The sequence below is a fragment of the Equus przewalskii genome, chromosome 8 (genome assembly GCF_037783145.1).
Source record: "Equus przewalskii isolate Varuska chromosome 8, EquPr2, whole genome shotgun sequence".
NCBI lineage: Eukaryota > Metazoa > Chordata > Mammalia > Perissodactyla > Equidae > Equus > Equus przewalskii.
In genome coordinates, this window is record NC_091838.1 from 3314939 (window position 1) to 4410207 (window position 1095269).

The 1095269-nt window shown below is 38.0% G+C and overlaps 7 protein-coding genes, 4 long non-coding RNA genes and 1 pseudogene across 58 annotated transcripts; 6 read left to right on the forward strand and 6 right to left on the reverse strand.

Moving 5' to 3' along the window:
• Positions 1 to 2115: 2115 nt before the first annotated feature.
• On the reverse strand, positions 2116 to 13000 carry LOC103543779 (soluble scavenger receptor cysteine-rich domain-containing protein SSC5D-like). Its single transcript, XM_070632427.1, has 4 exons — positions 12957 to 13000; positions 11116 to 11723; positions 6929 to 7049; positions 2116 to 2792 (listed from the first exon to the last, which is right to left on the reverse strand). Exons 1-3 carry the CDS (start codon positions 12998 to 13000, stop codon positions 7012 to 7014), a joined length of 690 nt encoding a protein of 229 aa, XP_070488528.1. The 3' UTR covers positions 2116 to 2792; positions 6929 to 7011.
• Positions 11204 to 16183, forward strand: RBIS (ribosomal biogenesis factor). Of its 2 annotated transcripts, none has more exons than XM_008510628.2 (4): positions 11204 to 11339; positions 13323 to 13439; positions 15356 to 15472; positions 16054 to 16183. In XM_008510628.2, the coding sequence occupies exons 2-4, from the start codon at positions 13326 to 13328 to the stop codon at positions 16123 to 16125; spliced, it is 303 nt and encodes a 100-aa protein (XP_008508850.1). In that variant the 5' UTR covers positions 11204 to 11339; positions 13323 to 13325; the 3' UTR covers positions 16126 to 16183. The 2 variants fall into 2 exon arrangements, with proteins under 2 accessions (XP_008508850.1, XP_070487539.1); XM_070631438.1 differs by lacking the exon at positions 11204 to 11339 and adding an exon at positions 11585 to 11698.
• Positions 16167 to 51213, reverse strand: E2F5 (E2F transcription factor 5). 3 transcript variants are annotated; one of them, XM_070631428.1, is made up of 8 exons: positions 50850 to 51213; positions 25061 to 25170; positions 24026 to 24187; positions 22668 to 22711; positions 21358 to 21422; positions 20034 to 20301; positions 17922 to 17966; positions 16167 to 16937 (listed from the first exon to the last, which is right to left on the reverse strand). In XM_070631428.1, the coding sequence occupies exons 1-8, from the start codon at positions 51072 to 51074 to the stop codon at positions 16828 to 16830; spliced, it is 1029 nt and encodes a 342-aa protein (XP_070487529.1). In that variant the 5' UTR covers positions 51075 to 51213; the 3' UTR covers positions 16167 to 16827. The 3 variants fall into 3 exon arrangements, with proteins under 3 accessions (XP_070487529.1, XP_070487531.1, XP_070487530.1); XM_070631430.1 differs by lacking the exon at positions 50850 to 51213 and adding an exon at positions 37536 to 43043; XM_070631429.1 differs by lacking the exon at positions 50850 to 51213 and adding an exon at positions 28937 to 29243.
• On the forward strand, positions 23657 to 25247 carry LOC139085207 (uncharacterized). Its single transcript, XR_011543335.1, has 2 exons — positions 23657 to 23771; positions 25155 to 25247. It is a non-coding gene; the product is annotated as an uncharacterized lncRNA (long non-coding RNA).
• On the forward strand, positions 50761 to 74794 carry LOC139085204 (uncharacterized). Of its 2 annotated transcripts, none has more exons than XR_011543330.1 (4): positions 50761 to 50907; positions 57484 to 57683; positions 72894 to 73034; positions 73953 to 74794. It is a non-coding gene; the product is annotated as an uncharacterized lncRNA (long non-coding RNA). The 2 variants fall into 2 exon arrangements; XR_011543331.1 differs by having other exon boundaries at positions 50780 to 50907; positions 57469 to 57683.
• Positions 73199 to 105153, reverse strand: LRRCC1 (leucine rich repeat and coiled-coil centrosomal protein 1). Of its 8 annotated transcripts, none has more exons than XR_011543325.1 (20): positions 104903 to 105153; positions 101976 to 102181; positions 101602 to 101667; positions 97408 to 97575; positions 95604 to 95779; positions 95293 to 95502; positions 93696 to 93892; positions 93270 to 93417; positions 92181 to 92329; positions 86807 to 87011; positions 86146 to 86285; positions 84413 to 84614; positions 83684 to 83869; positions 82730 to 82904; positions 81668 to 81831; positions 79052 to 79185; positions 78215 to 78423; positions 77987 to 78124; positions 75640 to 75775; positions 73199 to 73728 (listed from the first exon to the last, which is right to left on the reverse strand). XR_011543325.1 is itself a non-coding variant. In XM_070631384.1 (19 exons), exons 1-19 carry the CDS (start codon positions 104989 to 104991, stop codon positions 73606 to 73608), a joined length of 3087 nt encoding a protein of 1028 aa, XP_070487485.1. In that variant the 5' UTR covers positions 104992 to 105153; the 3' UTR covers positions 73199 to 73605. The 8 variants fall into 8 exon arrangements, 4 of the variants coding, with proteins under 4 accessions (XP_070487485.1, XP_070487487.1, XP_070487488.1 ...); XR_011543327.1 differs by having other exon boundaries at positions 95371 to 95502; positions 104903 to 105104; XR_011543323.1 differs by lacking the exon at positions 79052 to 79185 and having other exon boundaries at positions 73976 to 75775.
• A 33004-nt stretch (positions 105154 to 138157) lies between these two features.
• LOC139085356 (solute carrier family 7 member 12-like) lies at positions 138158 to 144566 on the reverse strand (annotated as a pseudogene).
• A 4610-nt stretch (positions 144567 to 149176) lies between these two features.
• Positions 149177 to 208552, forward strand: LOC103554292 (uncharacterized). The gene is made up of 8 exons (XR_011543329.1): positions 149177 to 149738; positions 150100 to 150193; positions 168581 to 168726; positions 183680 to 183820; positions 187347 to 187387; positions 205816 to 205953; positions 207477 to 207623; positions 208085 to 208552. It is a non-coding gene; the product is annotated as an uncharacterized lncRNA (long non-coding RNA).
• Positions 153995 to 167812, reverse strand: LOC103543393 (solute carrier family 7 member 13-like). Its single transcript, XM_008510276.2, has 4 exons — positions 166982 to 167812; positions 165166 to 165297; positions 156893 to 157254; positions 153995 to 154507 (listed from the first exon to the last, which is right to left on the reverse strand). The coding sequence occupies exons 1-4, from the start codon at positions 167664 to 167666 to the stop codon at positions 154316 to 154318; spliced, it is 1371 nt and encodes a 456-aa protein (XP_008508498.1). The 5' UTR covers positions 167667 to 167812; the 3' UTR covers positions 153995 to 154315.
• A 49342-nt stretch (positions 208553 to 257894) lies between the features above and the next one.
• On the forward strand, positions 257895 to 266852 carry LOC139085205 (uncharacterized). Of its 2 annotated transcripts, XR_011543333.1 has the most exons (3): positions 257895 to 260384; positions 265366 to 265450; positions 266421 to 266852. It is a non-coding gene; the product is annotated as an uncharacterized lncRNA (long non-coding RNA). The 2 variants fall into 2 exon arrangements; XR_011543332.1 differs by lacking the exon at positions 257895 to 260384 and having other exon boundaries at positions 265275 to 265450.
• Positions 266334 to 923350, reverse strand: RALYL (RALY RNA binding protein like). Of its 36 annotated transcripts, XM_070631401.1 has the most exons (10): positions 922549 to 922684; positions 921690 to 921784; positions 623860 to 624138; positions 408663 to 408738; positions 382093 to 382125; positions 349777 to 349824; positions 336917 to 337080; positions 318788 to 318901; positions 304113 to 304285; positions 266334 to 267313 (listed from the first exon to the last, which is right to left on the reverse strand). In XM_070631401.1, the coding sequence occupies exons 3-10, from the start codon at positions 624113 to 624115 to the stop codon at positions 267296 to 267298; spliced, it is 882 nt and encodes a 293-aa protein (XP_070487502.1). In that variant the 5' UTR covers positions 624116 to 624138; positions 921690 to 921784; positions 922549 to 922684; the 3' UTR covers positions 266334 to 267295. The 36 variants fall into 36 exon arrangements, with proteins under 36 accessions (XP_070487502.1, XP_070487504.1, XP_070487507.1 ...); XM_070631403.1 differs by lacking the exons at positions 921690 to 921784; positions 922549 to 922684 and adding an exon at positions 923057 to 923285; XM_070631406.1 differs by lacking the exon at positions 382093 to 382125.
• Positions 922213 to 930016, forward strand: LOC139085357 (uncharacterized). The gene is made up of 4 exons (XM_070632428.1): positions 922213 to 922368; positions 922600 to 923090; positions 926944 to 927090; positions 929493 to 930016. The coding sequence occupies exons 1-3, from the start codon at positions 922213 to 922215 to the stop codon at positions 926966 to 926968; spliced, it is 672 nt and encodes a 223-aa protein (XP_070488529.1). The 3' UTR covers positions 926969 to 927090; positions 929493 to 930016.
• The last annotated feature ends 165253 nt before the right edge of the window (positions 930017 to 1095269 follow it).

Consider the following 1095269-nt stretch of genomic DNA (forward strand, 5'->3'; position numbering starts at 1 on the left):
TGTCTCCTGGTTGAAACTTAACTGACACAATTATATCTTTTACAGTGTTTTTTTCTTACCAAGTCTTCTAAATCTGGTGTATATCATACTCTTACAGAATATCTCCATTCAGTCTGGCCCCATGACAAGTGACTGATGGCCATGTATGGCTGGTGGCTGCTGTATTGGGCAGCACAGCTCCAGATCCACCGAATTGTATCCCATTGCTGCAAGGTAAGGATCTAAAACGGAATTATTTTTTTCTCTTCATCCCAATTTCCCTTCCACCGTTTTCTCTATCTCATGAAGTGGCACCACCACCCACCCAGTTGCACAAATCAGAAATTTAATAATCATATTGATTCCTGTTCTCTTTCTCCTCTCACCTCTAAATTTTGTCTACTTTAACTCCTAAACAATCAGTTAATATGACAAAAAAACGAAAACTATACTATAAGCAAACAAAACTAAACACAAAAAACTGAACAAAAATACTAAAACTAAATTCTAAAGATGTACAGTTTTTGAAAGGTCTTTAGGCTATTTCTTCCTAATCAAAATTCCAGCTTCTTAAAAAATATCAACACTCCATATTAATAAAGATTTGATGAAATAAGCAGTCTCATAGACTGTTGGTAGCAATGTAAGATATCTTACATTTTCTGATCTTTCTGAAAACAATTTGGTAATTTAAATCAAGTATTTTAAGTGTTCATACCCTTACATCTTACTCCTAGGCATGCTCCCCAAGAAAATATTAGGAGATCCACTCAAAGATTCATGTGCAAGGATGTTCATCATGATGTATTTATAACAGGAAAAAATCTAAAAACAACAGAAATGCTAATGATAAGAGATTGAAATAACTTATTTTATATAAAAAAGATGTAACTTGGGGGGCCAGCCTGGTAGCGTGTTTCACGTGCTCCCCTTTGGCAGCCCAGGGTTTGCAGGTTTGGATCTTGGGTGTGGACCTAGCACCTCTCGTCAGCCATGCTGTGGAGGTGTCCCACATAAAATAGAGGAAGATGGGCACAGATGTTAGCTCAGCAACTATCTTCCTCAAGCAAAAAGAGGAGAATTGGCAACAGATGTTAGCTCAGGGCCAATCTTCCTCATACAAACACACACAAAAAGATGTAGTTTTAGAAAGATATCAAATATCATGTTTTTAAATATACTTTTTAACAAGTATTTTTGTTTATATTTATAGATTATAAATTTTTATCTAAACAGAAATTCCAATTTTTAATAAACAACACAGTATATTTACTTAGGAGAAAAAGGGTGCAAGAAATTTATTTTTAAAGATCTGAGTGGTGGAATTTATTCATTGTTCAGAAATATTTATTGGGTTCTCTTTATGCACCAGGCACTCTTTCAGGCACATGGGGCATCACAGCTGCACTAGCCAGCTTCTGAGATAGTCTTCAGTGCCCCTTGCCTGCTGGTATTCAACTCCGTCTGTAGTCTCTTTCCTCACTGAAAAGGACTAGCATGTGTGATTAATAAAATACAGTGGAAGCAATAGTGTGTGACTTCTTTTTTTTTTTTTTATAATACTCTTTTCTTAATGCTTTTTGGCGAGGAAGATTGGCCCTGAGCTAACATCTGTTGCCAATCTTCCTCTTTCTTTTCCTCCCCAAAGCCCCAGTACATAGTTGTATATCCTAGCTGTGGGTCCTTCTAGTTCTCCTATGTGGGATGTTGCCACAACATGGACTAATGAGCAGTACATAGGTCTGTGCCCAGGATCTGAACTGGTGAACCCTGGGCTGCCAAAGCAGAGTGCGTGAACTTAACCACTCAACCATGGGGCGGGCCCCAGTGTGTGACCTCTGAGTCTAGGTCATAAAAGACATTGCAGTTTCTCCCTTGCTCTCTTGGATCACTCAGTCTGGGAGTAGCCAGCTTCCACGTCACAAGGATGCTCAGTGGCCAGCACCAACCTGCAGGCATGCAAGGGAGATGCTTTGCAAGCAGATCCCCCAGCCCCAGTTGAGCCTTCAACTAACTGCAGCCCCAGCCAACATCTAACCGAAACCTCGTGAAAGACCCTGACCCAGGACCATCAGGCCAAGCCCCTCCTGAATTCCATACCCACTGAAATCATGAGATAATAAATGATGATTGCTGTTTTGAGTAACTAAACATTGGGGTGATTTATTATGTATTAGAAAACAAATATAGCAGCGAGCAAAACCAGATAAAAACCTCTGCCTTGATGGAACTTACATTCTAGCAGCAAAAGACAGGTAACACACAAAATAAGGAAACCATACGGTACGCTGCATGGGGACAATGGGATAGCAGAGATGGGGGGCAGGGATGTAGCAAGACACGTGGTTTACAGAGGCAGTTACGGAAGCCCTCACTGAGAAGACGACATTTGAGAGAAGACTAGAAACGGCTGAGGGAGGAGCATTGCACATGTTTAGGACCAGAGAGCTCCAGGCAGAAGGGTCGAGAAGCAAGAGCACACCTGGCATGATTACAGAGCAGTAAGAAAGCAGTAGGGGGTTGGAGGGTGCACATGGGGTTTCACAGTCACTGTCAGTACTTTGGCTTTTATTCCGGGTGACGTGGGGAAGACTGGAGCTTTTGAGCTGATGAACGTTTTAAAAGCAGGATCCCCCGGCTGCTGGGATAAGTAGAGCTCAAAGCGGGGGAACCAGTCAGAAAGCTGTGACGATTATCCAGATGAAAGAAAGATGATGTTGAGTTCGATCAGAATGCAACAACTGCTGGTTGTTCCTTTTCTTCTCCACTTTTCTGAATTTTCCAAATTTCTACAATGACTCTTCATGACTTTTCTAATCCAAAAAGAAAAAGAGTTTTTAAGGAGCCAAATGTTGGTGAAATACTCTAGCGTCTTCAGTATTTTTTGTTGTATTTATCATACTATATGTGCCCACATAATTCTTAGTTGGATCTCAACACAACAAAGAAAAGAATCCAAAACTGTTTACTTTAGCCTGTGTAGACTCTGAACATAATAATTTCAACTGGAAAACAAAATCATTGTTGAACTTTACACAGTTTGAGTGTTTACAGTATCAACCAAACTGGATAATTATAAAGCACAGCATCCTTTCTTTTTTTGCTTTTAAGCACTGGTGAAACGTGGACTGTCGAGCTGTAACTTAACAGCACACTGCCTTCCTTGCTTTTGCCAGTTTTCTCAGTTTTAACACCCACCTGCTAAATATTTCACAATTCCTGTAATTTTTAACCATTACTTGCATTTTAACCAAGCATCATAAAAAATGTGAAAGGACTTTGTGTGCCCTTTGAATATTTTTATTGCCCCTGTGATATGCATTTGACTGTCCTTCACCTTCAAATGTTTCTGTGCAAGCCCTCCTTTATGACCATCATTAGTGCAGGCTCGGGATTTCTAGGCATTTGGCCAAGAGATTCCTCTGGATAAAATCTGCTTAATCAAATTAAAAACATATTTGTCGACAACTCACTGCCAAGGAACAGTGCTACAAGAAGATTAATAAAAAGAAGTGTTCTTCTAGGGATTTTTTAGTCGTGCTAACGATTACAGAGCTCTGAAGTCATTTTTAGTAGATTGGCTACAATTCCTTCTCTGCTTTTGCACTTCAGGGAATTTTATTTCATTCAGCAAATGTTTATGCCACATCTCCCGTGCACTGGAATTATGGAATCCTGGATGGGGACACAAAGGTGATGGAGTGATGGACCCAGCCCCTAGAGAGTGCATTGACTAACTGAGACACAAACACACATACAGGTAATATGATATTTGAGTCATAGAAAGTACATAGTGAAACTCAAGCCTGTGACCTGCCTCCTGCGGCTTTATCCTAATCTGCAGAAGCGAGTCATTTCTCCTGCACTACAAAGGGTTAATCATCTCTTTTCTTTTACTAGTCCTTACCCTCCAGTATTTCCAGGAATTTGACCTAGATAGAAAGGTGGAGGGTCCTGTCTGTTCGGCTCTACTTTACTATATAGAACATGTTACAGATGTTTATTCTTAGTCTAAAAATTAATGCTTCTGTCCCTGAGGGGTTAAAGGAAAAAAGACCCCACATTTCCATAATCAATTATGAAAATTCTCATGATCTAATTGGCTCCTCACAAGAAATGCAGATTTCATTGGGAAGTAGCTTTACTATTTATTTGACCCACAAAGAAACTATACAGAAATGCAGAATGTATATCTTTTTTGTGACAGGAAGACTGGCCCTGAGCTAACATCTGTTGCCTGTTTTCCTCTTTTTGCTTGAAGAAGACTGGCCCTGAGCTAACATCTGTGCCAATCTTCCTCTATTATATGTGAGATGCCGCCACAGCATGGCTTGATGCATAGTGCTAGGTCAGCACCCGGGATGTGAACCTGTGTACCCCAGGCTGCTGAAGTGGAGCATGCAAGCTCAACCGCTACAGCACCAGGCTGGACCCTGCATATCACTTTTACTGACTGTCCTTCATGCACTGGGTACCCAGAGGAGGCACAGCAGATGCACTGTTATCCCAGGCTCTCCATCTCCTCATTAGGCCTTGTCATTTATGTCCTGGATCACTGCCTTCCTAACTGCAACCATCGTTTCTTCCAATCTGCTTTCATGCTGCCAAACTAAATGAGTGCCCTACAACAAGCCATACAACTCTGGGATGTGTGTGTGTGTGTGTGAGTGTGTGTGTATCAGGGGGTGTGAAAGGAAGGGGAGCCCTTCACTGCCTATAGAATAAGATCCCAAACTCTGCTATCTGCTTGTCTCCATCTTTTTTCTCCTCCTTCCTCCCTCCCTTCCTCCCTTCCTTCATAATTCAATCTAAAAGACAGTAGGTCTTAATAGGGGAGGGGACACGGCAGCATTCTAGGGAGGGTCAGAGCCTGAGCAGGGTGTGGAAACCATTTCTGCAGGTGGCAGCAGCCAGAATGGATGGTTTGAGCCGAGTGCGGGCGAGGAAGGAGCCTGCATGGGGTGGGGTGGGGTAGGTGGCCACAGTGAAGGAAGGTTGTTCACAAACAGATCGATCAAATGAGTACAATTAGTTAGAATCACAGGAGCCAGGTTTCTTACTGATGGGGAAGGAATTAATAAATATGGAAAGATAGAAAACTAAAATAAACCGTATCGTATTCAATTGGAATTGGAGATTCTGGCATGAACTCATGTTTTGTACATACTGGAATAAATACAGTTGGTAAGCTGTATGAATGTACATAAATAGGTAGAAAGACAATAAACAGTATGTACATACAGTCTTGCATCACTTAACGACGGGGATACATGCCAAGAAAAACCTCGTTAGGTGATTTCGTCCTTGTGCGAACATCATAGAGTGTACTCACACAAACCCAGATGACGTAGCCTACTACACACCCAGGCTTTATGGTACTAATTTTACGGGACCACTGTCATATATGAGAAGGCCTGGCAGCATCAACATCCCAGATCTTGTCTTCTGAATATCATTTTCCACTAAAGGGTGCCAGGGGTCCTTGGAGAAATGACTAATTCTAGAACTTGGGAAGCATAGGTCCAATGAGCCTGGAATGCTTTGTTGTGCCAGAAAGCAAGGAGGTGGTCAAAGAATGACAGGGACAGGTCAAAAGGATACCCTCATTGGCCAAATCTGGGACAATGTGAGCCTCAAAATAAGTTACGATAAAAGACTATAATCCACTGGACAAAATAGCAACCCATGAGCCCATACTGACATAAATAAATAAATGAGTAAATAAAAGAATAGAAGAGAAAGCTTTTACTTACAATGGAATGTCAACTGATGACTACGGAAGGAACAATGGAAATATAAAAATTACAATTTGACAATTATCATAGTAATAATTAATTCAGCCAGGAAACATCAATGTGTACCAAAACTAGCATATAAAAGTTTGATGAGGAATGGGATATTTACATAGTCCCAAATAGCTCCTCACAATACACTTACTGATTGAAAGGGGAAAAGGAGTACCTTTATAGTGAAGAAATCTGGCAGATAGCATATTAATCCAGTGATCAAAGTTGACGTCCCCCATAACGGGACAAATCAAAATCACATAGCACCTCATGGGATGCAGTGAGATCCCAGCATCACTTCTCTGGTATTTCCACCCCCCAAAAAGTATGTTTTGAATCTAATGATGAGGAAATAAGAGAAAAAAACACAACTAAGAACATTCTACGAAATAATTGGACCGTTATTTTCAAAAGAGTCAATCCAGGAAAGCCTGCACAAGATTGAGCTGCTCTTCCAGATAAGAGTTGACTAAAGAGACATGATAACAAAATGAAACACTTTATTCTGAATAGGATCTTTTTACTATAAAAGACATCATAGGGATAGTCGATGGAGTTTGAATGGCGACTGTGGATTAGACAGTAGTAATGTATCCATGTTAATTTCCTGATTTTTGATGGCTGTGTTATTATGTAGGAGAATATCCTTATTTGTAGGAAGTACACACTAAAGTATACGGGGTCAAGGGGGCCTCCTGTCAGTAACTTACTCTCAAATGGTTCAGAAAAAAAGCTTGTATTATTCTTGTAATTTTTCAGTAAGCTTAAAACTACTTCAAAATCAAAATCAAATAAACCATTCTTGGTTGTCAAGGCCCTTCATTAGCTCATCTTACCAGCCTCATTTGTAGGGCATCTCCACATCCCCACTCCTGCAGCCACATTGGACTGCTCCCCTCCTGCAAACATAGCATGTCCATTTCTGGGTCTGTGGCTTGCTTATGTCATACTCTATTTCTACAAGGCTTATAGCTCCATTTTTGCCCAACAAATGCTTGAGTGTAAGAAGCATATAACTCTTAAATGCTTGAGTGTAAGCATATCAGAAACATCATAAAACTTAAATATTTAAATTGATTTAAATCTGGCTCCAAACTTTCACTGTTTAATTTGGCATAAAAGTTTCATCTCAGTCTCAAGCACATGGGAAGCAGGTGGCTTACCCAGGACCCAGGAAATGCAAACTTTCTCTAGTCTTCAGTCCATCACAGCCGCTGCTGAGGTGCTCAATATCCGAGTCCAGGTTTCATTTGAAGGCGGAAAGCTCCATCCTTTCCAGGACACCTGTTGGTGAGGGAGGTTATGCTACTGCTCCTCAGGCCACGGTGCTGTGTGCCACAGGGTCCTACGTCTCAATCAAGCACGGGCAGAAAACCCCTAACCACCCTCTCCCCAGCCACTTCTTCAGTCTCCGGCAGCTCATCTTCTCCCCTAGAATTCTGCTATTTCCCTTTTCCATTCCCTAAGAAGATCCAGGTAGGAATGTCTCCTAGGTATCTGCAAACGTCCATTTTCAGTCCAGAAACATGAAAACCATTGATAACCATCACAGGCAAGGAAAGCCAAACTCATTATGTAAAGGTTTAGCAGTCTGAGAAAGCTGGAAGGAAAAGCGCCTTCCATTCTTTCAAGCCTATTGCTTTGAGGATAAAACAGTAAGTCGACCAATTACGCCACCATGCTGCTCTTCTCCTAAGATGGCTTACTCACGTTTTTCTAAAGTTGTACAACTGGTAAAGGGCCAGACAGGAAATATTTCAGGCTTTGCAGGCTACATGGTCCCTGTTGCAACTACTCGACTCTGCCATTGTAGCGTGAAAGCTGCCCCAGATAACACGGAAATGAGCGTGGCCATGTCCAGCAAAAGTGTGCTTATGGACGCTGAAATACGAATTCAGTAAAATGTTCATGCGTCATAGCATGTTGTTCTTATTTTGATTTTTTTGTCATTTTCAAATGTAAAACCATTCTTTGCTCATGGGCCCTACAAAAATAAGCAGTGGGCCGGATCCGGCCTTTGAGCTGCAGTTTCTCGATTTCTGCTCTAAGACAATCAGATGAGAACTTTAACATGAATGTTTCCAGAATTCAGAATTATTTCCTTCCATTACTAGCACATTTTGGTGCATTTATCATAGTGCTTAGTACTTTCTGTCAAGAATAATCATTTCGTGTGCATGCATCTGTCTGGCCAGGTGACCGTGCTCTCTTTAAGAAGAAATGGTTGCGTACTCCTTTGAGCTCCCACAGAGCCTGTGTTCAAACTGTTTCCACTGAGTGAAACTGAGTGGTGGGGAGAAAAGGCTGAATAGAGGAAGCAAGTTTATTATGAAGAATGTCTATACAAGGCTGGCTTTGTTCCAGCAGAGAGCTGTGAGTTTTGTTATAGATGGTTTGTAATTATCTATGTGTGCTCTCATTTTCTTCTTCTCCCTAATGATCTTTCTTGACTGGTTGAATTGCTTCCAAGACAGTTCTGTGAGGAGCAGGTCTGTATAAAGAACTCTCCATTGCTGAGTCTCGACAAGGAAACTAAGGTTTCCAAAAGATGTTTTTTCCATTAATGATTTATTCATCTTTAAGATTGTTAGAAAACCTGGACATATGATATTTGCATGCATTTTTAAAGATTAGTAAACTCAAAGCTATTTTTTATTTAGATATATATATAGTTCTTTGTATATATAGGATTAATTTAGTTCACAGGTAAACGGGTTTTAGAAAATTACCATGCTTCTTTCTTTTGTCTTAGTAATCCCTTATGCTTTCATGTTTTGTATTTTCTTAACTTTGCACGATAATCCTGTGAAGTCGGTTGGACAGGAGTAGACTTAAGACTCTTTCAGCTAGGAGTGGTTTTAAAAAGAAAAAGACCCAAGATAGTTTAAGCCAAAAAACTCCACACTGTTTTAGCTCAGGTAACTGAGAAGTCCAGGAATGGGTCTCTCTTGCGCCTACGGCTGAATCCAAAGACTCAAACGACAGCCTCAGGGTCCTGTATTCTATTGTTCAGCTCTGTTTTCTTTTGTGTCATGCTCCCCGCATTCTCCCACAGCAGACAAGCTTCCTGCAAGTTGCTGGAGAAGACAGCTGCTAGTAGTCTGGGTTTCACATCAGCCCAGCACAAAGACACTAAGTGCAAAAGACAGCACTCTCCACTAGCTCTAGGCAGAAAATCTTTAGAGAGGACGGTAATTAGCCACCCAACCAGGACCACTTAATGGGAGGACAGGGGTTCCCCAGAAAGCGGTGCTAAGGGACTGGCCTGTGGCCGAGTGGTCAAGTTCACGCACTCTGCTTCTGCGGCCCACGGTTTCACGGGTTCAGATCCTGGGCAGGGACATGGCACCGCTCATCAGGCCACCCAAGGCGGTGTCCCACATAGCAGAGCCAGAAGGACCTACAACTAGAATATACAACTACGTACTGGGGGACTTTGGGGAGGAGAAGAAGAAAAAAGAAAGAAAGAAGATCGGCAAGAGATGTTAGCTCAGGTGCCAATCTTTAAAAAAAAAAAACAAAGGGACGCTGCAAATAATGAATGTTCTCTGAAGTGGGTATATTCTCTGATGGCCATCTACCTATGGGAAAGGGAGGCCCAGTGAAACGAAGCAACTTTTCCAGGTCACACTGTGGTTGGGGACAGAGGTAAAATGGAAATCCTTGCCTCCTCACTCAGACATCATAAGAGCCTCTGCTCTTGCTGGTATAAACATACCGTTTCTTTGGTGCATGCATCTCTAGCTCACCATTTCAAAATAAACAGTAGGCCCATATATTTCATAAACACTATAATGTCACTCCAGCTATTTTTTTGACTTCGGCATATACATCAGTAACTTCACATTTGAGGAACCATAATTATACCTGACTCATTTGCCTCCGTATTCGTGGATAACCGGCCTTGGGGAAGAATCGAATGGTTTTCTGTAGCTTTGGTTTTGTTTTGGGATTGCCTGCACACATTACGGGCATTTTAAACTAGCATTCTCAGGTGTTTTCTAAAAGTCACTCTTTAGAAAAAATACAAAATTGAATAAAAATACATTGACAAGTAATCATTCCCGTTTCCTTAATATATCCCATAATTTTTTGTGGCGGACATAAACATAATAAGACGATTTCCTGTAAAAGCGGCCCATCCTTCCAGAAGCAGGCAAGGGGCTGACCTGGCGAAAGAGCGCGTGCCCGGGGGTCAGACCGACGATTCTAGTTTGGCTTTGTCAATTATCCGTTGTGTGGATACCCGCAGACGGCTTAAACTCTGAGGTTTAGCAGCATCCTCGCTTGCAAAAGGGGAGCGGTGTTATGGCCTTATTTTGATGCTCAGAGCGGAGTGTTACAAAATGATACAAAATGATGATAATAAATGTCAGTCCGTCTACATTTGTTTAAAATCTGACTTTTCCAATGACCTCAACAAAATAAGTAGAAAAACATGTGAACACTGTCACTTTAATGGAGACATCATCCCCCTGCACGAATTGAGTCAGTTTTCTAGAAAACTCAACCCAGAACGTCTTACTGGGAAACATGCACACAGACACACAACCGGAAGGCAAAAACGTTTCTTCCAAGTGTTTCTAAGCTCCCTGACACCTGTTCTACGACCTCTCTTATTTCTCGTGCCTCCGCCGCGCTGTGAGAAGCTCCCTCTCTGAAGCAAGGAAAGCACAGGGAGAAGAGCCGTGCCACCCCCGCTCCCGACAAATGTCCCTTCCGTCACGGCCCGGGATGCGGTCCAGCCGCGGGCTCGCGACCCTCTGCCGGAGCGGGTCGGAGGGCCGGGCACTCGCGCCACGGCCTCCACGGCCCCGACGGCTCCGACACCGCGGGGGCTCCGTGCCCGCGCCCGCCCCGGGAAACCGAGCCTCCAGTTCGCGGGAGCCTTGCGGACGCCCGCAACCCCGAGCCCAGCAAGCGATGCCAACGGGGCGGGGCTTTCCCGTGGTGGGCGGAGCTTAGCCCTGTGGGCGGGGCTTAGCCGTGTTCGGGAGACGGGCTCTGCGGTCGAGGGTTGGCCCCGTGGGCGGGACTACGCTCGGTGGATGGGAACCTCCTCGCGGAGGGACTACGTTTTGTGGGTGGGGCTACGGCCGGTGGGCGTGGCTTGCCTCCGCGTGGGACGCGCGCTCGTTGGAGGCGACGCCGCTCCGTGGGCGGGGCTACTGCCAGTGGGCGTGGCTTTTCTCTGTCTACCTCTCGAACTCAATGGCATCTCGGCTCGGTGGGCGTGGCTCTATCAGTGGGCGGGGCCTATCTCCCTGTAGGCCCGTGCTCAATGGAGCGACTCCCGACTGTGGGCGGGGCTTATCTCCGTGTAGACCTGAACTCAATGGAGGCGACTCACCTCGGTGGGCGTGGCTCGCTCGGTGGGCGTGGCTTCTCCGTCTGGAGCCTGCGCTCAATGGATGCGGCTCCGCCTGTGGGCGTGGCTCGCCCGGCGGGCGGGACTGCGGCCCGTGTGAGGACTCCTGACTGGCTCCCTCCTTCCGGAACTTCCTGGCCGGCTGCGTGCGGACGGCGTCCCCGGGAGCCGGAGGGGCGGCCGAGGGTCCGCGGGTCCCGTGAGGGGTACGTAAGGACGTCCTCCGGAGGGCCGGAGTGTAGCGCGCGGGGCGGGGCGGACGGCTTCGTGCCCGGGCCTGGTGCTCGGGTGGCTCCGGCGGCGGCGCGTGCAGGCCAGCCGGAGCCCGGTCCCTGCACGGCCTTCGGCCCTCGGCGGGTCCGTGGTCAGTCTGTGGTGTCTGGATCCCGTCCCCCTGGTCGGTCCCGCTCCCCGGGCCTCCCGCAGCGTCCCCGCCGTGCGCTGTCCGTCCCGGCGCCGTCACGTGCGTCTCGCGCCTGCGCGTTTCACGGGTGTGCGCATCCGCGCCGCACCGCAGCTGGTGCACCGTGGTTGACTCGTGCACAGAGGAGTGATAGCATTTGGGGTACTCTTGGAAGGACTTTGGATTACTGCGTTTGAGGGGATTTATTATGTGTATTTTCTACTTCTTTTGTAATCGTGGATTTTCTACTGTGTTCGTTTTTTTAAGTGGACGTGGTGTTGGGGTTCAAAAGCATTGCTGGCTCTGTTAAGTAGTTTCCTGAAGGCTAGACGTTGCAGGAGGATATAGGTTTCGGTCAGGAGATACAATGTGAGCGAAGGAAAGAAAGGCCGAATGTACAAAGTGTCTCCGAAAACAAATGGTAGACGAGGCTGGGGTGTATAGGGAGGGAGCAGATACATTGACAGGTTTATGCGGGATGCCGGGACAAAGCGTGTTGCTCCTTAGGCATTGAAGAGCCGCTGGAGGTCTTCACCCTCGGGAGGCTCTTCACACAGCGCTGTGCAGCACAGCCTGGAACGCGGGTGACTTTAAGTCAGGGGTTGGCGATCTTTCTGGGAAGGGCTAGATCGTAAATCTAGGCTTTGCGGGCCACAGTTGTAGCAGGAAAGCAGCCATAGAAAATAATTCAATATGTATAGGTAGCTGTGTCCTAATGAAACTTTATTTACAAAGACAAGTGCCTGACTTTATTTGGTCCATGTGCATATTTGGCCCCAACCCATGGTCTAACCAAATAGTCCTAGGGACTATCGCAGTGACCCGGACATCATGTTTTTGTATTGCATTTTTACTCATGAATGAGAGGCTGTATCATCACGTAATGTGAGCTCTGGGTCTAGTCTGCCTAGCTTTGAATCCTGGCATTCCCTGATTACTAACATTGTGACACTGGGCAAATTCACTTCTCTTTGCGGTCGTTTTTTTGATCTGTAAAGTGGAGATAAAATAATACCTCCCAGTAAATTAGTTAAAGCACGTAAAATCTTAGCACAGTGTTCACATAGTCAAAGCTCAATAAATCTTAACGGTTAATATTTTTTAAAATTGTTCCTCACATGTATTGTTAAATATAGATTTGAGAGATGTTTCTAAGGTAGAATTTACGAGCTTAGTGTGTGTTTAGCTATAGAATGAAGAGGACATCTGAAGTTTGAAGGCAAGAGCCATTCACATAGAGGTGATTATGGAAGTTGTGAAAGTAATTTAACAGAGAGGGGGAGGTAGGAAGTGCAGGACTAAGGACTGATTTAGAGGAGGTGCATGCACACGGGAGAGAAAGTGGGGCAAGTAAAAGGGAATGAAAAAGAAGGAAGGAGACAGAGTCCGTCCTGGAGTCTGCTCGGAACCAGAATGGTACAGTCGTATGTCATTAGCAGAGGGATAGTTGCTGACAGTTAACATGGTCGGATGCTGACAGAGCTGGAAAAGAAATTGTGTGGATTGATTAATTGATGAGCTCGAGCAGCAAAAGTGACTGGGTGCCCGCTGTGGGCTGAGTGCTGGAGATGCAGAGGAGGGTTAGATAGACACTACATCAAACAGCAGGAAATCTAGAAGAGGCAGAAGATGTGGAAATAATTCAATGCGTGCAGCAACCTTAGAAATAATTAGAAGTAAGATGGGATTTGTAGATTTAACTGGTACCTTTATTTTCAAAACTTAAGTTGATTTATAGTTCATAAAGGTGGGCAGCCTAATTGAGCTCCTTTTCTTTCTTTCCTAGACAATGGCCAAGAACAAACTAAGAGGGCAGAAGTCCAGGAATGTATTTCACATAGCCAGCCAAAAAAACTTCAAGGTTAAAAATAAAGCAAAACCCGTTACCACTAATCTTAAGAAGGTGAGTATTAAAGTACTCTAACTTTATTGTTTACAAGCAAAGCATGATAGTAAAGCTACTGAAAAGCTGATGCTATTCTTTAAAACAGGTTCTTAGCCTTTCCTACAAAGGGAAGATGATTTTATATGTTTGTTTAAAAAAAAAAAGACAAAAAGCCTCCCTTTCTTGAATCCAAATGTATGAAAAGTAAAAAGCATTTTAACTGCAAATATGTGAGACTCCAAATAACAGTTAAATAGTTATGTCAGAGCATAGGAATCATAAAAAAACATGCTATGGAAAACAGTTCTTAGCTCTGAACTCAAATATATTTAAGAACCTCTTAACACAGCCAAGACCTGGAATGTCAGTCAGCACCCATTCTTTTTCACCTCAGAATTCTTATTTCTCTGAAGATATGTAAAACTGAGACAGAAATCTGTGAAATGAAGATAAAATATTTTGTTTCTTAAAATGCAACATTTGAAAAGAGAGGAGTTTCTTTATCTCCTTTGTTTTTATTTCAAAACATTTAGGAAATGGGAAATTTCTTGATCACAATTAAGTAGATTCTTTAAGAAAATGTTTTCAAGTTTAAGTCATAGGTGGAGTCAGCTCTCCATGACTTAGTAATTATCATAGCAGTCCATAGAAATGTAACAGTTTATTGTTCAGTTTTCATGACCTATCTGAGTTCAGCTTTTATGACTTTGCAAATGCTATAAAGGAAATAAAGGGGTGACATGAGCCGAGTTTGGGAGTGACAGTTTTACATAGAATTGTCTTCAAAGTCAACAGTGAAGCCAAGATCTGAATGATAAGGAGCTGGAAATGCAAAGACCTGGGAAGTGCTGGGAGCAGCATGTTCTAGGCAGAGAGAATAGCAAGTGCGGAGGCCCCAGGCAAGGGAAGAGCTTGGCGTCTTCGGGGAAGATTGCTTCCATAGTAAGTACTAGAAGCTTTGTGGATGCTAATGAAAAAGCTCTAAGAGAGGGAGATCTGTGGGTAGGCAGCCTGGTTGGAGAAAGGATCAAATAATCTTCTCAGAAAGTAGCCTAACTTACTAGGGGGAGGTTGTAAGGTCACCAAGCACTACAGAAATGGTAAATTGAAGTTTGTGGTCATGAATTTCAAGTGAAGCCAGTGGGCCAGTTATGATTTTCTACAGCTTCAGTTTTAGGTTCAGAAAAGGCTGATGCAAATTGAGTTTGACTAGGTTGCCAGGCGAGTTCGATTAAGGGAGGGGAGAGAAGGAAGGTTAAGAGAGTGTAAAGAAGTGATTGATGAAATGATGGCCATGGAATCTGTGTGGCTTTTAAAGGAAAAAGTGAAGATGTGAAAAACAGTGAAATTGGTGGCAAAAGGTTTCAGTGAGATTTGAGAATTGTCAATAAACTAAGTGAACTAGAAAGACAGATGGAGCAGTTAGTTACAGGTAATGATGCAGCCTAACGTAACCCATGGGAGTGGATGGCTGAGGTGCGCGGTGGAAAGGATCTTTGGAGATGAGATGAGACCTGAAGGGTTAAGAGGCCGTAGGATTAGATTTCTGTTGAAACTGCTAAGCAGTGACGCCAGGCCTGAGGTCAGTGAGCCAAGGTTTGAGATCTCTCATGAGGAGCAAGTATGATGGTGTTGGCAGGGGACAGTATGAGGAAAGGGATGTCAGAATGTCCTGATGCCTGAGGTGCAAAGGAGCTGAGCGTTCTGAAGGAGAAATGGTTTAGGACCAGCAGGACAAACAGGAAACAGAACCTTGTGTGTGAAATTTCCCACTAGGAGTCTAAGAATTTTAGTGTGAATTATCCCCACAGATTGGTAGGGGGATAAAAGAGTTTTTACATCTTTTGGTTTATCAAGGTTGAATTAAGGTAGAATATGTTTTATCGCTAATGGTTATAAGATGATGAATTAATGTTCTTTTTCTTTTTTAAAAGATAAACATTGTGAATGATGAAAAAGTGAACAGAATGAATAAAGCTTTTGTAGATATACAAAAGGAACTTGCACATTTCTCGAGATGCCTTTCCCTTGAGCCTCTGCAGAAACAGCTGGTGAGTACAAATCATATCCTTTTGTTATAGCTAATAAATTAAACTCCAGATTTTCAAGGCCTGTAAGTTGCATGTAGTTTTTAGTGCCTGGCTCTCTAGGATACCTGGCTATGAAGGATGCAGAGCCTATTCAGTCATGTTCAGACTCTAAACCTTTGAGTCCAACTAGGAGAATTTATTGTTCTACTTCCAAATGTATGACTAGGAGAAATTAAATTGGATAATGGATTATATATGTCATTTTTGTATCTAAATTTTTTTGTGTGAGGAAGATTGGCCCTGAGCTAACATCTGTTGCCAGTCTTCCTCTTTTTGCTGGAGGAAGATTGTCGCTGAACTAACATCTGTGCCGGTCTTTCTCTATTTTACGTGGGATGCCTCCACAGTGTGGCTTGATGAGCGGTGCTAGGTCCGTACCTGGGATGCGAACCTGTGAACCCCGGGCCGCGAAAGCACGTGAACTTAACCACTACGCCACTGGGCTGGCCCCCTCTAAATTTTTAATGTAGATGTTGTTACCTATTTTTGTTAGATAGCCACTGTTATCTAAATTTTTAAATATAATGCTTTTCTCCCTCCAGATTCCTCCGCAGTGCCAGGAAAACGAACCAGTTAATGTTGACGAAGCTACAAGATTAATGGCTCAGTTGTAATACACTGATGATGCATCCAATTCCCCAAAAAGACCAATAAATTAAATGTTTTATACAATTTTATTTTTAAAAATCTTGTTAATGTACAGGCATTGGCACATTTTAAAAACAAACTACATAAACAGATCTTTCCTATAATCTAGGAAAGTGGAATGTCAGAAGTCAACAAAATGTGATAAACTTAAAGTGCTAAAACAGAAGGCACTTCACAAAATCTGTTCACTGAAACAGGAACATAGCCTGGTTTACATCCTTCACTTTAGAAGTGGCAGTGAATGTCTGGCGTGGAGGACACAGAAATGGGGACAGTTTCATGGCAGTAAAAATGTAAGACAGACAAGTGATGAGCCCTTGGCCAAACTTTCTGTTTTTGATGACCTAAAGTCTACTTTAACTCTCCTCTTCTAAGAGGAAAAAAACAGAAGGATTCAGAATTGGAAGAAAAGTTGAAATCCCAGAATGTGATTACTTAAGGGTGGTGGGGGGCTGGTGGCTATTTAATCACTTTTTATCATGAAGCAGAGCCCTTTGCTTGATGGTTGAAGTTTTGTGAAGTAAAAAAGAGAAAGTATTAGGGAAGAACACTTCAGAATCAGTGAACTAAAAAGGTGTTACATTCATTATTTTAAATACTTAGGTTATTAAGAAGTCTAAAAGGTTACACAGTTAGAGGTAGATAAGAGTCCCGAGTTGCTGTGGAATCTAATAATTTAGTATCTGGACATCAAACAGATCGCACACTCCTTCATTATCGTCTAGATTAAAGTTGTAGTCATCTGCCGGGGTGGGAGAGAGCCGGAGGAGCGGAAACACTGCAAGCAAAACACAAATTGCCTGTTAAAGATGGTTTCTGCAGACGCGTAATGGTGTTTAGCAGAAAACACTCTCAAATACATCAGTCCTCGTCAAGCTATGTTTCTATGGTACACAGGAATTTAGGAAAATAACGATGAAATTAATGAGTTGTATTTAGTGTATGTTTTGAAAGATTCATCATAGGTATTAGCTTGAGAAATAGAAGTTAAAATTTTTATTGGTTGAACGTGTTACTAAAATATATGATTCAAAAGCTGGTCAAAGTGTTTTCTCTGATCTGCTGAATTAGCTCCCACTTTGAGAACAGAAGCAGGAGCTAGAATTAAACTTCCTGATGTTCCTGCTTCTACAGAAACGTTGACTAAATTTCCAAGTGCTTACTGTACCATTTGCTAATTTAACAGCTGCCACTTCCTAGGTCTCAGCTGTATTTGTTAGGAGCCAGGACTTTGAATTTAAGAACTTAACAGAAAGGTGAAGCCCACAGAGTAATTATGAAAGTAATTAGAATACGGTAGCTAATTGATTTTTAAGAATTATTTCAGATTAGATGATGACATGGCGAATATTCGTAATAGTTCGGTGACTTCACATGGGCAGCCTGAAATTGGCCGTGGTGGAAGTATTTACACAACTGGTTTTCAGATGACCTGTTCACTTAAATTATTTTACTCCTGGCCAGATTCTTCAGGAGTGAAAAGGACTAGTGTGCCAACAGCTTAGCAGTTTATTCAGTGAAAGTGATAAGTATCCCCTTAAGGATTCTTTTCCCTTGAAATGAAGGCAAAAAAAAAAATTCTCAAGGATACCTATGATTTACTATAAAGCATTATCAAGGGAGAATTTTCATGAATTATTAAAGTATGTTAAGCAGGTAAAAAATAGAGGTTCTTCATTTCTTTTAAAGCATGTGCCACTTATAAATTCTAGAAAAGCATTAGTAATGTATAAGGTCGTTTATAACATTTTAAACTACTTACCATCAGAAGACATTAACTCATCAATGATATCTCCACTAATAGATCCTATTGGAAACAGAAACGGGATAAAGTCTTGTTACATTTCTGTTTATATATTTTAACAGTAAAAGGCACTTATATTTAAACACGCATATATTGAGCACAGCACATATTTAAACACAGTACATATTAAGCACAGTTATATTCCAACATCAGCGGTTTGATTAAACGTACAAAATTAAAGTACTAGAACTTTATGGACAGAGCATTTTCATGAGCGCCTACCCTCCCTGCATTACTTTTAAACTTCCAAACTCAAGATGTAGACCAAAGACTCATTATCGTTCTCTCAAAACTGACTCGGTTTTACAGAGTCAATGGTACCATGATTCTCTCAGTCCCCTGACCTTAAGACTTCCCCATCACTTTCCATTCCTCCTGTTGAATTTATCTCCAGGTCTCACACATCAAACGCTACTTATTCTGCCTAAAAGGTATTTCTCAAATCTGTTCTTTATTTCTCTTTCCAATCCCATTGTCATCACCCTATTTTAGCCTTAATGTTCTCTCACAGTGGCGTAACTGCACACATTTTCACCTTTGCCTCTAACCTCTGCATCCCAGGGCCGAAAGCATCTTCTCTCCTCATCATGCTACTCCTGTGCTCCCCAGCGTACGGTCCTAGTCGTGCCACTTCCCTGGTCAAAAATCTTTACTGGCTTATTGGCTGAGATCCTAACTCAGTCTGATAGTCAAGGTCCTCTCTAATCTGGCCCCAAATAACTTTCCCCACTGTTTCCAAATACAAAACCACATAGAGAAACTAAATGCTCAGAATTTTTTAATGCTTTATGGAAGCCAATGTACTGTGTCTAAGCTAAACCATCTAAAGCCTGCCTGCTTTATTCATCCCAAATAGATTACAATTAGATTATAAGCTTTTTAAGGCTGACGCTTTCCCTTGTGCATCCCCATGGCCTACAGTATAGAAATACTTACAGGAGAAGGAAAGGAGGGGAGGATATAAGTGACTGAAGCTGATAAATATTCTGTGTCCAGTTAGATTTTTTTAGCCCCACTCTTAACTACTGTGTACTCCCAGAGTAGTAGACTTATGCCACATCCCAATGAGACATATCCCAAAGGTAAAAATACACAAATTGGATTATGTACTATTACATGAGAGGTTTGAGTTATCTGCAATTCTACCTCCAGATGGGCCTGACTAAGCCTCATTCAGCACCACTGAGAATATCTGCCATGGCTCCTTTATTTGGAATCACTAAGGAGGTGCTAAATAGCTATCTATGAAACCAGGGGAAAGACTGAGAGCCCAGGGAAGTTTGTACGTTGAGGTGTGGTCCCTCTTCCTGAGGCCCAGTATTTAGAGTTTTAGCTATTTATCACTTCACAGATGAAACAATTTAGGAAGGCAAGAAAGATGTCCTAAATAATTGGAGTTGAGACCACTTATCAACTCTGTAAAACTAAGCTTTCCAAATAAAAAGTATAGCAACAGAGAATATGGAGAAACAGGAAGCATGAGTCACAATATTCAACACTAGTTTGGTTTTTCTTAAAGGCAGCTAGAGCACATTCAATAATATGTCCTAGAGTTACTAAGACATAACCTCACAATGTAAACCTCAGATAAAAAGCTGACATACATGAACAGTAAAAAGGAAGGGGGAGAGGAACAAATCTGGCTTACTTTCAAAAATGGAATCCTAAGGAAAACTGTAAACTTTGGCTCATTAAATATCTTTCCTTTGCTCAGTATTCATAGTTCTACACAGTCTTAACCACGTTACATTGTGCCTGATTGTATATTTCTGAATATACTTATTTATATACATACATATACACATATACACAAACAGCCTATGAAACAAATCTGTAGTATTATAACTAAAGACAAGATCTGCTTTTAAATTTTTCTCATAATACCTATTCCAGAGCTGGGCACACAGGAGACACCAAATTAATATTTCTGATTGAGCTAAGCTTGCTATTTTGCCTCCAGTATTAGATAATAACATCACAACTGACAAACTGAGAAAAGCTCTCCACGTTGTTTACAGCAGTATTCATATTTTCCCCTCTCTACTTTTTAAAACAAAGTCCTGAACCCACCCGAAGATAAGTCTGTGGCTGGTGTCTGCTGAAGATTCTGGCTTCTTTCGGACACGTGTTGCTCAGGCAGATTCTGAGTCGCCGTGCTGGATTTCTGTGGAGTCACCGGAGTCGAGGACTGAGAGGAAGGCTGTGTGAGGTCATCAGGTGGGGGGACCGGAAAAACCACGGGCTTAGACGAACTGGACTCTTTATTTATAAGCAGCACGTGGATAGGTCCTGAATGACTCTTTAAATTGATCTGGTATTTCTTTTGTCCATTCTGACCCTTTGAAGTTATGGGGTATAAACAAATGAATGAATATCAACATGTCTTGCTACCTTGAAACATTAAAAATAGGACAGGCAAAGATGTTTGGGAGTAACTAAAACCACACAAAACAAAGTCATTAGGTCAGAACGCAAGAGTAGAGACCAAGAGTAGAGTTGAGGGCTATAAACCACTTGCCCCTAAAAATAAGCTTTTCTCAAATACTGATAGTCAAAAACTCTCAGTTGTAGAATTCTGGCAGCCATCCACTTTTACTGTAATTGTACGAGTCAGTGCATTCTCCATATATATGGACTCCATCGCTGGCGTCGGCTGCCGTGGGTGTGGTCATCTCAACGTGCTGTCTTAAATGGCAACTATGTCACAAGTCAAAACTTTTTCCATTCAGTAGGCACAAAGACAACTGATTTTTCCTACAGAGATATAAGTGTAGAGTTCCTCCGTTTCAAAGGTAATTTGCATCCTGAGGGTTCAGAATCCAGTAATATAAACGCCTAAATACAAACTACTAGAACAGCTCTGGAGAGGGAGGCAGATGATAATAGTAATCTTTTTCTACTTCCTTTTTTGGTTGTTATAGCTTTCAAGTCAGTTTGTTTTAGGAACTTTGAATCCGAAAACTAAAATCATGATACTTACATTAGCCTATACTCAATAATTATCTTCGACTCAGTAAGTCAGAAAATGTTTTTAAAAAGACCTAATTTAAAGCAATGTATTATTGTTGATATTTAAATTGAACTTTTCCCTTCGTTAGGATTGTTATGTTAGTGATAGAGACTGATTTTGTAAAATTATTGACTGCATCATTACTCACTCTCTGATATCTCACAGCTCAAAGAAAAGCAAATCTTAAAAAAAGTAAAATGTTAAATGATTCATTCAGCCACTTCTATAATTTCACTAAAGTACTGAACACATCCAAATTCAGATGTCAATGTGTTCAAACAGACATGAAAGAGTTTACACACAATCACTCATATTCAGCTAAAGAAAATGCATTTGTCCCTCTTGAGACAGTAGATGCATTTTAACAGAAGTTATCCTACATACCATTTCTGGAATAGGTACCTCCAGCTGTGTACCAGAAGGTGCTTGAATGGCCAAAAGTGTATCACCTGGTCAAAAAAATAAAGATTTTAAGATTTTAGAAAATACCACTGCTCCTGGCATACAGTGGCGAGAGTGTGCGCTCTAGAGTCAGAATGCTTGGGTTTGAATTCCAGAATAGGGGACCCTGGGCTTCGGTTCTCAATTCTGTAAAAGGGGCAAAATATACTTACTGTATAAGTTCATTTTGAGGATTAAATGAAGTAAATAAATATATTAGTAGGTCTTAGAAGAGGGTGAATACTCAGTGTTAGCTCTTTTATTAACAAACTCAGCTCAAGTTAATTGTACTTTCATTCAATCTTGTGGAAAGGCTGAGATTCTTGAAAACTTTTAGCCTCAAATAACACTGTTTACTTGAAATATCTAAACTACTTAAATGAGTGGGGATTCTAGAGACTAGGTATGATACACTGAAATCTCGAGCTTAAGTGAGCTTACTTTTGAAGCCAAATTCTACAGTAGTCTCTGTAGAGCTGAAGATTAAGAATATTTCCCCAAACTTTCTTCAAAAGCTCAGGAGATATGGAGGCAAAGCAGAGCAATAAGGCCACACATATTGCCAACGCAGTCTTACATGGAAAATCAGATTCCACTCGGCAAGGTGGTTGGCAGATTGTGTGTGTGTGTGTGCATAATACACCAGGCTGTCCTTTTATTAGCCATGCATAATTAAATATAAATGCACATGCAAAATTTCATTTTACTTGTGTCATATGTAATTATGGGAAGACAGCCCCTCCCGTTTTAGTTAATACATTATAGCATCATTTCAAGGGGGGACATGGGGGTAGGGAATGGAATAGGGTTAGGATAATTTTCCTGGTTACAAAATGGATTCACCTCACCCTGTCCTCATGCTTTCTTTGGGTTCCATTTGTGACCAGCACACTTGCTGCATATGGTTTCATAAACAGTGCCAATGAGAACGGTGTTCTAGTTCAAGTTCAGTCAGTGACTGTGATTCCGTCACTTTGCGATTGTTGCTTTATCCCTCTCTGACTTAGCTGCCTCTCCCCACACACAGCTGATACCTACCAATGCGAGCAATGAAGTGAAAGCTGCAGAAAGCAGTTATTGTCAGGAGAAGAGAAAAGAAAGTAGCCTATCAAGACACAGCTCTGTAGAGTGAGACAAAATGTCAACACCGCCTGAAAGCAATGACTTAGGGTGAGCGCGTGGGGAGTTCTGAATCACTCTATCCTAAATAGGTCAGAGAAGAATGTCATAAAAAATGTGCTAACGGTACTTACCATTAAAGCAATTACAGATGTCTTCATGTGTTACATAGGAAAACGTTCTGTCATAAGAGTTAAGGAATGACATTTACATCAAGGTCTAGGCATTTAAATTAAGATAATAAGTCTGAAGGCCAAAATAAACACAAGACCAAATGCATGAAGGGGCCGTCACACATGGTCAGATACAAGAGAACAGAAGTCTTTAGTCTGAAAAGGCAAAGACAATCAAATAAAGGTCCATAAGAGGAGCTTCCATCCTTTCCTCTGAGAAGAAGCCACTTTTGATTTCTGTGACATCTGAGGACCCTTGGGAGAGAGACGGAAAACATTCCTCATGGAGACAGGGGTTTCTGGGGAAAGGATATTGATGGGAAAAAGAATGCAATCGGGGTGAGTACAGAAAGACCATATAAGCCTCCACATCAAGAATCTTCTGAGGTCATGGTTTGAGGAACTGGGAGAGGACAGGATCTTGGAAAGCAGCGCAGCAAAGTCCAAGATCTACTAGTTAATGGTTTTTGGATCCTGGGGCCCCACAGAGCACAGCTTGAAAACCCCCATTGGTATCAAACTCTTCAGGAGCTCTGATCCATAGGAAGGAAATAACAAATGAGGTCATGGACTTGCTCACCAAAGACACGGCAACAGGAAAAATTAATTGTATGCATTAGTCAAAAGTTCATGAGAGGTGGTACAAGATAAATGTAGTTAAGATGTTCCATAAGAGTACAGGTAAGTCTGCAAATTGAGAGAATAACAGATATCTAAGAGGACACAGTGATCGTGAGAAACACATGGAGTATATCACTAATGTTTTTCCTCCCAATATAACATGATAGATAGCCAAGCCTTGGAAACCCACCCTCCAGAAGGTACTATCTTTCAGTTAACATTAGGTAGAAAGTATCCTGGATTGATTGCAGGCCCATGATATTTCATTTTCAAACCAAAATTAATTTTTCAAAACTTTGAGAGTGGCTGACTATTTACCACTTCAGAACACTGAACATAAGGACTTAAATCCACCTGTGCACTTAACCATGACCTCTACTCTTCACAGACTCCCGAAGCACACTGTGGCTAGCAGGTTGCATCCTATCAATGGATAGACCAAAGGTAAATAAATGTGTTTTTCTCCATACAACACAGGAATGATGTTAATAGATGTATCATATAAGTTAAAAAGGTAAAATTTTAAAAATGTTAGTATAAATTATTAGAAGATTATTATAAAATTAAAATGTTATATTCACGTGCAAAGCTTCACTCTCTAAAAACACTAGAATAAAGTAACTGATCGTCACACTGGGAGAATAAGTTATATAAATACACATTCTATAGCCATACACATAACTTATTAAAAAGGATATCTATTATTAATGGAGTCGTCCATCACATTTTTGATGCTCTGCTGTAGCCACAACTTCTGCTGATCAAGTTCTCTTTCCTTCAGTTCTAGATCTTCAATTTCCGCTTTAAGATATCTTAATCTATCTATGACTTCTTTCGTATTACAGCCAGCACCTACACCTCTTAAAGACATAGGAGAATTAATAGCCCCACTATCAGACCCAGGTTAACGTCACTTCGTTTTGTAGTAACAAAACTGACTCAATTACTAATATATTCAAGACACAGATATTTACACTCTTCTAAAAATCAAGCATTAAAATCCTTAGAATATTTAAACACCATTCCTCCGAACATGTTTGCTTAGAAAATTTATTGGCAAGAAGAATCAAAGAGCAAAAATTCTCAATATGTTCGAGAGTGGTTTTTGTCATCTGGAGGGTCAGGCTGGTGACCGAGGCACCAAAAGGATGTCAAAACCACATGGTCACACCTGGAAGCTTCATCATGTAGACTGAGAGGCCAGCAAAATAAATTACAGTCTTTTAATATTTTGGTCAGATTTAGGCTAAAAACATTAACAAAACTAAGCCCAAAGGAGACAAATTTGCGGAAAAGAAAGTATTTATTTGTCACATTCAAACATACAACCATACAACAGTTAACAAACGACAACATGTATTTCAATCAACTATTATTTACAAGGTACATATTCCCAGAGATAAGACATAGTTCCTGCTCTCAGGGAGTTCACATTCGTTGGGCAGGTAAACAATTAGAGAAGGATGAATAATACAAAGCAGTATGCAGTGTGTGCCTAATGAGCAGTTTGAGGGAGGAAATAAGAGTGTAAATTAAACAGCAGGGAGAGCAAGGGAACATCGCAACACAGGAGTGCCAGACACAGGAGCCCAGAGAGGTGTGTCTGTGCAAAAGTGAGGGGCTGGTGTGACCAGAGTGGAGGGCTGAAGTAGAGGATTTAGAAAGGTCAGATTTCCCAGAACATTGGGAAGAAAAATAAAGGTCTTAGAATAGAATACTGGTTTGTAACTTACTTCCATTGGATACTATTTTTTGACTTTTTTTCAATCAGGTCGATTCCCTCCAAGACATTGGTGATGTCATAAATTCTTCTTTTTTGCCTCACAGCCAAAGTATCTGCAGCCTGTTTAAAAAAAAAAGGAAGGAAGAAAGAACAAAGAACAATGAAATAAATTACAATTCATATTTTAAAGCAAAAAAGGGTTGGTTATTAAGTTCACAGCGTGAGGGCCAAATCCCAATTTTGACCCAGTCAGTTGCTTGGGAACAATGGCTGGGTATGTTCAAAGCATCTCTCAAACATTGCAAATACCAAAGAAATTATTCCATTTAAAAGCCAGCAGCTGTTGGAATGGGGAAAAAAATGAAGAGGTCATGACACAAAGCCCATGAAAATAAAAGAACACAATAAGAATACTTCACGTCACCTTATGGACTAATCCTGAGGAGGAGTCTTAATTGCCCACCCATGTCACTTTCTATCTTATTTCTCTGTTCACAAGCAGTCTTGTCTAAAGAGAGCCTTAATTATTTTTTGAAACTTGGAAAAATTCTATCTCAGCAAATTTTTGAATAATGAAGTCAACATCCTTGGGGGGAAATTCTGAATTATACACACATTGCAATACCTTGAAATACACAATCTGCATTTTTCAAACTCACAACGAAAACAAAGGAATGAATCATGCCATCCCGACACAAAGCATAAAGTCAACAAGAAATCAAAATCTATGGCACAAGGTGGTGGTACTAGCAACTATTACACAAAAGCTTGGTAGTTTCATCCACATCAGATAAAATCAACAAAATATTTCATGCTATCATGTTATGAGTGAATTGAAGAACACTGTACAGTCCCTCTAATTAGTTCCAACTCACATTTCTGACATTAGTTTCCCAACAGAATAAATAGAACCTCTAAGAAGAGGTTAGCCTACAGTCGTTTTTCAGAGTGGATTAGACACCAAACTATCTTGAGTGTGGAGTCACATTTTAAGTTTCATGGTAGTAATGAAAAAACACATTTATGTCCTCAGTGACAATATTCAGCACAACATCTAAATTAATGAATAGGATTTAGCTTCATACAATTGGTTACCAGCTATCACTACTTTCTTAATTCTGTAAAAAAAAAAAAAAAACAGCTCCTACAAAAACCCAGGACAGCATACTGTTTGTAATCTGGACCTTCCATCCATGGGGAGCAAGTGTGATAACAGCTACTGCTCACTGCACAGGCATTCGGACACTTCAAGGGAAATGTCAATTCCATCAATTGTCGTGCTAACAAAAATACTAGGTTGCTATTGTCCAATCCTTCAGGTCTTCAGGAAGGGGATTCTGGCCTCAAACAGCGGACCAGGAGAGTCAGTAGGACATGGCAGAGAGAAGCAAGCACTGGAAAGTGGGGCTCTTTGAGTCCCCAACTCTAACTTGGCCCATCTCTTCTAGAGCACCAGAACAAAAGCAGGTCTAGGCATGGTTTCATCGATAGCCTCTTCCCTTGTTCTTAGAAATTCCCTCCTGGTTTTATCTGCCTTCACAGTTTCTGTTCTTGAGTCTGAGGCTGTTTCTCTGAACAGCAATAGTCTACTGCAAAGTTCACCATAAAAATCTGGAGTTGTGGATTCATTTCTCACTTTCCTCTGAAGAGGTCCTAGTAACAAGTAGCCCAGAACACCCCAAGCCGGCTCTGCGTGATTCGTATCCATGTGCTCAGACACAAAAGCGTTCGCCACCATAGCAACAGCTCACTGCCACGGGATGAGAACGTGTTTGTATGCACCCGAGCACAGCAGCTATCCTAGGTCATTAGGCAGAGAGCCATGCCATATCACTCGGCTCAAAATTTTTAAAAACTATCTTGTTTATAATTTATTACTGCTTAACAATTTCCAAGTTTAACATTTGATTTCCAAAACTAAATATTATTTTTTAAATGCTTTTCTAACTAGGTATATAAATGGCCCCCGTGTAGAGAGCACATCACTTAGAAAGGATGTCCAGAAGGCTTGTAGTCCGGCAGCCCACATGTTCTGGAGTCAGGCTCTGGGGTCTGGCACACCTCAAGCCAGCCCCTGGGCTGCCACTTCCTGTCACCAGTTGGCCTCAAACTCATTAGCCCTCATTTCTTTTTTTGTAAAATGGGATAATAACATATGCTGAATTGCGGGGATTACACTGGATAGTCTTAGCACAACGTCTGCTGCATAATTAACACTTAAATGTTGGTAAAGTAACAGCCTCATCATGAAATACAGGTTGAAACAGGGGACACCGGGTAAGATTTAGAGTTTGTGTGTATATGTATCTACCATGTTTGATGTAGCGTTTTAAAAAGTTGCACGTGAATTCTTAAAAACTTTTATTAAGTATCCCAAGACTTTCATACTTAATAGACTCATACAATGAATCAACACCCCCTTCATTCATTCATTCAGCACCTACAAGATGTGCCAGGCTCATTCTGGGTCTTAAGGACACAGCAGTGACAGAACAAAGTCCCTAATAACATACTAATAATTTTGTCAGGAGGCATGTATGTAGGAAGGGGCTACATTTAACGGGGTTTTCAGAGAAGAGCTCGCTGATAAGGTCACGTTTGAACAGAATGGAGGAAGTGACCCCTGTGAACAGGTGGCAGAAGCAGCTGGTGAAGGCCCTGAAGTCAGGGGACAGGCTTAGTTCCTTCAAGGAAAGACAGGCAGGCCAGGGTGGCCAGAACAGTGAGTGTGAGGGAGAATGCTGAGGATGGGAAGAGTAGGAGGAAGAGAGGCAGGAGGGAGGGGAAAAGAGAGACAGACAGACAGACAGGGAGATGAAGATGATGACAATGTCGGGGAGATAGCAAAGGGCCAGATCACCGGGGTCTTGCAGCCATTGTAAATAAAGACTTCAGCTTTTAGTCCCAGGGAGATAGACAGGCACGAGAGGGCTGTGAGCACACAGTGATTTGACTCCACATTTAAAAGGCTCTGTCCGGCTGCTCTGGGTGGAAGAAAGGAGGCTATGAGAAGGCAAGGGCAATCATCCATCCAAGAGACAGTAGCGGCTTGGATGAAGGGGGTAGCTGTGGAGGTTGTGAGAGACGGTGGGATTCTGGATCTATTAGGAAGGTATGGCAAGCCGCAGATCCTGAGTCAGAGAGGGGTCGAGGGTGACTCCACAGTTTTTGACAGGAGCACCTGGAGATGAGGAAGACGGCAGGAGGAACAGGTTTGGGGCACTGGGAATCAGGAGCTTGGCTGCGGACTTGGATTTCAGAATGTCATCCAAGGGGAGAAATCAAAAAAGACCACTGGACCTGAGAGTGCGTGGGTTAGGGGAGACAGCCAAGCTGGAGACGCGAATTTGCTAGTCATCAGTAAAAAGACATTCCAGGACACAGGATGGAACCCACTGGGTTCACCTAGGAGGTAAGCATGGAAAGAGATGTCCAAGGGCCCACCCACCCTGGGGTACTGCAGTGATTAAGGTCTGGGAAACAAGGAGCGACCCGCCACTGAAGAGAAGCAGGAAGAGTGCAGTCTTGGAAACGAAGGGAGGAGGGTAAGAAAGAGTGGCCATGTCAATGTACCGCTGTCAGGACGAGTCAGATGAGCACTGAGACCCATCAGTGGATGGGACTTTGCAAGGATCCTTGGTGACCTTGGTCAGAGCTGTTTTGGCAGAGTCAAATGGAGTCGGAAGCCTTAATGGAGAGATTTCAAGAAAGCGTAGAAGGAGGGAGTGGGCGGAGCAAAATGGCAGGGTGAGCTGACCCGGGATTCTCTCCCCTCCAAAATACAACAAAAGATTGGAAGAACTGAATTTCAGAGAATAAACATAATGCCAGCTCGTTAGAGACCTACAATACCAAGAAGGCGGAGATCATAAACCTAGCTTTATACCTTCGGAGGCGCCGGAACGGTAGGAGACAACATCGCTCCCTCCCCTAGAGTCTGCGATCCCTGCGGCGGGGGTCGGGAAGGAGCGGGGGAGGGGCCACGCGACCGGGGGATCATCCAGGACTCCTGTCGCTGATTCAGTGGAGACCTGCTGATGAGGGGAAAGCTTCCGTCTGCGGGGACCCTATAAATCAAGGGCCTTTGGAGACCAGAGAACAGAACTGATCTGAACCCAGACCGGTGCCTGTGAGTAACAGCCCCTCCCCCCAGCAAAGCCAGTGGGCGCAGCCATCTTGCCCGAAGGCGGAAAGCTCATAACACGCCGCTCTCGACCCCCATCTAGTGGCGACAGGCTGTAACTGCAACCGAATTCTACCACCATGAGAAAAAACCGCTCCTCTACCATCCAGCAATTTATAAACGATAAAAACACAGAATTAAGTCCTGAGGACTTGGAATTAGGTAAACTAAGTGATAATGAATTCAGAGCAGCTATAATCAAAAAACTCAATGAGGTAGAGAGAAAGAGAAACAAGCCGAGTTCTGGAGTTACTTCACAAAAGAGATTGAAATCATAAAGAAGAATCACACAGAATTACTTGAGATGAAAAACACAATGGACCAGATAAAACAGAATACGGATTCCCTGAATGCCCGTGTAGACAACCTAGAGGAGCAAATCAGCATAATCGAGGACAGACAGGCTGAATGGCACCAGACAGAGGAAGAAAGAGAACTAAGAATTAAAAAAAATGAGGAAAATCTCCGAGAGATAATGGATTCAATGAGGAGTAAGAACATAAGGATCATAGGAATTCCCGAGAATATGGAAAAGGAAAATGGAGCAGAAAGTGTGCTTAACGAAATTATTGAAGAGAACTTCCCAAATCTAAGGATCAATGGAGAAATGTGTGTAGAGGAGGGTTTTAGATCTCCTAGATTTGTCAATGTAAAAAGACCCACCGCAAGGCACATAATAGTAAAGTTGGCAAATAGGAATGATAAGGAAAGAATACTCAGGGAAGTAAGAAAAAAAAAGAGAATAACCTATAAAGGAGCCCCTATCAGACTGTCAGCGGATTTCTCTACAGAAACCCTACAAGCTAGGAGAGAATGGAGTGATATATTCAAGGCTTTAAAGGATAAAAACCTTCAGCCAAGAATACTCTATCCAGCAAGAATTTCCTTCAGATATGAGGGAGAAATTAAATCTTTTCCAGACAAACAAAAGTTAAGGGAATTTGTAACTAAAAGCCCTCCCTTACAAGAAATCCTCAAGAAGGCTCTCATACTTGAAAAAAGAAAAAAGGGAGAAAGGGGACACAATCCACAGACTAGGGAGACCAATGGATAGAACCAGAACAGGATAGCAAATATTCAACTATAGCATTAGGGTAAAAATAAGGAAACTACCAAAACAAGGACGATCTTAGCACTCTAACTACAAATTAATAAGACGAGTTGGAATAAAAAATGAAAATAATTATTTAGGAGGGGAAGAGCAAAGGGTCTAAATCAGTATTGGTCGAGTAAGTAAGAGACCACCAGAGAATAGACTATATTATACACGAGATTCTAAATACAAACTTCAAGGTAGACACTAAAATAAAGTACAGAACAGAGTCACAAATCATAGATAAGGAAAAATCTAAGAAACCCAGCATAAGAAATTGCAGTATTAAATGGGTAGGCTAAAGCACACAGGAAAAGAAACACAGGAAAACAAGATAATGAGCGACAGATTGACAGCATTAAGTCCACATGCATCAGTAATCACTCTCAATGTGAACGGATTGAACTCTCCAATAAAAAGACACAGAGTGGCAAAATGGATTAAAGAACAAGATCCAACAATTTGTTGCCTCCAGGAAACACACCTCAGCCCCAAGGACAAACACAGACTCAGGGTGAAGGGGTGGAGGACAATACTTCAAGCAAATAGCAAGGAAAAAAATGCAGGTGTTGCAATTCTCATATCAGACCAAGTGGATTTCAAAATAAGACAGGTAAAGAGAGACACAGAGGGACAATATATAATGATCAAAGGGACACTTCATCAAGAAGAAATAACACTTATAAATATCTATGCACCCAACACAGGAGCACCAAGATTCATAAAGCAACTATTAACTGACCTAAAGGAAGATGTTAAAAACAACACAATAATAGTAGGGGACCTCAACACCCCACTCACATCAATGGACAGATCATCCAGACAGAAAATCAACAAGGAAATAGTGGAGCTGAATGAAAAACTAAAACAATTGGACTTAATAGACATATATAGATCACTCCACCCTGAAGGAGCTGAATACACATTCTTCTCAAGTGCACATGGAACATTCTCTAGGATAGACCATATGTTGGGAAACAAGGCAAGCCTCTACAAATTTAAAAAAATTGAAATAATAACAAGCATCTTCTCAGATCATAGTGCTATAAGGCTAGAAATTAATTACAAGAAAAAAGCTAAGAAAGGCACAAAGATGTGGAGACTCAGCAACACACTACTGAACAAGCAATGGATCATTGAAGAAATTAAAGAAGAAATAAAAAAATACCTGGAAACAAATGAAAATGATAGCATGCCATACCAACTCATATGGATACAGCAAAAGCTGTATTAAGAGGAAAATTCATCGCAATACAGGCACATCTTAACAAACAAGAAAAATCCCAAATAAGCAACCTTAAAGCACACCTAACTGAACTAGAGAAAAAAGAACAAATGAAGCCCAAAGTCAGCAGAAGGAGAGAAATAATAAAAATCAGAGCAGAAGTAAATACTATTGAAATGAAAAAGGCAGTAGAAAGGATCAATAAGACAAAGAGCTGGTTTTTTGAGAAGATAAATAAAATTGACAAATCACTAGCCAGACTTACAAAGAAAAAAAGGGAGAAAGCTCAAATAAACAAAATCAGAAATGAGCGAGGAGAAATAACAACAGACTCTGCAGAAATACAACGGATTATAAGAGAATACTACAAAAAACCATATGCCAACAGAATGGATAACCTAGAGGAAATGGATAAATTCTTGAACTCCTACAATCTCCCAAAGCTCACTCAAGAAGAGGCAGACAATTTGAACAGAGCGATCACAAGGAAAGGGATTGAAACAGCAATCAAAAACATCCCAAAGAATAAAGCCCCAGGACCAGATGGCTTTCCTGGGGAATTCTACCAAACTTTCAGAGAGGATTTAATACCTATCCTTTTCAAGCTATTCCAAAAAATTAGGGAAGATGGAACACTTCCTAACACATTCTATGAGGCCAACATCACACTGATACCAAAACCTGACAAGGACACCACGAAAAAAGAGAACTACAGGCCAATATCACTGATGAACATAGATGCAAAAATTCTAAACAAAATTTTGGCAACCAGAATTCAGCAATTCATCAAAAGAATCATACATCAGGATCAGGTGGGATTCATACCAGGGACACAGGGATGGTTCAACATCCGCAAATCAATCAACGTGATACACCACATCAACAAACTGAGGAATAAAAACCACATGATCATCTCAATAGATGCAGAGAAGGCATTTGACAAGATCCAACAGCCATTTATGATAAAAACTCTGAACAAAATGGGCATAGAAGGAAACTACCTCAACATAATAAAGGTCATATATGACAAACCCATAGCCAACATCATACTCAATGGGCAAAAACTGAACCCCATCCCCCTGAAAACAGGAACGAGACAAGGATGCCTTCTATCACCACTCTTATTTAACATAGTACTGGAGGTCCTGGCCAGAGCAATCAGGCAAGAAAAAGGAATAAAAGGAATCCAAAAAGGGAGGGAAGAAGTGAAACTCTCACTGTTTGCAGACGACATGATCTTATATATAGAAAACCCCAAAGAATCCATTGGAAAACTGTTAGAAGTAATCAACAACTACAGCAAAGTTGCAGGGTATAAAATCAATTTGCATAAATCAGTAGCATTTCTATACTCCAGTAATGAACCAACAGAAAAAGAACTCAAGAATACAATACCATTCACAATCGCAACAAAAAGAATAAAATACCTTGGGGTAAATTTAGCTAAGGAAGTGAAGGACCTATATAATGAAAATTACAAGGCCTTTCTGAGAGAATTGGATGACGACATAAGGAGATGGAAAGACATTCCATGTACATGGATTGGAAGAATAAACATAGTTAAAATGTCCATTCTACCTAAAGCAATCTACAGATTCAATGCCATCCCAATCAGAATCCCAATGACATTCTTTACAGAATTAGAACAAAGAATCCTAAAATTCATATGGGGCAACAAAAGACCCCGAATTTCTAAAGCAATCCTGAGAAAAAAGAACAAAACGGGAGGCATCACAATCCCTGACTTCAAAACATACTACAAAGCTACAGTAATCAAAACAGCATGGTACTGGTACAAAAACAGGTGCACAGATCAATGGAACAGAATTGAAAGCCCAGAAATAAAACCACACATCTATGGACAGCTTATCTTTGACAAAGGAGCTGAGGGCATACAATGGAGAAAAGAAAGTCTTTTCAACAAATGGTGCTGGGAAAACTGGAAAGCCACATGTAAAAGAATGAAAATTGACCGTTCTTTTTCACCATTCACCAAAATAAACTCAAAATGGATTAAAGACCTAAAGGTGAGACCTGAAACCATAAGGCTTCTGGAAGAAAACGTAGGCAGTACACTCTTTGACATCAGTATTAAAAGGATCTTTTCGGACACCATGCCTTCTCAGAGAAGGGAAACAATAGAAAGAATAAACAAATGGGACTTCATCAGATTAAAGAGCTTCCTCAAGGCAAATGAAAACAGGATTGAAACAAAAAAAAACAACCCACTAACTGGGAAAAAATATTTGCAAGTCATATATCTGACAAAGGCTTAATATCCTTAATATATAAAGAACTCTCACAACTCAACCACAAAACATCAAACAACCCAATCAAAAAATGGGCTGGAGACATGAACAGACATTTCTCCAAAGAAGATATACTGATGGCCAATAGGCACATGAAAAGATGCTCATCATCGCTGATCATCAGGGAAATGCAAATCAAAACTACACTAAGATATCACCTTACACCCGTTAGAATGACAAAAATATCTAAAACTAATAGCAACAAATGTTGGAGAGGTTGCGGAGAAAAAGGAACACTCATACACTGCTGGTGGGAATGCAAACTGGTGCAGCCACTATGGAAAACAGTATGGAGATTCCTCAAAAAACTAAAAATAGAACTACCATACGATCCAGCCATCCCACTACTGGGTATTTATCCAAAGAGCCTGAAGTCAGCAATCCCAAAAGTCCTGTGCACCCCAATGTTTATTGCAGCACTGTTTACAATAGCCAAGACGTGGAAGCAACCTAAGTGCCCATTGACAGACGAATGGATAAAGAAGATGTGGTACATGTATACAATGGAATACTACTCAGCTGCAAAACAGAACAAAATCATTCCATTTGCAATAACATGGATGGACCTTGAGAGAACTATGTTAAGTGAAATAAGCCAGCGAGAGAAAGATAATCTGTGTATGACTCCACTCATATGAGGAATTTAAAACTATGGACCAAGAACAGTTTAGTGGATACCAGGGGAAAGGTGGGGTGGGGGGTGGGCAAAAGGGTGAAGAGGTGCACCTACAACATGACTGACAAACATTAACGTACAACTGAAATTTCACAAGATTGTAACCTATCAATAACTCAATAAAAAAATAACAAAAAAAAGAAAGTACTAAGAAAAAAGAAAGCGTAGAAGGAAAGCGAGAGGGGGCAACTCTTGGGAAGCGTCTTGCGGCAAAGAACAGAGAAATGGGCCAGTGGCTGTAGAGAGTGTTGGGGTCTCTCCAGGAAGCTTTATTTCTTCCTTTCTCTTTTCTTTCAAAGATGGGAGCCAATTCAACATGTGACTACGCTGATAGGAATGATCCAGTAACAGGGAAGAAGGGTAATTCAAGATGCAGGGGAGAAAGGGGGCAACCATTATAGAGATAGCTGTAGGTCGGCAAGGGAGGTGTGAACCAGACAAGCTGAGGGCTCAGCCTTAGGTAATAACAGGGCACATTAATGACTGAAGTCCAGCAGAGAGCCTGGGGAGATGGAGGTACCACAGTAGACAAGGCAGGGGGAGAGGTGAGACACCGTCTTCTGGTTGCCTTTTATTTTCTCATCAGTGGAGGGGGCTGGGAGAGTGAAGCAGGGAGGGGACAGTTAATGCTTGAGAAGAAAGTGTGAAATGTTCATCTAGGAGAGCAAGAGAGTGAGTAGTGTAGGAGTGCTGGAGCCCACTACTGGTCCTTTTGAAATTACGGGTCACGAATTTGTAGTGAGACCCATTAGCATCATTGTGCATTTCTCTCCAGCCCTGGAGAATGGCCTGGGGACTGACAAGGGGCAGGCAGAGAGCAAAATGGGGAGATGCTCCCTAAATGTACATGTGCATGAGTCAAATTTACCTACAACAGTTACACTTGCTATTAGAGGATTTGACCTATACAGCCATAAAGGAAGCACCCAATTGTACCACTCCAACTCAATTTTTCAGGAAAAGCAAACGAATAACATAACCCTCTGAAAGAAACAGCTCTCCCCTCCAAATATTAAATATTTTTCTAAAAGTATGTCACCGACGGGGAACAAATTGATGTCTATAGGTGGAACAAAATGAATGCTTGTGATGCTTTTAAGAGGCGGGAGGACAAATAAACCAGGAGAGCTGAGTGAGATCACACATAAGTGCTAAAAAGGGTTTAAGAATTTTGTGACCCCACCCCTTCACTTTAACACTGAGTCCACTGAGCCCAGTGTTACCTCTGGGAGGGAGAGATATTATGCGGTCTTTATTTGATTAGGATTAGTTGCGGCTCATTTGCTCAAGGATGTTCTCCTGATGGCACATGTCGCATTCAAAAGGGCTAACACAAAAACAATAACTACGGGAAACATCCTGTCTTTCAGGTTCTCCCTCTGCAAGACAGCTACTTCCCCCTCTTCCAGGACCAGGCTGCCAATACGTGTGCGCTCAATGGTTCAGCCACTGTACGTCAGAAACTACCATCACAGTGAGGAGGACCAGAATCCCACACCCAAAAATGGGCAATAGAAACACCACATAAAATCGATGACGTCTATACACATGCACACATGTTCACAAGTGATGAGATCCTGAAAATAAGGCGAGAGGAACCCAAGGGATGTACCAAGATTGCCTATTAAGTATTTTAATGAAACATTTTTTAAAACGGAGTGAACTCACTTTCAACTGTGCCACCTGTTATTTTCTGTTGATCTATCTCATGATAAGGCTTGGACTGGTTATTAGGTAATTTCAAACACCGGTAAAGAAAATTAATATGCAGAATGTTTGATTTTAGCCCACAGCTAAGAAGAGCCACGCCTAAGCCACTAATGGGATAACTGTGCAACAGTATCTCTCAGAGGTTATCTCGTTTAACACTCTTGACCGCTTTGCAAAGCAGGTATCACTCTCCCCTGTTTGAAAGGAAACGGACTCAGAGAGCTAATGAATAATCGGGTAGAATTGGCATTAGTTACATTTTCATGAAACAGATTTGTGACAAAACATTTTCAAATGGGATTCTGTAATTTTAAAAGACTTTAAAGAAACGTGGTGCACAGTTAAAAGTTCCCAAGCTATAAAACCCCAATGAACGAGCACGTCAAGGACCACTGGTCTACAGGTGGTTTCACCTGGAGTGTATAAAATGGCCTGAAAAAGCAGAAAGATCATCATTTCCACTTATTTCCTTATTTACTCAAAAATAATAAACAGTAACAAAATATTATATACATATCTAAGGCTTTGGCACTGTGGCTAACACCTCGCAGAATGTGGTTAAAAAATTGAAACAGTCTCATGAAGTGGAGATAAAGTGTTACAAGAGGTTGGGGAAAAAAGAGGTTATTTAGGATGGGGGCAAAAAGGAAACAGTACCCTCAGGGGCCTCTGCGTGTTTTCAGCCGGGTCTATTGGGGACGTTACATCAATAAGGAAATTAAATACCCAAAAATAAATAAGTGACTTTAAGGGCACATAGGACTCCTCCAGAAACAGGACTGAGCACGTAAGTGTTTTAATTCCCAGTCAGTATCCTGACCCCGAGGAATCTCTCCCAAGAAAATCTGCTGTTTCCACTCTGCTAAACTAAACTCTGCTACTGTACTGAATATTTTTGAAATGCATAAGCTTTAAATTTGTTCTAATTTTGTTTTATTTTTAACAAACTCTGCATAAACTTTTAAAATGGAACTTCATTTTTACCGTCTTACTCAAGTCACCAAAGATTACCCAAAAGGAAAAGAAGACATTTGATAAGTATCTATTTAAGCAGGAAAAGCCTGCTGGAACTCTGAGATCTATACAGCATAAGCTTGAGAGATTGTTTGCCTAAGTTCTCAACTCCATGCTTTGGAAATTCTCTTCTCATAAGTGTTAAGTTTTTCGAACAGGAGCAAAATTAAGTGGCTATTCTACCACTGGGATTTGTATCTGCACATTTCATATAATTCTGATGGTGGTATGGTGCAGAGGCTACGTACATGGGCTCTGGGATGGGCCCCACTTACCAGCTGTGTGGTCCTGGGTAAGTCACTTAGCCTCTCTGTGCCTCAATTTCCTCATCCGTAAGATAATTGCTAAGATGCTGTTGTTCTGAAGATTAAATGAGTACATCTGAAACCCTTAGGGGAGTGTCTGGCACATCATAAGCATTACATTCATGTTAGCTATTATTACTATTATTGATCCAATTTCTCACCCAAAGTAGCAAAGAAATATTGTTCTTTGACAGCTGTACCGTGGCATGTGAGGAGTCCCCACCTATCTGGTATAACTCACTAACTTTAACACTTCAGAACACAGCTGAGCACAATGAAGCAGGAAAAAGGGTTTCTGAAGAGCAAAAAAAAAGACATAAAAATGTGTATTTTATTACTCAAAGAGTTCACCCCATTTGGATCCTATTTACTCCTCCTTTTACATGATTCTTAACAGATGGGCTATTTAATTTCAAGGCCCACAGGAGTGGAAGTAGCATCTGGGACGCTGGGGAGGCACCTGGGCAGCAATCAGGGGATAAGAGAAAAAGTACAAAAAGGACCAAGAACTCACAAAGCAGACAAAGCTGCGGCTACTGGACACAGTGGTCGTCCAACATACTCAGAAAAGCTTGGAGGCTCCCACCTCCACGGAATACAAAGGATAATATTCATATGACTATCCTGAGTTACAAAAAAGCAAAATCATCCACAATATTTTCAGTTTAAGGAGACAAAGACATGAGTAATGCATTTTGGAAACTTTCCAGACCAAAATGGTTAAATGTTCCTTTATAAGAAACAATATTATTAATAGATATAAATCCTTAGCTAATTCAGAAAACTCAGCTATGGACAAACTCTCATTACCTAACGGATAAACAGTGGTTTCAGGATACTTGGACTTGTCACGCTCAAGAAGAAAATACTAGGCAGACGTGGATTTTAAAACAAATCTAAAAATCTCAGAGGGATTACGGTGACCGTGAACTATGACTAACTGAGTTAAACCCAACTGCATGTCAGCTTCCGTCACGACTGTGGCCAACAGCCTATTCCAAAAACGGACCAAAATTCCCCCAAATCAAGGCAGCATCTCTGTCTCTCTCTCTCTCTCACACACACACACACACACACTCATGCACACATATATTCATCAAAATGTCAAAAATGTCCTTTCCTGGGAACTTCTAAAGGTCAAATCTATAGAAGAAATAAAAATGAAGAGATAAAGAGGTGACTATCTCAATATGAGTTAAAACGCATATAAAAGAAAGCACAAAGACCACAAATTAAAACATGGACAACAGGTGGATTTCACATCAAAAAACTGTTAACATTCTTGAAAAAGCTCTCAAACTTATTTAATGAGTTACCAAAGGGATAATAAAAATGTGCAAATTAAAACAATGAAAATACATGTTGACACAAAGACTTGGACCCGAATATTCATAACAGCCCCCAATTGGAAGCAGCCGGTGAATGGTAAGCAAAAGGTAGGACAGGCATAAAACAAAACACCACCCAGGGACAGACAGAGGCAACTACTGGTACAGGTAACGACGAGGGGGGCACGGGGGGAAGGCACCTCAAAACAGCACACGGAGTAAACGATGCTAAACATCCGTGCTGTCTGAGTGAGTTAACACAAAGCTCCAGAAAAGATCACTTTAATTCATGGGAAAGAAAGCAGAGCAACGGTGGCTGAGGCTGAGGCTGAGGTTGGGGTTTGGTTAGAAGATGAAAGGGAACTACCTGGGGTGATGGGAATGCTCCACGTCCAGTTGTTGTGGTGGTTACCGCTATAGGCATTTGTCAAAACTCATTGAACTACACACTTAAAATGCGAGTGTTTAACGTATGCAAATTATACCTTTATAAACTTGATTAAAAAATAGATACTATTATTCATCACCTTTCATATTTGTAAAATATGAAACATCAGAATACCCAATATGGATTCATTCTATCTATCTATCTATTCACCCATCCATCTATCCATCCATCCACCGTTTGTCTAACACACACTTGGATACAGCACTTACTATGTGCCTGGCACAGTTTAAGTGATTTAAAAGTAAAAACTCACTTTAGCAATTCCTATAATAATGACCACATAAAGTAGATACTACTATTGTCCCCATTTTTGCAAAAGAGGAAAGTGAGGCATGATAACTTGCCCAAGGCCACCAAACATGGTCAAGTCCAGACCTAAATCCAGGGTGCACATTTTGAACCACTACGCCATGCTACGTGATGTGCTGAGCTGGCTGGTCACAACTGTATGCTGCTAGCGGAGTGTAAATTAATACCATCTTTTTGTAAAGCAATTTGGCAACATTCATCAAAGGCCTTAAAAATGTTTATTATCCTTTGATTTGTTGATTTAGTAATTCTTTAGCATGGATTATCAGATAGAGTTGAAAATGTTTAAATGCCAAAAATGTTTTCTGGACCTCTGTTGCTAAATCCAGCAGCTACCACAAACACTTGCGGTATCCCCCGCAGCACCTGACACTGGTGCCCTCCTTCCTAAGACTCTGAGCCCCGGCTTGGTGCCACCGCAATGCTTGGCTATTTCTCCTAGGTCTCTAGCTATTCCTTCTCAGTCTCCTTTTTCTCTGCTGCTCCTGAACTATTAATGTTTTCCAGAGTTCCATTCCTATTCCTCTTTCCACTCAAAATCTTCTCCCTTACATAGCTCATAAGCTAATCATTTCCAAACCTAGCTGGTAGCCTTTGTCTTTCTCTTGGGCTCCAGATTCACAATTTCCATAGGCTGCCACATACCGACTCAAGGATGGCCTACGGGCCTCTCATGCATGTCCAGAACCGAACTTACCTTTCCGCCAACATCTTTTCCTCTTTTTATAACTTCTAAGCGAAAATCACCACAATCTACGCCGTTGAATAACCAAAGACACGGCAGTCATCCATGAGTCTTCCTTTTCCTCCAGACTCAGCATCCACATTCTGTCACTTCGGCAGTGTAACATCATCTGAATCTCTCCACCTCCATTTCCTAGTTCTGGCCTGTAATCTTGCCTACATTACAACCATACTCTCTTAATCCAACAGTCTCTGATCCACAGCTCCTCAAATGTACTCATTTCTTTCTCTGGCCTCTTGGCTCTGGAACATGCTGCCTTGCTGGGAACGCCCTTTCACCTAACTCTGACCTAAAAGCATCCATTCACTCAACTATCTGATGAGAGCTTATGATGGCCTGGCTGGATCAGCACTGGTGACACATAAGACACAGTCCCTCACCTCACAGACCACTGGTGTAGAGGAAAAGAAGGGAAAGCAAATAAACAAAGAAATAAACAATCCTGTATTGTGATAAAGGATGTTACGGAAAAGCACAAGTTGCTGAGAAACAGAATAAAAGCGAACCAAATTTAGCCACTTTAGATTAAGGGGAAGAGTCAGGAAACGCATCTGTATTAGTTTTCTATTGCTGCTGTCACAAATTACCATAATGTTAGTGGCTTAAAAAAACACTTAAAAAAATTTACTGTCTTATCATTCTGTAGATCAGAAGTCCAAAATGGGTCTCACTGAGCTAAAATCAAGGGACCAGTAAGGCTGTGTTCCTTCCGGATGCTCTAGTGAAGAATCCATTTCTTCGTCTTTTCGAGCTTCTGGGGTCTGCGGTGTTCCTTGGCTCATGGCCCCCTTCCTCCAGAAAGGGTCAGGCAGAGGCCTTATCATGCTGGATCTCTCTGGTTCTCTCTCTTCTCTTGCCTCTTCCACTTTCCGGAACCCTTGTAGTTACAATGTGCTCAACTGCATAACCCAGAAAAATCTCCCCATTTTAACACTAGTTTACCAGCAACTTTAACCTTAGTTCCCCTTTATCGTGTAACTGAACATATTCATAGGTCCTGGGAATTAGGACACAGACATCTTTGGGAGTCCACTACTCCACCTACCACGGCATCTAACATTTAAATCGAGACCAGACGATTTAGAGAAATGGCCAAATGACTGTGTGTATAAAAGCGTGCTCCAGGCAGCAAGAAAGGCCTGTGCAGCAGCCCCAAGGTGGGGGGGAGAGGGCATGGCAGGGTGCCGGAAGGACAGCGGGACTGGGGCCAGGCAAGGGGGGAGTCCACCAGGAGAGGCAGCGGGGAAGGAGGGCCGGACAAGGCAGCATCCTGTAGGCGTTTGCATGCTGTTCTAAGTAGAGGAGCAACATGACAATAGAGTCTTACGTTTTATATCTATCACTGTCATCTGACTTTTTGAGTGCCTGCTCCCAGCTCAGCTCCCACGGGCTCCCTGAAGCCTTCAATGGCTCTCACAGCACCAATCCCTGGGCTCAGCAGGTGCATCCATACCCTCTTACAGGGTGAAAAGTGTGCCACTGCTCATTTCTGTGACTTCTTGCCACAACAGCAAGCTGTAAGCTACTAAAGGAAGGGACAATGGGACACACATTGTTTAACTCACATTTGTTGAATGAGAAGGAAAAAAACCCTGGAAACAACTTACGTAACTTAACTACCTATAAGAATGGTTAATTCTGCGTAACATGATAGACCTAAATTGTCCAGCCATCACAAATCATGTCTATAATTTGGGAAAATAAGCTTGATGTCAGCTATAAAAAGATGTAACAAATCAGAGCAATATTGAAAACTGAAAATCACGGCTCTCTTTGGGTGGTGGCATACTGGGTAATTTTTATTCTAGACTCAATCTTTTCCCACGTTTCTACTATTTGCACGTTACTTCAATAATTATATTTTAAGTTTAAAAAGGTAAATCAGCAATAATACCCTCCCTTTTATAAACATGTTAAGACATAAAGGGAGACCCATGGACCAATGATTGGAGAAAGTCAGCCTTAATTGTCAAAATCTAAAAAACCATTTATTTATAAGAAATATTTTTTACCATACCAAAACTTACCATAGTAAAGAAATGGTGTAATATAATACACCCATCCAGACCAGTAGACATGTGGTCCGCCATGACAGGCACCCCATTCAAACACCGTCTTTTATCGTTCATCCTTGGAATATGACCTTATTCTTAAAAACACCAGTCTATGCCACTCAGTGCTCTTAATACAAGGTAGACCCTATCTGAAAATCAGTACTTTCACTCATTTCATTCCTCTTCCCTTTGCCTGGTACACTTTCACCTTTTCAAGTCTTTTTGTTTGTTGGTACACTTCTTGTAAACAACAGATGCTTGAACTTTTCCATCTAAACAACTTTATTAAAAAGAAAAAGGAAGGCAATACATTCACCTGCTGGAGAAACTAACAGGTTTCAAGCATTACTCATCCGATGTTTTCTGTGTATTATGCTTCCGTGCTGTTACCTTCTGTTCCCTTTTACGGTTTGTTAAGCTTTCTGTGTTACTTTTTCCCCTTTAAGTGAGAGAGCAATTCAAAGTGCATTTCTAGTCTGTTAAGCGTTACCTTTAAAGTTTTAATAACATATTTATAAAAAGAAAATGATGTATAAAAATCAGCAAAAGGTTTACTAACATACCTGGGCACTCTGCTAATCAGATCTTTCAGTTAACCAAGGGTCTGGACTGGAAACTCCTTATTCTTCCTCGTGTTGAGAACTCTCCTAAAATGTCTACATTCCTGCCTGCATACACTCTTCACTCAAGCAAAGAATCTTTCCCCAATGATTGAGGCCCTAGCAGCATTGTGAACATCAGTTCATTCATTGCCTGGTCCCCTGAGTGACAAATGATGAAGGAGATTCAGCTCCATTTGGGCCGATCTTGCTCTTTTTAAAAATTAAATCCAAAATTTCAAAATCTTGTAATTTTCCTATTCTCCCTAAAAGTGGAGTAAAATGGAACTTTCCTATAAAAGTGGATTTTAATTTATTCCATTATAGAAGTTAACTCTCAAAGCTGACTCATTTCCATTCAAAATTAGGTCCCTTAATTAGTAATGACAGTTTTAAAAACCTTAATATGCTGCAATTCAAAGACTCGAGCAGAGACCATTCCAGAGCATATAAAAGGGGAAATTCGTCAGTCCCTAACTCTAACATTTTCTCAAGAGTAGCTCTCTCATCCATCTCAATTAGCCGGTAAAGATGCAACTCTACTAGGCATTAACTCCTCTTACCTCCCACTGCCAGAGATTCCTGAATAACAACACTGGAAAAGAAAAGGCAGTAGAATTCATTCCATGGTTCCCAGATGTTGTAAGCACCAAAATCACCTGCGGTATCTGTTTAAAATGCAGACTCCTAGCCCCTTTCCCTAGGCCTGCACAATCTGATTTCTCAGGTCTGTCATTAAACTCTGTATTTTTAATAAGCGTCCAGGAGATTCTGATGCATTCGATCTTTGGTCTACACACTGAGAAACACTGTCATCCCTTTCAGGTGACCACCTTTCTTAAAACATGGGGGTGGAGGGACCATGCAGCTTAGCAGAAAAATAAACCTTGCTTGGCACTTTTCAGTTCACAAAGCACTACCACCAGTTATGGTGTTTCATCCCTTCTTCCTCCTTGGGGCTCCTGTATTCAATTTGCACATTCCACTTGAATGATACGTTAGACAGCAGAGCCCCTTAACCGCAGGGGTGCGTTCCAAGACCATCAGTGGATACCTGAAACCACAGATAGAACCAAATCCTAGATAGACTGTTCTTTCCTATACATATATATCTACCATAAAGTTTAACTGTTAAATTAGGCACAATAAAAGATTAATAATGTTAACTTCTCTTTGGTATATCCGATTTTCCAGCATCACTATTCTTGCACTTTGGGGCCATTTTTAAGTAAAGTAAGGATTACGTGAACACAGCACTGTGACACTGCAACAGTTGATCTGGTAACCAAGATGGCTACTAGGTGACTAATGGGCAGGTAGCGTACACGGCGTGGATGCGCTGGACGAGTGTGCGATTCACATCCCGGCCAGAAGAAGTGGGACGGTACAAGATTTCATCACACTACTCAGAATGAAGCGCAATTTAAAACTTACGAATTGTTTATTTCTAGAATTTTCCATTTAATATTTTCAGACGGCAGTTGACTGAGGATAACTGAAACTGTGGAATGTGAAACCGCGGATAAGAGGGGACAACTGTACAGGACGTGGGGCTTGCCCAAGGACACACTGCTGGGAAGTGGCAGAATCAGGACCAAGAACTCAGAACCACGGTCTGAGCTACAAGCCCATTTATCCTGTCCAGAAATGCAAAAACTTGGACAGCTGGCTTTCTTTTCCTCCAATAAAGTTTTTTGTCAAATTATACCAAAACCTGGGAGGTAGGTACACCTTTTGTTCCGCATAGTGGTTCAGGGCATCAATTCTGGCATCAGGCTGAGCTCCTCTCATTTACTGTGGATACTGCCTAAGTCGCTTAACCTCTTTAAGCCTCAATTTCCTAATCAGCTAAATGGAGCTATAACAGCTCCCATACGGTTTTGTCGGGAGGATTAACTGAGCTAACATAAGTGAGTCATTCCCCATAGTGCCAGTCACTTAGTCCTGGCTATTAGTAATCATTTTGTAGACCTTTAGGCTCCTGAGAATTTTCTTTTCCCATTTAGCCATGCATCTTCTATCTAAGAGATTTTTAATGGAATAGATGTATCCAGATCAGCTTTATATATGCATTTTTAATAAATTTTATTTTTTAGAGTAGTTTTAGGTTCACAGCAAAACTGAGAGGAAGTACAGAGATTTCCCACAAGCCCCCTGTCGTCACTATCAACGTCCCTCACCAGAGTGGTACATTTGTTACAATCGATGGACCTATATTGGCACATTAGCATCACTTAAAGTCTACAGTTTACATTAGGGTTCACTCGGGCTGTTGTATATTTTATGGGTTTGGACAAATGTATAATGATGCATCCATTTAATAATGTACGATCTAATAATGTATCCATCATTAAAGTAGCATTATCACATCACACAGAATAGTTTCATTACCCTAAAAACCCTCTGTGCTCCCTCTTTTCATCCCTCCCTCCCCCCAGCCTCTGGCACCCACTGATCCTTTTACTGTCTCCACAGTTTTGCCTTTTCCAGAATGCTATATAGTTGGAATAATAGAGTACCTTTCAGATTGACTTCTTTCACTTAGAAATATGCATTTAAGTTTCCTCCACGTCTTTTCATGGCTCGAGAGCTCATTTCTTTTTAGTAGGGAATGATATTCCATTGTCTGTATGTACTACAGTTTATCCATTCACCTACTGAAGGACATCTTGGTTGCTTCCAAGTTTTGGTGACTATGAATAAAACTACTGTAAATACTTGTGTGTAAGTTTTTGTGTCGACATAACTTTTCAGCTAATTTGGGTAAATACCATGGAGTATGATTACCAGATCATGTAGTAAGATCTTTTTTTTTAAATAAGAAACTGCCTAACCATCTTCCAAAGCAACGGTGCCATTTTACATTCCACCAGCAGCAAATGAGAGTTCCTGCTGCTCCACATCCTTGCCAGCATTCAGTGTTGTCAGTGTTCTGGATCTTTACCATTCTAATACGTGTGTAGTGGTATCTCGTTGTTTTGTATATATATTTTTATATATTATTATATAACATATTACATATAGCGGTAAAATACACATAACATGCAATTCACCATTTTACCCATTTTTAAGCATACGGTTCAGCAGTTTTAAGTCCATTCACATTCACATTGCTGTGCAACCATTCTCCAGAACTCTTTTCATCTTGCAAAACTGAAACTCTACACCCACAGTATTAGTTTGCTAGGCCTACCATAAAAAAATACCAGACTGGGGGGCTTAAACAACAGAAATTTATTTTCTCAAAGTTCTGCAGCCTACAAGGCCAAGATCAAGGTGTCAGCAAGTTTGGTTTCTTCTGAGGCCTCCCTCCTTGGCTTGCAGATGGCTGCACTCTCGCCGTGTCCTCACACGGCTTTCCTCTGCGGGCATGCATCCCTGGTGTCTGTGTGTCCATATTTGCTCTTCTTATAAGGCTAGATTGGGTTAATGCCCACCCAAATGACCTTATTTTAACTTAATCACCTCTCTAAAGGCCCTATCTCCCCAAACAGTCAGATTCTGACGTTACTCAGGGTTACAGCTTCAACATACGTATTTTGAGGCACCACAAATCAGCCCAAAGCACCCATTAAACAGCAACTTCCCATTCTCCCCTCCCTCTGGCTCCTCGCAACCACTCTCCTCCTTTCTGTCTCTATGAACTTGACTACTCTAGTTACTGCAGATAAGTGGAATCACACAGTATTTGTCTTTCTGTGCCTAGCATAATGTCTTCAAGGTTCATCTATGTGGTAGCATGAGTGAGAATTTCCTCCCTTTTTAAGGCTGAATAACCTTCCATTGTATGTACAGACCACACTTTGTTTATCCATTCATCTATCAATGGACACTTGTATTGCTTCTCTCTCTTGGCTATTGTGAATAATGCTGCTATGAACACAGATGTACAAATATCTGTTCAAGACCCTGTTTTCAATTCTTTGGGGTATATAACTCAGAAGTGAAATTGTCCTGAGAATTTTTAAGCATGCACTAAAGTTCTGGCTGTTCTACCCATATGCCTCTCCTTAGGCTAATTCTTCCTTCATTCTGTGACACCAAATCTTTGCTTGATGTCACAAACTAAGGACTTAGATTAAATGATTTACTTCTCCCAGGGTGTGTATTAATCAGCTAATCATACATGGGTATGAGTCAGGGACCTGTGGGATAAGAAACACCATAAATCATTTATCTTATTAATGCAGGTATCATTCAGGCAATTTGTAACTTAAACAATTATAATAAAAGAGATAAGCAATCTTGATCATACTTTAAAAAGCTCAGCAAAATTTTCAATGCGAAAGCTCAATCTCTCTCTCTTCTATCAGGGGTAGAGGAATAAAAATACTCACGCATTTTTCTTTATAAGAAGGAACCCACACCCTTATATAGATGAAAAACTTAAATACGAAGTTTATTTTTTTAGGAATACTGAAAGACAGTATAACATAGAAAAATAAGAAAAAATGGTCTAGTTTCAAATCTTAGCTCTGTCACTTTCTACTGTGTGACAGGGGGCAAGTTAACCTATCAGTTTTCTCCTCTGTGAAATGGGGATGTTAACCCTGAACTTCCACTGTTGTTAAGAGGATAAAATTAGTTAGTATATACAATACCTGGCACATCATAAGCTCTCAATAAATGTTAGCTATTAACAGCATAAATTGGCAAACCATGTAGCTTGAAAGGACCATGACTTACCTTCTCATCTCACTGGAACAAAGAGATAGTAACTATCCATCCCCAAATGACACTATATGGTGGGGGCGTAGGAGGGAGATATTGAATAAAATTTTCTGAAATCACTTCCCAGGTGTTTCTACTCCTTTTTACTTGTTAAATTATACTAGAACAGCTGTGTTAGAATTGATCAGCTTTGTTAAGCTACATCCTTAATTAGTTATATTACTAAGAAGAAATGCATCACTAAGATACACCACTATGTTCCTATTCTTCAGTAGAATGTGTCATAAGTCAGAAAATAAATAACATCTATGGGGTCTTGGATATTTTATGGATAACCAAGATATTTGGATGTGAAGGTTGATATAACATTTTATATTCATGATATTCACAAAAATGATGTTTCATTAACTGCTTCTTAAAAAATGTCAGGGGCCAGCCTGGTGGCACAGTGGTTAAGTTTGCCCATCCCATTTTGGCGGCTTGGGGTTCGCCGGTTCAGATCCCAGGTGCGGACATGGCACTGCTTGGCAAAAACCATGCTGTGGTAGGCATCCTATGTATAAAGTAGAGGAAGATGAGCACAGATGTTAGCTCAGGGCCAGTCTTCCTCAGCGAAAAACAGAGGAGGATTGACAGTAGTTAACTCAGGGCTAATGCTCCTCAAAAAAAAAAAAAAAAAAAAAAAGTCAAGGGTATAACTCAAAAGTATCCATAACTTATGCTGGAAAACACCCCCCCCCCCCCAATAAGAACATAAGAAAAAATATAGGGCTAGCCCCTGTGGCTGATTGGTTATGTTCTGCATGGTCCACTTCGGTGGCCCACGTTCAGTTCCCAGGGGCAGACCTACACCACTGTCTGTTAGTGGCCATGATGTGGTGGCAGCTCACATACAAAGAAAAGAGGAAGATTGACAGCAGATGTTAGCTCAGGGCAAATCTTCCTCAGCAAAAAAAAAAAAGATTTTATAATTTCCAATTAGAGGAAACTCATAATTGTCAGTCCATCTTCACCATGCTCCACTGTTAAAAATGTCTTACTGATCTTTTACTATGGTACACAATAAGAAACATCGTTGGAAAGATTTCAATATGAGAATTTTATATATAAGACTTTACATATCTATGTAAATAAATGAAAAATATATGCAAATAAATGAGATACATTTTTTTCATATATGTGAAAAGGAATGATACTCAAAGTGTTCTCTAGAAGTATCAAGTCAATATAATGAGACATAATGTTACTGCAGAAACCTCTGAACTTTTAGGAGAGTTCTAGGACAAATGAAACAATGTTGTTATGAAATACTAAACTCCACTCCACACGCGCTCCTTCTGCAGCTTCTGGAAAGCAATTATACCGCCACAGAGCGAACAGGAAGAAGCCAAAGAATTTGTAAAGTCAAGCAAAGGCGAAGTTCCACCATAGCGGGAAGCAAGTTGAAAGAGAAGCCCTCAGAGTCAGCCCTCAGAGTTCAGTTTTATCTGGAAAACCCCAAACTTCCCTGATTCCTCATTGAGGTCACAGGCTACAGTTGAATTTCTCGGTTCTGAATAGCAGTTACAAGCTATGTTTTGTAACATCCCTGGCTTTCTCCGATGACCTCATGACTTCCTGTGAAATTCTTTAAACAGCATCCCTTTGAGTTCATGGCAATTTAAATACTATACATGCCAGAAAGCACTTTCAGGGAGGGAGGAAGGGGCTGTGGAGAAAAAAAAGAGAACAAGGTATTTCCAAACGGGGGAGGGGGGGGAGCGGGGGGGGGGGGGCGGGGGAGGGGGGAAATTCCAGGAATAACACTTCAAAAAGAAGATAGTAGAAACTACTTTCCCAAATGCAAAATATGTGCATCGTGCCTCATTTGTATAAAGTAAAACAATTCAGACACTACCGCCAGAGAAAGCAGTGGGCATTCAAAGACATCCCTCAGCCCCTGGGCTACTCTCAGAGAAGGGCCCCTGGGAGTCTCAGGGCCCTGCATCCAGAGAGGACTAGAGGATGCTCTTCTGCTCAGACGCTGCTTCCGTTACTCTAGAGACGCCTTGATGACGGCAGACACTCTCTCAAGCCAGGTGAGGTGGCCCTGGCACTCCCCTGGGTGCTGGGACCAATCCTCAGTGTAGGACCCAATTTAGGGGTAACGCCTAGGAGGGTCTGCAGTGATTGCTGACTCTCGCTAATCATTTTTGTTTATTGTTTTGAAAGCTCTGGTTCTTACTTAAACTTGGTGCGCTGACTGACTTTTAATTCAAGTGACCCCATTCTCTTGTTCCTCAGCACCGTGGAATCCTTCCAAATCCTGCTGGCAACGGTTAAACCATTATCGTTTCCTCCAACAGCTTTTGATGCATGTTGTTGTTTGAAAAACCTGAACTTTAGTAAAAGACGAAACGCACGTTCTCATCAAACAGGGGGAGTTCCCTGAGCACCTCCACCCGTTCGGGCGAAAGCTATAAAACACCCCGTTTTCGTGTGATGGCAAAGCTCGCTTTTAGAAATCTATATCAGACGGCAAATTAAGTCGCAAATCCAACATCCCCCCGTAACCCTCAGGATGATGAAAAGAACTGTCTAAGGAAGAGCTCTTTTGATTACTGCTATGATTTTAACGGGGTGGGGTGTGGAGAAGGCACTTTCTTTCTTCTTTCATCCAGAAGAGGTGGCAAAATGTTGCTGTGGTTTTTTTTTTTTTTTTTCCCCAAACAACGGGAACAAGGTCTCAACTAGAACCGCCCATTAAAACCACCAATTTCCAACAGCAGAATGAGCCGGGAGGGGGTCTCGCGGCAGAGAGCCGGCCCCCCGCCGCGCCTCCGCCACAGGTGCACGCGGCGCGGCCAGGACCCTGGGGGCCGCGGGGCCCGCGCCCGGGACTCGAGCCACGCGGGCGCGCTCCCGGCCCCGCTCTTTGTCGAGCGCCCGGCGCGGCGCCGGCCCCAGGGGCTCCGCGGCCACTCGGGGCCACCCCGGGCCTCGGCCCTCCCCCATCCCCGCGTCCGGGGCCCGCGCGCCGGCCACATGGCCCCCGGGGGCGCGCCCCCAGCGCGCCGCCGACCCCCGCACCGGCGGGCGGGCTGCAACGGGCCGCGGGCTCCGCAGGCCGGCCGGCGCGCGCCGCGCTCACCGCTTTGAGATCCAGGACGCCGTCCTTGGCCTCCTGCAGCAGCGACACGAACTTGGTGGTGAGCAGCCCCAGGCTCTTCTCGTGCCGGCTGCTGCCGGGCGGCGGCGGCGGGGGCGGCGGCGGGGGCTGCGCGGGCGAGGGCGGCGGGGGCGGCCTCGGGCCCTGGCCCTGGCCCTGCCCCGCCGGCGCCTGCTGGCCCGAGCTCGCGGGCTCCGCCGCCGCCATCGCGTCCCCGCCGGCCGAGCGCGGGCTCCCGGGACGACAGGTGCGCGGCGCCCCGACCGCGGCCGCCGCCCCTCCCGAGCCGGGGGGCCGCGGGTGCCGAGCGCGGGGAGGGGGACGGGAGGCGAGCCGCGGGGGCCGCGAGGGTGGGACCCAGTTTAAATGGCAGGAAGTGACGCCGCGCCGCGGTTGCCTGGAAACGCGTTTTTCAGCGGGCAGCAGGAGCGCGCGGCGAGGGGGCGCCGGCGAGCGTGTCCCCGGCTCCGTCCCGGCGGCCCGGGCTGCGCGGGAGCAACGGGGGTCCGGGGGTGGGCGCTGCCGGGCGGAGACCACCGTGCGCCCGGGGTGCAGCCGCGCGAGCCGAGCCTGCGGGCGCTGGCCATCGGGCGGTGTCTGCCGTCCCTGCTCGTGTCCGGCTGCAGCATCCTTGGCACGCGTTTCCGTGACTTGGGGCAAGCGCAAGGCTTTCTCCCGCAGACCCTCTGTTGAGATTCGGAATGCAGGGAAGGCAGAATCGCGGAGCTGTAGGGTTTTGTCCTCGTCTGCCGTCGTTCCCAAGGCCTTTACTTTCTGGAGAAACAGGTGTAGACGCAGAGGTTGTGACTTGCCCAAAGGCGCGCCTCTAGACCCCAGATCTACATTCAGAGCACTGTTCATAATAGCCTATTGGAACCAAATTATACTGTATTATCCAGAATATTAGGCGCTCCCAGGTTCTCGCGCTTTGGTGACACCCCAAACCACTGGTGGTAAATGAGATGGCACAAAGATCCGTGTAGAAGTTTTTTCTCTTCCGATTACAAGCTCTTGAGAGTCTAAACTAAATTTTAAATGAGTTGGTGTCACACACCACACTTTGAGTAAAGTAGGTCCTCAACAAATATTAGGTGAATGAAAATTCCGTATGACAGTAATCAGTCAAGAAAGTTTCATGCAAGGAAGAGTTTTGCTTAATTTAGATCAACAAACTAGCAAAAAAAGGGTCACTGAAATGAAGTGAAATACTCAGCAGCATTAACTAGTAAAACTGGACACACTATTTATTACAAAAAATGTGTTTCCCGGTCACAGGCACAGAACTTTATTTCTAACCAGATAGCCTTTATTTTAATCCAAGAACTCTATAAACAAAACTTGGAATTAAAAATCTAAAGTAAAACATGAAAAAGTCTGTCAATGAAACCACTCTTGAACAATTGAACTTATCTGCAAATGGTTTATCCTATGTGATTTGGCATTAGCAAAATCAAGTTTTGCAAGTTAATTTTAATGATTAATAAATTAATGAAATTAATAAACACAATTGTTTCTGAAGGAGTTTTAGTTTTAAGTTGAAGAGGGAAGATTCTGCTATGCATGCATGGACAGGACTTGATAAAAATAAAATTATTTTAAAAACTTACGTTTAGGGGCTGGCCTGATGGCACAGCAGTTAAGTGTGCACGTTCTGCTTCCGCAGCCCAGGGTTGGCCATTTGGGATTCCGGGTGCAGACCTGGCACCACTTGACAAGCCATGCTGTGGTAGGCGTCCCACATATAAAGTAGACGAAGATGGGCATGGATGTGAACTCAGGGCCAGTCTTCCTCAGCAAAAAGAGGAGGATTGGCGGCAGTTAGCTCAGGGCTAATCTTCCTCAAAGAAACAAACAAACAAACAAACAAAACTTTACATTTATATTGTGTCTTAGCTGAGCTTGCCACCACAACAATACGGTAGGCTGGGTGACTTAAACAGCAGACATTTATTTTCTCACAGTTCTGGAGGCTGGAAGTCCAAGATCAGAGTGTCAGCGCGGTGGGATGCTGGTGAGAGCTCTCTGCTTGGCTCGCGGACAGCCGCCTTCTCTCTCTGTCCTCATGTGGAAGAGAGGGAGAGGGGGAGAGAGGGAGCTCAAGTACGCCCTCTGGTGTCTGTTCTATAAGGACACTAACCCCATCACGAGGTCCCTGCTCTCATGACCTCATCCAACCCTAATTACCTCCCAAAGGCTCCCTCTCCAAATATGATCACACTGGGGATTAGAGCTTCAACACATGAATTTGGAGGAGACACAACTCATTCCATAGCATGTAGTATTACTTTATTAAAACTATATTGGTAATTTTGAAAATAGTTGGTTTTTTAAAAATTTCAGGTTTTAATGGTTTTCTGCAAAGCAATGATCATACTATTGATGATGCTAATAGGTCACTTGACATTTATTTTGCACTGTTTTTGTGTTTTTCACAATGAATTTTTCATTTGCTTAAATTAGCTGTAGTTCAACCAGAGAATATTCACAAGTTAGCAGCCACTTCAATTAGACTTCAAAATCTTATATGTGTCTGAGAAACTAAAAATAACTTACACCAATGGTTCCCAGACTTCAATAAGGAAAATCATCTATGGTGTTTGTTCAAAATCCAGATTCTTGAATCCAAACCTCAGAGATTAAATCAACATGTGATAGGAGAAGTTGCCTTGGGAATCTGCATTTTTCACAAACACTTCCAGGTAATTCTCATGCACATGGTCACTGAGAAACACTGAATAACACAGTGAAAAAATATCCTTTTTCCTAAAAACAGCTAAAGATCAGAGGCTGATAACACAAAAGTCTTTTTAATACTGCTGAATCTTTTTTGAAATTTCTGCTAATGGTATTATTTAAGAAACATGATTTTAAGAAAACAGGATACAAATAACCTTTATGAAAATTATATTGGTTACTGTTTTGAAATGTATTAATCCAATGTTGATGTCTGTATCCTTTTGGCTATAAAGGAGACAACTCTCAAAAGGCTATCAGTTGCTACCTTAGTTCTTCGCCTAATTCTGAAAAAGGCCTGAGAATTCTTTCTATTAAAAGTTAGGGCTTATGCCGTAACAGCAAGATGTAGATAACATTTTATATATTGTAGTAATTCAGTGGAACTAAAACTGTATTGCATTGACCTATGGAGTAATAAATGCATGACAGTAATCCTATGTGAAATTCAGACTAATTACATTGGATTAATTGGGCAGATACTATGATCTATTATAATACTGTTTATATGCTCCGGATTATATTTTCTTTAGCGTTATGCATTTGGGAAGTTCAGCTGCTTAGCCAGTTCAGACGTAGGAAAGAGGACTTAAGTATTTTTAATTCTAAAGAATGATTCATTAGCCCATGGCTCATTAGACTAAGAGTGTCTAACACGTGTGGGATTTCACATACGCTATTTCCATAGAAGTCCAGGATCAATTTAAAATAATGCACAGTTGTGTCATAATATAAATATTATGGATAAATATTTAAGGAAACCCAACCAAATTTTATTTTGTTCACTGATGATGGCATACTGGTTTTAAATGCATTAGCCTATTCAGTGGTTATGAGCAGGGGATGGGGTACTTCCAACTTTCAGCTGTCCTTTGAGATAGCCAACTTCCATCAAAGGCTGCCTCCGTCAGTTTTATTACTCCCTTGTTTAATCTGTTCTAAGTTACTGAAAATAAAATTCGGCTTTCTATTTTTCTTTTCCAAACATTACAACACACAAACATCTATCTTCTGAACTTACTAGGTGAAAAAAAAAGAAAAGAAAAAAATTAGTTAAAAAGATATGTTTTAAATATTATAAATCCTCTCATTATGATGAACAACATTATTCTTTGCCGGCCGATAGGCTGCATGGTGCGGCAATATGACACATAAGGCAAAGATCTTGTCTTCGTAAGTTTGTACCCTATAAGTAGAAATGGGAAATGCAGATTACATTCAATCACATATAGAAATATAATTCCCGCACATTAGAGAGATTTTAAATTTTATTGAGTGTCTTCTACTCTACCTTATTGCCCTATCAAGGCAGCTTACAGAAAGATCACATATATCAAAAATAAGGCATGGCATTAAAAGAAGGAAAGAATTGCCTCTGAAGATTCCTGAAGACTGGTATTGAGAATTCTAATTCTCCTCTTTATGAAGTTAACACTTATGATCTGATATGTGGGGTCTGAATTTCAACCACACATATTCAAATATAAGAACAAGAGATCCAAATTTGTTATAACAAAAAATAATTCAACTAGTATACGCTGGAAGCTTCTATTTATTTATGTGTGAACAGTGGTCTGACTGCTCTTGTAGACAAACAGGGAAGGCAGATATGCTCAAACGTTTACGGACACTGCCCTTCCTGAAAACCCTAGTTGCTCAGCAGCTCTCCCACTGGAAACATGGTTGATAACACCGTTTCTTTGAAACTTTAGTGGATAAAAATGCTTATCACTAAACCACCAAAGCGTAAGATGGCAGCTTGTCCAAATAATGAGCCATCACATGAAAACCTCCTATTCATGAGACACTGCCCCAGTTGAGACCCAGACTTAAACCTAATACCCTCAGTCACAAACCCTTTGGCAGCTAAGACCCGGTGTCAACTGAGTGTTGAAAACTTTTGAATTGATTACCAAGAGGGAGTGATTCTAAGTCAAAAGTGTTGTTGTCAAAAGATAATTCCCCTCCAGTAAGTGATGCCCACTCACTCAATTCCTTGTGCAATGCCAGGAAATCTATTCCCTAGAAAGAAAAATAAAGCACTCGAAATAACTAAATACATAGATAAATAAATAAATCCCTCAAGGCGATGATAAGAGGTATCTGAGAATTATCAAACCTTAGCAAATGTACCATCCTATCTTTCTCTACTATAATAAACTATTTTATTTATAAAAATACATATTTATGTAATTATATGGATGCCGTTTACAAAAAATTAAAGAATTTACTGAGCAAAAATTAAATTCAGATTCATCAGTGGATATCTTCCAACTAAGTCATGTTAGCCATATACATTACCAGATCAAATAATCTGTGCTTTTAGAAAAAAATGCTTTGTAAAATGAAAAAAAATAGAAAAATAAAAATATTACCTTTGGGATATTTTCTCAGTCGGTAGACCATCCAATAATTTGTCCGTCTTTTCTAATACTGTGTGATACACATACTATGAGTGTTACACAGAATGATGTTAGCGGATACATGGTAAAGCATTTATTTTTTTTAGTGCTTGCATGATTAATTTAATGTGGATTAGGGAAAAATAAAAAATAAACAGATGAGGCCAGCCCTGTGGCGTGTGGTTAAGTTCAGCACACTCTGCTTCAGCAACCTGGGTTCTCGGTTCAGATCCTGGGTGTGGACCTACACCACACATCAGAGGTGGGGACCCATATACAAAATAGAGGAAGACTTGCAACAGATGTTAGCTCAGGGCAAATCTTCCTCACCAAAAAATAAAAATAAATAAATAAACATAACCAGACATTAAACTGGTGATTTCATTTATGTTATATACGTTGTGGCTAAAAAGGGTACTTAATTGTTAAAAGCAAGTCAATTTTGGGAAAACTGATAAGAAACTAATAGTTTGGGTGGTGTGAAGCTAAGGCAAAAATCGTGGAGGTGAAACTAATGATGCTATCCCGATTTTTACGTGCATCAGTTTATTCAATGATCATAATCAATTGAAGTTCGGTAAACATTTATTTATCTTTTAGCTGACGGAAAGAAAACCATGTACTCTTGTAGTCTTTAGCCAATTGTCCATCACAAAGAATTTGCTCTCCAAGTTCAGAATCTTCATGTGGGTTCTATCGGTAAAGAGAGCACGTACAAGGATTTCACAAGTTCAATAGTGTGTTTACAAAAGAATAGGCGATGCCTGCCAGCATCGTTCACACTGAGAGTAGGAAGGCCTTCTAGGACTGGAAAGTACACACCCATGTTCTCTTCATCACTGTTCAGAAGAAAATATCTGCCAATCAAGAAGGCCCTCCCCGCAAACGTTTAAAAATAGTGGGAAGAAGTGGTGTAGATAGATCTCAAAGTCTCCCGCCATGTCCTTACTCTCAATGAGCCATATCCTAAGAAAACAGAATCTAAAAGCAAGAGAGGTGCATTACCGACAATTACAGCAGTATGTAGTTGAAAGCGAAAGACTGGCTAAAAAAATAAGATAATATGCTGGAAGCTGTGGCTACAAGGGCAGCCTATGGCAAGGTGGGACTGGGGAGTGGGAGGAATCGTACAACCGTAGTCTGGGTCCGAAATAGGTATCTACTATGGGCAATATTGCCAGACGGTAATCGAAATCCTAGAAAGATTTCAAAGATTCTCATGATGTTGAACCTGAGCCCCAAATTTTCAAGGTGGTAAAAACAAGCATTTCTTCAGGTTTAAATGAAAGGATATTCCAAGAGTTTGATAAAATGAAAAAAAAAAACCACCCCAACTTCATTTATAAATCACACACCTACTTAGATCGATGTGTACATGAACAGACTACAGTTTGTATACTTGTTGAAGGAAGAATAAAGCACAGTTCAGTCAATTACAGATGTAACAACTATACTTCTAAATTTAGCCCTTCCCAATCCAGGTGGGAGTCACAGTGGAAAACTACACAGCAGCCCCTTGAAGAAGAATGTTTGGATTTGGTGAGCCTCAGAGAAGACCCCACAGACTGGTCCCCCTATAATTCACCATCAGTATGTGTATCACACCAAAGAGAGGGTGCTCACTGTGGGAAAGGCCTTACCATCTCTTCAAGGCCTGAACATATCCTCAACCAGCCCTGAGGTAAGGGCCGGCAGGGCGGGGCGGGAGAGATTGGTTCTAATAAATAGGTGTTTGTTTGTTGTGCTCTGTAGGTGGCTATCCATGTGCCTGATTCAACAGAGCTTTCAGAGGGGGGTGGCAGGGTGAGAGATTTGGTAGGGGGCTTGAGGAAGGATGAGGTATAAGCTATCTGATGGGAAGCAATTAGGTCAGACTGTTGAATTAGACCCCAAGCTGTGGCAATAAATCTTGAGAAAACCAGCTGAACCATAATGAAAGAACACAGTCAGACTCTAGGCACTCTGAAACAACTGTCTTCAATTTATGTATTCCAGAGCAGACTCTGGGACAAAAACGGGGGTTGCATCTACTTAATGGAATATATAATTGAGTCAGTTATATTATAAAATGTGTTCAGCTGCTCATGTCTGCTTTGATCACTGTGGTTCAAGCCATACCATATCTCCAAAGAAAGTAAAGAAATAGACGAGATGATTGGAGACCACCATTAATGTTCTCCATTCTGTCTCCTTTCAATCCCCTAGTATGGCAAGCCCATAAATTATAAATCAGATGGGATGTCAAGACTTCTTGTTGAAAATATTCCCATTGAAGTAAGTAGTCATATGTTTGGCAACCTTACTCTCCCACTCCTATAAAATGTGGGTTCATCTACTATTTGTCACAAATTTACTTACTGGGACTTGCAATGATGAGATCAACCTAGGATATTACTTTCATTCACTGAATTGATGATATTACATGTTACTAGGGCTTAATGAAGAAAGATAGCAATTGCTCTTTATTCCTTAACATCTCAAAAAAAAAAGAGAGAGGATAAACTGTTATATCTTCCCAGAAAACTTGGGGTCTGGCCACATGAGCGAATGTATTGGGATGCCAGTGGATGAGAGAAGGTAGAACGTCTTTTCTAATTATCCTCCAGAATACTAAACTGGAAGCTCTGTACCTGACATCCCAGCCTTGAAGTTGCTCAGCAGTCTTGGAGACAGCATATCTTGGCTTTGGGAATTTAGTGTGTTGTATGTACTAAGCTAACCTGAAAGACTAGTAAATTTGAGTTGAGGTCACACAATGACCTAAACTGCCTGTTGTGAACTGAGGGCTCTTAGCTCCTCTTTCTCAGATAGGTGAGCCCAGTACTCTGCCGGCTAGTAGAAATGGTATAATCAAGAATCAACAAAAGTGATCATTAAGCAAGCTTGGTGGAGCCTGTGTTCCTTCGTGCACACTGAGGAGTCCACAGAATTCCTCAAGTGTCCTCCACATTATATCACCTATATTGACAAGCTGAGGTCAACCTTGTGCTAAGCTCACCATCGGACAGAAAACTTGTCTGATTCATGAATGGGGCTGCCTGGTATTTGGCTGAACAATATCTATAAACCACAGCTGACTCGTATTCTCATTTGTACATATCCATGCAATATTAGAGAAATACTCTTTCCCCCAGCAGCCTGAAGTGACACAGATTAAGCATCAAGAGAGAGAAAGCCATTGAAACTGGTCACAAGGAATCCCAGATACATGTATGTTTATGGGCTGTGGCTAATTTCATGACTAAATGGTCAGGATTGAAAAATTGGGGGCGTGAGGTTTTGGTTCATATGAAAACTGGACTCTTTGTTAGCTCTCATTCAAATTCTTGTATAACATATAGATAGACATCAGAGGAGTAGAAGACAGGAAGCTTATAAATGATGTTTCCAATTTGGCATGGCCAAACACAGGTGAGCACATCTTAACCCGAAGCAGAAGTCACAGCGTTGTGTTAACAAGTGGAGATTTGGAATCTCTGCGAGAGGCCTAAAGGCCCTATTTAGGGTAGACGCTTAATAAGAACTTGAATCTGTTTGTTAAAGGAAAAGGGCCACAGCTGAAGTAAACTACGGAAAGCTCGAGGCCACAGTATTTCAAACTTCAATATACATCCATATCACTATTCAATAGGTCTGGGGTGGGACCTGAGAATATGCGTGTTTAAAAGCTCCCAATTTAAGAAAATGCTGTTGGTTCTTTGATCACACCTTGAGCAGCCAAGCTCTGGACTGTAATAACCCACCATGATGGTGTTTTCCAGAGTCCTGCTTCTGGTCTGAGCGCAAGATCTATTGCAAGAGCACTGTAGGAGGAACAGGCTCATCAGTGAAAAATAAAACCGCAATATCATATGTGCTTACTGCCGCTGGGATCAGGGGATGCTACACTAAAGACACATGAGTTAAATCCCAAAGAAATGAACATTTGAAAGGTGACGGTCCATATGATAAAAAATAGTACATGAATTAAATCAAGGACACTTATAGATCTTGACTTCTCCTTTTACAAGATTGCATACAGAACCAGAGAATGGAAAAGGGTCTGGGGTATAGAAAATTTGTAAAACTTCACAAGTATAACATTTCTAATTGGGACACTAGTGTCCTTTCTGCAAAGGGTAAAAATCTCTCTGGATACCACTGTTTTTGTTCTCCATTGGAGATTTACATGGGTACCTGAATATACTGAACTGTTAATACTGTGCCAAGGTGAGACTCACAACTTGGGAATGCAGTAAATACTGTGGAGGTCCAGGGAGGATGGGGAGGAAGTGGAATTGTCTGGTAAGACAGATAAGATTCTAGAGTGGAATGCAGGAGAAATTTGTGAGCAAGTATGCCCACAGCCCTCTGCAGTATCTGGAGGTATGTGTCAGGATGGTTGTCGTAGCAGGAGAATAACCTTCCCAAGAAAATTTTAAAAACTCTAAAATATATGCTAGGTGATATTCTTGGGTGAGAAGGGCAGTTACATCTTCAGCAAACAGTATTATTTATTTAATAAAGCAATGAGGGTTCCAGAGAGTCAGTTGGAACAAGTAGACATGAAATATAGAGCAGACTGACATATGAGAGAGCAACTGAAGTCAGAAAGTCACCTATTTGAGCATTTCTATCATCTTGAAGGGCCAAAGCAGTGGTTTTCTGACATGGAAGTACTTCCTACTTTCATCCTGAAGGTTCTTTGTTGGGTAGAGTACTTCTTCCTATGCCATGAAGGTTTCAGTGATTTAAATGTAGCTGGATGTAAATCATAAATTTAAAACACATTCCAGGTGGAGGGCAGTGAGTTATCCATAAATTCTGTAATGGTGGCTTGGGTAAAGCAGAAATGTTGCTGAAAAATGTATAGAAATATAGATACCAAGTTGATATTCTCTTTAGATCATCACTCTGGAGAAAGGGGGCAGTAGAAATGGACAAAGAATGGACAGACTCCCTGGGGTCCTAGATTGCCCTGAAATACCAGGTGTCCATCTAGAGGCTGGTGAAAAAAACACATGGCTAGACCAAATAGAGTTGGTCACCGAAGGATAAAGGGCTCAAAGATAACAACTTTGACACATTTAGCCGAAAGAGGCACATCACAGGTACAAGGTCTCCTTGAAAATGAGCTTGACAGTACCTATTGTGGACAGGGAACTGTGAAAGGGGAAAGACGTGGACCATGGCCATATACCACCAACAGTATGGTCAGAGGAGAAATCTCAACTATCTTAGTGGTTCAGAGGGCAAACCCAGGCTCGTCTGGCTACGAAAGCCAGCCCTTACCATTGACACAGACATCATCGCTGGAACAGATTGGGAGGTACTTACTATAAGGTGTTATTTTCATTTTATAACCACCAGAAATTATCAGTATATTAATACCGACGTAGAATGAGCTGGGAAATATTCCTTCTTCCTCTATTTTCTGAAAGAGTTTGACTAGGATTGGTTTTATTTCTTCTTTAAATATTTTATAGAATTCACTGGTGAAGCAGTGTGAACCTGAGCTTTTCTTTGTGGGAATTCAATTTCTGTTCTTATTATGGGTTAATTCAGATGCTGTATTTTTTTCTTGAGTCAGTTTTGGTAATTTGCATCTTTTTCGGAATTTGTTCAATTAGGTCATCTAATTTGTTGGCATGAAGTTGTCAGTCATATTTCTTAGAATCCTTTTAGCTTCTGTAGAGTCAGTAATGCTGTCCCCTCTTCATTCTTGATTTGAATAATTTTTGTTCTTTTTTATTGCCCAGAGCTGTTAAAAGTGCATCAATTTTGTTAACATTTTCAAAGAACCGACTTTTGTTTTGATTATTAGTTTCTCTATTGCTTGTTTTTTTTCCCCCCCCTATTTCTTTGATTTCTGCTGTGAGATTTAATATTTCCCTTCTTGGGGTTAAGTGGATCTTCTTTTTCTGATTTCTTAAGAAGGAAACTTAAAAATTTGAAACCTTTCTTCCTTTCTAACATAGGCATTTAAAGTTATGTTTCCCTCTAAACATTTCCTTGCTGCATCCCAGAAATTTTTCCATGTTCTATTTTCATTTTCTTTTGATTCATAATATTTTCTACTGTTCTTTGTGATTTACTTGACTCGTAGGTTGTTTAGAAGTTGCTGTTTGTTTGTAATTATTTGTGGACTTCTCAAATTTCTTTCTGTCGTAGATTTCTAACTTAATTACATTGTGGTTGAAGAACATACAATTTATGATTTGAATCCTTTTAAATTTATTGAAACTTGTTTTATAGTCTATCCAAATAATATTATGCTGGATAATATTTCATGTCAACTTGAAAAGACTGCATAATCTGTTGTTTTTGAGTAGAAAGCTCTGTAAAATGCCACTTCAGTCAAGTTAGTTTATAGGGTAGTGTAAATCTTCTATAGCTTTGCTGACTTTCTGCAAGTTGCTCTGTCAAATATTGAGAGTGAAATACTGACATTTGCAAATATAATGGTTGAATCGTCTATTTCTCCTTTCAATTTTTGCTCATGTATTTTATGGCTCTGTTGTTAGATACACAAACATTTGTAAATATTATATTTTCGTGATGTATTTACCTTTTGTCATGAAATATCCATCTTTGTCTCTGGTAATATTTCTTGCTTTGAAGTCTATTTTGTCTGATGTTAATACAGCTTTCTTATTTTACTGTTTTTGTAAGCAACTCATTGCAGTATAATTTACATACCTTAAAGTTCACCCACATTATAAGTGTACAATTCAATGATTTTTATAGAGCTGAAATCTACAGAGTTGTGCAAACACCACTCCAAAGCAATTTTAGAACATTTCCCTCACCCTTCTTGCCAGTTTGGGCTCATTCATGCCCATTTGCACCCTTGACCTCAGGCAGTTACTAATTTGCTTTCTGTCTCTGTAGGTTTGCCTTTTCCACATATTTTATGATAAGTGCAATCATACAATGTGTGGTCTTTTGTATCTGGCTTCTTCCACTGAGAATAATGGTTTGGAGGTTCATCCATGTTGTATGAGTATTTTGTTTCTTTTTTATCTCTAAGTAGTATTCCATTGTGGTGGTACACCACATGTTATATATCCGTTCACCACGTGATGGACATTTGAGTTGTTTCCACTTTTTGCCCATGATGAATAATGCTGCTGTGAATGCTCACATACAAGTCTTTGTGTAGACGTGTTTTATTTTTCTTGAGTAGATTTCTGGGAGTGGAATTGCTATTTTTGCTTATCATTTTAAGAAACTGCCAGATTGTTTTCCAAAGAAGCTCTACCACTTTACATTCCCGTCATGAGGGTCCCAGCTTCTTCACCTCCTGCTAACACTTATTATTGTTGGTCTTTTCAATTATAGCCATTCTGTTGGGTGAGAAGTAGCATTTGATTTTGATTTTAATTTGCATTTATCTAATGACTGAAGATGTTGAGCACCTCTTCATGTGCTTATTGGCAATGTGTATATCTTGTTTGGTGAATGCTATTCAAATGTTTAATCCATTTTTAAATTGGGTTGTCTTTCATTGAATTCTAAGAGTTCTTTACAAATTCTGGATACAAGGGCTTCGTTGCATATATAATTTGCAAATATTTTATCTCAATTTGTGCTTGTCTTTTTATTTTCTCAATGCTTTGCTTTGAGACACAAAAGTTTTTAGTTGTGATGATGTCTGATTTATCCATTTTATGTGTATTAATTTGCTAGGGCTGCTATAACAAAATACTGAAGACTGGAGGGCTTAAACAACAGAAATTTATTTTCTCATAGTTCTTGGAGGCTCGAAGTCCAAGATCAAGGTGTTGGAAGTTTTGGTTTCTTCGGAGGCCTCTCTTCTTGCCTTACAAATGGCTGCCTTCTCACATGTCCTCACGTGGCCTCTCCTTTGTGTATGTGCAGCCTTGGTGTCCTTCTTCTTATAAGGACACTAGTCATGTTGGATTATTCCCCCCCCCACCCCCATAGACCTCATTTAACCTTAATTACCTCTTTGAAGGCCCTGTCTCCAAATACAACCACATGTCTTTGTATGTGGGGTTGGGACTTCAACATACGACTTTGACAGGAACACAATTCAGTCCATAACAATATGGATCATACTTTTGTGTGTCTAAGAAATCTTTTCCTAACCTAAGTTCACAAAGACTTTCTTCCACATTTTCCTCTAAAAGTTTTGTGGTCTTGGCTCTTAAATGGATTCCTTTTGAATTACTATCATGACTGAATGTATAGCCTATCTTTTCCCATCTTTTTACTATTAACCTATTTGTGTCTTGAAACCTAAAGTGTGTCTCTTGTAGGCAGCATATAGTCAGATCTTGCCTTTTGATCCAGCCTGATGATTTCTGCCGTTGATTAGCATACTTAGAATAGTGGTCAGCAAGATTTTTATATAAGGGGCCGGATAGTGTGTATTTTAGGCTTTGTGGGCCACTCTCTGTTGCAACCATTTAACTTTGCTGTGGTAGCAGAAAATCAGCCAAAATAATATATAAATGGAAGGGTATGGGTGTATTCAATGAAACTTTATTTACCAAAACAGGTGACAGACAGCATTGGGCTCACAGGCTGCATTTGCCAACCCCTTGTTTAGACCGTTCACGTTTAGTGTAGTTCTTGATATTATTGGATATACACCTCATAGTTTGCAATTTGTTTTCTATATGTCTCAGATGATTTTATTCCTGTTCCTCCTTTACTTCCTCTTTCATCTGAAATCAATAGTTGAAAACAATAGTTATTGTACCACTTAATTCTCCTATTGATGTTTTACAACAGCATTATTGACATATAATTCACATACCACATAATTCACCCATTTACTGTGTGCACAGATCATTGGTTTTTAATATATTAACTGCCCCAAAAGAAACTCAATACCCATTTCCCCCTTAAAGCCCCACTGAATGGCAACCACTAATCAATCTACTTTTTCTCTCTATGGATTTTCCTATTCTGGACATTTCATATAAATGGAATCATACCATACGTGGTGATCTTTAATGACTGATTTCTTTCACTTAGCATAATGTTTGCAAGGTTCATCCATGTTGTAACCTGTATTAGTATTTCATTTCTTTTTATTGCCAACTAATATTCCATTGTGGGATTATACCTCATTTTATTTATCCATTTATCATTTGATGGACATTTGGGTTGTTTCTAACTTTTGGCTATTTTGAGTAATGCTGTAATGAACGTTGCATATAAGTTTTGGTGTGGACAAAATTTTCATTTCTTCTGAGTATATAGCTAGGAATGGACTTGTTAGATCATATGATAACTCTGTTCAACCTTTTGAGGAACTGCCAGACTGTTTTCCAAAGGGGCTGCACCATTTTACACTCACCTCAGCAGTGTGTGATGGTTTCAAGCGCTCCACATTATTGCCTAAACTTGCTGTTGCCTGCTTTTTGATTATGGCCATCCTAGTGAGTGAGAAGTCCTATCTCATTGTGGTTTTGATCTGCATTTTTCTAATGACCAATGATGATAAGCATCTTTTCAAGTACTTATTGGCCATTGGTACATCTTATGTGAATTGGATAAGTGTCTATTCATTCCTTTTGCCCAGGTTTTATTTTTTTTAGCTTTAATCTTCTTTAAAAATTATTTTTAATTGTGATAAAATACATGTAACAAAAAGTTTACCATCTTAATCGTTTTAAGCACACACTTCAGTGGCATTAAGTACATTCACAGCGTTGTGCAGCAGTGACCACCATGCAGCTCCACAACTCTTTCCATCTTGCAAAACTGAAATTCTGTACCCGTTAAACAATAACTCCATTCTGCCCTCCTTTGAGTGCCTGGCAACCATCATCCTATCTTCTGTCTCTAAATTTGACTGCTTTAAGTACCTCGTATGAGTGGACTCACACTATATTAGTCTTTTTGTGACTGGCTTATTTCATCTAGCATGATGTCCTCAAAGTTTATCTATGTTGTAATTTGTGTCAGAACTTCCATCCTTTCTAAAGCTGAACATTCAATCTTCTATTGTAGATATATATATATATATATACAACACGTGTGTATATATACACACACACACACACACACATTTTGTTTATCTGTTCATCTGTCAATGGACGGTTGGATTGCTTCCACCTGTGGCTAATAATCCTGCTGTGGACATGGGTGTTCAAATATCTGTTTGATACCCTGCTTCCGATTCTCTTGGGTATATACCCAGAAGTGGAATTGCTAGATCATATGATAATTCTGTTTTAATTTTCTGGAGGAACTGCCATACTGTTTTCCACAGCTCCTGCCTCATTTCATATTCCCACGAAGATGGCACAAATGTTCCAATTTTTCCGTAGCCTCACCAACACTTGTTATTTTCTGTTATTTAGAATTTTTTTTTATAGTAGCCATCCTAATGAGTATGAGGTGGTATCTTATTATGGTTTTGATTTGCATTTCTCTAATGATTAGTGATGTTGAACAAAATTCTTTTCATGTGCTTGTTGACCATTTGTATATCTTCTTTGGAGAAATGTCTATTCAAGTCCTTTGCCCAATTTTTGAATAGTGTTATTTGTTTTATTGTTGTTCTATTGTAAGAGTTCTTTACATATTCTGGATATTAACCCCTTGTCAGATATATGATTTGCCAAACAAATACAATATATATGATTTTTCTCCTACTCCATGGGTTGCCTTTTTACACCGTTGATAATATCCTTTGATGCACAAAGGTCTTTAATTTTGATGAAATTCAATTTGTCAATTTTTTCTTTGGTTGCTTGTGCTTTTAGAGTCATATCCGAAAAAATCTTTGCCAAGTCTCATGTCATGAAACTTTCCCCCAGTGTTTTCCTCTAAGAGTGTTGTAGTTTTAGCTCTCACATTTAGGTCTTTGCTCCATTTTGAGTTAAGGTTTGTATGAGGTAGGGTCCGACTTTGTTCTTTTGCATGTGCATATTCAGTTTTCTTAGCAGTGTTTGTTGAAGAGATGCCTCTCTCCGCCATTGAATGATTTTGGCACCCTTGTCAAAAATCATTTGACCATATATGTGAGGGTTTATTTGAAGTCTGTCTATTCACTTCCATTGATACATATGTCCATCTTCATGCCAGTCACAGACAGTCTTGGTTACTGTAGTTTTCTAATAAATTTTGAAATCAGGAAGTCTGAGTTTCCCAAATTTATTTTTCTTTTTCAAGATTGTTCTGGCTGGTCTTGGTCCCTTGAATGTCTATATGAATTTTAGGATCATCTCGTCAATTTCTGCAAATAAGCTAGCTGGGATTTTGATAGGAACATCTTTTAATCTGTAGATAAATTTGGCGAGAATTACCATCTTAACCACGCCTTCCAATCCATGAATATTAGGGCTTCTTTGTTTCTTTCAACAATGTTTTGCAGTTTTCAGTGTATAAGATTTGCACTTTTTTGTTAAATTTAAACCTAAGAATTTTGTTCTTTTTGATGCTATTGCCAATGAATTGTTTTTTCTTTTCTTTTTAAAACACTTTATTGAGGTATGATTGACATGTAAAAGCTATACATATTTAATCTATACAACTCAAGGTGTGGGAATAAGTGTACACTCATGAAACTGTCACCATCGTTAAGGCCACAAACACATTCATCAACTCCCAAAGTTTCCTCCTACCTTCATTATTATTATCATCATTATTCTCATGTCCCCACTTTCGTTCTTGATTTTAGTAATTTGAGTCTTTTCTTTTTCTTGATAATCTAGCTCAAAGTTTGTCAATTTTGTTGATTTTTTTCAAAGTCAAAATTTTAGTCGCATTGATTGTCTGTATTGTTTTTCTCTTCTCTCATTAGCCTCTGCTCTAACTTTCATTTCCTCCATTCTGTCTGCTTTGGCTTCAGTTTGCTCCTCTTTGCCCAGTATCTTAACATGGAGCGTTAGATGTCAATTTCAGATATTTCTTCTTTTCTAACATTGTTTGTAGATAGAAATTTCCCTCTAACTGCTTTAGCTGCATCCCATAAGTTTTGGTATACCTTGTTTTATTTTGCTTTGCACGTGTTGTGTTTTTTACAAGACCCTCCTTCCACCACCAAAAAGATCATGATTTGCCAAAGGCTTAAATGATGGTTAGCATTTCTTAGCAATAAAGTATTTTTTAATTAAGGTGTGTACATTTTTTTTTTCCAGACAAGCCTATTGCATGCTTAATAGACCACAGTATAAACATAACTTTTATGTGCACTGGGAGACCAAATAATTTGTATGACTCACTTTATTGTGAAATTTGCATTATTGTGGTGGCCTGGAACTGAACCTGCAATATCTCCAAGTTATGCCTGTGTATTCTTGGTGGATTAACATTTTATCATTATAAAACGTCTCTCTTTATCTCTAGTATACTTTTGGTTTTACAGTTTATTTTGTCTGATATTAGTATAGGCACTCCAGCTTTCGTATGGTTACTGTTTGCTTATATCTTTTATTTTCAACTTATTTGCATATTTGAAAGTGTACGCCCTGTTGGCAACATATAGTTAGATCTTGTTTTTCTATCTAATCTATTTCTGCCTTTTGATTGTACCATTTAATCCATTCACACAATGTAATTATTGATATAGTTGAATTATACATATATGACACAGTTGAATTTACTTCTGCCACTTTACTTTTTGTTTTCTATTTCTTGTCCTTTTTACTCTTTTTTATTGCTCTATTTCTCCTTTCTGCTTCTTTTGTATTACATGAATTTTTTTTAGTGCAACATTTTAATTCCTTTCATTTTTTCATTATATATTTGGAATTATTTTATTAGTGGTTGCACAAGGGCTTATCATATACACCTTATCAGAATATACAATAGATTTATACCAGCTTAATTTCAATGACATATAGAAATGTTTCTCCTGTAGAGCTCTACTCCCTCCCTCTTTTTGTGCTATTTGTTATATATATATGTTACATCTATGTTATAAACGCAACTAGACATTGTTATAGTCATTATTTTATTCAATTTAATGTTTAAAAAGCTGAAGAAAGGAAAGTATATATTTATAGTTTGTTATATTAATTTTTGCATTTGCCATTTCTTATTGTTTGTATGGTTTCAAGTTACCGTCTCCTGTTATTTCCTCCTTTAGTACAGTTTGGCTTCCACCCACCTCTGTGCTGACACTGACAAATGTTACACTGCTGTTTTACAATTATACAATTATAACACGTTGTGTTATACATTTGCTTTTTTAATCTGTGAAGGGAAGAAAGGAAGGTAAAAATGCATGTATACTTTTTAAATAATTACATAATTACCTTTACCAGTGCTCTCTGCCCACCCCCCCCCCCCCCCCCCCCCATCTCTAGGGTCATTTACTTCCTGAAACCATCCGGAACCTGAAGAACTCCCTCCAGCGTTTGTTGTAAGGTCGGCCTGGAGCATCCTCAGATGTTATCTGGAAATTACTGTATGTTGCCTTCATTTTTGAAAGACGGTTTTGCTGGATAGGATTCTTGGTTGATTTTCTTCTTTTGAGCACCTTGAATGTCAGCCCACTGGCTCTGGTCTCCTATTGTTTCTGATGATAACTAAGCCCTGACTTTTATTGGGTTTCCTTGTATATAAATCATTCTACTCTTGCTGCTTTCTAAATTTTCTCTTTCTCTTTGTTTTTAAGTGTGTTTAGTATGTTTCTGGATGTGGCTGTCTTTGTGTTTTTTTCCTACTTGAAGTTAGTTGAGCTTCTTGAATGTATAAATTAATGCTTTCATCCAATTTGGGAAGTTTAGAGCCATTATTTCTTCTAATACATATATATGTTATATATTATATATATTTTATATAAATTTATATATATTGCTCCTTTCTCTTTCCTCTCCTTTGGCACTCCTGTGTATATTGGTGTGCTTAATGCAAACCACATTTCTGAGGTTCTGTTCATTGTTCTTCAATCCTTTTCCTCTCTCTTCTTTGGATTGAATAATTTCCATCAATCTTCAAGTTTACTGATTCTTCTGCTAGTTCAAATGCACTGGAGAGCCCCTATAGTAAATTTTTCATTTCAGTTAATACACTTTTCAACTACGGAATTTCCACTTTTTAAAAAATGTAATTTCTCTCTAATGATATTCTCTATTTGATGAGCACTGTGAACGTGGCTTCCTTGCTTTTAAAGGACAGTTCCCTTTAATCCTCAGACATATTTATAATGGTTGAAGTCTTTATTTAATCTAACATTTGTGCCCTCTCGCAAATAGTTTTTGTTGCCTGCTTCTTTCCCCTGTGTAAGGGTCACACTCACACTTTTCTACTTCTTTGCGTGTTTCATACATATATATATAAAATAATTTTTTTTCCAGGTGAAAACTGGACATTTTAAGGACAATCTTGTGGCAACTCTGGATCTGGGTTCCTCTGTCTGTGAGGCTTGTTTGGGGTGGTTTGCTGGTCTGTCTGTTTGGTAACTTGGTGGCCTGTTCCCGTGACGTCTGCCCCTCTGCACTGTGGTTCTCTGATGCTCATCAGCAGGTGTAGTCTTGAGAATGCAGTCACCTTTGGACGAAGTTGCTTTAGGAGGGCTCTCTCCCCTTGATCTCTCTCTTAGGGTGTCTTTTCTGTCTGGCATCACACCTGTTAGGATCCACCAATTGCCTCAGAAGGGCTCTTCTTAGCTCTTGCCTTCACTGGTTCTGTCTGACAAACTGGCTGGCTAACAGTTTAGTTTGTTGCTCTCTCATAGAGCTACCAGCCTCCTCTTAGTCATTTACACCAGTTTCCTTTTTTTTTTTTTTGTTTGAGAACAAACTTCGGCTTGAATTTCCCCACATTTTGTTTCAAATAAAGCCATTTCCTTTGGGGAGAGCTTTGGGGCTCACTGTTCTGTCCCCCTGGTCAAACTTTCTGAACCACTGCTCCAGGGGCTGGGGACGGGGGTAGGTAGCTCCTGGTCTTCTGGGCCTGCGTCTCTTACTGTCAGATCTCTATTTCTTGAGCAAGCTGGGCTGAAGGCAATTGGGTTCCCAGTACTTTTGGCCGGCCCTGCCTGAGGAGGAGCTTCTGCCCTGTGGGCGGGTGCTGGGTTGAGGAAGAGAGCCCTGCCTCTTGACCACATTCACTGCGAATTTAGCCTCTGCAACTCACTGGAGGGGATAAGAAACGCTGTCAGCCTGCATGAGGTGCTTTATCCTTTGACCGGGAGCTGAGGAGGGAGAAAACCTTATTTTCTTGGCCACGGCTGTCCCCTGTGGAATCTGTATCAGGCTGAGCTGAAGGTGATGGCAGATGCCACGGCTCAGGGCCACAGGCTACAGACATTTAATGATTTTCTTGAGTAAAGATTTCTTCATTTGCTGTATGATCTCAGGACAATTTTCAGAGACTTTAAATGAGTATTTTTAAAATACTTTTCATCATTTATGGTTGTTTTACTGGGAAAAAGGTCTGCTGAGTTCCTTGTCCTGCCATTAAGTGTAATCTACTCTGTTGACTTTTCAACTATAATCTTTGGATTATTTCTTAGTGGCTGTTCTAGGGAGGGATTACAATATACATCTTATCAGTCATCTTTAGATTTGTATTAATCTGGTAAAATAAACTTTACTAGAACATAGCTGTATTTTTGCCATACATTATAAATTCAACAGTATAGTGTTACAATTATTGCTTTATGTAATGTCTTTTAATAGAAGGAAAAATATATTTATATAATCTCTTATATGAAAATTTGCCCACATTTACTATTTCCAGTATCCTTCCAGTGAATTTATATTAACTGGCTGGTATCATTTCCTTTCAGCCTTTAAGACTTTAACATTTCTTTTATGATAGGTTGGCTAGCAATGAATTTTGTTTTCATTTTCTAAAATGCCTTTATTTTGCAAGATAGTTTTGCTGGATGTAGAGTTCTTGATTGACAGTTCCTTTTCTTCCAGTCCCTCAACTATGTCACTCCCTACCTTCTGGCCTCCATTGTTTCTGCTAAGTCAGCCGTTAATTATACTGTTCCTCTATATGAGATAAAAATCATATTTTCTTGCTGCTTTCAAGATTTGCTCAACAGTTTGACTATAAAGTGTCTAAGTGTGGTTCTCTTTGTGTTTATCCTGGGTTTTATTGAAGATCTTGGATCTGTGGGTTAATCTTTTTCATCAAATTTAAGAAGTTTTCAGCTATTATTTTTATAAATATTTCTTAGGCCCTCTCCTCTCCTGAATCCCATTACACATGTTGGTATGCTTGATGTTGTCCCACCAATTTCAGTAGGAAGCTTGCCTACAATGAAATGGGGCCCTCTCTTTTAGAAGCATTTACATTTTTTCTGATTTCATTTAATTTTTAAAATTTAGTTCACTGGCTATTAGTTAAAAACGTGGTATTATATTCTCTTTCTTTTAGAAATAATAAGGAGAATAGTATTTAGATTTTTGTGCTGCATACATAGAATGTAAGAGATGATAAAACTGAAATAGAGGGGCTGGCCCCGTGGCCGAGTGGTTAAGTTCACACGCTCCGCTGCAGGTGGCCCAGTGTTTCGTTGGTTCGAATCCTGGGCGCGGACATGGCGCTGCTCATCAAACCACGCTGAGGCAGCATCCCACATGCCACAACTAGGTGGACCCACAACGAAGAATATACAACTATGTAATGGCAGGGGGCTTTGGGGAGAAAAAGGAAAAAAAAAAAAAAAAGGCAATTCAAAAAAAAAAAAAAGTGAAATAGAGTAATAAATAACCTGATCTACGATGAAAGAACTGTTCTCAGCTGTAAAATAAGAATTTCTTCATATACAGTAATTAAAAGGGAAAATGAGAGAATGAGAGTAGAACAGCAGTTTTCCTCTTGAGGAACAATGTTTAGAAAAATGTAATCTTTTTTTTTTTTTTTTGGTGTGGAAGACTAGCCCTGAGCCAATATCTCTTGCCAATCTGCCTCTTTTTGCTTGAGGAAGACTGTCGCTGAGCTAACATCTGTGCCCATCTTCCTCTAGCTTGCATGTGGGATGCCTGCCACAGGATGGCTTGACAAGCAGTGTGTAGGTCCACACCCAGGATCTGAACCTGTGAACCCCGGGCTGCTGAAGCAGAGCACGCAAACTTAAGCACTATGCTACCCAGCCAGCCCCTTAAAGGTAATCTTTAATGAAAAAGTCACATGCATTATAAAAGGGGGTCATTATGAGTGATGTGGAGATGGCTACATATGCTTTCTTAGGAATGCCACATCTCTGATACACATCTTAAATATTTTTTGGCAATACTTATGAGCATTTTAAAAGAATGGAGCTACATCAACTAAAGGACAACCAATAAATATAATTAGTTCTTCATCAAGACAATAAGGTAACAATGATTAAAAATACTTCCCCTCATATAGTCAGAATACGAATCTTAATTTTCATTTACATAGTTGTAGGCAAATGTGTAATCACCAAACAATGTATAGCACAGAAACAAGAAAAAGTGTATTAAGTTTAGTAATTTTGATAGGTTTTTCTAATACACATAATTACGAACAATTTATTATAAAAACCTACATACACAATTAATAAATACTTGATCACAAGTCTTTTAAAATATAATCAGAATGAAATGTGTAGAAAAAGACATTTCAAAGTCACAGCAGTTACTACCGTTACAATATTTAATCATTTTTACAATAAGTCTGCTGGTCCATTTCAATCAAACTTCTTCTCAGAGCCATTACATTTCTTGTTGAATTTCCTTTAGAGCAATAGCAAGTTGATTAATTTTTTCTTCCATTGCTTTTTTGTTCTTGCATGTTTCTTCCAGAAGTCCACGCATTTCCTCTTCAACTTGATGAACCTAAATCAACATATAAATTTTAATTTTAATTTCTTTAAAAAAATGTATTTTAAAAATATAGTCAGAAAGAAAAAATCAAAAGTTTATTTTTATGCATTTTGTAATGAGTGATATTCATTTAAAGCAGAGAGGTTAGTGAAATAGAACTCGTTTAAATACCAATCAGAAAACTATGTTTATGCTGTACACAAAGTACGTACACGTGTGAGATCTATTTTCCACAGGTCCTTGTGAGGAATGCCTCTACCTTATCTTAACCGTTTTGGAGCTCAGGAACCTTGGTCGCGGTTGTGCAGCTTCTCAGGAGCACCCTGGACAAACGCAGTCTTCTGCCTCCATCCTGCCCCGTCTGTCCTGTGCCGCTTCCCAATGCCGAGCCGTGGCTTCAACTCGAACAGCAGTCTTCTGCCTCCATCCTGCCCCGTCTGCCCTGTGCCGCTTCCCAATGCCGAGCCGTGGCTTCAACTCGAACAGCAGCTCCTCAGACTCTCAAAACTGAAACGACCTCCCTTCCCAAAGACACTTGCTAATCTAGTCCCTACTGCATATCTAAAATTGCTGGTGGTGGGTAAAAATTGCCATCTTTCTGAGAGCACATTTATTCCTAACCGAGGTTCTCCTGGGATTCTGTCTTCGACACGATTCATTTCTGCTCAGAATTCTCCCTCCTGTGATCCAGCCCTCCCGACAGCACTATCAACATGGCCAACCCTCTGTGTTTACTTCCCTCTTCCTGATCTCTAACAGAATTTCCTATCTTTTTCCCCTAGGAAACTAATATTGCTCCCAATTTAAATTATCATCTCTATGTGACGTCTCGCAATTTTTCGTGATTATCACATTTAAGCTCTGGTGCCATTTCTCTTAACAGATACATCCCTTTCAGAGTACATCATGTTGGGAGAGGTCCAAAATCAAACTCAGTATCTTCCTGTCAGCTAAGGGCCTAATTTTACACTTTATTTATTTAGCGTTATTACCTGATGTACCCTTGTTAAATACTCGGTAGATTTCAAATAGAACATCTGTTGACTTGAAATGAAATAACTAATTTTTGAACAAGTTATACTTCCTTATTCATTGTGATTATTTCCGAAGACCTTACTCCCTCTTTCTCTCCATACAGACTCCTGAAGGCAATGTCACTTCATCACACAACCTTAATTATAATTACAGGGAGTATTTCTTTCCCTCGCTGTTGCTGAACTCTTTTCCAGTTGCTGATTTCCAATTCTTCAGTCTTACTGCCACTTCAATATCAGGGAAAAATGGAAGTTCACAACTGTCCCTTCAGTCTGGTGGATCTCAACAGAGGGGTCATATTGGAATTACCTGCTGAGTTTTAAAAATACTGGGGTCTGGCCTCAGACTTAGCGAATGAAAGTCTCTGAAGGGGAAGCTCATGCACGTGTATTATTAAAAAGCACCACAGGTGATTCTGACATTTGCCCCTGATTTAGCATCACCTTAAACTCATTTCATTGTCAATGATATTAAGATGATAAACTTGATAGTTTTGAACCCTAATTAATAACACAATACTCCTTAGGAACTTTCTCCAAGGAGTGATGGATTGTATTCAATGCATTCACATGCTCATCCTGCCCATGTGTAACCAAAGGGCTTCGGCCTGAGGTTGGTTAGGGATCTGGCAATTTTTGTCAGAGATCACGGAGCAGGTGCACATCAGGATCAAACCTACACTTTTCGTTTCATTAGAACTATTATTCTACAACTAACGTAAGTATTACCAACATTTTGGCCTGGCTTCAAGATAGTTTTGGCAACATTCTTCATATCTCTGTAGTCATTAAATCACGCTTCCTCTTCTCTTTATAATTCTCAAAGATCCAATTTATTTAGCCGTAACAATTTAATACTGATTATCAAGGTGAATTTTACATACGGTACCTTCGAATTTGCACAATCAATATATTTCTGCTTTTCATTCGCCAGTTGTAATATTTCAGCTTGATGAGCTTCAACAATGGCTTGAATTTGCTTTTTAAAGGCATCATCCATACTATGAAGCTTTTCCATCGTATCCCTTAAAAAGAAAACAAAGACCAGAGATTTATCTGTGTGTATAACAATTAGGATGTTTTTCTTCTCAGACAGCAGCTCTTCTATTCACATTTTAATGGAAACATAGTTCCAGCCATGAGCAAAGGGCCGCCCTGGTAATAAAGACAGAGCAGTCCATCATCCAGCGGAACGTGTGAGTGACAGAACAGGGTGGGGCAACATGAGTGCGAGTTTGTTAGCTTTCACCCTCTGAAAGCTACAGGTCTCTGGCTCTCATTTATTTTGAGTCTAAGGATGTGCTCTGCAAGCACCTTCACGGATGACTACTGTCAATCTGTCTTCCTCCATGAACCTACAGTGTGACACTAATTCAAGAAGTGTACGCTACAGGCAGGTTTAAGTTTATCAACGTGTATGCCTGACTTGCTTATGCTAATAAACACATTAAACAGTATTCATAAAATTTTAGTGCTAAAAGGGCCTTAGAGGCAAAACACAGAAACCTTTATTTTTTTTTTTGAAGATTGGCACCTGAGCTAAAATCTGTTGCTCATCGTTTTTTTCCTCCTTCTTCTTCTCCCGAAAGCCCCCCATTGCAGAGTTGTATATTCTAGTTGTAGGTCCTTCTGGCTGTGCTATGTGGGCACCCCCTCATCGTGGCCTGTTGAGTGGGGCCATGTCCACAACCAGGATCTGAACCAGTGAAACCCTGGGCCATGGAAGTGGAGTGTGCAAACTTAACCACTTGGTCATGGGGCCGGCCCCGCCTTTATATTTAATATAAATAATTTAATTTAAAAAGTTAAGTCCATAATGAACATATTTTCTGGTTTTGGCATAGCCCATAGCAATAGTGGATTGAACTTTAGGACCACAAATCAAAAGCCTTTCTTTTCTTCTCAATTGCAACACTTAGTGGTCATGTGACTAAGGGCTAGTCACAAATTCTACATTAACGGTTTTCAACTATAAAACAGAATAATCCTGCTTGTTTTGCCAACCTCACAGAATTACTGCTGGGTTTAAAATAAGATATAAGAAAAAAATCACTTTATACGTTATAGAAAGCTATACAAATAAAATCTGTTTTTATTAACAATAATTTGCTTATTTTATTACAGTTCCATTACATTAAAAATCATATATAGCATTTTTGGTCATAAAGGCATTAATGCATAAAATCAAGTCTTTATTATTTTGCTATTAATGAAGTGATAAACAATATAAGAGATTCTAAAAACTGCCAGGCTTTATGATTTTTATTAAGTTTAGGAACTGCTATATGTAGGAAATGATTGTTTTTTAGGATCTAAAGGACTCCTAATTGCAAAGTTGTGACTGGCAGGAGAGAAAACCTCAAGTTTCCAGCCAAGGTCCCTGTATCAGCGCTGGGTTGAAAGCAAAGCAGAACAGCATCCATTAGCAGACAAACAACTAACTGTACCATTAACCAACACCTTCTGTGGAGTATAATAACTTGGTCTCCATCTACATTGAGTTAAAATAAAAGAAAGCAAACTCCAGGCTCTGTTAGATTTGATACAATGGAACCTACCTCTATATGAGGTTTTTGGGCCATCTATATGCCATGGCATCTCTCCCACTCTATATCTCGACACAAGAACTGATCATTAAACCATGCCACCTATTTTTCAAAGCAGTCAACTTTATAAATCACTTTAACAAGTCTAGTCACATAGTTTGCAAGGTAAAACCTTCATTTCCTCTAGGAAGTTCTAGAAAATCCACACAGCATAGCATCCAGGTAGATGTCCTTTTCCCCTCCTTGAACTCAGCTCTCACCCTCAGCCTGTGCAGGCAGCTGCTACCTGGACCTGCTCCAGGTTCTCCAGGAGTCAACCGCCCCTCAAACTCCGCACACAACAGCCAGAAACATCACTAGCTGCTTTCGTTCAGTGTGAACACAATAACCACAGTAATAAGAACAAAGTATTCACACGTTACTGTGAGTCAGGCACTGCTGAAGTACTGAACAACTCAGAGAAGCCACATAAGTACATAAACAACACATACACAACATTTAATCCTCACAACAAACATTTACGGCAAAAACTATCATCATCTTCATTTTACAGATGGAATAGAAATAAAGGACTTGGCAAACAACCACGTCTACCATGGTCTTAGCCCTTCTTTCGTGCTCCATCTCTCACCCATCCCAACTCAGTGTTTGTCTCAAGACATCCCATACACTTTCAAACTTAACACTTACTTTTGTAGTTCAAGACTTTTGTCTCTTTCCGTTCTAAGTTTCTTTTCTTTGTTTTCGAATTTTTCTTTCACTTCTTTTACTTGCATTTCAAGATGACTTAGAAGTTCTCCTTTATCGTGCCACTTCTGATTAAGAGTACTAATATGAGAAGAAATAATTTTAATGAAATTGGTTACATGAACTCATTAACTTACATTTTATTTTTCAACAGGAAGTACTGTCTAGTACCTGTAAGCTTTTCTAATTTCTTCAAGTTCTAATTCCTTTACTTTCAACTGCTGTTTTAATTTTTCTTTTCTTGCATTGTGTTTTTCTAGTTTCTCAACTATGTCATCCAGTTGTGAAGATTTTTCATCAAGTTGTTCTTGAGTACATTTTTCTATTTCATGGATCTTTCCTTCTAATATTTTGATTTGATCCTCTCTTTCCTGTAAACACTTCAAGAAAAAAATCAGTACTTTATTTTTATTAATCCTAAATGTCTCATTTCCTAACTAATTACGCATAGTTTAAAATTATTATAAAAGCTATAGGTTAAAAAATAAATTAAATGTTCAATGAGTGTTTTAGAAAAGTTTATAGAACACTTTTTATCACAATCAATATGAAACATCACTACTGCTTTAAGTGCTATTAAGAAAGATAAAATTTTTGTCCTAGTTACACTTTTTATTTCAGTGAAGTTAGTAATTATCAATCACAGAAGGAGTAGAAGAAAAGAGAAAGAAAGTGGCGCAATAAAAATGTCAACTAACATAAATTTGCCTAAGAAAAGATCTACCTTTTCGTGACAGAAACAGAAAGAAAACTCTTGGTGGCCGACAGCAGTACAGCACTGTGTATGTAGAGCACAAATTAAATTGCTATTTCTAACATGCTAAACAGAAGTGTTTCCTGCATTTGGATGAGCAAATACTTTAAAATAAAGTATGATTTCATCACTATTAAAATGTCACAGGAAAAGAGACTTTAGAGCCTCCAAAACTTTTTATTATATCTTCTGTACGATGAGTCAGACTTTATCCTCTATGTGCAAATCAGAGGATCATGAAAAATCAAAACCACCTTTGGCACTGCTAAATGTTTGCAGGTCTGAGGCTTCATGTGGTTATTCACTCCAGCGAAGACCTGCCTGCTTGGCGGGGGCAGGCCTGGGCTTGGGAACAGCCAGGCCATACGTCGACTACTGATGTCAGTCTCTGCAAGTGAGAAAATCGGCAGTTCTTATCTTTACCATGTCCCCTGCCCCACCTTGCTTTTTTCTCCTTTTGGCAGGAAGATGGAGACAAATAAACAAACACTAGACAAGTCTACTGTAAGCATGCATTCATACGTATTATAAGGAATGCGGTTCAATTCCTCAAGGTGTTATGTATCTACAAATTCTAAGCAAAGCTTTCAGGTCGTCTTCTAGTCTTGACCAACATCTGCATAGGAGTCAAGAATTGTTTATTTTCTCCCACGACCTTCTGAAGTACTTCAGAGTGGGGAGTCTTGACATGTATTATCAGGAATCCACAAAAGCTATAAAAGATCCCTATGAAATAACCCTGTTAATAAAGAGAATAACATGGCAGCATCAGTCTTGCGATCCATATATAAAAAAGTAGCAAAATAACACACAGGGAGGATACAGAACTTCAAAAAATTTCTGTTTCTGATTTCCATAGTCAGAAACTAACTATAGAATCTACTTAACTGTAAACATCAAACTCCAAATTCTACAGATTAGGTCATTATTAAGTTATTAACTATGATGAAATTTACTGCTGAAAGAAATTATGCCTGGCTATCTCTGCATGTTATGTGATTAACTGGAAAGCAGCATTAATGCTCATATCTTCCAGGCAGACATGGTTTTTTTTTTGAGGAAGATTAACCCTGAGCTAACATCTGCTGCCAATCCTCCTCTTTTTGCTGAGGAAGACTGGCCCTGAGCTAACATCCATGCCCATCTTCCTCCACTTTATATGTGGGACGCCTACCACAGCATGGCTTGCCAAGCAGTGCCATGTCTGCACCCGGGATCCGAACCGGCGAACTGTGGGGCGACCGAAGCAGAATGTACGAACTTAACCGCTGCGCCACCGGGCTAGCCCCCGATACAATGTTCTTTAAAGTAAATGAACTAAATTGTGGGAAAAAAAAAATGCTGAGTTGAAAATCTGAAAAGTTTTTTTTTTTGCCAAAAATCTAAAACTAAACTTCATCTATTTTTTGGCTCCACTATGCCATTGGTTACTAGTTGTTTCCTTCCAGAAGTCTGCTCCAAGCCTGATAAGAAGGCAGCAGCCTTAATGGAAGGAGTTCTGTCAGGCACAGTGAACTGTACTGAGAGTATGACCTGCTCTGCTTTGTGAGGTTTAAAAGCAAGTCACAAGTCTTTCTGTTTTATATTAAGCTTAACTCAAAAGAAAATACACTTGGCTAAACTTTTAAAACAAGAAGAAAGGCTTCCTGCTAAAGAAGTTCAATAATAATGTTCAGTGCAGCCTGGGAAGCCTGACAGACGTATTTGAAACCTAGGATCCACCGAAACCAAGACTTCAACTGAGTGAACGCCAAGATGGCTGTTTTTGGTAATACAGTTCAAGCTTTCATAGGCCAGGTCTAGCTATGGAAATAGCAACATGGTGATAAATATATTTTTTATTTTCTGTATTTGATGAATTTCCGAAGGAGTTTCTCAAAAATGACTAAGGAAAAAAACTCAAGTGTTAGGTAGTTATAATTACTCTAAAGGATGAGTTCCTAACTTTATGGATGATAATCCCATTTAGAAGTTTCTTAAAAACCCCTTTCTCAGTTATTTTTACACTTTAAGAGATAATTTCTAGAAGAAACTACTGGAGTTCAAATTTGATTCAGTGTTCACAATAACTTTCAGAAAATCTCTGAAGAATCTTCATGGAAGATACTTTGAAACAAGTGATCCTGTCAGTATTCTCTCTGAAGGCAGGCCATACTAAAGAAGAGGGTAAAAATGGTTTGCCCTGGGAATAAGCATGAATCTTTTACAGTCTATTCATATACTTTTTTTTTTTTTTAACAAATTCTTGTATTTTAAGATTTTTTTTTTTTTTTTCCTTTTTATCCCCAAAGCCCCCCAGTACATAGTTGTGTATTCTTCGTTGTGGGTTCTTCTAGTTGTGGCATGTGGGACGCTGCCTCAGCGTGGTCTGATGAGCAGTGCCATGTCCGCGCCCAGGATTCGAACTAACAAAACACTGGGCCGCCTGCAGCGGAGCGCGCAAACTTAACCACTCGGCCACGGGGCCAGCCCCCCTATTCATATACTTTTAAATGCAAGATAAGTTTTGTCCTAATTTTGAAAAGTGATTTAGCAATATTATATGATAGCGCTTTAAAAGGATATTTTAAACATATAAAGCATAATTTCCTTGTGATTTCTAACCCTTTATCAACACTATTTGCAGTTATTTCCAAGGGCCATAATAATTTCTCCATAAAATTGTGAAGTAAAAGTAATTTCACGTTAATAAATGTCATATATCACTTTTGAAAGCAAAGGAGCAAATATTATAAAAGAAAACACATGATAATCTGTCCTAAATTCCATAACAGTTGGGATTCATTGAGACAAATATTTATTGGATACTTTGATCCACAGATGTTCAAACCTGCCGTATGCTCTTTTCCCAAATAAAATGTCAAACTTACACATTTTAATTTTCCAATAGTTTCAGTTTGGTCATCTATGATTTTGCACTTAATTCTTAATGCATCATTATCACGTTGATTTGTCTTTCGCAGAGATTCATTCTCTCTACATAAACTTTCAATTTGAGCCTCTAGTTTGCCACGTCTTTTGGCTAGAGAAGATCCTAAGAAACAAGCATTATCAGTAAAAAACTTTAAAAGCCATTGGAGGATTTATATTTTATGAACAGCTAATTTAACAATGTATAACGCAGTAAGTAAAAAGGGAGACAATTAAAAAATATATATATAGACATATAACAGCACCATATGAAGAGGAAAGGGAAGAGAAAAAAGGCCTTCTAAACACCTGTGGCTATTTGAAAACCTAAAACCACAAATCAAGAACCAGTAACTTAGACGTGTAATATTTAACTGGTCATGTTACAGCATTCAAACAAACAAAATCGCATCAAAGATTCCCACATGGAATGAACAAATGAGCGATGCTCGAGGAAGACCAGCATGCATCTACTCATCATCTGTAAGGTACCCATGAAGGCCATGAGTCTCTCTCTCTTGTTTTACAGCGATTGGAAACAGAATGAGACTGAGGGTGAGTTTACCTAAATCTAAAGCGCTTTTCATTCCCATACTATTTCACATTTCTCCACACATCATAAGAGAAATGTTACCGTTTTTAGAAAAAAAGTGAATGCTGCATAACGTACAAATAATTTAAAGTCACCGCATGAGAAAGAATGATTTTTAACAACTTACTCAGTTGTAGCACTGTAAAGGTAAACCTGTTCAGAAAAGTAACCAAATCATATTGGGAAGAAAACCAAAACAAAACAACCAGAGTTATAACTTCATAATTGGTGTAATAAACTACTTCCCATTTCCTAACAGGCATTTCCTTCCTGTCTGGCTGGCAAACGCCTATTTATCTTTCCATATAAAGTGCCCCCTTCTTTCTTAGTGTGTCTAGGCAAGTGAAGCCTTTCCTCTTTCTCTCCAATACCCAGATTTGTTGGTTAAGAAGAATGGGCTATTTTCGTTTTGAAAATTTGAGAATTTTACCCTGTTGTGCCAGTTCACGTCCCCATACTTTTCTTTCTGTCCTTAAACCATAAATGAGTGATTCCTTGGCTGCTAGCTCGGAAATAAGCTGGATTTTTTCATGCTTGAGAAGTTCTATTTGAATACTCTTCTGCTTGTCATCTTCAATCAAAATTTCAAGGGTGTTGATTTGATTCTGTATAATGCCAAAACATTGAAAAACACAAAGTAATTATTAGATTTAAAAGGACTTATTTATTTTAGACTTTTTGCATTTTATAACAAGATAAAATATTATTTAACAAATACAAAGTAAATGTTCCTAAATTTTACATCAGAAAAAGTTTTAATTTTATTAAGTAAAGATAAATGTAGGTCATGAAATCAAAAGTCAAATTTTAAGAGGCTGCTCCTTTAAACACTCTGAATTTTGTTCTAATATCTTAAAGGAACAACTACACAGGTAATACTCAAAATTTTTCACCAAGCATTTATATCAATAGTCTCAAGGTCACTTCCAGGAAGTAAGTTCTCTTGTGCAAAATACCAATAACGTTTAAAATGGAGACAACAGCAATAAAGAGATTAATTTAAAAATTAACAGAGCTAGGTATATATAAAAACCACCACCACCAAAAAGTCACTATCAGCAATTTACATGATATTTCTCCCAAACTTCAACCTTTTGAATATCACCGCCACAATTTTTGCTGTATCACTGTAAAACTGGCACCTATTTACTTAGTACATTTCTTAAAATTAATTCACTTATTTTACTTAAATACTATTTTAGTTTAAGCAATAACAATCTGTGAGATCGTGGTTCAATCTCCTAGTTGTATTACTTTTCCTATACACATCAAACTTGATATTAGTATTATTTAAAAGTTTGTAATTGTGTACTGCCTAATCTCAATACACTTGAGAATGTGATGTAAAAAATTAAAGAGGAAACATAATGTTAGAATATCTTACCTGTAAATTTGCTGCTGTTTCCTGTTTCAGTTTGGAAACTTCTGCAAGTTTTGTTTTTTGTTCCTTCACCATACAAGTCAGATCTTTAATTAAAGAGGAAGACTCATTTTCTTTTCGTTGAGCCCAAACAAGAGCATGCTTGCTCTTTGCTAACTCAGTTGCAACATTTTCAAAACCATCTTTAACCTATATTTCAAAATTGCATTATAAATAGCAGTCCTCCAAATATTTAGAAAATATTTGTTTCTGGAAACAGCTTACTTCTTTCATTTTTAGAATCACAGTTTCAGCAAAAGAATAAAATTCAGATAATTGGTTTTACAGGCAAGGCCACATGGTCTGAGTTGGCAGTACTCAACTGCCGTTGTAACACAAAAGCAGCCACAGATAATATGTAAACAAAAGAGCATGGCTGAGTTTTAATAAAACTATTTACAGACAGGCAGTAGGCCAATATGGCCTGGCGGCGTTGGTCTGCCAGTCTTTGCTCGGTGCTAACAGGAGAGAATTCAGATTTCCCAACTCCTATTCCAGTGCTCTCTCTGCTTGACCATTGATAGCCTCTAGTTTTCGCAACAACACTGAAGAGTAGCTATTATTTATGTGAAGAAAGTAAGGCTCTAAGAATTTAAGTAATTTGCTTAAGATCACATAGACAACCTATAAATAGAACTAGAATTCTAACTTGCTGATGCTGTTTTCAATAAAAAGCTAGATGCTAATTCTTACATCTTTAAATCTTTTGGCTTCAACAGTTAAAGCGATACGGAATTCATTTTCTAAATCAACATACTGTTGGTTTAATACATTAATTTTTTCTTGGTATTCTTTTATTTCTTCCTCGTGCTTTCTCTCTTCTTTAGCTATTTCTTTAGCTAAGGCTTCCTGGAACTCAGCATCACTAAAGAACTCATTTGTTTCAAGTTCCTTCCTGGAATGAAAAACAAATAAAAGTCACAGGATGCTGTCCACTGGTAAAGAAAAATGTTCAAGGTCTTTAAATAGTTACTAGATACGCTATCGTTCCCATTGTTAATTTAAGATCTGTTCTTCACTTTCAAACCCAGAAACTGAGCATGGGATGGTAGAGAAAGAACGAGTCATCTCTGATTGTATCAGTGTATGGGATGAGAGGACGCGCCCAATCCTAGCTCAGGGAGACGGCTCAGCATCACTCTGGCGCCTCAAACGCTCCAGGGGCACGTGGAGACCCAAGTTCTGCCTCACTCTATCTTCTACTTCGGCTGTGTCTTTCACATACAATAAAGGCACTCTGACGTGTACTGGTGGTTGGTTAATAGAAAGAATCAGTTAAAATATGCAATTATTCACCAATCTTTTGATATAGGCCTAGTTTTTTATTTAAATGTGAGTTCATTCTTTAGAGTTCTCCAGAATTTTTCTTGAATAAATCAAACCCATAACACAAACTCTATTATTTACAGTTTTGGTTTCTTTAAACTAGAACAAGAAGTTAAAAGATATTTGTAAAGGAAACAAAGTGCAAAAATTTAGATTTTTGTGATTATTTTCCCCCAATATTTTATAGTTATCCTGCCCACATATGATGACAATTCTCCACAGAGCATCAACATTCAATTTATACATTCACAATTTAATTTATCTAAGGACAAAAACAAAACAGGTTTGGGAACAAACACAATTAACCCATGGCGATGATACGACTCAAGTGGCAGGGTTTGAGTAAGGAAACGACCAGCTGAGTGTTCCAAACACCGTGGGCTCCAGAGCAGGGCTGACAACGACAGCCCACGGCCAGATCTGGCCTGCTGCCCTTTTGTCGGGAACAAACTTTTACTGGAACACAGTCATGCCCACTCCTTTGTGCACTGTCTATGTACTTCTGAGACATAACGGCATAGTCAGGCATGGCCTGCAAAGCCTGAAGTGTTTCCTGCCTGCCCTTTGCTGGCCCTGCTTCAGAGGAATAAGGAATACTGATTAATTGAACAAGCAGGTGCTTGGAGGTCAATTAAAGCAGTTTTCCTCATATTACAATGATCGACTTTTGGTTGGATTTGGGGAAAGGTAAATCAAGCTTCACTGTTACAAGCCCATACCTCAATCAGGTCAGCTGTTTGCTTCTAAACCACTAGTTCTTACTGTAAGACTGATTCTAACGCATGACAAACTCGGTCAGACTTCACACTGCTCTGTCACTGTCTAGTTTTGGGGGCGGGAGGAAGCAGAGGACCAAGTAGCTTTCTTTCCCCCCCTTCTTTTTGGTGATGCAGATTGTCACTGAGCTAACATGTGTGCCAGTCTTCCTCTATTTTATGTGGGACGCTGCCACAGGGTGGCTTGACGAGTGGTGCTAGGTCCACGCCTGGGATCTGAACTTGCAAACCCGGGCAGCTGAAGCAGAGGGCATGAACTTAACCTCTACGCTACTGGGCCGGCCCCTCCCTCCCTATTTTTAAATGTCTATAATTTTCACTTACCTGTGTTCTTGTTCTTTCAATGCAAGAAGTTCATGAAGTTGTTGCACTTGCTCCTTTTCTTGATGAAGGGAAGTTCTAAGTAAGTTTATTTCTCTGTCAGCAGCTGTAGCTTTGAGCTCCACCTCTTGGATCAGTTGCATCTGAGTAAAATACACACACTTACAGTATTTAGATAATAATCTCCCCTGCTTCTATTTTGATGTAGTTTCCCAAAGTGCCTTCTAAATAACAGGACCTGGGTGACTAAACTGATTTTAAAAACTTATTAAATTAACGACGCTATGGTCACATGAAGCCTAGCCTCGGAAGCAGCAAACCCACTGGCACAGCTGCCGCTCACTCGCATCACAGATGCTAATGAGGATGTCCACTCAGCAAGCATGAAAACGAAAGCTTTCCAGCCCTCCAGAGACGTTAAGACCAGCGCTCTCAGAGCACCAGCCTGACACCCTGCAGCATTTCCACCCACTCTTCTCATGACTGCTTCCTGAGTGCCAGGAGTCTTAACTCAGAAACGGTCCCACAAGCTAAACCGCTGCATTTAACTAAGTTTTGCACATGGCCTAACGTCCTTCCCATTTACTACATTAACACAATGCCTTGTCTCAGGACAGAAGCAGGAGTCTGTGCCACTTTGCGTGACTGACAGATTCAGACATACCTGTGCCGCCTGCTGCTGCCTTTTCTGCCTCTCCATTTTTTCTAACGCTTTCTCCAGGATTCTCAAGTGTCTAATGTGATCCTCTTGCTGATCTCTTGCTTTAATTAATTCAATAGTTAGTTTTTTTACTTCACTTTGAAGTCTGTGAACCATAACTTCGAGTTGTACTTTGGAATTTCTCTCTTTAAAAATAATTTCCTTTAGCCTAAAGCAGAAATCAAACGTTGCTTTAAGTATATCATGCACATAAACAGGATAAAAATTGTAGTTGACTTAAAGGTTACAGTAGAAGGGAAGATTTGAAGTGTGTTTCAAACTCTCATTAGATAAAACACGGCTAAAAACAGTACAATATGCCTCTCTCGCATCCCTGAAACGAGCATCGTGCCAGGAGGGAAAGCACTCTACACAAATTAGTGAAACTTCATCTTATGTGAACTTCACTATTCAACAGAAAACTGCATAAACAACTTGTTTCAGGCACTGTGCTAGGTGTGGGCTTAAAGCAAGCAAGACGATTAAGACCCAGCCTGTCCTGCGAGGAGCTCAGTATCTAGTAGAGGGAACAGACGTGGACACGTGTGAAGAGCTGTGTGAGTGAGAAGTGACGCGAGAGCAGACACCTCTGACCTGCTGCATCCTCCCTGACACCAAGCACTGATCCGGCTTCATCTTAGTGAGGGCCCTTGGATTACGCCCGACAACTCTTAACTACTTTAAGGAAAAGGGAGAATTGACTGACCCACATAACCAATTCAGAGGATGGGGTGGCCCTATTCTGAGGCACCGCTGAAACCAAGAACATGAACACCAGCAGGACTCCCTCTCTGAGTGCCGGCAGGCTGGTTTCTGTTTCTCCTATGGCAGGCTTCTCTAACACACACAGAGGGGGCAGCGGGAAGGCTGCAAACACATCTGGCTCACCTTCTAAGAGCTCTGAGGACCAAAGAGAAAAGATTACCTTTCTGTACCTCAACTTGGAAGAGTTCTAGGCAAGGCTCTGATTAGTCCAGTTTGGTTCTCATGCCCCCTCCATGCACCAATCACTGTGGCCATATGCCTAAGGCATTATGTTTACCCAGCTGGGTCAGATGCTCACCTCTCTACCAATGTTACAGGCAGAGAGGCAGTTGCTGACAGATAGAATATAAGTCTAGTGTTTGGAAAGGGGACAACGAATAGCAAAGACATGGCCTCATGAAGGAACTGCTGAGCTAGGCAACCACTCCTATATGCATCTACTATAATTTCCAAGCCACAACTGAAAAAAATCCACATACCCATCAACTTCTACACTAGTCATTCCACCAATCCTTGTTATTTCCATCTCTCCTCTCGCCTTTGAGAGCAGCCTCCAAACCGGGCTTCCTTCGGTCTTGCCTTCCACCCTGACTACTTTGGTACATTACATGAGAGAGAACTGGACTTTATTCCGTGGACTGTGTGATGGGTGCGGGCAGAGAAGCTACAGATCAGCAGAATTAGAGCAATCATCTGAGCAGCAGACAAGGGTCTAAACCAACCTACCAGTTTGGGGATGCAGACGCGATAGTTCAACATCTTTTAAGAAGTAGAATGAAGAAGATATCAATACCAACTGGCTGTGGGATATAAGAAAGAAAAAGGAAGCAGAAAAATGATTCCCAAATTTCTAGCTTTGGTGGCTGACTGGATGGGATACCATTTATTAGAACAAGGAATACAGAATAAGGAAGCAGGGTAAGTCTACCTAAGGCCATGCTGATCTTAAGACACTTATGTGCAACACAGGCAAGGCACTGTTAGCAGATAATCAGATGAACAGATGAGTTTAACAAGGAGGTCTGGGTAATAAGATTTGGGAGCTTATCGGTTAGGTATTAAAAGCACAGTAGAGAACATGATTTTTCAGATAATATATACCCACAGCACGGTACCCAGATGCCAGACCCTGTCTCAGAACTGAGGAATACAGAGATCCTAACAAGTCACCTCAGGGATACGAGAATTGGTGAGCATCTAATTCCAGAGAATCAGAAAAGACTGAGGCTGGATTTCAAGACAACAATGAGTATGTAACACGGCAAACGCGGCACAAGAGCACAGAGGCTCAGGAAGGAAAGACGACGTGCACCCGAGGCTCCCCAATGGGAATGGAGCGAGGCTAGCAGCCCCAGACACAGCTCTGTCTAATACCCCACTAAGTAATACCCACAACACAGAGCAAAGCAAAAATTCATACACATATCAGTAAAAAGAAGAGAAAACAGAATGCCAAACTGTGGGAGGAATTTCAATCATAAGGCAAATGAAACTAAAGTAAAATACAAACAACTCCTAGAACACTCAGGCTTTGCCTCATAAAACTGCACATTTCTGAAAAAAGGGAGGATACGGTAGTCCCTCTTTATCCCAGTGAGTGCCTGAAACCTCGAATAGTACTGAACCCCGTAGACACTACGTTTTTTCCTAGCTAACGGGCAGGCAGCATACGCAATATGGACACGCCAGACAAAGGGATGATTCACGTCCTGGGCAGGACAGAGCAAGACGGAGCAAAATTTCACGCTACTCAGAGTGGCATGCAATTTAACTTGTGAGTAGTTTATTTCTGGAGTTTTCCACTCAATATTTGGGACCATGGTTGACCCTGGGTAACTGAAACCGCGGATCAGAGGGGACTCCACATAGCCTCTCTCTTCCACTGTCTGTCCACGACTCAGGGCCACAGGCTCCGTGTAATCCATCATTACACTGTGTTGGCTTCTGAGGCACCCACTGCAAGCAAGAGTGCTGCTTTAGTGTGGTACTGGCTTAAAAACAGACGCAGAGATCCAAGAAACAGACTCTGGAGCCCAGAAATAAACCCACGCGTATGCAGCCAACTAACGTTTGATAAAGCAGCCAAAGATAGTCTATGGAGAAAAAAGTCTCTCCAATGAATGCTGCTGGGATAGCTGGATATTCACCTGGAAAAACTGAAACTAGACCCCTATCTTAAACCACTCACAAAAATTAACTAGAAATGGATTACAGACTTCAGCGTAAGACCTGAAGCCACGAAACTCCTAGAAGAAAACAGGAAAATAAGCTCCTTGACATGGGTCTTGGTAATGATTTTTTGGTATGACACCTAAAGCACAACAAACAAAATAAAAAAAAAACAAGTAGGACTACGTCACACTGAAAAGCTTCTGAACAACGAAGTGAAAAGACAAGCTATGGCATGGAAAAAATTATTTGCAAACCAGGTATCTGATAAGGGGTTAATATTCAAAATATGTAAAGAACTCACACAATTCAATAGCAAAAACCCAAATAATCCACTTAAAAAATGGGCAAAAGACTTGAACATTTTTCAAAAGAAGATATACGAAGGGCAAACAGGTACATGAAAAGGTGGTCAACATCACTAGTCATCAGGGAAACACAAATCAAAACCACAATGAGACACCACCTCACACCTGTTAGGATGGCTATCATTAAAACAACAAGAAACAACAAATGTGGGTGAGGATGTGGAGGAAAGGGAGCCCTTGTGCACCGTGGTGGGAAGGTAAACTGGTGCAGCCACTGTGGAAAATGATACGGAAGTACCCCCAAACTTAAAAACACCCTATGATCCTGCAATTCCACTTCTGGAATATATCCACAGGAAACAAAAACACTAACTCAGAAGGCTATCTGCACCCCACGTTCACAGCAGCATTATCTACAACAGTCAAGACATGGGGACAACCTAAGTGCCATGGATGGATGAACAAAGAAGTTGTGGTATATAAATACACAATGGAATATCATTCTACCATAAAAAGCAAGGAAACCCTGCCATTTGTGACATGGATGGACCTTGAGGGCACTAGGCTAAATGAAATGAATCAGTCAGAGAAAGACAAATACTGTATAATCTCACTTATATGTGAAATCTAAAAACAAAAAAACAACCACTCTCATAGAAAAAGGGATCAGATTTGTGGTTACCAGAGGAGGGGGAAACGGAGACATGAGTTCAAAAGGTACAAACTTCCAGTTATAAGATAAGTAAGTACTCGGGATGTAATGTACCTAATGCATGTATGATACAAATGAAAGTTGAGAGTAAATCCCAAGAGTTCTCATTACATGGAAAAACCACCTTTCTCCTTTTAGTGTATCTATGTAAGATGATGGATGCTAAGTAAACTTAATGCAGTGATCACTTCACAAAACATCCACCTCAGGCCATTATCCTGTAGACCTTAAACCTACAGTCATGTATGTCAATTATATCTCGGTAAAATAGGAAAGAAAGTGCTGTTTTTCTGAGGTAGTCAGAGGACTGTTAAATAACCCAGTCCAGCATCTTCTTGCATCAGAGACAGTAATCCAGAGACAGCAATTCCCGTAACAAATAAGGCAGGAAGTTGGGGAGCGGTGGCGGAAGAGCTAGCGAAGCACGGCGCACCACAGCGTGCACAATCGCAGGGCCCTCATGGAACACGCGGGGTACTGCAGTTCTCACTACGCTCCACAGGCACGGAGCACGAGACACTCAGGTTGTGGAGGGTAGAAAACATCACATCAGCACCACAGAACTCGACTACTTAAACGCGGAAAGAGCCTGGGAACCGGGCTGGAAGCTGTGTACGTCAATTTACTAATCCATTAAGATCCTAGAAGGAGAATTATCCACTGTATCATCAGACAGGACTTGGAACCAAGAGCAACTTCTAAAACCCTATTTCTTGGCAAATAGCAAGTCTAGAAGCCTAGTGCTCATTCAAGGATAAGAAGAGAGAAAAATCAACAAGAACTCTACGGAAAAGAAATCTTACAACCTTTGAGGAACAGCGTAACTTCACAAAGAATTACCTACAGAAACCAGAAGAAAAAAGTTAATGTAATTTCAGAAAACTGGTATTCTCACAGAATGGAATAAGACAGACCTGTGCGAAAGAATATGATACAGAAAAAACAGATGGGAAATGGGAAATGGAGTGGATAAGATGGAAAAACAGAAAAACAGAAGCATAAGAATTCAGAAACTTGGGCTATCTGGTACAAAGCCCATCGCAAAGAACAGGTGACGGAGACCGAATATGACCCGCAGAGCCCAAGGGAAAGGCATGCAGCCTCGGTCCTCTATAGAAACCGGCGCTTCATGGGAAAGCCCATCCTGCTCTCGCCTCCTGCTGTCCTTCATCGTAACAGCATTTGTCTGACACCTCCCTGGAGGGCGCAAATAAACGTACCCTGAATCCTCCCCTGAATCCTCCGTTTACGTGACAAGCTAACAAAGCACCAAATCTTTCAATAGAACCACACACGTCTGATCCTGTGACGGCCAGTTCAAATGCTTCGGCGCCACGTGCAGGTCTGTGTGCTGCGAGAACTCTGGGTTACGGGCTCCCCTCACCTATCCGTGGTGAGCAGAGCCAGGCTGTGAAGATCCTCTTTTTCACTGGCATGCTTATGCAGTTCGTCAATGTAATCCATAAGCTTCTTTTCAGCTTGTTCAGCTTTCCATCTCTTCTCTCTCTCTTGGTCCAGCTGTTCAATGAGCGCCTAAAAGAAAACAACAGTGTCATGTGAACTTGGAAAAGTTCCCTAACTTCTCACTGCCTCAATTTTCTCCCTTGTGATAAAGGAATACCAGTCTGTAATGCCAAGGGCTGTAGTGAGAACTAAACCAACAAGTGGAAGCAAAGCGTCCAGAGCAGGCAGAGCACGCTCAGCACAGAGCAGCCGCTCAGGAAAGGCGAGCGCTGCTGTTGTTGTCGTCATCGCCGGCACTGCTATTCTCAGTATGAAGGCCTCTAACATTGGAGGATAAGTGGAGAAAACCAATAGCATGAAAGGTGTGAAATATTTTAAAAAGCAATTATATTATTGGAAAGAGTGCACATTACAATCAAAAGTATAACCAGTACTTCACAAGTAAAATAAGGGCAAGGTAATGAAAAATATAAATCAATGGGTACTAAAAATTCTTAAAAACATGAGAATGCTTAAAGCAAACTGAAGAATTTTGAAATTCTTGAAAACCTCCTAATCTGGGATCCATGGGTCCAGAATTGGGTTTCAGGGGAGTCCGTGAAAACCCTGAGATTCCACACACTTTGTGAGCACGTATAAACGCAGACTTCTCTGAGATGGCCCATGGACCTCCTCAGAAATTGAAAAGGGTCTGAGACCCAAAAGTGAGGAACTACCACATGAAGACAGAAGAATTTGAAAACTTAGACCTCTTTTCTCCTTCATGAGAATGTTAACAAATGATTTTACCGAAATCTGATCTTCAAGAAATGCATAATTTCCATTCTTTTAAAAATTACAAAAATAATAACATTACACAAATCTGGAAATCAGGAAGGAAATCACGTGAACTAAAATTACATCTAATATTTTTTGCTCATAAAAACCTGCATTATTTCTCTGGGACTAACTTTGCTTTTAAAACTGAGATTACTCACATTCGTCTTTTTCTTAATCTCTTAAACCATACCCGGTAAGTGGTGTCTTCGGAGCTGCTGTTGTCCACTTTAACCAGCTCAGTCTTCTGCTCTCCTGATTCTTCTAATATGTTAGAGTTCACTATAGATGATCTTATATACAATTCTTTAAAAAAAGGTTGTTTCATCTTACGATTACAACTGCAAAGAATAAACATAGGAAATAACCTAAAGAAATGTACAGTATTTATACTACTTTTCACAACTTAGGAAATGACAATCTATCACAGAGAAATGGATCTTTTTACATAAATTTAGATGAATGTATTGACCAAACCTGAGCCAGTAGGGCTGAAAAGTCAAATGTTTGACATTAGAAAAGTAAAAGATATCACCATGAAATAGCTTTAAGGAAGAGGCCAGCAGGATTACCTTCTGTCTGCGTGCTTTACTTGAATTTCTGTAACTAAAACAAGTACCTGGTCAAAGGGCTGTTGTTTTTACTGTGGTGTTTAATAGTCTGAATAGTTCTGGAATAACACGGGATTTTTGATCTTCGAGGAATTTTTTTATTACATTCTTTCCTGTTTCCAAAGTCACTTTCAGAAGTTACATCTGTGTCTCTTTTTGGTCTGAGATCTTTCTCAGGAACATTATCTATTAAAGAATTAGAAGTCTAGAATAAAAAAGCCAAAGTTTGTTAACAAAAGTTCAAGTCAGTAAAAAGATTAAAATTTGAAATTTCCTAAAATATTATGACTTTACAAGATTCAGTGGTTATAAACTAGGCTATGATTGGGATTAAAGACAGGAGGTTCAGTTTCTGGTAGGCACAAGTAAGCTCCTATGACGCTGACTCTCTCAAGATAACAAGGATAAACTCTGGGAAAAACACAAACAAAACAACAACAAGCAAACACTATTTGGAGGCCCTGAAAAGTGAACAAAAGCAGGGTTATTCTAGTGGGGAGCTGACACTCGGACAAGTGACCAGAATGGAGTGTTTCTGTTTTCATGGGTTTTAGCCTGAGAGCATATCAGAATCAGCACTACATAAGGAGTCTTAAATCGCAGGTGGAAAAACTCCAGACCTTTGGGCCTAAAGGATCAGAGGACAGTATGGAGCAGCCTGCAAGAAGCCTAATAACAAAGGAGGAAAGGAATGAGCTGCTGCCTAAGAGACAAATTCACAGTTTAAGTCAAAAAGCAAGTTAAATGCCTGCTACAACAAAAGCATCAATGCCCTGGAGGCCTATAACGGCACAGTCCCAATGTCCAGGATAAAATCCACCATTACTCACCAGAGGAAGACCCAGACAAACATAACCTACTCTCAAGAGAAAAGGCAATCAAGGGAGACCCAACCTGAGAGGATGCGCTCTTTCAAGTCAGTAGACAAGAGCTTTAAAATAGTGAGCATGGAAAGGGGGTGGGGGAGGGCACAAAGGGTGAAGTGGTGCACCTACAACACGACTAACAATAATGCACAACTGAAATTTCACAGGGTTGCAAACTATCATAATCTTAATAAAAAGTTAAAAAAAAAGTGAGCATTAACTATCCTCAATGATAGAGAAGAAAATATGCTTGTCATGAATGAAAGGATACAAAAATTCAGCAGAGAAACAGACATCATAAAGAATGGAAATTTTACAGCTGAAAAACACAAAGCGTGAAGTAAAAATTGACTGGCTGGGCTTAGCAGCAGAATGACGTGATAAAAGAAAGACCAAGTGAATTTGAAGATAAACACTGAGTCCAAAGAGTTCTCCATTTACTTAAGGTTGAAATAAAAGGTGGGTGGGTAGAAACATCATGAAGTACGGCAGAACAACAAAAGAATTACATAGTGAAGATATGGAGAGGAACAACAAAGAAGAGTATGCCACCTTCCTCCACACTACGACTACAACACAATCCTATTTCCGTAAGTAAAAAATAGACACACACACACCAATGCACTAAATATACATTGTTTCTGGTTGGTCAGCTGGTACCCCATTTTTATTTTACATTTTCTTAACTACTTTTTCTTCAACAAACACATTGCTTAGAAGAATAGGAAAAATAGTTTACTTCATTGAGAAGCTGTAAAATCTGATCATCTAATTTCTGAAGTTTCATCTCATTCTGAAAATCGTTCTCAGGACTAACTTTCTCTGGTTCAGAAGACGGACACGCAGATATAAAGGACGTCAAACCGGCATCTGCTGGTGCACTCGCACACTGGTCCAAGGCGGTGATCTCGGTGATGGGTGGCGTCACCACTGGCACACCATCAGTGATCTACGACACAGAAACAAACCAGAACCCTTGAAGTTTACATTTATTTATTAATCAAAATTTGAAGGTATCTTTTATATTAGAGAAAAATAATAATACTATACCTCATCTTCACTTATATTTAGGGGAGAATCAGAAGAAACTAAATTATCCAGAAGACTTTCAAAGCACTGCAGCTGTGATGAATCCATTTCTGACACACCTACTGGCTCACCAAAGATGTTCTTGCAATCAAGGATTCTAAGCTGCGGCAAAGTCTGCAGCATGACTGCTCTGTACCCTGGGGAAACAAAGCATTCAAAATGAAAACTCAAGCATTACAAAGAAAAAAAGGTGAAATATTTTTAGAATAAACTGAATTTATCAGCTATCAGATATATCACCTGAATGATAAAATTAGTCCTAGAATGCAAATAGTAAATAAAAGTTGCTTTTTCAAAAATAAAAATAATAATATTAAAATAAAAAGCTATTTAGTCCTTCTCCACTAAGTAATCATTGAATACAAAACAAACAAAACACTCCTCCGCACCCCTCTGCAAAACCTCTCCTGATGAAGGTCAGAAAGTTAAAATCATCACTGCTGGATGTATAAATGCATGAAACCAGCAGCGATCCATTCTGGACAGGAAGCCAAAGAAGTCTGGTTTATTTGTAATATGGTAAGTATAAATACAAATCAGGATGATGCGGATAACCACCAGAGCCAGAATTTTGCTAGTGAGGCCTCAAGCATTAGTAAGATTAAACATCCCCACTTCCCTCGCTTAAATTACAAAAAAAGGGTTCAAACTGTAGGAACTAGTGGTTCTTGAGAAGAGGCTATTAGGAAAAAATCCAACTTGTGGGTTAGGAGAGAAAATAAAGTTTAAAAGTAAGATTTTCTTCCAAGAAGAGCATTTCCCCAGAAAAGTGAAATCTGGCTGATTTTCAGGACGACTCTCGCTGCACGGTCTGAGGGAAACAGCTCATCTCAAATCTACTACATTCTTCCGTGAAACACAGTTATCCCAACAGGTCTCATCCTGGGAAAAGCTTCGCATGGCTGCACATTAACGACAGAATGGAGCCCCTGCAGCCAACTTCTAGCCAAGCAGATGTCTACAATGTGCACTCAGAATCCACATTTGCCTCCTATTATTAGGTTCAGCAATTTGAGATAAATGAGTTCTAGAAATGGCAGTCTGGTCTGCTTTATCTTTGCCAATTTCAATGATTCTGAATTAGATCAACTGGCATTTCAGTAGCATCTTCTATATACCTTATTACATTTTCTTCTTTAAAAAATCATTTATCAAGTAGTAATTTAACACAGGGACAGGGTATAAAATTCAAAAGGTACACAGTAAAGTTTTCCTAATATTTCCTGATTCCCAGCAACTCTTTCCACCCTTTCTCCATTTCCTGATCCCTAGCTACTTAACACTGGAATTAGCCACTAATATCAGTTTTTTGTGTCTCCTTCTAGATATCTTTTACATAACTCAGAAAATATACACACCTTACCCTTTGAACAGAATGTTTTGCAACTTGCAAAACACTGTATCTTGGAGCCTATCCTGTATCTTAACCGTGTATCTTGGAGATAAGGGCATATCAGTAGCTAAAGAGATTCTATATTCTTTTTTATGGCTGCATAGTATAAGAATATATCATAATGACACAATTTAATTTTGAGGCATTCACTTATCAAATATAAAACTGTCTAAATAGAATTACTTATCTGTTCACCCCACGTTCTTCTTTTAACAGCAATTTATAAAATAATTTATCTGTAATTATGTTTTTCCAAATATATAGTAAAAAGGTGCAAAGCTTAAGACAAAGACAAGGAGGTCACAAACACAGCTGCCAGCAGCACAGGAGCTTTGAGCACCGGCTCTCACAGAAAGGACTGACCGCTCGTACCTGGTATGCGACACACAGGATTGTCCTCGCCATTCTTCTCCAAAATAAGATTAGTCAAGAAGTGCAATCCTACCAAACACTGAAGTAAGTGATGGATACTATCTATACAATTACTGTGCAGGTCCAGGTATCTAAGTTTATGTTTAATTCCATGAAGGGGCATCAAACCTGCAATAGGAAAAACACTCTTTTGATGTCACAGCAGTAATTTTTCCAACAGCGAAATAAAATTAATTTTATATAGGTTATATTTCGAGAGGCAAAGGGGCAGCATTAATAAGAACTCAGTGCGAACAGCTACATCTAAGGAACAGGGTATCAGTAAGGTCAACTGCTGTTTTGAAGAAACACAGGTTTGGCATCTTTTTGAGGCCTCAGACCAGAGCTTCCCGGACTCCAGTTTTCTTAAAACAAAACAAACGGCCGTCCCCAGGCCAATGCATATACTTACATGAGAACAAGCAAAAAGCAATGGCTGTAGGCTCTCTATCAACACACATTTTTGATTAGCAGACACAAGCAAACACTGGAATTTACTTCAGTTTTGCTTGAATTTGGTTTGAACACGTGGGTGCTCCACGTGATTTAGTTTCCTGGTGATATTTCCCACATGTGCTTATCTAGAGCATGGTACTGTCAGGAATTACGTTTGCAGCAGAGGTACTGGTATGTGGTACATCTCCTCTGCTAGCCTGACTGCAGCTGCAGCTCTGGTGGACAGGGGCAGGTGTGCCACCTTGAGCACTTGCTGTTTCTTTCCTGCCTCAGGACATTCTTCAAAGTGGAGCTTGTTGAGCAAAGGTGCACCCTGGAAGGGTGAGGGGGTTAACAGCTCGAGGGCTCCCCTCCACAAAAGGGGAACTGTCAGTGGACGCACGCCCCACCTCCCTTCTTCTGGAAGGACCATCCTGAGATGCACTCTACACGGCTCCTCACGTCTTATTTCACAATTTACTTAGTTTAGTGCTCTCCATATAAAAATTTGACCTTACTCACCTTTTTTCAATTTCTTCAACCTGACTGGAATGCTCTTCTCTCCTCAACTATTTTTATCTGGCTAACTCCCACTCGTCTTTCTTACAGGGTTGCCTTTATTTTCTTCATAGTCCTTATCACTAACTTCCACTCACCTGTCACATCCTCAGAGAAGTCCTCTGACCACCCCCCACAAGATCAGATTTCCTGTGGTGCATGCGTGCAAGTCCTCGGCACTCCTTCTTGACTGACCATCACATTTCTATGTCCTGCCTCCATGTTACTGGTTCTTCCTCTTATGTTTCAATTTTAGAGTGCCCCAGGGCTCGCTCCTGCTCCTCCTCCTGCATCCACGTGCTCTCCAGAATCTCCTGTAGTTTCATGGCTACAAATACCATTGATGTGCAAATCTACGTTTCCAACCGTGGTGCCCCACCACAAACTGCAGGTTATACACAGACATACACACACATGTCTAATAGGGTTCTCAAATTTAAGACAGAAACCTTAATTCTCATCCCCTGATCTCTAAACCTGTTCCTCCCCCAATCCTTCCCACGTCAGGAAACAGTCCCATCATCCACCTGTTACCACCGAGAACACTCATAATTATCTTCCTTTTCTCCTTCATTTCCTCATCCCAGTCCGTCAGCAAGTTCTACGAACTCTATCTGCAAACACCTCTGCTTACCCCTCCACACTAATTCCACCCTCCACCAAGTCTCCACCATCTCTCATCTAGACCACTGGAACAGCTTCCTCACTGGTCACCTGACTTCCACTACTGTCCTCCTGAAAGCCGTTCTTCACTCGCTCAGCAGCCAGAGCGATCCTTCAAAAACACATCTTATGTCCCTGACTTGTTTAAAGCCCTCCAGTGGCTTCCTATGGCACCCAGAATAGGAAACCTTTCACCTGCTCGTGAAGCTGTGTGTGGTCTGGCCTTTGCCTACTTTCTCACTTCTTTTCTCAGCACACTAACCCCTCGTCCGCTACGCTCCAGCCACTCTAGCCTTCTTTCTGTTCCTTTACCACAGCAAACTTGATCATGCCTTAGTGTCTTTGTATGTTCTTATCACATACACGGCTGTTATCTATTGAAGGATTTCTGAACATACAAAATATTATCATTCTAAGAATTATCTATTAGAACTTACAGGGTTTTCTATTATATTCCCTTCATATTCTTTATCACTATCTGATATTGTCACTAAAATTCACCTTTTTTAGCTGTCAAGACTAATGCACTTTAACAAACATACAGAATTGTGTAACCACTACTACACCTGAGGTATAGACCATTTCCATCACTCCAATCAATGCATTCCTATGTAATCAATTTTCTCTCCCATCTTCAACCTCTGGCAACTAATGATCTGATTTCTGCCCCTATAACTTTGCCTTTGTCAGAATGTCACATAAATGGAGTCATGCAGTATAGCCTTTTGTGTCTGGCTCCTTTCACTTAGCAAATTCTTTTCAGATTTATCCATGTTGCTAAATACAAGGGAAAGGAACAATGGAGGAATCAATAGTTCATTCCTTTTTACTGCCAAGCAGTATTCTACCATGTGGATGTATCACCATTTGTCTATCCATTTACCATGTGATAGACATACAAGTGGTTTCCAGTTTTTGGAGTCCATGAACAATCATATAAACATGATTCTATAAAAAGCTGCATAATCATATAAACATTCACATGCAGAACCTTCATTAGACATGCTTTCATTTCTCTCAGATAAATACCTAGGAGCAAGATTGCATGATTATTTGGTACGTGTATGTTTAACATTCTACGAAACCTTCAAACAGTTTTCCAAAGTAGTCGCACCATTTTGAATTCTACTAGCAACGTATGCAAGCTCTAGCCGCTCCACAATTTCACCAGCATTTTGTGTTGTAAGCTTTTAAAACTGCATCTCTTCTAGTGGGTGTGAAGTGGATCTCATTATGGTTTTAATTTGCATTTCCTCAACTACTAAGGATGCTAAACTTTTTTTTTTCATGTGCCTACTTGTCATTTGGATATCCTCTTGAGGAAACGTCTGCTCAAAGCTTTTGCTTATTTTGGGGGGGTGGACATGATCTTACCTATTTGTTTTTCTTCCTCACTACAACGAAAGCCCTGTGACAGAACCTTACCTGTCTGCTGCTGCTGTTTCATTACTAGAGAACTGTTTGATACAGTGATCCTCAATAAATACTTGAGTAAATAAATGAACTGTGTTATCCAAGATTCACAGTTTTCAGACAAGGAAACTACATCCAAAAGTAATATACAATGCTCAACATCACACAGCAGTGAGAGAACTAGAGTTCATACTCAATTATAATACTTTCATGTCTTCAGGGAAAACAGTTTCAAAAAATTAAAAAATTGCTGCTACTTCAGCTTAAGGGTAAGGACTGGATTTAATTAACTATTTTTGTACACTAAACACCTAGTAGAGGGTAATATTTTTCTAGTAGGGGAGAAAAACAAACAAATGAATAAGGTTCTTCCAAATATTGTTAAGGATTATGAAGATAGAGGAATTCTGCTAGTTCTAACAGATTATTCTAAGAATAATTATGACACTGTTCATTTTATCAGCTGTATCACTTTAACCTATTAAAAAATGGGTTGCAATTTTTAACTTTCTTAGATATGCTAAAGCCAAAAAGAAAAAAAACACTTATTTGATCCTCAATTTGCAATAGCATTTGGAATGGTATATACCTACACTGTCCAATGATGGTAGCACTAGCCACATGTGGCTTTTTAAATTTAAACTAAAACTTAATTAAAATCATAAATCAGTTCTTCAGTGCACTAGTCATATTTCAAGTGCTCAAAGGCCACACTTGGCTATTGGCTGCCATACCAGACAGGAGATGTAGAATATTTTCATCATCATAAAAAGTTCTAGTGGAACTATGCCTCTTCATATAATGGTATATTGGATAATTATCTAAGATTAAAACATTTTTCTCCCAAAGTAGGTCTTTCCCATCCAAGTTTTTCCTACTCCTGATCATCCTAGTTTTTAGTTACTATTTTTTATTCAGCTGTAGCTTTGGCACCAATGAAAAAGAATTATGACTGAAGCACATTGTCTAGGTAAGATTTTTGGTCAAAAGTTGGATTATTCAGTTTTTCAACATGCTGAGCTCAGTCTAACTCATCACATGTGGCAAACATTGAGCATTACAGAAAACATAAGCATAGCTACTTACCACTAAGATCATTTATGTGGTTATAGGATAAATTCAGTCTAGTCAGATTAATTAGTGCTTCAAGTCCTAAAATAAAATAAAAGCCTTTATAGGATTCAAATAATCAATTAATTAGAGCTATATAGTTATAATGCTATTTCAGACTGTTTCGAAGTAAATCTACAGACTGGTAACAGTGAAATCAATTTTATTGGTATTTTGAGAAACACACAAAAAAACTGATAACTTTTCTGGAAGAAAACTTTTTATATAATGAATTTTAGGGTCAGTTTTCAAAAGTTGGAAATTTATTCCATTCTTTTGGAAAGAATAAGAAAAATGTACTTAAAACCATCTTCCTTATGCAAAGTATTACAAGAAAATCACTTACAAACCTTCTATTTTTGTGATCAAATTGCAGGACAAATTTAAAGTGCATAGTTTTGTCAGTGTGTCGAGCCCTTCGATTTGAGTTATTTGATTAGATGACAGATCTAAATGTCGTAAATTCCAAACATGATCAATGGCTTCGATCTTTGAGATGTTATTGCAATGAAGATTGATAGCATGAAGAGTTGAATCTAAGGATAATTCTGATATGCTGAAAAAGAAAATATATATTATCAAAAACAAGTAAAAATGGATTTTAAAATCATGCCCAAATAATTAAAATTAACCAAACAGCACGCAGACAGTAAGTGTATGCTCTACTCTTTCTGTAATGAAACCTTCCCACGCACGGAGGCCTTGACCAACTGTCTCATAAAGCACAGTGGTCTTGACACCACTAAAGGGTGTTTTGGACCATTTATGTAAACAATAAACCCACTCAGGTGCGGCAAGTGACCCTGGGCATTTCTAGCTTCCAAGTGCAAACACAGTCATCAGCATACAGCGCAGGCAGGAACGGGAGAGGCCCTGGACGCATATCGCATATCGCCCCACTGCAAATCTGCACTCTACCACTGTTTTTGTTCTATCACTGGAGTAGATGAGTCAACCTCTCTAAGCCTCAGTTTCCTCATCTCATTTAATCCTCACCACAACTCTAAGCAGAAGGCATCATAAAGATACTCAAGTTTACAGAAATTACATAACTTGTCCCAGTTCTTGTAGTTATTCCCTAATTGAGCCGGTATAAAGCCAGATGTGGCACTGTAGTTTGTAACCTTACTTTCTTCACTGTCTTCAATGGCTGCTTAACCCAGAATGCAGTTCATTTCAAAAGAAACCACTAGTTATTGCTATTTCTAGTGAAAAACTCCACCCTCCCTTGTTGAAATCTGGAATGCACCTCCCCTCATCTCTTCATTGTCTCAGTTACTGCTATTTATCACTGGAATCTCTCCTGAAGATAGTCCCAGGCATACAAACTATAGTGCACGGGGTTCAGAGGCCCTGGATGGAGGCACCGTCAGGAGCCATGACACAATGTCACAGATATCCGTTCTATGTTCTGGAACAGCTATGGTAAAACTGCAGGAAACTTAATCCTAAAAGCAGGGAAATGAGAAGTTTAGCAGTCAGGGGGTAAAGGGAAAACAAGGAAATCCGGTTTGCTTCCAAATTAGCATTAAGAATCCCAAAGTTGGGGCTGGCCCCGTGGCCGAGTGGTTAAGTTCGCGCGCTCCGCTGCAGGCGGCCCAGTGTTTCGTCGGTTCGAATCCTGGGCGCGGACATGGCACTGCTCGTCAGACCACGCTGAGGCAGCGTCCCACATGCCACAACTAGAGGAACCCACAACGAAGAATACACAACTATGTACCGGGGGGGCTTTGGGGAGAAAAAGGAAAAAAATAAAATCTTTAAAAAAAAAAAAAAAAAAAAAAAAAAAAAAGAATCCCAAAGTCAAAATTAAAACAAAAAAACACTTTGAATATGCCATAAGGTCATTTAGCCCATCTCTTAGTCTTCAGAATGAAGCATAATAACCCCTGGGAGAAAAAGATCACCATTTCTAAATTTCAAACCAGCAATCTCTAAATGTAACTGTTTGAAATATTTTCCAACTATCTAGCCTCTGTCATTTACTGAACTATTATTTAGTGCCAGAGCTTATGTACTATTAACTCATGCTCTTAATGACAGCCATTTACCTTCCAAAACATTTCAGTTTCTGGAAATTAATACTGTGCAGATAATGTGGTATCGTAGAAAAAGCAGACAGGGAAATTAGACAGAAACGGGCTTGAATTCAAACTTAATCCCTCACCAGCTGCATGAAGTGGGGAAAGTTACCTAGATCCTCTGGGTCTCAGGTTTGCCGCTGGTAAAATTACTACCCTGCACAACTGTTGTGAGAATGAGTCATGATATATACAGCAAGCACACCTAGGTGACATTCAGCATATGGCAACTGCTAAATATAAATGTAAATATTCCCTTGAAAAACATCTTCCCGGGGTTTCCGGCAAATTTTAGATCAGGATCAGAACAGGATGCTTTAATTACAGGAGCAAGGAGCACACCACAAAGGAACAGCACGTGCAAAGGCACAGAGAAGCCCACTATGGAACTGCCTGTAGCTCGGCGTGGCTAATCACAGAGCGTAACCAAAGAGGAGGGAAGACTGAAAAGATTGGCGGGGACCAACCAGTAACGCAGAACCAAGCGCCCCGTAGCCCCGCATAAATCCGGGCTGCATGAAAGAGGGAAACGGCGAAGTAAATATGGGATGTTTACTACTTTGAAAAAGCATGTGAACATCACAGCGCTCTGCAAACGAGAGATCAGCATGGGGGTACGGAGAAGCGAGGCACAGCCCATGAAGGGCAGTAAACCCTAGCTCCGCGGCTGCCCCTCTTCTCCCGGCGAGGAGGAGCAGATGAGACAAGACAGATCCCGAAGACCAAGCGATCCGGGGCAAGCAAGGGCATGATGACAACCAGTAAACGAAGGAGAAACCGCGAGGCAGGGGGGCGCTCAGAGGCTGGTGCAGAACCAGGCGTGGGGGAGTTCCAGGCTGCTCCGCAGGCCCGGGAGGAGGGGAACGGGGACTGTCCGGTCCTGCACTCAGCTGAGCCGCCCGGGGATGCTCGGGGCGCTGCCCGCTGAGCCCGCCGCCCCGCTCGGGGATGCACGGGCAGCTGCCCACTGAGCCCGCCGCCCCGCTCGGGGATGCACGGGCAGCTGCCCACCGAGCCCGCCGCCCCGCTCGGGGATGCACGGGCAGCTGCCCACTGAGTCCACCGCCCCGCCCAGGGATGCGCGGGCCTCTGCCCGCCAAGCCCGCCGCCTGCCCCGCCCGGGGATGCGCGGGAAGCTGCCCGCCGAGCCCGCCGCCCCGGGATGCGCGGGCCGCCCCGCCGCCCAGCGCCCTCACCCCCGCAGGCCTTTGTCCATGAAGCACACGTCCGCGCAGCTGCTGTCCCCGTCCTCAGGCTCCCCCTCGGCTTCCCCCGGCGCCTCCATGGCCCCGGCAGCGGGGCGCTGATCTTAACCGGCGTCGGCGTAGGTCCGAGCGCCGCACACACCCCCGCGGGGCGCGGAAGTCGGCCTGGGGGCGGGGCGAGGGCTCCAACCGACGGCCGGCGCCCTCCCGCCCCCGACGCCGCACGGCCGGAAGCCGGGAGCGGGCAGCCGGAAGCCGGGTCCCTCCACAGGCCTCCCCTGCCTTTTACGGCGTGGACGGCGCGACTCTGGGACTCGCCGTAAAGCAGACGTCTCCTGGCGTGTGGCTGGGGGCGGGAGGGGATCGCTCCTGTGTGGCTTCCGTGCTGGCGTCTGCGTTGTGGGGACCCCTCTTCCGAAGGCGGGTTCTCTGCAGGTTGCGTTTGCATCCCTGGAGGGCTGCAGACCCAGGAGTTGGCCCCGCGGCTCGGCAGCTCACGGTGCTTCGGGACACGTGTGCGGGATGCGCTTCCCTGGTGATGCGGGGCAGGAGGAGGTGCGCTCTGGGTGGGCGGTGCCCCCAGCGCTGCAGAGGATGGAGGACTCCCGGCGGTGGGGCATGGGGGCGGGGGTGGGGGTGTGAGGCTGACTGAAAGGAAGTTGCTGATGATGGAGCAGAGCCTTGCTAGGTCAAGGGGAACTCTGGGAATGGGGGCGACCCAGAGGGGAAAACGATGCCCAAGTAAAGTGAAAGATCCCTCCTGGTTAGTAGAACAGAGAAATGATGCGGGGTCGGTGAGCCGAGGAGTTGAAAGAAAGATTTCTTGGACTCTCAAGATCTGGCAGTAGTGCTCTTTTATTTAGAGAATAGTATAGAATAGCATGGGGACAGGACCCGTGGGCAGTCAGAGCTTCTGCTGCTGCCAGCATGGGGACAGGACCCACGGGCAGTCAGAGATGCTGCTGGCATGGGGAGCTGCTGCTGCCGCCGCTGGCATGGGGACAGGACCCATGGGCAGGCAGAGCTGCTGCTGGCATGTTGCTGTTGCTGCCGCTTCTGCTTCTGCTGCAAAGTTGGGTGGAGAGTAAGGCTAAATGTAAGTCATAGCTATGTGAGTTATCTCTTTACAAGACAAAGAATACATAAAAAAGTTAAAATGGTATCAGTGCCTGTAGGGTCCGGCCATTTGGCGGTCCCACAACTTTTAGATAAGAATCAAACCGGATTGTGTAAATGGCAGAAGTCACCGCTTGAATTTTATCCTCAGCTAAAGACAAAGGAGGATTTGGGGAGGGGGGGGGGAGTGTCAGTTACATGAGGTTGCCAGACAGTAACCAACTTAAGTTCCTGCCTCTGGCATTGATTAAGAGCTTCTAGAGATAAGCCATCTCCCTTCTTCCTGGCACAGAGGGGGAGGCATCTTCACAGATAGAGGTTTCCCTTAGAAATGTAAATGTTTCCCAACAAAGGAGCAAGCAAATTCCACTCTTCGGAGCCTGAATCTCATCTGTAGTTTTAAAAGTAACCAGCCTAAAAATCCTCATTTAAAATTAAGCAGCCTAAAAAATCCTCATCAGAAGGACCCACAACTAGAATGTACAACTATGTACCGGGGCTTTGGGGAGAAAGAAAAAAAAGATTGGCCACAGATGTTAGCTCAGGGCCAATTTTAAAGAAGAGAAAAGAACCCTCCTGGTTAGATCACTCTTTGAGTCATGGGATTATTTAAAAATGGAGACAAAAGGCATATCTCAACTTGGAACCCGTCATCGTCATCCTGAACTAAAATCTTCATGGTCCCTCATTAGCTGTCACATAAGGGTCTAACTTTGTATTCTAACGTGGAAGATACTTCCAGACGTAACTGTCACGTTTGGTTTAGCCATGTCTGTCGTATTCTGAAACTGTAGCCACAGTGCCCTGTTCCTATGAGCACTGCTTTGCAGTGTGTCTGCAGCTCCCTCCACCACCGGGCGGAGGCGGAAACTCCACTGGCTCCTGCTGCCCTGGCTGCCCTGTGAAGAGCCTGGGCTGGCCGCCTGGAGGCCGAGGGGGTCTGTGGAGCAGAAACTGGCCACCCAGCTAAGAATGCACAGATGCATGCCTCGGTCCTGAAGAGCTTAGCTGGAGCCAGCCCAAAGTGCCGAGTAACAGAAATGGGAGCCAAAGGAACAGTTTTGTTTTAAGCCAGTAAATGCTGGAGAAGATGTGTTATGTAGGATTAGATGACTGATAAGGCCACTAATACTATGCCTGAGTATCAATTAAAATAGAGATTTTCAATGGGAATAGGTCTTACAGTCTTACATAAAGCAAATAACTGATGTAAGAAACAAATTATATTAAACATGCTGGATCTTTCCTCCAAAATCATGGGCATTATAATTAATCAAAATACTGATTGTAGTTAGTGGCATTGAAAAACTGTAGGTTGTATCTGAGTTGCCTCAGCACTTGAGGACTGATTATCTTTTTAAAATGATGGTTTGATGAATTCATATTTCTTTTTTTTTTTCCTGTCCAGACCCCCAGTACATAGTTGTGTATCCTAGTTGTAAGTCCTTCCAGTTCTTCTATGTGAGCTGCTGCCACAGCATGGCTGCTGACAGACAGGTGGTGTGGTTCTGCACCAGGGGAGGGAACCGGGGCCACTGAAGCAGAGCATGCCAAACTGTAACCACTAGGCCATCAGGGCTGGCTCAAATTAATATTTCTACGGTTTGCCTGATTTTTTTTTATTACGTATCCTTAGAAACCTGCTGTTTAGCTTCTAATTCTTTATTTGCAAAACAAAATTTGGTAAATTAGTCTTGTTCCTGAAACAGGTTCATTTTTGTCTGTCATCGGGAAAGCCAAACACCGAGACAATGAGATTGCAGCAGAGAGTTTAATCACAAGGCAGCCACGTGAGGAAACAGGAGAAGGAGTCTCAAATCTGCCTCCCTGAAAACAGGGTCTCAAGGATAGTCATGGGGTGACGGGCAAGGTGGTCTGAAATGTGGAGATAGACGGTTGCAGGTGAGGACAGGTGAGTGAATGGATGGTCTGTGCAAGCGTAGTCAGACTCCACGCCTCTTCATAGGACCCATGCTCACAAAATGGTGGCATTAGCATGATCTGAAGGTGGAGTTTTCAGTCTCTTTATTTCAACAGATTGCTTATTGGACATCTGCGTGGGCCCAGTTGATGAGCTGGTGGTCTCCACCAGCCTGAAGTGGACAAAGGGTTCTAATTCCTGTAAAACAGCTCACACTTCCATTACACCCCTCACATGACCCAGGGAGATGTTATCTATAGGAGCCTAGTGGGAGTCAGAGAGCATATTGCCCAAGCAGCGCAGTTAACAATGGGTGGGTTAAACAGCTAAAAGCTATAATCAGTAATTGCAGAAAGGAAAAAACACTTCAGTTACTAGCTACTTAATCATCAGTGACTAACTGTTTACTGGTTTCAGTCTCTATAGGAGATCTCAATTCTAAAATTTAAAGAGTCTATTGTTAATATTCTAAATAATCTGTAATCAACAGTTTTCAGGTACTACACTCTGTAGTTTTGTGTTTTTAAACTGTGCTTCAGTCTGCCTTGGGCTTGCTTTATGTCATAGATATGAATATTCATGAGGTGCAAAATGGGCACTGTATCTGGACTCAATCTTACTAGTATGACATCAAGCATGAGACAGGCATCTAAGTCAGGCTGGGGGCGGTGAGGGGGCCTTCTTGGAAAGGCAGAGAGAGGAGTGTCTATTGTGGAAATGGTGAGTTGTTTAGAAAGGCTGGTGTGTGGTGAGGGCATGTGTGTGCACGAGGCGGCAAGAGGTGCGGACAGAAAGTCGTGCTCAAATCAGGTTTTGGAGAGCCTGCTGTGGTCAGCGGAGAAGTTGGTATTTGGTCTGAAGGAAGGTGGTGGTGGGGTGACGGTGTGGGGGGTCACAGCAGCTGTGAGAGCGAGATTGGGAGGAGATGCAAGAAAACAAGACCACAGAGTATTTAAGCGGAAGTGACAGGATTTGATGTGTGTTTATAGCATTATCTCTGGAAACTGAGTGGAGGCTGGATGGGAGGCAGGAGACCAGAGGTGAGCATGTAGATTAGGAGGTTGTTGCTGTAAACCAGGTGGGAAAGACCAGGGCCTGGTCCTGGGGGTGGGAATGAAGAGGGGGACATTCCTGTGGAGTAGCTTTTATAAGCTTTATTGACTGATTTGGAAGTGGAGTATAAGGCAGCTATGGTGTTTCTCCTTTCTCTTGATCTTGATAGTTTTTGAATATCTTTAGTGTCTTACTGTGCTAGCATGAGATCAAAATGCAATGGTTGTATGACATTCTGTAATTTGTGTTTGTCTTCTATTAGAATCAACATGGCACTTGTATGCTCATCTCTCAGATAAGATGCACAAAGCTATCATTTGACTCTTATTTTTCCTAAGGAAGATTCGCACTGAGCTAACATTTGTGCCAATCTTCCTCTATTTGTTAGGATGTGGGCCGCCAGCACAGCATGGCTGCTAACAGAGCAGTGTAGGTCTGCTCTGGGGAACCAAACCCTGGCTACTGAAGCAAACCATGCTGAACTTCACTACTGGGCCACTGGGGCTGGCCCCCATCATTGGACTTTTTAACCATCTAAAATATATGTAAGCTTTTTTTCAAATAAAACTGAAAGCCCATAAATGTTATGATGACTGTACATACAGATCTCAGTGTAGAACATTAGGTCAATGGTCTGGGCACAGAAGGTCAATCCCCTTTGTGACTTCTGGCCCTGACAATGTTTGCATTGCCCATGAATTCTACTCACTTAGTTGTATACACCACTCCCTGCCAAACACATGCTGTGTTTGTACCTCTCTCTCTCTCAACCTTTATAGACCATACTATTGTAGTTTGTGTTTTGTTGGTGTATTATTTTATTTATCCAGAATATTTGGAGAGGTAGTTCTTCTCAAAACATGAATTTCCCAGATCACTGGACTTATTTCAGAGACTAGTTCATAAAATTTAAATTTTAGTGGAATATTTTCTAATATATTCCTTATACTATCCTGCATTCTTAAATTATATCAAATATAATTTAACAGATTCTTAAAGTCTTATTGTTGTCATAAAAATTCATTACTATATTGTGTGGAAACATACTTTTTCGGATTAGAAAAATATTTTTTCTGATAAATAATAATGTATGCTAATTATGGAAAATGTTGAAAAGTATTAGAAAATGAAATAAAGATCACTTGTAATCTTACCACTTATAGAAAGACACTACTATTAGTTTTTTGTTATATCTCCATTTAGTCATATCTATGCATGTACACATATGTGAACATGAGTAGTAATAAAATTTGTTATAATAAAATTAAACATTCTCTGGATTAAAAGGGAATCTCAAAAAAGTTTGGTATCATATGAGACACGTTCACTGACGACAATAATAACATGTACTTGAACAAAATAAAGACTCTCTCACCCAAAGTAAAGCATATGCAACCTGACATTTAAGAACCGTACTCCAGGGGCTGGCCCCATGGCCGAGTGGTTAAGTTCATGCCCAGTGTTTCGTTGGTTTGAGTCCTGGGTGCGGACATGGCACTGCTCATCAAACCATACTGAGGCAGTGTCCCACATGCCACAACTAGAAGGACCCACAACGAAGAATATACAACTATGTACCGGGGGGCTTTGGGGAGAAAAAGGAAAAAGGAAAAAAGTTTAAAAAAGCCATACTCCTAAATAAATGTAAATTGCCGTTTTAAGCTATATGATAATTAAAGCAATCCATATCAAAACCTGTGGAATTTCGCCAAAATTTTTCAGGAGAAAACTAGAACTTTGAATGGGTCTATTAGATAACACAACAACAAAAGAATGAAAATTATTGAGCAAACTTTCAATTCAGTAAGCTGGAGAGAAGAGTGATGTGGGTAAGATAGTGGAAGAGGATGTCCCTGCCCTCATCCCCCTAGGAAACACCAATTTAACAGTGTCACATGCTCAGAACACCTCTACGAGGAGTCCAGAAGCCAGTTAAGAAGTCGCAGAACTTCAGATAGCACAAACGAGAAGGCTCCATTGAAAAGGCTAAGAGCAGTGTCACTTCCCCATTTCAGCCCGTCCCCGAGCCTGCACACCTTGGCCCCAAGAGAGCGTGTGGCCTGAGACCTTCCAGGGGGAGAGTGGAGCAGGCCAGCTAAGTCCTGGGCATTCCGAGCCCGGCCTCGGGATGGTTTCTGTCTACCTCCTCACACGGCTCGCTAGGGGAAGTGGCCTAGTTTGGTGGGGGCAGCTAAGAACACAGGAAGAGGGACAAGCCTTGCTGCGCACCCAGCACAGCTCTGCTGGACCGCGAGAAGACACAGGATGAGGCCTCTGCTGGAAAGGATGGAGGGCGCCTTCCGTCCTGGCCGCTGGTCCAGCAGGCAGACGCCAGAGGGAGCAAGAGACTGGGCTCCTGAAGAAAGGCTAGCAAAACAGAAGAAAAAGTCAACCAAAGAGCTGTGTTTTGAAAAGGTGAACGAGAGTGACAGACTGTTAGCTAAACTAACAGAAAATAAGAGGGAAGACTCATTAAGCTAGAAAAAGAGCAGAATATACCCTAAATTGGATGATTAAAGAAGAAAAACAGCGTTATCGCAAAAGAAGCAAAAGGTTATTTGGTAGATTCAATGTTCTGTCATAATTAAACAAAATGCTAGCAAGGTGAGGGTACATGCTGGTGCCTTAACTAAAAGGTCATCTTGCGAACGCCTACAGCAAACGTCATACTTGATAGGAAATGTTAGAAGTATCCTCTTTAGAGTCACCAGCAAGATGAGGATTCCTGCTCCTTGTTTAAAATGAACTAGAGCCAATGCTGCAAGAAAGAAAAATACATTCTAAGAATTTAAAAAGAAGAGATAAACTGCTTTTATTTGCAGAAGATATAATTTTCTCCACAGATTCTCATGGATTTTCGAAATCAACATGCCAATAGAAATTGTAAATGGCTATATAGTAAGTCTAACAGGAAATGTGCACAATTTTGTGGAGAAAAAAGTTTATACAAGGACCCCCACCCTCCCAAAAAAGCTTAGTCAAGAGAAAGCGATAATCTTTATTGTAAAGATGTCAATTCTCCCCAAATTTACTTTGAATGAAATTCCATCACAATAAGAATCCCAACTGAATCTTTTATGGAACTTGACACAATTATTCTAAAATGTCTATGACTTCAAAAATTAATTTTGAAAGTGAAAAAGATTATGTATTTGAAATGACTGTAAATTTTGAGTCTGGCTAAGGGTTTCTTAGTGATACAAATTTGGATTAAAAAGATTTTAGTGATGATCTTTTCAAGTTCTTGATGGTCACCATCAATGAGAAACTTCTCTCACACAAGTGAGCAATAAAATAAATATACAAGTTATTTTTTTCACAGTGTTCTGTTGCTGTACCTCCACCAGCTCCTGTCTAACCTCCCTACTCCCCGAGCTGTGCCCTGTGGAGCCCTAGAACCCGGCATAGAAAGGATGAGTTTTATAGCAGTGTAGTAACAAGGTTTGAGCAGCCATTCATAAAGAATAAAAAGAAAGTTTGATCCAAAGACTGAGGAAAGCAACAGCAGATCCAAGAGACCCTTTGGGGAAATAATAGGGCTCTCTACTTCTGGAAGGTCGTCCCCAGCCCTGCGTGACTGAAGTGGAGATGACAGTCACTATGGCACCAGCAGCCCAAATAGGAGACAGCTATGTTCAGTTTGGAGTCTCTTAATACTCCTCTAGGAGACTCAGATTCCTGCCCCTGTGTGGCACTAAATATTAAAATGTTTCCACAGAAGAATCCTATTGCTCTTTGAAGTTGCATGCTTTTGCCTTTTCCCATTTTTTTAAATCCTGAAAAGTAACTTTGAAACTTCACATGAATTGCTGGGGGTTTTTTTACGTTTTTCTTCCATATTTCTGGAAGGCTCTCCAAACAGTGATAGTTGCTTAATTTAGCCATCTCATTCTTTCACAAGCATTTTATTACTGAACCTTATTTGGCTTTATACATGACTAACTTACAAATTGGTCAATGATTTTGTGACCTCTTTTAAGGCCAGAGTGAAAGTGTTTTGTGTGTTAATTATTTTTTAAAAATCACCTATGCCACTGAACAAGTTAGTTACAGCTAATTAAGAAAGGGAGATTCCAAAAGTTCTGGACAGACAAGCCTCCTCTGGAGGCATAACAGTGATGTTATTTAACTCTGAAATAATGCTTCGTAGATGAGTATCAAAGAAAAAATTGTAGTTTAATGGAAAGAATGCACACTTGGTGTTCAAGTGAACAAAAGTTTGAATGCCACTCTGCCACTTACCAGCAGCATGGTTTTTAGCAAGTTGTGTGTTTTTTGTTTTTGGAATCCACATGTCCTCATCTATAAAATGAGGAGGATAATTTCATAGTGTAAGATCAGCTCCATCGTACTGAATGAGATAATAGACGTGAAACACCTGTTGATTGCCTCAAGTATTAGGGCTAACTAGTGTATCTATACCGGCCCTGAGAACATAGGCAAACCAGTCTAGTATTAAATGTATGGAAGCTACTCCTTTTCCCCTAATGGATCTTAATCTCTAGTAGTAATCCACTCAATATTTATTTATTCGTTAATTCAAACATTTATTCGTCCATTAATTTTGTAGCAGGATCAGCTATGGAGAAATTAACTTATGTCTTGTTTATTTGTTTGGATGTTTTGTTCATTTCATACACATTGTATGAAAAGACAGCCTCTGTACCCTGGACCATATCCTTGCTAACACTGCTTATTTTCAATTTTTTGATTATAGTCATTGTAGCAGGTATGAAGTGGTATCTCATTGTGGTTTTGATTTGATTTCCATAATGACTGATGATGTTGAACATTTTTTTATGTGTTTATTGGCCACTTGTATATCTTCTTTGGAGAAATGTCTATTCAAGTCCTTTGCTCATTTTTTTCTTTTCTTTTTTTTTCAGGGGAGGGTTTGGAGCAGTTCTCTATGTATCCTGGATATTAAATCCCTAACAGATATGATTTGCAAATACTTTTTCCCATTTTGTAGATTCTCTTTTCACTTTCTTGACAATCTAATTTTATGCCAAATATTTTTAATTTTTTTTTTTTTGAGGAAGATTAGCCCTGAGCTAACATCTGCTGCCAATCCTCCTCTTTTTGCTGAGAAACACTGGCCTTCAGCTAACATCCATGCCCATCCTCCCGTACTTTATATGTGGGACACCTCCCACAGCATGGCTTGCCAAGCAGTGCCATGTCCACACTGGGATCTGAACCAGTGCACTCTGGGCCACAGAAGCGGAACGTGCGAACTTAACGGCTGAGCCACCAGGCTGGCGCCCAATTGTTTTTAATTTTGATGAAGTCCGATTTATCTATGTTTTTCTTTTGTTGCTTATGCTTTTGGTGTCATATCTAAGAATTCATTGCAAGGTTGCAAAGATTTACCCGTGTTTGCTTCTAAGATTTTTATGGTTTTATCTCTTACAATCAGGTCATTTATCCCTTTTGAGTTAAATTCGGGATATAGTATGAGGTAGGCATCCAATCTCATTCTTTTACATGTGGAAATCCAATTGTCCCAGCACCAGTTATTGAAGAAACTATTGGTTTCCCATTGAATGGACTTGATACCCTTGTCAAAAATCAATTGGCCATAGATACGTGAGTTTATCTCTGGACTCTCAGTTATATTCCGTTGGTCTGTATGTCTACCCACATGCCCATACCACACTGTTTTGATTACAGTAGATTTGTGGTAAATTTTGAGAAATGTTAGGCCTCCATCTAGTTTTCCTTTTTTTTTTTTTTAAGATTTTCTTTTTTCTCCCCAAAGCCCCCCGGTACATAGTTGTATATTCTTCGTTGTGGGTCCTCCTAGTTATGGCATGTGGCACGCTGCCTCAGCGTGGTTTGATGAGCAGTGCCGTGTCCGCACCCAGGACTCGAACCAATGAAACACTGGGCTGCCTGCAGCGGAGCACGCGAACTTAACCACTCGACCACGGGGCCAGCCCCTAGTTTTTCTTTTTCAATATTGTTTTGGCTATTTGGGACCCCTTGTAATTCCATATGAATTTTTGGATTGACTTTTCCATTTCTGTGAAAAGGCTATTGGAATTTCAGTAGGGACTGCATTGAATCTGTATATTGCTTTGTGTAATATTGACATCTTAACAATATTAAATCTGCCACAAGATGCCTTTCCATTTATTTAGGGATTCTTTTAGCAATATTTTATAGTTTTCAACATACAAGTCACCTCCTTGGTTAAATTATTTTACTATTTTAGCTGCTATTTTAAATGGAATTGCTTTCTTGATTTCCTCTTTGGATAGTTCATGGCATGTCTAGAAACACAACTGATTTTTGTGTTTTGTCTTTGAATGCTGCAATTTTTCTGAATTCACATATAAGCTCTAGTAGCTTTGTTGTGGATCCTTTGGAATGCTCGGATCAAGCCGTCTGTGAATAGTGACAATTTTACTTCTTCATTTCCAATTTGGATGTCTTGTACTTACTTTTTCTCGTCTACTTGCTCTAGCTAGAAATTGCAGCACAGTGTTGAACAGCAGCAGTGAGAGCACACGTCCTCGTCTCACTCTTGAATGTTGGGGGGAAGTTTTCGGTCTTTCACCATTGAATACAATGTTAGTTATGAGTTTTCCACAAATGCCCTTTAAAGGAAGTTCCCTTCTATTCCTAGTTTTTTGAGAGTTTTTGTCATGAAACACTCTTGCATTTTGCCAAATGACTTCTCTGCCTTGATTGAGATCATCTTGTGGTTTTTCACCTTCTTTCTGTTAACATAATACGTTACGTTGACTGATTTCTTTATGTTGAACCTCCCTTATGTAAAACATTCTGGGGGTAAACATCACTTGGCCATGGAGTATAATCATTTTTTTATATGCTAGTATGGTTTGAATAGTATTTTGTTCAATAATTTGCTAGAATTTTGTTTAGGGCATTTGCATCTATATTTATAAGAGATATTGATCTATAATTTTCTTTTCTTTTGATGCCTTTATCTTAATTTGGTACCAGAGTAATGCTGGCTACACAGAATAAGTTAGGAAGTGTTCCCTATTCTTCTGTTAAATGTTTGGTATAATTCACAAGTGAAGCTGTATTGTTCCAGACTTTGGTGGTTGTTATCAGGAGGTTTTTCATTACTGATTCAGTCTCTTGCAATTGATCAGTTGAGATTTTCTATTTTTTCTTGAGTCAGTTTAGGAGATTTGTGTGTTTCTTGTAATTTGTCCATATCATCTAGGTTATGTGTCTCTGGGAGTTTGTCAACATCATCTAATTTGTTGGCGTACAATTGTCATAGTGTTCTCTTATAGTGCTTTTTAATTCTGTATATTTGATAGTAATGTTCCCACTTACAATTTTGATTTTTGTTATTTGGGCCTTCTCTCTTTTTCCTGTGTCAGGCTAGTGAAAGGTTTGCCAATTTTATAGATCTTCTTAAAGAAACAAATTTTGGTTTCACTGATTTTATTGTTTTTCTATTCTCTAGTTTAGTTATCTCTGCTCTAATCTTTATTAATTCTTTCCTTATGCTGGCCTTGGATGTAGTTGCTCCTCTTTTTCTTATTTCTCAAGGTGCAAAGTTAGGTTATTGATTTTTTTCTTCACTTTAAATGCAGGCATTTACAGCTATAAATTTCCCTCTGAGGACTGCCTTTGCTGCATCCCATAAGTTTTGTGTTATGAAGTCATTTTCACTTATCTCTAAGGTTTTTCTAATTTCTCTTGTGATTTCTTCTTTGGCCTATTGGTTATTTAAGAGTGTGTTGTTTAATTTCTACACATTTGTGAATTTTCCAGTCTTTCTTCTGTTATTTATAGCCTCATCCCATTGTAGTCTGAGAGAAGATACTTTTTGTGTGTGATACTGAAACCTCTGTTCCTGAGCTCACGTTCAGCTAATGTTTTGACAGAGCATTCTGTGAATGCCAAGAGATAAACAAACAAAAAACAAAACAAAACAGAAACACCGCTCCCAGTCTTTGCAGCTTGGGTCTGTGCTGGAGCCCTCCTTCATCACTTCCCCGGGCTGGCACCCAGCCTAGGGAGCAGCCCCAGGTGCCAGGTCAGGGTCTTCTTCAGTCTTGTCTGAACCTGATGTTGCCCTGGGCATGCACGTGGCCTTCTAAATGTCCCCATGTACGCAGGTGCTCTTGAATGTCCTAACTTCCCAAAGATGTCCCCTCTCCCTCAAACTCCCTCTTGGGTCTTAGGTGGCCTCGGAATGTGTAGACCCATAGCTTTTCTGCCTCAGGTGCCTGCAGTCTGTTAGTTTGTCTTATGGCAGTGTTGTGTAATGTCTGCTGCTTTTCCAGCCTGCGTTCTGAGTTAGTCAAAACACCCAAATGAGTTCCTGGCAACAGTGCTTCATTTGGCCCCAGATAGGTTAGAGCAGACGTACAATTATAGTGAATACGGTCTGCTCTGTTCTCTCCACAAGGGGCTAGATCCCCACACTGGGAACGTAGGCTCCGTTCACTTTAGGCGTGCGACCATGCTGGGGAGGAGTTGGGACAACCGCAAAGAAAAATATCACAACTTTCCTATCATTTTCAAGTTGCGTTTTTCTAGATTCAGCATCTGTTTGGCTGCTGTAAACCTTAACTGTATTCCAGAGCTCTGACAATGTTGGTTCTGATGGTTTCTGCCTGTTTAACATTTCTGTGGGAGAATTAGAGCTTGGAGCTGCCTACTTTGCCATTTTGCTGCCAACACTCAATCTTTTTTGGTTTTAATTGCAAATTTGCTAGCTTGTGGCTTGCACTTTTGCTATGTTTATAGTATGTATTCTGTTTGAAAATTTTTAAATTTAGATGTATAATGTATCATCACTTTTCTTTATGATTTGTCCTTTTTTGTGTTTTGATTAACTGATCTGTATTTTGATGTTTTAAATTCATTCTCTTAATTCTTTCTAAGTTTAAAATATATACTTTCCACATTTAGGCCTTGCACCTAACGTTTTTTCAATTTTATATGATGTGAGTTAGGAAACAACCAATAACCAATTGTCTAACACTTTGTATTCCAGTTTGGAAATAACATAATCTGTGATTCTTTTTGTACACATTTTCTTGTAGAAGAACTAGAGAGTTTGATTTAGACAAACCGGTTTCTAATTCAGGCTGTATCGCTTACTACCTCTGTGAGCTCACTTGAATGATCGACCTTTCCCTGATCCTGTTTTTTTCCCTTTGGTGGTTGATAATGCCTGTCTTTCAAAGTTGTTTTGACAATTAAAGACAGTAGATGTAAATTACCTGGGGGCACCAGGTGCTCAACTAAATGTTTTTAGTATTGCCTTTATTATCATGTTTTGTGTAACTCTCCTCTCGCCTCATATTTTCTATTCAATTCAGTTTATTGTGTCCTGCCTGTTTTCTATTCCTATTCTTGATGCTTTTCATGTTTCTGCTGCTAGACTTTACCCTTCAGTATACACTCAAAATTAAAAATTGCTTAGAACTTTTACATGTTTATCTTTAAACAACCTGTCATGCAGATAACCTAGGCATGAACCAATGCAGCATATTTCTCCTAAGGTATGAAAGAGACACACTGTACGTTAGAGACCCCCTTTCTTCAGGAGAATGGAGCAGAGAGTGTCTTCTCTCTGGTTTCATACAGACACACCTGAGGCCATGATTTCCTTTAGAGTTGGGACAGCTAGGTAGGAAATGTAACCAATAAGTAGATCAGTGGCACAGGGGTACGTGCAGTAGTCACACATTTGGGGATATTTTCACTAGGTATTTCAGGTTTCCTGTAAAAAAATAAAGGCCATTTACAAAAACTAACTTCTTATATAATCTTTGAAAGTGGCTTCACTGTAACATGCAATAAAAAAGAAAGCGACTTTGCAAACATCACGAGCTCACTCAGTCTTTTTTGTTGAAGGTTTACTGTGTCTCAGGTGAATTATTTATTCAAGGAGCAGTGGAATTACATTTGGTTCTGATGTCTCAGTGCTATATGCCCGATCCCAATAGGAACCTTTTGATTGAGAACAGAACCCCTCAGAAGCCCTGAACTCTAGGTCATCTGAGAGAATTTTGAGCTGGGACTGGAGCTAAATTCTGAGCTGTGGCTAATATGTTAGAAATGTAACTAACTTAAAGGAGAGTTTTATTCTCAAATTGACAGAATAGAAGTTTTCTGCCATCTTTCCCCCAAAGAACACTGAGGTACTAATCATTCACGGATGAGAGCACCTTTTTGGAAGTCCAGGAGTCCAGTGGAGAAGTTCTAGCACACTGCTGGAGCAGAAAATCTTCCAAGACTGGTCACGTTGGGGAGGGTAAGACGAAAAGCGTGACTTTACCCGTGTCCTCCCTCACCTGCGCAGCACAGCTCAGGGCACAGAGAGCCCTTCTTGGCTTGTGAATTCTCCTCAAGGAAAAGTCAGAGCATCTGAGTGAGTGTCTGGCTTCAAGATACTGTCAAAGAGGCCCGTTTCTCTCTTGCCACATCCAGGACACTGAGTTGTGGGCAGGACAGTGGGGAGTGGCTGGGAGTACAGAAGCCAAGGCCAAGAAAGGAACATATCAAAGGAAAGTAGATTCTATTACCTGCATCACAGACTCCATCAGGAGGCCTGTGTGTGAGCTGCTGGGGACACCATACCTGTGGATCCCCCAACTAGTTAACAGGCACTCCCAGGGCCTGAGAGAAACCACAAACTTGAGCATTTAGCACTGCAATAGGGAGAGCAAAAGGGAGGCTGTCAACACCCAGCCTGTATTCTCAGGATCAAGAAAAGGCGTACAAGCTTAAGGATTCTGCCACAAGAGGGAACAAGAAGTGTGCAGCAAGTGTAACCATAGAAAAAGGCTGAGAGAATGGGATGATATATTCAGAGTACTGAAAAAACCCTGCAAACCAAGAAAACTTTATCTGGAGAAGTTGTCCTTCAGAAATGAAGGTGAGATAAAGTCTTTCCTAAACAAACAGAAGCTAATGGAGCTCATCGCCACTAGACCTGCCTTACAAGAAATGCTAAAAGGAGTTCTTTAAGCTGAATTGAAAGGATGTTAATTAGTAGCACAAAAATATACAACACACTGGTAAACATAAGTGTACAGTCAAATTCAGAGGAGTCTAATACTGTAATATAATTATGTGTTAACTACTTAACTCTAGTATAAAGGTTAATGGACAGAAATATTAAAAGTAACTATAGCTACAATAATTTGTAAATGTATACACAATACAAAAAGAGTTAAATTGTGACATCAAAACAAAGGATCTTGGGGGGAAGTAAAAGCTTAGAGTTTTTGTATGCGATCCAAGTTAAGTTGTTAGTGTAAAATAGACTGTTATATCTATAAGATGTTTTATGTAAGCCTCAGGGTAACTACAAAGGAAAAACTTACAGTAGATACACAAAAGATAAAGAGAAAGGAATCAAAGTGTACCATTCTGGAAAATCATACTTCACAAAGAAACACAGCATAAGAGGAAAAGAAGAGCAAGAGACCTACAAAGCAGCCAAAAAATCCTTTCCTATCATGATTACTTTCAATATAAATGGATTAAATTCTTCAATCAGAAGGCATAGAGTGGCTGAATGGATTAAAAAAACAACAACACAAGACTCAACTATATGCTGCCTACGAGAGACTCACTGCAGCTTTAAGGACACACATAAACTGAAAGTAAAGAGATGAGAAAAGATATTCCATGTAGACAGAAACCAAAAGAAAACAGGGGTAGCTATATTTATATTATACAAAGTAGACTTTAACTCAAAAGCTATAACAAGAGACAGAGAAGATCAGTACATAGGGATGCAGGTGTCAGTTCAAGAGGTTATAACGCTTGTAAACATATGCACCCAACATCAGAGCATCTACATATATTAGGCAAATACTAACAAATCTAAAGGGAGAAAGAGACAATACAATAATACTAGGGTACTTCAATACCTCACTTTCAACAGTGGACAGATCATCCAGATAGAAAATCAATAGGGAATTATTGGAGTTGAACTATACTTTAGACCAAATGGACCTAACATATACAGAACATTCCATCTAGCAGCAACACAATACATATTCTTCTCAAACACACATGGAACATTCCCCATGATAGATTGTATGTTAGGTTACAAAACAAGTCTTAGCAAATTTAAGAAGATTGAAATTTTACCAAATATATTTTCCAACTGAAGTGGTCTGAAACTAGAAATCAATAGCAGGAGGAAAACTGGAAAATTCACAAATATGTGGAAGATCAGCAAAACACTCCTCAATAACCAATTCAAAAAGTATCTTGAAACAAAAAAGAATGGAAACACAGCATACCAAAACTTATGGGATGCAGCAAAAGCAGTTCTAAGAGGGAGGTTTATAGTGATAAACACCTACATATTAAGAAAAAAGAAAGATGTCAAATAAACAACCTTATTTTAGACCTCAAGGAGCCTGACGAAGAAGAACAAACTTAGCAGAAGAAAGGAAATTACAAAGATCAGAGCAGAAAATATGAAATGGAGACTACAAAGATAATACTAAAGATCAATGAAACTAAGAGCTGGATTTTTGAAAGCATAAAATTGAAAACCTTTAACTTGATTAAGAAAGAAAGAGAAGACTCAAATAGATAAAATCAGAAATGAAAGAGGTGACATTATAACTGATACTACAGAAATACAAAGGATCGTAAGACACTACTAGGAACAATTATGCAGCAATGAACTGGTTAACCTAGAAGAAATAAACTCCTAGATATGTAGAACCTACCAGGACTGAATCATGAAGAAACAGAAAGTCCGAAAAGACCTATAACTAGTATGGAGATTGGATCGGTAAAGAAAAATCTCCCAAAAAAGAAAAGCCCAGGACCAGATGACTTCACTAGTGCATTCTACCAAACATTTAAAGAATTAATGCCAATTCTCAAACTCTTCCAAAAAGTTGAAGAGGAGGGAACACTTCCAAACTCATTTTGTGAGGCCAGAATTAATCTGATACTGAAACCAGGTGAGAATCCACAATAAAAGAAGCCTACAGGCCAATATCCCTGATGAATTTGGATGCAAAAATTCTCAACAAAATAGTGGCAAACCAAACTCAACAGCACATTAAAAGGATCATCCACCTCAAGTAAGTCAGATTTATCCCTAGCATGAAAGATGGTTCAATATACTCAAATCAATTAAAGTGATATACCACGTAAACAGATGAAGGATAAAAATAACATGATCATCTCAACAGATGCAAAAAAAAATTGATAATATTCAACACTCTTTGTGCTAAACACTAGGAATAGGGGGAAATTACCTCAACATCATAAAGACCATAATATGACAAGCTCACAGTAAACATCATACTCAATGATTAAAAACTGAAATCTTTTCCACTAGGATCAGGAAGAAGACAAGGATGTCCAATCTCACGATTTCTATTCAACATTGTACTGGAAGTCCTAGCTAGAGCAATTAGCCAAGAAAAAAATAAAAATCATCCAAACTGGCAAGGAAGAAGTAAAATTGTCTCTGTTTGCACGTGACATGATCTTATGGGTAGAAAACCCTAAAGACTCCCCCAAAAAACTGTTCGAACTAATGATTGAATTCAGTAAAGCTGCAGGATACAAGATCAACATACAAAAATCAGTTGTGTTTCTATCCGCTAATAACCAATTAGTTGCAAAGGAAACAATCCCATTTACAATAGTATTAAAACAAATAAAATACTTAGGAATGAATTTAACCAAGGAAGTGAGGGACTTGCATGCTGAAAACTACAAAACACTGATGGAAGAAGTTAAAGAATACACAAATAAAGGGAGAGATATCTTGTGCTCATGGACTAGAAGACATAATATTTTTAAATGTCTATACTGCTCCAAAATATCTATAGATTCAATGCAGTCTCTATCAAAATCCCAATAGCATTTTTTTTACAGAAATAGAAAAAAGCAATTCTAGAATTCATATGGAACCAGAAAACACCTTGAATACCCAAAACAATCTTGAAAAAGAACAAAGCTGGAGGCATCATACTCCCTGATTTCAAAGTATATATCAAGCTACAGTAATTAAAACAGTATGGTACTGGCATAAAGACAGACACATAGACCAGTGAATAGAATAGAGAGCCTAGAAACAAATCCACACATATACGGTCTACTGATCTTTGACAAGAAGGCCAAGAGTACACAAAGGGGAAAGGATTGTCTCCCCAACAAATGGTGTTGGGAAAGTAGGATATGCACATGTAAAATAATGAAATTGGACCCTTATCTCACACCACATACAAAAATCAACTCAAAGTGGATTAACCCTTGTATGCTGTTGGTGGGAATGTAAAAGGTGCAGCCACATGGGAAATAGTACGGAGGTTCCTCAAAAGATTAGAAATAGAACTACCATATGATCTAGCAATCTCACTTTTGAGTATTTATCCAAAATAATTGAAATCAGGATCTTAAAGTGATATTAGCACTCCCATGTTTGTTTTAGAATATGTGGAAACAACCTTAGTGCCCACTGATGTATGAATGTATAAGAAACGTGATATGTATAGAGAATGGAATATTATTCAGTCTTAAAAAATAAGGAAATCTTGCCATATTCAACAAGATGAATGAACCTGGAGGACACTATGCTAAGTGAAATAAGGCAGTCATAGAAGGACCAGTACCACATGATTCCAATTATATGAGGTATTTAAAGTAGTCAAACTCATGAAAATAAAGAATAGAATTGTGGCTGTCAGGGGCTGGGGGTAGGAGAAATAGAAATTTGCTAATCAGTGGGAATTTCAGCAATGCAAGATGAGTACGTTCTAGAGACCTTTATACAACATAGTGCCTACATATAGTTATATATAGATAACCATTCTGTATTGACACTTGAAAATATGTTAACAGGGTAGATCTCATGTTAAGCTGAAAAACGAAAAAGGAGTTCAGGAGTATCTTGGTTGGGCAGTTCTGGCTTAGGGTCTCATGAAGCTGCAGTCAGGTCTTGGCTGGACTACAGTCATACGAAGCCTGGCCTGGTATCAGAGGATCCAGTTCCATGGAGCTTCCTACGATGGCTGTTATCATGTTGATACTGGCCAGTTGGTTTTTCTCCATTTCATCCTCTCTGTAGGACTGCTTGATTGTTCTTCCAACAAGGCCTTTGGCTTTGACTGGAGCAAGCAATCCAAGAGAACACGGCCTCAGCAGCAATGCTCTTTCTGAGCTGGCCTCAGAAGTCACACACCAGTGCTTCCTCCTTGCTTTGTTGTTCAGGAGCAGCCCTGATTCCATGTGGGAGGGGACTACCCAGGAGCATGAATGATGAGAGGCGAGAAGCTCTTGGGCTGTCCTGGGAGTTACATAAAGACCTCGATGTTTTGGCACGATTTTAAGGAGGAGTAACAGTAGGAATATTTTCTCTCAATTGGGAGCTTAGAATTTTACCTTTCTCTATATAGTATGCAATTTCAAGATAGTCACACATCAGTACACTTTGAAATGTAAAAGTAGTATATGAGTTTAAAAAAAACCTTTTATTTCATAGCGTTTCTCTTACTATCACTGAAATTGCATGAGTATTTTTGGCAAATACTTTATATATGTTTCCTAAGACTGCTGTAACAAATTACCACAAACTTGGTGGTTTGCAACCACATAAGTTTATTCTTTCACAATTCTGGAGGCCAGAAGTCCAAAATCAATTTCACTGGGCTGAAATCAGACTCGCTCCAGACCCTCTAGGGGAAAATGCGTTCCTCACTTCTTCCAGCCTCTGGGTGGCTGCTGGCACTCCTTGGCTTGTGGCCGCATTATTCCAATCTCTGACTCCAGGGTCACATTGCCTTCTGTCTGTTTAATCTCCCTCTGCCTCCCTTTTATGAAGACAGCCATTTAGGGCATGCAGTTAGGGCCTACCCAGATAATCAGTGAAATGCCCCTCATCTCAAGATCCTTAACGTAATCACATCTGTAACGACTGTTTTTTCCATAAAGTAAGATTCAGAGTTTCCAGGGATTAGGACCTGGATATATTCTTTAAAAAATTATTGTAACTAGGTCATAATAACTTATAACATTGTATAATTTCAGGGGTACATTATTATTTAGCAGTTTCTGTATAGACTGCATTGTGCTCACCACCCATAGTCTAATTTTTATCCATCACCATATATATGTGCCCCTTTATCCCTCTTGCCCAACCTCCTTCCCTTCTGGTAACCACTAATCTATTCTCTTTAACCGTGTGTTTGTTTATCTTCCACATATGAGTGAAATCATGCAGTGTTTATCTTTCTCTGCCTGGGTTATTTAGCTTAACATCATACCCTCAAGGTCCATCTATGTTGCTGCAAATGGGACAATTTTATCTTTTTTATCGCTGAGTAGTATTCCATTGCACGTATATACCACATCTTCTTTATCCATTCAACCATTGATGGGCACTTGGGTTGCTTCCATGTCTTGGCTCTTGTGAATAATGCTGCAATGAACATAGGGGTGCATAAGTCTCTTTGAATTGTTGAGTTCAAGTTCTTTGGATAAATAACCAGTAGTGGGATGGCTGGGTCATATGGTATTTCTAGTCTTAATTTTTAAAAAAATTTCCATATTGTTTTCATAGTGGCTGCATCAGTTCATGTTCCCACCAACCGTGTATGAGGGTTTCCTTTTCTCCACATCCTCTGCAGCATCTGTTATTTCTTGTCTTGTTAATTATAGCCATTCTGATGGGTGTGAGGTGATATCTCATTGTAGTTTTGATTTGCATTTCCCTAATGATTAGCGATGCTGAACATCTTTTCATGTGCCTGTTGTCCATCTGTATATCTTTTTTGAAAAAATGTCTGTTCATATCCTCTGCCCATTTTTTGATCAGGTTGTTTGTTTTTTTGTTGTTGAGCTGTATGAGTTTTTTAAAATATATTTTGGAGATTAATCCCTTGTCAGATATGTCATTTGCAAATACTTTCTCCCAGTTGGTGAGTTGTCTTTTTGTTTTGTTCTTGGTTTCCTTTGCCATGCAGAAGTTCTTTAGTCTAATGTAGTCCCATTTGTTTACTTCTTCTTTTGCTTCCCATGCCTGAGTAGACATGTTATTCAAAAAGATGCTGCTAAGACTGATGTCACAGAGTATACTGCCTATATTTTCCTCTAAAATTTTTATGGTTTCAGGTCTTATCTTCAAGTTATTAATCCACTTTGAGTTAATTTTGTGTATGCTGTAGGACAAGGGTCTACTTTCATTCTTTGGCATGTGGCTGTCCGTTTTCCCAACACCGTTTATTGAAGAGACTTTCCTATCTCCATTGTATGTTCTTGGCTCCTTTGTTGAAGATTAGTTGTCCATAAATGTGCAGTTTTATATCTGGGGTTTCAATTCTGTTCCATTGATCTGTGTGTCTGTTTTTGTGCCAGTACTGTGCTGTTTTGATTACAATAGCTTTGTAGTATATTTTGAAGTCAGGGGTTGTGATATCTCCAGCTTTGTTCTCTTTTCAGGGGATTGCTTTCACTATTCAGCGTCTTTTGTTGTTCCGTATAAATTTTGGGATTCTTTGTTCTGTTTCCATGAAGAATGTCATTGAGATTCTGACTGGGATTGTGTTTAATCTGTCAATTGCTTTAGATATATGAATATTTTAACTATGTTTATTCTTCCAATCCATGTGCATGGAATATCTATCCATTTCTTTATGTCCTCTTCAATTTATTTCCATGTCTTACAGTTTTCATTGTATAGGTCTTTCACTTCCTTGGTTAAACTTATTCCTGGATATTTTACTCTTTTTGTTGCAATTGTAAATGGGATTGTATTAGTGAGTTCTCTTTCTGCTAGTTCATTATTAAAGAATAATAATGCACCTGATTTTTGTAAGTTGATTTTGTACCCTGTGACTTTGCTGTAGTTGTTAATTATTTCTAATAGTTTTCTGATGGATTCTTAGGGTTTTCTATATATGGAATGATGTCATCTGAAAACAGTGAGCATTTCACTTCTTCCTTTCCAATTTGGATCCCTTTTATTTCTTTTTCTTGCCTAATTCCTCTGGCCAAAATCTCCAGTATTTTGTTGAGTAGGAGTGGAGAGAGTGGGCACCATTGTCTTGTTCCTGTTCTCAGAGGGATGGCTTTCAGTGTTTCACCATTGAGTATGATGTTGATTTAGGGTTTCTCATGTATGGCCTTGTTATGTTGAGGAACTTTCCTTCTATACTTATTTTATTCAGAGTTTTTATCATAAATGGATGTTGGATCTTGTCAAATGCTTTCTCTGCATCTATTCAGATGATCATGTGATTTTTATTCCTCATTTTGTTAATGTAGTGTATCACATTGATTGATTTGCAGATGTTGAACCATCCCTGCATCCCTGGTATGAGTCCCACTCAATCATGGTATATCATCTTTTTAATATATTGCTGTATTCAGTTTGCCAATATTTTGTTGAGGATTTTTGCATCTATGGTCATTAGTGATATTGGCCTGTAATGTTCCTTCTTTCTGTTGCCCTTGTCTGGTTTTGGGATCAGGGTGATGTTGGCATTATAGAACGAGTTAGAAAGTGTTCTTTCTTCTTCACTTTTTTGGAATAGTTTGAGAAGGATAGGTATTAAATTTTCTTTGAATATTTGGTAGAATTCTCCAGAGAAGCCATCTGGTCCAGCAGTTATGTTGTTTGGGAGGTTTTTGATTACTGTTGCAATCTCTTTACTTGTGATTGGTCTATTCAGATTCTTTATTTCTTCTTGTTTCAGTTTTGGAAGGTTGCATGAGTCTGAGAATTTATCCATTTCTTCTAGATTGTCCAATTTGTTGACCTATAGTTTTTCATAGTATTCTTTTATAATCCTTTGTTTTTCTTTGGTATCTGTTGTATTTCTCCTCTTTAATTTTAATTTTATTTATTTGAGCTTTCTCTCTTTTTCATTTAGTGAGTTTGGCTGAGTATATGTCGATTTTGTTTATCTTCTCAGAGAAACACCGATTAGTTTCGCTGATCTTTTCTACTTTTTTTTTTGTTTCTATTTCACTTATTTCTGCTCTAATTTTTATTATTTCCCTCCTTGCGCTGACTTTGAGCTTTGTTTGTTCTTCTTTTTCTAGTTCTGTTAGGTGTAGTTGAAGATTGTTTACCTGAGATTTTTCTTGTTTGTTAAGATGGGCCTGTATTGCTATGGATTTCCTTCTTGGGACTGCTGTTGCTGCATCCTGTGAGAGTTGGTATGATGTATGTTCATTTTCCTTTGTCTCCAGATAGTTTTTGATTTCTCCTTTGACTTGTTCATTGATCCAATGGTTGTTCAGTAGCCTGTTGTTTAGTCTCCACATATTTGTGTCTTTCCCAGATTTTTTCTTGTGGTTGATTTGTAGCTTCTTAGCATTGTGGTCAGAAGAGATGCTTGAAACTTGAAACTTGCCTTGTTTCCCAACATATGGTGAATGTTCCAAGTGCACTTGAGAAGAATGTGTATTCTGTATTTTTGGATGGAATGTTCTATGTATATCTGTTAAGTCCATCTGTTCTAGTTTTTCATTTAATTCCACTACTTCCTTGTTGACTTTCTGTCTGGATGATCTATCCATTGATGTAAGTGGAGTGCTGAGGTCCCATACTATTATTGTGCTGCTGTTAATTTCTCCCTTTAGGTCTGTTAATAGTTACTTTATGTACTTTGGTGCTCCTGTGTTATGTGCAGATGTATTCATAAGCGTTGTGTCCTATTGGTGGAATGTCACTTTTATCATTATATACTGCCCCTATTTGTCTCTCTTTGTCTTTTTACCTTGAAGTCTACTTTCTCTGATATAAGTGTGGCAACACCTGCTTTCTTTTGTTTGTCATTTGCTTGGAGTATCATCTTCCATCCCTTCACTCTGAGCCTGTGTTTGTCTTTAGAGCTGAGATGTGTCTCCTGGAGGCAGCATTTTGTTGGGTCTTGTTTTTTAATCCATCCTGGCACTCTGTGTCTTTTGATTGGAGAATTCAATCCATTTACATTTAGAGTGATTATTGATATCTGTGGGCTTAATAGTGCTATTCTATCTCTTGTTTTCCAGTTGTTCTGTATTTCCCTTGTTTCTCTTCCCATGTATTTCTGACTGTCATTTCAGTTTGGTGATTTTCCCAGTTTCCCCTTTATTTATCATTTGTGTCTCTGTTCTGATTTTTTGCATAGTAGTTACCATGAGGCTTGCATAAAAGATCTTGTAGATGAGATACTCCATTTTCTGATAGCCTCTTATCTTCATTAGCCTAAGCAGGTACCATCCCTTTCCTCTTCCCTGTCTAAATTATTTTTGTCACAAATTATTCCATTTTGTGTTGTGAGTTTGTGATTAAAATGAAGTGTTTATAGTTATTTTTGATGCTTTCCCTCACTTTATCTTTAATGTTATAATTAAATGTTTGCTAACCTGTTCTGATAGAAAGCTGCAATTTTCTGATTTTTTCTGTCTGTTTATCTCTTTGCTCAAGGCTTTGTAAACCTTTCCCTTTTGTTTCAGGTATAAGGGTATTCTTAATCATTTCTTGTAGGGGGTCCATGTGGCAATGAACTCCCTCAGCTTTTGTTTATCTAGGAGAGTTTTTATTTCTCCATTATATCCGAGGGATAGTTTTGCTGGATAGAGTATTCGTGGTTGAAAGTTTTTGACTTTCAGTATTTTGAATGTATCACTCCATTTTCTCCTAGCCTGAAAGGTTTCTGCTGAGAAGTCTGCTGAAAGCCTGATACGATTTCCTTTGTAAATTATTCTCTTCTGCCTTGCTGCCCTTAATATTTTTTCTTTTTCATTGACTTTTTCCAGTTTTACTAATATATGCCTTGGAGAAGGTGTTTTTACATTGATGTAATTAGGAGTTATAGTGGCTTCATGTACTTGTAATTCCATTCTCTTCCCCAGATTTGGGAAGTTCTCAGCTATTATGTCTTTGAACAAGCTCTCTGCTCCTTTCTTCCTCTCTTATCCCTCTGGAATACCTATAATCATTATGTTTCACATTGTAATTGAGTTGGATATTTCTCAGAGAACTTATTCATTTTTTTTAAGTCTTAGTTCTCTCTTTTCCTCCTCCTGAAGCATTTCTATATCTATGTTCTCTAAATTGCTAATTCTGTCCTCCATAATGTCAGCTCTGTTTTTTAAGGTTTCCAGAAGATTTTTTATCTCATTCTTTGCGTTCTTCATCACCAGCATTTCTGTTTGTTTATTTTTTTAGAGTTTCAATCTCTTCTGTGAAGTATTCCTTCTGCTCATTAATTTTATTCCTGAGTTCATTGAGCTATCTTTCTGAGTTTTCTTGTAACTCACTGAGTTTCTTTAGGAGAACGATTTTGAATCCTCTGTCACTTAGATTGTAAATTTCTGTGACCTCTGGATTGGTTTCTGGAGAATTGTCATTTTCCTTCTGATCGGAAGTGTTAATGTATTTCTTAATGGTATTTGATGAAATGAACCTTTTTTAGCTCATAGTGGTAGTATCTGGTTGGAGATTCCACCTGTCACCACTGGGGGGGCAGGAGCTGTGTTTTCTGAACCTGCTGCAGCTGCTGGAAATTATGCTGATAGCACTCGGCTGTGCCTGCCCACTAACCGCCACTGCCTGGTGGGTCACACACACTGGCACAGGCACTCTCGTGCAGATCCACTGTCCTGGCCAACCAGCCGAGTTGGTCCTCCAGCTGACCAGGCAGAAGGGGAGCAGAGGGGTGCTTTCTTTTGCACACGTGAGCCCACTCTGCACTCACTAGTGGCCCACCTGGGCTGCTGGGCTTGGTGGGGGCCGCATGTGGTGTCTGAGCTTCCTCAGGTTGGAGAGTTCCTGTGGGCTGGGTTGTATCTCCAAAAGTGAAAGTGTTCTCACAGAGGCCTGCCTCTTCCCCTGTCTCCTCTTAGAGTCAAGCGCCAGCCACTGCATGTGGACCTGTGATCTAGATTGCTGCTGCTGGGGAGGGGGAGGAGATCTCCTTGCCTCCTTCCGCTGCTTCCCAGGGACCCAGTGCCACCACCTTCAAACATATGGCTGTGTGGATCTCTCAGACATTCTATTGTGCTGTGTGGGTATGAATGTCCTTTTGGTTGTATCTTAGGAGGGAGAGACTAAGGGAACAGCTCTCTGCACCATGTTGCTGACGTCACTCCCTGGACATGGTTTTGAGGGCCATGATTTAGCCCATCACACTTTACAAAGGCTGAAAACAGAGGCTTGAAAGTAAAATATACTCTTTTAGTTGGTGTCACTGTGAAGAGTTTAGACCAGTGAGTAGAAAGCAATACATAGCATTTATTAATATAAATTTCAGATGTACAATTTTTCTTTTTCTTTTCCAGATGCATTTTATGTTCATTCAACAAATAATGATTAAGTATCTGCTATATACTAGGCACTGTTCACCCACAAACTTATCTCCCTGGTAATGACTCTTTGTTTTTTTTGTTTGCTTATTTATTTATTTATTCCTTTTGAGATATAATTAACACATGACATTATATTAGTGTCAAGTGTACAACATTACAATATTTTCTACACACAGAAGTAGGCAGTAATTAAGTGATTGAGGCATACTATGCCCTTTAAACTTGTGTGTGTGTGTGTGTGTGTGCGTGCATTTAAAATTTTTGACCTGGAGGGAAGTGGTGAGAAACATGCTGGGCACTAGGGAACTAAGGATTCAACTACAATGAGAAGAATTTGAATTGGAGAGAATCAGGATCTGTACCTGGTGGTGGATTTGACACATGTAGCTGGGGGCTGGGCAAGAGGTGGGAGGCAATGTGCTTATGAGTGTATGAATTCTAAAGCCAAGATTGCCTTCAAGAATGTGCTCATTTGTTAAGCATTTTACATTCTAAAGTTTCTTATTTACAAAAACATTTCTTTAAGGTCTTTTTTTTCCTTGAAATACCTTCATCGTGTAGTTCAGGTGGTGAAATATTCAATAATAATTGTAAATAGCAAGTGATTTTGTCAAAACAAACAGGATGTTGATCAAAGTGAACATGAGGTCAGTAACACAAAAGTCCACTGAAAATAAAAATAAACCACAGACAGACTCTATTTTAGGAGACTGAATCATTGGCGTCAAAATAAGAAACAAAGATATAACCATGGATCCAAATACAAATGGCAAACGCACCTGAAAGTAAAAGGAACATTACGATTAATGATGACTTTGTCCTCAAAATTTCTATAAACAACATAAGAACATTCTCTTTCTATTTGGAACAAATGTTTCTAGACACTAGGGAGAAAACTGCAAGTATGTTTTCAAATATATTTAGAGGGACAGTCTCAGTATTACATTATAGAAAATAAATTAGTGGCAGACTAAATGATTGTAAAAACGTGGAATTGTGTTTATTTATTTATACACCTTCTGTGTTTTTCATGAATGCCTACTCTATTCATGAGAAACTGTCACTTATTTACTAAAATCAGTGCTTTATTTTTAGGCATAGGAAAAAAATGCATTATTAGACATTATTGTCATAAATCAAAAATTACTATGTCCTTCCAGTATTAGTCTTTGAAGTATTTTTAGTTTTGGGAATTTGGGAACCCGGTCATATCATAGTTGTAACATTTGTTTATAATGCTCCTGTATCCGCCGTGTGCCAGTTTTTCCCAGAGCAGGACTATGAAGTAATAAAAAGAGGAGAAACGTTGGAATCAGAAAGTCTGGTTTGAAATGCAAGCTCTGCTGTTTTACTCATTCCTTCCTTCAAGAAACGTTCCCTGAATTCCTATGTGCCCCTTGCTATGCTGGGGACACAGAGGTATTTAGGACAGATAAGGGATGTTCCTCCAGGGATCTTAGCGCCACTGTTCAGCCCTATAACCTTGGGCTACTTAATTAATCTGGTCCTCAGACCCGTTTGCAGAGAGGAACAGGAAGACGGCCCCCCAAGTGCCCACCATGTGCCCGCCCCTCCCCTGACTCTGCACCAGTGCCCAGGGTCACCATCACTGCACAGTGAGAAGTCCGGGGCCCTGCATCCCGCCAGAACTGAAGGGAGGATGTGGCGGGCTGGTGGGTGCTACGGGATAAATATGTTCAGAAATTTTTAATCCAATATCTTCGAAATGAGTGCCTTGTGTGTGTTGTTATTGTTTAAATATAAAATCTGAAAGTCAGGGGAAAAAATGGGTCCTTGCAGATCCGTTTGCAAAATGAGGTTTTATCTGATGCTGGTCTTTTAAACTCTTTGTGAAAACTGCATACAGTGTACTTCAGTGGAATGACTTTTCTTAAGTAACTTTGTAACAGCGGTTTGTTTACATTTTTTACTCTTCTATGAAGCTAATAAGATTCTAAACAGAAAGATTCATCCTATTTCTCTGAGCTGTCTAGTGGAGTGCCTGGAACGTAGCAGGTAGTGACTGCATATTTGTTGAATAAATGGATGACTCAAATCCAAGATATTACCCTTCACTTTTTTCAACGTGGGGCATAGCCAAAGAGGGAGCCATTTGGGGGGAAGAAAGTCAAGATTCTCTAGGTTAGTGTTTCTTAATGGGCTTTTCTGCATAAGAATCCCCAAGATAACTGATAAATATACAGATTCCTAGGGCTCAACTGAGACCTACTGAATTAGAACCCCCAGGCGTGAGTCTGGGAATTTGGGTTTTAACAAACACTCAAGTGATTATTATGGTCCCTGGCATGAAATATGGGACTCTCATTTTACTTTCTACACAGTTCCTACAACCAGGAAGTATCTTAAATGGGTCACTTTATATTTATGACATGATTAAAGAATAAAACAAAAACTATTTGGAACCTCCTAGGATTCACATTATAGCAAGGATTGGCTTACATTATACCAAGACAAAATAAATGAAAATAAGAAAGAGAAATGATGGAAATAAAAACAGGGATAAAGAATAAATTAGGTTCACAAAATGCATGCCACAAAGCCCTGTACAGATTCTAAAAGCAGGCCGCCATGAGGTGTAAGCAAGTCAGTTCTTGAGGAGAAGCCCAAGAATTCCTGATGTTAAGATCAGAGAAACTTTCCTCAGTGGGTCCTTTGTGGTAAAAATATTCATCACTATCCTTTTAGTAAATGTAACAAAAATTTGAGCTCTGGAATCAGAACGTCTGGTTGAATTCCAGCCCTGCTCCTTTTAGCTAGGGTAGCTTACTTAATCTCAGAGGTCTGGAATTCTCTTGAGTTAAATGGGGTGACTAAGAGATGCTATGCCAGCTGTCTGACCTGAATCTACCCGGGCCTCCTTCTAATTCACTTCCTGCACTATGGTCTTTTCAAATGAGAGTCTGGTTTTTCTTCTTATGCATGTGATTGCTTAGGTAGTTCACCACGTACACAAGTGAGCCCATCTGAGGGGGCCGAAGGGAGCTGATAGCTGGCTCGTGCCCTGCTCACCAGGCTCTGTGCCTGGGCATGGGGTTGGGTCTGCCTAGAGGAAGGGGTGCTGTTTTATATTTTGCACAAAAATATTGTAGGAGCCTACAGTAGCCCTGCTGACGTTACCCAGAGGATAGTCTGCATTACTAGTTAAGTTCAGATTCAAAATTTTTATAATCACCCAAACTCAGGCTTAGATTAACATCTTATTGTAGAAAACGAAGACCTTATCAAAGGCATACGCAAGAACAGAACGCCACATCGCCTATGTCGGGCTGTCAACTGAGAGGATGATTTTGAGCAGGGACAATATCCTCCCCCCAAATTATTATTGTATAGCTCCTGAAAGATGACAAAAATGATAGCATTCATCTTCCTTGTAGAGTTTTGACCTTTGACTCTAAAAGTCAAGGCAGAAGTAGCCCATGCAGCTAATTGCACAGCAATAAACTGGGAAATGGAGGTCCAGACCAGATATTTCACAAAGTGAACTCAGAATTGGTTAGAAGCATCCCATATAGAATTAAAAAATTCTATTCCTCAAAAGAGTAGAAATTCAATAAAATTTTTATCCTTATTTACCTGATAAGGTCTAGGTGGATTGGGGTCCTGGCACCTTTAAGTAAACCTATCATATGTAGCCCTCTTATAACCCAGGTTGCTAATCCTGAATATTTCATTAAATTGACTAATTATGAGGTTATAATAATAATAGAAGTTAAGATGATTATCTGGGTGACAGCTACAGTTGGACAGAGTGGTTATTAAGCATAGAGAAGATCAAAGGCAGTTGTCCTTCTTGCCTTGCTGTGTAGACCATCCTTGATACTGAAAGCAGTGGACCACACATGCTGCTAAACATTGAAGTTGAGATCCCAAAAGAAATGGCTCTGCATGGGAAGGATTGCTCTGTCCATCCAGGTGACAGGAACAGCATCCACAAAAATTTAAAGATATTTTCAAAAAAGTCAGTCACTTTTGGGGCCGGCCTGGTGGTGCAGTGGTTAAGTTTGCACGTTCTGCTTCAGTGGCCCGGGGTTCGCTGGTTCGGATCCTGGGTTTGGACATGGTACCACTTGTCAAGCCATGCTGTGGAAGGTGTCCCAGATATAAACAAGAGGAAGATGGGCGCGGATGTTAGCTCAGGGCCAGTCTTCCTCAGCAAAAAGAAGAGGATTGGTGGCAGATGTTAGCTCAGGACTGATCTTCCCCAAAACAAAACAAAAAAGTCAGTCACTTTTGCTTGATTGCAAATATGGCAATAATTCTCTACTTCTTTCTGCTTCCATACCCTTTGTAATATGACTTTGCAGCTCCTTCCAAGAGAGGGAGTCTCTTTACTCACTTCTTGAATCTGATCTGGCCTTGCGGTCTGTTTTGGCCAGTAGAATGCATTGGAGGTGATTGTTCACCAGCTCTGAGCTTACACCTTGAGAGGCATCACAAACTTCTGTTGCTCTCTTGGAACACTGCCTAGCTACCATATGAACAAGCTCAACCTAGTTTGTCAGAGAACAAAGTGAAAACCAGCCATCCTGGCTCTGGAACTGTGAAAATGCACCTCACAGACCTCCAAATACAGGGAGCATAACTGACCCAGGGTCCCAGCTACTGCGTTATGAAATCCATGTGGCATTTCTGCTAAAGCCGTGCCTCCTTCAGGCTCTTCCCAGCCAACGACTTTGTGAGGCAGAGATACTAAGTAATACTCGTGTACCTGATGGCCAGCTTTGGCTAAGGGGCTCCCCTGCAGAGTGCCAAGACTTTCTTGTACTGCATGGCAGCCTAGGATGTTTTTCTCATCCGCCCCTCCTTGACTCCTTTATTTTGGGTCAAACTTGCATTGTGGTCCCGTAACTCTCCCAGCCTAACCTGGCTTCCTTCTCGGTTTCTCTAACACAAGCGTTAATAAAATCCTTGCACCTTTAATCCTGTCCTGGCGTTTGCTTCTAAAAGAACCCAAATTAGCCTACCAGTTGCAGGCTCAAAGATATGGGAGAGCATGGCCACCCTCAGTAAAGCAGCATACCCAAAGCTACACACCCTGTGTGCAGACACAGGAATGAGTCCAGCAGAGAGCAGAAGAACTGCCCCGCTGAACCCAGCCTAAACTGGCAACCTGCAGATTGAGAGCTAGAGTGGTTGTTTTAAGCCAGTGGGTTTGGGGAAGGCTTGCTTGCTAGGCAACAACAGTTGAATGATACAGTCACGAATACTATGATTGAGTGAAAATAGAAAAGATTTTCAGTGGGGGATGAGTATTATACGCTTAACTAAGACAAATAACTGACATTAGAAATGTAAGAAACCATGTCACAAGGGTATGAAGTGTGCTGCAAAATTTCTCCAAAATGATTATCATTAAAGTGGAGTTCAAAATTATATGATAGAATTGCACTATCTTACTACTTATGATGTGATGGTCTTTTTCAGTGATAATCTGATTGTAGAGATAATCAAATTGAATTAATAGTTCAATTCTTTTCTTTCTTTTTTCAATCACAAGTGCTTAGACACCTACAGTTTTGCCTCTAATTATTTATTTACAAGATCAAAAGTATTAAGCTTTGTTTCTCTAGATGATCTCTGTTCTAAAATACAGAGAGCTTCTTAGTAATAATGTTGACAATGTTAAAATTCACAGAGCAATGATTGCAATCAAAGTCCACTTATTCGCTGTCCTCCATTTCATGATTTTAAAGTGCATTTTGAACTTTCTAGGACTAGCTTTTGTGTAGGACTTAGAAGGCACTTGTGAGGACTCCAAGGATATTAAACTTGGAATCAGTCTTACTAGTGTGACATCAAGTCAGGCATCTAAGTCAGGCTGGGGACGGTGAGGGGGCATTGTTGGGGAGGCAGAGAGAGGAGTGTCTATTCTGGAAACGGTGAGTTGTTTAGAAAGGCTGGTGTGTGGTGAGGGCGTGTGTGTGCACGAGGCGGCAAGAGGTGAGGACAGAAAGTCAGGCTCGAATCAGGTCTTGGAGAGCCTGCTGTGGTCAGCGGAGAAGTTGGTATTTGGTCTGAAGGAAGGTGGTGGTGGGGTGACGGTGTGGGTGTCGCAGCAGCTGTGAGAGTGAGATTGGGAGGAGATGCAAGAAAACAAGACCACAGAGTATTTAAGCAGAAGTGACAGGATTTGATGTGTGTTTATAGCGTTATCTCTGGAAACTGAGTGGAGGCTGGATCGGAGGGAGGAGACCAGAGGTGAGCATGTAGATTAGGAGGTTGTTGCTGTAAACCAGGTGGGAAAGACCAGGGCCTGGGTCCTGCGGGTGGGAATGAAGAGGGGGAGTACCTGAGGAGATGTTAGTGAGGCAGATTTTTACAGAACTGCTGACTGGTTTGAAGTAGAGTGTAAACAGGTTACAGTTCTCTCCCTCACTTTGTTTCAAAAATCTCCTTGCGTGTGTTTCTGTATTCCTGAGACCAAATTGTGGGAGGAGTAATGGTAACGTGCTTTTGTTTACTTTGCAAAATTTATGTTTTTCTTTTAGATTCAGCATAACATTTTTATACTCGTTTCAGAGAAGGTGCGTGAAGCCACCTTTTGACTTTTTGAGGCATGTTAAATGGAGGTTTTTCAAAATAAATTTCAAACCTTCTTATTTTTGTAAAGGCTCCGAACACAGATGGTAGAGCAGAATTTCAGTTCAGTGTGCAGCCGCTGGGCTGATCCTCGTTGTGGCCTCCGGCCTTGAAGACACATCCATTATGCGGGATGTCTGGTCGCTGAAGTGCCACGGCATCTTGGCTGTAGTCACAGCCTCTCCCAAACCACACACGCTCTGCTCCTACAGGCTCATATACCTCTGTGTCTGTCTGTATAGACAATATGTTTGTAGTTTATGTTTTTACCGGTGTATCATTTGGTCTTTATCCAGAATATTTGAAGAGTTAAGTTGTTCTCGGTAAATGAATTTTCTAGGTAACTGAACAACTCTTCTTTCAGGGGTAACTGTTTTAAAAAAATTAAAATTTGGTGGAATTTTTCTAATGCATTTCAAATACTGCTCTGCCTTGTTAAAGTAAACTGAACATAATTTAATATTTTCTTAAAGACTCAATGTTGTCATAAAAATTCATCACTTGATTCTGTGGCAATATAATTATTTGGTATTAGAAAAATGGTATTTCTTTGATCATAAGTACAACGTGCTAATTATGGAAAATATGAACAGTATAAAAAAAGGAAATAAAAATTACTTATAATCTGGGGCTGGCCCAGGGGCGCAGCGGTTAAGTTCGCACGTTCTGCTTTGGCGGCCTGGGGCTCACTGGTTGGGAAGTACAAGCAACCACTAAGTCCGGATCTTCCACCTGACACTTCAGTCCCCTTAGATAGTGACTCTGGCCCCAGGTGAGAGCAAACGACCTCATGACTTAGGAAAGCATAGGAGTCTCACCCAGACCCATGGACTGTGGGTTCTCCCCTGCTCAGCTTCCGTGAGTAACGGCTGCTAGTGCCCCACAGCCAAACCCTTCTCCTGAGAATCACTCTCCGTCCTTGGGAGGATGGGCAGGGAGGAGGGTAAGCGGCCTTGCTTGGAAAAGTCTGGAAGTTTATATCCTTTCCTCAGAAGCAGCCCACAGCCATTGACTGACTAACAGAGGGTACAGAAGCCCAACCCTATTGCCTCGGGTTGGGAAGAGTTTGTGTTATTCCTACTCTAGCAGTGCTGTCCAATGGAAACATAATATGAGCTGTTTGTGTAGTTTTTAATTTTCTGGTAGCTACATAAAAAACCAAACAGGTGAGATGTATTGAATAATATATTTTGTTTACCCACAAATATCCAAAATGTTATCATTGCAATAGGTAACGTTTGTAAAATTATTAATGAGCTAGTTGACATGGTTTCGTTCATTCAAGATCTTGATTTCTCGTCTTACTCCTGTAGAACATTGCAGTTTGACGAGCTGCATTTCAAGTGCTCACTAGCCCCATGTGGCCAGTGGTGACCAGGTTGGACAGTGCAGCCCTAGGGTGCTCTGTAGAATCTGGCTGAGGCTGGACTTCAACCGAAACCACATCTTTGCTCAGCTCCTTCCCCTGCCCCATCCCGAATCCTTGCCTTCTCACCAGTGTCTCCGGAGAGCACTCCCTCTGTAACACGCTGGCACGAGGATCCCCATCTCAGACTCTGCTTCTAGGAAACCCAGTATAAGATGAGAATGTTTAAAATCAAAGGCAACAACGATCAGGCAAATGAAAATCCTTGATACTGTTTATTTTCTGCTAAGTTATACAATTTGTGCCAGTTACTTAGAGGGTCTGTAATTTTTTAAAATTTTATTTATTTATTTTGTGAGGAAGATTGGCCCTGAGCTAACATCTGTTGCCAATCTTCCTCTTTTTGTTTGAGGAAGATTGTTACTGAGCTAACATCTGTGTCCATCTTCCTCTGTTTTGTATGGGATGGTGCCACAATGTGGCCTGACCAGTGGTGCTAGGTCTGCGCCTGGGTTCTGAACCTGTGGACCCTGGGCCTCCCAAGCGGAGCCCGAGAACTTAACCACTACACCACCAAGCCTGCCCCAAGGGTCTGTAATTTTTATGAGACACTAGCATTTTAGATAATCTGAGAGATCAGCTTTGAAATATACAATGAATTTTCAGAAGTATGATTTTAAGTTGCAAGTGTAGGAAACATTGATTAAAAACTGCATTTAAATTGTTTAAGAGAATTTGAAATTCATCATATTTAAGACTTAAAATTTTTAGAGTTACAAGACACAAGTGATAAGAAAAGTTATGCAAGACAGACATTTCAAGTCTTAAAAATTCAATGCATTTTAACATGCATTTAAGATTTAAGGGAATTAATTGTTTATAAACCGTGGGTGAGGTTTTATTTTCTGGTGGAATTGAATATGTTCAATTTGTTAATCAACCATTTATCAAAGAATAAGAAAAAGAAATTTTTATGTAAAATTTTTAGTTCTCTCTATATTATCATTTATAAGTTAAACTTAATGGTTTGTGGAAAATTATAATTTTGAATTTATACCGTAAATTGGCTAATAATTTTAACTCCAACTTTGGGACATTATAAAACTCACATTAACCTCTAATCCAGATTGTTTTTCTCTTAGAAAGGGAAGAGTAAAAGATAAAAAAGTTTTATCTGGTGTCAGCTCAACGCTTTCTTCCCCATCCCACATTTTTCCCACCACTGTTAAATGAACAGTATCCTTTATAAAGATTTCTTTGGGAATATTGTCCCTTACTTTAATTTGGTTGCTTTTAATGTGGAAAATTCCTTGTCCTCCCTAACAGGTCCCAGCTTCGGTCAAACCCTTAGGACTTGGGAGTATCACCAAGTTTTAAGTGTGTCTGGGAAAGCTGTGGATGCTTAGCTTGTGTTTCCTGCCACATTCCTGTCTTCAGTGCAGACTAAGACCAGGGCCTCTGGTCTCCACACGCAGGAGAGGAGCAGCCTGGGGCAGGTGCCCTGCCCTCTTAGATTCTCCTACTTGGGTCTCCCATAAACGGAGGGGAACGTTTTCTCTGATGAGCCTTTTTTCTCCCATAGGCGCACAGCTTTAGTTTCTGGAGGACTAGGGCGGATTTCTTAAGGGTAGAGTCTTTCATAGATTTACATCTTGCAGCAACTTACACAAGAGAGTGGGAGCTTCAGGCTCACCAGACCCCAAGAAGTCCCCCTTCCCCGCTGAAACTGACATATATTGCAACCTCCCAGGTGTCAGGAGGAGGGTTTCCAAGTGGTCCCGTGTATGCTGCCTCTGAAGAGTCCCTCTAATGGGAAGCAAATCACAGTGTTGCTCAGGCCAGACAGAGGTCACCGCTTTTCTGGGCAGCCTTGTGCACAGAGCTGGGGAACTGGCCTTTCAAGTTCCCCCAGACCTTGTTTTTTAGATCTTTGGCTCAGGAGCGGATGTAAATCTCAGCTGGTGGCGCCATGATTAATGCACCTCTAAGGGTCAGCCAGTATTGCACCTATCTATTTCTACTCCTAAATTTCCTTCACTAACAATGAGAATTCTGGGCAGATTATGAAATCTGAGGGTCTCTTTAACTTACTCCCCATATTAATGTGCTTCAAGTAATCCTGATTTTCTAAACTGCATGCATGCATGGTGTCTTGTCTGATGGGCCCTTGCAAGAGTCCCCCAAGTCATGTTATGGAAGCAGAGATCTTTTGTCCCTTTGCTGTTGAGTGGCTAGAACTCCAGTCCTGACAGTTGTCCACATCGCTAGAGACTCCTTTGACTGTTGTCAGGCCTGCTACTAAGACATCCCTGAAGGCTTTGCAACCCAATGTAATTCCTTATTTCAGAGGTAAAGATAAAGGATGTATAGTGGTGCTTGGGATTCAATGTTGTCCCTTCAGGTGGCCCTGGAATAAGAATCTAGACATAAGCGGGCTACACTGTTTACGCTTGGTCAGGAATATGACAGCTCAGAAACTGTAAGGACCAAACTTGAGGGTGATAGTTCTTTCTAGCCAGGGTCCCTCCGTTTTGACATGCCGGAAGCCAGATCTCCAAATCTGGTGTTGTAGATTTGTCAGCTCTTGATTAGGAGAGTCAGCCCCATTCAATTGGCCACACAGTCTGACAGCATTGCTGCACTCATCTCACTCGACCTTCTGCTCTAATAGTCTGCAGATCCAGAAAAATCTCACTGGACCTTTCAAACACAGCCATCTCGATCTGCAGTCATTCACATTTTGCTATCAGTGCCCTTTATGGCTTGCTCATCCCTAATTCAAGGTTTGACTTGTTTGATAATGAAGCAAACCAGGGAGTAGGAGGAGAATGAGAATGAGAATGAGACTCAAGCAAAATTGGGTCTGAAGGTTTTTTGTGCCGTGTCTTCAGGTGATGATCATGGTGAGGAACACCGGTGCTTGCTCTAGTGAGCTGCTTTATGTTAGCTAAGAGGTGCGCCAACCTCTGGGCATTGACTTTTGCAGAACCCACCTGTGCTCACTACAGGAAAGGGCCCTGGGAAGCTGCTGGAGGAAATCTGATTCAGGTGTCCCAGGACCATGGCTCCTAACGCAACGTGGCTGGGAGTGTGAGGAGACAAGGTAGTGCCTGGAGGATGCAGTTCCAGGCAGTGACCCTGAAACTCTGCCTTCATGTGTCTTCAATGTTTTCATTTTTGACTTATGTGCCTTTTTTTTTTTTAAAGATTTTATTTTTTTCTTTTTCCTTCCCAAAGCCCCCCGGTACATAGTTGTATATTCTTTGTTGTGGGTCCTTCTTGTTGTGGCATGTGGGATGCTGCCTCGCCGTGGTTTGATGAGCAGTGCCATGTCCGCTCCCAGGATTCGAACCAACGAAACACTGGGCCGCCTGCAGCGGAGCGCGCAAACTTAACCACTCGGCCACGGGGCCAGCCCCAACTCATGTGCCTTTTTAATGTCCAAGCTAGCTTCCAGGTGACTGCTGTAACAATTCATGTGTGCTAGGTAAATTAAAGCATTATTATTTGGGAAACCTTGATATTGGATTAAAAATTCATTAATTTTATTGCAAGAAATTTTAATATTACATTTGTCAATTGAAAAACGTCATTATCGGTTAAAAGTCCTGTCAGTTGTGGATTTTTAATAATTGGCATGAGTGAGCAAAGTGTCTTATTGACCAGGAACATAAAAAATTTCAATAATTCAAGAATCAAGGATTTCAAGAAATTATTATTAAAAGTTTTGATAAAATATTATAGTGTTTCAAGCGTAAAATCTATAGTAGTGTTACATCTAGGGGAGTAAGCTCAGGTTTCTCATGAAAATTTTGCAAAGATTTGTTTGGAAGTTTTATAGAACTTCAATGTTAAATATATTCCTTAATATTTTATATTTTTATAATTTTATAATGCAAATGAAATATAGTGAAGTGTTTTCTATGTAATTCTTTTGTTTACTCGAGCGTGCTGTGCAGCTATTACCAAATTCTCTTGGTGCCGTGACATGGGAGGGGAAGCATTGCCCTACAGGAACAGCAGTACGTGTGCCCCAGGAAGCTAAGACATTATACCACTACTTGTGATTGCGAAGAATGGGAAGCCCTTTAAATACCCACTAATGTGGAAACAGAGTGAAGCCATACTAAAGAATATTATGCAGCAGGTGAAAGAATGTGTTAGATCACTAAGTTCTAACAGAAAGATCTCTAAGAAGTATTATGAAATCAAAATGAGGACATGGCATTTTACTAATGCTGATAGGAGACATATATTTATAATAAATAATATAATCTGTGATAGCTTTGCTTTTTACAAATAGGTTGTATTAATGCATTTCTTATGTAATTGAAATTCAATTTATCTTGAAAAAGTGTTATGATACAATATAGTAAAATAGGAGAGTGGTCTTAATTTTCTTTTGAAAATTTCATAAAATTACCAAGTTTTGTATAAGAGACATGACCTGAACAACACTAAATTCTGCACATTCTATATAAATGATTATATGTTGAGGCTCAGTGATGACTAGACAGCCCTCCCTCTACGTGGTGCAGAGCAGATTAAATTAATTAAATCCGCCCTCCCAAATAAACTAATCAGAGATATCTTTCCCTATAGAGCTGTAGAAAAAACTTGAGGCCTGCTGTAAAGTATTTCAGAAATGGATTTACCTGCTATGTTGGTCAGGACTGACGTGCCAGAATGTGAAAACAATCCTTGGCGTAAGTAAGGCTTCTGCAGTCTGCGAGGCACCAGCAAGTTCAGCGTCAAAGGCATTCTCAAACCTGGCCGCATTCTCCTTTTTCCCAGTCCCAACAGCTCGATCCCAGTTAGGGAAATTAGGCAGAGGACAGTCATCCTCGCCAAAGTACTGAGAGTTTGAAACCAAGCCATGGTTAGCACCCCTCGAGTATTCAGAAGTCCAAACAACCAGAAAGTAGCTGAAGCTGGACGTCTTTTTGGTAGCTGTGGATCTGGGCACCTGGCATAGAAAGGCTGAATTATATAGGTAGACAGTAACAAGGTCTGAGTAGCTATTCCTAAGGGATAAACAGAAAGTTTGATCCAAAGACTGAAGAAAGAAACAGAGACCTTTTGAGGAAATAACAGGGCTCTCCACTCCTGGAAGGTCGTCCCCAGCCCTGCATGACTGAGAGTGGCGATGACAGTCACTATGGCACCAGCAGCCCAAATGCTCAGGGAGACAGCTACATTCAATGAGGAGTATTTTAATACCCCTTTAGGAGACTCAAAGATTCCTGCCCCTATATGGCACTAAATAACATATTTCCAGGGAAGAATCCTATTACCCTCAGGAGTTGCATGCTTTTTCCTTTTTCCTTCTGTTTTAGTCCTGAAAAAATAATTTGATATTTGTGTATGGATTGCTAATTTTTATACATTCCCCCCATGATTCTTCTGTAACGTGCTTTCTTGATTTAGCCATCATCTTTAAGGCAATAATAAGCATTATATTATTGCACTTAACTTTGTTCTAAAAATGATTAACTTGTGAATTGTTCTAAGATTTTGTGAACTCTTTTTAAGGCCACAGTTAAAATGTTTCATGTGTTAATTATTTAGAAATTCAAATATGCCTGGTGATGGTTGCACGACATTGCAAGTGTAATTAATGCCACTGAGTTGGTCAAAATGGCAAATTTTATACTATATCTATTTTACCACAAGCTAAAAAAATTAATAATGTAATATATACAAAAAGCCATCCAGTCATACACTTTAATTGGGTGAGTTGTAGGATATGTGAATTATATCTCAATAAATCCGCCTTTGAAAAATCGCATATACCACTGAACAAGTTAGTCACAGCTGATTGAGAAAGGAAGACTTAAGTTTTGGGCAGAGAACTCTCCTTTGGAGGTATGGCATTGATACTATGTAACTCTAAGCTAATATTTTAAAAACTGTATTTCAAAGGAACTGTAGTTTAATGTAAAAAATGTAAATTTTGTATTTAAGTGGGCCAAGGTTTGAATCCCACATCTGCCACTTAGTAGCTGCATGATTTTTAGTAAGTTGTCTTATTTCTTAGAATCCGTATTTCCTGATTCATATGTAAAATGAGGATAATAATTTCATTTGATCATAGAGTCATTTCCATAGAACTGATTAAGTAACCTGTGGGAAACACCCATTGGAGTACCTGACCTGTCAGGGCTTAATAATTGCCCTTGTGTGTACTGCTACCTAACAAATTGCCCCAAAAGTCAGTGACTTAAAACAACAGTATTCTCTCATAGTTTCTGTGGGCTGGAATGTGGGTGCTGCGTCCTTTGGCTCTGGGTCTCTCATGAGGCTGCAATCAGCTATCAGCTGGAGCCGCAGTCATCTCAAGGCTCCTCTGGGGAAGGATCCACTTCCAAGCTCACTCACATGGTTGTTGGCTAGATTCAGTTTCTTACAGGCTCTTGGACTAAGGGCCTCAGTCCATCACGAGCTATTAGCTAGAGGCCTTCCTTGGTTCTTTCTATGTGGGCCTCCTCATAAGGCAGGTGACAATGTGGCATCTTTCTTGATCCACCAGAGAGAGAAAGTGCTAACGGGACAGAAGTCACAGTCTCTTGTAATATAACCTTGGAAGTGACATCCTTTCCCCTTTGCTGTATTCTGTTCTCTAGAAACAAGTCACAAGTTCCACCCACAATCAAGGGGAGGGGATTACCTTAGAACATGAATACCAGGAGGCAGAGATCATTGGGGGACATTATCAGTATCAGTTAGGTTGTATATAATGAAATTTCGTTGGGGAAGCACTCATTCTTTTATTATAATTAGGTATCAATATTGCTCCTGTGGATAGATATAAACCAATCTATTAATAGATATATTTAGGAGCTTCCAGTTCCAGGATAAAATCTTGAGTCTAATAACACAATATCCAAATGTCCAGGACACAACAGAAAATCCTTCACCATACCAAGGACCTGGGAAATCTCACCTTGAACAAAAAAGACAATCAGCAGACAACAATACTGAGATGGCACAGATATTGGAATTATCTGGCAAATATTTTAAAGTAGCCATCGTAAAAATTCTTCAAAAAGCAAGTGCAAACATACTTAAAAGAAATGAAAAAATAGAAAGACCCAGCAGAGAAATAAAATATATAAAGAGAAACGAAATGGAAATTTTAGAACTGAAAAAATATAATAAATTAAAAACTCAATGGATGGGTTCAACAGCAGAGTGGAGAACACAGGGAAAGAATCAGTGAACTTGAAAATAGAACAATAGAAATTACCCAGTGTGGAATGTAGAGAGAAAATGAACTGGAAAAAAAAAAGTATAGAGACTCAGTGATTTTTGTGGGCCTATAACAAAAAGTCTAATATTTGTGTCATTAGAGTTCCAGAGAAGAGGACAAAAAGAGTGTTCTCAAAAAATATTCAAAGAAACAATGGTTGAAAATTTCCCGACTTTGGTAAAAGATATAAATCTACAGATGTAAGAAGGTGAATGAGTTCTAAACATGATAAATCCAAAGAAATCCATGCCAAGAAACATCATAACCAAACTTCTAAACACCAAAGGAGCCAAAGATAAAGAAAAAAATATAGGAATTCTACAGGAAAAATGACTCCTCACCTTTAAAGCAAAACCAATTTGAATAAATGTATTTAGGCCTCTCCTGTCTCTAAATCACATGTGCAGCTTGTGCCACTATGTAGGTGTCAATACATCCAACATATTTTTTTTACTAATTCATATATTCATTCATTTATTATTTGTTTGTAGCAGGATAAAGTATAAAGAAATTAACTTATGATTTGTTTTTGTTTTGGTGTGTTCATTTTATTCAGGAAATATTTGTTGAGCACCTACTGTGTGCAAAACTCAAAGTTGACAAAGACCTTTTATATTCTAGTCAGGGCAGACAGAATCACTTTGGCATCCTAGTCAAGGGGAAGAGAAGTAAACACACAAGAAAGAAAAATATATAATATGTCAGACAGGGATGACTGATGAATGGTGGTAGTGGTGGTGGTAATGACAGTGTTTGTGTGCAATGAAAGGGTTAACAGTTAATAGGTAATATTTTCTCCAAACACAGGGACACTTGCAGAAAGTTTTACCCTTAGTTGGACTTGCTGCAATTAGAGATAAATGAGTGTCTTCCTGGTGTTTCTGTTTACTGACTCCTGATCCTAGGATGTTCCTAGCATGCTGTAGCTGGCTGTCTGGATTATTTCTTGTACAATTTGTAGTTTTTAGATTAAAGCTTCACTCAAGAAAGGGATCTGGGTATGGACCACTCCAAGTACAGAGGACTAGCAAGTATCTAAGCTTGGGGACAAGAATATTGGCATTGGAGATTTGAAGTGATTGGATTCTTGATATATTTTGAAAGTGGACCCTACAGAATTTGCTGATGCATTAGATGTGGGCTTGTGAGAGGTTGACAGGAATGAGAATGACCAAGGTATGTGAGCCTGGCAGCAAGAAGAATGGAGGCGCCTTTATAGTGCTCTATTGTTTGATGTATCTATTTGCCTTTGATGAGCATTTTTTTGCTATTAAATTCAATGCAGCAGTGACATTGTTCACAATTTCTTCTTAGACACATTTGAGTTCCTCTAGGATGTTCATAAGAGTGGGATTGCTGGTTCACACAGTACTGCTGCTTCATTAGTTCCCAGTTTCACATCTTTGCCAACACTTAGTATTGTCAGGCTTAAAGTTCTTGCTGATCTGATGGATGTGAAATTATATCTCAGAAACATATTAGACCTTTGCCCATATTGTACTTGTTTGTTCTATTTTCTGTATTTCCATCTTTTGTTTCTCTCTCCGTGTTTCTGTCCAGATATTTTATTTTGGTGTATCTTGATGTGTTAATGTGGAACTCTTGTTACCATTCCAAGTGGTTTCTTCATCTCAAGCCTTAGTAAATTTCATTATTACCCGCCCAATGGATCAAAACTACATCCAAATGTCTTTAACACTTTTCTTCACTCCCTACATCCAGTCCATCACCAAGCTCTCCCGCTTCTACTTCCAAACATCCATATCCGATCACGTCTCCCATTCTACTACAAATATCTTGTCTGAGCCACTCTCATTTATCTTTAGATAATGAGAAAAAGCTTTTCACTCATTTTCCTGCTTTAGCTACTGTCTTTCCCCAATTAATTCTCTGAAACTATTTAGTATTTATAGTAAAATCTTAATGTCATTTTATTTACTTATTTTTGGTTAAATTTAGGCCTAGGTATGCTATGTTTATTTTCACTTGTAAATTCTGTCTTTTAAACATTTTCTTACTGTTTGATACCGGTTTATAATTGATCTTAGACTCAACTTTATTGCTTAATAATTATTTTCTTAATAATTCTAAAATATTGATAATCATTTAGTTTGTAGATAATGACAGTTTTGGAGTCACTTTTCCTTTTCCTTTCTATTTTTTTTAAATCATTTTATGTCTATGACCTACCTCATGGAGAAAAATGTACAAGAATGATCATAGATGTATTATTTGTCATCACAAAAATTTTAAAGCCATGTATATGTTATCAATAGGGGAATGAAAATATAAATTTTACTAAATTCACACAGTGCAAAATCACAAAGTAGTCAATTATGAATGAACTAGAGATCTCAGTGTTAATATGTGTATAGTTAAAAAACGTAAAATTGAACAAAATTGTAAGTTGCACTGTGTATAGTCTATATATAGTGTGAAACTGTATAATGTTAAAATATTAAAAATGAGTGCCATATATTATTTATGAATACATACATATGTAAAAAATATAGTGATATTCAAGATAGGGGTTCCCTCTGGGGGTAAGTGAGGGAAATGAGAAGGGAGGTACGCACTGGCTCTTCAACAATATTGCTAGTGTTTAATTTCTTAAGTTGAGTGTTTATGATGTTTTTCATATTATTCTTCCTATTTAAAAAAGAGTTTGAATATTACTTTAATCCTCAGATCATACTCCCTGCTTACAATTCTCCAGTGGTTTCCTGTTGCCCTTAGAATAAAGTATCAACATAACACGGTCTATGAGGGTCCACATGACCCGTTTCCTGACTGACTCTTCAGTCTCCTCCACTCCTCTCTCCTCTCCTTCAGGAAACTTCGGTTACTCTATGCTTCAAATCCTCCACCAATTCCTAGCTTTCTTGCCTTAAGCAAGTTACTTCTTCATGTCTGTTTGCTCATGTGTAAAATGTAGATAATAAAAGTACCTGTCTCATTGGGTTGTTGTGAGGATTAAGTGTATTAGGACATAAAAAGTTCTTGGAGCTGTACCTGGCATACAGTAAACGCTTGGTAAATATTAAGAAGATCATTGTTACTATAAACATCACTGATGACATAATTTGATCATGAATGACGTTTCAGAGGAAGTGATAGTTAAACTGAGAACTTAAGAGGCGGAGACTGGCAGGGAGGAGGATTCCAGGCAGAAGAAAGAGCATCTGCAAAGCCTCTTAGGTGAAAACAACCTGGTGTCCTCAAGAATCGAAAGGTAGGCATCGTGGCTGTGAATGAAGGGGCAAGCAACAGGGGTGGGGTCAAGTAGGGTCTTTTAGTTTATACCTTACAAAGTTGTGTAATGATGGGTGCTTTATTCTACTGTGGCTCAGGTGGGTCTTGAGCGGTGTAGTGAACCCTGGATGGTGCATAACGATCCTTATCTCCCGGTATTCACACTCTTGTGTAGCTGCCTCCCATATTGTGCTACTACTAGTGTTGGTCTGTGTGACGATAGAATACAGATGAAGAGATAATATGTCAATTATAAGATTATGTTATAAAAGGCAGCAAAGCTCCTATCCACCCTCCCTTCCCATTCTCTCAGTCTCTCTCTCTCTTTCTCTCTTTTTCAGATTACTTGCTCTGGGGCAGCCATTGGCCATGTCATGAGGAAGCTTTATGGGGAGACCCACCTGGTGAGGAAGTAAAGCCTCTTGTTGAAAGCATGTGAGTAGGCCATCTTGGAAGAGGACCTTCTAGCCTCAGTTGAGCCTTCAGATGGCTGTAGTCCTGGCCCACAGATTGACTGCAATCATGATGTTCTCAGATTTAGACCCTCCCAGCTAATGCTTTCTCAAATTCATAGCCAACAGAAAATATGAGATAATAAATACTCCCTGTTTTAAATCACTAAATTTTGAGGGTAGTTTGTTACACAGTAATAAATAGCGAATATACCTAGCATTGCTACACTAGGAATCTCAATAAAGCCAGGGCAAAGGGGATGGGGTCTGCTGAAGGCAATGAACTAATGGCTATGGGAAGGCATAAATTAGAGGTCCCATCAGGTGCCAGGAAGTATCTCTGGACTTAAGTAACAGCAGGATGTATTTGGATCTTCCTCGCTGGTGAATTGAAGATAGAGAATACATTCCTGTTTTTGCTACTATTGCCTCAGGAACTGGGCAGGCGGGAACGCTGTCATTCTTAGCAGTTAGTGACACCTTGTTAAGCCTCTTCCTACTTCAGATGTCAAGGCTTGGAAACTGACCAGGGAAATGATTGTTCATGCTGTGTTATGGTCCAGGTAAATTAGTTTTGTCCAACTGTGGTGTTCCTGTCTACTTGAAGTTATGGTATCAATAGAGTACTAATCTTTAAAAGTCAAATGTTTGCATTTTTCTTATTCTGTGGACTCTCCAAAAAAAGATAAAGGCGTATATTAATACTTTATGCCTATCTATGCTAAGGTGTTTCCAGGAATTACTTCATTTAATCTTTATTCCAATTGTTCTTATTATTATTCTCATTTTAGGGACGGGTAAATAGGCTCAGAGAACTTCCATAACTTGTCAAATGTCCACGTACCATGTCAGGCCCAAGATTCAAAGCTAGGTCTTTTGATTCTAAACTTCATGCTTTAAACCGTTGCTCTATCCTGCATCCTCATAGTAGCTAAAAACCCTTTCCCAGTAAGTGGCAAGATGGAAAGTTAATATGCATCATTTGACCTGCTTTTCTTTCAGACTTTAAAGTTATTTGTCTAAAAGTGAACTTTTGCAAAATTACTTCCATCCTGTTCCAATCATTATACTTTTAGATCTTTCAGATGCCTGGTTTCATCTCGATGGTCTCCAGTCAATACGTAGCACAGTAATTACACAGATCGTAATTTCAGGTGGTTGAACGCTAAAAGCGGCAGTGGGACCTATTCTTTTCATTCAGTTGTGTCTTGATTGTTGGTTGGTGGTAGAAACAAAAGGACTGGCTCTAAGTTTCTGCTGAGCAAATGTCATATTTGCTTCAATGAGGATGAATTTAAGGGGAATACCAGAATCTTCATTGCCAACTCAGAGGCTTTGGGCTTGTTTAGATGGTTCCCGCTTTCACCTCTTTGTCTATAAATGCATAAATCTTTACAGTATTAGGGTCTCCTTCTCTGGAGTAGAACCCCGGTACCACGCCAGGCTTAAGAACATCTATTCACGGGATGTTAAGAGTCTGCAAGCTAGGGCAGTAATTAGAAGAACGAGGATAAATGGAAGACTGAGAGAAGGTCCTTGGGCAGGACTTGCCTTTAAGCGTTGGAGCCATTTGTTCTTGCTCCGTCTGTCTACTTGAATTCTTGGCTCCTAAATCCCTTGTCGCTGTTTCTCAATGTGGATCCTACTCCAAGAGTGAGAATACCCCATACCTTGATTTGAGATCTTTCTCTTTGGACCTGGGCCTTATCCATTAATCCCCTAGAAGGATCATCAGACATATGCCCCGGTATGTATATTGAAAAGGTGGAGAATCCCACGTAATATTAACCTTACCAACATGGGGTACTTAGTGACTGTTATCCCTGAATTCTAGAAGGACCACAGTAAATGAATTCCTCCTTTGTGCTATGGGACTGTGGACATCACCTATGAATGAGAGATTCAGGTCGTGATGATTATCTTGGCTTTGTTTTCTTGCCTACTCTTTGGCTGGGGGCTTTCACTTGTCCTGAGTGAGGATGGTTGTGTGGACACTTCTCCATGGAAAGGATGGGCCAGCTTCTTGTGGATGGGATGAAAGACTTTGATCAGGGAAGGACATATCACACACCTGGGCCATGCCCCTTTCAAGATACTTTAAAGGCACATCTCCTTTTTTAAATCAGCGATGAGATCTGGGGGTGACGGGCAGGGGGAAGCATGGATATTAAACTAGCATTTGTATTGGGACTAGTTTGGGTTTGCTCACGCCTACTGGATTGACACCTTAACTGCCCAGCTCAGTCTTTCTTCACAGTCCAGCGATCCCTACTCTTTCCTATCTTCTCTATAAAAACGTGAGGTGCAGGCTATTATGTCCCCCTCCTAGAGTGGCACTCTCGGCGCATCCAGCCCCACCTGTCCCGTGCACAGCCAAACATGTCTTCCTGGGCTGTCCAGAATCTGCAAGGCCATCTGTAATCTGCCAGCCTTGTGCCTGGAAGTTATTCTGAGCCTGCAACAAGTGTCATAAGAAGTGTTTTCCTTTGACTTGTGGTCTACAAACCAGACTCCTTAGTTATCATTGTAAAATATCAAAATTTTAACTCAGAGGCCTGGATGCTAGAACATTTCAATCAACTTTCAAACAGAATGTAGACTATTTACCCTTCAGATACCTGCTATTTGTGAATTTCTTTGCCAGACTCATTTTCCAAAAACCTCACTGAGACAACATTTGAAAGGAAGACATGGGCTCTGATTTATTAATCATTCCCTAGGTAATCACAAGACTCTCCATGTATTATTCCTGAAGCAAGCCAGTCCAAGCATATGTGCCAGATCCAATTTTGTCCTCAATTGTCCATAGGTTTTTCGCAGGCTAGGTTTTCTTCTTTTTTTTTTAAAGATCGGCACCTGAGCTAACAACTGTTGCCAATCTATTTTTTTTAATTTCTGCTTTTTCTCCCTAAATCCCCTCAGTACATAGTTGTATATTTTAATGGTGGGTCCTTCTAGTTGTGTCCCGTGGGACACAGCCTCAACGTGGCCTGATGAGTGGTGTCATGTCCTCGCCCAGGATCCGAACCAGTGAAACCCTGAGCCGCCACAGCAGAGCTCGCAAACTTAACCACTCAGCCATGGGGCCAGCCCCTCTCAGCCTAGGTTTGCTGATACCTATTTGCTTTCTCTAGGATTAACTTTCATCTTGTATTGATTCTTTCAATGCTCTCACTGAAAGTGGGTTGAAATTATGTTTAGAATAGTGACGTCATGTCAGTAGTGACCAGTGTGATAAATACAAATGGGTCCATTTATGTTGACAGTAGTGGAGTCATATTGATAAGGGCAATTTCAGAGAAGTCAGCTGAGGTGTGAAAGGGAATAAGTAATTGGTAAGAACTAGTGTAGACTCTTCTTTGGTGTTATCTTTATATAGCATTCTAGCCTCAGTCATGCCAAAACAGAGCTTCAGTCAACAACAGGATATTTCTGAGGTGCTGCCAGGAACCCAAGCTGAGGCAGGGTATCAAGGGAGATGTCACCTAAAGGGCTGTGTACCTACTGTTCACTCACTTGTTCACTCATCCATTTATGCATTTAGACATTATTTTATAAGATGTCTATTCTTATCCACACACTGTCTTGGGAGGGTGAGTATACAAATTTAAATAAATGAATGAAATAAAAAATGAAAAAAGAAAAAATAAGGAATAATCCCTCCCCAAGAGGAACTCACCGTCTCTTAGGAAAAAAACTGCTAGTAAGTAGATAATTTAAAAAGAATGTGGACTATGACATAATAAGCCTAGAAGTGTCAGTGCACAAAAGAGGGACCAGTATTGGGGGATTGGGTTCAGTGTGCTTTATTTGGGAAATAAGGCTTCAGTTACAAACAAAAAGAGTTACAATGTGAAAGTTTGGACATTAGATATCTTGCGCTGGCTGCATTTTACAAATGTAGCAGGTATACATATATGCATAAAGAGTATTACTCTGGCTGGAAAATAAAGATACTTTTAATAAATCAAAATAAATCAATCATTTGCCAAACATGCATAACTTATTCTGTTTTTGCTGCAATTTCAGGTTGATTTTTCTGTAATGTCCCTTCTGCTGAAATATATTCATCAATGTCATCGCCAGGTGAAACATTCAACAGTAATTATAGAAAGCAAGTTATCTTGTTGAAATACGGACAATTCAAGTTAAAGTGAATAAAAGGAAAATACAACAAAAGTCCACTGAAGAGAAAAAGAAGAACATAGGTGTAGTGCATATTAGGAGACTTGAGGATTGGTGTCAAAACTAAGAACAGAGACATGGCGATGGTTCCAAATACAAATGGCAAACGTACCTGAAAACAAAAATAAATTAGTATTAGAGAGAACTTGGAGGTTATTACAAATAATAATGTAAAACATTTTTATCTAGAAATATTTGTTTAATACCGAGGAGGTTGGTTTAAAGGATAAAAAATATTTATCAGTTTTATATAAGAGACGGTAATTTGCTGGGAATCTCGATAGGGGTGTGGAATAGCAGAACTGAAGGCTTTCGCTTAATAATTTCCTCATTTTGCTGAGCCCCTGATCCTTTTGTCAGTCCATGCCACTTGCTCACTCAGATCTCTTGGATGAAGACATTCTGAAACATTCCATACTCTTAGCGTAAAGCATTTTTTCATTATAAGTTTTCTAACTTTTCTATCTTTAAACAGACAATGTCAAAATTAGTATTTTCTGCACCTTAAACTAATATATTATCTATACACAACCTAATGTATTACCTATATATAATTTCTTTTTGGCACATTTTTAGCATAAAAGGACCACTGGGTTTGGATTCACTTTCTCTATCTTCATTTTTCCCTTAAAATGGGTCTTAATGTCTGTCTGTCTTTCAAAGTAGTTTGGACAATTAAAGAACATATACATATATATGTGTGTATGTGTGTGTGTGTGTGTGTGTGTGTGTGTATATAATCATGTATGTAATTAAAGAACGTGTACACAGCATCTGCCAGCCATAAATGCTCAATTAAATATTATTGATTATTGCCTGTATTACTCTATTTTGTGTAACTCTCTTCTCTTGCCTGTTAGACTATAAAGTTGTTGATGGCATTATTAATGGCCAATTCATCTACATATCTTTAAAATGTTTAGACTAATATCTTCCACACAGTAGTCACTTAGTGCATATTTATTGAATCATTGAATGACTCAGATGCAAGATTATCACTATCTTTCACTTTTTTCAATTTTGAAATGTGTATTTCTGGTCCTCACCCTAAGAATTAGAATTCTTAAGGGTGAATTCCAGGAATCTGAATTCATGAAAGGAATCCCAAAGTTGTTCTTGTCTCAGTGAAGTTTGAAGATCTCAGCCGTAGAGCGTGTTGCTCTCCTTTCAGCCTGCTAGTTCACGCCTGCACCTTTGCGCGCTGAGGTCTTCATGAGGTCGTTCTGCCACCTCCTTTTGTCTGACACAAGGGACATCATAAAAGGGGCCCCTTGATTGCTGGTAGAATATGCTTTATTGACAAAATCAGGTTTGTCTGACACAAGGGACATCATAAAAGGGGCCCCTGGATTGCTGTTAGAATATGCTTTATTGACAAAATCAGGTTTGTCTGAAACCTACCTCATTAAAAAAAACTCATCGACCTAACAATAATGACTGGTATATAGCAAGGTGTGCTTCCTAAGCCTATTTACAAGCTAGTGGCTAACAACTAATTTAGCTTTAAGCGTTCTAGCAGCCTCTATGAAAAGGGAGGCAGGCACTTACTAAGGTCAGTTATCTGTAAACAAAACTAAATAAACTGCCTAGAAACACAAGCATTCCTGATACAAATATTAGAAAGAATTTTCTTCAGTGGATCTACATATAGAGAAACTGTTGCATAATGTAGAAATGTATCTCTTAACAATCTCCCTGCAAGAAGTACAAGAATGAGCTGCCAGAGGTTCTTTGGTTAAACATAATATTTTGGTTAAATCCATAGTATAGGTGGATGGGGTAGAGTAGACAATCAGAAGAAAAAAAATATATTCCACGGGCTTACATGAAGCATTTCAGATAGCTAATGAAGAGAGAGATTTTAGTGGTTTGAGGAATCAACAGAATCTTAGCTCTCAGGAAACCCTCCACAGATATTCTGCCTCTGATGTAAGCTTTTGAAAGATGAGCAGGTTGAAATTACACTCCTTCACAACTATCTAGAATGTAGCCCTTCTATACTGACCATCAATGGTGGAAGCTTATACCTTGATGGCATTTGAGTTGAGGAGCCTGAGGAATCCTAGGCAAGCCTAGTGCCTCTAGAAGATAATCTGAGGATGCACCAGTAAGAGGACACTCAAATAATCATTGGTCCTGGACACTGGCAGTCTGTTCTACTGGGATCTAGTGCAAACCTTATGTACCCCACATATGGTCCCTTTTGGCTCAAATTTCACTGGTTGTATTTGCCGTAATGTAAAAAGATCTTAAAGGTCTTCTCCTTTTTCTAATAAGGACCAGTCTCGCACTTTCTCTTCTGAGATTTCAAGTTGAAAATGGCCCAAGAAGCTTATGGACCAAGAAATAGAAAATTCATATTCTAGATCAAATGTTCCTAAAATGGTCTCATAATGGGCTGGAGATTTTACGTCTAGATATAATAACAAGGTATTAAGAGTAGAAAATGCTCTTTAGAAAGATAAAGGGGATATTTTCTTTTGGTGGTTCAAATTACCTTATAAGGTCTGGGTAGGTCGGGCTCCTGGAATCTCAGTTTAAGTAAACCCGTCATCATTAGCCCAAGTTGGAGCCAGTCTATGAATCCCACATAGTTTACTAAAAGGATTAAGTCTGAGGGAATAATTATAAAGGAGGCAAGAATGGTCATCTGAAGCACAGCGACCACTGGACAGGAGTGGACGTTAAGAGTTGAGAGGATCAATGGTAGCTGACCCTCCTGACTTGCAACGTACAGTACCCTTGATGATGAAAATACAGTACAATTAAGGGAGCTAAATATTGAGGAAGAAACACCAATGGAAATAGCCCATTGCATAGAAGGGATTACTTTATCCATCCAGGTGACAGCAACAGCATCTGTAAAAAAAAAAAAAAAAAATTAGAAAAGCCACTAATGGTATAACTAATGTAAAATTTATACTCCATTGAACTTTTTAATTAATTAATTAAAAAAATTTTAAATTATAGTTGTAGCAAAGACAAAGGCTGGTAACGAGGTTTTTGCAGCTGCGCCTTATCAAAATGAGGAAACTTTCTTACACCCCTGTATTTTTCGAGAGTGTTTTTTAAAATTATGAATGAGTGTTGGATTTTGTCAAATGCTTTTTATGAGTCTTTTAGCATTATAATGTGATTTTTGTCCTTTATTATATTAATATAGTAAAACATTAATTGATTCTTGGATGTTGAGCCAATTGCAAATTCAATATGTTTCCTTAATTTGGATCTGTTTAGATATTCTGTTTCTTCTGGAGGCAGTTTTGTTAACCCGAGAGAAAAAAAGCTATCTTACTTGATGGCACAAAGATATTGTCTCTTTCTCCATGGCCCCTATCCCCCTCTTCCTTAACCTCAGCTATCTTGAGGAGAAAAATGGTTAGGGATGTGACTGAGGTCTCCCTGCCCTGAAGCCTATACCCACCTGAGTATGCTGGGAAACTTTGTGGAGGCTCGTTAGATACAACTTCCCAAGTCATCAACAAACACAGTCCTGTCGGTGAGGGCTAGAGTCAGCTAATGGGGTTTAGGTAGAATTCACAGTGGGGAAAGGAAGTCTCTATCCACAGAAGTTCCATGGTGGATAAAGCCCTTTGGGCCTTTCAATGTACTATATTTTTGTGGTTTCTACTGTTGAACGTACTATTAGTATTGATGTTTTACACGCTTGTACTACAAGTGATCAAAAAGTCCAGAGACGATTCTCCTGTTCAGGGAGAGATGCATGTAGAGTTCTAGTGGGACGTGTAAGTTCCTCCCCAAACCATCTCGTTCTCCCTCCTACGAAATAATGTAGGATCTCAGTAGAAGAAAGATCACAAACTTGCCGAAGGACTTAAAGGCAACAGGGGTAGCAAACGTTGCAATTTCTCAATACAACTGTTACTGTAGGGCCAGTGACAAAAGCTGCTGGGAGCTGGAGGTTTATGGGGATTATTGCCAACTGGATTCAATTGTTGGTCCTATAGCCCTAGTTGTTCCACACATTGTGACTATAACTAGAATCATTGTATAGTTTAATGCCACTTGGTAAACTGTCTTGGATACCGCTAACACTTTTCTATCCCACTGGCACCTGAAGACCAAGACTCATTCACATTCATGTGGCAAGGCCTTTGATAAACTTTCCAGTATTCCCTTAGGGATTCTGAAGCTCCCCTGCTATTTGCCTCCTGTTGGTGGTCAGGATTTTACAAGAGTGTCTCTGCCCTCTGATACTCTGTATAGTTCATGTCCTGTTGGTTGGCACGTCAGAAGCCTCATTGTCAACAGACCTGAGTTGGTAATATCACACCTCCACTAATAGGCTGATGAATCTCAACAAGACTCAGGGCACTGTTTGCCAAGTAAAGTTTCTTGGGAGTATGTAGGTGGATTCAAGACACTCAATCCCTCTGGCAGTCAAGAAAAAATCTACCATCTCTGATTGCCTACTACTAAAAGGGGACCTGGCATCTTATGGATTCTTTGTGTATTGTAGATAGTATGTGTCTCACTTGGGCATTCTGCTTAGTCTTCTGTATCCACTAACTCACAGATCACTGTCCTTTGAGTGGAGAACAAATCAACAGGGTATATTGGAAGCCGTCCAGCAAGCTGGGGCACACTGCCTACCTTTGGGGATCCACAACCATAATTACTCCTTTGACCTAGAAGTCTCTGGGATTGATGATTTTTTTTTTTTTTTTTTTGTATTGTAACCTCTGGCGACCGTTTGAAAAACAATGATTAGTTTGCTACTGAATGTTGTCAAACTGAACACCTGATTCCTGGAGGCCTTGTGACTCACTGGCCTAGTATTCTCATTTTGAGGTGAATGAACTCAGACTCAACTATTAACAAATGTGAAGAGCCCAATTCTCTCTTTTCAAATGGAAATGGAATATTCAAGAATGTAGCTGGTTTGGCCCAGTGGCATCTTGGCTTTGCGTGAAAAAGTGTCAGCTACATACTTATTTGCCAACTGAAGCATAAGTGCTGGTTCAATGGGGGCTCTCTATTCACAAGAGTTCCCTCAGATGTCTGGACATGGTCCACTGATGGTCTGACTAAACTGAAACCCTATAGTGTCCACTAGGTTGTTACAGCTGTTCAGTCTAAGCACCAGCTATGCAGAACTGAACACAGACGAGAATATTCTACTTAGTGGACATGAGTCACCAACCAGCAAATGGTTTAATCAGCAGCCACGATATTTTTCCATAGCATGGCCCCAAAGAAGGGTGTCTTTAATCTTCCAGTCTATATTTTACAAATGACAGACCAAACATCCAGGCTATTGACAACAACCCATCAGTAGAATTATAGCAAGGTTCATCAAGAGAATTGGCCAGGGCTATGAGAATAACCTTAAGTTCTGTCTACAGAGCCCCTTCACTGATAAGAATCAATGAAATCAAGCTGTTGATTGATATAGCACTATCCAGATCATCATGATTGATACCTGAATTCATCGTCTTACCAGACATGGCAACATAATTACCATCATATAGTGGACATAAAAAAAAAAAAAGACTGTATTTTTGAGATAGAGGCTAACACCAAATGCCAGACTATGACTTCTGCCAAAATTTGACCATTTGTCTCACTGTGAGGAAGGCTACTTGCTCAGGATGTTACCCCTGCTCACTCCTGGCAGATTGACTGTATTGTGCTTTTGACCCTCTCTTGGGAGTGACATCTCATAGCCGTTGGCAAATTTTTCAGGTTACAGTGTTACTGTTCCAGTTCAATTAGCTCATCTGGCCACATCACTGTGGCCCCTGAAGCTGATCTGTGTTATGCGTTTGACCATTCAAAATCTAACAACTGTGCACGTTTTTATCATGACAACTACTCAACAAAGTGCTGAAGGCAAGGATATTCAATGGATTCTCCGTATTTCCTACCATTTGAAGACATCTGATATTGTTTAGTATTTTGTTGGCTTCCTCAAAAATCAACACAGAAATATTTCTGACTCGACCTCCTTTAAGTTTTCTGGTCCACACACCTTAGTCAAGTAGTTTGGTCACTGAATATAACCATCCCTAGAAAATGATCATTCACTTTTGGCTGCTTCCTGGGCAATGATCAGGAAGAGTGGGATAAGGAGTTATATAGACCTGTTCCGAAAACTCAGGAATCTTTTCTGATTGTTACTGGTTATCATGCTTCTTCCTTTCTTCACACAGAAACCCCAAGCCCGCCTGGTCAGTGTAGCCTTTGGATGGCAGCTTGGACAAGGGGGATTCAAAATTAATTCTAGTTCTTGCACTTGGATTCTCTTGTTGGACTGACATGTTTTAGATTGTAAGAATAAGGACCCCTTGGTTGAGTACACTGTTTGCTGAGTCCTCATATAGTGGTCATTGTGGGTTCCCAGGAGAGAACATCTTAGACTCTGGAAAATACGAGGATAGGAGGACAGTAATAATCTTTTATCTTTCAGAGCCATTCCCAGGACCTTCTTCTTGAAGGAATACTTACTGCTCATTATAAGAGATTTGAATTCCCTAAGCCTGAGATTCCTCTACTGTCATGTGCAAGTATCCCCTGGCCTTCTTTCCTTCATCTTAGGGGCATTGAGGTTTGGGGAACCAGAATAAAAATGATATTTTAGCACTGCCACTGCTATGAATAATAAATTTTCTTTGTCTCCATTGCCAGCATCCCTGAAACTATGCCAGCCTAACTTATAAGTTTACAGTTAGGGTTAAATCTCAGACTCTTCATGGTTCTTAAGAGTCTTGTGATTCCTTCTTTGGTCCATGGTTTATTTAGAAGCATGTTGTTTAATTTTCAAATATGTGGGACTTCCCAAATTATATTCTGTTGTTGATTTCTATTGTGATTCCATTGTGGTTAGAGAAATTTTGTGTTTTTTTGGTGAGAAAGATTGGCCCTGCACTAACATTGATTGCCAATCTCCTCTTTTTTTTATTTTTTTGCTTGAGGAAGACTTGCCCTGAGCTAACATCTGTGCCAATCTTCCACTATTTTGTATGTGGGTTGACACCACAGCATAGCTTGATGAGTGGTGTAGGTCCGCGCCCAGGATCTGAACCCATGAGCCTGGGCCACCAAAGTGGAATGCGCCGAACTTAACCACTATGCCACAAGGCCGGCCCTGAAAAATATTTTGAATGATATAAATCTTAAATTTTTTGAGACTTGTCTTATATCCTACTATTTTGTCTATCCTAGAGAATGTTCCATATGTGCTTGAAATGAATGTGTATTTTCCTTCTGTTTGGTGGTATGTTCTATAAATGTTGATTAGATCAATATGATTGATAGTGCTATTCAGAACTTCTATATTCTTACTGATTTTCTATCTAGTTATTGAGTGATGGACTGACATCTTTAACTATAATTATTGAATTGCCTATTTCTCATTTCAGTTATCTTAGTTTGGCTTCATGTCTTTTCTGGCTGTGTTATTAGGTGTGTATATATTTGTAATAGTTACATTTTCTTCATACATTGACCCTTTTATCATTATGAAAAGCCTTTCTTTGTCTCTAGTCATTTTTTTGTCTTAGAGTTATTTCGTCTTGTTAATATCACTGTTCTAGCTTTCTTACAATTAATGTTTGCTTGTATATCTTTTTCCATTCTTTTACTTTAAACTTAATTATGGTTTTGAATCTAAAGTGTGTCTCATTTAGATAGCATATAATTCGATTGATGATTTTATCTAGCCTGACAATCTGTATTGTTGTATTTACATCTGTCCTTTGCTATTTTTAATGTCATATCTTCTTTGTTCCTCTATTCTTCCTTGACTGCCTTCTTTAGACATTTTTAACAAGTCATTTTAATTCCTCTGTTGTTTTTTTAATCTGTATTTTTTGAGTTATTGTCTTAGTGATTGTTCTAATAATTACAATATGCACCTTTCAATTCATCAAAATCAATTTCAAGCTATTTTTTCCTTAATTCTAGTACAATATAGCAACTTTGTTCCAATATAGCTCGTTTTCCCCTCTCTTTTGTATCATTATTGTCGTATATACTACATCTGTATATTTTATAAAGCCTACACTTCAGTTTCAGAATTACTGCCTTAAATAATGTTAAGTATTTTTTTTTAAATTTAACAGAAAAAGAAATGTGTATGCACACATACAGAGTCTTTTATATCTACGCACATATTTACTGTTTCTGGCACTCTTTCTTCCTCTTGATTCAGGTTACTTTCTTTCAGCCTAAAGAATTCCCTTTAATATTTTTTACAGAGCCTGTCTGCTAGCAACGAGTTCTCTGTTTTTGTTTATCTGGTAGTGTGTTTTTTTGCCTTCGTTTCTGAAGGATAGTTTCACTGGATATCAAATTCTTGTTTGACAAGTTTTTTTTCCTTTCAGCACTTTCTGTTATTCCACTGCTTTTTGGGCTCCATCTTTTTTCATAAGTCAATTGTTAATTATATTGCCTGTTCCCTATATGTAGTGAGTGTTTTTTCTCTTACTGCTTTCTCTTTCTCTTTTCTTTGGCTTTCACAGTTTGGCTTTGCTATGCCTAGATTTCATTCTCTTTGTGTTTATTGTGGGGTCATAGAGTTTTTTGGATCTGTTTATTAATGTTTTCCAACAATTTTTGGAGTTTTCAAGCCATTATTTCTTCATGTATTTTTTGAGGGCTTTGGGGTGTTTTTTTTTTTAAGTTGCCTGCACTTCAACTGAAAAATGTTGTCTCCCTCATGATGTGAAGCTACTGATATATCCGCTCAGATTTTGATTCTTAGTTTTAATTTTTCATTTGTATCCCTAGGGGTTGCTACCATGGCCGTGCAGCTTAGTGGTTAGTCAATTATTTGAACAGAAGTTGTGTCAAAACACCTCAGGTCCATAACGCTTCTATCCTCTCGCAATTGATGTGTGTGTGTGTGTGTTGAGAAACACATTCAAATTTCAGCCAGTTTTCAAGTCATCTTGGTTTTTACTTACTGCCTGACTCTCCTAGTCTTCTCTGCAATTGTGTGCTGTTCCCCAGTCAGCCAGGGATGTGAAGAGTTGATCTAGCTCCTCTCTAATACTCTAATTTCAAGGGCATCCTCATTGAAAATGGGCTGGTTTGATGATAGCTCCAAAGTGGACTGCAAACTCAAGCTAGCAAAGATGTGGGCTTCCTCTGTCTGTTTCTTACTGAATTTACTGTATTACACAGACAGTTCTGTGGAGTTTTCACTCTTTGCCTCTGATTGAGTCTACTAATATAAGCATGTCTTATCTAAAATTTTTATGAATGTGGCTGTTTGCTATTTTTCTCCTCTGTCAAGTCTGTGAAGTCACGGGTCTTATTTCCTCACCTCAAAGGGCTAATTTAGGTGAAAAATGTTGCTCCCTTTTGGATATTTAGGACCACTGCAGAGCATTTTTGTCTCTTGCATTTCAGTACTATCAGTCCCATAACTTGATTGTAAATTCTCTAAAGTGATTTTTCTTACTCTTATTTAGTTATCCTATGCAAATGAAGGGTAACAATTTTTCTCCCCATTTTACTGACATGACACTTGAAACTAAGAGCCTTGAATCTTTACCGAATGCACAAAGCTGCCAAATCTGAAAGGCAATATTTGCAATTAGGTGACTTCATTCCAAATATATGGCTGTTTTCATCAGGCCATGCACTTTTCATAGCAGAATATTTGTTTGCTTTAGGAGTTCCAGAGTGCCTTCATGCATATTTTCACATTTGATTATCATTGCTAATGTGTGAGACGAGTGAATAATATGTTCTTATCTCATTTTAGAGTTGAGATAACCAAGGAGTAGCAAGCTTGGATGTGGTATAAAACCTTATTTTCTTTTTATTCTTTTTCTTTATAATGAGAGCCTATTACTGATTTTCTTTACCTTTAAGGCCCAGTGACAACTAGAAATGTAGAATTTAAAACATATATACTTTATTTATTTATTTGTCTAGATTTGCTAAGTTCAATTGAGAATTGAGGATTTTCCAATTTGCCTATTTTTAGGGGAAAAACGCGGTCTCTTTACCTATAAGTAGAATTAATTTTGAAAATCTGAATAAATCTTTTTTTTGAGGAGGATTAGCCCTGAGCTAACATCTGCCACCAATCCTCCTCTTTTTTTGCCAAGGAAGACTGGCCCTGAGCTAACATCTTCCTCTACTTTATATGTGGGACGCCCATCACAGCATGGCTTGAGTGGTGTGTAGGTCCTCACCTGGGATCCGAACCAGCGATCCCTGGGCTGCTGAAGTGGAGCATGCGAACTTAACCACTGCGCCACCAGGCCAGACCCTGAATAATTTTTATGGTATATTAAAATTGTATACTTATAGAAATATATTGCAGAAGGATTTATACATCCAGTAATAGGAAAAGATAAGCACTCCAGCCCTATATCTCCTATAGATTTGGGGGATATGCCTAGAGACAAGGTGTATGCCATATATTTATGGGGGCAGATATTAACCCAAAGCACTCACGATGTCCTTAAGGAGTACATCCTAAGGGTTAGATAAATATTCTCGTATTTTTGATTCTATTTTATTCAATTTAAAATATCATGTTCTGCCTTTTTTCCTTTTCCAGTTCTTGGTGCTTTCCATATTTCTACTGCTAGACTTTAATATATGCTCAAAATTAAAGATTGCTTGACCTTTCAAACTTCTAACTTTAAACAAATAAATAAATAATCTAGACATGAACCAATTTAGCATAATCTCTTAAGGTATGCGAAATATCCACCTTATATTAGAGACCCCCTTTCTCCACAAGAATGGGACAGAGAGTGTCTTCCCTCTGGTTCTGGGTAGCCGTACCTGAGGACATGATTTCCTTTGGAGTCAAGACTGCTAGGTAGGAAATGTTAACCAATAAGTAGATCAGAGCCACCAGGGTGAGTGCAGTAATCACACATTTGGGGATATTCTCACCAGGGTTTTTCAGCTCTCCTGCCAAAAAACACCACAAAAAAACCATAACATAAAAAATGACTAAGTATATAACATTTGAAAGTGGTTTCAATATAATATATAATAAGAAAAGGAAATGACTCTGCAGACAGAAAGAGCTCATTTTTGTTGAATGTTATTACCACATGCTGGGTGAATTACTGATTCTATTAGCAACAGATTTGCGTTAAATTCTGGGGTTTCGATGTTGTATCTCTGAGATACGCAACACAAGCCTCTTGGATGAGACGAGAACAGCTCAGAAACCCTGAACCACAGGCCAGGAGAACTGGAGGGAGCCTGCCCCTGTCTCGTGGCCAACACTGTAGAATTGTAATTACGTGTTAGCGAAGGATCAGAACAACTGGCCTGTTAACCTGGCCACAGTATTCTATGACGTTAGCGTAGAGTCCCTGCTCCCTTCACTCTTTGGGTTAAGTCTCTAGATTAGATAAAACCTGGATTAAATTTGAGTGTGTATTACCAACCCCAAAGCTGACACAGGTGTTTAACTATTTGGAAAATACAAAGTTAGATTATTATCTCACACTATACGACTCCCTCAAAATAATTCATGTGTATTAAAGAGTAAAATGTAAAAAGTAAGACCATAAAGATTTAGAGAAAGAAGCATACTTGTATATTTATCTAAATCTTGCAATGGGGAAAGACTTTTCAAGTAAGAAAATTGATAGTTTGATACTACAGGTATTAAAATTATAGTCTTAAAAATCTTCTGAACAAAGCCAACTGGGAAAAATATTTGCCTGTATTCTTACAAGAAAGAACTATAAATGGTCATAAACAATTGCAAAACTTGTTTTTCCCATTAGTAATCAAAGAAAAAGTGAGTTATAACACTGAGGTTTGATTCCCACAAGTCTAATGACAAAAGAATGATAAAAGTATAATAATGCCAAGTGTAGTCATTTTAATTCACACTATTAGATATATTTGTAGAGCCTTTCTGGAAGGCAATTTCTCAACACATTTCTAAATATTTATATGCTGCACTTAGTAATTTTATTTCAAGATTTTTTCTAATAAAGCAATGAGAAATCCACAAAGATTTAACAGAAGGATGCTGATTGCAACAATAAGTATAAAACTTAAAAGTGAAAAACTAGAGACCACTCTGGATCTAACAATGGGAAAATGTTTAAGTAACAGTCAAGTTTCATATGATACAATACTGTGTGCTGATTAAAAACCATTCAGATTCAATAATATTTGTGAATTCTCACTCCGCACTTTAAGTAAAATAAAGTTATTAGAGTGTATGTGCCGTGTGATCCCCACATGTATGAACATGCGAATAATCTTTATTTTAATTTATGTTTTCTGTATTTAAAATTTTCTCTGATAAGACTCAGTTATAATTAGGAAAAATAGACTATTAAAATGTTTGCTCAATAAAAAAAAGTGGAATTACTATGGAATCTTTAAGCTGCACCATTTTTGTATTCACTTGTTTTAATTGTGAACGTCTAGAAAATATTTCACTTTCCAAAGTTGGAAAGCCACATTTGTATAGGGTTTACTGTGTTTCCACCTATCCGATAAACTAAGACAGAAACACATCATCTCAAAACAATGTAGTACTTTTTTTCTTAGAATTAAGATGCTTGAATGTTATGTGTTTATAGCCTAGTGGTGGTTTTTATAATTTACAAATTAATTTTACCTGCTATCCGAACAAGGACTCCCCAGCCTGAATATGCATATAATCCTTGTAAGAAGGCTTCTGCAATCTGCGAGGCATCTGGAACTTCAGCAACGAACGCTTTCTCAAATCTAGCTAGGTTCTCCTTTCTACCCCTCACCAACAGCACGATTCCAGTTAGAGAGATGAAGCAGAGCACTGCCATCTTCACAACGGTACTGAGAGTCTGAAACCAGGTCACTTCTTTTACTCCTCGAGCATTCAGAATTCCCAAACACCATACAATGGCCAACGCTAAACATTTCTTTGGCATCTCAGGAACAGAACATCCAGGATAGAAAGGGTGTATGATATAGCCTGCTAGTAGCAAGCTCCGTGCAGCAGTTCCTGCCGGGGAAGCAAATAGATTGACCCAGATATAGGAGAAAGAAATAAAGGGTCCAAGAGATCTCTTGAGGAAATAATACTGTGCTCCACTTCTAGGGAAAGTGGTCCCCAGTTCTGCATGACTCAGAGCAGCCACCATAGACACGACAGCACAGGCAGCCCAAATACTTAGGGAGACCCCCACATTGAGCGAGGAGTATTTTAATACCCCTTTAGGAGCCAGAAATATACCTGCACCTATTATGATACTGAATAAAATAATTGTTCCATGGAAATATCCTATCACCCTTTGAAGCTGAAAATTTCCCCTCGTCTTCATTTTCTTAAATCTGAAACTTAGTTTTAAAAGCTGACGATAATTCACACCTATTTACTCTGTTAAAAGTACTACTTCTGAAAGGCTTCAGCTGGTCTTCTTAGAGGTAACTAAACGTTCTGCTTTCCTCCTCTCTTACTCAAATGTATTTTGTTCCAGCACTCAACATCATAAAAAAAAATTAACCTGTGAGTTAATTGAACTAAAGTTTCTGAGATCTTCAAATTAGAGTTAAAATGTTTTACATGTTAAGCATTTAAAAAGTGATGAACAATTAATCGTTAGACACAGCTCATTGGGAAGGACAGATAAAAAATTGCAAGTCAGGTTTTTTCTACGGATATGTAATCTCATTGATTTTGACCCTTAAACAAGTAATTCTTTAAGTTTGTACCCTAAGGAAGTTTGTGTAGAATGACAAAAAGTGCAAGGTTTTAACCACCTGTGCGCCATTTCTGAGCAGATCTTGGTTTGAATCACACACACCTCTGCCACCTACTGGCAGATCTGTCACTTAACTTACTGATTTTCAATTTTATTCTTTTAAAAATAGTACTGATAATCCCCGTCTTATTCCCTATCTTATTTTTTCTTCAATAGGATTAAATGAGGTCATTTATCTATAAAGCAAATACTAGTGAAAAGCTCTCAGTAGTGTGCCTCATGTATATTAGGGATCCATAAATGTCAGTTTCATAGTCTTGTTATTTTAATTCTCACTATCCGCATTATACACAGAGTGCTTCAGCTTCTCAAAGGTGCTTTAAAGACATTTTGTAGTTAGTTGCAAACCAGACTTACTTTTCGACAAGCAGATCCCTTGGTATACATATTTAAGGTTTTACATTTCCCCTGTCAACATTCTTATAGGGGCATAAATCATCTTTTCAATATAATTTGTTTTTCTATATTTTCAGCTACTTAATGATGAGGTCGCACTCTTTTGAGCTTCTGCTGTTTGCCAGAGACCATGCTAATCAACACGTGTACAGGATCACGAAGACGTGATCTGCGTCTTGTTCATCATTGTCACCCTGCTGTCTGGTCCAGCTCAGGGTACAAGGTATGTCTCAGGAAATCTGTTGAATGAATGAGTCTTATCCTCCAGAAGCTCCTATCTGGAGAAGATGTATATAAACAAAGATTTTTTATGTACTACCTGTGATATTCAACAGAGTAATAATTGTAATGATAGCTGACATTTACATGGCACCTATTATGTGCTGGGAACTGTGTTTAAGACTTACATTAACTCATTAAATCAAATCAGCCACGTGGCGATATAGTACAGATAGATGAAGATATTAAGGGATAAGAAATTAAATAATATGCCAAAGTTACCCAGCTATTTACTTAAATTAATTAATTAAATAATAAATTAATTGAAGTTGAATTTTATATATTTTTGGGGCTGACCCAGTGGCACAGCGGTTAAGTTTGCACATTCTGCTTCTGCAGCCCGGGTTCGCCAGTTTGGATCCTGGGTGTGGACGTGGCATTACTTGGCAAGCCATGCTGTGGTAGGCGTCCCACATATAAAGTAGAGGAAGATGGGCATGGATATTAGTTCAGGGCAAGTCTTCCTCAGCAAAAAGAGGAGGCTTGGCAGCAGTTAGCTCAGGTCTAATCTTCCTCAAAAAAAAAGAAAAATTGTATATATTTTTATTTGTTTTTTCCAAACATTGGCACCTGAGCTAACATCTGTTGCCAATCTTTTTTTTTTTCTTCTTCTCCCCAAAGTCCCCCAGTACATAGCTGTATTCTAGTTATAGGTCCTTCTGGCTCTGCTATGTAGGATGCCACCTCAGTACGGCTTGATGAGCTGTGCTCGGTCTGCGCCCAGGATCCAAACTGGCGAAACCCTGGGCCACTGAAGTGGAACACGCAAACTTAACCACTCGGCCACAGGGCTGGCCCTGTATACATTTTTACATACATGTTCATATATATTCATGATGTTAGTTATAAATAAATAAATCTGTAAAGCCACAAAAAGCCAAGAACCAATTCCGTGACAACATAAACCGTGAAAGTTGGTCTTTTTCTTGGTGACTTCTCCATAGGTCCTATATTATGCAATCTCATCGGGGCCTCCCCTGTGCAGGGACTGGATTAGGGGTGACGGAGTACTGACGTCTGACTCATGGCCACGAGTGCAGAGTTAGCCTCGCTCTTCTCTCACCAGTGGCCAAATTACAATGGTCTGTCATTGCATCTTATTTCAACCAAGCCAGTAGACTTTAATTCAAGTCTGGGCTGTAAGAAGAGTATTCTGAAGATCTCTAGACATATTACTGCAGTTACAAGAAAAACTCCTTGGGAATAGTCTATAGTTCTTTTTCTGGCGTAAAAACACATATAGACCAATGGAACAGGACAGAGCGCCCAGAAATAAACCCGTGCATATATCGTCAACTAATATTTGACAAAGGAGCCGAGAATACTCAATGGGAAAAAATAGTCTTTTCAATAAATGGTGTTGGGAAAACTGTATATTCACAAGCAAAAGAAAGGCGTTGGACCCCTATCTTACACCATTCACAAAAAGTAACTCAAAATGGATCAAAGACTTAAATAGAAGATCTGATACTGTAAAATTCCTACAAGAAAATATGGGAGAGAAACTCCTTGACGTTGGTCTCACCAATGATTTTTTGGATATCACACCAAAAGAGCAAGCAACAAAAGCAAAAAATAAGCAAGTGGGACTACGTCGAACTAAAAAGCTTCTGTACAGCAAAAGAAGCAGTCACAAAATGAAAATGCAACCTATGGGATGGGAGAAAATATTTGCTAACCATCTATCTGATAAGGGATTAATATGCAGAATATATAAGGAACTCATATAACTCAAGAGCAAAAGACCAAACAATTCAATTAAAAAATGGTCAGAGGGCTTGAATAGACATTTTCCCAGGCAACACATACAAATGGCCAACAGGTAGGCAAAAAAGATGCTCGCTGCTTTTTGTAGCTGTTTGCTCGACAGTCTCCCTTTGTCTCTATATTTTTAATTCCTAAGATAGCAATTTGTATACATAGACACAGAAAGCAAAATGGTGGTCGCCAGTGTCTGGGGAAAGAAGGAAATAGGGAGTTAGTGTTTGATGAGTACGGAGTCTTAGTTTGGGAAAATGCAAACGTTCTGGAGATGGATGATGGTGATAGTTGCCAGACAATGTGAATATGCTTAATGCCGAGTGTACAGAAATGTACACTTAAAAATAGTTAAAAGAGTACATTTTATGTCATATAAGTTTAACCACAATAAAAAGATGAAGCAGCCCCCAAAACCCAAAAGATAGCAATTTGTAATTGCTGTTTATGTTTGATTATGCTTCTGAATAACTTATAGAAACTCCTTGATTGCAGTAGATGTTGTGTTAGATATATGAAAATAAAATAATAAACTAGATTTTGGGAGTATTTGACATTTTGGAATCATACGAGCTCTATTCTGGCTGACTGTGTAACCTTAAAAATTTCCCTTTGTTTTCTCTGCATCAATTTCCTTCATTTCTAACTTAATGGAATGGGACTGAATCTATATCTCTGAACCAAAACACTCATTGCTCAAACAACTGTATGTCAGGAATAGGTGAAGCCATGGCGTAAATGTTATTCATCTTCCTGAGGTGTCAATTTCAGTAAAAGTACTTTTGGAAAATTTTTGAAGCAATTATTTAAGCACTCAAAATTTATTTTGAAGGATTTACTTTAAACATGCATATATTACGGAATTAACATTCTTTTTTTAGGATAAAAAAACTAATCACCAAAGATGTAGACACTCCACTGACATGGGGGGCATCCCCACTCCCACCATTCAAAATTGGGTTCAGCTGTGAAGACTATGCACTAAGAGGGTATGGAAGGGCTGTTATTCTCATAATGAGACTTCTTCTGGGGGACAGGGCAGGGTCCTGAGCAGGTGCAAGAACACGGCAGGCAGGAATTACCAGCTTGGGGTTCTTTGGTGGTTAGGGGGCGGGGCTGCGATGAGAGTTCCCATTTGAATGAGATGCAGCTTGTGTGATTGTAAGTTCCTGTTGTTGCCGATGGAGGGAGCACCAGCCTTTCTTATCAGATTGCCCAGATGTTGAGCAGAAAGAGAAAGGGAGTCAAAACTGTCAACCGTCAAACATCAAATGAACATTAAAATGGATTTTTCAACTTTGCATTGTTAGAGTGCTTCTTTGAGCTGTATCTCCAGAACACTGCCTCCAAGTTTTGGTATGTTAAACCAAGGTCCTCTCTGCCCTTCACTCAGTCATTCTATGAATATTTATAAAAGCACTCAAATGTACATTGTTTTAGGTCCTCTAGATACATCAGTGAACAAACTAGACAAAGATCCTCAACACGGTGGCCCTTAAATTCTTTTGGCATTGTTTAAAATCCATAGCTTGAGGGTGGGGAAGCTGGTCAGGAAATTTTTATCCTCACTCAGAATCAGTTTACGTAGAAAGAATGTCCACCGTTCTACAGAGTGGCCTTGCCTGTGATCTTTGTGCCGGTGCCTTTGTCCTATCTGTGAGAAAGAAGATGGCACAGCTGGTGACACAAAAGATAAAGTAAATTCTTTTATTATTGTCGTTCCATAATTCAGATGAGGAATTTATACTGAATTTTAGGAGAGCACGTGTTTTGAGTAAAGTAAAGCCCTTACTTTAGTCTACGTTACTCCTTACAGTACGGAATGGTAGAAATAGAACAAATTTTAGAATTGCACAGAACCTGCCCTTCTCCTTTCTCTAACCGATCTTGTCTTCACAATAAAAGTTGCACATGGAAGCACCTATGGTGGAAATGGGGGTAGGGATGAAGTGTGGTCCCTTTTTCTATTTTCTCTGAATTGTTGATACCAAAGCCAGATATGGTGATGAAAAAAAAAATTAGAGAGAGTAGAGGAGCCAGGACAAGGATACGTGTGGATTGGAAGGAGAACCAGGAGGCATCCTATCCACTTTATTTGGATCCAGATGATATACGTGCTGGTCTCAGGGATTGGAAGCTGTTGAGGGGAAGAGCGAGCAGTGAGCTTGGGCTAGAGGTTTCTATGTGTCCTCAGCCTGTCAGGGAATGATTTGTACAGAAAATCTACGTAAAACAATACCTCTAGTGAGAGGGAGAGGATGCTGATCATTGAACCGTCTGAACAGCTCAATGGAGCAGAAAGAGACTCTGGACTCTAAATTAACACCCAGACTAAACAACTGGGGGAGGTAATTAATATATTACATCAAGACTTCTGGATTCTGGTAAATAGCTCAGAAGTGTTCACTTTGTCCTAACAATGGCTTTTTAAGGCTGAACAAACAGAAAAAATCAACAACTTGTGGATCTGTCAGAAAGCTGAGGCCACAGGGAAAACTGTTGCCCTCCAAATAGCAGAGACAAACAGGCAGATACAGAGAATCACAACTTCCCTGAGCAGAATTTCACAAGCGGTCCTCTGCAAGGCCCAGTACCAGGACAGGAAAACCAAAATGTGGTTGACGAATTGCCAGAGGCTCTACGTGGACGAGTCTGGGAGATAAAACCCCAAGGGGAACTGGTTATATGAGGCCCCACACTCTTTTGGGAGTTTTATCTCAAGGAGCTATACCAGGTCCTCATAGTGAGTATCAGAGAACAGTCCCCTTATGTTTTCAGTAGGAGGAAGAGGAGAGGAACCATTTCGAAATATGCCAGAGCATTCTGTTTTTTTTTTTTAAATTGAGGTGTAGTTGACATATAACATTATACTAGTTTCAGGTGTACAACATAATGATTTGATATTTGTATATATTGTGAAATGATCACGACAAGAAAGACATCTAGGTAACATCCATCACTACGCGTAGATACAATCTTTTTTTCTTATGATGAGAACTTCTAAGATTTACTCTCAGCAACTTTCAAATATACAATACAGTATTATTAACTGTAGTCACCATGCTGTACATTACATCCACAGGACATTTATTTTATAGCTGGAAGTTTGTGCCTTTTGACTACCTTCACCCGTTTTGCTGTCCCCCAACCTTGCCTCTGACAACCACTAATCTGTTTTCTGAATTTATGAATTGATTTTTTTAAAGATTCTATGTGTAAGTAAGATCATATGGCCTTTGTCTTTCTCTTTCTGACATTTCACTTAGCATAGTGCCCTGAAGTTCCATCCATGTTGTCACAAGTGGCAAAATTCCCCTTTTTTATGGCTGAATAATATTCCATTGTATAAATATATATATATATATATATATATATATATATATATATGTATGTACTACCTTTTCTTTATCCATTCATCCATCATTGGGCACAAAGCTTCCTTCCATGTGTGGCTATTGTAAATAGTGTTGCAACGAACATGGAGGTGTAGAAATCTTTTCAAGTTAGTGTTTTCATTTTCTGCAGATAAATACCCAGAAGTGGAATTGCTGGATCATACGGTAGTCATATTTTTAATTTTTTGAGGAACTTCCATTCTCTTTTCCATAGTGGCTGCATCAATTTATAGTCATACCAACAGTGCACAAGGGTTCCCTTCTCTCCACATCCTTGTCAAAATCTGTTATTTCTTGTTTCTTTGATAATAACCACCCTAACAGGTGAGAGGGAAGAGCTCATTGTCGTCTTGATTTGCATTTCTCTGATTAATGATGTTGAGCAAATTTTCATACGTCTGTTGGCCAGTTGCATGTCTTCTTTGGAAAAGTGTCTATTCACATCCTCTGTCCGTTTTTTAATGAAATTGTTTTCTTGCTATTGAGTTGTAGGGGTTCTTTATATATTTTGGATATTAATGCATTGTCAGATACATGATTTGCAAATATTTTCTCCCATTCAGTGGGTTGCCTCTTCATTTTCTTGAAGGTTTCCTTTGCTATACAGAAGCTTTTAGTTTGATGTGCTTCCACTTATTTATGTTTGCTTTTGGTGTCAAATCCAAGAAGTCATCACGAAGACCAATGTCAAGGAGCTTACCACCTATATTTTCTTCTAGGAATTATATGGTTTCAGGTCTTACAGTTAAGTATTTAATCTATTTTAAGTTAATTTTTGTGTATAATGTAAGACAATGGTATAGTTTCATTCTTTTGCATGTGGCGGTCCAATTTTCCCAGGAGCATTATTGAAGAGACTGTCATTTCCCCATGGTATATTCTTGGCTCCTTTGACATAAATTAATTGACCATATACATGTGGGTTTATTTCTGGGCTTCCTATTCTATTCCATTGATCTGTGTGTCTGTTTTTATGCCAATACCATACCGTTTTGATTACTATAGCTTTGTAATATAGTTTGAAATCAGGAATCATGATGCCTCCAGCTTTGTTCTTTTTCAAGATTGCTTTGGCTCTTCAGGGTCTTTTGTAGTTTCATACAAATTTTAGGGTTGTTTGTTCTATTTCTGTGGAAAATGCCATTAGAATTTTGATAGGGATAACACTGAATCTGTAGATTGCTTTGGGTAGTATGGCCATTTTAACAATATTAAATCTTTCAATCCAAGAGCACAGAATATCTTTCCATTTATTTGTGTCGTCTTCAATTTCTTTCATCAGTGTTTTACAGTTTTCAGTGCACAGGTCTTTCACCTCCTTGGTAAATTTGTTTCCACGTGTTTTATTCTCTTTGATGCAATTGTAAATGGGGCTGTTTTCTTAATTTCTCTTTCTGCTAGTTTGTTATTAGTATATAGAATATTCTCTCTTATATCCACTCTCCTAAGGCTTTTATCTCCACTACTCAGCTGAAACTTCTGTCAGGTTCTCCCATGATCTCTACATCACTAAATCCAATGGCCCAATTTCAGACCTCCTTTTACTTGACCGATTAGCAGCATTTGTCTTGGTTGAACACTCTCTCCTCCTTGATACATTTTCTTCACTTGACAAAGGACACCACGTTCTCTGGGTTTTCCTCTCACTGCACTCATTGCTCCTTCTCCATCTCCTTTGCTGGCTCCTTTCCTATCCCAGCTCACATATCTCTAAAATGTACCAGAGCTTAGATTTTGGAGCTCTTCTCTACTCTTTTTACTTCTTGCCTGCTGATGTCCTCCATTTTCACAGATTTAATCACTATCTGTACACGCTCTCCTTGCAAATTTTATTTCTTGAACTTGGACCTCTTCCTTGAAATTCTGATTCATTTATCCAACTGTTTATTTTACGTCTCTAAAATTGGATATTTGATAGGCATTTCACATTTAACATGTTCAAACTGAACTCTTGATCTTCACCTCCCACACCTCATCACTTGTCTTCCCATCTTGATTAATGAAACTCATTCCTTTCTACTGTGTTGAAATCATCCATGGTGACTCTTTGATATCATATGTCACATTGACTCTGTCAGGATATCATCTTGACTCTACTTACAAAATATAAATGAGTTCCTATCCTGTCTCACTACCCCAACAGCTACTATCCTACTCAATGCAACACTGATTATTACTAAAGTGGCTCCTAGTTGGTCTCTTCTCTTCCATTCTTGATTCTCTGCAGTCTCTTTAACACAACCGCTGGAGAAATTCTTTTGATACTTAAGTTGGGTCATATAGCTTCAAAAGTCATCCCATCTCACTCAATGTAATAGCCAAAGTCTTTGCCATGGCCTGTAAACTGCATGATTCAGCTTCCACCTCTTCCTTGCTCCCTCTCTGACCTCATGTCCTACCTGTCTTCTCTCTTGCCTTCCTTCCTACCTCTCTTGCTTTCCTCAAGCCACAAAGGCCTTCTTATTGATCTCTGATTCATGAGGCATATTCCCAACTTAGGGCCATGCTGTTCCTCTTCCAAAAGGGCATTTCCCCTAATAGCTGATGGTTTCATCCCTCACTTCAGATCTCTGTTCAAGTGTTGTCTAACCAGAGCGCTCTCTCTGAGCACCTTGTGTCAGCAGCCTTCCTAAGTCACTCTATTTCCTTAACTTGCTCAATGTATGGCTATAGCAAGTATCTTCCCCTGACACATTATTTGTTTTTTGATTATTTATTGCCTATCTCCCTCTATGATTCTATTAGAATATAAGCTTTGTGAAAGTGGAACATTTTCCAATTGTTTACTTCTGTATCTCTAACCCTAGAAGAGTGCCTGCATACAGTAGGCATTTGGTATACATTTTTGAGCAAATGAAGGAATGAAGAAAGGAAACTATATATTTCAGAGAAATGTATTTCCCTGCTGTATGAACCAGGACCTCCAGGTGTGAATATGAAGGAACTTGTCCAAAGTCTTCTTTACCCTCGGAGGCTTCAGAAAGCTCATCACTCAGAGTGTTCACAAGTCTGATCCAAAGCCCCTTCATCCTGTAACTGAGCACAATTCCAGTTAAAGTAATAATGCAGGTGACTGTTATCCCCATATGGACTGAAACCATGTCCTCAAGCTTCAAACAACAAAATTTCTGAAGACTGCAAAATTGCTAAACAAAATCCTTTTTCAGGAGGTCTACTTTAGAATACAGGGCATAGAAAGGCTGGGAACCAAACTCGGCTGGCAACAATGTTCTGCAGGCACCTCATGCTGAGACAGTAGGAGGATCAGAAGATGGAGAACCTTGGGATCTACTGGTCACCGACCGAGTACTGTGCCCCCACTTCTAGGATAGCTGCCCTTATCTCTGCATCTCTGAGAGCAGGCAGCACGGGTGCCGCTGAACATGCAGCCCTGACAGCTGGGTGACTCTCGCTGGGCAAGGAGTATTTCAATAACACTTTGGGAGACAGAAAGGTCCTCGCACCTATTATGTGACTGAATAAAGCCCTGCTTCTCAGAAAAAACCCTATGGCTTTTGGAAGCTTGGTGCTCTCCAATTTTGTAATTTTAATAATTTTTGAAAGGTCATTAGTCATGATCCTTTTTTCCTACTTAGCTCTCAAAATACCTAACTATCTGAGGCGAAATATGAAAGCTTGTTTTTTTAACCATTTTGTGTTAGGAGATTTTATTTTTCTTAATTAGCATGCTTTATAGATAATTTAGCATGTAGGAGATGGGATCTCTGCTCCAGAGTCTGTTTTGTTCCTAATTATTGATGTGACCTTGGATAGTTAATTTGCCCCTTTGAGGACTTTGTTTCCTCATCTGCAAAATGTGGGAATTAGGTAGCTCAATCCCCCATTGTATGAAAACCCCTCATCTTATGAAATATATTATTTCACTTAGGTTTTTCTGTTTTGCAGAAATACTGTAGTTAATATGTTTTAAAAGTTGCAAGACATGTTAATTGGTGAACACAAAAAAAGACAACAAAGTTAAAAAGCAAGAGTGCTGGCATTTGATGTTTAACATTAAGTAAATATTGGGTTTGTACATTACCAATGTTAGGCTTGGTAGACTTCACCTTTATCTAGGAAGAACTTTTTAAATTTTTAAGAGAAAAGAAAATACTATAAAATCAGATTTAAACCCAAGTAGTGCTATATACTTTTGTTTTCTTTCAGAGAGAGGTTGATTACAAGGATCCAGAGATTTAAAAACTCTGCACAATAGACTAGAATTAATAAAATTAGAAGAAATAATGAAGTTAAAAATCTTTTTGCCACAATCCTAGTAGTAATTGATTGAGACAAGAATGTTCGATGGCTGCTAAAATTTGGGTGAAAGTTTGATGACAGAATATTTAACACTTCTAAAGTTTTTCCCTAGATATTATTTACTCATTTCAAAGGGAAAAATAGCAACTACATTGGAGAAAGCAGAAGGATCCTATCTTAGCCAAGTTTCCAAATCTAGGCTAACGAGTAATAGAACAACTGACAGCTAGTGGTTGTTCCTACCGAAATGCATGACTACAGAGAAACTTATGAGCAACCCACATTAAGGGACATTTTACAAAAGTGACCATACTTTTCAAAAATGTCAATGTCATGAAAAGCAAAAAGGTTGAGGTATTTCTAGATTTAAGGAGATTAAAGACAAATAACAAATAAATGCAAGGTGTGATCCCGGATTGGATCCTGAATTGGGAAAAAAATGATAGAAGAACATTGTTTAGACAGTTGGTGTAATTTGAATGTGGGCTGCACATTTGATAATGGCATTATATTGATGTCAAATTTCCTGATTTTGTTAAGTTGTTGTACCTGTTTATAAGAATGTCCTTTTTCTTTGGAATTATATCTGAAGAATTTAGAGGTAAAGGGACGAGATGCCTATAGCAGACTCTCAAATGATTATATATTTGAGAGAGAATGATAAAGCAAAGGTGATACAATGTTAACAATTGGTGAATGTGGTTGCCAGCTATATGGGAATCCCTTTTACCTTCTGTGCAACATTTTTGTTAGTGTAAACTTATTTAAAACATACACATACCTCATCCAAATAGACATTTATTAATTTATTTATAAAGATATTTATTCTACTTTTGACATGTACCTTTACATTGTACAGCGTGATATTTAGTTAGTTGTTAAGTTACATTGCCCAAATATCCAATTTTCTCTAAATTCTACTTAATTGAAATTTTACAATGGACACAATCTAAAATTTCTATCTTTTGATAAATATTGGAATAAATTAATTCAGTAACTTATTTTGGAAAGATTAGAGAGAAAATGTTTGGATGATTATCGTATTGAAAGAGATACAAGCATATAATAAATTTTTGTTTGAAATGAAATTTACTAAGCTATTTGTGCCTTGTCTCAGTGAATTCTCTATGAAAAGAAATGATGGAAGGTTGAGAGCTCCACAGTCTCTCTGTTTCTCTCTCACATCTATTTTTTTTATTATTCCCACAAGTTTACTGAGTACATTTGACATGCTAAAAACTAGTATTTAACAATTTGCTACTAATATCAGGATGTCTCTCTATTAAATTGATCCAGGAGCTTAATATGAGAGTAACAGGACATTTGTTTCAAAATTAACTTATGAACAAGTGTCACATCTGCATATCTTCCTTAAAATACATGTAAAGGCAGAAAAGCAAAATATTCAAGAAGAAGGAAAATTCTAAAACTGCAAGCTATTATTTTGGGTGGCGTGTTGCACACTTATTTGTTATTCCATCATTTACTGACCATCGGGGAATGACAAGAACATACGTCCAGTGTGGGTACCAGAGCCTGCACGTGGCACTTCATTTAGCGTTGAAAGTGTGCAATGAAGTTGTCCTGTCTTGTACAATTTTATGTGACCAGATATGTACAGGCCTGAATTCACACAAAGACTGCTTTTTCCTAATCAATGACAATTTAAAAAGAGATTCAAATAGATGATCAGAGCACTTTCTCCCAAGGTATATATTTTTTTTTTCTAAAAAAGAGAGAGATGCTATTATCCGAAATTAGCAAATTGGAGATCTTCAAAGCATACCACTTTTTTCTGCATATTCTAAAAAAATTGGAGTGAAATTTTACCTTCCTGCAGTGCATTCTAATAAATTAACTTTGGTTGATTAAGCTTTGGTAGTATTTTTGGGAACTCAGCGATGTGGAAGTGCTACCAAGATCCATGTAAGAAACCCTCATTGCCGCAGCCAGAGACCCTCCACTCTAAATCAGTGTGCTCCATGGAGCATCCCAAAGTCTGCTGCGTGGGGTCATCTCTGATTGCAATAGTGGGCTAGGGGTTACCTTGGGTCTGACCTCTGATTACACAAAATGCTAAATTAATTTTGTCTCCTAGGAAATTAGATCGCTTTTAAGTATCGTTTGATTATGTGATCAGATTTGAAAAATCTTTTCCTTGGTGGAAAATTCCCTTTTTAGTGACAATAAGACTATTTTCTCTGTCTCTCCTTGTCACTATTTGTTGTGATTCTATTAGAGGGAGTCCATAGAGAATAAGATGGGCACAGCTGCCGTGGAGTGTATTCTTGGAGTCAGTCCTGGGACCTGAGGAATTCAGGTTTCTCCTCAGAATGGCGTCCTTTGACACACGTTGCCTGTGGTCACTTGTCAAAAACCTTATGAAAACCTGACCTATGCTTGCCTTTTTTTTTTTTTCTTATCCCATGGGAGTCTGGTTCTGGAAAAGATCTCTGCAAACCTGTCATCTGCTGGGAAATGCATCTTTTTCAGGTTACAGTGGTAGGCGGCCCACCATTTAGATTAAGGAGCCCCAAGACATGAGATGCATAAGCAACATGTTCAACTGTTTGTTGCCCAGAATACGACCCATTTTTAGAGGTACAATCAGCCCAGATGGCAGAATTTATCACACTCACCAGAGCTTGACAACTAGCAAGTGCTAATCATGGAGTTAATACATGCCCTGAGAACAGGTCTGCGTCTGGAGCAGTCCATGACTTGGGAATGATGGAAAAATTAGAGGTTTTTCCTTTTACCTCTGGCCGAATCTCAATTTAGAATGATCAACCCATTTAAGAACTTTTAAGTGCCTTAATGCTTTCTACAAAGGCGACTATTATACAAATACAAGTCCATACCTTGAGGCTAAAAGAAACACCCTGGCTGATTGATCACATCTGAGAGGCAGCCCGCAGTAAAGTACTGGTCCACTTAATACCTCAAGAAGCCGATTATTTAGACAGATTCAAAGTCACTGCTATAAAATACCAGCAGTTGACTCCAACTTCAAAAAAAAAAGAGTTAATCTGGTTAAAAATCTGGTAGGAAATTGCACGAGGATAACTTGTGGCTCTTTCAGGACAAGTTCTTTCTCATGCCAGACATCACAAAAATGTCCCCACCGAGAGAACAAATTGGCCAGTCTACTAAAGCAACCATTGCTGTGGAACTTTTACAGAAGTGGCAAGGGGTCTTTTGTGCATGCGTCAAACATTAAGAGCTCAGGTTTTCAATATCATGTGATCCGAGTTCCAAATGAAGTGTAATGAGGCCATCAACACTGGGACCTTTTAGATGGAACCTGAAAATGTGTTGCTTCACACAGTGGCTCAGTATGGGAATGCACAATGGGAAAGCAAGGAAAGAAAGAAAAATATACAAGATACACATTTTTATTAAACATATATACGCACATAATTTATAAGTCAAGACGTAATAAAAAAAATTTGTCTGCTTCCATCCACCCCTAATTCCTTCTCCCAGAGGAAACCACTTTCTGTTCTTTTCTAAGTTTGTCTCCATATTTCTAAATGATGTAATTTTACTGTTATATTTTAATTTTTCAGTTTAGGTATTAAAATATTTAGCTAAAGAAACTTAGCTCTTTTACATGCATCCACCACCCCCACTATTTTCTCTCTTCCCATCTTCTCATTGTACTTATATCACAATTGATTCAATAAGTATTTAGTTTTGACAGTATTATTACTTTTTAAATATGTCTCAGCTGAGCGATTTGTTGTGTACATATTTTTTTCTTGTCTCTTACAAAAATGTTCTACATTTTCTACGTACCTATGACTAATTCATTTCCAAATATTCTGCCACAACTGTGGTATCCTCTCCTCGTATCCGAAGAGGAGGTGTGTTCTGTTGTGTTTTGAGACATTTCTGAGGGACGCCCGTCCTTCTGCTCCAGTTTGCACCGCTTGCTTTCCATGCTTACTTCCCAGCTGGGGTCCTGAGACTTTGTGCTTCACTTGATCTTCCTGAGAGTTCCTTTTACCTCTTTCCTTTGTTGGATATTCTGTGTCCTGGATACAATGTTTATTTTTTTCTTGGTTTATACTCTGCTGGAGTGTATATCCTACAGGAGCTTCTTGAGAAGGATTGTAACTTTACTAGTGCCTTCAATTTTTGAGATGTTCTGAGGTTCGTCTTCTTACTGGCTTCCGCCATGGTCTTTCTTAGCTCTCAGCTTTCTCTAACAGCAATGCCAATTACTGCTCGTTCTCTTTCTTTCTAAGATCCAAAATGTTGTCACATCTCTTACCTGCTGTTGTTTCCTATCCTGTTCTTTTTATCTTTATACGTTTATGCATATTTTGTTCCCTTGCTGTCCTCTTAGTGGGGATTCAGGAGGGAGCTGGTAGCTGCACACTTGTTCAATATCTGCATCGGCCAGACATCTCTCATCCAATTTTAGGTACCAGAATTCTGGAATGACTAATACAAAGGTGAAGGGCAGAGATAGCTTAGGAAAAAAAAGTCATTCAAGTGGCCAGTTGATGCATTAAATTGCTACCGCCAGATGGAGATTATGCATGCCTCACTATTATGCATATTATGGTTTTTCTGACCTTATTTCATTGTTTAGCTTCACTAAACAAAATGGACACTAGATGGCTCTATAAAAGCATATATATTCAGAATATTCCATTTAATTCAAAAATTTGAAGGCATCATAAAATCTTTTAGAATAAAAGAAAATTTAAATATTTTTTTAGTTATAAGAAAGTGAGTTTAAAACCACTACTTGCCATTAAGGAATGAATTCAGAAACTTGTAAATTTTCTACGTGTTCTTTGATGTCAGTAAATATTTATGAATATCTGCCAGCTGCCAGGTATATGAGAGTGCTGGGGCTGTAGGGATAAACAAGATGGGCACGGCTCTGTCCACGTGAAATTTACTGGCAACAAGAATTCAGAAAGGAAACAAATAATTTTATCAAATATGCAAAGTTTTGTGAAAATGTATAAGATGCTATTTGGCATATATATCAAGATTCCTGAGGTAGACAGATCAAGGAGGGTTTCTCTGAGCAGGTGAGCCCAAACTGAAGTCTGCGGGATGAATAGACTGTGAGAGCAGCAGCCTGAAAAGATGAGTCTTCCAGGCTGAGGGATGGTGCAGTTAAGGTCCCAATGACATGAGAGACAGCATGAAACTGAGAGAAGGCCAAGCTGCCACATCAGGAGCAGAAGTGCACAGGGGGAGAATGGGACAAGACGAGGCTGATGAGGTCCACAGGAGCCAAGTCATGAAAGGTCTTGGATTTCATGTTGAGTCCAGGAGAGGTGGGAAGCTCTGCCGTGTTTTAAGGCCACGAATCATGTGATTGAATTTAGTTTGTGTGTCTGTGTGTGTGTGAAGAAGATTGGCCCTGAGCTAACATCTGTTGCCAATCTTCCTCTTTTTGCTTGAGGAAGATTGTCACTGAGCTAACATCTGTGCCCATCTTCTTCTATTTTATGTGAGATGCCACCACAGCATGGCTTGACAAGTGGTGCTAGGTCTGCACCTGGGATCTGAACCTGTGAAACCTGGGCTGCTGAAGTGGAGAATGTGAACTTAACCACTACACCACCAGGCCGGACCCCCAATTTACATTTTTAACAGGTAACTTGTCATCCTGTCTGGTATGGATTAGATTTGTAAAGTTTCCAACTTTTCTCGAGTTGTTCAAATCATTGGATTAGTGCCGGTCACCAAGGAGTAGTTGAAATCAGCATATAGAAGCACTGGCTTTGGGGTCTAACTTAGAATCTGGTTAGGGTTGTAGATGTCCCCAAAATGAAACAATCAAGGGAAACTGGAAGAGGAACATGCATGAATGTACGAGTATATATTGTATGTGTGAGTAGGCATGAATGTAGGAATGTACATTTATATATATATATTAAGCACCACAACTAAATGCTCACAATCACTATAATCTATGTTGTGATTGTTTTATTTATTCCTAATATTACTTTATCTTCAACTGACATTTACTTTGGGTTATATCATGAGATGTGAATGGATTGAGAATGAGTTACGCTGGCATCACTTTGCCTCCTTTCGGTCACTTCTCTTACAAGATGGATGACGTCATGTCGTCCTCTGCTGTGCGTTTGTGGCTTAGCCTTCATATCTGAGCCTCCATTTCGTCTAAGTGAATGACTCAAGCAGTAGGAACACATTATAGAATTTTCTTGGAAATTTTACAGTTGGAAAGGACTTCAGTGATCATCTTTTTCATGGGTTTCGCACTGTGTTTTGTGGAATCTTAGGTAGCTCCTTTAGGGTGTCTCAGAGCTGCCTGCCTGGGACGCAGACGTGGGTTGAGGCTGGCAATGCTCTGCCTGCCTCCCGCGTTCACTGGAGAAGCCTGCTCACCTGTCGAGCTTTTGTGCAACATTTTGTTTGGAGAAAGCTTAATGCTGCTACAAAGTTGGAAAATCTCTCATCTTGTCCATACACTAATTTTCATGGGATGACTCTGAGGACAGGATTGTAAAAGCATTTTCCCAGGTCTTAATGAAAGAAGCAGGATTTTCCCCTAACATGTGGTGTAAGTAACCCACTAATGCCATTTCCCACACAGATAGGCTGGTGTGTAAATGAATTGGCATGAGTTGTTTACTGAGAAGCCCAACCATTTCAATAAGAAACATAGAGTTTGTAGAGAAAACTGGAATTAAGAGTTACACAATAGGGCCATGAAAGAAAAATATTATGCCAGTGTGTGATAAAATAATCTTCTTGCTTAAATTATACTGCTTTGTTTAGGTCTATGTTTAAATATAACAGCATTTACCATAATCCCTTACAGATAAATAGATGTCCAATAAACTTTTTCTAACTATTTTCAGAAACATTTAGAAGGAAGCTACACAGGAATTAGCAGAAAAGAAGGAGCAAAATATTTTTCAGTAAGAATTAGCAAAAGAATTAATTAACCCCCATTTAGCACACTATCTCATTTTGAAGTCACCGTGCAAATGTAAGGACGTGCCTACCATTTTCAGGTTAGTAAGACGTGAAGATTCAAATGCTGGAATATCAGCAGAAATTCTCATTTTTCTAGGAGGAAATGGATTTATTTTTGGTAGTTTCAAAGGTCTGGTTAAGAGCACCATGAAAGATTGGTGGAGGCATCCTGTGGGCAGGAATAGTAATCAGAGAATTTAACCACCAGTAGGATGTGAGCCTAAAGCAATCAGAGTGGTTGTTGGCAGTAGGGCTGGAGCGGGCGTTTGGGGGTCCTCTGCTGTATCAGATATTACCTTTGCAGTTGCTGGATGCTGGCTGGAGGAAGGGATGCAGGACTCAGGATGGTAACCATTTGCCAAGTATTATAAAAATATTTCAGTGTACTGGTGTGTGCTGGCTGAGATTTAGCCCTTGTTATGGGAATAAAGAGTCTCTCTTTGAAGAGTGCTGTGCTGGAAATTTATCTGGATCCACCATATTTGTTTCTTAAATCTCTCCTCCTACCCATTTGTGCACTTGTGCAAAATCTGTTCTTGAGTTTGCTCTTCGAATGCAGACATCACTTCTCAGGACCTCTGCTTTGCCTCTCCCTCTCATCTACTAATATCTTAGGCTTTGCTAAATCAGCTGCCTCTGCTATTCCTAGTGACTGACCTCAGGTCATTGTGCTTGATCACTTTAGGATAATTTTGGTCGCTCAAAGAATGCTATCACACTATCCAATGTAAGGTGAGGAAAATACAGAGACAGTGCAGGGACCTTTGAAAGTTAAAAGGGAGGTGCTTCAGATGCAATTAATATTTATGCTCTGGTAAAATACTTAAATGATCTGGGAGACAATAAGTGGTATTGAATTTAGACCCTCTTTTCAAAATAAAAAAAAAGACGACAAGCCTCTGGGGTTGAATAAAATTTAAGATTATTTAATTAACTTAAGGATACTTAAAAGTATATTTCGTTATTAGATTATTTTCAGCCTTGCTTTCATTAAACACTTCCCAACCTACCTGATCATAAAAATCATCATGTATGGTGCTTATTAAAAATACCTATTTCCATGTCTACTGAATAAGAATTTCCAGGGAAGGACCTGGAAATGTGAATATTAAGACACACCCCGATTAAATCTTATGAACAAATAATTTGGGAGACTCTGTTCTATCTTATAGATCATGTTGTCATAAGGCAGTGTTGAGGAACCATCAGAATATTCAGTAGGATACTCAGAAAAAACCTTGCTGCTAAATTTATAGAAGTAATACTTTTGTAGAAAATGCATTAGTGCTTTAATGTATCAATGTGTTAGAATGATGTAAGAAAAAAATTGTGAAAGGCTTAGAAATGGACAGAAAAGATTGTTGGATGTGCTCAATGGAAAATTAGGCATGGTCTACCATGCAATTCCAGGTTATGTATTGTAGATCTAAAACTATTTTACAATTCTATAAGTAGGAGAATACTGATAATGATGTGAAGGATTCTTTTCCATAGAAAGGCAAATTGTATCCCATGGAGATGCAGTTGATTATTATTATAATTATAATGCTATAATAGGACATTATTATAGGACAGTAGGACAATAGGATATTATAATAGGACAATGATTATTGTCCTATTGATATTGGCCAATTTTTCATGGTTTAATCATGTTTATTTCAACATTTCTCTTTCTCTCTCTTTTTTGGATTATCTTTCAAAAAGTTTGTAACATCTTACTCTTTTTCTCAAGAACTAATGAGTCAAATATCTTTGAGACGCGTTCGTTTACTATTTATATGACATTCATAACTATGTTCTCTTCTAAAAATTATCAGTGAACAGTATGCTACCCACATCTTTTTTATCCACCCTGAGAAGAACAAGAACCAAGCCAACAGTCCCTCTAATATTGGTTTTCCACAGGTATCATGTACCCAAAGAGTATGCATAGTGCCTAGTTGAAATTAATCAACCACCCTGGAACTTTCCTTTTAAAAAGGACATAGAGTATTACAAGTTTTCAGGAACAGAGAAAACAGTTCTGGAGGCAAGGCTAGTCTAGAGATTTTCTGCACTATATTAGACAACATCACACATGACAGTTTTCAGAGCAAGAGGATTACTGTTAAGTTACTGCATGGAAACCTAAACTGGGTCTTCTCACTTTTGTCTCTTTTTCCTGCCCTGGAAGAGAAAAACTCCAATATGTGCCCTCGTCTGGGTTGCCCAAGAGTAAGTAATGCATCCTCGATTTCATATTATTTAGTCTTTCATAGGTACATTTTGTGCACTCTCTATGGGTCTAGTTCTTGAGCTTGGTGATGAGGGAGATAATAAGACATGTTGCCTACTTTTGACACATAACCCATTATAATATTAATAATAGAGGAAGGTATAAACTATATGGTTACCATAGAAACACCATTAAATGGGCAAGGGGTGTCAGGAAATTGTAACAGAAAAAGTGACATTTAAATATGGTCATAAATTTCTCTCTGAAATAGAATATTTACTTGGTCTTTTAATTACAGAAGTAGTACATGAATACATTCTAGTTGTAAAAAATGTCAAATGTTGAAGCAAGGTCTTTAAGGATGAATTAGGGAGGTAGACAAATCCATGAGTGGGAGGTGGATCTGGAGGGAGAGGATATAACAGGGAGTGGAAACACATGAGCAAAAAGAGATGTAGGACAGCCTGGCGTATTTAGGGAATGTGAATAAGTCATTCGATGGCAGCGGGACACAGAATATTGTGGGGAGTGCCTGGAGATGAGATTGCAATGAAGGCTGAGTCAAGGTTGTAAAGGGCTTTGTATACTGTGATTAGATGTTTAGTTTTTCCCCTTTTAGGCAGAAGAATAACTTGATTGCATCTGTCTTAGAAAGATCCCTTTGGGAATGGACTGACGTAGGGAAGGTCTGAAGGCAAGGAATCTAAAGAAGTTTCATCTGCATAGTTTATTTGAAATCTCACAAAAGTGCGGGCATTGATATTTCCATTTTCTCAACGAGGAAATCAGGATCTAGAGGAATCAGGTCATTTCTTTCCAAGGTGATGAGCTAGTAAGTGGTAGAATAGGGATCTGCCCTCACGCCTCTAAGCCCAGGTGTCTTGTTCTAATCTTCCTGCCATTCCAGGGAGACGTTATTAGTCATTAGGTGAGAATCATGGAAGGCATGGAAGGCAGGGCAGTGAGCACAAAACAACCACAGACCAGGTAAGGCCAACAGTGTGTTCACAACTGACTAATTGTGGGCCAGCAGTTCAGAGAGTTTTGAGGCTAGAAATGAGAAGACCTGGATTCTCATTCCATCTCTGATCTTAACCAGGTGGGTGACCGTGGGAAGTCACTGAAGCATTTTTGTAATTCCACCTCTTTCTCTGTGGAGTTGGGATGTTGGACTCGTTAATTTCTAGGGTCCCTTCCAACTGTAAACGTCTATGTTTCTTCACAAATATCATGATGGGCTGGCATGTTTGGAAAGAGGGTCACAGAGCGTGTGAGGCTTTTTGTCATTGCCATTTCAATTTGAGATGTGATAACTGTCTTTTCTCTCTTTCTTTGGCATCATCTATGTGCTTTTAATATAGGATATACCACATACATACTATACATTACACTGTAATTGCCTACAGGGGTGATATTAAAAATATTTAATACCTACTTTGGCATAGGCACTAAGGTAATAGAAGGCATACAGCTGTACATAAGTGGAAAGATCATCTGGTGCACACTAGCTGAGTGTCAGTTCTGATGGCTTGCACGTCTGTCTCTCCTCCGGACTGTGAGTGACTCAAGCACAGGAACTCTGTCTTTCTAATTTGGGATCCCAAGTCCTAAGGCAGTGCTCGCCTCACAGTCGGTGCCCAATCAATGTTGTTAGATGAACAAGCCATTTCCAAAGTCTCCTCCGTGTTTGACGGGCTCACGTGCTCAGTGCATGCAGCTGTGTTGCACGAGCTTGAAATGAGAGAAAAAGATGCCCAAATAGCCCAGCTTTTAGGAAAAAGCTGCCAATCCCAGGGGCAAACAGTAGCAGAAATTCCTAAAATACTGGGCACTCACTAATTTCCAATGATCTTTTCTTCCTCCCTTATAAAGTCAATAATTTCATAAAACTTGAACTACTTAAATTTCATCCAAAAAAAAGTATTTCAAGGGCAAAAAACTTATTACTTCTTCAAACTCACTTTATAGGCTGTGGCATTTTCCAGTTAATAGTAAAAAAAAAATTGCCAATGTAGGTTTAGTTCTTATCAGCATCTCTGGGCTCCCCTTTCTTAATCTCTTCTTGACGGTTTGTCCCTTCTCTGATTATCTGATCATGTTACTCTGTGATTGTGAGTCTTGCAGAAGCCCAGGATGGCTGAGCCAGCATTTTGAATCTATCTTGGGAGCAGCTATAACAGGAATAAAAAAAGAAAAAAACCTTGCCCAAGACATGTTGGTTAAAACTCCTCTTATTTATACCATGAATTGTACAATCTTTAGTTCCTTTATCGCCCAACCACCCCAGCTACAGCATCAGTGCCTGGATTAGACTGATAAAACAGCTCTATTGTAGACATGGAGCTCCAAACCAGTGTTTAGAAAATGTTTGTCTTTAAAGCTTAATGACTCCGTGGTTTTTTTTCTTTTAAGTATACTTTTTTGTTGAGGAAGATTGGCCCTGAGCTGACATCTGTTGCCAATCTTCCTCTTTTTTCTTTTCTCCCCAAAGCCCCAGTACATAGTTGTATATCCTTGTTGCACGTCATTCTAATTCTTCTTTGTGGGATACCTCCACGGTATGGCTTGATGAGCAGTGTGTAGGTCCACGCCCAGGATCTGAATTGGTGAACCCCAGGCCCCCGAAGCAGAGTGTGTGAACTTAACCACTCAGCCATGGGGCCACCCGCTTCTTTGCTTGTTTTTAATTTTATGATATGAGGTCACTTTGTCCATTTCTATTTTGTATTACAATATTTAGATTTCCTGTAATATAAACACTTGTTAATTTTTTTTAACAGGATTTAAATATGCTCCAATTGTACATTTTAGTATCTATTAGGACTTTTTCCCAAATACACTTGGTTTGTCCATGTTTTGAATTAGTTGCATGTTTGTGAGCTGAAGCATGATGACGGATGTGTGACATGTGACAGAGAAGTATATAGGGGCGTCATTAAAAGCATGGGCTCTGGAATCCACAACCCAAATTCAAATCCTGGCTTTGCTCTCCCTCCTCCCCCGCCCCCAGCCCCCAGGTTGTACATCCTTGAGCAAGTGACTTTATCTAAGACTCTGTGTACTGGTATTTAAAGTGGGTAGTAATGATACCTAAATCATAGAATTCTTCTAAAGCACTTAGCACAGGATTGGGAACACAGTAAGCTCAAAATAAATGTTAGCTTGAAAAGTAAAAACATAATGATGGTAAAGCTCAGATATATACATATTAGATGTGATATTATCACTACTCAGCAAAAAGTTGTGCTTAGTGATTTCAAAATTCATTTAATAAGTGAATTCTATTCCTTAACGTTGGTCGATTCCTTCCTTCCCCACTTTATTATTATGTACAGGACACTGTGGATACAGACGTAACCCCAGTGGGTATTGCCTGCCTCCACCCAGTCCAGTGCTGGAGTTCCGCTTCCTTTACTATTGAAATAGCAATGCCTTGAATCCTTCCTACCATGATGAGATACCCGGTATCTCTCTCATGAAAGTTTTTCTATGGTTCTTTCTTCCTCCTACTTGTAATTCTTGAGTTGTTGGCTGTACTCATATCTTGTCCTCTATTCCCGATCTTTTCTCTATACTCAAGTCAACCCCAAAGGGTCAGAGCCCTCCCTTTTCCTTCATTTCCTCAAAACACTACTCACAGAAGGCATTTGCGTGTGTCAGATTTTATTTTCTGAAGGATTTTCTGTATCTTGGAATAGTGCGTTGGATGATCCAAAATGGAATACTTCATATTTTCTTCCTTCTTTCTTTCCTCCTCTTTTCACTGCAGGAAGCTGACTTTGTTCCTGAATCTCCTGTCCTCTTGCCTGGGAGCTGCTCCACTCCCTCCAAAGGCTCCCGGCCCATCAGTCTCCTTCTCACCCCCGCCCCAGAGCTCCAAGTTTCTCCATCTCCATTATGCAGAATGATTTAGTTCTCTCCACATTTGTCTTCGCCATTTTGGCCATTGTCTTGGGTGCTTTATTTTCCTAAACAAATGTTTTCTTCTTAAGAGGGAATCTGCTGACAGCTTTTAAATAATATTCCCTCACCACCCTTAACTCAAAGATAAATAAGCTATAATTCTTTCTCTTGTAGCCACAGTTTATTCTCAACAGAGTGATACTTTAAAATTGGGAGTCAGTTCACTTCAGCCCTCTGCTGGAAACTCTGTCTGGCTTCCCAGCTCACTCAGAGCAAGAGTCAAGTCTTTGCAGTGCCTACACAGCCCCAGGAACCTGCCTGGTCATCTCTCTGACTCCATGTCATCCTCCTCTCCTCCTCTCTCATTCTTCTTCAACAGCACTGGTGTCTCTGCTGTTTCTTGAACCTGAAACTTACCCGCCACATATTCACCAAACACATTTTTACCTCGGGGGCTCTGTGCTTCTGTTCCTTCTACCTGGAAAGCTGTTCACTGGAAAGCTCTCCAGAGACAGAGGCAGCAGCAGGTATTAAGGCATAAAAGAGTCAGGTGCTTTTAGGAGCCATAAGGCTTTTAATATGGCCGAGCTTAAGTTCTGTATGTATATTCAGGGCACCATGGTTCCAAGTACTGGCCACAAACCTGGGGCACCAGGGCAGATGTGCGGATAAACTAAGGAAGCTTCAGCACCCGTCTTCCTTCCAAGGACCAGAGAGAGGGCTTATCAATGTGTTTAGAAGGTTGTATATTTTTGTAAAATTTGCAAAAGTAAGATATTTTAACTGCAATTGGTTAAAGCGGTGGTCTCTTTTCATTCTGACTCTCTTTTGTCACACTTCTCGTGTTGAGTAGTGCTGAATGGTCACAGGCAATTTGGGGATCTGCCATCAAGGGAGATAAGCTGGGGACTCTTTTATTTGACTTTAGTGGAATAATATTACATGGTTCCTGGTCGCTTCTGTGTACAGCTAAGTTTTTGCTAGCTATCTCTGAATGACTTCCAGGAATGATGCTGCTGCCAGCTCACGGAGCATCAAGGCACGAAGATGCAGGGCCAGGAGTCAGGCTGAGATATGAATGTGTCCTTTCGTGCCAAACACAAGAAGAAGGAAGGTAGTGAGGGGGAACAAGTGAGAAATGATCAGACTAGAAATTAGTCTGAGGAAAATTCTTCCAGCTCATCTGTAAAAGAAACTGACATTTTCCCAAATTTGAAAACAAACAACAATCTAGGTGCATTGCCTACAGCAAACCGAAACAGACTCCCTAAACTGTCCTGCAAGATCCCTTCCTTTATTTGCTCAGTTACTGCTCCCGTGCTGCTGAGCAGGACCCTGTGCAGATGAGACTCTGCAGAATGCCATCACAAATTCCCATCCCCTGATCAGATATAAGGTAGCCCAGCAACGTTGCACAGCAGTCTGTGCATCCATCTCTGATTGACTCCTGTCAAGTTTCCCCATAGGATTATTCTAAAATTTCTTCCTTTATCTCAAGAAAATACTACCCCACACCACACGACACCTGCCAAACTCAATTGACACTCATTTATGGTTACCAGCCATCCCTGCTTACCTTGGACCGAGGGATTTCCCAGGAAGTGGGACTTTCCATGCTAAAATTGGAAAAGTCGTGGGTAAACTGCGATGAGCTGGTCACCCTGTGTACTTCCATCTCATTTATCAAGAACAAGAATTTAAGAGACAGCTTACAGGAATTTATCCTCTCTCTGCCATAAAATTATTCCTTTTTCTCCCCATCTGCTGATAATTTATTCCCAACCAAGGGAGAATTATTTTTCTTCTTTCCCAATGTGATCCCTACAGCTGTGTCCTGATGTATGGGCCCTTGCCTTTGGAATCTTGCCTTTTCAACTGACTCTCCTTTTCGTCATTTTAAATGTTTCCCTTTCACCACTTTTCTCCCCTCCATCTATAAAGACATGGCTTTCCTTGACTATTTTCCTCTAAAGCTATCATCCTATTGCTCTTCTTTCCTCTTACGACAAATTTCTTGAGAGTAGGCCATGAACTCTGCCTGGACGCCCTCAGTAGCCGTGCTCTTGCTTTTGTCCTCAGCGTCTCACGGAGACAGTTCTCTTAAGATCGGTGATGACTGTCAAGTGGTCCAACCAATGGTCTTTGCTATTTTCCATCCTTTCACCCCTTTGGATTCTCTGATGCATTTTCCCTGTTGATTTTTATTCCTGAAACGCTTTCTTGTCATGGATTCTCTACACTGCCCCTTTACTCTATACTGCCTGATACTCCCTTTAGCTCCCTGATTCTTTCTCTTTGTTTCCTCAGCTTGACTTCTTTTTTCTTTGCATGCTCTAAAAGTGGGTGTTCTTCAGGGTTTTACACCTAATCTTCTCTCTATACATTCTACTAGTTGGTTATTTTATCTATTTTTATGAGTTTGACAATGATTTCAAAGATGGCTCCAAACCCTGTATCTTTATATCTAGACCCTCCCTTGAGACTGAAAATTTTGTCCCTAGCTATACCTTGGATATCTTTAACCAGAATTCCTTCTGAACTCTAACCTTGGTATGTCTAAATATAAGTTTCGGAGGATATTCTCTCCCCACCCTCCAAGAAAGCTCATCTTCCTGAGTCCTCTCTTTCTTCATGAGTACACCTGTTTTGTTTTTCCAGTAGTTCTGACGATGATTTTTTTCATTTAGAAATATTAACATATACAATTATATAAGTGCCTTAAATATCTTAAAAATTTAGTTAACGTACATAAAAACGTAGGTCGTGAAACTTTTGTAGTGTTAACACATGTATGTCAGCGTAAATAACTATGACAATGACTGTCCTTGTTTTATGTTGAGAGAGACAGAGACGCAATAAAGTTTCTCTTTCTGCAAAAGGTTTTTCGTGGAAAGATGATGGAAAGCGAGGTTCTGGGCCAGAGAGCCCGAACCACACCTGTGCAGTGATGGGTCCCGAACCGTCCGAGTCGGAACGGAACGGACAGCTTTCCTCCTTTGGGCCCCTGACTTGGGACCCAGAGAGGAAGAGAAACAGGCCTCTCTCCCTCACACCCTGGCCCCTTCCCCCAGGACGCCCTCCTTCTAGTCAGCCCGCCTCTGGCTTTTCCGCACGCCGACGACCGCTCGTCGGCATGGACCCACCTTCCTTGGGGGACACCACCACACGACTCTCCCACTCGTCTGCCTGCCTTTCGTTGGCGTCGCTGCCAAAGGCAAGGGGTAGGGGTGGCGGTGGCAGGGACGGCAGGGGCCCAGCGGCTCTCTGGAGGGTGAGGAAGTCTTGCTGGTTCTCCTACGTCGGTGATCTTTCTCGATCTCCACACACATTCTTCGTTTGGGGAGCCAAGAGACGCCCTCTGAGGAATCCCTATGGCCAGGGTCGATCACTTACTCGCTCACTGCCTCGGCCTCTGTCCACCTTGTCTCTCTCCCTCCCTCCCTCGTCGGTCTCTGTGTGTGGACGTCTAGGTGGAGGCGAGGCAGGGAGGTAGACTGACCTACCGACTGGCCGTCTGTCCACCCACCCACCTACCTCGTTGTTTACCACACTCTCTACATGGAGATAGAATTCTCATCCCACCGAATCCATCCTTTCCACGGGGCACAAGCCAGTGGCCTTCGGGAGTCTCTCCCCAAGGTGGCGCATCCGTCACCTCTATCTATTTCCAGAAGGTTTCTGTTTCCATCCCCTCCCTCCGAAAGAAAAAACAGCCCCACTCCCGGATCTGTCCCACCACCACCACCGCCGCCGCCGCCGCCGCCGCCGCCGCCATCTGCTGTCGCCCTCTAGGGTCGGACCGTTCTAGCTCTCTCCTCTGCGTGGAATCGCAACGTAGGTCGCCTTGGATGTCTGGCACCTCTCACTTAGCAGAAGGTTTTGGAGGCTCAGGCTCGGCCACGCTTTGGCCCGGGTCAGTGTTCCGTTCCTCCGGACGGCTTCCTCGTTTTCCACGAGAAGGAGCCGTGAAGACGGAAAGGAAGGGCGGATGGATGGCTTTTCCCGTGCTACCGAGTCCCTCTCCCCTTTGTCAAAAAGCGTGAGGGGCGGTCGAGAGGATCGTCTCTGATGACAAAAGTCAGAGGCACCCCGGTCAAACACCGTGCGAGGCGTTGGTGTGTTCTCACAACAAGAACACGTCCCTGTCAGCGTTTCTTCTTGTTATCATTCCAAGAGAATTCACGTGTCACCTTGTCTCCCTAAAGGTCTTACGCTCTCATGCTCCGCAGTGGTCACATGCTGTGGATGGTGTGCACCACCCCTCGCCCCCAGTACACCTGTTTTTATGGTCATCTGTGCTCGGAAACTCAAGGTGACAGTTCTCTACCCTAAGGAGCTCCTTTCTCCTAATACAAATTTAATCAGTTGTCACGCATCGTGAGGTCTAACTCAGAAATGTCTCTTGCATCTGTTTTTCCTAGTCCAGTCGTCCTGCTGCCATCCCCCTAAGTCGGGTCCTCATGGGATCACATTGACCTCATGTCCTCACCAGTCTTCCCGTTTCTGACCTTCCGCCACCAATCCGTCCACACTCTGCTTGTCTACACTGACTTCCAAGCTCCTCTAGACATGACCTACAACTTTGCTCCTAACCCTTACTGCTCGTGATCCCCTGAACACATCTGTGCTCCTCTCCAGGTGGCCTTCCAGCTATCCTTACATATCTTCCATGAGAAATCACTGCATCACCCTTTGCCCACGCTTTTCTCCCCATCTAGAGTGACCCTATCCCATCACAGATTTTAAAGTTTATGTTGCTCACACTTCCTCTGACATCTTCGGAATCTCTCATGCGTTTGTGGCCTTCTGGTCGTTTACCTCTTTTACTTTCTCTTTTCGTCTTCTTGTAGTATGAACCATATGGTATCCTCATGAGGTTAAAATTCTGAGATGATGGGGTCTACATGACACTTTCATATGCTCATTATAGTGACTTGTGCCTTGCTGATGCTGAGTCAATGTGTGTTGAAATGCATTTACTTGTTTTAATTTTATATGTTCCAGACCTGAAACACTATTTCTGAAGTTTATGGAGTTGCACTTGTTCCTATTTGTTGATTAGAAAGACGAAAACATGGCTGAAGCCAATAATCACCAGGTCGCAGTGCTACAGAGCTGGTCCCAGCCTACCACATTCTGTGTGGTCATCCAGATAGAAAGAATTTATGAGAACATTTTCTGCCCTGATTGTACAAAATCAGAGAATCATAGCTATTAGCTTTGGAAAGCATCTGAAGACTCTTCAGTCCTATATTCTAGTTGTAAAGACAAGGAAACTGAGGCCCAGGATATAGAAATATAGAGAGACCTCGAAAGGATTTTCAAGATAAGGAAAGTGATAAGGAAAGGATACAGATAAGGAAAATGAAGTCCTGACCAAGGAGATGTATTAGTTGGAGCACTTTTGATTGTATCATAAGTTCAGCACAAATTGGTTTATAAAATGAAAAAGAAAAGAGGGTGGTTATTAGCACAAGTATCCAAGAGTCTAGGTATAGGTCTAGCTTCAGGCAAGGCTGGATCCAGGAGTCCAGTCTCTCTTCTCTATCTCTTTATTCTGCTTTCCTCTGTGGTGACTGTATTTCAGATTTTGAAATAAAGAGTGTCCCCCAGCCACTCTTGTCTTATGCTATCCTTATTGCTAGGAGTATCTGCAAAAAGAATAATTTCCTTTTCTAGCAGTTTCAACAAGAATCCTGGAATTGAGTCTCCTTAGGCAGACCTGGGTCATGTTCCATCTGGAGCAAAGGGAAGAGGTGAGCCCATTCCCATCTCTGAGGAATGGGGTGGTTTGGGGTGAAGTCAACATGTATAGGTTTTCATTTCAGGGTAGTACTCAGCTGAGGTGGTGACTGAGGACTGAAATCCTGGGCTCAACTCACCGAGGCATGACAAATGGGGGCTGCATCTGCTTGGATGGGGAACTTTTTCTAATTTGCCTCGGGGCACTGTGTATCATCACCAGCTTGGCTTACTATCAGAAGAATGAATGAATGCTGGGTAGACCTAAACAAAAATGTCCACTTCTGGTGGCACTTTTAAAAAATATCATTCTTAAGTTTTACTTTCTTTTTCTTTATTTCCTCTCTCTATTTTTAAATGGGAAGCAGAATTGTGTTATATAAAGCATATGGAGATTTAGACTCAGAACGCCTCGGCTGGAACCTTGGCTCTGCCCCGTGCAAGCTGTGTAAATTTGGGAAGAGCTTTCATATTTCTCATCCTCAGTTTATTTACATGTAATAACCACGTTTCAGGAAGGTTGGAGGATTAAATGACACATATAAAAAACCATCACAGAGCCTGGGACATAGTAGCAGCTCAATTCATGTGAACTAATAGTGGCAGTTTTTAAGCACGGGCCCCAAGTTTTTTGACGATCCTCTCAGAGAAAGACAGGTCTACAACCCCGTCAGGGGACGTTTGTGACCACATCAATTCATAGGTTCTGGGGAAGTAACATGACGTGACCTCTGAGCTGAGGTCAAACAATGTCACGTGGCTTCCTTCTGCAATGCAGCTTGAACAGCTGCTCAGAAGCTCTTGGGACGCTCTCTCTTTGAATGAGCCATCACGTGGCGAGAAGCTTAACCCGCAGGAAGAGACAGACTTGCCTGCAGCCTCTCCAAGGGAGGAAAGTCAGAGAATTTCAGGGCCATGCTTTAAAATGCCCTGTGTTGTGGAAAACATTACGATGAACAAGATTTTTTTGCAGGTACTTATTTCCTTGATTATTATGAGGATGTCTATAATTGTAATGGTTAATGAAATTCATGCGTCAACTTGGCTAGGCTATTGCACCCAGTTGTTTGGTTAAACACCAGTCTAGGTGTTGCTGTGAAGGTGCTTTTTAGATGGGATTAACATTTAAACTGGTAGACTTTGAGTAAAGCAGATCCCTCCCTGATGTGTGTGGGCTTCATACAATCAGTTGGTCTTAAGATCACAGAGTGAGCGAAGACTCATATGTATATAATTATATCTATCGTTCCTTTTCTCTGGAGAACCCCGAATAGCACAATGACTAAATAGTAATAAGAAAGACACAGAAATCTTCCTGACATAGAGTAATCTGATTTCCATTATTAGATGATTTGGGTACTTGACATCCACACTTCGGAATTTAGAATGTGCCTTCACAGTTCTTAAATCATCCTACCTATGTTAAACTTTGCAGCCCCGATAAGAACGTACGCCCCAGGTCTCATAACGCTAACCTTTCATCTCCCGTAACTCCCCTTGGATAGATCTCAGCTCCGCAAACCTCTGGTGGTGAGTCTCCGGCAGTGTGTGAGCAGGTCTGCAGAGGGGAGAGTCAGACCATTGCTGAGACGCCTGTGCGCCTGCTTCATCACACTCTTAACTGACATTTTTTGTTTCACTCACTGTCTCATCGACTCATTATGTAAATGTCATTATGGTGCAATTACTATTTGCAAGTAGGTGTGAGATGATCGTCTCCTCTGTTGACACAGAGATTTGTGATCTGGTGATTGGAGATGTTAGGTGGCTCATTTACAAGGGCTCCCTTGGGGGGAGTGTGTCAAGGATGCAGCTTCATGATTGAATAAATTGACTCAAATCATCTATCCTTTTCCCATCCTCACTAACCTTTATAAATCCTGTGTCTAGCTGTCTTCATTTGTCTCATTTGAGCCTAGCTGATGGAATCAGCATTAGTTTTTTTCCAAATTCCCATGTAATCCTATTAAAAACGTTCTGCATTTTGTTAAATTATACTGAACTTTTACGAGGAGAGGCATGTGGTATCATGCAAATAACCAAGAATCATAAGATCTAGGCTCAGGTGCCGGGTCTTGGCTCTTTGACTAAATTGAGAGGGATTCCCAGACACACATCCTCACAGCCTCAGTTTTTATCCCAAAATGACAAGTTTGAAGATTTGGATCCTCTTACTTGGTAACTACTAAATTCTTTCTTGGAACTGTTTCTGAAGAAATCTTTTTGCCAAGCTCCTGCAGAGAATCATTGCTAAGATGTTGCTGATGGGAAGCAGCTGAGATGTGTCTAATTTATAACTTATAATTTATTAATTATAACCAGCTGCAGGGAGAGGAAAGTAGCTGTTAGATGGTGGGGTGGGATGGAGCAATGAACTTTTAGAAAGTGAAAAAAGGATAATATTTATCTTCTGGATTGAGAGATCATTGCACAATTGACCCTGAGCTGGGAGAGAGGGTATATAACAAAAGCAGAAACTGTTGCTGGAAACGTAGATCAAAGTTCTCTTTTTGGAGTTTTAGTCAACAAAACAATCAGTTGATGCCTCAGTAAGACTGCCATCTGATGAAGAGGCTAAGAGATTTGGTGGCGTTGTGTTTATCAACTAAAGGCAGGCAGTTCTAGAGACAGTGTGGATCCACGTGAATCTGCCTGGGATCTTTGGAATAAAGGTCTCAGAACCGCTTCAGAGAAAGATGGAACAACTTCTCTTCCTCCATCACCCCTGTTCTGAGCCACTGCCCGTTTTCTTTCTGTTATTTCTGATCCAGTGGCCATGAGCCCTTTCTGAGGACCTGGCCCGTTGCCTCCTCCAAGCCTCGCCCTTTGGTTTCAGCTCTCGTTGGCAGGACCACATGCCATGGGCATCTGCGGGATCCTAGCTGATCTGAAGTCCTGCATGGGAAGTCCAGTTTCCTGACAGAGACAGCCCACACTATTAAAAATTCAGCTATGTTCACCTGCGTCTGTCCGGAAGCAGGAAATTCCCTGAGCCTAGTTCCTGGGAAGACACCTGTGGCAGTCTACAATCAAAATTTCCAAAGCTTGTTCAAAGCAGCAAATCCTCATCGGAAATATGGGATGTCTTTGTAGATCTGATGATGAATAGTGCCTATGAAGTACTGGGCCCTTCACACGCATTTGTATGTTCATTCATGGCAGATTTGCGAGTAGTTATTGTCATACTCATTCGACGAAGAAGACACTGAAGTTCAGAGAGCTTCAGATGTCAGAGGATAGAGGCAGCGAGAGGTGTTGGTATCCAAACCCAGCACAGCTAGCTCGCCCTACTCTGCTCAGCCTGTGTGGCTCTGAATGAGTCACTTAGTTTTCTGTGTCATTTTACTTTGACTAAATTAAAGATTGTAATTCTTGGCCTCTAAGATTGTTACTTCTGTAATGAAATGTATTGACTATGGGCCAGAGCTTGTAAGGCTAAAGTTTTGATAGAATCTAAAAGGTGGAACCAGAAGATCAAGTAGTTGGCCTAAAGAATGACTTTTTAATAAGAATCCCTTCATCCCTCTGAGACATTTATTTATAAGACATTTTGCAAAGTTCTTAAGTTTCCATGTGCCTAACGAACAACCCACACCTCTCTTCCTCAATTCCTCCTTGTCAACTGTGAAGGGAGCTCATTTATTTTATTCTCTCGTTTTCTGGAAGAATCGCTTAACTTCTGATTCTGACAAACAGCATGAAACTTCAAATAACTGTCTCTACAATGGTGACTTTTTATATTCCTAAGACTTTTTGAATATTACTGACATATTCTCATGTGATGACTTGGATTGACAACACAGAACGACAATTTTCCCTCTTGATTTGCTCTTTATGATAGACTAGGTTCCAAATGGCTATGTTTACTTGAGTGTTGAAAGGTACTGTTGAAACGATGTGAGAAAAATCCCATTTTAAGAACAGTGTTACCAGATTACTTTAAATTTCTCCCAATGTGTTAATAAAATGCAGAGCTGGGACTCAGCGTTTTTGTGCTGGAGGCAAGTTTTCTTTGGAGGTTTCCTTTCCCTCTGTTTTCCTTTATGGACTGTCAGATGGTGGAGTCTCCTTTGGAGTCCTCAGGGTCAAGCTCTTTTGAAGTGGAAATTATTTCTTGTTCATCTTTGAATAAGCAAATAAAGTGGTTATCTTTCTTGCTCAAGAGATCTTAACTTTGATCATCTTAGCAGCAACAGTTGCTGTGGACAGGTACTCTGCCAAGCATTTATCACGCATTATCGTAAGCCTAGGAGGCAGGGACTATTGTCATTCTCATTTTATAGGAAAGGAATCTAAGATCAGAGATGTTGAAGACTTGCCCGATTTCATGCAACTAGAAATTGAATTTGACCCAGGCCTTTCCAAATCCACGTTCAGGCTCTTTTAACCTCTGTAATCTGCTGTCACTACCAGGGCTGTGGAGCTCCCTGTCTTTCTTCACAGACGTGTTTACCCAAGTTTGTCTTCCTGAGACTTGCAAGAATAATTTTTAATTTTCTTTAATGCTTCTTACATTTTTGCTTGGAAGTAATAATGCTCTTAGTTTCTCTTAGTTTCTTTCTCTCTCTGGACAATCTGAGATTTTAGAATTCAGAATTGGTTTTAGGATTTTTACAGATATTTCTTGAGCTTTTACCCACTGTGTTTTTCACCTGAGTACTTTGTCTTCCATGAATATTTCTTACACTTTGGGCCATGACTCATTGAACAGGAAAATACAGTCACTGAATTGAAAAACAATACTAATGGCATAAAACTTAATAAGTCAACTTAGATCTTTTTTTGGTTTCAATCAAAGGCTTAGAATATTTTAGCTATTTCTGTAAGAAATGTTCATATTACAAGAAGAGTGAATGAGCTATTAAATAAAATATGAAGTCGTAAGTCATTAGCCTTGGGTTATCATCTGAATTTTCCTTTTGATTTATTATGTGGGAGAGAATAAATTTTCTTCTGTCCCTTTTACTCCTATGTGTCTCCTCCTCCTCCTCCTCTTTATTACTATCATTTCAGTGTCTGGAAATTAGCCATGATATCATTTCTTTCCAGCTTTATTGAGATATAATTAACATATAACATTGTATTAGTTTCAGGTGTACAACATAATGATTTGATATTTGTCCATATTGTGAAATGCTCACCACCGTAAATTTAGTTGACATCCATCTCCTTATGTAGTTACAAATTTTTTTCCTTGTAATGAGAACTTTTAAGATCTACTCTCTTAGCAACTTTCAAATATATGGTATAGTATTATTACCTATAGTCACCATGCTGTACTTTACATCCCCAGGACTTACTTATCTTATAGCTGGGAGTTTGTACCTTTTGACCACCCTTACCCATTTCTTCCACCCCCAACAGCAAACTCCAATCTGTTCTCTGTTTCTATGAGTTCAATTTTTTTTTAATTCCACATGTAAGTAAGATCACATGGAATTTGTCTTTTCCTGTTTGACTTATTTCATTTAGCGTAATGTCTCAAGGTCTCCCCGTGTTGTCACAAATGGATAATATTCCATTGTGTATATATATATACCTACATACCACCTTTTCTTTATCCATTCATCTGCTGATGAACACTTAGGTTGCTTCCACGTCTTGGCTATTGTAAATAATGCTGCAGTGAACGTGGGAGTGCAGATATGTTTCAAATTAGTGTTTTCATTTTCTTCAGATAAATACCTAGAAGTGGGATTGCTGGATCATATGGTAGTTCTGTTTTCAACTTTTATTTTTTTTGATGAGGAAGATTTGCCCTGAGCTAACATCTGTTGTCAATCTCCCTCTTTTTTTTTTTCTGGAGGAAGATTAACTCTGAGCTAACATCTGTGCCAATCCTCCTCTGTTTACTATGTGGGATGCCTCCAGGGCACGGCTGTTGAGTGGAGTAAGTCTGAGCCCGGGATCTGAAGCCACCAAAGTGGAGCATGCAGAACTTTAACCACTTGGCCACAGGGCTGGCCCTTGTTTTCAATTTTTTGAAGAACCTCTGTACCATTTTTGATGGTGGCTGCACCAATTTACATTCCCACCAACAGTGCACAAGGATTCCCTTTCCTCCACATCCTCGCCAACACTTGTTATTGCTTGTCTTTTTGATAACAGTCATCCTAAGGTGTAAGACGATATCTCATTGTGATTTTGATTTGCATTTCCCTGATGATTAGTGAAGCTGAACAACCTTTCATTTACATGTTGGCCATCTGTATGTCTTCTTTGGAAAAATGTTCATGTCCTCTGCACATTTTTAAATCAGATTTTTTTTTTTTTTTTTGCTGTTGAACTGGATTAATTCTTAATACATTTTGGATATTAACCCCTTACCAGATAAATGATTTGCAAATATTTTCTCCCATTCTACAGGTTGCCTTTGCATTCTCTTGATGGTTTCCTTTGCTGTGCAAAAATTTTTAGTTTGATGTAGTCCCACTTATTTACTTTTGCTTTGCTTTTGTTGTCAAATCCAAAAAATAATCTCTAAGACTGATGTCAAAAAGCTTACCACCTGTGTTTTCTTCTAGGAGTTTTAAGGTTTCGTGTCTGATGTTCAAGTCTTTAATCCATTTTGAGTTGATTTTCGTTTATGGTGTAAGATGGTGGTCTAGTTTCTTTTTTTGTGTGTGTGCGGGTGTCCAGTTTTAGCAACATCATTGATTGAAGATTGTCCTTTCCCTATTGTATATTCTTGGCTTGTTTGTCGTAAATTAATTGACTGTATATGTGTGGCTTTATTTCTGGGCTCTCTATTCTGTTTCATTGGTCTATGTGTCTCTTTTTCTGCCAATATTATACAGTTTTGATTACTATAGCTTTGTAACATAGTTGGAAATCAGGAAGTGTGATTCCTCTGGCTTTGTTCTTCTTTCTCAAGATTGCTTTGGTTGGGGCCAGCCCTGTGGCTGAGTGGTTAAGTTCACGCACTCTGCTTCAGCAGCCCAGCGTTTTGCTGGTTCAGATCCTGGGCATGGACATGGCACAGCTTGTCAGGCCATGTTGAGGTGGCGTCCTACATGCCACAACTAGAAGGACCCACAACTAATATATGTACACACAACTATGTACTGGGGGGATTTGAGGAGAAAAAGCAGAAAAAAAAAAGATTGGCAACAGTTGTTACCTCAAGTCCCAATCTTTAAAAAAAAAAATATTGCTTTGGTTATTTGGGGGTCTTTGAGCTTCCATACAAATTTTAGGATTGTTTTTTCTGTTTCTATAAAATATAGCGTTGGAATTGCAGGATACAAAATCAATATACAAAAATCAGTTGAATTTCTCTACACTAATAAGGAACCATCAGAAAGAGAAAAAGAAAACAATCCCATTTAAAATGGCATCAAAAGAATAAAACAACTAGGAATGAATTTAACCATGGAAGTGATAGATCTCTACGCTGAAAACTATAAGACATTGATGAAAGAAACTGAAGAAGACACAAATAAATGGAAAGATATTTCATATTCATGGACAGGAAGAGTTAGTATTGTTAAAATATCCATACTACCCAAAGCAATCTACAGATTCAATGCAGCCCCTAGCCATGATATTATTTACTCTGCCTATTTACAATAATATTATAAGGATTTGCAAATTAATTAATTTGTTGGAAGAGGGTATTTTCACCCTAATGAAATGAAACATCTCCTCTCCTCTTCTTCTATCCCCACCATTTTAGAAGGAAGATTTGCTCATAAAATATATTAAATTTTGGGGGGAAAGCTGCTACACATATGCTCTCAAAATGAGCCCTTCTAGAGGGCAGGTGAATCAAGCTGAAGCAAATTTTTTATACTGTACCAGGACGGAGAGGGAAGGAGGGACGCTGAAAGTGTAAACGCTAAACTATTGATAGAAGTTGCCGCTGGTCTATGGGACTAATTAGTATGCTGATGGAAGATATATATATATATATAAAAGTATAAAATATATATAAAATGTGATCTTATATCAATATAGAATTTTAATACGTTCAATTGTGGCAAATTGTTAATTCTTGAAAATTTTCACAATTCTTTGAAAAATATTTCTGCTAAAATGAGAGAGAATATATTCATTTCAAGCTTTTTCTATTCGACTTCTGCACATACCTTCATTAATATAAGTGTGTGGCTATGCATACTTTTTTTTTAGAAACCAAGCAATTTCACTTCTATTCAAATGTACTGTGCAGAAAATTTGGGCAAATGTTTTTAGCTTAATAAAATAATTGCTTTTTGAATAAAATAGAACATTACTAATGTTTGTTAATTACATTGATATTCATGATATATGGCAATTATACTTTGACAAATAATGCAAATGATGTGTAACAACATATTTTGAGGGCAAGCTTAACTTGTAGGTCACACATGGTTGCTAAGCATAATGTGCTACTTCAAATTTATTGTGATGATCTGTAAATCTAGCTATGATATCAATTTTGGAAATTTTTCATGTTGAAAATTTGCCTCTTTATTACATTGACCCAAAATTTTTTATAAAATTGAAAATAAAGATGAAGCAAAAGACAAAAATTTTCAAATTTGTGAGAGCTGCTACCTAGGTGAGTACTGAAATATCAGGGAACTACTGGATATAACACTTCTGGAGCTTTTGTACAATGCAAAAACTTATTTCATGTTCTTTGGTTCACCTTCAACAACGACAGAAGCAGCAACGATAACAGCTAATGTTTATTGAACAATTGCTATACATCAGACAGTATGATAGGCGCTTTGTGTGTATCATCTTATTTAATTGACAATAATAATACGCAATAAGCAATGACATGTATGTTTTACAGATGAAGAAAGAGGCTCAGCCAGGAAGGTTGGTTGGCAGAAGTTCACGTAGCTAAGTCAGTGGAACAGCCGGGATGAGAACCTGTGTCTGTTCAGTGTTGAAGATGATGCTCTTAACCATCCTGCTCTTCATCAATATGGTAATAGTGGCCCGAAAGAACACTGGCACACCCTAAAATTAACCCTTTTCCTCCCTTGGCATTAAATATACACTCAGGAGTTCATACGTATGAAATCTGTTAGGGCTGTATACCAGAAGATGGAAACGTTTTCAGCTGTTAGAAATACACTTTACTGAAGAGATCATTAATATGGGGGAAAAATAAGCATTTGACTATTTTACATTAAAATGTTTTTGAAGTTTTACAAAGAAAAATTAAACAAAACCTACATTTAAGGAGTTACAGCAACATCTTTACTGTTTGGAGAACACTAACATTTACAGAAGACTGACGTTTCCTCACTGTCATTGTAAAGAAGCCCACGGCCAGTCCTGTTTGCAGTAGGAAGCCCTGTTTACTAACTCGGAAGGGATGAAAGAATCAGAGACTCTTATAACTGGAAGAGACCTTAGAAGTCATTCAGACAAATAGCTTGACGTTTTCCAGACAGATGCTCGTGTCATTTTCCCTTAAACACCTCCAGTGATGGAGTGCGCCCTGCCTCCTGGGGCCTCGCATTCCACTTCAGCAGCTCGTCTAAAGGCCTTTCTTTCAGCTGAGTCCAAGTCTATGTCTGTCATTTCCACCCCATTGTTCCCTTTCCTTTCCTTTTCCCAATGACAGCCCAAATCTTCTTTTTCTGGCTCCTATTCCCTTTTTTTTTTCCAGTTCTTCCTTATGTAAAATGATTTGGGATCCTTTTGTCACCCTGATGGATTTTCAGTTTATCCTCCATGTTTTTAAAATGTTCATCCTTAAGTGTGTGGCTCCAAACCAAAGACAATGCTCAAAGAATTGTTAGCAAATTGCAGAATAAAAAAGTACTGCCATCTTTCTTCACCCATAGAGCATGTTTTATGTGAATAATATATATATGTGTGTGTGTATATGTATATACATATATACACACACACAAACACTAAATGTGATAATTTCATGTACAATCCAAAGGACTATTTTAAAACTCTGGGTATTAAAAATATATATTAGGGATTTGAGACTGCAAAAAGAGAAGATTAGTGGAGTCAAGAAATAAACTGTTGAGGGGCTGGCCCCGTGGCCGAGTGGTTAAGTTTGCGCGCTCCGCTGCAGGCGGCCCAGTGTTTCGTTAGTTCGAATCCTGGGCGCGGACATGGCACTGCTCATCAGACCACGCTGAGGCAGCGTCCCACATGCCACAACTAGAAGAACCCACAACGAAGAATACACAACTATGTACTGGGGGGCTTTGGGGAGAAAAAGGGAAAAATAAAATCTTTAAAAAAAAAAAAGAAATAAACTGTTGAGAAGTTTGAGGAGGAGGCAGCTGAGATGGGGAAGGTCTCCCTCATGCGCCTCCAGAGTTTTGGGAAGACCCCTGGGAATGCGATATCACCATTAACAGCTCCCAGTGGGAGACTGGAGACCTACAAACACTATGTGAGCCATACCGATGGCCTGGGACGTAAAGAATTAATATTCATAAACTGATCACAGATACTGCACTTTTGTTGCATTTATAGCTGATACTTCAAGGAATATTGTTCTAATGTCTTTGATTGTTGCTGTTAGCAAGTATGTTCCACAAAGTCACCCTAGAGCCTGGCAAGATATGAGGAAATTGTCAACTGAGTCAATCACTTCAAGAAAGCTGACTACAATGCATACAGGTAACAATCATCCCGATTTTCTTTTCAAATTGTGACAAAATGCTGGAGTCAAATTCTGATATCCTTTCACTCTTGGGGTAAATTTTGGGGATATCATATCACCAAATTAGCCAACTTACAAGATCTATTGTCTATTCATCCAGAACGTCTTTAAACTTGAAATAAGCCATTTCTATGGGCTTTCTGCAGAGTAGTGTTCTAAGGCCAAGCACAGTGCTTACCTTTGGTCCAGTCAAATGGTCAACTGAAGTGGACTCTGCTAAATAACACCAGGACAGTTTAGCATAGTTAGTTCACCAGGAGACGATATGGGCTTCACCACTGAGAATGTGTCTGCAAAGTGGTTGGTGACAGCAAGAAAGCCCACTGACAAGTAAATGGCAAAGAGTAGGATATATTGGAGTACCTGAGGAAGCCACTTGGTGTAAACCTAATTTGGCCTGGCTTTGTTTTTCCAACAGGGCCTGACATGGCTGTTGAGCATGCAGTGTATATCTGATTTAAGCATATGCTATGTCCCAAAGGCAGAAGAATTGGCCTTAAAATAAAGATACAACTTCTCCCACATTGGCATTTCCTTAAGGATAAGCATCTTTCCTTAGGCTAGGAACTGACTGCTGTGCGCACCTGTGACCACCCAGCTCACTTGTGACCACCCCGCTCACCTGTGACCACCCAGCTCAAGACAATAGACCTGCCAGCCTGCTGTGTCCACTGAGACAGCAGACCTACCTGCTGTGTCCATCAATCGCTGTGCCGTCAGAGCGGTCTCGTGACCATTGTAAAAGGATGCTTTGTGAAACATCCTCTTTGAGGGTATACAACCACTCTGTGCACCCCACTTCTTTGGTGCCCTTCCTTCCTTGGGGAAAGAAGGCCTGGGCTATATGGTCCTCATCTGGCTCAGAATAAACTCACCTCAATTTTCATTTATGTATTTGTTGTGGATTATTTACACCGACATCACCAACGGCAGTGACTTGCTCCACCGCACCAGTCATCGCCTGAACCACCCAGGCCAGCTGGCTCTATATTCATGTTTGATTTTGTATTCTTCACACCGCTTACAAGTTTACTTGGTTTAAGGGGAAGATGGCCATCTTGGTAAGAAGCTAGAAGAAGGACTCAAATTCTTGAAAGCAGATGATGGTTCTGATGTTGAGACATTTTCATGTAATGTGTGTGCTGTGTTTATCTTCAAGGCATGTCAGGAAAGCTGCTGGAAACGGCAAGAGACAGTCTTCCCAGATCTCCAGCCAACCCAATCTCAATCAGAACAGTCTCAGAAATGTTCATCTCAAATGACCATTCAAGCTTAATAGTTTAAAACAGAGGAATGACGACAGCATCCTGTAAAAATTAGAGGGGAAAAATGTTTGTGGATCATTTGTTCTGTGGTTATTGTCAGCTTTTGAAATCTGTATCTTTAAATGGAAAAAACTTAATAAAAAATCTGTACCAGGTTGAAAAAATTATTTTGAAGATTTTCAAGCACACAAAAGCAGAGGGAGTCACATAAGGGACCCCCACATACTCATCACCCAGCTTCAATAATTATCAACATTTTGTCATTCTTGTTTCATTTATTCATTTCCTTGGTTTTTATTTTCTAGATTATTATAAAACATACACATCATAGGCATCTCTGATAGCTAATTTCTCAAAAGTTTGAGAATATTAAAACAAAATTTAATGGAATGAAAAAAGAAATATTATAGGTAAATATTGCTACATATTTGCGTGCATCATTTCATTTGGTAAGAAAAAATTTCAGATGCTGCATTTTTTACCATCCAAAATATCTAATAGCAAAAAAATAACACCTCACTTTAAAAAACCAAACTAATCAGATTGCTCCCATGCCTCATGACACATGCGATGTTTCGAGCTCTAGATATGTCTTAAATCATGTGGTAAATTCTTCTAAACATAAACGTAATTCTTTATCTCTATAAGTGATAATTCTATAGTAAAGTTATTTCAAAGACTCTACTATTAGTCTTTTTCTTTGATTATTGTTTTTTGTTGGAAAATTGGTACACTTAATACAGTTCCTCAGCTTATCTCAAAATGCTATCCAAGGAGAAGAATATTTGTAGATTTAATAAGTCCATTTTCTATTTTAGGAACAATAAAAGTGTGTGCATATAGACATACATACTTATATAGGTGTGTACTATGTATATAAATATATTAACATGTACATATGTATACATTTATACATAATTAAGATATACACATCTTCTCAAGAAGATATACATATATACTATCGTATATGTATATATATTAAGAAGATACACATACAGACATACACACACTCAGTGTCTTCTTGAACAAGTACCCACATGTAAGCACTTCCGTTATCTCTTGTTGACATGCTGCATGGTTAAGATGTCCAACAAATCAGCCACCTGGGGACACCCTTGGGCAGCACACTTCTCTCCCTCCAGCCCGGATGCCACCCTGTGCTGTCCCTGTCACTGTGCTACCCTGAGTATCCTTGCCAGGACACCTGTGCCTTCACCTGCAGGCCTCCCGTCTGGTGAAGTGACAGCCTCTTCTGGTTTGCGCACCTGCTGGACTCACACTGCCCGCGTCCACACACCCTTTGCCTATGGGTGGCGTGTGGAGCTTGGAGAAAGTCAGACACCGGCCTAGGCGTGGAGGGCAACGGCGAGAATTCAGAAGGAAGAGAAGCAGACTTTCAATTGTGTGCTGTATGTGTTCGTGAAGATTTGCTGAACAGAACTGTGGTTTACATTATATATAAAAGGAAATCTAAAAAACATAACCCCTTTAATTCTGAAATTCAATTAATCAATGACAATGAAGTTTCCAAAGGTCCCAAAGAAATTTTTAAAATTGGGGCACACATAAAAGAGGCGTTTCTTTAAAACGGTGTGATTTCACACTTATTCTGAACTTCCCTGCGGCTTCTTGTGGTACAGAAATTAACCTGCAACACCTTTCCTATTTCTCTCCTGTGCTGTTTTTCCAATGATTAATGGCTTTAAAAAGGGAAAAAAAATCTGTTTCGCTTGAAACTACTTTCTCCAACTAGAAAAAATATAAAATTCTACTTTGCAAACCATTCTCTGCCCACTCATCTATTTTTTTTTTTGCAAAATTATCTACTGTAGTAAAAAAATAGTTAAAAAAATCAGGTTAAAAAACACAATTACAGCTACTTAACCATGTATTTAGTTTTATAAAGAATCTAGAAATGACAGGTATTTAAAAATATTTTTCCTTGTATCTCCTCAAAAAACAATCACTTTTGGATTTTATACGCAAAGTTCCAAAATTATCTAAAGACCTGGAGACTTTAGGGTAAGACGTAGTAATAGCAAACACGTAGTAAGAATAATCAGACGCTCCTTACTCCCACGGAATGTAACGTAAAACTCAGTCACACAAAAGTGCCATTGCTTTTCCCCACCAGTGCAGTTTGAAAGCAAAATTTTTGAAAGCTTAGGGAAAATGCTTAGTCATAAAATAGATCAATACTTTTAGGTTGCACCTACATACAGAAACCACTTTGATGTTTTTCCGTTATGATTTTCTTACCTGGGCTCCCTCCACTTCTCACACATGCTCGTTTACTGACCGCCCACTGTGCTCATGACGCTCAGCGTCTGCTACCCATCCTTCTCTAGATAGTTCAGCTTTGAATAATCTTCCTCTTTCAAGTTCTTATTCAAAATTAAACTTTTGTCCAAAGAAGCAGCAGTTAATGATCTACCATTTAAAAATTATTAATTAATTGCTTTATGTTTATTATACGTGTCATTTATACATAAACCTCAATATTACCATTTCTGGAAAAAAATCTCAACATTCATTGTAAGAGAACTCAACCCAATACTGCTCAAAGTGGTTTTACAGTACAACCTATGATTTAATATCACTAATAACTTGGATTGATTTTTAAGACTTGATCAATGAAGATTTAATCTCATAATCTAACCTTAACCACAAGAAGTGGACTCTTTTTTTTTTTTTTTCTGTTGAGGAAGATTGGCCCTGAGCTAACATCTGTTGCCAATCTTCCTCTTTTTTACTTGAGGAAGATTGTTGCTGAGCTAACATCTGTGCCAGTCTTCCTCTATTTTATGTGGGATGCTGCCACAGCATGGATTGATGAACTGTCTGTAGGTCCACACCCAGGACCTGAACCAGTGAACCCCAGGTTGCTGAAGCAGAGTGTGTGAACTTAACTAGTATATCACGGGGCCAACCCCTTGATTGTTCTTAATATTAGGAATTCAGTAATCGTTGAATGTTACAAAGTAATGAGTTACATGCAATCAATTAGAATCATTGAACAATTCTCCCAACAAATGAGCATAATCAAGGCCCACAAAAATTTGCTTTTGAGTTGTAAGTAATTAAAAGGCTGGAGTGCTCCCTTTATTCTTTTCAACAAATGTATTTATTCAGCTCCTGCCATTAGAAATTATTCTTTCCCCAATATTCTAATTAAAATTCCATTTAAGTACTTAATCCTTTTAACCTCTAAACAATATATTTCCTTAATGTGTATTTCTACATTCAAATTCATTCAAATTATTATTCAGTGTAATGTGGTTATATAGTCTCCTAGAGTAAGGTGAAATTTGTTTACTTAGAAATAATATATTGCTTTTGTCTATGGCAAGATTTCAGATGAGCCTGGAGCCTGTAGCCCAATTAATCTGGGGGAACATTTATCTTGAGTATCTCTGTCTTTTTTTCTCAAAGACAAAAATGAACTATGTTCAAAAATGAACACACATACTTCATTCTTCTCTTTTGTCTGACAGATTATCTTCCTTATGAACGTTTTTGGTTTTTTGATAAATATAATTTCTCTCTGTTGTTACTTAACCACTCTGGACCTTAATTTTCTCATCTGTAAAATGAAAGTAACAGTGGTTCCTTCCTCATGGGGTGCTGTGAGCTTTAAAAGTGTTAATACATATAAAACACTTTGAACAGGGCCTGGCACGTGGTGAATAAGTGTAACGATTACTACTGTTAGTTGTGGTGGCAGGTGGACGTGTTGCCACAAAGCAACACTGGTTGAAATAATGCTAAATAATCAGTATGTCTGACTTTTTCCCCTACAGAGTCTGTAGAAATGAGTGGTCGTTTTGCTGACATAGAGTAACAACAATTTGGTGATTTTTTCCCCCTCTATGTTCCATGAGGAATCGTGGGCAAAATGAAAATTCAACCTAGGTGTATAAAGGTGTTTTCTTTTGTTCTCTTCATTATTATTTTTTATTGAGATAACGTTGGTTTATAACATTATATAAATTTCAGGTGCCTGTCATTTTATTTCAGTTTGTATGTGGACTACATCATGTTCACCACAAAAAATCTGGTTTCCATCCATCACTGTAAAAATGTGTCCCTTTACCCTTTTTGCTCTCCCCCAACCCCCTTCCCCTCTGGTAGCCACCAATCTATTCTCTGTATCTGTGTGTTGGTTTGTTGTCATTGTTATTTTATCTTCCACATGTGACTGAGATCATACAGTATTTGTCTTTCTCCATCTGACTTATTTCACTTAATATCATACCCTCAGGGTCCAGCCATGTTGTCACAAATGGCAAGATTTCATCTTCTTTTATGGCTGAGTAGTATTCCATTGTATACAGATGCCACATCCTCTTTGTCCACTCATTCCTTGATGGACACTGGGTTGCTTTCACATCTTGGCTATTGTGAATAATGCTGCAATGAACATAGAGGTGCATATGTCTTTTTAAATTAGCATTTTCATGTTCTTTGCATAAATACCCAGACGTAGAATTTCTGGATTATATGGTAGTTCTATTTTTAATGTTTTGAGGAATCTCCATACTGTTTTCCATAGTGGATGCACCAGTTTGCATTCCCACCAGCAGTGTTTGAAGGTTCCCTTTTCTTCACATCCTGTCCAAAACTTGTTATTTCTTGTCTTTATTGTAGCCATTCTGACATTGTAAGGTGATATCTCATTGTGGTTTTGCTTTGCATTTCGCTGATAATTAATGATACTGAACATCCTTTTATGTGACTGCTGGTCATCTGTATATCTTCTCCAGAAAAATTTCTGTTCAGATCCTCTGCCCAGTTTTTGATTGGGGTTGTTTGTTATTTTGTTGTTGAGTTGTGTGAGTTCTTTATATATTTTGGATATAAACCCCTTATCAGATATAAGATTTGCAAATATCTTCTCCCAATTGGTAGGTTGTCTTTTTGTTCCGTTGATGGTTTCTTTTGCCTTGCAGAAGCTTTTTAGTTTGATGTAGTCCCATTTGTTTATTTTTTGTTTTGCTTCCCTTGCATGGGTAGACATATTCAAAAAGATATTGCTATGTCAAAAAGATACTGCTATGTCAAAGAGTGTACTCTCCATGTTTTCTTCTAGGAGTTTTATGGTTCAGGTCTTACACTTAAGTCTTTAATCCATTTTGAGTTAATTTTTGTGTATGATGTAAAATAATGGTCTAGTTTCATTCTTTCACATGTGACTGTCCAGTTTTCCCAACACTGTTTATTGAAGAAACTTTCCTTTCTCCATTGTATGTTCTTGGTTCCTTTGTTAAAATATTAGCTATCCAGGGACCAGCCCAGTGGCACAGTGGTTAAGTGCAAATGTTCTGCTTCAGTGGCCCGGGGTTCCTGGTTGGGATCCTGGATGCAGACCTACACACCACTTGTGAAGCCATGCTGTGACAGACGTCCCACATATAAAGTAGAGGAAGATGGGCACAGATGTTAGCTCAGGGCCAGTCTTCCACAGCAAAAAGAGGAAGATTGGTGGCAGATGTTAGCTCAGGGCTAATCTTCCTCAAAAAAAAAAAAAAAATAGCTATCCATAAATGTAATACCCTTCTTTGTTACTTTGTCAAATGCTCCAGGGGTGTCCTCTGTGTGGGCTGCGTGTGCTCTTCTGTCGTGGCAGAGCTGCTATTGCTCTGGGTGCTTGGGTAGGCTGGGCTGGCCCCCAGGCTGGTTGGTTGTGAGGCCTGGCCACATGCAGCTGCTGTGGGCATGTTATTGGGCAGGACATGTCCCTTGCATGGCTGTCTGCAAGGTCTGGTTTCACACAACTACTGAGGGCTTGCTAGTGAGTGAGTCAGGCCCCCAGTGTGGCTGGTTGCTAAGCCTGGGTATGCACAACTGCTCAGGCCCCCAGTGTGGCTGGCTCCACGGCCATTGGTTTTCAAATCCAGGTGTTTTTGGATCTCATCTCTCTTGTGCTGGATAAAAGGGCTGGGGTAGCTAATGTGGAGATTGAGTCCTCTGCTCCTCTAGGAAAAGCTTTGTACCTTTGAGATTGCTCCTGACTGTGGAGCACTGTGGCTAGGGTGTGTTGTTTCCTCAAGTGGGCTGTATGTGTGCTCCTTCCACCTCTCTCCTTGTTCTCCCTTGTTGTGGAGACTCTTTTCATCCAGTTTCCAGATCTCTCTCAAAGGAAATTTGTTGTAGGATTGTTGCATCTGCTGGAGGAGGCGAGACCAGGATCCCCCTATGCCACCATCTTTCAAACTCTCAATCTAAAAATATTTGCATTAAATCCATATTAAGCAGGACAAATTTGTTCAGCAGGTGGAAGTATATTAAAAGCAGAGAAGTTATTGTATTAAAATATTTCTCTTTTCGTATATTTATTTTTATCACTTGTCATTAAAATTTTAATTTTTCTCAAATCTCTGTGGAATTATACCTCACGTTATTCAACGTCTTGGTCCGTTGGCTGATGCTGTTGAGTGAAAAGAACATTTCCTAGAGCTATTGTACCTTGAGTGGGTTGCAGGGAGGCTGAGCAGTCATACTCTGGGCTGAGAGTGAGAAATGCAATGTTTATCTTTAAAGGAAAGAAGATTGTTACATTAACAAAGAATCATATATTGGGCCTTAGAAACTTTCCAAATAGAAAGAAGTGCCAAGATAATATCATATGTTTTAGAAAAACAGAAATGTCCATATTCATTAAGACTATTTCACATGGGCAGCTTTTGTTTACTGTATTAAGGATATAATATACATTATAATCCAAATACTACTAATCATAATGAATGGATGACAATTCCAAATGAAATTAAATTTTAAACAGAGATGCTATTTTCCTTTTCTCATCTTGGGCTATCACATTCTTCATAATTACTCTAAAATATTACAGGTGTTATCTTAGGGAAGATTCACCAGAAAACTGTGGTATTGTTGTATTGTTTTTAGGTGCAAGAATTTAGGAAATGTTAATTGAGAAACTCCTTAACTGGTCCCAGAAAATTCATTCGGTGCCTGTCTTCCAGAGTTTATTATTGTGGATGGGAACGATATCTGTGCTTTAACCAACAATCCTGACGATGGAAATCAAGATGTGAAATGTCTATGTGTTTAAATAGTTCTTGCTATTTGGATAAAGACCATGGAAAGAATGTACTGCCAATGCACCCTCTCCTCCATATTCCACCACTCTTACCCCACAAAAACAACCTACAAAAAGAAACAGAGAGAGAGAGAGAGAGAGCAACAGCAACAATAAAACCCCTTGACTGGTGAAAACCCACACCTGTGAGGACTGGAGTGGCATTCTGTTTAAGACTTACTTTTCTTAACTCTAAAGTTAAGATTTATTTGATTGTGAGGAATAGACTTCTAAACATAACTGCACAGATTCCCAATACTTACTTGGAAGCAAATGACTTCTTTATTGTTCCAAAAATAAAAGACTGCCAAAAGGATGAACACTTACCATCATTACATTCATTTAAATAATGTGCCACAGACTTTGACAGTAATTCTAAAAAGGGAATAGAAACAGCTTGAACAATGGAAGTGCTATAGGATTGTGTGTGGTGAGCTGACAAAATCATTTACTTCTCATTTGTGCTTTTTTATTCCACCTTACTGCCAAAAGGTTTGAGAAAGGCTAGCCCTTATTTGGAAATACAAGTTCTGATATTTTTAAAAAGACAGTCACGTTAACCATATTACGGTATTATCACACCTACACTATAAGAATTTTTACCACTCTACATTAATAAGACAAATGCAACAAATTCTTTCAATATATTGTTCTTCCTTTTTTTGTTTTGTATATGGATTTATGGAGAAGCATTTATTGGAACTTTAAATGATGGCATTTTAAATGATTCTTTTAGGAGATAATTAGATGAACTCATTTATGTTTTAATTTACTTGCTTTCATCTAAGCCAAAATTATACATTCTCAGAGACACCACTTGTGAAAATCAGAGTACAGTCTTTTTGTTAAAATATTGTTTACATAGTTTTACTAATAAAATTACTTAAAAGAAGACCCTAGGAAAGAATCATGCTTGACTTCAAATACGACTCAAAGATGTTTCTTCTGGAAAGTCAGGGATTGTGTGTTGCTCTGAAAGGAATTCTGCAGCCCCATTTCCGCAGCCCTGAGCTTCTGGTTCTTCTGTGATCAGCAAGAGGACAGCAGTGATTAATGAGCTTCTTGGCCTGCGCTGTCTCATCTGTGACACTGAAATAGTACATTTTGCCAAGTGCTCCAGACTTCCCAAACTCAATTATTAACAAATTAGATTTCTGTGGATGCTTCAAAGCAATTGAGGTAGAACAGAGTCGTAATTCTCTGCCATTTTCCAAAAAACAAATGTATACTCATTGACCAGCATTAATATGACACTACTCTCTACATATGAACACACTCCTCGAATTTTTGAGGAATTATATACCTCAGAAACTTGGGTGTATAGTCAGAAAACTAATTTTTAAGTTCCTATAGCTTTTCTACTTACCTTTGTGACTGTGAAGGACGTTTGTCACAATCTTTTTTAGAGTCTCAGTTTCCTATTTTAAAAATGGAAATGATAACAATAGCAACAACCTCACAGGCAGTTGAGCTCAAGATTATGAAAATGCTTTGTAACTAGTGGGCACAGTGAGTTGTTATTCAGATGATTGTGATCTGAGTCGAGTAACTCTGGTTTAACGCCGTCTTTATCATAGTGTCAACAGAAGAGAGAAAGGGAGTTCCAAATAGTCCGTTCTATTGTTCTGCTTTGTCTAAGCCTATTTTTAAATGAACTCAGAGTTAGCAAATGGCCAGCACATGCACCATACATATCATAGGGGCTGTAAAGGTACGCAGAATATGAGAGGCAGCCTGGTGTGGTGGAAAGAACTCAGACTTTGAACCCTGGCTCTGCCACTCACACGCACTGTGACCTCAGAAAAATCACTTAGCTGATCTGAGCCTCTGTTGCCTCACCTGTAAATGGGATTAATAAATACTCATCCTACATTATTGATGCGAGGATTAAAAACTGTAAACTGAGTCAAGTGCCTGGCACATTGCACATACTCATCAAACACTGATAGTCACCAATTAGCTATTTCTATTCCTTTTCCTTTCTTCTACCTTGCAGTCCAGTCCCAAGCTACGTGATCAAGCATCTATCACTTAAATTTTGGGCCTCATCTTGTTCATCTGTAAAATGAGGGATTGGCGTAGGTGACTTCCAGGACCCTTTACATTTCTTACAGCTGACGATTTCAGGAATGAGTGGTGTTCTGATGCAGCAAGACTTCCCCAGATCTGTCGTGAGATGCCGGTAATGATTGGGTCTGCTGTGGATGTGAACAGATGAAGCCGCAATGGGTGCCCCAGGAATTTAAAGGTCACCAAGGAAGAAAGCCAGAACGTGATGACACAGAGAAGCACAAGCATTAGAGACACGTGGTCCTTACAGTACTTTACAGTGAGATTTAATGCTGCTTCTCTGCCAAACCTTCCTAAATTAAGGACATAACAGCCACAAGGCAGTCTGCTAAACCGGAGATGCCTGAGCAACGCCCCTTCTCCTCTGCCTGCAGGGTGGGGGGTCAGAGTTCTACCTGCCCAGTTCACCCCAGGCTTTCCTATACAGGCTATTCCCTTTTCAACCTTTGAAACTTTTTATCTGCTATCACTGTCCAGACCAACAAACGTTCCTTCCTCTGAATTAGTTTGAGTTCCTAGTGCTGAGTACTGGTTAGTGCTGGAGAATGGTTATTTTCTCCAATGTGATAGATTGCATTCCGAAAGAGGGCTAAGCTATGGAAAATTGTGCTGTGAAGACCACCGGGCTTATAAGAAACTGAGGTTAGGAGAGCACTTAAAAAGCAGATGAGAATCTAATAAAAATGATAGCACAGTTTTATACATTGAACAGTTAAGAAATGAATAAATTCTGCAGCAAAGACAGCACTTCACCTTAAAAAAGATCTGAAGTTTGTTTGTGGAACCGGGCGCTGGCACTCCGCCGGGCCCACTCACCCAGCACCAGGCCAACCATCCTCGGGGGAGGGGAGGAGAGCCAAACAGAGAAAAATGAAATGAACCTGGAAGGCATTATGCTAAGTAAGATAAATCAGACAGACAAATGCTGTGCCAAGCAGTGCCATGTCTGCACCCGGAATCCGAACCGGCGAACCCTGGGCTGCCAAATTGTAAGGTGCGAACTCAACTGCTGCTCCACTGGGCTGGCCCCTTGTTGTGCATTTTAAATAGCTTACCATTTTATTTGTAATTGTACCTTAATAAAGCTGAAAAGATTTTAAAAAAGGAATAGCAAAATAACAAGAACATGCATGCCCCTTTAATGCAGGAAAATAAAGCATTTTTCAAATATTGAGGAAAGAGACGAAAAAGAATCAGGGAAGAGAGATGCAGAGAGGACAGGGAACAAAGGACACAGAAGGAAAATACAAGATAGGCTGGGGGGGGGAGTTAAAGAGAGGGGAGGGTGGGGCCCTGTGTCCTTGGCCGCTGGGCGGGTTGCACCTCCAGAGATTTTGTGCAGAGGTGGCTGGAGGGGGACGAGAAATCGAAAGGCACATTGTAGCACTGAGGTGGACGATGTGGCTCAGGGTCCTGGCGAGCCGTGTGTAGTTGTGTGTCCTGGGTTCCGACACACCTTGCTTCAGCTGGGTGCAGCTTTCTGCATTTACCTAGTGGGTATTGCCAGAATAAATTCAGACTTTCACAACGAGCATTAAAATAGAACTGACTGTATTTTTATAGCCTTCTCAGATCATTGTGGATATTTTTTGATATTGCATCAAAATTCAACAAGTGTTGGGTTCTGAAAGGTTAGTTGCAATGTGGAATCTAAAACTATATTAATGAGCTTTTTGTACTCTTTCATTAAAATCCACAGCCCAGGTTGTACTTTGAATGGATTTTTTTCCCTCCACACTTGATATTGTAACATCGTCTTGTGGCCATTTGGAAAATAACGGTCACTGAGCTTTGCAGATATTCCAAATGGTGACACACTTCATTGTACAGTCTTAAAAAATAATGTTTTTTAATGTCACCACCAAGCTCATCAGAAAAGTCCTTATGGGAGAGTCGTATAGTGGCAGATCAAGTTTCCCCAAATTCTCAATTTTTAAAAAATGTATTTTAGCACGTAATCAAAGACGTTCTTAAGTGAAACTGCCTTTCCTTTTTTTTTAACTGAGAGGGTGTGGTGATGAAGAAAACAAACAGCACAGTTCAGTGCCACTGCCTGGCTTCAGGCTGAGGTACCGGCATTTTCACCCACCGTGGCTTTTTGCATCATCGAAGTGCAAATGTCAACACAGTGATAGAGATCAGTAAGGTCTTAGTAGTTTCATGAAAATATTTTTGACTTTACAGTTTCCTTGAAAGTGTCTCTGGGTTTGCAGACCATAATTTGGATTGAGCTGCTGTTCTGTACCAAAGGCTCTGCTACACCCATCCTCTACCGTTCACTGCGTAGACAGTTGGAAGAAGCTCTGAAATTATAGCGTTTCTTACATAGCTTTCAATACCCACAAAAAGTTCTTAGGGTGAGTTCTAGGGCAATTATTGCTAATAAACTCTCTTGAAAAGTGGAAAGGAGATAACGGAATATTTTTTCTTCCAATTAAAAAAATAGAGGCCGGCCCGTGGGGTAGCAGTTAAGTTCGCACATTCAGCTTTGGCGGCCTGGGGTTCGCCGGTTGAGATCCTAGGTACATGGACCTACCCACCGCTTGGCATGCCATGCTGTGGCAGACATCCCACATATAAAGTAGAGGAAGATGGGCACGGAGGTTAGCTCAGGGCCACTCTTCCTCAAAAAAAAAAAAAATAGTTCCAAGATTTTAAAAAGTTATGTAGAAAAAATGTTACATGTGCATATTTTTTATTGGCTCTGAGCATTGAATTTTAATGCCTTATAGAAAGTATTTTATTACACTGATAACTTATACCTGTTAAAGTTGATGTTTCTGAATGTCAATTGGCTTACGGTCTGAGAAAAAGGTTCTTGAATGATGTTTTGAAATACCACTGTCTCCCCCCACCTTTTCCGGGAAATAGTGTTTTGAAGCTGGAAAAAGTAGGAGAAAGTGCCCCTTTCTCTTCGGAATAAGAAAGACATACAAGAAAGAAAACTTTTTAGTAACTTTCACTCTCTGTTAACTGATACGTAATTAAAATTTAGATGGGAGACCCATTAACCCCACCCGAACAATTTATGTCTGACACTGGGGAAAACAGGATTGTGTCAGTTTCCATGGTTAGTCGTACAGATTTTTGTGGATGTTTGTCAAGAAGCTAGAACCTGAAAAAAAAATATGTGACATGTTTATCACAATGTAATCTATGTATTTGTCCCACATTTACACGATCCTTGTTTTGTTTCCTGTGTAGTCTCAATTCACTGATTAATTTCTGTCTCTTCTTCACATTGGCTACTAAAGAATTGGGAAAGAGGAATGGGGAATAAGGACTTGAAGCATATAATGTTGTCTACTACCACATAGAACTGTTGGTGTATTATTAGAAAAGGAAATGTCTAGTTAGAAGTTATAAAATTGGTATATTTGATTAGGTTCAGCTGCAACTGCAAACAGAAAAATAATCCCACAAATAATAGTGACTTAAACAAGATAGAAGTTTATTTCCTTCTCTCCTAAAACAAGCCTGGAAGTTGGCAGTTCAGGAAGGGTACAGAGTGTCCAATATGTCCTCAGGCATTCTGGTTTCTACATTTCTTCTCTGCAGCTCAGTATGTGGTTTTTATCTTCAAGTTCACCTGATAATCCAAGAAGAGTGCTGGAGCTTCAGATATCATATCTATATTCCAGGCAAGCAACACAATAAATGAGAGACTACCTCCTCCCTTTAGGCACACCCACATGACATTTTTGGTAACATCTCATCGGCCCAAATTTAGTTGCATGGTTTGGTTATGTAGCTGCAAGGGAATAATAAAATATTTGTTTTTTAGCTCAACACATGGATGCCTGGAATAAAATGAAGTGACCGTTTCTCTGCCACACAAATAGTCTTTGCTTTGTAAACAGTCTGGTAATTTTCATCCCAAATATTCAACTTGGTCATATTTTAAGTGTTGGGACAAAATACTCTCACGTTCCTACTGAAAAGCATAACTCCAACCCCCAGAATTTGAATTTAGAATTGAATGATTGAACAGTTTTACAATCTGAGAGCCACCTACTAGTAAACATTTGAGTTTTAACCCTTGGAGAGAGTGACTGTGTACTATCCTCCCCTTAAGCCATGCAGGCCAAAAAAATCTGTGGCCTTAGGATGGCAAATTGTATTTAAAGTTCTATTAAATACTCCTTGATTGTTAAAGAGAAAATCTGAGAGATGCACTAAAGTTCTGATAAAACAATGTACGAGCTGCATGAATGCCGATTATTCCTGGAAAGCACAGGAACGAAAGCTGTTCTTCACCTGTGGAAATGTCTGTTTTGTTGTTTTGGTTGCACAGCCTTGGTATTAGAGAATGGATTTTTGGTAATGGTAATAAATATTATTTATCAGGCACAAGATATGAGATTAATTCCCTCCTTCCCTTTGGAAAGCGAAGTCTAATATCAAGATAAATGCTAACCCTAGCTGCGGATGTCAATTACACAGAGAGCTTTAGGTAGTGAGTATGTTTATCAGAGTAGACTCAACTAAACTTTCTGGATGCTCTTTTGGGACAACAGAGTGACACCCACAAAGTCAAGTTTATTTAAAAGTTTGAAGTAAGAGGAAGAGCAATTACTGAAAACTCAGAGACAGGTGATGACCATTTTTTAGCAGGGACCATAGTCGGAAATGCTGTTTTGGTCTCAACGGAAATCCTGAGACCAATAATTTGACCATAATAAGGAATTAGGACTTTATTAATTGCTATCTGTATTTTTAAAAAGAATTCATTAAGAATGCTAAGTATACAAAGATTATCAGGGTTCCATGTATGATGTGATTACAAGTACTTAAACAATGCTTATAGAGTTCAGTTTCTCTCTACCTCTATCTCTATTTCTGTGTTGGCTTCATTTTCAGAAAGACTCTCTGTGAGGTTGGGAAATGGCCAGCAAAGGCTTTGGCCTCACAAGATCCTCAAAGCTTAAGATCATGAAGAAAGTAAACGTTTTTTTCCTAAGGGTTTGGGGAAATACCAGGGAGAATTCTGACCAGACATATCTGACGAAAGTCAAGCCCATCTCGACAAATGATATGAACGAGGGGTCACTTCCCAAAGGAAGGGTTGTTGGGCATCTCCCTCTCTGTCTCCCTCTCTCTTTCACACACACAAAACGCACCAGGTCTACTATAAGCATACTTTACTTTAGTTTGTGACACATAATGATAGGAAGCCCAATTTTGGAATTACTTTATAGCCATCAAGACTGAGTGGAATATCGTTCATCTTAACTTTCGAATATTCCCATAACTTTCTATACTCACTCAGAAATGAATTGGAAATGAAGATAATAGTATTTTAGTTTATTTGAGAAAATTACTCACCTTTAGGTTATTTTCTTTAATCTACCTTGTAATAAAAGCTTTACTTCAGGCTTTCAGAAATGCTGGATGAAGGCAAAATTTGCTTTGAATACCTCTGAAACTATAAAAATACTGCTTTGGATGTTCTCTATCGATGATACATGTAGATTACCTTTTTAAACTGCCTCTTTTATGAAGTATTAATTTGTGCTTGGAATATTTTATGTCCTTGATAACTTGATTGATTTTGAGCAAAGTGAGTAAAACATAGATTCTTTACTTAAGTAAAATTCAATAGAAAGGCTTTCACCTGACATCAATCTGATTTTATTGAAGGCTTGATACAATTCTCATTGAGATAATATCTCATTTCATTAATAATGGAAATAGGAGTGTGTGCCAGGTCTTGAATTACAATCAGAGCTATAGATTCAGACCACAGGCAAGTGTAAATTCACTTCAATTTCAGCTCACTTGATAAATAATCATACCTTAAATGTACACAGTTCCATATCCATTGCCATATTTTTTCCTCCTAACAACCTCAAGAAGTAGGTAAAACCAAATTAGCGTAAGTCTTGATGTGACAAAGTTATCTGCAGTGGTATGGGGCAGTTGGAAGGGGCCAAGAGCTTCCTAGAGGCGTGGCACACAAGCAGTAGGGGTGGGAGGGGTGTGTGCATGGAGGATAGAAGTGGGAACACAGAACTCAGGTTCGTAGTCCGGAAAAACTCAGGTCAGATAGACAGGTCATGGTATACAAAGTGCATGGCTGCTGCTGACTGTCCAACACGTTCAGCTCCCATGTGTGGGAAGGGAGTTTGCCTGGCAGGAAGCTGAGCTACAGGCACCTATGTTACAGAAGAATACCGGGGACAGAAAGGACTAGACTCCAGTGGCCAGAAGAAGGAGGAGGACCTGTCATTACTGGGAGGACACCTAGCAATCACTTGCAGGGCTGGGTAAGTATATGACGTATTATTGTGTAGGTCTGGGGTGGGGCTCCGCACATTTGTTTTAAAAGCCACCGAAATGATACACCTGGTCCATGGTGAGAAGCACCAGGTGAGTCAGAGCTCAGTTCGGGGTAGCAGCATTCGTGGTGTATCTGGGAAGCCAGTGTCAGACTGGGGAAGTAAAGGCCGCTGTCTACAGTCCAGGAGGTGAGGGAAGACATAAAGTTTAACAAAGAAAACAATGATAAGTTCCTTGGTTCTTTTTGGGTGCTGGCCATATATCACAGCCATGAGACTACCAGCTGTAGGCACAGGGCTGGGGGAGGCGAGAGGACACAGTTGCTATCAGGGAGGTGAAATACCGTCTGTGGGTCTTGCAGAAATGCAGTGGTCAGCAATGGGCAATTTATGCCCGGTGGCGCTCCGAAACTCCAACAAGCAGTTAGCTTTGGGGACATCTATCGTGAGTAATAGGGCCCCACCCACTCAAAGGATTCAGAGTCAAAAATCTTTTTTTTGAGAAAGAAGTGGGAAGAATAAGTAAATATATTTAAGGTATTGCTTAAATACCTAACACCAAAAAAGGCAAGGGATATGAAGAGAGAGTTTGTAGAAACAACACTAGTGGCAAAAAAAGAAAAAGAAAAAAAAAATCTTAAGAAAGTCTGCCCAACTTTTCTGATAATAGCAAAAAAATTAAAGTAACAAGACAATTTTTTTAAACTATCAAGTTGGCAAAAATTGAAACAATAGGATCTTTGTTAGTTTCCTATGGCTGCTGTAACAAATTACCACGAACTGGGGGGCTTAAAACAACATGAGTTTATTTTCCTAAACAATTCTGGAGGCCGGAAGTCTGAATCAGTTTCTCTGGATGAAAGAAATACCTTGGTATTTGGAGGCTGGTTCCTTCTGGATGCTCTAGACAAGAGTTCACTTCTAGCCTTCTCCAGTTTCTGGAGGCCATTTGCATTCCTTGGCTCCTGAATTCTTCCTCACATCACTCCAATGACTTGCTTCCATCATCGCATTTTCACGTAATGGATGCACATTTGGAAACACACGCTCCTCATAGAAATTTTGGAAAGTACAGAGAATGTGAAGAAGAAAATAAAAACCACCCATTATCTCATCTCCGGAAATAGCAAAAGACGTTGTTAACAGTTTCGAGTTTAGAGAACAGTTTAGAGAAAACCCTTCCAGTGTTTTAGATGTGTCTATGTATGTACATAAAATGGTTAGCATTGTCAGCTTCCGCAGCTCAGAAGCCCCCTCCAGCGTCCTCTCCAGCACAGCCCCTCCCACCCGAAGGCAGCCACTAATCTGAGTTTTATGATGATGAGTTCTTTGATTTTCTTTTCAGTTGTATTGCCTAAGTATAGCCGCTAACACCATAATCTAGTTTTGCCTGGTTTTAGACTTTATAGATATGGAATAATTAGGTTTACGTTCTTCGTGTCTGGCTTCTTTCTCTTAACACGAACGTTTTGAGCTTTGTTCCCGTCGCTGCATGAGATTACAGTTGACTTACTTTCATTGCTGTGTAGTGTTAAATTGTATCAATACATCACAATTTAGTTAATTTTACTATGGAGGCAAATGTGGGTCATTTCCATTTTTTTGGCTATTTTGAAAATAATGCTGCTACTCTTCTCTTCTAATGTTAATTGCTATCTTTACCCCCTCTCAAGCAAGAAACTTAGAGCATTTTAGGTTCTAGTTTACCCCTCTGTTGTCTTCTGTCCTATTCTTGCCATGTTATTTTAATTCTCTTTATATTTTAAACCTCTCAAGACATTAAAAAATTTTATAGTCATAATTAATTTGAGTATACCCACATATTTACTATTTTCATTTCATTTATTCCTTCTTGTATCTCTTTCTTTCTTGGATCCTTATCTTTTTGCCTAAAGAATATCCTTTAATGTTTCATTTATTGTGGATCTGCTGGTGCCAGATCATCTCAGTTTCTATTTATCTGAAAATGTCTTCATTATCTTAATTCTTAAAAATGAAATTTCTTTCTTCATTCATAGATTCCTAGCTAGGTAGTAATCTTTCAACACATTAAAATTTTGATTCCATTGTTATTTGACTCCCACTAAATTTGTTGAGAAATTAGAAGTCGGTTTTACTGTTGCTGCCTTGAAGGAAATCTGTCTTTCTTTTCTTTTAATGCTTTCTCTTTCTTTGTTTTCATCAGTTTTACTATGTTGGACTAGATAAGTGAGTAGACACTAAACCCTGTCGAATCCATTTGGGCTACTAGGACAAAAATATCACAGACCGGGTGGCTTAACAGGCATTGATGTCTCACTGTTCCGGAGGCTGAGAAGTCCAAGGTCAAGGCGCTGGCAGGTTTGGTGTCTTCCAGATTGGTAGACTGCCATTTTCTCACTTGTCCCCACGTGACGGAAGGGGGAGAGAACTGGGGTCTAATCCTATTTGAGGCTCAGCCCTCCTGCCACCTCCCAAAAACGCTGTGCCCTTATACCATCACATTGAGGGGTAGGATTTCAGTGTGTGATCTTTGGGGGGACACAAACATTCAGTCCATGACAAACCCATTCACTGAGTTCTTATTTTTGCATGTTTTTTCATTCTAGATTTTCCATATGGTGCTTTTTCAAATAAGCTATGCCATGCCAATTGTTCATATTTCCCAGTTATTTGCTATATTTACAATCTTTTTTTATCTCCTTGAACATATTATTTTATCTTCTCAAATATAAGCACAATTATTTAAAAGTCTGTGTTTGATAACTCCAATACCTGGTGCCCTTTGTTCCTTTTCCATTGTCTGTTTTTCCTGTGGGTTCCTCTCCATGAACTCTTAACTCCTGGGTGTATTATCTTTGATCATGTGCCAGACATTGTATTTGAAAACCTGTTTGTAGACAGAATTGGAGACTGAGGATGCTATCTTTTCTTAAAGGGGGTTTTCACTGGCTTCTGTTTAGCATGCAGAGAACGTGGTACAGTCGATTCTCGTTAGTCAATGGAGTTATACTCTAGGAAGTCTCCACAAACACTGAATCAGCAAATACGGAACAATTGCTCCCAGGAGAAACAGAGAAATACATTCCCGTGAGCCTCCCGTCACAACATGTTCATCAACCCATCAATACATCGCCTTGTTTCATGTTTGCTTTTGCTTAAAGCCACCTTATTTTACACACACACACACACACACTTATTTTTTACAAATAATTAATTGCACAGTATTTGAATGACTTAAAGCCAGGGGGTTTGGAGGCTGTTTGTATTATGTAGGTTTATTTGCCAACATCATTGTAAAGCTAAACATTCTCGTCAGCCTTGAAATACACTTCTTCCACACGACCCTTTTCCTACAATACTTAGTTTTCAAAAAATTCTCTTGTAGCCTCTTGTTCTGCAGAACCTGCCCTGCAAGCAATTTTAACATTTTTTACCCACACCAACTTTTGAAATGTGGAGGGCAGCCAGCACTAGGCAAGAAGCGTTTAACATTTTCCTGACCCTGGATAACGTAACTGCAAATTTCTGACTTTCACCTTCACGACGATGCTGCCCGCTATACTTTCTTGTTGGTTGTCATCTTACGAGTCCACAAATGTAGCCACTTTTCCACAGCTTCATCACACACTGCAGATGCTATGTTAGCACTTTCCTGAGCAGCCTCATGTCCAGATTGGCAGGTTTCCACTTTCATTTTCCTGAACATACTGTATTGTTGATTCATTAACGTTGAGCTCACAGCCCACACCACTGGAACGCGTGTCTAAAGGGAGCGTATCTTGCACATGTATTTTCTACCTAAGGCACATCATGGCCTTCTCGTGCTTGGGAACACGAGACAGCACTTCAGCACTACACATGGAGGCTGTGTTACACAATAAAATTACCCACAAGTAGCAAAAAATGTGAAAAACATGCAACTAAGTAGACCACAAAAAGTACCCCAGTTTACCATATGAAATAGCAGAGCATTAGGGTGGAGCATCACCTCGCTCTACCCCAGTTGGGAACACGCATGTTGAGTGACTCAAATTTTCGCCTCTCTGTGCCTGTCCTCAAACGACCATGAAAGTGGCATGAGTATTGATTTTGGAATTACAAATAAATCTCAGTGAATAGATGAATAATCAGGCTTGACTGTGTCTGGCATTTCCTAAAACTAGAGTCAGGAAGTGAAATTTTTGTGTCACTCAGAGAGCCTGAAGCTGGCATGCAATCTTTGTGAGGGCAGTTACTTCCAGCGCACTCTTATTCCTATGGTGTCATGTTTTAGGGTCCCAAGCCAAAACATAGAGGGCCCCACAGCCCAACTTTGTTTTTCCCCAGTCCTGAAGCTGTCAAGAACACCACGCAGTCACTCAGTCACTTTTTCTGGAATTGGTCCCCAGGCTAAGGGTAAAAATTACAGGTTTTCTTCTCTGAATTTCTGTCACGTCGTGGACCTTTGCTCAGTCTTTCTTCAGTAATAATATAGTTTTAAAGTTTATCATATCCTGATCATTTTTATATCATCACAAGATAACAATCTGTGAGATTAGACTCCAAGATTTTTTTAACATAGACTTTGTAAAAGGTACTATTACGTTTTGATGAGTTTATTTTGCACAGGGATAGAGCACACGCTTGGGACCGATGAGAGTGTAGTTCCTTCTGAGGAGCATAGACATCTCAACTTTCAGTCATTCTCAGATGAGGTCAAGGTGAGGTTCAGCAGACGAGTTTTAGACTGAGGTGAAGTGAGGGGTCATTTTGCTCCAATTCCTCATGCCCCCACCCTCTGCCTCTGGTAACCACGAGTCTGATCTCTTTTTCTGTGAGTTTGGATTATTATTTTTAGACCAGGCAGGATATTTTCAGCAAGGAAGGATCCACATAAAGATGACAAGTGGCACTCTGGTTTCTAAAGGTCACTTTGCCTCCAATGCTTGGCTGACTCCCTTTCCAAGCTGGTTGACCAGGCTTTCATTCATTTGCTCACTGTGAAGACCCACAGATATGCCAGCCTTGAGTAGGAGATGCTCTTCTGCTTTAGAGGATGGGATCCACTCACATCCATCGGCAGGTAGCTGGAGCACGTATGTGTAATTTTTCAGCAGGGACGGTCCATCATCTTTCACGTGTACTCAGATATCACACATGTTCTAGTGAGCTCGTCTAGAGCTCTTTGTATTCTCCAGATGATTTCAGGGGCGCGGTATTAGGACAACGGTCACTTCAGAGGGCTGAATGCTCTTCCTGGTGGTGCTCCTTGGGGCAAGTGTCAGAGGAGGGTGTTCTGTAGGAATGCTGTCACACTTCCCTTCCACACTCCATTTCACCATCCCCTCCACTGTCACACACATGCACACACACTGAGAGTCATGCTTACATTGTGAATGTCTAGTTTAGTAACAAGAACAGAAAGTGAGAACTAAGTTTGTATGGGAAAAAGTTATCCTTTATAGAATAATAAGATGTTTAAAACATTTATATTTGGGGAATGCAAATCAGCTACTCTTTGTAATGCAAGAAACTAGCTCATTAGGAAAGCTGGCCAATTTACTTTGTGTGGCACGACCATCCTTTTTCTTGTCAATTTGGGGGTTCTAATGGCCTAATCTGATAAATTGGAGAGACATCAAGGTTATCATCTAAGTATTCTATTTATGCTAATAAAGGATTTCTATCTTACATTTCATCTAAAATTTAAAGGTTTTGTACTTGTGTTTTGATAGAATAGTGTCATTTATTTCAGACTTCTTATTTATGGAAATGGCTGTTCTGTAGAATTCTATTCTTGGAATTGGAAATACAGACAGGTAAGTCATAAAAATAGCAAAGCATTTATTTCAGAAAATACCCTGAATATAGTAATTGGTCCCTAAAAAGATAAGGTTATAATTACGGCTTTTCCAAGAAATGAGAACCTAAGGACTTTATAATGAGATCATTTCTTCTAATATCTGGCAGGCTTCATTTTTATAGATTCTATTTTAATATACATATAGGTTATTTCATTCTAAGTTATTTTATTTCCACTATCTAGGGGACTATAGTCTTTCTTTCACTTATGAAAGTGACGGTATAATTTCCTGATAAACTTAATATACTCTTTATATTATGGTGTTAGTCACGCAGAAAGCACATAAATAATTGAAATATCTTCTCTCTAAAAGGAGATATTGTATTATAATTAAATCATTAACTGTAGTGAATTGGTTATATTTATAGGAGGAAAAAATAATAACCTATTTTTTCTTGGCCATGAGCCCCTGGTTTATATCTAGACTGAAGAAATTGGACTTCATAAAATCTTCTGACCATCTTGGTGAGAAATTTGGTTCTTCTCTGTTTTCTTGTACTCCTATTTAATTCCAATGAATAAATAGTTGTCTCTAGGTCACCTTTATGTGAGACCATGCACTTTAAGATACATTTTTCCCCGTGAATTACTTCACATTTTGGGGCTGAGTTGATGTAGAAGGCATTCGTGTAACATTTTTTCCCCTTAACATTATTTTCTTCTTCTGTTGGCATAGTACTTTTTAGTGACAAGATCCAATTGGTGAAAGTAACTTGAAGAAAAAGATCACTCTTGGATCCTTAAACAAACCATGTACAGACACTTCTCAACAGCTTCAGCTCCTTGGGAGCCCTCTGCTCTTGCAGATATGTACTATTATCATTGCTGGAAGTCGGAGCATCTTTGGTGACTTTTCCTCAAAATGCCATCATTTCTTTAAATGAGGGAAAGCCTACTTTCCTACTTTCGAGTTTGAAATGTCCTGGCTTGGCTGTCAACCAGTTCTGCATTTGGCAGATGATACATTATATGGCTTTGATTGACAGGCGAATAAGAAATTATTACTAGCCAACTGGCACCTGTTTCAACTGTAATGTACTGGAGCGTTCTTTTACAAAAATCTCTACAATATTTAAAAGATAAGCTTTCCCTTTAAGGGATGTTTGATGTGTATTAGCATTTACTGTTGAAATAAGGGAGGACCCAGTTGGTGCTTTGAGTTGTGATATTCGAAGGTTTTCTAACAAGATTCAATACGAGGGGCCAGAATCACTTCGTTCTTAATATTTGTTATATTTTAATATATGCAGTCAGGCTTATACATCACCCTCTAAGTACTAATTTAGCTGCATTTTACCAGTAGTTCTAATTATTTAATAGCATTTATTGTGATTTGTTTAACCTGTGAATTATTGACGTGTGTTTTGTTATTTTTTTAATGTATAAGCTTTGGGGGCCAGTTTTCTTATGGCTTTCTAATGGTACTACGTTGTGTGATGGGAAAATAATTTTTTTGTATTTTTTTTGAGCTTTGTTTTGTGGCCTAAGTCCCGATCAGCTTCAGAAATGTTTCATGATTGTTTCCAAAGCATGAATGTATCCCGATTTTTTGGCATAGACTTATGTTTCCTAAGCCAGCCTTGTAAATCATAGTATTAATCTTAATTTTTGTCTACGTGCTATATCAATTACTTGTTTGTAGTATAGGTTTGTTTAAATATCTCATTTTTTATTTTAGATCTCCTAAATCCTCCCGTCATTTTGAAATATTTTGAGTTTATGTTAGGTTATTCTGAATTATTATCTCTTTTTGGTGCATTATTTCTTTGATCATATGTAATGACCTTATTTATCACTAATATTGCTTTTTTTGCCTTAAGAACAATTTTTCCTGATATTAATATAGCTATCTAGCTTTACTTTGCTTAGTACATTTTTAATCTATCTTTCGCATCTCACTGCCGGTAGTTTTTCTGTGCAATTATATTTTAGCAGTGTTTCCTGTAAAAAGGATTTAGCTGAATATTTTCTCTTCTTCAGTTCTTCTTTGTATGTTTGCTTTTCTTTTTAATTTATCCTACTAAGAACACACGAAGTCCTAGATCATAAAGTCACCTGAAATTATTCTGCCTGTTAGATGGAAATCTTATCAATCTCGCATGCAGTTAGGTTGATTTTGTTTGTTTTAGTTCATCTTCAATTTTAGTTATTAATAGTTTCACTGGATTACAACTTTATATCTCCTCTCATTCAATTTGAACTGATGCCATTAAGTTTCTAAGTGTTTGTCTTTTACTCATATTATGATTCAGATTTTATTACTTGATTTATCAGCTATTATAGTGTTTGATGCCCACCTTTGAGATAATCAATGAGCTATTTCTCCTTTTTCTCTCTCTACTCTATTTCCCCCTTTCTTGTTATTTGCACGTTGTCAGACCATACAGCCTTTATTTATCCTCTATGTTATTTACGGTTTTATAAATACTTTTCCTGTGTAACAAATTACCCTCAAAACTTAATTTAAGATAAGAAATATTTATTATCTCACACAGTTTCTGAGGGTCAGTAGTCCATGGTAACTGGTGGCATTATAAGCAGACGGCCACGTGAAGACAAAGACACACAGGAAAAATGCCACGTGACAATGAAGATAGAGATTGGAGTTAAGCAGCTACAAGCTGAGGCACAGCGAAGATCTCATGCAAACCGCTGGAAGGTAGGAAGAGGTGAGGAAGGATCCCCTGAAGGTTGGGGGTCCTGCTGACAGGTTGACTTTGACCTCTGGCCTCCAGAGCTGAGAGACAATAATTTTCGGTGGTTTGAAAACACCCATTTTTGGTACAGCCACCCTAGGAGACTAACACAACAATCTGCTTTGCCCGACTTTTATTTATACCATTTTCTCTCTCTTCTTTTTATCTTTATTCCTGTTTCATCCTCTCTTCTCCAGGATTCTTTCTGTTGCTCTGTGCAGAGCAGTTGCTTTAGTACATGATGTCTTTGGTGGTCAGCCTCCCTCTGATCTTTAGACTCTGTCTTGACTCAGGAGGACCATGCCATCATCTCCTTCCTTTCTTCTCTTTCATTTATTAACAGGTGCTACTGTAAACAACACTGCCCCCACTTCCCAGGTGCGTCCCTCTCTCTCCCCAAGATGCACCTTCTGGAGCCCTTCATTATAATTCCTCTTTGCCAGGGTTGTGACCCATCAGGCACCAGACCTGCTTTCAGAAGTTTCTTCTCCGTGTGGAGCTCTCTTCTTTGGGGGACTCACCCTGAACGGTCCTGCATCCAGCTTCTGCAGAGACTCCCCTATACAATTTTATGCATCTCCTACTCAGCTACACAAACTGCTCTGGTCTGGTGCCAGGATATTGTCCCCCCCTTTACATTTGTTCATCAAATGTAATATTAATATTATATTATTTTGAATAATGTCTACCAATTTTTGAACGCCTGGACTAGGCTCTATGCTAAAAATATTATACTCAAATAAATTATCAAATATAGAACTAACAGCAATAATGCAAAATGGCTATACTAGAACAAGTTTATAAATAAGGGAAATGGGGCTTGGGGAAGTTGAGCATCTTGGCTTCTGTCAAATATGAGCCCTTATCTTGACCCATACCTACCTGCATCTTATGGAGGTAACATAAATTCCACTATGACTTTCAAAACCTGTGAACCGATAAAACAGAAGTGGAGGCCACATTGACTTCACAAAATTAAAGAACTGCTATAGCATCAATGATCCCTATCTTCAAGAAACCAAGACAGTCATTTCATATGCTCCAAACAAATGAGGATACAGATCCTCTAAGTGAGAAGACCTGGTGTTTTAGCTTCACTTCAACTTTCTACATCACATAGATCCCCAATTACAGCCTTCCATATAAACAGTCTTCCAAACAAAACTGTTCATAACCTGACCGGCCTTTAGAACCACCTGAGGAACTGTTTAGACACGTCCCTGAGCATCTTCCACACCTGCTGAAACATCGTCTATCTGTTGTAAAGCTCCTCAAGTGGTTGGTGAAATCGTAATGTTTCAGAGTAGTCTGTATTTTCTTGGATTTGGGTTTTAATGCCAAAAAGTAGGTTAGATACTTAGGGGTATCAGAAGAACAACACAGACTCTTGCTTTTCAAAGCGCCATCCATGAACCAGTTGTACCAACCTCACCAGGAGCTTGTGAGAAGTGCAGAACTTGCACCCTTCCTCAGTTATGCTGTATAAAACACGCATTTTAACACAATCCCTAAGTGATTTGTATGCGTATCAAAGTTTTAAAAGCACTGTCATAGACCTTTCCTATAAAAGGTTTTGACCTTCTTATTCAAAAATTTAACATAAAAATTTCACGTATCACCAAAGAGTGAAGATGCAAGATCAAAAGGGAAAGTATTTCTGGTTGCTCTGTATACAAGAACATAAAAAGTTTTTCTTGCAATTGCAATTATAAAAACCTAGTTCATTGTTTAGTCTGAAGCTAGAAATGAGTTTCCCCACTACCACTCATTATTTCTATGTTGCTTAATTTTTTGGAAGTTGGAGGTCTAAGTTTGAATCCTAGGTTATTCTTATCTCACTGACGTGAGACCTTTTTTTGTCATTCTTCAGATTGCTATTCTTTGGGGGCAACTTGTCTTCGCTGCTTTCTGTAGCTTCCAACGTCCTCATGTGCCGCAATCCCCAGTTCCCAGCATGGTTCTTAATAGGGCGATGAGTCATGAGGGTGATCGCATATCCTGATTTAAGTGGGGCGATCCTGGAACACATCCGCTGTCCCAGTGTAATTACAAATAGCTCCCCCTTTCACTTTCAAAGATGTCCTAGGTAGAACTAGAAATTATACGGTCTCCCTCTCAGTAATGAAGGTGAAGCTGAGTTGTGATTAATTCTGTCTAAGGAGACCCTTTTCTTCAGGGGACCCTCAACAGCTGCTGCTGGGGAGACCACCACCTGCCTTGATTTCTCCAGCCCAGCCCTCTCCCTATTCTTTCCTCCTCTCTTTATGACAGTCTTTGAAAAGCATGAAAAAGCAAATATTCAAAGGACCAGAAAGAACTTGGGAAACTCCTTTGGCAATATGGCATACTAGAAATCATTCATTACTCTATCATAGGCATTTTACTTGAGTTTTTATAATACTTCAGTATTTTAAAAATTGATTATATTATACCTCCTATATGGTTTTTTTTCGGCTCTATTGAGGCATAATTGGCAAATAAGATTGAAGATATTTAAAGCGTACAAGGTGATGATTTGATATATGTCTACAGTGTGAAAAGATTCCCCCCATTGGGTTAATTTACACATCCATCACCTCACATATTTACTTTGTGTGGTTGTGTGTGTGTGTGAGAACATTTAAGCTCTACTCTCTTAGCAAACTTCAGTTATGCAATACAGTATACGGTGTTGCCAACTATAGTCACCATGTTATACATCAGATCCTCAGAACTTATTTATCTTATAACTGAAAGTCTGTACATTTTTACCAACTTCGCCCTATTTCCCTCACCTCCCAGCCCCGGGCAACCACTTTTTTACTTTCTGTTTCTATAAGTTTGACATTATTATTATTATTTTTTAGGTTCCACATATAAGTGATACCTGCAGTGTTTTTCTCTCTGGTTTATTTCACTTAACATAATGCCCTCAAGTTTCATCCATGTTGTCAGAAATGACGGGATTTCCTTCTTTTTGAAGATCAAGTAATATTCCATTACATACATGCATATATATGAGTGTGGTAATATGTATATATACATACCACAATTTCTTTATCCATTCCTCTGCTGATGGACACTTAGATTGTTTCCATACCTTGGCTACTGTGAATAATGCTGCTATGAACATGAGAGTACAGACATTACAGATAAATCTTTGAGACAATAGTTTTGTTTCTTTTGGATATATACCCAGAAGTAGAATGGCTCATCATATGGTAGTTCTAGTTTTAATTTCTTGAGGAACCTCCATATTGTTTTCCTTAGTGGCTGTACCAGTTTACATTCCCACCAACACTGTACAAGGGTTCCCTTTTCCCCACATCCTCACTAGTATTTGTTATCTCTTGCTTTTTGATAATAACTATCCTAAAAGGTGTGAGGTTATATCTCATTGTGGTTTTGATTTGCGTTTCTCTGATGATTAGTGATGTTGAGCACCTTTGTGTGTCTTTGGAAAAATGTTTTTTCATATTCTTTGCCCATTTTTTAACTGGGTTACTTGTTTTTTGCTATTGAGTTGTATGAATTCTTTATATGTTTTGGATATGAACCCTTTATTGGATGTGTGGTTTGCAAATATTTTCTCCCATTCCATAAGTTGCCTTTTCATTTTGCTGAGTAGAAGCTTTTTAGTTTGATGTGGTCCCACTTGTTTACTTTAGTTTTTGTTCCCTGTGCTTTTTGGAGTCTGATCCAAGAAATCATTGCCAAGACCAATGTCAATGATATTTTTCCTCATGTTTTCCTCTAGGAGTTTTATGGTTTCAGGTCTTACATTCAAGTCTTTAACTCATTCTGAGTTGATTTTTGTGTATGGTGTAAGATAGTGATCCGGTCTCATTCTTTTGCATGTGGCTGTCCAATGTTCCCAACACCATTTATTGAAGAGACTGTCCTTTCCTCAGTGTGTACTCTTGGTTCTTTTGTTGGAAGGTAATTGATGCATGGGTTTACTTCTGGATTCTCTATTCAGTTCCATTGATCTATGTTTCTGTTTTTGTGCCAATACCATACTTTTTTGGTTACTATAACCTTGTAATATACATGTTATTTGTTTTTTAGGAAAATGTTTTACCCCATTCTTTTTGGTGGTTCCTCCCTCACCTTTTCCTTCATGTCCCCTCCATTCGTAATCCATCCCCTTCAAACTAACTGGCATTAATAACATAATATGTATCCTTGTGTATTTTTCTCCATGATCCTATATCAAATATATATGTATACACGCATATGCATATGTTAGATTGTTTTTGTCGTTGCTTTTTTCTCTTACCAAAACCTTGTGGAAATTCATTTAAATAGTTATTTCAATAGCTGCTATTCCAGGATTTGGATTACTATAATTTGCTTAGCCATTCCTCTGAGATTGTGTTCAAGTTGTTCCTAGTTTTTCTTATTATTTGTCATTACATAGAGTAGTTTAGCAAATGTTCTTTGACGTATTTCCTTATATACTAGTGGCTTTATTTTTATGTGGAGTAGGTTTGCTGGGTCAAAGTAATGTGGGTGTGTGTGTTTAATTTTAATAGAAGTTCCCATGTTACTTTCCAAAATGATTGCAACAATTGTGTTGTCCTTAAGTCATTTGCTGCCCTCTGACTCCAAGGCCAAGGTTGGGTTTTGAATGGTGAAGAGGCCCTATGAGTCAAGGCTGCTACATTCTACTATATATCTGTTAGTATGAATAAGAAGGCTTTTCAATATTAAAAGGATAGTAATGCAATTTGAGTTTTACATTAAATGAGTTGCTTTGCAAAAAGAACAGAATTACTTGAAATCTGAACTGCTGAAGCAAACTTGGGACACATGATTGCTGTATAATTTTGACACATAAATTATGAAAGCTGTGCATTGTGAATTGTTTGCTAAACAGGGACAAAATTAAGAAGTTAGAATTATGATGAAAACACTCCTGATATTTATAATTTATATTTACTAGTTAGTTCAGGATCAAATAAAGATAAGTTCTAAGGATAGTCTGTGTGACAGAAGTAAATTTACATGCTTTGCTGGCTTTTTCTTGAAGAGAAGTTTTACTTCCTTCAGATTCCATCCCCAACCTTCCACTGCTGCGGTGACATTGCTGACGCTCTACCTGGGCCCAATAGCATGGATTACCATTTGCAAAGGCTGATCTAGGAATTACTGCCTCTAAAACCTGTGAGAAACAGAACAGTCAGACTCCCCCCAAATGGCAATATTCTTCGAGAAGACCAGCCATTACTTGGTAGCAAGTTGACTACATTGGGTCCTTTCTCTCCAGTTCTGAGTGTGATGTGCCTTTCTTGCCTGTAGAGCCTCAGCCAGCCCCACTGTCTAGGGCTTATGGAAGGCTTGGTCCACAGGCGTGGAATCTCACCCAGTGTAACATCTGGCCAGGGAACCCCCTTCACAGGGAAGAAGGCAAGAGAGCAGGCCTATGACTATGGGATCCCTTGCTTGTATTAGGGCATACCATTCAGAAGCAGCTGGCCTCATAGAATACTGGCATGGCCTTCAAAAGGCAAAGCTGAAGGGCCAGCTCAGAGGAAACACTCTGAAAGGATGGGATACTATCCTTTGGGATGTAGTATATACATAAAATCAGAGACCCTTCTACGGTGCTCTGTCCTCAATAGGAAAGATGCAAAGGTCAGGGAGACAAGAGGTGGAAGCAGGAGGACCCCACTTACAGTCACTCCCACTGAGAACTAGGGAATTTACATTTCCTATCCCCATGAGTCTTCACTCTGCAGGATTTGAAGTCCTGTTTCCCCAGGGGGGCCACACTTTTGCCAGGGAACACAGCAAGGGCTCTAATAAACATCAAGCTATGGTTGCTGCCAGGGCACTTTAGGCTCCTGGTCCAGGGACCAGAAGACGAGATGAGGAGTCACCATTCTGGAAGGGGTGATTGACCTTGATCAGGAGGAGGAGGTATGCTGGTTTAAATATGGAATAATACTGTGGAATCCAGGTGATTCGTGAGGATTCCTCCTAGTACTCTCTTGTCCCATCACAACTGTGAACACACGCAGAACCCCGGACTGAAAAGGGCACATTTATCAAGGATTCAGACCTCTCAGGGGTGTAAGTTTGGGTCGTACCATCAGGAAAGCCACCAAGAGCTCCCGAGGTGACAACTGTGGGTGAGGCAAATTTACAATGAATGGCGGAGAAGAGAAGGGATAAGTACCAGTTGTGGCTGTGAGATCAGCTACAGCAATGGTGGCTGTAGTTTGTCTCACTAAATTACCTTCCAAAATTTTCCTCTCAGGAAGGGAGATACAGGGGGGCCATGGAAGAGCTGTGCAGTGCAGGGTGGACTGTGGTGTCCATGAACATGCAGCACCCAGATTTTCTCTGACTCCACCACTTCATTTGCCTGAAGGCTCCACTTCTCACAGACTACTCTCCCCCAGTGACTGAACTGGCAGGGATGGCAAGGCAGGTTCTTTCTGTGGGATTCCTCTAATGCATAACTTTGGCTCTAGACTCCTCCTTGGCCTGGCCAAAACTTTCTTAGATCTATAGCTTGAGACTCTTCATTTCAACCTCTCCTTCCTTCTCTCTCCATCACAGGGCTCAGACCTGCATCTCAGTCTCACGTCTCTGCCCTCCTCCTCTGGCTCCTCCCCGCTTTTCCCTCACAGGCAATTCCCTTGATGCATCTCTTGCGTGTCTAACCCTGTCTTGGTGTCTGCTTCTCCAAGGAACCTAGTTAATATAAGAGTTAATTAAATATATTACGTTGAGTTTGTTTCAACCCACAGAGGAAAACCTTTATTTGGAAATTGGTGCAGGAAGAAGTTTTTCTCTGGACCTTTGTTATGGCAGATAATGGGATCTCCATTACGGAATTAGGAAGCATATACTGTAGTGTAACTTTTCTCAAACTGTCGGCTATAGACCAGTGGATGCCACAAGAGAAATAAAGAATTCCCGAGATCAAATACACTTGGTAAATACTGCATATTCCATTTTTTTTTTGTTAGGGATATTCATGATGCACATTAGTGTGTGAACGATTTTCTAAAGTTCTTTAGTAAAGAATATTTATTTCACCTAGCAATTCCCCAAATCATTTGACCATTAGCCATTCCCCCCTTTTTAGTGGGGTAGCTCTAATCCACTTTGGAAAGAGCACGGCTTGGAATTCTGGTTCTAATGAAATCCCTTAAATCTGGAGATCACAGTGAGGTACAAATTCAAAGCTAATCTTTAACCTTATGTCCTGAACCTAGTTCACCCATCTTTGTAAAGACCTTACTTCTTTGACGGTCTGTGTTCTGCAACTTTAACTTCTCCCTTTCTATTGTTTCTTTCCCATCGACATGGTCAAGTCCCTCTAATTTTGGAAAAAAAGTTCCCTATCCCTAGGATCTCCTTTCACTGAAACCCATGACTTAAGGCTTTTGAAGATGAAGTTAGTGTGCACTGGATTTACTTCCTCATTTCCATAGTTCTGGCCACTCCACTGATTCTACTCTATCACATGCGAAGTACGTCTTCCTCTCTTTCTTGGCATAACGCTATTGGTAGCAGTTGTGTGTCCTGGGGACAGGTGGACCTCAGTCCAAATCCTGATTCTGCAACTTGTGAACTATTGAGGCTGGGCACATTAGATGACTTGATCCACCTGTAACATGGGAAACATTTGCTTTAGAGTTGTGTTTTGAGAATTAAATAAAATAATATAGAAAAAAGCATGTAACATATTGCTTAATAGATTTTACTACTTCTTATCTCTTCCTTTTTCTCTAGCCTTTAATCCTTGGCTTTTAAGGCACAACACTGCTGAGTCTCCTCCTACCCACTGACTACTTATTCCTCTGTCTGCTTTGTAATACTATCCTTCTCTTCCAATCCTTTCTTAGTGCTCCTTCCTTCTTATCTTTATATGATTTCTGGGTCAATTCATCTATTTCATGGTTTCCTTTACCACATATATCTTCATTACTCATATATTCATATCGCTAGGCTAGATCAGTCTGTTGAGGTCCATCTCAACTGGAAAATTCCACAGACACGTAGAGCTCAGCATCAAATCTACCCTCTCCACATATAAGACCCACTTTTGTATTCCTTTATCTAGTTAATAGTACCACTATCAACCCAATCACACAAGCTAGGAAACTGAGAGTGATCCTACATTCCATCTCCAGGTCACTAACTCTCATCAATTCTACCTTCTAAGTAATTCTCAATTCATTCCTCACTCTGCAGCACTTTAGCTCTCACTTGTATCTTAACTGATCTTTCCTCCATCCTCATACTTCTATAATTGTTCTCAATATTATGACCAGAAATTTGTTTTAAAATGCAAATCCTATTGTGCTACCCTCTTACATGTAGGGTTAGTTCCAAACTTCTTTGCGTGATATACAAGACCTTCAGTACCCTTTCCTTCACTTACTTTGAGTCTCATCTCCTTCAGCCTTACACCCCTACTCTCACACAGTCACGCCAAACTACTGATATTCATGGAGGCCAAATCCTTCTCTCTATAATTCTTTTTTGCATTTGCCATTCATGTGCATGAGAAAACATCTACTTATCCTTTGAGACCATGCATAATGCCAACCCTCTCTGAAGTCTTTCTCAAAAACCCAGGTAACATTGATCACTCCTTCCCTTTGCTATCAGCCCAACATAAACTTTTCTCTATCACTGCCATGATAACCGTTTGGGGGAATAGCAAAATTCTCGTAATGAACTAAAAATCTCTCAAGATGACTGCTTTGAGTGGTGACGAGCATTTTAGATACACACGTTCTGATATGCTTGTTAAAAAAAATCCATTTCATTACTTTATATTCACAGTGTAAACACAGAAAGTTTGTTATGGGATATAAATTTGGAAAATTAATGATTGTAGCTCAGAGATTAATGTTATTTGTGGGAATATGTTTTCTATCATTAAATCAAGGATCTGAAATCTGCAGTGTCGCTGTGTTTAGACTGTAAACTTGATAACGTAGTGGGTGGCTGCCCATTCTCAAAAAGTAGCATTCTCAGAAGAGTATGATAACGCCCTGCTAATTCTAGTTTATGACTTTTGAATACGTTATTTGGTAAAATGATTAAAGACTTGTTAAATATTTTCTACAATTGCCTAGTCAGAAGATCTGGGAGTTTTATGTTTTAAAAGTCTGTCTCTTAAACAAATTATTTGCTAGATTTCAGTGAAGCAAATACACACACAAAAAACGCAACATGTATTTTACCTGTCAGAAATGCAAATCTCATCAGCTCAGTTAGAACTATAAAATGCACTTTATCCTTCTCAGGCAGAAACACATAAGAAAATGACTTGTATAGCTGAAAAATGATGGGCACCTGGCTTTCAATCTGGATATCTTTGATATTCAATGACATCTGGTAAGAATAAATGAATGAATGAGTGAATGAATAAATAAATAAAGAGAACAAACAACTTTGCATTTCTTCTATGTGTTTAAATAAGATTTATTCTGAATTTTTGAACACTATATTAATTTCTAATAAAGTATTGAAATGCCATGGCACTTTAGCACCAACTACTTATTTTTTTGGTCAATTAGCTTTTTTTAAAAATGTGCCTGTGTTACGCTGGATGCTGAGGATACATAAAGGAAGAAACAAAACAAGGTCCCTGTTATCCAGAAATTCACAATCTAGTGCGGGAAACAGAAGCATATACAAATAATTGAGACATGTTGAGATAAAAACATTGAAAGAAATCTGTACAAGGAATGGCAAGAAGCCAGTGGGCTGATGCTCAGGGCTAAGTGGGTGGAGGAAGGGCGTGAGACTCGGAGAAGATTCCTTGGCTGGCCATCGACAAAAATTCCTTATGTTCAAAATGAGATCCTCTGTATGTTTGGATTCATGCGAAGTTAATTCTTAAATTCAATTCTCAATGCTAAGAAGTTTTGGCTAAAGAGATATTTTCCCCAATTTGCAAAAATAAATAAATCAATAAAACAGAAAAACATCTGCACAATTTCATGTGCCTAAACGATGTCCAGTAGCTCTCTGATTGGCCCGGGAGCCTCCGTGCAGCTGTGTCATTCTTCTCTCTCTGCCCCACTTCTCAGTTCTCCTGGAATATCGTTTAGAAGAAAGGGAACCTGGAATGTCTGCAACAGGCTCCAAACGACCCTTCACACATACTTTGTGGAATGCCTCCCGTCCTAAACCTTTTTGTTAATAATGGATTTTGTGTCTCATCACTAATTTCTCCCTCTACTTAGAATATATTCAGGGGGCTGGCCCAGTGGCGTAGCAGTTAAGGTCATGTGCTCTGCTTCAGCGGCCTGGGCTTCGCTGGTTTGGATCCCCCAGGTGTGGACCTATGCACCACTTGTGAAGCCATGCTGTGGCAGGAGTCCCACATATAAAGTAGAGGAAGATGAGCATGATGTCAGCTCAGGGCCAGTCTTCCTCAGCAAAAAGAGGAGGATTGGCAGTGGATGTTAGCTCAGGGATAATCTTTCTCAAAAAAGAAAAATGTATATACATATATATATTCAAGTATCATTTACTTTGAAACTAGGCATATTTCACCGATGAATTTCCCCATTGCCTTTCTACATACCATGCATTATTATGGCTGTATAGTATAAGCAACATATTGTTAGACTCTTTTTCTTTATTTATATCTAAGATTATATCTATGATAATAGCAAGAAGGGCTGTCTTTCCAAAGAACAAAAAAAGAGGTTAAAAAATATATGTTAGTACCATGAGGAGTACACAGATTATTATAAACACATGAATAGCAAACCGAGGGGTAGAAACTGAAATAGAAGTAGTAGGAAAATGCTCTGGGGACATAGATAAGCGAACACATGCTTTTTACTGTGTGGAGAAGTGGCAGGAAAGGCACAGAGAGTAAATGATATTTAGTATATACGTATATAAGGACTCTAAAAATATGATTTGGGGTCTTTCCACTTGCCTTGAAAAAATTTACCAATATCAGGCAATCTACTAGAAAATTGACAAAGAGGAAACTCAGACTTTTAAACATCATCTGAGCCCTCACCTCTGTTTGCGGTCCATTTCTTCCTGGAGATGCTGTTTGCAGACTTTGTTGCCTCTTGAGGTTTTGCTTTTTATTTTGCTTAGCTAAATCGTAAGACTTACATGCTTGTCAGTTTTGTGATTTATGCAAAATAATAATTCAGTGAGTGCAGTGAGGGGAGAGGATCACTTGGGATCAGGAGCTCCAGGAAGGCTGGGGGCGCTTCTGAAATCCATGGTGTTTCTGACGATGTGCCATTAACCAGTTGGCCAGATTTAGAGAATTCCTATGAAGGCCTGTGGCTAATACACTGATAAAGTTACAGCAGAAAATCATGAATAGCAGGCTAAGGAGTTTGAACATTGATTCCAGCCCTACAGAGTCAATGAAAACTTTTGCACAGGGTAGAAAATATGCAGGGTATAAATGATATTTTGAGAAACTCTTCTGACAGTAGTGTACTGTGTGAATTGTAAAGAGAGTTCCTAAAGTGATTAGCAATCAGATTTAGGAAGCCCGTGTTCAGAAAGCAACAAGAGGAGGCAGATACTCATTAGATTGAAGGGGCAAAGAACAGGAGAGCCTTGGTGGGAGGTCAGGTCATCCGTGCATCCACCTGAGAGCAGGCCACGTTACCCTATTTCCTGGAGGTTGCAATGGCCATATTCTGAGGGACTGGTAGCCATTGGGGGCAAGGACAAATGGGTTTACCACTGTGACAAGTCACAAAGGGCAATACAGGATGAGTCTCAGAGCAGTGTCAGCAGCACTAGAGTGAGACCAGCAGTCCATTTGCTCCCGCTTGCCTTGGATGCCGTTGATGGCCCCTTTCTGTGATAAGGAGAATCTCAAAGAAGAGGCTAAACTGTACTGATACAAGAGTCGTGAGCAGTGAAGTGACACTGCTGAATTGCATGTCCCCGAGAGGCCAAGCAGTGGCCATATTCCTCCATGGGACAAATGCAGTGACTGCTGTACCATAGGGAACATGCATCGAGTATGCACCAATGTTTGAGAAAGGCTATCCAGGTCAGCAAAAGAGGAAAAAGGATGGAAAGTGTGCCACTGTCCCCGAATGGTGACCTGCCCAATCTTCCCACTACCTAGCCTTGTCGTGCTCTCCCAAGCAACCACAGACTGTGAAAAGTTTGTAGGACACAATGGTCCACCAGGGAAAAAGGCATGAGAGAGCTGACAATGTCACTTCCTTTAAAGTATGTGAAACTTTCCAGCCACAACCAAGGTAAAGGGCGGTTAATGCCTGAAGTAATCTATCATCTTACCTGCAGCTGTGTCTCCTCCAGACAGAAAGAAAGTTATCTTTACCTGTTGGAAAATCATGATTTATATGATGAGATCACCAATGGAGGGTTACAGTGGGTTATAGGCCATCCTGGGGAATAATGGAAGTGCCTGTATTTGTGGTGGAGGACGACAGAGTCCAGCAGTAAATTTCTGCAGAGACTGGGGACAGTGGGGAGGGTGCTTTGGGATGGCATCTGAGAGTGGTCCTAGAGAGCAGCTGGTGCTTTCAGAGAATTCCCTTTGTGTTTGGAAGGGCTCAGGGCCAATCGAGTCACACTGGGGGATTTGCCACATTGGAGAACTTCCTGGTGTTCCTCCACTGGGTACCATGAGGTTGATTTTCAGGTTAGATATTAGACATTAGGTGCTCTATAATCTCACGCTTAAGGTTGCATTTTACACTTTGTTCTATGATCCATTTTGACCAGATTCTCTTTTTTTGGCAAACGGATGTCCAATTGTTCCAGCACCATTTGCTGAAAAGACTGCCTTTGCTCCATTGAATTACCTTTGCATCTTTCTCAAAGATCACTTGACTATATTTGTGTGATTCTATCTCTGGGCTTTCCAGTTTGTTTCATTGGTCAGTTTGTTGATTCTCTCACCAATACCACATTGTCTTGATCACTGTAGCTTTGTAGTAAGTTTAAAGTTAGATATTTTCTGCCCTCCAACTTTGTTCTTCTTCTTCAGTATTTGTGTTGACTCTTCTGGGGGTTTAGCCTTTCCATATAAATTTTAAAATCAGTTTGTCAATATCCACCAAGTAACGTCCTGAAATATTAATGAGACTATGTTGAATCTACAGATCAAGTCAGGAAGAATTGAAATCTTGCCAATATTGAGTCTTCCAATTCATGAATACGGAAGATTCTCTGTTTTTTAGATTTTATTGGATTTCTTTCATCATTCAAAAAATCTGATTTCTTTCATTGTAGTTTTCCACACATAGACCCTATGCATATTTTGTTAGATTTATACCTAAATATTTAATTTTTGATGCTACTATAGATGGTCTTGTGTTTTTAATTTTAAATTCCAATTGTTCATTGTTGGCATAAAGAAAACAATTGGCTTTTGTATGTTAACTTTGTATCTTGTGACTTTGCTATGATTACTTTAGTTCCAATTCTTTTGATCAATTCATTAGGATTTTCCACATAAATAATTATGCCGTCTGTGCACAAAGAATGTTTTATTTATTCCTTCCCAATATGTCCACCTTTTGTTTTATTTTCTTATCTCATTACACAAGCTAGGAGTTCTAGGATGATATTGCATACGAATGTGAGAAGTGACATTCTTGACTTGTTCCCAATTTTAGGGAGAAAGCATTTAGCTTCTCACCATTAAGTATGATGTTAGCTATAGTTTTTTTGTAGGTGTTCTTTATCAAGTTGAGGAAGTTCCCCCCATCCCTAGTTTGATGTGAGTTTTTATCATGATTGGTTTTTGGATTTTGTCAAATGCTTTTTCTGCTTCTATTGATATGATCATATCATTTTTCTTCTTTAGCCAGTTGATGTGATGGATTATATTAATTTATTTTCAAATGTTGAACCAGTCTTGCACATCTGGCATAAATCCCCATTGGTTATGGTATAATTCCTTTCATACATTGTTGGATTCAATTTGCTAGTATTTCATTGAGGATTTTTGTATCTATGTTCATAAATGATGTTTTCCTTTCTTGAAATGGCTGTACCTGATTTTGTTACTAGGACAATGCTGGTTGCACACGATTAATTAGGAAGTTTGTTTCCTATTTTCTGGAAGAGAATGTGGCAAATTGTCTTAGTTGTTCCTTAAAATTTGGTGATATTCACCAATGAAAACATCTGAGCCTGGAGGGTTTTTTGGTTAAGATTACTAATTATTGATTCAATTTCTTTAACATTTATAAGTCTATCTAGAGGACCTATTTCTTTTTGTGTGAATTTTGGTAATTGATGTCTATCAGGGAATTGGTCCATTTCACCTAAGCTATCAAATTTTGGCTTAAAGTTGATCATAATATTCATTTTTTCATCCCTAAATGTCCATGAGGTCAGTAGTGACTGTGACCCCTCATTCCTTGCTGACGTTAGTAATTTGTGTCTTCTCTCTTATTTTCTTGTTTATCCTGTCTAGTGGTTTATCAGTTTTGTTAAACTTTTAGAGAACCAGTTTTTGGTTCGACTTCCTCTGTTAATTTCTTGTTTTCAATTTCATTGATTTCTGTTCTAATTTTTATTATTTCTTTTCTTCTGCTGCTCTTCTTTCTCCAGTTGCCTAAAGTGGAAGCTTAGATTGTTTAGTTTGAAGTCTTTCTTCTTTCCTAATTTATACATTTGGTGCTATGTTTCCCTCTTAGCACTGCTGTCATGGCATCCCACTAATTTTCATAAAATGTACTTTCATTTTCATTTAGTTCAAAATATTTTTAAATTTCTTTTCAGACTTCTTCTTTGATCCATTTTTTCGTGAGAAGTGTGTGTGTGGGGAGGGGGTTCAAAATATTTTTGGATTTTGCAGCTTTCTGTTGATTATTTCTAGTTGAATTCCATTCTTCTGACCACATATGATTTCCATTCTTTTAAATTTGTTAAGCTGTGTTTTATGACCCAAAATATCCTCTATTTTGGTGAATGTTCCACGTGAGCTCTAGAAGAATGTGTATTCTGCTATTGTTGGATGAAATAGTCTGTAAATGTCAACGCCCAATTAACCAATGGTGCTGTTCAGTTCAACTATATATTTTCTGCCTGCTGAGTCTAAATGAATTACCGGAAAGGATTGTTGAATTCTTCAACTATAATACTGGATTTATCTAATCTTGTTGGTGTTCTTTCAGTTTTTTTACCTCAAGTACTTTGACATTTTGTCATTATGTACATACATACTAAGGAATGTTAGGTTTTCTTGCAGAACTGAGCTCTTTATCATTGTGGAACACCCTTCTTTATCTCTGACAATTTTCCTTGTTCTGAAGTCTACTCTGTCTGAAATTAATAAATCTACTCCTGGTTTCTTTGCTTAGTGTTAGCTTGGTATCTTTTTCTTCATTCTATAACTTTTAACCTATGTCTTTACATTTAAAGTGAGTTTCTTGTAGATAACATGTAGTTGGATCTATTTATTCACTCTAATCATCTCTGATTTTAATTGGAATGCTTAGAACATTCATATTTAAACTGATTATTGTTATAGTTACATTAATATTTACCTTGTTTGTAACTGTTTTATATTCATTGCGTTTGCTATTTATTTCTTTTTTAAATCTTCACCTTGTTTTCTGCATTCTTTGGTTTTAATTGAGCATCGTTTGTTATGTTATTTTATCTTCTTTTAGTATAATCAATTACTCTACTTTTAAATATTTCTTTAGTGATTGCCTTAACATTTTCAATATAGTTACAACTAATCTAAGTCATTTTAAATAACACTGTGCCACTTCATCGATAGTTATACCTTATAACAGAGTGTTCCCAACTCTCTCCTCTCAGCCCTTATAACATTGTTGTCATTTGTTTAACTTATCCATGTGCTATAAACACCCCATACATTGTTACCATTATTACTCTGAACAAACGGTTGTCTGTTTGATCAATTAAGAAAAAGATAGAAAATTTTTTCTTTATTTATCTGTTCCCTAATGCTCTTCCTTTCTTTATGTAGATTGGGGTTTCTGACATTATTATTTTTCTTTCTGAAGAAATTTTAACATTTCTTGCTTGTCAGGTCTACTGGTGACAAATTTCTTCAATTTTTATTTGTCTGTGAAAGTCTACTTCTCCTCTTTTGAAGGATAATTTCACTGGACATAGAATTTTAGGTTGATGGGTATTTTTTCTTTCAATGCTTTAAAATGTTTCACTCGACAATCTTCTTGCTTGTATGGTTTCTGACGAGAAGTCCCATGTAATTCTTATTCTTGTTCCTCTATAGATAAGGTGCTATTTTTCTCTGGTTCTTTCAATACTTTCTCTTCATTTCAGTTTTCTGCAGTTTGAATATGATATATTTACATGTAGATTTTTTGATATTTATCCTTCTTGGTAGTTTCTAAAATACCTGGATTTGTGGTTTGATATTACAGTGGGTTTTTAATTGTCTCCTTATTTATCATCTGGAAGTTACATGAAGGCTGATAATGTGTCCATTATCTTGCTCAGCCACCATTTCTTCAGATATTGCCATCTGGCTTCCATTGCCTTGGCTGCCATCTTGGCAGTACTAGCTGCAGTCCCTGCCCATCAGCTCCTCTACAGATGCCACCATTATTTCCCTGACCTTTACTACCTTTTGCTGCTGCCCTGACCACAACTGCAGTTGAAAGAAGACTGAAGCATCCAGAGTTTTGACAATGTGTCAAAACTAATGCTAATTGTGGAAATGCTAATTGTGACTGAAGAACTAACCAGATGTGGTGCATAGAGGCAAGGAAGAGGAAGCATGCTGGTGTCAGAGCAAGGAGATGGGTCAGGTTCTGCTTTTGTTTCCCACTTTGAATTTGTCATCTTCATTTGAGATGCAACCAATATACTTAATTAATTGCGCAAAATGGAAGGAAGACAATTAGAATGATATTAAATATCCTAGAGGATTGTTGGGAGACAGTGTTCCATGGGTCCCTTTTGTTTATGGATGTCGTGTAAGCAGAGGCACTGACAGCCTGTGATTTTTCCAGGGATGTTTGTGTAGTGAACAGCTTTGTAAGACAGATATATTGTCTCTCTCCAGAGCAAAGGGTGGGCTTTCTTATTGTCCAGTATAATAAAGATGGCTCCCTCCAGGGGAAAGGGCAAGTTTTCTTGCACTCTCGATAAAAAATTTGAGTTCTCTAAGCTTGGGGTTCCTCAGCTGTGACACAAGCTGACGGTATGTGAGCACCTACCTGGGCCCCTACTCATTGTCTCAACTTGGAGGTAGAGGGAATTGACCAACATGACAAACACAAAGCTCACACTGCTTGTTGTGCCGTAAGTAATAAAGTCCTTTGTCTCTGACCCAGGGGTCTTTGTCTTCTCTCAATATCAGTAAAATAGTAAGAGGCTAACCTGTTAGAGTAAAACTTGAGGACTTTCACACTTCTTGACAAAGATGACTCATTCTGTCATTCCCTCCAAATCAACTCTCTAATAAATTATGTTTTTATTAATTATAATTAGCACTTTTCACTTTCAAAGTGTGCTTTGAAGTCAGAATGTTTTAAAATTCTATTGACTTCCTTCCTGTTGAAATTAAGAAATAGTATTAAATTTACTGTGGGTTTATTAACAACTTGATATACATAGATAAGCACTTGAGCTAGTGAGCAGTTAGTGACATATTAATATTCAAAAACTCTGGGCAGATATAGTGATATAAATTAATCTATCTTTTTCCTTTCCTTCTGGAGTCACCCAAAATATAGTAGATGATTCTAAGTCTATTTAGTGATTTAAAAGGAGAGATTTATTTCACCCTTCTATGGCATTGTCCCGTCCCCATGAATTGTTCAATTTTTTTTCTTTATTCATTCTAGAATATCTTCTTTAACTCTACTCTAAATACATTTGATTTTATATTATTTAAGATAAAAGATAAGTATTTAATTTATTGAGGCATATATCAATTCTATGCAGGCCTGCTGACAAAAATTGCCTTTTAAAAATTGATGTTTACTGGTAAGAAAATACCTGTATGAGAGTCAAGGATTTGGAGGGAAAAGATATTTTATTCACTATGACATGCAGTCTTCCTTGTTATCATTTTCTTGTTTTGATTTGGTTTCTAGAATAAATACCTAATCCAAATCTTAAGGATAATATGATTAATTAGTGAAGTTAATAAAATAGGGATTTTTTTCAGACCTCAGTGAGACTATGGATAGAAATGCATCAAATTAATAACACATTCCTATAGTGTTTACTACTTGCCAGATTTGCCAGACACTGATGAAGAAATTAAGGTAGAGAAAAGATGAACAATTTGCTCAAGGTCACACAGCTAGGAAATAGACAGAGGAGTTCTGACCCTAGAGTTGGTATCCTTATCTACCTCTCTATCTTGCTTTTCTTAAGTGTCATTCTATTCCTGTACAAGAAACACAGAAATCCAATCCATTTCTGTCTTCTCTTCACCCACCTTCAATTATCATGTTATTATTGACCACAATCTACTTCCTCAAAAAACATGTATATTTTCCTGCAATTACACAGTGTCATGTAATTGAACACCAAACCACACGGGGTATATTCATGCAAGAATTTAATAAAAATAAAGGATATGGCATAGCATGTGAAAGACAAAGATATCTCTGGATAATTATCAGAGAAGTGTGAAACTTCCAGGTACAGCCCACAGGGCTCCTTCCACAGATTAACTTCATCTTCAGGTTGTGAACTGCCAAGAGAGTATAAAATACGTTGCTCTCAGAGGTGCCAATGGACAAGTTTATTGTGGGTTTGTTTTATAAGCCACTGGTCACAGAGGCAGAGCCACTGGTCATGGAACTAAAACCAGACTGCATAACTTGTTAAACCAGGTGAAAACTATTAATGTATCCTTTTTATAACATATGAAAATGTTGAATAGTTCCCACTGATGTGTATTCAAATTCACTAATCTTTTCTCCTGCCATGCCTAATCTGCTGTTAACCCCGTCTGTCATATTTTTCATCTCAGGCATTGTATTTTTTTACTTCTAGAAGATTAATTTGGGTATTTAAAAATATCTCCCATGTCTCTACTTAGCACATTCAAATTTCTTCGAGATTCTTGAACATAAGGAATACAATATAATAACTTTTATGATGTCCCTGCTTAATAATTCTCTCATCTGTATCATTTTGGTTCAGCTTCAATTGATTCATTTTTCTCCTCATTATAGGTCATATAGTCTATATTTTGTATGCCTAATGATTTTTGATGCAGTGCCAGAAGACAGTTTGATCTTTTGGATTTTGTCTTAAGATTTGTTAGGTAGCACCAGAGTAGCCTTTAGTCTTGGGCTAATTTTTCCCCACTCTGGAGGTAAGATCCTTTTTAATACTGTCACCAATATCCAGTGAATCATGATGTTTCCCGCAGTTACTGTTGGGTACTGGCACTGTGAGATTTCCAGGCCTATTCCCTTTTTGGGTGGTTCTTCTTCAAACTAAGGTAGTTCCCTCATATGCCAATGTTGATCAAGACTCAACTCAGACTCAAGGCAACCCTCTGATGATCTCCGTGGTTCTCTCTCCGTGCAGCTCTTGCCTCTCCTGTGCACTGCTCGGTAAACAATAGCCGTCTTGGCTTTCCTGAACTCCTAGCTCCATGTCTTCAACTCAGGTAGACTCACTCAGGGTTTTTCCTGGATTTCCTTTCACTCCCACCACCTAGAAACTATCTCCACACAGTAAGACGGAGCAATTATAGGACTCACCTAATCTGTTTCCTTTATCTCAGAGATCACTGTCCTTTATTTAGCTACATCAAATGTCTTGAAAGCTATTGTTTCATATATTTTGTCAGATTTTTAATTCCAGTCCCTGGTGCTCCATCTTGGCTGGAAGCAGAAGTCTATTACTTTCAATAAACAATGTAGACAAGCTAATACAGAGTGCCTCAAGGAGGACAGCATGTTTTAATCACTGGCTCGTACAATTTATCCCTTTCTCAACTGAGGGTGGGTACCATGGTTCCAGGCTTCCATGGAGACAAGCATAGATATGCTACAGAGACCAAATGCAATAGTCTCTGTGTAGTTCCCCGGAAACGGTGTCGTTGCAGACCTCCATGTTTTTCTACTGCTTGCCAGTTGTCTCCTTTCCTGCCTGGCTAGTCTTCTCTAACTGTTCTAAGACAAACTGAGCTTGCACTGCAGCTATAGCTTGTCAATTATTGCAATTGCATTTATCACACTGTATTATAATTATGTGTGTACATGTCTGTCTCCCCATCAGACCACAGGACCCCTGCAGGCAAAGACTGTGTCTCTACAGCCTCTATATACTCTTGGTCTTCATAAAAATACACTGAATGAATTAATGAATAAAATGAATGAATATTTGAACACAAGTTATTTTAGCCAGTAATTTAGCATAGGGATATTTGCAAATTGATATTAGAACTGTTATACAGTATTTTTAAATTGCTACATACAATTATGTTTAAAACGGACATATTGTACGGAAGAATAATTTTCATTCCATTTAATTTTTTACTCTCTCACCAAATCATTTTATAGTTTCAAGAAATCTGGCCTAACATAACCCTTCCAGTTACTTTCTAGTTCAGAGACTGGACTGATTGTGTCTTCTCTGATTACTTCGTTTAAGATTCCTGTATACAAAGTGGACAAATTAGATATTACTATCATAGCATTTGTGGTTTTGCCAAACCATAAAACTCAGAGGTGGAAAAGTAGGATTTTATTTTATAATTAAACATATTTTTTATTGTCCTTGAGTCCCTGTTTCTCCCTAGTAGTAGAAAATTGTTTTTCAATTCTCAGTATTTAGTCTAACCCAAAGGTTCTTCCTCCATATTTAAATATTATTATTTAAGTCAGTTTCACAAAAGCCAGCTGGGATTCCTCTCCCATTATCTTCCTCTGAGTTGCTTATAAGCCAGGAAGAACATATTCAGGTAAGCCTTAGATAAATTAGGGTGGGACAGGAAATGGAGGAGGCCTTCCTATGCCCTTGGACTTGCTTGTTGCTTCTCTGTGTGGCTTCAAATGTTCATACAATCTATACCCTTGGCATGGGCAACATGTGATGCTGGCTATATTTGGTGGCTTCTCGATAGTTTACTGATTGTCTGTGCAGCTTTCTAACATGGAAGATTCTATGAAGCTTCAGATATGAAAGGAGCCCTTCCTTTTGCTTAGGAAGCTTGTCTTTCGGTTGTAATTTGACTCATGCCCCCAGCTAACATTTACAGCTTTCTCTGAACCAGAAGAAAGCCATGTTGATGTCAGTCTCAATAGGAAGACGTTTCAAAAAGCTTGGAGAATGAGATAACTTTCTCCTGATCACAGGATCTAAGGAGAGCTCATTGAGGACTATCCCAAGAAAGGGTGGGAGTTGGATGGGAAAAGAAAGAACCAAACTGCTTTGCTCTCACATTTCCTCAGCTTCCCATTCTCACATCTACCCTCCTCTTCAGACTTCATACATCTCCCAGCACAGGTTCTATGAGGATACCGTCTCAAGTCTTTTGATTTTCATTTCGCACACTGCCTATCAAATGTGTGTTCATATATGTGGACGGGAGAAGCTGCTTCTTGGAACTAACAGTCAAAAAAAGTAGTTGGAGCCTAATCACTCCTTCCAAAACATATACTGATCCAGGGCTCGTAGCTCGTATGGTGGTGTCACAATGAAGGAAAACAGAATATTTTACATGATGATTCCTGTTATTAATCCACCAAAAATAAGCACTTCATCTATCATTTTGCTTCATAATTAGACCTGCTCCACAGTCAGGGCCTCACAGACCACCTGTGATGTTTGAATCACATGCCTCAATGTGGAACCTTCCAGGGAGTTACAAGGCATTATACCTCAGTGTTCCCTAACACTTGCTAAAACCGTCATTCCAGAATTCTGGGAGGCCACCAAACTGAGTGGAAGATGGTTTAACTGAGCCATCCTAAGGCCTTCCCCGTTGGGAGGTCTTCTGTAATAGATTTAGGGTTTTCAGGAGTGACGGTTCAGACAGTTTCCTATCCTTCTTGACTACTCCTTTGCTTGGAGGGAGCAGCTGCATTTCTTTCCTGACGGATTTATTTCAGGTTATCAAGCATTTATATCCTCAGCTTTCCTACTGCTCAGGCATTGAAAGGGAAGCCCTTTTTCTAGAAGGCAAATTGGAAAAAGTCTTTCGTATTTATTTTGTTTTTGCTTGAGGCTATAGCTTGAATTCTGCTTTGAACTGCTTTCCAGTATTCTTCCATCAGGAAGGGATTTACATGCAATGGGTGTTCAACAAATTCTCATTGAAAAAAGCTTAGTTGCTCTAGTGAAATTACATATAAAAATAAAAACAATTTAACATGTGGGAAATAGGAAAATTTAGTATTTCTTAGCTATCCAAACTTTTGTAAAAAGTCAACTTTTATTGATTATGTAATGAGTGCTTAATCTAGTTCATTGTATATAATCAACCAGCTTTACTAATGACATTAATAAGACAATAAAGTATAGTTCGACACAATTTAGTGTTAGAAAAAATTTTCATAATAACACTATTGAAATTATTGATAATCCATGTTTTATTCCTTGGGTCTGCATCTCTATAAGTGGTTTGAATCAGGCGTGTAAAGCGACTTTCATCAGCATCTAAAGTAAAGTTAAATACAAAGGTTGTGGTTAAACTGGATATAAAGGAAGAGAATGAGAATGGGGTCCTAATAGGAGAGTTGAAACAGCATCTGTGGACTTGTTACAAATCAGCGAGAATACAAATGAGGACGTGACTATTGATCTCTGGGAGCCGGGCTGGGTGCAGTTTTCCCTCCTGGTGATTCACGTCTGCATTGTGTGGGTTCCTCATCTCCCTCCAAGTGATGGAAGGCTCTGTGGGCGCAACTATCTGGGTAAGCACAAAAGTGCCACCTGGTATTTTACTCACTAGTTTATGTTTCTGTCATCTCCTTAGATTGTGAATTCTCAAAAACATAGATTTTATCTTACTAGCCTGTGTGTCTGCAGGATGCACTCGATAAACGTGTATTAAATGAATGAGCGAATGAATAAACAATTATAGACAGTGCCACCTAAGTCCTAATGAAATGGAGTACATATAAATGCCTATGCACACACATAATTTTATTAAATGTAAATGAGAGAGAGGGGGGATAAGAGCATTGGCAGCTCCCAGAGCAGGGAGAAGTTTCCTGGCCAGAACAGTGTATGAGTTATAATGGATATTATATAAATATTTTAAATATTTGTTTCATTCTACTGCAAGAGAGACTAAAGGTGTTTGTTTTGCCAACAACATTTTGCCTACATGGAGGGAAGTAGGAAAAGAGAAGGCCAGATGTGTATGTCGATTCCACATCATTCTGGACCTTAAATGCTGGATTGAGTATTTAGGTAATGGCAAGCCATCCAGATTTCAAAATGTAAAGTAAACTATTTTTTTAAAAAAGAAGTAAAGTGATGTGATCGTATCTGTGCAGTAGAGAGATTTGCATGGCGAGAATCTATATTCCATTTAATGGAGAAGGTTGCAGACTAATAAACTGAAAATGTACTGAAATGACAAAAGGACCTTTTGTAATGCCAGGCTGAGTAGCTTGCGCTGCATTGCCAGTTGTTAAGTAGAGCAAGGTAAGAGAAAGTATCAAAATGGATAAAGGTCAGTAAAAATGCATTTCATTTCTGTGAGTTTTTGATAGTAGTTTGACACTTTTTAGATGACAAAGCTTTTTGTATTAGCCACAATGAACCAATCTCACTTGAATTGCTTTGAATCCTACGGTTGTCAAGAAGGAACTTAATGCATTAGCAAAAATAATTCAGGAAAGCTAAAGAGAAAGTCAATCTTCCACATAGGCTTAGGATAAATTGTCAAAAGACGACGACAATGGCCACATATTTTTTCTATTTGTCTATAAGGAACAGGTGCCTTCAGCCTTAGCACCTAACAAACAAAAATCATTAAAAAGTTAATAATACTTTCTCCCAAGCGTAAGACTGAAACTAGAATTTTTAAGATATCCAAAAATAACATAAACAGCACACAATGCATAAAGGAAAATTACGATTCCAGAGAGGATTTTTACATCAGAGCTTCTTTCGCTGAAACAGAAAATTGACAGCAAAGCTAGTCTTCGATGCTCTTTTTGTTTGTTTGGAGGCGATCAGAGAGAGAAGGGCTTCAGAGGGATGAGTGGCTCTGAATGGGACTATTCTTTCTAAACTTTTAAATTAGTCTGGCTCAAAAGATAGCAAAGCTAGACAATAAGTGAAAGCCAAGAGTGGCTGTCCTCTGAAGGCGTTCAGCCCCAGCTGGAAAAGGAGCCTTGCATTAGATCACTGGGGCGTGGGACAGAGTTGTGGGCATGATCATACTTAGAAGACATCGTTTGAGCAGATTTCAGGTTATCTGGTATTTCATTCGTGACTAAAATAGGCAGGGAGAGGATATCTTTCACAGGGCTAGTTTTACCCAGAGAGTAGATCCTCTGGGTGGTAGAGGGTTATAGCCTGGGGCAGGATGATAATTTTGGAACTTTTAAAATTGGTGGTCATTAAAGATTTCTTTGACACAATTATGTGCGTGTCTTTATATGAAGGTGAACAAAAGAAGAATGGAGAAGGATGTCTGGTGTTTGAACCCTCATTTGCATACTCCTTGAACAGAACCCAAGATCTGAATTGAGCACATTTTATGGATTTTTGTTGCCTTGACCTCTTCTTCCACCCCTTAAAACAGCCCTGATCCCCAGTGAATAAGGTCTCCTCCTACTCAACATCAACCCTGACCGTTGATTGGCTTCCAAAGGGGAATTAGGAAGTAGGAAATGAGTGATGAGATTTGAGAGTCAAAGATGGATTATCCAAGAAAGGATGGGAGCCGATGGGTAAGTGGTCTCTGCTATCTATACTAATTAAGAAACACTGTTTGCTACGCCCCCACATCTCTCTCCATTTCGATCGCCAATTTCTCTGCCTTTGCCATTCCTGCCGGTAAGATTTCAAGAGGTTAGCTGCTTGCCCTCTCTGTTCTCAATTCATTGACAGTTTTGTTCCTTCCTTCAGTTTTCCATGATGTCTCTGTGGATGACTTCTGAAACAACACCCGAAGTCCTGGTAATTTTCATGATATTTAGTCCACTCCATGCTAAGAAATTTCACATTGGATGTGTTGACAGTTGCGAAAACCCAACATGTCTAAAATCAAATACGTTATCTTTCTCCCAGTCTCTTCTTGATTCACTCATTTCTGTAAATGATAACACCGTCTTCCAGTTACCAAGACTTGAACAATAAACTGCAGAAAAGTGTAAAGATGAAGAAAAAAATAATTTATAATCCCATAATTTTTCTCTCAATGCATACTTTCTTTTATAAGTGTGAAGTAATCTTGTATATGTAATTTTCTTCTTCTTTAATCCTAAATTTTCCACGAGGTCATTAGAAATTGTTCATAATTATAATTTTAATGGCTATATAATTTGTTAATGCTCTCAAAACATACTGGGATATATTGTCAAATTCATTTCCAGAAGGTTTGGCAATTAATACTCCCACCAGCATTTTATGGGAGCACTTAAATATAAGAATTTCAGAGTTTAACCCCCACTGCCTCCTAACAACAACTGAATATTATCATCCTTTAACATTTGGTATTTTTGTAGTTGTTAAACAGAACTTCAATGTTACTTTAATTTGCGGTCTTACGTTTATTAGCTAAGTAGTCATTGCAGTATTGAAGTTGTGTTACGGATTAGCTAGAAGAGATCACCCCAATACATCACTATAACGTCCCAGTCCAGCCAAGGGTGCAGAATTTATCAGACAAGAGATGTCTACCCTGAGCAGAAGCAGATACAATGTATCTCCATGCAGCTTTCTCATCAATCCTCATCCCCTGTGGGGGTAATGATTGTAGGGTTTTTCACTCTCTCGTGGATAATTGCAAAGTTTGTCCAGAAGTGACAAAGAAGCAAAATTATCATTTCACCATTTTCTGTTATACTCAAGATTACATCACCACTGCTAAAGAATCATACTAACAACTTTCCTATAAGATTATATGGGCAAATATCGAGGTGTCCTGGCTCCTGAGCCATGCACATCATTAGCAAGGCCATATCCTCTTGCAGAAGCCATCACTGACCAGGTGACCTTAAACAACATCCCTGCCTCTGGCTAGGTGGTGTTCAAGGAAAGACTGATTGTCAAGTTTTGAAAATTATCTATTTTTGCCATTTGCCAAGATATCTTTTGACATGCTTGAAGTTTCTTATCATTTTCATCTTTTTCCAAATTAAGTATATTAATCTTAAATGTTCAAAAGTTCTTGTCTTTTGTTTGATATTTTTGACTTACAGATGTTCAATTCTTTTTGTAATAAAATAATTTCCCTTGCATGTTATTTCTTTTATGCGTAAAGAGTTCTTCTCCATTCAGAGAAGGGAGAGTGTTAGTAAAGATCTTAAACAAGATTTTTTAAAATTTGATTAAAAATATTAACTCTAAAAGTAAATACTTTAATTTGTTAAATTTTAGGTATTTTTTAAAGTGCCTACATAAAAGCCCCAGATATATTTATTAAATATTGTACCATTTTCATTGATATAATAAACTCATTAAATATTCTTATATGTAAGGGGGTCTTTCCAGATGATCTATTCTACTCAAAGAACTTTCTACCATTTGTTTTTCTTTCCTTCTCTTTTCTTCGATTTCTTTTTTTTTTTTTTAAAGATTGGCCCTGAACTAACAACTGTTGCCAATCTTCCTCTTTTTTTTCCCTCCCCAAAGCCCCAGTAAGTAGTTGTACATCCTCCTTGTAAGTCATTCTAGTTCTTCCATGTAGGATGCCTCCACAGCACGGCTTGTATAGGTCTGTGCCCAGGATCCAAACCTGTGAATCCCAGGCTGCTGAAGCGGAGTGCCTGAACTTAACCACTACACTCCCAGGTCAGCCCTGACAAAGGTCTTTTTACTCAGGTGAAAAGTTTTCTTCGATTATGTCTGATTTTCACAACTTTTCATTTGTTTTGTTTCCTTGAGGATCACCTGTGATGCTTATGTGGGATCTTCTTTCTCTGTCCTCAGTGTTTAACATTATCTTTGTTATATGTTCACTTTACTTTTACTCTATATTATATGAAAGTCTCTTAAATTTGTTCTCCATTACAGTTATTTGATGTTCTGAAGGATAAAGTTCACTTTTGATTATTTTGTTTTTGGATTTCTTTGATTTTATCGATTTTTTTTTAAAGTATTTGCCTTTACATCAGATCTTTCTAAAATGTCTTCGTGCTCACGTTTTATTAAGCTCTCAATATCTTGTACTTTTCTTTCCAAAACACAGAACAACTGTCTTAAAAATATTCTCCTGTTTTGTGAAAAAGGTATTTTTAGAGATCTGATCATTTTCTTAATTTGGACTGAAACATTCTCTCTTCTTTACAACATGGTTTACTTTTGGTATATTCTGTGCAGAGTTGGCTCATACACTTGGCTCATATGCTTGTCTCTAAGTGCAGAGAGTCCTGTCTTCCACTTGCCATCAGAAGGGTAGGTGGGATTTCATGATTGACTCTCACTGCTTGATTCTGGTTGCTTCCCCATCCAAGATTCAGGCCTCAATGGCAGGTTAATGGCCACAGTTTCTGGTACAATTTCCAGTACACAGAAAGAATTTTTCTAGTTTGGTTTTTCTGGAATTAATGGAAATATTTCTTACTTATTTTGCTCTCTGCCAGGGTAGAGTGTGAACAAGAGTTTGCAGCTCTTTATTGAAGTATATTAATTAAAAACCAAAAACAAACAACAAAAAAATCTATCTCCTCCAGCATGCACCACTTCTAATCAACTTCTGATTTTTTTCTTAGGTAACTGAGAATTATTTAGGATGCTTTTTTTCAACTGCATTTAACAGAAAATACAAATTTAGGTTACTTGAACAAGAAGCATATTTATTAACTCCTATAATAAGAAGTCTAAACGTAGAGTAGCTCTAAGGCTCATTCATTTAGTGGCTAAAAGACATTGTAAAGACCTAGATATTTTCCATCTTCTTTTCTCTGCTATCTTCAATATGTTGGTTACTCTCCTCATTGTTAGAAGTTGGCTGCAGGAGCTCCAGCCCTCACATCCTCACACAGCTTCATCTGCAGGCAGAAAAGGACCCAACCCTCAACTCTATCTCCTGAGGAGCAGGCATACTTTCCTGAGGGGCGCCCCGGAAGGTTCCCTCATATCTTGTTGGAAAGAATTGTGTTACACACTTACTCCTAAATTAACCACTTTTAGAGGACTGAATTTCCACAATTGGCTTAGGTCAGTGGTTCTCAACCCTGTCTGCCCATAAGTCACTTGGGCAACTTAAAAAAATAACAAACCAATTAAATCAGAATATCTGAAGATGGTGTGTGATTATCTGTGTTTTTCAAAGTTCCCTTTTATCTCGTAGGTGGATGTGGAGACTTATTGCTTCGATTTACCAAAATTTAAAACCCAGGCCCTGAGGCTAAGGAGGGACCCAGCCTTCTCAGACTGACCCCTGAACAAAACCAGGATCTCAGTCAGGAGAAGGGCTGGCTGGCGGGCAGTCATTTTTGATCTGTCCAACTGGCTGCCATTTTGTGTTCTGGGTATCTAAGCGTCTCCAAGGCTGTAGACAGGAAGGAGCTGATGAGCATGGGGATGTCTGTCACCACTGTGACTGACTTGGGAGAGAATTCCCTTCCAAATGGAATTCCCCAAGTGGAAGGGAATAGCCTCGTTTTCTTCAATGTACAGCTAGTTTTTGGAGTCAGGGTAAAAAGCTGTGGCTCGTACCAGCTTTGCCCTTTGTACTTTGGGATACCTTTGCTGCTCCATTTCAGCTGGTTGAGCAAATGGAATTTTAAAAATGCTTCTCAGTCCATTTCCACCAGAGCCATAAGGAACAGGACTTTGGTTTGCAATGCTCTTTTTAATTTGCAATACCATTTTAAACTTTTTTATTCTTTCCATCTTTATTCAGCTATTTCCCCATATTGCTCACTTGACTAAGTGCCTTGAGAAAAATGTGTCTGTGTTCACCACTGCAGGCCCAGTGTCAACACCCAGATGGAGCACAGTGAGGGCTCAACAAATATTTGATGGACAAATGAGAAGGCTTCTCTGCTCTGATCAGACCAGTCTCGTCACAGGCCAAACTCACATAGTCATTTTCTCAACCTAGAACACAGAGATTTCTGGGTTCTCTTCTTCTCTATAGTGAAGTCTGGACCCAAATGATTCTTTTAACCTTTCAGTTAGATCGTATTATTCCTGTGCCCAAAACCTTCTGCTGTTTTCCCATCTAATGCAGCATAAAACCAGCGAACTCCAAATCACCTCTGAGGCTCTGTGATCTGGAATCCTGGCTTTTCTTTGGCCTCATCTACGTTTCTTTCCCTCATTTATTCTAATCCAGCTACACTGCCCTCCTTGCTGTTCCAGAATACACCATTTACTTGCTGTCTCCTCTCCTCGGGACATGTTTCCCCATAAATGGCCCCACGGCTCACCCCCTCACCTACTCACATCTTTGCTGGAATGCCACCTTATCCAGGGGCCTGCCCCGATCAGCCTGTTTAAAGCACCCTTGTAAAACCTCCCCAGTCCTCTTTCCTTCCCTGCTTTGCTTTCTCCTCTGTGTTTATTGTCAGTATCATCTGCAAGACTATACATTTGCTTGTCAACTGGCCTATTGTGTGTCGTTCTCCAGAAGAGTATAAGCCTTTCAAGGGCAGGAATTTCAATCTTCATTATTTATAGCTAGACCCCTATTGCCAGGAACGGCCCTTGGCACAGTGTTGGTACTCATTAAAGAATGGATGAATGAATAAATGATCCACTTTCTCTACTTTGAAACTGGAGCTGACAATACCTCTCCCGTGGTGTTCCTGTGAGCATTGGTGATAATGCATTTCAAGTTATTAGCACGGGGGCAGCACATAGTAGTTGCTTAACAAATTATAGCTTTTAAAATTTTTTATGATAAAGTAAAAACCCAGAACACATCTTGTTTCTTTTAGTTTCTCACACATATATGGAGAAATAACCTGCCATGTACAAGACACCATTTGTACAGGATTTAAGAATAGAGAAGGCATAGTCCTTATTCTTACAGATGCAGCAGACAAACATGGGGACCCCTTTGCGTGCTCAGGCACCTCAAATTCTTGCATGAACCATATTTAGATTCCTAGAGTGGTTCTATATATCTCAAGGGCTGACAGGAAGCCTTTCAATAACAATTAAGAAATTCACTTGTAAATTCCTCCTCTGCAAGGATAGCTTTGAACATTAGAGGAGTGTATCTCTCTTTCTCTGAGTCATATACTTTTCTCAGAATCTGAACATCTCTAGAAAAGGGAGATTCACAAGCTTGCAGACTTCTGATGGGTCCAAAGATCCAAATCTTTACCTTTATATATACTACTCATTTGACCCACATCTCCGTATCATCAATATGTACACCTCCCTATGTATAAACGTTAAGATATGCTACATATTTTTATTATTATGAAGTATTTTAAGCCTACAAAAACAACATAGAGAAAATATAACAAACACCAGTGTAACCGACACTTAGTTTTATTAAACATTAACATTTGATATTTGTTTGATTCAAAATATTTGATTTAAATAGTTTTCCTAACTCTTTAAATATTACAGATGCTATTGAATACACCTATTGCATTCTACCTTCTTTTTTTCACTAGAGATAATCCTGAATTTGTTGTTTCTTATTATTGTGAGTTTAATTTTTAAGTTTCAAGACTATTAGATCCTACATATAAATCACAGATGTGGCTTCCTTCATCTTCAGATTCATACTACAACAAAACAAAACAAAATAGGATATCTCATCTAAAACTCTACCTTCTCTTGAAGAGCTGGGAGGCCTGGCCAATCCAGGCATGCATTTCTGAGTCAGGCTGCCAGTTGGAACCAAGACGTGGCTGCCTCTTCTTCGGCATAGTTGCCTTTAATGTCCACTAACTTACTTCATGCCTGCTTCTTTCATTTATATTTCTTTTTTTTTTTTTTTTTTTTTTAAAGATTTTATTTTTTCCTTTTTCTCCTCAAAGCCCCTCTAGTACATAGTTGTATATTCTTCGTTGTGGGTCCTTCCAGTTGCGGCACGTGGGACGCTGCCTCAGCGTGGCTCGATGAGCAGTGTCATGTCCGCGCCCAGGATTCGAACCAACGAAACACTGGACCGCCTGCAGCGGAGCGCGCGAACTTAACCACTCGGCCACGGGGCCAGCCCCTCATTTATATTTCTTATCAGGCTTCCATAGGCTTTTGCATTTGTAACACCTGTTCTCTGAGCTTTAATCCATTTAAAATAGTTTCCTCTCAATTTATCCTCTGCTTCATTTCTATCTTCCCTTGTGTATTTCTGCTTTGAAAACTGTTCTTTTGTTGAAGGAGATGGAAGCAAAATTGGTATTTTCCCATTCACATTGTCACCAGTGACTAGTTTACCTAACCTCCCAAGCAGTGGGCTTATTTTTCCATGTTTTTCATGAATTGAATGCAGCAGGTAATGCCCCTTGTCTTTCCCTTAGCATTTTTTTTTTTTTTAATGAGACTGACGTTATTTGGAGCCAGAAGAAGTCCATACTCCTCCTCCTTCTCTCTTAAAAGCTTCCTTTTAAGTTACTAAACTAAACCTCCAGGGATTATAATCCCATACAATCTCTACTTTGTTGATCTGGTATATATTTTATTCCATCTTTGTCGTCAAAAGAAATTCTTAAGCCAGAAATGATTAAAGAATAAAGAGAAAGGCTCATGGTTTCATACTTCAAGGGCTGGGTGGAGAAAATCAAGTTCAACAATAAAGAGTCATTTTATATATTTTAATTATTCATTTTACTTTGAGACTAGTTAATGAACATCTGGGAAAGCATGATACTCTTAATTTATGATAATGCCAGATTATAAATGCTACACTGTTTATGGAATTCTACAAGGCGGACAAATGTTGTCAGAAAAAATATCCACAAGTGTATTTTCCTAATATTCAGTACGGCAACACTTTATTTCTGAAACATCGGATTATCCCATGCAAATGTATCTGCGTGCCAGCAAACCAAGAAATCACTCTGCTGATTTTATGCCCTTATAGAACCCTATACAGGTTTCTGAGCTTCAGGATCCAATCATGGCAGTCACAAATTCTCCAAAACTCACTGCAGCCATCCAAAATAGTGTACCACATTATGGTTTCCATATTTCCTTCAAAGGGAAGTACATTCTTGATCTGGACCCTAGGTTCTAATGTGAAAACTTTAAATTTTTTTTCCGGAATTTTGGGTTTTGGTAACCTTTGTTGGATGAAATTGTATGTTTCATCACCTTATATTTGAAAGATGCAGAGAAAGAGGATAAATTACCTTAAAGAAATTAAAATAGAAAAATAAGAAAAGATATCAAGGTAATTTTAGACTTTCCTCAGTTTCTTGGAAAAAAGGAGGCCTTAATCCCACTAAGTTTTCTTGTGATGTCACAGGTTGTCTCTCTGCTGTTTAAGGAGGAGCTTGCAGTCATCTGGCAGCAAGCTTTTGGTCTGGCGGAGACTACATGCTTCTGTTGAGGTAGTTTTGCTTTCTATTCTGAAATATTTTCTTAAAATCCTGTATTTTGGTAAAAAATATCCTTCTAGAAATGTAAGCCAGAGTATGACTTCTGTCAGGGATTGAGTGCCATCTGACTTTCTATTATGTGGTGGTTGGCGGGGGGGGGGGGGGGGGGGGTCAGAATTCACTACCTCAAAATGTATCTCTTTGGCTTGGTTATTTTTGAGAACCAAAGACTCAGTAAAAACTTTGACCTTCCCCCTAAGTGACTAAAAGAATTTAAGATGGAAGGCCTGTTCCAGGAAGGAGCAAATACACACAGATAACTGTGGTATAATATGAACTAGGTGTGGTAGACAGGGAGGAACCTAGCAAGGCCCATTTGCTCAAAGTACTCCCCATGTCCCATTTTCTTTACAAGGCATGGCCAACATTATTGACCATTTGTTTTTCCATCTTCATGTGAATTGCCTTCTTCCTCTTTGAAGGCCCAAACCACTACCCCCAACATCCTCTTTTGTCTTTAGCTGAAGATGGCATTTAAGGTGGTGGCTTTGGCCATTTTGTCAAGTCACTCAGTTTTCCTGAGTTTCTCCCATGTATACATGTTATTAAACTGTTTGATTTTCTGCTGTTATTCTGTCTCATGTCAATTTAATTCTTAGACCAGCCAGAAGGACCTAGAGGGAAGAGGAATGTTTCTTCCTCCCTTAAAATGGCAACTTAATGTGTTCCAGAATAGAGGTCACCCTAAACAGTATGGGCGTATAGAACAGATAATATGCATTTTAGTACACCTATGCTACTTTCATTATTGCACTGATTTTGTGGCATTACAGTGACATAAGTTCAAACTGAGTCTTAAAACTAAGTGCACCCCAAAGGAAAGATACACACCAACTTTGTTTTAAAAGAAACAGTATTTATTAAGAAATTATATACTGAATTCTCCTACAGTCTGTGAAAATGGTTTCTTCCATTTCCACAGCACAAGACAACAGCTAAGAGCATCTGGAAAATACTTGCAATGCTTGGGAATGGAGAGTTTCTGCTAATAGGAGATGAAATGAAGTGATGTATGCATGAATTTAAACTTTTGGATCCAAAGACGAGACAATCTTTTCCTTGCCAATGTAGTTCTCACCTATTTTGGCACTAAAACCTGGCCATGGGATCTCCCACCCTGACTGAAGTGTTGGGTAATAATTGGGTCGTTTCAGTTCAGTTGAGCAGAGAATGCTCAGTTTAATTACAGGTCAAACCAACAGTCATGTAACTATGAAGTCACGTCTGAAATATCGGCATTCTTTATTAATAAAAATGGTGCTTATAGAGGGCAGAAATATAACCTTTTCAAGTATTTCATCCTTAAGATCTGAAGTACTTTAAACTATAAATTAAAAATAAATTATAAAAACTAGCATACGATGTATCTTTTCTTACATGACATTGTTGGAAATAAGCTTTAAAGGTAGAATTGCAATATCACCTGACTTTATATATGATCAACAGTAAAACATGCTAATCATAAAAATAGCTTTTACAAATATACATTTGTATATAGTGTCTCCCTTACCATCCATAAATGTCCTTCACTTTTTAAGACTTAAAAAAACAAACCAACATAATTAGCAAAGGGAAAAACACATTTACAATCTAAACCATAAAAACCTGACAATTATAGAGCTTAGAACATAGAAGAAGGAATTTCTAAAATTGAACAATATTGTCCATTTTATTTATTTGGGTTTTTATATAAATTGAACCAAAGATGCGCTCTCCAGTAAGAAACCTCCTTTCACATTTCTGGGGGTTGTCACAGTTTCTCTTTTCTGCTTTTGTGGTATCATTCAGTACTTCAAATCACTTTATCTGTAGAAACTGAGAAAAGAAAAAGAGTATTTTAAAATACAGAGATTCATGTTTCATTGTTGATAGCATGCATATATGTAAGTTAGATTTTAAGGCTAAATCAGGAGACAGAAAAAAAGAACTAGATCTTTAGGAAAAATACTTTTGGGAACTTCAGGTTCTTAGATCCTTTTTTCTAGGCAATACTAAAATTATTTACACTTATAGCATGCTATGGTTTTTTTAAATCCAGCTAATTTACTGCTTGAGATCAGCAATTATTTTTCACTCTGAGCTCTTGTCCAAATTAGAGGAGAACCACTTGAAGTTCTAGGCTAGGGAAAGAGATGTGGGTTGCTCATAAATCTTTGCTTCCTCTAAAGAGTGACCATAGGATGTCTTTCCCCTATAAGATGGTTTGAACAGTGCAGCCCTAAGCCTTTTGCACCTGGGATAGAAGAAAAATCCAATACAGCTCTTTGATCTGTACCAATCTTGGTTGCAAAAGAAGAAAGCTAGAAGCAGAAGGAGCGGTGGAAGACTCATGGTGCAACGTGAGCCAGAAACACCATGAAGAAGCCCAAATTCAACTGGTTGAAGAACTGACTTGAGAAATTGAATATGAAGATGAAGATAAAACATTGCAAGCTTTCAGTGGTCGGGAAAGGCACTTATTTATCTTTGAATTCTATCAAGTTCAAGGCCTTTCTCTGTAGGTAAAAAATTATAATTACACCTGCTATCTTATCAATTTCCAAGGTTTTTTGGAATTAGATGGGAAACCTATGTATGTGTCTTAAGAGTCAAAGAAATGCAAATCAAGGTATCAATTTGAATGGGAGCTGCTGTTGAGCATATCATCTTGTATCAGTTAACCTGAGGAAGTGGAATATTGTGCACCAATTAGCAATCCCAGGGGAGGACTCCACACATTCAATCCATTGTATTTTAGCATTAGAGTTGTCAAGGAAAACATTACATAATCAAGCATTGGCTGAGTTCCCCTGGAAGCCTATGCAGGGCAATTAGCCTATGGGCCTCTCTCTCTCTCTCTCTCTCTCTCTCTCTCTCTCTCTCTCTCTCTCTCTCTCTCTCCGACTGCAGTAGAAGGACCCCTTGACATACACCTTTAAGCCGAACAAAGGAACACTCATTTATCTTGAAACAGGGGAAGATATTTCCATACAGGGCGATAAGACATTAAGATGTACAGGCTACGTGGGCTCTTTATTTTGTGGTAAGGAAGTATTCCAGGCCCATTCTTGAGTGGCTGAGTAGGGGTTGAAAGACCGCACTCACAGACTGCTGTTCACAACAGTTGTTGACTCCTATGAGTCATCAGAGAATTAGGTAACTTGACATTTTACCAAAGTTTTGAAGCCCATGATACAGAGATTATGAAGAAGACAGTATGGCAGTTGGGGTGATGAGAATTGCTCTGGATGTCTGCAGCTCCAGATTTCATGCCTCACCAAGATCACTGGTTGAAAGGAACTCAATGAGCCTGGGTGGCACTTTCGCTTTCTTCATGGGTATGCAACTTTCACACTCAAGAATAAAAACATCTCAATAATTTCAGTTAGCTGGGATTCATCTTCCTCAGTGAGTATATAACTTTTAATTCTAGGAAGATTTAGACTTAAATACAAAATGTTTACAAGAATGAAAACCATAGTACTAATATTTTTCTGTTAAGAAAAAAATCTGTGAAGATTTAATAACATGAATGCTTGTGTTACTTAAGAGAATTTAGCCTATTAAAATGACAGTCTTGTGACTTTAGGTTAGAATATGCAATTAAAAAATTAAGACATAAGATTTCCATTTTATGGTTTGAAATTTTTATGTCCAAATCTTATGATGTGCATAATATTGAAAAGTAAGGAAACTTTAGGTTGTCATATTGATATTCAATTTATTCGATTTTTAAGAATTATTTCATTTTCAGAAAGACTTTGTTAAGCTAGACAAATGAAGTGAATTTACCCTATGTAATGATGCTGACATGTAAACAAGAGGCATGGTGATTTTAGGTTTCAATTGATAACACGTGTGCAGGAAGGCAGGCAGGCCCTAGGTATGGTTGCACTTGCACCTTCCTTCCAAGGCCTCCACTGATGGCCTTGTTCTGACAGATGGAAGATGTTTAAATGCTGCAGCAGCTGTGGATGTAAAGTTGAATAATCACTGTGTTTCTTCAGGTTAAGTCATGTCAGATGACATTAATTTAGCACATTCTTACACCATCCTTCTCCTTTCAAAAGAGGTAATGAGTGGTTGTTTAGCAACTATCCATTTTGTTAAGAAGGACAGCCTGTAGACATTTTGTGCATATTTCATTACCCCTAGTATGATTTCTCCTTTCCCCTTCCTTTGCTCCTTGATTGTAAATGATTACATAAAAATAATTATCCTGGGAAGAAGAAAGGTGGGTTTGGAAATAATTTGTTTAAGTCTTACTTCTTCGCCTTACAGTTCCAGAGCATTTGCCCATCTCTAGTACAAAACAAGAGCTTCATTAACTTTGCCTTGTGAAGTAGGTATTATTAACCATATGAATACAAGGCGTGAATATACTTCTCCTTACCTAAAAACAATAGCAAAATATATTCACCAAGGTTTCCACAGAATGTCTAATCTGAGAAAAGGCTTGCTGTTTTCTTCTAAAGGCCTGGGAGAAAGGCAAAAATGATGACATTCTTGCTGCTTTTTTCTCAAGAATGATAGTCACTTAAGGAGCTGATTGGTTTAGTATAATGTGAAACTAATTGTGCTTTCCTTCTCTTGAATAGCGGGTAATTTATCTACTGGCTGCATGAGAGCTTGGATGCTTTCAAAACAAATTCTCCTGATGATGAATGCTTTTCCAACTCTCAATCTCTCCCATTTCTGAAAATCAACAAAAAGAGCCACTCAGATGGGCCTGGATTGTATTCAGCCAAACAATTTACTTCTATTTGACAAAGATGAAAAGGATAGTATTAATCTACAGGGAAAGTGCACTTAATTTTGAACCTCATGCATTAATATATTTGAAATAAAATAGGTACAATAATATCTGGCATAAACCCACTTTATTTATAGGTCCACCAAAAAAATCATACTTTTGAGGAAGTCTTGTGCCTTTAATATCAGAAGTCCTTCTGTTATCTTTTTTCTAATTGAGATTTATAACTAGTAAGTAATTAGAGAAATATAGATAATCTATATTTTTAGATAGCATCTATAAAAGCAGAAAAAATGAAAGAAATAGAGGCTATATAACATTTTATATGAAAACAGAGTCTTGTGAGCAGAAATTTTCTATATTTGTTGTTACATTGATCACACTTATTGAATAATTGTTCACCCATTCACTTTTTATAGACAATATGAATACATTGGGGCTTTACAAATCCCTGTTACAAATGATATACAATTCAATTCAATTCAAATTTCTAAATAATGTAAACAGATTCCTGGTGGCAACTGTTCATTGTAAGTTAAAACTTGCCTTCTATTAATAAGCTCTTGGGCCAAAATTGCATTATACTTTTAGGCTAAATGAATAACATCAGGAAAAACATAATGGAATGAAAACAAAGATGGTAGTAACTCACTAGAATGGCTACCAATGAAGGCAAGAATTCCATTATGTAATTCTTGGAGGCTGATACTATCCATTCCTGAATTGATGACCATTTAGGATACTGGGGTCAGGTAGGGGTGGGCAGGAAACAGAGGAGAAAACAAAAGTGTAATAATTTGTCAGAAACTTGGATACAAGACAATCAGATTGTCTTCTAAGATTTTAACTCTAAAATCAAAACTTAAATGATCATGGAGTGACGTCAGCATCATGGTGGAGTGAGCTCTCCCCTTAGACTCTCCACCCTAAGATACAATGAAAAGGACATTCCTAAACCAACAGAGGACATTCACACAAGAAAAAAGACACCCGAAATACCCACACAGCCATACATCTGGAAGTAGAGGTGCTAGACCCCTGGAGAAAGTGGAAGGAGGTAAGGTGATTTCCTCTACATCCCCAGTGGCAGTGACCCAGGGAGCAGGACCCCATGAAGCTCTGAGAGGAGGGGGGAGGGGCAGCTATCTCCAGGAAAACCTTCCTCTCTGAGTTCCCTCATAGCCCATGGGAAAGGCCCCATACAGAGACGGCTAAGCTATTGTGGGGGTGTATCCATCAAGTCAGCACTATCACCACAGTACTGGAGGTTTTGGCCAGAGAAATTAGGCAAGGAATAGAAATAAAAGGAATCCAAAAAGGCAACGAAGAAGTGAAACTCTTCTTGTTTGCAGACAACATGAATTTATATATAGAAAACTCTACAGAATCCACTGGAAAACTATTAGAAATAATCAACAACTACAGCAAAGTCTCAGGGTACAAAATCAACTTACAAAAATCAGTTGCATTTCTATACTCTAATAACAAACGAATAGAAAGAGAAGCCAAGAATACAATCCCATTTACAATCACAACAGAAAGAATAAAATATCTAGGAATAAATTTAACCTGGGAGGTGAATGACCTATACAATTAAAACTAAAAGACGTTATTGAAAGAAACTGAGGAGGACATACAGAAATGGAAAGATATTCCATGAACATGGATTAGAAGAATAAACATAGTTAAAATGTCCATACTACCTAGAGCAATCTACAGATTTGATGCAATCCTAATCAGAATCCCAATGGTATTCTTCAAGGACATAGAACAAAGTATCTTAAAATTAATATGGGGCAACAAAAGACCCCAAATAGCTACAGCAATCCTGAGAAAAAGGAAAAGCTGGACGCATCACAATCCTTGACTTCAAAATATACCACAAAGCTATAGTAATCAAAACAGCACGGTACTGGTACAAAAACAGATAAATGGATTAATGGAACAGAATTGAAAGCCCAAAAATAAAAATACACATCTACGGATAGCTAATCTTCAGCAAAGGAGCTAAGAACATACAACGGAGAAAGGAGAGTCTCTTCAAAAAATTGTGTTGCAAAAACTGGACAGCCACATGTAAGAGAATGAAAGCAGACCATTATCTTTGGCCATACACAAAAATTAACTAAAAATGTATCAAAGACTTAAAGAAAAGACCTGAAACCATAAAACTCCTAGGAGAAAATATAGCCAGTAGACTCTTTGACATTGGTCTTAGATAGATCTTTTTGAATACCATGTCTACTCAGACAAGGGAGACAAAAGAAAAAATGAACAAGTGGGACTTCATCAGACAAAAGAGCTTCTGTGAGGCAAAGGAAACCAGGATGGAAATGCAAAGAAAACCCACCAACTGGGAGAAAATATTTGAAAATCATATATCCAACAAGGGATTAATTTCTAAAATATATAAAGAACTCACACAACTGAACAACAACACAAAAACAAACCGATCAAAAAATAGGCAGAGGATATGAACAGACATTTTTCCAAAGAAGATATATAGAAGGCCACTAGGCACATGAAAAGATATTCAACATCACTAATCATCAGGGAAATGCAAATCAAAACTACAGTGAGATATCACCTTACACCCGTTAGAATGGCTATAATCACCAAAACAACAAATAACAAATGTTAGAAAGGATGTGGAGTAAAGGGAACCCTCATACACTGCTAATAGAAATGCAAACTGGTGCAGCCACTGTGGAAAACAGTATGGAGATTTCTCAAAAAATTAAAAATTGAAATACAATATGACCCAGCTATCCTACTACTGGGTATGTACCCAAAGAACTTGAAATCAACAATTCAGAGACTTATGCACCCCTATGTTCATTGCAGCACTATTCACAACAGCCAAGATGTGCAAGCAACCCAAGTGCCCATCAACTGAAAACTGGATAAAGAAGATGTGGTGTATATATACAATGGAATACTATTCTGCCATAAAAAAGACAAAATTGTCCCATTCAAAACAACATGGATGGACCTTGAGGGTATTATGTTAAGTGAATAAGCCCGACTGAGAAAGACAAACATGGTATGATTTCACTCATATGTGGAAGTTAAACCAACACACAGACAAAGAGACTAGTTCAGTGATTACCATGGGTAACAGGGCTGGAGGGTGGGCACAAGGCGTGAAGGGGAGCATCTTTATGGTGACTGACAAATAATATGTACAACTGAAATTCACAATGTTATAAACTATTATAACCTCAATAAAACTTAAAAAAATTTAGAGAAAACAAAACAAATGATCTCTTAAGATGTCACTTAAGAGAGGCAGAAGGTTTCAGGGTCTTTGACTTGACTAGAACATAACTGAAGCTTATTACATTAGCCAAAGAAAAAAAATATGTTGATCTGAAAGAGACTTTTTTGGCACTGCAAGTACAGAAAAACAAGAGTGTCTTAGAGGGCAACTTGGTTGTGCCCATTCAGGGACCATCCACAGGAAAAGGTGCCCACGCCCTACAAGTGAACCTGGCCCGTGATGACAGGTATATTCCTATGATAGGAATGGACACATTAGGCAATCTCACAACATTCAATCAACTCTTTGTTCTAAATCCATGCTCCCCAAGCAAAACTTCTGATTATAATTCCTAGCAGTTAGCCTCTTGGAAGAGAACGCTCAGGCCAGAAGACACGAGGCTAGCCTCTCAGTTATAGGTCTTGCTATAAATTCATAAACAGATCTTCTGGATTTGTAGGCGATCATTCCAGATTGGTTCCTTCACCTTCGTTTGAGATATAGTTCTACTCCCAGGATGCTGATAAACGAGTTCTGTGAGCCTGTGAGGCTAGCCCCAAACTCTGGACTATGGAGGATGATAATGAAACCTGTAGACCGTCCTTGGACTAGCCGATCTCCCCTGGCTTTCCCAATACTCACCATGTGCATTTCAAGGTCTTTCATACATGCAACATTTATAATGCTACATGTCAAGGAATATAGACTTCATCGAATATGAGCAATAAGGAATCAGAAATTACGTAACCCTCTCCTGTTATAGGTGAAGATTCTGAGGCCCAGACAATCTAAGAGATGTGCTCAGGTAGTTGGTGGAAGACTTGACTAGACCTGGAATCCAGACTGCTACCCCGAATTCTTTCCATTACACTCTCGGCTCTCAAGCTTTTGTGGGCCTCGGAATTACTGAGTAGGTTTGTTACACTCAGACTGCTGAATTTCTGAGTCACTGGTGCTGTGGTCTGAATGTTTGTGTCTTCTCAAAACTTGTGTGTTGAAATGCCAACCCCCAAGGTGATGGTATTAGGAAGTAGGGCTTTGGGGAAGAGATCAGGCCATGGGATTAGTGCCCTTATAAAAGAGGCCCCACGAGCTCCCTTGCCCCTTCTGCCATGAGGACACAGCCAAAAGACGTCAGCCTATGGACTAGGAAGTGCTCTCTCACCAGACACCGAATCTGCTGGTGCCTTGATCTTGGACTTCCCAGCCTCCAGAACTGTCAGAAACAAATGTTTGTTGTTAATCAGCCACCCAGTCTGTAGTATATTGTTATAGTAGCCCAAATGGACTGAGACAACTAGGTCTGGAATGGGCCCAAGAAATGACATTTCTGCTCAGTTCCTGAGCGTTGCTGACCTGGGCACCCCACTCTGAGAACCACTTCGCTGCACTGTCGAGACACAGTCCTCTGTGGGCCTCTTGCATTCCTACACGTCTTGCGGAGCATGCTGACATCACAAAACTCTCACTATTCTCTCCCCGAGGCCACTTCTCAGGAGAATTTATTTGGTTGGCAATCCTGAGAAGTGAGGTAACTTAGCTCAGGAATGTACCATGTGAATCTGCGATGAACCTTGTCTCCCTCTGGACAAAGAGCAGGCCTGCTTACTGCTGGCTAGGAAACTGGATTTCCTAAACTTGATGTCTCTCTTCTGTGGTGCGCTTTACTGTGCACACAGTTTCCACTGGCCTTCCATCCTGGACTTGGGTCTTGAGCTCAGGAAACCAGTGCAAGTATCCTGATACTCCAACTACTTTTGCTGTGAGCAGCAGTCTTTCATCTCAGGAGTCGCCTGTCTTCTACCAGCATCCATGGAATTATGGATGTTTAACATATTAGCTTTCATGGTTATTTTGGTGAGAGTTCTCCTAAATACCATCCAACTTAAGTTGGGTCAATTCTTGACATTAACTACAGCATGCACTGCACAATGACATTTTGGTGAATGATGGACCACATATACGATGGTGGTCCCATAAGATTAGTACCATATGGCCTAGGTGTGTAGTAGGCTATACCATCTAGGTTTATGGAAGTACACTCTACAACATTCACACAATGATGAAATTGCCCTACGACACATTTCTCAGAACGCATCCCCATCGTTAAGCGATGCATGACTGGATAGTGATCTTTGGCAAGTCATGACTCCACTAGCAAACTTTCTTCTGGACATGCTACCTGGTCATCCTTGCTGCTTCTTTCCTGTCTTCGTCTCGCTTTCTCTCTATTTGTGTTTCTTTCTGATTCTTAACAGTTCAGTTTTATAATCCACACCCAATATTCTGCCCAATAGTTCCCAGGTATTTATCCTATTCTCCCTCTGTCTCTCAACATTCATGAAATAAGTATAACCAAGAGACAAAAGGTCTGTTTATATGACAGTGGATCACAAATATCCAAATCAGTGGGCTTTTTTATTCCATAACCAATGGAAAGATGAAAAGACTGGGAAAATCAGTCATTTTCTATAGTATCATAGGATTAATTTACATAATGCTAAGATGTTTTATTTCCTCTTCTAAACTGAAGGAAAATATAAAACAATATCATAAAACCAGCATAGAAGTAAAAGGGAAAATAAAGCAAAATTAATGTTAAAATAATTTAACTTTATTTACCAAATCCAAATAAACTGTGTTCCTTCAAGTATTATAAAGTGACAGCCAAGTTTTTGCATCATTCATGTTTTAGTTTAGTTTATGAGACTGACTTACAGATACAATATAAAGAGTTTTTGATATTGAACTGAAAATAGTGTGCTAACTAATGTAACATTACAATTAGAAACACCATATTCTTTACAGATATTTGGTTTGAGACATGGCTTACCATGGGTGATTTTTAAAAAGCTCTTTTCAGAGTTAATCATTTTCCTATAACTATTACTGCTACCTCTAACAAGGACATTAGTGCAGTCATAGTTTTTACATCTAGACACACAGATCATTTGTATTTCTGGAGTACATTTCATTTAATTGAAATCACAAAGAATATTCAAATAAGGGGCAAATAGTATCTTTTCTTTTGGACTCACTGTAGGAGTAATTTGTTTAGTGTGGTAAGACACAACATTGTCAGGAGCCATATATCGTCCCCTCTATTGTCACTCCAGAAGCATTAGAGACACACAGGAGGAGAGCGGTTAAGCAGGTGGCCTAGGATTGCAGAGTGATCTTGTCTGACCTCTCACCCAGAGCAGCAGCGCCTTCCCCGGTGACCATGGTGATGGGTATGCAGCTTTGGCTCGACTGGCTCAAGGGATACAGAACTCTTTACTTCACAAGGAATCTTGCTCCATTTGTAGATAATTGTGGTTAGAAAAGAATTTGCTACCTTGAATCTAAATATGAACCATATATTGAGCCAAACCTAGAGAGTGTGGTGACAAACCTGGCCGCCAGGCAGAATTTGAGAGGTATAGAAGGAGGGCCCCACCTATGGGACATGGATTCAGGGCAGATCTCCTAAGGCGGTCAAAGAGAGGAAGGCAGAGAGCAACTCCAGGGCGAGGGGCAGGGGTATTAGACAGAACATCAAAGCAGGAATCTGAAGAATAAGACTTCCTTGCTTTGACTCATTTATTCATTTATTTTTTGGGACCCCATTTTGTTCCCAGGAGTAACATAGGATCCCATTGTTAGAATAAGCCTAGAACAACGGTAATAAGCTTACAGCAAGAGAAACAGCAAAAACGTCTTACAGTCTGAGGCATCTGAATCACTTAGCTAAGGCCCTTTAAGTAGAGACTGGGCTTGGGGCCACAGTCATCATAATAACTTATTTCTACAGTATGTGGAAGGTTATAAAACCAAAAATATGTATATTCTCATTTGATTTTCATTACAAACCAGTGAGATGGCTTGCCGGGCAAGAGTCATCCTCACCTTCTTCCTTAATCCTTGGCTCAGGGAGTGAGTGTCTTGCCTACATCAAACCCGGGCTGCGTTACTTGAGACCAGTGCTGTCCCTAGCGTTCAGCTCTTCCCGATCGTGGGAAGGAGGACTGTAGGGAGGCAGACTGGGTACATCATGAGCTTTAGCGCAGGTGATCTCAACTGGGATGTGAAAATACACCGGCGCCCTGATGATGAGCGAGAGTAGGGAGATGGAATTACCGGGGATGCGCTGGGATGTGCACATAACCTACCACCTGCCTCTCTCTAGTTTGAGCAGATCTGCTTGGATTTCTTTTTCTTTTAAGGTTCTGTCTTGAACGAATTCAAAACCATTTTAATTAAAAACCTGCTTTAGGCATCTGTCTAGAGGAGAACTTTTGTGTTGTAGAACTATATTCGATTAAGAAAAAAGAACATTTAGCTTTAGAGGAAAATTATATAATGAGGGTTACATAATTTTCTTTAAAGTCTGAGTAAAAATTTAATTAACTTAATACTGAAAAAGACTTAATCACACTGCTAAATTATATGATTTACCAGAACTTGGATGTTCTGTTACACATACACAAAAGCATTAGCATTTCTCTTGTTTTTTCCCGAATTGCTCCCTGATATTTTCTGAAGATAATTATGATTGTGTTTTGAGTGTTTTGGGCTCACTGACAATCATCCTTGACTAGCTGAATTGATAAATTATAATAATTTTATTTGGCACATAACTTGTGTTTGATCATGCAACGATTTCTGATTTCTCATGCTAATTACATAGTGTCAAACAACCATTAGTTACTCCCAGTGCTGGTAATGGTAATGATAATTTTAGGGTAAGACTCCAGATTGCTTAAGTTAACTCCAGTGCTAGAAGCCAAATGATGATTAATGCTGAGATTATTATGAACTTTGAAATTTCACACATTTTACTGCTTTCTACAGTTCTTTGGGTAATTAGTTTCGGCACCACAAGAAGAAATATTTTAAAAATCATTTCATACCTAACAGCAAATGATTTAGAATTGATAGATTTAGAGGTTTAATTTTAAAAGCCCTTGGAAATTGTACAGTTCATTCATGATCGTTCAGAGTAGCTGGGGAAAGGTTGTCATGGTTATTTGACAATTCTCATTTAATTTAATTAAACTGACTATATACACCAGTCAAAGAATTAGAATATAATAAAAAAGCTTCAACTTGAAAACTGAGTGAAACTAATCCGAGAGACCAAGTGAAATAGTAAAATGAAGAAATAGTTATGCTGTTATTCTATTAATAAACCCTTGTTTTTTATGGTATATTTGAGAAATACAGTTAATTTTGTTAAAATCTTAAGGCATAAAGCTTTGGAATATTATCAAAATACTCTTAGTGCTCAAAGTATGCTGGATATAATAGAAACTTGGATGAATCAGAAGGGATTTTAGAGGCTTGTAACCTTGGATTATCGTGATTATAAAAAAATCCCAGAATTGTAACAGATGTAGCAGGAAGTGGAAACTGAACTTTATCTGTCTTATATATGACTGATTATGTCATATCCTCTGCTGTTACTTTGTAGACGAAACAGTTTGAAATATGTTTTGGATATCAGCTCACTTCCCTGTGTTTTCCTTGTTTTATATTGAGAGAATACAGAATTCAGAAGAGGAATCAGCTATATGATCATTCTTCTATGGATCAAGAAAATCAGAGCTTGGAGCATTTTGATTCAATAAATTTATGAAATAATTTAGCATAAACTGAGTTCTCTCCTAGAAGATTTCTGTGAACAAATCTGTCCCCAAATCAGAAAACAACACTTTTTATTTGAAGAGACTTTTCCTTTATCATCAGATTCCTCTAGCAAGTCGCACTTTATGGACCTGAACAGAATGCTGCGTCGTCATCTGTTCATCGGATCTGACATTGGAAATCCACAAAAGGCTCATGACAACTAGACGTGTTGTGCGCTGCCAAGGATGGGCTCCGCGTCTGCCTGGCTTTCTGTTGTGTTACCACCTGGTGCTTTTTGTTGAGTAAACATTGTGTGGTACAACTTGGCAATTAAATATACTACATCCTATATCTGCATTGTGCCTCTGCAACTGTAAATTATTTCCACGGCATTTTACAAATACTCCTCTGAGTGAAGAAAAGTCTGCGGCACAAAGGAAGAAAGGCACTTGCCCAGAGTCTTCTTGAAAATGGTAAAATAAATCCAGTCCTGAATCACATTATTCTACTCTTACTTGAAGGCCACATTAAAATAAATACTTGATTTGAAATAGGCATCATAGAAGAGATGCCCCACGTCTGAATGGAGGCAACAACATACCCTCCCAACAAATGTCCTCTAAAAAACGTGTCTCCTTGGTGGGAGGTACTGGAGAAATAATGGTTTAGGTGACGTTTTAGACAGAATGTTTCCACTTTGAGCCTCAGGAGCTGCATTTTATCTCATGGGGTTTTGTAGATGAGCGTTGGGCAGCTGATAATGAAGGCAGCTCTGACACTGTTTTGGAGATTCTATTTTGTTGCCAAGAATACAGGCAAATGAAAGAGCACAGGGAATTCGCTTCTGGGTCACAAAGAAGAACTGCAAATATTTGCTTATCTACGTGCACAAGGTCTTAATAAATTATAAATAAACTTCATTAGCTTATTTTTAGGGGGCGATGGACAATGGGATTTTGTAACTGGATTTCTCTCTCATTTTTTTTCTCCTTATAGCTCTATCAATGCCTACGTATCTATAAAGCAGTAATAATAGCTAACAATCACTGAATATTTTAGTACGATCATCTCATTGGCTGAACCCATTTGGACTATGAAAAGGAATAACCATTTTTACCAGCTTATATGCCTTAAAAAAATACCACACCTCACATTGGAAAAAAATCAATTATATGGTTGAACTTTTTCAACTTAATTTACAGCCAGACATAGTTACTCAATTATGTTTATGGAGAGAGTTCAAAGAAAAATGTTCCTGTTTAGCATCAATATTCATGGAGATTAGACATGGCCCCAAAGCCCAGACAATGAAATATATCTTAAATTTTGAAACCATTTAAAGTTCTGGCTAAAATGTAAGAATAATTGGACCTGGTTTCACAGATATTACTTTTCATATAAGTGTTATGAAATTTCAAGCTCTTTAAATTTATATTAATAATATTTTTATAGTAAAGGTTAAGAACAATTTTTAAAAACTGATGACATAAGTATTTTTCACAGGAACAAAAATTGCTTCTCTTTAGCACACAGATAAATTTTAGAGGAATGAGATGCATCAAGGTACTTAAGTGAGAAGCTATGCCCTTGATTAAAAAAGAGTATTTTTAAATAATTATTAGACAAGTCATGTCTGTATAGAATTCATAGTTATTTCATATATAGATATTCTTTTACTTCATAACCTTTCAAACCTTTAACATTTCAAATCATGGAAAGTAACATATTTTTTGCCTTGAGCTCTGAAAGCTATATTTACATATAATAACACATGGCACCTGTCACTGCATTTAATTATGAAATGTTTGTGTGACCAATTGTGTTTTAGCTGCCTTGGTCGATATTAGATCATTTCTTTTAAGCTGTTAACTTCCTCCAGCCCATGGGTTTTATGGCATCAGTAAGTGAAAAAGGCCTTTCTTTCTCTGATAGCTATGTTTTTATTTCCAGTTTCTATTTGATAAAAAAAATCTGTATTATTTTCTCCGGCTGCAGTACAAATACAACTGCGCCATGCTCAGAATTTACATATCTGACCTCCTGTACCATCCTGCTTCACGACTGACTGTAATTTCAAGTGTTACCAAAAGTGTTTCCCTCTTCCTCCAGAGCATTCTGTTAGTGGGTAGTGTGGGTTTATATGACTCAGGCGGCCTGGACTCCTTCCTTCCTGGACATTGGCACATGCTTTTGTGCCCCTCCCTCTTGTTCTGTTATTGAAGTCTAGCTAGCTATTGGCTGAAAAAAAAACTATGAGTGTCTGATTCTCTTGGTTGAAATGGGAGATTAGTGCTCGTTAACTGTTAAAAAGAACACCACACTGAAATTTTCTCCTTATTATATCTGGCTGCTGCTTCTTTTTTTTTTTTTTTTTGAGGAAGATTAGCCCTGAGCTAACATCTGCCGCCAATCTTCCTCTTTTTGCTGAGGAAGACTGGCCCTGAGCTAACATCCATGCCCATCTTCCTCTACTTTATATGTGGGACGCCTGCCACAGCATGGCTTTTTGCCAAGCAGTGACATGTCTGCACCTGGGATCTGAATGGGCTAACCTGGGCCACCAAAGCAGAATGTGCAATCTTAACCACTGTGTCACTGGGCTGGCCCCTATATCTGGTTTCTTTAAATAGTTTTGTCATTGTTTTTTTCTCAACAGTAAGATGTTTGGGCTTGATTTATTTGGTTAAAAATTAACATGTAGGGTCTGGCCCGGTGGCGTAGTGAAGTTCACGCACTCCACTTTGGTGGCCTGGGGCTTGTGGGTTTGGATCCTGGGCTTGGACCTGCACAGTGTTCACCAAACCATGTTGTGGTGGTGTCCCACATACAAAACAGAGGAGGATTGGCACAGATGTTAGCTCAGGAACAATCTTGCTCACCAAAATAAATAAATAAATAAAATTAACATGTATGGAGGGCTTACTATGTGCCAAGCACCTTTTAAGTACTGTGAATGTTTTATTCCATTTATTATTCACACCAACACCATAAGGAAAGTGCCACTATTATCCCCATTTTACAGAAAGAAAACTGAGGCACAGAGAGGCAAGTCACTTGCTCAAGCCACGTGGTTCTTCATTTGTGGCCGATACTAACCCAGAGCTTTGCGTTTTTAGTCTTTACTCCTTAACACTGGGCCACACACACTCTCTCCTACTTTGTTTAAAGTAATGTAGATCATGTCTAAGATCTCAACATCATTTTTGCCTGAATAGTAAGACTATTATATTTCAGCAGCTAATGTTCAAGTACTTCTGTGCTATACACAGAGTGTTTATGCAAAATTAGTCTTATATATTTCAGTCTTTCTGAGGTAATTTTTTTCCCATTCCCTTTGGACATAGTCTATGACATCAGCTAGGAATGCCGAAACCTCGCATCCCTCAAAAGGCAGTAACAGGTCTCTACAGAAGATATTTCTCAAACTGCCCAGGAGCATCTGGGCACCAGGCTGCCAGCATCTTCGTGGACAATTTACCTGTTCTACAGAAACAAGTGTGTATACAATATTTATATCTGTAACCTCTTTGAGTGTCCTTTTCATTGTATCATAAACTTCTGTGAAAACTGAGGAGGTCTGAGAAGCTAATGTCCTATTTTGATGGAAATCATTTGGCATTTTTTAAAACGTCCTAGATGGAGGCAAGGTGAGGGCACCTCAGTGGCCAGCAGTAGATGGTGACCCAGAGCTCTATCTGCCTCCTGAGATTGTTGGGGCTTTGGGAATACACTGCATGAAAATGCTCTTTCCTTTTTATCAGTTTTGAGGTACCAAATTCTGTAAAATTCGGGGTACTTTTCTAATGCAATCTAACAGGTGAATTTGCATGCAGAGTTTCTTCCAACTTCAAGGAGAAAATTGTGCAAGGCAAATGACCGTGGGAGGGAGCCGTCCAATCAGAGCATCATTCAGAGCCATCGTCTCATCAAGCGTGAAGTGTGGGTCAGCACGATCCAGCTCTGAGTTCCTGGAGTGGGGCCCCCACTGCCAGAGGCGCCCAAAATAGGGTAGGGTGGGAAGACGCATTAAAAACATTGACTCACACGGTGATAAAATGACCCTCTCAGTGTTCTTCCAGTCTCCTGACTGCATTAAAGATAAGGTTTCTGCTCGTGCTGGTTCTGACATTTCTCTAATACTACTTTTTTAATGAGAGAGAGACAGAGAAGGAAAGTGAGAGAGATTGAAAGAGCAGGAACTCAAGGTTTTTTTGTCATATGAAAATAACCAAGCTAAATTAAAAAGAAATGTTTTATCTTTTCGTTTTATTTATTTTAAATATACCTCTTATTTATGAAAAAGGATACTTTGTCTTTTCATTTATTGGAAGGAACTAAGCTTTAGTTTGAAAGATGCATTTATTTAAGTTAAAAAAAGATGTCAATTTAATTTTAAAAATTAAGTTAAAAATACTACCAGTGATGTGTACATATGGCAAAAATCATAAGGGTTCAGCACAAATTAAAATTAATAAAATTTGTACATACTAATATGTGAAAATATCTAAGGGCATTGGAATCTTATAAAACCTGGTTAAATCTTGACTCTGCCCTTTATTATCAGTATGACCTTGGAGAAGTTAGTTAACTTTTCTAAAATCAGTTATTTGTAGAATACCTAACTCTCCAGAGTTATTTTAGGCAATAAATGAAATGATGTATATAAAAAACCCATCGTTATTCCTGGAAGGTAGTGAAAATGAAAAAGGTATTGTTTCTTTCCTGTTTTATTTTTTGACTTGGAACGAAATCAAGATTTTCTCTGTCTCTCCCTACGTGTGTGTGTGTGTGTTTACATTACATCCGACTTTCTCAGCTTTCTGCCTTTTCAAAGATAATCGATTTTTGCCACATTTTTGAGACAACTAAAACCCAAAGGGATTGCACAACTTGTCCAATTCACACAGCTTTAAATGGCCCAGGTAGGTGTTACTCCCAGTAGACCAAGAGACCACAGGCTAGGGAAGTTTGCTTTTAGGAAATGTTACTGAACATTATTAAAATGTATTCCTAAAAATGCAGCAAGATAGAAAATATCAAATATACATAAGGTATCCAGAATACTTATCAGGTTCCAGTTAATAAGAATTCTTATCAGGTTTCCCAAGGCCTGAACTTTCATTTCATCTCAGGCTACCCTGGAGCGTGTGATTTTTCCATCTTCAGAGCCGTTCTAAAGACAGCGAAGGTTTATGGGGGAAGACTCTTAGGTAGAGTGTGGCTGATGGTGCCGCCTGGTTTGCATGCACCTGTGGGAGTTTTAACGCACCGGGAAACAGCTGGCCACAGTCCCTGCCGGCTTTGTGACAAAAGCCCACAGCCCACGTGCGCGCACTGGAAGATGCCCCTTTGCAACTGCAACGCTGCCTGGATGAAAACTTTGTGCTAATGCATGAAAATGCACTTAGGAATTAACTTTCAGAATATGGGGCAAGAACTGTAAAAGGTCGGTGCCATTGAGACAATAAATCTCTTTTCCATTGTGATCCTGTCTGTTGGGCTATGAATAAAATTGAAGAAAAGAAAGCCATTTTTTCTTTTCTTTCAATTTCTGATTTAATGAAATGCTTTCATACCTTTTCCCATTTCTTCTGTCACAGGTTATTAGACTCAGTGTAGCTCCAGCAGGTATAACATTAGTTCCATCAGAAACACTGCTGTTAATGACTTTCTTAGCTTGCTCAAGTACAAATGACTTGAACTGATACTTATCAAGTGAGCATAGTCTTTTATCTATTTTTTAATTTTTATTCTGAAGAGTTTTTAAAGTTCATCACACTCAATACTTTTAAAACTAGCTGAAAAAAAGATCAGCAAAGTCCTATGCATATATTGTACTTGGTGATGGCTCAACTATAATTGGACTGTTAAAAAAATCCAAAAATTGAGAAAAATTACCAGTCATTTGGCAGATAAAATGCTTAGGCCACTAAGTTCAAACACCTCTGGAAAAGGCAATGGGAGGTCAGTATCTATAATTAACTAATTCTTCCCTGAAAAGTCCATTAATCTATCCAGTAAACACAATATTGGAAAATCATCTTGCGTGATTTGAATAGACTTGAACACTTTAGAGGCCTGAATTGCCTGATATGTCTAAGAAATAGCTTCTGATATTTCCACATAGAATGCTATCTGCACTTAACATTTCAGATTTAGAATAAAGAAAACATACAACAAAAGTTCCAGTCTTTTGATAGGTTCAATATTTAGAAAATAGGAGGTATTACTAACATGCAGATCTGGAAGATTAAAATGATAACACCTTTTAAAAACATTTAGTACTCATATAATGTCAGTGCCAGAAAAGTCAAGGAATACATCCGTATTATGTCAGGGATGCAAAATTCATTACTTAATAGGATGAAGGGAATTATGTCTATGTGCATTCTTTGAAGATAAAGACAGCAAAGAGCTTTAAGACACTCATTTTCACCGAGTGAACCAAATTGCAACAGCACGCGCCCCTGAACTCTGTGCGTGTCTGGAGTCTTCACCGACACACAGCTGTCCATTTAAAACCAGTGCACAGTGATGAGGCACCGGTTTCACAGACTGTGCGCCTAAGACGCCACGGTGCACACAGGCGGCATGAGACACCGGGAAGGGAAGATAAACAAAATGCGGTTAACATTTTATGACTCCGAATGATATTTCCATGGTTACAGTGCCAGTTTTTAAAATACGCTTTTAACCAATGCATTTGTAGTCTTTCCATTTCCCCCTAAACTGGAGGTAATTCTAGTTAAAATGATGCTTTAAAAGTCAAATGAAGCAAATTTACACCTACTAGGCAATCAGTGAATAATTTTTTCTCATGAGTGGCTGACAGAAAAATGGAAACGTTTTCAAAAATATGCAGTGAGTTTTGCTAAGCAAACTCATAAGCACATGTGTTCACACATTTGGGAATTATTTTCTTATAGAAATAAAATTCTGTTAATTCTCTTACGCTTTACATTATTTGCTCAAATTATTTTTATTTCTTTAAAACACTGTGCAAATTTTAGCATTTTTAAACATACTTATTGTTTTAATACTAGTTCATTAAAGCTAGAAATTTAGAAAGCACTGGTCAACTCTTGGTGGTGAACAAAATTCACCTTATACTTATATTCCTGTCTACTCTTAACAGCCCTTGATTTAAATTATTTATCATATCTATTTCCTTCAGTGATTTCCAAATAGGCCTTTTAATTGGCAAGTTCAAATTTAAGTAACAATTTGAAGGGGTGTTACTTCTTCAAAATAGGTGTGCTTAACAATGAACAATCAAGTGACAATGACTTAAATACTCCAGCCATTGTATTAGTTTTACGGCATGTGTTCAGATGGAAGAATATTTTTTAGAATGTAAGCCTCTAACTAGAAGGTAAGCTTCTGTCTGAGAATGAAGCACCCTCCACCCCCAAAAGAGCCTTTTTATTTCTTATTCACTGACTTTTACTAGTGCTTACGATGGCATCTGAGCACAATGATCATTTAATAAGCATTTGCCAGCTGCCCGGATAATAATGGCATGAATGGGAAAACACATATCTAGGCTAAACTGTTTCTGTAACAGAAAACTCTTAACCTCACGAGGACCCTCTTTCCAACAGTTTTCGCTCTTTGTGATTTGGGACTAATTTACAGGAAGAGAAAAGTTTGTCTTCCTCTCAGAATCTTAGAAGAGTTTATTGATTCAACGTTGCTTGGCTGGACAATATCAGGACTATGGGCTTTGTCCATCTGGCACAAAAATAAGCATCCTGAGCAAAGCATATGAGTGGGCGATTTTAAGAACCCTGTGTTACTGGGACCAGTAGGCAGCACCTACTCATCCTTCTGGGAACAAGGGGAGTTACCTCCCAGGCAGCAGAATGTGCCCCTTCTGCTCCATAGAAGTGTGTGCATGTGCGTGTGCGTGTGTTTGAGCACTGCGTTGGGAATCCCTGCCCATGAACGATCTAGTCTCTGCCTACAGATCAGTGTAAGGAGACCCCCGTTCCAATGACGAGGCTTGGGCATGGAGATAGAGTAAGATTCAAAGACTAAAATACAAAAATCTAGAATTTGTCAAGGCTGATCACGTACGGCTAAGTAAATGACGGACAGATCCTGCTCCTTGAATAGGATAATGATATGCCCTCTTTTATCTCCTGACCGGTTCACTTCTTCTTAGGATCGCCATAGAAACGAAAATACCTTTCTCACACTTGAAATCACTGGAACTTTTCTCAGAGATTTCAAAGCATTTTGTGCTAGCCTGCAAATTCCTATACCTCAGCTCAATGGAGGTGATCTGAAAAGAGTGTCTTGATGTGTGATGTAAGATTGCTGATAAAATATGCTGGGATTTTAAGACAGCAAAACTTACAAGGGACATTGTGACAAAATCATTTCAGTTTTTTCCTTTCAAAGTTATTAAAATTTTCTACAAGTGGCACTTTCATTAAATTTTGCTACTTAAGGGAAGAGATTAAGTTTGCCATACACCCATAGTTACAGCAGAGATCTTTATAAACATGGTCTTATTTAATCCTCTCAATAACCTGCAAAGCCGCCTTTAACAGAGGTGGAAGGGAACCTCGGAGTCAGTGATTTGCCTAAGGTCCTACCGCTATTAAAAGGCTTGTCTATCTGAATCTAAAACCTAAATAACGCCTCTTTGAACTGAATTGCTAAATTTCTATCTGCACTTTGTAAGAGTAGATGAAAATGCTTTTCTCCATGTAAAAAAAGGCAAAAAGACCAATTTTCCCTTGCCCCTTTTCTAAGAGTCTCTTTGGAGGTCAAGCGAAGGTGAGTCCTTCTTCCAGCTTTTGACATAGAGATAAACCCCATTAGGGAGTACAGGTCTGCATTGTTTAATAACAGGGATACGTTCTGAGAAACGCATCAGCAGGCGATTTCGTCACTGTGCGAACATCAAAGTGACTTACAGAAACCCAGATAGGATGGCCTACTCCACACCTGCCTGTAGGCTGTAGCCTCTTGCTCCTAGGTTACAGACCTGTACAGCGTGTTACTGTACGGAATGCTGTAGGTAACTGTAACACGATGGTATTTCTGTATCTAAACATATCTAAACACAGGAAAGGTACAGTAATAATACAGTATAAAGATAAAAAATGGCACACCTGTATAGGGCACTCACCACGAATGGACTTTAGGGACTGGAAGTCGCTCTGGGTGGGTCGGAGAGTGAGTGGTGAGTGATGTGAAGGCTAGGACATCACTGCAAACTGCTGTAGACTTATAAACACCGACCCTTAGCCTGCACTAAATTAAAAAATATTTTTCTTTCTTCAATAATGAATTAACCTTAGCTTACTGTAACTTTTTTACTTTATAAACATACTTTTTTTTAACTTTTTGACTCTTCTTAATAACGCTTAGCTTACAACACAAACACATTGTACAGCTCTACAAAAATATTTTTTTCCTTTCTATCCTTATTCTAGAAGCTTTTTTCTATTAAATTTTTTTTTTTTACTTTTTAGACTTTTTTGTTAAAAACTTAGACACAAATCCATACATTAGCCTGGGCCTACACAAGGTCAGGATCATCGCTATCACTGTCTTCCGCCTCCACATCTTGTCCCACTGGAAAGTTTTGAGGAGCGATAACACACATGGAGCTGCCATGTCCTATGACTATAACGCCTTCGTCTGGGAATATCTTCTGAAGGACCTGCCTGAGGTCCTTCTTAAGGAGGTGTCACTCTTTTCAGAAATATGCCCATGGTGGTTTGCTTGGTTTGTTTCTCTTTTTTTTTTTCTCACAGATTTGCTTGCAAGCAGACAATGCACCATGAACATTCCTCTCTACTAATGAAAACCTTTTGATGTTGGCTCCATGTTTTCAAACTTTGTAAGGAGCTTGTTGAGGTGTGCAGAAGCTTCTGCTAAACCCTTCTCTGTGAATTTTCTTGGGGGGTTCTTCTTTTTCTTCTCCTGCAGTTTCCTGTTTTCCTGCCTCTTCTTCAGCTATGTGTTCCCGTTCCAGTTCCAAAAGCTCCTCATTAGTCAACTCCTCAGGAACCACCTCTAGGAGCTTCTCGATGCCATCCTCATCCACACCCGGGTTAAGGTTGTCTGCTGTCTCAGCCACAGCCTTGTCGATTTTTGCAACCTCCTCATCCTTGGCAAATCCTCTGAAGTCATGGACGGACTTCTGGAGTGTCTTCTTCTAGATGCCATTCGTACACTCCTTCATGACATCATCCCAAGCCCAAGCAAGGTTCTTGAAGCAGTCATGGATGTTGTAGTCCTTCCGGAATTGCACCAGTGTCTTCCCAGTGCCTTCCTCAGTTGGAGCAATAGCCTGGGCAATGGTCTTCCTCAGGTGGTAGGCCTTAAAAGCTGCTATAACTCCTTGATCCATTGGTTGGATCAAAGTGGTGGTGCAAAGAGGAAATACTGCTTTGATATTGGGATGAAGATCACCAATAAAAGGAGGATGTCTGGGAGCATTATCAACAATAAGCAAAATCTTGAAAGGTGTGTTATTCTCCAAAGAGTACTTCTCCATTTTGCTGGCACAGCAATTCAGGAGGGCATCTTGGAAGAGCAGCTGGGTCATCCATCGTTTCTCATTGCTCCTGTAGTGCACTGGCAGTGTGTGCTTATTGATATGCTTGAAGGTCCTGGGGTTCTCACTGTGCCAGACCACAAAAGGTTTCAATTTTCAGCCTGCAACACTGCCCTCAAGCAAGACTATCCTGTCCTTAAAAGCGTTGAAACTTGGCCTTGACCTGGCCTCGTTACGGATGAAAGTCCCTCCATTTCCACAATAGGGAGGTTTCATCCACATTGAATATTTGCTTTGGCAAGTAACTCTCCTCCACAATCAGCTCATCTAGAGTTTGCAAAAATTCTTCAGCTGCCTTCACATCAGCACTCACAGACTCACCAGTCACCTTCACATTATGTGCTGAATAATGCTTCTTCAATCATTTAAACCACCCAGAGCTAGCAGTAAATTCAACACTGTTGAATCTGGGTCTAGACTTTTCTTTCAATGTCGCAAACCAACTTTTGTTTTCCCATGATCGTCACGGTGCTGAGAGGAGAACATTTCTGTGTCTGGTCTTCAGCCCAGGTCATTAGAAGTTTCTGCATGTCTGACGGAGGCTCTTCTCGAATTTTTGTTAGGTTCGTTGCCTTCAATGAAGCAGATCCTTTAACAGCTACCGTCACTTTGTTCTTGTTTTTCAAGATCATAGCTTTGGTGCAATGGGACACGCCTGACTGGCGAGCAATAACCATCACTGATTTTCCACCTTTGTAGTCCTTAATCACTTTTAATTTATTTTCCAGGTCAATCACTTGATGTAGCCTCTTACTGGAGACATTAGCAGCGAATTTTGAATGCATCAGGGCCACGATGAACAAAACAACATGAGATTAAATCAAGCACAAGAGAAAATGATGCAATCAAGAGATGCAGTGAACGCGGGATGTATGAGGCTGCTGCTGACATAACACAGCACACTGCTTTAGGGTAAATTTTTTTTTTGATAAGTAGAAAGAGTATGCTCTAAAATAATGATAAAAATTATAGTATAGTAAATACATAAACCAGTAACGTAGTCATTTATTATCATTATCAAGTATTGTGTACCGTACATAATTGTGGGTGCTATACTTTCATAGGACTGGCAACGCAGTAGATTTCTTTACATCAGCATCACCACAAACAAGTGACAAATGCATTGTGCTACAACGCTACAATTGCTACAACATCACTAGGTGGTAGGAATTTTTCAGCTCCATTATAATCTTTTGACCACGGTTGTATATGCGGTCCCTCGTTGCTGACTGAAATGTCACTATGCGGTGCGTGACTGTAATCCCGTTCTCCAATGTTTACAGTGTAAAGATATATCCAAGATCGTGGCCAAATAACATCTAGATATGTGATAGGGTTGAATTTTACTAGAGCCCTGTGATCCCAAAAAACAGTGAAGGTAAAGAACTCCCCCCCCATCCCACCCTTTCTATTCTGGGCAATGGCTTACTGCAAAGAGCCATCCTTCCTCCATAAGACTTACATAAGACTCACTGATGCCTGCTTGTTCACCTAGGACACAGCTAGAAACAGACCCTCCAAATGCCTATTCTTGGTCTCATAAATATTAGCTGAACTGTCTTATCCCTGCTGATCAATGGGAATAAAATGCATGTGACCCAAACTTTGGTTAAGCTTCTCTCCTTCTGCCAGGACGCTGAACTTTGGCATAGCCACCAGCCCGAGCCAGCATACAGCCCCTTCGGGAGGTCCCCTCCTAGAAAACAGGCTGGCCCCAGGATAGAGCATTACCTGATCTACTCTTCAATACGCCACCTTTCACCCCACTTCCCCACAGCCAGTTCCTTCTAGCCTTGTTTACTCCTCTCTGTACAGGGGAAAACCCTTTCAGCCTAACTCTTGAGATGCTTACAGATCTTACGTCAAAGCACTCTATTCCAATAGTCCCGTCCCCCCTTCCAATAATCCTTTTGAATTAGCATCTCCTTACGAAGTCTGTATTTGTTTTCAATTTGACATATGTAAAAGTACAGCTCCGGAATTATCTTGAGATCTCTTTGGAGCTGTGCAGGAGATTGTTGTGAGGTCCAGTTTTTTGTCTCTTGGGGAGATAACTGTTCTTCTGCTTTTCTGTTTAAAATACATGGAATTTTGTCCAAATGACCAAGACGGCCTTAATATTCTCCTCAGTTGACTAAAGAGCTCAGACAGGTTTCTTCCTGACTATCGGCCCTTGACCTCCATTTTCTTAGAGCATTTGCTTTGGAGAACTTGTATTTGTAAATTTTCTCTGCCCCTTTGAGATGTAAACATTGCAGCCTCTTGTCAGTTTCACAATTTAGGTATTTCTTTCTCAAGCCATCCCTTTGAAATGTAATAATCAAGGAAGTTAGTGTCCCCTATCTCCCAGCCTCTTTGGGGGAGAAGGGGCCTAACTGAGATAAGTTACAATTAGCAAACACAGATGGCCTAATCACCTTGATCAACCCGCCCTGTTACGTCTTCCAGCTCCCCCCAGTGCTTAAAAACTGCTACCTTTCGTTCCATCAAAGTTGAGTTCAGTCTTTCTCCTCCGTTGCAATGGCCTTGACCCCTGTCGCCGCAGTCTTGAATAAAGTCTTTTGCCTGCTTAACTCCGTCTGGTGCAATTTTTCTTTGACGTTAACACTGTGGTCAGCTTGATGCTACCTTCCATGCATGTAAATCTGTTCATGTTTACTCAAAAAAATTCTATTTTCTGTTCTATACTGGTAGGGAAGGGTCTTGTTAGCGGCAAGATTGTTTTACTTCTCTAATGACTTTCATAACTAGCCTTTCGAAATCTGACAGCGGTAAGACTTCAGATTGCTCTATCTTCCTCTAGCACATTATAGCATTTCTAGAAAAGTAGCTCTTTCCTCCTGTTTTTGTATATTTAAGTCTTCTTTTTGGACTACCTCTCATTTCTAAAGGATTTCAGCACCTTTCTATCCTCTTCCTCTTGTGTTCCTCTGTCTAGAAACTCTGGGATGGTGAAAATATTTTATTTTGTTTGGATCCACACTCTAGATTTATGATTCTCTCTTTTGACACCGTGGGAGGCAGCCTGGAAATCCTATGTCTGCCACAATACTTTTAACATCTCAAAACCCCTGTGCTCGAGAACCCATTTCTAACGCCCACATGACCCTCCCAGCTGCAGCCGGAATCACAGCATCTATCATACTTATCTGGGCAGACTTTAGTTCTGAATTCTCTGAAGTTTATTTTCTTATGAACTTGTGACTTTCAGCTTTCTGTGTACTAGTTGGGCTTAAAAATGGCAGATCGAGAGTGTGAGAGTGAGGCTTATTTTCCAGTTTGTTTTATAACACAGCGTTCTAGCTTTGCTAAATAAATTCAGATTGCTTCGAATTTGCATTTTGATCACTCACGGGAGGTAATAACACAGAATCACTGAAAACCAACACAACAGAGTCAGTACTGCTGTGCTGACTTTGAAGCGTTGACTGTAAGTCTCTTTCTGTCGCTCCTCCTCGGTGCCTGTAAGATGCAGGCTGTGGCCTGAACGGCCTAGAGAATAAGTGATAATAAAAACTATTTGCTTCTCTGCTTCGTATAATAATCCTCGAAATCACAGAGGGCATACATACAAAAGCAATATTTAGAACACAATCTGATTACAGTAGACAATAAAACGTGCTTAAAAATGATGAGGGGGCTCATAGTTTGACGTATTTTGAGGACATTTTCCTTTCTTTCTTTAAAAAAATATTCATTAACATTAACATGTGCTAAGTGCCACACTAAAGAAAAATACCAAATTAAATAAGCCCTGAGAAATTCACAAATCAGCGATCCGGAAAAAAGGGAAATCACTAATTACAATACAGCAGGTTAAAGATGACAAGATATGTACAGAGCATGGTCTGAAGAAAGAAGCAAACCCAAGCGTGTCCAGGAGAGGTTTGGGACCTTGTTCAGGGATGGAGTCATGACATGTGACAGTGGGCTTGAAGACACGGGGTATGTTGACCAGTCAGACAAAATAGAGTAGGGAAGGGAATTCAAGGTAGGAGGAGCAGCATGTACACAGAGGCATGGCACAGTGAGTCAACGACCATCTAGTAATCCAGCATCCCTTTATCACCCACCTCATCCATCCCCTTAGGTTCTACCGTATGCTAGATACGGTGCGAAGTATGAGGGATCCCAAACCAAGAGACCATCCAGCCTGCAAGTGGTTTTTTAGTCTAGCTGCAGAAATAGACATTTTTAAAAAGTAGTAGCAGTGATGAACTGAGTGTCCTAATAGGGTTTTATGTGAGTTGTGGAGGATGCACTTACTGTCACAGGGAATATCAGGGAGGTTTCTAGAAGGTGTGGTATTGGAGCTGAGTGTTGAAATCAAAGTGGATGTTCACGACGATGAAGAACAGAATAACATCCCGGGAAAGTCAATCCCTGCCCCTAACCCTTGCCCTTCAGGCAACCTCTGTTCATTTAAATGCAATTATACAATATCCTACTCTTGTGTACAAGCCTTCTCTCATTAAGCATAATGTTTTTGAGGTTTGTCCACATTGCTGCATGCATCAGTAGTCTGTTCGCTTTTAGTTCTGAGTAGTACCTATTGTATGAAGATACCTCACTTTGTATATCAATTTTCCAGTTGATCGATTGTTGCTAGTTTTTGGCTATCTGAATAAAGCTGCTATAAACGTTCTTACCCAGCTACTTTGTAGACATATATTTTCATTTCTCTTGAATACTTAAGAGTTGACTCGTTGGCTCATTATATCTTGGAAATTCAGATATTTCTAAATGGCTGTAGCATTGTATCTACCTACCAAGCATGTCTGAGAGTGTCAGTGCTCCACATCTTTGCCAACATTTGATTATATAGGTCAATTTTGGCCATTCTGGGTGATGTGCAGTATTGCCTTATGGTACTTTTAATTTGTATTCTTTCCAAAGACTAATGATTTTGAGCGAGTTTTCCTGTGCTAATTTCTTTTTTGATGAAGTATCTGTTTGCCTTTCCTTCTTCATGTACCATGTGCTCTGTCTCAAGACTTCTCAACTCTGGCTACACGTTAACACAGCTTCAGACTTTTGCTAGAGGCCTCACCCCCAAAGACTCTGATTTAATTGTTATGGCTCGAGGCCCCCGTCATTGGTATCTATGAAAAAGCACCCTTGCTGAATCTATGTGCTCCCAGGTTTGGAAACCCTACAGCTGTAGTCCAGAGGTTCTCAAACTTCAGTAGGTATCAGAATCACCTGGAAGGCTCGGTAAAACACAGATCACTGGGATCAACCCCCGCAGTGAGTCTCGGTTAGAGACTGAGAATTTGCATTTCTAACAAGTTTCCACATGATATGATGCTCTAGTCCTGGGACCATCCTCTGAGAACCACGGCTTTAGCCAAACTAACGAACCAACTTCTCAGTAGACACCAAATTCTTTCAAGTCTTTCTTCTTCCTCTATTTTATTCTCTCTGTTGGGAACGCCATCTCAATCTTTGTTTTCCTTGCACACGCGTTTTTATTCTTAAAGAATTAGCTCACATGTCACAATCTTTGTGAAGTCTGTTCAGATTCGTTTGCTCTGTCACGTTACTTCCCACACTCTACTGTCATGATTCATGTGATAATTGCACCTATCACATTGTTTTGTTCATCTCTGTTCATTTGTTCTGGCTCCAGAACTCCCCTCTTCTACCCAGTGAGAGCTCTATAAAACCAGAAACCACTATGTCGCGTTCTTTGAATCATCAGCAACTAACAGTATCAGACACATTACTGAGCTTCCACTATTTTATTAAAAAATTTGGGGGGCTATTGTTTTAATGAACGAGTGTCTGGATGACTAAAGAAAATGGGATATAGAAGGCTTCTCACATGCTCAGATTCTTTAAAATCACAATTGATTATTTGTTATTAAATTGGCAACCAGACCATATGGACCAGAGAGCAAATCTACAGCAAAAACTAAAGTAAAAGTCATGTATCATCACAGGCTATAGTTAGTGTTATCTTAAAAAAATTCATAAGAAGAGAACTTGAAAAGGAATTCTTTTGAATTGAATAAGCCAGCAAGTATAAAATCAAAGAAAAATTTAACAGGATGAAAGCGAAGTATGATTCTTCTCAGAATATTACATTTCTTTCCCGAAGGCTTTCTTATCAAATAAGAAGTGCTTTTTAACAAATCTGAATCTCTAGAGACTTTGAAGACACAAAGTTCCATATGAAGATTGTGTTGCTAGAAAAGTTGTAATGTTTGACTGAATGCTTGACTTGTGCCATGAGCTGATAATGATGACCGCAATACTGAAAACAATAGCTTCAATTCACCTGTTTACGGTGGGCCAGAGACTGTGTTAAGAGCAGATCACGAATTATCTCACCTAATCCTTATAGGAGCCCTACAAGGTGGGTATTATTATTCCAGTCTCACAGTTGATAATACAGAGGCTGAAAGAAGTTAAATAATTTGTTTAAGGCCTGTATTCAACCCCATTTCTATTTCTATAAAATACAGGCAGCCCAGCTGAATTTGAATTTCAGATAAATAACAATCTTTTTTGTTACAAGTATGTCCTAAGTAATATCTGGGACATGATTATATTAGAAAACTAGTCATTGGTTATCTGAAATTCAAATTTAACTGGGTGTCCTGGATTTTTATTTGCTAAATCTGAAAAGCCTACTTCTATCATATTCCAGAAACATTTACATCAGACCATTAGGTGGTATTGCATCTTATCTTAATTCTCTTGTATGTACAGGCAATTCCTAATTGACTTACATGAAATTTATGGGATAAACTTCAAACATTCAGCACAGCATCACGGCCTTTTATGATCTGGACTCCACCTTCCTGTTCTCCACATTCGGGGATGCAGCAAATGCCAAGAGCTTGAGGTGGGAGCTGAGCAGGGTGTGCCTGGAGACCAGTGGAGCTGCTGTGGGGTTAGTGGGAGGGAAGCTGGAGCCAGATCACAGAGGGAACAGGGGCCAGATCATGAGGGGCTCTGCAGAGCTCTGTGAGGACACAGGTTCCCCTTCTGCGTGAGGCAGGCAGCTATTGGAGAGTTTAAAACAGAATGACATGGGCTGGCGTGAGTCTTAACAGGACCAAATTGGCTGCTGTTTGGAGAACAGTGTGCAGAGGAACAAAGGCAGAAGCAAGGAGATCTTACAGATGTTCAGGCAGCAGCTCAGGTGGCTGCTTTTTTTGATGGTGGACCTCATGGGTTCAGGCTTCAAGCTGTGTGACTCTGGGCTCTGGGTGACAACTTCCAACTTGGAGCTGGGGAGAGGGCATCATTCTCCCAGCTTCAATGTGGAACCTGGCGTGGCTTCACACTGAGACTCAAAGGGACCCTGCTCTGTCAGCATCTTTGGCTGTGCATCTTTGGGAGTGGAAGAGGCAGCCCTGTTGGCAGAGAGCAATGTTCTCGCACAAGAGGCAGCAGCAAAACCTGGGGCAAGACTGCCCTGTCAGGGGAGAGCAGGGGGTGGGTGGGCAGCGGAGCACATCATCTGACCTGTTCCTGAGCATGGCGGGGACACTGCCTGGGAGCTCCAGACACAACTGGGAGAGACTGGGGACGGTGCCAAGGTACTGCAGCTGGCAGGGGTTCATGCGAAGCTGGTAGGCTTTTACTATGACTATAACTATGACCTAATTTATACCATACCTGGATAGGCATGGAAGCATTAAGGTTAACAAAATTCAATGAATGAAGTTCAAGGGGACAATAAGACCAAAAACACCTAAAAGGATACAAATGCCTTACAACAAAACAACAAACACTTAGCAAATTTTTAACTGAATGTCTGCTCTGTGCCAGGCCTGTGCTTTTTAGAGGTTACTCATGTGCTCCTCACAGCAATCTTTGATCAAGCATAGATTATTATCAACCCCTTTTACAGATGAAAAAATTGAGGCCAGTGAGGACACAGGTAAGTAGCGTGCACAAAGTCACGGAGACATGAACAGCTTCCGTCAGACTGCAGACAGAGTTCATGTTTTTAGCTACAACTATCAAGACTTTCCCATCAAGACTTCTGGGAAAAAAGTTTACCCTGTCGGGCTAGGCAGAGTTCTTCAGCTAAAATAAAAATGATGGAAACCAAGAGAGATGCCAAGAAGAGCAAGTCTGAAATTTGCCACGAGGAACACTTATTACAGAGAAATCAGGGCTCCAGAAGAGGAGGGTCCAGGGTGGAAAGCCAGAACAGAGGTGTCTGTCTGTCACGCTGTTTGTCTCACATCAGAGGATTGGGCATATCCCACTGCTGTTGAGAAGAAGTGCCCAATGAGCTGTCATGGTCCTGGCCATTTGTGTCTCAGCAGCAGGGCACCCAGGCCAGGTCACTTGCAGGACACACGCACCGTGACTGTTCATCCTATTTCTATCTCCATCCAGATCATGGATGGAGGGTTCCTTTATGCCCTTCATATCTGTTCTCAGGAGGGTAGCATATGATGGGTTGACAGAGTTCAAGACAAGGGCTTTGAACGCAGCACTGAAATATAGGCCTGAATCCAACAGGTTAAGGAAGTACTTTCTTGCTTCCTTGTGATTTACACCTCTAATCCAGTCGGCACTACCTTAGGGAATGTGTCTCCCAAGTTCTTCTTTGTCCTCTAGCTAGCATTCAGTCCAAATGATGATAATAAAAAGAGATAGAAGCATAGTTAAGGGAAGCATGGTAAAGGATTTCACTAAGAAAGGAACAAAAACGTTCAAAAAGAAGTAGACGTTTCAGTCTTGCTCATAGAGAAAGACTGAGAATACTGATCAGAATTTTTTATGCATGCCAGTTTTTCAATAGTGATTCAGAATACTTGCTTTGAGTTCTCTTCATCTACCGAGTGTATTTGTGGTCCAGCCCTTCCCCAATGAGCACAGAAGTTCATAGCTTGTAAGCTCAGGCGACTTACTGCTTAGTTGAAGGTTTTGTTAAATGCTGAAAGATGTATTACAACGTAGTACTCAGCTAATATGCCTAAGTACCCCATAGTCCAGCTAGGAAATTCTACTGTTGGTTCTTATGAGATTTGCCTGATTGGATTGCACATAGTCAGCAAAAGCCAAAGTAATTACAAGTAGAATTCAGAAATGCTCAAATTCTCCTTAATCCATTTACATGTTTGGCTTGTCAATAGTTTCCTTTGGGAAGTGAGGGTTTAACTCTGTAGTTTCAGACCTCAGCCTAATAGAAGTATAGGTTCCTGGGGTCTTCTGTATCAGAATCCACATCAGCATTTTTAGCAAGCACCTGAGGTGTGTGGATGTAGGGCAAGCAAGAACTTTGCTTTGGAAAACACTGACTAGCCTCTCTACGGCTCCATGACACATCTGACAGTGGTGCAATGTCCTGGAGTGTACACGAGGCCTCTTCCCCTTTGTCTTCTCACATACGTCTGTGAGAGTTCATTTGCCCTTTTCAGTTAGCAGGGTGCTAAGCACTTACTTTCATAAACTATTTCCATTACGGCACAGACTACTTTTATTTTGATTATGTTATTTTATATATTAACATAGATTAATGTTAGATTACAACTTTGGTGGATATGAAACAAGAGAAGAAAAGAGCTCGAAAGGTAAGTGTCTTATTTTTGGAGTTTCTAGCAGTTTTATCAAAAAACCTATCTATCCATCTATCTACTTACCTGTCTTTCTCTCTCTCTCTCTCTGTCTACCTATCTTCCATCCGTCCACCCAGCCAACAACCCACCTACCTACCTATCTACCTATCATATGAAATATCTAATACATTTTGGATATTAAATGTATTTTCCATAAAATGATCTGAGAACAATGAAGGATGAGTTGAATCTCCCTTCCTGGACTTTAGCACATGCTGCTTCTTACTTTGGGATCCTTTGAGGTAAAGTTCTAACCCCACTTCACCAGGAGCCTTGTTGACCATCCCAGCTATCACTTATCGACTGTATCTTTCATGTGGTTCTTACTATAACATACTGCTTTGTATTTTTTGTCTGTAGTCTTTATCCTCAGTTAACATACAGCCTTCTTGAGTGAAGAAATATGATTTTACTTCGTTATTCTCACAGCAAAAATCTCAGTGCCATTCATCAGTGGTCAACCAACAAATATTTGCTAATTGTTTTATTTAGAAAGAGGAGTATGGCAGTGGTTTAACAGTGTATGCATACTGCATCAATATAGAGTTCACTTTTAAATAAATTCAAATATGAATTTCTACACACTAATGAAACATTCAGGCATAGGTTAATGTAGAATCATAGATTTTATCCTTGTCTGGCTTCTTATAAATGATCAAGTCCAAGTCTGTTATTTTTTACATGAAGAAAACAGTCTTCTATCTAAAAGACACTAAGCTACTTGAGAAAAGGAACAGTTAATCTAAATATTTCATTTCACATAAAAGCAATAGTTTTAACTATCTTTGCATTTTTTGGTAGCACCTGGTCACACATAATAGGCACTCAAATGCTAGTTGAACGAATTGCTTCATGGAAATCAATTTCACTAACTGGATATTAGAACTAGATGACATATGGACAGTCTGTGCTCATGCCTTTAGCTTCTTACATGATCCACAAAGGGTTCCACCATTTACAGCTGGCCCACCAGCTCGTTTTGCTGGTTTTCACCTGCTTCAGATCTAATTCTTGTTTCCCATTCATTGTTTTGGAATGGCATTCCAGATTTTCTTTGAGCAGTCAACTGGGCATACGGATACCAGCTCTTCTTTTTGACTCTAACTGGATGTACTAAAAACCTAACTAGATTGTATCCTTGCTGAATCTGTAATCTTTAATTATGACAAAAAGAGAGGATTTATGCTTTTACTTTACTTTGTAGGAACCAAGGATGATTTGGTTCATGTGGTCCAGAAAGGAGAAGACAGTGGACACCAGACAAGGGAATTTTCTGTAGGCCAGTCACTAAGACAGACTCTTCAGTCTCCATTTAGATTTCGAGGACTCAGTATTAAATTCGTCTCTCATTCATTGTTTTCTAATTTGTAGAGACAAAATGAGATAGACAGAGGATTTAATTCTTTAGCTCCCTAAGCCCCCAATTATTATGCAAGGATTGAGGGAAAAAATCTGAGCCCCTCTAAGCAGCAACAGTTCTAATCAGTTACTTTCTGTGTGTTTAGAACATAAACACCACGGTTTGGATTTATCCCCTTGGCTTCAGGATCAGCCCTTGCTCCTGTAGCTATTGTGTTCCTGGAACACAGATTCACTCAGAGAGAATATCAAAAGAATGGATTTTATAAACTTTTTGCAGATAAGAAAGTTGAGACTCAGAGAAGTTACTTGTTCCAGGTGATTTGATTGGATTGGATAGTGACGGAGCTGGGACTAAAACTGGCCATGTTCTCTCTTTCATGGAGGCTTAACTGTAACTTTCTTACTCTTTCTCTTCCTATCTGATACTTGGAGTGATTTCATGCCCATGAAGATGACCCATCTTGCATGTGAGCATCTCGGTTCCTTGAATTCTTCATATGCAGTGACTTTTGCTCTGTTCCTTCTTCCATCACCCCCTCCAGTGGGTCTTCTCATCATCTAATGGTCACACCTCTGAAATAGCTCAATCTCTAAGTACAAGCCTCAACTTTTTCCCATTCATTTCATTTCTCTGCTTCTGGTCCTTAACAGCATAGGAACTTTTACTCCCTTTGTGTTTCTATTTTTCCCTTCTCCGCGCGCTCCTTTGCTCCCTTCCTTCCCTGATTAAGTTTAATTCCATGATCCATCTAGTCAGCCAGTCTTTTCACTAATGTCCTCAACTCCCTTTATTTATTGCTTTTCTCTGCTTTTCTGACAAAAATCCAACTCTGAACCTGTTAGATTTCTCCATGCTTCCATTAGGGCTGAGAAAAGCCAATGGAGAAAATCCCAGAGCTGAGCTGACTGATGGATCCATAGACTGGTTCTCAAAAGTGTGGTCCCCAGACCAGCAGCATCAGCATGACCTGAGAATTTGTTAGAAATGCAAATTCCTAGATCCCACTCATGACACTGAATCAGAAACTCTCAGAATGGGACATAACAATCTGTTTTAATATGTTCTCCAGGTAATTCTGGTACACTTCAAATTTTGCAAAATACTACTTTATTAATTCTTGGTCTCTAACCTCAACTAGCTATTAACATGAACTGTCAATCTTGATATGTTTTCCAAATTAGTGATCTATGTTTTCCATACTAGCATCTTCCAGTCATCTCCATTCTCCTCTGTGATCCTGTTCATCTTTCCTCACTTTGCAGAGGTTATTATCCTGACTTACAGTTTGTGCTTGAACTCCCCCAGATGCTTGCCACCACGTCCTCAGCCTTACTGCAGTCAGCGGCCGTGGAAGAGTGTTCCTCCTCAGGCTGCAGGCCAGCCCTCACACCTGTGCTCTGATTCCTTCAGCATCAGGGACTTCCACCCTTTCTCTTCACTAAGTTCTCTCCACTGGCATCTTCACCCAACCTCATCACAGTTTACATTTACACACTTGGGGATTTTGATTCTAAGTGTGATAAAAAGCATTGTAGCATTTTAAGCAAGGGAGGAGCATTATCTGATTAATTTATAAAAATTTATAAATTTTTATAATTTAATTCATAAAAATTTTTATCCTTTTTATGTGGAGAGTGGATTGCATGGGCTGAAGCAAGAAAATCAGTTTAGCAGTAGTGGAGATGTAGCTAGTTTTGGGCCATGGTTCGGAGGTGGAATTAATGAGGAAGGGTTGAGAGAATCAAAGTTAATCCTAGTCTTTTTGGATTTCCCAACTGTGTGGATGGTGATGCTATTTATCAGAATGAGGGGGACTGGGAAGGAATAAGACGGCTGGAAAAAAAAATCAAGAGTGTTTCTGGCATGTCAAGTATCGGCTGTTCATTGGAGATCTGTGAGGACATAGGCAGCTGAATACTCAAGTCTGTAATTCTAGGAAGAGATCAGAAAGAGAAATATAGATTTAGAAGTCTTTGGCCTGTAGATAATATTTAAAGCTCTGGTATTTCATGAAGTCACCTTGGAAAAGTGTGTAGGAAGAGAAGGCGGCCTATGACAAAGCCCTGGGCTACTCTAATATTTAAAGGGGGAGTATGGAGGGAAAGTTTCCAGCACAGGAAACTGAGAATAAGCAATTGGAAAGTTAGGAGAATTCCTCAGAATTCTGCTAACCAATTCTCAGCCAAATTCTGCTGAGAAGTAAATTAAAATAAGAACAGAGAGGTAACCATTGGACATGGCAACATGGAGGCCCCCTGAGACCTCGACAAGGGCAGTCTCAATGGAATGGTGACAATAAAAGTCTGACTAGAATGAGCTGAGGAAATCATGTGGTTGAGTTAAAGTCCTGCCGATGGAGAAGCTCAGAAACTTGTTATTCCTTCCTTCTAGTCCCCGTTCAAGATTCCTGAAGTCAAAACAACTCTAAAAACAGGCATTTAAGTCCTTCAAACTGATGCAGGCTTTTGTAGAAATAAGGCGGGTAATAAAGGCTTGTATTTGAAAGTTTAAATGCAGGTGCCACGCACTATCAACAGAGCTGGCTTTTTAACATCAAGACCAAGTTCTGTAAATGAAACTACTAATGCGGTTGTTACCACACCAAAAACACTACCACATGACAAAATTAGTGAAGTGACAGTAGGTATTATAACAAATTGGAGTCTGCTGTTACCTGGGATAAGTCAGGTTTAATGTGATCCGTCCACAGCTATTTGAGAGTTGCCAAAACACACACACACATGCCCTTTCATCATTTTTATTAGTCAATCCCTTTAAGATAGTATATTTAATTTCATGGTTGATAAAATATGAGAAATAGCATCCTCATCAGTATATATTTACCAGGTCCCTGGTGTGGTTATGAAAGAAAGGACATATGGAAATGAGCAGTATAATGATTACAATATTGGGAAATAAAACACGGAAAGAATCAAGTCTCAGCTAAATTCCCAACTCATAATAACCGGTTATCGAGTAGCACAGGCACTGAAGATGGTGAACTGGCCATACATCAAAGGGTCACTTTAGTGAGAAGACTGTAGAAAGGACTGATGGCCATACAACTAGTAGAGACATTTATCAGCAGTGAATGACATTATTAAATAAGAGGGGGAACCAAGCGTTTTCCAGTAAATGGCCATTTGTTACCAGGATATTATATCCATGTACAAGTCACGTGTAATTGCAGAAATGCAAGATCCCTTTCATGACGGAGCATTTGGGAAAGAGAACCTTTCATTCGGAACTTTAAATGTAACTAATCTCATATATAATATTCCTGTTGTCCACTCATTTACTCCCTCACATTTTAAGCTAGCAAAAATCGAGCACTTATTATATGCAAAGCACTGCACTCATGTTACCTTAAATATATACATAAAAGAAAGAAATAAGCTCCAAAAATTTAATCTTTATTTTAGAATGAATGAGTTGCTGACATGCTGGTGCTGTTACCAAAGGGTGTGGACACCAAATGTTTAGTTCCTACCAGCTCATGACCCCCATCTTCATCGAAGTCCTCCTCTATCCCATCAGTCATCTCTTCTCCATCCGCATCTTGCCCTCCTTCAGCAGGCTCCTCGGTAGAGTGATCTGCATTCTCTGACACACATTCATCTTGGATCAGCTCTATACTCTCTTCCAATTGCTTCTTCTGAGCTTCTGGGGGGGAAAAAGCAAATGACTACTACCTTGGGTTGCTCATGAGCCATTTGGATAAACCATGAAAAAACAGTCTATGAAAGAGTCAACTCTATGTACTATTAACAGTATGGGAAAGATAAGGTAATATTATGTTTCAGTCGAATCTATTGAGTCTGTCAATTATGTACATAGATCTATGTGCATTTACATGCAAGCATATTTATTTCTTAATGGAATTAGCAAAAATGAGGGAATTCGGATGGTACGAGTGTATAAAAAAGATTTACACTAACATATTGATCTTTCTGACTAAATATAGTCCTTTCTAATAAGGACGTTCTCTCTGAGGAGAAAATACAGCAAAGACAAAGGGCAAAAATCAGATAAAATATACAACTTGTGCACTCAGGGGAGGAGGATGAAGGAAGCTCATTGACAAGTTCAAACCTAAGTGAAAAAGACAAAAACTCACTGAGAAAAGAAGTAAAAAGCAGATACATTGTCTTTCAGACGATATGTCTATGTGAACAATCCTTTGAAATTTTGGAGTCTAAATTTTATTGGCAGATATGGTTAACTGCAACCGTTAAGGACAAAATTCTGGTGCTAGGTAGCCTGGGTTCAATGCCGAGCTTCATCATTTACTGGCTTTGTGATGCTGCGCATCCCTACAACTAGGAAACTACCTCTTAACTTTCAGGGTGTGGAGTAGTAAACCAAAGTGTTTATTATAGCGATTTGCAAATAATAAGTGCTCAAAAATGAAGCCACATTCTACATTAATAGAATTCCCTCTAATTACCAAGGTGTATGCATTTACGGAAATTCACCCAAACGGGAATTATGCTGACAACGTAGTAATTATTTTCCCTAGTGGTTGGTTTTCATCCCCTGCGAAAATAGCAAGAAGCATTGAGTACTGAATAAACAAGACCATCTTATGCACCTCCTGCTTTAACTCATCCCCATGTGTACATGATTATCTCTAAAGCTGGGTGGTTTTCACTCATCTTGATTATTGCCGTTTTATCAGGTGATTATCCTTTTATTTGATTTGAGTTTTAAAAGATGCTACATTTTGAGCTTATTTATTTATATTTCATGGCAATAAAGATAGCTTATAGAGCCAAGATTTTGGGGTTTTCACTTCTAATCTTTTTCATAACTTGTGTTAAAAGGAAAATAAGCATTGATACATACATTTTGACTCAGTACAAATCTTTTCAAACATAACTAATTTGTAAACAATAAACTGATAAAAAATGATGTATAAATAAGCAGATATCTTCTCCTATAAACTTTTAAAAATTGCAATCATAGTCACATATAAATAAATGTCCTTACATTTTAATTCTCCAAATAATAAAGCTTAAGAATTGAAAATAAGACAGGGCTGTACCTTGACTCTGCTGTCAGAGGACAAGATTCCAGTTCCAGCTTAGTTACTTCCTGGTGGAATTACATGCACTGGGGTTGAATCTAAATTTTGTCTACTTGGTCATTTAGAGGTATTTAGTCAACCTCTCCTCATCCACATGAGAGCTTTCATAATAACACCTACCTCTGGGGTTTGCTGTGAGGATTAACAGAGCTCATATTTGGGAAATGCTTTGCAAACTATGAAGGACTACATACATGCATATTCTTAATACAAAAAGGAGATAGTATGCTCCGCATCGTGAATATGGAAAATAACAATGACATGGAACAAGGGGCCTAGTAAGATCAGGGAACAACAACGAGCAAACTTGGGGGCTGAGGCTCTGTCTCGGAGGAGGAGAAGAGCTGGTAGATCCAACCAAGACTAAAAATAATTCCTATGGGCATCTTAAAATGACAAAACCTAGGCTCTCTTTCTTCACATTTAGTTCATATATATAGACACAGACTACACATTCCTTGATGTTTTTCTATCAACTTATTAGCTTCAGTTTTCTCCATATAACAACATAACTAACATAGTGATGATGTAAATTCTGCTTTTAAAGCTATACTTCTTATCTTCATATGCATATATAAGAGTATGAAGGAAGCAAGTAGCATAAATTCTCCCCTTTTCTCTGATGTCTACATAACTTTTAGCATAGAATGTCCTAGGAAGACTATAAAGTGATTATCATAAAACTTAGTCAAGATTTCTCTAAATCTAGAAAATTATCCAAATTAAGGAAGGAAGTAGCAAGTTAAAAAAAAAAAAAAAAGGGTTTAATCTAGAGACGATGACCCAAGTATGTAGACTAAAAGGAAGGCAAATTAGGCAAGAAATACAAACCAAAGATGCTCTGAACTTAACTGTTACTGATCCTGAGCACATTAAGTCAGACAGAGAAAGCCAAGTGCCAGATGATATCACTTATATGTGGAATCTAAAAAAGTCAAACTTGTAAAAGCAGAGAGTAAAATAGTGGTCAGCAGACGATGGGCGCTGGATAAGAAAGATGCTTTTTAAGGGGTACAAACTTGCAATGAGTAGTAAATAAGCCCCAGAGATCTAATGCACAGTATAGTGAATACAGAAAACAAGGTTGTACTATAATCATCAAACTAGCTAAGAGACTAGAACTTAATTATTCCAGCCACTAAAAAGAAAGGACAATTAAGTAATGTGATAGCTAACTAATGCTTCAAGGGCAATCATATTACACTGTATAATGTATCAAATTAACACCTTGTACACCTTAATCATATACAATTTTATATGTCAAATATATATCAAGAAGAAAACCAACCAAACGAAAAACCCCAAACAAACAAGAAAAGTTGCTAGCTTTTATTCGTCTCATCTTTCTTGCATATATCACTGCCCTCTACAACCCTAGACGTTTAGCCGAGGCCGACCAACCTCAGGCCTCTGACCAGCACCCACCGAGAAAAAGCCGTGATGGGCACACTAGTTTGAGCACTGAAAAGTTTTGACTCCCCTGACGTTGATCCCTTCTCCTGCTTCACCCTATCCCTCTACTACCGCTGATCCTTGGGACCGCACAGTGGATGTGGCTACTCTGGTTTTAACTCTCCGTCCGCTCTTTCTCCTCAGGGTGGTTTTTGTACTCATCAGCCGACGCTCTCGCTTCTAGCCGCTCTAGGTCATCAGGCTGCTTGTTCAAATGCCCTGGCTCTCAAGACCAGGTGTGGGGATTTCAAGATAGAGAGAGGAATGCAGTTTGGGGATTGGACAATTACCATTCTATACCGTGAAAAATGTCCCCAAACTTACTTTTCCTAAAGACAAACTTTCTCAATGTTAAGTCATTGTGTTTATTCTTTTGTTATAACACATAAATGGACTTTTGCTTAAAATTGATATTATATTGGAAATTCACTTGGTCTGGCATATCCATTTCTTTCTCTAATAGTTTCAGAAATATTTGCTCTCTGAGAACCATCACTTTTTGATGTTGAAAGTAACATTCTTTTTTTTTTCCCTGTAGAAAATTTCTGGCCAAAGAAGCATAGTGGATTTTCAGAGAACCCATCCATGGAGGACCAGACCTTAGAGATGTGCAGTCCTCATTTGGCAGGGAGGATCAATTTGTTTCAGTTATCTTTGGAATCCAAGCTGTCTTTCCTTATCTTCCTGGCTGAACGTGATCCCACCTCCTTTGATCAAGCAAAGCCCAGATCAAATGCCATCTTATAGTTAGTTCTACTGTTGTCTTATTCTTTTCTCATTAGTGTTTAACTTTCCTTGAAACTTGAGCTATCGACACAAAGGTCGTTGTCACATTCAAAGGGAATAATATAGATGTCAGTCTTTTGTAAAGTGAAAAATGCAATAAGTCAGTTATCAAGAAACGTTTTGATGTGCTCTGTACCTCTCACTGAACGCCTTGTAAACAGAAGAGAGAATGTAAGGTTTTAGAGAGGATATAGGATCTGAGATCCACACTGCTGCTAATTACCAGTCCTATTAACTGTAATTTTCTTCTCTAAGAGATGAGCACAAAATTAACATCTTTCAGAGAGTTGCTGTGTGCTCAAATGAGGAAAAAGCGGTGAATGCATTTTTTAAACTACAAAGGCCACACAAACATATTATCATAAAAGGCTCAAAATAGTTCCTGAGTTGAATCTATAATAATTACTTGATTGCTGTAGACAAATTTTCCGTGGGGAAATAATTCATCACTATTCATCATTAAGAATCATATGTTCCAAGGACAATTTTGGCTTTGACATGGCCCCTTCATTTCTATGTTTAGAAAGACATAGTGTTTTAAATTACTCTCCGCTTTTTATATTAACATACATCATACACGTAAATCCTCTGACGGTTATTTCAAAGGAGATGATGTATCAATATAGTTACTGCAAAAAACCCTGTAACTTATCCTCATTCATTCATTCATTCACTTGAAAGCTAAATGCATGGAAGACATTATCTGGTTGAGAGAAAAAGCTTTAGTTACAAAGGCAATCGAGTCATAGGAGTTTAACAGAAATACAATCAGCCCATGCTTTAGCACTATCCGATCATCACAGATTTTTGTCATCACTTCAATGGGAAATGTTAGAATCAGTAAAAAGACAGGTTCCATGAATAAAATTACATAATAAAATAAAATCATGAAAGCGCAGCTTGTTTATTAAACTGTTGTTTCACAGTTTAACAAACAGGTTTGGTCTAGTAGTTATCTTGTTGAAATAGAAAGAAATAAAGCACCTTTTCTGTTTTTTCCGACTAATTATCTAATTTTACTTCTACTAAAAATGAGTGATATTTTTTAGGTTATTCTTAACTTCATAATATTCTCTTTATCTGCATAAGTATTTTTCTACTTATCACATACTTTTTATTGTGAGTGTGTGCATGTGGGTGTGTGTGTGTGTGCATGAACACGTGCACACACATTTATGTCTCTACTTTGGGACAGAAACATTTTTATTCATCTTTGTATATCCCTGGTGGCTAACTCAGAGCTTTACATGCAAATGAAATATTTGATGAATATATTCATGAATTGCCTTGGAACTAAAAAATGAAAATAAAAGGCTAGATGTCAAATTCTTTTCATAGAGTCGAAGCCACTGTTGAATTTGGCACCACGGCAGCAAAAATACAGATCTAAGAAGAAGTTAAAAGAAACCTTGCCACATTCTATATGACAGCCCCACAGCATTAAGTCAAAGAGAAATGTGCAGTCTGAGAGATTCTTAGCAGAAAATTGTTCGTGTTTACACTGACACCTCTCCAGGAGAAGAAAATAGTGAAGTCTTCACGAGATATGGGAGGAGGGCCGCCTCTGAACACTGGAATCCTTCGGAGCCTCTGCTGACTTCTTTAAGTCAGAGTGATGAGTGACCATAGCATTTCTTTTGTGAGCAAAGTGAGTTAGTTTGAGATTTTTTTAAAAAGAGTGCATTAGGAATCAACGAGCCAGGAGATTACGCCTAAAAGATTTGTCGAATACTACGTAAATGATGGATTTCAACAGAAAAAATAGTTGCTTATGGCTTCAAGTTAGTGAGTGCTTACAAAGTGCTGACCAGGCAGCATGCATTAACTTGAGGCCTTGAAACACCCTGCATGGTAGGCCTGTGTATCATTCTACACATGGGGAAACTGAGGCGTACATACCTTCAGTAAGGTGCCCATGGTCACACGGCTCATAAGGGCAAAAGTGCAAGAGTCAGAACTCCCACTTAAGGATTTCTGACTCCACAGCCTGGGCTGTTGTGAGAAAGGCCTAATTGGACACACCAGGACAATTTTCAATTCAAGAATGAAGTCTGCCTAGTTAGGGGCACATGTTCAAGGTAAGCAGCGGCTACCAAAGGAAAAGAAGTGTGAGTGATAGGTAGGTGTTTCTTTGAGGGAAAATGCCTCAGGTTTTCAAAAGCCGTGAAAGGAAAGAACTTGATATTACATTTCAATCCTCATATTCAAACATTTTTTTCTTTCCATCTCATTTATGCTTCAAAAGCTCTATATGATTCAGAAAACGAGTTAGAATTGTTAGGATTTATGTTCAAAGCATTTTTATTAAATTCAGTTTGCTTCATAGCTATTATCATTAATATAACTCTGAAAATTGGTTGAGTTGGCAATTAAGTTTTTTGACATGCTGGCTTAATTGCTAGCTAATTGCTAGCTGAATTGTACTTAGCAGATGGTTGGAAAGAATGTTGATACAAAAACAGTCATATATTTCATCAGAGCCAAGCTAGTATCCAGGAACGTTTTTGCAGACCATATAAACTGTATTTTAAAAAAATTCTACATTACAACACCTGCATATAATGTGAATTCGACTCAATGATTCCCATACATGCCATGTAGAAAGATGCGACTTATTATGGCTGGTATTACTAACAATGACATAAATGAGCATCAGGAAAGTTACATAGAAGGAATGCTTTTAGATGAAAATATCAGTTACATAAGTACGTTCCTGGAGAGAGTGACCTCACAGTTGTTCATATGAAGTACCCTGGATTGTTAAGCTGACCACAAATTCAGTATAAGTCATTTAAAAACTTACTGAGATATCGTGTTTATTTAAATATCAATAATTTTAAGGGACAGATATTATTTTCCCCATTTTATAAATTCTATAAGGACTTGTCCAAAGTTCATTCAGCTAGTAAGTTTTGGGACCGGGTCTCCAGTAGGATGTGAGCCTCGTTCTGTCTGACTCCTACGTCTGGGGCCTTAGCTGTTTTAGGCGTGTCAATCTATGTGCCACAACGAAGACGATGTAGAGAGGAAACAAACTAGAAGGGGAGAGACCAGCTAAAAGGTGATGTTCTAGGGACTGAAAATGTCCTGACTGATTTGTGGTGATGGTTGCATCACTAGGTAAAATTATTAAGAACTCATTGAATTGCTCTCTTGAAATGGGTAAATTTTATGCTTTATAAACTAGACCTCAATAAAGTTGTTAAAAAAAAATAAGGTGAGTGCAATAGCAAGTGAGAGATGATGAGGGTTTGGATATTGGCAGTTGCATTGGGAAAATGGAGAGAAGGGGTGGAAGAAAAAGATACCAAAGGTAAGATTTTGCAACACTGGCTATAGAAGGAATGGAGGATGATGTTGAGGTTGGACATTTGATTGACAGGATTATGCAATGGTGATATGACAGAGACAAGATTCAGAGGCAAGAGTATATTTAGATGAGGACATGAGGAGAAAGAGTTCAATTTTGAAAGACTGTGATTGAGTTATTACCCTCAGCTTGACTAAACTTCAGACAGGCTTCTTCCTGATAATAGGCCCCTGACCTCCTTTTACTTAGAGCATTTACTTTAGAAAACTTGCAATTGTAAATTCTTTCTATGCCCCTTTGAGTTGTAAATCCCTTACAACCCAGGCATATCTTTTTCAAGACCTAGAAGCCATCCCTTCACTATGTGGTCATCATGAAAGATAAGACCTCTGTCCCCCAGACTCTGTGGGATAATAGGAGCCTAACTTTCATATGAGTGAATTCACAGACACAGATGCTCTAATCATATTGATCAATCTCCCTACTAATGTCCTACAATACTGCTCCGTTAGCTCACTCCAACATTTAAAAATCCTCCTATCTTTGGTTTTAGCAGAGTTGAGCTCAATTTCTATCCCCTGTTGCAACAGTCTTGACCTCTATTGCAATAGTCTTGAATAAAGTGTTTCCCTGCCATTTTTAACAAGAGTCCAGTGCAATTTTCCTTTTACAGTTCTCTGAAGGATAGCCATAGGAAGCTCCCCAGTAAGAGTTGGAAAAGTTTTGATCTAGTTGCTAAAGACAACTTAGTCTCATTTTTATGTCTTAAATTTACTTCTTTAAAATATTTACTTTTTGTAGTCAAATATTTCTACAAGACTTGTTATGAAAAATAGCAGTCTTCTATTCCTACCTGGTCACCATTTCCAGCTTCTTAAAGGCTTTCCACTTACTTGGCTGATTCTTTTAAATATATGACCGCATATTTCTAAATAATATTCTTATATTGCTACCTTTTGATCAGTTTTATGCACTATTTGTTGACACCATACTTAGGAAGCTGAAGAGTCAGTTCTCTGTCACACAATTCCTATTAATTCCTATCCCCCTGAGAGCAATATTGCAAATTGGATTTGATCAATTTTTAGTTTTTACATAAATTTAGCTATATAAATTCCTTGCGCAGCTAAGCTGTTAGTATACAATGAATAATTTTTCTTTCCTGAACAATATTTCATTTTCTTTGGAATTAAATTTGCCTTAGGTTGTCTGCTTGTTTTAAATTTAGTTCTCTATGTATGTCTCTCTACGTACTTCTGCAAACTTACCTCCCTCAGCCAGTGGTGTAAATCTCATCTCAACCAATTCACTTTCCTACTCATTAGCCATTCTACCAATTTCATCTTGAAAGAGTCTCTCCCAGAGCTTTTGAGCAGTTCTTATGTGCACTCATTTCTTTCCAGGTCTCTCGAACAGCTCATATACTAGGATGTCCTTTACCACCATCATGAGGATTCCTGTCGCTCTTGCCTTTGGATTTCCTGCTTTGGGAAAGCCAAGTTTTCCCCTTTCTCGGTTTAATTCCTTGCTTCGGTGAAGTACATCCTCCAGTACTTTTCAGAGAAAGGGTGAATTGGAGATAAATTTTTCGATGCCTTGTGTATCTGTAAATATCTTTCATCTACCCTCACATTTAATAGTTTGGGTATTAGGTATATAATCATAGGTTGTAAATAATTTTTAGGGCATGTTTTCATTGCCTTCTAGCTTTCAGCCTGGCTGCTGAGTGACCTGTTGGCATTCTGTTCCTGTTTCTTTATATGAAAACTGTTCTCTCACTTTTCCTCTCTCTGGAAGCTCGTAGGATCTTCCCTTTGCCCCCATGTTCTGAAATATCTCAATGATATGTTTTGATGTGTATCTATTTTTGTGTATTGTTCCAGGAACTCACTGGATCCTTTCAATCTGATTAATGATGTCGAGTTTTAGTTATTTTTTTTACCTAAATTTTTTTTTGGATGATTCCTCCCCTTTTCTTTCTGAAACCCTGTTATTCAGATATTCATCCAGTAATTTTCATATCATTCCCCTCCTATTTTCCATCTCTGTTTTCTTCTATATTTTCTGGAAGAGTTTCTCCAATTTTCTCTTCCAATCCTGTATTGTTATTGGTCTGTGCTATCATGAGTTAATTTCTAAAAGGTCTTTTATCTGCCCTGTGAATACTCAGTTTTAATTTCATGGGATATTTTCCCCCCTGGGGAAGATTTACCCTGAGCTAACATCTGTTGCCAATCTTCCTCTCTTCTTTTTTTTCTTCCCTCTCCAAAGCCCCAGTGCCTAGTTGTATATCCTAGTTGTAAGTCCTTCTAATTCTTCTACATGAGCCACCACCAGAGCATGGCTACTGACAGACGAGTGTTGTGGTTCCACGACCAGGAAGCAAACTTGGGCTGCCAAAGTGGTGAGCATGCTGAACTTTAACCACTAGACCAGCAGGGCTGGCCTTAATTTTGTGTTCTTATTTCATGAAAGCAATATCTTCTCTTTCTCTCTGAGGATATTAGTCAGTGGTTTTTAGTTTTTTTCTTTTTTGAAGTTTTATTCTTCCTGCACATTCTCTGTTTCCTCCACTTTCCTTTTCTTTTCTTTTTTGCTGTTTGCTTTTCATGTTAAATATTTTCTACTATCTGGTCATTGTTGTCTGCTCATATTAACAGTGGGGTGTTAAAATATTGATGGGCAGCTTTGTAAGCATGGGGCGATAGTGTTTCTGCAGAGTGATCTGGTTGACCATATCCTTGGGGGAACCCATGCTAACATCTTTAAATCTTTCCTATTGGGCTGCTCATCTTCCCAATGAAAACCTCTTCTAGCACTCTGCCAGTAGTCTGGCAGCCAAGGGAGAGGAGAATGCTTGAAACTTCTACAGCAATTGTGTAAATTTTCACTTCTCTCCTTGTTTTCCAGTGCTTTCACATTTGCTTGTTGTCTACCAGCCCTGAGATCTCTGATGTTAGCTTTTCTAGAGGAAACTTCTCCAGTCTTCTAAAAAGGCAGGGACATTTGAAAATGGTGATACGGGAATCTGTTTCCTCAAAAGACTTTCAGCCATTTATATCCTCTTTTCCAGAGAAATATGATCCCTTGACCTCTGAGCCTTTTGGGAGTTCTGTGGTTAAAACTGGACTCAGAGTTCCAGGAAGTGCTAAGTCAAGTACACTTCTGCATCTGATGTCCAGCTTCTAAAATTTTGTTCCCATTCTCTCTGTGCCTAGGGGTTTTCATATTTTAAATCCCATCATTATTATTATCCTTACAAAGTTTCAGGAGGGAGCAGAGCCAAAATCATGTGTCTAATCGAACACCTGTAACCAGAAGCATCACCAATTTAATCCAAAGTATAAATGATACCAGTAAGGTGTTCAGAACAGAAACAGTAGTCACATTATAGGCGGTGGCAGTCAGATCACGTCTGAACAACATCTTGCATTCTGAGAACCACAATCTGTGGTTGACAACCTATAGACTGCCCAGAGAAGAGAGATGACAGTGGGTCAAGATGCAAAACCCAATTCCATGAGAAGCAGCTGAAGAAATTATTGATATTTATCTAGAGAAAAGAAGGCTTCAGAGATGCCATGACCGAAATTTGAATGCAGCTAAGTTGAACACTGATGGGGTAATTATACCAACTCTCTGTTCAAAAGTTTTGAAAGGATAAGAACATCATAGCTCTTTTTAAATATTTAGTTGGCTGTTACATTCAAAATGGCTTAGACAGTAAGCTTGGTTTCAGGGGACATAAAAAGGAGAACTGAACCAAGTGAAAGCCAAACACGTTGGCTCAGTATCAGGAGAACCTACCACAGGAGTCTAGAGCACGGGTATGAACAGGGACCACGTGAGTAACACAAATGTGTGAACTGGCTGGATTATCATATTAGCAACTGAAAAGAGCATGGCACGCATTCAGTGAGCAGCAGTATGGGAAGATTCTAATTTTTCAAAAGAAGTCATACTTCTTGATACTTATTTGTAACATTCTAATTCTTGGACAGTAAATTATTTAAGAAAATTCTGTATCTTTTACCAAACATAAGGGTGGGATGAATTCATCCTATGGGACTCTGGGTTGGGACCTCTCTAATGCTTAGATCTAATACTGGCTATTTTCATTGGAATTGTCCAAGCAAGACTGGCTGGTTACGTATCAGGCACATCACTGAGAATAAAGTTGAATTAAGTAATGTCTAATTGCCTTTTCACATCAGAGATTCTGTGTCTGAAACTTGATTTTTTTTAAAAAAATGTAGTTGTCCGTGAAGTAAATGTGGCCTTTGAATCATACCTATTCTCTTGTTTTCGTTCCCCCTTCTTTTACCCTTTTCAGTCATTTAACGTCACTGTGCAAACCCTGCACAGAAACTGTGCTATTCTTAAGTGGCAATTTACATGTGTTTTTTTTTTTTTTAAAAAGCATCATCTAGGAATGAGGTATAATTGTAGGTTTCACTGATGTTAAGTGTTATTTGTGTTTTTCAATAATCTGCATAGTCACAATACCCCAAAGTAGTGTTATTTGAATTATTTAATGGAAAAAAATAGCACATGCATGGTGGATTCATACTAATCATAATTTAAAAGCTGGGATATGTATTTGAGGCCATGATCCATTCCTCTAGCGTGCAGTTGAGGGGCTTGAGACCCAGAGAAATTAAATGACTTGCTAACTCGTGCCTGGTATATGGTACATGGTGTTGGGAAGAGTAAGAAAAGGAAGAGAAGACAGGACTTCGTTCCTAGGAAGTTTACAATCTCAAAGGAAGAGTCAGGACACCACACAAATATCTATTAGAAGCAATTAAAGTACAGAGGATCCAAAATGATGTAATTATGCTTCGTTACAATTACTCCTGATGGCTTAGGAATTTCCTTCAACCAAACAAGAAGTGATACTTTGAACCTTGAACTCAGGACAAGCTCCATGCTGTGTGGCTTTCCCCATCTTTTTCTATGATCCTCCATCTCCTTCCTGCCACTGCTTCTATGCTGGAAACTTTCATCATCAAACGACTAAGTAAATTGGGAATGAGAGATGTATAAAAGAGTAATAATGAAGAGTAAATGTTAGCTACCAAATAATTAGCTTGCAACAAAATCAACATTAAAATGAGTGCCCCCTTACATTTGATAAGGAGGTACTGAGAATTTGCTAAGAACGTTAGTATATTTCTCTCCACTTTCCATAATGTAGTGTTGACTCTTTCCATACAATCCTGATTTCTTCTCATAAAGAAAATATAGAAAGTGATCATCTTAGCTCCATAAATATGAATACTGTTCAGGAGACAATTACTAAGAGAATGAAGTTACAAATTAAATAATTCCATTTTCTTCCTGACACATTAAAGTAAGAAAGACATAAATATCAAAGTCCTAAGCTTATCATTTAAAAAATAACTGTCTCCTGACTAAGACAGTTTAAACACATACAAAGATAAGGTGACAGCCTTTCATGAAAAGAGAACGCGAGCTTTGAAATTTAGTGTGATGTTTATAGGTGATCTTCCAAGAAGATACGTGGAAGGTATTATTCATTGCAGGAAACTGGAAGGTATAATGTGATGGAATAAGGATCACATTTTTCTCTTTGAGGTGATTTATATTTAAATTAGTTCTCTGTAATCCTTTAAACTAGAGCGCAAATTGGTTATCAAAGTCCTTTGCTGTAAGGGTTGTTTTACATAATAATGAATTTCACAGAAGCTCCTCAAAGGGAAATATTGATTTAGGCAACATCACAAGGTATTTCAGTTACAGCAACACTTCAGTGCCACAGACAGCATATAAGAAACTTTCTGAAATCTAAATTTCTCTATTAAGACGTGTAGGCAGCATACCTTTATATCAATATCATTGTCATAGGAATTTTTAATAAAAAGATTCAGCTTTGTCTATCATTTCTTATCCACTTTAACTAAATGAATGCTGATGAGAGTCCACCACATGCTAGATATATGGCTGGTGTTTTTAAAAAATGGGCTGTATAAAAGGAGCAGTCAGTGTTCATTTGTGTACATATGTTTGTGCTACTGCCAAGCCCCCAAAAGTTCCAATTATTAGGCCTTTACTCCGCGTGAGGTACGACGCCATGTAACTTACATATGCCACTTCATTCATTTCTCACAGTGTGAGGAACCATTATTACCTCATTTTATAAATGAGAAAACTGAGGCTAAGTCACTGGTATGTGAATTTCGAATCAGAACTTATTTCTCTCACCCATGATGCTATCCTACCACCTCACATCTGGCTTCTTTTCATCCTGGAGCCCCCTACGTCTCATGGCCGGAAGTAAGCTCTAGTCCTCCCCCCACGGATACAGTCAACAAACAGGCAGTCTCCTCTTTGTTATAGCTCGGGGCCCCAGATCCCAGACCATTCTCATGGAGTAGGAATTTCCCAGGTAGCCTCATCTCAGTGAAATCCTGGGATTAGGCCCTGGGTGGAACCTGAGACTGAGACTATAAATTGGAAAGGGCACTGAATTCACTCATAAGACCTGGTTTGAGACCTAAGTCTATCACTAGCTAGTTATGTGGTTGCGGAAAAAGCAATTTACCTCGTTGGACCTGTTTTCTCATCTGTGAAGCGGCGAGTTTGAATTTGATTATAATGGCTTCACAACCGTATTATTTATTTTTTAAAAAGTAAAGCTCTTTTAGTAAATTAAATCTTATATTGAATCCCAATATATAAGACAGATACAGGTAGAGCTCTACCGATTGGAGCAAGGAGGAGGAGTTCATGGATGAGTTCATCTCCTTCCTGGGGCTCCTTCTAACCCTTATCTCATCTTCAAGGAGACTCTGACACATCCAAGACCTTGCAGAATACAATTTTCAAACTATGCACAAGCTCATCTCTAAGTTAATCCCAGTTCTCACATACTATGATTTTAAAAATATCTGTAGCCACGTGAAAAGGGCATTAGAATTGTATTAGAATCGAACTAGGGTCAAGGCTGATAATTCAAAGGAGAGAGGATGTTAAGTCATAAAGGATGTAATCAAACAACTTGGCTGTGGGTGACCAGGGACATTCTAGATGCTAAGGATCCTGAAACTGGGTACTGAAGTCTTTGAAGTGTTGCAGCAATGCAGGAGCTGAGCTTTGTAATCATGGCTTTTGAAATCTGTTAAATTTTGCTGTAGTTAATTTAACAAAATGTGAATACTATTACAGCCTGACAGTATTATTCCATTAATCCATTTTATTTTCTTAAAGTTTTCTTGATACTGAGATATAAACTTTTAATGATGATCCAACTATTACTTATTATTACCATCAAAATACTTTTCCCTTTGTTAAAAATATGGATTTTAGACAAATTGGTTCATGTTGTCTAAAAAATAAAAACTCAAGCCCCATTGTTGCAACTCGAGGCTTGAAGACTTTATTCGAGCATCTGTATTAAACTCTGTTAAACTCAGCCTGGGTCCCCCCGGACCTGCTCTGTCTCCGTGATTGACAGTGTTTCACTGACTTAATTCCGACATGTCTGTGGCCACAGATCCTTTTCACTTACCTGCCTCAGCCTTCTGCTGCTTCTCAATCTTCTCCAGGCGCCCTAGCAAGGAGTCTATTTTAGTTTTGATCTGGGTTAATTCTTTCTTGATTGTCTGTAACTCATCTGATTTCACTAGAAAGGGGAAAAGGGAAAGAAAGCAACAGAACGTCAAATGCACCATGACTCACTCAGAACCCAACTCACAGACACCCATGTGTTCTCAAGACTGTGTCAAGGCACACAGGATCCTTTTCAATCTTGTCAGTTTCTCATTACTTCCAGTGACCCTGGAGTACTGGATGACTTTGACAACTACAAACAGTGAGTCTCAGTGACGTGAGCATTCAATGCTAAATCTTTTCACTGAAGGTTATGCCAAGGGATAGAGGATTCTAGAAATATTTTATAAAACAACTAAATGATGCTAAATTTACTTCTGGCAAATAATAGAGTAAATCCACAGTGTAAAATGGATTTGGATTAAGGAATGATTAAATCATGACAGGTATGTTAATACGACTTTGAGGACTATGTTGTAATATCTATTTCAGCAGTCAATGATATTTTTAATCCAGTTCCTTGATGATTTAAAGCACAGTATACATTTATCCTCTAAAGAAATGCATTAGATGTGAAAGAACTCTCTCCAACTTACTGAACTCTTCCTACTTCCTCTGCTCTTTGTTTTGGAATGAGGGAGTGAGTTGTGCTTGCCTCTCTCTAAGCCCTGGGGCTGGAGGAAAGGAAATTCACTGAAGTTCCCACAGATATTTTCTAACAGTAGTGGTTCCCAGTCCAGGGTTTCAGTGCTTAGTATGGTTTCAAAGAAAAAAGAATGGGGACTAATATAAGATGGACAACTTTCCATTTTGCCAAGTAAGGATGTTAATAATAACAACAACACAGCAACCATCCTATTACCAACTATAATATGTATTTTATAAAGAAAGGGGCTTAAGAAAAGGAAAATCTCCTATTTAAAGGACAATCCTTGAAATGAAATATGTTTATATTTATTAAAAACTCACTACCCTGTTCTTATTTTCTCACTTTTCTGAGAGCCATTGAATACTTTGCTATGAACCCACAATAATCAGATCAAAGATTTTAAAACTATAGAACAGCAACACCTGCCCAGGAGTTTTCACTAGGTGAGATTTGGGGTCTCCACTCCTCAGTAGAGAGCTGCGCTTCAGGATCTGGGGCATACATCGCAATTTCAGCATTTTACTCTTCTCTGTCACTTTTCCTTTCAAGTTTATAATGATTTCAGCTTGTATATTCCCCAGAAATTTCTGAAGAAATTAAGAATTTAGTTTGATTCTTGAGTCTTCAGGAAATTTTTTATAAGTAATAAAAACTAAATGCAATCTATGTTTGTTTGAAATAGAGCTATTTGTCAACTAAAATATATGATACAGGGCCCAGGCCAGTGGCCAAGTGGTTAAAGTCCTATGTGCTCTGCTTCGGTGGCCTGGGTTTGTGGGTTCGGATCCCAGGCTTGGACCTACTCCACTCACCAGCCAAGTTGTGGAGGCGTCCAACATACAAAAAAATAGAGGAAGATTGGCACAGATGTTAGCTCAGGGTTAATTCTCCTCAAGCAAAAAAAGAGGAGGATTAGCAATGAATGTTAGCTCATGGCGAATCTTCCTTAGCAAAAAAAAAAAAAAAAATACATACGCTAAATTATGCATCAATGTACATTAATTGCTCAAAGGAAGAACAGATTTTTTTCCAATATAAAAATGAGGAATCATTTTCCTTATGCAATCAGAAATTTTTATGAAAGGCAGATTTTTATTTATGATGCAAAGTAGTTTGCAAAATAAAAACTGCAAGAATCAGGGACCCTGTGGAGTGTTCCTATTATGAAGAACCAAACTGAAAGAAGAACACAGTTTAAAATAGAGAATTGCTCCTTATGTCAATTATTTCAAAGACATCTAAGCGGCATTGTTAAATTGCAGCTAAATTTGAAAAATTGTCATCTGTCACAATTGCAAATTGATTCTGCTTTGAAGAATGATTTTCATTCCCTTTGATGGAAGCATGTCATGTAGTTTTACTTAAACCTATCAAATTTAATGGAAAACATTTTATTGTATAACATTAGATTTCAGTGCAGGGGAAATGGGACTGTGGCTGGAAACTAATGGAATATATCTCTTAGTAAATGGAGCCACTTCTCATCCCAGGAATGCAGTCGACTAATTTTAATTTATTTATCTCCTTAATAAAACATAAACAAACCACCAGTGCCCCATTTTATAGAAATACATCACAAACCAACTAAAACTCCGGACTCACCAAGTAGGAACTTATAAGAATTGAGGGAGCCAAGATTTCCTTTAAGTTTAGACTCACGTCTAGCACTGTAGGAACAGCTTTAAAGATCAAAGCAAGATCATTATAAAATTTGGGTCTAATTCGTTGATGCTATTCAAGCTTAGGGACAACAAGGATGTAATCCAGACAGGTTCTGTCTGCTCTTTCCTGGCCTCTTCCAGGAAATGCCGAATCTCTCCAGCCCTGGGCAAATTGCCTGGCTCCAATCTTGGAACGGCTAGCGGCACATGCTCATCAAGGTTCTGCAAAGCAGGGGTTAGAAATTGTCTTGGCTGCTTCTTGAGCAATTGTGGAAGCTGCTTCCTCACTGTACTTCAGTGCTGTCCTTGGGAGGAGGCCTGCCACTTGCCTGCCTGGTTGGCTGTGGTCCTGTTTCTCCCTTTCCTCAGTAGGACTCACTCTCTACTGATTGGGGATGCTTCTGTGCTGCGCTGCCCGGTTTTCAGATGGAATTCCTGAGATGCGCCACCTCCGTGTCTGAAGTGCTTCTCTCTAACTCTTCTCTACTTTTCATCTACACTTCGCTCCTGTAAACAATTTCTTTACTGCACCATGGATTACATTAATCCTCTGTCTATTTTTACTTACTTCATTAAAATAGATGTATACTTTCCAACTATAGGTTTCTAAGCTTAGAATTTTAAAAATCTTTGCATCTTTGATTTCTGAAAGTTTTCCAAAACAGAAGTGAGTTCAGAATTAAGGAGAGTCTTAGATACAAAGCATCCTAGTCCATTTTCTTGTTTTTTATCTTCCCATCTTTTTTTTTTCCTGTCTGTTTTCATTGCTCTCTTAATCGGGCTTCTGCCTTCAGCCAGCCCAACCTATTGCACAGTGACCTCCAGGTAATATTTATGTCATAAGCCTTTCCTACTGAAAACTCCCAGAAAGTCCCCATTTCTATAGGAAAAAGGCCAGAAGACAAACAAAGACACATGCAAAAAACCAAACTCTTTAAACTGGTCTTCAGGTTCTGCTCCCAAGTTTCCAAACATTCCCGCTGTATATTCCATTTCCTCTCAAAGCACACTCTTCACTTGAACAGAAAAGCTTAGTGCTCAATCAAATAGTGCATGGAACCAGGCGGATGCTGGTTCACATCTGTGTCCCGTGGGGAGTCACTTGCAATCATTAAGATTCAGGTTTGACATCTCTATAGCTTCCATCCTCTACCTTAGAGGCTTGTTATAAGAATTTAATGAGATCACACACATAAAGCGCTTAGCACCATGCCCAGAACATCATCAGGACCAATAAACAGCAGAAGCAGAGATGCTATTATTTCTATTATTATTTATATATGATATACAATTATAATTATATTTTTCATCTTAAATTATAAGCTTCTTGAGAGTGAAGACCGGAGCAGGCGTTGAAAAATTTCAGAAGTCAAGCTTTTGAATGTTTTCTGTGTTTTAATAAGTTCCTTCTCCTCTTATCGACTGATGGAGCTCATGATGTTTACCATGAGTTCCTGGGCTTGGAAGTCTGTCCTCCTCAATTAAAAATACTAACAGGTTTACAAAGAGATCTTAAATCAGATTAGTATCTAATGAAAACTTTCTCTCTTCTGATCATAAACCAGATCCATGAAAAATTGTTCAGATTCCTGATTAAGAAATTATTCTGACCTCTGATGACGCAACATTTTAAAAAGAAGGAATTTTAGACAGTAGTCTGAAGCAAGATACATTCATGGGTTTACCCCTTCAAAGACTCTACAACCAAACTCTCTTGAATAGAGAGAGGGCATCCAATTCCTTCTTTTCTTTATTTCCTTCCTCCCTTCTTCCCTTCCTTCCTTCCTTTTCCCCTTCATCCCTCCCTCCCTCTCTTCTTCCTTTCCTTACTCCCTCCCTCTTCCTCTTTCTCCTTTCCTCTCTCCCTCCTTCCTTCCTTTCCCCTTTTCTTTCTCTCTCTCTCTTCTTGCATTCTTAATAAAACTTAGCTCAATGTCTTGAGCACAGTAAGAAATTAGCAAATACCGTAAAATTTGTGGTGTGTGGATATGTAAGTATTGTCACTGCAGGCCAATTTAAACCAGACCAACGAATCTTACTGAAAGCTTTGTGTATGTGCCAGGCACTAAATTGGAGCTGACTGTCCAAAGGGGAAATAGATAAGCAAACAGGAGGTGCAAAGAGAAAATCAGCATGGAAATACGCTTTTTATCAGAAGCACAATGATGAAAGAATAAGAAAAGAACACCTGCCTTTGGCAACCACCCTTTTGCATTTTTTCCCAATTCCACTTCAATTCTCCAAATCCATAATCCTCATCTTTGCAGACACATCGCATGGAATATAATGCCTTTATTTTGATGTAGAGTATTAGGTAGTAAGAGTCAGGAGTATTTTTTTTTTTACTAAGAATAATACTGAATACTTTTAGCCAGCTCACTGTTATATAATTGTTATGTAAAAGTTCCCTAATGTAGACAAGCTGGGGATTTGGGAAAATTATATCTAATTACTGAAGATTATGCATTTTGCAATTTAAAAATTATGAATGTTAGAATTTGAGAAAACTGCCTTACTTCCCAGGACACTCCAAATTACCTTCCCTTGCTTACTCTTCTGCTTGTGTTTCTAATTATCTTGGGCTCTAGTCACAATTTTCATCATCTCTTGAAAGTGTCTTTTCTTTTGAGACATCCATACCTTTGTTCCCGTTGTTTTTATGGTCTGCCACGCATGCTCATTTCCTGCACTTGGTAAATGCCATCTAATTCTTAAATATCCAGCTCAAATGCTGCCTACACAGGAAAGTCATCCTCAACCCTCGATCCTCTTCTTTAACAAACTCATCCTCCTTCCACCCATACTTCTTTCAGATGAGACTTTGAATGATCATTTCTTTAAATGTCTCTCTCCCTGACAAAAGCAGGAACTGCTCTCATTTTTTAACTCAAGCATCTAACATATTTGCCCAACAATATTTATGGAGACCCATCATTGCCCAGGCTCCTCCCCAGGAGCTGGGGATACGTTAGTAAATAAGAGAGGCAAAAATGTCTGAAATCATGGAACTGCCATCTAGGCGTGGAGTAATACAATAAACAAATATATTTTATATATGTGTGTGTACTTGTGTATGCGTGTGTGTGTCTGTCTGTGTAATGCAGACAAAAAGTTAGGGAAGTTCTGGTTATGGAGTGAGACTTGTCAATTTATATAGGGTGGAGAAGGCAAGCTCTACTGATAAAGTGACATTTGAGCAAAAGTCTCAGTGGGAGGAAGTAAGTCATGGGTCTATCTAGGGGTGGTGGGATGGGCGAAGGTGTGTGGCACAGGAATGGTAAATGCAAAGGTCTGAGACAGGACTGTACTTGATGTGTTTTAGTGACAGCAAAGAGGCCACTGTGGCTGGAGTGGAAGGAGCATATGAGAGAAGAGAACAAGAAGTTAGATGGCAAGGTGGAGAGTGGAGAAGGGGGAAAAGGATTATGGCGGAGATTGTATAGAGTCTTGTTGGCCAAAGTAAGTACTGAGGCTTTTACTGTGAGTGATATAGGGGCCGGCTGCTACATCTGAAGAGAATTCTTCTGACTCTGTGTTGTGAAAAACTGTAGGGGGGCAAAGGCACAATCAGTGAGATTGCTAAGGAGACTGTGGAAATAATTCAAGGTGGGAATGATGGTAGAATGGATTGGACCAAAGTATTAGCAGTTGGGTGGTGAGAAGGAGACAGATTCTGCCTATGTTTTAAAGATTGAGGGGAAAGCATTTGTGGATGATTGGAAATAAAGTGTAAGTGAAATAGAGGAGTCAAAGAGAACTCCAAGATTTTTGGCCTGAGTAACCGAGAAAATGGAATTGCCATTTGCTAGGATAGGAAAGACTTCTAGAGGCTCAGGTTGTAGGGGGAAGCTCAGAAGTTTTGTGATGAGTCTGCCCTAGTAGATGAGTATACAAACATAACGGTAGTTTAGAAGACATCCGTAACACTACCTTCAAAGGAAAAACGTCTCCCACTCTTTTCCTCTAGATAAATTCTACAACAAAAAGCTTTACAATAAATTATAGACAAAAGAAAACATATTGTCACAATAAAAATCTCTGGTTTTCCAGTTGAGTATAATACTTTGTTTTTCTGTGGGCAGTTATAGGGCTTGAATTTAGAATTATTCTTCAAGATCAGCAAAATGATAAATGAAAAAAAAATAACAAAGTTCCTAGGATAAATTACTTTAGCTTGCTTTTAGGCAAGAGCGACACTAGAGAAACTAGGAGTCAGGTTACATTGTACAGATAATCTTAAATATTTTCCTAAACTATCATAGTAGTATTTAGTTCGAAAAAAAGAAGCCATATTAAACCATTTCAGATCTTCTCTCTCTCTTAAGAGTTCATTGATTTGATGATAAATGTTATTACATTCTGATACAGTCAACAAAATGATGTTTGTGCCTTTTGCTGTAACATGAGATATAATCCAAAAAGGAAATGAAGCACATGGGATGATACCATCTGCCTATATCAAAAAATGTGTGCATTTGTGATTTATGTGGTGAAAAACATTTCAATTTATTTTAGTCACCTGTGGGGCAAGTCTATTCAGGGACAAATAAAGAATCTTCAGTGAACTGTCTAGAACAGTGGTCCTTAACAGAGGGTAATATTGCCCTGCAAGGACATTTTGCAATGTCTGGAGACATTTTTGATTGTCAAGACTCAGAGAGGGTGGTGTTACTGGCATCTGGTCTGCTAAACATCCTACAACCTAAAGCATAGCCCCCCACACCACACCAAAGAATTATCTGAGCAAAATGTCAACAGTGCTAACCGGTAGAAACCCTGGTCTAAATAATTACATACCATCCTTCACCAACATCATGCTTCCTATAAACTATTTAGAAAATTTTAAAATGTTTGTAACCATATGGACTTTAACAATAATTCACATTAATTTATATTTCTCTTTTTATTTATTTCCCCCAGCCTTTGATAAATTATGTATTGAAAAAAATTAGATAATTTGCGTAGAACTTAATTTATCAATCACTTGTACAAACACTATTTCATCAATAAGGAACTTGAAAATCTGAATATTTACCTGACATTCTCAACATCACATCATGACTTTGCATAATGTAATAATCTGAACACGCAGAGTTGAGGTTCAAACCTAAGTCTTCTCACTATATGCTGTACGCTCTTCGTCGTGCCATGCAGCTTCATTTGATACGAAAAATATGATTATCAGGTTTAGTTCTTTCCTTTGCTATGAATTAAGGAACCACAGATTTCTGAATTAGTCACGTCTGGACAAAATGAGGCCCACTGTTTTTCTTACAGTGGATTTTAAGAAGTCTTTATCATTATCCCTTCAATTTGTCTGCTTCTGCTTCTGTCTGCTCCTTTCCTCTTATTCAGATATATTAAGGTAGTTTAATATGCAGAAGCTAATCTGCCAGTCTTGTAAATAGTTTTCACAAGTTAGACTTTCAAAGATTTTGATAAAATGAACTGAACAAATTGGTGTAATTCTCCCCTTATATATGTAAACGTAGTTTGGCATTTACCACCCCTGTGGATAGAATTTCCTAGAAAAAGGAGTTACACATATGTGTGTAATCATAATATCTATGCCTATATACATCTATACCAATTCTTTCTATATATTTTTAGAAAGAGAAAATGAAATGGAGAGTGAGTACATTATTTTAGTCGATAACTATACATTAAATGCCTATTGTATGCATCCATACATCCAGCATTTCATAGCAGCTGCACATATACCATCTCATTTAATCCTTACGATGAACACACGAAGCATGTAATAGTAAAATTGTTCTATGCATTAGAACTGTGAATGCTAGAGAAGTTAAGTAATGTGTTTAAGCTGGCCTAGCAAAGAGGCAACAAATTCAAGTTCGAGTGGGTTGCCTGACTCAAAAGCCATGGTTTATGTTTGTTTGTTTGATTCTTTTTTTCCCCCCCAAGCCACGAACTTATCATCATGATGGACTGCCACCTTGGTCTCATGGAGTTTATAATTAGTGGAATAAATAAATACGTAAACAACTTAGTATAACAAATAGGAAATAAAATGTGTAAAATAATGGAAGAATGCACCTATCGCTTGATATTGAAGTTATTCCCTTCATTTTGATCTCCCCCACCAGACTGTAAGAGCCTGAAAATGAGGGTCCTATCATTATGTCTATGGAATATTAGTTCCTTGGGGGTCATGTCTATTTCATCTATGGAATATTAGTTCAGCCATTCTGTAGTCATGTAGTATGTGCTGATGAACTGAAGTTATGTCAACCACGTGGGCAAAGACAAGAGAAATAAGTTTTCATGGGACTAGTTGACTGATTGTGAAAATATTCATGAAGGAATGGGTCCTTGAACTGCAACTGGAAGGATACTTTGCATTTTAGCAAGCAAAAAAGGTCTTCCAAGTAAAGGAAGTAGCAAATCTTAAATTACAGAGCTTGAAAATGTGCATCCACACCTTTGCTTTTAGACCCCAGATTGCAGGCTAGAATTGGTCTCCTTGTTTCACTAACTCAAGATATTCTATGACCAATTCTCTTTGAGTTGCAGCATTTCTAAAGCTACAGCTCATAGTCAACTATGAAATGTACAAAAACCAAAAAGTAAAGTGCAAACATCAAAAATAATATTGGTGACACATATTCCACAAATATTTAAGAGTATACTCTGTGCAATGCAAAAGTAACTTAAGAATGGATTTGTAATCTAAAATGGAGAGATTAGATGTGCACACAAATAACCATATTAAGAAGCAGAAGGGCTTAAGTCCCAAAATAGGAAGCTGAACAACTGAACTGGTTTGGGTTTAGAGGACCAATGATGCCCTTGCAGCACAGAAAGGTCCAAACTTGTTTCATGAGAGTGGTATTGCCTGAGCTTGAAAGACAGGTAAGATGATTAATTATGCTTATTTGTACATAAGATAGACAATACAGTTGATAACATATTTCTTACAATAAAGAAAAGGGCTTTCAGGTGGAAGTACATGAACACAAATTTGGAAACATTTAAGTAAGTGCTCAATTAAGCTAGAAGGAAAGTGGGTGGGGGTGGAATTGGGAATGGAAGGACCAGGTCAGATGTATCTTGAGAAGTACATTGATGAGTTTGGATTCCTATTTGGAAAATGGTAGTAATTTTGAATTTTGAGTGAGGAATCGACAAAACATTTGGTTTATAATAATTCCACAGTTGGGCACGGAATTAGTGAATTAGGGGAGACCCTAGAGGCAAGAAAATTAGTCAAGAGATGATCAGAGTAGTCAAGACTCTGCTTATTAGGACTTGATCTAGGAAAAGGGCAGAAGAGGAAGAAGGAGAGGTAAGAAATGTTATTAAGGTTTATTGATAGGATTCATGCCCACATGCTTTCATAATCCCACAGAAGAACGATCAGACCCTTTGTGGAACTGTTAGTGGAGAAAAAACATAAGTTCTACAGTAGAACTGAGAACCATCTCAAATACTCATAAGCTATATTGATAAAAAGAAGTTTGTTGAACGTTTTGCTATTTGCCTTTTTTTCTGTCTATATTTCTAAATCTGGTTACATTAATGAGCCACATTAAAGCTTAGTGAAAAAACCGAAGCAGAGATGCTCACAAATGCATTTATTTATTATAAATACATTATAATTGTTTTGGTTGGGCTGCTGTGTATCTAAATATTAGGTTGTGATTTTAGTGGGGATTTATTATTCTCTTTATACAAAGTGCTAGTCCGTGTTCAGACCGTGAAGCCATGTGCATCTGAGAAATTCAGTGTGTTTACTAAGATGAGCTAAATGGGCCTGAATCTCATTCTCTGCAATTAATTACTTAACTAAATAACATCCAAGAATTTGGCTCTCAAAATAAAAAGAGCTAGAGGAAAGACCAAGATTTCCACATATAACCCCCATGTGACTGGCTGAATTTCGTCTCCCCCTAATCCCACCCCTGCCCCAAATCCATATGTTGAAGTCCTAGCCCCCAGTAGCTCCGAATGTTGACTGTATTTGGAGATAGGGCCTTACAGAGGTAATCAAGTTCAAATGAGGTCATTAGGATGGGCTCTAATCCAGTATGACTGAGGTTCTTATAAGAAGAGGAAATCTGGACACAGACACAGAGAAGGAAGACACAGGGAGAAGCCAAGACACCTCTACAGGCCAAGCAGAGCGGGCTGACACAGACCCTTCCCCTACGGCCCTCTGAAGGAACCAACACGGCTAATGCTTTGATCTCCAACTTCTGGCCTCTAGAACTATGAGAAAATAAACTTCTGTTGTTTAAGCACCAAGTCTGTGGCACTTCGTTATGGCTTTCCTAGCAAATGAACACACCTGTATAAATTTCTTAAACTATCCTTTTGATCAGGTAGCATTTTGCTGAGTCTTTTCGCTCAGTCCTAGATGAAATTCAAACTTTTCAATATTCTTCACAATTTTTCATTATTCTTTTACCCAACTTTTTCTTTTATTTTGCTTAATCATAATATCCTCAGTTTCTTAATTGACATTCCTGGCAATAAATCTTTGCCTTAGATAATAATAATAACTATTATTATTATTACTATTATCATTTATTATCTATTAAGACTTTCATAATAGAAGATACTGTTTTAAGAGCTTTCCATGTGTTAGCTCATTTAGTCCTTACAACAGCTCTATGGAGAAAGCAGTAAGATTATCATTGTCATGTCATAGATGAGAAAACTAAGGTACAGCAAGCAAAGTATCTTGCCCCAAAATACACAGAGCCACTACTGGATTCCAGTTACTGTAATTGCCTGTCCCATGATATTGACTACTATACCCTGTAGTAGCAGTAGTAATAATAATAATGGTAATAATAATAATTAACCCCAATGAACATTGACTATGTGCCAATATCTACCTAAGCTCTTCATGTGCATAAGCAGTTTAATTCCCACAACAACCTATTGGATACTCAGAATCATTATTTCCATTTTGCAGATAGGAAACAGAAGCATAGAGGGGTTGAAGGATTCCCCAAGGCCACCGTGGTGGTATGTGGGGGAACACGGATCTCCCCCGCAGGCAACCTGACAGCAAAGCCTCTGTTCTTTTCCACCTATAGACTGCCTCCTGGAAAGTGAGAGCCTCTCAGGCTCTATCTTTCCAAATCCACCTACCCTTCTAAACTCACTTCAACATCCTTATGAAGCCTTCTCTAACCCCCCTCTGGCCAACATTAATTTCTTTCCTTAAAAACCTAACAGCAGAATATATACTTGGCCCAAGATAATGGAAGGATGGGGATGTTTAATGACTCTCGGCTGGATATTAACATTGTTTCTCTGACTGATGCTTTATCCCCATATTTAAATCACATGCTTTAGGGGGAAAAATCCAACACAACACTTCCCTAATGATGGGGATAAGTTCTCAACAACTATTGTTTAAATTTAATTGAACTGTCTTTAATTTTCTGTTAGCTGATTCCGGGCTTTTATACTAGTCTGTCACCTATTCTGTCATCAAAAGTGGATTGACAGCACCCCAAAGGCATCCAAACTTATTAGGATTTTTCTTGTTAGACGTTAGAATCTAAATTAATGATTTAAAGAAACTGATTTAACAGAATTTTTTTCAGAGGGTACTGGTTTTTTCACTGAGAAATGGCAGCTAACGCTCACAGGTATTCACGTCTTCTCTTCTGTACAGTGCTTATTAGCAACAACACACCCTCTGTCTTATGATTCCAGGATGTGGGACGAGACAAATGGATTATAGTTTTAGTTCAAGTTGCTTTGAAAAGGAGAGAAAAACCTAGTAGTAGTCTATTTCTTTTTAAAGAGCAATCCACTTTAAACACTTATCAGTACTCAGCTTTGGCAAACTGTCACATTAATATATTTTTTCTTTATATGGTTTTCTCCGCAGTGGAATTTAGTCATTTTAAAAATTCTGAAATAAGAAATGACAAATTGTCCAGACTATAACATTAATTTCCTCTTCTGAACTTGCCAAGTCATTAAATACTGGGAAACAGCTATTAATAAAAGAGCTAGATATATACCTCAGTAAATATTCATTCACATAAGTCAATATTAACACAGTACATTTTACACTTTACCCAAACTTGTCATTTGTGATTTGAATTTGAAAATTACTGTTATTTCCAGACACCAGGCTAACTATAGAAGTACTATCAAATAATGAATATTTATATACATATATATATATATTTATATACATAGATGTATATATGTGTGTGTATATATAACACAGTCTGCCAATATGCTTTTAGAGAGAATGTGCAATCATGATTCTGCTATGCTTGCCAGTGAATTATCTATAAATCTTCTTTAGATCTATTTTTCACTAATAATACTAACCTACAGTTAACTTTTTTGCAATTGAGCTGCTAAATGTATGAACTATATGAAACATACATAGTATTGATCAGTCTGTTGTCTTTCTATACTAATAATTTTATTAAAATTAACACAACTTGAGAGTTAATATATCTACAATAATTATTATTTAAATAATATTGAATAAATTTTATATATTATTCAAATATTTATTTGAATAGTTATTTTACCAGATGGCCCTTATAAAAGATTTTCATCCCATAATTTATCTAATATTTCTGCCTATTACTTATTTCTACCCATTACTTTCCAGAGTCATAAAGGTACTCTGGGATGCACAATTCCAAAGGAGTGCTGCAGAAAAATAAAATACACCAAATTTATTTCAAAGCATCTCTGGTTTATATTAAGAAGTCCAGTTTCAGACTTAGCCTTCCCTCAAGACCATCTCATCTGTCACACAAAACCAGAAAGAGAAGATCAAATTAAACCAATGGTTCCACCGCTGGATTGAAGAATAGATTCTCATCTTATGTGTAATTCAGTGACAAACTGCAATGCAAGTTTGTATTTTTTCTCCAAGTAGGTGACTTTGGCAATTTGCTTTTCTATAAATATCCTTTCATTATTTACTTATTCCAATGTAAGAAAAAAGTCAGAGTTTTTCAATATTTTGAGATTTCTGAGGGATAGAAACATGAGTACACTCTATGGTTGGGTGATTCAACCTACAAAAAATAATATTAAATTAAATTATAAAATAAAATCAGATAAATTATGGCTGACATGGAAACTGGAAGAGCATCCACATATACCTAAGATGCCATGTCCTCTGAAAGAACGAGGCATGGGATTACAACATTTTTACATGCTGAGGTTGGAGCAAGTACTAAATATACAGGTGCTGGAAAAAGACTAGTCTCTACTAGAAGCCAGGGAAGAATCTTAATGATCCCCAGGTTGGTGTGGAAGGGAGGGAAAGATCTAGTAAATTCTCTTAGAGTGAGGACTATACCTAGCCCCTTGCAATATATAACCCTTGGAGAGTCTGAGGGTCCCATTGACTCCAGAAGCATTGCCTGAGGGGAGATGCACTGTTGGGTGGACAGCCTTTCTCCATTTAACCTGAAAACATAAAGGCCTTCCCACATGTCAAAGAGAGGTCCAAGATAACTACTACTCAATTGTGTAAGAAATCCCATCGGCTCTTAGTCCCTCACTGCCCAAGAGAAAAAAAACAGCACGATGTGCACAGATATGAGGGAGTTCTATAAGAAAGCAAGCAATTAATGAAACAGCTTTTTGTAGGAGGGAGATGAGGCAAATAACTAGAACAGGTGGATACTATGGATGCAAACCCACGTCAGAAAATGTTAATAAAAGTGCCATGGAAAAGGAGTCAAGAACATAAATGGGGAAAAGCCAGTCTCTTCAATAAACAGTGTTGGGAGAACTGGACAGCCACATGCAAAAGAATGAAACTGGACCACTGCCTTACGCCATACACAAAAATCAACTCAAAACGGATGAAAGACTTGAACACAAGACCTGAAACCATAAAACTCCTAGAAGAAAACATAGTTGGTAAGCTCCTTGGCATTGGTCTTGGTGATGATTTTTTGGATCTGACACCAAAAGCAAAGGCAAAAAAAGCAAAAATAAACAAATGGGACTACACCAAACTAAAAAGCTTCTGTACAGCAAAGGAAATTATCAACAAAATGAAAAAGGCAACCTACTGAATGGGAGAAATTATTTGTAAATTATAAATCTTAAAAAGGGTTAATATCCAAAACATATAAAGAACTCATACAACTCAACAACAAAACAAAACAAACAATCCAATTAAAAAATGGGCAGAAATGTGAATAGGCATTTTTACAAAGAAGACATACAGACGGTCAACAGGGACATGAAAAGATCCTCAACATCCTTAATCAACAGGGAAATGAAAACCAAAACCACAAGTGATTTCACCTTTCACCTGTTAGAATGGCTATTATCAAAGAGACAAGAAGTAACAAGTGCTGGCAAGGATGTGGAAAAAAGGGAACCCTTGTGTACTGTTGGTGGAGCCACTAAGGAAAACAGTATGAAGGTTCCTCAAAAAATTAAAAATAGAATTACCATATGATACAGCAATTGCACTTCTTGGTATTTATCTGAAGAAAATGAAAATACTAATTCAAAAAGATATATGCACCCACATTTTTTTTGCAGTATTATGTACACTAGCCAAGATATGGACACAATCTAAGCGTCCATCAACAAACGAACAGATGAACAAATTGTGGTATATATACCCATACAATGCATTATTATACAGCTATAAAAAAGTAGGAAATCTTGCCATGTCTGACAACATGGATGGACCTTGAGGACATTATGCTAAGTGAAATAAGTCAGACAGAGAAAGGCAAATGCTGTATGATCTCACTTAAATGTGGAATCTAAAAACAAAAAACACAAGCTCTTAGATACAGATAACAGATTGGCGGTAGCCAGAGGTGGAGGATGAAAGGTGGGCAAAACGCATGAAGAGGATCAAAAGGTACAAACTTCCAGTTATAAAATAAACAAGTCATGGGGATATAATGTACAACATGGCAACTAGTTAATAATACTGTATTACATATTTGAAAGGTGCTAAGAGAGTAGATATTAAAAGTTCTCATCACAAGAAAAAAAATTTTAACTATGTATGGTGACAGATGTTAACTAGACTTGTCACGGTGATTATTTCACAAATATACAAATATCAAATCATTATCTTGTACACCTGAAAATAATATAATGTTATATGTCAGTTATACCTCAACAAAAAAAAATGCCATGGCAACTCTTAGACAGAGGTAATGACAAACAAGAATTTCTAGGACTAAAAACTTGACTTCTGAATAAAAAATTGTTAGTAGTGAAATTTCTAAAAAAAATTGCTTTAGGAGAACAAATGTAGAAAGAAACTATCTCACAATAAAGAACAGAAAGAGAAAAAGAGAAAAAGAAAGGGAGAAGACAAAGAAGACAGAAGTTGGAGCCCTAATATGCAAATATGTGTCAAAAAGAAAAAAAGTGAGGGATGGAGAAAATTTTCCACTAATTACACATAAGAAAGACTAGAATCTTCATTTCAAAAGGCTCATAAAATCCAAACAAAATTAATAAAAAGATACACTTCTAGACATATCTTGCTGAGATTTCTGAGCTCTTAAAAATAAAAGTTAAAATTCTATGTTTCTGAGAGAAAGAAGAGAATACTAACTGAGAATAAAGAATGGTACTAACATCAGTCCTTATCTGGAATACTAGAAGTGACAAGATGTTGGAATAATGTTCTTAAGGTATTAAGGGGAAAAGACATATAATTAAATAATTCTAGATCAAGTCAAAATATGTATATGTGAGGACTTTTTCAGACATGCATAGATTGAGAAATTATGTTATTAATTTACCTAAGGAAATTATTTTAGAATCTGCCTAAAACTAAGACTTAAAGGAGAACAGGTGTAAATAATAAATCTCATACAATTTTAAATTAAGTCCTAATGTGTAATAATAATGACAGATACTGGGAGTTGGCACATAAGGAGAGGTACAGAATATTTGAAAAAGAAAAGATATATAATATATAAATATGTAACAAAAGTTGGGAGGTAAAACTCTAATCTACACTAAAAGCAGAAAATACATTCTGCTTATATGTCCACTTAGAAAATGTGATCAGTACAGAAGTGAGAGAAATTCTTAATAAGACACTCAAAAAAATTTTTATAACCCCATTCTGTCTCCACGATCCAAGAAAATTAGAAATCCAAATATAAAAGGGCCAAAAACAACTTGGCCATTTGAATATTAAGATATTTACTTCAAAATAACCTCTGGAAGCTACTATGCTCCTCTGCAGCCCTGGGGTGCACTGCAATTAAGCAGAATGACAACAATGCTTCCGCTGAGAACTATTGTTTTAAAAGTGACCACGGGGTGAAGAATCCACAGATCTTAAGATATTTCTATTTGAAACTAACTTAACAGCACCATTGTAGAAGAAGTCTTCCATAAACCTAGCAGACAAGCCAACGTTCAGTTTTCTAAAGCAAGAACCAACTTAGAGAATTTTCCTTGCTTTTGACAATAATCTGACAGCATTTAACACTCTGTTTAGAGGTTGCTGCAGAAACTCACTTTCTTCTGTTACTAAGGCTCAAAAAGGGAATTCACATTTATCTATCCGCCAAACAGAAAGATGAAGTGGGTAACTAAGTACACAGAGAACTGTAAATCTATGTAATTTGCTATTTAGGTTATATCAGCTGAGTCAAATTCTAATTCAAATTCTGAACACACCAAACTTTAGTTAGTTTCCAGAAGCATCGGTGCCTTCCTGCTTCCTGAACTAATAACGACAAAGCACATTCTCATGTAAAAATAGAGTATTTCGACAGTGACTCTTTCTTTGTACTTCTGATGGTGCTAAGGTAAAAGGCAGCGTTGTATAGTAGATAGCATATGGGTATGAGAGTTAAAAGATCTGGGTTCCAGTCTTGGCTCTACCATTTACTAGCCATGTGAACTTCTCTGGGTTCACTCATCGACAAAAGTGGGATAACAGTATTTGACTTACTTGTCTTAAAGGGTTGGGATGCAGAGTAACTACAGAGTCCCTACAATGGCCTACCAAGCTGCCCTGGAGCTCGCCTTCCCTCAGCTTCTCTGACCTTATTTCCAGCCATATTTCCCCTCCCTTCCTCTGCTGCATCCACACTGGCTTCCTTGCTGCTCCTTGACTATTCCAACGCAAGGTCTCTGCCTTGACCATTCCCTCTGCCTAGAACGCTCTGCCCCTGACAGCTTCAGACTCACTCTCTCACTCCCTTACTTCCTTCAGGTCTCTGCTCAAATGTCACCTGAATCTCTACTTTTTATGAACTAATGTGAAATTATGTAAATGTTATTTTTTATGACATTAAATATACTTTCAGACACATAACATAATAATTTAGAATAGTATGGTCAGTTACCCCTTTAACATCTCTGCTATATTGTTTGCCTGTCTTAATTATCCTAATGTTCAAATATTCAAAAGGTACTAACTTTGCACAATGTTTCTTTGAAAAAATTGTGTACGTACTTCCTTTTGAAATGGAATTGTTTCTCCACTAGAAGCAACGTGTACAATTTCAGGACTTTAATATGTTGCGAGCTAAGTGGGTCAAGAGCACAGTTACTGGCTTTGATAAAACAGTTTTCAAATTGGTCCTGGGTTTTTGTAGTTGTGATTGTGTCTGTGTCCCCTACTGAAATAGAGTGTGGTAGAAAACAGACATCAGCTCTCATCCATTTCCTTTTTCTCTAATACTCTGTACATAGCAGACACTCCGAAATTATCTGATTAATTTATTGAATACAGGCATTCATGCAATGATAATTATCCCCACCTTTTTAAAAAGGCAATAAAACAAGGAAGATTACTTACACTTAGAGCCTGACGAAGAAGACCCGCTGACAGTAGATCTTGATCCCCCTTTCATGGAAAAGACCCCTTTGCCCCTGCGAGTCGTGGTTACAGCCACTCTGGGACGCTTCAGCGGAATGACGGCGCGGGGAGGTGGAGGCACGCGCCCGTGGTAGTCAAATAACCTTCGCAAAACACAAATGCGGCTGAGAGTTGGTTTGTGCCCAAGTGCTCTACCAAATTCGTGAAATGATTAAAACAGTGGCCTTGTAAACAATGTCAATAAACGTTTTTATTTTCATTGTTATTCTCACACAGGTATTTATTAGAAGATTCATTTTTCACTAAAGAAATAGGATGCTAATATAGTCTATGCTTTCCAGACATTAGGATCTGACTCTCCAGTGTGAACTAATTTTTAAACTATGAAAGGACAAGGAGCTTTGCTCCAATAGTACCATGCAATTTGTTGAAATTATTCTGACCTTTGTTCCCAAGTATATTTCTTTGCTTGGTTTGACAGATTTACCCTTCTTAGGAACAGAAATCTTCCTCTTACACATCAGACACTTATTGGCTCGCTAGTTTGAAGAGGAAAATTTCATGCAGAATAACGAACAAAGCAAAGAAAATTATTGTCCAACCAGAAAACAGCTCAGAAGGAAAAAACAGCTACAAGAGAGAAATCACTATGGTGCTATATCTCTCTCTAAGGGCTTTTTAAGTACTGAAAGTTTCCTCTGACTGTAGAAAAGAGCAGACTGAGTTTGAATGAAATGGTGCTGGCATGAGGACAATGTTTGTTGCCTGAAGTGCTGGTGGGAAATATTTATCAAGATATTTTTCTATTGTTAAGACAATTTGCTAGATGTGCAAATTGAGAGTAGAAATATTTGTAGAGTCAGCTATTGAAAATTTCTGTAACAAAAAAGAAGACCAATAAAACTCAGAAGTTTTTGCTAAAATGTAAAAAATGATATTTACCACAATCATGCATTTCCATTAAACAAAGAAAGGAATAAAAGCATAAGAGTATTTACTCATTTATATAAACATGTAATTCATAGATTCAAAAGCTTCATATTATTTATACTGCATATATAAAGACAACAAGTATTTGTGTGACTTAGCACATTTGAGCAGCACAAAAGGTCAAAGAAAAAATATGAAGATATATTTACTCATCTATTTTTAAGTCTATTTGCCATCAGATGTATTATTATACTATCTACTATAAAGAAAATAGCATTATTGACTTAGAAGAATGATTCTTACATATTTTACTGTGGCATCATTATATGGATTACATTCTCATAATTGCTTTAAAACAGTCAATAAAAATAATCTAATATGAAAGTCAGAAGTGAGAAAACTAGAACAGGAAGAAAATTAAAAAAAAACTTTTATAATAGGTTATTTCATAAAATTACACCCTATTTACACACACAGATGAAAATGCGACAATCTCTTTTTGGAAAATAATATATAAAACATAATAACAAGATAGACTGGTTTTCAAATATTCATTTAGAGACATTTAAAACTATGACACTATGGGGAAAAAAGTAGTATACAAACCACACTGCGAGCAGAATCTAGTACTGTGAATGTCTCCTACACTATAGAGCTAAACTGTTCACAAACGTTTCGGAAACATGCTGGGAAAAACTACGAGATGTCTGGAAAGGAGAAGAAATGAAATGAGACAGAGTTCAAGACAGGTGCCATCCTCTGTGAACGAGCAAAGTCCATTAGAGCTGGAGAACGGCCAGCAAAGAGCAGGTCATGGATGTCAACACATTACAGTTTACTGCAAAGCGTACAGGCAGGACAAGGCTGAAAGGGTTATGAATATTATCCATACCACTAGGGGCTGGAAAATCAAAAGGGTCAACTAAGCCTGCCCCTCATTTCAATCACAAAACAAGGTCTACATTCCTTATTTATAAGTTGAATTCACAGGGCGCCTTAAGTCAGTGAAGCAAAACACAAAGGCACTTTTATGAGCTACAACACCCAAAGCTATTGAGGGAAAAGAAAAGACAGCAATTCACTCATCTTTCAGGGTGTAAGAGGCAAGCTCTTTTGGAGGGACCGTTTCCCAAGGCCACAAAATCACAACTTAGGAGGTTCATTAAAGCCACATTTCCTGCTGATTCAATTATAAGGCAATTTGATAATATTTTACTGGGAGCTGAAATATTTATCAATATTTCTATTGCTTCCCCCAGCCAAGGATTATAAAGCCTTCAGTGTTGGCCAGCCCTGATCTTGAGTTGAGAAAAGACAGCTGCATTTGCTCATTATATTTGTGACATACTTTTAGCACATTTTAGGAGCACTGTCAGTATGTGCTGTGTCCTTTGTCGTCAATTCCTACAGAGCGTAGCCTTTGTTCTCTGAGTATTTTGATGAGTTGCTTCAAACAGAGATTTCTCTTTTCTCACCAAGGAATTAAGCAAGTCTTTACCCATTCTTTCTGCCCCTTAATGGGAAGATATTCAGTATCAGTATTTAAATTTTTTTTGAAGAAGATTTGAGGTTAGCTAACGTCTGTCACCGGTCCTCCTCTTTTTTTTGCTGAGGAAGATTGGCTGTGAGCTAACATCCGTGCCCATCTTCCTCTACTTTATATGTGGGACACCTGCCACAGCATGGCTTGATAAGCCGTGTGTAGGGCCATACCTGGGATCTGAACCGAATCCTGGGCTGCCAAAGTGGAACATGAGAACATTACTGATGCACCACCAGGTCGGCCCCCAGAATTTAAACTTTTAAAAGTAATATGCAATTTACAAAAGAAACCTAAAGAAAGGTACAGTAGGCCCTCTGTATCCACCGGTTTCACATCTGGGATTCAACCCACTGTGGGTCGAAAGGCCTATGATGGTTGTGTCTGTACTGAACATGTACAGTTTTTTTCCTGTCATTTATTCCCTAAACAATACAGTATAGCAGCTATTTACATAGTATTTAAGTTAAATTAGGTATTATAAGTAATCTAGGGATCATTTAAAGTATATGGGAGAATGGGTGTAGGTTGTACGCTAATACTGTGCCATTTTATGTAAGAGACTCCAGCATCCGGGGATTTTGGTATGTACGAGGAGTCCTAGAACCAGCCCCCTGGGGATACTGAGAGACAACTATAAGGGCATTACACATGAGAGCGTAATTTTTAATTTTGCAAAATTTAATGGAGTTGGGGAGTTTCTTAATTTTGATTGTGCACACTTGAGTTTACCAGAGATAAAACGAAGGAAGACTGAATATTATCTGACTGCATAAAAACCTCAAGATGATGACGGGAAGGGGGCAGACTTCCTGGGCCTGGGAGGCGGGATGTAGGCGGATCCCATGCAGAGGGAGTAGGTGAGAGGCAGCACATGCAGGGGACACCGCACTGGCTTTCTCATCAGAATTCTCTTTAGAGCAAATCAAAGAAATTTTGCCTTTACAAAATATTAAACCGGCAAATACTGTTGAGACAAAGGAAACAGTCCATTAAAGATTATAGACTGACAACAAAGATTGTAATCCAACAGAATTAAATGGAATCCAAATCTGAAAGGTCAGTTAAAAGCTTGAAATTTCTTCCTTCCTCCTATTTTTTCATTCCTTCCATTCTCAGAATTATACTCCCCCTCCTGTTCTTTAACGGTTCTTCTTTTTCCCTAATATTGCTTAGTCAGAATATCATTTTTCCTCTAATACCTTGCTGGTCAAATAGATAATGATTTATAATGAAGCCAAACACATAGTTTTTCCTTCCCCAAGGTCTGCATTAAAATAAAAACTCTCAAAGATCTAAGAATACTGGTTTCCCCCTAGTATTTGCTGGTCAAATGGATAGTGGTTTATAATGAAGCCGAACCTAATTCTCTCTTCTCCAAGGTCTATTTTAAAATAAGAACTCTAAAAGACCCACTCTCAAGCAGTAAATAAAATAAATGTAGTCAGCTTTGAATAAAAGAAACCCAATGAGGAAATTTGAGGATTTAATTTGCTTTATCTAATAAATATTTCTATTTTCATGTGTTCCTTTCTTGCTTGGAATTTTGTTTGCTTGAATAATACCTGGGATATGTAATTTTATTACCTAGGAAAAGCTAAGAACTGTTAAATAATTTTAGTATTAATTTACTTGATAAAAATAAATACAACTTGTCTCTAGGAAGAATAAGGATATTAGCTATTAAAAAATAGCTCCGTTTTGGACAAAGGCAATATAATGGCATATTGACATAAAAATATGAATATAATTTTGAATGCTTATTTTTATTAAAAGCGTGTTATTATTAAGCTTTAACAATAGTAAAGCAATAGTTTAGAAAAAAACACACTCCCAATCTCAGACTCTGAAACAACTACCATCATTCTCTAATCTTTTTTCCCCAGGTACGCATATTTTTTCACATCGTGAAAACATAATATATGCACAGTCATGTATTCTGGCTAATTCTTTTCGGTTTATATTAAAAACATTTCTCAAGCCTGCTAAAGGGTCTTCCTAATGTTTATTTTAATTATTGTTCTTCATTTTCTCAAATAGATATACTACATTCTAATAAATCATTACCTTGTGGCCTTTTGACTCACTGGCTATTTTTCATTGTCAACTAATGTGATTTTAAAGTTCAAGAAAAAATTTTGAAAATGTAATATTTGCATAGTTTTTTGTCCCCAAACACTAAATTTCCATTTTAGATAAACAGTGATTTCAAGAATTGGTAATTATCTGTTTTCTGTTAAATTTCCTTCAAGAATAGAATTGCTCATTTTCCCTACTTATGAATCAAAACTACATAGTCACTACATGGTTAATCTAACAGAAATACGTGGTCTGGACTGGGGGCTGAACCCAAGGGCCGCCCAGAGCCAAAACCTGGCAACGAGCTCAGGGCCATGTTCTCACTGGGCCCTTAGCACATAAACAAAGATCAATGACCGAAGGACCAGAGAAGATCTCTCCCTGGGTCTTGATTCAACCTTGAATCCTCCTCTTCAGCATGCTCCACTTCTGACAGACGTATAGTCTATAAAACCAAATTAAATGCCTATCATTTTTAAGAAAGAATATATTTGAAATCCAGATGAATGATTCTTATATCCTGCTAGCATATCTGTTTTCTATACTGTTTGAACTACTCAAAATTCATAAAATCTGTCTCTAATTTCCACCCTGACTTCAAATAAGCTTTTGGTTAAAAGTGAATCAGAAAGTAATTTTTAAAGGCACACTTCACTTGAGACCAGTAAATAAATAATTTCTATTTCTATTGTTTGTGATTAAACTTTTCTGAGACTTTCAGTGGAGATCCCCTCCCTGGATCTCGTGCAAATTCTTCTTGGACATGCTTTTAAAGGCAAGCTGATTGAAATCCTGAGTGATCTTTTTAGCAATATTTTGACCTTAATATATAGTCTTTATATTTTGCACTACTTTGCTATCTGTTATATTTTGTGTACAGCTTTTAGTAATTAAAAAGTTAATTCATTCAATAGCATTGTAAGGCTATAAATCAATAAAATGATTCTCTTATTCAATTCTTATAATTCTATAATGTGGGTATTCAGCCATTTTGCCCGTGAAGGAAACTTACGAGAAAGAGAAGTGACTTACTCAAGTTTAATCAGCCAGCACACACACATCTAGGCCTGAAACGCATGTCTTCTGACTCCAAATCATGTCCTTTGTCAACTGCACCAGGCTGGTATTTCCAAATGTTTTAAGTGGAATGTGATTCTACCAGATGGTAATTTAAATTTGTGTAATGAAACAGCCACTACCTCTTGCTAATATGTTTTTGCAATATTCATGAACATATACTGTGCTCTACTAATCAATAATCTGAAACAACTGCAACTTGACTTAGAGTCTTTTTCATGAGCACCACAAAACTAGTAACTTCTCTTGTGTTAATATATACAGGGCCAAAACGGTTCCAGAGTTGAACAGCGCCCATTTTGAATCATTTAATATGTGTACCGTGTATGTTTTCCATATGGTAAAGCACCTCTGGCATTTCTTTTTCTCTTAGCAGAAGTTCACTCATTACTGGAGGTTATGAACTGCTCAGTGCTCTTCCTGATACTACTGAAAAAAAGTTGGATTAAACTGCTAATAATATCTCAGAAATTGAAAACATACCTTGGGGGATTTAATATAATTTTAGGTATACATCTCCTTGTACTTTACTTGGAAGAGTATAAATATTTATGCTCAGCTTTAATAACGTGTAATGTCCTTCATTTAGAGTCATACTTGACCTTTTAGAAGAAAATGCTATTAAATGCTGTAAATTATTGGACAATGCTTCGTGTAATATAAAAATGTGAAAGCTTAGAGTAACCATACCCTTCATGATCCCTGAAACCATGGATAGACACGAAATCAGTGTTTGGAAAAGTTACTGCTGGGCCAATGCATCAAAATGATAAGATGGAACTTTGTGTAAAGAACTTTTTCTAAGCTAAAACTATGTAAGGTTGAAAATCCCCAATTACATTAGAATCGCCAAACCTGGCAGAAATCGGATAACACCATGTGGATGTATGTCAATTACTAAACTCTAATCTCTCAGCCTCAGACCCAGCTTTAGCCGCAGCTGGGGTTGGGACTCCGTAAACTGCATTCCCGTGGGGCCAGGAGCTCCTCACTAGACTCAGCCAACAGAGGACCTGAGAGGGAGACTGCCAAGCTGGGGCAGGAAGAGAGGATCCATCCTTCCTAATGTTCTGCTTCCTGCTTTTGTTTTGGCTTCCTGTTCTTGTCAGCATTACTCTAGCCTTATTTCTTCGCCCTGGCAGCAGCAATGCATTCTAGTAGCAGCAGCTGACTCCAGTTTGAGTAATTTTGCAACACTTGCGGAACACTGTCTTTGCCCTCCCTGGGAGGTCTGGGCTCCAGCCGCACAGGGCCCCCTCTGGGCTCCATACACCAGCACCAGCTGAGCAGGACCGCCTGCTCCCAGCTTCAGCACTGCACGTCCCTTGTTCTACATTAAATTTTGATAATCCCAACCTCTTCCTCTGTTTCCCCAGCCTTACATGTGGCTGCTGCTTCTCGTGGTTGCTCATTCCATTATTCCATGCTGCTTTCTTTTTGCTTTTTCTGTTCCTTAACACCCAATCAGAACATTTTTACATATAATTATCCCTGTTAAATATATCTATGTGATTTCTGTTTTCTTGACCAAAACCAAAGCGGTGTGGGGTTAAAGGAAAGAGCTGAGCACTCTCTCTCTGCAGTGAAGTGTGTTCGGCTGCGACTGGAACACTCTGGGAGCAGGAGAAGGGAAAACAAAAAGAGAATAATCCAGAGGTGCCATAATGGACTGTTGTGGAAGGACGACTGACCAACCAGCTTATTCTCAGTCATAGGGCCATTGCTACATGAATATCAGTGTAAGAAATACATTCACCATCATTGTCAATGTTTACCGTTAGCTGTCATTAACAGCTAGCACTGATCAAGCACTAAAAATATACTAGGCATAATGTAGATCATTATAGATACATCCTTTCATTTAATCCTCAGAACAATCTCATGAGGCAGGAATTAATTTCATGCTCACTTCATGGAAGAGACAACAAGTCCTGTGGTATTAAATGACTTGCCCAAGTTGGCATTGATGTGGATTAAGGCTGCCCCAGCTAGAGAAGCCCAAGGTGACCTGGCCTACATGCCAAACTATATGACCCAGTGGACTTTTTTTATGGTATGAATTAGGACTGCCCCAGGGAGAGAAGCCCGGGGCATCCTCACCTGCATGCCGATCTATATGGCCAGATTCGTATCTAAAGTTATATGACCGCACAATAACCAGACCCCATCTGCACTGAAATCATTTAATGACTTTTTACATCATCTTTTCTTTTTTTCCAGTAAAAATAAGTCACGTACCCATGCCTTATAAAATTAGCCCTAACCCTCAACTCAGGGCAGCAGCAGGAGCTCTGACTGCCCGTGGGTCTTGTCCCCATGCCAGCAGGGGCAGCAGCAGGAGCTCTGACTGCCCGTGGGTCCTGTCCCCATGCACCAGCTCTGCTTGCCCATGGGTCCTGTCCCCATGCCAGCGGGGGCAACAGAAGCAGCAGCAGCAGGAGCTCTGACTGCCCGTGGGTCCTGTCCCCACGCACCAGCTCTGCCTGCCCATGAGTCCTGTCCCCATGCCAGCGGGGGCAGCAGCAGTGGCAGCAGCAGAAGCTCTGCCTGCCCATGGGTCCTGTCCCCATGCTATTCCACACTATTCTCTAAATAAAAGAGCACTACTGCCAGATCTTGAGAGTCTAAGAAATCTTTCTTTCGACTCCTCGGCTCACCGATCCCGCATCAGGCATCACTAGTAAAAAGAGAAAAAAATTAACCATAAATATGAGCAGAGTGTAATTTATGAGGAATTACTGTGGATAAAACTGTTAGCACTGACTTTGTAAGCTTTTCTTCTTGTCCAGCCTCTCCAATCTGTTTTCCTTTCCAGGGGATCTATGTTCACAGGGAACTCCCAACCACATCCACTGGTAGCAGATGCTTATGTCTTTCTTAACCAAGTGCAATAAATGGAAAAATTAACTAACGAGAGCACAGACTGCTTAGACAGTCTGTTAGCAATACAACCATACTGATTTTTTGCACACTTAGAAGCCAAACAGATTTTATATACGACAAATAAACAATTTTGGAAATTGTTCAGAGTGAAGTTTTTTGTTTAGCAGAGAGTGATCTGAAAGCTTCAGGCTCTATAATTATTTGGCTGATTAAAACTCTTGCTCTTTGGCAGGTAGGATCTATCGATTGATCCATCAATCCATCCATCCATCCATCCTTCCATCCATCCATCCATCCATCCATCCATCCTTCCTTCCATCCATCCAGCCAACCATCCAACCATCCATCCATCCATCCATCCATCCTTCCTTCCATCCATCCATCCAACCATCCAACCATCCATCCATCCATCCATCCATCCATCCATCCTTCCTTCCATCCATCCATCCATCCATCCAACCATCCATCCATCCATCCAACCATCCATCCATCCATCCAACCATCCATCCATCCATCCATCCATCCATCCACACCATCCATCCATCCATCCAACCATCCATCCATCCATCCATCCATCCATCCATCCTTCCTTCCATCCATCCATCCAACCATCCAACCATCCATCCATCCATCCAACCATCCATCCATCCATCCAACCATCCATCCATCCAACCATCCATCCATCCATCCATCCATCCAACCATCCATCCATCCATCCAACCATCCATCCATCCATCCATCCATCCTTCCTTCCATCCATCCATCCATCCATCCATCCATCCATCCATCCATCCAACCATCCATCCATCCATCCAACCATCCATCCATCTATCCATCCATCCATCCATCCATCCATCCATCCATCCATCCAACCATCCATCCATCCATCCAACCATCCATCCATCCATCCATCCATCCATCCATCCATCCTTCCTTCCATCCATCCATCCATCCAACCATCCAACCATCCATCCATCCATCCATCCATCCATCCATCCATCCATCCTTCCATCCATCCATCCTTCCATCCATCCATCCATCCATCCATCCATCCATCTATCTATCAATCTATCTACTTACCTATCTGTCTGTCTCTCTAATGATTCTAGAGAGCCATAATTTATACACAGTAAAATGCAGATCTTGGTTTCTTTTTAAAGATCAGAAAGCTGAGAACCTGATTACCTGCCCAAATTACAACTTTAGTTACCAGAACTTGGGTCTCCTGCATTTACACAAAACTCTATTTTAGGTGGAAATTCTTTAAATGTGGGAGAAAGTCACATTATAGAACATGTAAGAGATTACAATGCTAAAATAGTTTCATATTGACAAACTAAAAGACAATATATATTAACTGAAAACTTTATTCATAACAATTAGGACAGTGTTCTGCTCCCTGGAAAAAAAGCTGTATTAGAAAACGTCTTTAAAATTGTCAAAAACTAGGGGCTGGTCCAGTGGCGTAGTGGTTAAGTTTGCTTGCTCCACTTCTGTGTCCCAGGGTTCACAGGTTTGGTCCCGGGCCCAGACCTAGCACCGCTCATGAAGCCACACTGTGGTGGCATCCCACGTAAAATAGAGGAAGATTGGCACAGATGTTAACTCAGGGCCAATCTTCCTCACACACACAAAAAAAGAAAAATAATTGTCAAAAACTAAAATTCTCAAACTGTAAAGGCTATCTAAATGTTATCTTAATAGCAAATTGGATTATTTTAATGGGCCAGCTCTTCACATCATTTTTAGAACAAGTTATTACATGCTATTTAATATTTAAAATAAAATACCATATTTTGTAGAAAGTATAAAAATAATTTGAGAAAATTATCTTTTAAAAATTCATATTTGGTCACAAAGGGACAACTAGTGAAATAACTTGCTTAACTCAGTAGTTTGAACATAATGGTAATGAAGGCATGGTTGTAGGTCTGATTTCTATTTAGGTAAGGCTGTTTCCTTTTATTTAACTCCATAGAATGATATTGCTCCCCCTCTGTTTTGCATATTCATACAGTTGATTGTTGAATCTAAATGGATAGGTTATAGTTGTAGTTTTGTCACTAATTGTGTGACCTTTGGAAAATCAAAATCTCTCTAAATCTGAGGAAATGAATTAACAACACAAATTGCAAAATTGAGCACCTTTCCTGCCCTTGTGGAGGAAGGAAGGCAGACGTGAATCAAATACTGCCATCACAGAAAGAAATACAGCAATAAAAACCAGAAGCGCTGTGAAAGAATAGCACTGGGTGCCGAGAGAAGGGAACAGAGAAGCTCAGTTAGGCTGAGAGTGGTGTCACGCTGGCTTGTGAAGGCTGAAGTCAAGTACAGTAGGTGTTGGAAGGAAGCATAAAGAGGGAACAACACAGAGGAAAGTCCTGGGCCGGAAGGACCACGGTGTCCTTGTGGAACCAAAAAAACACCCGTAGGGCTGGAGCAAGGGGGACAAGACCCTTACAAGGGGTCCCGAAGTCTCTTCCCTATTTAGAATGTCTATTACAAGCTGTTTTTCCAAGTTTGCATTTTATGCTTTTGGATTTTTGTTGTTGTTGTTTGAATAGAACTTATAATTAAGGACTTAAAACATATTTACCTAATTTCTTTTAGTCCAATGATCTATCTATGTACAGGCGGTCCTCACTCTGCTTCTCTCTGAATTTTAATTACCGATGTTTAGCTAAATAATCAAATTTCAATTACCATAATATATTACCTAGGAGGAATTTCATAAAGTCCACACTTTGCTGCTAGTTTTTCAGTCCACAAATCACCATGCAAACAGCACATGTGCATCACGATCGGTCACATCACTTCTGTCAAAGTCTGTCAGTGATTGGTCACTGTGTGTCTGTTATGCACTTCACACACAGAGAGCACATGTGTAGTTGCATTGTCTCCCAGTGATAAACCCGTGTGGTGTTTTACAAAAATGGATAATCAAAAGAGGTAAGTGGTTAAAAAAGATGAAAGTGCAGCAAAGAATTGAAGAGTGATAACACTGGAAGTGAAATTAAAATGAAAGGTATTGGAATTATAGGAGAAAGAGCTGACTGCAGGGCTGCTGACACTCTTCCAATTGAGAGACTCTAGATATGGCGCCAGAGTATGGAGCTAGAGGAACTTAGCAGAAGCAAACATATTGACATAAATCAGGAAAGTGGTTGTGATGTGATGAAAACGGATGGAGCTGTCCCAGCAGAAATGACACTGCCAAAGAACTAGACACTGAAGAACTCTCGGAGATAGTTCACAACGCTGATGAACTCTCGAAACTGATCCGACCTTAGAAGGAGTAGGACAACTCACCAAGGCGTAAAAGACACGCTCGCTCCATGTCAGAAGTTACACGAGAAGAAGGCAAGCACGTTTCAAACTACTTTAGGTAAGTCTTTTTTACGAAGAAATAAAACACAATTCTCAATATTTTTACTGTTTTAAATTACAGTGTACTAAATAAGTATTAGGTGTATTGCATTTCCCTATATATTTATAACTGACAGTAAGAGAGTTTTTTATATTTTGATGAATTTTTTTTTTTTGAGGAAGATTACCCCTGAGCTAACTACTGCCAGTCCTCCTCTTTTTTGCTGAGGAAGACTGGCCCTGAGCTAACATCCATGCCCATCTTCCTCTACTTTATATGTGGGATGCCTACCACAGCATGGCGTGCCAGGCGGTGCCATGTCCGCACCCGGGATCTGAACTGGCGAACCCCAGGCCGCCGAGAAGCAGAACGTGAGAACTTAACTGCTGCGCCACAGGGCCAGCCCCTTGGTGAATATTTTTAAAGGTCATAGAGAATCCAGTTTTTTCCCCACTGATTATTAATATCACTTTGCATGGTTTCCTTTTATTGTCCTATACTACCATGCAAAGTAAGAACCATTTGTAATTTTTACTGAATCTAACCAATACAGCATTTTCAATGTGTCGTATGAAAACAGACATATGTTAGAAGGTTGGAGTCATTTTTCTGAGTTTACAAAACTTTCAGTGTTAAAGATTTCTAAGTCAACTAGATACCTGGAAAATAATATTGGTTAATTAAATCTTGAGAATATTATCCAAGTATCAGAAACCAAATCTTAGGCTTAAGCACCTCCAAAGCCCTAAAAGTCCCAAGACGTAACTATACTTCAGTAAGTCCAATGAAAAGAGGAAAATGTGTCTATATTCTATTTTGGGGGGCTTAGTAAAGTACTTTTTAAATTTTTACTATAAAATATTATTTTAAACATATCAATCAAGAATATGTGTGAATAAGATATACAAAATAGTTAAAAGATAATTTTACTCAAAGGGAAACAAGGATGAAAACTTTACGTACCGATTGTAGAAATCATCTCTGTAGTAATCATAGTCAAAGACGTAGCCACTAGGGAGGGAAACAAAAATTTAGTTGACATTTGTTTCAGCCACATTAATTTTGGTATTTATCTATGATATTATAGCAAGAAATTTGTTACTTTTTAAACATTTATTTTTCAATGCAATTATGTATCCAAAGCGTTTTTACAAGATAATGTCCAATTGGATACAGTGCTATGTCAAACGACTATGGTACGTCTAACAATGCAGAGGCTGATAATGGTTTGTGTGGTTTGGAATGGAAGATGAGAGCAGGTGGCAAAATACATTTTTTAATACTTTCAAAAGAAGTAATTAAATATGAATTAAGACCATTTTTTCCAGACAAGATATAATATAGTTATCTCTTCTTCCGAAGGTATATACAATGAGGCTAAACAATGAGCAAGAGGTATAGAAATAACACCAATGGGAAGCTTCAATGACCCCTCACTATCAGAATGGTAAATAGAAATGTGGCTTGCTCAGAAATTCAGCATTTCTTTTTCATTCTAAAAACTTATGATTCAGTACTCCACATAGAGAAAAAAAATACTTTGGCTGAATCTTACCAACAATAATTTAATATTTTAGGGTGTTTAAAAAGGAATTAATAAGTGCTTTTCAGTGATGAGATTATTATGACTAAGCTTCTTAAAGGAATACACAATAAAAGTTGACTCCCCCATTTGTATAATTGTTGGAGTTTACACAGCATTTTATATGCATTATTTCCTTTTAATTTTTGTTCTCAAAACAACTCTGTTGGATACTGTACCTGGAAGAAACTAAGGCGCAAAGGACCTAAGTGACTTGCTCAGATTTTTATCGCTACTAAGTGACAGAGCTGAGACTGGAGAAAACCTGAATCAACGTCTGGAGCTGTTTTCACGACACTGTGCAACCCTCCCCAACCGGGAAGAAACTTAATCTCATGATGCATGGGGTAACCATACTACAAGGGAGTAATTATTTTTAATGTTTATGCATTTATTTTTTTATTGTCATAAAATATACATAACGTAAATTTTCCCATTATAACCATTTTTATGTATACAATTCAGTGGCATTAAGTACACTCACAGTGTTGTGCAAATATCACCACTAGCCATTTCCAAAATTTTTCATCATCCCAAATAGAAATTCTGTACCCATTAAACAGGGTAACTCCCCATTCCCCCTGTCCCCAGCCCCAGTAACCTTCATTCTACTTTCTGTCTTTATGAATTTTCTTATTCTAGACACTTCATATAAGTGGAATCATACAATATTTGTCCTTTTTAATCTGGCCTATTTAAGTTATAATGTTTTCAAGGTTTATCCTTGTAGCACATATCAGAATTTCATTCCTTTTTATGACAGAATAATGTAATATTGTGTGTATATGTATATTCTTCTGTTTATCTCTCCATCTGCTGATAGACATTTGAGTTGTTGCCACCGCTTGGCTGTTGTGAATAATGCCACTATGAACATTGGTGTGCAAGCATTTGTTAGAGTCTCAGCTTTCATTTCTTTGGGGTATATACCTAAAAGTGGAATCGCTAGATCATATGGTAATTCTATGTTTAACTTTTTGAGGAACCACCATGCAACAGACAAGTAATCTCATATTCCCCAAATGATCAATGTAACAGTCCTTTAGTTTGTAAGTATTCTTATGTTAGGAAATTGAAAAACACATTCAGAAGGACTTGTTATTCCTTCTGAGAATTCAGGGATTAATGCGTTTATATCTCCTCCCACTTGTTACCCACCTAAGGGAAAAGCTTGCTGTAGCATACCCAGCCCATCAGACACGGTTAGTTCTGCCTCCAACACTGTCTAGTGGGACACACTGAGCTTAAACTCAAGTTGTGAAATGCAAAGAGGAGACCTAGTCCATGTGAATGTCTGGATGGAAGAACGAGCCTGGTCTGGCCAGAGCAATGCTGCTGTACCCACCCGTGCAGACCAAGGAGGACGATGAGACCATTGCCTGAAGAGTGAGAGCAAAAATAGCCAGTTTTGCCTGATAGTCATGGACTGTTAGAGAAGTACTGTTTTATGCTCTAGTTTATATTGCTGATGTAGACACAACTATGATGTTGCATTGAGGGATTTTAAAGACAACCTATTGGCTACCACCGAACCTGAAGGTATAAATTTCACTTCCAAACCTTCCTGATACAGAAGTGCATGTACCTCTTTCCTTGTGAGTCCCTTAGTTCTGCTGAGGATGATGGATATGATGACACCTGATCCAAACCCTTTTGTTTGGAAGTCTTGAGTTTAAAGTTACGCTACTTTTACTCACATTTGTCATGGGTGATCATCATTCTATCTTATGTTTGATTATTAATTTTTTAAGAATATGTTGGTAGATCCTCAGACTTATTCATTTTCTAAGTGAAAGTTTGTATGGTTTGACCAATATTTCCCCCATTTCCTCCACCCCCCAGCCACCAGCAGCCACCAGTCTACTCTCTGTCTCTATAACTTTGGCTTTTTCATAATCTACAGATAAGTGATATCACACAGTACTTGTCTTTCTCTGTCTGACTTATTTCACTTAGCACAATCCTTCAAGGTCCATCCAGGTTATCACAAATGGCAGGATTTCCTTCTTTCTTATGACTGAATAATATTCTGTTGTACACACACACACACACATATAAACACCACATCTTCTTTATGCATTCATCTGTTGATGGACGGTTAAGCAAGGATAGTTATGTGATGTGAGTGAGACATTAGCTAATGCTAAGGTGATAGTCATTTTGCAATATTTAAATGTATTAAATTAACATCTCGTACACCTTAAATTTGCACAATGAGTTGTGAGCATGCTGACGGTGATAAAGCCATCAAAAAGAGTGAGATCTTCTTTAGGCATGAGTGTAGAGTGAGAGTATGGAGGCTGGTCTTGTGGACTCTGGAATTTAGAGGTCCAGAGAGGAGGAAGAGATGGCAAAACAGGTAGGTAGATGTGGACAGGAGATAGAGCTCGCAACCAGATAGCTCAGGGAGTGGGCCCCAGCTTGCCACCGACTTAACAAGATATTTGTACTGGTTTGCTACAGCTGCCATAACAAAACCACAGCAGACTGGTTGGCTTAAACAACAGCAATTTATTTCCTCCCAATTCTGGAGGCCAGAAGTCCAAGATCAAGGTGTCAATAGGTTTGGTTTCTTCTGAGGCCACTTTCTCACCTGGCAGGTGACTGCTTTCTTGGTTCTCTGTCTGTGTTGTCTGTGTCCTAATCTCGTCTTCTCACAAGGACACCAGTCATATTGGATATACTGGATAAAGGCCCACCCTAATGACTTCATTTTAACTTAATTACTTCTTTAAAGCCCCTGTCTCCAAATGCAGTCACATTCTCTAGCGTTTAGGGCTCCAACAGATGAATTTCAGGCACACAAGCAGCCTGACAGCATTGGACGATCCATTTAATCTTTCCAAACCTCATCTGCCAAATGGGATGGTACAGTTTCTAGCACACTGTATTCACTCAGTGAATGTTTTTTATCAGCTTTCACACAGCTGAAATTTAAACACGGATTGATCTCATTTTTGCTCTGTGTCGTGTTTCTTCAGACATTTGTTAATTTAAACAAGCTTAATAATCTCAACACTTTAGTATATATGATTTTATTTTTCCTCAGTGTTAAAGAGAGCATTTTAAAGGTTTAAGAACAAGATGACGAGAACATTTAAAGATGTATAAATGCATCTTAATTTTTATGTATGTCTTCTCTCCCTTTGTAAACTTTCTGAATGCCAAGCATCCTGTAGATATTTGTTTCCCAGTTTCATTCTCCTGGCAGTGTCTAGCAATCAGAAATTTAATAACAACAATAATAATGGTAATAATAAAATAATATTGAGAAGTTACTGATTCTAACAGATAAAACTGAGCATTTACTAAGTGTCAGACATGGTGTTAGACATTTTAAGTGCATTAAATAGCTATTGTTTGATGGGACAATAACTTTCATACAATGAAAATTCTCAGTATTTTCAGATGTAACTAAATAAACAGAGAGAGGATGTGTGGCTAAACTGTTTTATAATCTTTTTTATGAGTCTTTTCTTTATATTATGACCTCAGACAGCGAAGTTTAATTACAAGAAGAAAATATGACACACGGACCAATGAATAAATGTGTTATTAATGTGGATGACAGTGATGTGTCATACTTTTAGGAAATACTTTAATAATTTAACAGCCTTCTAGAAATTTAAATATGCGTGAGAAAAAAGAAAAGAATTCATTTTTACTTTCCTCAGTTGCTACTTAAATTATCTTGTCCAATCTGCTTATTTTTTTGTTCAATCTTGATGCTAAGACATATTTACAAGAACAAGTTATAGCTAAAAATCCTGAATGGTTTGATCTGCAAGGCCCACTGTCTGCCATCACGACCTCAATTTTACCTGTCCAGTTAAGGATGAAATGAAATGCACAACCAGACCTGTCCTGGTAATCACAACAAGTCTGCTTTTGTCTTAACGGTTTGGGCTTTTAGCAGAAATGTCGTGGATGTAGTGGGGTAGGGAAAATCAAGCTGGATTTTCAAGGAAGAGGAAGAGATTCTAAGAGATGAAAAGAGAGCACCACGGGGCAAGTCTGACCCGTGTCGGCTATGCTTTCCTCAGTGTTCCCACTGCCTCCTCAATTCTTTATTTTTCTCTACCAGATTCTCTCTCCATCATAAAAATCCTTCTTTTTCTTTCTGTGTGAGCCTCTATTTGAAATTAGCTGCCAAAAATGGCATTTCCAGGAGTCATAGTCAGGTTTATTAGGTATTCTGTGTATCCTAGAATTTTATTGCCAGCAAAAACTTATCTTTTAAGTTACAAAGGATTTCCTTTCCCCTCGTAAACTAAGTGTGGTGCCGTTATGCTCACGGGCTAATCTGTTTTGCCTTTTAAGGGAGGAACCTTTGCAACTTTCATTGCATATGACATTCTGGTTCTTAGGCCATTGAAAACAAAATGGTAATAAATTAGAGGTTAAGGGCATTGTCCAGGAGGAAATTAAGTCCAGTAAATGTTAACGTTTTTGTCATTTGGGGCCACGGTCAGTGGCAAGGGGCAGGTACTCAATTTTCTACAAAAGTGAAACAATAGCTTTGAATATTCAACACAAATAAATACGTTCTATTCTAATTTTCAAACCTGCCACACTTTTACAACTTTTATTCTACTTTTCAATGTACCTTTATTTTACTGGCTCAGATCCCTTCAAAATTTTTTTGGAAATCAGAATTGGTAAAGTAATTGTTTAGAGTTGCACACTCACTCTCTTTCTTTATTACTGAGGATTAAATGGGACAAAATAACTTCCCTGGAATTTCATTTAAATTTTTTCATTTATAGCAGAAGAAATCACAACTCACTGGGTTTTGCAATCTATGTGATCAATTTTATCTAATCCCTTTGAATTCATAAAACCAGTTTCACATGTGTAGACTGATACACAATAGTATTTCTTTTTATTTTCCATCACAGAATTTCATTAAAGTACAGTCCAAAGAATACTAATAAACTCTGTAGCACAAAGAGGGAATATCTTAATTTCTGAACAGACGTCCTGCCTATAATAACTACTACTAGAGCCTTCTCAATTACTATATCTGGCCCCCTAAATTAAATTGAATAATCAATTATTGAGCACTTTTTGTAAGTCAGCTACAATACTGGGAGTTGTGGAATGTAATATCAGCAGAACATGGCTTCTAACTTTAAGGAATGTCAATCTAAATACAAGGGATTAAATGGGGCCAGCCCGGGGGCCCAGTGGGTAAGTTCAACGTGTTCTACTTCAGCGGCCCAGGTTCATTTCCCAGGTGCGGACCTACACCACTCATTGGTGGCCATGCTGTGGTGGTGACCCACATACAAAATAGAGGAAGATTGGCACAGGTGTTAGCTCAGGGTGAATCTTCCTCAGCAAAAGAAAAGAAAAGAAAATTACAAAGGATTAGACAAATATATATATGGCTATAATTCAAGGCAGAATTCAAAAAGTGCTAAACTAGAAATAAAAACTGCCATGAGAGCTTATGGGCAGAAGAAATAGGACGTGGTTTGTGGGACCCAGGGATCAAACACGGTTTCATGAAGAGATGGCATTTGAGCTGGTCCTTGTAAAAGGATAGGGATTTGACAAGAGAATGTCCCAAAGGGGGCCTTCTAGGTGGTAAAGCATTGCAGGTAGGTAGAAAATCGCGGGACAAGGATGGAGAACAGGCCTCATGAAGTTCATTCTCTCCCTTCAGCACAGCTATTATTCAGAATACTCAGGGAGGTTACAATGTAGGCTAACTGACTGAATTTCCAGAGCATACTTCTCCACAGTTAAGGCTGCCAGCAAAATCAGAAGTGTCCTCAGAGGTACCTACAGGATCCTGTTTCTAACTTGTCATAAAATTTGGTGTAGATTCCCAACTGGAAGCATTTATACAGCTGAACAGATTCATAAACTTTGCCAAGAGAGTATGTGGACCAAAATCTGTCCAGAATACACACAAATCTGTAAATCTACTTTGGACTGTGTGTGTGTATGTATGTATGTATATGTGCCTCTGTGTGTGTGTGTGTGTGTGTAGTGGATACACATACACACATACATTCAAAATTCAAAAACAGTGAAATAAACTATTTAGTCTAAATTTCACTAAAAAAAATACTCAGTTTACTAACAAGGACCTGTGGGATGGGGGAAGAGGCTAGCAGGAACCTAAAGGATTATGGCACATTCATAGAGTTCCTGGCTAATTGTGGATCAGGAACTGGCAGCTCAGGAAGATAACATGATGACAAAGTTCAAAAGATGAAAATAAGCCAGCCAGCCATTTAAGAGTTCTGGTCTCTTACTTGCTGTGAGTCAAGCTTCCTGTCTCACACATTTAAAAGATGATTACTTTAATTCAAGGATGTGTGAAGAGTGAATTCTGGGAACAAGAGAGAGAGGAAAAGAAAAAAGACAACTGTTTTTCTCTTTTATGGCTGACAAGAAGATTCTGATTTTGGAAGTATCACCTTGAATGGGGGACGCTTGTTATCCTCTGTGTGCTATGCTCTGTTAGGAAGGATATTTACACACGGAATTCTAAAATTGTGTTTAGTTTTCACTTCTGTCTTCTGGTCTAGAATGAATGAAAAAAAAATATGATTCTCTTCAATTCATGATCAGTGGATAAAGCTACAATGAGAATGAAAGTTTATTTTTCACAAACAGCATGACACCCCTGGTAAGAGAACTATAGGTATGAATGCAGGAGAAACAAATATCTGGCCACTTCAAAGACTTGCCTAGAGATCTATGGCCTTGCCTGGACCAGCGAAATGGTCTCCATGCTCGTATTCCTGGTGGCAAGTATTTCCATACTTCCTACTCATTATGTATGCTGCTAGTGACCTGAAAGCATTCTTTTTACAAAAGAGCAAAAATAAAAACAAGGATAAACTCTTCAATTACTCCTCAGAGCCTACAAGGTAATGTTCAGACTCTTCGATATTCAGGACTCTCCAAAATGCAGCTCCTTTTTCCAACATTCTTTAACAACTAGTTCAAATACTCTTTTCATTATTCACCATCTCCCAGCGCCTACTCTCCTTGAGGCACAGAAAAGTTCCTTGCTCTCAGAGAGAGACATTCTTACATTTATAAACAGTCTTTCGCAGGAGCCCAGCCGGTTGCTCAACAGAAAGTTTCCTGTCACGAGGCTTTGCTCCAGCTCTCCTTCTGTCAACATATATTGTATATTCTCTCTGTTGAACATGCCTCCATTCTTTAAGGCCTAACTCAAGCCCCATATCTTCCTCATTATAAAGTTTCCTGAGTTAGACTAAATTCCATTTATTGTTCTATTCTTTCATTACAGGCTTTTTGTATTGACATTTGACTGATACTTGTCAGCTCTCTGCTTTTCCTGTCACTTAGCTAATCTAGATAGATTTATCTCTGTTAGCTTTTCTCTTCACAAACCAATCTCTCTATTCCATTAATCATCCCCGTCTTCCTTCTCTGAACTTAATGTAATTTATCTGAGTTTCTTGACACTGAGGTTTTCAGAGTAAAATATTCCAGGAGGACTCATGTCAAAACCTTGCAGTGTAACATCTGTCTCTTTGTTTTAACTAAATTTAGTCATAAATGGCGGGTCTCACTCATTCTTATAGCTTCTTGCGCAGACAGAATTCTGTCTGAACACATTATTTCCTAATCGGCCTTTCACGAACCTATCTGTATAGACTGTGAGCTCTGAAACGGAAGGTGTTTGTAGTCATCCAGTAGATAGTTTTGGAATTGAACGTTACATGTCTGTAGAACTTTATAATATATATTATTATTACTTTTTGTAGGAAAAGTCTGTATCAGAATTTTTCAGACATTTATAGACATTTTTATATAGACAGAGGGTCTATATTAGAATTTCCAACCACCCGAATATCAATATTACAACGTTTACACCATTACAATTGCTATGTTGGGTTACACTTTTCTGCCAATAAATATCAACTTATTGCCATTACAATTGCTATGTTGGGTTACACTTTTCTGCCAATAAATATCAACTTATTGCCTCTCGGCTCTAAATCCACCTGTTTTTGCTCTTGCTTTGCGCTGATGGAGTTGGATCCTATAAGTGTTGCCCCTTGGCCAGCTGGCGCCGTGTGGGGGTTTGTCAGGAGAGGGTGCTGGAGGAAACGGCAAGGCACAGAAGGGGAAGGGACTGCCTTTTCCAGGTTCCCATGCACTTCTTGTTCCTCGGGCACCACTGTCAGCAGCATATGAGAGACCTAGCGAGGCTCACTGGCACCCCAGTAGGAGGGTGCCTACTCGCTATCCCTGGTCCACCAACACCCCAAGAAACTCCTCTGCCATGCAGTAGGTGGCAGCCACAGCCTCTCCAGTGGAAAGTGAGTCTCGGCCTCGGAGGAGAGGCTCTTCCAGGTTTGTTCCTTCCTTGATGCTCTCCCTCAGCCACAGAGAGTAGCTGGCCCCTACATTTTCTATTCTGACATTCTTTTCCAGTCTCTTTTACCCTTCTTCAGTAGTTAACTATATTTTACTAGTTAATTGCTCATATTAAATTTTCCCTGTTAAAATGACTGGTGTGGTTTCCACCTCCTGTCTCTTGACTGGACCTTGCCTGATACAACCCAGTTTAGGCATTCTTCTATTCTACATGTTTGAGAATGACCATATGTGATGTATGAAAGGGAATAGGTTGTCTATTTATAAATAAACCTTTTCTAAATCTTGTGCAGTTGATATTATTATTATTATTGTTTAACTTATTGGATTATACTGATTTTTCTAAAGCTTTCCTTCAAGGGTAAATATATCAACTTCTCACATTCTTCATTGTAGAGACTAGTTTATAGAAATGTTTGAGGGTGATGTCAAAAGGAATAATAATAATGTTAACAGTTGACATTTATTGAATGCTTAGCATTTATCAGTCACTGTTCTATATGTTTATATATATCAGATTATTAAACTGTCTTAAAAATCCTATGAGATATACCTGATTTTATAAATGAGAGAACCAAGGCATCAATATGACCAATTAAAGTCCAGAGCATAAACCACAACATCTATGGCTCACCAGATATTGGTGTAAGAAATATTTGGCTTTTTCTGTCAACTGCAAGCTCAGTACAAGCCCTGAGTGTGATACCCCTAGCATAAAGCTAATGAAATCTTAGTAGGCATTAAATGAAATGTAGTGTCTTTAAAAAAGGAAATAATAATCCCATTGGACTTTCACTTTTGAGACATCCCTGGAAATGTTTAGTTTAGAGTATTTCAGTGAAGTTTCAGAAGGATTTTAGCCAACTGGATTGCATACAGATGAAAGAAATTAGAACGGCAATTAGTCTCAAAACAATGACCCTATGTGAAAACGGTTGAATTAAATAAGGATGTTTGGTCTAGAGAAGAAAGCCTTTGGGAAGGAAGGCAGCTAACTGCTTAAATATTTGAAAGGTTGTCTGGTGGGAGAGGCATTGAATTTATTCATTGTGGTTCCAGAAGGCAGAACAAGTATTAAAGAGTAGTAATTACAAGGAAGAACGTTACTACTAAATATAACAAAGAAACAGAATAATGAGTTCCAAATAGATTGAACTTCTAGTAGTTTGGGAAAGAGAATAGAATCATAAAAAGGAAAATACCGTGACAACACATTGTGTGTTCTAGTACAACACAGTGTAATGGACTCGTATGCCTCAAGAAAACCTTTTGTTTGGGATTTTGTAGAGAAGAGAATTAATGCATTACATATTCCTGGGGTTTCTTCCAAGCTGAAGTTTAATGATTTTATTAAAATCAAATTACACTGCTGAAATGTAACATTCAGCTAATCACACACAGGTTTGGGGAAGGTGGTGACCCGAATCTGGATCCCTTTCCATTTAGGACCAGTTCCAGTCTCATTGCCTCTCCTCAATCAAACTGAAGCAGGATTAAAGAAGGAATCAAAACTGAACTTTCACATTACCTAGAAAGAAACAAAAAGAATGCTTCTTCCAAAACCAACAAACACAGTAAGAACTTGACTCAGAAAAATTTCTAGCTTTAGGTGTGTTCGTTGCTAGAGACGAAAGATGAAAAAGAAAAGAACTCAGTCTTAATCTCACTGGAAAAAAAGCAACATAATCATGCAAAGCAAACCAGAGGGAGGAAATTAATATCAGGCTCAGGTCTGGGAATCAATGAACGTAACCTGGCACAAAAGCAAATGAAAGCAGAAAAAATGTGATTTTCATCAGTAGACGCTGAAGAGGCATTTGATAAAACTTAAGAGGCATTGCTTGTAATATATTCCATGTAAAATAGTAAGAATATAATATAAAATAGTAAAACCATTTAAATTAAAATTGGGAGGATAGCTTTTATGACCATTATTCAAAAACGTCTTGAATATTTTAACAAATCTTTTTGTACTAAACTTTGTCTTCCATTACACACATACACTTAGTTTTTTAAATTGCCCATTTTCCCAAAATGACTAGTTACTCATATACGTCCTCTATATTCTTTTGATTACAAACTCATATTGCACTGAGCACATATTACCTAAGATGAGTGTTTCCTACAAATATAGAAGCAAAAGTGGCATGTTGAATAATTCTTCCACTCCTATTGACTTTCTTTGGCATTCTTTGTCGATTCTAACCTTCATGTATAAACCTAGCTTATTGTTCTGGTTTCCATTTTATTCCCACTGATTAAGACGCCAGTTCTTATCTCTAAATTACTTGTTACTGGAAGAGACAGTCTTCCACCATCATTTTTCTACCACAGTCATTCTCAACAAATCACTTTTTCCTCTTCATGAAGCTCTGAGTTGAAGAATATGACTGAATAATTGTTAAACAGATTTTTATAAATTGAGTTGACCCTTACGATGCTAGTGTGCAGGGCGGACAACACCCGTTAGCAGCTACCTTTATAGAATTCTGTCTGGGTTTCATACATGGTACTACATATTTCTAGTTGATGTCTTTCTGTTACCTCCATAAATGAAAAATGACACAGCTGAACACAGAATTCTTGTGTTACAATCCTTTCCCTCAAAAATATCTCCATTATTGTCTTCACTGTAGTTAGAATTACAGAGAAAACTGAGTCAAAGTTTATATTTTCTCTTAAACTTAGCTTTTTAAACAATTTTTGACGTTGATACCTATAGGTTTCTTTACATTTCAAATTTTAAAAACTTCATTTTTTAAAAAAATCAATGAATTATATTTTGCCCTTCATTATTGTCTCTTCAATGTTCTATACAGTTGTTCTTTCTGTGAATACCTATTATTTACAGATTAAACTCAATCGACGTTCATCCATTTCTTTTTGCCACTTTTCACTATTTTACTCAGGGAATATTCATCAAGGTTTTTCCTAATATCACTTATTATTTTTTTCCCCCATAGTATCAAATCTGCTATTTACTTCTTCAACTGAGGCATTGTATTGAAGCTGGAGTTTTGTTAGAGTCCACTGATATTTTCTAGATTAATCTCTTCTAATTATAACCTATTAATGTTTCCTACAAGTACTTTCCTTCTGATCATTACTGAGCTAAAGAAACAATTTCTATAATATTCTTCAGTTTCTAGAATTAAATCTTTTTTTATTAAGATATAACTGACACATAACATTATATTATTTTTAGGTGTACAATATAACGATTTAATATATGTATATATTGTGAAATGATTACCAGAATAAGTTTAAACATCCATCACCACACATAATTCCAACTTTTTTCTTGTGATGAGGACTTTCAAGATTTACTCTCAGTAACTTTCAAACATACAATACATTATTGTTAACTATAGTCACGACGCTGTACATTACATCCCCAGGACTTATTAATCTCATAACTGGAAATTTGTACCTTTTGGCCACCTATTCATTCTGAATAGAATTAAATCTTATTCAGAGAGAGGAGTTATTTCTGAACTCTCAGAATATTGCTTTGTTTACTTGTACTGAAGAGTTTTTCATTAGCTTCCATAGTTTTTTTCTCATTAATTCTCTTAAGTCAATATTCAGTGTTTACTTTGTTATGACTACATAGATATTATTTATAGTTGAGCAATATATTGTGCAATGATTACATTTCCTTCTTGTACAAATTGTTGTTTACTTGGTGTTTATAACGGCTTAATTTTTTCATTCTTTCTGGAGTTCTCCAGGCACCCAGCCTGGTTCTCTGGGTTTGCTACAAAGCTACCATTCTGAGACTTCTCCTCATCAGCCACCTAGGGATCTGCCTCCTTTTTTGCATTAGACCCTTTCTTTTCGTGGTTCATTTAAATGATTTTGGTGAAACAAACTTCAGCAGATTTCTTCAAAAGGGCTTGTTAATCCTTAGATTTCCGAAAATACAGTTGATTCTCATTATTCACGAATTCCGTATTTAGGAATTTGCAGTTTATTTGTAACCCCCAAATAAGTCCTCTCAGGATTTATTTCATGGTCATTCACAGACATGCACAGAGTGGCAGAAAACTGAGTCACCAGAGCAGGACCTTGCCAACTGCGACTGAACAAGGCGATGCCCTGCCTTCTTGTTTCAGGTCTCATGCTGTAAACAAGCGTACTTTTCATGGTCTATTTAGTGCCATGTTTTTTGCACTTTTGCACCTTTTCTTGGTGACTTTGCTGTTTGAAATGGCCCCCAGACAAAGTGCAGCAGTGCTGTCTCGTGTTCCTAAGCACAAGAAGGCTGCGACGCGCCTTAGGGAGAAAATACGTGTGTTGGGTGAGCTTCCTTCAGGTATGAGTTATAGTGCTGCTGGCTATGAGGTCAACGTCAATGAATCAACAACATATAGGAAATAAGCTGTCTTTAACCAGAAACACACATAAAGCCAGGTTATATATTGATCGGTTAACAAAAACGAGACCAGAGGCTCACAAGAACCTGGCCCTAGATTTCCTCTACGCGCAACGGCTCAGTATTTGCTAAGACAGCGCTTGCAGGGTCTTTGCAGAATATAACTACTGCAAACAACAGGAGTCGACTGTATCTTTTCCTATCTTCATGCTTGATTGATAGTCTGGTGGAATCGACAGTCTGGATCTTCAGGTTGGATACCATTTTCTTTCAGAATTTGGAAGGCAGTATTTCAATGTTTGTAGTTTTCTAAAGTTGAGACATGTGATGTCATTCTGATTCCTGGTCTTTGTATGTGGTTTTTATTCCTCTACTTGAAGTTTTAAGGTCTTCTTCTTATCTAGAGCAGTGCATCTACCTCAGTTTGGGTCACCCTTCATTCACTGTGCTGAGCACCTTTCTACTTGAAAACTCATATCTTTCAGTTTTAGAATGTTTTCTTGTATTACTTATTTAATAATGTCCTCAGTTTTCTCTTCATGAAACAACTCTTACTAGGTATTGTACTCGTGAAGTAAGTTTCTAATTATTTTTAAATCTTTCTGTACTGTTTTCCATCTCTTTCTCTTTTTGATCTTTTAAGTTCATATTCCAAACTCTTACTGATTTTTTCATTTCTGCTATCACGTTTTTAATTTCTAAGAAATTTTTTCCTGTTCACCACGTATAATTTTTAATAGTATATTTTTAATATAGATATGACATATTTTCTTAAATCTAGTATGATCATTATAGGTTTTTAGGGGTTTTTTTTGGTTTAGTTTTATACTCTCTATATATCCTCTATTTCTGTGGAGTTCTGATTTTCTCTGGGGTTTCTCTGTTTCATGTTAAAGAGTATTTTCTCTTTGGTGATGCTTCGCTGGTTGGTCATAATTCAGAGCAAGACACCAAAAATGTGACTGGAAGCTGTGTGAGAGTGTGTGTGTGTGTGTGTGTGTGTGTACATGTGCAGAGCTTGTTGACTGGTGGGGTCTCATTGGAGTGTGATGGAGCTTGGTCCTAGGGGTTTATTAGGATTACAAAATGTCAGTATCTCCAGGTCTTCTGGGACAATTTCCTCAGAGAGGATAAACTGTAAAGGCTTAAATAAAGAGAAGTCTCATCCTGATCTAATGTGGAAAAATGATGGCACTTTTGGGTTACCCTAATTTTTCTATAGGCCAGTAAGGTAGTGGCAGAATTATTTTTCTCCACATTGAAGCTAGAGGACAGGTTGGAGTGTTAGAAATTAATGTGGTTTCTAGCACCTAGCAAACATCTCACATCCACTAACTTTCCTTCTAACGGTGAGCCTATTACAAAGCAAAGTGGGTCACTGAGGACCAGACAAGAGGATTTAAAGTCCTTTTGAAGGCATACATTTTTAAAATGAAGAAAATAAAAGAGAAGCAGTAGAAAGAAGGAAAAGAAAAAAGAGAGGGGAAGAAGTAAGAGAGAGAGAAAGGAAGAGGAGAGGGAAGAGTGGAGAAAAGAAGGAGAGAAGGAGGGAAAGAGGCAGGAGTCAGGGAACAGGAAGAGGAGGGAAAGCGAGAAGAAAGAGGAGGCAGGAACGGGAAAAGGGAGAGGGAACTGAAGAAGGGTTGAAACACAGTCAGTCCCGTCTCCCTTGATGTGGTCATTGTTTAACTTTTCAGTTATGTCACTCTGTGTCTCTTCTAAGATACCCTCTGGTGCATGGTGCAGCCAAATGGTCCTACTAGCCATCTTCAGAACAGAAAGCAACCCGGCCTGACTGGGTCCCATCATGCGTTAATAGTCCCACAACTCTGTTTATTACCTGTCTTCCAAGAGTTATCAAGTAATGCCTTATGTGATATTTGCCTATTTTTATCTTCTTTAGCAGATCAGAATTACCAAGCAATGCCTTGTATTACACACACCAGCTTATTTGTTTTTATCCTTTTCATTCGATGATGATGTCCTTGAAGGCAAAGACACAGCTTTGTCCAAGTCTTCTGAACTTATTGTGGTGAAGGACCAGGCTTTTATTTTTTAAATTTCCAATCTATCACAGGCTGTTAATTTCATAAAATACAAAATCATACTCTTGGAGGTCACAGCAGTATCAAAATGCTATAAGAGTTTATAAATGCTTTCTCTTCCTTTTTGTACTTCACTAGTCACAAACTGGTAAAAAAAAAAAAAAAACAATTCATGGGTGGATTAGCATAATTTTACTGAATCTGATGAGAACAAGGCTGCCTGAGGGAGAGAAGCCCAAGGCGTCCTGGCCTACATACCGATCTATATCATCCTCCAGGAAGCATAGGACGTCCTGACCTGATCCGACCTGATTTCTATCCAAAGTTATAGGACCACTCAATAACCAGACCCCACCTGCACTGATACCATTTTAACGATTTCTTTTCATGATCTTTGTCTTGGTAAAGAAATAACTCACACACCTATGCTTTAAAAATTTAACCCTACCCTCAACCCATTGCAGCTTTTACTGCCCAGGGGTCCTGTCCCCATGTTGCAGCTCTTTACTGCCCATGAGTCCTGTCCCCATGCTACTCCATGCTATTCTATGAATAAAAGAGCACTACTGCCAGACCTTGAGAGTCCAGGAAATCTCTCTTTCGACTCCTCAGCTCGCTGAGCCCACATCATTTTTTTCTAGTGGTCCGTACAGGGATCTTGCTTCATTGGCTTGTGAGCTTAAGTTCTGGTAAGTGCCCTTTTCTTCCTTGTGCCTTCCTCTTTCTCAAGGATGAATCTAAATTCACTTCTTCATCGGGAACTTTCTCAGACAGCTGTATGAATCCACGTTTGCTGCCCATGGCCACTCTATGGGGCAAATCGTGGCATTTATCATGAAGAGAATCAGTACCTTAAGCCTGAAGGTGATGTAGAATGAATCAATCCATTCCTTCCTAACCCTATCTCTAATATAATATACATTTTACATGGGCGTGGGTCAACCACTTAAGTCATTAGGACGGTTGCCAATCTCCAAGACTCCCGTGGCAGTTTTCTTTTCCTAAGGCTGGATTGGCATCCCTCCCTATGGCTCCTGACCACACTCTGAACCACAGGAAAGTCCCAACTAGGACTCTGGTTCAAGGAAAGTACCAAACACTAACCTTTAGTTGCGTGTGGGAACCCCTTCTTAGGAGAATGGCTCCAGGATACAATTGGGTAGAATGTCCCCCAGATTGGCAGAAAATTCCTTACTGTATTTCTCTATCCTTTTACCTATGGGATCATTCACCAGGCATCTATTACTGCCAGGCAGAATAGGGAAGGTATACGAGGAATGCAATGCAGGGGGATGCCCCCATCACCCGACAGGAGGAGCAATGGGTAAGAAGCTGCCCTAGGTTCAGGGGGATTTTCAAGGTAATGGACCCTTTTCTTTCATCTCTCTTGAAGTTACAGTGGCCATTTTGGTCTCCTTTTGAGCTTTGCAGCTGAGAGACAAAGAAATCTTTAAAGTGTCAAAGGCTCCACCTCTGGGAGCCCCCCACCCCGGTTTCCAGGCCTGATCACCCCGGCAACCCCAAGTCGGGTGCCCTCTCTTGGCGGTTGACTCGCTGAGTATTTTAGGTGCCTAATGAGTCAGTTATGAGGATAGGAGACCTGTTATTTATTCTGCGGACTGTCCTGCTGGTGTTGTGTGCCCCAGCACGAGAACTGCTGTATGACCCTTATCTTGATAACCCTTGGGGAAAAGGCCATGAGGGTGAGGGCTGCTCTCTTTTCCTTTCTTTGTCTGTTTCATTTGTTACCTGCTCTGTTGTCACTAAGTTGAGGTTAAGTTCAGGCTGGACCTAGCAGAACCTGGGCCTTCTGTAAAATTGAAAACTTGATACCCTTTTGCCAGGGACTTAACTGTCAACCCTGGCACTGGGAGCCCTAGCCCCAGGCCTCCAGGCCTTTGCTTTCTGCTTCCCTGCCTCGCCTTGTGCTAGCTCTGGGACTAAGTGCCCGGGCTGAGCGGGACGTGACTAAATCTTATAACTATGTTGATGCCCGCAGTCAGGCTCTGCACCCTTTCTCCAGCCCTGCTGTCAGTTGGACACCAGCTTTACTGCCATGGGGGATGCCCCACATATCCCCGGAGACAAACCCCTTGGGTGCATTTTAATTGGAAACACTTTCAATTGGATGGGTTATGCCCCAGAAACTCCATCTGGGAGAAAACTTGAGGGGTTTCTCTGTGCCTTTATGATGCAGTTGGACAGGTAGATCAAGCTATATTGCCATTTGAGTTACAACCTAGTTTCTGAGAAATCAAGAGCAACTGTCCCTGGAAAATCTTTGTAAGACTGGAAAAGCAGCTCTAGAGGCATTCAGGTTCCACCCATTTCCCTTATCTCAAAGAGCTTGCAAATCCTCTGGGGACTATCTAATCCATCACTAATTCCTAAGACTGAGGAAAAGAAAAAGGAAAAATGGCCATAATCATGCCCTTGTCAAAAAAGCTAGCACCTTGAGTGTCTTCTCCACAAATATTGGTAAAAAGACTCAAAACAAAATTTGGATTCATAACTGGTGACCTTTGTATTACTGTACCTGATTCTTGGTAGTAATTTTAAAACAATAGCTGTGGAGACTCTGTGTATGTGTGTCTATATGTGTGTTATATGTGTGTGGTATTTTACCTCCAGATGGTATGGTCAAAATCAAGAGCTCTGTTTAATTGGTTTAAAGTAAGCGCTTACATAAATTCTAAATGTAGTAGAATTTAACCCAATGTCTTTCAAGTTAACATGATATAGATGAATCTTTGGTAAACGAAAGCTTGTTTAAGTTTGTTGGTTTGATTGAAATAGGTATGTCCTCAGAGTTGCCAGTATTTGGTCTATTAAACTACATGGGAAGCATTGTCAAATAAGCGATGATGAACTTTCTTAGGTGGTATTACGTGGATAAATGTTATTGATGTAAATGTTTTAAAATTACATACCATTCCTAAAATTCTGATCTGTCCTGGTTGTCAGCCATAATTTTAGTTATTATCTTGAAGTGTTGTATGTCACAGAAGTAGCCAAGTTTCTTTGTCTTTTGAGCCCTTTTGAGTCTTTTGTCATTTGCAGATTGTTGCTGTTTTATTCTGATGCTTTTTGATTTTGCAAAATATGCTTCATCTTCAGAGAAATTCATTGAAACAATTCTGACACAAGATTCTAAACTACAGGTTTCTGATAAACTTTCAGATTGTAAAACTGAACCGGGTAAGAGATTAGAGAATTCTAACAGAGAAACTGAGCTCATAAATCTGCTAACAGAAGATTAAACTCAAGAATCGATTATACAGGACTGTGTGAACTAATGAGGATGACTATAATTTTTTATAACTTTTGTTTGAAATGTTGAGTTTTTGATGTTTTGTTTTGTTTTCCCAGATTTAATGAAATCTTTTTCTCTTTCTCTTATGCTAACTATGACTTACAGCAATTTAGTGAAATTATACCTTTATGAGCAGAAGTGAAACATTTATCTTTTTCTCCCTACCTGATACCTCTAGAATTTGGAAATTCTTTGTGAGTGAGTATTGTTATTTTGTGGCAATATAGTTATTTGTATAAGTTCAATAAGAATCTGTTCTTATAACAGGACACATTGGTTATATTATCAAGGCTTTGATTGGAATGTCATATTTGAGAGAAACATACAGGCTCAGATATGAGAAGACAGCTTTGCAGGAACAAAGATTGGACTTTCTGGAATAAAGCCACTTGGAAATTGGCCTGGTACCTTGTTTACAGAGATTCCAGCAATCTTACCTGGTAAGTAAGGAAGCTCGCTTATCTGGCAGGTGCAAGGAACCTCAAAATATTTTGGGGGACCTCAAGAAGAGAGGAATCCACCCAAATCTGTAGGTACTGCAGGCAGAATCTGATGGCAAGTCCTTGGCTTTGCTTTTCTGGCCTCGAGAGACCTTTAAAATTCAATCTGAGATTCCTCATAAAAAATTACAGCAAAGCAGATTTAAAAGAGCCTATATGACCAATTGCTATTCTTTCTGCACTTATGTAAATAATTGGACCAAGTTTTATTGAAGCTACACTTATTTTGCAAACCAGTTAATCTAAATTTGGCTATCTTTTGTAAAAATGAGGGTGATTTTAGAGAGAAAATTTATGTTTCAGTAGAAGCTGTAGTACACATTCATGGATATATTTCTAGCTCTTCTCTTCTACAAGATTCATCTATTACTAATCATAATGTCTCCTTGTGGCCATCCGTCTCTGATACCTGGGAGCTCCCTGGCCACAATCAAACCTTTCCCTTCAACTTTACTGCCCAAATACTAACTAGATTTGCCTCGTCACAGGTGGATCATAAACAACAGGCTCCAGAGGTAAAGTCCCCAACCTATCGACGCACACAGGATGGACTATAGCAAATTTGGGATGAATATATTTGGCTCACTCCTACTAGTGGTCAACTCAGTCAAAAGGCCACTCTATGTTAGGAATGAACCAATCATATTTGGGATGTGTGGCCTAATAGCACCCGACCTATGGGAAAAATTTCCCGTTATCTGTATTCTCATATTATAGCCTTAAAAAATACTTATTGGTTTGGGACTGACTGGGATAGATGGCCCAGCACACATTGGTTAGCCCCTAATGGCACTCACTGGTTATGTGGCTCCAACATATGGCCTTGGCTGCCAACTGGATGGATTGGATGATACACCCTAGGCTTCGTCTGGATGCAAGGTAGAACTACATTTACTCAATCTCCTCCTGCTAACCTACCCAACCTACGACAATGCTGGACCCATGCTGTCTTCCACTGGTATGATCATCTTGCCTCAATTTTCCTTCCCCAATTAGGAATCAAAAGTATCATGTGGCACATGGAAGCCCTAAACAAATTTACCATGAAGGCATTAAGTGATACACAACATAGCCTTTTGCTGCTCAATTTAGAAGTATCCCAAATGTGTAAGCAGTCCTCCAAAACCAAATGGCACTGGATGTCTTGACAGCAGCACAGGGGGGCACTTCTGCCATTTTAAAAACCGAATGTGGTCAAAATATCTCTGGCTTCCTATTTGACATGAGCCACCAAATTAAATCCATGTCTGACCCTACCTTATCCCTAGATGATTGGTTGGACTGCTGGTCAGGTCTAGGTCTCTTGACTACTGTCAAAGCTTTATTCATTAGGTTAATCATATTGATTGTATTTCTTATTATAATTTGTTGTCTATTTTGTTGTTTTTCGTCTGCATGTCAACAAAGTTTTGCCTCCTGGACCACTTCTTGTCAAATGATTCTCTCATCTCCAGAGGATCTGTACACCTTGTCAGCCTTGGACTCCACGGGCACAATCTTTCAGTCCACTGAACTTCCTGCCTGTACCTATGGCCCCATTTAGGGACAGCTCTACGACCTTGTACAGCCAGAAGTAGTTACAGAAGATTGACTGTTGTCCATATCCCCAAAAGATTTCGGGGCCAAATGGGTTCAGAGGAGATTTTATGATGAGATCAAGGCTGCACCAGGGATAGAAGCCCAAGGTGTCCTGCCCTACATACCAATCTACATCATCCTCCAGGAAGCTTAGGACATCCTGACCTGATCCAACATGATTCTTAACCGAAGTTATAGGACCACTCAACAACCAGACCTCACCTGCACTGATACCATTTTAACAATTTTTTAAATGATCTTTCCTTTGTCTTGTAAAGAAATAACTCACATACCCATGCCTTAGAAATTTAGCCCTATCTTCAACCCATTGCAGCTCTTACTGCCCATGGGTCCTGTCCCCATGCTGCAGCTCTTCTGTGCCCACAGGTCCTTCCCTGTGCTATTTTCTGAATAAAGGAGCACTACTACCAGACCTTGAAAGTCCAAGAAATCTTTCTTTCGACTCCTTGGCTTTCCGAGCCCACATCAAATCCACCATGAGAAACACTGTCTAGTCCACCTGTGTATCTTGCTTTGCACATAGCAATATGACTCGAACAGAAATTTGCACTGAATAAATCTCACCCAAATATAATTGGATTGATATTCAGAAACAAAGATAAAGATCCTGGAAATGAAGTCTTGATTAGAATGAAATAGCATCATAACATCGTACTTAACCCCTGGTTGGCACTTTGAAGGTTTAGACATTAAGCACTGAAGAATGTTCTCAAAAACAACGTGAATTGCAGAATTTTTCAACATATTATAGATTTCAGTCTAAATAATTTGGTGCCACCTTTCATCTGTCATTGTCAAAGATAAATGTCTCTAAATAATTTACTAAATTCTCCAGCAAGGATGATTTGGTGTTGTGATATGGAAGGAAAACCCAACATTCAGTGACAGTAATAAGAAACTATCCCTGCCTAGCAGGCTGGTTTAGAATAGCAGCTGGCATTGTTACACATAGTACTTTGGACACACACTTACAGTGCCCTTCAAATAATGAATTGATGTACTTAATGAAATTGGATGGCTGTTCATTGTAGAAAGGGCAGCAACGCTATCAATTCTTTTTCTCAAGAGCTTCAACCCAAAACCTGGTGACTGAGGAAAATTCGGACTGAATGCTTAGATTGATTGGCAGCCCCCTAATCTATGACCTGGTGGTCTTTGGTGGACGTAGTCTGTCACGGGCCTGTAGAAGTTAATGCTGATAATCAAAGGCCCACGATTAAGGAAGACATTTTTAAAATAATTGTTCTAGAAAGCCTTGCTTTTTAAAACGCTTTTCAAGATTTTTAGTATACAATTGGGCTACAACGCACACTTCATTGAAAAACCGCTTGGATGATATGATAATTTAGCCAATATCTGGGAAAAATGTCTCATCAAGTGTTTCATTTTCTGTACGCTTTTCATTGAAGCTAAGGGGATGCTATGGTTGAAGGTCGCCTACCGTTGAGTTAAACCTCCATTATTTTGAAGTTGAACGTGACCTGCAGATTCTAATGCTAAGTTCTTAACGTGATCTAGTAAAAATTTTCACCAAAGAAGTAATAAGGTTTCTGAAAACATGAAACATTTGGAGGCTGATTTTTCACCTTAACATCTACTTTAGTTGGCATGCCAAAATATAGCTGCTCAAAGCATCTTTTTTCTTAATAAGCTCTTAAAACATAAGTGACGTCTGGCTTTTGCTCCTATTTGGCAGCTATCGATTATACTGTGATAACTGATCTGTTCTGCAGAGTTAAGTAGGAAATCTTTTGAATCAAAAAGTATTCTGTACTTTGAAAATGTCATTAAAAGTGTTGAAAAGGTCACATTTTAAGATTGATGAAATAAAGATCAGTCACTCTCGGCTGAATGAACAGAGTTTAATTAGGAAGTGAGACTTTAAAACTTGTGCCAGCACTTTTATAATGCAATCTGGGTTTCACAATGCCTCTAAACGCCATAAATAACGTTTATGTACATAATTATTTTCCTGAATAATTAATGCTATTATATAGACATTCATGATGATTCAAATGAATACGAAACTCAGAAGAGAGCATGAGGTGTTAGCGTGTGTGAAATCAGCAGCTCTCTGAGCAAACCCCAAGGCTGGGTTCTATTCCAAAATGGCTACCATCCTGCTGTGTGTCTTCATGGAGGTTACACCATATCTCTGTGCCTCAGTGTTAGAGTGTTAACAGAGTTATAATATCTAGTTTCTCTATATGAGAATCAGTAAAGCTTCATTGAGCAATGGAAATAAAGGCGAATCAACAGTTTGAACCCTCTAAGAAGAGTGTTGTTTATACTGCCAGGAAATTATTTAGATAATCAATTGTGATTCAATTGGAAAGTCAGCTTTAGATGAATTTTATGGAGTTAAAAAAAAAAAGGAGAAAGATTTAATTCTCTTCAAGTAAGCCAAATTAGTTTTCTTTCCTTTGAGGTGCATTGATTTCAAATGAATGAAATCAAAGCACTTTGTTTATTTTGCATACTATTTCTAGTGAGTCATTGTTTTCAGAACTGATTTTAAAAGTATGTGAGACTAAGATCTTATTTCAAATGGAATCAATAGCACTCTCTTCATGTAGTACTTCTGCATACGACATCTAAGTCATCTGAGCCACCACTTCTATTTCACTCACATTTGCATCAGTAAATATATCTTTCATCAGTCAGACTATCTACTTATACTTTCCAAGGTGATTGATGCTTTAAACGTCTCATATTCCTTGAAAACACTGTTGGTGGCGATAAGAAAAGTGGCAGTTGTATAAATTAATATACCTATCAAAGCTTTGATTGTTTTAATTTTGATTCCATAATATCACTGTGGGTAAGTTCTTCTTCTGAAAGAGGCGTACATATGCCAAGTTTAGTTATTTATTTTCCTATGTATGGGTACTGGGTGTGTATAAATTAGTTGGGCTAATTTAGAACTGTGTGATATGGAGTGATCATAGATCCTCCACAGATTTTAAAGGACTTCTCATTAAACTTGAGTTTTTAAAATAATTAAGTGGTAAGGGTTGCTACAGCCAAGAGTTTAGAAGGTATAGTTAGATTATTTGGCCAAGGTTATTTAAGTTACAATTTTAACAACATTTCGTCTTAAATAGACACCTAGCCTGCATGACATGAGATTTGTTACTGGGTTGAACAGATTTAATGATGGAATAGGTGCTTTCTCTCTCTCTACATATACATGCACATATATCTCAAATGATAAATTGACTTTTAAATGCCTTAATTTATTATGACCAAAAATCCCATCCAAATCTGGGGGAGGTTGCCTATGATATATAATGATACCAATTTTCAAAGTAAAACTGATATGAACTGTGACATTTGGCTTAATGTGACACTTTACTATATGAACGAATTAGATAGTAGCGGAAGTGCTGAAAGCACTCTTGTGAAATATCGTCAGCTATAAAGTCCCGCACCACTGCTTTTTTTATAAGCAGAACTTAAATAAATCTACTTAATGATCCTGTGTATTTTCTTCCTTCCAAGTAACACTAGATTCCTGCCTGCTGTAATCTGCAATCACTTCCTTTTCCCTGAGGAGAACATTTCACAGAAGAAATAAAAGCCATTTCAGTCACAATCAGATCCTCTGCTTCCTAAGAAATTTTAAAATTGTAAGGACTAGCAAGACTGTTTTTGATGACTCTACTGTATTTTATTATTAAAGAGTAATGAATTCTGGCTTCTTAAAAATGTGTTCTGGAACCCATGCGTTCAAGACACCACTGTCAAAATATAACATACGTGATTGATTACCCAATTTATTGGTGATATTGTATACGCCGTCATAGAGCAGTTTAAATGATTTTGACAAGTACAGAAGAGTACCGTTGACAGGTGCAGAAATAAACGATGGGTTTCAGCTTTCAAATGTTTTTACAGCATTTCGCTGAGTGGCAGGTTGATAAATTAAAATTACGGTTGTAGCACCAGGCCTCACAGCACAACTGCCTTAGATTGCAAAAATAGCCCGGTGGAAACTGTGTGCTCTCCAGAGAGGCAGCCTGGAGGGCCTCGGAAAAAATGACATGAGCGCAGCTGCTAAAGGAATCATTAATTTTGTGGTAGCACCGTCTGAGTCTAAAAAAATAGATTTTAAGAGAGGAAAATTGGCTTTATCCCCTTATCCCTTTTTCCCTGGAGTCTTAGAGAAAATAGAAACCACATCATCAAAAGATAGGCATTGAATTGGCCATTAGCGATTCCATGATGTCAGGTGGGTGGGCTTAAAGCTTAGGGACAGTATCTTGTCAACTTTCCCTTAGTTTTGGCACTACACCTGGATTTTAGCTTGTCATTCTGTAACCATGATCTCATCAAGTTTAGTCGAGAAACCTCTAAGACGTCCCTCACGTAAAGAAAATGATATTTCATCAGGTATTTCCTTTCCCTCCTTTTTTCTTTGAGAGGCCTTATTTTTTGACAAGTGAAAATTGTACACATTTAAGGTGACTGATACATGTATACACTGTGAAATGATTACCTCAATCAAGCTAATTAACAGATCCATCACCTCACATAGTTACTTTTTTTGTGTGGTAAGAAAACTTAAGATTTACTGTTTCAGCAAATTTCAAGTATAAAGCACAGTCTTATTAACTATAGTCACCGTACTGTACCTTAGATCCTCAGAGCTTACTCATCCTGCATAACTGAAATGCTGTCTCCCCATTTCTCAGACCTCCCTGGCAACCACCATTCTATCCTCTGTTTCTTCCTTCCTTCTTTTCTTCCCGCCTTCCTTCCTTCCTCCCTCCTTCCCTCCCTCCCTTTCTTCCTTTCTTTCTTTTTTTGGTGGAGAAGATTGACCCTGACCTGACATCTGTTGCCAATCTTCCACTTTTTGCTTGAGGAAGAGTGGCCCTGAACTAACATCTTTGCCAATATTCCTCTATTTTGTATGTGGGTCACTGCCACAGTGTGGCTTGATGAGTGGTGTAGGTCTGTGCCTGGGATCCGAATCCACAAACCTGAGCTGCTGAAGTGGAGCACATGAACTTAACCACTATGCCACCTGGCCAGTCCCTACTCTCTGTTTCTGAGTTTGGTTACTTTAGCTTCCACACATAAGTGAGATCATGCAGCATTTGTCTTTCTGCATCTGGCTTATTTCACTTAGCATGATGTGCTCCAGTTTTAACAGAAGTGCGGATATCTCCGTGAGATACTCAGTTCATTTCCTTTGTATATATTCCCAGCAGTGGGATTGCAGGATCATACGGTAGTTCTATTTTAATTTTTTGAGAAACCACCATACTGCTTTCCATAGTGGTTCCACCAATTTACATTCTCACCAACAGTGGACAAGAGTTCCCTTTTTCCCATATCCTCACCAACGCTTGTTATCTTTTGTCTTTTTGGTAATAGCCTTTCCAACAGGTGTGAGGTGATTTCATTCTGCTCAATTTCTGAGTCTTTTCAAGTCATGGCTGAACTATTGCAACAGCTTTCTAAGTGGCTGGGCTATGACCTCTCTTTGGATAACATCATTCTTCAGTTAAAAACAGACAAGCAAATAAACATACAACATCCAATGACTCTACTGAATTCATAGAATAAAAAGGAAGCTCCTGGCATTCATGTAATTTCTCAATAAACATCCACTACCCATCTTCTTTCTCTCCTGTCTTGTCATGAACCTTCGAGCTTGCTAGGCGAGGCTGTGTGATATGCTGATATGCTTGATTCAGGCTCCTCTCTCTGCTGCCACTCACCGGATTCTTTCTCCCAGAAACACTACTCTTAATGCTCCTGTACTGAATTCTTACCTCACCTTGAGGACAAACTCAGCTCCTACCCTTTGTCGTGAAAATGTTCCTGACAATTTGGCCAATTTCTTCAACTTCTCAATTCCTAAATTAAGACAACTTCTTAATTACAGCAGTCATACAATCCTGCTTTTACTTTTTGATGTTCTACAGTAACTATGCCTAAACTGGTACTGCTTTCCTTTTTTCATGCTCTTATTATTAAAGTTTTTAATATTGTGCTCAACATTTTATACAAATCTAAATACATTCCAGAATTGTCTTCCCGTCTTGATGCTACTTTTTAATTCCCTTCTATCTTATTCTTCAGCTCTCCCAGGTAAGGCCGTCCTTCACTCCTGTGTTGATCTCAGCCTCTTCTGAACTTCTATTCCCAGAACTCAATACCATTACCATGCTTCTAGAATATTCAGGCTGTTGGATGCAATTAGTTGGAATTTCTGTAATTCAATGGAACTTTACTCCCTTAGGAAAGATTTATAATATAACTTAATTGTTGCACAGAATATTGATAATAATTAATAATTGTTTACTGTGTTTCAGGCACAGTTCTGAGCACTTTGCAATATTATCTCACTCATGACAGCCCTAAGAGTTGGTTATTACCTCCGGTGAGAAAATGGAGCTTAGAAGAGTTAAACAAATCGTCCAAGGCACCTAGCTAGGAAGCAATAGAGTTTGATTCAAACCAAGGGAATCAAATTACAGAGTTTAGGCTCTTAAAACAGCAGCTAGTAGTATAATAATGTCTTGCGTCTGCTACTAAATACAAGGTCTTATACAGAACCTGGGTGAGAGTAAAGTAGTGTGAATGTTTGACCTAACAGGAGTGTGAACGTTTAATAATGTCTCCAAAACAACAGCAGAAGTATGTTGAAGATCCAAATTCAGTTCCAAGACTGGAAAGAAAAGGGGGAAATAGCCGCCAAGGAAAATCACTGAACAAAATATGGCGATTACCAATTCTGTGCGGATCAGTTTCGAAGGCAGGGCTGCCCTGGAGTGTTCGCTCCCTCTTGTTTGGACTCAGTGGGAGAGGCCTAGCACATCTCAGGGAATGCAGGAGATCCAGGCTTGGCTGGACCATGATCAGCTCACTCCTACAGCCAGTGTCTCAATAGGGATAAATACAATAATTTTGAGATTTTTTACCCTTGACATGTTTTCGAATGTCTCTCAGCCAAGCCTGTGAAATAGTATATTCTGAGCTATATCAATATAATTTTTAATTTATTTTCAGGTATTTAAATTATATGAATATGGTGGAAGAAGTCTGAAGAAATTTTTTACCCAGGCAATAATCATTCTTCTAATAAACCTACTCACGCAACAATTTATCAACTGAAAAATTGGTATAAATCAAAGTTTCAAATCCCAAAATACAACTGATTCATATTAAAAGTTTTTTTTTTTTTAAAACGGTCAACTTCATGCTGAAGAGGTAAGAAGAAATAATTCACATGGCAATTTTCATTTGATGCCTTGAGTGTATTTTTCAAGGGGCTCAGTGTCTGCAAAGTGTCAACCGTCGCTTGTACTTGAAGAGAACTCATGCATCGTCTTGACACGTCCTTTTACACGGTGAGTCTCACGTCAAATGAGCAGGAGCTTTGCTACCCCTTACCTGTATTTTTTATTAAAAAACAGTAAAAAGCTTTTTCAAGGCTGACTGATTTTAGACTAAGATTTATATTCTAGAATCTTAATTGAGATGATCATTCGGTTCTTGTTCACTTTTCTAAATGCAAACTTGATGTCTGTTTTCTCCCAGCTTGTTTCCAAAATCAGAATCTATCTGATGCCACATAAAAGGAAGCATTTGCCAGGAGAGTTTTCTTAATTGCTCTAAATTGCAGTGTTTTGAGGATGAGTAGAATACCGGCCATTTGGTACTCGTTTAGCACTCCAGCCTAAGCTCCATGCTAAAAAACAAGGTTGATTAACTGATAACTTTTACTATTAGATGGGAAAGAATTTTAATTTTTAAATCTGTTATTTAAATTATTTTATTATAGTAAAAATATATCTTATATTGTATACTTATAATAAATTTATATATGTAATACACTTATTACATATAAATAATACATTTAAATAAAATATAATTTAAAATATAAAACATTTTATTAATATCTAATAAAATTATTTATTAAATACTTAATTCGATTATTTAATAATCTAAACTTTAATATAATCCCCCCTTAGGTCTAGGACAACATCAGAATGAGCTTTGACACGCCTGAGCAGAGGCAGTGCTCCTCGTGCACATGGAGACTTCCTGGCACACCCTCTGGTTTCTTTGCATCTCTCCTGGTCTGCGATGGATGAACTCCAAGACAGTTGTCCACCTCCACCATATGCATCCAAAACAGCGAGATGATGGGAGGCTATATTTCTAAGATTTCTGAGGAGATTTCAGAGGCCATCAGTGCCTATAAGGACAACCTGTGTACGTGTGTAAGGAAAGGATGGGGGAGGATGCAAGTGTGATGTCGACAGTGGCTTCCAGGCCTGGCTGCTATCAGAATTGCCCAGAGGGCCTTGGGAAACACTCATCCATTGACCTACCCTGGGTGAACAGAATGAGACTCTGGGATGAGCCTTCTTGCCTCACTCTGGGCTAAAGTTTGTGTTTTATTTTTCCTAATAACATTATTGTATTAAACATCTACTAGTGCGTATGAAAGAAGTTCCTTTTATGTCAACATCTAGTTGAAGGTCTGAGATCTGAGATTTCACTTAACTTCCTTTCACAATTTCCCGATCTTTTTCTATAAGCAACTATTTCTTTGTGTTATAACTTTTGTTGACAATTTTTTTCATTGGTATATTCTGATTGAGTTTATGTTGTGGCATTTAAAAATTTTATTTCTTGGGGACCAGCCCTGTGGCCAGTGGTTAAATTCACACGCTCTGCTTCAGTGGCCCAGGGTTTTGCTGGTTCGGATCCTGGGCACAGACAGTGCACCGCTTAACAGGCCATGTTGAAGCAGCGTCCCACATGCCACAACTAAAAGGACCTACAACTAAAAAGTATACTTACTGGAGGGATTTGAGGAGAAAAAAGCAAAAAAAAAAAAAAAAAGGAAGATTGGCAACAGTTGTTAGCTCAGGTGCCAATCTTTAAAAAAAAATTTTTATTCCATAATTGCTGTAGCACATTTATCAAAGGAGGAATTTTGCTCCCTAATTTACATTAAGAAGAGATGTGAATTAAAAATTTATCAATATTTCTTCCCATTAAAAAACTTAAGTGACAATTTAGTGTTTATCATTAAAATATGAAACAGAATATCTGTACTCATCTTGTTTCACAGCTTATTCCATTCACAATTTTTATTCTTTTCTCTCTATTATAAAAAATTTTGGTTTCCACATGTAACTCAAATCATGGGCTGAAAAACGGAGCTTTATTCTCTGAACAATTTCAGAGCTCTCTGCTTGACTTTTTAGAGCATTTTACATGAATATACCTTCTAGAACTGTAATAATAGCTAAAATTTATGAGCAATTCCTACGTGCCAAGAACAGTGCTAAATGCTTGATCTAAATTATCCTATTTTTATCACCGTTTCACAAATAAGGACCTGAAGATTGGGAGTTTAAGTAACTGCCTAAATAATAGAGCTAGCTTGTAAATCTCGGAGCCTGTGAGGTTGAAAGCAACTTCTAGAAACAGACATTCACAAGTCCTTTAAGACACTAGCAGGCAATGGACTGAAGTGTGCAATATTTAGCACTGATTTATTCATTAATATAATTTTTTATTGAACACAGAATTAAAATTAATGTAAGTGAGGTGTGCAGGGTCCTAGAAAGACTCAGTATTACATAGTCACATGTCCACTGATACCTTAGACCATACCTCATGCATTTATTCCCTTTGGGAAGGGACTAAATTAAAAGTCACACATTTGAATAATGCTTCTTACAGTAAACTACCTGTTACCTAGTAAGTTCATATGTGTCTGTTACATTCGTTTATGATCCTATCTTCTTAAATGAACAGTCAGGAGAAAGATTCATACATACTTTTGGACAATCTTGTTTAAATCATTTTCTTGGAGGGGAATGGAGAAATTTAGCTGCAATTAAAATATCCAGTCAGCAGAACCATTTGGGTTGCATGATTCACCCCACTTTACTTTGAAGACATATCTAAGAAACAGCAGTAACTTCTCCCTGCCATGCCACTTTTTCCATGTTGAGTATTTGTTGAGTTATATAGCATTCTTCTTGGAAAGTTTTTCTCAGGACTCTCATACTGAGTTCTAAACTCCTGATAAGTTTAAAACAAAGATTACTTAAGGTCTGCCCTGGTAAAACAGAGGCATACAATAAAAAACGGATTCCATCTCAAAGTAGTGGAGAGCACAGGAAAGGCTGGAGAGAAACTGCATTAAGTGAGGCGTGAGGAAAAGCTATTTCAGCCCCCTTGACTCGAGGGCAGCACACATCTGCATTCAGAATAAAAGATTTCTTCAGGCTTAAAGATTTTTAACAATAGCAGCTGATGATCAGTGAAGGAAAGAAGCGTGCTCTAATGATTTTTTGGACCAGATCAACTTGACCTTTCATTTTTCACAAAGTCTTCCAATAAACGCCATGTACTCCATTTTTCTCTCCCAGCATCCCTAACAATAATTTTGATTCTTGTGATTCAAATGGCTTTCTGAAATGCTCTTATGAGGAGTAGAAGGGGAGAGGGAACGATGTTTCTCAATGAGTGACAGAAAAATTCAAAGGCCGCAAAAAAAGTAATAAAAGAAAAGTGATGTGATCATTTAAAAATCTAATGCCAGTCCACGTTTCTGGTCATTAAACACGAATATAGTGGCTGCCTGTATGTGATTTTTTTTCTCATCAAATACAGCATGTTTTCTTCTAAGCTAGACATCACATCTTCCAACAGTTTTTGCTACTTTACAACATCAACCTTAATGTTGAACATGTGAAAGTCCCTTAATAAGACATTTTAATATATCAGCCAAAGGATTATTTGATAGATCGGTAAAAACAACTCTGCTGATTCTTGATTAGCTAAACGTTGAAAATAGTGCACGTGTATTCTTGTCAATAATACGCTATTATTAGATTATGTGTGGTGACAGAATGAAACCATGAGAGGAGACACTTGATCAGCTCCAAGGTTCCTCAGCTTTGTGTTCAGAGAAGCAGCCAGTGTGAGTGGAGTGGAGAAATAAAAGTGAAATGAGAGAAAAAGAGAAAAGGTGGTACAGATCTTGGAGACAGATGTAGAGAAAAGGGGGGACGAAATACTGAGTAGAGTAGATTGAAAGGAAACAGTAGAAAAATGAGTAGACAGACTGGAAATAATGAAGCTGTGGGTCAGGGGAATTTTTAAAACCAATCCGAGCATATCTTTACATGACAAGAATATAGATAATCACTGTGTGCCTTCTGGGCTTTTATAGAGGATATAGGATTTCATATACATCCATTAGCTGAATTTCTGAGGTCACAAAACCTAGGGAGCATTTTAATTAAGTCTTTATAAAAAGTAGATAGAAATATTGCTGAGGAAATGATGCATCCAATGATTGAATATGTGGTTAAATGACTGAAAATACCATCTCATAGGATCTGGTTAATTTGAATTAAAAGTCAATTAGAAAATTGAAAAAAATTAAAAAAATAAAAATAAAGATAAAGAAAACTGAGATTTAAAACATTTAGACATACACTCACCCGACAGACAGGAAAGGTTCCTTTGATTCAAGTCTAGGAAAAAAATATGAAGAATTTATTTTAATATAACAATTTGCTGTGCATTTAAAAATGGCTTGCATATGAATCTGACAGAATTATTATACTTGTTTGGATGAAAATGCACAATTTAGCATCAGTAAAAAGCTGTAAATAATATATGAAGAGCTACCCTGGACTGCTTCAAATACTGGCAGGATTAATGCAGAGGCCAAATAGAATGAGAGAGACCTAGAATGGAAATGCAGCGTTTAAATGACACCTGAAGATAACAATATTGTTAGTCTAATTCCGATTTGCACTCTCTATATCTACTTCTTTTTTTTTTTTACAGTAATTTGTTTGTAGAAGTTTTGATACATCTATTTGCGGTGGTTGAAGTAGTCAAGCGATTTATAACGTATTTGGTTACATATTGGCTTAATCATTTATTTCCAGTAAACATTCCATAATGGAGAGAGAAGCAGCATACCATTTGTGGTCATTTACTGCAAGCATCACTACGTGGGGCAGGGGGCAGTCAGATCACACGTTAGGGTCCTCCTGCCTCCACAGTGTCTCTTAAAAACCAGGTGTTTTTGTCATCCTGACAGAGTAAAGGAGAACAGTAATCCTGAGGTCTCTGGTTAGTTGTGGCATCTTGAGCAAGCCACTTCAGAAACCTCCTAGGGCCTCCTTTTCCCATTATAAAATAGGGTAGGATTGCTTCCAGCTAATTTTCTGATTTCATAAATTAACTATACATTCTTAGAAAAAGGTAAATAAATCAGAAAAGGATCCAGTTCTAAATATTTCCTAATTAATAATTAAGACCAGCTGGTAGCTGTATACTGCCACTTTATTTTCATGTAAGTTTCTTAATATATGATTATGGGTTAAATGTAGGTAACCACTGAGAACATTTTAATCTAAATCCTGGTGTTAAAGATTTTTAAGAAGCTTTTATGTTTTAAAACATTTTATTTATATACAAATAGTTGTAGGGAAATGGCAGGAAATTTAATTCTGCAACACACACTTACTGAGCACCAGCTGATTACTTTTACATATTGAAGTGGACTGTCTCAGAATTAGGCCCAAAAAGTTTACTTTTATTTGAATTTAAACAATGAAAGCAAGGATCTCTTTTCTCTATTTCATTCTACATATACACAAAACAGCTTCTTAGAAATACGCCTCAGCCCAGGTATGGGCAGAGCTGACAAGGGTCTCTGCCACGTGCCATGCTGCCTTCAGTGAACAATCTCAGCAGAAAGGGACTCTCAGGGAGCGGGCGCCCTAGAAATCCCTCTTAACAGCAGCAGGCAGGGAAGAAGCAGAGAAAACTCACAGCTGGTGTTAAGAGCTGGATCTATATATTTACGTAAGCTTTTCCTTTTCTGAATTCCAATGTTATTTGCACCTCCATTTAAACTATTTCCCATATCATGTGTTTGTTCATACCATACATTTAAGACATGGTTAAGTAAACAGAGTTAAGAGAAAAAAAGTTAAAGATAAGTAATGAAATATGTTTGGATATGCTTGTTTTAGAACACATGACCAGTGCCAGGTGATCAAAAGAAATTACCTTGAAGAAATGAGGGGGACTCTGTATAAGGTGACACAGGAGACGGTTTACCTATTTGGACCATCAACATCATCACGATATGACTTCTCCCTTATTTTCCATCTGATAACACTTGAAAATCAGATAACATGTGGGTATTTTTTGGATCACTTCTCTCTCTATTTGCCAACAATTTCAGCCATCTGTCAGTGTGTGATTTGCGTGTGTGAGATGCTGGCCTCCAGCCTCCTAGCTCCCATTTTCCACTGCCCATGCTGTCCTCCTTGCCTCTCACTGCTCGTGCTTCTTAGTGACACTGAATAATATAGTGAAAGAATTTCAAAACAATTAGTATCTGACTCTTCTCTTTTTCATCCTCCACATCTCAATTAGCAACATCCTGTCAAGTTTTCCCTTTTGTGACTTTCACATCCCCCTCTTCACCCTATTCCCAGCGTAGTTCTCATTCCTTACCCCAGCCTGGCCCGGATCTCCAAATGTAAATTCTTGGTTCACAGTTGCTCCAACTTGACACCCTGGTGTGACACTAACCTTCCTTCAGCGCCTGCCACCCACACCATTTAAGGACTGCATCGTACTGCTTTCCTTCAGGGATCGTAAACAACACGGAGAAAAGCAAGATCTTCCACTTTTGCCTTTCCTGTGCAATTACTAAAATGCTGAGTTCAGAATGTGTCTGAAGTAGTATTTATTGATTGATTTTCGTTTTTTCCTGAAGGTTTCAGACAAGCAGCTGTTGGATTGGAGCGTACAGGTGCATATGTTGTCCCACTGACCCCAGTGGTTAATATGGTTAGTCTTACTAACTAGTTAGTTGTCTTCTTTGACTTTTACCACTTCACTCATCGCTTCAACTATCTCCTTCCAAATGTTCAACAGGAGACTTAAGAAGACTAAAGACTCAAAGAGAATCCAAAGTTTTCAAAAGGACGTTGGACTGAGAGTTCTGACCGATGTTTGATAAACCAGGGGTTTGCAAACTCTTGCCTATGAGCCAAATCCTGCTCACTACCTGATTTGATACAGCCCACAGGCTAAGAAGGGTGTTTACATTTTTCAATGATTGGAAAAGATCAAAAGAAAAATGATATTTTGTGACACATGAAAATTGTATGAAATTCAAACTTCAGGGTTCCTAAATACGTTTATTGGGACAGGGTCATGCTTATCTATTTACATACTGGTGAAGCTGCTTTTGTGCTATAGCAGCAAGCTGAGTAGTTGTAACAGCGACTGTATGTCCACAATCTTAAAATCTTTCTACGTGGCCTTTACAGATGAAAGTGTGTCACTGCATGAAATATGATTATATTGTTGGAAGGAAGTGGAAACAAACAGAATAGGCATTCTTTATTTTTATACATATCAAGATATTCTTCCAGACTTTGAAGTTCAGAATAATTTGAATTCCTTCTCTACACCACGAATTCAGTCTCTGGGCCCTGACCTCTGACAGATTAATTCCCCTAAAATGCTATTTTCATGTCACCACCTTTCTTGACAATTTCAATAACCTTAGGATGATGCCCAAACTTTTCAGCTTGTCATTTGAAAGCTCTTCACAAACATGCCTCGTGCCAGCTTTCCATGTTGTTTTTTATCACTTCTCTTATGAATCACTTTATTCTGGGAAACTTGTCTATTTATTGCCCAAACAAATCTGGGTTAGCTTCGCTTTGGCGTCTTTAAGCGTTCTATTTCTATACCAGAATACTGTTTTTTCCTTCCTTTCCCTATGCATGATCTATTTATCTTCTGAGTTTATCTTAACCTAACTCCTTCAAGAAGCCAATCCTGACACCTTCATTACAGGGACAGCCCTGTCTCTTAGCTTCTAATACTTATTATGTCCATCCCGAGTTAAAAGGCTAACTTACAGTTTCATTAAGACTGGTAAGAACGTTACACTTTCGTCTCTGCTTAGCAAAAAGCTCCTGACAGTTCTGAGTTAAGCCTTCTAATGGGCTCATGTGGGAGGTGCTTGCTGATGCTCTGTGAGCAGAGCAGAGAGGAAATATTCTTGCTCATTAGTCACTCTAAGCCACTGGAGATAAACCTAAGGACTGGGGTTCCTAAGCAGTGTTGGTAGTAAAGCCAAGCAGGACATCTTCGTGGGAAGCCACCACTAGGCAAGCCTACCTCATGTCTCATCCCCAGAATGATGATGCACTGCAGAGGAAGGTGACAAATGACTCCTGGTGAGCAATGCTCTGCTTTGTAACCAACTGCTCAGTAGTAGTTCATTACATGGAGTCCACTTCCATAGCTTTCAGGTGATTCAGAGACTCTTATGTTTTTCTCACTAATTACATAGAAAACATCATAGCCAACTCAAGGGGCTGCTGTGAAGACTATGAGAATATGTCTTCAGAGCGACTAGCACAGCTCCTGGCACAGAGTGGACCTGACGGCTGTGACTATGCCAAAGACAGGTTGTAACTCTATGGCGGAAAGTGCTTGAGTGTGTGAAAAGTTCACTTTTCTTATTTTAGTCCTGAAAAGTGAAAAAAAATGCAAAAGAAAACCAGCAGGAGAAACATCCTTTTAGAAAAGATGGTTTATCAGTTTAATTCTTAGATACAGATGATTGCAATGTGATATGCCCAGACAGGACTTCTCTGAGTTTTTAAAAAGGTAATTGTTTTGAAAAGAAAAGGATTGATTTTTATCTTCTCTAAGATTTACTTTTACAATGAAATAAGTAGTGAATTTAATAATACTTCATCCAGGACTCACTAGAATTAGGCGTAGAATAAGATAAACCATAGCCTTCAGAAAAATAAGGCACAGTAGAGAGATAAAATAGAATGCGAAATGAAGATCAATATTTGAGGCTAAAGGATTTATAATACTTCTTATTTAACAACAACAAAAAAGCTAAGCTGTATTTACTAAGGGCCAGGCATTATTCAAAATGCTTTATAAATACTAATTTACTTAAACATCACGATATCTCATTTTACAGATGAGGAGTCTGATACCCAAAGATGCTAAGTATATTGCCAAAGGTCACATAGCTAATAAGTGGTTGAGCTAAGATTTGAATTTAGGCATTCTGGCTCCAAAGTTCAGGAGTTCCTGTCTCACACGCTATGTTGCCTCTCATCAATTTACTTTGTTTGTTTGTTTTGTTTTCTTTTGCTTATATGTGCCTTATGGTGCTGTCACATTTTCTCTCTACTTTCTGTGCTCTACTGAGAAATGGCATTGGGTTTCAGATGTAGTCAACATGCTGGATATTCCCAAACTTAGGTCTCAAGCATCACTCTGTTTACGACTCACAGCTCTAGCTGCCCATCACATCTCCAACTGCAAGTGCCTTTAACTTAACACGTTTCGAACTAAAATTGTCTTCCTGCCTCATTCTGCTCTTCCTTCTTTATCACGAACTCCGTGGCATAAACAGCTACTCAGGTGCCCCAACTAGAAAGACACAATCTGTCTCATTAACTCTTTTCCAAGAGCCCTCACTTTCAGTAGATCCTCCTAATTCTGTTGCTTCTGTTGCCAAAAGCCCCTTCACTCTGTTCTCCCTTTCAGTTCTCATCATCACAGTTCAAGTGGTCATCAACTTTTACGTGGGTTGTTAGAATAATCTCCTAAGGGCACTCCTTCTTTAGGATTTATTTGGAAAAGCCATATCTACTAGCAGAACTATCTTTCTAGGATACAGGTACGATCACGTACTTCCCCTCATTACAAATCTCCGAGTGCTTCTAGGACGCATTTTCTTATAAGTCACCAGAGCTTGGTCAGGAGTGCTTCCTAACTGTTGTCACAGCACCCTGTAACACTTAATCATGGCGTATTAAAAATCACCAGTGTATTTTCCAAGCTCGCTATTCAGACTGCAGAGTCCTTGAAGGCAGGAGCTCGCCGTATTTCAAGTACCTAGATTCATGCCTTCTTCATAAGAGGCTCTCAGCAATGATTTCATCAGATGAACTCTCCTTGCCTTACTCCCCCACCCCTACTTTCACTTTTCAACTAAGAGTAAAGTCCAAACCCTTTAATATAACTAAAGGTTCATTCACAGCCTGGTTCTAGTGTCCCTTCCCAGCTTTTCTACCACTTCAGCCTACAGATTCGATGCTCCAGCCAAACTGAGCCAACTGCTCACTGTCTGGGTGGCATCTTCCTTTCTTATATCCCTGTGTTTTGGTGTATATTATGTTTTTTGCAGAAATGACTTCAACCACCTTGTTTTTGTCAGACTAGTGGTTTTTTAGGAATCCAAAGTGCCGTATAAGTATGCTCCCCTACTATATTTATAGGATTTTGTAGTTAAAACTGCTGAAGAGCAGCACTGTTTACTACCACCTGATTGATTGTCGGTAGCAATGCCAACCCAGGCCCCCACCTACATTTAAGATGGATGTACCTTAACCAAAGGGTTAAGGATGCAGGTTCTAAAATCAGACTGCCTGAGTCTAGTCCTGTCTCCACCACCTTCTGGCTGTGTGGCCTTGGAAAAGCGAGGCACTCTTCTTTGTGTCTCAATGATCTCATCTGCAAAATGGAGGCAATCATAGACCTAACTCACCGGGCTATTGTGAGAATTAGAAAAATAAATAACTGAATGCGTTAGATATCTAAATTAATTAGATGAGTGAATAAATGTATAGATAAGCAAATGCTTAATAAATGTTAGCCATCATCATTATTATCATGTTTTATCCATGAGTCCTCTGATCCTTGGCTTCACGGCCAGTTAGATCCAGAGAGTCCAGGGTGGGGAATATGTTGGTGTAGCAGTCACATATTAGTGAACCATGTTGGGATATGCTGATGAAGATACGCAGAAAGCAACAGATGAACACGTGGGTCTGGAACTCAGGCAAGACACCCAGGCTGGAAACAAAGAGTTAGGAGTCACGTCATCAGTGCAGAGTTGGGCTATGCCATCAAAGGAGAGAATGAGGGTACCCAGAAAGAGTGTGTGGAATGGGAAGAAGAGGGTTGAGGAGAGGCATGTGGGATCACTGTCAGGCCTCTAAGTGTGTAGATGCCAGGTCAGAAGGGGCAGGAGAACCGTTTAGCTATTTGTATTAACCCGTAACTGGCATGCACCCAGCACAGAGCAGCTGCCCCCCAAATGTGGACAGGGTGAGCAATTCTGTGTCTGGATCTACGTCGCCAGCCTTCAATGTGTTCTGTTAAGATGGAAGTAAATAAAGCAAAGAAGATTTCTCTCTGGAAGTAGCTTGTGTGTGAATAACCTAAGCTAGAAAGGGGGCGAAATGAAGGAGGATTACATTCTAAGATATGGAACAGAGTTAATTTTCCAGGCCAAAACCAGTGTTGAGATGTAGTGATGTTTTAAATCTAGTTTGTCAACCCATGAATGAATGAATTAATCCATTAAAGTGATGGAGGACCTTTTTTTACTGCTTACTTCATTTTATCAAAAAGGACTGATCATCTGCATTTCAAATAGAGTTTTAAAGACGAACATGGGTGCAAACATTTTCCGTAGAGAAGAGCAGTGTGGCTGATTCCTACTGCCCCACCCCTCTCTCCACAAACCCTGAGAACGTCTAATAACGATCGCCACAGCCAGAGCTTACTGTGAGCCAGAGGCTGTGCCAGGTCTGCTCATACATGTAATTTTGACAACAGCAGATGAGAAAACTAAAGTTCAGAAAGATCAAGTAATTTGCTCGAAGTCACACAGCATAGTGATGGAGTCTGAATTTAATCACAGGCCTGACTCCAAAGTCTATACTCTTAGCCTCTGCATTATGCTCTAAGAAAGGGGAAAGAACACAATAAACGCTACACTGGCTGGACCTCTGCTCTATCTGGTCTCACGTGGGGCATGATGGTGGGCCAGGTCATTGTGAGTCAACTATTAGCTAACGGATTGCTCCGTATTTATGAAATAATATGATAAGTTATTTTTTAAATAGTTTAATAACCTTCTTGAGGATTATAGGAATCTTATTTTGATATTTAAAATTGTCTACCTTTCATTCTTAACCAATTGTTATATAAACACATCCGCATGACATTTCCATCACTCCAAGGCTTTCCGATTTAAACAGGCTATTTTTCAAGGTAAATGTCTAAATGTGAGCCAAAGATGGCGATTTCCATCAAAGATAAGTACTTGTCATGTGATTCCTAGATGTCTCCCTTTACTGAACATTTTGCACATTAAAAAATAACACAATTCTGTCAGTATTCTTAAAAATTCATTTGTTGCCAAAAGATTAAACAAACAAACAAGAGCCTTCTTTATGTAACAGGGACAGGATATTCACAGGTAACTGAAGGTGAGTTTTGTGACCTCCAGAGAAAATCAGAATCTGTCTGTGGAACTTATTCTCTTGGCTATTCTCTTCTCTTCACCTTGAGAGGAAAAACAAAAGCAAAAGCATCGCAGACTCATGCACCAGCCGACCAGGGACTAAACGCCTAGGGGACGCACCCTTGGAGCTCCCGCTGTGGCAACAAGAGGCTGGTTAGGAAGAAGGAGCTTTCTTTGTGCACAGCTGGGGAGAAGTGCTGGTCTGCACAGGCAGCGACCTCCCCACCTCCATCTGCCAGAAGAAGTCTGAGCAGGACTTGTCAGCCAGCATCCTCGGTAGAACAAGACTCCGAGATACCGTTGTCCACTGACCATGAACAGGCACTCACAGTGAATTCTTGTGCCAAGCCGAGCCCTTTCCACGTGTGGCTACTGACAAGGGTGTAGTGTTATGATGGATGCATGAGGATGCTCCCAAGTGTAGCCTTTTGTGATGTCTTGTCAACGACATTGAGAAATTTGTGGCAAAGCAGAGTTTGGGCTGAGACTGTGATGGGATAGCCTGACGTGGCTAAGAGTGGGAATAATCACTTCCTTAAAAGCTTGTATGCGGGGCTGGCCCCGTGGCCCAGTGGTTAAGTTCGCGCTCTCCGCTGCAGGCGGCCCAGTGTTTCGTTGGTTCGAATCCTGGGCGCGGACATGACACTGCTCATCAGACCACGCTGAGGCAGCGTCCCACATGCCACAACTAGAAGGACCCACAACAAAAAAAGAATATACAACTATGTACTGGGGGGCTTTAGGGAGAAAACAGAAAAAAATAAAATCTTAAAAAAAAAAAAAAGCTTGTATGCTCTAAAGCTGAGAGGTCAAATAAGTTTTAATTTTCACGTCAAGTCTGACTAATTGATGGTGACTACCGGGAACAACGTGTTGACAGGAATTCTAAAACCTCCCCAGGCTTCAGGGTGTGAGGGGCTGTAATTAACCTACATCTGACACAGAGATAGGAAAGGAAAGGAGAAGAAGAATGTCCAAATGTGTATTTACCAATTCCGTGCTAGCAGAAGGTGCAGAAATTTTCTCAAACTTACAAAAGGAATAAAGAGGTGTAAAGTCTGCAGCAGACCCCGGATTCCTAGACACGTAGTCCATATGCCAACGTGGACAAATAAGAACGCATTCTTAAGGTCTCATTTATGATAATAGCCAAGATTTTGAATTTGACACGCTATTCTAAGCATTTTAGCACATTGAACTCTTAAAACCCCCCTGTGAAGGTGGTGCCATTATCGTCTCTATTTTATACATAGGAAACTGAGACAGAGGGAGAGTGAGTAATTTTCCCAAGATCTTAAAGCTAGAAAGTCATCCAGCAGGATGATAACTCAGGAAGTGTGATTAAGACTTGCAGTTCTTAATATTGTAGCATATTTGTACCATTTTTCCTGTATGTTATTTGCTGGCCATTAAACGAGCATCAAATTCTCCTCCAAGCTGAGGAAAGTCAGGCTCCTTCCCTCCGATGGCGGCATCTGCCTACAATAGGTTCCATCTCTCTGGAGAAATAGAGCTTCCCCTCTACTTCCTGTGATACTTTTCCAAGGGCTTTTGTGGCCAGTGAAATCTCTGCTAAAGGCTCTCAGCAGGCCCCTTGGTGAGTTCCACTTGCAGTTACCACCATCCATGCTCCTAACTCCAGGGACAGACTAAGGAATGGTCGTGGCACCAACCGGCAATCTCCGGCAGCTTTGACACTCAGTCATGACTGTCGCCACATTGGAAATTGAGGCTCAGGGCTCAGCTCCCTCGGACAGGCTGAAACGTCGTTTCATAAATCTACTGGGAGGATTGAAATACAGCAGGTGGAATGCAGGTCAAGTATAAAGAAGAACCTCCTGGCAAAAGAGATCGTTAACCATTGGCTGATCCTCCTGGGAGACCTGAAACTCTTTCTCCAACAGCCCCGGGGGTAGGGCTGAGGGCAGATTCGGCCAATATCTGGCTAGGGCAGAGTATAGGCTCTCCCCCTGGCTCCACTATGATTCCAGAATGAACCTCATCACACCCCACACTGGAAGGGAGTGCACACAACTCTGTGGATCTTTCCATTAAAATAAGAAAAATGATCTTCTGAAAAGAGTTTCTTTCTAACTCAATTATTTTCTGGTTGGAAGATTTGCCATCTCAGTTCCAAACCCATGTAGTAAAAGGAAGTAAATTCAAGAAAAACTGGCAAGGGGCTGCTCGGCTGTCTCTTTCAATTGTCTTATTTAGTTATTTGCTAATAGCTGTTAAATCTTACAGGGAACCAGCACCTGCCAAGAGCACAGCCCGGGAAGCAGGGACTCGCTCACAGCGTTATCCAGTGTCACGTCTCAATCCGCCTGCTCTTTGCAGAATGCTGATGTCATTTATGTCTGTTTTCCCCTCCATTTTAAATAAAGATATCAGAGCCAATACAATTCTGTGCCATCTTTTGATTGCCAGTCATAATAAGTTGTGCAGACTGTGAATGGTGCTAAGTGACATAATACACGTATGCACAGGGCCAGCCCGAGCAGGTTGAGATGAGCAGTTGACTTTTTTTTTTTAAAGATTGGCACCTGAGCTAACATCTGTTGCCAATCTTCTTTTTCTTTCTTCTTGTTCTCCCCAAAGCCCCCAGTTCATAGTTGTATGTTCTAGTTGCAGGTCCTTCTAGTTGTGCTATGTGGGACGCTGCCTCAGCGTGGCCTGATGAGCGGTGCCATGTCGGTGGGCTGCCGAAGCAGAGCACGCAAACTTAAACCACTCGGCCACGGGGCTGGCCGCCAGCAGTTGCCTTTTGTCCTCCCACGCCTCCCTCAGCCCCTGCCTGCCGTCCGCACTCTTCGCCTGTGCGCCACATTCTCATACCGCTCCAGGTCCCAGGGGCAACCTCACCCTCTCCTCCACCTTCTCTTAGTAAAACACTTGAAACCCCTTCGGCCTAAGTCGTAGCGGACGTCTACAATGCTGGAGAACAAGAAGTCATTTTTGCATGTTTTGCCTAACTGTGTTTCTGCCCTCTTCCCAGCGGCAAACTTCTCTGGCAGATAATCTCCTGCCTGAGTTCCTGTCTTGGTAACCTCAGCCCCTCTCAGATTCAGCTCCCCAACCACCCCCTGCTCCCCGTTATTTGAAAAAATTAAACCCTGGCACTTAATGTCAATTTAATGACCTTAACTGCCACATGCTGACAAAACTGTGTGACGCCAATCGTTTGCCTGGATTGCTCACTCTCCCCTCCTCCCAGATTGTGTGGAAAGCTCCACCTGACTGGCACGGCTGCATTTGGCTTCACGTCAGTGTCCCTCCAGCCCTGCAGCTATCGCTATCTTATGAGTGTGGGCGTCTAATTCCAGGGCCCATCCCCTCCTGGGCTGCTCCCTGAGTTAACAGCAGGATTGAGCCATGACCCCAAACCTGATGGATACATTGTTGTTGAAATCTCCAACAGCCTCCACAAGGCTGAGTCCAAGGGTGAATTATTAGTTAACATGAGCTTTGCAGAGACACTTGACCAATTACTTACTTCTTCCTGAAAACATTTTCTTTACTGGGTTTCATACCAGCCAGCCCCAGCAGAGGCACCTTACTGGTTGTTTCTTTTGAATCACCTTTGCTAGTTCCCGACTTTGAATATTAGTGTGTTCCAGAGCTCAGTCCTTGGAATTCTTCTCTTTTCCATCTTTCCTTATTCCTTTGGTGTTTGTTCTCATCCAGTCTTGTGGCTTCAAGTACCATCTGCATACTGATGACTCACAAATGTGCACATGCAGTCCAGACCCTCGCTGAACTCCAGATTGGGTATTCAACCATCTACGTGACATCTTCACTCAGATGTCTAATAGATAGCTGAATTTTAACATGTCTACAAACTAAACTCCTAATTTCTACCATCCACCTTGGCCTACTCCCACCTCTGCTGTGAGTATTCCTCATCTCACTTTATTGCAACTTCGTATGTCCAGATGCTCAGTCCAAAAACCTTGGAGACATCTATGGTAGATAGATGGCCACAAGCAATTCCTTCCCTCCACCCAGCAAGAGCTGGAGTCTACGTCCTCTCAGCTTATATATGGACTGGCCTTATGACTTGCTTTCATGAACAGAATGTGGCAGATGTGACACAGAGGTGGAACTTTCAACCTGGATTTTATGAGGACAGGCAGCTGCTTCCCTCTTCTTGAACTCAGTCACTATGTAAAATTCTGATCCCTTTGAGACCACTGTGCTGTGAGAAAGTCTAAGCTAACCACATGAAGGGACCATGTGGAGGAAGATGCTCAGCCATCACAGCTGCTCCAGCCGGCCCCAGCTGAGGAACCAGAAATGTAAGTGCAGAAGCCACCTTGGATGCCACATAGAGCAGAACCACTCAGCTGAACCCAGCCGAGATTACAGAATATGCAAATAAGGACTTTTTAAACCAGTAAATTTTATTGAGCGGTAGATACTAATATCCTTGACTCTGTTCTTTCTCTCACAGTTCACATTCAATCTGTCGGTAAGTTTGTTGGCTCTGCTTTCAAAATATATCCATAACATAACCACTTCTTCCATCTCAGCTGCTACCACATTATCTGAGTCACCATCACTGCCTGCCTGTTTTCCCAGGTTCCTCCCTCGTTCTTTCAGAACCTATTCTCAACATAAAGCTAAAGTGACCTTTCAAAATGTATGTCTTTTGCTTAAAACCTTCCAAAAGCTCTCCATTTCGCTCAGAGTAAAAGCCAAAGAATTTCAACAGTCTATACGGCTTTACGTGATTTGGTGGCCCCATGATCTCTCTCCCATTATCCTCTCACCTCCTCCATTTGACTTGCTCCAGAAACACTGGCCTTGCTTTTTCTTAAACATGTGGATACGCTTCTACTTTACGCCCTGTATGCTGGGAGTCCCTCTGTTCAGAATGCTTTTCCTCCAGGTGGAACCTTACCTGCTCAGTACCTCTTCACATCGGGGCTCAGGCACCACCTTCTCGGCCAGGTCTTCACACATCGCCCTATTCAAAATGGCAGCACTTCCCTTCCCATTCCTTATCCCTCTCTCCTTGCTTTCCGTTTTCTATAACGCCTCCTACCTTCTAACTTATGGTTAATTCAATTGCTCATTTTTGTTGATTAGCATTTACCTCACACTCAAAGGCAAGGTCAGGGATTTTTGTCCATTTTGTTGACTTATGTATCCTTTGGGCCCTAAACAGAGTCCAGTAGGTGCTTAATAATTACTTGATGGGTGACTAGATGAGTCACCAGTCACTAGATGGATGACTCCGTTTTTCCTTCTTCCCCACTAGAGCTACTGAGAGTCTCTAATATAGGCTGAATTTGGTCATTCCCTGATCGGGCTGTTAGTAGAGGCTTAGAGATAAGTCATTCCTCCAGGCTGGAGATCACGTGGTCCATTCCAATTGGCCGGGATCAGAAATTCCTCTCCACGTCGCCATCACTCCACAGCAGACTCTCAGGGATGACCCCATGTGAAATACTGATTTTGTCCTTCACTCTTCTGTCTACCAAATTGAGTTGTCTCTAAAATTTGGTTTCTTTCCTGGCTTTTAATAAGTTCTAATGGCTGCCATCCCAAGGTGCCTCATGGAGATCAGATCAATGGATTGCCCGGCTGCCTTTCCAGCCTTTTTCAGTCAATATCCCAGGACTGGAGCTTTGTTCTGGATCTGGGTCTATGGCCAAGGACCTGTGGCTCATTGCCTGGCCCCTGGAAGGCACTCTGAGCACAGACTGTCAGTCTAACAACAGTCTGCCCACGTTTTGCTTCAGCCACACAGAAGGCTGCTCTTTCTTGCTTTTCATTTCTTCAGGTTAACATTTTTAAAAATACGTTTGATTTCTCAGTTAAAATGGATGCCTGATATGACTTACGTCTTTCATAATATCTTTATTTTTTTCATGCCATGTTTTTCAACGTTTTTTACCCTCAATTTAATTCATGTTTTCAAATACTGGTCACACCACGTTTCTTTTCTGAACCCTCTAAACATTGAGATTTGCTATATTGAGTTTAGGCAACAGAGAGTAAAAGCAAAAAGAGAGCGAGAGAAAGACAATCTTCAGCAAATCTGGAAATTAGAAGTTACAATTGTACTTAAATTCTAGAATCCTCACAATTTCACAATAATGTCTTCAGCCTGATGTTGTGGATAGTTTCAGTAAGAATCGGACTTAAAGTGCCCGTAACAGTTGCTAAGCAACTCAAAATGCTATTTCACACATGATTATCTGTATTCTGTGGGTCATCCTCTGTTTCCTTTCTAAACTCAGCTATTGGTTGGTGCATCATTCTCATAAAAAGTGCATTCTGATCCATTTACTGTACTCAGGCTCATCACCATCAGCTGTCCTGCCTTCACGGATTCTCTCTGTGAAGAGTCAGGAACACAGACCCTATGCCCCATCTTGTTGCCATGCCTCTCCCCACCCCCAACCCCCCCATCCCCCCCCCACCCCCCTTCCTAACCTGGGCCTTATTCAAATGATTCTGCTTCTATTGGTAGCTCACTACACTATGTCCTTTTAAAGCAGCAGCCACAGCAGCAAAGCCGGCTGAAGAGCAACTTTAAACACAAAAAGAGACCATTATTGTCAGGCAGGCGCCACTGTCTTAGCACTGGCTCACTATCCTGTAGTCAGAACTGCCATCACCATGCATTCCTGATTACTTATTTCATCGTACTACTTAAGGGCTCATAAATTTTGATTTTTCCAGTTTTGAAGATTAGATGACTTAGCTGATTTTGCCCTGCACCCGGCTCCCTCCACCCACCCTGCACACTGAGCTCCTAATCCTGATGTGGCCTTGACTGACAGACAGGCGGCTCCTTAGCCCTGGCAGGGGAACTGCCTCTGCGCATCGGGCTGTCGGCCTGTGCTGAATAACCATGGTGACTAAAGGAGTCTAGTTCGAAAGATGAAGGCCTGTATCTATTTAACTGATTTTGTACCACACCAGGGACAAAAAGTCCAGTGCTTTTTTTTTTAAAGGTATGCTTTTTTGGTGAGGAAGATTGGCCCTGAGCCAACATCTGTTGCCAATCTTCCTCTTTTTTTTTTCTCTCCAAAGTCCCAGTATATACTTGTACATCCTAGCTGTAAATCCTTCTAGTTCTTCTATGTGGGATGCCACCACAGCATGGCTTGATGAGTCATGTGTGGTCCGTGCCCAGGATCTGAACTGGTGAAACCCAGGCTGCAGAATCGGACGTGCAAACTTAATCACTACGTCATCAGGCCGGCCCTCTGCATGAGTGCTTTTGTGTGATGCTTATTATCTACCACTGGAAAAATCTGGTTTTTAATTATCTCACTCTCCTTTTTTTTTGGTTATAAAATTCTCATTAAAGAAAATTTGCATCAGGTGTTAAAGTTACAAGAAAAATATCATCCATGTTCTTACTGTCCAAAGACGATTACAACTAATATTTTATTCTCCATTTTTTTCTCTGCATATGTTTGTTTCATTTGTTAAATAGTTTTGGTTGTCTGTTTACATAACATATGCTGTTAATATGCAGGCATACCTCGGAGACATTATGGGCTCAGTTCTAGAACACTGCAATAAAGCAAATTTCGCCATAAAGTGATTCACATGAATTTTTTGGTTTCCCAGCACACATAACAGTTATGTCTACACTATACTGTAGTCTATTAAGTGTACAACAGCATTATGTCTAAAAAAATGTATTTACCTTAATTAAAAAATACTTTATTGCTAAAAAATGCTAAGCATCATCTGAGCCTTCAGCGAGTTGTAATCATTTTCCTGGTGGAGGGTCTTGTAAAAAAACGCAATTATCTGCAAAGCACAATAAAATGAATTGCAATAAAACAAGGTATGCCTGTAATTAGATGCTGTTATATATGTTGTTTATATAATTTTGCCTTTCTTCTCTAGTCAAATCTTAAATCTTTTCCCATGTCATTATGAACACTTGGTGAATATTCCATCTAATGGATGTGCCATATCCATTACTGCATAAGAATTTGGTTGGATAAGATTACTCAATATTATAAATAAAAATGCAAAGAACACCTTGGGAATAATTTAATTTAATTTTTTTACATTTTAAAAATATTTAGGATTATTTTCTTAGATATATGTCTAGAAATAGAATTACTTAGTCAAAAGATACGAATATTTTAAGATACTGGATAGATTTTGAAGGAAAATAGGAATAAACTTGTTAATGAAGCACCTATGCCTTACTTGAGTCTCTGGATTAGAAAGTAAATAGCAGCATCTCAAAATGCTAGAAATGGGCATAAACTAAGAAATGGTTTATCTTAACTCCTTCATGTTATTATGAGAGAACTGGGCTAGTTGGCTGGACCCATAGCAGCAGGTACAGGATGTGGGTGCCGGTTTTGGGACTTCAATCCCGTGTTCCTTCTAAGGGCCACTGACATCTTTCAGGACTCAGTGATCCCGACACATAAGCGGAGACTTGGCCAGACAGAAGATATCTCAGACAAATATTAAAGGGCAAACTATACAGCGTCTCAGTTTCGTTTGCAACGTAATATGCTGAGCTCACGACAAGCCCCTTCTCTCTCAATTCCACCTTACAGTAAATATAGATGAATTATATTTCGAAGATCCCTGAGTACTCCGAGTAGTCTGAAATTTAACAATACCAATAAGGATGAATTATCAATCATGTTATCATTCCACTAGAAAGAAATTTTGAAAGTCTGAGTTCACTAATTTCCCAAAGAACTAATTTTCATGAGAACCATTCATCATACATGGCTGATTGATGACCAAGTAAGACTGTGTTCCCCTTCTTGCCCTCATTTGTCTAGACATTGATAAAGGAGGCATTTCTAGCTTCCCTTTTGGTACTTATAACTCAACCAGAAGCACTAGTCTTGCAAAGACACCAAAGAGTTTATGTAATTTTTGCAAGAAAATTGTGGACTAGTTTCTAATTAATGCATTTAAAGCCAACCAAAGCTCACAAACTTACAAACTTCACTTTTTTTACCATGCAAAACTTGCTCATAGTTAAAACTTCAAAAATCTTTCTATAACGCAATATTTTCTATTAGCTTATAATTTTAAAGTATTTTTGAATGTTAATTGACCAGGGAAAAATATACTTTTATAAAGATAAGAGAATCAGTTAATTTTATAAAATACTTACATGTCGTTAAAAAAATCATTCACAAGATAAAGGGAGACAAGATGACAGAGGAAAACGAGCTGTTTGGTTTCTCATTAATCCAATCATGTCTACCTGTATTATAAATACTCATTTCCTCTTTTCTCCTCTCCTCATTTCGTATGGGCTCAGACATTCTTCTACAACGTGGCATTTTTCTTATTACTGGTTTTTTTCCAGTTAGAAGATAAGCAGTCAGTCTGGCCACAAAGCATCCTTGTCTGTGTGATGGGAACATTATGGGAGAAGCCCAGTGCTTCAGAGGAGCCATCAGTGAGGGGGTACACAGCCATAGCCCCTGGGGAAGGGGCATTATTACAGGAACTGTCCATCTATTTCATATGAGCCCGTCCTTAAATATCACTGTCGATTGTACTTTTAAATAAATTGAGACCAAAACCTACAAACTTAAAACTTAATACTCCCTCCTGAAAATAAGGGAAGAGATTTCCCTCTCCTCCTTCTTCTATTTTAGAAAATTTGTCATTGTAAGGAGTCTCGTCTCTTTCTGAAATGCATCTAAATCCTTTCGAAGGCTACATAAACCTTTATGGCCTAGGCAAGCCTTTTGTCTAGGACCAGGGTGCCATCTCTTTGACATGTAAGCACCAAGGGAAGTAGCAGCCCCATCTCCCAGTGTCTGTGGGAGGGTAGGAGGCTAACCTAGGTGTTCCAAGTGCAAGAAGTGTTTTTGTTTTCTTACAGTGTACCTTTGAAAGGCCAATATTTGACCCATCAAGAACATTCAATTAGTCTAGTCTTTGAGGGTTCATTTTTTTTTTTTTTTTTAGCAGGTAAAGATTCATCCTGAGGTAACATCTGTTGCCAATCTTCCTCTTTTTTTTTCTCCCCACAGCCCCAGTGGATGGTTGTGTATCCTAGTGGTAAGTCCTTCTAGTTCTTCTGTGTGAGCCGCTGCCACAGCATGGCAACTGATAGACAGGTGGTGTGGTTCTGTGACAGGGAAATGAACCCAGGCTGCCGAAGTGGAGCACACTGAGCTTTAACCACTAGGCCATCAGGGCTGGCTCAAGATATGAAAAGTTTAATATTCTTTTGGATAAAACCAACTTTCAGTTAGTTGACATAGATGGTCACCCCACTTAAGGTGAATTTATGATGAACTACGCATGGGAAAGGGTCCTGTCAGATCCTCCTTCTTGAGGACTCGTTATTGTTTATCCTGAGAACATATATGGAATGGGTTATATCTGCTTCATTATTTAAAGGGTGAGATTTATTTCTGCCTTTGCGATTTCTTAGTAGATCAGCTATGATGCACATCACATTCTGGGTTAATATTTATTTTAAAAAGTGCTTTCTTTGTCTACTACCTTTGTGGAGAGAAATTCTGGGTTGGGAGAAGATTTGGTCTTTAGTTGTATTAACAGTGTAAAGAAAGGGTACCACTCCCACACTGAAGAATTTTTAGTCTTTAATTTGATTTGTCTAGAAACAAGACTTTAGACACATTTCAATTTCTTTCATCCTCCCGTCCATGTAGCCTTGTGGAATGCGGAACATCCTGGAATTTTGAACTTAATGTGTGGATTGAGAAGACAGAGGGACAAGAGCCCTTGAGGGGCAAAAGGGACTGATTTAACTCTTCTTACAACCAACTTATAAATATATCTTAGGTTGCAAGCTCAAGGTCCTAAATTCTTTACCTGGGGTTGAGGGCTGTCCTAAAATAACAGGTCACTGGATCTAAGGATAATGATCAGAAAAACCAAAATAATGAAATCAGCAGTGACAGTGAAGACACTCCACCTTGCGAGCATGCAAGAGCATTGTCTTTTGGGAGATAAAATCTGGAAAGCACCTTCCTCCCAGGCAGGGAGCACGCAGGCAACGACCCAGCAATATGAGACTCCCACCACCCTCCTGCGCTGCGGTGGGGACCAGCAGTGTTAGTGTCAGTGTTCTAACTTGAATACCCCAGCATGCAAAGCATGAAGTAAGAAACAAAGAGCATAGAGCACAAAAGGCCATCACACTGGAGTCCTGCTGATGAGGAGGCCTTGGTCCAACAGAAAACCCCATGTTCACAACTGAAAGAAAGCAACTATTTCATGAGAGGCTGCAGTGCTGAAGTACAGGAAAAGTACCAGCTACAAGAAAAGATCTGCATGTCTTCATTTGTACCCGGCAACAGTGAGGATGGGGTAAAATTTCAGCCCCTTCTATCCCAGGCTAGGTTGACCACTGCTTTCCCATTTCTCCCCACCCCAGAGGAGGGGTATCAAGTAACAGATCAAGAGGCCCCTATGTGAAAGGCTATAAATGTCCCAGCAGGGTGTTTTTCTTCCAGTCCTTGGGGCTGGGTAGACAAGCCAACCAAGGGGTCAGGCCGTCTTGCTTTCCGTCTCCTCTCAGAATGCAGCTGTGTGGGGAATTTAAATCCTGGCTGCTATGCAGATCTAGACATCTTGGAACATCACTCTTTTTTGAGTTTTGTGCAGTTTGTCACAAGATAGTAAACTGCCTTGGGAGAAGCAGAAAGGAAGACTCTGTGGCTTGTTCTACTGCAATTTATCCTTGGCTTTTACTAAGAAACTTCATAAGAAAATTCCATTAGTTTAAAAATATTGTGCGTGTGTGTGTGTGTGTGTGTGTGTGTGTTGTATAACTTCTACTGAGGGTAGTATCTATTGTGCTGTTTAGATGATTGCACATGCGATAAGTTTCTCTCAGAAGAGAGAGTTAAGGAAAAAAGATAGTTTCTGATCCCAGATTGGAATGCTCTCTTTTAATAGATGGTTATATAAATCATCATGTTCCTCCTCCTTTTTGCTTTGGCTGCCAGGAACCCAATAGCTAAGTCTGCTGCTCACCTGTAATGCCTATTATTCCATAAGTTGTCTAAATCTAATTTGCCTGATGCTACCTGCTCACTCCACTCCCAACTCCCAGCTCATTCTTGGCTCTTATTATTTACCTCTTTTTAAAATTGGTTGCATGGTTTGCTTCCTTTGATTTTTACCATAAATTACCTCAAATCAAACTAATAGAACTGTAGTCTTTCAAAAAGCCTTTGAGATGGATTCTCTGAATTAAAGAATTGCACCATTTAGTCTCCCTTTACTGCTGCCGTGTTCTTTACATATGCAAGAAGATACTCATGAATATTTATGCCTTAAAAAAAATAATGGAGAACTGCAAATAGGCCATTCTTTAACCTAGCAGAGAATTGCCTGCAGCAGAACTATTTTAATGGGTATCGTGTCAGCATTTCTTTAAACATTTTAAATTAAAAGGTTTATAAATTACATTTGCTTAGTGTTGAAATATGAGGGACATACTATAAGTAAACATCATCTTTAAAAAATATATCTCTTCTTTAGGCAGTGATGGGTAATGTTAACCTGTTTAGTTGACTGTGTGAATTTTAGCAACATTATCATAGCTCCGGGCTCCTTTAAAATTACTTCTTAAAATACTTTATTATTGACCTTTTTCTTTGAATAATCATAATAATGAGAATAACTAAAATGTGTAGAGCATCTCCAAGAGTTCCAGGCTCCTTAAATAGATCGTCTTTCAGGAAACCTTTATTCTTCCTTTACGCAGCTGAGGAAGCTAAGGAACAGGAGGTCCAATACAGACCACTGGTAAGGCTGCGCCAGTTTTAGGAGCCAGGCCCGCCTAACACCCTTTCCACCGAATATAGTCATACAAAACATTTGCGCAGTTATAAACCATCAACAAAGGGAATGTTTGGGACCTTTTCAGGTTCGACCGCATTTCAATATTCCCTTGGGAAGCGTGAGTGAAAGAGAACTCACCCTCAATTACCCAGATGTATGGATATTCCGCTTTGAGTTTTAGAAGTGGACATTTATTTTGTATCTTCTCTTGTGGATATTGGCAGCTACATTTTTCTGTGTCAGTAATTTGATTGCCTAGGAAAGGCTGGACCCAGAGCAAAAAGAGACTGCAATCGCTACACAGACCCAGCAACAACATACTTTGAAACTGAACCTCATAGGCATGTCAGTGCTCGGGCTTGTGTCTGTTTCAGAAGCACAGGATGCATCAGCATTTCCCTCTCCTCCTCACACTCGGGTCAAAAATCAAGGGTCCATTCCTAGATGGCTTTCGGAGTGGGCTCACCTGGCGAGGCAGGTGAAATGGAACCTGTACGAAGGGAGGCATTGACATCGGAAGTGTTAAGCATCTAAAAGTGAATGCGTATTATCCTTGACATTATAAAAGGAGACAGAGAATACATAAAATAATCAACAGCTAATCAGTAAACATTTCTCAGCAAAAAGAGCAAGTCAAGGAAGTGGATACTTTTCCTCTATATTTGATTTTTGCTATTTACCATTACCTGAAATTAGCTTCCATTGTTTCGTTTCTATTGCCAAGGCTGTAGGGGACATTTTGGGTCACCTGAAGATGTGCGAGAGTCACCATGAAAGACAATAATAGAACTCATGTAGGTCCAGTGGTAAACAAATCACCAGAGCTGTTTTGCTGCAGTCACCTTACTTGGCCTGTGCTCTGAAAATTTTTGATCACTGAAGTTGTCATAATACAACCTGCATTCACGGCTACCACCGCCAATTGTGGTGATCTTAAAATGGTGATACTATAAGTTATGCTTTAGACATCTTAAGGAGTCTTGAGGTTGCTTGCAGTGACAATCTTCATTGTCATGGTCATCTGTGTGGGGTGGCAGGGTTGCTATGAAAGGCATCTGTATAACAGCCATAAAACCCTATTTGGATGGGATACTTAGTAATATCCATGCAATGAGTGGGATGAAACTGGATGTTTTATGTGTCTTACGGAGCTGTGCTCCCCGTGACTGGAGGGCTGCCTCTTGGTGAATGAAAACCTGGACTTGTTCAGCTCTGATAAACATTATCTTTGTTCTCTGCTTATTGGCTTTACTTACATCAGAGAGGAAAGATCTGTCTCCCTTTACATGCACAAGCAAAACCATCATACAATTATTCTCCTTTAGCAATTATTTAGCATTAATTGGAACTTGGCATTCTGGGAAATTCACTTCCTGGGGGAGAATTATTACCTTAGAGCACTATAGACACTGTGTAAAGTACGTTGCACATTCGAAGCAGCAATTTATTAAAAGTTACAATATTTTCCCTAGAGAATGGATTTGCTATTCACTATTGGGGCTAGGTCTAATATTTATGGAATGTTCACAAATGATTAATTATGTTTCATTTACAAATAGCCTCTAATGGGAGACATTTTTATTGCAAGTGCTATTTTAATGAATTGTCTGTCTTTATAAATTCGTGTCCAAGACTGAAATGATTTCTTTTTGCTTCCTTCCCCACCATCAGAGCCCGCTGCTGCGTATCATGACCTTCCTCTTTCTCCTATCAGAATCACGTGATCCTTCCCCTACTTGCCTAAGCTAGAAATCTTGGACATATCTGTGACTCTCACTCTTTCTTACACCCCATGTCCAACCACTCACCATATTCAAATGGTGCCTTGTTGCCTGCAGAATGAAAGCCAAATCTCCTTAAGCTGATGAGCAGGCACTTAGAGATCCTCATATCCAGGCTGCCACATTGTTCCAGTTACTTGTTCTCCAGCAAGTAGGCTATCATAGTTCCCACCAGGAGACATTCTTCTTTATCTTGGTGCCTTTGCCTTGGCACACATTTTCTTTGCCCCCATGCCCTTCTTTCCCTTTGTATGCTGAATGAAGGCCTGCTCACTCAGAAGCTGGCTCAGTTGTCATCCAGATTTTCACTCTCTTCCCCTAGGCAGAATCAGTTAACTCTCATTTATTTTCTTATAGAACTATATGCATATTTTATTTATGTTCCTTAATTATATGTGCATAAGACAGTAAATATTTTGAAGCTTTTCTATGTTTTTAAAAAAATTTTGTGTCTTCTATGCGTACCATGTTAATTAAACCACATGATAAACACTCAGTGAAGGTTTTTTGGCTAAACTAAAAGTCCTATTAAAATAAATTACAAAGCTGGGGCTGGCCCCGTGGCCGAGTGGTTAAGTTCGCGCGCTCCGCTGCAGGCGGGCCAGTGTTTCGTTGGTTCGAATCCTGGGCGCGGACATGGCACCGCTCATCAGACCACGCTGAGGCGGCGTCCCACATGCCACAACTAGAAGGACCCACAACGAAGGCTACACAACTATGTAGTGGGCGTCCCACATGCCACAACTAGAAGGACCCACAACGAAGAATATACAACTACGTACCGGGGTGCTTTGGGGAGAAAAAGGAAAAAAGTTTAAAAAATCTAAAATAAATAAATAAATAAATAAATGACAAAGCAAAGTGACGCCTCAGTGGGTACTCCATGTGGTTGATGATGGAGATACAATGGACATAAGGAAGACGACAGTCTGATGGCGTATAATTTACATCTATTTACGGAGCGAATAGACGCAAAGACATAGCCGTTTGGAGGCAAGGCAGAGGTGACCAATAACTGTAAAAATATTCTACTTTTATTTCGTTATCGTCTCTCCCTGCCTGGCAGCCTTGGCATCTTCTGTGTCATCTGCCTAGAAGCACAGCTACCACAGTGCTAAACCATAGCAGGTCCACAGTGCAGATGTCTCATGTCTATGAGTGAATGAACAATGAAATCGTTCCAGCACTCATTTTACAGAGAAGGGAACAGACCCAAAGATGCAAAGAACTGCAAAGTAGAAACCAGCCCTTTTCAAGCTGCTACCACGTTCCCTACCCTGAGTCAGGTACTTTCACCCCAATTATGCAATCTTACCCTATCAAGAAAATTATGCAACTATTGTGTTAGATAAAGAACTTGAAGTTCAAAATCTGCGCCCTCTGCTCACACAAATAGGCGGTCGCTCTCATTCTTGGGCTGTGTATAGTGTATAGTCTTTCCTTTGCCACCTGCTGGTATGGGATTTGTGGACAGAAATATAACTGACCATTGGTTCTCGTGGGCAGGAATCTCTGCTTTTTATCATCGTATTGTTTAAATGGTAGCAGGTGAGTAAACATGGGGAGCTGTGGTCTAGTGGCAAGATCATTAGACTTGAAGGCTGAAACCCAGAGTTCAGTTCCCAATCGTGTTATCTGACTTTGGGTGAATCCTTTATTGTCTTGGAAACTTAGTTTTCTCGTCTATAAAGTAAAGCACATAATAACAACCTTGCAGAGTTCTGTAGTGAACAGACGAATAATGACTCTGAAAACGCAGTTTGTCTACATAAAAGTAAGGTATCACGGTTATTAAGCTCCTGTAGGAATGAGAAAGCGTGTATAACAGGGCTTTCTCTGCTGCACGTTCACTCCTTTTTTTCTCTCTGTTATTGTTTTGAAATTTGAGTGCACCCCAGCCTCATCTGTGTAGACAGATGAAAACAGGATAAATAAACATCTCCCCACTAATGTGATTTGTGTACAATATATCAGATTTAAATGAACTTCTGTTTCTAATTCTTTTGAATTCACAATTCAACATTACTTAGTAATAGAGAAATAACAGTTAAAAAGACATTTGCTTCTTGTCATAAACTTCTATTCTCATAAAAAAATCAAAACACTCCAAGAACAGGGAAAATAGGAAAATTAACATCATTACACAGATAGTGGTAACTCTTTCATGAGAAAAAAAGCTATTGCCAGCTTGTTTTGTTAATACTTGAAAATGCGACTTTTCAAATCTTCTGCATTAGCTGCAGCTCCACACATACATTTAAAAATAAATTTGATCAAAAATAATTTGCATTTCTCTGTTTTATAAACATTGTTCTTTACCTCAAAAAAGGTACAGAAAATATCATTTGCCTTTTGTTGATCACTTTCTCTCTGACCTTTAACATCAGTACTGCCTTATGACCAATTATCAACATTTTTCAAGTCCTGTAGCTTTCCATCTTTCTATATCTTTTTTATTAAAATTAAATAAATTGACATAGCCAAAATAATAAGAACAATTAAGATATATCTCCAATATATCTTTTAAGATCTCTCATGGCCATACATTAGAGAGCCCCAGGGTGTTAGGTGTGGAACTCATCTAGTTCCAACCCTCTTATTTTTTACTTCAGGAAATGAAGCAATGAGTAGCTGAAAAGAAGATATGCTAGTTTTCAGAGAACAAAGAAAATGAAAGGGCTCCAAGCTATCTTTTGAGCATTCTTCTTACTTCACTACATCGGAACACAATCAGTCTTAACATGTATGATTCAATTCTCCTTTATCCAAATGTATCAAGAAAAAAGGGGGCCTTGCTTGACACTCACATTAGCTCTTTGGATGCGGACACTGATGGAATGATGTGTGTCTGGGAGAGGACCAAATAAATTGGATGATAGGAGATCTCAATAGCCTGGAACAATTGGCTAAATCTAACAAAAGGGAATTTAACAGAGATAGATGCAAAGTCAGCACTTACAGTACAAAAACCAATGGCAAAAGTACATGAAGTGTGACATATGGCTTAACAGCAAAACACGACGTTTTTTTCCAAAAGTAGTTATTTTTAAAGAATCGAAAGTTCCAGGAGTTTACTCTTGTCTTCTTCCCCAAATCAACTGATTTTTAAAAATCTAATAGAAGTATATGTAGAACAATAAAGATGCTAAATATAATCTACTCTAGCCACCTAGAATTGAGATTATAGATGTGGACACTGATAAATTTGGGCATGTAGAGAGAAAAGCTCAGAGTATTAAACTGACTCAGACTGAAGTATATTAGGAAAGGTTAAAGGAGTTAGATATGTCTCTCTGAAGAAGAGATGGTCTGCATTTGACGTTTTGGAGAAATGAGGATGAAAGGAACATGTACTTTGTAACAAAAGAGACTGAACGACCAGGTGGAAAGAATTCAGTGTGGCATCAGAAAACATGAGTTTGAGTATTGGTGTCATTATTTACCAATGCTGTGACCTACGGAAAATCTCTAAGAAGCTTTATATCAGGTTCTTGATCAATATGATGAGAATAGCAATATCTACATTGCAGGATTTTGTGAAAATTTAATTAGAACACACGTAAAACACACACAGTACACGGGATGCAGTAGTCAACAAATATTGACCTTTCCACCACTTGTCAAGTAGAATCATTAGAGATTTTTATTAGATTTTATTAGAAAATATCTTGTGGAAGGATTGTTTAAGCAGAGATGAGAAAGTTAGGCTTCCAATATCCCTGTCAATGCTGCGTGATACATTTATGTTTTGACCACCAATATTTTGTTGTTCAGTCATGGGCAGCATAACGATGCTTCCATCAATGAAGGACCACATATACGACGGTGGTCCCCTAAGATTGGTACCATATAGCCTAGGTGTGTAGTGGGCTATACCATTTATGTTTGTGTAAGTACATCCTATGATGTTCACATAATGACAAAATCACCTAATGCATTTCTCAGAACGTATCCCTGTTGTTAAGTGACACACGACTGTACCTTATGCCAGTGAAGATTGTTCTTCAAAATATTTGATGCTTTACAGGTTTTATCGCCTTTCAAAGTAGCAAAAAAATTTTCACAACTACATATAGCAAAATAGTATTTGCATACTTACCTATAAAGTGCAGAAAGGGGCCTCTTGTTTCCAGGTTTTGGTCTGTATGGTTTGGGTTCCCCTGCCATGTTGATATCTAAAAGCATAAAATAAAATATCACTGATTAAGAAAATATTAAACCATTTGAGAAAAGTAAATCATGGAGTTTTCTTTTCTTTTTTGCCATTTGCCTATGCAAATGTTGCATGTCACTCAAGTGTTTAAGGAGCCCCTGCTCAAGGCTGGGCCGTTTTTGAGACTCATCATGCACAGACAGATTAGATCCACACCCTGTGGACCTTAGGTTCTACTGAGGTAGATGGACAGTAAGCAGCAAACATAATAAATAGGAAAATATATAACATATGAAAAAAGAAAATGTTGATCAAGAGAAGAATCAGGAATGCTTACTATAAATGAAGAGAGAGAGAGAATGAGGTATCCTTCTGATTTGGATTTTTTGCCAGGAGTGTCTCAGTTTTTGCACAGACATTTACGTGAGACTCGGCTTTGTTCATAAGAGAAATTTTCCTCTCATGTAGAGAAGGAACATAGAAGGGTGGAGTTGTAAAGCAGCCCAGGTTTACTGAGAGAATGCAAAGTGCACGCAGCAACTGGAATGTGCAAGTATAGAATTCTAGGATGGGCAGAAAAAGAAGAAAGCACCCCTTTGTCTTCATGAACTGAAAATGTGACGGTCTCTAAGATAGGTAAGAAGATGTTTAAAGGGACAACAAAACAGCATGTACATACAACTGGTCAGCCTCAATCTTTAAAAAATGTAATTAATTTCTTAAAAAATTAGAATGTTGAGTGGCAAAGGTCAGGAAGTGACATAAACAACTAGATTTAGTGAAGTTAAAATTTCCAACGGATAATAGAAAGGAAAACCTAAAGAAGCAAACTTCAAGGGAAGCTTTGAAAGAAGTGATGGACATTATTTTGACAGAAAAGAAAGTAAGACTTCTACGTCTTGTACAGTGGACTAAATACACTGAGCCACCCATCCCTAGAAACAAGTAAAATTTCTAGATAAAATATAAAATGTCTTTTTAAAAAAGACAACATCAAGCTAGCAAGAAAGTAAAGAAAGCTAGCAAGAAAGTTCAGAGAAGCCTACATGTGGGTGAAAGCAGGAACTCAGATGCAAGTGGAACACTGAACCTGCCTTGTTCCTCAAGGACATTTGTTGGGGCCAGAACTTGAGCTCTAGTTTCCACGTTTGGTGGGTCAGAGGGGACAGGAGACAGTGTCCACATTAAAGGATATGAAACATATGATTATCTCATTCAACATCCATATGTGATAAAACCCTTAACTAGGAAGAGAAGGAAACTTCCTCCTTCCACCTAATAAAGGATGTCTACAAAAACCTATAGAAAACATCATACAATGGTGAGATATTGGACACATTTTCTTTAAGATCAAGGAATTTGAAAGGGCATCCACTGTCACCATCTCTATACAACACTGTCCTGGATATCCTAGCCAGTGAAGTAAGACAAGAAAACAATATCAGAAGTGGGAAAGAAGAAAGAAACTGCCATAGTTGCCGATAACATAAAAACTCCAAAGCATCCACAGATTATTACAATTAATAAGAAAGTTTAGTAAGTTTGTTGGATTCAAAGCCACTATACAGAATCCAATTGTGTATCTCTACACAGAAATGTATATTTTTAAATATAATTTTAAAAGACATCATTTATATAGTATAAAACTACAGTACCTAGGGACAAATATATTACAAAATTTTAAAAAACATTTACGGAGAAAATTATAAAACTGTATTGGAAGATTTTTACAGTAATCTTACATAAATACAGAGAAATTGGAACTTGATACAATAAATATGTCAACTTTCGCCAAGTTGACTTATTGGTTTCATATAATTCCAATAAAATCCCCAAATATTCTTTTTGTGTCTTTGTGGAGTTTAATTCTAAAATTTATATGATCTAGCAAAGGGTCAAAAACCACCATGATACACCTGGGAAAAAAACAAACAAACTTGCCTCATCAAGATTTATTTTAAAGTTATAGTAACTATAGCATTGGTACAAAGGTAGAAAATGAACCAACGGAGCAGAGTAGGGAGCCCTCAAGTTGACACACACATATATGGATACTTGAATTATGCCAGAGCCAGCAAAGCAGAAGAGTTAGTAAAGGATAGACTTTTGATGCTATAACAATTAGTTTCCCACAAGGAGAAACATGAAATTGACTTCTACCTTGCACCATACAAGAAATCAATTACTATTGGAATAAAAACCTAAATGTGAAAGGCAAAAATACAAAGCTTTTAGGAGGCAATACAGTAGAATATGTCTATGAGATTAGAGTATGGAAGGATAATCTTAAACCAAATGTAAAAAGCACGAGCCTTAAATATAAGATTGATAAATTCTACTATATTAAAATTAAGAATTTCTGCTCATCAATAGTCACATAAAGACAATGAAAAGAAAAGCCACAAACTGGATGAAGAAATCTTTGACTAAGCATTTGTTTCTGGAATATATAAAGGTCTCGTTCATATGATAGGAAAAAAAGACAAACCACCAAATAGAAAATTGAGTAAAAAACTAGTAAAGGCACTCTGTAGAAGAGGGAATATGAATGCTGACCACACACATGAAGAGACAGCCAACTTCATTAGTAACAGAACATCAAATCAAAACACTGAAAGTCTAATATCAAGAGTTAACGTGGTTTTGAAACAACTGGAATGTGTGTACCTTGCAGGTACAAGCATAAATTGTTACAACTATTTTGGAAAATAAGTTGTCAGTGTCTAATAAATTTAAAACGCTCAAACCCTATGAACTAGGAGGTATGCACCTAAAGAAACTCTTGCAAATATGACCCATAAGAAATGCACAGGAATGTTCACTGCAGTACACTAAAAATAGAAAAAATTCTTGGAGAAAACAGAACTATCTCACTGACAGTAACTGGATAAAGGAATTGTGATATATTTACAAAATGGAATGCTTTACAAGAGTTTAAAAGAAAAGGGGGGAGAGAGAGACTTAGAGATAAAGGCAACAACACTGATGCATTGATACATCTCAGGAACATAACATTGAGCACAAAATGATGTCATGGAAAAACACTGACAGAACGAATCCTTTCATGTCAATTAAAATTCAAATTTAAATGATACATTGCATAGGAAGGAAAATGCACGTAATAATACTAAAGAAAAGAAAGCAGAGATAAACAATGAACTCAGGATGAAGGTTACCAATCAAGGGTTAGAAAAAGGTGGAGGACTTAGGAAGGACATCCAGGGGACTTTAAAGCTAATCGTAATGTGCTATTTCTTATACTCGGAGGTGGGAATATGGGTTTGCAATACAGCATCTTTTTTTATAACAAATATATCATAAAGTTTATTTTCTATGTCCTTAATGACTAATGAAGAACTTTAAAAATGGGAACACAGACGGTAAGTTGTACATTATAAATCTTCAGGTCAGAGGCAGTGGGTTTTGGTGAACAAGTGGTTTCAGCAGAGGCTATGACAAGGGAAATAGTAGGAAAGAAGAGCAATTGGAGGTAGGTTGATTACTGGATGTGAGAATCTTATTAGAGACCCCAATTCGAACTTTACAATGAATTTGATGGGATATAATTTGAGGTTCTGAGTAGAGGACAGTCCTGAGAATGAAGATTGTGACTTGTATGATTTGGAATAAGGCACAGCCAAGATGGGGGCTGTCTGAATCTTTGAGACGTGACACAGTTGGAACAAAAAAGCAAACGAAACAAATGCAGATTTCTATTATTTTATTTTTATTTATTTATTTTTTTTAAACATTGGCACCTGAGCTAACAACTGTTGCCAATCTTCTTTTTTCTTTTCTGCTTTATCTCCCCAAACCCCCACTGTACACAGTTGTATATCTTAGTTGCAGGTCCTTCTAGTTGTGGGATGTGGGATGTCGCCTCAACGTGGCCTGATGAGTGGTGCCGTGTCTGCGCCCAGGAGCCGAACCCTGGGCCGCCGCAGCGGAGCGTGTGAACTTAACCACTCGGCCATGGAGCCGGCCCCCAGATTTCTATTATTTTAGAAGTTCTGTGATGATGGCAGAGGGTATATGTTCATGAACTATCTTGAGACACTATGTGTACGTTTCCAGCTTAGATTCCATGACTTATGAACTGAAAATGTAAATTTTTTCATGTAAATAAATAAAAAGCTTGAGACTTAAGTCTGTCAACACAAATATTGCAGAATCCATTTTTTTTTATAATGTGGGGCCAATGTATTCTAAGATACACTTAGGAGTTTCACGGCATAGATGTACAATGGAAACTCTTTTAAGAAAGGCTGCTAACTCAGTGTTTCCAGACATCAGTCCTGGTTCAAAGATATTTAAAAGTGCAGAAGAAAATCTTTTGTTCCCGATAGACACTGAATAGTGTTCAAATGCATAATTTTCCTTCGAATGTATGAAAATTTATATTTAAATATGCAAACTTATGTATTTTACACTGCTATAGTGAAGATCATCCAAAAGCTGGTGTTAGTGGACAGAGACGAGGGTGAAAGGGGTCAGATGTAGTCAAGGGAGAATGACAGTGGGCAGAGAGCTTGGTTAATCAGTGATCATAAAGCCTTGCCCAGGTCTGGATGCATGAGCATTTCCTTTGTGCTGAACTTTATAAATACAGGATTTAATTATGTCTTCAGGACAATCCAGCTTATTTGGAAGCCCAGGCACACAGGTTCTCATGCCTCAAGAGCTGTTGGCCTCCAAGGGCCTATACAAACAGAGTCAATGGTTTCTTAGCAGGAAACCTTGTGGTCAGTGACAGAGAGACCTCAGAGGCCTCCTTGCCTGCTCATCCTGGCCCCGTGTGAGTCACCCACAGGGAGGGCAAGAGAAAGGATGATAAGGTTCAATTATCTGCCACTCTCATAAGTTAGCGGCTTTGGAGTAAAACACTGAGATACAGAAAATAAGGTGTTATTTCTTAAATTCCTCAGTTTGCAAACAGATTCGTACCAAATATTAATACTTAGAAATATTATCCTCAAAAAAGGATGTGGGTTTAATCATTTTCAACAAATTCTTTTGGGAGATTCCAAAAACTCCTAGTTAAATTCCTACTTGTTATGCAGAAGTACCTATGGAGGTACCCATGTACCTGGTGGACTCTATCATCTGGCAAGTAACAACCATAATTTTGTAGAAAAGATTGGTAAAACTAGGCGAGCAACATCACAAAGAAGTCTCTGGAAGAGTTTCTGTTTCAGTGTTTCCCACACAACACTTCTGTGGAAGAACTCCTGCACTTCTTTCCAGTCACAGGGCCAAAGCAGAAGGGAGCTGAAGCTTTACCAAGGCTAGGAGGTGAGTGGAGACAGCCGGCCTCCGCACCGAGGGAGTAGGGGTATTTGCATTTCCCACATGGCCTCACCAGCCTCTGTGAGCACCAACTGCCAGCCCTGGTGGTCTAGTGGTTAAGAGTCAGTGCTCTCATCATCTCATCCCAGGTTGGTTTCCCAGTCAGGGAACCACACGACTGTCTGTCCGCTGTCATACTGTGGCAGCTGTATGTCACTGTGATGCTGAAAGCTATGCCACCGGTATTTCAATTTCAGTAATGTCAAATACCAGAAGGGTCACCCATGGTGGACAGCTTTTAGCAGAGCTTCCAGACTCAGACAGACTAGGAAGAAGGACCTGGACACCCACTTCCAAAAAAATTGGCCGTGAAAACCCTGTGAATAGTAGTGGAGTATTGTCTGATACAGTGCTGGAAGGTGAGAGGACGGCACAAAAAGACCAGGCAGGGTTCTCCTCTGCTGGACACAGGGTCACTAGGAGTGGAATCAGCTCAACGGCACTAACAACAAAGCACCAGCTCAGGAGCTTATAGAATAGATAGGATACTTATTTTGAGGTTTCAATATTTCAAGTTCACATGAAAAAATACTAGGAAAAAATGAAAATGTACTACTTCTAATATTAAACCTCAGATTCAAACAATTGAAAAATATCCTGTTGAGCCACTAGCCACATATATTCACAGTAAATTACTTCAAAAATGTATTAAATGTTCTAAGTAAATCAATCAGTTTTATTTCCTTTATTTTTAAACTAAATAAGCGATGTCAATATACCATGACCAAAATAACTACAAAGTTACAAAACTGAACAAAGTCAATGAGCTGAACCTATTTTGCTTTGAAGTAAATAAGATGAGGCCAATGGAGACAGGTACTGTTCCCAAGGGTCATCCTGAGAAACGATATTCAACACCTGTAAGTATATTTATTTGACCAATGCTTGTTGGCGTACTACTAAAGATGATAGTAACAGCACTGTATTATTTCATGCTTTTGACTCTTTGGAATATATCTCCAATTCTACACCCAAATAGATGTGACTCTCCCTCTTTGCCCCACCATTTTGCATTCTTACATCGTTCCAATGGTACTGACTACTGAATGATTGTCCCCTTTGACTCTGGACCTCTAAAGGGCAGTCATAACTTCACTCGACTTCTTATGCTCATCAGCATCCTGCAAAGTGTTGTTTATCCAGTAGGAGCTCAGTGAGACTACTGGTCAAATTCATACCGACCAGAAGGTTGTGCTTGCTTGGGCTGTAGTGTATCTAACCAAGCTCACTTTGTCAGCACATTTCCTAAAGTGGAGTTTATCTGAACAATGTTTTGAAAGATGTTAATAGGTATGTTGCCAAACATATCGTGATAAAATAAGTTTGGCAAAAATGCTATAATATATCCCTTTCTTGAATATCAGCACTGCGTATTAAAGGATAAGACTCTGGAAAAACATTTCCATAGTGTTTAACTCAAATGTTTTTACATATTTAGATGAACATAGAATATTTTGTGGATGGCACATCTGTAAACATCCAGGAAAACAGAACTCCCCCAGAACACTGGTTTATGAGAGACCCTGAAATATTTAGAAAAAATACTTTACATTTATTTCTTTGCCATGTATTCAATTTGGAATCTCCTCATTTGGAAAGTTAACTCAATCTTTTAATTACATATTATTTACAGAGCTACAATAAATGCACACTTGTTACTTATGTCTACCACTAGTCATCCTTGTTGGCATCTGTCATTTCTGGAGAGATGTGACCTTGATGTCAGAGTGATGTCTAACTTATGTTATAATTAGGCATCCATATCACCAATGTTATTTTTAGATGGGGAAAAAGTTAAAAGAAATATTTTTGTAAAGGAACTAGTTAAAAGTACTATCTTTATTCTCGGGATTTTTTGTTTTGCTTCCTCCCCCAGGTTTAAATAAAAGTTTAAATAATTCAGCCATGGCATATAGACCGCCAGGAAAAGTCATTCAGAGTCTTTTATTGTTCACATTTGGAAGATTTAGGGGTTCATTACCGTTCCATTGAATAGAAATTCAGGAGATAAAGAAAATAGTCTGTTATGTTTGACAAGCGAATGAATATAGCTGTACATTACCCCAGTCAAAGCACCATACCATTAAAAAGTGTTTTTGCAGTTATTAGTAGTTTAGAGCCTCAGAACAATGCTGCAGAATAAGCAGAGCAGGAATCATTATTCCCACATCACGTATAGAGAATGTCGGAGATACCGAGAAATTAAGTGGCTTTCATAATAACATCGTCAGCTCAGTTCACTACAACCGTCTTGATTATTGAGCACGGCCATGTGCCAGGCACTGAACTAGTGGCAGAGGGCGTCCCCTGCTCCTGCCCTGAGGGAGATGAGAGTCAGCAGCAGCCTTGGACTGGAGCTGCACCAGACTCATACTCTAGAACTTTCCCTACTACCTCATTGCTCTTAACCAGGGTTTGGATGTCACGCCTCCTCTGCCACTTGCACCCGGTTCGGCTGTGGAAAGCAGCCTGTAAAGCAGTGCCCCCTGAGTCTCTAGGAGTTTGGGCATCATGGGGCGGGACGCACGATCAAAGATCCTCTGTAGGGACATGTGTGTATCTGGCAGCAATGGGGGAGACACATTCGACTCAGCTGAGCTGCCTGACATGTCTTGGTCAGGTGGGTTCCCAGCCCTGTGGTTCACTGGCGCTGCCCAGAAGTGTCTTCATTCCGAGGACAAAATGCTCCAGACTTGCAAATACAAGTATAGCCCACGGGGTGCTCTAAAATATGAACATTTGATGCATTTGCAGCCTAAAGCTGAGAATGGAGCCCATTTTGTACAAAAGTAAATGGCTTTCCAATCTTGTTGTTTTTTCCCTTCACAGAATCAAACCTAGTTTTAACACTTGAAATATGTCCTTAATAGTATGTTAAAATATTCGCTGTTATGGGAATAAAACTGTAGTCTAATTTTATTGGGCAGTCACTGAATTGTGACCATTTTAATGAGTCTTCGGACCTAGTTTCATAAATTAGTTCTGACACAGCACTACGGCACGTTGGCCTCTAGTTATTAGAATGCTAATGCAAAGATCACTAGTTGGCCAGATTCCCATTTGTTCCAGAAAATACTCTATGCTCCCAGGCTCTGTCTGCAAGGACAAACAAAAGTGGAAACTTGAACTTATTACTAGTTACCTAGTAAGTGTGATCGCTGTACGTGACGTATTTAGATTCAAACAGCTTTTTCCCCAAGAGAAACTGAAGTGAGAATAGTGGGCGTGAATATTTGAATCCCCTTTTTTATTTACTGTCTATTGTGCTCAAAAGCTATATTAAGAAGAAAATTAAAAATGCCATAAATCATTCATTTTCATTGATCAAATAGTGATTGAACATGCAGAACGTGCCCAGTATGATGCTAGGTATTGGGCAGATGGATGTGGCCTTGGTCTGTGTGCTCCAGGATGTCACAGAGAATGACAGCCCTGTTGCTGACTATAGCAAATGGGATAAACGTCACAATAAAGATGTAGACTTCATGCTTTGAGGACATGGCGCGCCATCCTCTATCACTGAGGATGCTCTTAAGGATCTCTTCTTGGCATTTGAGGTGGTTTCCTCCCAAGACACCCATTCTAATGTCAGCAGCTTCATAGACTCACGTCTACCAGCGACCTCTGCAAAAGCCTTAGTTCTATCCGTTGAGGTACAGAGAGCTGTTTTTGTTCTTTTGTTTGTTTGTTTTAATTTGCTTTTCCCATCAAAAATCCCATTAGCTAACTGTCAAAATACTTTTGATTTGCCTTGAAGCATAAGTGGCCACGAAACATGATGAAACTTTGTGGCTTTGGTGCACGCTTAATCAATAACTAGTTTAAAGTTATTCAGCAGAGAACACAAGCACATTTTCACACGGGTCACAAAGCAAACACCAAATGATAATAATCATCAAATTTGAATTTACTTAATTCCTAAAACTTTCTACTTGTATCATTTTCTTCTACCCTTTATCTCCTATATTATTTTGGATAAATTTTTAGAATAATTTTTTTCTACATTCCTTAAACATCTTTATCTCCACAAAAGTAAAAATGAAGGACAACATGTTTTCTTAAGAGATAACATCTCCAGAAACCAAGTGAATCAAATACAAAATTCAGGTCCGTGTTCACCAGCAGCACCCTGAGTATGTTGAGGACCTTACTTAAAAATTTTACAAATATACTTAATGATCTCTTGACATCAATAGCGGAGACAACTGTTAGGGTAATTAAGACCAAAAATACCCAGTGAAAAATAATCTTAGCCATACGTTCATTACTATGAATTTCTTTGCATCTCAAGAGTTTATTTAGCTTCATACTTGAGGATGAAATATTCCTCAAGGAAAGTAAAATTCAACCAACAGAGAGTCTGGATTATCAGTTTCCTGGAGAACTTTCAGATTTCCAACAGAGAAGTAAAACAGATTCGAGAGCTGGGTATTGCTTCTCTCTGTTCCCTTCCTTTTCTGATTCCTCTCTTTACGTATGTGTATACATGGACTTTAATTTCTCAGGTCTTTTTTGTGGTGATTATTTAGCATTTATAACACCAATGCTACTGTGCTAATTATTTTATAATTCACAAATATAATGAAATGTCACAGCTAATGTTAGGTAGCTAAACGCATTTTATGTGGAGAGTGGTATACAACTCCAATAAAGTTTGGTTGGCAGACAAGCAGCATCTACATCATCCAGGAGCCTGTCAAAAATGCAGAATCCGGGTTCCACCCCAGACCTAATGAGTCAGAATCTGCATTTTAACAAGACCCAGGCGATTGCTATGCACATTCAAGTCTGGAAAGCTCTGGTTCATAACATATTTAGCTCAAATCCCCTCCTTGAATTATATTTTAAGGATTTTATTTTTTAAAGTGTTTTGAAAAGAAAGTATTAAGAATTATGAGCAGAAAAATAAAGGTTTTAGGGAAGAAATTTGAAAAATGCTTTGCTAAAGGCTTAGAATGGAATAATGCTATCTTATCATCTTTGATGATAATAATAGTTGCTAGCATTTTTATACCATCTATTTTAACATACATTAAAGAAACAATTCTCACAATAATCTTGTGCTGTGAGTCTTATTGTCGATTCACATTTATAGAAACTGAAGTTGAGAAAGTATGTTATTTGCACAGGACAACATAGCTGATAAGTAGAGGTGCCAAGACTATGAGTTCAGGAGCTCTCACGCCAACATCCTGTTCTACAGATAAAGTTTGACTTCTAAATTAAAAACAAATCTATAGCTCCTGGCAAGGCTTATATAATTTATCGGCAAATCGCCAAAACACTTCATTTTTTTAAAAAGATCAATTTTTCATAAAGTCTCTATGAGCATATATGAAGTAGAAAGCCATTAAATTAAATCTTATTGTTAAGAATTCCATGAGAAAGCAAACCTTCAAGGAGCTCTCTGACTGAGAATACAACTCTCAAAGAGCAAAAAAATCAAGGAGATACAAAGGATCTGAGATCCTTCACCAAAAACAGGAGAGAAATGGGATGTCAGATGCTTACTAATAAAGCCAAGCTAAGATAAAGAAAAGGATACACAAGATTCAATCAGATAAAACTTCTCCCAAGGAACTTTCAAATCCTACCACCTGTACGCGTCCACACTCTGTGTCCAGCCACATTCCCTCTCTTGTCCTCGGCCCCTCATATCCTACCACATCCCATCAACCCTTCCCCTGCAGCTAGGCTGGTCTGCCTGCTGCTTCTCAAGCATGCCAGCCAGACCCTGCCCTTTGCTTTAGTTGCTGCTTCTCTCCAGGCGTGGGGCTTGCTCTCCCCCTAGGTATTGCTGTGGTTAACTTCCCCAGTCCCTTCCAATCTTTGCTCAAACGTCATCTTCTCACCTATTTAATGGTGCGACATTTCATTACCCTACAGTCCTTGCACTCACCATCCCCATTACCCTGCTCTAATTTTTGTTTTCCAAAGCATTTAAACCCTCCTAATACACTATACGTATTTATTTATGTCCATAGTTTATTGCCAGATGACCGCGCCCCCCATGCTAAAATGTTGGCTCCGTGTTGGGTCGTTTTGTTCATAAATACATTCAACGCACCTAGAATATTTGCCTAATAGATGGAGCCTAATAAGTGTCTGTTGAATACAGGAATGACTTAATCACTGAACATTTGTGACTCAACATGGCTGTCAAAGGGAAAAAGCAGAGCCCTGAACAAGGTTATAGTTAGGGTGAACACACAATTTACTATCTAAATGGGTCACTCCTGAGTGTGAACAGGTCATTAAAATTAAATAATATTGAAAATTTATTTAATTGATCAACAAATTGGTTTATTATATATACCTGGTTCTATGAAGAGTGGTAATTAAAAAAACAAAATTCTTTAAAAACATCTGTTTAGAATAAAGCAAAAATTAAAGCAAATTTAGATTGACTATCTGAATACTAAAAATAACAAACTGAGTAATTTTTCATGGTGCTTTGATCAGTTTATTTGATGTATCATCTGATATACTGTGTCACTTGCATTTTTATGTAAAATTTATTTTTCGATCATCTTTTTAATTTTTCATAAAATTTCTCAAATCTTGTTTAAAGTTACATTTTATCATTAGTAGTTTTGACATTAGTGACACTTTCAAATGACTCTGCTTTGCAAATATAATATTTTTAATTGAGAAAATACTTCTATAGGTGCTGAGGAAAACGGTAAGCTCAGAGACTATTATAGGTGGAAAACATTCTCAATTCTATTTTTGTATTGATATGTATAAATATATCAGGCCAAATATTTTCAAAGGTACTGTCTCTTCTTGACATGTTTTTATACGATAAAACTTGTCAGAGATGTCTTGATATTCTTTGACTGTCTCGGCAAATGCAGATGCCACAGCACCACAGGCATTCTCCAGTTCACTTCATTCTGTACAGAATATAACTATCGAATTATAAATAGGAGCTCGATCAACAGACTCTCCCCTCAAGTTACTTCAAGGCATTATGATAGAAAATCAAAATTAAATCCTGTATACCTTTAGAGGTCGCATTGTTTATTTACTCTATCCCTTGCTTCTATGACAATTAATTTGTCTTCTCATTTATGAGATTGGCTTTTAATAACTGAAATTCTTTAAAAACATCAAAATGAATTTTGCTGAACATTTTGATTAGAGATTTCCAACAAAATGTAACCAAAATTTAGAGGATTTACAAAGTAGTTCTTCAAAAGCTCAAACATTTCTAAAATTCAAATGATAGGCAGTAAAAAGAGAGATTCTGTAATAATGTGCTGATATTTTCTTTTTAGTTCACAGATTCATCACCAAAATTTTCATGGTCCTGTTTTCTGACAGTATAAACATAAAAAATATTTATAAAATGTGATACTTATAGTTCAGTTTGCATAAATTAGTAGACTATCACAGCTTGCTTGATGCAATTATGAATTATTTATATACCATAACCAAGTCCAAGTGCATTTCTGCTCCATAGGTTTCCTAATTTACAAAGAATATTATTTTTACCATCATCCTGTGTTCCAACCAAATTTGCATTCATATTGTCACTGTAAAAATCACATAATCTTATCTTCAATGTTGAATTGTTAAACTAAATTTACAATACCATTCACAAATAATGTCATCAATTTCATAGTTTTTATTTAATAGGTTAGTCAACAATAAGGGTTTAATTTAAAATAAACATCTAAAGACACATAGATAAGTCTGCATATGGCCTATTAAAAATTTATGAATTTGGCCGGCCTGGTGGTGTAGCAGTTAAGTTCACACATTCTTCTTCAGTGGCCCAGGGTTTGCCAGTTCAGATCCTGGGCACAGACCTGACAACGCTTATCAAGCCATGCTGTGGCAGGAGTCCCACATATAAAATAGAGGAAGATGGACACAGATGTTAGCTCAGGGCCAATCTTCCTCAGCAAAAATAGGAGGATTGGCAGTGGATGTTAGCTCAGGGCTAATCTTCCTCAAAAATATAAAAATAAAAATAATTAAAAAATATTGTGAATAAAATAACTAATCACGGTTATTAAAAGGCTTTCAGAATAATTATTATGGCTAGGAGTTGCCCATAAGATAGGAAGCCAGGACAATATATAATTTGTCATAAGAAATTTTAAAAAAATTTTTATTTATTTGTTTTTTATTGAGATATAACTGACATATAACATTATCTTAGTTTCAGATGTACAATAATGATTTGATAAATGAATACATTGCAAAATGATGACCACAATAAGCCTAGTTAACGACCATCACCACACATAGTTACAATTGTTTTTTTCTTGTGATGAGAACTTTTAAGATCTACTCTCTTAGTAACTTTCAAATATACAATTCATTATTATCAGTCACTATGCTGTACATTACATCCTCATAATTTATTTGTTTGATAATTGGAAGTTTGTATCTTTTGCCCACCATCACCCATTTTAACCCACCTCCCACCCCCCAGCCTCTGGTAACCGCCAATCTGTTCTCTATATCTATGAGCTTGACTATTTTTGGTTTTTAGATTCCACATATAAGTGAGATCATATGGTACTTGTCTTTCTCTATCTGACTTCACTTAGCATAATGCCCTCAAGTTTCATGCATTTTGTCACAATGACAGGATTTCTTTCTTTTTTATGGCTAAATAATATTCCATTGAATATAGATACCACATCATCTTTATTTAATCATCCACTGATGAACACTTCAGTAGTTTGCATGTCTTGGCTACTATGAAAAATGCTGCAGTGAACATGGGGGTCCAGGTAACTTTTCAAGGTAGTGTTTTTGTTTCCTTTGGAAAAATACCCAGAAGTGGAGTTGCTGAATCATGTGGTAATTCTATTTTCAATTTTTTCCCACAAAAGGAATTCTTTTTTTTTTTAAGATTTTATTTTTTCCTTTTTCTCCCCAAAGACCCCCAGTACATAGTTGTGTGTTTTTAGTTGTAGGTCCTTCTAGCTGTGGCATGTGGGATGCCGCCTCAGCAAGGCCTGATGAATGGTGCCATGTCCATGCCCAGGATCTGAACCGGCGAAACCCTGGGCCGCTGAAGTGGAGTGCATGAACTTAACCACTCGGCCACAGGGCTGGCCCAGGAATTCTTGATGTCTACATTAGGTACCTGTCTCAGGGGCTCAGAGATACAAATCATTGGTGGAGGGTCTAGAATATGACTTTAAAGAAACATTGTTTATTAATGATTTATGGGCATTAGAGGAAAAAAAAATCACAGATATGTTGTAGGGTTAATAGCAGCCATTTTATAAAAATATACTAGATTTTGGACAACAGAGAAGACTAAATAACTAATAAATTTCTGCATTATAAGCTGATCTGCATAATATTTATGCGATATCCATGCTACTTTCCCCATTTTGCAGGTAGTAAAACCTCAGGCAAGAGAGATGAGTAACTTGCATAAGGCCACTCAGCAGGCATTCTGGCAGAACACACATTCGAACTAGATTCTTTCTGACTCTAGAGGTACACTCCTCAAACTGCACCCACTTATCTGCTCCTGCTTTAAGAGTACAAATTTTATCCTTTTGCTCTTGGCAGCCACGAATGCTTGAGAAAAAGACAGGTAGAGATGTTTCTCTCTCTTGGATATTGAAAGGCTAGTGCAGGTAGTTTGCTACATGGGTTAGTGCTTATTAGCTGTCGATGAATATTCTGAAGGCACAGGGTCTTGAGTGTGCATATTTGGGAATGAGGCAGATTCTAGGGGCATTATTTAATAGTGACCGAGTACTATGACAGTTTAAATAATATGCCCACAAATTCTCTCATATATGGATAATAGTCCCCCAAAGACATGCCCTAACTCAAAGAACCTGTGAATACGTGACTTTACATAGCAGAGAAGACTGAGACTGATTTTAAAATAGGGAGATTATCCTAAATTATCCAGGTGGGCCCAATGCAATCACAGCGGTCCTTAAATTTGTAAGAGGCAGGAAGAAGAGAAGGTCAGAGTGATGCAATATGAGAAGGACTCACTATTGTTGGCTTTGGAGATGGAAGAAGGGGGCGGTGAGCAAAGAAATGTGCGAAGCCTTTAGAAGTTGGAAAAGACAAGGAAATGGATTCTCCCCAAGAACCTCCGGCAAGGAACACTGCCCAGCTGACACTTTGACTCTTGCCCAGTGAGACTGGGCTGCACTTCTGACCTGAAGAACTCTAAGATAATAAATTTATATTGTCTTAGTTCACTGGGTTTATAACAATACGTTATAGCAGCAATAGAAATCTACTACACTAGCCTTTCTTTCAAGAAGCAGAACGTAATTCACCTCAACTTGAGTGTGGGCTGGACTTACTTCTAATTATGAATACAATGTGGGACTTACTTCTAATGAACAGAACGTGGCAGAAAATGGGATATCACTTCCTAGATTAGGTTATAAAAAGACTGTGTCTTCCACCTTGGGTGCACTCTCATTTTCTCCTGGATTTCCTCCTCATTCTGAGGGGACTGGCTGCCATGTTATCAGGCGTCCTGCGCAGAGGCCACATGGTGGAGAACCAAGCCCTGCAAGCAACCACATGTGTGATGGAGGAATATTCTCCACAGTCAAACTTTTGGATGGTTGTAGCCCCAACTGACACCTGCTGGCAGCCCTGTGAGAGCCTTAAAACTAGAGCCACCCAGGCAAGCTACTCTCAGATTCCTGACTCACAGAAATGGTGAAATAATAAATGTTAGTAATTTTAGGTTATAAGGATTTGGGGTAACTTGTTATGTACTGATGGATAACTAATACAATTGCTCTAAGCTTTTTATTTACCTACCAAAAGAGAAAATAACCAGAAAAGGAAAAAATGCTAATTAGGTGTATATTGCTCCTTTTCTCCAAGTGACCTCTGATGTGAATGTGTATATTCCATCGGAAAGTTATGAGAAAAATCATCCACTATTTTTAGTGTAACAACGGACACAATAAAAGCTGACATTTCCGTAAATAATTTTATTCAGCTTTTATTCAGATTATAAATGGAATTAAAACTTCAGGGTTGAGAATAAAATTTCTCAAAACACACACTTTTACTAAGAATACATTCATCCATTTTTGCACATATTTTAATGGACCAGAGCCATCAAAACTACTTGAGATCAACAAAGGCAATTAACCTCTAATTTTTTTCTCTGTTCTTTCTTCTCTTATATTTTGCTTTTCCCTTGAAGTCCGTACTTAATGGAACAAAGCATGCCATAAACTGAGATTAATTAATGGGTTTTGTACTTTGCTATATTGAAATATTCTCCAGACTGCAATTTACAAAGTTTAATGACTTCTAGCCTAATATATATATATTATATATATCTCCATTAAATGAAGAAAATAGCCATTTTCATAATATTTTCATATTGAATTTCAAATTGAATATGATTATTGAAATAGGGCATCTTTTTTTTCATTTATGAGTGTAATTTGTCTTGGCTAACCAAATATATGTACTAGCCACACTACACTTACTACATCATACGTAGCCAAGTTCTTCTCCCATTTTCTTTTTTAATTTTACTAACATTCCGATCACAAATTCAGTACTCACCACTTCTTTTAAATGGAAGTGTTAGTTCATCAAATTCATGGCTAAAATACAATTCCCCAAATCCAGTTTAATATCGACCAGAATATAAAGGAGATACAGAAACCGCACACCAGGGAGTTTTTTCCATGAGGTTAAGTGAATTTCCTTAAAAAAAAAAGTGTACTTTTACATAAATCAGAGTCCTTTACTATTTTCTCTGTGAAATCAGAACTAATTTTCTCATTTGAAACTAGCTCCTGAGGAAATGTCTAGTGGATAGGGATTATAAACTCTTACTTTGTGATGGCTCTACTGCCATGGTGAAATTGGGCATCACATGGGATCTGAGTTTAATTAACAGTATAGAGTCCAATGTTCACAAGTGATTAAAAATATTTCTAAATTCTATTCCTATTCAGCAATAACAGATGAGGTCTTTATTTCTACATACAGGACACACAATTTTACTCCTCAGAAGCACTCTTCCTCCTTAATTTAAATTCTTCCTGTTGGTGTGTCAATACATATGTTATCACTGCCTAATTAGGAAGGGGACAAGACAAGCACCACAGGAAATTTCAAATCAGAATGGCTGAGTTCACATTCATTGTCCCTAAATCAAGTAAGAAATTGGTAAAGAAGAAAAATAATTTTTGTACATTTTAACAAGAGAACAGTAATTGTGATTTTATTCACAGAGTAATCCCAGTATGCTTCCATTATGTAAAGGAAAATGTGCTTATCTACAAATCAATTAGTTCTGCTAAGGAAAAAACAGAGCAGCCTTTTAAAACATATCTTTTATAATGTCTTTGCCTCGCATATGAAGCTTAGAAAATAAATCATGACAAGAAAATGTCATCAGCTATATGTATATTAAAATGTGAATATAATTAATTATGCACGCTGCTTCTCTCCTCAGAGTGGGGCTCCAGGATCAGCAGGTGACGCTGTCGAAATTATTATGCTGATCGTCCGATTGTTGGGAAGATAGACATGTGTTACTAGTGGACTCCTAAAATAACATAAATAAAGTGGCATTAGGCCATCAGTATTTATTCTTAGAAAGGTGGCAATTCAAAGCTGGCAAAGCAAGCATTTTTCAGTTGTAGATGTGGCTTGTGACTAGGATTTAACTGTCATTAGAATGCTTTAACATATTTTATCTTCTATCTGTGGGAAAGGAAAGGGGACTGCCACTGAGGGCCAGTGCCCTGTACAATTCACTAAAGCCAGGGTAGTTTTGTGGGCTTATTCCCCTCATGTTTTCCCTTCCTTTTGAGGGCCGCCTAGCACGAACGTCGGATCTCCCTATCTCCAACCTCTCTTTTTACTTTACTTTGTTTCTTTTCTTCTTTATCAGAAATTAGGCATCTGAAAACATGTCTGAAACATTTTATCACTCCATATTTCAAATTTTCCTATCGTTTTTTTTGGGGGGGGGGGTTGTGGATGCCATAGGGGTAATAAATCCATGGTATATTGGTCCAGATAACGTAAGTCCTTTATACTTTATGAATATATTACTAATCTCAAAAATTCAGAAAAATGTAAGTGGCTTCTATTTATTCATAGCAATAAATTATAACAAGTTTTCTTTTTAGAAAAGTCCACTTTAACCACAGCTCACATGATTTAAAATTCTGTCTTCAATACTTTTAGCTTGATGGCATTGTCAAATGTCAAGAACACTCAGTAAGAGTTTTTTTGTTTTTTTGTTTTTACAATATGCCATATTTTGCCTTTTTTTAATAATAGCTGTCAAGTCACAAAACATTTGCAGTAAAGAATGATTAAGTGGAATACAAATTTAGTCACAATATTATAGAAGTAGAGTCTTCTTGGATTTCTACTGTGGCCACATAATTCTCTTCTTACCTTTGTATTAATGCTTAAAATATATGTGATTCAATAATATAAAATAACATAATATGGACAGATTACTTCCTATTTCTTAAGAGGCCATTTTATACAGACACAGCATTTATACACATGCTCACTAATTCAACCATGTTGCAAAATCTACTAATTTGGTAAAAACAACAGTTTGCCAATTCTATAGAAAATATTTAAACATTTTAGTTTGACGTCTCAAGACTGAATTGCAGTCCAGTTTATTTACGGTTCCAGCGTTTGTTAGAGATGTGGATATAGTGACACAGTAAATATAAAAGGAGGAGACTACTGAGATTGAAAGTGCCAGCTATATATCAGTGTCCTTCATGCCTTGAGAAGGTGTTTCTGTTGACAGATGTTATTCATGTGTGTAGTTGCAACAGAAAAGACTGATATGGGGTCAACAATGATTTTCACACACAAAGACTGCTACTTGGCTTAAGAGACACAGCATCTGCTTGTAGGAGATATGCCTGCTTCTTTATCTGATAGGCCACACCAGCATTTTATTCTGATCCAGTCCCTCTCTCACAGCTTTAGAGACCATCCTTACATAGCTTTGCATTGTTCCAACAGCTCTTTCAGATTGCACATCTGTACTCTCCCTGTGTCATCTTGACAGTTGAATGTCAACGTCCCACGAAGCCTAAGCATCAATATATTCATAGCTAATCTTAGACCCAGGCTCAGGCGCCAGACTGCCTGGAATCAAATTCCAGCTCCAGTACTTACTAGACAGAAAACTTTGGCAAATACCTAACTTCATCCAGAAAAAAAAATTGTAATCCCTCATAATGCTTTAAGGAAGAATTAAATGAATTAATATGTGTAAACCACTTGGAGACAGCCTGGCACGTAATGCACTCAATGGTTAGCTGTTGTGGTTATTATTATTTTAATTACAATATTAATAATAATAATTATTATTATTGTCATCTACCTCCCCATGCCTACTGGGTGCTTCCATCTAGCATCCCTCCTTCCTGCTTATCTCTCTGTTCCCCATTCAAGAAAAGATGAGGTGTTGGGATGTTGGGATGGGGAGAGTTGTCTTTTTGGACTGTTCAGTACTTATGAACTATCCCGTCCTTTTGTCTTCACATTGAGAAAGGAGAGAGTGGTACCCAACTGGTGTACATCTCTGAATCCAAGGGCAGGAGATACCAAGAAAATCACTTACAAAGTGTGAGGATTTCAACATGAGAGGAAGACATATTCAGCTCCCCCATCAGATGACTACTTAATCACTCAGCTTGGCTGATCTTCCTGGTGCTACCTGCAGAGGAGAAAGGGAGCTGGGGTGAAGGTAAGGTGGGATGGTCAAGTAGACAAAGCCAAGAATCCCTCTTTGAATTCACAATTCAAATCCAGATTCTGCTTGGGCCCATTAACAACCAGTATGGGTTATCCATGAAGGGTAGTTGGGATTTGTAGCTATAGGCATGCCTGACATTGTCTCAACACGGGGACAAAAAGGTGCACACATCAGAACACATCAGAGTGATGCCACCAGTTGGGTATCAGACCAAAGACCTGGTCTCACCAGAGACTGAACTCCTTGTCAAGAAAGCCTTTTTAGGTCATCACTTATACTTATCACGATCACATAAAATAGGCTGAAAGGCAGAATGATGTGCCCACAAAGGAATAACACTTTTTCAAGGTCAGATATATAAGAAGACAATGTCTACAGTCCCTTTGTCTCCTCTCCTCCCACTTATGTAAAGCGATATGGCCACAAGACTTAGGAAAAGTGTTATAGGCAAATACTTCAGACAAAGAGATCAGTTAAGACACCACTAAAATAATGTAGATGAAAAGTGAAAAAGTTTTAAACAATGGTAGTGTCTTGGGTAAGAAACATTGGAAAAAGTTAATAATACTTATTTTCTTACAACTCCCATTATCTGTTATCAAAGAATTCTTATGTCTAGATTTTAACGTACATTTCTTTGAACACTTGGCATGTAAATTTTTTTAAATTTCACTGCCTCACTTAACTAGTTATTAGACAATGGGGAGATTAACTTATTGTGTAGCTCAATTCTCAGAGCAGTGCTGCTGCCGTTACAGAGAATTCTCTTTTCAGAAAGTAACAAAAACAAAAAGGATCAAGTTAATTGCAGAGAAACAGATGTTAGGGCAACTGAAGACTACCAAGAAAAGTAGAAAGGACACAGAGGACATAAGATAAAACTAGGGAAAATGCCTGTGCAATGCTATTTTCATTGGATCAAAACCTACATCAAATACAAATAATAGGTTAAATAGTAATGCCTTGTATTAATAACAATACGTCAGAAATTTTGACCAGGGTTACATAATTCTATATTGTTAAACAAATACTAATTAAACATTTGCATTCAACCAGCAGTAGATTCTAGATTCTGATCAAAGGACTAAACATTAGCATAGTTTGAAGTCAAGATGCAAAGTCGATCTATTTGAAGTGATCCATTCATGTAGAATGCTAACATGAGTAAGAGATGTTTTACTGTAAGCTACAATTTTTGCTCCACTAGCTACTGACTTCAAAACTTTGAAGACAATATATCTCTTCCTTTTTTCTTTAAGTAACTCAAAGAATTTCAGATATAGGAATGTGGGGCAGGATAATATTAGGTGGTCTTGTTCTTAGAGATTTTCCAAAGATTAAATACAAGAGCCAGGCTAGAACTAAATCTTCTCATTTTTCATCTGAACTGCTGCTCTCCTTTCTTACCCATCTTCCATTCACATTATCCAAATATTATTCCAGCTCATACTATGATGACTGGAAGCTGCACATTTTATTTGACAATTAGGTAAACTGTGCTTAACATTCCACTCCAGACCTAGCGTTTCTACCTGGAAATATATGGTTATGTTAATAAAGTCTCTGTTGAATCATGGCCAAGAGTTAGAAGATTGAAAATGTATGAAAAGAATGCAGAGTCTTCTCAGGCAGTAAGAAGATCTGATGAATTCATCCAAGTTGTGTTGGAATTTACCTGAAACCTAAGTGGGGTTACAGAGTTCAACTGCCCTACCCAAGCAGCTAAAAACAGCCTAAAGGAATTAAGATAAAATGAGACAAGGACAACAAGTGGTTCACTGAGTTGCAAAAGTAATTCTCAGGTGAAATATGTGGACTTGGCTTTTATTTTTGACCTAGCAGGTAGAAATCAACTCTAAGAAAAGGTTCAGAGTACTCACTTGTAATTGGGTAGCACCTGAAAGAATGGAAGGTCCAAGGTTTTTCTTTGGGCTCCAATATAGGATTAAGAGATAAATATCTATTTCACAGCTTGGATTCTGACTAGAATGGAAACTCTATTTTCCTTACCTAAGTAACTATCTTTAAAACCCAAAAAGATTAAAGAATAAGTAGGGAAATGACAAATTAAATCAAGTAATTACTATTATTTTTCTGTTAATTTTAAAATATTTAGCGTAATCTGTTTAACGTGTTGTTTAAGGTGTTCGAAATAATAATTATAATTTGATAACATTTATGAGAACTGCTTAGGAAAACTTTGCATGCTAGGTTGATAACTCTTCCCTTTCAGCCACTTAATATATTGAGAAAACCAGAAGTTCTGAAGATATATATTTAATGTCATAAATGTTTAAGACAACATAATTAACTGTTTGCAAATGGGATTAACTTTATAGGGAAATTCTATCTCTTAAAAGAAAATTAAGTTGAACATTAATCAAAGAACATGTAATTATTCTTATTTTACTACAATTACCAAACATATAAATTGAATTTAAAAACACATAAGATGAATGAACCTAAATTCTTAAGAAAATTAAGACTTAAATGTGTAACTTTAATAAATTGAATATTAATCTAAATAAAAAATAGCATTTAAATATCTACATACAAATCTCATGTAAGACCCTAAGTATTTTAAATGGTTGCCTGCTATTTGGTTATTAAGTAAATTTTACCAATTATTTTAAATGACTGTGTTGTTGTTGAATGTATGAGATTCAAGTATTTTCCAACAGATTTCTCTGTATTCCTTTAACTTTATGCATAGAACTAGTTTCTTGTTGAACTATCTTGGGGGAACTAAACCATTTTTATGTAATTTCTTATCAGAGAATACATAGAATTTATTTTTCTACCTATAAGCTATGAGAATGAACGTCTTTCAAGAGCTGTGTTTGGTGGTCTAGTCCAATAAAATTAAAAGGCCACGGAACTCCTCTTTATGGACCATGACTCTTCCTTTCTTTTCACCGAATGGCAAGCTTGGGTTAGGATTTGATGAAGAAACTCCTGTGCTTTTGCTAGAGTAGAAAGTTGCCCTTAGCAAAATTGTCTGAGAATTTGAGAAAGGTAAGATTTTTCTCAATGCGCTCAAGCATCACAAATTTCAGAGTTCTATAGTTATCTCAATATTCATATTTTTCTGATACTGTACCTATGCCAACCCAAAGAGAGGGTCGTATATTTGTGATAGAACTAATGTTTGTTGAAAAGATTTATTATTATGATTTTACATTTCCTTTTGAGTGACTTCTTCCATCCTGTGAGAGGTAACTATTACCTTTGGTGAGGATTCAAATTGTTATAACAGGAATGCAAGTTGAAAAACTGTCAACTTTTAAATTTCAATATCCAGAGTAGGATTTTTGAGACTTCAGCTGGAAAATAATCTTGAGAGCCAGGCGTTGTTGAGATATAAAAGAATTTCCTCCACTCTTTTACTCTTAGTAATATCAGGAGACACCCTACAGACTCAGTCGTAGGTCCCTCCATACTCTGGAGTGGCTATTGCTTCCACCAGTCTAGCTCAACCATGAGGCTAGTCGCCTCTGGAAGAGGAATAATATGTAAGAGAGGTCCAAGCCAAAAAATATAGAAGTAGAAATAACGTACTTTTAGCCCCAAGGGGTATGGGAAGAAGGAGACAGGGGCAGAATTAGGAGGTAGGTAGTGAGAGATATACATCATAAATCCAATAACTGAGTTGAAGCAAAAGACAAAATTACAGGGGTTTTGCCCAGTTTCTGTTTGGGATTCTAGAAGGAGAGGTCATAGGCAGTCATTTCTTGCATAAATAAGAGATATCTCACGAGAGTAAAATTCTATATGCTACTTAGCAAGTGGGATCCTCATGAAGAAAATTGGATAGTAGTAGAAAAACAGAGAAGCCCCATTTTCTTTGCAGTACCGAGCAGTGGAGAGTAAATCTGCGAGCCCGACTTACACAACACAGTCACTTCTGTTATGGCACATATGTGTCCCCTACACTTCACAATAAAAGCCACAGGGCTTACGGGAAAATTCAAGTTGCACAGCACTCGAAAACTTCATCAGTGATACACTTAAAAAAAATCCTAATAAAAGTGATAGCACAGTTTTACACATGCTAAACCATTAAGAGATACATAAACACTACAATAAATATTCACTTTATCTTGAAAAAAGACCTGACATCATCTTGTAGAAGCGGGTCTTGGAAGGGCTGCAGCTTGTGAGTTAACACAAAGTGGTGGAAGGAGGGGGATGCAAAAATCAAAGGGAAGGGTGTAACTCCAGATACGGATGGACCAAGGTGTCTAGTGAACAGAGGTAGTGCATGGATGCTCAAGATGTGTGTGTGTGTGTTTGGCGGTGGGCGTTGTGTCCCTATTCAGCTAGGTTCACCTGGGTGAGTTTTCTCTGCCCGCCTAATGTTTCTCCTAGATGAGCCAATGTATACACAAGCAGAAAATTTGCACTATGCTTAAATTATTCCTTAGTACATCAGTTACTTGGGAACAGAGTCATAGTTTCAAAACCAGCACTATAACAGAACTGCCTGTACTTCAAGCTTGAATATCATCATCTAGCCTTCATCGTCTCTTGTGAAGACGACAAGGTCTGAATCAGGACCACCATCCTCACGCCAGTCCTAGGTCTCTCCCCCTCCAAATGGAATGATTCACTCTAATTTCAGATCAGCAAGATGGAAGGCAATTCTTGATCAGTTAGTGACACCTCTTTAAAAAACCCTGAACAGTCTGGATCTTTTTGTGAGTAGTTTCCATGGTGATTTTAGAAGTGTGGTTCACAAGTAATACTTGATTGACTGAAACACACATTGAGATGTGTTTTCAATGGGACTGTTGTACAATTAAATGGAATTCAGTTTCTTCCCCACAAAGGTCAAGCAGTTGACACTCTGAGTGCATTGGGATAAGTTCAAATTTCTTTGTCTCTTTAAAGTGTGGCTTCCTGCTTTCCTTGAGCGGGACCTAAAGAGAGACAATAGCAGGACAATGTCTGGCTCAATCCAGCAGCATTTTTAGGTGAAACAAACACCACTTGGTTTGGGTCTGGGCATCATACAATGGGGCTCGGACTGACTCCCTGCACCTCCAGCCAGAGTAGGGACCAGGCTCTGTGGGGTCAGGTGCTTTGGGAAGCTTTAAGCTTAGAATTATGGATGTTGGCATTAAGTTGACATTGATGTGCAACCATCACCACCGTCCATCTCCAGAACTTTTTCATCTTCCCAAACTGAAATTCCATGACCATTAAGCAGTAAGTCCACATTTCGCCACCTCTCCTGTCCCTGGCAGCTGCCATTCTACTTTCTGTTTTTATGAGTTTGACCACTCTAGGTACCTCATATAAGTGGAATCATACAATATTTGTCCTTTTGTGACCAGTTTATTTCACCCAGTTTAATGTCGTCAAGATTCATCCATGTAGTAGCAGGTGTCAGAATTCATTTCCTACTTAGGACTGAAAAATAGTCCTATCTCTAATTTCCTTTTGATATTGACTTTAAAAAGTCATTCTAGACATCCTATGTCTTGGTCTTTTTTATCACAGTACTTAAAGTGTGACCAGTTGTTCTTGGTTGTTTCTGTCAGCTTAAAGCCATTCAGCTACTCCTCAGACTTTTCTTCTGCAGACTAGGTGATTCCAGGTTCTCTAACACTTAGTCCTATGCCGTAACTCTCCAGGTATGAATAAAATTGGTGACTGAAATGGTAGAACCCTCTTCTTAGACCAATATAGCTTCATAAATTGAGCATCAATCGACAGTGTTTCCACAAGAGGCACTTTTAGCTTGATGAGGGGAAGATAATCAGCGAGAATCCTAAACAACATTTCCTTTGGTAATATCATTTATTTTCTGATACTCACTGTGGTCAAAGTGTTTCAAATGAAGAAGGAGTAGAACTCCAATGCAAAGTGACCTTTGAAGCAGAGAAAGAACACAGAGCGAAAAACTTCTCCATTTAGCTTTATCTTGTGTCAGGGCATCACTATCTTTTTTTAGAATGCTGTCATTTTAAAGCTTGGAAAGGCTTTCTATAGAAATGATTACATTAATCCTGCAGTCAATTTGTCTGAAGTTAGCAAGTGTTACAGCTATCAAAAGTGCTGCAAAAATAACTGAATACATTTTAAAAACTAGTAGATGCTGCAACTGTAATTTATTTTCTTGGGATTGCCAGGAAATAGCAGAAGAGAAATAACTCTATCAGGCACCAGATAAGGGATGGATAAATTGAATAATGCCAAGCTTAATGTTATTCAATGATCTTACTTGGTCAATAGGCAGCATTAACTTTTGCTTTCAATTATTTTTCCCCTTAGGAGCACATAGGATTTAGGACAACTATCTCTTCTTTCCTGATTTAAACTGTATGTGCACAAATCAGCCTGATGGATAACCTAATCCGAGCGCTGAAGGGCAGCCTGATTCTCTGTAACACTTCACCAGGACCAACGTGTAATGTATTATCTAGGAAAGATATTATTTTCCCTTGGGGAATGTTCCATTACACCTGCATTTCCTTGCTTTTAATGCTTGGTGCACATCAAAATCATTGACCTGCAGGAGCTGGTGTCTACGTGTCCCAATTTTCTCTAGATCTTTCTTACTCCCTGGAGCCACAGTTATGACACATGTGACTGAAGGCAGAGAGCTGAAAGAACTTGAAAAAGAAGCTAATCAATTTTGTGGATGTACTCCTCTTCCTTCTTTTTTTGCACAGTTAACTTCTTAGGATTACCCTTTTTTTAACAAATATTTTTGCCCCAATTAATTTCTTGAACTATATTAATATTTACAACTTTTTCATTTATTGATCATTTATCCCATGCTTGTAGTAATACACTATTTGCTAAGGACATTTCTCCAGAAAAAAATAAAATTTAATGATAGTTTGAAACGTCTCAAACATTTTTTGAAATTACTGTTCTATCTGAACACTGACTCCTTTTGTTGGCAGAAACTTTTGCTATTGTATATAAAAATGCCAACCAATTGTCCATGAAGGTATGTGATGTTATACTGGATATTTACCCATTAAATTTGTAAGGCTGTCATCTATAATGCTTGTCGAGGCCCTGCCAGGGTTTTCTCCATCTAAACTTGTAATAGACAGGTTATCAAGGACATTTGAGCCCTTTAAAAAATTAATCCTTACAAGACTATAAACTTTCCATTTGTATCTTTTCAGCACTTCTTTATGTTCCCTCATCTTCAGCCTCCCCCAACACCCACCTCCAGGCTCAAGGGAAAGGGAAACAAAATGAAAAAATATATATGGACTTGGAAATAAGAGGCTAGTCTAATTTCCAAACCTTGGATGATATTGGCTCACATTTTTAGTCAGCTAGCAGCTAAAAGAATATATAGTACGCAAGATTGCAAAAATTAAATCTCATTAAACTAAGTATTTTCTTCTGACAATGAGGGACTCTGGGAGGGGTTGTATGCTATGGTGCAAATTCTCTTTCTTTTCAAAGTGACATTTTCTTCTGTAAATTACAAAGGCTTTCTGGAACATCACTCTTGAGGAACAGACGGTGGGAATGGAGTGATGGATAGTGAGTCAGGAGACCAATATAAGCATGCCCCACAGGGGCAAACAGAGCTGTCATTGTCATCTTTTCCACCTACTATATGAGCCATGATATCCTTTCTTTTCCAGGCCTTTTCTGAGTCTCATCCAGTGTATGATACTAAAGCTACTACTAAACGTTTGTAGGAGGGCAGTCACATCCCTTGAAAATAACCATTTCCCCGAGTCCATTTTGAAGACGATGGCTTGATAAACCATAACTCTTTTTCTGATGGCCCCCTAATAAAAAACAAAAAATCCTCCCTCCTTCCTTCTTTCTCTCCCTTCTTCTTTCCTTTATTTATTTATTCTTTGCAAGACTCTTCAAGCCTCAGAAGACATAATATATTAGTGTATAATTATAATAGTAACCTAAATAGGTGTCTCCTGGCACTTCAGTTACATCGGGAACATAATCCTCTCATTACCTATGCATTTCCAGGTACTTGTCATCATGGAACCACCTAGCTAAGACTAGGATAGCTTTCAATTATTAAAAGCTCATGCTGGAACAATATAGAAACTTCTCAGCCATTTGCATAGAGCCATCAACCTTACACACCATACAATTCCATTTTTATGATTCATTTTTTAACCTCTGGAGTTATAATGCAAGCTCAGAAATGTATTAATGTGTTGTGGGCAGATCAATAAAAGCTTTAAATTACTGACTTCCTTTTTAGAACAAATTACAGTCTCTCTGTTGTATAATTTCTTCTCTCACTGGTTGCTTTACTCTGCAACCAGAGCAAGAGAACTTTGTTCCTCCTTCCTTCTGACCCTTAACAATTATCCTCAGTACTTCATCTTTTGTTCTTTTTTCTCAGGGCTTCATTCTGCAGGGTACTGACTCCCCACATTTCAATACTATCTTCCCATGGATGAATCTAGATCTTTCAAAATCTTTAACTTCATTTTTGAAGTCTTCTGTTTTCAAAGGGACATCATGCATACCTAAGGTATAATGTAGAAAAGTAAGCTGATTATCTACTTTCCCTAAAGATACCTCTTCCAACTGCTTTTTCATAAGCACTAGCACTGCTGTCTTCCCCTAGTTTTTTCACATCATGATTCTTAGACTTATTCTTCAGCTCTCTTTATTCTCCAATTTACCTTGGAACTAAGTCCTCATGATACCTTGACTTTGCTATCGCTGCAGCCTCCACTCTCAAACAAACCCATCACAACACACACACCTGGGCTAATACCTGGATTTCTTCCTTTGTTTATCATATATATGTTTATTTTAATCCTTCTTTATATCATTTCACCCTTTTTATGAAGGCATCTCAGTTAGTTTCACCTGTCTTTTGTATAGAACCTTAAAGATTTCCATTAAATCATACTCAACTAATACTTCTCAGCCACATTTTTCCAAAGTGATTTTTCATTATCATTAAAAATGATTTATCTATTTTCTCCAAGTGAATCACTTTAATCCATCCTTTAAATACATTACTAACTGTTACCCTCATGATTTTGCTCAAAACTATTTCTTCTACCTGAAATATCATTTTCACTCTTTCCTGTTCAATAACTTGCATTACTTTCTTCAAGACATGGATCAAAACATTTCTCCTTGAAAAATTCTAAGTCATCTCTCTTCAGGTCTATACTCCTCATTTCCTTGGCATTTATCTAGCTGTTTATTTGTATTATCTTATTTCACATGCTTCTATTCGATCTTAATTTTTCCTAGTTTCTTTTGTACTAAACCATAAGCTCTTTAATTCAATTGATTAACTAATATCTGAGACAATTCTCTTTCCAGTGATAACGCAGTGGGAAGCATCTGATAATCGTTTATGAACCTATGAAAGAAAACCACAGCATTAGACTTGAATATTTTTAGCCAAGTATAATCATCCCAATGAGATTAATTCTCAATGAGAACTATGGAAGAAGAAACTTACAAATTTAAACTTTCAGAGTAAAAATTATATCTTAATAATTGACTCATTAATTAATTTTAAAATTTCCATTGCTTAATTTTAGATTTTTGCTGGCAGTTCCAACATCATCTTCAGAAAAATATGTTAACAAAATAATTTCTATTCTATAGGCCATTCATCTCTTAATCAGCTTCCTACTGACTGGATAGTTTAGGAATGAGTGTTTGTTTAGTTTTACAGTTATGTTCCATCAGTTATGAAAAAAATTAATTTTAAATCTCTCAAAAATTGCAAAGTTTAAACACTTACTAACAGATTTGAGTAGTTACAGTTAGACCAAGCCATGAAGCTTTACTACACTTATTATAGGATTACAGTTATTTGCAAGACCTTATGCACACAAATGTCAAGATATTCAGAGTTATGGTTCATAGCAGTCTAAAGTATGTCCAATTACTATAGAGTAATATTTTATTATCTATTATGCTCATGTCAATAACAATATATAACTGTACTGCGCTCAAGATGTAGCTGCAAAGGCTTATGACTTTCCTAATGATTTTTTCATTTAGGGAGAGGTAAAAAATACAAAATAACAGAGTGTATGAAACATATCTGTGAAAGTCTTATTGACAGGGTAAAAATCCAAGTTTTAACTGTGTCTGGAAGATCTATCCTCGCTTTCTGCTAACAGTCCTGCAATGACTTCTCACAGATTTCAGAGCATTACAATCTTAGTTTGGCATGTACATGAATTATAGCCCGATTCTAGCCTAGTCTTTTTAAAGTAATTTTATTGGGATTATAATGCTTTATAATATTGTATAATTTTGAGTGTACATTTTTGCTTATCAATTCCTGAATACACTTCATTGTGCTCACCCCCAGTAGTCTAATTTTTGTCCATCACCATATATATGTGCCCCTTTATCCCTTTTGTCCACCCCCCAACCGCTTTCCCCTCTGGTAACTACTAATCTGTTCTCTTTATCCATGTGTTTGTTTATCTTCCCCATATAAGTGAAATCATGCAAGTGTTTTTCTTTCTTTGTCTGGCTTATTTCACTTAACATCATACGCTCAAGGTCCATCCATGTTGTTGCAAATGGGGCAATTTTGTCTTTTTTTATGGTCTAGCCTAGTCTTGACCACCTCTCTTCAGGACTTCTTTGTACTTCTTCATGCTCTTCCTGCATTTTCTCCACCAGGAATGTCTTTCTCCTCTTTCTTCTTTCTGAATTCCTATTCTTCAAAGCTCAACTCAAGCAACACCTCTCTAAGCCTTCTGTGGTTACACTATCTGGTTTGAATGACACTCCTTTGGCTCCCAGACATTCTGTGCTTCCTCTATCATGGCACTTAGTGCAATCATTGATTTACTTATCTGATTTATTATTATTTTATTTTATTCTTTTGCTGAGGAATATTCACCCTGAGCTAACGTCCGCTGACAATCTTCCTCTTTTTGTATGTGAGCTGCTGCCACAGCATGGTCACTGACAGATGAGTGGTGTAGGTCTGCACCCAGGAACAGAACCTGGGCCACTGAAGCAGAGGGCCAACCTTAACCACTAGCCCACCAGGGCTGGCCTTTATCTGAATATTTTATTTGGCTGCAAGTTCATCAAGAGGAGGAATCATACCTAATTTGACCACATATCAACACCTATCACAACGTCCAACATGGAGTAAGAAATCAATATATTTTTTAATGAAAATATGTGATTGATTTGCACAAACTAGATCTAAAAATTTGTCTATCTTGGAATTATACACATACCTTTCATATGGGCATGTTCTTTACTCGGTATGTGTGCCTTCTGGTAGCACTAGTCTGTGTACACTATAGAAAAGTCTGAAATAACCTTTAGTTCTACAGGGAGATCTCTTAGATGTAGACTATTCTGGTTGAAAGGGAAAAAATGGTCATAAAAAATTTCCATTAAAAGTGTGACTATTAATGGTACATAGGCTAATATTGAGCAATGTTGCATAAATGTCAATATAATGCGAATACGATATTTAGATTTGTTAACATATCTTATTAGTTAAGACAAAATTAAGCATTTATTTACCTTTAAGTTTACTGCAACAAAATGTTAAGTGTAACTGCTAATAACAACTACTAATAGTTTTTCATGATTCCTAGTTTTAAAAATACTTCTGCCTAAATGTGTGGTAATTTAGACCATGGTATTTGGAACCAGACAGAAATTTCACGTTTTGGCTTTCTCACTATACCTCCTTGAGCTACTCAACCTCTTTAACCCTTAGTTTCTTCATCTGTAAAATGTGAATGGCCTAGGATAAAATCTGGTAATAAGGATCCCATAAATGTAACATTATTTTAGTAGTAATATTCGAATCTCTCTGTCTTTCAAAATTTGGAGAGGAGCTGAATAAAACTTAAGAAAAGAAAACACATGAAATATTTCTTTAAAAATGTTTTCATATTAGGGCTTGGTGAAGTGATAATACGATATCTACCATAAAGTATGTAACAATAAGAACAATTATTGTTCCAAACATTAAGTAAAAGAGTTCCTGATGGAAATAGCATGCAATTCTGGATACTCAAAAAGACAAGAAGAAATGGTTGAATATTTTCTTAGGGGACATGCAATTCAGAACCGACAATCAAATTTATTTGTGAAGTACCTGAGAATGGATCTCTAAGCACGGTATTTGGAGGAATTATAGTTCAACGGAAATAGAAACGTTTACCTCATAACACTCACATATGGTAGACAGTAAGAAATATGAGGAGACACATCACAAATCTGATGTTTCAAGTGCTGAAGCTATTCTTCCATACTTTGCATGTCTAGTTTATATTTCATGTGTCTCATGAAACTTTTTCAGTCTCTAAGTTTCTCTAACACAGGAATACTAACTAAAATTTCCACTGGGCTATATTCTGTCTTAGACTATGCTATACTTGTTTTTAGTAATCCCCCAAATTATACTTGCTAGGAAGAGAAGATGAGATTTTTTGTTATCTTCTTATCAAAAAAGATGCAGTAGTCTGACTGCTGTATCAAACGCCTAGCCCAGGGCTGTTGGTACAGATGCTTAACATGTACTTTTCATGCTGATGTGGAATTCAGGTATCTTTGGAAACAACTTTAACTCTTCCCAGTATATGAATACATCTACTGCATGGAGAAAAAAACTTATTAAATTAGAATAGTTTGCTCATTATTGCAATTCTTTGTTCCCTATGAAATTGAAGTTAACTGAGATCAAATCTGTCTGCTATGTCTCTCACATTGCTAGGAAAGTCTGGCTATAGTTAGTATCTGAGTATTACAGTTTTAGATGAGTATTTTAGGAAATAATGTGTCATAATTGCATGTGTTTGACTTAGTAATATTTTGAGACTGACTGAAAGGCTAGTCTCCAAAGAGCCTTGTCAGAAATGAAAATTGCAATGGCTGAGGATGAGACACCCTGAAGAATCTCTCTGAAACTTATTTTCTCTCTCAGGTCTGGATATTAAGGAAACGGGCATACTTTTTACTCAGAGGTGGATAGCAGCATCCTCCTTTTAAGAAGGTTGATTCAAGTTCAACCAGAAGCCTACATCATGGCTGGAGAGAACCTCCTTGTGTGGGGGTCCTAATAGAAAGGGGAGATCGTGAGAGTTCCAGTCAAGCAGACTGGGTTCAGGCTAGCATATCCACCTCAGAAAGGAAATGGAACAGTCATGTACAACCAGGTTAGAGTCATCATGTAGACTGAATACGTGCAGATGGCTTGAGGCTCAGCTGGCAGGTGGCTTATGGGAAACTCTACTGCCACGACTGATACACAGGTAAACGTGGTTCTCTTTAGTGGCAGGAGCCATGTATGGTAGAGCTTGTAGAATATATAGGGAGGAAAATTTTAAAATCTTCAGCTATAAGTTCTATTGATTTTTAACTCAAGAAATTGCATTGTGAATTGGATAGGATTTTTCTCCTCCGTCCCTTATTAATTTTTTTTGCATGACTCCTATGTGGTAGACACTGTTCTATGTCCTGGAGATGATACAGAGCATGAAGAACTTCCAAGAGCATTGCAGGAAGATGTGCCAAAAATTCATTATCCAGGCTGCTTGTTGGAGCATTGTTCCTCTTAGGACTGAAGAGTCTACAGTGGTCATGGATAGCCCATCAATATAGCAAGCGTGACTCTGCTTCTGTCCATTTGTGGCCAGTAAAAATATCAATGAACTTCCTGATAAATGAGATGTTTGAGATATATATACCACACACATATATACAATGTTTGTATATTTTATTGGGTTAGGTCATAAGTTATAACAGCGTATTTACAAGTCTTCTCCAAACCCATGTATTTAATTTGAAATTAATTTATTTAATGTTGATTCTTTCCATTTTTCTTCCTGGATACTTTGGTGTAACATCATAATTACTTTAGTGTATACTTCCCACATTATTCATATTTTTACATTTATCTGTAGCTTCAGCATTCACATAAATGAATACCTTGTGCATCATTTTTTCCCTTTTACATAGATAGTGCTATTTTCAGCTAGAACAGTCAAGATACAGGGACTTATATCAGACCATTCATATAAGAATAATCAGCATGTCTTTAGTGATTGACAAGAACAGAATATCACAAACAATACGATGCATTTTGGCATTCTAGGACTAAATATATTCCTTCTAAAATTCTATTTATATATATAGACATAAACCTTTTTCCTCTCGCAGTTGAATCTTTCCATTCACAATACTCAAAATATAACTCTGTTATATTATGCAATTTTAACAATAAAGAAATAGCAAATGAAAGATTTTTGTAAGGCTATACCTTAAAAATGAAAGAAAAATTCATCTTTGGCATAAATGTTCTCTTAAGGTAAAACTAATAGGAATAGAAACTATAACCAAAATCATTGTTTTAGCCGATTACAATCTTTTAAAAAGATGAGTAAAGATTTATATTTTTTCCCACTTTAAAAACTATTCCATTTAGTAAATTAGTTTGTCAGAGATTTAAATTAAGTGGTGATAGGCACAACAGGAATAGAAAATGGAATTGCCAATGAAAGCCATTCCAGGATAAGCAGAGATGAATCTGGCTGTTCACTTGCTGATTCAAATACACTATGCAGAATTTGTATGTTACAATCTGCGTGCGTAAATCATGCAGTTCATGCACAAAGAGTAAGGCTTATTTGTAGCAATATCTCCAAATAAAATGACTGTGTAAATTTTCAAACAAAAAATTACTATGTATGGAGGTCAAAACTAACATTTATTTTGCAGCAATAGCAAGCATTCCTTCTGCCTTTTTAATATTTTTGCCAGTCTCCTTTGAACATCCCACCCAGAGGTGGGTGACACTTTATGAGTAGGTAAATCATTCGCATCTCTGGACTAGGCTGATGGTGACGGGTCTGGCGTTTCAATGCTGACTCCCATTCATTAGGTGCTCATTGTGGCCCCTGCACAGGGCTAAGGGTTTTACAGGTGTTTGCCCATTTAGCAAAACAACCATATGGTGTAAATCCTGTTATCATTCCAAACAGGCAAACAGGCTGGCAGGGGCACTGAGGGATTCTAACTTTGGCCCACCTGCTTCCAAGACCAGCACTATAAAGTTCCGACTAAAATTTATTTCTTTTCCCATAAATGCCACCATATTATTTTCCAACTTCCTCCATCTTTAGGACTAACTCCATCTTTCTATTTCCAGTGCTAACACGAATATTATATACTTTTTCATCATATGTCTTCACGTAAAGCATCATGCTGATAAACTCTACTTGATGAGGTAGAAGATCAGAGAGAAAACCATGGAGCATCAGAACATTAAGGAATCCTACAGTTTGAGGCTTGAGGCTAGTTTAATTTCTTAATTTGGTAAAATGAGGAAGTTTTTGTGTGGTATAGGTGAATAAGAAAGTTTACCCTAGGGATCTGAAACAAATGACATACAGATGACGGATAACAGGACTCAAACTCAGCATCACCTGGGGTTTACTGCCCCCTACCTGCTTCCTGACTGTAAGCTAGTGGTCCATCTGGATGTTCTTCCCGATCCCCATTTACTTGAGAGCTGTAAGCGTCAGCAGAACAAAAGACACCTTAATAGTACTGTGGGCCACACTCTCCCTTTTTATTGGTCATTCTGATTTTCCCAAAAACTAATTATCTGGCTCTGGGCCCCAAAAGGACAATGACTTCCTTTTCAGGCATTACCTAAACATTAAAATGTATCTTATTTTTATTTAATTTATACTAAAAGACATTTCCCCCTCAATAAATGCTAGTTTTGTTCCTTGGGATCTCTGATTTTTTGTATATAATAATAGCTATTTCTTTTTAGTACTTTCTATATGTTAAGAGCTTTACAAGAATAATCTTACTCATTAGATTCTGACTATCTTTTTTTCTCTGATGGGGAAAGAAAAGCTCATGGAGTTTAAGAAAATTACCCAAGGCCATGCATTTAGTAAACGGAGGGGCTAGAATTTAAACGCAGACAGGGCTATTCATCATTCATGGTTCATCCAACAAGCATTTACTGACCATCTACTCTGTCTTGGGAGCATCTTTCAGGGATAAAGCAGTGAGTAAAACATGATTCCTTTCTCATGGTACTTCCAGACAAAGAGGAGGAACAGATGTTAAACAAAAAACGCACCCGTGAATCTACCAACAGAGCTGAGGTTTCCATAGGAAAAGCACGAAGAGCCGTGAGAGCCTATCCAGGAAGACTCCTGAGGAAGTTACATCTGGCCTGAGGTCTGAAGGACAAGAAATCTGTGCTAAAAAGAAAGGGTGGAGACTGGAGAGTCTTTTACAAAAGGGAACGGCATGAAGTCCCCACTTTCCAAGGACAGGAAATGACATCAGTGTGGCTGAGGTGCGAGAGCTACGTGGAAAGTAGGCTGAAGTACAGAGGTGGACTTCTAGGTCCTTGAAGGACTTTGGTCTTTTTCTAAAGGCAATAGAAAGCCATTAAAGGTGTTTTATTATTATTTTATTTTTATTTTGGGGAGCTGAATGTGAAGACTAGATTTGGGTTTTAAAAACATCACCCTGGCTGGAATATAAAAAGCAAATTGCATCCTGGAAATAACAGACGTGGGAGGCCCCCTTTAGAAGGCTACTGCAGTTAGCCCAGACACAAGACGGTTAATGCTGGCAATAGCCAGGTAGCTGCGCATGTGGACAGTGCAGATGGATTACAGAACAATTTAAGAGATAAAATCAGTGAGGTTTGGTGATGGATTACAGATGGAGGATAAAGGAGAAAGAAGCTTCAAAGATGATTGCCATAACCATTATGTATGCTGCTTCTCTGTACTCCAAAATAGAGGGAGATTTTTAAAGCAGAAAACCTTGCCCTATGCTCTCGGGTCGAATACTTCTCCGTGCTTTTTTATTCTTAAGAGAGGATTAACAATCCCACCCTGCTCATTACACACAGTTACTGGGAAGGCCAGGTGAGCATGAGCTCTGCCATCCAACTCGGTGGGTGCAGATCTCAGCTTCATATGCTACAGGCTCTGTGGTCACAGGCAAGTGAGGCTTTCTGAGCCCTCATCTCTCCTTCTTCAAATTAGCGACAATAATAAAATCTCACACATAGGGTGGTCCTAAAAAGTGAATAAAATATTCCATGTAGCTTACTTGCTTAGTTTACTTTTTATCAAATGGGATTTTTCAGCAAATAAATGCTCCTGCTTCCCTTCTCACTGTCTCTTCTCCTCGGCCCCTTATTTCTTCTGTGCTATCTCCTCCTATAGCATCTCCATTTTCTCCTCTTTCTCGTCCACCCACTCACCATCCTTAGCATCATTCTCCTCTTTCTCCTCCCCCTTATTCTTCTTTGCCTTCAGTAACATACTCATTCATTCATCTCACAATGAATTTTTTCATTCCCTCTTTTGTATTAGCCCTTTTCTTTCCATTCCCATTATCACCAACAACGACTGGTTTCTATTATTTTATTCCTCTAGTAAAATGAACTATGTCATTGCTTCTAGCCTTGCCAATTCCAAATCACGTGACACACCCCTGTTCCACTAATGTTCCTAAACTACTATTTTTATCGTGTCCCCTTGTCCTGCTCAGAACCTTTCGTAGCTCCTCACTGATGGTATGTAGAATGGAAATTTGGTGAGGAGTTAGGCCTTTGGACTCAGAAAGGGTGTTGTTTTTGTTTTAGTTTTTGGCTCAGGCACTCTCCAATTTGAGGGGAACTTATTGCACGTCTCTAAGGCATGATATCCTCTTATGTGAAATAGAGATAATAACTCCTTACAGGCTTGAGTGAAGATCAGCCGAGATAATGCATTCAGATGCTTAGAATTGTGCCTCATACGTCTTAGGAGACACTGGAGAGTTGATATCATCAGAGATTGAATGTCACACTCCTAAGTATACCATTCAAAATCTTACAATCTGATGTCTGTTTATATCTACATCTCATAACTCCCTTTCCAGCAGAGCTATGCAATGGGAATTCTAACCTGGCGATAAACTTAACCCCTCTTGCTCTCTAAACACAGCTAGTATCTTCCAAGTCTCCTTTTCTGTTTCATTCTATCCCCTTTCCCTACTTCTAATTACCAACAGTCTACTTGTCCTTCTAGTTTTAAACACCGTAGAAAAGATAATCTTATTTTTACAAGACTACAAGGTTATTTGGGGCACTACCTTGTGTTGTGTTTCTGTAAACTTCCTGAGGTTGGAGCCCACCTCACGTACATTTACAACCCTTACAAGGCCAAGCATAGGACATGTCTCATTGAATAAATGTTTGCTAAATAGTTGAATGAACTTAATGCTTTTATCACTTAAAAGCTGAGAGTAACACAGGTTGGACCCATGAAAAAGATTTGGTAAAATTTGACAAGGGCAGGAAAAATAGAGAAAATTCTTGGAAACTGGCACTCTTATACCATGAGTAATAAAGTAAATTCTTTCTGCATCATATATAAATTTTTGGATATTTTATATGCCTTTTCATGTTTTGTTTTCAAACATGGATTTAAGCCAAATTCTGTTTTATAAATATTATTGTTAGAAATGGCCCAGTGCTGTTTTCTCTCTCTCTTTTGAAAGTCTAAATAAGAGTTCAACACACATTAGGGTAATGATTGCCTTTTAGTTATAGTCTACAAAAATCAAGTATACTGCTAAGTAGTAACTAAAACACTATTTTTGGACTTTCCCTAATTTTTCAACCATTATCTGTAAGAAAGACACACTACATAGGATTATGCTTCCAAAAAGAAAGTTATGTAAACATAATCTGGATTAATTATGCTACCAGTGAGCAGGTTTGTCTATGCATGCAGTTATTCAAAATGATGGCTATTTAAAGATTTCTTAATTTTATATATTCAAGTTGCTTTAAGGCTATTTTACACAGTTTGATTTACTTTAATAATAAATTCTTTAGTTTTCTTAAAATTTTGTGAAGTGGTAATATTTTATTGTTTTATATCTAATGAAAATACAAACCTACTTGCTTTCATAATCCTAACTTTAAACTCAAAGGATATCGATGATTTCAAACTAAGATTGCTAAATGTTATTAAATGTGTTTGCTACTCCTATATGCATCCAGGAAAAAAAAGCATAAAAGATATTTATGCAGGTTGCTTACAATTAGATTAAGCTTTTCATCATTTCTAATGTTTATGAGCAGAGTATACAGGAATCTGTATCATTCATTACGAGCTTCATATATCTGGGTTCTGGAAGTTTTATTATCTCTCATAGTAACTCATTTTTCTAAACTGAAGGACTCAGAAACATATACCATATAATGGTCACACTCAACTAGAACATGGTGAATGTAAAAATTATCGTTATGAAAGGAGCTGAAAATTAAGTTTTTTAAAGAAATGTCATTCTTTTATGTGTGAACAGATGTATTATCTACTAAAGGTCACGCCAATCCTGCTTTGATTAAAGCATGCATCAAACTAATTAATCTATTTTAGTAGTCCATTCCAATCTTATCAAAGCTCACGTTTAATGCTATTCTTTTTCCTTGGTAAACTGACTAGATTGATTAGATTCATTGTTCTAAATAATTAACTGCCATTATCACAAATCAAATTTCTAGAGTAATGGAAAAAGAAACAAGTGTGGCCTATATCCATTCTTGGTTGGTCTTTTGTCATGACAATGTATCTTCATATATGGTTTAATGACCTTAGCAATTATGTTATATCTAAAAGAAAAACTGTGCTTGAGCCACTTCCTGAAAGATGAAAATGACATTTTTGACACAACAGACTTGAATAACATTGGTACTCAGATGACTAAAAAATAGCACTGGTTTAGGTAGACCTTAGGCAGTGGGAAAATTACAGATTATTCATTAAATACACACAATTAAAGAGTATATAACCACCTTACCTGCCATAAAATTCAGACAATGATAAACAGCAGGGAGATTGTACATTAAAGAAAAAATGAATAAAGCTATGCTTCATAATTAATAGGTGACTGCAAAATAAAATATTCTTAGAGCTCATAATATTATTCCCATCATGAAAATAGCACTGAAGTGTTCTATTGGGGAAGATTAATTAAGCATTGTGAAATATACAGAGTTCGTCTACTTAGAGTTTAATTATGGACTATTGATTTGATAATTATCTGGTGAATTTCCAAGCACAAATTCCAGGGAAATGAGGAACTTGCCTGTAAAATCTTAAACAATGTAATGTGAATAGTTTGGGGGGAAATGATGAAATAAGATCCAAAGGAATAATTGAGAATTTTGGTTATTACATTGATATAATATGGAGGAGAATTTTCTTTTCTTTTCTTTTCTTTTTGCCTTGGTCTTAAAATGATTTGGCAAGTAACAGAGTAGAGGTCAAAACAAGTTCCTTTAGAAGTCCTCGATCAAAGCCCACAGCTGTGGGCCAAGAGCGACCAAAGAGATGGACTCTAAATGAATGTCAAAGACGGTACTTTTAAAGTTTGCCAGAAATTGGAGTAGTAGGTCAAGAGCCTTGGACATTTTCCCCTAACATAGATAAATAGAGAGCTAACTGAATATCTTTAACAAATGTGCTCAGCACTCTAAAGAGGTGAATAGATGACGACGGATGATTTGTAATTCAGATATGAAATCTGTCATTTATATTGTTACTGAAAGATAGACAATGTAAAGTTTTTAAATTATGAATTTGGAATAGCTGTTAAGTTGCCAACCACAAAAAGGAGTTTAAGTTTAAATCTTTGTAGCTGTGCACAACTTTAGAAACTGCCAATAATAATATGGCTCCTTCAGGTACAATTTTATTGAAAAAGGTAAACATATGCGTCTATTTATCTATGTTACTGAATGTAAGCAGAATACGTTTAAAGTGTAATAAAAGTGGAAGATAAACTAAAACCGAAGACTCATCAATCTTAGTGAATTCATTCATTTATTCATTCATCAAATACTCATTGAGATCCTACCCTGAATGAGGTACAGAGTCAGGTAAGGTGATACAACATTTAAAAAAACCTAATCTTTAGCTATTATAGTTCACTGGAGAGAGCTATGCAAAGGAAGAAATATAATTTACAGTACCGAGAGCACTTTAATAGAGATAGTAAAGGGTGACAGGAAAGCATATAAGAAAATATTGAGGGAGGGACTGGCAAGTATAGAAAAAGTGGCTGTAAATAGGAAGATAGAATATTGCGATAACAAAAAGAACTACTTTGAAAATTGATGTTAGTTATTTAAATAGAAGAGAAGAATATTATGTGGATTTCTATCAAACCTTAGTTTTTCGTTAGTAACAAAGTTATTATTATTATTTTTTAACAAAATGACTAGTGTTGAATAAACCTCTAGTCTCCCAAAGAAGGAAGGTGGGCAGGCACATTTATGGGTCACCATTTCTGATGGGCAATCAAACAAACCTCCTCTGTGAAATGAGGAAGTTAGCCTAGACAATGCTGTAGTCTTTCTGCTTGATTCTGTGTCCTGTTAAGTTATGTTTATAAAAAGTGGAGCACAGAATCAGAATGAAAGGCTTGATGATTCTGTCCAATCTGACTCAAGTCTCTGAAACACTGTGATTACGTGCGAGGAACAATAACTTCAGATTCAAACTGGAAGTCAGTCAGTTGTTTGTGGTTTGTTCTGTTAGTGGAGGTGTAAGATTTATGCTTATTAAGAAAGATGCCGTGACATACTGTCATCCTAACTAGGTAACATTGGAATTTCTCTCACTAATTCTACTCCTAGTAGTACCTAATCCACCCTAAGCCTTCCTCAGTACAACAAATCTTAGCTTCTCAGGGTCTTTTTCATGGTAAGCAAAGTAAAATTTCTTAGAGAAATTTAGTCACATTCATTCAGATGTCTTGAGGGAAAAGATAAGTAACACACTTCATTATGTCAGTGTCCTTTGAATTATCTAAAACTTAACTTATACCTGACATGATGAAAAGTCTATAATAAAAAAATATTAATTGGGACTAATTTCACATCCCTCTGTGAAGCAAGCCTTTTTGAAATTTTAGATATTTCGTATTCTATGAAATTCCAAGTGTGTGAACTTGACACTTGATCAAAAAGAAAGTTAAGCTGGCTGAATTTTACTGTATTCATAAATTAAAATGCAAACAAATATTTGTTTCTTCAAACATAGGTGTGTTCCCTTTTGTATGTGACAGTGTCACAAGCAATATGACACAAATTATACATGTACATAAAACTTGCAATATAGTCACTTTGAGACATTGTAGTTCTGATGGTTCTGTATTGGCCCTAGTCTGGTCTGTCTTCCCTCTTTTCAACCAGTGTTATCTTGGAATCAAATCCTTCTTTGAAGGATGGCTGCGCAGGGCAGCTGTAGTGGTCTGTGATTCAGAAAGAGGGTGGACCATTTGTGCTATGGGGAGCTCAAATCTATGACCCTGGACACTTTAGCCTGGTGCTCTAATGAACTCAGGTAAGAAGCTTGAAATAAATATATAAAGCACATAATATTTTGCGTTCAATTCTTTATTGAATTCCTTATTCCTCCTCTAACAATTTTATCATTTTTTTCAATTACAAAGTCCAGAAAGTAAAATGAGTCCTCAGTAAAAATTCTTGGAAATCTCAATTATACTCAGAAAAGAAAAAAAAGTGTAGTATGGAGACTCTTTGAGAGTCTCTGCAATATTCTAATAGCTTCTTTTCAAATGTTCCATTCTCAGCTTTTATGTCAGAAATTTTCTGAGAAAAAAAGTTTGTTGCTCTAACTACTCAGCTCAATTTAACATGCAGGATTCATTAGTGACACAGAATGTGCAGCCACATCTTCGAAACAGTGAAAGCTCTTGAGAGAACTTTCACTTGCAATAACTTTAAATGCTTTGGAAATGAGGTCACTTTTAGTTGCAATTCAAGACTTTCCAGTTGATGCCACTACTGAGTAGCAAGAATAATGAAACGGACAATGAAAGAAGAGAATAAGAAAACAGGCAGTGAAATTCCTTCATATGACCATTCTAATTATATCCCCCAATTTAAAAGTGGCATAACAAATTAGTGACACAGATTTATTATATATGACATGAAGCCTTAACTTTCACAGATTCAGGCAGTACGTTCCAGCCTTGGTTCAGGTTACTCCTTCTAGTCTATGTGTTTGTGATGTTGAGGTCTGAAAAAAATCAATCACTGAGTTACTGCTGAGATTAATAGCTACAAATCTGTGGCGAAACAAACAATTTGTTCCTCTACCTGATGCAAAATTGATTTAAGGAATAATGAAACGTAGCAGCAGAGCCAGCCCTGGATAGGAGGGAAAAACTGAGAATGTAGAGAAGCAGATTTTAATTCTGAGTGTGTTATCAGCTATAAGTCTTCAGTTCTTAAAACATAATGATACAAGCATCTGGAAGCATTAAATTAACTAGAAACTAGCATAGTTGCTCAATGATTAGTGCAACAGAAGTTCTCGGGAGAAAGCCACCATATGCATTTCGTGTCACTTCCAAAGTATGCCTTAAAGTTTGGGTAAACATTGTTAAATTACTCAGGACATAATATAAATATCTTTAGATCTCTTTTAATGCCTCTTAAGAAATAAGTAAGTTAGAGTTGTTAGAAGACAGAATAACTTCAAAAGCTGAGACCAAAAAGGCCTCAGCAGACACATATCATCCATGGATATTTGTGAATACAAAAAGGCAAAAGATATTTAATCAATAGACTATATCATAGTGATTTACTTGCAGCAAATGCCAGCAATTTCTAGTTGCCGAAACAGGGGCATAAGTAAGACAATCTGTTCCTTTCAGCCTTCAACAACTCTTTATTGAGGGTTTCTTAATGCCATACCATCCTGGGGACTTAGGGATGAACAAAGGGATCTGGTCTCTGTCTTCTAAAGTTGTAGCCAAGTGACTGAATGAATCATAATTTACAGAGAGGGCGCACATAGTGTACAAAGGAATACTTGAAAAGAACAACTCCACCAGCCATGAGGAGCTTAGAGAAATTAATCAGTAGGAGGTGATTGTCTAAGCTGGCACCAGAAGGATGAGTAAGAATTACCTAAGACAGGAGGGGTGAGTGTCCTAAACAGAAAAAGCAACATAAGGAGCTAATGATGGAAAGAATTCCTCAGAGAACAGAAAGAAAATTCAGCATTGTATACTAAACAGGAATACGCAAAGTGGGGTGTCAAGAAATGACTCTGCAAAGTAAGATAATCCCTGATGGAGAAATGCCTCACCTAAGGCTTTTCAAAGTCATAAAATTAGACAGTGCTTTCTTAGCATAGGTTTTTATGCAATGATTGAAATCAATAGATAGATAAATAATATTAAGGCTTTCAGTTAATACTGATGTAGAAACTGAATAACTGAAAGGAGCAACCTATAAAACTTTTAGCTGATAACACCCAGTGATGACGCTCACTTGTCAACTGTAATGACCTCTTGACTGACTTAGTTTTTCAGGAAATTTGGTAGTTAAAGTTTATTTAAATTAGGACAAGTGATAGAGATATATACTATCCAACAAATGCCATCCAATAAATACAAGAAAATCTTAACAATCAGATAATAACCTGATTGAGATCTCTACTATTTTACTTTTCTTGATGGAAGGTAATAAAATATCCAAGACATAACAGCCAAAAGGATTCTAAAAAGGTTAGTCACGACAAAAAAACATAGGGGAGAAGTTTATAATTTTTCTTAAGTCATACCATCTTGCATTCGTTATAAAAAAGTCAATAATGACTGAAAGCCATAAATAACTTCATAAGGAGTATCTTAAACCAACTTTTATCACCATATAAACATGGCAACGGTAAGTATTTGTTATGAAGCTATACTGTTAAGTAAGTACATAAAAAGTTCCAGCAAGGTAAAAAAAGGTAAAAATGTCCAGTACAAAGTCTCCAATGACAAAGAATTGTTTGACAGTCGTACTTCAAGTGGCAGTCTATACCAGTGACGGGAGTGTGAGTTACAAAGGTTAATGGGATATAGTCGTCATTGAAGTGTACCTTACACATTTCCAGATTTAACGATCTTCGTACCAAAATGAAGTTATACTGTCATAACTAATATGACTACATCGAATTACAATATTTAGAATACGTTTTTGGAAAAAGATTATTACAACAGATATTTCTTATACCCTACAACCTATTCCTAAGTTAACATTGGTAAAAATTAATAATGTGGGCAACTTACTGAGAATTTCAGGCCCCAAGCCACTTTATCCTTTAACATCCAGATAAGTAATGCAAGATTCATTTAATTGGGCTTGAAGTATAGGGCAAATTACTACAACTGTTGATTTAATTACTGTCGGTGGTAATCTAGGAGAAACAGTATTACTAATGATTCGTAGCTTCCAAAACAACTGAATATGTTCAATGGCTGTTTCCATAGGACAAAAGCAATGTATAGTGTCTTTAACCTGATGGACAACTGTTTTGAGTATAAGAGAACTGGTTAACTTAGCATGGTTCCAATTACCAGAGACTCATTTCTATGGAGCAAAAAGACACTCAGCAGCAAACTTATCTACGATCTTCATGACAGGATTTCTTATATCTTGTTCCTCTGCTTGCTTATTCACCACTTGCCTAAATGGCCAAGCAACAAAGAATATTTTTAATGTAGAATGTTACATGACTTGTTTTTCTTTCAATTTCAAATAAATTTTAATGTCTATTCAAATAGAATTCTCTTAAAATTTAGCTTGGGTTCTGGAAAACTGGCATGGGGAAGAATCTGAAAAATATTTCTGTCTAAATAGTGAATAAACAATCAACTTCTAGAAACCTTCATAGAGTATAATTGTTACAGTTTCTTTGGGAGATTCTGTACCTATTAATAAGAGTTGAATGCATCATCTATGTTAGAAATGATCATTAGAAAAAGGCTAGTTTTTTTTTTCTTCTCCCCAAAGCCCCCCAGTACATAGTTGTACATTATAGTTGTGGGTCCTCCTAGTTGTGGCATGTGGGATGCCACCTCAGCATGACCTGATGAGCAGTGTCATGTCCGCGCCCAGGATCCGAACCAGGGAATCCCTGGGCCGCCGAAACAGAGCACATGAATCTAACCACTGGGCAATGGGGCCGGCCCCAAAAGGCTAGTTTCATATAACAGTTCTGGGAGGACAAATTCAGTGCTGAGAAAAATTTTATGACCACTTGTAAAATTCAAGTGACCATTTTTCCCTTACTACCTCAGCAAAGCCAGACGGGACAACGTAAATGAATTTTTCCTCGCGCTTCAATGAAAAATAAATGTTTTCTGATTTTGTGTAAGTGTATTTTTATTTCATTGTGAACTAGCCTCTCATTAATTACTGACACTATAAATTAGATAGAATTAAATGCTCTAGTAGTCTGTATGCACTTACAGGTGTCATATATTTTTGATATTTTATTTTATGTTACATTTAATTATCATATAAAATGAAATACCAAAAATATTATAATCTAAGAGCACAGGTAAAGGACAAGTTATGACCATATATTGCACATTTAAAAACAAACTTGAGTTGAAATGCACTGTTCAAGCATGGGAGGAAGAAAAGTATAAAGCAGACGTCTACAGGAACCCAGCAGAGGTGACTTCAAAGTCAAGATTCCCATTGCCTGTGGAGCCTATTAAGAAGACAGATACTAGCAATTTGAAGAACAATGTGTGTTTATTTAAGGAAATACATCCAGCTGTTCCTCTAAGGCAGTTTCAAGTTCAGTAGGGGTCAAAAGAATCATATTACATAAAATATACTTATAACACTCTCCAACGATAGGAAGCCTAAGGCATGAAACATTACCAAAATATATGCGCCATACTCCGTCAGTTTAGGGAAATCGATGTGGGTTTTATCTTTATTTCAAATACAAATGAAGTTCCAGAAATAATATAATGTCAATGATAAGAGACCATTAAGACCTGGAGTCAGTATTAACAGATATACAATGTAGCTGTATATAACCAAAGGTGTCAGAAATTCCATAGTCAGAATGAGAGTCAATTCAGTAAATAAGGCCAAGAAAAGCAATACTACAAAGAAGAAAATGAATCAAAAGCCTATGCCAAACAATGTAGCTGTTCTAGACAAAGAAGAGTTAGTGACTCACAAGGAATTACTCAACCATTGCAGAGAACTTTGCTTTTCTAAGTTCTGGCAACCTTTATCCTTTTGCAGAGAAGATAGGCAAATGCATTCATATGTGAATATTTAATTTGCACATATATATATGCAAAGTTTTCCTCAGGATGTTTGTTCTGTTTTTATATGATTCAAAGAAGAGAGTCTTGGTCAAACAATATATTTTGCCTTTTAAAGTTAATCTTAGTTTCCTCAGGGGACAAATAAGCTTCTTCTTTCATCCTAGTCAATATACATATTTTAATGGAACTTTGAGTCTCCAATTTTGTAGAGATTAGATATCAAAATTATAAATAACATTTTTAAATTGCAACAAAAATTGAAAGTGCCACAGATTACTAAATTATTGCTCTTGTTTGATTATTGCTCTATTACATAAATTACATTAGTCATATATAACAAAATGCTTAAAACAGTACCTGGCAGATAATAAGAATTCAATAAATGTCAGATGTTATTTTTATCATTTTTGATATTATTCATTCATTTACTGCAGTCTCATTTTCCATTTGGAAAAAAGCAAAGTACCAATGATAAAATCATGTAAGATTAGAATTCAAATTTTTATAATAAACACGTTAAGTTTGGTGGGAGGTAGGCAATTTCTAGAAGAGTTTTAAAGATATTTAAAGTCTAGTTAGACGTGTCACTTGCAGAAAAGTGTCATCTAATTAACTTATGTTGATAAGCCGGAATACACTTTCTGTTTCTTTGTGGAAGGTTTAACCTTACAGATCCTAAAGAGCAACAATGAATACATTCCCTTCCGTAATTATATTCTTTTAGTTCATCAAGTACTCATCCTCAGCTTAACCATAAATGCCCTTGACTTGTAATGCCAACTTGTGCTGGTGTGACAGCTTTCCATCTATCTGTCCCCTCAACCCTTTTTTTGCTGACTTCTGTGATGGCCTGTATTTAGATTTGACCATGTGAAATTGCCACTTTTGACGTACAAAAATGACAATTTAATGTGGCTCAACCAAATAGATAAGACTCTCCAAAAAGCATAAGTCCATCGGATCACGGTTTTTAAGAAATCTGCTTTCTAAGCTTCCAAAGGTGGGACATGTTAGCCTCTACAAAGACAACTCCCTATGTTTTCCCATTCTCCATCAACGCTTGTGACTGGTCATCTTTTCTTATAATCATGTAAAAATCTCTGCATTCATGACAGCATTTTTAAAAGATCTATCGATACCTACTTTCACACCAATCTTATTTTGCTAAGAGCCTAGTTGCTTCACATGTGTCATTTCTTCTCAATAAATACAAATCCACACTATTTTTAACTGTAACATTCTTTGAGTGATAAATGCCGTTCTGTAGAGAATATTTACTCGAACGACTGGGAGCGGAGTCAACGCCGTGGTTTTTACGTAGGTCTAGATATAAATGCAGCACAGATTCTTAGAAGAGAGAAATGAAAAGATCATTTGCGTATTGAGAGCCAAGTTGCTTTCTAAAAGCAGTTAAGAGAAAATGTACAAATGCTCACCTTTGGTCAAAGTGACCCCTGACTTTGTGGGGCAGTGTTAAATAGAAAAGCACATAGGTAGATCATTAGAGAGAGAGAGAAAGTGGCTAAGTATTCCTGCCAGCGTCACCAGTCCCAGGCTGGGGACTGTAAAAGCAAAGGAAAGCAAAGCAATTGATGAAGGATGTGAGGCCGACTGATACGCACGTCCAGTTAAGGTCAGTCTGTATCAGCAGCGTCACCACTCAGCCTTTGTACATCTCTGCGCCCCAACGGGCAGCTATGATCCCGTGGAGCGTGCCCAATCAGACCATCTGGATTCTATGCATGTAGACACGACTCCGTGGAGGAATGTATCAAGTTACAAGTTGTCAGCCTATACTCGTTCTAGAATTCATAATAGGATCTTGAGAGAAAAAAGACTGAAGAGATTTCAGATGTCAGACCAGAATTCCCAACAAGCATTAACAATAGAGGATTCAAGGATTAAATTTAATAGTGTCCTCCAGAGAGCCTTACCTATCAAGCCTCAAATCATTTTCTTTAGTGTAAACTTAAAAAGAAATATTTTAAAGCTAGATCATATGGCTCTTCAACTGTTTCTGTAATAAATAATGCCAACATTTGAGATATGAAACAATTTGGGAATTGAGTCAATGATTACTTTTATCTTCACAATTACATACAGTATCAATATAAATATTTCTTTGAATAATAATCCACTTTTATCTTTGCTATGCAACTTGTAATGTTTCAAAAAAACTTACAAGAAAGATTTATATAAGATAGAATGTAGTAATAAAGACGTGACGGCTAAGACAACTCAGGTTCCAGCAATTATGGAACATCAAACCTATTATTTATCTCGACCAATAGGAGATCAATTCTACATCAATTAAGAGTGGCAGCAGCTGCGTTTCTTCCTGCCAATGCCTTAGGAAGCTTTACAAAATTCTCTCAAACTATGAATTTATTTTTTTCTCATAGCAAGACTTTTAAAGACAGAGAAAGTTAATACATCAAGAATATTTATAAGAAGATAAATCAGAAAACATTCTTGCTCAAATAACATCCTTCTGACCTTTGCATGATCATAGTTTGATTCTCTTCCAGTTAATGGTGGGACGTTTTGCTTAGTATGAAGTGTAATGATTTTAAAACATCATTCTTACCATTGCCATTTCAATAAAAATATTGCATGAGTCACTTAGAAGTATGGATAATGTTTCTTAAAAGTTACTAAATATATATTATATTTGAATTCAGTTACAAAGAAAATATACTGTTCCATTAAATTCCATGTCTTACTTTACTCATCCAAAGCCCCTGATCGTTTTTTCATCTCATATCATTTCATTAACTCCACTTACTGCCTCCTTTATGGTCTTCCAATATCCCAAGTACCCCAGGGACTTTGCACATGCTGTTTCTACCTGGAACTATCCAGGAAGAAGCACAGACTGCTCCCTCATTTTCTTCAGGTGTTTGATCAAATTCGCCTTAATCATAGTGGCTTTTCCTGACTATCCTATAGAAAATAGCAGTTCTCCACCCAACCTGGCAAATTCCCTTTCTGCCTTGCTTGCTTTATTTTTCTCCATAGTACTTAGCATCACATGGACTATTCTATATTTATTTGTGTGTCATATTCCCTCCTCCAAGAGAACTTTTGGTTCATTGTTACAGCCACAGCACTAGAGCAGTGTCTAGAAAGTAATATATCAGATAATCAATAAATATTTTTTAAATGAATAAATTTCATTAGACAATTATGGACTGTTACGGGCAGAGCATTGTATTATGCTCTGAGGATGCTTCAAATAAGAATAAAAGGTACTTCACATGAAAAAAACTTAAGATTAGTGGAACAAACAGATAATTTCCGATGTATAAGACAGAGCACAGAAAGTGTAAATAAAATGACAATATATCATCTGAAAAGAGAGAAGAGAAAGATAAATTTGACTTGGAAACTGGAGAGATCTTTATAAAGGGTGTAGCATTTGAGTGAGACCTTGATCAGAGATGATTTCTATAGATGAAGATGCAGGTGGAGATCACCCATTAACAGGAAGATGCATGGGCAAAGGCACGGAGTTAGGAGAGGACATGATGGATTCGGGTGATAATCCTGTAGCCTGATCGAGGCTTGAACATAGGTGGTACCAGAAAGAAAGTATGTAGTGAGTGAAAATGATGTAAATGTCTGTGTTTTAAGTTCATGTTTGCATTTCACTTCCCAGTTCAGTGATTTCCAGCATTTGGGAATATGAGAACACTTTTTTTTTTAACACTGAAACAATGAGACACCTGTGTGATATAGGTGTTTTGCTAAAAATAATAAAAGATAAGATATATGGCATTAAAAGCTATTATAAATTTAGTACCACCTTTTAAATACATTTTAAATATATTTGTTTTTATTAAACATATCGTTTTAGAACCAAATAGTAGTAAATGTGTATATATGTACGTGCATATGCTATACATACATGTGTATATACATATGTTTTTTTCATCATTATACAGGCAATGACTAATATCCACAGGCATTTGAGGGCCCCTTGCAGTAAACCCATGGTCACATGGATCTGAAGTGCATGAGCCCAGAGCCACGGTCTGGGTAACGAGAACCCATCAAATATCTTTGAGTCGGAGGCTTAAATGATGAGGCCCCTGTTCTGGAAGGACTGAGGATTAGAGATGGAAGACACCTTAGAAAACACGTTCTCTGTGCAGTCTGCTAATGATGTAGGAGGAGAAATTTCAACCCACAGAGATAACAGACACTGGCCAAGATCACAGGCAGAGGACGAGGGCTGGTATTCAAGCTCCTGAAGTACTTTCATGAAAGATTTCCATAAGATGGATCAGACCACCCAAACATTTCATTAGCAATCAGAAATGAATATCCGGTCCCATTTAGTAAATAAGATAAGATGCTACATACCTAAAATTAGCTGTACACTGTTTTCTTTGTGTGGTATGGGGATTGTGGAATTTTCAAAGTTCTGTGTCTACTACCATCTGGATCCTACTCTAAGTTTCCTATAAGTCTGCATCTCAAAAATATACTCCTCTTTAAGAATTTATCTTTATGTCTGCTTTAAAAAACAAAAAAATGTTTTCTCAAGGTCATCTGAAATTTCAGCAATGAAGGTTAGACGTATACCTTGTTTTATGCATAAATTGAATTTTTGAAAATTTAAACATAAACTGCCCACTTTAATAGGTTCATGTTGTTTGTATCAAAAATTCAGTATTTAAACTCTAAAGGAAAAAATTATTTATACTAATGATGATTCCCACATCAACCTAATTTGTAAAAATAGGTTTATGTACATTAGAGTTCCTTCAAGCGGTCTCTACCTGTTTGGCAAAATCAACGTTTGATATACAGAAATGTTTTTTAATGCCACTCAACACATTCTGTATCTAAATGAAAGTCATTATGCTGATATACACAGGTAAGATCTGCCATCTGAATGAACAATGAAGCTCTTTCATTTTCCATAGCAGTTGCTCCATCAAAAGCCAGGAAAAGGGTACTTTTTTCTCCCTCTCCTTGTCCACGGGGAATTGTAAATAACCAATCTAGACATGAGTGAGGAATGGATTTCAAAGTCCCACATGAATTTTCAAAGGCTTCGTGCAATTTATACTTTAAAATGTCTTTTACAAGTATTTTTGCTCTCCGTCTCTTCAAGCCCCTGGCATAGCCATATGCACCTTCTCTATTCCTCTTGTCGGGTTCTCTACGAGAAAGTTGTAAAGTTGTATTATTTTTACTAAAGGAAATGAGATTAAATCTTCAGGGAACAAGGGAATTAGAAAGTTTACTTATGTACTCTTTCAATTTTAAAGAAAATCATAAGCACATTTTCCTTCTTTCCCACATTGAAATTTTAAGCGTGCAATTATTGCCTTAATTGGATTACAATCACCTCCAGGTTAGTTTATGTCTTTTACACGATCAAAAACACCCACATAAAAGATACGATTGAAAATGGAAATGCACTGGATTTTGGTGATGGGATATTTCAGATATCTTTTTATACCCACTGCACAGCAAACAGTTGAATTACATTCCAGTTTTGCAAACATTATTAGTGTAGGATAGAAATTCGTTTAAGAATTCTATTTGCTCTTATTGCTAAGCTTTCTATATGCTTTAATTTTATTATATTCTTGCTCTCCAACATTTTATATGATTACAATATAGAAACAGTTATGCAATATAATACAGCTAACTGATACAATTAAACATAAGTAACACATTAGTTTTTTTTTTAACTAAACCATTCAGAACACCCTACTGTGTTCATGCCTGTATAATTATACATCTTCTGACTTGTCTCCTGTAATTCACAATTTCTTCCTGCTGCTTAATGGTAGATGTCAGCAAGCACATATTAGGGGGAGAGACTCAGTACAATTTTTCTGTGAATCTTTTATTTGCCACGTGCATTAAGGTGATGATTACCCATATGGAAAAAAAAATGAGGGGGTGTATAAAAGATACAAGAGTAAAGGTACAAGATGGTTTTCAAGTACATGCATAATTTAGATTCATTCTTGTGGGAGGAAATCACAGGGAAATTAATCAGCAATATATTTGTAGACTTGGAGCCAATCATTTTTATAAGAAAAATGTAGCAGTTATCATGTGTTCTTTCTCAATCACAAGAAAGAATGGCATCAAAAGGCAATCGGGTCTATAAAATAAACTGGGAGTCCTGGCCCTCAGAGCTTTCTGTGGTGCATGAAACTTCTTGGAAGAAGAGAAATGTTAGTGTTCAGGTCTTAGGTGAAAATGGACCAAAAAGAAATTATCACACAAAAAATTTACATTTCTTACATATTGTGGCCTTTTGATAAAGTAATTGTTGCTGATAGTCTTTCTGTGTTTTAAAATATTTGAGAACGTCTGAAGATCTCATAAGGAATGATGAACAAGTGCAGACTTGGACCGTGGAGCAAGTTGTGGTTACCTGTCTAAGATGGTGACTAGAGTCAGTGACAGGACACACTGGGCTAAACACGGTGACATTTACTTCAGACAATAGGAAAGGTAAAGTGATAAGAGTTGGGCTTACTAGAGAGAGATGGGATTACAAAGCTTTTCACGACAGGCAGATTGTTTTACCATCAAACACAGTTTTATTATAAGACTCTGATTTTTAGCTAAACCCTACTGACTTTCAGTTCCATAATCATCTTTGTTCTGGACTTTAAGCCAGGGTAATTGTGCTGCTCTTTTTCAGTCAGAATCAGTTCCTTTAGGGTGGATTACACATGACTCCTTTTAACCCTTTGAAATGGTGCCTGTAGTCAGTTATGTTTCCAATAAGCTCTGGACCGAGAAGTTATGAATATCCTGTTCAATATTCAGTTTGTCATTCACAATCAACTGTCTCCCCTCCGTTCTGAACTGTTTTATTTCCCCTGAGAGTTATAATTGAAATTGGATGAATAAATAGAAGTTTTAGGCTAGGTTCCCAAATCTCTCAATAGACTTTCAGGAAAGAAAATCTATCACTCCTGGAGGGAAAAAAGAAAAAGAAAGAAAGAGAGAGACATTGAGAGACAGAAGTATCCAGCGATCATGCCTGAATGAAGGATGCTGAGCTAGACTGAAATTGCATTTGATCTGCTTCTCTGTTGATTTTGTAAACCTTTCCAAAGGTTTCCATAGTAACAAGAGAATTAGCCCCTCTCCTCTTAGCATCTCTCAAGGATGTAACAGGGACAATGATAAAGGTTAGCGTGAAAAAAGAGCTACAACATCTTTTCTACTACCAGGCTATATCTGAAGAAGTCGTGATTAGTCTTTTAAGAAATCAAGTATGTTTCTCCAGCACAGTCATACGAAAAAGTTGGGTCAGAATTTACTTACATCTCTGATGTCTGCGTTTGCTCCTGTACATGGTCATTCTGAAAAAAATCCGACTTTCTAAGAAGTAATTGCTTTGACCACGGAGACAAAGAGACGGGTTGTGCTCCTGCTTTGCAGTAAGACTGTTGCTCACTGACAGAAGGTAACCAGCAATCACACAGTGAAAGCCAGGGTAATACCATTCTCATAAAATTACAGGGGAGATGCTCCAGCCTGTAACTACTCCATCTAATGCAAATCTTCTGGAGAAAATTGTATTTCCTTCACCTCCCCCAAACTGGTATCAGTTAAGTTCTCTAATAAAATCTGCACTATTACACTGCTGTGCTTGAAGCAATGCTGAATTAAGAACGGATTCACAGATTTAGCAAGAACAGTAAAACTGAAAATCTAAATACGAAATATAAAAACCCTTGTTTGATATTTATAAAAGTTAAAAACTATCCTTTGGGTTCATATGTCTGTTAGCCACTCTAGAATATTTAGATCTGTATTTTATTTTGAAACTCTGCCAAATTCTTTCCTTCTCTGAGCTCCCCAATGCACTTTGCATGTTCAATTATTAAAGCAATTATCACTTTTAGTTTTGCCTGTTTCTTCAAACAGATCGCTTCTCAGGCAAAGCCGGAATTGCATGTTTTCACATTCTGTCCCCAGGCCTAGTAGAGAAGGGGCACACAGTAGGGTCTCGGGCTCAGGGAGTGCCCACTGTGTGCTAGGCACTCTGCCCCCTCCTGAAAGAAGACTTCCATGAAGCTTTCTTCCACCATCCCCGCTGCTGCCTCATTTTAATCCTCGGATCTCTATTTTCTTACTACTTTGGGCATGTCCTTGTCTGAACTTGTTCCACACTGTCACCTCAACTGGATAGAGTAGAAGCTTTGTCCTCATAGGTGGCGCTCTTGGCTCTGAGAGCAACACCTGGTGGCCAGCAAAAGCTCAGGAACACTAAGCTCTCCCAAACACTCCGGAAGAGTGCATGACGTCACATCTCCTCTCTGTGCTCCTTAGGGAGTCTGAATGCAGTTTTTATTTAAAAGATGCAAGGATTGATACACAGTGAAGAATTTCTATGTAATAAGACTTCCTGATGATGCATTAAGTTTCACCTTCTAGCCAAAAGCAGAAGCCATTTCCAACCGCCAAAATTCTGTTTGAGTGAGAGCAAACTCAGGCTACTCATTGACAGCAGAGGAGACAGCATCTCCACACCGCTTCTTAAAAGAAAGGTTATCTCAGCATAAATATTTTTATGCTTAAGTAATTACAACATTTCATAACCACTGATATCAAGAATAGCATTTCAACGAGTTTTCAGCAGTATTCCAGGCCAGTTTCCTTGACTTTTGACGGACAAACTACACTGTTTAGTAAGACTTTCTCAAAGACCACTACGGTTATATCTTACCACAAGATGTAGTCGTATCTGTATTTATCAACATACAACATGAAACACTAAAAGGATTTTCCTTGTGTTTTCTCTAATAGCGAGATTAAAATATTTCAATAAATAAAATAAGTAGGCCTTTTCTGAATGATTTGTATCACATCTTACATTGCACAACCCTTGCCTGCTTTATTTTTCTCCACAGCACCTTACAATCACCTGAGACAGTCTGGTTTACTTGTTTGTTTTCCTCCTGTCTGTCTCTGCCCATTAGGACATAAGCTCCCCAGGGGCAGGATTGGCCCTTCTTCAGAGATGTCTGTCCAGAGGGCATTCAGTGCCAGGCACAGAGTAGGCTCTCAGTAAATATTTGATGAATACATGACTCTTTATAAACAAATTTAAATTATAAAGACAATACAACCACAGCTTATTTTTCAATGAATTTGAACAATAGCCAAATTCATACTTATTGACTAAAGTTACTTTCTTACTTAATGCAAATACTTGTCATTTCACATCTATCTTTTGGTCCCAAGGTTAAGTTGAATGAATTCACTGATTCGGATGAAATAGTATATACTCACAAGTGTGAAAATGTACTTTAAATTTACTTAAACAAAGTCACAACCGATACGTAAGTTCTCCTTTACAAATGATACGCATGCCATAAGACCAACAAACCATAAAACCTACTATAATCCAACAACATTAAAACAGAGTTTGTCTGACATACACGGTATATATATTTATGATCTGAATAAACTTATCATTGATGATTACTATGGAGAAATAGCCTATGACATAACGACACAAACGATATTAATTTTAACATTATTACATGCCATAATCAAATTTGTAGTTTTTCTCTTTTCACACTAATTCTCCATTATCTGTAGTTAACATCAATCCAAACAATTTTTGCAAAGACCATGTAACAATTTAATAAACTTCACTCGCATATACAATAACCCCCCAGCCAACTTCACTCGTCATCACACACACACAGGCACCTGTTAAAACGAATATCCTGACTCGTACGCATTGATGTTTAGCATACCTGTGCCCTCTCAGTCTTGTGCCAGGTTGGACTTTCTTAGGTTCCACGGAAGGATTTCCTCCATCAACCTCTTCTTACACTACTTTTCTCGTCTCAGGGCATATAGACCATCCCCTCTTGAACCTTGTGTCTCGGTCTAGTGGCTGAAATCCTGGAAGGCTTTGACCCATCCAATATAATACCTGATGCATGAAGGCCAGCTTCGTGAGTACCATGCTGCAGTAAAGGGGGGAAGATGAGAGGGTGGCAGGGGCAGTGGCCTGGGGAGAGGAGAAGGCCTCAGTAAATGCGGAACTGGGGAAAGTTTCAGCTAAAAGAATGGGAAGGAAGAATGTAGACACAGGGACAGAAAGTTGAAAACACAACAGCTCCAAGCATCCCATTCTTCTTTTTTCCCTATCCTCTTCAAGAATCCAAACTGAACAGAGTTTTGTCTTCAAAATCAGCTTTATGCTTATAATTTCAGAGGCCCAAAGAAGCATTACTCATTTCAGAAAATATCTCCCTATCTACTCCCTGCATTATGATTTCCTTTAATGGGGTCAAGTTTTATACTCCATACCTAAAATACAAATTGAGTGTTGACAAATTGGAAAGGATGAGTTCTCATCTAAAATGAAATGATTATATGGATCTGTTTCCTTTCTTGATGGAAGGAACCAGTTAGAAATAAAATTACGTGGGTAAGAGGAGGAGATGCCTTTTGACAGTAAGAGAATAATGAACGAAAGAAAGAAGAAAGAATAGGAAAGAAAATGTGTGTGTATGAATGAGAGAGAGAACGAGCGTGTGCTACTACTTTGTGGGTGTCAAGCACTGTGCTAAACACACATCATGGCCAATAATCTTCACAACAGTGCCGTTACTTAGCCGTCTCTACCTCCACTTTAGAAATGTGCAAACTTTAGCCAAACGAGGACGAGTACGGGTAATATTCCAGGACACTGCATGACTCACATAATCGTGTGGAGAGCATTTTATTGGGAACTAGACCCATATGATTTTAGGATTGAATCAAGGGGCAATGCACTGGGTAGCTGCTGGAGAAGCGTCACCATAATGTCACTAGCAATGTACTAGAATCAAGAGGAAATGATGTTTTGCTGGAACTCGTCACAGGGAGTGAACACTGGTTTAATAAGAGCTAATGTTCATTTAGGGAGTTCACATAAGGTGCCAGGCTCTCTTCTAAGAGTTTTATATGCATTACTCATTGAATACTTAAAACAATCCTATGAAGGATTTATCATCATCATCATCATCATCGTCACTTTATTATTACTGTTATCGTCCTCATTTTATGTGTCAGTAAAATGAGGCTGAGAGAGTAATCTTTCTGACTAAAGTCTCCCAGGGAACAAGAGGTAATGCCATTTTGGAGTGGCTGAGCTTCTCCAGAGCCAGTGCAATGTGACACGCCATGTAAGTTCCAAGGGATACTTGTGGTAGCTGTTTAGGCAATGGGGGATGAGGACCCACAAGGGACGTGTTTCCATAACAACCAGTGGTGCTAAAATAGCTTGTAAGAGGGGTGAATGCAATTAACTGCAGAGCTGTGGCTGCTGGCAGGGGCATTCCAGTTCAGAAGCTCAGCGGACTTCTCGGGACAAGGGGACCATCAACTCTGCAGCAGTGGTGACTTCCTTTTCTCTTACATGTCACCTCACCCTCCTCTCCTCCCATGCCTAGCCCTCATCCTTTCCTCCAAGTAAAATATTTAAAGAACACTTAAAGAACACTAAGAGTATCAAATTATCAGCCTACCCAGAGTTCTGACATCCTTATCTGGTTTAAAAATTACAATGTGTTGATTTTGATAAAACTGCTCAGAATTTTATCAAAACATAGTCTGTAGTCTGTGTAGAAATACTTAACTTGAACTGTGTGATACCTATATTTCAGAGAATTAGTACAATAATAAAATGTTAAAACTGAAAAGGTGTAAGAAGTTATGTTGCCAGAATTCTTCATTTACACATGTCTGGCCCACAACAGACAACTCTTACAAGTGTGCAGGATAGAAAGGGAAGAGAACTGAGGACAAGACCTAAGGCACTTAACCAGGTGCTCACAGCAGGGGCATCAATTCAGGGCCCCCAGTCAGCCCAGAGCTTTTCCCTCTGAACACACTAGCTCTGAAGTTATTTCCTTAAGTGCTAGGAGCGATATCTCAACTCTGCTTTGGTCAGTTTTTCTCAGGTTCGGACGGAAAGTTACCTACAGTTAACCTTTCTCTTATGTCATCCTTATCTCTCTACAACACGATGCACACATCTTCTGTAGCCTCCCCTTGCTATCATGCCACCTGTCCCTACGGGAACTCTGCCTTTCCTCCTCTTAGAAATGAACTCTTTCTTTATCGAAACATCTCTTTGCTAGTACAATCCTCATAAATTCTTGACAAAAGTCCTTTCCTCAGGTCCCTTCAGTGATAATATCCAAATAATTTTCAACCCCAGCAAATCACCAATCCAGTTTCTCAACAATTTAAAAAAGTATATCTACATCTTCTGTACCTGTCTATATGAAGTGATTTGCTGTCTTGCTAATACCTCTAGAACTGAACCCATATCTATTTGCCCAAAGGCAAGTCTCTCCTGTCAGTGGATAATCTAAAAATAGTTATTAATTAAAATATCGACTATCACATTAAAAAATCTTCTTGCCATTTCATCTAGTACCTCATTTTACTAATATATTCATCACTGTTCTTTTTTAAATCTGAGAAAATATAACATTTCCTCATATTTGGTCCAAGTTTTCATTTGTAATATTGGTTCAAATGAGGGAAAAATTTCCAGAATGGAGCCTCTTTATACTCGACTGTTGTTGAAAGTGAAATGAACAAACAAGTCAATTCTGTAATGCTCAGTTTGGCTCATTAAATGCTTTTATGAATCTGGAAAAGACTTTTCTAAGATTTTTTGTAAACTATAATTGGATTTTATTATTAAGCCTTTATTCATTTCTTTGGACTTTCTCCAGTTCCTTATGCTCTAATATCAAAGAAGTCTTTGAAATCATTAAAATTCCAAAATACTTAATACTTACAAGTATTAAGGACAGTTAAAACGTTTCTCCTTTATAACTCACATTAAATTGATTTTATTTTCACTGAGTCTCCCTAGTGGTAGTTGTTTTTGAGTATCCTTGCTTTTGTTGCTTCTCTTTCTTTGTATGGTTTCCATTCCATCTTATCTCAATTTCATCTTTCTTTTCTTTTAGCCTAAATTTGATTATTCAGGCTTAGTTTTACCTTCTTATTGGTCTCATTTTCCCATTTATATTTGGATAAATTCGTATTGTCTCAAGAATAATGGCATTCTATCTTTTTAATAACATCCTTTGGATAGGTCCAAATCCTTAATGATTACTACATTTTTTTTAAAAAAAAAGAAAACTAAACCAAATACAATTTAATGAACCTTCAATTTCCTAGAGATTTTAACTAAAAGTATGAAGCAAGTAATTCTTACCTGTGTCCAGAGTTTACCTCACTTCAACATATTTTAACAAATGTTGGCTGTTACACATTAAAGTGTAGCAATCCTGGATCTAAAGAAGTACAAAGTCTCTTTGGGATGACAGCCACATAAAAGGTACTGTATGTGTAACAAATTACGTCACAGACATATGTACACAATAACAGAGTTTGCTGGAGGTGGGCATGACGTGGGGGAACTGCCGTACCACGTTCCCTGGACGTGTTTTATTTATGAGCAACACTTCCTCGGTAGCTCACAACTCTGAGTCAGACACAGCATCTCCACGGTGTCCTCAGATGGAGAGACACTACTGAGTTTACAAGGAATGGTGGTGAGAAATTAAAACATCCTTATAGTCAGAATAGTTCCTATAGTTACGAAAATTATGTGTAGAATTTCAGTATAACAATTTACAAAATAAGAAATATATACTCTATGATCTATCTATCTATCTATCTATCTATCTATCTATCTATCTATCTATCTATCTATGTACTTATCCATCCATCCATCTACCTACCTGCCTGCCTACCTATCTTAAACACCAGGGTTGTAAGTTGTAGAGCTACCTAGCAAAACAGAGTCTGGGGGTGGCTGGAGGATGAGTCATATGCTAGTGGCCAGGCTGTAGCTGGAGAAGTTCCATAATGGAGCATCCAAGATGTGGGGCAATGGTGGTGACCAGCCAGTGGCACCTAAAGCAGGGAAGGCAAAGGTTGCAAATCTCCACGGAGAAATAAAGTGCTAAACGTCCTGTTGCACAAAGTGCTGATTTTCCAGGGCACTGCCTTTCTCTTTTCCTGGCTGATTCAATCTCAGTCAACTTCTTCCATCAAACTTGCCCCGACTCTCTTCTCTCTAGCCTCTGAACTAGAGCATCTGGTCTTACCCTTCATTTGATTGCTGTTTCCTCTGCTGTCTTTTATCTATATAAAATTACACTTTACTGCATATATAGTGGAGTATAAGGGCAGGATACGCTACTTCAAAGTTTTATTGGTATGAGGCAGGGAATGAGTACACGATGCTAAAAAAACGCTGAACCACAGCATTTAGCACTTTCTGTATGATTTCTTACATTTTCTCCCTTAAAGAGTATACCTCATTATGGTTAGGATCAAATATTATCATTTCACATCATCACCCCTAGAGTCCGCCAACGTTAGTTTCATAATGTAAGCAATAGAAATACATGAGATATTTTAATTAAAAATAGTTCACTGACCAATTACAGAAGTCGAATGGAATCTTATAAACAATCATTAAGTGCTTACTTTGTGCCAGGGATTTTACTTATATCACTTTATTTAATCTCGAAACAGCTATGTGACGAAGGAGTCATTATCTCATTTTACAGATAAGGGAGCTGAGGTTCAAAGGTCAAGTTCACAAAGCTGGCGAGAAGCAGAGCTGGAATTTGAATCCATGTTTGTGAATTGCAAAAGCTGTGTCCAGTCCATGACACCACTATCTTACGTATTGAACAAATAAATGTCAGACAATGAAAGCAAAATTAGAAAACGGTAGAGAACAGAGAACACTATCTGGGATTTTATTTCACTTTGAATTGCTGGGGTTACTGCTATTATTTTGGAAAATACGCCTGCTTTTAAAGTGTGAGACAATGAGAGAACAAATTTGATAAACAAGATTTCAATATAGAACGCATTCTGATATTCACCCATCCTGGGTGCTCCAAAGAAAGGATTCTAGAGATACATATACAAGAATTCTAAAGACATTTATGCCATGGCAGATTACGAGACTAGTCAATGCATATGATATATCTGTATTAACCTAAGGTCAGTATGGACTTGGAGAATATTCTTCAGGGAAATGCATCAAATGGGTTAGAATGATGCAGAGAAAGTTTCCAATTAAAAATAGATAAAATTTGGCCAGAAGGTTAAGTACACACACCTATACACACAGCACACACACACACATAGAATCTTGAAAATATTGGGCTAGATATCACCATGGTTTGTTCATGGTTTAAAAATATAATATTTAAAATAGACAAAGACCAATAATAAAATATATGATTCTTTATAGTCTTTTAAAATATAATAGCTAAATAAAAATTTCTATTTATGGATCACATTGAGCATATTTTGATTTCTAATGATAATATTGAAATTGTTACTCCAAAATTTCTAATCATTTCTAATGTAAAATGTGCATAAAATGTTTTAAGAATATATTAATAGAATTCGTTTCAGCCAGTCTACAAAAGTAGTATACACAGCCGTCCTGTTCTCCTAATTCCTTTCCTGTTCATATTTAGTTATAATTATCACATTGATGAGCTACTTCAGCCTGCTGAGTTGAATAGATTGAATTTTCAGGTATAATTTAGCATTACATAGCCCAAGGGCATTTCTAGAATCCAGCTCCAATCCTCGTTTTGTGTGTATTTGTGTCTGCTAATGGGCTCAGAAGCACCTGGATAGTCTGACCCCGCATATGTGTTCAAAGACATCTATTTGAATAAACTCTGCATTTACCATTACCACCACAGCCGTATGCAAACTCTAAATATGGAAATGAAATTCACAACTCTCTTACTGTTCTAAAAAGCGTTTTTAGATGTTTACTTAAATGGCCTCAGATACAGAAACAGGAACTATGGGTAGGAAAAAGAATCTCAGATTTTATTTTCCAAAATGCCTCCTTTAGTTTGGTGGACAGTAAATCTCACGTTATCTTTAAATCATGCCTTGGCAAGCTTTAGGAAGCTCATCTGAACTGTGCAGTAAATACTTAAATGAGTCATTAGGGGACTCACAAAATACGAACAAAAATACAGCATGTGGAAAGGTGATTATTCAATTTTAGAAACCTTTGGCTCCTAACTTCTAAGACTGCTTAAGGAAATGTTGGTAAGAAAATAGCATAACAGAGAAGGAACTGAGATTTCAGCCTGTAAACCACCTGATCTTGATTCAACCAGAAAAAAATCTATGTTTTGTTTTTACTGTTTTCTGGGGGAGTTGATGGTTTATATCTCCAGCAGCATAAATACCTATGTAGCCAGTTGGATCAGATTAACCTGATTCTTTATAATAAAATTTAGGACTCCACATATGACCCCTAATTGACATTAAATTAAACTTTAATTTTTTTATATGTCCAATACACGTACTCTGTGCACTCAAATTGTGTCATCTGCATAATGCAATGGTGAGCAAAAACAGCCATGATTGTTCATATAGCTGCTATTTTAGTGGGGAACAAGGCAATGCTTGAGTGATAACATGAAAGAACATATTCTGTAAGTTCAAAAATAGGTGCTCTGAAAGCAGATGTGTGGTCCTATGACAGTGTCTAAAAACCAGCCCTTGACAGTAAATTGGTCCACTCTTCTCAGAGGCTGTATGGAAGGAGTATTGGAATAATACATGAAGGTGGCCATAAAGTATTAGTGAGAGAATTACTGCGATTTGTGGAAACCTTCTAGGAATATGTTGATGTATGAAGTTGACGGTGGTACACAATTGATACTCCACAAATAATGTTGATCAAAGTTATTCTAAGTTTGTTACCCATTTGTAATCATACTCCAAACAATTGTTCATCACTCAAATTAAGACAACAGTTAATAGAATTCTATGCCTCATTACTCCCTTCCACAAATACTTATTAAGTATATATTTGCACAAGATACAAGGGGGCAGAGAACTATAAAATAGTCATGGTCCTAATCTTGAAATTTTATTTACTAATAGATAATTACTTGAATCCAAAGGTTTTTAAAAAGAATGTTTTAATGAAAATACCAATTAAAATATCTGTCTGTATCAAAGAGAATAAATGCGTCCAGTACTCTGACACTGTAAACGCTGGTTCTAGTTCTGAAAAGGTGGCAGTGAGTGGTGACAGAAAGTCATGTCATATGTCAGTAAATATCTGACAGCAGCTAATTCTATGCAGATCATTGGACAAGATGTCTTGGGAAATTTCAGTGGAAGAAGAATAAATTATATCTGTCCTAGAGCACATCACAGACATGTGAGCCAAGATGCATGCATCTGAGTTGGTGCCCATGACATAAATGGGTTAGTGGCAGCTGCCCAAATATACCGAAACAACGGAAACAAAGAAGCTGCTGGAAAAATAGGTGCAAAGGCCCGACATAGATATATTCCTGAGAAATAGCAGTTCATAAATATGACTTCAGAAAAGGATACTAAGAAAATTTTTATAATAAGAATACCAAATCAAGGCATTTCTGGTTAATCCTCATTCTACTTGACATTAATCAACATTTGACAATGTTAACTAATTTCTCTTAAAAACTCCACCCCTTAGTTTCTATGCCATTGTTGTTTCTTGTTTTCCTTACCAGTATCAAATTTATATTTATAGATCCAAACATGTAAAACTACAGATTCAAATTCTAGAGTTGCTAAAAGTGTTTTAAAACTCAAGATTCTAGAGCGGACTGGCTTGCTTTATTTGAATGACAGCTCTGCCACTGACCAGCTGTGTGATCTTAGGCAAGTTGCTTTCTATATCCATACCACAGTTTTCCCATCTGTAAAAGTTTCCTCATCTATAACATCCTCACAAGATTATTATAAGAATTAAGTGATTTAATATATAAAAAGTACTTAGAACAGTGACCAGCTAAGCATTAGCTGTTATTACTAAATATATTCACATAGATGTTCAAAAGTCAAATCAACTTCAACATGTTCAAAAAAACATGCCTGTCTTCCATTGTTTCTGGCCAGATTACAACGTACCATAAAACTATAATCCACTATGTCTATCTCATTCGTTACTGCATCGCTAGCAGTCAGCCCAGTGTCTGAGATGTGCTAGTTGCTCTATGAATACTTATGAAGTGAATAAGTGTATTAGTTTCCTACTTTTGCTGTAAGAAATTACTGCAAACTTAGTGGCTTAAAATCGCACAAATTTATTCTCATCATTTGGAAAGTCAGAAGTTTAAAATAAGGTGTTGGCTGGGTTACAATCTTTCTGAAGAATTCAGAGGAGAATCTGTTTTCTTCCCTTTTCCATCTCCTAGAGGTCGCTTGTCTTCCTTGGCTCATGTTCCCTTCTTCCACCTCAAAGCGGATATCACCATATCTTCTTTTTCTTACTTTGACCTCCTGCCCTTCTCCTATAAGGACCCTTATCATTACATTGGCACACCTAGATAATGCAGGATGATCCCAGCATTTTAAGATCCTTAATTTAATCCATCTGCAAAATCCCTTGTATCCTAGAAGGTCCCTCCAGAACCATAGCTTTGCCCTCTCGCCTGATAGTTCTATCCTCTGGGCCTGAGGCTATGCCTGCAGAGTCATCCTTATTTTTCATTGAGGGTAGCAGATATTTGCAGTAGAGGAGTTTTATCATATTGTTTCCTCTCTGTAGAATTTTGTGAGTCCTGCAGCCTATGTTTATTTCATCGTCTCTCAGTCCCCTTCAGTTCAAACTAGCAGTATTTCTGCTAGTATAATATCCTCAAGAACTTTGTGGGTCTCCCACGTATGGCATGGGGCTTCACTCCATCAGGCAAGAAGATCCTCCAGAATTCTTTTGTGGATAATCTCCTCTCTATTCCTGGCTTCCGCTTAGGTGGCACAGAGGATGTGAGACACATGCCTATCTCTTCAAAGAGCCCTCTGTGTGGATGAACACACTGACCTCTTTACCCTTTCAAAGCACTGGCAAAAGGTTGTCCAGCCATGCTGTTTGCAATATCTCCAGAGCTTGTCTTCCTGACAGAGATTCTCATTATTTTACCATCTTTTGTGGTCTGGATAGACTGAGAATTTTCCACATCATCAAATCCTGGTTCCTTTTTGCCTAACAGTTGTTTCCTGAAATTCTCTCTTACTTCTTGCATTTTACTGTAAACAGTAAGAAGAAATCAGGTCACATCTTCAACCTATTGCTTCAAAATTTCCTCAGTTAATATCCAATTTCATCACTTACCATATACCTATACTATATGTACCACATAATGGTTCACCTGCTCTCCAAAACACTGTAGAACATAATTCAGGCAAGCTTTCTACCATTATTTAACAAGGATCCCCCAGCCTCCAGTTTTCCATAACATGTTCCTTCCTTCCTTTTCAGCCCTCATCAGCATCACTCAACTCAGATTTAATGTCCTTATTTCTACCAGCTGTCTGCTTGTTATGACTTAAGTATTCTCTAAGACAATAGAAATCTTCTCTACCATGCTCCTTACTTCTTTCTCAGTCCTGCCTAGCAGCACCTTTAGCATCCATATTTCTCCTAACAGTCTGTTAAAAGCAGTCTGGGATTTTTATCATGCTCAGAATTCCTCCAGCCTCTAGCCATGACCCAATTCCAAAGGCACTTCCAGACTTTTAAATATTTATTACAGCTACACCTAACTTTTAGGTATCAAAATTCTTATTAGTTTCATATTGCTGTTGTAATATATTACCGTAATAATAGTGGCTTGAAATAACACAAATTTATTCTCTTAAATTCTAGTGGTCAAAAATCTAAAATTAAGTCATAGGCGGTGCTGCATTCCATCTGGGTGCTTCAGAGTAGGATCTGGAGAATCCCAGGCTTTCCCAGCTTCTAGAGGCTGCTGGTGTTTCTTGACTTGTGGCCTCTTCCTCCATCTTCAAAGTGCATTACTTCCACAGCCGGTTCCGTTGTCATATCTCCTTTTTCTCACTTTGACCCTCCTATCTCCATCTTATAAGGAGACCCTCATGATTACATGGGTCCATCCAGATAATCTCTTCCCATCTCAAGATCTTTAATTTAACCATATCTGCAAAGTCTCTTTTGCCATGTAAACTAACACATTCATAGGCCCTGGGGATTAGGACATAGGCATCTAAAGGATGACATTATTCTGTCTACTCCATTGAGTGAATGGTACACCATACTCCAGTTTCTTTGACTGGTTATATTCTGGGGCTCCTTCTCTCATAACTAGACCTGTTATTACTAGTTCACCAACATTTCCCTCTTCTATAGGTTGCTCCTCCCTATTCCTATTATCATCACCTTTTTCCAATCAAATACCCCCACTGGAAATATAGAGGCTTGTCAGTTCTAATCTTTAAATTGGCCAAACTTGTTTACACATTGCTACCAGAAAATTCTTTCTAGCCTTGTCACATTTTGGTACCTTGCTTAAGTAAATTGCTTCCAAATAACTAGACAATAACATCTAAACTTCTCAGCATGACATTTATGATCTTCCATAATCTGACCTTGACTTTTCTTCTTTCATAATCTTAGTTTCCCCTAACCTCCATAATATGGGCAAAGCACATAGATCTAGGTTGTTCCATAAATCTAGTGTCTATGAATAATATTTGTCCGGGTTTTTTATTTTTTGAAAGGTCCTCTGTTCTATCTTCTTTAACTCAAATGAAACATCTGTCCTAGAGCTTTCTCTAATACCCTCATTTTGGAATTTGTTTCTCCTTCTTCTGTATCCACATAATAATGTATTTATAATATTGACCACAATCTACTAAAACAAACTACAGTGTGCTTTGTTTTATAATTAAATGTAAACATTTTTGCCTGCCTCTCTCACAAGATTATAGGCTTTTTGAGAATAGAGTCAGTTTCTTAGGTAGCTTTATATCTCCCATGGTGCCCAGGACTCTTTGTACTTAGTAGGTGCTCAACAAAATGTTACATGAATTGTTTAATTGTGAATTATGAAACAATCCATCAAGAGGCATGCATGGGGGCTGGCCCCATGGCTGAGTGGTTGGAGTTCCATGTGCTCTGCTTCAGCGGCCCAGGATTCACAGGTTCAGATCCTGGGTGTGGACCTACTCTACTCACCAGCCATGCTGTGGGGGGTATCCCACACACAAAGTGGAGGAAGATTGGCACAGATGTTAGCTCAGGGCAATCTTCCCCACACAAAAGAAAAAAAAAAGACTCATGCATGCACAAAGTTGTTTAATAGTTATTATATCACAAAAAATAGTGTCAGATGTAGCTTAACGCCATAAGGGAAAACTAAGTAAATCACCAATACCCTCTTTTGTGATTTTTAGGGAAATGATTCTCTACTCCTTTGACTAAAGAAATGGCCATGATATCCAATACTTCATGTTTTGAATAGACCAGATTCTGAGTGTGTGTGTATGTGCACGTGTGTGTATGTGTGAACCATTACAACTTTTGTATTTCTCCTCTACTCCTTTTTGGTAGTAAATCAACTCCGAAACAAAATCTAATATGGAAAACCCTTGCAACTATTGATCCACTAGCATAGAGCAAATACGATGACTTGGTATGATGAGCAAATGGAAGAAGGTAAATTACAACTTCAAAGACACACTATTTAGTGATACAATGACACTTGATGTGTACTTTTCTCATGCAGACCTGATATTTACAATTACATGGAGGATGCTACTGGACTTATTAAAGGCAGAGCTTGTCATTTGAAAGTTTTCAAGAGTGGCGATGGACTCGAACTGACAAAAATTATTTTCAGTTACTATTCCATGCAGTCATAGACAAGAGGGCTGGGATTAAACTCTAATTATAGAATAGGATAAAAGTTGTTTATCTATTTAGTTCAAACTCTTGATTTTTGTATAGAAAGCTGACTATGTTCTTTTGTTGTCAGTCAGGAATCAGTGGCAGAGAACAGATTCACCTCTAGGTACATTATACAGAAAGGAATTTACTACAAGGCATTAAACAGCTTACAGAATCATTGAGAGAAAGGAAGAAATAGACTTTACACTCAGCTTTCATCAATGGCTCTCAAAGCTGCAGTGTAGAACTGAGCAGCCAGATTAGCTGCTGCCATTTCTACGCTCAAGAAGACATTTTTTTTAGTGTAAAGCAGGCTTTTAGTTGTTTATTTTAGAATCATACCACCACTGCCATTGTTATAACTAATCAGCCTTGAGGATTAGGGACAAATAGCTAGCTCCTGAAACATACTGTGCCTCTTAGAATTTACATTAGCAAAATAGATGACTCATGCTTTGCATTTTTAGATTCCCAGGTTCTGAAGCAGAGCAAGGAATACTAGAAAGAGCTTGGAATGTAGGCTGTAGGCCCCTCCGTCATATTCATCATCTGTGGTGAGTTGGAATATAATAAATGTCATACATAATAAGTCCATTTGATGCATTACTTTACCTCAAATAGTATAAACCAGAGAAAATAATGAAATTTCTCTGAATAACACTGATAACATTTTTAAAACAAAAATCCTGTCATGTTTCTCTCCACTATAAAATATCGAATGGCTTCCATTAAATTCATTAAATCCATGGGAACAGTATCAATGGATTGTACAAGAGGTACACGTTAGTCTCTGCTCATAAAAAAGTTTACAACTACAGCTGGGAAGACAATGACTGAAAACATGACATCAAAAGCCCAGATTAATATTTCTGTATCTAGTACTCATGTGAGTAAAATTTATATTGAAGAATGACAAACACACAGAGAGGTGTACAGAGGATAAATGTGGACCTTGATGTACTTTACAAAGTGAGTACACTATGTAATCAGTACCCAGATCAAGACATTGCCACCTCACCTTCTTGTCTCTTCCCAATCACCTCGTCTCAAAGTTAACCACCATATGAACTAATAACACCATAAATCAGGTGCATCTGTTTTTGAACTTTACATAAATAGAATTATGCTCTGTATACTCTTGTATTTGGCTTCTTGTGCTCAAAATTACGATTGTGATATTTAAACATGTTGGTGGGTGCCATAATAGTCTGTTCATTTTCATTACCACATTGTATTTGATGGTATTAATACACTACCATTTTTTTTTGTCCATTCTAGTGTTGAGAGACTTTCAGGTGCTGTCTAGTCTGGGGTTATCAGAAATAATAGTATTATGAATATATTTGTACAAATCTCTTTTTTAATATGTTCGTAGTTTTTTTCTTTTTTAATTGCAGTAACATTAGATTATAACATTATATAGCTTTCGGATGTACATCATAATATATTTTGGATTCTGTGTAGATTACATCATGTTCACCACCCAAAAACTAATTATAGTCCATCCCCTCACATGTGAGCCTAATCAACCCTCTTGCCCTCCCCCCGCTTCCCCTCTGGTAACCACCAATCCAATCTCCATTGCTATGTGTTTGTTTGCCGTCGTTTTTATCTTCTACTTATGAGTGAAAAGATGCTCAACATCATTAGCTATCAGGGAAATGCAAATCAAAACTACAATGAGGTATCATTTCATTCTGGTCAGAATGGCTATAATTAACAAGACAGGAAACAACAAATGCTGGAGAGGATGTGGAGAGAAGGGAACTCTTGTACACTGCTGGTGGGAGTGCAAACTGGTGCAGCCACTATGGAAATCAGCATGGAGTACCCTCAGAAAATTAAGAATAGATCTACCATACGATCCAGCTATCCCACTGCTGGGTATTTATCCAAAGAACTTGAAATGCAAAGGCATAAAGATACATGCACCCCTATGTTCATTTCAGCATTATACACAACAGCCAAGAATTGGAAGCAACCTAGGTGCCCATCAAGGGATGAACGGATAAATAAGATGTGGTATTTATACACGATGGAATACTACTCAGCCATAAGAAATGATGAAATTTGGCCATTTGTGACAACATGGATGGACCTTGAGGGTACTATGCTGAGTGAAATTAGTCAGAGGGAGAAAGTCAAATACCATATGTACAAATCTTTTGGTAAACATACATATTTGTTTTTAGGGGGTATATATTTACATCTAGGAGTAGAATTACTAATTCCTAAGATAATGTATGGTCAGCCTTAATAGCTGTGACCAAGACCTTGCTTTAATTATTGTAGCTTTATAATGTTTTCCAAAGTGCTGATATGAAATTTACACTCTCATCAGCAATGCATGGGAGTTCTAAACCTTCCACATCCTTGCCAACATTTGTCAGTATATTTATTTTAATCATTTTGGTGGGTGTGTATGAAATACCACTATAGTTTTAATTTACATTTGCCTAGTGATTAATAAGTTGAAAACCATTAGATTTTTGCTCATTTATAGATAAACCCACACACATACTGCGGCTTGCTTTTCATTCTCTAAATGAAGCATTTGATAAACACAGTTCTTATTTTTAATGAGGTCCAATTTTTCAATTTTTTCCTGTGGTGGTGATTATTTTCTTTAAGGAAGCTTTGCACTCACCAAGATAATGAAATATGCTCTTATGATTACTTCTAGAAATTTTATCATTGTCACATTTTAATCTCCCATATAATTGAAATTACTTTTTTTGTATGGTGTGAGGTAGGGGGTCTGGATTAGTGCTTATTTTTAGGGTTTTCATTTTAAATTTATGGACATCCAATTTATCGCACACAGTTTAAAAAGACTATCCTTTCCTTCTTGCACGGTGGTGTCACCCTCGTTATGAATTGATTGACCAGATTTACACAAATCTCTTTCTAGATTCTACATTCAGTTCCATTACACCATTGTTTTATCCTTGCGCCATTACTACACACACTGCCTTAATTATTGTAACTGTATGGTAAGTCTTGATATCTAGTGGTGTAAGTCTATTTTTTTTTTTGCTTCAAGAGTGTTTTTATGAGTATATTTCCATATTAAATTTTAAAATAAGATTGTCACTTTTGATTTTAAAATTATTGGAATTTTGATTAGGATTGCATTGAGCCATAGATTAATTTGGTGAGAAATGATATGTTAATAGTAGATCTTACAATTTATGAACAGGTTTTGCAGATTACAATGTCAAAGTCTTCCACATCTTCAGTTAAATTTATTCTGAAATATTGGAATGTTTTGAAAACTATTTTAAATGATATGCCTTTAAAATTCAATTTTCTATGTGTTTATTGTCTTTGATAGTATATAGAAAAAATTTCACTTTGCATATTGAGCTTTTAGAATTGCTAAACTAATTCTAATTGATTAAAACAGTCTATATTGTTTTAGATTTTCTATATGTTCATCAAGTAACCAGTAAATAAGGATAATTTTTATTCCTTTCTGCAATGGTTATGACCTCCAGTGTAATACTGAACATGAGGGGTGAAAGGGGCCATCTTTTTCTCACTCTTGATTTCAGGGCAAAATCTTTCAATAATTCACCACTAAGTATGATTTTGATCTTGTATGCATATGTATTCTTATTTTCAGAAAATCCTTATTACATTAAAGACATTCCCTTTCATTTCATAGAATTTTTATTATGATTAGATGTTGAATTGTTCAAATCTTTTTCTGTGTCTACTGATGCACATGATTTTTTCCTATTTATTCTGAAATATTTTGGTTGGTTTTAAAATGTTACATCGGACCTGCACTTGTAGAATGAACCAAATATGATCATGACATGTTATCCTTTCTGTGGGTCACTACATTTGATTTGCTAATATTTTGCTCATTTACATTTTTGCAGCTATGCACAAGAGAAAGTTTCGACTATATTTACCCACTCCAATGATTTTAGCATCCCTTCTTGTGCACACGCTTTCCTCCTGTGTGGAATACTCCTTTCCTGCCTTTCCTCCAGGAGAGAGAGCCACTCTCCTCTGTGGTTTTCAGCACCCAGAGCATCCCTCTGCCATAGGCGTGACCATCTCCACACTAGACTATTAGGGGAAAAAGAATGCCATTACCTGTAGCTTAGGAGTTGCACTTAATAGTAAGTTTTCTTAAATTAAATGAGATGTTCTTAATTCCTTAGGGAGGAATCTAATCAGATAATAATTTGGAGGTTTTACTCTTCATTTTTGAATCTTATTGTACCCTTTCTCAATTCACTCTCCCTTCAACTACTTAATGATGAAAACAAACTGTTCTTATTAAAATGCACAATTTAATTTCCCTCCAGCAAAGAGATTTAGAAAGTTAAAACACAATCTAAACTTTCAGCCAGCCAGAGATGGTTAGAATGGCCCAGATTCAACCTCAAGAGAGACGTGTAGAGAAAGAGAACTCTCCTTAGAATCCAGAATGCCATACTTTATATATGACAGAAACCAAGGTCCCTTAGGCTTTCCTTCTGGAGTAGCTCCTCACAAGCACATTTATCATTTCTAGACCTTTAATAAAGTTATCCCGACAAGAATACAAAATGTTTGTACTCCAATAAAACTGAAGAAAGTAATTTTAACTTTTAGGTTTAATAAATTCCAGCCAGGTGGAAATTCTCCAAACAGTGCTTTAACTTGCCTGTAAAAATGCTATAACTCTAAAATGCTTACAGATGCTAGATTTCTCTTCCTTTTAACCTCAAAAATCACTTTTACAAGGATAAGGATTTTGGCAATCACATCATTCTAAAGCAGTTATGTCATTTTTTTCCCGGGCAGATTCACATTTCTCTGACTTAGCTTCACTGATAAATTTTTCTAAATATATGAAATAAGAGATGCTATCTCCAAAAATGGAGTCCTCACAATCCAGCTCTTTCAACTTTACCATCCATTTTCTCCTCTTTATTTTCCTGGATTTGTTTTTAATTATTTAATATTTGGCTGTAGAACTTAAAGACTTATTCCATCTTCTACATTATTTGTATATGATAATGGCAAATAATTAAAAAAATATATAATTGTTCTTTTACACTAGTAATTTCTAATTTACTTTACTTACATCTTATCATTGGACACGTACTTCACTTTACTTGTACCTTGTAAGTCACCTAACATTCTTAGATGATTGGATTCCAAGGTATCTTCCAAATAAATTCTACTTTGATGAACGTGACATATTATTTAAGACATATAGGCAAGTTTTACCCAGAGTTGTTTTACATGACAAATATTCCTTATAAAGTTAAAGAAAGAGAAAAAAACGATGAGGAATGCAGAAGTAGCTCAGTTAATCCATGGCATTTGGAGGGATGAGCTAAATAAATGAATCACTTGGAATTCTCATTTATCCATTTTAATCCCTTTTCTTTGACGTATCCCAATAAAGAGTAGTAGAATTAACTGATAGGAATTTATTATCTCTCTCATATTATTCCCATCTGCAAAGTACTGAAACAAGCAAAGTGAGTAAAGTGAAACGAGCAAAAGGGCAAGTGTGAGAATGGAAAAGGAAAACAAGAATCAAAGGATTCACAGACCAGTCCTCAGATAACAAGAGTCACCAGAGTAACTATCGCAGAGATTTCACGGAAACAAGTGTCCTCAAGATGTGGTTGGAGAGTTCAGGAATACCCAGAACACTAAAATATTACAGAATTTTTGCAGAAAATAAAAGTACTTAGAATACTTCCATAGAACACTTTATGGAACTCTGACAGGAGACAATGCAGGACATGTCGTTTGAATAGGTTCAACGATTTTGCTGATTACACAAAAGTTTTTCACTATTACAGTACTCTGTATCTCAAGTGACTGCTCCATCTAATAAAGATATTTACCGCTATTAAGTCGTAAGTTAGAGAAAAAAACTTAGATTGCAGTATCCTCAAAGGATTAGACTCTAAAATAAATTTGAGCATCCATGTGGAAAAACAAGGCCCATGTCTATCAGGAAATCAATTAGCACAATCATTTGAGTGAATAAAATAATAGTGTTGTTTTTCACTGAAGTACTTTTTTCCATTCAGTGTGCTTCCATTGGGAGTGTTCTGAGAACACAGCCATAATACTCAGCACAGGAGGGAGCTCTGGAAATCATAAGGTACGAATTGAAATGAAATAGAATCATAAGCCCAAATATCGTATTATGTGTGTGGCAGGCATTTAACAAGTGATTGCTAATTGATTTAATGAATCCATTCACTAGAAGAACACATCTTATATTTTATTAACTTGTAATAGACTAAGTTAAATTAAACCCCTAGGAGCAATATTTCTTTGGCTGAATTAAAAATTCTAACTGACATGAATTGCAGTCTTTAAGTTTGTAATATTTCAGAATACAGATAAAGTGAAAACATGATTATTCTTGGATTAGAATTCATAAAGTTGCCATTTTGGTTATTTCAACCTCGTGAATGATGTTTCCTTATTTTTGGACTTGGAAGGACTATTTGTAATATTTGACATCAGGCCAAAGCCAGTTCAGTCGTTAGGAATGAAGGCATTTGTAATGTGTACAATGTTGTCATGTTATCTGGTGAATTACACAAAAATGAACCCACATATATAAAATGAAGATTTTAAACATCAAATGAAGACAAGTCATTTTTACCAAAATTATGAGAAATAAAGAATCAAGTGTTGGAAAGGGGGGCAAATTAAAACAATTACTATGAGGAAAATAATTTCCAAAAAAGAAAAAAAACAATAAGATGGATTAATACAGGAAAATCACACATTGGGCACTTTGCTGGACAGGATGCTCTCTTTCCTCCCCAGGCCGCTCTATGCAGGCTGTTCTATCTGCCCAGATCCCCTCCTTCTTTTCGGCTGGTACCCACTTTTTCATATTTCAAGACTCATTTCACACGTCACCACCTTTGTGAGGCTTTTCCCAACTGCTCTAGGCACAATTATGTACAGTTCTGCTATAATATGTGTTTTGAAAATGTGAATTTGTTCCAAAGCTATTGATACAAGGGAACAATCTGAGGCTGCTCACGTGTGATTTCCTCCATGAGGCAAAGGGCACCAGCGGAACCTGAGCTGAGCAGGAACACACAAAATGCACGCCCCCACACCTCATACATGCTGCCTCGTTTCGCTGCTTTTTATGTGCCAGAGCCATCTGATCTGCTATCGCCTTCCCTCTGATTTCAGCTGGCTGTCCTTCCTCTGCCTCACAATAACGCACAACTGCAACTCTTCCAGTGTCAAAAGCAAACTTGCGATTTTACGGTAAAAATATCCTATATATTGGATCACTTACCTCTTTCTTAACTATCACTATATAAACAATGTTACCACTTTTACTAACTTAATTATTTTTAAAAAATATGCCACTAAGGAAACTTTTGAATGTTGCATTCTAAACCCGATTTTCTCCTCAGCCCTGTGGTTTTTGTATTGCACAATTTCGCACAGTGTGGTGATTTCTTTCAAAAGCATTCGTTGTCTTACAGCAAAACTGACTGTACTCCCCTTAGCTGCTTCCTCTTCTGCGATTCAGTAGTACTTAGCATATTGGGTTGCATTTATTTGTTCACCTACCCATTTTCTCCAGTGGAATGCACAAATGCCCTGAAGTGGGAAAGAATCGATACTTGAAAGCAGCCGCTGAGGATCATTATGGCTGGAGGGTGCTGGGGGCAGGGGGGGGCTACAGTGTAGAAAACGGGTGGGAGTTGGGTGAGGTACAGGGAAGAAACTAGGATAAAGGCTAGTGCAATAACTTCACGGACGGCTTGGAGCTGATGGGTGACCATGGGGATAGAAAAAAGTAGACTGCTTTTTCTCCCTCAGCTCCAATCAATCAATCACCAAAACCCATTGATTTTACCTCTTAAGTGCTCTTCTGTTCCTTCTTTCCATGTATCTTGTTACCTCTGGCTCAAGGCCTCATTATCTTTCTTCTTTGTTACTACAACAGCCTTTTTCCATCCTGTTATGGACTGAACATCTGTGTGCTCCCCACCAAATTCGCACATTGAAGCCCCTACCCCCTAATATGATGTTATATGGAGACAGGGCCCTTGGGAGGTGATTCAGGTTAGTTGAGGTCATAACAATGGGGGCCTCGCGATAAGATTAGGGTCCTTATAAGAAGAGATGCTAGAGAGCTTGCTCTCACTCTCCCCAGGCTCAAGTAGAGGTCACACGAGCACGCAGCAAGGTGATGGCCGCCTAAAAGCCCAGGGAAGGGGCTCCGAATGCAACCTACCTTGCCAGCACCTTGGTCTTGGATTTCCCAGAACTTTGAGGAAATCTATTTCTGCTGTTTAAGCTCCTCAGTGGACGGCAGTCCTAGCTTACACAGCCCCAGAAATACAAACGCTCCCCGACTGTGTAGCAGATATATCTGTGCAGAACCTTTGAAACTCTTGATTGGCTTCGCAAACCTACAGGATGAAGTTTAAATCTCTTAACACATCACACCAGTTCTTTCATGACTTTAACTGCACACCTTGCCAGCCTTAACTCTTGCCAGTCCCAACCTCTCTAATGCCAAATTCCCCATAGTTCTTTAAACACATAGACTGTTTTTTCACCAAAACTTTGTTCACACAACTTCTCTGTGGAGGATGTCATTTCTCTGCATCTTTATGTGCAAATCTTCTAATTATCCTTCAATATGCAGCTCAATCTTCAGCTTCCAGAAAGCGTTGCCTCAGGCTAGTCTATGCTTTCTTAATTCCCATAGAATATCTTTACCTGGCCTTGGACGCATCTCTTAATATTTGATTCTATATTCCTTGAAGGTAATGATGACCTTCCTCTTCCTAAGTCCTTCTACACTACCAGATATGTAGTGGGTACTCAATAAATATTGATTGAATAGACAAACAAATGTGACCAGTGACTTGGCATGAGTATCATGTATTCAATAAATGACAGCTGTTACTATTATTTCTTTTATGCACTAATGCTGGTTTAGCATTAGCTTTCTTCAAGAAACATGAAAATAAAGAGACTCAAGAAGGAATTCCATGATGAAGTAGATTCAAATAACTTCCCTGACCATTTGTGGCCTCCCTTTAAATTCTTCATCACACACCTGTTGTCGGTCATATTATAAAATGCTACACATTGTGCAGGTAGAGTAGGTCCTTCGTATGGGTGGGACCCCATAAAGCTGGCAATTCAGCCATAGCAATCAGGAGTTGTCTATTCTCATATAGACAATGGTAAAAAAAAAAGTGAGAAAAGCAAGGACTCCTGTATAACTTATAATATGGGTGGAATTTGAAATTTGAAACTAATGATTTCTTTTTCAGTTGGCTTGTAATTTGAGAGAAAAGTAATATCACTTGACTTCAGTCTGAAGCACACATTCTAAAAAATCTATAGCTCCAGCAAGCCAAAGAAGTTCAACCTCCTATAAATGGAGAAATAGAAAGTGGTTTTATTTTCCGCTTGCGCTATATGTGTTTATTTCTTGAAAAATGCTCTCTGAAGTGGGTAAAGGGAAAGTAGTTCAGGCTAGTAATTTAGACTAGAAGTACATGCATTGAAGGTACATTGAAAATGTCATAAAAAAGTCATCTCATGTGGGAGTCAGGCCAGCCATTGCTTTAAGAAGTTTTCCTTAAAAACAACTTGCACTGAGAAAGTAGCTAAAGTAATTGCATCTTTTATTTTCTTTTATTGCACAAAATATCAATAAATACTGCTGATTTTAAGCATTTTCCATTCAGAGACAATCTTTATTCTTTTCTGTTTCCAGGTTTATTACCAGTTTAAATTGTTAGATAGAATATGTTGGAGGCACACTTTTCTGATTCAAAAAGTCTCTGAAAAACATATTTTGTTGTGATTATTAAGACAGAGGCAAATTATTTATTCTTGATGTTACCACATACCACTTCTTAGTGGGTAATCTATTCTTATCTCCACGTACCATACTTTCCTTTATTTCCTTTTAAGGTTATAAGTAGTACCTAGACCTGGCTTAACTGTTTATATCATTTCCAATCTATATTTAGTACTGTCTGAAAATAACTGAACCATGTTATTCAGAATGCATTTTACTACTGTAACAATTTTAACTCTTGACTAGTCTATTTAATAAAACCAAAATCAAATTTTATTTGATCCAAGATAGTGACAGCTGGAGAAAAATAAGTTAAGCCTTTAAGGCTTAACTCTGATGGCCCTGTCTTGATGAAGATTTTCTGCTTCTTCTTTCCTTTGATTCCTCAATTCTTTCTCCAAAGTATAAGAGTAGATTACACTTATCCATGCATATGTAATCAAGCCTAAACAGCTGAAAACATTTTGAGAGGATTACAGCTTGTGCATTCATTTTCGTGTTCCCCCATCACTGCGAGTGCAGAAGGCCCTCAACAGTCATTGGGTTGAGGCATAACTGTGGTATAATCAGCGATTATTTAGCTTAGCAGAATCCATAACACTGTTTTAGGATTGAGTGGAGACCGTAATTGGCCATCTCCTATTAAGCATAACACATTGAAATGCATAGAGATAGATTCCGATATCTCATGGACTCACTGTAAGATCTGTTTGCTCAACTGGCTAAGCGCTATTTGGGATAAGGGATTTGGAACACACCGGGAGTGTTAGGACACGGTTTTCATTGCAACATCTTTGTAAGAAATCCTTAGGAAGAGAAGCGTTATGCCTGCAATCAAGCTTGGTATATTTACATGCAAGCCACAAAATAAGACATATTTCTGCTATGTGGACATCTACCAAATCTCACAGACTATTTGGAGGGAGGAATAAACTGCACTTCTAATATAATCATAGTATAAGCAACCCAAATTTAATATCCATATTTCTCGATCAGTGATTCCTTGACTTTGGGATTTCATAGATCAGAAAAACTCCAAAAGGAAAAATATTCTTTCAAATAAGGACATTAAAGAAGTAATATCTGGGGACAGGCCTCATGGCTGAGCAGTTAAGTAGGTTTGCACACTCTGCTTCGGTGGGCCGGAATTTCACGGGTTCGGATCCTGGGTGCAGACCTAGCACTGCTCATCAAGCTATGCTGAGGCGGGGTCCCACAGGGAAGAACTAGAAGGATCTACAACTATAATATACAACTATGTCCTGGGAGGCTTTGGGGAGAAGAAACGAAAAAGACTGGCAAGAGATGTTAGCTCAGGGCTAATCTTTAAAACAATAAAAGTAATATCTTGTATCATCATCATTTCCAAAATGCCTATAAACTACAGCAAAAAGGCATGGGTAGCATAGCATCTATGGAAAAAGGGGGACTAGAAAAGAGACATTTTATAAGTGTCCATAACTATGAGATATTAAGGGATTTGACAGAGAAGACAAAGTTGGCCTCACAGAAGAAGAGATATGTATGAATTTGAAAATATTTGTATTTGAGGCATGAATATCATCAAATATTTGTTCCCTAAGTCAATATCAACTTCTAAAACTTAAATCTGTAATTTAATTTTGAAAATATTCCCCAAGTTTTAGGTGGTAATTTTTGTAGTTTTAAGTAAGTTTTAAACTAATATTTGAGGAACCAGGCAATTCCATTCATTTCCCCTATATCCTATATTTAAGGGACATTTAGTAACCCTCTATTAAGAAAAATTGGTTAAAAACATTAGTGGAAAAATAACAGAATTGGTTATATTTGAATACATATTTTTTGAAAAAAGAAATTCCTTACACCAATCTCTGAAATCACCCAAATTATCCAATGTTACATTATAATTAAACAATAAAATCATTTAATAAGCATATCTAAGAAGGGTCATGGGAAAATGCAAGTTAATTTTCAATCAAAATATTTATTTACTAAACTTTCAGAATGATGTATTTCTTAGTTCAGAATTGGCAGTGCAATAAATTTTATTTGTTATGGGTTTTATGTTTAAAAATATTTCCCTTCAATTATTTAACTAAGTATATGTATGTTTTAAGAACTCAAAGATACTTAAAAGCAGATAGCAATGAATTCCACCTAAAATATTGGCATATACCTTTTTATAATCAAATTTTAGGTAAAAATAAGTAAGACTACATCTAAGGAACAAATTGAAGTCAAACTGTGTTCACTTTGTAGGATATCTAAAATTTTCCATAATCTTGGATTTCTTGACCTAGTAAGCAAGAACAGACCACACTAACAGGTAGACGGGGTCATTTTGTTTAATGCATATTTATTGTACTCAGTATATACTCAGTACTCAGTATATGCTAGAAAGAAAAGCTATGGATAAAAGATAAATGATCCCATCCACCAGGATTATTCAGTCTTGATGAGAAAACGATACAAAGAACTAACTTTTTAGTAGTTTTAAAGCTCTGTGTTATCAGCTGACTGTATAATTCGGCCTGTAGAAGTGGAAAGGGGCTGGAGAGAAGTCCAAGAGGAGGGGACATTGGACTGACGTTGAGGAATGTAGTAGGAAGAGAGAGAGCGCTGGCAGGGAACAGGAAAGCCAGGTCTAAACCCAGCCCTCCATCGAAACCTGCATTTTCCAGCAGTGCCCACCTTTCTGCAGGACTCAGCAGAATCGCCTGGAAAATGAGAGATCTGAACGGTCAAACCTCTAAGATCTCTTCCAATTCTAAAAATCCTTTAACACTTTTTTGATACCATAATCAAGTCGGCATAGCAAAGTCTTGGCAAATGTATCCAACAGAATTAGATGAAGACATTTCTAGAAACCAGAACTTCTTGGTAAGAATACATTAATAAAATTCTCACATTTTTTTTTTTTTTACAATCATCTCTTTTTGAGAAAAATGAGATCCTTGACATATCCCTCTAGAAGGTCCTTCTAAAGGGACAGTCCAGTCTGGAATTGTTCATTGGTTTACAAGCACTGTGTTCAAAATAAGTTCAACGCAAGGCAGAAAGAGTTATGAACAATTCCTTAAATGGGAAAACTATAAAAACAAAACGCAAGATGTATGAAGTCCTTTAGGTCTCTTCTCAGAGCAAAAAGGTTAGAACTGATCCTAGGCAGGAAGTCCATAACCAGGATCTCAAAAGAAGGGAGAAATCAAGAAGATGGTGTTTTACTTTTTCCTCAGTGGGAAATAGAGAGGATGCCTTAAAGTGAAAAATTAAACCCCATTGCAGAGGAACAAGCTCTCAAGAATTTTTATGTCAAATCAGCAATAGTCAGCACCAACTGCCTGGGGGTGTTTTAAGACTAAATTAAGGAAGATGAATATAAAGAGAGAGATGCATTAAGAAGTAAAATATTTAAAGTTAGTGTTTGATGGAAAATAAATGAAGTTATGCTTATTTAATAAGCGCATAATTTTTTTAAGAATTTATCATTTACTAATCTATGGTATGGAGCCAGGGCAAAAGTTAGACATATCTCCTCCACTAGTGACGGAAGTGCACCCTTTACTTGAGGCCTGGACTGTAAAGGATGAAGTGTAATATACCGAAAAGGTATTAAGAATCCCTGACATTTGCTTTGGACAGAGCAGTTCAGAAACATGCTCAGACATACATTAGTCTTCTGAAGCACTCCCAAGGCCCAAATGGCCCTGCCCAAGCACAGAGATTATTCAAGATCAACTATAACATCTACATTTAGCAAAAATGGGTAAATACCATGCTACCTTTGGCTTAAAATACAGAGTGAGGAGCAGACCCAGTGCGATGGGACAGTGTAGGGGTGGTGTGACAAGATCAACACTAGATTGGAGTTCTGGCTTCCAATCCCAGCTTTCTATCACTCGCTGGCTGTAATTTACCACCAAATTGCAACAGTTCCTAGAGCAGGACGAAGTTTTATTTTTCTTTGTGTTTCTTGCACCAGCATGGTACCATGAACATTACAGTGATTTCAAAGCTGAAAGAGTAGTCGATCCATGCGTTTTCAGTATAAAGTGCTCGGGCAGAAGTTTGAATATAACGCTGAGAAGACTGACTCTGGGCAGAAAGAATGTGAATGAATGGATATGATGATTCATTCAGATGACTGATTGAATGAATGTGATGTTGAACAATCCCTGATTCTCGATTGTTTACTTCTTGATTCCTTTATGGTGCTTGATTTTGTAAGTTCTTTAATATCATTCTCTGTCTCATCAGGTCCTTCTTGAGCTTTCACTACCCCAGTTTAGTCTCATCCCATTATCAACCAGGCTGTAATATGAGTCTTCATAAGCAAAATCACTTCGTCATCTTTAAATCACCCCTCACATTTACTCATCAGGATGACTATATATACAGTCTCTCGGCAATCTGCTTCTCTATTTGTTTCCCACTGGAACTACCCAACTTTAGATAATAACTTTGTAAGTGGCCTCACTACCTTAATAAACTGACCCGAAGGGTCTTCTCAGCATACTGTTCGAACTCCACCCAGGCAGTTTATACTGCAACCACATGGATCAACTACCCTTTCAACTTTGAAATCATTGAGTCTTTACTCCTTCCACTCTATCTATTTAAAATAACACATCCTACATCCTCTTCTCCAATCCCCTCCCCTGCCCCCCCCCCCACATACATACACCAGAGTCTTTACTCCTTTACTCAAAAGCTTCTTACTCCATGAACACTTCTTTATTTCACTCAGGCAGAATTTATTACTTCCTCCTCTGGGCTCCCACAGCAGCATCCATCACTATTGAAATGAGCTGAACGACAATGTGAAATAAAGTCTTAATCGTGTTTGCATCCTCTATATCTAACACAGTGACTATTCAATAAACATTTTCTGATCATTGTATACCTTGACAGACAGAGGGTTCCATGAGAGGCAGTGGTAGTAATTTACAAAATAATTGCCTGCCAGTTTCATCTGCCTTTTCTTCATCCAAAAGGTAAGCTATGGGAGAAAGATGACAAAGAGCCTACAAGTATTTGCCTAAAAGGTTTAAAAATAGCTGTGAGAAAGCCTAGCAAAGAATTCTTCTCTGTAAGGCATGATTTCCTCACAGAGCACCACACACTCCACAGCCTATGTGGAAATACCCATTCTTCTCATCCATTCTCAGAAAAGCGCGACTGTCTTCTCCAGTTTATATGAACACAAGCAAAGGGCTTCAGAATGGGTCCCTTTATCCCATTTCCCACTAAAGGCACTTGGAAGGGCTGGCTGATTCCAGGTGTGGATCAGGAAAGGTATAAGATAAGTCAGTTACATTCTATCATATCAGAAACAAAGAAGCTGGCAGAGATGACTCAGGTCACGTCTCAAGTTCTCTGGAGCCAACTTGAAGTGTTTCTCACTGATTAAAGTCGAAACGATTTGAGAAAAAAATAGCTATAATAGATTGAAATCATTAAATATTTTAAAACATGAATTCCTAATGATAGTAGGAAAATGCTTCATCATTCACCTTTAAATGACATTAAAGAACCAACTCATTGTTTTTAAAACTGATAAAAAATTAGGCATTTATCTTGATTTTCTTACACCCATGGCGTTGCAGGATAACTAAAGAGCTGATCAGAGAAAGTTTCTTTTCACAGAAATATTACAGCAAATTAAGAAGGAATAATTGAAAATCACCATTTTGTGGTCCTTGATGCAATACTAGATCCAGGCAATGATCATAAATGGTCACTGAAATCCAAAAAGAGGGACAAACAGAGAGCATTGGTCTCTTGATGGAAGTATTCAACACTATCTATGAAGTATTCCTGCCAAAACCTGAACCTGAATCTGATCAAGTCTCCTGATTTAAGCAGCAGTTTATAGGAAAGATAGGGGCAGTGGGGAAAATTTATTTAACAAATTAGAAGATTAAAATGAAAAATTCCATAGGAAAAACTACCCATTTTTCTTCTACAAATGAATTAAATGGAAAAATAGAAAAGAGAGGAGACCTCTTTCCTCTATTTGAATAAGCCCGCTGGCTGTCTAAGCACATAAAAGTACACGTTTCCCTACTTTTACCTGGCTGACTTAAATTTATCTTCACAACTCAGTACTTAGAATTTGGGTCTGTAATCAGATTATTTACCTGTCTCTCCAACTAGACAGAGCAGGGACAATGTCTTGGTGATTTTGTATTACTGGCAACTGCCAGAGCACCGAGCACACAGCATATAATAGGCATTCAATAAATGTTTGCACAATAAATAAATGGATAAACACCAAGCACTATCAAATTGCCATTTCTCTTAGCTTTGTAACTCCTTTTTTGGATCTTACCAAATCTGGGAGTTCGGAGCTAGAGGAAGCAATGGAAGGCTAGGTGGCAAAGAAAAGTTTTCCTCTGATCTCAGAGAAAGGCATGCAAAGCTCACTCTTCATCAGCGTTCATAATATTTGCTATGCATTAGCATCACGGGGGAAATTTTACAAACCCTTACAGGTTGTCCCATCTCCAGAGATTCTGAATCATTTGATTTGGGATGGGATACGATTTTTTTAATTTGTACCTTGAGGAGCTACAAATATGGAGTCAGAATGAAGAACTGCTCTGTGTCTGTTTTTAGTGTCTTCCCATCCCAATCTGTCTCCCAAACTCTAAGCTCCCATAAGTACAGGGTTCACTGTTATAGCCTCAGATCCTAGTTCAGAGCTGGGCTCGTAGTGTTAACCATATACCTGTGTGTGTGTGTGTGTGTGTGTGTGTGAACACATGCACACTCACTTCATATGTACTCTTTGTTCATGTGAACGAATATGAAAGCCCTTTTTCAAGATAGCGTTTTCACCCTGGTGATCCTTAGAAGTAAGAGGCACAAGCTATGAAGCCAAAAGAGAGAAAAATGGGTATTTCATAGCGGTGCAAATTATGTTATGGTGGTTGGATATATGAACTGAAGCTAATTCTAATGCAAAACTAGAGCCAACCACGGTTGGCAGAATCAAAGTTTTGTTACCTTTGTTTTACTACAAAAATACATACAGATCCAAATCTGTCAATGCATGTGCCATTAAGGTGGCTGCTGGTTCTCAGTGTGCTAAGTCCAACCACATCCATATTCCAGAAAATGCTAGCTAGATTAAGCAAAATCTGGTCCATTGCTTTCCATTCCCTGCTCCCAGATGGTTCCTTTCAGTATGATCCCTCATTTGATGGTATAAGAGAGCTGAAAAATAGCTTAAATCAGATGGTGTAGTTAAGATCTGTGTTTTTCTTTATCTTTTATTATGCAAAGTTTCAAAAATACACAGAAACCAAGAGATTAGTGTAATGAATACTATGTACCCATTATCCAGCTTAAAAAAATATCAACTCAGACCAACTTTATCTACTATCCAATTCCATATTATTTTGAACCAAGTCCAGACATTACGTCATGTTTTCCATAAGTATCTCAGCAAGCATAATAAAGGATAAGATTTGTATGTTTAAACAAAATCACAACACTATCATCGCATCTACAAACACTAAAAATAACTTCAAAAATCCAGTTCGTCGAATTTCTTTGTCTCAAAAATATTTTTTCTTTATACACTTTTCGAATACAGATCCAAATAAGATCCATAAACTGAGGAAGGAGCTAAAGTGTATGTGAGTGTGACTGTAGGAGAGAGTGCAAGACGCTTTCAGACACAAAGTAGGAATTGAAAGCAAAACCCCGTCATGAATGGCATGATGGGCTGTGAAGGAGTTTGGGCGTTATCCCGACAGCAACGAGAAGACATCGAAATATTTTTACGATTGAGAGACCTGAGTATATTTAAGAAGAGAAGAAATCAGGTGAAGTTAAGGAACTAGTAAGAGGTCACATGTTGAATCATGGGTTTCATAGCTTCCAAACTTCTCTTCTGGATTGACTTTTCTGTTTTCTGTGAGCACTAAAATTGACGGTCTGGTAAGATCATGAGAAAAGCAACTTTTAAATCTGTGCAACTATAAAGCGCATGGGTACACACAATAATAAAGAAATAAAGTGAACAGGACTAGGTAGGGCTATGTCCGGCTTAAGGAAAAGAGAAAAAAGGGGGTTTGCAGAATTCCTTCAATGCTGGTCAGGTCAACTTACCTAGGAAGAAAAGGAGCAAAATCAAGGAATAAGTGACCATACGGTTATGGAAAGCTCCCTTTTGTTTCTCAAAAAAACTATGTAATGAAAGGAACATACGTAAAAAACTACTGCCATAAATGAAAGACATGCCTATAACAAAATAACTTAGAGAACCCAGAAGTTGACCCTGGATATACACAAACAAGAAAGAATGGAGAGATTGTTACAATAATAAAAATCACATTTGATTTGAAGAACAAATCATCAAATAAGACAGGACTGTATATATATATACAGTATAATCCATGCTAAAGATGTCATCCAAAATTCATAAAGCAAAACTGAAAGAGAAACAGTAGCAGAATGGAATAGACTTATCAGAGAAGTGGGTGATTTTAATTCAGATTTCTTAATCTCTGACATACCAAGCAGGCCAAAAATGGTAAAAATTTATAGGAGACACATATATGTGCGTGTATATATATATATAGTATAATTAATATGGTAAGGCATTTCAGATGTATATGAATGTATTTAACTCTATTCCCGGAAAACAGAACATACACCTTCTTTTCAAATCCTCTTGGGGATATATTCAAAATTTGCTCTATATTAAGACAATTATAACATCAATGAGTTCCACAATTTACAAATATATACATTATTCTTTGATAACTATATAAAAAAAGTTAAAAAATAGAATCCTTTTCAAAAAATATCTTTGGATAAAAATCTGAAATCTAAGGAAAAGCAAAATTAGTACTATAGAATGTCTAAAATATAATGATTAAAAATCACTGAAACCCAGAATCTATCATATAGGTCAAAGTTGTCACTACAGGAAAATTCATAGTCTTAAATATTATACATTTGAATAAGAAAATATAAATTAAATGAATTAATTAGTAAACACAAACTAAAATAAATCTAATGAAACAGATGGGAAAAACTAACAAAGACAGAAATGAATGATATTTAGAAGATACAAATACAGTAGAATTACAGTGCCTATGTGGAGGACTTTTAGAACTTCAGACCCCAGGGCCACATGCTCCCCATCCCCTACCTAAAACCCCAAATGAAAACCCTTGTTTGTAGCTTTTCGGGGAGTTTGGGATTACAGCATTAGCTGCCTCTTCTCCTTGCTCAGTGCTTTACAATAACTTAGGTTTAATTGCTAATATCATTCACAGTTAAAGAAATGCACATAAATCAATAAGAATATATATTTTTCCCATCATCCTGATAAAGATAAAATGTTTCTTAATACACATTTTTAACAATGAACAGAAGAAGAAACAGGCATTCTCATACACTATTTTTGGAAATGGATATGGATTCACCATCTTTGGAAAATCTACAATATATCTACATGTCCTCTACTGGGTACTAGTTAAATAAATTATGGAATATTATTTAATGCTGTAGTTTGGGATAACAATGTGACAAGAAAAAACTTCAATAACATAGGTGCAGGACAACAAGAATGATTACATGTATGTCAAACGTGTACTTTTATGTGCTTAGACAATTCTAGAAACAGAAGGAACAAAATTCAAAAATGCTTTGCATATATAAATGTTTAGGAATTTAAATAGTATGAAAGGCTTACAAATAAAAGTAATCATTCTCTGCCTCATTCGTCTCTACTTTTGGTATTGATCCTCAGGGACAACCAGTTTTTAACAGCTTTAAAATATCCTCCGGGTAGTTTCTTACATTTCTCTAAATAATGTGATTCTATGGCTTCTCTGGATTAGCTTGATCTGGATTCACTCTCCATGACATCTCTGGACTTCCTACCCTCATATTACAAGATATGTCATTTACACCATCATTGTTTCTGATTGGTCCTTCCTTTCAATATAGTCACGTTCCTATTTTTATTCCTCTATTGATAACCATGTAAATTTGAGTAACATACTTCAACCTCCATTTCTTGTCCCATTACTATAGACTTCATTTGCTTTCCCGCTTTATTTTGTAATCCTACCCTTTCTGTTACTACTCTCCACCTTCTACTCCCAAACATCAGTTACCTATAATTTTAAGTTTTCATGGTTAATGTGAGGAGCAAATGTATTTGGTCTCATAACCATCAATCTTCTGCATTTCAACAGGTTGAATACAAAAGGCAAAGGCAATGAATGTGTATACTATCATGACTACGTAAAGCCAAACAGTTACTCTATTTCCCTTCTGACAAAGTTTGCCTTGACCCTTCAATATCCTGCATTCTAACTTCCATCTCGTAGTCGGCTTCCTGGCAAATGCACCCTGAAACAATGCCGTCTTAGTCTGACTATCACCTTGCCAGTGGCCTGGAGACAGGCCGATAAACAGGATGCACTACAGCCTAAAACCACTGGTACCAAAGAAAAATTCACCAGGTGCCATTTCTCTGTCTCCCGACTTGTAGTAAGCTGTCTTCCCTAGAAACAAGTCAGAGTCAATCTAGTAAGACCTCTCCTCACCCGTTTCCTACTAGGTAGTCCTTACCTCTTGAGGGAGCCCACATCCAGCTACAAACTGAGAAATGAGGCCAAAAAGAGAATCTGCTTTAATAAGACTGTCCCTTCTTTGTTTTTTTTCCCCCTACCCCCGCTCCTCTCCCAGTGCCTCCCCTTTTCACTACCATGTCTGAAGAATCCTAGCCACAGAATGTCCAACTTCAGTTTTCTCTTTGCCTTGGTCAGCTTGGGTTGCTGTAACAAAATGCCATAGAATGGGTAGCTTATAAACAACATAAATTTATTTCTCACAGTTCTGGAGGCTGAAAGTCGAAAAGGAGTGTGCCAGCATGGTTGTATTCTGACGAGAGCCCTGTTTCAGGTTGCAGAATGCTGACTTCTCACTGTATCCTCACATGGTGGAAAGAGGGTGGACGAGCTCTCTGGGGTCCCCTTGTATAGGAGCACTAATGCCATTCATGAGGATGGAGCTCTCATGACCTAATTATCTCCTGAAGGCCCCACCTCCTAATACCATCACATTGAGGGTTAAGATTTTAGCATATGAACTTCGAGAGGACAAATACATTCAGTCCATAACACTATTCAGTTCACTTTTCCTTATTTGTATCTTTTTATAATTACTAGAGTCACGGAGAGAGGCTTCCTCTCCCAGCAGACAGGGCAGCAGCTCTGCGTGGTTACGTCTCCTCTTAGACTATCGCTTGATCCATCAATTTGTAACAAATTGTCAGGACCTCTTTTGACGTGGTCATTAGCACTGATGATTCTGTCTGTCTTTGGCACATGTCCTGCTGTTTCTGAAACTATGTGGCTTATCCACAATTTCCTCTGCCTACACTTTCATAATTACCAAGGGTGAGGGGGAGAAGGAGTGAAAGAGAAAGATAAGTTTTTACAGAGAAATACTACCCATACTTTAAAAATAGGTACACACTTCATAAAGAGAAAAGCACTCTAGTTAAATGAAGGCGTCTGTCCCTTTTTGAGATCTCCTCCTCCTGGAATGCCCCCCTCCAGCCACTCCTCCACTTGGAGAGGTTACTTCAACCACCTCTGACCGCTCTCTGCCCTGTTACACAGTCTCATCTGAGACTGGATCCGCAATTTCCTGGATCTCCTACCTTGTTCCTGGGTTTATTGCCCCATTTTCAGGAAAGACATCCTCAAGTGACCCCTTGCCCTTGTGTTCTTTCAGTATGGGACTTTCTCTCCTCTATTTCCTCACTCGACTTTCTTCCATCCAAATTTACCCTCTTGAAACTTGTTGAAGGCATTCACCTGCAAATGGACACCTTTCTGTTCTTTTAAAACTAGCTAATGCATACCCTTTGAAGCCCCCTGACTAATGCAGTATTGTGAACAGGCATCCACAGGAGCGCTCTCTGCCAGCTTGAACTTCCAGGAAGCGGAGGGGTTTCACCTGGCAGTAAGACCAGGATTCCAGGAAGGGAGGTACGCTTGCTGTTCCCTGCAATTCTTTTCGGTTATTGGAAATTTTTACCGGAGAGCATATTCTTTCGTCTTTCAATAAAAGAAAACTAATTTGACAAATAGACAAACATTTAATCAGTGACTACTATGTACCAGGCACTGCTCTAGACTGTTTTTGAGGGTACAAGAGATTTTTTTTTAAAAAAAACTAACACCAATGATATAATTCAAAAAAGCCATTGCCATTGACACAGCACAGCAATTTCTGGATTGTCACTATATGCTAGGTCTGTTGAAGCCTATAGATTTTTAGCACGCCTTAAAAGCATAGTGAAAATCTTTACAGTGTTAGCCACTGAAATTTCCTGCACTCTCATAATGTAGTCTCTGAAATAATTTTTAGCATTATGTAAAACCTGAATCAGCAGCTTAAAGTGAACTCATTTTTGCCACATAAAACATTTTTCCATTGTCCTGTGTGTTTTAGAATGATTTCAGCTATAAAATTATAATCAGAGTCAAGCAAAATGGAAAGAGAAAACCTTCCAGGCTACTTTAGATATTTAACGGGAAAACAGTTCATTGATTTATCTCAAACGGCTCCTTAAATCTAATGCATTTTAAGATATAATGAGTTTTACTCATTTTATATGCATTTAAAGTATATTTAAAATACATAGATAATACTTTATTTAATTTTCACAATTTCCCTAAGTTATAGGAAATCCACACTCAATTTTGGATGAGTTGATACGTTTACATTCATTTTTCAAGTATAATAATAGAATGTTGGAGATCTAAGAGGTGTTGAAGGAAATAAAGGCACTAATGCTTTTTGAGCGCTTTCTAGTTACCAAGCACTGGGAAGCTAGTTTCCAGAATCTGGGTTTCCTACTATAAATCAGTATACTAATATTTCATCTCATGAGGTTTGAATGATGACTGAGTGTGCCCAACACAGTCAGTTATCAGTTGGTGATATTATTTTCCTTCAGATTCCCATCTTCATGGATTAATCTAAATAAGACGTAATATTCCTAGGAATGGAAAAAGTTATTTCAAGGGAACAGCTATTTTTCAAGGCTGTCGATAGAGTCATTGATTAAAACTCACCTAGCAAATGAAAACCTCAGTAAGATCAGAAAGAGAGCTGTCTTGGGCCCCTGGAATCAGCTCTTCAAGCGCACATGGTGTAACCCTGCTGGGTCCACAGTCCAGGCGTGAAAACCAGTCTTACACCTTTATATTTGGTCACATTGCAAACATGTCCCATTGTAATAGGAAAAACAAAACAAAACAACAAACAAGAAAACAACTGACTTTGGTTTTGAAGTGACCCCCCCTACCCTTTGGTAACTGTGAGAAAGAGGCAAATTATTTAACTTCATATCCAGCTTGCAGCATTATTATGAGTTTAACGTATATATGCACACAAGGTGCTATATTATTATATTATACTATTATATTATTATATTATATAATTATTATATAATAATTATTATATAATTATTATATTATTAACCGTTGCTGGTTCCTAGCGATGGCTAGTATCATGAGTAACCCAAAAAGGTTGCCAGTGGATCATATTGCTCATACTGCTCATCTCTGAAACATACTTCCAAGAGAGTCAAAGCATCATCTCTAAGCTGACACTCAGCATCTTCATAATCCATTTCTTCATTCTCTTGGTCAACAAATACTTATTGACCTACAATACACCAGACACTGTGTTGTATACTGCAATAATATTGGTGAAAAAAATAGACCCAAAAAACATGCCCCAAAACAAAGCAAAGTAGAAACCCTATTCTCAATGGCTTATGTTTCAGCGGGGAAAGACAGAGAATAAGTATAATAAATAAGTAAATTATAACAGTATGTTAGAAAATGCAAGTTCTATAAAGAAAATTAAAGTAGGAAGAAAAATAAAGTGTCTGGAGAATGGGGAGTTGCTGTTTTAGCTCGATTGAAGAGATCTCCCCTAAAGAATTGTGCTCATTTGAGGAAAAAGACCTAACGGAGGAGAGGAAGCAAGCCATGGGGATCTTAGAAGGAAAAGCATTCCAAGTACAAGGAACAGCAATTGCAAATGTTCTGTGGGAGAAGGGAGCTTGATATGTTCCAGGAGAGCAAGGAAGCTGATGTGGCTGGAGCAGATGAGCAAAAGGGAGGGTACAGAGAGATGAAGTCTGGGATGGGGTGTGTGTAGCTCTATAGGCCATTTAAGGACTTTGGCCTTATCCTCGGCTTGTCTACATTTATGTATAATTATTTTGATGATAATATTCTTAGAACTCTCTTGGCTGAAAAATAATGTATTTTGTTGTATATCAGCTAAACAAAAACAGTGGCAGGGAATCATAAGCACCTGAAGAAGAGTATCCTTTATTGACAAATTTTACCCAGGGACAAATTCTCTCTAATGGACTCATATTTATAGCATGCAAAAAATTCTAATATTAACTTCTGGTACTCACCAACAAGTTTCATATCCTGTTTGGTTTTAGTGTTAGACTAACTGATGTACAAAATGATATTTATGCAAATGTCTGTAGACACTAACTTGAACAGATGCTCAGATTCTCTTTTTAATTTTTTGTTAAAGTACTGGAAGTAGAAACCACATTTCTAGCTTTCCAGAAATCGACGCAATGTCTAAATTCTGATTCAGTAATCTTGGTTTCTTAGTGTGATCTAGAATGACCGTCTAATTTATCATCCACAGTAGGACACTTTGGTGGAGAGCAGATGCTAGCCTGGAAGGGCATAAATCAGAACCATCCCTGACAACCAGAATATATGGGCCCCAGTGGGAGATCGAACACGAGTTTTGGAGTTAAGCAGATCTAGAATTGAATCACAGCTCTACCTCAGACTCCCTTGATAGAATTAAACGCTTTACACAGGCTGTTTTAGACCCATAAATGTGGAGTTATAAAACCTAACTAATGGTTGGGTGGGAGGATTTATTCAGATAACACATACATATCCAAGACACAGCCATTTTAGAGATGGGATTTAAGCAAAGACGAGAAGTGGATAGAATTATGTTGAATTATGGTGGAAGATATTGAAAGGGGATACTATAAAACTTTCCTGGGCTAAGTTACTCTAAGACCATAACAGTACAGAACTATCCTTACTTGGTGAATAACAAAGTAACCAGAGTATACTGTGGCATAAAGAATTGTGCTATCCTTATTTCTTTAACTAAAATCATAATAATTGAAGTGATGGAATCATGAAATATAGTATGTACAGTCTTCATATTAGAATGATGAATCTTATAATAGAGTAGTAATTTCTAAGTTTTAGGTATCAGATTGATTGATCTAAAATGGTAAGTTTTGATAACAAAAGTTCGTTTGGTAGAAGAGGTTTAAAATTTTCCCCTCCTCTTAAAATTATAGTCCAGTGCTGTATCTACTTCTAGAAACACATTTGGCACCAAACTGCCTTACCCTCCGGACACCTATGGAGAATCACAGGGGACTGGAATCCTTACGGGACACCGCAGGCTCCTGACATTTAATAACATCTTCAATTTCACGTCAAATGCAAATTTGAGGGTGCTGGCAAAAGATTCTAAGATGCTTTCTACACAAAGACTTGTTGCCATAGTCTCATTTTCTGAGATTCAAGATATTCAGACCCTTTCTCTAATCTTTTAAATTACCTTAATCCAATCAACCTGCTTTTCTTTCTTAGATTTTCTCCCAGAATTTGACATTCTGCTCCATCTCAACTACAGCTGACTCCATACATTACCTACTTTGCTCACAAAATCAACTTCCATGACTACCTTCATATCCTCATCTTTCTGCTAAAAATGTCTATTTTTAACTTTTTCATATAACATAATACTTTATGAAATTGTCATAATTTTCAATAGTCATTCTACCTTTTGTCAATTTACATAGCTTGTAATGTATTTCAAATGACAAATTTACATATTCTGTTGCTTATTTTTGACACTTTAAGCTTTTTCAGATGAAATAACTTCAAAGCTGTATTTATTACGTGGAAAGCACTTACTTCTATCTCTAAACTTAGCTGCCTCCAAAACTTGTAATTTGAAGTACATTTCTATGTTTCCATAAATTTTCCTGTTTGCTTTATAAGCAGAATGCATTTGATGCAATACATATTTTTATCTTTACAGCTTGTGCCTAGAAATAAGCAATCTAATATTGTGGTTCCATATATATTATTAATCACATTATAACTACTAATGATATTAATGATATTGGCTATATTAATAATATTAATAACATTTATATTGTGCTCTCCATGTTGCCTGCAATTGTTCTAAGTAAATTCAATGGTTTTAAAAATTCATATGCTCCATGATCTGAAAGGACTTGTAACAAAGTTTTGGATAAAACATAAGCTATCATTATGTATGTCTAGGAAAAAGTTGAATATTATTAATTAGTAAACTCTTTTATAAAAGTAATTCAAAGGGTGCGAGATCCTGAAAACAAGATATCACTGTAAGAGGTTTTAATTCAACAATATTTACTGAATGAATGAGCACTATGTTATGTTACTATTCTTTTAGAGCTGGTGGATGAAAACGACATGGTGCCTTCCATCCAGAAGAACACCCCAACAAGAAAGACGTGGGGAGTAAACCTCCTCTAATAGGTACATGGAACCACCATCTATTTCCTGTATAAATTTTGTTAAGCTATTCCAACATTATTAAATATTGGATATTTAATATCCAATTGCATACAAGCACACATATATATTTTCCTAATTCAATTAATTACATTAGACATATATTCAAATAATGTATGCAATATTTTTACTGAATTGTTGAACGTGTTTATCTTATAATTACAAAACATTAGAATTAAATTCGTTCCTTTCTAACTCATTTGAAATTTATACATTTGAACATTTCTTGAAGAGATTTGTAAGCATCCATTCCATGCATTGTAATGTGAACATGACATAAAGTTTTAGGTTTTTCTTATGCCAATAATTCACCAAGTATGAGAAATGTTTAACATGATCAGAGAAAAGAAGTCAGAATCCTTGCACAAGGGATTATCACACTAATTTGGCCTCGCAGTGAGAACCAGTCCTCTGGCACCCTCTATTGACTGCACTGCCTTACTTTCTTGTCAAGCCAGATCCAAGTTAGCACTGAAGGAATAACACATAAACTTTTCTTCCTCATTTCTCATCAGCCTGAGTAGCCTGGGCCACAGACACTGACAGCAGCTGCTGCATTGAGACGTGTCAGTCCATTTACGCTGCACCCTTGGAATCTGAGGCTGCCTTCTGATCACTAAAGAAAACTTGCTTTCATGTGTCTGCAGGAGTCTGCCTCCGCAGGTGCTATTCCTGCTGAAATGTCTGATCAGAGGCCAAAATAATTTTCCCAGCATTAAGTAGCTCCTTTGAATGTCTGTTAAAAAAAAAAAAAAGCATTTAAACTCCGCTGACAAAATCCGGGGTGGTGCTGACTTTGAACCTGGGCGTTAAAAAGACAACTTTGTGAAGAGCCCCAGTCAGGTGCCACTACTTAGCTACACACTTTGACATGGACCATTCGATTTAATCCTTCCCCAAATTCCAGATGAGGAAACTAAGTGCAGAAAGATTAAACATCTTGTATTAAGTCCTCATGTTTTTCAAGTTTTTAATTCAAATGTCATTTTCTCAGCAAGTCTTTCCCCAGCTACCCTGCCTAAAATTTTTAACACCATGCGCCCCCAACACTTCTTTCCCCCTTTCACTGTTTAGTAATTACTATCATAATATATTTGTATTTTACTTATGCATCTTTTTTTGTTTCTCTCTCTCTCCACAGGACATAAGCTGCATGATACCAGGAGTTTCATCTGTTTTGTTCATGACTGCCATCTCAGCACCAGAACAGTGCCTGGCGCAGAGCAGATGCTCAATGAACATTTATTAATGAATGAATGAGAGAATGAATGAATATCTAGTCAGTGGTGTAATTAGGATTTGAACCTATGACTCCTTAAAAGCTCTTTCTACTGCCACAAGCTATGACATTTTAATCCTATGTGTAACAAAAATGTCTCCAATATCTTCTGCTAACTTAAACCATGCAAGAGAAGAAAGTTGTCTTTTCTTTCAACTCTCCCTGAATTTGCTAGAGCAAAGAGGCATCTAAAGTGCTCCTCTGCGACCACTCACTTCTCCGCGATTCAGTACATTTCTGCTGAATGGTTTCCATGTACTAGGCACACAGCAGGAAATGCTCCCTCTCGTTTGTGCCTTTAGTACGTATGTGGAGGTGTCACTCTGTGCATGCCTGGATCTTTGACAGCTCTCTATAATGCCCTCTTGCAGGATGCAAGGAAGGAGATCCACAGCCCAATATTCCACTGGAAGAATATGGGAAGATGGGGGATCAGGATACACCGGCTTGTCCTTTCTGACTTAAAGAACATGGATCTTCTCTGTGCTCCTCCTGTATCCATTTATGGCACACATTGCCCTGTGCCTTCATTATCAACTGATAATTTTACTCATCCTTTTAACCTAATGCATTGATTCATTTATTTGAGTTTGTTGCCTAAGAATCTAAGTTCGGCTCTTAGAAGTGACTCAGTTACTTGAATAAATACTGTTTAATGGTGAGTGAGGACCTAAAGGAAATCTACTTAGAGAAAGGTTCCTTCACTCGCCTTTCTTTTCAGATGCTCCCAGGTGCTCATGATGAAAGAGCACATAGCTAATGAAGTATAAGGCAAAACAAAAGAGAGATTAAAGTTTCCTCTTTTTGTCAATGAACTTAGTAACTAGAAGCAAAGATATTAGAAAAAAGAAACTGAAAACACAGAAGAGAGGTTTTACAATCTCCACTAGGTTATTTAAAGAAACCCACACCCTTACCCCAGTTTATTTCCAGCAAGAATGTTGTATAATTTATTTCCCTGTGGAGAAAAGGGAAGAAGAATGTATCCCTTTGCCAAAGAGGTGGAGTCACGTGACCAAGAAGATTCCATCCTAGTGTCAATTATCAGGGAATGAGGGCAAGAGGGAAATACTCAGACAGGAAAATGGTAGCTAGAAGAATGGACTTAACTTCCCTCTCATGGTCCAATAGATTTTGTGGAGATAATATATCTACACTTGCTCTTGGATGGAGGTTTGGATCTGGGAAGGTGAATCTTGAGGACAGGAAATCTTTACTCTATAAACCAGATCATCTAAATGCATGGGAAGCCTTGGGGGAATTGCTTAACTGTGCCTCAATTTCTTCATCTTTAAAATAGGATTAATGACAGTACATCTAGTTCCTAGAGTTGTGGAGCAATGATTTAATGGTTTAATATACATAAAGTAATTATAACAGTTCCAGCACATAGTAAGACTACATGATAATGTGAGTATTATGGTTCCTGTAGCAGTGGTAGTATTTATTTCATTGTTTCCTTTTTGCTTGTAATACATCTTTGATTTACTGTCTCAGTTGTTCCATTTACTACATTTTTTGAAGGTATGAAGGTCTAAGGTAAAATATTTGTCTTTAATTCCGTGTTTAAAGGGCTCAGTACTTCCCTAAAAGTGTGTATGGGATGACGGTGGAAATATATGACAGGCTGAAGGGAAAGGAGAATAACAGAGAGCAGTTGGGTCCTCAAAGTCCTATCAGGCTTCCGTATGAGAAGACTATTTTACCAATCCAAAATTGGAGATTCTGGGTTATAGTTTTATGATGGAGGAACTTCATTAAACTCCTTCTGAATACCAACATTATATTGTGCAAAGAGGGCAAGGTATGGAGTCAGATTTAGGTTTGAAAACCACCTCCCCCAATTGTAATCCTCAGGCAAGTTAGTCCAGTCCTTACAACTACACTCCATCCCCTTATTTCTCTGACCTTTTATCCTACTCTTTCCTCCCACATCTACATCCACATCCACATCCACAGTCCACTGCAGCCCCCTCAGTTCTGTTCTTCAGACATGCCAGACATGCTCACACCTCAGGACTTTCATGCTGTTTCCTCTGCCTAGAATGTTTCTGCCCCCAAATCTCCATGAATAACTTCCTAATTTCCTTCAAGTCTTGTTTAATACAACTTTTTCATTAAAATCTCCTCTGGTGACCCTGACTCGGATCTTGAAGGTTTTTCGGTTTGGAGGACAACGGTGGCTGCTTGAGTTTGGATCTCCTCACTCACCTTCTCCCCAAAACCTATGAAACCCACAAGGAGAGCAGATAAACCCACAGATGATCCACACCTTCAGGAGCAGTAGGAAACAGAAAATGCAGCAACCTTAAATTGATCAGAAGTAGAAGAAAAGAATTCCAATAGCATTCCCATGCCTGTCCTGCAAGCCTGTGGGTGTGGAGAGGGAGAGAGAGGATTGAGACTCAGTTAATAAAGAGTGGAGGGGTGGAGATGACTTAGATCAAGCACTGATGAAACCATCCGTAGAGAGAGAAAGTTCAACACTCAATGCCAAAGCACTGAGCAAAGGGCAGGGCTCGGTGGTTCAGAGCACCGGGTTAACGGAAAGTGAGGGGCGCTGGAAGTGGCAACTGCAGGGAGCCATTGCTTCTGGGTAGAAAGGAGGAGTCAGGTGAATGAAGATGGGGAGGTACAACTCGTATATATGGCTGTGGAGGAAAAGAAGGAAACAAGAGGGAAAAATTAAAGAAACAAAAGAGGCAAAAACACACCAATCTTCCCACTCACCACACTGCCATCAAAAACACTATTCATAAAAGAAGTGGCACAGATGAGGGCAGAGCTAAAACAAGTGGGCACTCTTAAACTAGGAAGTATATAGGACCAGAAAAGAGCAGACTACACCCACACAAAACCATTACGAAAAATCAGTAAAACGAATTGAAGCATTTCAGCTGATGAAAATTCTCCCCATAAAACCAACCAAAAAATGGAAAAGAACTGGAACACATTACACCAAACTGAATTAAATATCCTCTAATAAACCTTTGGAAATGATTTTAAAATACTTTGCATTAGAAATATAAAAACTGAGAGCAGAAATGGATAAAAAGAGGAAGAAATAAAATGAGAATTAACTGAACCCAGGAAAGAAATAGAAGAAGCAGATGAAATATCACAGACAAAGACTAAATTACAGGATGTCTGAGGGAGAACGGATTCAAAAGAAAATTTTATAAAGGGTCTTGAGGAAAGATAAAATCAACCAGAAGAATGAAAATGATATAACAAAGGAAAATAGAAGAGGTCAGAAGATGATTGAAATGGAAGATGAGCAAAGGATGTCCAATGTTTGTATATCTGGAGTCCTTGACTAAGAAAATCAAACCCATGGAGCAGAACTAATATATAAAACCATAATCCAAGAAAACTTTCCAGAAAATAAAACGAGACCTGAATCCACACTGTGAAAGGGCCAAATGAGTATCAGGCAAAACTGTAGTAGAACAAGCAATTCCAAGATCTGACTGAATAGAACTATTAGACTTTAAGGAAAAATAAAACATCCTCAGGACCTGCAGGCAAAGAGACGAGAGTACAAAGGCATGAGATGTAGACAGGCAATCAGACTTCTCAAAAATGACATATAAAGCGAGGCAGCATGGAGTGGCATTTTCAAGAAATAAAGAAATCTCGATGCCAGCTAAGTTCTTCAAGTGTGAAAGCAATAGAAAAAACAGTTTTGAGTGTGGAAAAACTCAGAGAATACATGTGCCCTTCTGGAGGAATCTTCCAGAAGACGGGCTTCATTCAATCAAGAGTTGTCTGGAGAAACTCTGGCAAAAGGATTGATGGCGAATATTTCATGTATTTGACTATAAAACTAAGACTAAGACTAAAAAGTCTTAGTGACAGGTAGAAGAATATGTAAACGTGACATGTTCTGACCGATGGAAGAAGGAAATAAAGAAAAAACAAGGAGAAGGAGAGAGGAAAGCAGAATTAGTTCATTGACTATTGCATCTGTGTGATGTAGGGGTCAAAAACACCAGTAAAACTGCCAGAAGAGATAGTAAACATTTAAAAAAGAGAGCAAAAGAAAAGGAGAATTAAAATCACTGTATAAATATTAAAACAAACGTAACCACTAGCAGAAAGATAGAAACCTTTATAAATGTCAAAATATAGTATAAACAGAGCAAAGAAACAAATAATATGAAAAACAAAGAGGACATACAAAAAGAGAGGAAAAACAGTAAAAATAAGATAACATAACACACATAGTAACCACAACATAAGATACTAGGACAGAATTGAGACCTAACATATTAGTCAGGCCAATAAATATGATTAGAGTATATGTATTTAACAAAAAATAGATTTTCAAATTGGCTTATAAAGTAAAACCAAACTCGATGCTATCTACAGGACATAAACCTAAAACACAGTGATGTAAAAGGCTAAAAACCAACAGAATGAGCAAAGGTTTACCAGATAAGATTAGACAGAAGAATGCAGAGATTGCAATCCTGGTGCCAAATAAAGTAGCATATAAGCCAAAAACACTAAACGAGGGGAAAAAATGACATTTCATAATGCTGAAATTCCTCTATATCACTCCAGCAATCCAGATCTTCCTCACACTACTCTACTTTTTCTTTTTCCCAAAGAATGTACCAACTTCTAATATATAATTTACTCACTTATTATGTCTAATAATTATGTCTAATAAGAAGTGAGTAAATTTATTACTAGAATGTCAGCCCATGAGGACAAGTATTTTAGCCGTTTTTGATTGGTGTATACCAAAGTTTTAGAATAAAGCCTAACACATAGTAGACGCTCAATAAATATTTGTTAAATGAATGAATAAATAAATTTAATCTATTTTTCTTACCTGTGAAATGGGAATAATAATGTCCTTGCAGGCTTGATTTGAGAACTGGAGAAAATGCAAAAAAATCTTCTAGCAAAGAGTAACCCGACCCTTGGATGCATTTAATCATCATAGTAATAGTTTCATATCTAAATCCTGATGTCCTTAAATATCTGGGAATATTGGTTTGAAAGAGCAAATCTATCCTGGAGGAAACACAAACTGAACCGATGGAATCTTATCTAAGTGTTGTTCAGATGATACGTCTGCAATTTGTGCTCCAGCTTTCTCTACAACATCCCTCCTTCCTTACTGGAACACTGCTATATGGAGTTGTAGTAAAATGTAAGAAAGGTTGCTTACACATGTAGTAAGGAACCATAAAATACATCAGTGACCAACACTGAGATATACATTTCTCCTTTAGCTTCAATTTTCTTCCATTAGCCCATTATCATTGAGTATGAGTCTCTGAAATGATAAGCATTATAAAACATTTCAGGATGTTTAGGCACAGCAGCACATTCAGAACCCTCTGGAATGTGGATTAGCAATAACTCCAACAACATCAAATGAAACAACACTTCGTTTCTCTCACACAGGAGACTCACAGACATAGAATTCGGAACTTGAAGTATAGAAACCTTTAATAGTGTAATAAAATTTTACCAAGCGTATACATAGCTCTATGTATATTTTCTGAAGGGTAAAGTCATTTGACTGTATTCCTATCTTAATTTTCAGATAAGACACTAAACTGAAGCTTCACATAGATTAAGACAAGCAATAGCAGAAGAGTTAGAAAGTCAGCATAAATAGCCATTCTGTTTGAGTGAAATGGTGAGAAACAATGTGTGAGGATGTTTTTCTGCAGGGAACATAAGATATTATCTCATCCTTAAATAGATTTGAAGGCGCACTTTAATGCTGCCATATATTTTTTCTTCTCCTCACATCCTAAAAAATACATGCCACTCTGGGTGAGAAACTTTATGGCAGCGGAAAGATTTTCTTCCTGAAAAAGAAACCAATCTAAAAAGTAAGTGTGGAATAGCCCTGTTTATCAACAAGTTAAACACTTGTAAAAGATCCAAGAGTGGGCGGAAAAAAGGAGAGAAACGTTTGGGTGACGGTAATGGAAGAAGTGAAGCAGTGTTCCTGTAGGAAGGTATTACATACCTGCTGGCCAGACAAACAGATGATACGTGACACTGTCTGACCACAGATCACCCAACTGATGGAAGCAAGATGCGCAAGGGGACAGCTCCTCTTGGAGTTTCTTCTAGACATCTTTACTCATAAATGAAATGTGTATATTCCTTAACTTGTCCTATTTACATTCTATCTCTCATAGGAAGCGTTCTTCCATGGTACTGAAGTAACTTGCTTGCACTTAACAAACGACAAGGAGAATATTAGCAGTCACTTGGTCCTGTCCAAAATGTCCATAAGACATTTGGTCCATGCCAAAAGGTCCTTGATATTTTGTCCTGTCCAAAACCATTTGGCATGGGCCAAATATGCTCGTGGACATTTTGGACAGGACCAAATGTCCTGCAAGGCTAAAATGTATTGAATACCCATATTCCAGGCATCATGCTAAGAGTCTTATGTTGAATAAAGTCCCTCCTAGATCTATACTTTCAATGCCATTTTATTATAGCTCCTAGATCTAAAGAAACAGTGACCCCGAAATTATTCATATCCAAGGACAAGATGACATAATTTCACTTTATATGAAAAGACCAACAGGTTTTTATGATTTTTATTTAAAACTCTCAACAGCGTATATAAAAAGCTGAAAGCAATGTTAGTAGAATTGGAGTTTCCACAATAACGGAAGTGATTATTCTATTGGGGTTGAAAGACTATATCCAAAAATGCTTTAGAAAAGGTTGTTGTGCAAACATAGCATATCCTGATAAACTTATCCAGGAAAACAAAAGGCCTGGAAATTTTGTCATAATAGGAATAGCTCTTCTGTAGAAGATAGCACTTAGAAGGCATGACAGCTGCTATAAAACATTGGAAGAGACGTAAAGCAGAAGATAATTGGACTTATTTTTTCTTCTCCCAGCATAGAACAGCAATGAAATATTCTTTCAATTTTTTAATTTTGTGTTCGGTAAACATGGATAATAATACAACATACTTCCTCGCAGAATTGTTGTGGGAATTAAATGAGAAAACATACATAAAGTACTTAGCATGTTGCTTAATTCACTACAGATGTTCAACAAACACCATCCTCAGGAAATACGATGTCCACTTCATAATGGCAGGGAGCAGGAATCATAACTAGCTTGTATCCCCTTATACCACCATTGTCTGGCAAACAGCACCTTCTCCCTAACTACCTGATGAATATACAGGCTTGGACTTTCCAGGATCAGAAATAGAATTGTCAGTGAAATTTACAGGGTTAAGGGCTTCAACTCATTAAATGGAGTGGAAGCAACTAGTGGGGCATAGCAGTTTTTCACTTTCCTACCATTTGAGTATCAACAGAATGAGTTCACGAAAATTGGAGTGGTTGTCAATTTAACATGTTGCCTTCTTCCCACTCCTTGGAGTTCTCTCTCTGTGACACACTGAACTATGGTTTCCCCCGACATCTTTGAGCATTCTCTCTGTTTTTTGTTGAATTTTTCCCATTTAAAGTTTAATCCTAGAGGACTTCCTGCCTTCATACTCTATTCACCCTATCCAGTGATGTCTGCATCTACTTCTATAGTTTCAACTATTATTTATATGCTGATGACTCCAAAAATTGCATCTCAAGTTGAGTGTTAGTCGGTGAGCTCCACTGTCTAGTCAGCTATCAACTAAATCTATCAGCTGTACTATTAGTTTGGCCTTTGTTAATCAAAAGCTAACATCCTCTTAGTACTGCTAAGCACTTCCAGGAAGCCAGACATATATTAATCTTCGTCTCATTTTATGCCACAATCCCAACTCCAGTCCCAACAAATAATATAATCTGAAATTAGACAGAAGGCATTTTGGAATTGACATGCCTGAGTATGGCTATTCTCACTGTTCTTTTTGTTGAATGCATAGCTGGGTTCTATTTATTATTAATCCATGTGATGCTTCAATCAACATAGGTCTTGACTGGTTGGATTTCCCCAATATATGGAATATATATTTTAATTATCTATAAAATCATACTCAGTAAAGTTTTATCCACATGTGAAAAAAATCTGAAGTAGTTCTAGAATTCTTATTTTGGTAAAGATAGCTTACAAACACATTTTAGAGTGTCAACTTGGAGGCACTGCTATGATCATCAGTTCCTGTGTAAGTCTCATGGTTCACTGTTACTGTCTGCGGCCCCTTCTGGTTTCCACACCTGTTTGTTACGATGATTGCATTCATCTTAGCCGATGCTGAATAGTTTTATAGCCAGGAAGGACTGTTTGTTGAAGACATGCTGATCCTTGGTGATGTTTATTTCTACTCAGTAGGCACCCTTCAGAGTCTACTGACAAGGGTTGGGTTGGTTATTCTCCCTCTAAAAAGCCCAGCTTGCTATTCTTATGATTTATTCTATATCATCCCTAAATGCTGACACTGTATAATGCTGTCATTGAGTCTGCTCCAAGTGATTCCCGCCCACTCACTCTCGATTACAATCTACGGTCCCTGGACCTGGAGCGGACTGGTGGTTGCCCGTGGAAACCAGACGACTAACATATGAATCCCCTAACTTAATTTTACATGTATTCCTAAGTCAGCACACTCCGGCCTGAGGCCTGAGCCTCTACAGAGTCAGTCACAGTCTTTATGAGATCTCTTTTCATTAGTATTTAGAAACTTGTCCCTTTTCCTCAGGCTCATGGCTGTGTTCTTGACTACAGAGCCTGCAAGAAATGTGACAACTAGAGAAGTAAAATCTTGAGTGCAGACAAACACTTCCTTGTTATCATTACCCATTATTATGGATTTTTTTTGACTGTTGTATCCTCAGTGCCTTGCAAATGGAAAAGGCTAGAAAATTTTGTGGTGGACGAATAAACATATTGAGCACACAAAGCTGTGTTATGAACCTGGAGAATATAAAATCGAGAACATGTAGTGTTTTGGCAGCCCACGGTCTAATGAGACAGACAAACAGTTTAAAAGTAGCTTTAAAAACTTAAGAAAATGAAGAATACTTGGGAATGGCAGAGAGGAACAAATTTATTTGAACTGTAATATCTGAAAAGGCTTCTCCGAAGATATAGTGGTTCCGCTAGGATTTCCTTAATGCACACGCCTTTGAAAAGCAGACACGAAGACAGGAGAAGGGATGGCTGGCAGAGGATGTGGGTCAAAAGCATGGAGCCAAGAGCATAAACGAAGAGGATATGTTTAGGAGCAGCACATAAATCTGTGTGATTAGAGCATGCTATATTATTTATATGTGTACTCATTTCACTTTGGAAATCATGCACCAAAAAAGAGCTAATAATAAAAAGTTCTAATCTAATATTAAAGTTAACACTGTCAGGCCGAGGCCCAGTCACATCTGCAATCCTTACAACTACAGCTACGACGGTGACTACTAATTAATGGGGTATTCTGTTTGGCAGGAGCCGTGCTAAGTTATTTACATTCATGACATCACTGGATCATTAGTCAACCCGCCTCATAATTCCATTTTGAAGACAAGGCTTAAAATAGTTAACTAACTTGCCCCAAATCAAAACAATTGTAAATGGGGCCAAGATTCAAATCGATGTTTGACTAATTACCATCTTTGACTCTTTCTTTGATACCAGGATGCCTCTGTCTTAAAAGTAAAAACGTGAGATGCAGACATACTCATCTGCCCTAATTCGGAATGATCTGACCAGTAAAGTTAGCATTTATGCAAAAATAACCTCTTTGTTCTTCATTCCCCAGACATTGTATGAAATTTAATCTTTAGCTAGTATTGACTCATAGCTTGTTCTTTCATTCTTTATTGTTGTTGGTATTTTCTTGCTTTAAACATGCACGATGCGTTATTATTCTCTCTTATCCTAAATTAGAAAGAAAGAACATTTTTATGGTAAGGAATTTTTACCTATGGAATTAATTGAGATCTTGTTTTGTCAAGTTGCTGTATTTCAATTAAATAACAAATAAATTTTAAAATGTGATTTTTATTGAAACAGCTACCTTTTGCTACATCAAATTGTGCAGCTAAAAATAAAGTACAAGGGAAAAAAAAAGAAAGCAAAGGAGATCCACTTTCTACTGTATTGACTGATAAGTAGTCATCTCCTACTCCCCAAACTCTGTCTGCGTGTCATCAGCTTGTGATCTCATCCAGAGACAAACTTTATTGCTGAAACTGGGTATTTTGAAGTAATACAAATATAGTTTACAGTACATGTCTAGAAAAGTGCATTAAATGGAGGTTTGCTCAAGATTAAGTCCCCAGAATTCTAACAACCACAGACAATGTTAGGGGAAAAAAACCCAATTCTATCAGTAGTAAATAAATTAATTTATGCTAAGTTTATATCTATGGCTCAACGCTCCAATTGATGGACAGAAAAGGTGCAGCTAATTGCAGTTACTATCATAAACATTTGTGAGACAGATATTTAAATTGAATCTATTCCTTTCTGAATGGAAATGTGATGCACGTGAAATGAAGACATAATTATGGAGCTGTGCTCTGAAAACAGTCTCGCACTGAGTCAGCTCCTCATTCAAGGCCATAGGAGCGTGTGCAGTGGGAATTCAATGCTGCTGAGGTGGAAACACTGGATATTCCTCTGGGAGAAGACTCCCTTCATTTCCTATTCAAAATAATGCCTGTTTGGAGATATTCATGAGGTTTTCCACAAAACTATCTTTCAAACAGTCTCTGTGCAGCACTTTACAAACTAATAGCATTTAGCATTGCTTTCAGCTAGAATAAGTCAAGGTCACACTATACCGGAATATACATAAATGTAAATGTTAAGTTCAGACAGAAATACAAAGATAACAGTAGACTGTGTGTGTTTGTGCATGCATGCATGCCTGTCCACATACACACACATGCAGCATTTATGTACAGGTTTCTCCTGCTATTCAAAAGCGGAACGTTCCTGTGAAACCCTTTGTCAGCCAAAATGGCATAAAGCAAACAGGTAACTAGCATTAATTTACATGCGAAAAATTTTTGAGCATTCCTTGACCCCAAAAATAACCTATCAGAATAAACCTAGATAAAGCACAGATGCTCAGAGACACAGTTCCAGCGATGGCAGCCTGATGCTGAGATGCTGAGGCTGGTTCCTGGGGGAGGAGCCTGGGTGCCACCCTTACGGCTCGGGTGTGCACTGCCTCTCTGACGACTCAGGGCCAAACCAACACTGAATGCTCTGTCGCTTTTTACCCTTTTTCATAAATGTGAAAATCTTCTTCGAATGTCCTTTGGTTAGCAAAAATAGGTATGTACTAATGTATGTCTTTTGTAAAAGTTAAGCGGCATAAAGCAAAGTTTTGGATAGCAGGTGAAATCTGTATACAGATAGATATAGATACAGATATAGATATCTATATTTATCTCTGTCTATATATATATGAATAAGGATCTTACTAGATTTTCAGTAATCAAAAAAGAAACTCAACTGGATTTTGTTAAAATGCAGAGATGTTATAAAGGCATTTCTTCAATCTATCGACCTAGTGACGCTATCAGAAAAGGAAACGGGGTGTGGGGCTTGTTAGCCATTTCATGCTGTCTTCTCATGATCACCACTTTTCTTCCAGAATGTTCCTAAAACAAATGTATGCCTTGTGGAATTTTACTTGGGATTAGTGTCAAGTTCATCCGTCTGTAATTTATGCCATAAATTTTGTTGTTGTCGTAAGAACACATAACATGGGATCTACCCTCTTAACAAATATTGAAGTGTACAGTACAGTGTGGTTAACTATAAACACAAAGTAGAACAGAGATCTCTAGAACTTAATCATTTGTATAATTGCAACTTCATCCCATTGAATAGCAACTCCCATTTTCCCCTTCCCCCAAACCCTGGCAACCACCATGTGACTCTCTACTTCTGTGTGTTTGACTATTTTAGATTCTTCACCTAAGTGGAATTATGCAGTATTTGTCCTTCTGTGACTGGTTTATTTCACTTAGCTTAATGCTCTCCAGTTTCATCCATGTTGTCACATATGACAAGATGTCATTTTTTAAGGATGAATAATATTCCATTGCGTGTATGCCAAAGTTTCTTTTTCCATTCATCGACCAATGGACTGTTTAGGTTGCTTACACATCTTGACTATTGTGAGTAATAATAGCGGCAATGAACATAGGGGTGCAAATATCTCTTTGAGATCCTAATTTCACTTCTTCTGGATAAATACCCAGGAGTAGGATTGTTGGATTATATGGTAGTTCTGTTTTTTAATTTTTTTTTTTTTTGGTGAGATTGGTCTTGAGCTAACATCTGTTGCCAATCTTCCTCTTTTTGCTTGAGGAAGATTGTCGCTGAGCTAACAGCTTTGACAGTCTTCCTTTACTTTGTATGTGGGACATCACCACAGCAGGGCTTGTTGAGCGGTGTGTAGGTCCATGCCTAGGATCTGAACCCACAAACCCTGGGCCGCTGAAGCACAGCATGCGAACTTAACCACTATGCCACTGGGCTGGCTCTTATTTTTAATTTTTAAAGGAACCTCCATATCTTTCCCATAGTGGCCACACCATTTTACTTTCCTATCAGTGGTGTATGAGGGTTCCAATTTCTCCATATCCTCATCAACAATGATCTTCTGTTTGTTTGATAATAGCCACCCTAACAGATGTGAGGTGACATTTCATTCTGGTTTTGGTTTCCGATTTTCCTGGTTAGTGATGTTGAGCACCTTTTCATATACCTGTTGGTCATTTGTATGTCTTCTTTGGAGAACTATTTATTCAAGTCCTTTGCCCATTTTTAAATGGAGTTATTTGTGTTTTTGCTATTGAGTTGAAGGTATTCCTTATATATTTTCGATCTTGACCCTTATCAGATATATGATTTGCAAATATTTTCTGTCATTCCGTAGTTTGCCTTTTCACTCTGTTGATTATTTCCTTTGCTGTGCAGGATCATTTTAGTTTGATGCAGCTCTGCTTGTCTATTTTTGCTGTTGCTGCCTGTGCTTTTGGTGTCAAATCCAAGAAATAATTGCCAAGATCAATGTCAGGAAGCTTCTCTTTATGTTTTCTTCTAGGACTTTTACAGTTTCAGATTTTATGTTTAAGTCACTGATCCATTTTGAGTTCATTTTTGTGTATAGTGTAAGATAAGGGTCCAAATTCATTCTTTTGCATGTGGATATCCAGTTTTCCCAACACTATTTGCTGATAAGACTGACTATTTTTTCCCAATTGTGTGTTCTTGGAACTCTTGTTGAAGATGAGTTGACCATTTATGCATTGGTTTACTACTGTACCATTGGTCTATATGTCTGTCTTCCTGCCAGCTGCATTTCTATACTCTAACAATAAATTATCTAAAAAGGAAATTAAGAAAGCAATCTCATTTATATTAGCATCAAAAAGAATAAAATACATATGAATAAACTTGTAAAATAGTGAAAGACTTGTAGACCAAAAACTACAAAACATTGATGAAAGAAATTAAAGACGACACAAATAAATAGAAAGACATCTCATATTCAGGGATTGGAAGACAATATTGTTAAAATGTCTATACTGCTCAACACAATCTACAGATTCAATGCAGTTATTATTAAAATTCCAACAACATTTTTTTATAGAAATAGATAAACCAATTCCAAAATTCATTTGGAACCACAAAAAAACCCAAATAGCCAAAACAGTCTTGAAAAATAACCAAGCTGGAGGCATCACACTTCCTTATCTCAAAATATATTACAAGGCTACTGTAATTTAAACAGTATGCAATCATTTTTCATTTTAGCTCGATAATACAAACATTTATGTTTCAACCTTCTAATACTATCCAAAGCTCCTTGGTTTTTAAAAAATCTAATCTCATGTGCAAGTTTTTCTTCCTGTATTATAGAATTTAATTCTTTGGAAAGCAGATGGTTTATTAAAATGTTTATCTTTTTCTCACAATATTTGCAGTTCTGCTCTCCTCCACAGACATTTATGCAGTGTTTATGCTGCAGTAGCCACTTAGCTAGGCACTGGGAATACAGTCATTACCACTCTCATTTAACACTTTTCAGTTTAGTAAGGAAACTGGAAGCCAAGAAAACACTTTGGTCTTCAATTTCCTCAACATCAAGTCCTCGTAGTTTCTAAGCTTTATTAAGGGAAAACATGGAAGTAAAAGAGAAATTGCACCACTTATCTTTCCCACTTTTAACTTCTAACAAAGATATTATATGCACTCCAATGCTTGGCAGAATATCTAACTCATAAAAATGTCCAAAAAATTCCTGTAGAACAAATGTTTATTCCTAGCAATCAAACTTACTCATCTCAGTTCTTTCTGTTTGAGCTTACGTCTTTTTGTTGTTTAAAATTTTTGAAAGCTCATTGGCCACACTGGCAATATTCATCCATCCATCCTGGGTTATGAACCCATCCTTTCACATTAGTCCAGTCCCATTTATAAGAGTTCATTGGAGGGCACCCTGGGAGCTAAGTTGTGCCTGGAATGGCTCCCCTGTTCCTAACCAGAAGCACTTTGGAGTGTCAAGTTTTCAGTTTCCAGAGTCTTCTACCCATTCTGCATTATATTTTTAATTAATATCCTGTCTTTACTTTTTTTTTTAAACATTTTATATCTTAAGCTTGGCTGAAACAAATTCTAAATGGCACTGCCTGATTCTGATTCTCCTAAAGTTCCCTTCACCTAAAGGATGTTCTCTCTTGGTGAGTGGAATTAAACTTGGACTGTCCAATCCTTATTCCTTTTCCCAGGTTCTCAGAGATGGTTCTCTTACAAAGGAAAGTTAAGATGCGGATGACCTTTAAGCAGTCATTTAACTTTTGTGGACCCCAGCATAATCATTTATAATATATCTGGATTAACGCTTCTTTTTTAAAAGTATACCACCTTTCATTTTTACTCCAAAATTCATATTCATTGTAGAACAATAGATACCGAAAAGGTCACAAATTATCACAAATAATCCTACTAGATAATCATTTTTAATATTGTAGTGTATAACCTTTCAAGCTTTAGTCTATGAAATTCTATGTGCATATACACACGCACAAACACACAAAAATATGGTCCTATTAAGTATTATTGTACATACTATACATACTGTTCTGTCAAATGAGTTTAGCTTTCACTGAGAAATATATGCAAAACATTTTTGCATCCTATTGACATCATTTTTATTGTTTGCTTAGGTCTGCATTGCATGGATGTTCCAGAATCTGTTTAATGAACATGCTATTATTGAAGATTGTTAGTTTTCTCTTATTATTAGTATAAAAATGTTGCAACGAACATCCTCGTATCCTCGCTTATTTTCCTAGGATGGGAACTACTTCCTAGAAATAGTTTCTAATCCTAAGTATATGTACATTCTTGAAGTATTTTTCCCATACTCTCACAATTATTTTCTCTTTCATATTTTCCAACATGGTAGGTAAAAGATCATCATTCATTTTTATTTCTACCCATTCTACAGAAGTTTATTGAGTATCTACTGTCGAGGTACAGGAGACAGAGGGGTGAACAAAATAGACAAAAATATCCCACCTTCTTAGAGCACATACACTAATAACACATGACGGACAATAGCAAAATCAATAAATTACATAGTATCAGAAGGTAATATATGCATAGAGAAAAACCAGGGAAGAGGTTGAGAGGATTCAATTTTAATAGCAGGCTGGATTCTTTCTCAAGTCACCTCCAACATCTTATAATTCTGAGTCAAGGTACAGACACAGTCAAATGCTCTGCTTTTTGCTGAGCCAATTACGAATCGAGAGAGTTGACATCTATAATTGCAGTTATATTTTATGTATATGCCAGTTATGTGATCTGTTTAAAAATATTATCTTCTACATTTCTCTTACTGGCCAGACCATTGAAATAGAATCCTTCAGCATCAATATTTTGTTTCTCTCTCCATTTTAACCAAAATATCCTTCATGCATATTTCAATCTGCAATGTGGATTCTCATGCAAAATGATGCTTGTCTCTTCCATTGGGCCTTTCTCTCTACCCCTCTTCCCAGCGCTCTATCCTCAAACATTTGTCAATAAAATTTCACAATCCTGCCTGTCACTTTCCATGGAGATTGCTCCAGAATTTAACTGCCATGTGGGCTGATATACAAATACATTCATTCATTCTTTCAGTAAATATTAATAGTCACCTTAGGATTTAAATGCTGTAGATACCAAAGCAAGTTGATCTGCCTTCTAAGCCCCTTTGGGATGAAGACAAACAAATGCTGACAAATTAGGAAGTACTATAAAGAAGATGAACAATAACGTCTAGTGGAGATCATATGGAAAAGGTAGTCAGAAAAGCTTTTCTAAAGAGGTATTACTTAAATTGAAACTTGAAAGATGAGAAAGAGCTACGGGAAACGCATTCTGCTACATCCCGTGCAGGAAGGAAGTACTCAGTGAGTGGAGAAGATGCATAAAGTCTGGTGGCTGTAGACCAACGAGAAGAGGGCAGAGTGACTTGAGATGAAGGAGTAGAGGTAAGTACCAGTGAAACCGTATGACAGCTTGGCAGTCAGGATTTTATTCTGTATCCAATAGTGAGTCAGGAGACATTATGTTTATTTTTATTTTTATAAGATTACTTTGACTGAGGTTCTAGAGAATGGATTGAAAGAGGAGGAAGAGAGACATGACGCCAATTAGGAAGCTAATACAACAGTCTATGTGGGAAATGGCAGAGTAGCTGAGCTGATGGCAATGGAGATAGAAAGCAGTTCATTGAGTGGTTGTATAATTTGAAATAGAATCGATGGTGTGTTAATGGACTGGATTTGGTTATGGGTGTGACAGAGAACGGAGGACCTGGAATGGGCATCATGTTTCTGACTTGAACAAGCGAGAGGATGGATGATGATACCACTATTCAACTTGAGCTCTAAGATTTGAGCTTAGAGAAGCTTGAGTTAGAGAAATACATCTGCTATTCATCAGAATACAGAGTCAGAGGTGAAGCAGACAGAAAGGGAAACTGAGAGAGAGTGGCCGAAACATAGCAAGAGACCCAGGGGAATATAGAGCTGCAGGGAGAGAGAAGTGCTGTGTGTATCAGTAAGAGATCCTCTGAGATGAAAACTAAAATTTGTCCATTCATTTGTCAGCTTGGCCACTGGCAGTGAATTCAACAAGACTTCTTTCTGGAGAGCAGCGGGAAGGACCTCAGGTGACAGTGAGGTTAAGAATGAACATATTCCCACTGAGGCTTCCGCCAAACAATGCCTTAACACAAAGCTGTCACCTGTGAGAGGAGCGTCAGGGATCCAGATTCTGAACAGAGAACTGGAAAAGCATCACAGTCTAGGAGAGGGGTCATTCCAAAAAGACCGTCCATCTAATGAGAAAAAATGGGATTCTTTGAACTGGGCGGAGGAATGCTAAATTTTAAGGTTTTAGAAGCCCTTTTTAGATCATTCAGCCCACCCAGAAGTGACAAGAGTGATGGCTTCTGTTGATGTAATAATTTGAAAGCATTGTAACATATTTAGGATATAGAATTAAAGATACATTGTTAAAGAACAAGGGTATACCAAGGCTGGTATAAACATTTAAGGTGAAGAGAGGTCATAGTATCAATTTTTACTTTATCCAGAATCTGCGAGGTCTTTAATTTTTCCCTGGAAGAAGGATTTGCTTGGTCCTTCAGCATCACATGAAACAAAGCCCGTGAAAACAGTAAACTGTAAGGTGCTCACCAATACCAGTTGCTACCATTATTATCTGATTCTAAAACATTATCAGTCAAAGATCAAAGACTGATAAGCCCTAGTAACACATATTAAAACTGGGCATAAGCAAACATACAATATAACTTGATAGTACGCTTGTGTACATTCACCTATTTTAAATTCAAAACTCGATTCTGACCGACATTTGTATTAAGTCAATCACTATGAAACAGCACTCTGTTCTCGAGCAGTTATATATTTATGCTATTTCAGTGTCTCTTTTAAGAATCATTAAAATCAATGTTCCTGAATTAATATTTTTCAGCAATCTCCAATTTCGTCTAAAATAATCTGTGGCTGGTTGTGAAGACTCAGTGAATTAATTTTCATTTTCCTTCTCAAAGGGAACCTAAATATTTCAGAGGAATATTCTAACAGTTTAAACGTCTTTGGTTACATCTAGTCTATACCTGGATGAATTTTCTTAAAAGAAAAATCAGTGTGAGGAAATGTGAAGAAACGTCTCCATCTTGTGGTCGGAAACTAATAATACAACAGCGGCAGAAAATGGGAGTCAAGTTTTCTGCATTCTTAAGACATTCAGAATTTTATGGGGAAGTCATTCAGAGGGTGAAGCCAGCCATGCTTAACACAAGGCAGGTGCATAAATGCAGCCGCCTTGTGGCACAGCCTGGAATTCCCACATGCAACTCCACGTCAACACGCTCAACGTCAACTTACTTCCTGCCCTCACCTGTGCTCTAACTTAGTGAACCACAAAACGTCCTTCAAAGAACTGGCTGTAATCCTCGATTCCATGCTCTCACCCTGGACTGTCTCCTTAATGCACTTAATGATCTTAATATTAGAAAATTCCTCAAACGCAATTGAGAATTTTCTCCCCACACTCCTCTAAAAGAACTTTTATCAAGGTCAATAATGATCTCAATAGTCAGAGAATATAAATTTAATTCTGGTTAGTGTTGGTGACTTGCCACTGGGCAACTGGGAGACCCACGGGATAAAATCTCTTTTAAAATGCTAATTTGGGGATGTATTAATTTCATAAACACATCCATCCTCACCACTAAACTTCCTATAGATAGCTGGGAATGTCCTTTACAATAGAACATGGGTAGTTAATCATTATTTCATGTGGTGAACTAGATCAAAATAATGTTTCATGCTTTTAGAATAGTATTATAATTTGACTCATTAATTCTTTACCAAATGAACAGCCTGCTCCCATTGAAGGTTTAAAAAATAAAATAAAAGAGCAAATCTAACAGCATCCTGTAGCCGAGGAATGGAACTGAACTAATATTTGACAATGGAACACAACTTAAAGCAAGCTCTTTCTTCAGGGCAACATTTAAATTTCTGTTGGATCTACCATCACTATTACCATTTATTTATGAGAATTGTATCTATTGTAGGCATAACTTTTAGTTAGTTGTAAGTATCTTGGATTTTTAAGCATATGTGATGTGAACAATGCCTTAAAAAGAGATATCCCCTTAAATTTTACACGACTATCTATCTCAAAGGTGTAGAGTCTGTCTAATTCTTATTTTTCAAATTATTTATTATTGAAGACTTCAGATCTTACAAGAATAAATCAATCTACTAATAGTTATTTTACATACAGGTAACAACTTGGGTTATATATCTCCAATCTTATGACTGGAGACACGGAGATGTCTATTTTTCAAACTAAAAAAAGTGTTTCTGCTTTCTTTATCTCTCATTATTTCCTACATGCACTTTTCACCATCCGTAAGACTTTGCGTTGGCAGAATCTACACACCACACTGGTGCTTTGATTTTTCCCACAGGACAGCAAGGAAAACAGACAGGGATTTGTTTTATGGCCTTTGAAAGGGACTTCTCCGGGCTGGCCCAGAGGCACAGTGTTTAAGTTTGCATGCTCCACTTCAGCAGCCCAGGGTTCGCAGGTTTGGATCCTGGGCACAGACCTACACATCACTCATCAAGCCATGCTGTGGCAGCCTCCCACATACAAAACAGAATAAGACTGGCACAGATGTTAGCTCAGGGACAATCTTCTTCAAGCAAAAATAGGAAAATTGGCAATAGATGTTAGTTCAGGGCCAATCTTACTCACCAAAAAAGAAAAAAGAAAGAGACTTCTCTAGAATAATTATATTAATGCCCAGAAGACTCTGTTGAGCACCTGGACACTCCCACCCTAAGGACATTCTTCTTCTCCTCAAGTTTGTTGCTGCCATTTTTCCAGGCAATGATGCCTCACTCTCTAAAACCTGCTCAGAGCTCAGTGGCCTTGATTAGATCCCAAAATTTTTCAGCACATGGAACATAGTCTGGCCCAATAAATAATAAATGTTCATATCTGAGAGTGAATTCTGAGCTCAAAGAAAATCACACTTGGGATTTCTTTGACATTAGCAATAAAGCAAACACTTCTATATTCTTCCTAGAATAAATTCTGAACAAGCCTTTCATGCTGAAATACAACTTGGGATGAGGTATTCCCTTGCTTCTATCCAGGTTATTACCACCCACTGCTCTCTTTGCTTTGTGGAATCAAAACCTCTTTCTCTCATTCCTGCAACAGCAAAGCTCCCATTTTCACTCGCTATGACTTTTGTCTTGAATTGTTTCCTCCGCAATTCTGTTATTGATGAAATAATATCCATTCACTGTGGCTTCTCCGGATTAACTCCATGCATGCAAGGTTTCAACTCAAATATTTAAATTAAATTATTGATATTATTAAGAATAATTATGCAGATATAACCTCATGATTAGCAAGTGCTTGGCCAAGGGGTCAGAGGAAATTAATTTCACAGAAGAGGGACTTGAAAATGATGGGTAAATGGGCACTGTAAGAATGTAGGAATCCACGTGGGGTTGGCATTACACATATTCATAACAGTCATGCCTGAGAGGGTGGGTTTGAATTTAGAACTCATCCTTTCCAGTCCACTACCTGGAAAGCACTTACAAAGTGCACCACCTAGGGGCTGGCCAGGTGGTGCAGTGGTTAAGTTCGCACGTTCTGCTTCTCCACGGCCCGAGGTTCCCCAGTTCGGATCCCGGTTGTGGGCATGGCACCACTTGGCAAAAGCCATGCTGTGGTGGGCGTCCCACGTATAAAGTAGAGGAAGATGGGCATGGATGTTAGCTCAGGGCCAGTCTTCCTCAGCAAAAAGAGGAGGATTGGCAGTAGTTAGCTCAGGGCTAATCTTCCTCAACAAACAAACAAACAAACAAAACAAAGGGCATCACCTAGATCCAGAGCAAGACAGGGTTACTATATGTCGCGGTGATTTCTGCAGTGTGCTCCATGGGCCTATGACCTGGGCAGGCACACAGGGCCCTGCCCCCTGCCAAGAAGGACCAGCACTTGATTTAATGCTCTGCAGTTTAGAAATTACTAATATCTTTTGAACCAGGGGCTCTGCAGTTTCATTTTGCAGTGGACCCTGCAAATTATATGGCCGGCTCTGACCAGCACTGGCAGCCTGAGAGCTTTTCAGAAAGGTGGCCTCTCGGGCTCCACTCAGACCTTCGGAATCTGCATCTAATGAGACCCCCAAGCGGCTGGTGTGCCCGCTGTTTCAACAAGCACTGATGGAGGCAGACCAGAACTCAGTCTGCATCTTCGCTTTGCCCATTCCTGTGTGAGTCTGGGCAGACCACATAACTTCCCTGAGTGTCAGAGTCTTCGCTTGCAGGATGGGGATAAAAACAGTTGCTAAATTAAATAATACATGTATAACACAGCGCAGTGACAGGCACATGAGAAGTGTTCATATATATCAGATTAGGAGTATCATTATTTTCACGCGATGGCCTCACCACTTCCACTTTGCTGCTTCCGCAATTATTGGCAAAGTAGTCAAAGGCTTAAAGTGCTGCCTAACTTGCTCTCAAATACATTTCTACTTAATTTTAAGGACTATTGTTTGTCTAATGCTAGTCATATTTATGAATGAGTTTCTTCTCCCCCTTTTTAGTAAGGTAGGTCTCTCTTTCATTTACGGAGAGACCGTAAGCAATTTCCCTGTGTTTCTCATCAAGACACCAGTTCCCTCTCATCACAGGCCCTTGGAAACAGCGCCAGCCCAGTCCAGCCTGCAGCAAACTCCTCTGGGAGCACACCGACTGGCCTCCGCCCAGGCCTACTAGCTCAGAATCTCTAGGGCTGTGGCCCTGGAAACCTAATTTTTAATAGTATTTTCATGCAATAATTCTTTCATATAATTCAATTTACAAAACATTACTCTAGGGAGTATCTCTAGTCATTAAAACGCAGTTTCAATGATTCTGAAATCACAGTATTTGATAAGTTAGGAAGACATTTTTATAACTTTTTTTGCTTTGCACTACTCAGTGGCTCAGTTATGTATCGTTCTATTTTTTATTCTTTTCCCAGCCTTATGAGGTATAAGTATATAGTTTAGTTGATTGAGCCCAGTTACCAATTATCTACACTGAACTGCTGTCTCCTCCGTTACTGTGTAGGCTCAGAAAATTTACTTAACCTCTCTGTGTCTAAATTTCCTCATCTAAGATGGGGATAATAATAGTAGCTCCGTTGTTGATTGCTTGAAAGAGTCAATACACAGTAAAAGGTTCAGGGATGTATATTTTTCACCAAGTTATCTCTTTTATGTTTCTGCTGTGTTTTTAACTAAGAGTTCCCCGACCTAAAATTGATTTTTTTTTAAAGGGATTCATTTTAAGTCCTTGTGAAAATAGAGGCTTTAGAGTTTGTGACAGTAATTCTGTAAGACAAGCGCAACTCTGCTCATTTTAAATCTTTTATATTGAAATTCTCTGTTTACTTACATATTTTATATTTCCCAGCATTTGATTAACTTCTTTACGTAAAGCGACCCTTAAGCCCCTAATCTTTTCGGGAGCTTCTGCCTTCCGTGAACTTGGAACAAGTAAGCACACTCCGCAGCCACCTTCAAAGGGAAGCGGGGACATAATCCATTTTGCACAGTAAATTTTACTACCATAACTGAGTTATATTCACTGGAAAATACGAGCAATTTACATGCGGTGGCAAGTTCTTCTTTGCACGGTATCATTATGGATTCATCAGCATGCATTTTAAAATGACATTAGCAATGCTGTTCCGAGCATACTGAATAGAACTCGTCTTCCTCTTTTTATCCCTTGTTTATTCAGAGGACATTGAAACGACTTTTGTTGTTTCCCCGTTTGCACCAAACCACGCAGAGTGATGCGGCACCCACCTAGCACAGTGTTTACATTCTCCTAAAGTTTTTATACTGTTGCGATAAAAGAAAAGAAAATTAGATACCTCAGATAAAAGAATCATATTCTCTCAAAAAGAATACTGAAGCCTATGAATCTTTAGAGCCACTGCCTGTCTCCTTCGGGAGCAGGAACAGGCTGGATCTAGCTTCTTTCTCATAGTTCCTTCCCAAAGCAGGTAATGGCTCTTGTTGGCTTCAAAAATGCCTGAGTGTCTTGCGCTGGCTCATAAGCGAGTGCCATACAGCCACCAAACGGGAGACGTTGTCCCAGGGAAGTATCACAAGTTATCTAGCGTTTTCTGTTGTGATTTTGGGACTTTTCCCATACTAGGAACTGAAATAACCAGGCATTCGTGAATTGGTAATACACAGACAACCACATGGGCCGCTTTTGATGCTGTTTCTGTAACAAATAACATTTTTTTAAGTCTCATAAATGACAACAGAGTCAGAAATCATAAAGAAAATAAATATATTTGACTACTCAAAACAAACAAAGAATTCGCCAAATAGAAAGCTTCTATGTGGCAAAAAAGACAAACCACAACCTGAGAGAAAAAGTTCAGTGTACGGTAGAAAACGGGCTAATAGCATTACAATGAAAGAACCCTTATGAGTAAGACAAATACACAGCACAAAAACTACAAAAAATAGGAAGAGTAAATTTACATTAAAAAAAAGAGACAAATAGTCAAAAACATAGGAAAAAATGTCCCAGCTCACAAATGCAAATTCCATATTTTGTCTATCAGGATGATAGTGCTTCGTATTATTGGGACGTGAACCCAATACAGATGTGGCTATAATCAGAAAGTTTCTAAATTCGCCTCAGCATTATAACATATGTACAGTATAGAGAAAATATGGATTAATAAACTATTATGATAAAGAGACTGTAGGACAAAATATTTCTACAAACAGAAATGTAATATGCAAATACTTAACAGGCTATTTGAGCACATAATTATTGCATTAATCAAACATGTTATAGATTCATTAATTACTATAATCAATCATTCAATTTAATGATATTTATTGAGTGCCTACTGTGAACCAGGTGTTGAGGAAGGGAGACTGACGAAAATATGCAGATATAATCTCAACTTTGATGTGTGTGTGTGTAATGCCTAAGGCCTAATTATAACTGTCATGAGAGCTAGGGACAGGGTGGCCATCTGGTCAGTGCCTGCTCAAGACTTTCATGGTGTTAAAACTGAAAGTCCCGAATTCTGGGAACCACCTCAGTCCCAGAAAAAAAGCTGGGACATTGTCACCCTAGGAAGAAAAACACAGTGCTGGCAAAATGGAAAAAAAATGAGTATATCAGATTTTAGTTTCTATAAAATCAATCACGTTACCTCTTTGATGTACATAATAACTTCTAGGAAGTTATTGACACTTTCTACACCTCAAACCACAGGCTGTTTACTGGAAAACCCTATGTGAATAAAATATTTCGAAAAAGCACTCAATGGTCTCTTTTTAAAATACGATCTCAGTACTCTGCAAGGTAGAATAAACTGTGATAAAATAACACCATGAATATGGGCATTAACATCAAATACTTAGAACAAAAGGCACTCAAGTAGCAACAAGACACCTATGGCCAGATCTTAGTTTCAAATGCCATCCTCCATTCAGAAGAACATGAGCTCCTTGGAGAAATGGCTGATTCTAGAATTGGGGCAGAAAATAGACAATATGAGCCTGGAACATCTTGTAGTTTGAGAGAGTAAGGAAGTGCTACAACAAACACCCCCACAAACACTCACACACACAAATACACACATGCATTGATGGGGATACGCCAAAAAGCACAAGAACCAAGTGAAAGAGCTCCCAGTGGCCAAAGTTGGAACAATTTGAGTAAGAAAATAAATAAAGTAATATTGGATTATAACTCCAAAATCAAATACGTATCCATGACTCCCTTTGCTGGAGTCAAGTTGATTCTGACTCCTAGCCACCCTGTGTACAGCAGAGCAGAACCCTGCCTGTTCCTTTTGCTTCATCCTCTCATCTTTTGGCACTGTATCAGGCAATGCTCCACTGCTATTCAAAGGGTTTTCATGGCCAGTTTTCACAGAAGTGGGTGGCCAGGTCCTTCTTCCTTGTCTGTCTTAGTCTGGAAGCTCCGCTGAAACCTGTCCATCATGAGTGACCCTGTTGGTATATGAAATACTGGTGGCTTAGCCTTCAGCATCACAGCAACACACAGCCACCACAGTATGACCACTGACAGATGGGTGGTGTGGTTCTCTGACCAGGAGATGAACCCAGACTCCAGGGTAAGAATGCCAAATCCTAACCACTAGACCACCAGGGCTGGCTTCAAGACAACATACTGATATAAATAAATAGCTGAATAAGTTTATACATGCAGGAGAAGAATTCCAAATAAATTATGTAGATACTCCATCCTAAAGGAGAGAGGGCATAACTCCCCACTCTTTAAGTATGGGCTTTGCATAATGACTCCCTTCCAAAGAATGCTGTACAGAAAGGGGCTCAGGGAGAGCAACTTCACAGTGGAGAAACCTGACCAACACCACTGCAGTCAGCTGATCAAGATCAGCATCAACAGTGGTAAACATGTTGATAGTATGTGCCCTTGACATGATGTGATGAAAATGGTACTTTACCTCTGAGGTCCTCTTTCCAAAAACCTATAATCCTGGTCTAATTGTGACAAAAACATCAGACAAAATCCCACAGAAAGGCATCTTACAATATACCTGACCAGTACTCCTCAAAACTATCAAGGTCATCCAAAAAAAAAGGAAAGTCTAAGAAAATGTCACAGACAAGAGAATCTTAAGGAGACATGACAATTAAATATAATGTGGTGTCCTGGATGGGATCCTGAAACAGAAAAAGGGCATTAGGTAAAAACTAAGGAAATCTGAATAAACTATGGATTTTGGTTAATAATAACGTAGCAATATTGGTCCACTAATTGGAGCAAATGTATCAGACGTTAATAATAGGGAAAACTGTTCATGGGGGGTGGCTGGGATTATATAGGTACTTTGCAGTATCTGCTCAATTTTTTCTATAAACCTAAAAAGGCCCCCTCAAAATATTTTATTGATTTAAAAAATTCAGTATAGTAGCAGGCACTAGTTATAGTGAATTTGTGCCTCCTAGTAAATAAATTTAACATGCGTATTTACATCTACTGGGTTCAAGGGTTTGGGTTTCAAGAGACGGATGAGAAAGGAAAAGGAATTCTCATTTACTGAGTTCCTAATACAAGGCAGCTCTGATGATAGGGACTTTCACATATATCAGTATCTTTAATTCTCATACTAACTCTGTGAAGTAGACACGATTCCCATTTCACAGATGAGGAAACTGAGGCTGAGAACCTAAGTTGATCAAGGAGAACCTGTAAAGTAAGACACTCGGTTTAAATGGGAGGTGTGTGACTTCCGGCCCCCTGACTCCCTCTACCCTCCAGGCCTCCTACAAATTGGAAGAGATTTAACAGACCTTGTAGAATCTTCTGAGAACACAGATGTCTTGGTTGTATACAATGGGCAGCAAAGACTGATGAAACTCAGAAATTTCTGCCAGCTTGGTCCTCAGACATGGGAGGAAGAACAAAGAATTGGAAAGGTCACTGGACTCTGAGCCACAGGCCTGGTCTGAAGTTCTTTATTCCAGTACCAGCTGTGAGATCTGGGGTAACCTGCCTCTACTCTCTGGCCTTGAGACTCCATATCTGTTTAAAGAAGGCCGAATAGACTGCACACTCCTTGAGTGGAGGGGCTTGGTCTGATGGTGTGTGTAACCCCAGCACCCAGTGCGGTGCCTGACCCACTGCATGTACGCGACACATCCCTGCGGATTAAGCCGAACCGAGGAATTGCGGCAGAGCTGGGTCCAGGACCAGGGTCCTCAACAGACCTTTCAGAGGCAGTCTGGCAAAGAAGTGTTAGAGCAGGTAACAGAAAACCTGTGTCCTTCCTACAAAATCTTGGGGATCTATGAATTTAGGACAAGCACACTTTATTTCCCTTTAAGAACCTGCTAATAGTTTAAGAGGATCATTCTCAGAAGAGGAAATGGGAACGACCTTGCATGGGAATGTGAAACTACGGCACAGGATGTGAAAGCCGGCAGCCCTGGGCAAGCAGGACAGGGGTGGCAGGAGAGAAGGACAGGATTGGGACTGCAGGTCCAGGGAGACTGGACTCAAGGGACAGCGGGGCTGGGCAGCTGCAGGACTCTCGGAAGCTGAGAAAACAGCAATGCTATCACAGTCCAACTCCAGTATTTGCAGGGAGGGGAACAGAAGGTAAAGAAGGTGCTGTGGGGGCCTGAGCCACTCTCTTCTCATCCTAGACCCAGTCCTGCATGCAGGGATCATGGCAAGGTGAGTACACCTTGGCCCATACCCAAGCTCTGGCCACAACTCCACAGCCCCCACCAAGAGGTCCTTGGGTGACCTTGCGCTTAGAGTTGCTCACCACCCTCGAGAGAATGAACCTGGAAGAGAGGCTCCAGGCCCTTGGAGCTGGCATGGGGCCTTTGGATACGGAATTTGGGGGTCCTGTGGTTTCAAAGTGGTACTCAAGGTGAGTCCTTGGACTGCGGTTGTCCGTAAACTATGTGTTCCTGGAACTCAAGGGCATATGTACAAAAATTGAGGGCAAGAGCTGAGAAACTTTACAGCAACTTGACAGAGTAATTTTATGCCTGTTGAAGCTAAGAATAAACAATTAGAAGTCTGTAATTCAAACATCCTTTGAAATAAACTTTATCTTTCTAGGAATTTATTTTTATTGCATTTTATCAAAGTATTGATCCTCAACAGAGTCGGGGAAGAAACTGGTCCTTCGCCCTGGAGAGTTTGAGAAACACCTGTTGAGGAGAAGAATGCAGCTTCCAAGCAGGCACACACCAGGGGAGGAGAAAACTGTGGGCGGAGGACAGAGTGGAGCTCTCTAAAGCTCAGCATCCAGGGCAGGTGAAGCTGCTGCTCAGGTTGACCGAATGACCTTGCTTTCTACGGTTTCACAACGGATGAGAGTGGAGCTCACACAATGATTGGCGGTTCTCTCTAGCTATGGGCTGGGGATGCTGGAACACATTTAAGAAGATTGTTGGATAGCTGACCTGATTCACATTTTAAACAGAAATATGCTTGCTGGAACGGCTTTTGTAAATCAGAAAGTTTATTAGCGTAATGGATGAATATTATTGGTCAAGTGTTTGTGGATGAATCAGCTTCATCCATAATCATACGAAGGAAAAAAAGGCTTCAAACTAATGGTCTTAATATGATGCCCCCACAACGCTAATTCTGGATCTTCTAAGTGCCCCAGCATAATGCAACAGCAATCATGTATAGAATGTTCTAATTCTTAAAGAGACTGCTAGACCATTTCAGGACAATCTGGATCGTGTCTTATTCTGGCTATTGATTGCAATTTTTGTGGTCTCAAAGCCATCTTTAACTGTCTGCCAATTTAACACCTCTCAATTTTGACTTGGAAATTATGTAATTAATATATACTTTCACCCTTTGTATGGGTTTTATATTTACGTATATGTGTATATCTGCATATAAAATTATATTTCCTTAAAATTGATCTATCACCAACGTTTCAATCTTTCAGTATAAATTACTTTTATGCTTTTTATGAGGTTATTACTGAGTCAAACAGTCATTAGCTAGGTGTATATTGAAATTAAATAGGAGTTAAAAAAGCCTTAGGAGGCCTGTTTCTTCTAAATATAAAATGAATTTTGTTAAAAATAACTAAAAAGAGAGATTTTCAAAATCTTTGGTAAATGGAATTTTAGAAGGAACAGGATTGTTGAAGTCATGGATAAATTTCTTTGTGTTAATGATAAAACAGCATCACGTGAAAGTTTCAAAGCTATACGTGTTTGGGAAAACAGTAAGAAAATTGTTAGTTTCTCTGAATATATTGAGAAAATACATATTCCACATTGCATGCTTCTCAACACTTCCATAAATAACTCTATTATTAGAGCACGCCAGTTTCTAAAGACCATTCAGATGTACTGTACGACTCCACTTATTCCCACAATACCTGTATAGGACGGGCAGAGTAAAGAGTTGATATCCCTGTTTTACATATTTCAGAAGCATGAGAAAAATGGTCAGCCAGTGACCCGGTCAGCCAGTGACTCACCAGCACCCCGCCAGGCCTGCTGACCTGGCCACTGTCCTTTCTCCACTATTCGCTAAGACTCCTTCCCCCTCAATTACCGTTTTGCTAAATCAATATTTTGCTGATTTATCTCTAACCTGGAACATAAGAGTTGCATTTCTGCAATTTAAAAATCAATTTAAGGATCTGAATCATATTTAATTACCAAAATTGTCATTACAGACGTTCCTAAATTTAGTATCAAATTACTGCAAATCACATCTATACTCTGGCCAGACAGGGTCAAAGGACATTAAGTAGTTGGTCTATAAAAATGTAATACATATTGCTTCTTTTTCATGTTCTACTGCTTTTTAGGAGAAAGGAGAGGGAAGAAAAGGGAAGCAGAAGAGAAGGGAGAGGAAAACTTGGGAGACGCCTAGGAAGGAAAAAAAAGGACAGAAAGGTTGTTTTAGTTTTATTAAACTGAGTTAAAATTTAAAAAAAAATATATTCTAGAACAAGTAAAATGTAGAAGTCACGTGCAAAACACACTAGATTTATCATCTATCATCACACACACACACCACACACCCCAATAGTTCACCACTTCCACAAGGACAGCACTATTTTCCCAATTTACAAAAAAGTTTTAACTGAAATAAAATACTGGTAAGTTGTTACTATAGGTAGGAGCAGAACTGGAACTGAATTCTGTGACTCCTAATCTGTCCACCATACCACACTGAGTCTTTTCCCCTTATACAATGGCCTTAAATATATATATATGCATAGCATACTTCTCCTTAATGACTAGACTTTTTAAATAACTCTCCTTGCAAAAAATATGCATCATCACATGACAACATCTATTAACTGTACAAAAACATAGGGCCATGTGTAAGAGCCCCTGGCCATGCAACACTGGGTCAGGTAACATTTAAAGCATACGTCAGTCATATTTGAATTATGTGCATCCAGCAAAAGCCCCTCCACTTTGTATAGAAGAGCTTAAAATTTATTAGTCCCTTCAAGGGAGAATTAAACAACATTCAACTAAATGATTCAGGACTTCATGTTAAGTGACTGTCTGTATCCACAGAATGGTACCAGGCTCTAAAGCTATGTCCTCATGTTTTCTAATTAAAACAACAATAAAAATAACCCTCAGTCTTGCTCAATTCAAAGATTTGAGACACACAAGCAACCAAACACAAAATTTAGGAGTCATTCTGAGGAGCAAGGTTACTCATAATTATGGCATGTTCCTGCTCAAATAATTGAGGGATTTTTGGTGGCAGTGATATAGTCTATTTCCTATGATTGAAGAAACTAGCAAACTTCCCACCTCAGTTTCCCATCAGTTTACCAGAGAAATCTTTGGGAAAGATGGAGGATATCAGTCAACAGCATTATAAAGAAAGGGAAGCTATCTGATGTGTGTATGAGGCGCCAGGAGAATCACGGGAATAGGGAAGCACACAAAACAAGTGGGGATGTTATGCAGCAGAGAGCAATGGAGACAATGGGGCCAATGTGGGCGTAAAACCTACTGCCCTCTCCATAACATGTGCTGAGGAGGAGCTGGGAGGGGTCATGGCTTAGAATGGACACACGTATGAGGCTGGTCTGTATATGGAGTACCTGCAGACTAATGAACTCCGCCAAGGGCTCTGGCTACGTAAGCTTGGCTCTGGGAGGCTGAACCTGGCAGCAGGGGCATTTCAATAGAAATACTGATGTCAACTGGCCATCATAATTCCATCTTTAGGAGGAGGTCAGAATCCAGGGTTGTGTTCCCCCACAGTGAGGAAGTGGTATGCCATGTTATTGAGGCAGGAGTTAACGCTGGTTGGGCCAACAGCTGAGGGAGGGAGCATACGACTGCCAGTGGACCTGAGCATTTACAGGGCTTGTCCCTGGCCCAGTAGAACCTAGGTTTGGAGCAAAAGGACTAATAATGGATCCAATGTACAGAATGATACTGTGGCTCCTGACATGGACCCGCCTACCCCAGTTGGGATCACCTCAAGAACTGAACATGGCTGAGGCTGTAGATTGGGAACATTGGCTATAAGTGAGAGACTCTGCAGAAGTCAGAGGCTGATGGGAATGAGCAGCAGGTTATCCATGGGCAATGTGCAGTGAAGACAGGGAGACAGCACAGTGGTGAAGGGTGGAGTCTGGGGACAACAACGATGACGGCTGTGGTGACAGTACCTACCTCAAAGGCCTGTCAAGAGGATTAAATGTCAGTTTTTGCGGACTGCTTAGAATAGCGCCTAGTCTTTAATAAGCCATATTAGTTTTTGTCAATAGAGAGGGATGAAGATCTTTGGATTAGAACACAGAGATACACAAGCCAGAGGTTGTGTCCTGAGATAGAAACCCAAGTAACAGGTACTGACTTAGTTTAAAGATAGTGTTCTTTTATTGGAAATCCTTAAATGAAGCTTGTCAGTTAGGACTGTCCCCCTATTTCACATTCAAAGGGGAAAAAAAAAAAAAAGAGAGAGAGAAAGAGCACTTTGCCGGAAAAGTTAAATGTTCTCAAAATCAATTTCTGAGACTTCCCTTGATTTACTTTATAATAAAAATTCACCTTTTCAAGGATAATGGGAAGCTAGATTTTAGGAAGGTAATGGAACAAAAATTGTGTATGCAAGTAGAATGTTTGAAGAACTCAATGTCCCAAGATCATTTCAAAAATACCAAATCGTTACCACATGGTGGCACCAGAGTGCTTTCCAAAGATTCACCTTTCTGCCTTACATGTTTGTATTCGCTGTTTTCCCTCATCCATCTCATATAATAAGCAAAAGCTACACAGCATTCTTCATCCTCCAAAAGGGAATAGGAAACATGACAGTTAAGTTTCTCTTGGTAACAAATCCCGAACGTGGCACATCGATGGATTTCAAATTGACATGAGGTTAAGAATAGATGGAAAACAACCCTATTAAAATGTGCTACAATCTCAGAGACAATAACTTCTTAAAGAGTGTGTGGTACATCTCCTTGTATTGGCAATATGTTTGTTTCAGAAATACCTTAAATGCTTTGTAGAAATTCAAATGAGGAGTATGCAGGAATTCTTGCAAGGAAGTACAGTACAGCCTGCTGGTAGAAGCAGTAAAAGGGGACTGGATTTTTGGCCCTAGGAGTGCAGATAGCCTTTGGTATTTCACATCAAGATCACATTTGCACATAGGGCCTCAGATTCTTCCTTCTTGCATGTGTTAACATGTGCCCTTTATGTAAGTAGCAAAGGTTTAAGATCAAAGTGGTTGAGATAAACAAAAAGGGAGCCAAAATGGAGATCCTGTATTGACAGACAGTAAGCCTCATGTTGCTCAGTGTATTTTCCAAACTTTTACCGCTCACAAGCAACCCCCAATAAAACATTGGAGTAAGTGGGACATGGAAATTCATTACGTATCATTAGAGGTTTGAAGAGATTGGTCTAAAGCTGTGCTGTTAGGAGAAGGGCAGTCTGTTTTATAGGAGGAGAAAAATATCCACCTTCTTTCGAATTGGTCGGAGAGAGCTGTGCAGGAGGAAGGAGCTGTGCATTAGCTCTCTCATTCAAGCTGTGGCTCCACGAAGGGGCTGAGCTCCAGGTCCTGCCTCACAAAGGGTAGACAAATGGATAGAAAATGCCAGGTGGGACAAGTGTTATTAAAAGTAATAATAATGATAAACAAAAAACTGGGAAAGAGGGTCTGCAGCAGGGAAGGCAAGGTTTGCCCTAACGGGGACTCGGGGAAAGCATTTCTCGAGAGGTAACAGGCTAGCAGAGACTTGAATGCCGTGACAGTGAGCCACACAGAGATTAAATTTAATCAGATCATAACAAGAACAAATCTGTCGCCCACAGTGCAGATGTCCAAGTATGTCCCAGAAAGCATCACTTATTATTTAAGTCTAGTTTTCAAAATAAGGGCTGCACTTGCTCTGCAGTCAGCCAGGTGAGGGGTCAACCACATCCTCGCTCTTTCACTTACTCAGGTGGCAACCTGGGTGACTTACCTGCCCTCTCTCACCTCTGTTCTCTCTGCTCTAGAGTGGGCAGGACACTCACAGTGTGATTGTGAGGCCAAGCAAAATCTCACACCCACGGCAGAGTCCTTCCTCCCTCTTCTCCCTGAGTCTTTCCATATTTTCTCAACTATCGTATAGGAATAGTAGTACAATGTCACAGTTCTTCATCCATGCATTTATCCAGTAAGGATGGATTAGGTTCTAATTCAATACCAGGTTCTCTGCTAGACACTGCTGATATAAAGATGAGTAAGTCCCAGTATAAACCTATAAAGAATTTAGTCTAATGGTGGAAATGAACAAGTAATTACATTAGAATGTGATGGATGCTATCAGAGCTACTCCCAGTGAGAGATGAGAAGATAGAGAACGGGTACTAACCCGTTTCCCAAAGGAATTTGAAAGAAGACTAGAATTTAACCTGAAAAAGGTATAAGGAAGCTTTTTAGGTAATACTAATTATAATAATAGTAATAATAATCCTAAAAAGCACATACAAACAAGAGGCAACAGAGAGTCTGTCACTTTTGGGGGGAATTACAAATAGTTCATTTTAGCACCAACCCTCTCGCTTCTTATTTTCTTCCCTCACTGGCCTTCTGACAATTTCTAGAACCTGCCCAATTCATTACCTCTTCAAGACATTTGTAATTGCCAGTCTTTATGCCCAGGATATTCTCACCCTCAACACTTAACGTGGCTGAGTTCTTCTCATCCTTTGAGATTCAACTTAAATTTCATCTCTGTGAGACTTTCTCAGAGCAGGCAATACAAACTACTCTCCCCATCATTATTCTCAATGATAGAAATCTATTTCTTGTATTTTACTCACGACAGGCTGATCTCATTTTGTTGACTTTTTAAGCTGTCTTACTTAAGTTGTCTCCTACTCAACTGCAAGCTGGATGAGGGTCAGGAAGTCTGTAACCGTGGCAGTCAGCCTGGCTCTCACCCATATCACACACTTAGGAACTATTTCTTTAGTGGGTAAATGGAAATGGATGCAAAGAATAAGAAATGAATGCAAAGAATAAGATGGCTAGAAAAATGACCAGATAACTAAGCAGAGGTCAGAAATGCCATGTTAAAAATTTGCACTAAATCTTCAAAACTCTGAGAAATCCTTAAAGGGTCTCAGCAGACATTGGCACCAAGGCACTTTTATTATAGAAAGTCACTCTGCTACGAATGTAGGGAATGAGGGCAGACTAGAGTCAGGGAGACCCTCCCAGGCCTGCTGCCGTAATCAAGTAAGAAATGCTGCAAAAGCTTAGGCTCAGTCAGTGGCTGTAAGGATGGAATAAATACATTCAAGGGTTATTACAAATGGACATAATTTGGTATCTGACTGGAAATAAGGGGAGAATGTAAAGAAGTCTAAATGCACTTCTAGATTTCTGACTTGGACGAGTAGATAAGAAAGCACGATTTGTATAGAAAGATGAGAAATAGGGACTGAATGCTTTGAACCTGAAGTGATTGTTGGATATATTTCGGTCTAGAGTGCATGGGAATTGCAGAAAGTGTAAGAAAGGGTCTGCAGAGGAAATGCAGTGTGTTAACCAGTTATTCCAAAACCAAGACTCAGTAGGGCCATGCAAATTAAGGCCAGCAAAAGCGTCCAAAGGAGGAAGACAACAAGAGCATCATAGCATCAGAAGTTTAGCTTACAGGTGGATTTTGTTGTTATTTAAGTTTCTGTTCTGCTGCAGATAACAGAAAACCTGCTTTACAATGGCTTCAACCAACAGGGCGTCATTCTTCCCCCTTAACAGTAAGTATGGATGGAGAAAGACAGCTGCCACTGATGGTGAGCAACTCACCCAAGGTCTATGGAACTCTCTCGTTTTTCTCTCATGTTGCAAGATAGCAGCAGCAGCTTTGGCCATTGCATCTGTGTTTAAGGCAGGGAGATGGGGTAGCGATGAAGGCATAGGGATGACGGGGTAGGGATGATGGAAAAGCATCTCTAGGGGAGGTATTCATCTGCCACAGCACTGAACACATTTTGGTTTTCCCCTTCTCTGTCTTTGCTTTCGCTAGGCATGGTAGCTTATTGGTAAATATGATAGGTTTGGGGACAACAGAGACAGGCTCCACTCGTGACTGTCTATCAGACTCACGTCACAACTGCTCTGAACCTCCAGTCTCCTCCCCTGTAAAATGGGGGCAATTTGTTATAAGATTAAACTTTGATAATATATAATATACTTTAGTGAAGTAATAATATCTAGCACTAAGATATAAGTGGTATCAATATTAATAGTATTCTGTCTGTAAATATCAAATGCATTTATATTATTCTCTTAGGTCTGCCATGCCTTCTTGAAGGGAAGAATCTTCTTGAGGGAAAGAACAACATCTTAGATCTCTGCATATCTAAAATTTTCTATAACCTTGTTTTATACATTATAGGAACTACTAAATGTTTCCTGAACCTGGTATTGAATTTAATTAAATTCTTGATGATAACCAACAGGACCATGATGACAGCAGCACCAGGATGCAAACTGTTGAACAGAAACACACGAAATATTACATCTAACACTTTCCCCGATATAAGTGGACATTTCAGCAGGCTCTGCTTGATGTTTATTTCTAACATCATGCTGTCAGTTTGTTCAGGATGGTGGAATCAGGTTCATTCCAACAATGAGGTTTTGTGTTAAAAGAAAAAAAATGATTACGAGAGTAATTTTTTCAAACTCAATCCTCATTCCTCTCAATCATATCTGAATGAGCCTGGCATAGTTCTGCTCCAACAGATGGGCTGTGCGTGGCGCCCCCAAGGCCTGCAAGTTCACTGCGAAATCTGGAAGGAAAGCAAATGTCAGCAACGAGGGTCCTCCTAGGAAAACATTTTGCCTCAAATACCAACCTCTCTTTACCTATTAACTTCTTATAGAGCAGACCTTTCTACACAGTGTGCAAAAGCAAGAGTGTGTGCTCAGCACGCAAATGACAGAGAGAGGATGGCCGCTAGATAAACTAGACAAGTCAAGGCGAGGGAAAGAGTCCAGCAGAAATCAAAAATGGAGGAAAAGAGCTCACGATCAGTCCACGATTTGTACAAAACAGAACCAAATACTTCAGCTCAGCCCCCGGAGAAATGCTATTGTTCCACACAGTTCAAAAAAAAAGAGATTACATTTGATGAATGGAGGATGGCTCCCACTTAGGGGACAGACTGTAATTAAAGATTACAGTAGCTGTTTTGTTTTTAGAGAAAAAAAACAAAATAATAAAACCAATATTAAAGCAAAGCAGTAATTGCAAGTTTTCAAAACAAAAGTTTCATGAACACATAAGTCAAATAGTGACTAAAATAAACACAAAACACTGTGAAAAACCACAAGCATATGGCCTGAGGATATTACCTATCAATCTGGCCAAGAAAGGCAACATAAAAATTAGATTCAAAACAGAAGGTGACCCCATCATCAAATTAGATCAGGTCACAAGAATTAATGGGGTTATACAGGTGACTACAAAAGAAATAATATACATATCCTGCTAAATCCTGGACCAATTTCTAACATCACTCTGCAATAATGAAAACAAAGTGTTCTTTTTGGAACAATTCCTTTGAGGAAAAGCAATTTTGTTTTCATATCAAAGGCTAAGCTTCCTTTGTTTAAGAATCATATAGGCATAGGTTTACACGTAATTCAATCAATTCAAATGCTATTTGGAGGGGAGGCGGAATAAAAGTAATGAATGATAAATACTTATAACATTAGATGTTTTTCCCTAGTTAGAGATATCAAAGGAAGTAATTCCTTTTTATGTTTCAGTAATCAAGAGTAAATTTTAATCATAGCAGTATGTTTTTAATAGATATATATCATCTTAGTTTTTTTTTTAAATGGCATTTCATTATATTTAAATAGTGACATATTTACTGTGGTTATTTTACTAACTTCTACGGAAGGAAGTAGCTTATTTTGCAATATAGTTTCTTGACTTACAAAATAAATGCAAAGTATCATCTAGAAATTTAATGCTAGCTACTCAATCTTTTCTTCTAGTCAAGATTGTGCATACAAAATATTTCAGCTACATGAAGTTTTAATTTTCTCTTTTTATAATCATAGTATATTTATGAAATTTTTAATGGTCAATGATACATGATAATAAGGGAAAATGGCAAGCTGAGTTATATAAATATTTATTAAATGTGTTATCCAGCCCTATGATAGAAATTTAATTTTTGCATCTAAAGAAATTAGCATAAGTTTATATATTTCTTGCTGCAATGTCCCCAAACTGAAAATCAAATATTTTTCTAATGATATATCAAAATTAGATGTCTGAAAATAATTTTAATGTTACTTTTTATTATAGAATACTTGTTTTATTTAATTTTTTATAGTTATATATAAAGTCCTCTTTTATACTTAAACTATTGTTAATTAATTAACAATATATAACATAATATGCATATAATAACATCTAATTTATTAACTCATATGTCAGCTTTCTCATTTACTCAACAAATACTGATTGAGCCAATATCAAGTGTGAGACACTCTGAGATTTGTTGGGCATAGAAAAATAAACAAAACCTTTTTCCAGTCAATGGGCTTGAAATCCAGAGCTTGCTATTTAGACACACGTGCAAATCGATGTGCATAAAATAATGTGGTATCTGGGACAGCAGAAGTCAGGAAGAACCATCATTCTGGGGGGAGGTCTAGGGAGACTCCCCGGAGGAGACGACCCTAGTACTCCTTCTAAAGGGATGAGAAAGATTTAACTCAACAAAAGGGAGGAGTGTGCATTCCAGGGAGAGAAGCTAGCGTGAAAACCGACCTGAGAGGAGCCATTTTAGAATAGAGTTGAGCAGCCATTCCAGGGGAACTGCCTTGCTGGGCTGTTCCTCAAACCTTGGACTTTGCCAAAGCTTTACACTGGGCCAAAACGGCAAATGTTTTACAAGCAATTGTTTGAGAAGTCAGCAGCAGAACGGACGTCCTGATCACAAGACTGATGACTGCGGACTTTCTGCAGATAGAATCAACAACCAGTCAACGCAAAACCAAGAGGAGCTGAGCTTGTTAACACCAATGGAAACCTGTTTTTCTCTCTTCTTCAACTCACATAATTATCCCCTTCCTTTTCTGATAAAAACCCCTTGATTTCACTGCATAATTGGGACACTATTTGGACTCCAGCCTGAATCTGTGCTCCCTGAATTGCAAGTCTTTGATTCCAAATAAACACTTTGCCTCTTTAAACTGGTTTATGTAAGTTGACACTGGGAACTGAAGCAGGGTGTTACAATATGGCAGAGGAGAACAACCCCCAGGAGGCTGAGGCTGGGGAGAGACAGAGGGCCCAGAAACCCGAGGTCAGTCTGTCCTGCTCGGGAGCCTGGGCTCATCTTGCTGGAGATGAAGCATCACTGAACAATATCGAGCAGAGGAGTGATGGAGTCATCTTGGTGCTTTAGAGCAGGGGTGGGCAACCTTTTTAATGCAAAGGGCCAGATAGTAAACATTTTAGACTTTGTGGGCCCTGTGGTCCTGGTGCAACTACTCAACTCTGCTGTTCCAGCACAGAGAACACCCCAAGACAATAAGTAAACAAAGGAGCATGGCTAGGTTGCAATAAAACTATTTATGGGCACTGAAATTTGAACTTCCTATAATTTTCATGTGTAACAAAATATTACTCTTGATTTTTTCAAAACCATTTAAAAACATAAAACCCATTTTGTGTGTGTGGGTCGTACAAAAGCAGGCAGCACGTGAGATGTGGCTCATGAGCTCTTGTCCGCTCACCCCTGTTTAGATAGCATCACTGTGGCCAAATCTATGAAGCACGGGCTTGAACGAGACAGACTGGAGTCAGAGAGCCCTCTTAAGAGGCTACTTCTTTCACTCAGTCTAAGAATTATGTGAGCCCGAACAAGGATACTGGTGGTAGAGATTGAAAGGGAGGGGGAAAAATTAAGAATATTTGGGCAATAAATCAGCAGAATTTGCTAGTTAAGAGATGAGCATAGAAGACGAATTACAGAAAACATACAGGTTCCTGGAGTGAATGAGTGGGTAGATGGTGGTATCATCCAAGATAACAGAGAATTAGGGGAAGAGGTCCAGTTTAGGGCATACAAGGATAAATTCAGAGAATTCTGAGAAACTTGAGAGCTATGGAGATAAGGGCTTATTCCACTGGACTAACTAAAGCCATGTTTCATTACTTTGGAAAGCTTTCGCCTGCTCTCTGTGATATTCTATTTATGGACACACTTCACTGTCCTGGACAACTTGCATTGCCCACAAATTTTCCTATTTCAGAGAAGTCAGCTTTTAAACTGGTTCATTTTCCTATCAAAGCTCATACTCAGTTTGTTCAATCTGCAGCCTCTTGTTTTCTATCTTAACAGTCTTTATTTTCTATTACTTTCCGCTCTCATCCTGCTTCTTTAAGTAACTCTACCAGTCTCTCCCTTTCTGCTCCATTGATATCGGTAAGAGTTCCCCCAGTTAGAATACACAAGTCACATCCCAGAGAAGAGTAGGAGGAAGGAAGCTAGGGCAAGAGCAAACCAAAGAAAATCATCAAAAGAAAAAAATGCTCCTAAGCCCAGGGATTCCTTTCCTCTCGATTCCCCCAAGTGGGTGATTAAGAATTCTTCAGGAGAGTTGGGACCAGTAAAAATGTGTCAGTAGGTATCAAAGGGCAGCTTGGAGAGAAACTAGAAACATGGGGAAAAGTGACTGACTTCTGCTTCTGAGTTAGGTTGGCTTCATTGCAATCCTCGCTCTCATCAGACTGATCGGCCACAGGGAGAATCAAACACCAAAGCAGTTAAGGCCCATGAATTTAGGGTTACTTAAATTGGCAAGAGGCACTGCGTAACAAAAACGTATGAGGGAAGAAGGTGTTCCTTCTTGGGCAAGGTTGTTTCTCCCAACCCTGGAAAACTGATGGCTTTGGCTCAGCCTCTCCTGAGAATTTAGAACCAGGGGAGCGTACACCATGAGACTTTGCCAGAGAGAAGAGAAAAACATGGTATACAAATCATTGTAGTCACTGAGGAAAAAAAACACAACTGAAAGAGCTAAAATATGGATCAATTGAAGTATAATTCAGGGATGTGAATACAGAGCAACACAAAACTGCCAACAGCAATGAGGACAAACGGACAATGGAACACAAGAGTAACCGCATAGACCTATTTGAAAGTGTCAGTATATTTGAGTTGAACCAAAATACCCTGAGTTTTCCTCAGTCTTTACACTGAGCCCAAGTAAACAGAACTGTGACCTGGTGATCTGTGTCACGATTCACATTGCTGATTTTTTGTCCATTTGATAGTAAACTAAAAGGATGTCTCAGAAATTCTTAGCTGAGCAACGTCTGATGTCATGTCTAGGGAATGTGTGTGTCACTTGAAATGTGCTGACCAGAAGGAAAGAATGGTGTTTTGGGAAGGTGTCTGCGTTTCTCCAACCCTGCTCTCTATACGGGTTATCCTCACTAAAGATCATGCCTGCTCAGTATTGATGAAAATTGTTCTTTTCTATTTTAGAAAGGCATACCTTAAACCTCAGGCTCATAATGCAAATCCCTCTTGCTCTGATTTCTCGGGCACCAAAAAAAATCTTCTGATTTTAATTTCACTCCCTGTGATTTTCTACAGAGAAAAAAATGCTGTTGCCAGAAGATGAGATTTTCGATGGCCCCTGGCGTTATGTTTCATATTTTACGGGCACCATTTATAGAGTGACGGCTTTTCAGAAAGCACAGACACAAATATTTTCTCTAACATTCAACTCCATGAAAGCACATGTAATCTACATGTTAAAGGGCTGACGAAGGTTAGGAAACTTACCCAGACACATAACGTTAAGTTCTGCTGCCAGGATTCAAATCTAGTTCTATTGGGTTTCAAACTTGTATCCCACCAAATGGCCTCATAAATCAGTCTATTAGCTTCTGGGAAATATTCTAGTACTTGGAAAGCTGCTTAGATTGAGATAGTCACCTCGTGTCCAGTTAATTCTGAACACCAAACTCTGTAATCCAGGAAAATCACATCCCAACAATGCCTTAATGGGTCAAGAGGCAAGACATATAATTGCTTGTCCAAGGACATTTTCAGCTGTTCATCAACAGGGTTCAGTAATTTATTAACTTAGAGCTATCATAATTTGGTGCCCAAAAGGCATCATTGAGGAATTACAATTTTTACTGGAGGGTTTTTTTTTTTTTTGTCTTTTTTAGAGTTACCAGTATTCACTGTGTCCTAGTAGCTATTCAAGAGCTCTTACTTCTTCCTTCCTGCTCCACGTGTTATCTAGCTTGCATATTTAAATAAGCGCATTATTCATTTTGCTTGTGTGTGGGGAGGTTATATACCACAAAGTTAGTTATCTCTAATGTCTCTACTCTAACTTGTCAATGATATAAAATGTTACTGGAGGTGATTTCTCTGTCTCTCTCCCTCTTTAAAAGCAACCATGCTCTAAAAACTCAAGGTTAATAAAAGTGTGACTGGAAGATCAATTTTCTAAATGGAGGTGGTTCATTCAGGCTGAAACCCCAACGTGATAGACTTCTCTGGATTAAATATTCCATTTAGTGAAATAAATCAGTTTTATCTGAAGATCTGGATGGAGGATCAATAGGCTGGAATCATTTAGGTGAGAAAAATCTCAGGACTGTTAACATGAAAATGTCTCCTCTTCTGTGTTAGCCAAAAGCACTTCTGGTTTTAACTGAAGTAATGATTGTGGCAGACAGGAGAAATAATGATTTGTGCCACAGGAGTAAAATTTATATTCCATTAAAATTGTCAGGATGATTGTTGTTTGCAGGTTTTTTTTAGGGTAAGTATAATGCTTCAGCTGTTTGCTCCCCATTGCTATTAATAACAATACAAATATTCTGAATATTGAAATTGTAACAAATTATGTTCATTTTTACATTATATGGATTTCAATATAATCTTGACTATAAAATAAATTCTTAAAAAGTTTCCACTTACAACCCAAAAAAAGGGAGACCTTTTTGTCTTATGATGAATAATTTAATAACTGAGAAATTTTTTAGCACATCATTAAATCTTAGATAACATGATTATATTGCTCAAAATATCCTATTTTGTCTAATTTATTGTAGATTGCACCATGACTTTTTCCATCCCTGACAAAAGTTTAGTTATTAAATGAGAATAACTATGAGAGACGTTAATGCTTTTTAAGTCTTAGGTTGACTGACAGATGATACTGAAAGTGGGCGAAGAAATTCGAAGCCAGATACATAAACTGTAATGGGGTTTGGGGTCAAGATCTGGGTGTCAAGGAAGTTAAGAAGAAAATGTTGAGATTTGTTAGAAACCATGGTGGGAGTTAATATGGAAAAAGTTACAAGAGGCATTGAAACGGGCACAAATGCTACCATGAATGAGAGAGAGAGGAAAAGAATAGTGGGCCATGGGGCACAGCCACATGGAAGATGAATGTGAGCAGCAGACGGGAAGGTACTAGAAAGAGTGGTGCATACAAGGGTGTGTTCAGTCTAGGGAACGGCAGAGGCACTAGACCTGAACTTAGGCAGCTATGAAGGAAGACGTTCACTTTGCAAAGGAAAAGTGAGATCTCAAACCACAGAAATATATGCAGAGTTGCCCTAGGCCCAAGGTGAAGAAGAAATGAGCTATTCTGGCCTCTGCTTTAAATGAATCAGCTCGGAGACAAAAAGTACAGTCGGTGAAATTATAAATGATTTGTGGTCAGTGGGTTACATTAGATATGTAAAACCACAAATGCCTGATATATCTAAAGCTTACCTTCTAACATGTTGATGACTTCTGCTCCATGAGAAGGCACATGGCTACATATTTCACATATTAAGTGTCCACCTTCTGTTTCATATGATCCCCTATTAGAGGGCAAATGCACAAAGTCTGTGTCTTTCTTGGAGAAAAGCCAATTGATAAGTTGCTGGGGATCTTTTCAAAAGCTCTGCCCATGGGGGCTGGCCCGGTGGTGCAGCGGTTAAGTGCACATGTTCCACTTCAGTGGCCTGGGGTATCACCGGTTCGGATCCCAAGTGTGCACATGGCACTGCTTGGCAAGCCATGCTGTGGTAGGTGTCCCACATATAAAGCAGAGGAAGATGGGCATGGATGTTAGCTCAGGGCCAGTCTTCCTCAGCAAAAAGAGGAGGATTGGCAGATGTTAGCTCAGGGCTAGTCTTCCTCAAAAAAAAAAAAAATCTCTGCCCAAATAGATAATATTTATTTAAGAGATATTAAGATGAGTTTTGAAATTTTTAGATCAGCAGAGAAAATCAAGTGTCCAACTTCATCTTGTTTCATCACGTATTAACTCAGTGGCATGAATGATGGGGTTTTATGTGTTCTAATGTTATACCAATGAATAAAACAGTTCTCATAGTTATTCACAATCTAGAGGAGCAAGAGGGATATATCAGATATATCAACAATTTTCTAAGACAAGTCCAAAATTCGTAACTACATTGGAGTGCAAGCAAAAGAAACCGTGTGGACTTCTGCATAGTATAGTGGCTGTGAGGTCATTTATTAATATTTACATGTATGTATATAATACTCTCCTCTAAAGAAATAAAACATCATTACAACCTCAAAGAAAATGAATATAATTTTACAAAAATAGGTAATTACTGAATCATATGCCTCCCATATATTCTAAATTACTTCTCTAGTAATTTTCTCATTAAAGATATTAGAGACACCACTTTTTGCTCTTTTGCATGCTGAAAAAGAGTTTCAAAATACTTTAAGTGTCTAATGTAGTATCAGATAATGTCTAGATTTTATGAGACAATTGAGTTTTCTGTTCTAATAATATTTGGTCAATTGACCTTTACCAAATATGGGGTACATTTCTGCATGTAAAGAGTCGTTCTTAGTGAAAACAGGGTCTGTATCCTAGAACTGTAATTCTGTTAGATGCGTTTGGTTTCTGTCACATCCTAGCCCTCCTGCTTTACAATCTAGCCAGGTTGTCGAATCCATGGGATCCTCAATTTCTTTCTCTCTTTCTGTCACTTTCTCTCTCATCCTCATCACTGAGTTAGTTATCAAAGGTGAACTTTGATTGAGCCAGTGGGTTAGCAAGACTGCGCATTAAAAATCCTTACAAAGCATGTCTGGATATTAGATGTGTGTCATGTGGGTGTGGAATACATTCATGATCATTTGTCTGTGTTCTAAACCCCAGATCCTACATACTCAGTGGATTTAAAAAACTGCATTAGAAAGATAATAAAACTGAGCAGAACCATAAGCTATAGCCAAAGAAGAACCGCAGGTAGAAATCCAACAGAGGGCACAGTTTGTACATAAAGTTAGAGCTGGGAAGGCCTTAGAGATCATACAGTCTAATGGTATTTTTAGAGTTAAGAAAACTGAGACCGAGAAGAGTTGAAATCACATAGTTAATATGCGCAAGGAAATGTGCTTAGTCCTTTGTATATATTGTCTCATTCAATACGCAAGATCCTAAGCTGCTAAGTATTGTCACCATTAAACAGGAGAAACTGAAGATTGAAGTAGAGTGATTAAACAACTTCTTGAAGGTAGCACAAAGAGTCTGGGGTTGAGTCAGGATTGGACCCAGCTCTCTTTTCACCAAGGCTTGTGCTCAGAATACCACCTTGTTATACTGGAAGGACAAGGGCCTCTCCAAAACCTCAGGCTGGCCTATAATTACATCATTTCTTCTTCTGAAACGAATAGGACATTCATTTAATTATTCTTATTCAAAAGTAAAAGGATAAGATCCAAAAAAAATACATGTAAAAATATACTACAAATAGATGATGTGTAAAAGCAGTCACATACGGTCCTGGAACGGCAAGTCTAACGTCGGTGCCCTTGACGCAGCTCTTGACAGCACCAAGGCGGCAGTGGGCAGTCACCCAAGAAGCAGGTCTCAGTGATTCTCAAAGAGCCCGTCGGCTAAAAATGTCTATATGAGATCAGACAATGTTTATCTATTAATGGACAATATCCTTATCCTCGTGCGCAAATCAGAGTGAGAAGGCCGAAATGACAAAATGAATAAAGAAAATATGATATGCAGTTTTCTTATGATTATTGAAACATTTTCCAAAAGTTGTAAATTTTATTCTTTGTCCTCGCAAACCCAGTCTTCTCAGTTCAACTGTAAGTTATTGGATATTTCCTGTGTTCAAGATACTATAACATCTGGATAATATATCCCACTATAATCATCTACTTGATGTTAGGATGCATTGATTATCTTTGTTCAATAGTATTCAAAGGCTCACCTTCAGTTAAGTACTTCATAAACAGTGTTTGATGTTAATGACGACAACAGATTCAGTGAGATTAAAATTAGGCATATTTACAGCAAAAAGTTCCACAGAGTTTAAAGAAATTTAAACCATACATTTCGGACATCCTAAATAGTCAGATGTGTTTCAGTTTACAAACTTTGCCTATCTATGGAGGGAGAAAAAAAGAGAATGAAAACCTTGGTTATTTCTGAATAGAGTGAACACTGTTATTTTTCAAAAGAAACTTACTATCTCTAAAACTTTTAAAGTGAAAAAGGGTCGTGTCTCTGTATATTTTCATGGTAATATCTACTATCATCTTCCCGTGGCTTTCAAACAGAATTGCTGGTCTCTGACGTACAGAAACCAACCAAGTTGGAGGAATATTTAGAGGGCTTGCCTTTTTGGAAATTGTGTTTTATGGGTCGCGTTTTTTTTTCCTTTTCTATTCTTTTTTTTAAGTCTCCTCATCTTGGTTAAAATCACCAGCTCCACAAAAACGCATTGCTTAGCTGCTCGCATGTGTGGCTAGTAAATTAAGGACAGATGAACAAAACGTAACAACAGATGAACGAGATATACAAAAGGAATACCTGAACAACAAAGAAGAAATCAACTATTGTGAAGATAAAACCAGAGGTATCCGAACAATAAACAAAAGCCACACGAGATTTAATAGATAGCCACTGCAGATTCTAGGCATGGATTATTTCTCAAAGGTAATTCATAGTCGTGAGGTCACTTCTGACGCATTAGATCTGTAAATTTTATTTTCCATGTTCGTTCTTTTTCCCCAACATTATCAGGCAGTGCTGCACCGAAGTCTGGCTCAAACAACACCCTTGTTATTGCACAATGTGGACACATTTTATGACTGGTATTGTTGGGAGACAATTCTCCATGGGTCTCTTGCGTTTCTGCATGTCTTATGAGAGGCACTAACTAAACTTTCTTTGAACTATCTTTTCAAAGATATTTGTATAGCAAACAGTCGAGGAAGATAGAGATATTTCCTTCTTCTCGAGCAGAGGAAAAACATGGCACTACCCCTTAAAAAAAACTTAGGGTTCTCTAAACAAGCTTAGGTTTCTCTCCTGTAATGCAACTGCTGGGCATGCATGCACCATCTCGGCCCAATTTGCATTAAATTCCTGAGATCTGGTGGCAAGGGGAATTGACTCACATATGCTCATGCTCATGCTCTTTGCTGTACTGTGAGTAATAAAGTCCTTTGTCTCTAAGCCAGGAGTCTTGGATCTTGTGTTAACATTCATGAAACTGTGGCATCCTCCAACCCAAGAATCTTGGGTGATCAGTCTGTATCAATCTGAGGTAAGCTAACTTATTAGCATGCAAGTTAGGTAAAACCCCAGACTCTTCACTGGTTTTGAAAGGAATGAAAATGTTATTTTAATACAGTAGCAAATATTTCTCTTACATGGTGTTCAAGAAAGTACTATTATATATTAATTTCATAATATACTCAAATATTTTAGGTGTGCTTCTAGGCCTCCTACAGGAGACAAGTATAAGTAAAATGTAGTCACTAATCTTACGGAATTCATTGTATAGGGAAAAAAATCTAGAAACGAACTAGATATTTACATAAATACCTATAACTAATAAGACAGAATATAAAAGTCAATGAGACAGTTGACGGGTTATATAAGTGAAAAAAATACAATCCAGGAATCTTAAAATCAGAAGGGAGCTTGGAAGTAATATAATCATTTCTTCCAGATTTGATTGCAGAAATGCCTTTTATAGAATCCACTTTCCTGACATAGTTATATAGTCATTGACGGCAGTACCCGAGGACACCAAGGAGAAAGCACTTACCATCTTACAAAGCAGTCATTTCCATATTTGATAGCTCTGGTTATTAACACCTTATTTCCTGAAGTAAAAACTGTCTAAGATAAACGCCATAGTTTCACCCGCCGACAGCACTAATCCTCCTTCCACAGGAGCGTCCTTCAAACGCTGTGCACTATTCTCACCCTCAACTGGGCTCTTATTCAGCTATTCATTTCTCAGCATATATTTCCCTATGCTGCATTTGCACAAATGATCATTTAAGCTCAAATACAGAAGTTTTCATTTCCCCTGTTAAATCTCATCTTACTGATTTTAACCTTCAATTCCAGCCTGTTGAAATCATTTTGAATCTTGATTCTGCTTTATGGCTATAGCAAGGTTACAACATAATTTTATGATCACAAGATATGCTACAAAAATTACTGAATGAGTTTCGCAATTACATGTTGAACCAATGATTATGCAGAAGCTTAATGTTTGTTTTCTATGAATGTTTAGCAAGGACTGAAAAAAAATGGAATTACAAAACCTGGATCACCATTGCATGAATTTCATATGATATTTCCCCTTGCTATTTTTAGGAGGATGATAAATTAATTATCTGACCTCTCTCTCAAGAAATGAATTAGGAAGACTGGGTGCTCCAAACTGTTCAGAACAGAGGAGTTAAACCACACAGGGTTTAGTGTTATTGATGATAACATATGGCCATTGAAGCCAAAGAGCTTTCAGATGCCCTCTTCATTTCTCTGAGTAATTAGATCTTCTCACGAGAACACAACCAATGTATCATGTTCAATGTACAGATAATACGATGACTGATGGCTTTGCCACCAGCTACCTGATATTAAAATATTACATATGATTTTTTGATAATTTTACCATACATAGTGTCTGAGTTTATTTCCTATTCATATGTTTCTTTTCCCCTTTTGGCATTCTTATTCTTCTCCTAAGATTTGACACAGAGAGTTAATTTAGGTTGCCATTAGCCCTCTGGTTCTGACTTGACCAGATACGATCAGCTGAATATGTTTAATACAATCTTTGGGCTTTTAGCTATGAATTAGGATAATAAAATACAATATTAGCTGTTTAAAAGTATTTTCCTGATACATAATCTGATGTTCTAAAACATATAGTTTCATAATGAAGTATGTTCATTATTGTTTCATGAACTATTATATATAAATATGTACCTGTATATGAAATATACGTTACTTCTAAATTTATGGTATAATTAACCTCATAGCAAATTTGTATTATTTTAATTAATACAACAACGATAATTCAACAAAATTAATTACAAGGAAATTAAACATAATGTCTGTAACTAGCATATTGGACAGGCTGAATCTAATGGGATAAATTAGGAAAAAGCTTTATTTTTCTCAAATCCCTATGTTGAATATGCTCTTTGGGGAATCCCTTTCAGATCCTATAGCTTTACAGTCACTATCAGTGATGAGAACAAGTCCTATGTCAGGGGGATGGGGAACGAACTAAAACAAAAAGAAAAACAACCCTTAGTTATTAATAACTCCAGTCCTAAGTAAATTTACAGTTCACATTTACATTCAGTATTTGCTCTTCTTTTCCCTTCATTTTATACCTGAACTGTGGTTCTGGGACCCCCAATGGGGAAGGAAGTGTGGCTTCGTCTTTAGCTCTCCTTCCACCCCTATCTTCTGTATATTCCAGGTCAACGCAAGGGAGGAGGAATTTCATGCAAATGTACAAAAGTCTTATGTACCAGCTCCTCTGTGGTTCTTCCTTGGCTAATACCCGCTGACTATCAGGCCCTCTGCTATGGCACATCTACGAACACAGGCTTTCTGTGGGGGGCATTTGTGACTTCTTCGGAGACACTGCCCTATGATATACTCCCTATGCATAGTACTGCATAGTCCCCTGAAATAGGTTAGGCACCCTCCAACACTCCTCCTGCCCCAGCACCCAGTCTCAGCGGCACACCTTACAGCTTCTTTCTGCCCCATCTATCAAGGAGCCCTTGTGGGCAAGCCATCTTGAGACCGCTCGAACCACTTGGTCCATTGCCATACATAACAATCATACATTCAACATATTCTGGAAATGCAGAAATGCAGACCTCTTTCTTTATCATGCCCACTCCCCCCCACTTTTTTTTTTTCCCATAACTCTTCACAGTTTGCAAAAACTGAGGCATGAGAATCAGGTCCTAATCTCTATGTTCATTGACATTCCTTAATTTAATGACCTTGGTCAAACTTTCTTAAGAATTGTCTTGCTGAGTGTCCCTCAAATGCACATGTTAGTATTACGCATTTCTATAGCTCATCCCTTCATCCACTAAGGAGACCTGTGCCACACCAGACCTTTCAGCAGACCTCAAAGTTTTGAAAGTGGTTCTCTTGGGTTAGAGGAGGGAGCAGCAGTCCCCTCCTGTGTGTGTGTGTGTGTGTGTGTGTGTGTGTGTGTGTGTGTGTGTGTGTGAAGGGGGTGGCATGGATGGCAAATAGGTGGAGTAGGCATATGACATGATATAATATTCTCTCTGAGGCTGACAACTCTACTTCCATGGCTTCCTGCCACCATCCTGTTGAATTTCTGGCCTTCTCTTATACGAAGTGATGGGGAGTTTAAAAATGCTGGGCATATCTGTTGTCTTGGACTCAGTTACGATGACTCTGTTTAGTCATTCCTGGTAGATTGAGGACTAGTCATAATCTGTTGTTCTCAGTTTTGGAGTTTCAGCAATAATCTGAGACATCCAGAAAGTCCCATTCCACTGATCCTTACGTTTTATATAAAAATAAGTACTTAATTTAAAATAGTTAATAACTATAGCATGGTATGCATAATGTAACGTTTTTCATGGAAAACTCTTAATTTTGTTTTTTAATCATAAAAGCTTTCCTAGTCAAATCAGTTTGGAAATGTTGCATACAATAACCCTTCCGTGGGAGATGAAAGGTTCTAAGAAGTGTTACAGAAAAAAACTACTTATTTAGTTTTGTTTGCACAACACAACATTTTTTCTACATAAACCACTATTACATCTTATGGAACAAATGTCTCTGGAACACAATTTGGGGCACAGATCTTTAAAAATAACACTTAAAAAGTCATATAAAGCATTCTGAAGTTCAACGCGTCACTCTGAAGAGGGAAGGGGCTGTAGCTTAAAGTCAATTATCAACGTCTTAAGAAGTGAGGGATTCTCTAGGACATATTCTCTTGCTATTCCATCTCAAAACAAAAAAGAAACTTGTAGGGGTCAGCTCCGTGGCCGAGTGGTTAAGTTCGCACACTCCGCTGTGGCGGCCCAGGGTTCGGATCCTGGGCACGGACATGGCAGCGCTCGTCAGGCCATGTTGAGGCGGCGTCCCACATCCCACAAGTAGAGGGACCTGCAACTAAGATATGCAGCTACGTACCGGGGGGGTTTGGGAAATAAAGCAGGAAAAAAAAAAAAAAGATTGGCAACAGTTGTTAGCCCAGGTGCCAATCTTTAAAAAAAAAAAAAAGAAAGAAACTTGCGACCTCAAGTAAATCTAGAAATAGAAAATCTAATCTGATACTCTAACATGTAGCTGAAAATGCTGCATCTCAGTTTTTCAATTAAAATGAGTGAAGAAAAGATCCAGTTGTAATGTATACTCTACTCCATAACCCTATGTTCTATGAATAGGTAAAATGCAACACCCAGTGAAGACAAGTTTGCATTTACCTGGGCTCTCTGGGTACTTTGCTTCTCCTCAAGCGTAAGAACGGCCACTTGAAGCCTGCGCTGCAGTTCCTGACCACTGGGTTTAATGATGCGTTCAGGACCAATCCATTTCTCAGGCTTGGACAGCTGAAACACCAATGCTGCTCTTTAACCCAGACAAAGCGAGCCAAAATGAGTCATATAATTTTCTTACAGTGATGTATGGATGGCAAAAATATATTATGTGGTACTCTAACAATACCGGATCAAGGCATAAAAAAAGAACTTGCCTGTCCAATAAGTCTTGACTATTATCAGGTCATGAGACACATTTTTAAAAAAATAAGAATATGAGATTTACCTTTAGCCCTAGGACCATGTTGAAACCTACAATAGACAAATTTTTAAAGAAAAGAAAACATTACTCAGTATGATTTTCCAGTCCAACTTTACCATATTAGCTTGACGCTAAGCATTTAAATATTAGTTGCTATTCTTTCACGGATAATAACTATGAATAATTCCAATTACAGTTTCATTATACATTCATTAACACGTCACATGAGAGACAACTTCCTAACTTTCTACTGCTTGGATCCTAAGGCCATATTTAGGGGTCAAGAATGAGACAGACAGAGTTTAGGCTTGGAGTGTGGCAGCCCTGGATTCCACTTTCTGCTCCGTGACCTTGGATGAGTTAATCACAAATTCCCCTAAGTTGCAGTTTTCTCACATGAAAATCGAAATCCAATACCTCCGAAGGTTCTTTTGGAGCTTAAATTGGACTAGTATATGGTGGTGCCAACAAGACCAGTCCCCTTCTGGAATCAGGAAAGTATCCTAAAGAGCACATTTCCTAAGTTATTCCAGACCGTTCCCCTTTCCACCCCTGACCCCATGTCTCAGGATTCCGCCCCGGGACGGCAAGTGCCTGCTTACTCGTGTGCACCTTGCACAACGGGCAACTTGAAAACAAGGACCATTACTTGCTTTTCCTTTGTCTCTAATAAGTAGCAGATTACTTACTGCACTTGGCATATATGTTAATGTGTAAATAAAAGTCACCATCTAAATTAACTAAAATGTCAATATAAACAACATTTAGATCTATTTTGCCTATCTTCATGATTATTTTAGGATTAAAATATATTTAAATGAAGGGTAAAGCATATACACACACACACATTAACTGTATTTCCCTCCTTAAGGAAACTTAGATCTGATTACCTCCTTCTAGTAATAATCAATGCATATTATTATCACTAACATGAATCAATAATATCCACTAATAATGCTGACAATTATATTCATTAATAAACATTTACTGAGCTCATGCAATGACTTTAGAACGTACGCAGCACTAAATTAGATGTTTCCCAGAGGGCTTTTATTCCAAATTAGACAGACAGACCAGACACAAACACAGAAAATGAAGGTTAATGCATTCAGCGAAAGAATGAGTGACATCACGGCATATACATCAATACCTGATACTTAAGAGGAAAGTGAGAGATTCTAAATTGCTTAATGCAGTTTCATTAGCATTGTCAAAAAATACCCACAACAACCACAAGGACTCAAGCGCACAATCTGGGAGAAGGTTAACTCAAACGTCTCAAGTCAAAGAAGGACCCCGAATACATTAATCATTGAACAACGAGTGAGGCAGAAACGAGGGCTGCGTTACCCTAGTTGCTGAGTAACGTGACACAGAGCAGAGTTGCTCTAGGGAAAGCCATGCATAAAAAGCTTTTAGTGGAAGTGGAAAATCCTCTGTCTAGCAGTTTCTTCACGATTCTAAGACAATATTTGGAGATGCAAAGACAAGTTTTAGTGGATCTATTATCTCTATGCAATCATTTTTTTCAACTCACGGATCTCAGCTCTTTTATACAACCTCAAGTCAAGTTTCTTTTGCTTCTGCACATCTCAGGTGATTACCAAATGATATTATCTGATGGAAAGAGAAACTTGAAAGAAAATAGTTAAATATTAATAACTTTTTAAAAGAAAAAGAATAATCCAAAATTATTAAATCTGTATTAAATTAAATATGTTTAATTCCTAGAAAGATTTATTAAATATTAAATCCCTAAAGATACTAAGAAAGGTAAGAAATTATGCGAATGTGGTTCATTTGTTTCCATAAACTCCTGTGTATGTGTTCCGCCATGTGACCTGTTCTGATATCATCCAGATTTTTTTTCCAATTAAAAATATATCCACTATCAAGTATGTGGGTAAGCTAAACTTTGCAATCATGGGTTATATCCAGGCTCCAAACCTTTCCACATGAATCACTGTGGCCAAAATCTTCAACCATTTCTAAGCTTGTTTTCTTGACTTTTCAGTAATAACTTCTACTACAAGTGTTGCAAAGATTTAATAACGCAAGATATTTAGCCTCCGACAAATGCCTATCGTGTACTACTCATCAAAAATGCTGTTTTTTTAGGGGGGGAATAAATCTTATAATTATTCAGGAGTGCTTCCTTCACTCTTTCAGAAATAAAAAACAATTTAAAGATCACTGTACGATCTGAAAGTAGACAGGCAGAAAGTTTACTACATACGGACACAGCTTTCATCAACTGTTTTTATTATTCCTATTCAGGAAGTCAACAGTTAATTCGGAAAGCCTTCCAAATCGGCAGCAATCTGGAAGCATTTTAGCCTAGCCAGCCATGATACTGATTTCAGTAACTTCACATGTGAATTGACGAGTAAGAAGTCTATAAAGTTATTTTATTTATTTTTTCTCTTGAAGTATATTGGACATACAATATTGTGTTAGTTTCAGGCATACAACATAGTGATTAGATATTTATTTACATTACAAAATGATCTCCCTGATAAGTGACCATCTGTCACCATACAAAGTTATTCCAACATTGTTGACTATATTCCCTGTGCTGTACATCACAGCCCTATGATTCACTTATTTTATGATGGGAAGTTTATGTCTCTTATCCCCTTCACCTATTTTGCCCGTCACCCACCTCCCTCCCATCTCACAACCACTAATTTGTTCTCTGTATTTACGAGTCTTTTTCTGTTTTGTTTTGTTTTAGATTCCACATAGAAGTGAAATCCTAAGATATTCTACTTTCTTTGCCCAGCTTATTTCACTTAGCATAATACACTCTAAATCCATCTATGTTGTCACAAATGGGAGAATTTCCTTCTTTCTACATGGCTAATACTCTTGTGTGTGTGTGTGTGTGTGTATATATATATATACACAGCTCTTCTTTATCCATTCACCTATCGATGAGAATTTAGGTTGCTCCCATATCTTGGCTATTGTAAAGAATGCTGCAATGAACATAGGGGTGCATGTATCTTTTCAAATTAGTGTTTTCGTTTTCTTCGGATAAATACCCTGAAGTTGGTATTGCTGGATTGTATGTTAGTTCTGTCTTTAATTTTCTGAGGACCTCCATATATTTTCCATAGTGGCTGCACCAATTTACATTCCCACCAACAGTGCACAAGGGTTCCTTTTCTCCACATCCTCATCAGCACTGTTATTTATTGTTTTTTGATAATAGCCATTCTGATAGGTGTGAGATGGTATTTCACTGTGGGCTTGATTTGCATTACCCTGATGATTAGCGATGCTAAGCACCTTTTCGTGTACCTGTTTTCTGTATGTCTGTGTGTCGGACCAGCTGTATGTCTTCTTTGGGAAAATGTCTATGCAGGTCCTCTGCCCATTTTTTTAATTGATTATTTGTTTTTATGATATTGAATTATATGAGTTCTTTATATATTTTGGATATTAACCCCTTATCAGATATATCATTTGTAAATATATTCTCCCATTCAGTAGGTTGCCATTTTGTTTTGTTGCTGGTTTCCTTCACTGTGCAAAAGCTTTTTAGTTTGATGTAGTCCCACTTGTTTATTTTTGCTTTTGTTGCCCTTGCCTGAGGAGATAAAAACATCCAAAAACATATTGCTAAGATCGATGTCAAAGAGTTTACTTCCGATGATTTCTTCTAGAAGTTTTATGGTTTCAGGCTTATATTTAAGTCTTGAATCCATTTTGAGTTTGTTTTTACAGATGGTGTAAGAAAGTGCTTCAGTCTCATTCTTTTGCGTGTATCTGTCTAGTTTTCCCAACACCATTTATTGAAGAGACCATCTTTTCCCTATTGTATATTCTTGCCTCCTTTCTCATAAACTAATTGACCATAAAGGAGTGGGTTTAAAGTTATTTTATTTCATGGAAAGAGTATTGTTATCTGTCAGAAGATGAAGAAAATGTTGGATCAGTTTTTACCAGAAAAGTAGAACACAGGGACAAGGAAATCAAAGACCAAATCACTATTATTGATCTCTCTTATTAAGGCAGTTCACTGTTTCTTAGGGTGCAGAGAGATGGAGTCAGAAAATAAGTCACGAATGTCATCAATTACTTAGGAATAAAGGGAATTTAAATTAGTGTCTCATAGCATCCCAAACTATATGTAGTTTGTAGTCTATAAAAAATTGTATATTTAATATTGGTCATTACAATGAGACAAAAATCTATAGCACATTTTATGAAATCAAAGCTATTTGTAGGTAAATGTCCTTATAGATTCTAGACCACACCAAGCATTATATATCAAACCGACCTGGAAGGCTTGGGGACAAGCTCAAAATCAGTTACTTTGTTAGCAGCTGAGAAAAGACTAGAACTTGGTTCTCCTAATTCTTACCTCAGTGATGTTTTTACTCAACAACTTCATCTAGATTTTTAAATAGCTTTCTTAGCATCATCTGTGAACTATAAGTAGAAGGATAATGACAATGTTCCAGAAAATATTGCATGTTTGTAGCAATATAAATCAAAAGGGTCATGTGAAAAAATGATGAGTGAGAGATGCCTTAGCAAGTAAATGGGATGCTTGGCACTTCTTCTCAGTTAAATTGTAAGGTGGGGAAAGAGCTGCAGTTAATACACCCTCCTGGTATACCATTTCCAAGATGGTATGAGTCTTTATGGATTTATGCCTTTGCACTGTTCAGAAAATAAAAGTAAAATTTGAACAAAAGTCCAACTTTTGCTATAACAATATTTGCTATAACAGTAGTTATCATGATAATTCAAGCACTCTTCAATGTCTACTGGTAAAATTAACCAGTTATAAAGTCTGATAGTCATTACTGGAATATGAAGTTATGGTTAAACATATATAAACAGCAAAACCATCAGCAATTTCTTAGCCACTTAAAAAGGACTCAGATATACTGAGATACATAGACAGAGAAGTCACGATGAAGCCGTGTGTGGAACTCTTTTTCCTCAATGTTCTACATTAAGGTAAGAATCAGTCATGTGATCAGACACTTTATTATCCTAATTTTATTTAACTAATTATAAATGTTTTCAATATATGCCCAGTGATTATTAATATTGATCTGGAAATTTACTTGATTTGACTAGTCTCAGACTATTTCAAGAACACAAATAATCTTATGCAATAAAATACAGCATAATTAAACTGCCCCAGAATTGTCCTCTCTCTACTGATTGGAATCAATCATTGTTGATTAAAAGTGTTTTCTCTGTGGGGGCTGGCCCCGTGGCCGAGTGGTTAAGTTCCCGCGCTCCGCTGCAGGCGGCCCAGTGTTTCGTTGGTTCGAATCCTGGGCGCGGACATGACACTGCTCATCAAACCACGCTGAGGCAGCGTCCCACATACCACAACTAGAAGGACCCACAACGAAGAATATACAACTATGTACCGGGGGGCTTTGGGGAGTAAAAGGAAAAAATAAAATCTTTAAAAAAAAAAAAGTCTTTTCTCCGTGGAATAACCCATGGAGAAATTTTGTCAGAGTTAAAACTTCTGGAGCAACTTTCTTAAAATGCTTTGCTTACTATGTACCAGACACTATAATAAGCATTTTATATGAATTATTCCATTTAATAGTATTAACATCCTATAAAATGGACTATTATTACCTTCATTTTACAGGGAAACAGAGAATTTGAGTAACTTAATCACGGCAAAACATGTTGCAAGTGCTAGAGTTGGAACTTAAACAGAGATTTATTATTATGGTAATAGCTCTCTAAGACACTTAAAGCTAACAGCTATTGAACACACACCATGTGCCAAGCCTCTGCAGAAAACTTACCAGGTTGTCAGTTAATGCAAGCCTCACAAGTCCATAAATTATGTGTGCAAGAAGGTGACATTATGCCAGACTCTGGACATACAGAAATGAAATCTCTGAGAATCTCTGAGTACAGACAACTTCTAGAGTTACAACAGATAAAGACTGAGGAGAATCGTAGATCACAAAAAACTGTGGATACGGGGAAGCAAACTCTTCAGAAAGCAAAATTATGTGGTGGTTTTAAGACATTTTCTTAAGTTCTTTGACGCTCAGATGGAGAGGTGAGGTCTATGTCACCTCCCTTTGAATGCTGACTGACCTTCATGACTTGCATGTAACCAGTAGAAAGGAGTGGAAATGGCACTGTGGGATTTCTAAGACCAAATCCTATAAGGCAATGCGACTTAAGTCTTATTTGTTGGAACACCTGCACTTGGGGCCTGAGTCCTGCCAACCACCCTGGGGCACCACCCTGTGAGAGGCCAGGCTGCAGAGAGGCCACCTGTGGTGCTATGGTTGGCAGCTCCTGTCTTTGAGTCCTCCCAGATTAAGCACCTGATATGTGAATGAAACGACTCCAGATGACTCCAGCTCTCAGACATTGAGCCATTCTCCAGCAGCCCATTCTCACATTCAAGGCACCAGAACTTGTCTATCAGAGACACACGGCTCCTACTCTGCCCCTTTAAATACTGACAGTAGACTCTGTGAGCATAACAAATGGTTATCTGATCCTAATAAAATCTGTTATGCAGCCATATCAATTGGAACAATGTTTTTCATAATTTTAACATCATTCATAATGATAAGATACACCTGAGGTACACTACTAATGGTGTACATTCTTTAGCTGAAAATAGAATATTACCAAAAAGAACTTAAAAACACAGTTTAGTATGTAATATAGATCATAAAAATACATCTGCTATTATTAATATTTCATTTGTGGATTTCAAGCACATAATAAATGAATGAAAGAAATGAAGGTAAAATTACCTAAATCTGTGCTATTGGATATGTTTAGCTAGCCACTAGCCACGTATGGCTATTGATCAAATTGAGATGTGCTGTAAGTGTAAAATACAGCCCAGAGTTTGAAAACTTAGTATGAAAAAAGATGTAAAAAAAAATCTCATTAATAATTTTATAATGATTAACCACCAAAATAACATTTTGGACATTATTTCAATAGTTTCTATATTGATTACATGTTGAAATGATATTTTGGATAGTGGGTTAAATAAAATACATTACAAAGTAATTTCACTCTTTCTTCTTACTTATTTTTGTTAACTTGACTCCTAGAAAATTTAAAATTTACCTGCGGTTCACATGGTATATGTATTGGACAGAACTGGAATAAACCATTATTCTTTCTTGAAAAATTATTAGATACTTACTAATGAAAGAAAATAGAACTGAATCTAACTAATAATTCTCATCTTGGGGCCAGCACAGTGGTTAAGTTCACATGTTCCGCTTTGATGGACCGGGATTCACCGCTTAAGATCCCAGGTGTGGACCCTCACACCACTTATCAAGCCATGCTGTGGCAGGCGTCCCACATATAAAGTAGAGGAAGATGGGCACAGGTGTTAGCTCAGGGTCAGTCTTCCTCAGCAAAAAGAGGAGGATTGGCAGCAGATGTCAGCTCAGAGCTAATCTTCCTCAAAAAGAAAAAAAAAATCTCATCTTGCCACAATTTTCTCCAATTCTGAAAAGCAAGAAGACATTTTAGTTTATCCAATGACTTTTATAACCCAAGCCATTAATATGTGAATTTTAATTGCCTATCATTCCAAAATGAAGGGGAAAAAAAGAGTTGGTATTAGAAACACGCAGTAAAGCTAACGGTGTCTCATGACATGCTGAATTTTATTGAAGTAAGGACGCTTTATTTACTATTTGTTGCACTATTTAAAATTCTGATTATTTTAAGTTTATTTCTTTATTTTTACACTAAAATACCATGAGTAAAAACTTTCCACATATTTCTTTATGTTCTCATTAATTTTAAATTTATTTTCTCTACTCCCCAACCTCTTATCAATATAATTTACTTATGTTTTCCTAGATTTTCATACCTCTTAAAGCAAAGACTGGAGTGATAAAAATGCAACAGATAAAATGATATTTAAACAGAATCTCAATGTCTTGGGAACTGTTTAAAAAAAGGGGTGGAATTTATATTAACATTTCAAAAGTAAGGAGATTTAAAATTTTATTTTAGTAAAATCGTGGAAGTTTTTCTTTCGAATGTTGAAATAATTGTTCAGAGAGAAATCAGTGCACATTTTAGGCTTTCTACCCCTACTCAAAACCCATGCATACTCTAACCACAGGCCGACTTCTTTTTTGCCAGCTAACACAGTCTTCTCTTTACCACTCGCCATTCCTCTGTCACTCTTAATTCTAGACTTCCCTCTACCTGCCAGGCTTCTAGAGAGCTGCCACGAGTTTCATCTTAAAAGCCTGACATTTAGCCTTTCCTCCTCAGCTTCAGTCAATCAACTGTTGAACTTTGTGAATGTACCTTGCAAAATAGGTGGATAGTGTCACCCTGACTAAAAACTGTGGGATTGACTGTTTCCTTCCCTCGAGAGGTGTGTAATGATGGCAAATGCAACTGCTGGCCTGCTTGTCTGATGGCCTTCCGTCACGCACTCTCTTCAGAAAGACCTGAAAACTGTCAGATAACAGCTGTGTGAAGCAGTTGGTGTCACCTCTGGGAAAACACCTGTCAGCTTCCATGTACAGTCAAAAGTTCAGAGAACAAGAAGATAGTCATGATGGCGGAATTACGAAAAGAGAAACAGATACTGTATACTGGAAAGCATATTAGCCAGCAGTTCTGCCAGGAACCACCAATCACTATGTTCTGGAACAGCAGAAAAGTCTGCCAAAGTTGAGAGTTTCTGCCACAAATTCAAATGTCTTCAGGAGCCAGGCAGGTAAAATATATTTATGGAGAGACCAGATATTATTATTACTGCTACTGGTACCATTACAATTGTTGCCGGCTTACTATATGCTGGGTATTGTTTCAAGCAACATATATATAGTCATTCATTAACCTTTACGAAATGCTGTAAGGTGGAAACTGTGATTCTGTTAATTTTACAGATAAATAAACGAAGGCATAGAGTTATGTGCCCAAGGTCACACAGTGAGCAAATGGGTTCAGTTTCAAGTTGTCTTCTTCTAGAAACCGCGGTCTTAATCTCAAGCCATACTGCCACAGGCGGTGGTGGCACCTGTGAGGACCCAAAGCCATTCAATTTTGGTCGCACAGAACAAATGCATCTGCCATCCAATTCAACCACGGATTTGTCTGCAGCCACGGGCAAAGTAAAAGTTGGCAGAATTTTTCTAAATTCCAGCCATGTGTTCTCATGCAGTCTGAAATTAAATATAAAATCTGAGGAACTGAATTTTATTTATAGTAATCAAAAAACATGCTTTAAAAGGACTTTTCTACACTTATAACATCTCTACAATATCCCTTAATACTTAAGTTCACTGCTTGTTTTATTGATATTTCTACGGTAAAGAAGAAACTAACAAAAATTTCACAATGTACATAAATGCAAGCTTTTCACTTTCACAGTCTAAAATACAGAGTTTTAATCAGTCTTTTTTTCAAACCAACAAGTAAATTATTGAAGAAAATATACACTGATCGCTCCTTATGGTAGCTTATTTTATGATCAAATATGTGACTGTGACACTTTTCTGTTTATTACTAACTATTGGATAAACTACTACAAAATTCTCTTTTTGTTTTACAATTCAGGATGTGGATAGAATAATCACTTATTACATATCAGGTATTACCATCTCTGTAGGGTAATCAAAGCTTGGGCTGTCTTCAATTACTTGCTGTCTCAGAAGCAATCATCAGATTTAGGTTATTTATCTTAACTTTCAAATCTAGACTCTTGGATATGCAATGAGAGAATTCTCTCCCATCACTCCAACCTGATTAATAAAAAGAAGGGCATGTCCAAGTCTGTATCCATTATGGCACACAGGTACTCATTGATGGACCCGTGCATTAATGATGAGCTTTTGCTGTATCAGCAAGACAGTCCCCCAAAGAATGATCCTTTATTGACTGAACGATCCTCCTCCCTCTTGTGAGGGAGAACACTTTCCATGCTGCACTGGACAATTATTGACCAGCACTAACGCCTAACATGTAAAGTAAATTGCTTCATGGAAAAATTTATCCTCAAAATAAACTAAAGCAAAACAATTATGCATTTCTGAGATACTACAGAAGGAAGCAAACCTTTCAACTATCTTTAGTTACGTTTTAAAGGATTTTTTTTAAGGAGTTTTCACTATTTCATATAAAGGCATATATTTAAATACAATATGTTATGTTTTTATTTGAATATAAACAAACAATAGACACACATATTTAGTTTTGACTTACAGACCAGCAACAGACAACAGGAGACTTTAATGGGAGATTAAATGAGACATTCAGTGGCACTAAAATAAGCAAAAAAGACTTCTGATTTCCACTGCAGGATGAAAATGTAATGTTATTATTGTTAACCACAGTCAACTCTTTTCCTTTTTAATTCACAAGTCTGAGGTGGTAGACTTTCGCATCATCAAGGGAGTGAAACGAAAGCAAAAGCTTATTGTGACTATTGCAACACTGGGTGAAAATAGCCAGAATTTTCTGCATCCCAGGGACTTTGACCTTATATGTCACATAAACAACTATGTCAATTATGGATACAAAAGAACAGAATATAATAATTCTTACTCAAGTTTTAGTTTGATGACAGAAGAATGGAGACATACCCTAGTATTTAATTTTATTGATGGTTTAAAAAATGCAAAAGGAAGCATTATTTATTCCCACTTTCAGCCATAACAGAGTTTCTAAAATCACCTTGCCTGACTGCCATAAACAACTAAAAATCTGAACAACAGATATGAAACAAGCATGTTCAGACATTGGACAGCAGACGGCACAGGACTGAGAACAGAGAGAGAAAGGAAACATGTGAAGCGAGTCCTGTGAGAACCATCCCAGCTTTCTGCCAGGAGGCTCTGTCCAGCTCATCGTGCAGGAGAGGAAGGAAGGGGTGCAGACAGGCAGAGACAGGAGGCTTTCTGAGTTGAGGAGGCAGAGACATATGCTTGGGAAAACTGAGGCAGCAGGGATGTCTAGGGAAAAGGACAGAGAAAATGGACCTATGGGAAGAAATAGATCCAAAAATCTGCATAGGAGTCTCCTTGAGATATTATGAGTAGGCTTAAGGTTAAAGGAAAACATGAATATAACGAAGAGGAAATGGAAGGTGTATAAAAGAGCCAAAGTAAACCTCTATGGACTAAAAACACAATATCAGAAGTGAAGAATTCAATAGATGAGATTAAGAGCTGACTTCACACTATCCTAACAAGATCAGTGAAGAGACAGCAATGGCAAATATTCAGACCAAAGCACAGAGAAAAATAAATGGAAAAAAAAGAAACAAATACTTCAGTAACCTGTTATCAAGATGTTTAACATACATGAATTGGAGTCCAAGAAGGAGGGGAAAGCAGAAAATATGTTTGAAAAATATTGCAAATTTAATGACACCAATAAACTTACAGATCCAAGAGCTATCAAAACCTTAAGCTGGATAAACCAAAAGACAATTGTATCAAAGTACATCCTAATCAAATTGCTCAAAATCAGTGAGAAAGAGAAAATCTTGAAAGCAACCAGAGGGAAAAGAAGACATATCTTGTAAATAGGGGCAAAGATTATCATAGTCTTCTCATCAGAAATTACGTAATTCAGAAATCAATGGAAAGACATTTTGAAAGAGTGGACAGAAAAAACTATCAAGCTACAATTCTACGTCCAGCAAAATTGTCCTTCAAGAATGAAGGCAAAGTACTCAGACAATCAGAAGCTAATAGAATTTGTTGCCACCAGATTGCCTAATGTTTCTAAGACGGAAGGAAAAGGACCCCAGAAAGAAACCTAGGTTTACAGAAAGGAATGAAGAACACTGGAAACGGTAAATATGTGGGTGAATATAAAATATTTTCCTATTTTTTAATTTCTTTAAAAGATAATTGACAGTTCAAATAAAAAATAATAAGCGTATTGTGTGTTAGTAATATATGTAAAGTATAATGTGAACAAATAGTCAAAAAAGGACCATAGAAGGTTATGGAGGTATATTGTCGTAACATTCTCATTTTCCATATGAAGTGACATAATAGGATTCGAATGCAGACTGCTATAATATAAGTTGCAAATTGTAAACTATAAACTAACCACTAAAAAAATAAAGCAAAGCGGTATAGGTCATAATCCAATAGTAAGAGATAAAATGGGATTCTAAAAGGATTCAATCTAAAAGAAGATAGGAAGAGAGGAAAAGAAGAAAGAGAAGCTGAGACAAATGACACAGGTAACTAGATAGCTGATTTAAGTGTAATCACATTAATAATTACATTAAATGCAAATTGTTTCAACACTCCAATTAAATTGCAGAGATTTTAAGACTAAATAATTTCCCTATATGTCATTGCAAACTTTTCCACTTATATTTCTTTTGCTCTTTCACTTATTCTAAAGTGCATCAAAATCAGAATTCCCTTCAAACTCTATTATATGAATCAATTTAGACAAAAGATTCTATTTATTACTGTAAATAGGAGAGGAAAGTAGTACAAAGTGAAATGAGTTGAAATGGCGGGACAGACACTTTAGTCTTAATTGTGCCAATGCCGGTGTATCAGACAGGGTTCTCCAGAGAATTAACAGGATATATGTGTGGCTGTGTATATAATTTTAAGAAATGGGGTCACACGTTGTGGGGACTAGATTTCAGATTTCATCTAGGGCAGTGCATCAGGCCACAAACTCAGGCAAAAATTGATGTTGCAGTCTCGAGTCCACAATTTGTAGGTCCAAGCTGGAAACTCAGAAAGGATTTCTATGGAAATCCTGTCTTCAGGCAGAATTCCTTCTTCTTCATGAAACTTCAGTTTCTGTTCTTAAGGCCTTCAATCGATTGGATGAGGCCCATCCCTATAATCAAGGGTAATAGCCTTTTGAAAGTCAACTAATCGTAGATGTCAACCATATCTACAAATATCCTCACAGCAACACATAGACTAGTACTTGACTATACAACTGGATATCACAGCCTGGCCAAGCAGACACAAAACTTCACCATCACAACCAGCAAATCTTTACATCTGTGAGGATGCTCACATTCTCTTATTACTGCACTTTTTTTGGAAATCTCTTTCTCCTCTCATTTAACTCAAAAGCCATCTCTCTTTCTCTTTAAATGTTTACTAAAACTCCCTTCTTCTAGGTAAATCCATTCAATATTGAGTTTTTGCTTAGAAGTTTTCTTTACTCAGTATGTATTTAATGTTGGTTTCCTTCTGCTCATAACATCAACCTATTTTTGCTCATGTGTATGATTTCAATTCATTCATTTGATTGTAATTTGATCACAGAAAAGACCATATAATCAATCTTTTTTTTATCTCCCTATACAGCCTAGCTTACTAACAAAGAAATCTCTGGGTCTCTTTCCACGATATAGTGAATACTTAATTTAGCGGGAGGATTAAAAGACAAGACAGGTTGCGACTTACTATTCATATTCTGTTTTCAGAAACCCTCGCTATCCTCAAAACAACTTAGCTTTGTACCAGGTAACAAATAATATGAGTTGGAGGAGTGTTGAGGAAAATATTACACAGTTTGAAACATTTACATAAAGTCATTCAAAAAGAAGTTACTTCCTTTTAACATAAGAGGAAAAAAGTTTCCCAATTCTCTCTTAAGGAAGTGTTACCATTTTGAGTTTTGGATGGTCCCACAAAAAAGGTTATGTGTTAAGTGTTGTTCCTGGCTTGCCCTAGAAGTCCTGTTTTATGCCTTTTATACTGATATAATTATTGAAGAGAGGCCTCTCCCACTCTCAAATGAGCTCCCGTTTAGAGAACACACAGGATCACTCTAAGTGGGAAGATGTGCCGATACTTAGTCTGTAAGTACTGGTTTATGGCAATGGGTAAATTTTGATGAATCAGAATCTTCTAAAAAGCCTGCTAAAAACAGAACTGTTTGCCCCTCCCCACCCCAGTAAGTTTGGGGCAGGACTCAGGCCTTTAAAAACTTAACATATTATTTGATACAACCCAAATTTTGAGAACCTCTAATCTCTACCTTGCAAAAATAACTTCAATTATTACACCTATAGTAATATAAGTTTAAACTTTTTATGCAAACAATAACACACTTTCCTACTACAGGCCTTTCGAGGGTTCCTTATGGCCTAAGTTTTTCTTATTTCTAATATACTCTGTCGCCCATAAAGACCTCAAAAGGCCTTTGAAGCTAAACCACTAATAGGCCTCTCAGTCCTATGATAGTCATGCGGAAAAATCAGAGTAAATAACGATGTGGTCAATTCTTAGGCTGATAAATTGAGCTACTCTAAGATGTGATTCTATCCATATTCAATGAAAACGAAGAAGAAGCAGCAGCTGTTCTAGGACGTGGGACAAGTTTAAAAAGAAATGGAAAATGAGGAAATTATACATATTCAAATCTACGAACACATTCACTTTGAAAAACCTAATAAAATCACAGACTCAAGAGTATCTTCATTGTTGAAAATAGTGTTAACTCTCTTATGTTAAAGAATTGGGGAAACTGAGATCCAGTGAGTTTCAAGAGTTTAAATAACCTACTCAAAAATAATTACTGGTTTTAGAAAAACTATATGTTTTCTGGCTCTGATTTCAGTTCTTCTAAATCCTATATTACCCAGTAAATTTTGGATTATCTACTCTCAAGATTAGCTGCCTGGTTCTATTCCTTCATTAATTTAGATAATTGAACCATAAGGTCTGCATCCATCTGAAAAATCATGGGTATGACATCTCATTTAGCTACATTATTTCTGAACAGACATCCAGAGGGTCAATATGCATTTGTAGAACATGAATAAAATGGCTTAGGAAAGCAAAAGTGCCTGCTGTTACATAATAAGAATAATGTGAATCAAACATAAAAGTAAGTGGCTCTGGATATAAAAGGGAAGAAAAAGAAATCTTTGGTTTTGCCATATCTTTCTAAAATCATTACATTCAGTGTTTAATTCAGTTCCTAATTCAGGAACATATCCCACTGTTTTGTGTGTTTGCTGTTTCACAGTCCCCACCCTTGCCCCACCACTTTTTCATAGGTTGAATTTATTTGGGTATTGGTCATTTTTTTGGTCCCAATATAGCAAGATATCATCAGGATATAGTTTAAAAATTCTCTTGCTGCAGAAGGACTTTCTCTTAAAAAGGCAAAGAGTAAAGGGTATAGCATGAGAAAGCACGAAATGTTCTATGCAATTCAAGATCATCATTCTTTCTTCTAAAGACATCTAAATGGCCTACAGGCTAATGGCCCCTATGAAAAAACACACACCATAATACTTCCATTACGGATGGATACTAGTAGCCAAATGACTGAACTTTTGCCTGACCTAATTCAAATGAATTGGTTTTGTGTTCAATGTACTAAGGCACAAGGCAATTAATCCTTTTCATCTTCAGTTACCGGGGGAGGGATGGGATACGGAAAAGAAGGAAACTAATAATTTCATGCTGTGCTATTTACTTTATATAAATGATTTTATTTAGTCTTCATTATTCTCTGAGGCAGGGGGTAGTACCCACATTTTACAGATGAGGAAGTTGAGGCAGCTCGGAAAGTTATGTAAATTGTCCAAGACTCACAGTGGGAGTGAACAGAAAGTTAAAATTTGAACCCAAATTACTGTGACTCTAAATCTCCTCATCGCCTCAGGCTGGAAATACAGGCAACTCAACAGTAGCTTCAGGAAAATTCAGTATTTAATTTGTATTTAGAAAGAGGTGTGCTTCAGACGTTCTCTAAAATACCTAGTTAGTTATAATGGCTACAAGGTCCATGTCAAAGGACCCTGAGATACCTGCTCTTGCAAATGACTCCAGAACTTCCTGGATCTGCCCGAACTCTCTCTCTTTTATACCATCTGCATTTCATGATAGATTACTGCTGCCCATGCCCAACCTTCTAAGTGAGTCAGACAACGCCCCCTTCATGTTGGGAAGCTCAGGTCCCAAGAGCACTTGACGTCCCATGATTAGAAATTCAATCTCTACCAAGGCTCCATAGCAAACCAGAAGCTGTTTCTCAAAAGGAGGGTGATTATCTGCAGAAGAAGGCATACACATGGTCCCAAACCTAGAGGTCGGCTTGCCAGAGGCTCCACATAGCAATCCTCTTTGCCATGGACACTTCAAGTATCATTATTGGATCAGCTAGATCATGAGGCCATTGTAGCCAGGAAGCTCGTACTGCAGCCTGCACTTGCCACAGAGCCTTCTCTTCCTCTGGTCCCACTCAAAACTAGCAGCCTGCTGGGCCACTTTGTAAATGGTTGAAAGTATACACTCAAATGTGGTTTATGTAAATATGCCACATCCTTTTGGGGAAGGATTCAAGGGAGATTTATGGTTTATATTTTCATCAGTGGTGCAAGGTACTTTCTCAAGGGGACTTGACCTCCGTTTAAATCAAGGGACTCTGTGAATTGACAGAGGTCAGGAAAAGGAGTGAGAAGCCATGGCTTGTCATTGCGGAGGCTTGAGTCAGGTTTATGGCTACAGACCTAGAGCTTTTTCAGTTATTTAGATGAAGTGATACTCTAGCAGTCTGCCCATATATTTTGTTCCTAGGGACACCATGATCAATTACTACCTCCAAAGATTTCCAGGGGCCAAGGTATTCTGATTGCCTGCATGTTCCTCCTGCCCTTTACAGTAGATGCCCCACCCGTCTTTGGCAATTAAATGCTGCAGCACACTTCTGCTACTCCGGGATCCTATAACCCCCAGTGAAATCAGGGAACCAGTTTCAATGGTAGCATGGTAGGCTGAATATGTCCTCCACACCTTCCTGAAATGATGTCCATATTCCTAATATCTAATTCACAGGAACCTGTGAATATGTTACATTACATGGTAAAATGGACTTTGGAGAGGTGGTTAAGTTAAGGATCCTGAGCTGGAGAGATTATCCTGGATTATCTGGGGGAGTCCGATAGAATCACAAGGGTTCCTTTAAGACACAGGAAGTCAGACGGAAGAGACGCTACTGGCTATGGATGTGGAGGAAGGGTATCATGAGCTGTCTCCAGAAGCTGACAGAGACGAGGAACAGATGTTTCGCTGGAGTCTCCAGAAGAAAGCAGCCCTGCTGACAACTTGGATTTAGGCCTGTATGATTTATTTCAGACTTTTGACTTCCATAAATGTAGAAGAATAAATTTGCGTTGTTTTAAACCACTAAATCTCTGAAAATATGTTACAGCAGCAATAGGAAATTAATACAGATGTCACCCTGTGGAACAGTGATTCTCAAGCAAGATTAAGTTGGTTCCCTCCAGGGCACGTTTGGCAGTATCTGGACACATTTTTGGTTGTGATCACTTGGGGGAAGACAACTTCGGCATCTCGAGGGTAGAGCCCAGGAGGGCTGCTCAATATCCTGCAACGCACAGGACAGTCCTTCAAAGCAAAGAATTATCCCGTCCAAAATGTCAATAGTGCCTAGATTAAAAAACCCTGCCCTACAGTCATACCTGGCCACGAGAGGAGAGCAACCAGAGAGCTTTTCAGGAAATAATGTATTTCTCAATCCCTTACTGAGGGCCATGGCTTCTGGGCCTTCTCATGGAACATAGTTGCATCTGATAAATCGAGTCCAACATTTCTAACTCCCTAAATCTTTCGATTCCTTCTTCCACGTCATGCTAGAGTACCTTTGGCACGTCAATCTCATTAACTATATGCTACTGCCATAGAGTCCAACTTTAAGTCAATGAACCAAGTAATCTTTCAGAGCCATCTCCTGCTGCAGAAGCTAATACATTTAAAACAGAATCTCCTTAATTGTTCTCACTACGAAAAAGAAATTATATGATGTGATAGGGTTTTAGCTAACACTACGTGGTAAATCATATTGCAATATATAAATGCATCAAATCAACATGTTTTACACCTTAAACTAACACAATGTTCTATATCAATTATATTTCAATATGAACATAAATTCAAAAAATTAAATTAAAAAACTCTGAATCTTCAGCAGATAGACCCTTATCCATGAATTCAGCCAGATTTGGGTTTTTATTCCACTTTCCTTGGTCAAACATCCTTAGAATTCCTTCCCACTCATTCCTCAGGTTTTTGTTGACATACATTTACAAAGACTTGCAACTCTTTTGGTATGTAAGCTATTTCCTCCTGAGTGATATTATACCCCTGTCCCTCATGGGGACATGCTGAGATTTGATCCTAGCTACAGGTCTATATAAAGGGGAAGTAGTAGGTCTTCAAAATTGGCATCCTCTTTCAAGACATTCGCTCCAGACGAGGCTATCACATGGTTTTCAAGCAGAAGAAGGCAGACTCCTCAGATACCAGAAGGAAAGCTACTCCCAAACGGATAGGAGTCTCAAGTGATTTAGAGGCTCAAGATTGTCAGTTTCATCTGGGTCCCCCAACGACGGACTTACTCCAAGATTCAGAGTCCCATTCTTTATCAGTCAATGTCCTAATTTTCACACGAGAAATTTGCTGAGACTGAATTTAACTAGCATTGTAATACAGAAGCCCAAACAATGACACTTCGTGTTTCATTTTCAGCAATATCAACAGTGTAGCTACTGGAAATAAGAGCTCAGTTTAGGGCTATTGTGGAAGCTCTCTAATCATCAAATAGTGACTTAAGTTGAGCTACATGCCTGAACTTGTCATTTTCTCTTTGTTATCCCTCCAGTGCTCAAAAGAATCCACTGCACACCACAGTCCTTGTAGTCATCCTTACTGTCATACTGGCCAAGTGAAGCTGCCACATGGGCTCCCAAGGCATTTGCCTCTTTTGGCACTTCATCACAATCAACTACAGGCATTCATTCATGCGTTAATTCTATAAATACTTATTGAGATTTATTATTTACTAGTTCTCTTTCTAGGAGTTGTCAAAGATTCCAAAAACTCCTGATCAGAATGTTTAATGCTGTTGAGAAAAATTTTAGAGCAGATTATTATTAAACATATCTTTTTTTCAACCTTTAGTAATCCCTTATAATGCATAGTATTTGTAAAATTTATAAGACTTTCTCACATGCAGCATAATCTTACTTAATCGTAGGAATTCTCTTTAGAAGCTAGCATGAATGTAGTAAGACTAAATGATACTAAAATAAATATGACCTGTTTTGATACTAGAAATGGTACATAAGTTAAATGCTTCAGAAATTGAAAATCTTGATTTTGGCAAGATATTTCATAAATTTTCCTACCCTAGACAAATAGGCAACATTAGAGAAATTTGGCTAAATAAACACAGTTTGGTGGATTTGTAAGTCTCTGAAATTCTGCACTCAAATAGAATTAGTTAACTAACCTATTTTATCATCATCTAAACATATAATTTATATAGTCCTGGAGAGATTCTCTAAGATACAATTTAATACTCTCCCACTCATTAGTCATAAGAAAGTAGGCGACTCAAGTCTGGGAGAGGTTGCTAATATATTAGAAAATAGAATACAAATTTTAAAAGAATTTTCTGTAGGAAAATTATGAAACAAAACTAACAAAGTGAATTTCAGCAGTGACAAATATGAACCCTTAGTTTTACATTCAGACAAATAAAGTGCATGAACACAACATGAAAGGGCACTTGCCTAAATAGTATTTTATATGAACAAAATTTTAATATCCTTCTGATTGAAAAATCATTACAATGTAAAGTAAAAGCATTGCTACATAAGGCATCCGTTCAACCTGGGTCACGCTAACATAAATATGATACAGTATAGCTCAAGAGATTCAGCCCCAGGAAAACCTTCTCTTCTAGTGTTGAGACAATAATTGAAAAAGTCTCTATACATTTAAACTCCCCACTGTTTACAAAAGTTGGGGGAGAAATTAGGCAAGGACAAACAGGAAAACAATAAAAGGTCCAGAAACCGTTTATGGGAAGAATGTCGAAGGGATTGGACTGTTTAGCAGAGAGAAAAAATAAGCCTTTCACAGGACAATGAGGGCAGTGTTTAAATATCTGAACGGATATTATATGGTTAAAGTGTTAGGCTTCTCTAAAGACGCAGATGGCGAGCTTGGGACAATAGTAAATACTACAAAAATACAGATTTAAGTTTATTCCAAGGATATATTTAACAATAATAGTAGTCATTCTTCAAAGTGTTCAAGAGACGCCAAATTACCATTTGTAACAGATACTATATGGGGCGTTTCTACACTGGGTATGAGATTGGCCTGGAAATAACTAACGTCTTCTGGCTTTTTAAGATTCATTATTCTGAGTGCATAAGAGCACCTATTTAAAGGAGATTTATATCAAGAGATGAAAGAGAAAGGCAGAGCTATTTAACTTATATTTTTGGGCCACTTTTTTCATCAATTGTATTGATCCTGAGGCTGGAATTGATAGAACAAACGTGGTCAGAGGAATTAAACCTGAGCGAGGTAAGACGACTATAAGATAACACCCAGCTGCTTGAAAGTAGTTTATTTGACGACATTCTTTTCTTTTTGTATTGTATAGACATATCCTCAATTCTTCCAGGTCAATTTTCGAATACACTTTCACATAAATGTAAAAATCTAGGAACTTTTAAATACAAACTGAAATCTTTTTATATTGTTAAAATCATGGTCCTCAAATGTAACATTAAAAAAGCAATTAAACATAACATTTGGTAAAATCTATAAAGAAGTATATCTCTTCAGTATGTACAGAATCATGTTATTAAAATAAGCAACAGATTCATAATATCTTAAGCCTTAAAAGTAAAATAACAGAGAGATAGCCCTTTAAAACATTATCTTTAACCACATTTTAAGGAAAAGAATGTTTATTTCTAGTGAAGCAATTTCCTGCACATAAAAACAACAAAGAAAAGATCTAAGTTCAGCGCAACATATTGACCGCTGGGAATCAGAAAAAAAAACAGAGCTACCCAATTTAATCACTCAGCTTTTGCTTACACTAACAGCTCTAAATCTGTCCCAAACTACTGGTGTTTCTAAGATAAAGCACAGAGTTTTCCCTTGGGTTCCCTGGGAACCTGAAGTTACATCTCTGCACAAAATTATTCCAAGACAGTCAGATTAAATATAGAAAGAGTACACCTCTCCAAATGCTAAACAACTATCTGAAAGAAGACAGTCAGATTAAATATAGAAAGAGTACACCTCTCCAAATGCTAAACAACTATCTGAAAGAAATCAAATTAAAGAACACACAATTATATTAATCACTGATAATTATTTTCCATTTCTAACATCAGTTTCCATGAGATTATACCTATATTTTACATTTTAAGAGACTCGAGTTTGTCAATAATTGTGTGGAACTGCTAGATGAAATGGCTGTGATAATTATGGCAACTGTGGAGTAAGGAAAAGCTTCCATTTTTTATCAATCATGCCCCATCCCTATCTCCAAGGACTTCCGCGTGGTTGTGTGATTTGCGATACATTTGTGAACAAATGGCAACTTTCACCATTCTTAGGTTTCCTCCAATAAAGCCATCTCTCCTTGCCCTTCTTTGTGAAGATATACATCTCTCGAGTAGACTAGAGCCAGGACTTAAGTCATGACATGACCCTGCCACAGTCCCACTGAAGAACTTTCCTATCCTTCTGGCCTCTTGGGCCTTCGAGACACTGGCTGAGCAGGTGGAGGCAGCAAAGAGACCCAGAGCGAGGATGCAGATTGACTCAGATGGCCCAGGGCTTCTCACAGTTAAACCATTAGTCCCATTTTATCAATGAGGAAATTGAGACTAAGAGGAAGAAATTGTGATCATCTACAGTTCCGTCACAAGGGCAAGCACACTCTACTTCCTGAGACCCTTTCTGTGAGTTAAATCGAGCCTCCTGATCGGCCAAGCTGAACTGTAGAGAACTCACATCCAGCTAGAACACACACAGTCACACAGGGGAACAGTTTACCATTGAAAGGAAAATCCGAACAGGCCCACGAGACGCTTGGAATCACCTTAGATGTGTTCAGAGGGAGTGTTCAGATGTGGACTCAAAGCTTCCAACTGTAAACGTGAGCAATCACCTCTCTCAGATAAGTCATCTGATAACTTTCACTCCTACAAAAGGCTATTGTTTTCACATTAATGATGAATAATGAAAATACTTGCTCCTATTCCAGAATCTAAACAATAAGAAACCTCAAGTTACCAGACATTGCTGGAAAAATATAATAAAAACAGTACTCACAGTGATGAGTTCATAGTTTTATAATCCTAAAGCCATAAAGAGATTATTAGACTATTAAACAGCACTGACTAACGTCAATGTTAAAACATTTGCCATGAAGGTCAACTTGGGAGAAATTGAAGACATTCTAACACAACCCTCTGACTCTCGGGATTAAACCATTCTATATGCTGCTCCAGTCCTCCTCAGGATACCGGGATTTTTGCCTGGTGGCTGTATCAGAGGGCCAGCCTGTTGCCTGATGACTATTTTATCCAGTTACTTTGTCCATTCCATGCCATGTTCACTCCCCATTTCCACTATCATAATCAAACACACATTTCTCTATTTTATGAAAATTAAATATCACCTATCTCCACCTTCCCCCACCTACTAAGTCACTCTATTCCTCCTCATTCTTTCCTCTCTTCCAGCTTGATAGACTTTAACATGCTTTCACCGTTGCCCCACCCCCTCCCTCCTGCCCTCCACAGCAGAATGTTCTGCCTCTACTTCCTGCCTGGCCTCCTCCAAGCCTTGACCTTACTCAGACTATTTACAACTCTTAATTACAATTACTGGGTTTTTCTTTAAGTACATTTCTTGTGTACAAAAATCTGTATCTAGCAATTTTATCACAAACTCCCAGTCATTCGAACATTATTCATTTAGATTCACAAACACACATACAACAAAAAACACACACACACACACACAAATGGACTTTGCAAGTTTTGTTGCTCACCACTGTTTCCTGAGCACGCTGGCTTCTCCTTTGTTAAGGTCTCGGTTCTAACTCATTAACAAAGTAATTTCAATAGTATTTTTGACAAATGGGGTACATGATGGTATAATCTCTGAGTCCTCGTCTTCTTGCCAGTTTTTTTTTTCCCCTGACAGACGTATGGTATTTTGACAGTTTATGCCCCTCAGGTCATAAACGTTTTCCTTCCCCAGCAGTCTGTAGATGTTATTCCATTGTCTTCTTGCACCCAGCATTGTAGATTAGAAGTCTGCTGCCAGACTATTCTTTTGCTAGGTTATTTTTATTTTTTCATGAAACCTTGCAGTTTTGTCTTTTTAGGCTCGTATTCTGAGAATTTTAGCAGGAGATGTCTAAGTAATGTCTTTTGTATTCAAGCCTTCCAGAACCCTTTCTATATGGAGACTCAGGGAAATTTTTCTCCATTATGTCTTCACGCATTGATTTTCCACCATCTTGAACTTTTCCTTTGTAAATTCTGTCAAGTCTGCCTTGGAATGCTGTGTCTCTTATCTTTTCCTTCACGGTTTCTGTCTCTTTATATTTTCGCTCTGTTTTGAAATATTGCTAATTCTCAATATTCTAGGATAATAATCTGATTCTTAGCAGGGACTATCATCTTCTCTAATTCATTTAGTGAATTTTTAAATTTAAATCTGTTTTTGTCATTCTAGTATACATTTTTATGCAGCAGATTCCCTCCGTTGCCTTTTAACTATTTTTATTTGTTTGGTGAAAGTAAGTCTTCATTTTCTAGTTGTTCTTTCTCCTTAGCAGATGCCTGTGGTGATTTCTTTTCTTGTCCTTCCCCTGTATAATTTCTCAGTGTTCTTAGGGGCACTGGGTTTTCGGGTTTTTTTCATAAGCCTCTTTTCTTATGAGAATCAGGTCAAGACGCCATAGAATCTTATGCAGAAATCACCTGTGCTATCTGCGTCTGTGGGCCTGTGACACACCAGCTGGCGAGCCACCAGTCCTCCACTGAAGGTGTCAGGTAGTCTCTCCACTCTCAGGATTTCTTGCTGCCAAGGCCGGCACTGTCCCATTCTCAGGGCCAGCAGAGATCTAGCTCCCCTGTGGAGTTCATCTGTCGCAAAGGGATCATCAGCTAGGCACTCCTAGGACTGTCCACGTAACACTGACTGACATTCCTTTCCAGAAGTGACACTTCTCTGCAGGCCAAGCTCTTTCCAGGTATTCTGACCCTCATTTCCAAGGACAATATGCTACAAAGCCACAGGCTCCTATACTGCACATATGGTGATTAAGTCCTGTGCGCAAGACCTCTCTGCGTTGTATCCTCAGTGTCTGACCACCTCAGGACATTAGCCTGATGTTTCCCTAACTTCAGGGTGCACAAGACTCTCCTGGAGGTTTTACTAAAATGCAGATGCTGATTCAGTAGGTCTCCAGTTGGGTCCATGAATCTCCCAGGTGGGGTAGATGTTTCCGGTCTGCAGGCCACACTTTGTATAACAAGGAGCTAGTTAATTTGTTAGTAGTGATTTGTAAAGAGAAAAGTAGGAATGAGGTCTACCCTTATCTCCTTCTTCCTAAGCTTCGTTCTCCAACTCTTTAAGTGCCCTGCCAGCTTGTGCTCCTCCACGCAGGGCAGAGGGGCCCCTGGGCCACAAGCCCGGCATACTGATGAACAGCGGTCACTGCTGAAGCTGAAGGCCTCTGTTCCATTTTTGGGAACTTGTCCCCATGAATTTCCTGTTATCATCATTTGCCCACTTGCTGAAACTTCTAATTACAACTGCTTGGAATTTTTTTCTTTTTTTCATAACATTTTGATATTCTTCTTGGCTTCTTTGACTCCACTCTCCACTCCAATTCTAGGTCCTGACCTTTATCAAGTTGCACAATCTGCTCTGATTGATTGGGCCACATCCTAATAAAACAATATGTAAACCGAGTAGACTAATGCTGCTGTGAACATTTCAAGACAATTGGCATGGATGCCTCAAATTTTTATTTATGTAATTGTTTATTTGTTTAATAAGAACTGCTATAAAAATAAATTCTTAACTTATAAAGTGATCAATATTATCTATTCTCTAATTATTGCTATAATCCAGAGCCGGAAGACATCTACACATTATAGAACAAATAGTTGTTTGATTCATTCAATGAACAGATATATACTGAAAATCTACTATGAGCCAAGAGCTTAGTAAGTGATTATAATTTAATAGTGAGCAAGACAGACATTGCCAGGAACCCTTAATAGTCAATATTGATCAAGAGAGATTCAGAAACGTATTTTACCAGATTAAGAGACTTCACTAGATTATATAAAATGCATACACATTGAATTTGGTTAAAGAGTGTGTAAAGAAATAATCTCATAATTCTGCTTGCTATGAAATGATTTGTAGATTATATTAATATAAGTGTATTAGTAGAAATAGGAAAGTGGTGAATTTAGGAGTACATAGTTGGTCAAAACCATAAACGAAGATGTGGATGAGGTAAGTTTTGCTTCTAAGTGTTTGACACCATTAAAAATAGAAAGCATCAATGCCGTGGCTGAAGTTAACCAGAGAGAGGCAGAAATGACTGTGCAGGTTTAACTCTGATGGCCAGCTACAGTTCTCTCTCCTTATGCAAATGATGTTGTAATGATTAAAACCATATGCAAATACAATAAATATCAATCCAGGGTAGAGTACATGATAGCTGACAAGCTCTCCTCTGGTGGAAGGAATTGGGCAAATTTGGGGGATGTGAGAAGAAGGCAAGGGAAGGGCTTGGAGGGTAAACACTGCAAAGGTTCTGCAGAGGACGTGGGAGCCCCAGAGCATCCTGAGGACCATATGTGCCTGGACCGCCTCTGGAGGTTGTGAAGGTATAAACCAAGTATGACAGATGGTCCTCCCTTTTCTGACTTTCTGCACTGCTGCATTGCTGAACTCTGATGCCGGCAGAGGGTGCAGCTCATTCCCTTGGTGGTTTTTCTGAGTTGGTATGAGTTACAAACAATTGTGCGAGGCTGTAACTTTATTGCTCTCCCTAGCCTTGGCCATTGGGGGTCAAGCCCTTTTGGGGTGGGGCCATGATGTGTAAGTTAGAGAATAATTAGTACATGCCATTGTGGAGCTTACAGTCTAAGCTATATTATAAACACTTGAGTCATTCCTGGGTCTAAAGGATACCAAGATTGCAAATAACCCTGTGCCAGGAGAACTGTATGCAATACTGAGGTCCTCCAGGAAATATGTAGAATGCTGTTCCTTTACACTGGATAATTTTATTCTTAATAATCAAACAATAAGAGACAAAAAGTAGGACTATTAGTTCAAAATGCAAACAAAGCTAAAGAACTGACTGTAACCAATCTTCATGAGGGCTTCTACTGAATGTGAAATGACAAGATATATCATTCTATAACTGGCCAGTCAATCAAGACCAAAACAAGGGACATTCAAATGGAACTCTTCTAGAACGACTTTGTAAGAAAATAAGCCAATTGAATTAAACAATGATGTAGAAACAGCTATTATCTTTTGAATGCTTATTATGTGCCAGAACCCAGCTAAGTGTTTTACATGCAAGTGGCAGGTATTTTTTAGATTCCCCATTTTGCAGATAGAAGGAAACAAACTTCGAGGCATATTTTTCACAAAGTCACAACTAGCAAGTGGTGTGGCCAGGACTTGAATCCAAGAGCTTCTGGCTATTGAGTTTGCACATTTAATCACTAATATAGGCAGGGTGGATGAGCAAACACTTGGAAATTAAGTTGAACTACAGACCTGAAGCTTGACATAGCTGTGGGCCTCTGTGAAATGATAGCAGACAAAATCATTTTGCATACGGATACCGGAGAATGACTGTTGGGAGCAAATCTGAAGGGCCCGATTGAAAAGAGTTCCTAGACACAGGCTTCAGCAATACTTCAAAGAACCTGGATGATTTTCTAATAACCTTAACCAAGGTGGTTTCTTGAGTAATTAGCTTTGCAAAGAGAAGCACAGAATGAAAGACAATTTGTACGTTTGCTAATTTTTTTCTCTATCAGAACCATTACCTAGATATTATTTTTTAGATATTCTTTAGGTATTCATATATACTTAGTTTTAAACAGGATAGTATAATTAAAAATTTAGATTAATTCATTAACTTTGGTATTTTCAAAGAGAGGTTTCATAGTCTTTTTCATATCATTGCCATTTATAGAAGAAAAAAATGCAATAGGCAGCATTTGCAATCCTAAATACTTCTATTGTTGGGTCCCTGGCTTAAAAAAGATTAGATTTCCAGAGATCAACATTAATTGACACAATGCCTGACCTACTGTAAGTATTGAATAAAGACTTATTAAAAGAAGAAAAGCAAAATCTTCTGAAAATTATGTAATAAAACTTCTAAGATTTCAGAGTCCCCCTATTTCATGCAACCCAAAAGATGATTCCTTTGCTGCAGAGGCAGAAAATCTGGAAGAAAGAAGAAAACATCAATTTAATAACAAGAGACATCCAGAAAGAGAGAATAGCTAACTGATCAGGCCAAGAGCACTGAATCTAAAAGTTCTCAGAAAGACTTTAAACCCTCTCTCAGAATGTCTTCTCCAAACAGGTAACAGCACGGGCTGCCTCTCCGTGAAGAACCCCAAGCATCGGTGCCTACTTTATCCTGTCTTTCTGACTTTGAGAGTTGGCTTCCAGTCTCAGTTGCCACCAATACAATGATTTACCCTAATCTGTGTTAGCCTGAGCCAAAATCATTTTGAGTGTAGAATAAGAAGTGAATCTCTCAGAGGAAGATAATTCTTTGGCAAAGAGAAGAATCAGGTTTTAGGGCAAGAACAGCATTGCTGCAAACAGTAATCACAATTAAGAAACTGAAATAGCCATGAATGAATGAATGACCATGATAGATTCCTTAATAAAGACATCATTGTATCCCATGCTCAGGTGCCTCTACTGTTGTACTGCTCCTTCAGAACTTAGACATCTACAGAACTATCCATGGTGCTAGACAGTTCCTACCTCCTAGTGCTATATTACTATTATTGTTGTTTAGCATCCATTTCACCTTCTTTTGCCAATTTCTTCTTTTGAGTAATTGCCTCTTTTCCTATTTTTTGTAGCCCAGTGAGAGGTTTATTTAAGGTGCATTGCCTTTCTCTGGCCAAGAGGTAGATGGGTAACTCAAGCTCGGGCTTTGGACGCTGTCTCCTTAGAATGTGAAGGATTGCAGAAGAAGAAAAACCAAAACTGTGCCCCGATGAGTCTAGGAAGCAGTCGACTGAGTCACTTTGGATTTATTGCTTTCCAAGTCTGGTTCTCCAATCTCATGGATACTCTGAGCTCTCACAGACCCATCCAAAAAATTCTGTTCTTTCTCAGGTGGTCAGAGTTAGCATCTGTTTCAAGCAACTTAGAAAACCCTAATACACTGCTTTCACATGACTGGGTTCAGTGCTCTCGCTCATTAAGCCTCTACAGCTCTGTTGGATTTATCACCAACCCTCACTGTCTCCGAGCAGCCTCCTTTCCTCACATCTGTTGCCCCTCCATAGCTGAGCTGTGTAACCTCTCTCTCTGACCCGATTTTATCTATTTTATATACTTAACCACAGCCTGGTCACATGCTGAGAGGTCTAACTTCTTCCCACCTGAGCCCCCTATATGCTGAAATAAGTTATGGCTGTCATTAACAGCATTTTTATCAGCCAGATTTTTGCCTTATTTTAGTAATCATATACTATTTTTTCCCCATTCTATTCTACCACTTCTAATGCTCCTATTACTAACCAGCATAACAGTCCGATCTAATAGGCTAAAGTTACATTTACATGAAAAACAAATCAGCATGGAATGCAAATTTAATTTCATAAGATGTAAGTGTTTTCCAAATTGCTGAATGGGTTATAGCAAAAGCTATGTTGATGGCTTCAACATTTAAAAAATACAAGACAAAAGAAATCTCATTTCTGCTTTTTGAGATTGTCTTTGGTTGCATTTTGTGGCTGCACAGGAGGTTAAACAAAATTCCTGTTTGCTTCTAAGAAAATTCCATTCCTGCTCCTAAGTACAATTATTTCTATATGTCTTCACACTGTGTATTTTTATGATTTCAAAATAATTCTTATGTCAATACTCATGAACTTTCTACAAAAAAGGCTTTGTTAGTCAAACTACAAATATAAAGATAAAAATATTGTTTTATCATCTCTTCCCCAAATAAATAGAAAATATTGCTCAGTAATTTCAATAAAAATGTAGATGAAGAAAGAAACAAACGAATGGAAAGTGCTATGCTGGGCCTCTGGTAATGAACATCCAAGTATTTTTCAGAAAAAGAAAATCTGATGATAATTACATAAACATGTGATTAATGTTTAACATGATTTTATTACAGTATTTATAGTTTACTGTTATAGTTGATTGCTATTGTGTTCCTCTGCAGTCTCAGGACAGCACAGAGGGGAAAGACTGGCGACCTTTTTCAGAAGGAAGAGAATGATGTGTTTCAGGTGCCTCTGAACTCAGGGCGTGGTGCCAAGGACAAAATCAGAAAGTGCTAAAAGCAATTATAGAGGACAATCCTCACTGAAATTTACAGCACATGTGGAAAAACTACATCCATACTGCCTAATTATCTCCGTAGGAGAACTTTCATCTCCAGCGACCAGAAATTTTAAATTCAAATTTTAGTATATATAGGTCAACATAAACCCAGGAAGAAGAAAAACCTGATAAGTGCAAAACGAGGAAATAAATTAAACCCACAGATGTGATTTCAGCTAACAAAAATAGTACAGAAGTGAGTTCAGCTAACAGAAATAGCAACTATCATTCTAAAACAAATTTTTAAAAACTATTCTTAAACGTAATACAAGAAATGCTCCGACCTTCTACAACTAAAAGAAAGTCTATAAGTGAAACAACTAGGCCGGCTCACAAAGAGTGACTTCTCACCTTTTAAATGTCAGTTTTGCAGAGTCATATCTTCTCATAAGCAAACAACAGCATCAAATAAATCATAAAGGTCAGTTAAAAGAAGAGGAAAAGTGTTTGACGCATTTTATTTAATGGATAAAAGTCTGCATCACTTATAATCAAGGGGAATTTGGCCAGGAAAACAGGTACATTGGCTGGATCAGTTTCAAGGAAGAAAGTTCTGTACATGACATTTCTGTATCCAATATTATTTTGAAGAACAGTTTAAAATGATCGCACTCAGAATCGGGTCTACTTTAGTTACTATAGGGGAGAGAATTTGCTACCCTAAAATGTGTCTCTTTGCCTTGATTAGTTTTAAGAACTAAAGACTCAGGAAGAGACCCTGACCTTTTGTCTTAGTGCCTAAAGGATTTTAGATAGAAGACCTGTTCCAGGAAGGAGCCATCACCATAGATAACGATAGATAACTGTTGCATAATATGAACTAGGTGTGGTAGACAGGGAGGAAGCCAGCAAGGACCATTTGATCAAAGTCCTCCCCATGCCATTGTCTTTACAAGACATGTTCAACATTGTTTACCAAACATTTGCTTTTCTATCTCCATGTGAATTGCCTTCTTCTCCTTTCAAGTCCCAAACCACTATCCTCAATGTCCTCTTTTGTAATTAGCTGAAGATGATATTTAAGGCGGTGGCTTCAGTCATTTTGGGGAGTTGCTCAGCTATCCTGGGTTTCTCCCATGTATACATGTTATTAAATTTGTTCAATTTTCTCCTGTTGTTCCGCCTCATGTCAATTTAATTCTTAGACCAGCCAGAACAACCTAGAGAGTAAAGGAAAATTTCTGCCTCCCCTACATCATGAAATACTCAGATATTCTAGTGAACAACCTGCACTATTTCAAAGAGCAGAGGATGTTGCAAGGGAGTCTCATTCTCTGAGCTCTCTGGTGGGCTTTGGCTGTAGTAGCGCAGAACACCACAGGGCATCTAATGGGTACCCAGAGGTGTAGGAGAACATCTGAAAAAACCACCCTGGGCTGATGGGTGCAACAGCTGGGTGCACAGCAAGCCAAGGAGGTCAGCAGTTAAAGCATGGACTGAACTCAGGACAAGTAATTCCTTATTCAGCATGAGAGCATAAGCACCTGGAGCCCATGTCAATATTCTCAGATCCTGGCATAAAGACGCTAGTGTGTGTGATCAAAGCCTTTTATCACCATTGTTGCACTTGACAAATAAAAATGGTAAACAATAGGATATATTGGAGTATATGAGGAAGCCATTTGGCATAAACCTAATTCGGCCTGACTTTGTTTTTCCAAAAGGGCCTGACTGTGGCCATTGAGCATGCATTGTATATCTGCTTAGACATTTTGAGATAAAGGTGCAACTTCCCTCCCCGTCCCAACGTTGGCATCTCCTTAAAGATTAAGCATCTTTCTTTAGGCTGGGAACTGATTGCAGCGCTCATCTGTGACCACCCAGCTCGAGGCAACGGACCTGCCACCCTGCAGGGTTCACTGAGACAGCAAGCCTATCTGCTGTTTCCATCAGTCGCTGTGCTGACAGAGCAGCCTCATGACTATTGTAAAAGGGACATTTCAATCATATGTGAAACATACTCTTTGAGGGTGTATAACCACCCTGTATACCCCCACTTCTTTGGAGTGCTTTGTTCCTTTGTGGAAAGACTCTCCCTGGTTATAATCCTCAGATTTAAGCTCAGAATAAACTCATCCAAATTTTCATTTATAGATTGGTTATGGATTATTTTCGTCGACACACTGAACTGAATGACTGCCTTTAAAGGATTCTAAATTTCATCAGTAGAGATTTCTGGATTTCAAACAAAAAGTATTTTCTCATGTATCATTAGTGTAGCTGTTATTATTAGATATCAGAATTCACCCAAAGTTAAGAGAGGGCTTTGTCAAGAGTAGGCTGTGTCACACCGCTTCCCAAACTTCCATAGAGTAGATTACGGATTCCAGACTCCCAGTTGCATCCTCTCACAAGGTTCACTTACCCAACACAGATTCTCTACCCCGTTTCCTGCTTCTTAGAATAGAGAAAAATTATAAAATAAAATCACCTGAGAATCTCAGCTGGAAATTTTATAGTTTATTCTTTTCATAAGTTTAAGGATATATATCTCCTATATATATAGGATATGGGTATGTTCTATATACATTTATTTATTTACTTATTTACTTATATTTTAAAAATAGTTTTTTTGTAACGAGTAGAACTCTATAAAGGAAAGCAAAATTCTTGCAAACATCAGTGTTGAGTTAGATCATATTTATTATAGTGCTTAAAAATATATAAACAAGAAGCTAGGTGTAAACTCTTTATACATGAAATTAACGATAGACTCTTTATGGTTATAACTTACATGTATAAAATAAAACTGACAAATTAAATTAAAATAAAACCACGGAATCAATAAATTCAAATTATCAACATTAATTTAATGTGATGGATGATGAAACTAAATCCCAGTTTACAAAATGCACGTGTTACTTTGCTGTATGGTGGTTAGTCCTTTGACTTCATTATCTCAAGCCCCAGAGCTATGCCCCTAATGACTGCATTATACGGCTTTTCTCGTTAAACTATTGCAAAATCTTCCTTAGGGCAGTGTGACTTCAAGTCTTGTAACTTTTAACTTCACTCAAATGTATCAATGACCTATATATTACATTAGCATTTCTTTTTTTCTCAGCAGCCCAGGAAATTACAGCTCTGATACTTGGTGCCAACTCTATTGTAAACACAACTTTCTGCAAATTCCATCACTGAAACTGTGTGATATACACAATTGAAAAGTGGTCATTCATATGACTCAGATTATGCATGTCTCATTCTTATTCATAGATCATCATAAAGATATTAAAATGTTCACAGACAATGCAAAAGCTCTAAGAACATATTTGCTAATCGCAGACTGTGATATAAAATGATCACAGTGATAGAAAGGTAGTCACAATAGTCCTTGTATTCCTCAGCCTGTGCCAGATTCCTCTCTTTTCCTTTCCACCCACCAACTACTGATTGTGCTGGGTCCACCCCAGGCCTGTCCAATCATGAAGAAAAGTCCTTTGATGAACGCATGCTCAGGAAAGCATTGCTCACAGAATGAGTAACCACTCGTAGGATTATGTATAAAAACTGCCTACGTAGAGAAAGCAATGCTTAAACAAAATGAACGAATTTCTACCACTTAACACCACAGTGGGGATACAGATTTTCATAGAAGCCCTTTCCTGACAACAGGCAACCATACGATGCTGAAAAACAGGATTCTGCCTATGTAGCATGAAAATATACTTCTAGAACAACTTTCTGCTTTCCATACACATTAACAAAGAATTGTGATGTTAGTTTTTTATTGTAAAAATGCTACAAATTAGCAATTTAGATCTGGGAGTATTTCCTAGATATGTGGTAAATGAATTAGGCAGTATTCTCTAAGTTCTGCTGGTATCAACTAACGCCTAAATGTCAGTGGCTGTAGCATTTGTTTCCCATCCAAGTTACCTGCCAGTGGCAGCAGATCAGCTGCTCTGCCTGTTGCAGGCTGTGGTTGGTGTGGCTGGGGTTCACATCTGCACTCCTGCCTTCTCAAAGGCTCAGGCTGAAGGGGCAGCCTCACTCAAGACACGGTGTAGTCTTAACAAACAGCAGGAACAGAAGCGGCAAAATCAAACCATGTGAGTGCATTTGAAGCTTCTCCTTAGAAGCAGGATTTATCATGTCCACTCAGGTTCTGATTAGTCAAAACAAGTTTCATCAGCAACCCTCCCAAGGGCAAGGGTGTGCAAGGAGTCGAAAATTGAGACTAATGTTAGAAAAATTACTACTGTAAAGAATGTGTTAGGAAAGTGATTAAACAATAAAGGTAATTTTCTTGCATTTACAAGTCCCTCATGGCTGCCAGGAGCTCAGTCTTCGGAGTCAAGCAGCCTTGATAATACTCCAAATCTGACACTCACCAGCTGTTTGGGTTTGACACAACCTCTCTGCCTCAATTTTTTCATCTAAAATTACAAATTAATAATATCTATCTCACAGCTTTATTCTAGGTATTAAATGAAGTACTTAATATAAAAATATTGAATATCCTCTTAGGAGCTTTAAGCTACTACATACATTAATATGGTTCCTCTCCCTCCCTCATCCATCATTTCTGCACATCATACCACTTTAATTCTGAAAAGTACAGGCAATGTTCAGTTTAAAGAGTCAATTTTAATGCTATTTTGCATAAATCATTCTTGTCCTTAATCAAATAAAATGACCTTATTTTGTTTTTATGATTTGTCACATAGTCCCTAAAAATGTACGCGACAGGAAAGCAATTAATCTGGGAAGAAAGTGCAATAATTCCAGAAAAACATGCCATAGAGGCATGCCCAAATGAGCAGGTCATTTTAAGTTCTGATGTTCTTTCTAATGTTCACGATTTTTCACAACAGCAAATTATTCAAAACAGTGAAAAGTTATATACACCACCTTTGGCCTGTTCTTTCTAGTGCAAGTTTCTACATGTTATTTTATTTATTTCACTCTAAGCTGTTAGCCAGAATCTTGATTCTTATGTCTATAACTGCTGGGAGATCTAAATGAATATGTCAGATAGCCTACGATGGCCCTCACATAGTTAGGAGATGAACTACATGTTGAGCCTGGGGCTGTTCCAGAAGATAAGAGGCCATATTTGAGAAGCTAAATCTATTTCCAAAAAGGTGAAAGAAACCTTAGAATAGATTATTAAATGAAAATTTCTAACCAAAACCTTAGCATTACTTTTATTTATTCAAATGTGCGTTGGTTAGGAAAGGGGTTCCTAGAATAGAGTTGTACCAGTTGGTTAAAGAGAAGAGAGAGATGTCCACCAGTGGATCTGTGGCATGGGACAGCCTAGCGCTGTACTCCAGGGACCATCAAGAGCCCAATGAATGAACATGTTCACACAACGGACTATTTGAACCATCAGGAAAGCGTTGGCGTGTATACAACAGAGATTTGCCCCCACTGTCATGGAAGTTACTGTTTAGAGGAGGAGGAAAGTGTTAAATAATTACAGGAAGTGAATATCCTATACAGAGTTAGGATCCAGAGACAGCACATAAAGGCAAAAACTGGCATAGATCGAAATTATCCTTGAAAAGTTTACTTAGACCAAAAATAGGGGATTCACATTATGAAAGTTGACACTTTGCCGGACTCTATTTTTTGGGAGAAATAATTTACCAGAAATTCTATGTTAGGCCTAAAGAACGCTTTAGACATTTACCTTTGATTTACTTGGGTTCATCTGAGATTATTCACTCGAGGGGACGAAGTACTGTTGTGTATGAGGAGGACCTGTTGCAAAGGAGTTAGTGAAACAGGGGTGCGGACGATTGCAACTTGGTTTGTGATAGGAAATGGAACTTGTTGTGGGTCACAGGACTCTTCTGAGTCACGGAATACCTGGTGCTGGAGAAAACGACAGGTCAGAATGTTTCTAAGTATTATTGGAACTATGTGTCTAGAATCTCTTTGTCATTTGTTGACTGACAGCCACGGTGATTGAAATATAATTTGGAATATTTTCTATTTTTGCTTCTTTGGTCTGTGTTTATTGGAGAATGTTCCTTGCATACACAAAGACGCTTGGTAACTGGATGTATCATATTTATATTTACGTATAACAGAAACACTGGACAATAATTAACACCTTCACTTTGATATTATTTTCTCTTCAAAAGATGGACACACATTTTAGTGAACACATTCCGGCTGAAAAACAAAACACAATGTATTGCCAGAAATTGCAATAAATTGTTACATTTCTGGTTTCTTTTTTTTTTTTTTTAAATATTTTTTTTTTTTTTCCTTTTTCTCCCCAAAGCCCCCCGGTACATAGTTGTGTATTCTTCGTTGTGGGTTCCTCTAGTTGTGGCATGTGGGACGCTGCCTCAGCGTGGTCTGACGAGCAGTGCCATGTCCGCGCCCAGGATTCGAACCGACGAAACACTGGGCCGCCTGCAGCGGAGCGCGCGAACTTAACCACTCGGCCACGGGGCCAGCCCCTACATTTCTGGTTTCTTAAATGTGTGATAGTCTAATTAATTTAAAGTGAAAAATACCAGATGATTTCAGCTAACGATAAAACATTGTTGCCTACAAACATGAATAAATGTCTTTCAGCCATGATTACTTAATTTTGCAAGGAATTTTGTTATTATAAAACTGCTATTGCATCATGATAATCAAGTTTCTAAAAGAAATCTATTAAGTTTCAATTCAGTAAGAGAATTAAAGGAATATGAGAAAATAAAACTCTATTAAGAATGTGATTATGTCACATTAATTCTTTGTTTTAAAGGCTTATTTTAGAGTTTAATTTACTATTCTAAAGTATTTTGAAATAGTTATGTGTATGGAAAGATGATTCATCTCACAGTAAATGTTTGTACAATAGTTACTTCTTTTGCCTCCACCACTTCATATCACTAGGCTAAAAGTATATAAATATCTACTAACATAGACACACACACAAAAAACGCAAAAGGCAGTCAAGGCCAAGAGCACTAATTTTCTTAAAGGTCCATTGTCACCTACAGCTTCATTTTACTTGGGTTTATGACCCGGTTTTCATTAAATTCTCATTCACTCTTTTTTCCAGGCACAGATGCTAGGAAACTACTAATTTTCATGGTGATCTAAAAACCTCAAGAAAAGGTTATTGTAGTTCCTCTTAGAAGTTACTAAATAATTTGTTAGTTACTCTTTTAGGAACAATTCGGATGTTTAGTTTTGCTTGAAACAATCTGAGGGACACAGCTCAGTGCCCTAAACGCGCCTCACCTGAGGTGGCCTGCAGCTCCAAGGTGAGATACGCAGGAAGCAACTCCTCAGCACCAGGACGTGTCATTGGCCTTTCCTCCATGCTTGGCGACAAGGAGTGGTGTCTTTACCTTAGTGAATTATTTAAGATTTGATTGCTTTTACTTGATGTGAATTTGAAATTGTTTAAAAGTTGTATATGGCAACACAATTTTTTTCCAAATAATACTATAAGATTTCTTTTTTTTTCATCCAGCTCATTTATGTATGTATCTGTGTGTCTGTGTCTGTGTGTGTGCGTGTGTGTATGGACTTTGATCATCTCTCATGCCCTTTGACCTTAACCACTACCCCAGCATCTTTAACCACTTTATTCACTAGCCACTTTTCTCTTAATCACTCTGTCTTATGGTGAAGACTCTTTAAATAAAACAACTTCCTTATTTCAAAAGCTAATTCTTATATATAATGATTTGATGGAAATATTTCAAATGTGAGGCTGGTGAATTGGACTGAATCAACATGAGCACTCCACTACATGAAGCTGCAACAAGGTATCAACAGTTGGAAAACGAAGAATAAGGTGGGTCTCATTAGGAAGCCAAAGGCAAAACAAAGATTCAAAATCAGAGTATTGGGTTAGAACAAGATTATAAGACCAGGTAGCATCTAGAAAGCAGCCACAGAAATCACAGGATTGTTTGCTTCAGCTTATAAGTGGTACTATTCTCATCTGAAAATTGGGGTGGTTCACTTTATCTTATAAGAACAGGATGTGTACAAGGGTGAGCCCATATTGGAAGACAGATGTGCCTAGGTAAATCAACAATGACCACACGTTGGCACAGCTACCATCGCTGCATCCCCATTTCCCAAACAAATACACATCTCACCATAGTTTACACAGTAGGTATCACTCACAAAAAATGTTCTAAATTTAGTTGGAAGTATAACCATCTTATTTCTATTTTCCTAGAACTTTTCTGAGATTACACTGCTCCCAGTTCTACTCAACTTTGGAGTGATTTTCAAACTCATCTTCTCTCACTTTTTTTTTCATTTTCTATATCCGATAACCAAGTCACAAAATTTCCTCTCCTAAAAGGTGCTGACAGAGTTGCTCCTACTTTATTCATCACTCTACTTTTGAACTTATCAGAATTTACTAAAATTATACATATTCCTGTTATTCTGTAGCCTCCAGAAAAATGTGAAGATCTGTAGAACCAGGGCAATGTTTTATTCCCTTTGTGGTAGTCATTCAAAGCGGAGTTGAGGATAAATGAATGGTTAAATGACTTCTTCTCATTTACAGCTTACTATCTTGGTCCAACGATGGAAGAAATGACATGGACTTGTCTTAACAAATACCTGTTTAGCATCATGCCCTAGCCTAGGAGATGGGGATAGAACCATGAATAACCTAGATGTTCAGAGGTGGTCCTCAGCCTCCAACATGTCCCCACTATCTAGCATTATCCTTCCTTGCTCTCCAATGTAATCACTTACTGCCATTAAGGACCTCTACATAACTAGAATGTGCTTATCTTCAACTCTACCAACAGGAAATTATAATAAGCATAATAAATGTAATTTTAGTAAAATTTCTATTTTAATAAAAAACATAGCCATTCAGTGGAAAAACTGGGAAAAAATGCCTTATTCTTTTGCTAGCATCTCCTTGGTTTGTCTAAATATCAGTAGCCTTGAAAATTCTTGTTTTTGCTTCATTTTCTTTTAAATATTAGGCTATGTTTACACCATAAGTGATGTTATAGAACTTGGATTCCACGGCAATAATTATTTTCTTACCTTGAAAAATGATTTGTTTCTATGTTTCGTTCATGATGTTTTATAGCTAGTAAATTTCAAAAAGGTAAAAATTCACTAAGAAATTTGGAAAGCCCTTATTTATTATAATAAACCTTAACTTATTTTCAATATTGGAGAAAACTTTCAGAATAATATTATTTCTAGAAACTCTGTTTATAATTTTTATATTCTGAAATAATGAGACTATCTTTTGAGTTTCTAAAGGGCTACAATATTTGTTATAATATAAACCCACTTTTGAAATATACAGTAGAAAGATGTATAATAAATCAAGTGTATGACTTTTTTAGAAAAGAACAAACATTATTTAACTAAATCTACATAGGCAGATGTTTAGCTTCACTTTTAATGATTAAGTGGTTAAGCAAGGAGTGTTATAATACTATTTAAAGTCTAGAACTTATAAATATTTTCAATATCATGGGAGGAACATAAAGCAAATATTTTGTTCACATATTTTGATTAAACTTTAATTGCTGTGCTAGCAAGACTTTCAATTCTTAGGAAATAGCATTACTATTTCCTGTAGGACTTCTTGGGTATCTTTAAAGCACTGGAAGAAAATAACTGCCAACGTAGCTTTTATAGCTTGTGAAAATAACCTTCAAAAGTGAAGCCAAAGGAAAAGGAGAGACAGGTTGCCAGATACGGGAAACTGAGTGAAATTTTTACAATCAGAGCAATATTAATGAAATACTATAAGGACTTCTTCAGAGAGAAACATGGAAAAGAAGGAAGGAATGATGTGTAACAGGAAGGGTAAGTATCCAGGTAAATATTAAGGGTTATTGGCTGCACAGAACAATAAAACTATAATCTCACATTGCTCAAAATATATGCAGAGAGTATTCTGGGTAGGTCGATGGTGATAGCATGGATTTTTGGTCTCTAGAAATACTTTCATAAAAACAGACAGAGCGACTAGGATGGTGAAACCAAAACACCAAATAAAACATAGACAACAAATCTCATTAACAAGGTTGAGGAATTCAGCTCTTGACCAAGAACTCTATTTGCGATTTTTTTGGGGCCCAACCAAGGGCAATTACAAAGGCTTTGCCTGGCAGGCCTCCTGGGGGAGGCTGCCCTCCCCACTCCAGACTTGGTGCACGGCCAGTGCACTGCAGTTTCTGAGGGGAGTTGCAGTCAAGGGCTCAGGCCCCCTGGCCAGCCATGCTTTTATGCACATCTGCATTCCTAGACCAGGCATCTCCATTCAGAAGTCTCTTTATTTGGACCCTTTTCCAGATGTCTTTCTCAGAGGCTGACAAGACCTCCTTGTTGGGGAGAGGGAGGCAAACTCGAAGACTTTTGTCTCCGCTGTGACTCAGTACTCAATACTTTTCCACACCTCGTCCTCACCCCTTGCTCTTCCCCTAGCCCCTGAGTCCATAAAATGGCAGGAGCCTTTGTGTGTGTGTGTGTGTGTGTGTGTGTGTGTGTGTGTGTGTGTGTGTGCATTTGTTTTTTATTATGGTAACATAGGTTTATAACTTTACATAAATTTCAGGTGTATCTCATTGCATTTCGACTTCTGAATAGACTACATCATGTTCACCACTAAGTCTAGGCCATCTATCACCCTGCAAATGTCCCTCTTTACCCTCTTTGCCCACCCTCCTTCCCCCTTCCCCACTGATAACCACCAATCTGTTCTCTGTATCCATGTGTGTGTTCGTTGTTGTTTTTTCTATCTTTCGCATATAAGTGAAATCATACGGTATTTGTCTTTCTCTGTCTGACTTATTTTGCTTAGTATGATACCCACAAGGTCCATCTATGTTGGCAAGATTTCACCTTTTTTATGGCTAAGTAGTATTTCATTGTACAGATATATACCACATCTTCTTTACCCATTCATCCATAGATGGGCACTTAGGTTGTTTCCAAGTCTTGGCTATTGTGAATAAGGCTGAAATGAACAGAGGGGTGCAGATGATATCTTTTTGAATGAGCGTTTTCATGTTCTTTGGATAAATACTCAGAAGTGGGATAGCTGGATCATATGGTATTTCTATTTTTAATTTTTGGAGGAGTTTCCATACTGTTTTCCATAGTGGTTGCACCAATTTACATTCCCTCCAGCAGCATACATGGGTTCCCTTTCTTTACATCCTCTCCAACACTTATTATTTTTTTGTATTTTTAATAATAGCCATTCTGACAGGCATGAGGTGATATCTCACCGTAGTTTTCATTTGTATTTTCCTAATACTTAGTGATGGTGAGCATCTTCTTATGTGACAATGGCAGGAGCCTTTTGTTCATTCAGCAGTGATATGACTGAGATGACCCATCTGACCCTCCACCAGCAGATCCACCTGCCCCTCCACCAGCATGCCAACTCTTGGGGAAAAAAGGAACATGGAGGAGTGGGCACTTCCCTCAGTTTAGTCTCCTGCTCATACCATCACAGCAAGTGATGAAAGGCTTGACTGTTACTTCCACTTCGGCTTACTGTTTTGATTGGCTTCTCTGATACCTGGCAGCTCAGCCCTCTCCAGCTCAGCTGAGCCCCTGGCAAAAGCATGGTCATGAAGCTCTGAGGATGAGTAAGTAACGTGGAGAGAAATCATCACCTGCCATAAGACCTATCTAGTATCACTTCATCTGTGTGGGAGGAAGAGGCATAAAAATAACTGGGCTTCTCACGGCTCTCAGAATAGAAAATTTTCAGTATTACAAGCAGTTACTCCCTGCAAATGTAACAGGCCCACATAGAAATACCAGGCAAACCCTTAAGAGGGCTCTTACTATACAATTTGTGGGTAAGAAGGGTCTGAATTTTGAGGAAATCTTTTTCTTCTAGAGAAGCTTTCAACTTTCAACCTCTCAACTAACAACCAATAATGCCATTCCAAGCAAAATCCCACAATGAAAAGAAATTGCAAAGAATAAACTCCAAATTTAACAGAAAAGCACAATAAGGGGTGGGAAAAAAAAAGGAAAAATGGTTCAGATAAAATCGAAGGAGAGAACATAGGAAAGAGATCTCAAATTGTAAGAGGGCATGTTTTAAAAACCCACAGTAGAAACACCAGAAGTAAGAATTCTAGAGTTGCAAAACTAGAAAATCTAGTCTGCCCTACTGCCTCCCTTCTAAAAACATTAGGAAATGGATTTCATTTTAAGATGGGAAACAGAAATAGACCAAACTCAAGTCCAAAAATAGGTTTTTAAGAGAGAAAATAAAATAAAATAAGGAAGAGAACGATATCCACACAGACAATAAAAGCACAGTAGAAAGGCAAGGCCACAAACAGAACATAATATAACCTATGACTTCAAAATGAGCTAAAACTTTTAAGGAAATTACAGAAGCTATGAAATAACTACACTAATAAGAATAAAAAAGTCCCCCAAATAAGGTGAGTGGAGAAGATGTCTCTAAATACATGACAAAACTCAGGAAATTTTTGAAATAATAGAAAAGAGTAATTTCATAAAGAAAATCTAAGCTATAAGGAACATATGAAAAAATAAACACAGCGGATAATGCCTTAGGAGAAATAGAGGTAGAAAAGAGGTAAATTTTAAAAACCAAAAATAAGTGAAAAAAAAGATTAAAAGGCTTGAGAAAAAGTGCTAGACATAGAAGATAAAGAAAGCTCAAACTATGTAAATTAACAACTATAAATTATAATTTGTGAACACTTTCTTGAAATAAAAGATAACTTGAAAACTTATACTAAAAGAAGACATTGACTACCTGGGAAAATAGACCCAAAACAGCCAACCCCAACAGGTAGTCTAGCCAAAGTGTCTTTTAAAACACTGTTTAAAAATCCTTTTGTCACTCAGTCCAAAATACCAAGTAACTCATAATGGAAAGAAAATCAGATAGTCATCAGAATTCTATAGCAAAGCTTTACAACAGAAGACCACATAGCAAGATAGCTAAGAAACAAGGACGCCAAAGGTAAAACATGAATTTTATATCACATCAAACTGACCTTCAATGATAAAGGCCATAACTTTGAGGAAAAATGCAGTTAACCCAGGGAATATTATTCTCAAGGGCCTTCCTGAGGAATTTGAGAAGGTCAAGCTCCAGACAATCAAACTCACTGGACACACAGATAAGTACTCGTGGTGAGAACTTAGAAATTAGTAAGAGTACAGAAGACCTAAACAATATAATCAGTAGGGTAGATATTAGTGTAATATATAAAATCATAAAAAATAATACTAGAGACTTTACCTCTTGAAGTTGACATGGAACATTCACATGAATGTTCACCAAAACATGGCAACATCTTAGGCCACAAAGAAAACCTCAATAAGACAAGAAATTAGTAACAATACAAAGGTCTTCCCAGAGATAAAAGAGAAAAAAATATTATGGAACTCAGATCAAAGAGTAGATAAAATAAAATCACAGAATTTTAGAAAATAAAAATGAAAGGATAAGGTATCAAATGCTACAAATAGCACTAAAAACCTATATCAATTTTAAAATGAAAATTAAGAATAAAAACTAACACTTAAAAAGTTGGAATAAGAAAAATTGCAAAGAAAATATTTAAAATAAAACTAATAAATAAATCCAAGAGCTTATTCTTTGAAAAGTTCAATAAAATAGACAAAGAACTAACTATCCTAATCAAAATTACAAGGGTCGGGGGAGATAAGAAATCACAATTACTATTGAAGATATAAACAGAGTAATTGAAGAGTTTCACCCAGCCCCAAACACTCTAAGCACAGATAGTTATTGAAGCACAGGTAAGATATCCAGGAGAATCCTAATAAATCTTTAAAAGAGCAGATAAATCTCAAACTCACTTAACCTACCCCAAGCATAGAAAAGTAAGGAATACTTCCAAACTCATATAATGCACAGAGTATAATAATGTTGTCAAAATTGGACCAAGATTTCTCCAAAAAAGTAAAGAACCAATCAAATTCACTTATAAAATCAATGTAAAATTCTAAATTCTAAAATTCACCTAACAGAATCTAGTAGCAAAATAACAAACAGATTGTGATCAAGTGGAGTTCATTCTAGTAATGCAAGGATGGTTTGATATTAAGATTTGCATAAGTCTATCACATTAATAGAGCTCTGAGAAAAGTCATATGATCATCTCAATATATGCTAAAAAGACGTTAATAAAGTTCAGTACACATTTACGTTAAAATTCGTCTTTCTGTCTCTCTCTCACAGACACACACACAAACATAAACTCCATCCCCAAAACCAGACTCTTAATGTGGGAATATAAGAAATTTTCCTACAAAATCAGGGGCAAGACAAGAACACCCACTACTTCCACTAATATGTAAGTTTGTTTTAGAGCATAATGTAATTTGATAAGGGAAAACAATAATAATTATAAAAGGAGCTATAAAATATGCTTATTTTCAGATATGATTATAGCCTTGGATACCTGGAAAATATCAATAGAGTCACTTAAAAAAGACAGGACTACTTAAAAAATAGAGAATTCAGGGCCAGCCTAGTGGCATAGTGGTTAAGTTTGTGTGCTCCAATTTGGTAGCCTGTGATTTGCAGTTTCAGATGCTAGGCACAGACCTATATACCGCTCATCATGCCATGCTGTGGTAGTGTTCCACATACAAAATAGAGAAAGATTTGCATGGACGTTATCTTAGGGATAATCTTCCTCAAGCAAAAAGAGGAAGATTGGCAATAGATATTAGCTCAGGACCAATCTTCTTCACCAAATAAAAAAGAGAGAAAATTTAGTAAAGTAAATCATTATCACATTATCAAAAAATTGCATTTACACATAAAACAAAAATCAGTTACAAGATACAAGAAAAATGATATAATGTAAGAAAAGACTCCATCTGTACTAGCAACACTAAAATAATGCACTAAAGCAGAAACAACAAGAAATGTATGTGAGGAATATATGTGAAGTAAACTTTAAAACATTGCTAAGAGATACCAAATACAAGCTAAGAGTATTATTCAGCTGTAAAAAAGAGTGAGAGCAGCTAAAAGATATGGAATTGTTACTGGAATTGGCTGTTAAGTAAAAGTGAAACATAGAAGTATTTTTAGTATGTCCTCATTTACCTAAAATGGAAAGTATACAGGTAGATAGATTAGGTCTTTGGTGTTAGACAGCTATACAGATAAATCTTTTTTTTTTTAAATTACAAATTGGGCAGAGAGCATTGGTTAGAAGGGATAGAGATAAAAGATAAACTGCTTTGAATATATCTTATGTTTATTTTGGAATCACCTAAGTATAGTACATAGTCATAAAACAAAATAAGTTTAAGAAAAGCAAATAGCAAGATTTCCTTCTTTTTAAAGGCTGAATAATATTCCATTTTATGTATATACCAAATTTTATTTACTTATTCATCTGTCAGTGCACATTGGGTTGTTTCCATACCTTGGTTATTGTTAATAATGCTTCAATGAATATGGGAGTGCAATTATTTTGGGATCCTGATTTCAATTCTTTTGGGTAAATATCCAGGAATGGGATTCCTGGATTGTATGATAGCTCTATCGTAATTTTTTGTGCAACCTCCATATGTTTCTAGTGGTTGCACCATTTTACATTCTCACTAACCATGTGCAAGGATTCTAATTTCTCAACATTCTCGTCAACATTTTTATCATTTGATTTTTTGATAGTATCCATCTTAACAGATGTGAGGTGATATCTCATCGTGGTTTTTATCTGCATTTCTATGAAGATTAGTGATGTTGAGCACTTTTTCATATACGTAAGTCATTTGTAAGTCTTCTTTGGAGAAATGTCCATTCAATTCTTATGTTCATCTTTTTTTTTTTTTTTTTTTTAAAGATGTTATTTTTTCCTTTTTCTCCCCAAAGCCCCCCCGGTACATAGTTGTGTATTCTTCGTTGTGGGTTCTTCTAGCTGTTGCATGTGGGACGCCGCCTCAGCATGGTCCGATGAGCAGTGCCATGTCTGCGCCCAGGATTCGAACCAACAAAACACTGGGCCGCCTGCAGCGGAGCACGCGAACTTAACCACTCGGCCACGGGGCCAGCCCCTCTTATGTTCATCTTTTAATCAGGTTATTTGTGTATTCTGCTATTGAGTTGTAGGAGATTCTTATATGTTTTGGATATCAACCTTTTATCAGAAAGGTGGTCTGCAAATATTTTCTCCCATTCTGGAGGTTGCCTTTTTACCTCTGTTGATTGTTTCCTTTACTGTGCAGAAGCCTTTTAGTTTGATGCAGATGTACCTTGGCGACATTATGCTAAGTGAAATAAGCCAGCCACAGAAGGACAAATACTGCATGATTCTACTTATATGAAGTATCTAAAACAGTCAGACTCATAGAAGCAAAGAATAGAATGGTGGTTGCCAGCAACTGGGAGGTGGGAAGTAAGGAATTGTTGCTCAACGGGTATAAAGTTTCTGTGAAACAAAATCCATAAGTTCTAGAGATGTGCTGTACAACATAATACCTACAGTTAGCAATATGGCAGGGCACACTTCAAAATATGTTAGGAGGATAGATTTCATGTTAAGTGTTCTTATCACACACAAACACACACAAAAGAACATGAACTTTCTGGAGGTTGTGAATAAGGTTAGAATCTTGGTTGTGTTGATGGTATCACAGATGTATGCGTATGTCCGAACACTTCACGGTGTATACATAAAATATGTGCAATTTTCTGTGTATCAATTATACATCAAGCAAGTTCAAAAAAGTAATCCCTAATAATAAAACATTATAATTGTGTATTTACTTGGTGACCTAACCTCACGGAGAAGAACCACTTCAGGTGACTTTAAAGCATAATAATTTTGTCATTCTTACCTAGTAGAATATTGTCTATGGAAAAAAATATTAAACTATTTTCAGAAGTTATAATGGTGTTGGTGCTAACGGTAATGATTTTCTGAGACTCTTACACATGTATTGTTGGATGATCAAATGAGAAATTATAAAGTTCAATTTGAGAAGAGAGATTTCTGGAAATGCTGAAAGGAAATGCAGACATAAGATTGATGCGGTTAACTAAAATTCTGTAGTCCTGATTAATAGGCAGTATCAGTACAAACTTGGAATGATTTTTTCCTGTGTGTGTGCGTGTGCGTGTGTCTCCTAGCTCTAACTACTGAGACTACTGGAACAAAAATTCAATAGCAATGAGCCTCCTCAGCACCCAGAATGTTGGATCTAAATAAGATTTCCCACTACGTGGTGGAGAACTGGCTGATTCCCAGTACAGGGCAGGAAATTACGATCCTGGAACATTCTGTCATATCAGAAATAAAGGGAACTATCAAAGACTATTAGAATTAAGTTAAAATGACCTAGGAACAGCGTGAATATGGTGCCACGAGGCAAAGTCAGGATAATCTGATCACTAATGAAATTACAACTGCATGGGATTGAAACATATCATCTATGCTTAACTCTTGAGCTTATAAAATTATTAACTACTTTTTAAAACTCATTTTTAATCTTTAGAGAATGCTAGGGAATCAGTTTACTTTCAAATATTAGTATATAGGAAAAGAACGTTATCCTCTTTTTTCTATACAATAATCACTCAGGGTAACCAAACATATGACAAAAGAAGTTTCTCTTTTTAGAATAATTTATAGCTAATAAAGAAAAAAATGATAGAAGTAGATTACCATATTCAGCAGATATTAGCATCACAAAAGGAGAGAAAACCAGCTATGTACCTTTTGATGAAAGTGCACACAATCACCTATGAAGAAGTCTTTAAAAATTCCACCTGAACCTGATCCAGCCTCAAGATACAACAATTTGCAGGAAATACAAGAACAGAGAAGCACATTACATGATAGCACAGGGATGCAATCTACAAACTGGAGAACTTGTGAAACCTTACAGGACAAATGACCCAGTTCTCTCAACAGATAAAATGCAGGGGGAGACGGGGAATGTATTAGGAAAGCCTAACAATTAAGAGATTTAGGGACATATCAACAAATCTCAATCTCTCTATCTTATTTGAATTCCAATTCAAAGAAATTAATTTTAAAAAAAAGTATAAGAGAGGGAATTGTGAAAACAGGGAATTGCTACTAGATTGATATCAGGAATTGTACCCATTATATTTGGGGAGATCATGATATTGTGGTTATGTTTTCTTAAAAAATCATATTTTATATATACAGACAAATATTTGCAGCTTAACTGATATGTCTGGGATTTGCTTCAAAACAATAGAGAGAAAAGGAAGGACATGGTTGAGATATAGAAAAATAATATGCTTGTGTATTGCTAATTGCTAAGATGGGGTCATGAATACATCTAGTTTATTATACTATTCTCTTTTATATATGCTTGAAAATCTCTAAAGTAAAAAGTCAAGAAATGAAGCAAAATACCTGCAAAATTAAAATAATAACACAAAAGTGAGGGGGTGAATGAGCTTAAAGCATCCTATGCACCCAGGATTATCAGAGAAGCAGTAGGAAGGATAATACAAGTTCATCTAATGAATCAAGGAACTCAGCTGCAACCTCTAGGGTAATTCTCCAGGAAGAGCAAAAGTGTACAACTTACAAGCTAATAGGATGGAAAATACAAAACATTAAAAGAAAGATTAATCTAAGAAAGACAAGAAAGAAAAATTAACATGCAACCCATGGAACAAAGAAAAAATAGCGAACTTGTAGATATAAAGTCAAATATATCAGCAATTAAATGTGAATAGATTATTATAATTAAAAGAGAAAGACTGTCAGACTGTGTTTTTAAAAGATAATATTTTGCTTACAAGCATGCTTTAAATATTAAGGCAGAGAATCAGTGAAATTAAAATACGTGAAAAATAATATACTACGCGAACATGAATCAAAGGGAAATAAGTTCAGCTATATTGAGATCAGACAACATTTTTCTTTAGGACAAAAATAATTGCAAGAGAGAGACAGATATTGTACTGATAAAAGGATGAATTCATTAGAAAGAAACAATGATTTCAACTTTGTATTTACCAAATATTATTGCTTCAAATATATTGAGTAAAAATTAAAAGAACTAAAAATATACAGAGATGAATCCATAATCATAATTCATCTCTCACAATAACTGAGGGAAAAGAATACAAAAATCAATAAAGATACAGATCAGAGGAATTCAATTAGCAATTTTTGCCTGTCTGACACATAAAGAAGTCTGCACCGAACCACAGCAGAATTCAAATGCTGTTTGCCAACTGCATACAGAACACTTATGAAAACTGACCATATACAGAGGTATAAAAAAATTTTAATTAATTTATTCTCTGGTTACAGTGAAATTAACCTAAAATCAATTTTAAAAAGAATAAATTCAGTAACAAACTTTCTAAATAACCAATAGATCAAAAAATAAATATCAGTGTGAATTGGAAAATATTTATTAACTAACTGATTCTGAAAGTAGTACGTATTAGAACTTGCAAGATGACGCTAAAGCTGTACTCAGAGAGAATTACAGAATTAAGGCAGTTTAGAAAACATGAAAAGCTGAAAATCCATTATCTAAGTATTCACCCATGAAGTTATATTACAGAAAGCAGTAAACCAAACCAAACAGGGTAGAAGAAAAGAAATAATAAAGATAAGATTACAGAGTAATGAAACCCAAATAAACGTGCAATAGAGAAAACACACAAAATATAATTTGGTTATTTGAATAGAAGGCTATACTATCTAAGACTGACTAAGAAAGAAAGTTAAGGCAAAAATTTCTGACATCAGGACTAGAAAATAGAAAGACATCACTTAAAAGATCCATATGACAGTAAAATATGAGAATACTGTGAATAGCTTAATGACAACACATTTGAAAATGTCTATCAGATTAGCACATCCCTGGAAAACTTCTCTCTCCAAAACCGACACAAGAATCATTTTAAAAATCTGAAGAGTTTGATGTCTATTAAAGTAATTGAATTTGTATTAAAGATCATTCCACAAAATACTCCTGGCCCAAATGGCATCATTGGTGAATTCTCCAAATATCTACAAAGAAATGAAACTGACCATGTACCAACTCTTGCAGAGTACAGGAAAAAGAACACGCCCCAGTTTATTTTACAAGGTCAGCATCTCCTACATAGCAGAACTGGCAATAACAAGAAACATAAATCTCTGTGGTGAACATGGAGGTAAAAACGAAACAACCAAACAAAAGGATTATACTTTATTTCATGTTCCATTGATTCCAGGAGTGTGAGATTGATTTAATATTCAAAGATCAATTCTAGTTCTTCACATGGACAGAATAGAGAAGAAATATCAAATATTCATTTCCATATATAGTGAAATATTGGATATGATTCAATAAAAATTAATAGCCGATTAGAAATATAAAGACAACTTTCTTAATTTGATAGGGATTTTCCACAAAATAAAATCCTAAGGTAAATGATAATAGCAAAATATTGACAGCTTTCTCATGTAATAGAAAAATAGGTCTGCTACCACGACTACTGTTCAATATTATTTTGGAAACTAGCCAATGAAATAAAGTAAGGAAGGAAACGCATACATATTGGAAGATAAGAAATAAAACTGTCATCATTTGCAAGATACTTGGTTGTACACAGAGAATATCTAAAAGATATAGAGTAAACTGTTAGAATTAATAACTGAATTTAAAAGATCTATGAGTATATCAATAAATGTACCAGTAATGAACAATTAGGAAATGAAATGTCCAAAATGGTGCCATTTACAGTAGTACCAGCACTATTTACAGTATATCTATAGCATATATGTAATTATACAAATTGATATTAAATAAAATTCTATAATTACATATAAAATATATTTTATATTATATATAAATATTTATGCTATACCACTTATTCTGTGTCCAAACTGACATTTCAGTGCAGTGAGGAAAGAATGGTTTATTCAAAAAATTGAGTTAACTGCATATTCATATAGAAATAAGTAAACTAGTTTACTAACACGCATCATACAAAAACTTCAACTCCAGATCTATTAAAATCTCAATGTAAATGGTAAAACAAACAAAAAAAAGCCCCTTAGAAGGAAACATGGGAGGATGTCTTCATAACCATGGAGTAGGCAAAGATTTCTTCAAGAGGACAGAAAAAGCACAAACCATGAAGAATACGAGGCCTCCTGGGGAATTTACAGCCCATGATCTCCCTGCATAGGAGGAAAGCAGAGCCCAGAAAGGATAAGTTCTTGTGTGGGCTCAACACCTCCAGGAAGCTGAAAATTTACGACTAGGATTCCAGTTTTCTGAATTCATTTGTAGAAGGTTTTGAGAACCACTGAACAACAGGATTTCATAGGATGTCTCCCCTCTTATTTGCCTTTGGTTATTATAGCACTTCAGAGGGCCCAGGCAATGTTTTAAGCATTTTACATATATCGATGCAATTAATCTTCACAACAACTCTAGGAGATAGGTCTTCTTATGATTGTCTCCATTTTAAAGACAAGGGAACAGCGCTGAGACCTTCAGTAACTTGCCCCAAATTACGCAACTAGGAAGCAGAAGCGAAGAATCTAACACGAGAAGCCTGCGTCAAGAGCCTGTCATCTTAACTAGCATCTTTCAAAAACGTTGGAAGCTAATCATTTCAGTTTCTTTGTTTTAGTTTCAACTCAAATAAATTAGAAATTGCAGCATCTAAAGATTTTATTGAGGTTTAATATTCTAATTTTTTGCCATGGATTCTAGATTATTTCCAAGTTCTTTAATTCAAATCTACTTCCTGGAAGACTTCTCCAAACAACCTTACAATACTGTATTTCTTTCTAAAATTCCTGTAGCACTCGATGGTGTGCATTACAATATGCCTTATCTTATATTTTCCACCTTCTATTGTACTTTATTTCAGACATGCATATTTCACTCCACAAATGCCCTGAAAAAATTACAATAATTTACCCTTTTATGGTACTTGAGCTGCATTATATCATGCTTTATCTTGTATTTGCCACCTTCATTTGCATGTTACTTTATGTATACATATTTTACATATTTGTTGGAAAATTGATCGTTTAAAATATATGGATGTGTTGGATATTTCTTTAGTGGAGAAAGAAAGCTGGAATGGTGAATTATTATTCCACAATTAGGATATTTTCCAAAGGCAGTCATCTATTATATTGTATTGTATTATTTTACTTTATATTTGGCTTTACTTTAATTTTATTTTTGTGTGGAATATGTTTCTTTGCCCCTTTAGAGCTTAATATCTGTTGGCAAGCATTTAACACAATTTCACGCATACTGTTGAGAGAATAAATGTTCATATTAGTACAGTCTTCTGAAATCAATTGAAATTCACAAGTGACTTTCAGACATCTTATCAACAAGATTAAAGGAAAAATTGAGGTATTGTATTTTATCTATAATCATGTCCAGCTTTGCTCTAGGGAATAAGTTAGAACTAATAAGATCCTTCTAAGCGCTGCTCAGAAATTTCCAGTGATAGTCTTCATGAAAAAATTGCTCACGAACAGTATCTACCACTGCTTTCACTAATTTAGGTTCACTGACTGAGTCAAATAGCCAATTTTAGAGACATAAAGAAAATCCCCCAGCCTTTCTATCATATGTGGGGTCATGTATCTCCCTGGTTGACAGACCACTAGTTCTATAATTCACTCTATCGTGCAAGTTTGTTAATTAGCATTTGTTTACAGCATATTAAGTAGCTCTGCTTAATTACTGAAATGTGCATTGTGCTTTGCAGTCCACAGAGCGTTGTATTTAATACTTATTATCTGAAAACAAGGGAGGATGAGGATGAAGATGGAAGAAGGAAAACGATTAAGACTTATTAAACAATTACCAGATACTATATGTATACTTTGCATAACAAGGAATAACAGAATAATTTTGAAAAACGTTAAAAGAAAGTTCCAAGACTTTTGTCTTCATGAAAATATGTTCTCTTTAACATTCAGTACATTATAGAATTTCTTTATGTGTAAAATGGCATTAATGAAATTAATTATCTAGTTTCCATGAAGGATGTTGGGAAGACAATTTTTTAAATGTAATAGAGTGAATCTTGAACTTCTTTGAGAAGGTTGATGCGTGAAAATAACATATTCATGAAAATGTTATTATTAAAATCTACTGTTTGAGTGGCAACATATTTCTGTCAACCACAGAAAAGAGGAAATAAAAGTGACATATACTAAACACTATCTCACAAGCAATTCTTTACACCTCCACTCAGGGCTATCATTCAAGATCATTCACAGCCTTGTGAACAGATTTTTGAAAACAAATAAAATGGTCCTCTAAATATAATGTTGTGCAATTGACAACCACTTTGAATATCTGGATAATATAACATTTGTGGGAAAATTGATTGTTTAAAATATAAGGATGTGTTGGATATTTCCTTAGTGGAGAAAGAAAGTTGGAGTGCCGAATAGCTTCAAAGGAAGAAAAAGCCAAAGACTTACTGAGCCAAATTTCATATTCTCATTGCAGCTCATGTTCAAATTAGCTGAAGGGCTAACTTATGACATATCTTGCGAGGTGGAAGCTTTGACAAACTATCAAGTTGAGAAAGTATGATGACAATATGTTCTTTAGAGGCAAAAGCTAAAAGACTTTTTCTCATTTTTTATCAGTACAAATGGTATTAGGTTTATATGATGGTGTCTTGCTAGAAGTGTTCTTTATTACTAGCAGCATTCTTTGGATGTTTTCTACAAAATTTTCATGCCTCAGAAGCCCCCACAAGGTTTGTGCCCTTCTCAAGGGGATCTGCAATAGACTATGCTGTCCAAAATGATTATCTGTACTTATCATTTCATCCCAGGCTCTCTATCAGTCTGCTCCTACTAGGTGTTCAGACATTGTGCCTAATTTGTACCTGAAGGCGCATCCAGGAGAATAATACTTACCAAAACGGAGTAAGACGGATGTAATGGCAGAACTAATGCATTGGTTAGAGAAAACATCAACAAGTGATGATGCAACTCTTACTTTCTTAGTTGTAAGAGGCTTTTAGTGGTACTGTTGAATAATATATATCTGAACATCATCCTAAGTGTCTGAATAGTCTTGGAACTCAGTATTTTTCACTTAACACTTTTACAACACCTTTTTCTTTATAATTTCTAGTGGTGATCTGAAATGTTTCAATGGAAGGATTTAATGAAAAAAATCACATCATGAAGAAACATTATATTAAAGATGTGAAGAGAAAGGGCATTTTTAAAAAAAGCTTTTTTGTTGTTAAAAATCGGTAAACACAAACATGTTAACTGTATAGACAGGTAAATTTGTTCCTGATGTCTGTCTTTGTAAGAATTAAAACAAACTGGTGATACAAGTGGTAAGCTATGGTTGTAAACACATTACTGTAATTGCTCTGAAATGCACATAGAGAGTTTTGCTTTCTGGACAAATGAAAAAGATCTATCTTTATTATAAATGATGAGTTATTGTCAAAATAATGCAAAGCATTGTTTTCATATAGTTTATCTTGATTAAAACTATTATAACATTTCTGAATTAATGGAGTTTGGTATGATTACTCTGAAGTAGTGATTCTTAACTAGCAGCAATTTTGCCCCTCAGAGGACATTTTGTAATAGTGGGACACACTTTTGGTTGTCACTACTGGGAGGGGGCGCTACTCCTATGCAGTATGTAGAAGTCAGAGATGCTGCTAAACATCCTACAATTCACAGGACCATGCCCCCAAAACAAACGCCCAAAATTTCAATACTGCCAAGGTTAGGAAACGCTGCTCTAAAGACACGTATTGCTATATATAGTTCAACTAAAACTGCAAAATACAGGCACCATGTTACTTAATGACAGATAATTATATTACAACAACAAGAAGTAAATAAATATAAAATAACAACAAGCAGCTTGTAACAACTGCACTAAATCTGAGTGTAATCTCTATTCTCAGAGGACCTCTCCCAAGCTGATATCCTGGCTAAAACAGTGAATTAATAATTATTTGACAGTGAATGAAGAAGTGAATGAATATCTCAACAGTAAGAGGAACTCAGTGTGCATCTTAAATAATGTTACTAATGAAAACATAAGAGCAGGTCAAATGATAGTTAACTAATATAAGATCTTCTTTTGAATACAGTTTCCATTACACCAAATACTATCTCATAAGTATTTCTGCACACTTGGATTCATCAGTGTGACATTCAAGATGCTCCACAACCTGGCATCAATCTTATCTCCTTCCCGTCTTCTCCAGGAGCCCGCTTCTTCATCCACAGGGCTTTATTCTCTTGTGCCTGGCTCCAGGTGTAATGCTTCATTCACCTGGAATTACCTGTCCATCCCCACCCATCCTTTTAACACTCATTTGAAACCTTTCCTTCCCTAGAGTCATCTCTCACCCCACCTGTAATCGCCTGAGCTAATCTCTTGCTCCCGGAAATTACTGACTGCTCTCATGGCCTGCCTGCACTGCCTATTCAGAGTCTGTTCAGAATGCCGCAGTGAAGGAAACAGAGGATATCTCCTAGAACTAGAATGGTTTCAGAGTCTGAAATCTCCGTGTAGAAATTTTTAACACAAGGTACGTACCAGATGCAGGAAAGGTTCTAAGCACTTTGTGAATGTGAGTTCTGCCTTAGCTCTGAACTAAGCCCTACTATTTCCATTTGACAGGTTAGGAAATGAATTCTTAGTGAATAGCTTCTCCAAGTCATTCAACTACATGTGGCAAAGAAGCCAATTGCGCACCAAAGATTTCTATTCTTCCTGCTTACACAGGTACTGGTGGGAACGGCCGCCCAGCCCCACTTGCATCTCGGTGTGGTCAATGGAATGTAGGCAGATAGGATGAGCGCCACTCCCAGGCTTGAACCACAAAACTGCCAGAGCATCATCCTCCCTCTCTGCTGGTCTGACTTCCTTCCAGATCCATGGTAGCCACTCACTGAAAGCTGTCAGAACTTCCTACAGCCTGGCCCCTGGATAAAAGAGGAGAACAGAGCCTCCACCCCAACCCCATCTCCTCCTCAGGGCACCGCGTGTAAGCAAAAAGTAAATGTAGGTAAGGAAAAAATAAACTTCTATTGTATTAATTATCAAAATGTCGGGGTTTGTCCAATACTGAGGCTGGTACACCTTAACTAATATACTAGATGATATGTGTCCTACGAAAACAATCAGGTCAGTCGACAAGTCTGTCCTAAGGACAAATGCAATAGACGCTAGGAACCATACCTTCACGTTTGTCCAGGACCATCCTGGTTTAAGCCTGGTGTCACAGCATAATCATTAATACCCTCCTTTCTCACTTGCAGAAGTATCCTGGTTTGGATGACAAAGTGTACAGTCGCACCACTGATACAATGATAGAAAAAGAATTGCTGACAAGAATAGTGAAAATAATGAGGGTCAGAATACGTGAGTTTGATAGCTACAGCACTGTCTGTGTGATATTAGGCAGGTGAACTTCCCTGAGCTTCAGTCCCTAGCCAGCAGAATGGGCATAAATACTCCTGTTACTCACCTCTTGGAATTGTTGTCAGAATCAAAGCTTAAAAGAGCCTTGACAAGGAAGAAGGACTGTGCAAATATCTAGCTATAAATAAGAGAAAACTATGAAAGGATGCCATTTTAAGGAATGTAGACAAAGTTTTCCATGAATAAACTGTTCCTTTAAACCAATATATCATTTACTATAATCTTTGAATGAAATGAATACATGTTAAGATTTGATGCTTAAAAAGGACTGGATTATACTTAAAAAAATTAAATCAGGCCTATGGAACAGCTACATCTGAGCTATCTGACTTTAAAGAGACTGAATACCTAGCGTTGGGGCCCAGGGCAGGCCACCCCAAAATATCCCACAATGGCATATTGATTACTTTGAATTAAAGTTACTTGAAAAGCAGCTAACACAAAAAATAAATAAATAAAAAATAAAAATAAAAAAAGGCACTTTGACCCTCCTTTCTCTATTCTCCCTGAAAGCAGGAAATAAATCTCCCACGTGAAAGGTACCCTCCCCACACCAGGAGACAGACATCCTTATGCCAAAGACCTAGAGCATTCAGGGCTGAGAAGCCTGCATAAGCAAACCTGGCTACTTTTACTAATTTACTAACTCAAGCCTCAACTCTTTAAATTCCTCTGTTATTATATACCCCAAACCTAAGTTTCTTTGTTCCGTCATTCCTCACAAATTTACTGTTTGTGTAAAAAGGTATAAAAGCAGTCTGCTTTGCCCATCTCAAAGAGCATCATTTTTATGATCTCCAATATGTATGTATTAAATTGGTTTTTCTCCTGTTACCTGGTCTTGTGTCAATTTAATTATTAGTCCAGCCATAAGAAATCAAGAGGGATAAAGCAACAGGGAGGGTTTTGGTGAGCCAGCCAGGAGAATCACCACTTGGGAAACTGCCTTCTCCCTGTGACTACTGCAGCCAAGAGATCCTGGGGCATCTGACACGGAAGCCGACAAGAATAGCTTTCTTACCATGTCAGCCTCCCAGATCTCTGTCTGCGGGGTCCGAGGAAAAGGAAAGTGGTGAGAATCTTTTTTTCTCTCTCTCAACTTTGGTTAGCAGGAGAAAATATTTGTGGAATTAGTTTCCTGGAACTCTAGTGACTCTGGTATTTCTAAAGGAGTGCTCTTGATTTTTGTTGATCCTTTCTTCCCAGAGAGGATCATTGTTTTCCTCTGTCTCTGTCTGTTGTGTAATTTGTCATGTGGAGGAAGAACCACAGGGCAGGACAGCAGGTACAAGCCCTGGATAAGCCTGCTGTTCAAGCTGGCCTCACAGACAGGTGAGTACAGATCTCAACAGACCCACGTCTATACAGGCGACCTTTGCTGTCCTCTGCATAAAAACCAGATGACGTTTTTCCTTCCATCTTGTTCTATGCCCTGAGAACTTGGCTTTTGGACCAGTGAAAATACTTTCTCTGTTGTCCATCCTCCAGAAGGTGCATTATCAGAGTGTACCTGGTGGCCAATGAAACAGACTGGGGGTCTGAGACAGGTGTCACAAGCAGCACTCTCTTTGTCCAGCCGTGCCAGCTCTCAGGGGAAATTGTCATAAGGTGTCCCAGTCCACAGGGGGCTTTTGTCATCTCCACCTTTGTGGCTTGTTAGTGCTGGGAAATTCCATTCCAGTAGTGCCCACCTCATGTCACCGATTAGCAGGTCTGTAAGTGGAGGTGCCCCACATTCCTGTGGAAGGCCAGAGACAGCATTTCTACCGCACTATCCTTACTGCCTGTGCAATGAAGTCCTCTGCTTTCTTAGACTATCCTTTGAGAGTGAACTTTTGGATGTGGTGAGGGCTGCATCTTTGCACTCTCCTCTGAGGACACCTCTTGCATCCGTGGTTAAACCATAAGAGGCCTATTGGTTTGAGTTGTTAAGATCCTACTTGTCAATGGCCAGACTGGCAGATCCTTTAAATCGGCTATATGTTAAAAACCAAAATCAGGACATTGAAAGTATAATCACCCCACACATAGGAAAAGCAGGAAAAATTTAAATAGCAATTATCCTGAAACTCTTAGGAAAAGAAACTTGCATTTTTTTCTCTCTGTCCTTTGAAGTTGTAAATTTTATCATGTCTTTGGAATGTCAACACCCCAGGAGATAACAGCCCACGGTCACCTGGATGGAAGCCTGGCTAGCTCAATTGGTAAAGAGTGAGGTTAAAGGGGAAAAAAAAAAGGTGGAAAGTATTCCATTTATAAATGCAAGCTCTCTTACCCAAAAATCTAATTCACAGCCTTCTTGTCGAGGGCAAGTATGAATTTTAAAAGTCTTGCCCACAAATATTAACAAAAAAACTTTCAAGCAGGTAACCTTAACGTGTTCCACATGCCAGAGTCACTATTATTTATAAACTAGTGAGTTTTGTATGCAGCTGATTCATGGTTTACAGTTTTTTAATTGTTTTTAACTTTTTTCTTGGAGGTGGGGAAGGTTAGCCCTGAACGAACATCTTCAGCCAATCCTCCTCTTTTTGCTGAGGAAGACTGGCCCTGAGCTAACATCCGTGCCCATCTTCCTCTACTTTATTTGTGGGACGCCTACCACAGCATGGCTTGCCAAGCGGTGCCATGTCTGCACCCAGGACCCAAATCAGCGAACCCCAGGCCACCAAAGTGGAACGCGAGCACTTGACTGCTGAGCCACCAGGCTGGCCCCAGGTGGCTTAAACTTAAAATTAAAAGCTATTACTTCTTTGTTTATGTCTGTCCATGTATATGTATATCTATTATAAATACGGTATTTTTCTATCTCTGGATGATATTATCAAAACTAGTTTTTAAAGAGCTCCCTTTACTTAAAGTAAGTGCTTACATAAATTATTTCTAACTATAATAGAAACTAACCCAGAATTTTTCAAGTTAACGTGATATAAAATAATCTTTGGTAAATAAAAGCACGTTTAAGTTTACTAATTTAGTACTTCAAGCCTAAACTCTGTTTAAATTCCTCCTTTATTATGTACCCTAAACCTAAGTTTCTTTGTCCTGTCCTCACAAATTTATCGTTTGTGTAAAAAGATATAAAAGCAGCCTGCTTTGCCCATGTCAAAGAGCATCATTTTTATGATCCCCAATACATACATACTAAATTGTTTTTTCTCCTCTTATTCTGGTCTTATGACAATTCTATTATTAGTCCGGCCATAAGAAGTCAAGAGGGTAGCAGGGGAATTTCTCCCTGACACTAGTCACCCTACAAGGAGAGCACAGTGCCTCGTCCTTACAGCAACCCCAAACTGTAGCTACTTGCTTTCCAGGGAAATGCAACTGCTCCTGCTCCTTCTCTCTCCCCCGTTCCTCTTCTTCCTCCTCCTTTTTCCTCTCTGTTTTCATCTTCTTGCGTTGCTCTTTTCAATAGGGGAGAAGCCCTTTAGGGAAACCCACCTGTTCCTCCAATCCTCCAGCCATTCATCCAGCACATACGTACTGAGCGTTTGCCACAGACATGTCAGCACTCTGTTAGTGCTAAAAAGACCAATATAAACATATGCAGTCAACACGCTCAAGGAACTAACCCTAGAGGGGGAAGGAACAGCTACTAATTACAAGATAGTAAATATACAAATATAACTGATAGTATACATGTTCACAAAGGAAGTAAAACATTCCACCCATGTATGAGGCACCAAAGTAGGTTTCCTTAAAGTGAGGACTTTTGATCTGAGATCTGAAGGATGAATAGTTAAGCGAAGGGAAGTGAGGTGAATTGCTGGGGAGCCTGGTAAGGAAGGACATTCTACACAGTCAAACAGCATGTGCAAAGGTCCTGGTGAGGGAAAGAAGATGACTTGTTCAAAGAACTAATAGAAGTCAATTTAGATGGAACACCAAGCCAGGCAAAGAGTACAATGATGTAAGTCCGGAGACAAGCGAGAAACAAATCATGTGGAAACTTACAGGCAACAGTGAGAGTCTCAGGTTTTTTTCCTAAGAACAATGAGAAATCAATGAAAGTTTTTAGCAGAGAGTGACAGGATTAGATTTGTATTTTGAAAAGAGCACTCTCGATCCAAAATGGTAGCTGAAATCCATTACTCTTGGGGCACACCTGACGGATCATTACACGTTTGTCTGTTTTTATCTTTACCATTGCTCCCCATTATCTTCCCTTCTACCAATGCATTCACGGTAAGAATTAAGAATATTAACTAGCTTTACTTTAAAATTAACAGTCTCTATTCATCACGCTCCTTCTTCAAATTCCTTCAGCATTACATTTATAACGTAATGAAATTAATTTCTCTATTTTATGTATTCTTTTTCTAAGCTAGACTGCTCCTCAACAATAAGAATCTGGATACAGGTTTCAGAGGAAGAATGATTTCTATAGATAAATTATTTTTTTGTGTTGGGTTCCTCTTACTACTAATAACTGAATTCTTAAGTTCATAAATTGTGTCTTTCGCAAGCAGCATAACAGTGAAATAATCTAAAAGAAGACATTACAAATGTTTACTTATAGCACGTGTGTAATCAAGCCAGTGTCATCAGCAGACATCGCCACTGCTCTAGACTTGGTCTCCAACCTCTGCATGATATTTTGGTACAAAAGGACACTTTATGTGGGACTTTTCATATAAAAATTGTCAGTATTAAACATTTAAAAAGCTTGTTTCACCTTTCACGGAACAAGTTTGACAAGAAAAAGTTGGAATGTGTAAATTTAGATTAAAAATGCAATCAACATTTCCAATATTAACAAAATTTAGAATCCAAATTCAATGAAATATTGAGGATATTTTAGTATTTCACCTTTTTAAATTTAAATTCTATTGAAATAAATTAACCAAACTGAGATGTATTTTCATCAGGAGTTTTACATTATAGAATTGTATTTTCTACAAAAAATATTCAGAATAATCTCCTGGCTAGATTCTGATATTTTAGGAATCCCCAAGTAACTTGGATTAAAATGCAATCAAATGTTCATTTCCACAGAAGGTTTAGCAATCCCCCATTACATATCAAAGGCAGGAAGCCAGGAATAAAAAGGGATATCCTTTTTCCACCATAGTGCAAAAGATGTGCTGAAGAACTGAAAATGTATAAAAGCAACTAAATTAAGTGTCAGCCATGATTCCTTTTCTGTATAATATCCACTGGGTGTGCTGTGATGGCTGTTTGGAAGACAGCAATACCAACTATCCATCTTTCCACCCAGTTTATTCATTTGAAATCCTTTAATGTGTTCAATTATCATATCTCAAACATATGATAAAGGGTATTTATCAGGCAAATTTCTTCAGGCAGCCAATCGTGAGGAGGAAATGAGAAGAGGAGACAACAATGGGGAAAAGAAGAGATGATGATTTCGAATCATGTGTCACGGCCTGGGGAGTCTGTTAACTGAGAAAGAAAGGCATCAATTTTAAAGAAAATAGCATAAAGTAGGGGAGAAAGGCACCCAAAATAAGTATGTCTACCTGACAGTCAGGTCTAGGACATGCCTTGATCACAGGTTAAAAAAAAACCAAAAAACTGGAGACATTCTTGGCAGTTTGAAGAAATAAGTATTTCTGTTGAATTGCTCTGGAGTAATAAATGTATAAAAGTCTAACTCCAAGGGAAAAATTCCACCCTAACTATTAGTTTAAGTGGTTGTGTCTGGTATTTCCACTGTAATCTTCTTTGCCCTAAACATCTTCACTGCAAGTATTTTCTCGGCATGACTAATTGGCTGTAAGACAATTTTGCCATAAAAGATAAAATAACAGGTTGACAGTTTGGCTTCATTTCTCCATTGATGCAGTACTCCCAATTTTATATTACATCAATCTTAGCTTCACATTTCTCATAGAACCTTGGAACATCTATCAAGGGACATGTGACAATACGCCAAGGACGAACAACAGTGTAGAAGGGTTTTCGCAACACAATACAGAGCTCAGTTGCAAATATGCATCCTACTATTTGGAACTGATACCTCTCAATGAATGAAATTTTAGCAAAAAAGAAGTGTGATGGATGGCAAACAAAGAGATGAATCAACAAGCCAAAAGAATAAAAAAAATTATAATACTATGAGTGAAAGATTTCAAAGACAAATGCTTAGGTACAACTCACAAAATAAAATTAGTATTTTGTACTGTATTGCCATGAATCTACACAGATTTTAAATGTATTCAAATATTTCGTATTTTAAAATAAAGTCTTTTTAATTTTGCTATTCATTCTTCATGTTTCATTATATTCCTTTTAATGTCACTTTTATTTTTCCTTATTTTATCTTTTACAGCACATTTGCCCTATGGCTAATTAGTTATCAGGAAAAAATGTTTGCAGCAAAGAAGTATACTGCAAATAAGCTTAAATGAAATTACCTAGAACCTTGTGTGGTATATGCCTTTAAGGGAAATAACCTCAGGAAACAAATTTTGCATTCAATAAAACATTCCTTGGGTTCATTATCATGTTGATAAAATGGATGGACCATTGAACTAATCCAAGGTGATTTTTCATGGGTTATGGTATAGAATTTAGGAATCTCTGTCAACACAGTAAGAATAAAAATCATAGGGAGAGAAGTTAATCAAGACCTTAGACCATGACCTACTTTCAGAATCCAGATTCAAGTCCCAGTATTTTGAGCTCCAATTTCGGACCTCCCCTAGCTACGCTATGCAATGCAATGCAATTTTCAGTTGGGATTCAGTGATTTTTAAAACAATTTCTCATTTTATATGAATTTGAAAAGAAGATAAAATAGATACTTTAAAATTTCAAATCAGAATTTGATGATAATTTCAAATTAAAAGATGTTTTCTCCAGAAAGATAAAAAGAATATTTTATAATGTAGGTACATGTTATTCTTGTTCTTAAATTCTTCAGGTGTACTAATGTAGTCAAGTGAATAAAATTACCCTGACCAGATCTGCAATGGTTCACTTGCAATTGGTCTGAGGAACATTTCTTTTTATGCCAATGGTTTTATTAAAGACAGATAATGAAACTTGGCAAGGTAGATAAAGTTTTCTCTGCTACTCAGCTGGGCAGATGGCATTGGGTATAGCAGACATTGGTGTGGAAAGAAAATAAGCTCTCATAAATGAGATTTTTAAATATTAGAATCAATAGGAACTTTTTCTCATATGGCCTTGGAAGTTTAGAAATCATTAGCAGTTTAAGAAAAGTGACTTAAGGACTCTGAGCTCAGAAGGTAGTCATCCACTACGGGAAACTGAGGAAAGCCACGGTAACTACAGCTCGAATAGCTGTGTAGAAAATATTTTGGATTTAGATTTTCAGAAGGCTTATCAGAAGGAAAGTTCTTTTTATTGACTTAAAATTTTCTCAACAGAAAAAAATCTTCAGAAATCTTCTTCTTACGCTATATACTTTCCCTGACAAGCTTATCCATTTCTAAAGTTTTAACACTATCTGTGTTGATGACTCTCAAAACTCTAATCTTAGTCCAAATGTCTCCTCTTAGCTTGGACCTGTGCATCCAAGATACTCCTAAATACATATACCTGGATAGCCTCAGGCATTCACGTTAACCTTAATACATCTATTCACTCCAGAGCCTATTGTCTTAGAAGAAAACCGCTTTTCCTTAGGAAATCATTCTCCATCATCCTAGTGGTCTGCAAAACTATCCAACAGAAAATTGAACCCAGAAATATGGGAATCATTTTGATTCTTCTCTCTCTTTTCTTTTTCTCACCCATTGTGCCAACCAGTTATTAGATCTTATTGATCCTACCTGATTTTCCTCATTTTTCCCTCTTCATTTCCAGAATTGGAACCCTGAATTCTTTCAGTAGGCTCCCAAGACGTGTCCCCTTTTCTAGTCTTACAGCAACAAAATCTACCCATCCAGGTGCTGATGGATTATTCTTTCAATAAAAGACATTTCAACATATTACTTCCAAACTTAAAATCCTTCAGTGTCCCCATTACTTGCAGAAGCAAAATAGCTATTAACATTTTCCATTTAAGAAATGCTAGGTTTCGACACATGCATAGCCTATTTTTAACTGAAGGATATATCTATAATCTCCACAGAACTATAAAAACTCCTCATTATGATGCTTAATTTTTCTGGTAATACTGATGTTTAATTCTGGTCTCTGAATTATATATATAATGATTTTTAAACATGTAGAGATATGAAAAGATTGTTTCTACTTAGAAGAAGATACTTAGTGTGCACTGAGATCAAATAATATAGGTAAAATACTAGCCCAGCACATGGCTTGATCAATATTAATTCCTTCTTTCTCTAAAGGGAAAGAAGCATGCTTAGATAGCTCGTAGTACATGAAGCTAATATCAGTTTCATATCACAGTGGTCTATTATTTGATCCATAATCAATTCACTTCAAATTAAGGGTGTGAAGGGTTGCAAATCGTAAAGAGTTTATTGGAGAGTCAAAAGATTCAAGATCCAAGTGATTTACCTAAATCTAAGTTGTCCTCTGTTACCAAAAACAAAGGTACAGGGGCTGGCCCCGTGGCCGAGTGGTTAAGTTCGCGTGCTGCGCTGAAGGCAGCCCAGTGTTTCGTTGGTTCGAATCCTGGGCGCGGACATGGCACTGCTCATCAAACCACGTTGAGGCAGCATCCCACATGCCACAACTAGAAGGACCCACAACGAAGAATATACAACTATGTACCGGGGGGCTTTAGGGAGAAAAAGGAAAAAATAAAATCTTAAAAACAAAAACAAAAACAAAGGTACAGTCATAATGACGTTTCAGTCAACGATGGACCACATTTATGATGCTGGTCCCATAAGATTAGTGCCATAGAGTCAAGGTGTGTAGTGGGCTATGCTATGTAAGTTTGTGTAAGTACATTCTATGACGTTTACACAATGACAAATCGCCTAACAACACCTTTCTCTGAAAGTACCCCTGTTGTTAAGTGACACACAACTATATAGTATTTAAAGCCACAAATTGATAATACTTCCTGAAAAACTAAGTATTTAAAGCCAGAAGTGGATATATCTTCTTCTGGACTTGATTGAGGAACGAGCTTCCCATAGGAAGAACCGGGAGACATGCCTTTGCCTGAATTTCTAGTAATATGGTTTAAGAAAAGGTGGGTATATTGCGATACTTGACCTGAAAAGCAAAGTTATTAGTTAAGTCATAAAGCACTTCCTTTGCATCAAACGATATTCAGCTTAGACACAAGTAGTGAAAGACTAGATTTCAACTAAAAGAATAGAAAGTTTTTGCCTTGGATTCAGGAAGAAAGTGTGATTAAGGCTGATTAAGATGGATGCCCCAGAGATTAACCTGAGAACACCACCAAGAGAGGATCCAAGATGAGAGACTGGGAATGAAAAATGGTATCTTATTAGAAACAATTTAGGGGCTGGCTAGGTGGCACAGTGGTTAAGTTCCCATGTTCCACTTTGGTGGCCCGGGGTTCGCCGGTTCAGATCCCGGGTGCTATATTCCTATATGGTTACGATTATTTATGGGTCTATAGCAAGAACTTACGTAAAGCATCTTTTTTTTCCTCTCAAGACTATTACTTCCGACTTCACCCTCATTTTATTCCATACTTTCCTAAACAATTTCTTAACTATGTTATATAATTTGATAATACAATATTCTTAACACTCTTCTAACTTGATTTGTCTATGCTCTTAGCTTGTCTCCTTTATATGCTCCTTCATCTTTATGTCCGTGGCCATGATAGAGGTAACATCATAAATTAAAATATGCAACTCCAGATACCGAAGAGAGCTACGAGAACAGTAAGAAGCACAGTAATGGAGCAGACAGGGGAGGGGAGAGAGCAGAAGACTATCTCACTTTGGATAGTTCGGTCAGGAAAAGCCTCTCTGGGTAAGCAAAATTCGTGCACAGCACACAACAAAGCAGGGACCAAATAATTAGCAAAGACTTCTCTTCTGAGCAGAGGGAACAGCAAGTGCAAAGCCTCTGAGACAGGAACAACCTGGGAACATCTGGGCATATCAAGACGGCCAGCATTACTAACACGCTACAAGGCAGAGGGAAGAAGGAGATAGAGTTGAAAATGTGGAAGTGTGGGGCATTGTAGGAACAATATAGAATACAAATCTTATTATGGGTGAGATGGAAAGGCTGTAAGAGGTTTAAGAGCAGGTTAATGGCGTAACCTCATTTACATTTTTAAAGGGACACTCTGGCAAGCTCAGAAAGCAGCAGACCAGTGAGGGAGTTATTCTACTAATCCACCTGAGATATAAGAGTGGCCTGTAAGAGATGGCTATTGGTATAGATTTAAAAAGTGATCGACTTTGGGATATATCTATGGCAAGAAATGTGATGATGGATTATATCTGGAGTATAGAGGGGAAGAGAAAAATCAGAGTTTACACCTAACCTACGTTTTTGTTTGAAAAACTTGATAAATGGGGGTTCCATTTACTGTGATGAAGTCTGAGGGTGGAGGAAGTTGGGGGTGTGAAAAATCAAGAATTTTGTTCTGGGCATATAAAGCTGAGATGCTTGTTGGACATCCAAGAGAAGGTGTCGTATAAATAGTTTAATATATGAAACTGACCAGCAAAAGAGATGTAAATTAAGGAATCACTGATGTATTAATTATACTTTTTCCTTGTGTAGAAAATTAGATTGTCTAATTTTTATTTTTTACCTACATATTTATTACAAAATATTTTCTCGTAGGTATTTTCATTTTACTTCAGATTATAATTTCTCCTTTCTTGATAAAACGATATTATTCTTTGGACGTTAGACATAAATCTAATTAATGCACATGGCTGAACAGGCATGATGTACAAGATTCCCGACTAGATAAGAAAGAGGGGGTTAAATTCTTTTCCAGTTCTCAAGATTTACGTCCTTTTGCTATTTTCTATCCCTTCTCCCCAAAAAATAAAAACAGGAAATGAGGAGGATACATTAGCCCCTCAGAGCAAATGCTATATGTACAAATTCAAAGTTATGTTTTGCTTAGGCTAGTGTTTCCTGGAACATAGATACCATTTCAAGTCAAATAAAGTTAAATAGGATGTGTATTTTTTATTCGTCTGGCCCTGTTAGGATTGGTGGAGATAACAAGTATTACCAAGCAGAAGTGATCTCGTTTATGAATTTGTATAGAAAATAAGACACATATGCAAAACAAATGAGAACAAGAAAATAACATAAATTATAAATATATAAGTACTATAAGAAGAGATGGATCTTATGGTAGTGCTGGCTTTAGAACAAGACCGTATCCAGATGTGTGCAGAGCGAAATCCATAACTAAGCGTGACTTACCAAGTGGTTGGCCCGCGATGATCCTGGCATTTTCTCCGGCCACTGCAGCTCTTGCATGTCGCTCACTCATGTACTGTACGAACGCATAACCTTTGTGAACTGAGCATCCAACTATTTTTCCATACTTTGAGAAGATGGCTTCAATGTCAGCTTTCTTGACAATGGCTGTGTTCAGATTGCCGATGAAAACACGGGAGTTGATGGACTTGGGGTCATTCTTATTGGTAACATTGCTGGTCTGTGTTTTGCCAGTCATGGTCGGCTCACCTTGTTTTAATCCTTAAACAAAAAAAAACCAAACAACAATCAAAAGGAAAATAATTAAATTCAATGGATACCAGTGGCTTTCAACACTTTTTCAATAGTGTACCAGGTAACCTCAAATCCATAACTATTACTGATTTTCTTGAGAAGAAAATTTATAATAGAAATGGTGAGTGTTGCATTACAAAATGCAATAGGAAAATACTTATGATCACTTAGCACATAGTTATAAATAAATTCTGATTTACTTATCCAGAATTCAGCTTGGCATAACGACTAAACCTTTTGTGGGTTTTTTTTCAGTCTATCAATTTTTCAGAAGCAAGTTTGAGGAATAAGCCACCTTATTCTATTATTGAAAAAGTAAATCCAGTATGGCCAAGGTCTGATGACGGACTACAACAAAGTAACCTCATTCATTGTTGAGAACATGCATTTTTATTTCTACATTTTCGATGATATGTAGACATATTGGCTATTTCATTATCAGAAGCCTCCTATCAGAAACTAACAATTCAGTCCATTAAAAACTGTGGAAGAGAAAAAAAGGTATTAAAAATAAAAAAATTAACTGGAAAATTTAACATAAGGAAAATGAGACTTAGAAAATAAGAGATTTAACCAGAATTAATTCTGTACATTCTATTTAATTCAGCTAATGTCAAATGTTAGTTTCAAAAAAGAAATCAGCACGTGTGGCTAGTTTTCATCAATGATCAGCAAATTAGTAGACCGGGGTATTTGTGTCGAAATTTCTATTCTTAACATTATTTTAAATTCATTTAACTAACAGCTCTTATGTTGCCTAAAAATTGTTTTCTGAGTTTGGCAGAGTGTTTAATTGTGCTTAATTAAAATCAATTAAACCTTTATTTTTAAGTACTCCAGCACTTACAGATTTTTTAAGGCTTTAAAAATTCATTAATTCATTCATTCGTTCATTCAACGATATTTATTAAGAATCTTTTTTTTTTTTTTGCCAGGCATCATCCTCTAAAATGCCTAACAATTTAAAGAAACCAATATGGTGAAAATAAAATTTCAGCCAGGATGCAATCTGTGACACTGATGATCACTGTTGAACATTAGCTAATTGACACATTTTATCAGTGACAAATATATTTTTCTATGAAGAATCTATTTTAAAATCTTATAGCTATAAAAATAATTAATAAATGCATCTTGTTTTTAAAAAACAATTTTAAATGACATTTCTAAATTGACCATTAAAGTGGTGGAAATCCTTAAGGCATGTAAATTGGATATGCTTGAAAGTTTATTCACTATGCATTTAAACCAGCTACTTCTGAAATCCAGAGTGACCAAGTAACATAAAAATGTTCCAATTAGGCTGTTAATTATCACATCTTGGATTATTAAAATTTTACTAAATATTGGACACTCAACATTATACATATCTTTTTACAACGAACGTTGATTTCATAAACATTTAGTTATTCACAAAAACAGTAAGAGTGCGTCATCATTAAAAACAAAGATTACATTGCTGCCCTGTTTTATTTCCCCTTAGCTACATTTAGGTAGGTTCCTTATGAATTATTCAAGGTTAAGGCTGAACGAAAGGAAAGCTGATAATTTTTCTTTTTAATTTTGCAATTTAAGCTATTGCATACCAAGACAAATGCTCTGAGAATCAACTGAAACAAGAAAAATCAAGGCATATATATCTATTTTAAACAAATGTTTAGCTTCTTCATATGATCTAGTGTATTTTAATCACACTGGGGGAAAAATAAACTAAAAATTCATTTTTTTGGCTCCAGAATGGATTGATGGTTATCTTTCTTACCACTCCAGGCCAACATCAGTAATGCAACCCACAGGCATAATATTATTTTCTTTTTTTACTCTTATGTGATAAAAATTTTTAGATACATCATAGAGTTACTTTCAAGAATAAATAATTCTTAAGGTTCACATTTTATTTCCTGGACAGGCATAAATTAGCTGAATGCAAACACACAAGAATTGTTAGATTAGGATAGATTAGTTTTACAGAGTCAGGTGGTCTGTCTTTGACAGTGACCCCGAGTCAAATTTACTATGAGGACATAGCTGTACTCTGAATTCTCATGTAAATGTCAACATGATTCCTCTGGCTCCATCCTTTTACTCTACGTGGATGATTCATAAGTGTAACTCCAAACTGCCAATCGTGTAATTCTACTTAAGGAGTCTTAATCATCTTGAAATCTACATGTATCTAATGTCTCACACAGACTGACTTGCCTGTTTCTATCAGTGTTTATAATAATGAAAGAGTTTTTTCCTAGCATTGTACATTATTGTTTCAACATTTTCTGCAAAATCAAGCTTTAACTCATAGTGTAAGATTTAGCTCGTGTTTCTATGTTACAAGAATCTTCGATCAGTTGAAGAAGGATTTCTGCTTTCTGCCGTGATGGAATAACAGGCATTAAATTAACCCTCCGCACTCAAACAACTAGAAAACCAGGCTAATATAGATGAAACAACTGTTTCTCAGACATTAAACCTCAGGCAGTGCAGAGCCGGGACAGCTGAGGGAAAAGAAACAAAAGGAAGGCCTAGGATAGCCCAGCTTTCTGCCTGGAAGGCCTATTTCAGGTTGCAGAGCTGGTGTGCATGTGCGTGTGTGTACGCACGTGCGTGTGTGCATGCGTGCATGCATGTGTGTGTGCAATGGAAAGCAGAGACAGGGGCCTTCCTGAGTTGAGGCGATAGAGATCAGAGTTCAGGGCACCTGAGGAGGCAGGAACTTGTGTGGTGGATTTCTAGAGAAGAGAGAGCTATACAGAAAGCTAATTCCAGAAATTATCTTGGGGGGGGGTCCCCTGAAACTATGCTGATTCCTAGGAAATGCCTGCAAAGAGTGAACTCCTATGAAGCTGGTTATAAGTGATGGGAAATCTGTGGGCCGAATGGTTCCCAGACCCACAAAAGGCTGACAATCACTCAGTTCCTCTCAGCAACAGTGCAGAGTCCATATTGGCTCCCTGGAGCGTCAAGTTTGGACATCAGAAGGGCCAGGTCTTAGTAACGGGGATAAAGGATCCCTACAGGAAAAGGTACTCTGGCCCTCTCCAACAAACCTTAGAAAGAAATCCAAAGATGATCAAACTAAACCAGAATAACCTAAAAGTCTATCAGAGCAAACCACTACACTTCTTTTAAAAATATAGAACTCAGACACTCAATAACATAAAACATAAAATCTTCAGCATGCAATCAAAAACTCCTAGAGATCCCAAGAATCAGAAAACATGCCCTATAACCAGGAAAGAAATTAAAGATAGAAAGAGTCAAATGGATCATCTAAAGATGAAAACTACAATAATCAAAATAAAAAGATACACTTAATGGATGCTACACTTGATAAGACTCCACACAAGAACAGATTTGTGAATGTGAAGTTGTAGAAATAGTGACTATCCAAAATCTATCAGAGAAATAAAGCACTGAAAAAACTAAATAGAGCCGCAGTGAGTTATGTGACAGCATCAAGCTGTTTAACATACATACATCTGGAGTCCCAGGAGGGCAAAAATCTTGAAAAAAAAATAATTTCCAAAATTTCCCAAATTTAATGATTGCTCTATCATTGCACAGATTCAAGAATCTCATTGAATCCGAATCAGAATAAACACAAAGCAAACCACACTCAGACACATCATAATCAAACTTCTGAAAATCAGTGATAAACAGAAAAATCAGGGAGCTCTCAGGCACTGGAAAAATGCCTACATTATGAGGAAAAAAAAAAGTACTACAAAACAAATGATAAGGAAAAAAATAAATTTTTCAGGGAAAATGCAACTAAACCCAGAACTCATCTCTGTTTTGAAGTTGGAAGTTTGAATGGAGCTGGTGTCAAGTGTCTACGAAAGCTGTTATATAAAAGATAAATTGGAGACCACTGCTGCCCCATCGAACTTTCTGTAATGATGGAAATACTCTACAATATTTGCATTATCCAAAAAGGTAGGCAACAACCCCATGTGACTTGTCAGGGCTTAAAATGTTGGTAGTGTGATTGAGGTACTGAATTTTCAATTTTATTTAATTAAAATTAAAGTAGTATTTTAGTGGGTTTCCCCACCCAAAGAAGGCTAACAGGGCTCTTGGCTTTTAAAAACATAGGGTAAATGTAAATCAGAAATAATTTGGCTATTGATGTACTTTGGGGGTGTGCTTTTGGTCCTGGAAATTAAAGAAAGATATGATGGTATTAGATATATTTCAGAAGAAGAACAAATAAAAAGTTGAAATATCTGTCATATGAGGACTAATTTATGAGTAGGATTTGCATTCTGGAAATATCAGACTGAGATGGTAAATGCTCTACAAAATCATAAAGAATGTGTTTAGAATACATAAAGCCTTTTTATTTGTGTTTGAAGGAGATTTCTGCCCTTAAACCTAAAAGGGATACATTAATTATGAATTAAAGGCAACATTAAACTATATTTTAGAGAAAACATTTTTGGAGCAGACAAAATTAACAAGGCAGTAAATTCTACCCTTCTCTTGATTCCATAGTCCTGAATTTCCAATCTAAATTTTAATTCATTCAGACACACTCATACTGGAAAATGAATGAACAACAACAAAAAAAGAATAAGAACAACAAGAAATACCCACGTTTTCAAGAAAGTCAGACAGCAATGTTAATACATACCGTATTCAAGAACCTGGCAAAAGGCATACAAAAATAAGTAAGAAAAAAACAGATTCTACTCAAAGTTACCATCTGCTGAAATCTAGAGCTAGTACTCAAATATGTCCTACAATATAAGTAAAACCCGGCAAATGCTGCAAGATATACAAACTAAAGTTGTAATTTCTGGGAAGAAATAGAGAGATCATATCCAGTTGAGAAGACGAGAGAAAACTTCTTGAAGCAGAAGATATTTGAATTAATCATTTAAGGATATTGTAAGAATTCAACGGGCATACAGTTAATGTCTCAGTATGCAGAAGGAGACAGTTGTTTTCCAAATTACTTTTAACTCATTTACATGTACTTGAATAATTTTTTCATTAAACAACTCGATATAAAATTGCTTAGATTTATAATTAGAAAAAAGGAAAAACTGAACTGAAATAAAGTAATGCATTTAAGCATCTCTTCTTGGACAAAAGAAACTACAAGAATGCAAAAAAACTTCGAATTTATTCTTCATAAAACCATCCACAATTTAGAAAGATATAGCTTATACCCACAAGGCCAGTAACAATTCTTCAACAGATCTTAAGCATCATAGACATGATTTTGTGAAAAATCTTCTGACGTTCATTTGCCAAGGGGAAATCACCAAGTATATTTGGTGACATCTCTATCATTCATAAAGATAAATATCACAATTATGACAAAGACTCAATTCTTAAGCCTCTAACTGCTTCCTGAAATAAGCTGAATATGCTTTTGAAAAGTAAAGATTTTTAGGGACTATGTACATATGAAAGGTAATATATACATGTGAAGGAAAAAATGTAATCCCCATCTGAACATATTTACTGTTAAAATTTTGATATATTTTCTTTGTCATTTCTTTCTACTACATAGAAAAAAAGTTGTAAATTAGAAAAAAAAAGTCACCATAATCTACATACCAAGTGCCATTACTTATTATTTCAACACTCATTTTATTATGCTGTTAAATGATCTTACTGGACATAACTTAAATAGTTGCACAGTAATAAAGCTATACCCTCATTTTCTTCATTCTCTTCAGGGGCATTGAGCTTGTTTACAATTTTTTCAGATCACAACAACTCAGATGAACACTTTGACAAATTTAGTAAGGATAAATTCCAAGTATTGAAATTCCGGGGTCAATTAAGATGGAAAACACTCTAGTTTAGTTATCGATCCTCACCTATTTTCCAGAAAGTTGGAACAGCTTCCCACTCCCACCAGCAGTGGCTGCTTTAGATACTCTAAGTGGTTATCACGCCAGCCAGCTCTTCCCTAACTACCACCTTCAAAGAAGATTCTGATTCATCAGGGTGAACAGGAAGAATGGGCAGACCATAAGCACAATAAGAGAGAGATATTCTGATTTCTGAAATGAATGAAAGGAAGTGTGTTTAGTAGCCTAGCTAGGTTGGTGCTAATAAACAGAAAAAGCCTAATTCCCTTGTCCGCAGAGAAAAACGAATTCGTGTTTGGGGCTTTTTGGGCATATCAACAGACAAAGTCATTACTATTTAAAAATGTAATAGGAATTATACTGATTTCCTTTGTTATGTGCACATTTTATTAAATCTACATATTACATTTTAATATATTGGTGTCGCAATAGTATATGCTCAATGTTTATTAAAAACTTTAATGGGTGATTACAAAGAAACTAAAGACACTACACAGTGAAGTTCTGATCTTTCAGCAGCCCTCTATCTTACTATTGCAATTCAGGTGCTACAACTATGAGTCACATGCAGAGCGAAGGTGACAGTTCCTGCTCATGATGGTTTTGGAAACATTAATATTCCCATCAAATTATTCTTTATACTTTTTTAAACCGTGCGCCTCAGGCACTGAATGCAATATTGTGACAATAGCACCATGTAACATCCTGGAAACCCAGTTTCCATTTTCCTTTTTAACTAGTTTGTATGTAAAACAGATTTAAAGATATAAAATATTTTGCTTCTAATAAGGACTTACTGATAATAAAGGTGATATGCTAAATTTCACAGAAAATTGATTAATATGAGATATTTTACGAAGAAAAATGGTTTGAAATGCCACTTACTAGGATGTAGAAAGGTTTTAAAAATCAAGTAATAGTATTTCATTCAACAGCTCAATGTAGAACATGAAAATTTAATAAAGTATTGAGCAACAGAAAAATAAAATTACTACATAAAAATAAGAATGGCATTAATTTTGTAAAGCAAATGATGCTAGCTAAAATATCTTAATAACAGTGATTAGATTTGAATAGAATCATTGGAGTCTAAGAAATAAGTATTGTTCATCTGTAGATTAAGTAGCTGACTAGAGAGCAAAAATAAATATACAGATATAGATAATGTAACAACCAGAGCAAAAATAAATATACAGGTATAGATAATGTAACAACCATAGTTACAAAAAGTTAATGATTTTGTATTGGCATTTGTAACTATAAAATTAGAAATCAATGGATATTGTTAAGTCAACATTTCAAACTTAGTTAAGAATTTGGGATCTTAATCAACTTTTGTGTTAAACTGAATTAAAATTATTTTGGAAAACAGAAACTAGTAAATGATTGAAATTTTGTAAGCAAGGAGTAATGATAAGTGTTAAATCATCTCTTGGGAAACATTTAATGAAGCGCTGCAGATCCACCCATTATTTGGCAGAGCTAAGGTCTACAGGGGACCATCACCGAGATTCACAAGGAGGGGTCAAACACATCCATGTGGAAACCATGACCACTCTGAAAGAACACTGGTGGGCCAGCCCAAGCATCAAGAGTGAAGTAGGGAACATATCATCAGTTCAAGTCCTTTCTTTGTTCATGCATTAGTGAGCTTGGACTGCTATAACAGAATACCATAGCCTGGGTGGCTTAAACAGCAGACATTCATTTCTCACAGTCTGAAGGCTGGAAGTCTAAGATCAAAGCACCGAGCGATTCAGTTGCTGGTGAGGGCCCACTTCCTGGCTTGCAGATGGCCATCCTCTCACTGTGTCCTCACATGGTGGACAGCAAGCGAGCTCTGGCCTCTCTGCCTCTTCTTACAAGGACACTCATCCCATCCTGGGAGTCCTACTCTCATGAACCAATCTAAACCTAACACTTCTCAAAGCCCTCACTTCCAAGATCACAATGAGCGTTAGGATGGCAACATATGAATTTTGAGGAGAGATAATTTAGTCCATAGACGTTCACATCACCCAAGGGTAAGAACCTACCTGTGTTTGGAGTTTTCAGGAAATGGAAGAAACTTCCTCTGGGCCATCAGAGACGCTGTGACTGGTGTTCTATCTATTCTATCAGGAGTCATGTAAGCATTCTCTATTTATAGGATCACTAAAGTCAATGTAAAGGATTCCAGCGAAATTTTTACAAATAAGGAAAACTCTCAACTTTAAATTAAAAAGAAAAAGATACAAAGAAATAAAACCATATGGTGGTTAAACTCAAAAATATTCACTGCATGGGGTTATTCTGAGGTACGCTCATATTCTCTAGAATATGAACAAATTGATATAATTCTAGGAAATTTACTGTACGTGATCTTCTTAAAAGCTTTCTCCTCTGCAAAATAGAGCCTTTAGTCACAGGTCCTGTAAGATGCTGACTGTAGTTGCGCTTCCAAGATAACTTTGCACTGGTCAACATGACCTAGGCAGAAGACTGTTTTGAGTTATATAAGGAAGTCAAATCAACAATAATTAGACTCTTTCTACTTGACTGAAGGAAATAGGTCAATAAGGATTAGTACTCACTTGTGTTATAAGGGTGTTGGAAAATGGAAAAATCAAGAAACAAGCTTCCTCTGAGTCATTGGAGATGTTGTGATTTGTGCTATATCTATACTACCAGGGATGGTGCACCAAGGATACACACAACCCTTTGACACTGACTGCTTTTTGGCAGATGGCCATGGACCAGGAGACACCGTTATCTCAGTTTGTGAGTGGTCAGTCACATCCATGTGGAAACTAAGACTTACTTGAAAAGATCCCTTAGTGGGCTGCGACCATGCACTCAGAATAAAGTATGGAACAAGTAACCAGTGACACTTCATTCTTTGTCACATAACCCTTCTTTTTTTAATGCCTGTTGTAAACACTGCTAAAAGGGGTTCCATTTAGGAGAATTTGAATTTTCAAAGATGGTCTGTAAATCACTAAAACTACCTCAAAAGCAGTTCTGCAACACTTACTTCATATTTAAGCACCACAGAGCACTTAGTATACACCTGTCGTTGGTTTAAGTGTTTCTTAAACATTCATTCACTTACAGTCGTGAGAAGAGGCTTCCGTTTTTTCCCTTCACTTCCTCTGGGGTCTGGGGTACTTCCAGAAAAGTGTTCCAAGTTACTTAAGGAAGACACCAATCACTATACTATCCAAGGGTTCCATATTGGGAGGCCTTTTCACCACCATACCTATTCACGTTATGCTGAAGGGAATAGCCACAAACTGCTAAGACGTAGCCTGCGATTTATATGAAGAATTATATCAAGATTGCCAGGTAACATAGTATCTTGAGAATGCCCAGAGATTGTTCTGATAAATTTTTCCTCAGAATTCATAAGATCCACCAATTTACTGACCACAACTAAGGTTTCCCTGAAATAGTATAAAACAGAGTAGAAAACATATAATTTTGTATTCACCTTCCTCTGTAAGTCACACACTAATAAATGGCATGACATGGTTCACGTTACCCTGCTCTATCCCATGTATTCCTCCACTGAATAAAACACCTGTCTCCATTTTAAAACTCTCAGGCTACTTAAAACTAAATGGCAGGAGGTAAACACCGTCATGCCCACAGGAGAAATTCACTCACTCCTAGATAACAGATCCATTCCACTCTCGTCCTCTTTGTTGGAACTGTCAATCATGGCAGTTCCCTCAGGAGTTAAATTCAGACCTCTAAGTGATTTCACTTAGGCTACTAACCTGCCTGCAGAGAGGAACAACCCTCAGTTCTTATAGATGTAGCTTTGGCAGACCGGCCCTAGAGTGAAAGGACTTAAATCCCACAGCCAACCCCCCCGAAATGTCTGTACTCTCCCAAGTATGAATAAATGCCCTACAGTCGGTACAATGGTGAATTTCCCTCCACAAACTTGAATGTTCGACGTTGTATTAAGTAGCAATAAAAATGATATAGTGAAAATGCCTACTGTATGTTTAGATCAGATAAAGTTCTTGTTACAAATTCCTTAAACTCAACTGCTATGAATGCAGATGCGGTGTTAATAAATGATAGCATCTGGCAATCCAGGTATTGCAAATAACTGATTCAGAACATAATTTCTCTTCGGTGGAATACATCCTATCCCTACTGATGCGATAGTCTCTGATGATATCCAAGACTTCCCAATCCTCCCCTCCCCTCAGCTCTATGAGGCACAATCTCCACACAACAGATGATCCCGGGGAACGTAGAAAGCAAAAATTATGGATCCCTTATCTGAATAAAAGCTATAGGATTATTATTAATGATCACTCATTTATAAGCTTAGCAAAAGTTAAAATTTGTTAAAATCTTACTCCAGAAATAATAGTAAGGAGAAGGTTGACTGTAGGTATGAGAGAATGATGCCACTAAGTGTGTTAATTCACCAGACGTTTGTAGTCTCCACATAGACTTTCCACTCGGTTTTAATAGTAGCATAAGCGCTTTAACTTATCAGACTTGGGGAGGAAAGCTACCTTTGTTTTTAAGAATGCTGTGATTAGAGTTATACACACAAGCATCCCAGTCTCAGCTCTGACTCTCTCTAGATGAGGCATTGAGCAGTTATTTAAGGTCTTTGTTGCTCGGTTTTCTATCTGTAATTATATTACTGTTTAGGAATAGTAATAACAACTACTGATAAGGCTGTTAAGGGGCTTAAATGAGATGTAGTGAAACACTAAACACAGTATTTAGCACATAAGATTTGATTCAAAAATGTGCTATCTTAATTATTATTCAGAATGCATGGATAGGTTAGAAATTCATGCCCCACATTATTTTTCTTCAGTGAGAATTTTATTTATCTGTTTTCAGGTACATTGAGTTGATCCAAGGATCACTACATCTCCCCTCTGAATACCTCCACATTCTCATCCACATTCTCAGGTGATTTGCTGGTAATCTGATAACTTCTCTGAAGCTGGATTTGGACTCTGATTTCTAGTGCTTTACATCAGGTCCCAAAGTGCTTTTGCAGGGCCCTCTGGAGATACGGACACAGATTCTAATAATACTATATCTGAGATCATTATAATTTTGAAGTTAGCACATTGTTCTCAAAAGGCATCCTTGTGAATCAACTACCGGAGAGGTGTTAATTAACAAGTGACATATCATAGCCTTGGTTGATCTTTATTTTGTACTCATGAGCAATTGTGATTCTACAGGTATCTCGCCTTTGGTATTGTGAGCTAGCCTTGAGCATCACCGGCATATACATAGTAATGACCCAGTGTTACAGAAGTGCTGATGTTTTGGTTTGTATACATACTTTCAGAAGTGACTTTCATGTTTCAGGCATCCTATCTATGAGTCCTTGATTTTGCAAGCAAAGCCTGCAATAGCCTTCAGAGGAGCCAGGATGATTATGTGGATCTAAGCTTCATCTAGAGTATATATTTCAGGCATTCAGGTAACAGTGTTGGTTAGGTCTCTTTCTGAACATTTATATTAGAAATTTCTCCTACAAATCTGAGATGCTGCTACAAATAATACTATAATTCCTGCTACAAATAATGAAATAGTCTTCGGGGGTGATATTCTGGGAAGGTCAGCTTCCAAAGATTGGCCAGGTCTATGCAGACTACTGTATCCATTTACAAATATGCTGTATCAGGTTCCTGCTCGCTTCTAAGCTGATGAGATAGAAATTAATATTCACATGGTAAATTGCACACACACAGTGATACAAATGGTTTATAATTTACAAATGTCTGTACTAGACCAACATGACAGGATGTAGCCAGAACGGCTCTGTGTCAGAACAATATGAAACCTGCATCCACAGCTGGAGAGAACTCTACCCCGGAGACGGAATCAATCTGCAGTGGGGTATTCTCCTGGGCACCTGATACCCAGGGAAGCTTAGACCTGCGAAGTGGAGAATGGTGTGGAGACTCCTGCTTTACAGTCTTTGTCTTGCAGTAAAACTCTTCTCTCCTTTCTTCACAGTAAAGAGCCTCTTAACCTTGGCTTGATGTGAATTTTGGTTCGATGGAGTTGTCAAGGCAGGGTTTCAAAACGAACGAACCTCACACATAAATTTTTCTCAGAAATTATTAAATTTTATTATTTATTTGAAACTATATTGCTGAGATAAATCATGCAGCTCCAAAACATAAGCAACAAAACAGCTTCTCCAGCCTGTGGTTTCATTTAAGATATTTAAATCTCTGGTCAATGAGATAGACAACACTTTGCAAGTAGGGATGAGCTGGGTGTATGTGTGATTTTACAGGTAATTTTAGGGAAAAATATGTAGGAACAAAGTGAACTATTTATGGCCTATATCTATCCTTTCATGCTTCTCTTATTTTCTTACTACGTTAAATGTAGAGATGACATATATTATACATTATATGTGTGTGTGTGTGTGTATAATATACATTTAAATTCTATCTTAGATAATTTAGTTCAGGGTTTTGAAAACATTAGCTGCTTAACTTTCACTGAGTTCATTAAAATTTGTAAATGAAGATTAAAAACAAATGAATACATGGATAAATGTCCACTATTCTTTTTAGTTCTTATTGATATAAATTGAATTAAATATATACATCTACATCAACTACTTCAACTCTCCAAACAGGGAAATAACAACTGGATTATTTTCTTCTTATAATTTTGTGATAATTTTATAAGACCGTATTCATTGGTAAATCTATTGCTTTCAATGATGGTATGATGAATTTTGTTGAGTCAACATTAGTGACAGAAGCAGTCAGAGATTCTTTCAAAGGAGAAAATCTTTCTGATAGGTTAACATTTGTAAAAGGTTCTGTCAGACCTCATTAACAAGAAATACATATTTTCCCTATTGTGTCAACTGAAACATTATTCCATTGCTGTACATATATTTATACATACATATATATATATACACACACATATATATGTGTGTGTGTGTGTGTGTGTGTGTGTGTTCAATACATGTAAAGACTGTGATTTGTGTCCTTTCTGGCATGACCAAACATCTAAATCAAATAAAAAAGCCCATGTAAATTAAATATATATATAAACTAAATAGGTTGAAATACACAATGCGGCAGGAATTATCATATTTCTGGAAAGGGAAGAAGCACAATTTTGAGAATGAGAGCTATCTAAGAAATACTTTTGACTACTATTACTAATTGCATGTTTTTAAGCATCTTTGCAATTTTTGTGAACAGTGTGGAAAGGAACATACACTCAGTACTGAGTTAAGGGTAACACAATTCCATATTTGGAATGGATCTCATTATTTTAAAATGGCGTATAAAAACATTCCTCTTTACGAAAACATTTTAGCACTCACAATACACAATAGATGGAAAGAGGAAAGAAGAGCTATTAAGAAAAATGGATGAGGAGTGATTCCCTCCACTGTACAAAGAAAAAGCTTGTATTTCACTAACGTATATTTAGAAATAATAGCTATCACTATGTAGCTATTGTTTAGTTGATAGCTGTGTAGTTTATTCCGTAAAATAAAATTGAATATTGCTTAGGGTCGTAAACACAAACAGTAATGACCTCGACTTTGCAAAGATTTATACAGGAAAACATGGGGATTGTAACTACATAAGTAGCGTTTATAGGCTTGAGAGTCCAGAAGCCAAAATGATTTTTAAAAGAGTGTGAATGCCTTCTTACCTACTGCGTATTCAGCAGGCGTTATTTGTAGTGTTATCTGATTATCTCTAAGTTTCCATAAAACACTTTACATATAACAGCCACTTCTAGGGGATCATCTCCCACAACTCTAAGGGCTCTCCAGAGGACTTCCTCATGTGTAATAATACTAGCACCTGCAAAACCCTCTCTCTTCTTGGGGTAGCCACCATCACACACAACACAAAGGCTGCTGAGAATGTGGGCTGAGAGTACATGATGCCTATTCTTAGACTGAGACAAAACTGATGCTCACTGTTAAAATTTAAAAACACCGGAGATCAAACAAAATGTAACATTAAAAGATCTTAACACATTAATAGTTCTTATGACTCTTCAAGGATAGCAAATTCCTAAGGATGCTGCCATTTTTAGAAGCAGCATTGCACTTTACTTTGTAAAACTAAAGTGGATGTCACTCACGGGTGCTTCTTATCTTCAAAGAAGGAGCTTATACTAGATAACTTTTCATTAGTATTAAGTTTCTTCCATATTTTATATTTTGTGAGATAATTTATATCAATTACTGTGATTATGAATAAGAAAGTTAATTGTAGAATATATGCATAATTTTAAAAAAGTAAACTATTGGAACCTAATTTAAATGTAACGAGATATTACATCTCCTGATATTAAATCTCAGAGAGGAGTGCTCAGGAAAAGGCCCAAGACCATGAGTGTGTGCGCTGTGAAGTTCAAAGAGGATAAGCAGCCACATCCCCATGGACACTCACCATTTCTTAAATATTGTCGTCTGGCTGGTAAGTTACTTCACTAAGGCGCTAAGATAAGGACTAAAAGACAATGGAAAACTAATTCTTATTACCTGCAGTCATTATGTACATTTTAAACACTTAGAAAAAGCACTATTTCAACAATGTCATGGTCTACATACGTTTCACTTTGCCCAGGTAGACAGTGTGCTAGGACAGAGGTGAGGAGGAATCAGTTTTGGGCGAGTTGGTCAAAAGTTAGAACCTCCAAGCAAAGAAATGGCAGTGAGAGACAGGATTTCAAGCCAAAACAAACAAAAAACCAGAAGTATGAAAACCTCTTAGATGTTTGAAAGCTATGAAAGGGAAAAGAAAAGAAAGAGCTGCCAAGGGGAAAAACAAAACAAACAAACAAAAACAATAAAATGATCAAGGTTTTAGCTAGAGTTCGTCCTGTCAGTTCTCCCCAGGGTTATTAACACTTGCCCCTTGGTGGGCTCCAACACTTATCAGATGCTGTCCTGGATAGTTCATAAGTTATCACTGAATTCAGAAATAAGGCAAGCCAGGTAGTATTATTCACATTCTACAGATGAAGAAAATGATGCACACAGAGGCTACCTTGTCCAACGTGACACAACTATGAAATAGTGGAACCTGGAATCAGACCAATATCTGTCTCAGTCCATTCCATCATGCTACTATGCCTCATAAGTAGCACAACTCATTTCAAAATTTCAATATTGGAGGATTTGAGAAGGAAACAGAGCAACTCATATGTACGTAATCTGAGGTTATTCCTTCTTCTGACAAGATCCTCTCCTTGGAAGCATGGCCTTGAAGCACTAGCATCAACCCCAGTGATCTGCAAATCAAAAGATGTGCCCAACCAGGCAGATAAGTCCCTACCACCAAAAATCTGTAGCATGAAATGAATGTAGCATATTGTTTTAGAACTTTCTCTCTATATATAATACATATGTAAACTTTCTCTTTCTCCAACCAAATACCTTTTATGATATAATATATATATATATATATATAGTAACATGTTACATATGTTTTTTTCTAAAAGTATTTAGGCAAGCAAATGTATAAGTAGAAAAATATTTTTGGGATTTCAAATTTAGTTATTTATTTGAGAAATATAGTCATTATCATGTCCATTTACATGTTGATGGATATTTATCCTGCTTTAAAGTTCTAGTTATGATTAATCCTTAAATTCTATAAAACATGTCTACCTGAGTTGAAAACATTTGTTGAGCTCCTCTATTATTAGAATTCTTACGGGGCATCATCAGACTGGTATAAATGGAGGAGCAGTAGGCTAAGAATCAGGATCTAAGGAAACAGGCTTACCTTCTTTGCATTCTTGATTTCCTCCAAGTAGAATGGGTTACATTTTTGTACGAAATAAAACTCAAACACAAGGCGAACTTTGAAAAATTCAGCTTTTAAAAAATATTAGATAATTTGTACAGTACTCAGCATATAGTCCTAGTTTTATAAATGTTAATCATCAGCATATCTGTCATACTATAGTTCCTTTGAGGACTTTTTATTTAAATTGGGTTTTGTATTTATATAGCAACTTGAAGTTCACAACATGCTTCACTATTATTATCTTGTTGATTCTTATAATGACCTTGTGAAGTGGATGGGACTTTTATCATTGGTGGCGTTCACAAAGAAAGCAACACAGGCTCAAATGTCCACTGATGTTGATGATATAGCTATGGGGCTAAGTCCCAGCCCAGCCAACACCTAATGGGGCACTTACGTCACACAGCACTCCTACTTGTGATGGCTCTTAGTGGAAACCATTGGATTAAGCCAATCATTATTATTTTAGAGAAGGTCACAGGCACTTGGAAAAGTGCTTACCTTGTTCATGAATTAGAAGATATTATTTTCTTCTCAAGGCGTGTGAACTTGAACATCATGTGGTACTAGAATTCTATTCTGAGGGATAATCATCTTAAAAAATAGTGTTTCTGAAAGACTATAAGACCTTTTCATGTGTTTAACAGGCTTTCCTTTAATTTTTTCTCTGAATCATTTCTCTTGACAACGGTAGTGACAAGAGCACATTGACTCTAATGCATCAAGTTAACAAGTTTATTTAAATTCCTGGATGCAAAGTCTTAGAAATGTCAGTCATTAATCTACTGCCAGGTATCAACTCGTAAAATATGTCCTTAATTTTCTTTCTCTAGAAGGGAATAGCATTGTACACAAGGCCTCCCACAGCAGAAGCCTACAATTCTCTTTCAGCTAATGGTGAAATATACTGTCATCAGGACCTAGTAATTACTGTGTAAAACATAAACTCAAGCGAACTGCTTGTAATTGTCTACAGCAGTGCCCCACATCCTTGGCTAGAGCTCACCTCTATGAATGTAGGGTAGGACCTCTTCTGTGCCAAACATGTGCCCTGCCATTGGAGGGAGAAATAACCCTTACTTAGCTGTAAAGTCACTTGGGCTTACCTCCTGTGTCACAGAGCAGCAAAAGGGCAAACAAAAGCCCTATGTGCTTAATGAGACTTGACACTCCATCCTTGATGGCAAATTAATATACTTTGTACTTAGGTAGACCTTTTTATTTCCTCCTAATTGCAAGATACTAACCAGATGCCGCAGCCTGAATTTCAGACTGGAAGCTTATTAGTTTATCTATCCCAGCCACAATCTCTGGGTATCACATCACTACAGAACTGCATGCTCGAAGAATCCATTATTAGATTTTGGTATCTAATAATTAAACAATTAACTAGAATAAAATGGGTCATGTGTGGACCAACGATGCCTGTGTCTCACAAACTGAGAATTATTATTAATTCAATTTTGTGCATCTGCAGTCCATAAGGATGAATCGAAACAGAATCTTATGCTCAAATAATTATATTTCTAGATCTGATGGACAAACAAGCTTTGGGGATAGTATTCTAGTAATTCTAGAATGTTTTTGTTCTTCTTTAAGAAAAGGAGATAGGACAGGGACCGTGCAGAGTGGAAACAGTGGAGGGCAATGCAAACTCCACCACCATTAATTTACCAGGTCAATGAAAGAAACCTAGTTTTGTCAAGGTACAGCGGTTTCTGGATAAACACCAGCCAGATGACAGCTTTTCTCTGCTTAAATAAGTAACTACAATTTTTGGTTAAATTGAGCTCTGCCTTCTGACAGCTTTCAGATGTAGAAGCTTACATTACCTTTGTTTCCTTCAGAAGAAAGCAAAATACTTGGTATTGGGAAAATTTAAAGAGCACATTGACATAGGCTGAAAGGATTCAATCTAAAAATGATATTTCAACCAGGCAAAATTCTTCTTGAATTCTAGCTCAACCAAACTCTTTAAAAGTCACACACAGTACGGGTATCTTATGAAAATGTAGATTTATTTTTTTTTAATCTGCTAAATAATTTAAACCACATTTTTGGATAAAATGAGACCTAATATACCATTTTTCTTAAATTCGAAAACTATTTTTAATTCTAATGAGATTTAAAATAACTAAATACTTAACTTCCTTTTCATAAGAAAAATCATTTTATTTAGCATAGCAAAATATATTTCCAAACCTGAAAAAATCTAATAACCTAATACTTCACAAAATATTTTGATTATTAGTGTTTTAGGAAACAATAATTTTAATTGTAAACCTTGTAATAATTTGTGAGAGAGATAAAGCTTGGAAAAATCCAATTTTCTATGGATTAAGTTATAGATGAGGCAATAAGTGAATACTGGAAGCACAGAATCTGGAACCAGGTGGCCTCAGATCAAATGGCAGCATCATTTCCTATCAGCTGTATGAAAGTGATTTAACTTCCCTCTCCTTCATCTACCTTACCTGCAGAACTGGGATAAGGGCATCAATTTTCTCATAAAGCTGGAATGGAGGTGAAGGCAACTATCATAATACCAAAGTACACAGTAAACACTTAATAAGTTAGTGACAGCACAGTGATCTAACTGAAAGAGTCGGCCGTAAAGGAAAAGTAACGTTGGTGCATGGAAACAAACCAGAAGTTCCAGGAAATGCTACCATGTTAATGCCATGGTCAAGTTTTTCAGTGCTAACTTTGTCACTGCTACCATTAAAATAGTAATTATGGAGTTGTGCTCATAGTATGCTAAAAAATTTAAAGATATTAAAAAATAGCAAAACAAACAATAATAGTTAACACGTGAGTGAAAATGACAATATAAACAAAAATAGCCACCATGGACCATGTACTCTGTCAACACTTTTCTTTTCTTGGAGGAAGATTAGCCCTGAGCTAACATCCGCAGCCAATCCTCCTCTTTTTGCTGACGAAGATTGGCCCTGAGCTAACGTCTGTGCCCATCTTCCTCTACTTTATATATGGGACATAGCATGACTTGGTAGGTGGTGTGTGGGTCCACACCTGGGATCTGAACCAGTGAACCCTGGTCTGCCAAAGTGGAATGTGCAAACTTAACCGCTAGGCCACTGGACCAGCCCCTATGTCAACATTTTTATGAAACTTTTCTCTTTAACCCTCCCAGCTAATAACTATTATTAAAATTTTAATGAATTTCCCTTGTAGTTTTTTATTTTTTCTATTTTGAAGTTACCATTTTAAAACTATTTCCAACTACATGCAATTTTAGATATTTTTTCACTTAATATTAAATCATCTAAAATTTTCCATATTATATTGTTTCGTTTTATTTTAGCTATTTCCTTTCCTGAAAAAATTTTTAACTGGCAAAAATAACACAATTTAATGTTAGTATATAACAAGTGAAACAACAGAGAAAAATGTATAAATAAAAATTAATCTTTCCTTCCAGTATTAACACACTTCTCCTCTCCCTAGATTAAAATGTGACTCATTTAATATGTATTTGTCCATCTTGTTTGAAGCATATATAAACATACACAAAACATATATAAGAATGTACCAAATTCTGAGGCACAAAAATGTTATGGAAGAGGGAAACATTACAGGAATTGTGGAGCCCAGCTAGAACTCTGTTTTTAGAACCAAGAAGATTAAAAGATATTGAATCAGAATCTGTTGCAGGCTAATGGGAAACGGGAATCCCAGGATGCTGAAAAGATGTATTGTTCATGGACACTGGGCATCTGACCTCCCTTCTGCCTTCAGATGAGAATGAGGTGCTGCTTATACTAATTTACCTCATAAAAGAGGAGAGCTCAATATTTGTAACATTCCCATACCCAGCACGGCATAGATTGACAGTTTAACTTTTTCCCAATTGGTGATTTAAATATTGAGTATAAAAGAGCAGAGGCACAGGTGTAGCATTCATTGAGCATCTCCAACCTCTCAGTTCGTGACCTTAGAGCCAAGCGAATACATGCTGAAGAATGCTGCCTCCGCTTCTTCTCTGTACTCATTCCTTGACTAATTAAATCTGGAACTTAATACAGCTCTACTTGGTATGTGCATGTGTGCCTGTGTCTGTTTGTCTCTGGATATAGTCATGCGTCGCATAACAATGTTTCGGTCAACAACGAACTGCATATATGACGATGGTCCCATAAAATTGTGTGGGAGCTGAAAAATTCCTAATGCCTAGTGACATCATACTCATCCTAAAGGCTTACCACAACACATTACTCACATGTTTGTGGTGATGTTGGTGTAAACAATCTTACTGTGCTGCCAGTCATATGAAAGTATAGCACCCACATTTATGTACATACAGTACACAATACTTGACAATGATAATAGACGACTATGTTACTGGTTTATGTATTTGCTATACTACACTAGACCTTTTATCATTATTTTAGAGTGCACTTTCTACTTATTTAAAAAAACATTTTACTACAAAATAGTATGCTATGTTACACTGGCAGCAGCCTCACACATCTCCTGTTTACCACGTCTCTTGATTGTACCATTTTCTCTTGTGTTTGATTTAATCTCACATTGGTTTGTTCATCATGGCCCCTAAGCATTCAAAATCCACTGCTAATGTTGCCAGTAAGAGGCCACATCGAGTGACTGACCTGGAAATTAAATTAAGTGATTAAGGACTACAAAGGTGGCAAATCAGTTGCTTGCCAAACAGGGATGTCCCATTCCACCAGAGCTATGATCTTGAAGAACAAAGTGACAAATGGTGTTAAAGGGTCTGCTTCATTATAGGCAATGAGACTAATAAAAATTCAAGAAAGACCTTTATCAGACATGGAGAAACTTCTAATGACCTGGATTGAAGACCAGACACAGAAGCACATCCCTCTCAGCACCATGATGGTCACGGCCAAAGCAAAAGGTTTGTCTGCGATGTTGAAAGAGAAGGCTGGACCAGACTACGATGCTGAATTTACCGCCAGCTCTGGGTGGTGTAAGTGACTCAAGAAGCATTATTCATCAAACAATGTGAAAGTGTGAGGTGAGGCTGCGAGCGCTGATGTGAAGGCAGCTGAACAATTTTTGGAAACTCTAGATAAGCTGGTTATGGAGGAAAATCACTTGCCAGAGCAAATAATCAATATGGATGAAACCCCCCCTGTTTTGGAAACAGATGCTTGAAAGACTTTCATCCATAAAGAGGCCAAGTCAAGGCCAGGTTTCACGGCTTTTAAGGACAGGATAACAGTCTTGCTGGGGGGCAGTGTTGCAGGCTACAAATTGAAACCCTTTGTGATCTGACAGAGTGAGAACCCAGGGCCTTGAAGTCTATCAGTGAGCACACACTGCCCATGTACTACAGGAGCAATAACAAGCCATGGATGACCCAGCTCCTCTTCCCAGATGCCCCCCTGAATTGCTGTGCCAGTGAAATGGAGAAGTACTGTTTGGAGAATGCCATACCTTTCAAGATTTTGCTTATTGTTGATAACGCTCCTGGACATCCTCCTTTTATTGGTCACCTTCATTCCAATACAAAAGTTGTGTTTAACCCTCCAAACACCACTCTTTTGATCCAACAAATGAATCAGGGAGTTATAGCAGCTTTTAAGGCCTACTACCTGAGGAAGACCATTGCCCAGGCTATTGCTGAAACTGAGGAGGACACTAAGAAGACAGTGATGCAATTTTGGAAGGACTACAACATCTGTGCCTATATAGGAAGCTTGTTTGAGCATAGAGTCACCAAGCAGTGTGTGCGTGGTATCTAGAAGACACTCAAGAGGTTCATGCATGACTTCAAAGCATTTGCCAAGAATGAGGAGGCGGCAAAAATCAACAAGGCTGTGGTTGAGATGGTAAACAGCTTTAACCCGGGTGTGGATGAGGACGACACTGAGGAGCTCCTACAGGTGGTTCCCGAGGAATTGACTGATGAGGAATTGTTGGAACTGGAACAGGAACACATAGCTGAAGAAGAGGCAAGAGAAAAGGAAACTGCAGGAGAAGAAAAAGAATCCCCAAGAAAATTACAGAGAAGGGTCAGCAGAAACTTTTGCAGACCTCAACAAGCTCCTTAAAAAGTTTGAAAACAGGGACCCCAATAGCAAAAGGCTTTCATTAATAGAGAGGAACGTTCATGGTACATTATCTGCTTACAAGCAAATCTATGATAAAAAAAAAAAAGAAACAAACTAAGCAAATCACCACAGACATACTTCTGAAAAGGGTGACACCTCCTCAAGAAGGACCTCAGGCAGGTCCTTCAGGAGGTATTTCAGAAGAAGGCACTGTTATCTTAGGAGATGAGAGCTCCATGTGTCTTATTTCCCCTGAAGACCTCCCAGTGGGACAGATGTGGAGGAGGAAGACAGGAATATTGATGACCCTGACCCTTGTAGGCCTAGGCTAATGTTTGTGTTTTTCTCTTAGTTTTTAAGAAAAAGTTTAAAAAGTTAACAAAAACACAACAGAAAAGTGTTTATAGAATAAGGATATAAAGAAAAAACATTTTTGTACAATTGCCCATGTTCATGTTTTAAGCTCAGTGCTATTTCAAAAGAGTCAAAAAGTTAAAAAAATTTAGTTTATAAATTAAAAATTTATAGTAAACTAAGCTGAATTCATTATTGAAGAAAGACAACTTTTTTTTAATTTAGTGCAGCCTACGTGTTCAGCATTTATAAAGTCTACAGTAGCGTACAGTGATGTCCTGGGCCTTCACTCCCACTAGCCACTCACTCACTGACTAACCAGAGTAATGTCCAGTTCCTCAAGCTCCTTTCATGGCAAGTGCCCTTTACAGAGATACAGATGTGCCATTTTTTATCTTTTATACCGTATTTTTACTGTACCTCTTCTGTGTTTAGATACACAAATATTTACCACTGTTACAGTTGGCTACAATATTCAGTACAGTAACAAGCTCTACAGGTCTGTAGCCCAGGAGCAAGAGGCTATACGATATAGCCTAGGTGTGTAGTAGGCTATACCATCGAGGCTTGTGTAAGTCACTCTACGATGTTCACACGATGACGAAGTCACCTAATGACGCATTTATCAGAATGTATCCCCGTCATTAAGCGACGCATTGTTGTACTCTATAACTTGTCTAATATACTTGAGCATTGAATCATACACATTATTTGAAACTTGCTTATATTACTAAACAATGTAATATGGACATCATTTCAGGCCAATACATACAGAGTTACTCATTCTTTCTAAATTGTGCATAATAATTCCTACAACAGATTGAATTTGTTTAACCATTCCTTAAGCAGTTACCATGCAAACAATTGCAGTCAATATTTTAAAAATATTTGCTGTATGTATGCTTAATATATTGGTAGTTTCACTTATGTAGAAAAATTATCAAAAGTGATTACTTGGTAAAATTATACACATATTTAATTTTTAATAGCTACTGCAGTATTAACCTCCAAAATCATTATTCATAGCAATTCACAGTTCCACCCAAAACATGAGGATACCAATTTCTCTATTCCCAGAAAAACATTAAATGTTATTAAAAGCTTAATATTTTAAAAAGTTTAGTATTAAAAGCTTAATATCTACAGTTTAACTGGTGAGCTCCAATCTGATGGGTAAAATGGATACTGCATTGTTATTTCCCTTTCCATTTTTCTATTAATTATTTTTCACATAATTTCATACATTTATCATCCACTTGCTCTTCCTTCTTTTAGAATTGCCTGTTAACATCATTTGTCCTTCTTTTTAAAGTGGGTTAATTGTATTTTCTAGTCAATTTTTAGGCATTCTTTGCACAGTAAACATAGCAATTTTTTATTTTAGTTAACTCATCTCCCAGGATTCTCATTGCATTTTGACTTAATGGTGATTTTCATCAGCAAGGAATTTTTATTCTTATGAAATCAGATATTTTCTTCCTTTCCTTTAAATCATTTGGGTTTCATGTCTTGATAAATATATAATATATATTAACATATGTATATTCCTGTATTTTTCTAATACTTGACTATTTAATCTTTATTTCTAGATCATTGCAGGCTTCTGGATATTTTGGGTTTGTTTTGCTTTCATTATTTTTATAGGCTTAGAGGTAGAATTGATTTCTTACAGATGGATGGCCCAATATGTCAACATTACTTATTAACTATATGATCATTTCTTCCACTGGGAAAAAATGAGCCCTTTAACATATTAAATTCCCACATATAATGAGATATTTCTTTGGAATTTCTATTCTAGTCAATAATATTATCTCTATAGCTATGCTAACATTTCTCATTATTCTGATATTAAAACAAATTAAATCAAAAGATTCTTTAGTATTCTTCCTTTTCAAATTTTTCTCTTTGAATTCATTCTTCAAAATATACTCTTAATTACTTTTCTAGTTTCTTTAAAGAGTGGGTCTTTTATATCCATGTATCAAATGATCACATTGTATACCTTAACTTACACAAAGTTCTATGTCAATTATATCTCAATAGAGCTGGAAATAAAATCAACACTAGACATCTCTTTTAAAGGTGAGAACTTGAAGTTCTTCCCTATTTGACTGGGAACAATCCCAGTATCTTCCCGATGACCACTTCTATTCAGCATGGCAGTGGACATACCAACCAACTGAAGAAAACAAAGTGATAAGCGCTGAAAACAAAAAAGGTATGGGTCTTTATGGGGGCTGAATTAAATATATAGATTAATTAAAGAGAAAGCACATTTCAATGTTAAGTCTTCCAACATGCAAAGTTTTCAAAGCTTTCTTTTAAGGTAATTTTATGATATTCACTTAAATGTAAGGCTTTTGTGAATAAACAGACTCCTATAAATAGTATGTGATGTAATTTGTTTTTGTTTTCTGTTTCATGATAAATTCATGTCTGTTTAAAAATGTGGAAACCGAGAAAATTAAAATCACACAGGAATAAAAATAACTTCAAAAAACATAATTAATTCTATCACATTTCCTTCTCATTTATTTGTGAATCTTTTTTTTAGAAATAAAAATTTGGTATTCTATTTTTAAATTTTATATTCTATTGTAAGAATTTAGCTATTATTGGACTTTTAGAGTTGCTTACTTTTTCTCCATTACAAATGGTAATTAAGTCTTCATATTTATGAATTTTAATTTTTAGCCTATTTATGGGTTCCTAGAATAAAAATGAGTTGGTCGAGGGATGTATAGGATTTATAGACTTTGAACATGTTGAGTGAAACTACATCTGATTTTTTCCCATAAGAACAGCCAATTATCCTACCACCATTTACTGAATAATCATTTGTTTAGCTAATGGTCTGCAATACGCCCTGTGGGATATGATATATTCTTATATGCATCAGGATTATGCTAATTATTGTACATACAGATATGTATGTGTGTGAATATCTAATAGCACTGCTCTGCTTATTGTATTTTTTTCGAATAGCATATATAAATGTAACTATCTACTCTTAGTTAAGAACTTTAGAATCATTTGTTACTTTCCAAATTGTTAAAAAAAAATAGCATTTGATTGGATTGCTATATAAACCACAAATTAATTTGGAAAGAAATCTACATCTTTACAATAGCCAATCTTGTCTTCTAGAAACATGGCTGGTATATTTTCATTTGCCTAAGACTTCTTTTTAAATTCATGAGTAAAATTCTATTATTTATTAATCCAGAGAAACAGGTTCAAATCTTGGCCATATAAAAAAACTACCTAAGGAGTTGGTTTTATTTAAATTACAACCTGGGAGCCATTCCCAAAGATTCTGATTTTATGAGAGTGAGACAGACACAGAGAGATACAGAGAAAAATATAGATTTAAAAATAGACATAGATAAATATATCAATAGATCAATATAATCTAACTTTCTTGAACACTCATATTTATCCAAGTGATTTTTGTTTATATATATTGATTTTCATGTAGTCCATAGGAAATGCTCACTCTGACAAATATTATTATGCTTATGTCTTATTACATTGACCACAGACTTACAGAATAACGTTAAATAGCAAGCATTTTTATAATTTTAACTGGAATATCACCAAAGTTCCACAGTTTTATAAAAAATTATATTGGCTAATAAAGTGTGCGTATGTATGAACGTATAAGACATGATTCATTATTTCTTGTGTTCTAAAATATCTACGAAGGAAGTTAAATTGGATGCGTAATGACATCTGAATGGCATTTGTAAATGTTATCTAACTTTGGAGAGGAAAAGAAACACACAATTTACATAACTGCAGCATTTTAAAGAGCTTCAGGGGCCGGGCCTGTGGCCCAGTGGTTAAGTTCTGTCGCTCCGCTGCGGCAGGCCAGGGTTTCACTGGTTCGGGTCCTGGGCGCGGACATGGTACCGCTCGTCAGGCCACGTTGAGGCAGCATCCCCATGCCACAACTAGAAGGACCTGCAACTAAGATATACAACTATGTACTGGGGGGACTTGCGGAGATAAAGAAGAAAAAAAAAAAAGATTGGCAACAGTTGTTAGCTCAGGTGCTAATCTTTACAAAAAATTAAAAAATGAAAGACCCCATTTCGCATTTGAAAATAAAAAAGAGCTTCAAAAAATAGAATATAAAAATGTGGATGCTGGCTTAGAACTTACTTCATGGCGAAGTGCAGTGCTTTGTAAAAACATAACATTTCTTACACACACACTAAGCAAATTCAATGCCTAAAATATTTCATATATAAATGGCATTATAGGTGATGACTTATATGCTACACTCAAGGTTATTAACATGAATCTCAGAGGTACTAAAGGAAACAATCTGATCAAGTTTGACGGCCAGAATTGAAGATTATTGTTTGATATCATCTTGTCATTCCAAATAATTATAATAGATGTGAGGGTGGTTATGTATTCTCAACTTAGTCTTGTCAACAAAATTAAATATTTGACAGAACTAATTATTTTAAGAAACAGACTCTGCTCAGTGGGGATGGAAGCTGCATTTCTACATGCAAACCTAGCTCCCAGGCCACCTTGCCGGAAGACCCAGCACCACATTTAATTTCCATTAGCGAGGCCAGTCATTATTTTAATATGATTACACAGTGTTGTAAAATGTCCTTTTTTTATGAAAAGCAATTAATTTTCATTTAGTAACATTTTGGATGCCAAGTATTTAGAAGTGACTCCTCAGAATGCAGTTTTTCCGACAAATATTCCTATTAACCCCCAAATCAGTATTAAACAGAAGACAAGGACGAACAAAATGGAACATAAAGACCTGGATTTTAATTGCCATCATTAATCCTACACTAATTTTGAATATACCCCTTCATGCCAGGACATCAATAACATAAAGAAAGCTTCCAGTTCCAGAGTTACAGGATGAGATGTTAACAGCCGCACTTAAAAATAGTTCATGTAAAAAAATCTGTATGTATATCCATATCTATATCTATAGCAATGAAATAAGTATGTGTAAATGTTTTTTCATCACATCTGATTACACACTGATTGTAGAGGTTATAAGTTATTCAGCCTTGATTATCAGTAAAGTTTACCAGATGTCATGAAATAAAAGGCCCGAAAAAAGGCTGCAAAATAAACATGGCAGCCGTAGAAGACACTGAAAAGCGACCACTTGTAACATTTTAAAAATTAGCCTTTTTAAAATCTTCATATTTAAGTCCTATAGAAAGTTGTTTTAAGTATTACATACACAGTGATCAATTTATACCACTTCAGATCATCCTTGACTTAGGGGAAATTATTTAAAACTCATCTTACTTATACATTCTCAAATCAAGAGGACAGGTTGTTTCTCAAGAAATGCCAGTGGGTTTTATGATCCCTCAGTTAGGTCCAAGGTGGGAACCTTTCCCTGGAATTTCGAGGAAACACCATGTCTTCTGGATGGGCTTTGCGGTGCCTGGGTGCGCCCAAACCACACTGCAGGAGCACAGTGCACAACAGGTCTCTGTTGTCTGTGTTCAATGCTTAAAACACACAACTGTTTCCTTGGTTAAAAGGTGGTAATATGGGTAAATAAAATTTAAATGAAAAATAATTCTCAGATAGTATTAATGATTTCCAGGGTCACCCATTTTGTTTCTTTTATTTTTTGGCTCTATTGATGTATAATTAACAAGTAGAAATTTTATATATTTAAGCTGTACAACTCGATGTTTTGATATATGTATACACGGTGAAACGATCTCACTTATACGTGGAATCTTAAATATCCAAACTCATAGAAGCAGACAGCAGAATGGAGGGTGCCAAAGGCTGGTGAGAAGGGCAAATGGAAGATAACGGCCAAAGGACACAAAGTTTCAGCTGTGAAGATGAATAAGTTCTGGAGGTGTAAGGAACAGCATGGCGACTATCGTTAGCGATACTGTGCTGTATACCTGAGATTTGCTCAGAGGGTGGATAAGCATTCTGGGGAGGCAGCGGGGAGGGCAACTATGTGAGGTGATGGTAATGACTATGTTAATTACTTGATCGTCGTGATCATTTTGTTTCTTTAAGATTTGCTAGTAAACCTCACAATTCACTAATTTAATTTTACTCCTACTTTCCCCAAACCAGTATTCTATTGATAACAAGGAGGAACATCTAGTTTGAAGAAGCGATTGAAAAAATAATAATTCATTATAAGCCCCTCCACCACAATGTAAGCTACTTAAGAAAGCTGGTTGCATATTCTCCATATTGTATTTCTACCCTTTACTCCCAAAATTCGTTCAATAGTAAATACTGAATGAAGTTTTGCCTAATGAAGTATGCACTGATAAGGTAGCATGGAAAGAGAAAAGATCAGGGAAAAGCCTTTTGACCCCTGAAAAAGTAATAGTTCTCAAACCATAGCTAGGTAAAAGAAAAAAAGAAAGCTGTGAACACAGTCATCATGCTAGATATTTTCTGGACTTGATTTTTTGGAATCATATAAAGATTTTCCTATCTTCTCAGGAAATACATAACAATTCAACTTTCTTAGTATTGTGGCTATGGTTTGCTTTCACAGCTTTGATAATACATAACAATTTGTTGAAAAGTATATCATCATTTCCCTCTTCCTCTTAAAAGAATATATTGGAAAAAGGCAGTTTCATTTGGATGTGAATAAGAACAAAGTTTATAGAGCTCCAAAGAAGCTTTGATGATTAAACTTAAATATATAGCAATTCCAGGATCTCCTGCTTTCCTCACCAGAGGTTAAAAGTATCATTAATGGGCACATTCAACACTAGGAAGGTTAGAAGTGCATCTTGCTATGAGACATCGAGTGCACTATTTGAGGTGCCATGTTAACAAGACCTAAAAGGACATCCATTAGGAGCTGCAATGAGGCCTTTTAGTCAAAGTAAGCAATTAATGGAATTAGGAATAATGGTTATTATTCAACTCAATTACAGAAAATGACATTGAATATGAAAAGAAGGACTTGATATTGCTCAATAAAGTAGACAGAATTTTGAGGAGCTAATCATATAATGGAAATAATATCCTAGGGTGATGACACTCAGTCTACAACATGCAAACTCAAGAGAGCTTATTCATTTGGAGCATGAAACTCTTCTATGAATTTCTAATTTATGTCTGGGTATTATATTATACTGGCTTTTATAGGACGTATGATAATCATGTGGCTCTTGGTAATTAATAATTCAATAGAGTTAAGTTGGCTTCCAGCAAATAGGAATGGGATATCTTTACTAGTCAAAAATAAAATCAAACTTAAAAATCATTCATTTCCCCTTCGGAAATTGTGTGTATGATATAGATGAAAGAAAACAATGCTATCCCTACTTACACAACCTTAAGAGGTTAGTATACTTTGAAAAGGTAGAAAGAGGCTCTGTAAGTTCGTTCCCTCTCTCTCGTTCTGCCTCCACATACACGTTTGAGAGTAGTGACCACAGAGATGAGTTTCTACACCATGATGCAGTACTTAGTTCTCCACCTACTACCGGAAAGTGGGAGGATCCCAAGATCTGGATGGAGGTTTCCATGGGTGCTAAGATGCCCCAACTTAGACCATGAGTCTAGGTGAAACCATCACCTAGTTTTTCCAGAGCTTTGAATTAGAATACTGAGCACTCAAGCAGCTATTATTAAGACGTATTTGGGTTCTTATCAGTTATTCTTCATGTGTTTAGCTTCTTTCGGAATTCCAATGGGAATGAGAAGAAGATTTCTGGTTTTCTGGATTTGGGGGCCATAGCACCATGGAAAAAAAATATCAAAACTGTCCTAACACTACACTGATTATTTATAATAAATACTAAAATATGAGGGCAGATTGAAGATAAAACTACAATTGCACTACTTTAAATCTGATTGACAGTGACTTGAAGTGTTCTTGGAAAGTCTAAGTCAAGGCTGGGTGTACATATGTAGATATATTTAGATAAATGTATGTATATATATTTAGACACACGTTGGTAGATATTTAGATATAGGAATATATTCACATATTTTTTCATGGCTATAGATAATCTAATGTTTGCTTCACTAGGAGGGTTCATTCTGAGAATGATAGTTATGTCTTAAAATGATTTAACGATGTACTCAGCTTCATTGGCTTGGTTACAGAATTGTGCCAATAAAGCCGTGATTATGAATTGATTGTTATTACAGAAGCATCTAAACAACACTAAAAAGAACAAGATCCTGTCAATCCTGTCAACCTCCCTTTTGAAGGAATCCACAGCATTTCAAATGCAGGCATCCAACCCAAAACTGAACTCCTGGTGTGAGTACTAACTGGGTTGCCAACTTTGGACCGGGGCTATTTTGGATGTTTCATATTTAATCAGTCCTTTCACTATCTTGCTTATTTGCATGGAAAAGAAACTTGGATGGGATGGCCCGATAGTACTGACACGATGACTGAACATTACAAAATCAAAATAATCAATTCAGCAGAGTTTTTTTTTTCCTGCTATTAATAGTCTCACTAACTTAAATCCTTTGTCGTTACCACAAAGGGCAACTTTTCTACTAGAAAAGGCAGATGGTCTCACCAAACTATATAAAATATTTTATAAACAAGCTGATGGAAATCCAGAGAAGTTCATGACATTTTCCGAAAGCATACAGCCAGTGAGTGGTAAAGCGGTCTCTTGGTCTACCCTCAAAATCTATTATCCTTCCACTACACAATACTAACTAGTAACTAGTAACTAGTAACTGTGAAGCCAATGGTTTCCCATCCCTGCTTCTGAAGAGATGCCTTATGTATGTGCTTCTATTCATAGTGGCGAAAAAGAACCAAAGCTTACACACAGATAGAGGAGAAAATACGAAACTCTACTTAATTCTACATTTGTAAAAAGGAAGATGATAAAAGATAAAAAACCTAAAGTTTTCACAGTGAAAATAACCGGAAATAAAAGATCAACGAGATAGTTAATTTCCAAATACCATACTCCTTGTATGAATAAATTAGTTATGCATTCTTAAAAGCTTCCATATGCCACATAAATATGGAAAATTATGAAACTGCATATTTTTATCTTAAGGTCTATTTCTTTAAAATATCATCTTTTGATGGATATTTTCAAAACATAAAATGAGTACTAAAAACAGAAAATAAAAACTTTTAAATCAACACAGTTTTTAATAAATCATCATAAAATCAAAATTTTACATTTCAAATTGATGTCTCAAAATATTTTATACCCCTCGGACACTGTTCCAGTTACCCGGAAAGAGGCAGAATCCGTGGTCTACATCAGAAACATCTAACAAAGGCATATAAAGTACTCACCCTTTGCTAATTGGCAGGTCAGGTTTTTAACAGAAATTTGGTCCCCAAGGAAGAGTGAAGTGAACATCTTAGTCTTTACTGTGTGTGTGAAAGATGAATGCACGTCGTGTCGACTCTAAATAGCTGCTCTGGTGTGGAAGATACATAATAATGGGACCCCTCTGAGAGTTTATAGTCTATTAAAGGGCAAATATAACCATAAGTACAAATATAAATATAACACAAGAAACTATCATGTGCAATGCCTTGTTAAAGATGTACTCACTCATTTACATAATCTGTACCCATTTGTATTATGGTTATTGTCAGGAGGGAAAAACACAATCTCCTTTCGGTCTCCAGTACACTTTATGGAGACTGAGGCATTTGAATGTTAGTTAAAGAGAAGGGATTTCAACGGATTAAAAGAAATTTGAATAGCTTCATAGAATATTCCTTTTGATGAGTGCATTACATACATATAAAGAAGAGGTTTGGAGATCCGCTAAAATGATAAATTACCGTCGGACTGTGGAGAATGTGAATGCTAAGCAAAGGAGATTGAATGCAATTCAGAGAGCAACGAGGATTTAGTCTAGTTTTTCTTTGTTTGCTTTTGGAACTCGGATATAATGTTGTATCTAAATATTTGCAAAAGTATTTTGCAATCAAATCTCTTTTAAATGCTCTTCTATAGCTATACAAGTGAATTATATACACAAGTCAGGTCTCTTAAGAGTGTTTGCTTCTTAGGGCAGAGTTATAGTTCTGCATTTGGAATGGAAAGTTATTTTTCATTATATATCATTTATTTTTATTTTTTTAAAGCATGGGTCTATATTACTTTTGCAATTAAAAGAGTAAAGTGGAAAAGAAGAACACCTCACTACATTATACAGTATATTTTAATTTTGCATTCTATCAAATTAATTCTCAGTTTTTGTCAAGTGGCAATGTTAGAGTACTAAAAAAAGAGTTGATTGTTTATAGTTCTAAGTTAATATCGATTCTAAATTATTGTGTAACTTCCAGAAAATTGCTTTATTTGTATATGAAAAATTTTGCCTGGGGCTGGCCCCGTGGCCGAGTAGTTAAGTCGCACGCTCCGCTGCAGGTGGCCCAGTGTTTCGCTGGTTCGAATCCTGGGCACTGACATGGCACTGCTCATCAGACCACACTGAGGTGGCATCCCACATGCCACAACTAGAAGGACCCACAACAAAGGATATACAACTACGTACTGGGAGGCTTTGGGGAGAAAAAGGGAAAAAATAAAATGTCTAAAAAAAAAATTTTGCCTTTAAAACTAGGATAACACAAATTGTTATTCACCTATTATTTTCCATAATTTTACAAAAAATAGTACAAGGATGAGGATCACGGGAGTAAGAATAAAAGATCAGATCTAATGCTCTAATAGAGACACAGAAGTGGAAAGCAATCTGCAAGTGCTATAGGACTAACTGCTTCTCAATCTAGGAATTGATTCTACAGCATCCGTGAGAGATCATCATCAAAAATCTGCATGATTGCATACCTATTAGAATGGCCAGAATCCGCATACTGACAATGAAATGCTGATGAGGAATATGGAGCAAGAGGAATGCTCATTCATTGCTAGCAGGAATACAAAATGGTGCATCCACTTTGGAAGACAGTTTAGCAGTTTCTTATAAAAGCTAAACATTCTTACCATACTATTCAGCCATCACATTCCTTGGTATTTACCCAAAAGAGCTGAAATCTTATGTTCCCACAAAAATCTGCACATGGATGTTTATAGGAGCTTTGTTCATAACTGCAAACTTGGAAGTGACCAAGATGTCCCTCAGCAGGTGAATGGATAAAGAAACTGGGGGTCCTCCAGACGACGGGATATTATTCAGTGCAAAAAAAAAGATGAGCTATTAAGACATGAAAAGACATGGAGGAACCTTAAATGCATATTATTCAGTGAAAGAAGCCAACCTTAAAAGGCTACATACTATACGATTCCAACTATATGACATTCTGGAAAGACAAAACTATAGAGACAGTAAAAAGATCAGTGATTGACAGGGGTTGTGGGAGTGGTGAAGAGGTGGAGCACAGAGGAACTTTAGGGCAGTGAAAATACTCTGTGTAACTCTCTAATGATGGATGCATGTCCTTATACATTTGTCTAAACCCACAGAATGTACACTAAGAATGTACAGTAACGTAAACCTCAGATTTGGGTAGTTATAATGCATCAGTGCAGGTTCACCAACTGTAACAAAGGTACCACTCCGGAGGGGGATGTTGATAATAGAGACGGCTATGCACGTTTGGAGGCAGGGGGTAGACAGGAAATTTCTGTGCCTTCCTCTCAATCCTGCTGTGAACTTAAAACCATTCTGAAAAAATCAAGTCTTTAAAAAAATCTGTAAGACTCATTCTGATCATAGACAACTACTTATTTTATGATATTCAAATTCAGTTTTTAAAAATACCTCTAGATACTAGAAAGGTTTTTCCTGGAGCCTTCCTCTTTGGTTCCTGTGAAAACAAAGAGGGATTCTGAGAAAATGTGAGGGCCATTTTCCAGAGCCCTCCCTCTCACGCACTGAATCTAACAAACTCTCCTGTGTGATCAGTAAAAGACTAACAGATGGGAGGGCTCGGCTTGTGTGTGGAGGGTTTGCACTCTGCAGGTAAAGGGAGAATGACTTTGTTGCCTTGTGGCCCACAGAGGAATGCAGAGGACTGTGGCAGAGTGGCCAGAGGTGACAATTCAATTCCCCCTGGCCCACAGGAGAAGGCTGTAGCATTACAGATGCCACTGTGATGATAATCAATGGGCTTGGTGGCCCCTGACATGGGAGCCATGCTCACAAGGCCATAGCTTGCAGCCTACTCCTTGAAAGGAGAACATACTGTCTCCCTAGCTTGGTAAGAACTGCTTTGAAAGCTGCACGAGTAGGCTGAGTTCTGTCCTATCCCCGAGCCTGACATTTGTCTAAGCCTTGAGAGCAAAGAGATCTGGGAGCTTAGAGGAGCTTAGAGGCTGCTCCGTGGAGGGCAGAGAGCTTATGAGCTGGTATGACAGACAGCACAGCTCCTCCCTCCATCTGTCAGTTTGTTGCCTCTTGAGACTTCCCACTAGCTTGACCTGCTCCAAGCATCAGCAGAGACATGAGAAGATACAAGAGAATAACAAAGCACCCGAGACCTCAGAACTAGGGGAAAAGAAGAGTACTAGAATAGGTGGCTCCTAGTAAAGTAGCTAGAGGAGAAAGATAACCACTTTCTCAAACAGGGAAACAAGGCAGGCAGGCAGGCAGGGAGGGGAAACAGAGAAAGGGAGGAAAAGACTGTGTCTATAGTTTTGCCTTTTCCCTATAGCTGAAAATCATATCATTTCATATAGTTGAAATCATACAGTATGTAGCCTTCTCAGATTGGCTTCTTTTACTTAGTAATTTTAAGGTTCCTCCACGTCTTTTCATGGATGGAAGGATGGATGCATGCATGCATGGATAGACAAATGGAAGGAAGGAAGGGAGGAAGAAAGGAAGGGAGGGAGGGCCCCCTAATGAGAAATCCAGCATAAAGCTTTAAGGACTTCAGAAACTAAAAGACAAAATGTTGTTCACTCTTGAGAAGAAAAATATATCTCAAAACATAGAATAAACACGTCAAAGACGAAAAGAATCAGGGGAAATAGAACAAGGAGGAGGTTACAACAAAGACAAGAGACAGAAAATGCAAACACAAGTCATACTAGTAGAAAAAATGTTAACTCACTCATGGAGAAGGGGCAGAAAGTCAGAAGGTAAGAACAGAAAATTTCCTTCATTTAAAGAAAGAGTAAATTTTGCATCACAAAAAGGCTAACTCCAGACAGGATTCTTCCTCACCCCCAAAAGTACACATAGCATATCCTGGGAAAGCTCCAGAGAAGACTGTATGACCCCTAGACAAAAATAAACAAGTAACTCACATGGAAATAATCAGATAGTGTAAGCTTTCCTCATTTATACACCTGAAAACTAGAATATGGCAGAGAAAATACTGAAAGGATTCCAAGTTATAGACAGATATACAGTATCACTAATTCTGGTTATTTGTGTTGGGGAAGGCAAGGTTAGAGAGTATAAGGAAAAGGTGGAAAAAGAAAGAGTGAGCCATATTTTTTAAGGCTATTTTAAAAAATTACTTCTGATGAAAATGCCATTTATTATATGATCTCATTTACCTCAACTGTATGAGTGGGGATATTTATAGAAAAAGCAGTATGAAAGAGAGTTAGCAAAAGGATTTTTGCATTTTGACTTCAGATATTTTTATTTTCTTATCTATGCTTTCCTTAATTTTTTAAAATTATTATCATGCGTTACTTAATCAGGGGAAAGAGTAAAGCTATTCTTATTTTGGGAAAAGTTTTTCCAAGTTTTGAAGCCTCATAACTCCTCCCAGGGGTCTTCAGTTCTGTTTACAAAATACCACAAAATAAATGAAATCATTTCTCCATACGAAGGATCTCTAAAAATACAAATGTTAGAGATGTATTTGAAAGCAAATTTAAGTAATTATGAATGATCCCTCCAGGATTCTTTACCTATGCTCTAGAAATCCTTGCTTCCTTCACAGAAATCTTCCACCATCAACTGCCATTCTGGAACTTGAAATTTTCCCTATTTTACCCTCAGCCTTAAATACACTCAAATCTTTTTCTCCCTGAAAATTATTCTTGGAAACACCCATTTCCTGCACATAATAAATATATATTCTCTTTCCAATTCCTCTTCTAGCCCCTGCCTTCCTTTTCTCTTTCCTCCCACAGTCAAATGTCTTAACAGATTTGTCAGTTCTCATTGACTCTATGTTCTTATTTGACAGTTCCAGCCTTCGGTGTTTAGAAGCAGCATTCAAACAACAAAAACTAAAAGCTGCTTGGCTCCAGGAAGTTTTCCAGGCAACACCTGAGAGATAGATGTTAAATGTTATTTTAGAAACAAGAAGCTGGAATCCACTTATTTCCAAGGTGGGCCCAGTATTACCTGGGAAAAGTTCTCCTTTATAGGAATCGACTAAGTGGTCCTCTCAGTTATGCAAATGAATGTTAAGTAATCAGCCTTCTGAGAGTAGGGAGCAGGGAATAAGTTGACCTTCAATGGTCTGACTACAGCTGTCCCAACCAATTGTCCTTTGGTAACAAGAAATGAATATAAAGGAGGCCTTTGATCAATTTAAAGAGCCAAGGAGTCTCCTGGGAAGAGAGTGCAAGGCTCAGAGGTTCACCCCAGGTTCCAGAGATGACAGAAGTTTTACATCCAGGAGCAATTGATAGCAGTGGAGTAGGGGCCACAATAGGAAGCAGGGGCATTTGAAAATGGGAACGTCTTGGGTACTGGGTCCCAACTATCCATCTGTGTGTTTCTTAGACTAAGAAATCCTCCAAACCCACAGCAATTCTAGATACGGAGGAGGCCTCAAAAAGTTGATATGAAGCTTTTTGCTAAAGAGGATAGGTGATAACTCATGCAATTAATTGGACAAGTACGACATTCAACCATATTTGTACCACTGAACTTGTGAAGCAGGTAATACAACTTATGCTGAAGGGGGAAAAAAGCACATTTGTTACGATCATTGCCAGATATGAAGTATTTGTACCATGAAAATAACTATCTCTATCAAGTGAAGTTAATAAATCATCTCATGATAAATTATTTCCTGTTACTCTACCTTGCACGGATGCTAACGCTTCAATCTTTCTTTCTCTACAAGTGCTATTTTGGTTCCAATATTAATGCAAATGCAGAGTTAATGTTTCATAATCTCACTCCACGGATATAAATATCTTTCCTCTGTTGACTTCACAGTCATGTTAAGAAACACTGTTGCCTCAATAACACTTTTCTCTGATAGTAAATCATTTTTCTGCATACATCCTACGCAAACTAGATCAATTTTATTTGCTTTCTGTTTCTCATTAACACAGTTCAATAAATAAATTCATTACAAAGTAAACTTTAACACTCAATTCTTTGTACACAAATGTAATAGAGAAGGTGTTTGCAATTTTTTTTGGAAAGGGACAGACAGTATAAATTTTAGTCTTTGTAGGCCATCTGATAGCTATTTCAACTACTCAATGTTGCCATTGTAGCTTAAAAGCAGCAATAGACAATATGTAAATGAATGAACATGGCTGTGTTGCTAGAAACATTATTTACAAAAACTGGTAGCAAGCCAGATTTGACCTGTGGGCCACAGTTTGTTGACCCTTGCCTTATATTAAAAGATTGGGAAACAATTCCACACGTAAAGGGTCTTTTTCTATTAACTGTACACTAGTTCCAGTGTCTATTTATCATATGTGAAAGATTCAGCTAAAGTAGAAGTGCAGTGAAGCAGAATTTGACTTCTGCAAATGTATCCAAAGAATTCTATCGCAGCATATTTATCCCAGTTTTCTTGTTATTATCCCAAAATCCAGTAGGCTCGCGGGGGTGGAGCAGTGCGCTCAGCAGTTCTAAACACTGTCAGTGAAGAATACTTTCCCTGAAGAAGTTCTTGGTCGGTCTAAGTTCGAAACAATTGCTTTGATTATTTTTGAATTTTAATGCTTTATTCATAAGTTTCAAATTGCCCTGTTTTTACTATTTATCCTTAAAATGAGACAAATATTGTATTCTACATGGACATTAATTCAGACAACTTTGTTATAGAGTCTCTGAGATATCTGTAAACATTCCTTTCAAGAGAGAGTAGGTGAACTTTTGTATCATTTGAACCAACTTTAGACGCAGTTCGTATCCCCAACCCCTGTGTTACTTTGTCTGCACTTAAACAGTAGGTTAGACATAGACAAGAAGGATACAGTGACTATAAATAGGAAAAAAACCAAATTTGACTTATTTCACTTCCATTTTTTGATGTAACTGCTTGCTGTTATTATGTATTTGTAAAGTTTCTGGAATTTACTGTGAAATGGGATTTTATGCATCTCTTTCAAATTTAGTCTCATGTTAAGAACTTTTTTCTATTTTTGTGCATATCTCTTGTTTCATGTGAAAGATATCATTCGAAATGAAGTGTTCTTTCACCAACTATGAGCATACATATATCAACAAATCTATTTATATTGTCTGTGGAAGATGAATATACAAAGGAGATTAATTTGTGCAAAGTCATTGAAAATTCACAGAAGTTAAAGCTGCTAAACAAAATGTTACTATTTATTGCTGCAACGAAGTAAAACGTGGGTATAAGTTTTTTTTTTAACAAATGTATTACTATAACTTAGAAGTATTAAGCATCATGTTTTGCTTTTTTGTACTGAAAACTTGTTTATTTATTTATTTTTAGGGAAGATTAGCCCAGAGCTAACATCTGTGGCCAATTCTCCTCTTTTTCCTGAGGAAGATTGGCTCTGATCTAACATCGGTGCCGATTTTCCTCTGCTTTATATGTGGGATGCCTGCCACAGCATGGTTGATACGTGGCGTGTAGGTGCGTGCCTGGGATCCAAACTGGTGAACCCTGGGCCACCGAATTGGAGCATGGGAACTTCATCATTAACACGACTGGGTTGGACCCCTTGTTTTATTTCTTGAGAAATCTCCACACTGTTTTCCATAGTGGCTGCACCAGTTTGCATTTGACCAGCAGTGAAGAAGGGTTTCCTTTTCTCCACATTCTCTCTGACATTTGCTGTTTTTTGTCTTGGTGACTACAGCCATTCTAACGGGAGTAAGGTGGTATCTCAGCGTAGTTTTGATTTGCATTTCCCTGATTATTACTAATGTTGAATACCTTTTCATGTGCCTATTGGCCATCTGCTTATCTTCTCTGAAAAAATGTCTGTTGATATCCTCTGCTTATTTTTTGATGGGGTTGTTTTTTTGCTGTTGTTGAGTTGTGTGAGTTTTTTATATACTTTGGAGATTAACCCCTTGTCAGATATATGATTTGCAAATATCTTCTCCCAGTTGATGGATTGTCTATTTGTTTTGTTCCTGATTTCCTTTGCCTTGCAGAAGCTCTGATGAAGCCCCACTTATTTATTTTTGTCTTTTGTTTCCCTTGTCCGAGTAGACACGGTATTTAAAAAATCCTTCTAGGACCGATGTCAAAGAGTGTACTGCCTATATTTTCTTATAGGAGTTTTATGGTTTCAAGTTTTACCTTAAAGATTTTGATCAGTTTTCAGTTAATTTTTGTGTATGGCCAAAGATAGCGGTCTACTTTTCATTCTTTTGCATGTGGCTGTCCAGTTTTCCTAACACCATTTATCGAAGAGACTTTCCTTTCTCCTTTGTATGTTCCTAAATCATTTGTCAAAGATTAGCTATCCAGAGATGTGTGGTTTATTTCTGGGCTTTCAATTCTGTTCCACTGATCTGTGTGTCTGTTTTTGTACCAGTAACATGCTGATTACTATAGATTTGTGATATATCTTGAAGTCAGGGATTGTGGTGCCTCAGCTTTCTTTCTTAATCTCAGGATTGCTTTAGCTCTTCAGAGGTCTTTGGTTGCTACATATGAGTTTCAGGAATCTTTGTTCTATTTCCGTGAAGAATGTCATTGGGATTCAAATTTGGATTCCATTCGATCTGTGAATTGCTTTAGGTAGTATGGACATTTTCACTATATTTATTCTTCCAGTCCACGTGCATGGAATGTCTTTCCATTTTTTAACGTCATCATTGATTTCTTTCAGTAATATCTTATAGATTTCATTGTATGGGTCTTTCATCTCCTTGGTTAAATTTATTCCTAGATAGTTTATTCTTTTTGTTACAATTGCAATTGGGATTGTCTTGTCTTTCTGCTAGTTTTTTATTAGAATATAGAAATAGGACTGTATTTCCAAGTTTATTTTGTATCCTGCAACTTTGCTATACTTGTTGATTATTTCTAGTTTCCAATGGATTCTTTAGAGTTTTCTATATATAAAATCATGTCATCTGCAAACAGCAAAAGTTTCCCTTGTTCATTGCTTATTTGGAGTCCTTTTATTTCTTTTCCTTGCCTAATTGCTCTGGCGAAAACCTCGAGTACTATGTTGAATAAGAGTGGCGAGAATGGGCACCCATGTCTTGTTCCTATTCTCAGAGGGATGTCTTTCAGTTTTTCCTCAATGAGTATGATGTTGGCTGTCGGTTTGTCATATATGGCCTTTATTATGTTGAGGTACTTTCCTTCTATACCCATTTTAATGAGAATTTTTCTCATAAATGGATGTTGGAGCTCGTCAAATGCTTTCTCTGCATCTATTGAGATGACCATGTGGTTTTTTATTCCTCATTTTATTAATGCGGTGTATCACACTGACTGATTTGCAGATGTCAAACCATCCCTGTGTCCCTGGTATAAATCCCACTCGATCATGGTGCATGATCTATTTCATGTATTGCTGTATTTGGTTTGCCAATATTTTGTTGAGGATTTTTGCATCTATTTTCATCAGTGATATTGGCTTGTAATTTTCCTTCTTTGTATTCTCCTTGTCTGGCTTTGGGATCAGGGTGATGTTAGCCTTGTAAAGTGTGTTAGGAAATGTTGTGTCTCTTTCAAATTTTTGGAATACTTTGAGAAGGGTAAGTATTAAATCTTCTTTGAATATTTGGTAGAATTTTCCAGAGAAGCTTTCTAGTCCTGGACTTTGATTTTTGGGAGGTTTTTGATTACTGTTTCAATGTCTTTACTTGTGATTGGTCTATTCAGATTCTCTATTTCTTCTTGACTCAGTTTTGGGAGGTTGTATGAGTCTAAGAATTTATCCATTTCTTCTAGATTGTCCAGTTTATTGGCATATAGTTTTTCATAGTATTCTCTTATAATCCTTTGTTTCTCTTTAGTATGCATTGTAATTTGTCCTCTTTCATTTGTGACTTTATTTATTTGAGCCTTCTCTCTTTTTTTCTTAGTGTGTGTGGCTAAGGGTTTGTCAATTTTGTTTAACTTCTCAAAGAACCAGCTCATTGTTTCATTAATCCTTTCTCCTGTTTTTTTCATTTCAATTTCTTTTATTTCTACACTAATTTTTATTATTTCCCACCTTCTGCTGAGACTGGGCTTTGTTTGTTCTTTTTTTGTCTAATTCTGTCAGGTGTAGTTTAAGATGGCTTATTTGAGATTTTTCTTGTTTGTTAAGGTAAGCTTGTATTGCTGTGAATTTCCTTCCTAGGAGAGCTTTGCTGTGCCACATATCAGTTGGTATGGCGTATTTTCATTTTCATTTGTCTCCAGATATTTTTTGATTTGTCCTTTAATTTCCTCAATCATCCATTTGTTGTTCAGTACCACGTTGTTTAGTCTCCACCTATTTACAACTTTCCCAGCTTTTTCTTGTTCTTCATTTCTAGTTCATAGCATTATGGTCAGAAAAGATGCCTTGTAATTCCAGCTCCTTCCCCAGGTTTGAGTAGTTCTCAGATATTATTTCTCTGAACAAGCTTTCTCCTCTATTCTGCTTCCCTTCTCCCTCTTGAATACCTATAATCCTTATGTTGCATTTCCTAATTTCTTGGAGAGTTTCTTAATTTCTTTTCAGTCTTAGTTCTCTCTTCTCCTCCATCTGAAGCATTGCTATACTTCTGCCCTCCAGACTGCTAATTCTGTCCTCCATATTCAGCTCTGTTATTCAGGGAGTCCAGATTTTTCTTTATTTCACCCATTGTCTTTTTCATCTCCAACATTTATGGATGGTTTTTCTTTATAGTTTCAATTTCTTTTGTGAAGAATTCCCTCTGTTCATTAATTTTGTTCCTGATTTCATTGAACTATTTGTATTTTCTTGCAACTCGAGTTTTTTTATGATAGCTATTTTGAATTATCTGTCACTTAGATTGTAAATTTCTGTGCCTTCAGGATTGATTTCTGGGTGCTTGTCATTTTCCTTCTGGTCTGTAGTATTAATAAATTTCTTCATAATGTTTGATGATCTGGATTTCTGCCTTTGCATCGTGATGCTATCTGTTCACAGATCCCACTTTCCACCACTGGTGAGGTGGTCAAGAGCTATGTATTCTGAGCCTGCTGTGATCCCTGGCATCTGTACCTGTACTTAGAAACTATGCTGACTGGGTCCATCTGTGATTTTTGGCTCATTCGCTCACAGTCGCTGCTTTTCTTTTGTTTTTTGTTTGTTTGTTTTTAAAGACTGGCACCTGAGCTAACAACTGGTCAATCTTTTTTTTTTTTTTGCTTTTTTCTCCCCAAATCCCCCAGTAGATAGATGTATACTTTTAGTTGTGGGTCCTTTTAGTTGTGGCATGTGGGATGCCGCCTCAACATGGCCTGATGAGTGGTGCCATGTCCGCGCCCAGGATCCAAACTAGCGAAACCCTGGGCCACCAAAGTGGAGCGTGCGCACTTAAGCACTTGGCCACAGGGCCAGCCTCAGCTGCTTTTCTAATGTATGCAGGGATGCACCAGTCAACTGGCTAAGCTGAAGCACCAGACAGGGGGAGGGGCACTTTCTGTCAAGTGTGAACCCGGGGCACTCTCACTCTGCACTATCTGCTCTTCTGGGGTGCTGGTTTGATGGAGACACCCCTGCAATAGCTTACCCACATCTGTGTGGGGTTTTCCCATGGGCTGTTAGGGAATTTGGAGAGTGAAAGTATTCTCGCAGAGAGCTGCCCCTCCCTCGGTTTCTCAGATTTGCACCTGGTCCCACACCCTGAGTCGCTCCCACTGGGGGAGGGAGAGGAGATCCCCTTACCTCCTTCCACTTCCTCCCAGGGGGTCCAGCACCTCTACCTTCAGACGTATGGCTGCACGAGTCCCTCAGATGTCTTTGTGTTGTCTGAATGTCCTCTGTTGGTTTATGAATGCCATTTTTGTTGTATCTTAGTGGGGACAGTCTAAGGCTAGAGCTCACTCTGCCATAAGGCTGATGTCACTCTGTAAGAACTCCAAGATGTTTGTCCTGAATAGGTGTAAGAATAGCATTGTCATCAACTGAGACAATGAAGGCTATAAAAGGAACAGATTTGGCGAGAAGATCAGGAATTCAAGTTTGGATATGTTGACTATGTCAAGTCTATTCACCATCCAAGTGGTGATGTCAAGTAGGCAGTTTAATATATGAGTTTGGATTATGGGAGAGAAGTCTGGGTTAGATAGAGAAATGTGATGCTTGCTAAGAGGAAAATGAAATCCATGTGACTAAAAGAGATTACCAAAGGATAGAGGATATAGAACGAAGAATGGAACTCTCAAGCACTGCATCATTAGGAAGTTAGGAGAAGATAAACCAGCAAAGATGCCAGAGAGGGGGCAACCAGAGAGGAATAGGATATCCATAAGCTGTATGCAAAGCTGCTTAAAATTTAAAGTGTTTCCAAAACTCAGATCCTGCCTGAAAAAAAGCTGTTATACAGTTTGGCCTATAATATACACTCAATAATACTAGCCATTGTTAGTCATAATTTTAATGCCGTCATTTTTGAGATAAACTTAAACTGACTGGCCTATCCAATTCACAGATCAGTCAAAAAATTATTTAAAAAACTAGTTCATTGCTTAGTTGGAGCTGTCTATACTCCAAAATAACAATCACATATCACTTTAAATTAATGTTGATAAATAGATTTTAATTGGTTAGGTGGTTTTGTTCGTATTTAATGAATAAATATGTTTTGGACTCACAGAATAAAAGAAACATTACATAAATAAAAATAATGAGTCAACACTACAGATTGACAAGGTGTTTCCTTCCTTTTGCAGTGCTCTGCTCCTTACTCAAGTTTGAGAGACAGTGCCCTAGACTACAGTTCTACCAGACTACTCATCATTCCCAGTGTACATCCTGACATTTCACACCTCTTTGCCTCTGCATGTGTTCTTTCCCCTGCCTGGTACCCTTCCACTTGATGTGTTCTTTCTCATCTGAAGAGCACATCCAGAACTATGAACTCTCTCTTTGGTGATCTTATTGCATTTTAAATATGTCGGCATTATGACACAGCGGTAATTTACTAGATAGTATTCTACTTAATTGTTTGTATATTAATTCTATCTTCAAGAACTCTAATAAGATCGAAATCTTGTCTGTCCTTGCTGCAGCTTTCTTAGCATCTCTTATTCCTGGAAGAGCAGGTACTTAATAAAATTTGTTAAATTAATGATTTTATTGAATGATCCTTTTTTCTTGATTTCTAAGGTGCTACCTAATTCAAGAAAACCTGTCAACTCAATGAAAGTTTTTCCAGAAACAGTAGTTGCACTAAACATGTGCCAATTTAAAAATACATCTTAATTTTGGAAATAATAAAATGGAAAAGGTGTTTGCATCTCTGAATTGATGTAACTCAGTAATGTCTGTCCAAAAGGAGACCCATGTATTAAAACACGAACAGAAAATACAAAGAATGAAAGAAGATATGAAACATTCCGAAGTAAAACTGTATATTCTGTCTCAGAAAAAAACACTGCATCTAAAAACAGCAGGCTTTTGTTCAGAAATGGCTTTTAATTACAATCCAGTCTGTTTCACCTCTTAACAGATTTGGAAAAATGTAACAGCTTCTGTCTCTCTGTACTTTCTTGATGATAGCTGCCCTCCCAATTAATCATCTCAGCTTTTCATCAATTATTCCATTTCCCACCCTTTAGCTGATGATGTCCTTGCTTGGTGGCACATAGGTGAAACTAAGCTTAAGGACAAAGCCGCATTATTTATGTGATTTGCAATCATTTGGTTTATTATTAAATAGAGAGTAGAGGACTATTAAGGCGACATTGAAATTTTCAGAGTATTAGCATCCTACGAAAGTTATTAATCAGTCACAGCATCATGGTCTGATGGACCACAAGCACTCAGAGGTCTTCAGTGACTTCGGAGGGTCTACGTTGCAGCAGCAACTAATACTCTATGTCTCACGCAGAAGACGAAGAGACAAAGTGAGGTACCAACTCTAGTGTTCGAAAATCTAATGTCTAAATCTCCAGAAGAAAAATTTTAAGGTCTACCTTTTCAGAGTCTTAGCGAAGCATCATACCATGTTATGTAAGTATATAAATTAGAGGAAAATAAAATCACATTTAGACGTAACTCTGAAATCTGCAATCAGAAATTGGAACAAATCCTTTTATCTTTATTTTAAATGCTAAATTTCTCTGAATACTGAATTTCTTGTTGATTTTATTCTACTTCTCTGCTTTATGTATTTTCAAGATCTTTAAAAAGTATACTGTACAGTAAAGAATCACAAAATTACCTTTTACACAAAGATACTAATTTAAACAAAATACAGAAAAATAATTTCAAGTACCATTCTTATATTAAGGGTCTCACCAATCAAGGCACAAAATCAAATGTGTTATTTTCACTGTGTGTCTGCTTAGGACTTTCATTTATCAATACTGAATCGGTGACCTACAAGTGTGTCATTATTTCTAATAAAAATGCAAATATTATTAAACATGCCACAGCACACCAAATTACTTGGTTATAATGCAATTCTTCTAATGATGAGTGCGTTAGTGGACATCATCTTATGGCTACAAGAGCAGGACATAAAACAGACTCGGCTTTGTATGGCAATTTTAAAAATAAAAGCAAGTACTGTGAAGCACTGTTGAAAAATGTACACCTTGACGTACACAGCTCTTTGATGTGCAAGTCTATGTTCTGTCAGCCACTTTTCATGACTATTTCCAGCAACTTAAATGTAGGCAATTACAGACTGATGGAGATTTCTGAGGTTGGTCAAAGTTGAATGGAATTTAAGAGAGGCTACTTGCTTGAAGAAGAAAACAGATAAACAGTTCGATCATTTAATAGTAAAAAACAAAACTTTTCTTTGAGCATAAATGAGCACGCAAAAAAGTCAGAAACAAAATTAAACTGATTGTGCTAATAATCACTGTAACCAGAGTAGCAAAATACTTTTACTATAGACAATGGGACTAAAGACGGAAAGAACTTTGTTACACAATAATTTTTTTTCAAAAGTGGTATGAAATATGGGATTCCACCTTTATCCTCATTTGGAAAACTAAAAGAAGAAAAAAGAAAGATGCTATTCCTCTATTCTCAATAATGCAGTTCTACCAATCAATTTATTCTTTTTTAGTTTCCTGCTTTGTAAGTACTAATGCATAAGCATATATTAATTTAAGAAAACCCACTACTGAATACACTTACCAATTTTCCTTAGATACTATTTGAAGTAAGTTTCTGGAACATTAGAACACTGTTCCTTTTTAAATGTTCAGTTTGTTGGGTTTTTTTTTTTCTTTTTAAAATTAGGTATTATTTACATACATTAAAAATTAGCACTTCAATATTCAATTTTATGAGGGTTGACAATTCAATACATTTACACAATACCACCCAAGCAAGATATGGAGCATTTCTATCACCCTATAATATTCAACTGTCTTTTTTTTTTAATGGAAACCTACAAGGGACTAGATTATTTCTGACATCTGGCTTTTCAGTGGGGAATTATGTGCTTCATCTATGAGGTGTGTCTTAAAGCGACCCAGGAAGATTAGATTCTGGTCCTTCTTATCTTTGTTGTAAGAAGTCTATATTTTAGTTAACATTAAATGGTTGTCTATTCTATACAGGGAATAACAAAGCAGCTCTGAGTAGACCACTGCCTTTTTGAATCAAAGGAACACTTTTATTTAATAGACTCATTTTGTTGATAATATACTCAGAGTAAAGATTTTAAGTATTAGGATCAAACTTCACCATTTTGACTAACACTCAAGAATTACTATCAATTTAAAAAAGTAAACTAGAGATTATCAAAGGACATACAATTGTATCAGCTTCAATTTTAAGCATTAATAAATTGAACTAATAAAGCAATGTCAAATTCAAGTTCTTACAATTTTTCTTTAAAAAGTTAAGGGTATTTGTAATTAGAACCTAAAAATTTGCAAATGTATTAATTCTGAGAATTAGGATCTAATTTGAGTATCAGTGGAAATTTGGGTCAATCAAGCTATGCTGGTGTATGTTCATTTTTACTCATTCATTCATTCATTCATTCATTTTGGAGGTCACTGACTTTGCCTTTTTAATTCAATTTATTTTAACAAATAAAAAGGAACAAAAACAGTTCACCCATTTCTTCTCTTGGCAGTTCCCAGTCAGACTCCACTATCTAGCCTCAGGGAATCATCTTTAAATCCTAACTCCCTAAATTAGTTTTACCTGGCTAGGTCCCCATACAAATGTAATGAAATACGAACTCTTTTCTGTCTAGCTTCTTTTGCTTTGCATAATGTCTGCCAGATTTAGCCATGTTAGTACATTATCAGTAGTTCCTTTCTTTTTTACTGCTGAGTATTCTTTTGTATGAAAATATCACTATTTATTTTTATCCATTCATTTTTTTCACCCATTCATGGATATTTGGATTGTCTCCATGTTTTGCTTATTATAAATAGCACTTCTGTGAACATTGATAACAATATCTTTTTGATAAAATTCAAAATGGGATAGAAGGGACTCTCCTGAATCTGATAAAGTCGTCTACAAAAAACGTATGGTTAATGTCATACATAATGGTGAAATCTTAATCCTTGCTGCCTGAAGAGAAGGAGGCAGAAAAAGATCTCTGATATTACCACTTTGAATACTGGAATTTCTAGCCAGTGTAATACTCTAAGAAAAAGAAATAAAGATTGGAAAGGAGGAAGTATAACAGTCATTATTCATAGACATCATCATTGTTTATGGAAAATATCCTTATGAATGTTACAAAAAATCTATAAAATTACTATTTTGATTTTGTAACATTATAGGAGGCAAGGTCAACAGACGAAAAGCAACTGTATTTCTACATAATCTAGTGAACAATTGGAAAATGAGACTTAGAAAAATATGATTTATAATAGTCAATCTTTTCTTAAACAAACCACTTTATTGAGGTATAATTGACACAAAAAGCTGTACATATTTAATGTCTATAACTTAATGACTTTGGAGATAAGTATAAACAACAAAGAGGCTAGGAGGAAGCTTTTGGAGGTGTTGGATGTATTGAGGGTACAAATAATCTCTTAAAAGTGCACTGTTCTAAAATTCTAACGTCCTTTATATCTTGCTTTGGCCAAGACTTCTACACCTCCTTCTGCTCCACACTCACCTCCATTTCTGCTCTTCGTAATTATTGGCTATGATAACAAAGCATGTATTCTGTAGCAAACATGGTCAGAGATCTGTAAACTCAGATGGCGCTAAACATTATACTAATATTAAAATATTAAAGAAATATGGAAATATTGTATTTATTTTAAACCTTTTTCACTGAGCACCTCTATTTTCCCAGCTCCTCACTTTAAAAGGCCATCCCTCAGTTGCAGAGGAAACTAATTACAACCAAGATTATTAAATCTACCTTGGGCACACTTTCACAGCTGTGTTTTATTGCTCAGAATCAGCAATCTGCTGGGAGATAAAAGTCATTTCTGCTATCACTGGTCCTTATACCTTCTACTAGGATCGCCAGAAAAAAGCTTCTCTTTTCGGCCCAATAGGAACTCCAACAGTCTCTTTCTATTTTGAACCCTAGCCTCCCACTACATTTCTTGACTTTCTTCTGCCCATCTCCACTTCGACTTATTTGCCTACATCCTCCAAAATTCTGTGTATGTCTTTCTGCAGAGTTGTTTCTCCCCCTAAGATCTTAAGCCATCTATTTTTCTTACTCTATCCAATTTATGATGTGCACAGAAGTCCTTAATTACAAAGCCAGAGGCACTCATTAAGGCACATTCCTAAATAAAGACAGTTGTCTTCCTAAGGGAATCCTGTAGATAGCTCTTAAAAAGTAAGCATTTTTTCCCCTTGCTGAGGCAAGACCATTAGTAGCACAAATGTACACTCAAATTCAAGACCATTAACCCATTTTAGTTTCCTTTTGATAATGATGATGAGTGTTGGTCGTGAGTTACTCACAAAGTGCACCTATTTTATATTGTTCAGTTATACTTCATAATGTTCTAAATTTAGAATATACATTAGATGGATACCTCTTGAATAGTTCAAAATATGATTATTGTTTGCATTCAGCTTTAAATGTAAACAATTAATAATCAAAGCCTATTTATTTGACAACAATGGGAGCCAGTGTTCAAGAGTTATACCCCACTGGTCTTCTAGTTCATAGATGTTAGATAATTAAATTAAAAAACACTGTTAACTATGTCAAGCAGGATATATCCTAGGTGCTCAGCAAATATCTGTGAATCAATTGATATCAATTCCTTTGGAAACCAAAGTAGTTCCCAGTATGCTCTCTCTCTCTTTTCAGTAAGATTAGTCTATGATGTTACTATGGATCAGAACCCATTTGCTCAACTCAGCTTTGAATTACAAATCTCAGGATGCAATTTCCAACGTCAGTCAAATTTAGTCTATAACAACTGCTGGACATTAAATGATGCTGATGATCTGAAGTAGCTAATGTTTCCAAATTCTCAGTAGAATAAGTAATCTACCCTGGGACAACTGGTTCAAATGGAAAACAGCTGGATTTTTATTAAGAGAACACTTAAGGACTATGATACATACTTTTAATGTCTAGAAATCAGACTCAGAAGGAGGGAGAAACAGTATAAGAGTAGCTAAGTAATCTGAAAAAGAGTAAGCGTACTTCTTGCTGTACTAAGGTTTTTCTCTACTGTAAGAATCAGCATTAATTTTACCAACAATATACTAGTGTCCAGAACAAAGACACCAAAACTATCAACTGATCCACCATCTTAAATGATGAATGATTTGATTCATGAAATAAAATGATTTCATTCATTGTTTCCCAAGGTGAAACTAATCCTTAGTTTTAGAATGTCAGCTACTATCTGAATCATAAACACAGGTTCTAGCCATTTTGGGAAAGTAATCTTGTGCCATTTTTGTGATTAATAAAAAGGTTGGCCCAAACTTTCTTTTTTATTTATGCTATGTTCCCCATCTTTGACTACAACAGCTATGGGAGGAAGCAGGAGAGATTGATTTTGCATTCAAAACAGGAACTTTATTTGAAGGATCCAATCATCAGGTAACATTTGTGTATAATGACGATAAACAATCAGAATCTTCAGAAAAAGGAAAGCACACTTACTTTGGGGTAATTTAGGAGAGTTTAACAGAGATTATTTACAAAAGTGTATGAGATTAAGAGGAATCTACAAGGGATGTGCAGAGCTCTGTGTCTGGCCATCTGAAGGGACGTGGGGAGGTGGTGGTGACACAGTCTGAAGACAGCATCTGAAGGAGAGAATCTCTGGGCAGAAACTGTCCAGAGAGAGAGACAGACAGACAGACAGAGGGAGAGAACGCGCCAAGACTGTCTTGGGCAAACAGGATGCATGGTCACCTAATTAGAGAGCTCATTAAAATGATATCTAGAGCTTTTTAAAAATTACAGAGGAACAGCTTCTGTCCCCAGGCATTCTGCTTCCTCTTATTAAGAGTAGGGCCAGACATCTGTGACTTTTAAAGCCAAAACAGATGATTGTGATATGTAGACAATAGTGATAGACTGCTTAGTATTTCTGATGGTGCAGAAAGTGATTATCATAAGAAACTGGATATTACAGTTATTTTCATCTATACATTTTATTACATTTCCTTGTCTATTCTCCTATGTGACTCAGTTGCTTCCCGCTGTCAGAGCACATCTTATACTGCTTTGTATTTTCAATGTACTCATCATTGCCTTTCCACCATTTGGCAATAAATTCTCACCATCAGGGACAATATTTTTATTTATTTATTTATTTATTTTGAGGAAGAGTAGCCCTGAGCTAACATCCGCCTCCAATCTTTCTCTTTTTGCTGAGGAAGACTCGCCCTGAGCTAACATCTACGCCCATCATCCTCTAATTTATATGTGGGACACCTGCCACAGCATGGCTTGACAAGCACTGGGTAGGTCCACACCCGGGATCCGAACCAGTGATCCCCAGGCCAGAAGCGGAGCGTCCGAACTTAACTGTTGCGCCCCTGACTGGCCCCCTCAGGGACAATCTTTTCACCTATTTAACCAGGATGCATTTATGGTCTTTACAGTGCTCAATCAGTATATTGTGAATGGATGTAGAGGTGGATTTTGTTAAGGAATAAAACATTGTGGATAAGTGACACACATATCAAAATATATAAAACTCTTGGGTTTTTAAGTCATATTAGTAATCCACAACATTAATATACACTCTATACCTCAAAAGCTTTTATGAATACTCTTTCACCAAGACTTTCTGCTTGAAAGAAATGAAAAGGGAGTTTTAAAAAAGAAAAAGAATATGTTGTTTTATTTGTGAAATTGTTAAAAATTTCATTTATCCAACAAAGATTTTGGTTAGAGACATCAAAAAATTAATGAAAACTTTTTCTTACCTATGAAAATTAGGAGCTTCTATTGTGATATTCTTATACTTGTTTGATCTGACACAATTATTGTTTAAGCCTATTTGACAGGTGTCATATCTTTCTCTGAATCCGAAGGGAGTTAAGGATATCACTGATAGTCATTTTATGAAAAATGATGTTAGAAACATTATTGTCTTTGTGCTGAGAATCAAGAGGAAATGTTAAAAATCACTTTCTATGAAGCTGTAATCTGATTCTTTTCATTGAAATTCAACTTTCAAAAAACTGTTTAGTATTTCTGCCATCGAATAAAGTGATTATGTTAGGGAACCGGAAGTCATCATTACTAAATTTAGAGAGAGACGTGGGGGTAATTATGGTGAAAAAGCCACAGAGTTAGATGCTAAAGGACATATACTGGCTCCAAACTCTTAGAATTCAGTTAATAAAGACAAGACATGGATACATGAACCATGGAAAGAACGCAGCGGCCATATGTGAGTTGGTCAAAATGACAAACATAGCCATTGCGTAGACAATAAGAACAAAAAGAGTTCAGATTTAATCTAGAAAATAAAGTAGACGTAGGATTTGTACTTTACAAAAGGATAAGTGAATCAGACAGAAGCAAAGAAAGTGACCTAGTGTGATCCCAAATCTTTTATCACCACGTTTGTGACCTGTGTGAGGGGCATGCAGTCTTCCTTGTGCTCCTTTCATTCTGTATTCTCTCTCTGAATCACCTCACCTTCCAAAACCATGCCTTGATTGTCATGTAAAATCTAACGCTACAGAATCAGTCGCACTACAGCCACACATACACAGCGGTCCCGGCGTCATTCCCGCAGTTACCTACCAGCCCTCTTCAAACCGCAAACGTTCAAAACTGAAGTAAAACTTCTCTCTAAAGCTGCAGCCCCTTCTGCATTTGCTACATCATTGCACAGCTCCAACATTTTCCACGAATCAGTAACACATCAGAAGCCTCGAGAGCACAACAAATGTTTCCTCTGGTTCCATGGATATCTTTATAAATAGAGTAAACGCATTCGAGAAACGCGGCAATGAGGGAATCAAGATACTGTGAGTGATAAATATGGACTGGAAGAGAGTAAACGTGAGACAAGAACCTTCAAGTATCAGGGGAACAAGGCACTGGCTCAAAATTTTTAGAGATTATTCACAAGTAAACCTCTCTGTTAACCTCAAGGGAAGAATGATAAAAGAGTGGGAGGAATGGCAATTTGATGAGATAAAAAACGATGAATAAAATACTTGGACTTTCTTGATTTTGATCTTTTTAGAAAGCAAGACATATTTTCCGCAAGAGTTAAAGCATTGTGTATGGAAGTGGCAGCTTGAAAAGTGTTTTGGCAATTTAACAAGTTGTTTGTGGAATATAAAAATATTATCTAGAAATGATTACATGTTGACTTTCCGTTGATATATGTAATCAATCAGACATATGAAATAGGATGACCTTCACTTCACATTTTAATTAGCATAGCCTCTGACCTCCCCACCTGGGTCAAAAGCCTCCACTGCAGACCCCTCTGCTACCAATGCCCCTCCTTCTTGACAATTTTCCATCTGGACTGGTCCATATGCTTGTACTTCTCCCCCCCCCCCCGCACTGCTTCCATCTGAAATTGTAAGATGCAGGAAGTCAGCGGCTGTTTCCATTTTCATCAGCCATTTCATCCCTGACACACAGTAGTGATAACTCAACTATTTGTTGAATAATAGTATAGTCCTTCTGGCCTCTTAAACTGATTTATATTTCCCCCCATATCCTTTAATAAGCTTAATGCCAAATTAAAAATCTTCCACATTGTGATTCCTTTGACTAGTTAGTACTTTTATATATCATCCATTCAACCTAGAATATGTCAATCTAATATCCCTTTTTCAAAGACTTTATTCAATAAGCAACAGACTGGATCCACTCCAGAGTAATGAGACAATAGTGACCACAGTAGGTTTAAAAAAAAAATCCTAGAGACCATACCTTCAATGATTTTTTTAGCCAGAAGGTACAAAAAACATCTTCTCTACCAGAAACTTCTTTTAACACTAATTGTCTAATTTACCAGCTAACAATTTATCACAATTCACCATCCTCATGAAAGGAAAGAAAGTATCATTCTCTCTCTTTAGCATATGTCTAAACACATTGTTCTACCTTTCTCGCCCTTCATTAGGCTAGGGCTATCTGTCCTCAGAAATTTTTTATGAGACACTTTTCCTATCTGTCTAAACTTGTTTTACACATTTTTAAGTGTCTTTAAAAATCAGTTACCTTTACAATAGTGACTTTTCTATTTTCTTATTTCAAAGAAACAGAAAGCATAGCACAGTGTATATATCACACTCACCCCACAAAACTTAAGTCGAATGAATAAAGATACTTTTAATAATCGAAGTTTCCTCAGCAAAAGCTCTTTCAGGAAGGACATTTTACAGTGCCATGAGATTGGACTTGCCACTTCAGGAGAGAAATCAAGAAAAAGCCTGAGAGATTATCACATACTACAGTTGGAAAACCATTTCCTAGATAGGACCCTACAGAGCTTGCCACGCCCTTGGAGGAACTTCTCCCGCATATGCACTGCTTTCAAGAGCTGGGAAAAGTCCTCCAGCACCACGCAACTTGCTCATAAACATGCACTTCCTCCATTTCTTGGTTATAACAATAGTTTGTAACTAATTAACACACATTTCTAGTAGGGAAGAATAATCAGAAACTTACTTTTCCCTAGGGTTCTTACTGCTTTTATTAAAAAGATTATTTTTTACTTAATTCCAAAGATTTCCAAAATTTTGGGCAAACAACAATGAGACCTTTTAAGGGCACAAGCATGAAAGTACAGAAGTGGAAAGAATGTGCTGGTAAAATTCTGTTCCTAGCTGATTTAACCTTTCTATTTTGAAATAATCTTTAGTCAACACTTCATTTTACTACTAAACCTCCATTTCTTTCTCATTTTAAATATTCTGCTAAAGATGGTGCCTACAGTGGTGAAACGGGCAACGTCAATTACTGAGGCAGCAAATCAAGCCAACCTCTCTTTCATCCCACCCCTCGTAATAAAGAGACTCTCATGGTTGTGCACTTAACGCATCAGAAACGATAACACCCGAACTAGAAGTCACTTGAAGTAAGATAACAAGAGCTTCATATTAATAAATCAAATTCCATTTTATTCATCGAGGCAGAGATTTTAAAAATTAATCATCTTATGCTTAATAGGGACAATAGTATTTATAATATTAATATCAATAACCCAAACACTTCATATAAAAGGAGATTATTTGCATAATATGCAGGTTTCATATGCTAGAGCAAGGTAATAAATGTAAAATAAATAATAATGGCTTAAAGTCTACAAATGTACAAAAATTTCATTTTTTAAAATAGCACTGATTTCATCTAAAAGGTTGAAATGTTAAGATTTTCTCAACTTAAAATGATTTCTCACAGTTAACTAACGAAAACTCAAAGGACATTGTTAAAAAGAAATGTACACAAAATTAACACACAAAATGTTAAATACATGGGAAGCTGGACATTGTATTGAAAATACTTTATCACATGAGGAACATTTTTTTGGAAAAGAAAAAATATTAAATAAAGATTTCATTCTTTAAAACATCCTAAGTTTGAAAAATAATTTAAAGGAGACCTATTATTAAAAGTAATACATAAATTTAATTTGTATTTGAGTATTTTGTACTAAATGTTGCTAATTGCATAAATTCATTTTTAAGTTTTCATTTAGCTCTTGATAAAAGTATTTTAAAGATTATTAAAGCATTATTATTAGCTTTTAAAATCTAACATTTCCCTGCTAGAAGATTCAAATGTACTCTAACATATTGAACTAACTGACTTATCTGCTGAACGTAAAACTTTTTTTTTTTGATGTCCTATTGTTTTTAAGTATAGAATGTAAATTAGATTCATCTTAAGAATTTGTATCACAAATATTACATTACATATTGAGAGTTTAATTCTTAAAAATATCTGAATAAGGCAGTTTCAAAAGGCAAAAGGGGGACAAAAATAAATGAAACTATTAATATATGGATTATTCTAGAGGAAACTGAACACTCTTGCTCCTCCACCCTCCCTACAGATATGCACAAGAACGTAAAGGACTACAAGAAATTCACTTACAGCTTCCTAATTTTTCCCTCACCTTTGGCTGACAAGAGTGCTAAAGCTGTGACGCACGAAAGTCAAGGACTGCGGTCTCACAGACGCCACCAGAGGAGTTTTGCATCAGAGTCTGAAAGACAGTTCACTTAAACTCAATCCTTGCAAGTGAGTGAGCTAGGAGGCAATCCTCATAAAGCGGTTTCCTGAAGAAAATAATATTTTTGGAGAATGAAGGAGAGATTTTTGGAAAAGTAAGCATGAATAAATCGAAAGGTATTTTTCATCCTCATTCAACCTCTAAATAGCAGCCAGACTGATTTCACTAAAAGATCTGAACTCATCTGCTTTTCCTCCAGATTTGAGCGCACACTCTAGGAAAGGGCCTCTCCATCCAGCGAATAAAGCAAAAAGCCTTGACTTGTGTTCCAAGCTCTCTGTGACCTATTCTAACTACATTTCCAACCGGATTTCCCCCAGCCTCTTTCTGTAATTGATGTGTTCTGGTCAAATGGGCTACGTCCCCAAACTCTTAGTTTGACTTCTTGGTTCTTGACTTCTTGGTTCTCATAGTTCTCTTCACCCGGAATTCTCTCTTGGTGTGTCCCACAGCTACCATTCCTCCAGCTCAATTTAAAGTCCCCGTCTCTCAGAGGGAATCAGTAGCTCCACTCTTCTGAACTCCCTCGGGACTTTTATCTTCATCTTTCTTCTGCCACCAAATGTCCTTTTTTCTCCTTGTATTACAAAAATTCATATATTTATCTTCCTTAAAAGAGGAAATGAAAGGCAGCTTACCTTATACATACAGATTTGTATGGCCAAGGCCACAATAGCTTCTGAATGACTGAGTAAATGATGAAGAAATGAATGATCCAGTGAAGGAAAGGATTGGAAAAAGCTATTTTCCCAAGTTGTACATGAATGCTTGGCTACTGGAGTAGCGGTGGGTGAGGAATTAGTCAATCCAGAGCAAACTGTTAGAAGAGTTTGTATAAAAGGATAAAGATTAAAGAGCCAATCATGAATAAAGCTATAAAAGTGTTCTACTAAGTTTGCAGTTCCATGTAACAGACAAACACTGAGCCTCTAACTTCCATGTGCCACTGTCCAAGTATTGTAAGGCAACATCCTGGCAGAATCGCTAGATGTATTTCTTTTATGTAACAAACACTCCATAGCGTTTTTTACAAGCCAAGTAAATATCCCAAGAACTTTACCAATATAATTCATTTTATCCTCGTAAAATTCCTTGAGAAAGCTGAGTATTCCCACTTTACAGATGCAGAACGTATGCTTGGAAAGGTTAAGAAATTTGTGCAAGGTCACAGTTAAGATATATAATGTGTATGTTGCATCATTCAAAGGAGGTTTGCTTTATAAAGGGCTCATTTGTGTATTTTTGTAGCCTGTTGGCTGTGTTATAATCCTATATGTCTCAATGGATGGTGATGTGACATCTGGGAGATGGAGAAAGTTCCAATCCTTGTTGTTGTTTCCTGTCTTACTTCAATCAAAAGCTTTATTTTCAAAATCCATATTTCTATTTATAGCAATAACTTTCCAATACACTAATTCAATATATATTTTCACCAAGATGGTGCAATTGAATTTTCTATATAAGAAACAATTAGAAAAACAGGAGAAATCATACTTCTGAAATGATGTCCACGTATTTATCCCAGTTTCACAAACGATCTCAAAGCCAAGAGGCCATGCCCAATGTTACAGAAGAGCGACAATGATGAACACAGGACATCAAAATGCTCTTTCTGTCACATCAACGGGGGCTGATTTGAGGAAGTCCAAAGGATCGTAACACGGCATCTGCACTTCAGGAGGGTGAGCTCCTGCTTAAATGAGCGTGATTAAGAACCAAAGCTTTATATACTAACAAGCCAAGTTTGATCGTAATTCGTTGGGGGCGTAATCATCCCTCTAACATAGAATTATCTACAATGACTAGTGAATTAGGAACAAACAAAAAAAGGACATGGAATAACTTTCGGATTTAAAGAGGCAGGCTCTGGAACATGAGCTGGCATTCCGCCGGCAGGCTGCTGGCATCTCATAAGAGCCACTCCACGAGACCATTCAGAGAACCACTGGGGAAAATAGGCAGCATTCACATCTGATGTATCTCACAACAGGCCAGCAGGCCACGGCGTCAGTAAAACATCAAATTGCCAGCAAGATTTCACGTTGCTACTAAAATTTGAAGTGTGCAATTACTTTAATTTTATACCTTTCTTGTTCAGCTCAAAAAGGCTTTTTTTTTGGCAACAGGAAAAAAAAAATCCTACCATCAGTCACACCTTGGCCTTTCCATACCACATGTTTCAAGAAAACCACCTCCTGTTTTTAATTTCATCTCAAACTCTATGACTACAAACATTACAAAGTTATATTTTTTGAAAACTATGCCCTTAGGAATCCAGTTCTCATCTGAAAGAAATAGAAAAATATTTCTAAAATCACGGTGCAGGGCTTAAAAGAACTATTAAGCTGTTATTGTCTATATTCTATGCTAATAGGTGTATAACTTTACTCAATTAAGTAAAAATAATAATTATATAAAATAAATTATTCTAATTTCTTCTCAAAATAGATTAACTGGATTTCAAACAATTAAAAACATCTTTTCTTTGTATATCAATAAAAAGGAACAAACTACTGATAAATACAACATGATGGATGAGTCTAAAAGGATATTATGAAAAGTGAAGGAAGCCACACCAAGCATGACTCCATGTATATAACATTGTGGAAAAGGCAAAACTATAGGGACACAAAGTAGGTTAGTGGTCGCTAGAGGTTGACTACAAAAAGGCCAGTGGGAATGTTCAGGGCAGTGGAATTGTTTTATACCATGACTGTGGTGGTGCATATATAACCGTATGAGCTGTCAAAACTCACAGAACTGTACACTAAAAAAGGTGATTTTTACTGTAGGTAACTTATGCTTCATGACCCTTACTTAAAAATTGTTTTCATATATGTTTCCACATTAATTTCTCAAAACTCACTGGAAGATAGAGGGTTGGCGAGTATTGTTATCTTCATTACTTTACAGAAGAGTAACCTGATGCTCAAAGAAGTTAAATAACTTACTGGAGAACAGCCAGCTAAGATGGATCAGACACACTCTAAATCTGGGTCTCTTGACGTCATATCCAGCATTTTCCTATTACAGTTCATGGCCTCTTTGGATACCTTGGTATAAAGTTCAATTCCATTAAAAATAGTCAACTAAAATTAGTACCTCACTCCTACATTCCTTCAAGGCATCTCACATTGAGATTTAACCTACTTAAAAATCAATATTGAATATCACCATTTGGAAAATGTTAATTTCATCATGAATTTAATATAAGGGAGCATTATACCATTTTGGCAGGAAAAAATACCAATGATTTAAGGTTTAATTAATAGAGGATATTGTCCAGGTCACAGAAAAGTAGACCATTGTGCATTATACCAGATAAATAACTTCTAGAGCAGTACGTTTATCTCTGAGTCAATAACATTTTGGGAGGAGCACAGACAAATGAAATTGAACCCTGGTAAAAGTTTATCAATGACACATTAGGGATATTTGAAAGAACAGGAAAGTGTTAAACTGAGAGAAGGTGGCACAGTGACTAAGTTCATACACTCTGCTTTGGGGGCCCAGGATTCACAGGTTTGGATCCTTGGTGTGAACTTAGCACTGCTCGTCAAGCTATGTTGTGGTGGCGTCCTACGTAAAACAGAGGAAGATGGGCAGGGATGTTAGCTCAGGGGCAATCTACCTCAAGCAAAAAGAGGAAGATTGGCAACAGATGTTAGCTCAGGGCCAATCTTATTCACACACACACACACACACACAAAAAGAATGGCTAAAATCCAAAACACTGACAGCACCAAAGGCTGGAAAGGAAGTGGAGCAAAAAAATTTTCCACTCATTGTTGGCAGGAATAGAGAATTGTGCTGTAATATGGGTAAAAGTATTACTAGGGCAGTGAAAATATTCTATATGATACTGTCATGGTGGATATCTGTCATTATACATTTGTCAAAACTCACAGAATGTCCAACAAAAACAGTCAACCCTAATGTAAACTGTGGACTTTACTTAATATATCAATATGGGTTCATCAATTGTAACAAATGTACCACGCTAATGCAAGATGCCAATAATGGTGGAGAGGAGGAGGGGAGGATGAAAGCGCAATCTTAGTGCTTAGGAGTTTACAAAAGTTTCTAAAAACATTCAATTAAAGCATATTTCAAAGAATCTAATTTGAATTACAACAGATGCCTCCAATATAAACTTTCAAAAACAAGTATTTTATGCCATGGACAATTCTATCATCTCTTTTTGATCTCTCTCATGACTATACATTTAACAGACTTATGAATTAGCAAATGAAAAAATACAGTGGTATTTCAGATTTTATTTTACTGTTTTACCAAAATTCCTAGCTTCTGCATGAAACCAAGATTTTGCAGACACTGTACTTATAGGACATGATCATTTATCTGGCTGTTTAATGTAAGATATTTCTTTATTGTCAATTATGCTGAAGACGTAAAACAGAATAGCCATTCATTTTAGTTGTGAATTATGTGGGCTTCTAACAATCTATATTATTCTTCATTAGATTTCTCTTGGAGACTCATTCTTGCAATATTCTCTTAATTTATATTAGTGAATGCATTTTATTTATGGTAACAGAAAAAAGTTCTTAGTAGGTACATCTGTCACAAGACTGGTCTTTTATTCAAACGAAGGATTTTACAGAAGATCCCACATTTATCGTTATTAAATTTTATTGCAAACTATCTAAAATGGTTTCCACGTTTGAAAGAATGGAGTTTCAGGGATTATCTATACGTATTTTTAAAAAATATTTTCCCCTTTAGCACTAAAATTCATGATACATTGGTCCAAATTACCCAAGACCAAATTGCTTTCATAAAAGTTCTACCAATGTATACGTCGACAAATATTTTGATTTATCATCATTTATTCAAACCCTCTTCTGTTATTGCACTTCTAAGCTGCTATTATTTCCAAGGCTCTGATGGACATCCTAGGATGTTAATAATATTTGCACCATCCTAAACTATTTCCCGGTGAGTAAATCCAAGTAAAAATGATGGAATTTTTGTGACTATTGATTATTTAAATTAATTTTCACTGTGTTCTTTTATGAAATTATACCTTTGTCTCTTAATAGTTTTGCAGGTGAGTCTCTTGGTCTTTGTCAGAATTCTTCCAATTTTAAAATTTTAAACTCCAATATTCTGCACTTTCAACACCCCTTTCTATCCTTTCAAGATTCTCGTACCCTTGTTCCTTCTACACATGTTCCAGACTATTCAGCTTTAAATGTCTAATCTATCTGCTCCACCCTATCTTCACTCCTTTCTGTACATAGTCAAGATCCATAGTTCATCCGTTGGCTGCTCTTCAGCATCTTTAACCCTTGTTCCTGTTTCTGTATCTGGTAAAATCTAAATTTCAGATGAACCTAACAACCGAGATCTCTGTGCTTCAGGGACTTAGCTGGCAGTGCTTTCTGGCCTTTCCCAGTAAAAAAGAAAGGAGAAAGAGTACATCAAACAGTGCCATGAATACTGAATAGGAACCACACTGCACGGCAATCACTTCCTACAGCATCCCGGTCAGTTCTCTGTCCCATTGCCCCACATTTGATATTTGAAGTCTTCAACACATTCCATAAACACACTACTCCACTCTCTTCTTCCTCACTCACAGGAGACAATTTCAGCAATTTATTTACAGAGAAAATAGAAGTCGTCAAAGGGTAATTCTCTCCTTTCTCTCCAGGCTGCCCTCTCCTTGGTTACAAACATCTTTGCTTCCATTCTGCCGGTCAAAATGACACAAGACTGGCACTGGCACTTCTGCTTAACCTCTTTCAATGACTCCCCATTGCTTTTAGGACATGACCTACAGTGCCCTTAAGGATTTGAACTCTTGCTGTCCCCTCATTTTCATGTCTCTTCACTTCCATTTATAGCTTATACTCCCACATAATTCTCTGATTTGCCATATTTGCCCTAATCTCTTAATCATCTGTTTGAAATACATTTCCCTTTCCTTCTGGCCATGAGTTGTGCCTCCTACTTTTCAAGATTCAGCTCAGATGCTTCATTTTCTAGAAAATTTTCCTAGACCCCTCAGTCTTGGTTGGATGCCCCTTCTAGATAGTCTCACGGACCGTTTTGTAGATTTTAATCATAGCATTTATCACACCACATACAATTACCTATTATGTAGACATCTATTCCATTACATTTTATACACAGAGCAGAAGCTCAATAAATATGTTATAAAATATTATGAGTAGACTGGCTTATATTTGTTGTTTGCCTTTTTTTTTCTTTTTACATCTTACTCTTACTGTATCTCAAGAACTTCTAATACCAGATGCTTTGATTTGAAAATATAATCAACTTAATTGATCATAATGATTTTTGTTCCACTGAGAAATCTTCATTCTTATGCTTTCTCACTTCATTTTAAGGAAAAAAAGTATATACTTTATTTGGAGAGAAGGGTGATCAGCTGAAAAATCATCTCCTTAATATGAGACAGCTTTATAAATAACCATTTATCAACACTAATGTTTTATGATTCTATATTTTAGTGCCATAATAAATAAAATAAACTCCTATTTTTATTTTTTCAAGTTAACTTAAATAGTCTTCAAGTCTTACCTCACTCTTCTTATCAGTTACAAATTTGAGGAAGCATTCCAAAACTAGCAGGTTCCAACTTTAACCTAACTTTTCTTTTTACATGATTCTGAAATATATTTTATAAGTTTGAAATCTTTTTTCTGACAACAAATGGTTCGATTCATTGTTTTCCTTAAGAAGAAAGAAATAACAGATAACCGAGCAGCTCTCTACTAGGAGAAAGCACACAACAGTGTCATGTGAAGCCAAAGATGGAATGAGAAATGAATTTCTGTTCCACGACTCAAGACTTGGTAGAATCAACAATAAACAAAAGAATAACTTGATATATGACATAGAACCTTAACAGTGCCCTTTCAAATGAGTGGTGAAAACAGTTAATTTTGAGTCATGTTTGGAAATATAGAATTGAACTTTTGTGACCTTACGGCTGTATCTATATGGAAATTTCTAGAATTACCTACACTGGACCAGGGGATGAAGACGCAGCATGACATATTTATCATCTTTGACATTCATAAAATCATTTAAACAGCAAAAATGTCTACTTTCACATGCAAGGAACTGTTAGAGAAAAGTGCAGTTGAAGTTGATTATTTCAAATAATTCTTTAATTTGTCAGAAAATAACATTTGAATTAAGTTGAAGTTAACAGGATGTGAATTTATTTGGCCGTAAGATTAATTTTTGAGCGGATGCCTAAGGTCTTTCACACTATTTATTATTCAATAGTTTAAAAAAATACCTACTGAGGATCTACGACACGGCAGACACCACGCTCAGCACTGGGGCTAAAAGCATCAATAAGAGAGTTCAATATCTTGTGGAGGTCATCGTGTAATTCAGAAGATAGACAGTTACCTAACAAGTTCAATACAATGTAAGTGGTAATAATACAAGAAAGCAAAAAGAGTTATAGAAACACCAAGGAAAGAAAATCCAACTTTGTCTGACCTACAATTGAGTTCAAAGAGTAATTCAAGTTCATTAGTTCAGGATGAGCAGGAAGAAGAAAGGCACGTGCAAATAATGAGACAGGCTTAAAGGAGTACAAATTTAGGTAACTATAACCATTGTCATTCAACCATGATCCATGATATATGTATTCAAAAAGGACAAATTAAACTAGAATTACTTTCAGCTACTATTTATTGTTTCCTAAGTGCCAGACACTGTGATACACAACCTGCCTAACTCAATTATATTATTCATCCTAGCAGGAATGAGAGAGAGCTAGAGAAATAAATATCTCAGAAACTTAAAGGAGCTAAGTAACTTCTGGGCAACAGCACAAATACACCCAGAAATCATATTTTCAACAGTTAAAATTTGAACAGAGCATTGAATCTTGCCTCTTGCTTTGCTAGTTACCACCTACAATGTCAAAATACAACCATTTGGTCATCATTAATAAGTGTTTCCATCAGTGATTTAAAAGAATATATTGATACAGTCAAGGCTGTCTTTTAGAGGATTTATTTTTTTCTTAAAAGATTGCATAATTAATAAATTATTGAAGAACTATAATTGCACTTTGGCATAAAATTATGTTTGTTAACAACGACAAAAAAAGTAAAAGGGTTGGATTAATGAGACAAAAAGACATTAGGAAAAGCAACAGCCGAGCGATTCCCATAACTGGGGTAATGAAATAAGACAAGGCATAAAATATAAGAGAACACATAACATACAATAATGTCATACCACAGGACAATTATAAAGTGATTCTGTTCTTGTGAAGAAATGTTTCTAAACACAAAACCCTTCATATGTCCTGTTTCTGGAATACTGCACAACAACATGTTACACGTAGTCAGAACTCCTGAGGACCTTCAGTCAAGAGTGAAATGGCCTATAGCTTACAGTTAATTCAGGAAAAGAAAACACTATCAATAAAAACGAAACTCCTGCCCTCAAGGAACATTCAAAAATTTTAAAGTATACTCCGATGTTTATGTTATCCATAGTCAGGTTTAGAAAGTGCCTGTAAGATCTCTTATCTGCTCTGTGAGTCACTGCTTCCTAACTTAGGGGTGAGAGAAAAACAGCTTTTACTGCTTTGATTAATGCAGAGCAAATACAACTTCCAAACCCTGTATTTCAGCTATTCTTCAGAATGACAATTGGAAAGAAAAATAAGATTCTAGGAGTGTTAAAGTTGTGCTTGGCTACAAAAAGGGGATAAAATAAGATTATTGTGGATAAGCATTTGCATTGTCAATACAAAAATAAAACAGAGATTCTTAATTTTAGATTAGTCCTTTTTATTTTCTAACAGTTTTATAAACCCTGTGTGTTGCAGATAAATGTATGGGTGCTTGATGCAACTCCTAAAATTAGCATCTATGGAGGACAATTATGACACTTCACTACAACATGTACTTTAATATCTTTGTCAGAGTCAAATGCCTAAATGATAGAGAATGAAATTTTAAAAATTTTATGACTAATGTAATTGTACTTATTCTAAGATGAAGTAAGGTAGACCAAAAGATCCTATGATGTAATGTTGACAAAAGAGTGAATGTTAAGAATATGTTTTTTCCTTATGAATCTCAGTCACCTAGAGCATATATCTTATTCATTTGCATACTCCCAGTGTCTGGCTCATAGTAGGCAGGCAAGAATACTTAATGAATTAATGGCTAGAAAGAGGTTAATAAATACATAGAGCCTGCATGATAAGCAATAATCATTCATCGTTCTCTTTGGAAAAAGGTCACTAACCCAGTACCTTTAAAGATATAAGTCAGGTTAGAGAACGGAGCATAACAAGGAAGGGTGTGTGCTCTCGAGCCAGATGCCCAGGATTAGTATTGTGATTGTACCACTTACTAGGTGTCTAACCTCCAGAAAGTAACATAACATCTCTAAACCTTAGTACCCTCTGGCCTCCTCTTTGGTATAATGGTGATGCCAAGTTCAGATGCATGTTGTACTAAATGAGTTAATAAGGTAAAGTGCTTAGAATAGGTTTAAGATTGGAGCTTGAAAGGTGATCCATTAATGTACTGAAAACATCTGAGAACCTACTGCAGTCCATCCTCTGGGCTGGGCTCTGGGAATAGCCCCTCACACAGCCTGTGTCACAAGGAGCCAAAGCGGGGCAGAGAGACAATTGTATTGTGGAGTCGTGTACATTTTGCTCAAGGAACAGAGAGGAGAGACATCTAAAAGAGACTGAAAGAGGAGAGAGGGTTTACTTAAGCTGAGTTCTAAAGGACAAATAGGGGTTCGATATTTATCAGATAAAGTTGAGGTTAAGGTTAGGATTCTAAGCAGAGGAAATAGTATGGATGAAGACAGGTTGGAACTGAGATGCTACCAGCAGGATTTTAGGCAATCAGACTAGATGAATTGATCACATGTAAGCTCTCATGTAAACTGACTTGGGGACAAATAAATCTCTAAGATTGCAAGTACGATGACAAAACAAATCCGGAAATGTATATGGAAGCGACTTAAGGATGATTTCCACCCAGTTAAATTAGAGCTCTTAAAGCAAGAGATTCAATAACTGAACTAAGTTACTAAAGATTAAGAAAATAAGTAAATATAATGAAGCTTTTGATATTTGATTATTGTGGGTTTTTGTGACTGATTTTGTCTTCTATCAGGTTTAGGGTAAATCTATTTTTTGATATTTAAATCACGAATGACATAATTCTTTGATGCAAAGACAATGGTCCAGAATCTTATTAAGTACTATATTTCCTCAACAAATATAAAATCTGAGCAATTTGAGGTTCTTCTTTGAGCAAACATCAGTACTTTTGGAAGATGGCTAAATCACAGATTTATTCTATTTGAACTTGTTTTTCTTTGCTCTGATTAAAGGTTTCTTCTCTCATAATGAACTCTTTATTCCTGTTGAAAGAAAATAATCCCACTTTTCTGGTTTCGTATTCCACAGTGAATGCCTTATCTTTTATACCAGACTCAAGGTATCCCTTCTCCAGTCCTGAAGCTCTGAACAGTTTCAATAAGAGAAAAAGGGTTAACACTCAGAAAGCACAGTCTGTTTTGAAGTGACATTACTGAACAATCAGGGGAGACCGATTAACTCAGCTAGACATCTATTCACATAATAGGCCTCTACTTCAGAATTGTTTCCCAATCAATGTTCCCGAACTCTGTGCGATGCTGGGCTCCTTTTTGTTCCCCTTTGCATTTTCTATTATGCTATGTATAGCTATCCCAATTCAAGCCATGTAAAATAACTTGTTCCAGATTATATGACTCTTTTATGCATTGTTTTGGCCTTCCTGAGGCTGTGAAGAGCATTCTAGTTTCTAGCACAGAGCAAAACCTGCTGTACACAATTGTTGGCTTTTATTCATTCATAAAATAAAGATTTCCTAAGTACCTCCCACGTGCCTGGCACTGTGCTGGGAACAGGGATTCAGAAAAGAATAAGACACAGTCCGTTCTCCAAAAACAGCTGTGACTCTATTATGGAAGAGATTTATGGGATAAAAAAAGGTACCCAACGCTGAATGTTAAGGGAGAGAGAGCTTCCGGAAGAATTAGATGTATGAATTAGTTCTCAAACTAGATGAGAAAGAATACATCAAGTGAGGGAGAGCTTCAAAGAGGTGCCACCAAAGATTCAGCCAGTGCATGTGGCCAAGTCAACTGAATGATTTCTGGTCCCAGGCCCCCAGTTCAGTGTTTTAGTGTCCGGTTTCCACTTGGGACAAGGACGTCACCTTGAACACCATTCAGGCTGATTTGAGATATAAGGCTTTTTATCAACTGTAGGAAAACACCCTCCTTCCATCACCCCTGGCTTCACTTAAATCTTTGGTCCTCAACCTGGCAGAGGTTTCAGGCAGTCTAAGAAGCCCATGAAGTTATATACAACAGTTTGTACGTATTTGCAATTTTCTGGGGAGAGTTCAAAAGCTCACATCAGATTTTCAAAAGGTTTGCCCCATATCCTCAAAGAAACACAGAACTTCTAAATCTCTAACTGCGTATCTACCTGATGCTGGCTACCAGTGCCCCCACCTTCCATCTCTAGAGTATGACTCTGGTCTGGACAGGCATTCTGTCCATATTGTCTGCCCCACCTGGAAGAGGCTCCATCTCCTTCCTGTGGTACCCACCTGACAAGACCCTCACACCACGGTATATTTATTTAGTTCTTGGTAGAATCATCCAGACTGCCTTAAAACCAGTTAGACTACATCTGACAATGGAATTCTGGAAATACATTAAGGTCATTTAATATATCTAATCCTAAGCATGATTTTATACACAAATCATAACTTCTGCCAGCCTTTTATGTCTCAAACTGAGTTAACCTACACTTGGGTTTAGCAAAAGTAAATATAGATAGATAAATATTTAAATAAATAGATAAAAAATAGATGAATAAATAAAGTTTTTAAAAGGAACAGGATTTCACCAAGAGAAAAGCAGTCAGTCTCATTTCCACTTAAGGCTCTAAAACGTTCTCTTTTTCTGCTTATATCTACATGCTCCGAAAGTATACAATATTTTTTTTTAAGTCAATGAAACTCTTGAGATAATGTTAATGAAACCAGCAGGCTTGTTGAATTCATTTCTGAATAAGAGATGTTCACATCATTGAGACTCTGCCCCTGAATAAGGGCAAAATCAGCATCATTCGGAGACAATTGTTTAAGATTAAATTGTCCTTCCTTTTCCAAGTTGCCTCAGCACTGTGAGTATGTTTCTCTGATTGCAGTCTCTTGTTTCGACTGTTTATAAATTATACGTGCTCATTTATCTCTCTCGTTAGATTTTAAAATCTTTGTGGGCATGGACTCTGGCTTGCTTTTGTTTATATTCCGTACCCCTAAAACGTACTCTCAAACCCCTTAAATGAACTTAACAGGACAAATAAACTGTAGGATAAAATGTTGCTTCCTCACCAATCATTATATCCATATTCACTGTTCCCTCTGCCTTACTTTCATAATATCATGTCTGAAGTGCCTATAATGAAGGGTCTCTAGGTCAGGAAACTGTTAAGCACCTCTGGATGATGTACTTTGAAATAGCCAAGAGCTCCAATTGTATATGTATGTGCACATACACACACACATACATGCACATGTGTGTGAGGGTGTGTGTGTAAAATATTACTCACAAAAATGTAATGTAATATAATACCACATACCAAGGAATTATGAGGAGAATTCTCAGCACTCTGAATTATCAAATTCTATGACATTCTAACTAATTCTTTAAAAGCTCTGATAAGACACAGTAGGAAATACTGTACTGCATCTATTTTAAGCAGTGTACACAAATAAGATAAAGGCTGTTCCCTGTAAATCAAGTTTTTCCTCTCAGGAAGAATGTTCAAAAATATCTTAATTACAGATACAGACATAAACAGAAATGCAAAGCAGAACATTTTTCATTTCTTTTAGATAGTTTTATCTAATGATCTATTATATTTTATATTTAGAAAAATAAAGGTCAAGAAAGAAGCGTAGAAAAATACAGGAAAAGTTCAACACCAAATGCAATAATGGTCCGTGAACAACACCATTATGAGAGCCATGACATTTCTTTAACTCTTCAAAAATTTTCAGCTGTCTGAGACTTACAATGGAAACAGAGATTTCCAGTATCTTCCTTCCAAAGGGTGCTACCAACAACTACTTCATTTATTGGCATACCATATCTATATTGATAACCAATGTGTTACTTATTTTTTTTACTGGTGGGAGGAGAACCAAAATACGTTCATAATATAGACAAAAAGATAATATATTATTGGACTTTATAATATTGGCAAAAACCTAATGACATATAAATTTCATCTCAGACTTATACGCTTTGTAGCAGCTGCATTTTACTTTAGGACATAAACAATTAGTACTGAAATAAGTAAAAATGCATGAACTACAAATCTGAAGACAGTTAACTGGCCTCAGACTCTGGCAGCACAAAATTCTGTTGGAGCTCTAGTTAGCAACTGGGGAAAAACGAAGTATCAACGCCCAGCCGACTGCCGCCCCAAACAAAGTTGGAAAGGACACTATGATGCTTTGGTGGTTAGATGTACTGCCAGATGGGTAAGAAACTTTTTTACAAAGCATCTATAGAACAAAGGAAGAGCTTTTTGCCCTCTCTATGAGGAACCATTTATTAAATGGGTCAAGGAACACATATTTCAAGTAAGACTGTTGGCAATAAAGGGCACAGATTCAGTCTGTGATAAACACCAGCCTGATGTTCACTGAAATAACAGTGTCAGGGCTGCCCTTCAGAACAGTGATCCAGCACTGGTAAACATCGGGTACAAGAACAATACAGCAAGTACAAACCCTGAGCATTCTGTAATTGTATTACAGTACAAAACAAGGTACCAAGTAGAAAGCAAGGGAGAGTGACAAGCAATGTCAAATATTCTTAATTTTGAGATGTTAGCTAAAAACTCTTCGCCGAAAGGCAAATCTTTCTGGTAATGTCAACTAATATTAAAAGCACTCATTTTAATATGTTGGGATGGCAAAACCAAATACTTAATGAGATTTTTTAAATTTGTTATTCTAAGCATTTTTGTTGTTACTCAGTCTTAATTACATTGATTTTAAAGTTGCAACTTTTCTATCGTCTACTCAGAACTGAAGCCTCATAATCTAAAACCTAAATAAGGCACATTTTAAGTCAAATCTTAATTCATAATATCGCTCAACAATCTGGCAAATGTGTCCACTGTGTACATAAATAAAGAAAGTAAACATATAATTAAAATGAAATTGTCATGTAAATTTAATTGATGAATGTTGCTTTGGGCAGCCGACCTGAAATTATATTGGAGTAACCAGAATTTGTTCGCGTACCATAATATCAGTTTCTCTCTTAGATTTATTTTCTTACCACTATCTGAATTGGGGACATAACCTAAAGATTGATGAGAATGTTGAACCAAAAATAAGCGTTTATGAAAGATGACCAAACATTTTAAGACAATAACCATTATCTCACTATAAAACCCAGCAAGTTAGCTGAGAAATTGGAGACGGCATGTGGATTCAAGAGGAAACCGATTCAAGGCCAAAATTTACTCATAGTGACTCAATTCTGCTTTCTCAGACTAGAATTAATCACACCTACTCAGAGAGGAATAGGAGATGATATTAGAAGCTTCCTACAATCTGGTAATTCTTGACCCTGTACACCACATCAAACTTGGGGGGAGTGGGCACAGTTACTCAGTTGGCTACTCCCAGGTGTTGAGAAAAAGACACGCAGACATAAACAGAACCCATCCATGGAGCAGAAATATATAAAAAGGGAAGGTGGGGTAGCAAATGTTCAATGTCTTCTTGGAACACGAAATTTGGTGGCTGTTAAATTGCATCACTTGAAAGAATCTTTTAAAAAATTTCACCCTTTTTGCCCACAAAATTGGAAAAACTAAGCATAATGAAACAGAACTTCTTAAGATGTTATTTTCCTGCAGTTAAAAGTTAAATAAAATTCCATAGAGTGCCTAACTTTTGCATGAAATACATGTGGGGGAAAAAATGCAAGGATTTTTGCTCTTTGATAGGCCTTCAAAAAAGCAATTTAAAATTGAATAAAAAGGAAAGATATTATCTGAACTGTAGGTATTGTGAAAATTGTGCTGCGAAAATTAAAATACTAGTTTGCGTGGCAGCCATAAATTACTAAACTAATTATCTAGTAGCAGGCATAACTGAATCATTCAAAGGGGTAATTAGCAATCAGACATAATGAGTACTGCTACTATTTCTTGTCGTACTGTATTTAGCTTCCATGCAGCCTGGAGGAGCTGAACTATTTCCCATCCTTCTCAGAGGGCATTACTGCTCTACTGAGTGCATCAGCCCATATTATTACTCCCACTAGTTTAATCCTTCAGTGGACTGCACATTTCTGATTTCCCCTGTCAAAAGTTTCCCAGTGCTCCCAGGCCCTTTAAAGCAGTCATCTTCCTAGTCATCATCCCTTCATATATATGTAAACTGCACTCAGAACCAAATTATATATTTCCCTTATTAGTTTCCCAGAATCTTGATCCAGGAACTGAGGCTGTATCATTTTAAATGGTATTTTCTGGAGTAATAGCTAAAGTTTTAAGGATATGTATAAATTAAAATACTTCCAGAGCTTGTCATATATATTTTAAACAAACAAACAAAAAAACCTGAACAATGATATAATTCATCCATTCAGTCATTTTTTCCTGAACACCTTCTACAAGTTCACACACAAGCCTGCGTCGTGGGACATGAAAATGAGTAAGATATGGTCCCTGTATCGAGGATCACACAAGCTACTAAAGGCAGATCGGTAATTACAGATTTGCTCTAGAATGTGGTAAAAGCAACAAAGAGGCAAGGAGGTGAAACTCTAAGTATCAACCCACTTCCACTCACGGCTTCCCCTTAGCGCTGCCTCATATTATGAGCAAATTCAAAAGACCAGATGGAAGAATAAAACTAATAATGCAAATCAATTAGGGGAGAGAGTGTATTTTTAAGAAAGAAATTTAATTTAGGGCATTTTTGTATTCAGTTGAGATTTATTAAACACCCACTATATGAAAATGCACTGGTCTGAAAGCTTAGCTTCAAAAGGCTGATGGTCTGAGTTCCAGAATCAGAAACTCTGAGTGGAGCAGAGCTGGGAGCCAGGGCTGGGCACAGCTGCAGGCAGGCACTGAACAGTCAAAGGCAGCACATCGCCTCCTCAGCCCTCAGGGTTAGAAAAGAACGTGTGGGGACATTTATGGTGGAAGACAGAACACAACTATAAAGGATAGGGTTTTGCATAACGGGAGAGAGCTTTGCAAGCAGCACCCTGAGACCACAGGCTTTTTCTTTCCTGCACCATCAAGTAACAGAACACCCCTCTCTGCTCCGGACCTGCTGACCACTTCAGCATTTGGACAGAGGACGGCATCTCCACAGTCCCGCTCTGTCCTGAACTAAAACAGCAATTAATAATAAAAAAAAGAAAGATCAGTATACATACAGACATATTTTAGAAGAGGCAACGGTTTACTCCTTAAGGACTTATTTTTTAATCTCCTAAGAGGAGAGCATTCTGTAATTAGCATAAAAACAGTGAAATCAGGAAGAAAATCAAAGAGTTCATAAGCCCTGTGCTATGAGCTTAATATTCCTGTTCCATCCTCTGGATGGGACTGGATCACATGTTTGCTAGACAGTTGCATATTATCATTGCATTTGAGGATAAAGTGGACCATTCTAGCCCTTCAGGTTCTGAATGTCTTTTGGAAGAATGCAAAGCATAGAGAGGAGGAAGGAACTCTCATGACCCAGCATCCACCCTGAACCAAACATGGTCCTGGTGGTTTCAAACGTGGAGAGTGAGCAGACGTGCATGGAGCTTGTATATCCTAAGATTCTCATCTGTGATGAGATGCCCAGTCCTGCCTGCACCACAAGGCGACCACCCAGCTCTACGGCTCACTGGCAGGTTAGACAGAAGCTTCAGGCTGTGGGAGATGAGTTCCCAAACATTAACTAAGGTCCAAATCCCCAGGTCTCAGGAAAGGCTCACCAGCTCTCCTTATCTTCATTCTGGGCTTTATACCTAACTACGGTCAATGATTTCCCAACTCAGAGAGTCACAGAGGCAATACTTGGAAGTTCTTTTCCTATTACAGAAAAATACAACAGCCTCTAGCAGTGTGTTTTTAAGTGAGCACTTAAATCCCGTACGAAAGTCGTTCATTCTCTCTCTTCATGAACTGTTTGTGCACTGTGTCAGGAGTCTGGGACTGAATGGAGGCCAAAAAAAAACCTTTTAAAAATTAACATTATTTTTAACAAGGCATCAAATGGAAATCGTCCATCAATGCAAACATGTCAACAACTAAATCAGAAAACCTCTAAATTCTCTGCCTACCACACACAGACACACAAACACACACACAGAGGCACACAAACACAAGCCCACATAACACTTAGGATAAGAAACTAGGTATGTATGGTAGGGTGGTTGGGCTGGAAGGTAGTTGCTCATAAATGGAAGGTCCCTCCTTCCCCCTATGGAGACCCTCCTAGTAATTTATCTATGTTAACAACGACAACAACAAAAAATTGACATTGACTCTTAACATATAAATTCATTTATATATTAAGCCATACCAAATCCTTCTCTCAGCACAAAGCTACTGCGCAGAATGAAGGCTCCTGGTGCTGCTTGTACACAAAATTTTGTCTGTTCCACCACCAACAACCACAATATAACGTATATTATAATACATTCACTTCCTTCATGTCTGTCTTTCTCAAGAGAATCTTAAGACACATAGAGGGCAAATAACAGAATTTTTTGAATGAACAAAAACATACACGTGTTTTTAGCTCCAGCCATTCATACTAATACACCACGTCCGGGTTCTTTTTTCATATCTCTTGTTCAATAAGAACTAGTTCTCTGTCCTGAATTTCCCATAAGGAGTCTTCATCTAGTCCTAAACTTCTTGAAGCAAAAAGGGTCTAATCTACTACACTGCAGTCATTCAATAAATATTTTTAACCTAAATGGAGAATGAATGAATGACACAGTGTTAAATATCAGGATCCAGTCACCCATTACTGTTGCTCGTGAATCAGGACTTGGGTAAGGTATAGGGTAATGGGAAAGACTGGTCTAAGGGCCAGAGACTGTGGAGGGGCAGGTGGCATGGAAGTTCTTAGGGAAAACAGCAACAACAGTGACATAGGTAATGAGAAGCAGATACTAATATATCAATTAGGGCCAGAAACTGAAATGCCTCCTGGAGTCACATAGTAATATAAATGACTGAAGAAGGTCTGTGCAAGAAAAAGCAGACTGGCAGGATGTGGAGTGGAAAGGAAAAGCTCTATAGTTTATGACTCTGGCAAAATGCTGGGCCATTTGGAAATTATGGAAATAAAAAATATAATATTATGAATAAAGAGTAAAATTCCAGTCCTGGTTCTCATATTAACTACCAGTATGGCATTGCCAAAATGTTTTAGCCTTTATAGAAATCTTAGAAAATAAAACTGGGAATGTAGCTTATTTATTACTAATCAGTAGGGCATGCCCCATACCTGGCGCCCCCTCAGCTCCAGAACGTCATAGTCATCTCAGGCTGTGCTTTCACAGCCCGCACTCCTGATGTCTTTACATTCACACGGTGTCACCACCAAGTCCCTATTCTATCACCCCACAGACGTAGTCATAATAATTAATACTCGAGTGAGCCAAGGAAATATGTTATTTCCCACAGATGTGTTCCTGCAGAGAGTAAATTGAAAAGCACTGATTCAGTCCAATTACCTTATTATACAGGTGAGAAAACAGACATTCCAAGAAAGAAAATGACTTGCCCAAGGCCACATAAGTAGTTCACGACAGAACCAAGATTAAACCCAGGTCTTTTAATTCACAGCCTGGTATTGAGATGACCTTAAAAGACCCTTTCCAGCTAGGTCCATGAATATAACTATTAAATGACTATCTTTCTTTTTTTTTCACTACACTTTCTCATGGACACACACTCACACACACACAACACATTGACACATAGACACACAGCCTACAATCTTTCATTTTAAAAATAACTATAATTTGTATTCTTTCTTAGATAGATCTTCTCATCATGGACAATCCCAGTAGGCCAATGTGTATGCTGCTTCCTTGGGGAATGCTGAGACAATACACATGAACAGTTTGCAGAATAAAACAGAGAGAAACATCATGCATTTTAGGAAATATGAGCACAACACAGGGAATTTACAGAATCTAAAGTAAGTTATGTGCATAGCTTGGAGTGCCAGTCAATCAGAAAATATTACAAGGACTAATCTAATTCCTGCAAAGAGTTTTCAAAGACATGTAATGGTACATATAACATACAAAAGAAGGGAAGTCAAATCTGTTCTTTCCTCTTTTTCTTGGTATTTTCAACACAACTCTGAAATTCAATAATTTAAAATATTATATACATTTTTTAAACACAAATTAGAGTCAAATATTTATCTTTTTTAAAAAACTAAGTATTAATTATCACAGAAAAGAGTAATATTAAATGATTAATTTTATATACAATGCTATTTAAAAACAATTAAAAAGACAGATGGGTGATTTAGTTTGGCACACAAAAAAAAACATTTAGAATCATTGATTTTGTCACAAGAGGGAGCCCATGCTTTCCAATTAGTTCAAACACACTGAAAACAAATGAAATGAAGGTAATTTGATCCTGACTAAATATGAAGCTGTGACTTGTATAGCGTAATCCACTATTGATAACAAAATATAAATTAGAATTAAATGCCAGCAGTCATATCTCCTCTATTTCAGTTTTTCTGGCTACAAGATGAGAAAAAAAATGTTTTTAATGATTTATTTCCCAAACAAAACTAGAACTATGATATGCAAGAAGCAAACAAAACATGTAACACAATTTTAATACAAGAATTAAAAAGTCCAATGTATTCCTCTGGTAATGTGCTATAAAGAAAAGAATAGAGACTGGCTTTCTCCTGGTCCATAATGATGTACTAAATAATCCTTCTAAATTACCTTAAATCTTTCTAGAACAGCTGTTGGGTGGATAGCAAACAAAAGAAAAAAATACTGACTAGGAAAGTCATGTAACTTACTGAAAGATGAGGAACTCCAATGAAACTTAGTTTCTCACGTCTATAACAGCAGGCTGGCTAGCACCCTTCCAGCGTGGTTGTGAGAATTAATGAGATAACCTAGACACATCCGGAACTGGAATTTGGTAACTGTTAAGAAAAGGCAGTTCAGTTTCCTTCCACCTTTTGAGTCAACACTATAGAAATTCCCAACAATAAATATTTTAAGTCTCTTTCATAAAAATAAACCTTTTCCTGATACCTAATTCCAATGCCATTTACTGACTTTCAACACCTATTCTTTCCTTTCTAATCTGAATTTCTCAAAGGAGTAACATACATTGGCCACTACAATTCCTCCACTCTACCAAAACTCCTTGCATTAATTTCCCAGTAATGTCAAGCAAGCAAAACTAAAGGAATTTTGCAGCCTTTATTTACTGGGTCTTTCTGAAGCTAATGATGCTGCTTCCTTCTTAAACTTATTCCTCCTCTGATCATTCCTTCTGTTTCTTCCATGGGCTCGTTTCTTGTTCTTGCTTATGCTCAAGGGTCAAGCACAGACTCCTTGATTACTCCACTTTATCTATGTCTCTGGAAATCTCATCTTCTTTCACGGTTTCGCTGAAACGTCTAGGATGATATCACAGGCAGACAAATGGGTCTGCTGCAGTGATCTCTCTAGCATGCAGATCTAAACATTTCTCTTTTTTCTGAAAACTCTCTGGGTATTCTCCATACCTAGACAGAGGTAGCCAAGTGGGAGGTCAAACAATGTTTTTCTTTTGGCTGCCTCACATTCTACCGGCCCATGCAATGTTCTGTTTTGTACTGTTTTATTTTAACTATTTATCCACAAAAGGAGAAAGAAGATAAAACAGAAAATTCCACCCCTCTAGCTTCCATTGGAAAACTAAAAAAATGAAAACAGTGGGTCCTCATCCATCAGCAATGAGGCAGAACTACGCAGTATATTCGCTTCGGTGTGGCATGTTTTCCCCAATTTATCAGTGTCCCCACCATTCTCTACCACCTCGATGGCCTTGGAATGTCTATTCCTCATACAGTTTGCGTCATTTTATTTATTATGATAGAATTAAGAGGAAAGTGAAGCACTTTTTATATCCGCGTTAATATCCAAAGTGGAAAAATTAAAGCTAAACACAGGGCTGTGTCCTTCAAGAAAAATTCAAAGAAAAACTTTCTGTGTCCAAAGAATCAACTTAAGAAACTCTTGTGAAATTAAGCCGACTGCTTCAATCGGTGTCTGCCGGGTTCTCATAGGCATTGAGATTGTGATCACGGGGCACACACTGAGCACCCGCTCTGTACCAAACAGGGAACGAAGGGTTTTACATGAAGAGGATGAGTGAACACACACAAAGCCCATCTATCCCAGGCTCTTCACCTCTGATGAGATTCCCACTCCATGTCTGCATCACAAGGCAACCACCCAGCTCTACTGCTCACCATGGATTAGACAGAGCTTCAGGATGTGAGTGAGGAGGTCACAGTGTTAACTACAAGTAAAATCACTACGACACGCTAATCATTCTCTTTGTCCTCATTTCGGGCTTTTCACCTATGTGGGGTCAATGATTGCCCAATTCAGAAGATCAGAAAGGCAATACTCACCAAAGTTATTTCCTTATTGCAGAAAAAGACAGCCTCTAAGAGTGCTTGGTTAGGTGGTACCATTTATTTCTCATGTGAGGTTAGGCTTATCAGTTAACCTCAGTGGGTATGAGTTCATCTTCTGTAAAGTGGGGCATTAACTCTCAACTCATAAAAATCATGGGGAGAATTAACCGACCAATACAGTAACATAACAAAGGTAGGGGGCTTGTACTGCGTAGTTAACGATGATGTGTCTGCGATCTTCTCATCTTCACAGGCATTAGCATACTTAGCCCTCACAACAGCCTTACAAGGTACCTCTGTGAGGCCACCTCCCTTTCCAGATGAGGAAACTGATGGGTGGAAGGGAGGGCAGACAGCAGAGAAGTGTCAGAACCAGCACTGGAAGCCAGTCATTTTAACTCCACAAACCAAAATACTATACCCTTGACCAATAAAGCACGCTGACTCCCACTCAGTAAGTGCTATGTAGATAGGCATGCCCGTAGCATGACGTTCAAGTTCTTTCATCAGCAACCTCCCGCTGTTGTCTGTTATTCCCTGCTTTGATCTTTGCAATATAAAAACAATGCACAGCATATCCCCCTCCACAAGCCCGCATCCACACATGCATTTCAGCACTTCCTTGCCTCTTCGAATGCTGTCTCCTGTGACAGGAAAGGCTCCCTTCATCCTTCAACGCAGCCCAGAAATTACTGACTCAACCTCTGTCTCTCTTCTACGACAGGGGCTCCCACGGAAGCTTCATCCCACAGGTGACAGTCAAGCACCTTGGGGTTAGGAACTGCGTCTTATTCAATTGTGTTTCCTCAGAACTTTCTATAGTTCTGAATATGCAGAAGGCAAGCAAAAATGGTCCTTGTATCAGAACTAAGAGAATGAACCAATGATGAAAGCTCTATAAAGATTCTGATACTGAGGAAAACAGATTCTATTCGCAGCATGTAAATCTGAAGCATTTAATTAGAATCAAATTGCACGTGCTAAAATAAACTGATCCTAATTTAAAAACAGAGCATCCATAAAATATTTTATTATCACTTAAATTTAGCTGTGTCATCACAATGATGTATATTTATAGTCTTTTTTCATATTTATACTAAAATGAGCGTAGCAGGGAAATTTAAATCTTCGAAGAGTTTGAAAAGTAAAACCACGTACAACAGTAACAAACATCTCGAATGCATTTCCATAGATTTTCCTGCATTTCCTTCTTTCTGCCTTTTTTGCTGCTTTCTTATATCCAAATGTTCAGTGACATTCCCTTCTGTTTAAAATAGCAGTTTTTTAAAAAGCATTTCTTTTTCCACATATTTTTACTTAATGTTCATTTCAGTTTTAAACGGTGGGCAGAGGAACACATATCTATATCTGACTATGAGAAAAATCTCTGGGTATACTTTGACCCAGAGAAGAATTTTCCAAGCCAAGTGGAAGTTGCTGTCTATGCCTTGGCATATCAAGAACCCCAGGAATGACTACTGGAAAATTCTAAGGACAAGAGGCGACAGTTTAAGGACTACAGTCACAAGTGAAAGCTCATTTATCCTGAAAAAGGCCCAGTGCTTACCATGGGATATGAACTGTGATAGGTAGTGTGGAGAGGGGGTGAATTAAAGGACGTTAAAAGAAAACTCTTAATTTTCGGATTTAAACTACTAAATTTTTATTAATATTATTGATACTTAAATAATTCATAATATAAAAGAATCTGTCCATTTAAGATGGCGCAGATCTAAGGTTTTATTCAGCCAGCACACTGCTCTTTCTCTTTTCTCATTTCCTCTATCTCTTGCAGTTCTCCATTCCACCTGCTCCATAGATCTGAATACAACACTGCTCACATTTAAGGGTTCTAAAACAAACTGGCGAAGAATAGGTATTATTGTAGCTAGCTCAAAAATGAAGGTAATTTTGAATCTCCAAATCTGAACTTGCACAGCTCGCTCCGGCCCTACCGTCATAAACATCACACCTACTTTTCTAATCCGTGTTGACCAGTCAAGTCACCCATTCCATTGCCGGCCTGGCCTGTGGTCTCTCTCTTACATATGCCTAGCCCCATATTCAGGGCTCTACACCAGTAATTGCAATAAATCATGAGCGACTTGAAGACAGGGATCATTTCTTAGACAATTTTGCATCTTCAGAGATCTCACAGTACCTTAAAAAACCACAGAAAATGAATTTGCACAGCCAAAGCTTCTATCCATGAAAAGGCTGAAGTAAAGGAGAAAATGTAAAATTCTCTTAAAAGAAAATGTACAAATCTGTAATTCAAAGTTAATTTGAAGACTGTTTTAGATTTTAACATGCTTGGAGAAAATACATTTTTTTCTTACTTAAAAACATTACATCACCACTACATTAACTATTAGAGTTGCAAGACATGTAAAGAAACAGACAAAATCCTCATAACACTAAATGATGGTTAATTTAAAAATGGAAATTCTCATTTATTTCTGGTGAGAAGGAAAAATGGTAAAACTACTTTAGAAAACTTTTCTTTTTCTTGCTATTAAATATACACTTACCACATGATCCAGTAATCCCACCCTTAGAACATCACTGTGTTAAACCTGTTAACTCACAGGTTTAGATCACTGTGACCACTAACAAATACATATTTACTTAGTCCTTGAAGCAAGTATGCGCGCACAGTGGTGAAAATCAATATGACTGGTGTTGGCCAACTGAATTCTCCAAATTCTTACCTCCGTCAAACTCTAATATCTAAAGTCACTTACATATGAAATGCTCTAAGCATTTTCTCTCTCATAAAATTTTATGGTAAGTTCCTATATTCTGCCTTAATTATGATGATTTGCGATGCAAAATAACATAACTTGCAGATATTGAGTCAATAGTGACTCTATTATATTACTGTACTGACTTAAATTTTGTTTCTGAAAGTAATTTCTACTGTACATATCATTATGCATTACTTTTAAAAAGGCTGCAAATTAGGCTAAACAGTGAAGATTACTGGCATGCAAGCATGAAGGATTATCAAGTACAAATCCAGCCTAGACAATCCAATGATTCTTTAATTGCAAAGAAATCTATATATTAACACATTTTCAAATACATTTGTCTTAAGTGTGACCGTAAGAATCAGACAAATTATTAAATTTGGCCGAAGAAGATGCTGGTATAGTCAATTGTGTTTTAATCACTAAAATGAGGACTATAGATCAAATGGAAACTATGATCAAAATAAAATCAAATATATATGAAAAATAAAATACCAATCCCAATTAATCTAGCCTCCATGATGCAGGAAAAAAATCCTGAAAACAGAACTACAGATGACACAAGTAGCTTATAGGAACAAGAACTCCTCAAAACAGATGATATAAAAAACAAACTAGGGGCCAGCCTGGTGGCGCAGCGGTTAAGTGCACACATTCTGCTTTGGCAGCCCAGGGTCCGCTGGTTCGGATCCTGGGTGCAGACATGGCACCGCTTGGCAAAAGTCATGCTGTGGTAGGCGTCCCAAGCATAAAGTAGAGGAAGATGGGCACGGGTGTTAGCTCTGGGCCAGTCTTCCTCAGCAAAAAAAGAGTAGGATTGGCAGATGTTAGCTCAGGGCTGATCTTCCTCAAAAAAATTTTAAATAAATAAATAAAAATAATAATAAAAAAACCTAAAACAATGCTTACATCAAAATGCATACTGAGAAAGTCATATCATACATCAACTGCTTGTATCATGTACATCTAAGCTTTAATTCGCATTTAATTGAGTTGGCAACCTCTAGATGCACCCCCTATGTTATACAAAACAGGATCAGCCCTACCAAGACAGTAGGGAGGGCACACTGGAGCAAAGGGAGTAAACTGGAATAAAAATGACTCCTACGACTGCTAGAAGGACATTATTAATCCTCAACAATGGTTCCTCCAAAAAGAGGAAGCATCCTGTCCTTCCAATCCTGCATCTCCCAGCAGACAGACATCTAAAGGAGTGAGTCTGGGGGACACTGTGCCAAGGAGTAGAGAAACTGGATCCTGGACTTCAAACACAGTTCATGCCTAGTTTTCAGCATGAAAGAAAAGGCCAGTTCTAGACTAAGAGCTAATAGGCTTCACGGAGGAGAGACTGGCCTCACTCTGTGAGTGTGGTAGTGATTGCTCTGAATATCGGATGCCTGGGAAACAAGGAAAATGTAGGGTCTATGATATGGTGAGATAAAAATGACCAAACCTAAGTAAAGCACCTCACATGTCCCAATCTTGTGATGCTGTGGGTAGTACAAAGTAAGTGAGGCACATGACTACTTTAATTATATTACTATATGTGGCTGGAATCCATTAAAAAGCCCCTTATACGTAAGAGATTTTCTTCTATTTTCTCTGAAAGTTCTGAAAACTACAAATTATTTAATCTTCTTTTCAGATATTATATGATGTGAACTGACATACTTAGCACCATAAATCTGCACTTTGAGAAAAAATTTTCATCCAAGATTTGTAACATCTCTACAAATAACAGACTGATAATGTTATGTCTACATGAGACTTTTTCTAGAGAAGAAGGAAGTCACATCCCTTCTCACATATGGAAATAAATTTGAATTACATGTAGCTATGAATTCTAATATCTATGTGGGTTACTAAGCTCTGGTTCAAACAGAAATAATCGCAGATTTCTAGAATCACAGAATCGTACACATCAAAGGATGTAAAAGCTTTCTTTTTTTCCACACTAGCTGTTTTTCTTACTCTTCAAAGTTCCTCAAAGAGAGACAGTGTATCCTTCAAGAGACTAATGCATTGTCATTCCATCCAAAATCCAGCTGGGGCAACTGAAGAGGTCATGTCATATTCTTGGAATATTTGTACTAGCGTCTTCAGAATATCAGTTTATCTCCTTCCTATTCATTACTTGTTAAAAATTATTACTTGAAATAACACAGATTACTACACTGAAATCAAAATGTGTATTGCCAGTGTGGTAAGGTATTTCAGCAAAACAAACATCAACAAGAACAAAATCTCAAACTTCCCAAATACATATATTCTTCTCTTACCTCAGGAAATTCACCAGGTTGAGAAACAATGTTGTTATCATTCTACTTTGACTTTTGTTGGCATGGTACTAAATTTGCTTTTAAAGAAAAGTGTTCGCTACCCATATCAACTCTACATTGAAATATTTCCAGGGCTTTGTAGTTAGGTAGGTCCTCAGCTAAAAATCTATAGACACAAGCTATTTTATGTCTTCTGTTTTGGGCTGAATTGTGTCCCCCCAAAATTCACATTAAAGTCTTAACCCACAAGACTCCAAAATGGGACTTTATTTGGAGATAGGGTGTTTAAAGAGGTCATTAAGTTAAAATGAAGCCATTAGGGTGGGTCCTAATTCAATATGGCTGATGGTCTTATAAGAAGAGATGTGGACACAGACATGCTCACAGAAAAAACCACAGGAAAACACAGGAGAATGCTGTCTACAAGTCAGGAAGAGAGGATTCTAGAGAAAGCAGCCCTACCGACACGTTGATCTCTGAGTTCCAGCCTCGAGGAGGCGAGGCCATCATTTCTGTTGTTCTAAGCCACTGAGTCAGCGGTGCTTTGTTACGGCAGCCTTACCACAATGACATGCTTTCCTGCTGTGCTCTCCTTGAAAACAGACGACACCACTGAGCTGAACAGTGGAGGTTCCCAGACACAAACTTCTCATGTGAATACAGTAGTTTGTATTGTACTGAGAGGGAAACAATAGTTTTTGTCATGGTATAGAATTTGAACAAAATATATATTATACACCATGTATAGACATCATCCTGTTTTTGGTGTTGCATATTTTACAACACCAATATTATATATTTATAATATATAATCCCTGCCCTCTAAGAATTTACACTCCAAATACAGCGAGAAAATAACATACATATAATAAAAATAAATACGACACGGCGGTATAGACCAGGTGCTCACCTGAGTGCCATAAATTCTAAGTGCTGTAGAAATTATGAATGAAAGTTCTGGGTATATTTGCTACGTGGCTGAAGGGAAAGGAAACTCCTCTGTCTACGGAGATATATGTCTCCTGATGGAGTTCACCAGAATTCCATGGTTCTACAGACTTTTAACTTTAGAAAATGGTATATAGAAAAAGTTTGATTTTTTAAAAAGATTCCCATAAGCACAGATTCCTATACCACTAATCTACATAAACACAGGAGCAAACATTTAGTGAGTGATTATTATAGCTGACTTTGCTCACAGTTACATATATCCTATTATATAAATTTTATGTATATTATATAAATATGCATTTTATATTACATATATATATAAAGTTTCCTATAGCTGCCATAGCAAAAGGTCACAAACTAACAAACTAGGGAGCTTAAAACACAGAAATTGATTGTTTCAGTTCTAGAGGGCAGAAGTCTAAAATCAGTATGTCGGCAGGGCCATGCTCCCTCTGAGACTCTGGGTAGAGTCCTCCTTGCCCTCTTTTCAGCCTCTGGTGGTGCGTTGCTTGCAGCTGCATAACTGCATCTCTGCCTGCATCTTCACATGGAGTCTTCCCTTGTATGTTCATGTCATCTGATAAGGATACCAGTCATATTGGACTCGGGGCCCACTCGACTCCAGTATGACCTCACCTTAACTAACTACATCTGCAATGACCCTATTGCCAAATAAGGTCACATTCTGAGGTATTGGGGATTAGGATTTCAACATATCATTTGGGGGGACATAATTCAACACGTAACTAGATAAAGAGACAGATGATGATAAATAGATGGATAGACAGACGGACGGATGGATGGACTGACAGACAGATGGACAGACAGATAAGCAGACAGATGGATTTTTTTAAAGAAATTCAGTGTGGTATAGGTGGTGGGAGTCAGCACAGGATACTGATCAAGTGTACAGCACTTTGGTTGTGGAGTCAAAACGCCTGGCATCCAGCACCGGGTCTGACCCTTCTCTGCTGTGTGACTTCCCCCTCTGCCATCAGTTGCCACATCTGTAAAAGGAGGTGGCCGAAGAGACATACCTTACACAGCTGTTGTGAAGGCTAAATATGCTAACGCTTGTAAAGATGAGAAGATCGTGGACACACCGTTGAATACTAAGTACTTGCCAGCTACCATTATTATATCACATTGGTCAGTTAATTCTCCCCTCAGTTTTTATGAGATGGACATAATGCTCTACTTTACAGAAGAGAAACTCATACTCACAGAGATGAACTGACAAGCTGAACATCACACAGGCAGTAAACAGGACGGGAGGCAACCCAGCTGAGTGATGGCGGAGCTCGCATGCTGTCTGCTACTAGATGCTGCCTCGATGGTGTGGCAGGCACCGTCCCATCCCAGGGGACAGTGAGAAACAGTGGAAATAACCGCAGTTCTAAAAGGTTACATTAGAAGCACATTTTCCTCATCACCTTAATCTGCCTTGAAAGTTACTAATTTACATATTTTTACTCATATATTCTGAAGCTATCTAGTGAGGAAATTTTATGTATGTATTTATTTATTTATTGAGGGAGATTAGCCCTGAGCTCACATCCGTGCCCATCTTCCTCTACTTTACATGTGGGACGCCTACCACAGCATGGCTTGCCAAGTGGTGCCATGTCCGCACCTGGGATCCGAACCGGCGAACCTGGGGCTGCCGAGAAGCGGAATGTGCGAACTTAACAGCTGCACCACCAGGCCGGCCCCTCTAGTGAGGAAATTTTTAAATAAATAATGCTCACAATATGAACAAACTCAAAACTATTATTCATAACTTTACTTGAAAAGTCCATTTGTGCTGTGTGCTGTACAATTTTATAAATAACACGGCTTATTCCATAGCCAAATGATTTTGATTTTATACGTCAGAATATTTTTTGATAAATGAGAAAACACAATCACATTCTTTGAGAAAAAGAGAAAATTGTATTGGAATGTTTGCTTCCAAATGTGACTCTCTAATGCTGGTGATTTAGGTCCTTTAACCCTGACCTGGAGTGAGAGTGCACAGATAAAACAGGAAGCTTCTAATTTTGAAAATTTCCTTCTTGAAAATCCTCTCAAGAAATAATTTCAAATCTTACACCAGAGCGAACCACTGCCACACCCGGGTTTTCTCACAGCACTTCTAAGTCTTCATGAAGCTGGGTCTTGGGTGTGGAGTAAGAACGCTTTTCTAGTCTTTGCATATTTACCACTTTGTAAGTGACTTTCTTTCCTCTTTGAACAAAAAGAAGAATACGTTTGCATTTGAACTTAACAACAGACTATAGAAATAAAAAGAACCTGCAGAAAGCAATGAACATTCCCCAAAGACCAAATCGTTTTCAAATATAACTAATGCTTAAAATATATGATGGCATGATAAAGGAAAGAAATGCTTTTGAGTCAGATAGAATTGTACTGAAATCCTAGCTGTAGCGGCCTTCAGAAATTTTTATCACTATCTGAGTTTTCCATTCTCTCACTGTAAAATAAAGAAAAGGTTATTGTGAAGAATACATTCGATAAATGATTAAAGTAACCAGTTAATTGCCTAGCACAGAGAACACACTCAACAAATGTTTCTTCTGTGGCAAATTTAACAGGGATAAGTGAAAATCTATTTGATCTATCTCCATGAAAAAAAATGGGACAATTTGTTTAGGAAACTCTCCTAGAGAGAAAGTTATGTTCTATGAAAATGCTAAAATTCGGGGCAGAAGCAATACATGTAAATTGCATGAAAGTAAAAGTTTTGCCCATGTTCATGATACACATGGATAGCCGGTGGGTATGGTTGATAACAGGGCTAGGGGCCGTGTCGTAAACACTATTTGCCTAATAAATGCAATGTTTTACTTCAAATTGCTGATAGGAAATGTAATTGGAGATTTTAAGAGGTTAATGCCCAGCCTTCCCCCGCCCCACCTCCAACCCCCACGCCTCCCCTGGCACAACAAAATAATTTTTAAACGCTTATTGTGTGCCAGCCACTCTATTTACATGAAACTTTATGGATACAGGAATCTTCTAACATCTTAAGCATGGCAATTCAACTGCCTCAGAGGCAAACAGGTCAAACAAACTAAAAATAGAGACGTATAGCTGTCCACATCTATTTTTCATACAGAAGTAGAATGTAGCCTCTGGGGGAAAATGTGGTTTCTTTTTTTTTCTCTAAAAGCATTTAAAAGATCTCATTTATTTCAGTCCTCATTTAAAATACTGGTCCAAAATGCATTGGGGCTTTACTCAACAAAGGAATAAAGATCAAAACTACAGCTACAATATCAGGTTTTTAAAGATCTCAAATCTCAACAGCACTAAACCAGCTCTTCATTGTTCCTACGTTATTCTTATTTTGTAAGTCCTCAAACAGCCCGTGCAATTTTTCACTGCTTCTTTTCTGCAATGATTTCCTTTTCAATGATTTAAGCAGTCTATTCTCCAAAGCAATGCTCAGAAATCCAATTACCATTCCAACACCATGCTTTTGTCAGCCCGGAGCATTAAACCATAGAAGACACTGCTTCTTGCCCTCCGTACACCTCCCTCCCTGGCTCTCCACGTTTTCCTATCAAAAAGGGTTTTGGTTTTGTTTCGCTTTGCTTGGCTTTCTTTGGATAAAGAAAAGTGGCCATAAATTACCTTAAAACAAACAGGAAAAAAAAAAAAGACTGTAACTCTTTCATGTAAAAAAAAGTCCAAGAAAATGTACAAAGAAAAATTGAATAGGCAATTTCTCCCTTAAAACAGTGCTTGTCTATCCTACCTTATTAAAGGTGGTTTATGAATTATAAATTGTCATGTTTTAGTAGGCATAATTAACACTGAATTTCTTCCATATTTAACTTCCAGTTTGTCAGATAAATTAGGAGATTTAAGGGGGGCTGGCCCCGTGGCCGAGTGGTTAAGTTCGCGCGCTCCGCTGCAGGCGGCCCAGTGTTTCGTCGGTTCGAATCCTGGGCGCGGACATGGCACTGCTCGTCAGACCACGCTGAGGCAGCGTCCCACATGCCACAACTAGAGGAACCCACAACGAAGAATACACAACTATGTACTGGGGGGCTTTGGGGAGAAAAAGGAAAAAATAAAATCTTTAAAAAAAAAAAAAAAAATTAGGAGATTTAAAGCGGGGGGTGGGGGGGGCCTGGTAATTGCATCATAACAGGTAACTTCCCATTTACATATTTCCTTTCTGAGCTCCTGGATCTCATGAACATATTGTATGTGTGTGACTCTACATGTGTCTGTGTACATGTACATGTGAGCAAATAATAATGAAGGATAGGAAATGATAGTGATATTATAATAAAATTTCTAATTTAATTTCTGGAAGCAATAAGCAAAGATACTGACAAAGCTTCAAGGAAAGAGATAAATCTTTAATTGGATTAAGGCTGAGGAAATCCATTTAAACCAAGAACTCTGTGGTTAAGATTTGTTTAACCATGCGCCATTTCTGACCAGCTGTACTCTATAAAAGACAAAAAAATGTAAATCATCTAAACTCTAAATCTGAATTGAAACCAATTTTTCATAGCCCATGTTAGAATGAAGCCAAGATATGTGTGGGACTCCTCGGAAATGATGGAAGTTTTATGAATACAGAATCAGAAGTCCTTATGATCAATGACCATCTGGCTACCTGAATATCTTTTTAGTCTGATATTAGCTTTGAGAAAGAAAAATGAGTTAAAAAAAATAAAGGAAACTATAACAAATTAAAAGTTTATTCTATAAAATTCTTCATTTTTAAAATAATTTCAATATAAACTTAAAATATATTGAACCAACTTGTGTGTGTATGTATAGGTACATGTATATATGTGTGCATATGTACACACACACATACACGTATGTACACACACATACAGAGTAGAGAGAGAACTGGGGACGACAAGTGAGATCTAAGGCTGAAGGGCAAGGCATGGAGGGGCACACAGCAGAAACGATACTAAAGAATGGATGGTGAAAGGTCTTTTGTTTTATGTAAATATATTTGCATTTCATTCTGTAGGTCAATGTTTTTTCTCGAAATGTGATTTTTGGAGCAGGAGCAATAGAGAAACACAAGATGCTTAATGAAAATGCAGATTACTGGGGCAAGCTCAGACTCTAAATCCGTAGGATGCATCCTCTTACCTAGTTCCCCAGATGCTTGCCAAGGAAGTTTAAACTTGAGAGCCACTCCTAGATAAAGCACGATACAGGCACAGCACTATCACTTTGCTTTATACAAAGAAGACTCTGGAGTCAGGGGGAAGAACAGACTGGAGGGGCTGAGGCAAAGGGCTGGGAGTCTGGTTGAGTGGCTATTCTAATAGCTGAGGCAAATGGTGATGATGGTATTGTGTTAAAAAGCTTTCTAACACTCAGTCTTCTCCCAAACGCCAAAGTGGTGTTTTCCATTTTGAATATCTGAGGTGCTATCCCTCCTTTGCTTTTTATCTTAGTAAATGTGCCTTTAAAATTAGCAAAATAGCCCTGGATCTCAGCTCAAGGAGCTCTCTGGAGAGACTGTCAGCCAAAGATGAAGTAAAAGGACATACTGTTATCCCAGATTTCTTTATACTTTGGATAATACACATACGTTTTATTTCCTAGTTCCAATGCCCCAAGTGATGTTGCACAGATGTCATAATGGCAATAACCAAACCCAAACTTACATGTCACCTCGGGTCCTGTCAATTGCTGACACAACTGCTGTCAAGCACCACATACACACACACACACACACACACACACACACACACAAATCTAACAACTTCCTAACAACTGATGCTGCAATTGGATCCCATTGTTGCGCTGATCAAGTTTCCAGATATCTTTCGGAGTGACAATCTTCCCATGGAGTGAGGATAGGATGTCAAGTTTGATAATTAGCTGAAAGAAAAGTTTCAATTTGCTATTTTACAAAACTAGACAAAAGGCCATTGAAAAACATGTAAAAGTTATTATCATAAATTTGTATTAGCAGTTCTAATAGGCCTCTTAGTATTTAGACTAGAAAAGCCAGTTATCAGATGAAGGCAGGACTGAAGGAGGATGTGGTCCAGGTGCAGAATGCGGTAAAGAAGGTGAAAGGGTTGGACAGACAGCAGAATGAAGGAAGCAAAGTCAGAAGTGATGACAAACAGTGAGTTTGCTAAAGCAAAATGGAGTTAATGGACATTGCTTTCAAAGAGGTTGAGGAAGTTTAAGGTGTCCCGATGATGGCATTAATTATGGTGAAAAAGAAGACTATGAGCTGCAAAGCAAAGGCCTCCAGGAATCCACAAGAGGATCACAGGAATAAATAAAACATAGCTGGGCTGGAGAGCATTGGCCACAGAGAAGGGGCTGCACTAAAAAACTGGAAAGCAGCAATGGGAATTGGGGTGCTCACGATGCCTTCTTTGCACCTCAACATTTCCATAGGTAGAAGTGGAGAGAAAGCACAGCAGCCACCAGAGAGGAAAGGATGCATTCAGGAGAGAACTAGGTTGTCCTTGGCACAAGCAAGTGTTGGAAAGTATTAAGAAGACATTACGACAATGCATGGGAGGCTACTTAAGATTGGCAGGAGGCTCCAGGTGATAAAATGGAAAAAGCTGAAAGATGTCAGCTCTATGAGAGAGGTAAGGAGAACAAAAGAAGCAAATGGTCGGTTTTTGGAGGGAGACAGAAAGACACTGAATTTGCTGAATTTAAGGATCTTAATGGAATTATATTAAAACTGGGAGACTAACTTCAGGGTCCCACTTTTATTCAAGTGAATGGAAGTTTTAATTAAGGACTAAATGTGGCGTTCATAGACTCTTAACTGCATTCTAACAACAGAATGATTCATTTCTTTTGGGGGTGGGGAGTACGAGGTCAGAATTTTCCCTCCTGCTAAACTAATTCTAGTCAGCCATGAGCATTTCTGGACCGCATGCAAATTAAGTTGTCATTAAACATTTATAATACTAACTAAAATTTATTTAGTACCTAATATATGCTAAGGACTGTGCTGTGTGTTTCATATGAAGTACATCATTTTATTCCCAATAGACTAAAGGAGGAAGGCTCTATTATCATCTCCATTTTACAGATGAGCAGATATACAGAGAGGTTAAACAATGTGCTCAAGTCCCATAATCAGTAAATACCAGAGTCGGAATTCAAACCTGAGCATGTGACTTCAGACTCGATGTTTTTAACCACCACACTGCATGAGGAGGGTTGTATCAGATGCTATAGATGTTGTCAAGTGTGAGTATGCGGGGACTTTAATCAGAACATGAGGAGGTCAGCAATGACTATGTGCCAGGAAAACCAGGTGATGAATTACAGGATGAATTTCTATTCCGATATTTCCTTTAAGCTGCTTCATCATCTCCTGTTCAGCCACTTCGGAGGAAAAAAGATCTTTATGTCTGTAAGAAAGTCCCCTTACTGCAAAAAAACGAGAACAGACTAGAAAAGCAAAATTGTGTGCTTTTGATGTCCAAAACTGAGGTTCTGAGACAATCCATAAAATTTTCAAAAATACTTGTTAGTATTTTAATATTTTCTCAGTTGAGAAGTACTAGGGCTTCTCTGGAACAGGGGAGAAAAGAAAGAAGTGGAGAGGAGAATAATGTAAATATACATCTGAAGTGCGTCTCTGATGAGGGCTCCTGGTTGTGCCTGCCTTCCCTCCCAAGACAATGTGAGGATGTTTAAGTGTGGGGAATTTAGCATGGAAGGAATGCATACCTTCTTCCCCACTTGACATCTGAAGGTAGCAACCTTACACTGTGCCTACTCAACCGTGGAGGGAGAGTAAGATAGATGAGTATGGTCCCAACAATGAGGATGATGACAAGCTCAGTCCACTTAGGAAAGCACACCATAGAGGACAAGACAATGGAGGGCTAGGTGCTTCCATCCCACTTTATGATACCTTGTCAACTCCCTGATTTTATTGTCACCATCAAAGGAAAATAGTCCATGCTCTACAAGAAGGTGTTTCCAGCATTTTCCCTCCATCTCCTAATACTGAGGATTCTAATTTGAACTTTTGAATTTCTACCCTCCAAAGAGGGCCCTGTCTTGCCTCACTGGTTCCTGGAGCTTTGGGCACAAAGAATCAGGAAAAACACACTTCCTTCGCTTTTCTGAAACACCAAGAACACTGTGGGAACACTGGTCTCCCATAGTACTTCTAAAACTTTTCTTCTCCTAACCAGAGCGCATATTACAGCTGCTCCTATGCTCTCTGAAAACCCTCCTCATATTCATCTTGTTTTTGTTCTATTTCCTGCCTATTTTACCACTATATACTCATCGCCTAGCATTCAGCCAGAGGGAGTATAGACAATCTATAAATACTGCTTCCATTTTGAAAAGGAATAAGAAAAGAAAGAGAGAGAAGTAAAAATGTTGGTCCGTTGGTTGTTAGCTTATTGCTCTATAGCAAGAAATTATGCAAAACAATATCTAAGAAGGCTGTTCTTGCCTAGGGCATGCATTCACAAGAATTCCTCTCTCTGTCACTAGCTCTAAGAACTGAGTAAACAGTACTGGCTTCCATTTTAGATAGGCTGACCATAAAATTTATCATCCAAACCAGAACACATTTGAGACTAAAAAGGTCATTACTAATAATTAAGTCTGGAAAAGTGTATACTAGGACGGTTATACAAGGGCAAATTAGGAAAATGGTCATCCTAGTTTTTGATGACCTTCAGTAAAACTAAATTCACAAATTAAATACATTGCCTATACAAAGGTAAGAGTAATTACGTAATAAAACATATGAAAACTCATTCAAATTAATACTTTTAAAAAGCCCACTTTCCAGTTTTCTTCCAGTTCTTGAAAGGATCAAATCTTCAAATTTACTCTTCTCTCTTCATAGGAGAGCCATTACCCACCTTCTTTGCCTATCTAACGCCTCCTTATCATTGGAGCATGCTGAAGTGCCACCTCCTCAGGGAAGCTTTCCCTTCTCTTGGTCCTTTGTCCACCCACTTCCTACCACAGACTAGGTTAACTCCCTGGGTGATTGCACATGTCACGGGTGGAGTTCTGCATTTATCTGTGTGATATTTAATGTCTGTCTTGGCCAGTAGCTTTTATGCGTAATGAGGGCCTCAATGAGGCACAATTTTGCTTAATTTGTATTCCCAGCTCTTAAGTTGCATTTGGTACATAATAAATGTTCAATAAATTTTGAGTGAATAAAAAGTTAGTGGATATAAGAAGAACAGGGGTCTCTTTCATTGCCTAAGGGAGATTATTATGTAAGAAATCTCAAAGTGCCAAATAAACAGTAAACTTATACAAAGATATCTACAACTTTAACTCATCTTTAAATGATCCTTAATCACTCATTTTTGTAGGCTTTAAAAAAATCTGATGTTGGTATTTGAGAGTATTGACAGCTGTGTTAGAGTTTTAACAATTTTTGAATGAATGAATGAGAAGGAAGTTCCTATAAAAACACACAAAATTTCTATACACTCACATTAAGATTAAGTAATGAAGTGATACTGCCATGGTAACTCAGTAATTTATTTCTGTCAACTATACAAAAATATCAGCTTTTCATTTCTAGGTGTGGTCTGCACATAAGGACACAGTGACTCCAGGGCTCAAGAAGTTTAATCATTCAGTCAGAACTGCAGACAAGGCTGGAGGATCCAGGCAGGGAAACTGGTTACCAAGCTTCTGGTTTAACTAAAAATGTGTCTACAAATAGAATACTTCCATTCTTTAAAAACAGAGACAGTATGTTACAGCGGAGGGAGTTATCAAGTGGCCTAATTCTAATTTCAATTCTGCTAGTAAGAAATCATGTGAATCCTTACATCCTTTCTCGAAGATTAAATGCATGAAATAAGTTTTCAGTCTTGACCATCCATATCAATCACCTATGAATGTAAAAATTACGGATGCCCAGGACCCAAGCGGAATCTTGGATTTCAGTGTTTCTAGGAGCATAGGTCTCGTCCTGTGTGTCAAGAGCTCCAGGTGACTACCGTGTCCTCCAGGGAGGAGAACCAGAACCGACAGAAGCAGAGCAGTCACCTCTCTGACCTCAGATCTTCTAGGCTGTACAACTGGGTGGCAATTGGCTCTCTAAGGTCTCTCCCAGAACAACATTTTTATTATTTTGAGGGAAAATAAGTATAAACACTGCCTGGCCATGAAAAAATGCAAAGAGACAAGGAAACAAAAACGACCTCTTTTCAGATATTCGGAAACTTCACCTGTAGTGATAAAATGGCACCAGCACTTTTTTAAACCATTAGGTTTTTAATTATAACGTAAATGTTGATAGTTGAATCTTAAATATGTCTGCACATCATCTATTCAAAATTTATCTCAGATGCGATAAAATCATAGTGGAAAACTCAAAAACATGGGAATAACAGATGATCTAACTACGCTGTGCACCAATCAATTAAAACATTTGGTCTCAATCTTCATTTACTTCCCTTCATCTCCCGTGACAGAAACCAAAGATACTGAGTCGTTTGAAACACACAAGTGAGTAAACCTTCTGAGCCACAGTCACATATGGTAAGAGAGCCTACTTTCATTAAAGTTCTCCTGGGAAATGCACATTAATGACCTAATAATAAAATACAAGTATAACCATCAGGAAAGAGACCAAAAGTGGATAAAAATAGCAAAAAGTTTAACTTTTCTTTACTACAAAGAGTAACCATTGATGTAGAATTTATATTAACAGAGATAAATATGATTTTCAAGAAAATTTACAAATTAGTAAAGTGTCATGACGTGATTACGAGAAAAGGATAAATCTCACAGGGCAGCAAAAAGGAGGACACTGTGAGATCATTTTTCTTTTGAACACATTAGAAGTTTTGTTTAAGTATATGCTTTTATTAATTCATATTTAGATCCCTTTATTTCGAAAAAAGGATTTGAGGTAACATTAAAAATTTTTTTTGAAAACCTAGCATACCGCAATGAGATTTTCAACAAACAGAAAACTCCTCTGACATATATGCCATACAAAGAAAAATAAGATTAAAATATATATATGACAGGCAGTAAAATCTATGCTACAGACTAATGATGCAAGATTTGGTTCATGACTTAAAATAGGAAATGAGAAACTGATCTTGATTACATTCAGAACGCCCGCCCTACAATTACGCACATTCTATATGCAAATCATTTGTAAAATGAAGATTATCTATTCAATTCATAGAAAACCTCATATATTTCTCCTTCACTTTGAGTAAAGCATAAGGCAGAAGTTATAACAATTTGCACTTTTGTGAATCTTCTAATTGAAGATCAAGTGTGTCTGACAACTTCAAATAAAACGCTTTCTACAAGGAATATATTCCAGAGAATCATTATAAAATAAGGTGAAGTGAGATAAATTCTCTTTTCATACGCAAAATATATTGTTAAAGATGTCAGAAGGTCCAACTAAATTAAGCTGGTCATCCAAAAACATATCTAAATATACAGAATTTGGGTTCAATATAGCTGTGTCTGATAAGGAGAGGAAGTTTTTTTTCCTCCATCTGTAAACATACCTACTTTCCCCCCAAAAAACTGAAATATTTCTAAATAAATATACATAATATGCATTTATAATTCTTTAAATTAATAAAAAGGTTGCACAAGATATGAAGATAACCGAGAAATACATAATTAAAAAATATATTGAAACATTAAAAAGTACCTAAATCTTTTTAAATTCCCAGAACTTGTTCTCGGTTATCTTAAAATGACCAGTTTTGTCAGAGACTTCTAATTTGGACAATGCATTTTAAAGAATGACAAAAATTTCAATTATGTATACAATTACATATTTAGTATTTATGTAATTAGTAACATATATAATTAGTATTATAAAAGAGCAGTGAGAAAGGCACTCTAGTAAATACTTCTTTAGCAAGACCTTTATTAATCCTTTGCTGCTTCTCTGTGGCATTCTTGCTTTTCATTTCCTCTTCTTCCCCTTTCCTTTTAGTAAACTTGCCATCCATCCTCCAAAGAGGGTTTTGCTTTCACAACCTTTTGGTAAATTTAGCAATTACAAGTTTCCTTTGGAATTTTAGGTCAAAATGTTTTTACTTTGTACCATATTGCTCCACTTGAGGGCAATTCCCTGTACCATTAACCGTTAGAGGATTGTAGTTACCTGGGCCCTTCATGACAGTTTTTCCTGCATTTCTAAATCTATTTTCTCTCTAAGGAGCCAAGAAGGTATCTACTTAATTGCTTTTAGCATAAAAGTTATTTGAGAGAGATTGGAGATTACTTTTATCATTACTATAAAGGCTGAAATTAAAGGAAAAGGAATCCATAATTAGGAAGTTATTAATGGAGTAAAATGAGACCTTGGTATCCCAACTGCTAATATCATCTTAAAATGCAGAAGACTTTGGGATTTGCGATTCACTGGCGATATAAACGAAACCCACAGTCAAATCTCCTTAGACCCACAATGTCCTGCTTTCCTTACTAAGGGACAATGTAAGATCCATGTAAGCAGGAGAATCAAAGTGAACTTTCAGGTAAAGAACACTGATAATGCTTTGGCTTTTATTATATTCAGAAAAGAAAACATTACCTCTATCAGAAAAAATAAAATAAATTCTAGTGAGAACCTACTCACCCTCAGGATCTCAGACTTGCTCAATTTCCCAGATTCAATCAGATCCACTTGACACTTTCCTTCCTAGCTCTTAATATAGTTTGTAGTTTTATTTGTGTTTTTGTATTTATTTAGTTAATATTTCTTCCTCTCTAAACTTAAAGGTGTATATTTTTAGTTGTCATTATAATCTAAAACCAATCATAATGATTAAGAATTAATAGGGTTTCAATAAATATTTGCTGAAATAATGAATGTTGAATACCATGAAACCAGTAATAGTTAACATTTTGAGCACTCAGCATGTGCTAGGCACTTCAAAGCACTTTGCATACACTAGCATACTTCCTCCTCTCTACCACACTGGCCATAGATTCTCTTATAACCCCCATCTCACCAATGAGGAAACAGAGGCGAGTGTAAGTGTCTGGACATTTGTCCCACAGCTTGCAAGCAGCAAAGGTGGGATTTGAGCCCAGGGAGTCTGGTTCCTGCCCCCTTGCTCCTAGCCACAATTTTATGTAGTTATTTTTGGATATTAAAAGACATGGCAATTTCTAACAGTTGGAAAAATCTCTTATTTTCAAAGGCAAATAATTCAAGTAAAAGAAAAGTATTTAAACAAACAATGCATGGTTGACTCTTTAGCCACTATTTAACAGGGAAAAAGAGAAATAATTGTTCTCATTGTGATGTGTCTGGCGTCAGGTTAAACGCTTACAGAGTATCACATTGAATCCTCATGTTGGTGAGGGCCAAGCTTGCTAAAGTAACTTGCAGACAGACGCTTGTTCTAGAAAGCAAAACCACGAAAAACGTGCGAGTGTTCAATGATCCTCATATCAAAGGGCTCAAGACCATCTCTCAAAATTACATTCCAATAATTTTGAATATAGAGGGAGAGGGAATAGAAACAACGTGGTAAAACGGAGGGAAACAGTGAAATACTGGAAAAGCCACTGACAAGACCACAAAATGAAGTCACTGAAAAATGGGGGGAAAAAAAGAAAAGAAAAGAGAGACCGTGAAATAGCAGCAGAGAGAGAATCCGAAGCTTACACAGGTAGTGGACCTCATTAGCAAGATCTTCTCATTTTTTCTAATAATGTTCTGCAGTTCAGGCATGAGAAGGGAAAACACAGCTGTTGGACTGAGTATTCTTGACAACAGCAGCATGGAAAACAGTCAAGTATAACCTACTGGATTTGCTCATTCTGAAAACAAGATATATTTTTTGAAAAAAAATTCTGTTCTGGTTATTGTCAAATTCCCATCCATATGGTGTTTATTTCCACTTTAAGCAAATTTTGAAAAAATACGTTATCTTAGTTTCTAAATCTAGAATAAGATCATTCATTGATCTTGGGTGGTTTTGAAAGAAGACAGATCTCCCATTTTCAGCAGAAAAGCTATAACTTACTGAAACAAGGTTCATGCTAGAGTTTATTTCCTTTTTCATTTTGTATGTATACCACAAGCTGGTAATTCAAGTAGAAAATAAGTGTATTCTCCTACTTCATTCTTATTAAACCCTTTAACATTTCAACTTAAATAAATGGATAATATTTTCTTTAAGAGTTAGGAAGATAATCGTAAAATAAACTTTTACCAAACACTGTAAATGGCTGTTATTAAATCAATCTTTTGACTTATTCTATAAAATGCTCAAAAAGTTAATATAATAATCACTGTAGTAGGTTAAAAGGGTCATTTTCTTTTGGAATTTGATATTAACAATTAATTTAAATACTATATATTGCAAACAATAATATCTTGTTATTTAAATTTTTTTTTTTTTTTAAGGAAGATCAGCCCTGAGCTAACTACTGCCAGTCCTCCTCTTTTTGCTGAGGAAGACTGGCCCTGAGCTAACATCCGTGCCCATCTTCCTCTACTTTATATGTGGGACGCCCACCACAATATGGCTTTTTGCCAATTAGTGCCATGTCTGCACCTGGGATTCGAACCAGCAAACCCTGGGCCACTGAGAAGAGGAACAAAAAATGAGGTCTCGAAGATGGAAGAGCCTCAACCAGCCTGTGTTCCTCAATGACTAAATGGAGCAGAGCTGCTACGGACACTCCTTCACCCATCCCACAAACAGAATGAAGAAGGAATTTTCTATTGTTTTGCTTATCACATACATTTGAGTCTATTAGTGCAGTAGTTGGCCTAGCCTAAATAATATAGTTTTTAAAGGGGTACAGCCATGGGCCGCATAACAACATTTCAGTCAACGACAGACCGCATATACGACAGTGGTCCCATAAGATTAGCACCGTAGAGCCTAGGCGTGTAGTAGGTTATACCATCTGCGTGTGTGAGGTACACTCTAAGATGTTCGCACAATGACGCAATCACTATATGAAGCGTTTCTCAGGATGTATCCCCATCTTTAAGCAACACATGCGTATATAATTAAAACGATAAATACGTCAAAACCTTTCTTTTTAAATAAGGTGATATTTTACAGCTTTCTTACTCCTGGATGATCAGGCTAATGATTGTAAAATGCTTTGAGATATGCCACAGTGATGAGCAGTGGTCTCTGGAGAGACCCCTGGATTTATATTCTAGTCCTGTCACTTGCTTTGGACAATTTATTAACCAGGAATAAGCCTCAATTTCTTCATCTATATAATGATAATTATGGTACTCCTTAATTGATAGGGTTGCTGTGGGAATTGAGATGATATTGGGTCTAATTCATATTATGCAATCAATATTTACAGCTAATATTATTCTTACTATGTTGATGAAAAATATATCAACATGTTTTATTAACAGAATCAGTTTGCAAAGTAAACCAACTTTAAAAACTTATGATATAAAATTTCATTTTCCAATAGAAGTTGATTCTACATTCAGATAATTTTCCCCCCACCTTTTTGTCTAAAGACAGAATGATATCACCAAACATATTTCTTTGTGACAGAGACATAGGGAAGTTGATTACATCAACAGGTAGATAAAAATGCATGGGATACTGAACTTGCTCAGTCTGAGTCAAGGCATTTTCATTATCTCTGTAAATTATTCACCCTAAGATTGTTTGCCACTGTTGTTCATTGTTGAATCTGGGCAATAGGTATATAGGGTTCCTTCAATCATTATCTCTACTGTTGAATACTTGAAATTTACCATAATAAAAACATTTAAAAAATAAAACTGTCTTTATAGCTTTTATATTCTTTTGAAGCACTGGATCTATTAGTCATGATGAGGAAAGGCAGCAAGCTGTACAGGCGAGGTCTTCCCACCACCAGCTATACTCGACAACAGGAAGAGAAACCACTAAAGGGATTTACCACAGAAAATTTACAAGGGGATGTATAAACATACCACAGAGATCAAGTTGTAAAAACAAGCTGACACACATAGCTGAAAGAACAACATTAAGCAATTATAACAACTAACAAGTATTGAGTACTTATCATTTCTCAGGCATCCTTTTGCACGTCATTCACGAAGTGCCTGATTTCACCCCCAAACCAAACCTATGCTGTACGTACCAAAATCATCCACATTCCACAGGAAAGGAAATGGATGGATGGAGAAGTTACAGGGCTTATTCAAGGCGAGGGAGTTTGTACTCTGATTCTAGAACTAGAGTTTACACTCCTAACCATAACAATAGCTAAATACCCTATCAGTCCATGTAATGGTTTTATTTAGAAATGTGTTGGAAATGCATAAAAAACTATCACAACTTAATAAGAAGCAGAGAAACAACTCAATGAAAAAATGGTCAAAGGGAACCTTTGTACACTGTTGGTGGTTAAAATGATACCACTGCTACGGAAAACAGTATGTTAGTTCTCAAAAAATTAAAGAATAGAACTAGCAATCCCAGTTATGGGTATATATCAAAAAGAATAGAAAACAGGGTCTCAAATAGACATTTGCACACTCATCTTCACAGCAGCATTATTCACAATAGCCGAGAAATGGAAGTAACTCAGATGTTCATCACGAGATGAATGGATAAACAAAACGTAGTAAAAACATATGATGGAATATTATTCAACCTTAAAAAGGAAGGATACTGAGACATACTACAACATGGATGGTCCTTGAGGACATTATACTAAGTGAAATAAGCCAGTCACAAAAAAAAAATACTGTACGATTCCACTTATACGAGGTATGTAAAGCAGTCATATTCATAGAAACAGAAAGCAGGGTGCTGGTTACCAGGGGCTGGTGAGAGAGGGACACGGGGAGCTGGGATTTAATGGGTATAGAGTTTCAGTTTTGTAAGATGAAAAGTTCTGGAGGTCTGTTGCCTAGCAATGAAACTATACTTAACTCTATTGAACCGTACACTTAAAAATGGTCAAGAGGGCAAATTTTATGTTTTTTACCACAATTAAAAACGGCCAAAAGATCTAAACAGACATTTCTCCAAAGAAGATAAATAAAAGGTTAATAAGCATGAGAAGATGCTCAACATCGTTAACCACCAGGGATATACAAATTAAAGCCACAATGAGATAGTACCCCATACCTATCAGAATGATCATAACCAAAAATCAAACAACAAGAATTGTTGAGGATGTGGAGAATTTGGAATCCTCATACACTGCTATTGGGAATGTAAAACGTTGCAGACACTTTGAAACTCATTCTGGAAGTTCCTCCAAAAAGTTAAACATACAGTTACCACACAATCCAGCAATTCCTCCCCTAGGTGCACACTCAAGTTATGAAAACATATGTTCACACAAAAATTTGTACAAAAATGTTTACAGTACCATTATATATACTAGCCAAAGGTGGAAACAATCCAGACATCCATAAACAAATTAATGGATAAATAAAATGTTATATATCCATACAAGAGAATATTATTCAGCAATAAAGAGAAATGAACTACTTATATATGCTACATCATAGATGAACCTGAAAACATTAAGCTAAGTGAAAGAAGCCGGTCACAAAGGACAACATATTGTATTATTCCATTTGTATGAAATGTCCAGAAAATGCAACTCTATAAAGACAGATGGTAGATTAGTGGCTGCCTAGGGAAAGAAGGACGGTGGGGGGCATGAGGGCAGTTGGGGGGTGATTAAGGAGTATTTATATATAGAGAGAGAGATTGAGAGAGACAGCACAAACAAAAAATACTGGCAATGATTTGCAAATATTTTCTCCCAGTTGGTGGTTTGTCTTTCATACACTGCTGGTGGGAAGGCAAACTGGTGCAGCCACTATGGAAAACAGGATGGAGATTTCTCAAAAAATTAGAACTAGAATTACCATGTAACACAGTTATCTCACAACTGGGTATTTATCCAAAGAACATGAAATCAACAATTCAAAGAGACTAATGCACCCCTATGTTCACTGTAGCATTATTTACAATAGCCAAGATATGGAGGCAACCCACATGCCCATCAACAGATGAATGAATAAAGAAGATGTAGTATATAAATACAATGGAATACTACCCAGTCATAAAAAAGACAGAATTGTGCCATTTGCAACAACATGGATGGACCTCAGTATGCTAAGAGAAATAATCCAGACAGAGAAAGACAAACACTGCCTGATTTCACTCATATGTGGAAGATAAACATATGGATAAGGAGAATGGATTAGAGGTTACCAGAGGGGAAGGCGTTGGAGGAGGGTAAAAGGGGTAAAGAGGCACATATGTATGGTGACCGATAAAATCTAGACCATTGGTGGTGAATATGATGCAATCTATACAGAAAATGATATATAATCAGGTACACCTGAAATTTACCCAATGTTATAAGCCAATATGAATAATTTTAAAAAGTTATACTGGTAATGTTCCTTGTTAGTATGCAAGTTTTCTTCTCTGTTTCTAGATGTTCCAAAGCCTATTAAAATTATTCTATGTCAGCACCACCACTCCTTTGAAGATTATATTTGAGAACTATAAGTTTTGACAGTGTAATCACTCATCATCTCCTTTCAGGGCCAAAAAGCACAAAGTCCAGCAAATACTGAATGCACGACTTTCTTTAATGCTTCTAGAGAGCATTAGTATTCTATGTATTTCAACATGCCTTAGACTCTAAGACCATGGTGGTCAAAATGTTTCCTGATTATATAACTCAATATAAGTGTTCAGTTTTTCAGTTTCCTGGGTAAGAGGTTGTATGCATGTAAACAGTTTATTCAAAATGATATTATATCGAAAGAAAATGCCCAGAAGTGCTACCTCTTACTTTGCACTTACTCGGCACTTTATGATCTGGAATATATTTGAATATATTTACCTAATGTTATATTCCCAAATGGTACTTAGTAAACCAAGCAAAAAGTAAGGGAATTTTTTTTCATTTATTTTCATCGCCACTCCCACATGACTTCAAACTGCCAAAGAGATTTTCAAAGTGTCTGTACAACCCAAGGTCTCAAGACAAAATACAACTGGACTTCCTAAATCCTGGAAATCCACACTCTAGCTGGAAAAATGGAATAATGAGCACCTAGATATACTCTTATACATAACACTTAGATACACACGCCGAATTCCAGGAGTGTCAGCTATTCAGCATTCACACTATCTGCGTAGCCATTTAAGAAAGTGGAAAAATCAATGCCCTAAAAAACATAAACACATTTCCAATAGTTCCTTACTTAAACAAAACACTGACCCAAATTCAGAATAAAACAGGAGGTATAGTTAACCGAACTATTTTTCTTCTTCTTTTAGGTTTTAAATGACACAGAACCACCTTGCTTTCTTCACATTTAGCAAAAGTCTGTAATTCCCTTTCATGGTTTTTCTAGCTTATGGCTATTACCCACCAAGAATGAAAACATGTATGGATCATCATACTAACTTAAAATTTAGAACACTCTCCTCATTATCTGTGGCTTTAAATGATATCCTACAAAAATAGACTAGTATATTCAAGGAAATAATTTTATTCTCTTATTAAAACTTTAATATCAAAGTCATCTCTAAAACTATAACCCAAAGGAAATGAGTCTTTCTGAGGGGAATTTAAAATACGAAAGAGCATGTAGTTTCCAGACATAAGTCTTGGATATAATATTGGCAGCAGCTACGTCACTACCAACACAAGACGGGGGTCAAACAGTTCTGTTTCTTAAAGCCAAGATCGTCAGGCTGAGAATAGTGTTGATTCCTTTATGGAGTTTTAACTAGGGCAGTGGGCACATGATAGCGGGTCTTGTTTCAGTTAACTGGTAGGCAGTTGATCATGCATTTTAAAAGTATTTTAGAGAAGCCCTGAAAATTACCTTTATTTCTGGAAAATCTTTATTACCAGTAAGTATTCTATATATTGAAATTTAAGTCATGGATTCAGGACACAACCAACAACAAAGGATATTAACGAACAGGTTTCATATTCTACTCCCAATGGAGTTCCTACAGTGAGTCAACCACAAATGAATAAAGTTAGGTTGAGCTCACCTTGTCTATCTTAGGCAGCATGTTTACATGGTGATGTTTTTGTGAGTGGGGATGAGTCATTATTATGTCATTATTTATTGTCTATTTCTCTATAGGAACATCAATTTAGTATAAATAAAACAAAATAAAAGCCATATTTTTTGACAGTCAACAAAACCCTCTGCCAAATCTGATGTGAAAAAGCAAAAATGAAAAAGTGAGTGACATTTTTCTCAAGTTGCCTATGCCTTTGGAGATTATTCGAGTTTATGTTCCAGAGTGAGATTACATAAGGGCCATCAAAGAAGTAGAAAGATCCCCGAGTTTAAGTGAAGTGAGAGCTTACAAGCGACTTCACAAAGGAGATGAGATCTGAGCCAAGCCTTTAAGAACAAACAGGACTTCCAACAGGGTAACTGGGAGAGGTGCTGGAGACAGAGAGTGTGTGAACAAACTGAGAAAGGAAAGTCTTAATCAGAAAAGCAATTGGTTTCACTGCAGTGCTTTGCAAACTGCAAGAAGATGACCCATTTCAATAGTTCTCAAAAAGGCTGCTATTTACCTCTTGCATGAGAAGATTTTTCCAGCTACAGCACGAGATTTAAGATCCCGACTTCTGGCTACTAAATGCGAGTAGCAAGGCCCCCTTTATTCCTTCGGTTATGGAGAAAACCCCAAATTCCCTCAGATGTTTTCAAATGCCCCCTAGTGGTGAGTAAGCTTTCCCCACATCCAATCATTGAGTCAAGAATTCAATGAAATTCATTTCTTAATAGAATAGAAAAAAGAAAGCACACCAAGTGCATTAAAATAGAAAGCAATACCCAGAAATGAACGGCCTAGTCATAACTGACTGCTGACCTCTTGAATTTTAGAACTGACAGGGCTCTGATGAAGCACAGTCTCGGGCATTCTCGAATTTCATATTTTATCAGCACATCCCCTGAAAAAAAGCTTATAAATCACACACTCTGCTTCGTGCAAAATTAAAGACCACAGAACTGAAATAACATCAAATTAAAGATGTCTGCAGCAACTAAAATGAGGAGCTATTAGATTTTTTGAGAAGGGACAACTTAATCAAATATAAATTATCCTGAAAAATTGTGTTAATTCATAGAAAAATATATTTCCTCCTTAAATAACCAAGAAAGTGCAAACTTTCCCCTACCTTTCTTTGTTAGTTGACACCTGGGCAATGAAAATCCCTTAAATGGACTTCCACACCAAAGAAACTGTTGGTACCTAGGAAGCTAATCCATAGCTTTTTCATAGAGGATTTAAGCACCTTGTTTGTCTTTAAATTTTTACGTGTAGAATTTTCCTACACTTCGTCCCATGTCCCTTAAAAATGACCCATGTCTGCCTTACACCATGGCTGAGACAATCACCTACGAAATACGCCATAGTTCCCTTCATTAGCTGCCATCAATCTCATATTCATGGCCACAAGACAACCCGTGTTGCAGACTAGATCATAACACATTTTTCGAGCTCCTTCAATTTATGTGCCCTCCTCTGAATTCAAATTTTCCTTTGGCTTTTGAGTCTCAACATTCCTCTGATTTCACTCTCCCCCAGGCTCAGATCCTGTCCTAAGAACAGATAAACTATATGACTGGGCTAACCACGGGGTAGGACCTTGCCATGAAAGGGTAATGGGAATGTAGTTCTCTGCATATTTACATTTCCTGATAAAACCTGAATAAGACTGAAATGAAGAGAGGAATAATTATGCATATAAATGAAGGTGTCTGAAAGCAGTGTGACTATGTGTAGAGTTTAAAACCAGAGGGCTGAAAGCTGAATGCAGCATACAAATATGGATGGGTTGCCCACTGCAGAGTTTAAGTGTAAATGCATTTCAATTGTGGACAACTTGCTGCAGTCCCCATCATTCCACATTGCATTATACTGAGCAACTTTACAAATCAATATTCTTGTGCCTGTTTGAATTTGCAATCTCTGGCAGAGTATTTAAGAGCATGGACTTTGATGTCAGACAGACTGATTCAAGACTGTTCTGCAAGCCACTTTGTAGCTAAAAGTTGGGATACTGACAGAAATTCTATCCTAGAGTTATTGTGAGCACTAACTGAGATAATGCATAGAAAGTATTTAGCATACACTCTAGCCTATAGTTATCAATAAACGTTAGTTCTTCTTCTTTAGTAAATGAAATGCCCTGCTGCTAATGAAACTTTGATAGAGCAGAGAACATGAATAAAATGCTTGGCCTAAACACAGCACCACCTGGGCATAATCTCACGAACATAATTTCATGTTCGCTGCTTTAACGGAAACTGACGTTAGGGAAGGGAGTTGCCCCAGATGACAGAACTATAATAAGATTTCCTTGGATTGGTTTTTAAATGTGCTACATTGCACTAAACCAATTCTGCCCATTAGTTCCACAGCAATGTAGTTTTCAACCATGTGTTCCATATATCATTTTTTTTCAGGTATGTAACGCCACGAGCTAAGTGTTTAAAAAATTAAAATTAAGACACAGAATCCAAGGGAGAGATGACTACCTTATAACCTCATTTTATCTAAGAGAAACACATAAGCTAAAAATGTTTTGTTGTTGGGTATATAATACCTGAAAAGTAATAGAGATTAATAATGCCTTGGCAAGGTTAAGTAAAAAAGGGAAACTTTACCTTGTAAAATCAAAAACTGCTCTGTTGACTGAGAAGTGGATTAGAATGTTCACAGTGCGTGGGGACCGCGGAGTCTGTAAAGTCTGATTTATACTGCAGCCATCATAATGCCTCCCTACTTCAGAATGACAAATAGTACCCAGCTGAAATCGCAACAGCAGCCCCAGAGCATTAACAGCAAATGTCTTCCATCTTAATAGCTGAGTCTGTGCCATTCCGTACACTTAAAATTCTGAGCATTTAACACTTCTTGTTGCATCTAAATCCAGATACAAAAACCTTCAAATCAAACTATTTACCTCAACTGAAATCTGCCTTGAATAATTCATAAGAAGGAAGAAAGATGGCAGGGATGAAAGCAAGAGAGAGTTTTAATGAACTCTGGAGTTTCAAAAATAATGGCCCAGAAGCTATTACAGCTCCCCCTCTCACCCTATAAAAAGAAAGTCTGTCTCTCTAACACTTAATACTCCCAGAAAACAGGAGGAGCCGTACAGGGTTCAGCTTTCTGCTTGTCTGCGGCTGACATACAAACACCACCACTCAGATTATCACCAGGAGAGGCTCTTTCATGAATGTGTGACAGTCAAGGATGCGTCTGAAATATTCACATTCAAAGGTTTTATTCTGATGTCGTTTCCTAAAATTTCAGTGGCATCTGGAGACTCAGTTTAAAAGATGCTATGACAATCGATAAATGTAATGGCTCTGGCCTAGGTGACACCAGCACCTGTGTTTATATGGCTTAGCCACCCCTGAAGATGTGGTTGGCGTGACAGGTGGAGTTAGCAGCTATCCTACCTATATTTCCCTGGAAATAACGAAAAGGTTTCACATTCTGCTCTAATACGTAAGATCTCTGCAGTGATTCATCTGGTGAATGAACCTAGGATTTTTATTAAATTACCAAAATAGAGGCCATCTGGAGTGTTCTTGCCATGTAGGTCTGTATCAGTTTCCTATTGCAGCTGTAAAAAATTACCACAAACTTAGAGACTTAAAACAACTCAAATTTAATTCTCTACCATTCTGGAAATCAGAAGTCCAAAATGAGTCTGATGGGACTAAAATTAACGTACAGGCAGGGCTGCATTCCTTCTGGAGGCTCTGAGCAGAATCTGTCTCCTTGCCTTTTCCTGCTCCTAGAGGCTGCCCACATTCCTTGGCTGGAGCCCCTTCTTCCGTGTCCAAAGGATATCCAACCTCTGCTTCCTCATCCCATCTTCTTTTGCTTTTGATCTTGCTTCCATCTTATAAGGACCCTGTGATTACACTGGCCCAACTAGATAATCCAGGACTAGCTTCCCATCTCAAGATACTTAACTTAATCACGTCAGCAAGGGCTCTTTGCCACATAAGGTAACCTAGGCACAGGTGCTAGCCATGAGGACATGAACACCTTTGGGGATCATTATTCTGTCCACAACAAGGTTGTAATAACTAAGTTAACTGACAAATAGAAACATATTTACACATTAGATATTAGACTCTGCATGGCTTGATTACAAACACACATGGAAAGCAATCTTAGTAACTGTAATGTGACCAATTATTTTCAAAGTAATACTCTATAAAAACGTATTTCACAAAACTTTAAAAAGCTTACTGAGAAACTTTTAAAATACATAAATTTCCGGGGCCGGCCTGCTGGCACAATGGTTAAGTTCACATGCTCCACTTCAGTGGTCTGGGGTTTGTGGGTTCAGTTCCTGGGCATAGACCTACATACCACTCATCAAGCCATGCTTTGGCAGCCTCCCACATAGAAAATAGAGGAAGATTGGCACAGATGTTAGCTCAGGGACAATCTTTCTCACCATAAAATTAATTAATTAAATAAAATTTATAAATTTCTGAGTTGCTACTCTCTGTTAATTAAGATTAACTGGACATTTCAAATATAGGTAAGATCAAATATCGATATCAAAGAAAGTTTCATTAATTCTTTTTTTTTAATATGTCTCTCATTTCCCCTTCTGGTCTGCAAGAGTTTGGATACCTAGTATCTAGAACAAAAATAAGTGCTTTTTAATGTTTATCAAATGAATGAATAAATAAATGAATGAGGAAATGAATGAAACTATTTTGGATGGCTATATGTTAAAAGATGAAAATCTACTTTTATTTTTCCAGACTTTTTAAAGCAAAATAACATTGCTGGTTGAAATGTTAAATGCAGACCTGAAATTCAACCAATTTTTAATGACTATATAAAGGCTTTTTTAGACAAGTCTCATTTCACATATATGCTAGTAATTTTAAAAGAAGCCCTTAATAAAACAAATCAATCATCTGAAAGAGAAATTTTCAAATAAAAATGATACTTAGATATTATTCTTCCTTCAAGTTAATTCAAAAGCAGCATGGTCTAGGCTCTATTGTGGACACATAGGAAAAATTCAAGCATGTTTCTAACAATTAGATGAATTTGTGAACAGTCAGTACACTGTTTGCAAAAATTATTATCAAAGCACAAGGAAATATTTTAATTGATAAGTAATCTATGTACAACAGAGCAATATATTCTATAAAATGAATATATTTAAAGCTTTTAAAAAATGCTTTGACATTTAAAACTGTTTAAGCAATTTCCAAATTAATATGTGACCATCTTAAGAGTTGCATGCTTACCTTAGAAGCAAAAACGTTTTAACAAATGGCCTATAAATTAAGATTAGTATACTTAAACTTACACACCTGGGAAAGGATGTATGCAGTAGCTTCCTTACAGGTATACTTACTTTTTAAAGTATTTCACCCTTGATAATTCTCATGCTAGGAATTTCTACTAAGAACAGAGTTTTCATTTCACAATCAATTTCAAAAAGGAAAGAGAATGCATTTAAATAAAATAGTTTACCCTCATAAGAATGTTCTCCGTTACTAGATTCTACCTCAGATATTATAAGTACATAAAATTTTGCTGATGTTTCTAAGAAATACTGGTGATCATGTTAATATTTGTAATATGTTAAATGTTATTCAATAGAGAAATTTAAACTATCATTGATTTGAGTTTCTATTTTAATCTGAAGAAAAGTACAAGTGCTGATGGTGCATATTATTTCACTTACAGATTATATGGAAGATTTTTTAGAAGTAATTATATTAGCATTTCTTCTTACAAAAAGAAAACAAATATAATATTTGACCACAAGAATCCTCAAGTATTTTTAAAGATACATTCCAAGTTACTGAAAATAACTCCATTCCAAAATTTCTTAACAAAATACATAGAAAAATTATTTTAAAATATTTTTACTCTATCTTTTTATCAGAAATGGAGCAGTGGTTGCAGTGGACATAGAAGTCCTTAAATGTGACAACAAAGAAAAACAGAGTTCAAATCCTCACTCCGTGCATGTATATGTGTATGTACATCAAAGACATTTTTAAAAATCATTATACAAAATACTAATATTCCAATAGAAAAAAGTGGGTTTATGATAACTGTCTAAAAGAATATGCATTAAATGTGGACAGCGGTTATCCTTGGATTATGATGATTTTCATTTTCTTCTTTATACCTTGGGTGTTTTGCCAGAAACATGTATTACTTTAAGAAGCAGAACTAAATAAAGCTGATCTTTCCCTTAAAAATATATTCTGTGCTTAATCTGTGGGCCAAAGTAAAAATGAACTTAGTTTCATTATGTTTTCTAAAGAGAACAATGAGAAAATGCTATGTCTTATTTTTAAAAAATAGCACTTTTTATTTGTGAACTTGTAAGACTCATTCACTTAAGAAATAAATATTTAGACTTACTTTTATCATTTTCGTGCAAATCCTTTGCACATAGTATTGAATATCAAAGAAAGTATTTTATTAATTAAGTCATGAAAATCCATAGTCAAAACATTTATAGACTTGTCTTCAGTGAATATGCATCATATTTATATCTGGTAAAGATTTTATTGTAGCATATTGATAAACACTGCATATTTATAACTAAAAGAAAAAATCTATCTGAGCAAGCTGTGAAACACTTTTACTTAGTGACATATTTATTCAAAAGACAAGAAATATCTCTTTCTTCATAGAAGGGACTAAATTACACTTTGACCTCAAGGACTGCTTTTAGGCTTGTATTAATTTTTAGCAGTGAGAGAAATGGGGATTTTTACTGTAAGTATCCTGATTATATTATTGCTAAGTCATCTGACTTATGTAAAATGAAATATATAAAAGAACTATGATATTGCAAAACTGTTGTTACTTTGCTCGGTTTCAGTTTCATGCCTATTCTGATGAATCTCTACGAAAGTAAGGAAGGAGTTAAATAATATTAACAACCCCCAATTAGACCCTTTGTAAACAACTATCATTTTCAAGAAGAACATTCATGAATATCATTGTGCTAGTTAAAATCTAACTACTTAAAATTGTTCTATAATTATAGGCTATCCATGCCACAAATAATGATCTACTTGTCTATTTACCTCTTTATTTAATATTAGTCCCTTTTGTGTAGATTAAACTATACTTGAAATTTATTACTCAGTTTTGTATGATGACTTACAATTGGATTATAATCTAACAAGTATGTCAAGAGAAAAGTGATCTGCAGGCTTGAAATCACGTTATATAAGGAACATTTGCAGAAACGGGAGAAGCCTGGAATGTGCAGGGGACAGGAAAAAATGAAGGCAACACATATGCTGTCTTCTGAGGTAAATTAAAGGCAGGGCTAGCATTTGAAAGTGAATATGACTTGATTAGTAAGCCTCAAGTTTTTCAACTATGTTCAACAAGAAGTTTCAGAGAGCTAGATTTCAGGTCAGGAATAAAATCTGTACAAGGATAATAACAAAAAATAATTAACATTTATTGAATGCTTACTATTTGCCAGGTACCATGCTCAGAGTTTTGTGTTTAATTTTTGTAGCAACATTATCAGGTATGCACCATATTATGGTGAGGGAATTGATGCTTAAAGAGTTTAGTAAATTCTCAGACCTATGGCTAGTAAGTGGTAGGACCACAAGTTAAACAAAAGGAGTTTGATTACAAAGCCCCCACTCTTACACAATACTCTGTAAAATGAAAGAATTCGAGCATTTGCTAGATGGCTTCTCCATGGATTAAGTCTGAATAGTTGGTTGAATCAATTAGACTTCTCACGGTAAGGAGATTTTAAGATGCCTGCGGATGATCCTCGCCTCCTGGTATTGATGTCCCTGTTAATTCCTTTCTCTTGAGTAACTTGTTTCTAATAAAGAGCAGGTGGCAATGTTGAGGGACTGTCATTTCTATGATTGTGTTATGAAAGATTGGGACTCCATTTTCCTTGCTGACTCTCTCTATTGCTCAGTCTGCGCTCTGATGAACGGGTCATATGGGAGACAGTAACTTGCTGAGGAACTGAGAGCAGTTTCCAGTCAACAGTCAGCAAGGAACTGAGGCAGTGGGTCCAACAGCACTCAAGGTACTGAATTCTGCCAACAACCACATTAGTGAGTTTGGATGCAGGTCCTTTACCGGTTGAGCTTTCAGATCAACCTCAGGCCTGGCTGACATTTGACTGCAGCCCTGCAAGACATCCTGAGAGGGAAAGACCCAGGGAAGCAGCATGTGGATTTCTGACTCACAGAAACTGCAAGGTGATAAATGTCTGTTGTTTTAAGCCACTAAATATTGGGGTAATTTGTTACACAGCAATAGACAACTAACACAATTCTCCAAGGCAAGGACTATGCTTTATTCGACTTCACGTATCCAGCAACTAGCACACAGAAAGCAGCTTATTAATGCCAGTTGACTAAGCGAAGAGTGAATGAAGGAAGGACAGATCAGACTAAATGATCTTTAAGATAATTTAAAATTGGAGATTTTATTATTCTATGTAGAGCATAATTAAAGAAGACTGCTTACCATGGTACTATCCACTTCATCAGAATAAAAAATGTTACAAGTAAAAGAGGCTAAACTCAGTAACAAAGGTTTTTCTTCTCCTCCACACTCATATGTTCATGGAAATATAAGGTAGGCACAAAAGGTTCACCCATTGTAAGTATACCATCTGATAAATTTTGGAACTGAGACATATTCCTGTAACCACCACCGTAGAGAGCATTTCCACCTCCTGAAAAAGTTTCCTTTGCACTTCAGCCTCTTCCTATATTATCTATATTATCTATAAGATATATCTTATAGATATATAAGATATTGTCTATAAGATATATCTATAAGATATAACCTATAATATCTATATTATCTATATTATCTATAAGAAAAGGATTAAACATTTCCAATGGCATCTTTACTAAATGATCTTTAATAAATTAATCTGAAACAGAGGACAGTTTCCAAAATTCCTCAAACATCCCTGGGATTTATCCAGATTTTTTCCCTCTGAACATTGAGAGAAAAATAACTATTGTACTATATTGTGCTATCCTGCAGTGGCCATCCATCAGCACATTTTTAATTGAAAAGGTGAAAGAAAGTTGAGGCTATAGTGAAGCAGAAAAGAATTTTACATTTAAGGTTAGAATTCTCTAGATTTTGCTAACACTTGGCTCATTAAATTGGTTCTTACTGATTAAATGTTCAACTCTGACACAATCAGCTTGTTTTCAAAAGCCTGGGATTTCTCCTAGTTGCGTGTAAGACACATGTTGTCACCCAATAAAAATGCTAAAAACATTTTCTTTCACGTCAGGGTTGACAATGGATAGATGACCAACACGGAGAGCTACACAATGAAAGCGCTCAACAAAACTCGACAGTAGTCCCTGTTTGCTAGGAGGAGCTGCATCAGCTGACTTCGAACTCCTGGAGCCTCTCACTTAACAAATATTTATTGGACTCTCACAAGGAGCTAGGCACCGCACTGGCTATATCAAGCGTTTCTTCACTTACGGGGGGAAAAGACTAATAGTTACCAGCACAAATGCAGGAGTCAATTACATAGATAAGCCTTGATGTGCCTACAGCATCAAAGCTCCACTTTACGTTGTAAGGATCTAAAATAAATCCAAGAGCACCACTGTTGTCTATCTCAACCTGCAGGTGCCCTCCGCCAGCCACTAACACTTGCACAATTGCATCCTGAGAGAAACGGTCCAGTGAACCGAAGAGCCAGTTTGGGATGAGACTAACCTAGATGCAAATCAGGTTCCGACTTTTACTAACTAAGTTTGGTGGCCATAGAAAAATAACCTACCTTCTAGCGTCATGGTTTGTTCAGATGTAAATGAGGGCTTTATATATAACAAGACGCGAGGCATGGCTCTTCCTGTTCCTTCAAACATTCCAGCTAAAGCCCTAAATTGAGAACAATAAGAGAGAAAATTCTAAGGAGCAGCTGTGAGCCACCTCTCCTAGGGGTTCCTAACGAGCAGCCACGCAGGCTGCCAACCGAACACCTCACCCAGCCTGTCAAAGCAGCATTCCAGGGGCACCGAGGGACGGTCATCAAGGCAAGGAGATGCTAGCCATGAGGGGTTGTGGTTCATGCCCTCTCCCTCGCACACGATCCACATACATATCCAAGGGATTCAGCTCCAAGAGATCTAAGAGTAATGAATGGGGCACTTCTGAAACAGCAGACTGGTGTCTCAATTCTGACCACAGGCTTGCTGAGCTCCGGAAACGTGCCAGCGAATCTTGGCATGACCCTTGTGATGAGAAGATTCTGGAACAAGCTGACAAGTGGCCCCTAAAGATTGGGGGAACATAAGAACATTGAGATGAGTGCCCCTTTCCCTCCTGGAGAGTTCACAAAGCAGGATGCTGGCTGGAGCAGTCTATACACGCAGAGCAGGAGAGAGGACAGCAGACAGGCAGACCTACATCCCATTACTTGGCATGACAAGAATGCCTACCTGACCTATGGGCTCAGGGCATCCCACAGAAAGTACTTTGCTATCTTTATGGGATCCTACTGAATAGAACTACTTGCCAAAGGAAGAGAATCCCAGAAGAAGGGGGTTGTGGGATTGGCTACTGTGTGCTGGAGCTGGGCGACAGCCAGAAGGCGTATGTCACTTGTCAGAGATGAGTTCCCAAACAGTGATGGGATGCGGGAGAAGGCAGGGCTCTAAGGAGCCCACCAGTACACTCCACAAGGCAGCCAGCTCCTGCCAATGACACAGGTAGCGATTTCTGTCAGAGACTAGAAAAACACCAGTCAAGTCAAAAACTATCCCGAAGTGCACAACTAGAGTTACTGTCAGGCCTGAACCGAGGGGAAGGCAGATGTTCTGAATTTTGTTTGGATTAAGGACAGCCTGGAAGTTTTAATAACTGAAAATAAATGTTAATCAGTGGAATTAAATTGTGTTTATAAGCAAGGGTCTGAAAAACCATGGCCTCTGTGTAACATGTATCAATTGGAAGGGTCAGAAGATTTGATAACACGGTAGGAAAAAAAAAAAGTAAAAGTGCTTTCTGCTTATATGGGCTTTGGGTTCAGGCCATTGAATAAAATCATTACACAAGGATTACAGGTAATACACGGTAAATGCCCCCCATAGCACCTGGCACACAGAAAAAGAGTTTAATAAATATGAGTTATTGTTAGTTTTATTACCATGTCTCTGGCACTGTTAGTTACTTTACTTATACACATCACCTCTAATCCTCCCAATAAATCTACAAGGTAGCTATTATTATATTTATTTTATAGATGAAGAAGAGGAAACAGAAAGGAAAGAGGCAGTCTCTACCCTCAGAAGCTTAAGCTAAGGGCACCAGACCAGTACGTTAATGGCACCAACAGCTCCAACAGAGACAGCACAGGATGTTGTCTGAGCCCAACTCAGACCACACGTATGCTTTCCCAAAGGATCTGGCTCCCTAAATAGGATTCAGTTATCCCAGCAAAAAAGAGGGACGTATCTGCCAAATGACAGGCCCTGTAAGAGGTTCAGAAGGGTTGAAGTACAGGCGGGAAGGAGAAAGAAGAGAAGAGAGCTGAATGGAGTGATGTAATGAAAATCCTTGTAATCCTTCTGGGTCCTTTACCCTGAAGACAACGTGGAGCTAAGAGATGAACATAAGCGACAAAGTCGTCACTGCCACACATGGATCTCGGTACAGGACCCAGAAGTATGGTATTGCAGCCCGACAGTCTCCAGTTGCAGAATCAGGAGAATCTGAGAGCTCTCTGACTCCAGTATCCTCATCCGTGATGACCATTAATATCCTCATCTTCAAAATGGAGTAAAGATAACACCTGACTCGTGGAAATATACTGAAATGCTAAGTTCACAAAGTGCTGCCTAACTCTTATACCGTGAGCTCAAACAGTGAAAACGTCAGTCAACTCTCCTCGATTTTTGTTAAAATGAACAATTAATGATGTTACCACCAATGAAATTCCTCCTCTACACTTTGACGCATGTTAGGCATCAAATAAATTTTTTTTAAATATTATTTATACTGGTCCAAAAACCTCCAGCTGGATTTCTAAATTTCTATCTCTACTATAAATTCTAACAAAGGTAAAAGTAGAAAAATATGGCAGGAAAGTCAGCGTGGATAGGGCAAAGGCTAACTGTGGAGGCTTCACTGGAAGTTCCCAGAGTGGCAACGGTAATTACAGGTTTGGAGCTTCTGGTAATTACAGCAAATTCTCCGGAGTAGCGTTTCTCTTTTCTCTATAAATCTGCAGTGACTCGGTGACCTAATCTAAGTATCAGAAAAGACCCAGCTCTGACAGGATGCCCTCTTTCCTAAGAGGATGCTCACACTTCTTCATATAACCGCCAAGAAAAAGAGAAAGAGAGAGAGTTAAAATTACCAGGGTGAAAGATAATGAGGGCATCTTGTGAGGCAGCAGGATGATACAGTGGGAACAGTGCTGTCCTCGAGTTGATTCCTTACCATGCCCTCCGAGATATGAAGCTTGCTGGACCTGGCTAACACACTCAGAGGAGGAGCGTGAATGCTTAAGCTCAGAGCCGGCCACAGACCAGCTTACTGGGTGCAGTACAGTCTGTGGGATGTCTGAGATCCAGCTAACACCAAAGGCTGGCCCTGACAGGTGCAGCTAGGAAAGCTGCAGTGCAGAGTCCAAGGGGCTTCACAATTTAGGAACTCTTTAGTCAAGTCCTGATACAAACAGGCAATCCCAAGGAGATGGCGTGTGGAAGATTCTGGGAAAGCAGTATCAAGGAATGAAGACCAAAGTTTTGCAATGGTCCAGAATAATGTGGCTATTCCTCTCAGGACCTAGGAAAATAGGAAGAAGCCCTTCAGAATGGAGGGCTGAGAGCAGACGGAGGGGGAAACAGAGTCCCTGTCCTTTTCACTCTAAAATGATCCCTTCATAGAGTAGATGAAGCAAGAATATTACCTAAGGTTCATTTTTATTCTAATTTTCTCTCTCATATGATTAGATGATTTTAAGGACCTCTTTAAAAAAAATAACGGTACATATCTAAAATTTGGCTTATCCAAAAACCCATTTATATAGCTCTTAGAAGTTGATTGAATTTAACTTCTTGCATTTAATATTCCAATCAGTGATGATTTTATTCTTTAAGAGGTTTGAAAAGCAAAATTAGTCCAGTATTGTAACAATTAAATTTGCTGAATTTTTTCCAAAAATAGCCATTTTAAGATATTTAAATAGAGCATTTGATGACTCCCATTCATGGAAAATGCTCTAATATACACCACACATCTGAAGAAGCTGACTGAAATACGTGCTCTACTTTCCTGGATGTGGGGGGCAGAAGGAGAGGTTACTCATAAAGTCTGTGCCTACCCATGGGATTCTGCTATTCTCATTGCTGTCATTATTATGTCAATGACCAAAACAAACACTGCAAGCATTGGGGGAGTACCTGACTGACGAAGGGATGGAGGAGAGGCAGACAGAGACTTCAGAAAAATTAGAGCTTTCTTTGACACAACAGCTCTTGGGTCTGGTTGGAACCAAGCCCAAATTCCAAGCTGTATTAAGTGATGAGGCTGATGGTGCTGTGTTCTCACAACACCTTCAGTGTCTGGTTTGATTCCAAGCACAGGCCAGGGCCAGTTGGTAGAGCCCACGGGTGGTACTTATCAGAGAACTCAAATTCACAGAGTCAGAAAAGATAAAGTTAGGGGAAAGGAGGATGGGATTGATAGTTAAGTTTTTATATGGTACTTTACCTGATGAAATCATTTCATTGCACTCATGTAATACAGGGAAAAGGAAGCTATAAAATGAGAGAGAGAGGAAAAAACTCTCAGAAGTACAATGGTCCTTGAAATGTGTATTAGTCTTCATCCAGAGTTCGAAGAATATCTATTATAGAAACAATATTATGCTTTCATGAAAATGCATTTGTCGTTGATTAAAATAGAGTCCTATGATAAAAATCTTGCGGGACATGCTCTACAGGAATTAGAAGAGTGACATGATAGATGAAAATTGAAAATTGTTTCAGGTTCATATAGAGGGCATTGTATAATCATAGAGATGATAGCTTGCATTTGTAAAGGATTTTAGTTTTCAAAGTGCTTTCATACCCATCATCTCTTCTGATCATTACAACAATTCTGTAAGCTAGGTAGGGCAAGAATTATCACCCCTGTTTTAAAGAAAAGGAAACTTTATATCTTTCTCAAACAGGTAATTTTGTATTTAAAATGATTGTATAACATTTCTCTCTCCTTATATCTGCACTAGCCTACTGGAGTACTTGTAGCATTTATAAAATAATTTATAGAAATGAAAGTTAGTGAAAACTAAATAAAATTTATAGGTGGAAATGTTCTAGAAGAAACAGCTGCAATTAAAGGGAATAAACTGTGTGAACATGTATGTATATCTGATACAGTAGGTGGGACAGCGCAATCATTTTACATAATATAGTGTAAGTAGCGTTATACTGAAGGCCTCTGACAGGAGGCGACACATTTTAATACTACTCTGACACCCTCAGGCACCAAGCAGTAATGAGGACACAGGGTAGAACATTTTAATTAATAACTATATGCAAAAAGGTAAAACCAAAATGTTTCAAAGTAAATGCATTTATTCACGCTAAGCATGCACTCCGTGAAGAGTGGGATTATAATGACAAATAAGATAACCTGCCGCTTACCCTCACTGAGCTTGTGGTGGGTCTACCAGCACGAAGAAAACAAACACACACCTGCAATGGGGACTTCAGACTGCCTAACATCCTTCAAAGTTACAAAGAAAAACAAGAGAGGAGATTTGATCAGTCTTTATTACAAAAGAAGCTTACAAATGTGATAACGCCCTTTGCTTCACGAAGCATAAATGGTTGATGAGTATTGCTGTTTTCCATATGGCAGCACCAGGACCATAAATGGTTCAACATTACATAAAATATGAAGATCAGTGAAATGCTTGGCATTTCAAGTTGGCGGCTGTAGGCAAGATGATTTAAAATTGAATGATAAATATTTTCATACTCATCAAATACTGTATGCTTAATATCAATTAATTTTTAAATAAAAATGAATAATTACAATCACCCTAATAAGCATATAAAATAGCCTAAAGAACTTTAAAATCTTGGTTACTCAACAGTAGAACAAATAACTTATGTTAATCTTAGTTAATTCTTTAAGTTTATATAGTAATGTTGAATTTAACTTGCAAATGTTTGATAATCCAAGCCATCATAGAACAAATCTGCTTAGTTAATGCCTTTTCTTTATGCATCAGTGTGTATTACATACAGAGTTTTGCAAGATGAAGACTTATTTGAGAATGTTAAACCGTGGAAAAAAATTAAAGACAATCTTAAGAATAACTATTTCAAAAGAGATATGTTAGTCATGTTTCAATAAAATAAACCCTCCCCGCAGTGTTTTTTTTACCCTAGTGCTGGTTTAATGTTGATAAAGAACATATATTTAATTCTTATCCCAAATGTATTTTAACTAGCACATGTTCATTTTTTGACATTCTTATATATAATTTTCCGAATCATTAGAGACAGAAAAGAAACATGTACACATCTCTAATACAAAAAAATAAACTTTTGATGATATTAACTTGGTTATATAAGTTATTTATAATTTAGAGACATTCAAATACCACATTAGACAGAGATTATATTTCTAATCATCAATGAAACTTATGTAGTCAACAGACCTTTAAGGCTTCAAAACATGATTTCTACTTTTCTCCTATGTATAAATTCATTAATATTTAGAGGGGAGAACAGCAAGAAAAAAAGCCTCAGAAATAATGATCAGGTAGACAGAAAGAAAATCAAAGAAAAACAGTGTCACAGAAACTAATGAAGAAAACTATATCAAGAAGACAGCTGGCCATGTTAGATGCATCAAGAAAATTGAGTTGAATGAAGGATGAAAACAAGTTAATTGACCTAGTAATTAGGTCACAAGTAAACTCAGTGCAGTTTGAGTACAATGGGGAGGGAGTTGAGGTCCTGAGCACCAAACCTTTTCCATCCTTTCGAAAGATTCGATGTTAATGAAGAAAACAGTGGACTCCCCAAGTGTAAATGCAGATCACAGGGAACGGGAACAGAAGCCTTTTGGAGGCAGGGAATATGGAAACAGTAGAAAAGAAGAAGTTGTAGACCAAAAATGAAACAGGATAAGTAATGGAGCAAGATCTTGAAGAAGGTGGACGGACGGTGAAACTGAGAGAACAGGTGGAAGAGTTACTGTCAAGAAGGACACCTCTTACTTTCAGTAAGGACTGTTGAAAGAAGGAAGAGATGCACATGCTCAAGTGGGGAAGACATTGAGGACAAGGTCAAACACTGAGAAATGGAGGACCTGAAACAAGTGCAAACAGTCAGACCAACAATTCCAGAGAATGCAAATGGGAATGCAAAAGATGATAACGAAATATTTCCCCAGAGCATGATTCAACATGAGAAAATCTACTAATGTAACATTTCGTTTAACAGGTTAAATAAGGAAAACCATGTAACAATCTCAACAAGAGGAAAAAATTACTGAATAAAGTACAACATCTATTGGATAAAAATATTCTTAGAAAAGAAAGGAAGTCAAATTCCTTAACTTGATAAAGAATAGCCATCAAACATGTAAAGTAAACAAAATACTTAACGAAAGCATTTAAAATGTATTCCCATAAAATTAGGAATGCAACAAAGATCCATATATCTAAGCTTCTATTAATATGAAAATTGGTAAAGAAGAGACAAAATTATTTGTAAACTATAAGTTTGCTTACACGTAAAATCCTAAAGAATCAGTAAACTAACATAGCCAATGACACTGCTGCAAAGACACTGAATGCAATATCAACCAACAAAATCGGTAACATGCCTTTATCCCAGGAATAGCTGATTTGAAAGAATAAGTGGAAAAAAACACTCTTTCACAACAGCAACAAAATAATAATGTACCCAGAATGCCCAACAAAAGATGTGCAAGCTGTTGTTTGGAAATTCATGAAATATTACTGGGGGACTTTAGCAGACCAGAAAAAGAAGGGTGTGAGGGTGTGAGGCCGTGCTGTTGGACGGAGGACACTCAAGATTGCAAATACGACTGTTGTCTCTGAATTTCTCCACAAACTGACATCAAGTTCAACCAAAATCTTAGCAAAGTTTCCCACAGAATTAGAGAAACTGACCCCAAAATTTGCAAAAGAGTAAACCGCCAAGAAGCGTTCAGACATATTTCAATTTTGAAGAAAGGAACAAAGTGACGGCTCATTGCCTAAAAGACACCAAGATTAATTTTAAAACTGGGAATAAATAAATAAACATGGCTTATTGAATTATATAGGGATGGAAAAATGGACCACTGAAATAGATTAGGATAGACAGATAGATAGATAGACAGACAGATAGATAGACAGATAGACAGATGACAGATATTTAGAAAGAGAAATACTGTTTGACAGTGGTGGCATTATAATTCAATAAAAAATGCCTTTTTAACAAATCCTGCTGGAACAAGAAGTTACCCACATGGAAAAAGGTAAAATTAGATCCTGACTACACAACGTACAGATACACACATACACAAATCATGGTGGATTAAAGACCTCGGTATAAACAGCAGAACTTTAAAATTTTAGAAGATACTCTAGGAGAATGTGACTGATGAAAAAGGATGCTTAAACACTCTCCTTGAGAGCAGAGGAAGCAGGGTCTGGGCTGTCCTGGGTCTTCTCTTTCTCTTTGGTGATTTCCCTTTACCACCTGGTCACTGGGAGGACTCCTGGCTTCTCTAACTGGGATCTGTTTCTGATGGAATCTTGTTCTACTGTATTATGACTATTAGGACCCAGAGGTCCTCTTCTTGCTGATCTGGCCTCACCTTGTCTCTTGGTGGCATTGGTGGACCATCTGATATCAACCATGTCCTCCAACAGCTGCAGCTAAAGCCGCCCAGCCCTCAGCGCTATAGCAGAGACACTTGATGCTCAGTCACAGAAGCTCTGATGCAAGTACACAGCTTCTCAATGCACACATCACGCTGCATCCCTCTCCTGCATCCCTCTAGGCCACTCTGGGATGGCTACTTTAGACCCTCTCTTCTCTTAAACATTTTGATACCACTTTTCTACTGTACTTGGGTCTCCCCATTGATACTGGCCTACCCGATGCAGATGCAGTCTTCTCTCAAGTTCATCATAGGAGACACAAGCACCTGCTGCCGTTGGCATTTCCCTAACCCCCTTCCACTTCCAGGATTTTAAATAGGAAGAGACACGTGCTTGGCAGTTTGCTTCTCTTTTCCTGTACTCTAAAGGAGCAAAATGAACAGGCTTTCCTAGTTTTCTTCTCATCCGAACTAAATTTATCTCACATCATCTGGTCCTCATTCGGAGGGGCAGGCAGCCTCATGGCCTAGTGAACTCAGGAGGAAAGCTCATCCTCTCCATAAGGTAAAAACCACTCCCCAGCGAAGCTCCACCAGCATGGCTCTTGATGTAGAACTATGGGACCAAGGATTACCAAGGAAGAAAACACATTGGCTTATATCTCAGGAGTATTATGCCTATTACATATATTTTAGAGAAGAAATTACAGGGCTCAATAATGGATTGGACCTGAGGAATGAGGAAGTCTATGAAATAGGCATTATTCTTCCCATTTTTCAGATGAATAAACCAAAACTTTAGAGGAATTAAGTAACCTATACAACAACAAATGGGGCAAAGTCAGAATTCTAACAGAGGCCTGACACCAAAACGCACATTCCTTCTACAGTAATGCATTACCCAATATTTTGACAAGCACATAGACTACCAGCATTAAAATTTTTTATCACTTAAGGGAGTAACGGATAAAACACAATTAGGTAAGCATCATGTGAAATCAGGTTATTCATGAAAATTCTCAACGTAAACCTTCTTAATCAACCAGTATTAAAGCAAATAAAAGGCATATTTTCATAGATCTTGAAAGAGAGTACATTTTAGGTGAAAATTTGTTTTATAAGCTGGCACCCATCAGAAATTTTTTAAATTGTCATTAGATTTATTTCAAGTTGTATTTATTACTAAAGCTGATAGCAGGAATATATATAAAGACACTGGAGTCATACGAATGCTAGGAAGTAATAGTCTTCTATTTATAAGTACTCACACGTATAGCGTTAATAACTATTGACCTCACTGCATGTAAGCGAAAGTTGTACATTCAGTCAAGGTGGCATAAACCAGTTTTTAAACCAGTGAAAAACACTTTAATCTAGTACTAATTTGATCACCTCTCTCAGCACTATTATTATCAGAAATAATTACAATTAAATAATCATCATTAACTAATCCACTGGAGGATTACCAAAATTGTAAGTATTTTCCCAATGCCTCCTACGGTGAGATTTCCCAAGGAGGTAATTAGAATTTTGTTTCTTTTCATGCACTGCTCAGATGTGAATTTCTTTGTTCCAGGCTGAAGCCTGATCTAAATGAGAACATGGTGTGAGACATATCCACAGAGCATGGAGGTGAGTCTGCGAAAATAGGCGGCACTCCACAGTCAGCAGGTCCTGAGAGAACAGGCAGCTTCCAAGAGCAAAACTGAACTTGAAATGCAAGTTCACAGACAATGAGCAGTTCAATGCAAAGGGCCAAAAAATAGAAATACAGAGTTAGAGCACCTGATCTGGCTTGTGGTGAGCACTCAATAAATGATAAAATCGCATGAATTCAACTGAAGCAATAAACTATGATGCCAAAGTAATCATATGCCACCTTATAGCAAACTCAAAGCAGGGTGAGGAGCTTTATTTTGCTCTGCGAATCAGTGGAAAAGCCAAATGAAGGGTCTCCAGGGCAGAAGTTACCATCTCAACATGACATGTCAGCTCCATCCTGCGGGAACCATGTGATTATCACAATGCTGGACTCTGCTCACTATTAAGAAAGCTATGGTTTATGAGTAACGCATTTTGCCCAATTTATAAATAAATCACTCAGCCACAACCGTGGTGAGATTTTACAAAGGCCAACTCTCCAGTTTCCCAAACTCATCTGTTGTTCTCAGAGGCATGCTGAGGTTTATGAAATTGAATTTTAAATGTACATATATTATTTCTCCTTATATGTCGAAAAAGACATGAAATACTATGAAACAAAGAAACTAGACTCTCAAATGCACATTTAATTTTGGAAATAAGAACTTGTCCAATCACAGTCTTTATGTATTGAAAGAGTTAAATATAGAAAGTCATGACTAATGTTCAGAGCTCCAGAGTTAATGCCAAATGGCTGACTTTAGGACATAACTTTATTTAAACAACATTTTAACATTTATGTCACAGTTGACAGAGAATTAAGAAGGTGTAAAGGGTTGTGAGCACACATATCATTACCTGTAAGGTAAAATTAAGTGTAAATCTATTTTTCATTATAGTTGTTTAAGGATAACTAAGAACAAAACACAGTCGATCTTTCCGAACAAGAACTTCTCAAAATGACATGCTCTTGAAAGAGGCTACTGCATTAAGCACTACTTCCAAAAGCACCAAATGGGCGCCATCATTCAGTCAATAATCTAACCGCTTTGTCTAATTCCTTAAATACATCACAGGAAAACATTCACTCACTATCCTCCACATCTTACTATTTCTTCTTCAAGATGGTGTACACTGACAACTTGGGTAACATCAGTAATCATAATCTGTCTGTAACTTGAAAATGTTGGGAGCCCTGGGCTAGGAATAAGGTCAGCCAACCCCGGTTTTGTGGATTTGGAATTTTGACATTTGCTTGGAAAGATACGAATTCACAACCATTCACAGGACAATAATCTTATTTCCCTGCTTCCCAGGAAGAGTGGGATGTATCAAGGAGACAATGGATAAAATACAAGAATGCTTCGAGAGGCGTTAGTATGGAAAAGGACTGTCCCACATGTTGAAGAAAACTGAAATAAACCTATTCCTAAAGACATAAAGGTCCACGCCCACTCAAGAACAGATGAGCACAAATTGCTTATTGTCCCAGACTATGCAAGGTGGTATTACCTACAAAGAAAAATGTTTTGCGGGAAAGCATAGTTGCCCTTATTGATGTCACCTCAAAAAGTTAAGGCTGTTTGCCAAAGCAATATATGCATCTTGGTTTAATATCCATTATAAATATAACTATGCCATCCATTAAGTTAAACTCTTCAAGATTCTAGCCATTGTTCAGCCTGCACCACAACTCGAGGGTCATTAGATCCACAGATTAAACACATACCCTCTCTGTCGTGTGTCCCAAATGTGCTTGCTCATGGCATTCAGTTAGGGCACTGGATTCAGTCCTCCAGGCCCTTCAATAAACTGTACTTTTAACTGATACCACTCATGATACTAACAATAAGGAGTTTAGAGCCCACTGATCTATTATTTTTTTTCACGAATGACTCCAGATTTAGAAAATATGTCTGTGTTTAGTCTATCAGTACCAGCCACAATTTCAATAACTTGTCTTCTTCTTAATCCTAAGATACTACATTTTAGATTATTTTTGCATCCTTTTCTAATTTGAAAACCATATTCTTTCTTTTTCATTTCAGTAGTTCTTCTTCAGCTTCACTGTATTTTTTTTTTCCACATCTGAGGTCTAAGGTTGCTATAGTACCCTAGCAGGGTAAGGTGACTTGCCCAGATGCTTCTCCTGATAACATAACTTTACTCTTAGCCAGGGTCAATGATGTTGAACGGCAGAATCCAGCTGGCCCCCAAGGTCAGAAACTAATAGGAACTGTAATCAGAAAGATAGGAAGATGCTCTAGACGAATAAGGAAGCAAGAAATTCATGAACATCAGGGTGGAGTGAATCTGCAGTGAGTTCTGCTCCAACCTTGGCCCATTTCTCCACCCATGTGGCTACTCTGTTATAGCTACATCCTGGTAATTAAATTTCTTTTATCCCAGTCACTTGAGGCTCAAACTTGATAACTTGACAAGTACCCAGCATTCTCAATGGGCGAGGCCATGCCTTACATGTGCCACCCTCCCTGTGACAGGGGGTTCTGTTCTGTCCTCCTCTCTGACATCAGCCCAACTATGTGTGTAATTGACTCTCATGTAGGCAGCTAAGCAGTAACCTTCAGACTTACACATATTGCCTGCTTCCAAAGCATTACCTTACATTTATTGACAATAAAATTCACATACAATTTTATTTTCTTCACTCAGATTCACCTGAAATATTTCTGGCATACCCGGAAATCTTTTGTATTATTTGCCAAATTATAAATTATACTGGGCACACACTCTTGTCAGATCTTTTGTTAAAATGAAACTATTCCAGTACAGAGCGTTAGTTCACACTGTTCCATGCAAAGAACCACCTGTTTTACCCCTGGTTTCCTGCCGATAAGTCAATTCTCTACCCATGACAAAATAAGACATCCCACGGTGACTTATATTTTAAGGGGTCTCTGGTGTGTGTGCTCTTTATGAAGGGCTTCTTAAAGCTGCAAGTAGATTCTGTATGGTGCATTTCCCTTGTAAACATTTATTTATTTCTTCAGAGGATTCTAGAAGCTTTCCCCTTTTTGAAACTGTTGCCTTTCCTTAATTGATTTTGCTGCTTTTAGTCCACCAGTTTGCAAGATAAGACAACAGAAATTACTAGTCTCATTTGGAGCGCTGATGGATGGCAGTCACATTGTTTCATCAGCCAGGACTCTGGTCCATCGGCCACGGTACAGTAGTAGATACACTTTGGCTAAGGACTTCACGTTTCACCCCAACATATTTTCAAGGTCCTTTGTTGGATGACATTATCCTTATAAATTATTTATATCTACTTTAGCAAATTAGGTTAAATGTTCACTACTGTTTATTACAATGTTTATTAGCAAATGGATTCAAAACAATTAGAAATGACAGTCCTTAGTAACGCGTGTGGCAGATATTTGCATACTACTGTTGCACCACTGAAATCCCCGTGCTCAATTTTCACAAAAACGTAATGAAGTAATTCTCTCTATAGTTTCCTATTACTGGCTTTAGTGTGATCTATAACACAGTGTTTGGTCTTTGAGTCTGTGGGGATCAAACTTCCACTGAATTATGCATAAAACGCCTACTTCCTTCTTTCATTCAAGAGGTATTTATCGAACATCACTTTGTGCTCTCTTCCAGGCTGTACGCAATAAAAATACGATAAGTTCTAATTCTAAACTTTAAGAGGCTGACAATAGTAAAGAATCACATGGTTCATTAGAAATTTGGCTCAAAGTGGAAACTAGGACAATTTGCATCCACTACAGTACTGGGGGATTGAATGTGGGTGACAGTCAAGATTCTTGATGACAAAGAATAGAAAATGACCCTGGATGTCTTGAGTAGAAAAATCACCTTAATGGGAAGGTGATGAGTGACTCACAGAATCAATAGGAATGAGGGTGGTTCCGGCTTGAAAATGTTCAGAAATCCAAGGAAGCCTGCTGGTTAGATCCACAGCCAAGATGGCCTCATGAAGACTGTCTTTTTAAACTCCTTCTGGTTCTGTGGCTGCCATCTCCCCTACTGTACGCAGGCTGCTGTTGCAGAATAGATTTTAAACTCTTTCTGTTTCTTACCGGTACATCCAGACTAAATAAACACCAAGAGGATACTTATGACTGGCTGGATGTAGGTCAATGTCTGCCTTTCATCCGCCAGGGTTCACAGAAAGCAAACACCTGGCCTTTCTTCTTCCATAGTGGTAGATTCCAGTATGGATATTCACGAAAATGTGCCCAGCAATTTATATTTGATGTTGTAGATCCGTAAAGGAATACAGGACTTCCTCCAATAGCAATCAATGGGTACCCTGTCTCCAGTTACTCCTCTTTCTTTAAATCTTCAAATCTCTAAGGGCTGGCCCAGTGACATAGCGGTTAAGTTCATGTGCCCAGCTTCTGCAGCCTGGGGTTCCCAGGTTCAGATCCCAGGCACGGACCTAGCATGGCTCATCAAGCCACCCTGTGGTGGCATCCCATATAAAATAGAGGAAGATTGGCACAGATGTTAGCTCAGTAAAAATCTTCCTCACACACACAAAAAAATCTTGAAATCTCTAGTATGGTTTATATATAAATTACTTCAGTTGTTGCCAAGTACTTAAGTATTCTGTGTTTTGTTTTTGTTTTTTGGGAGGTTTCTTTGGTTTTTACATTTTTAAAATTCATGTAGAAGACAATACTCCGTGCAGGTTTTTCTTGCTAATCATGGCTAAGTGTCTCGTGAGCTGGATGCATCTACTGTCATTATCATCTTCACAACACTGATTCGCACTGACTGGGTGTGCTGCCTGAATTCATCAAAATTAAAATCTTCCAACTTTAATTTCTATTTTTCAAGAATGTTGTCCATTAGGTCAAACATCTTCAAAAGGCTTACCTTTCGGAACAGTTCACCAGATTGCTGGCAAATCTAAAGTTTTCCACATCTCTGATGAAATTTTTATGTTATGATGCAGTGTCTCAGAACGTAGCTCCACAGAACTTCGAATTTTAGTATCTAGTAAGTTCACTTAAGATGTCAAAAGTTTCCCCTCTATGTGTATGTATGATTACTACAAATCTGTTTTCCACTTTTCCTAAATTGAACTCCAGAGGTTTCACACGGTTTTGGTTTCTCTCTAGTTGCTGTCACAATCATATAAGACCCAATACAGAAATAAAATGAGGAAGTAAGAAGTTACAGGTTGTTTTGTGGTTTTTGTTTGTTTGGTGGGGAGGAAGAGTGAAAGGTATAAATGTCACTAAACGTCACTAAATATCTTACGTTAAAAATCTCTAAACATCTCCCTCCTAGGATATTGCCCACGGACATGTTTCATGGTGAGGAATAAAATAATGTCAATGCCTGTTATCATGAATTGGTTCAAGCAGAAAATATTAAATATGCTATGTTTGGACCAGCTCCTGGCACACAGTAAAGACTGAATAAATGGAAATTGAAGAAGTTTCCTTTAACAGAGAATAGAGAAGACAGTAGGTATAGAGATTCGGGGCGATTTTTAAGAAACTAAACATAATGCAAAATCAATGGGCTTCTGTGAAAAGGCATGAGAGAAACGGTTTATGAGGAAAAGGGAGTTAGCACAACTAATCCGTATTCTCAACATCACAGACCAGGTTGTGTTTGCCTAATTATTTAATCTTTCAGTACTAGCAGGATTTGAGGATTTTTACCCAGAGATGATAATAGTAATCTCATTACTGAGACTCTCTTTCTCTCATTTCACTGGAACAAGGCAATTCTGCAACCTCTGATAATCTGAGGCTTTCTATACCCATTGACCACATAGCAACCCTCACCCCTGTTCCCAGGAATCCAGTGAATAAATTGGACTGCCCTCAGCCTGCCCTCATCCCAGGCTTTCACACTTTTGCTCATTTACAGTACTGAAAATATTTCTGAACACCTAATTATTCAAGTTCTAACTCACAGAGCTAACCACCCATGTCTAGCTCTAATGAAGATTCGACACTGATCTCCACTTGCAGCACACTTACTGTGTCACAGTTCGAAGTTTCCTCAGTTTTCTTTGTTCCGGTTCCCATTCCTTACCACTCTAAAACACTAATGTTACTGAACAAATCACACGGCTCCCCGTTTACAAGACTCATGGTCAGTATACACTCAAACACAAAACACTACTTTAGCACGTAAGGTTCTGTGTGTGTGTGTGTGTGTGTGTTGTGCGTGTAATTTCCCATATTAGTTCCAACTATCCTGAAACCACCTTCATTTATGTGAAAGTAATAACTTCTTATTCTTGACAATCCTATTATTTTAGCAGTGAGTTCAGGAGGTTAGATAAATCATCTTAGTCTTCCTACCTCCCAAAACATTTACTCATAACCAAGTTAAATCAGATAAATAGTATTTTCCTTAAACACAGTGAAACTATATACACATCGTCTCTTAAAATTAATTCTTCATTGCCCACTGGGTGAAATATTCATCCTAGCAAAAGAATATAAATACATATCCTTAGAAACAAAATGGTGGCAAAGACCAAAATTATTTGAAATTGTAGAGTTTTGTACAGCGTCACTGTTGGATATTTTTGTGTCGCACTGCTGTGAATAAAATTTGAAATTGATGGAATTAAAATGAAGATAGGCCAAAAAGATTGCCTGCTGAAGTCAGAGCTAATGCTGAATGTTCAGTCTCCGAATGTCTCTAATCCTTCTGTTTTGAAACTGTGCCACCAAATGATGTTCTAGTTTAATCCATTATATTAATTGATTGAATGCTTAAATAGTTTGCTTTGGGAAGAGAAGGATTCATTAAAATTTTTTAATGGTTTGCTATAGGCTAATGTATTTTAATGGGAGAGCCACTTTCCCATAACTCCTTAAGCTGAAGCATTGCATGAGAGATTGTATTTCTATTCACGAGTAGCATTTGTTCTCCTTGTTCTTTTAGAATGTGAAACTCAGCTGGTTCGTTCGCACTGTTAAAAGCTTCAAAATAAACATACTCTTGATTGAAGACAGGCTGAAGTAATTGCTTGAGTGAAAGTAAAACTGGTGATTCAAGGAAAGAAATCCTTGTGGAGATGTTTCCACAACCTACTCTCCCCCTCGCAAGTTCCCTTCCTCCATCCTTTAAATCTAGATCAGAAGATCAGAAGGGAAGGACTGGACTGGGCTGAAAAGAGTATTCACAGTCAGAGGAGAAACAGTCTGCAGAACCCGGACCTCCAATCAGAAGCTTTGATTGACAGGAAGGTGGCACACAGTCCCCTACGGAGGCTACTCTCAGACAATCGCTTCCCTTCACTGCCATCAATTAATTCTTTTCAAAGAAAACAGTTTTGTCCATCGCGATTGTTAAGTGTGATACCCGTTGTCCAATCTACATCTTATTGGACTCCAAGAGGATTGTGTGGACGCTTCTTACTAACTTCCTGGTGCTGTTCTCCATGCTCAGCACCGCCAGCCCTCCTTCGCTGCCAATGGAGTCACTGACTCATTCTGGACAACGGGCTGTGCACAGAAATGGCGTGTCACTCATGGCCCAAGCATTTCAGTGCTTGACCCCTCAGTTCTCTCCTCCTCTCCACAGTGACCAGGAGGCCACGTTCCCCAGATGGTGGAACCTCTGTCAGTCCAGCCCATGAGTGACCGTGTGAAGTAGAGCTCTCTGCAAACTGACTTAGAGGTGCTGTAAATAAGAAACTAACTTTAGTTAAGCCAAGGAGATTTCAGGGTTAATTTGTTACCATAGCATCACCTATGATGAAACAGGCATGCCGTTTAGAGATTAATGGGCACCTGGGTTACCGACAGGACTCTCAGACAAAAAGAAGTGCTCAAATACCAAAACGAATGTTTGCTGCTAAACAAAGATATTTTCATTCTTGGTTAGTTAGGGCTCTTTTGAATGAAAATATCTGGAACTCAGCTCAAACGATTATAGGTAAATGGAAATATACTGGTTCGTCAAATCCACAGGAACTACAAAACTGTTGGAAAGGAGAGGGCTGCAAATGGGGTACAGGAACAAGAAGCAGAGGCTGCAATGCTGCCAGGACACTCTCTATTTCTCACCACTACATCTCCATACGGCTCCCTTCATTCCTTCTCCATGCAGCCTAAGTATTTCCATAAGCCAAGAAACATGGCTCCTGATGGCTCCCAGACCTCTGCCACCAGAGAGAAAGTGACAGACGTGTTCAGGCCTTTGTGCACTAATTAAAAAATCCCATGGAAGAACACGATTCTCTTAGCTGGAGTTAAATACCCCCAGGTGGGCAAGCGACTGCGTCCAACAAAGGATGTGGCCTGTTAGAGACCCTTAAGCTTCAATGCAAAACATATAGTTGGAACAGAAGCAAACCCGAAAGCTCTTTCCAAAAAGAGGGGGTTCCTGGTAAGACAAAACATTCCTATACATGTTCAAAGTGCATTACGCGGATAGCTAAAACCCAAAAAATCTCTTAAAATTAATGGTTTTGTTTTTCATTCATTTGATGGCAAAACCTGCTCTGATCTAATCTGGCAGACAAACTTAGCATGAGATTGATGTGAGGCTATTGTAGTTTCTTTTTTTAAACATTGAAGTTTTATTTTCTGAATACAACATTCTGCCTCTTTTTTAATAGCATTTTGATTTTATTGTAAGTGTAATACACGGACATCGTAAAACTTCAAATGCAATGCTTATTTGTGAATATTAAATACGTTTCAATGCAGCAATATTGTTTGATTATGGGTTGCTACTCAAACGCTCCTGGAAGGTTTACATAAAACATGGTACATGCAGGTCTATTACTTTTCTAATTATACATTCCAGAACATGTCTCTAAGCGTTTTAGATAAGAGACTGTGTATCAGAATTATAATAGTACAAATATAAATATCCTTAAAAATAAATTATGTGCACCATAATTTAAGTATACATGTGTAATACACACAGAGATCTGTCTATATCTAAATTTCTCTTTCTGAAAGAGAAAGTGAGAGAGCACATATCTAAATAAATACATGGATGTTTGTGTTTCTTACACTTTTAACCACCTGTTTTCAGCTACAAATTGACAGCAGAAGAGTTAAATATGTCAAGAAACACCAACTGAATGCAACTTTTGCAGAGAGTGAAGTTTGTGACTCGAAGTCAGGAGTGGTAGGACAGAGTCACACGGATTTAGAGATGAGAGTGGCCTGAGAAACCATGTAGGACACTCCCTCTTGCCACATGAGAGAATTGAAAAAGGGAGGGAAAAAGGGACTTTCCTATGCTCAAGGCGTTGGTGATAGCTTGGATCAAGAATGCTTGTTAAAAAACTTTCAATTACTGAAATGCAGCTTTTCAAAGTTCTAGTCCACTGTGGTTTGAGTCCTTTCAATATTAGTCATTTGCTTAGATACCTGAAGAAAATGATGAGATAAAGCAAAAGGATAGGGAAAATTATAATCCTGAAGTGGTCTGGCATGAAAGGTGCTATAAAGGTGTTATTTCTTATTGGAAGAAAAGTATCTGAGAACCTGTTATGTCTTATAACGCAATTTGCTAAAATCAGAAGATTCTGGAAAATACTTGAGTACTTCTATGCTGATCCTAACCTTTGCACTTTTTAAGGCATTTGGGAAATAGTAGTTTTTTTCTGATAGACGTAAACTATATTGAAAGATATGAAAAATTATGAAATAACATATAATGGTATTACAAGAAAATGAGAGACATTTCTCTCAAATTGCTACATAGGTGGCTTTTTTTCAAGAGAATTTGTATAGAATGTTTTTTCCCAAACTCTACAATATAGTTTGCCCCATTTTCTGCTGTAAATAACCTGAAAGATTACTATGTTACGTCACATAGAGTCTATTTCCCATTATTCCCCAATTCTCACATCCTCTTCACCCTTCTTGTGAAAATTTGCTTTAAAAGTGAAAACATCTAGCTGTTATTATGGTGTTCCTGGATGTGGTGAATAGCATACATCATGCAGGTACAAAGCTGACTAACCTCTAATTTACCACAGGCAAACATCTCGTAAGTATTCTCTTCCATCTCTGATGTCACCAGTTATTAAATAATGTAAATATTTTCCTTACACTCTATCATTTCACTCCCACCGGTTCAGATCCTCTTTAGCTGTTGTTGTTGTCTGCATAGAGTGTTCGCATTATCTTTCTAACTGAACTCAACAGCTCTGCTCTATTAAGGTAGATATTATCGATTTCTCAGTCTTTATTTTGCTGGTTTGAAAATTATACCTGGAGAAGACGAATGATTCACCCTTGTAGATCACACAGCTTTTTAATGGCTCTAGTGCTCACCAGTCATTTTAATGCAAACATACATACCCACTTCCAATTTTGGAGACTCCACCTTCCTATGTGTTTTGGTTAGAGGCAGGGTCTTCCCTCCCACAGCAGAACCAGAAAACTCCAGTTAATTGCTCTCTCTTACTCCAAGCATCAGAGCATATACCTGGGACTCAGGTCACCAACTGCAAGACACCATCTGGAGCTATCAGTGGAGCACAAGTAATCCAAAGAATTAGGGGCAATGAAGAACCGACTACAACAGCAGCCTCAGGGCAGCATCCACGTGTGGTGCCAGCGCTGACACTGTCAGTGGGGTCAGCGCGGGGTCCAGTATCAGCAGCACGAACATCCCAGCCACCAGTCCAAACGGATAATTTTGCAGGGTCGACGCCTTAGGTTCCTAACCATTTCTAAGTCTGTGATTTCTGCCAATTTTCCAGCCTCCCATTCAATCCTCTGAGCTAACCATTTCCTTCCAAAAAATTCTTTTTTAGGTTTAAAACACATAATTGCTTTCTGTTACTTGCGAACAAAAACCCTGATTGATACAGTGTTGGTACTGAGTTAGCACCCAGGCTCACTGACGCTTAAAGCTTTATTCTTCTTCCGTCGTATGCACCTCACTATTTTCATAAAACACATTTACTTTCATTTTCTAGACACTATCAGTGGTAGGTTTCACTGCCAGTAATTTCTTTTTAATTGTTCAATTTTTTATCCTTTTATTTATGACATAAATTGGGTTATAATTACTAACATCAATTTTATATATAAATAGCTTATAGACTGTAGGCAATGTATTGATTTTGTGGCCAACATTAGTTTCGCAACACTGTAAATCTGTCTTGTCCTACAGATGGGGACTGATTTATAGGTTACTAATACAATTTGAAAAGGAAAAACAAGTAGTGTCTAGCTGGAAATGAGAAAACTATTGGAAAAATATATGAGCAAAGCATTTGTGTCTCAATATATAAGAAAAGAGACTGGTGGAACCTTACATAAAGTATAAGTGTATCATACACGTATATCTCAGAACTCCCAAACACCTATTTATTTTAATAACTGACTAGTAGATAGTTTACCATTAAAAGGAAGACTAGGCAAATAATCAAAGGGTAGAAACCATTCAGATATTTATTTATTCATTCATTTATTTGTTCATCAGCAAACAGTTTCAAAGCACCAAGCCTGCACTACTTGTTCCCCAGGTTTATTATCTATGAAAGTTCAGTGGCGCCTCTCGCTGCCAGAGGAGAGTCATGCACTGAAACACATAGGGGGACACACGGTAAGTTAAAAAGTTTCAAAATATTTCTTTGGAGCTGAAAACAAGATTTTCTCTAAATTCCCCTATCCCCTGTATGGTAGACCTTTCTAAATCACACATTGCATTCCCTTAAAATGTATTCGGCTAATTTTCTGATGTAACACTTTAGCAACACTCGAAAAGCTTAATCTGAACAACTGGAAAAAATTAGGAACTAATGAACTAGTATAGAATATACTCTCCTAATAAGTATTGTTTGTAAAATTAAAAAACTCAATACAAGGGGTTGGGTCCAGCACGCTCTGCTTCAGTGGCCCGGGTTTGCAGGTTCGGATCCAGGGCACAGACCTACACCATTCATCAGCCATGCTGTGGTGGCAATCCACATACTAGAAAAGTGGAGGAAGATTGGCACAGATGTTAGCTCAGGACTAATCTTCCTTAAGCAAAAAAAAAAAAAAGAGGAAGATTGGCAGCAGATGTGAGGTCAGGGCTAATCTTCCTCAGTAGAAAAAAAAAAAACAAGTGATGCGATGCTTTGTTAGCATTTATGAAACATACATTTTTATCATAACATACAGAATTTTTACCAACATAAATAACAAATTCATTATCATTTACTCTTTCAGGAACTTAATTCAGTCATAATAGTAGAGGACGTTTTATTCAATACCAAGTCACAATCACACTGTTAATGTTATTAAACTGCTACTATTTTATTAGTTGGGGGAAAGAATAAGCCAAAGTTAGGCATAAATACACTTTTTATTTTTCTCCCAACTTATATCAATAAGTTGCAATAAAGGACATTTTTTAGCAGGTCATATGCTCCTTCAATGAAATATTAAAATGCTTTTATTTTAGTTTCCATTAAGGGTTATTGTTGAAACTGTTATATGCCTGTATTGCTTGTGAACATCATTTACTGGTCACATTATAACCCACAATAATTGACTCCTTAATATGCCACAGTGAGTGAACCTTATATTCCTAGTATTAAAAGTAAATTTTATGTATGAAAACGGCAACCTCCACCCTTTTCTCAGAAGTGATGACGGGTGGTGTGTAGAGGTCCCCAGCTGCACCTACATTAGGGGGTGAGGCAGGTGGTAACAGCACACACATTTTATTGGTCTCTCCTCCTATCAATCTCCTTCACTCTCTGTCCCTCCCTCCCCCTTCCCTTCCCCTCCTCCTCTCACTGGAATGGCCTCAGGTTGGTAATGCCTACTTTAGTTCTACACTCAGCCCCACCATCCTCTGTGGTCTCACATTTGTGTTGAATGTCTGGCCCTTGAGGGCATCTGAGTTTGAGAGCTTAGAGTTACTGCATAACAAGACCATACATAAGCTGTAGGGGAGTATGCGGGACAGAAGAAAAGTTATACAAGACTCTCTTCCTGTCTCTAAAGAGCCAAGAATCTATTAGTAAAAACAAACAAATACTACTACAGAACGCAAAACAGTGGTTCTCATCTTTCCTCCACAGAGACATACCCGATGGAAGGCCCCATTTACCCCGGTCCCGCTAATGCTATGCTGTGATTTTCCGGCAGCAGGAAGGGGAGAACTTTTCCTCTAAATCAAAATCCGTGACTAAAACCTCAGGTGTTGGGAGGTGGAGAAACAGCAGCAGAGGCGAGCAGTTAGAAAATGTTCCCCAAGTGACTCCTGCCTGCCTCCCCTATGCGCCTGCCTCTGCCATTCCCCACTGCCCTCCTCTTGAGAATCACCCATGTGGAAAGGGTTCCATGGGATCCCACTGCACAGAGCAGGCCTATAAGGACAATGATGCCTAAGGTCTTCCCTCTTCTCGTGGGTGGTTTTGCACTGTGCTAACCTAGACAGGCTGAAAACTAGGTTTCCCAGAATCCCCTTTCCTGCACAGTGCTGGGTTTGGTCGATCATACAGGAATATGCACGACATCTGGAAGGCAGAGATAAAGCATCAATCGTTATCCTCATGAGGTTTGCTCAGGGCCTTAGGGGCCACTGCATCTCACTCACGCTGTGGCCGACCTGCTGCTTCACGTTATTGGCATAGGAAAGCAGCCAAATTGGAAGTTCTTCCCAACCCTTCTCCTCACCCTCTTCCAGTATCTCTTGTGTCCTGAGTGAGGTGCGTCTGCAGACCCTGTGAAGGCCACCAGCTTCTGCAGATAACCAACAATACTGAGTCTAGATGTGGCTTCCCCTTTGTCCTAGCAGGCTGGAGTTTGTCCTTGTGGGTTCCCATCTGTCCTCACAGGTCCCATCTTGCCCTAGTTTTCTCTCTGCTTTACCCCGAGCTGCCCAGCTGACCTACAATGATGTCACACCCACCACCACATGCACAGGTAGCAGCTTTCCGCAGAACTTCTTCACCATTAATTAGTGGTTTTGTTCCCGATCCTCCAATCCCCTCTTTTCAGACCTGTATTTTCCCAGTGTTTCCTATAATTGTGTAATGTTTAATCCTAATAATAAATAAATCTCCGTCTAAGTCACTCATGGTGGTTCTGCTTTCCTACTCAAACTCTGACATAATTTTTATAGAAAAGTATATGAAAGCCTTTAGTAGTTCCTCAGTTCCGACTGGCTGAAGTGCTATTCCAGAAAAGAAGAAATCCCTCTGGACGGAATAACTGGGGACACATGAGATGTTGCGATGCTGGAAACCACTGCAATCCCAATAAGAACGAATACCCAACTCTGACGCAATTCCTCTCTCTACTTCACTTAAATCTTGGTGCCTTTCTCTCTAGAACTAGAACCATGCTCATACTTTGCTACTTGTGATCTATATTCTAAAGAAAGTTTAACCATGGTGGGGCAACTTAAGAACTAAAACTATCTCCTGATTCTATCTTCTGCTTCTAGCACTCTCTGGCATTCTGTGTATTTTCAAGAAATGCCTACTGAAGGAATGAAGAAACGAAGCCATGAATGAATGCTAAACTCACTTTCCACCCACTGAAATGTCAACATAATCATATTCCTTGATTATCTACCGCATTATCAGGCACAGTAATTGTTTGATTTTAAATACGACAACCTGGAAGATACGGTTATCAGTGGAATTTTACAGATGAGGAAACAGATTAAGTATGTATCCTGTTCAGAAACACATAGCCAGTGGGTGAGAAGAAACTTGTGTTTCTCTCACCCCAAAGCAGGTGCTTGTTCTGCAACACCAGGCTGCCTATCAAAAGGACATTCTCCCTGGTGAAGCTTCACGCAGACAATTTATCTTGACTTCCTCACCTACCCATCTTCCTTGAGATTGTTCTTCTCGTGTCAGTTTTCTTATTTTCCTTTGTTTATTCGGTCGGCTATTCTCAAACAGGGTTTTCTGCAGATTTAGAATGCCATCTGCCTCCAGTCTTTGATTCCCGCTTTTCCCAAATTTTGCCTTGAAAGTATGACTCAGCCTGACCTGCTTCTGCTTTCCATTTTAAAGCCAGCTAAGAATTACATCAATGGATAAAAAAAGCAGTCCTTGGCTCTTCAGGCAAGTTGTGGCTCTGGATTTCTTCTCTGATGTACACGAGATGTGACTATTAGATTCCCTGCAGCTCGGACACAGCCACTCAGCCTCCATGGCGGAAAGCTCACTTCTACTGTCCCAGTTTCCTCTCTGTCCAATTTCTTCCAATAGTGAGTGTACTTGGGCCATCTCCCAACCTCCTGGTTCTCTGTGGCTCTCAACCGGGTGCCTCATTTCCAGCACAGCCATAGGCTTGAATATCGGAGTGTTGGAACAAATTCCAGGGGGCTGGAACACCAAACTTGGATAATTCTGATGGAATATTTTCACACAAAGCGGCCAACGCAGCTTATCATGTGTAAAACTAATCTTGTCACTCAGATTAAAGGCACAGATCATTATTTCATATATATTTTCAAATCACAGTAAATAAAATTTTCCTTCAACTCAGTAGCATAATAGGAATTTGAGATTTTCCAATAGTAGTGCTTACACTAGGACCCAAACCATTTCCTTCTTACTGGAGGAGAGAAAATGCTAATCCACCTCAAGAAATACTGCTTCTTAAGATGGCAAAACACTAGCCTTTCCTATTTTTCTGGGTGTTTTTTTTTTTCTTTCTTGTATTTGAAATGTTGTTGAATGTAAGGTAACATTTTGGCTTTGATTCACCCTTAGAAAAAGCAGTCTGGAAACCTGACTCCCTGAAGAACACGGCGAGAATTATCCAATTTTATTGTCCTAGACAGATTCATAGAATTGCTGGTGTGAGAAAACCACGGCAATGAATCCAATTCTTCCCCACACTCAACGCCTGCAGGCATATCACATACTTCTAGAGAGAGATCAAAATGTATTCTATTTTTAAAGATTTCCAAAAAATCCCACAACCTCACTCAATAAATCCTTCCAATGTGCAATTACTTTCCACACCAGGAAACATTTCTTTATCTCTAACTAAAATCTCTTATTCTAGAGTGTCTTTGCACCCTCTGCTTCCTTTTGTCCTATCTGTAGTCAAAATTAAGAACCGATGCTTACTGTATTGTCTTATTTATTGACCTTCATTCTTCATCGGAATGAATAACTCCTTAAAACTTTCTTGAACATTTCAGAGTCTCTTTCACTAGCAAGTTCCTGAATATTTCAGTCTTTTACAAGTAAGACGTCTTTAAGTGAATACAGTGTCTTAGAAGAGTCGCAGCAACATTTACTGGGTTAATACACAGTGTTCACGTTTACGGTCCAGCACAAATGCTTACCTGGGAGGGTCTCAGAAAATGTTTCTTGATGGTTGACAAGGGTATGGTCTTTCCAAATTCTAGCACTAGCTGCAACAAGTAAACTCTAAAAAGATCAAAGATTGTTCAAATAACACTCTGTGCTCCACAGCAAGAGAGGAGCACGAGCTATTTTTCATTGTATTTAACTCTCATTCATTTAAGTTTAATGAGTTGCATGTGTACTGGTTGCATAGTGCAGGTCTAGTCAGTACACCTATAAAATTGCAAACAGGAAATTTTGTTTGGAAATTATTCAATTTTAGAAAAGTGAGGAGTTTAACTTTTTCCTCAGAGCGTATCCTGTTACCGCTGGAGTTAATTCAGATTCTAAACTTGTCAGTTTTTTATATAAAACTGAGAGAGGCTGGTCTTCATTTTGTTATACAGTTGTTTTAGTGAAATTAGCATTTTAAAAGTGATTAGACAATATATGAAAATGTACAGGTATGACTATTAGCTATGACTAAAAATGCTTCTATTTTAAACTAAAATAAAAGAAATGGTTCCTGGAGATACTTAAGGACATTAAAGATCTAAATATTAACTCTATGTAAATTATAAACAGAATAAATGTTTTCTTCCTTTGCTACAATAAATTTATCTCTGAATCTACAAGTAAATCATTGTGAATTCAGTAGCTAATTCAATCCATTCTATTCACTTTGCAAGGATATATGGTTAATTTAACAAATGTGGTTTATGCTGAGTCAGTAGAAACTGACAAGACAATAGCATTAAATTATGGAATTTTTTTTTTCTGGGTTGTTTGCACTTCTAAAACCATGTCTCAAAATAATTTAAAGATCTTTACCTTATAATTCAGAGTCCCCTCCCGCACCGCTCCCTTCCCTAAGGAAATAAAATTAGAGTAATATACTGCAAAATAATGGTGAGAAATAATATTTGCTTTAAGTCATAGTTAACAAAATTGATTGACATGGTTAAATAGGATGGGTATATATGTGTATACAAATATCTATCTATTTGTATACATACACACACATATAAATATCCTTTCATTTTTTCATTACCAGGTCCTATTAATATCACCTATATTTTTCTTGTCAGCAGTCTAATCCCCTAGTCCTTGCTACCTCATGACTGAACTACTTCAACAATTTCATCTCTGTTCTGGATCCCTCTAACCTTGCCCTTCTCCAATAAGATACTACTTCACGTACAGCGCTCGTAACACTGCCGTCTTACCTAAAGCATCTCTAGAAGATTTTTACATTTTTGTCATCTGAATCTAGAACATTAAATCAACACTCTCCTCATTCTCTCAAAATTCATATTTCGAAGCCTTTTTCCACTCCTCATTAACACAGTTTCAGCAACGCTGCGAAGCCAATCTCCTTCCCTGTCCAGCTCAGGATGCTCTATTTGCTCTGTATCTTTCTCAACCTCCCACATCCTATCAGTATTCTCACCATCAAAGATCCATCATTTCCTTCAAGACCCTGCTAAAAACTATGCTCATGATCTGCTAATCCATCATTCACTAGTCTCGCCTTTAATCTTTTGCTAATCAATCCCATTTTATAGTTCCCTTACCTCAAATCTCACAGCAATACGCTAACTAATTTCATAATTCATATGCACATATTCTTTATTATTTTATGGAACACACACACGCACACTCACAAACACACACACACACAAATTTTTCTTCTTGCCAAAAAGCTATGATTCTGGGGCATTCTCCAAATTCCACTATAAAGTCTTGTTCCCAGAATGTTTCATTTTTCCTGGATAAATTAATAAAATGACCATTTCTTACCAAAATGGAAGTTTTAAAGGAGATTAAGAAATTTTAAGACCAGTGACTTCACTAAAAAATTCAAAATGAAGAAGAATTAATAAAATAATGACTCATCATATCTAATTCATTCGTGAGCATCTGTTTCTATCTGCTTTTTGCAACTGTTTGACTTGGTGAAATAATCCTAATTTACCTTTAATGCAAAATGTAATATAAATGGCTTCTAAGAATACTAATGTTTTTCAAAATTACTCTCCCTTCTCTTATTAAGCTGTCCACACAAATGGAGAACCAGATCACAGAGAAAAATTCTTACTTCCTTCATGTAGCAGAGCAAAAAAATGTCAAACATTTAAACTTTAATGCAAGCAACGCTTATTATACTAATTAGTTTCTTTTTGTTTCTCAGTTAACCATTTTCAAGATTAACCACTTTTAACTATTGATTTCTAATGGGTAAAAGCCGTCAGCAAAAACGTATGGCAATTTAGACTAGAATGAATAATAAGAAACAAAAAGTTGAAGTCTGGCTCCTACAGCACAGGATGGGAAACTATAAGAGCCAATAATTTAAAAGAAATCATACTAAAATGATGACAAAGTTTTCTAGAGATCCAAAAATATAAATTAGGTATTTCACTGAAAGTCCTGAAAAAATGGATTCAAAGTTGTTGTTTTTTTAACGCACTTTGAAATCACTAGCGTACATTTCCCCAGTGCCTAAGGTACTGAGCAAGATTTCCCAGGGAAACCTCAACCTTACAATTAGTGTTCTCCTGGACAGAATTAATCAGACTCCTTAGGGCTAGATACATAAGAAGAATTACAACAGGGTAACCTTTAATTTAACTTGGTAGTGAATGTCTGCAATAGCCATAGGCAGGATGTGGGAATGTATGAGATGCCACTCAAAATCAGGGAAAGCAATCTTTCTTTGCCTTCAGTTGATCTTACATTTCTACTCTGATCTATAGTGTGTCAATTACGCTTTTTTTTCCCCTGGAAATTTGCTTGTCACAATGCTTAGGGCCACTACTGGCATAGGTTGGTGGGCTCTGGGGAATGTCTTTCTGCAACATGAGGGACAAAAGTACTTATCAGGGGCTGGCCCCATGGCGAAGTTGGCACACTCTGCTTCAGTGGCTCTGGGTTTCTCCAGTTCAGATCCTGGGCACGGACATGGCACAGCTCATCAGGCCATGATGAAGTGGCGTCCCACATAGCACAATCAGAGGCACTCACAACTAGAATATACAACTATGTACCGGAGAGCTTCGGGGAGAAGAAGAAAAAACAGTACATATCAAAGAATCGTTCTGCATTCCGTGCACGCTTTAATGTGCCACCAGCATTGCAACTAGCATGTTACTCCAGAAATAATTAGAGTTTGGTTTATTCACAGTGTTACCAAGAGTAACAACGTTTTAGAAAAGGTGACAGCAACACCACTCATTCCGTTTGTGACATCAATATAGCACATACGTGTCGGTCGGCATTACCACTGCGGTGTTAGGGTGATTCTACATATTTCTGCAAACATCACTTACCCCGTTATTCTATATACAGTTGGAAACATCCAATTATCTCATTTTGAGTCTGGCCTAAACACTTACATATTCTTTTATTTTTCTATTTTATCACAAACAGAGCATTATATATTTTTTCTTGTGAGGTTATACATGTAGGTAAATTATATTGTCCATGAATTTCATTTCAGATCACTAAAAGGTGTTTGGTGTCTAACAGGGTTGAGGACCACTATCATAATAGTGTGTGATGACTGCTTTCTCTTTCACCAAACATTCAACAGCCTTTGCAATGAGAGGAGGCCAACGTTGGGAGAAACCTACGAGGAAGTCTTCCGGTAGTCTTGGGGGGAAATGCTTGCTTATTACTTGTTCTAAGAGAGGAAAGAATAAGAGGAGAGTTTGGTAAGACTGTCACATCCTCAGCCTGTAAGGATAACATTATGTTTGCTGCAGTCATTTTGTGACAAAGAGGCACCAAGCTTGGCATAAAAGGCAAATGCCACTGAAGCAATGGATCATCTTGGAACTACGTTCTCAGTCTTCTGGATACGTAGGGATGAGGGAGATGACCCGGTTTAAATGACCGTTATTTAGATTTTATGCCGCCTAAATTAGTTGCACCTAATACGAAACTGAAGTTAATGGCTTCCCTTCCAACCTAGTTATCATCCACTGTTCCATGCCATCATTTACCCAGCTGTTAATGCTGCGAACCTGAGAGTCCCTTTGATCACAATCCATCCCCCGCATCTAACCAGTCTTAAATACTGTGCTCTGACCTCATACATACGTGGAAATCCATTGATAGTTCTCTTACTCCACTTTCAAATGACCATCACGTTCTATCCGCACTTCCTGCTCGAGCCTTCCAATTGGCCTTCGGAGTCTCCCTCATCCCCTTTCGTATTCTCTCCCCATAACAGACTCACCTTTTTAAAATGCAAATTTAATTATATTAGTCCTCTCAGGGAAAAAAGCTGCCTCTTGCTGCAGAACAAATCCCAAATCCTCAAGCAGGTACATGACATCCATCCCATGATCTACACAGGAGCCACACCGCTCCCCTTGCCTGACAAACTCTTCTCTGGGCACCAGCACCAGCAGCACTCCACACACACACACTCGCTTTTCATCAGTAATGCATAGCCACTTTCAGGTAAAAGCTTAAAACGCCACTTCCTTGGAAAAGCCTTTCCTAATCCACATATTCAGTCAGTCAGGACTTACTCACTCTCCCTGAACACTCTGATTTTCCTTCAAAATTAGTTTTTGGGATTCTCACTTTAGCACCCCTCCTCCACTAAAGTAGGCGACATGAGGCAGTTGATGTGACATATTTATCACTGCAGTCCTAATTCCCTGCGGAGTCCTCATCTTGAACCAAGGGATCAAATGATACTGGTAGAACAAACGGAAGAATGAACTATTTAATCCTCCTTGTTCTCACTCTAGACATAGCCTAAAGCAATTTTCCTAGGAAAAATCTGGCTCTCTGCCTAGATCTTCCCCAGGGAGGCAAGGATCTAGGCACAACACCCAAAGAGCCTGGTCCTCTTAAAAACTGTATTTGCCAATATAAATTAATTACTCTGATTTTATACACTGGTCTCATATAAACGTGATCAGCATAAGATAGAAGCACCCTTTTATGCTGACAAAAAACAAGATTCATTAAAAGCTGAGGGTTTTTCTATGGAAGGTAGTACATTTATCCAAGTAAAGCTATCTTTTGAGGCACTATCAGTGTGGTCCTCCCAAAGGACCATTAACCAAAAGTACATTAAAATCTTAAACTCTCACTGTGATAAGCACAAAAATACCAAAGGATAAAGAGACACAAGCTTCAGCAACCTGCACCTTCTTAGAAGGACTCTTCCATTGCTCAGGTTAGAGCCAAGGACTTTTGCACCGATTTAGAAATTTAATACAGAGAAAAATTAGAAGAAGCCTTGAAAGGCTAAATTGATTTACACAAGAATGAATCACATTCCACAGAAAAAGAAAAGTTAAGAATGTGGAAGAGGAGAGTCAAACAAACAAGAAAGGCCTAAAGCTAGAGCTGAAATTTTGAAGAAGACACTGAGGAGAAATTGAGCCTGCACAGCTGAGGGAAGCCATCTTGAAGAAACTGACCCTGGAGAGAAGCAGAGGGAGGAAAGGATTTCTTAGGAGGTTTGCTTCATGGGGAATGGTGTAGAATCCCAACCCCACTGCATACCAAAGGCATTGAGTAAACACTTATAGGAACTGTCTAGAGCTGGTTTTATATCATATTTTAAGGGAGATCATCATTAGGGCAGGAGAGTAGGATTATAAAGTTTGCCTAATAAATTTAGTAAAATGCCTTCTAGAAATTAAAAAATTCTAGCAAAGTGTTTTCATTCAGGGTGGTTTCCACTAAGGTCAAACGAAAGAACTATTATTATACTGTATAAAATTATAATCATTAACATTGCTTCTGATCATTTCTTTAGGTAGCCAGAATGAACTCTCTTTTAAAGGGCCTATGAAAAGACAAAGATCAGGGGCTGGCCCGATTGCACAGTGGTTAGGTTCACATGCTCCACTTCAGTGGCCCAGGGTTTGCTGGTTCGGATCCCAGACATGGACCTACGCACCGCTCATACACACGACCATATCAAGCCACGCCGTGGCAGGTGTCCCACATATACAATAGAGGAAGATGGGCACAGATGATAGCTCAGGGCTAATATTCCTCAAAAAAAAAGTAAAAAACAAAAACAAAGATCAGAGTGGAAATAAATGAAATAGAGAATAAAAGTAAATAAAAAAGATTAATGAAACCGAGTTGTTTTTTTGAAAAGACAAACAAAATAGACAACTCTTTAGCTCGACTTACAAAAAAGAAGAGAGAGGATACAAAGAAATAAAATTTGTAGTCAAAGAAGAGACATTACAACTGATACCAAACAAATACAAAGGATCCTACAAGACTACTATGAACAATTATAAGCAAAAAAATTGGACAACCTAGAAGAAATGTATGAATTCCTTGAAACATATAACCTCACAAGGCTAAATCATGAAGAAACAGAAAATGTAAACAGACCAATTACTAGTAAAGACACTGAATCAGTAATCAAAAATCTCCCAGCGAAGAAAAGTCCAGGACCAGACAGCGTCACTGATTAATCCCACCAAACATTTAAAGAAGAATTAATATCAATACTTCTCACACTCTTCCAAAAAATAGAAGAGGAGAAAACACTTCCAAACTCATTTTACAAGGCCAGCATTATCCTGATACCAAAGCCAGGCAAGGATACTACAAGAAAAGAATTATAGACCAATATCCCTGTTGAACATAGAGGCAAATTGCTCAACAAAATATTAACAAACCATAACCAACAATATATTAAAAGGATCATAAACCATGATCAAGTGGGATCTATTCCAGAAATGCAAGGACGGTTCAACATCCACAAATCAATCAATGTGATAGAAACCAGATTAACAAAATGAAGGCCAAAAATCATATGATCACCTCAATAGATGCAGAAAAAGCATTTGACAAAAATCAACATCTATTCATGATAAAAACCCTCAGAGGGAACGTATCTCAACATAATAAAGACCATATATGACAAATCCACAGCTAACATCATACTCAATGGTGAAAAGCTGAGAGTTTTTCCTGTAATATCAGGAACAAGACAGGAATGCCCACTCTCGCCACTTTATTCACCCCAGGACTGGAAGTCACAGTTAGGCAAGAAAAAGAAATAAAAGGCATCTGATCAAAAAGGAAGAAGTAAAACTGTCTCTGTTTGCAGAGGACATGATCTTATACATAGAAAACCCTAAAGATTCCATTGTAAAACTGATAGAACTAATAAACAATTTCCATAAAGTTGCAGGATACAAAATTAATACATAAAATCAGTTGTGTTTCTATACATCAATAAGGAACTATCAGAAAGAGAAATTAAGAAAACAATCCCATTTACAATTTCATCAAACAGAATAAAATACTTAGGAATAAACTTAACCAAGGAGGAGAAAGATCTATACACTGAAAACTATAAGATGCTGATGAACTAAACTGAAGAAGATACAAATAAATGAAAAAACACTCCATGTTCATGAATTGAAAGAATTAATATTGCTAAAATGTGCATACTACCCAAAATGATCTACAGATTCAATGCAATCCCTATCAAAACTCCAATATAAATTTGTGCAGAAAAAGAAAAGCAACCCTAAAATTTGTAGGGAACCACAAAAATCCCTGAATAGCCAAAGCAATCTTGAGAGAGATGAACAAAGCTGGAGGCATCACACTTCCTAATTTCAAATTATACTACAAAGCTATAGTAATCAAAATACTATGGTATTGGTAATAAAAACAAACACACAGACCAACGGAACAGAATAGAGAGCCCAGAACTAAACTCATATATATATAATCAATTAATTTATTACAAAGGAGCCAAGCATATACAATGGGGAAAGGATAGTCTCTTCAATAAATGATAATGGGAAAACTGGATAGCCACATAAAAAAGAATGAACCTGGACCCCCATCTCACAGCATACACAAAAATCAACTCAAAATGATTTAAAGACCTGAATGTAAGACCTGAAATAGTAAAACTCCTGGAAAAAAACACAGGGGGTAAGCTCTTTGGCACTGGTCTTGGCAATGAAGTTTTGGATTTGACATCAAAAGCAAAGGCAAGAAAAACAAAAATAAACAAGTAGCTACATAAAACGAAAAGCTTTTACTCAGCAAAGGACACTATCAACAAATGAAAAGACAGCCTATGGAATAGGAGGAAATATTTGCAAATCACCTATTCGATAAGCAATTAATATCCAAAATTTACAAGGAATTCATACAACTCAATAGCAAAAACAAATAACATAATTTAAAAATGGGCATAGGTTCTAGACATTTTTCTAAAGAAGACATTCAAATGGCCAACAGGTACATAAAAGATGCTCAAAACCACTAATCATTAGGCAACTGCAATCAAAAGCACAATGAGACATTACCTCTCAGCTGTTAGGATTTCTATTATCAAAAACATAAGGAATGGTGGCAAGGATATAGAGAAAAGGAACCCTGTACACTGTTGGTAGTAACATATACTTGTACAGCTACTATGGAAAACAGTATGGAGGGTCCTCAAAAAATTAAAAATAGCACTACTATATGATCCAGCAATCCCACTTCTGGGTGTACATACAACAGAAATGAAATCATTATCTTGAAGATATACATACTCCAATGTTCACAGTGTTATTCACAATAGGCGAGGCATGGAAACAACCTAAGTGTTAGTCAACGGATGAGTAGATAAAGAAAATGCAGTATACATAGTGTAACATTATTCACCTTAAAAAAGGAGAAAATCCTGTCATTTGCAACAACATGGATGAATCTGGAGGGCATTATACTAAGTGAAATAAGCCAGACAAAGACAAATACTGCATGGTATCACTTATATGTGGAATCTTGGGGAAAAAAAAAAAGTTGAACTCATAGAAACAGAGAGTAGAAGACTGATTGTCAGGGGCAGGGGGTGGAGGAAATAGGGAGAGGTTGGGAAGGGGTACAAAATTTCAGTTATAAGGTGAGTAAGGTCTGAGGATTTAATGCATAACATGGTAACTAGTGTTGACAACACTGTATTCTGTATTGTAGAACTGAAATTTGCTAAGAGAGTAGAACTTAAACATTCTCACAAAAAAAAGAAAAAGAAAGAAAAGAAAAATACATGAGGCCATGGATGTGTTCATTAACTTAATGGGGGGAATCTTTTCACAATGTATACATGTATCAAATCATCATATTGTATACTTTAAGGATCATACAATTTTGTCAATTATCCCTCAGTAAAGTTTGAAAAAATAAATAAGGGCTGGCCAGTGGTGTAGTGATTAAGTTTACACACTCCACTTTGGCAGGAGTTCTCAGGGTTCTCAGGTTTGGATCCTAGGTGTGGACCTACACGTTGCTCAACAAGCCATGCTGTGGCAGCATCCCATATACAAAGTAGAGAAAGATTGGTATGGATGTTAGCTCAGGGACCATCTTCCTCACCAAAAAAAAACTTGAAAAAAAAAAAAATAAATCCTGAAAAAAAAGACCATCTGAAAAATTTTATTTTTAAAAAACAGTAACTGTCTCAGGCAGACAAACAAAGACCTACACAAAAGCACAAAAGCCTTGGTTAGTCATTGGTAGTAACCACAGATTTTTGAAAAAGTCTGAGAATACTTAATAACAAAAATTTGTGTGTTTGAAAACTGAAAGTCTTTTATGTAAAATGGTTATTTTATAATCTAATAGCTTTAAAGATATTTTATGACACTGAGAAATATGAATGAAAATAGATTTCATTTTAGAAGACTTAAAAAAAAACATTTACTCAGCACAGTTAACCCCACCTCTGGGAATGACTCTCAGCCCCCTAACAAATGTGCACGAACCCACTCTCTTTAGGTGGTTGAAATGTTTTTCATAAGTTAGAAAGTCAGTCAATGTTCAATCCTACACCTTCTAACAAATCTCAGAAGGCCCTACAACCAAAGAATGAATCGTACTTTCTGAGTGACTCATTGATTAATTGCAAATTTGAATTTCTAAAAGAAGAAATTTGATGAAATTTCAAGCTACAGGGAAATTATAAACATTGTCCGAGTTGGAATCTATTTAAGTGGAGGAATGGATTTTGTGAAACTGAATGTTATATGCCTACGATTGAAAAAAATGCAAAAGAAGGGATGCATTGGGAATACTGCTGTGGGAGACACAAAAATTAATCAAACGCAATTCCTGTCCCATAGGGGCACAGATTCTAGTAGCAGACGGAATTTGCACACATATAATCAAGACAGAATGCTAAATGACTCTTGGAGTATTGATCACAGTAAAAACAACGAGAGCCCCGAGGAGGTCCAATACATAGAAGACAGCCTAGCACACAGTAGGTACTCAATAAAGACTTGCTGAGTCAATGAGTTATACTGGAGAACTGTGCACTTCTGTGTTGAACGAGTGTGAAACGATCTGTGACTGTGAACTCGCACAGGCTGGAATGGCTCAAAGCAGCCTGGCAGTGTGGGCACTTTCAAACCCCTGGGTCCCCTGGCCACGTCTGGGGATGGCCCAACCAGGGGACTAGGTGATGAGGACCTCACCTTGCTTGGATTTTTGTGAAACAGTTTACGCAAATAAAGGATTTTCCTGCTTAAAAGAGTTTATAATTCTTTTGCAGCAAAGAAAAGGCACAGGTTGTGCAGTCAGAGCTCAACATTCAAACACGGCCCTCGGCCTACACCAGGTGGGCAGTGTGGGAACACAGCTTAAGCCCTCGAAGCCTGTGCTTTATCATCTGCAAAAAGGAGATGATAATGTCTAATCCATAGGGTTGTAATGAGAAATAACCGAGCACCAAATGACAGCAGATTCCTTGTCACATAGTTTGCATTCAACAGATATTAGTTCCCTTTCCATTTCACTAGCGGTTTTTAACAGCAGCCTAATTTCACATTTAATCCAATTATCCATTCTCCATCACCTGCTAGTCGTGTGGCTATGGGGAAATGATTAAAACTGCCTCATTCTCAGTTTCCTCACTTACAAAATGGGCATCAAAGCGGTACCCACCCACATGTACCCTGAAAGCATACCAACTTACGTTTCAAATGTCCTAATTTTATTTGAACTCTGTCTATTGGGATTTTTAAAGATTTGTTTCCTCTCAGTGTTTATAATTTCTGTACCTCCACTGACTAGCTTTCCTTATTAATTTCTTACTCCTCATTAACTCTAGCGCAATTTATATAAATGAAGTGAATGTAATAAGAAACAGCAGTGTGTTGAAGGGGCCTCAGCGGGTCTGCATTACTCAACAGTACAACCAGAGAAAGAAACAGGCAAAACCGAGACTATGGGGATCCTTTCCCCTGGACTCAGCACAGGAGGATCTGGACGAGTAGCCCTGGAATACCAAACGGAAGGAAACAGAAAACTTTCCAATACCTCAGCTAACAAAGCAAGAATTAAACAGATATTGGTGGATAAAACTTTCTTAATTGGGGCGCTCTCTCAATCAACCTGCTTTAAGGTCAAGAAAGCAACCTTCTCTGCAGCTCCTTCTCCACTGCAGGGAAAGAGTCAGGGTGACCCGGGGAAATCCCCATCTAAACCTTCACCACCACGGCATGCAGTGAAACCAACTTGTCTAGGTCACCTTGCAAACTCTCAGTCCCAACCCCTTCAGTCTCTACGAACTTCAAGTCTTTTTTTTTTCTTAAGTAAGTTGAAATGTAAACAATGTATTAAAAATGCCAAAAGGTTTATTATTAGAAATGTATTTCTATTTCAAGATATTCAGCACTGTTAAGTACCTTATATGCCCTCTAATGAAGTTGTGGGGCAACCATATTATACACTGATAGATAGCAAAAAACAGACAAAAATTAAGGGAACAGACTAATATTAAGGGAACTAACTAGGACAAATGAGAGGACGCTGCCAAGAGAAAAATTTCGGCTTAGGAACAGGAGAGTTTATCAAACAGAGAGAACAGTCCAAAGATGAAATGGACTCTATTCAAGAATGGCTGGGTGGCCACCGTCTAACGGTACTGTAAAGACTAGAGACGAATCACTTAGCCACTGGCCAGCAACGCAGAAGAGGGAAATTCAAGTTACCCTGAGAGGTGGAAAACTCCTCCTGGATAACAGGATTCTGTAACGCTGGGACAAATAATAAAGAGTTAGCCCCCCTTTAAAATGGACATCCAAAACCAAAATTCACATTCAGAATAAATCACAATAAGAAAAGGCCTGGAACAAACCATGTGAATACAAATACAGAGCATGATCACTTTTAAAAAAGGAACACGGGAAAATGAATTCAGATTTTAAGTTTCCTCTCAGTAACTGATCAGTTTAAAACATTCTAAACAAAATATCTACTTAATCAGATTCAAGGTGACAGTAAATTATTATTCAGTATTGAATTGACTTTAATTGGTCATCATAAATAGATGTTTCACTTTAATGTAAAATTGTATGAGATTTAAAGTTCAAAGGGGGCCAGCCCAGTGGTGCACGGTTAAGTTCACACGTTCTGCTTCGGGGACCCAGGATTTGCCGCTTCCGATCCCAGGTGTGGGTATGGCACCGCTTGGCAAGCCATGCTGTGGCAGGCGTCCCACACATAAAGTAGAGGAGGATAGGCACGGATGTTAGCTCAGGGCCAGTCTTCCTCAGCACAAAAGAGGAGGATAGGCAGCAGATGTTAGCTCAGGGCTAATCTCCCTCAAAAAAAAAAAACAAATAAAAAAATCACACCATAACACAACCCACTCCAACAGACCCCTCCTTATCACAAGGCAGTCCCAGGTCCTCAGGGCCCAGGGTCATTTTCTACTCCCAAATAACTCCATTTTACCACTGAACAAAGAGAGCTGAAAAAGCTCTTCTGAGCAGAGAAAATAACTCTTCTATCGATCCTTCTTCAAATAGTGCTCCAAACCCTCCCTTCTAATCATAGTATTTTAGTCCCCACGAAACTCCTTGCCCCTAATTATTCTTAGCCACTTTCCACTGGAAAGTTTTATTTGTGTTTTGCTTATTTGGCAATATTGTCATAGCAATAATGAGAAGGGGCCACTTGTCATTGGAAATGGTGCAACGCTCTGATTAAGGCCCCTCTGCGCAGTTCACCGGTGCCCTGACTCTGGAGCAATGTGCCCACGGCTTGTTCGTACTTACTTACTTGCTTACTGACTTATTTATTTCATCTCGGAGGGCCCCAGGCAGACCAGTACAGTACTGGGTGAACCAGGGACAATATAGATTTCAAAAGAGAATTATAAAAACAAGAAAAATAAATGTAAAACTTGAATGCAAAGGCAAATATAAGGAGACAATTTCTTCATTTTACAAAAAGCCTTGCAAAGTAAGGCTCAACCACAGAGGCTTCCGCACTGGTTTTGCAGCATCGCAAATGACTATTCAAGTTCACACTGGGGCCTGATATGCATTGAAATCACTGTGAACTGGTCGACTGGAGGAGCTCTGTGGGAGTCGCGGGTAGGCCAGGGTAATTTGGTTATAGGGCTAGCAGACTGTGGGGCACACTATTCACACACACGGCTGCACACTGTCTTTTGAAAAGCCCTTTGGTGCCTGAAGAAATTTTCAAAACACGAGTTACACCATTCCAGTTCAGAAGCCCCAAAAGAAATTCCCAAATTCCCCTACAGTTGGGATGCAGGCATGGGATCCAGGCTCAGAAATCAAGAAACACCTGCATTTGAATAGGAATAATGTGAAGAAGCAGCTTCTATTTCTGTTGGAGGCTTGGGGGCTCTGAAGCGGTGTCTGGATATTCCTGGTGACAGCATCAGAGACAATAATGACCCAAAGGAAGCAAGATCAAGTTCCTGGCTCAGACAACCTTACTAGGATGGCAGGCAGTCCTCCATTTTATTGCATAGTAGCCACTCAGCTAATGCTCTTGTGACATGCTTCTAAGCTTATCTCCCAAAGACTTAGCCTCAAGCATGGTTCTAAAGGACTCCCACCAATTCTGTGAGCTACCAAATATCTTATAATTAACACCTTTGCTATTTAGGGTCGCATCTGTTGACTGCAACTAAGAACAATGACTGATACAGCGTGGATACAAGATTGAGTTGGGAGGAGAGAAAATATCAAGGCAGACTCCAGAATTGAAGCTCAGGTAACGATACACGAAGGATCTGCTAACCAAAGGTGTCCACCCTGCTCAGGAGGGTGTAGCAACAGAGGACTAGAGGACTCGTGGTACCCCAATTAAGGCAGACTGATGTCAGTTTTGATCTCAGATCTCCCACTTGTTCAATTTCTTCAACTGTAATATAAAACGTTACTGTGAGAACTGGATATAATCTATGCAACGTGTTTAGCAGAGTTCTCAGTATAAGTAGTTGTTACATAGATGAGAAAGGGGCAACAGCATAGTTCTGGGTGAATCGTCTAATTCGTGGACCTAGCCCCAGAGAGGGTATGGTGGTAAGTACTCAACAGAGTACCGAGAATCCTAACCAAATAAAATGAGTTCTCCCTGGTTCCATTCCTAGGTGTGGTCTGAAAATATGATAAAACTTAGGTAAGAAGGCAAACCCAGGAGAAGTCAGGAAATATGGTCTCTGAATGGTGGCTTCCTGGAACTGAGAGGGCAGAGAAACTAATCTCAGACACGATGATCCCAAGGCAGAGGGCAGGAAACCCATCCCTGGGGTGTTGGGCTGCTCTTCCCTGCCCAGCCTGTGTCAGGGTTGCCTGAAGAACTGGGCAGGACTCAGCCTGCAGGTGAGGGCAAATCTAACCACAGGCGAGCGGACCAGGAATGTCACAACTCTCCACTCATCTCGTGTTAATATACACACACACACCACAAACCTTTACCCTCACAATTTGCTTTCATAGAACTAGAACCTGTAAACAAGTTGGTTCTCAGTAAATATTTGTAGGATTGAATTCAGTGTTTAAATTGAATACCTTTGAGAAGCTGCTGGAATGTAGTTTTCTTGTCATTTTGAACTCCAGAAAAACGTTGAAGGTCGATAAAGCAATAATAGTTCCTGGTGGTTTAATTGCCTGGCATTGTGCAATGATTTGATCAGTCCTACCCAGACACTTCTGTACATTAAATGGCCAACTGGCTGTGTAAAATAACTAGCTGTGTAGAGCGATGTTCATGGCAGTCTAGCTGCAAAATGGCCTGAGAGGAATGGATGCCAGTGGGACATGCAATCACTTCTTGCAAGGTGAACCGAAATGGAGCAACAGTAAACAAAGGACATAGGAAAAAATGCATGCAAGACAACTTCAAGCTCAGTCACAGCTTCAAATAGCAAACTCGATCTCTGGAAAGCCACAGCCTTTGAAAACATGGCCTGGCACAAAAACACCAAATGGTGAGCTCTTTACTCAGAAGGATTTTGGCAACAGAAACTAAGAGGCGATGCTGTACACACTAACCCTCCCACAGAGAAGCCAGACTTGTTAACTCCAGTCAAAGGGACGCGACACAAGTGATCAGAGGACTAAAAGTTTGGAAACATTTTATGTAACTTTATTTTGTCTGCTCAGAAAACAGACAATTGGGACCGATGCCCTTGCCTGGATTAGAACCCACGTAAACCTCCAGGTAAAGGGTAGTTTTGGAGAAAAGCAGAAGGATGTGTTAGACCAAAACTAAACAGGAACAGATTCTAACTAATCAACAAGGGACAGGATGGGCACCTTAAGGATACATTAGGAAGGCTCCTCTGAAGCCCAGAATCACAGAAGACGTAGGAATAGACAGAAAATGAAGTCACCAGTGGTGAGAGGAGGAAGGAGAAACCTTAACAAGGTGTAGGTTAGAGACACCACAGACCTGATAGGGATGGGGTTGCAGAGAAGGGCAGCATAGAAGCTGCACAGGAAAGATGAAGAAATGGAAAAGAAACGGCAAGGACAGCAAAGCAAAGAAGTCAAGAGCTTATAGTTCTTAATAACAACAAGATGGAGGGGGTAAAAAATACTAGAGTAGTAAACATGCTCATTTCTTACAAATACTTCATAAATGTCAATTCCTCGTTATTATAATTTTTATGTGTGTATACTCATGTGTTCTGAGATGTTTACTTTTGAGCTATGGACTGTATTAATTTTCAAGTCGCTCATAAAATCACTATGTCGGCATAAAAATTTCAGGCCTTAAGGTAACATTAGAAACTTTCATGTATTCATTTCTGCTGCAACAGAGATAACCATTCATTCATTCACGCAATACATATTTATCAAATCCCTACTATAAATATTAATATGCTCTCATGATAAACTCTAACTGTTTATAATACAAAAAACAACATGAGCAATGAAACTGTGTTTAAAGAAACGCCAGCCTGTCAGTCAATCATTGAACACCATAAATAGAGGCATCTAAGCACAATCATCTGAATTTGGCAAATCTAGTCAGATGCCGGATGTTAATTTATTTAAATATTTATTTATAGATTTTAAAAAATAAAGTAATGCAATATTTTATTCCTTAGATACTCAGTGAATACTTCCTGTGGAGGCAGGCACCTCACCAAGGGCTGCAGCTACAAAGGAAGATAAAGCAGAGCACTTGCCCTTAACAGGTCCAGTCCAGGGTGCAGACATCCAAGCAAGCAAACCATTGCATTCAGAGTAATTATGGATAATTAGATGCAAATAATAGAGATGCACAGAAGGTACAATGGGGCTCCCAAACAGGGAAAAATTAACACAGGTTGGATAGTTGAGAGAAGGCTCCATTCACAGAAGGGAAGAGCAGGCAGAGGAAAGTACAACAAGCAACTTCAAAAATTGCTGCACGGTGCAGGGTACCTGAACTTTTCTGGAGCACGCACCATAATTCCAATTGTTACGTTAACGTCTGCCATCCTCGCTGGCCTCTGTAAAGCTCCCTACGAGGAGGATGGGGTCTTTCCGGTTCACTGATATTTAACACAAGCATCTAGTACGGTGCCTGGCTCATCATAGGTGCTCAATTTCCACTAGTGGGTAAGTGAATGAATGTGCTTCCGTTTCTAGAACACGGAAGGTGGGTCGACAGGGAGAAGCGGGGATGAGAGGAACTGGTTGGAAGGCATTTTAAAAGAAGGTTTCAGTCACATTCAAAAAGAGTTTAGACTTTGGTCTGAAGGTGATACCATCTCAACCAATTATATTCACTAATTACTTTGGGAAGATGTGAAAAGACTCATGTATCCAACAGACAATATTGGGGTAAATGTAAAGTGTGCATGGATGGGACAGGGAGAGACTGAAATAGACACCCGCTCACAGAGGAATTGGATGGCATTTTATTTCACTTCTAGGATGACGTTTTTCCAAAGTGCCTTTGTGAGAAGAGGCTAATACATCCTAACGCAAAGCACACAAGTACCACTGAGCTAACAGGCAGTAGGAGCATCTTCTGAGTAACATTAAACAGGAGACTCTAGTTGGTGGCTCTGCCTAGCCGCGGACATCCCACGAAAATGCTTTCTCTGCCTCCCAAGAAATTTTAATAATAAACATAATGAGGCAAGTGCTACGATGGTCAAACTACAACCAGGTTGGTGCCATAATCTTACACAAGCCTCACTTATGTCATTCCATCACTCAGGCCTCTTTCTGGCCTGTGGAAGGATGTGTGTTATCCTACTTTACATAAATTACTCTTTTTTAAAAAAGGAAGAAAAAGAAAATTGTAGAATTTAAAAGTATAGTAACTGAGTATTTCTTTTGAAGAACAATACAGTTTTCTAACTTTTATGTAACAAAAAAGTCTTTTCGATTAACTGTCAGAATTATAAGCATTTCTTGATAGTTTAATTTGTATTATACTTAATCATATATGCCTCTGTGAGATCATGGATTGCAAGTGCTATAAAATACAAACTGAAGAGGAAATAAGTTCCATTTCCAAGTTCCCTTGCTCTGTTGCAAATGCCTTTAGAAAAAATGAAATTCCGTTATTAATGCAAAATACAAATTTTAAGAAGATAAATTAGATTTAAGAATGATAAATACAAATGGAAGATTTAAGAATGATAAATACAAATTTTAAGAAGTACTGATCATTTTACAATGAAATTAGACATATGGGGATTTTTCTAAGCATGATCAATAAACCCATCTCCAGATCTCAGTGTAGGCTCTACACAATCATATTTAAATTTTTACATAAGTTGTTTCTGTTTTATTTTCAACTGTTAAAACATATCAGATTGTGGTTAGTCACCTGTTTATACGTAGCTCTTTTAGAGAGAGAAAATTTAGAAAAGAAAAATAATTACTTTAAATCAGAGTAGAATTACTTAATTCACTTATACCTTTAAATATTTCAATTATAAATTATAAGACTGCTTATCTCCTTTGGCTTTGCAGTTTTTCAATTTTGTATTATTTAGCTGATCCTTTGCTGAGCTCGGTGGAAAAGAATCAATGTCAGGACTGATAAATGTATGTACTCTATTTGCTTTTCAAAGTGCAAAGAGGATGGATCCGATATTGCGAGTGAGCATAGCAAAGCTTATCTGCATTGCTGAAAGTCTGCCAAAGCTCCATAAATCGTAAGAAGCTGACAGAATTAATATTTCATACCACTGTGAATATAACTCGTTAATAGTATAAACCTATTGACAGTAAATATCCTTCATCCTTTTCTGTGAGAGGACTTTCCCATGGATTTTCATTAAGAGGTAACCTATAGAACTAAATCTTTAAAATACACTCCCCCTTTGATAAAAACTACTCTTTAATACCAGGACTCACAGCTGTCCATTTGTGATCCACTTGGAATGCAGAGTGACTTAATTCTTTATTTCTTCTAAGATGACGTCTACCAAATGCTCAATGGCTAAGCATTTTACATCACTTTGCAGAGTTTCCAATGCATTTGAGAGATCTGCATATTTCCATAATGACTCCTTTCAAATTCCAAACAGCAGAAAAAGCTGGAGGCCTAACTGGGGTTCCGCTCATCCACGCGTTACATACAGTGATTGCAGACAGGACAAAACACCAGCTTCATCAGATTTTCCCATCCAGATCACCTCTTTTTCTGTAATATATCAATATATCAAAGCAAGACAAAGCAAAGCACAACTCAACGAAACAAAATATTACCCAGGCACGCAGCAGTGACATGACATGAATCTGCATTACCCTGGCTAGCTGGATCCCACCGGACGACAGTTAGGAGGAAGAGGCATATGACGCCTAGATCAAACATCAATCTATCCAGTAAGCAGTGACGGAAACCCTTGGCTTCTCCATCATCATTTAGAGAAAAACACCTTCTTCAGTGATTTCTTTAGATAATGGAAACTCGCTCCTTTAAACGTCAAAGCTTTTGGTTTGTCTAATTTTCATTTTCTGAGAAATGTATTAAATATTCCTCTGTTATCTCTGTGTTGATGCCTTCACAGCAATTCCTCTGTGCAGGCCTGGCTCTTCTCGGCCGAAATGACTTGGGAGGACTACACTTTTTGAGTTTCATACATAAATATTTTTTAAGCAGTGTTCTGTACCCTCATTCACTGTCAAGGTATTATTAAATTTTTTGCTACTATGAATTTGCCTGACTTTGTAATAGATTCTTCTCTTTTTGTCTTTATTTTCTGAGTAATGGTTTCCTGAGTCTTTATTTTCTGAGTAATGGTTTCCCGAATAACAATTTGGTTCTCCTATATCAACTTTAACGTGTGTGTGTGTGTGTGTGTCTGTATGTTCATATTTCATTTAACTTGTCAGTTCAGTCTGATTAACAATATTTTTCTTGCATGTATAACCATAATGATAATAATAACATCTAATCTCTACTATGTGCCATGCTCTGTGCTAATCACTTTACATGTGTAATCTAATTAAATCCTCATTACAATTCTGAGGTATGACCTATTATTGTCTACTATATTCTACACATGGGAAAACTGAAGAAAAAGATGTTAAGCGAATTTTCCAGGTTCCCATTAAAGTCAGCATTAAGAGGTGGAACTCAACAACCCAAGGCTGGCTGACTCCAAAGACTCTACTTTGAACCACTTTCAAATGATGGATATTTATTCTTATTGATTAGTGACTTCAGGGTAAGCGAAGTGTATCTATACAATGGTTTTCTTTACAAGTGGTTCACAATGAAGTAACAGGATTATAGGTGTATAAAGGCAACACTGATATTGTATTATAGACAAATATAAAGGAAAAAAATTAAGCACTTACTATGTGGTAAGTGTGAAGGGATCACATTTCTACCCACCTCATTTATGTCTCAAGCAACACTTATCCCAATTTTAGAGTCAAGAAAACTGGGCTCAAAAGAGCTGCTCCAAAGAGGTAGGATTTGAACACAGAATTTTCACATGTTAACCAGCATGTTTAACCAAAGTAAGAGGAAGGTTAAAATGATTTTGTAATACTAAAGACCATGCCACATAAATATGTTTGAATAAAATGGTAATGTTTAACCTAGAAAAGCCAAGGTTTAGCAGAGACGTGATAACTGTGTCATAAAGTGAAGGAGCGACTTCATGGAGAAGCACCAGACTTGCATTAGGTCTTCCTGCTGGCAGGACTAGGAAGAGCCAAAAGGAGATTTCAGCCAACTGCACGTTTCCTTGCCATTTCTCTGTGCTGATGGAGGAACTGTTTTCTGGTCCGTCTAGGTTGCCGTCTTTTGGCAGTTCCAATGTACGCATTTCCTGTCCTAAAGGAGGAATACTGTCTTCTGCTCCATCTGGGTGGCAGTCTTTTGGTGGTTCCAATTTATGCAGCAGACTAAGTTGCAATTTTGTTCGCATGGGCAAACAGGAAATCACAAGACTCTGGACTGAAATTGACCCTGACTCCCCCTCTGGCCTGGGTTAACCCCACCTTCATGTCTGATCCATTGGATTTTGGTACCCTTTTGTTTTTTGGCTTCTGAGGATATCCCTTAATTATTTGTGAGCACATCTGTGCCTTTATAAAAGAAGTTTCTTATATTTTATTTAGAATTTCTAGGCTTTTGTTTTGGAAGAGATTTCAGGTTTACCAATTTTGACATATTTCCAGAAGCATCCAAATGAAACTCCTTGGAAAACAGTAATGTTCTATAAAAGCATCAGGTGTCATCATGATTATGTCTATTAATGAGATTCTAAGTTATTATCCCTGGAGGTTTGCCTGAAGATATGAATGGCTAGCAGTCAGACAACGTGCTAGTTAGCATCAGATCTCTTTTTTCAGGGAAATAGTATATAGAAAGACAAAGAATAAAACAGATCAAAGAGGGCTGGCTGATTTGAAAGCCAGGCAGCAGCTGTACTAGTTCAGCTGTACAACTTGAACAGTAAGTTTCATCTCCACTCAAAGTTTATAATATTTTGCTTGTTTTAATAGAAATCTTAATATATAATGTCCCCCCAGGGAATGAGTTGGGCTAATACTGCTAATCATACTCAGTCAGTTCCAAGGAGTTTTTTGCATTCCCATACCACAGACAATTTCAGCCTTTTAGATTTGTTAAAATACACTTCCTGAATAGTTGATCTTAAGATCTTTAGTTCTCTTTGGGTAATTCCTATTCTACATGCTTCCATGTTCCTAGTACAGTTAGATTAATTTCTTTCTATCGCTTAGTGAAAACAGTGCTACCTATGAAAACACGAGTGTCTGCACTGTCGGTCCCCCTCTGTGACTAACATTCCTCTCCATGGAACTCCCTCACCTATAAAATGGGACCGTGCATAACCTTCCTACTTCCCCGGATTATTACAAAGATTCATGTTGTAAAAACATTTTTCAAAGTTTTATGAAAGTTGGAGGAATATATCTTTTATTCTCTAAAAATAATCTATATTAAAAATAACAGGAAGACAAGTATTTCATATGAAAACGCTTTAAAGAATCTGTAATTTCTTGGCGCACACATTTACTACTTTAGCCGATGCATAGTTTCACTTCTTTCTTAGAGCTGATTTGAGCTGTAGTAATTATCCAACGGATAGTATATACTATGGTACCTCACATGATGCTGGAATTTATTTAACACCTAGTGAATGCCTGCCTTTCTTTATATCATCTTCCCTTAGAGGAAAAGTTGATGGTAAAACTGAGAGAGCACAAGAGAAAATTCCATGTGCTAGGTGAATTGCGTATCTTTTACCTGCTTTTACAAGGTGTATCAGAAGCTTATTTACAAAAGTAAGGAAACTGTCAATTTGATGAAGTACAACTCACAACTCATTACTATTGAACACAGGAGAAGCATTCCACATCAAAAATGACTGCTGAAATATTCACAATTACCAGATGCTCAGAAACCATTTTATATGGATAAAAAACATGTCACATTTAATTTATCAGACGCTTTCTACTGTCATACTTTCTTTCGTTCAATGTACTGAAAAGTTATAAAAACAACTTCAGTCCCACTGCAGCCATGTATAGCTATAAAGAATACCACAAATCCATTATCCACCACAATATAATTGTATCTACATGGATGAATAATCTTCTGCAGCTTCTTTGCACTCAATTCTGAATTAAGTATTCCTTTAAAGATATTTGAATACACAACAATCAGCATCTCTATTAGAAAACTACCATTTCAATATAAAGAAGAAAAAAAACCCAAATTCATTCCTGAAGCTATATTCCTTGAATGAGATGGCATTATTAGCCCCATTTCTAAAGTGGCTACAATGGGAAACATCATCAGAAAAATAATGCCATATTAATTTTCTAACAACATTGAAACAAATCAAATATGGACTCCAATACTTGTGAAAATAAAATAGTAATAGTTTAGTTTTCCATTATGTGTAGTTCTGGGATGCAGGCTTCAAGTAAAATTGTAATAATTGAATTAACCCTTTTCAAAGAATATCAGACGTCAGACACAGTTGCTATAATGTACTAGCTCTATTTTAAGAAACCCAACAATAATCCATCTAAAACAACCACACACACACACACACACACACACAGTATAATTATCCCCCCAAAAAACCAAATGAGACAGCAAGCAATAAGCTGTGTGTAGGTTTCAGTCTTACATTTCTAGTGCCTAAGGAGGGTCTGGCTCTCCTAGGCTCTGCTAAATGTGAAGGGGGCATCATTTCTGCTCCACAGCATTGCACAGCACAGGCGTGGCCCAGTCAGGGAACTCTTGATGGGTGGCCCTCACTCTCTGCTTTCAGTGTCAGCGGCCATTCTGGTTGTAGCTCTATTTAAACTGTCCTCAGAAGCTGTTTGCACTCATGAAACAGGAATACAGCCTGTTTCTTTAGAGTTTGTCATCTAAAGAAACATGAATACTTTCTAATAATTACAGATTTGCCTTGTCTTATTTTTAAATGATTCCTCAACCACGCCAAAAGGACATATAAGAACACTTACCCTTTTGTATACTTTAGAAATATCCCACCCTGTCCGCAAAGCGTGTAGAAAGCGGGAATGAGTTTTTCCCTGCTAGGAAATAAAATATTAAGATCTATCCTTCCACTAAATTTACACATGTTTTACTTTGTTGCAAGAGGATTTTTTTAAAATGTCAGCCTATAAGTGAAGAAAAAAATGAGGAAATTCAAACAAAGAAAAAAGAAGGGAAAGAAAATAAAATAAGCTTGGATTGTACCTAGACAAAATATGTATCTTGCAGTTTTGCACATTTTCTAGAGATGAACAACCGTATTAGCTCCAGCAGACATAGCATTCGTCACAAGTGAAAAAGATTCAATTGTAGTCTCCAACAGCATCAAAAGAAACCAAAAATAAAAAAATTAGCAGGGCCAGCCCAGTGGCACAGTAGTTAAGTTTGCACACTCCACTTCTGCAGCCTGCGGTTTGCTGGTTCAGATCCCTAGCATGGGCCTACACACTGCTCATCAAGCCATGCTGCGGCAGCGTCCTATATACAAAATAAAGGAAGACTGGCACAGATTTTAGCTCAGCAACAATCTTCCTCAAGTAAAAAGAAGTAGATGGGCAACAGATGTTAGCTCAGGGCCAATCTTCCTCACCAAATAAATAAATAAATAAATAAATTAGCCACTCAAAAGAAGTAAAACTATTCCTGGAACCGAATATAGAGAAAATTCTCCTATAGTCCATGCAGAGAAGTCACTATTATATAGAGAGCAGTGTGACTAAGCAATCTCTAAAAATACAGAAAGCTTCACAGGATGTTTTTACACTCTTAATGTCCACACATGTTATATGTCAGACTACTAGGATCAGTAGTCTTGGTCTTCTTACTTGTGTAGAAGGATTTCCCACTAGGAATTAAATTTTAGTTTGTTTTTCTCTCTAGGAGGACAGGAGCTCCAAAGATTTAGTAGAGAACAAAACAAGGCATGTACTCCCACAGTCCAAAGTGAAATGCTCAGGCAAAATTGGGTCTTGTGACACTCAGACCAATACTCATTTCTCAGGTATAGGTTGAAAAAGGTTAGAAAAGATAAAGGTCAGAAACATTAAACCACTCTTCTCGTTGGAGTAGTCAAAGTGCCATGGTTTTTCTTCTGATCCCCTTGAGGGAGGAAAGAGAGACGACTGCTTCTCCTCACTGTCATTCAGGTGACAGAGAACTCAATGAGACACTCAGAAAGCTTGCTGTGTGTCCCTTGGAGTTTGGGGAACAGGTTTCAGACTCACAGCCCCAAATATTTTAACAGAAATTTAATGGGAGCATCTGCTTCACTGTAGAGGAAAAATCAGCAGGCAGATAAGAAATCAGGCATGCTTCCAAAGACCCCACACAAGAAGATGCTTGTCTCCCACGGACCAAATGAATGTTGGCCACGCAGGAGGATGCTGGACCCAGACAGCTTTACCCAGGAGCAAGGAGACATTGGCGGAGGGAAGACAAAGACGTATCCATCACATTCAGAAGCTGAGAATACATCGTAAGTGGCCAGCAAGAGGAGAGAGGTGGTTGTAGTCAGAAGTTCTAGTGAGGAATCTCTGAAGGCGATGGATATGCTCCACAAGAGCAACAGCAGTGAAGTGCGGCTTTCCTCCCTCGGGCCCTGCCCCTCCCCACAGCTATCCCTAAGGAAGTCAAGATCAAGAGGTGGTCTGGTAAGGAAGAGGCAGTGACTGAAGGGTAAAGAAGAAGGGGGGGCAGAAAATAATCTGACCTTGTCCCCCTTTCCCACTCCAGGCATCTGGTCCAAAGCAGTCCTGAGCTGGAGAAGAGGAAGAAAGGGTTTAACTTGGGACAGATTTGGAATTCTGACTTTAAATGAGAATAGACTAGTGATCGCACTAACAGAACAGAATGTCAAATATTTTAGAATTTCCTCTTCATAATGCCAGAAATGTCAAGGTCAAGAAAGACAAATAAAAGCAGAGGAAATGTTCTAAATTAAGGTACAATAAAGAGGTGTGACAACTCAGAGCAATGCATGATCCTGGACTGGATCCTAGATTTGGGGAAAAAAATAACTACAAGGTACCTTAAAGGGAAAATTGATGAAATTTATATAGACATTGTGGATTAGATAACAGAGTTACACAATGATAAACTTGATTTTTAGAATTAATAATTATTTAATTATATATAATTTAATTTAGTACTAACTTTTAAATGAAAAATTAGGGGCCAGCCCGGTGGTGTAGTGTTAAGTTCACGTGCTCCACTTTGGCGGCCTGGGGTTTATGGGTTTGGATCCCGGGTGCAGACCTACATACCACTCATCAAGCCACAGTGTGGTGGCATCCCACATACAAAATACAGGAAGACTGGCACAGATGTTAGTTCAGTTACAATCTTCCTCATGCAAAAAGAGGAAGAATGGCAACAGATGTTAGCTCAGGACAAATCCTCCTCACCAAAAAAAGAAAAAAAAAATTAGACCTAATTTAATATAATTAAATTACATGATTATTTTTTACAATTTTCTGAGTATGTAAAAGAATTCCTTTTTCTTAGGAAATACATACTGAAGCATACACATGTAAAGGAACACGATGTTTATAGTTTAATTTCAGTTTATTATAAAATCATAATATCTCAAAAATATTGATATTAATATATATTTTGGTGAGAGAGAATGATAAAAGCGAACGAGACAAAATGCATACAACTGGTGGATCTAGGTAAAGGGTATATAGTTCTTCGTGTGATTTTTGCATCTTTTTAAAGTTTGCAATCATTTCAAAATAAGATGCTACAAGGAAGTGAGAAATGGGTGCTAGCATTGTCTATTCCTTGTCTTCAGTCTGCTACCAAAGAGGATCGAGGTCAGGACTGAAGATTTTCTATTCTCAGGTTGAGTCTCTCCAGACAGGACGATGAAGGCAAGGTTAAAGCCTGTCAGGGAAGAAGTGTCACCCTCCAACAACAGCTCTGGCCCTCGGGGAGGTATGGGGAAGGCATTCCTGGAGGAAGGAAGAGGATCAGGTCAGGATTGGGAGGCGGGCCTGGGGACCTGCCTCTCCCTTCTGTGTTTCTCTTTCCCTCACATTTTAGTCAGCAGCGCAGTCTACCATAACAAAAGGCCATCGACTGGTGGCTTAAAGAACAGAAACGCATTTTCTCACAGTTCTAGAGGACAGAAGGCTCAGATCAAGCGGCTGGCAAGGCAGGCTTCATTCAGAGGCCTTTCTCTCGGCTTGGAGTTGGCCACCATCTCACTGGGTGCTCACTTCCCTGATCTTTGTGTGCACAAGGGAAGGGCACACAAGCCCTCTGTTGTCTCTTCTTTTCAAGGGCGCTAACTCCATCACGGGGGCTCCACCCTCATGACCTCATCCACCCCTAATCACCTTCCAAAGGCCCCATCTCCAAACAACATCACATTGGAGGTTAGGGCTTCAAAGTATGAACTGTGAGGGGACACAAACATTCAATTCCCAACACCAACAATATTTCGCTCTTGCTTTCCTTAACAAAACAACAAGTCTCCTTCCTTGGTCCACAGGATTCTTTGGAAAGAGTTAAGAGGCCAAACTGGATCTGAGGAAATTACAAATAACTAACAAACAGAAGACGTCCAGCCTCAGTTATCACCAGAAAAAGATTAAAAACCAAACCAAACAACAATGACAACAACAAAACACTAAGATACTTTGGAAAGATTTTAACCTGGAGAGGGTTGTGGTTATAATGCTGTCTGAGTGAGTGTAACATTAAAGATAAACTCAGGTAAACATCCATAGTACATCTAACTCTTTAGGAAATGTTATTTTCCAACGAATCCAAGACAAACAGGTCAAAACTAAACTAAACTAGATGGCCTACAGTATAGCTTTTCCATGTGTAAATCAGTTGAACATTGAGAAACATCCTTCTTAATGCTGATCACCAATCTGGAATGGCACATTTGAAAGCCATTCATTCTGGTCTTTAATATTCATGAATTTATTTATTGAGGAAATGTACCCTGAGAATCTACCGTCTGCCAAACTGTTCCTGGCTTGGAGAAACACCAGTGAAGGAGAAAAATAAGACCTCAGTTTCCTGGGGTTTATATTCTAGTTGAGAGGGGCATAAAGGGGGGTGGGAGAGGTATATATGGAGAGGAAATAGATAATAAAAGAGAAAGGAATAACTGAAAATAGAAGTTCCAGATCTGTGCTATGTAATACAGTAGCCACCAGCTACATGGGGCCCACTACACCTGAAATATGGCTGTGTGACTGACTGAGGAAGAAACTTTATAACCTCATTTCATTTTAACAAATTCCAATGTAAATAGTTACATGTGGCTTGTGGCTACCACACTGGACAGCAGAGGTCTCGGTTGTGCTGAGCACTATGGAAAAATAAAACACAGTGAAGCAATTAGGTGGTGGGAAGGGGGGACATATGGCAAAAAGAGTACATTGGAGCCTAATTCTGAATAACATGAAGCAGCAGCTATTCAAACATCTGGGACATGACGGTTCAGAGAGAGGGAAGAGCAAATACGGAGGCCATGAAGCCGAAGACACGAGTGAGGAGATAAATGAGCGTGAGAGTTCAAAACAAGGCCCATCTGACTAAATGCTTAACAGCACAGGCGGTGGGAGGGCACGAGGCTGAAGAGGACAAGCCAGCTTTACATATTTGTAATACTGGATTTTGCAGTAGAACTAAGAGGCCGGTTCTAAGAAAACACGAGTAAGATGAGTTCTATACTGATTTCAAACTCCTTAGCCCATAACAGGCTCCTGTCCAAAGAAACAGAGCCAAGAAAAATTTGGAACACATTATAAATAATGTTGTTCCTTTTGGCTTTCTCAAAAAGCGGAATAAATTTGATTAGAGGTAGAAAAGCTATGTTTTGAGCCCATGTTCTTTTCTTGTAAGAAATAACATATTTTCTATGTTGTTAAGCTAAGTCTGTAATTTTGTGAAAATGAACTGTTGACTCTTCTTTAAAAACAAAACAAAAAAAAAATCGCTCTGAGTCTAACCAAAGAGGACCATACTAGTAAGGTTAACAAAGGTAAGCACTAGGACAGGAGTTTACAGGACTCAGTGGTACTTGGAGTGCTCCAGAAATAGGACATTTTCATAGGATCCTTTATTTAGCAGGAAGATCAACTGTGCTGTATGAAGGAGCAATCAGATGCTGGCTTGTAGTAAACAGAGTTCTAGGAGGTTGACTTTGGAACACAAAGCTAGAGAAAAAACATTTTTCAATAGCCAACCAGAATCTGGGAATCCACAGGCCCACTCACCAAACTGATACCTCAGGTGACTGTGGCAGAACCTCATTACCAAAACTAAGGGTCCACCCTTACCTTCCCCAAATGACATGTTATGCCTGAAGGTATCCAGACAATGTCATGTTGGTAGTAAACTTTTCTTTTCCTATGACCCCACTTCTGAAGGTAATCACTTCTGATTTTTTTATTTTGCTCGTGACTTCACTAACCTGACTAAGACTGATTTTATGTCATCTGTTCCTGACTCTCAATATATTTTAACAAGTCAGAAACTAGGGGGCTTAAGTCCGCATTTTCTGGACACAGATAAACATTTTGCTTTTGTTTTGTTTTTAAGAATTCATTGAAAAGAATCAAGAAGGAAGACTTCTTCCTCAAGACAAGTGAGTTTGATTTGTTTTGTTTTTTACTAAGTTCCTCAAATATCAAAGCTGAACCCTCTCACTCCACTAATCAACCAGACTGGAGGACAGCTACACCAAAATTAAAACGATAGTGAAAAGATGTTTTACCTGGACCATGGTAGCAATTAAAGGACAGTAGAAAGAAGAGAAGAGCTGATTAAAATATATTCTATGCTGTTGGCATCCAGCATGAAAACACTGTAAAAGTTTCTTCTACATTTATCCCACATGCTACCATTCATCAGTGTCAGATTATTTAAATATAAATCTAAAAAGAAATTTCCTACTGTGATTAATGTCTTTAACTCTAGAGGACTGGTCTAAAATCTAATTCTTTCCTCAAAATCTCAATGTTCCCATTGTACCCAGAGTCAGTGCAGAGATAATTCTGCAACAGCGTGGAGAGAATAAGTCAAAGATTGCCCATATGTACCCAGATGTCCATGCAAATAGCATGGAATGTAAAAGGCAGAATGTTGGTGTCAAAATGAAAGTATATTCAGCTTGTCAGGAACCAAGTGCAATCAGGAAATGAGATTTCCCCCATGTGAATACCCGCCAGCTCATCAGCAGCTCCACTGAGGTAGATAAAGACAAGGCCAAAGAATTCAACTTCCCACCGGCTAGTACTGTCCTTTCTGAGGATCAAATAGATAAATGATTTAAAATGTTGAATATGGTGAGCTAAAAGTGCTAAAATCTATTTTTTAAAAAAAGATAGACTAGCCTTAGACTAGCATCTCTGGCCAAATTCTAAAAAAGAAAACCAAACGTTTCCTATTGACATGTACACTCTAGGGGATTCTCTGCATCTGAAAGTATGCAACCACTGACTTTTCCAGAGATAGCTATCACGACCTCCAAGTCCCACATAAGCTGCTTGACTCAACTCTAGAAAGCAAAGCTCACGTGACGCAAGCCGGAGTATGTCAGAAACTTTTCTGGCAACAAAAGAGGGTCTGCAAGCTTTTTAGACTGACCCACAATATTAAGGAGGTGCCCACTGTTGACCCAGCCAGATAAGGAAGATAAGGAAAACCTTCATGAATTATTATTAGGGAAATGGGGGTAGACAATCAGTGGTCATTTCAAAGTCGAAAGACTTTATCTGGGTCCCTCCTAACATTTTTCTATTTTAGCTCTTACAGTCACGCATCGCTGAATACATTTCAGCAATGGGGATACATTCTGAGAAATGCATTGTTAGGCAATTTTGTCACTGTGTGAACATCCATAGAGTGACTTACACAAACACAGATGGTATAGCCTACTACACACTTAGGCTATAGGGTACTAATTTTATGGGACTGCTGTTGTCTATGCTGTCTGTTGTTGACCGGAATGTCATTATGCAGTGCATGACTATATTAACATGTACATATTGTTTTTCCCTAATAGACAGAGAACTTTCTAAGAATAGACTCTGTTTTTAATTCATCTTAATAGTTTTCATAGTGCCTAACACAGGGTGTTTTATTTACAAGAAGAGTACTAATATTAAAGTAGGGCGCCTATGGCCTGTCAAGTTCTTTACTGGGCACTTTCATATGTTATCTCACTGAGATTGACGAAAGGTCAAACAAACAATCAAAACAATATAGTTAAACATCCAACATTGACACACAAAGGCAAGGCCAGGAATTGGTTATTTAAAGTGTAAATTCAGAGGGAAAGGGAAATGGGGAGCTCTTAATCGCTGGCATAAAGTTTCAGTAAGGTGAGATAAATACGCTCCAGAGATCTGCTGGAAAACACTGTACCTTGAGTCAACAATCAGGCATTGTACACTTAAAATCTGTTGAGAGGCTAGATCTCATGTGAAGTGTTCGTACCACAATAATTTTTTAAAAAGTGTTCACTGAAAGTTAGGCTTGAGATCATTCTCCTGGCAGGGAAAACAATTTTAAAAAGCAAAAACAAAAAAATAAGTAGCATACAATTAACCATACGTAAATGGAGTCTAAAGTAGCTATGATTACTATTCCATCACATATTTAAGGATAACTGTTTTCCTCTCCCCTTCTGGAAATCTCGCTCCTTACTTTAGGAAGGGACTACAGTACGGTCTGCTTTTATGCCTAAGTGGTGTGAGATAACAGGCCCGCTGACATATTTTTAGGGAAATCACCCAGGGACCTTCTGTAAGATCTAATTCTCTGGGTTCGCTTCTGGATCTTAGTTTAGTTTCCAGGTCACCCCTCCTCCCCCCCGCAGCTCCTCTTCTCTGAATCCAAAGAACGGCCTCCGGGGACTCATCTTTGCTGCCATTATCTGGGCATCCTTCCATTAGAGTCTTTCTGGGCTCTTAGATCGTCCTTTAAAGGTCACTAGGAAGACAGACACTAGCAGCCAGTAATGACAGGGAAATAGGTGAGAGTTTAAAAATAATAAACTTGGAGACACTTAAAAGGAAATCCTTTAAAACTGAAATATCATGATCAATGGTCTTCACTAAATATACATAGAGTTAAGATTGCTCTTTATTAGCTTGTCCCTTCACTGATTGTCTGGCAACTGGTTTCATATTTCTTTCACTTTTTTTTATAGGATCAAACCATGTATAATCCTGTTATTTCCATTTCTCATGCTCCTGAGTATCTTTTCCTTCTCCTTTGTCTTCTGTCTTTTCTTTTGAATCAGACTATGTATGTACATATAAAAATGATGGATACTGGATCAAACCTTGTAGAATCCTTTCATTTCCCTCTCTCAAGCTGCAGAACTCACTCTTCCCATGCGCCTTCTGTACTTCCTCGAGAAGAAAAAAGGTATGTGATAGGCAACCAGCCCCACAAGGCTCAAAAAAACCAAGTGAAATGACACTGCATACTGACATTTAACAAAATGCCCTTCTGTGTTTCACACACAAGTCATCACCTTTTTCTTACAAAGAAGGTATTATTTGAGAAAGCCACATTGCCTACAGCACTAAGAGAAAGTTAAAATCCCCTAAGACATGGAAGGTAGAAAACCTATAAAGAGTAGATTCAAGAAGCCCAAAATTCCAGAGGATGGGGTTTTAAATAGCTTCAACTATTTTAAGAATTTCATAGCATAAACATGTAATTTCACATGATTCAAATAATAGAACATATATCTATTTACTATGATGCATTACATAAATTTAAGGAATTATTATGATTTGCAAAACTATAATGGTGACTCAACATCAAGAAAAGGTGGAAGCTATATGTTTGACTAGAGCATATTGTGCTTAATAAGTCAGGACACATGTATTACATTTTGGAATTTATTCAAACATTGTCAATGATATGAGAAAATAAGACAATGATAAACCGACCAACTCTCTTTCTGCACTGCTTAGTCATAGCTAAATTCACTTCTATGACAAACATTCTGGGAGAAAAGTACTTTGCATAGGCTTTTCAGGTAAGTCTTTCTTATTCAGAAAGCCTGGCTTTATCCCTGTTGTGGACTCTGGCAACAAACGAGCACAGCACTGACCAGAGCTTCAGGATGCACAATGAAGAACAAGCTTTCATGGGATTTTTGAAGACGGCTTCAAGAAAGATGTGGAGTCCAACTTCACAGAATCCTATAACCAGTCCAAAACAGCAGCTACCTTAAAAGGTAACCTTGGGTTTCATTGCATCCAAACAACATGAGGATTATTATGGTAATTTGATGCTGTGGCTCCAGAGTTACACATATCATAACCGCACAGGGTAAGATGAGCACTCTTTTTTCTGTGACTCAGACACACATGCTGTGGGCTACTGCTTTAATAGTAAAGATCATAGATAATTGTTGTAAATGCAACAACCCTGAAAGTACAGTGATGAATATTATAGTGACCAGTTGCTCAAAGAGGTCGTCAAAGACTATTGATATTAGCTCAGTTTCTGCGGAGCTGTTTTAGCGAGGATGCCTAGATATCATCCTAGGCATCAGGATATGTCAGAATGTCTTATGCGCCCTTTCAGCAAATGGAATAAATATGCACAGTTCTTCCTGTTTATAAAGAGAGAAAGTATATTAAATTCCTCAATAAAATCCAGCTTAAAATAGCGATGTCTCTTCATCCCTCTCAAGATAAAATACTATCAATCTTGCACAGCATACAATGCCTTCTATGGCTTTCTCACCAGACTCAAGTCCTAGATATTGTCCAAATGAACACAATGCTTTAGTTTTATAGAACTTCATGAAACTCCTCAAACATGCCACCATTTCACCATTTCAGGTGAAATGCCATGCTATTTCTCTTGCCATAAACGTCTGCAATATTGGTTACTACGCATTGTGCTGATTTCACGATCCATGACTGGGTCACCATCATGGTTTGAAAAAATATGATTGAGGGAGAGAGTATGAGAGGGGAAGTCAGTCTTGGGTAGAACTTTGAGAAATCCAAAATTTAACTGCTAGTTAGGAGAGGATGAGCCTTCAAAGAGAGGCAAAATCCAGAGACTTAGAGGCAAATGCAGGTATGCTGTGAAGAAAGCAAAACGAAGAGTATTTGGAAAAGAAAGGAACTATTACTTTTACTGGTCATTTATACTATAGCAGCTGAACAATATCCATTTGATGAATGCACCATATAGTATTTTGCCAATTCCCGATGGATGATAACTTTTGTTATTTCTAGTTTATTCTCAGTACCAACAATGCTGTTGATAAATAAATGGCAAGCAATAGCATGTATTGGAGTATATGAGGAAGCCATTTGGTGTAAACCTAATTCGGCCTGACTTTACTTTTCCAACAGGGCCTAATGTGGCCGTTGACCATGCCTTTTACATCTGCTTTAAGCATTTACTATGTCCCAAAGACAAAAACAAATAGGCTTAAGATAAAGATGCAGCTTTCCCCACACTGGTATTTCCTTAAGGATAAGCATCTCTGCCTAGGCTAGGGATTGATTGCTGCGCTCACCCTGTCACCACCCAGCTCAAGACAGCACACCAGCCACCTGCTGTGTGAATCACTGTGCTGGCTAGGCAATCGCGTGACTGTTGTAAAAGGGACATTCCAATCATATATGATTCATGCTCTTTGACGGTATATAACCACTCTGTACACCCCACTTCTTTGGTGCCCTTCCTCCCTTGGGGAAGGAAGGTCCCCGGCTAGTCCTCAGATCTGGCTCATAATAAACTCACCCCAATTTTGAATTATAGATTAGTTATGGATTATTTCTATCAACGCTGTCATGAATAGTTCTTATGCACACATCCTTATGCCCTTGTTCAACTATTTCCTTAGCATAAATTCTTATGAAATTACTAAAATGTGTACATAAATAGCATAACACTTAAAATGTAGTACGTATAACCAAATTCTCTTCTAGAAAGACTAAAAACTCTACTCTTGTGAACAGTAGACGAGTGTTTATGTTTTCATGGACTCTAGCTACCACTAGAGCTAATTTTTATTACATTTTTATGTAATAATTTTATTCACATTTATAGTCAGATAAGTAGAAAATCAGTATTTTATTATGCTTTTAACTTGCCTTTCTTTTTTTCTAGCGAGGTTACGTATCTCTTCACATATTTATCAGCCATTTGTATCAACATTGTTGATTGAATGCCCACATTTTTGTTTAATTTTTATTGAGATATGAGTTTTTTATTTATGACTTTTATGAGTTCTTTACACGCTCATGGTAATATACTTTTTTTATTTACCAGTTTTTTTTATGTTTTAACTATGAAATAGTGCTTTTAAAATAAGTCTTGAAGGGATTTATCCAGTATGTTTTCCAATACCGCAGAGTTTCACTGAAAACAGAAAGACTCATGGCTTCATCTCAAGGCACCATATTACTCCACACTCTCCCTATGCAAAACCAAAGGTAGTTCTATAGCATACCTGTCATTTAAAATTCAAGGAATTGACGGGAAGTCAAATTATTGAGGGGAATCCAGGAGTTCTAACAGAATCTGCTTATTTAATAACAGGTCACAGTGATTTATACAGCACTAATAAAAGAGAAAACACTTACATTTAGAACAATGGAACGGAAAAAATTATACAAGTGACACTAAACCTTAAAACTCTATGAAAGAATGTGGTAATATACAAAGCAAACAAAAGTGCAAGAGATCGTGGATTAAGGCATCCCCTTTCAAGTACACATTCTCCAAGGCAAAACTTTTGTTATCTGCAAACATCACACTCCAAAGTGATTGTTGTTGACATGTGAAATTAAAGCTCACAGAGGACAAAGGTGATGCAGTAGGCAGTAATTATATGAAATATAACGTCTGTCAGATTAATGTAGACTCAATGAATGATGCTTATTGTGCATTAATACCTTATGACAACTTCATGAAGAGCTCTTAAAAAGCTTCAAGTTCAAGAAAACCTGGCGTGACTTGGTTTTGAAAGAAGTCATTCTGAAAACTGATAGATTTCTAGGTCTAGAGAGGGAGGGCTCACCCAGATGTCCTCTGCAGTTTTTCAGTATTTGTCATGGACAGAACTGCTCTACACAACAGCTCCTACGGTGCTGGTGCGACAATGCACACAGCCAAGACGGTTCCCAATAATTAATGTTACTGACAAAGTTCTAAACAAAAGACTAACTCAAGTACTAATTAAAATAGCAACCAAAGGCCACCCATCCTTTAAATATAAAAGTTTTGGTCCTTCTTAAGCAAACTCTAATAGCTTTTTGGCAAACTCTTTTAATCCTTTCTGAATTACTTTCCCCAGTGGCAGTACACAAACTATTTATAGTGCCTGCTCTTCTGATTCTTTTGTATTTTAACCTCTAAGCACAGTCTATATTAACAATAAAACAAAAACGAAGCAAAACAAAAAATATTTTATCAAGGTATCCAAAATAAGTACATTGTTATTCCACACTCTCTTAAAAGAGCTCCCATTAACTCTTTTAGGTTTCTACTGCTTTAAAATCTCCAAAGAGAAATCACTGTCTACGTCCGGGGAGTTGGCAATCCTTTTTCTGTGAAAGGCCAGCTAGAAAATATTTTAGGCTTTGTGTATCTCCCTATATCTGTCAGAACTACTCAACTCTGCCATTGTAGCAGGAAGGCAGCCACAGATCCTTAAAATAAACAAGTGGGTGCAACTGGTTCCAATAAAACTTTGCTTACAAAAACTGGTGGTAGCAGGATTTGGCCCATGGGACCCCTATTTGTGGACCCCTGATGTATAAGATGAAATTCAAACTTCCATGGCCCTTCACATCACACCACAAAATACCTCTGGAGGCTCATCTCCTACCAACATTCCCTCTACAAACTCTCTACCTACTGCCATGTTCAACTTATTCCTGTTCTCTATATTGTGCCGTGTCATGACACAGCTCATTTTCACAATACATCTCACTCCTGTAGGAGAAGAAAAACTCTTTTCCCATTACGCTTCTGAGTTCTTGGCTAAGACTCCTGTAATAAAAGACAGAGCAACAAGAGAAAAATAGAAGTTTTATTAATATGTATATCTCATGTATACAAGAGAGGTACTGAGGAAAAAACGAGTGACTCCCTGAGGTGGCTTAGACTTCAGGATTAAATATTATCTTAATAGGGAAGGGGGCACCGTAGGCCTCTTAGGGAACAGTAAATGACTTTTAGGAGAGGTGAATGGGCTCTCAGAAGAATCCATGGGAGGTGTGATGGTGAGGAAGTTTGTCAGGGTGTGGTGTGGACTTCTAGTCTTTGCTCCTGTGATAAGAGTTCATCTCTCCTGGTTGATGAAACCTCCCAGGAGGAGATTGGGGATAAGAGAGTTCCTTTCGGAGGACATCTCCGTGGGCAGATAAAGAGAGTTCAGAGAAAACCTCTACCTGCATTCGCTGTGTTTCCAGTGTCTACAGCTCAAAATAATCAATGGACCAAAGTGGCATATTTTGAGGTGGCATATTCCGTTAACCTTCACTACCTTCACTCATGGCTTAGCCCATTATTCACCTGGAAAATTCTAAAATAAATCAAAATTCATTTACCAATTCCCAAGCGCCTCTGAAGTGTTTCTCAATCCTCTCTTCACCCCAAACTGAGATAATCACCCCCCTTCCTGAGCTTACATTGCATTGTCATCCTATGCTTTACTGCTCCCTATCACAACTACTTCTTATAATTTTTAGGGTAAAGATTCTCCATTCATTTTTAAATCCTCTGGATCTAGCATATGGTGGGAGCTCAACTAAGTTTTTCTGTGGAAATATGACTGGAGAATTCTTACTAACATAGGACGCAGAGACGGCTAGTTGTCTCTCAATATCCACTAACACTTTATTCCTTAGTAGTAGAATCTCTATTTTAAGCCAAGCTCACGGCTGCCTAGAAAAATAACTATATTTAAAGCCTCTCCTGCAAGTAAGTTCTGCCAGAGGGGATCAGCATTGGACAGTGGAATGTAAGCAAATTCTGGGTCGTACCCTTAAAGGGAAAGGACATAGATTTTTCTATGAAAAAAAACACTTTTAAACATCTCTCATTTTGGTATCTGTCATATATAATTAAATTTACCTTAGTTATATAAAATTAACTTACTATAATCTATATATAATATATTATATTATATATTATTAATATATTAATAATTAATGAATATATTAATAAAATAATAATTAATATATACTTAATGTCAATGTTTTGATCTTAAAATGTTACTACAGAAACATGAAATTATTTATTGAGCTGGTATATTATTTTAAAACATTCCTTGCTAATATGATATTATTTTAAAATAAAAATAGCTAAATGTTTAAGGCATAAACTAAGGAAACAAAATTTTCTTTTCTTTTCTTTTCTTTCTTTTGTGAGGAAGATTGGCCCTGAGCTAACATCTGTTGCCAATCTTTCTCTTTTTGGTTGAGGAAGATTGTCGCTGAGCTAACACCTGTGCTGATCTTCCTCTATTTTATGTGAGATGCCACCACAGCATGGTTGGATGAACAGTGCTAGGTCCCTGCCTGGGATCTGAACCTGCAAACCCCAGGCCACCAATCAGAGTGCACGAACTTCACCACTACACCACTGGGCTGGCCCCTAAGAAACAAAATTTTCAACTCTCTACCTATTGTAGACATTATTTCAATTAGAAAATGTTAAACAATTAGCTAAGCGCAGAGAGAAAACACTCTAATTTTATCTCCCTAAAGGAGTGAACAGCCATTAGGACAATTAGTGGCCATTAGTAGAGAAGCCATCAGAAGGGCTAGAAACTGATACAGTTTATAATGGACCAGAAGAGACATGTTGTCTAAAATAGTATAAAAATTAGAGTCATAAAGAAACAGAACTTCACTGCAGCCAGGCACCGTAATTTACACAATCATATACATACGGCACTATATGTGTATACATACACATATATGGCACTATAGTGTATGCAATCGTATATGTATATTAAATTGTTAACATGAAATAAATTTAGGAGTCTGTAATAACTGTTAATTACTTATTGTTTTTAAATAAATAAGTGGCACAAATGTTTTTATTCTTTGTATTTTTCCCCAAGAGACACAGACCAAAAGTTACTTGCTACCCATATAGAAGAATGGTGTTAGCCAAGGAGAACTTGTGAAAGCCAAGAGGCGAGCCCCGTTGGGATACTAACTGTGCAGTACGGAAACAAAGAATCTTTCCCTCCAGCATAGGAACAGAGGTGGATAAAGGAAAAAGAATATGCAAGATGCTTAAATTCAGGTTTAGATTTGTCAACTGTCAGTTCAGTGTGTGCTAGTTGTCAAGAAAGTGAAGAGATATACAATGGTCACTGTATATCTTTGAGACTATCAACTTGAAGGTGGAGTACTTCGCAGTGACGACACTTTTCATGACGCGGCATTGCCACTGGTGGCTGAAATGAAGGAATGTCAAAAGCTGGAGAGGCTGAGGATGGTTTAGGCTATTCCATCAGTTATGAAGAGAGACTTTGTAGTCACTGCAGAGGCTGACAGGAGAGCAGTGTAATTACTGAATTTATCCAGGAAAGGGGAAATATAAAATTCAGTAAATGAAATTGACTAGGACAGCAAGAATGTAATATAGGAGAATCATCTGGTGATTAAATCCTTGTTTGATGATAACGAAATAATGAAGGTAGTATTGGAGAGTGAGACATGAGGTGCTCTCTCCCCGTAACAGTGAATCTATAAAAGTGCACTTGGTGAGCTCCACCGTAAAGTTCCACAGAAATGTGGACATAAGAAATAAAAAGGGAAATGGCGTTCCTTTCCCACTGGTACAGCAACCCTTATGCGGCAATGAGAAAGGTTATTACAAATGTGGGCACAGATGAAGTATGTATACACAGTTCCATCCAAGCTTCACAGAATCGAGAGTTCCAGAGGAAGTAAGAGTGCAGGAGGTAAAGGGCGAAAAGTGCCTTTGCATGAAACATTTAGGAACATTTCCTGACGAAAGCACATCATTACAGGTTATGTAGGAGGCACATGTCAGTGACAGAATTGGGAACTTAACATCTTCAGAATTCAGTTAGGAAGGAAAGCGGCGACAACTGGTTTCTCCAAGTGAGAAATCTTGCCGAAGTTTCCCTTCGCTGATCTCTGGAGTAGGACCTAGACAAGCAGTGATAGTCCTATAATAGTAATAGTAAATCATGTGAAAACAAAGGCGTCATACCAGTAACCAAAAATTACTTTTCTGAAGTAAAATGTTTACTGAAAAGCAATTATTTACTGAAAAAAAAATATAAACAGGGACTTGAAAGATTCCAAAAGGAATGCAATCCTTGTGATGAAATTCCACTGCACAGATTCTCAACATATAGAGATTTTTAACTTGTTTCAGGCACTCTTCAAGAGAACTCGATGACGTTGGCTCTAAATGAGGAAATCACGGAATCGTGGAATGGTTAAGAAAGATCACCAGTAAATGGCTCTAAACCCCACTGCCACTCAAAGGCCATCTTGTTTGAGGTACAAACTGTGAATAATGTTATCCACAGTCATAAGAAGGAAGGAAGGAGGGAAGGAAAGAGAGGGGAGGCAAGGAGAATTAGCCCTATATGACATTAAAACATTTGATTGGCTCCATAGTAAAGTAACCAAGATATTCAATAGTCAAATAACCAGTCTACTTAGTTGAATAGCTCAAATCACCAATCTGCCCATCTTAAATCAATTAGTGAAACAGATCTTTAAATTCATTAAAATGTTTGTTTATTAGATAAAGTATCGTCATTCACAATCCACCTGCTATCATAAACACACACACACGCATACTTCACAATTCACAGCAGCACAGCTCTATTGTCTCAAATATGCTATTAACTATATTACATGATCCAACTATATAACACAAGAGACTCGGAAAGAAAATATTTGAAAAGATGATTGCATAACTGCTGTAGTGACACTCCAATCTCTTTTAACACGTTCTAGTATTCCAACCCTGTGATTAGCAGAATAATTGCTGCACTGAGTCATATTGTTCTAAGATGGCAGGTTTAAAATGTTAACTGACAAAACACTTGTTTGATGATGAATGATGAAAATCAGAATAGAAGAGAAACTTCTTTTCATGGTAAGTCCCTGAGATTTAGTATGTGTGGTCATACAGGCCGTCTATGCTTTTCCTCATTTGGTTTATTTGAAGATATTTAATTAAGAACTACATTTCCAGCATCACTAGTAGTAATGTGCTGGTTTACCAATTTAACACTGCGCATTGAATTGCAAAGAGGAAAACAGACTTTGTTTTTTTAAATAGCTCAACTCTAGGTCAAGAAATAGAATGACTTTTTGTTTGTTAAGAGACATGGATTGAGATCAAAGGAAAGCACTATTCAAAGTGCCAAGGACAGCCCTTTTCAGAAACCAAGGTCATCTAAAACCTTCCAAAAAACTCTTTGAAATTTAAAGGAACAAGAAAATGGAAATGCTTTTTATAGCTAGCTTTTTAGATTTAGGCCAAATTTATGATACAATAGTTATATTATTTATGTGTTATATGAATAACATAGTGTATTCCTTTGTTAAAATATATTTAATTTTGTATGCAATATATTTATCAGATATTTATGAGCTTTTCATAAAACTTGAGGCATGTTTTACTATTTTAAATGATTATGAAGGATTGTAACTCATCGGACATTTATTAAAACAACTTTTACTTACAAAATCCTAAGTTGGAGGAAACAGAGAGAAGTAAGTCATGGACCTCGCCCTCGACGATCACACAATGCACTGCAGCACATCTTTGTTTTGAGGAATATTCTGTCACAATTTAGAGGGAGAAAAGGCTTTCTTATTTTAACCATCTCTCTTATCTAGCTTCGACCCCAGTCCTGGTCTCACTGCCCAAGAATAGTTGATACTTGCACCTTCTATCTGCAAAGTCACCAACCTTATTGTAACAGCCTTTTCACAACTTCAGATCATATGAAGTGATGGATGTGGGGTACTGGATGACAGCATCCCTGCAGCGCTAAATGGATCTGCAGAGGAAAACAAGATTTATAGCAAAGAGGAGGAAGATCTGAGAACCAAGAGGGGTGGCTGGAGTCAGGGAGGCTGGACCAATTTGGGAAAGATCTGGAACAAAACGGAATACATTATTAGGCATTGGTCACCCTGTACAACACTTACTGATGAATAAATCCATTCCAGATTGGAGCCACCCAGCTCAGCTTCACAGAAGGCAGCCTTAACACCATATTTACAGTATCAACAAGGTCATGTCTTGGTTAAAGTAGGGTCTCTGGCTTTGAATCTTGGCTCTGTCCCTTACAAATTACTGAACTTTGCACTCTCTTTACCTGATAATTTTCTTTGTTCCAATGTCCGCTTTGCCTGAAATTAAAATAGCTTTCTTTTGAGAATGGCATATCTTCTTCCATTTCTTTCCATCTAAGTCTGTATCTCGAAGCTATTTCAGCTATAAAGACTACATAGTAATAAATATATAGTATAAATTAGTAGTATATATAGTAATATATACTATATATATATATTACTATACTAGAGCGCTGTTGGCATGGGGGTAAGATGTGGAGAAGACGAGTTCTATAATCTTGTGACTAAGTCTCAGTCTTTTAGTGGCCCTATGTCCCCAGACTGTGACCTTTGCAAGGGGGTCTTCGTCCCCCTCACCACCCCAGGTGACACAGGAAGTCTAGAGAGACTGTGGTGGAGGGAATCCCCTTCTCGTTGGGACAAGGCTCTATTAAGTTATTCGCCCTGGCGAGCAGGTCTATGTGACGGAGAATGCTCCGTGGGTATTTCACGATGATTACCCTTCCTCTCTTCCTTCCAGAACCATGAGAGGCTTTCTCAGTTCCTCAGGAGATACACCCACAAAAATACGGGGATACGCCCTAAGACTGTACCCATCAGAGGTTTTTCACAATCCCTCTAGTCTACGGCCTCCAGCAATTCCTGAAAATCACCATTTCAGTGCTCCGTAAGCAGTTTATGGCTCCAGTGGCTTCTGCCCCAGGAAGGCCAATCTTGGGTGTGCCTCTATTACTATACCAAGAAAAACTTTTCATCACCACACAATGACAGTCTTCTTTAACTAACGACATTTCATTAGGAAATTTAAATATTTTGAGACATCTCAAAAAATGAAAAGAAACTAAAGAATAGTGCCATGGTGGGTCATCAAGTCTATGTAAGAATTATTTTTTTTGGAGGAAGATTAGCCCTCAGCTAACTACTGCCAGTCCTCCTCTTTTTGCTGAGGAAGCCTGGCTCTGAGCTAACATCTGTGCCCATCTTCCTCTAGTTTATACGTGGGACGCCTACCACAGCATGGCTGCTAAGCAGTGCCATGTCCGCACCCGGGATCCGAACCAGCGAACCCCGGGCCGCCGAGAAGTGGAACATGCGAACTTAACCACTGCGCCACCGGGCCGGCCCCATGTAAGAATTATTTTCAGGACAAACTCCAGGGCACCAGTTTTTCTTTTATTCCTGGAAGTTCTTAAGTTAGCCAATAATCAGAGGTACTGTAAAAAGAAAGACAAGTTTCCTAACAGTCTTAGCTGGAACCATGAAGAATATAAAATCATGTTTTAGCTTTCTAACTCTAGCTCATTAAAGTCAAACAAAAAAATGGAGCACACAGGAAGGCATTGGGAGAAAAGAAGCCCTGATACCTACACTTGAGAACTGAGTCATTGTGTTCCCATATATAGCAGATATTAAGTAACTATTTGCTGAATGAATGAACGACTCCATTTCATTTTAACTTGAAAAGCAACTACAAATATAAATTAATTTCTATATATTTTGTATTTGCATTTGTGTTATGTAGCCAACACACAAGTTATATATATATATATATATATATATATATATATATAAATTTATAATTCCTTATGGAGTTCAACTTTATTATAGTGAAATAAATTGAGAGTGGGACAGATATTTTGTGTGTGTGTACATACATGTATGTGTGCGCATATACACACATATATACACACACACATATATACCATATATACACACGCATGTGCAGGTATATATGGTAGAGAGAGAGAGAGAGAGACAGAGAGAGACAGAGAGGGGGAAGCAGAATGGCAAAGTGAATGCATAAGGAAAACGGGGCTTAGAATGCTATCATGCATCCACCTATATTTCGTATTACTCTAGACTAGGTAACACAAATCAACAGTCGGTATTATGCATTTCATGAAGAACCTAAGCAAAATATAGTAAATCCGAATCTGATATCATTATTCTGACTTTGATAGATGTGTGTGCTTTCCTATAAAATCGATACTTCTACAGAAAGTTGGAATTTCAACTATAAATGTTGGAATTCGAAAGTTGAGAAAGCATTTACCCAGCTTATGTTTTAAAACGAAAAATATTTTCTGTAAAGACTTATGTATACTGACACCATTTATGTATTTTAAGTATAATGCAAGAATTTTACATATATATTTAAAAATAAATTGCAGAACAAGAAAGAGAACAAAACTAGTTACATGTTTGAATTCCATTTTCACAAATTACCTTGGAAAATTTATACCTTTGAAAAAAAATTCTTTTATGACACAGTTCAAAAGATACATTTTCCTTGGAAGTTTAGCAGGAACACATTCTAATATATTTAAAGTGATGAAAGGATGGAAAAAAATGTGTTTCTTCACCTCAAATAGTTTCATCTTTTCTAAGCTTTTTCTACGCACCAATGACTCAAAAAACGTTAATAAAAGCTTTACTTACATTTGGAAAATATCGAAATTCCCTATAAGACCTGTCTCCTGCCTATGATTAAAGGAACGGGAAGTTAAAAAGATGGCCAGCAAAGCACTTTTGAGCACGTCCATTGGCATCTGCAACAACCTTAAGAAGAACTTAAGGAAGCACCCCCCCACCACCGCCCACCTCCCGCCTTGCTGTCACAGACACTGCAAAGGAACAACCCTTCCATCTTCTCAGCAGGAGAGAAGGTGTGCATTTGGTCAGCTATTCACAATCTAAATGAAGTTTAGATTCTCTCTAATAGATGTATTAAAACCACCTGCAGACCAAGGGCAAAATCTGACCCTTTGGAAAAGTCAAACATTTTTAGAAAAACCTTACCGTCTATATTCACCATGAAGACACAATATCGTGACAAAATACTGAGAAATTCTTTCCAGCTGACTTAAAATAGTCTTAGCATGATCAATAAATACAACAATATCTCCATTTTAAATAGAGTGGAACCAATCTACTTATTCTATGAATGTAGAAGGGAGATGAACCTGTTGCAAGATACCCACTGCAACATGATGTTCCAGCTCATGGTGCAATAGTATAAAGGGCTGACACTCAGCCACGTGGGGAAGCATACGTATATTTCAAATTCACTTAGGAGAAGAGCGCTTGGTTGAGCATCAATGCAAAGAGTGTGCTAAGCACTTCAATTCACTTAACCCTGTTAATGGCCGTTCCTGGGCAAAACAATTTTATTCACAACAAAGCCAACACATGTTGGCAGGCCATTCTATCCTCACAAATAAAACCTATATGAATTTCACAGAGGAAAATATTAATAAGTCATCTTTCATTGATTTAATTTTAACAATTCAAAAATAGTACAGATAATGAAACTGATGCATTGGCTTCAAGGAACCTACTGTAAACACGATGATGGCAAAAACTGGGTTTGCCCTGTTTCCCCCTCTAGTCTCCTCATGGCCATCCTGCCATTCAACTGCTGAGTGTGTACTCAGACCCTTCTCTCTGCCGGGCACTGTACACGGCAGCAAGGCTTTAATCAACAAATAAAAACATTTGATCTTCCTGACCAAATGGCCAGTACGGTGGTAAAAACAAAATTAAAGAAGTGTGCAAAAAAGAGAATAAATTTATTTACAAATGTTACAATTGCTACAAAAGAGAAGCAGCACGTGGTAGAAGTCTGTCACAGTTATGAAGTCAGTGAGGGTTTTAAGAGGCTGTGACGGATGACATGAGCTAAAAGATAAACAGGAAAGGAGGGGCAGGCAGAGAGAACTGCATGTGCAAATGTCCAGTGACACCGTGATAAGAGGGGCAGTGAAAGAAACTACTGTGGCTGGAGACCAGAGTTAAGAGTCAGAGCTGGTACCTTGTAGACGCAGATAGAGATTCCGGCTGGTAACACTGAGCTCAAATAAGACCTAGGTTCTCATCCTAAAAGCGACAGGAAATATCTCTTCAGGGACAGGAAGGAGAACAAACTATAAAGCAGGACCCAGTTTCATGGGCATGTGGCCTGTGCAGTTCCACAAGGCCATATGCTTCGTTTACTGCTCTGCTGTCGCCATATTAAAGATTTAATAATTTTTGAAGAAAAAGCCTTGCATCTTATTGCCTTACAAATCATGCAGCCAATCCCACTGCAGGGGGCTAATAGTGAATTACGGTCATGTTTTATAGCTATTTTAGTTGCCTACAAAAGAAATAATGGTAACAGACCAAGGTGAAGATGGAGCAAAATGAGATTTAAGAGGGAAAAAGGCAAAGATTGGTGACAGGCATAAATATTTAATTACTGAAAGAAAGGAAGGAAAGAAGAAAAGAGAGGCTAAAATAGCCAATTTCCACGAAACCGAGGACCGTGCTTTTCTAATGGTGCCAAAGAACATTTCACTCGTCAGGACAAGAAGCACAGCTCTGATCAGGACACTTCTCTCCTCAAAAATTTTCAGTAACAGAGCAGACACTGATAGCTGCCTAAACAAACCTATTCCTGTTCCTTTCCTCCTCACTGATTGTGTTCAGTTGAAATCCCTCTTTACAGGACCACGTGCTTCAGCAAGCCCATCAGGCCAACCCACTCCCTCTCTTAGTTATTAGTTTAGAAACAGGGTGTGGCACAATTCTGACCAATATGACATGATGGGAAATCTGCTTGAGGGCTTCTGAAAACATGTCCTCATTGCTAAAAAAAACACATCTAGTCTGTCCTCCTCCCCTCTTCCACTTGACCTTGCCACGGGACCCCAGAACTAAAGCGGCCATCTTGACACCGTGAGGAAAGAGACAACAAGCTCAGGATAACAGGGCAGCAAGATGATAAAAACCCACATTCAGCTGCTGACTTACAGAGCTTCTAAGCATCTCCTTCGGAAATTCTAATGTGCAATAATAAAACTCCTTTTGTTTAATCTTACTAGATTTAATATCCTTGAGGTCAAAGGCCGTTTTATTCATCTTTGTTTTGCCGCTGGCATCTAACACAGTGTTTTCAATCTCATAGCTGTATCTTACGTTATGAAAGATGAGTTAATTTAGAAGCTAAGGATTACATGTAGCTAAAATATCACAAAGTAATATTGGGCGCTGATTGACACGTGCTTCATTTCTGCTGTTCTCACATATTCCATTTAACATGGGATCATTATGTTGAGTAAGAAGCGGGAATTTCTGCTTCTATGAATCATAAAATCTAGCTTTGGAGTGCTTTTGAGAATACCTAACCTAATTAAATGAAGTGTTATTAAATTTTAATTAACGTGCGCTGTTCAAAATTAATCAACTGTGCTTAGAAAATGATCAGACACAAACACACAATGAAGCTCTCTAGTAACTTTGAATTATGTTTTATTTAAAAAGAGTTTAGCATATTATTTATTCTACAGAAATAGGAAGTGGCCTATCTGTGCCTATGTTTTAGCCAGTCAGAATAGAGACGGATAAAGATTCTAGAGGTAAAGAAGGGTAGGCTCTTAAATTTCAAATTCTTGAGAGATATTGAGCTTAAAACACTGAATTTATGGGTACAGAGTAAAGACAGCTTTGCTAAAATGCCGATAGACACATAAGTTTAAACTGTGTAAATGTATGATTATCTGAGCCTAAGCTAACAAAAAGTGGAAGACAAGTTTTACATATATCACTAATCAAATGCACGAACAATCCCCCAAATAATTCTACAAAGTATTAGATTCTTTGTATTTTAGTCAAGTAATTGGACTAAAGAGCATCAGTTGTGCTAAAAGCGAAGTCTTCCTCCAACTTCCAATGAACTATTATCAAGGCAACCTATAATTTCCATTAAAGTTAAAAATTCAAGGAGATATTCTACTCAATTTTAGTATTTGTGTCCCTGATTCAGAAAAAAATCTGCACGGCAGTGGGATAGCCGAATACAGTCCATTTCTCACTCAGATTAAAGATTCAGAACTGGCTATAAAGTACGCAGCTAATGGACTATCCTACACTCTTGGGTTACATTCCACAGAAAGGTTACAGGAATCCTCGTTGTACTTTAATAAGCAGTCTATTTAACTGGGCTTGGATTTACAAGAAATTGGGCAGCTAATTTAACCAATTTTGACAGATGAAATTAATAATTTTCACTATTTTGTTTAAGGTAAGGCAATGACATGGTTCAAAATTCAGGAGGTATAAAAAAGGCACTCACTGAAGTCTCCTAACATACAATTTTCTCAGAACTGCAATTCCCCTTACTATGCATTGCAAATTCTATCAGTTTCCTCTATATAAATATATGTATATATTTTTGCACATTCAACAAATACGTATAAATATTCTCTGCCTCCCTTATACACAAAGAGGTTTAGACAGATGGTATAAAACTAGTTAACATACTGTTGACATATCATTTAATACAACTGGGAGATTAACCCACATCAATATATCAAGATTTCCTCAATTCTTTTTAAAAGTGCCTATTATTTTAGAGTGTGCACAAATGTAAGTCACTTAACCGCTCTTCTCTTGTACATACGAGAATATACCTAGAGAAAAATTCTTAGATGGACTGTGTGGATGGAATGTAATTTATTTTCTTACTGAAGGCCATATAGTTTGCTTCCAATGTTTTGTTATCACAAATAATATTAAGTGAATAAATTGTAATCTATAACCTCTTACACATATGGGAATGCACTCACAGAAAAACTCTCAGACGTGCAGGGTAATTTCAATTATGGCTGCCAAAGGGCTTTCCACCCATGCATGACAGCACCTGCCTCTCCAAAGCCACATGCCAGAAAGTGATTTTTTTTCCTGGTGAGGAAGAATAGGCCCTGAGCTAACATCTATTGCCAATCTTCCTCTTTTTTTGCTTGAGGAAGATTGTAGCTGAGCTAACATCTGTGCCCATATTCATCAATCTTGTACGTGGGATGCTGCCACAGCAGGGCTTGATGAGCAGTGCATAGGTCTGCACCGGGCATCCAAACCCATGAACCCTAGGCTGCCGAGGCAGAGCGTGTGTTCTTAACCACTACCCCACTAGGCTGGCCCCAGAGAGTGATTCTGAAGTCATTTGATATGTTTAAGAGCTATTTAATTTTTGTTAACTCTTTGGTCATATCTTTATCCTATTTTTTAATTGAATTTTTCATCTTTATCTTACCAACTTATATGAGCTCTATATCTTAGAAAAATATATATCACAGTCTGTAATTTTTGTCATTGTATTTTGCTTATGGTAATGTGTCTGCAGAATTTTTTTAATGCTTTTACATATTTTTTTATTGGGTTCAAGTTTTGTATCATACTTATGAAAACCTTGTACATATAAGCATTTTTATTCTAATATTTTTCTGGGTTCTTTTCTTTTAATTACATATATATATATATATATATTTTTTTTTTTTTTGCTCAATTTGTAATGTTGAGCGTTTAAGGTATTATATATGGTCCCAAATTTCTTTCTTTCCAGGTAGACACAAGATTGTCCCAACATCATTTATAGTATAATCCATCAGATTTGAATTTCACTTTTATTTTATACTAAATTCTTGCATGTATTTGCTCTATTTTTGCTTTTGTTTCATTTTTGCTGCTGTTCCAGCAATCTCTCTACACACATATAGTGACCACATTTCTCAAACGATTGAAGTTTAATAATAAATCTCGATATCTAGTAAGACCAGTTTCCCCTCATTACTCTTCACTTTCAGATGTTTTTCTTTTAGCTACTTATTCTGTTTTTATTATTTAGAAATCAAGCCATCAGTAACTAAAACAATCCCCATGGTATTTTACTGGGATTATGTGAATTTCAGAGATTAATCTACAGATAATCAATCACCCTTTGGAAGTTCAGTCTTCCAAGTACACAGAAAACCCTCATATAGATCTTACACTTTCTATATATTTATAGTATTTTGGTTTTGCTAGTAGAGTAAAACAGAGTCTTTTCTATCATTTTATGTTTGAGCAATGTTTTTTATGAATAAAAAGTTATTTATTTTTCTTGCTAAATTCTTTTGTTTATATTAGTTTTTCTATTTTCTTGACATATTTTTCAATTAACTGATCATTATTTGCAGAGATAATGACTCTACACCTGAAAAACATTATATATACATACATATATATGTAAATAATATCTATATGTTTTAACATTTTCATTTCTGTGTATGATTATTTCCCTCTTATTTATTTATTTTTGGTTGTGCATTCTTCCATTTTGCTTAATTTTTTCTTAATTTCTTTTATTTTTCTTTCAAAAAACTAGCCCTGAGACTTCACTTTTTTTTTTTTAGAAAGTTTTTTTTTTTTTAAAGATTTTATTTTTTTCCTTTTTCTCCCCAAAGCCCCCCGGTACATAGTTGTATATTCTTCGTTGTGGGTCCTTCTAGTTGTGGCATGTGGGACGCTGCCTCAGCGTGGTTTGATGAGCAGTGCCATGTCCGCACCCAGGATTCGAACCAACAAAACACTGGGCCGCCTGCAGCAGAGCGCGCGAACTTAACCACTCGGCCACGGGGCCAGCCCCCTGAGACTTCACTTTTTAAGAAGTTTTTTTTGTTTTTCTTTGTTTTTTCAATTCCTTTTCCAATTTTACCATTATTAATGTTTCCTGCTTTTAAGTCCATTTTTTCATAAATTACAGGCTTAATTTCTATTTCTATTTTTATTAATATAAACATTTAAGAGTGTGAATATGTCTCTGAGTTTTGCTGCCACTATTCCAACAATTTAGATACTAAGCAATTTCATTTTATTATTTTCCACAATATCTACATGTTTTAGTTACTTTTCAAATAGGAGATTTTTACACACTATTTTTTGTTTTTTAATATCAAAATAGTCAACCTCTTTTACTTTTTAATGTTATTCATTTCTTGTTTCTATGTGTTAGAGAACGCTTTCTGCACTACTTCTACTTTTTTCTAATTAAGACCATCTTTACAATCTAAGATGCTATCAGCTCCTATTAATTTTCCATTGATACTAAAAAGAAGGTAAATTTGATCTTTTTAGGTCACAGCAGTATAGAAATAGTAACTTAATGCATCTATTTATTACATTATTTATACATTCTTTATTTTTGTTTAATTTATCCTGCCTGAGACAGGTAATGTTTTCTATTAATAGTGGGATTCTGTTCTACTTAAATCACCTAGGGCTTTTTCTTTTGCTGCTGTTTATGCTATACTGTTTGTATACAAAATAACTGTAATTTCTATACCTTCATTGTGTCATATATACTTTAACATTGTAATTGTATGTCAATTAGCAGTTAGTCATTGGCCTTAATTCAACATTTTGTGATATAATGGTCACAACTCTTGATATCTGTTTATTGGCTTTTGCTTTATCTATCTTTGCCCTTTTTTTTATCATGCTTATACTATAAATCTTGAAGAATCACTGTATTCTAGAAGTCTCATTGTTGAAAAGACAAAAGTGGACTGGTTTGTGATCAAACATAACACTTTTTCTTTTAGTAGTTATACTTAACCCATGTTTATTTATTTATGACAGATGTTTTTCTTGTTTCTGACAGTTCATTTTCATGTATTCTGTCAATTTTAAGACGCACGTCTTCACAGTTTAACATCTCTAAAGCTGGGATGCACTATTAAAACCCATGGAGTAATACAATCATCAGCCTCCTACCATTGTTTTTGGCTACGGGCAGTCACTACAGCTTCACTGCCTGGCATGATCTGAAAAGTATAGTGCCTTCCTCCTTATTCTGGGTGGCAGGATTGGACACCTGCGATCAACAAATCGTTTAAGGATCATCTGTCCAGTGTCTGAAACTTTCTGCTGACCACTATAGGAAGAGACCTGAAAGAGCCAGCACCCAACAAATCAATGGCATGAAGAAACCTGGGAGGGAGGGAAGGCTGTTGCAGATTTTTCAAAGACTTAAGACATAGTAATAACAAGTCTCTTATCTTTCCATATATTCCAGGAGTTCCTGTTTCTCTACATTTGGTACTTACTCATAGAAGCACATGATTTTTAAATTTCTGGCAAGATACTCAAAAATTTTATCTTCTATGTGGCCACATTTATTTTTTGTAAGTATTCTTTTAATCTTCATTTCCTTCTGTGTGTTTTTCTTATAGAATCTTTGCATAGACATTTTGTTGATTCCTTTTTGATTACTCATTTGTTAAGTTTCTGAGTTTTTCCTTGCTGATCTACTTATGTGTGGTTTGTGTTTAGGAGAGATCAGAGTTTCAGTCCAAGAGAAGTGGGGTATTTTTTCCTGACCCAGAGTTTTGGGTTGAAGTTCAATTAGCCTTTACTTCTTAACAGCTAATGGAGACAGGCAACTAATATTTTTTTTTTCCACAAGTCCAGGACTTCCTTATTTCCCTGCTGTTGAGACAGACTCTTTCCTATATATATGGCTTGGGTGCATATTCTTTATTTATCTCCACTCTCTGTGTGTAGGAAATTATACTCTGGGAAGGTCTTGACTCTAGCCAATGCACTCCATTCTGACCTCTTCAAATAAAGGCTCTGGTCCTGCGTCTCAGAATGTGCTCTGCATCTTTGAAAAGGGAACTTGATTGGTTTTCTGAGACGCCTGGCTGTGGAGGCCCTCACTACTCTTTCTTCCTCATTTACCCCTTCTCCCTCCGCACGTGTTGTCAGCCCTTCTAACTTACTGTCACCAAAAACATAATTAGAAGGTTTTTTCTATTCTCCTTGTCACCTTGAGTAATTTTCAGAATGAGAAAGAAGAAATGTTTGTTCTGAATGTCATTTTTAATTAACATAAGTTCAATCAATGAAGGAATTTAATTTAAAAATATATATCATTATGTATTTTTTAAAAATTGGCTGTAAAGAGTGAAATGTATTAACCAGAATTGAGAAGGGAATGAAGACTCGTCTAACCTCTCTTTAATTTCCTGTTTAATCCAGTTTAACCCCCAATTTGAGCTCTGACTCATGATACTCAGTGAAGACCCACTGTTAGCATGTTCCTAGGTTTTCAAGCAAAGACGCCTGTCCAAGTGGGTCTAGAGATTGAGTTATTATATTATAGACCAGGGAGAAGCGCACCCATAAGAGGCTGACTCAAAAAGGAAGGAAGAAAGACAAGTCTACCCTCCATATAAATGCACAGAGCAATTCCCAAAAGAGGTTTCTGTGTTCTTCCTAACTCATAGAAAGGTCACAGTTCCTCCCTCTGTACTGACTGTGAAACACCATGGCAGCTCCCGGTGCGAGTCCCCCGATGACCCGCCGCCCCAGGCTTCAGCTGCTGCCTCTGAAGCAGCTAGGTAAGTCGGCCTTGCTCACACGGTCACTGTGATAGAACTTGTCACTTTTCTCACATCCACTCAAGACAGAAGGAACCAGAAGGCTTTCAAGTGGTCTCTTTCCACGTCCTGTATGTACACACTAAGATGATTCCCCAGGGTATCTATGATTTCTCTCCCTGGTTTTCTTGATCCTGATCTTAGCACCAGGACAGAGGACTCTAGTAATTCAACATGCTGTCCTCAGGATAAGGAAGGATTCTGCTTTTGCAGAACAAGTCTCCTAGAGTGATGGGAAGGCTTTGTCCCTCATCTGTGTCCAAGACCCTTAATCCTCACATCCTTTGGGCTGAGTGGCCTCTTCCAACGCTCGTCACTGTCAAGCAGTAGCAGTTCCTTCAGAGTTGTCCTGGACTGAGGCAAGGGCCCAGGCCTTGTGTCCCTGCATCAGCCCGTCAGGCTGGCTGTAGGCTGTGCCCTGAGCGGAAGTTTAACGTTGGCCCAGGTGGCTTCCTGACTTTGAAGTGAAGTAGCACTGGTGCTCCAGGAACTGGGGGTAGGTGCTTCGGCCCTAAAGAGGGGTCAAGGAGCAGCATCACTGTACCCACTACAACACCAAAGCTTGACCTACACTTGTTAGAAGAGGGTCTGAAAACACAGTCAGGTAAACAGGGCTCCAGAATCAACAGAGGTAGCAGATCCACCAAACATCGAGCTTTAGAAACATTCTTTTTTGGTTTTATTTATCATTTATAAGTGTCCCAAAAAACGCATCACGGCCAAAATATTTGCTTAAGGAGTCCAATTTAGGCACAGTCATAGATATCTAAAATTTATTTGGAACACTGTTGGAATAATCTTTGCCACTGGAAAAGGTTACTAGTTCCTGAAAATCTCTTTGCCTTAAGACACTGGAGCTACGTGCTTTGCTTCCATTTTCTTCCCCTACAGACTGCAGAATGCCTTCCTTCATTGCACATTGATATTTGACTTTACCTTCAGTTTCCCGATCCAAATCATCCCACTGGTGATGGACCATTCAGTAAAGGAGACTATGTCACTTCCTGGGATGAATTATATTCAATTACCAAGCAGTGTGGTTTCCTTATCATTAACGGAGGAAGAGGAGGAATGCGTTTAGAAGGTGGAATACAACCTTTTTAATAAAGTATACAACAAATGACACATTCTGAATCCGATTTATGCTCCTAGATTACCTAGAAATAACAGAAAATAAATGCATATAATTCAAGGAAGTTGAAAACCACGTAAGTGTTTTTTTATTTGCTTGTTTGTCACGCAATTTCTGTTCCCTTTTCTCACATGTCACACAATTAGATCTATACAGATTTTTTCTAATTGCCCCCATGTATATTCTACTAAATTAAAGCTTATTTATATTTCCTAAATAACCATATATTTTTCATCTCCCCAATTCCTGAACGTATTGTTTCTTTTTTATGTAAATAAGCACCTGTTGCTGAATATTTATCAGTGAATGACTAGAAGAATTATTAAAGGAAGGAACCAGTGAAAGCTGGAGGTATATAAGAGACTTGTATTACTCCATGCTAAGAACTTTTAAATGAAAACAATTTACCCTGAAACAAAATGCTAATTTAATTTTCACATGAGCAAATATTATATACTTAATAAATATTGGTTATATGCTTGGATGAAAGAATGAATAAATGAGTGGCTTTCTTTTTAACTCAACAGTTAAATTATCTCCTAGGTTTTAAACTTAAAACAGAAAAACGAAAACTATATTCTAGCTTTATCATCTCAATTTCTCATTCTGGTAGGTGCAAGTACTTTTCACAAATCAGCTCTGTAACTTTTGTTTCCTAAAAGTCATATGAAAAATAGTTTTAATAAAAAAATAACACAACTTAACAACAAAAGCCTTCATCAGTAGTATATAAAAATTCCAAGATCAAAAACTATTTAATGAGTTCACTGTAAGTCAAATCAGCATCTAGAATTCTCTGGAATGAATGTTCTTATCTCAATGTACATAGTCCAAACCTCAAGTTAATCACACACCATTAACATTCTGCTTTCATTATTGTACAACCTCATCTATTCTGATTTCTCATGATTAACTCTGATATTGAGACAAATAGGGCAGCAGACCACACAATAAAATGCAGTTATGTTGAAGAAGCAAATAATCTCATGACTTTTCTTTAAAAACTTGTGTGATTGTAAGAAAAGTAGAAAATTAGAAGTCATTCCTTTTTTCAAAAATAGTGTAAAATATTTGTGGGAATTCCATTTCACATAGAACAAAGAATAAGATTTAAAAGTGCTGGTGTTTTTGAATTGATTAGAAAATAGAACTCATTTTCAAAAGAAGGTAACTGAAGTGAAAGAATTAGCAGGTAAAGGATTTCACTGATATATTATATTATATTAGTAAATAGTTGAACAGAAATACAAAATTGATTTGGATTTTAAAACAACCTTGAAACATGAAAAAGACATGAGTTTTATATTTTATCAACATATTTTTAATAAAAAGAGAAAGTGTCAGGACTGAAATATGTTTCATATATATATATAGGCCATAGAAAAGTGCATTTACTTCTGCTAATCTATGATTCAGATGGAAAGTGAAATACTCATATAACCATAGATGTGTACATGTGATACTTTTCTCTATCCTAAGCACCAAAAACAAAATATTGTTATTCCGAAAAAGAAAACAGAAATTTTAAATTCTTACCATTTTCCTCAGGATTGAGTATTACATGATATCCGTGGTCCTCAAGAGCTCTGCCATTGCTAAGCTTTAGTTTCAGGTCACAATTTTCTGTTTTAAATTTCTTAGTGTGGTTTAAAGAAAGACTCCTAAATACCTACATCTCACTCTGATTAGCTATCTGGGAAAACTAATTAAGTAATCAATAAACAGAATGAGCATAAGTCAATAGAACCTCTGATAAGCATGCCTGATCTTCAACCTACAACCACACAGTTGTCAGCAATTACGGCGGAAGCTATATCTTAAAGTTCATTAAAACACACTTGTAAAGCTATTAAACGTTATCTGGAAATGGTTTTTGTTTTGTTCAGAATGCATCTCTGAATTACTAAATTTTAACTCAGTTTATTTTTAAGCAAGGTAAGTAACAGACAACACATTTTATCCAATGTAAGTAAGGGAATTTGAATAAAAACTATATATTGTGTCTATAATTCATTCATTTATTCATTTCCTGAGCTAACGTTTATTTTGTTTCTAATGTGTGCCAGGTGCTGTGCTATTACAAAGACAGAAACATCACATTTCACTCTATCAACCATCAGACTGCACTTTAGTAGAAGAGACAGACACTGCAGGGAACAATTTAATTTATTATTGTAAGTGAAAATGTACCCTGAATGTTCCCTAACCTCAACTGGATGTTGATGAAAATGAAATCATATTAGTATTAATATTCAATTTCTCTGGTTCACAGACTTCCACCTACGTAACTACAAGACTTTAGATTCTCCATCTCAAAGTCTTCCAAATTACTTCTGCGTCCCCCAGGTGTCAACAGAAGTTCTTGACCGGTCATTTCTTATCACTGTGCTCCAGCATCCTTATGAATGCTCATCACCTCAAAGGAAGTTGCAGGATCTCTTGAGAGAACAGTGTCCCCTGCCCCTGGCACTCTCTCTTGTCTTCCAGAAGCTGTTCACCCATAAGCAGCCAACCATGCTGACTTCACTTCTCATTGTGCCAGAGCCAGAGTTTATTTTGTACAGGAATGGTGAGAACACTGCTAACCCAAACTCTGGCCACACATTGTCACCTGCGTACTGAAGCATTGATACCTGCATTATCTAGGCCCTCGTGGAACAGCACATTTACTTTTATTTACAGCCCTCCTTTTTTCCTAAGGTTTTGACATGTTCATTAGGGCAGAGTCAAGAAGCAGATACCATGTCTCCATCACCCCTGACACTCTCCACAGGAATCTCGGCAGAAATATATCTTCTTTCCAGAATTCCCAAACCTACTCCATTCCTGTAAAATCAGTTCACGCATATCAATGCCCGCGGGCCCACCAGACCCTACAATCATTTGGCTACACAAACCTGCTGAGTTTCCTGCCTGAATGCAGAGCATGTCCACATACTCCAGTGTTTAAGCCTTATATGTTGCGTTCATTAAATCTCCTTCCCTCTCTCCTATCTCCCATTTGACTCATAATTAAGTCCCCGTCCAGACCCCACTGCCCCTCCCCAACACTATTCAATTTTCTAAAATCCTGCACAGATATCTTTATAAAAATGCAAAGCTGCTTATCTCACTTCTCTGCCTACACATAACCCTAAATGGCTTTCCATTGACCTTATAGGGTAGTCCAGGCCCCAGCTTCCATTAAAGAAACTCTCAGACATATTTCATGAGATGGCAAGTGCAATGGATAAAACATTGGACCCTGATCCAGACTTAGAATGGAATATGACAATTTGCCAAGGCAGAGAAAAGATCTTCACTCAGTATCACAAGCTATATGATGCAAAGAGGAAGGTAAGTACTACTCAAAGTTATTTAATAGAAATAAAACACTTTAATTCTCCATGTCTCTAGTATTTTAAATTACAGTGTACTAAATAAATATTAATTTTACAATTTTTTATTTCCTCATACACTTACAACTTAGAGTAAGAGAGTTTTTGATGTTTTGACAAAAATGTAAAGATCATAGAGCAACTATAATTTTCCCCGTGGATTATTAAACTTGCTTTGCATAGATTCAGCTTGTATGGTCATTTTTATGGTCTTCCACTACCATATAAAGTAAGAAATAGCTGCACTCCCTTAATTCTAATCTTCCAACACATTAATCCACAAAGTCTTTCAATTTCTTCCACATTGTCGTGTGTAGAATTTAAATTGCTTATTTAGCCCTCCCAGCAGGAGTTCTACTCCATAAAAGCAACAAGGCCAACATTTCTAAGACTAGTTAGGCAACAAATCAAAGTATAATAATCAGCTGATCAACATTACATATTCATTTAGTTATGCAGTGGTATGTGGGTGTCCCCACCAGACCCTCATTACCCAATGATTGATTTTTTTGTTTAAGCAAGAGAAACCACGGATTACTTTAGATTTGGGAAGAACCAGGTAAATTTGGAGCCGGTTTAATTTTCCCTACATGTTTCTTGAATGGTGTACCTCTAGTCAAATAAATCCAAGAGAATGTCTCCTTTCCTTAGGAATGGATAAATCAGGAGTTTTTTGTGACTCAGTATGCCCTATTTTTGCATGCCGAGCTCTGGAAACTGGATGGAATAATTAACAAAGGAGCCTGGGGCCTTTTCAAGGGAAGGCGAAGATGAATGTGGTAAACAGGGTAAGATGTCACAGCCCCAGGAGAGATGTGTCCCAGGATATACGTACGGGATTAAAAGCACTGCTCACTAAGATCATACTCTAGTTGCTTGGGAATCTTTTGGCGTTGAACTCTCTGATCCAAGTTCATCATTGGGGAAATTTCCACACCTTGAATAACTCCCACCTCTGTAGGAAACCTCCATTCAGCCAGCAGTAGATGCTAATTTATGGTTTTGAGGATAATACACCTTCAAGTTATTTGAAAGACACATACAGTAAAAAAGGGTGCATGCTTGTCACACAAACACAACTTGATGAAAAATCTGCTTCGTGGACATTCTGAAGCCACCCACTCCCCCACTCCCTGAGGACAATACCTACACTGGCACCACTCAGCAGAGCCGGCCGGCACTGCTTCCCCACCTCCATAGCTTCTCCCCACGGGCTCCAAGTCTCCTGGTACCAGCCGGAGAAGAAAGCGTGGCTCATGCTCCCACGCTTCAGACACACAAACTTCATTGTCTGCTTTTGTCCCGGAGAAAGTGTCCCTTCTTTGTCAGCAGGATCAAAGAGGGTCAAGATCCAAATGTCACACGGCTTCTTAGACTCATGTGGGAGAACTTTAGGTGGAAGAGACAGTATTTGCAGAGAATATTACCCTGAAATGGAATGCAGTGTACAAGTCTGACAAACTGCTTTGTGTAAATGTGACTACGAATTTAACAAGGCTATTTGATACAATGTGCAACCTTCAAAACAGGACAATGGCATCTATGAAGAACAAAGAAGATTTGGTCCAAGGGAAAAGAGAGAATAGAAGCTGTTCTCTCACACTCAGCCTTACACTGAGAACCAAAACCACACCTCCTGTCTTTATTAACAGGGGTTCACCACTCCTTTCTCTTCAGCAGCATGGCTCTTTCCAGGAGTCTCCTGCCCAAGCAGATGCTTTGACTCTTCATTATAGGAACTTCCCTAAACATCTCTTCAATGGAAAACAGCAACAGGCAGTTCACTCACTCACTTCACAATCCTTACCTTGCTGTTTAAACCAATCCTGGACTGTTGTATCTTTATCCTTATTCAATTTTAATCAGCCCTTCTCCGACTATGGAGACCGTCCTTAAATCGAAATTCCAATACTCAGCAAATTCTGACTTTAACTTCCCCCACACCCAAGACACGGTCAAAGCTTTGTGAGGCAGCATTCTCCCTTACCCAGATAAGTAAGAAACTCAGCTTTGTCTTATTAGCAGGTTCTGTTGGTAACGTTTGGGGAGGGGAGACCATATATGACAACAGAACTGGAACCCACACCATGTGCAGCAACTCCGAGAGGTCAGGACTTGGTCAACGACTGTCAGCTTCCCTGATTTTTGGCCCTGCTTCTAATGCAGGATGAACCAGAGAAAATCAAAGTCAAATACGCTCCCCAATCAATCACAAAAGATGCCCCTCCCATTCTAGATAGCCAAATCCAGGTTCCCCATGCCAATAACCTCCAATCAGAGCAAAACTGAAACTTACCCAGAATTTTTTGACTATAAGCTTTCCCACTGCCTTCTGCCTTTCAGTCTTTGCCAAACACAAGAGGTGGTGGCTGACTCCACTGTGATAACAAGCTCTGACTAAATGGCCTTCATTCCTTCTCATTTTGGTGGTCCTCCTTGCTTCCCAAAGGAGCCAGCTTTTGACAACACAATTTGAAAAATACAGGAGAAGCTTTTAGAAGAATGAATTGGCCACATCCACTTCACAACTATTAATTTTTCAGTCGAGCTTTGAATAGATATTGGTACCCTCTCTGGCGATCCAAGAGTTTAAATTCCATTGAGCTCTAGATACTACTGACGTCCTTATACGAAACTGAACAGACCAATAAGCAGGCATTGCTAAATAACATAATCTAGTTCACACACAAAATTCACCTTCAAATCCTGCCACCTTTTAAAAAACTGTCTTCTACCTCTCTCATTTTTCATTCTTTAGTTCAATACCTGTTTATCTAATCACAATTCACTTTTATCTCCTTCAGCTCTACTCACAATAATGCTCAATTGTCCACTTAGTATCTTTGGACCCTTCCTAAATGCCAATGACATTTTCTAATTATCTATTTTTGAAAAAGGTACCAAAATAAATTTAAAAAGTAGAATATAGAGGACTATAAATTTTTTGTAGTGGAGAGGGAAAAAATTCCCTACAATTTCTTATGCAAGGAGGAGAGAAAACATACAATGCGCTTTCTGAGAGAGGCACAGAATTTTGCTTCAGGGTGGATGACTACCCAGAAGAATAACATCACAGGTTGTTTTTGGCATAAGAAGTCAGAGATTTCTGCAAGAGGAAAATAGAGAACTGAATTTCATGCGTAGTAAAACATGAGAAACAAAGATGAGCACAAAGAAGGTGAAACAGCGAGGAAGGCTCCAACGCTTACAGGGCAGGATTGTGAATCTCAGCAACTCTCACAGAAGGTGAGGCAATGAGGACATTCTACATCTGGTGACAAATGACAGGCTATGCCAAGTCCCTTGAGCGGGAACGACTGTGAGATTGTTAAGATTAGCATTCTAATAATATTCTAATACTTCGTTATTGTTTTCCATGCTCTACTACCCCAAAGGGTTAGGAAGACTGTGCTACGTTCAAGAGCTTTGCGATCATGATTGTTCGGAGAACCAAAGAAAAATAATGCCAGTGTTTACATCAACCCAGAAAGTACAACAGACAGCGGAAGACTGAGAATTCAGTGGAAATGTGAAATCAGGCCAAGAAGGTGACTGGGAGAAATGCAGATCCCAAAAGTCACGGAGAATGCTGACTTTTCTATAGTAATTGGGATGGAAACTCACCTAAAGTTTACTTACATATTAAAGGAAGAATAACTTCACAAGCCTAGAGGATTTGGGAACCACCCCCAGGCAAGTGACAGTCAGGTGACATATGATTCTGTAATTGCAGCATATAAATGTGAATTGATACTCACAGGCAGGATTTGTTCTTTTTTTTGTTTCTCTTTTTTTAAAATTTTCCCCTATTGGGAAAATTTTTGTTGGTATTTATAATTAATATAATTAGTATTTACAATTAATTCTCTCCTTTGCATTTTAAATCTAGAAGTTTCTTTTCAATTCTTCTTTTCACTTTTTCCACATTACTATATTAAGTAAAAATGTAACGGTGAAGGAATTTATTAGCAGGGCTGGCCCCGTGGCTAAGCGGTTGGGTTTGCGCACTTTGCTTCGTTGACCCAGGGTTTCACCGGTTTGAATCCTGGGCGGGGACACGGCACCGCTCATCAAGCCACGCTGAGGCGGCATACCACATGCCACAACTAGAAGGACCCACAACTAAAAGTACACAACTATGTACTGGGGGTCTTTGGGAGAAAAAGGAAAAATAAAACATCTTTAAAGAAATTTATTAGCATGACCAATGTTCAAAAGGTAGGAGCATGATGTGGAACCAGAGGACTGAATAAGGAGCTATTTCGCTGAGGTTTGAAGCCAGGTTTTGTAATTAAATATTCTGTTACAATCCCACGTAGGTAAGAAAAATTTCTGAGACTCCAATTTCAAATAGGCAATATGAGGAGAATAGAATAGTATCAGTTTGTAACTTGGGGTTCCAGGGCAGACAGAACTGCAAACTCTATGTACATATACATATGTATGTATCTAACGCCTATATGTTCCACATATATACATATTCCATATATGTCTATTTCACATATATGCTCCACATATATAGCTTATATTCCTAATATATGCATTACATAATACGTACAATCCCTATATATATAGATTACATATATTTATAATTTTATTTTATTTACTTTCTTGGAATAGAATTGCAAGAAATTTAAGATAGTATCTTCCCTCATCTAACCAACGGCTCCTTAGAGAAAGCATAACTTAGTATTAATTAGCTTCACCGAGACTGTACAGAGATATAACGTCATTTTGTTCGTTATGAATTGAGACCAAAATTGTCATTTTCACAAAGGCAAGCCCTCTCCATTCAAATGATAAGCCCTCCTGAAACTGGGTGCCTATTATATTTACAGTAAGCAAATATTTATAATTAATATACATCACATAATATTTTACTAGTTTTAATTATTCTCAATAAGCAATAAAGTCGTGTTATTAACTAATCAATAAAATGTCAGCTTTAGTTCTTTAGAATGATTGAAAATCAACATTTTTATAATTAATACTTATTAGAGACAAGTAAAATTCAACTAATTTTTTTGATATCCATAAAATTATGAAAACTTGTACACTGTATTAAGGAATTTTAAAGATTAAAAAAATGGCTCATTTACTCTACATATCATTTAAGACCAAATCAAATGTCCCTTGCTTCCCAAGCTTTCTACATTTATTTCTACTCGGCAAACATTTATTTAATGCCTACTATGGGCCAGGCTCCATGGTAAACTCTGAGAAGACAAAATTAAACAAAAACAGTGTTTCTCAAGGATCCTCGAGTCAACCGTGCTCTTTATTTAAAAGAAGCTGGACTTCTATTAGTGCTTGGCAGTTAGAAGGCACTCAATAAACTTTACTCTTTCTTCCCTTCCCTTATTTCACACAGTTTCTACCTTAGCTGAAGCCTATGTCTAAACACATTGCATTGAAATTATATGTTGCATGACTGTTTCCCCTATATGGAATCAGATTGCCGGGCTTCATTTCAGTATGTCAACCCTAAAGAATAGTGTGTATTTCAGAATAGGCAAATCAATTCATTAATTATTGGAAAGAGACAGGAGAATAAAAGTAATAGACAGAAAAGAAAGAGATCTGGAAGATATCAAAAGTAGAATTACATTTCAATGTCCTACTTTTCTCCAACGATTTATAGGTCTTTCTGAAAAAATTGAAGCTTTCAGAATTTAATGAACATATAAAGATGAAGACTCTTAAAAAGGCGAAAGTATGTAAACAAGAGATGACAATGGATGTTTATAACTAAGAATATTTCATATAACAGTTGAAACACATAAGCTACATCTCTCCCTGGGCTGAAGTGTGGGTGGGGGGCTGGTGCTGAAGGAGAGGGTGAGCAGCCACAGAGAAGAAGGTTTATCTTTCCTTAGGCAGAGTTTTGATTGTCATTTAATGTATCCTATAAAATATTTATCCCCTCCTTCTTCCCTCCAACAAGCAGTGATTGTCTTCTATGCACAGAAATGCCAGTGTCTAGTATTTTACTAAAGCCAAGACATAGCAATTCCTTTTGCCTGAAGCAAAATGAAGGAAATATCCTCAAACTAGGCATATTCTCTTACTGAAGTTGTTCTTATTCATAACCAAGGAATCCAGTGAAAACTGAGCTTGGAAATTTACAGGGAAAAGAGAAATACCTATATTTGCAGTTACCTCTTGGTACACTGTACCGATTTTCCTCCCATTTATGAACCCTTAAGCAGGATGACACAGCAGTTTTCTTTTAAAAATAATATAAACACTCCAAAAAAAATTTTTAACTTCCATGAAACGGCAATTCCCAACAGAGGAATTGCAAATGGACAATAAATATATTTTTAAAGTTTAATCTCATCGGTAATTGAAAGTATGATATTCCATTCTTCGCTTACAAATTGATCAAAATAAAAATAAAAGCTGGAAATAGTCTCTTTTAACAAATCCATGTTGGCACACACATAGGAAAATGGAAAGACTCATACTTTACTAATTAGTGAGAGTATACATTAAAACAAAAAAAATTCTGATGGCAATTTGCAATATGAATCAAACGTTTTAAAAGCATTCTTGCAGTCACCTAGCAATTCACAACTCTTTCGAAAGAAATAATTTGAGGTGTGCATTGATCAAAATAGCCTTAACCTTCTCTCAGCTTGACTAAACTTGAGAAGACAGACTTCTTCCCGACTCTAGGCTCTAATCTCCCTTTTCTTAGAGCAATTACTTCAAAAAACTTGCAATTGTAAATTCTCTCTCTGTTCTTTGAGATATACATCTTTTTTAAAAGCCTCTTTTTCAACCCAGGAAGATCTCTGTCAAGGACCTGGAAGGCATCTCTTTGAAATGTAAACATCAAGGAAGATGGCGCCTCACCTCCCATTTTCTGTGGGAGAACAGGAGCCGAACTTCTGCTGGTACCTTGTTCTAAATAGTAAAACTGCCTCCTGTCACAAACATAAGAGGAAGTTTACTTTTCTCTTTGAGTAAAGTCAATTAGCAAACACAGATGGTCTCTGGTCTCCCTCTTGCCCCAGCATTTAAAAGTCCTGTCCTTTGGTTCTAAGAGTCTCTCTCCACTATTGTGATAGCTTTAAATAAAATCTGCCTTGCCTGTTTAACCTTGTCCAGTGCAGGTTTTGCTTTGAAAGCATAAAAAGGTATGCATTATTGCATCTATTAAACTGTGATTGATGACAGCAAAAAAGAAAAACAGCAAATGTTCAATGATACTAATTTCTCAAAAAATTATAAGAATTATGAAGCAAATAAAATAAATCAGAGAAAAATATTTTCCTTTTACAAGTCTCCACATGCAGGTTTTTATGTACCAGAGTAAAGAAAGTATAAAATGAAAATATCTTGCATCTATTCCCATACTTGGGGCCAACATCTTTGCTGGCTAATACGGTTTTGAATAGGGCAATAAAATGCAACAGAACAATAATATGCAACTAAATGCCAAAGGAGCACAATGTGACATTACAAATCTTCCACAGACACAGAATTCCATGTAATTGATGAATGTGACATTCTGCAACTATTTATATAGCAAACTAAGCCATTGAAAAATGAGGCCCTGTCATAGTTTGCAGGATAACAACTCAAGAAGAGAAAATCAGCGATGATGACATGACAGATGTTTTCCATGATTAGAAAATCATCAGATTAAGAGATACTGAAGCACAATGGTCCTCAGACTTGGCTGCCCATTGGCGTCAACTTGGGGAATGTTAAAAAATACTGCTGTCTGAGGTTGTGTCCTGGCTGTTGGGATTTTTTAAATCTTCCAGATATGTGCAGAAATATTACAGAGTCACTGCTGTAACCAACATTCCTGGTGCCCTGCATACATCCCACAATGCTAGGCTTTCTATTTCCACATGCACACTAGCTTAACTTCCAACCTAAGACTCAGCTTGCTGGTTTTATTTGCCTTCTTAAGCCAGATTAATCTCCTTATTCCTTTTATTTCAAAACACCAGCAGTCCTAGCTTTGCACAGTTCTGTGGTAACTGAGATTTGATGATAACATGGTTTGATCTCAGTAGCCTCAGAACGGAGTGAAGTGAGGATTCCTGTCCATTAGTTATCACAAGAAGCCCAGGTTCCAAGGTCATCCGTCAACCCCAGCAAAAGCCTTCTACAGCTGTCTACATCCCCCCTATTAACCCCATCACCTGCCACTCTCCAGTCCTGAAACCACTGGCTCTTCTAGAATTCATGTTCAATTCTCTGCAAAATTCTTTAACCACACACACTCTTCTCCCATCATAGTCCCTTCATCCTCTTACTCTCATTACATCCTGTCCGCTCCTGAGGATAATGCTTCACTCAGAACCCTATTAGGGTGCTTGTTTTCTTTCCCACAACCCATGAAACAATAGGGATGTTTTTCTCTTTGCCACATCCTGTCCATCTCCCTCCTTTCTTCCTAAAATCTCCTCTTCTAAATCTCATGTAATCAGAAACCACCCAGGACCCCTCATCATTTCATTCATCTAGGAACCTCCTAGTCAATTCCCCTCCTTCCTGGAGGATTTCAGCTCCTGGCTTATTGTCACTATCTCCAGCACTAACTTGTAATTGTTGGTGATTTCAATGATCTCCCTATAACCTCCCCGCACAGTTTCTTGACCTCTCATTTTCCATGATGTAATCTCTACCTCATCCACTCCCACCTCCATCACACCTTCACCTTTTTACTTATCCAGATTAAATGGTTTGGTCCATCGTAATAATAATTGTTTTTGCATATACACCGAATTCCTTAACATCTCTCCTGCCTCTCTTGCTGACAGAGCAAAAGTCAATCTTCATTGGATCTAACTCTCGCCATACTTTGTTTCTGCTTGCACATAACCAAACATGGCCAGAGAAAAAGACAGAGCTGTGCCTGCCATCTGATGGCCCCTCCATCCTTTCAGTTACGCAAGTCAAAAATCTTCAAGTCATCCTTGGCTTCACTCCTTCTCTCATACCATAAATTCAATTGTCAACAAATCTACCACTTAAATGTTAATTGTATATCTAGAATCCGAGCATCTGTAACTACCCCACTGTCACACAATCATATTCACTTTCTTGCTTTGGTTATTGCAGGAGCCTTCTCAGTGGCCTTGCTGCATCCACCACCACAACACGCATAGATATCCTTTTAAAATTTAAGTCAAATCAAGTTACTCTTCTACTCAAAACTCTCCAGTAACCTCCAGTCTCACTCAGTAAAAGAAATGGTCTTCAACCCTGTGTACGATTGCCTCCTATTCTGTCCGACCCCACTTCCTGTGACCGTTCTCCCTTCCTTATTCCCCATCAGTCACACAGGTCTCCTACTGTACGTCCAGCACGTCAGACATGCTCTCGTCACAGGCTCTTTGCACTTCTATCTCTAGAGGTTAGAATCCTCTTCCCAAAAGGGTCATGGAACTCTTTCTCTCACTTCCTTCAGGCATTTATCAACTGACATCTTCTCAGTCACTACTTTATTGAAAAGGATAGAACCCCATCCCAGCAATCCTGAACCCCCTTCCATGCTCCACAGCATTTATGACCATCTATCACATTATATTATTTATTTTGTCTATTTATTATCTGTCTTCCATTAGTATGCTTCTCCTTAGGCTTAGGCCCCCATCTTAAAAAGCGGGGTAAAGTGTAGATCATAACAACAGTTTTACCAACTAACAATTAGCCCTCCGTGCATCACTAATGATAACTCTCAAATCACAGGACATATTTTCTATTCTCTGGAATATATACTTAAATGACTTTTTAAATCTTTGAGCTCTCATGAAGATCTTTTTGTTGTGACATTGAAATGAATCACTATAGCACGATGGGTTTGATCAAAGTTCCCAGCTTTTTTAAGACAGAACCATGTTTGGAATTTGTACAGTATCCCGAACCTCACAGAGGCTAAATTAACATGTTGGAAGGAAAAAAACAAAGGAACTTATTAAGTTTTTGCTTTCCAACATGATATACGATGATATTTCTCTCCTCTCATTTCCCCTTTCCTTTCCTCTCTTCAACTCTCCACTCCTTTGTATTTCACTTCATTTTTCTTTTTACAGAGAAAGCAATTCAGTTGAATATTTCAGTTTGAATACAGACATGCAAGAGCCCCTGCGTTGAATGTGTTCTTAGCATTGGAAATGACACTAATTTTAGGTTTCCAAATTATTATATCTTTCACTGCAATTAATATAATTCAAAGTAGATATTTTAAGATAATGGAAAAAATACTAGGTATAAAGAGAGAGCTTGGCCCTAAGCATCTTTTGCCATTACTGGGTGAAAGGTCTCTGCCAAATGAGTTTTAACCCCTGCCTCTTTCAGTTAATGACTTCATAGAGTCCTTTCATCCACAAATCTCTAGGGAATGCCCAGGCTCACTGAGATAAGGTTAAATACCGTTAATGATCTCTGACTCCTTTGCACTGAAAATCTCTCTATATTCCTGCAGAGCTCTCCTTGAACAATTCTGTTAAGGAGTGGCAAAAATATCCATAAACAAGAAAAAACTGAAAAGTGCATAACTGGTCCTGAAATATTTCTAGGTGATGTATTTAAGAATCTAAATATTTCATTATCTAGCTGGAAATGCACCAGCTTCTTTAACAAAACACCAATGTCACTATTATAAGAGAAGAAAAATGAATTTTAGATAGCCTAACATTATACATTTCTCTAACGCTGAACTACAGATGACTTTAGAAGCCAAAAAACAATTGTTTAAACAGAGCAATTTTCTGTATTACTGTGCCTGACTTTCTGAGAATAACTAACCTTTTACATAACGGAAACTTGGAAGAAAATAGTATTACTAAATAAGATATTTTCACACCTGGTAATTTGGGGAAGGAAAGACCTTATGCGTATCACTGAAGGAGTGAGACTGTTTCAGTGTGTAATCTTTTCTCTAGCCACATTTTATTATAATACAGGAATAATTCTTTAAAGCCTACTTTGTCAACTATTTCCATCTATTTAATTTGTTTTTCTATCTTTACTTTAGCCTTTAAAACAAAATTACAGGGTGTATTAGAGAATAATATCCTATTTTAATTGATTTCTTTAATATGCTATCTTGCAATCTCTTTTTTTAATTCTTTTTTTTTTTTTGAGGCAGATTGGCCCTAAGCTAACATCTGTTGCCAATCCTCTTCTTTTTGTTTGAGGAAGATTGTCCCTGAACTAAGATACATGCCAACCCATCTCTACTTTGGATACGGGATGCCACCACAGCATGGCTTGATGAGCAGTGTGTAGGTCCATGCCTGGGATCCGAACCTGCGAACCCTGGGCCACGGAAGTGGAGTGCCCGAACTAAATCACTATGCCACTGGGCCAGCCCCTCTTTTTTAAATTTTTTAACTGGTCTAGAAGAAATGATCCATTTAATAAATACAACCAACACCTGTTATTATTCCACTAGAACATGTATTCACTTCTGGGAATCAGTCATTTCACTAACCATGAGAATTACGTGACATGGTATATGATCCAAGTCTCCACCTCTGAGGAAATTTTGAATCCTTCAGACATGCTACCCCCACCCTTGTCTTGGGTAAGCCCAGAATCCTGGGTGATAATAAGAGCAATAAATCTGCAAGGGATGCTTTTGGCTACAAATAATCGAAAATCCAACTAACTGTAGCCTAAATCATAGGAACACTAATTGATCACTAAAATTATGCCTGGCTCCAATGTTCATTCAGTATTATACAAGGACCTAGCCTTCCTTTTTTTTTTTCTTTTTTTTCCTCAACTGTTGCCAATCTTTTTTTTTTTTTCTGCTTTATCTCCTCAAACCCCCCCTGTACACAGTTGTATATCTTAGGTGCACGTCCTTCCAGTTGTGGGATGTGGGACGCCACCTCAATGTGGCCTGACAAGCGGTGCCATGTCCGCGCCCAGGATCCGAACCCTGGGCCGCCGCAGCAGAGCACGGCAACTTAACCACTCAGCCACGGAGCCAGCCCCCTAGCCTTTCTTAATCAATTGCAACAACATATCGGAATTTTTTCCTCAGGTTAGATGATGATCACAGGAGCTAGCTGGAATATCAATGGTTACACTTCTAATTACTGTTCCCCCCATTTCTATGTGGATTATCTTCTTATAACGTCATTAAAAACAAGGAGGAGAGGTGTCTAACTTCTCTGCCAACCAGGAGTGAAGCACATAACTCACATTTAGTTGAATGCTCTGCTCCATTTTGCCAAGTTCCAATGGTTTTCTAGGCTCACCACACTTTTGCACACTAAAAATAAATAAATCAGCATTCTGTAATTTCCCCTTCTGAATTTGGCCTAGCCCATAAAGTGTGGGTGACCTATACATAGTCACCTGATGTTGGTGACCTCACACATTTTATTTTTATCTCTTGCTTGGAGATATAAAAATAAAACCCAGCATTCTCCTTTGATCAATACCCAAGCCTCAATAAAAATGGCAAAACAAATAAATAAACAGGACCTTGCAAAACTGTGGGCCAGTCTTGTGTAGTTGAAGGATGAATCTCTGAGTTATGAGCTACCTCTCACCGCCCTCTCCCCACTGTCTTTTTATTCCCAGGAGACCAAAAAGTGCACAGTTTAAAAGGGATGACAATATAGAGTAAGGGCAAAGAAAATAATTAATACTATTTCATTTACTTACTAATTCATCCAAATACACTTTCACAATCATTATATGCCAGCCATGCTACTAAGCACTGGACACATCCTAGAGAACAAACTGAGAGAGTCTCTGACTTTGTGGAATGGTTTACCATCTACTGAGAAAGAAGGGCTATAATCAACCTAACAAATACATATGCACATAATTAAATTCTTTTTCAATGCTATATAGTGCATATATACCATCAGTACACCTAGAAGGTAAAAGAGGGGAGCCACTTAGACAAAATTCCTAGGAGAGGAAGGTCTCTCTGAGAAAGTACTTCCTAAGTCAAGGACTGAAGGCTAAGATGAAGACAGGTACACAAAGAGCAGGGGGGAAAGATTTCCAAGGAGAAGAAACATCATGTGTAAATTCATGAGGCAGCAAAGAACTTGGCATTGGCTTGGACAACAGAAAGGACACCTCTGTGGCTGAAGCACAGGGCACAGACGGAAGAGAGGCATTGAGATGAAATGGAAAGGTGGGCAGGGGCTAGATCATGGTAGAATTCAGGGTTTCGTTCAAGTGAAATGGGAAGTCACTGGAGGTTTTTGAACAGGGGTGCAGGGAAAGGGTAAAATTATCTGATATATAAATATATATATGATATGGCTCTTATCATTTTCTTATTACTTTCAGGTGGACAGATTAAAGAAGAAAAGTCAAGAGGTAGGTCTTTAGGGCAGACTAGCTCCTGCTAAGCTTTCTAAAAGCTGTTTGATAATTCATATGCTACAGGGTGAAGAAGGGAATAGCAGAAAGGGGGCAGAGCAAACATCAGGCGTGAAGTGAAACTGTGGTACGCGCTCAAGAGAGGATACTCTGGGGAGAGTTACATTGGCTGACAGTGTTAAATTCTTTCATTCATATGTTGTAAAACCCCACATTTATTTTATCCATTTTTGAGAAAAAGTAACTCAGATATCTTAGTGTTCGATAAGGAAATATCAAATATCCCATCCCACTTTTCTCTTCAAGGAAGAGGATACTTAAGAGAGAAAGAGCAAAACTGACATAATTAAATCAGCATTACGAAAAAAATAAAAATAAGCTTGTGTTTGTTCATATATCTAGAAATTCTCCAGGGATACTCAAGATATTCAAGATATTCCAGTGTCCTGAGTAGTTTTAAGAAATTGCTCCACTTAGATCTCCCACCACAAGTTGGGTCTTCAACCCAGAATAACACTTAGAAGCAAGCTAGGACTCGGGCCTACAAAAGATCTCCTTATAAGCATGTTGACACCCTTGCCAGGGTGTATGGAAGTGCTGCACAGCTATCGGTGTGGACATCTCCCGGACACAAGGCTCTGGCCTGGTCACAGCGCACCTCCTCTTCCTGCACAACAACGTGTGAGAACACAGGCTCACAGCGTCCCAGCGTTTAAAGCCGGAAAATAAACCTAAGTGAGAAAAGCACTGTTTCTACCTCATGGGATCACAGCAAAAAATAGCATCTCCTCCCAAAAGATTTGTTTTCCTGTAGACTAACCACCTACAGGAGGGAACACAGCATCCCCCTTCAAGTTTAAATAGACGTAATAAACCTCAATCCAAATTTTCTCCAAGAAATTGTATGGATCACCTCGTATGTACCCCTACAATCCTGCGTACCATGAATTCAAAGCTGAGATATGATGTATTCGAGGAAGCATGGTCAGTGCAAGGATGACCCAGAGTCTTTGAAATCCCATTGACCATTAGTTAACGCATATGGCGTTCACCGTGTGCATGCTGCTACACTCAGAAATAAAAAGATATTACCAAGTTTCTTATGATACTTCTGTTTGAAAATTTCCAACTCCCTAGATCAGAAACAGAAACATATTGTGTAATGTAAACTTGGAAAGTAAAAAATAAATGGCATAATACTGTATACTTTGGTATTTTAGGGAAAGTAATGGCTATACTACATCATGCCTTTCAATGAAATTCTCTAAAATATCTCTAACAATATTCTCTATGTGGAAAGTCCGGTATACTGTTCTCTGTCTTATAAGCTATTCTTATATAGGGACCTCAGAGATATTATTAGCGGATGAAATCTAATGCAAATATTTTGCTGTTGAAAGTTTTCAAGGGCAAATGGAAGAATACTGCTGTATATTCATGACTGAGACACAAATTTGATGTTGGAGTTACGAGGAATCAGTAGGCTCTCTCCTCTCATATGTACTTACAATTCTTTTCAGAGAAAGCCACTACAGTGTGGTCCCTGGACCTATATAAATGATGGCTTTCACGCACCAGTACAAGTGTTAGGGCTCAAGATTTGTTTCTCTCTCACTCCTGAGGACCCTGAACACTGCTTCCTGGTAATGAGGAAACACGAAGAACATGTGAACATGTTATACAACAATTTGATCAACTTGATTCTACTAATAGAATGGTAGCCAAGTACAAGGAAGATATTTTTCACATTAAGAGTAGTCTACCCTACACAAAAGCTGTATATGTGTATGCTTTCAGCATTGAGACCTCAGCTCCGCTATGACCACTTGAGATAAATCGCCTGTGATCACCCTATATGAATGGGCCCTGCCCATTCTAGATCATTCTGTCATTTAGCTTCACCTGATAAGCTAAAAAAGTTTCCTACCCAAGATGTTCAAGACCTAATCCCAAGAACCCGGGTACATATTACTTTATATGGCAAGAGAGACTTTCCAAATAAGATTAAATGAATAATTTTGAGATAGGAGATTACCCTGGATTATCTGGGTCCTTGTACCAGGGGAGCAAGAGGTTCAGAATCAGTAGCATAAGATATAATGATGGTAGCAAGGGACTGGAGTGATGCAAGGAAGGGGCCATGAGTCAAGGAACACAGGGACCCTCTAGAAGACACAAAAGGCAAGGAAGCAGACTCTCCTGAAGCCTCCGGAAATCACACAGCCCTGTGGACATCCTGATTATAAACACTGCCCCCCAAAACTCTAGGAGAAGAAATTTGTCTCCTCTTCAGCCACTGACACCGAAAGGAAATTAATACACAACTTTCATTTTCTTCACAGCAGTTACCCCACCTAAAGCTGACTTGTTTCTGAATTTGCTAAATTTCTTTTCAAATTTGAATATAAACTCCTTAACGTGAGCATAAAATTAGTCTCTCTCTTTGGCTGCAGAAACCCCCGCACTAGGAAGACTGTTCCAAACCCATGAGTGCTGCGTCAGTCCTGGAGGAGCCAGCAGCGGAAGGAGAAGAGGCACGAAAAGGCAGAGAGGTGAGCTGAGCATCAAAGCTTATTCTTCGGACAGCTGTGCACTTTCTTCACTGTTACAGCGTTGCCTTTACTCTTTAGGGGAAAAGTTGGTGAGCACAGTGAGGTGAGGATAAACTTGAGTTTTAACATAAAACTCTAATCTAGTAATTATAAATGCTTTTTTTTGAAAAGTCGAAACTTCACTGGGGTACAAATATTATACCGTTTTGTTTTATTGTCTGGTCACTGTACTACTCTTGCCTGTCCCTGAAGGATAGCTAGAGCAGGTTTAAATCTCGTCCCACTTAAACTTGAAATATCATAGCTCATTTCACACTCATCTCCTCCTTGTGCTCAGCGATTCTCCTTAAATTCCTTCTCATCCCACCGTTGTCTGCTTAGAAGGACAAAAGACTGAGTAATAGGATGTCTGGTTCAGATGCCTTTCAACACACTTTCCAGAAGTATACCTAACATCTACCACTCAACCTTGTTTGTCAGGTTGCCTAACTGAAAAATAGAGATAACAGCTTTCTTTTCTTACCACATAAAGAAGTTATGAGATTCAAAAAAGCACAAATTACAAGAAAGCGCTCTGGAAAATGCATAGTAGTGAAGAGTCGTGGAAGCGAGGGTCAGTCAGGATAGGGAAGGGAAATCACATTCGCTGAGACCCTTGACAGTCCACAAAGATGCCTCACACTTATCGCAGTGATGCCAGAGCACCTGACCTCCGAACAACGCAGCTGAGTATACGGCAACTTGAGGCTCCCTGACAGTAAGAATCGTGTCCACACTCACACTGGCTGATAAGTGGCAGCACTGGGATTCAAAGTCAGCCTCCAAACCTCCTCTTCTTCCCAAAAGATCATAAATTATTAACAAAGAAACAAAAGACAAAACAGCTTATTATCTATGGGCTCCTTTGACTTCAAAGGTTATGTACATATACAAATAATATAGAGAGATGGCACAGTTGTTACGTTTTAAGAGCAAATGCAAATGATGAAAACAATATGATTTCTTACATACCACTGAGCGTAGGCTAGTGAGCCGTGAGGTGAACGATACCAACTTTTTAAATTAGTTTGCTAAAGTAAACTTAATTTTTGCCTTATAAAGCCAAACTCCAAACACTGTCTCAACACCACTGACTCCTAGTTAACTCATTTCAAGATGACACCTGTAAAGAACTTGCCAGGAAATTAGAAAAACAGACCAGATGGGCTATTCTATCTTCTCAAAGGGCATCCTTGAGAAAGAAAAGAAAGTTCAATTGAGAAAAATCAGCGCTGATTTTAGAAATTTAAGTTGCTTGCACAAGAATTCTCAATTTAATACTGGCATCCAACTCATTCACGTACATGTGCCACTTGCCAATAGAGTTATAAGATATCATATTAGCAAGTTGAACTGGATTTAATATATTTGCACAACATACTTCACAAATAGGCTAAGTTTTCAAAAACACAAGAGGTTTAGAGAGGGCAATGAGATTTTTTTTTTTCTTTTTTTTTTACTTTCCTAGCATTCTTCCTCTCCTTGGCAAACTGTTCCTCCTTCTGCTGTATCTTGTATTCCAGCGCAAGCATGGAGAACTGAGATGGTTTATGTTTTTAATAGAACTCTCTATAAAAATGACTACAAATAAACAAAATATATTAGGCTTAAAGACCAAAAGAAGTTGACTTATAACTTTCCTAATGTTTGTGCATCACACCACCTGCCAGGTTGCAGCTGACGGGTACAGGAGAAACACCAGACCCAAGTAGGGTCCATTACAGGATCTTGATCCTCAGGACACAGGAGACTGGTCCCAGGGTGGACATCTGAGCCAAACCGGAGCTATCAGAGAACATCCCCAGGATTTTTGACTCTGGTGGCAGAGATCGAAGTTATACACCGTTGAAGACTGTCTCTCTCATATGCCATATGGTGAAAACCCACCGTGAGAAGACATCAGAAGACAGAGTCTCGGCAGCCTTCCAGACAATCAGGCAGTTCTGTCTTTTAATCATCTGTTCAGTCATACAGGAGTCTTTCAATATACTCTCAATTTTGCCTGTGCTCATCTGAATTGGATTTCCATGACTTATAGACACAAAATTCTTGAATTAAACAAAAATATTGAGACCAAAGGAACAGTCTCTCACGCTGTCAGCCAGTTTTCCTAATGTCAGTTGTGAGATTTAAAAAAATAATGTCTTTGATTTGTTTTAGCGTTCAATAAAGAAATCACAGATACAAAAATTTGTGCTTTTAGTTTAACTTTTGAGAAGAAAAATGCTGTTATTTCTTCTTAGCTACTGAGCTCAATATTAATATTACCTAAGACTGAGTAACCCTAGTATCATGATACTGTGTACAGGTGATGTATGATACTAAATACAGAAGATAGAGCTAGGCTTCCCGAATCTAACCAGGAAAGAACATCAGTGTATTTTCTCTCTCAACTGTTATATTTTAATAATATACATATTAAATAGGAAAGAGTAAATAAAATATCACTAAAAACTAATTATTCCGGGGAAAAACGAAAAGGCCTTTTTCTCAGACCTGTAACATCTATCCATGGCTTACTAAACTAAGACAGACACATGTGCCACCACCGCCACCAAACCACCACCACAGTGAAATATTAACATTTTTTCTCACATTTTATATTATAATTGAGCAAAATGTCTTTCTTGGCATTTCATCATGACCCTGGATCTTGGGGGCTTCATAACAGCTTGATGGGGGAAAAATGTGTTTCTTGCCAATTAATTAATCAAAAGGTGGATATAAGTTTGAGAAAGAGAAAGGAAGGCAGAGACAGTGGACAAGGGAGACAGCACAGATGTCCCTTCTTTGGTCACTTGGTCCCAGTTTTCTTACAGCTCCATCAGACCGATGTTAAATAAAAAACAGATGCTAACAATTTACAGGGGAGTGTGGTGCTTATGCTTTTTACCCCTCATCCCACCCTCAAACAAAATATATCTCTTCTCTCCTTTGCTATTATATTGTCTGACTTTTAATGACAATGCTTTTGCTCTAAGTTATTAATAAAAGAATCTTACACCTACATCTAATTCAGTCTTTCTTTGTGGGAACTATATATTTTCCCCATTGACGACATTTCAAATGATGCTAGCAGCTAAAGTGAGGGTTCTCCTAAAACATACAAAGATGTGGTAGATGTCTTCTAAGATGACCCCCAATGATCCCCATCTCCTGGTATTTAGGCTCTTGTGTAATCCCATCCCCTTGAGTGGGGATTTCATGACTCATTTCTACTGAATACAGCATGGCAGAGACAATAGGATTCAGTTCTAAGGTTAGTAACAAAATGACTACAGCTTCCACTTGGATGCTCTTCTTGCTTTCTTGCTGACTTGCTCTGAGGGAAGCCAGCCACCATACTATGAGCAGCCCTACAGAGAGGCCCATGTGGCAAGTAGCTGGGCAACAGCTGGAGAGGACCAGAGGCCTGTGGAGGCCACATGTGAGTGAGCTGGGAAGTGGCTGCTCCCCAAGAAGGGCCCTGAGATGATTTGACTGCAGCCTTGTGAGTGGCCCTGAGTCAGAGAGGCAGCCAGACTCCAGATTCCTAACTTACAGAAACTGGGATAAGAAATGTTTGGTGTTCTAAGGCACTAAGCTTTGATTATATAGCAACAGATGACTAATATTAAAAGCAGTAAATTTGCCCCATGAATATAAAACATTATGATCAACAAATTAATTTCCAGTGCTGAAAAATGCAAATCCACCTAAGCAGCCCTGAACAATTCCTAGACTGAAAGGAATCAATCGAGCAAATGAATCTAACTCTCTCTCTCTCTATCCATATGGATATGTCTATCTACATTTATATCTATGTCATCTATCTGAGGAGCCTGGTTGGCCACGGATAAGGCCATCCCTGCTGCAAAACAGAGTGAACAAGCTATTTTATCCTGATACCAGTAAATATCAACTGTCTTTAATTAACTGCACTAGTTCTGAGTCTCTGTTTATTACGAAATTTTCTGATTATGATGCAGCTTATAAGCCATTCATATAGGCTGAAATTCTTGCCTCTTTTATCCCCCAAAATATCCCAACCTATTTCCATGCTGATTATAAATGAGACTGTCATTGCACTTGCTATGGAGTTCTGTCTACAGTAGTAAACAAACTAGTTATATGTACACTAGTATTCTGGCCCATGTGACAATGGTATGTCTCAATGTGCTGATAAAATCAGGCTTCTCAGCCAGATGTTCCATCACAGTAAACTTAGCAAGTCAATCAAAGCCACTCAGGAATCTCACAGGTAGTACTCCTAGACCTCTCCAGATGGATGTTTGGCCTTCAATGTCTCTCTTTTAATCAAACATGTATATATTTTTCCACTGATAATAAGAAACAATCTTGAAATCTCATTTTGAGGGTAGCCTAATAATTTTTAACACCTCTACCGAGTTAATTTAGTACCATGAAATTCACCTATTTTAAGGGCACTTTACCATTTTAGGACATTGCTACAGTTGTGCAACCATCACCAACATACAGTTTTAAAATGCTTTCATCACCTCCAAAATTATCATGTGTTCATGTACAGTCAATCCCCACTCCAATCCCCAACCCCCAGGCAGCCACAGATCTGCTTTCTGTCTCTATCGCTTTGCTTTTTCCAGAACTTCAATATAAGACAAATAATATAACATGTCATCTCTTGTGGCTGGCTTCTTTCACTTCAAATAATATTTTTTGAGATTCATTCACATTGTTGCAAGTATTAGTAGTTGATTCTATTGATTGCTGGGTAGTATTCCATTATTCATCCAAAGAAGTTGAAAACTTATGTCTTCATAAAAACCTGCACACAAAATTCCTAATTGCCAAAACTTAGACGCAACCAAGATGTCCTTCAGGAGGCAAAAAGATAAATAAATTATGGTACATCCAGACAATGGAATATTATTCAGCCCTAGAAAGATATGAGCTATGAAAAGACATGGAGGAAACTTAAATGCATATTATTAAGTGAAAGAAGCCAATCTGAAAAGGTTACCTAATGTATGATTCCGAAAAAATGAAATTCTGGAAAAGGCAAAACTATGGGGACGGTAAAAAGATCAGTTTTCATCAGGGGTGGGGAGTGAGGGGGGAAGAGATAAATAGGCAGAGGACAGAGGATTTTTAGAGCAGAGACATACTCTGTATGATATTACAATGGTGGATATATGTCCTTATATATTTTTCCAAACTCACGGAATGTCCAACACCAAGAGTGAACCCTTCAGTTAACTATGGACCTTGAGTGATTATGATATGTCAATATAGGTTTTTCCTTGGTAAAAAACCAAACCAACAAACAAATGTACCATTTTGGTGAATGATGTTGATAATGGGAGAGGCTATGCCTGTGTAGGGGCAGGGCGTATATTGGAACTCTGTGTACCTTCCTCTCAATTTTACTGTAAACCTAAAACAGCTGTAAAAAATTGTCTTTAAAAAAATGTTCCTTATATGTTTTGGAATACAAGTCCTTCATCACATACATGTTTTGTAAATGTTTTCTTCCACTCTCTAGCCTGTCCCTTTATTTTATGTAGTCTCTTAAAGAGCAAACATTTTAATTTGTGTGTGTGTGTGTGCGTGTGTGTGTGTGTGTGAGCAAGATTGTCCCTGAGCTGACATCTGTACCCATCTTCCTCTAGTCTATACGTGGGACACCACCACAGCATGGCTTGATGAGCAGTGCTAGGTCCACGCCCAGGATCCCAACCTGTGAACCCCAGGCCACTGAAGCAGAATGCATGAACTTAACCACCACACCACTGGGCCAGCCCCTAAACATTTTAAATTCTGATAAAGTTCAATTTATCATTGTTTATTTCTGTCACGCTAGGAAATCTCTGTCTAGTCCCTAGATTACAAGGATTGTCTTCTATATTTTTTCTTTTAGAAGTTTCATAATTTTAATTTTCACATTTCCATCTTTCAGATGCTATTGTGAGTGGGATTCTTTGATTTTTAAAGTTATTTCTGGATTGTTTGTTTCTACTTTCATATACATATGCATGGGTGTGTGTGTATTCTGTGACCTAGTCTGACAAAAATTTTGAACAGATAAATACAATTGTTTCAACACAAACACAAGCATGCCAAAAAGCAAAATTAAAGGCATTTAACTAATCTTGCAAGATCTACAGCAAAAATGGATTTCTTATAACACTGCAACAAAAAAATACGCAATTTTTAAAAATTGTGTAAGGAAAGCTTCAGTAAAGAAAGAAGAGATAATATCCCAAATCACATTGTAAATTTATGGCGGAGCCTGAAAGTCCAGCTCCATAAGACTGTGCCCACATTGGCATATCACGCATGGCTTCCCTTCATCTACCTCAAAGTTAACTCACTCACTGTAATTGTTAGGCTTAGGCAGAAAAATTACTTTTAAATTTTAAAAATGTTTAATTTCCTATCTTGAAAACTTTAAGAAATGTGGAAGGAATTTCTTCTCCTTTCTCATTTTAAATAGTAATAATTAAGAATAAAAAATGTCGAATGAGACATTCTATAGGAATATTATAATGTTACGCTGTCATCCTTAGGCCAGTACATTGCATCATAATAGTTTATAGGAAGATATGTGAAAATGATACACACACACACATATATGGACTTCATGTCAAGTAGTCTGTTGAAAACTCAAGCCAAGAGATCCCTAATGTTGCACTCCCTTGAACAAACCAAAATTCCTTTACAGCTCTCCAACATTGGTATCCTCCCCTTTCTTCTCAGAACAATTATTTTGAAGACTGATGTTTTCAAATGTTAACCTCTACTTTGAAAATTTCAATTTAAACCTCTATTCAAATCCACATTTGCTTTGGTCTTATGTGAGTCATCAAAAACCTTTCAAACAGCATCTTTGAAGTCTGTTATGTTATGATGCAATGTTATGTTACGTTATGATGGATCACTACTCTCATTGACCATTACTTGTGCCACTCATTCCTTCTCAGAGAGTGACCAGCTCTCCACTCTCCCACAGTTGGTCACAAGGCAAATCTTTGAGGGGTCTGCGTAGACGCAGGCATAAAGGGCAGGCTGCTCTTCTGGCTCGTTAAGAGCTGGGCTCTCATGGTCCAGTCCTTCACTGGTGAGTGTCAAGGCTGCCTACCTGCACCGTCGCATATAAATGCTGACATCTGAGTCTGTGGTCTTTTCCCACAACAATACTACTGTGAACAGTGATGAGATGTTCGCTATGACTGAGGCATTCTAACAGTAAAACTATACAATAAAACACCAGCTTATTTGCATTCTCACCCTAACTTTTGGAAATGATCAAGAGAAACATTTCTGCTATAATTTTAAAATAGCAATGACCAAAAAAGTGTGCTTCAATTAAATGTCTACATTCTTATTTTCTTTAATTTTCCAATAATGTATGTGGATTTTTATTTCTATGATTCAACTAGCATTAACAGTTTTCCAACAAATATTTATTAAAACAGGAAAAAATAATGAACATAGATGTAGTTTTGAATCACAAACCCTCAGAGTTGATGATCTTTCTTAAAATAATAATTAGAATTGTTGGTACACATTAAATATATTACTGAAGTCACTTTGATATTACTCAGCCATTGCTAATCAGCCTAAACTATTAATTAAACTTAATGGGCTACATTTTCCTGTCATCGACAACATGTGGTTTATAATTCCTAAAGAACTTAAAATAGATATCAGAATTGAGACTGAAAGAACAGAAAGCCAAAACAAGTAGTCTTAATTCAGACAAAAATTAAGGAATATACTTTACAAGATACAATCATTAAATAACGACTAAAGAAATAAACGTCACCTCTGGCTCCATCTGTATTCATGACAGGAGCCCTGAATCCGCACATCTGTCAATCACTCCCACTAAGACTCCTGTTGAATAATGCAGCTGCCTACTAAAGCATTCAATGTGTCATGGCATACTGGCCACCAGTCTATAAATTTCAAGTTAATTACTTTTTAATTTATCTGTATTCTCCAATACGGTTCTAGTCTCACTATGCAGTGGAGTCACTTGCCTATATTAATTATATAATTCCTATAGTGTAAAATAAGAGATCGTGCTCTTGAAAGAGCTAAAACCTTTAGCAAAAGAATGAGCTACAAACTCATAGGAATCAGCTGAGAAGCAGCAACACTGGCAGTCAAATGCAATGTGTACATCTGTAAATGCAATGTGATTTCACCATTTATGCTCAGTACCAATTACTTCGTACTCTTTCATCTTCTGGACTAATTATAAGTAGTAGTGAGAGTGTTATAAAGACTTTTTAAAATGTCCTTAATTTGACTATATATGCTAACAGAGTATTCATAACCTTCAAGCCTTTTCCCCCTCCCTGTTAAACAATACACCTCCCTTGCCTTAGCAGAACTCACATGCCCAAGGAAGGAGGGAACATTCCTTAGGATGTGAGACAGCAAAGGACCCATGCAGTTCTGCTTCTTGTTGGAGAAGGCTGCAGACATGACAGCTGGCAATACTTCATTACAGAAATTGCTTGGACGGACTAAACAAACCACCATCTTGGCAGAAAGGTAGTCTCAAAATGGCCTCTGTTCCACATTTTTACTTCCAATTAGCACTGAAAATTGTGGCTAGACTGTAACAATTGTAGTTATTCTTAATTTGTCAAGTGAGTATTCTTATGGTTTAGCGAAACAAGCATAGATAGGGAATAAACTAAAAAGTTATATAAAAAACTACAGAATAAGACATTTATTATTACTGTTTCTCTGATTAATATTACAATTCGTTTTAGTTTGCTGGATTTTATTTTACTTTAGGCCAAGTTTACCGCCAATAATTCCCTGAAAAACACTAGTATGTATTTGAACATACATATTATATAATGGGTTACAGATTCTTTTTTTCTTTGTACAACAACTCAACACAACAATGTTGTGTCTAATTTTAAGACATTTTCATCACCCTCAAACAAAACCTCATATCCATTAACAGTCAGTCTCCATTGCCTGTTACCCGCAGCCCCCAGCAACCACTTAAACATGTTCTCTGGGATCTGCCTATTCTGGACGTTTCACATAGGCGTAAACATACTATATGTGCTTGTGTGAGTGGCTTCTGTCACTTAGTGTAATGTTCTCAAGGTTCACCCACGTTGCAGCATATATCAATACTTCATTTTTTTATTTGAAGTAGCATTCCACTGTATAGATAGACCACATTTTATTCATCCGTTCATCAGTCGATGGACATTTCAGTTGTTCGATGTATAGCTATTATGAATAATGCTGCAATGAATAGTCATGCACAAGTTTTTGGGTGAACACATAGTTTCAGTTATCATAGGTATAGACCTAGGAGTGGAAACGCAGGGTCATATCATTAACTCTATATGTTTAACATTTTGAGGAACTGCCAAACTGTTTTCCAAAATGGTTGCTTCATTTTACACATTTTACATTGCCACCCAGAATGTATGAGTGTTCTAACTTCTCCACATCTTCACCAGCACTTATTGTTATGAGTCTTTCTAATTATCGCCATCCTAGTGGGTATGAAGTAGTATTTCACTGTGATTTTGGTTTGCATTTCTGTAATGGCTATTGATGTTGAGCATCTTTTCACATGCTTATTATCCATTTGTTTATCTTCTTTGGAGAAGTGTCATTCTGATCCTCTATTCAGTTTTAAATGGAGTTCTTGGTCTTTTTATTTTGGAGTTGTAAGAAATTCTTTCTGGGTTCAATTTCCATTGCACTGAAGTAACACCTTTAGTGGTTCCTTCAGCCAAAGTCTTTTGGATGTCAAACTCTCTGTTAGAAAATGTCTTTTTTCCACATTTACCTTTTCTCTCTATCTCCTGGTGACAGTCCGCTACCCTGGGTTGTGGAAGCATCCCTGAGGGAGGTTTCTTGTTTGCTTCCACTGGTCTCTGGAGCTTCTAGCTGTTTCACTTTGGGATCTCCACATCCTGCAGGGGTGTCAGACCAGACCCCATACTCCTGCACGGCCCAACCATGGATGGAAATCTCCCACAGAATCCCTTTTTTCTACTCAGATCCTGAAGAAATGGCCAGCTTCCTTGGGCAAAGGGCAGAGTTTTTCTAATCCTCCTTTCACTAGGGGGCCCCAGCTTTAGGAAGGAGTCTCAGTTTTAGGCCCCTACTTTGTGTGATTCCAGGCCACATCTCTTGTGCCCCTCCAGGCACTAAACTGACACCCCCTGGGACATAATATCGCCCTTGCCTCCTGTTCTGCCCGTGGGTTCCCACACCACTTCTGGCATCTTAAGATTTCCTATTATTTGTTTGGAGCTCCCTTTTGTATTAGGCACTTCTATGTGTTGTCACATGAGAGATTCACATATTGTACGCTGGACTGCAGACTGCTCATGGAGGTGAATATGATTTATAAGTAGATGGATATGGCTGATAAAAGCAGAAGACTAATGGCCTTCCAAACGGCCCCTATAAACAGACAAAATGATGCCATCAGTTTATGACTGAGGCTAACCCCTTGCTGTATCTGACTGTCTCTTGGAGTCCCAATCTCCTGAAGCACTTGCTAAAAAAGACGTACCCTATTTCCTATAACTTCATTTCATATAGAATTAGCCCTATGGTTCACAGCTGCCACAAATCGTTTAAGTTACTCTGAGGGACCCTCACCGAAGTTTCCCTCCAATCTTCACTTGAAACCATCCTGCTTCTAATCCATTTTATAATGACCTGAAAAAATGGAGCAAGTCCAACACGAGTCAACACTGGCCACTGTGGTAGCAAGCCTTTAGCAAAAGAAAACCAGCCACGGAGCAGCCTACCACCTGACCCCGAGTCTGGTAGAGTCAAAGTTCTTGGAATTCTCTCTACTCTGATGTCAACTGCAGTGATGGAGTTTATGTAAACCCTGGCGAAAAACAGCTCCTAACTGTTTGGCCTAGACTCTGAAATACTTTGGTCCAACCAGGCATATTATAACGTATTCAGTACCCACTGAACATGCAAGTAACTTTTTTGGCTGCAGTTTTCTGGGTCTGCCTTCTCACTAGGAGATATTTTTAAATGGCATTCTAGAGATGAGAAAAAGAATCTAACATAGGCAAGATGTGGGTGTCCATGAGAGAAACTGACTCATAGTAAACGCTCAGTAAATACTATCTGAATGAAAGCTCTGGGTGAGCAGATACAACAAAAAACAAGCAGCACTGGCTACTGTCAAGGACTTTATAATTTGGTTCAGGAGGTGTGACAAAAAATAGACAATAATTAAAACACAATAGACAATTTGAACAAGAGTGAAAGGCAATAAATACGTGACATCAGCCACTCTGTGATTAATCACCAATGTCTGCTTTAGGTACTACAGGCTTCGGGTGTTCAGAATTCAGGAAATTTTAGGCAATAGAGCTCAAAGGATTTAGAGTTAGAGCTGGGGATGTTGAGGGATTCTCAGGAAAATAATCAACTGGGTTTTAAAACTCATAGATTACCATAAAACAATCTTCTTTTCTGTGAAAGATGAAAAGAATAAATTATGATCGTTTCCCTTTATCAAGACTGCCAAGCAAGATCACTGTCCCCTTTCCTGTGAGATTCCTGCAGATCTGCTCTGAGAGTGATGATGAGCACATCTTCTGCTTAAGTCCCCCTGTTTATACTCTTTTTGGTGTAAGTCCCTGGATCCTCGTTAGGGAGCTAGGCATCCCTTTGTTTCCCACACCAGTTGAAAGGACTGGCATTTACCTACTAAGGTTGTCATTTGATTTCACCAGGACCTCCCCATCTCTGTCCTAGGAGAAGTAATGAAAAACAAGGGCTCTCAACAACCCTGGCCAGAGGGTGACCCTGATCTGTCCGACCCAGCTTTAAAGTCTAGGATAGTTTGATGTGCGCAGAATCCCACCTTCAGGACTAAAGATAAAAGTGATATTGGAAAAATCCTAATGTGATCGGACACTGCATTTGGTAGGGAAGAAAGGAAACATAACATCATCAGTCTTGTTCTCTTGGAGCTCTGAAGTTTCCTTTTCACTGTTGTTAAAAGAATAGGAGTGTAATCTATTCCAGAGGCAAAGCATTTCATAGTTTGAAAGGCACTAAACAAAAGAGGACAGGGGTTTGACTAGGCAGAGCATGCCAGGGAGTACACTGGAGGTGAGAGGGAGGAGACGGGCAAGAACCACGCTGGCAGAACACCAAGAGCATATTTCGGGGATTCTGAATGAGCCAAGTTGGCTGGTGAAGATGATTTCTGTAGAAATAAAATGGGATATGAGGCATGACAAATGGAAGTTGAAACTAGGCTGCAGAGTACCTTGAAAGCTATACTATGGAGGAGCCTATAAATGTCAGGGAACCATTGAAAGTTTCTGACTCAGGAAGCAGCAAAAGATCAAAAGGAATTTTAAATGATTATTGTGGGGCTATAGCTAAGTGAGATTAGATGGAAAAGATGAGAGAAAGGAGGCTCACATAATTGGCAAATCAAGATATGACCTGGCCAGGATTAGGACTGTAGGAAAAAGAAAGGGATGAAAATGACAACTAGAACTATTCAAAGATTGTAATATCCCAGTCTTGATTAAAAAAATTATGTTATTGTGTAGAAGGCTGTGAGTGGTAGATTTCAAGACTGGTTAACCAGAAAAAAGGTGGTACCTATTAAAACCAGTCATAGAGCTATTATCAGCTGCCTGAACCATGAACCGACTCATAGAGCCACTGAGGTCCTCAAATTTAAGACACTGTAGAATGACTCATCATTGTGCATTCCTTCTCTTGCCTTTATTATTCCTAGAAAATGATACTGGCCTCGGACAAGTTACCCGTCCTAAACATAATTTCTCACAAATGCTTTCATGAATGAAGTCTTGTGGCTCTGTTGGTTATTTTTCCATCTTTCTTTCTCTTCTCTTTCTGCCCTCTTGGTGCAGTTTCCTCTCTCTGAATTCTCTGCATTAAACCATTTTAACTGGTTTTGCCAAAGGCTACTCACAGATAATGTTCATGTACAATTTAGGCCTATTGAGTTTTAAATAAAGATGACTCCTTTAAATTATCCAAAGGAAAAAGAGGTCTATTGGAAGAATATATATGGACTACAAAATGGGAACTGGAACTTGCAAAGGGGGCCACTCCTCCATCTCTACGTCAAGGACTGTGGGGTCTCTGCTTTTTTATGCACACTTGCTTGATTCTTGTCTCTACACTGACAACCATCTTCTGGTGGCTCCTAGTTTCTTATTTTCCATCACTTTATATCTTGCACCTGGACCATCATGGACTTTCAGCCCTGACTTAACTCATGATCATTTAGCTACAGCTTTTATGACAAATTGCAAACTTTCTTTTTTTATATTGCTAGTACAAAGTCCAGAGAAAGAAACAGAGAGAATTTAATTGGCCAAATCTATCTTTGAGCCAGGATGAGTTTATATGACCCTGTCTAACCTAGAGTTTGCACACCATTGGCTAACTTGTGGGTTGAATGCCTTTGGGTCCAGCACTCACTTCTGTTCCAAAGAGATGCAAAGAGAAATGAGATGCTGGTCCAAAACATACCATCCCTGTGTCAGAGTCCATGCTGTTGTAACAAACTACCACAACCGTACTGGCTTAAGCAACACAAATCACCTTACAGTTCTGAATATCAGAAGCCTGACACAGGACTCACTGGGCCAGAATCGAGGTGTCACATGGCTGCATTCCTTACTGGCGGCTCCACCGGAGGATCCATTTCCTTGATCGTGCAGGTTGTTGAGAGAATTTAGTTCCATGTGACTGCAGCACCGGGGTCCCTCTTCCCTTCCTGGCTGTCAGCTGAGGACTGATCCCAGCTTTTAGAGGCCACCCACATTCCTTGCCCCATGGCTCCTTCTTCCATCTTCAAAGCCAATAACACTGAGCTAAGTCTCTTTCACCGTTTGAATCCTGCCTCCTTCTGTCAAAGCCTCGCTCTCTGACTACATCCTGGAAAGTGATCTACTTTGAAGGACCCCATGGGATTAATTTGGGCCCAACAGGATAGTCCCTGATTATTTCCTCACCTCACGGTCCATTTCCTTAACCATACCTATAAATTCCCTTTTGTGTGTTAGGTAACATTCATAGGTTCTCAGGATTAGTGTGCGGACAACTTTACCACCATCACCTCGTCATCAAAGCCTAGATATCAAAGTCGTTTTCCCTGGAAATACAAAAGAGGTAGGCAAGGGCAGGCTTTCCAAACAGATCCAGCACATGACAGCAGGTTTGCTCACACAATCTCCCCAATCTAAAACACATCTCTTTCTTCCCTTTCTAGCCTTTAAAATTCAACTGCAGTCCAATTTCCTTTACAAGCTTCTCCAAACAACTCCAGCTCATATCATTTCATCCTTTCTCAGACGACAGGCTAAACTCACGAGCAAAGTCAAAGATTTCCCTGCATTATTTAAACTCATTCATTCAATCATCCATTTATTCAACAATACTTACTGACATTTTGTTAAAGGAACTCCTGCCGGTGTAACAGTTATAATATGAATGTAAATCACTGTTGACTTCAAGGAGCTCACGAATTTCATGAGCATTTATTTGTCTGCTCAACTAAAATGCTGCTTTCATGCAGGAAGAATAACACCTTTGGGGCTTTAGCAGAATGCTAAATCAAGGCGTGATCATTAAAGACATGAATGACTAATTACTAAAATTAAAAAACATCAGTCTGTAATACCAAAGTAAGATACTAAGCTTTGATTAACAGCTACAGTCATTTATGCATAAAATAGTGATTTAAGTTGCATTCAAAATGGGAGAACTGGCACTATTTACTACATTGATTTCGTATGTACAACCTTACTATTTCTTAATATTACTAAGTTTCTGCCCTGTAAATCAATACATTTACTTCTACCAATGAGAAGCTTCCTGTCAAAACACTTCAAGAATGACTGACAATTGTCCTATGGTCACGAAGAATAACCTGAAAACTTAGAGGTAAAGCACTAGGGGAGTCACAGCCATTTTAATATGAAAGATAAGCATTTAATACAGGAGGCCAACATTTAATTAAAACAGTACGACCAAAATTTCATTCTTTTTCTGATTAATAATTGCTCAGCTTTAAAGTAATCTGTGGTTCATCAAAATACAGCTTGACACACTAACATTAGTTCAACTGTGAGGCTTAAATTTGTTACTGAGGAACTAAATAAAGTTATTTCTAGACAGGTACCTTCCAAAGTGATTTGACCATGACCTCGGCTAGCGGCATCTTTTCCACTATGACCAACTACACATAAATGTACAAACCTGAAGCAAAACTCTCACAAAACTTCTACTCTTCGCTAGGCACCTGTGTACTCTGTTATTTTCTATTCTAATATATTATACTCAGTTCTATTCCACTCTTTTAAAAATGCTGAATTTAACCTAAAAAATTGGCTCCATGATCCACTAACAGATCACCAATAGGATGGTAAACTATTACTCCAGAATGCTCTACACAACTCATCTAAGAACTTAGCAACATCGTCTCTCTTTATCAATTCAAAAACCTATAAAACAATAACTCATGGTAGTTATTTTACAGAACAGGATAAGACAATTTGCTAAATTATACTTAAAGGTATTATCTTTCAATATAAAAAAAAAAACAGTTATAAAAGCCAGTAAGTTATAGATAGCTTTGTTTACTTTCTATCTACAAAAATTGTCAAGAAACAGATTTGGATTTTGTTCAATATTTATTATTTGGTGTCACCAGAAAAAGAAATTATACACATTTTGATAAACACATTGAAAGACTGTCTGTTTTCAGTTTAGATTTGTAAATACTCTTAGCTCATAAGTAAACTGGAAATGTTATTTTGAGTCTCCAGTGTGAGTCACAACAAACATCCTTATGCATATAAAAGCTACAATAAAAAAAAGTGCACTACATTTTCCACTGGTAAAAGAACACAGCTGCCAGAATGAAATGTTAAATCAGAAGACTAGGCTTGAAACACGGAAACTAATAACATCTACAAACGGAACGCCTTATCAAAACCTTCTGATCTGGAACCAAGACTCCTCCAGTCACTGGTGTCATGCAAATTTCTATCAACTGAGAAGAGCTGACTTTATTGCCACGAAAATATTCTAAGTATGTTACTGATAATATAGAAGGATTTTTTAAAATATAGCTTTCAGTTTAATAAGCAATGAGACAAAATTTATTCATCAAGTGTTTTATTATGTGATGTCTATTGCCAGGCAATTAATTTATAAACGTGTGGATTTTATTTTTTAAGCTTACAAAAACTTGAATTGATGGAAAGAACTTCAAAAAAGCAATCTATACATCTTAAAAGTATTAAGATGGTTATTTTAATGTCATGTCATAAATAAAGCAATAAAACATATGTTAAAAATGAAATGTGCAACATCGAATGCCTAGAAAATTAATCCAGGTAGAATTAATGAAAACAGGCCCAAACAATTTGGACTAATACTGTAGAGCCATAATTTCAGGTCTCAAAATAGCACAGAGAGAAAATTGAACTTTTGTTATACATGGATCAATAAGTGGTAAATGAAAACAAACATGACTCAGGATTTTGCTGAGATACCTGAAAAACAAATAAGATAATTACTAAAGAATTTGACTTAAAAATCTATTTAAAAATTAGTCCCATTCTATCTGAAAAACATTCAGTAGTCAATCAAAACTAAGTAATGCACTATAATAATAAACGAATCTTTGGAAACAATTCACTGCAGTTAAATTAAAGTTAGTAGGACTGATCATATTTAAACATACTTGAAGTGTCTTAAGACAGCCCAAACAGCTAAATAATCAATATACAGATGACAGAAATCTGCATTCCCAATATCATCATCTGCTGTATTTCAGAAAATGTTTATCACACCCCAAAATTACAAAAATAACTAAACAAATGGGAAAAGCATAATCATAACAACAAAATTAATGCTGAATTATTGAAGAAAACTGGGATTGTCAGGACTTTTAATCAATATAGAGAAAAGCATCATTCATATAATTTTTAGATGATTGTTTCTATGATCTTGAGAAATTAGCAATGCAATCCCAAATTCACATCTTCCCTCTCTGCATGTTGCTTTTTTCCTGGGCTGTCACTGTGATAGGCTGAATACAACAATGGCCACCAATAATCCACTTTCTCCCTTTCATATACATTGCTCCTACCATCCCGAGATGCAGTCAACTTCCCTTCCTCTTTAATCTGAGCTGGTCTTGTGAGCTGCTCTAATCAACACAATATGGCTGAAGTAACATTCCTGGACTTCAGAGTCAAGGCCTTAATAGGACCGGCAGTTTCCACTTCTCTCTCTCAGGACCCTCAGACCACCAGGCTGTGAGATAGCAAACTAGCCATCTGGGCAGGCCACATGGAGGAGAACTAAGGGGCTCTGGCTGAAACCCCAGCCCAACCACCAGATGAAGGCAGCTTCATGAGTGATCACATCTGAGACCAGCAGAGGAACAGTCGTCGCACAGGATCATGAGAACAAAGGACTGCTACTGTGTTGTCACTAAGTGCAAGGGCAGTCTGTGACACAGGAATAGCTAATGAAATGATGGTTTACTTTCCTCATATGGTGTTAACCTCACTTCGGGAAGTATATAACTTTGAGCTCGATCTTCTTGAATAGCTGCCAGACTAGGAACCCAGGTAGAACATAATAAAATAAAACGCGTAATAGGTGTTTAATGAAATTCAGAATGACTCCTCTCCATCTCTAGCCTCTCCAGGGCAAGCACTGAGGCCAGCAATCTCTGTCGAATCTAGCCATTGACATGCAACAGCCTGGGCCCCACCTCTGGGATCCTGACATGGAATGCAGTGTGCACGCTCACACAACGGGACTTCTGTCGCACACTCAGACGTTTGAAGCGCGTGGCATGTTATCATGTGCTTCCTCATCAGCTCTGTTTTATATTATATGCTTTTCTATCGTCGCCCTGCCTCTGCAGAACCACTGATACATGTGACAATTAAAAGTGACATGAAAAAGACAGTGGTCTGATCCTTTTTTTTTAAATTAAGCATGTATAGAAGCACAGCAGGAAAATATATATTGCTCAGTATCTGAATGAATACGTACCCCAAATGTCCAAATCAGATAATTTCAGATATTCTATCTACAACAAAGGACGGAACTACCAGGAAGAAGAAGATATTCTGATCTCAAATTTAATGCTGACGGAGTATCCCTGTTCAAGTCGCTTAACTTCTTTATGCCTCATTTTACTGAACGATTACAGTAATACCTGTGCCCACATACATCACAGGAAATTTGTTCAAATAAATGAGATAATATATATGAAAGTCCTTGCGAAGACTACCCAAGAGGGTAGTTAATGACACATGAGAACAATACACGCACAGCACACAGGAGCGGCAGGGAATTTAGAGGTCAGGCTATGGAACATCTCTTCCACATTATCGTTCACCTTGTGCTTGACCTACATTGCAAAGGCAGGTCATTTCGTTCTCAGACAGCTCTAATTGTTAGTAATGAGCTTAAATAATCTGTGTCCTTGTCACTTCTGCCCTTTGTCCCTACTTCTGTCTTCCAGAGCATCACAGAACATTTCCATTCTATACCTAGTCCAATTCAGTACAAAAGTATATCGTCTGGAATTGAACGAAGACTTGGGCTACAGATACGAATGGCACACATTAGTAAGACAAGGTCTACGTGCTCACATCCCTCGCAGGCTAGTGGAGACAAACAAGTCAATGCATTAACTACCTTCAATGCAGTAAGTGCTCAAACTATAAGGATGGGGCAGAGACACAAAGAAAGCACAAAAGAGAGAGAGGTCCATGCACCTGGGAACATCAGGCAGGGCCTCACAGAGAAGGCATTTCTAGAACTGAGTCTTGAAATATGATTACGGGAAGAAATTTGTGGAGAAATATAAAAAAGTGAATTTGTGTGGGAAGATAAAAGGTAACACGCTGCAATTATTTGCAGGCAGCTAATACGCTCCCAATATTACCTTGGTAAAAATTTCTTAAACAGTCTTTGCATTAACTTTACAGTACTTAAGTCGCAGACCCAGTCACCACCCAGGCAAACCGGCACCATTTTTCTGAATGTGTTACACATCTGAAGAAGAATGAGGAGGAGGAAGAGAAGCAATAAACCAAGTCTTAGACACAAATTTCACAGAGAATGTCTTTTGTTGAGACAATCCAATACTGCAACTTGTTTATTTGGGGTGGGTGAGGCAGGGTGCAGAAGGAACTAGCCTCTTGTGTACCAAAAAAACACCCAGTCCATCTTCAGACTAAGCCTCTTAAAGGTCGGCTCTGCTATCTTTTCTGTAGGGCTGGATTTAATATGTCAACCTAAATGTAAAACTTAATATTTATTCCTCCAAATTTTCATTTTGATTTTAGACACTGATTCCAGCCAAATGAAAATGACTGAATTCTGATTTTTTTTTTATCAAGTACAATACTTATGCCACTCATTTTTATGATATCTGAAATCCTGAAAACCCCACTCACTTTCTACGTGCTCTTCTAAATCAGGGATTTAAAAAAATAAAATAGAAAAAGGCCATAAGCAAACCTCACCACCAAAATCCTCCACCTTATGGAAAATCTGGTAGACAGCATTCTGCGCTTATGGCTACCCCAGCTCCCACACTTCAGGCACCAAGCAAGCTGATGATTCTCAAATGGATGTCTAGAGTCACCATTTCTCCCAAAAAGTTCTAGAACTATATATCTAGTTACCTTCCAGAATTTTGAAATAGATACCCAACAAGAACTCTAAACTCAACGTTGCAAAACATACGTCCTCCACACCTGCTTCTCCCCCATTACTATCCAACTTGCTTAAACTCAGCTTTGTCCTAAGGCTCACGGAGAAATGCTGACTCATTAAAAACTTTTTTCACGAAATACTTTAGTCCCCAAACGATAAAGGAGTTCAAAATACCCACAAACCAGTATCCTTAACAAACATTTCTTCCGATTTTAAAACTTTACCGGGAAAATCAAGCCAATGCAAATTCAGGAAACGTATCTGCCCAGTTAGGAAAGCTTACAGAATCAGACAGAGAAAAGATACTTTGGGTACGACGTGAGTCTATTGCCTACTGCCCTGGACTCACTCTTAGCCAGATAACCAGTGAACACAAACCAGGCGTGAGTTAATTTCTCACCCGGTATTAGAAGGCATAAGTTAGTATCACCATGATGATTACTGATGGAAATTTATAAGACCAAAAGATTTGCCTGCAATGAACTTTTAGCATTTTATGGCTGTACTTGGCATTTTGCAGTCCCATTAAATAATTAAGTGGGTCTTCATTTCCTGCAAGTGTCATTGCTCTGAGTATGAACCTTCAACTCCAGGCATAGCCTTTGGTAATTGGAATTTAAACAGGCAAAAACAATGAAATCCTGCATAAATTTTCCTCTACAATTCTAAGATTCAATAATCTGTGACCTAATGCTCCATAAAGCAATTCAGGCTGAAAGTGGGGCTCTCCCAACCACCTGAATATTTTCCAATTACCTTTACTGGCCAGACTGTTCACACAATCTTCTTCCCAGAAAGTTTTCTTTATTTTATGAAGCATAATTATTTTTGTTAAAAAGATTAACTCTTTTTTTCATCTCTACTTCCCAAAAGTTTATATTCAGAGTCAAAAAATACTTAATAAACACCTACTGTGTTCACTTATCCTCAAAAGAATTATTTTACTTAATCCTCAAAAGAATCCTATAAAGTAGATAGTATTAGGTAGAGAAGAAAGTGGGTACGTTTATGGCTCAGGGAACAGAAGCCCGGTCCAGTTTCTAGGCTTACATGCTATCCAGCTGGGTAAACTGCTTAATTTCTTTGTACTTCAGTTTCCTAATTTAGAAAGTGGGGCTGACTGTTATGGTACCTACTCCCTGGAGTTGTCTGAGAATTAAAGTAATTCACTTAAGGCCTTTAGAATAAAAAAAGTCAACGGAGACAAACAGAGAAAGTTTCAGTCACTTGCTCAAAGATACACAGTCAGTAAGTAGCATTTCCCTGATTTAGACGTTTTTTTCCCCCAAATTCAGCTCACTGTCTCTAGCATGGCTGCAGGAAGATCTCATTTTCTTAAGGACGCAGACAATATGGAGACATCACGTAGAGCCAAGATTACTCGAAAGGTCCTCAAGACAGCAACTGTTTTATTTACATCAGAGAATGTGTTCTAATGTGAGCTGCTCCATTTATTACACAGGAAACGCTTTACCTGCTGTTTGATTTAAGAACAATCCTGATTTAGTGAAAATTGTTATGTGTCAAAACTCAGGTTTCTGCTGGCTGATAGGAAATCCTCTTCAGAAACGAGAAATGTTCTTCTTTGTGGAAGAACATATGCTCAGAGAAGAACCTGCATATACTTTTGCACATAACTCCACTCTTACCTAGAACATTTGAGGATATTGTATTAAAGCTGAAAACCAGAAGGGAAAACGTGGCACCCGGGAGCAGCTGACAGATGTTGGCAGACAAGGCAAACATTTAACCCTTCTCAACCTCAGAGATAATTCTACCCTTCACCAGTAATCAGACATACCCTTTGCAGCTCTGGCCTCTGGCGGACCTGTGTAATTGTGGCAAATTGTTTCTTTTGCCATGCCACGGGGTATTTCATGATATTCAATCTATGGCTTTCAAAACATTTTCAAATGAAACCTTACTTATAATGATAATTTTGTTAAGTAGTACCCTTATTTACGCTCCTGGTTTCAAAAGGGGACAAAATCTTCTAATTTAGTCTACAGTGAAATTATACACAATATCTCATTCATTCATTCATCCATTTCCATAAAACTGGTATTGAAAAATTTAAATGGAATTTCTGAAAAAAAATGCATTTTAAGCACATGCAGAGCCATTTCAGATGTGCAATTACAATTATATTATCACTTTATTTTACATAAATGTTTTAGTGAGTGTCTACTGTTAGGCAGTGTCCTATGGATAAAAATATAAACAGGGAAAAGTTTCTCTTATTAAAAAGTACAGGTGATTAAAAAAGTCAAACCCCCATGTCTAGATCTCAAAGCCCTCCACCCAGTGGTCCTAAGAAAACTTTCTAGACTAACTTGCCCTAATATCCATCAATGACATGAAGCATCAGTTAAACCCAGCTTCTTCTGAATTTTCAAACACACCCTGAACTTACCCACTCCCAAGTATTTTTTCCTAAAAGTTTTCATATGCTTCTCCAAATGCTGTCTATCGAAATTCAACATATCTTTTAACATTATCTCAGACAATTCTTCCATAATCTCCACCAACCAAAAACAGTCTCTCTTTTCCCCGACTTTTAAATCACTTTTACGTGATGGCCCAGGCTTTGCAGTCTAGTAACCTGAATTGGGAAATTCTGTGAAGGTAGAAGGGTATCTAAAGCTTCATGTCCTACACATTCTGGTACAGTAGTTTACACACAGAAGGTATTCATTAAGTATTTTTTTAATTAAGTTTTAAAAATAATTAGGACTTTCAATTTAAGCATGCATCATTTTGTGATACAAAATTAACAAACATTTACCATTTCATTTCATTTAACACATGCCCTCTTTAGAATTCCCATACTACTGATATTCTAGAACTCAGGATAGATTTTCAAAACACAAAGGCAATTGGGGCCCTCAGAAAGAATACTCAGGCTAAACCCAGATAAAGGAGACTTTACCCACCACTCCCCACAAGGCATGTCCCAGTGTTGAAGGCACAAGGGCTTCACTGATCACAGGTCCTGCAGACCCCACAGAATTTTCTAGAACAGCAAGTTGAGAGGCTGTATTAGGGTGCTCGAAAGAAACAGAACCTATAAGATATACATCTATATCTATATCTATAGATATAGATATCTCCTGTATAGGGATTTATTATAGGAATTGGCTCACGCTATTATGGAGGCCAAGAAATCCCACAATCTGTCATCTGCAAGCTGGAGACCCAAGAAACCTGGTGTGATTGACTCTAAAAGTCTGAGAATCGGGGAGGCGGGGGGTGAATGGTGCAAATCCCCGTTCAAGTCTGAAAGCCCAAGAACCAGGAAGCACTGACGTCCAAGGGCAGGAGAAGATGCATGCTTAGCTCAAATAGAGAGAGTGAATTGGCCCTTCCTCCGCCTTTTTGTCCTATTCAGGCCCTCAACAGATTGAAGGATGCCCACCCACATTGGGGAGGACCAACTACTTTACTTAGTTCACCAATTCAAAGGGTAATCTCTTCCAGAAACACTCTCACAGACCCCACCTGGAAATACTGTTTTATGAGCTATCATGGCATCCCTTAGCCCAGTCAAGCTGATATAGAAAATTAACCAACACAGGAACTGAATTTCACCTTTGCATTCCTTCCATTTGTACTTGCCTGTCTATATTATTTGAGCACAGGCTAGACAAGCACCAGAATTGCCTGGGTTGAAAGGTACCCATAATTTGAACAAGTAGATTCAATATTATGAATTAAACTTATATCTCTGAAACAATAAATAGTTCATTGTGTGAGGGATCAGAATTTGCCAGCCCAAAATGTGTCTCCTTGGCTTGATCACTTCTAAAAAAACAAAAGACTCTAAAAGCAACTTTGGCCTTCCTCCTAACTGCCTAAAAGAATTTAAGATAGAAGGCCTGTTCCAGGAAGGTGCTAATACCATAAGGTAACTATAGTATAATATGAACTAGGTGTGGTAGAAAGGAGACACTAGAAAGCCCATTTTTATCCAAGTTCTCTTTCAGGTCTCATTGTCTATGGATGGCCCAGCAAACATTTGTTTACCAAACATTTGCTTTTCCATCTATCTCCATGTAAATTGCCTTTCTCCCCTGCCCCCAACATACTCCTCTGTCTTTAGCTGAAGATGGTATTTAAGGTGGTGGCTCCTGCCATTTTGGCAAGTTACTCTGTTTTCCTGGGCTTCTCCCATATATACATGTTATTAAACTTTGTTTGATTTTCTCCTGTCATTCTGTCTCATGTCAATTGAATTCTTAGACCAGCCAGAAGGACCAAGAGGGTGAAGGAACAGTTCTTCCTCCCTTACAGTTGCTTTCAAAATACAAGCAACAGAAGATAAAATCAACTTGACTAACATTAATACTAAAAAGATAAATAATTTTCAATGCAGCTGAAAAGGAACATGGTCCACTGGAAGGAGCAGAACCTCTGGAAAGTTTGGAATTTTCTGTTTATTAAAAGGTGGCACAGGTTGTAAATAAATTGACCAAATGTTCCAGTTTGCCCAGAACCACGGATGTCCCCAGGATGCAAGACTTGCAGTGCTAAAACCAGAAAGTTCTGGGCAAATTGGGATCAGTTGGTCACCCTAGTCACAAAAGAATAGGCAACAATATTTTCAACCACTCAGGGATATTAATTCCCCAAAACACAATGTGGACTGGGCTGAAGTGGAGAAGGCAACAGTGAGGTGCATCTTGAAAAGAGGAGTTGGCAGTAGAAAGGGGTAGAACTAGGAAAAACGGTGAGAGAAATGCTTTTCTGTATCAATGATGTCAGAAGAAGAAATAGTACTTTAAATTATCCAGGAATAAATTCTACTTTACCTACCCAGACAGGGGTGAGAAACTTGCTCATTCAAGAGACCCATAACAAGCACACAAATACAGGATCCAAAATGTATAGCTAAAACATTTATACATAAACAACTTTTCTAATTTAAGAACCAAGAGGAGTACTATAACAGCACACAAGGAGGTTCAATGACAGGACAACCAGAATCTATCTTTCCCAATCAATTACTTTTCAAATACCAAGCATGGAAACACCTCCTTTCATTCAACAGTAAAGGGGGTAATGCAAGGCTACAAGCATACACACACACACATTTTTAAGGAGGACAGTGATAGTGGTTGAGAGTAAGTATATATCACACAAAAGGCACAGGACATCAGGAAAGAAGCTTTATTAAGGGAAAGTAAAATGGTAAAACTGAAATTAGAATTCAAAGCCAAACAACAGGGTCCTTATGCAGAAAACTAAATCTATAACACAAATGACAAACTTGAGAGAAGTCTCCAATAAAGAGCTATGGAAGAAAATGAAAAAAGAGGCAGTGATATTCTTAAAGACCAGAATTCGTGACATGGAGATAGTATTCAAAAATAAAATAATTTTATTCAAAACCTGAGTCTGAACATTGAAAGGGGTCACTGATTATATTTCAACTTAATTAAAAAACAGAAGCAGCCTGGGGCTGGCCCCGTGGCCGAGTGGTTAAGTTCGCGCGCTCCGCTGCAGGCAGCCCAGTGTTTCGTTAGTTCGAATCCTGGGCGCGGACATGGCACTGCTCATCAGACCATGCTGAGGCAGCGTCCCACATGCCACAACTAGAAGAACCCACAACGAAGAATACACAACTATGTACCGGGGGGCTTTGGGGAGAAAAAGGAAAAAATAAAATCTTTAAAAAAAAAAAAAAAAAAACAGAAGCAGCCTATTCTGGGAATTTTTTTCTCTGTTTATTTCAAGGAATAAGGGGGAAAAAATCCAGATAGAAAAAGTAAGTCACATACATCAAGAATCACATTTGCCTCAGACTTCTCCTCTGCATCACTAAATTATAAAAATCATTCAAGCAATGTCTATGGAAACACTAGCTATCCATGAGCCACCTACAGTCTACAGTCATTTCTATTTTTCTCCTCTGCTGAAAAATAAATTGAATACAAATGCCATCAGAATAGGTCTGCACTTCTCCATTTTGCCATAGTCTCTATCTATTATCTTACATCTGGCACACTTCACAATTGACATTTCCGGTTTGGACCCTATAGACATCTGTGAGTTTTCTTTAAGCTATGGTCTATAGAGAACTTTATAACTAGTTAATATTGTGCTTCATGTCTGAAGGAAAAGAACTTGTCTTCTGATAGAATACCTTCATGGCATTCTAAAACATCACACCCAAAAATGAGCACCAGCCGTCAAGAAATAAATTGAATAGTAAGAATAGGCAAGACATGGTTTATCAACAGCGTTGACAGAGTATATTGAAAACTGTGAAATATAAAGTTTCCTCTCAATGTTTGTCTTAAATATGGTCCACCACAAAAAATAATTGTGACTTTAAGATAAAAACATAACAGTAAACTTTATATAATGTTCTATCAACAAAACCTGTGAAATGGGTGAGTGAGGGCACAGGAGAAGTAGAGAGTGCAAATTCTCTTATTCTGCATACTGGGAGCCCATATAACTTCCTTATTAACATTAATGGAGGAATATAGGTTCAAGTATGTTTTTTTAAAAAGTGAAATGGAAGTAATAGGAGATTTTGTAACAGAAGATAAATCTCTCCAAATCTTCTCTCCAAATCATTAGAGAAGAAATAACAGGAATGAAAATAAATCTCACATATCAAAAGAAGGAAACACATGTATAAATAAACAAACTAAACAGACAGCAGTAAAGAAAGCAGTAAATTTAAGAGTCTAACAGCTCTGATAGCAAAAATAAATGGACTCCTGCCCTTCCTACAAGACAAAGATTTTAAGATTGAAAATTAAAATCCAATATATGCATTTTCAAAAAAAAACTATTTGAAGGAAAATGTCATATAAGGATAAAGTTAAATATACACCCCTAATTTCACTCAAAGTAGAATTAAAAAAATAACAATGTATTTATTGTTTAGTATCAGTCCCCCAACTAAAGTCTAGATTCCAGAAGCAGAGAAAAGTTGACTTTTTTAAAAATCATAATTTAATACTCTGATGTAAAACACAGTGGGAACTCATTACCTATTGAACAGATGGGGAAGGGATGAAGGACGGGCAGACGAGCCGATGGGTGAAGCACCCACAGCCCCGCCTGGCTCCAGGCCTAACAATTCTCCCCTCACTTGTTCCACATTCCACCCTCTGATGCCACAGGACCTTTCTTGGACCTTTCCCCGAAGGCTTTCACCAGCCACGGCTATGAGCTGTTTTTCTCTAACTCGCTAGTCTGTGAGCTCCTTGAAAGCAGTGACCGCCTATTTTACACCAGCATCTCCAGCCTTCATGTTTATTAAATGAACTTCTTTATATCCTGCCTCAGCTTCTTGCTCACCACAGGGAGACTCTGCAGCCTATAAAAACGCAAAATATGCACAAATGTAATATAAAATCTGAAGAATGCTATCAGAAATGAATGGCAAACTCACATAACACTTATAATACGCCAGGTGCCCTGTCAAGTGCTTCGTATGCATTAACTCATTGGTCATTCCGAGATCTCCAGGCTGAAGGGACTTTTTATTACTCCCATTTGACAGAAGAGGTAGTTAAGACAGAAGGATAAAATAACTTATCCCAGGTCACACAAATAACAAGGGCAGAGACTAGATGCCAACTCAGGATGTCTTAGAGTCTCGACTCTTAATAACCACGCTGCACTAATTCCAAAGGTGGCATCAGGTAGATAATTCTACTGCTGTAAGGGTCAGCGTATTTTATATCAAGAAACTTGTACTATCTGACAATGAAAATTAATTACTACCAAAATTCAATTTAAATATATTGACACCTTAAATTTGTTTCTGTACCCTGATACCATATCATCACAACAGCAGTCTGGTTATTTCATCTGAGCAGCAAAGCTTCTGAGTTGTAGTCAGAGGTCTGCATTCAAGGACCTGAATGATACAAATCCATCGTTTTTTGATGTTGTTGTTTGTTTATTTTTCTCCAGCTTTACTGAGATATAATCAACACATAACACTGTATAAGTTGAAGGTGTACAATTTCAATGATGGCTTGACACACATATTTATGCATATACTGGGAAATGAGTACCACAACAAGGTAAGTTAATACATTCATCAACTCACAGTTATCTTCGTGTGTGTCTGTGTGCATGCGTGTGTGTATGGTGAGAACAGTTAAGATCTACTCTGTCAGCAACCTTCAAGTACATCATACAGTGTCGTTAACTATAGTCAGCCTGCTGTACCTTAGATCCCCAGAACTTATTCATCTTCTAACTGGTAATTTGCACCCTTTAACAAACATCTCCTCAATTTCCCCACCCCCTCACCTCCCCTGGCAACAGCCAATCTACTCTCTGTTTCTACGAGTTCATCTCTTTTAGATTCCACATATAAGTGAGATCATACAGTATTTGCCTTTCTCTGTCTGGCTTATTCCATTTCACATAACACCTCAAGATCCATGCGTGTTATCGCAAATGGCAGGATTTCCTTCTTTCTCATGGCTGAATAATATTCCATTTTATATAGTTACCCCATCTTGCTTATCCATTCATCCACAGAGAGACACAGGTTGTTTCCATATCTTGGCTGTTGTAAATAATGCTACAATGAATATGGGGGTGCAGATACCCCTATAAGATCATGATTTCCTTTCCTTTGGACATGAACCCAGAGGTGAAATTGCTGGATCATATGGTGGTTCTATTTTTAATTTTTTCAGGAACTTCCATACTGTTTTCCTTAACGGCTGCACCAATTTACATTCCCACCAACAGTGTACAAGGGCAAACCCACCATTTAAATGTTATCTGCTTCAGTTTTCACAGTTCTATAAAGAGAATAGTACTTTCCAATCTACGTTTTTGCAAGACGGTGGTGAAATAAAAAAAGACACAGTAAGTAAAAACGACTTGGAAATGTTACCCAGAGTTTCCTTCTCTGTCATGTTGTGTACAGGAAACACTCTTTCAACATTGCTCCTTTTAGAACTTTAAGAAAGTATTTAATATTGGAGAATTAGAAGCAAATAGCTTTGCAAAGAAGTTATAAAAATCACCTGACACGCTAAAGGCTGAGTAGAAGCAGAAGGGAGAGATGCTGTTCCAAAGTCTGACATGAGAATGGTGCCTTTCTAACGGACTAAGGTTGGGCCGGCACGCTGGGCCGCTTGGCACTCTATTTCCTATTCATTACACCCTATTTTCCCTTTAACTTGCTGATAAATCTTAAGTAAAAGTCTCTAAGAAAGTACATGGCAGACTCTGTTTGAAAAATCACCTTTTACACTAAGAAAAATCAGCATTGACTACAATACTAAATTCTGTATATGATTTTTTAAAGCAATTCAGCACTAGGCGTATACTATTTGTTTCCATTTTTTTCTAAGTAAAATCCACACAATTCAATATTTCTAGCTATAATTAATATACTAAGCAAAGTTTTGTCCACAAGAATATGAAAAATAGTCATTATTTCTCTAGGCTAATAGAAAAAAGTCATTTAAAACTGGAACCTATCACCACACTAAACTTGAATATAAATTAAACAGAATACGTGTGAAACAAGAAGACAACACACGCTGACGTTTTGCTTTGTACCAACGTCTCAGTTGCTCGTGTGGATTTGGAATTCAAAAAAGAATCTTTTTTCAGTTCCAGAGCAAGATGATAACTGCTATTTAACTGTCATGACATTAAAATTTTTTTGTGCTAGAAAGCCTGTTTCCCTAAAATTAAAGAGTATATGTAGGTAAGTGGATTTTAGTTTCTTACCTTAGCTGCTTAATGAAGCAAGACATTGGAATTTGTAACAAACTAACCTAAAATCAAGACAACATCAGAAATTCTGTAATAATATTTTTTATAAGTTTTTAGACTAGTTTTCAAAACATTTTCCTTACTGCAAAACAATGAGCTTTTTATACTTTCCTGTTATTGCCATATTAATAGTTCAATTATGTGTATAAAGAAAAACACTTGAACTAAAAATAATAATAATATAATCTAGGTATTATTTTTCATATTTTCTTTTTCTGCAAAATGTTTTCAAGACTTAGAACCTTCTTCCACACGTAGCACAGCAGAGTGGAAGAAGACCTTCTCTAAGACATCAAGAAACCTAACTTTGGTCCTGGCTTTAAAACAATCTAGCAGTATGCTCTGCTTTTCTAGAATTCAGTTTAGTTTACCATAAAATGCAGAGCACATACTCAACTCTTTTCCAATTTTAAGACTATTGGACTCCATATTCACGTTTTACCACTTCCTCAAGTCATTGTCTACTGAACTTTAAAAATAGTAGAATTGTAGAAATAAAGGCAAAAGTTTCATTTAGCATCTCAGAAATGTGTTGGTAAAGTTTTAAGTTTTAATAGCTTCTTGATAAAAGTTAGATTGCTGGAGTATCTTAAAGAGAAAATTTTAAATGGGAGTTGTGCTGGCTCCTCCCCATTGACGTGGATCGCAGATATATGAGGAATACCCGTTTATGAGATTTCTTCTACACTTCTGTCTAATTGCAAAATTTAGAGAAATCCTAACAGACGTCAAATAACCGTACCTGGCTAACTACAGTAAATTCTAGTACGGCAAAGGAAGAACTTGAGTAAATTTAAATTGTCAAATTTTAGGTACTCTTCTTTTAATTCCTTACCTCAATTTGGTAATATCAGGTTTTTTAAATATCTCCTTTCTTACATTTTTATATCCAGCTGTTTCAATATTGTCTGCACAGTTCATTGTTGTTCATAACGCTGTCCCTTTTATCACAACGAATAATAACTTTTGCTCATGAAACAGTCCCTTCACGACTACGAAATAAATAAATAGACAAAAAGAAAGACGAGCTACAAAGTGATCTTTCTCTCTCTCTCTCTTTTCCCATCTCCTCTCTCTATTGATTCTCAACTCAAAACCTCCAATAACATCAGAACAGAGAGAGCGGTGAAAGGAAGCATTTTTTCCCCATCTGCAGCTTCACGATGCAAATCTATAAGCAGGAGAGAAAGTTTTGGAGGAGAATCCAAGATGACTAAGAGTCCTTAGTCCTTAAAAGTCCTATGCAGAGTAGACTGTATTAGCAGCTAGAGAAGAGAGGCTCAAAGTGCCGCTGTGATCTTTTTGGGGAAACAATATTAGAACGATCATTAACGATGTCTGAATTCTGACAACCAAGAGCTCCTAGGAGCATTAAGAAGGATACCTCAGGTGTTATTCCCTGGGAAAAGCACAGCGTTGTTTATCTGGTCCAGGCTTGATAGAGTTGCTGAGTAGGACCATTACTGGCTATTTCTTACTTTTAATTACTCCCATGAGCCCCTGGATCGTTCCTCAAGCTGTAAGCTTAGACCTGGCCAGATTCTTTATGAGCATCCTGAAGAGATGTCTCATGACAGCCTGATGTACCCAACCCAACTTGTCTCAGTCAGATATTTGGCACCTAGCACATAAATTGATGATCCGATTTTTTTCTCCTTAGGTACAGAAAGGTACCCTAAGCAAACTAAGGGAGGAATAAATCTACATACACCTTATCCATGACTATTATTATTACTAATATGACTTATTAGTTCAGTAATCTTAAGCATAAAAATTGTTTATATTTTGAAAATTTTGACCTGACAAAGAGCTTTTATAAAATAGAGTCAATTGACATAATAATACATAGAGGGATTGTTTCTATTTGGGTGTTGTTTTCAAGAGTTAGAAATTAATGCAAAGCAAGGACAGTCTGAGTTCCACGGTTTATTTTATTTGCATAGCTGAGACTCCGGCAGACTGTTTTTCCTGTTATCCCTGCCTAAATAGCAGAACTGCGAGCAGATGGTGAGCTGGTTCATGTCGTTTAGACATGTCTGGATTATTACACTTGAAGGGGTACTTTATTACAGGTCCTTGGAAAATAAGAAGCTCTTTTTAGAAAAAAAATTTATAATGGAATTTAGAATAACTAAAACTGAATCACAGACATATTTAGCAATTCACTAATTATTAAAGCCTGTATCCCAACATGGGTTACAATTTTCCAAATTTAGGACCAGTTTTTCACACAAATTACCTTATTAAATCATTGCACAAAGTTGCAGGAATAAAATTCAAACAGACCTACATCTTTGACCTGTTAAAAGACACTACACCTGGTCCGCTATCCTTGAGAAAAATTCTGTAACATGCTGGGAGGGCTGGTACCAGTTACATGCACCTAATGAGCAACACATAAAAACAGGAACAAGCCAAAAAGGTTTAAAGCATCATGGAAGAAAGGCCAAGGAAACACCAAGAAAGACCTAATGGTCAGGTGGCTGCGAGGGCACAGCTGATCTAGATGAGGGGCTGGGACACCTGTTCCTCTCATGGAGACAAGGGGCAAAGGCTCGGGTTTCCCACAACCACTGCCACCCAGTTAAGTTCTTGTAAACTTCCTTAAATCAAAGATACTGGCATATTTTGCCTGTGGCGTCTTTCCACAAATTAGCATTACAATTTTGACAACCTCACAAACCCTATGAAACAGATACTGCTGCGCAGCTTACTTTATAGATGGTGGGATCTGAAAGGCGGACCTAACCAAGGCCATGCAGCTACTGAGTGAGCGGTGGGGCCAAAATCCGGACACAAGCGGTCTCACTCCAGAGGCTGTGTGCTCAACCATCATCCTTTCTGAGGGCCATACACCACGGATGACAACTAGAAAATAATACTGGCGAATTATCAGTCTTTTTTCTTCAAGATGGTGTTGAAAAGCATCCTTTCATGTCTCCTCCTCCAAGGCCAGCTCTTCAGTCCATCCCACCAAGACATCCCACCTGGATGGTGGCAGTTAGCTCCTGGAGGTTCATCCCCATCCACACCTACTCACCACCAATCAGGTTTCCAGGCAGAAGGAAAGCTCAGCTTTCAGACCCTGCCCAGTCCTCCCATCTCATCTCAGCTCACTTCCCAGCATCAGCTTTGCTCCAGCCGCTGTCAGTTTCTGAGTGTGCCAAGGTCTTTCCCACCATGTCTTCCACAACAGTCCCCTCTTGCTTTACTTGGCAAACTCTTACTTGGCTTTAGAGCTCAGCTTCAATAGCACTTCCTCAGAGAAACTCTTCCATCCTCCCCATCTAATTTAGTGCTCCCCGCTGAATCTCTCCCATATAGCACCTTGTCTATTGCTGTCAGAGGATTTATGATTTGCAATCATATTACTTGTTTTGTGTCTCACGCTAACTTGTAAGTTTATTGGAGGTCAAGACTGCAAATTCTGTCCACTACTGCAACCTTTGGTCTGAGCACGGTGCCTGGCACAAAGTAGATTTTTATGTGGGATGAAAGGAAAAAAAGGAAGGAAGGAGGGAGAAATAGAGAGAGGGAAGAAGGGAGCAGAGAAGAGGGAGGGAGCCAGCTCCCACTGTCTTCCTGGATCTCGTCATCCACCTCTTGGGGTACACAATGGTCCTTGCCAGTTAACTTCAGGACACTCAGCCTTCTTCAGTCTTTCACGGTCAAACAAACTGAACAAGTGCTTGTCACTTTTATGAAAAGCAGTTCTCTCGTAGGGCCACTGCCACTGCTACCATTTCACTGTCTGACTTCAGCTTCTGAACACCACCACACGATATTCCAGTATTCAGGGCTTGATTCCTCCCTGCTCTCTTTTCTGTGAAGCTGTCTGCATTTGCTTTCAAAGCTGCACTTTCTCTTTGTCAATTAAGATTCCTCCCCATAATCTTAATTCACCGATCCCCATTCTGCATTCTGGAGCTGTCCAAACCTCCTTTGCCATCACCCTACGGCACTCCTTCAGGTTATTTAAACATAGTCTCATGCACACCCGTGAGTCTACCTTCTCCGGGCTAAACATTTACTTAAATGTTAATAAATGTTCTTATGAAAATATGCCATCCAAAACTATTCAAGCATCATAGATGTGATAAGTCATCTGCATACGCTCAAAGAGCTAATGACAACGACAACAGTAAGTGTATGAAGATCCCCTCAGAATCTAACTTGCTCCCTTCAAGCACTTTCTCTTTGAAGCTTTCTCTGAGTCAAAGCCCACAAGCAGAATTTGCCAGATTGCCTTTAGGCCACCAACATAAGAAGTCCAATTCCTTTATACTTATTACATTTTGGTAAAATTACTTGTTCCTAACTCAGTTTGTCCTAACAAACAGTGTGTCAGAAGCTAACTAGTTTTCACCATCCATTCTTTTCGTCCTTTCGTTGAGAGAAACTTCCCAATGGGTCTTTTGTGTTTCTGCACAACTTATTAGCAGAGACACTGTCCTTTGTTCCAAACACCCTTTCCAAGGATGTTTGTGTAGCAAGCAACCTTGGACGGGAGACAGTGTATCCTTCTGTAGCCAGGGCCGATTTGTTGCTGACCAGAATAATAACAAAGAGCACGTTGCCCTCTGGTACAAAGTTTTGGCAAGTTTGCCTGCAATCCTTTGAAAAGATTGAGGTTTCCTAAGCTCAGGGTTCCTCAGCTGTGATGTCCACCCAATACATGGGCAGCGTTCACCGGAGTCACTCCATGTCCCCACTCAAGGTTCTGAAGGACAACAGTAAGCATGTGAACCTGAAGACCATGATGCCTGCTGTGCCCTGAGGAATGAAGTCTTTCGTCTCCAACTCAGGAGTCTTGTGTCTTTTGCCAGCGTCTGTGATATCTTACATGTTGACTACGATCTCAGACCCCTCGCAGTTCTTGGAGTCCCAGTAACAGCCCGCATCTACCTTCAGATGTGTGTAAAGGAACTTCCGACGATTCCAGCTCCCGGCCTTTGATTCTTCCAGCTGATGCCCAGAGACAGCGATGCACAGACAAGCCATACCTACTGTCGTCTGAATTCATGACCCACAAATACGAGACATAATAAACCACCATTTTTGTTTTAAGTTGACAGGCTGTGAGGGAATTGGGTTAGCAGGAAACACAACTAAGATGAGGCCATGAGGTGCAGCCCAAACAAAAAACCACAAATGTTTCAGTGGATTTGAGACTGCATGGTGGGCGGAAAGTGGAAGAGTTTCGAAAAAAATCTGTCAGTGGAAGCCTGATGGCCTTCACGATGACTCAAAGGAAAGTACAAAAATGATACTGCAAACTGGAAGAAAGGAGGCCCTTGACTTGTGGGACCAATCTGTCATCTCATGCTGTTCAGAAAATTAGCCTGTTTTTGGATGAACATGAAAAGGGAAAATGCAATGGCGTATAACTTCATATAATACAGTTTGCATGGAGGATAAAATTATATGAAGCAAAAAATATAAAGGAATATCAAACAGTTGTCCTTAATGTCATCAAGTTTGAATCCTGTTTTCTCATGTTCCTTTCTTCTTCCTGGGAACCAGTGGGAACAGTGAAAGCTTTGGAGTCAAATCTCTTTACTAAGTTACTTAACCTTAGTTGAGTCTTGATGTCTTCATATGTTAAATGGGAAAACTTCACAGGCTTACTGGGAAGTTTATAAGAAATGGCGATAACAAAATAATTGCTTCTGTATCATTGCGGTGGATTGAACGTACGTGTTCAACTCCTGTCCCTCATTTTAAATGACTAAGGTGGTAATAAAGAACAAAATTTTACTAAACTACATGGACAAAATGAAAAGGAGAAAGAAATGAACAAGCAAGAGAATCACACCCATTTAAGCTGACGGAAAGGTCTGAGAAGAATGGCGGCTGAGCAAGCGGAGCAGAGGCAGCCTGACTCCCAGAGAAACAGCAAAGGAGGATACACCGAGTCATGTTCCCAGAACCCCTAACTCGGGATGGACCCCAACTCGCGCAGCTAGGCAATGACTCCTCAGGCCACTACACCATAACCATGCAATCCTGCGAAAGGGGTTATCTCTTGAGAATTAAAATCTGAGAGACCCTGGGGTGGAGGACCTTGGGCACAGCACAGAGAAGAATAGGGCAAAATAGCCATGAAGCAAAATGGGTGGAATAATTAAGGAAGTCTATGTATTTAACTACAAGGCCCTTAGCTCTCTTGCCCCACTGAGCTTCCAGAACATGGCAGAGAGGTGCACACCTCCCAGATAGAAGACTAAAGTGTTCCACTCCGGAATATCTGAGGAACCTCAAAGAAAGGTTCCGTGGCTACTGGTACTTGGAAGACGTCCTAGACAGAATTCAGTCCAGATCACCAATCACCCTCTGGGAAACTCACCAGTGGTCAGCCCGCCCATCCTCTCTTCATTCCCCAACCCCCAGCCCAAGCACAGAGAGCTAGGAGTGCCTTACTCTTAAATATGAACATAACCAGGGATTATCAGACATCTGAGGAAGCTCCCAAGAGAGATCAACAGAAACAAGCAGAATAACAAAAACAAGAGGAAACAGACCATGAAGGGAAAGAAAAAAATTACAAGGAAATAACAGAAGCATACTGACAATGCATCTCCCTAAAAGTTGTGGGAAAAATGCGAAGAGAGGAAGTATTTGTGTGTGCACACACATGTACTCATACACTTGTGTGTGCGTATGTGGATATATTGACTACTATAACAGCAAATCAATAAATCATGTCCTAATATATATATTCTGTGGGTGTGTATATATACATGACAGCATATCTATATTATTTATAATAATATATAATATAAATATGCTCTCATATATATCACATATACACACATACATAGAATATATATATATTTATATATATGATATCACACCTATATTATGTCAACAAATGCAGGTATATATTAAAAGAAATACTTAGTGGAATTAAACGTGTTTTTCCCTTTTAATACAAGGAGGTAGGATGTCATTGGTTCTCAAATTTGGGCTTCCTTATTCCACTCCTCCTCCTGTTCCCTGTTGAGATGAAAAGTCTATAGCTTCGCAGGAAAGACTTTCCACATTACTGACTGAAGAGTCGCCCTAAGTGCTGAGTTCAAGCCAGTCCTGCCATGAGAACATCGTTATTCATGATGGAGTCGAGTCTGAGGCGTCCTCTCCTCCCTCAGAAATGCAGTAGCACCTGCTGTCTGTTTTACTCATGTGGCAATGAACTGTGTTACCACTCTGTGTCATTCTTTCCATCATCCTGGAGACTCCAACTTCCTCACCACAGTGCATGTTCTCTGAAGACGTTTATTTCTTTGAAACAACGTTGCACTTAGGAGATGCTCAATGAATACCTGTTGATTGGAATTGACTGTAGGAAAGAGGCCAGGTTTTTCCATATTCTAGATCTCGGGAAGTCAGGGGGTCAAAATCAGCAACACCCTCAGCGGACACTAATTAGAATTTTGGAAGACAGTTAACACACCAGATTGGAACTACAGAGAATTCTAGATAGAACAATTTTCTGGAAAATGTAAATTTCACATTATTTAATCTTTAAACAAAGGTAACTGATCAAAAGTATCATTGTTATTTAATTTATACCCTTCAAAGTTAGCTAAACTCACACACCAGGGGAAATTCTTTTGTTACTCATTTGTCTCAACTCCGGTTTAAGAAATATATAACTTTAAATTACTCTTTCTACAATAATATTGACAAACACTGATAAATAAGGTTAGAAAACTTAGCCTTCACTGCTATTGACTCTTCAACAATGAATTAAAATATTGGTTTTAAATTGTTCACCTGTCACTTTTTCAATGTGAAATCCATTTTGAGGAGAAAGTACCAAATATGATGCAGTTTTCCGGGACACACACCAGAGACAGACAGCCTTGGTGCGAATCTTGGCAGCTATCGGCTGAGTGATCTTAAGTAACATTAATTTCACCGTGCCCCACTTTCCTCATCTGCCAAAAGGGAGCAATAATGACCACGTGATAACGCCATGAGGATTTAAGGAGCTGATGCATGTAAAGGCTTTGAGCAGTGCCAGGCACATTGTAAACACACGTAGCTATCATTTTATTACCTGAATTAGCTGAAGTTTTCTCCAGATAAACAAATCTCTTTACTTTTTTTTAAAGATTGGCACCTGAGCTAACATCTGTTGTCCATCTTTTTTCTTGTCTTCTTTTGCCCAAAGCCCTTTAGCACACAGCTGTATATTCTAGTTCTAGGTCCTTCTGGTCGTGCTATGTGGCACACCACCTCAGCATGGCCTGATGAGCGGTGCCATGTCTGCACCCAGGATCCGAACCAATGAAACCCTGGGCAGCCAAAGTGGAGTGCCTGAACGTAACCACTTGACTACGGGGCCAGCCCCCAGATAAGCAAATTCTAATTTGATGATGATATATTTATTGTTTCAGTGGAGTCAGAAAATGCCCCAATGGTCCAATACTTGAAGGGGATCAATTATAGTTATCAAAATACCAGAATATGTTTCATCTGAGTGGTCATGAATGAATTACAAGCTATATAAACGTTCAGTTGGTGAGGATTTGTCTTGCTCTATCATGACAACATCTTAATTTTTTAAGACACCTTCTATCAACTATGGAATTGTCAAACCATGCGACAAGGGTAAAAATCAACAACACATGTGTGTGGCTTCATGCTGTTTGGGTATGTTGCTCCCCAGCACCTGTAAGAGAGGAAGCTGCCACATGCAACAGGGCAGGCTGGCCTCTGACCTAGTGTAAGACGCCTGAAGACTCCTACAGCCTACGGAAAGTCCACGGGTCAGAGCAAAGCCTCTGAGCCACAGCTTCTAGCAGGAAACAAGATGAGTGCCATAGACTGCTGTAAAACTAGACTCTGTGCAGTTCATTACAGTGATGACAGATCCGGAATTAACGGACTGAGAGCGGGCAGCTGCCACTGTGCCTTCTGCTTTCCGGCTGCCGTCACTCTGTGCCCACTGAGGAGGTGTTACCCCCACTAAGCCCCACGGGAGAAGCTCTCAGGTTCCCCTCTCTCCTCTCACACCCTGTCACTGCCCCTCAAGCCCTTAGCATTCACCACTGCCTACCTGCTAAACTCAGGCAACACCCCTCTCTGGTCATATTCACTGGGTTCACCGGGGATTTCAAGACACAATAAAAGAACACTTCTCTATACAAATATGAGTCCCTCTGCTATAAGGTAAGCGGTAGCTGTTTGATGTTGTGTTCGAGTTCATGAAGCAAACGGTAACTGTGCACCTAGGATGCACGCGGCATTGTGAAAAGTTCTAGAAATAGAAATACAAAAGGACAAAGTCTGCTCTCCAGAAACTTATAGCCAATGGTGAGAAGAAAAAAAGAAATATATACATACACACACACACAGACAAATACTATGCAATGAAAATCTTCGCAACAAAACAGTTCCTCTGGTGATATGCACAGGATCAGCCTCTAGAAATCACTGCAGAGATATTCTATAAATATTTCCCAATTTTTCATTGACTACTGAAAGTCTGTCTGAAAAAAACATATGTGCCCTCACTTTTCATAATGGATTACAGTTTTATGAAGGAGAAAGGGTAGGTCTTACTTCAAAATATTTTTAATCTGACTAAAAGATGTACAAGCGATTTCAGATTTACATTGTGATTATGATTAATATATTCTTACAGGTTCACATTTTAAGAGCTATTTTCCAATTACTTTTATTTGGGGAAGAAACTTCAGTCTTTTTTTCTGAGATGTTGTTTCTTTTTCTCAAATTTCCAATTTTATCAACTCGTTTCATATCCTCGTTTTTTGTCATTCATATTCTGAGTTTTTGAATTTCCCATGCAAAATGTGCTTTCACATATGCAAATGCTTATTTAATAATATTTATTTAACGTTACATTTTCTTCTGCTTTTGGGTGGTATTTGGGAAGTGTAATCATCAGATAAAAAATATTCTTACTTTTTCTTTTCTTCTTACAGTGATGTAGTGTGGATACTCCAGATGTTTTCTATTCATTTTAAATTATCTTGAGATTTTGTGCATCAACAAGAAAATGGTTCCATACAGGAGTGAAGGGTTTGAACTTTTTTGTTATTCTTAACAGCACCTTCTTCTTTGGTATAATAAAATGTATTTTTTTAATTAACTATTGAACAGAAAGGGATGAATCATATTATGAAAATAAACAAGGGATTACTTCATTTAAAATGGAGTCAGGAAGGCCTGAAGGGGCAGCTCTCCCACACGGACCACTCACTGCAGCTGTATAATCAGCAGGAAGAAGGAAGATAAGAATTAGGTCCGTTTGTATAGATTTCTTTCTATAAAATTCTCTCATATCAACTACTTATCTGTGACGATAAGAAGGTTACTTTTTGGTGCAACTCCATGGCCTAGTGGTTAATTCAGCATGCTCCACATTGGAGGCCCAGGTTCACGGGTTCAAATCCTGGGCAAGGACCTGCACTGCTCATTGGCGGCCATGCTGTGGTGGCAACCCACATACAAAAGAAAGGCAGATAGCCTTTAGCTCAGGGACAATCTTCCTCAGCAAAGAAAAAGAAAAGAATATTACTTTTCATCTGGCACAAGGGAGGACATTATTCACATGGGAATTTCATCTCCTGTTTTTAAGAAAAGGAAGGACGATGGCTCCCTGCCCCAGCAACACCATACTAACCACCACTCACAGCCAATAAGAAAACACCACCTCAAACTCTCTCCCCCAACAAACTTTTACTCAAAATAAACCTCCCCAATGTCCTCTTAAAACCTAATAAAAGTTGATCTTCCCTTTGTCTCCCTGGACTTGCCTATGGTTCACCACAGTTTGCTTGCCCCAAATTACAATTCCTCTGCTATTCTTGAATAAAATCATTATTTTCTGAGCTTGCCTCAGTTTACCTCTTTATTTAGGTTGACAGTATGATTTCAGGATACTTTTTCCTCTCTTTACTACCCTTAATTTCAACCAACTGCTTCTTTCCTTTCCTTCAGCTCTCAGCCTCTAAGTAATTCCTCCTCTTATCTTCTCCCCCCCAGGCAATGCCTTCCCAGGACTGCCACCTCTGCTGCTGTATCCCTTTAGGATGCTTCTTGACGATTCTTCAGCAGCCAGTGCTGTCATCCTCCAGGTGCCTGACCGACTCTCAACACTTCTCCCCGATTCCTGGGAGTGACTGTATCTGTGATGGCCATCAGTAGGTCCCAGATCCCACTTCCTGCTTACTGCTCAGTTCCACCTGATGCTCCAGTCCAGCAGGGGCTTTAGAACTGGCCCTGTGGGTATCATACCATGTCTCTCCCATTTAGACATATACTGATGTCTGCGGCATTGTCTCCTAGTTACTCTGCAAGCACGGGTAGAGCAGTTTCACTTGCTTTCCTTGTTGATTGTTTTTGGCAGGATGTTTAGAGAGATCAAATTTAGACAGGCATCATTATCTTGCAGGAACCTAGATGGTTTACAATCTAAAAACCAAACAGGCTTACCTATTAATTAGGAACTAATTAAATAAATTACACAACGCCATAGCATTTCCTTCAGTTTGATAAACTTTTATTAAGGTACACGTCACCTCCCATTATTTTACCTTCTACCCGTCTTTGAAGCTTGGAACCATTTTCTTTTTGTTTCCAGCTTTTTCTTTTGCGATTTTATGTCTCTCTGAGTTTGTTGACACAGTGAAATGTTATCACCGGAGGTACTGTAGGAAGATATAGTTTAGAAAAGTATAGCGAATGATCAGAAGGCAGAGTGCACACAACATCCGTGTCTGACATACACAGAGCAATCTTCTGTGGAAAGTTCTGCTACGTCTCTCTTCCTTTCAGAACAAACCCTGGTGCCTTGCACACAGAGAGAGAAAATGGCAACCTGATCACTTGAATTAGGCCAGAATCACTATGCAACATAAAAGGTATCCACAGTGAGCAGACTCCCATTCTACCCAAACACTCACCCTTGAATGGCAACAAACAACCCCAGAGAGCCCTCCCTAGGTGATGGGTCATTGTGCAAAGGCTAAGAGTCAGAACTCTCTGTACTGTTCAGTTGATGGAAAAAGACCAGCTCATTCTCATTCAATTCCTTGCATATGCTTAGCATAAACTTTGATTACTGTAAGTCATTTGTTTGCATTATTTCTTTTTTTATCCTGAGTAACTTTACATGATCAGATAGATGCAAAAGCAAAAACTTGTTCATAAACATGTGACTAAAAGAAGCATTAAGTTCACATCCTCCCAAACATGCCAGATATACATTGTATATCTACATTGCAAAATATATTACTCAGGTCGATTATATTGGATGCACGTGGTACAATAAAACTATACAATGCCATAACAAACAGTGAAACACAGCCATAGAACAGCTTTCATTAACTGAAATCATGTTGGTGATATCTAAGATATTCATCAGGAAATACTTAGCACTTCATATCAATCTAGCTTCATTCAATTTGAACTGGTAATATAGTACTTACTAAAAGTACTATGCATTATCAGTTGCTGTGTTGACATATCAGCATCCCTGATGAGGTAAGCTGTTGACGCTGGAGATTCCATTTCCAGAGTTCTCCTTCTATGATTTATATCTCTTTTATATCGAAATCTTGCTGGGCTGTCTTGGGTTGTCTTCTGGGCATCCCAACTTCAAGTTATCTTCAAATTACGGCAACAAAAATTAGTTTAATACGAACTTAGGAGGACAGACTAAAATTCAGAACTGAAGTGGCCTCCCTGAGTCACAACTTGCAACCTGACGTACAACTATTAATCAGCTACAGTGTAACACGAAAGCAGGTAAAAGTGTTTCAAAGACCTTCTCCCACATAGGCACCACAGAACTAAATCTACACACTGACCACAGGCAAAGAAGATGAGTAAATGCACTATTGAGGGAACATGTTATCTGTAAAAAGTTTCATCTTCATTTTAGGCTCTCTTCCTGGCATACCCACAGGGAACCAAATAATGGTAAACAAGTCAGAAGATCAAACTGTTTTGATTAAATTTTTTAGCCTTCCTAAATGAATTTAATGGAGCCTGTATTTGTGAAAGTAATTTCTGATATCCAAAATGTAACTTCTCACATTTTACATCATTCTTGTACAATTATTTCTAAATCAAATGTTTAATTTCAAAGCATCAGTCTTTTTATTCATAATCATACAAATAAACAGATTTAGAACTACACAATAATCTCCAATGCAATGTTTCTAACCCCCCCAAGCAGAAGTACTCACTCCTTTATCAATTTCCATAATACCAATTTTTTGAAAACTGAAAACAGTAAATACTACTTATTGTTAAGCCTGTCTGTTATCCAGAGGGGCTGTAAGCCCCTCTAGGACAAGGACAATGTCTTACTCATTTTTGTGACCTCAAGCCAAAGCAGATGTGTAGCAAGGTAAGTGATCAATATATGATAAACTATAAAAAGAATTTTCAAAAACATACTTTCTCACACTTTATATATTTCACATAAGTTTTTTACTTTTCTCCCACATTTTTTTCTTTCATCCCCACCATTCCTAGCCCTTACTAAAAGACTTTCCGTGGTCCTGCCACTCACTTATTTATGGAGATGGAATGGTACCCAGTAATCATCCACGCTGCCAGCACCAGGAGACACCTCTGCAGTTAAATAGAGTCTAGAAAGTTAATGGCATTTTTGGAGTTCTCATTCTATGATTTACATGCTTAATGTATCAAAATCTTGCAAAATATTCCAAGGTTATCTTCTTAGCATCACAATTTTAAGTGGTCTTCAAATTGTAACACAAATAGTTGAGTACAAATTTAGGAGGACAGTCCAAAATTGAAAATTGAAGTTGTCTATGACTACCATTCAGGAGTCATAACTGTCAATGTGAGGTATATCCATAAACCAGCTATGTCATGAGAACTCTGTTTAGCCAAACCCTTAGAAGGTACATAAAATAAGATTATGAAAACACTATCAAAAGGAGAAAATGATATCCCTTACATGAAATAAATCCATAGATATATGCATGGACTATGTAACTAAGAAGCTCTTCCAGAATTTGGAGAGAACTTCAGTAAATAACTAATCCTGAAATATATTCTAAGCATGCTTGGGAAAACAGAACACTCTAGGAGAAACAGTCATTTACTAAGTCGATGAAAGGTTAACACTGTAAGCACAAACACCAAAACTATAAGTATCAAAGTTACTATTTTGTGATGTTCTAATTAATATCTGTTTGCCCCAGAGAAGAGAAAAGTAGCTCAGTGAGTCAGTTTTAAAGGGCAGAGGTAGGGTGGTGAGAGGGAGCAGGGAGGGGTGAGAAGCAGCAGGATTATTTGTTAACCTTAGTCCTGGTATATGAAGTAAAAAGGGCAGAGTCCACAGTCCGTACCGTAGGAGAGGGGCGACTGATGACAGACACCTATGTCTAAAGCAGTTCAGTTCCCCTGAACCAATTTGCTTACCTGACATCTTCACCTGTACTTGAAACTCTTCTGAATATATTTACACTGATAAGAATGTATTAAAATGAAACTGAAATTGCGTTAGAGCTAACTAAATGTAAAATTTATGTTATAACTAAAGGAAAATAAATGTTGAAGAACGCAAACAACAAATGAAAATTTCCTAAATGTTCAAAATAGACAAAATGGAAAAGGTCACTTAGAACAAAACATTTCTACTATTTCTAAAATGTTTAAAATTCAGGAAGTACTTTAACGAAATTAGGTCACATGTCCTCTTAGAAAATTGATTTTAAGACAGCCCAAATTCTATAAACTGTCAACAAAATGAAAAGGCAACTTACGGAACGGGAGAAAATATTTGCAAATCATATATTTGACAAGGGGTTCATATTCAAAATATATAAAGAACTCATAAAACTCAAGAGCAAAAACAAACAATCCAATTGAAAATAGGGCAGAGGAACTAAACAGACATTTTTTCAAAGAAGACATACAGATGGCCAACAGGCATATGAAAAAGTGCTCAACATCACTAATCATCAAGGAAACTGAAAGCAAAACCACAAGGAGGTATCACCTCATACACGTGAGAATGGCTATTATCAAAAAAACAAGAGATAACAAGTGTTGGCAAGGATGTAGAAAAAAGGGAACCCTTGTGTACTATTGGTGAGAATGTAAACTGGTGCATCCATTATGGAAAACTGTACGGAGGTTCCTCAAAATGTTAAAAATAGAAATACCATATGATCCAGCTATCCAATTTCTGGGTATATCTAAAGGAAATGAAAACAGCATCTCGAAGAAATATCTGCTCTCTCATGTCCATTGTAGGATTATTCATAATAGTGAAGGTCTGGAAACAATCTTAGTGCTCATCAATGGATGAAGAAAGAAGATATAGTATATATACACAATGGAACATTATTCAGCCATGAGAAATAAGAGCATCCTGCCATTTGAGACAACATGGATTGACCCTGAGGGCATTATGCCCAGTGAAATAAGTCTGGCAGAGAAAAACAAATACTGTATGATTTCACTTATGTGTGGAATCTAAAATAGCCAAACTCACAGAGACAAAAACTAGAAAGGTAGTTACCAGGAGTTGAGAGTGGGGGAATAGGAGAGATGTTGGTCAAAGTGTACAAACTTCCAATTATAACAAGAAGTTCTGGGGATCTAATGCCCAGCATAGTGATTACAGTTAATAATACTGTATTATACACTTGAAAGTTGCTAAGAGAGTAGACCTTAAATGTTCTCACCCCAAAAGCATTTGTAATTATGTGACATGATTCAGGTGTTAGCCTGGTCATCAGGTGTTCAGGTCTAGGCAGCTAGGTGAAGAAACCTTGCAGGATCATGTATTTCTGTTGGAGATATGAGACAAAAACATGCCATTTTATCTCATAGAATAGGAAAAAAAAGATGAAAGGTATATTTGACAGTGCTCTTAAAAGCAAGAACCCATTTTTTTTCACATGAATCAAAAGACAAATGGACAAATGGCACAACCCGCAAAAGCTAAGAATGGCCGAGCAAAAGGGACTAATTAGCAGTGAGTAGACTCTTGAGAGTGTAAGAGCAATTTAACTGTGGATTTTTTCCAAAAATCCCTAATGCACTGAAAATTAGGGGAGTTATCTAGCTTTCCTTTATGATATTTCTGTTTGTAATCTGTTTCATAGAGAGGTACAAGAAAAATAAATAGGCAAAAGAGCTGCTAGGGAAAAAAAAGTGGAAAGAAAGGGAAGGTAATCGAAAATGCAGCAGGATATTCTAGACAAACAAGACTGGAAAGCCAAATGTACACTGATGGCACAATGGCTGCCCGACTAAAAGTTTCAGAGTCAACAAGTGAGCACAAGAAAGAAAGGAAGCCACTCTCGAGTAGAGTAATAGGAAGTGACTAAAAGAGTTTGAGCTGAATCATGACATTTTCAAACATTACTTTAGCAGTGATGTTAGAATAAAGAGAAAGAGACAGGAAGAGACAAGAGCAGTTGGAAAGTTCGTGCATCCTCAGCACAGGAGAATCCAAACTATGATGTTTTGGGTCTAAGTGGAGTAAAAATGGGTGGAAGAATCAATGGGACTTGGTTAGCAGTGAGGGTGACTAAGACAAAGAAAGGGAAATGTCACAGAACACTTCAGTGTTTTGAGTTTGAATGACTGGAAAATGGAGGTGGCATGATAGTAACACGGAAGCATAGTCAGTTCTTTCTGCTGTCTCAGAATTTCAACACTCAAATACTAGTCCTAACGCTCCTCAGTTCCTAAACTAAGAGACAAAAGCTGGAGTGAGCTAGGTGCTCTGAGCCACCAGGCTGATGGGTTTGGAATTCGTCTAGCCACCTTACACCTGTAATGGTATCACGGGTACACTCACACCCAACACTCGCCACAGTAAGAAGCATGTCTCCTCCAAACCCATCAGGTTTTTTCCTACAAAGTAGAGAAGGCTTTATTTTTCTCTGTTTATAAAAGTATGTAATAAATAAAAACTGAAATTGAGAAAAGAAATAAATTACCTATAACCTAAGTGCCAAGAGATATCTGAATGTCAAGGGATTTTCCAGGTCCACAAACATTAATCTACTTTACCACCTTTAACGGCTGTATTTTTATAATATATAGTTTTTAACTAGTCCCTTCCTGATAGGCATTAAAGTAGTTTCAGCGTCTTGATCTTACAAAAATAACTGTATAGGAACACCTTTGCTCAAAATTATTTTTATTATCTTGTACAATTGTCTCTTTAAGAGTACATTCCTTGATGTATATGTATTATATGGCTAAATATACACAGTTTTTAAACAATTTTCATATTACTTACCTATGAGCAGAAGTACACTAATTTATATCCCCACAAACAGTACATTCAAGTGCCAATTTTCACACACTCAGAAAAACACTGAATATTCTTAACTTAAAAAAACAGTTTTCTGGGGCTGGCCCTGTGGCCAAGCAGTTAAGTTCGCCCGCTCTACTCCAGTGGCCCAGGGTTTCGCCGGTTCAGATCCTGGGCGCACACATGGCACCACTCATCAGGCCATGTTGAGGCGGCATCCTACATGCCACAACTAGAAGGACCCACAACCAAAAAAGAACTATACAACTATCTACTGGGGTGATTTGGGGAGAAAAAGGAAAAAAAAAAAAGATTGGCAAGTTGTTAGCTCAGGTGCCAACCTTTAAAAAACAAAAAATAATTTTCTAATGGATAGGCTGAAATGACATCTCATTTTCATTTTCTGCAGTTATTAGATTATTAGCAAATCTGAATATTGTTGCATATTTTACTGTCCATATTAACCATTCATCTCTCAGTTATGTTGAAAATAATTTTCACAGACTTTTTTTTTCAACTTGTGCATGTTATTTTCACAGCAGAAAAACTGTAAAGTTCTATGTAGTCGAACTTCTCTTTTCTTTCCGAATTTTTGTATTTGGTATCATTTACTGATAATGATGCTCTCAGAGCATCTGTAAGATTCCTTGGAAACGGTCTGCTTAAACAGCCTCTCTTCTTAGAGGAGGGCTACAAGGGCTGAAGCTATTCCTATGTAACGTGGCACCCCTAGCATCTGAAAGACGAGGCGCAAGAAGTCTGTGTGGACTGAGTGAAGGCAGCTTCACACAGAAGTTAGGAGCACATGCTTTGGAATCAGAAAGGCTTGGGATCAAGTACCACCTCTGATGTTTAATGGTTACTGGAGAAACTTCTTTATGCTTGGGAAGATTCCATTTCCTCATCTGTAAAATGTAGATAACGATAACAAACTTGCAAGAATGTTATTAGAATTAAATGAGATCATGTAGGTAAAGGATCTAGTGCACTGTTTGGCATAAAATATGTGCTCAATAATGGGAGCTATTACAATAACGGTAAACAGTAATAAGTCGTATTAAGTAGTGTCCACAGCAGTTACTATACTAGTATGAAAGTTGGGGGAAAAAAGCTCCATTTCTTCAGGATTTGTAAGAAACCCTTTTAAGGAGAATAATTAGAGAGTAATTTATTATACAAATAATTTATAAGTAAATAAGTTTTTAAATACTAAAACATGCATTTGTTCACATTATTCATAAGATAATTCATGAAATTCACTAATACATTAAATCTAAAGAAATGCAAGTTATGTTTATGCATATTATTTTTTTATTTTCCTCATCCAAATTAAATGAATGGATTTGCGTCATTTTCACAAATTGTTCTGTAATATTAAATAATGTTGTTGGGGTTGGTAATAACTCTCCATATATAAATTATCTTGTAAATTATCTTGTAAATGTTATAAAATATTTAATTAACTTCTTGAACAAAGTGCAAATTTAATTAAATCAGCTACCAGGGAAAAGGTTTACAAATTACACATATATTTTTAAAAATTAGGAATTTGAAGCACTTTCTGTATCATCATGTAGCCTGTTGGCACTACCAGAAATTAACAATAAACTCTGTATCTGTGGGCTATATTAAGTTAAATTTTGTTTAGACAACAAGTATGAATAATTTCATTTATTTGTTATTTATGTCCGACCAACTTCTCAAATTAGAGGTGGCATACCCAAAATAGGAATATGTGAATCTCGTTGTAGTAACTGTCTATTTTATTTATGTCACACTTGAGTTTTCAGGTTTTAATTCTGCAAGTAGTTTTATGACCCTATATTACATAATTGTATTTTCTTATCATGGGAAGAAAGTCAATTGCAAGTCAGGAACCATGAGTTCTAGTCCCAGGGTTGCCACTACAAGAGTATCGTCTTCAGGTGTCACATAAACTATATCTTCATCTCTAAAAGGAGAAAATTGAACAGGAAATACCTCAAGGTTCATTTTAACTATAACTTCTCCTTCTTCTAAAAGATCCATTCTCTTTCCTGACTTTGAAGTCCCTATTTATTCTCCAGTTACTCAAATCCTCAACTTAAGGCATCTCAACATTCAGTGACAGACAAAAGCACATACATAAATAATTATGATAGGACTGAATAAAAAAAGGTGGTTGGGTTAGTGTGGACTGCTCCTGGACTAAGTGAGGCTCAAGAACCCATACAGGATGTTGATAGTATGGAATAGTCCCCGAATTCTCTCCTAGTCCAATCAATAAAAGGGGAACTTGGTTCTTGTCACTGAACACACATTTCTCCTCCGTGCATTAGCACTTGATGGTCCTCTGCTGTGCAGCATGGTTGAATCTTGCTCATTCTTCCAGACTCAGTTCAAATCCCACTACTTTTGTGAGACTATCCTTTTGTCTTCCTTATGAAGACACAGAGCAATATATGTACACTTCTGTTATGACTGTGAACACATTCTCTTTTCTCTTCAAGGACAGAGAACTACATTTTAGATCATTGTGCCTACCAAAGAAACTAGAAGTATGCCTTGCTTTATAATTTTGCCCCAAAAATGGCTGAATAATTGAACTGACTGACAACATATGTATGAATGAATGAATAACACGAGATGAAACTACAGACAGATCTGGGACCTGAGTTTTAAGAGTCTTTTAGAGGACAGCCTGGAGAAGGAGGAAATCCATAGCATAGGAATGGCATGTAATGTAAGGTCTACTGTGTGTGTGTGTGTGTGTGTGTGTCACGCACACACGTGTGCATGCGTGTGTGCATGCACATGAAGCTTAGATGGGTCATTTACATCTAATATAGTAAACGATGCGTCCTTCCCCATCCCCAGGAGGCAAATACAGCTGCCTCCTCTATTTGACAGTTCTGGAGATCCTCTCCTAAATACTGATGTTCTTACCATTTGCAACTGCACACAAAAGTTGGAAGATTTTGTCAGTTGATACCCTTTGCATCCAGTGTTAGCCTTACTCTCAAGAGTCGAGTGCTAACTCAGCCATAGTCAAGTGTACTTGGACTAAAAGCACTATCAAAATTCTGTGATGCTGGTAATGTCATATGTGCTCTCTCATACACTTGAAAATGCCTCTACACCCAGAATGGAGTTTAAACTCAACTTGGCTTACTTTTGCCCTTCCATTTCATGGCTCTCCTCCACCTTCATTTCCCCGTACTATGCTGTTCTCTAATGACTGGAACATTAACTACCATGACCACATCTTTTTTTGCTAACTTATACTCATCTTTTATGTCTCAGATTAAATAACACTTGCAGGACAAAGAAATTTTCACTGAATACTCAACAGTGAGGGAGCATGTCTTCAATTCACTCCCTTAGAGCTCTATATCGTGCCTATCAGAGCACTGATCCCACTGCGTATGGATGTTTAGCAGTCTATATTCTCTGCTGAGACACGTCTTGCCTGTGGGCTAGAAGATGTCCTCTAACTTGCGGTGGCAGGCACAAGGCAGCTCCTTGATTAATATTTGATAAACGTACACACAAATGTCACATGTGATAGTAATAATAATTTAAAAAGTTAGAGAGGAAAAATTGTTTTCTAAATCACCATTGCAATAATGAAACTAATTTCTAAGACTTGATGCATGGTGCCTAATGACCCATAACTATTGTAACCATAATTAATTCTTATCGACTTTACATCACTCCTTTACAGTAACAGGAGGATCAGGAGGAAGAGACGACTGGGGAAAAATCTCATCAAAGTGTGACTTGATATGACAAAAGGACTTTCAGATGAAAATACCAAAATATAAAAATTTAAAAATAAAATAAAAAATTGTAATTGTGGAGAAAAAGCTTGTGTCTGTTGAATTCCCTCTGCATGAACCTCCGCGTGGGAATGCGCTAGCAAGAACGATACCCAGTGTTTAGAATGACGCTACACAGAACAGCAGCTTTTAAATGTTTTTTATCACAATGCTTTCTAAAAAATACATTTTTATTGAGGCCCAAAATAGCCAGATAACACAAATGTGTACAAACAACACAACTAAGTCAAGTTTCATGACACAATATCTAACCTACTACACAGAAGGGAATCTATTTTCCAAAGTAATCCCTGCAGACGTGCATGGGTTATCATAGTTTCTTAACAGACTTCTGAACAGTAATTTTTCCCAAATTTAAAAACTCAAGTTGGGCAATTTTATGTTTCCTCTTAGGTACATTCTTTATTTTGACTATGGGTTGAGTAACAGTAGCTTTATTTTTGATGAGTAATAAGAATAGATTGAAATAGATTAAAGACAAACAAAGGTGTGAACATAAGTCTGGGTACTCAACAAATAGCTAAATAAAAGATTAAGCACTAATCTGAATAAGCATAGGAAATTTGTGAAGATATAAAGATGGAGATATTACCTGAAGAAATGCAACACCTCTTTGATCTAAATAAAACAATAGTCCTGCGTACCCCTCTATACCTTAGTACCAAAATTATATTTTTGATATGCCGCTACCTATAGTGACAGGTTCCTCTACTCTTATTAAACTCACTAAAAAATATACTTCTCATTTCTTCTCAGTCAACCCTCCTTCCAAAAGCATATTGCATCAGCACATATGCCAGGCACAGGGCTGGGTGGTAAAGATACAATAGAGAAAAAGAGTGGTTTCTGTCTTCATGGAGTAGTCATTCAAAGAAGCAAACTGACAGCAGCTCAGTAAACAAGCACACACAGTCTGGATTGTGCTACAGACCACAAAGGACATATCATCAGGGTGCTATGAGAGAGGAAAACAGGAGTGGGAGAGCCGTACAAGGCGGACACCAAAGAAGGCCTCTTTGTGTGGGTGCAATAAAATCTGAGGCACCAAAAACGAGAAGAAACTAGTCATGCAAAAAGCTAAGGGCAGAATTTCCATGGAGAGGAACAGCCAAGAGTCTGGGCAGAAAGAATGTTTCTTTGAGGAACTGAAAAGATTGTGTCTGAAACATAATCAGCAAGAGGGAACAGGACAAGGCTGGAGAGATAAACAGAAGCCAAACCAGGCTGGGCCTTGTAAGTCACTGCAAGGAATCTGGGTTTTGTTCCAAGTGTAATGAAAAGCTGCTGGAGGGCTAAGCCAACCTGTGACATGATCTGATTTACATTTTTGAAAGATCACCTCTAACTCCTACGTAGAGAATGGATTAGAGAGTGTAACCATGAAGTCTAGTTAAGAGACTATTTCAGCAAATCTAGGCCAGAAATGATGTAACTTGGCCTAGGGTGGCGGCAATGGAGATGGGGAAAAAAAGTCGAAAGGTTCAAGATCCATTTTGTGAGAACCAATAAGACTTGCTAGGTATTAGAAAAAAGGGGACAGGCAAAGAGAAGAATTAATGACAACTTCTAACCATCTAGCTTGAGCAACAAGGAGGATAGCAAGATAGGAGCATTCAGAGGAAGGCGAGCTTTTCCATGATATTTGTGGGTCCCAGAGCCAGGTTAGAAATGCAGGCACACGAACCATGTGATACCTGCTACCAGGCAACTCTCTCTTGCTTTTCTAATTGTGAATATTCCCAACTCTTACCTCAGTGCTTGCCCACACCACCCTGGCCATGCTAGAGCAGTGTCAAAGAGGCAATCACTTTACCTGCCCTTTATCTCATTCTGCGTGACCACTCTTGAGCTAGCCAGAAGAACTGGAGAAAAAACAGCATATCGACATCTCCCCAAAATAAATTCACTGGCCAAAAGAGCATTCAGTATTAAAAACTAGACATTTAGAGAGAGACAGGAAGGGAGGGTGGGAGGATGGGAGGGAGTGAGGGAAGGCGAGGACGAGAGAGAGGGAGAAAAGAGGACCCCCTCATCCCCTTTCTCCCCCAAGTCGCACTTCAAGTTTGAAGACACAGCATTCTGTTAATGGAGAAATTCTCCAAGCCGGATGTGGCAGGCACCGGATGCCACAGTAATGCCTACTCTGCTCCTCTGGTACTTGGGTTCCTACAAGGGTCCCTTTTCAAGGATTTATTTCAACTGGCTATATGTGTCAAGGCCCATCACACGCTCCTCAACTCACAACCAAAGATTTGGTCTTCCTGTAGCATCTTTCCCCCATCCCTTCACCCCTGGCTTGTTCTATCAAAAGCCAGTTAGTTCTCAGCAGCATACGAACCCTTAAGGACCTCTTATACATCGGGGATCAGACTACTGTTAGCCAAAGTGATTGAATACATCCTTTCAGTGAGGTTTTACTGAGCCCGTAAAATAATGTTATTCATAAACTTCCATGCTACAGGTGGATGTGTGCTCTCCTCCTTATCTCCTAAATGAGATAAATTGTCTGTACACCCTGATTTAAGCATCACTGTCTTCAGGAAACCCTCCCAGAATCTTCTGATCAATAAGATCCAGGCCAAGGCTTCCATGCCTCACTGCCTTGACTTCTGTTCGGCACTCATCACTCTGCCTTTGAATTCAAGGTCAAGGTTATATACTTGCTTCTTTATCCCTAGTTAACACAAGCATTGTTTAATATGCATTGCTGAATAAAGTTAATTAGCATGTTAATACAGCTTGGATGTAACACAGAAGACTGAATATGGTAGGTGTTCAATGAATAATTCTGAATTTCATTGATTTATATGGGTAAACTTCAACTTGTACTTGAAATAGAATTTTAATTTATTTCCTTTAAGTATTGTAAGCATAATAATTACTTACCTCTGCATACCATTCATATTTTACAATGTAGTATTTTAGAAAATAAATAATCTCAAATATCCCTCGAGGCAGAACTGATATTAATGTACCCATTAAACAGTTATTAAGCAATGCTTATTTTACTTGCTCAATATCAGAGGCACAGTATCCATTTACCTCTAAATATTTAAAAGTCATACTGTACTTAAATACAAAAATGGATAGATAAAATAAATTATAGCTATACAAAAATAAATACTTAAGGTGATGTCTAAAACACAGCAATTGTCTGCTTAGTATTAGAAAAAAAGACTGGCAGGCTCCAGGCAGATGGGCCACACCGGAGTCCAAATAGTATAGACATCCCCCCTCCGGTTGCACTCCAGTTAACCTACATCCAAGTACGTGGATACTGAAACGTAACAAGCATTACGTTTTTCTCCCTTTAATTTAGATTTCCCTTTGTGTCATGATATGATTGAGAAAAACACATTTCTATCACTTGGACTTCTGGTATCTAATAATAACAGGTAAGATGTTTTTAGCATTACTATGAACATTTTACCTCACCTTGTTTAATGCAAGGTACTTATTTACAGTACCTTAATTCTTTCAACACCTTCTTGGGGGTACTATCGCTATCTCATCACATGTTGACAAAGCTCAGGTTCAGAGAAGAGTAACATGCATAAGATCTCATTGCTAGTAATCGATCAGCAAGCATCTAAACCCAAGACTTCCCCAGAATTCACACACTTCACTGCCATGCTCTGCTGACTTTCTCCCCCTCAAACTCTATTCCTCTCCATTCCTGTGAGGAATTCCCGAGTTATAACTACTAACCCCTCTATGAACATGGAAACAATTACCTGCAGTTCTGTTTCTCTTTATACGTATTATGTACATATTCTACTTTCTATTTCTGTATAAGATTAACTTATTTTTTAAATGTTGTTTATAGTGGTACCAAACTGTTCCAATGGAATTAACGAGTGAATATTCTCTATTGCATTGTAATATTGTATATTGTATAGTAATAAATGCCTTCTCAGATTAACAGCTGAAGCAAAACTAAGGTGGTTAATGAATCTCAAAGTCTATTTACTCCAAGGCAATAGTGATTATAGTTTTTTTTTACAGTCAACCATATGATTAGGAGGAAATACAAGAGAAATATATTTTACCTCACCTGAAAGTGTTGAAAATAGCGTTTCTGCAAAGGGTTCAGCAAGATACATTCTAATATCATACGATATAAATATTTTAGTAGAATATTTTTAAATAATTTATAGTTTAGTGGGGTTTACTAAGTACAGCTTAGTAAAATGAACAAATTTGAGAAAAATTTTAATAAAGTATAGGAAATAAAACGTTTTAGTTATATTAATAATGTACTTCCAATCACTTATGTACAAATTCTATTTAATTTTTCCGGACTGTGGTTTATAGAAATTGTTCTTCTTGTTTGGTTTAATTGCATGAAACACACTATAAGAAAAACTCAAATGAGTGGCCAGTTTCATCACCTGGGGGAAATAAAATATTGGCTAATATGGAAATTGTTTCAAATGGCTATTATGTGTTCATAAAAATTATGCTCTTATGTAAAAATCAGGAAGACATTTTGAAATGGGTTATGTTTTTCCTTCTTTTTATTAGCACTTACCATAATCTTTTTAAAAAGTACTATAAAACAATGACTTTCTGTCAATTATTTCTAGGATGAATGACATTTCCCAAAAGTGAGTGTTGCAGACAAGAATATCTGCTTTCCAGTTGTGAATTTATCAGGCAAAAAGATACCATATTTCACCATGTATAGAAATACTAGCTTTTGATTCACAGGAAAATCAGGCATGTTATATCACGCCAAATCATTAAAAATTGTACTATATTCCATAAATGACAAACCGAATGACCAAATAAATCTGGAACCAACATTTCTGCAGTCTTAAAGAACTTACGATTACACAATTGTTTATAACAGTAGAGGTATTAATCTCTTAAAGTAGTAATACAATATTTTTAAGAGATGAGCAATCAATATATTACATAATCATGATTGGCTACCTCATTAGGAAGAATTGGACGACCATATACAAATTCTGTAACTAAGGTGTCCACACTTGCCAGAGTACGCCAGTCAAATATTCATTGAGATGACTAGGTTAGGAATATCAAGACATCCAAAGAATCAAATTGTTACCACTGTTATAGCCAAAATACAAAGAACCCTATTTTATTTAAAGAAAGTTCCAGTCATAGAAAGAACGTTTGACCAATCTCGTGATTCCTCTTTGCCTGTCTACATGTCTTCTGTTGTCAGTACTTTTTTTAAGAGAATGGAATAATAGTAATCTTCTGCTTCCAATATCCTTATTTCCTTGCCTCGTGGATCCTATACCTGTATTAGATCCAGTCATAACTACTATGATCTAACAATTTTCAATATGAGATTTTCTTATTTCCTTTTGTTCACTTTTGCTATGCTGCACCATGCACCCTCCTCCATTTCCATAGAAAAAAGCACGCTTCCCTTCCCCACTTTGTTAAGAAAAAATACAGAAGTGTCTTATTCATTTTTAAGTTACACTTAATATACAGTGTGAGTGAAAATTAGCAAGTGCCTCGTTATGTTAAAAAAAAAGAAAGACAGAAAGCTATAAATTACAGTCTCAACTGTTCTGGCCCAGTTTTTCATATACGTCCACTGTAATTAACTCCAGGCCTTACTCTGACATCACATTATCCAAGGCTATGCACTAAATTCTCCAGATTCCAGGATAACTTGAAAATGTCACTGCACTGTGATTCAGATGTGGGAAAATCCTACTTTCAGTCTGTTGGACGAGTTTAGAAGAAAGAACTGCATTGGGTATTGTGGCCACTACATCAGCACCCCTTTTGCTCACTGCTCATCCATTTAGTCACGAAAGGGTCTTTTAGCACCAAATCTAAACTCGGCACGATGCTGCACATTTGAATAAGCCTACCATATGCCCTCAAGGCTCCAGAAACCATGTGGCAGGTACAGAAGAGCAACAAATGGACCTTCGGCATCAGCTTCCAAGGCGCTGTGCCCAGGGGCTGTGGGGGCCGAGAGGACGAGCATCTGAGTCAGATCTGGACTCAGGAACATTGTCAGGAGGGAGTGAAATGTCACTGGGTCCTAACCTCTAGGGCACGAAGGTACCCCTGACGTCAGTGTGCAGTATTTCCAATAATTACTGCCCCAGAGGATTCTCTGAGATAAAAATTATTACTCTATTTCCTAACATTTTAGGCACATATTCTTCCTTTTTTAACATCTCTGAAAGCAAGCCATATGATACCATTGAGGGCATGTCACGGTTTAATTGACAGCATTTTCCCCTTTAACAGGACATGAAATAATGATGCATGTTACATTCGAAGCCGTCTTAGGTTTGATGCTGTACAGGAAGCTGTCATTCTGCAAGACATCACTTGGGCAATATTTGTACTGGGATCCCATAACTAGCCCTGATTAGCTTCTCTCCAATGATCAAGGGTTCCATCTCTCACCTACTCGCCACAGAGACTTAAGAGTATCATCATCTCAGTTATCAACTTGTAAGGTGGCCCGAATTAAACTTTCTATGACTAGTCTATATCCATTTGCAAGAAATGGCTTGCCCACAAATGGTAAAATAAAACGTTCTAGGATCTCTTCCGAAGAGTCTAATTTTTTCTTCAGAAAACATGTTAACACAATACGTAAACTATTGGGTCAGTGAAGAGAACTAGTTTATAGAATATCTCACTAGTTTTATCCTCAACCATTATTTTTCAGCCTGATTATGCAGAGCACATCGGACAGGCAAGTTCACGAAAGATCAGATACTGAGACGAGGATGATATACTGTAAAATCTTTCCAAGAATTCTGCTCTTCAGGTGGATCTGAGAACTTCTATTACATATAGATCAAGCTGTACCAGACTGAAAAAATATATACCATTGTGATACGAGTGGTTTTAAAAACTTATGTTCTCAATTTTAATTCACAGTTATTTCCCTCTCAGTGTATAGCTGATCTAGCCCTACTGTTAAATATCCTCCAGTTCTTCAATACTGGATAGTTCGTTGTCCCTTTGTTAACTATGTTATTTAAAATAATATTATGTGCACATATAACCTCATGTAAAAATAATTTATTTCAAATATGACTAATATGTAGTGTATTTTAAATACTTTAAGGTATTTACAGAGTTGATTTTTAACACGCATTTCCTAAACAATTTTTATTTTGGAAACCATAGTAGTCTTTTTCTAATAAAAAATATTGACCTTAAATGGCATAGTAGTTTCTAAAAACTAAACTCACACAGCAAATCAGAATGCAGACTGTGCTTGTCTGGAATGATTATCCACCAGGAAACAAGGACACACTAAGTGGATCACAGTTCTGAAAGAGCTTTACCCACTGAAGGTAAGATTTACATATTAATGATACAGAAAGTTTGCACAGGCTCTGAGGCTAAGCTGCGTTGTGTTGAGTAGGCTTATTTTTCATAGGACTCTAACCCGCTACTACGCTTTGTGTTATTATTACAGACGTTAATTTACTAGCAGCACATATATGCAGGCTAGTTCCAACTTTATTTCAGGACAGCAACACAGCACACTGGTTATGAGACCAGTCTGGTCTGCTGCACCATCTCTATCTGGAGAGTGAACGAGCTCAGACGGATTAGGGTACAGGAGAATGATATCAGCGTACTGTGGGAACCAGTTGGTTTATACCTGCACTGTCCAATTTGGCAGCCACTGGCCACAGGTAGCTAGTGAAATGTAAATAAATTAAAATTTAAAAAAATTTACAAGTCAGTTTCTCAGTCACCATAGTCACATTTTAAGTGTTGAGTAGCCACGTGACTCCCATACTGAACAGGGCAAATACAGAAGGCTCCCCTCATGGCAGAAATTTCTATTGGATAGCACTGGTTTATACTTAATATTTCCCAAGAAGTGAAGGGTCTGTGCCACCAAGCAGCAGCAGGGGAACACAAAGACCATCAGCACAGCTGAACGGAGCAGGAATTCAGTAATGGACCACGCCTCCTTTATCCTCTTGGCTCAGCCACTCAGTCCTGAACACGCTTACTGCATACTTCTTCCCGATCTTTGCGCATTCTGCTCATCTCTACAACTTCCCAGGGTTATCCCTTCCTTATTCCTCCTCCACCTGCCACTCCCACCATTTTTTAAGGTTAATTCTTACATTTGTCCTATTACTTCTTGATTATTAGTAATTTTACAATTGTTTTTAACTCTGCTGAGATTTTTATCAAAGAAGTATTTTTCTTCATGGTCTGGTTACAGAGACTTAAGTCATATAAACTCAGGTCTATTTTCCCCATAAGCCCTACGAATTTTAGTGCATAATTTAGCAAAATGTTAGATTTTTTTCAGAAATGTATGTATCAAATCATAGCCAAACTCTCAGTACAGACTCTAGAAACAAATTAGCCAAGACTCAAATTCAGGATGTGGCACCCCTACAAACTCCTCAACATGGAAGGCTCGCTTTCACTGTACAATAGAGATGATTACACCTGGGTCAAGGCACGGGGAGGAGAGGTAATGGGCCTTACAAATAGGAAGTGCAGATGTGTGGCGTTATTTACAGAGGCAATCATTTGCTTTCAAATATTTCTCTAGGCCACAAATTCTGGCTTCATGAAGCAGGTTTTGTGAGTATATGTCTTTTTAAAATTATTTTAATGAAATCATAAAGTTTATACCATTGTATAATTTCGGGTGTACACTATTATTAATTTCTGTGTAGACTGCATTACGAGTATATGTCTTTATGTGGGAGAATACAGTCAGCTCTCCATATCTGGGAGTTAGGCATCCACGGATATGCAGGGGCAGACTAAGGTACTTGCGCCTCTGAGGATTTTGGCATCCGTGGGGGTCCTGGAACCAGTCCCATGCAGATACCAAGAGATAACTATTTATATTATCTCAAACAGCTGGCACTACAGCAGTTTCTTCCAGAGTGTGTGTACAGTGATGAGACGGGAGTCTTAAATTTTAGTTTACACCCTTCTGTACCTTTTATCTTTTTTTTGCCACATGCATACATGCGTATATACATTAGTTATTCAAAGGGATCATCTGAAGAATGTTCTTTAAAGATGCTTTGTCTGTGTTCTCTGTGTGCTTTGGGGATAAATGAGTTCCTGTGGGTAGTGTGACCCAGAAATCACAAAAGTCACTCAAACATCTTCAAAAGTAGAGAATAAAGTACAGCTTGGCTTATAGTTTAAAGACAAACAGGCTCTTGTCTATAAAACATGGAAAACCTATCTACCTCGGCAGGTAGAAGAGAAGGAGCCACAGAGAGGAAAATGAAGACACTAGCTACAGAGGAGATAAAGTAAGAAATATGGCCCAGGATTTTTTTCAATATATAATTAAAATTTTACTTTATCTGTACTTAATATATTCATTCCACTTAAATGAATATTTTAGTATAAAATCATTATTCAGAATCAACAAATAATAAGGTGCAAATATTTTCCTTATAAACAGAAAGAATCCATGTTAGCATCCATTTAGTTGACGACCATTTTGATAAAATGCTTATTATTCAAATGGTAATGCCAGTTTTTGCATTTTATATGTCAAAAAGTCACTATGGGCATGACATTTACTCAAATAGTACAGTATTTTCAGTAACATTAATAATATTAAACTTTGTATATTTTGTTTGTACTACTGAACTTTTTGAATCATGAGTCAGATAAATCAGTGCTTTTTAACTCTGTAATGAAGGACCAGTCTTCCCTTCTCCCCGCTCAATCTATTGTGAACTGATAAAATAAAAATTAACTAGCAGAGAAATGAAATAAAACATGACATATAAAATGATAAGCCAAAAAGTTTATCAGACTCAACAGGTAAAAATTATTCTATTGCTTTGCTATAAACCTGCATAAATGCTGACTCTGAGTTTCTATCTCCTGGCAGGATCCAAAACAAACTGGGAGAGTAGCTGCAGTAGCTGTGTCCTCAGATCCCCCCGCCCCCCTGAGTCACGGTGAGTTAATCACAACACGATTTTTCCTGGAAAGAGGGCTAACATGCAATTCAATAAAAATGTCCCAAATGATTCTTGCCATTTATACAAACACATATGAATATGTATACATAGATATATGTTATCATGGCTATTATGGTAAATAATATTAAATTACTTCTTTCACAATATTTGAAAATTTTAACATAGCTAAAAAAGGCAAAGTAAATATTGCATATTTTAGAAATATCAGGTAAATAAGCTTTTTTGGCAAATATGTGATTGCATTCATACCAAATATAAAGATGTATGCAAATATAGTATTTCTTCCACTTAGTTTATCTAAATTTGATAAAGCACAAAGACATATTCCATCTCAATTTATACAAATGCATCTAAATTATTAGAAATAAAGCTGGACCACACAAACCCACAACTATACTGCCTATTTTATGTATATGACATGATGCAAATTTCTTATATGCAACTTAGAAATTTTCATTATTCAAAGATGATTTACCCGCTGTCTGATTACCTTGCCGTATCTTTCCACTCAAGGACAACAACTGTAATATGACCTAATTTAGCAGATTCTGTAAATAATTGGCCTAAAGTATTAGGTACAGGTTGTGACAATTGATAACAATGATGGACCAAAGCCATAGCAAATTAAATTCGCTTAAGACAAAGCAAAGTGAAGTAGTGTTAACAATTTGGAAAGAAAAATAGGGGAACTTTAACAACAAGAATTTTTTTTATTAAACTCTGTAGAACATTTTTTTCATTCAATTTCCAATACTATCAGTGAAAAGTCCATACTTTTATTTAAGGAAATCATTTTCACACTAACCAGGGATCCTAACAGCATTTACGATACATACATTGATAAGTATTGCATACATAACCATCCGTAGTGTACGTATGCCAATTTTGAACATTCAAATCATATTCTGAGGACAGAATCCAAATACAAATATGCAACGGTTATACTTCTCAAAGTGCAATTAATGGGAAACATATGAAATTGATGTCAAGGATTTATTCTGAAAATGACAAATATGGACTTATGAAAGTTGGCTTTTAATATGTATTTTGTGTCAGTGTTGTCAGTGACTGATTACTTTTATCTTGAACCAGAAATACGCATGTGCACACACACGTGCACACACACATAATTTCCTTTTGAGGAAAAACGTAACCTAGTTATTCCAAATAAAACAAATTTAAGGAAAACGGGCATCCTTTAAAAGGAAACTCATGCATATTTTCAAAATAATAATCAAAGTAAACGTAACTTTTTATTATATGCAGAAATCGATTTTCACACAATAAGACAGTTACCAATTATCTATCTATTTTGAGCATAACCCAGAAAGTAAGGAAAAGGGAACACAGATTATTCTTGAGGCATGTTACAAAGAACAATTTCTAGAGGTTATAAGAAATCTACTTTGGTAGACTGAAATAAAAGAACTTTACCTTATTACTGAATTACTACTGAAATGTAATTTCTGCTACATACCTAATCTCTTATGAAACTCACCATGATAGAAACTGCCGATGAAACAGCTTGTTTCAAAACATGAAAAGGCAATGAAAGAAAAGTATGTTTAAGAGAATACTGATCTTTTTCAAGTATATATTTGTAAATTCAGAGTATAATCTTAGTGAAACATTGAAATTATGCCTTTTATTTCAATGGAAAAATTCCTATTTGTACAGTTCTCACACCTCCTTTACCTCATTGATGCTGCCTGTACTCCACCCACAGGTCCACATATTGCTACTAAAACCTTGTTTCTTGACTCCTGACACTATTTCATCAAAATCGGGATGATGCAATAGTAGCCTCTGCTTTTTCAGAGATGGAACGAGTGCCCTCATTCTAAGCCTCAGATTCACTGGCTGGTGACTTTGTGCTACTCATTCGAGGTTTCTATGATTAATTTCTTTATTAACAGATTTAGAAAACAACACCTGCCCACAAAACACAAAGTTATTATGGGGGATCATATTGGAAATAGTTTTGAAAACATAAAACGCAAAGAAACAAAAGACGGTAACATCATGACGCAGAACAGAAGGCTAGAATGGCGTTTCTCAAGTTAAAAAATACAATGTGAAATACACTTCCATTTATTTCGCAGGAAACACTATTGTATTTCATGGAAAATATAATTTTTACTAAAAATTTATCTTCAGAATTATTAATCTCTGTGCTAGAAATCCTCATGTAAATTAAACTTGCAGTTTACACTCAGAACTACATTTAGGTCCACATGAGGTTTACAACCTCATCCACAGGAGGTTTTCTGAAAGAACTCACAGAGGTTAAGAACACAGAACCCTTAGGTGATGGATATGTTAATTACCTTCATTGTGGTATATACGTATATCAAAACATCAAGCTGTATGCTTTAAATATATACAATTTTTGTACACCAGTGATATGTCAATAAAGGTGTTGAATAAAGGAAAAAAGAACATAGAATCTGGAATAAAACTGCCTGAGCCACACTCTTGGCTTTGCCACTCTGTGACCTGGGCTTACCCTCCCCATATCTCAATTTCCTCACTGGTTACTGTGATTATTAAAGGTGTTAATGCATGCAATATGCTGAGAATATTGCTTGACAACAGACAAGCACTAAATAAGTTTTTGATAACGTTATTACTATTATTCAAATCATTACTACTATTACTATTATACTGTCTCCACAGATTTTTCCCTAGGGATGGTTTTCTAGCTCCATGAATTCTCTCTTCTATATTCTAAATATATTTTCCCAGGGTTCTGATTGAGTGCAAACATTTATACACAGCCATCTCAAATCATAACTCATCTCGATGTGAGCCAACAAAGCATTTTCCTGAATTTCAGGGAATTCATCACTATTCATCAGTATATAATTTTGGATCAAGGTAGAGGCAGTTAGTGGATTAACCCAGCAGTCATCCTCAAACACAGAACAGAGTTGGTTATTGCTCAGAGTGGGGAAACTATGCATGCTAATCATTGACATTGTAATCTAATCACCAAATGATTAAAAACATCATGGGAGGAACAAAATCTAAGTGCTGGATCTAATTACATCACTATTCAGTAGCTTGATGGAGAAGATGGGCAAGTTGCTGCAGTCATTTATACAACCAAACATTCAATACAACATTTTAGGCCCCAGTCCAAGCTGTGACTGGAAAGCTAGTAGCTGTGCATTTTAAATCAAGACAAGTTGTTTAGAGGATTAACTAAGAGGCTCCCGGAACTCCGCTTCTCACGATCTTTAGGTAACAGCAATCCTGAAGTGGACATTATGATGATGAAATAGCATTGTGCTCAAGAAAGAGGTCAGGAATAGAGTCAGACAGACATATTAGCAAATCTGTGCTCTGCCACTTGCTGAGTGACATGGGCAAGTGATCCAAGTTTTCGGTTCCGTCATCTATAAAATGGGGATAAGAAGACATTTACATTTCAGGGATTGTGCAAATACGAGAAACAATTACAGAATACCTGGCACATGGTTGTTATTCTGGAATTGGTGCTGATTTTTATTGGTAATCATGAAATGATAAACTACCTTAGGGAAGAAACCAACATTTAAGCATCACACACAACTGCATTATTGCCGACCAGAATTACATCAACAACATGGAGATTATGCTAGTCATTCATATAATACGGCCGAGCACCCCTGATGTACACAAAATCAGTTACACTGCTGCTGCTGACGACACAATTTATGGAAACAGTGACATGAACAATCCATGGACCTGTGTCTCTCATACGAGTAGGACTGGTACAGTCTCATTTTAAAGAAGTAAGATTGTGAAAATAAACTGTAATAAAAAAGGTCCAGCAAACTATAAACTTTCAGTGGCCCACAACCTTACAACTTGGATTCTGCCGATGAATAAAACAAAACACAGTGTATTATTTACATTTCTCCATTTTCTCCTCTGGTGAAGGAATGATCCAGGACAGCAGGTGACCTATACTTCATTTCTACTTGGACTCTTGAATAAGTGCTTATATATATTCCGTTTCCATCCTGGTGGCCTTCCTGTGTTTTCTGGAGGCTTATGAGGTATTCTTTTTGTGGATGACCCACTAACTGAGAATGAGAAGCAGCTCGTGCTGGCACTAGCACTATTGATGCTTACAGTGAAATAAGGAGGGTGCTAAAAACAAACTCATTTTGAGAACTCTATAATGTAATGAATTCCAGTTATCAAAATCTTAAATACAAGACTTAAAGGCTTATCAGCTGTCAATATAGGGACTCTAAAAATAATTTAAATAATTTGAAAACATATATAAGTTTATATATGTTTTTAATTATTCATATAATTATATATGCACATATATGTACATTTATGATTAAGCTTGTACAATTCTGAGTAGCAAAAAAGAAGTGAGATTCATTTGTAGAACACATCAGAACATCTCCCCTGATGTGTGTACTGTCAATCCAAAGTTGTCAGCTTCAGAGACACATGCTCATTCCAATGATGCTTTCCCACTCCTCCTTAATAACTGCCTTTGTTTGGGTTTTGCCTTATGAGAAAATGAGCTTCATTAATTCATAATCACACTATATAAGTTGTCAACCAGAGGTATATTAGACAAGAAATACAAAGCAGCAGTCTATTGCACGAAAAATGATAGTTGCCTATTCAGAAATAGTCATTCCACTGGAACACATGCATGTACACACTCAACACACAGACACACACACACACACACACACACAGAGTTTGGGATAGAAAGGTGGGAGAAAACTACACCAGAACGTTAAATCTACTTTGTAATGTTTTGGATTTACCTGACAAGATTATAGCACTGCTTCCCATCCTAGGAGCACCTGAAAATAAACTGGGGAACTTCAAATATGCAGAATTCCAAGCTCTGCCCTAAATCCCCGTGAATCTGAGTCTGGAGGCTGCAGTGGGAGCACCGAGATTTTTTTTAAATCTCCCAGGTGACTCTAAATGGGATGTAAGGCCCTCAGTCAAAGGCAAGAAGCCATTGTTGATTGAGTGCATTGTCGTCTGGTGGTTCAGTTTATTAAAGGTGATCCTCACAGTAGCCACTAGAGTCAGAAGTTACTGTCGCCGTTTTCCAGATGACAAAAGGAAGTTTTCAGAGGTTAGGATGCAAAACCAGCATCTGTGTCCAGATCTGTCTGATTCAAAAGGTGTGCTTTTTACAACACACCAGACTGAAACCAAAAAGCTTTTGCAGAGTTTATAACCGGGGCCACAAAGTGGCCACTGAAAGGGAACTCATAAAGAGCCTGCAGTTACGTTTCGTTCAGTTGGCGGTGGGGCTGCTTTGAAAACTGCACGAGAATCTGCGGGATGCCAGGTAATATTAAAAACACCTCCGGAAAAAATCATCTCCTTGCAGTATCCTGTACGCAAAGCTTTTTAGGGGGGAGGGAGTATATCGGCAGTATTTGTTAGATCTTTTTAATTTATTATTATTATTTGTGTGTGTGTGTGTGTGTGTGTGTGTGTGTGTGTGTGTACAAAGCTTCTTCAATTCAAGCACTGCATGCCTCCCAAAGGGATGGGAGATTCATGCAACCAATACAACCCTCCAGCTCAATGCCTTCCTTCCTTCTTACGTCTTCCTTCTACCCTGGGCTGCAGGACACGACAGGGCTCACAATTAAGACACGGCTGCCACTTCCAGGGAGCCACAGGAGAGCACGAGGCCCTTTGCAAGGTTCTCCGTTCTTGAGGAGCTGAGAACCTTCCTTGCAGAAAGCTCATGTTCCTTCTGAAGAGATTAAGAACCAACACAGCTACAAATAACAGGGCCAATCGAAAATACTTACCATACACAGTTAAGCTCTTCCAGCTCTGACAGGGAGTCTGAAAAGGTTAACGTCCTAAACGCATTTTGAAGAGAAAAGGATAACTCACGATAATTTTTCTAATCTGTTAGTATATCTGACATAAAGACAGAAAATTCTGATTTCTTTAAAAAAACTAACATTTTGTAAAGACAATTTAAAACAATGATTTGAAACTCTAAAAGGTTTTGGTTCCTGTGGTAACGATGACTTTCTAATGCAAATACTTTTATTACTTATTTCACAATTTACCACGCTACAGAAAAGAGCCTCATGTCGCCAATTAGGCTTCGCTGTTACTTAGAGAGAAACATGGGATCCCTGTACCACCACACATAAAGAAAACTTCACTTGTAGACCGAAAATGGTGGCCTTGATCTATATATGACAGTTGCTAACAGGATTCTGTGGCTAAAATCTTCCCTCCCAATAATACTTTAACAAATTAAGTCTATTTATGAACTTTTTAAACAGTATATTATGAACTCTACACTGGTGGACCGTACGTCAACAGCCCTCTTGTTGTTGATAACCTCTCCCCCCACTTCCACAGAACCACACCATCATTTCGACTTCCTCACTGTTTCGTCTCGCTTTGACTCACTAACATTGGGCAAAAACGCTGTACCGGCAGCTCTTTGCAGTCTTTGCTTCCTTATTCTCAGATTTAGCCATTTTCAGTTCAATTCCCACATCTCTCCTCCACTGAGATATGTCCTTCCACACTTGTTCTCTTTATTCTTGACGTCTCTCCAAAGCACGAGTCAGTTATCCTACCTCCTAACATCTTCAACTCCCCACCTGAAAAACTGAATTCTTACTGTCCTCTAACTGAATGTTTATACTATTAATTCAACCCTCAATCATCTGCTCCCACTGAACTGTCTTCCCAGTGTGTCATGTATGTAGCCGTGATGAAATAATTACATTTTCTAATAAGAAAAGTGCCCTATTATAATGAGTAGCTTGTGAGTGAATGAGTAAAGAACATTTTCCCTGATACTCAGATGAGGTCACCTAATTTTAGGGACGATGAGAAAGGCTGGAGTTACCTCATACACTCATGTCATGGATATTTTACCCTGCCCCACCCAGAAATGCCAAGTCCTTGAAAGCCAGAACTGTGCTGTGTTCCCCTACTGTTCGCCACTGTGCTTAGAACAGTTGATAATATCTTAGAATAATACCTCTTATAGACGGAACTGTGTCCATCCCACCTTTGTATGTTAAAGTCCTACCCTCCAGGACTTCAGCATGTGACCGCATTTGAAGATGGGGCCTTCACAGAGGTAAGTGAGGTAAAATGAGGCCATGTGGGTTGGCCCCATCAAATACTACCAGTTTTCTTATAAGAAGAAGAGACTGAGATACCAAGGATGTGCACATATAGAGGAAAGATCACGTGAGGATGCAGCAAGAAGGAAGCCGTCTGCAAGGCAAGGAGCAAGGCCTCAAAACAACCAAACCTGCCAAGACCTTGATCTTGGACTTCTGGCCTCTGGAACTGTGAGAAAATAAATATCTGCTGTTCAAACCATCAGTCTGTAGTATTTTGTTATGACAGCCCTAGCAAAGTAAAATAATGCTCATTGTTTATTTGCTGAATTGATTAGAACTTATAATTTGCTATTTCTGTCTCCTTCTCTGACCATGCTTTTTAAGGCAGATTCACAAAGATAAATGCCTTGAAATCACAGATTTTCCTTTGTTCTTTTTATTGCTAACTTAGAGATTTAGAAAAGCACTGCTATTTTTAGCACACACCCTCCAAAGATATATTGAATTTAGGCTTCCTGTTCCTTCAAGTAACATGCTTGAGTTGGAAGTCAAGGCATATTGTAAAGATACAACGTCCAGGTAAAGTGGCAGTGGCTTCTTCTTTAACAGCGTGCGTACGTGCTGGAGGAGGACTGCGCAAGATTTTCAGGTTATAATATTTTTGGAGTCCTCTCCAGTTCAAATGTAAACAGATCAATGCTTAATTCCTCAATAGAAAAGGGCTTCCTGCAGGTGATGTCCAGCCATATGGCCTTCCTCATCCTGATCTGTTTAATTTACCTTGAGATGGTAGAGACAACAGCTATAAGGCAGGTGGGTCTTTAGAACTTATAAAGTGTTGTCACTTTAGCTGGCCTGAGCCAGGTAGCAGGGAGTCAGTCCTTGTACAGTGCAGCGTCAATATCCATTATATTAGGCAGAGAAAACAATCAACATCAAACGAAAGGGTGTTATGGACTGAATGCTTCTGTCCTTCTACAGTTCACCTGTTGAAATCCTAACTCCCAATGGGACGGTATTAGGATGTGGGACCTCTGGGAGGTGATTAGGTCAGGAAAGGGAAGCCCTCATGAATGAGACTAGTGCCTTTATAAAAGGGACCCCAGAGAGCTCCTGGTCCCTTCTGCCATGTGACAATGCAGCAGGAAGATAGCCATCTATGAACCAGAAAGAGGACCCCGATCTTGGACTTCCCAGCTTCCAAACTGTGAGAAATCAATTTCTATTGTTTATAAGCCACCCCATCAATGGTATGCTGTTAAAGCAGCCCAAACAGACTAAGACAAAGGGTTATATTTACAAATAATCAAATCCTACTTAATGTAGCATATATTAGGAGATGGAAGTAACCTAGTGGGTCAAAACCAGAGGCTTTCAGAATCAGACTGACCTGGGCTGAAGTTTTAGCTCTGCTACTTACTAGGTCCTGTCACTTTGGGCAAGTAACTTAATCCCTCTGATCCTGCAGTCCATCATCGATAAAATAAGAATAAAAATAATGGACCTGGGGCAGGCCACTGGCGTAGTAGTTAAGTTCACATGCTCTGCTTCAGTGGCCTGGGGTTTGTCGGTTCAGATCCCAGGCTCAGACCTACACACCACTCATCAAGCCAAGCTGTGGCAGCATCCCACACACAAAATAGGGGAAGACTGGCTCAGGTGTTAGCTCAGGGCCAATCTTCCTCACCAAAAAAATAATAATAATAATTAAAAAAATAATAATAATGGACCTCAGAGAACTAGGCATATTTTGTATGGCTAGCCCATAGTAAGAATTCAAATAACTGTTATATATTATTTTTTAAATCCTAGTAACACTAAACATTCTCTTTGCTTACTAAAATTACGTCTTCAGAATTATTTTTGGAAATAATTACAGAAATACCCATTTAAGCTTTCTGAAGAAATCTGAGACAGTAGTTGAACATATGGTACACACAAAACAGATACATTTAAGAATTTAGCAAATATAAAAAAGCAAAATATCACAGTGGTACTTTAGGGAAGACAGAATGGTGAGATGACATTTTTGTAAAAGCAAACAACAAACAAATAGGCAAACGTAGCCCAAAGTTACTTGATTTGGGTAAAACTGATGATCAGAGATCTGTAAAAATATACTGGTAGAACCTGTGGGCAGTAATCACATGCAGTTACAATGCAAATCTGTATGCATTCAATAGGAACCAACTGAGTCAGAATATGTACAATCTTTGTAAAGAAGAAAAGATATCCTATTCCCCCATTTTTTACTTTAAGACAACCATGAATTATTTATAGACTATAATTTATCAATATTCTTCCAGATATTTTAATCTGAAATTTTTTTTTTCAGATAAATTTTTGGTGTTTCTCTTTCCTTTTCTTTTTGAGCTGGAGCTCTGATATTTGCTCAGATCTTTGGGATGAACTACTGAGAATATCAGTCTCTATAGGATATTTTTCTGTTTTTATTCAAAATTATTAAATTCTAAGAAAATTTTGATAAGATTTGCCTGTGATGATTACTTTTGATATTTTAGGCAATTCACATATAATGCCAGAGGTTTATAAATCAAAAAACACTGTAAGTTTATATATACACATATACATATATGCCCTGAACACATACGCATATATATACACACACACATACGTATTTATTTAAATAATATAATTAAATTCTAGGAATGTTCATTGAATCCATACACATTGGGACAACTGCTGGCATTCAGTGAATCTCCCTGGAGACTGTGAACCCAATGAGAATGGGACAATGTTTTATTCATTCCGTGTATCATTAACTAACCTGTCAATTCATAAGTGTTTATGAACGAATGAACAGAGTTAGGGAATGACTGAATTACAGTCTTTATTTTTAAGAAGAATATAATCTAGAAAGAACTAAAAATGCCTAAGTACAATGTGCTATGTTTTGTACCAGTGTTTCTCAACCAGTTTGTGGTGAATGACCTTTTTGGTATTTCCAACCAATCGGAAACCAATATTTTATAAAATACAATAAAAATAAATTACTAGAAAAATAAGGGAAAAAAAGTTAAAAGACATAAGATGAGACATAAAATTATTCTGTAAAATTGCTAAGGAAGCCTCAATTGTTTGTCTCCAACGAGCAACAAATAGGCTCTAGACTATTTTTAGAGTAGCATCATTTTTTACTATCACCATCAACAATGTGATGGGAGAAAACCCTAGTTAACCCAGGTGCAAATGAAAGAAAAGCATTTAAAAACTCCAGTAAGATCCGTTTAGAATAATCCACTGGGAAAATTATCATTTTTTCCTGTACTTTCCAAACTTCTACTGTGAATCACACAACACACACACACACACACAAAACAGGACACCAAACAGTTCTTTTCAGCACACTCTAGTCATCCTAGCAACTCTGCAGGACCCAAAAGGAGGATATGCACGTACAGCTTCTCTTTAGAAAAGATTCATGGCACCAGGTACTGTCCTTACGGCAGGCAAGAAAGCCAACTCATCTGCGTGATCAATGGCAAACGTCATAAACATCCTTCTCATTTCCTTTTGTTTCTTTTTGAAAATAACTAACATTACTTTGTTGTATTGTTGAAATAATTTACAACTGCAAAAAGTACTGATGTCCCTACTCCCTTCCCATCTAATACTCTTTTTATGTTATATGTTATATGTTTCAAGTAACTTTCACCTATGAGTGGTATATCACCAAAAATGTGTTGTTATTTGTGCTGTTAAGCAACCACAGTATTCAAAAGTTAAAACACATACAGATGGTGGAAACATTAAGAAAGCATCATAACATCTGAAACTTAAATTTTAAAATGCTTGGCAATTTTTTAAATTAAGTGTTCAAAATGTCATTGCCTATGAAGGAAAAAAATATTCCACAAAACGCAATTGCACAGCCCATTTCCTAGTGCTTAGGTTCTAAAGTCATCATGAAAGGTATGTAAACATTGCTCCTGAAAATATCTTCAAAAGACCATATACCACTTAAAATGACTTTATGTTTTTCATATCTATAAGTAAGTCCAACCCAGTCAGTTTTTCTACCAATGTCGGATATTGGGTGGAGTGCTAGGCTTGTGTTTTCACCAAAAATCTGACCAAAAAAATGTATGAATTAATATCAGCTAAGTGCATATAATGCTACAAGACTGAAATAAAACAAACACAAAAAAGATGTTAAGTGTGGGAATACACATTATTTAAAATAACAATCAAAAGAAAGAGCAAAAAGAACCAACTAAAATATTTGCAATGGGGTATGGCAAAGTACATTACAACAAAAAAATGCTATATAATCATTAAAATTATGTTGCAAATAATAGTTAATGAGTGTGATTAAAGTATATTGTTAAGCGAAGAATGTTCTACCTATAATATTATATATATACATTTATGTGTATACTATATAAATTATTCAGTGTATTACATAATTACAAGTGTTTATTATAAATTATATCATTACTTAAACAAAAACTGAAAGGATAAATACCAAATAATAAGAATAAACAGGGAGATGGAATTTTGAATCTTCTCACTAGAATGCAATTTAAATTTCAACATCAAGACTATCATAATAAAAGTTCTTCCCTGTAAGACTTTTTGAGCATTTTTCATTTTCATTTCATTTTTTAAAAGACAAGTATTTATTTAGCATATGTGCATCAATATAGTTATTTGGAGAGAGGAAAATCATCTAATAAAGTATAAAATTACAGATTTGGGGGTTTTTTTGCTCCTTATTTAAAGGAAATTATAAGGCCAAACAATTTATTTTCACTTGTAACAAACCAAAAGCTATCCTTCCTCCCAGGTATGTTATAAACCTAATCTGAGATTGTGGAATTTCACTTATCCACTACATATAGTAGACTGCTTCTCCTTCACCAAAGATCAAAGGAGCTGAGGAATAACCCCCTAATTGAAGATCTAGTAGACAGCCAATAGAATGCTCACTAAATAAGTAGCAATACTAAGTTTACAGTAACATTTTTGACAGGAAGGGAAAAAAGGTATCACTGGTTCATTAAGAGTTTGAAATAAATTAGTTTTGTAGTTATACATCGGAATCAAAAGTGTGTCACAGTCAGTCAAAAACTTAGAACCCAAAATCTGGAATTAACATGCTCTGAATATTTCCAACTCCCTTCATGGGTATCGAAAACAGGAAATCTATCTCATAGTAAAATTTATTTAAATTTAATAACATCACGCATCTTTTAGGGACAAAGAGACACGGTATCAAATAAACGTGCAAGAATGAAAACTACTTCTAATTTGATTCTGGCAACTAGACACCTAATACCATTTCGCAAAGCTGTTTATAAGCAATTATTTCCCTACCCCGCCCAGTCACACAGGTTCACAGAGTCATGGTCCCCTCATTCCCACAGACACACCTTGTAAAAGGAATAGTGACATACGCCTATCTCTAAAACAACCAAACAGTACAGACAATGGATCAAAATTCAATGCTCATATTTCCCCATCAGATTCTTGGTGAGTCACAAGTTTTAACCAAAGATACTAAATCACTTTATACAAATTGTAATATTCTATAAACTTGAGATGTTTCTTTTGGTTAATGTGTGATGCCACATAAAAGTCATCAAAAATTAGTTTGACTTCATTCACTTTATTATGAGTCATATTTTGTGAGCGGAATTACATTGGGGAATGAACCCTCTGATTTACTGCAAAATAAGATACCATTTTAACCCTGAACTTCATTTTTACCTCTTAGAGAATTTATCGCCGTCTGCCCCTTCTTCGCTGAAAGCTCCATTCTCATGACACACAGAAGGATGAAAAAGGGGATTTTCAAGAAGCATTTATTGGATAAATATTAATGTTTCCTAGCCAACTGACCATATCTGGGGATCCCTTTTTAGCAAAAATGAACTTCAATAGATTTCAGCTTAGATTCTTAATAAAAAGTGAAAGCTAAAATTGAGACAATCAGAGAATATTTTAGAAATATATCTTGGCTAATCTCTGGTAAGGAACAAGATGCCAAAAAGAATTTAAAAACATGACACAGTCCTGAGACCTGTGACCCTTTAGACGTGTACTCTCCTATGAGGCAGCCACCAGCACATGCAGCTGCTGAGCACTTGGAACGCGGCTACTTCTGTGCTCTATGTGTGATATATAAACTGGATTTCAAAGACTTAGTACAAAAGACGTGGAATATTTTGAAATAGTTTTATGTTAATTACATGTTGAAATGATAATTTTTCAGATTGGGTTACATAAAATATATTATGAAAATCAATTTCATCTGCATTCTAATTTTTTAATGTGTCTTCTAGAAGATTTAAAATAATCTACAGTGGCCTGCTTTCGTGGCTTGCCCTAGACAGCATTCCCCCCGGACAGAGCTGATCTAGAGAACATCTTGCCAGTGCTCCTGATGTCCTCCTCCTCTACTTCCCCTCTCCTATCATTTTCTCTTCTTTCTTTTTTTTCTAGAAATGTGACAATGTCAATAGAGAGGTCTGGAATAGGGAGAGAAAATCCAGCAGTTCTAAAATTCAAAGAAAGACTGCAAACATGACGGAATGGGTTCAGAAATTAAACAAAGTATTTTCATACTATTGGTTCACTTAATCTAATTTAAATTATTAATAGAACTATATTGTTGTCCATCTAAAAAAATCTAAAAGCGTAGTTACTTCTGAACTCATTTTATAATTTTTATAGTATTTAAGAGTTCCAAATAAGATAGTTTGATTTGAAATTTTGAGTTATCTCAATATCTTCCAAAACAAAATTCATTTTCCCAAAGAACAGACTCTATTTTAGAGCATACAATGTATATAAATACAGTCACACACTTCAATTAGCTGTACCTCTTTACTGCTAACCTCGCATTTTCCTCAAAAATCTTTCACGTCGTTGCATCTGCCGAGCTTCTTTCCAGGTGACCCTCTCTAAATCTTCCGGATGCTTCTGTCCTCTTCCTCGGCCCTTTTACCTGTCCCAATACACACTCCCCTGTACCCTCTCATAGATCCCTGACGTTGGACCACAATGTAAGGTGAATACTGTCACATCGCCTGAGGACATTACCAAATCACTGGAGAACAGAAGGAGGTGTGCATTCCACACTTTTCAAGCGCCTTAATAACCTACAGAACCATAAAGAATCTTCTCCACTTTTCATAACTCTGATAACTCTGTGCATTGTCACCATGTCCTTCAGCAAGTGGACTGTGAGTTCATGAGAGTAGGTGCTGTGTCTTGTTTTGTTTTTAAATTTTGTTAAATCTCCTAAAACACCGTGACTTAGATATAGTAGATTCCCGAGAAATAGTGGCAGAATGAAGGAAGAAGTGTTGGAAATCTCACCATTATGCCCAGAGCAGAAACACTACAGAAGACTCTCAAAAGGACAGGAATGGGAACCCATCGCAGCACCTTTCTAAACATAACCATTGTGTGTTTCTAAGTATTCCATACATTGCGAGCTGTTGTGAGTGTGTCTATTTTATTAAACAAATGTCACTCATTTATTGATGTAGCAATCAAAGTCCCTCTTTTTCTCCATCTTTTAAACAAAGTTTGGAGATGTACACTGAAGTTGTGGAGCCAAAAAGTGTTGGGTTCAGATCTTCACTCAGCCATTTGACGTCACCTGTCTGCTCCCCAACTTCCCGCTAGATTTTACTATCTAGGATATCTAGGATAACAATATATTCTTCCAGCGTGTTACAAAGACGAGGCATGACGACGTGACTAAGCATTTAGCAGTCAGTCTGGTCCAGAAGGGACGACCTATAAATGGAATGAAGTAGCAGCAGCAGCTGTGGCCATAGAGCCAGCACTTAAACTGCCACTGTCTGTCTATCTGGAATCTCTTCATATTCTCTGCTACATTCCCCAAGCTCCTATTCCCCATACCAGTTCATCCCAACCTATGACCTTGTGCTTAGATGGGAAAACTAAGGTCACCATTAGATGACAAAGTCCCGGCAGGCAGCGTCCTTATTAGTCTTATTTACCACTGAATCCCCATCCTCCAACACAAGGCTGAATAAATAATGAGTACAACTAACTAATGAACTCAATTTCCTTCCACTTCTAAGATGTGACCAACCTCTGCTTGTGCTATTACTGATCACACCAACCTCAGAACATTCTGAAACTTGCTCCTGAAAACGCCCTTCCTTCCTCTTATAGCTCCATCTCTCCGTGCTAGGGGATACCATCCTGAAAAAATTAAATACACATTCAGATTTTCTTTTTTCTGGCTTAAAAATATATCCTTCCACCAATAATATTACTCCCATAATATTTCATTCCCACAATTTAACATTAAACTTCATTACTTCTTGTCTTCATATTCAAGACCCCATATGACCTGACATATGGACATCGGGACTTCTGCTTCTATTTAACCCTAATAAGCATATTTTTTCTCAAAGAAAACTAATAGATTTCAACATTTTTACTGAAAAAATTCATACACACACATAATTTGAAAATGCAGTCTGTACAACCACTCCCTGGACTCAAAAATTATTAAGAAATGATGATCTGTTTACACACATACACACACACACACAATCTCCAATGACTCATGAAATTAAGTTGCAGACATCCTGGCATTTATCCTTAAATAATTCAGCAGGCATCTCCTCATAGCCTTTATTATCCAGCCCATATGCAAATTTTCCCAATTCTACCAAAGTTTCATCTTTTATACCCTGTTTTTGTTTGTTTGTTTTTTAACTAGCATCAAATAAAGCCTCAAGCACTGTATTTGGTTGTCTTTGGTCTCTTTGAATCTAGAAAAGTCTCCCCACAGTGGCAATGACTTTTGGAAAGACTAGGTCACATATCTTCAATGCAGAATACTAAACCTTGTGAATTTGTTTAACCTGTTCCTCTTTCCTGGTATTTTTCTATGAACTAGAAGTCTAAACAGGTTTTATTAGATTCAGCTTAAACATTCTGGCAACAGTATTTCACGAAGGGTGCTGGAGACTTCACACTGCATCCAGCAGGAGGCTCAGGCGTCAGGGAGTCTATCAAGGATGCTGGGTTTGATCACTCAGTTATTAAGAAGGTGCCTGCCAGAAGCAATCAAGAAGTAATACTTGAGCACCATAAGAATAAGTTACGTCCCAAAATACTTTTAACTAATGACTTTAGCACCTGTTGATGATTCTTGCCTCAATCATTTAACTGGGAGTTACAGACAGTAATCTTCTAATTCTAGCATTTTTTACATTTATTATCTCACATTATTTTGTAAAGAAGAGCTAACCCTCATCAACCAGGAAAGAGTTCCTCCTAAAACACAGGCTAACCATTTCTTTCAACTCAATTATTAATTGTCAGAATTGCTTTCTTTTTTAAAGATTTTTTTATTTAGAGTATATCTATGGATTCACGGATTTTCCTTTATTCAATGTTTCATAATCTGTTCTAGTCAGTCTTATTGGAGGAGGTCAGGAGAGGACACGACCACAGGTTGACAGAGAGCTGGATGTGGGCAATCAGAGGCCCCCGCCCCCGTCCTTGGAACGGACATTCTGCCCACTGTTCCCACACTAGGAGCCACTTCAAGAAAGCAGCCTCGAGAGAGCGAAGTATTGTTGAGAGCATCTGGACTGATTTCGTGACTGAACCATGTGAGGCCTCTGCACAAACCTGGGAGCTCTGGCAGACAGGGGCAGAGAGCTATTCGTCTCGCGGCCGCCCACGCCAAGCCACCTATGTAAGCTCCCCGGCTTATTAAACCTGCCACCCACCGATCTGCAGTGTCTGCCCCTTTTTTCCATCTCTCCCTGCCCTCCGAGTACAGAGACCAGTTTCAAATTTCACCCAGGAATCACCGGAGGTTGCAAACCAACAACTCTTGATGTTCGAATTTATCCGAATTTGACAACCGGAAGGCCCCTCAAGCGGGCTCCCGTTTAGATACAGTTTACAAACACGGCCGATACGACCTCATTTGTTTTGGGGTATTTCTTTACCTTCTGGCACAAGGAGCTATCCTAGGCTCATCTTCTACTTTTCCTGCCCATCCTTGGGGAATTAGCCAATTCTCTCAAGAGCTCTGTCCCTTGAGTGGGAAACCGTCTTTAGAAGCCAAGATCTGGCCACTAGAAGTACTCGCTGCAGCTGGAGAGACACTGCTTGGGAGCCTTTTCAGTAGACAGAGCTGGTAAACTTATTTATTTTAAAAAGCTTCACAGTATATTTTAATACCTGATGCATTACACCCCTCTTTGCTGTTATTTTTCCAAATTATCTGGGCCATTCTTGATTTTTTTTTTTATATACGTAATTTAAAATCAATTTACCTACTTTCAGAAAAACTTCTTACTGGTCTTTCTATTACAATCATGTTACACACACATGTGCACACACACCCACAAGTACATGACACATACAATCTTAGGAACTAGTCTCTTTATGGTGCTGTCACACCATCTCCAGAATTATGGAATGCTTTTTCATTTGTTCAAGTCTAACATGTCTCATTCGTTTAGTTTCTTCTTGAAATTAAAGGCTGTTAATCACAGATTCAAAGACCTTTTCCTCGGGCCTCACCTTCCGTTAAGTCTACGTAGCATCAGCCTGCTCAACAATTCTCTTTAAATACCCACTCTCCCAAGCTTAAGTGGCTTTCCTCCTCTTTCTCTTTTCCTGCCTTTAACAAAATCCTTCTACATCCACTCAGAAAAATGCAGGTGTTTCCCAAATTTTTGTCTTTGGATGACTTATTCCCTCCTAAAGTTTTATTGTAGATAATTCTGTAATCTCTTTCTAGCTTTCAATGTATTTCATAGTTCTAGACATGAATTTCAAGTGCACATCATTTTATCCAGTAGTTAATGTTAGGAGTTCAAATCAGTGATATGTCCAAAACTGAACCATTCTCCAGCCCCCAACCAAATCAGGCTCTCTACCAGACACTTTTATTTCCTAGTGGTTTTTTTTCCCCACTAGTTTTCAAGATATCCAGGTTCCAAAACTCAAAGGCAATCTTCACATTCCCTCCATCTTGGCCTCCAAACCCACTGATTTCAAGGACTTACAGATTTACCATTGTCTTTGAAAACCATTTCACCATCTTCACTCACACTGCCGCCACTGTGGTTTCTGTTTTCCATTCTCTTATTAAAAAATATTCACTTTTTCAAGTTTCAAGGAAACCATTTAATAATGGACAACTTTTTCACACATCTGAAGAGGCAATTAAAAACAGCATCCTAAAATAACATCTGGCAGTTATATGCGTTTTCCGTTATTAACAAACAGATAAAATGAGCTTGAAAAACGTCACATCCAAATACGTGTAACAGTGAAACTTTCAGGTGGAAATGATGTTGATAGCGAGATGCTGGTAGACAGGAGAGATGCCTATATTTATAGACTTGCTGTGTCATGAAAGCATTGGCTGCTCAGTTTTCCTTGTGCGAAAGACCAATTCTCCACATCACACTGCAAAACCCTCAAGAGTAGAGACGACACTTTGTACTAAGGAAATATTTTTTGAGTGCTTTCCCAGGGTCTCTGCAAGCCGCTGCAGACACAGAACCATCTATTTTGTCCCGACCACAGAGCACAAATTTCCACTTATTGGGCTCTCTTCACAAAATCCTGCAGTGCTGGAGAGACGTGTGATGGCGTGGTTACTTGAAGGCCCTTTCAGGACCAGTAAGAGTCTGTGTAAACGGTGCCATTTTCTGTTATTTCTGGCCACAGCACTCACTAGTGAAAACTTGCCAAACGACAGTCATTTTAAATAATGTACCAAAAATAAATACATAGTTGTTTTATATTAAATGAAACAAAACAAAAATTTTCTTCTCCACAAATGGAAGACCGCTATACAGAAAGAAGGAGGGATGTGAGATGCCAATTCAGACCTTCCTGTCCATCAACCCTTGACTACCTGTGGAGCCCTGATTAAGTCACACATCTCCCCAAGTCTCGGTTTCCTCAAAAACATAAATTAATGATGACACTACCTACTCACAGAGAGGAGGAACAAATGGAAGCGCATTCACTAGGCACATCAAGAGATGTCAGTCCTCCTTTTCTTTCCTCTCATCTTGACTTAATGAGAAAACATCCTTTCCCTACTCCAACCTGCTAACAATTTCCAAACTGACTCAAAAATATGTTCTTCCTATTATAAGTTAGCATATGGCTATCAAAATGTGTATAAATATTTCTCTAAACACATGGATTACGTATGAACGCAATTAACTTCCACTGTTAAAGTTCAGACAAAATATTCAAGTATATTATTCTAAGCAAAAAAAAAATATTAATTGCTGAGTCCGATGTAATTTTAGGAAACATATTTATGCAAATCAACTCTCTAGTGCTCCTTTAGCATGAGGGTGCTCAGTGATGCTTTCTACTGCATCTTTCAGAAAAGCAAGACAGGGCCCCCAAGTTCTCCCCTATAATTCTCCTCTCCATTTAGATTTACACAGGACCCAGAAATAAATCTTGCAGCTTCGACCCCAGCTGAGGAATCTCCAAGGACAGTTCAGAAGACATTTATGCTAAAGACTAACCGAAGTTCGCCCATTGCCCTTTCTCCAGCTAGGAATGCATGGAAAAACATCAACACCTCCATGTTTTCCAGGATTCTGCCCCAGAAAAACAGCAAGACAATGCAAAACAAATAACTTTAAAATTTGGAGAGAATTAGAAAAACACAAAATCAACTTTCCACAAATGTGCTATTTAACATAAGTCTAATGAAACAAATGAACAACAAAAAACATTCCCTAACACTTTCTTGAACACCTAAAAGCTATGAGAATAAGCAAAACTACTAAAAGTTGGCAATAGCTGGGTGAGATATATGTGTTCTGCAGGTCAAAATTTAATAACAAAAAGAAGAGCGACGACAAACATTATATTTATATGACACTTGCTAAATGTGTAACTAGCTTTTGATACAGTCAGAAATTACCTATTACTTAAATTTTCTTTAATAATTACTGTCCTCAAAATCATGGTATAGCAAAACTAAATGTTCCCCTTGTCACTAATGTGAAAGTTTATGCTGCAACTGTCAATTACTGCAGAGAAATTTATTAAAGAAATCATCCTGAATTATGAAGATGGGATTTTAAATGCATTCGTGCAAGTCACTAGAAGTAGCAAATAATAATAATAATGAAACAATAAGAAAATAACAACTTCATATCAGCGAGTAATTTTTTTAATTAGTTTTTACTTACTTTCCTGAGCTCTATAAACAGTCAGTAGAATAAAATTCATCATTACCTCAGTTTTTTTTTTACACAAAATAGAATTTTCTTAATGGATGTATGATACAAGAAGTGAAGACATAACTATATTTTTTGTGTGTGAGGAAGGTTGGCCCTGAGCTAACATATGTTGCCAATCTTTATCTTTTTGCTTGAGGAAGACTGTCACTGAGCTAACATCTGCGCCAATCTTCCTCTGTTTTATGTAGGACGCTGCCGCAGCGTGGCCGGATGAGCAGTGCCAGGTCGGTGCCCAGAATCCAAACCTGTGAACCCCGGGCCGCCGAGGCAGAGCATGTAAACTTAACCACTATGCCACCGGGCTGGCCCCAAAACTGTATTTTTTAAAGCACAGCTAATCATCATTATAAATAAGAGTTTTCAAAAGTCAGAGAAAAGAATAATTAAATTATAATTAAAATAGTTTCTTCAATTTCCCTTTCTCATGCAAACTTCTCCTCTACTTGCAATGTAGCGTCTGATTTGATTTGAGGCACTGTAACATTAACTGCTTACGGTATCAGTGCCCAGTAAACAAGGCACGCCACACTCATTCAAGGGGAATGCTTTCCAGGATGTAACAGAAACAGGAGCTTTTCCACACACTTCTTACTAGCTGCGTTAAAAAGTAACTATTTTATGTAAGAAACAGTTATCCATATAGCACATGATTCTTTTAACTAGAAAAATATAATTTTTGGCATATCAAATGTATGTGCGTTATTTTCCTATTCCATTATTTTTATATTCTAAAGGCATCGTTTGTTTGGATAAATATAGTAGCTCTTTAAACCACTAGCCTTTCATAAAAATTAGAGAAAATAAACTATCTCTTTTTAAAAAGGCAATATATCTTTTGTACTTAAGAATATAGAAGAGTGTCTTTTAAATGTGTTTGAAACTTTTCCCCTTTATATATAACACCACGACAGTGTGGCTGCTTCGTGCATACTAGGAAAAAAATCAGTGAGCTACTTGCTAGCTTATAACCATGTAAGAATACATATAACAAGTAATTAAATGCTTATTTTTAATGATGAAACTCTTCTTTTAGAATACTTGGGCAGACCACACAGTCAAGACAGAACTCCAACTACAGCCTTCTTTCTCTACAATGTTCAAGACTCGGGAAGAAACTGTAAAATTAATTCAGTAATCCAGGATTCTTGAAAATGTACAAATTTTGGCATCCCATAGAAAAGTTCTAGGAAATTTAACAGGCTGTTTTAAGTTTGTGACAATTTCTTTGTTGCAATTCAGATAATAAAATACTTAAGGTCAGCTGGCGGTGCAACAGTGAATTTAATTTGTCTTCTTTCCCTTACCCCCCACCTTCACCTCCCAAAACCTCTTTCCCTGAAAAGTAATTTTTTTCCTCTCAGTAAGCAGTTGAAAATAATTTACATGATTAAGTTGATCAGAATCTGAGTGGGCTGCTTGCTAAATGAAAGAATAGTACTATTTTTCCACGAGAAACCAGTAGGCGGTGCTAACTCTAGGAGACCACATGCGAAGACTTAAACCAAAAAACTCAGACTAGGTGACCAGTTTAAAGAGTTGCAAATTCCTAATATGACTCATGGAGGAGAAAACTTCAAAAGTCTGAATGTAGTAGATTGAAATTTAACATAAGCATATAAGATAGTGAACAAGGAACACCAACTAAATGAAAACCTAAGATGACTAAAGGTTCTTAGCATGATCCTTATTTACAGAATTCAAAGCACAACTGCATGTCTGTTCCCACGTTAAAATCCTATGAACACCGTCGTCTGCCTCCTTATGGTTTCAGTCTCATTTAGAAACATCATAGAGTTCAGCTCCCCCTTTACCCCATCTTAAGACACAGCTACTCCTCCCTCCCCACCCCCTTAGGGCAGCAACTGGTCCTCTGAAAATTCTGGTTTGATTTCTCAAGTTTTTTCTTTCTCACTCACTCTGTCTCTCTCTTTTAAAAGACCTAAATGCCTTACAGTGCATACGACCTGCAAAGAAACATACATGCATCATCTTGCATTTTAAATAAATGAGCATTTCTACTTATATATATTATGATAAAAAACAGAATGTCGCAAGTGGCTTTTTTAATGTTTTTGGTAGCTGTTTAAACCCATAATGAAAAACTACATTTTAGTAATGTGGTCACTACACACACAAAAAACAAAATTTAAAGCTCAGTCATATTATATTTGTGTCAAATCTTAGAAGTATGCCCCTCAAGATATGAAATCTTCAAGTCCACAGACAGGACATGCTGTCTTCCTTATATATATGCAACAGGACTTTCTTAACAGAGAAAAGCTACCCTGAGAACAAAAAAATTCACACTGCAACTTGCAAAGACCTTTAAAATGAGAAAGTTCACTGTTATTTAAAAAATATATACCTTTCTAGATATTACAATAAATTTTAATCTTCTACAGATAATCATTTGCACTCCCAATTCTTTCACCACAAAAAGTAAAGAAATACAGGCACAAAACTTTTCATTCCACAAACTGAGGTTACAGAGTTAGAGAAATATTTGCCTGAAAAGGCCACACTGTATATTATTAACCTATTGGTCATGGGCCCTTCTGTATGCTGGAATTAGTTTTCATATCTGTAGATAACCTAGAAGAAAACTTAATCAGAGAGGTAAAAAGTTATTTCATTTGCTTTATATCTATTTTAACAGAATCCAAATTATATACATACATATGACAAAATCAAGGCTGAACTCTTCATTTAAGGAAAAAAAGAAAGAATATCAAAGCTTCAAAATCAAATCATTTAAATAATAGTCACCCTCCAGATTTTAAGGTTTAAAGCATGACATGAAATTTATTGGGACAGCAAGTTTTCCAGCAGATTCTGTCACTGTGTTAAGCACAGAAAAGGCTTTTTATTACCAACTGGTACAGCTCCAAAAAGTAATGCTAGATTATACTGGAAATATGCAACAGGACAATGACAAAATTCCACAGAAGACCTTCAACACTGAGAACTGTAACGCTACCACCACAGCGAAATCAATCACCACCATCACCAAGCCTACCTCGTCCTGTGCCCCGTTCTGGGGAAAATCTACGGAACTACCATCAGGTGGTTAAAACGAGGGAAAACGCTGTCTCTTTAAAACTCAGATAAAAGCCCATTTTGTATCTTAGGGGTGTAGTCTCAACGCAAACTAACAGTTTCGTCCTCAATATTAAACCCAACTGACCGTCTTAGGAAGTAACCATTTCCCCATGTCCTGGCAGATGCCAGCCAGCGCTTTAAAATCAAAGCAACACAACACAGAAGGAAAAGATCCAAAGGCAGCACCATTAAGAAAGCAAAATCCTTCGCAACAAGCCAAGCGGGCCGGGAAAGACCTACTGCGTTGTTTACTCCTGGCCAAGAGGAGGAGCAGGAGTTGAGCGCGCGGGAGCTGTTGCCATCCTCGGGGATCTGGAAAGGTCTCGAGCTCCCGGCCGCGTGGCCAGCAGCCAGCCCCTCCGGAGGATGCTGCCCCGTCTCCCGCCCGCCGGCCGGCCGCCTCCTCGGCCCTCGCCCCTCCTGCTCTGCAAGTGGCCCTCGGAGAACTTACAGGGCCCGCCGGCGGCCGCCGAGCCGACCTGGGCGCAGCGAGGGAGGGACGGCGTCGTGCGCGCATCCAAACACGACCCCGAGGCCGGGACACACTCGGGCTTCCCTAGCTCCCGGCACGGCTTCCCCACCGCGGGCTCGGACCCTGCCCGGAGGCGCGCGCGCGCACACACACACACACGCGCGCACACACATACACACAGATTTCTCTGCCAGGACCAGTGTTGCCATTGCAAACCCGGGAAACGCCTCCAAGGGGACCATGTACCTGCTCTCTGCGAGCTGCTCAGCTGTGCACTTCATCCTCCGTTGACAAGGAAACCAAACCGCACTTCATTTTTTTTTTTCCAGAAAAACCTTCCACTGCCATCATTTGAAAATTGATTTACAGGGAGAGGAGGGAAGAGGAAGAAGGGATAATATAGATATAGATATCAGGATATCTATCATAAAATTATCTCGGTTTTTTTTTTTAAAAAAAGTCAAATGTGCAAAAGTCATAGTTAATTTAAAGGAGGAAAAAAAGTATTTTGCTTAAAAATCATCCCAGGAACCAGCTGCAAGAAAAGTTTCATGTTATCAACGGGTATCAAAAACAGATGGGAAAAAAACGAATTTGTTCTCACCGGCATCCAAAAAGGGCACCAAAAAAAAATTAGAAAATTCATGTCTTTGCTCAGCGGTTTGTACCAGTATTGCAAAGCCACAAACTTGTAAGCACTGCCGTGAAATCCCACCTCTACAAAAATCTTATAAGAAAAAGAGTATGCCAAAAAAAAAGAGTTAGAAACATGCTTTTTATTTCTACAAAGGGAAAAAAGAGGCACCATACTTCACATCGCTTTTTCCATAAAACCAGTTGCATATTCCGCTGGACTCAGGAGTCGCTCCCGGCGGGCACGGCCGCCGCGGACTCCCGGACACAGCGCCCGGGCTACAGAACCATCGCATGCTAGAAAAACTTGGATTCCGGAAAAGGCTCCAAACCATGCTCCTCCAGCTTTCCCAAATAGAAACAATAATCAAAGAAGTGGAAAAAAATAAAAAGAAGAAAAAAAACAAAAACAAAAAAAAAGGACCAAAAATAAAAAAGAATAGGACAAGAATGCCACTGAGAAGGTACTCACCGAGCGGGAGTAAAATGTTGGAATAAAAATGAGATTTAGGATAAAATACAGTATGGCGGTGCAAGAAGGAAGGGAGCGCGGTTTTTCTCTCCGGCTCTGCCTCGGGCACTGACACGTGACTCGCAGCCCGGCGGACTCGCAGGCGGCGGGGACGGACCGACGCGGCGAGGGGAGCCCACGGAGCCCCGCTCCGGCTGGCGAGGCGGCGGCGGGAGCCCGGCACCGGCGGCCCGCAGCTCGCGGCGACGCTGCCTCCGCTGTGAGCCGCGCGAGCAGGTGCCGCTCACGCTGGGGCTGAGCACACGCACACGCACACGCAAGACGGGCAGGGCGCCGGCGGAGGGGGCGCCGCGCGGGGCCGGGCCGGGCGCGCTGCCGCCGCCGCCGCTCCCCCTGCTGCGCTGCTGCCGCCAGCGGCACCGCCTCCGAGGGGAGGGCGCGCGGGTCCCGGGCCGCGCGGGGGATGCTGATCTGGCGCCTGGGAGGAGGTCGGCAACTTGCTGCTCACCTGCAAGTTGTTGCTGCTGCTCGCCACTCGCTAGGTAGTCATCTGCTTTCGCCCTCCGGGGAGTTACCTGGGGAGAGAGCCCATCCCTTTCTCTCCCGAAGTTTCACTATGAAAGCCCGATTTAACTCATCCATTTTCTTTTTTTCCCCTGATTCCCCAGTTCTCATCCCTCCCTCCCTTCCTCCCCTCTTCCCTCCCCTTACACCTGCGCTTCCCCCTGGCGGTTCCCGGGGAGCCTGGCTCTGCGCGATCCTGGGGGCGTTGTCACGGGCAAAGCCACCGTCAATCTTTATTGCCATCAGAACGCGCAGCAGCTCTTTCGCCGTCATTAGGGAGGAATGTTTGCCGTTTGAAAGACGAAACGGCCCTCCTTTCGGAAACCCCGTCCCGGCTTGCTTTCTGCGGGTTGCAGAGCCATGGGTGGGGGCGTGGGGGGCGTTAATGTATTCGTTCGTGGGCCAGGCATTGTTTGTTGTGTCTGCGTGTGCGCGTGTGCTTCCAAGCCCGTCTGGAAGGCTCCGCGGGTCCGTGCTCCATGGCTGGAGAGGCGCCTGCCTGACTCTCGCTCAAGTTGTGGGCTGGGGCTGGAAGTCAAAGGAGAGGCGCCAGGGAAACAAGTGAGTCCATTGTGTAAGTGCTTTCGGAGAGGGAGAGAGCACTTGACGGTCGAGAGGGGGAGACGTGCACCAGGAGTGAGGCGGCGGCGCAGCCCACGGGAGCCCAGGTGGCTGCGCCGGGAACTGGGAAGGTGAGGGTGAGAGAGGCATTCCTCCGCCTCGCGTCTGGTTTAGGATGCCTGGCGCCTGAACAAAGATTCCATCAGCCAATCGCTGGATGCGCTGAGATTCTTCTCTTGCTGCCTGATCAAGAATCAGCTTTTTGGGCGCTGGAACACATCTGTATCTCTTCAGTTTTGCGCAATACTAACGTCAAGACCGTTTCCCTGTGCTGCTTTGAATCTGGGTTGTGTGCAATTAGTTGGCGTCTCTATGTTTGAGCATGAGCAATTAACACAGGGCTGCAGTTCACAGATTGCTGCCTCTGATCTTTATCTCAATACTTCCGATGTTGACGTTTAAGATAAAATGCCTCCATCAGAGATGGTCTAACCTGGACAATTCTGAAAATGAAATACACATCCATTGCAGAGAGCTTCGATAGCAAATACGTTTCTCAAACATTATGTTCAGAATTCATTGACCAAATAAAGTATTAATCCACAACTTAAATAAAAGAGATTTAAAGTAACCATTAAAATATCATTAAATATTTATTTTGGTGAGTTGCCAGCTCTACGCCCACTGAGTGAGGATTGATTAGAAATACTGCCTGGGAAAAATGAATGCGTCAAAGTGGATTTGGTAACTTCGAAGCCTTGTTGAGTTCTGTTCAGAAATCACCCGGGTTTAAGCCGGATAATACAGATCAAATGTTGTGCTTTTCACGGTAAAACACTTTGGGCTTCACTTTTTTTTCTTTCACACGTGTAGTCTTTTCTTCTCTAAGTCACGAATTAATCTTGTTTACCATTTAAACATTAGTTTGCTAAATTTTTCAAATTTTTCCTTCCATGTCAAAAAATATCTGATTTTAATTATTTTATAAGAATATACTATTTTAATGCATATTTTTTCCATCGCTTATATCACAGCAGTACTCAAATGTAGGAAACTTCACTTTAAAAACAAGTTTTGAACCTTGCAACCAAGCTGGGCAAGGCTTGCATTTTAAAGATTTATTCAAGAAGAACTTTGAAAAACAAGCTGTTTAGAATTACACTGCAGTAATGGCCGTCAGCCAATCACTGTGATTGTCAGGCTTTTATTATTCAATAAAATGACTCCCCTTTACGTTAAATGCAGCTCTGCTGAAGAAAAAGCAAGACATCAATATCCTCTCTGCTCTTTTTCCATTTACTTACATAATTACAGTGTGAGGCTCAAAATATTCCATTTATTTTATTTCCAGTGTGCCATTCTCATCTTTTAGGTTGCATCACCGCATTAAAACCGAGTGAACAAAGTTAGGAAAAGGGAACGAGTATTTACTGAGCATAACCTCTCATTTAATTCTTGCAACTGCTCTGTGACATTGATATTATTGTACTCATTTTACAGGTTAGGAAAATAAAGTCGGAGAATTTAAGCAATTTGCCCACGATTGCATCGTGAGTACATATTAGAGGTGGGATTGTACCAAAATTTTTTCTGGTCTTACAGCTAGAATAAAATATTTCCAAAAAAATACATGAAAGATAGTAAATATTCTCAAGTACTGTTACTGATGCCAATTAACAAATGCATAATATTCTAAATAAAGTAAATAGATCTAAAATAAATTTGTGGGAATTGGCTTGGCTATATATTCACCACAAATAACAGTGGGAGAACATATATTTTCATTCACTTTTTTGAGTCCATAAAACATAAGGAGAAGGAAATAAACCTTCAAAAGCAGAGATGAAGGGGTTAATTTTTTCTTTAGCAAAAATCTGTGCAAAAGATGTGGTCATGTACTTCCTGGTCATGTCCTCAAGAGTTAACTCTAGAAACTTTTTCAAGCAAAGTTATGACTGTGAACTACTCCTTTGGGTGTGCATTCTAAAGTAAGCCATAGAGGATTCATAATTGAAAAGTATACTAAATTTAAGATAAGACAAATAAATAATGATGATTGAGGAAAAATCTATTTTGAAATGTAGGCTGCATAATCTCAGTGTTTTTCCGTTAGAAAATATTGAAGATGCATGAATTATATGTGCACATGTATGCTTTTTACCTATGCATATACATTTAGTTATAAATTCTGTGTTACAAATCGTGGTTCAGATATACCATTTTATATTTAATGCCCTCAAATAATTTCCTCTTGTTTTGCTTGATAATTTTTTTCACAACTTAGTGATTTTTATTTTTGATTAATTTTCATTTTTGTTTTCATTATGTGTCCTATCCTGCATGTGAACATACTTTGCTTATGCTTCTCTTTCAAGTTTGGGTGGTTTTCTTTACTTTTTCCAATATTTCTATTTGGAGGAATTGTAAATACCAAAACTCATCAAATAATTTGTACAAATTATCAAAGAGTTTAGAAGGTATGAAAATAAGTAGTAATAATATAATATAGCATGAGTAAAATAAAGAAGAAAGAACTATCAAAATTTCTGTGTAATGTAATTTTTAATATTTCTTATTTCACTCCACATAATTTGTTTTATGGAAACTCAAAATTCATATATGTAGAATAAAATATGTATCAAAATTTCTTATGACTTATTTACACTCATTTTTTCATATAAAATATGCATGTTGCTAAGTAAGGAAATTTGAAACAAATTAATGTGCCTACTAGTATTCTTAGTTGAATGTGTTTATTTTGCATTAAATAGATTGAGTGTAGTTCTATAATAAAGTGACCTCCGGTGGAAGTGACAGACAGTGTACACAAGAAAGCCCTGATGAGTTTCCTGATAAATACACTGTAGGCACAGAGAAGGAAAAGAGCAGCACATGACATGTTCAGTGTTCTGCACCATTTGTTACTATTCATTGATTACTGATCTGACAATCATCCACTCTAACGAGACTATAAAATATGTCAGTTTATAAATTTAGAAGCTGCAAATTTATCCAAGCTATCTCTTTAGATTTGAAGAGTTAAAGGTGAAAATGTGGCAATCTTAGAGCCAGAAATAGGCCTCTGAAAAGGTACTAAAGGTTAAAAATATTAAGTTAATTTCAAAACACTTTATTTTGTATTAATATCAGCATATGAGAAGTCTGAAGGGAACAAAACAGGAGATTTATACAAAACAAAACAAAAAAGCAAATGAGAAGCATCATAAAGGAAAAATGTGTACCATTGAATAACTACTTGGTATGTTTTAGGTGCTTGGAATATGTGCTGTCATAAAGTCCTCATAATCAGAAACAGGTTCTAAAGGGCTCTGCCCAGGGACGCAGGACTACGTGAAACGTAGAACAACGAAGGGCTTTCCTATCTCATGACACAGCTGACAACATGCGAAAGGAAAGGTAACATCAATGACCAAGTGCTGTCATTACAGCCAAGAAATTGGGAAAATGATAGTGGGTGGAAGGGTGGAGGGAAAAGGAATAGCACAGAGGAGAGGGAGGGGTGGGGAGCGGGATGCACAGAAAGAAAGGAAAGGAAATCAAGACAGAAAGGAAAGAAGGAGGGAGGAAGGGAAATTGTCAGACCAAGAGCATTGAGTAGGGGGCCAGGAAAATCTCCCCAAAATACGTGGGAAATGTAAAAGTGACAACACTGTACAGATTCGGGTCATACAGATGAGTCTTAAAAGACACGTGACAAAAAGTAAGTTAGAAAAATATTGCAGACTTTACAATGTGTTTCTTTAGTGAAACTGAATGTTACCTGAAAACCAGGAAACAATCTCGCTGAGGTTAGCAAAACGCTATACCAGAGGAAGTAACATTTTTAAAAAGGGAGAGAGAGAAAACCAGAAAGAACTATCTTCATTTGTGTTTAAAAATCAAGAGACTTATTTATCCTAATGATCCAGAGTGGTAATAGATGTCAATGTGGTTTCACTGGAAAATTAATTTTGCCTACGGAGAAGAATCTTGAAGATGTATTTTATTGTCTACCCACGAGATCCTAGGCTCAGAGGTATGGAGTAGCTCCTTTAGGTCCAAAGATATAGTTGTGGAGTTATAGTTATGATTCTTCTGTTGATTTTTTTCTTTTTGTTTACTTGTTTTAATTTTAGAAACCTGGGGTTTAGAGATGATATGCATTTTATCAATATCAATTTATCAATTAATATATCAATATTAACTCTGAAATGTTTTCTTTGAGGTAAAGGTTATTCATTTGTTGTCTGCTTAAATATTATCGCGTTCAAGAGATGAATGCATGAGATTAGTTTGTTATTATCTGGTCTCGGGCTCCTGTCAAGAGGCACTTCTGATTTCCATGAAATTTAGTCATTTATTTATTTCCACTAATAGGAAACTTACCTTTTTGAAAACAAAATTTCTTTTTCTAGGAATGAAATTAAGAGTTTTCAAAAGCCAGATAAGTGTAGTAGAATAATCGTACGGTGACAAATCTTGTGACAATGTGTTCTGCAAGCGTCTTACCATGGAGTTGAACCCTTAAATCATTGATCTTCGCTCATGTACATCTTTTGTACCAGCAAATGTATGAATAGACATTTGGTTAAAAATGAGACTAGGAAATCTAACATGTGGCATGTCTAAATCTGTATTTTCCAGATTCCTTTTTTGGTCTCATTGAAACAATAGAAAGATTACGTCTATATAACTGTTCTATTTTGCACTCTTAGTTTCCTTTGGTATTCTCTACTCTCTTTTTTTCTCCTTCCCTCAGAACTCAGACCTCTTATATCTTCCTGGATACATATTAAGGGTACATATGTAGGGCAAGGGTAAGACATGTTAATACTTAATCACTTGACTTTTACTTTTATTTAATTAATAGAAATCTTTTGTATGTGTGAGTAGATATTTAATAGAAAATGATATTAGGAAATACTCAATTATTTATGTGATATGTGTGTGTCTGTATTCCCCAGATTCCTCTTTTTCCCTCTGGATGTCTCCCTCCCTAGTGTAGAGAGGGGTCAAACTTGTTAAGATCTGAAAAGATCACGGCCCTTGGCTCTTTGGCTTCAGGGCAGTAAATTATTTGTTATTTTATTCATCTAAAGCTCCAGAGAAAACAAGAGCAAAGATCAAACACAGGCTTTCCAAATAAAAGTATAATGAACTCCTAGTCGGCCACTGGGCAAAAGATGAATATTTCAAACTACAAACTTATAAATACACAGACATCCCAGTTAAGCTTCACATACGGAAAGGCAGCACAGCACTCATTACCAGTAGTCACATGTCCGTGCCAGTTTCAGATGCATTTATCTTCACAAATTACATAAAATCAAATGTAGGACTTTCCTCTATTGTCACATGACTATAAAAAGATTTCATTAAAATTTGTTATGCATCATTTTTTGTTTATTTTTAAGAAAAATTGGTAATTCATTAAAAAAATTTAAACAGCCTGGATTATTGAGATAGCAAAAATGTGTAAGTCCCAGACAAAATTTAATTGTTAAACTTGATAGTTGCATTTCTTACCAAAAAAGGGAATCTGAAATTTTTTGTCATTTGTACAACAGAAGATATATCACGTTTTAAGGCTTATAAGAAGAAATCAACAGTTTTCAAACATTTACTGGAGGCACAATTAATTTAAAACACTATCACCAAAATATTATAGTACACTAAATGAAAGTTTACAAAGAGAAAACAAGGATAGCATACTAAAATTTAAGTGTCTGATTCAAGAATACACTACTTTTTTGCATGGAAGAGGGATTTTGTAGATAAAATTTTGTCAAAAAGTAATGCATCTCTTCATTTTCTTTCAGCAACCTACTGGGAAGAGACAGCGGCTCTGTTGCTGGATGAAATGTTCCTGGAGTTGAGTATAGGTACCAATAAAGCTAGAATCTCTTCTACTCAGGATAAGGAACTTTATATGAATCCTGAGACATAATACATCATAATTTTATGCTGATTTAAGTGTTGTTTATAATGTATTTTTTCTCATCATCAACAACAAAAATTCTGTGGATATAACAATGAATTGACAAGTATTACACTCAACTAGATAAACAGGTTGGGTATGTAGACAGACTAATAAAACTTACACAGTTTGCTCATTCAAAACCTCTAAGTTGTGTACAATTTAAATAATGGAGGCTGGCCCGTGGCCGAGTGAGTGGTTAAGTTCGCGCACTCTGCTGTGGCAGCCTAGGGTTGCGCCTGTTCGGATCCTGGGCGCGGACATGGCACTGCTCATTAGGCCATGCTGAGGCGGCATCCCACATGTTACAACTAGAAGGACCCACAACTAAAATATACAACTATGTACTGGGGGGATCTGGGGAGTAAAAGCAGGGAAAAAAAAAGATTAAATAATGTTTATAAAGACATTCGTTTGTTATTATGAAGTAAATTTATTCTGTATTAGAGAAATGCTATTTTGGTACTCTAAAATATGTGGATATTTGCAAATTATCCAACAGTATTAGAATTACCTTTTAACCTATTCAGGCAAGGTTGGAGGATGCATGCACAATAGGCAAAAACTGATGAAATAATCTCGTCAATGAAACTTTGTTAATGTGACTGAAAATGTACTCAAAGGACCCTGTGTTTCAGTCTGCTTCTCCGGGAGACATTGATGATATAGCTCATACAAGGCATTCAAAAATTCAGAATTGGATTCTTTTACTCAAATCTCAAATTTAACTAAAATGGAATCAATGCACATCATAGTAAAGATTCTCAATATTTTAAGTTCAGACTAAAACATAAACTAAACCTTTGCTTATTGATCCTATTTCATCCTTTTTAGTTTTTTAAACATGATTTTAAGAAAGTTGGTTTTTTTTTAACATAAAATTTCTTTCAAAGTTGCAAAGACATTAATATACCAGGCATTTGGCATGAGTTAGTTTCCTTAACAAGGGATTAATTTTCCCTCTGAAGTGTTATTCTCATTGACTGATCAAGGAAACAGACAAGTTCAGCAGGAAGGATTAAGTTTATTCTAATGCTGACATCTCAAAGGAGTTTATTTCTCATATCTTTGTAGTGATTCTTTTGTAATAAATAATAAGTACAGAATAATTTTCAAATAAATATTTCATATTTTCTTTCTATAAAAATTAAGGACCTAATATTAAATCTCAACTCAGTGAAAGCGTTTCTGCAGGATTCTGGTTTTTTCCTAAGCTGTAACTACGTAGGTTTAGGTTTTTGAGAGCCTGGAGTAATGGACAGTTTGTGTGTGCCCTACACATTCTTAAATATCGGATTTTCAAGCAAGGTTTTCCAACATACTGGCTCACAGTCCAGTCATGGTTGAACTCTTTGACAAGTGCCTGAAGTGCTGGCACAGGGTGTTGCTGAATAGATACCCGTATGCATTAGACTCCAGTGTTCATGCAGTAAGAACAACACTCTGTGAAAGTTCACGGCCTGACATATATATTTCACTCCGATGGAGAGCCAGGCTACTACTCCAAAATGGCGTGATGCACGCTGGGTACTAGTAGATAGGTACAGTCTTTTTGCTTTGAAAAAGCATTGGGCAATTTGGCTATGCATTCTATGAAGATGTAGAATCCTGCCAAGGGGAAAAGATGAAAAAAGAGCAACAAGGGCCTGAACGTTTTTAAAGATAATTATTTCAATAAGCAGTCCAAACAAAGAGCAGCTCTGATTTTTGAATAGAACTGCGTCCTTAAGGATCTGGCAGGATGTGGAGCTTAAAAGCATTCCCAGAAGTATCCACATCCGTGTGCCCATCAAATGAGACTACTTACGACTGTCATTTAACAATGCAAGATGCCTGTCCCAAATAGCAATTCAACAATATTACGAAACTTTCATTTCTGGGAATAATTACCCAGGGCTGGATGGCTTTTACAGATGCTGCTAATTTGTGCCCTTCTGAAATGCCAGAGAGCAAACATTTTCAGAGGCATGGGAACCATCGTTTATTCATTTATTCTTTTGTTTTGCTGCTCCATGTGTTTCTTTCACTCGTGGAAGTGAGCTTGATTTCAGACGTGCAATGCTCTCCACACTGTGCTTGATGCTGGGAAGAAAAAGATAGAGGAAGCAAGCTGCTGCTCCCAGCGCCTGCCCCTGGATGAAGGATCTCCAATCGCAGCTGTATGGCCTTTTAGGAATCCTGCCTGTGCTTCTCTCTCTCCTTTTTGTCCATTTTCCGCATCAGGAATCTGCTTTTCCCATTCAACTTAAGTCCTTTATACCTGCACTGCTCCATTCTCTCTCAGCATATGATCTTTTTTCTTACATTATGGTTACAGCCCAGTTGGACCTTTTAGGATAATTTGGAGTTTTAAAAAGTAGGAGGAAGTAGCAAGATGGCAGGGGAGGGCTGGAGAGGGAGGAGGGAACAGAGAGTGAGGGAAGAAGATGCCTGTGAAAGATCCAAGGGAAAATGTCCATTGTGTTCTTAGAAATATTTGTTTGGAACTCAGGAGAGTAATCTAAACTAGAGCTAATAAACATGGATAAAATCATTTAATGTTATAAAACCACATGGCACAGATATCATTAGTATCCTCATTTCACAGATGAGGAAGGTGATGTGCAAATGAGTGATGTGATTTGCCCAGGGTTACACACCATTCTGCCAAACCAGAATTCACACTCAGGCAGTGTTGCTTCAAGCTCTTAAGCTCCCAAACAGCACCACCATTTCAGAAGACTGCAAAGGAGCTGTCAGAACGCAAGGGAAACCAGGAGAGTTTCAAGAAGCAGGAATGGTCAAGAGAGGGGTATGTCACCAAGGGTTCGAGACAGAGAGGTGATTTTGTACTGAAGCAGCTGATACAGAAGAAAAGCATTAGAAAGATTCTAAAAATATCTCATTTGTGAGGACACTGTAAACTGAATACCATGGCCGTGGAGGACTTTGTTACTGCTATTGGTGCTTGAGGGAGAAACCTCACCAGTGTTGTCGGATGAGGTCATCAAGAGGTCGTGACCAAGGCTGACCTACGAGCTGCATCCGGGCAATCAGAGGCTCCTGACCTCTTCCCCTGTCTTTGAAATGTACATGTTGCCCACTGTTCCCGCAGTGGGGGCCGTTTCGAGGACACAGCTTGAGAGTGTTATTGATGTGTTCTTGATGTGTTATTCAGACCATCTGTTCAGTATACTTGACTGAACCCCACTAAGGCCTCTATATAAACGTTTAAGATTCTGGAGGGTGGGTGCAGAGATCTTCTCATCTTGTGGTCGCCCAAGGCAAGCCTCCTACGTAAGTTCCCTTGCTTATGAAACCTACCATATAACAACCTGGAGTGGTCAGCCTCTTTCTTAGGTCTCTCCTTTCCCTCCTGTGGGGGCCAGTTTTGAATTTCACCTGGGAAACTCTTGAGGTTTTGAACCAATGAGTGTAGTGACAATAGAATTAGAGAGATATTAGGGGAGAATTAAAATTACTTTGCAACCAGATTTTGGAGGATTGGGAAGAAAAGAGAGAAGATAAGTTGATGCCACCTATTTCCTGAGAAAACAGGGGTATCACTGTTTAAAAAAAAAAGGCAGGGGGATAAGTTATTGTTGGAACTTCTGTTGGAAAAAGTCATTAAGTTAGTTTGGGGACATATTATGCTAGAAGTGACAGCCAGATAGATAAATGGAATTACCTAGTAGGTAATAAGAAAAACGTGCTTTTTATAACCTAAATTTCCCAGCTGTCGCTTCTGAGTCCTGAAAGTAATTGGCATGGATTTGGCGAGTTGAAGCTCTTTGAATGTGTGAGCTCTCCAAAGGAAAGACCTGGAGAGAACACACGGCCTAAAGTTTCAGAAGTCTAGAGTTAAAGGTGGAAGTAAGAGAAGGGAGCAAACGGAAAAAGAGCTGTTAGAAAATGTGAGTAGAGAGCACGAATATGTCAATAATTTTTTTTTCAAATGTAATTAACTGTCAACTCAGTATAAATATGTGATTACCATACTTGTTTGATTATAAGAAGTATATTTTCATGTTAGCATATTTTAATTGGCTTATGCTTCACAACAGATCTATATACTTAATATAGAAGTTTTTCCACTCTTGAGAAGCTTTTATTTAAAAAAGTCACATCTTTTATTTGATAGTGTCTTAGAATTTAAAAATGTATTTTACTGGTACTCATAGACTCTCCTTTATGATTTGCTGTGAAGGAGCGAGACTGTTATCCCTCATGTTAACTCAGTTTATGTAAAGAGTGGGAGGAGGTAATATATTTAGGAATTTAAGAGGCATTAATAATCTACTCAGACCTCCAATAGTGCTGTATGAGTACAAATGCTGTGGGTCAGAGGAATAAGCTTGTTTTTTTAATGCCCCAATTTCTTGCTATGCAAATATCTAGGAGCATTAAAAAGATGACATGCAGATATCTGCTACATATACTGTTAATACTGCCTGTATTTATAGTTTGGACAAGTGATGGGGAATAGTAATTATAATGAAACAGTTTTAAACAGGTTCAGGAGAATTAGCCATAAGGAAGATAGTGCTGAGATGCTCATGAAAGCTATGGAGTCGTCCCTTGTGATGTGCTTTGTCAGGCAGAACTAATTATCTATGGATGATAAGAGAAAATATGGTGAAAAACAGCCGCCATTTCCCAGAGCGGGAGTATCCATTTAAAACCCAACAACTCCCTGAACCATGAGATAATTGAAACAGCACCAAAGCTGGCATGAATAACAAGGCCTGTGCCGTCTTTCTTGGAAAGTGAGGGGCAGGCAGTGAAAATAACTTCAAACGCATCTCAGGAAAACTGAATTTTATTTCCACTGATTAACATTATCCAATTAGAATAAGAAGGGAATTGTTACATGCACCCGAACTACAGTTTTGTAACCAGAAAATTAACTTAGCTTGCTGAAGTTTGCAGGTGGTATAATCTGATATCTCCATGCTTCATACTTTGCAGTTTTAACACGAAAGCAAACTTTAAAGATTTCTTTAGTATGTTTTTGCCTAAATGAAAATTAACATTTAAGGTCTGAATGAATGTTTGTATCATATTAAAAGAGCTATTGCCTAAGAATATTTAAATATTTTAACCAAATATTCAGAATCTCTATCAAAAAGGAAGTTATCTTTGTACCTGGATTGAGTTAATAGCAGCAAAGAATGATTTATAGGTCTGATTGCTGCCAAGTCCCCCTCACACTGTCCTGCTTCAGCATCCCGACTTTCCAGGACTGGGCGTTGTCTAAAGAAGTCCTCCAGGACCCCACGTCTTCTCTGGGTCTTCTCTGCTGTGCTTACACTGCATCCTTCATTATCCTGGTACCAAGATGGCTGCTCCCACTCCGAGCATCGTTTCTGCCTTCCGGTAGGGAGGAAGGAGAGAAAGTCAAAGGCAAAAAGGTAAGGGAAGACAGGAAAGTGACCATGTTTAACTAGCACTTTAAGAAAAGCAAAGTTTTGATAGCAAAGAAGAAGAAGAGAATAACTATTTTTAAGGCAACTCGAAGTGTTTTCCAAATATACAAATCTATCATCTGATACTCAGAGAAGTAAGAGAAGAGGAATTCTGTGTCTTTTAGAATTTTTAAGTAGATTCCTGGTGTATAGCACAGGAACTGCAACAATGGCACTTAATATTTGTTTATTCAACAAAGAAATAGTCTGACTGTTGTAGAAAATTTGGGGGAAGGAGTTCTAAAATTTCAGCAAAATAGCTAAAAGCATTTTTTTAGTCAAAAGTGAATTAAGAAATGACTAAAAGTGATTAAAAGTGGATATTTTAACTTTACCAATTTGTTTTCTCTGTGTTATATTAATTTCCCATTACCAAGGATAATCAGAAGTTAATTAAAAATGGAAACTGGTAAACTAGATTATTTACAAATATGAAAAATAATAGAGAATTTCTATTATGATTATTAGAAAAATTTATTTTTATTTATTTATTTATTTATTTTGAGGAAGATTAGCTCTGAGCTAACTGCTGCCAATCCTCCTCTTTTTGCTGAGGAAGACTGGCCCTGAGCTAACATCCGTGCCCATCTTCCTCTACTTTATATGTGGGATGCCTACCACAGCGTGGCTTGCCAAGCAGCACCATGTCCGCACCCCAGATCTGAACCAGGAAACCCTGGGCCACGGAATCGGGCATGTGCACACTTAACTGCTGCACCATGGGGCAGGCCCCTGATTATTAGAAAAATTTAAGATTTTTTTCTGTAAATTAAAAAGAATCATGAGATATGAGTAAGTTTTTTTGTGTGTTTTGTTTTAAATGCTGATTTCTGTTTCTCCCTGAATTCCTAAAAAGGGATGGAAGTTATGATAAACTCCACTGCTATTCATGTATTCCTTTCTTTTTTACTGCCTGTTTCGGCATCTCTTCAAAAAGGCAGCACATTCTCTGAGTTTATAACGATACCGATAGTCAGTTTAAATGCAACCTGCAGGTAGCAATATAAAACCAACTTAAAATCAGTGGGTTTCATGAATCACTTCTTAAAATGGGATTTTTTTTTTAAAGAAGAATGCACATGCTAAGCAAAGATTAACTTATTAGAATATTTGCAAACAGTAATAATACTGACATGTTAGGAAGGAAAGTTGTTAGAGTGTAAAATTATTGATGCAGACTGACGTTGTAATTAGAATATAACTGTTCACATAATTCTCTGAAACAAGTAAATCTGCTCTTCTCAGATGGGATGCTCATTTATCAAAGGAGAAAAATGTTTCCACCCCCTGTCAGCAGAAACTAATTGTCAACATATTTAAGGTAAAATATATGGATATGTAAGTATAATTATAAACTTGCCTGCATTAGGAGGAAATAATAAAACTGCCTATACAAAACCTATCATTTTACTCATTGAAAATAGGGGTTCCGTAATTCAACTGTCATACCTTACAATGTCTGTGTAAACATTTTAAACAAAATGTCTATATTTATTTTAATAGATTAATATTCACAATTTTTGATGTTTTCTATAGCATTTGCATTATGATGCTGAAAATGAGGTATAAAAATGTTCATAAATCAAGGGTATTAATTCTACTGACACCATAAAACACTCAATGCTCAAATTGAACCCATAAGGACATCAGAAAACAGTGATTATGCAAAAGCACTTTTTATGCCCCACCTAAATGAGAGCTACTGTAAAGCTGTAACTGTGTTTTTTTCTTTTAGATATTTATAATGCACAGCAGCCAAAACTAATTTTATACATGTGCACACACACGTAATTTTAGGATGAAGAAATCCTAGCGTCAAAAGGAACACTTTGGCCCCAGATAGACATTTTAGGACCCAAGTCAATTTCTTATATGAAAGGAAAGCTCCCTAACTGATGTGAACTGAAAAATGATACCAGTCAAACAGTTGCCCAAAACAGGAAAATAACGGAAAGGGGTTAGTGTCTGTGTGGTTAGGAAAGAGTCAAAAGTACAGAAAGAAAATTCCTGCCTGAGGGGAAGAAAAGTGACTAAAATAAGATTTTTAATTTCGTTTTTTTTTTCTTTTTTTTAAGTACTGTAGATCCAGTGTGGTTTTGTAAAAGAATGGGTAACACAATCTTTCAGTGAGACAGGAGTTTGGGGAGTTTTATAGAGAGAAATTATACAATGTAGAGGAATCTCTCCTCCTTTTTAAGCAGCAGGATTCATGGAGACCTGAACTCTAAGGAACTGCTTGGTTGACATGTGGGGATTTGGGAGGTGAAATAAAGTGAAGTCTGGGCTAAGACACCGCAAATGCTTCAGTGTAATAACTGAGGAAAGTGGTCTGGCTTGGGAGTCTGTACTCAAAACTTGTTATTTCCCTGTATCTCGTATCTTGCCTTAAGAAGCTTTACCTTTTAAGCCCCAATATAGACATTTTTAAAGACCCAAAGTCAATTAAAATCATATTCTAATGCTTCCCTCTGATCCTATTAGCAAAGGGCAATTCCTTCTTTTGCAGAAACCATTACACTTACAGTCTGCTGACTTTCACAATATTGTTTTGAAATTCATGAACCACAATTGTAAGTAAATCCCTGTTGCTCTCTGCTTTGGAGTACGCTTCATGGAGTTCCCTATGTAAGATGCAGCTCAGTTACACACCGACAGCTACTGATTGAAGCACCTGCCCTCAGGACTTTTAACTTGGACCTTATCTTTGAAAACAGTGTTTTCTCTGTCCAGTGTGTCTCCTCGGTGTGGCAGGTTTATTGCCATTAGCGTCCACATGGGCCTCTTGTGCTTCCACTTCAGCTACTCTTGGCATTATTGTGATCTCTTTGAGTTGCCACCTGGGCGTCCCAAAGTGAATTCCGTGAACACCACATAGCCTGTACTTTGTCCCGAACCTACTCTTGACATTTGCTAAAAGTCCATTTAGACGTTTTCACACTATGCAAAAGTAGGTACTAAAATATTTTTCATGTGTACCATTCATTTTGGATATCTACTGGGTTGTTCTGCTTGATTTACCTCCTTGCTTAATAACATGGGTTTCTGTGTGTGATGGTGTGTGTGAAAGAGAGAGTCTTATCTTTCTGACTAGGTTCTGAGGTCATTGAGAGCAGATAAGTGCTATACACCCTGAACTGTGTCAAACACAATATTGGTGGATAGAATAAAAAAATAAACATAGTAGGGTAGTTGACAGTAAGCTGAGTGATGGGGTCTGGAACAGAATGTCAGATATTGGAACTAGCCCATGACATTATTTCTGCATTCTTTAAACCTCTGGCACACACACAGACACATATACACACACGTGAGTCATTGAGACACTTGCTAAGGCATAAATCATATGTACCAATGGAAAGCACACTTGTTGCCCATGTGAATGTTCACGTTTAAATAAGATGACATGCGTCATGACTATCAGCATTGGAATTCTGTTAGTCTCGTGCCTTGCACACGTTGGAATAAACGCTTGTTGAATAAATATTTTGGATGAGTCCGTGACCCTTTAGGGACAGATGTAAAGGATCCATCATGTTCAGTTGGCCTGATGTGGTTGGTGAAAGCAAGTCAGAGTCGTAAAGACCTCGGCGGCAGCTCTGTTTTGCTGGTACATAGAGCAGCAGTTCTGGCCTCTTTGATTTTGTATCTGAGAGGGCTATGCAAATGAATGCTGCACTCCCCAGGGGTACCAGCTCGCGAACTGTAAGCACAGCTTTACAGCTCCCCTCGAGGACGTGCTTTACTTCAGAAATGAGCAAAACAGACACTGTTTTATGGATACGTTAGAAAATTTAATTTATCAAACGTGCAAATCATTCACATATTTCAGATCTTTATTAGTAGTAACAAATCGCCTGTAGCTTCAAAAAATGAGTGTGTTACACCAAGCCTTGCTTCCTAGTAATTAAGGACAACCGCATGAAGAAACAACATTGCGTTTTGATCATTAGTGCGATTATAGTGCTTCTTAAAGTGCTATTGTGTAGATTCTGTGATCACACTTCTGTCATGCCTACTTTCCATGCTGATGTTTACTTTCGAAATTCATTTTTCAGTAGACCTTGAGAGACTTTTGTTGCTCCAGCATCTGCCAGAGCGCTAATAAAAACTTGGAGTACTGCTGTGGTCAAGGTGTTTTATTTATACGCTTTTATTCTGTGCCAGGCTTGTGCCAAATGCTGGAACAATAATAATGAATAAATCACAGGCCTGTTTTTTTTTTTTTTACTGTAATTGTATCACAGGTATAGATGATATGTAGAGGAACGATAGAGTCTGAACAGCATTTTCAACAAATCCTTATGATCCCAGGTTAGAGGATGATTTTAAGGAGGCAAAACTGGAGACAGTGAAACTTTTAATAGTATGTGTGAGAGCTAGTAGAGACCGGAACTAAGGAAGGTAAAGCAATAAAAAGGAGGAAGTTCTTTTGATAATATCAAGAGTTCGAATGAACAGGGCTTGATTGTTGAGTAGGAGGCAGAAGGAGAAAGGTAGAAGAGACTTCAGTGACTCTGATGACTAGGGGGTTGCTGGGTGGACGGTGGTGGAATTAATGGAGATGAGGAGAAGAGTAACCGAATTAGTGAGGGAGAGTTGGTGAATTCAGTTTGGGAACGTCTGGCTTGAGGCACCTGTGCAATTCAATCATTTCTGTCCAGCGGAAGTTGGGACTAGCTCAGGGAGAAGGTCGGGGTATAGATTTGGGAGCCAGTAGCATACCGGTGTAGTATAAGGCATGAAAAGAGTTCGGTATGAAAATAGATGGATTCCCTCAAGTAACATGTCGAATGGGAACTGCAGGGATTGTAGATAAAAAAAATACCAACAACTGAGGGACAGGCACAGAATAATTTGAAATAATAGGAGGGATCAGAATCTCTCAGTGCCTGGCGAATGAAGATCGTCAAGATTTCAAAAAAGCACTAGTCCACATAGCACGCAAGATCTTGGTTTCTAACGCCATTCACTGATAAAAGGAACCAGGACTCTTTGGGAAAATAGCTGTTTCTAGGGCTGGAGCAGGGAATATACAAGCGATTCTGGAGCATCTTGCAGTGCTGGAAGGTGAGGAAGTGATCAAAAAAACCTAGAAACTCACAAACAAACAATCCCACAATACATTGATGAGGTTAAGTCAAAGGGACACAGAAGTCAGAGAAAAGAGCTCCCAATGGCCAAAGGTGGAAACAATTGAGCAACACAAGAAAGTAATATTGGATTATAACTCAGAGTATAAAATGAAAACCCACGAGTCCATACTGATTTAAATGACTGAATAAATAAATAAATGAAGATGAATGGACAAATCTCCAGTATAGACAAATTCCCAGTAATTTATGTAGGTACACTGTCCTCAAAGGGGGGGACACAAATCACCATGTTTTTTTTTTTTTTTTTTTTTTTAAAGATTTTATTTTTTCCTTTTTCTCCCCAAAGCCCCCTGGTACATAGTTGTATATTCTTCGTTGTGTGTCTATCTAGTTGTGGCATGTGGGACGCCGCCTCAGCGTGGTTTGATGAGCAGTGCCATGTCCGCGCCCAGGATTCGAACCAACGAAACACTGGGCCGCCTGCAGCGGAGCGCGCGAACTCAACCGCTCGGCCACGGGGCCAGCCCCACAAATCACCATGTTTATGTGCAGGCTGCACGCAGTGGCTTCCTTCTAAACAGTTCTCTATGAAACGGGAGAAAAGGTAGCTTTGCAGTGGAGAAACCTACACACACTACGTAGCCTGGTCATCCAGGTCAACACTCACAGTGATAAGCCATGTTAAGACCATGTATTCTTGTTATGCTGTAATGAGAAGGACACTTTGTCTGTGGTCTTCCTCCCCCAGACCCTTAACTGTAGTTTATTCATGAGAAAAATCTCCACTGGGGTGCAGTCAGTAGTATAACTGACGAATACGCCTCAAAAATATCAAGGTCATCACAACCAAAGAAAGCCTTCAACAAAGAAAGCATAACCAAAAATACATTTAACGCAGTGTGAAGAGTGCAGAACAAGTGCTCGCTCCACAAATGTGACCTTCCCTTCCCCTTTCCTCCTCGCTCTCTTCCTCCCTCCTCTTATTAAAATTTAGCAAATAGAAACCTCTCTTGTGGATATAACATGTGCACATTTGCTTATTAGAAGATTTAAGGCTAAAGCCTTCCAAAACATTTTCTCTTAACTTCATATCTGTGTAACCCTCTCCCAGCACATCCTTATTTGTTCTTCTCACATCTCAACTATCGATTAATTCAGGAGAACTGGGAAATGAGATCTCATCTGTACTAACAAATATGAGATGGTCTCGAATAAAACAACTTCTTATAACTTCCAAGGAGTAGAGATAAATCAAAGTGGTTGAGGATGCTTACAGCCTTAGACCTGTCCCACCCATGAGACTGGGATGTGGCAGAGATTGACTCCTAACCTTATAAAGACTGATCCTTCCTGAATTTCCTGGACAAAGTCTTTTTAGCTGTAATCTCTCCCTTAAGATCACCCTTCCTTTTTAAGAAGTGATTATTTCAGGAGAATAAATACAGGCAGCTGATGTCAGCTATACATCTTCTAAGAGACTTATCTAGAGCAAAGGTCCCGGTATCTGGTGATGTGGCAACCCCAGGAAGTGGGTAGAATGTGACTTGAGCATTCCTTTTCCTGCTTTATTTCCCCTCTTAGTACTTTTGTATATCAGTTGCTTTTTATGGCCATCCATTTAGGTAACCACAGTGCCCTTGTCATTGGATCTGTTTTTCCTCAGCTGGCCCCGTCTACTCACCCCCTTTCCCTGTCAACAGCAAAATTATCTTTGTTCTCATTCCTTCATACTTTTTATTTTGTTATTGTGTTGCTAGTTCTGCCAGGCAGCAAATGTAGTAGGAGAAGTCTATGAGTAGCATTTTAACTAAAAGGGATAATTCTAAAGGTAGGAAGTTGTAGCCACTGGTCATTAGGTAAGAGTGATAATTTTATGTATGTGTCAAAATTTTTCAACTCCAGGTTGGAGTGCAAAAGTGGCTTCTAGGTAGGTTTCTGGGGGGTGCCTATGTGGACCATGTATATGAGGTGCCCATCGTGAAAACTTTACATATATATATATATATATTCTTTTTATTTTATATATATCTTCTCTTGTGTGTGTAGTATGTGTACGTTTGCTTATTTGAAGATTTAAGGCTGAAACCTTCCAGAACATTTTTTCTTAACTTCATATCCATGTAATTATATAGATATGTAAAATATGTAAAGTAGGTAAAAATATATAGAAAATTCCTGCTTGCTAAGCAGAGTTCTTGAATGAATTCAAAATGATTGTTAAAAGCCAAAAGTAATGGGGGCCATCCGCTGTGGCCTAGTGGTTAACTTCAGCGGACTCTGCTTTGGTGGCCCAGGTATGGTTCCCGGGTGTGGACCTACACCACTCTGTTAGTGGCCATGCTGTGCTGGCAGCCCACATACTAAAAAAAAATAGAGGAAGATTGGCAGGGATGTTAGCTCAGGGTGTATCTTCCTCAGGAAAAAAAAAAAAAGCAATGTGATTCAAACCTTAACATGTTTAGAATCACACAGAGAAATACTGAATTTTTTTGTGAGATTTGCTGTAAACAATGTAGACCATTTGAACAATTGTGTTCCCTCCATTTCTAAGGTGTACTCACCTTCCACATATTCTAATTATAAATCTACAAAAATAGGTGTAGCTGCTCGTTATGGACATGATATTGAAGTTGCAGGTAATTTAGTCGATGGAGAATGAGTACTAAGCATGGAGTATACACCACATCCCATTAGAACTTCACAAGTTCAAAGCCGGTCCTAGAAAGCTAGGCCATCCAGCCACAAAATCACTTGTATCAGCTAGTGTGGTAAAGAGTAAGCAGCAGTAACAAAAAGACTGAAACAAAAATACAGTGGCTTAAATAAGATGAAAATTTTCTTCCGTTTCACCTGAGTGTCAGGCACATCTAGGTTGTAGGCATGTCCATCTCACAAGATCGTTGTGAGACGGAGATTCTCTCTCTCAGGTTTGCCCACTCATCACCACTAGTCTTCTGGGTCCACAGTGCATCTCTGACACTTCCGGGTTCCAGCTCAGAAGAAAGGAGAGAGACAGGAACACGTCCAGGGCAAGGAATTTCCTTTTAAGCAAGTGAGGCAGAAATCACACACATCCTCTGTGCTCACATCCCATTGGTGAGAACCCCGTCACCTGGCCACAACGTAAATGCTGAACTTTCATAAGATGAAAACCTGATCTGTGGCCTTCAGCTTAAGGAGCTGAATGCAATGAAAACAACAGTATCTGTCCCATTATGTTTTTTGAAAAATAAAATAAGATTGTCTCTCCTTATGAAGGCAGGTAGTGATCATTCACTAAATATGAAGCTTCTTCCTCTCTAGATGATTTGGTGAGATGTAAGGATCTAGGATTTGTTTGGCAAACCCATGAACTATGCTGTCTGCTGGACACACAAAAACTCAGAGTCCCTATGGATCCAAAGACAACAGTGCTGGTAAATCAGTCAGTATTGGTAAGCAAGGGCTTCACTGAGCAATGCAGTAATTTTCTGCTTTTTAGAAAATTATTCTACCCTGGGTGGGACCTAGCTTTAATCCTTAACTGAAATGGGATATATTATATTGTTTCCACTAATTATTTTGGATTAGACTGAGTAGTTCCCAATTCCCATAGCTCAGGATCCCTATATGGTTAAAAAAAAAAAAAAAAAAAAAAGTCCTAGGAAATGTTGCATTTTCACCTGATGCTTACCTGGCATTTTCCTCTAATGTTACTTAAATGCTCAAAGATGTATCACTCATAGTATTTCAAAGAAATGCTCTGTTTTGTAATTTGGATTTCAGCCTTACTTCCTACATATTTCACAACAGTGCGTTTGTCTCAATGTGACAGATTGCAACAAGCTTGCTGCTAATGAAATAGACAAGTTTTCCATTGTGATTCTGAAAAAGAATTTTTTCAACTTTTTCAACATTTGTTTCATCATTGAGTGATATGGAAGATGCCCACATAGTACCTATTACATAAATCCCTAATGAGATCGTGGTCTGCCCTGAAAGAGATCACATTCTAGATATGCAGTTGTTACTATCTAAACATTTCAGAAGAAAACGTGGCTGGAAGATGTGTTCTATGTTTAGTCTATAAAATTACAATAGTAAGTTTCACATGATCAGAAAATGAATTATTTTCCACATTTCTTTCTGTATTCTCTGGTTAAGATTTGGGGGACCTGAAGCACAGGAATAACTATGAGAAAGTCAGTCAGAAGCCAGTACACCCAACATCATGATGGGTGATCCAGAATCACGAGTAAGGATGCAACCAGCATTACGTGAGCAGGATGAGAGAATTGTAGAGGCAAGAAGGCCTAAACTGCTTCCATATAAACAGGTTCCAAAAAGCCATGGTACTATAAATAATAATAGTGTTGCTACATTTTTCTCATGGTGGGAAATATGAAATAAGCCAGTAACGAGACATTTGACACTAAAAAATGGGAAGAAGTGGTATCTGGACATAAACAGATGCCTGAACACAGGGAAGAATCTTCACGTGCACTGACTGAACAATGAACAAGTCGGTAACCCCTCCTCTCTACCCACTAGTCTAAATATTCCTTGATATGTAGTTATATCTCATAGAACACTTGAGTTTTGTGTTACATTTTTTATTTTTTAATTTTTATTCTTTCTTTATTTTTATTGCAGTAACATTGGTTTATAACATTATATACATTTCGAGTGTAGATCATTTTATTTCAATTCCTGTGCAGATTACATCATGTTCACCACCCGCAGACTAATTACCATCCATCACCACACGCATGTGCTGCTAATCACCCCTTTCACCCTCCTCTCTCCTCCCTTCCCCTCTGGTAACCACCAATCCAATCTCTGTCTCTATGAGATTGTTTGTTGCTGTTTTGTCTTCTACTTATGAGTGAGATCATAGGGTATTTGACTTTCTCCCTCTGACTTATTTCACTCAGCATAATAACCTCAAGGTCCATCCATGTTGTCACAAATGGCCGGATTTCATCATTTCTTATGGCTGAGAACTATATATACCACATCTTCTTTATCCGTTCATCCCTTTATGGGTACCTAGGTTGCTTCCGAGTCTTGGCTATCATGAATAATGCTGCAATGAACATAGGGACACACGTATTTTTATGCATTTGTGTTTCCATGTTCTCTGGATAAATACCCAGCAGTGGAATACCTGGACTGTATGGTACTTCTATCAATTTCTTGAGGAAACTCCATACTGTTTTCTATAGTGGCTGCACCAGTTTGTACTCCCACCAGCAGTGTATGAGAGTTCCCTTTTCTCCAGATCCTTCCCAACACTTGTTGTTTCCTGTCTTGTTAATTATAGCCATTCTGATAGAAGTGAGGTGATATCTCATTGTAGTTTTTTTTTTTTTTAAAGATAGGCACCTGAGCTAACAACTACTGCCAATCTTCTTAAAGATTTTATTTTTTTCCTTTTTTCTCCCTCAAACCCCCTGGTACATAGTTGTGTATTCTTAGTTGTGGGTCCTTCTAGTTGTGGCATGTGGGACACCGCTTCAGCGTGGCCTGATGAGCAGTGCCATGTCCGTGCCCAGGATTCGAACCAACGAAACACTGGGCCGCCTGCAGCGGAGCGCGCGAACCCAACCACTCGGCCATGGGGCCAGCCCCTGCTGCCAATCTTCTTATTTTCTGCTTTTTCTCCCCCAGTCCCGTCAGTATATAGTTATATATTTTAATTGTGGGTCATTCCAGTTGTGGCATGTGGGACGCCGTCTCAGCATGGTCTGATGAGTGGTGCCATGTACCCACCCAGGATCCAAACCATCGAAACCCTGGGCCGCTGAATCGGAGAGCGCGAACTTAACCACTCGGCCACGGGGCCGGCCCCCTCATTGTAATTTTGAATTGCATTTCCCAGGTAGTTAATGATGTTGAATATCCTTTCATGTGCCTGTTGGCCATCTGTATATCTTCTTTGGAAAAATGTCTGTCCAGATCTTTAGCCCATTTTTTGATTGGGTTATTTTGTTGTTGAGATGTATGTGTTCTTTATACATTTTGGATATTAACACCTTATCAGATATATGGTTTTTAAGTATTTTCTCACAATTTTTAGGTTATGTTTTCATTTTGTTGGTGGTTTCCTTTGCTGTGCAGAGCTTTTGAGTTAGGTGTAATCTCATTTGTTCATTTTTTCCGTTCTTTCTCTTGCCCGGTCAGACATGCTACTTCAAAATGTGCTGCTAAGACCAACGTCGAAACTGTACTGCCTATGTTTTCTTTACAAGTTTCATGGTTTCAGGGCTTTAATCCATTTTGGGTTAATTTTTGTGTATAGTATAAGATAGTAGTCTAGTTTCCTTCCTTTGCATGTGGCTGTCCAGTTTTTCCAACACCATTTATTGAAGAGACTTTGTTTTCTCCATTGTATGTTCTTAGCTCCTCTGTCAAAAATTAGCTGTCCATAAATGTGTGGGTTTATTTCTGGGCTCTCATTTCTGTTCCATTGATCTGGGTGCCTGTTTCCGTGCCAGTCCCATGCTGTTTTGGTTACTATAGCTTTGTAGCATATTTTGAAATCAGGGAGTGTGATACCTCCATCTTTGTTCATTTTTCTCAGGGTTCCTTTGGCTATTCGGGGTCTTTCAGCATTCCATATAAATTTTAGGATTCTTTGTTCTATTTCTATAAAAAATGTTGTTGGAACTTTGATAGTAATTGCATTGACTCTGTAGATTGCTCACAAAGTATGGACATTTTAACTATGTTAACTCGTCCAGTCCAAGACAATGGAATATCTTTCCATTTCTTCGTGTCTTCTTTAATTTCTTTGAACAGTTTTGTATAGTTTTCAGTGTACAGACCTTTCACCTCTTGGGGTAAGTTTATTCCTAGGTATTTTGTTCTTTTTGTTGCAATTGTAAATGGGATTGTATTCTTAATTTCTGTGCCTGCTACTTCATTGTTAGTGTATAGAAATGCAGCTAATTTTTGTGTGTTGATTTTGTATGCTGCAACTTTGCCTTATTCATTTATTATTTCTAAAAGTTTTTTGGTGGATTCTTTGGAGTTTTCTATATATAAAATCATGTCATCTGCAGATAGTGACAGTGCCACTTCTTCCTTTCCAGTTTGGATCCTTTTATTTCTTTTTCTTGCCCGATTTCTCTGGTTAGGACTTCCAATACTATGGTAAACAAGAGAGGTGAAAGTGGGCATCATTGTCTGGTTCCTGGTCTTAGATGGGTAGCTTTCACTTTTTCTCCATTGAGATGATGTTAGTTGTGGGTTTGTCATATATGGGCTTTATTATATTGAGGTATTTTCCTTCTATACCTATTTTATTCAGAGTTTTTATCATAAATCAATGCTGTGTCCTGTCAAATGCTTTCTCTGCATCTATTGAGATGATTATGTGATTTTTATTATTCATTTTGTTAATGTGGTGTATCATGTTGATTGATTTGCAGTTGTTGAACCATCCCTGCATCCCTGGAATAAATCCTACTTGATCATGGTATGTGATCTTTTTACTGTATTGTTGTAGTTGATTTCCTAGTGTTTTGTTGAGGATTTTTGCAGTGATGTTCATCAGTGATATTGGCCCATAATTTCTTCTTTTAGGTTGTCCTTGTCTCATTTTGGTATCAGGGTAATGTTGGCTTCATAGAATGAGTTAGGAAGCTTTCCTTCATCTTCAATTTTTTGGAAGATTTTGAGAAGGATAGGTATTAAGCCTTCATGAATGTTTCGTAGAATTGACCAGGGAAGCCATCTTGGCCTGACTTTTATTTTTTGAGGAGGTTTTTGATTACTGTTTCCATCTCCTTACTGATGATTGGTCTTTTCAAATTCTCTATTTCTTCTTAATTCAGTTTTGGAAGGTTGTATGATTATAAGAATTTATCCATTTCTTCTAGATTATCCAATTTGTTGGCATATAGCTTTTTGTAGTATTCTTTTATAATCTTTTCTATCTCTGAGTTGTCCATTGTAATTTCTCCTCTTTCATTTCTGGTTTTATTTATCTGAGCCTTGTCTCTTCCTTTCTTGGTGAGTCTAGCTAATGGTTTGTCAATTTTGTTTATCTTTTCAAAGAACCAGCTCTTAGTTTCATTGATTTTTTTCTATTGTTCTTTTAAACTCTATTTCATTTATTTCTGCTCTGATGTTTATTATTTCCTTCCTTCTACTAATTTTGTGCTTTGTTTGTCCTTCTTTGTCTTAAGGTGCACTTTTAGATTATTTATTTGAGACTCTTTTTGTTTGGTGTGGTAGGCCTATATTGCTATAAACTTCCCTCTTAGGACTGCTTTTCCTGTATCCCATAAATTTTGACATGTTGTATTTTCATTTTCATTTGTCTCCAGGTATTTTTTGATTTCTCCCTTGATTTCTTCATTGTGCAGTAGCATGTTATTTAATCTGCACACACATGTGGCTTTTCTGATTTCCTTCCTGTAGTTGATTTCTAGTTTCATACTTTGTGGTCAGAGAAGATGTGTGGTATTATTTCGGTCTTCTTAAATTTATTGAGACTTGTTTTATGGCCTAATATGTGATCAACCCTAGAGAATGCTCTGTGCGCATTCAAAAAGAATGGGTATTCTCTGGGTTTTGGATGGAATGTTCTGTATAGATCTATTAAGTCCACCTGGTCTACTGTGTCATTTAAGGCCAATGTTTCCTTATTGATCTTGTGTTTGGATGATCTATCCATTGGTGTAAGTGGAATTCTAAAGTCCCCTACTATTACTGTGTTACTGTCTATTTCTCCTTTTACATCTGTTAATAATTGCTTTATATATTTAGGTTCTCCTATGTTGGGTACATAGATATTTACAAGTGTTATATCCTCTTGTTGGATTGTTCACTTTATCGTTATGTAGAGCCCTTCTTTGTCTCTTGTTAAAGTTTTTGTTTTAAAGTCTATTTTGTCTGATATAAATATTGCTACCCCAGCTTTCTTTTCATTTCCATTTTCACAGAGTATCTTTTTCCATCCCTTGACTTTCAGTTTGTGAGTGTCTTTAGGTCTGAAGTGTGTATCTTTTATGCAGTGTATATATGGGTCTTGTTTTGTAATCCAATCAGCCACCCTATGACTTTTGATTGGAGCATTTAGTCCATTGACATTTAAAATAGCTATTGAGGGGGCTGGCCCCATGTCCAAGTGGTTAAGTTCATGTGCTTCCCTTTGGTGGCCCAGGGTTTCGCCAATTTGGATCCTGGGCACGGACGTGGCACTGCTCATCAGACCATGGTGAGGTGGCATCCCAGATATCACAACCAGAGGCACTCACAACTAGAATATAAAACTATCTACTGGGGGGTTTTAGAGAGAATAAGAAGGAAGGAAAAAAAGATTGGCAACAGATGTTAGCTCAGGTGCCAATCTTTAAAAATATATATATAAAAAGTGAAAATAATAAAATAGCTATTGATAACTATGTACCTTTTGCCATTTTGTTCCTTTTTTTCTGTTTGTTTTAGAAGTTCTCTGTTCCTTTCTTCTTCTCTTGCTCTCTCCTGTTGTGGTTTGATGGCTTTCTTTAGTGTTTTGTTTGAGTTCCTTTCTCTTAGATTTTGGTGTATTTATTATAGGTTTCTGGTTTGTGGTTACCATGAAGTTGATATATAATAACTTGCGTATATAGCAACCTATTTGAGTTGATGGTCTCTTTAGTTTGACTCTTTCTAAAAGCTCTACTCTTTTACTCCCTTTCTCCCTCATTTTATGTTTTTAATATCACATCTAACTCTTTGTGTGTGTGTGTGTATCTGTTACCCTTTTATCATGGAAATAGGTAATTTTGGGTACTTATGTCTTTTGACCATATTATCTTCATAGGTGATTGATCTGCTACCTTTACTGTATTTTTGCCTTTGCCAGTGATTTTATTGCTTTTTTTTTTTTTGGTAATTTTCTTATTCCTGTTTGTAGTTGTCTCTTTCCCACTTAATTAAGTCCCTTTAGCATTTCTTCTCAGATTGGCTTCTTAGTGATAAACTCATTTAATTTTTGTTTGTATGGAAAACTCTTTATCTCTCCTTCCATTTTGAATGATAACCTTACTGGGTAGAGTATTCTTGTCCTTTAATTACTTTAACTATATTGTCCCAGTCCCTTCTAGCCTAAGGTTTCTGCTAAGAAGTCAGCTGATAGCCTTATGGGATTTCCTTTGTATGTAACTTGTTGCCTTTCTCTTGTAGCTTTTAGGATTCTCTGTCTATCTTAAATTCTTGACATTTTAATCATGTTAATTAATTACATTTTAATTGATATTTTCATTGTAATATGTTTTGATGTGAGTTTCTTTGTGTTTATCTTGTTTGGTGCTCTCTGTGCTCCTGTACCTGGATGTCTGTTTCCTTCCTTTGGTTAGGGAAGTTTTCAGCTATTATTTCTTCAATAGATTCTCTTCCCCTTTTTCTCTCTCTTCTCCTTCTGAGACACCTATAATATGAATGTTAGTGCACTTCCATTTTTTTTTTTTGACTTTTACACTAAGTTCATCCATTCTCAAGATCAGTGAGCATCCTTATGACTTTTTTGTTTGAACTCTTTGTCAGGTAGATTGTTTATTTCTGTTCATTTAGCTCTTTTTCTGGTGTTTTGTCCTGTTCCTGTATGTGGAATGTATTCCTTTGCCTCCTCATTTTGCCTCTCTCTCTGTGCTTATATCTATGTATTATGTGGGTCAGCTACATCTCCTGATCTTGCAGAGGTGGCCTTATGAGGCCTATCAGTGTGCTTCCCTCTCATTACCAGTTCAAAATGTTCCAAGAGTGACCCCTGTGTGGGGTACATGTGTCCTTCTGTTGTGGCAGGGTTGCTCTTGCTACAGGTGCGTGAGGAGGCTAGGCTGTCCCCTGGCCAGCTGGTTGTAAAGCTCAGCTGTGCTATGGTCTATTCAGTCACTTTATCAGGTGTGGGGAGCCCCAAAACAGTTGGCTGCAAGGTCTAATAGCACATTCCTGTTGCAGTTATCCTGTTAAGTGAGTAGGCACCCAGTGTGGCTGGTTGATAAGCTCAGGGGCTTACAATTGCATGAGGCTTCTGACGTGCAAGGCTGTTGTCAGCTCTCTCAGAAGTTCAGCTGAGTGGGGCCAGCCCCAACCCCAGGAACACCAAATTGTTTCATGCTTTGGAAGGTAGGGCCCATCTGCTATGTGGCTGTTTGAGAAACACAAATCTGCTGCAGCTGAGAAGCCCCGCCACCACACGGCCACACACACCATCAACAGAGTCCTACTCTGTACACATGCCCTGAATCCTTGAAGCAGACCAAGTCACTCCACTGCAGAGCCCCCCCAACACTCCACCAGTGCACCCCACACTTCACCTGCTCCTCGTGCACACCCTGCCCCACAGAGACAGAACCACTTGCCTGGTACCTCAGCACCTTGCCTGTGTGGGCCACAGGTTGCCCGGGGGCTTGCTGTTGTTTGGAGTCAGTCCCTGGATCAGGCTGCCTGTCCTGGCTGAGCTGGATTAAATCGGTGCTCTAGTGGGTGGGACCAACCCTGGGCTAACAGGCCAGGGGAAGAACTTGAATGGCATCTCCCAGTGTCTCTGTCAGCATCCCTGTACAAAGTCACAATAATGGCTGCTGCCAATATCTTAGTCCCTGGAGAGGTCTCACCACTCACTGAGATGCACCCAGAGCCTTTCAGGTGAGTCTCTTTTCACCAAAGGACTGTGCTGCTTTCTTTCTGGTGTTTTCAGCTATTATTTTTGAAATGGATGAATTTGTGTGTGGGCCCTTTAAGAGAAGGGTTTTTTCCCTTATGTCTGGTAGCTTTGCTAGGGGGGTTCCCCATTGTAGTTAATATCCAGCAAAGCCAGATATTATGACACTTGTCTTGGTTGTGCTGAGTCCAAAGGATGCTTATAGCAGTAATGCTCCCCCGCTTAGGTCCCCCACTCCTCTAGGGAAGACTGTGAACTTTAGGGTTCCTCCTGGCTGGCCATGAATTGTGGTGGCTCACAATGGTGGCTTTTTTTTCTCTCCAAAATGGAATTTCTGCCTCTTCCACCTCAGCCAGGACTGTCCCTTGTTGTAGGAGTTCTTTTTATCCAGTTGTCAGTTCCCGTTCAGGGGTAATTGTTCCCAGAGTAGTTGTAAATTTATTGTGTCCATGGGAGGAGGTGAGTCCAGAGTTCACCTACACTGCCATCTTGACACCTCTCTGTGTTACATTTTTTAATTAAACTGTTTGTATTGTCAGGGACCCATAAAAAATATTTCCCCAGGGCCCTGCACATCCCTCAGGAGGCACTGCCCTCTATAATATCGAGAGAGAGAGAAAACAGATTTTAAGAAGGTTTTTTCTGTATATTATGAAAGAAATTTTCTTTTGGTACCCCTTCAAGAAACTTCAATCATGATGTAAATTGTTTTTCTGTGTGTCAGACTGATATTTTTTTCACAAGAAACACCAATTCACAAATGAGAAAATTCAGACAGAAAAAGTGATTATTGAAGGATTACCTAGGAAAAAAGAGCAGAGATGAGGTTTGAGTCATGTATGTGTGACTCTAAAACTCATTCTCTCCACCACACAACACATATTATTCTTCCTCTGGTGAGGAAGTAGTTCAAACTGTCCAATTTTGGTGGCAGTAGTGCTTAGAATTATCATGTTTCTTTTGCTTTACAGTAGTATCAAAACAATCTCATATTAATGTAATTGCTTAATTATTCTTCACTAATACGGAATAAAATCACTAGGATCATCAGATGAGACATTCTCAGCTGTTGTCTTATAAATCCATAAACATTTACTTGCTGAGGTTTTGATTGCACACACTTATTCTCTAGAGTCAGATCATTGTCCCAACATGACTGAAGTTTCTCTGGGCAAACGCTGAGGACTAGAGTCTAGACATCTTTCTCTTCTCTCAAGTTTCTGCTTCCTCAGGCAAGCCTATATGAAGGCATGTGCCGACCTTTCTTTTAATCGCCTTAATTTCAACATAGGCAGTATCTGCCAGAGTCTCTTGCTCATGCCTGATTCAATAAATACATATTGAATAAAGAAATGAATGAAACAGTTGAGTTACATAACTATCTGAATATGTTTGCATCAATTCATTGACTTAATGGATGAAACTTTATTGAGTAGTTTTCGTATCCTAAACTTATGTGGCAGGTGTTATCATATCAAAAAATTCAATACACATTTTAAAGTTAATATTCTGATGAAACTATAAAGATTCAGTAGAAAATACATTAGTAAAGTGTATCATTATGGCTTGTATAATTCTTAAAAAGTTATTCACAAAAAATATGTAGTTTAGATATATGAAACAAAATCTTATGGATCATAAATAATCAAAATCTTCTCGTATGACTATATTGCTGCTCAAAGATGATAAAAAAGAACTATGCTGTGGAGAAAATCTAACGCAAGAAAATCTTATAGATATCTACTATTGTTTGTTTAGAAAAATATTTGAATTAAGTATTGTATTCCTTGTTCTAAAAACTGCTTAACAATTGATAAAGCAGAATAATAAAATGTGTAATTTAGTAATTCTGTTAGAAAAGGAATAGATTTTGTTTAATCGAATTGTATCTTTTCAGAGAAACAAGCTTCTGAGGGTCATGGGATCTGGCTTTCATGTGTTAATGAATCATTTTACTCTTTAAAGGTGTTGGTGGGTAAGTCAGGGAGAAAGGCAGAAAAAATCCCCATTTGATCTAGAGTGCAGACTGATCAATGAGAAAGCACAATGAGCTTGCAGCAGGAGCACAATGTTTCTGCCAGTATTGATGATCTAGTTTATAATAAAAAAAAGAATGTCTTTGCTGTTATCAAAGGTTATTCCTCCTAGAATAAGTAGGGAAGAGGCAGTAGAAGGAATCAGTTCTGTGCAAGAGGTTTATATTTAGAATTTGGTCAAATAAAACCCATGCTCAGTTCAGTGCCTATCCCTTGAGGCCAAGGCTCGTCCTAGCCACGCTGGTCAAACTGACAGGCAGTTGCACAATCAGCAGTTAATACTTCAGGGGCTTTAGAAAATTCTATTTTATTACAATGCCTCCTACACAGGGACCAGAATAATGATTATCACCCATTAGTCACTCAAATAAAATATTCAATGAATGCATTGATTAATTGATGGATAAACCATTACCAACTGGCATCATAATGGTTTCTTTATTGATTTATTTATATCATTCAACCTTTAGAATATTAATTACCTAGGATATTAGGTAGATGACTAATTGAAATGATGAAAATTTGCTATCATTTAGCCTTTAATTCCTTGAAATTATTTTGATATATTTCTTACCTGTCTTTGTAAATTCCTTTGGATTTTATAAAAGTCAAATATATAATAAAAAATATTGGAAATAATTCTTAGCTAATAACTAGAGAGTCTTCTTGCTGTACTAAACATTGGGTGTGAATGAATTATGTGCATCGCCATAATTTAATGCCCTCCTGGTAACATATATGTGTTTTCTCAGTTAACTGGTGTTGGAGACATAAAATTAAAAACAAAATCCTTTCCCAACCCAGAAAAGTTCTCCAAAAGTATAGAGAAAGAAATGTTTTATTATTAAATATGCATTAAATCAGAATATAACGTGCATGGTAGATAATCTGCGAAAGCAGAAAGAGTCTCTCCCTTTTATACAGCCAAACAGCCATAATCTCTTCTCCCATGTTCTCTAGCCAAACAGTAACTAGTAGTTAAGTAAGAGGACTTGATGGCACTTTTCCCATGCATAGTTATCCTGGTAACTAGAGTGACTGTGTTAACTAACTGGCTTTATCTAGAGGAAAAACGAACTTCTCGTATCTCTATGACAGTAGCTAGTTTTGCAACTTGCGCCCCAAAGTTAGCCTCCTCTCCTCCCACGGAAAGTGGGAGACAGGGGCGCTATCTCCTTTGATGTTTTATGTTTCAAAGAGAAGGCTCCCAGGTCCTTGAGAAAGACATTCTTGGATGTAAAGCTGACAAGAGGCCTATCTAGTGTCAAAAGTATTTAAATACAATAGGAAGACAGAAAAAGATATTATCATTTTTTAAAGTAGAGCGGTCCCCCTTATCGGTGAGGAATACGTTCCAAGAACCCCAGTGAATGCTTGAAACCACCCACAATATGGAACCCTGTATACACCATCTTGTTCCCTATACATACGTACCTATGATAAAGTTTAATTTATAAATTAGGCACAGAGATTAAAAGCAATAAATAATAATGAAATAGAACAATTATAACAATATACTGTAATAAAAGCTACTGTAGATCTTAGCAACCTCAGCATGCAACTTTTTCTTTCCTTATTAAGTCAAGAACTTTCATATTTTCACTGAAAGGAAGCACTTTACAGCTTCTCTTTGGCATATCCAAATTGCCAGCATCCCTACTCTTGCGATTTGGGGGCCATTAATAAGTAAAATAAGGGTGACTTGAACACAAGCACTGCAGTATCACGACAGCCATTCTGATAATAGCAAGCTGCTAAGTGACTACTGGGGGGCAGGTGTTCTATACAGGGTGGATACAACGGACAAAGGGATCACTCACATCCTGGGCGGGACATAGAGGGAAGGTGCAAGATTTCATCAAGCTGCTCAGAATGGTGCACAATTTGAAACTTGTTAATTATTTCTGGCATTTTCCATTTAATATTTTTGGACCACAGTTGACCGCAGGTAATTGAAACTATGGAAGGTGAAACCACAGGTAAGGGCGGACTACTGTGAATGCTCCAAGAAGAAGGAGGGCTGGCAGATCTCTGCCTTCATCTTCAACGGGGAGAATCAAGCTCTTATTTCTAATTTGTATTTGTACTTACATGATCGTATGCTGTTTTCTTTCAGAATTACCTTGCTGATGCTACCAAGTTCAGAGCATAATGAATGCCATAATTCCTCTACTGGAATTTTCTCATTTCTCTGTTCATTTCCTAATTAATATATTGGTGTTATTGCATTAGAATGCCTGGTAGCTTTGCTTTCCATAATCTGTTGATTTGGGGGCAACTTGATTACTTCATATGAGCCATGCTTTTTAAACTTGGAATATATATATACTTTATGTATATGCTATACATTTAAGAGTATATATTTTTAATATTCTGTGGATAATGAAGAAAGCCGATGCTAGAGGACCTCCACGTCTAAGAGTCTGTGAGTTGAGCTGTGCTAACCACCATGGTAAGAATTTTCTTTACACCCACTCTCATTTTTGATAAATGGAATTATTTTATAACTGGGATTGGTGGTACAATCAGAAGCTTGAGAGAGACAGAGATTAGCTTCCTAGGCCTCAGTTTACTCAACCTTAAAAATGGAAGTTTAAACGGTTAATATGAATAGAGCAGTTGCTTAGTGCCAGGCACAGTTCTCAGCACTTTACATCTAGTGACACATTTAATCCTTAAAACCAATCGATGTGGTAGATATTATTATTATCATTCTTTTTTACAGAAGGGAGACAGAGACACAGAGCGTTCCAGCCACTTTCCCAAACTCACATAGCTACCTAGCAGCAACACTGGAATTTTGACCTCGTGCCCCAATTTGTAATAGCTACTATGTTATCCTCACCTTATAGGGTGAAGTGATGAAGAGGTGAATTAGATAATCCATGTAGTACTCAGCACACAATAAGCACTCAGTGAATATTACCCACTATTGCTCTTTGTGGTTACTGCTGTTGTCATTCTATATGTGCCTTCTTCAGGCTTCCAGGGTAATCTTTGTCTTTTTGCTCCACTAACTTCAAAAAGCTTTTATTCAACCTGCTCTATAGGCAACATTAACACATACATGCAGAAGTTTAAGATGAGGAAATTCTGAGTTTTTTGATGTTGCTATTTATTTTTTCTTTAAAAATGTTACCTGGGATTGAATGTAAAATTTTTTCTACATATGGAGACTGAGTGTAGTTTGGGATGTTCTGATCCCAATAATTCATTTGTTCGTTCATCCGCTGATTCAGTCAACTGGTATCTATTGAGCGCCTCCAGAACGTTAGGCACTGTGCTGGGTGAGAAGCTCAAGCTTTAAAGATTTGAGGAGAATTAATGAATATTAGAAGTTCAAGGCCCAAAGAGATTCAAACCTATTATTTGAGCTTAATCTTCAAACAAATTTGGCATGAACTACAGGGAAGACTCGAAACCTTTTGAATTTGCCCCTGTCATCTTTCTGTAAGTGATTTATCTAGAAATATGTTACTGTTTCCTTGAGGCAAAATAGACTTGAGTGACCCAAAGTTTTCATTAATGGTTTTCTTTCTTTGTCTTTTTTGTCTCAGCTAATTGCTTTAGAATACCTCTGCATCTGTAATATTCTTATAGTTAATCTTTTAAGACTCTCTGACAAAAACTTAGCTTCCCCTTAGGAAATCTGATACCTGCAAGATCAAAATGTTAAATTTATAAATGGTGGAAGGAAGAAATCTGACATGGCAAAAAATGTTAAAAATTTGAATAATTAATCATAAAAATAATTATACGCTGGTAAAACATACCTTGAAAGTTTCTCTTTGTGCTGTTCACCTCAAGGTCAATTTTTGCCACAATCATCAGTGGTGAGCAGAGGTGTGGGAGGGCTGTTGAGTAAGTGTAACAGGATTTGGGTGGGTTTGTTTCAAATTCCAGCTCTATTACTATGTGATTTAGGGCAATTTACCCAACCTCTTTATATCTCTGGTTCCACATCAGGAAAATGGGTTGCTGTTGAGGGGAAAAAAATAATTTTCCCTCTGCCCTTCTAGATTCTTGGCTGAGTCCTCCTTGTAATAAAAGACAGATTAACAGGAGAAACAACAAAAGTTTAATAACATGTATTCCTCCTCTACACATGGAAGATCCACAGGAAAACTGAGTAACTCCTTGAAATGGCCCCAGCCACCACCTTAAATACCATCTCCAGCTAAAGACAGAACAAGATATTAGGGTGGGGGAGCCAGATATGGCAGGTTGTCTGGCAAAGCACTGTAATCAAGGGTATGGTTGTCACACAGATTTAAGTCTTTGCCTTCTCCATTGATAACACTTTTAGAATTTTAGTCATCCTCCTCTTCCTGGTACAAAGAGGAAGGCACCCTTACCAGTGGAGATTTCCCTTATAAATATAAACTTCTCTTACAAAAAAGTAACTTCCTCTCCTCTCCCATCTTCTCCTGTGTCTGCTGTTTTTTTAAAAAATAACCAGCTCAAGATAATAGTTATGCCAAAAAGACATAATTTGGAGAGGAAAATTCTGCTCCCCTTCAACATTACATACTTTAAATTTTAGTTGCATTAACCAGGTAATGAATATAAAGCAATTATTAAATACTAACTGTGAGTGTTTATTGAGATAATTAATTCATCAGTGCTCAATACATCATGAGTCCAAGAAAATCATCTGAGATTTTATAAGCCAAAGTCTTTCGGTCTTTTCATTTACCCCTTCAGACTATTTCAATACAGGCACTAGAGTGATCCTGTTGAATTAAGTCAGATCAAAACAACACATCCTCACCTCAATCTACAAGTCCTTGCCTGGTCTGCATTCTGTTTGCTCTCTGACTTCATTTCTTTCTACCGTCTTCCTTGCTTTCTCTGCTCTGGTCACATGAGCTCAGGACCCTCTTGCTGCTCTTGGAACGTGAGAGGTACAGTCCTGCCCCAAAGCCTGTGCAGTTGCTGTTGCCTCTCTTGGAATATCTGTTGGCCTATTCACTGTGCAGCGTGGTCCTTGCTTCCTTGAGGTCTTTACTCAGACATCACTTTCTTTTGTGGACTTTCAGGAACCATCCTATTAAGAATGATAGTTCTCTCCCAACACTTCCTAGTTCTCTTGCAGGCTTTGTTTTCCTCCATAACACCACTGTTATTGCACAAATGAGGTTCTCTTACTCATGTGCATAAAGCAAAGACAATTGTTATGGCATCAGCTTTTTGGAAAAGAAATCAGCTCCATTCTGCGAGATTGACCTGCAGTGAGACAGGGCATGTGCCCTCAGATCTGTCTTCCCTATCCAGGACTTGGGGCACAATTTATGAGGTGAAGGGCAGGACTGTCTGAAGTGTGGAGATAGATGACTAGAGGTAAGGATACGTGAGGTATTGATGATCTGTGCAAGCGTAGTCAAGCTTTGTGCCTCTTCATAGGGCACATGTTCACAAAATGGTGGTGTTACCATGATCTGAGGGTGGAGTTTTTAGCTCCTTGATGTCAAAGAGGTCACTTATCAAGCATTTGCTCAGGCCCAGTTGATAAGTTGGTGGATCTTAACTGGCCTGAACTGGACAGGGGATCTCAATTCCTCACTCTTAATTACTCTGTTGATAAGATGAGGTCAGTTGAACTGGTCATAGAGGGCCTGAAGTTATATCACCCTTAATATATGCTATATATTAATGCTTATCGCTATGTAATCTATGCTATAATCTACTTATTTCTGTTGTTTATTGTTGTCTCCCCCAGTATGATATAAAAACCCTGAGGGCAGGAATTTTGTATCTGTTTTGCTCAATGCTGTGAGCTCACTTGCAAGAAGAGTCTAGTATTTAGAAGATACTCAATAAACATATGACAGTAGAAATCATCCAAGCCAAAAAAGTAAGCACGCATAATTAGTAGAATGTGGATACAAGAAGTACTGTGGGTCAGAATAGGTAGGGTGTCATTGGGACGAGAAAAACTTGAGCTCTAGCTCAGAATGATTTGTGTAATTTGAGACAATGGGAGAGAAACCACTTGAGAAGAACATAAACTTACTTTACATCATCATTGATTATCTTAGCTATTTACCACTTATTTTAGGCAATCAATACCTAGGTATTTAACCAGCAAGCCAGATACTATCATAGGTCCTAGCTGGTTTGCTATATTATACTTAAGATCCAGTAACTCACGTTTTCTATCAACAAGTAAATGTCCCATGATATGTAAATATAATAAATTAATAGTGTTCTCTAAATTCTAAGGGGTTGTTCAGTCTGAGAAACCCTTCAAGGAAGACTCTATACATTTATAGGTAACAAATAAGTTCCAATTTTGAATTAAGCAGAGGATCCATGAGTTGAGAATCCTGTGGATTCTCTCTACCATATCTATTAACATTAAATTAAATTTTTTAAAAATGCAGAAAGCGTTCGCTTTGCATTTGTTAAATGAAATGTGAGTCTGTCTTGAATAATGAGAGGGTGCTTTTATTTTTATGGTGCTACAATTTATACAAAAATTGCTTGAGTGTTGTTCTGTGTCCTACGAAATACAGTTACCGATTTGTGGCATCCTTATCTCATTTTCAGAAGTGTTTATGTCTAAAGAAAATTATGGCCCATAAAAGAGATCTTTCTTAAACAAATATATATGTAGAATAGAAAAAAACAACACTGTGCTTTTTACTTGACTTGATTTTATTTCCTTGCTTACATCTTAGGTATTGGATGCATCAAATGAAATACTGTTATTGGTCTCAGACAGTTTCATTGCCATTAGGTGTTCTCTGCATATTATTCAGTGACTTATGTTTCCTGTGGCATTGCCAAATGATCCTTCCATTTGATAAAATGTATTAAATTTTATATTCTTATTGAATAAAATCTAATTGCTTTCGTTTCAATTACTGAGCCCGCGTTCTGAAGCATTCTGCACATTTGTGTCTTTTTTATTGTTATAAACTCAAGGTTTTCTGTAAGTAAATTACTGATAAGCCAAGAAATGTTTATGAAGAGTTTGTATCATCAAGCAGTTGAGGGAGTTTAACAAATTATTTTCGATGTTAATTCTTTTCAATATTTCTTATTAATAGGTAACCTGAAAAATTTGTTGTTATTTTGTGAATTAATTGGCTTGAGTGGGTGCCCATAAAATTACTTATCCTCAATCTAAAACGCGTTAAATTCTTCTTCTGTTGTAGAATTAATCACACACTTTTGCCCTCTCTTGTAAAGTCAGGGATTGTATCTAATTCGTTCTCCCATCACAGAGTATTTGACAGTGCCAAGTCATGGCAGCTGCTCCTGCTAGTAATGTATAGTAGCAAATATTTGTTAATTAAATAATTAGTAATCATATAACCAGTTTCTCTAATTGTTAGCTATTTTGAAAGGAATTACAGTATTCCAGAACATAAAATCAGATACCTTAGTATCCTCCAGAAACTTACAGTCTGATAATGGTTTCAAATTTCTTAAACTTTTGATTTTCCCTGAGACATCCTAAAATAGTTTTCTCTTTTCATTTCCATGCCTTCTGACACTCACTTCAGCTGAGTGCAGACAAATCAATCTATGGAGTAGACAGGGCGCAGAGGGCGAAGGTGGCCTGAGGGATGTGCGGGTCCCTCCAGAGATTCACATCACTTGGAGCTAGTCTGGAGTTAGACAATTATACACCAGTTTCTGTCTGAGTTAGGACGTGCTGTGCTGGTGCCCATACATTTAGCATTTTTGCTCTAAAACATGTTCCAATTAAATTAATGAATTGTTTGTTCATCCTGCCTCTGACTCTCTCTTGGCATGATCACCCGTTTGTCATCTAGATTTTCAAGTTCCCGCTCCATAACTACCTAGGAAAGTGTCAGGACATTTAGAAAGCTGACCCAAGTATGAGAAATTCTAAAATTAAGTATGAATAAACACAAAAAGTCATGCAAATTACCATTCCTTAGTTCATCCAACAAGCATGCCCACACAGCAGTGCCTCAGATCTAATTCGCCTATTGTTAGGGAAAATTCAGAAGCTTCGGTCCAAATGTACCAGATGCTTCCTGTCAAGCACTAGCAGCAGCAATGCTATTAGCATCATAATGAAGGACACGATGGATGACACAGTGGGTATCAAAAGAATGTCCTATATTCTCACTAAATTAGAGAAATTGCCAAACATCTAAATTTGTGTTGAAAACTTTGCTTCTTTTAACAGAAGCTGGATATTGCCCCCACTCTGATTTTCTTTGATTTGCAAAATACTTCCAGTACGTAAATGTCTGGGCATGTGTACAGGTTTTAAATGTCATAATCACGTCCTTAAAATAATTGATCTTTTTTTCTGTTACAATTTTGATTTATGCCTAATATAAATGACTTTGTTTATGGCCTTTTGATACTCAAAACTTTATTTTGTCCAAGCAATCAGAGTAATAAAATACAACCATTCAAACCAACCAAACTCATTTTGGCAGAAAGGAAACTATAAGCTGTGAAATCTGCCCATCTACTTTTCAATTGTCTCTGTATTTGATCATCATGAGGACACAAGGATCATTGAGGAGTGAATGCATTTTTTCAAATGTGTACCTTAATGGATAAAGGGTACATTTTAGATTCAAATAGATCTGGGCTTGAATCCCAAGTCAGTCAATTACTAGCTGTGTGAGTTGGGCAAGTTATTTGATCTTTTTCAGCTTCATTATCTTTGTGAAATGAAGATGACAATGCTTCCTTTCAGGAGGTTACAGCATTACGTGAGTTGACGCACTTAATGAGTCCAGGACAGGGCCCGGCATATGAGAAGGTCTCATCCTTTTCCTTTTTGTTTTCCAACAAAATTACCAGTGCATTCAAGGAAAGAACTGGACACGTTATTCTTCAGTACATCTCTTTCTTACTCTTTTATCCTAGCTTCTCAAAAGTGGTACCTGGTCCTCCACAAATATATGCTACCTTCATTTAGTAATCTCTAGAGCTTGACTATGAACCTGACATTCCTTGAGCTGTGTCTGATAATACCTGTCACTTTGCCTGTGCTCTAAATCCTCTCTAGTCGCTTCCTCTGACAGTCTCAGTTCACAGATATTGCCCTCTCCTATCTTCATTTTCAACCCATCTGTACAGGAGCACTATTCTTTTCGCATGTCAACATTCTCAAATTAACCTTTCCAATCTGAGGAAGAGGAAGGAGAAGGAGAAAGAAGGAGAAGGAGGAGGAGGAGGGGGAGGGGGAGGAAAATTGGCATTTAAAAATATTTTTGGAAAAATATGCATAAAATTACTTAATGCTATCAGAAATTTACCATCCTGTTTTAGAATTGTGAATTTCTTGATAACTTTTCCACTTCCTAAGTGATCATTTTTGTTTATTCAGCCAAATCTATTTACCCCAAGAAAATGATAAGGATTTTCCTTAAATGTATATCAAAGAAATTTCTCTTTTCTTTCTTTCTTTCTTTTTTTTTTTTTTTGGTGAGGAAGATTAGCCCTGAGCTAACATCTGCTGCCAATCCTCCTCTTTTTACTGAGGTAGCTCAGCCCTGAGCTAACATCCATGCCCATCTTCCTCTATTTTATATGTGGGACGCCTGCCAAAGCATGACTTGACAAGCAGTGTATAGGTCTGTGCCTGGGAGCTGAACCTGTGAACCCTGGGCCACTGAAGTGGAGAGCGTGAATGTAACCATTACGTGACCGAGCTGGCCTCTCAAAGAAATTTCTTAAGCATGTTATTGTCACTACAATGGATCTTTCTTTGAAAAAAGACCAAGTGTTATTTTGAGAGGGGAGTAGGAGTTGACTGGAGAGAGAGCTGCAGTGGAAGCTTGGGGGATGGAGGCCGCAGCAGACATCGAATTCTGAGGCAGCTGCGAGCACAAGGCTTTCTAGAAACTGAAGGGCAGTGAACCAGGAGAAGTGGGTTGGGAAGAGATTTTGATGGGCCTTTGGAGCATTTAGAGGTTTAGGTCTTTATCTTAAAAAATAAATTGTTAGCAACATCTTAAGCTTGATGGAGGAGGTATGAGGGAAGAGATGAACTTTATTAAAACATCAGTTTGGCTTCCGATTGGAAGGGAAGCAGAGTGAGGGTGAAAACCCGGCTAGTGTGCCACTGTTGTGGTCCAGGAAAGACATTATGATGGTTTAGAGGACTTGAATTATGGACAGACTTAGGACATATTTACAAAGTAAAACTAAAAGCAAAAGGAATTGGAGGGAGTTTGTATAAAGGGTTATGAAGGTGAGAGCCATATAAAGTATGTCTTCAAAATATTTAATTGAGCAGCTACAGTATGAATATTTAAATAAGTCATGTGGAGGAGACCAGATTATGATCAGAGAGAATACTCAAATCAGGACTTTGGGGGGAATAGAGACAGCAAAGATTGAGACAATGAAGAGGACAGGAGCAGGACACTAGGGGTCTGATGTTCAATTGGCGGTGCTTATCAACTCTGGAGTCACCCAAGATACTGCGGATGAACACTGAGAGCCAGATCAAAGGTTCTGAATAAGTAAAAGAACTGAGGTGCTGGGAGAAGCAATGTTTGATGGATGGATAAGGAAGCTTGCTAACGAGGCTGAGAAGAAGCACATAATTTGGATTGCATGAGTAGGGGATAGTCTGTGTGCAATTTAACTTCTCTTCAGGGATAAAACCCTCCTGCCTGTAGAAAAAGACTAAGCACATGTTGCTGAGTGACATAAGTAGGTTGGTGCCATCTTCTTCAAGAGTGACTATTTGTAGTATTTTGGGGAAGGGAGGATGACTCATATCTGTCACAAATCTTCCATTTGCATCTGCTTCTCCATGCTCTCAATGTCTGCCTCAAATCCTCCTGAGGATTCTCCTCTCTGCCTTTTTGGTGACCCATCTGGAACACTGGAAGAGTGTGCACTTGCTGTCGTTCTGCCGTTGCCGGCTAAGTGTGTTGCAGGAGAAACCTATGTCCTTTAATTCCCATAGCACCAGTCTAAAGGACTGAATGTGTGCAATAGACTCTACTGAAGGATTAGAGAATGTGTGTGTGTGAGTATGTGTGTGTCTCCAGCTATCCAAAGACTCTTGTATTAAGGTTCATCCATAACATTTCTCTGCGGGAAAATCATTTTGCAGGAAATCTCCATACACAAAGTGGTGCATAGTCAATTCAACACCATTTTATTGACCAACTGTTACTCATCATTGTATGCTTTTCTTGTATGTTTAACATTCATTTTAAAATCTGAATTAAAAATTATAGAAAATTACAAAAGATTGGCTTGTAATTAAACACAATCAATTAATCAATCATAAATACTATTTAGTATTCCCTTATGCAAGGTATTACATTAGGAAACACTGTATTGGATACAAAAGACCATCAGACTTACTCCTCTCCTCAAGAAATCTTTAATGTAATCAAGTACACGAAACACATACATACACACACCCGACAGAGTCCATTTATTTAGCTGCTACTTTGTCAACATCCACTCTGGGCAGCGAATAGGAACTGGTACTTCATATATGACACTTCCTATTCTCTCAAGGTTCACAATTTTATTCCTAATTAACACATGAGGAAACTAAAGCTCAGAGTTTCAGTGATAGAAAGTTATCTTTCAATATTAGAAATTAATTTCTTCCTAGAGTCACATATTCATAATACTAAATGGCGTTTTGAACCAAAGGTAGTATAGTTAAATGCAGAACACTTCTAAAATGGAAAACATACAGAAATTACTTGCTGACAAAAATAAAATTGTTAGAAATTTTTAAAGAAACATTAACATATAAAAAATAATTTTAAGTAATCAATAGTCAAGTTAGAATCAGTACTAGAGTTTAGAAAATACTTAGCACTGGTGATAATAAAAATTATTCAGCACAAAATATGTAGTATGCAGTGAAAGGGAAACATAAATATTCTCATCAGGAAAGAAGAAAGTCTCATAAATTATGACCTAAGCATCTTGTTTATGAAGCTATAAAAAGAACGCTAAACCAAATACAAAGTAGAAAGAGAAATAGTAAATATAACAGAAGAACTTAATAAAAAAAAAACTATGATGCAATAGAGAGAATCAAGAAAGTTAAATTCAGGAATTCAGATTTTTTTTTTTTTTTTTTTTTTGGTGAGGAAGATTGTCCCTGAGAACATCTGTGCCAGTCTTTCTCTATTTTTTTTGTGTGTGGGATGCCACCACAGTACCACTTGGTAAGTAGTGTGTAGGTCTGTGGCTGGGATCTAAACCTGCAATCCCCAGGCTGCTGAAGTGGAGAGCATGAACTTAACCATTGCACCACCAGGCCAGCCTCTAAATTCATTTGTTTTAAACATCAACTGTTAACATCTGGCAAGACTGATGACAGTAAAAGAATACAAATAAAAACACACTAGAAGTAAAGTCCAGACAAAGAGATGCAGCAGAGATTTTCAAATTATGAGTGAATATTATGAACAACTTGATGGCAATAGTTTTTAAAACATAAATGGTGTGAACAAATTTTTGGAAACAATCTAACTTACCAAAATTGATTCCAGAAGGAATAGAATTCAACTAGAAACCTGCAATTTCTTATCCAAAATTTCTGGGAGCACTTTTTTTTGTTTTGAAATTAAGGTTTTCCCATTTTAGAACAAACTTCAACCAGAAGTTTGGACTATACAATCATTAAAGAAATTGAGTGAATGTTCAAAAAATTGCACTAGAAAAATTACCCACAAAGAAAGCACTACGCCCAGTTTAAACACATACTTAAAGGAATAGATAATTGCTACCTTTCTCATGTCTATGAAAGAATAAAAAAAAAAACAAAAAAACAAGAAACAGAACCTCTCTTCAACTTTTGTTTATGACATGAGTTTAACCTTGTCAGCAAAACCGGAAAATAGCCATATGAAAATGAAATGGGCTAATCTCTCGTGTGTACAAGATGTGAATATCTTAATGAAAATATTGGCAAACCAAATCTAGCAACATAACAGCCCAAACAAGTTGGTTTATTCTAGAAATGCAAGGCTAGTTGAACATTAGAAAATGTATTAGTGCAATTTATTGCCATTACAGATTAAAAGTAAAAGTATGATCATCCCAATAGATGCATAAAATAATCATTCATGGCTTAAAGTAAAAATATACTTAGCAACACAGGAATAGAACTTCTTTAATGTGGTAAAATCTGGAGAAAAAAATAACATTTAGGGGCTGGCCTGGTGGTGTAGTGGTTAAGTTTGCACACTCTGCTTTGGTGGCCTGGAGTTCGCAGGTTCAGATCCTGAGGGTGGACCTACACACTGCTCATCAAGCCATGCTGTGGTGGTGACCCACATACAAAATAGAGGAAGATTGGCACAGATGTCAGCTCAGCGATGGATGATCTTCCTCATCAAAAAAAAAAAGAAAAGAAATAAAGAACATTTAATAGTAAAATTGTAAAAACATCTCTCTCTCTCTCTCTCTTTTTTTTTTTGCTGAGGAAGATTTGCCCTAAGCTAACATCTGTGCCAATCTCCCTCTGTTTTTTAATATGTGGGCCACCAGCACAACATGTCTGCTAAGAGGGCAGTGTAGGTCCCTGCCTACGAGCTGAACCTTGGCAGCAAAGGTGGAGTATGTTGAACTTAACTACTAGACAACCAAATCTGCCCCAAAAGCATTTCTCTTTTAAATAAAGAATAAGACGAGGATACCCACTGTCCTGATTTCTATTCAATATTGTTCAAAAGGGATTAGCAAGAGCAAGAGGAAGGAAAAGACATACTGTTTTGAGAAAGAAACAAAGATATCAGCATTCACAGATGTATGATTTCCAACACAGAAGCCCCAAAAGAATCTAGAGGCAGAATTAATGAGAGAGATTAAGACAGTTGCTAGATATAAGGGGAATTCTATGACATTTCTCTACATCACAAAATAAAATTTTATGTAAAATTATGTATTATCTATGAGTCTAACCAAAAACATAAGGTACTGAAAATAAATCTCACGAGATATGTAAAAGATCTTTCTCAGCAAATCCTAACACTTTATTGAAAAGACATTAATAACCTAAATAAATTGCATTATATGCAAGGATAGGAAGATCTAGGAATTTCTAATGGTGTAAACTCTCCAGCAAAATGATGTAAAAATTCAATGCAATTCTGATTAAAATTTCCACAAATTATTCTCATGGAACTTGACAAGCCAATTCTTAGATAGATATGAACAATTAAAGAGCAAGGATAGACAAGACAATTCTGAAGGACAAATTGTGACACCTCACCTAACAGATATCAAGCTTTGATAGACATCTCTAGAAATGAAGGCAGTCTCACACTGTCACAGGGAAGAAAATAATAAAGATGAACACTCGAACTCATATGACAATGTAATATACAAGAGAGGTTGGAAATGAAAAAATAGTTTTCAATAACTGCAGGTAGGAAAACTAATTAGGTATATAAACAAGCAAAAGAGAGAGAGGGAGAGGAAAATAATACAAAGATAAGTACGGTGTATGTATTAAGTGATGCTAAGGGTTAGCAAGAAAAATAAATCAGAGTAAGCGGTTAAAGAGTGACAAGAGGTACTAGTTAGGTAGAGTAGTCAGGGAATGCTCCTCTGAGCGGTGACCTGAAATGAGGGAGTGAGCTGTGTAAATATCTTTAGAAGCATCAGTGTGAAGGACCTGAGGGAGACGAGTTTTTGGCCAGCTCAAGGACCGCCAGGAAAACAGCTGCAGAATGAGGCAGAGTAAGTAGTAGAGGATGAGGTCAGAGGGCAGTGATGAGCGGGGCAGGGATGCACATCGTACACAGCCTTGAAGGTCCTGGGAAGAATTTTGGACTTATTCTGAGTGAGAAGGAAATCTATTGGTGGGTTTAAAGGAGATCTGCCTTAGGGTCTGACATTTTAAAAAAATTTTAAAAATTGTAGTAAAACACATATAACATAAAATTTACCATCCAAACTATTTTTAAAGCCTACAGGTCAGGAGAGTTAAGTATATTCCTCTTTGTTGTACAACCCATCTCCACGACCATTTTCTTTTTCATCTTGCAGGATTGAATCTCCATTCCCATTAAGCAACTCTCCATTTGCCCTCCTCCCAGTCCCTGGAAGCACCCTTCTGCTTTCTGTTTCTGTGAGTTCACCTATATCGTATAAGTGGAGTCAAACCAGTATTGGACTTTTTGTGACTGGCTTATTTCATTTAGTTTAATGTCCACAAGGTTCATCCATGTTGTAGCATGTGTCAGAATTTCCTTGCTTTTTAAAAAAAAAAATTGTCTGTATATACCGTATTTTGTCTGTCCATTCATCTGTCAGTGGACATTTGGACAGTAATCTACATCTTGGCTATCGTGATGATACTGCTATGAATGTGTGTATACACATATCTCTTTCAGACCTTGCCTTCAATTCTTTTGGATATATATCCAGAAATGGAATTGCTGGATCTGACCTGATGTTTTTAGAAGGATCCTTTTGGTTGCTGTATGTCAGGAAGGCAAAGTGAAAGCAGAGAGCAGGTGAAAGCAGAGAACCAAGAGGAGGGCTATCCCCAAATGCAAGAGAGCGATGATGGTGTCTTAGGCGAGAATTGTAACGGTGTCGATGGTGGTAAAATGGTCAGAATCTGGCAGAGCCGACTGAGTGTATTCTGGCTTCGAAGAGGAGTCAGAGAGAGAGAGAGAGAGAGGAGTCCCTCGTGATGCTGAGGGCTTTGGCTTGAGCAGTTATAGGAAAGGAGGCAGGAAGAAGGGAAATATTAGGGGCCCTTGACTCTCGAGAGTGGGGATGATCAAGAGTATGGTTTGAGATTGAAGAGGACCTAGCTGGTAGTCAATTGTCTATTTTTCTACAATGGAAGGGAAAGTTAGGGACTATAGACATAAATTTGGGAATTGCCATCAGCATAGAGATGGTGTTTTAAGCCAGGAGACTAGGTGAAGTCCCCTAATGAGTGAGCATAGATGGAGACCAGAAGATGTTCAAAGACCCATGCCTGGGGCTGGCTGACATCCCGAGGTTGAGAGGAAGAGAGCAGTCTGGCCTAAGAATGAGAGAAGGAAGGCAGCGAAGGAGAAGAGAAGCAAGGTGAGTGGTGTGTCTTGGAAATCGAATGAAGAAAAATATTTTATCAGAGATGTAGTGATAAAATGTTTCAAAAGCTGCCAACATCAAGAATAGTTAACAGAAGAAGAAATAAAAATGGCCTTTAAACACATGAAAATAAGTTAATTGTACTCAATTAAAAGAAATGAAATTTCAAACTACGTTGTGATAACTGATTATCTGTCAGGTTGGCAAGCATCCAAAAATTTGCCAAGATTCCCTGATGGGGAAGCTGTGAGGAAACAAACACTCTCATATATTGATGGTGGGAATGAAAGATGTCCAAACCTCTATGGAGAGAAAGTGAGCAATAATTAGAAAAATAATATATGCATTTATCCTTGACCCAGTCACATCTAGGCATCTATTCCAAGAATGCTCTGGGTAGAATACATAAAATGCCTGACTACTGAGTAATTTTCAATGCCATTACAAAAAAGCAATACCAACCCACCTCCATCAAAACCAGCAAAAACCAAGAAGGGAGCTGCCCTATTTAAAAGGGACATTTTGAAAAAAAACTCTGAAAACCAAATTAGGTCTGTCGACCTTGTCTGAATCCTCCTTTGAATAAACCAACATCACAAACACATTTTTGAGATAATTGGAGAAATTTGATTACGGACTGGACATTATTACATTTTATTGTTGATTTTGTTACTGTTTCTTTTGTTAGAAGTGATGATATAATTTTGGGTTTGGGGAGGAAAATGTTTAGTTTTTTAGAACTGCATATTGAAGTAAACAGTGATGAAATGCCGTAATATTGGGAAATTGCTTTAACATATTTCAGCTTCATGAGCTTTAAATACTTCCGCAGAGGAAAAAAGGAAAATGTGGCAAAATCTTGATAATGGTTGAATCTGAGCGGTAGGTGAAGGGCATGGTGTGAATATGCAAAGGCTTAGCATTATGTCCTTCAGGTTCATCCACGCTTGTCCCCTGTGGGAAGATTTCCTTCTTTTTAAAGGATGAGTAATATTCATTGTCTGTATGTACCACATCTTCTTTATCCGTTCATCCCTTGACGGACATTTAGGTTGTTTCCATATCTTGACTATTGTGATTGACTTCGCAGTGCACATGGCAATGCAGATAACTTTCAAGATCCCATTTTCACTTCCTTTGGATATATACCCAGAAGTGGGATTTCCGGATCATACGGCAGTTCTATCTTTACATTTTTGAGGACACTTCATACTGTTTTCCTTAGCAGCTGCACCATGTTGCATTCCCACCAACAGTGTAAAAGTTACAGAGGGACAGACACTGCACGATTCCACTTATATGAGGTACCAAAATAGTCCAACTCGTGAAAGCACAGAATAGAATTGTGGTTGCCAGCACCTCAACAGAGGGAAGTGGGGAGTTGCTGTTTAACTGTAGACAGTTTCAGTGATACAAGATGAATAAATGCTAGAGATCTGATGTACGACATTTGTCTATAGTGAACACTATTGTATTGTGCACTTAAAAATTAAGAGAGGGGCCGGCTCAGTGGCATAGCAGTTAAGTTCCCACGCTCCACTTCAGTGGCCCTGGGTTCGCTGCTTCAGATCCCGGGCACACATGTTCACTCCGTTTATCCAGCCATGCTGTGGTAGGTGTCCCACAAATAAAGTAGGGGAAGATGGGCACGGATGTTAGCTCAGGGCCAGTCTTCCTCAGCAAAAGAGGAGGATTGGTGGCAGATGTTAGCTCAGGGCTAATCTTCCTCAAGAGAAAAAAAAATTAAGAGAATAGATCTCATGTTGTGTTCTTACTACAAAACAAACACACAAACCAGAGAATATGTAATGGCTGAATGGGGTTTCTTTGTATCGTTCTTTCTACTCTTGTATGTTTGTGAAAAATTAATTTTTAAAGCTCCTGATACTGAATAATGGACACAACGTGACTGTTGGAAGTGGCATTGCAATGCTGACCTTCTCAAGAGCTGTTTCAGTGGACAGACAGGGGTAAAATCTTGGTTTGTGTAGGTTCAAAAGAAATCAGGCCAAGAAGAATTATCAAGAGAGGCTTCAGACAAGCCTTTGGAAAAAGGATGTGGAGGGGAGCGAAGATAGGGAGTGACATATGAGATCAAATTCTGTTTTTTTTAAATTTTTGAATTGAGTTATTTCAACATATTTTGATGGAATCAGATTATTCTCTCCCCATAAGAAAACACCATGAGACATTCTCTTGAAAAACACATAACCAGTATGAATGGAGTTAGAGAGATTGAAAAAGACAGGCTTTTGTGTTTATCTCAAAATGGGAATGATTTTACCAATAGGATCAAACTGCCTGAAGCCCCTTAGGTAAAATGCTGTCACCCCAGGACAGATGGCTACGCCAATGTCTCCACGGCTATTCTTTCTCTAGCTTTCTGTAGACTACCAACTTCTTTCTGTCTGATCCGTTATAGGAATACATTTAATTTTTTCAAGGAATGTCTTGACCTTGGAGCACTGTTTGATACGAAGACTTTACATAACTCTCCTCCGGACCATTATGAGCTAGTCTCAACTTTAACTCTCCACCAGTGACGTTAGTTTCTTTAAAAATAATGGCACAATAATTACATCCTAGTTCTTGAAGAAAGCCTTATTTTATTTCCTGTATGCTGACAACAAGTGAAATTTGGTAACAAAATTAATTAAGCCACTCCTCAAAATGTAAATGAGCAGGCATTGAAAGTTAGCTGACTAGTAATCTTTATTAACCCGTGGAGCATAACTAATATTTAAACTTGACTATTAAATGTTACAGTATTGAATGTTTTTTGATGATGCTATCTTGTCATGAAAATGTTGTTAACCAGAACAGTTTTGGTAAATTTAAGTTTCTTCTTTTGCTGATTATAAAGATAGAACTTAAATACAGTTTTCTCCCTGAAATTCCAGAGGTTAATGAAAATGCTTAAATATTGACATGACAAATAAGTAAAGGTGCGATGAATTTGTGCATATTGAACAATATAAAGATTGAAGAAAGTCATCTGGGTCAGGGAAATAGCTCTTTATTCCTGGATGTATTTCACTGGTTTGTTTTAATTTTCTCTCATCTCAAAAAACGACCACTAAAAAGAGTTGCTTCTTATGCTTTTTCTTGCAATGTCTTTCATACTAAAAGGTACTTTCACAATTACTTTATTTTAAACAAGAGAGTATTATTTGGGTAAGACACACTTTTCTAAAATGACCTCAATCAAAACCGATCTTCATTTTGAATGAGATCATCAGTTGTGATGAGAAAAAAAGTCCAAGGAATTTAACAAGTTTGAAAAATTTTTTTCCCTAAAGTGTCAATATCTTCAATGCAAATAGTTGCATGGTGTTTTAGTTTAGTTCTTTGAAGAGCACTTTATAGAACTTTATTGGGATTTATTATAGTAGAATAAGTGGCTTAAGTGGTTTATGTTTTGAGATCACATATTCATACTTATAAGACAAATTTTTCAAAAAACTGTCTTAATATTGTATACATGTGGGATCAAATTTCCAGGGACAATATTGGACTTAAATTGAAAAGGTGCTATTTTGCACAACTCAGATAGATGTGAAGATAACATACTCTTAAAAATGTGTTAGATGGATTGAAAAATTGCCCTTATTTTGACAAAGGCTGTGACATTAAAGATGCATTTTTAAAGACTGACTACAATTTTTAATGAAATATAGCAGTAGGAAAAAAAGAAATGTTTTAAAACAAATATATTTTAATAGAATTTTAATAATAATGATGAACAATTATGCAAAGTTGAACATTGATTTATCGCCTCATAACCTGCACCTCTCAGAGTCTTTGTCATCTCAGGAATTGCCATCTCCCTTTTTATAATTGCTCAGGTCCAGGACCATGGGATGGTCTTTATTTTTCCTATGTTCAGCCATCACAAAACCCCACTGACGGTACATTCACGAGGTGTTTGGAATCCCACCACTTCTCCTCACCACTTTCTCTCCTGTGCTGGTCCAGTCCCCCAGCAAATCCTGCCTCGGTTTCTGCAGTGGGCTCCCAACTGGTGTTGCTGCTTTTGCTTTTTCTCTTCCCCCAAGAATCTAATGCAACACAGCAGCCAGAGTGATCCTTCTAAAATGGAAGGCAGATCATGGTACTTCTCTGCTCACGACAACTCTGAATGATTTCTTTCAGAGAAAAACCAAACTGTTTAAAATGGTCTACAAAGCCCTGCCTGACCTGCCCCACCTCAAATCATCGGCCCATCTCTTAGCATTCTTGCCTTCACTTGCTGAGCTGCAGCCACAAAGACCTCCTTACTTTCTTTCAACACAGCAAACACAATGCCACCTATGGACTTTGCTCTTGCTATTCCCTCCGTCTAAAATGTTCTTTCCAAGAAACCCAGCTTATTCTCTCCCTCACTAATTATCTCTGCTCAAATGTCTTGTTATCAGAATGATCTCCTCTGGAAATGTTAGAGAAAAAATAGTATATTGTACATTTCCTGCCTCAGACCTGAAGTTAGCCAATTATCCAAGCAGCCCTGGGTCCTCTTAGCTGGAGATGGTATTTAGAGATCACAATTTGGGCAAAGGATTGTCATTCCTAATGGGTTGATCACTGTTTCTAAAATTTTTCAGTGAACAGCACTAGAAAATATATATGTGTGTTCTATCTATATATATCATCTACCTATCTACCCTATATCTACATAAATATAGACATGTATGTATTAGAAGACATCGATTTATAGATATTTAAAAAATATATATCTTTTGATTTTGTATGAAATGCCTATTCACATCCAGTAAAAGTAAAACTTAACCTTTTCTTTTCTACATGCGCACCTCCTCTCCCCTACACTGCAGGCCTGAATTGCAAGGATACTGGGCATGATAAAATTAGAATCACATATTTTGTCCTACGCTACAGACAAAACAGCTTTAGAATAATAACAACATTAGTACCATTTAGTTTAAAACAGTAATTTTTGCAAATGCTTTACCCATTCTCTCCTATTTATTCAGAGTTGTATTGTACTCACTGTGAGAACATGCAGCCGGTACATTTTATGCTGTTTTATATCCTCCATTAATTTTTATTCTATAGGTAAATCTCTATATCTGTCATCTTCACCACGAGCCATTACATCAAAGTCTGAGCAGTCGTTTTCGTCATATGAAGCTCATTCTTTAGTAGATTTTAAGCAAGACTCGTGGGAAAAAACATTCCTTGACACTTTGCATACTAATGACAAATTTCCTGCAACCTTTATACTTGGAAGTAATTTTGACCAGATACAAAATCCTTATCATTTCTTTTTGATTTGTAAAATGTTTCTTTTTTTTTTGTCTTCTATTTCCTTAAGATACATCTTGCCTGGTATTCACTCTTTTTAGTCTTTATTTCAGAAACAGTTGCTGCTTTTATTTCTAATTCTGTCCTGATTTCTGTCACCTCCTCTTTGCGTTACAGTGTTCTTTCATATTTTGACTGAATTTTACTTTGTCTTTTTATCTATTTTGATGTATTGATGTTTGTGGATATTTCTCCTGACTTGCTTTCATTGTCTTTATAGATGTTACTCATTTTGTTTCTTAGTTTCTTTCTTTCTTATAAAAATTTTGTATGGGAGTTATGTTTGTTGCTTTTATTTTTATGAAGTTTTAAGATAGCATTTCTACCTTCATGGATTTAAATTTCTCTCTTGTGTTGTTTTTATGAAGATTTACAGAACACTGAAGCTTACTTTATGAGAACTCCTGTTTGTTTCTCTCCCTCAAGTTTTCCCAGCCTCCTTTTTCTCTTGCTTCTATGTTTCTATTTTGAGTTCTAGTTGCAGAAATTTCTCCTCGGCATGGAGTATTGTCGTGGAAGAGAGATTAGAGTAGCTCCCAGCGTTCATAGGACGCAGGATACTCCACATCTTTGGATCTTGTTGTAGACCGCTTGTTCTCACTTGCTCCTGGCATGCACACCCTCCAACCTCGGCTGCTGTGTCAGAAAGATTTGCTGAGCTTTCAATAAGCAGTTGTTGATTATTGGCTAGTACTCGGGTTTTATTCAGCTGCCCCTTGCTTCTTTGTCCTATTCTCAAGCACAGATGGTATCAGGGGACTGTCCCCACCTGCTTGCATTTTGGTAACCATGAGGGTATATTGTCCATTTTTTTAAAATGTAGATATTGTCCATGAATTTTTGCTTGGCTATGCTAGTTGCCCTGTATGTTTGTCTGCCCTCTTTCCAGAATCCTCCTCTCATGTTGATAAGCTGAATTAACTTTACATGATACCAAAAATCTGAGGAAAAGGAAAAGATTAAAAATCTAGAAAAAAGTTAAATTATTTGTTCAATGTTGTGTAATGATGGATATCTGTAAGCATGTTATTTATTGATTGACTGATGTTGTTTAATCATAAAATGTCACCGATCAAAAGATTTGAATAAATCTGTATGGAAATCAAAGCTAAAAAATCTAGAGGTCTCCACTAATGTTCCATTCCTGGCCTCTTTTGGCCCCTTTATTTGAATCTCCCCTGGGGCAGCGGAGGGACGTATTTTGTTGTGGAATCTAAGGGAAAAACAGAATGCACATATAGTGGCTTCACGTCCCCACTCCTGCTGTGAGAAACATGCCTTCTGCTCTGAGGCTCCACACGGGAAGTTTTACAGGGACAGGCCCTCAAATGAAGAGGACGGAGCACTCCTTGGTGGTCAAGTACTGCTGGGACTGGTGAGGAGCCCAGCTCTTGGCCCAAATCCTGTGTGTGATGTTTCAGGCCTGACAGTAAGCAAGTGCTAAAGCTTTAGCGGGCAGGCGTCATCGAGGAAAGCTGCCCTCCCCACCCCACGCTTCACTCCCCTCGGCCTCAGTATTCAGTTCTTTCCCATCTTAGCCCTTAGTCTCTCTCCCTCTGGTCCCTGAGTTCAAAAAATGTTCCGGGCTCCCTCGGCAGCAAAAGGATCATTGCATGGTGCTGATGCACCTAACACTGTTCCCTGGGAAGAATGGAACCCGTGGGAGCCTGCACGGCCTCCTGTGCCCCCTCACCTAGACTATTGCAGTAACTGGCTCACGCCTGTTTCACTTTGGCTTGTTGTCTTGATGGACACCTGGCAATCCGGCCCTCTCCAGCTCAGCTCAGCTCAGCTCTTGACAGCTGACTGGGTAAATTTTTCTAATTCTGGGCGTCAGTATTAAGAAACCTACTTGCCTGCATAGATGCTACATGCCTAGTAATCATCTCGATATGTCTTACTTTTCTTTCTTCTTTGGATTAGAACTCAAGTGAGGAAAAGAGGAGTGTTACATGTTGACTTCCTCAAAACCCTCTCTGCTGCTTTGGGCTGAAATCTTGAGGAATAAACAAGAGTAAAATTTGGGGGACAAAGCAATGCTTGAAATAAATGGTTTTGTTGGGCTGGGCACGTAGGATCAGCATTCTGGCAGGGCAGCAGCCCATGTTGTGCTTTGTGACTGGTGCTTACCATATATAATAGTTAGCTTTTAACTGATATGGCCTGGACAAACACTTGTTAGACTTTGGTCACATGTGAGTTTTTTAATTCCACATGTCATTTCAGCTTATGGCAGCTTTAACCATGGGGAAGGGGTTGTTTTAATCTTGGCTGAATTGACCTTAAGCAAGAATGTACAAGCCTCAGCAAAACTGTGGTACCCTGGGACTTCATGAAAGGAGTGGAGGGACAGGTGGGAAGTAAAGCAATGACTCTATTCCCACCGCTTGAGAAAAAGCAGTGGCAGAAAGAGATGGTGCCAAGGGCTTGGGGCATACAAAAGCTGAGAAAAGGCCAGGTTTTTACCTAAAGGTATGAGTCACATAACCTGTTGTCAGCTTTGTCAATAATGAATATGCTTATTTTTTGTTTATCTGCTTCACCTTTTTATCTTACCTTTAGATTGATTCTAACTTGGCAGGTAAGAAAGAGGGCGGTTATGCATTTAGCGTCTCAAAACCCCAGCACTTACCTCTCCCAGTTCATCTTCCGTTACACACTTCTCCATTCTTTCTGCTCCTACTCTTTCCCCCCCATATGCATACCCAACACTGTCGTCGTCACAAGCCACCCATAATTCCCTCCACACGCCTCATCCCTTTGTGCCTCTGTTCAAGTCAATCCAATAGGAGCATTATTCTTCACGATCTGTGCTCATGGGAAAATTGTTTGTCTTTTAAGGCTCGCTGCAAAAGCATTTTATTTTTCCCCTTGACTCTGTCCCATGTATTCCCAAGGCAGAATTAATATCTCCCATGTGCTCCCAGGATGTGCCTTGCAGCCTGCCTGGATTGTATCGAACTGGAAACCTGCTCTATTAGTCAGCTCAGGCCACTGTAACAAAATCCTATAGACTAGATGGCTGAAGCCTTAGACACCTATTTTCTCACTGTTCCGGAGGCTGGAAGTCTGAGATCAGGGTGCCAGCATGGTCGGGTTTTGAGAGCTCTCTTCCTGGTTTACTGATGGCTCCATTCTCGCTGGGTCCTCACACCTTGGAGACAGAGAGATGTTCTTATAAGGCCCCAGTCCTATTGGCTTAGGACCCCTTCCTTGTGACCTCTTTTGACTTTAACAACCTAAAGACCCTTTCTCCAGATGCAGTCACACTGAAGGTTATGGCTCTAACATGTTGATTTTAGGGGGTCAGAATTCAGTCCACTGCACCTGCCTTTTGTGGCAAGTCCATGATCAATTTCACAAGAGCCAGGTGTCCTCATTTAACTTTGCTTACCTCACAGCCACCAGCACAGGACTCCGCGTGATTAGGAACATTGTCACTTGTACATACATATCATCTTCATTCTAATTATGGTGACATATGTTCAAGCTATCACACATCCCCTGCTGCCCTAAATCTTTCTCTCTTGTGCTGTGACTTTATACGTAAGAACTATATTAACATTTATCTGTGCGGAAGTTATCTGTTTCATAACCACATAGGAAGGAACCTCATCGAAATCAAAAATAGCCAAATAGAACTGAAACTGAATCACACATACAAAAAAAGCCAGGAAGGGCATTTGAAGAGAGGCTCAAACTAAGAGAAGACGCAATGCCTCTTTCATTATATAGTAGTAAGAAATATTAGAGATAAATAAATAAATGTGGTACAGTTTAATGGAGAGCATCACAATGGTACCTTGTCATCAGAACATCCTATTATCCTTCCTTTGCAGCATTAAAACCCTACCCGCTTCACTTGGTGGTAACATTTCACAGTAGTTTGTTAAATGATGTTGCAAGTATCCTCAAATTTCTATAACACAACAGAAAATCTGGATTGTATCTACATATTAGTCAACATGAAAGTAAAAGCTAAATGAAAAGATTGAAATAAATAGAAAAGCACTTGTTATTATCTGGGACTCTCGATACAATAAAGCAACAAAGAACACATTACTTCAGAAAGAAAAGAAGACAGGTGATGTTTTTCATAAGTAGAGAGCAGTTGTTTCCTAACCAATCTATAACATGATTTCAGTAATTTAGGTTATTTCCTGAAAGATTGACTTCCCCAGATTATCTTATTTCTGTGCAAATTCTCCTCTGAGCATTTTGAGCTATGGAGAGACACACAATTTGTGTTGATTTTTAATACTTTAAGCCATTTAAAACCATGCTAGATAAAAATTCTTTATGAAATCTGAAGTGAAAACATATGGATTATTCTCTTATTTCAGAAACAGCCAAAATGTGCTGATATCTTTTTGGTATTCAGCTTTTGGTACGGTATCATCTTTGATTAGGCTCCAATAATTGTTTGGATTATACGCTTTATTATAATATACTCACTATGGGTAACTCGTTCTCTCTCCTCCTGCTTCCGTCTACCAAACCTGTGTCTCCTGCAGTGTTTCTGTACGGATTGCTGTGATGCTCTCCAACCAGTCAAGCGAAGCAGACACCTGGCGTCCAGTATTTCTTTCCCCTACCTGCTATATTCCACTGGTTAAGGAGTTTAGTGGATATTTCTTGGTAGATACTTCTTAATTTTTCCCCACACTTTTCTATCCCTACAGCCACTATCTACAATTATGACATTATATTTTATCTGGATTATTGAAAGGAATTACCTTTATTCTCACTTCTCTGTCTGCCCCCTATATTCATCCTGATCTATCCACCTCCCTCAGTGTTGGCAGAGTGATCTTTCTAAAATACAAATGATCGTGTTAATCCTCTGATTTAAACCACCAATGGGTCCCCTTTACTAACCATGCGAAATTACATTTATTAGCATGGCATAAAATACTCTCTATCATCCAGCATTTATCTACAATTTCAGTCCCATCCTCATTTTTCTCTCCCTAGTATCTTGTACTTAAGATGCAGAAAACCATTTTTAGTTCCAAGAAAATACATTCATGCCTTTGTGCACGTTATATTTGACTGGACTTCTTTTCTCCCTCCAATTGAACTCGATTCCATTAATCTTTTAAGATCTCTATTAACTTTTTTTCTCTTCTTTGAAGACTTGTCCTGTCATCCTGGCCAATGTCATATGGTTTATATAGTATTTGTCATATCCACTTAGATTGATTTTTTAAATCCCATTTCTCCTGAGTTCTACTGGCTCATGGTTTATTTCTGTTGTCTTGCTATATTATCCTTGAATTCCTATATATCTGCTTTGGTCTTTTGTTTTATAAATTTAACTTTTTATATTATTTTGTACTTGCATGGAAATATTATGGGCATAGTTGTTATTTACTATGTGAAGAGATTTTTCTGGTTAATGTTTTTTGCTTGCATCTGCCTTGCCTCTTGCCTTTTTCCTTTTGTCTTGGAACATCTTATGCTCCCTTTGGTATCTTTGTGATTATTGCTTACCTTTCTACGATATATGTTCTCATTGGAGCAAGATGTTTGTATTGAGAAGGCGATAAAGTTTAGTTTCTGACTAGTAAGAATTCTCTTATTCTCTGTAACACAGATGGTGTGTGTGTGTGTGTGTGTGTGTGTGTGTGTGTGTATGTGGGAGACAGAATCAGATCTTTTAGCTTCACCCCTCTCCATTCAACAAAAGTGGGAAGCTGTAGTTCTGCTCACAGTGTGGTCTTCTTCTCCACGCCTCTGCTACAAGCCCCATTCTGCAATTTGGACTTGCCTGCGGGGTTCGGGGAAGTTCTTACAGCAAATAGTTGCAATGATTTTCATTGTTTTAAACAAAGGGTAATTTGCCTTTAGGTGTGTTCCACTTTCTTCCGAGTAGGGTTCTCTACCAGCATTGTCTGATGTCAGCAGCAATGAGCATCTTCTCTTAATCTCTTGTGGCATTTCTTTTTGATCGTGATTGCTTTTCTAGTCCAGGAATGGAGATCTCTCTTAATTGCATTGAAGATGATATTTGGGTTTTTCATCCTTGCTCTTCTAATCAATTTTAAGTTATTGCTGAGAAAGGAAGTGGGAGATGTCATCTTTCCTCTGCTAAATTAAAATAGAAATGAATTCACTGTACTGCAATTATTAATTACAGATGGACTTGATTTTTCAGACTGAGAGCATCTTGAGGATAGGGAACTTTATATTATAAATACATTTTAGTCCACATTGCGTGGTCTAGATCCTGCTACATTGCAGATGTTTAATACATCCTAACTGATGAATGAGCTTCGACAAATAGAGAGGATGGCAGTGGCACTACAAGTTGAAGCTATTACAGCAGAGGAAAAACGCTGCAGCACAGATACAAATTAAGATATGTATGGCATCTGGGAGTCAGTTTATTTTATGTGCTTTACTCAGTTGTAATTTTGCATTTTTTCATTTTCTCAACTTTACGAATAACTATGTTTTTCAAGTTTGTAGTTCTTTTTAAGCCTTTAAGTCATTAAACCCGAGAACTAGAGTTCTCTTTTCCAGGCACCCTTCCTTAAGTATGGACTTTCAAAAGCTTACTTGCCACATGTTGCCTATGTCCCTTTCTGAGCTTTTGAAGGAAAGTATATTTTTTCCCTGCTATCTAAGTTACACAGAATTCCTCTAACATCCTGAGTTTTAACAACCATTTAGTGAACTGATAAGAAATGGTATTTGGTGCTCAAAGTGCCTGTAACACATGTCTTTTCTGTGGTGTGTTTCAATTTTCTTATGGGCAATATAGCGCGTTGGTTAAGAGCATGGGCTCTGAAATCAGACATTCATGGTTTTAAATCCACACTCCCCCACATTCTGTTGACTTTATGCCTGGTTTTAACCACTCTCCATGAGTTTCCTTATTTATAAAATGAGAATAATAGTATCTACTTCACAGGGTTATCTACAGTCATGCATCACTTAATGATGGGGATACAGTCTGAGAAATGTGTCATTAGGTGATTTCATTGCTGTGCGAACATCATAGAATGTACTGAGGGGCAACAAAATTTGCCACCCTAAAATGTGTTTCTTTAACATGAGGACTATTTTAAGCTGATTATTTTTAAGAAACCAAAGAGTCAGAAAGCATTTCTTGTTACCTCCCCCTTAACTGCCTAAAAGAATTCAGATAAAACGACCTGGGAAGTGAGCTATCACTTTAGCATCGCATGAACTAGGTGGTAGGCAGGGGGGAAGCTAGGAAAGCCTGTTTGATGGGCTCCCTTCTGTATTCTTCTCTTTCTGTGTGGCCAAACACTTGTTTTCCAAGTATTTACTCCTTTCATCTACCTATGAATTGCCTTTCTTCCCTTTGAAGTCCTTGACTTTCCCCACCCCCAACATCTTCTTGTCTTTAGCTGAAAATAGTATTTAAGGTAGTGGCTTTGGTCATTTTGGGGAGTTACTCAGTTTTCCTGGATTTCCTTCATGTATACAAGTTATCAAACTTATTTGATTTTCTCTGTTATTCTGTTCACGTCAAAGTCATTCTTAGACTAGCCAGAAGAACCTGGAAGAGTTGAGGAAAATTTTTTCCTCTCCTACAGTCCTTACACAAAGCTGTGTGGTATAGCCTACTACACAGCTAGGCTACCCCGTATTAATAATATTGGACCATCACCGTATATATGGTCTGTGCTTGACTGAAATGTCATTATGTGGTGCATGACTGTATATTATTCTTACCTGTGAATATTAAACATCAGGGTTAAATACATTTTCCTAATTCACACTACCTGAAGCTTATTTACTATTCGTACTTGAGTAATGTTTCATTCAGAAGTGATTCTTAAATTCAGGATTTAGTGAATTACAAGAAATAATCAAGACCGCAGATATTGTTTTCTTCTCAAATTCTTGGGGGGCTCTGTTCATCAAAACATCTGTTCCAGCTACCCTCAGTACCAAAGATTCAGGAAATGCCAGTCTCACATTGAATCCTTCCTCCAGAGAACAAAGCGGTTGGAATTTTTGGACTTTGAACAAGGTAGATGGAAATTATGAAATAGGTGAATCTATAATTAAAGATATATTTCTATTTTTGTGAACAAATATCCCTTTCAAACTTTTAAGTGTAAATTTTGAATCTTATAAAAATAAGTGAACCATGTTCAGGGTTATAGTATGCTAGGAAGTTTATTTACAAATAAAATTATCTCTATTGCTCTTCGTAAGGAATAAGTAGCTGTATCCTATAAATAAATATACATATTTATTCTATAAAACTTTATGAACATATATTTAATGTTATGTATATTATATAACAATTATATAATAATTATATATTAGCAATTATATAATAATTATATATTAACACATATTACACTTATAAACATATTTTCTATTAAGATCATCTATTTATGCTCTTTAAATGATATTATTTCCACAAAATTTAGATTCAAAAATATAACGCGTAAAACTGATCTAACACACAAGCCAGCTTGAAATAAGGTCACAACTTACTACATTTTTAAGTGTTTAATTGAAGTGTAACATACATGCAGAAAAGTACACGTATAATTATACAGCTTGATGACTTTTTACAAACCATACACTCCCATGTAACTAGCACCTGCGCTAAGAAACAGAACATTCCTAGCACACCAGAAATCCCCACTGTGTCTCTTTCTAGTCATTAACCCTACCCAAGGGTTACTATATACTGACTTCTAACCACATAGATCAGTCATACCCCTTTGTAAACTTTAAATACAAGGATCATTACAGTATGTATTATTTCATGCTTAGCTTCCTTCTCTCAATATCGTGTTTGAGATTCCACCATATTTTGCATATAATTGTTCATTCTCACTGCTGTATATTATTGCATTGTGTCAATACATTGCATTCATTTACCAGTTAAGCTGTTGATAGACATTGGGGTAGTTTCCACCTAGGAATAGTATGAACAGTGTTTCTATGAATATTTTAGTGCAAGTCTTTGGTCAGCATATGAACTATTACCTGTTTGAACATAAACTAGGAATGCATTGCTAAATCATAAGACAAGTACCTATCCAGCTTTAGTAAATAGTACTAAACAGTTTTTCTAATGTCAATGGACCGTAATAAGGAGTCTTCATTGAGTCCTTGCCCCTTCTTGACTGGGACAGTCAGAATCATCTCATAAAGGTTCTAATATCTTTGAACTTCAAAAGGAAAAAGTGAGGTTTTTTATCACTTTCCACCCATACAAATCTTTCCCCTTTATCTCCAAGATTAGAAATGCATCTCCAGGGATTGTGGAGGGAGGGAGCCCCTGAGGACACATAACCAGGCTTATTACACTTTTCCTCACAAAAGTAGGTGCATACTTGCCTTGCATTATCATAACTAATATTCTCCTTTGAACAATTCTTCACAGCACCTAGAAGGTATGCTCAAAGGCCATTACATATCCATATGCATATAATCTCCAGATATCCAGGTAGATAAAGAAGCATCTGGCAACTTTGATTGGCATCTTTTCAAAAGTTCTGCCTAGGCTGGCACACATATGTAGATGAAAATATCTGATCTGTTGGAATCTTCCCAGACTATATTTGTGCTTGCCTCATTCAGCAAATATCCATGAATAGTGTTCATGTAGCTCCATAGAATGTGCCAACTTGACATAATTTATTAATTTCAAAAATTCAAAACAATAATGTGGCCAAAACCAAAAAAAAATTACTTAAAATTTTGATGCGCAAGTTCTGTTCCAAATTTATCCAGGAACAAATTACTGTTATTCTATGCCAATAGAAGTGCTTTCTCTCAGTGTTTCCAGGAGGTTACATCATATCCTGTCTTGTTTAAAAATGGTAGCAGAGGAGAATGAAGTGTGGATGACACCAAATGCTGATACATTTATGAGAATTATTTATGTTGGAGTTAGGAATATGGTTTGTTCCTTCAATGAATAGGTACATGTTGTATTCTGGAATTTCACTTCACACTAGTTAATGAAGACACACTCTTACTTTTGGTGGGAATAAACAAGATTTTCAGTTTCTTTTATTTACTTCAATCAGAAACTCATTCTGCGATAAAAGACATGGCTCCCTCTCTCCCTCTCCACGCTGGTGCCCTCTCTTTCTCACCTTTCTGGGGCATTGAGTGGTTGTATGTTTTGGTTCAAAAGGACTTTCTTGCTGCATCCAAGTAAGACTTGTGCTGTCAATAAAATGATGGATATTCCTTCGTTTGGGTGTTGATAACGTCATAAAATGTCCTATGTGAGATATAAAGTTAGAGTACATTCTCAATTACATCTGATAATAGAGAAGAGGATTAGCTATTTCATGATACAAAATGGCAGGCAATTCCCTTAATAGAAGCAAAGTAACAATTTTGAATTGTATAGGAGATAATGTGCTATACGAAACAGAGAGGCCAAATGATATGAAGCCTGTGGGAACAACAATGGGAAGAGAGAGAGAGAGTTGGGACCTAAGGGTGGGCAAAGTCAAGTTCCAGAAGGCAGACAGCATGGATGCTTGGATGATAGGGATTAATTTAAGATTCTCCAAATCCTGATATATATGTATAAGTAATCAGGAATGTTCGCTCATTTTATAGTAAACTTTGTATTGAAGTAAATCTCTCTCTCTATATATATGTCACACACACACACAAAGTCAAAGAAGCTCCACAAAATGAACACACACATAACCAGCATCTAGATCACTTTTCAGAACATTACCAACACCCACAAAACCACTCCTGTGTTCCCTTCCAGTCACAACCAGCCCACTGCCAGCATGACATAGAGCACAGTAGATTAGTTTTGCTTGTTTTTAAACTTTATATAATTGAATCATACAGAAGGTACTCTTTATTGACTAATTATCCTTAACATTATATTTGTGAAATTCATTTGAATACTTTGTAGTTGCAAGGTATTTATTTTCATTGTGGTATTATAACCATTATATAAATATATTAAATTTATTTGTCTTTTCTACTGTTTATAGACTTGGAGTTGTTTGTAGTTTAGGGCCATTACAAAGAATGCCTCTAGGAATGTCCTTTCACATCCTTTTGGTAAATATATTAACATATTTATGTTGTGTGTATGACCAGGAGTGGAACTGTTGGTCACAGTGAATTGATTTTTATGTATGGTGTGGGGAAGAGATCAAGACGAATTTTTTTCCATATGGATATACAATTGACTCAGCACCGCTCATGAGAAGAACATGCTTTACCCAATATACTTCAGGGTTGCCTTTGTTACAAATCAAATGGCCATATGGGTGTGGGTCTGTTTCACTGTTTTGTTTTTGTTATTTCTTATGAAAGTATGTTACTTCTCTGTTAGTTGATCCATGGTTTTCATTGGTCCTTTTGTCAGAAATACTAAGAAGTCTTAACGCAATTTCTCAAACAGTTAAGAGCACTTGCTAAAATTATATTTCAAAACTGCCAAATCATAATCTTCTCCCTTGAGAAGGACATTTTATAGGGAAAATAGAGTAGCTAAATATTCATTATTAAACTGTATTCTCCTTCTCCCCCAAACGCTTGTTGGTTAAAGATCACAGCCTCTTCAAGCCTGCTTAGGCTCCTCCCAAGAATGTCATACAAGAGGGTAGGTTTTCCAAAGTGACTTTGAAATTATTGACATCCCTTATATAATTGCGGAAGTATTTTATCAGGACTGCTGATTACTTCCCAGAAGGGGTAATAGATCATAGCAACTTACAAATTCTGCTGACAATTACTTTTGGAACAATATTCTTTCTTATAGATATCTTTTTCAGCAAAAAAGTGAAGACCCAGTTCCAGACTTCTGCATAAAAACGTTCTCCTAGGTTTTGAAATTGGAGATAGGCTACTCTCTCTCTCTCTCTTTCTTTTTTTCTGTTTATTCTAACTTTAGTCTTCAATCCAGTCATATAAAAGACGAGTTAACAATTTTAAAAAATTTATTTTCCTCCTTCTTTTCATATGACTGACTGCAAATTCAAGGTTCAAACCTGTTAGGATGATATTGAAGGGTTTGGGGTTATCCAAATGTTGAAAATTTTCTACTATTTCAACAAAAGTTGAATTCACAATCTGGATCTGAATTGTCCAGGAAAAACTTCATATGAGTAAAATGAATAATTATCAATAGGTAAATATTTTGTCTAATTCACTTTTACTTCATAGTTCTGTCATTAAAATAAATTATAATGTGAAATTAAAGTAAGTCAAAGGAGCGGGAGAAAATGTAGTTCAGAAGATGTACTTTCATTATTCCTACAACTTAGTATTAAGAACCCTACTGTGAATAATGAGAATTTCTTTTCATATACGAAAAGGTTGTCTTGAGGTGTTATTAGAAAACATCTGTTCATGTATTCACTTATTTAAAAAGCCCCTTTTATGGGGTAATGGTTGGACCCTATGTAGGTATGGTCTCCCTATCTCTTTCAAAAATAGAAGAACATCATGATAAACAAAGGCATTAATTTTGCTTCAAAACTTCTTTAAATTTTCTGATGATAAGATAAAATCAGTTTCAAACGTCATTCAAAATAACCAGTATAGCAGTACATTTATTTCCATAAGGAGAATTCTTGATGTGCATGCTTTTTGCATGATTTTTACTATGGAACTGGTTCAAACAGAGAGTAAATCAGTCCTATAATCTCCAAACACCCTCCCTGGGCCTTGAGTCTAAAACCATCTGGACACTGTGACAGCATTCTATTTATTACATGGGAAAGCCTGGATCCTGCTGATGCATAAACAGTAATTAAACACACAAACCAACCACGCATGCCAGACTGGCAGAACTATCCTTTGAGTATCATAGAGTTTCCATACCAATGAGCTTATTGAGAAATTGGCTGGTGATTAAAGATTAATGATTTATGGTTGTAAGCGAGGTTCATTTGCTGCTTACTGAAATATGTTTGACAGCATTTTTATGATTTTTCTGGAATCCATAGTCTTAGTAGTAATTACTGTTAAGAAAATATCTCAATTAATTTCAAATGTGAGTTTAAAGTGCTATCATATAATAGCTTAAATATTTTAACATCTAATTATCATAGAGCATACCTCTTTTCCTATACTCTCTTTGATATGCAAGTTTACCTTTTATACTTTTAAGTATAATTCTTAAACTTTACGCACTGGAGAGAGGAGCTATTTGGGATGATTTTTCTAACATTGGTTCTATGATTCATATTTTCTTTGGCTGGTCACAGCCTGTGCTTAAAAGAAGAGGACGTGATGGATGGAAAAGAAAAATAAGGGAGGCACTTACAAAGAGGCCTGGTCTTACTTTTGGTTAATTAGCATTTTACTTTTTAAAAATGTTTAATTTTTCAGAATTTGTTGATTCCCATGAGAAAGCAGGTGATGGAGAGAATTATTCAGTTAAGTGTAAATATATAACCGTAGATTCAGCTGAAGGCGGGGAGCTCACAACTTATGTTCCAGAACAGAGAAGATTCTTGAGTGCAACACCCTTAGAGCTTTTGAAATCTGTTAATTCACTGATACCAACATAACATATAATTTCCTTTATAAATGCAGTAAAAGATAACTGAAAATATGACTGACCCCCTTCTAACCTTAATGGTTCTATAAATACAGAACTAAAGTAATTTATAAAGCTGTTAAAATTAATTCTGCCATTAAAATAAACTCCACAGTACATTACATTATTACTGGAGTAACCTGACTCTGAACTTCTCTGAGTCAGCAAAGTGAATCGGTGATGATGAATGATGATTACTGCTGGGCAGCATGTGGATTAAATGCTTGCCTGGTCAGGAAGGCACTTTCTTCCGCTACAAACAGCCTTGTCTTCATTGACTATGTTTTCTGGCCTCTGGACCTTCCCTACTGTGAAGTTTTTTGACTTGAGAGGCTAAGTCTTAGCAGGTACATATTTGGCTAAAGCTGCTTCTCCTGTTAAATTCTTGTTGAAATTCTCAACATTGACATTAAAACATTTTTTTTGAGGAAGATTAGCCCTGAGCTAACATTTGCCACCAATCCTCCTCTTTTTGCTGAGGAAGACGCCCTGAGCTAACATCCATGCCAATGTTCCTCTACTTTATTTGTGGGATGCCTGCCACAGCATGGCTTGCCAAGTGGTGCATAGGTCCGTACCCAGGAACTGAACCGGCGAACCCCGGGCTGCTAAAGCAGAACATGTGAACTTAACCACTGTGCCACTGGGCCGGCCCCAACATTGACTTTTATTCATAATAGTATTTTGTTCAGAAGCTTTATGGAAATGTTTGTACACATTCCTGGGTTTAACCTGAATTGCATTTTCTTTAAGAGGTAGGTGTTTGCTGTGAATATTCTCAAAACACAGGTTAGTAGTTTTTAACTTGTGCGTCTATGTCGATGCACCACATTGTCAAGGCTCTTGCTGAAAGGTGGCAAGAATTGCCTTGGTTTCTCTAGTCAGCTTGAGATGAATGTAAAAATAGCTTAGATAAGATCCACAACCAAATTTAGAGTTTCTGCCACTTTCTTTAACCAAGGCTTCTATTTTTTTTAACAATATCCATAACCTTTTGAAACTTGCTGTTTTGTCTGTTGTTTCCACTCCACCTCTAATAGGTGAATGTTTTCTCTGTCCCTATTTCCCACTGTAAAAAAGAATTAGTGCTTCCCTAGAGATACCAGAGAAGAGTCTGCCAGTGAATAAAACGTGCAGAGAGATGCAGATGCATTAACTAAATGTCTCACTCCCAACCCAAACTCACATTGCCACCATTCAAATTACCACTTTGGCAAAATTTTCCATAATTATATGACCTGGACCTTAATGGTTACTGTCCAATTGTTGAAAGCAGAAATGCTAAATCTCTGAATCACAGGGCCAATTGTGCAGCCTGAAATAGTAGTTTAAAGCTATTCCAGGAAAAAGAGAGAAAAAATTATAAAGAATGCGGTGAGAAATACTAAAGAGCATGGATATTTTCCATAATAAAAACACATAAGCTGCCAAATCTAACTGATTTAGACATTTGTATAGAAAGTATCAATAAAAGAAAAATTGAGCAATTATTACCTATAGTCCAGGTGGAGAACTGCCTAAATAAATCTTGCTATAGGGGGCCAGTTCCATGGCCAGTGGTTAAGTTCATGCACTCCTCTTTGGCGGCCCAGAGTTTTGCAGGTTCGGATCCCGGGTGCGGACATGGCACTGCTCATGAAGACATGCTGAGGCCACGTCCCACATAGCACAACCAGAGGCACTCACAGCTAGAATATACAACTGTGTACTGGGGGGGCTTTGGGGAGAAGAAGAAGGAAACAAAGAAAAGAGGAATGGCACCAGATGTTAGCTCGGGTGCCCATCTTTAAGAAAGAAAACAAATCTTGCTATAAAGTGTAAAATGAACTACGCCAGCCCAGGATCAAAGTGATTGGATGAATAAGATCCGAGAAAGAAAAGAGGTGAAAATGTTTTAGTAAGCAACAAAATCAAAATCAATAAACGTCTCAGAAAGAATGTTGGTAAAATATATTCACAACCTTGAAAATATTCATGTGCTTTGACCCCCAAATTTATTTTCTAGGAATTTTCCTGAGAAATCGTGGATGTTATCAAATATTTGACAAAAAGGATGAATGCAGAGGAGCCTTTTAATATTAAAGAAAATTGGAGACAACATAAATGGCTAGCAACAGGTAGCCATTTAAATGATGTTGTTGAAAAGTATTTAATAATATAGGGGAAATAACATAATTATAACTGGAAAAGTGGGTTACAAAATATGCTGCATGATTTTATTTTAGTTGAGTATAGGGTAGAGGGACAAAATACTAAATCTTAAATATTAGTAATAATCCCCACTGTCTATTAAGGGTGAGTCCCTAGAAAGGTTTTTTAAAAATTTTTTTAAAATTGCATTTTACAGACTAGCGTACAGGGATGCACATAGGAGATGCTGAGAGGATGACAAGATGAGGCCCCTTAAGAAAGTACCTGTATCTACTCTGAGTTTGTGTGTGGGGGTGATGGGGGAAGACTGGGGATCCCACATCTTAAAAAGAGAGCAATAGGCTTGAGGACAGTTTTATGGCTTGAAGAGAAAGAGAGAAGAAATTGAAGTGGAGTGAAGCCTTATTGGAAAGAGATGACTAAAGAGGCCCTCAGGAAAGGTCTCAGGTCCTTGCCAAGGTTATTTTGAGTTGGTCTTGTCTTTTCTGTAGTCATAGCAAAGTGCTGAACTTCCTCATGAGATGACCCAGTTGTTTTTAAAAAAATTTTTTTATTGTGGTCTAAATAGTTTATAACATTGTGAAATGTCAGTTGTACATTAAGATTTGTCAAACATCATATAAATGTGCCCCAGCACCCCTTGTGCCCACTCTCCTCTCCTTCCCCCTGGTAACCACTAAATTGTTCTCTTGGTCTGTAAGTTTGTTTATATTCCACATATGAGTGAAATCATATAGTATTTGTTTTTCTCTGTCTGGCTTATTTCACTTAACATGATGCCCTCAAGGTGGCATCCATGTGGTTGTGAATGGGACGATTATGTCTTTTTTATGGTTGAGTAGTATTCCATTGTATACATATACCACATCTGCTTTATCCAATCATCAGTTGTTGGGCACTTGAGCTGCTTCCACATCTTGGCTACTGTGAATAGTGCTGCAGTGGACATAGGGGTGCATAAGTCCCTTTGAATTGTTGATTTCAAGCTCTTTGGGTAGACACCCAGGAGTGGGATAGCTGGGTCATATGGTATTTCTATTTTAAGTTTTTTGAGAAATCTCCATACTGTTTTCCAAAGTGGCCACGCCAGTTTGCATTCCCACCAGCAGTGGATGAGGGCCCCCTTTTCTCCACAACCTCTCCAACATTTATTATTTTTTGTCTTGGTGATTATAGCCATTTTGACGGGCGTAAGGTGACATCTAAGTGCAGTTTCGATTTGCATTTCCCTGATGATTAGTGATGTTGAACATTCTTTCATGTGCCTATGGGCCAAAATCTCCCAGTTTTACTTAAAGAAACCCACTATCTATATACATTGTGAATGCTGGCTGATTCCTGGGTGAATTTTTGTTGTCTATCTTTGTGGTTTGTTTTAAGCTAAATAAACGTACGTCCCAAGATCTTCCTAAAACTTTTAATTACTTTACCTTTAAAATATAGCCAAAGAAAATGGTGTTGATTGATCACCATCTGATATGATTAATGCTAGATGTTTAATGTACATTCCAAAGAGTTCGATTCCCTCTGTCCCTTAGTTTTTCATTTATTAATAAAATATGCTCATTAATCTTATAGTACTTTGTGTCCTTGGAGATGGATAACAGAATAGAAACCTAATAGCACATACTAAGTAAATATATTTTTCTATTCTTTCTAATATTTTATTTTTATTTAAAAAATCTGATCTAAAAGCTCACTCCTTCTTGAAGAAGTGGTTGAAATATTTTCTAAGTAGTCTATTCTAATCCTGCAGTTTAATTTAAAAAATGAGATCATTGAGAACCAGGGATATAAATCTGCAGTGTGTTTCGGACTGACTTACTGGGCCGGTGTCCCAACTCTTGGCCTAAGGTTTCCTTTGACTGGACGACCTCTGCTCAAACTCTTAGAATAAGTGAACTTATTCAGAATGCTGAACAGAAAGAAGACTAGCTCAGGAGTGTCCAAGACTTTATTTTTTATTTTTCTTGCCTATGACTTTATGTTCTTAATCCATAATTTATTGTAAAAAAGTGTGTATCTGAACATGCATCTTTCTAATGGAAGTATCTATTTATCTGGGTTTAGTGAGGTGATGCTGGCTTAGAGAAGCCATCGCGCTCTTCTGGGTCCTAGCCCTCCCTGGGGACGTGTCAAAGGTTGGGGCAGAGGCGAGGGATCTAAACAATTTGGGTTCCTGTTCCAATATCCCACCTTCAGGTAAAGTAGGCTTGCCTTTGGTGCTTTTATATATTTTTCTTCCTAGTAACATGTTATTTGCATCAAGGATTAAATGACTTAAAATTAACCCTCCCCCCCAAAAAATCCACTCTCCCAGTGCCCCAGGGCTGCAAGCCTAAATCATAGTATTTGGAGGTTTTGTTGCTTGAATTACTCCTGAATGAGGGACTCTTTCAAAAATTAATTGTTTTAAATTTTTTTGTACATACTGGTCTGTATTTTTCCATCATTCTATAATAAGCTTGTATTATAATCAAAGAATAAAACTTTAAAAATGTCGCTCAAGTAGAGCAGCATAAAACCTTTCTGCATAGTAAGGAAAATCTTGCAAAGCGGGAAGGATTGGTTTTCTCTTTTCAGTTGCTCAGTTTTTCTTCTACTCCCTGTTACGGTGACATAATACTGACTCCCTGGCACAGTGGCTCTGTTTTTTTCCCCATGGCCAGACTGATTAACCCCTTTTGCAGATGACGTATTATTTCTTCACATACGACAGAATATATTTAAGACAAGAATACTTTTCACACCCTCCATCACTACCGCACAGGTCCAGATGCCTCCCATCTCTCATCTGCAGTATTACAATAACCTCCTGACGGGGTTCCCCTCTTCTGTCCTTTGACCCCACAATCTATTCTTCACAGAGCAACTAGAATGATCCTCTGAGAAAAGAAATCAGATTACGTCAGCCAATGCTCAGAAACCGCCAGTAGCTTTCCATCTCGGTCATAGTAAAACTCTAAAGTCCGCACCGCTGTTGGCTTCCGCCCCCATCTCCTCTGATCTCCTGGCTTGTCTCCATCATGCTGGCAGTGCTCCCACTGCAGGACTGTGGAACACCATGCTTCCTTCCTGGAAATGCTCTTCCCCCAGAAATTCCTCAGTCTCTTGCTCTCACTTCCTTCAAATATTTGTTCAAATATCACTTTCACAGCAGGGCCTTGCCTAACTACTCTATTTAAAATTACAATTTCCATTCCTGCATTCTTTATCCTATTTTCTCACTTTATTCCTCTACATAATTATCAGTTTCTAGCACAATATATGTTAATTATTTTCATGTTGTTTCTATCACATTATAGTATAGTTTACAGGAGCACCAGAGTTTTTTTTTGACTATTTTTCTTACTAATGTATCTTCGTGTCAAACTAAAATGACTCTCAAACAGTATTGAGTAAGCAACATGTTAAAGATTCATTCAATTCATTAACAAGAGGACTAGCAGGGTGGGAAAACTCGCAAAACACATTTGAGAAACTGTGTATCCTAGGCACTGAGGAAGGAGTAGTATTGACAGCTTAGATACAAAATTGGTTAATGTATGACAGGACGATACGGTAACAAAATTAGGGTTACATTCTTTCAGAAAAAAATCATTTGCACCTCTTCTAGACAAAAATCTACAAGTACCAAGTAATTTCACATAATCTGAGCTCTAGTCAACAGTAAATAGTAAGTCAAACAAAGTCACGTTTGCTTGATAGTTAAATAATTCTGGGATTTGCCTGTGAAACAATATGCTCTAATATGGCCTTGGAAGGACAGGCAATTTTTCTTAAACTCAAATGCCTAGAAGAGTGACTGTCTTGTATTTAGGGTTCAAGAAATCAACAAATATTTGTTGATTGTGTAAGTGAATGTTATTATCTTCAATTAAATTGTAGAAAAATCTTATTCTGAAAGTTAAGCTGTGTCTTTAAGGTGAGCTAATATGTTACATTTTAATACTTTCTTTTTCAGCTGCCAATCTTACCTTCACACTCCTGTGGGCAATATTGCTATTGTTCACTCAACTCACACAGTCCGATTGGTGGATCATGGGTAATGAGGAAAATTATTTTGGCAAAAGGAAATTCCAGGCAAAATGCAAAATGCAAAATGATGGTTTATGCTCAAGTGTAAGCTTGAGGACAGCTCTCTAATTATTTATGACAAGTCGACTAAGGTTTGAACAAAATACTGATTTTTACAACACCTTTAAAAGAAAAGTGGACTCACTCTATGGCAGGAGAAAATGTAAATGGGTGCAAACTTTCTGAAAGTCATTTTGAATAGAAAGAATATAAGTTCGTATGGCTGATGAGCGTATAATTACATGCACAATTTAAGTTTTCTTCATATTTATTTTATTTTCCACTGTTTTTCTGCAAAGAATGGATATTAACTAGTGGTTATCAATGCAATATAAAATATAAGCTTATTCTAAATATTGGGATAAGTTATTTATAAGTATACTCAGATCTTAAGACTATTGATATACTGCAAAATTACTGTCAGGTATTAGGTACTTTGCATTTATAAATGCACTCTGTTTCCTTTAAATGTTGAAAACAGTATATTTGAAATATTTACCTTAATTTTGTGCATGTGTAGACACAAATATGCACACACACACGTGTGCACACACACACATAGCAACCAGTGAGAAGGCAAAAATGTCTGAATTGAAATGACATGAAAATCTACATAGAATTGCTCTGTTTTCCTCTCAAAATATGATGCAGCTGAACTTACAAATTTTGTAACCAAGAAGAATCAGACTCAAGATTACTTTGTAATTAAGGACAATTATGTGCTTTAAAATATGTTTTGCCTCCCTCGCACACACCTGAATGTTGGCTGCGCTGAATGACTTGCTTCCAAAGAATAGAATACAAAAAGAGGGAATTAAATTTACAGTGGAGAAACCTGGCGAACGTGCCCTTGACCAGGTGTTGAAGGTGAACTTTCTCAGCGATGAGTCACGTTGATAACAGGTGCTCTTGTTGTGCTCTGAGAAGAGCACTTCACTTCCAGGATATTCTTCCTAAAAACCTTTAACCCCAGCCTTGCTGTGGAAAAACCATCAGACAAATCCAAATTGAGAGACATTGTACAGTAACTTACTAGTATTCAAAAACCTGTCAAGGTCATGAAAAACAGTGAAAATCTGAGGGACTGTCACAGACCAGAGGAGACTAAAGAGACATGTCAACTAAATGTCATGTGGTGCCCTGGATGGGCTCCTGGGACAGAAAGATTAGTGGAAAAACTAGTGAAATCTCAGTGGAGTCAATAGTAATACGCTTAAGTTAGTTTCTTAGTTGTTTCGAATGTACCTTGGTAGTGTAAGAAGTTCCAAGAGGGAAAACTAGGTGAGAGGTGTGAGGGAAATAGTTTCCTAACTCTTCTGAGAATGTAAAAGTGTTCTAAAATGTTGGTAAAAAAATGTGCTCCCATATCCCTGTGCTCTTCCATTAACTCCCTGGAAAAGGAAGAGAGATAGGGAGGGAGGAATAAACAATAGAGAAATCAATGCCTGGAGGGAAAATTTTCAAAAGATGTGAAATATTCTTTCCCATTATCAGGTGGTAAATGAGGGTGAGATTGCCCTGTGTCTTCACATCAGCCCGGCAGATTTCAGCTCTTTGAGCATATGCTCATTAGCGTTTCTGCCGAGGAGGAGACCTGCCTTCTGTAACCATATGTTTGACAGAAAATAAAAAAGCCTGGTTTCCCAAAAAACCAAGAGCACCTCATTGCCAAACAGGGGAGCCCTGGTTTGAGATGAGTCCTCTCTCTGGATGCTTTACACTAACAGCCTCTAACTGTTATTATCTGGATATTTGGGGGATTATTTCAGCAAATTAGGCATGAATGCTCAAGATAATTGTTTCAATTATCCACTTCACTTTGTTTCTATACATATACCGTGCATGGTTTTGTTTTATGGTATTCTAAGTACCAGAGTCATTATGCAAACCTTAAGAAACACTTAGAGTCTTTACATGCTCGTATCTATTTCCAAATCACAAGCAATAACCATCAGTTTAATCAGCACAATGTGTGTCTGTGAGTGTGTGTGTGTCTGTGTGTGTGTGTGTGAGGGAGGTGTGTTAGAGAGTATTATAATTTGACTTAAAGGAGACAATTGCTCAATTAATTTAATTTTTGCCCTTCAATCTTTATTGTATTAGCTTGCTTATTAGAATGAATTATATTGATGAGATGATTTATTATTTTACCAGGATCATATGCATGAATATAGCTATTCCTGAATATTTTGGAGGAATTAGTCCACTTACAGATTAGATTAGATTGACGCTGGTCAAGCATCATGTCTTCTTTCCTTGATCTATCCTTCCCTTCCCTCCTCCTTGTCAGCCTTAGGGAAGTCAGAGGCAGCCTGAAGAGCTGGGGTGGGGAGCTGGCTACTGGGAAAGAGAAACGCAGCTAAGGATGCTCAGCTTTCAACTTGCCAGTCTCAAGCTGGTCCAAGGGGTTGGGGAGCTTTACCTCTCATCTTCCCTCCCTTGCCCTCCCCTCCCCTTCCCTCCTCTCCCCTCCTCCCCTCTTCTCTTTTCTCCTTCACAAGCCTTCGTTTTCCCTACCTTTCCTTTTTGAAACTTTCCTTAACTAACTTCCCTCTCCTTTTTTAAAACAAAGGGCTGAAGATACAGGATATTGAACCTAGACTGGAGGTTTACCTTTAAATGAAAGTTGGAGTTTGTTTATTTTTGTTATGCAGGACTAGCTATACAAATTATTGAACCTGGACACCTTTTAAATCTGTATCTGAGAATCTGAGAATGAGTATAAAAGCTATTGGACTTGCCCTGGTTCTTATCCATGGGCAGGAGAAGAACCCACCCTGCAGAAAGGGTTTGAATGGCCAAAGGGAGAGAAATGGTTTTCTAAATCCTCCTGTCAATCCTGCTCATTCAACATACTAATTACAACTGCGTGCGGCATGTTCTACTTGGCTTATGTTGTTTGGGACTGGTTTTGCTCCTCTTCAATCCAGCATTCTATAGAAATGTCATGCTTAATTTTGATCCTTTGGTACAATTGCCTGCCCATGTTTTTGTATTGTATATTATGTACGTAATGCTGTTTCCAATGAATAAACCGATCTTTAAAGACTTATAAACCTTATTTTGCTCTTCTTGTGCCTTATGCACACCACGGTTGTATTATTCCATCATGTATTCAAAATCAGAGGTTTTCTCCTGTAAGGTAGTGATTATGAAAATGTGTTCTTTCTTGCTTTCTTGCAATGCAGCATTGTTAATCTTTTCATTAACTGCTGCCAGCATAAATCTCTGCCCTTTAGCCAGGGGAAGCTTCTGGGCTGTGGTTCCTTTCTTTCTTTTTTTTTTTTTTTTTGATTTTTTTCTTTTCTTTTCTGTCATTGTTCACAAACTCATCACAAGGATTTGAGATATTTTAATACCCATAGAATTAAATAATACTTGTATACACTGGGGCTTGCTTGTTATTAATATTCTCAGTTCTGATTTTATTGCTCTTTTCTATACTTCAGAAAAGTGATTTTTAGACTGTGCTCCAAACGTATCAAGGCCAGGGCGGCAGCAAGGGTCACCCCATCTTTATTTCAGCTACAGCAGCTGGCCTGTTACCTGTTTTGTATTTTAGGTTTCTGGGTGCGAGTCCTTTGAAGGAAGAGCTCCATGACTAAACAGAGTTTGAAAATCTTTCCTTCAGAAGAGCAGTTCGAACCCTTCTTTGAGTCATCTTTCCTTCTGCCTTTCAAACTTTGCTAATTGTAAAATCTTTTCATAGTTTCCTATAACTTCAAGATGTTTTATATACAAACTTTTGCTATTCTCTGATATTTCTTCATAGAGTTTTTAATGGCTAAATCAGCCCTTTCATTTAATGGAAGAAGAAATATTTTTTCTTCACTTTAAAAGTAGTTTACCAATGATTCCCTTCAACTACTTTAATTGCATTTAAAATAAATAAGCAAATTGACTTCATGATATTCTTTTAAAAATGTAATTTTGGACATCATTAATTTTTTTTCTCATTATAAGAGTAATACATGCTCACTAAGTGGAAAATGCAAAAAAGAAGAAAAATCACTCACAATCCTATGACTTTGAGAAAAACCAACATTAAGATTTTAGTGTATATCTAGTGTTTTATTTGAGTAGTATATTTTTCAAAAAGCTTTATTATACTGCCTTTAAAGTCTTGAATTCGTTTTTTTTTTTTAAATTTAGCATTTAAAATCTTCACTGAGCTTCTCGTTGGGAGAAGCTGTTTTCATTTTTTTGTGTATTGACTCTCAGTGGAAAAGCCTCTATCGAAGTAATTTTGTAATCATTATTACTTTTCAAATGCAAGAATTCTCACAGTATTGGTAGAAAGCACGGTCGTTTTGATTTTCTTAATTATGTTAATAAATAATTTTAGCAATTACAGTTCAAACTCCTACAATATTTTACTGTTTGAGAAGTTTGTCATATATAGTCACATGGAGAATATATATACTCTCAGTAAATACGAAGTCTATCATACATGTGATGTTTATATCTACACTGTGCATTTTTATGTGGTTATATTTATATGTATAATTTCTTTAGCCTTCATAACAACATAGTCACGTTCCAGTCACAGTTTTATAATACACTGCTGTTGGCACAGACAGCATGGCCAGCTCAGAGAAGAAATAGTAGGTAAAGAGAGAAATGTGTGGATAACTGGAGGCATAAATTGTGATCTAAAGGCTGACACTGACAAAAAAGAGCTGACAATATGAGCCCATGTACAGTTTAAAAAGCAAAAACAAAGAAGGATCTGATCTGGCGAAAAAAGTATTGTGAGATTTTCAAACGAGTAGCTAGCGGAAGGAACAAAAAAAAGAGCCAGCCATTATAGGAAGGCTGTTGGAACTAAGGTGAATGAGAATAAAAACAAAAATAAAGCTCTGTTAAATGTCATGAACAGGAATGTGATAAAATCAGGACCTGGTGCCTGTTTGGGGCAGGATTTAGGTTCAACGTATCACTGTTGACCTGGTTGGATTGGAGTAGACACACACTATATGCCCAAGAGACCAAGCACTTTGGGACCTTTAAACAACAGCTTACTGCCTCAAATCCGTATTACTGAAGAGAGTCTAGAGTAAGTTGCGGGCAGCTTTGCCCTCAAGCAAATAGAAAGAGACAGGCAATTTTTAAATAAGACGATTTGCTTGATGTTGATTCAATGGCTTCCTGGAGCCAGTGTATACAAGACCAGAAGTGTTGATTCTGTGCATCATCCCTGTGTTCAGTACATCCCACTGAACATCTAAATCCATGTTCAGTGAGATGGTGATGGCTTGAAATTTTCCCCATGGTGGGAGTGTTTACACCATGGAAATGAGCAAATGCTACAATCAGATCTTCCTTCTTTTCTTTCTTCCCTCAGTGAGCCATGGACATTCCCTCTCCAACAAAATCTGTATCTCAGCCCTTGCTTCTTACTAGCCAATCTCTTCTTGTTCTTCCACACCCACATTGCCCTGTTACAGTTAACAATTCCAGGATGCCAGGAAAGTCTGTTTGTAGGCATCAGTCTATCTCTATCTATCTATCTATCTATCTATCTATCTATCTATCTATCACCTACGTAATGTATCTATAATTTTTATCTCTATATATTTCTATTTAAAATAATAAAAGAACCAACAAAAAAAAACCTCCAGTAAAAATGGTTTTCTATAGAAAGAGGGAAAGAAAAGGTTGGATGAATGGGGCACAGCGATGAAAGCAAGATTTCCATGATTGTACCTTGTTATAGATCTGACTTTGGAACCATATCAACATTTTATTCAAATATAAACTAAGTTAAATAGAAAAGGGGAAAGGAAATACATGAAATTTAAAAACAAACTGAAAACAATGAACCTAATTGTATGAAGAACTGTGAAGGATCTGAGATTTAGGCAAATTAGACTGCCCCAATTTCACACTTGATGGCTGAAGATATGACTGTCCTGGGAAAGGACATTATAACTCATGGCACAGCAAGAAGCATGAGCATCATGTTTATATCAGTTCTTCTTGCCTCCCATGTCCTGTGAACGTGATGCAGAAGGGACCAGGGAGGCACACACAGTAGGTTTCTGCTTGGAAACTTTAGCTTCAGAATCCCCAAATCTTTCAAGAGGGCTGCTAGCAAACCTGCCCACACTTTTCCCAGAGAACAATATTATCTTTATTATCCTGGTCAAGAAACAATTCTACCCTCTGGCATGGAAGGCGTGCTGCTGTCATCTTGTGCAGGAGGTAAGGCCTGGAGGCCCTTTGCATCTGTGCCTCAGAGGAAGAGTTTTCTCAGCGTTCTCACTCTTCCCACAGTGGTAGTAGAATTCTGCTTAATATCAGTGCAGGATGCTGAATCTAAGCCAGTTTTTTCCCTCCGCCCCTTCCCTCTCATGCAGTACATGTGGAAGCAGAACTTCTCAATGTATTGTGTATTGGTCAATGGGAGTGGGCAATGAACAAGCAAGTTTTCTTCCTGTCCCCTAGTAGGTCCTTAAATCACATTTGAGTAGATGCAAATAAAATCATGACCTTTCTAAATTTTACTTATGAACAAGTTAGTGAGATAACAATTGCTGGATGATATATTTAAAATAATTTGAGGCAAATTCCTAGTGCCGGGGCTTCTACATCGCTTAAATTAGCCTCAATTTTTAAAATGGTGTGCTCATTAAAGTACTTGTTTCCTCAAAAAGCTTATGGAGTGTAATTTTATAAACAATTAGTGCAATGAAGAGGAACAAAATCAACCAATAATTCCCTGTTTTCAAACACTCGTCTAATGAAAAATCTCAAATAATTTTATTGACAAAAATTCTGGAGGTATTAGAGCTTGTCTCATAAACTGAAGTTAAATTTATAGTGCCAATGAATAAATGCAATTCCCACTTGATAAGCAATTATCATAAGGGGAAAAAGCCAGTGTAACAGGTGCCAGTTGGCAAGTGGTACCCTAGTTGGCAGTCTCTGTCAATGCTACAGACTGAATCAGCATCCTCACTGAACTGTCATCTCACCCATAGAGGTGTTCTGTATACAACATGGTTGACATATTTTTTATAAGAGTACTGGAAAGCTCTTTTGCTATGCCTGTTCTGCATCTATTCTGTGAAAACACAATGAAAAATCAAGAGGATTTCACTTCATCAAAATATATTTTGTGTCTAGAAATGCTTCTGTGTCTATTTTCCCGAATTTCATTGACTTGTTCTATATGTTTTAAAAAGGTGCACATTATTACAAAAATAGATTTGACTCTTCTTAAAAAATGCATTTTACTTACCTAGGAATGCTAGGCTAAACTCATGCCAAAATTTCGGGAGTAAATGCTTATTTTGTTGAAATTAAATACATTTGAGTTGCTAAACTATAGAGAACGGTCATCCTCAACACAGAGAGGGGAAAACCGCCATCAGGAGGAAGAGTTTAAGAAACGAGTTCTATCCCGATGGGTATACCCTGACCATAGCACAGTTGAGCTGCACAGTTGCAGTATTATGCGGGGCAGTTTCTAGAAGCCTGGGGATGCTGCAGAAGGGAGGGCAAAAGGACTTACCTCCTAGGAGGTGAACTGAACTCAGCTGACTTACTGAGCCTATAAGAGACTTTGGTAAAAACATCTTTTCATGGCAATATTACACTCCCACATTATCATTTTATTATTTGCACAGTATTCTATCTTATGGAGATATCATATTTTATTGACTATCCCTTCAAATATATATATTTGAATATATATGTATATGTGTATGTGCATATATATATAGACATTTCTTAATTTTTGCATACATCATTTCTTTAAATTAATGAATTTTAAAATAGATGCAAAATATAACTTGAAACTTTGATTCTCCATTTAAATTTCAAAGGTTGCAAAAATGTTCTAAATTGATTCATATTTGGATAATCCTTTTTCTGTGTTTTCAAATTTATGCTTTTAATTATTTGTGTTAAAGTTATTCCTGTATATATATACACATACACATACACACACACACATACACACACACACACATGAATGTGTTAGGAGCATGAACCATGTAACTTTCTTCATTTATACCTAACACAGTACTTGTCACAGAGTACCCAAATGTTAAATGGTGGAAATTATTCATTTCAGTATTTGGGAAATTAAATTACTTTGATTGTAAGAGAAACTTAATGAATTATTGTTAAGACAAAAAAAAAAATCAGACCTAGCTCCCCCATCATGATTATGGTCAAGTATTTGTAGAATTTGAAAGCTAAAGAAAAATCTAGTTTTCCTAAAGATCTTAAAAAGCAAGCCAGGTAACATAAGACCTTGGGTACTTAGCAACTTGAGGAAGAAGTTGTTCTAAACATGTAGACCTCAAATATACAAAAATCTTTATAGTTTAACTTCTATCAGGAAATTTCTCTTTTAAAATGTACTATCACATTTCTTTTTCTTAGCAGTATATATTGTCATAGATACACAAACATGTTAAATTGAAATAATTGAAATGGTGGATAGAGTTTGTCATATACTAACTCAAGTTAATGAAGGTTTTTTGCACATCTACCATATGCAGGATGTTAGGCATTTGGGGATGTTACAAGGATGAATAAGCTATAGCTGTGAAAGTCATTGTAACCGAACAGAAGGGTAAAAGAAGCCACAAAACTATGATACAAGGTAGAATTTAATAAAGAGGTAAAAATTAATATCATGATGAGTTGCAAGAAAAAGCAATTAGTTTGGGAGATTGGGATAAATTTCAAGGAGGACCATTTATGTTAAAGAATGGCTACGATTTTGAGAACAAATAAGCGTGGAGATAGGATTTCCAGTTAAAATATAGGCCTCTCAGTTAAAGGTGCATTTCAGAGAAACAACGAATATTATTTTAACATAAGTGTGCTCCATGCAATACATGGGACATACTTATATTTCTTATTTATTTATCACAACTTCAAATTTAACTGGTATCCTGTATTTTTATTTGCTAAACATGGCAACCCTAGAAAGGGAGGATTCTAGATAGAGCAACTGACGTAAAACCCAGGAAGTTGGTGAAGTGCAGAGGATGTTTTGCGAAAAGCACGTGATTCCATTTGACTGACACAGGGAAGCAATGCTGATAAATGGGTAGCGTCAGCAGATCTGAGTTCAAGTCCTTGTTCCAGCACTTGACTAGCGGAATGATGTTGGACAAGTTGAAAACATTTCAGTTTTGTTCTCCATTAGGGAGAATATTTACTGCTACCCTCCTTCTCTCACAGACTTGTGAACATCATGAGAAGAGATGCATGACCATGTTTGGTGAGCAGTGGAAGCTGTATAAATTTTAGTTACTATAAGGGACAGTGTAGGCGGGCACGAGTGATGGGAACACACTGTTGAGTACAATTTGCTTTCTAAACTTAAAGAGAGTCCTTAAATAAAGTTTATACTTGGCATGGCCAGAAGTGATATTTAGAATATTTGAAAGTTGGTATGACACAGGCACTAACCAATAAGAATAGGTACCAGAAAGAATCAGATTCTTTTCTTGTTTTTCACACTGCCCTGTCTTGTGGCAGACCTGACTTTCTGTATAGTGTACAAGAGCCAGAGATTCAACAGGACAAGGAAGAAGTGACAAAGACTGTTTACCACTTACCGTCAGGACTAACAGCACTCCAATTTTGTCACCCCAAAAAACTCTTGACTGTTAGCTTTTAACAGTATTCGTGTTTTCTTTTCCTGATTACATAAATATCACGTTTGTAACAGAAAATTCAGAGAAGCAAAAAGGATATATTTAATCAGAAAATAGAAATGCTATTTGATGAAATTAGTAATGATGAAAAAAGTTGGAGAGAATTGACATCCTAACGACAATAACTATATATATACACATATTATGTTAAAATCTCCTACAAATAAATGGAAGAGAAGATTTTAAACAATCGATTGAAAAATGGGTAAAGAATATAAACAGGAAATTCAAGATAGAAGTAAAAATGGCCAATAAATACATTAAATGTTGCTAAACCTTACTAAATGTATATAAATGTAAATGGAAAATATAATAGTTTATGCTAAGCTTAGGAAATATATATGAAGAAATAATAATGTCTTTGTTGTTAAATATGTGGGAGAATGGGTAATCCTTTACCTTCGTAAGGCAAATTAACACACCATTTTTGGAGGATAACTTGAAGTAGTTACAAAAATTTTAAAACTACAACCCAGGTGGTTTATAATATGAGACTCCATTTCATAGGGAAAAAAGAACATGTAGAGACATATTTATAAGGATATTCTTTGTATTATCATTGGTAATAGGGAAAAAGTTGGATATAGCCTAGATGTCCATTATAGAGAAAAATAAAAATTATTTATGGCACATCCATGTAATATCATGACGTGAAGGTGATAAAGGCTGATCTGGATTTATAAGTATTAATTGAAAAAGTGACTATGAACTCTTTTACGTAAAACAATTCTTTATTGATACATATGTATCAAGATATATTGAGTTATTATATTACATATTATGCATAATATATCAAATATTATGTGACAAGCACATATTGCGTTATTATTTTGAAAAATGAAAGTGTGTCTGTGTGTGCATTTCTCTGTGATGTGAGTGAGTGTTTATATATGTAAAGGAAAATGACTCCTGGGTGTGGAAGATGAGGAAATGAGGCCCTAAAGTCATGAGGATACAGAGAAATGAATAGTGTCAGGGGACAAAACAAATCTTAAAAATGTGACATCTTTTTGGATAGATGTGTGGATAAGGACAGAATGAGAAAGAAGAATTATCAAAAACAAGTTTCATGTTTTGACTTTTATAGAAATAAGTATCTGAGGTTATAAAGAGAAGCCATTGAGTTTTGAAAAATAGATAGGTTTCTATTAATGTGTTTGTGGTTCCAGACAGAATAGTTAACTCTAAAGCATTGGAATGGAGAGTCATCTTCATAGAAATTACAGTCCTGGGAACTAATAAATTTGCAATAGAGGAGAAAAGGATATTGAATGCAAACGACCCAAGAACTCATGGGATCATGGAACCTAAGAGAGTGAAAAGTTTGAAAACTAGAAACTAGCCTGATTTATGATCTTTTACTGTTGCTTTCTCCCCACAGGGAAAATTATGATCTTTCCGATATGGTTCCTCTTGTTAGAATACAGAATCTCTTTGAAGCTTAGTAGTGGATGTGGACTATCATGCTTAATCTTGCCAACCGGTCAAGATTGCTTATGAAACTTTGAAAACACTGACTTAGACCTGGATATCATAGTTCTCATTATTTTACTTCAATCCATACATTCTCTCATAGTTTATATGTCTATGTATTGACTATTTAATACTGACTCCTTCAATGATGAAAATGTAATTCATATATCATCCCTATCTTACATGGCTTGGTCTAGGTTTAAAAGGTCAAGGTAAAATAACCTGAAAAGAAGAAAACATCATCTTGTGGCAACTTCTTCAAATTACCATCAGACTTTAAGACATCCTGCAACCACTCGAATGGCACAGCAAAGAAATCACATTTCACAAAAAACGTCAGTATTGTGTGTTTCATGAAATCACACAAGAACAATGATGATCCGAACTAAGGACTATTTGCAATAGCTTTAGAGAGGAAAACATAGGCATTTAAGAAGTAGTGACTGAGCATATTGAAAGAATTTCAGGTTAAATTGCAGTCTCCATCATGGGTTCCTGAGAGGGTCACTAATTAAAATAGGAAATATAGAAACAGGATAAGTTTCTGGGACATAGTCAGCTGGCGTTTCTTGTTGGAAAACCAAATGGAGATGTCCAGTAAACTGTTGGATCTCGAGCATGCAGGGTTGGGATGGGGAGAGGAGTTGGAAATGCAATTCCAGATTTCAGAGCCACCAACTTCAGCCACCAGGGGTGTCGATGGGATCAGAGTGAGAATGCGTAAAATAAGAACAGAATGAAACATAATGTATAAGGTGTTGGCAGCAGGGAAGCCATAATCTAATAATGCAGATTGAGATGGAATATTCAGGGTAAACTACCCAAATATTATATGTAATATCTAATGTCATGTGTGATATTTAATATTATTTATTTTCTGCTTTGCCTGCTCTTTGAGGTTAAAAAGCTTTTCTCTGCTGTTTTACTGTGTGATAGTCAGTAGTGTTCTGAGTCTAGCCCTGTTTGTGCCTGTTGTGCCCTGTTGCTTAGCAATTGTCTTTTTAAGCTTAGGAACAGTGATTTGCTACGACTTCCAGCAAAGACTGTTATTTCCTGCATACGTGTAGTGTATTTCTTAATTTTAAAAAGAAGCATTAGCATTAAATTTCTGTAATGTCACCTCTTTTTATTGTGTACACATTCAAAATAAAGAACAAAATTTGGGAATTTGTAATTTAACATAAAAGATACCTGCTCACTGTATCTTACTTTATGTGATAATAGCAAATGCACCCACAGCAAATGAGCTGCTCTACTGTCCTGATCCTAAAAATCTTGCTGTTCAACAAAGATATTATCTATAGAAACTGCTTTTTTTGTAAACAAAAATAGTAGCTTCATCAGTTCATCAAAGGAGACAATGTGTGTGAAAATGCCTCTCACAGTACTTCCTGAATAGAGGGGATTAGATGATATTTACTGCTGGCATATTACTATAATTTCACAAAAGTCCAAATTCCACAAGATTTTATAAATACCCCACAGACATACATAAAAATCCATTTTTTTAACAATGTTTACAGCCCACTAATGACAGCTGATACCAGGATTGTTCTGTCACTGTTCCGTATAATTTAATAGTTTTCCTTATGGACAGTAAATTTATGACTAGAGAATATGATTTGATGTTTTCCATGTTCAACAGCATATGCCATTTTCAATCAACTTGAGTATATAAAATCTTCATATATCTTGAAATATTTTGAAAATAACCAAAATTAGCCTTGTTAGCTAAAACTCCAGGATCTGAAGGACTTCCTCCATAGAGAACTCACTTTTAAACACAATTCTTTTCCACAGGGCAGATTCTAAGGCCATTCTCTACTCATTTTGATCAAAGCAACCAATTTTCAACCACTTTAGGACTGGCTGTTTATTTTCCTAAATTATCCAGAATGAATCAAAAATATCCAACACTCCATGCCATCCCCCTAAAAAAAATACCCAACCTCTTGCACACATGTGAAGGTAGAATCATTGTGACTAGCAATTGCACAGCTCATCTGGGGCTACATAAATCAGAAAGTGGAATTTGTTCTTAGTGCTGTACTTGACTTCCAAAGCCTAATAATAATGATAATTAGTCTATTAGTCTATCTGGCCCTGAGCTGGGACCTGTGTATGCTTTGCCTAGAACTCTTACAATATCTTGAGAGATGGATCATATCAAGCTCTTATTAAAGGTGAACTAAGACTCAGAGATGGGAAGTGACCTATACCAAATGATGTAATTAGTAATGATGGAGAAAGATAGGAAACCAGAATTTCCTCCTCTCAAACCCAAATTCAGGGTCAAAATAGTCCAGAGATGGTGGTTTTTTTTTCGTGTATGCTTCTTAGTAGATGTGGTTATTTAATTAGTGGCTAATTTAGCTAGAAATTCAAAAGTATTTGAAAATTCTGGATGATGTCTGCATAAACCCCCCTTGGTGATTGTAAATGAATGCTTTGCATGTCTCTCTCTTACAGAAAGAGTCAAATATGGATTATTGTATATTCCAATGTGTGGAGTCTCTAAATTTTTACCTTTCTAGTCATACGTCAGGAGTTTTGGGGAAACTGCTCGCTTTCTGCGAGTTTTCCTGTTAGCAGATCTGCCACTGTGCTTTGAAACAAATTCAAGTAAGAGAGTGGGAAATTCAAAGACTATAAAATGAAATTTTTTCTACCAGCTGCTTATGGCTGACTAGGACGATTACCATTAGGAAGCATTACATTCTAGCTGGCCCCACAAGAATACAAGATGATAAAGAAAACCAAGGACTACAATGAATCAAGCACCTGCATAATTTCAGCTACAATACAAACAATTGGACTGCAGTGTCTTTGTTTGTGAATAAAGACAAGACATGGAATCCCGCCTAAAATGGGATGTGATGGTGGGTTTCTCAAAAGCGGGGGCCCTGCTTCAGGGATGTGTTACACTGTACTCACTTAACAGCACTGCAAAAAGTTCAACATCTACTAACTGAGTTTGCTTCATTTTTTAATAAAACATGAACACTCTGTGCCCTTTTCATTAATTTTTTCCAAAAATGTGAGATAATGCAAGAGGATAAAGCTTAATGTAAAACCACCCAAAGTTTAATTAAAATGCTTCAAAAGGAGAACTTGATTAGTATTTAACCTGGCTCTTCTAATATAGGTTCCTAGCACATTGAAAAAAATTCCACCAAAAATGAAAGTACTCCTAATTCCGCAACTCATGATTATTATATATTTGAAATATAGCAAGTTGCCAAATCACATAGCAGATTATAGTGTGGATCATAGAATTTACACTAAAACCATATGTGTAAATATATTTGCAAAGTAATTAGCTGGTTTTTCTCCAAGCACTGGGGATAATGTGGGCCACTGTAAACCTAAACAGGGATGCAGAAATAGGCATGAGAGAATCTGTTTCTACTATAGTAGATCAAGGATATCAAGGACCCCAATTCTCTGTCCTCACTGTATTCATGCTCTTTCCCATGTGACTTGCCGTCTCTCACTCTCTTGCCTACCCTCACACCACTACTACCACTGCCACCGATCTGGATTAGCCTCATGACGTGTTTTGCTCTACGGGATGTTATCACATGTTATGGTAGCAGATGTGATGCAAAAAAGAGACTTGCAAATGTATTTTTGCATTTCCACTTGCCTTTTGCTTCTCTGCCAGGGAACACGGGCTGAGCTAGTCTGTTGGGGGATGAAAGATATGTGGAACAGAGCCAAAGTGTCTGAGTTTTCAGCTGCGGACGTCCTTGACAAACCCCTAGTTATGTGAATGAGACCGGGTGAGGTCCTTAGCGCTGCCTAGCTGCCCCACTGCTGACCACAGAAGCGTGAGGGAGAGCAGCCAAGTCAGCCGAGCTCTGTCGAAATCAGCTGAATTCTGTAAACTTGAAAGCCAAATGCATGTTCATTGTTTTATGTTACTGATGCACTTTGGTTTTCTGTTACTCAACATTATTATGGCAGTCAATAACTGACACGCCTACCTAATACGTTAAGAGGCAAATATAACCCATCTGTGGGTTTTCCAAACAGCATCATGTCATTATATGTGAGGAGGAGACAGCACATGTAGCACATACTGATCTTCTGATTGAATGGACTGTCCTCTTTGTCTCTTCCTACCAAGTTCATTTTTCTTTGAAATCATGGAAAATGATTTTTTTTCCCTCGGGGGAAAAATAAACAAGGGGTAGCGTTATCAGCACCCACACCCTATCCTGGAATAATTTATTACTGCATTACTCCTTCTAGTGTGCGTGAGAGAGTGTATAGGTGTGTGTATGTATGTCGTCTGCCACCAGAACCACTCATGCTTGCTTCAGGTAAAACACTTGCAGAGGAATGTCAAAGAAAAATTGCACCAGGCAAGTTAAAGAGGCAACGACGACTTTATTCACAAAGACTATTGAAATAAAGGAGAGAGACTGAGTTCAAATCTGTGGAAACAAGAGGCCCGTGGGTTTTTAAGCACCGGAGTGAGCTAGTGGGAAAGTGCTGGAGGACGTCAGCGAGGAGATTGGTCAGAGTGATTGCTCCCTGGCATTGATCTTGAGAAAGCTGGGTTCCTACCCCCTCACAGAGACTGGGAGATAGGGGCCCTCGCTTCCGTGGTGATTGCATTTGAAAGGGATGACTCTCAGCCCTTTGAGAAAGGCATTCTTGGGTTGTAAAACTGGCGAAAGACTTGGAGAAGATTTATATCTCAAAGGGGTAGAAGAAGGGTTTACAATTGCAAGTTTTCTGCAGTAAATGCTCTAAGAAAAGGGAGGCACAGGGCCTACAGCCAGGAAGAAACCTGTCTAAAGTTAAGCGCTGAGGGGAATGTCAAAGCTGTCTTGGTCAAGAATCGTATGGAAACAATGTTGGAAGGGGAAATGGAAAATCATATCCAACCATGTTCTTCTTCCTCTTTCCATTTGGATAGACTTAGTCTCTTTGTTCCTTCTTGTCTGCAAATTAACTGCATTCTACTTTCCATAGAACAGCTTTTTCTAGTCATTCAATATTCCTAAAACATATCAGCAACATCAGCTAGCGTACGAATTTTAGGCATCAAGAATTAACCCTGGCCCTGACTCTGCATGGACTCTTGATTCTTGCTTGTGACAGTCACGTTTTACAAAGTCATTGCAGACACTGAATTACTGAACCACTCTTCCTGGGGAAAATACAGGGATAAATCCGGCAGCCTCTGCTCACAACAGTTTCGCCAACCAATTAACACGTAACCTTGCTTTATGTGAATTTCAGTTTGGAGACACTTTATTTAACATGTATTGAAGTCATGGCAACAACACTTTTTTCTCACTATTTATGTGGCAAAAAATAATGTCTCTCACAAAACATAAAGAAAAGAGAATTCTAATGTAATCTAAATAAAACAAGTTAATAGTGGAATAGTATTTCCTAGAAATAGTGGAAAATAGTATAGTAGAGTATCGTATACTAGTATATATAGTATACTAGAAATAGTATAACCTAGAAGTTTAGGTAGAAGATGAGTTTACTTCAGGTTGATCTATATAATAAAATGAATACTTAAATTTTTGTTATAGTAAATCAGTCATATTCTTTTCAGAATAGGAAGAGCATCAGCCATGAGGTTCAATTAAAAGTTGCTTCACTGTGTCTGGCAAAAAGTACCAATACATTGCATGCCTGAGGCTGAATCTGTGTTAAGCAGAAATGCTATATATTTATTGTAAATGATTCTAGACTGGTCCTGTTCTGGCTTGTTATTGTAATCAAACTGACCTATAAAAAGAATAGAATTTGTCAAAGTCTCGCAGACACCTTATTTCTCATTGTTTGATTATATACAGCTACCATCCTAAGTTTAGTCACAGATGTTTACCATTGTCAAAACTATTTCTGATCTAAAAATATATAGCAGTGAGGGCACACATTAAATGAAGCACATTTATTTCTGTTCTAAAATGTAAGGGTCACATGAGATAACGGAAAATGTTTCTCTATCCCCATGATGGATTACCTTGAACAATGTTTTCATATCTGTCAATTTTGGGGGACAGGGCAAAATTACTATAACTGTTATGTAGGTTTACCCACCATATTATGTTTCTGATAGCAAAGAGTGATAAAGTTCAAAACAAAAACAAAACCCCAAAGGCTGCTGTTTCTTTGAGGCCTAATACATGCATTTTAAATAAATGAAAAGGATTTAAAGCCAGAAACAATCAATGGTGATTCAAAAATATACAAACAGACCCAAAGGTAAGTTAGTTTACGTGCAAATGTAAAACAAACTCTTTTAAAGGTACTTTCCTCTGAGCTGTCAGTTTGCTTTTAAAAATATGATCGAGGAGGCATTTCCAGTGAGTCAAATGTCTAACAGTGGTCGTTCAGCAGAATCACAGACACTTAGTCTGGTCTTTCTTGAGTCTGTAGGTGAGACAGACAAATGAACTGGTTTGGGCGTGTAACAATGCCAGCACTTCTAAATGCACACAATTCAAGAGATTTTGCACTTTCAGATGGAAGGGTCAGGAGCTGGGCATTGGAAAGTTATCAGGGATTGTTGCCACCTTGTCCCAAGAATATGTACAAGTTATTTATAGAGTATAGGAATCAATTGTAGATGTCTACTAGGCAGAGTCAACACATCCATTATGATTATGGTTTGAGAAAATATTAATCTTAATAGTATTTTAATTATAACATTGGTAAGGAATATACACACAGAAACTCTGAAATACTCACACACACACGCACACATATATACACACACACACAAAAAAATGTTGAGATTTGGGCAATATTATTTTATGTGTACTCACTGTTCTTCATCTTAATCGTGATATAACTAGAAGCCATTATATGTTTTATTATATACCAGGCATTACACACCAGGCAAGCCAAATATGGCATGACCCCTATTTTGGTACAGAAAGTTAACACTGGTTTTTATATTTTTAGATATTACTGTTTTAGATATTTTCTGATATTAATTTACAGCAGTTAATTAAACACACCTTGATATGTGAGAATTACATGTTTTATTGGATTCCATCCATGTTCATTCATCTACACATAGTCTGAGAGAGCTCTTGGGCTAACATGACAGAAATGACTTGGGGCAAATATTGTACAGCTCACAGGGTAGAAAATATTTACTAGCTGGCCCTTTACAGAAAGAGTGTGTTGACTCATGTTATACATTATAACACATGCAAACAAAATAACAAAAACAAGCTTCTCTTTTACCTTGAGTGATCAAGAGTGCACAGTCCTGTTTTCTCCCCTTGATCCTTTCAGAAATGAACAAAATTAAGGGGAGACAGGGAGGAAACAGGTGGATAGAAAGTGGGAGGCAGTCAGTAGTGATTGAAATCCCTTTTCCTCTTTAAAAAAAGCATGAAAGTTTTCTAGAATAATTCCTCTAAAAGAAAGGAAGAAAAGAGAGAGAGAGAAAGGAGAAATGTCATGTGAGAATAGAATGTTTGACTTTTAATATCTTCACTAATACAATTTAAGTTTCCTGTGATTGTGTCAGTTGAGAGCAGAGAATTTTAATGAATTAATTTTGAAAACAAGTAGTACCAGACTCTTAAAAATGTGTAATGTAATTCACAATATGGATGATTGGTCAATTAACTTGGTGGAGATGAAATTTCATCCATGCAGCCTTAAAAATTTCATGCGTAGCTATGTAGTTACTTCAAAGATAGTTTTCTCCTCCGGTGAAAATCCTGGTGGCAGCATACCTATTTAATAAGGACAAACCACTAAGCCTGGCAAAGGAAAATAATGTGAATAATCAATTTGCCAAGAACATGTCAATAAAAGTGTTATTTTACTTATCTCATAGACCCAGAGCTTATTTATTAATTATTTCTCTGAGCTAAAAAATGAAAATGTTCAGCTAGAGCTGAAAGTTTTTCTCCCTTCAGTATAAAAATCTCTACTTTCACAGGTGTTAATGAAAGAGATGTAAGTGTGTGGGAAGGAGAACCAGCGCTGAATTATTCATGAAGGTGAACAATACAGAAGCGTGAAGAAGTGGGTGCCTCGGAAGATGGTGATGAAATATAGATCGCTTTCTTATGACTTCTGATCAGTGCTTTGATTAATAGGCCTCCGTAATCAGCACATTAAACCAGCTCCCTTACCAGAATGCGTGTATGAATTTGTAGTCAGAATGACTAATTTGTTTTACTCTGTATGAATAGCTTTTGATGTATTATATTTAAAATTTACTTTGGAAACAAGCGTATGTGGCAAATTAAAACAGATATATAGTGCATATCATAAGGCAAAAAGAAAAATATGCATTGCCCAAATTGTCAACCTTTATATTATGTACAATCTTATGAATACTTAAACAAACATTCTCAACTCATTCTTATTTACAAGGTACTGTGACAGAAAAAAAGGAGCCCCAGGTTAGGGATCCTCCGTCAACTGTAGATCAGTGCATATGGTACATCGTTACCAGGCTGATTTTAATGGGGTTTTAGAGCTTTAAATTTCACATCACAGTTGGTGCTGATATGCATTTTACTGTTATTGCCTTCTCTTTGCCAAATAAAGATAATTGATGATTTTAGTGGATTTTGAGATTTCAAAGCAATGTCTATATTTAACTTTGATTTGTATTTTTGCATTATGTTCATTTATTCCCAAGTCCAATTTGCATGGGTAATTATTAAATGTTTAAATTGAACAGCTAGGGGTTCATTCTTAAAATTATTTTAATGTTTTATTCAATTAGTCTCAGGTTGGACTGTCCAACCCAATACATTTTTTGAAATTCGCCGCATTGTGTAGTATTCTCTTATGTAACCAAATACATTATGAAAATTCTAAAATTTTGTTACAGTCTTTGTGTTAGTTCATATGAAATAATTTAAGGAATAAAAATAGTAAAGCAAAAAATTTCGATTCCAAAGTCTTTCAATTTGCAGAGATCATAATAATTTTTTCCTTTTTTGAACACTTACGAGGTGTACATTTAGTATCATCTATTCAATACAAAATTGTATATTATTGTAAATGTTTTCTAAATTACTTATATATATATTCATGATGCTTCCATAATTACATTGTAATTTACTTAAGAACCAGGAGTATATACCTTACCACCTGTATATTTCTCACAGCAAATGGCACAATACCTGGCATTTCTCTCAAGGAGTTTCTCCTAGAAATACTACAGATGGGAAAAGATCAAAGGGAGGTGTGAAGCTCCACTCCACCCTTTCTGTTTGAAATAGCGAAATTACTGGAATGCAAGTGGGGCACATTCCCCCCGAACTCTAGGAAGAGCTTCTCACTGAGAAATGAAGGGAGGAGAAAGGGGTGACTACTGTTTGAGTAAGGAGATGAATGAGAAAAGTATTTTTTCACTTGGATAGTTTTCTCCACTCAACTCAAGGAAGTATAAAATCAAGTCAATCAGTTAATGTGTTGTGGTGGCTGTAGACTGTGTGTTTTTTGTGTTAATGGGGAAAGAGGGAGTGACACAATGGAACCATAGTGACTTGAGATGAAACAGGAGCTACTGTTGTAAGCCACAAACCTGTGTTTTTAGTACTGTGTATTTCATGTCGTCTCATTTTTAATAGCATATTTAAGGGAATAAGAATCAACTTGCAAGAAATAAGCTCTCTAAAGATTCATGTTTCTTTGTAAAAAATTTAACACAAGTTATCAAATCAATGTTTAATTAGAATAACAGTAAACATTCTATAAAATGAATAATTGGAGATTGTGGAGCTAATCAAAACTTGTATATTATTTGAAACATTTCAACATCAGCAACACTAATATTAGTAATACTTTATGAACTCTTACCTTATGCAGATGTAAACATAAGTACTATGACGTCAAAGTGATATAAACATGTATTTGCTGTAGAACATCGAATATTGGTTGTCTTCCCTGCAGTCTTTCCCACTTCTTCCCTCTCAGTAGAAGCCTGCCTTATAAAGGTATCCCCTACTGCTTCTTTCCATCCCAACTCTCCTTTTCCACCACCAACCCCGCTCAGCCTTAGGGGAAGATAACTTCTTTCTGGACCCAGGGGTTCAATAATGAGTGTGTGAACTACTTCACATATGTTCACATAGGAGAAGCATGTTGTCAGCCTTTGGGAAAAACTTCCACATCCTAAAATGGAGGACATAGAAAACAACACTGTCTCTTCTTCCTTTGGGTGTTGCTGAGTCATGATGTATGAATGCGATCCTTGCTGTAGCAGCAACCTTCTTGCTATAGTTGCAAGAATGAAGCCATGTGGTGAATAATGGAGTAGACAGATTGAAAAAACTGAGGTTCTCATTGAGTCATTCGTCAACTGACCTTCAGACCCCTTCTCATCTGCCACAGACACGTTTCTGGGTTTCCTGTAATGTACAGAATTCGTTTTCTTATTAATTAAGCCAGTCTGAGTGAAGTTTTTCAGTCATTTTCAGCTGATACCCCAGGAGCTTTAGTGGCCCTTGAGAATTTGTTAGAGATACACGTAAAATAGAAACAATTCCTGTCATTGAGGGCTTACTACTGCCAGGCACAGTTCTAGGTATTTTAAGCGTCGTAGGTCAATAATCCTCCCACCAGCACACAAAAGCTAAGAGATCGGTGTCATTATTAGCCACATTTTATAAACAGAGAAACTAGGACTTATACTCTAAGACAGAGACAGAATCAGGATTTGAACTCAGGCAGTTTGACTTCAGGGCTTGAAGTGTGCTGGTTCTCTAGAAGGTTATATATTCTAAGAAAAGACCTGTTGCTCCCTGAGGTCTATAAATTATCTCAGATATGGAATTTCCAAGTCCAAAAGCAGGAAAGAACTCAGTGAGTAGGTAGAATTTGTGTTGGAGCCACAAAGAAAAGGGGAGGTGACAACAATGAGGATATAGAGAGAAAGGTATTTAGGCCCAGAAGGTGTGAACAAAAAGAAAGGTGGACGTGAGCTTGGCACTCTTTCATGAGGAGAGGTGGGCTGTGGTGCCTGGATTCAGGATAAGATTAGAGATAAAGAAGGCTGGCGGGAAAGGTAGGTACCATGATAGAGAGAATAATGCTCCCTCACTCCCCCAAGATGTCCACACCATAACCCCTGAAGCCTGTGAATCTGTGACCTTATGGGCAAGAGGGACATTGAAGGTGGGATTAAGGTTAGAAACCTTGAAATGGGGGGATTATCCTGAATTATGTGATGGGCTCAGTCTAATCGTATGGCCCCCTTGAAATCAGAGAACTTTCTCCTTCTGGAAGAGAGGAAAGGTGATGAAAAAAAGAGGGTCAGAGATTGAAGTATGAGAAAGACTCAACCCACCGTCACTCTCTTTCAGGATGGAGAAGGTAGCCATGAGCCAGGGAATGCAGATGGCCTCAATAAGCTAAAAACGACCCCTTAGCTGACTGCCAGCAAGGGAACCTGAACTCCTGGAACTGACTACTGCCAACACCCCAAATGAGTGGAAAGGGATTCTTCTCCCAGAGGCTTCGGACAGGAACACCTGCTCCAAAGCTTGAATCTGACCTCGTGTAACCCGGAGCAGAGAACCTACCGAACCACACTCTTCTAAGACACCGACCCGCACAACTAGGAGAGAATTAATGGGTATTGCCTTGTTTTTAGCCACCAAATTTGTGGTAATTTTGGCTAATATAATCCATCTCAGTGACCGATACATTGAATTAAGTATTCATTTAAAATTAAACTATATTTCACCTATTAACTCATTGGTATGATTTTTATTTTTTAATTTTAATGTTTTTTTAATGAAGATATTTACTATTATAAATCCAGTACTGTACAGCACAGACAGCACAAAGGTTTTTTTTCCCCTAAAGTTTGGCACCTGAGCTAACAACTGTTGCCAATCTTCTTCTTTTCTTCTTCTTCTTTACAAATCCCCCCAGTACATAGTTGCATATTTTAGTTGTGGGTCCTTCTAGTTGTGGCATGTGGGACGCCGCCTCAGCGTGGCCTGACGAGTGGTGCCACGACCTCGCCGAGGATCTGAACTGGTGAAACCCTGGGCCGCCAAAGCAGAGCACGCAAACCTAACCACTGGGCCACGAGGCCGGCCCCGGTAGGACTTTTAAATTCATTTTTCAGGTTATCTGATGATCTTCTGAGATCTGAATTTTTCTTTTTTCCTCTTTCTTTCTGTTTATTTTATTCATTATTTCACACAGTGCTTTTGCTATTAGCATTTTAAAAAGAAGTTAAAAAGTTTCTTGCCATTTACAAACATGTTGAACTACTGCAGTTATCACAGGGTAATGTTCTGCAATTTTTAGGTAGATGTGTATTAAGTATTTCAGGCTTACAAGATTGTATGGCGATAATACTGCACCAGAGTGTAAGATTTAACATGATTGCTCAAGAGATCCTGGTGAAAAACAATTAGCTCTTCAGTCACACTGAAATAAGAGTACTTCCTTCCAGCTGAGCTTTCAGCACATTTATATACATGGATATGAGGGGAAAATTTTAAATGAATTATTGGATAAGATTAAAGAAGAGCCTCAACAGAGAACCATCTAAGTAATGAATAAAATGATGTCATGTATGAAAGGACAGAGAAAGCAATAAAATTTTATCAGGACAGCATACCAAAGATCAATAGAAATACAATTTTTATCTGTCAATGTAAGAAATAATATCAAGTATTAAAGAATTCATAAGACAGCAGGTGAATATTGACAATCATACATTTCTATGTATATAGGCTAAATAATCCTGAATTATGTATAATTTAAGTTACCAATTAAAATAATAGGAAAAAATGAGCTTTTAACACAATTTCCATGAGATACATATGCTAAAAATGTGATCTGTTCTAAATCAAGTATTTTTCTTATTTTACGTTCTATCTGTTTTATCACTTTAATATTATCAACTAATTCATAACTTGGAAATTAAGAATCATGTTTCTTTGTTTTTACTTTCTTCTCTTTTTGTTTTGTTTTCCCATAAGCTTCTTTGTGTATGCTTAATATAAAATTTTGGCTGCTGATACAAATAGGAAATACTGGGCAATGAAATAAAGCATTGATGCTGACTATAGTCCACATTATATGACACATGCAGTAAGTCTTCATTTTGTTCTTACATTTCGTAATGGTTGCCTCTAAATATTATCATCAATATTTCTACGGTGTGTGGACCGACAGATAAAATCTTTATAAACACGGTACCTCTTAAGCACAAAACACAAGTTGTAAAATTGGAAAAATAGGCCAAATTGTTTTGTTTTACAAGCTGGATATAAAATTCAGCTCTGATTAAAATAGATAATTTTATATTAACTCATATAAAATATAAATTTTGACATAATCTTTACACAATTTCCTTCAAAAATAATTTGAAGATTGCAAACTCCTTAGTCTACTTGATATAAGGATTAATAAGTACTGATGCATTTTGCAATGATCACAGAAGGCTTTATAGCATTAATATTCCGAAGGTCTTTTCTCACAAGAGCCCTTATTAATGTGCATTTATTTAGCATGGTTTGATTGTCATAAGTACTAGAAATCATTTGGTAAAATTTAAGTAATAAGATATTTTCAAATAGACATGATATTATCATTTTATTTTGTTAGTCCATATTTAAATTCTTCCAGTAAGTAAATGTGATTTGCTCCCTTATTTTAGCTCTCAGTTTCTTTTTCAATTAAATGTAGCGTCATTTATAACTATACTTGTTCTCTTCCTGTCTCTCCTCATTTCCTTCCTTTTCATTGTCTTGCTCCCCTCTCTATTCATATACAGGCAGCCGCCAACCAAGGGACTGTGAAGATGCATTGGTTTGTAGTGAGGTCTCCACTTGAAAAGGAAGTACCGCTTCCCACCAGCACATCCTCCCCACAAAACCCTATGATGAGGAGAACCAATGCTCCAGTGTGATGGGATTTGGTGGAGACTGAGACACAAAGAAGGTACAACATATGCTGAAGCTCTGCAACTTGCATATATACGATGGACTAGGGACATTTATTTGTTGGTACATTTTGTAAGTTTGGTAAAATAGAGACTTGATGAGGAAAGGCCCTTTTGACAACAACTTGGAAGCAAAATGATTTCACTTACTATTTTTCTTCTGGTTATTCTAAGGGATAAAGTGGGCAAAAGTAGAAGTATTCACGTGAGAGGGGTGCTGAGTCACCGAAAATAACTGGCCAGAAACAGAAGTCAGCATTTGAAGTCAGTCATTATATTCTGATGAGCAACAATCACTCTGGGATGATCCAGAGATGAAAGCCAGCCTTGAAAATGGAAAGTAATGCAAAGAGCAACTCATTGTATAAAAGCAAAGTAGAATGAGTAGAAAAATAATCTCAAAGTTTCTGCTCAAATTTTTAATAGTCGTGTTTATGATATTGTTTCTATGGATTATATTTTAAATATTTATATATTTAAAAAACAGAGCTTTTCTATTGGGAAAAAGCAAAATAGTCTCTGTTTAACTGGGTCATTGGTTTTCTCTGCAGTCTCTAAAATGATGTATAATGATAACGTTTTACAGTTTCGAACTTGAAATTTGCGAGCTTTGGAGACACACGAGCTGCCGTCAGAGCCCCAGGTGGACCAGGTTGCTGGGCTGCTCTGCTCCACTTACTCTCTAGATCCATCTGCCTTTTTCTGTGGTGAGCTGCGCCCTGAGTGCTTACCTCAGTGGACTGCATATTTGAATATCTTTTTCCCTGTTTCTATAGGTTTCAGGTACTAGGAGATGTAACCAGGAGATCATAGGACAGAAGGAGAAAGGGGACGAGGTGTTTTTCCTCCACTTCCTTTCTTCCTGGTCTGACAGAGGTGAACACTTCTATGATGAAGACTCCGGCAGGGAAGCCCCTCCTACTTGATCTGAATTATCCCTGGGTTCTGATAACTCTTTCCTCCCCTTGCTCCTTCAGGCCAAGGAGTGGTGAGGCTTACCACACCATTGACTAAGACCTCAGAGCTGGAACATTTGTGGAGTCCTCTACCTTTGCTTTCGTCTCCCTAGTCTGCTTGGAATTCCGTCCCAATGTGCCTTCTGTTTCCCTCTGGAACTATGACTGAACTGGTGAGGATATTGCTCTGCCTCATAGCAATGTAATGTATTAATTGAGAAAAAATGTCACAAAATATTACAGAACTAAAGTCACTGACAAAGGACTTATGAGTGATGTGGGATTACACCTACGTTTTTAAGGCTTACTATCTCTGATAGCTTGGACATTGGCTTCAAAGGAATCAACTGAAAAAAACAACAACAGAAAAAAAGAACAGGAAGAAAGAAAAGAAGCTGGAAAAACTAGAATGGCCAGAACAATTTTGAATAAGAAGAATGAAGTTGGATGACTCACACCATCCAATTTCCAGAGTTCCTATAAATCTACAGTAATCAAGACTGTGTGGCATTGGTGAAAAAATTGACACATTAATCAATAAAATAGGAAGAGAATCCAGAAATAGACCCACATATGTATGGTTAATAGATTTTCTACAAAACTCCAAAGGCAATTCTCTGGAAAAAGAATAGTGTTTTCAACAAATGATGTAGACTAATTAGACATCCATATGTAAAATAATAAACCTCAACCCATACCTCCTATCATATAAAATAATTAACAAAAAATTAATCATAAACCTAAATATAAATCCTAAAACTATAAAACTTCTAGGAAAAAACCCCAATAAATTTGGAAACTTGGGTTAAAGAAAGATTACTTAGATATAACACCAAAAGCACAATCTGTTAAAAAAATAAAAATGAAAAAAGTGGACTTCATAAAAATAAATAACTTTTGTTATGAAAAAGATTCTTTTAAGAAAATGAAAAGACAAAGCCATCAGACTGGGAGAAAATATTTGCAAGACAAATCTGATAAGGAAGTGGCATTCAGAATATATAAAGAACTCTCAAAGCTGAATAATATGAAAACAAATGAAGAACTGGGCAAAAGATTTAAACAGATACTTCACAAAAACAATACTCAGATGGCAAATAAACAATGAAAATACATTCAACATCATTAGTCAGAGAAATGTAAATTAATCACAATCAGATGCACTATACCCTTAGAAGAACAGCTAAAATCAAAGATTCTGCCAATAACAAGTGTTGGTAAGGATGTAGAACAACTGGAACTTTCATACCTTTCTAGCAGGAATCAGAAATTATGTTGTATAACAGTTTCCCAGTTTCTTGTAGAGTTGAATATACATTTATCATATGACTCAGTAATCCCATTCTTAGGTATTTATCTTAGAGAAATAAAGACTTATGTTCACACAAAACCTGTACATGAATATTTATGGTGTCTTTACTGATAATAGCCCCAAAATGGAAACCACTCAAATGTCCTTTGATTGTGAAAGGATAAGAAAACTATGGTACATATGCACAGTATACTACTACTCCGTAATGAAAAGGAATTAACTACTGAGACATGCAAAAAAAAAAAAAAAAGGCCGAATAAGAGTTCATTATGCTAAATGACAGAAGTCAGACTCAACAGGCTACACACTTTTATATAGTATTTATATAGTATTCTTGGAAATACAAATTATAGTGACAGAAAACAAGTTGTTGGTTTCCAGAAGTTGGGGTAGCAGGAGAGATATGGCTAAAAGGATTTTGAGAGAAACTTTTGTAGTCATAAAACAGTTTTATATATTGATTGTAGTGGTGATTATACAACTAGGTACATTTAGGAAAAAATCATAGAACTTCACACTAGAAAGAGTGTATTCTATTGTAGTGAATTCCACATTAATAAACTTTACTTTACAAAAGTAAAAGTGGGCTTTTTAGCAGATAGTGAGAAAACCAGCCTGGTAAGAACCAAGTACTTACATTCAGGGAGGTACTGCTGATGTGATTGGACAAGAGGATAAAGAAGCACATTCAATGTTTCTTTTGGGGAAGATAGATTATTAATGAAGGATAACGCTGCATTAGCTTCCTGGGCAACCAACTCAAACATGTCTACTGAGCTTAATCCTCTACTCAACTCAAGTACAATTACATAACTTGTTTTTCAACATGATTTACCTATTTTTTTAAGAACTTAATCACATGCTTTAATATGTAGTTTTATTTAGATCTTCTTGGTTTTAGACCTTTATCTCAAACTGTGGTAAATATGTTCACAATTATAAATCTGCTGTTAAATATATTATTTTTTTTCCTCTACCTTTGTTAATCTTCATCCTAGGAGATATAGCTTCAGAATCCTCATCCTAGACCTAGAATATGTTCATATTTTTCTCCATTTCCTTAAAGATTCCTTTTGATAGTTAGTTTGTTTAAATCAAGACTCAAAGTCCACACATTTCATTTTTTTTATGTACATAACTCTTTTTCATTCTAAAATAATATTTCGCCACTGACTCTTTTTTATTTTTGGTCCATTGAACTTTGGAGAAGCAGGTTATTTAGACTATAGGATATTCTACACACTGCAATTGGTTGATAGAGCTTTGTATTATTGTTTAACTTGTTCCTTTGTCACAGCTGTTACATCTTATAAATAGAGTGAAAGCTAGACCCTTGCTAGATTTCGGTTAGCTTTTATAGACTGTTTGACTCTCTTTAGAGATGTGAACGCGGTCTTCTGCTAGAGTGAGCAGGGACCATCACCAGCCGCAGGGTGATGTGCCAGGGTCTGCAGGAACCTCCATGCTTCTTACACAGGCTTCTGCCAGCCCTCCTAACTCACTGCAGGTGTCATTCCTATTTCCAGGAGCCCTCCTGCCACCTACTTAGGCCTATTGGAAGTTCTGCAGAATAAATTTCTCCTCTGCTTTCCCTCTATTTCTAGCTTTAGATGCAGGTTTTCTATTTTTTAATTGTTTTTCCCCTTAAATTAGTTTCCACTTGTTTTCTGCCTTCGGACTCTAAACTTTTGTTCTATTGTCTCTTTTACTGTTATATTTGACCTGGTGGGTTTACATCTTTGAAAAATAACTTTAAAGAGGTCAGTCCCATGGCTGGGTGGTTAAAGTTCCACATGTTGGCTTCTGCGGCCCAGGTTCTTGTGTTTAGAACCTGGGCGCTGACCTACTCCACTCATCAGCCATGCTGTGGAGGCATCCCACATACAAAGTAGAGGAAGACTAGCACAGTTAGCTCAGGGCTCATCTTCCTCAAGCAAAAAAAGAGGAAGATTGGCAATGGATGTTAGCTTAGGGTAAATCTTCCTCATACACACAAAAAAACCAAAACCAAAAAACCACCTTTAAAGCTGGGTTTTGGAAGAGAACATACTTAAATATGTATTTTTTTTTTTTTGAGGAAGCCTGTCCCTGAGCTAACGTCCATGCCCATCTTCCTCTACTTTATATGTGGGAAGCCTACCACAGCGTGGCTTGACACGTGGTGCCGTGTCTGCACCCGGGATCCAAACCAGTAAACCCTGGGCCGCCAAAGCAGAAAGTGTGCACTTACCACTGTACCACTGGGCCGGCCCCCTAAATGTGTATTTTTGATCCATCATATTTAATTGCTTTTAGAATAGGTATTGTTCTCTTTTTATTTGCGAGTAAATACAAAATTATTTTCGCAGCTCTCAGAGACAGTAATAAAGTTTGTTAAAGTTTAAAGGAAAAACACTGCATGAGGTAAGTGTGCAGGCAAGAAAAGATGGCGGTCAGATTACCAAGAAATCTCCTATGTCATTTTACATTCTGGGGAATTCACTTGGTCTGGCCCTCAGGTTCATTGTATTTATCTTATTATCACAAGGCACGTGGTTTACCTCTTATTTACTCATTCATTTATGCAATGAATGACTTTTAGCCCTCACCATGCATCAGAGTATGGACTCAAATTATACATCACAAAAAATGATACAAAAAACCGATTGCCAACTGCCAATTTCTAATTTCCAAGAAGAAATAAAGCTATCATGCAGACATGCATATTTGCAGGAACATGGCCAGCAAAATAACCCTGAAAGAGGTCGATACTGGAAGCTAAATTATACATAGAAGTTTGCTGAAGCAGGACAGGAAAGTCCTGTGATCCAGGTATTTACTGGCCTGTGAGTATGAGAGCACTAGGTTTGCCAGAGGACCTGGAGTGCCTCAGTCACTGGCAGAGAAGCCAGGTCCTTGGAGAGGCCTTCCTAGGGCCTTCCAGAACATGGCTCTCCAATGCTGGCTTATATGTACTTCCATTGCTAACACATGCCTCTGGAAGACAAATTTTTCATTGCAGATTGACCCTGGACCCTTTCTGTATTTTAATGAGACTTTGCTTATTTATCCTGTGATGTGTTATGCATTTTCAATACTTAAAATCTTAGATTCCAATTTTTTATCCACCTTGTTACCACAGCCCCTATAATGCCCTTCAAACTTACCAGTACTTACTGTGAAATAGTAAGTGCTTCTCTTCTGTAAGATAGAATCTGATTGTATTTATCTATAAAACAACTTAAATTTTATCCCCAAACAAAAGGGAACGTGACGTTATTTTAAAATACTTTGCATAATTCATTTATCATGCCTCATAGCCATGATATAAATATATATACATGTAACCATCTGATTTTTCTCTTTTTTTGGTGAGAAAGTTTCACCCTGAGCTAACATCCATTGCCAATCTTGCTTTTCTGTTTTTTTTTGTTTTGCTTGAGGAAGATTAGCCCTGACCTAACATTCGTACCAATCTTCCTCTATTTTGTATGTGGGATGATGCCTCCACAGCATGGCTGATGAGTGGAGTAGCTCTGTGTCCGGGATCCAGATCTGTGAACCCTGGCTACAGAAGCAGAACTTGCAAAACTTTAACCACTCAGCCACGGGGTCGGCCCCCAATTTAATAATGGAAAATATGAACTAGATCCATGTAAAATATGCTATGATTTGCTATATTTTTAGCATCAAATTTATAAAATTTTAATAAATATCACAGCTTTCCTTAAAACCATAATCTCAAGAAATTGAAAAAGAAGTGTTATCAAGGGAAATCTTCAGATCCATTAGCTTTTTGTTTCTAAAAATATAAGAAACAATAACTTGATGCCTGAAGTAGAACTAGAGGGTTGAAAGGGAAACTTTGACCTCAAAGCAATATTGTGTAAACAAAGATGCTACTTGCTCAAATTAGGAGAAAACGAACCTGTTGGTTGTAAGTTTCTACTCCTTACGTGGTTTTAATTTAATACTTGTTATCGTGTGGAAACAAAACACATATTAAAAAATTAATCCACAAATTTTATAATATCGTTAGCTTTATTAGCTAACTTTATCTTGGTTTCTATAACTAAATTCTTGTGCAGATCGTGAAGCGATTCCTCACAGAGGTGCAGCTCCCTGTTCTCATCTCTGATGGGTATGGCCACCTCAAGCCCATTTTAGCTTCGGGCCAGCTCATGTCAGCTTGGAGATCCAGAGGGACAGAAGGCAAGAGGCTGCTGCTGCTGCTTCGGTTTTGACTCACCGAGTTAAGAGTCTGGCCTTCAAAGGAGAACGGATAACCCCTCTTTGCTATAAGCAGAAGGGCTTTTCTGGGGACAAAAATTAAGGAATAAAATTAAAACTATGTTGTTTGACCATTTAAAAGATAGAGAATTCTAGCAAGTGTCAAATGCATGCTGCAAATTACACCTGAAACAAAGGAACAAAGAAGCTTTAAGGATCGGAAAAGGACAAAGCAGGGACAAAGGATGGGAGGTAAGAGATAAAAGTGTACAACAGAAGGGCATTCAAGTTAAAGAGTCAAACTGGATCTATGCAAGGTATAATATTTGGGATTCATACGGATCATTGGCAAAATGACATAAAAACTCACCATCTAGTATAATTTGGAAATCACTGTTCACAATAAATGGCAAGGTCCAGGTGCTACTTAGTGAGGAGAACGATGACACTCTCTAGAACAAGCTTTCAGTAATGAACATCTTTTTGTGTTGTTTTGAATAGGTAAGATGTCTATTTTTCCGAGGTTAAATGAAAGGGGGGAACTTGAAAGACGGAAGACTATATTTATATGTCATACTTTGTGTTTAATGTTTTCCAGAATAAAAGAAAAGAAAAAAGATGAGAAATATTATTTTTAGACTCAGGCTTTGAACATGTGTGTTGATTTTTAAAAAATATCTTATGATTTCCTTCTTTTCCTAGGATTGGTTTTAGCTTTGGTCATCCACATTGTCTCATCATTTATCTTATTTTCACTCAGTAATAGTATATTACATAAACTGTATCTTTAGACATTATCCGAACCATTACAATTTATTACATACTTACCTTTTAGGTAGAGGTGAAGAAAGGACTAGAGACCATTTTTTATTCCAAGAGCAAATTCAATGATTTTTAGTAATTTTAGACAAAAGTCTTGGAAACATTCCTTAGTGCTTTTCTTCGGTGATGTTTCCCAATACTTCAGATCCTCACATTTGTAGTCCTTTGGGTTGAAAATAATTTTTCAATGACTGTTGTGAAATGAATTGCCTTTTGTCCCACTCACTCTTTGTTTTATCATCTAGAATGAGTGTCTACTGAATTCTTGGTACATTATTAAAAGTCCTGTTAGGAAGTGGCAGGGAGCCATCACTTCAAGAAAGATCTGGAAGGTCACTGAACCTTTTTGCACAGCTCCAGGAAGATGCTTAAAATATGTCGTTGACTTCTTGTCCCTGAAAGAAAATAAAATAAAAACTAGGATAGAAGTCAGAAAAGAGCAATACAAGAGAAGTAGCTGGAGGGGGTAACTTAAGAAGAAAAATGGAAATAACTGAATATTCATAGTTTTGCTGAAACAAGAACTCAGGAGACTACAAATATCTGTATTCTTAGAGGAGACGATTCTTAGTAGTTTATAGGTGTTATGAAGTAGAGTGAGCATGGACTTACAAGAAAGCAAATTTAAGTTCAGATTAGTCGATTTTTTTAAAGTGAAGTGTATCAGTTTGAGAAAAAGAAAAATATCCTTTGGGGGAAGTCTTCTTGAGTTATTCCAAAAGAAGGAGGAATGAAACCGAATATGTGGTTGGCTGTTTTCAATGAAAGCAGAAGATGTGTATCAGTCCTGAGAGAATTTATTTCTTCTTTGGTGTGATTATTAGTAAATTTAAATAAAAGACACTTGGGGACAAGGTGTTAGTGCCTAAAAGATAAAGGTAATACGTAAATATTTGGAGACTATCAGAGGTTTAAAAATTTATGTCAAGAATGATCTGTGATAAGCAAAGTCCTTAAAGAAATCTAATTATAATTCGATACTATCAAACCTTGACCGTGGGTTATAACGCTTTTGAATATACAAAGTGTTATGTGGATCACGGTGATTTCCACCCTCATTTTAACAACTGTATTCAAACTCCATCAAACTGTTCCTATGCTGTTAAAAAGGAGCCAATTAACTCGTGGGTATTTTATCTCTTTTTTATTTCTGTGCTTACCCCCTGGGGTGGTTTTGGATGAATAGTCAAATTGCCAAAATGGAAGATATTCTTAGGACTGAGAAAGAAGAAACAATGGGTCAAACGCTCCACAAAGCAGACAATTACACTTAATAACTTAGAGGTGGCTGTGGTTCATTGCCACTCATAAGGGACATTTTCTAAGAAAAGAGAAGCTAGTGATACTTTTAAAATAGAAAAAAGTACTTGTCCTTTATAAGTCAAGCTTTAGAATGCTACACTGTATTATAAGTATCATAATGTGTTAACATCTGGAAAAAAATCGCTATTCCCAGAAAACAAGTTAGGCTAGTAAATTTACTTCTTGATGAATTTTTATTTACTAGTAGCTAATAATGTGGACTTATAATTTTAGAAAGTGAAATGTAAATTGGATGCATATTTCTTCTAAAAATACGTAGCTACTTCTTGGACCTATTTTTATGGTTACAGAGGTAGAAAGTCATCTCTTTCCAGGAGGAACTTTAATGTCCTCTCACTTTGCTCCTGAATGGTGGCTCTGAAAGTGCAATTGTCAAATCGTGGAAGCACAGAGTGAGAAATGGGGAGATGTGGGCGTGTCATCCATTCTTCCATCCACAGTGTGGCATGCTACATACGCTACCCCAGATAACCAGGCAGTGTGTGAGATTCCATTTCTCTTTCAATGATCTCTTCTGATGTTACAAACGAGGCTTATTTCCTCTTGCTTTGCTTTTTGTTAAAGTAAAAACCCAGCTCCTAATTATTCTGTGTATAGTAATTGCTCATATACTTGAGGGCGGTGTAGTCATTGAAAAACACTTCTTCTTTGACAATGACAGCAGGACACATATTTAAGACAGAGAAGAATTTTGTATTGTATCTAATGCCTTTCATTTTAGTTCACTACTAAGCTTGAAGTGACATTTCTTGGTCTGGTTCTGTGTAGTCCTTTTGACTAGGGTTCTCCAGGGCTTTTTTCTCTTAGAAATGATTATAGACCGAACTCTAGGGCTGCCCAGGAATTCTACAACCCCTTAAGACAGATGTTCGCAGCTGAGATGATACTACCCCAGGGGAGTAGATTGAATTCCAGAGGTATCTAGACCTAATTCCTCCCTGTGGTTGTTTATTTGGGTATGTCTGGAAGAGAATTTAGCAAACATTTTTGAGAGGTAATCTTATAGATCTTTAATAATGTATTAAGCACTGCTCTAAATTTTGTATGCTTTATATTATTTACTTCTCATTATAATTCTTTGAGGTAGATACGCTTATTCCCATTTTTATATAAAAAGGATCTTGTGTTTGGACAAGTTAAAAAAAATTGTCCAAGTTTACACAGCTGATTATGCGTTAGTTGCAGCTGTCAGAATTCTGTGTGACTTTAGTGCAAAGTGGTCATGCTCTCCTGGCTCTGCTAAGGAGGCAAAATTCATCATTTCTAATTCGTAGAAACGGCTGGAGTAGAACTTATCCACTCACGGGAGAGTAGGGAAGCAGGCTTTCAGCTTGTTGTAAACTGGAGTGTGCAGAATGACTCACATAGCAATTGATTGATAAAATTCACTCATAGGAAAATTTCTTCAATCTCTTGATTGGTGAGTGAGAATAAGGGCTTGATAAACACTTATGAAACTAATCTTACTATGGGACAATAATTAATAAAGGCAATCAGCAGAAGGAGTAGACCTATAATGCAATGTGTTTCCTCAGTTAGCCTAGCATTCATGTCCTAGCTTTGGCTATAGATCTTGCATTTTTGGTTAAATATACATATAATCCTAATTAACTCAGAAAAAATGTGTGTAGTTCCTATTTCAATTAACTTTTTTGATAACCCTGTATGGACTAAAATAAAATAATCTTTCTAGATTGAATGATGGGTAGATAGACATCAGGCTGGTAATTGTATATGACAATTTTTGTCAAGAGCCTGGTAACCCCCAATGGGCAAACCCACAGCCCTTCTCTGATGCTAGACTATTAACATTTAATTATTTCGGTGTTTTAGGTCCTCGTCAAAAGCAGGGTTTATTTATTTCTCTAGGCTTGACCTAATTAAGTAATTAGGCAACATTTCAGGATCATGAAATGCTTTTGGCCCTCCACCTCAATGGTCCCTTTATTCATTATCCAAAATGATATCAAAAACATTCTTTTAGGTCTTTTCTCGGATTTTACCTTCTCGGTGAGGACTGCCTTGAGCATTTTATTTAAACTGTGACCCCACCCCCAGATCTCCCAGACCCCTTTACTTCCTGACCCTCCTCTACTTTCAATTTTACTGTTTTACTTTTCGATTTTTAACTGTACCACTTATTTCCTTTTAATATGCGTGCATTTATGTTTCCTTCTACATGTATAGGTTATAATTTAAATGTTGGATTAATTGCCTGTCTCTTGCCACTAGAATATAAGTTCCACAGTCAGGGAGAATTGTTCACTGGGCTCACTCTTTTAACCACAGTTCCTAGAATAATGCTCTGCACGTGGTAGGCATTCAGTGGATACTCATGAACGAATAAGCAAATCACCACTCAGTATTGTCCACACTAATTTCAACTGTCTGCTTGAAAGTTTTTTAAAAGACCGTAATTATATGGACGTTTTTTCTTTTTTCCAGGGAGAGGCAAATAAACTTATTTGTTTCTGCTTACTACTGGGCAACTGGTTCTGAAAAGGTAAGTATTCTGACTTCTTTTATTGATCTTGATTTACAAAAATTATGAGTATAGATAACATACAGGAAGACTTGACCTTATTTGAGATGGTCCCGAGGTCATATCCTTTTCCATTTCGTATTATTTCTATGAGAACAGCAAGCAGGCAGAGTTTTTGAAAGAAGCCATTCCTCCCCCAAATTGTCGCAGGTATAGTTGTTCTAATTAAGTCATGTAACCCTTACAGCTATCCGTGAAGTCTGTCCTATTACTGCTCCAAGTTTAAACACCTTGTACAATATCACTCCTCCAATAAGTAACTGAGTTAGCCTTCCAACTGAAGTTACCTGGCTTCAGAGTCTATTCTTGTCTACTAAACTATGCAGTTTCACATTTTAACTTACTCTTTTTCTGAAAAAGGAGGGGAAACTAATTGTACAGTGAGAGTTGGGAGAGAGGGCGTGTCCTGTCTTTTTTAGTTCCATACAGGGGAATTTGACCTAGGTTCTTCTGGAACACTGAGCTGCAATTCAAAGCTGGACAAGAAGCATATTGGTCTGCAGAAATTATGATGTCAGCTGTCAGGACAATTCAAAGTACTCAGAGTTGTCAGCTAAGAAAAGTATCTGTTTTGCATCACAACACTTGAGGTTAATTGGTTTATGCCTATCTAAAGAGAAATATGGGTATATACCAATTACTGGGCAATAAAAAGAAGAGATCAGGGTCAATACCAGAGCTGTCCTACGAAGACAAACACAAAATCAAATTCTGCTGTGTGAAGCTGAGGGTCGTAAAGGAGCCGTATAGTGTCAAGGCAGCAGGTAAAAACTTGTGTGCTATAACGTCCCAGATCTTTAGATATCCAATATTTAATGGCGAAAACTTTAAAATAAATGTATTAGAGATGCTTTGTTACAAATTAACACGGTCATAGGCAATCTACAGAGATGCTAAATGTCTTTGAAGTTTACTGAGTTTTTTAGACAACATAAAATCGTAGGCATGCACTTGGACTCTGCTATTGATTAGTGAGCTGGTTGAGTTGAAACATCAACACAGTAATTAGTATGTCCTTTAATTAGTTCAACCTCCTTCTGCCTCCTCTCTTCTTTTGAGCATTCCTTGGCAAAACAAGAGGTTAAGAGGTTGTAAGTGTGGAACCTTATATAATTTTATCATTAAGTGTGTTTGATTCAATTACAGCCTGGAAAAGAATGGTGACTTCTTAGCTCTTTCCCTATTACTTTAAGGCTTAATTATGTTTATCTATTTCAGGCTTAAAATGATAACCCCTTATTTATTATGTGTAATAAATTTATTCATTATGTGTAAATATATTTTTTCTTGTGTTAGAAATAGTTTAAGGGTGACTTCCAGTAAAACGGTATCTCTTTAGCAGTTTCTTTCTTAGCCTGAACCAACTATCATCTAACATACCTGTGAGGATAGAAAGAGGATAAAAAATTTAATAGCATTACCCATGAAATTTTTTGTGAGTCAAGAGCTTGGCAAAATCTGAGATGTTTTTCTACTAACTCCCAAACTTCTGGGGCTGAAATGACTTCCAAAACTGAAGATGCATATATTTTATGTCATTTTTAATGCAGCAAATCCAAATATACTGTCCTGAAAATAAGCAGAGTTAAGGAATGTCTGTTCTGTGCTGTATCGGCACTGTTTGGAAGATTCTTCCATCAAGTCAGGTCTACATAGTCAAATATCTATTGTGTTGGCTTTGCTTAGAGAGGAACCCAAAGTACCGTTTTCCTGACCCAAAATACATTAACATTTCATTTGGCGGTTCACGTGGATAACTGAAAACCAATAGAACCTGAGTGGGGAAAGCCAGTGAACTACTGCAGCTGACCTCAAATAGTGACACTCTCCAGGAGCAGGTTTTGGATGGCTGACTGTGTCATGGCAGGCAAAAGGAGAGCCCTGGTCACAGTGCATAAGGAGTATCAGTGTCTTTTGTCCTTTCCATCAATTCTGTGTGTGAGAGATTCAGCCCTGGAGCAGGTGGACGTTCTACTTTCACTTAGCCGCGCCCTACTAAAGGTTGTGCCTACAGGCTCTGCAAGAAGGGCTGGAGGACCTTTACAACAACCTACTCTCTGTGTGCAGACTTCACAAGAAGATTTTTACTCACACCAAAGTGTATCTAAAATGGAACAAATAGAAAGTCACATTAGTGTTTATTAGGGAACCCCCATCTGTACAAATCTCTTCTAATTTAAGGAATAAAAAACCCAAATAATACGGCCTAATCTCAGAGGCTATAGAATGAAATTAAATCTTATCCTGAAGATTTAGAGTAAGCAAATCTCGTAAAATAGATTACATCTTAGGGATGAAACATTCAAAATTTTTTGTGAGTGTAGCCGCCCCTGACACAGGAAAGGTTAATAATCAATGGAAAAAGCTTGCCAACAAACTGTGACCCAGAGGTGAGAAGGCCGGTTAGCCAATGACGGGTAAGACCTCCAGGGGGAGGCAACCTAAGACAGGCATCTGCCGCCTGGGGGCACAGATGGAGACACGATATCTGGAGCAGGAGGGGCCATTGCCTAGGAGGCCTTGCATGCTCTGAGAGAAAGTATACGAGCACAGCAATAACATGATACTATCAAAACAGAGGCCAAGGGAGGGCTCCTTGAGAAATCACTAAGAATTCTTGGCATTCGCTAATTACTTCATCCAGAACACCTGTGTATGCTTAACAGATGTAAGCTATGTATATATTGAAACGCTGGTTATAATAAACTCAGAGTGGCCATCAGCCCTCTCCGCATCTATCCTGATGTGTACACTGGATTGCGACACTGACAGTGAGGAAGATTGGCCCTGAGCTAACATCTGTGCCAGCCTTCCTCTGTTTTGTATGTTGGATGCTGCCACAGCATGGCTTGATGAGAGGTATGTAGGTCTGCACCCTGGATCTGAACCTGTAAACCCTGGGCTGCCAAAGTGGAGTATGTGAACTTAACCACTAAGCCATCAGGCCGGCCCAGGGATGAAATTTTTAAAAATTATTTTATTGAGGTCATATTGGCCTATAACTTTGAGTAAGTTTCAGGTGCACATTATTATATTTCAGCTTTTGTATAGACTGCATTGTGTTCACCACCAGTAGTCTAATTTTTATCCGTTACCATGCATATATGCCCCTTTACCCCTTTCACCCTCCCCCAACCCTTTTCCCCTCTGGTAACCACTAATCTGTTCTCTTTAATCCATGGGTTTGTTTATCTTCCACATATGAGTGAAATCATGTGGTGTTTGTCTTTCTCTGTCTGACATTTCACTTAGCATAACACCCTCAAGGTCCATCCATGTTGTTGCAAATGGGAAAATTTTGTCTTTTTTATTGCATTCCATTTATTTTTATAGTATTCCATTGTATATGTGTATAGCCCATCTTCTTTATCCATTCTCCCATTAATTGGCACTTGGGTTGCTTCCATTAACATCTTGGCTATTGTAAATAATGCTGCAATGAACATAGGGGCGCATAGATCTTTCTGAATTATTGAGTTCATGTTCTTTCATGATAAATACCCAGCAGTGGGATAGGTGGATCGTATGGTATTTCTATTTTAAATTTTTTGAGAAATCCCCATACTGTTTTCCTTAGTGGTTGTACAAGTTTGCATTCCCACCAGCAGTGTATGAGGAGTCCCTTTTCTCCTCATCCTCTCCAACATTTGTCATTTCTTGTCTTGTCAATTATGGGCATGCTGAGGGGTGTGAGGTGCTACCTCATTCTGGTTTCGATTTGCATTTCCCTAAAGATTAGTGATGTTGAACATCTTTTCATGTGCCTGTAGAGATGAAATTTTTAAAGAAGACCTTTTTTGTTTCTATGGGTTAGAAGCACAAAGCCTCTGTGAAACAGAAGCAAAAAACAGAATCCATATGAAAAATATAAGCTAAGAAAAATGTTGAAAAGAATGAATTTCAAAGTCAGTGGCTAAGATGAAAACGGAGGTGAAATGAATTAAAAGGAAAGATTGAAAGAAACAATAAGATTAATAGAATAGTCAAAATCCATTTTAGAGGATTTATTGAGTATTGTCAATCTTGTGGAGAAGAGATCACCAGTGAGGTGACAAATTAGAGAACATTTTCCAGATTTAGAGGGAACACACATAGAAATAAAAATAATGCGAGACATAGCAATTGACATGGAAAATGAAATTAGAGGTGTAATGAGAAAGAATCCAAAGCAAGCACAATGAATAATTGTTTTTACAAAAATTTAAAAAATGAAGACAAACTTTAGACCCTATAAGCATCCAAATAGCAGACATTAAAAAGAAATAAAAATTAAGTTCAACCTAAGTTTCTCTCACACTAAAATAACTTCTTGAAGCAATGAAAAAATACTATATAGTTTAAAGAGAAAAATGTTGTGAACAAAAATGTTATATATAGCCAGTTTCACACCTAATCAACACAAAGAGTAAATATATGCAATAATTTAGAAAAGATGCCTGCTTAACATCCATTTTTGAACAAAAAGATATGCTGAAACCAATCAAAATTATTTAAAGGTAAAGTAAAAAAGTATTAAAAACAAAAGTAATAAACATTCATATTTATTGAGGGACTGCTAAAGGCATTGTTCTGATTTCTCACACATTAATTAATTGAACCCCAGCAAAAATAACACAACTCTAGCATCATCTCTCTTTTATAAATAGAGAAATCAAGGTAGATTTAGGTTGTATAATGTGCTAGGTTGAGGTTACTTAATGTTTATATTACTTAAGTTCTTATCACTTAAGAGCCTGGATAAAATTTAGGTAGTCTGGCTTCATGATCACTGTCACTCTGATGATACGCTGCCTTAAGAATTGTGGTGCAATAGAAATGGTGGTGGCACGTGCCACTAAAACCAGAAAAATATATGATTTTGCAGAAAATTTGCCACATATGATTACAAATTATCCAAATGTTAAAAATAATTGAAAAACAACCTTGAAAGTAATAACTTTGACAAGAGGCTACTCTTTTTGTTGAAATCCTCTCTATGTGGGTATACGTGTGTGTGTCTGTAACTTTGTTTAAAACATTTAAAAAGTAGTACATGGATACAGCCTCAATGTGAAAACAGACTGCAGTTTGGGAAGTCCCCAAGACTCCCTTAGGTTCAATGATTCACTGGCAGGACTCTCAGAACTCAGCTGACATCATGTGTCTCAATACTCCACATCATTAACATAGACTACCTGCCATGGCCCAAAGCCTTCATGAAAACAAAGATGTTCTTATCAGGCAGGACCTTCCAAGGGTTTAGAGGTTACCTTCCATGAGCCAAGGGCAAGTGTCAGTCCTGTCTTTATTGTGTGCAAGGTGTGCACAACAAGACTTGCTAAGTTAATCCTTTCCTGCACACATAATATATTAATTGATGGCTTAAAGAGTGAAAATCCTCCTTTGCCATTGCCTTGTTGATTTTATTAGGTCATTTCCCGCTTTTTAAAAATTTTTAATCTTTTGATAATACAAGCAAAACTTGAATGTCCTGGTACGTAGGTGTGCAAATTTCATCCTGTTGAGTCTTCGAAGTGGTGAGCTGGATCAAAAGGTATACAGGTTTAAAATTTTGGTTGACATTTATGTTGTGGGGTTGAAATTTCTTTATGATTTGATAAATTGAGTTTTCCCAAGCAGGATCACGGTATTTCAAACACATACTCATTCATTCTTTAGCCTAACTTTTAATAATTTTTTAATAAGTAAGGAACATTTAAGTTTTTTACTCTCATTTCTTAGTATAAATTTGACCTTTATCCAATACATTTTATAATTATTTATCTCTATTTTACTGATATAAGAAGAGTACTTTTTTTAAGTATTGATTTTAAAAACAGTCATTTTAACTCTCTTATTACTTATAATAATTTCCAGTTAGTTTTCTTTGATTTTCTGGGTGCACGGATATATCATTTGTAATAACAGCAGTGCACTTTCTTTTTTCCTATGCTTATACCATCTGTTATTTTTCTTGCCTTATTGCATTGGGTTCACCTTTCAGAACAATATGAACTAGTGGCTGCCTTCCACCTTTTCTGATTTTAGAGAGATTGCTTCACAATAACCATGATATTTTCCATAGTTTTCTGGTAGGAAGTCTTAATCAAGATAAAGACTTTTCTTCCTTTTCCAGATTTATTAAAATTTTCCCTACTAAGCATCACTGTTAAGTTTTCATCCAAAGCTTTTATTGTATCATCAAGATGTCTATATATTTTCTTCTTCCTTAAAACTATGAAGTAGTGACATATGATACTGATTTCCTAAAGCAGAATTCTCCTTTCCTGGAATGAAATCTAATATTAACATACTGTAGTATTTTGTTTGGTGATATTTTGTATTTATGGCTGTGAATCTAATACTTGAAAAATGTTTTTAAAAACCTGACAATAATGAAAAGTGATTTAAAATGAAAAGGATTTAAAACACTGGTGAGCAAAATGTTAAAGAAAGAAAGGATAGTCTCTCTTGGAAAACATAGATAATAAAAGCAAAATTTACCATTAGTAAATAATAAAACAAAGTGGCAGGAGTTGGGCCAATTAGATAAATTATGTCAGTACATTTAAATGATAAATCTCTTATGTTAGAAGTCACACAATTTCATATTGATTTAAAAAAAATCCAACTAAACCTCCTTAGAGAGACTCTTCATAAATAAAACATAAAATTATAAATAAAAGGTAGTTAAAAATTATTAGATGAAGAAAAAAAATCACCCTAAGAGCAACAACCCCCCTATTGAGCATTTATATGTTTGAGGTGGTTCACATACATTATCTATCTTGACTGTCACAACAATCTGGCTAGCTAGGTATTTATTACTATTATTTTACAAATAAAAAAAACTGAGATCTAGCAGAATAAAGTAATCTGTTAACGGCTGAAGAGTATGTGGACCAGCTAAAATGAAAATTTGGGACTATTAGCTCAAAGCTCATCATTTTTTTTTTTTTTAAAGATTTTATTTTTTCCCCTTTTTCTCCCCAAAGACCCCGGTACATAGTTGTATATTCTTTGTTGTGGGTCCTTCTAGTTGTGGCATGTGGGACGCTGCCTCAGCGTGGTCTGATGAGCAGTGCGATGTCCGCGCGCCCGGGATTCGAACCAACGAAACACTGGGCCGCCTGCAGCGGAGCGCGCAAACTTAACCACTCGGCCATGGGGCCAGCCCCTCAAAGCTCATAATTTATCTAATTCTTTCTTTTCACTATCTGTGTTAGTCAGATCAGGCTGCTCTAACAAAATGCCATAGATTGGGTGGCTTAAATTACGGAAATTTATTTTTCACAGTTGTGGCTGGGTCCATTCTTGGTAAGGGCCTTTGGGAGTGGGATGGGGAGAGAAGAGAGAGAGAGAGGAAAAGAGGGAGAGAGAGAGAAAGAGTTTAGTTCTCAGGTGTCTCCTCTTATAAGGACACCCACTAATCCTATTATGACTGCCCCACCTTCATAAACTCATCTAAACCTAATTATCTCCCAAAGTCCCGTCTCCAAATACCATTGCAGTGGGGATGAAGGCTTCCACGTATGAATTTTGAGGGGACAGAAACATTCAGGCCATAACATCATCCTCCATTGATAATGTGTCTCTACTTAGAAAAACGAGACTGGACCTGAGGAAACAGGAAAAAGCAGTAACAATCCCAACTTAATATGGATATTAATGCAGTTCAGGCACTAGATATGGGAGAGAAAAAGGTATAGAAGGCAGACAGTTTAGTACATTTTCAAGCAACTGTTGTTGTTTGAACTTAATTTCATCTGTAGGTAACTAAAATGAGTGGCTCCATGCTGCAGACATGAATAGTAAGAGATAAAATTATTTTAATTTCCATAATTTATGTACAGACGCTATGACTCAATATGCCAAACCCTGGTCTAATAAACAGGATCTATTCTCAGCTGTAACTATGGCTTTCATATACTTCTTGTTATTTAAACTATAATTCTGTTTCCCAGGAAATTGGGCACTGGAGTTATCAAGTATTCTAATATTATCAAAATAAATTTCTAAGTCACTGTTTTCATTATTGAAATTATTTTAGTTAATTCATTTCCAAAGGAATCTCTAAAATTTCTTGCCAATAGATCTTTCAACTTAGATTTAAAAAAATTTAATGTGTTGCCCATTCAAAATTATACATTTCAATTTTATATTACAACCAATTTAAGTGTCTATTTACACTGTAAAATGTGGACTGAAAAACACCAAAAGGGCTCAGATGCGTCTGATTCAGTGCAATGAGGATTCTTTCTGACTGTTTACGTTGGCAGTTTCTCACCTCTTTCAAAGTCATATTGCAATCTCATTTTCTTCCGTGTAATAAATCATTGCAATATCAGAATGTTTATATAGCATGTGTTAGTTCATTCTTGAGGTGCAAAGGAAAAAATGACAATATATTTACTGCATCAGTATGGGGTATGGAACTAGTTGTCCTGAAGGTTGATTGAAGAAATGCTCCTATTTCAAATCCATTTAAAGTGACTTTGCAAAGGCTGAGCTATAAACATGAAATGACCAGAACACAATAAAGCCAATGTGACCATTTTTGCCATCTCAATAATTGATTCTAATGGCAGCTGCTGATGCAGTGGTGCAATCGTCAGCATCTATCATTAGGACAGCCCAAACGATTGGACTGCCAATACTCCATCAGGTTGTAGTACATGAAGGTGTGTGTGTGTGTTCGCCTGTATGCATACACACATTATGTACCTTACTTGCCATCATAAAATATGGAGGTCAGTGGGATAATCTGAGTTTTTGCCAAGCAACAAGCTCATGTTGAATTATTATACTAATGGCAGAATTTGGGAAAGGGTCAGATTTTTCAAATGTAAAGGAATCAGTCCAAATATCTATCTTCAGGAAGACACTCTAAATTTGAAATACGTTTTTTTTCTACAGTTTTGGGGATTTTTTTTAATAGCCATTAATAAAAACGCTGACTTACCAAATTAAAGTAAAACCAGATAATACCATTTGGTGCTATGGGAACAACTAAAAACAGGTTCATATATACTAAATAATTCCATTTTTGAAAAAACGGAAAAATTCCAATATTTTATTGTTTTATAGTGTTTCAAGCATATCAAATGTAGTGAAACTTGGGTGAAGAAATACTGAGATTATTAATAGAACTCAGGTACCTTACATTTTGAAAGATGTGGAAGTTAAAATGTCACAAACTACATGATTGTGATGACATGTGTTTATTTGCAGCATCGTTTTCACATGTAAGATGGCAGAGCATATAGATGTCATGCTAGCTAGCAAGATTGAATGCAATTCTTACTGAATTTCATGCATTTGAGAACTTACCTTATGTATTTTCATTTCCTAAATTGTGTTCCACAGAACATAGTGCTGTGAGAAGTTCTGTAAAAAAAGTAATCTATGGTCAAATAATGTCGAAAAACCCTGCATTCTCTGTCCTCAGCTTGGAAGGTCATAAGGAACATTAAGATAGGAATGACTCCGAGAAGTACTACAATAATGAAAATCGGTTAGTTGAATGGCTAATTCTCAAACCTATTTAATTATTGCATACTTTTTAAACATAACATTACATAAACATAAATGTAGAAGACACTTTGGAAAATGCTGATATAAAGTAATCCTATTGTTTTCTAGGATATGAAAATATTACATATTAATATTTATAAGCATAGAAAATCATGATGGCAGGGGTAACAAAAGTAAGAATTTATAACCTTACATTATGTTCTGGAATCTTTTCTTCAGCATTCTGTCAGATAGTCTTACAGCATGTTCTTTGAAGCACAACTCACAGTTCCTTTTTGATATCTGCCTTTTGCCATCTATGGACAATTATGATTCTTTGTCTGGTTGTTTCTAATATTGAGCTGGAATATATCCCTCCATAGCTTCTCACTGGTCCACATTGTATTCTCTACTCAGAGGTGTTGGTGATCCAGTAGAAATATCATCCAAGAAAGTGGGTCAATGATGAGTCTCAGCTTTGCTGGTTTGGGGGTTGGGTTAGAAGAAGCCAATCCAAGATGAAGAGGCAAATGATATGAGAAGCTTGTTCGGTCCATCCCTGTAGAGGAGGGGCCAAGAGGACTCCAGAAATGCTCTCCCGTGGAGGAGGAAAGATGACCTCTTCCAGATTAAAGCTGCCTGGGGCTGAGCAGAGACTGGTTTCTTTAGCTGGGCAGGAGGCTCTCTAACCTCAAACTTTAACGAACCTATTAATAACTTGGTGATTTTAGTAAAATACAGATTCTGATTCACTGGTTTGAGGTTGGGTTCCAGATTCTGAGTTTCCACAATTCTTCTGTGTGATGCCCGTGCGCCAGGTCCCCTGACCTCACCCTGAGCGCAGCACTCTAGGAGACTCGCGGTGCATACCTGCTCAGGGGAGCCAGAATCCTCTGAGTCAAGTTAGTCAAGTCAGAGTTTTCCAAACTTGCTTTATCATAATCGCCTGGGAGTTCTTCTTGTAAATATAGATTACCACTTCTAATTTCACGTGTGCTAAATAATACTTTTTAGGAAAAAGGCTTAGAATTTTATTTTTTATTTTCAGTAAATACCCCAGGTGGTTCTTATGATTAGCAAGTTTGCGAAACATGAACTTAACGCGGTGTTTTTCCTGGTCGGTCTTCAGCCCGCAGCCAGGCTGACAGCACCAGCATCCGCTCTCCTGAGGAGCTGACTGGAAATGAGCTTGGATATTCTCACTGAACGTTAGAACTCAGATCTCCCCAAGACCCCGATGCGCCCCCGGCTTGTGAGTCACCGATTGCGCGCGCTGCTCCCTGATGGATAGCCCCCAGACTTCACAGAACGTGTTTAATATTCTAATTGCCTTGTATTCACCCAAGTAAGAAAGCTAAAAGCAGTGCCCCCCTGAGGTCTCTGTGGTTATAACAGTGGTAATTAGTGAAAGGGCAGAGAGAAAGGGCTCCCCGGGGAGAGCTGGGCCTCCACCAACTTCCGTTAATCTGAGAGGGTTGTGTGTCAGAGTGTTGTAATGAGACAGAAAAGATTTTTATGTTAGCAACTCCAGCTAACTTGCCGAGTTTAGAGTAGAATTTTATTCTCCACCAGGATCTGTTCGGGGTTAGGGGACAGTTACAAGGTAGGGAATGAAACTTCTTGGTGTATTTGAAAAAACATGTAGTTTTGAGTTGTGTAGACTTAGTGTTTGCTGTTTCTAGTGATGACAACTGTTAGTTATTCAGTGCTTACTGTGAACCAGGCCCTGACCTAGGTGCTGCCCATCTATTTTCATGATCTTATGCAAGTGACTTAAGCCATCTACATTCTTTCAGTTTCCTATTTTGGTTTCTGTTATTTGATCTCTCTCATGAAAAAATACTGTTTTCTACAAAGACTGTCCTGGGTGACTTTATCTTCAGTGCTGGTGGCCTCTGTACCACTGTAGATGCAGTTCTGCCACTTCCTCAGTTTCAGTTGATCCTTGCCTCCATTTCACCTTATCCAGCTACTTCCCTCCTGGGCCCAGAAATGTTTCACTTTAGATATGTCTAAACACCATAACCCATTCTTAGGCCTAAACTTCTGTACGTTTACCTCAAAAATGCCCATGGTATACAGGTCCTTTCACTTTACACCTATGGTTTCTTAACTCCTTTATTTTCTTTCATTCTATCTGGACACTTTCTGATTTCCTTCCTTATCAAGCCTGGATCTCTGAGTTCATTGCCACTATCTCAGCAGATTCTTCTAGTCCATCCACTTAGGCCTCACCATTCCTAGGTAATCCTACATTCTCCTCCTCCTCTTTGCTTGGGCTCTGAGTGCTAATACAGAAACCTGTATGACCAGGTAGGGTGTGCTTATCTGTTGTGGGAGTCCAGTCCCCAGAGGGCTGTGAATACGCCCATCAGTCCTTTCCCTCTTTCATGGTCTGCTCCCTGGAACGTTACTCACAGGAACAATTCCAAAACTTTACTGCTCTCCTGCCTGTGTTTTTGAGTCACCTAGGGAGATTTATTTTCTGATGCGTAGGCTTACACCAAGACAATTAAATAAGAATATGGAGATTGGGCCCAAGCAATAGTATTTTAAAAGAAATCTTCCAAGTTGATTCTAACATGCAGCCCTGGCTACCACCGCTGCTGTGTGCAACTCCCCGTTTCTCTTGTTTTCAGCAGGCAGATTTTATCTCCTAATCTTTTCAGAAATATTGAGGCTATCACACTTGAATTCCCTGTGTCTTTCCCTCAATTCCTGTAAATTTACGCGTATTAGCACTCCTTCTAATTCCTTTCTATTCTCAGAAAGAAGATCCTTGGTCTCGTTCATGCCTAATTCCTCCACCTTTGTCCTTGAGACCGTTTATTCTTATTTTCCGTGTCAGTTACTGTGCCTGTCTCTTCTCTCTTTGCCTCCATCCCTCTCTTTATCTGTTTCTGACTTTCTATACACACCGGTCTGTGTGTGTGCCTCTCTCGATCCTCGTGTCTGCCTGTGTCTTTCTCCACAGCTTTGGGCCTGTGTATGTGATGCTGCATATCTTTTCCAGGCGTCTTTATGCGTCTGTCTCTTTTTCTGTTTCTCTGTCTTTCTGTGTCTCTTTCTCTCTGAGTCGCTGTCTCTGTGTGTTTCTGCTTATTTCTCTCTGTGGTCTTTCTCTTCGTCTCTGTTTCTCTCTCTCGCTGTCTCTGCCTCTCTTCCTCTTCCTCTTCAACTCCAATACCATCGCTGTTCCCCATTTCTGTCTCTATCTCCTTGTCCCTATATCTACCTCTCTCCAATATTTATCTCTCTATTAGCTCCTTTTCTTAAGCCTGTAGATGTATCTCTCCCATTAACAAAACTACAACAATCATATAGATTCTGAATCTCACTCTGCTTCCTTCTCATCTAAAATTCTAGAATGAATAGCTTAACCTAACTATTTCCATTTCTTCATCTACTTTTCAATAAACTTCAAACTGGTGTTTATCCCTACACTGTAACTAAAACTGTTCTCGTTCTGTTCACCAATGACCCCTGATTACTAAATCTACTACAGATCTTCCTTGACTTAGATGGGATTAAATCCCAATAAACCCATTGTAAGTTGAAAATATCATGAGTCAAAAATACATTTAATCCCCCTAACCTACCGAACATCATAGCTTAGCCCAGCCTAACTCACACATGCTCAGAGCCCTTACGTTAGCCTACAGTTGGGCAAAATCATCAACACAAAGCCTATTTTATGATAAAGTCTTGAATATCTCATGTAATTTATTGAGTACTGTACTGAAAGTGAAAAACAGAACATTGTCTGGGTACAGAATTGATGTAAGTATGGCTCTTACATGATAACGTGGCTGCCTGGGAGCTGCCATTCAGCGTCCCTGCCCAGCATCACGAGAGAGCATCGTGCCGCCTATCGCTGGCCCAGGAAAAGATCAAAATTCAAAATTCGAAGTACGGTTTCTACTGAATGTTTATTGCTTTAGCACCATCATAAAGTTGAAGGATTATAAGTCAAACCATTGAAGGGGGGACCATCTGTAGTTATACCTATTAATTAGATCAAGTCGTACTTCAATTTTCTAGGAAATTTGATTTTATCAACCAATCTTTAAATTAGAAAGAAATGTTCTTTCTTCTTTTGGCTTCCATGACATAACTCTCTTATGATTCTTCCACACTTATCATAATTGTGCTTCATTTTTTTCAGCCTCTGCTTTCTGTGTCTTACGCTTACATATCGTGTTTCACAGATGTGTTGGGTTGAAAAATATGACCACAATAATTTGCAGCTGTTTCTCTAGGATGGTGGAATATATTTTCTCGCCCCAATCTGAGCTAACCTCATGTTTTGGTGACACAAAGAGAATGTGGTAGAGGTGACATTGTTGAGATCTAGAACCTGGGCCTCAAGTGGCTGCAGAGTCAGCCTTCCCTCTCTTGAAATGTTGAGAAGCATCCTGGGATAACACACTCCTTAGCATAGAGCCCCGTTGACCCAGGTGTCTCACCTGAGATCAGCCTCCAGGTGATCTGTCAGTTCAATGCAGCCACATGAGTGAGCCCAGGCAAGACTGCCAGAAGGAAAATTTAATTAGCCCACAGAGATTCGAAAAATATCCTGGCATTTTTGTTTTAATCCATTAAGTTTTGAGATAGTTTTCATATAGCAATAAAAAAGTGATACACCAGAATTCCTGCTGTTGCTAATGTCTCTTCACATTCTTAAACTATCCCAGAATAACGTTTCAATGTTCTAACTACATTCTTTATGTTTAGAGCCACAAATTTATTTTTTGAGCTCTAACATCTCTTTAGGATCCCAAAGCCATAAATCTAAATGTTAATCAATGTCAATAACTATATGTCCCACAATTACCTCTAACTCAAAACATCTGAAAACTAGACAATACTACATGATTTTTAAGTGATGTATTGGCACCACTACTCATCCAGGTACCCAACCCTGAAAACTGTGGATCATTCTCAATGCCTATTTTTATTCAAAATCCTCATCTAATTAATCTCCCAGGGTGAATCTAGCCTATTAAATATTTCCTCAATAGTTACCTTCCTTCCATCATTTCTGTTCCTCACTACCCAGACGTTTGCCATCTCTTGCCTGGACTATTAACAATAACCTGTTGACTGGTCTCACTGGGTTTAGCCTCAGGTCTCCTCAACTTTTTTCTACATAGTAATATAACTAACTTAAAAATCTAACTATGTCTCCGTTTTTCAATTCATTTACAAAATAAAATTTAATCTGTTAGCATGACACACAGAACCCCTCGCTTTGACCCCTAACCTCCTATCCATCCTTACCATCTCCACTTCATGTCTCCATGTTCATTTCCATGACATTTTCTACATGACACATATTCAACATATACACACACATGCACACACACACACAGGATGAAGTTTGAAGTATTGTACTTCCAATACTGTTTTTTCTTTGGGAAAAGGCAGGAGGAATTTTTATTCATTTGCTTGATTCAGTCCTACTCAGCCCTTAAGTTGAAACTCAGGAATCACCCTCCCCAAACCTTGCTGGCTGGGTTAAGACAGTGTCTTCTGCATTTTGCTGTAATATTCAGTGCATATTTGTATCGTAGCAGTAGCTTCATTGTATCAGCATTGCCTGACTTCCTATCTATCTGTCTCCCTAGATCTTTTATTAGGTCCTTGAGCATAGTTGGCACATCTTCCTCACAGCTCCCTGTGTCATGCTCAGTGCCTGATTTAGAGACAACTCAACAAGTATTTGTTCAACTTTTATTGTGAATTCAGTTTTCTCAGCTATAACACGTAGTTAATAATACTGACAATAGTATTATTGTGAAGTCAAATTTGTTAGTGTAAAGTAGACAGTGTGAAGTAAAACCACAAACTCTTAGCTTTCCTTCCTACTGCCCATTGATGAAAGAAAATGAGGGACTGGAGCAAGAAGGGAAAAACCCGACTCCAGGCTGCCTAGATGTCCGAATGAGTTCGACATTACAAAAGAATATTAAGCATACAATAGCTATATACCTTCCTGCATGCAGGATGTCGTTCTCTCCGAGAAACTAGACAAACAGAAGCAGATTCTTTGGGTACTCTATTAACTGTTGTTGCCGGTTCCTAGTGCGCTTGCAGTCCTGGCCATCAAGAGTCAACAACATATATAAGTAGGATAAAGCTGGATTAGGAGGGATCAAATGGGTGTTACTAAGTCTTGTAGTTTTTGGTTATTAGAATTCCTTCTGTATTTGTTTCACTTATATGTGCTACCTTTATATTTACCTCGTTATCTTTAACTCAGAGTGCCTATCTCTCAAGGTGTTTTTAGGTTTTGATTCTTAAAAGGCAAAGGATATCACCATTGCAGGGAAAGGCATATCTGGGCTCTAGAGATGATATAAAAGTTAGACATTTTGCAATTGCCTTTGTTTTTAGTTATTCTGGGTAATGTATTTGGAATGTCAAATAGCCTTTAAAACTGGGGGAAATATTTGAGTTTAACAAGCTAGGTGTTATGGAGTGAATGTTTGACCCCCACCTTCCCCCCACAAATTGTGTGTTAAAATCCTAGCCCCTAATGTGATGGAATTAGGAGGTGGGGCCTTTGGGAGGTAATAAGTCATGAAGGTGGAGCCCTCCTGAATGTGATTAATGCCCTTATTAAAGGGACCCCAGAGTGTTCCCTGGATCTTTTCCCACCACATGAGGACATAACGAGAAGGCAGGTCTGTAACCCAGAAGATGACCCTTGTCAGAATACCACCAGGCTAATACTGTGACCTTGGACTTTCCAGCCTCCGGAACTATGAGGAATCCATTTCTGCTGTTTGTAAGCCCCTCAGCCTGTGGGATTCTGTTATAGCAGCCCCAACTGACTAAACAGAAGAGTTGCTTAAAACAAGTTTAGAAACACTATTTTTGATATATGTCTTACTTAGCCTTAGAAGACCATACCTGGAGTTTTCATCCAGCTTTGGAAATCACATTCTGAGAGGGATGGAGAGAAACTAGAATGTGTGTAAATAAAAGTATCTAGAATAAGAAATGCAATCCCTTTATTGACCAATTACACAAGTATGCTTTCTTTTTTTTAAAAAAATTAGTCTATTTTTTTTAGAGCAGTTTTATGTTGACAACAAAATGCAGGGGAAGATGCACGGATTTCCATATATCCTAGCCTCTCCCCCTAACGACACCCACCACCACGGTGGCACATTTATTATAGTTGGTGAACCTACACTGACACTTCATAATCACTTGAAATCCAAAGTTTATCTTTGTGTCCACTCTTGCTGGTGTACATTCTACAGTTTGTAGAAAAGTATAATGACATGTATCCATTATTATGGCATCATACAGAATATTTTCACTGCCCTCAGTATTATCTACTCTGTCCCTATTCCACCATTCCCAACCATTGGCACCACTGATCAGTTTACTGTCTTCATAGTTCTGCATTTTCCGGAATGTCATATGGTTGGAATCATGCACTATGTAGCCTTTTACGATTGGCTGCTTTCGTTCATTAATGTGAATTGAGGGTTCCTCCTTGTCTTTCCATGGCATGATTCTTTTTAGCTTATTTCTTTTTGGCACTGAATAATATTCCATTGTCTGGATGTACCACAGTTTATTTATCTATTCACCTACTCAAGGCGAATACTCAATATCTCAATACTCAACACCTACTCAACATCTTGGTTGCTTCCAAGTTTTGGCAATTATGAATAAAGTTGCTATAAGTATCCTATCCAGGTGCAGGGTTTTTGAATGAATGTAAGTTTTTGATTGCTTTGGGAAAACAACAAGGAGAACGATTGCTGGATTGTATGGGAAGAGTACAATATTCCCATTCTTGTTGATTGGTTGAATCTGAGGTTGTGGACCATGTGGATACAAAGGGCCGACTAAGGGACTTGAGCATCTGTGGATTTTGGTATCTGCAGGGGTTCCTGGAACCAATCCCCCTTGAATACTGAGGGATGAATCTAAGTTAGTTTAGTAAGAGACCACCAGATTGTCTTTCAAAGCGGCTGTACCATTTTGCATTCCTAGCGACAATGAATGAGAGTTTCTGTTACTCCACATCTTCACCAGCATTTGGTGATGTCAGTGTTCCACATTTTGGCCATTCTATGTAGGACGTGGTAGCTCATTTTTGTTTTAGTCTGCCTTTTTCCTGATGACAAATGATGTGGAGCATCTATTCATATGTTCATTTTGTATCTATATATCTTCCTTGGTAAGGTGTCTGTTAAGGTCTTTAGCTCATCGTTAAAATGGATTATTCGTTTTCTTACTGTTGAGTTTTAAGAGTTCTTTGTATATTTTGAATTACAGCACTTTATAATATGTGTCTTTTGCACGTACTTTCTCCTAATATGTGGCTTGTTTTTTCATTCTCTTGATATTGTCTTTCATGGAGTGGAAATTTTTAATTTTAGTGAAGTCCAGCTCATCAATTGTTTCTTTCACGGCTTGTGCCTTTGGTGTTGTATATGAGATGGCTTCACCACACTCAAGCTCATCCTATGTTATCTCCTTGGAGTTTTATAATATTACATTTTATATTTTGGTCTGTGATCCATTTTGAGTTAATTTTGCGAAGGGTAGAAGGTCTGTAACTAGACTTATTTATTTCTTTTTGCATGTGGATGTCCAGTTGTTCCAGGACCATTTCTTGAAAAGGCTATCTTTACTCCATTGTATTGCCTTTGCTCTTTTGGTCAAATTCCAATTTTTACCATGTCTCTTATCATCCATGTGTCCTCAAAGTTCATAAAGAATTAGTTATGATAGTGCCAAATAATTATCTGTAGCTTTAACATCTATTTACAACATTGTTCCTACTTTCATAATCTTTAGGAACATCCCGTCACTATGTTGAGGGTGGGGAAGGTGTAATCATTTAATTAAGTATATTTGATATCTTTCTAATATTTTAAATTTTATGATTCTGTACACTTTATCATCTTGGTCAAAACCCAGGGGGTTTGAATTTGACATAAGACATTGAAAAGTAAACAAAAACATCTGGAGAAACTGAGAAACAAAATTTCTGATTCTAACAAAAAACCTTAATAATAGTCACTCACACATTAATTTTATAAAGAATATGTAAAATAAAACACAGCTACAGTGTGTGAAACATCAAAGAACACAGGGTATGATTAACATTTTATTTGATATAATTTTAATAATTTATATACCTTTATTTATATAAATAAATAAAAATATTTATATATATAATATATATATACACATTAAAGTTTTCTCTTCTGTTCACTTTAAAATTAAACTCTCATATCATTTATTATCAATTTTATTTACTTCAGAAAATTATATTAGATATTTTTGGCAAGTGAACAAAAAAATCTCAAGTTCAACAATATGGTGCTAAATAAGTACATCTAGTTATCTTGCATTAAGTTTGTGCTCTAGTTTCCTATTTAGTAGATTGTTTAAGCTATAAAAACTATTTCTGTGTGAAACTACCTTTAGGATTTAGTTTTATAAAAATGTAAGTGCATCTTTCTCCTTAATGTTTCCCTGGTTACAAATGTTATCAGAGCATTGCCCTGTAAGCAAGCATGCTGGCAAATCTGCCACCTAATTTTGAACGTTTTAATTATTTTCTAATAAGGGAGGGCTATAGTCTCAAAGTAGAAGGCAATATGGGTCCTCCGTCTAAAACATGCTCCAGGGAGGCATCGAAACCTGGAGTTGGGGCAACCAAGAGGAGGGCCCAGAAAGCTGCCGCGGGCAGCAGACCACAGTGGAAAGGAGGACAGCCTCTTCTTGGAAGGCAGGACTCATTTTCAATTTGTTTCTTATTTTCCTTATGACACCTAGGATATCATAATTTTTAAAATGTTCTTTGGATTGCTATCCAATTGCTCCCTCCCCTTTAATTTGCAAATTGATTTAATCTGAGCTCTCAAGAGACAGAAGGAGTTTCTCACCCATCAGTGTGATTACCTGTCAAAGTCTGAAATTGTTTACAAAGTGACATTGCTTAAAAAAGGCAATTCTTTTCAAAATCAAATGAGGTTAAGACAACAATCAGAACAATCATCTAATGCTGGAATGTAGGGTCTAGTACTTGTAACTTGTAGGGCAAAATAAAATGAGGTACAGAAGGTACAGAATTCACCATTTTTGTCTATACGTAGAAACACTTTCTAGAAGAGTAAACTATTTTTTCCTAATGGTCATTTCTGGGCAATAAAAAGACAAAGAAATGAGGATTATAATGACTTTTCATGCTTGAAAAAAAGCACAAATTTTTTAAAGGTTAAGAATAGTTGCTATTGGGGCCGGCCCTGTGGCCTAATGGTTACGTTTTGTGTGCTTGGCTTGTTCAGATCCTGGGTGCAGACCTACACCACTCACCAGCCACGCTGTGGTCCCCATGGCCTAGTGGTTAAGTTTAGTGTGCTCAGCTTTGGCAGGCTGGGTTCACAGGTTCAGATCCCAGGTGCAGACCTACACCACTCACCAGCCATGCTGTGGCAGGCAGTGACCTACATGCAAAAAATAGAGGAAGATTGGCACAGATGTTAACTCAGGGCTAATCTTCCTCAAGCAAAAGAAACAAAAAGAGGAAGATTGGCAACAGATGTTAGCTCAGGGTGAATCTTCTTCAGCAAAAAAAGATAAAGAATAGTTATCAGTATTAATAATAATGGCATAGTGTCACTGTCACATATGGATGTACATGAATCCTTTAGTTTCACCAGGAAACGTTATTTAATATTAGTAATCATATGCTCCAGCTAGTGTTTTTCAAAGTTAGAACTTTGATACTTGAATGTTTATAAAACACTTGATCTTTAGACAAGCATCACAACATTTTTAAGCACAGCAGGCTTAATACAATTTTTAAATTTATATAGAACATAGAATATTTTTGTGTCATAATTGTATGATTATTTTATTAATCTTGAGTTTTTGAAGTCTCATTAAAATTATTTATTTGCATTATTTAATTAAATTTAGTTTGTTAAAAAACAGTCATTGGCATTTTTCTGAGATAATGGAATGTTTTTATTCAATCATTATTTTTCAAGATGCTTTTTACTTTCTATGTCCTAAGCTTCCTTTTTTCTTTTAAATTAGTTTTTGTTTGACCTCTGTAAATAAGCAGGAAAAGTATTCTTAATATATGTTGAAGTCTTGATGTCACATTAAGCTCTAAATAATTTAAGGCCGTGCAGAGGGAGTCATAACCCCTTCTCCTCCTTCTCAGGATTGTGAGTCCAGTTGCTGCACAAAGCATTTGGGAGATGTTTGAATTTGACTTCAGGGCTGGATTGTCTACACCCTAATGATGGTTTATTCCTCTTTTCAGCAGTACCTGGAGGTCTGAAGGTTTGGGATGCCCTATAAAGCACCCTGCCGGCCACTAGGTGAGCCCTCAAAAATGATTCTCAGGGAACAGAAGATGAAAGTAATTAAAAGAAAATATGGAGCTTTACAAAGTAAAGCCTTGTCTGAAATGTTTCCCAACTTGTAAGACAAGCCACTGAGATGTGCATTCTGACGCCAGTCAGATGCCCAGGATCTAAACCATGCACATGTGGGTTAGAAGCTATGCATCCCAAGTGGAAACGCCGCACCACTGCTGGCAAGGTGGTCTCTCTTCATTCCACGTAAGTCAGGATATGGCCCTAAAATATGTGGCTAGTAGCTTTTGTGTAGTAAAGATGTTAGCTGGAAAACTAGTGTGCACTTGTGGATATTCATCAATGTGAAGACAAATTGCCACTAAATTTTCACCAACTAGAGACCCATGTGATTCTCTCCTACTTATTTGTCATTTAAGAATAAGCAATCAGAGTACATATATCAGCTGACTAAATGTAAGGCTAAGGTGTTTCCTTTTGTTTTAGCTATCTCAACATTTTTTATATAATAATGGAAGATTTTTTTTATTTGTGGTAAAATATAGATAACATAAAATTTACCACTTTAATCATTTTTAAGTGTACAGTTCAGAAGCATTAAGGACATTTACGTTGGTATGCAACCATCACCCATCCGTCTGCAGGATTTCTCATTTTGCCAGACTGAAACTGTACTCGTTAACATGAACTGTCCATCTCTCCCTCCCCCAGCCGCTGGCTACTACCATTCTCCTTTCTGTCTCTGTCAATTTGACTACTCCAGTTACTTCATAAAAGTAGAATCAGATAATATTTGCCCTTCTGTGCCTGTCTCATTTCACTTAGCATAATGTCCCCAAGTTTTATCCACATTGTAGCATGTGCGAGAATTTCCTCTCTTTTTAAGGCTGAAGACTATCCCATTATGTGAACGTACCACATTTTGTTTATCCATTCATCTGCTGGTGGACACTTGGGCTGCTTCCACCTTTTGGCTATTGTGAATAATACTGCTATGAATGTAAGTGTACAAACATGCGTTTGAGTCCCTGCTTTCAGTTCTTCTGGGTATACACTCAGAAGTGGAATAGCTGCATCGTATGGTAATTTTATGTGTAACTTTTTGAGGAACTGCCATAGTGTTTTCCACAGAGGGTGAAGCACTTTACGTTTCCACAAGCAACACATCCTCGCTAGCATTTGTTGTTTTCTCTTTTCTGATAACAGCCATCCTAATGGATGTGAAATGCTATGGAATAATTTTAAATACGATTTTATTCATTCTATTGCTAACAAATATAAAGCTATAAAATTCAAAATAAGTACATACATATAATATCATTTAGGCAATGAAAAACAGAAATGTAAATCAACGTGGTTCATCTGTCCCACTATTATGTAGGTCAGATGAAAGGTGTTTCTGTGCAATTAAACAAGTCATACAATGAGTATAAAAAAAGTAGGAGTAAGTTGAAAATATTTGTATCAGTGTTGTGTAACGTATCAGATTTAGGTTTCTATTTATGAATGAAATGAAAATAGGAAAGTGATGGGTGAGAACACAACATTTAGAAGTCATGTAAATTGAAAATGGTGTTTGGTTAGGTTCTTTCCCCATGGATGTCCAACAAGATCCCCCGTTGCTCAAGGCCTTTTGTAACACGACTTCTGTCTTCTCTCATCAAGTAGATAATCTCTTTCCTCTGGTTTTTCTCCAGCTAACCAAAGATTCTCCAAGTAAAATACGGCCTTGTAGTAAAGATTATATCTATTTTGTGTCTATAAACCATTTTGTTAAGGGTTTGAGATGGAAAAATTTAAGATGGCTCCTGGTAGACCCTCTCAGCTAGACATAAGGACTTCTGAGAATCTTGATAGCATCTTCCCACAGTATTGTAACGTATGCAAAATAGAGATAGCTCTGTCTTGAAAAAAATTGATAAATATTGCTTTTGGGGCATGAAGTAAATCCTAATAAGATCTATAGAAAAATGTAAAAAATTTAAGAGGCTTGTCCTAGCAAAAGCACCAACTGACTGGACTAGAAGGGACACAGACACCTCAAGAGGCATGGAGCTCCCAACTTCTGAGGGCAAGAAACTTACTGGAAAAGTTGGTGGGGTAGGAGGAGCTTAAGTTCCCAAATATTTATGGCTTATATTTTCCAAAAGAGAAATATGTTCATTGCCAGATAAGAGTAGAAGTTTTATGGGCAGTATTATAGAGAAGATCTAAAGGCACCCTTCTGTTATGGCATTTTTAACTTTGCTACCTGTTTTTTTGAGAGGGAGGGGGGGGAAACAAATTACTAATACTGTTTTTGACTACTAAACTGGTTATTTTATTAATTTCTTTGGAATAAAATCCACATCCTTCTCCTACTGATCTTTTCTATATTCCTAATACTCTTCCCTTTCTGTAATAGATGTTTTAAATAATTTATTTATGAAACATTTACTGACGATTATTCCATTTATATTGCTTAGCTTGGTTCTTTGATCCAAACCTAAGCACCAAGAAATTCAACATTGGAGCCAGGCCTAAATATGGTTATTTCTAACACACGGAAAAGTACATGTGCCCACAACCTGGATTTTAAAAATTTTTATATTTTGCTATAATCTTTTCAGTAACTCTGGTAGTTATTAAAGACTGAAGTATCATAGCTTTAGATGATATCTCATATTCCCTTCTCCATTCTTCTTCTCTGCAAGTATCCTGCATTAGATATGTATTCTGTCAGTCCATATTTGTTTTTTTTTTTCTGTGAGGAAGATTGGCCCTGAGCTAACACCTGTTGCCAATCTTCCTCTTCTTGCTTGAGGAAGATCAGCCCTGAGCTAACATCTGTGCCAATCTTCCTCTATTTTATGTGGGCTGCCACCACATCTTGGCCTGACAAGTGGTACTAGCTCCACACCTGGCATTCAAACCTTTGAACCCCAGACCACTGAAGCAGAGTGCAGGAACCCAACCACCACACTAACGGACCGGCCCCTGTCAGTCCATATTTTAATGCCTGTGTTGGGTGTGTATCTATCCATAGCAAACATTGTTTTCTTTGAAAATCTGTATAATAACTTACTTTTGCCATGTGCTTTTTCTTAACATTTTTGAAAGTTGTTCCACATACATGTGTAGGTATGTGTAGACCTAGTCCATGGGTACTTTCCATTATTGAGTGTACATAAGTTCTTTTGGTCATACGCCTATTTTTCTCAGGGCTGTCCAGCTGTATCTCTGGTGTAGAACCACTGCTCTAGGATACAGATGTTAAAGTAGAATAGATATGTTATAGGGCCTCTGGCCTTCATCTTTATTAAATATTGCACGTTGTCTCTTAAGTAGATGGCTAGGGCAGGAAACCATGTGTCAAGTTTGTTTCCTTGCGTATGAGGAGGCAACAATTAGCTTAACGGTTGACTTCTTTCCACCTTCTCTCTTGCCTCTCCTCTGGGGAAATAGAAAGGAGTACCTAGTGACATCGGGAGGAGGAACTGGGCGTGCCTGGCTCTGCCACCTTCCTCTTTTGATTTCCCAGGCCCTTCCCTCAGTGTGTTCTTTCCTGATTGCTCTTGATGATGTAGAGAGGTCAAGGAAAGGCTGAGAAGACGAGGCAAGCAGTTTACCTACCGCTGTCTGTGGCTGACCTGGCAAGTCCGTGTCGTTCTGGGATGCAGTACTAGGAAACCCCAATGTTGTCAAGCATCTGAGCCGTGACATCCAAATGAGACTTTATTAATGATAAAGGTGTGACATTGATCTTCTTTTCCTGATGACTCCATGTGTCTTATTTAGTTCAATACTTGAATGTGGGAAAATGGGGTGCTTATTATTACTCCTGAAAATCCAACATGGTTGCAGCTATTTATATTCCCACCCGTGGTTATGATACGTCTGAGTTCCCAATATCATTGCCTGGGTACAGAAGCAGATTTGCTGTGAAGCTACTGACAGTTCGGAGCCCTTCACCTGAAACGCCCCCACCCCAAGCGCTGGCTTCACACATCAGAGGACTTTGTAAATTTTTTAAAAGTAACATATATTTGTATTCTTTTTTCATAGCAAGAACCCTCAAGTAGAAGCTTCAGCTTTAGAACTGATAAGACTTTATTAAGATTTTATTAGTATCTTATTAAATTTTCTAGTTTGCCAATCTGGGTATGAAATTATATCTTTTTGTTGTTGTTATGGTTGTGGTGTTGCAGCTCCCTGTTTTCTAGGGAGGTTAAACATCTTACTTGTTTACTGGCCATTTGGATTTCTCTTCCAAGTATTTCTTGTTCACAACCTCTGAACAATTCCTTTTCTCTTTTTCAATATGGGTTTCACAGTTAGAGTTTATGAGGTCCTGGTGCCAGGCCTTTCTCATTTATAATTGTTGCAGTTATCTTTTGCAATCTAAGAGTTAACTTTTGACTTTGTTTATGGAATAAAATTTATCAGTGTTTTTCTTTATCAAAATTTTGTCTTTTGTTTAAGACATTCTTACATAAACCAATATCGTAATGCTATTATCCTATATTTAATTAATTTTAAAGTAATCTTTTATACTGAAGAATAACTTACGCAAAGTGAACATACATTTTTGACAACCACCCAGATCAAGAAAGAGAACATTGTCAGAACCCGAGAATTCCACTGAAATTCTCCCCCTCACTACCTTTTTCAGTCTTAACTACCATTCTGATTTTGAATCCAGTGAATTAATTTTTTCTGTTTTTGAGCTAATTATTCAATAAGTATTTTCACGTGACTGTGCCTGGATAATTTTCCTCAACGTTATTTACGTGAGGATTATTTGTGTTTGGTTTGTAGCAGTTCATTCATTTCATTACTCTTTCTATAATAGTGTGTGACTATCACACAATGTGTTGTAACTTTTCTACTTTTGATCTACATCTGGACTCTTTCTAGTTTTTGAATATTGTGAATAATGATGCTACGAACATGCCTTAGTATGTCTTTTGGTACACATATGTAAACAATTCTGTTAGTATGTGCCAAGAGTAGAATTGGTGGGTCACGGGTTTTACATCTGTACAGTTTTAGTAGAGACCTCTGAGTAGTTTCAAAATGATTGTACTGATTTATACACCTACTAGCAGGATATGAATGTTCTTTAAGGATGAAAGTCTGTTCTTACCAAAGCGTGGTATTTTCTGTTGTTTAAATTTTAGCTATTATGTTAGGTATTTTGTGGTATGCCATTTTGGTTTTAATTTGCATCTCCTGGGTGACAAATAAGGTGGACCACATTTTTGTGAGTTTTTTGGCTATTTTATATCTTTTTAAAAGCATTTTTCATTATGTTTGTGGCCTATTTTTGAAAATTGGAGTCTCTCTTTGTCTTACTGATTTGCATGGGTTATTTGTGTTTTGATACGTGTCTTTTTAGATTATACACATTTTCGATATTTTCTTCCACTGTTAGGCTTGCTTCTGCACTCTCTTAAAGGTGTGGAAGAAAATTCCCCATGGCGTTTCTGTGCACCTGGAATCAGCTTTTATTTCAGACTATCTTGTCAAGAGTATATAGGAAACAGCTTTGGATGATAGAGACAGTGCCTCTCTTTGGGGCAGAGGGAAGATTTGTTTCTTGACCAAGATGATGATAAAGATAACGTCTCATGGGGGAAAAGCGGGGCCACATTACCAGCAGCCTTCCTATAAAATTGAAGAGTTCTTTAGCTTGAGTCATGAGTTGACCGTGTTTGTTGTGTTGTCTGCTTTGTCTAATATTAATATCAACATATGGTTGATTCTTGTTTTCAAGAATGATCATTTTTTAAACCGGAGTATTTATTTTGTTTGTACTGAATATAACTATTGATGAGTTTCTATTTACCATCTATTCGCTTTTTTTGTTTGAGATTAATTTTTTCTGCCTTTTTGTCTTCTTTTCAGTTTATCAAGGTTTGTGTCTTTGATTCACAAATCAGTCTGACAATTTTTATTTTTTAATAGGTGTATTTAGTATATTTCCTGCTCAATTTGTGTTTAAATCTACCATGTCATTATTTGTACTGTAGTTTTTCACCTGTTTATCTTTCCTTTTTCCTCCTTTTTTGCATGCTTTGGATTAATTAAGCATTTTTAATATTTGTCCTCTCATCAGTCATATTTTTAAAATGTCATTTGTGTGCTCACATGAGAAATTACTGTACGAACTATTGATTTTATTGAAGTTTGATTTAACTTAATGCTTTTAATACTCCCTGACAACGCAAGGACTTTAAAACACTTTAATTCCATTGATCACGTTCTGATTTTTCTGCTATCTTTGTAATTTACTTTAATTACTCATAATTTTTAAATAAACTCAAGACAGTAATGTTGTTGTTGTAGGCAGTCTATATTCATTTAGCTATATATATATATGTATTCAATCTTTTAACATCTTTATTCCTTTCTGAATGTCCTGGCTTCCACATGAGATCATTTTCCCTCTGCCTTAAGTATTCCTTGAGTATTTTTGTTAGTATGGATCTGATAGTGAAACATTTTCCTAATTTTTATATATCAGAAAAGGTCTCTAACTTACCTTTATTTGTGAAGCACATTTTCTCTGTGAATAGCATGCTCTGTTAGCGCGTTCTTTGTTTTTAGTTTTTTTTTGAAAATTGAACTGTATTATCTTCTCCTTCCATCATTTCCACAGACCAGTCACCTGTCAGTTCTCCTGCTCTTATTTTAGGTGATGTGTCCACGTGTTTCTCTCTGCTTGCTTTTAAGGTTTTATTTTTTTTGTCTTTGGTTTTCCCATGATGTACCTTGTTGTTGTTTTGTTTCTATTTAGTTTGCATAAGCTTCATTGTAATTTTTGAATCTGTGTTTAATGTATTTAATCAGGTTTGGAAGATTATCTGCTTGTTTCTTTCAAATATTGCTTATGTATTCTTTTCTTTGCCTTTCCTCCTGAGACTATATTTACAGGTTATGTTAAGCGTTTTTAACATAGTCCGTGTGTCTCCTAAGTGCTTTAGCATACTTTCCCTTCCTTTTCCCCTCATCTCTTTCCGTGCTTGAATCTGGATCTATGAAGTACCCTCTACTTCATTAGTCTTTTTTCTCTTTTGGTGGTAAGGCACTTTGGCTAATCTGCTGTTAAACTCATTTATTGAATTCTTTATTTTAGTTATATTTTCAGATCTGAAATATTTACTTCTATTTCTTTTATATATTGCCATTCTTTGCTGAAGTTCTATATCTTCTCCATTTTCTTCAACATATGCATTACTGTTATTATAAAAGCTATGCCTGATATCCTAATATCGATCCACTGTGGGCCCCTGTTACCAATTTTCTCTCTTTTTCCACTTCGCCCTTAATCCTCTATTGAGTCCTTTATTTCTTTTAACTGAAAACTAGAGTATTTACAAGGCCCTCGTCTTTGGGGTCCTGAGCTCCACTTTTTGGCTTTCAGGCTGTGAGGCTGCTGAAGTCTGTGTTTCTCAGCTGTTGCTAAAGCGAAGGCAAATACCAGTATAAAATCAAGACTGAGGCGAATCATGGAGAGGATCGTGTATAATTAACTCTGGCTTTTCTGTATTTTGGGTGGTGGGGTTGACCAAATATAAGGTAAAAACTATTATATTCAGCACTAATAACATTATGAAGATAACATCTTAATTTCTTCTAAGTTTTGCTTTTCCCATTTTTGTTTTTCAATTAAAGCTGGAGTTTACTTTTTTTTTTACATAGTATAAGAAGGATATATTTTAATCTCTTTCCATATGGACCTCCAAATATCAAGCACAATTTATTGAATAATTCATCGTTTTTTCCACCGATGTGTAATGCTTTCACTGTCATTCACAAAGTTTTCAGTAAAGTGTGGGTTTGCATCTTTTTTTTTTTTTTAACTCAGTTTCATTAGTTTAATGATCTCTTACACACTGATTGAAAGACTCGGTCTTTTCTCTTAAAATAGAATAGAGACAATTTTTGATCTTAAAAATATCTTGGCTATTATTGGCTATATGTCAAGTAACTTTTAGGCACATCTTTTAAAATTTTTTAAAAAACACTGTTTGAATTTTATTGTATTGCAGTGATTTAGTAGGATAGTTTTTTGTTGTTTTTTTTTTTTTTTGGAGGAAGATTAGCCCTCAGCTAACTACTGCCAGTCCTCCTCTTTTTGCTGAGGAAGCCTGGCTCTGAGCTAACATCCATGCCCATCTTCCTCTAGTTTATACGTGGGACGCCTACCACAGCATGGCTGCCAAGCAGTGCCATGTCCGCACCCGGGATCCGAACCAGCGAACCCCGGGCCGCCGAGAAGCGGAACGTGCGAACTTAACCGCTGCGCCACCGGACCGGCCCCAGTAGGATAGTTTTGAGAGAACCTAAGATTTTGAATATTTTCATCTATAAGCAGTATAGAAAATTAACCGTTTGTTTAATTCAATGAATTAAACAGTTTTGTCCATAAGCTTCATGCTTATTTTTGGTTAGACTTATTATTAGGTAACGTTTTTTCCAACTATAAATGAGATTTTTTTTTAGTAGACTTTCTCTTTTAGAACTTTATAGATTTACAGAAAAATTGAGATTTAATTGAGTACAGAATACCCAATTCCCTGCATTATTAACATCTTCTATGGTCTATTTGTTAGCATGACTGAGCCTATATTGACATATTATTATTAACTAAAGTCCATACTTTATTCAGATCCGTTACTTTTTATCTAACATAATTTTATGTTCCAAGATTCCTTCCAGGCACCACACGACATTTAGCTGTCATGTCTCCTTAGGTGCCTCTTGGCTGTGACAGTTTCTCAGACTTTGTTTAGTTTTCATGCCCTTGACAGTTTTTAGTACTGAACAGGCATTTTGTGCCACGTTCCTCAATTTGGGTTTGTTTCACGTTTTTGTCAGGGTTAGGCTAGGATTATAGGTTTTTAGTAAGAACACCATGGAAGTGAAGCTGACTTCTCATAACATAACGTAAGTACACGTTATCAACATTGCTTCCCACTGATAATGTTTACCCTGACCCCCTGGCAGGGGTAGTATTTGCCAGGTCTCTCTATTGTAAATTTATTTGTTTTTTTCTTTTGTCCTACTCCACTCTTTGGAAGCAGCTAACTAAACTCAGTCAAGTCTCCATTGCATATTTACCGCATTTTATTAACCACTCATCAGTTCATGGACATTTGCACTGTTTCCACTTTTTGAGTATTATGAATAATGCTACTATGAATTTGTTTTTATTGCTCTTGGGTATCTACCTACAAGTGCAAATGCTGATTCACATAGTATCTGTATGTTTAGCCTTTTGAGAAACTTCCCAACAGTTTTTCTAAAGTGGCTGCATAATTTTACATTTCTGTGAGAAGTCTATGAGTTCTCCAATTTCACCATATCCTTGCCAACTTCTGTAATTATCTCTTTCTGATTATATCAATCTTAGTGAGTGTGAAGTGGTATCTCATTGTGGTTTTTATTTGCAAGAACCTAATAATATTGTTAAGCATTTTTTTATGTGCTTTTCACATTTTTTAAGTTCTTTGGAGAAATTTCCACTTAGAGCCTTTGTCCATTTTTTATTTTGGTTGTCTTTTTATTGTTGAGCTGGAAGAATTATTTATATTATAAATACAAGTTCTTTATGATTTGCAAGTATATTCTTCTGTTTTTCTGCATTGTCTTTTTGTTTTCTTGATGATATCCTTTTTTTGTGGTGAGGAAGATTGGCCCTGAGCTATCATCCTTGCCATCTTCCTCTATTTTGCATGTGGGATGCTGCCTTAGGATGGCTTGATGACTAGTGTGTAGGTCTGTGCCCAGGATTCAAACCCAAAAACCCCAGGCTGCCAAAGCAGAGCATGAGAACATAACTACAGGACCAAGCTGGCCCTGTTGATGATATCCTTTGAAACACAAAAGTTTTTAAGTTTGATGAAGTCTAATTTATTTACTTTTTATTTTGTCCCTTGTGCTTTTGGTGATATCTATGAAGGCTTTGTTTATCCCAAGACATAAAAATTAATTGTTAAATTTTCTTCTAAGACTTTTATACTTTTAGTTCTTATATTTAGGGTTATGATTCATTTTTAGTTCATTTTTGTGTATAGCAGGAGGAAAGGGTCCATCTTTATTATTTTGCATGTTATTATCCACTTGTTCTAGCAATATTTGTCAAAAAGGCTGTTCTTTCTAATTGAATTGTCTTGAGGCTCTTGTCAAAATTTAATTGACCATTAATGTACGATTTTATTTAAAAACTCCTAGTTATATTCCATTGATAGATAGAGATATAGATATCTCTATCTATCTATGTATCTATCTATCTATCTATCTATGCATCTATCTATCTGTCTATGTAATCTATCCTTATGCCAGTACCATACATTCTTGATTACTGTAGCTTTTTTGTAAGATTTTAAATTGAGTAGTATGAGTCCTCCAACTTTGTTCTTTTTCAATATCATTTTGGCTTTTTTTTTTTTTTTTGAGGAAGATCAGCCCTGAGCTAACAATCACCGCCAATCCTCCTCTTTTTGCTGAGAAAGACTGGCGCTGAGCTAAAATCTGTGCCCATCTTCCTCTACTTTATATGTGGGACACCTACCACAACATGGCTTGCCAAGGGGTGCCATGTCTGCACCTGGGATCTGACCCGGCAAACCCCAGGCTGCTGAAGCAGAACTTGCACACTTAACCCTGTGCCACTGGTCCGGCCCCCTCATTTTAGCTTTTTAAAGATCGTTTTGCATTTTTCTGTAAGTTTTAGTGTCAGCTTGTCAATTTCTGCAAAAAGGAACCTGCTGAGGTTTTGCTAGAGATTGCTTTTACTCTATAGATCAATTTGGGGAATACTACCATCTCAACAATATTAAGTTTTATGACACAGGAACATGAGTTTTATTTCCATTTATTTAAGTATTGTTTAATCTCTTTCAGCAACAGCTTATAGTGTTCAGGTTATAAGCTTTGCACTTGTTAAATTTATTCCTAAGTATTTTATTTTTTAATGTCATTGTAAATAAAATTGTTTCTTCATTTCATTTTTTGATTGTTCATTGATAGTGTGTAGAATTACACTTGATTTTTGTATGTTGATCTTGTATCCTGCATCCCTGATGAACTTGTTTATCAGTTCTAAAAATTCTTTGGTGGGTGCTTAAGATGTGTTATATACAAGACCATATAATCTGTAAATAAAGATAGTTTTAACTCTATTTTGAAAAGACATTATTGTTCCCACTATAAAGAAGAGAAAAACGAGAATTACAGGACTCATATGAGTACGGACAACTGGGACGACAAGATGGATGCGTTTATTTGAGATCATAGTCGTCCTTCTATGGATCTCTAATATAATACTAAGAAGAAGAAATACTGTAATCCTTTAAGGTCCAAGAAAAGAATCTCACTCTTGGAAAAGAATAAGTTGATTCTCGGCTGTAGGCCCCTACTTCAGTAGTTCATAATTTGGTTAAAGTTGCAACATCTTTATTATGCTAAGAGTGCAGAGTACACATCACTCAAAACCATTTCTCCACTATACCCCTTAAAGAACAGCTCCCCACTCCCCGCTTCTCCCAGCCCCTGACAACCATTCTTCTACTTTCTCCCTCTGTTGATTTGCTTATTCTCATTACTTCATGTAAGTGGAGTCATACAGTATTTGTCTTTTTGTTACTGGCTTATTTCGCTTAGCGTAATGTCCTCAAGGTTCACGCGTTGTATCATGTATCAGAATTTACTTTCTTTTTAGTGCTGAATATTATTCCTTTGAATGTATATCACTTTGTTTATTTATTCATTTGTCATTGGACATGTAAGTTACCTCCACATTTATCTATTGTGAATAATTTTGCTGTGAACATGGGTGTACAAATATGTCATTGAGGCTCTGCTTTCACTTCTTTGGGGTATACACCCAGAAGTGGAATTGTTAGGTCATATGGTAATTCTATGTTTAATTTATTCACTCACCCTCATACTGTTTTCTCTAGTATCTGTACTATTTGGCATTCTCACCAACAGTGGAAAAGGTTCCCATTTCTCCACATCCTGGCCAAGACTTGTTATTTTCTTTTTCTTGAGTGTATTTTTTTTGATAGAGTTTTACTTTTCAAAGATGAAAAGAGTTCTGGAAATTGTTTATACAACCATGTGAATATACATAACACTTCTGAACTGTAAGCTTAAGAATGGTTAAGATGATAAATTTTGTTTATGCGTATTTTACCACAATTTTAAAAAGTTGAAAAGGTGAAAAAATACAATACTTTGACAAAAAATGTGAAAAAAATGTTAAGAATTACCAAAGTTTGGAAAAAAGTATTGCCCTTACAGATATTGTAAGAGGTAATATTTTCTAGATAAGACAACTTTACCAGTATTATATAATCGCATTTCTATTTTTCATGAAATCTTCTTTCTTTGGGAAATAAAAAATGTTCACATTTAAAAATGTTCTAATATTTTTATTTTCCCTGACTTTAAATTTATTCCAGTGCTCACTTGCAGATTTTTCATCTTCATTCTTGATTTCTTATATTACCAATTTTACATAGATCTTAAAGCCAGTCACTACCAAACGTTTTTCATTTATATGACAATTTTGGATAGACTGATTTTTAGTGTTATGACAAATAGCTCATTAATCCTATAACCATAAAAAGCATTGGCGTGCAGAAGTTATAATTTTCAAATGTCTCAAAATTCGTGTATTCAGATATTCAATCCTAAAAATATGGGCATATGTTTTTTCACTATTTGCATAATTCAAGGTGAACAGAACTTCAATCCCAGGTCATTCTACTCTGATATTTGATTTAGAAATAATCATTTTCTGTATATATCTGCTACGTATTAGCACAGCATATACTTATAATCTTCAAAAAGTTTAGAATGAATAGCAACATTCTAAGAAAGAGAGCAATATGTGCTTAACTTGAAACTTGATTACATTTCCTTCAATATAAAGTGTGAAGATAAAGTATAAAATCAGTGGATCTTAGGTTAAACACGGTCTTTTCATTATATTTTATTGCTGTTATTATTATTGTACCTCCAATATGTATAGCCATTATTGCTGGTGAAATACTTTTAAAACATTCTTATGGGTGGGGGAATATTAACATGAAAATGGGACAGAAACTTGGACTAGTTGATATACCCACCTCAGTTCATGTAATTTGTAAGAGATTGGACCCTAGTTTTGAACTAGCTACACGATAAGGCTGTTAATGCCTGTTGTAAGTCAGTGCTATATACAGGAAAGAGATTTGGCCATTCAAATACTGATCCATTTTCTTTAGTTCCAAAGCAAGGAGCTCTTTATGGAGGTAGAACTTTATAATATTAAAAATAAAATTGAGAACTATGAAATGTTAAAAAAAAAATTTCCTCTTTTAACCCAGAGTATTTCACTACATTTAAGCAAAGCATTTTCTGGACAAATAGGCCTTAAAATATATGAGGGACTTGTCAGCAATGATTTTTGTAGTCTTTCTTCTCAAAACATAGGAAAATTACAGTAGATACTCAATAAATATCTGCTGAAGTAATGAATATAATGGATAGAAGACATTGAATGATAGCCACCAAAGTCTCAGGCAACATTACTGTTGAAAGGAAAGTTAATACAGTTAAACATCACATAGTTCCATTCCTGGTCGCTGGCCACACCTTGGCCAATTCGTTTTTAGTCAGTGACTAAGTGTCAAAAGCAACAACATAATCTTTATGAAAATTTAGTATTCATTAGTGAGCAAAAACCATGTTATTTCCAAATACTGCATAGAGTGAAAACATAGTAAAGAGCAATAAGACCTTTCATTGTGTTAATTTACAAAAATATTTGACATTATTGACCTTTAACAGGAAGTACTAAAGAAACATTGGCATAATCTGAAACATGTCATTATGGAACATGGCAGATTCAGAAGCAGTGAGTGAAAAGTCAGCATTACACTCTAATGACAGGATCATCCAAGAAAGGGTATAGACCAAAATCAAGCATACGTTTCTTCGACATTGTTTGTAGATTGGCCTTATTATTCGGTTAAAATTTTACAAGGAAAGCCAAATCAATAACTTTGATATCTTCACTGACACAGAAATCTATATGCCGCAGTCACCAAGATTGCAAAAGAATTTCTCTGCTGAAATCTGGAGCACAGTATGGGGAAAATGCATTTTCTTTGGGCGGAAGTTGGTTTTCTAATGGGTCGAGCTTGCACATTTAGGAGTGTCGTGTAGTGGAAAGCATACAACATGTCTATCTAAAGGCCAATGTTGTAATTCCAGCCCATTCACTGACTAACCTTGTCAATTTATAATACTACAAAAAGAAGGAGGTGATCTTTCCTGTAACTTCAAAATTTAAAATTTCAAGATTGTTTTTGTATTATGGACTAGAAATTTGTGTTTGAACTGCCTTATTCGTATGATGTACAGCATAAATATGTTTTGTGTGTGTGTGTTACTTTTAGATTGACCAGTGATGACTATAGGACAGATATTTTCATTGCACAAATATAAACAGACTTCCCAAGCAGTAGCATTTTGCGTTGGCAGTTGATGCTGATCGAAACCCGTGTCGTTGCTCTCATTCTGCCCTTCAATTTTGCGGCTTATCAGATCTCTCTTTTCTGCTAACTGAAAGAGAATCTTTAGGGCTGGTGATGAGAGAAAAGACATCCAGAGAAGACCCAACGAACACGATGTTCTGCTGGTAGATATTTAATCATGCATCAGTGTTAGTTCCTTAAATTCTGTAGATATTTAGGAAGGTTTTAAAAATATTTATATTACACAAAATGCAATAAGTTAAGAACAAATAGCAATGATGTGTTTAGATACACTAACAACAGTTACCAGCAGGGTGTGTTGTTAATGTTGGTGAGATTCTGTAAACTATGAAGGAAAATACTGATTTACTTCTAAGAAAATCACAATATTGGTTACATTCAAATCAAGAAGTCATAACTAATAGTAAAAATGGAAATGTAGAAAGTAACGGAAATACCAAAACACCTTGATTACACTTACAAATAAACTGCTTTCTTTTCCCCACGTTCTCCTCTGGGCCTGAGGCATAGCCGTAAGCAGCATTATAATTGTGGTGGATGTGAGTGCTAATACATTTATTCTCTTTTGTTGAGGGAAGTGGGGAGGAAAAGGAGGAATCAATTTTAAGGTAATTTCTTGAATGATCTTAAAACTTTAAAAATTATTTTCTAATTAAAAAAATAAAGCTACATTTTAGCCTGTTAATTCAATAAAAAGAAAATGGTAATGGAAAAATAAGATCACAATTCTTATTAATAGAATCACTCCGTTGATATTTATCTAATTCACATGACCATTTGACTGAGCTGAGCATTCACACAAAATTCACATTCACATAAACCTTGTCGATTCGCAATTGATGTTGATCCTGGAAAGACTGATTTAGCTACTGTGATTGATGCTGACTGCTAAGACAGCTGAAATGCCCATGCTGGTCATGATTCTGGTTGATTTGGCCTCTGTGTAGGCATAAACAAGATGAGCTCTTCAGTGTTTTTGAAATAATAGGAATCCAACCACATCTTTATATTTTGGAATAACGATAGATGATATTTTAAAGTACTACATAAGTCTAATATTAATCATCAATTTCTACTTTATTCTGCATCACCTTTTTTTTTTTTTTTGGTCACAGCTTCTAATACACAGTGGTACTGTGACTATTAGTTTAGTTTCGTTTCTCATGAAGATGGTAACATGAGCTCAAATTCCAGACTCTTTGGAAAGGTTACTGTAGGAAGATCCTCTTGGTATATATGCACTCCTTGGCATGTGCGTCGTTGGGGACTGGTGGTTCTTTGTAATGGAATGAGAAAAGCTCTTCCTCTAAATGAAAATCTGTGGTGGTTGTGGTGGGGATCCTTACAGAGTCACATCTTGCCTGGGGCCGAGGGTTTTAAAAGTGGCGATCATTCTCTGTCTGCCCAATATACCCCAGGAGCCTTTTCAGCTGGGATAGAACTCTTAAGGAAGTGGAGAGAGCAACAAGCTTTATTGTCCCAGGAGGCTGATGTAGACAAGAAGATTAACAAAGCTGGAGGACACTAAGGCTAAAGATCCCTTGGCGTTCCCAGATGCCTTCTTATCAACATGTTAGAAGTACAAAATAGTCATCGTTTTGGTAAAATTTTTATACCATTCTTTTTTTTATTTTTATTTTTTTTGGTGAGGAAGATTGGCCCTGAGCGAACATCTGTGCCCATCTTCCTCTACTTTGTATGTGGGATGCCACCACGGCATGGCGTGATGAGCAGTGTGTAAGTCCATGCCTGGGATCCAAACCTGCAAACCCTGGGCTGTCCAAGTGGAGTGTGCGAACTTAACCACTATGCCACCAGGCCGGCCCCATACCATTCTGAAACCTTATTAACTTTACATTTATTTCTCTCTTTGGATTCACAGCAGTGTGTAACTATAAAAACTTTTGGAAATGCTAAATTGCTGCTGGAGGTTAGCTGGGAATGACACACAGCTTCACAGCTTCTCCCGGAGGGAGCAGCTTTTACTTTAGGTAAATGCTACTCTGTAGTGTAAGAGGTGAAGCTGAGAATGATAAGGCCATTTGCCCTCCCTGACCCAAAATACACAAGTCTAGAAAGAAAAGAGGGGGAGATAATGGGATAAAAGTAATAGAGAAACGAGAATTCATCTGCTGTGAAATTGCAAAATAAGAAGGTAGCAAATCAGAACTTCGAGGTTGTTTTACCAGATACGAGATGCTCTGGAGAAATCGCTGAAGACACTAGGAACTGGTCCACAATTTCCTTTCCTGGGAAAGCAGTACAGTCTTCCTGAAAGGAAATTAAAGAAAGGTTGACATATTCTTCCAACAGTCCCTGTTTTGAAGAGATTAGTGAAGGCTGTGTGGGTAGACGGTAAAATAAATGGGGTATGTCACATGTTTAGTCCCTTCTATCGCCATGGGTAAACAGCATGTAATGGCTTAAAGGGAGCTTTAAGGTAAAGCACAGGCTTACTTCTTGCCAGTTTTCTCTAAGCCAGTTTCATAAAAGTGGCAAGAATTTATCCCAACATGGGATGGTGCTGCCTACTTCAGAGGAGGCAGGTCTGGACGCAAGAGAACACCACTGAGAAGATGCTCCCCTAATTCCACAGGGGAGGAGCCAAAGCACAAAGAAACTACACTCAACCATGTCAAAAATGACGTTAGTCCATGGGAATTTTTATTTTTGTAACTGGCATCATTATTTGCAGATGTTATTGTCACATGCATTAAAGAGGAGCATCAATGTAAATAAAATGAATAAAACAGTTCAAACTTGTCAATTGCAAGATAAATATACGATCATAAATATTTAAAAGATTTATCATCAATAATTGCTTAGACAATAAGGTTAAAATAACTATTCTCAATAGCAGTAATGATAATGATATAGCTGGGAATAAATTTTTCAAAAAAATGTATAGGATTTACGTGAAGAGAAAACACATACTGTTCTACCATGGAAGAAAAAGGAGGGGTAGATTTAGAGACATGCCATGTAAATGGTTGATAAAATATAATATTCCAAGGAAAAGATAAATATTCCTAAATTAAAATTTATTATAATTTGAAAAATAATTCACAAAATTTTTTGAACTTGGAAAATTTATTCCGCACATCGCTTACAAAAAGAAACATGGGAAAATACCTAGGATGTTTAAGACAGAAGAATAGAAGATGTTAAATTTTGAAACATATTTTAAAACTATATTATTGAACACAAATTAGCAAGGTGAAAAAATAGACTTGCCAGTTGAAGTGGATATAATACGTTTCTATGTCTACAAAAAAGATCTGGATATAAATTAAATTTCAGGAACTTATAATGAGAGTTTTTCAAAACAGTGGGAAAAGGAGAATCAATCAAAAGATGTTACGTAGACAGGTGGTTTGCCATATGTAAGTCAAAAAGTTAGGTCTCTACACATCACATGAAATATTTCTGGATCTATCAAAGACATGCATTTAAAAAATTTTAAATTTTGGTTTAAAAAAGAGATAAGATATAAAACTCAGGAACAAAGGACATCTTTGTCATCTTTTCATACTTAAACATCGTGATCATCACCTTTACCTTGCAACAAGAACAACAGTTCTCTTTCTCGGGAAAAGAAATGAAACCCACCAGAATCTGAAAGTCATAGGTTCATATCTCTGATATGTGAAGATTTTTTAAGATGTAAAAGAAAGCACAGATGTGTTCAACCTTAGTAAGAACGAATAAAAGAAAATATTGTTTAATTACAACAGACAGAAAAGGGCTAAAAACATTGACAAAACTCTATTACAGAAGAATGCTGTCCAATAGAAATTTGTGATGATGGAAATTTTCTATATCTTTCATATCAAATACCATTAGCCATTGGCCATATGTGGTTATTGAGCATTTTACAAATCACTAGTGTGACTGAGAAATTAAATTTTAATTTTAATTAATTTAATTTAATTAATTAAAATTTAAATTTGGATGGTACCCTATGGCTCGTTGCTACCACACTGGACAGTGCAGTTATAGAGTTTTAGCTGAAATGTAGGTTTTTCCACATATTATCATTCCAAGAGTTAAACTAGCCATATGCATCAAAATTTTCCAAGTATCTTCTCTCTGACCTAAAAGTTCACATACAACTTTTTATTATAAGAAAATAACATGATAGGGGCTGGCCCCGTGGCCGAGTGGTTAAGTTCGCGCGCTCCGCTGCAGGCGGCCCAGTGTTTCGTTGGTTCGAATCCTGGGCGTGGACATGGCACTGCTCATCAAACCACGCTGAGGCAGCGTCCCACATGCCGCAACTAGAAGGACCCACAACGAAGAATATACAACTATGTACCGGGGGGCTTTGGGGAGAAAAAGGAAAAAATAAAATCTTAAAAAAAAAAAGAAAAAAGAAAAAAGAAAATAACATGATAAGTACAAAAATGTATATACAAGAATGTTTATTGAATTGGAAAAATTGGGGACCGTATAAATGCCCCCAAAATAGAAGGAAAGTTAAATAGTGTACTAAGTCATCATAGCATTCACTTATTCTAACTTCCGTGTTGCTTCTGTTTTGCGGTCACTGTCCTCTGGAGTTGCAGATACAATGACACAGTAATTACGGAGCAGTCTGATCGAAGTCTCAAAGAGTCACATTATCCCTTATCTTGTTCTGGAGGCCACTCTGCTATTAGTAACTCCTCAGTGAATTTTAGTTCGGTTTGAATGGCTCATCGTACTTATTTCTCATATTGATTTTGCTAATTACTAAAACTCTTAAGCCTTTTACAGACACAACAAAGAGGTGGAATTTGGAATGTTACGTATGCCATAACGTTGAACTGAAATTTCTTTCCTTATTCTCCTCTGATAAACTATAAACTCACTGAAAGGGGGCAATGTTTCTTAGTGAACAATATTTCCCAGTGTTAGCACACATGCAGCAGTGGCACAATAAATATATGTTGAATAATTAAATAAATGACTTCTATTCCCTTAGGGTCCTGCCCATTGAAATCACGTAAAAATTCCTACAAGTCTGACTAGTCCCTGAAAGTTTATCTGTTATAGATGAGTGATAAATTCAAATTTCTGGATCAAGTCAATGCCCGATTCTGAATCTTGGTCTGTATATCTAATTACCATCAACTCATCCTGGCGTTTTGTTTATTAAGGCAACAATGATTATAAGTACATAAATTATTCAAAAACAAATAAATAAGACAAGAATTATATAGGCTTCATTAATTGCAAAGTTGGTAAGCTATCCTGATAATTTACTAGTGAACACGTGTACATTTTTATTGGTGAAGCCATACATCACCTTACCAAATTTTGTTCTTTGTTATTTAACCATGATCACACATTATTAAAACAGATAATGTATCTCTTACAAGATTTTTCTTTTTTCTCTGGAAATATTTGTGGAGAACTAGGTTAATTTTAAATTAAAGAATGTTTTACTCTGCTTTTTTTGTCTTCTGATATTTTAATGACGTTGACATCACATTTGTGACAACATAGAAGTCATCAGAAAACATATGCCATGTTTCACAGGGGAAAAACACATGAAACAAACCAAAATTAAATGTAGGAAAAATGAAAAGGAGAACAATTGAATGAGCTTAGAACAGCTGCCACCGAACGTGGAACAGAGAAAGATCCTTCAGAGGGAGGCTTAGACCATTTATTTCATCTCTTCTTTTACTTTATTTATATATTTTCGATAACGGGTGGATTAGAGCTAGCTTGTCCTCATGCATGGATGTTTTATATAGGTATGTGATGCTCATGTTGGCTAGGCACACCTGAGTACTTTCTAGTTCACCCGCCAGCCGTTCTTTAAAGTGACTTTTCAGATTGGCCTTTAAGTTGTCCTGTTCTTGCCTGTAATCGGAATCTGGAGTTATAAAAGGAAAAAATATCATCCCTTTGAAATTCAGTCTTGCTCTTGAACTCACTGTCTGAAGACTTGTGGTTACCAGAAAGTTGGTCTTTTGGAGACCTTGCTTTTTTTTGTAAGTATTCACTCTGAAAAAAACCAGTATTACCACTTCACATAAACGAGGCTGCTGGGAGCATGTCCTGTGAGTTTTTTCCTTCTAAATGTACTTTTCTGGGTCACAAATGAAGTAAATATTTGATATTTCCAAAACAGATGTTTTACAACTAATTCTCTTACAAAAGCTTTTACAATCTTTAAAATGTTTTGGAAGGTGATGGTGGAGTTACCGTTTACGTTTTGTGATTGAGATGCTTCATCCATGTATTTTCAAATAAAATAAAAATATAATCTATTCCAAATAAGTGTCCTGGTTCCTACTTTTGAAAACTTTTAATTGTTCAAAAAATGTTTTATTTTAGACTTTCAGGACTTAGAACAGTTGCAAAACTTAGGAGGAATCCACTTAAACTACAACTCAAATATATCCTTTAAAAATATTACATGACAACCCTTTCCAGTATTTTTATGAGGAAAATGGAATAATTGAATAAAAATGTTATGAAAATAATTTTTCATAACCTAAAAAAAAAAATAATATTTACTTTCTTCCTCTTTTTACCCCCTGCTATACATTTCCCTACTTACTTGTATTTTTAAAGTTTATAAAGCTTACTTTATATGTTTATTAATATTTTTGGCAGATCAATTTCATTGCCTTATAATCTTTTGTTACTTTTGGTTCCATGTTTTAGAACTATAATCTCCTAGAGTGCACTGTCAGTTGATGGTGAGAATGTTACTTTTCTATAATCTGGCCACTTGTTTGTATCATGATTTTGAGAAATCAAGAGATAACTGAATATGGTTGTGTCTGTGTTACTCAATGACAGAAAAAATTTTTTCGTTTCTGAGATATTTAAATAAAACTGCTAAGGACAAAGGAAATTGTAAAATGTTAGTAAGATTAGTAAAAAAAGTTTTTAGTTTATTTTGATTTTTTTTTCCTACGGTTTTAATTAGTGCTATCTTCATTCACCTCTTCATAACTTTTCAACTTCTTTTGGTAATGAGCAAGTTGTCTACTAGGAGTTTTTTTTAAAAAACATAACAGAGGAAAATGTGTTTGGGTCTATAAACTGTATTAAATTGGCTGTTATTCCAATGTTGACAACATCCACAGTAATTTTGGCTCTTAAAGACTTTTAATTTCTACGTATACACCATTGCCATGGGATAAAGTATAAAATTCTGAGTCAAAAATCTGTATTGACTTGGTACACTAATGCAATCATTAACAGTTTCCACTAAAATATCGATGTACAGGTACTCACACATATGCACACAGATTCACTCATGTAGGGAAATCCTGAAAATTTTCATGGAAAGATAACCTGTTAAGAGATTCTGAGAAAATTCTCCTCTTATAAGGCAGATGGAGCTGGGCTGAGAAATTCTTGCCCAGGGATAGTTAGACTCTGCATAATCAAACAGAAAGAACTGAAATGTTGTTTCTTCTTTCCCCCACTGTCTTTTATGTACCTCAACCATTCGTGATCTATACAACCATAAATATTTTTAGCTGCACTCTATGTTAAATGCTACGTTTAGCATATATTAAATTGTTTTACACCCACACGAGTTTATTGCTAAACTTTATATTTTGTTTCACTGTTGTTATGCTGTTCCCTATATTGTTTTAAACATTGTTATTTAGTTATATGTGTTAGTGTACATATTATGGCAGACACACACTAAGGTGACTCCCAATAAGTTGTGTCCTTGTATAATTCCCTCCTCCTTAGTGTGGGTTAGTTTTTCTAAAATCCAAGACTATATTCTCTTGATTCTTGTTATATATACTTGTGCAGAAAAATAATATTGTGGTAAAATACACGTTATCATCTTAGCCATTTTTTCTTTATTGAGATATAATTGACATATAATATTATGTTGGTTTCAGGTGTACAACATAATGATTCAATATTTGTATATACTGTGAGATGATCACCGCAATAAGTCCAGTTAACATTCATCACCTCTGAACCGTTTTTTTTTTTAAGATTTTATTTTATTTTATTTTTTTCCTTTTTCTCCCCAAAGCCCCCCCGTACATGGTTGTATATTCTTCGTTGTGGGTCCTTCTAGTTGTGGCATGTGGGATGCTGCCTCAGCGTGGTTTGACGAGCCGTGCCATGTCAGCGCCCAGGATTCGAACCAACAAAACACTGGGCCGCCTGCAGCGGAGCGCGGGAACTTAACCACTCGGCCACGGGGCCAGCCCCTCTGAACCGTTTTTAAGGGTACAGCTCAGTGGTATTAAATATCTTCATAAGGTTGTGCAGCCATTTCCACAACCCATCTCCATCCCTCCTCATCTTCTAAAACTGAAACTCTATGCTCTTTAAACAATAACTCCCTTTCCCCTCTCCCTCAGCTCCTGGCAACCACCATTCTACTTTCTGTCTCTATGATTCTGACTACTCTAAGTACCTCATGTAAGTAGAATCATACATTATTTGTCTTTTGTAACTGGCTTGTTTCACTTAGCAAAATGCCCTCAAGATATGTTCATGTTGTAGCGTGTGTAAGAATTTCCTTCTTTTTAAAGCTGAATAATGTTCCAGTGCATGTACATGCCACATTTGCTTATCCATTTATCTATCAGTGGACACTTGGGTTGCTTCCGCGTTTTAGTTATTGTGAATAGTGCTGCTGTCAACAGAGGTGCATAAATATGTGTTTGAGTCCCAGTTTTCAATTATTTTGGGTATACACCCAGCAGTGGAATTGTCGGATGATATGGTAATTCTATTTTTAAATTTTGAGAAACTGCCTTACGGTTTTCCACAGTGGCTGTCCCATTTTACATTTCCACCAATGGTTTATCTTTTTTGAGAAAAAATATATTTTGACATTTATCCAGATGATTATGTTTTACGTTAATATATTCATATTATCGATAAGTTAAATTTCCTAACATTAAACCATCATTGCATTCCTATGTAATGAGTCCAAAATATCATATTGTATAATTTTTGAAATACAATGTCAAAATAAATTTATCGATATTCTATTTTATTCTTTTTGCATTTACTTTGAAAATAACATTGGGAAATACTACCATTTTTATTCTTGGTCAGTGTTTGGATCTTTTGAATCAAATTGATTAACATCTTATCATTTCTTAATACTGAGACACAGCTTATATAACATGAGAATTAACTTCTTTGAAGGATTTAGGAAAAAAATCAACTTCAAATTATCTGATCCCGTTGATTTTTCTGGAGAAAATTTAACTTTCTTTTATGCTTGTTGGTCTCACCTTCTTCCAAATAAATCCAATTAATTACTATTTATAGAAAAGTATTTCTTTAAAGGAGAATGTCAACAATATTACCATAGATTTTAATTTCAATCCGTTAACTCATTTTGTTATTTATTTGGACAAAGGATCCTTTATCTTTTTGGTTATTTTATTTTATTTTTTAATTGAAATATAGTTGACATCCAAAATTATGCTAAGTGAGATGTGAAAGAAAGACAGATACCATATGATTTCACTTATATGTGAAATCTAAAAACCAAAACAAACAAACAAAACAAAACAGAAACAAATTTATGGATACAAAGAACAAACTGGTGGTCCTCAGAGGGGAGGGGTGATGGGGTTATGGGTGAAATAGGTGAGGGGATTAAGAGGTACAAATTTTGAGTTATCAAAATAAATATGTCACAGGGATTTAATGTACAACATACAGAATCTAGTCAATAATGTTGTAAGACCTTTGTACTGTGACAGATAGCCACTGGACTTATGGTGGGGATCACTTCATAATGTATATAATTGTTGAATCACTGTGTTGTGCACCTGAAACTAATATAATGTTGTATGTCTTTTGAGTCATTTTAAATCTTCCTCATATCTGAGAATGTATTGCCTTCCACATTTCTAATTTATGTATTTTGCCCTTCTTTCTTTCTTCCTTTAAACATGTTATCCTGGATCTCTCCCTTTCCCTGTATGTGTGTATGTGAGATTATTTACGAACGAGAGCTTGAACTAATTTTTACCTCTTTCTCTTGCTTTCCTGTTTCCTAATTGATCTCTATTAATAGCTTGTTATTAGCTTGTTTTTCCCTCATAGACTTCCTGTAGTGAAGTCACAATTTTCTTTTCATTGTTCCCTATTAGCAATGATAATGTTAGAGTACACAATTTTCTTTCAAATATATCTTTGGTTATATGCCATAAACTATTATATATATACCACTGGATGGGAGTTAATGACTAATTGCGTTTTTGGTTCCTACTTAACATTAGGAATGCTTATCACATTGCTTGAAAGAAAGATACTGGATTTTTAGGTAAAATTTCATTAAATCCAAGTTGTATTGCTTCATATTTTAAACACATTGCTATTTTTACTGTGATTTGCAAGCTGTAATTGATCATGCTAATATGTGCATAGATGCAGGTTTCCTTTACAATTTACTTTAGAATGTGATGATCCATTTTTCTATAAATGCATGTAAAAATCATATATTTTTTCAGAGTTTTTTGTTTCCCTTTGAATTTTAACTATAAGTGTTTTTACAATTGCCTAATACTTTGGCATATTCATAATTTATGTTTGACTCTCCGTCTTTTTCTTTTGATGAGTCTTCTTTAGTCATTTTGGTTTTTTAGTTTTGTAATTTTTGTTTGATTTCTTTGTGAATGCCTACAAGTAGCACTTTATACAATAAATTATGTAGTTTTTATTGATTTGATTTTTTTTTCTGCCACATAAATTCCGATATTCTGGATTACTGCTGCCATTAAATGTGGATACCTTAAAGAGTCCCACTTCTTATAGTGGTAGACCAGCTGGTTCACACAAAACCTCCTGCTGAAATTAAACAAAATTATGTTGAAAGGTAAATCTTATTGAAGACAAAAAAGAGTTTCCAAGAGACTAACGGAATGAGTCATTGTAAGCACAGAGAAAAAAGACCAAAGAATGGAGTGACCTTTTTCCATGTAATAATTTCCTGATTCCAAAAGAACTGGCTGATAGGCTCAAAGCTGATCAGTGGTTTTGACTGATACAAGGATTGGGAGAGGGATGAATTTGGATTTAGGGTCGGCCAAGGAGGAGGAACCCTGGTAAAACAACAAGGCTTTCTGCTGGCAGCATGAAGAGCCAAGTGAGAGAGAATCAGAAATAGATCATCTCTCACAGGGACTGAAACTCAGCTCTGTGTGATCTCACTCCTTGACTGAAGTAAGAGCTTCTGGGATCACTAGAGCCCTAACAACTTAAATATTCTTTGCAATTTAACTTTATCTCCTAAATTTGAACAACAGGTACACTATGACGCAATAATTCCAAATTAAATTGGTGCAAGCATAGAGAAAGAAACATGAAGAAGAATGTTGATAACATCATGATTTGTAATAGTCCCAGAAGAAAATCCATGTGTTTATGAAGAGTATAATGGATCAATTGTGTTGTTTTCATTCAATGGGATAATATGCTGACATATTATCTAAATATGGTATATTATCTAAATATTATCTAAAGGGACACTAATAAGAAGATGATATTGATCAAAGAAAGCCAGTCCAGCAAGGCATATCATACAATTGCATTCCCATCCAGTTCCAATGCAGCTATAAAATCTGCTGTGAGAGGGTGGAATGGCAGCTCTATTTGGGGAGTGAGAAGATCAAGAGCAAGAGTTCATAGGAGGGAAGCTTCTGAGCTTCTGGAAATAGTTTCTGGATTTGGGTGGTGGTTGCACGGATGTTTGCTTTATAATAGTCTTTTGAGTTGCACATTCACATATTGTGCTACTACTATATGTATATTATGTTCCACAGTAAAAAAAACCAATGGTGTAGCATTTTTTACATATAAAATTTTTGCTATGATATTTGTTGAGATATTTTACCCATTTTACAAATGAGAAAATTAGAATCCAGAAATAATAAGTTATTTGTTTAGTGGTCAATATCACGTAGCTAATATTAAATTGTAAATGTGCCAATATCTCTAAAAGTGAAGGTTGTAGTACAGTTTTCCATGTTGACAAAAAAAAAAAAAAGCTAATACTCAGAAGTAATTTCTAGTCCATAACCTGCACTGTAAGTACAGGAATATCTCATATTTTCTGAGCCCTATTTTCCTCTTTTGCCAATATATATAGTATATGTCATTTGCTAATATATTAATTATATATAACATTTTATATGTATATTTTTTTACCTTAATATTGGACAATGCCTCTTCTAACTGCAAAGTCCTAGGGGGCATGAGCAGACCTAACAGAAATAGCATGTTGTCTAACCCTCAGCTAGAAGACCCTTCTACGTGTTCTCTGTTTACTGGAATTTCTCTGCATACGGAGGAGGCTTATTCTCTCTTTGGGTAAATCTGTCTTTACTTCTCTTATTTGGCATTTAATTCTCTTATTTGGCATTTAACTGTGAGTATTCTAGATCCAAATGCCTGGATTCAAATCCCAAATCAAACGCCTGCTAATTGTCTGACCTTGAGTGTATTACATAACCTCCCTGTGCTTCAGTTTTTCATCTGCAAATAGGGTAATATTCATACCTACCTCATAAGGTTGTTTTGAGATTTAAAGTAGTATAATGTAACGTGTTTAGGAGAGTTCCTGGTGCATACTAAATACTTTCTGTGTTAGCTGTTATTATCAATACTAATAACAAATAGTCAGAATTATTATTAAACCTGTTAGTATTTCAGATTCTACTATTTGATCAAAAGTGTCTCAACAGCCACTTTATAGCACACTTAGGATTCCTCATGAGGCACAGTCTCCTTTGCAATCTGAGTGTCTATGAACCTTCTGCTTCTCTTTTTTGCTGATTATGATGTGAATAGGTCAAAATTATGGATATATCTTTCAGCCATATTTTCCTCTTTAGCTTCTCATTTGGCTTTTAATGTAGAGAGAAGGAAGGTGTCAACGGAAATGGATAGGAAACATCCAGAAATCAATTTTCATGTAATTTCAATCAGTAAATGGATTCTAAATTATACTGCAGTAAAATCTTTAATTTATGGAATGGGATTAAATCTTTCTTAAAAATATATATATTTTTCAGTGTAGTCCATGAATCTCATCATGCACTTGAGTTGGCCTCACACAGCGCCAGTCTAGCCTCTCCTAATGCTTGCCTTTTACTAGCATTTCTAGAAACCATCCGGCTAGCTTTGGTGGTCTGCTGACCTGCTTCAGTTGGGGTGGTCTATGTTTGCACTTATTATCCTGGCGTGATTGTTAACAGTGATCCTTTTCACTCTCAAAAGAGTCCAAGTTTGGACAACACTTACTTGGTTGCTTTAGTCAAAAGCAAATCCTCAGATCATTAACTTCCCACTCAACCAAGACCTACTAGGAAGGACTGACAGGGTTTTATTATATTTCTCCTTGCCAGTTGAATTTCCAAGTATTTATTCACACTTTTTTTCTCCCCAGCACTTTTGAGCCAATGTCATTTTCCTGTCTCACTACAATGCTGTCTGACTACTTTGCAGAGATTTCTTCCTTATTATCCCCCAGGAAACAAGATGGGCATTGCACATCTAGTTTTACAGACATACATATATTTGAATACACCCAAAATATTGGCAAGATTTGCCTCTGGTTTAGATACCATTCAATTCTTGTGATAATCTTAAAATAGTCTTGCAGATATTTTCCCTCAGAAGCTAATGATCTGAATTTGATACTGTCGTTTTTAAATTTTGATATTTTCACCATGATGTATATCTAGGAATTTTAAGAGTTAGAATATTTTCCTATTTTATATAAGTGATTTGTTTGCCAAACAGTAGATCTGAAGAATTAATTTGTAGTTATGATCTGAATCACATTTTAAGATGAATTAGATTAATCATACTAGCATCAGTTTTTTTTTTTCATGATATTGTCATAGGAAATATTAGAAATATGCCTTTTCTGTCTGAGAAATGGAAGAACTCAATAATCATTAAAATAGAAGACACCATTCTGGTGGCAGAATGAAATAGGTGAGAAGTTTCATTAATGAAGGATGTAAATTTTATGATAATTTATTTTATTATTTAAAAATAACTGGGGAATAATATTATAAAAGATGATTGATGATATGCCATTGGTTAAGATATAAAATTTTAAAAATTGTGAAAAATTAAAAAAAATAAAACCTAGTACTAAGAACAAAACATGGGAAATAGATTTGCTTTTATAGCCAGTGATGCTGTTAAACCCTTGTAGAATGGGATTTGGGGGAAAGATTACTTTTTCTTCCTACCTTGTAGTTTGAAATGACTTCATCCTTCAGCCATGTGATGATCATTCCTTCATAAGATGCATTCAAAAATAGTAGCTCTTACAAAAATATCAGAACCAGTCATAGAGTGTGCAGTCCAAAACACAGCTGTTCCATCTCTCAGACTGATGTGGAATGTCTAGATTCTACTTCCTAAACAAGGATTAGTATGCATTTGAGTTTAAGCATCAATTGAAGCTAGTGTAACAAATAGTGAGAAAATTGAACATTTATATTGAAATAAAGAAAATATATCATTGACTATATTAAGTTAGCAATAGTTATAGGTACAGCATTAGACAAATACAATATTCTCCACCTGGTTACTTATTCCAACTAGACAAGACTCAAAACGACAGAAGGAGGCAGAGTCTATGTTTGAACCTAAAATATACAGCCTAGCAGAACATCCTGTCAAATATAAGATGACAGATAATTTCTCTTCCACCAAGTGCATGTAGTAATGAGTTTAAATCTGACTGAAATAGGACCGTACCCCAAAATAGTTATAAAATCTGTAGCAAGAAATAGGAGCAGCAATAATACACAATACCTGCTATGTAAGGGAGAATTGGATCTGCAGTGTTCTGCTAATGAACTACTAAGTCTCTCCTTATTTTTAAAGTATTAATTTCATAGGAACATATCCTGTGATTTATGGTTTGCTTACCCAGACAGAGAATAATTTTAAAAAGAAACACCAAACAATAATCTAAAATATCTGTTTGCATGTTAGATATATCCTCTGTTATTTCTTCCTATTTGAAACTACTAAAACCTCTTCTATGTCTACCAAGAAAGGACACTCAATTTAGAAGGGCGTTTTTAGTCACCATCTATAAGGTATTTTTTTTTTAATTTTTGAGGAAGATTAATGCTGAGCTAACATCCGTGCCCATCTTCCTCTCCTTTATATGTAGGACACCTATCACAGCATGGCTTGCCACTCGGTGCCATGTCCGCACCCGGGATCCAAACTGGTGAACCCCGGGCTGTCAGAGCAGAATGTGTGAATTTAACTGCTGGGCCACTGGGTCAGCCCCTATAAGGTATGGTTTTTAAATATAGTATTCCCATATATTTAGTAGAATCTCTTTTTTTCAAGTTTTACTTTTTAAAATAAAAATTTTGTATATGTAAGGTGTACAACATGATATATTACTATACGTATGTACAGTGAAATGATTACTACAGTCAAGCTAATTAACACATCCATCTCTTCACATGGTTACCACTTTTTGTGCTGAGAGCCCCTGAGATCTACTCTCTTAGCAAATTTCCAGTATACAATACAGTATTATAAACTGTAGTCACCATGTTGTGTATTGGATCTCTAGAACTTATTTAGTAGAATCTTAACAACAATTAACATTTGTGGCAAGCAGCATCAGGTTCTTATTGTTAGGAAACCTCTTGAAATGGCCATTATATACATCTCTAGAAGGACAAAATTATTATTATTTTTCTTTTTTGGTAAGTAATGAGCTCACATTACTGGTTTAGTTACATACAGTAACATAAAGTCTTACCTCCACAAATAATTCTAAGGGCTTTTGTTTGGTATTAACCCAATTCTTTCCCAATAGGCACCTGGTCGAGCCCGTATCCAGAAAGGACAGACGGAATCTCTCTCTCTTGCTTTCATTTGGATCCCATTCTTCTTTAATCGTGCTGGTTCTGTCTCATCCTTGTCCTTTCCTATATCCCACATTGACCTGTGTCCACTCACCTTGGAACGGCCCTTTCTTTACATTAGATTTGATTGGTTATCTGTGGGGTTTTCAGTGTCTCTGACAGTAATTGGTCAATATTTAAAAATTTGGGTTTAGAGTGTTCATCAGTTGTATTTATTTAGCAATAGTATATTATTCTACTTGATTTTTAAAAACAGACCCATGAAAATGCTGGAGGTTAGACAAATGCAGGCTGTGAACCAACATGTGCATTTTAATTAAGTGTGTAGCAGCTGTTTTGGAATGTATTTATCTCTAGGCTTCACCACTGTTTAAGGCTTAATAATTTGTCATTTGTTACAGAGAAGACAATTTCTGACCTGAGTGGTATTTAACGGATCTTCATCCATTGTGAATAAAACAAACAATGACAATAAAGTCCAATCCACTCTATGGTTATATCCTGTGTCAATTATAAACATCTCTTTAATGTAGTAACATGTGCCTTTACCATTTATGTGTCACCTCTACTTGCATAAAGTAGGCTCTCTCTGTGTTTTAATATGTTTACCATAATTAACCCTGAAAGAAAAATTGATCATTAAAGATCAGAAGGACAGAGTGAATCAGCTGCCACCTTTCTTAACATATGCTTAATAATTACAACAACTGTTAATTGGGTGCACGATATGTGACAGAACTTATTTGTGTATTATGTCTAATCCTAATAACATTTTTGCAAGATTTCTATTATTCTTGTTTTATGTATGAGGAAACTAAGGCTCAGAGTGAACAAGTGACTTTAATTCCCTAATTCATTTGATAAATATTTATTGATTACCTACTATGATTACCTAATTTGTTTCAGGCTTGTTGCTAGGGGCTGGCTATATGGTAGTGGAATGAACAGGTGTTTCGCTTGGCTTTGTGGAACTTAAAGTGTGACATAGTGTTTGGCAGGATCAGAAAGGCTGTGTTCTCACCCCAGTGGTCATTGTTTGATAAGATGATGGGCACAGCACCTTGCAGTGCTTGAGAAAAAATAAAATTATGTTAATGCATTCTACAAAATCTTATACAGTGTCAGAGACTATGGAATATATACCATTGTTCATTACTGCATGCATTTTATTCCTAAAGTCAGCTTATGTTCTAAGATGGATGCTGAAGCTTCAACACTTCCATCTACATTTAATCCAGCTGGAAGAATATTAGAAGATTGTCTCTAGTTATAAAAACATATCCTGAAAGGCATAAAATTATATGGGTCTCTAATTACAAGGACATGTCTTGAATTCAAAAAACACTTTTGCTGGAACCCCATTAGTCAGAAGCTAGTCATATGGCCATTACTTGACTGAGGGTGAGGCTTGGTAATATGGCCTTGATTCCACCAAAAATTCTGACCTATCTGAGACTTGAGCCTACTTCCGAGCTAATACTTAGCCTGCCATAGTTTCATAGATATTGGGAGGAGACATGAGACTCTGGGAAAAAGGCAATGGACTTTATTACTCACCGCAGAGCAGCGGCATGAGGTGTATGTGTGCATTAGTGTCCCTGGATCCCCAGCTCCTGTGGGGGACATGTACATGTGGGCCCAAATGATGCTGTGCACACAGTGGGTGTGGGTCGCAGCTGAGGAACCCTGTACTTCTCAAACCCCAACCTTATAAGGGGCCTCCTAAAACACCTGCCCAAACTTTGTCCCAGAGGAAGACATTATTTTTATCTGGCTGGGAATCAAATCTGTCCATTGACCTGGAGGGAGAGCCTATCTCTATCTTCCAAGGCTATTTGCTACACAAACATCTTTGCAATGACAGTCTGGAACAAAAAATGGGCAGAGACCTGAAAGACACATGGAGAATTGTCTCATAACATATTCCTGGGAATTGTCTGATCAACTAAAAATGGTGAAGGTTGGATTAATGCTAAGGAAGAATTAGAAAACATTTATTGGGGAAAGCTGATGTCAAATGCCATAGCTGTAAGGATTTACAGTGAGGTTTAAATCATGTTCCTACAACTGTGTTTCAGAGAAACTGATCTTGTCACTGTATTCTTAGTCTCCTTCACGTATGTTCCTACTTCTGCATGTCTTCACTCTATTTTCTTACTTTGGAATCTCATTCTAAGGAACATGTATTGAACACTTGCCAAGGTGCCATTGTTATGTTAGGTCTAGGAAAATCCTACTAAATGAAATGTAGGATCATCTTTCTGTGGCAGTAGAACTTGGTCAACACGATTTGCTCAGTGACAAAATTATAAATTACCGTAATTGTGGTCTCTGATTCTGGCCTCTTCATGTCTCTGCTTGACTTCTCTGCCATTTGGCTGCTGGCCATTGTTACAGTCAAGATCTACACATCTCATTTCTAATTTTGTTTTCAAAGTGCCCCGGGCATGCCAGCTCTTGCTGAAATCCGTTCCTATCTCTGCCTGCTTCTGACCGAGGTTGTACAAACCTATCCCTTTGACGTGCCGAGCTCAATCAGCTGCAATGTGACATCATAGTAAGGAGGTTGTGGGCTCCATTTGGGCAATATTTAAATATCGTATCTTGTTTCTTCCAGATGCATTTATGATACTTTTCTATATTTCCTTTTTAATATTCAATTTATTGACAAAAAGTCTTTTTTCCCATCTGGATCAGGTGCTCTACATTCTGATTTCTATGCCTTCTCCCAGGTCACATTTTATTGCTTTAACCTTTTCTTCTGGCAAAGCTGACTGCTTCTGCCTGCGGTTTCTTCTCTTGCCTCCTACGGCAGTCACACAGTTTCTCACTGCTCACTCAGCCACACCGACTCACAGCCTTTGGAAGTTTTGAAAGAGTAACCAACAACAAGATATAGTAGAAAAGCCTTTTATCTGCCCCCTCTCCTTTCTTTTTTCAAATTTTACACTTTTGGAAACAGATAAGCAGTATATGAATATTACATAATTGTATAGCACACAAAAATTTGAAGTCGTATTTAACCCCATTTCTGAGAAAAACATGCTCTTTTAAATAATTTTGACAGACTTGGAATATAAAAAATATCAAAGAGAAAAATAAGCATATAGCTGTGGGCTCTCTTCGGAGATGTGCTATTGGGAGTAAGTTCACCAGCCCTAACAACGAGTATGTGACATGTTCACTAGGAAGGAAGTGGGGGTCCTCTCTCCACTGTCTTTACCATTAGCCTCAAATGTCCCTCTGCTTGAGCGCTGGAGGTAGGCTGGGAGCTGTGCATTTCATGAGAGGAAATAGAATGGGGAAAGAAATGGAAGTCTTAAATTATTGCAGTGGGAAAAGACATGTCTTAGTTTATTTATCCTAAAGTATATTTATCCTTTAGTTTACTTTTTCAAATAATTTTGATGTAGCTTACATGTGTAAGTAAAATAAAATAGGCATGTTCATCATCAAAGGGTTAAAGTGCTGTGATTTTCACATTACTTTTTGAAGGAAGATCTGTGTTTTCCAATCAAGGCACATTGTGGAGCAGTTTATAATTAAGAAACGAACTATGGCAGTGGGAACAACCTATGGCCAACCAGCTGGATTAGAATTTCACTGGGTTTAAGAAATGGGAGTCAGGAATTGCTCTGAAATTTTTGTTGATTGATTGTCATCTGTAGAAAGAAGGAAATAAGCCACAAAACATGACTCATGAGAGAGTATTAAGGATAGATTTTATTTATTAATAGTTTGTAGTTTAAAATCAATTGGATCAGGAGAAAATATTGATGGTGTGATGACTATATGTGTTACCAGACCTATAATACATATTTGGAGAAGGAATATGCACATTCTCAAAACTGATCCAAGATACTTTGCATTTTATTTATTTATTAATTTTTTTGGTGAAGAAGATTGGCCCTGAGATAACATCTGTGCCAATCTTCCTCTATTTTGTATATGGGACGCCACCACAGCACAGCTTGATGAGCCATGCGTAGGTCCATGCCCAGGGTCTGAATCCGAGAACCCCAGGTTGCTGAAGCAGAGTGTACGAACTTAACCACTACACCACTGGGCTGGCCCATCCTTGAATTTTAAATAGAAAAAAACCTTGAACCATTTTTCTATGAGACTAGCATTTTCTCGCATTAGATTGTCTGATACTGTTTGTAACTCTTGTGAGCTTCCTGCATCACCTCTCCCTTGTGAATACGCATTCCTGTAGGTGGGACAACCAGACACGGGGCAGCGGACTCAAACTTACGGGTCTGAGGATTTGAAGCACTCTAGGTCACACTAATCTTTGGTTTTATTTAATTTGGCTCAAAACAAGCTCTAGTAAGTTCCCCTTTAGGTTTGAGTAAGAACTTGCCTTCGTAAGCTTTTGGTCGGTTGCTATGTGTTGCGTTTTCAAATTTATAATTACTTTTAAAAAGAAAGCGTGGATATTATGTTTTGTAAAAATGAAACTAATGCAATCTTTTTTCTTAGTAACTGAAGAGTGTTTCAAAACAAAAATACTAAGGGCATTGTTGAAACAGAAGTTTTAATATAATGACACTAAAATAAAATGTATACCTTTGATGTAATTTTACCTAATCATCATAGGACAATTATCATAATTTTGGATATTGAAAATTTAGGCAATATGCAAATTAATAATAATTCCTAAGATATTATATTAATAAAGATCGTAGAGTATGTGGCTAGAATGTTTGTGCATTTAGGATCTAGGCATATATATCCTACTTTGGACACTCGTGGCAAGTTGGTTAATTTCAGAAAAGTGCAGAGTCTTTTACACATTTAATGTATGTTACTTTAAATAGGAAGCTCCAACATGGTTACAATTGGACCTAATCTTAACCTACAATTTATCCATGTTACCACAGTGCTCCATTAATGAGCTAATTATTTCATTTCTAGTGGCTGGTCAGGAGCAGATATATAAATTCTTAGCTAGAAGGTGGAAATTAGACTGTTCATTTTATTTACTTATTATTTCCACTTATTAAACAAGCCCTTCTTTGAAACCCTTCGAGGGCACACACACAAACAAATTCACTCTAAATGACATTTAATCTACAAAATTAATTTAATGTCTTCCCCTCTAGTAGAGAGACTGTGCCAAAGACCAAAAGGCAAAATTACTCTTTCATAGGCATGCAAGGGCTGTTCAGGACTCAGGAGGCTGGAGGCAGAGGAAATAGTCCTTTCAGTCCGTATTAACAGTCCCCTTTTGTTGCTCCTAGCTAACCCACGAGTGGTGAACCTCTGTGATTCTTTGCTTGATCAAAGGCACCTCCACCTAGACTCAGGTAAGCCAGACTCTTGTTTGAAATGTCTGGTCTTTCAAACTGATGGTCCCACTGACTCTCCTGGAGCAAGGTTGTACATTTTTCTGTTTGCTACCTACTAAACATATTGTTACACCTCTGAGCTCCTCAGTGAAAGAGAAGCTAACTTTTTTCTCAAAGAGAAACATTTGTATAGTCATAACATTGTGTCATTATACTTTTCCATTTGAGTAAGCTTTATGGGCACAAACAATGTACTAGTATTTTGGGGAGTGAATATTTCTCCTTTCCTTCCTGCCTTCAGGTCTCTCTCCCTCTCTCGCTTTCTCTCTTCTTTCCTTCACTTTTCTTTGTAATATAAACAAAACAAACAAAATAACCATTCATTCATTCAAAAACACTTATTAAGCATTTACCATGTTCCATGCTAGGCACTAAAGATACACCAATGAATACAATATGGCACTTTCTGTGTACCTTGTGGTGGGGAAGAAAAACAAGTTAAACTTATAATATTTAATTTCTACCATGCATCAAGTGACTATTCTTTACGAGACAATAAATTAGGCTCTTTGGAAATGTTCGTGTCCTGGCTGGTAGAAGAAAGAGGTCCATTGCGCTACTCTTGTGTTGATGGTAGACTCATAAATCTACAGTGGGCACTGAGGCAAAAGTGTTAAGATTGAACATCTAAGATTCTTTAAAAGTAGCCCAGTTCCTGTATAATAGCAGACGTTCAGTAAACGGCAGCTGTTTGGGTTTCCCCAGGGCTGAGCTCCCCTCCACAGCAGTCTTCCACCAAACCCGCATGCCATCTTCTCTTCACATGTAAGAGAGACTAGAAGCTTTACTTTCTAAAGCCCATTATTCAGATTTCTGCTCGCCTTGATCGCCAGATAGTACCAAAATAATCCTCAAAAGCATCTCTAAAAACCTTCTTACTACTATTGACAAATAACTGCTAAGTCTCTCTTGGAGGTATGACTGAAAAAAGCTAGTCTACTTAGGCGCAGCTACGCTTCTAAAGCCCTGGCAGGTTTTGGAGGGCAAAATTATATCTTCCTTTTATTAATTTCTTTAACTTTTAGGATGACAGTCATTTCCACAAGGAGAATATTTAATAAAAATATATTATTCTGAATCCAAAACCTATGAAGTCAAGTGTAGCAAAAGGTAAAAAGAGTCAGCTGTTCCAGACTCCGGACTAATTTGTGAGCTGTCACTGTTTCGATTGCGACTTCAGGATTTCAGTGCTCCCTAACGTCACAGCATCTGGGCATTCAACCAACGCTCACCTGCTCTCATTAAAACCGAACCGCCTTGTGGAAAAGATTTGCTGAAAGGATTTTTCCTCTCAGTGCAGGTGCTTACATTTGCCAAGCTGTCTTTTGAGTTTGGTTGATTATTTTGGCTTTTGCAATTTGATTTATAACAATATGTGCAATCATTAACAGTGTGAGGTGACATATTTATTGTCATTTTTTTCCCCCAACATGGAAACAAGCTGTGCTTATAGAGTGAGCTGAACTCACTTTTCTGTTGAATTGACCTCTTCACTGTAACGTTACGTAACCATCTCGTAATGATTGTGCTTTCTTGATCTTTAAGCTTTACCCTGTCATCAGTTTTCTTAAGGGGGAGAAAAAGTAATCAGTAAAATTGTACATCTGCCAACTCTGTATGAGCTAAATGTCTTTTCCAATTAAAATGCAATGCCTCTTCCATTTCTTCAGATGAGAAAGTGTTAGGAATAAATTCCACTTAAAAGTAAAAATTGAGAAAATATGACTTAATTAGTAAGGCATTTTTCTCCCCAAGAATCCTTACTAGTGTCAGAAAACAATAAAGTAATGACATGTATTTTATATGGGGATAAATATTAACAAAATAATATTTCAGGTCTTCTCAGTGAAAACATAAGCGAACCTCAGGGAGAGAAACTTATTAAAGAACTGTGGTGTTTGCCATGCTCTGGCCCTCTGAAGTTTTCAAAGACATTCACTTTTGTCAGCTTAACTTCTCAGGTCCCTGTCTCCCTACTTGGAAGAAATAATCTGTTGCATTGTAATACTACAAAAAATTACATTATGTTCTGAAAAATCTTAATGAAATCTTACTGGCAATTTGACAATTTTAGAAGAAGTTTCATTTGAAGATGAGATTCCTTAGACTGATTTATATGCTATTTGCATCACCAGAAAATAAGTCTCCCGTCTCTGTTGTAGGCTGACGCTACTCACTTGGAGAATCATTCTTGCTTTTTGGCGTTCAATATATTTTACTTTTTGTCTTTGTGGGAATGACAGATGACAATGCTATATTCTAATTAAATGCAATTCTGAAGGCAAGTCTATGGTCCAAATGGATGCTTACTGCTTTAATGCCTTATCCATATTTAATAATCCTCTAGGTAGTATCTGTTTATTTTCTCTGTTTTCATACATTTCTTTATCCTGCTCTTCCACTAAGTAAATCTTATTTAGAGAATAACTATCCTTTTGGTTGTACAAAACCTAGTAATAATCGTTCAGTAGTGCTGCTCTGCACTGATCCACCTGTCTCATCCTCATAAATTACTGATTAATTCTTTAGGGCCTAATCAGTTTTTTCTTAATTTATCTATTTGACTACATATGAAAAAACACTGCTACATAGCTGCGCAGTTAAATTATAAGTCTCATAATGCCTCTTTTCATATTCTTAAGTGCAAGAAGTAATGGGATTTCTATTGTTTTTATTCAGACAAAATTCCCATTATCCTTTCCATTTTGCACATAATTATCTCGTTCTTGGTGTCCTTTCCTTTAACCATACAACAGTTATGTCACGATTTATTGAACAATCTGCTCATTTGAGCTTCACAAAGAATTAAAATGAATCAGTAAAATTTGGGAACGTGACTCCTTTACTCTTAGTGAATAGGGCACAAAGTAGAAAAGCTACAATCTTGTATTTACTTTGTAAATCATCCCAGAACCTAATAAATGACTTAAGATTTGGGGGCCAAAAATAAAATAATTTCCAATATAGAAATAAAGAGCTGCTTCTGTACTATCCTTTGTTGACTGCAATATGTAATTCTTAATTTGAACTTGAGACACTCTCCTACCGTTACCCTCTTACGATTTTTTTAATTGAAAAAAAAGAAAAAAGCCTAAGCAAAAGGAAGAAAAATTCTTTTGCCATTTTTTTGTTATATAGATATTACCCTGTTACCCACAATAAAATGAGAACCAATAAAATGTCACAAAAAATACCACATAAATGTACCTGCTAACCATATATTCAACATAGCCTTATCTGTGCCCTCTGTGAGACACAGGCAGCAAAGCCATGTGTCCCTCTCCACTAGGAATTTGTGATTAATTTGATGAGCAAGTCTTCTGCCTTATGCTCTTATTTCAGGAAAACCAAGATTTTCGCTTTATTTTAAAGAGTCTCAAATAACAGCTAGTCATTTTACCTGGAGTGATGATTGCTGTAGGTTGATGACAATGCTGTCTGAGAAATCAGGGTGAGAAAAGGGGTAGGAGATGTAGTGGACAGCGAAGAACACATTTCCTGTCATTTAACAATTTTAACAGGATCTACCATGGCTCACATCACGTATGTTTCTGTTGAACCATTAACTTCCTAGTGGTCACAGATTCTGGCTGAGCCAGAGAGCTTTTCTACAAGCCCCCTCCAGAAGGCAGGCTCTCCTAGCTCTGTAACTCACCACCTGAGTGCTTTTGCTTTGTGTTGCCTGATATCTCTTCAAGTTGAAATCTTCCTCTACTAAATGGTCATATGAGCAACTACCTCATATCGAAGGCATGAAAGTATTCCTATTATTACTTAAAATGTGGACCCAAATTAGAAACAGATGGTCTTTTGTGATAGTTCAGTTCAAGGGGGGGAAATAGCAAATTTCTACCAGATATTGCTATCAGCCCAGAATTTACACCACAGTTTCCTGTGGGGTTTTTTTTTTTTTTTTGGTATGTTTATTTACTATGCCTGTATGTGCTGCATTCTTAATGATACAACGATATGTTATCACATTTTATAACAAATAAAATACCACTAGTTAAGTCCTAGAAGCATAAATAATTTGCTAATATTCTATTCCATTTTGGGATGAATAAGTTAAATATATTTTACAGAAAGTTATATATACACACACATATTATATAGAACCCTTTCTAAACTTTTACTTATTTAATCTACTAATATGTACACTTTTACAAATTTAATTTCTTTCTAATATATACTCTTTAAAATAAGATAGGCTTAAATGCAGTAAAAGAGAAAATCAGAGCTCAAAGGAGGAGAGAAAAGTGTGGCTAGCAGATTAGGAGTACATGTATTTCAAGGCTGACTCGGGAAGGACAAAGGAAAGCAAAGCCACATGCACCCAGCATTTAGAACCATGTTAGAGTTCAGCGTGCAGTTGGTTCAGAGGTCCCACTAAGAGAACCCAGGGGATTCTCAGAGCACTTCCTGTCTTCCTCCCATCCAGCCTCTCCTCCTCTCTAAGCATAAGTCAACACCAGACGTGATTAACTGCTCTACTGAGAGGAAGGGTGTCACTCAAAGAAGAAACAGCAAGAGAGTTAAAAAAAATATTTTGAGATGAAATATGAACGAAGTGAAGATACAACATACTAAAATATATGGAAAAACCTATAAAACAGTACTTAGAAGTAAATCTATAGCTGTAGGCATCTATATGAAAAAAAGAAGCTCTTCAATCAATAAACTAATCTTCTACTGTAAGACTGAAAATGAGAGCAAGCTAAACTCAAAGCAAGCGGAAGGAAGGAAATAATAAAGATTAGAGCAGAAATAAATGAAATAGGAAATAGGAAAACAACAGAAAATTTAAAAAGCTCAAAAGTTGATTCTTTGAAAAGATTAAAAATATTGACAAATCTTTATGTAGGCTGACCAAGGAAAAAGATAGAAAACACAAATTATGAATATCAAGAATGAAAGGGGAAACATTACTGCCAACCATAAAGAAATAAAAAGATTATAAGGTAATACTGTGAGCAACTGGATGTCCACTAATTAGATAACTGAAATGAAAGGGACAAATTCCCAGGAAGACACAAACTACTAAACCTTACTCAAGGTGAAATAGAACATCTGAATAGACCTATAAAACAGACTGAATTCAAAATTAGAAAACTTCCACAAAGGAAAGCCCAAGCCCAGATGGCTTAACTGGTAAATTCTATCAAACATTTAAATAAGAATTCATGCCAGTTCTTCAAATATACTTCAAAAAATTAGAAGGAAGGACCACTTCCTAGCTCATTCTATGAAGCCAGTATTACCCTAATACCCAATCATTTCAAAACTTACTATAAGCTGCAGTAGTCAAGGCGATGTGATTCTTTCATAATACCAGTCATATAGATCAATGAAACAGAATTGGGAATTTAAAAACACCTATATTTATACTAAATTGATTTTCAGTAGGGGTGCTAAGGTAATTCAATGGATAAATAATTCAACAAATGGTGGAACAACCGATATATACACACAAAAGAATGAAGCTGGACTCTTCCACATACTGTGCTCAAAAATTATATAAAAATGAATCAGAGACCTAAATGTAAGAGCTTAAAACAATAAAACTCTTAGAAAAAAATCAGGAGTCAATTTCCATGACTTCAGATTAGGCAAAGACTTCTTAGATACAACACCAGAAGTATAAACTACTAAAGGAAAAATAGATAAATTGATCTTCATAAAAATTTAAAAGTTTTGTGCTTCTTAGTATGCATCAAGAAAATATAAACAATGGGATAAAATATTTGCAAATCGTATGTCTTCTAAGGGACTTATATGAAGAATATTTAAAGAACTCCTACAACTCAATGATAAAATTCAAACAACACAATCAAAAAATAAGCAGAGGATTTGGATACACATTTCTCCAGAGAAGATTTATAAATGGCCAATAAGCATACAAAAAACGCTCAATGTTGTTAGTTATTGGGGAATGCAAATCAAAACCACAGTGAGATACCCATTCTGATATACTATGATGGCCATAATAATACAAAGAAAATAAAAAACAACAGACAATAAGTGTTGGTGAGAACATTGCGTGTGGGAAAGTAAAATAGTGTAGGTGCTTTGGAATACAGCCTGGCAATTTCTTGAAAAGTGAAACATAGAGTTACCATTTGATCCAGCAATTCTAGCAAATTTAAGAGAAATGAGAACATTGTCCACACAAAAACCAGTACACGAATGTTTCTGGCAGCGTTATTCATTACAGCCAAAAAGTGGAAACAACCCAAATGTCCATCTGTTAATGTATGTATTAACAAAATGTAGTATATCTATCAAATGGGATATTATCCAGCAACTAAAAGGAAGGAAGTAGTGACACATGCTTCAACATTATCCTAATTGAGAAAAGGCAGTCACAAAGGACCACATATTGTATGATTCCACTGACATGGAATGTTTATAAAAGGTAAATCTACAGAGACAGAAAGCCAAGGGCTGGCAGTGGGAGGTGGGGAGAGATTGCTACTAGGTAAGAAGTTTCTTTTTGAGGAGTCAAAGATGTTCTAAAGTTAGATTGTGATGATAGCAGCACAACTCTGAATATGCCAAAAAACACTAAATTGTAATCTGTAGATGGGTCAATTTTTTGGTATATGAGTTATATTTTAATAAAGCTCTTAAAAATATGTAGAATGATTAAGTTTCCAGAAAATACTGTAATTTTTGTTCACTGTTTAAAATTGTTGAACACATCATGAAAATATCATATTCTAATTTCACTGCTAAGTTTTCCCTCAAACAAAATGTAAGAACCGCAGTACATTGTGTAGACGAAAATATAAACTTTGCCTGATGCCTCACAAAGAGGTTCTTTGTGGTTTATTTTTCTATTCTCCAGGGATAAAAATAATTTTGGAATCTCTGATTCTACCTCACTCTCCCACATAGAAATGGGGTTAAACGCACTTAGAATGAGAATAACCTGGAAAATTAGTGAGAGATTTTCACTTAGAGGCTTGGTATAAGACTAGTTGCCTGATTATTGAAATGAAGGATTTATTGTTGGTCCTGTTGGGTTCTGAGTCTCTTAAAAAAGACTTTCTGTTCTGTTTGGTGGATTCCTGAAAAGGAAGCAAGGACAATGATGCTCCATCACTGGGTAGTAGTTATCCTACCAGACCTGACAGCTTTCCTGTGCCAGCTTTTACCTTGAGAGAATGCATTATGGGACCTAAAAATGCTTCCCAACAAAAGCTGTCACCTTGGGAAGACATCCATGGGACTCTAAGATCAGTGCTGAAAGAGGGGAATGCCTGCCATGCAAGAAACTTCTGGGGCAGTGTATGGATCAGAACAGGGGCAAGGGAGTACAGTAGCGCTGGCTGCTCCCTCTTGTGCAGGGCTAAGCTTCAACAGTGACACCATATGGCAGGAAAAACGGCATGGGGTGGAGTGATGAGCTGGAGAGCTCAGGCTGCTATTTCGGTGTAGCAGCTTCA

Bases quoted from the DNA above. Each gene is read 5' to 3' on its own strand.
- LOC103543779 (XM_070632427.1), bottom strand. From the start codon at position 13,000: ATGTTAACTGTCAGCAACTATCCCTCTGCTAATGACATACGACT. The intron at 11,724-12,956 runs GTACCATTCTGG...CCTCAAACGCAG, and splicing joins TCTGCTAATGACATACGACT to TAATCCAAAGTCCTTCCAAG. The intron at 7,050-11,115 runs GTGAGTCGCCTC...CCTCACCAACAG, and splicing joins AGCGAGCCACGCCCACCGAG to GTGTCCTGGAAAGGATGGAG.
- RBIS (XM_008510628.2), top strand. From the start codon at position 13,326: ATGGCCAAGAACAAACTAAGAGGGCAGAAGTCCAGGAATGTATTTCAC. The intron at 13,440-15,355 runs GTGAGTATTAAA...CTTTTTTAAAAG, and splicing joins TTACCACTAATCTTAAGAAG to ATAAACATTGTGAATGATGA. The intron at 15,473-16,053 runs GTGAGTACAAAT...TTCTCCCTCCAG, and splicing joins AGCCTCTGCAGAAACAGCTG to ATTCCTCCGCAGTGCCAGGA.
- E2F5 (XM_070631428.1), bottom strand. From the start codon at position 51,074: ATGGCGGCGGCGGAGCCCGCGAGCTCGGGCCAGCAGGCGCCGGCGGGG. The intron at 22,712-24,025 runs ATATCCTTTTTA...TTATGACAGAAC, and splicing joins GACGACTCCATTAATAATAG to GTTTTCCTATGTAACACATG. The intron at 16,938-17,921 runs GTAAGTAGTTTA...TTTTGCTTGCAG, and splicing joins TGAGTTAATGTCTTCTGATG to TGTTTCCGCTCCTCCGGCTC.
- LRRCC1 (XM_070631384.1), bottom strand. From the start codon at position 104,991: ATGGAGGCGCCGGGGGAAGCCGAGGGGGAGCCTGAGGACGGGGACAGC. The intron at 86,286-86,806 runs GTATGTCTGAAT...TATTTTACTCAG, and splicing joins GGCAGCAGCAGGCGGCACAG to ATGCAACTGATCCAAGAGGT. The intron at 83,870-84,412 runs GTAAGAATTAGC...TTTGAAATATAG, and splicing joins AAGCCAAAAGATTTAAAGAT to GTTAAAGATGGTTTTGAAAA.
- LOC103543393 (XM_008510276.2), bottom strand. From the start codon at position 167,666: ATGAAGACGAGGGGAAATTTTCAGCTTCAAAGGGTGATAGGATATTTC. The intron at 165,298-166,981 runs GTAAAATTAATT...GTTTTTTGGCAG, and splicing joins AGTCCTTGTTCGGATAGCAG to GAGAGCTGAAAAACCCTGGT. The intron at 157,255-165,165 runs GTACGGCTACCC...TTTTTTTTACAG, and splicing joins AAAGGAAATCATGTCCTCAG to ATGCTGTTGCTGTCACCTGG.
- RALYL (XM_070631388.1), bottom strand. From the start codon at position 921,488: ATGCGCGCACGACGCCGTCCCTCCCTCGCTGCGCCCAGGTCGGCTCGG. The intron at 624,139-921,211 runs GTAGGTCTTTCC...TTTTTGTTTAAG, and splicing joins GGCCAGGAGTAAACAACGCA to GATTAAAACAAGGTGAGCCG. The intron at 408,739-623,859 runs GTAAGTCACGCT...TTATGCTTTTAG, and splicing joins CATCGCGGGCCAACCACTTG to ATATCAACATGGCAGGGGAA.
- LOC139085357 (XM_070632428.1), top strand. From the start codon at position 922,213: ATGCTTTTTATTTCTACAAAGGGAAAAAAGAGGCACCATACTTCACAT. The intron at 922,369-922,599 runs GCATGCTAGAAA...GATAAAATACAG, and splicing joins GCCCGGGCTACAGAACCATC to TATGGCGGTGCAAGAAGGAA. The intron at 923,091-926,943 runs GTAGTCATCTGC...GGTATGTTTTAG, and splicing joins TGCTGCTCGCCACTCGCTAG to GTGCTTGGAATATGTGCTGT.